The sequence below is a fragment of the Lepidochelys kempii genome, chromosome 12 (assembly GCF_965140265.1).
Source record: "Lepidochelys kempii isolate rLepKem1 chromosome 12, rLepKem1.hap2, whole genome shotgun sequence".
Classification (NCBI taxonomy): domain Eukaryota; kingdom Metazoa; phylum Chordata; order Testudines; family Cheloniidae; genus Lepidochelys; species Lepidochelys kempii.
The window spans coordinates 37597138-38708450 of record NC_133267.1 but is presented as its reverse complement, the minus strand read 5'-3'; the positions used below and the strand labels follow the sequence as shown (position 1 = coordinate 38708450).

Here is a 1111313-nt window from a genome sequence, read left to right as displayed (position 1 = left end):
TATGCCCCAGCTGAGCTTGCGGGGTGTGTGTGTGTCCCACAACTCAGTCCCCCCTTGGCTTTGGAGACTGCCACTTGGGACGAGCTGGCTGACGCTCTGCTAGGGCTGGTGGGCGCCCAGAGCAGAGGGGTCTGGGTTTGTGTGGGCGGGTGCCTGTTTGGGTGGCACACTTGCCTCAAGGATGAGATGATGCAGGATCTGCTCATCTTACACCGCTCCAGGAAGAGACGTGCCCGAGGGGAACGCTCTTGGCATTAAAAAGCTAGCAGTAGCTCCTTTGCACTGGGTCTGCCGGTTCGTTCTCAGCTGTAATCCCTCCCTGGGGCAACACTCTCAGCCACGCGGTAGGCGTCAGAGTTGGCAAAGGGAGCCAGTCAGCTAATGCCGCTGTACAGTCCACATCCGGGACGTTCAAAGCACTGCATATCTGGGGAAACTGAGGCACAGAGCAGTGACTTGTCCAAGGGCACCTGGCACAGGCCTCAAAGGTGCCCTTAACCCGCGTCTGGAACAGGCCCCATCTCTTCAGTCAAGCCCCCTCCCCAAAGATAACGCCCCGAGGCCTGACCACGTCGCACTGGCAGCGTTGGACACGTGCGGGCTGCCTGATCGAGGGGGCACTTGGGCAGCACCGGGAGATGCCGGAGAGATGGGGTGCCTTCCCCCCCCCCCACCGAGCAGCCGTGGAAGGGTTAACATGCAGCCACAACTGGGTGAAACGTCAACCCGCAAAGCAGGCTCTGAACTTTTGGCTGGATCACGGGTTCCCTGCAAACCGGCCTTACCAGGCGCTGCTCCTTGCTGCCATGCGCTGGAGTCACTCATTCACCGTGGCTGTCACGTGCTCCTGCCGGCTTGGCCCGGGATTAAGGGGAAACCCCCATGCCGCACTGCAGCTCGCTGGGCCACGCCCGGCGGGGCAACTGCAGCTTGCTGGGACCGGCCCCGATGCCACCAACGGCTGGGAGGCAATCTGGCCTGGAGCCTCGCTGCGTGGCTGAGCCCGGCCCCCTGCCCCGCTGCGTGGTGATGGGGGCAGGACTCGGCCGGAGCCCCAAGGCCATGCGCTGCCCGGAGAGTGGGGCTGGGCAACCAGGGTTTCCAGGTACCGGGCCAGCACCCACGGGTTCAGACAGGGAGGGAGCAGTCCCTTGCCCTTGCGCCCGCCGTCAGGTTCACTCAGCGCAGGCCTGGGGCTCTCTGCGCACGCCCGGGCCGGTGACTGCAGGGCTGTCCTGGGGCCAGGGCTGCATATTGAAATGCAGCCTTTGGCATCGGGAACAGTGAGGCATGACTCCCAGGCCTTCCCTCGGCGCCTCCTAATGCCTCTCTCTTGGTCTCCCTGCCAGGCAGCACCAACCCCCAGTTCCATGGCTGGAGGGTGAAGCGGGGGGCAGCACTAGCAGGGGAAGGGGCAGGCAGTTGCCCTTCTGTCCAGCTCCTCCCACGACCCCATATCTCAGACCCTGTGGGGATAAGCCTGCGGCTTTGTTTGCACTCCCCCCTCCCCAAGCTGATGTGTCCTTACGACTCTTCCCTTACCCCCGAGCAGGGCTGAGACAGCCGGACTATTTCCAGCCCCACAGCAGAGGCGAGATCCAGCCCCTGGCGTTGAAGATTCCTCCCCCTCCCCCTGACTTCTGCAGGGGAAGCAGCCTAGGAATTTTTGCAAAGCACTGCCCAGCACCCGTGCTGGCCACGGCTCCTTGCAGGGACGCCCTGGGGCCCCTGACTGAATGGAAAGGGAGAGAACAGCAGAGTGACGGGGGGGGCGGGCAACTCTCATTAACCTGCCCACTGAGCACACCCGCCCCCTGGGCCAAAGACAGCTGCTTGGTGCCAAATGGAGTCTGTGCTTCCCAGCGAGCTTCCAGCCCTGGGTGCCAGCAGGGAAGGGGCCTGTCCCCGGTCTGTGTCCACTCCATGCTGTGTGTGCAGGTGAATTGTTTACAGGAATAAATGCAGCACCCCCAGTTGGGGAGAGAGGCAGCAGGTGACCACAGGCAGGAGCAGAGTATAAGCCCTGGCACCTCCAGCTGGCAGCAGCGTGGGGCTTGGCGGGCAGAGAGCTGGCCCCTCGCCCACGTCCCAGCGGCACCGAGCTAATCAGAGCGAGCCGGAGGCCCCGGCCCCCTTGCGGCGAAGGACGTCACCGCCCCATGTAACAAGTGGCCCATTTCTCGGTGGCTGCTGAGGTGGGGAGCTGAAGCAAGGTGAGAAGTCCCAAGTTGGGTAACACAGGAAAGGGCTGACAGGTGATACCTTTCGCCCACGCACATGTGAAAGGCCGGCCTGGCGGGCGTGGGTTTGAGAGCGGCTGCAGCTGCTGAGGGGCCAGGGACCCAGCGGCCTGGGCATCGAGCAGGGCCCGCATCGGAGCAAACATTAAAACACAAGTCAGTGGCTTGCCCCCCCGACCTCAGGGCCAGGGGCAGACACACCTCCGCCGTCACGAGGCCCCCGGCCCTTTGGCAAGGCTCAGTGCAGGCATGAAACAAACGCAGCATGGAAAGAATGCGAAACTTGCCTTTGAGGCGGCCGCTAGCTCAGGAACTTCCTGGCTGACATGCCCTGGCGCGGGAGGCTGGAGCCAGCCACTCCAGGCGTTACATGTCAAACACGGCCTGAAGGGGCACTAGGGGGAAGAGAAGGGAGTTCTGTGGGCAGGAGGGGGGCCGGGGGGGCTCTGAGATTGGGATCTCACCTAATGTGGGAGCAGAGGTTTTCGAACGGGGAGCGAGGATGGGGGAGAGAGGGGGGGGGAACCATGCTGAGGTCATCCAGGCTGCAGCTCTCTTGACGGAGGGGCATCGCCGTGTGGGCTGCTCCCTGGGCCATCGCCTGGCTGGATTCACGCGCTAGCTGGGTGCCCTAGAGACAAGGCCGAACCCTGCCTTTAAATGGCTGGGGCTACACCAAGGAGCGAGCGCTGTGGGAGACACAGCGAGGGTTTGGCGCCCCTAGTATCCCTGGGAGTTTCAGGCTTAGCATCAATAGACTCAGGCTGCTCAGACACGAGGTCTCTGGGCCCAGGGCCACCCCTGGGAGCCGGCCTCTCCTGAACGGCGGGGTGGAGCTGCTCCGCTTTGTCCCAGCCCCCATTTCAGGAGGCGATACCCAAACAAGCATCTCCCGCTTTCCTGGGGGAGAGGGTTTGCCGCCCCCTCTGCTCTCCGAACCTTGCTCTGAAATGCCTGGGAGCGAAGGGCCCACGTCTGCACCCCAACAAAGGGACTTGCCTATCCAGAGAGGCCGGCAAACCTTCGCCTGGCTGGTTGCAGCTGCTTGCTTCTCAGCACTCTGGCCAAGCAACCCCCCGCGCCCGCCCGCTCACTGACTTCTGCACCGTTAGACTCCATGTCTTACAGCCATTACATACCATCGGGGGGAGAGAGACTCTGCAGACCGCGTGGTCCAGTTCCAGCTCTGGGAGGAGGGGAAGGGCATTGATGTCTGTGCTTTGGAAGGATGTGCGCTCACCTTTCTAAAGTGCCGTGGGAGCAAGGGCTAGAAAGCATTACCAAGCCTTAGGGGCATGCACACGGAATCAAGCTGACGGAGAAACGAATCCAAAGTGATCCTTGTAGCTGGTCCCCTCGGAGGCTTATCTGGGGGTTAGACTGCATTGCCAGATCCCAGGAGACAGGCAGCGTAGAGCAAATGAAAATGAGTACAAGGGCCTCTAAACGGCAGTGCCCACAGCAGAGAGCTATTTAGCAGCAATTCCAGGTCGCAAAGGTGGGGTGCACCCTTACCAGGCGTTTTACTTGGGACTCTCAAGCCCAAATAGTCATCCAGCTCATGCCACCAGCATGCTCCATTTTGCAAAGCGTGCACATTTTTTGTACTTAACCCTTTTTAAACCAGCAGGTTCATGACCTCTAAATAAGTGGCCCTTGGACAGGTCACTGCTGACCCAAGCCAGGCTGCTACCGTCCCCAGGAAATGGCAAGGTTTCAGCAGCTAACTCTGTCAGAAATATGCGCTCCCGCCCCTAGGTTAGGAAAGTCAAGGTAGAGCAATGCTACTGGAAGTTTAAGAATGCGGCAGTTGTTCTGGGGAAAGAGGTCATTGGTCCAGCGAGCCAGGCCTCCCAGCCATGGCTGAAGATACAGGGAAAGGTGCAGCCCCATGCCTTTAACACCAGTCACCACCAGCTTCGGGAACATGCTCCCCTCCCAGTGGCACGACCAGGCAAGATACCCAAGCACCAAGTCAGGCCTTTTCTTTTTGGCAAGGCCTACTTCCCAAACCCTCTAACGTAGGGCTGGGGAAGGTGGGAAAACCAGGAGTTGATTCCAGAAGGCTGGTGTCTCCCCCCAAATCTCGCTGCTGTGAAGATACTTGTTATTGTCATTAGTACAAGTGCTGAGAGTCAGGTGAAAGTGGCAGACGTGCAGGAGACTCTCACTTCCCAGCTGAAGGGCTATCCAGTGATTGAATTATTGCTCCTGGCCTGTGTGTTCTTTTGGATCTGTGCGCGGCTGAGCTCTGAGTTTCATCTCACAATGAAACCTAGGTATTGCTGTACTAGGGCCTTGGATGTAAAGGCCCCTCACCTTTGACTTGCCATTACATCACAGCTCACCACCAGGGATCCTAGTTTTCTGAGAGAACAAAATTCTCCTATAAAAACCATGAAAATCCATGTTTTCCCACATTTAAAATGAAACACTGAAAGTTTAGAGAGAGGTATCTGTTGAACACCTTTTGTTGACAGACAGCAGAACCCTGGTAATCGGAGCCTCCATTATCCGGCTTTCTGTATTAACTGAACCGGCCTCGGCTGGTCAGCCCCACCCCTGGTCAGATCTGGGCTGCTGGTGGTTCAGTTAATACGGAGAGCCGGATAATGGAGGCTTGGATAAACGGGGTTCTAGGGTATGTTTTGTCACAAAATGTAAAAATAAAAAATTCCCTGTAAAAATGCAAATTCTGCCTTTTTCCTTGGCAAATGGAGTCCTAGGATCCCTGCTCACCACTAGAAGTAGTGGTGGCTTCTCCCTCGTCTGACGTCCTTCACCCCTTATTTGATCGTGCAGCAAACACCGACAATGCTAAGTTCGTAACATCAAATTAGCTCTCGAAGCGGGTCAGGAGAGGAAGCACAATCTGGAGGTTAAAGGACTGGCCAAAGCACCATCAGGTCTGGGATGCACTTAAAGCTCTACCACGGATTTGCTATTGTGAACTTGGGGATTTCACTTTGCGCCTGTGCCTCAGTTTCCTCCTCTGGAAAATGGGGATAGTGCTACCTTCCTGATGGGAGTTCTGCCATGGTTAAACAACGCAGCTGGTCTTCAACGGAAGTTCTGGCTGGAGCTCAGTGTTTATAAGGCATTAGGAGCCTCCAGAAACAGCTCCAGAGCACAAGATGTGCCAGCACTAGGATGTTAATGTAACATTAAGCAGCAGCCCGCCATGACAGGAGCTCACATTCAGACAAACCTTGGCGACAGCAATGCCAACACTGGAAGATTAAATGGCTCTGTCACCTGACCGCACTATACTACACAGGGAAGTCAACCTGGCTGAAGAGCTTACAGACAGAGGGAAGAAACACCCAAAGAGAAGAGGGCAGGTGCCCAGAGACCACAGTGAGGGATCCACACTGGGATCGTTAAGAGAACAAAATAGATAGGAAGAACTGTTTATCAAAATACTTTATTTCAGGGAGACCCCTCAAAAAAAGACCCTCCTCAGACAGACATCCCAACAATACCTTGGCTTTTTTTTTTTTTTTTTTTTTAAATCAACTAAAACAATCTGATGCTTAAAATAAAAGACAGGTCATAGTTCCCAATCAGACTTTAGTCAAGAATATATATATATTTTTTTTGTTCCTGGGGGAGGGAGGGACAGGGGAGAGAAGATGATGTTGCCAGTAGTTCACAGCGGTTTTCGGTTCTCTCATTACACAGTATATAGAACTGCATTGCTGAAGACACTCAACACACAGCTAGGCTAACTAGAAGAATACAACTTATGGCTAGCGAAGAGGGGAGGGCAGGGCAGGGCAGAGAGAGAGAGAGAAAGTGAAAGTATCCAACAGGGCTGGAATTTGGAGTCCTCTGTGCATAATTTACAGGGAAAACGTGGCGGTGTGGGCCTCCATCTCGGTGCCGGCTCGGTCTGTCTTGCATGGCTGATGCAGAGAGGGGATTACCCCCCGACTCTCCACCGTACGGGTTAGGAGCCAGAGTGAGTCGTCTCGTCTGTGGGATTTTTCAGCTGACAAACTTTTTTTTTTTTTTTTTTAAATTTTTAAAAAGAATTGCAGCCAAAATCAGACAGAACTGCAAAATCCAGAGTGGCCGCTTGTATACTATTTATAAAAACATGGAAGAGTCTCGAATCCAGGTGGAGACAGAGCTCTGCACACATTGGACTATACTTTCCCAGGGATTTTGGCCCGTTTACGAGCAATGGCGTCTTCCACGGCTTTCAGCTGCTTCAGGAGCTCCTCCCGCCGCGACAGCGTGCTGGACTTGCCCGATTTCGCACTTGCAGCTGTTGGGCCTGGCTCGGTTGCTTTGCCTGGTACACTTGTGACTTTGCTGGAACTCTTGGACTGGGGCGACAGCTGGCGTTTCCTATAGGGTGGGGGAGAGAAAAAGCCACAACGCGGTAAGGGGGACGGATTGGTAACAGAGGGGGCTCCTGCACGTGCAGCTCCGAGATCAAGAGGTTTTCGAACAGCAGCAGGGGTTCAATAGCACAGCACGTTTCCCCGTGCTGCAGAAACACTAATGAAGCAGTCAGCTCTTTGCTGGAGGAAGTTGCTCCACTGCTTTAAAGGCTGGCTGAAATGAACGAGTTTTAGGATTGGAGTGGCAAGCCCAGCTGAAAAGTACCTGAGGAACGGTGGAGTTAAATCCACCGCACTCATGCAGTAGCAACCCAGAGGCCTAGGTTAGCGCTCCAGCATGCTAGGACGGGACAGACACACAGGAAGACATGGTCCCTCCCGCAAGGAATTTACAAGCTGCTTTGAGATAAGGGACAACACATGACTGTACCAAAAAAAGAGGGGGAGGTGGGGAAATCACATGGTTAAATACTGCACAGCTTGGTGGCTCCAAAGAATCCCCGTGCTGAATGAACTCGGCTGTCCCAGCAGCTGCCCCACCTAACCATCCACACTGCCTGGCTTTTTCCAGATGACCTGGCAGAGCTGGAGTTCAAAGAGGCGAGTCACACGCTTGCTGTTTTATGGACTGCACTCCACCTCCCTCCCTGCTCCCACCTACTGGGGCCATAAAAATCCAGAGGAAACCCCCAGCCATTAGGTAAGGCAGTGATGACAGCCAGAAGCCAGGAAATGCTGTCAACCCTCCCACGCCCCCCCTCGCAGGGATTGCCGAACAGCGTCTATAGTCCTCGGAATTGCACAACGTGCAGCTGACTGCAGTGCCCAAGCTCAGCGGGAGGGGTGCAATTTGAGCCTCACCTCCCTCTTTCTGGCAGCTGTCACGTGGGGTCATACTAGTGCCACTTGGGACTGATCTGTGACCGTTTGTGTAGCTGCTTCTGGCAATCTGACGGCATGTCACATGAGTGGTAAGACTCAACAGCCCAGGTTACAGAGACAGCCTGGTAATCCTTCTCCTTAAACCCAGCAACTCCTCACTTGACGCCCTTTGATATTAATCCCTGAGCAAGGGGCAGGCTGTTCAAATGTGAACTGAAAAGCATTTAAAACCTCAAAACTAAGCTCCGGGAGAGCTCTGCCTGCCTCTCCTTTACCCCGGCCAGTCCCCAAGCTCAGGGTTCTTGTGATTCCCTTGCCCAGCATATACTGTTACTAAACCCTCAAACAAGAGCAGGTGGAAGAGGGTTAGGAGCTAGCAATGCCAGCTCCAGAAAAAGCAGGTAACAATGCTCAGGTTCCCCATTACAGCTTAGAAATATAACCTCCTGGTAGTCTAAGGAGGAAGGCCGGGCTTGAGGACTGAGCAGTGAGAGACCTGGGTTCTATTTCAGGCTCTGTCCCACTTCCTGTGGCGCACTGGACAAGCTACAATTTCTCTGTGCCTCGGTGTCCCAATCGGCAAAGACCCCATGTCATAGGAAGGCAAGGCATTGGACAAGACTGGCTCAATGTCCACAGAGATCTCTGAGGGAAGTTGCTAGAGAAATGCAAAGCAGTGTTACCTGGCTCTCGGGTGACCAGATGTCCCGATTTTTGGGTCCCTTTTCTTATATAGGCTCCTATTACCCCCCACCACCGTCCCGATCTTTCACACTTGCTGTTTGGTCACCCTACCCGGCTCCTACCAGCATCAAGTTGGACAGAGGCCATCTCAGCTGTACCAGAGACAACACTCCCTATTTCGCTGAGCAAGGCACTCCAACAGAAACCATGCTGACACAGCGTGGTCCTTGCTCACTAAGGCAACGAGGCCCCTGGCATCGCATTTTGGGTTCTGCTATGCAACGAAGGTGGCATTTGCTCTGTTTCAGTTGAAATACTACAGGAAGGAGAAAAAGCTGGCACCAGAGACCAAGGCCTGGATGGGCGTAGATGGAATCAGGGTCATTCACTTTAACTCCTACCAGAAGCCACATCTTGGCAGCCTGCTCTGGTTTTTAAGTGGCTCAGCTTGTGCAAGATTAGCCAAGAGACATGGAATGATGCACACCGGCCAGGAGAGACGAGGTCACAACCAGCACCTGTAGCTAGGACTGACCCCACAATGGGACAGCTGGCACAGGGAGCCCACTGGCTTCCATGCAATCTGAGCTCTGCCCAGCAAACTCCACCGGCTGCAGTTCACACTGAAGTAGTTGTATATAGTTAAGATCTTCACTGCTAGTACTTTGCATGTCCACAGCACCTTTTATCCAAGGATCTCAATGTGCACTACATGAGACGTCTGAATTAAACCCATTTCAGAGGCAGGGAAACTGAGTCATGGGTGAAGCAACTGGTGTCAGGGCAGTGGCAGAGAATTCCTTGCTTCTCAGTACTACCTTAAGCCACTCTACCGTCCAATTACATCCCTATCCTCCCAGTTTTCAACGAACCATGAGTGAGGCTCTTACGTCTCTCTGTGGTAGACTGCTAGAGAAGGGAAAGAGAGGTCTTCCTCCACAGGTCTTTGGCCAAACAGCTCTTTCCCTAGCCAACAAGCCAAGGATTTTGCTCTTCTGCAAACCATGATGGCCAAGAGATAACAAGTCACAGGTGGGAGTGGATGGCGGGATACGCACTGACCTGTCTGTCTGAGCAGGAGATGGTTTAGGGTTCTGGCCTCTCTGCCGATCTTGTTTGGGTGAAGAGATTCTCCCAGCAGGTTTCCTATCGCGAGGACCTATTGCAGAACGTAAAGACAAAAGGTTTTAGCCCTTGCATAAGCCATGGTGTGTTACCAGAGCACACAGTACCATTTCGCCACTTTAAACACAGCCGTTCCCTAGATGGGCCAGGCTGCATCAGGAAAGGAAAGATCCAGCTGCAGCACTTTGAGAAACTCCCTCAGCTCTGCAGAGACACTGCACTTGTGAGGAATAAGAGTAACCTAGGAGTGTGTGATGCACAATGTGTTGCTCTCTCGCCCTCCGCCGGGAACTGCATGGAGCGCTATACCCTGTGCCTTCCAGAGGGATCTTTCCACTGGCTCGCAAGCCCCTGGGACACCTTTATATTTGCCCATGAACTGCCAGGCACACATGAATCGTGAGGAGAGGTGAAGCAACACAGGTTTGCTGTATTCAGGCAGTATGTTCGGTGCATTCTCCTTCACGGGCAGTCAGGCACTGGGAGGATGAGAACAGCCGTGCTTCTTAGCCCGCCTTTCCCATGTCCATCCAGCAATCCAAGAACTAGGATAAAACGGCTGTCTTTACTTCCCAGCTGGCTGAAGGCATGAATATCTGGTCTAGCTACACTGTTTCACTGAGTCCTAGTGATTTTAAATCTAGCCGAATTCTCCAAGTCACCGTTTCAGCAGTGGGATGGGACAGGGTTATGAGCACTCTAAGGATTTTTGCTGGCTCCAGGCCACAGCCAATGTAATATGCCTACAGTGAGAGATTAGGGAAAACACCATCACGTGTCACAGCCAGCTTCTGTACAACACTCAAGGCAAAGCTGCAACACCTCCACCATTGCCTGCTTCTTTGTTTTTCATTAGCAACAGCCAAGGCTGAAAGAAAGCAGGGTAATAGCTGGTTCTCCGACAGGTTGCATCTACAGGGCCCTAACCACTATAAAGGTGCTAATGGACGAGTTTGCAAATAGCTAGGATTCAGTGCTAACAAGTTACAAGAGAAAGGAAAAAGACTGGAGTCATGGTGTATTTTTATTACAGTCCCAGCCCAGATTTTGTCACACACAAGTGTATGGAAGTATCTGTTTCACAGGAATTAAGCAGGGTTAATATTATGTTCTGGCCCCTCAACCTTCTGTGCTCCCCTCATATGCCTTTAAAGCAAAGGGCAACACCACGAGCGGGGAGAGAGCTGGAGATGTGGGGGTTTCTAAAACCTGCTGACTCGAACAGCTGCATCAGTAACAGGCAGCGAGTGGACAGCAGGCCTGCATGCGATGAAGGTTTCCCCAGGACTCCCAGGAGACTAAAGCATAGTACAGGAAGGTGGGGGATTGTACAGCAAGTAACTGAGGCAAGATAATTATCTTGCTGTAAAATCTAAAGTGGAGACCAGGCACTGATAGCCACAAGGTAGCCGGGGAGGCCAGTGCTATACTCGCCCCCTGGGGTTGACCTCACAGTAAATGAAAGTTCCTCCTCCCCACCATGTTTCGCCAGCAGGAGAGCATGACAAACACCCCTGTTTTTATTGGAGAAGACGCAGCCCTGGTTTGGAGAAATGAACTTCTGGCACACACCCTTCCAGCTAATGGAAGGCAGAGGCAGCGATCCCTTGGAATCTAACCTGCTGACCGCCTCATGACCAAATGACCTCCCCTAGCAGTTAAACTGCTGCCCGCAGAGCTGCATTCAGGCCATGCCAGAGAGCATTTACCCTATCACTGCATCTCTCAGATTCCTCACCTCTGTCAGGTGACAGGTTAACCCGTTTGGCTGGAGGAGAGCCCTGTCTGTCTTTGTCTGCTGGCTCATATCTCTTCCTGCTTCCTTTGTCAGCCGCCTGAAATGGAAGGAAACAGATGATAGATTCGGATACATATATATCCCGTAGGGAGGAAACTGACGCAGCTGGGCGCTGTTCCTTTGTCATGGGCATCGCAATGCTTCCATACCAGTGGAACACACTGCCCCAGTACTTAAGGAGGTTTCCTTGCAGCAGGCTGGTAAACTGCTTTCCCGGGTACAAGCCACTTGAACAGCAAAGTGATCCCTTGGAGTCATGTGCCATTACAATGATCGGGAACAGCTCTTAGAGGTCAGACTGCGTTTCTGCTAACGGGGCATTTTACATCGAATCACAGGAAGTAAAAAGCTGCATTTTGTCTGGTCTCTTTTGGCTTGGCTCAGGATGATGACACGAGTACTAACAAGGTCTACAGGGCCATGTTTTTCTCTAGAACACGCCCCAATACAAGGGAAAGGGGATTCTACCACCACATTATGGCAGGGTCCGTGTAACATTTAGTAAGTCATTTATCATGTCCCCTTCACCAGAGAGGAGCCTAACTTGCTTAACAAGCGAGCTGTCGGAATCCCATCACACACAGAACACTCCTCACTGCAGTCGAGGGAGGAGAAGTCGGGAGAATGTCGCAAGCAGAATTCAGGGTAGCAGGAAATGACCACTCCAACTGAAATTATCCAGGTCATTTGGGTAACGCCCTCCTCCAGCATGAAGCCCCATGAGGGTGAACCACCACATGCGGTCGGGATCTTGACCGAGCTTCTCAGCCAAAGGATGGCAAACTCTAGGAGCATATTTTCTCCTAACGGCATGCTGGGGTATCAGGCCCAGCACTAACTACGAGGGAGTCACACCTAATAAGACACCAACTCCACCTTCTGCAGGACAGTCCTTTGGGGTCTCCACATTCATGCACTGACCCATTTTAATCTCTTTCAGTGATCACTTTTAGAGCCAGCCAGGCTAAGGAGAGCTCATTCCCAAGGCAGGCTCAGCACCCTTATGCAACACGAGTCAAGCTCGTAGAGATCACGCTTCCATATGGCTGCAGGTTGGCGAGGCTCAGACGGAGGCAGGAGAATCTGCAGTGAAAGGCACCGCGTGTGACCCTGCCTAGCTCAGGAGGCTCTCACGCTGAGATCTCAGGCCAAGGTGCTATATGGCCACAGGCCTAAAGAATGTGGCTCAGGGAAAGCGGGCAACAGCCCCTGATGGGGCAGGAGGAATGTGCCCCAGGGAAGCTTCCAGCACAGCCAGAAGTCAAGACATAGTGTACGCTGCCTAACAGGTTCTGTCATTTGACCGCTTTCCATAATCATGAGAACTTCAGAAGCAACTGCACACATTCCCAGCAGAGCTCTCCTCAGCAAGAGGGCAGCAAACTCTCCTCCACGGGCCAGAGAGCCAGCAATGGCCCCTTCCTCCCCCTGCTCTGAAAAGCCCTCCGAGAGCCATCACCCCACCTCTCACCTTATTCAACAGCGTCAATTTGATCTCTTTGTGGGCACTGAACCCCCCCTGCTGAGGCTGGGGCAGTGGGGGCTGCTGGGGTGGGAGCAGCTGCTGCGATTTACTCGCTTGTGTGGGTTTTGTTGATTTCAGGGGCTGGGCAGGCACCTCCCGTTTCCGTTTCTCCTCTTTAACACTGTCTTCTTTTTTCGATTTTCCTGCTGAAACCAGAATTCTAGTGTCAGCGATGCGCAATAAATCCTGCCCTGCCTTTTAAAAAGAAAGGCTCAAAGGATGGAAGGTGCTGCAGGGACCCATGCTGGTTAGCAAAGCCTACAGCGCCCGGATTAAAACCGGTGGGAAGCCAGAATTCCCCAGGGGAGAATAGTTAACATATTAGCAGACAAGGAATGAGAAGCTCTTGCAACAGACCGTGATGGGGTCTCAAATGAGCAAATGGGGAGTTTATGAGAGGAAATACTAGTCCCCCCAGGAAGAGAGAGCTGCACTGGCTCATCATCTCAGGGGAGCGAGAGTGAAAAGAGGATGAGCAATGGAAGGATGCTGGGGGAACGTGCACCAAAGCACATACAGGGTTTGTGAGGAAAGGAAGACCCCTTCTCAGACAGGCAGCCAAGCAGACACAGACAACAGTACAGAAATGATGCATAAGTCTTCCCGCTCAAGCTCATCACCTCTGCCTTCTCAGCAGCCATCCAGGGTGAAGCCTTTGGACTCTCCCAATCTATATCAAACCTCAGTTGCTCCCCACACTTTCATTTACCTCTGTGTAATGGGTTCCATGCTGTTTGCCATATCACCAAGTGAGCTCTCTGCAGATCTTGCCCCACCCCCTTCCCTCATTCTCAGAACTGGATACTTCTACCTTTCTTCTGCTGGGCTGGGGTCAAGGATCGGGAGCTGGCTGAGGACACTGGACTGGCCAGGTCGGCGTACATGTCTTCCGAGTCTGCACTGCGTATGGAACTGCTACTGGAGGAGGCACTAGAGACAGAGGAGACGCTGCTCACGCTCAGGGACCTGGAAAAGAGACAGGCACACTCACCACCTCCGCCCGCGGAGACCGCCACGAGGGCCTCTCGAATTCACACACGCGCCTGCTCGCTCATTCTCACGCCGCACCGAGGAGCGGTCACAAGGGCTGCAAAGGCGAGTGGCACTCAGGACAAGATAAGACTGTTGTAATATTATACTCAGAGACACGTATACAGCTTATTCATCCAGAGATATCAATAAAGCAAGAACTAGGGTAAGCCCTGGACTACACGTTTCAGGGATATAGTTCAGGTCAAGAGTGTCCCCATATCATTCACTCTGCCTGATGCACAAGTTGCCTGATACTTATTTACCAAGGAAGCTTTAAAAGACATGGATTCTCCAAGCTCGCGATTCAAGAGCTACATTCCAGAGGCCATAAGGTTCCCTTTTTGAAGGGCCACAAGACCACAGAGACGGAGAGAACAGCACAGGCAGAGGGGAAGATGGCTCACAAGATGGATGCTGTCTGATGACATGTTCCGCACAATTAAAATGCTGGAGAACGACTACTGTATTTTTTTGATACAGACTTTGTACTTTGCACTGGACCAGATAAAGATAAGATAGTGCCCGACCCCAAACCTTTGATCTATCGCAGGGAAATTCAGGGGAGGGCACATCACTTTAAAACAAATCACAAGCTCACAACTCAACAGTACCATGACAGAAGTGAGTTGTTAGAGGAGAGGGTGATGACTTGGTATCCCAGGAACCCAGGGATAGAATTTCGTCTCCAAAGGAGGACGTGGCTACAGAATTGTGTCAGTAGTCTGTTTTGGTTTGAGTACATTCAGTACATTATTTCCTGTGTTCAAAAAGTGCTTTGGTCCTGGAGTATGAGTGGGCCCGGTGCTCTGACCGTGTCAGGCACACACTGTTTGCACACTGCTGGGGAAAGCAGCGCAGTAGCAAATATTAAGCCAGCTCTGTTTATGTTTCAGCAGGAACACCAGCACTCCCTGTCCATCTCTGCCCTCACACCATATCTGTGCTGTCTACAGTAAGTGTCACAAGGCAGGGATCTTACTTGCAAATACCTGCAAAGCAGCAGGCTCATCATTTGGTGCGGTGTAAGTAACAACTAAAGAAGTAGACATCTGAAATCCTAAACATAAACTTTACAGTGGGGTTAAGTTAAAAAGAGAGCATCTGAGAGGCAGACTCACCCCTAGCCTCTCATATCAGCCTTTGGAGGGCCTAATGAATCAGACCAACATTTAATAAACATGCTTACATTCCTGGAAAAAAAATGTAGCCATTCAACCGTGTGGCTCTGCAGTGCACAAAGGTGCGAATTGGCTCTGATTTGAACCACATTCTGCTCCATTGTATAGACCACACCGACCATACTACCCAAGGGCTTAAGAACTTTAGATAGAAAAAACGGAGCAGCTGCTTATGGGGTTGCAGAAACACTCTTGTGTATGAACAGGTTTCACAAGTTAATCTAAATATGCTTTTGAAGGGGACTCATTTCAGGACTATCAGAATTTGTCAGTCACTGGGCTTTGGAGGGAGCCAGACACAGCACACCCATTCATGTCAAAGAAATGAATGGTGTCTTGGGGCAAAACGTGCAACGGGAACCATTCTTGCAACCTTATTTGCCATTAACAGCGCAAAGCACCACCACGAGCCAGATCTATTAGATGCTTTCTGATAAGCGGTGCTGACATACCAGGCATCAGCCCTAAAGAGATCCAACAGTGAGATTTAGAGAAAAGTTTAGAATAGCAGCATTGTGTAAGATGAATGCCTATTGCCGTAGAAAAACAAACACCCTGGAATTTGTATTTACAACAGCAAGGTAAACGTTCAATTAAGATTTGAAAACAGGGGGAAGAGAGGCTTCAGCCCCAAATTAGAGTGAAAATGGATAATTCAGGGCACATTGACAATAATTTCATTATTTCCTAGAATAAGCAACATGGCAGCTGTTAACATTGTTTTCATTTTTCAAAATTTAAGACTCATTTATATACTCTGGGCAAAGGCATCTTTCCTTGTACTGCACACACCTGCTAGGAAGGTGGTTTCCTGCACTGTGAGCTCTCAAACGTGTCCAGTACAACACCGGCACATAACCTGGGTCGGTTAACCGTTATGAGCAAGTGTGAAACTGAAAGTGACAGTGCTTTACCTGGATTTTCTGGACCCAGATGGGGAGGGGGAAACTGAGGCAGACGTCGACCGGGAATGAGACCGGGAGAGAGACCGAGACAAGGACCTAGATCGGGAACTGGAGCCGCTATAGCTGCTGGCACTGCCACTGATGCTGCCACTTACAGTCCGCCTGCAAGAGAGCAAAAGAAGCCATTCTCATCTGATTCTACTCAGCAATAAAGCAGGGCTGCTTTTTGTGCATTTCAAGAGGCTTCCAATGCAGTTATTTACATACATTGACTGACACTCGACAATACAGCAGAGAATTCTGTTTTGTCAGTCAAACAGATTTCCCTGTCCTGGCCATGCATCCCCGCTTCCGAACAGCAGATATTTCGTGAGAGACTGAATGGTGCTGGGTGGAGCAGGACACAGAACAGCACCTCTGTCCTGTCCTATTGCATCAGTAGCGAATATTTCCTAACAAAAAAGTGTCAACTGCACAAGATTGTGGGGCTGACTTGTAGCGTGGACTATAGAAATATCAAACTCGCCACTCGCTACTTAAAGTTTGGGGTGACAAGCTAACTGGTACCGATCTTCTAAATTTTCACATTAGGGACGGTTTATTTCCTTTTCCTTCTGCGAACACTGACACCCATAACAGTCATGTAAGGGATCATGCAGCGTCTAAGGACTCCTAAGAGTAACCTGTTCCAGTAAAGGAACCATAACCCACTTTTCTAAGGGGAGAGGAATCCCAGCAACCAGAGACAGAAGTAACTCAAGGTTTCCAGTACTGTTCTCTAGTCACTATTAAGGAACAAGGGGAACAGCTCCATTCAAAGCTAAGAATTGACCTAGGAAGCTTGGCATTGAAAGGAAAATAGAATTATGGCATAGAACTTTATTTTTATTGATTTAAAACACCAGGATCTAAGGAAACTGTTGTTTGCCCTCAAAGGGCACATCAATTTAGCTAGGTCTGAGGGAAGTTCCACATTTTTGAAGTCACATTTCCTTCTGAGTTGGCACAGTAGAAATCTTCTCTTTAATTTATTAAGCATCAGATGCAGGCCAGCACCCAACTCTGCAGCCCCGAGTCCTTCCCTCCCTTTACTTCATTATGGAGCATGACCCTCTGAATTCAACGTAGCTCTGAGCTTCCTTTGCTTCCTCAATGGCTGGACTAACCAATCAGTTGCTCTAAAATGTGTGCTTACCCTATAATATGAGCGTTTCCTATTGGTACAATTCAAGGATTCCACCTGCTGTTCTCATTCAACAGGTCTCTAGAGAGATCGGCCTGGGTTTTTTTTTATTGCATGCAAGTAATACATTCTGCCCCTTTTTTGGTTCCCCTGCTATCCCAGGGGACAGATTTCTCCTCTAAGTCAGAGCGAGTTCTTGGTTAATTCCTCAATTAGCAATTACCGGCTCTTCATTTCTATGCATGATCAAACCCCATCTGCCCAGGTTCTCCTACCTCCTGGGTGGAGTCCTCGTTTGACGTTCCTTCCTTCTGGCCTCTCTGTTATCCCCCGGTTTGGCTGGCTCTGGTGCAACTGTTGCAACTTTAGTCAATGGTGGTGGGACTGGAAGGGCACCTACTTTCTTCACAGATTTCTCACTGCAAAGTTAAAATGGAGTTTTGATACTCTCGTGTATGATCAAACACCATGGGCATGTAACACGGGGATTTTCAGGAGCAACGTATTTCCCACTGCTGAAACATTATACAATTCCTGTTACCATAGCCTTTTGGAAAAGTCAACGTAAACCATATTTCACAGAAACACTCGGACACTACAAAGCCCCTTAACAAGGGCAGTTTATTGCATTCTAACATGAAAGATTTTTAAAGAGATCAGCTATTATATAAACAGGCAGTGTTACGGCGACAACGTACTCCAGCAGTTTACAGTTCCACAAGTTCCCCTTGGAATTGGTTACTTATGATACACAGGTATCTGAAACAAACGTCTGCTTACAAGTTGTGGGTCAGACTTTAGACACACAGAACTAATTTGTGTGCAAATAACCGGTTCGCTTACCCGTACTGGACGTTTGCATGCTAAGGTTGCGTGCAAATGTATGCATCGATTTGTGCATGCCTCATTTTGAAACTCTGATCCTAGACTTTTAATCTTGCACTTTACAGTGTGCAGTAAATAGCAGACGTGTGCATTGCCTTTAAGCTTTTATACTGAACATACCAAATAGGAAAGGGGTCATTTCAGCACATTTCCAGCATTACTCCTCTTCAGGCCCACGATGAGCCAATCACTTACATAATAGTTGGCAATTGTCCAGCGTTCACTGTGATAGTGATGTCACACCCATTATTAACCAGCAGCGGAGCTGGCTGGCTGCAAAGGCTGTTAGTTTCTCCCTTTTGCTACCTATTTCATATTCTTATTTTATAACCTGCAGAACACAAATATTAAATACGTGCTATGTTTGACCAGGAAAAGAAAACGCGCCATTTTAGGCAGCTGTGGGGTTGCAATGCTGTTCTGCAGTAGATGCAATATTACCAGAAGAGAACATATAAAGGCATCACTCCACATGGGACTCAATCCATCAGAAGGCACGCCATGGGCTCAGGAAAGTGAGTAAATACTGAATTAGAAATGGGCTGAAGTAGTCATGTGCCCTGCTGGAGCATTCAGCCTGACCTCCAAGTTGTAACTTTTGGAAAAATTTCCATATCACCTTTAAAAACAATGACCTCAGCATATAGCAGAGAAACATTCCCCAGGATAACCACGTGTACTATGTTAGTGTGACAGAAGTGGGTGAAATATGAAATATAGGCCTATTAAAAAAAGCACAAGGGGTGACATAAGCTACTAAACAAATATTTTACGTTTACAGAGCTATTGTACTTGTGTTAATTCATACCCAAGAATTTGCAAACAGACACACCCTAACTGTATACAGCTATATTTCTGCTCGCTAGTTTAATGATATGTGTAATACACACTAGCTTTAGTCACATGCTTTATATCACAGAAACCCTTCTACAAGAGTGTCATTCAGATTTCGTATCTGTACACACCCAATTTACAAATCAGTCTGTGTGTACATATGGACCATTTACATATACCCATATGTGTAGCTTGTGTACATGAACTATAATACAATTAAGGGAATACAATTAATCAAAGACTTAAATGCAAGTGTCAATCGATACAAATAACGTTCTGTATTTACAGTTTTCAGTAGGGTGGGTGATTTCAGAACCAAAAGTCAGAATCGTATCCCGGGACCCTTTAAGGGCCAAGGTGAAACTACAGTTTGAGGGCTCTCCTACACCATCTCTTCCAAGTAGACAAGAAGTCTTACCCTTTTCCAGCAGGTGGTGCAGGCTCCCCTTTAGCTTTCACAAGCGCTTTGTGTGGAGATGGCGTTGGGGAAGGTGAAGGGGAAGATGAGAAGGATCGCGACCTGGGCAATTAAATAAAAAAAGATTAGCTCTGGGCGGAAGAGAAGGTGTACATCATTCAACTCAGTCCCCGGGATCGCAGAAAGGTTCTCTCACTTGTGGTCTCCAGGCCTTTCAGGTGTGGGGAGTACCCTCTTCTTATTTGTACCTTCTCCTTCCCTGGGTTAAGTGGCTATATTGCACGGACTACTTTTAGTGGGACAAAACTTGTTCTCTTAGTGTCCTACCTGCCCTCTGCTCTAGATGCCAGTATGGGAGATAGGAATTCTGAGGCACAAATTGGATGTTAGCCAGAAAGTGACTAGCTCTCAGCTATTCCATCTTAATGCTTGGGTCCAAGTCCTCCATACTCCATTTCAGGCTTCAGGTCCACAGGCAGGCACACCAAATGGGTTTTTATTGAGAGAGAAACTAGAGATGAGATCATGCTTGCAAGTGTGAATTCTATTTCAAGTCCCATGTATTCCTGCTCTGGCCGAGACACTCCAAATGCAATCTACAGTCACTTAGATAGGAGCAAAAAGACTGGGGAACGGATTAAGCTCTTGCGATTTCCTGAAACGTGAGGGGAACAATCAAGCAGAGTATAGCAAAGCCGAGAGAGCCAAGTGCAGAAGTTATTTCCTGGACTGGCACTTAAACAGTAACTCAACCAACTAACATTAAAAAATTACAGAATTTAGTTAACAACTTTGCAAGACTTTCATTTCCAGGTCTTTTAAACAGTGAAGATGATTCTTTCAGACCTACTGTGTATGAACAGGAGGTACAGAAAGTATCAGTGGGAAAGAAGCAACGAACAACAGCGTCCACAGAGAGAGCAGTAGGCCCGTCCACTGAATGGAGCTGTTTGGTGAGAAAATTTTAAACACTGTTTTGAAATAGAGGCAGTGCATGGTCTGTAATTATTCCAGTATTTTAGTTCCCAGTAATTATCTTTATACGCTGATCTTGCTGTTTAAGATCATCGTTGGTTTGACTATTTTTGTTTCAGATACTGGTTTTGTATCTGCTTTTAATATCTGAGAAACACAAAGAAAAGATTTTAAAACTAAGCACCCTATTTATTTATTTTGGTGAGTAGAAGAAAGTTGCAGCTGTTGCATTAGAAGCCAAAGAAACAGTACCTTGACCTGCTGCCTGAGAAAGAACTGTGTCTGGAAGAGTGACTAGAGTAGGAGCTGTAGGAAGAGGATCTGGAACGAGATCGTGAAGAACCAGAACCAGAATAGGAGGATGAGCGAGAAGACGACCTGGAAGAAAAAGATTAACAACTCATTTTGGGGAAAACAAAATTTCTCATTTTCACTGTTTAGTTTCAGGGACTCTCCTGAACATCATTCAAACCTCCCACCCCCATCTTCAAGACCAATCCAGGGACATATTACCCTATAGATCTATAATCTCTCTCCCTGCACCCCACGCCCCTCATTTCCTGCTTCGATGAAGAGGGCTCTCTTGCAACCACCACACCAGCCATCTGGAACAGGCTGACCACCTTCCTCTGCCCGAGTGACTCTCCATCCCTTTTTGGGAAAGGGCAGCTCAGAATCCAGCTCTTCTATATGATCTTCAACCACGTCACCACCAGCTTGTTCCCCGGTGGGCCAGGATGGCCTGACCACTGCTGATCTGAGTGGGGGGAGGAATCCAGAGAATGCAGCAGTTCTTAAGATAAAGGTATGTTGGGATTTATCTTATCAGTGTTTTATACCCGTTTCAGAGCCAAATCATATCAGTTTGGCGTGCTCTGTGTATCTCAAGTTCGCTTGAGGTCCTTTTTCTTTTTGGAAACCCAAAGTTCAAATCTGTAAAGGGAGTTAGGCTCAAGCCTGTGTCCAAATTCTCCCTGATTCAGTACCTGCTTTCCACGGGGCTGTTCTGTCCTCTATGGCTCTATTCGACCTGGCTCCTGGGCTCCACAGTCTCCATGCTCCCAGCTTTTACCAGACTCTCCTTCAGCACTCAGAGCACACCCTTCCTATCACCAACCCTCCCGCTGCTACCCCTGGAGTGAGCTAGGTTGATTTATATGGGCCACATACCCCACCCCCCAGCAGCTGTTGCAAGGATTAGTGACTAGAGCTGAACTTCACTCAAGTTCTAATTTTCTGGGGTAGTCCACTACCTACAGCTGCTTCTTGGAAGACTTCCTCTTGCTCCCAATGACAGTTCACTGTTGCAACCCACTAAGCTGTAAACCAATGTGTCCCACACCAGTGTTTACAATTACCAGTGCTCCAAGCCTCATCTCCTCCTGTTACCACCTGCTTGCACCCCATTCCCACTGCTATACAGGTCTAGGAATGGTACATGGAAATATTCAATTGTGCTCTAACAGACCAGCAAGACTTGCAAGTGCCCGTCGAAATGGCTGCTCTATTGGACAGGTAACCATATCACAGGAATAATCCAAGGGAGGCTCACGTGTTCGCTCTCCCTCCGTCTCCCCTGCTTCCATTTACCTGGAAGAACCAGAGGCAGATGCTGATGACGCAGAGGGTTTCCGGCGTCTGCGTGCACGGCTGGGAGAGGCAGACATTCCAAGTTTCTTCTTGGGCGACTTGGATCGGCGCCATGGGTCTTTCCATTCATCTGCTCTCTTGGACTGAGAGCTGGTGGTTGTAGTTGTCTCCTTTTCCTTCTTTGGTGGCTCAGGTTGACGGCTGGAAAATACATATGTTTTTAACTACCTGGCATTCTCTCACATGTATAAATATCTTCCAAGTGGTAATACAACGTAAAACTTGATGGCAAGGGAGACATTCATTTCTCATGTTCATCTGTTTCACGGTTGCAGCCCCAGGCTCAGTCCGACAGGACTTTTGTACAGCATTTACACAGAACGCAGATCATTTAGGACAGGTATGCAGAGCAGTATTAGGCTTTTGTTCCATCCCTCCATATAGCATTACTGTCCGTTTCCAATGCCACTCTTTGATATACGCTATTTAATGCAAGGTGAGTGGTGGACATGGTGATAAACCATGACTTGACCTAGGTTTTCACACTGCGTCCATAACCATATCTGAGCATCTGACCGTGACTCTCTGCATTTATTCCCGAGACCTAGCTGACCACTGCAGGGCCTGTTATTTGTATTTTGATAGCCCTGGCTGGTACTGTTAGGAACTGAGTTGCCATTTTGTTAGGTCTAGTACAGATGCATAGTATGAATCAGTCCTTGCTCCAAAGAGCTTACAGTCTAAACCAACAAATCAGAGGACAATAGAAAGGAAGCATTATCCTCTTTTTACAGATGGGACATAGAGGCACAAAGGGTATGGCTACACTGTAATTAAAATCCCGTGGCTGGCCCGTGCCAGCTGACTTGGGCTCATGGGGCTCAGGCTGCGGGGCTGTTTAACTGCAGTGTAAATGTCCGGGCTCAGGCTGGAGCCCAGACTCTAGGACCAACAAGGTGGGAGGATCCCAGAGTTCTGGCTGCAGCCTGAGTCAGCTGGCATGGACCGGCCGCGGGTGTCTAATCGAAGTGTAGACACACCTAAAGTGATTTGCCCCAGGGTCCCACGTGGTCTGTTGGCCCAGTTGTTCCCCAGGTGGCTTGGGGAGATAGCAAGGTGATGCTGGGTGCGTGTAATCTGCAGTGCCAGATCTACCACTTCATAACTGAATTTAGTCTACTGAGAATCTTATTTTAAACTGTCCAGGGACTGCTAGATCTCAGAGGCCAAGGTGCCAAGATTACCAAAGATCTCAACTCAAGGGTGTTTCACCCTTCTACAGCACTCTAACCCTCACTCTCAAGAGCTTTTTGAAAGAAACCACCCACTGAATTCTCAAAAGACACGAAGTCACTGACTCCAGGTTCTGATTCATCAGAGACAGCACATCGTCCACACTGAGCACGAGCTTGGACTGAGTAAGCCCAAGAAAGCAAACCTGCTGCATACACCTATGGCCTAGTTTGATACAGTGCTTTCTCCCTGCTTACACTTCCTGGAGAGGATTTTTGCCTGGAAAAAAAAAAATCACAACAGGAAGCCTGGTTTCCATATATGCTTCTGTTATTGACTCAGCAGTGAGCATACAGCCAGGTGAACACCAAGGGGGAAATGATGCTTCTGTGTGGGCATTTCCATGGTTAGTCTTTCCTCAAGAGCTACCTGCTTACTCAACGTATAGTAACACCCAGCAAACTGGTTCAACTCTCTATCATCAACTAGTCCTGGCTCTGGTCCAGTTAATATCCTGCAGGGATATCTGACAGCCAGCATTCAAAACTATGCTAACAGGCTACAAAAATTCTTACCAGACTAAGGACACTCCTTTTTCTCAGGTCTACTTCAGCCTACACTTGTTCAACAGCTACATCTCAACTACACCCAGTCTTTCTTTAAATGAAAGCCATTCCAGTTATTGAGGCTAGTAGCCCATGCAACCTACCCTGCTGTGTTTTCAAGTGGATTTACACACATACAAGACACCATGTACTCCATGGTAGTGTTGGCATGTAGGCAGTGAAGAGAAATAAAAGAAGCCAGCTCTTTGTGGCTTCAAGAGGGTTGCTGACTCATCTCAGACTGCTGCTGGCTCATGATGTGAGGAAAGATGGTCACAGCAGGGAAAGACTCTAGGTGCACAGTGAATGGTGAATGGAGAGAAAGTAATCAGAGACAGGGTAGCTTGCATGGGATTTTAGGCATATTTGATCTAAACTTCAGCGTGTCTTGCAGCTTTATGCCTCATAGAGCACAGAGATACCACACAGAATGGGAACTACAAGTCTGCTTGCAGTAAAGTAGTCAGCATGAACCTTGACCATGCACTCTGATAGTAACTCCTCTCTCCAGGATACCAGCCACATAAGGTGCTCTGTGTATATGAAGTCGCTGTATATCCTAGACAGGGGGACATTAATGTGTTCACTACTGAAATATCCAGCATGGCAATACTTCTGTTCCACTATCAAGAGACTTTCATGATGAGGTTTGTTCTGCTCCAATGGAAATCTGCGTGCTAACTATTAATGCTCCGTCTTGCTGTTTTGTGCTGGGGATAGGGTGAAAGACAAAGGAGGATGGCTCATACTTATTAAGCCATAATTCAGTTAGCCCATTTATCAACCTGTGGATTCCCTCAGATTTGCCCTATTCAAAATGAAAAGCAGAATGTACGTCATTTGCATTTATAGCACATGGATCATCCTGTAGTTACATGAGCTCCTCATCTTCCAGTTTGTAGAATTTAATAAAAATAGGATTTATTCATCAATATAAACATTCAAAAGAATCTATTCACCCCCTGCTGAAGTGAAGCTACAGCTGAGGTGGAACGCAGTGATTGTTTAGAAGCCAGGACTGGCTTTAGGCACCAGCAAAGCAAGTACATGCTTGGGGTGACAATTCCTGGGGCGGCACAATTCCAAGGGCGGCATTCCGGCCACCCCCGCTTTTTTTGTTGTTGCTTGGGCAGTTGTGCTCTCGGAGCTTGGAGTGGCAAAAAACCTAGAGCCGGCCCTGTTAGAAGCACACAGCCAAGTGACTGTACAGCTCAATTTAAGAAGTCTGTTCCAACTGATGCCGCATGAGGTTATTAAGGAACCAGAACATAATTAACCAAATTGGAATTTGGTCAGGACATAAAAGGAAAAACCCTTCTTTTGCAAAAAAGCACCCTAAAATCTTGAGTGACCTCAAGTAGCGAGGGCCTCAAGTTTCCACTGACCTGAAATATGAAACCTCTAAGTAAAGAAACACCCAGGGAAGCCTCAATGTACATATTAGAAGGCCCCTTCATTCTTTTTCACTTAGGAATTACTTCTGGTAAATTGGTATCAGGCACTCCAACCAATGTAAGAGTGTTTATACAAGGCGGCTGCCCAGATTTAACTAAATCAATTTCTAAACAGAGTTAAATTAGGACAGCTGTCTGGGGAAGACAAGGGCTGAGAAACAGGTGAATGTAAGTCAGACAAGGTGGGGGAAGTAGTATTTTGTTTTGGTGGTGAGAGACAAGCTTTCAAGCTTACACAGAGCTCTTCTTCGGGTGTTGGCCCTGGTCTACACTACAAACTTAGGCTGGTACAACTACATCGCTCAGGGCTCGCCTACACTTACAGTGCTGCAGGGGCACAGCTGCCACGCTGTAGTGAGTAGCGAAGATGGTATCTACACCAACTGGAGAAGTTCTTTTGTTGGCGTAGGGACTCGACCTCCTTGAGAGGTGGTAGCTACGTTGATGGGAGTAGCCCTCCCATGGACATACCACTTTCTACACCAGGGGTTAGGTTGCTGTAACTACATCGCTCAGGGGTGTGGATTTTCCATGCCCCTGAGCGATGTAGTTAAGTTGGTAGCGTAAACCAAGCCTCGGGGGTGATATGGTGTTTGCGTCTTGTCTTATTTTTCAGTATGAGTTCAACTGAGTGCATAGTGATTGTCTGGCTTCACCCACCTAGTTGCTATTGGGGCATTTAGTGCACTGGATGAGGTACACCACAAGTTGTGATAGGTATGTGCAGGACTCACAGATCTTGAAAGGTGCTGTGGGGTGTGTGTGTTGATTATTGTAGCAGTGGAGATATGCCTGCAGGTTTTGCAGCTGTTGTTCTGGCAGGGTCTGGTGGCACTTTGAGTTGGTGTGTCCTGGTCTGTGGGGAGCTTGCTTGTGATGATGAGCTTGGAGAGGTTGGGGGCTTGTTTGAAGGCCAGAAGAGGGGGCTTAGGGAAGATTTCTTTCAGGATGGGGACTCCATCGAGTATGGGTTATAGTAGTTTGATGATACCCCGTACGGGTTCCAGTGTGTGTGTGGGGGGTGGGGTGGGTGACAACTATGGATGTGCAGTTGGAAGAGGTTTTATTTCTGAATTGAAGCACGTTCTCTTGGGATATCTGGATGGCCTGTTGCATGATGTGATCAACTTCTCTGGTCGAGTGTCCCTGTTTGGTGAAGGCGGTTTTGAGTGTGTTTAGGTATATCTCGGACTTTCTCCTTGGAGTGCCTGGCTGTAGATAACAGATTTCTTGGTGCGTTTAGGGTGGTTACTGGATCTATGAAAGCAGATGTGGTGATCGCGGGTTTGTTGTATGTAGCTGTCTGTAGAGTTCCATTGTTGAAGCCTATTGCGTTGTTCAGGAAGTTGATGCTGGTGTGGCAGTGTTCCAGAGAGAGTTGAATGGAAGGGTGGTGGTTGTTGAATCTGTGGTGGAAATCTATGAGGGAGTTTACGTCGCTGGTCCAGAGGATGAAAATATCATTGACGTCTCTCAGGTATATCATTGGTTTTGTGGAGCATTTGTGAACCTAAGTAGCAGTCAGAGTCACCTGTTTGGAGTTTACCGCCCAACTACATTCAGAGAATTAAATCACAACAGGGAACAATCCTGCACTGCCTGGGGGATGGACTAGAACCAGATGGCTTAATAGGTCCTTCCCATCTCTAATTTCGATTAATCCCTAAAGTGACTAGACGTCAGTTGTAGAAAACGGAAGACACATTAATTTGGAATTTCAAATTGTGGTGATCAAGAAAAGGCGTCAGGCTGAGCTTGTTTTTGCCAGGGAAAGAACACGGAATAAAGCTAACCATGCTGGAAATGCGGTCAGACTGCCGATCACCACTGCACACAGCTTAATCTGCAGCTCTCAAACAATCCAATTCTAGGACTTTGTTGAAGCATGTCATTTAAATCCATGAGGAAATTAAAAGAGGAAGTCTGACCTCGTGCCCCAAGTTCTCCCCCCAATGTATTTATGCAAATTACTGTAAGCATTTCTAATCTAAGGCCAGGAAAATAACTTAGAGAAAGTGCTTCCTTCCCCTCCCCCACACATGACATCAGTCTACCACAGGTAATGCAATCTTATCACACAACAATACCAAGGGATGTCAAAAGCTTCAGGGCTATTGTTCTGAAGTGTACCTACATTTCCATTTTTGAAAGAGGAAACTCCATCTTTATTATTTGAAAATAATTATTTTCTAGCAGGAAGGTAAACTTTTAAAGTGCATTGATATCAGCACACATTCTCCAGCAACGTACAATGGAATTTTACAGCAGGAAATAAAAACCAAGGAATGTTTGGAAGTGTTTGTCTGAACAGCCATTAAGGTTTAGTCACTTAAAACATATATAAATATGTTTTTATAGATATAAAAACACATAAAAATATGTTTTTATATATATATAAAACAGTCACTTATATATAAAATTAAGCTCTGTATAGATGTGTATTACCAGATTTTTAAGTCTCTTAGTATGCTATGGGAGATTAATGACTTCAAATTTGGTCATTTGCATGTGCAATTACCCAGTTTGGGCACAGGTGTGAAAATCTGTTCCTTGCAGTGCTATCAATTATAAATGTTAATGTGCCACTGAAATGGATGGGAACAGTTTGCATCTCTTGGAGCATTTCAGGCCAAGACAGAACTATGTCCATCGTGTCTGGAAGCTTTTCTTCAAAACCACAAAGGACAAACTCTAAAATTCAATAAAGCAAACGCTTTCATGCTGTAGAATCGGAATCTATCACCGAGACTGGTATAAATATATTTAGGAAACGGGACCTGTCTTGCGGGCTGGGTATTTGACACTTTAGAGCTACAGCCTTCTCCGTTGCGGGGGTACAAGTGAAAGTGTCTAGTCACTCTGCCTCATTCTTTACAGTAATTTTATAAGAGCGGCACACATTCTTTCTAGTAATTCCAGCTTTGAACGGCTACTAAGAGAAGGTCCTCTTAGGTACTCCCTTTGGTCCACATTCAAGTCACACAAGCCACTTGCTGATCCCAGCTTATGTTCACAAAAATCTTTCGTTTTTATTGTGAAAGTAGTGGACAAGCCTGTATAGGTAGGAAGTCTTTACAGGGATGCTAAACTTTAACAAAAGCTACCGTCAATGGAAGCGTTTTCACTGAAACCTTTTAAAAGTTCCATTAATTCTAAAAAAATCATTTCTCTGCAGCAACATTGCAGCGGTGTGCTAGTCCATGAACTTGACTTTGAGGCAGACTTAATAGAACTGACACTGACTAGCCAATCTTCCGTGCCTAGGCTAAAATATAAAGTGTCAGAGAAAACAAATAGGAACAAGGAAACATTTTCTACATCATCATTAACAGTCTACGTTTGTCAAAAATGTGAGATTTTTAAAATGGAATGTTTAGAAGTTTTTAATCTAGCAATGCTTCAACACGACAGCTAAGATTACTCACAAAACAAAAAGGGATGTTAGATGCAAACCCCAGCCCGTCACACAATTTTGTATATTAGGATGAAATCCTGTTACTGACTACAATAGAATATTGTGCTGCATTTCTGAGATAATACCAGCTGCTAGAATACACAGTATCTACCCAGAAAGGACACAAAAGCAATTGAAATCAAACAGCAATGCAGAGGTGGTTAACCAAGACCTACTAGGAAAGACAACACTGACCGAGGAGCACTAAAAATTATGAACTCTTCTTGCTGAATGCCAGCTCTGACAGGTTGCAACAGCATGTGTCTCACAGTTGTGAATCACGCTCAGTTTGCATTGCCTTATTTTGAACCACTTTCTTCTGGGATCAGCCTATTCTAACACTTTCCAGTTTGCACACTGTGGGTGACCAGATGCAACTGCACTGGTTGGTTCTAAACTCAGAAAGTTACACTATTCTCTAATGCACCCACCACAGAGAGTAACTGTCACGATACAAGTTATTTTCATCTCGGATCACAAAGTAGCTCAAGATTTCCATAAACGTACAAATACATTTGTATTTTTTTGGGGTGATACTGAAAATCTAGCAGGGATTTTTTTTTGGAGGGAGTTGTCTGGGAAGCTGGGTGGAGGACTTAATTTTTGGTCCTGCGGTACTGAGAAAATTGATATAAGCAGCAAAAGGACACCAGGAGAAATCTATGGCCAGCAGAATTAAGGTCAATACGGAGTTTTTAAAGATTCTAGAAACTAAAAGAATCCTGACAATGGTATTGGGTCATTACTAGATGGAAATGGCAGAATCATCATAATAATGCAGAAAAGGCAGAAGTGTTCAATAAATATTTCTGTTCTGTATTTGGAAAAAAACCAGACGATATAGTCATGTCATATACGATGACACTCTTTCCAGTCCACTAGTATCTCGGTAGGATGTTAAACAGCAGCTACACGAGTAAGACATTTTTAAATCAGCAGGTCCAGATAACTTGCATTCAGGAGTTTTAAAAGAGCTGGCTGGGGAGCTTGCTGGACTGTTAATGTTGATTTTCAGTAAGTCTGGAACCAGGGGAAGTGTCAGAAGACTGGAAGAAAGCTAATAATTAAAAAGAGTGAACAGGATAATCTTGTGTAATTATAGGCCTGTCAGCCTGATGTTGATCCCGGGAAAGATAATGGAGCAGGTGACACAGGACTTGATTAATAAAGAACTAAAGAAGGGTAATATAATTAATGCCAGTCAACATGGGTTATGGAAAATGGATTTTGTCAAACTAACTTGATTTCTTTTATGAGATTACAAGTTTGGTTGATAAAGGTAACAGTGCTGATACTTCTGTAAGGCATTTGATTTGATAGTGGATGACATTTTAATTAAAAATTAGAAAGACATAAAATGAACGTGGCACACACTACATGGATTAGAAGTTCGCTAACTGATTGGTCTCAAAACATAACTGTAAATGGGGAGTCATCATTGAACAGGTATTTCTAATGGGGTCCCACAGGGACTGGTTCTTGGCCCTATGCTATTTAACATTTATATTAATGACCTGGAAGGAAACAAAATCATCACTGCTCAAGTTTGCAGATGACACAAAAACTGGAGGACTGGTAAACAATGAAGAGGACAGGTCACTGGTACAGCGTGATCTGAACCGCTGGTAAGATGGGGTCAAACAAACAGTATATGTTTTAATACAGTTAAACGTAAAACGTCTACATCAGGGAACAAAGAATATAGGCCATACTTACAGGATGGGGGACTCTATCCTGGGAAGTAGTGACTCTGACAAAGATCTGGGAGTTGTGTTGGATGATCAGCTGAACATGTGTGACACCAGTGTGACACGCTGTGGCCAAAAGAGCTACAGCAATCTTTGGATGCATAAAAAGGGGGATCTTGAGAAGGAGCAGAGAGGTTATTTGACCTCTGTATTTGGCACTGGTGTGACTGCTGCTGGAATCCTGTGTCCAGTTCTGGGGTCCAGATTTCAAGAAGGATGTTGATAAATTAGAGAGGGTTCAGAGAAGAGCCACACGAATGATTAAAGCATTAGAAAACCTGCCTTATAGTGATTAAGCTCCTTAAGTCTATCTATTTAGCTTAACAAAGAGAAGGTTAAGGGGTGACTTGATTTAATATCAAATTAAAGTATTTAATAATGGGATCTTCAGTCTAGCAGAGAAAGGTATAACATGATCCAATGGCTGGAAGTTGAAGCTAGACAAATTCAGACTAGAAATAAGGTGTGACTATTTTAATGGTGAGAATTATTAACCATTGGAACAATTTACCAACGGTCATGGCAGATTCTCCATCAGTGGCAACTTTTAAATCAATTTTAGAAAAACATCTAATCGCTCTGCTCTAGGAATTATTTTGGGGCAGTTATCTGACCTGTGCTGTAGAGGAGATCAGACTGGATGATCACAATGGCCCCTTCTGGTGCCCTGGACTCTAAGAGGACATCATTCAATATTCGCTTTTACTATCCATTTTAGAAAAAGGGTTATAACTATCCCCCATGGTGAAGACCAATGTAACGATTCTTAGCAGCATCACCATTCTCAACCACTCCCTTTGCTGCCAGGGGGGCCACTGCACCAGACTCCAAATACTTGAAGCGTCAGATTTGTTTTTACGTTTCTGGGTATTTGATCTTCAAATCCTCTTCCATCCCTCTCAATTTCCATCTTACATTTTGCTGGTCATAGTTTCTGTTCTATTAACTTCCTTTGGGGAAACTCCTGTGTTAATGCACTGAATGCCATTTACTAGTAATTATAGTTGTCCTTGGTACACCAACGGCAAAGATCCTTAATATTTCAGTAGTTGCATCATGCTTTTGGCATGGTCTCTGTGGAACTGGGCTTTCAGAGCTCTTTAGTCACGAATGAGCCAAGGAGAATTATTCACATTCCAGCTGGAAATGGGAATCTGTTTATTATGCAATGTCCGGCTTCACTGCCGCAGTGCCTGCCAGAGTGCTACCTGATGACTGCCTGCCTGAGGAATTTCATATGAGCTTGGAACGCCAATAGTCTTCAACGTCAAAAAGTCACGTGACAGGGAGGCATTGAATATCAGCAGCCAAGAACTACGAAAGAGGCTGGAATTGCCAACAGGTTGTGATTTAACACATTAGGGAAAGCACAAGAGTCTATAAATAAACTAAGAGCACAGAATTACTTCCCCTATGAGGGAGAGGCATGAAGGTTAAAAATGAAGCAATTGCTAAGATGTTATGTATTAAACTTTGTAAATGGTTTATTCAGAGAATAGCAAAATCAGAACTCAGTTCTATAAATAGTGCTGAGTTATTTGTATGTAATGGAGGTAGGGAGTTGGTTGAATTCTTATTGGGGCAGGATCACTACATGCTAGGTGGAATTTAAAGGGCTGGCAAAAATGTGTAAGAGCAAATTTATATAAATATGCTCGTGTTTCAGATTACAACCACACTTTAAATGTGCATTGCAAACAGCAGCATGTCAAAGCACATTACCGAACTTTGAGAACACTGTAGCAGCATCCACATGGGATGTTACTGCACGGCAAGCTACTGTGCTGTAGTCGCACACTGGCTTGCCGTGCAGCAATCTCCTGTGTAAAGAATCCCTAGGATTTAACCTGCAGCTTCCTTTATTTTATTTGCTTTCCTGCATTTCTCTTTCTACTGCCAATAAACCCAAACCCTCGTACATGTAACAGAGCGAGTGGATCAAGAGGAGAGTCCAAACAGCAGAAACTGGGGATTTGACTGCTTACATAAGAGTACTTCTAACCTGCAGGAGTCTTCAATTGGAGCATCATCTCCATTGGAAACAAGATAAAGAGATTCTCAGACAGCAGCTTACTGTTAAATATTCCTATTGCTTCACTCCATATCTGTTACCTTATAAAACAGTTATAACCCTTCATTTAAGGGTTTGTGTCAGATTTTAAAGCATTAAATTTTACATCTATACTATGTGCAACAATGCTAGCGCTGAAAACAGCACAATAGCCACCTCATTTCTAGCATTTGGAGAGGTGATTTGTTTTTGTTTTTTGTTTTAAACCAACCTACAAAGGAAGCCAAAACAAGTTCCTGTTTGGTTTTCCCCGTAACTTCTGAGCGAAGCTTTGCTTGACCTTTATCTATTTCTTGTAATTACTGGCTGAGACAGGAATGGGTATGAATGAGTAGATTTGTCAATCAACAGTTCCTAGAAATAGCAGATATTGAGCCAAAAGCAATCAGATTATTGGAACCGTTTGGATCAGTGTGCTTTGTATCAGATGAAAATAAGGCCAGGAACACACACAGCTTCCCCTGGTGTATTTCTTTCTTTATCAGACACAGACCTATCTTGAAGAAATCTGGTTTAGGGAGTTGATATGTAGTTCACAGATCACTGTGAATCAGGAGAGGTTGTTCGCTGGGAAAAATCAAATCCATAAAGCGTGTAAAGATCAAGAAGAGTACCGCAAGACCATGAGCCTAACCTTCCTGCTATGGTGATAGCGTCCACTATTCAGACCCATGAACGGTTTTGAGGAGGAGGCGGTAATTGAATTTAAGATTGGTGAAGAGTGCCATAGTTATCCCCAGCAAGTCCTTGGGCATCCTACCCCTGACTTGGGGCAGAACTACCTCTAGTGCCACAGAAGGTAGTTTAGTCTCCATGGCACCATTCAGTCTGTAGTCTCACATCTGTGCCCATGGGCATGGTCATAAGATCAGTCACGACAAACCAGACTAACACTAGCATTTTAGAAGTGAGGTAATCAACTTGCATCATGAGTCGAACAATTACAGATAACAAGATCTTGGCTATCACTGACCTAGCGCGAATGTGAACCAGCAGCCTAAGATGAACGAGTGGCAACTGAGGTAATTAAACGGCATATTTATATTCGTTACTTCTAACATCTGTGTTTTAACTGCAGTTTTTTACATTAATATAACCATATTGATAACATACTGGAACACTTAGTATTTATTAGGGATAGTAGAAAGATTCTTAATAAAATGTTTTCCTGTTGGAAAATGGGATTTCATTTAAAAATACATCAGAATTTTCTATCAGGAAAATCTAAAAGTGTTTCATTTTGGGTTGGGTCGACATTAATCTCTGCACTTACTTGAAGCAGAGCAGCACTACGTGGGAGTTGTAGTTCTGGGTCACTCATGGTCTCAATTCATCCCTAGAGGCCCAGCTCCTCAGATGGACTAACTCTTCCATGATGCACTGCAGTCTCTATGACTGAGGCACCATTGTGGCTCAGCCACATGTGCATCGCAGGAGATGCAGTTCTGGGTCCCTCAGGCATGCATTTCCCCCATGGGCCTTGCTCCTTGACTACATCTCCCACCCATTTCCCAAATATTTCAACATTTTTTAATTGAAGTTTTACTGAACTTTTAATTTTGCAAAAGGTTTTGATATTTTATTTTTTCTCTGACATAGGATGAAAACAGGTGTTGCAATATCAGAATTTCCCAAGGGATGAAAATTCTATATTTTTCCCCAATCAGCTCTAATATTTACAGAAAGTGCTTTACAATTAATCCAAACCCACTTGTGAGTTATTGTAGGCAGTAATTTAGTTGACAGATTGGGAAACAGGAACATAGGAATTCCCATGCAGGATCTAGTACTCTGACTGTGGCTAGCACTAGAGGTTTCAGAGGAAGGTGCAAGAAACCCTGCAACTGGCCAATCTGAGTAGCCCCCTCCCCCGCACCAGGAAATCTCATCCTAATTCATAACAGAGATTGGCTTAATCCCTGAAAATTGAGGCTTTACATGCCTTCCAATCCCCTTTCTGTTTTTAGTATTAACTAGAACACTGGATATTTTTGTTATCTATAAAAATGCCCAATCCATCCTGGATTCTTGCCAAGAGTCATTTGCCAAGGCCACAGAAGGAGCCGATGTCAATGCTTCCATGTCCTGTGCGCAGCCAGCTAGACTTCCGAGAGGCTCACAAAACTCCGTTGCCATGGCTCTGGATTCCACAGCTCTACACAGTCTAGACTCCTCCCGGGTACGCACCAAAGACACCCTGAACACCTCCACCCAGAAGGTCTCTTCTCTCTGTACAGCCAGCAATGGTGAACGCCCTTGAAGCTCTAATCGGACGTTGCTTTAGCTCCATTTATGGGCTGGCAAAGCATATTCCCTATGGTTAGCGCACATCCCTTGGAACGACTGCTTTTCCCACTTCGGGCAGCAGACGATAGAGATCCAAAGAGCATACATCCCCTCTCCCTGTTTGGTGTGTCTCTGGTTAATCCACAGTTAAAACAGTACCAAACAAAACCACGCATCAGTAGAGGAGCACATACCTCGGTGGCTGCGGTGATCTAGGCTTTGGTTTTTCTTTTTCCTTTTCACGTTCCCTCTCTCTGTCCCGGTCCCGATCTCTGTCCCGGTCTCTGTGTTGTCTGTCTTTTTCATCTCTCTTCACTCGCTCCCTCTCTCTCTCCCACTCTTCTTTCCTTCGCTGGCGTTCCTTGTCACGCTCCCGTTCCCTCTCTCGTTCTCTCTCTCTCTGTCGTCGCTCCCGCTCCCGTTCTCTCTCTCGTTCCCGTTCCCGCTCTCTCTGCCGGTTCTCTCTTTCCCTTTCCCGTTCTCTCTCTCTTTCCTTGTATAAAAAAACAAAAGACACTTTTACATCATTTCCATGGTTACATCTCCTCACTAATGAAAGTGTGAGGTTTTAAAGTCTCAAATTGGAAAGAATTATACTAGCTCGCCAAAGTTACAGCAGGGCATCAGGGGGACAAATGGTGTTTGTGTTTGCCATAATGTTTCAGAACAAAGAGACATAAAACACAGCATCAGGTTCATCTAACTTCAATAAAGGCAACAGAGTCATCAAAGATGACCATGGTCCATTATCTAGAAGGCTTCCCTTGAGAAGAAAGTAATATGTATGTGGCTGTTCACCTATCTTAGGGAGAAGATCACTGCATCAAGTTGCTACACTGACCCATTAGCAATTCCTGAATTTTGCAAATAAGCATAATAGAAATAACCGGATGACATAGCACCAAAAACTGCACTGCGGACTGGCCACTTTCAGACTTCCGAGATGTTCAGATTTAGAAAAGTTATTATTTAAGTTTACAGGAAAAAAACAGCTACTGCTGTTCTTTTGTATAACAAATACAGCGGAAAAGCTTAGCGTTGGGCAAAATTAGTTCTCGTTACCAATGCGTCCCACGGCACTGCACTCTGTGGCCTGGCAACAAGTGCCAATACAGCCTTTGGAATATGGAATGGAAATAAGAACATTTTCAATGAAAACACTCTGAGCTTTCATTCTGCGAGCAAGTCGGGTGCAACAATGTAACAAGGAGATGCCCCCTGGATTCTAGCAGCAGACCAGTGAAAGCTGCTGTCTCCCTCATCTCAATGCAAAGTGACAGCTGTACGCAATGCCCAATTATAGTAATGGATATTACATTTCTTAAATACCCATTTATCCTGGTGAGAGTCTACTTGTGTAGACAACACACACAGCCAAATCCATCCTTCTTTTTCTGTCCCAGTGGACAATGTTCATGCAGACTGGTCTTCATTCAAATCCCTCTTTTAAACTCACTGCTTTGCAAGGCCCCCAAATACTACCCCCATCTGTCAAATGCCTTCTCCACCCCCAAATGTAAATGACAAAGGATATCGAACACACACATTCAGATGGGGTTTGTGCCACTGAGTTCGGCCTTATCGAAAAGGCAGAGTGTGAACTCAGCAGGACAGGGCCAGTATATTTGTCTTGTACAGTACTCTGCACATTGACAGAACTTAGATAAATAATTAATGATTGAATCTTTTTAGAGATTAAGGAAAAGTCTTGTCTACACAGTCTGCCAAAAGAGGAAAAAAATCTAATGCTAACATACTTCCTATATTGTAATTTAAAACAAACGTACGTGAAGTACCTGGAGGAAGAGAGAATGCAAAGCTTAGGAAAGGGTGCATGTTACCTTACTTACTCTGTAGTTACGATATGGGTCTGGGTCTGTGTATTGTACCCGAAAGTTCTCATATTGCCCACCACGCCAGAACCGTTCTATTTCATAATCATAATAGGGATCTGTATAGGAATCAAGCCTACATTGAGAAAAGGGAGAAGATTAAATAGGTAAATATCATCTGCACATTAGGAAAACTGTTGCATTTATAAATGAAAACGCTAAGCATATTGACAGGGAAAAATATTCAGAGATTAACTTATATGCATCTGGGAAGAGGTTCAGAAAGCTTCTAAATATTACAATAAAACAAAACTTAGAAAAGCATGTTCTCAAACATACATAACTCTACAGGTCAAATTCTGCTCTCAGTTCAATTGGGGTGAATCTAGAGTAACTTCATTTGATTTCTACAAAGGTTATTTCGTATATTTATGTTGGTGTAACAGAGCACACTTCCCACCCCACCCCATTTAGGGTTTAGCATATTTTCTCCTCAGTGCACATGTGCAGCTCCCATCAAGGGAGGTTACCCAGGGACATGGAAAGTAGAACAGACCCTGGAGTCTCCTACTGCTGTGTCCGCAGATGTGATGTGTCTATGACACTTGTGAACATACCATGAACAAGCATGTTGGCAGAGCTTTCTAGTGAGAGAAAAATATGCCACACGCAGACATTTTTCTTATGGGGCAAAGTGTCTAAAAGCCACCAGTCTTCTAGTATGCAAAGCTTCCTTCGTTAGAACAGCTTTACTAATACTACCTGGTATCTTTATGGCATGTACCCAATAATAACTAATCCTTGCAAATCAGATGGCAGGTAGCCAGTATGATACTTATTTTACAGATCGGAAAATGGGTACAGAGTTCACTTCAGGGGGAATTCTGTGCCACTGTGCACGCGCAGAATTTATGGTCCCCTGCAAATTTTCTTTTCACAAAACACAATCTGCTAGGGAGGTGCTGCAATTACACCTTTCACACACCAGGGGCTGCTGTGGCACCAGAAGAAAGGGCAGCTGACTCAGGGCCAGAACAGCCAGCCATGGAAAGAGAGGAGGAGAGGCCGCTTTCCTCATGGCACCCTGCCCGCAGGGCCAGGTGAGGAGGCACGGCAGGTGGAGAAGAGACAGCGCAGGACACACGGGGCTGCTGGGGGTCATATAGACTGGAGTTCAGAAGGGAGTGAGGGAGACAGATTGGGGCAGGGGCACAGGAACTAGTGGGGTGACAGAACTGAGCCAGGGACTGAACAGGAGTGGGGATGCACAGTCACATAGTAAAAGGGGGGAGAGGAGCGGCTGAGTGGGAGTGCATGGGGACTGGACGGATGTGCCTGACTGAATGGGAGAGGCCAGGGGGAGGGCCACCTCCCTAACAATTCCTCCTCCCCTGTCCCCCTTTCTCCCAGCCACCCCCAAAAACCCTCCAGGTTCACTCCCAGACTCCTGCCCAGCAATTACTTCCCTCTCCCTCAGCTCCTCCGTTACCCCGAATCCCCCCAGCCTTTGCACTGCTTCTGTGGGGCGCAGGAAATACAGTTCTGTACTGTACTTTAAATGAATTACTTCTAAAAGTTCTGTTATAATATGCCTAGTAAGGAAACTGTCAAAAAATATTTCTTAAATCTTTTTTGCTGTTACAGACATACATGCTGACAGATATTTTGCAATAAATCATAAAAATAATCGAAACTGATGTGATTATATTGTGTTATTTTGGCAAATAAGACACACAGAATTTTAACATATTATACACCGAATTTTAAATTTTTTAGTGCCGAATTCCCCCAGGCATAAGGGTTCAAGTAACTTCCAAGGCCACAGGAGTCAGTGGCAAAGCCAAGATTAGAAATCAAGAGCTCCTGTCTTCCAATCCCATATTCAGTTCAGTAGCCCATCCTGAAAGATAGGAAGGGTAACAGCACCACTACCACCCCTCCGTAGAATATAAGTGGCCAAAAAGCTAGGGCAGAGTGAGATCTGAGTGCTATCCTGGGTGCCAAGTTATTATATGTATTTATTTCAACACTTTTACATAGGCTAAGATTTTCACTTTTCTGCCTGAAGATGCTGACGACTTATAATACAGCTCCAAATTACAGGTACCAGGTACTGAATTCAGTTGTAGATTCTTGCACCGCTAGCAGAGAACAGGTTCAGTGACTCCTGGTGTTCAGGAACGGAATTTTAAAGGGAAAAATTGACTTTTTAACCCAGCCCTCCCCCATTGTTCTCCACTCCCTTCCCTATAAGGTATTTATGTAAAGTTGTAGTTATAGAAACACACACAATTGTTTTACCTTCTAGGTGTATTTATAAAAATTAAGGACATAACTTCAAATTTTATAGTCTGCTGCCAACAGGTGGCAGTATCCAAAAATGAAATATACACAAACAATTGATCAGCTGCAACCAACCTTGTGACAATCGCCTGTAGCCTAGGAAATTTGAAAAAGTGAAACGAAAAATTAAGGGAACATTTTCATTTTCTTACAGAAAATGTTGGTACAGTATTGAAATCAGCAAACCACCACTTACCCATAGTTAACGTTTTCTTTGACGTCCACCTCCCTATAATTTTTCAAAAGAGAAAAAAAAATTCATGAACTATTTAGCCATCTTTGTATGTCACAAAACAATCAAGCTATCAACATGATGATCCAAATATTCAATAGTTAGGATTTGCTGCGATATGTTACTTTGCTCTTGCAATGATTAAGGGCTTAAAAATTGCTGACATTTTCCAAGTTAAATTTAATGGCTCAACATACAAAGATTACTAAGGAGAAAAAGTTATGTCCTATATCAATCTGGTTAGACAGAACTGTTCCTCTTGAATTTCCCGAATGAATCGGATGATCACTTTTTCAGCACTCAATTCATTATAGTTTTATGAATTCTGTTCAACTCTGCTGCACACAAGTAAAAGGTTAAACTAACTATTTAAGGAGAGTACAAGTGCCTAGCAAAATGGGGCACTGTTCTTGACAGGGTCTCTGCTGAGTACTACTTCAATACTGTAAAATAATAACCTGACTATTTGTAGGTTTAAGAGGACAGGTTTTACACAATGTTAAAACCCAGGCTGAAATTATTGATCCAGGCTTTGACTACGTAGATATTTAAGAATTGTAATACCGGCGTTGTAGTTAACCTGTTAATATTAGGGACAACATGTACTGGTTACGTGTGGAAGTTTTTCAGAATCAAATAGAGGGGCATGGATCAGTTGTTCATGTTGTGCACCCTGTCAGTACCCGTCCTGGGCCGGGAAACCTAATGATCCAACCAGCGGACCAAATTTGGTGATGAATCCTGGTCACATGCCACTTGAGGAATGTTGCAGATATGCTAAGATGAGAATCAAATAAAAGCAGGTTACAGAATGACTGATGTTAGCTTTTACTGTATATAGGGAGTTACTGTTCTGCAACCACCTGCAGAATTGGGTGCATGGTCCCTCTCATGGTGAAAATGTGGAAAAGGAATTATATTTAATTCCAGGGCAAATCTGCACCTAACAACCAAACAGTTTCATTTGCCCCTCTTATGTTTTCATTTCCTCCACCTTCAAACTAGCTGCAACCAAGGCTTGGCAAATGCATTCTTGTAGGGGGTGTGTGTGTGTGGGTGGGTGGGTGGGTGTGGTGTCTACACACACCAGGGCTTACCCTTTAGTTCCTGCAGAACTTATGCCTTAATGTTTTTAAATTATTTTCTAGTCCATATGACTTAAAAAAGACCCAGAAAACCAACTCCTAAAGGTAACTGGTGTCATATTGCCTGCCGGAGTCTACAGCCAGCCAGAAACACTGGAGAGCCGTGAACTGCTTCCAGTCCCCAAAGCAGGGTGCTGACTGATGTTTCCATCACTCCCACTTAGTTTTACCTCACAAAAATCCTGCAGGTTTGATGTTTCAGACATTTCCCATTCCCAAAATCTTCCCACTCTGCAAGTCCTGACTGCATGTAGGTTAAGTCTTCTGGTTGGTGACCTATCAAATGATTAATCAAGGGCTGACTAAGATGTCAGAGGCTGATCTAGTGCCATGCCAACCATGATTGCTGCCCTTAGACTTACAGTGAGCATTAACCCAGTCAAGATGGTGTCACTGCTGCTCTGGTGATGCAGGGTATTGGTGTGTACACACACGATATTCACTTTTTAGTGTATGTTTGAGTTGTGTAAATACCAAAAGGAACACAAATCAGTAGCCCAAACTAACATGACAAATGCAACATGCAAGACGACAATCAAATTGGCATATCAGGCTCTGAAGAAACAAGAGCAAAGTACTCTGAAGGAATAAAGTTAAAAAAGCATAGAAGGAAAACTGGTTTTGAACTAGGACCAAGCTGAGGCGTGCCAAGTAACAGTAGGGCCTATCAGTTTTTGCTGGCATGTTTCTGATGTTGTTACATACATTTGGCTAATCTTCAGAGGGCTGTGTATTTCTACACAATTGGACTGAAAGGTTAACTGCAAACAGACATTCAGGGATTACTTCCCACTCATCTACTCCAAAAAGCAAGGATACATGCACAAAGCCACATCTTACGCTGGATCTCGGACATCTCTAGTGATGCGATAATTCCAGTCCCGGAAAAATTCATTCTCTTTGTCGAATTCACGTTCGTCTTCTCCAATGGTCACCGTAAACCGCTTCTCCTCAAAATCAGGCTCTTGTTCTTTTCTCATTGTTGCCTTTTTTAATACCTGTCACAAGGCACAATGAAAAGCTTTTTAAGGAAGCAACAATTTTGAGGCATGGAGGGCAAAGTTCAGCTTACTAATAGCACATCAGCACTAGTGAGGGATCTGCTTCCTAATTAACCTGTCCCTCTTCTGTTCAATTCTCATGAACAGTTAGGGTTTGGATATCTACTTGAAACAAAACATGTAATATGTCATTATCCTGTTAGCTCACAAAGATGAATCAGAAAGCTTTACCTCTTTAGCATGCCGGAGTCCTCTCTCCCAGGCACTTTCTGTTGGAGGGTCTGGAGGGGGTGGGGGCAAAATTTCATCAACTACAGGTGCACCCTGTTAGAAAAATGAGAAGGAAAGGGAAAAAGACACAGGCTGATATTAGAATTGGAAAATGGTGCTTTGTGAACGTTAGCGAATATCCAGGCGAAACATCGGTAGGGAGACACTTGAAAAGTTATTAGCATTTACTAGAGGTTGTAAAAAGGGCCTTCTTAAGAATTATGCATCCCAGAAGAACATTTGATTTTGCTAAGTTAACAGCCCAAATAAAACAAATCCTTCAACGCCTGCAATGTATCTGCAGATCTAAACAAGCAAAAAATGCAGAAGCAACAAATGCAAACCGGTGTGTTCATACCCAAGGGTTTGCTGGCATCAGTGGGTGAGGGCCAATGGGAGGAGCGCCGTTGGGTGAGAAAGGGTCTGGTTTGGAGATCAAGGAGTAGTTCCCTTTATCGTTCACACCAGGATGGATAAACCTACAGTTCATTCCCCAAGTACAGTGACCTGTGAAAAAGCACAGAAATCTCATTAAAATGCTGTACAGAATAGTCAAATACCTGGAAGCTCTGGTATCTTGTTCAGCTCCAGAACTATCTGAAGTCTTCCAGGAGAGAACATCTCTGATTTTCAGAGCCATGACCTTTCTGCTCCCCACATTGGTCCACCGTCACTTACTTTCAGGGCACCCCGCAAAGCCTTTTTGCCTGGGCTTTCCCTGCGAGATGAATTCAGTTGGGATCATGTGTGAGCAAAAACCCAAGACACTTACTCTGGTAGGGTGGGAGGGCTGTTTATGTGGGTAGTGATCCAGAGAGTTGTGTGTGCACTTTTATAAGTAAAAAGTGCATAGAGCATAGTTAGGAACTTTTATAGCTCAAAACTAAATAACCGAGCAAGAAGTTTAAAGGCATCAGTCTGAGTTAAATACACAGTCTGGTGATAGGGAGGAAAAATATAACCCAAGCGCGTCTAATAGCTGATTCTGCACAGGAGCAGGAGAAACATTCTCAGGGGGCCAGAGACAAAGTTTCACATCGGCTCCGCTGAAAGTCCACTTACGATGCTTCAGTGGATTAGGTGAAGTTATCGTACCCATGGGGAACTCAGGTGTTTGTAATGGGATATGGGCTACTTCCTGGTCTAAATTTAGCTCAGGTTAGTAGGTAACAGAACTTGCTTTTCCCTTTAGCTGCTCACATGAAATCATTTGATGGACCTTCAGTAGAGATCCTGATAGGTGTCTGTGTCACACAACCACTGCTATAACTGCAACCTTGATTGGCAGTCTCAGCATCAGCGATGAAAAGTTAACAGAACACAGAAATTTAACCACATTCTCACCCCTAAAGGTGGTCCCTCCAAGTCAAGGTGGAGACACATTGGCAGGACAACACACAAAGGAAAGTTACTTTGACACTGTCTGTGTTGTATCAATTCTGTGCTAACGGGGAATTCGGTCTCCAAGGCTGTCCATTGCCAGGACACTAAGTTAACTGTGAGCTTTATATGTGATCAAAGATAACACTGAGTAAGTTAACCTGAGTCATTTGGTACTTTCATGTTTTCTAAGAGGGTTAGTGTGCCCCCTTCAGGAACTTTATAAAACTGACTTCACTCATTAAGAGAGGATAATATATTTGAATATTTCCAGTAGGGCTGTCAAGCGATTAAAAAAATTAATTGTGTTTAATCACACTGTTAAACAATAGAATACCATTTATTTAAATATTTTGGATGTTTTCTACATTTTCAAATATATTGATTTCAATTACAACACAAAATACAAAGTGTACAGTCCTCACTTTATATTTATTTTTGATTACAAGTATTTGCACTGTAAAAAAACCAAAAGAAATAGTATTTTTCAATTCACCTAATACAAGTACTGTAGTGCAATCTCTTTATCATGAAAATTGAACTTACAAATGCTGAATTATGTACAAGAAAAGCGGCATTCAAAAATAAAACCATGTAAAATTTTAGAGCCTGCAAATCCACTCAGTCCTTCTTCTTGTTCAGCCAATCGCTTAGACAAACAAGTTTATTTACATTTGCAGGAGATAATGCTTCTTGTTTACGTCACCTGAAAGTGAGAACAGGCTTTCTCATGGCACTGTTGTAGCTGGCGTCGCAAGATATTTATGTGCCAGATGTGCTGAAGATTCACTTATCCCTTCATGCTTCAGCCACCACGCCAGGGGACATGCGTCCATGTTGATGACGGGTTCTGCTTGATAACAATCCAAAGTAGTGTGGACTGACGCACGTTCATTTTCATTATCTGAGTTAGATGCCACCAGCAGAAGGTTAATTTTCCTTTTTTGTGGTTCAGGTTCTGTAGTTTCCACATTGGAGTGTTGCTCTTTTAAGACGTCTGAAAGCATGCTCTATACCTCGTCCATCTCACATTTTGGAAGGCGTTTCAGATTCTTAAACCTTGGGTCGGCTGCTGTAGCTATCTTTAGAAATCTCACATTGGTATCTTCTTTGCGTTTTGTCAAATCTGCAGTGAAAGTGTTCTTAAAATGAACAACATGTGCTGGGTCATCATCCGAGACTGCTAGAACATGAAATATATGGCAGAATGCAGATAAAACAGAGCAGGAGACACACAATTCTCCCCCCCAGCAGTTCAGTCACAAATTTAATTAACGCATTTTTTTTTTTAACAAGCGTCATCAGCATACAAATGTTTAGCATATCTGGCACGTAAATACTGTGCAATGCCGGCTACAAAAGTGCCATGTGAACATCTGTTCTCACTTTCAGAGGACATTGTAAACAAGAAGGGAGCAGCATTATCTCCTGTAAATGTAAACCAACTTGTTTGTCTTAGTGACTGGGTGAACAAGAAGTAGGACTGAGTGGACTTGTAGGCACTGAAGTTTTACATGGTTTTGTTTTTGAGTGCAGTTATGTAACAAAAAAAAATCTACATTTGTAAATAACACTTTCACGACAAAGATTGCACTACAGTACTTGTGTGAGGTGAATTGAAAAATACTATTTCTTTTATCATTTTTACAGTGCAAATATTTGTAATAAAAAATACACACTTTGATTTCAATTACAACACAGAATACAATGTGTATGAAAATGTAGAAAAACATCCAAAATATTTCATACATTTCAATTGGTATTCGATTGTTTAACAGTGCGATTGAAACTGCCATTAATCGTGATTAATTTTTTTAATCACAATTAATTTTTTAATCGCGATTAATTTTTTTGAGTTAATCACGTGAGTTAACTGTGATTAATTGACAGCTCTAATCTCCAGTAAAGGTGTAAAGGGTTTGGAAGTTGAATGCTAGGACTATTAATAAGACTCTACACAGACCATTTTTTATTTCTTGTTGAAATATGTCAAGTGCAAGACTTACTCCTGGCAAGTAAGAGGCCCTTGTGCATGTGGTAGAATAGCTACAAATTAGGTGTTCCACTAGGATAGGTTATAAACATACATTATTTCACAGAATCAGTTATAGTTATCAAAATGGACTGATGTGGCCACATGACATGACACTTAGCAATTAATTCCTCAGAAAGAGCGGAGACTAGAATTTGAGCATCAGAGGTCCCACAATGATGCTTTTAGCTTGGCTCCTGGATGGCAATATTCTTATAGACCTCCTGTACCGGGGAAGACAGAGATGAAATCAAGGTCACTTAAACAAAGCTGAAACCAAAGGATTGTATCTTTGGCAAAAGAGCTTGACGTGATTCAATCTGAACTTTTCACACGCTGAGATAAGGGACTGGTGATCACAATAATTCTGTGACGCATTGTGATGTAATATGATTGAACAACACTAAGAATGAAGGAACAAACAACCCCACCTAGGGAAAACTCACCTGGTTCAAACAGAGGAACACACCCCTTCCAGCGATATCACTACCAAACTCATGACAGGAAACAAACAATTAGATACAGGAAGCCACTCAATAAAACAGGCAAGCGACACTTAATGCTCAGCTCTTGGAAAAATCCTAAACAAATCCCTCTGTAGTCGTTGTTCAACACAGCAGAGAAAGCAAGTCTTCCCACTCCCCACTTTCTAGCTTTATTTTAGTTAGTTTATTTCATTTATAATTTCTATTAAAACAAAAGCATTTGGGTGAACACAACTTTAAGGGGAAGTTGAAGGAACTCAGTCTAATATGGTCCATATTAAATTCAGTTAAAAACAAGGCTTTACAAAACCAAGTCTCCACATGTTTTGAAGAAATTCCATGGAAACAGATTTTTTTTTTTAAACATTCTCCACAGTCTTTGCAACAATGTGCTAGCATACGAGACCTTGAAAGTGAAACTGGTTAGTTTATTTCCAATGATCAAGATGGAGAAAATGCAAAACGCGAACAGAAAGCACAAACAGGTTAGTTTTTAAACCTTTGTTTTACAAATCTCAGGTGTTGTGTGTAACAAAGGCAAGAACATTTGTTGAGTAAAATATGATTTTTCACTCAATAGCACTCCTCTTTAATCCCAGTCCATAAAGACCTAAGTAAGTAAAATCCATTTATTCACATCTGAATATTGGTGACATTGTAGCAGAATTTTTGGACGCCTTCGATCTATAGCTAGCTTTGAACACTCAGCGGCTGAACTCTGATTGATCTGCCACAAATCATTTATCCATCTACTCGCTGGTCATCCTCTACTATGATAATCTGCCACTTTTGAGGTTACTTCCATCTCTGCGCCTGATGGGACCAATGTGCATAAGTTTGTGCCTATTGATTTCTGACAGCAGGGTCTGCTGGTCTCCAATAATATTTCTAACATAAGCATGTGTCTTTTTTCCCCCCCCCCCATTCAGGAAATATGCAAGAGTCTTTGCCAGCACCACATCTCAAAGGCTTGAATTTTCTTCTTGTCAGCAGAATTAGTTTCCCACAATTCACATCCATAAGTCACTATGGAAAAAATAAGCTGTTCACCAATAGTACCTTTGTACATGTTGAGATACCACAGTGTTTCCAAACTTTTGTAAGGGAGGCCATTGCTGATGAGCCATTCCTAGTCATGTTCTGATTTCTTTGGAACAGCCGCCTTGGTTGGTATGCATGAGCCCAGAAAATTACTCTACGGCCTCTACAACCTGACGTAACCGTACTGTCCGAGTATTCTGTTTCTGTTAATCATGTCCATGTGCATGCATTTCATTTTCACCTCATTCAGGGATAGTCAAACAGACACCAACATATGGTGCCTTCCCTCAGTGGCTGTAGCAAAGAGCACTGCTATCCGAGGCTGGTTAAAAGGTGTCCGTTAACGAAATCCCAGCTCCTTCCACTTTGTCAAAACCTTCCAGGGCTTGTCTCGTAACTAATTCTGCACACATGTTGAAAAGGCTTGGGGACAGAATAATCCCTCGTCTCACCCAGTGGAAAAGCAGTTGCTATCACCTGCTGCTGTTTGCACCGTGGTCTGTTACTGACAGTGGAGACTTGTGATGAGTTCAGGGAGATGTTTTGGAATCCACAGGTCTGCCAGGGTCCTCCAAAGACAGTCACGTCAGAAGGTATCAATGGTTTTGAGTAGTCAATGAAATACATGATCAATAGGTGATTAAACTCCTTGCATTTTTCAATGATATAATGGATAAGAACATAAGATTGGCCATACTGGGTCAGACCAAAAGTCCATCTAGCCCAGTATCCTGTCTTCCGGCAGTGGCCAAAGCCTGGTGCCCAAGAAGGAATGAACAGAACAGGTAGTCATCAAGTGATCCATGCCCTGTTGCTCATTCCCAGCTTCTGGCAAACAGAGGCTAGAGACACCATCCCTGCCCATCCTGGCTAATAGCGATTGATGGACCTATCCTCCAGGAACTTAACTAGTTCTTTTTGAATCCTGTGATAATTTGGCCTTCACAACGTCCTCTGGCAAGGAGTTCCACAGACTGTGCGTTGTATGAAAAAACATTTCCTTTTGTTTTAAACCTTCTGCCTATTCATTTCATTGGGTGACCCCCTAGTTCTTGTGTTATGAGAAGGAGTAAACAACACTCCCTTATTTACTTTCTCCACACCAGTCATGATTTTATAGACCTCTCTCATATCTCCCCTTAGTCGTCTCTTTTCCAAGCTGAAAAGTCCCAGTCGTATTAATCGCTCCTCATAAGGAAGCTGCTCATTTTTGTTGCCCTTTTCTGAACCTTTTCCCATTCCAATACAGTATAACTTTTTTGAGATGGGGCGACCACATCTGCAAGCAGTATTCAAGATATGGGCGTACCATGGATTTATAGAGGCAATACGATATTTTCTGTTTTATTATCTATCCCTTTCTTAATGATTTCTAACATTGTTCGCTTTTTTGACAGCCGTTGCACATTGAGTGGATGTTCTCAGAGAACTATCCACAATGACTCCAAGATCTTTCTTGAGTGGAAATTTAGACCCCACCTAATTTAGACCCTATCATTTTATATGTGATGCTCGTGATCTGATCATGTGTGCCTCGTCCCTCTCTGAAACCGGCTTGTTATAGTGGTTTCTGTTTCTACCATTCCTTCATTCAATCCTAGATTACACAGAGCAGAATTTCGCCCGGGTGCGATAATAGGGAGATAATATGATTGTTACTACACTCTGTTATGTCTTCTTTCTCTGATAAAGGCAGAAAGATTTCATTCGGCCAGTCATTTGGTCAGTTTCTAATCATCCATACATCACTGCAAATTTTCCACATGAGATCAATATGTGGTCATCAATCTCTTTTAACAATTATGCTGATACATTATCTACCCCCAGTGTTTTACCAGGCTTTTTTTTTTTTTTTTTTTTTAAATATAATAGCATGCACTACTTCCTGCTGCAGGATTCATGGCTCCCGTTCCACACTCTCTTTTCCGCTGTCCTGTATTTTACGTGGCTCCAATGAGGCTTACAGATTGTCACAGTAATCCCTCCACCATCGTTTAGTGTCATCACCTTCAGTGAGGACTCTGCCATTATGATCTGTTATCATGAAGACCATAAAGACCTAAAATTTCATTAATCCAGATTGTATTGTATCACATACTTTAATAGGGCTCACACTTTTGATGTTCTACACTGAGGGAAAAAGCTTCTCTTCCTAGACTATGCTAGTAGCCTACTCAGTCTGAATCCAGTGTTTTGTGCTAAAAGGGACACCACCATTCCTCACCTAATCAATCAATTCCGATGCTACGTCTGCCTTTAACACTGGGCTTCTTTGGAACTCTTTATGGACAGTTTCTAAAAATGTTCTGCATTTCAGAACAGTACATTTACACGCAACACACTGCTTGGTAGAAAAGGCAGACACTATTAGTCAAATGCAATACAGAGCAGATCTGTGTTGGTGGAGCTGCAAGGAAAGGAACATGACACACCAAGTTAACATTTACAGCGAAATGCAACATTATTTCTAGCCTTGTCTTCAATAAAAGACATTTCAATAAATGTCTCAAAGGAAGAAGTGGAATCCTATTGTTTGAGATTTATAGAAGTAACCTGGATACTGGAGTGCAGGGAACAATTCTGTTAAAGCAGGGCATGAACTAGACAAGAACAAATGAGTATTTTCCATCTCTAATTTGTACAAAATGTAATATTTTAAAAACATTTTAAGCAATATTTAATTATTAAGAGGATGTCTGAAAATAATTTTATTTCAAGGTGTGGTAAGTCATCCTTTATTTGAGGAATTCTGCACTTAAGACAGAACAATTTTTACATATTTTGCATGTTGGCCTTGCGTAAAATCAGCACTTGGCCACCATGGAAAAGAAAGGTGATACTGAGCCATGTCTGGGACAACATGCCTCATGTGACTAGTATAACAGTTGCACAACTGAACAAGAGAAGCCACAGAGTGCTCGATTCACTCCCTCTGCTGTAGTATATTGTTACCTTTCATGAAGAATCGGCAGGTGGGACGCGGCCTCACTTTCCTATCACTGGGATCTTTAACTTCTCCCTCCTCCAGATCATCATCCTGCAAGGCACAGAAGGACAGATGCTTAAAAGAGTCAAGTCATCATGAAAACCACAGACTCTTTCACAGTAAAATCAAAGCCAGCAACTCCAAAGTTACTGGGAATGTGTGTCGTGGGGCAACTGGGAACATAACAGTGGGATATGCACTGTGGACCTTCCCATGCCTAAGAAAGGGTAGGGAGGGTATTAATTCTAGTGTTCCAGGGGAGACTGGAAATCCTGCAAGAATCAAGAGCTTCTTAGTACCTAGACAAGGCTTCAGATTCTAAGATGCACCCATTTTCCATGTTTTAAAATAGTTTTAGTTAAACTGGGGCAAACCCAAGTGGATACTCTGAAATCAACTGATTTATCTTGAGTCCCTCCTTTGGTTTATCAATTTAAAAATGCACGTTTAATTACAATGCTGTGACTCTTGTATACAGACCAGCCCGAAAGACTGACTGGTGAGGAAAGCTGAGACAGATGTTGGGAACCTACCTATTAAGTTCTGGAGGACAACTGCTGTGTTATAACACCCATTTGAATATGCCTCTTTATCATGTGTAGTGACAGAATCTCTTGAACAGCCTTTCAGGGAGGAAGTTAGGTCTGTTGTTTTCATAGTCCCCTGTTGCAGCAGTTAAATCACACTCCCTTCTCCACCATTCCTACCCTTTTATTTTTTAACACTGCTCAAGAGTTCAGTGTTGACTCACAAACCAGCATGGCTTATAATGGAACTTGGCATAAACTGAGAGCCATGATACAGCACAGGGAGAAACTCAGGAAGAAGGAGCGCGTAGAAGCTCTCTAAATTGCCTTCAAGATTAGTCATCCTGGAAGATTAGACATCAAAATATGATTTATGAAAAGAAATGTATGTCCACAGAATAAAACAAGTGTAGCTTCACAGAGCAGGCCTTTGCTTTTGTTCTCAAAGGAAACCCTTTCGGAAAAAGCTTTCAGCCACTTGGATTTGTCAGGTCAAAGGGAGGGTTTTTTTAAAAGGGGTCCAGTGGAGAGAAAATATGCATGTGACAAGCGACATCAAAGGCACTAGGGGCAAGAATGACAGCTGTTCCGACTAAGGGTATGTCTACAATGCAGCTGTGAGCATGCTTCCCGGCTTGGGCAAATGGACATGTGCTGGCTCTCCTCAAGGTAGCATGCTAAAAACAACAGCGTAGCCAGCAGTTGCATGGGCAGTGGCTCAGGCTAAGCCACCTGCTCACAAACACATCTGGACATCCTGAGTATATACTCCATCAACAAGCCCAAGCTGCTGCCCATGCGACCCCTGGCTACACTGCTATTTGTAGCATGCTAGCTCAAGCAGAGCTAGTGTGTGTCTGTCTACCCATTCTGGGAAGCACAGTGTAGATGTGCAGTGTAGATGTACCCAAAAAGGTGCTGGAACCTTATCTTGCCTCTCTCAGCTTCTCTACCTCAGAGATGCAAATATTTCCCTACTGTCTGTGGAACACATCTTAATAGAGAGAGTGTCTTGTGGACACCTTCCCTCTCACTGGCAATCGTGACATCCCTGTAGCAACTACAGTGATTACATCCATGGAAAAGTTATATGAAGAAAGCGTTTTATGTATTTTTATCAACGTAATAGCTGGAAACTAGGAGAAATGTCCACTTGGCTCTGGATAACCCAGCTCTCCAGGGACCCACTGTTTAATATCTCTTTCACTATATTCCTTCCAAGATTCTCTTGGGCCAGAGCTTTTTAAAAATGCCTGCAAATGTGTACATATTTAAATCTTGTGCTAGTTTTTCTTCCCCATCAAGCTAAAAATGTCTGCAAACAGCATAAATTGCAGACAAATTAACATCTCCCCCCCAAAAAGATGGGTCTTGCATTCAACATAATGTGAATGGTAGAGCCAGCTTAACACAGCTCCTTTCAATAGAACTGTGTGAAATCTTTGATAACCTGGTGCTTGAACAAAAGAGTATTTAATTCTGTGCGGTCTAACGAGAATCAGACAGCTGGGATCTTCATTATAAGCTAATGTATGAAAGCCATTCAGAATGCAAATTCATCTTGCATATTAGTGTGGACAGCATTCCCAGGAACCCCTAGCAATTGGGAGGAATGCTTTAGTATGAACAACGAGGAGTCTGGTGGCACCTTAAAGACTAACAGATTTATTTGGTTTCAGAGTAACAGCCGTGTTAGTCTGTATTTGCAAAAAGAAAAGGAGTACTTGTGGCACCTTAGAGACTAACCAATTTATTTGAGCATGAGCTTTCGTGTAGCTCACGAAAGCTCATAAATTGGTTAGTCTCTAAGGTGCCACAAGTACTCCTTTTCTTTTTTAGATTTATTTGGGCATAAGCTTTCGTGGGTAAAAAATCCACTTCTTCAGATGCATGGAGTGAAAATTACAGATGCAGGCATAAATATACTGACACCTGAAGAGAAGGGAATTACCTACAGGTGGAGAACCAGTGTTAAGAAGGCCATTTCAGCCAGGGTGGATGCGGTCCACTCCCAATAATTGATGAGGAAGTGTCAATACCAACAGAGGGAAAATTGCTTTTGTAGTGAGCCAGTCGCTTTAGTGTTGTATCAAGATGCATGTTAAAGTTATTCTGAAATGATTTTAGGGATCCACTAAATTTAAATTGCTTGGGTTCTCCCACCACAAGGATTTCAGGTAACACAGAAATGTCTAATCCAGGGGTGGGCAATAATTTTCGCAGGGGGATCACTCCAATGATTTTGGTAAGTCATCATGTGCCGCACATTTCTACCATATTAATGGAGCGGGTGTGGGGTCTGGGAGGGAGTTTGGGTGCAGGAGGGGGCTCCGGGCTGGTGCAGCATGTTGGGGTTCAGGAGAGGGTGACGGGTGTGGACTCTGGGAGGGAGTTTGGTGCAGGAGGGGGCTCCAGGCTGGGGCAGGGGTGCAGGAGGGGCTGTGGGGTTTGGGAGGCAGTTTGGGTGCAGGAGGGGATTCTGACCTGGGGTAGGGGGTTGGGGTCCAGGAGGGAGTGCAAGGTGTAGGCTCTGGCCGGGAGGCGCTTACCACAGGCAGCTCCCAGCCGGCGACACTGCCGGGCTCAGGCAGGCTGCGTGCATGCCATGGTCCCACCCACTTCCAGAATCGGCTGCGGCAGGCTGCTGCTGGCACGTCTCTGCATGCCCCTTGGGGGGAGGAGAACAGTGGGTCTCTGTTCGCTCCCTGCGCCCACAAGCACCACCCCCCGCAGCACCTATTGGCCAGTTTCCGGCCAATGGGAGCTTTGAGGATGGTGCTGGGGGTGGGGGCAGCGCATGGAGCTGCTTCCCCCTCCCGCCAGGGGCACGCAAAGACACGCTAGCAGCAGCCGGCCGCTTCCAGGAGCGGCGTGAGGTCACAACAGGCAGACAGCCTGCCTGAGCGCCCCGCTACGCCACGGGACTTTTAGCCGCCCAGAGATCACGAGGGGGCAGCCAAAGAGCCTGGTGGGCCAGACAGAAATGTTCGATGGGCCGGATCCAGCCCGTGGGCCGTATTTTGCCCACCCCATGTCTAACCTGTATTGAAATTGAGTCAGAACGTTTGAGTCATTTGAAAATATAGAATGTATTTTATCAGATCACCTTCCACAGTGAGCAGAACATAAGAGGAAACTTGTGATCCTGACCACTGAGTTAGCCAAAGCATCATGTGATTAAACATGAAAACAGGTGGTCAATGCAGGACAGATCAATTTTGTTACTGTATTCTACCTACAAGATTTAGGACACACTTCTACTGGATTACAAAAGGACTTGAGGTTTCTTTGAAAAAGCCCTAATAAGCTAAATCCTCTGTCATTCACCCCAGTTTCCTTAACGTTTTACCACAGTAGAGGTAGTTCAGCCAGACATCAATGCATAATTTGGGTTCTACGCTAACTTCAGCCAACGCCGGTCTACTACAGTTTCCACTCAGCTATGAACCTCTTTTAGAAAACAGCACTGCCAGCTGCAGCCCAACTGGGAAAGAAACTGAAATGACAGACGATTATTTTGCACGTCTCCTCCAATTAACTTCCTCTCCCTTAATCGTCAGTGAAGAACCTCTTACTTTTCTACCCTGCCCTCCTAGCTCTCAGATTTGGGTAACCTTCCTTGGCTGAGTAGGACTAGAAATGACTCCTTCCCAAAGCCATTGCTTCCTTGCTTGATTATCGAGAGGTGCTGCAGTGACAAACTTTCCCTGCCCAGTTGCACCTCTTGCATGGGGAACAAGAAACAGAGCCAAGAAATTGCACTTGGATCTCTGACAGAGAGGAATTAATGCTAACCACTTGGCTTTTATATTTTAAATGCTGTCTTACATTCCCAGTAGTCAGAGTGAAGTGTGGTCGAAACTCAAGACTGGGAGCCCATAGGAAGGGTTCTAGTCCCTGATCTGTGGTACTGAGAAAGTCATTTCACCACCAACTCATTCTCCTCCACCTGTAAAATGGCACTAATATTGCACACGGTGACTGATGAGTGCTGCTATACAGCAATCCAGGCACAAAGTACTAAGTAAGCACTACTGACCACAATTCCTAATGGGATCAGTCACTTTGCCTTTCTGAGTACAAACTCGGATAGGTCACCACAGGAAGTGTGAATCACCAAAATGTCAGACAACAACTTACTTTGATTGTCAGCTCTTTTATGTGTTTATACAGTGCCTAGCACAATGGGGTCCTGACCCATGACTAGGGTTTTAAGGCACTATTGCATATAAACAATACAATCTATTTTAAGCACATGGGTTTGCCACACATGCCAGACATCCCATCCGCAGGAGCCATTAGAGCCTGGTAGGTTAACAATGTACAAGTGATGACATAGCTTGTAAGCGCCTAGCATGTGGCTGGCTAACTAGGTGCTAGCATTACCCAAAAGTCCTTTGTGAGCAAAGGTAGAAAGCTGAAGCTCTGGAGACCCTGTGCACTGATCAGGACCACGTTTACTTGAGATCTTTACAGATGTTGTGCGCAACAGGGTTTTCCAGAGTACACAGCAACGGAAGTCACAATTAAGTACACAGCAGACCTTCCTTTTCAGAAGTGTGCACCTCATATATATGCTGGGGCATAACCTGAGGGATGGGCAGTGATGGACAGTTTGAGAGCCCACAGTAGTTATAGGCCATAAATTAGACCCAAAAAAAGCTACTGAAGATATTCACATCAAATATGACAGATGTTCAGGGCACGACAGCCTAAGAGCCAGCTAATTTTGAATCCAAGGGCAGAACAACAGATTTCCCCAACCCACAGAGGCTTGTTGAATTCCGTCCCCGTCTAAGGATAACTCAAACTTACATCAATCTCGCCATCATCAATTTCTCCATCATCTTCCTCTTTCTTCTTCTCTTTGAGAGGATCCTGGCCATCCTTTTCATCATCGCTTTTACTGTTGGATTTCTTCTCATCCTCAGGTGCATCGTCTCCCTTCTCCTCCTCCTCGTCATCCTCACCCCCCACCTTCTCGGCCTCATCCTCTGGAACAGCCGCACTTGGCTCCTCGGGAACTTCCTCATCATAGTCCAATTCATGCTCATCCAGTTCCCGGGTGACAGAGGATGCTTCGTCTCCAAGGTCATTTGTCTGGTCTTCCTCCTCCCTGAGACACGGGGAGCTCTTCAGCTCCCTGCTCTGCTCATTACTGTCAGAGTCCTGGGACTTGGTTTCACTTAAGTGGTCCTCCTCATCCGAGTGGTTCTCCTCTTCGCCCTGACTCAGTCCCCTGACTGCATCCTCCTCTTCCTCCAGAATGTTGCCATGACCCTCTCCATCCAGTTCCCGATCTGAGCCACTCTCTTTCAGGATTTCGTCGTCTGAGAGTTGCTGGTCCTCCTCCTCGGGAGAGCAGGGGTGTTGCTCAGGACTGTCGGAAACATCCATCAGTACTTGGTAGTCTGCTAAGGGCAAACACAGTACGTTTAGTATGTGGAACAAAAACCTTGTCCTCATAAAATACAGGAATACAGCTTGTATCTTTCTACTGGAGGAGGTGTTGCTTGAATGTATGGTCTCAGCTTACTCCACAGAACAAAAGAAGTTTAAATATCCAAACAGCTTAAATTGTTTATTTCAGTATTGTCCCAGACTGACTAGTTAAATGGGATGCTACACCTTGTGTATGCACAGATACAATCTTGGATAAGGATTTCACCTGCTTTTCCAAGCTACACAGGGTCAGGCCAAATCACTACTTGGATAGGCGACTTCCCCAAAAAATTCCAGATGCTGCATGAAACAGTGTGGTACTCTTCCCTAGAGGACAATACTTCACTAGAACCTCAGCATGGTGATATGCCGCAGCTTTAGGATGACATGTAAAATACAAGACCTAACCAGACATGGTTAAAGATCCAAGATAATCACATTCTGTCCACAAAGTAATTCCCCTCTCATTTCAACTGCGTAAGTCATTTTTCACATCTCCTTCTAAAAGCGGCAGACAGTACTGCTGGTGTAAAATGGCTGCTGCGTTCCACCCCAGAGGTAGCTGTATTTCATCAAGAGGTTGGTGAGCGCTGTATAAACAGGGTCTGATTTCAGAAGTGTTCAGTTCCCAAAAATCTATCTGAAGTAAATGGGAGCAATGGATGGTGCAGCTCCTCCGATTACAAGCTGTGTTCCAGGTTATGAACTTTGGCAAAAGCAGCTATATATACTGGCCAGAGCAAATACAAAACAAAAACTGTATGTGTGTGTGACTGATTTAAATTATTAAGAAATTTTGAATATAATTAAATTTAGAATGCAAAACTATGACTAAGCACCCCCCTCTCTACATAGTAACACTGTATCTAAAATATCTTTAAGTAAACATTTCTATTTCAAATATGTCCATGTGCTCTATCGTGTCTTTTTTGTATGGTCCATAAGAACATTTAAAAATTAGGTCTCTGCTTATGATAGAAAAGATAAGTACAGTAATGACAAGAGGCAAGGCAGAAGGTATTTCAGAAGTAATACATCAAACGCATTTGTGTTCCACAAAGGAGAAGGCTGACTTTATAGGGGACTGGATGGCCCAGGGAACTGGTAATGAGGTATAAGTCCTCTGACCTCCAAGTACAGTTGTTACCATCTGATAGCTGTTTGGTACTCTATGCAGTTACCTCAACCCTCAGAACAAAGTACATATCACCAGACAGATCACAATAACTGGCACCAGTTGGCAGTCTCAGAAGAAGCCAAGGACTGAATGGGCATGGGTCTAAACAGGGTATAGAGGTTACTCCTCCAGAACGCTGGAGAGGCAAACTAATGGTGTAGCATGAGGAAGTGTGTACTGTAGTTCTCCGTCCTGTACCTATGGGATGATTAAACAGAGGCCTTCAATTCCCAGCACTGTCAATCTGACGCTCTTCCAAAGTACTCACTTCACCATTAATTTTTTAAAATATATATGTACACACACACACACACACACGCACACATAGTCTGACTTGTCTTTGTGAAAGTGTTCTGTAATCATGGAGGTTTGGGAGGGCAGGAGGCAGAGTTTAGACGTCAAGAGGAATACTGGTACTGGGCTTGTTAAGGTAGCTTTATGGCTGAAAGAAAAATCATGGGATTGAAATCAGTTTTATTAAATTCCTCTCACAGACCGATTCCATCCCCCAAAATATGTATCATGCTTCACTCAATTGAGTCTTCTCCATTATAGATCCCTGAAAGCTTGTTCACTTTGTGGAACAACTGCAGTTGAGAGCTGCATAAAGTACCAGACTTTCACTGATTACATTTAAACTCTTTAGATGAAAGATGCTACATATACAAAATATTATATTGAACCAGGCAGAAGGGAGCTTCTCTAAGGAGACCACCCATGTCTCCTTCAAACAGTTTGTATCCATTAATTCTACTTCTGTGTGAAAAAAGAGTTACCGCCAGCAGTCAGCTGAGCAGTATTTTCTACTCTCCTGATCCACAACTGGCTCACTCACTCTTCCCTACTGAGTTTCTTTGACCCGGACCGTAGCAAAAAAGGCTGCCATTTACCTTAGGAGTAGGCAATAGACTATGACAGGGGCATGCTAGGTCTCCGGTGATCAAGCATACTGCCATGAAATCTAAATAGATTTTAAGACGGAAAAAAGCTACAACAAGTCTCAGAATTTGAAACACCAGATCCTGGCTGATTATTATGGAATTTGGGATCTCAGCTCTGAAATGGGACAGGAAGGGTGTTACAGGCAACATGGGTTAGTAGTTAGAGCCCAGGGTAGGAAACCAGGAACTCTGGAATTCCAATCCTTGCTACTGATTTGCTGTGTTGGCTTGGGCACGTTGCTTAGCTTGGGTTTCTCAGTTTACTCATCTGTTAAAAACAGGACCAAGAGAGGCTTAATTTTCTCCCACTTTTGTTTTTGTGCCTTCTTCCAGCAGCCCCCCCTGTCCTGCATGGATCGCTGTCACCCCCAGTCAGCCCAGTTTACCACTGAGATTATGGTAAAGACACATTTTAGCCCTAGCAGTAGCTTCTAGTGTTTCTCAGCACACACAGCTTCCTCAAATGACCAACTTTGTGATTTTATTAAGAAATTAAAAGATCAATAATAACATAGCTAATTTCTTCCTGCTAATTGCAGCTCTGGGCAGTTAAGTACATTATGGGGCAGATTTCAAATAAATTGTGCCTTTAAAAACATTTAAAGGTTGATGCTGAACTCAAATGTCAGCCACAAATTGTTACTTTCTATAAGAACAGTTCTATGACCATTTTAATGATCTAACTGCCTTCGAAATTACCCTTTCCAGCACATGCATGGCAATTTACTTACAATTTGTTACATCTCACATAAAAGGTCAACATTAACAAGCCTGGAGAAATGTACAAACTGTCAAGCAAAGATGAGTTAGGGGAATTTATTTGTTTTCTGACCTACTGCAAATACGTTGTTTAAAAAGAGGATGCAGATTAGGGGATGTGAAGGGACTGGGAGAAAATGTGCTTGTGCTCATTTGATCAATTTAGCTGCTGAGTATAAACGTTCACCTCTGCTGGCTGTTACTAAAACTACAACAGGGACACAGTCTAGTCCTGGTACATCTCTCTCCTCTGTTGAGCTCCACTAAGAAGTGACGGAAGGGGACAAATGTGTATAAAACCAGTGCTATCTTTAATGATCACATCCACAAAGGCGACTGTTCATGTTAGTTCATTACATATTTCCTGCTTCCCAGCAACAGCATTGCAAGTTTCCCCATACCGATCCTCAGCAACAGGCCTCAGACCTCCTCTGTTGGGTCATTTCTAAAGCTACTTTGATGAGGCAGCGCACATGGGAAGCTTGCACTGCCTGCTGTTACGTGGATACGCAGAGGGCGCTCAGTTCAGCCAGCTGGTCAATCTCCATGGCCATCACTCTGCCTCAGTTCACCAGTACAATAGAAAAACTACGCCAAGACGAAGGAATGCTGTGATTATTATGCTACAAGCAACTATGTGGAAATCAAGAAAACCCACCGTAAGAATCACAAGGTGGAACTAGAACCAGGAAAAAAGTGGGGAGATAAAAATGGTGTGACAATTTTTTATACTAACATGGGGACAGCAGTGGCCACCATTCTCCTTGTAGGCCACTAACTGTTGTTCTTTCAGTGAAAGGAAGGCTAGTGAAAATCCCAGCCCAATTTTTATTCCAAGAAGTTTAGACTGACAGCATTTACCACCTTACCACAGCAATCAATCAGTCCTGCCCTGGCTGGCGTGGAGATGCCTAGGCCCCAGAAGACACACTTGTCTCTGAGGTCTCAGATTCCCCAAACAGGTCCAGAGGACTGGAGGGAAAGCAAGCGAGGAAGCTGTGTTAACACCACAACAGCTTTATTTGGAGCACTATTTCAGAAGTATGATAGGACAGGAAGAGACGCATTGTGACTGCCTGAGAGCCTTGCTGATATAGTGAAGGTGAACTAAACAAATCTGTTCAAAGAAAAGGAATAACTCTGACCTACAAAATTGGCCCCACTTATACCGGGTTAAAGGCAAATTTGTGAGAAATACAAATGGAATTTTTTTTTTTGAGAACTACCAATCCACATATAATGCTACAGGACTTATAACCTAGAGTTACGTGGCAATAAACCAATTAATAAACACTACCTTCAATTGACAGCACTTCAAAACCACTTTATAATTTATGGGTGGGGCCACCTCTGTTTAAGGTTGCCTGACTTTTTCCAATAGAAAACCCTGTTTTCAGTTGCCTGTAACTTTGCCAAACTTTAACCTGAATCAGTTCCTTAACCAGGCTGGGTTTTTTTTTTCTTCTGAAAGTTTCATCTAAAACATTTCAGTTGTTTCTGAGAATGGGATTATAGAAAAATGTTGGTTTCACTCAAGTTAAAAAAATGCCTTCATGCATTGGATCTGGGATTTTAAATTTGGCAGACAAGGTTGTACCTTTTGCTGTCCTCATGAAAATTCACCTACATTTGGCCACGTTATAAGCCTTTGAAAAAAATCTAGTTCACATATGCTCAGTTGAGACTTGCTAGACTTTGGTAGCTAAATTCTCCTAAGATTCTGCCTTTACTGAGCATTCTGCATCCCTTCACAGATTCTACATGTGACTGGACTGTGCGTGTGTTATCCCCACAGACCAACTGAACGTGTTCCTTCGCAAGGCTGCAGGAGCTGAGCAGGACCTTCCCTGCAATTGCACCTCCCTTGCTGCCAACGGTCGTGACACCAGAACTGAAAGCAGGGAGACTGTCTCTCCTGTGCTTTCAAAGCCTCTGCTTTCCTCCCTCCACGCCACGCAACATAAAGGAGGAAACCGGCTGACCTGACTGCAGAAGGGTGAAGTCAAAAGTGTGACACTAATGTAGGGTCCCCAATTTGAGATGCCAAGGGTCTGCCTATTCAGAGCAGAGCTCCCAGTGACCTTAGCTGCAACTGTGAGTGCTCAGCATTTCCGCAACTTTGACCCTAAGTGTCTCTTGTTGGGTACCCAGAAAACGAGGAACACACAATGGCTACTTATGGAAACTTTGGTTTAAGTGAGTTGCCTATCACATAGGAATTCTGTGGCAGAGACAGTGATAGAATCCAATTCGCTACAGTGACATTCTTCTTTTCCTGCAATCCCCTGCCTCATTCACTATACATGTTCCAGATCTGTGACACAGGAGGCAGGGGTGCTAAAGACAAAAAGCCTCATTCACTACACAGTTCTGATTCATCCCCAGAGCGGGCCCATCCTGTGCACACTGAATGAGGCAGATATCCTGAGGAAAGAAAACAGAATGTGATCATAAAAGACTTGACTTTAGCAAAGCTTTTGACATGGTCTCCCACAGTATTCTTGTCAGCAAGTTAAAGAAGTATGGGCTGGATGAATGCACTATAAGGTGGGTAGAAAGTTGGCTAGATTGTCGGGCTCAACGGGTAGTGATCAATGGCTCCATGTCTAGTTGGCAGCCGGTGTCAAGTGGAGTGCCCCAGGGGTCGGTCCTGGGGCCGGTTTTGTTCAATATCTTCATAAATGATCTGGAGGATGGTATGGATTGCACTCTCAGCAAATTTGCGGATGATACTAAACTGGAGGAGTGGTAGATACGCTGGAGGGCAGGGATAGGATACAGAGGGACCTAGACAAATTGGAGGATTGGGCCAAAAAAAATCTGATGAGGTTCAATAAGGATAAGTGCAGGGTCCTGCACTTAGGACGGAAGAACCCAATGCACAGCTACAGACTAGGGACCGAATGGCTAGGCAGCAGTTCTGCAGAAAAGGACCTAGGGGTGACAGTGGACAAGAAGCTGGATATGAGTCAGCAGTGTACCCTTGTTGCCAAGAAGGCCAATGGCATTTTGGGATGTATAAGTAGGGGCATAGCGAGCAGATCGAGGGACGTGACCGTTCCCCTCTGTTCGACATTGGTGAGGCCTCATCTGGAGTACTGTGTCCAGTTTTGGGCCCCACACTACAAGAAGGATGTGGATAAATTGGAGAGAGTCCAGTGAAGGGCAACAAAAATGATTAGGGGTCTGGAACACATGACTTATGAGGAGAGGCTGAGGGAACTGGGATTGTTTAGGCTGCAGAAGAGAAGAATGAGGGGGGATTTGATAGCTGCTTTCAACTACCTGAGAGGTGGTTCCAGAGAGGATGGTTCTAGACTATTCTCAGTGGTAGAAGAGGACAGGACAAAGAGTAATGGTCTCAAGTTGCAGTGGGGGAGGTTTAGGTTGGATATTAGGAAAAACTTTTTCACTAGGAGGGCGGTGAAACACTGGAATGCGTTACCTAGGGAGGTGATAGAATCTCCTTCCTTAGAAGTTGACAAAGCCCTGGCTGGGATGATTTAATTGGGGATTGGTCCTGCTTTGAGCAGGGGGTTGGACTAGATGACCTCCTGAGGTCCCTTCCAACCCTGATATTCTATGATTCTATGACTATAAAAGACTAACATAATGCAGATGCATGATGTGGCAAAATGAAGGTTGCACAGACAACCTGAGTTCTGGCATTTCCTAACTTTTGAGTGTTTGACTTTGCAAACTCAGTTTGTTTTAATGTAGGTTTTTGGATGTAAATATGAACTAATCCTCATGCCATCACTGCCAGGTATTTAAGTTATCCTCATTTTTACAGTACATAAATTGGATCTGCTTACTGAGGAGAGGTGAAAAGGGCAGCCTGTTCATATTTATCCCTCTTCGGGTTATGTTAAAATAAACTTGTACCAAACCAAAGACCAATAAAAATGTTCTTAGAAGAACCCAAAAAACAAAACACATTTTAACAGGTTTTTTTAAATACAAAAGTATTCTTCTGCACTTTTGCAAGTTAAACAAGACAGCATTGGAGCTATGCATGAGAAATTTCACAATGAAATTTGGAAATGGAAACAAATGCAATAAAAAACAGCTTAACTAATTAAGAGATTTTAAAAATTATTTCCATTTTTATCAGTCAAAGTACTGTTCATAATATAAGAATGTTATTTTTTGAAACATAATTTTTAACCTGAGAAGCACTCTTTGACTTGCCCAAGGCAAAGAGCCTAGATGAGAACTCAGGAATTCCAAGCTTCTGGTCCTGTGCTCAAGACTATGTTCAACTTCTATTGTCTGGAAAAGTAACATTGTCGAAGGAGAGACAAGGCAGGTGCAGTAATATCTTCTATTGGACCAACTTCTGTTGGTGACAGAGACATGCTTTCGAGCTTACAAGAGTTCAATTTGTCCCTCTCACCAACAAAAGTTGGTCCAATAAAATATATTACCTCATCCACCTTGTCTCTCTAATATCCTGGGACCTGAATACAACGCTGAATATTGTTGTAAATTTTGATGCAAGAGACTATCTACCACAAGGGCAAGGATACCTGGATGGTAAGATAGATCAGAATACCCAAGGGGACTGTGTGTGACTTCATGGTTAGGTTATTATGGTGCCTGAGGAGTTTACACTTAATAAATGGTTGGGGAAAACTGAGTATAGAATTCTCATCCAATTTGGGGTTTGTGACCCACTTCTTAACAGACTGCCCTGAGGTTAGTACTCACGTTCTTGAGTTACTGCAGCACAGTTTGACAAGTACACTGAACAGAGGGGCTGGATTCTAACTAACACTGTTGCCCTCATTGTGTGGAGTTAACAAGTGTATAAGGGAAATAGTTTAGACAGAAATATATATGGGAAACAGTTCAGAGAGAAAATAAAAGCAATGGAATTTAAGGTAGCTTAGTATTCTGGGCTCAGGGCCCTTGCCAATGCCTTTTACAAGAAATAGTGCTAAATTCTGTCCTCTCTTGCTCTATGTATATCTCAGTGAAATCAACAGGAGCTGTGCACATGACCCTAAGGGCAGAATTTATCCAGTTTTAACAAAGATGTTTTAAATAGCTGGAGATGTATGTTTCTTATTTGGACAAGCAGTCTTAAAATAGGTGTTAATCAAAATCTGTCGCTAGAGCTCTCTTTCTGCAGAAGGAAAATTCCACTATTTGAGCGTATTGGACAGAAACTGGTTAAAAGGCACAACTATTTAAGTAGTATGTTCAATTAAATCTACAGATAGTTAAGCTCTGCCTACAATAGCAAACTGACCAGTTGCTGAAAACAATCTGTTAGCAGTAAGTCCACTGAACTGGTGCTGAAAACAGTAACTTGTTATCATCAGGTCTGAAGAATGCTTCTTTCTGTAACCATGCTGAAAATGATTTTGTCCTAGATACACTAAAATCTATTTATGCAAAGATTTGAAAAATCCAGTCTCCCAGGACTAATAGAAAAGCTTTCTTGGGCAAATGTCATCAATTTCCACAAAACCTAAGCTTTCATTGAAAAGAAAAAAAAAGGGGGGGGGGTTAACCATCATGATTGAAAAGAAAATCGTCCAAACATGAACAAAGTATGAGCCCATGAAGTAATTCCTCCCTCAGCTCCAGCATCTCTGCAACTGCTCAGGCTCTCTGAACTACAGCAAAGTGGAAACTGATTAGAGTATTGTCAATTTCAATATTGCAATTCCATGAGCCATCAGAGCAACAGGTCAATTTCATTTTGGGGACTTCAGAGAGCTCTGAGCAACAGAGGCAGGCCCTGGAGAAAAGGACACCTTATAACACAGAAGTTGAGTGAGAAACAATTAGAAGACACCCCTCCTCAGTACAGCTAGGAGGTTGTGGGAGAGGTAGCCCCCTGGCTGCTGAAACAATTGTTAGGGTTCTCCTTTAGTTTACCTCTCCCATAACCTTGTAGCTGCTACTATTAGACCATGCAAAGCTTTTCTAGTATCTGTAATCTGTGGAATTCCCACTTTAAACTATTGGCACATTAGTCTAACTACAGAGAATAAATGAATTTTTTTAGCTTAACAAGTACATTATTCATTAATAATTCGGTTTCAGAGTTAAACTGCATTAAAATAAGTTGAGTGAGATGGTTGTTAAGGGTTTGTTTACACTAGGAAAAGATCTTAACCTCTTTCCACACTCTGGACAAACCCTATAAAGATCAGGAGAAAGAATTCACACATTTGCCCTAGTTCATGCTACTGCTGGAATAGTGCTAGTAACAATTGTTTTTTGAAACAGTTGAACCACTGCTGACAGATTTGTCTGAAAATCAAGTCAGTGAGCAACTGCAGCACAATTCTGAGGAAAAAACCCTGTCCACACTGCTCAGGGAACTCAACCGAGAAACTAGAGTTTTGAAATATAGCTGCTGCTAACATGGCTACAGCTATACCATGGAGAGGCTTTAGTGTTACTGTTTCACTGTCCAGATGAAACAACCCAACAGGGCATAGATATCTATATTGCAAAGACTACCTTTCTAAACAAAAGGGTTAGAGCATCTAATTTATGAGTTCAATAACACAACACCTATATTCCTAATATGCAAAACTCATTCTAAAACAAATCCACATATGCAATGTCACTAGAAGCGACAAGAGAAAAACAAGTTTAGCTGTAAAACATTATGCATTAAAAGCATAGAGAGCAGCATCTGGATTTCCAGAGTGCATGTTTTCCAGACAGCCCTGAAGGGTTTTCATCAGTAAAATTTTTCCTGTTGCCTCTCTTAAGGGCACTTTGCATCTATCCACAATTCTGAACAAACTGTCCAGTTTAAATAATCCATCATCTCCCCATATATTTACCAGTGGGCATACTAGCTCAGACCCTCACCTTCTCCAGATACCACCTGCACCTAGCCACTTGGGGCAGCTCACGGTACAGTTGGGGTTCTCAACCAGGAGTCCGGGGCTCCCTGGGAAGAAGAGGCGGGGGGCAAGCAGGTTTCGGGGGGGCCACCAAGCAGGGCCCGCATTAGACTTGCTGGGGGCCAGGGTAGAAAGCCAAAGCCCCACGGTATGGAGCTCAAGCCCGGAGCCCTGCCACCCAAGGCTAAAGCCAACGCCTGAGCTATGTAGTTTTTCGGGGCTGCAGGCAAATATCCTGCCTGCTACCTCTTAACTCTGGCCCTGGCTTTTTTTCTGCAGAAAACCAGTGACTGTGGCACAGGGGGGCTGTGGAGTTTTTACAGCACGTTGGGGCAGGCTGGGGGTGTGTGTGTGGGGGGGTGGGTGGGTTCAGAGAGAAAAAAGTTGAGAACCCCGGACATGCAGCACAGCCCTGCCCTGCCACTGCCCACCCACGGTGAGAGCTGCCTGCGACCCCACCCTAGGCCGGCCCTGCTGCAGCCCCCCAATGCCCCATCCCTCTCCACCCCGCAGGCCCCCGCTTCTCCACACAGCTTCCTCCCTTCGACCCCGGCCTGGGCAGGGGGGCCAGATCCGCTCCGCTGTCCCTCGCCCGTGCGGGAGGAGGGCCCCCCCCATTGCCGCCCGGCTCCCAGCCCGGGGGGCAGAGCCCCCCTGCGGCCCCCACCTCAGGGTCAGGCTCCCCCCAGCCCCTCCGGCGCCCCCGCCATCCCCACGTGGGGCCAGGCCCTCGCCCCGCCCTCCATCCTGGGAGTCGGGCCCGCCCCGCGCCGAGGGCCCAGCCCCTCCCGCGGCCCGGGGCCGGAGCCCGGCGCGGCCCCCCCAGGCGCCCGGCTCCCTGGGGCCCCCCCCGGCGGCTAGGCCGCCCCGCGGCTTCTCACCTGGGCGGGGGCGGGCGGCTCGCGCGGGGCGGGGGCGGGGGGGCGGCAGCGCCTCGGAGGCGGGTGGGGGAGGCGGCTCCGGCTCTCAGCGCGGGCGGCGCGGGACGGGGCCTCTACTCGCGGCGGCGGCGCAGGGCGGCCATTGTGTGACATCATCGGAACGCGACAGCCTCCCGGAGCGGGGCCGCCCCGCCCGCACCCGGCCGGCCTTAAAGGGCCAGCGGCACCAGGCCGCGGGGGGCTGTGTGCGTCGCAAGCTGGGGGGGTATGTGTGGAGGGGGGTGTCAGGCTGTGTGTTTATGTGCTGGGAGGCAGGCAGTGTGTGTGTGTGTGTGTAGCAGGCTGGGGGGGGCGGGCAGTGTGTGTGTGTGTGTAGCAGGCTGGGGGGGACGGGCAGTGTGTGTGTGTGTGTGTAGCAGGCTGGGGGGGACGGGCAGTGTGTGTGTGTGTGTGTAGCAGGCTGGGGGGGCGGGCAGTGTGTGTGTGTGTGTAGCAGGCTGGGGGGGACGGGCAGTGTGTGTGTGTGTAGCAGGCTGGGGGGCGGGCAGTGTGTGTGTGTAGCAGGCTGGGGGGGCGGGCAGTGTGTGTGTGTGTAGCAGGCTGGGGGGGCGGGCAGTGTGTGTGTGTGTGTAGCAGGCTGGGGGGGCGGGCAGTGTGTGTGTGTGTGTGTAGCAGGCTGGGGGGGCGGGCAGTGTTTGTGTGTGTAGCAGGCTGGGGGGGGCGGGCAGTGTGTGTGTGTGTAGCAGGCTGGGGGGGCGGGCAGTGTGTGTGTGTGTGTGTAGCAGGCTGGGGGGGCGGGCAGTGTGTGTGTGTGTGTAGCAGGCTGGGGGGGAGGGGCAGTGTGTGTGTGTGTGTGTGTGTAGCAGGCTGGGGGGGAGGGGCAGTGTGTGTGTGTGTAGCAGGCTGGGGGGGAGGGGCAGTGTGTGTGTGTAGCAGGCTGGGGGGGCGGGCAGTGTGTGTGTGTGTAGCAGGCTGGGGGGGCGGGCAGTGTGTGTGTGTGTGTAGCAGGCGGGGGTCGGGCAGTGTGTGTGTGTGTGTAGCAGGCTGGGGGGGCGGGCAGTGTGTGTGTGTGTGTGTAGCAGGCTGGGGGGGCGGGCAGTGTGTGTGTGTGTGTGTAGCAGGCTGGGGGGGTGGGCAGTGTGTGTGTGTGTAGCAGGCTGGGGGGGACGGGCAGTGTGTGTGTGTGTGTGTGTAGCAGGCTGGGGGGACGGGCAGTGTGTGTGTGTAGCAGGTTGGGGGGGCGGGCAGTGTGTGTGTGTGTGTAGCAGGTTGGGGGGGCGGGCAGTGTGTGTGTGTGTGTAGCAGGCTGGGGGGGGCGGGCTGTGTGTGTGTGTGTGTGTAGCAGGCTGGGGGGCGGGCAGTGTGTGTGTGTGTGTGTAGCAGGCTGGGGGGACGGGCAGTGTGTGTGTGTGTGTAGGAGGCTGGGGGGGGCGGGCAGTGTGTGTGTGTGTGTAGGAGGCTGGGGGGGGCGGGCAGTGTGTGTGTAGCAGGCGGGGGGGGGTGGGCAGTGTGTGTATGAGCCATTCATTCGCTCACAGAGTGACACAACACACACGATGGTGCCCTGCATCCAGCTCTATTGCCAGAGAGCTCAGTGCTACACAACACCGCCCTGATCCCCCTACCAGGCACTGAAAGGCGAGGCAAGGCAATGCAGCACACCACAACGCATAGGGGTCAATGCAACAATGAAACCCAATGCTTATACAGCACAACGGCAGGTGCCAGGCGCACACAGACTGTAGGCCCAGAGCAGAAGTCTGTGTGTATATTGTCTTTCAAGAATGTTAAAGTTAAAACAAAACAAAAACCAAAAAGCAACCCATGGAAATGCAGAGTTAAAGTTAAATGCAGTTATCAAGCAAAGAACCCAAATCACCTTAACTCTGCCTCTGTCACGATAGCCCTAGGAAAGCCGGAAAGGCAGTTGGCATCATCTTATCATAAGACAGGGCTTCATTCTGTTAGGGATCACAAACCCAAGAATGTCTCACTGACAGTTGTGTAGTGGTGGGCCTGCTTTCCAGTCAGGCACACCATGGAAACAAGGATTTTACAAATTCCTGAGTAGACAAGGTAATCACACGCCTCCCCACCCCCGTTCATCATTAAAGTCCTGAATGTGCCAGGTGATCAGTTTATGCTTAGCACCTCACAGAATCTGGCCTTATGATTCCACGTGGCCACCAATTCTCTGTGGATTGTTAGACCCAGAGCTAGCATATTGCAGTATCCTTGTGTTTGAAAAGAGAGAAGGTACGTGTGGTGTTAAAGCAGCACATGGTAGTGGAGACATGCACGCACTAAGTTATAAAAGCAATGTGCTGGGGCATATTTTCTATATGCTGTGTGCAAAGAGGGAAAGATGGCAGGATACCATCTGTAGGGGGCGGAGTTAACACAGGTACAGCAAATGCCTGTATTTACAGATGGGAAAACTGAAGGAGACAGAGGTTAAGAAACTTGGATAGGCCACCCAGCGGGTCAGTGACATGGCCAGGGATAAAACCCAGCTCACCTGACTCCCTGCCCCGGCTCTAACCGTTGGCAAATTCTCCCACCAGTGATTGAGAATAGCCGAGGGGGCTGTAGCTCAGGACTGGGATGTGTGGTTTGGGATGCCCGGAACTGGAATTTGAGGTGATGCTGCATGTCAGGTCTTGGGTGAGATTTCTGACACTTTTACCATGGCTTTACTCACACTCTCCATCTCCCCTGATGGAACTCCAGCCTGGGGCGACGCTTAGATCCAAGAAACCCAGCTATGAGAGACTGCAGCAGGATGTGGTAGGTCAGGGCCCTTCTGAGTTTATTAACCCATTGGCTAGTTACCGGGTTGTCCTGAGACCACACCAGCTCAGTCCCTTGGTGCTATCTTATTGTTATGCACAGTGTCAAGGACTGCCTGTCACTGTGTGTTTATTTTAAAAGTGTTCCCTGTAAAGCTGAGAACTCAAATTTCACCCTTGAGAAGGATCAGATCCGAGTGGGAATGGATGGATAGATGGCGTGAAGAGTGATGCACCCAAAGGCAGGGAATGTGGCACAGGAGGGTGTTTTCCCTTGGTGCCTGCAACAGGATCCTCTCCACCTTTATCTTCTTTGATACAAAAGAAAGTCAAACTCCATAATCCAGATCCAAAGACTCCCAGTCTTGGGGTTAGGCATCTCCTGATCCAGATCTGATCATTGGTGTCCAGGCTCAACTCTGTGTGAGGCCTTGTTGACGCTGGGGGCTGAATCCAAATAGAGCTGTGCCAGTTTACATCAGCAGAGAATTTGGCCCTGAGGTTTTGCCCATCAGGTAGCTGCATTGGGAAAACCCTTAGTGCAGACACGGTTTATGCCACTGCAACTTATGTCAACATGAGGGGTTTGCACTGGTGTAGCTATCCCGGGGGCCGAAACCCCTGTGTAGAAGAGGCCTGGTAGAGGAACAGAATCTCTTGGTTTGGTTCACTGTGAGCTGTTCAGTTCTTCTGCCTCTGTTCACATTGAATTTTTGCAAAGTGGCCCCTGAAGAGTTTGACGATAAAGCCCTCGGGTGCCGCTCTGTTCGGAAGTGCCGGTGGTTCGTGGTTAGTGCACCATTTACGACTGGAGTTTCCCATAGAGGAACAGCCGGCAGTGTTTTGTTTCAGGGGAAACAGCCTGGGTTTTGTTTCCCTTATTCCACCTTCTACGACGTATGCTCTGGTCTGGCCATTCTCCGTCCTTGTTACAGCATCCCAGAGGTCTGAGGAGCTCCGGGACAGGCCTGGATGTTCGGGTGGTATTTAAAGGGCAGTCAGGGTCTGTAATTTACAAGCCAACAGAAATTGATTAGACATTAATATTTTTTACTGAGCTTAATTCTGAGCATTAGAAGACTCTCTGCACTGAGACACTGACCGGCACCCACAGTACCAGGGGTGAGAATCACAGAAAAGGCCTGGTTTGCTCCAGTGGGCCCAATTCATCCTTGCTCTGAGATTTCTCTGTGCCGGCTCTGCCTGTGAAAAGGGCCATAAAGCAGGTGTGAACCTGCAGGGATAATTACCAGCACAGGGAACCTCTTCCCCCTCTCACAAGCCCCCCTCACACGTGCTATGCCAGGGAAGATCAGGAGGAGTGGGGGGCCCGTCAGGGAAAGAGGAGGTGTAGTTGGGGGGTCCCTTCACCTTCGCTGTTCCTCAGCTTGAGGGATTTTCCAACCAGTGCTGAGCGCTGGGCTGGTCCCTGACAGCACCACCTCCCTTCCAGCCCGAGGGGTGGATCTAGGCCTCAGGGAGTCAATATCCTCAGCCTCGCTCTTTCTAATTGGGCCTTTTAGGGTTAGCCTGTGGCTTCCCTTTGCAAAATTAAGGTCTCTCTTTCCAGGCGGAGGAACTTGACGCCGGAAGACTCTGTCAAGGATTCTACAAGCAACAGCCCCATGATTTGCTTGGGCCCACGGGATCACCCCAAGAAAATCCAACCCGTGGTGCAGACGGGACACAGACTCTGAGCTGCTCTGGGCTCCCCTAAGACTCAGCTCTGATATTCCATATGCCAGCCTCCACCCCTGCGAATACAGAACGCTGACCCCCTTGCCAGGGTGTCTTTGGATTTCTACCAGCATGGGGGTTCCTGGGAATGGCTTTGAATCAGTGCATCTCTCTGCCCCAGCCAGCCCTGGGCCCCCCACAGGGCAGCCTTTCTGCTGCTAGGCATGTGAAGGACCTAAGCGTGGATCTCTCTCCCTTCGACTGGGTCTTTCTTCCTTCCAGCTGCAGGTGGCAACACCGTGCTCAGGTGAAGGTGTGTTTTGCGCATGGATCTGGCTGCTGGGGACTCCAACAAGGCACTGGAGCAGCTGAGTCCGTCTTCTAATGCAGCTTCTAAAATGCACCCTGGGGCATGGTGCCATGCTCCTCTGCTGACCCTGTGAGCCTGCCACCAGGTGCAGTCAGGACCCTTGATGAGACGGGAGGCCAAGGACTATTACATGAGGAACCTCATGGCTCTGCATCTGTCCCAGGCATGGTGCACGTACCAAGCCCACTGAACTGGGTGGACAGTTGAGAAGCCATGCAGCGGGCAGGTGGGGGGCTGCCCCAGGGGCGGGAGACAATGGGTTTAGGGTGGCACCTGGATGAGCTACTCTCTGAGAAACGGGGAGAAGAAATGGCAAGTAAGACCCGGCCTTCTGCATTTCACCGAAGGCTGGGGTGTGAGGTTTGGAAGGGCAGCTAGTTACCCAGGCTCTTTGAGAACTGGCCTGGGAGGAGTGGGGGGGTGGGGCATGACTCCACGCTAACAGGCAGGGGAAGGAGAGTGTCAGACATTGAGGCAAATTGATACTGTTTGCAACATGGCATCTTTAAGTAGGGAGATCAAAGACAGGTGAAAACTCCATCCCCAACCCCAGCCATCTGCCCCCCACCCCCATCCACCCACCATCCCCTCACCTCCACCCAGCCATCTACCCCTACCCCCATCATCCCCTCACCTCCACCCAGCCATCTACCCCTACCCCCATCATCCCCTCACCTCCACCCAGCCATCTACCCCTACCCCCATCATCCCCTCACCTCCACCCAGCCATCTACCCCTACCCCCATCATCCCCTCGCCTCCACCCAGCCATCTACCCCTACCCCCATCATCCCCTCACCTCCACCCAGCCATCTACCCCTACCCCCATCATCCCCTCACCTCCACCCAGCCATCTACCCCTACCCCCATCATCCCCTCGCCTCCACCCAGCCATCTACCCCTACCCCCATCATCCCCTCGCCTCCACCCAGCCATCTACCCCTACCCCCATCATCCCCTCACCTCCACCCAGCCATCTACCCCTACCCCCATCATCCCCTCGCCTCCACCCAGCCATCTACCCCTACCCCCATCATCCCCTCACCTCCACCCAGCCATCTACCCCTACCCCCATCATCCCCTCGCCTCCACCCAGCCATCTACCCCTACCCCCATCATCCCCTCGCCTCCACCCAGCCATCTACCCCTACCCCCATCATCCCCTCGCCTCCACCCAGCCATCTACCCCTACCCCCATCATCCCCTCGCCTCCACCCAGCCATCTACCCCTACCCCCATCATCCCCTCGCCTCCACCCAGCCATCTACCCCTACCCCCATCATCCCCTCACCTCCACCCAGCCATCTACCCCTACCCCCATCATCCCCTCACCTCCACCCAGCCATCTACCCCTACCCCCATCATCCCCTCGCCTCCACCCAGCCATCTACCCCTACCCCCATCATCCCCTCGCCTCCACCCAGCCATCTACCCCTACCCCCATCATCCCCTCGCCTCCACCCAGCCATCTACCCCTACCCCCATCATCCCCTCGCCTCCACCCAGCCATCTACCCCTACCCCCATCATCCCCTCGCCTCCACCCAGCCATCTACCCCTACCCCCATCATCCCCTCGCCTCCACCCAGCCATCTACCCCTACCCCCATCATCCCCTCGCCTCCACCCAGCCATCTACCCCTACCCCCATCATCCCCTCGCCTCCACCCAGCCATCTACCCCTACCCCCATCATCCCCTCACCTCCACCCAGCCATCTACCCCTACCCCCATCATCCCCTCGCCTCCACCCAGCCATCTACCCCTACCCCCATCATCCCCTCGCCTCCACCCAGCCATCTACCCCTACCCCCATCATCCCCTCGCCTCCACCCAGCCATCTACCCCTACCCCCATCATCCCCTCGCCTCCACCCAGCCATCTACCCCTACCCCCATCATCCCCTCACCTCCACCCAGCCATCTACCCCTACCCCCATCATCCCCTCACCTCCACCCAGCCATCTACCCCTACCCCCATCATCCCCTCGCCTCCACCCAGCCATCTACCCCTACCCCCATCATCCCCTCGCCTCCACCCAGCCATCTACCCCTACCCCCATCATCCCCTCGCCTCCACCCAGCCATCTACCCCTACCCCCATCATCCCCTCGCCTCCACCCAGCCATCTACCCCTACCCCCATCATCCCCTCGCCTCCACCCAGCTGTCTACCCCCCACACCTATCCACCCATCCACTCACTCACCTGTACTTCCGACAGGCGGAGCCCTGAGCGGATACAATAATGTGTATTGACACCCTATCCGTGATACGCAGGTACCCATGGATTTGCAGGGCTCTACTTACTGAGGCCGGGGTGCAGCTCTGAGGCACCCTCCCGCTGAAGCCCCGTCAGGGAGAGTCACGCGTGCAGCTGTGGGGATCCACGCGGAGTCATGGACCCTCCACTTGCTCTCAGCTGGGTGGGGACCCTGGGGAGTGGGGACACAGCTGGGGGCTGCTCTCTGCCTCCCCCCTGCACGCATTGCAGGCAGCTGGAGGGTCCACTGCAGCTCCCCAGCTGGGCTCCGTGCTGGCCTGGCAGGGGGAAGGGGGGTGATCTGTGAAGCTGGCTGGGAACTGCTCAGGCCCCCTTGCCCTGGGCAGGTGGAGGGTCCACAGTGGCTCCTCACAGCTGCCCGCCTGGCTCTTACCATGGCCAGGCTGCGGCTCTGAGCCACCCTCCCCACCAACCTGTGCCCCTGCTCCCCAGCCCCTGCACCAGTGTCCCTGTCCCCCAGATCTTCTGCCCAGGGCAGGTGGAGGGACCCAGGCTCCCCACAGCTGCCAGCGCAGCTCTCCCCAACACGGCTCCAGTGGGGGTCGGAAGCGGTTCGGAGCTGCAGCCCGGCCATGGTAAGAGCAGGGCGGGAGCTGAGGGGAGCCACAGAGGACCCTCCACCTGCCCTGGGTGGGGGGCCTGAGCAGTCCCTGGCCCCTGTCCTTACCTCCCTGGCCCTCCGTCCAGGGCAGGTGGAGAGTCTGTGCCCTGGTTCCTCAGAGTTGCCCATGCGGCTCTTACCGTCAGAGCCCTGGGTACAAAATTTGTATCCGCACCCACTCTGCTCTCCATAGAAATGGTCCATGGATACTCGCACCCGTGCATGTGGCAATCAATGAATATAAAGTGGATACCCGCATTTGCAGGGCTCTACTCACAGGAAGGGATCCCTCTGCAGCAGAGCCGAATGGAAGGGGCTGGGTTCTGCTCCTGTTTCACTGCATTTACATTTTCTAATGAAGGGGCGAACAAGCTGTGAAGCTGCTAATTACAGCTGGGCTGGCCACACACAGGCCTGGAGGCCTCAACCACCAGGCAAGGGGTAAAGCTGCAGGGAAGGGAGGAGCTCTGGCCTGCAGAAGCCCCTGGGTCTGACTGGGGATGCCCCCTTCCCTTACCCTGGAGTGCAGCACAAGCCAGCTGAGACCTAACACTTGTGTCTGCCTGCGTTTCCCCAACAGCTGCCCCTGCCTTCGTGTTGGCACCTGTAAGCACAGCCAGCTGGGTACAAGTCGTGAAAGAGGAGCCCGACTGCACTGTGTTCGGGGATGTGCAGGACGAGGTACCTGGCAGCTGGGGCCCTGCTGTGGCTGCCCAGAGAGGCATCAAACCCCAGAAATGTTGGGGCCAGAAGCTCAGTGGAAATGGCATATGGGAGCCCGACAGCCAGGCACCTGCAGAGGAAACAAAGAAGGGAGCCCTGCGCTCGCTATGGCGACCCTGAGCTTGATTCTCTGAGCTTTCCTGGCCCCGTTCAGCTGCCCCTCCGCACTGGCCTTGGTCAGCTGGGAATTCCTCAACCAGGCTGCATTTGCCATCCTGTTGCTCACTGCCTGGCTTCTCAGGTCTCTCTGACGTTCCTCTCATGCTTCCCTGGCACCGACTAACTCAAATCACTTGGTGTCTTTGGGACATTTTCCTGGCTCCCGGATCCCTCCCCTGGCCAGATCACTAATGAACCTATTAACCACCATGAGACCTAGCCTGGAACCTGGAGGCCGTGCTGGTAACTCCTTTGCCCAGGTGAAAAGGGACCATTTAACCCTGCTCTTTGCTGTCTGTCTCCCAGCCCATTTGAGACATGACAATACTTTGCCTCTCACCCAGTGACAGCTTAGTTTCCTTAGCAGACCTTCCTCGACCGAATCCCATCTCTTTCTGCTCCCAACTCCTGGCTATCCGCACTCATTTGTCTGCCCCCTGAAGTGGCATCACTTTCACTATAGAGGGATGGTACAACCCCCTGGCGTGGACTCATTTATACCAGCATGGCTTGTTCCTGTAAGGGTAGGGTTACTAATAGAAGGCTCTTCTGTATGGCTAGAACTGCATCCACATTAGGGGCTGCTGTGATTGCACTATTTGGGTAAATCATGCTCCCTGTGCCCAGAATAGGCCCAGTTTTGCACCAGGTTGGCTAACGCAGGTTCTATCCCAGCGGTTCTCAGCCAGTGCGCATGTGGCCCAGCTGTGTGCTAAAAAAAAAAATTCAAATTTTGGGGCGCTGGTCAGGCAGGGGGCGGGGCTGGCTGAGGGGAAGAGAGAGTAAGGCAGCCTGCAGGAGCGCTCCTGCCAGAAAGGGGGTGGTGAGTGTGCATGGGGGCGGGAGTGTGGGTGCGGGGAGGCTCTGGGTTCTAGAGTTTTGCTAGGGTGCGGCAGCACCTCCAGGTTTTAGGTGGGGCTGCTATCCAGGGGTTGGGTCTGGCTGCCCAGCCCCGTCCGGTGGGGTCCTGGGGTCTGGTGTCTGGCCCTGCTGCAGGGTCCAAGGTCCAGCTGCCCCGTCCCACGTGGGGGTCTGGGTGCCGGCTACCCAGCCCAGCACCCAGGCTCTGCTCCTGGCCCAGCTCTGGGCAGGGGCACTAGGCATAGGGGATTGTTGAGGGGTTTGGGGGGGCGCTGCGGTTCTCAGCCTGCGGCCCACAATAATAAACAGGTTGAGACCCACTGCTCTATGCACATCCCACAGTTCATACGTTCTCCCCACCACACAGACCCTGGTATGTATCCAATCTGCCACAAGAGGGAGCTCCAACCCCATCCAAAGGGGAGGCATTTGCCAGGCTTTCAGGGAACAGGGCAGCGTATCTCCGCTCCCCGGAGTGGCTCCTGTGTGCCAGGCCACGCTGCGGGCGTCTGGAAGGGCCGGTCACACTCAGTCCTGATGGTTCGGGAGAAGTCAGAGGCCAGTTCGGTAACAGAGCAGCAGCCCAGTGCCTGGTCTCCAGCCCAACTCGAGGCCCACTTGTTATTGGGTACGTCTACACTGCTCTAAGAGACCCATGGCACGGCCCTGGCTGGCCCGACTCAGCCGACTCGGGCTGTGGGGCTAAAACTGGTTTGAGCTCAGGCTAGAGCCGGGGCACAGAGACCCCAGGAAGGGGCAGGGAGGGTGGTCTCTGAATCTCCTGGGCTCTGACACTCATGCTGCATAGACTTACCCCTTCTGAGCGCTGTCTGGGGCATCTCCCAGCCATTCCATGGTGGTCTGGAGGGGAACCCAGCCCCTCCCTCTACTCTGGGTTGTAGGTGCTAGAACTAGGGGTTCTGGGGGTGTTGCCACGCCCCCCCCCAGCTTGAAGTGGCCTCCATCACATACCGGGGTTACAGTTTGGTTCAATGGCTCTCGGCACCCTCAGGATACACATTGCTCCAGCGCCCCTGCCCTGGGTTCCTGCCCAGGGCCCCTGTAGCAGGTGATGAAGGTCTGTTTCTTCAGACCTCCTGCTTCTTCCCTGGGCTATGTCCTACTGCAGCCTGCCTCAGGCCTTCTTTCCCAGGACCCTGCGAGGCCTTGGAGGAAAGGTACCAAAGGAAAAGCACAACACAAAAATAGTCCAAACTTGTCCCTGGCCTCCTCCCCTTGGGAGATACCTGATGAGCCATGGCCCAGTGCAGTGTCTCAGGGTTCACAGGACCCCCAGGCAGCCCCATCCCCTGCAGCACTCCTGGCTGGGTGGGTGCTAAAGTGGAGGGGTCTGTTCACCTCCCAACCTGGGCCCTACTGAATTTAGCGCCTCCCTTTCAAGGCTCCACCTTTAAGACTGGCATGCCTAGCAGGTGTGGCAGGGCGGGGCTGCCAGAGCCCAAAGCTGTTTTAACCTTTCCTTGCCTGGCAGGGGGTTTGAACACCCCGTCGCAGTCACCCTGTGTGGAAAGCCCAGCCTGGCCCAACGCGGCATGCCTGGCCCCTGGAGCACAGCAATGCCCTGTGCAAAGCTGAGGCCCATAGAGCACAGTGTCTCCTTGCACAGAGCATATGGACTGTATAGCGCAGTGCGGCCCTCCATGCAGCGTACAGACCATATAGCACCACACGGTGCTCCCCGGAGTGCAGTCATCAGACAGGTCAGTCATCAGGTTCGGGGTGCCCTAGGATTTTTAAACTATCCCTGTCCTGGGGCAATCCAAAGGCTAAACATTGGCTCTGAGTTTCCACCTACATGTTTATGGATCCCAGGCTGTCACCACAGGCAGGAAGGATGTTTAGCATCCATGATATATATGTATATGCATGGGGGAAGGGGGAGGTAGAGAAAAACTCTCCAGGAGGCAGGGAAATCTCCCCAACTGTCCGTGCAGGCAGGGGTGGGCTCCTGAGAGTCCTGCTTCTGGCACATCACTAGACAGATCCTTGGGCTGTTCCACCATGTCAGTTTCCACTTTCTAGCCAGTGCGACTGCTGTATGTAAAGTAGTTTTCGGCGCTGCTCAGGCACCCATCCAGCAAAGCACAGGCCCAGGGCCTTCCTTGAACTGTTTTATTCAGCTCTGGACTCACCGTGGCCCTGCATTCTCCAGGAGAGTAGGCAGCGCTGGCTCCACTTTGGCTGCAATTCCCCTTTCGACTGCTTGGTTAGCATGGGGAGGGCGGGCAACTGCTGCAAAGCTGACGGGCCTGATCCACAAGGGGCCTGATCCTCGGCTGGTGTGAACTGGTGGAGTTCCAGCGAAGTCAATGCTGAGTCACACCAGCTGAGGATCTGGCCACTTGTCTCCTTAAACATCTTGAGGCAGATCTGGCTCTCCCCAGGGGACTGGGCAGAGCCAGGATGGGCCCATTCGGAACTGTGCATGTATGTGACACTGTACGAACAGTGATCACTGGCTGGGAGTGAGCAGGCCCTGCGACCTGGGGGAATCACGCCACCCCACCTCCCCCACCTCACTCCCTGCAGTGCTGGGGTGATGAGCATTAAACCCCTTGGATGTCCTCAGTGGCAGTGGCTGGAGAAGGGCAAAGGGTGCTGAGAAACGATGTCTGGATGAGGCTCCCTCGTGTTGTCTAGAGCCAGGGGGCACGTGCACAATGCCATTGGGAATATTCGCTCCCATTGTGAACCGAATCAGTTTCCACTGGGTTCTTGCATCCTCATGGGACAAAGTGGGAAGGTGCTCCTTGCCATCCCAGTGGGGGGTGAGCTTGTTCCCAAGGAGAGCCCAGCTCCCTGCCTAGCCCATGGCTGATCTGGGAGGGGCTATGCAATCAAAGTGGGGGGTGCTGTGCCAGCTGGTCTCTGGAGAAAGGTGGGCCTTCTCCCTCTCTGCTTGCTGGGAGCTGGAGGAGTTCCCAGGAGGTGAGTTCCTTTGCTCCTGGCCCTGGGCAAAGGGAGTCAGACTGACCCAGAGTTTGGGACTTTATCTGCTCCCTAGCTTACCTCACCTTCTGGCCTATCCCACCCCACAGCCTCCTGACAGGAACATGGGTGGGAATAGTGAGTCTCCCAGAGAACTTTCAGGGAAGGGGACTTCTGAATCCCCAGCCATGATGATCACAGCAGAACCCTGCTTTGAAAAGTGGCACTCTCCCCTGCTGGGATCAGAACCAGCCACACGTGTGAGCTGTGCGTAGCGTTAGGCCCAACCGACACAACTGGCATTCCCGACACCCAGTCCAGGTGGCATGCTGCCCCTGGCCGTGCCAACGCTGGGGCTGTGTAAGTGAACTGGCAAATCATCTTCCCCAGCAAACACATTAAGGAACATCGTGATCTTCTGCTCACCAGCGGCCCGAGAGACGCAGCAAAATCCTTGAATGAATGATGTGTTGTGAATCATCCACCTTGCTCTGCCTCCCACTCTCTCCACTCCGCTCCTGGCTGGAACCGCTCTCCTGTTCTCAGACAGCTGCATGCAACAGAGAAATGGGTCTGATCCTTTCCTCCCACTCTGTGGGCTCCGGAGAGTCTAACATGCACCATGCTGAGCTTTATATCAGTCAGCAAACAAACAGCAACTCAGCCTTCCAGGCCTCCTGTCTTTGGCTTCATCGGGTGCCCTTTGGCCCCATCATTGTTCAGTCACACAGCAGCTTGAGTTCTTAGCCACATACAGAGGAGCAACGACAGAGTGAAATCACTGATTGTTCCCCTCTGCTTCCAGGGGAGGAGAATCCCCGCCTAGGAAAGGATGTCCAGAGCTGTAGAACGTGTGGCCTGGCCTCTCTAGGGCTCAGTTCCCCGGGGATGGGGTCGCGAGACACCACTGTGAAGGCCTTATCCAGAGAAAGGGGAAAGGAAGTGTCCATAACTCGCTGATCAAGCCAGATTACCAATGGGCCTGGATGGTGAGATCCTTGTTCTTGTCCCAACACTGATTTCTCTTGAATTAGTTGAAACAGGCCATTGTTCAATGTCCCACGGCTCAACTGGCTGGATCCCCACCCAGTGCTCACAGCACCAGGAATACAGACGACAAGGGGGCACTTGAATTTCCTGAGCATTCTGCAACCATGAGCTAATTAACTAATCCCCCACCTGACTGCCACCTGAGGTAGGGAAGCACCAACACCCCCATTGTACAGATGGAGACACTGAGGTACAGAGTGAGCTTACGGGGCTTGCCCAAGGAGAACATCTCTGGCTAGGGAGGGGGGATGCTGAGAGTGTCACTGTTGGAGCTGGGTCACCCCCCCCTTTAGGGCATGGCCATGCCCAATCCATCCCATGCTGCCATTCCACCGTGGGCTGTGAAAGTTACCCCAGATACTGGCCTCGGACCTGCAAAGCCTCTGTCCTGATACAGGGCTCCCTGGCCCACCTGCCACCAGCTGAGATTCCTTGGTGCTTCTGCCGTTTGCTAGCAGCCAGTGTCCTAGTCAAACAAACACCCACTGAGCCAGGTTCCCCCTAACTAGCACAGGGGCTGGAGACCCAGTGGCTGCAGCAAAGCCCTCTGTTCCCCCATGAGGAGTGACACCTGTGCCCTGCCTTTCATAGAATCATAGAATATCAGGGTTGGAAGGGACCTCAGGAGGTCATCTAGTCCAACCCCCTGCTCAAAGCAGGACCAATCCCCAATTTTTGCCCCAGATCCCAAATGGCTCCCTCAAGGATTGAACTCACAACCCTGGGTTTAGCAGGCCAATGCTCAAACCACTGAGCTATCCCTCCCTTGAGAGCTCCAATGGGGAGGGCAGATTCCATTACCCCTGGGGGGCATCCTAGGGTCCCCACTGGTGGAGACTGGCTGGGGATGAGCTTCAGCCATTGGCCATCACCCCTCCCCAGCCAGAGACATTCTCCTCATTCCACGCTGCAGGAGGGCCCCTGGCAGAGAGAGAGGCTCTCTGGGGTGGCCCTTACCCGGCCTGAAGCCCTGATTGACTCCACTGGAAACCAGGGGTGCAATCGGCTGGTGGAGAGACCCCGTTTCCCATGCAAAGCATAAGAACGGCCATCCTGGGTCAGACCAAAGGTCCATCCAGCTCTGTCCTGACTTCAGACAGTGGCGAGTGCCAGGTGCCCCCAGGGAATGGACACAACAGGGAATCATCAAGTTCTGCCTTTACTCTCTCAGTCCCTGTTGGGCCCCTCACCACGGTAGCTCAGCATTGCCCTGTCCGGGGCATATAACGCACCTCTCCCTTCCAGAGGCGAAGGAGCAGCATGCTCTGTGCCCGCGCTCTGGCCGGTCACTTTCAGCACCGGAGCCCTGTGGACAGCGGAACCAGGGAACTCTCTGTTCAGCACCCCTCAGTGCATCCAGGGGAGGGACTGCTTCTGGCCAGGGCCATAAACATGGTGCTGGAGCCAGGCCCGCTGGGGGAGCCAGGCCCGCTGGGGGAGCCGCTGCCCCCCCCAGTGGTTTCCATCATATGCAGGGTTTACAGTTTGGTTCAATGGCTCCCAGCACCCCCCCCTGTACAAACTGTTCCAGCCCCCCAGGCCATACAGTGAGGTACAGAGAAACCCTGCCCAGCCCTGAGCACCGGGAGCTAGTGACCGGCCCTAGGGCATTCAAGGAGGCATGTCTGGGCTTCCCTGTTTGACAGGCGTGGCCTGTGGGGATCTGAGCCCAGAGGGCCAGGCCTGTTCACCTGCACACACCTGTAAGCATGGGGAATGAAGGCCTCAGTCCGGCGCAGGAGGGCCAGCATGAGGGGGCACCTGCGAGTTGCCCTCAATGGGCTTCTGTCACGCTAGACACTCCTGATTCTCTCTTGCTGTCAGCGAGGCGGCGGGGACGCGTCTCTCTCATAGGTTAGCCGGGGAGTGAGGAGCTGTATCAGCTGATGGGGAGCCCTCTTATATCGGTGAGCCAGCGGCCCCAGCCACGCAGAACCGAGAGAGGGAGGGAGATGGGCTGCTGTCTGGCGGGGAAGGGACCACCCCACCCAGGCGAGGCTGGGTCCCCGCCCTGGGGGAGCTCAGGCCTCCAGCTGAGATCCTAGGAGGAAGGAAATGCATGTCAAGGTAAGTTCTGCGGGGAAGTTTCTTTGGGGCTTTGGAGCGGCTGGCGGGGATCGTGCAGGGAAGGCGGGGAAGGGGAAGGGGAGAGCGGGGGGCTGGGCGGGTCTGATGGACAGAGCCAGGCGAGCCAACGGGCTGTCAGCGAGGGTCTCGCATCTGACTGGAGGGCAAGAACCAGAGTCCTTCTCCGCAGGGCTCCTCGGGCGGCGGAGCGGGGCCGGGGCAACTGCTAAGTGGCGAAGCAGCTTGGAAGTGACCCGGTGCCGCCAGCTGGCCGAGCGCCCGCCGAGCCCGCAGCTCCTAGAACCCCCCGGGGGGTGGTGCCTTGCCGGGGGGCTGCAGCCTGGAGTCTGGAAGGACCAGACCGGCCCGACGATCCCCGTCCGCCTGGCCCAGCCGGCTGGCGTTCCCAAGCCTGGGCGGGTTGGCTCAGCTGGGTCCATTCGCCTTCGGGGGACCGCAGCTTTCGGGGCCCAAAAGCTGCGGGTGTTTCGCATCGGCAGGAAGAGCAGCGAGACCCCGCCGGGGCTCCCCGCAGGGCGGTCGGACGAGGCGGAACCAGGAGTCCGAGACGAAGAGCCGGGCAGGGGAGGGAGAGCCCGCTGGCGGCAGGGGGGCGAGATCTGGGGTCGTTGCCAGTGAGAACAGACCCCCCCCCCGCAAGCCTTTTGCAATTCCCCGCCGAGGGGACTCGATCGTTTGGGAGGGATTGGACCATCCCCCTGCGCAAGCGTTGGACGATCCTCCGGACTAAAACAAGGCAGCCCGAAAATCCGTTCAAAATCACAACGAAGAGCCCGAGCTGCCGAGGCCCCCGCGGGACCTGGGAACCGCGCTGGCTCTTTGGGTTTGATCCAGCGGGAAATTCCGGCGGAGTTGACGCGCCGCGGTCCCCTTCCGAGCGCGCTGCCTTGCCCCGGTTTTCCCAGCCAGCCGCACTCCGCAGTTCGTCCCTGGAGCAGAGGGGTGCAGGGGGCGGCGGGGTTCCGCTTGGCGATCCCTGGCCCCAGTACGGAGCTCACCTCTCCCGACCTGCCGGCGTCGGCGGGGAATCACCGAAGCGCTGGCGGGCGAGAACACGGGTGGAAGCGAGCGGGCTGGTCCTGCAGCGTGTGCTCCCAGCCACACCCGTGTGAACACGGAGTCAGCGGGTTGGTTCGGCGGGCATTCCCATCACCGGAGCGGGCAAGCAGATCACCAGAGCGGCTTCCAAACTCTCTCCCCCTCCCTCCAACCACCACCACCAAAAAGCCACCCAAGCCGCCCCGTGAAACTAACCACCCCTTTTCCAGCCTCCGATCCTCCACACTCCCACCCTTCCCTTTGCACCGGCTCAGACATCGGGGTGCGGGCTTAGCTTGCCCTGGGAGTGAGCGCTGGGAAACGCCCCCTGGGACCATCCTGGCGTGGTGGGCTCCCAGCCAGCCTCGCTAAGCCCCAGGAGATGCGCTGTGGGGGAGGACTCTGCATTGGCAGGGAGGGAGGGGCTCGGTGAACGAACCCAGCTGTAACTTCTGTGGTTGAAGGGGGCTCAGTGACCGCTGGACATGACTGACCATGAGCTGGGGAGATTCCCTAGTGGGGAGTGTTCACACCCCTCCCCTAAGCCAGCCACTGTCACCCGCTCAGGCCCCTTAACGCATGAGCATGTCGGGTGCGATCGTGCTGCTTGCCCCCAACTCCCCTCGCTTCGGAGGTGGCTGAGAGGGCTCAGCACGCGGCCGGATCAGGCCCTTGCTGAACTCCAGCCTGGCCCTGCCGGAGAGGGCTGAACCGGGGAACTAGAGAGCGAGCGAGCCCCAGGCCCTGAGGCCCCCAGACCTTTGCGCTGCAAACACCGGGCAGCGCCGGAGCTGGGGAAGCTGCCGACGCACCAGGCAAGGAACAGGACTGCAGGACACCTGGGTTCTGCGTGGAGGGGCTCTGCGCGTTGGTAACGGGAGAGGCAGGGCCCCCAGGGCCGGAGAGCGATGGGGGGAGAGCGGGGACTCAGCCCCACAGAGGGGTTTTGGAATTTGCCCCAGTCTCCGAGACTGAGGGAGGGGAGAGGGGGAGCTGTTACTAGGGTGATGCACAGGGGCTGGATGGAGGCGAACACAGAGCCAGCCAGGCCCGGGGGCAGGGGTGCTGATGGTGCGCCTGGCTCGAATCAATCCCAACGGGTCCCTCCAGGGCAGAGCCAAGGTGGGTTTGGGGCAGGGCTTAACGTGGGCCAAGGCTGACCCCCCGCACCTGTAGGCCTGGCAGCTCCTAGCCCCGGCACCTCCGGGCCTGGCAGCTCAGACTCCGGGCACCTCCGGGCCTGGCAGCTCAGACTCCGGGCACCTCCGGGCCTGGCAGCTCAGACTCCGGGCACCTCTGGGCCTGGCAGCTCCTAGCCCCGGCACCTCCAGGCCTGGCAGCTCAGACTCCGGGCACCTCCGGGCCTGGCAGCTCAGACTCCGGGCACCTCCGGGCCTGGCAGCTCAGACTCTGGGCACCTCCGGGCCTGGCAGCTCAGACTCCGGGCACCTCCGGGCCTGCAGTATCAGTTGTGAATGTAAACAAATTGCTTGAGTTGCAGCACCTCTTTCGTTGCACAGTCCGCCCTGGCTGGGGGCGCTCACGGGGCCTTGCCAGAGGGGCGCAGGGCTGGGGTTCGTCCTTACCCGTGAATTCCCTGGGCTGGGGACAGGGTCGTTACAACCTCCCTGCAACCCTTAACCGCACTGACACCATCTCCCCCCCAGCCCAGCGTAGGGCTCTGTCTGGGCATTATTATGGCCAATGCGATTGCAGCCAGGGCCGCCCTGGGCTGGGGACTGTACAGACACATGACAAAGGCCGTCCCTGCCCCAGAAAGCTCCCCCAGCAAGGAACAGAGGCCTTGCAGCAAGTGGCACTGGGCAGGGGCGCTGGAGCAATGTGTGCAGTGGGGGTGCTGAGAGCCACTGAACCACACTGTAAACCCTGGATAGGATGGGAACCACTTCAAGCCAGGGGGTGCGGCAGCGCCCCTGCACTCCTCGTTCCAGCACTTATGGCCCTGTGTGCGCAGGAAGCAGGACAAGGGAGCAGCAGAGAACAGTCAGTACAGTAGTTTTAACCCTAATAAAGTTAGATAATAATTTAAATTTTTTTGGGGGGATGACAGAATAAAGTCTTTATATATAACATGCATTTCTCATTTTAAAAGAAATATATTTTATGCATTTAGTCCATTTCTAAATAGCCATTAAATAACTGTACAAAGTTTTAATGAGAGAGGAATAAAGGAGAAGTGTTCAGCCATATGTTGAATTATGCATTTTTAGAGGAAAATGTGGTTTATGCCGTTTCTGCAAAGCCCTCGGTTATACTCCACAGCCACGCAGGTGCAAGACTTCAATGAGCAAACTCCATTGATATTTTTTTTAAACTGATAGGCCCGATCATCCCCCTATGATGGAATCAAATTAAAAGCCACAGCTGAAGTGGAGGAAGGGGGTGATTTAAGAGAGTTGAAGGAAAAGGGGAGCTGAGCTGTTGAGGAGTACTTTGCAATGGACCAGATGCCCTACCACCCATGTTCCTACCACCCACCTACCAGCCCCGAGGAACAGCATAACCCTCTAACAAGCACTGGATATAAAAATAATACCAAACTAAATGTATAAATATCTCCCCCCAGCCCCCTTCAGTCCCCTTCCGACTATGATTCAAAACACTGGATACAGATCTAGAGCCCTCCCCACCAAGTTTTCCCTGGGATGCCCACACCCTTCCAGTCCTGCTGCTTCAGATCTCATCACGCTTCGCGGACAGGGTTATGCTGGATAAAGAACGACAGGCAATAGACGGTGTGTTGCCCTCCTCAGCGGCTGGGTCAATGCCCACAGAGCCAATGAGAAATCAATCACCCTTTGAGGTGTGCCAGGCTCAGCCCTTGGAGGAGTGGAGGAATTGGAGAGGTGGTTTGCCAGGGGTGAGGCACATAATAATTCACTTTGTGCTTTTCTTGCAGCAAACGAAGCTGAGCCGGTTTGGTCTGATGAAGCTTCAGAGCGTCTGACTGGGGCAGAAGGCCAAAGGCCGCGTCTTGGTGTCTGGGGACACGGACCTGCCCCTTCCAGTTCTCTATAGACCTGCGCCATCTGGAAGCACGTAGGAAGGCAGTGGTGCCCTCAGCCTACCTGCCCACAGCCATGGAGAACAGCAGCAAGTTCGACAGCCTCGCAAACATCTCTCTGGCCAGCAGTGACGCCGTCTTTGACATGATCGAATACAAAGCCATCTCTGTCTTCCTGGTGCTGGTGATCTGTGGGGTGGGGATCGTGGGCAACGTCATGGTGGTGCTGGTGGTCCTCACCACCCGGGAGATGAAGACGCCCACCAACTGCTACCTGGTTAGCCTGGCAGTGGCTGACCTGATGGTCCTGGTGGCTGCTGGCTTGCCCAACATCTCCGACAGCCTGGCGGGAACATGGATCTATGGGCACACCGGCTGCCTTGGGATAACCTACTTCCAGTATCTGGGCATCAACGTCTCCTCCTGCTCCATCACGGCCTTCACCGTGGAGAGGTGGGAGAGGATGCGGCCTGCCCCTTTGCTCTTGGTGCTGGATTGGCAGCCCTGGGGACCAGAGCCCTCTGCCCACAGGGCAGGGCAAGCTTCCCCTAAGCCACTCCCTGCCCCTCATCCTCATGTGGGCAGACCCCCTCTAGGGACGGGACAGTAGTTCTGTCTCTGGTGCCTAGTCAGTTCTTGGCCTCTCTGGTGAGACACCCTGGAAGGGATCTAATCACTCGAATGTTAACTAGACCCAGCTCACCACAGCCTCTCAGAGGCTGCTCACCCACCAGTGAACGGTAGCAACTCTTAGGCGTTCCCAGCCTGGGTCAAAGGGGGGATCAGTCACTAGGCATTGAAAGGCGCCCCGTTCCAATGGCTAGGCTCTTTCTTTGCCCGCTCCACCTGACCATTGGGACACACGGGTTTCGGGCACGCAAATCCGACTGCCCGGAGCACAGTGCCAGAGCGGGCAGGCTGGTGTGAGAGCTGTTCGGGTGTATGCACAAGCAGGAGAGCGCACACAAAAGGCCAGACCCGCCCCGCCCTCCCCCCCACGGGGCTGGAGTTAGCCCCGCTCAAAATCAGCCTTGCTCTCCCCACATGGCTGCCAGGTCCTGGTTAGGAAAGATCAGCATACAGATCGTGTTTTAGTAAGTGCCAAGAAAACCGCCTCCCAGCAGCCCTGTGCTTTGCTTATTGCCTTTGTTATTTTGTTGCTGAATGTGAGTCAAATAGTGCCCCAGGAGCATTTCAGGGAGCTCTTTCCATTGGGCCGACGGGGGGCGGGAAAGTCCAGCTGTAAGCCTTTTGTCAGGGCTGATTCCCCACTCTGGCCCTTTGAGTGCAGAAGGTGGGGGCCCGCAAGGATTCTAAAATTTAATACTGGCCACTCCAGGCTAGTAGTAAACTCCCAAGGTTACAGCTTCTCTCTGACCTTGGCTTGGTAAACGCTGCCACCACCCAAGTGAAAAAACTGCCTCTTGCAAATCCTGGAAGAACTCACTTGGGAAGGTTTCCCTGAGGCCCCTCGGCTTTTCCACCTCTCCCTCAGGGAAGCTGAGAAAGAAAACAAACAAGAGGGAAACCCAGCTGTTACCACCAGCTAATGGAAAAACATATGCACAGAACTTTTAAGACACAAAACCAATCAGGTTTTTAAAAAAGGTAAATTTTATTTAAAAAAAAAGGAGAAAGGAAACATCTGGAAATTCAGGCTATTGCTAGATTTTATAGAGCAACTGAAAAGGGCTTAAACATCAGGAATGGCTCCCTGGGGTCCAGCTTAACGTTACAAAAGAAAAACAAAAATACCTGAGCTTAGCACGGGGGACTCCACGAGACAAAACAAAGAAATGAACCTGATCACGTCTATCTAAACATTCCCTGTCCCAACAACTCCTTCTAGGCATGGAAGATAATTTTTCATACCTGGTTACACAGCATTCCTGCTGCCCCCATCTCTTCCGCTCAGAGAGAACAACCCAGACACACAGGGAAAGCTTTTTTCCCCATTTTTAAAAAGTTCTAGCCTTCCCATTGGCTCTTTTGGTCAGGTGCCCACACCCTTTCCTTTACCTGGGGGACTTTGTTAACCCTTTACAGGTAAAGCAAGCAGAGAACAGCCACCAAGAGGGACTTTACAGCTAACTGGCTGGCTGGGTGTCCATAAAAGGGAGCTACCGCCCCCCCCTTCATTTAGCACGCCTTTAAATGGCCCCAGGAGCGAAAAGGGACATGGGACATTCGTACAGCAGCAGCACCTAAAGGCTCGGCCCTAGATCGGGGTGCCATGGTGCTGGGTGCTCTAACAAAAATACATAGTAAGAGACAAGTCCTTCCCCCCAAGAGCTTATATTCAAAACAAGGGCACTGGACCCTTTGTGTGGGGAGGCCAAAGTGCCCCCTCCCTCTCCATGGCTGGGTGCTCCTCCAGCTGCCCTCTCTTCTGGTGCCCACAGCAGCCCCTGGGGAGGTGAAAGGTGTAATTGCAGCACGAGTATGAACATGCAGGTGGTTCCAGGTGAGTCTGCTGTAGGAGGCCTCTGTGTCCCCTTCCTGCCTGCCACAAGTCATCTCTGCCCCACCCTGCCTGCCTAGCTCTTTCCTCCTGGCCAGTGTCATGGCTCTATCCTTCCCGTCCCCAGGTACATCGCCATTTGCCACCCAATGCGCGCCCACACCATGTGCACAGTATCCCGGGCCAAGCGCATCATTGCCTTCGTTTGGATCTGCACCTCCATCTACTGCATGCTCTGGTTCTTCCTGGTCGACATCAATGTCAACAAGAGCCAGCACCTGGAGTGTGGCTACAAGGTCTCCCGCAACCTCTACCTGCCCATCTACCTACTCGACTTTGCCCTCTTCTTTGTCACCCCCTTGGTTGTGGCCACCATGCTCTACGGGCTGATCGGGAGAATCCTCTTCGCCAGCCCCATCCCCCACCAAGCTGACTCCACCGCCAAGCCCTGGAGGGAGAGGAGCGGGAGGGAGAAGAACGGAGTGGACACACGGGAGAGCAAGCCCAGCAGCCGCTCCAGGACCAGAGGGGCTCTGTCCTCCCGGAAGCAGGTATGGAGAGCTCCCCGGGTGGCGAGCGTAACCAGGTTCACAGCAGGGTCCTGACCCACGCGTGGTAAATGCTGCCCGGGGAAAACCGGACGGTGTGCATGCAAACCGTGGGGTGGCGGCCCCCGGGAAAGGCGACCTGAGCATCTTTATTGAAAGGAGGAAGACACTGCCCGGTACGGCCAGGCTGGGATGGGCTAGGAGGCACCCTCTGTACCGACGGACATGCCCGGCCACTCCTGAGGGTCTAGCTGAGCACAGCCAGCCACAGGAGGGGAACCGGTCTGGCTGGACTCTCAAGGGGAAGAGCAGCCCTCTGGAGGAGCCCAGCACAAGGCCTCCTAGTCCGGTGCCAGACTCTGCCCGACTTAAGCCTCAGGCATTGGCCTTTTGCTGGGCCCTGAGGGGGCCGGGGATTTCCAACTCCCCTGGCAACGTGCATGCCCCACACCGCATGCTGAGCCTTGGGGATGAGGGAGGGGGCACATCTCGCTTTACACTGGTGACAGTGATGGGCTCTGAGGGGCTGGACATGAGGTGGGGGCAGGTAATGGGGCAAACTCCCAGCCATTGTCCTTTGTCTGACAGCATCCTCCTAATGCCACCATGGGTCAGCCTTCTCCACCCCCCATGCCCAGGGACCTGGAGGCAGACAGGCTTGGCCAGGGGGACATTACAGGCAGGTGGCCGTGTGTCAGACTGTCGGGAGACCAAAGGGGAAGATGGCAAGTGCTGGGATAAAGGAGGCTGGAGTGGAAACGGTACTGGGCCGGGAGTGGGGCCATGGCTCTGGGTGGGGAGATGCAGACAGAGGTAAGGAGGTCAAGGCTGGGGCCAGCAGCTGGGGATGGGGCCAGGAGCAGAGCTGGGTGGCACTCCCTCCCCCCTCACCTATGGGGGCTGGCCTGGGCCTGACCGCGCCCCCCCTGAATGTTCCTCCGTGGCCCCCCGTAGGAGGGCTCACTCCACAGTTTGCGGATCTCTGCCCTAGTGGTTTAGTGACCACAGGACACCTGGTTTAGGACTCTGCCCATCACCCCCAGCCTCCCTTGGCATAGGCACGCAGGGTCAAGCCCATGGTGAGATTAAGGACATGACTTGATTTACACTGGTGCCCTGACACACACAAACACACACACCCACCCCCCGTCTGGCCGCCACCCACTGAACTTCTTTCTGCTCAGGGCCAGCAGGCTGGCAAGAAACTTAGCTCTGGGACTGGTGTTGCTGCTGTGGCATGAAGGGGGCTGTCAATCTGACTTTGGACAGCTCCTCAGTCAATCCCGGTTCGGAGACCTCCGCCTCCAGGGTCACCATGGCCCCGTTCCCGGGCAGCCCATTGCAGCCGAGCCAAAGGGCCCAGCGAGGCAACCGAACAAACGCTTCTTTTCTGCATTGAAACTTAGGAGGGAGGGGGGTGCGTGTGTGCGTGTGTGTGGACATATGCAATGAACAGGGGACAGTCTCAGCATGCAAGGGGCAGCTCGAGTTTCTGCTCCTGCTAATAATGCCCAGCTACCCAATTTGTAACCCAGGTGGGCAGGACTAGGCAGCGGCCAGCGAAACGCTGAGTGTGGCACCCAGGCAGCGTGCAGGGAGCTGGACCAGGGGCGGGAAGCATACCCTACGGTCGGTGAAGAAGAGTGGTGGAGACAGGACCCATTAGGTCATTTACTCCTCAAGCACTGCCCTGTGGCCAGAGCACGTCTATCAGGGAGGTCTCTGGCTGCTCCCGTTTTAAATGTTCCAAGCCATAGGCTCCCATCCCTCCTCTTGGGACATGGTTCCCTAGGAGATTTCACTGTCACAAAGCTTCCTAAATGTTTCTATCCTCCAGTCACACCTCAGAGTCAGTCTAGCTTCTTGGGTCAGTCCCTAATTGGGTCTCCCTCCTGGGTGCTAGCACCCTTCAGAGACACATCCATGGCTATTGCCTTTCCCACTTCCTGGAGTGATCTCGGGAGGCAGTTAATGGATTTTCCTTGCCTGCTACGGCCCATTTTCCAGTGCCCAGAGCTGCATATTCAGGGGTTGATTTTTAAACGTGCAATTGCCCAAGAAATCAGTTGCACATTTGCATGCCTGCTTTGCTGACACAGTTGCACGGAGAGATCCAGTGACTCCAGGCACAAGAGGCGATGAGCATTTGCACATGCAATTATCTGCTGCCCAGGAGCTACGCACCTCGTGTGCTTAAAAATCAAGTTACAGGCTCCCAGGTGCCTTGGGGGGAACGAAAGCCCCACGAGTGGCTTTAGAAGCAACTCTCTGGCTCTGTCGTTCATTTGCCAAATCCCCATGTTTTGCACTGAGCCTGCTGCTTCTGTCGTTGCCTGCATTGCTACAGAGACGCAAAGGGTCCCTGTTGGCTGAGCCTTGACAGTTATTCTTCCTCAGCGATGACCAGATCAGTTGAATGCTATTGGCAAAGCAAAGGAGCGGGTGTTTTTCTAACTGGCAATGCTGCAAGCCCAGCCCAGTGACAGAGCACCCTGCTTCGCGGTCATCACCACCAGCCAGAGATGCTGGAGTCACCTCATAGCTAGTGAGCGGCCACCACCAGACAAGGGAGATTGGACTCAACTCTCTCCCTGTGCAGCTGTGACCGACTGGCAGGTTTCAATTCAGAAGGCGGGGGGAGCAGAGTCAGCTGCCCTTGGTGGTAGCCCCGCTTTAAAATCAGCCAGCGATTCCATGCTTGAGTCCTGAACCTGCCTGGAAGTCACTAAGCAGTCCTGGGTGTTCAGGACAGTGGGATCAGGTCTCGGGATCAGGTCTCACCGTCACTGACCAACAATCGGAAAGTGCTGGGGAATGCTGGAGTTTGCAAGGCCTCGGCGGACCCCAGAGGGCTCCTTCCCTATGGGCTACCCAAAGCCAGCCCTGCTGGGTCTGTTCTCAGTGTGGTCTTCCCCTGCCAGCTGCGGTCCCACAGCACATGCCCTGCCATGGCAGGATGCCCGGTGGGGGGAAATCACCTCAGATGTTCTCACATGCCAACCCTGTGGCGATGTGAGCAATCTGGGCAACCCTGTGGCCACTGGGCAATGTTAATGAGCCAGAGCCAGGAATACAGGAGAGTCCTTCCTACTGAGATGGTACTTTGGGGAGGGGCTGTCACCACCTTAGTAGAAGACACAGATGTTCCACATAAGAATGGCCATACTGGGTCCGAGCAATGGTCCATCTAGCCCAGTGTCCTGTCTTCCGACAGTGGCCAATGCCAGGTGCTTCAGAGGGAATGACTAGAACAGGGCAACCATCATGTGATCCATCCTCTGTCGTCCAATCCCAGCTTCTGACAGTCAGGGGCTGGGGAGATGCAGACTGTGGCATTGCGTCCCTGCCCAGCCTGGCTAATAGCCATTGATGGATCTATTCTCCATGGACTTACCCAGTTCTGTTTTGAACCCCACATGCGGGCTCTGCTCTGCTCTCTCTCCCTCCCCTGTGACTCCACTCACTATAAAACAAGCCATCAAATCTGCTAATGGGGGATATGCATCTCTGATAACCTAACTGCGGCTGACAGGAAATTATTCAGGCCCAACACAATGAATAGTGAGCGAATCCAGGCCGGTGTGCCGCAGGGATTTAATCATCCTCTCAGAGATGGGATTGTCTTTCTGGAGCCCATGAATAACATTAGGACCATGGGGGATGTTGCGAAAAAGGGCTGAAATAAACCAGCACCTCATAGACTCATTCTAGGGAAGCGGACGGTTGGAGGATTTTTACAAATCAGGACACATGTGCACTAGCAAAAGCGAGTGTGGGAGAGACGGAGGAGCCCAGGGCTGGGCTAGCAGGGGGCTGCAGGGTGGGATCGAGGGGCACAGGCAGGAGTTTAGGGGTGGTGGGAAGGTAGGGTAGGGTGGGTTTTGGGGACTGGGATAATAAAGAGCGCTGCAGTTCAGGAATGTGACTCGTTCTGGCAAAGTGAGGGTGAGGGTGGGGACCCTGGACCAGAACCTGCGCACACACCAACCCTGGCTATTAATCCTTCACCTCCCCAAACACTCCGTTTCCCAGGTGCTCAAAGCGGAGAAGAGAAGCTGAGGAAACAAGGGGCTGTGAGAAGAAGGGGCCCTGAGATCGGCGTTGTCTCCCGTGTGCTACCGGCTCTCTCTGGTTTGGCCTGGTCCTGCCTGCGGTGGGCAGCTGCCAGGCTCTCAGCTGGGTTTCGCCCAGCCTATGCTCAGGGAAAGATGGATTTTCAGGGGATCACTGACCCCAGACCACAGCTGTGCTCCAGCCAGCCCCTAATGCAGGGATGGGCAAACTATTTGGCCTGAGGACCACATCTGGGTGGGGAAATTGTATGCAGGGCCATGAATGTAGGGCTGGGGCAGGGGGTTGGGGTGTGGGAGGGAGTGTGGGGGTGGGAAGCGGTGCAGTGTGCAGGAAGGGGCTCAGGGCAGGGGATTGGGGTGTGGGGTGCAGGAGGGGGCTCAGGGCAGGGGATTGGGGTGCGGGGTGCAGGAAGGGGCTCAGGGCAGGGGATTGGGGTGCTGGAGGGGGCTCAGGGCAGGGGATTGGGGTGCGGGGTGCTGGAGGGGGCTTAGGGCAGGGGATTGGGGTGTGGGGTGCTGGAGGGGGCTCAGGGCAGGAGATTGGGGTGTGGGGTGCTGGAGGGGGCTCAGGGCAGGGGATTGGGGCACAGGGTGCAGGAGGCTTTGGGGTGTGGGCTCCGGCCCGGCGCCGCTTACCTCGAGTGTCTCCAGGGTGGCAGCAGCACGCAGCGGGGCTAAGGCAGGCTCCCTGCCTGCCCTGACTCCTCACCGCTCCCGAAAGTGGCCACCATGTCCGGTCATGGCTCCTGGGGGTGGGGTGGGGTGGGGCAGGCGTCTCCACCACATGCTGCCCTCGCCTGCAGGTACCACCCCGAAAGCTCCCATTGGCCAAGGTTCCCCATTCCCGGCCAATGTGAGCTGCGGGGGGGGGCCCCTCTGCTCTCCCCAGGGGCCGCAGGGATGTGGTGCTGGCCACTTCAGCGAGTGGAGCGGGGGCCAGGGCCGGCAGGGAGCCTGCCTTAGCCCCGTTGCGCCATGGGGCTGGCAATCCCGCGGGCTGTAGTTTGCCCTCCCCTGCCCCAACGCTGGCAGAGCTGTGCTGGGCGTGGAACCTGTGGCTCTCTGGAAGTGAGTCATAGAAAACCAGCCTTCACTTGGCCCTCCCTGCATCGGGCTGATTTCAGTAGCTCATAGCGTCAAGAGACGCTTCAGCCAATCCACCCCCCGCCCCAGCGCTCCTGTCCGGTCCGGTGCCGGAGCTGCCTATCCTGAAGACAGTGCTGCTGTGTCCCTAGGGATGGTGCTGGGGCAGCTGGCAGGCCTCCCTGGCCGGTCTGCTTCCCCACTCTAGGTGAGACGCCTCCCGCCCCCGAAGGCCTGTGTACAGCCCAGCCCTCTGGTCACTGGCTGGGGGGCTCTCTCTCAGCTGCCTCCAGAGAGCTCCTGGGAATGCTCAGAGGGGGCTGTCAGTCACCAGTGCTGGTTTAATTCCTCCCTGCTGTGCACCTGTGGGAGACCGGAGGAGGCAGCTTGCTCCGCCTGCCGGATTCAGGCAGGTCCCCCACGCCTTGGCACGGGGACATTCAGAGATGCCTGCATGCCTCGGGATGCCCGGCTGGGTTCCCACCTCCTGGCTCTATGAAAGCAAGAGCGCTGGCTGCAGCCAGCAAGCTGGGTGCCGAGCAGTCAGTGCAAAGCCCGCGGCCCTGCTCTGTCAGCTCCCCAGACAACACAAAGCCATGGGAGGATGCTGAATCCCACCCCTGTCCTTCCCTGCCCTCACAGCTTTGAGCCAGCAGGTCCTGCAGGCCCAACAGCCATGGGCTGGGTTGGGGAGGGTGTGACGTGGCTCCAGGCCTGACCCTGGTGACTGTGACTACGGGGACCTGCCCAGAGAGCGCTTCAGCTACGGCGAGTCAACTGAGCTGGGGCTGCCGGCCCACGGGCTTTGTGATGAGACTGGGGTCTGGGAATTGGTCTCCAAGGGAGGTGAAATGTCCCCATGGTGACACATCTAGGGCACCAGTGACTCCCCCCGTGTGCCTTTTGCAGGTCACCAAGATGCTGGCGGTGGTGGTGATCCTTTTCGCCCTGCTCTGGATGCCCTACCGGACGCTGGTGCTGGTGAACTCCTTCATGGACAACCCCTTCCTGAACCCGTGGTTCGTCCTCTTCTGCCGGCTCTGCGTCTACGCCAACAGCGCCATCAACCCCATCGTCTACAACCTCATGTCCCAGAAGTTCCGGGCCGCCTTCAAGCGGCTGTGCAAGTGCGGGGGGGAGCCGCCACCCCCCAGCCTGTACATGGCCACGGCCAGCTACAGCCTGGCGAGGGAGCCCCTGCCGCCCACCCCCCAGCTCCAGGACCACAAGGAAGACAAACAGCCTCCACCGGTGAGCAACATGGCTCTCCCCAAGCGGCAGCAGCCACCGCCACGGAGCAAGGGAGAGAACGGGGACGAGCTCTACTTCAGTGTGGTGTAGATCCCCTCCCACCCAGCTCCATGGTTCCCCTGTCTCCGTATACAGACGTGCCCCATACACAGGGGAGGCTGGGCTCAAAATCCAGATCCGTTCTGCATCAGTGTCCAGCGCTGGCTCTCACAGAGCACACGTGGGTGAGCGAAAGTTCAGGGAGCACAAAGGTGATCCAGGGGAATCAAACCAGCCCCCACTTTGTGCGTAGATGCTCTGACGTGGCTTGGTTCCCACCACTGCAGCCTGATGGGGAGGCAGCCAGTCCCAGGCAGGGATCACAGATCCCGAAATAGACTCCCTTGTTTTCCCGAGGGTTTGCTAGCATCTCTTGGAAGGCTGGGGCACTGAGCTCTGAGCTCATCAGTGGAGCTTGGCTTCCTGTGTCCAGCCTTGGAGGAAGTCCTGACGCTGGATGGGGAAAAAAAATCCATACAACTTCACAACCAAACAGCAGGCAGTTAACAAACCAGCAGCCGTGCTCCAGAGGAGGTAGATGGGGAATTTCTGTTCTCCCTGTCTTGTAACATGGAAACAAGGAGACACTCAATGAAACTGAAAGGTGGGAAATTCAAAATGGATAAAAGGAAGTCCCTTTTCTCATGATGACTGTGGAACTCACTGCCACATGAAGTCACTGAGGTGAAGAACGTAAGATTCAAAAAGAGACTGGGTATGGATAACAGGAATATAAAGAGTTACTACCGTGGGGGTTCCTACACCGTCCTCTGAAGCATATGGCAGTGGCCACTGCCAGAGGCAAGCTACCAGACCAAATGGTTCTGGGGTCTGATCCAGTCTGGCAAATCCTGTGTACCACTGAACAGTTTAGCCTACGTGCCCTTTGCATCAGGGAGGTGTTTCCACCTGGCTCGAATTAACCAGGCAAGAGGAGTGGGTGTGCAGGGAAGATGCTGCCTGGCGGGAAGAGCAGTCGGAATTGGTTCCTCAGCACCAGGTGCCTCTTTAGAGCATCTTTGGTTGGATTCGCTCATGGGCAGAGGTCCCAATCACAAGGCAGCAAACAGCCCAGTGTCTGACCAGCCAGGGCTGTGCTCACCAGACACTGTGTCGCAGCCAGCATCAACGCCCCGGCAAGGCAGCTGCAGGTTTCATGTGGGTCTCATCGGAGATCACTGAGCACTGCACAGAAAAGAGAGCGGGGCTCTTGCTGGCTAGTTAACCCTTAGAATGCTGGCATTTTCCAGATCAATGAATGCACTAGAGAATCTCTCCACCCTCTCCTAAATGAGGGGAAAGCCTCCAGGAGAAACTCCTGTCCCAGAGAGCTAGCATGAGACCAAAGGTTGCCGATGCGGGCAGAGTTGGCTTGGTGGCCCGTTTGTCCAGACAGTCGTGGGGAGCGAAGAGCTGCTTGCAGAGCTCCACCCTCCCTCCTCAGAACAGCTCTTTGGCAAAGGGCCATCTGAAGGTGAGAACTGGGGTGAGACGAGGGCAGCTAATGCTGTGAGCGGAGTTTAAGTTGTCCTGGGCCCGCGAGCGGGGAAGACAGAGTAGCTAGACTAGCTAGACTTTACCCCCACATACATACTTACTGCCTGTATGATTGATCTGGTTTTACTAGAGAGGGGCTGCAGCCACAAATTTTGGATCTGGATGCAAAGATCGGGAGTATTTGGATCCAGTGTTCTGGTTCAGCCCATTATGAACAGCGAGCCATTTGCAAAATTGGGATCCAGCCCACATCTCAAACCCCTGCAGAATTCCTAGATGCTCTGGTCCTGGCCTCGCTCCAGATTTATTTCTGACCAAAGCATGGGCCTACGAGCAGGATGTGCTCCAACTGCCAGAGCCTCTCCAGCATGAACACAAAGCCCCATGCCGCCACACAGGGGGTGATGTTTGTATCCACGTGAGTTTGTATAGCTCAGCATAAACCCAGGGAGCTGTTGTTTTAATTCATGCCTGGATTTGCAGAACTAAAACCCTGTCGCCCTTTGTATTTCAAGCCTTTGTGTTTATCGGTATTTGTGTTTGTTTTTCTTCGGCGCCCTGAGAAGCCATTTGTAGGGGTGAGTATAACCCGAGGCCTGGTCTCCGCTGGGTACTTGCAGAGCCCAGTTTACTCAGTCTACAACTGCTTGCTTTGGGGCTTCCTCCCCTTCTTGCTGAACAGCAGAGAATTGCCCCATAAGGGGGAGGGGCTGGGGCTGCACAGCTGGCTGCTTTCCCCGCCAATGTGGGGTGTAGCCCTGAGCTGGCCTCTGGCCTGAGTAAATAATACCATGGCTGCACTCGCTGGATGGGGGGAAATGCTGGAAGGTAGCTAGATCGTGGGTTTCAGCCCCAGCTGTGGCTCCAGGAGGCGAAGGAACCTGGGCCAAGCAAGCCAGCAGCAGAAGGCATTAGCCTCTCATTGTAAATTACTTGTAACGTTCTCGAAGAATAAATCGTTCATTCAGAAACTCTCTCCCTCTTGTTCATTATGTAGATGTTCACGGCCTAGAACACGGAGCGATGAGCAGCCCCTAGCGCAGGGCGGTTTAGATCAGGGGTTCTGCTTGGGCCGATTATAGAGATGTACAAAACGTCTGCAGTACTTGAGCTGCTTTGAGACTCCAACACCTCCCTCCGCCCCTGCAAACTGCATAGGGGTTAGGAGCCCAGGCTTTGGTCTGGCCCAATCCTAGATTTCTATACACACAGATAGATGGATGGATGAGAGGAGGAAAGATGCTCGTGAACCTGCTTAGCTAGAGAGAGGCCAAAAGGTCATAAGGAAAGAGGTGAGTTTTAGTACCCTGAGCTGGTTTACTGGAGCCAGGAACAGCTTCTCAATATGAGAGCCGGGGGATGTTCAGTGACATGGAAGGGAAGCATGTTTAAAGAAGCTAGAAAGGAAATACTTTTTTGCACAAGGCCTGATTACCCTAGGGAACCCATTGCCACAAAGTTTCCTGGAAGCCAAGAGGTCAGTGGAATTTTAAAAAAAAGGTCTGGACAGCCAGAGGGACAATAATACAGATTTAGAGCAAACCGAGTGCTTGGGAAAGGAGGTAACCCTCCTGCTTCAGGGCTTAAACTGAATTGAAGTATCAGGTACAGGCCACCGGCGGAGTTAGGATCCTGGACTAGACAGACCAGAGGGCCGAGCCACTCTGGCAGTTCCTTGGGAATTCTAGTCCTGGCTTTGACCCGGTTTCCCTCTCAGAGCCTAGGCAAGTCATGCCTCACTTTCCCTGTCGCATGACAGGGGGGCCAATGCTTTCAGGAGTCGGCAGGGAACAGCGTCCTGCCCCCGGCATCACCAGTCAGCCAGCAGCAGAGGCCAGGGAGCTCTGACACCTATCAAAGCAGGAACTCCCAGTCCCTCATGCAGCTGAATCTGTCTCGCTACTCAAAGGGCTGAGTTTTCAGATTCATCTCTGCACTGTCACACGCCCACTCCCTCCCCACACGAAAGCGGCCCCGTTTCATCACAAAGCAGATCCCTGCAGTCACCCGTGCAGCGGTGTCAGCTGGCTAGTGACAAACCTATGACTACTTTGGATTTCATGCTCTGGGCTCTCCTCCTCCCAGGGCTGCTCAGAACTTCCCAACAGCCGCGAAGAGAGAAATCGGCCAGGGCGTAGCCCCCTTTCCCCTGGTGACAGGCCGCGCTCGCGTTCTGCCAGAACACTCCTCTACACCATTCCAGTGCTTCTTTTAGGAGCTGGAACAGCATTTCAGGGCTTCTGCCAGTCCCTTTTCCGCCCCACGTCCTCGACATTGGTAGCTGCTGGTGCCAGCAGTGGGAGCCAGGGATGCTGCAGGTGGGAGCGGACGGGGAGCTGTTGGGAACCTGGGGCAGAGCCATTGTTGGAGCCAGGTGATGTGGGGAGCCGGGTAGCAGGGCTCCCCAGACATTGGCGCCCTCCGCTGGGAGTAGGAGCTGGGCACAGGTGGGGGGAGGCAGGGATGGGATGGGCTCTGGGGCAAATCACTGCCTGCTCCCCTGGGCCTTCACCAGCTCCCCCTATCATCCTCTCAGTGTCCTCTGCTCCCTTCGACAGCCCTGTGTTCCAGCTCTTCTCTTTTAAGGACTCCAGCAGTGGCTGAAGGAGAATCTCTATCTGTTGTTAGCAGTACAGGGTCTAGCATACAGTTGAGCACTGATATCATCCAAGAGAGGGCGTGGCAGGCAATTGGCAGTACATATAAGGAAATGTGAATTCCAAGCCCAAGGCCACTTTGCCTGGACTGGGGGTGGTGGTGGGAGAGAGCTGAAAATTCAGCCCCCTTTCCCTTGCCCCATGGTAGAGGCCTATCCAAAGCATCTGGGGGGGCTGTGCAGAAACCTGCCACTTCCCTCTAACGCTCCACCCAGCCCAGCTTCTGTGTTCCTCCCCCGGTTGCTAGCACAGGATCTCCTGCAGCGTCACACACAAGCAGTGCGCGTGTATGTTCGCACCAGGCTTCAGAGGAGTGAAGTGTGAGGTGCGTGAATACAACCTGTGAGCCGAGTCACTCTTTCCTCTCGCATTGTCTTTTTAATTAATAGACTCGGCGCCCTCCTCTCTTCCCCTGCTCGCTCTCTGCCCTTAGGGCAACTTCCCTAGTTATGAACGCAACAAGTTGCTCATCAGAACGTACTGGAGCTAGACGGTGCCAGAACCATGCAGGGGCTGATGGCTATTCTTGCTCCATGTGACCGCCTGGGGGAGCAAATCCTCTGTCTGCCCAGGAGCAAGTATCTGAGCCAGCTCCTCAATGTGCCAGCCCTAAGGGGCATGGCAGGCCCTGCCCACAGCAGCTACCTGGATTGGGAAGAGGGCGACTCAGCCTGCATGCCCTTGGCCATGAAGCCAAGGAAGGGGTGAAGAGTGGTTGTGTTTCTTGCCAGTGGAGGGCATCTGTCAGCTAGGACCTGGACTCAGAGCGACTCGTTTCTCATACGCCAAGGACCCATTGTCTAGCAGGGACTGTGAGTCACCGCAGCCCCAGCATGGGGCACGTGACAATCTCCCTCTCTGAGCCACCCGCATTCCCAAGGAGGATCTGTTCCCCACCACGAGCCAGGATTTCCCTTTCTCAGCCTCCTGTAAGATGCCAACACCCAGCAGCGTGTGTGGGGGGGATCATTTACCAAAGGCAGGTTGGAAACACGCCAGGTGCTCCCAGTTCAGCCCACGTTTTACTAGCTTGTTTCCCTGCAGCGCTTGGCAAGCTGAGAAGCGTTAGCGCCTCCGAGCACCCACGAGGCAGCAAAGCAGCCCCTACGTCAAGGGAGAGAGAACACAGAAAGTATCGTAATGCCACTATGTACATCCTTGGTCCGCCCACACCTGGAATGCTGCGTGCAGTTCTAGTCGCCCTATCTCAAAAAAGATACTGGAGTTGGAAAAGGTTCAGAGAAGGGTAACAAAAGTGATGAGGGGGCTGGAACAGCTTCCGTATGAGGAGAGATTAATAAGACTGGGACTGTTCAGCTTGGAAAAGAGACGACTAAGGGGGGAGATGATCGAGGTCTATGAAATCATGACTGGGGTGGAGAAAGTGAATCAGGAAGTGTTATTTACTCCTTCCCATAACCCAAAAAACAGGGGTCACCCATTGAAATTAACAGGCAGCTGGCTTAAAACAGACAAAAGGCAGTACTACTTCACACAATTCACAGTGAACCTGTGGAACTCCTTGCCAGGGGATGTTGTGAAGGCCAAAACTATAACTGGGTTCAAGAAAGAATTAGATGAGTTCACGGAGGATAGATCCATCAATAGCTAATAGCCAAGATGGTCAGGGACGCAACCCCGTGCTCTGGGTGTCCCTATACCAGAAGCTGGGAGTGGACAACCAGGGATGGATCACTCAATAAATTGCCCCGTTCTGTTCATTCCCCCTGAAGCGTCTGGCACCGGTCCCTGTCTGAGACACAGTACTGGGCTAGGGGAACCATTGGGCTGACCCAGGATGGCCATTCCCGTGTAAGGCCAAGTGAAGAGCGAGGCTGGAACCCTGAAGATCAGCACCTGCCAGTCACCAGAGGAGAATGAGCTGATTCTCCTCCCTCCCCTTGCCTTTGCCACTGTAACACCATTGACCGCAGCCGAGTTACGCCGACTCCCACCGGCACGAGACGAGAATCGGGCTCAGGGAAGGGAGAGCCAGAGGCCTTCCCTCTGTGGGGTTTGGGGAGGAAATAACGAACCTAGGAACAGCTTGTGCAAAGGCCCGAAGCGGCAGGGTGGAGGAAAGCTGTAGGCTCTGCCCTAGCAGCCAGGGCCAGTGGAGGGGAGCAGCGAAAGCAGCATCCAGTCACAGGTGGTTGGTGCTCCGCTGCACCCCGTTCGGCCCCACGTGGAACGCTCCAGAGTTCAGTCTGGGCCACCCAGGCTGCAGGTGCTGCCTCAGCACCATGGCCAGGCCTTCCTCACCTTCCCTGGGGGAACCGCTGGCAGGTTCCTCCACTCTCCCCCTCATTAGGTCCCTAATTAGCTATTGGGGAACCGCAAAGCAATTGTGGTTGCCAGCGTGGGTCGGTTTATGACTCAATTACCTTCCCCGCTTTGTTAGTCGAGCAATGTGTCCGGTTTATTAAGCCCTGCTGGTCACAGGCGGCCACACAGCAGCTCCCAGAGCCCTGGCGCGTGGGCCCTGCTGTTCCTTTCCCCCTCGAGCTGACCTGGGGCAGTTCCCTTTCCAGGTACAACGCAGGGCGGGGCAGGGGGTGAAGTGTGGTGAGCTGGGTTATAGCAGACACCAGCGAAACCAGGAACAGGCCCTGCTACCCACTTACTCGACTGCACCTCAAGGCGTCCGGTCAAACCCAGGGAGTGGGAGTGGCGACTGGCCAAAGGACGACTTCGGGGTGCGCATCTCTTCACTCGCTTCCCAGGGCTCTGCCTCAGAGACCTTCCCTGGTTGGCTGGGTGAGCAGCCAAGCCAGACGCTGAGCCCCACCCCGCGACGGCAGCTGCTCAGTTTCCTCCCCACTGTTTCTAGCCCACTCGGCTAGCCTATGGCTCAGCCCTCCAGCCAGGTCACAGTTCTCTGCCGCCCTGAGGCTGCCATTCCACTCGCCCTCTGGGCTGCTCTCCTTGCCAGCTAGCCAGAACTGAGCGAGCTCGCCCCTTCCCACAGGCTTGACACTCACTCCAGGGGTGGCCATTTCTCCTCGCCACTCCCCTGGAAGGCAGGGCAGGGCTCTTATGCAGAGTGTATAGATGGGAAACTGAGGCACAGGGAGACTCACCCGAGGAATCTGTGGTAGCGCAGAGACTTGATCACAGGTCTCCCGGGTTCCAAGCAAGGGCTCTAACCATTGGACCATCCTTCCTATCCTAGAACAGACACAAGCAGATGGCAGAAACCTTTGAGCCCAGTGGGCTGGGGGGCTGCCGAATATATTAAATAGATCATGTCTAGGGGGACAGCAAACAGGATGCTCAGGAGGCAGGTGCAAGGTGATGCTAGAGACCCCAGCCTGATGCTTCTACCCAGGGAGGGGCCCTGCCCACCATCTCCTCCATCCCTCCCCTCATCTCACGTTTTCCGTGTCGCCTCTTCTCCCTGCGCGTGGTTGAGACAACCTGTAGCTTCTGAACCTGACAGGCTGCAGCTGGGGAGCTGGTGTCTTCGTCCCGAGCTTCAGCGAGCCGCAAAGCGCAGGAGATTCCTGCCGAGTCTCTCAGTCCAGAGCTGTCAGATGCTGGCCCACACGAGGGAAACAAATGTGAAAGGAAGATTAATGGAAGGGAGATAGGCGGGGGGGAGAGAGCTGTCAAGCAGAGCAGGTACCAGCTGCTTCTGGGAGAGACAGATGATGGGGATGGCGGGGAGATGGGGGGCACAGGGCTTGGGAGGGTGTGTTAAACGGTGCCGCATAGCCTGAGACAGAGTTAGTGAGCTCTGGGGGTGCCAGGCCTGGCCCAAGCTCACAGCTCACTCTGAAGGCTGGCTGGGGGTAGGAGCAGGGACAACTCCCTCGGCCCCGGGAGAAGGCAGCCCCTTATAGGTTTTCCAACAACCGCTCCAGACCCCTGCACCAGGTAGAGGGAAGGGCGCCTCCGGCCTCCCTCGGCCAGACCCGGGGGGAGGGGGGGCAGAATTTGGGGTAGGTGCTTGGGTACCCCAATGGCGCTGCCGTCTCCTGAAGTTATTCAGCGGTCCCAGCACTGACTCGTCAAGGGCCCAGTTGTGTGAGGTACAATTTCTGCCTCGGTTCACTTCATAGGACACCCTCCCCACACCACAGCTACACTCTGCTGCCCGGCCACCACTTGGCAGTTGCAGCACAAGCTACATCAACATGCAAACCCAGGCTGCTGGCTGGCCGGCAGAGCCCCACCGATGCCCCCTTGGTGGTAGGCTTCAGGTCCACTCCTTTCTTTTAGATCTGCCCAGCGGCTCTGGAACATACCAGCCCCGCCCAGGTGGGGTGCACCTGCCAGTCCACTCTGCGCACCACCTGTCCATTGATCGCACTGGACGGCCGGGGCAGCAGGTGATGAGCCACTAACAGGTTAGTCCTCCGTGTTGGTGGACGGCCACTTCCTGCAGGCAAATCTGAGCCTCCCCGCATCCCCTGCACCCCCTCGGGAGGCAAATCCAACCCAAGTCATCATCTGGCTTGCCCCAACCCCAGCTGGGTCACCCTGGCTTCCCGCAGGAAGAGACACCCCCTCACAAGCATCGGGAGAGTGACAGAGAGAACACGGTTGTCACAAGACCAGTCTTTTGGCTCCAGAGCTATGCACAGGCCCCAGGGGGGCCGTGCAAAGGGGCCCTTCAGACTGGACCATTCAGCCTCCCGAGGGTTTGTCAGGCCTGCTGGAGAACCCCTGAAAGGGTTTTGTTCCGTCCTCAGGCAGCCGAGTGCTGCTGGGGAGGGGAAGAGCTGCCAGGAGTGAGTTTGGGGCTAGAAAAGGATTAGATAAGGCCCCGGAGTTCACTTAGCCACACCCTGCACAGCTCAGATGGTTTCTGGTCCTCAGTATCGATCAGAGACAGCCTCACAGCATGAAATTTGGAGCCCAATTCCGGGGCCCAAGCTCTGGGGTGTTTGACTCAGGCTCATCTCTGACTTCTCCAGCAGGAGGTTTCTGAGTCGGGGTAAAATACCAGCCCTGCAGCAGCCGGAGCATCCAGTCCTGCCCTTTGCTTCTGGGTGGCAGAGGGATTTCCCCCTCCAAATCAGTGATCAGATTTTTGCTGCCTTGTAACTTTCACCTTTGTTTAGCTAGCAAGCGGGGAGCGGCGTGGAGGATGGACCTACAATAATACAGGGACATTTGCCAGCTGTGACCCTGATCCTGCTGCCGCCGCCAACATCACTGCAGCTTGGGGGTGAAGGGGCAGCTGCTGGGCTCGGGCCCCAGGGCTGCCATGACGTTCTGAGCGACTGCGGATCACGGTGTTGTGACAGCAGAGAAATCCAGGCTAGCCCCGGAGCGGTCCCCAAAGCCCGAGTTGGACCAGTACAGTGTAATGGGCAGTGCTGGGGAAGCGGCCCTACAAAAGTGACGCCACCCCCGGTTACAGCACCTCCTGCCCGCCGCTGCTTTCCCCCTCCCCCCCAGACCCATTCCCCAAATAATCAAGTGGAATGGGGAAGAGGCTCCCGTCCCTTGTTCTCTCTCGTTGTAGCGAGTTCTAATTACGCTCGCTCTCTGTCCTCCGAGAGCCGGAGCGCCCTCTCCACCCCTGCCCGGGAGAGCAAGCCCTCGCCTGCCGCCCGTCTCGGCTGCCAGGATCAAAGGCTGGCGCAGCAGCCGGGGCCACTAGCAGAGCTGCACTACCGGCAAGCAGCCGCTTCATAAGGAATCTCAAGGAAAAGACAGAAATACCAGCTCCTGTTTTTTTAATTAGCAGAAACAGAACAGAGCACACCTGGCCTCAGTAATTGGCTGTGTCATTACAGGTTTCAGGGGCACTTCTGGAAACGAGGTACCTCACGCTACAGGAGACTGACTGGTGCTGTCAAGTCAGATATTTCTTGGGGCAGAGGGAATTCTGGTCCCGTCCCCCCACCAGGGGCCCTGCTATGTGGTCCCCGCTCATCCCTCCCACTCCCCTGCAGTGACCCCAGGTCTCCGTTGGCCAGGGAATCTGCCCTCTCATTTATTCACACAGTGCATCAGCTGGTACCACCTGAAATCAGATTCTCCAGGGATTCCCCTGTGCTCCAGGGATTTCCCTGCGTTCAGGAACAGGCTCCCTGGGCCCCAGGTCACAGCACCATCTGGCCCAGCCAAATTGGTGCGGCATTGTGGCCATGCAGCTGGAGCCATGCTCCCGACCTCTCCGTCAGCAGCCATACAGATTTCCTATGAGACCACTGCTTTCCAATGGTCACATCACGGCCTCCTGGCTCTTCAGCCTATGGCACTTTGAGCAAGCGCAAACACCCACCCCCCAGTCCCTTCTAACTGCTGACAATTATTCCTGCAACAAGAATTCACTTCCCTCCCAGAAACAGCGGGTCAGGGCGTACTAAGAGAACAAGGACAGACAAGGGGCTGGAGCTCTTACAAGCTGAGACAGATGGGTCCTTCAGCAAAGGCGGCCTACAGTCTCTAGGAACTGAATATAGGTGAGAAATCTGCTTAGACCAAGATCTTCCAGCTAGGAAGACAAGGAAAACCAGCCCCTTGTGCTTCCATGGAAGGTCCTGACTGAGAGAAAGTCAGCCAGGGCTGGGAAGAACCCTACCTTGAAGCAAGGCTGTCGCATGTTGAGTTAAGTCTTAGCCACTATCAAGCACATTTCACTTTTGTTTGCTGACTTGATTTCTATCTTTACTCCTTATGCTGGACCTTACTTAAAACCTCTCTCCAGCCGGTTAAACAAACTTGTTTTACTTTTATTCTAAATCAACCCAGAATGGAACTTGACTTAAAGTGGATTATCACCTCGGGTTAAAGCAACAAGCAGCTGTGCTTTTGTCTCTGTAAAGGAGCAATGGCCCAGGCGAGGGCTGGATTTTCAGGGCAGACTGTTTTGGGGAAGTTCAGGGCTGCTTTGCGGTCACTTGGCTAGTGGTAACCAAGGCTGGCTGAGATCGGAACGTGGGCATGGCATGGTCAAACAGGCAGCTGGAGTCAGAGCTGCTGACCTAGACTTAGACACAGACACTCACTGCATGCTTGTATGCTGGCTGAGAGCATCCGGTTACAGGACAAGTGGTGACCACCTCTCACTGGTCTGGATCGCACCCCAAAATGGTACAGCAGCTTGTTGCAAATCCTGAAGCAAATCCTGCAGTCCTTCCACTTGGTCCTCATTCAGGTGGATGTGAGCTGTGGCCACGCAGCCCCCCTGGTGATCAGCCCCCCAGAATCAGATGCATTCAAATCACAGACCGCTTTGGTAAAGTTGGCCCTGGGCATAACTAAGGATCAGGCTCAATAAGGAGCCAACCATGGCACCTGCTTTGTAGGGGTAGGGTCCCAGGTGCTGGACCTCATGGGTGGGTGTGAGAAGGGGCAGGGAGAGGGGCACAAGAAATGATTATGAAACCGACCAGCCTGACTAAAATGCCCCATCTGACTGAAGGGCAAGAGAGTAATACACAGAACTGGGGACAAAAAGCAAAATTAGGTTTTTAAAACCTTTCCTGTCTGATCCTTTGAGGCATATCAGTGTTACAGCAGCGCGTGGTATTCTTTTAATTTAAACCTCCTCCTGTCCTTTTGAGCCATATATCAATGCTAAATAAAAACGTGAGTGACATCTGGTAGATGAGATGACATTTACAAGAGAAAAACAACTGATGTATGGGCTTTCTGGCAGATGCTTTGCCCTCCCTGTGGAGAGCCCACGATGGCTGCCTGGCTTCTTAGTGGGTCTCCATTGATCGTGTTGCCCCTAGGGGTTGTAACAGTGGCTATGCTGGCATTTTGGATTAGTCACCTGTATGGGGAAGTGTTAAACATTTAGGAGAAAGGCGATCAGGGAAAAACGGCTCCCTGGCCTTGAAAACAGAGCTTATAAGTGACATGGAAAGATAATCAAAAGGATTCTAGCCATCTTTCCGGGAGAGGGCCCTCCCTTGCACAGAAATATCTATTCCGCACACGCGGTCCAGGGGGACCTGAGCCAAACATCCCTGAACCTTAGGAAATGTCCGAGCCGGATCCAAGCGTCAAAACTGCCCCTTCTCTCGGGAATGGGCTGAACCAAACCCCTGGAGCAGCACAGGCTGGGCTTGGCAACACGGTCCATCTCCAAAGTAGTCACAGCCCCTCCCGCTCATTCCTTCAGCCCACAGGTGGTACAGCTGCCCATCTTCTAGCCACCGCTAAGGAACCTGGGAGTGACTTGACTGAAGAGGGTGCCTGAAATCCTTTGCACATCTGAGAGCATGCCGCAGTAACATGCGTATCACCTTCCAGGCATCCTGCTCCCAAGCGGACTGCTAACGGCTCCTGGTAGATAGGGGAGCCTCCCCACAGCTGGAGTCTTTGGGATGGAGACAGCTTGGGGGTCCCAAAAATCTTTAAAAATCTGGTTCCAACCAGTAAGGAGGCCCCTGTCCGCCTTGGAACATGAACAGTCTTGGAACATTGTTCCCCTTTCATGTCCAAACTTCTGGGACACCCCAATCTACCACTCCCCACCTCTGCCAAAGGATGCTGTAACCCCCTGACCCTCTCCAACCCAGCCTGTTGCTTGTTCTGTGTGAGCAGACGAGAGCTGCACAGCAGACATCTCTGTAGGTTTCATTCCAGCGATGCCTCAGCCAATTTGATTGTCTCAGCCAGTGTGCAATTTCTCCCCTCATAGAGGGCACGAGGGGAGATTTATTTTCTCCAGACATCATTTACTCAGTAAACTCCGAATGAAGCCAGAAATCACTGGTTTATGCCACCCTCGGATCAGAATAAAATGAGGATGGATTCTCCCATTTAGCGTAATTTTCCATTCTCCATTCACAGAGATTCTCTTTTAATTGGATATTTATAAAGCTATTTCATCTTGGTTATTGTAGCCAAAATGATTCATGTCCGCTAAAAACCCAGAGAGGCCATAAAAAAAAAAAAAAGACTGAATAATGAATATAGTCTCCAAAGATACCCGTCAAAATTCCTTTTTGCAGCGGATTATGGGCAGGGGCTGGAGAATGAGCTCCCACACCTCAACCCTCTGACTCAGCCCAGAGCCCCCTCCCACATTCCAAACCCCTCAGCCACACCCCCCAGCCCGGAGCCCCCTCCTGCACCCCAACCCCTCATCCCCAGCCCCTCCCCAGAGCTCCCACCCCCAGCCAGAGCCCACACCCCAACCCCCTCTCCCAGCCCGGTGAAAATGAGTGAGCGAGCGAGGGTTGGGGGGAGAGTGATCGGGGGTGGGGCCTTGGAGAAGGGGCAGGACAGGGGCGGGGCATCGGGGAAGGGGCAGGGGTGTTTGGTTTTCTGCAGTTAGAAAGTTGGCAGCCCTAACCCTGAGGCCAGCACGAGCATCAGAGACAGGAGGGCTGAATTTCATCTTTATGCAGGCAGGTTAATCTCACGCCTCTTGTCACATCCTAGCAGGTACTGCCTCAATGCATCCTGCTCCAAATGAAAACACTAAGCGAGCTCCTGTTTAAACTGCTAAACCTTAATTCAGCCGAGTGGCTTATCTTCTGTAAGGCTCTTTCCCACCCCACCTCCTCCAGTTTGCAGGAAGTCTTTGAAGGAAGGAATAAGCTTCTCTCACAGCTTTGAGCTGACAGGTTTCAGAGGAGCCGTGTTCGTCTGTATTCGCAAAAAGAAAAGGAGGACTTGTGGCACCTTAGAAACAAACTAAATTTGTTAGTCTCTAAGGTGCCACAAGTACTCCTTAGCTTTGAGTTGTGAATTCTTCCTGCACAGATCTCGGTTCTATTGATCCCTTCATCTCCGGAGATTATTCCGCCGCTCTCCAAGAGAGACTTTGCTGGGCTGCCCAGATCTCCTCTCCTAGCCTTTAGGCCACCTCATTGCAAACTGACAGCTTTCAGAGTAGCAGCCGTGTTAGTCTGTATCCATAAAAAGAAAAGGAGGACTTGTGGCACCTTAGAGACTAACCAATTTATTAGAGCATAAGATTTCGTGGGCTACAGCTTGTAATGGGAATTCAGATACAGGGCTTAAAAAAAAATTGATCAGGGTTTAGTGAATGTTCCCAGCACAATCTCTCATTTCCAGTTGCAGGCTGGATCGGTCACACCACAGGAGGTTGGGGCTAGTGAGGACTGTGATGACGAAGAGTTTGCATTACAGCAGCACCCAGAGGACCTTCTCCCCCCTGCATACACTTCTGCCACCCTTCAGGATCCAAGCTACATTGTGCTCAGTGCTGCACAAACATGGGACGATGAAGGTGTGGGTCCTGCCCCCCAAGAGCTTAGAGGCTAAGGCAAATATGACAGAAGGTCTGCGAGGTGGGCTTACCTGGTACAAAGCTCTGGTGCAGGCCCCTGATCACAGGGCTGCATCCACACGAAGGGATAGGCCTGAACCAGCATCCCTGATCCCGACCTCCCCAGGCGCCAGGGGATTTGAAAGCTAAACCCCACCCTGAGCTCTGCGCACACTTCTCCTCCCACCACCCCACCCCAGATCTGGACACCCTCAGACTAAGTGTGTGGGTGCAAGAGACACTTCCCAGGGGCGCCCAGTGTCAGGAGGCACCACACCACCACCACCTGCCCTTAGCGTGAGGAAGTCTTGTCTGAGCCCGCTGTGGATCAACTCCCTGAAACCACCAGCCTCTGGCAGCACGACGCCTGCCCTCCGCAGACCTCACTCTCTCTGTACAGGTAGCACGAGGCGCTTACCCACCCCCCAAGTCCTCTGAGAGTTCCCTGGAGTCTTCACTGGACTCCCAGAATCACCCGGCCGGCTGTTCCAGCGTAGTAGCCATACCTTGGAACACAGCTCTGCCAAACACACAGCATTTGGATACAGCGCCAGTGAAAACAAGAGATTGGAGGGATAGCGAGCGCTCAGATTGGATTCAGCTGGTTACATGCAACACAAAATCGTACTCAGCTTTGTCGAGACTCACTTTCACTAGCAGGTGACCAAAGGAGCGTCTCACCCAAAGTTCTCTCCAGGGTTTTCAGGCAGCAAACTCACTCTCTGGTTACTTGCGAGGTGAAGGATGCCAGGGTGTCCTCTTTGCCCTGCAAATATACCAGCACAAACCTTTGAGGTGCACCCCAAGATAGGGTCCACTCGTATTTACTTTCTGTTAGTGTCTCTAAAATGGAGCTAACAATGCTGACCAAAGCATTGCCAGCTTCCAATTAAAAGCACTAGATAGAAGCTGGGCATTATTCTTACCCCCTGGAGAGAGCACCTTCCAAATCCTGACCATATCTCTGGAACAACCAAAAGGTGAGGGCACTCCCAAGAGCGCCCACTCTGTGTTTTCTGCTGAGCCCAGTGCAGGCTGGGACAGGGCTTTGGGAATGGATGCCCATGGGTGCAAACACCCTCAGAGCTCAGGGTTCTGCACCTGCCTGGGCAGCCCCAGTGCCTTGGATTGAAGGAGCTCCTGCCACACCATGCTTGGGCACCACTGCGAGCTTTCTGATCGTCTCACCCCTGTGGAGACCAACCACTGACTGTTTGCAAGACACACTGGATGGGGAGACAGCTGTAGACTCCCCAACAGCAGCATTCTCCCCCCATTTCTGCCCAAACGCCATCTCACCGCAGTGTCCGCTCGTGTTATCCCAGACAGGTGTCCAAGGCTGTCGCCGGCTGGTGCCAGAGAATGCACAAATCCCACATTGCCTGCCACTGGCAACGAGCTGGCCTGCAGCAGCGCTTGGCCCCATAACTTTCTGACCCGCACGTCCCACCCAGCAAGTTGCTCAAGGCCCTGCTGTCCGGTCACAAATCACCCTGGCCTGGTGTCTCCAAAGCTATGTAGCTTTCAGCAGAGAAGTTGGTGCCCCCCCCCAGTTCTTGCATGTCCTGTCACAGCAGGACAAAGCTGGCTTATCTCCTGCGGGGGGTGAGGCAGCTCTAGCTCCACGTGCTGCCCCAGTAAGCCCGTGGGCAGCTTCACCTGGCATGTTTCCTGTCCCTGTTGCTGCTGCTAATAATCTCACATCCTTCTCTAGCGCCTCCCAGCACAGGATCTGATAGAGCCTCCCCAGCACAAATCCATTCCTCCTCAGGACAGCCTGGGCAGTAGGGAACTCTCATTTCCCACATTTTGCTGATGGGGAAACTGAGGCATGGGGGAAGGGACTTGAAGAAAGCAGCCAGCACCTAGCCAGGAAGAGGACAGAGAGACTGTGGATTTAACCTGATCGGTGACAAAAGGCAGAGCCCCAAAGCTTTCCCACCGGCAGCAATTTTCCCAAATAAAACCAGACATCTGGCAATCATGACTGAATAGCTATAGTCCCATCACGTCTCTCAGTCCCTCCCGTCCAGGGAGCACACGCCCTTTAGTTACAGGGTTACATTCCACACAAATCTGGAACAGCCTTCCAAGGGGAGCAGCGGGGGCAAAAACGAAACTGGCTTTAAGACTGAGCTTGATAAGTTTATGAGGGAATAGTGTGACGGAACTGCCTACAATGGCACGCAGGCCATCGGCGACTGCCAGTAACAAAAATTCCCAATGGCCGGTGATGGGACACCAGATGGGGAGGACTCCGAGTTACTACAGAGAATTATTTCCCGGGTGTCTAGCGGTTGGGTCTTAGCCACATGCTCAGGGTCTAACTGATCGCCGTATTTGGGGTCAGGAAAGAATTTCCCCTGGGTCAGATTGGCAGACTTTTTTTAAATCTGCCTTCCTCTGCAGCATGGTTTGCAGCATGGTCACTTGCAGGTTTAAACTAGTGTAAATGGTGAATTCTCTGTAACTTGCAGTAAACCATGATTTGAGGCCTTCAGCCAGAGGTCGGGGTCTATTACAGGAATGGGTGGGTGAGGTTCTGTGGCCTGCAAGGTGCAGGAGGTCAGACTAGATCAAGATGGTCCCTTCTAGCCTTAAAGTCTGAGCCAATACATCTGGTGTCCCCTCATTTTACTGCTGAAAATTATTTATAATCAGCAGTAACCATGGAACTATCCGGAGAGCAAGCACGAGTGCTGCTTACACGGACCCCACAGCATTTTAAGGGTCCGGCCTGAATGATTTTCACATCCCTCATTCTGGGTCTTGGTCACACTGTGTCCCAGACATCTGGGCCTCGGCAGGCTCAGCATTCTCTTAGGGAACCATTTCCTAAAGGCCTGGAATTTGGAGAGCCCTTGAGCAAGTGCTTAACTTCAAGCAGGTGCTGAAGTCCCACTGAAATCAATAGCAGCCTTGCTATGGTCTCATTCCCACAGGGAGATGGAAGCACTGCTGAGGACTTCAAAGACTCTTCATCAAGTCCCTTCCCCTCTGTTCCTCAGTTTCCCCATCTGAGAAATAGGACTAATGGGAGTTGCCGACCTCCCAAGACATTGTGAGGATGAAATGGTCCTGCATCAATGCAGGGGGGAGGAGTGGATGACCTCTCACGGTTCATTCCAGCTTCACATTTCTCTGATTTTCAGTAGGTTCATGGCCAAATTCACCCCTCCCCACTCCAGCCCTCAGGAACACCCCACACTAGGTAAATGCTGCAGAGCTTAAGTCAGGCCTGACATTGACAGTCCCAAACTGAATAGATTTCCTGGGAGCATTCTTGCCAGTGGAAACGCTTCTGGAGAGACTTGTTCCCCATGCCAAGGAACCCAGATCCAGGGTTGTGCCATGAACTGGAGAGTGAAGCCAATCGCTCCAGTTTAACTGTCCAGGCTAAGCGAAGGGCCGTCAAATGAGCAGGATGGAGAAGGGGCCATCATAAGGATGTTTGATAAGCAAACCATAGTGCAGGAATGGGCAGCCCTGGCCCCCCCAGCTGTTAATTGCATAGCAACAGTTTAGTCGCCAGGGAATTCTTGAGAGCTTTGCAGACGGTGAGCGAGTCTCTGCATTGAGTGACACGTTCCTCAGTCCTTACCGGCGATTTCAATCAGGTCAAATGCTCTAGGTGTCACCAAACCAGCTCCCAGCCGGTCTAAGCTAGTTCAGAATTGATTTGAAATGGGCAAGGCCAAGACCAGAGGGTGGAACTGCTCAAACAATCAGCCACCTGCTCCCCGTTGGGTGCTGAGCTCTTCTGAAAATCCACCTTGCCCAGCCTCACACAAAAGGTCAGTGGCCAAGCCAGGACCTGGACTCCTGAGGCCCAGTTCCAGGAATGAACCCCATTAACTCATTATTTTATCAGCCTGGAACTACCACAGATAGAGGGAGGAGAAAGCTTGATCTCTAGAAGAGATCATACAAATGCAGGAGAAGCTGGCATCTCTCCTGCTGGGGGCCTCTTCTCGCTTTTGCGATACCGGCCTCCTGGCTACACCTCTCCCTTTGTGTGGTGGCACCGAAACTGCCCAGCCTCTCAGCGCCTGTGGGTCATTCTGGGGAAAGATGCTGCCAGTTCTTGGAATTTTATGGCACATTGTACGAAAACCAGAATTGGTTTCAGAGGATGACACAGGGCTATTTGCTGCAATTACTGCAGAGTGCAGCTCTGCTCAGAAAAGAGAAAAACAGCATCGGGGGGAGTGTCTCTTAGCGAGGCCACATTGCATATGATCAGTTTACAATTAAGAGATTCCTCCTGCTGCCCACCAACTCCCCACCCTGCAAACACGGGGGGCAGTTCTTGTAGTTTTATCTTAGCTCAGTTACAGGTGCCAGGGGTTTATTTTGTGAGAATCTCAGTTTTCTTTTAAAGAAAAAGGAAGTTTCCAGCATTCCTGATGATGGAGAAAGGCTTGAAAACGTGACCCAGGGGCATTCGACATTCTCACATAAATCAGAAATCAAAGAAAAGGAATGCCCCACGGTTTGTCTTAAATCATGAGATTTAAAAAACAATCATGAGATTTTTCTGCTTGACTTGTGAATGTTGCAAACTTCCCCTGCTACCTGTGAGCCAAACTGGATAAGCGTGGGCACTCCACAAGGCGAAGGGCTCACACTCTCTGCCTACCTGGCTTTTTTTAGGCGAAGGGAAAGAAGAACGAACAAACAGAAAAATCTCCATGACAGCCTGCCACTTGGGGAATTGCCCTCCCAGCTCTGGCCAGCAAGCTTCCTACAGGCCAAAAGGTGGAACATACAGGAAAGAGAACCGCAGCTAGATGCAACACCAGCTGTTGGAGCAAGGGCAGGGGAGAGATAAGCACAAAGATGGATGGGGCCAGGGAGCAAGTGGAAGGGGGCTGAAGAAGGAATAGCTCGGTTCCAGCAGTCGGCAGAGAGCGGCATTTTGTCTGTTGCTTTCTGACTGGGCTGGAGGGAGCTGGGCTGGGAAACGGGGAGACCTGGGAGTAGCAAGGAGGGGCTCACCAAGGTCCAGGCAATGTTTCAGCTAATGGGAGGGTGTGCAAGGGTGGGTGTTGGGTACATAGAGAGGGAAGCAGCTAGGTTTGGCAAAACATGCTCGGGGACAGAGGCGGGCAGAAATTTGCTGGCTGAATCGTTCAGGGCTAGTAGTTCACTGACCCCCCGATATTCCTCATGGCTGTGTACTTGCTTTGGCCCTCCGCAGGGAGTGATAAAAACAACCGCATGCCAAGAAGCACTGTGGCATCCTCAAAGGAGCCAGAACACCTGGAGGTGCTCGGTAGGGAGAGTGGGCTTCTACAAACCAAGTTTGTCTGGTGCACAGAGAAAGGTCTCACTTGGATGTGTGTCCGAGTCCACCTCCTCCCCAGCCCCATAGGCCCCTCTGCCCATCCCTCTCGGCTTTTCTATCCTGGCCTCCTCTCTGTCCCAGCCTAATCTTGGTGCAAGAGCCTTCTCCACCGCAGCTCCACAAGCTGGAACAACCCTCTCCAGGTGACCTCTGCTCCTCCCCTCTTCCAGTCTGCTCTGAGAGCATCTCCCCCTCACATCTACACTGCATCTCTCCCTCGGCTGTTAGTTGTGGGCCCTGGCTGCAGTGTTTAACTCCACAAAGCTGCATGTTCCCTGCCTGCTTACCTATCAAAGCAGATTGTATGTCAAAGCAGGGGCAGGGGGCCTAGACAACCAACTTTGCCACCCTTTATTTGTAATCAAATGCGATGAGAGAGGCACAGTTGAAATGGCTCTGAAAACCCGATTAAGCTCTTTGGCTGGCATTCCTATGTGGATGAAAGCTACAATTAGCGATTGCCAGCCAGGGAAAACTACAGCCCAGGTTTATCCCAATTAATAGATTTGGGGGGTGAGGTGGAGCAGTTTGGCTTATGGCAAAGCTCATTTCCATAACGAAGGGCGAGGTGCTTATCAAGTGGGCCCCTAATAATCTGGACAGCAGTGTCTGAAATTGCATTTACACCTTCCAGGTGCTGGAGAACAGTTCCCTCCAGAGGCAATTCTTCGTTTATTTTCAGAACCCATGGCACAGTTCTGAGGGGACATTTTAATACACCCCTAGACTTGCCTCCAGGGGTGTTTCATCGGGGGAGGGGGCTTGCAGAGAGATGGAGGTGGGTGGGAGACCGGTTAGTGTAGCTGAGCAATCAGGGTCACTGAAAGTCAAAGCTGATTAGACGTAGCAGGAAATTGTCAGCATGGCTTCGGTTCCTGGTGGATGTGGAGCCTGTGGCCCCAGAACCCCCAGGGTGGCCCGTAGGAGCCCTCGGCACAGCTGACACGGTGAACCCAAGTGGGCCTGGCAGAACAGTAACAGACGAGGTGCCAGCTGACCAAGCAGGTACATTGCTGGCCGGAGAGGATGGTAGAGGGACACCCAGAGCTCTCAAGTAACTCTGAACAACTTCCCAAGAGACAAATCAGATGTCAAGAATTATAACATTCATAAACCAGTCGGAGAACACTTCAATCTCTCTGGTCACGCAATCACAGACATGAAGGTCGCTATCTTAAAACAGAAAAACTTCAAATCCAGACTCCAGAGAGAAACTGCTGAATTGGAATTCATTTGCAAATTGGATACTATTAATTTAGGCTTAAATAGAGACTGGGAGTGGCTAAGTCATTATGCAAGGTAGCCTATTTCCCCTTGTTTTTTCCTACCCCCCCTCCCCCAGATGTTCTGGTTTAACTTGGATTTAAACTTGGAGAGTGGTCACTTTGGATGAGCTATTACCAGCAGGAGAGTGAGTTTGTGTGTGTATGGGGGTGGGGTGTGTGTGAGAAAACCTGGATTTGTGCTAGAAATGGCCCACCTTGATTATCATGCACATTGTAGGGAGAGTGGTCACTTTGGATGAGCTATTACCAGCAGGATAGTGAGTTTGTGTGTGTGGTTTTTGGGAGGGGGGAGAGGGGGTGAGAGAACCTGGATTTGTGCAGGAAATGGCCCAACTTGATTATCATGCACATTGTGTAAAGAGTTGTCACTTTGGATGGGCTATCACCAGCAGGAGAGTGAATTTGGGAGGGGGTGGTGGAGGGTGAGAAAACCTGGATTTGTGCTGGAAATGGCCCAACCTGATGATCACTTTAGATAAGCTATTACCAGCAGGACAGTGGGGTGGGAGGAGGTATTGTTTCATATTCTCTGTGTGTATATAAAGTCTGCTGCAGTTTCCACGGTATGCATCCGATGAAGTGAGCTGTAGCTCACGAAAGCTCATGCTCAAATAAATTGGTTAGTCTCTAAGGTGCCACAAGTCCTCCTTTTCTTTTTCCCAAGAGACGGTACCAGCCCACACTGACCCCTCATAAGGGGAGGTTGGGATGACAGGATAACAGATGAGGATGGTTTGTTCGACCTGGCAGGCACAAGGCCGGTAACTAACCCCCTCTTGCTGGTATCAACGTCTAAAGGAGAAGTAATAGGAGGGGCGTCTTTGTGCTGGTCTAGGGGACAGCAGCCTGGTGGGTGATGAACTTGGACCTTGTGGCCAGCACACACACGTTAGTGTCCCTGGAGCTCCTATAGGGTGCCAGGACCATGCTTCATCAGCCATAAAGCTGGCCGAGCGTCTTTACCCCAGAACCGAGCCCGGGGCCTTTATGGCCAACCCAGAGGTCAGCTGACTCAACACGCTGCCTTCTCCCCTAGTGCAGCCAACACCGGAGCAGCACCAGCAAAGCTCCACAGCGCCACGGGGAGCTGCCCCCAGGCCTGAACGAACAAGGGCACCAAGACCCTTGCAGCTGCCGTTAGGGGCCAGGCTCCCTCCTCTCGCCCTTACCCACCCCAGCTGCAGAGCCATTGATCCTTGGGCAGAGGGGGGGAAATGACACACAGAACCAGCGGCGGAGAGAACCGGTAGCTGAGGGCTGGTCCCTAGCCTTTATGCCCTACAGATTCTCCCAGGCTAATCCCCTTTCCCCCTGCCCTCTGAAACTAGAGCCAGGCAAGAAACGGTTTTTACTCCTGCAAAGGAAATGTAAATGAACAAGTTTTTCTTTTCAACTCCGGACACTCAAACACTCTCATGTTTTCTCCCACCCCCTCCTTGGTAGGGGTAACCTCACCAGCACAATCACACCACGATGTTAGTGCTGCTCAGTCCAACTAGGTCAGGCTTGTGTGTCTGCACCCGGGTAGCTGCGTCCCACTGAATCCTATTTCCTGACAACACCGAACTCGTCAGTGGGGCTGGCAACAAGCCCACAGCCACTTGCCCCGACTGCTCAACTCCCCAAGGAGCAGCAGCTCCACTGGGGTGTGGGGCTACCCACCCCCCTCTCCTGCAGCAGTGGACTGGGAGAGGGTCCTGAGCTGGGAGGGACTGAGTGGGAGCTGGGCAATGCATTGCATGCGAGTTTGGCGTGTGTTTGTGTGAGAGAGAGAGATTGGGCACTGCATCTGACTACAGGGTGCTTGTGTGTGCAATGCCATGACTGCAAGCATGACAGAGCATGTGCATTGCAGCATGCCGCATGTATGTCTGTGTGCGCTTATGTATTCGGATCAAGAGAGCCGGCTCCGTTATTAGACCTCTCCCCAAAATTCAAACACAGTTGTATTTGGCACCATGGAGCAGGGACACTTCCCAAGGGAGAACGCCAGAAGCTGGCCTTTCCTCTCACCCGCTATCACAGCCAGGTTACTATAGCTTTAATTCTAGCAAATGTATCGAAGCAAATCAAAGCCTCCAGTGAGCTTACTAACTTCTGGAACCACTTGGGCTGTGTGGCCTCCCAGCTCAATTCAACACGACCGTGTTGGCATGACCAGCTCAAGGAGTTTCCAAAACGGGCCAAGGAGGAAGAGCCCTCAGGTATTGGGCAGAGGCAGGTCCGACTGGGCCAGGATAGGGCTCCATGCTGTGCTTGGCTTTGAACCTTGTCCACTTGTCCATTCCTGCCCTGTCACTCCATAGCACAATGCCACCTCTGCCATATTTGGTGTCCCCCTCTGGGGCAGACAGTCTCTCTCTCCATCCAGTGGCAGAGCTGGCCTGTTGGGGGCCCTAAGCAGGAATATTTTGCCCCCCCCTCACTAAGCCCAAGCCCTGCTGCCCAGGGCTGAAGTCAAGGAGATCACATAAAATCATGGAATCCATGACTGACTGGTAGCCTTAATAATAAGCAAATAGGGGGCCCCCCAAGCAATTGTCTAGTCTGCTGATGCCTAGCACCGGCACTGCCTCCATCCTTTTTTGGAGCTTCCTGCTCATCTGAGGAACTCCCTTAGAGCAGGGGCTGAGAGGCCCCCCCTGCTCTGACAAAGGGAGCTGGCATAGAGGTGGCTGCCTGGGAGCTAGTACAGGCCATCCCCTTTAGCGCCAGACTCAGAGCACGGCAAGATTCTTGGGGCCAGAGTCACAACGTGTCAAAATGGTCAGAGGAGGTCAATCACATGCTGACAGTTTAGCTCAGCTGAGGATCTCACCTTTACTCTCCCAAGTCAGTACAATGCAGCCCCAACCCCTGCTGCTGTAGAGGGAGACGCAAGAAACCCAACAATGGACAATTATGGCATAATCTGCCCCAGGGTAAAATGTCTCCCCCTCCTTACCTCCCTGCTAGCAGAAGAGCTATGAAACACCTTCTGCATTGTTCTGAATCCCATCTAAAAAACTATACACGCTCTCATTATCCTCACCACAGTCAACTCCTTCTCTAAAGGCTGCTAACCTTGTGGGCTGAGTGTGAACTTGTGACAGTGAGTTCCACTGGCTAATTGTGCATTGTGTTGAGAAGGAGGGGTAGCACACTGAAAACACTTTTGCCCTTGCCTTTGTATTATGAGATGGGGATGGTGGGGATCTTCCTCCTACCCTGGACTATTGGATATACTGCTATCACAATCCCTTCTCCGTCCCCTTTCCCAGGAATCCTGCTCCTGTCACTCACTCCTCACACAGCAGTCTCTCTGCACCTAACAATTTTCACTGTCAAGCTCCATCCTCTCGAGGATGGAGGGGAACAACAGCCAAATTCGCTACTGCAGGCGAGGGCATCCCACTGCTTTCTGGGATGGCATTAGGACCTTCCCAGTATGATCTTCCAGCCCTTCCCTCCCCAGCACTAAATGCAATTGAGAAAACAAAGAGAAACCCAGGCCTGGTGATTGGGGGGTGGGGGGACGGGATGGACAGCTGCCCTCTTGGCTGGCATGCCAGGGACCTCCAGAGCTAGAAGCATGAGCTGCTACAGCTTGAGTTAGATAGCCAAGCCGCTGACATTGTGACTGGAACAGATTCATATGCTCTGTAGGGAGCTGTAACAGATCGAGCCCCCTAAAGCCAAGGGTAGCCTGGGCTGAGGATGCCCCTGACCCGGCAGCCCCTTCCCCCCAGCTGTTGGGCAGTTTCTCTGCACCCCCCGGGTCTGCAGCATTGCTAATGAACCCTGAAGGCCACGCCAATGCTCCTGCAGCAGCAACGGAGGCCTCCGGCAGTAATTAGTGTCACCGAGCCTGGACCTAAACTAATCTGACAGGCGATGGAGAGTCACAACCCAGGCTAATTGCCAGATATTTGAGCAACCTGCCACCAAGATGGAGGGTCAACCCCTCCCCCCGCTGAACGAGCTGGATGCGGGACAGGGTTAGTGAGACTCCAGGCCAACCGATACTTTATGGGGGAAGATGATGCTCCAGGCTGAACGGCCCGTTTGGCACAGGCTGCCGAGGCCCAGCAGAGCCCAGGTCATGCCCTGCACACCGCTCCAGCCCTGACAGCCACCTGCCACAGGGTGTGGCCTTATCCTGACCACTCAGCCCTGCCCCCTCCTTTCCAGGGGGGGCTGGAACAATGTGTACAGTGGGGGTGCTGCGAGCCATGAACCAAACTGCAAACCCTGGATATAATGGAAACCACTTCAAGCCTGGGGGTGCAGCAGCCTCCCTAGTTCTAGCACCTATGCTCCTCTCCCCCTTGTGCACCCGGCACAGCCATCAGCCCACCCACCGGGCAACACTCCAGGAAACCCACACTCCAGCAGCCTGGCTTCAGAGTCCCAGACACGGCTCTTTAGCGCCAGACTCAGAGCACTGCAAGATTCCTGGGGCCAGAGTCAGCCTTTCTGAAAGCCCAGGCCCACACCATTAGGGAAAGAAGGGGGGCAGGACCTACCTGCCTTGCCCCTCCGGGTGCATGGGGCTGAGGGTAGAGATCTGGGGTCTGCACTCGGGAGGTAGCCAGTGGATCCAGCAGCTAGAGCGAATGCCCCAGCGCCCTTCACGGCTCCTGCAGCCAGCCTCCATCTCCATCCTCCCTCTGAAGCTATCAGACTTGCTCGCCCCAGCAGCGATTGCTGGGGGTGGGGAAGAAGAGTGTTGGGAAAGGGCTTTCCCTTGCCACTGCATTTTGATTGCAGATCCCCAGCACCTCACTGAATCCTACTCCGAGCTCGGGCAGGCCACACCAGGCCAGCTGCCTCTGCTCAGGCCGGGGCGGGGCAGGGATGGATGAGTCAAGAACCCCCTCCTGGGAGGTCAGGCCCACCCCAGCCCTGCTCATTACAAACCGCACCCAGCTGCCAACAGAAGCAGGTCCCCAGCCCGGTCTGGAGCTGTCACACTAGCTGGAGTGGGGGAGGCCAGGTGTGCAATCCCAGCCGCTGGGGGCTACTCTGAATATACAGCAGAATAAATACCAAGGAATTCCTTCACTGTGGCATGGTCAGGGAGGGGGGGCCAGCCCCTGCAGGCGGCTGTTCTCCATCAGCTTGAGCTGACTGCCAGGCAGCGCAAGAGGCCCTCAGCGCAATCCTTGGAGGACGCTTGCCGGAGCCGTCCTGGCTGGGCAGGCAGGAACGGTGGGGTAGCCAGCTGACAGGTGAGGATGCAGCGCTGGGAAGGGGATGTCAGCGCTCCGGCGAGCGCTCCGCGGGCAGGCCGACCTACCGATCCCAGCAGCACCCTTTGGACCACAGAACAGAGCTGCTCAGAGCCCCAGGGCGGGATGGGGGAGCCTCAGAGAGCAGCTGCTGCCCCCACGTGGAAGAGGTTGATGCAGTTCTGATCAGCCCCGCACTTGCTGGAGCCTTGGCCCTCTCTTGGGAAGGCTGTTTGCACTAAGACAGGATCTTTGCCCGTTAGGGCCCAGCTAGATCCTGGGGGCCCCCAAGAGACCGACTGCTCAGCTCCTAACACTTGTGACTGATTTATGGCCAGTCAGCACCTTACTCCAGGAGGTGGGGAGGTAGGTGCATGTGTCACTCCCTACCCCCATCCAAAGAGGCACAAGTGCTCGGAGCTGGACAGCAGCGCTCAGCTCCTGCAGGGTCAGGAGGAGGAAATCCCGGCACTCTGGCCACGTATTGTCTGTTCTCTATCAGGAAAGCGTTGGGGTGCGGGAGGAAACAGGATGTGGCATGAGAAGGCGGCAGTTCCTGGCCCTGAGGCTGGGCATGGGGGTGACAGGGAGAACGGGATGGGAGCCCGGGAAACAGCTAGACTTACACAAAGCACCCAACGGAGACAACTCAGGGATACAAAGTGGCTTTGGGCGCAAGAGGCCCCGGCCCCGAGCTGAGACCTGCCCCCCAGAACACTTCTTCCTGCTCTTACCACAGTCTGACTGGCTTTTCGGAGCCTTCTTTGGGGTGTCTCTCTGCCCAGCTCATTTTCCCTTATCCCTACAGCTGCTCCCCACAGCAGCCCCCCGCCCCCCTCACGCAGGCAGCTTGTGCCTGCACTAGCTGGGGCCTCTCTTGCTGCATCTCCCACTTTTAACGGCTTCTCTGGACCTTTTGAAAAAGCAGCAAACAGCTTGGGCCTGCTCCTGCCCTGAGGCCTGTGCACGCAGCTCCGACCGGTCTGAGGGCACCGGTCTGCGGGTACAGCCTGGGCTCAGGCTAGGAAGGAGGCAGCTGGAGCGTCACATGCAGGACTCTGCGGGGGGGTGCAGATCTGCGGCTTTTGGCCAATTTTGATGGGGAAGGGGCAGCATGTGATCCCAGGCAGCTTCTCTTCCCTTTGCAGGGTGGGCGCTGGGGAGGCTGGAAGTTGGCAGCTTGGAAGGGAGCCAGAAGGGGAGGGGGGTCCAGTGGAGCAGCCTGACCCACATGCTGTTGAGTTGGGTTTTCACAGTCGTCAGGAGAAAGCACAGTCAGTGACTGAACACTGCTCCAGAGGCCCCGCGGCTGCAGATCTGCTGCTACCCGTCGTCAAGTCACAAGGGGCAGATACGCCGCTGGTACCAATCCCTAGAGCTATAGCAATCTCCTCCCCACACCAGCTCACACCAAGTTAGCCTGGTGTAAGCTCACTGGATTTGGTCCATCATCAGAGAAACCAAGGGTCTGATACTGCAGGGTTCTCAGTCAATGGCAATGGATATCTGTCAGCACCTCCTGGGATCAAACCCTAGGGACAGTAAGGCCAGGGCAGTCCACTTGAGTCAAGTAGTCTGAGGCTGCACCCCCCGTAGCATCGCCTCTACCTTCCTCTTGACCCTGGGCTGTGACCACTCCCCAGGGAGGGAGTAGGGCTGCCTTCTCTCTTCGCCCAGCTGCGTTTAAGAGACTTTGGCTGGAGCTCACTGAACTCAATGGAAAAACATGCAGCCACTTCCAAGGGCCAAAGCAACTTCTTGCTGCTGCCTAATCTAAACCTTTCTCCTCTTAGCTTCAGGTCAACCGCCTTTGCGGCTGTTGCCAAGATGACACTTTGAGAACCCCTCGATCTTGGCTAGCTACCTGCAACCCCAGGAAGGGAGCAAGGCAGACCCTCGGGGGGGAAGGTTGTTTATATCAGAAACCAAAACACAGAACAAAAAAACAAGTGTTGCTTAAAATCAGTGATGGGTCACCGGCTGCTTTGGAGGGCCAGATGAGGTGAAAGCCATCAGAGAAGCCTTTTCTGGCTTCATAGCGGGTTATGAAAGAAAAAACCGACAGACTTCAACCCTCATAGAAGAGAGCTGGATTCACCCTACCCACAGCTTTAAAGGAAACAATCATTTGCTATCAGAGAAATGGAGGCTGTCGGTAGGATAGAGCTGAGAATAATCATGCAATAAGCATGACTGGCTCTTTCATCCCTTTCTGCTGTCTTCATCAATACTGGCGGTGTAACAGGATTGCAGCTTCCCCGACACAGTGTGAGAAATACAAGTGAGCTGTAGCTCACGAAAGCTCATGCTCAAATAAATTGGTTAGTCTCTAAGGTGCCACAAGTACTCCTTTTCTTTTTGCGAATACAGACTAACACGGCTGTTCCTCTGAAACCAGTTACAGCTCTAAAGCCCAGCACTTAAATACTCCTACATCCATGCACTTACCGAACGGCATATGCAACAAATTTCCTTCGTTTTCACAACAGCAGTAATGCTCTTGAGACACACATATTTGGATTCAGAGTAGCAGCCGTGTTAGTCTGTATTCGCAAAAAGAAAAGGAGTACTAGTGGCACCTTAGAGACTAACACATTCATTTGAGCATAAGCTTTCGTAAGCTACAGGTCAACAGATTGTATCTTTCAGGCATATAAGTGCACCCCTTGTCTGTATGTTGCGGCTCTTTTGTTGAAGGAAAGCACTGTCTTTCTGAGCAAAACTCTTAGCTGGTGCTTTGCGTGGCTGGTGGGTCTCTGCATCCCAGAACCATGATTTCTAACCTACTTAGCTTCCCATAGTAACATGCAATGAGCTTGCTAGGGCTCAGTTTATATTTTAATAGAAAGACAAAAACCCTCAAATTATGAACAGCTGACAGAGACTGGGGGAAATGCCCTGCAGAAGCCATGCAAAGAGGTAAGGGCTAGTGAAATAAGCCAGGACTGAGAGTTGGGAACCCCTGAAGCTTAATCCCTGCTCAGACAACTGGCTCCCCTCTATGGTCTCAGAGAAGTCCCTTAACTTCTCTCTGCCTCACCTGCAAGATGAGGCAAGCTCCATCCTGAGAGGGATTGGAGGGCGAATCAGTTAATACTTGTAAAGAATCGGGCAGACGAGTGTTCTGTTGATGAGCTCATGGTTTTGCTGTCGAGGCAGAGCAGGAAGGTTTGTTAAACTGCTGAGAATTTGGAAGTCTTACCCCCAACAGGCGGCTGTTCGGTGCAACAGTCACGCAAGGGAAGGGGTGGGAGTCCTCGGGCTTGGCAGATTTTAAGACTAAACTTGACAACAATACTGTACTGGGACTCTGGACCGGATGGAACCTAGTAGGTATTTTTTAGCTCCAGTTTCTCAGGTCTGAGTGTGGATTGTGAATGTGACATGTCTCAGACACAGAGAGCTGCCCTGCATTCTCACCCAGCCTTTGCATGAAATAGGGCTGGGTTAACACCACAGTCCAGGGCTGTGAGACACAGTGTAATTGTTCCCGTGGCTGGGCACTCCTTAGGCTGTTTACAAAGGTGGTCAGTAGCATTAGTCCCATTTTACAGATGGGGAAACTGAGGTACAGGGTGGTGAAGCGACTTCTATAAGCTAGACAGTGGCAGAATAGGGAATAGAACCCAGGTCTCTTGAGAGATTAAAAAGAGTGGGACAGTCCCGCTTTGAAAAGAGAGGAGTAAAGGGGGATGACAGAGTTCTATAAAATCATGCCTGGGGTGGAGAAAGTGAATAAGGAATCATTATTTACCCCTTCACATAACACGAGAACCAGGGGTCATCTGATGAAATTAATAGACAGCAGGTTTAAAACACATAAGGAAGTACCTCTTCACATAATGCACACAATCAACCTGTGGAACTCATTGCCAGGGTATATAGTGAAGGCTAAAACTATAATGGGGTTCAAGAAAAAAATCAGATAAGTTCATGGAGGATAGGTCCATCAATTGCTATTAGCCAAGATGGTCAGGAATGCAACCCCATGCTCTGAGTGTCCCTAGCCTCTGACTGCCAGAAGCAGGGAGTGGATGACTGGGGATGGATCACTTAATAATTGCCAGTTCTGTTCATTCCCTCTGGGGCACCTGGCATTGGCCACTGTCTGTAGACAGGATACTGGGCTAGATGGACCATTGGTCTGACCCAGTATGGCCATTATGTTCTTACCCTTCCAGCCCAAATCTGCCCTCCCCCGAAAATCACCCTACTGCGGGGACCAGTCCCTCTCACTGGACCCTCACAGAGAAAGAGTTAGGTTTGCTGCCTTTACAGAGGCAGAACACACTGCAAACTGCTAGCTTTCTAGATGCTGGTGCTTTAATGAACTTATAAATCAGTGCTGTGTAATGAAAAGCCAAACAATTTATTTTTAAAAAAATAGAAGAGAGATAAAGACAGAGATTGTTACAAGCAAATAAAAGTGAAGATTCATCTAAAAGTCTAAAGGTTAATCTAGCAAGATACCATCTGGACTAAAGACTATTTCTTCACCTCCTAAGGTGACAGATAAAGATGGATTCTCTCTCTGTTACTCACATGCCCCAAAGGATTGTTTTTGTCTTACAAGGCAGGAAGGACTCTGGGGGATTCAGTCTCCGGTGTCTCTCTGCGGTGCAGGAGTCCTGTTAATTCGCTGTCAAGCTCAGGAGCAGGATAAGCCCCGGTTGTTTAGCTCCATGGCTTTGGTTAACCATTATATGTAAATGGAGGTGAACCCACATTCCTCTGTCTGGGGCAGACTCGTTCATCACCTTCACCTAGGCTAGGCTGTTCAGAAACATCAAACCAAGGGAGCCCATAACTTCCCATATACCATTAACACATGCATTTTACAGGGATAACTAGTGTGTTATTAGTGTTCATGATACCTCACAAGGCACACTCTGTACAGATATTAGTGCAGTAGCGTGCAGGGTGTGACTAGGTCACACTACCCTAAACTAGGCTCCATATTCCCCAGACGAGAAGTGGGGGAATGGTTTGCCCGAGTTTACCCTCGACTACGTAACTGGCGGAGACCTGCAGCCTAACTGCCTAGCTCTGGGACTAGCACGGCCCCCTCCGACTGCCTGAGGGCTTTTCCAGAACTCCAGCCATATGAGCACTCAGGATGTGCAGTGCCTCTCTTCAGGGGCTCGTGACAGTGAAAGCAGACACAGATTTTGCACAGGGGTTTAGACAGTTACTCCACACTGGACAACGTGAGAAGCACATCTGCATATGCTTCCCTGCCTGTATTTCCTCACCAGGGCAGGGCAATGGCTCAGGGCAGATTCTTGGTCTACAGTCCCCCTCCAACACAAGGGCATCTCTTCCAAATAACAGATTCTCGCTCTCCTTCAGCAGCCTTCCTTTCACCGTGGCTGGTCCTGCAGCTAGACAGGATACCCCTGCTACAAAAGCATGAAAGCCCAAGGCCTCCAGCATGCCTCTGAGTCTTCCCCAAGCCCATCCAGCCTGCAGTGTGTTTTGAAGACTAGTATCAACAGCTGGTTTCAGAGTAACAGCCGTGTTAGTCTGTATTCGCAAAAAGAAAAGGAGTACTTGTGGCACCTTAGAGACTAGCCAATTTATTAGAGCATAAGCTTTCGTGAGCTACAGCTCACTTCATCAGATCACTTCACCAGATCAACAGCTGGTGTCTTTGGTCTGCTGCTCAGGATCTTCCCTGCTTCACTGCCCCAAAGAAATATGGTCCGACTGGTTACGCTGGACTTTAACCAGCCCTGAGCCCACTGTCCTGTTAGGGGGCTTATTCCTTCACCCACTTACTTCCCTGGTCCTTCTCGCATGAACAGAGAGCAACAATACCCGAAGTGCAAAGGTGCAAACAATTCGATGTTTATTAGGGTGAACTTCCAGCAAGCATGATTCCAGTTTCCTTCCTTAGTATCCTCCTTCCCAGCTCTGACACCACAGAGCCTTACACCTGTGTCCCTGTTCCCATTCCTGCCCTTAGCCAAACATGATTCCAACTTCCTTACTCCCATTCCCTGTTCCCATTTCCCCCTTTAGCAAAATGTGATTCCAATTTTCTTACCCCCATTCCCTGTTCCCATTTCCCTCACCCACATGCCCACCCCCCTACTTCCTGATTGACTGCATCTGAGGAAGTGAGCTGTAGCTCACGAAAGCTTATGCTCTAATAAATTGGTTAGTCTCTAAGGTGCCACAAGTACTCCTTTTCTTTTTGCGAATACAGACTAACACGGCTGTTACTCTGAAACCTGCAGACTATATAGTAAAACTTGAGTTCTGCTTCGCTATACCTTAACCAATCATGTTCCTGAAATTTAACTAACCAATCCTAACATATTGTAACATGATTATGTACCCAGTTATATCCCACCACCTTAATTAGTTTACACCCAGCAAAATTAATTATACAGCAGACAGGAACAATCACAGAACCAGACAGAGATTATACAGACAAACAACAGCAAAGTGGGAACTATAATGACAAAACAATACAGAAGTGAGGATTTCACATCCCAGCTATTGATAAGTGACAGACAGGATGCTATCAAACTAAGTTTCCTTTTACATTTTCTAGGCACTTCCCTTTCTCTGGAGGTGATAGGAATACAATCCTGTCCTGATAGTGCCTAACAGCCCAATAGTACCTTATTTCAACGTGACTGGTTTGGAATGTGAGGATGTGACTGTTCGCTTCCTAGCTTATGGCTGCCTCTGCTGCTTAGCCAAAGGCCTTAGCCTAAGAACAGGGCCTCAGACTGTCACAGTAAGAGAAGGCCCTTACACCAGCAGACAGTGATTTTGATTCTTCTTTTATACCTCTAGAACTAGCCAAGTGATAAGAATACACCTAAATTCTTAAAGAACAGGCCTTTGCAGACAGGCCTGAATATCTTTATCCTAACATGTCCCAAGGTGTTTCCTCTTGAAGAGGGGACCACGAGAAACCCATGCCTGGGCTGGGAAGAGACGGGCAACAGCCCTGACAGCAAATACCTGATTCCACAGCAAGGCATTACACAACACAGCAACTCCACAACTTGAGGCCCCAGCCTGCTAGTCTCCCCTTCCTCACTGCAATGGAGTGGTCACTGATTGACCTCCAAACACCCCATCATGGCCAGAGATGCCTCCAAAGTACCCTGCTTGTGTTCCTACTCTCCCCACCCCCTTTTAAGAACTCAGTTTAACAACAGTTCACATAGTCCCTTCTTGGGGTCAAGTTTTCCTAATCCTCCAGCTCATACCAGCCCTCTAGGCCCCAAACCCAGTTCAGTACCCCCCTCTTAATTAATCCAAATCAACATAATACAAACTCACACATTCTTCATCTCAGCAGGTCTTTAAATCCTCTTCCTTACTCAGGGGTCTCTTCTCGGCCTCCAGACCTAGACAGCTTCTCCCACTAAAGGGGCACCTCACCCCCCCCCAGACAATCTGTCTAAACATAGCTGCAGTCTCCTAGCCCCCTGTATTTCCATCACATGATGCCTAGTCACCTTGCCCTTGACCACAGCCCCAAACCCATTACTTGGAAGTGGATAACAAGGCACAGATGGGACTGAACCCAAATCCCTTAAAGGGCCAGCCCAATGCTAGGACAGTGCTTTTCAGACTTTTCCATGTTGTCACCCTTTTTGCCATACCAGGACCCCAACAGAACTCCCTACCCCCAGTCAGGACATCCCCCCCAGTAGCAATATGGGATGGGCAGAGTGGTCATGCAGCCCTGCTCCCATCACTTCCCTGGGCTGAAAGCATAACGAGCCCAGGGAGCAAGGGGCTACTGCAGCTACCTGTGACTGGGGCAGTAATTAGCCAGCCACATCAATGAGACGAGCTCTTGTGCAGCACTGAACGACGGCTGGCCTGGCTGGGCACGCTGATGTCTGAGGCCAGGGCCAGCTCTTCCTTTTGAAGGACCCCACAGGGGGTGAATTACCAGGGAACCTGAAGCACTGAGGCCTAGATCCCCAAGGCTATTTAGGTGTTTAGCTCCCACTGAAACAAAGGGAAGTTAGGAGCCTAAATACCGTTGTGGATTCGGGCCCCAGTCCTGAGGCGAGCGGGTTTCCAGTCCCTGGGCCACGACTGAAATAGCTACGCCACATGGCAGCACCCACTGGCATGGCAACGCTGCTCAGGTGCCAGCAGAGGCCTGGCCAATGCTGTGTGCGGAGCCTTCTGGGAGCAATGGAAGCTGCTTTTCGGTCACCTCTGGCCAGCCCCTGCTTTTCCTCTGCCATACAACAGCTCTCCTGGGGCCTGGTTTTCGGGCGCTCAGCGGCAGGCCTGGTTTGTTTGCACAGTTCCCCCCCGCGTGCGACGCATGCAGCCTGGGGAGCTGCCCACGTCGATACAGCTCCTTATTCACTTGCCCCCTGTCGTTCCTGGGTCTGGGTTTGCAAACTAAGGGTATGTTTTGCACAGGCATTTGCACTCTGAGAATCAGGCTGTCCTATTGCACCGTCACCTGGCGAGGTGAGGGGGCACCAGAGGTTGGATACTAGCACCTCTCACTACCACGGTGCCCTGTGGTGAAAGGATTCCTTTGAGCCTTCAGGCTCCCGGCCGCAGCTCCCTTTCTCCCGGCCTGCCTGGCAACTCAGTCTGAACCCTTTCTCCCTGTGCCTGTGCCTCAAACCCTTCCCCTCCACAGGAGCTCCTTCCCTTCTCTCCTCACACAAGCCTTCCCCACTCCCTGCCAGCCCCCGCTGCAGCAACTGAAACCTCTGGGAGCTGCTTTTCAAAGAGGTGGATGGGCCAAAAGCACTAACCGCTAGGCCCCTTGACCACTCTTTGCCTCGCCTGGAAATAACAAAGCCATCTATTATTTTCCTCTCTTCAGAGGTTGATTTAACCCAAGGTGCAGTTGCCCATAATAGTTGCTGATTGCTTAAGCATCTCCTCACCTTCTTACCGCTGACAGCTGAGACAGAAGGAGGGAGCTTCTCTCTCCCCATGGCAGCCTCCCAGCTCTACTGCAGAGCTTTCCTCCTCTACGGAAATAGCCCCAGGCACAAAGCAGCTGCAATGTGCTGCACAATCAGGAGCATTAGCGAAAATCCCCTTTAATACTCACGTGTCCACAGCCCCCAAGACCTCAAGCTGTTCGGCTGAGGGCACCATGGGCAGGGAATGACATTAGCTGCCAGGCCAGCGATTCGCACCGGGGCCCACTCGGTACAAGAGGCTGCGGTGGAGGGTTGTTGGCAATGATGTGGCGATGGGTGCTCAAGGGGAATCAGGCGCTGCCCTGCTGATAGTCCTTAGCCCTCACAGTGGTCAGGTGGACGCTAGCCCTCTTTCAGCAACGGGGGAAATGAGACAGAGAGTGGATCGCCCGGCTCCTCAAAGATACTTCAGCTCCTAACGTCCTCTGATTTCAAGGAGCCTAAACACCTCTGAGGATCGGGGCCAATGGCTAGGCAATGGCAAAGCAGGGCCTGTGACTTTGGAGCTGCCGGCTCCCAGGCATCACCAACAGCCAGATGGTGGAGTCCTCAGACAGCTTCCAACTAAGGGCAGCTGCTTGCTCCGGGTCCGAGCCACCTCTCCCAGGTCTGGTTTGCTGCCCCGGCCGACCCACCACGACACGAACCCGCCGCCGGAGCCTTTTGCCCTGGCCGTGGCTGCCCGGAGGGTCCCTTCCAGCTGGCCCTGTCTGTCCCAAGCCCAGTGGAACCCAGAATCGCTGCTGCACTCTGCACAGCAGAAGCACATGCTGGTTGCTCGCGCCTGCCCTGCGTGGAGGGGAAACTCCAGCATCACTTGTTGCAGCCAAGCTGCCCGAGGACAGTCCGTGCAGATGTGAGCGAGAGGAGGGGGCGACTGGCAAGCTCCAAGACCCAGCCTGCCTGAAGGATCAGGTCGTTAGCTCAAAGGGCTTTGGGGCAGGGACTGTGTCATATTTGTCTATAAAGCCCCATGCATGCTTACCACACTGTATTAAATTCCCAGACAAGCCCTATGTTAAGATGGAGTTATGGGTGCGTGTACACCTCAGCAATTTATATGACAGGGATGGTGCAATTCTCCCCAAACTAAGCCTTATAAACCCAGGAAATTCAGACACGGTTCAATTTAAAAGTGATCTGAACCTGTTAAGGTCTGAGGCACACACAAACCACCTCAACTCCGCCTGTCACAGACTTCCCATAGAGTTAAAACTCACTGCAATATTGTTCATTGGCTAGATCTGAATAAGATTTTTTATGGGATTAATAATTGTTTCGCCCCCGTTATTGTTTAGACCCGACGGTTCCTCTTTCACCAGAAACCTGGACGGCCCTGCAGGGACACCATGAGGAGAAAATGAAAAATACTTGAAGACTTAGTTTAATCTAATGTGGTTTCCTACATACCCACGAGCCTCAATCCTAATCATGCGCTTTGGTCTAATGTCATTATTGATCAGCCCCCGCTGAGGAAGAAATGCTCAGTTATGAAGAATAATAGGAAACAATGACCAGTAGTCTCTCTTCTCGCCTAGCCCCCTGCACTAGATCTCAGTGAGCTTTAACTACGGGGCACGTCTGAAGCATCTGTGCCCTTCTGCTACTGAGATGATAAGGGGCAAAGTAAAAGATCTGATGCTCTCTGGCCCTGCTGGTGGAGAGTCACACGGGGCCGCAGGGGGCAGCCAGAGCTGGTGCTAGGCATAAACAGACTAAGCTATTCTGAGGGCCCTGAGCAGCTCAAGGGGCCCCCTATTAATTATTAGTATGTGTTGTATGTGGGTGGGCCCCCCAAAATGTTCCTGCTTACTTAGGACCCCCAATAGGCTAGAGCCAGCGCTAGGTGCAGCCCACCAAGGCCCCTCCCAGGGCGACAGAACAGGGCGCTCAGCCTGGGGACTGAGGTGCCCGGGAACGGTCAGGTGCAGGGCGGCACACTGACAAGGCGCAGAAACAATGGCACAAGCTGCCCACCCCACTCAGTGCCTGTGGGGTGCAGGTGGTGGGCAGAGGGATTCCTCGCCCAGAGGGAATTCCATCATTGGCACCCCTCCTGGAAATGCCCGGGGCTCCCAGGAGCCTGCAAGGCAGAGGCTGCAGGTCCGCCCCCCTGCCTGTCTGCGTGGGGATTGGCTAACGAGGCAGGGGGTGAGGGAGGAGTTTGGTTGTGGTCAGGATATAAGCTGAGCCAGAGGCAGTAAAGCTGTAGAGGTTTTCTGGCTGGGTAGCAAGTGTCTGTTCCAGGTAAGGTGCCTGTTTTGGCTGTGGGTTTGTGCTTCTTGCTAGATGGATGATGTGGGGGAGAAAGGGCAGAGGCTGAAGGTGTGGGGCTCTGCCCACCCCAGAGTGGGGCAAAGGGTGCTTTGCCCCTTTGCAGGGCAATTACTGATGTCTGCTCCTATAGCACTAATGAGTAGCTTGCTATCTCTAATCTCTCTGGGGGAGAGCTGAGGCCCCTGGCAGCCTCTCCCTAGCCCTGTGTCTGAGGGAGGCCCAGCTGTAAGGGGCAGCAGGATGGATGACCTGAAGATGGGAGTAGGGCAGCAATTTGAGGGTGAATCCAGGAAGCTGGAGGTGGCTGCTTGAGGGGTGCTGGCTGCTCTGCCTCCAGCTCCTCCACAGCACTAAACTGCTGAAAAGCCCCAGTCCTGAATAATTTTCCTGGTCCATGTTGGGGAGGGCTGTGGTGGTCTCTGGTAAGACATGGGGGGAGGGTCCCCACCAGACACCCTGCCTTAAGTGTGGCCCATATGGGGAGGATTCCTCTTCTACTCCCACTTAGCTGCATGTTCCTGGATATCTCCCCCCCCACCCAAGGTGTGGGAGGAGGGTTCCTTGGTGGTGGCCCTGCTTGCTTGAGGGCTGGGGTGTTTGGGGGTGGGGGGAGGAGGATGGTCTCTGCTGCTGTGGGGGGACTCAGGAGGGGTGAGCAGATTCTTTATGGCCAGGAGTACAGGGGTCTATACTAAAAGAGCATGGCCTTGGGTGGGGGTGGCACTTCCTGGGGGTCCCTCCTGCTCCCTGGAAGAGATGGCAGCCTTTGGTGTCTGGGGAGGGGGTGGCCTGGGGCAAAGGGCAGCCCCAGCTGAGTACAGGTGGGGGGGACAATGTGAGTGCTAGGCCCAGGGCAGCCCTGCAGCAGGTGCTGGGGGGCTAGTGGGGTCAACATGCTGCTGGGGGAGGTAGGGTGTTAATGAAAGCAGTTCCCCTGCAAGGGGAAAGCAGTGTGAGCTGGGAGTGACCGGGGACCTTGGCTCCCTGTGCTGCTGAGTGGCTTTCCCACGTGCTGCCTTGTGCAACAGCTGAGCTGGCAGGCAGCCTGTGTCCTAAGAGCAGCCTGTCCCCAGCCCTTCCCTGGCCAAAGGGCGTGGCTCAGCATTTCCTGCACTGGGGCCCTTATGGGTCAGGGTGTGGTGAGGACCATAGGCAGAGCCCTCTCTGGAGGAGGCTGCCTGGCTATGGGACAGCCGAAGCACAAGGTTCTGGGGTGCAGAGGGGTAGCTGAGGCTGACCTTGAGAAGGGGGGGGTCTGTGCTGGGGGGGAGTGAGGCTATCTGGAGGGGGTGATGCTGATTTGGGGGGCAGGTCAGTGAAGGATTAAAGGTCCCGTCACATTGGGTGTCTCTAGCCTAGATGTGGTAGCTGGTGGGTGTGATGATGCCCAGAGTGGTGCCCAAGAGGCTGAGTGGGTTCCTGGCAGTGCGTGGGGGCTGTGCTGGAAGGGGCAGAGCGGGTGGTGGGAGCCACAGCCTTGGTACTGAGCAAATCCCCTTTCTACAGACCAGACTGCTGATCACCAAGATGGACTATGCCAAGAAGTCGCTAGGCCTGCTGTCCCCAAGTTCCCTCTCCAGGTAAGTGTCAGTGGGCTGAGACACTCCCCCAGGGTGAGCCCTGGGTGGGACAGCTGGCTGAAAGCCTGGGGACTCACTGTAGGGCTGGAGTGCAGAGGGAAGGGGCAGGTCCCATGGCTGATTACAGGCTGAGCTTACTGGCCCTGTGCTGTCACTCCATGATCCCTGTGTCACTGTGGGGGATGTGGCTAGTCTAGCCACAGGGGTAGAGAGTCCTCAACTGGCTCCTCTTCCTCTGCTTTGAGTGGGTGGCTGATCTCTCTTGTGGGGTGTGGTGGTCCCTGCTTAGCTGGGGAGGGCTGGTGGGGCAGATCCCTTCCTGATCCCTCCCTCTGTCCCAGGTGTGTTTCTGTCAGTGCCTCCATGACCCAGCAGCTGCTGTCCAGTCCTGTCCCCAGGGCCCGGCCCTATCGCATCTGCAACTGGGACCGTAGCATCCGCAAGGGCCTTGTGGCAGAGAGCCTGAGGGACCTGCTTGACAAGGTGAGCATGGGCGGGGAGCTGGTCCTGGGGGTGTCCTGTCCTGCCTGTCTCTCTGGCCTCTCCTCACCGGTGGCCTCGCCTTCCAGATCCGTGCCACGCTGCTGATGGTGGGCACCATCTCACTGGTCCTGGATGAGGATGGCACCAGTGTGGAGACAGAAGAGTTCTTCCAGACGCTGGAGGAGGGCACAGTGTTCATGGTACTAGGCAGTGGGCAGACGTGGCGTGCAGCCAAGGTGAGCAATGGGACCCTGGCATGACCTCCCCCCACTGATCCAGGGAGTCAGGGTCTTGAGGTCACTCCCCCAATGCTGGACCAGGCTCCTTGGGATGGAGCCAGGCCTGGGCTATCACAGTCCACTGACCTGCAGTGCCTTGTACTAGGAAGGGGGGCTGGATCCTGTCTGCCAGGCATTAGGGACCCTCCCACATCCCTGTACCAGGGACCTGATCTTCTGGGGTGCCCAGAGATAGTCTAGTCTGCCCAGCCTACCACTGTGCATCCCACACGATAAGCCAGGAGTATGGGTGCTAAGAAGGGCCCCAGTGAGGTGCCATTCCATCAGTGCGTGGATCAGGGCTTAGTTCCATCTCCTGGGCACCTTTCCCAGGGTGCTCTGCCCTTCCCCTCATTGAGACAAGTGTGGGCAGTCTGGGGAAGATAGGCCCTCTATGGGAAGGGTCCAGGTACAGCCTTCCTGCCCTGCCAGATGGGTCCTGGGCAGCCAACTGCTCCCTGCTTCTCCCTACAGCTCCATGTTGGCCTGGCCCCTGCATGGGGTGCACTGGCCGATGGCCTCCTGACTCACTGCTAGCCCTGCAAAGGTCCATGAGGCCAGAGCTGGGACTGTCCAACAGGGAGTTCCAGTGGTGCTCATATAGGGGAGGTGGTGGCTGCTGCTTCCTGACACTGGGCTGGTCTCTTGCAGGTGGCAGGGTACCAGCTGTCTCTCTCCCGCAAGCCCCGCCGGAGGATTGATGTGGCCTGTGTGACTTTTGACCTGTACAAGACCAACCCCCAGGACTTGGGCTGCTTGAATGTCAAGGCCACACTCTATGGCACATACAGCATGTCCTATGACCTGCGGTGCTATGGGGCAAAGAGGCTCATGAAGTGAGTGCTGGGCAGATGTAGCAGGGAGGGAGAGATCCCTGCGACCTAAGCTGGGGTGCTGGGAAAGTCAGAGCCACACTACCAACCAGAGTCTAAGGGCTGGGCTGCCCAGATCTGAGCCCCCTCTACCAGCCTGGCATGTCCAGATGACCCCCCCCACCACCACACACCATTCTGGGAGCTACTGGGTCTTGGGGGCAGGTGCTACACAAAGGGATTAAACCCATGATTCCATCTCAGCTGCCTCATGCTGGAGGGTGGAGCAGGGTGTTCTCCAGGCAGGTGCCGGCCTCTTGTACAGCTCACTACCTCTAGCCTGCCACTCGGCTCATCTTCTGACCCTAACAGTGCTCTCCTCCTGCCCCAGGGAAGCCCTGCGCTGGACCCTCTTCACCATGCAGGCCACAGGCCATGTGCTGCTCGGCACCTCTTGCTACATGCACCAGCTGCTGGATGCTACAGAGGAGCAGAAAGAAGAGGCTTCATCTCTGCGGAGCCTCCAGCCCCTTCACTGCAGGAAAATGCTTCAGTGAGGTCTCTGCCCTTGCGAGCGCCTGGACTCTACTGTGATCACCACATCCCTCTCCCATTGCCGCATCCGCCTGGGAGCGTGAGGTGGAGAGTGGGAGGTCAGCACTGCACCAGCTAGGAGGGCCCCAGCTCCCCAGGGCAGGCTCCCTTGGGCTCTGTGCTGGAAGCCCAGGACCTCTTTGCCTTCTGCCTGAATCTGCTCTGCTTCAGCTCAAGCCAGCCTGCAGCTGCTGACTTACCTGGAGTAGTTTCCTTCCACACCCTGAGCTGGCCTCGCTCTCACCTGTCTTGTTGCTGCCTCATGGCACTCACTCAGCCTTGGCACTGTCTGCTACTCCCTGTAAATATATTTATTCACATTAAAGATAGTCTATTAAAGCCTCCAGACTCCTGCTTGTTCATACACCCCTATCTCTGTGGTGTCTGCAGCCTCCTGTCCCATCACCATCCCACCACTATGCAGGGGTTGTGATCTCTGATCTCCCCTCAGCCAGACCTAAAATGCCCTCCTGAGCTTAGGGAAGCTCTGAAGTGAGCAGGCAGGGGGAGACCTGGGGCTTGTTAAGCCATTCCCCTTGCTTCCTCATCAAAGCAGATTAAGCTCTGAGGTGACAAGGGCTGCCTCTCGCCTGCACAGTAGATCCTGGCTTCAGCAACACAGGGCAGGGACGGGGCACTTCACTGCTAACCTGACCAGCAGTGCATGAATCCAGGAGCTGCAGTCACTGCCCCTGGAGTCTGCAACCTGAGCCAGGTCTGTGTGCAAGGCAGCAGGAGAGGGACCAGCCCAGGTGAATCCCTCCCCTCTCCTGGAAGGTGAGTGCAGAGAGGGAAGGTGTGAGGGGCAGAAGCTGCATGGGGCATAGGCTGGTGCCCAGATGTCTCTGGGGAACTCTAATAGTGTTCAGCAGCCTTATCCTAGCCCTATGCCCTTGCACTACAAGGCTTCCTAGCACTAGGTGCTACAGACCCTCCCCACTCTGAGGCGGTAGCTACACTGTATCTAATTTGGGTTAGCAATGGCAGAAGCTGTAGTTTAATTTCTCTTTTGGTAGCCTGCAGTGCCCCAGTGGGGTGGGTTACCTGAACAAATGATTCCCATGTTATCTCTAGAGGCATGAAGATGCCTTAGTGGAACCTTCTGCAGGGTGTTGCTATGGGGCTGGATTATGGCATGGGCTGAAGCCTCCATGAGGAAGAACGTGGAGGTGATCAACAGAGCTCTGCCTCTAGCAGGACCCATAACCCTATCCTGTGCTACCATAGGGGAGGGGAGCTCTTAGGGGGAGTGGAACTAGATTAAAGAGCATCTTAAAACACTTCCTTCTGCTGCCTGGAATAGCAGTGCAGCATCAAGGGGGGCTGGCAGCTTTAGCTGTGACTAGCCAGAGCTTCAAAGAAATCCAAACAGGTTACCCTAACTCTGGGTCTGGGGACAACTGCAGCACCCATCCATAACTATTATACTCCCATGTATCATAGCTTATGGGCTGGGAGAGCCCTGAAATTCCACAATGAACAAACACAAGGAGAAGGTTACCAGGTGTCACTCCTAATTCCTTGAAGATAGGAAGACCCTCTCTCCCTCCAACTTCAACTCCAAAACAATTTATGGCTGGAGTTGTGGGTGCCTCATCCTGCCTTGGAAAGGCACAGGAGCATAGAGGCCTCATTGACAGACATGCAACTCTGTTTTGCCAATTTAGCGTGGAAAAGGCGTACTTGTGACACTGTAGAGACTAACATTTATTTGAGCATAAGCTTTAGTGAGCTATAGCTCACTTCATTAGATGTACACAGTGGAAAATAGACTGAAGACACCTGCCTCTTTCCCTCATTGTAAATGCAAAGGCTCATCTTCCCCCACCTAATCATTGAGTAGATTTGACGCATAGGGGAGGGAGCAGCTTTAAAAAAATCTATTTTGATAAACTGTCACCTAGGACAAAATAGCAAAGGATTGTCAGAGAATGGCCCTCACCCATTGTTCTAGGGAAGCCATATCTCTCCTCAGCTTGCCCCTCTCCACAGAGGACACTGAGCAGCAGGGTGCCATGGACAAGGAGGAGACATACCCTTTCCAAAATGCTTCCCCCAGTGAGGCAGTTGCAGTCTTATTGCCAAGGGGCTGGGGCAGCTATTTTGAAAGAAGGTAAGGTTCAATGCACTATTCTAGCACAAAGAAAAGGAGGACTTGTGGCACCTTAGACTAAACTTTATTTGAGCATAAGCTTTTGTGAGCTACAGCTCACTTCAGATGCATTCAGTGGAAAATACAATGGGGAGATTTATATACACAGAACATGAAACAATGGGTGTTACCGTACACACTGTAATGAGAGTAATCCGGTAAGATGAGCTATTGCCAGCAGGAGAGTGGGGGGGAAAAAACCTTTTGTAGTGATAATCAAGGTGGGCCATTTCCAGCAGTTGACAAGAATGTCTGAGGAGTGGAGGGGGAATAAACTCTTCCTCAGTGCTTGCAGCAGGGGGAAAGGTTAGTGGAAGAAGAAGAAACAGCAGGAGGGAGAGAACTGATCACTAATTCAAACACTGCAGATGGAGTTTACACAAGATTTCAGTGAGTTTTAACCTCAGGTGAAGCTTGGTGCGGACAGCACTGGGGCACAATATCTTGCAGCATCTTAAATCTCTTTAAAGGGTTCTTTAACTTTATTAATAGATTTACCTGCAAAACCTCATTCTGGACTGGGTATGCTAAGGGAAGATACATGGTATGGCTCATACAACAGCCTGAATCCCTGCATTACCTGGGAGACTTAACTCCTAGTTAACGATGGTAAGTCAGGAAAGGAACCCTACCAAAAGGCCAGCCTTGTATCCTACACTCATCCCCTTCAGCCTGGGACAGAGCTGACCCCTCACAAGCGAGCTAACACCTCAGACAACTTGTAGCAGACTTTTCACAGTCAAGCCCAGGAATAAAAAACAACCCAGTATATAGACTCTGGGAGGAAATCTGCTCAAAGTTTTTTTTTTTTTTTTTTTTTTTTTTTTTAAAAAACAGCTTTAAATTTGGCTGCTTTCCCTTCTTCTGTCTGCTCGTGAATCATCATTATTCACTCCATGATATTCATGCCTGATGCTGAGTGTCTGGATTCCAGGCATAACTGGCAATTCGCTCACTGAGCCAGGCCGAATGGAACCTTTCTAGCCCCTCTGTAGCGATGTTGGCAGGAGGAAGGGGAGCAAGGGGGGAATAAATTAGCATGTTACTCAGAGCAGCAGCAAATAGTTAAGGTGCTTGTGTGTCAGCTTCATAACTCCAGTCCCAAACCCACAAGGTGGTTCCGGGGGGCTAACAATGGAGCACTTGGGCCTGTTGTTGCATTTTAAACTCCACTGGCCAGACTCCCCGCTGTCTCCCTGGTGGATAGCCCAACAGCAGAAGGCTGGCTGGTGCTGGCAACCTGGCCCACGGTCTGTCTGAGGACACTTTCCAAGTGTGTGAGAGACGCACAGTAAATTGCTGCTTGATCGGAAAATACTTATGCAGTCTCCATCCTGTATCACATGGGCACCACCCTCTCCTGTCACATGCCTCCTGTTATAATTGTTTGCATTGGGTAGCATACAGGGGTTGCAACCAGGGCTCCATTACACTAGGTGCTGTACAGCCTTAGTCCTACCATCAGGCCTACAGCAGCAAATTCCTTCTACTTACAAAATATCAAGGGTGGGTTTTGTTTTTCAAACTCCTGCCCTTCGTCTCCTGCCGCTTCTCTGTTTGACTGTAAACTTGGGCGGGGGACTGAGTTTTCATAGGATTTGTCTAGCGTCAAGCGCCTTAGTTTCACCAGCCAATGCAGCGGCTCCTCCCCCATGAGTGGTTTTGTGATGTTATGGTACTCCTGGAGTACAGTGCTACACTGAGATATGTTGAAATCAACAGGAAGGGCTCCTTTTTAATGTCAGCCACAGCTGCGGGGGGGGGGGAAGAGATTTGTCCTAGCTACGCTCTCACCTGCTGAGCCTCTCCCCCCCACCCTCCCCAGGGGCCTCAGTCAGGCCTGGCATTGGCCTGCTGCAACTGGAGAGAAGGGGCATGCTGATCTGGTTCTAATGCACACGGCTCGGTTTCTCTGCAGGTGCATGGGAACAGATGCACGGCTGGACTGGTACAAGCCCAGAACCGGGGCCTTTTCCTCACACCCCTGCAAGTCAACACTTTGGCGGCACCACCTTGGGCTGAGAGGTTGGTGCACACAACCAGATCCGTTGGGCCCTCTACAAATAATTGGCCAAGAGGGGGCACTTGAGACAGCCCTATATCTTCCTCCGCCAGAGTTGGAGGAGACGATCAATGCAATTGCTTCTGGCTGCCCATTGGCAATAAAATTCACTCCGTCACTTGTTGGTGCTTAGCCGGTTAGTGATATAAATGCCCATCAATCAAGCTTTATCTAATCCTCTCTGCCTGCACCTGGTTAGTAGCACCCTGTCTGCAGCATCTGGGAGAGGATTTTATAACTAGCCTGGTCAAGCCCCTGGGAATAAATAAATTGCAGATCCCAAAGCAGCGACCTGGCCTTCTGCCAAGACAGCCTGGGCCTGGTGCTTGTAATAGAATGAAAATGGAAATCAAACCCTGGGAGTTCAGGTTCAAAGCCGAGCCGAGGGGCGGAAGCCAGACAGAGACTGTGCAAGCTGCCCCTCAAGACAAACTGCAGGGAATGAAGCCCTATCAGTTCTGGCAGTTCAGACACCGGCGACTGATTGCCCCGGAACCCAACATCTCTGGGGCAATGAGCCAAGCCCAAGGCAGCTTTGCACCTGAGGATCTTGTTTCCTGTGTACTGCACCTTTCAATTGCTAAAACCCCTGCTGGCTGCAGACTAGAGGCAGCTGCAGCATGTAACCATTACAGAGCGGGACGGCTACCTGGGGGGACTTCACTTTTGCTCTTTCCTGCTGGGTGTTGCTGAGACTGAAAGGACCCGGCTGCTCCTTGTGAACACCGTGTTGCCAACGCCACGCATTTGGAAAATCATGAGTCAGGCCCCAAAAGCTTTAAAAAGAAAAAATAATTGTGGATTCTTTTCCTTTCCTTTCGGGCTTCTGAGCCTTCAGGGTGCCTGTGGATTATGTTTTGAAGCTTTTCTCTGCAACCAGCAGGGGTAGAAATCTTTTCTTAAATGAAAGCCAAGATTTTCAGATATAGTCACATGACTCCAGGAGCTGGGGATTTAGGAAAAACCCCAGCTGTCACAAAACACAGCTGGCACCACTATGTACCACCTATAAAATGCCAGGTGGGTACACCTTCTCCACTACATATAGAGCAGTATGGGTCCAGCATCACTCTTATGAAACAGGCCCTATACACCTTGATATGATTTAAACAGTGGGCTGCTCAATAACTAAATAAATAACCCCCTGCATCACTTCTATATTTACCGCAATCATTCTTAATACCAATATTAATAGTAACATTTATTAGTGAATAGAATCCTAGAAACATTGGGCTGGAAGACCCTTGAGAAGTTATCTAGTCCAGCCCCCTAGGCTGAGGCAGGATCAAGTAACCCTAGATCACCCTTGACAGCGGTTTGTTGAACCTGTTCTTAAAAATCTCCAAGGACAGAGATTCCACAGCCTCCCTGGGAAGCTTATTCCAGAGTTTAACTCCCCTTAGTGTTAGCAAGTTTTCCCTAATATCCAACCTAAATTTCCTTTGCTGCAGATTAAGCCCCTCATGTCTTGCCCTACCTTCAGTGGACATGGAGAACAACTGATCTCTGTCCTCTTAAACAGGCCTTCACAGATTTGAAGACTTATCAGGTCCTTTCTTGGTCTTCTTTTTTCAAGACTAAACATAAAAGGTTTTGAAAAACCTTTTATTGTGTTCGTTCCGCTCCTCTGGACTCTGTCCACATATTTCTTAAAGCGTGGCAACCAGAACCAGACACAGGACTCCAGCTGAGGCCTCACCAGTGCCGAGCAGAGCAGGACTATTACGTCCTGTGTCTTACATACAACACTCCTGTTAATACACCCCAGAACATTAGCCGGTTTTGCAACCACATCACACTGATGACTCATATTTGATTTGTGATCCAGGCTAACCCGCAGATTCTTTTCAGCGGTACTACCGCCTGGGCAGTTATTCCCCATTCTGTAGGGGTGGATTTGATTTTAACTTCCTTAGTGCAGTACTTTGCACTTATCTTGATAATAATAAATAGAATATCCCTGCCGTAGTATTCTAAAGGCTGGTTTAAAAATTCAGTATCCCGTTGAGCATGCTGTATTAAGTTCTATAGGCTTTTTCTTATGGAAGTCACCCACCGCCTAAACAGGCCAGACCAGACCAGACACTCCTATCCGACCATGAAAAAAGGGAATCTGTGAACAAGGTTCCTCCCCTGACAGCTGAAAGGAGTTAGCCAGGAAGCATGGGATGAGAACAGCATAGTTTACGTAGTCAAAGCTCAGTGCAAACATTAACTAGTTAATCCTAATTAATCATCCCAGCAACCTGATGTGTTGCCCCAGCAAATCAATGAGCCACAATACAAGTGAAGGGCGCTGGCTTAATCTCTGGCCACCAGAACAACTGCTGATGGGCACAGAGCCGGTGGCAGGCGGGGATAACAGCAGAGCAGGCTGCCGGCTTAGGGAAACCCTTGTTCTCGCTGTAGAAGAGGCGTATCTAGAAATGACAGGCCAGCAGCCGCGGGCACACGTGCAGTGCAAATCTTTCACTGAGACAGACAGAAAGGGTGGCCTTTTGGCGAGGATTTGGACAGCTGCTGTGATTCTGCTCCCGGTTGATGATGTGCTACCTCCCCCACCCACCAAGGGAGCAGCATCCTTCTGCCGGTCTGTTTTTGCTGTGACGTGTGGGTTGGGGAGGCCACGTTGCACTCGATAAACAGAGAGCCCAGCTATTACAGTAGGCAACAATCATATCGGCTGCATGTTTTATGAAGCACCGAATTTCCTCTCCCACTTTGGGACGGGAAGAGATGCATGGATTTGAATGGTTTCCCAGCCCTGGTCAAGCTGAGGCCAAAATGGGCAGGCTGCATTACTGCTCCCCATCTCTTCCTGCAAAGGACATGCGACTGGCCATACTGGGTCAGACCAGTGGTCTATCCAGCCCAGAATCCTTTCTTCTGACAGTGGCCAATGCCAGGTGCTTCAGAGGGAAAGAACAGAACAGGGCAATTATCGCGTGATCCGTCCCCTGTCGTCCAGTTCCAGCTTCTGGCAGTCAGAGGTTTAGGGACACCCAGAGCATGGGGCTCTGCTCAATCATTTCCCCTCTTCCACGTGCCATCATCCTCATCTTTAGGGAGTTGGACGCTTCTCCTCCTGGCCATGCAATCTCCCAAGAGGGGTTAGTTGTTGGAGAGCTAGACAGGGCTTTAGGTAAGATAGACATGCACGTATACTGTGGTTTTAAAATACTTTTTCTCTAACGGCTTTATTCTTATTGTTCAAACAAGTGACACTTTGCTTTAACAGCAGGCCGGCTGGCCGTGGTATTCCCCACTGGTCCCAGACCCGCAAAGGGGAGAACCCAGGCAGATGTCAAACCCAGTTGGAGCAGCTGGGTAAGGTTGACACACAGGGTGCTGTAGCCCAGGGCCCAGCCTATGAGTGGGAGAGTCATGGGATGTCCCCCCAAGCGGGGGGAAGACCTGAGCCCTGACACTCAAGGTCCGTCTACACTGCAATAAAAGGCCCGGGACATGGGCTGCCGAGTTGGGCTCACAGGTTCAGGCTGTGCCCTGTGGAGCTAAAAATTGCAGTGTAGACGTTCGGGCCCAGGTTGAGGGTGACCAGACAGCAGCTGTGAATAATCGGGATGGGGGGTGAGGGGTAATAGGCGCCTATATCAGAAAAAGGCCCCCAAAACGGGTCTGTTGCTTTAAAAACGAGACATCTGGTCACCTGACTCAGGCTGAGTTCCAGGCTGGGAGAGTGCGTGAGGAAGGAGGGTCTCAGAGCCCATGAGTCTGAGTCAACTGACCTGGGCTCTGTGACTCGGGGCCACAGGTTTGGTTTTGCTGTGTGGACGTACCCAGAAGGAGTGGAGGTGCCCTGTAACCGTGGCACCGGCTAGCCAGAAGATACAGCAGTTGGTTCTGGATGTCACAGACCAGTTTAACAGCCTCCCTCGGGCGACTACAGCTCTGTCTTCAGGCTCTTCCTCAACCCAGGAACTTCCCAAGAGTCCAGGAACAGGGTTTGCCTCTCCCCAGCACAGGATCCTGCTGCCCCTGCCTGGCTGCTCTTCAGACGCTCTGCCAATTAACCTTCTGAGATTCGGCACCTGATGAGCAGGGAAGAGGCAGGCAAAGCAAGTTTGTCTTCATTAAGGGCTAGGGGGGGGTGTCTGGTGCTGTACGGGCTGTTTGGGAGCAGGCCTTGACTGTCTCCAAATGATTATAGAAGGGTGCCTGTAATTTTTGCCACTTCTTTCTAACTGGCGCCAGAATCTGAGGAAGGTATTAAAGGAGCAATGGGAAATTAATGGAGGCCTGCACGACCCTGTTGGCACAGCCCCTGCTGCGCTCCACGGTGCCTCGAAGAGAGAGACCGATACATCGTTATAAGTAATCCAGACACTGGGCCAGCCTAGCAATCTGGCTGTAAGCACACAGCCCTGCCGTGGTGTCTTGCAGCCGCACCCGGAATAATGCAATAATTCCGGGCTTGGCTCCAGGCGTGCCAATGATAGAAACGATCGGGGGCTGATCTGGAAGTTTGGCTACACAGAGCTTGGCAGAGGCGCTGTCTATCCTGAGGTAATGCGTCACATTAGCAATGGGTTGCTTAGCTTGTTAGCCATCACTTAGCACCAAATGTAGACAAAGTCCCCTGGGGTTAACCGGGACCAGCTAACAGGTGTTTAAACGGGACTTCCGCTGTCAACAGTTGGTACAATGTCCCAGTGCGAGGCACAATCGTGTTGGTTAAAAGGCGTTGGCTAACAAGCTTTGAAACGCAGCTGATTTCCAAGGCTAGACATGGCCCAGGAGTGATCGCTGAGCAACACATCAAGAATTAGAGCCTGAAGAAATATGGCCTGGGGCAGGTCTACGCTGCGGAATTACTTTGGTATAACGAGGTCGCTCAGGGGTGTGAAAACCCCACGCCCCGAGTGACACCGATACAGCGACCCAACCCCCTCTGTGGACAGAGCTGTGACAGCTTCTCCTGCCGCTGCACCTACCTGCTCTGGCGGGGGCAGAGGAACTATCCCGACGGGAGCGCTCGCTCCTCTCGGCGCAGAGCTGCTTCACTGAAGTGCTACAGCAGTGCAGCCCTTTGCATCCGAAGGTTGGAAAGATCCACGTCCGCATTGCGGTCGGCCCCCTCTCTGTGAAGAGTCTTCCCAGGGGAAGTGAGAATAAAAGCAGGCCAATTTCAGCTGGGGCAGACGGGGACCTCCTTGGTCAGCGTGGGGCCTGTGATCCATCACACCGTGCCGAGAAGTGTCTGCAGCACGTAGCTACTTTAGGAGCTATCTGAAGCCAGTGTGCTTCCATGGGGCTAAAAGAGAACAGTTTAGCTGCTTCACATCTTTCACAATCTGCTTTTTATTTTATTGATGCTTCCCATGAGTATTTTGGGAGGGGCGTGTGGGTGGACAGCAAGTGAACGGTCTCTTCTGGGCAGACAGGGCTTGTCCGTATGAACGCTTAGGTCGCAGCAAGCTGGGGTGTAAGCCTGCCACTCACAAGCCTGCCGCATGCTAGTGGTCCGTGTGGACCCTGCTGTCGTACACTAAAAGTTCCCTACTGCACTTTGAGCTACCCCACTTCGAAACAGGAATTGCAACATCCTGGGATGTCATGAACAGGTGTCTTGGGGTCACAACCCCTCTTCTCCTGTATGGCTAACTGGGATGAGGATCTGAGTGAGTCCCCAGCCAAATGGGCCCGGTAAGGAGGAGGTGGAGAACCACTGCTTCAGTGGGATGAGGTGGCACCTGGAGATGCCCCTTGCAAAGGCATGATGCAGATGACACACTAAAAACATAAGAATGGCCAGACTGGGTCAGACCAAAGGTCCATCCAGCCCAGTGTCCTGTCTGCCGACAGTGACCAATGCCAAGTGCCCCAGAGGAAGTGAACCTAACAGGTAATGATCTAGTGATCTCTCTCCTTCCTCCACCTCCACCCTCTGACTCCACTACAGCTTAAATTGTGGCGAACTCTACTAACTTCCTTAAATCCAGGTTCTTATTTCTTCGGGAGCCACTATCAACCACGTGCAAACGGAGCCCAGAGAACTCTCAGGCAAAGAACTCGCCTTTTCCCTCACTTGCAGCAAAGAGACCGAATCGAATTAAAGCCCTGGAGAGCTGGCGTTGTCAGGAGCAATAGCTCCTCTGCTAAGGTTAATAACGATGCCAACCTAGCCAAACAAATCAAGCAGAATTGCTTTTGCTTTCAACAGGTCTTTGATTAAAAGTGTACATGCCCTGGTACAAAAAGTCATTTGAAAATGCCATCAGCCTCCACCTTACTTGTTGGCGGGTTTAAAATCACAGCCGCAGTCATGCATGACACAAGGCGGCAGCTGTCGCTGGTGACGTTGACCTCTCCAGAGAAGACAAAAGCGAGCTACGTTTCAGTTCTGTCAAGGCCATCCAGCAGCACTGTGATTAAGCTAGCATAGAGGGGGAGAGAGAAGTGGGTAAGTGAACGCGGAACTTTCTGGAGGTTTATCTGACGAAGCAATCGTGCCCTCAAGATGAGATTCTCCTCAAATTCTCCAGCTCCTGGAAACTGACAAGAGCTATTTCCGTAGCAGAACCGGGTGACAATTCCATCATCAAACCCATCTGCCACCCCCCAGTCTCGATTCATCACCAGCCGTACAACGATGGGGAACATTCCTAGGGTGGACTTTCCTCTTCCCAACTACAGCACATCCGTCCTCCTGTAAAGTGGCTTCCAAAGGCCTGGGAATGCTGTAATCAGCTGGTCTTGTTGGATGGATCAGAGGGGCTTGTTTGGTGATAGCCGCTGGGTAGAGGTTGCTTCTTGAACCTTAATGGGCCACTGACACTTTAAAGCCCCTGCAGTTTGGAGACTGCGCTGCTTCAACATTTGCCATTGTCCCGTCTTTCCCCAGTTAGCAAAGATCATTCGCTAAAACAAGATCTTTGTTTGGTGCAATAAACTCAGGTGAAGCAGCATGAACGGATGGCCTTTATATTATTTTTTTTAAAACATGGCCTCTATTTTTGCACACATGTGTGTAAACATGCACACACACGCTTTTCTGCACAAACAGCCATTTGCCCCCAACGCACAGAACTGGCCCATGTAGCCAGATTTTGATAACTCTTTGCAGCTAAATACCTGCATATTTAAATGACGTGTGCAATCACAGTACTTGTGCATCCAAACAACCCGTAACACAGCTCACTGGCTAGTGGCGTATGCAAAAGAAGCACGCACACACACTTGAATTTTTGCATGCACAAATTTGCACCCGGCTATAAAAAAATCAAGATTACTCGCTTTATTTGCCAACCTCATGAAAATACCATTTGGGTGTGCCGTTTCCACCATGAGCTGGGAGTGCTCAGAACTGCACACATCTATGGATGGGCATGCAATTGCAATGTAAAATTAGAGACCGGGTTGGGGGCCTTTTGAAAATGTGCCCTGACGGATCTTTTATGCATTTATCCCTAATAATAAGAAGAACACGAATGAAAGCAGGAAAACAAAATGAGTTAACATGACAGTGAGGCTGAATTGTCTTTAAGTAGAATGCTTTTTAAGCTTTCCCATGAGGCATCAGTGAGTGTCAAAGATTTTGCATTTGGAGGCTGCACAGCAGAAACCATCAGTAAATGGAAAATTGAGCTAGTCGCTATGGCGTAAAGCTTCCCCACCGATCTGAATACCGGGGCGCGGATGTGTGGGAGGAAGGCCTGCAATGTGGAGTACGAGGAGAGAGAGAGAGGAGACGGGGCACGGCTGGGTTGGGAATCGAATGGATAAAAAAACATTCCAAATACAGACACAGAAGAAATGCAGGGCGAGGATTTCTTGGTGCTTGCAGTGCTACAGAAAAGTAATTATAATCAAGTTTGGAGTTGTGAAATAATCCCCTCTTCCCCTTAGTTACACTCCCTTTTTTAAGGGAAAGGTAACAAACCCTCCATATATGTCTCCATCTGTCTTCAGTGCACTAACCACCATCTGTGCCCCAAATCATTGAGCATTGCCCTACATTCTCTGTCCCACTCTCTCTCCGGGGGCTTGGCTTCCAGGGGCTGCCTCAGTGGGAGCGATCTATGGTGGGGAGAGGCTGCCTTTGCTGGTCGTGGCCTCAGCAAGCACATGCTTCTTGCAGCCTGATCTACAGGAGGGAAATAGATTTGATATATTTAGATTTCATAGAGTTTAGGGCGAGAAAGGACGAACTGGTGTGACCTCCTCTATAGAACAAGCCATCACATCTCGCCCAGTTACTGCTTTATTGAGTCCAATGACTTCAGCTAGGCTAAAGCATTTTGGTCCTCAGCAGACAAAACCGTTCTGTGCCACAGGCAAAGAACAGGAGAGACCCCTGGAAACCCCTGCCATTGATAGAGTAGGTCAGACATGCCTACATGATCCCAGGAGCTGATCCACACTTCATGCTGCGGAGAAAGGTAAACCCCCCCACCCACATGATCCCTGCTAATCTAACCTGGGGGAAAATTCTTTCCTGACCCCAAATCTGGTGATCAGTTAGCATGCCAGCAAGACATATCACTGGCTTGTTAGGAAGAAGATTTTCTGTTCCACCCCTGAGACTGGTTCGCCTCATTCAATGTCCTGTCTACAGCTGTGTAGAATCTCAGATGCATCAGAGGAAGGTGAAAACAAAAAGCGCCCTAGAATACATCAGGCCAATTGTGCCTTGGGGGTGCGACAGAACCTACCTGAGCATGAGATTTGATTACAGTCATTGTTTTAATGCAGAGTTGCAAGAGTTATGAAGCACACTGAGAGCATTGCAGGCAATTCTGCTCTCCCCATGGTTCAGGAAGGAAGGGAAATCCACTTGATCTCCTACAGCAGATGGATGCTCTAAGGAAGCTGTTGCCATACAAACGAAAATTCTCACTTAAAAGACATTTTTGCTCAGCCTCTGGCTCTGCAAAGTAAGAGCCAGGCAGCAGTTCAGAGATTGCTTTTTGCAAAAGGCAGACACTTGGAGTGGCTCAAACTTTGCTCTAAATCCAGAATTTGGGGGCACAGAGCTCTCCATGAGGATGAGCCCTCAGCTTTGGAATTCACTCCCCATGGACCTAATTGGCCCAGACATATTGGCTTGCAGGGCATGCTGAAAAAATCCATCTCTTTGAGCAGCCTCCAGGAGCCAGGGGGATTTTGACTGGCTTCATCTTGATTTGCTGCTTAGTGGTTGCACATGTTGGAGGTTCAGAGGGGAAAGTGCTGTTCTTTTATATTGGAATGGTTTTTAAGTGATGGCAAAGGTGCCTGGGCCCTGGGATCTTTTGTGGGTGTTTATATAAATCTAACTGATACAAATGCACGTGGAAATGAAGTCCAGTGAAATTAAATGCACTCCCTCCCTCTCCTACCGCTGGGCATTGACGTTAGGAGGGTCCAATGCTCAGAGCAGGACTTATCCGTTCAGCACGCTGCTCAGCAGTCGGGCCTTGGGCATAAATACACAGGACCCTCCGTGTGCCCCTCTCCACCTTCTAATCACACAGGATGAGCCCTGGGGTCCGACAGTCACCCCAAGTGAGGACTCCAGCAGCGCGGGCTGCCTCTTCTGCCTTAGGCTCAGCATCACCACTTGAGGAGCAGCCACCCATTTCAAGCACGCCCAGGCTCTACCCACGCGTCGTTAGGTGAAGTACAGCAGGCAAGAGAGGGCACGGATAATAAGGCCGGCTAGCACAGCGTGGACCAGCTCTGCTGATGCATCTCAATCAGCCGGCAGCACCTCTTTTGCTATTACAGCCCCGCGTTTCTTCCTACAACGCCCCTCAGTCCGCACTGGCTGTTCCCCCTGTCCCTTCTGCCACACGCTGCCACTCACGTGGGTTTCGACGTGTGCCCGAAGTGCCGCATCTCCCGCCTTAACTAGCTGCCAAGCGACAGACTTAGGCCTGGGCCAGATCCTGATTTCACCTCTCACCTCCCCCTGCGTTCACAGTGTCTGGAGAAAGGGTTTGGGGTTGGGCCCATCTCTAGAGTCAGTATGCTTTCAACTGCTTAGGGTATCCAGGAGGGGTGGGCCAGGCTAGTGGTGAGGGCAGGGGACAGGGAGTCAGGACAGCTGGGTTCTGAAGTTCCAAGTCTACCACTGAGTGAGTCCCTGAGCCTCTCTGGGCCTCAGTTTCCCCATCCATATGTCAGGCAGGCACTCAGGCTCAGCTGGCAGATGCTGTGAGACCTCAATCAGATTATTTCTGGTGGAGGAGGTAGGTGTGTATGTGTGTGGGGTGTGTGTGTGTGTGTGATTTAAAGGAAGCTTTGGCTCCAGGAGCAAGAGTTCAAAATGACATTCACATCAGCAGCCCTGCAAGTTAGGTATTTAGGCAGGTCAGCATTAATATGACTGTTTTACAGATGGGAAACTGAGGCACGGAGAGGCTACACCCTCACAAGGAGACAGTGTCAGAGGTAGGACTAGCACCCAGGTCTCCCAACTCCCATTAGGCCATGCTGCCTCCCATAAAGAGGGCAGGGCAAGTGCTTAACAGGTCACGCCCTTTCCTCTCAAGGGTTTTATCACACTATGGGGTCAAGCCATTTTGCTCTCATCCAGTACATAGCAGCAGTGTTGAGCTTGCTTCCTGCAGTGTTCAGACCAGACAAAGCCAGGCAAACGGCCATGGGGCAGGGTGGGGCTGGGCTGGGCTGGGCTGGAGTGTGGCGGGAGACCACCACATGTTTTCTGTAACCCCGCCCGGCCCATCTTACAGACCAGTGAAGGGGAGAAGCACCATGTGAACGTCACTCGGACACCACAGGGCCAGGTCAGCATAAGACCCTAGTTTCATAATCCCTCTCTCCTCCTCCATTTTGGGGAGAGGGGCTTGAAACGGTAACAGCTCAGCTCCCCCAGCTTTTGATCTTTGGAAGAGGCTCCCCAGGACAGCAGGAAGCACGGACCCCACGTCACCCTGGACCCCACTTCAGATATGAACCAGCAACCTCCCCCGTCCACTCTGGGCTGTGCAGAGTAACTGACTTACCTCTCCTGGCCGCTTCCACGGAGCTTCTCTTCCTCTGGCTTTGGCACAGCATCCTCTCCACACCACTTCCAGGCCACTGTGTCCCTTGAGCGGAGCTCCAGCATTGGGAAGGAGCAATACCGCTTACACCTAAGAGCCAGACAGGCTGGTGCATTTGCCCCTTCAGCTTCCAGAGCCAGGAGGGGCAATGACAGGCTGTGACTTTCTTGTTCCCCGGGATTAAACTCTTTGTTGCCAGGCTGCCTAGGGGCCAGCAGAAGATACATTTCAGAAGCCCAAGGAGAATTCAGCTCTGTGCACTAAAGCAGCTTGCCCCGGTTGGCAGGCTTGTCGGGGATAACTGATTGCATGTGTGTAGCAGGGCAGCAATCAGGTGAACCAAGCCCCCGGGACAAGCCAGATTTGCTTAGATGCTGGCCAGCTGAGGGTATGTTGCTTTCCTTGTTTCGTAGCTGCCTGTTAAATAAGCTCTGCCCTTAGGGGGCGCTGTGAATCACGGTACCCGATCACCATTGCTCACAAGCCCCAGGGCTGCTACTCCCAACACCACGCTGTCAAGACCACTTCTGCTGGAACCATGACACCCACCCCAATCCTGCCCCAATGGGGCCCTAGCAACACTAGGAACAGCTGCTCAGCACGTCCAGGGGTAGCTCAGCACCACGCAGGATCAAGCGTATTTCTGGGATGGGCCCTTGCGGCAGGCCAGGAACCCAGGAGCATTTTAATAGCAGCTCTTCCAGACGAGGCCGAACCCGCTGGAGCTGCGCCAAGTGATCGCAGCTTCCGCTTGACCCTTGCTCCAGTGCTCGTCTGCTGCAATTCCCTGCCTCCCCCGGCCCTGTCATGAGTCACAATCCTCCAGCTGAATGCACCTGACCGGGAGGAAGGGAAGAGAAAAGCAGCCCTGTGCAGTAGAAAGGTGTCACGCCCTTGGGAGGCCAGCCCTGGGCTAGCTGGGGGTGCAGCCTCCTCCCAGGAATGAGATCGCTCTGGAGGGGCCCACGCACACTCTGTCAGCCAGACCTGATCAGCAATTCCCTGGTTTGGGGGCAGCCTAGGACCCCTTTGCTTGCACTGGGGAGCAGCTGCTCACTCCCATAGCTCCTGGCTCGTGTCACGGGCCAGGAACTGCTCCCCAGCCTGGGGAAGGGTTCCCCATCCAGCCCTCAGCCACTCAGCACGCTGCACCTTCCGTCGGCCAGCCTGGGCTCCTCGCGGCACGTAGCCGGCAAGGGCGCACCGCAACGAAAAGGGAGTGAAGGCCCAGCAATGTGGTCACCGAGTGCCCTCCCACCATGGATGGGGCAAGGGGCTGCAGGGCAGCCGTATCTGGGCAGGTGCCTCTCATGGCAAGGCCTGGATTCAGGGCAGATCCTCTCCAACGTGTCGGTGGGTGGGAGGCCTTGGAGCTGGGGGGCCGAGTTTTGGCCCCAGTATTGAGCAGATGCTTGGCTGTGGGCACGCGATGAGATGGCGCCTGGCTTTGCCCTACTGCACAACACAAGGCTCAGGGAAGCAGGTGGAAGGGTTTGCGGAGTGTCAAGCCTCAGGGTGGCTCAGAGAAGGGTTTTAACCCCGTTCTTGTTCTGCTGGCGTACTCCTGCCTGCTCTGCTAGTCCAGGAAAGGGAACTGTGAAATTCCAATTGCCAGGCTTAATCAGAGCCCAGCTGCAAACCCCCTCGGGGAGCGGCAGCCTGTGGCCTGGCTACCGGCCCGGCGGCACTCAATGCAGCTCTCCTGAAACGGGAGTTATTCCGGAGCTGTTCATTAGCCAGGCAATTAATGTGCAATCAGAGCATCCCAGAGATGGCTGGTGCATCAGTCGCAACAATGTCACTGAAAATAATTGAGGTCAGCAGGGCTCCCGCGGCCTCCCATTGTTCACTGGAAAGGAAGGGCCTGTGGGCTTTTCACCACCCAGGGTCTTGTTGGGGAGTGTCTGTGCGTGGACGCCCGCCTGGCTAAGGCCGGGTCTAGGAGGCCTGCCTGCCTGTAGCAGAACAGCTGGGGTCGCTCTGTGTAGTGCGTGGGCAGTGCTTTGCATGCTCCAAGAGGCTCCGTGCGCATGAACAAATGAAATAACAAACCGTGGACGTGCTGCTGTTTGGAAAAGAAACCGCCCTGCCAGATTCCAGAGCGAGAAGCAGAACGGGCTGAGGGGGTGTTTAGTTAAACAGCTCCCGGAAGTGACTCGAAAACGAGACCCCCCCACCATTATAGTTCTACAGGGTGGTCCAAACCCCACCGGAAGGATCCCCTTACTGCAAGGAGTGTCACCCTCTTTTCAGCTCACGCCCCCACCCTGGGCAGAACGTCCTCCTTCAGCCGACCCCTTCCCACAAGCCTTGGTGGGTGCAAAGGACAGTGGGCTTGGGTCACAGGACAAGGTTGTAGCCATTTTGTGGATTGTGAATCAAAAAAGATCAGGAGGGGTGAGAGGCTGGTGAAGTTTGCTGGAGCGGGGGGACTTGTGCTGCCGTGGTGTGGGTGGCTGTAGAGTGCTTTGAAAACTGGGGAGAATGCTCAATTGAGCTCAGTAGGTTTCAGAGTAATCACTATAGACCCCCTGCTGGGCTCATCTTTCTTGGCTTCAAAAGGCTCTGACAGGCGCATCCAGTCCCAGAGTGGCTGTCCCTGAATGTTGACCTGGCTGCATTTCCCCCTGGCCTGGTCCAATTCAGCCTCCAGCACCCCACCGTGCAGTACCAACCAGCCAGCCTGCTATGTCGCTCCATAAACAGAGAACAGCCCCAGAGCTCCACTCTGCCAGATTTGTAGCTTAAAGACAGCTTTAAGAAAGAACAAAGGTCAAGTCCCCATGAGAGCGCACGGTGTGGCTCTCCCCTCTGTCACAGGCCGAGAACTCAGTGGCCACGACCTCTGCCCACAGGCCGCTCCAGAGGCTCACGTTTCCCGCTCTGGCCGGCCCAGATTCAATCCCCGCTGGTGGCTAAGAGGGCGGCCATCACATGGCAAGGAGCACGTGTTGTCCTGGGACGCGCCTTGGATCTGCTGTTTCCTCCAGTGGCTCCCACGTCTGAGCTGCTCACGAAGGGACAGCCTGGAACCCCGGCAGGGGGCAGCCAGAGCCAGAGGTGGCCCAGGGGTCGCGGTGGGAGGTGCACCACGGGCTGTGCCGGCCGAGCACAAGCCGAGCCGTGTGAAGTCTCTGGCGTGCCAGGCTGTTCCCGTGAGCTGCCGGTGCCCAGCTGGCAGAGAAGCTGCGGAGCTGACGGTGTTTTGTCAGCCTGCCAAAGTTCTCTCCTCTCCTTCAGCTGCTGCCAGCTGGTTGGTGGTTCATTGGTCGCGCGAGCGAGCGGATTTAGCACAAAACCGGCTCCCAGCCGATCTGCTGCCAGCACCACGGCTATTTTGAAACAGTAGGTTACGGATGAGTCTTGCGCACCTTCCCCCGCGTCTGATGGGGAGGCCGAGGCGGGCAGGACGCACGTACCCGTGCGAGAGCATTCCCGCCTCTCTTCTATTCCGGTGCTTATACTGTGCCCATCACCATGGTATCTGAGCACCTTCCAGGCAGTGCAAACCCCTCGAGGTAACCTGTCTGCAGCTCAGGGCCTCCCTGAGGCGGTGGCTGCAGGTTAAGTGGAGGATTAGGCATTGCCATGAATGAACGGAGCGTCTGGAGTGACACGGGCTGGGATCAGCTGACCCGGGCGACCCGCTGCTCCTCCAGCTCAGGGCATGGGCAGCTCAACACCCAAGTGACGTGGGCACTGGATTCCCACGGAAAGTCAAAGCGCTGAACTCCCTTTTGAAAGGGTCCCCCCCGTGCCCGGGTTCTAGCTCTTCGGTACCAGCAGGAGGGAGGGGTGGAGGAATCGACACTTTCCAAGCCCCACAGAGCTCTGCCATGGTTTCTTGTTGCGCCACCCCTTGCCCTGTCCGCTCTGCCAGGGAAGCCAGCCTGGAGGCCCTGTGCTCTGCTTCCCATGCAACCCTCTCTGCACCTTTTCCCGCTTGAAGACTCATGAAAGTGAGGGACGTGCAGCATGCTCGAGGGTCTGTGCCTGCTGTCCACCATGAGGCTCTGCCCAGCACCCCCCGCTACTCCCATCCTGCCTCTCTCGCTGCTTCCCCCCCATCTCTGCCAATGCACCTCTGCACCATTGGCTGTCTGAGCCCTAGGCCAACCCATTCCCTGCTCCCTGACCCTGAGCCAAATCAAGGAGTCTGCACTCTTCTGTGCTCCCAGGGTTTGCTGGCTCTAACTGGGAGCACCCCAGCTCGTGGGAGCTGTGACTGCCAAGCAAAGAGGGGCTAGTCGGGAGGAAAGGGGATGCCAGGATCTCCCCGGGATTCCCGACTCATCGCAGCTGGGTTACGATAATCAAACAACAGCAATCAGCCGAAGGCCAGACCCGGCCGCGTTGGCGGGAGGGGACCCAGAGCAGGGCAAAGGGAAAGTCACTGTGCCCAGGACAGCAGTCCCCGTGTAGCGGAAGCGGGAGGCGGGGAGGAGGCAAGTGCAGGCTCAGAACACGACTAGCTCTTGGGGGAATTCACGGCCGATGTTTCCCTGCCATGTTTCCCTGCCGAGGCGCTGAGCTCCCGGAGGGAGGAACGTGGGAGGAATGAGAATGAAGCTCAGCAGGGGCCAGGAAGCAGGCGGGGAGCACCGAGGGCAGTGGTGGGGCTGAAAGCGGCTGGATTTATTTGGCGAATTGATTTAAGGGAGCCCAAGTAACCGTGTCAGCCAGCGACTGTGTCAGCCCCACCTTGGCTCACCTGCCTCTGCTCCACCAGAGCTTTCCTCCTCCTCCAGGCAGCCTTCTTCCCCCGGCCAGCCCTCCTGAGCGCCCACCTTTCCCATCACGGCGCGGCTTCTCCACCTGGCTGGGCTCCACCCCAGCCCTCGCTCCCTCTTGGCGCGGCCCCCCCTGGGCCTCCCCCAGTCCCGCTCCGTCTTCACAATGACGTCTTGCACCGCCTTCTCCACCTGGCTGCACAGCGCCTCGGCCAGCTCGACCCGATCGGCTGCTGCCACCGCCCGTACAGCCTTTGCTAGGATACGCCGCAGAGCCACTTCCACCTGGCCATGCACAGCCCTTGCCAGCTGGCTTAGTATGGGGAGCCTCTGGGCCTGCTTCGCCCTCTCCAGACCCTGCAGGGCCAGCACCAGGATACGGTGAACAGCCGCAGCCACTTGCTCATACACCTGCTTCAGGAAGGGCCCGGACACCACCTGGGCTTGGGCCGGCTTGCGGGCATCCTTCGGCTGGTCCTCTCCCTGGACCTGCAAAGCCTTCAGCTGGGCTTCTGCAGCGCTGGCTTGGATCTGTGCAGACCGGGCCTGGAGCCAGGCCACGTGCATGAGGATCTGCGGAAGATGGAAGAGGGTCTGCGTGGTGTTGGCTGGGACCTGCAGAAACCTGGCGGGGGCCCACGCCGTGGCCTTCACCTGGGTGTCAGTCACCACCTCTTCCCACGCTGCCTGCACCTCGTCCCAGCCAGCCCTCACCTCGTCCCAAGCAGCCTTCAGCTCGGATTGTCGCTGCACCTCGGCCTGAATATGATCCAGGCGATCTCCGATGCTCTGGTCCCCAGGGGCTCTGATCTGGCCTAAGGGAACCTTTCTCCACCCCTAGCAGAGAGAATAGAATGAAAATGGAGGGGGTGAGGCTCCTTAACTTCCTTCCTCTGGCTTAGCAGCGTCTGTTCGAGTCTGGGGGCAACCCCCACCCCCGCCTTTCCGGGAGAAGGAGGAGAATGAACCAGGCGGGGTTTTATTGCCCGTGCCTGGGAATTACACAGAGGGGGTTGGTCTGCATCGGGAGGGTCACTGTTACGCACAATCGGAGGGGTGCAGTTAGCCGACAGCGCAGACAAGAGCCACTGTGGGGTCGGCTCTGCTGGCAGGAAGGTGGACACGCCGACAATCCTGAGCGCTAGTCCTTGGCCACGCTGACAGGTGAGCCACTGCCAGCAAACTCGGCCCAATGCTCCCTTGGAATGCAATTGAGACTTGCATGACAGTAAACCCGTAAGGTGGGGGGGGGTCTGTCCATCCCACGTCTGAGAGCCAGGCAGTGAGGAGACCCCAGGGCTCTTCAGAAATTCCAGTCTCAGTGCATCTGGTTCTAAAAAGCAACTAAACTGGCATTAAAAACAGACAGCCTCGGCTCAGCCCCAGCCCCCGCCCCCGGCGGTAGCCATGGTGGCGGAAGGTGCCCCAGAGTGGGGCAAGGGGAAAGCTGCTGCACCCAGGACAACAGTCCCCCTACAGCAAAGTGAGGGCCAGGAGATGCTGCAGAGCAGGGGAGGCATCGAGAGCTGGATTTTTACAAACAGTGGCTTGTGAAGCTTGAAATAAGAGTTGCTTCTTGAGCTCAGCTAGTGAGGTGCTGAGCACAGAAGAAAGGAGGAGAGAGAGTCAATTAACAAGCACTAGACTCGAAAGAAAATGGAAGGGAGCCAGCCTGGACAGTCGGTGGCGATGCCTATCTGAACAGCTTGTTTATTTGTAAGGAGTCCAACCGGCAGGTCATATTATCTCCTGGTCCCTGGTAGCCCTTCCTGTGCACCTGGCTGCTCCTTCTCTAATAGTGTCTAGCATTACAATGCTCCCACTGCCCCTTCTTTTCCTTCCTGGGCAACTAGCTGGTCTTCCAGCCCAGCTTCCTGGTCTTCCAGCCAATCTTCTTGGTCCTCGGGGCCCAGGGAAGCTTTGCCTCCCCACAGCCATGCCCCAAACCTCCAGCTGCTCCTGTGGGGCCTGCAGCTGGTCCCACAGGGGACGTTTCACAGGCGTGGTCTGGTCCTGCTGTGGCTCGCCTGCGCCATCGTGTAGCGGCCTCACCCCCTTGCCCTGGAGCTTGTCTGTGGATTTGGCCACTTGGCTGGGCCCAAAGCCACCCCGGTTTTGCTTCTCCCTCGCCACATCCCGTGTGGCCTTCATCCCCAGGTCCTGTGAGGGACTCACCTCATTCAGGACAGCCACCAGCTCGGCCTGCGCAGCTGCCAGCTCAACTTGAGCCTGCTCGTGGCTGGCTTTCAGCCTGGCCCTGGCCACGTGGATCTGGCCCTGAACGCAGCCCAGCCTCGCCGTGATGCTCTGCTCCATGGGGGCGCTGTTTCACCCCTAGGAAACAGAACAGAGACTGAGCGGGATCATCCACTCTGCCCTACGGGTACATGGCCCATCTCCCCTTGCCTGCTCCTGAACGCCGAAGGATCGGTCAAACCCACCAGCTCTCTAAGGGCCTAAGAGCCCTAGGGTGAATGTTCATGGGCTGATGAGATGGAGCTGCCTTCAGCCCTAACTGAAAACCATTCATTGGCTGTTGGGTTGGACTCCAGCCAGGCAGGTCCCCGCTGGCAGTGGGAGATTCCCTGCCACGGACAGGGTGGGGACAGGGGAACCCAGTGCCGGCGGCAGGGTGTTCCAAGTCTCTACACACCCTCATGGACAGAGATTAGCACCCGGTGGGAGTGCGCACGGGGACCTAGCCCCGTGGGAAGCGCCTGGGTTGGGCTGCTCCCATCTCTGCGACGGGAGGCCTGGGCAGTGGAGCGGGGGCGGTTCTGCTGCAGAGCGAGGGTTTGGGGAGGGTGGTGTGGCCACCCTGCAAGAAGCTGGCGGGCTGGGGTCAGAGAACCTGCCGTACACAAGCCTTCCTCCTCCACAGAGGGATCCCAGTCGGCCCCGAGGACACCCCCGTTGCTTTGCAGCCATTCCTGGCTCCGGGTGCAGGTGCTGGCAGTGTGGTTGCCCCTCGGTGACCGGATGATGCGTTTTAGGTGGGTTTTGGGGCAGACGCTCCCGGGGCAGGAAGATTGGCGCCTGGTTGCATTTTGCCAGCCTCTGCCCTTCGAGCCAGCGGGGCTTTGCGCTCCTGCCTCGCCATCTCCCGGGGGCAATGAGGACGGGACTGACTAGCCCCAAACCAGCCACCCCCAGCTCTAGCCAGGCGCGACCAGCCAGAGCCACGTCTTCCTTGGGGGCTCCTTCTCCCCTCTGCTTCGCTCCCCTCCCGCTTCCAGGCTGGAGGGGAGTTTGTGGCTTGGGATATGGGAGCAGCTGGGTCTTACCAGCACATGCCCCCCCCGCCGGGGGGGCAGTGACAGCAGCTAGTCGTGGGGCAATCCAGTCCCTATAACATCTGCCCTTTCCCAGTCTTTGGGAGCGGCTTCCTTCCCCTCCCAGTCCAGCCAGTGTCTCCCAATGGCCCGCTCTTCTAGAACCAGATCCCTGTGACATCAGCGCCAGGCTGCCTAGGGGCCTTGTCACCTGGGCCAGCAGGGGCCAAGGGTCCCGCCGGAACAGCGATGGGCAGTAACTGCCGGGCTGCCTCCGCCCAGTGCTCTCCTAGTGGTTAGCGTGGGGGACCGGCTCAGGAAGCCTGGGGTCTACTCCAGCTCCGTCAATGACCTGCATGGGCATATTCCCCCCCCCGCCTCTGGCCTCAGCTCATCCCCCTGCTAACTGGAGCCAGCGAGGCACCGCAATGGGATGTGGGGGGCAGCCCGTGTGTTTGGCGTCGGGAAAGTGGTGCTATTCAGGCCTTGCCTTCTGTCCCCGTTAGGCGGCAGTGGATGCCATGACCCCCACGCTTCCCCGCGGGCCACGGGCACAGACCACGGGTGCCACCTAGGCCGCTGAGCGCTCAGAGTGCACGCAGGTCGATTCAGCAGCGACGCTGCCTCCGATTCACTGCTGCCACGGCTCCGTAATCCAGTACGTCAGGGCCCTTCCGCCATTCGGCAAACTCCCCTTTCGCTGCCCGGGGCCGATCAGCAGCTTGCTCCAGCCCCCTCCCTCCATCCCAGCGTCTCTCCTCTGAACCTCGCCCTCGTCCCTTCCCGGTCCCCGCGCCCTTCACTTTCCTCGCCATTTCGCCAGCCCCTCCCACCGAAACCCACCCCCCAAAGCTCACGGGGGGGACCACGCGCTTGGCTGCCATCCCATGGTTCACGCTGCTGGTGTGCACGCCCCCTTTCCCCACCCTGGGGGCTGGGATCGGCCGCTCTTGAAGGCAGGGGCTGTCTAATGCATGGCACAAACACAGTGTCTCACACAGCGGGGCGGGGGGGGCGGAGGCACCATTGTAATAAAGAGGTGTAATATTTTCTTAAATCCATGCAACAAGATGGCCGGTGCGCTCACCAGCTCTTGGCCACTTACCTTGGCTGCCAAGCCGGCCCCGTCCCTGTTCCACCCTTGGCTGCTCTGCCTGCGAGCGGATGCGTGGTGCTGTCCGGTCGAGTCGCAGCCTGGGGGATTTTGCTCCCCTGCCCTGTCGTGCGACCCTTGTGGTGCACTGGCAGCTCCACGGGGATGGGAGACGCGTACGCTGCCCTGCTAGCGTACCTGAGCCCTCACCACGGGCGGGCGGGCCGGCCCTGCCACCCGGGGCCTGGACCTGGGCTGCTGGCCCACCCAGCCACGGACAGGACACGCACGGGTGGTGTCCGGCCATGCCTTGCTACTTCATATTGCCATTAAATCAAATTACTTGTCCCCCACCCCACCCCCGGCAAAGACCCAACCGCCCCCCCATGGACGTTATCACAGCATAAGGGAGAGGGTTTTAGCACCACGCCCGTCCCTCGGCTGTTGTACCCACACCACGGAGTGGAACAATATGGTGGCAGGTTTTGCTTTTGGCCCTGTGGTGGGGAACGGCCTGGTCTGGCTTTGGGCCCATCTGCTGCCTCAGTTTCCCCCCAGTCAATTCACTGGCTCCCCTCCCACCGCGGCCCTCCAGCTCTCAGCATCGTTAGGACAAGGAGCCCTTTGGCAAAGGCCTTGGCGTTGGTAGAGTCCGAAAGGCCAGTCTTCTTCTCCCTGGGTCTCACCGGGCACAGCCCTCCCCGCAATGGTTGTCCTCATTTCATGGCCTCTTCACCCCTTCTCCTGGGTTTGGCTTCCAGCCCTTCTGGACCCCAACCAGGCCCTTCCCTGGTGACAGGGTGACTGCCCCACCTCACAAGGGTGCAGCCGTGAGGGGAACCTGCACCCATCATCTCCTACCTGCGTCCAGCCCTGGGACCAGCTGGCCTGTGACTCAACCAGCCCTGACTTCCCTTCCTAGGGGCTCATCCTATGGCCTGGCCTGTCCTGGCCAGGCCATGCCGCTGGCTGTTTCCTGGCTGGTCCCCTACTTTTTAACAGACCCCCCCCCCCATGCCCACATCTAGTCTCCCTCCCCCTGGCTGCCCCCGTCTCCACCAACAGGCCTGGATCCTGATCTCCTGTGCCCTCAGCCATGACCCTGGTACTCATTCCTTCCACCTGGGGCTGGGGCTAAAATCCCAGTGAGAGCCCCTAACCAGCAGCACCTCTTGGGAGCAGTTACTGCTTCGCGGGCAGCACCTCCTGGGGCAGGCGGTGGTGGGCAAAAGCGAGTCCACGCAGAGGTGGGCTGCCCCAGAGCAGGGCAGTGGACCTTTGCACCTCCCTCTGGGGCTGAGCCCCTCTTATCTCCCCTGCCTCTTCCCCGCTCCTTGATTAGTGCTCCATTACCATCCAAATGCAAACCCCTCTCTGGCGGCCGTGCGGGCGGATGGGCACAAACCCAGAGCACCTGCACAAGTTGCCCTGCAGGGGCTCAGAATTCCTCTCCCTCCCCCCTGCCTTTGCCACTCAGCCCTCCCTCCGCCTGTGTGTGTGAAGGGGAAGTGTATTGTGGTGCCCTGCTCTTTACCACAAAAGCCTATTCACGGGGGGGGGGGAGCGAGTGCTGGCTAATCAGCCCTGGGGTGATTCCCCGTGTGGAACAGCTGCTCTCCAGAGGCCTGTTGCAATGGCCCTTGTGAGCAGGCCCATGCAGTGGGCTGAGGACTCGGCTGGATCCTTTGGGTTAGATGGTCAAGAGCACGCAGCTCCCAGTTCAGCACCTGCCAGCTGGAAAACCAGCTCTTCCTGCTCTCCAAGATCCCAGCCCACGGCTCCCTCTAGCAGTCCCAGGTCTGCAGCACCCTGGGTCTAATCCAGTGGTTTTCCAACTTTTTGCATTGGTGACCCCTTTCACACAGCAAGGCCCTGAGCGCGACCTCCCATGTAACAGCTCACGACCCCTGAGGGGGGCAATCCCCTGTTTGAGAACCCCGCTAATCCGTCAGGACCGCTGCTGGGCAAGCGTCACCTCTTTGCAGCCCTGCCAGAGAGCTGCACTCATGCAGTGGCCCCAGCAAGATTCAAACCTGCGACCCCTGAATTCTGAGACCACTGCTCTAACCCCTGTGCTATGGCGCCAGGCCCCCCTCAGCCCAGGGAGGAGGTTGGTTACGGCTGAGGCACCAATATAGTCCTCCCTGCTTTGGCGCTGAGCTGCACTCTGAGCAGGTGTGCTAGGTTTGCACGACCCCAGTCTCCAGCCATTGTCTCTGTTCAGCTCCCTTGCACCAGCCGATTCTGTCCCTCCCCAGCAGCCTGCTTCCCCGCAGCCTCACCAGCTAGAAGAGCCACCTGTTTCTCTCTCAGCCACCTCTCCTCCAGCCGTCTGAGCTGCGCCCTGAGCAGCATTTGCCCTCTCCTGTCGCTCGCCCTTCGTGGGAAGCTGTGCCCAAAAGACTCCCTTTGGTCAGCGAGCAAGGCGGGAGCACGTATGTGCAGGTCACCCCTGCCCCATTCCTTGCAGGGCCTTGCATCTGCCCTGGCACCCGGGCTTGCAGCACAGACTCCAAGACAGCCCAGGGCCGAGCCCGCCTCCTGGCAGGGGACAGCATCTCAAGAGGCAATGGGCTGCGAGGGTGGCCAGCCGCCCCTTCCCCTGGCTGCTGCAGCAGAGCGCCGAGGTCTAGCTAAGGCCACTTATGCTGCCCTACCTATGCACGCGAGCCATAGTGGGCCTGACCCCCACCTGAGGCACCATCCTGCAGGCCCTGCGCCCGCTGGATGGGGGGATAAGGAAACGCGCCCCAGCTACGACCACGCCAGCATGCCCCCAGCCCTCCTGCGGGCATGACTTAACTGCCACCCTGTGGCCAGAAGTGTGAACTGCTACTGGGCACAATGGCTTGAGCGGGCACAGCCCTGGCCATGGTCATAGCAGAGCGAGCTTGTGGAAGGGACGTTCCAGCAAGGGCAGCTTCTGGCCCAGTCCTGGCAGGCTGTGCAGGGGCATGAGCTGGTTTGGAAGGGGCGGCGTCCAGCCCAGCAATCCCTCACCCCATAAAACAGGCCCTGAAGGCGGACAGTGCTGCACAAACAAATCAGGCTGTAGCTGCAAAAATGAAAAAAGCGCATTCTTGCTGGCAATGCAGCTAACCCCTAGAGTCAGCTGGAGGAGGAAGGGAGATCCCATCTGGACTCAGAGGAGGATGCTTTGCCTGCCCGGCTTTGGGGTTCTGCTGGCACATTTTGAGGATTCTAAGGTCCTCCCCATTTAGCATCTGGGCCAGCCACCCTACCCTAGTCAGTTTCATCCTGCCTGTTTCACATCAGTATCGCTGTCTGGTTCCCCCAACCCCGCCTCATCCAGTGCCTTGGCGTTCCAGCACTGGAGGGGAGTGCATACAATTGCCCCTGCCAGCAGCTCTACCCGTTACTGCTAAGCCGGCAGAAGGATCCCAGCAACCGTGATCAAATGCCTTTCAAAGGGATCTAAACCATCGGGCCTCCTCCTTTAACTGCTGGAAGGCTGGGGATGTAGGTGCTTTCTGCCCTCCCATCCCTGCTGATGTTGCAGCCCCTTCCCTCCCCAGTGGCAGCCACTCACCGGGGCTCTGAAGCTCCCCCTCCTCCATCCTGGTTCGAGTGCTGTGGGGTAACCAGCACCGCTCACATGGTGAAGAGTTAGTGTCACGTGATCAATGCTCCCCACCTATATATGTGCAAAGAGCAGGCATGTTAGACAGCCCCCGTCTGGGTTTGAGGGCAGCCTTGCTCCAGGTATGGACACCACCCGGGGCACTTCTACAGGCAGGTGTGACAGCTGCCTGCTTGGCCAACACACTGGGGACCGAACCAGGGGCTACTCCAGCTAAAAACACAAGAGCCAAGCCCTGCTTTGACCTCTGTCGCTCTGGCTCAGACACCAAACGATTCGGGCAACGCACATGGCCCAGGAGGTGATCCATGAGCACGCTGTCCGAGCCCCTCTGGACACACACAGGTGGACACGGGTTCATTAGACATATTTATTTATGTACACGCTTATACACACAAGTTCCCATGTGTAGGCTTCATTCTCAACTTCAGTGCTGTCTTGTTTCTTGTTCCAGTCCCCGTCGGTTTGACATACGCCCCCCGGGGCCCAGGCTCGATGGGGGATGAGAGAGGGGCGCACACATGATGCAGGGAGCTCTGGAGAAAAGACCCAGAGGGTGGATCCAAAGAGGAATTGTGCCTGGCCGGAGGGGTCTGTGAGCCACCATCCTTGGATGGCCTTGTCCGGGCTCCCGGAAAGGAGAATCCAGGCACCACTGCTTGGGCCGTGCTGTGCAGGTGGCATTGGCCAGGGCAGCCCCTTACAGAAGGGAGGGAGTTTGCAGGCAGGTGGGGAGGGGGATATTTGCCCAGACTCCTGTTCTCTCCTGCTAGCTCTGAGAGACCGGCCTAGCGCTCTCACCAGCCTGCCCTCACCCCAGCAGGCGCTAAGAGCCGTCAATACCTCCAGCCCCATCCTAGGCCTTAGTTCTGCCCGGGCAAAACTTCCACCAACTCCACTGGGGCCCCAAGGGCAGCTGGGGCAGGATTCCACCGCCAACGGGGACGTGCCCTAGGACTGCCCCCATGCCCAGGGGCACAGCCCGGGGACCAAGGCTGCACACAGAGTGGGTGAGCAACTGGGCACCGGTAGAGGCATTCAGGTGGATGTGGAAGAAGTTGGCACCTGGGGATGCCCAGTGCTGTTCTAAAGGTGCCAGGCAGCCTCCCTGAGCTGCCCATGCTGGCGCAAGGCTCTCAGCCAGCGGCCAAGGGATTGGCAAAGGGGAGAATGAGGCTGGTGCTCCCCATAAGGGTTTCTGGGCCCGAGGGACACAAGCTGGCATAGGGTTTTCTGCTCAAACCCCCTTGCCCTGTGCTGCCAACACCCCCTGCTATTCCAACAGGCTATTTACGAGCCGGACTGGCCAGGAGGTCTCAGCACAGGGCTGGGAGTCAGGGGAGCTGGGCTGCCTCCCGGCTGTAACACCAGCTCCCTGCGTGACCTTGGGAGAGGATCTGTGCCTCAGTTTCCCCATCTCCAAACCGAAGTGCCAAACCGCCTGTTGGATGCTGATTGTGAGAGGCTGGAGCAAAGCCTGGGACCGGGGGAGGGGAGGGAAGAGGAGAGAATTGAATTTCTGCAAATTTGCCCCCAAACCTAGAAAATCGCATCGGCCAGGGCTGGGGAGCAGGGAGGCAGCCCATGCTGCAGAACCAGCACCGAGCCAGAACGAGACCCCTGCTGTGGGCGGGTGTGTGGGGGAGAAGGTGGGCGAGGGGGGGCTGCCTTTAGACATATACAACCCAGAGCACAAAAATACGGTAGCAGGGAACACTCCCTCCCTCCAGCTTCTGTAACATACGGGGGGCAGTGGGTAGCCATGGGCAAGGGTCCAGCGCAGGCCGGGTGTGTCCCTCTCTCAGCCTCAGGGGACACTTTCAGAAGAGCCGTTTGACTTGTACCCATTGTGCAATCACCCCCCCCCTCCCCATTCCAGCCTCCTGCAGGGCCCTGGCTTGGGGCGAGTCCTGCTTTCGAACCCATCGCTGGGCCGCAGCCAGCGGCCGCGGGGCGTGAGCGGCGGGTGACGGCCGCGGGGCGTCCTGCCAGGCTGCCGAGCTGGGCTGGGGCAGGGCTCACTTGACGTGCTCGGCAGCGTGGGAGGAGCAGTAATACTTCTTGTGGGCGATGAAGGTGGACAGGCTGCTGAACTTGATGTTGCAAAGGCGACAGTATCTGTGGTTGCCGTTGGGGCTGGGGCTGGGCAGGGCCTTGCTGGGCGCGGTCTGCACGCTCTTGTCCGTGGAGCCGGGCGGGGCGGCGGGCGTGGGCCCAGGCTCTCTCGGAGCCGCGGGCGCCGGTGACATGGTCAAAGGGGCGGCGGGCGAGAGGGGCAGGCTGGGCCGGGGGGAGCCGGCGGGCCGGGGGCTGCCGTTGGAGGCTGAGGAAGCGGTGGGCTCCTTGCCGTTTAAGCTGTCCTTGCGGAGCCTGGTGAGGGGCTGGGGCGGGGAGGCCGTGGGCAGAGGCGGCAGGCTGCTCTCTGGAGCGCAGCCGGCCTGTGTCCTGGCGGCAGCTTGGGCCACGGCCTCTGGCAGTCCGGGGCCTGCCCCTGGCTTGGCTCCAAAGAGCCCGTGGGTGTTACGGAAGTGCTCGATCAGGTCTCCCTTGACGGCCCCATTGAGTGGGCAGTAGGGGCAGACGGCCAACGGGACCTTGGCCCCCGAGAGGTGGAGGGCTTTGGCGGTGCCGTAGCGCTGCACGGAGTCCACGCCGGAGGCACAGGGGTACGTGGCCGGCAGGGCCAGCGGTTTGGCCACCAGGACCCCGGGGCTCACCGACGACACCGCCTTCTCCACCTTGACCCGCACCCCATCGGGCTCCTCGCCCGGCATGTCCGGATTCTCAGGGGCTCCACTGCCCCGGCCTTTCAAGGGGGGTGGCACGGCCCCCTTGATCTTGTGCAGCTGCTCCAGGGTGCCGGCCTGGAGGGGCACGGCGGGGCAGTAGTATTTCTTGTGGGCCAGGTAGCTGTCCAGGCTGTTGAAGCTGATGCGGCAGGCTGTGCACTCGTGGTAGTCCGCCAGGGGCAGGAGCGAGGCGGGCAGCACCTCGCCGTGCAGCCGTGGCTTCTTGCTCAAGTCAATGGGGCCGTCGGCATCGGGGCTGGAGCTGGGGGAGGGGGCAGCGCCCTGGACCTTAGCCACAGAGATGAGAGCTGACAGCATGGGCGGGACCTCGGGCCGGGTGCCCCCCGCCAGCTGCTCAGCCAGGGGGTGGGCCGGTCCCAGGGCAGGGCTGGCAGCGCCGTGGATTTCGTAGAGCTTGCGGCGCTTGCGGGTGCGGACGGGCTGGTGCAGGAAGGGCACCTTGGGGGCGCTGGGCCGGCGCAGGGGGGGGTCGTGGCGCGAGGCGCAGTAGAAGCGTTTGTGCACCGTGTAGGTCTCGTGGCGGCTGAAGCGGATGTTGCACGCCTCGCACACCGTCTTGCTGGGGTCGTCGTCCGCGTCGTCCACCGAGCTGCTGGGGCTCTGGCTGTCCTCGCTGGCCCGGCCCGCCCCATCCGCCTCGGGGGAGCCCTCCTCCACCTTGATCTCCGGCTTGGCCTCCGCGGCAGGGGCAGGCGGGCTGGCGTCCCTCTCGGCTTCCCCTTCCTGCGGGGCCGGCCCCGGGCCTTCGACGGCAGCGGGGGGCTGGGCTGAGAGCAGAGCCCCGGGCGTGGCCGGGCCCTGGGGCGTGGCGGGCGTGGCTTTGGCCTTGCGGGCGCCGGGCGGGCTGCCCTCGGCCACACGGCGGCTGGAACAGTAGAGCCGCTTATGCACGTAGTAGTTGTTGATGTTGTTGAAGGTGATCTCGCACTCGAAGCAGGTGGCGCCCTTGGGCAGCGGGGTGCTGGGGTACAGGGCCAGGGGCGCCGTGCCGTGGCCCTGCTTGAGCCGGCTGTGCACCAGTTCCGACATCTTGGCCAGGATCTCGGAGGCCTGGGGCACGACGGCGGCCTCGGGGCCGAACATGTACTGGGGCAGGAAGACGTTGCCGCCGGCTGCGCCCACCCCTGGCTCGCTGGGCACCGGGCTAGACCCTGGCGTGGGGCTGGCGATCTCCGACTTCACCTTCACCGAGGGCAGGCTGTGCGGGGACGAGGCCCTAGAGGAGGCTTCTGGCTCCGACCTGGGACTGGCAGCCGGCTCCGCCAGGGGGTTGCCTTTGGCCGCCTCCACCTCCCCTCCGGGGCCGTCCGTGGGCTCCTCCTTGATCCTGAGGGGTGGTGCCGCCTCGCCCGAGGAAGACGAGGCTGAGGGGCAGCCTTCTGTGTGCGGGGGCCTGGCCTCGCCGTTCTCCAGCTCGTCCGCCGGGCACGGCTTTGCCGCCGGGGCGTTGGCAGGGGACTCCGGCTGTGCCAGGGCTGGTGTGGGCTCTGCCCCTCCCAGGACAGCGGGCAGGGGGCCATGCAGGACCATGTGCTGCCGGAGGCTGGCCAGGCTGTCGGTCACGGAGCCGCAGAGGCTGCACTTCAGGATGGGGGTCCCGCTCGGCTGGCTTGGACCTGTCGGCGGGGAGGGAATGGGGGGCATCAGTGTGGTCACAGGGCCTGGCCAGGCAGAACAGGCCCCATGCCCTGCCCAAGCCCCCTCAGAGGGCAGGAACCACAGGCCCAGCCCACACAGCAGCATTTCTTAGGGCCAGGAGAGTCTCCTCCCTCACCCCTTTCCCTCCCACCCTGCCGGATCCCATCTGGAGCGAGTGCCCGGCGCTCAGTGACCCAGCCCTACGTGCTGGGGGCCTGGAGCGGACAGCTCTGCCTGGCAAGGGGCACAAGCAGGGGGCCTGTGGGACGCGCCTGTCTGGATGGCAAACGTCTGCCCTGCCCCAGGGCCAACGCTGCCTCAGGGCGCCAGAGTTCCCATGGACCTGGGGGGGTGGGGCAGGGGCAAATGACCCCCTGTGCCAGCAGTAGGTGACTCGAGCCCTGTGAGTCTGTGTCAGCCCTGCAGTTAAATGCGTCTGGCAGCTGAGACACCAGTCCCAGATCTCCTGTCCCCTGGAAGCCTCTGTAGGGAATCACAAGGGCAGGGCAGGGCAGGGGCCATTTCCCAGGGCCACCTGTGTGGATCGTTTGCTTCGCTAGTCAGTTTCAATTTCAGAGAGGTTCTGCACAAACAACCCCCACCATCTGGGGTGATCACAGATGCACTTTCGATCCAGTTTGGGGCCAGCCCTTTGTCCCCACTGGCATGGAGCAAACAAGGCAATTCCAGCCTGGGAACCCCAGCCCAAGCCAGAAGCTCCAGCGGCCCTGGGTACAACTGACACAACCAGACAGCAGCCTTACTCCCAGAGAGTTGGGGAAGAGCTGGAGAAGAGGCTGGCTAGGGACCAGGCAGTTTAACAGCAGCACTGATGCCCATCAATGCCTCTGGGCTCCCCATCCCTGGCAGACCAAGGCCAGCTCTGCCACCCTTGGGCATGCCAGGGCCCGGCACAAGAGGGGCGACACAGCCCGGGGGGACTCACCTGGTGTCAGCGGCTTGGCAGCTGGGAGCCCGGGCCCAGGGGAGTACACCTCGCCCTTGGAGCCTGGCTGGCAGATCATGTGGTTGGTTACCAAGTGGCTGTACAGGATGTCCCGGGTGGTCGAGATAAAGCCGCAGCTGTGGCAGATGCCTGCAGTCACCGGAACGACAGCGAGAGGAAGAACTGTGAAGGCCATCGCTGCCAGCGAGCTTCACAGCAGCCGCGAGCGTGCCCGGGGGTCTGGCCGTGCTGCAGCTAGGGGGCGTGATGGCAGCGCGCCTTGGGGCGAGCTCGCTCCGAAGGCACAGCCTAAGCGAGCCGCTCGAGCACGTACCCGGGCTCCCTGCTAGCTGGGGTCTGTCTGCAGGGTCGACATTCCCACTGGCACTCAGCATGGCTCGAGCCCCGGGGCAGGGGAACCGTACTGTCCGTCTTTCCAGCTGGGGAGAGTCCCGGTCTGAACGGGAGACACCCTGCTCCCACCAAGCTGGGCTCCCTCCCCAGCCCGTCGGTAAGCAGAGCCTCAGCGTGCCGCTCCCTGCTGCATGGTGATGGAGCCGCGGCGAGCCGGCCACTGGGGACACCGCGCCCTGGAGCCCGGCCGAGGGACCCACCGTTCAGAGTGTCCGTGTGCACCTTCAGGTGACGCTCGCAGTTGGCTTTCGTGGTGAAGGCGGAGAGGCAGATCAGGCACACGAACGGCCTCTCCCCTGAAAGGCAGAGGGATGGGCGTGAGACCAGGCGCTGCCCCCCTGCCCCCATCGGAGCCGGAGCCTGAGCACGGAGAACCCAGCCCAGCGGGGAGCTGCAATGCAGTGCAGCCTGCTCGGCCAGGGAGAGAATGGGAGCAGGGGGACTGCGGGCGTGTGGGTCTCAGGGCTTTGAGGGGGACGACTGGGAGGTCCCAGTCTTAAAGATGGACACACAGCCGTGCAGTGGTGGGGCATCTCCAGAGAGCTTACTGACAGCTCCCCAGTGGGGCCGCCCCACCCTGCCCCTGGAGGATGCGATGGGTTCGCTGCTTATTTGGCTGCATGTGGGAGCCAAGCCCTGGAAGCTGTCACTGGGGGCGCAGAGGGGTCACGGGCTGGCTGCCCTCACCCCTGGCCAGAGGCTGCCGTCACACAGCCGGGGGACGGGAAAGGACAATTCTGGCTTGCAGAGAATTTCCAAATCTCAGCATAATCCTCTGAGAACGGGGATGACGGGGCTCCACCCAGCTCCACGGGGCTTCGGCACGCTTGGCATGCGACGCTAGCATGGCACCTCTTCCCCCCGGAGGGAGGGCTCTGCCCACCCCTCACGCCCAGCCAGGGCTGGGAACGGCTAGAGCCACCGCCAGCCGACGGCTGGGAGGATGAGTGACAGCACGGGCTGCGATGGGTTGACATGGGTCTCTCTCTCTCCCTGCTAGGGAGCAAAGCAGGAGGCGGAACAGGAGAATTCACGGCCCGCAGACCTGCGCTTTGATCCTGCCCGCAACGATCCGGAGGCTAAAGGCTTTCCATAGCCTCACAGGCCCCCGGCCTGGATTGAAGCTCCCATCTCCCTTGCCAGGGGGTGCCCTTACCGCTGTGACTACGCATGTGGATCTCCAGGGAGCTGGCGCTGGGGCAGCTCTTCTTGCACTGCGGGAAGGGGCAGACGCGCTCGTTGGGGTACGCCTCCTTGGGCTTCTCGTCCACCGAGGGCGAGCTGGAGTTCTGGCGGCTGGCGCAGTAGTACATGAGGTGGGCCTGCAGGTTCCGCTCACTCCGGTACCAGATGCCGCAGTCCTTGCAGGGGAAGACGTCCTCTGCCAGGGGAAACTGCGTTACCACAAACCAGGGGAGCAGGGCAGGGGTGATCACTAGGCCCCTTCCCCGAGCCCAGGGCAGATCCTGGCCATGGTGGGCCCAGCAGGGTCATGGAGCAGCCTGCCTAGGGAACAGCCCAGCGTCAGGGCTGGCTGTGCGTCTCCCTGGGACACGCTCCTTCCGACGGGAGTTAGTGGAAAGGGTTAAATAAATGCTACTTCACACAAGCAGGTACTTCTCTAGCCTCCCCCAGCCTCAGAGCCCTGCCCAGACCCTATTCAACCCCCAACCCTGGGAGGTAGGTGCCACCCAGTTTTAGAGATAGGGAAACTGAGGCCCAGTTACAGTCATAGACTTTAAGGTCAGAAGGGACCATTATGATCGTCCAGTCTGACCTGCACAACGCAGGCCACAGAATCTCACCCACCGACTCCTGTAACAAACCCCTGACCTAGGTCTGAGCTATCGAAGTCCTCAAATCGTGGTTGAAAGACTTCAAGGTGCAGAGAATCCTCCAGCAAGTGACCCGTGCCCCATGCCGCAGAGGAAGGCGAAAACCCCCCAGGGCCTCTGCCAATCTGCCCCGGAGGAAAATTCCTTCCGGACCCCAAATATGGCGATCAGCTAAACCCTGAGCATGTGTTAGGGGAAGCATCGCCCAGGGCAGAGCTAGGAACAGCACCCAGAGCAGACCCTGCTCATGGCATGAAGCTGGGGGATGATCTGTTTCCCCATATTGCTGGCCTTCTCCCTCCACAGCCCCTTTCCAGGGGTGGTGAATTCTGTGATGCAGACAGGCGTCTGCCGGGAGCCAGGCCGAGGACCGATCGTTTCCCGCAGGGTTGCCTGGTGGCAGCTGCTGACTTACTGTTAACAACAGCTGTGGCCAAGATGGCTGCCATGCCTGCCTGCTGGGGCAGAAGCTGTATGTCCGAATGCAGCGTGGCTGGGTAGGTGGAGTCCCCGGGTTCTGATTTCACTGTGTGGTTCGGCAGGCCCTGCGGCTCGGCCATAACGAAGGTGCTCAGCAGCTCCTTCTCCTCAATGGCCTGGGTGGTTTTGCACCAGATCAATTCACCTAGAAGGCAAAGCTTTGGTTACAGGGGCACCGAGCATCATCGCCCCGCCCCAGTGCCCTCTGCCTCAGTGCCGGGAAGGGATGTGCGCTCTTGAGACGAGCACAGAGAAAACCTCTCCACCTAGGGGCAGATCAATGGTGCAATGACTGTGAGAGCCTGGCCAATGTAGCACACAATGCATGCCCCAGAGGAAAGGGTAAATCCAGCACATATAGCACCTTACTGTGTAGCACTGTGCAAGGAGAGGACACTTCTTCCTGACTCCACCTGATGATCTACTTATGCCCTGAAGCATGAGGATGGATGCCCCCAACAAGCTTCTTTTGGCGAGTGTGACTGCAGGGGCTGCCTGACCCCAACAGGGTGGGCACCCCCAAAGCTGCTCCAGCTCTGTGTGCTCGGAGCTCCAATGCCAGCGAGCCCATGAAGCAGGAGCCGGGGGCTGCAAAGCCCTCTGGATAACGACGTGCAAATGAGGGACGCCAGATTGTTTTAAAGGCGCAAAACAGCTGCCTCCCCAGCACAAGGCACGGGCTCTGGGAAAACAGTTCTACCCTCTGATCCCGTCCGCACAAGACAAATTGCCGAGCGCTGAGAGGTGAGTTCACCGACGCCAAGGGTTTTGGCGGCCTTTGTACAGTAGCTCGTAATACCCACAATTGCCTGGAGGTGGCAATGTCAGCACGTGCTGAGGCTGAGCTGATGTCAGTGGCCTATTCACACTTCAGGCGGAACTTCTCCCTGCCCAGCCTCTAATGGCCTGACGGCCGGGCTAGAGCCTGCAGACCAAGGGGTGGCATTAATGCAAGGGAGCCATCAGGAAGGGCTCTCTCCAGGGGAACAGTTGCCCGGACGCCAGGACTTCTAGCCGTGGAGTGGAGAATACAGACAGTGGGGGAGACTGATGTAGGGCATGGGGGAGAGATGGGACGGTGACTAGATGGGAGCTAATAGCTCTGTCCCCTCCCTAACTTGTACAGACGAGCCGCCTCTCATCCCAGGAGCCTTCCGTCCCAGCCGCGCTCAGGCCGCGCGTCAGCGAGCTCCTTGGCTCTGTAAAAGAGGACGGTGGCCATGTGGCTGGCACCACACACAGCCGCCCTGGGCACAGCTGAGCCGTGCTCCCTGCCCACGCTGGACGCTGCGTTGGGGCCGCTCAGAGCCCGGGCTGGGCTACCGGTGGCACAGCCTAGTGAGCAGGGCTGCGATAGCACGGATCAGTAGTTCCACTCTCAGCCAGCTTTCTGCCGCTGACGCCCTCCTGCACAGAGCCCGAACCTGCGCAGGCAGAGAGTGGACTGGAGCAGGGAACCAGCCAGTGACCAGAACCAGAGCGTGAAACTGACGGGGGCTCATTTGCCTGCCTGAGCCAAGCCATGGGCAGGACGTGATTAGCAGTAGCCCCAATTACTTTCTGCAGCCTGGCCTGAAGGACTGTGTTTGTGGGGAGGAATAAATCTGATTTTCAGGGTGATGTTGGCCCTTTAAACGCAAAAGGTCCGCAGTGGACAGGATGTGGTAGGTGCAAGAAGAGGCCAGGTGGCTTGCTACCCAGTGAATATAATACCAACCCTTCCTGTAGATCACCGAGTTGGCGTCGGCTTCTCCGGACACCAGGGGCAGCCTGGACAGCCAGCAGCGCTCGTCTTCCAGCATCAGTGTCACGAGTGGACTCTGTCAACAGTGGAAACACAGGAGAGAAGACGCGAATGAATGCAGGGCTGTCGCTGATCCATCCCAGCATGGAGCAAAACAAGCCCTGACCCAGCTACCTCTGTGGGGTACCCACTCGCCTGGGCCCCAGTGGTAAGAGCCCAGCCACGGGGGTCTTGGGAGTGGGGGACACAAGGAAGGAGGGAAGGGCCCCAGGAGCGGAGCATAGGTCTCGCGTTGAGATTGGCAGGATCTGGGCACTGCAAGGCTGTACGTGGGAACTGCTGTCACAAGTCCTCCTGGGGTGCCTAGGTGTGGGAAGAGGCACTCAGGGGCTCTGTGGAGATCGATGTGGGGGAGAAAGAGCTACTGGCCAGGCCAGCATAGGGAGCTGGAGAGCTCTGCATGCAGAGACCTGCCAGCATCACTGTAACACTGCCAGGGAAGCTCAGCCCCAGGCAGCTGGGGGTGCGGAGCAGCAGGACAAGGCCACGCCTTGGGGGTGGGTAAAGAGGAGACAGGCTGGGGGAGGAGACGGTCGGGAGGGGGCACTGACTTGCCCAGATGACCCACTCAAAATTGGACTTGTTTGCGTCAAACATTTCAGCGTCTACAAGAGTATTTACGGTAGGGTATGGGCATGCTTGGATACACGCACGCATGTACATGCAAGACACCCCCGCGTGCCCCGTGTACGCACCACTTGCCGCAGAACTCAGCCCTAGGATGAGCTGTCGCATGCACGCTGCCCCCCACCGAGCTCCTCTTGTCTGGGGGCCGAATGGCACCGATCCCCGAGAGTCACTCCTGACCCAGGCCCCTCCGTTCTCCAGACCTTTGGGATCCCCACCCCGCCCTGCCCCGAGTAGCTGGGTCTGAAGCCATTCTGGGCACGAAGATGCAGCCAGGCACCAGCCCAGGTCACCACTCAGCAACGGCGCAGCATTTGCATCGGCCAGTCGCTGCCGCAGCATCACACAGGGACAGATGTGCGGGGCCTGAGAGCCCTTGGGGTCCTCTCGTGTTGCAGGAGCCTCAGAGCATTGGATCAGGACAGCCCCAGCACTGAAGGGTGGAGCCCCCGCCCCGAGTCCCCCACCTGCGCCCTCGTTCCACTCGGTCAGCAGGCTCCTCTCGGCCCCGCTCTCCTGGCTCAGCTCCCAGCAGCGCCCTCCCCACAGAGCGGCAGGGGAACCCCTCCCCTTTGATCGACCTCAGCTCCGTTCCCCAGAGCCAGCCCTGCTGATTGTCCCACGAGGCGAGCCCGGGGCCTCAAAGCTCTTCACGTATGTCCGTGCATGACCCAGCTGTGCTGCACATGGATACACATCAACCCCTCCCCCTGGCCCATTGCCATTACGGCATCAGCAATACGGCGGTGTGCCGGCCAGGCCGCTGGCCAGCCGCCCCTCGGGCCCCACATGCTGCTGGCGGGCTCTGCATTCGCACTGACAAGCATGTTATTTCCTCTCCTGCTTAACTCGGGGTCTAACAATCCCGCATGCCCCCTGCGCAGGAAACACTCGCATCACCCCTGGCCTCGGCGGAGCGCCAGTGACGGGGGCAGGGAGGAAGGGGAATGGAGAAGGGAGGGATTGTCTTCGCTTGTCCTGGTGTTAGCAGGATGCTAGCAGGGGTGGGCAGCACAGAGAACTCCGCATCCCTGTGGAGACAGCGACGGGCACCGGGTTCACATGCCACGCAGTGCCGTGGCCTTGTAAATCTGATGGGGGAGAGATAACGTTTGCACAGACCACGTGGTGGCAACAGCAGACCATGAAGCACCGGGGCCGATGCCTCCCCTCTGCTGTGACAGGGGGGCAGCCATCTGCCTTGTAGAACCCGCCCCCTGCCATCATGGGCATGGGGGAGACGTGGTTGGGTCACGCTGACCCCTCGCTGATTAAACATGCCCAAGACACCACCTCTGTGCACAGAAACAAGGCCCAGCAGGACATGTGGGACCCCCTACCCCCAGAGCTAGTTGGCAGTGTTCCAAGGAGCGCCCTCCCACCCATGACAGTGGGGTTAAAGCAGGGTCAGGCATGGGCAGAGGGACACAGGGATGCCCCATCTCCAGTGACCCACAAGTTTCCAGTCCAGCTTTATTCACCCCACCAGTTACACACCAGCTTCTCCCAGGTGACCGGTTCGTGGCATCGTCCCGGACCCGGTTGGCTGGCTCCCACGCTGGGCCACCGGTGGCGTGAGCACCAGGACAGTGCAGGAGGGGAAGAGCACAAACACACACCGCAAGAGTCGTGTCCCTTGGGGAAGGGCGGGGGGCTCACAAAGAGAAGGGGAGCTCCTCTGGAAGGGGAAAGAAAGAGGCCCGAGCACCTGGGGTGCACCCCCTCTGGAGAAGCGTCAGGGCTTCAGCAGTATCCGCCTCCCACTCCCCGCTCGGGACTGGCCTCAGACCAGCTCTGCCTTCATGCGTCTCTAATGAATATTAATAAGCAGAGGAGGGGGAAAAAAATAAATCTGCCTGATCCTTCGATGGCTGCTGCGGTAACGATATGAAATCTAATTATTCGTCCCAATATTTCTAAACCCTTACACTCCGACTGACAGGCTGGGTCGGTTTGGGCCTTATCACCGCAAGGAGCAGAGTGCTCCCAGCGTGATAAAAACACACACACACAGACACGCACACACGGTTTTTGCTGATGGTGCAGAAAGGATCCTAATTTTTTGCATATATTTTTCCAAAAAAAAAAAAAGAAGTAATGCCTGGAGCAATCCAAGGTCAGAGAGGCGGGTCGGGGTATGGAAATGGGGGGGGGGTCACCGCCAGTATTGGGCAACGGATTCATAGAATCTGAGGGTTAGAAAGGACCTCAGGAGGTCACTAGTCCAACCCCCTGCTCAAAGCAGGACTAATCCCCAATTTTTGCCCCAGATCCCTACACGGCCCCCTCAAGGATTGAACTCACAACCCTGGGTTTAGCGGGCCAATGCTCAAACCACTGAGCTATCCCTCTGACCCCACTTAGGCCCCCACAGCCTGGCTCAGCGACCCTCCGATCCCAAACCGGCCCCCACGGCCCAGCCCAGGAACCCTCTGACCCAAACCAGCACCCTCGGCCTGGCCCAGCGACCATCCAACCCCAAACCAGCCCCTGTGGCCTGGCCCAGCAACCCTTCAACCGCAAACTGATCCCTGAAGCCCAGCCCAGCAACCCCAAATTGGCCCCCAGGACCCAGCCCAGCCCCCCTCTGGCCCCCGTGACCTGGGCCACCCTCCTCCCCAAACTGGCTCCGTGACCCTCTGACCCCAAACCGTCCCTTACAGCCCGGCCCAGTGACCCCAAACCAACCCCTGTGGCCCAGCCCAGTAAGCCTCCGACCCCGGCTCCCAAGTAACCCTACAATAACGAACTACTCCCCATACTCCCACACAAAGTGACCCCCGCTGCCGAGGGACCAAGCACCAGCCATGCACATACAGAACCGAGGGGAACGGGCTAGTTCAAGGAGCAGCCCCTGCCTGTGAGAAGTCCGCCCCCATATTTACACTGGTTTGGTCGAACTGCAGCCAAATTCAATGGCTCATCCCCTTCCTGCACCCCCATCCCCACAAATTCAGCAGGGCTCAGCCCAGGCCCGGTCTCCCTTTATGTCCTGGCACAATGCTGGGGAGGGATCGGGGAGGAGCGAGGCCCCAAGTCCCCTCTGACTGATAAGTGCTGGCCACCTGGCATGGCTCCCCCTTCACATGCCCCCGTCTAGGGTGACCAGATAGCAAGGGTGAATAATTGGGACAGGGGGTGGGGGTAATAGGCACCTAGATAAGAAAAAGCCCCAAATATTGGGACTGTCCCTATAAAATCAGGACATCTGGTCACCCTACCCCCGTCACAGCGCCATGCTGTGTCTCGGTCCCCCCCCCAGCTGCCCAGTGGCTCTCACAACCCTCCTTGTTTTTCTCTTAACAATGAGATCAGTGTCTAGATTCTGAACCGGCCCCGATAACCATCAGAAACCCTATCTGCGCTGCATCCGCTCGCAGAGCTTTATCTGGGGCAGCACCGACCCCTTGCTCCGCCACTCAGACACCAGAAGGCACCCCGGGGGCAGGGACCGGCCCCGCCAGTTAGCCATTAACTTTGGGTGGAGGCTGCCCAGGGCTTTGGGGCACGGAGGCAGCTGGGTGGGGGAGGAAGAGGAGAATAAAGATGCAGGCGAGGCCGGCCCAGGCCCTGTTACAGCAAGCAGCCCGGTGAGCCCTCAAAGCTGGGCTGGGCAGCTCTGTGGTTCACGGGCACTGGTCCAGGCAATAGTCACGACACCCCTGTGCCCAACAGGGCCAGCAACATTCTCGGGGGTCCCTGGGAGTCCGTGCCCCCATTGCCTGGTGGGGGAGCAGAGTCCAGGCTTAGATCCAACCCCCTGCTAGACTCAGACGGCTGGGTGGCACCGTGATGCAGACCTCTTGCCTGAATAGAGGTGGCCCATGAGCTGGCCCTGCAGGGCTGCTGCACAGGGGTCATAAGCAGTGTGGGACACCTGGATTCCTTGTGCCTCCAGGCAGAGGAATAACTCGAGCAGTGGAGACATGCCAGGGCTTTTATCTATGGGGGTAGCGGGCCACCCCTCCCTAGCTGGGTTCCTCTCCAGGGGGGCTGTGAGCCAGGCTGGTTACTTGGCAGTGACAAGGCACAGGACTTCACTTTGCCCTGCTAAGGGAGAGCCCCGTCCCGTTAGCGCCGGAGGTGAGGCAGTGTCACCTAGTGGATTGAGCACTGGCCTGGGACTCCGGGGAACTGGGTTCTAGTCCCAGCACTGCCACTGGCCGATTCTGGAGAAGTCACTGCCCTGTTCTGTGCCTCAGTTTCCCCATTTTACAGCTGTCGCTGACCTCCTTTGTACAGCGGCTGGAGATCGACAGGCAAAAAGCCCCGTGTCCGTAGCACAGCTCGGTGTTCGTATTATTAGGTGGAAAGTTGGGCTGGCCCGGGCTGCACTTTGCACAGCTTGAGCGGACGGCCCTGGCCAGCGATGGTGCCGGTGGAGACGGCTTGTGGTGCACCTCCAGCAGCAAGGAGAGGGGATCAGGGAGTCCTTCTTAAGAGCGCTTGCTGTTTGGATGTCAGTTCAAGGATCAGCACAGGCTGCCCCAGAAACGTGGCTGGCCTGGAGTTCCCAAGGCCCATCGGTCAAAGAAACCTGTGGAAGTGCACTCCAGCAAAGGCGCCCCTTGGTGATGTCATCCCAGCAGCCTTCCCGCAGGTCGGGCACCACAATCAGAGCCCGACGGACAAGCCAGGCCCCGCGGCTTGTCCCTGGGCAGGATGGCAGCCTGTAACCAGATGCTCCGGGGAGGCCATGCCTTATTCTTCCTCCCCCCTCCTCAAAAACAACAAAGGAAAAGTGACTGAAGGGCGATAGTTGCTATCAGGGATGGAGCTGCGATTCCTTCCTCAGTTCTCTGGGCAGAGATAGGAAGGGAGGCGAGCGGCAGAGAAAAGCAGGGCTGGAAATCATCAACACGGCTCGATAAGGGAGCTGCTGAAATGGGAGCAAAAATATTTAGACAATAAATGAAGTATCCGAAAAGCCGCGCATATCTTTAAGGAATCAATCATCCTGTACCGGGTGTCTGGACATACGGCGCCAAAGGAGAGATAGCCGCTGAAATGGAGAGATAAGGGTTAATCAAGGATTTAATTCAGCAAAGATAAACAGGGCCTGAGCTAAAAAAGAGAGAGAGAGAGAGAGAAAGACACAGCCAAGACGCTTTGTCCCAATATTTCTTGCAAGAACCTTAAAGTTCTGGACGATCCCGCTGCCCCCTCCCAGCTTCTGAAGATATAGTCGGGCTACAAGTTCAGCTGGGGCCTGGCCAAGCCCCCGCAGCGTCGGGCCAGGGCTGGGAGGGAAATCCATCGAGGGCACAGCTGTCGCCTCAGCCCATCCTGCTGGAGATGGCGCTGTCTCTGTAAGCTGGGAATCCGCCTCCCCGCGGAGGAGTGGCTGAGCTGCCAGTGAGCCAGGCTGGGCACAGACGGCACTGCCAGGCAGCTCGCTGGGCAGGTTTCACCCGGGCTTGGGAGCAGGCTCCCAATCCCGCAGCAAGGGCATCTCGTCACAGCAGCTTGTCTGGATCAGAGGAGGCTGGGGTGGGGGAAAGCCAAGCCATCCCTGCTAGCTTATCCACTACTGTGCACCCCACTTCCAAGCTGGCTTGTCCCCTGGTCCTCCCAGTCCATGGAGAAAGGCTGATACTTCTTAGGCTGACAGCCCCCAGAGCCTGTAAGCTCCTGGCAGATGGTGGGCACCATGCAGGCAAAATAATGAGTGGCTGAATGGAGCACACTCGGGACAGGGGCCTGGAGGCACTGGCTTTATGCCAGGTCTGCCAATCTGCTCCCATTTGTGTCTCCCAACCACCAGCCTTCCCCGGCCTAATGGTCAAAGCTGCAGATCCATCTTCCAGAGAGGAGAGGGGAACACGGCCCCCCTGGAGTCACCAGTGCTGCCCCCGACTGGTTGATGCAGCCGCCTGTGACTCACTGGGATGTTCCTACCCGCCCCCCATCGGCGGTTCTGTGCTGCTCCTCGCCATGCGCCCAGTGCAGGGCTCGGCTCTCCCGGGGCGACCAGAATCAACCCCCCACAGCAGAAAGGCACCTCTAGTACTGCGCGAGCTGGGCAGGTGGCTCTGCCAGTCCACTAAAGTGGGCAGAGTCTGGCCGGGCACACGGGTACCACGGGGACCGCGACAGCCACAGGCTCCCCAGCTCAGCCTCGTAACTAACAGCCAGGGAGCCTGGCTTGGTTAATTAAAGCACGTAACTGCTACAGAGACTCTCTCGCCCTCCCCCGCATCTCACACACCATGTGTATTTATGATACCTTACACACTCGTTGCACCGTCCATCCATGGAGCTATACATAAAGCTTCAGACATTGCACCCTGATGTGGGCAGGTCAAGGGCATCATCTCAATATTAGTCCTGGGGAAACTGAGGCAGAGAAGTGACATAACCGAGGTCACCCTCTGAGTCAGTGGCAGGGTCAGGATTAGAATTTGCAGCCCACACCCACAGAGTGCGTGAAGCTGCTCTGCATCCCTGCACTCTATCAAGTAGGACACCAAGCCCGAGCCCAAAGGCCCGTGTCCCTTCAGCCCCCTGGGAACTGAGACACCACGACTGCCCTCCTGAAAGGCATCACTGTCGGGAGTCTGGCTCCTTTATTTTCCAGTGGCAACTGGGTTCCAAACTCTGTGTTTGTACTAGTTCTGTGCAGAAACACTGTTTGGAGTTTAGACTGATCTTTGTGTAGCGCCCGCGGTCTTTATTAGGATCATCCCTCTCCCCAGTAACCTTTCAACGCTGGCTCTCTTGGCTCCATCAGATGGGAAGAGAAGCCCTGCGCTGTCAGAGATGTGCACCACGACAATGCACACACAATAATAGACGGTGGATGTGCAACTTCAACCGGCAGCTATGCATGCATTTGCTTGAAAATATGGACCACGAGATTCCATATACGAGACAAGAAGAGTATGTTACCAAAGCATCCCAGGTTCTCCTACAGTCATCCCTGCTGCTCCCAGCCTCCCCTGGGCCAGAATGGGGCAATCTCTTTGTTGACTTTGGCCCTCCATTTTTTGTGTGAATTGCCTGGCTCAGCTCCCATGAGCTTCACTGGCAGCTACTGGACACATGTCCAATGGAAAAACCACATCGTCTCACAAACTTCACTGCGAGGCTCCAGCAGTCGCTATTTGAAATGGGAACAGTTCCGCCCGGCCGTAGGTCACACGGCACTGTTTCAGTTTCCTGATTGGATGAACGGAACTTCGAGTACCTCGCAATTGCGTATTTGCAGGGCTGGGGTGGCCGATGCGCCCAAGTGTGCAGAGAGGCCCGACACGGTGAATGGGCCGTGTGCTGCTGAGAGCCCTGCTGCGGGGACGCACCGTGGCACCCTCACTGGGAGCTGTGTGCCGATCACCGAGCCCTTTGGGAATTCTGGGTGGGTGCCCTGTTGTGCAGCTTTGCCCGGGGCATTTTAAAAGAGCAGGAGGGGAAAACCTGCAGAGGAAGCTCCCACCCACCGGTCCCCTGGCTCCCTCCGGGCACACACCAATGCCAGATACGTTTCCCGGTGTGTCCCTCCGGCTGGTCCCCCCTCTCCCTGCATCTGTGGCAGCCTGGTGTGAGAAGGCAGCGCACACGCCTACCAGTGGTGACTCTCGGAGAGCGAGAGCACCAGGGGCCGAGACAGCCACAGCCCTTGAAAAGGTGAATGAGCGCTGGGGAGCCACTTCTGCAACATTCCCCCAGGTCTAGACAGGCGTAGGTTCCTGGGGGCAGGGATCTGTAGGTTTACCAGCCTACGAAGCGCCAAGGGCACCTGCAGAATCTGGACCCGTGCTGAAGAATGGGAGGCAACAACGGATAGTGGTCATCTGCAGGAGCCGGCGAATCCCAGGGCGCTGCTCTGATCCTGGGGCCTTTCCTTCCCCGATGTCCCCAAGACCCTAAAGGAAGCCTTTGGCATATTCTGCAAGTGCGGACAGAGCTTCCAAGCAGACTACTAAAAGTTTGTGCCGTGGCTGGAAGATCTACCATCCTATGGAATTGGCCAGGATGATCACAACGTCACTCGTCCGACCAAGAGTACTGCAGAGCAAAGGGCAGAGAGAAGAAATGCTCCCTCACAGTACGTCTGTGATGAGGGTTAGTACAATGGGTGGAGGGGACGGGCGGGGATGACGCACAGTGAGAGACAACAGGGCGGAGCAAGCTTGGCTTGGGTCTCTGTACAACTGACAGTGGTGGATTCAGAAATTAAGCCCAGTAGGTAGGAAGCTCCAGCGGGGATTTCAAAAGAGATCACAGGTCTGTTAATCAACGCACTTCTAAAGCCTGGTGCTGCTGTGATATAGCCCTGCATTAATGAGATGAACAGAACAGGAGAGATGGTAGCTCACGTCCCACACATGGACGGCCACATTTCGGCACCAGGGAACTGGGGCCTCGGCTTTGTGTTATAATTACACCAAGGTGTTTGGAAGGGACTGGGGAAAAAGGGATTCAGGCAGGCACAAGCCTCGGAGACAGCCGGTGCGGTGGGAAAAGCAAACTTTAGGCCTTGTGCCAAACTGCAGCTTGGGGTCGGAACCAGGAGGGCTTTGTGGTAACGGTTTATCAGCAAGAACAAACGCACCCCATCCATCATCTTGACCGGACCTGTGCACTGGGCCAGGCCTTTTCTCAAGGGGTGTGCGTGCATGAGAAGTTAACCCCTTTAGGTCACTCACAGAGGGACAGAGCAATTCTCAAGAGCCTGCCAAAGTGAGTGACAAGTAATCTCATTGCCACGGCCACATTGCTGGCCAGCCCCAGCTAGCACTAAACCTTGCAAGAAAGGCTTCCAAAGAGGCGACCGATGCCCCACAAGAAGACATCTTCCAGGCACTGTCCATCACCACAGAAGACTGAAGCGCAAATCAGCCACGTTGCTTCTCCAAGGGATGGGTGTGCGCGTGTGAGCGGAGGGAGATACCAGCGGAGTCAGTCACTGAGGAACATCACATCCCCAGTGCATAAATTGTGGTAGGGAGGGAAATTCCTGCCAGAGTCTAGATCTGGAGCCAACTAACTCCTCCTGCCTGTAACTCTCACTCTTTTCCCTTCCGACCCCTCCTCTTTGGAAGAGATTTACGTCCCAATTACATCCCATTTCCACCACCATTTTAAATAAGCAAACAGGAGAGAATTCGCTGGCACCCCTTAGCTGACGGCGTATTGACAGTTACAATGGCCTCTCCCTAGAGAGGGTCTAGCGGACTGCATGCAGAATGGGGAGCTGCCAGGAGCTCTTGGGCAGAGCTGGCTTTTCCTAGATTTCTTGGTGGGGAAAAGTGTTTGATTAAAAAAAAAAAAAATTAAAACAATGATTGAAAGTTCCCATTGGCTGAAACCCGGAATTACAGCATGTGAGATTGACGACAGCCATGCAGAGACTGTTCATGGGTAAGACAATGTTTCATGGGATTTTTTGTTTAGGGAAGGGGGGAAAAGGAAACCCCTGGAGTGCTGTAGGGCCGCGAGGGGTGGTTCTTCCATGGAGGGGACAGAGCTAGTCCTTCTTGGTAGGGACAGAGGCCCTGGAAGACCTTGCCCAAACTGGCTGCATGGGACCCAAACAATGGGAGCACAGAGTGGTTCTTACCGTCTCGCTCTGCCCCAGAGAAGCCGGCTCGCTGTGGATATTCCCTGCGTACGGCCCCCAGGACAATCCCTCTGGCAGGCTCCGCCTAGCACGCACTCTGCTCTCCCCCTCCAGCACGACCAGCTCCAGCTCATCTAGGGAGAGAGAGGACAAGAGGAGGGTGAACGAGGGGCCTGGATTCACCCTGCTGCCCCACGACAGCCGGCAGCATTCAAAGGGCATGGCAGTAACCCGTCAAAGCCAAGCCCAACCTAAGAGCGCTGCACGCCTTCCAGACTACAAATGGTCCCAGTTAAACAGGAACAAAGTCAGACCTTTGCTCGCCGATTTAAAAACACACAAGTAACTGACTTCTCATGGGATCTGCAGCCCATCAGGAAGCAGGTGAGCGTCAGAGCCTGTTTGCAGGAGATTTCCAGGTCAGTTTGGTGGAGTCAAGAGATTCTCTGCTGGTTCAGAGAAGGATCAACTTTTGGGTGCTTTGCTGCACGGACCCAGCCGCACTTCCTGTTTACCAGGCACTGCGTACTCTTTCAATCTGAGCGACATATCAATTCCCTCGGGAAAGGTCTAGGGACTAACTAGGTGTGGCTGAGGGAGGCAACGAGTGTCACGTGGATACGCAGCTGCTACAAATAGAAATGCACAAAACCCAACAGTGCTTGCGTTCTGCACAGCTGGGGGCAGACGGGGACAGAAATATCCTCTGGGTCCAAGGCAAACTGCCCTTTGCAATTCAGCAGCTGGAGCGGAGGGGACTGGGTTGGTCACAGGGACCAGGATGACTTTGAAAGAGGGAGAGATCGCACACACATGGGGAGGGTGGAGCTGAAATCAAGGGATTCAAGCGAAGGCTGAACGCACACAGGAAAGCACGACGAGATGAGCAGGGGTGGACGCAGATAAGTGGCAGCACTGGAGGATAGGAGCTGGGGGTGTAGTGGTGGGCAACAGCGGAAGGTGCGTCGATGCAGAAGTCAAAACTCTTTAAGTAGTTTCGTTGTCTCGTCAGCAGCCGCACCAGGTGTGCACAGCTCAGCCCGGTGCTGCTGCCAGGGCACAAAGCATCAGGCAAGGTCAGGTCCGAAAGGCCTGGTCGACAGTGCGACTTTTGAGCCAGTTGGCGCTAGCCAGGGTGGCCCCTAGTGCAGACGGGCGATTGGCATTTTTAACCACTGTGGTGTGCAGACGTGAGCAGGACGACGTCACCCGGCGGTAAGGACACCTGAGGCCAGTCTACGGCAGTGCCCCCGTCTTTGCTAGCACAATAATGGCAGAGCTGTAATAATTCTCGGTCTAGTACCAGCCCAAGGCAAACAGTGCTATGTAGCCAGGCCTCTTCCCGAGTGCTTCCACGGCTGCTCCAGCCAGTGATGGGCAGGAAGAAGAGAACCAGAAACATCTTTCCACTCAGGGCGACAGCAGGGAACTGCTTTAAATTCAGGAGGCAGCCCAGGTTCTAGGGAGGGATTATATGTGTAAATGCAGGGACTCATGCTTACATGCAGCGGATCAGACTGATCAGTACATATTTGGGGTTGGGGTCCTGCAGGGGTCAGTCCTGGATGTGGTACTATTCAGTATTTTCATTCATGACTTCGATAACAGAGTGGAGAATACAACTTATAAAATCTGCAGCTGACACCAAGGTGGGAGGGGTTGCTAGCACTTTGGAGGACAGGATTAGAGTTCAAAATGACCTGGACAAATAAGAAAATTGGTCCAAAATCAACCGGATGAAACGTACTACAGAAAAGTGCAAAGTACTTCACTTAGGAAGAAAAAAATCAAACGCACACCAACAAAATGGGGGCTAACTGGCCAGGCAGGAATACTGCTGGAAAGGATCTGGGGGTTACAGTGAATTATAAATTGAATACCAGTCAACAAGGTGATGCCGTTGTGAAAAAAGGCTACTATCATTCTGGGGTGTATTACCAGGCATGTTGTATGTAAGTCATGGGAGGTGATGGTCCTACTCTACTTGGCACTGGGGAGGCCTCAGCTGGAGTCCTGTGTCCAGTTCTGGGTGCCTGACTTGAGCAAAGATGTGGACAAATTGGAGAGTCCAGAGGAGAGCAACAAAAATAATAAAAGATTTGGAAACCCTGAGCACCTCTGAAGAAAGGTTTAAAAAACTGGGCAAGTTTAGTCTCGGGAAAAGAAGACGGAGTGGGGACCTGAGAACAGTCTCCAAATACCGTAAGGGCTGTTATGCAGTGGACAGGGACCAGTTGTTCCCCGGGTCCACGGAAGGCAGGGCAAGAAGTAATGGGCTTAATTTGCAGTAAGGGAGATTTAGGTTACATATCAGGAAAACCTTTCTAACTCTAAGGGGAGTTAAGCTCTGGAACAGGCTTCCAAGGGAGGCTGGGGAATCCCCATCATTGGAGGTTTTTAAGAACTGGTTGGACAGACACCTGCCAGGGATGGTCTAAGTTTACTTGGTCCTGCCTCAACGCAGGGGGCTGGACTTGATGACCTCTCTAGGCCCCTTCCAGCCTGACATTTTTTCTGTCTCTATGAAATCATTTCCACCTGGGGCACGGTTCTTGGTGGGACTCGGTCTCTCCTATCGGCCTGTTTTTTGACAGCATCCTTCAAATCTAACTCCACAGAGCACATTGATTTGCACTAAGTCGATGCCTCTCACCATGAAAGAGGCTGTGCCCAGGTGCTCATGTCTCTGCATCCATGGCAGAGCATGGAGTGAAAAGCCTCTTCCATCACGCACCGGCATTCCATCACAAGGAAGGCTGTAGCAGCCACTTCACTTCCGGGAACCCTAAGTCGAGGCAGCTTCAGGGCTTAATGGCCTTGATGATCTGATAAGCTTCTAGGTTTAATGCGTTAGATAACATTTAAATACACTATGAAGGCTGCTCTAAAATGTTTTAACTGCGCTTTTGTCTTTCCAAGTGCAGATAAGATGGCAGCGAACCAACACTCAAATGTGTGCTAAATGGCGGCCCCATCACCCCACTCAGCAGGGTTAAAGCGAAGACGCCAGTGGAAAGGAGACAGCTATTGCATCCCCAGAAAACCTGCAGAGAGAACCAGAGAGAGATTCATAGAGTCCAAGGCCAGACGGGACCATTGTGATCATCTAGTCTGACTTCCTGCCAAGCACAGGCCACAGAACCTTCCCAAAATAATTCCCAGAGCCGAGCTTTTAGAAAAACAGCCGATCTGGTTTTAAAAATGGCCAGCGATGGAGAATCCACCACGACTCTTGGTAAGTTGTTCCAAAGACTTTACTGTTACTTTCACTGTTAAAAATGTACACCTTATTTCCAGTCTAAATTTGTCTGGCTTCAACTTCCAACAGTTGGAGCCTGTTAGACCTTTCTCTGCTAGACTGAAGAGCCTATTATCATATATTTGTTCCCTACGTAGGTACTTACAGACGGTCATCAAGTCACCCCTTCACCTTCTCTTTGTTAAGCTAACTCCTGTAATCATTCTTGTGGCTCTTCTCTGAACCCTCTCCAATTTAACAATGTCCTTCTTGAACGGTGAGCACCAGAACTGGACAGAGTGTTCCAGCAGCCGTTGCACCAGCGCCCAATAGAACGGTAACATAACCTCTCTGCTCCTTCTCGAGATTCCCCTGTTTATACCTTCAAGGATCGCATTCGCTCTTTTGGCCACAGCACCACACATTCAGCAGATTATTCACTATGACTTCCAACTCTTTTTCGGAGTCACTGCTTCCCAGGATAAAGTCCCCAACCCCGTAAGTATGGCCAACACCCTTTGTTCCTAGATGTGTACATTGACATTTACCCGTATTAAAACACCTATTGTTTGCCTGAGCCCAGCTTAGCAAGCGATCCAAATCGCTCTTCATCAGTGGCCTGTCCTCTTCGTTATTTACCACTGCAAACTTTATCAGTGATGATTTTTTGTTTTCTTCCAGGTCACTGATAAAAATGTTAAGTAGCCAAGCACCAATCCCTGCAGGACTCCACTGGCAACACACCCATTCTCGATATTTCCTTGTTTATAATTACACTTCGCAGTTTTTAGTCTATTTAATCTATGCCATGTTAATTTCAGATCGTTCCTGTTTTTTCAAAATGTCCTGGGTACCAAGTCGAATGCCTTACAGAACTCTAAGTACATTACATCACCACTATGTCTTTATCAATCATACTTGTAATCTCTTCAAAAAAAAGATATCCAGTTGGACAGGATCTATTTTCCCCAAACCCATGTTGATTGGCATTCCTTCCTTTAATTCTTTATGGGAATTGAGTCCCATATCAGCTGCTCCATTATCTTGCACGGATCAATGTCAGGCTGACAGGCCTATAATTATCCGGGGCATCCTGTTTACTCTTTTTAAACATTGGCACAACTTTTGCTTTCTTCAGAAACGTCCCCGGTGTCCCAAGGCTTATTGAAAAGACTGCTGTACATGCAGGCTGCCCTCTCGTGAAGCTGACCTGGCTGCAGCCCAGCCTGGCCTGTCCGTGACATGGGCTGGTGACTGTCAGTGAAATCAAATCGCTCATTTCACTCTGAACACCCATGCACATTATCCAGGAGGTGGTGGGAGGAAAGGCAGTGATTCCGGCCTCTGAACACTTACTATGTCAGGAGTGGTACAGAACAGCTCTGCTATATTGTCCGTGGGATCAGGACGGCCTGAAGAAGATACCCAAAGTTGAGCGCCCACCAAAGAGAATAGAACAATAAGGTCATCTTCCTGGGAGGGTAGCATCACGGTGTGCACAATGCAGAGAAACTCGTATTCCTCGCTGCTACCAGGAATCTTCCCACGATTTATCATTTATTTAGACTGATCCCAGCCCCCTCTTCATGGCTGGGCCCTCAGCTGGGTTTGAAACCTCTGATCTTCAGAGATGAAAATCTAAGCCTGTATTGTTTGAGCTAAGGGAGAAACTCCAGTCACTGCTGGCAGCAATGTACTCTTCACCTCCTGCTTTCCTAAAACGGGCTTTACACTCAGTAAAGAGGGACTTTCTAATTGCAATAAACCCGAGGGGGGGGGGAGGGGGGGAATCACAGAGACTCCATAGACCACGTTGGCCGGATTTTCAAAGTTAGGGACTCGCAATTATACATACATTTAGGCATACCTAATTTGCATATGCAAATACAGCACTAACACACACTCAGAGCCACTTGTAAACCCACGTCAGGTGTTTGTATGCCCAACTCCCACAACCTGGCCTTGGTGTTCTGGCCCTGGATCGGCCTAATGCAGAGTTGAACGTTGAAACATTCTGGACCGAGATTTGTCTGCGCTCCCTCTCAGCTATTAAAAGACACTCAGTGTTGGGGAGGTCTCCGTTACCTTCCAGCTCCTCTTCCTGCCTGGCTCTGCCTCTCCCTCTCCAATCTATCATGTCTTTTGATGGCATCATCCGCCCCACTGGAAATTCAGCCCAGCCATGGGATCTGGCAGGCCAAGGGGAGGAGGCAGTGCTTGTCTGAAGGCAAGTTGCTTTAGAATTAGAAACACCATGAGGTAAAAATAATATGCCGGCTGGACAGCTCAGAGCCTGACGAGGGGTTTATTACCCAGCGGGCCTCTCTGCACTCAGGGTGTTGGCAGCTCAATGTCTGTATCCTCAGTGCTGGGGTTATTTCAGGAGAATTATGGCAGCACGGGGCATCACCCATGAGGGAATGCCTGGCTAGGAGGGGCTGATTAACCTCAGCTGGTCCTCGGTCCACACCAGACTCAGCTGCCTCCTTCTAGGTTTCATCTCTGTGATCTACAAACCTTGCAAAAGAGCAGAGGTGCTGTTTCCGCCTGGGGCCTACCCGGGCTCTAACCATTGTGGTGTCCGAGAACCTCGCACACAGTGCTGCTGGGAGGGCGGTATCGCCATCCCCACTGTATGGGAAGGTGGTTCAGCACCTCCCATGGTGCAGGGTCTTTGGGCTCCCACTCCTCCAGGCCTCAAGGGCAGCAGCAGCCACCAGGCAGCTCCCATGCCGTCACCACTGGTGTGTCCTTTCAATGTGATTGCTCGGTGAGGTCCCTGGTGCCTAGGCTGGCCCTTTGGCTTGTGCTCCCATGGATCAAATCAGTCCAAAGCTGCCTTCCTGGCCAGCCACTGGAGCCTGTGACAAGAAAACCACCCCCAGTTCTATTTCGCAGCCCCCAGTCCATGTGGGGCTACCTCCCTAAATCACCCCACCCCTGCTCCCTTCTGCTCTGACCGCTGACTAGGAGTGAGCTTTAGCAGAAGGAAGCCCCTCTTCAGATGCTTTATGGCTGGGTGTGACTTTGCTTTCTGGGGGTGGGGTTAAATATAGCCTCCAGCATGGGGGTGACTGGCTGATTGGCTCCTCTTTTGGGGTGGGGCTGGGGGGTCAGAAGCATCTTTCCTGTAGTTGTCAGAGAATCTTCTAGGTCTGCTCTCTCCACTTTTCTCCCCGAGGGTGGCTCTGATCCGAGAGATCTCTCTCCCTCTGAAGCATGGGATCAGCCCAGAAGGCGCGAGCCGAACACCCTCTACCCGCAAGCCGTTGGCAGAAGAGGTGATGTCAGCAGAGATGCCAGACAGGTCCTAAGCCAGACCCTCGCTTGTTTCCTCCATAGTTCAGTGCAGGACGGTCCATTGCTTCAGCTCACACAACGTGGCTGGCAGTGGTGGGTATAGGACCCAGGAGTCCTGACTCTGTTCTGTGCACGACTAGCTAATGCTTCTTTCAAACATTATCCTCCTAGAAACCAAAGGGACACAGGCTACATTTGTATCTTAGGCTTTATCCTGACTTTGGAAATTAACACAGTGATGGTGCTGCCCGTCCCATGTCCCTGCACACTGGGCCTCCTTAGGTACCATTACAAACCAGCCTCACTCTGGGACAAGAGGATTGGGGGGGACAGAACAAGGCCACATCTCTCTGGTAAGAAGAGGCAGAAGGACAAGGGGGGAGAGCAGAGGAAGCAGATCTCCTGGCCTCTCCTCCCCCGGGAGCCACCGGCCACAGGGGACCCCTTGCTTTTAATGAGCCTTTGAAAAGCTCAATTGGATTTGCTGCTTTGACACAAACCCTGCTTTATTTCCCCGCTCTTGAAGGTGAGAAGGGCGGAGGCGGCAGCTACCCGCCCATCTAATCCCTGGCTCCCAGAGGAGCATGAAGGACTCTGAAGGGCAGATGCTATGTACAGTGGGAGCTACTCCTCCCACATACCCTTCTCCCCGTCTACAGTACTGGGATACTGAGAAAAGGGAACAAAACCCAGCAGGAACAAGGAGGGAAAAGCAACCGAATCCACTGTCCCTTCCAATCAGAGATGGGCCAAGGAGCGGGGCGAGGGAGGAGGGGGGGGGCGGGGGAGACTCTGAACCCATTTGGATCAGGCTAAGGGCTGGGGCTTGGGTTCCAGCCAGAATCATACCTAGGGGTTGGCAGGACTGAAACCCCTGTGCTGCAGACCCCAAATGGTGGAAATCTTGGGGGGTGGAGGGGAATCGGATGGTCTCACAAGATTTCTGCCATCTGGAAACACAGCAAACCCGGTCTGGCAGAGCCAGGACCCTTCCCTTCGCTGATCCAATCCCGGCCAGAAAGCAGGGGCAGGGTTCGCATCCAGAGAAGCAAACGTGAACGTGCTCCCCCTTGAAGAAAAGACTTGGAGCGTGTGGGGGGCGTGTGGGGGGAGGGGGAGGGACACAGCACTGGCTCCGGCCCATCAGGGCAGATCTTCTACAAGTTTCCCAGCAGAGGAAAATGCACAGGGTGAAAGGTGCAGTATACCTGCCTACGACGCTGTCCTAAAGGCAGAGCTTCTGCTCCTCACACCGTACCCTTGATTCACTGGAGATGAACCACCAGCCGCGCACTGGTCCCCTCATGCTCTGGGCAGGCCAGAAAAAGCCCCTCTTACATCAATGGAGTGAGCTTGGGTGCCAAGGTCAGATTAAGCAAAGAAATTCTGCACCTGTCGAACCAGCTCAGAGGTATGCAGCAGAGAAACACCCCAGGGCTGGCAATGGAAGAGCCCCACCGACAGGCTGGCAGTTAGGGCATTTGCAGGGGATGTGGGAGAGACCCAGCTCCAATCCCTGCTCTGCCTGATTCAGCAGCACTCTCAGTTTCAAGCTGTTCTGCTTTGTATAAATAATTAAACTTTCCTTGGGCCAGAGAGCACAAGACTATGCCGCGGTTCTGGGGTCTCTCTTGTTTTGACCTGGACGTGAGAAAGCTTCCCACCAAAAGTTTGGTCTCAACAGAGACATTCCTGGGAAACGTTTCAGTTTTGATGGCTCAGTATTTTCAGCCCCGGGGGTGGATGGGGAAGGGTTGTCGACTAATTCCTGACCAGTTTGACTTTTGGGTACCACTGTGGAGAGGGCAAAATGCAGCCAGCACCGGGGGGGAGAAGAGGTCATGCTGAGATAACTGAAAAGCCACGGGTGAGGAATAAAGGGGTGGTTGGGGGGGTTAGACACCCTATCAGCTCCCAAACGAAACCCGCTGCCAGGACACTGCCTATAAAACTGGACAGAACAGGGCCTGATTGGGGATTACTCAATGGCCACCTTCCCTAGGGTCTCCTCCATTAAACCTTATGGACTCTGATGAGAAAACAGCAGCCAAGCATATGTCTCTTTCCTCCGATCAGTCCCATCCCCTTTCTCCCTCACGTCCTCTCTGAGAGCGTCCAAGCCCACCCTGCCGGCCTCCCTGCCCCCAGCCCCACTTCCCTTTGGTGGCAAGATTTGCATTTCTCAGGGGCATGTGGGCACAGAGTGATGCTGCACCAGCAGCTTCTGTTACTGCCCTGGAGCAACAGAGCTGGGCTCAGAGTTCCCATTTCCCAGCGTACAAAGTGAACCCCCCCGCCCCCCCAGGAAGGGCCTGCCCCAGTGCATGCAGGGAACTTGCCCGCTCTGCCCCGGCACGAGACCTGCCGCTACGCAGGGAATTCTCTGAGCCAGCCGCAAGCCCCGAGTTAAGAGGATCATTGCAGAGACGTGCAGCGTTTGAGCTACGGGGCAGGGTGCTGAACGGAGGCACCAGCCCAAGAGGGCCCAGGCCCTGCTGTGGGGCTCCAGAAGGGCTGGCTGTGCTCCAGAGAGCACCCCTAGCTCTGGGAAAGGGACAGCGTCACTCTCGTGTGACTATTCCCGGGGCAACAAGAGCGCAACCTTGCCTGGCTCTGGAGGGGCAGAGGCCCTGTTCCAAGGGTGAGGTCTGCAGCTCAGAGAGCAGGTGGCTGACCTGGCGGTCCCTCCAAACTAGGCACTGCCTGAGACGGCAGCTGGAAAGCACGGCACTGAAGGCGATGGAGAACATACACTGAGCCTCCCGGCAGATTTCGCTCGGCTCTTCCACTGAAGGCATCACCAAGGGCTGAGCCCAGTGCCGGGTATCTGGACTTTCCGCCTACTTCAGCCCTTGGACTTTGTTACCCAAAGAACGACTCACATTTGTATGGCATCTTCCCCCTGAAATGATTCCCAACACGTTACAGAAGCTGGCCCACAGCTCGTACACAGCACCTGGCACTGCCGTGAATCCCTACTCGTACAGAAAGGGCTGGCATGCCCACTGAGCCCTGTGTTTCCCAGGCTTGTAGGAATTTGTCCAAAAGACAAGGGTTAATAGCCTGATACTGCCAAAATCCAAACCCCAGGGCCAGGCCTGAAGCTGTTAAAAATCCCAACAAGTGGAGCTGCTGTATACAGGGTCAGGACACCCGACAGGACCGTGAGCCCATTTCTCCAGTCAACCTCCCAGGGGCCAGCCAGAGAGCAGCTACCCTGCTCATTAGAGATACCCCCGGGTTTAAACCCTGGAGTCTTTAACTCAGGCCATGCTCCTGCCATGCCCTCCGCCCCTGAGCTCCGGAGAGAGTCCTTGGGCTTCCAGCAGGAGCGAAGGAACAACACGCTGTGGAGGGAGGCTGGGACGGGGCCTCCTGTGGGAGGGACCCCTGCTGAGGAGCTCTGGGGTGCAGGGATCTGGCTGCCAGTACGGCCCCGATGGTTTGCCCAAGGAGCTTGCCTTTTGCTGGCCCAGCTGCAGACAGGAATCCCTGCAGCGATAAGGTGGCGCTGTATTTTTCAGGCCGGGATGGGGGGAGTTGGTTCCTTGCGTACTTTTCTCATTCGAGCAGCTTCCTCCTGTAGGAAACTTCAGGGGAAATCGGTGACACCTAGACAGCTTGGACGGGCCCGGGGGTTATGCAGCATTCCCGGCCAGTTTGGAAAAGGAGCTGATTTGGTGCCCAACAGCCACCTCCCTTCCTTGGCCCCCACCCCCACCAGCCTCTCTCCTTCTTTTCCCCCAGCCTGTCCCCACGTCTCACGGGCTAATCAGTGGTGTTTGGGTCAGGAGACCATGTCTCTGAGATAAGAGCGCCGGCCTGACACTTTCCATGTCAGAGCACTCCATCTTCTGTGTATCAATCCCCAGCAGAGAAAACACACAGCCACTGATAAAAGGCAACCGTTCCAGACACAAGGGACGAAAATAGTGCAGCCTGCACCAGCCGGCCGCGCACCGTCTGCCCTTGCCAATGGCAACTGGGGGTGCAGGGGCGCGAGCGGATGACCCTGCACGCAGCTCGCCAATTAGCGGGCAAGCAGGCAGGCCAGACGTGCTGACGGCCGCAGCAAAGTGGTGTGAGATGCACGCAGGAACGCTGGAGTTCATGCCACAGCCAGGTCAATATTTCCCTCTACCAGGGACCATTATCCCCAACTGCCCATGGCCTGTGGGTCCCATGTGTCCTGCTCCTTCCCTGCAGGGTGGTGGTTGGTTGCCACAGAGCGATGGCCACGCGGGCATATGGCCGAGACCAGTGATGTGCTCTGGGCCACTGACCGCCAATGCAGAGCTGCGCATTAGGAGCTCTGCCTGCCCCTCCGTTTGCACAGGCAAGGCGCATTCCCGGCTTGGGCAGCGGGGCGGGGGGGCGTTAACGACACTGCTAACTCATGCGCCAGGTTCACGCACCCAGGACGAAGGGTGCCTGAAATTCACAGCAAATCCCAGCAGCAAAACCGAGACGACGACGACGACCACTGAGGAATGAAGACTCGCCACCCAAGTGTCTCAGCGGGCTTCTCTTCACGGCACTGTTAGCTCAAGCGAGAACTCAAGGGCTGTCCCTCACCTAGCTCAGGTCAAGCCATACTGTAAGCTTGCCCACAGCGAGCCGGGGTGGAGACTAGAAATCCAGGCCCGCTCACTCCCGGCTGACAGAGCCGAAAGGCCGGGCGCGACGGGCCGGCATCGGAAGTGCCAGGGCAAGGCACAGCTGTCCAGATCCCACAGCAGCTCACTGGAGCGTCGTGGAAATGCAGGAGGCGCGAGAAAGGTGGGAGGCAGCATGAAGAGAGGAGAAAGGAAGGAAGGAAGGAGAGACGATGACAGACTTGGGAGCAGCCTGAAACAAAGTTCGCCTGCCCTCTCCCCGGAGTCCGAAACCAAGCAGTTCCCAGCCTCCGCCTCCAAGCCACGCGTCAAGCAGGCCTCCTTAACGGTACCTGCAAAGATGCTCAGCCCCCATGCTCTCACGTGACGCAGCCACGGAGGCCTGCAGAAGACCTGGCTTGGGAAAGTTAATTGTGGATTAAAAGTCACCTTTAAGATTTTTGGCTGGAGGCAGCTACAGAGAAGAACCATGTAAATCAGAGATGGAACGAGCTGCTTGAATCTCCACCATGCCCCCGCCAGGCCAGGCCTGCTTCTGAGCACGCATTCCCTGAGTGGTTGGCCCTCTCTGTTTATTTGTATTATGGTAGTGCCCTAAGAGAGAGCAGGGCCCCTGAATGCTGGGGGTTGTAGGAGACATGGTAGGAGACAGTCCCTGCCCCAAAGAGCTGCCAGTACAAACAGACAGGAGGTGGGAAGGGAAACAGAGGCAAAACGATTTGCCCAAGGTCACTGCCAGAGCCAGGATGAGAACCCAACTCTCCTGATCCCCAGCTCAGCTCTGCTCCACTTGGTAGCAGTGCCTAGTTTACAAGTGGTCTAAGGAATGGGGCTTCCATCACTTCCCTTGGGTAAAATCTAAGCAGAGACAAGGCGTGGAAGGCTGGTCCAGTGGTTGCCTGGAAAACCCATCTTCAAGTCTTTGCTCTCCCATGTGACTCTAGGGCAGGGTCACTTCATCCCTCAGTTCCCCATCTGTACAAGGGGGATAACTGCCCTGTCATAAATATAAAGGGAAGGGTAAACCCCTTTGAAATCCCTCCTGGCCAGGGGAAAGCTCCTCTCACCTGTAAAGGGTTAAGAAGCTAAAGGTAACCTCGCTGGCACCTGACCAAAATGACCAATGAGGAGACAAGATACTTTCAAAAGCTGGGAGGAGGGAGAGAAACAAAGGGTCTGTGTCTGTCTGTAGTCGTCTTGGCCGGGGATAGACCAGGAATGGAGTCTTAGAACTTTTAGTAAGTAATCTAGCTAGGTATGTGTTAGATTATGATTTCTTTAAATGGCTGAGAAAAGAATTGTGCTGAATAGAATAACTACTTCTGTCTGTGTATCTTTTTTGTAACTTAAGGTTTTGCCTAGAGGGGTTCTCTATGTTTTTGAATCTAATTACCCTGTAAGATATCTACCATCCTGATTTTACAGGGGGGATTTCTTTATTTCTATTTACTTCTATTTTTTATTAAAAGTCTTCTTGTAAAACACTGAATGCTTTTTCATTGTTCTCAGATCCAAGGGTTTGGGTCTGTGGTCACCTATGGAAATTGGTGAGGCTTTTTATCCAACATTTCCCAGGAAAGGGGGGGTGCAAGTGTTGGGAGGATTGTTCATTATTCTTAAGATCCAAGGGTCTGGGTCTGTAGTCACCTAGGCAAATTGGTGAGGCTTTTTACCAAACCTTGTCCAGGAAGTGGGGTGCAAGGTTTTGGGAAGTATTTTGGGGGGAAGGACGCGTCCAAACAGCTCTTCCCCAGTAACCAGTATTAGTTTGGTGGTGGTAGCGGCCAGTCCAAGGTGTAATATTTTGTACCTTGGGGAAGTTTTGACCTAAGCTGACTCCCCTTGGCTGCGGTGAGAATAAATCCACGAAATATAGTGAGGCTCAGATCCCACGGTGATGGGCGCCGGATGAGTACAAAAGATAGCAGCCAGGCCTTTTCTTGGCAGTGAAGACAAAGCCTCAGACTCACCCCCGATCCCTAGCCCCACCCCAATCCACCACTCAATAATTCCTCCCCACCCTGCTAATATTTGAAGAATGGTCTTAGCCTCTCCCCCATTTTAGCCATCTTGGAGCCAGGCTGTACAGATTTCACTGCAGTCCCTCCCTCCAGCTGCAGGGTCATTTTATCGCACTTCTCTGAGCTCTGGCCAGTTTGTCAGAATCCTCATGGCAGCGCAGCAGCTGGAAACATATGAAATATTCCAGGTGCAGTCGTGCCGGAGCAGCACCCGAGGGATTAGCGCCTCCGAAGTCATTAGCAGCTCTGATCACTTTGTTCTAGTCTGTAGTTATTGCAAATTCAGGGTTGGATCAGTGGGAAGAATCTCAGGCTGCAGCCACAAAGTTCCGAGGATTTGAAGCAGAACTGTGCCACAACTTGTCCCTCGCCAACAAAAGCCCTGGCAGTGCCAGGAACCCAGCACAACAGTGCCCAGCATGCCCCAGCTTCTCCCACCGTGGCCTGCTGGTACGAGTCAGCCATCACCGGGGGGGATCCATTCTAGGTGTAAGTATAGGAAGGAGAGCGGGTGTCTATAGGACTATTCTAGGGTGCTTGCCCGGTGCTGAGCTGGATTCAGATGCATTTGGCTTTGTCTTCAGTCAGTTAGGTGCGTGGGTTTGAGAAGTGACGCGGCGGGTAATTGCTCTGCGGTCACTTAGCAACCTGGGCTTGGTTTAGTGACAAAGGGTTTTTGGCTGGTAACGTTTCACTTTCCAAACACTAGCTCACTTCTCCTCCCAGCCTCCTGTGAGGCAGAGCAGTACCAACCCCCATGTCAGAGATGGGGAAACTGAGGCACAGAAAAGCAGTAGCTCTCCTCCCAAGATCACACAGTGAATGGCAGGGAACTCCCAGGCTGGCGCTCAGACCGCATCCCCCTCTAGTGTTTCGGAATGGCTGGGATCCCCACTCCTTCTTGGCCATGTCAGACTCACAGGCATATGTCTGGCCTCTGCGAAGAACCATTTCCCCACGGTTCTCGTTCACACCACACGGCTTTGCAGCTGCCTGAGCTCTGCTATGCAAACAGCACCAGAGGAAGTATCCATAAAACGCAGGCAAACAATGCTGTATTACGTTACTTCCAGAACACGCTGCATCTGGGATTCCATTTCTTCCCCTCCAGCACGGCAGAGGAAAAAACAAGACCTTTCAGATTCTGCGCATTTATATTCTTAGGCCTCAAAAAGAAATCTGCTAATGAATTCCCTCCTGGAATCCGGAGATAGAGGGAACTTTACACTGTATCCCTTCTGGGGCTGGGACACGTTTCTCCTCTCAGGCAAGCGGCTCCCCTAATCCGACCCCGATCCAACCAACTAGCAGAAGTGAAACCAAGAGGGGCATTATGCCACTTGTTCTTTAATGACAGGCACCAGCCAAGGCTGGGAAATGGAAAGTTAGGTCCCTCATGGAGAGGACATTTTGTTTGCTGGCCTGGTAAGGCGCGAGGGGATGGAAAGGAGCAAGAGTTCTGCTCAGCTCTGCCACATCACAATACCACAAGCTGCACTTGCAGTGGGACTGGAAAGCCAGGTTCTGCTCAGGTTCTTCCCAGAGGAGGGGGAGGTGGCTGCATGGGGCTGCCGTCAGCCTAACGCTAGAGAGCCTTCAAAAAAAAGAGGAAAGTGGGTTTGTATCTACATACACTTCAGGTGTGTAAAAGAAGGAAACCATGACCAAGGTGTAACCCCCCCCCACCCTCCCTCCCTCCCTCCTGTGCTCGGAGGGCATCACAGCCGCTTCGGCGACATCTCCAAATAACCAGGCATGCCATTCTGGGGGTGCAAAGTCCATTAGCCAATCTGAGTGCCGGCCATGCAGTGAAGGCCCTGTGGGAAGATCGCCCTGCATTGTATGCACGGCTCAGCAAACCCAGGCCGCTTGGGGTTGAGCTGGCAAACAGCTGATCAGGCGTTAGGAACTCCTGAGCACTAAACCCCAGCCCTGGCACCAGCTTGACCTACCTGCTCATCTGTGAAATGGGGACAACAGCCCACCGCCGAGGCGCTGGGAGAACTAACCAGCCTGGCTGTAGAAAGGTCAAGGTGCTATTCCAGAGTAGGGTGCGGCATGTGTCCATGGGTAGCCAAATCTAGGGGAGAAGTAGCTTTCCTACCAGATCAGAATACAGGTTCCATAGCTTCTGACATCCAGCCCTCAGGTTTCAGGACAGTATCCTCTCATCTCACTCCTCTTGAGCATTCACAGGGACTACGCACGTGAGCAACCGTTCACCAGCGTGGACAAGGATGCACAACCTGGCCACGTGCATGCAGCCTTAGAGCTCTCCTGCACAGAATCTCCCCCGGCCCCTCAGTGATGCACAGGGAGTGCACGTTGCCCTCTGATTAACGCTGCGAGTCTGCCACAGAGGTCACAGAAATCATGGAGTCCATGACTTTCCGCGACCTCTGTGAAACTCCGCAGCTGCAGCAGGTGGCCACAGGGCCAGCCACGGCCATGGAGCCAGCCGCATCAACCCACTGCTTATTGGCCCCGGGGGCGGCTGGAGCAGCGGCTGGTGCGGCTGGCTCCCGGGACCGCCTGAGGAGCAGCCAGTAGGGCTGGCCCCGGGGACCCCCAGAGCAGCGGCACCCCAGGGCAGCAAAGATTTAGTCAGGGGTGTTTATAGTAAACATCATGGACAGGTCACAGGCTGTGAATTTTTGTGTATTGCCCGTGACCTGTCCATGCCTTTTACTAACAATACCCGCAACTAAATCTTAGCCTTACGTATGATGATTTATGCAATATCCTGACTTCTTGGCACTATAGGGGGTGGCTGCATATAGAGTAGGGGTTTGCAATTGGGGAGACCAGCGGGCTGCTAACAGGTGTCAGGGGATCCCAGACAGATCCCGGGTAGCTGGGAAGGAGACCATCACCGTGGAGGGCTTTACTGCTCAGAGACACCTGCAGAATCGCCAGCAAGAGAACAAAGCCACGAGGTTTCAGGAAATCTGCAAAGTGCAGAGAACAGAGAGTGGAAGGGATTTCACATGGCGAGCACCATGCCATCCCTCAGGTTAATATGGGCTCTGGCACATCTGTCCCCCGGCCGAACGCACAAGCGCCCCGGCAGCTGAAAACAAATCAAGTCAGGGACAATCGTGCATGTCATTAAGAGCCGGACCTTGCTAGCTAATAGCCAAAACAATCTCTCTGATTATCGCAAGGGACAAAGTCCATTCTCTCTCCCTGTGTGTGTGTCTCTCTCTCTCTCTGCCCGTAATCTCAGGATCTGAGGCGCTGGCTCTCAGTTTCACCACCCTGCAGGTTAATACAATTCCCACTTATCTTATCTCCATCAGTTTCCTGGCAAAGCCGGTATCCGATTGGCTCCCACCAGCCAGCTGGTCTGGAAATTATCGGAATAATTCCTATCTCCAGGATCATAAACCAAATCGGGCTGTTTGCTTTGGATAAAAAATAAAATACAAAAGGCTGCTGGGGGAGGGGCGGGGGGAGAAAGAAAAAAACGGACAGTCAGCAAGGTTTGGCCTCGTTGAATTTCACCTGCCAAAGCAGCCCCCTGGAGGAGTGGGAGGGGGAGCAGGAAATCCCATGTGCCCTCACTCCTTCAACAAAACAGTCTCTCTGTGGCTCACAACCCTTCTGGGAGGCCAGGGAGGCCCAGGGAGGAACAGGGAAATTGCAGTAGGCCAGTTACAGGTGGGGACCCTGAAAGCACAACTGACTCCGGCGGGGATGAGCTCAGCCTGGCACGTGTCAAGCAAGGAGCGGGGAAGACTGCACAGAGACAGCCCCGTGGGCCAGGTGTGTTCAGGCTCTCCTGTGGAGGGTCTGCATCATTTGCAAGAAGGGCTAGTGCAACGTGCCCTGGCTCACTCACCATGAGCCAAAAGGGAAACGGGACCCTGGCGTAGGCAATGCACAGGGGCACGACACCGGCGAAGCATCTCCCTGGAAGCAGCACCAGCCTACGCTGTTATCTCACTGGAGAGCATCCCATTCCTCCCAAGGGACATTACATCCTCCCTCCCTTGGAAGGGTCAGCTATTAGCAGCTGCAGAGGTACAATACCAGGCTTCAGGAGGTGACCGGGCCAGCGCAGCCAGCGAACGGCAGGGGACACTTCCCCGGCTTCTGTATCATAGCCGGCTCCCCAGTGGGGTGCTACAACCACACCAACCCACAGCGCCTTTCCTTCCAGAGCGCTCCGCACCGGGGACAGGCCAGATTAGCAGACTGCACCCGCTGACTCCGCGCTGCGTGCCCATGACCCCCCGGGCTCTCTCTGCGTCCGGCTCGCTCCAGCTAGACAACAGACCACGCCGGCTCCAGCCGCAGCCCACCTCGGATGAGATAACGGAGCCAAGTGTCGCCGTGCACTCAGCCGGGGGAGGCGATTACGGCCTTTGGCACTCAATGCTGCCTGCGTTTCCTTTAGCGCAAGGCAGGAAGCGAGGATGTGCCATTTCACAGCCACTTACACATTCAGCGCCGGCTATAAACATCTGGCAGGGGCTTCCCGGCTCTTCCAGCCAGCATACCAAACAGCACACGCGGACCTCAGCCAGCCAGCGACACGGGCGTTAAACATTAACCTGGCAAAAGGGCAGCAGCGCAAAACAGGAAACTCGTTCTGCTGACTGGCACCAGCAAGGGCACCAGAGAGCTCTGGCCCTGAGGGACCCATGCTCCCGGCACGGACCGACAGCAGCCGCTTCCCGGACGGGCTTCTTGATAAAACGCCTTTTGCTGCAGCAATGGGGGTCTTTGTTAGCCGTGCCCCCTCCCGCGCGCACAGACCCCTACCTGCCGCAGCAGGGACGCGAGAGGAAGCACAGAGGCCCCAGAGCGGGCGCCCCGTGGACTACGGAAACACACAGGCTACAGCACTGCCGCAGGACACCACCGCCTGGGCGCACACTTGAGATTCTGGTTCCAGCCCCAGGCTGGAGAAACTGTTAACGCCGAGACACCTGCAGCTCTCAACTCTGCTGTAATGCGGCCCCACGAGGCCTAGGGACCTCCCCCACTGGCACGGCCTCAGGGCCCCCCCCACCGCCTCTCCCCAAGGGCAAGGGTTTGGGAGATTGTTCCTTAACATCTGGGGCTAGCGGGAGCCCATCCGAGCGCTGATCCCGCCAGGGCAACAACAGAAAAAGGCTTCTGAAAAGCAGGCCCATGGCCAGGCCCTCCCTCCTTTGCCTTCGCCCTCGCTGCAGACACCTATGACTCAGGAAGGGCTCTCGCCCCTCCCAGCCTGCCTGCTCCAGCGGGGGAAGTCTGTCACCCTGCCCTCCGACATAACAGCCCATCGACTTCGCGGCACCGGAGATGGGTGGGGAGGATCAGAACCCTGCTGGCACTGCCATGCCCCATCACGGTCTCAGCCACCTCCCCCCCCCCCGGGAGCCACGCTGCTGCCCAGGGGCCCATCGCCGTGGGCGAACCGTGGGAAAGGGGAAATATCGGCGGGCAGCAAGGAGGAGGGTTGGCACATCCAGCACCTTTCCATCGGTTACGCCTGCCCTGCTTCGACGAGGCAGCAGCGCGAGTTCCTGGGGGAAGGGGGTGGGAGTGGGGATTTATGGAGTCAAACTAAGCTTAAAATCAACATTGTCAAGGCTTCCAATGCCTCATCCAACCCCCCACCCACAGAACACAGGGCAGCCGGTTGGATCCGTCCCGTGTACCTCCTGCCACTGCAGGCCTTGCTGCCCTGTTCACCCCCTAAACCAGGCCGGAGGGTGCAGGAGAATGGGCAGGCCCGACCCGGGGACAGCAGAAAGCAAAATGCCGAAGAGGGAGCAGACACTGGGGCGTTGGGATTGCAGGGCCTCTGGGATCTCCAGGGCTTTTGCTGTAACTTGCAGCATCACCTTGCTAGCGAAGCCAGTAAACAGCCTCCACGGGGACTACATGGTGCATCAGCCAGGACAGAGGCCAATACTCCTTCCATGAAAATTCAAGTCAATGGCTCTGCTGAGTCTTCTGCAGCGAGAAGCCACCTGCTAATGCCACCGTGGGGCCTTGCTTTGTTACAGTCTCGAAGGGCAGAGCTCCCCCTACAATCTCAACACCGCCACGCTTTGCAGCACCCAGGCTTCTATCCGGGGGGCCTCCCATGACAACACGGCTTCTTAGCTGGTGCGATCGCACCAGGCCATAGCCCACGCAGCACGGCTGCAGTCAGAGCATACACGCATTGCGGAAAGGGGCCGAACCCAGGTTTCCTCTGGCCGTGCGTGTTGTGTGGATGGTGTGTATTTGGGTGGGCAGGGGTTGGGAGGAGCGTGAGTGCATACGTGTGTGTGTGGGGGGGGGCGGCAGCGGAGATTCAATTAAAAAGTGACCTGAATGAAGCCAAACCCAGAGATTTTGGATCTCTGAAAAACCCAGCATGTGTCAGTGACAGACACACACACTAGTTCAAGGGCAATCCTCCCAGGGTTTTTAGCACTGATTAATCGGCAGCTTGAAAATCTTTATCGCTTTTCTCCATTGTGTACCAGGGGTGTGTGCTTCCCCCCCCATATTTCTTTGACAGGGGTAAAGATGAGGCCATTTCAGGCTCCTGGCTGACAGTCGGAGGCAGAGGGGTTTTTAAAATGTAACCATGTCCCTGGTTGGAACTTACCTTTTTTATTCTTAGGGGTACACAAACCTCTTGTCTCACCCCAAGCAGGCTGCAACGTTAAAGTCTCAGAGAGTTTGGGGCTGGAGGTGGAGAACGTACGAAGGACAGCTTGCCCGAAATGGAGTGGGGATTACAGCACACGATGAGCCACTGAAGCACATGGCATCTAACGGCAACTCTGCCATTGACACATCGGTACAATCATTTCCATGTCTCCCTGCCTCAGTTTCCCCACAGGGAGCACTATATTTACCCACCTACGTGACATGCTTGGCACTGATCTTTTCAGCCAAAGGTTTCAAAGGATTAGCCTGTGTGGAAGATGGAGAGCAAAACCGAATCTCATTGTCACAACGCTGTAATTTTTCGGCGGATAAATTCATTTTAAAGAATGCAGTTGCCACCCAAAGCCATACAAATAAAACCAGTGCCCTAGTGGGATTGAGCCAGGATCAGATAAGGAAAGATACAAAACATACAAAACTGTGTAAGCCCCCGTGTAAGAATTCAGAGCCAGACTGCTCACCTGAAAGCTTTCAGAGCTCCAGCACTGCTCCAGACACACCCACTGTTAATTACAAAGACAATTACAACTTAACGGAGCAAGATTTCACCTGCCTTCAAATAACTAGTCCCCAATCTTCCAGCTTGCAAATATCCATACTACATTGTTTATGTAGGACCTAGACAAATGTTACACGTAGGTAGCTCCTTTCATCAGAAGATTTCAAAAATCTTTTCAAGCATTCATCCATTAAGCCGCGCTATTCCCCTGTGGACAGGGGAAGGATATAACGTCTTCTATATAAGGGGAAACTGAGGCACAACACACCTACTGGCCCATGGGCTGTGTCTACACAGAGCATCTCCTGCTATCGCTGTAGCCGTGGTGCAGTGTCATCAGAGGACTTTGAAGAGTAAACTCAGTGCAGGCAATACCAAAGTGACGCAACTGCTGAGTCTGGAATTGAACCAGAGCTCTGCCTTCCAGTCAAATCCAGGGCTCTCACCCTTAAAACATACACCTTGCCATACTCCAGTGCTCCTTCTTGTATGTCCAATACCCAAAAACCACTATCCCAGTGCTATCCACACTGCTGCGCACAAAGAAGCGAATCAAAGGGGCTGCATAGGTTCAAACTTCATAAGGAACACAGGGGCAGGGCTGTGGGAAATACCAATAGTTACCCAAATGGAAAACTTACCGGTGAAAGGGCATTTTCAGTTTCCAGCTTTCGAAAAAGGATCTTACAACCACAGGGAGAGGGAAAAACTAAAACCAAGTGTAAATCTTGGTTCCTGTGCCAAGTACTTGCAGTTAATAGTCTCTAGTGTGGGAATCTGTAGGGCTGTAAAAAGCAGGAAGCAGAAGTGAGAATGTTTGAGGATTATTTATATTGTGGTTGCGCATAGGAATGCCTCTCGGGGACCTACTGTCCTGGGTGTTGTACAAACCTCGAAAGAAGACCGTGCTTGCCCCAAACAGGTTTTACAAGATTGGATTTGCACAAAAAGTACGAATGGAAATGCTTTCATGGCTTAAAAAAAACCCCAAACACAATCAAAGAAACCTGCTAACTTTCCCCTGCAGCGTCAGAGAGGGCTGGGGGGAGGCAGAAACATGAGAAAGTGAAACTGACCGAACAAAAAAGAGTAACTGTCCAGCCTAGATTCACAGGGCCAAGCACCAACAGGGGAAACACAAACGAGATTTGAAAATTCTTTCCGGTTCAAGTGGTAGCAACACGGGAGAGGGGGGGTGGATATCTGACATATCCGCATTGATCCCGGCAGCGGTGGCCGGAGCCGGAGCCAGCCTGTTTATTTCCCCACTCCGAACAGCACTGTGAATAGGGGAGCATTTCTGGACGTTCACACACACAGTCGAAGTCCAAAGGCAGGAGAAGGGGGGGGGCACCCCAGACCCAAAAGGCTGCAGGGAGGCGACAGACTATAACCCCCATGGAGAAGATCACTGCTCTTAGCACGAGCAGCACCTCTTCATCTGCAGTTTCCCCCTTCCCCAACCTTTCAATGCCCCGTCTGTGCAAGAGCAGAAGGCTGGGAAATCCCACCTTGCTGGGGTGGAAGAGGAGAGAGATTTTTCCTCCACATGACCCCACTTTACCTCACCCTTTAATAAAACATGGCATAGTGAAAAAAATCTGCCCGTATGCAGTAGGTTTTATTTGAAGACTTTAGCATGTTTGGAGCTTCTCAGAAAGCATCTGGATAAATACTGCTATCAGGGGCACCCCAGCCTCTGTGCTTCCTGCCCTAATCCACTGAGGTTGGCAGGATGAGGCAGTTAAATGCTTATAAGTCACTCTGAGGATTTAATGCATTGTACACATGCTGGTTATTAACAACCCTCCGCTGTTCAAAAGACCGAGTTCTCCTTTTGGCAGGAAATGCCAACATTTCACAATTATTTTTTTTTGGGGGGGGGGTGTGAGGGGACAATATCGGAATGAAAAGTCGAACTCTGAAAAGCTTCCCAGGGGTGAGCACTCGCTTTGAAAGTTCTGAATGGACATTTCAGCACAAAACGCTCCATTCCGAGTCTCCCGCCGAGATGATTCCAGGCCGTCCGCGGAAGTGACGTTTTCACGGGGGAACATTTCAAATGGCGACAAAGCCGCATTTGCCGATGGGGACGTTTTTTGGAGTCAGGAAATGTCAACCTGCTCTACTGAGAGCCTGGGAGCTGGGCACAGGGTTTGGTGCCTTGCCCCGTGGTTACAAACGGAGTTGCTAACATGGCCAGAAAGAGTGTCCAGGGCTTCTGCTCCCTGGCCCCATGCTTAACCATTAAGCCATACTCCCCTACCCAATGTCTGGGAAGTTCTTTCCTTCTCTGAGAGAGTCCAGGTCGGAGAGAACTCTTGCATTTGCAGCGTGTGCACCTTGCCCACTCACCAGAGGGCTAATCCTCATCACAGCCAGATTTCCAAGGGCACCACAGCTGGGACTCAATTTTCCAGACAACTCAGTTCCCTTGTAGACACCTAGGTCCTTTTGAAATCCTCGCCCCACATGACTTAGCAGCACTTGTCCCAGTGGCTTTCAATGGGACTTGGGCCCCGTAGATCTCAGTGGGAGCTGCCGGGCCCTTGGGAAAATCTAGGGCCTAGGGTCTCCAAGCAGTCGGTGCCTTTGTCACTAATGATGTCACAGGCTAGTAACAAGAAAACACAAGCCACAGCCAGCTGGTCCCTTAGTTACTGTCCGTTCCCAGCTGCAACTGAGGAGCCGTTTGAACCCTGGCCGCCCGGCATGTTCCTGCCCCTCGAGATGCGGCACCCGCACGCATCAAAGAATCCCTACAATTCTTGCAGCTCCGTCCGCCACCACAGCCCAGGCTCGGAGGCTGAACACCCAACGTGGGGAACCCTCCTTTTCCCCACGGCTACCCCCACGCCCTTCATTCCAGCCCATATCTCCCCACTCCGTACCCCCCTGCAAGTAGCTGCCCCGGGGGTGGGCCCTGCAGTCCAGCACAGCTGCACTTGTGACGGCAGCTGTCCGGAGGTGCCCAGTTCTCCAGGCTGAGCTCCCCGGCTTCGTGCAGGTCTCTGGGCGAGACCCACGCCAGAGCCTGGGGCTTCGAGCAGCTGCTCCCGGCAGACGGAAAGAGTAAATCCTGACAACTCTACTAGCGAGGCGATGGTGCCGGGCCGATAAGATGGAGGCGGGCGATTGGGAGAGTCTTAAGCTACATACAAGCAGCATCTTCGCTCTTCACCTTCTCTCACAAAAGGAAATCACTCCAAAGGGGCTAAGGAGATTATCCCAGCTTTGCCGTCCTGGGTGCTCAAGTAATCAGGGCGCCTTGGGAACACAAGGGAGTGAGCAGGCCTTCAATTAGAGTGGGCGACAGGGGTGGGGGGCGTTCGAGGCAGGGGCAGGCTGCTGTTCTGCCACATTTACAGGGGACCCCAAAATCCCTCTGCTGCCCCCCCCCCCACGGCACATTGTTATGCTGGATGGGTGTGCCTCGGGTAGTACAAAGAGGAAGTTTTAGTAGGAATCTGCAGTGGAAAAGGGGGGTATGGTGGCAAAGATCTTTGGCACATCTCAGATCCACAGGCCCATGCCAGCATTGGCTGCTGCTCCATCTCCTGAAACACTTTGGAATGCACCCCCCAGCATCCACCCTCCACCCCCAGGGAAGGAAGGAGGGCTGGGGGGTGCCAGAGAGAAGGAAGAATGCGCGCGCTCCCAGCAGCAGCCAGCAGAGGGCCCTGCAGCCTCCCAGTTTGCTCTTTGTGGGTTCTCCAAGCCCACTCCCACAGGTGGCCCCCAGCCATGCCAGCTGGTTAGATTGGGGCTGGGGTAGATCCGGGTTCAGGCAGGCACAGGGGCAGCAGAGGACGGAGTGCAGCAAAGGGGAGCTAGGCAGCTGGGCCGTTGCACTGAGAAGGGAGGGCGAATGGAGAGGATGAGGGCGGGGGGCTGACCCTGGCAGGACACAGGGTGGCTCTCGGAAAGGTGCCCCCCAGACCCCGTCTCAGCCCCCAGGCCCCGTTGGAGCACAGCGTTCTACCACTGGATAGCGGGCAGGGCAAGACTGGCACTCCCGCCCAGGGGTCTTGACACACACGACTGTGGGGTCTGTCTCTGAGCTCCCTGACCCGCCCCCTGCCACTGAGACTTGCCCAGTCCCTCCCCAGCACTGCTCCCCTCTTCTGGCTCTGTGCCTCTCTGCCCCCCTCACAGACCACATACCCTGGCAGGAAAATATCCCTTTAATGCTGGATATGGGGACTGCGGTATCCTCTACAGGGGAAGAGAAAACGTCCCCTCCCCTCTGCTCCCCCCCACCCACTCCCATCTTCCCAGACCCCCTTTTCAAGATGAGCCCTCCTTTCCCCTCCGGCCAGGAGCCAATCTAGACACAGCCCCTCCCCCACGAGCCGGGTTTGGGGGATTTCTCCTCGCTATCACTTCCCAGCATCACTTGGGAGTTATTGATTTTTTGACACAGTACAACAGCAAATCTTTATCGTACTGAACCCTGACCCCGCTTAATGGAGGAACTCTTACCTACCCTGAATAGCAATATGGGCCAATCTGCCCGGCCTGCCTCCCAGCCCCTCGCCGGCGTTGATCCTGCACTGAGCCAGCCCAGGCGGGAAGAGATGAGGGGAGAGAGGCAGCGGGTGTGATTTTACGGAGGTGTAGTCTGCATATCCCCACTGCCAGATCAGAGGGCCTGTCAGTTACTCCACGGCTACAGATCGGGGCTGAGCACCCCCTACCACCGTTCCCTCTAAGCCGTGCGCGTGTGCACACAGATCCTAAACCCCACGCACACGGCGAAACACCGCACGCATAAAACTTTGCACAGAAGCACAACAATTTGCACAGAAAAATTTTTTTTGTGCACACGGCCTGTCAAAAATTAGAGGGAACATTGCTCCCTACCCCTCATACAGCATGGGGGAAGTCCGCACTAGGCAAGCTGGGGCGCCCCATATTTTATAGCAGGGGCAGGGTAACATTTCAGTGCCCAGGGTCATAGGATCCAGCTCTGCAGAGATCCATAGCTCCAACCAGACCGGTAGCCTGCCTGCGTCCCGTCACGGATGCTCCGTGAGTACTGCACTGCATTGATACAGCTCCAGCCCTGATGCACCACGGCTTGGTCATTGTATCTCTGGTTTTATCACCCCCAAGGATGCAGCCGCTGACGTGGCTGAACTGGTGCGGTGCCTTCGGGATGCTAGGAAAAACTGTCCTCACAGAGGGAACATGTTGCCGCTTGGAACCAGGCTAGGCTGCCCTAGACATCAAGTGTGGCCTAGAAAAGTTTCCCCATCTATGCAACGGGTATGCTCATGGCTAGGACCAGTGTAACCAACCCATGCACACAAGGGCCTAGCTGGGGTCACTGAAGATGCTGCTCCTATCCAGAGTCCACGCCCATCCTCAGGGCTTTACAAAGCCATAGGCTTCACGCGCCTGGCCTCTGGAACTCCCCACCACCGGGTGTTCTGTGTCAGCAGAGATCCCCAACACAGAGCGTGGCAGAATGGATCCAGTCTCTCTTCCCTTTGCTTATTAAAGGGTTTGACTCCATCTTGGCCTCCCGCCCCAGGCACCCCAGCAGGTGCGTGGGGATGAAACAGCCGCAGAGCGCCCCAGAGCAGGTGTGGGGAGCTCAGCACAACACCTGCTCCAGGGACCCAGCGCGGAGATTGCCCTGTCAACACGTGACACTGACGGCTGGCAGACCCCGGAAGAAGATCCTGGAGAACTCCCGGAGGCTCAAAGGAGAGGAACCGTCCTGATGGCTGCCTTCAGGTCCCACTGGGGTTTGCAAGGCTCTACGCCTGTCCCAGAGGGTCGGGGTGAGCATTCAGCCCTGCGCTTGGCTGCTTGTGGATGGGAATGGGGGTGGGGGAAGGAAGGAAGGACTCCAAGTTCCAGCAGGATTTCTCCATCTCTGCTCCCACTACCTCCAGTGCAGGCTCCCCTCACCCCCATCCTGCAGAACACGACCTCGGCTGGCTACACCGTCTTGGCACCCACTGCCCTGGCTGGCACTCAGCTGACAGGTGTGCTCCTTAGCACCCCTGCCAGGGCTTCCCTGCCCACACAGGATGTGCACAGATAAGCACCCAGCCGACCCCGACTCCTCCGAGGGAGATTTGCACAGAAGGTGTCTCTGATGCTGTGGCAGTGGTGGCTGCTGGCTGTTGGAGAAGTGTCCACCGTACACACCGGCACCTCGGTTTCTTAGGCCCGGCAAAGTTCAGTCGGTGTAACTCCGCCGCTCAGGGCTGTGAAAAACGCCACGCTCTGGGTGATGCCATTAAGCCAGCCAAAGCCCCAGTGTAGACGGTACTAGGTCGCTGGAAGAATTCTTCCGCCCAGCTAGCTACGGCCTCTCGGAGAGGTGGATTTTCCACATCATCAGAAGAACCCCTCCCGTCGCTGTCGTCAGCGTCCACACTCTTACGTGCCGCTGCAGCGTTCCCAATGTAGATGGACCCCAGTTGAAGAGCTGGAGCTGCCATCACCTAGACCTTGCTCTCCCCTCCGGTCCCACAGCCCTCCCCGTCCCCGGCGGGGAAATGAACGCTGGCGGAAAGCGCGGGGCTGGCGTCGGAGAAGATAAAAGGGTAGCTCCAAAGAGAAGAAAAGAGCCCACCCTTTTATTGCAGACAATAACCATAACCCTGGCGGGAGATACCATCGCAGTTCATTTCAGGCCTGAATGTATGCCCTTCCAGCCAGGATATGATCAGACCCTTCCCTTTGTCCCACCTCCCGCGCTGTGATGGTATCGGGGCCGGCCGGCCAGGGCCAGCTGAATGGGAAATGCTTTAAGAAAAAAAAAAATTAGAAATAAATTAGAAAAATCCTTCCCCGGAAAGAAGGAAACTTTAAGGCTCCCAGAAGCTGCCGGCCTCCCCTGCCCAGCTGGCTGCATTGGAGGGACGGAACTGTAGACGGAGCAGGAGATCTAGCCACGAAAAGGGGTCTGTCTCAGCCGTTCTGGGGAGTGGGTAGGGAGAGGGTGACCCCCGCAGCCCATCCCCAACTTCTACACAGACTGACGCCATCAGAAGAAGCCTTGAACAGTAGTGTGACAGCTCCCACGGGCCATGCTGTCCTGCTCTGCTGAAGCACCTGCCCCTGTTCTCCCACCACGCCTCCGTATTTGGGTTAAAGTAATGAGCTGTAGCTCACAAAAGCTTATGCTCTAATAAATTGGTTAGTCTCTAAGGTGCCACAAGTATTCCTATTCTTTTTACAGATACAGACTAACATGGCTGCTACTCTGAAACCAGTAAAAAAATGCGACCTACTCCATTCTAGGCAGAGCTGAGCTGATGCGGGGAAGGGGGGAAAGGGAAGCCCAGGGCTGGAATAGCCGGTGAGGCTGGGGGTCAGGGCTGATGGGCACTGGCAGAGCTGCAGGGGGGGATCTCCCTGTTGCAGCCCAGCAGCCGGGCCAGGGAGCCAGGGCCCATTCTCAGGAAGCGAGGGGAGGAGGAGGAAGCGGAGTTGAGAGCCACGAGCTGCCGCTGGGCATGACAGAGATCCTGCCTGTGGGGCACTCACAGCCCCGAGCTGGCTGGGAACTGGGAGCCAGGCCCAAAGCCTGGGCTCTCATGGCTGGAAACGGCCAAGGTGGAGAAACCAGCTAAAGGGCAAGGAGGGTCTGGAGGGTGGGTCTCACCCTCATGCTCGGGGTCTAACTGATCGCCGTATCTGGGTCAGATTGGCAGAGACCCTCGGGGGGGTTTCTCCTTCCTCTGCAGCATGGGGCATGGGTCACTTGATGGTTTGAACTAGTGTAAATAGTGGATTCTCTGTCACTTGAAGTCTTGAAACCATGATTTGAGGCCTTCAGCCAGGGGGCTATTAGAGGAGTGGGCAGGGGAGGTTCTGTGCAAGGTGCAGGTCAGACTAGATCATCACAATGGTCCCTGCTGGCCTTCGAGTCTCTGAGTCTGACTCCCTGGGCAGCAGAGCCCACTCAGCCCCCAGGGCCTGGGGGCAGCGGAGGACAGACAAGGGGTGGTGGAGGTGCCTGCAGGGTCAGGACAGTCACAAAGGACTGCGGCAGCCTATGTTGAGGAGGAGACAGGGGCCTCCAGCTCAGACCACCCGGGGCGCCCCACAACCCTCCCTCCCTGCCGGCTTCATCCTGCACCCACTGCACGACTCCAGGCCTTTGCTGCAGTGCCCTCGCCCCACCCCAGCTCCAGGAGCTCGGAGCAGGGCTCAGGCCAGGCCAGAGCGTCCGCCCCCTCCCTCACCTTGTAGTCTCAGCAGCAGCCCCAGAAGCACCTGGGCCACCAGATCCAGACCGATCTCCCCTGGGCCACCAAGGCAGCTCCTGCCGGGCAGGGGCCAGGCCCATGGGCAGGCCTTGGGGCACGTGGGCAGGGAGGAGGGCTGGTGCAGCTCTCCAGGGGCTCCATAGAGCCCTGCAGCCAACCTCCTACCTCCCCCCAGCACAACACTACAGAGAGCTGCTGTGATGCTCCGATCGCCAGACCCTGCACACTGGCACCGAATCCCCCCAGCCCCTTGCACCCGCGTGCAATTGTGTCTTGGCATCGCAAGGACTGCAGACCCGGGAGCGGGGGAAGCAACCCGAACAGGCCACGTTTGGGGCCAGCCGCTCCTCCGTCATGCCAGCAGGGAAGGGGGCTCGGCCGTTTTGCCACCCAGCTCCGGGTGGGGCCAAGGGGGGCTGCCCCCTCAGCGCTGCCAAGTTCAGAGTTTCAAAAGGGCGGGGGGCATGGCCTCCCCTTTTAAAAAGTGTGTGCGCGGAGGGAGGGCAACAGCCCTTTGGACTCCCCTGGTCTCCCGCACCTGGGATCTTGGCAGCGGCTTGAATGACATCCCTGCTGGTACATGGTGAAAACCTGATCTGGGCCCTCCCAGCTGGCCCCACAGAGGGCACCACAATGCCACTACATACCTTCATGGGGGCAGGGAAGGTCATTCCAGCTGTGCCGGGGCACTCCCCCACCCCCGACAGGGAGGTGCTGGGGCAGTGACCTGCTATGCAGGGTAAAATGGGAGACGAGAGCTTCCCTGTTTGGTATAGACGGGCAGGGAATTGGCAAAGGAAGCTCCGTAGCCGCCCTCCCCATCCCAGGCTACTCCAGGAGAGGGGTAGCAGACAGATATCCAGCGGCAAGCATTATCAAAGAGGCAGTGCAGTCCAGTCCAGTAGGTAACACACCACACCTGGGAGCCAGGACACCTGGGCTCTATTCCTGGCTCTACCACTGACCCGTTGGGTGACATTTGGCAAGACAAATGATTGCTTTGTGCCTCAGTTTCCCTTCCCTCCATCTATCAGTCTTGTCTATTTAGACTGGAAGCACTCTGGGATTGGTACTCCCTCTCCCACTGTTTGTCTGTGCAGCACCAGGCACCATGGGGACTTGACCTCGGTCTGCTACCAGAACACACAAGCAGCCAGGGGAATCTCAGGAGGGGAAGCCCCTAGCCAGTCCTCTCAGCACCCTGCCCCATCTCACGTCTCTCCCCCTTTGCCCCCAGGATCTGCCCGCGCTGTCCCTGGGTTTCACATGGGAATGCGAGCCGGAGGTCTATTGGTTCACCCCCCACAGTCAGACACATATAGTGACTCCTGCCCCAGTTCTAACCACTAAGAGCTCCCGAGTCACCTCTGCCATTCCCCCATAGCACCTCCAAAGTGCCCCACAAACCCAGACAGCAGGGAAGAACCATCTCACCCACCATCACTTTGCAGCCACCTCTGGATTGGAACGTGGCAGCTGCTTCACAGAGCACGGCCAGACTACACAACGACTCGGGGCTGGATGCTGCCAAGAGGGAAGTTTAGCAGCTCTGGCTCAGATCATGGAAGGTGAATGTAATAACCAGGGCTGGGATTGAGTCAGGTTAATAGGGCCAAATACCGATGCGCCTTGGGAGTTACGGTTCTTATGAGTCTTTCATGAGCCCCCAAGGGCTGGGAACTCAGACGAAGGAGCACACTTCCAGCTGCACAGCCCCCCCAATGCCCCCTAGTGCACAGCGCCCCCTAGACACAAGAGTGCCCCCTACTGAGTCACCAGCACAGAGCCAGAGCAGCAAGCAGAGTTATCAAGGGTGCGGGGGACTCAGCAGGGCAGCACCAGAGGCCACGGGTGGAGGGATGCACGTGGCCCATGTGCTTGTTGGATCCAGGCGAGTTCCAGATGATCAGGTGCTGCCTCCCGCCACCCCCAAAGCCAGTTAATCTAAAACAAATAGAACGAGTTGGTGTTAAACTCAGCTGAAAGCGATAAAGAAAAATCGCTGGAATAATTTTTCCCACCCACACATACCAAAGGGAAGGGAAAACACACAAACACACACACGGCACACTAATCATTAGGATCTCTCCCGGCCCTGTCCGTCAGCACAGGCCGTCCCGCCTCCCCGGGCCCTGCTCGGCCCGATAATAAACCTTGAGGTTTGCACACAGACTCCAGGCTGAGAGAGATTATACAGACAGGAGTCACAGTGCAGATAAACACAACTGAACAAGAGAGTGGAGAAAAAGGGGAGGGGGGCGAAAAAGAGTTTGCAGTTTTAATTAGAGACAAGTGACCCCACCTTCCACGCACAGCGAGGGACCAGGGGGCTATGGGAAACCGGAAAGCTTCATTGGGGGAGGGAGGGGTCAGAGCTTCCCATGTTTAGGGGTTCTGTAAATGGGAACATGGCTATTCCACCCCCTACACACACGCTTCCTCTGCTCTGTGCTGAAGGCAGTGGGATTCAGGGGTTAGAGCAGGGGGCTAGGAGTCAGGCAGGACTCCTGGGTTCCATTTCTAGCAAGGTTTCCCGCCTGCTCCCTGATGCTGACCAAGTCAGCACCTGTTGATTCATTTTATTTACCGTCCCTGCAATGGGAGGATATTATGCCCTGGCAGGTGGGGTGAGGCTCAGAAGCATCTGGCAAGGGCTTGGCGATCCTGTGATAAAGAGGTGACGTAGCTGGGCTGAGGGATTGGTATTGCATGGGGCTGGGCTCAGGGCAGCAGGAATGAATCCAGCGGGGGTGGGGAGGTGGTGGCGGGCAGCTGAGAGCCATCGCTGTAAACACAGCCAGCAGCAATAGGAAAGGGAAGGCCGCAGGAGAGGTCGGGACACTACAGGGGCAGGGGGCTTTACGTAAAGTGCTCCAGCGAGACTGCTCAGGATCACTGGCTCTAGGCCGACCACCACCCACAGCAACTACCAGCCAGCGAAGGGCTGCCCTTTGCAGAGCGAGCTGGGCAACTCCCCAGCTTGTGCCCCTCCCTCAGCCCCATGGCGTGAGCCTTGTCCCAGCCCCAGATGGGATGTCGACACAGCACAAGCTGGGCCCGGGCTAGCCGACCCGCGCCAGACCCGATGCAGCGAGCGTGGATAACGAAGGGCACCGAAGACAGGGGAATGTGGGCGAGGGAACTTAGTGCCTATGCAGGGAATGTGCCGAGAACTAACTGGGGTGGGCTGGCCTGGGCACAGCTTCTGGGGTGTAGAGCCCCTCAGACGCCAAGGAGCATACAGGCCTGGGATTCTGAACTCTTTCGGGGCAGGCTGAAGGGGTGGACAAAGCCGTCCAAACCCAGCGGGTTCCGTGGGCACCATTCGCTCTCCAGGGCGGACAGCCCTGCTCCTCCCACGGGCATGAAAGTCAGAGAGACACAGATGGACACATGTTCTCAGGTGCTCCTCGAAGCATGGGCCGCCCTGGGCTAGCAGCTGCCATTCAGACCTGTGCTTTGAGAGCCCCTGGGCGATGCAGAGTCAAACCCCCTTCCTCTGGGAGCAGCCGGCAACCCCTGTCACTGGACCCCCCCTCAGCTTTGGGGCTGCTCGGAGATGTTAGAACATCCCAGCCCAGAAGGGATTTTTTTTACCCCCTCCGGGCAGAGGCAGACACTGCCATGCTCCGTACCACCTGAGTCTGTGGGCAGATGGCAAGAGACACAGGCTTCCGGCAGGCACAGAAATGGGATGGCTCTGGGGACTAGCTCCCCACCTAGCCAAGAAGCTGGCACTGCGAAGGACAGACCCTCCTCTAATCGTGAGGATGGGATCGGCCTGAGAACAGAAGCTAACTGAGGTTGGGCTGGGTCCCTGGGAGCCTTTCAAAGAGATGAAGGAAACTGCTCTGATTCCCAGAGTGGGTTGTGGGGGGGAAAGGAACACGCAACTCGCTCTGTGTCCATGCTGATCTAAAGGCCCTAGCTTGGCAAGAGGAGTACCACAGCAGGGTAGGGGCTTGCTTCCAAGTGAGATGTAAAACTGAGCCACAAATAACTACTTACCATTGTGGCAGTTTTCACAGACCCTGCTTTTCCACCCCAATCCCACTCTGTCTGCTTGCACGTTCAGTCTGATACGATCTTCTCCTTCACTTCCCGTCCTGCACTGTTCCACGGTGTCGCTGTGCGCTTTCAAATTGCTCCCGCGTTCCACCCCAGAAGTGGCTGCATTTCCAACCTTCTGCCTGAAAGTTCTCAGACACACAGACCTGCTAATTCCAGGTCAACCTTTGGGAGGCAGAAATAAATTCTGGCATCTGGAAACGAGCTGCCCCGGCTGGCCCCTAGCTGACCAACTCCCAAGGAGCTGCACTGGGGAATGTGCCACCCCAACTCTCCATAACTAAGAGTGAATAATCTTTACTGCGCACCCCCGGACAGAGGCAAATAAAACCAAATAAATGAGCCAGCGTTAAAAGGCCCAAAGGCTGCAGATATACTTAAATCTTTGATGGGGAACAAACTGAAAGACAAGAGCCCATAAAGTGGAAGCGGGACAATAAAGAATAGGGAGAGTTACAGCTCGGGGCGGGGGGGGGGGAAGGGGAGGTTGAGATTTTCAATTACTTCTCCCTTTTTACAGGGCTGATTGGTATTTGTGTGGTTCGAGCGGCTGCCATGATGAAGGGGCCAGAGGCTGCACGCATGTGAATGGGGCAGGTAGCTTGATCTATCTGCAGAGCGCACCCATTATTCTGCGGAAGGATAGAGTATCGATCGGCCCTGCATCGGAGACATTCCCGTAATAGCCTCAAATGAATTGCTCCTGTGCAGCAGCTGGCAGCCACGAGGACACCCCAGGCAGTGCAGGGAAAGGGGGCGTGCCATGGCTTTCCTGGGAGAGGCCTCAAGCTTATGGCAACCTGCTCCCCCTCCCTCTTCTCCCAGCCCCCTGCCTGCTCCACGTGTGCCCCGACCCGATGCCGGTCTCCACCCTCTTCCCACCCTCCAGCCACCTCTCAAGCCTGAAGACGCTCTGCTGGGGGCTGAGCCAGGAAGATTCCTTCCTAGCTGCTGCCTGGCCCCTCTGCAGCGGAGAGGGCAGTAGGAGCCCCCCGGCCTCTCCTCCCATCCACACCTGGGGAAGGAGCAAAGGAGACAGGGAAGAGTGCTTAACACTCAGGAAGCCAGTGAAGATGGCAGAGCATTAGGCCATAGGGTTCCACTTCCCAGAGGCCTCTCCCTGTCCAGCTGTTGGAGAGACTTCGAGCTAGAGTCTGGGCTACGGGACCACCCCACTCAACACCTGGGAGACAGCAGCCTGGGACATTGGCACACTTAAATCTCCCTCCCCTATTTCTCATCTGCACTGCTGGACACACTTCCCCTGTGCCCCCCTCCGCAGAGGGGCCAGCTTGCCTTCCAGATTACTCACCACCCAGCCAAGAGAACTTGCCGGGGGTGGTGGTGGATGCCAAGTCCCTTAAAGAGACACTACCGAACTATTTAAGACTCAGATTTAGAGCACTTTAAAAAAAGGGTGGGGGGAGGGAAAAGGTTTGTTAACCTCCCTCCCCAAATAAATAGTGCATTTGAGATTTTAAAAGTGGAACTAAAAATAACGTGGGGCGAGTGGAGGGGAGATAGTGTGGGGGGCAGGGAAAGTCGTCCCCATCACACCCACGATGAACTAGGGCACAAGCAGCAAGGAGTTTAATTCCACTGCCCAAGCTGGGCGCCCTGCAAAAAATTTTAAAAAGAAAAAGTTTGCACGCACAAGTTAAACGTGGAAGGATTTCGAGAGATGAAGGGGCGGGGTTTCAAAAGTGAATTCATTTGCATGTGCAAACAGGAACTACCAGGACTGGGTCGACAGAGTGTGTACTCGAGGTGTGCAAAGGGCCAATTAGGTAGCTCCCCTGCCATTTTGGACATGCAACTACCCAGGTTGCATGTGCGTCTCTGGTAATTCCACGCACACGCTTCCATTGCACGGCTGTGTGCAACTGTGTGTCTGGGCAGTTTAATCAGTATGGTCGAAAGCCATTTCAGAAACTCCAGTATGAATTTGGGGGTCTCCCAGTATGACTTGTCATGGCAACAGCGTCCTTTTAGCCAAGCGCCAGTGAAGCAAGGGATCGTACGTGGCCATCTCTCGGCTGTTCAGGCTAATTATAGAGCACGGAGCCCTTCCCATCACCGAGACACTCACCATCCCTAAATTACTATTATGTCTTCGCAGTCTTTAGTGCAGTCGATACAGACCAGACCTGAATGGGGCAGCAGAGCCATTGTTACAGTAAATCTACCATACTTGGACACCGAGCTAGCCTGCGTTGCACAAGACTGCCAGTAAAGAGCTTAGCCTGGTGATGAATGAGGGGGAAGAACTCATTACTTCTCCGCAACCTTGATGCCTGAACCAGTTCCATAAACAACCTTAACTCTCACCCACTTCCCCTGAGAAAGGTACCTGGAGGTTTGGTTCTAGAAGCCACCTCACAGTGCAGTTTCTGAATCCTTGCAGGAAGGGAATGGGGTAGTTAGTCTCGTGTGGTACCCAGTGTGCATCAAAAGATGAAGGGGAAGGTCATCTGGGGCTATTAAAACGGCTATACACAGGGTGGAAGAGGCAGATGGCGTTACAGAGTCAGAGTAAGGCTGTTTGTGGCAACTTAAAAACCATGAATGCCCTGCAATTACTAGCAATTTGCCAGTGAGGCTTTTGGGTGTAATCAAGGATGTGAATTTACACTGATCTTGAAAGGTTTGGCGTCTAGGAATTGCCTTCGTTTTTCACACTAAAGTCCCGGTATCATTGGTTCCAATGAGGTACAGCTACCCGCACTCTGTGGCAGAACAATGCCATTTCTGACAAGTATCCAATTCAGATGAGATCACAACCCAGATTAACCAGACACTGGGGGGAGGGACGAGACTCAGTGACCCCCCCCCCATCGTAAAGGGCAGCTCCAGCCCCAAAGAGAGAAGAGTCCGGAAGATAAAAGACGACAGGTGGAGATGAAAAGACTAGAAGCCGGGAGAGAACTGGGCGACAGAAGCAGGGTGTGCTAGCGATGAGTACCACTGTGCACTATTCTTAGCCAACCACAAACAGTCAAAGATTTCAGGAAGCTGGGTGCAGTGAGAATGGAGGTCTCAAGCTAGCTACACCGCTGATTATGGGGTCATTAATGGTGCTCCATTATGTGACAGTACATGCTCATGGACCAAGGAAAGGGATGAGATGCTTACGGGCCGGCCTGCTCTGGGGTCTGATCATTACTGCACCGGATCTCCCAGAACCAGAAGGGTTTCAAGTTCTGGCCAACTGGATGCAGTGCCTGGATCAGCATCTAGCTACAGCTATGGATGCACGAGGACTGCATCTCCATCCTTGAACCGCTAGGCGAGCCCCAGTGGAACGCCAACCTGATGCGTTCATGCTGAAATATACACACACAACTTAGATAAAGCCTGAGAGATGGGGGTTGTCTCTCCAGCACCTCAAATCTCTGAATGGTGCCTCCTTCTGGGGTATTAAGAAATTAAAAAACCAGCCTCTGCAAGGGGGCAGTCTTGGGCACGGTGCCTCAGAGGACTAGGGTAGGAAGGAAGGGAAGGGAAGGGTGAGAGCATCTGATCCTTTGGAAGGGGGCTACTGAATCTGAAAATCAGCATAAAACAGACCCGTGCACCTTATTCTCTCCCAGGATTGGCTAGAAGCTATTTTTAACAAGGAGCGAAGTCAGTCTAGAGATTAAGCCTTAGCGACTGAAGGCAGCAATTTGTGAAGTCACTTGCCCATCCCAGGTAGGAACTACTTTCCTGCCCCACTCCTCTTAGCAGAATCCTCCCACCGTGAAGGAGGAGGGTCTCCTTTTGAAATGGGCAACAAACTGGCTGGCCAGTCAGGACTTGAGTAGGGAGCACTACGGGTCAGCACAAGAGCCAGCCTATAAAATAGGAGGAAAATGAAATGGCACAGTACCTCTGTAAACGCTCCCCAGTTGAGGATTATAGATTATAGCTATCAGCTATTTGCATATCAGAATTTTAAGCAGCCAGCCACCTCCAGTGAACAAGGTCATTTCAAAGATAAAAATATTCCTTCTCCCCTGCCTTTCACGTTCAGTCAGCATGTCACACAGCCCGTGCGAGAGATTACCAAGGAGACATGGGAAGGGGTCCCCCCAGTGCACAGGGAACTCTACAACCCAGTGCGAGGCGTTCCATCAGCCCAGGGGAAGTGGATGGGAGGGGGGTATCCAACCTGCTACCGGGTTAGAGAAATTAAACGGGGGAGGGTGTGTGTGTGTGGGGGGGAACATCAGAAAGACGACGGGAGGAGCAGAACGGGAGAAATCCAAATGGGGGCATGGGAGAGGGGCACTGCCTAGACACAGAGGAATGAAGAACAGGGAAGATCTAGGCTCATGGATGAGCCGCAGGTCCCTAGAGCCATAGGAAACTGACCATATGGAGCATGGCCACCTGAGTCGAGGAATGGGCCCTGGATCAGCTTTCCAGGAAGGAAAAGTCTACATCCCCGCCAGCCAATGCTGAGTGTGTGTGCGAGCTGTGGGAGGGAAGGGGACCCCTTCTCCCTAGCAGGAGGGAGGCCTGCAAGAAACGAACCTGTTGGGTCACCTGAGGAAGGGGATATATGGGACTGATCCTGTGAGGCCTCAATGGAGAACTTCTATGGACTTCAGAGGCAGCTGCACCAGGTCAGATGCCAGGCTTCCCCTCTGCTGGCAGCTGCACTGCTTCATAAACAAAAATGGACCCACATGAGCAGCTGGCAGAGGGGGAAGGGGAAAAAGCTAAAAGGGACAGTAGCAAGCTTAACCCCCGCAGAGCTGGAAACAGTTATGCCTAGTGCACCAGAACCAGGAAGTGAAACTGACCAGTCTCGCTCCAGGTGTGGAGCAAAGAGATACAGGCGAGGTGAACAAACAGCGTAAACACCAACGGGGGAAAGCATGCTGGGTGTTTCAAACACTTTCAAACTGAGTGATCCAATGAATTGACACGGCCCCTTCAAATGGGATCTCCGGGACACTTGAACAGCTGTGGGGCAAAATCCACCCTTATGAAGCTGGGAGAACAGAGTCGCCCACTCTCGCGATTCTATCACGATATTTGTGATATTTAGGGTTTTACATCTCTCCGAGCGCCAAGGCTTTAAATCCATCCCTCATGTGGAAAATGGGTACTAATCCGGCCAGCCATGTTCAGGAAAGAGGGAACACAAACTGGAGCAGGTGCAGAGAAGGGCTGCTACGGTGACCAGGGGAATGGAGAGCCGATCGTATGGGAGGAGACTTTGGGGACGTCGACACTGCAAAAACACCCCACAGCAGCGAGTCTCAGGGCCCAGGTCTACAGACTCGGGCTTGTGGGACTCGTGCTACAATGCTAAAAATAGCTTGCTAGATCTTCCTGCTTGGGCTCGGAGACCCACCCCTCTCGCCGGGCTTCAGAGATGAAGCAGGAATACAGAAACCACCATTTTTTGTGCTCTAGTGCGAGCCTGAGTCTGTGGACCTGGGCTTGGAGACTCATTTGCTGCAGGTGTTTTCATGTGGCCTAGACATACGCTAAGAGAGCTTGGCTTGTTTAGCCTAGCTAGACACAGTTTGAAAGGGGATCGGATTGTGCTCTATAAATACAGCAGGGGGTAAACACTAGGGAGGAACAACAACCCTGGAAGCTAAAGGACAATGTTGGCACAAGAACAAATGGGGATAAACTGGCCATGAATGAATTTAGGCAGGAAATTAGAAGGCTTCTAACCCTCAGAGGAGTGAGGTTCTGGAACAGTTTCCCAGACAACCCCGGCCTGGCTTGATGATGGAGTTTGATAAGTTTATGAACAGGATTATCTGAGATAGCAGGGACTGGACTTCATGGCCCAGGAGGTCCCTTCCACCCCTATGTCTCTGGCAAGCCCAGCTTTCATTTAAAAGAGAGGACAAGTTTCCAGGTCTCATGGTTTCATAGAGAAGCTTAAAAATGTCCCTCAAGCGCACCCCAAAGGACCAAAATCAGAAGGGAGATCAAAGGAACCCCCTTTAAAAAACTGATCTTGATTTTAAAGCCCATCTCATGATTTTAAGGGGATCGCTTTTAAATGCTACTGGATGGCGATACTGATTATGTCTTCACAAGTCTGTGTATCGCCTCGGGCAACTTGGGTGCTACCACAGTGGCAATTGTGAATTCCTAACGAGGGGCAAACTTTACATAGAAATGGGGGGGAAGGGGGAAGAAGGGGGTGAAGGGCATGCAGATAAGTGTCCATGCTTGCTCTCTTTAGGTGAAAGATCTGATCTGCCCTGCATGCTGGGAGTTCAGATCCCAACTCTGCAGCCAAAGTTTAACACTCACACTCACTCCCAAATTTGAGTTGAGCTGGACCATGCCCCCCTTTGGCATGTGCCAGTCAAGTAAGTGGGGGTCCAAACCTTTGCATCTCCAGCAAGACTGGCCCCCGCAGAATGGGGGTGTGACCAGTTTCACAGGTGACATTAGCTGCCCAGGCAGATGGGGGCGGAGGGGTCCAGCTACAAAGTATAGCCCTTATATGTAGGCTCGCAGCCCACCTTTGCTCAAAAAGCCCTTGTTGCATGTTAGAGGGGAGAGGAGGGGGCTGTCACCTGGTGGCCATCTATGCAAGAGGCCCAGGTCTGGAAGCCAACAGGGGTGGGAGGAGAAACCCTCCCAGGCAGACGGGGAGTTCTGCCAGTGTATGGAGGCCGCAAGATCTAGCCAGCCTAGGGGGTGGAGCTGAGACACTCCCAACAAGGTTGCGGCAGGGCAAAGCCGTCTCTTCTCCGCAATCAGTGACCAATAGCCACGCAGAAGGAGCCCTTTCCCTCACCCAGGGGCCCATCCCAGCAGGATTCCATGACCCTACGCAAGGGGGCCACTGGTTAAAACGTGGACGCTTCATTAGCCAGCTGTTTGTGCCCAGAGCAAAGTGGAAGCCATTTCTGTAGGCCCTACAAAAACATGTTGCTTTCCCCCTCCCAAGCGACACAAGCCATGAACCGGTATGTTTAAAACAATCCTGGAAATAGGTCCTTCAGGGGGCTTCCCGAGCGAAGCTCAGTCGCATTCAGCAATTTGGAGTCACCCGCCAGCATCTCCTTTAAAGGAGTCATTCCGTTATGCGGCCTCCTTCAAAATAACTTCATCCTCCGGCCGTCCCCCAGGACTTAGCATCGCAGGCAACCTCTCCTCTGTCACGGAGAGGCGGCCGAGGGGTCAGCAAGCGGGGCATGACGGCGAGCTACCTCGCCCCTTTGCCGCTCTCCTTCGTGACAATCCCAGAGAGGAAAGTGATGCTGCTACGGCAAGTGCCCGGGCGCAGCTCAGCCTGGCGCAAGAGGCAATCCCGGGAGACACCTCTCCCCTCCCCCGCCAAGCCCCACAAGTCCCAGAGGAAGCGCACACGGAGCAGATGAGAAGTGAGATCCAGAGAGGCACAAAGAAAGGCGGCTGGGAGCAGAGCCGCTCCCCCGCTCCCCCTTCACACTGCATCTTCACAGCTGCCATTGCTGACATGTGGCGGATCCTGCCAGATAAAAAGAAAATTCAGGCTGCTCAAAGTTTCCCTTTTTGCCAGTTCTATTCCTGATAAGGGCAGTGCCTGCACGGAGGCTGATAGACGGCCTATCGCGGCGGTTAGCTCGAAAGGAACACCCTATCGCTCCAGCATCGCCGGACTGCCATCAACTCCCAGCCACACAGAAATTAATATCGCTCCAATTACCAGAATAGAGATGGGCTGGGAGAAGGTGATAATAAAATCTCTTTTACATAAAGAATGCAAATAACTCACTCTGGCGAGGGCGGGGGAGGGAGACGAGAAACCGGTGCCACTTTCCACGCACACCTTCAGCCGACTGAAAGACGACATGCAGGGCGGCTCCGAGCCTCTCCTATTTCACTGCTGCTTCGGCCTCTCGGGCAGCTGGAGAGGGATGCTGGGGCCAAGCGTGGAACTCTCTCCCCCACTCCTTTTAGATCCGTTTGTATGCAGTGTCATTAGGGACATAGGACCAGAAGGGATTTCCCGTGCCAGAACAGGCAGCCCCATCACACTGTGGATCATTCTCCTCCCAGCTTAAAAGTGACAAGCGCTCTAGCCCCTAACGCCAAGCGTGTGTGTGGACACACGCTGCTGAGCCCCAAACTCTGCTCAGGACTCAGAAGCAACCCTACAAAAACAAACCCAAGGTGAGTGGCTCAGCACCAGCCAGCAACCTCGTCGCAAAACAGCGTTCCCAGGATGGCACTCGCGGGGAACCTGACCAGCTTGCCCAGGGCATGTTGTGGAGGAAAATTACACGGGAGATTTGACCTCCCAGCTTCCTAAGAGGTGCTGAGCAGTGAGACAAAGCTGCTGAAGGTATTGTGGAAAATACGATGACAATAACCCAATTAAATTAAGTATCCAACCCCTTAATGATCTCCCCTGGCATTGCCAACTGCTGGGATGTGGGTGGAGTAGGAATACCTTGCTTTTTATTCCCTGGCTTGGAGGGGTCCTGATCATGCTGCTTCCCCCGCCCCACAACCCCTTGACCTCCCCCGTCCAATTCATTCCACCAGGTGACCAGTCAGCCAGAGGAGAGCGGATCTGAATATGGGGGATAGGAAGCGGGGAAGCTGCTTGGCTGGAAAGCAGTGCTGTAAAAGGAAGAGGCAGAACAGCCTGGGCTGAGGCCGCTTATTAGCAATTAGGCTAATGAGGATGAGAGATCGGAGAAAAAGAACACATCACGTCACCTCTCCTCCGCCTCCCTCCGTGGTCACTAGGGCAAAGGGCCGGGGTGGGAGGGAGCCGATAAAGAAGAGATTGGCGAGGTGGAAGCCGCACAGATACTTCCTGCCAACGCATCCAGGAAGGGCCAGGGATATCAACTGGAGCACATTTCCCTTCCTTGATGAGTTTAAACGGGGGAAGGGGGGGAGGGAGGGGACCACTGACAGTATCAGCAGCAAACAGCAGAGAGATTCATGGGGGGGAGGAGGCTGGTTAACTCTCCTGCCCCAGCCAAGGGACGGGCTCAGCGCTTTGCCAGGCCCTTCCTATCCCCAATGGGCATGGCCCCATAGGGAAGGTGGCAGGACTGATCCCCAGACTTGCCACAGCGCCACCCCACCACTCACACTCCTGGTCGCTTTGCACCAAGAGAAACGTCTGCCCCCTAGGAGGATAGGCAGGGCTAGCCATGGCATGGGGCCTGCTCAGTGCCACGGAGCTTGTCGCCAGTGGGTATTTCACCAGATGAGGCAAAGCCGCTGGAGACGGGGTCATGGGAGCTGCACGTGTGCCCTGGCACTCGACGTTTCCCAGCTGCTTCAATAGCAGAGCCGGGACAATCTCCAATGTGACCGACAGGCCCCGCCTTAGCCAGGCAGCCCTAAGCAGGGGCCAGAGGCCAGTCTTTCGTCAGGTGGTCTTTGCCATGGGTGGCACCTAGGGAAGGGAGGAAGGGCCTGATCGATAAGGCACACGCAGGCAAAGCCACAGAGCCGAGAGCTTCACGGGCCCTTCTCCCCAGAGGTCCAAAGTCAAACCGATAGCAATCGAGCCCCAAGGTCACCCCTTCCCAGCATGCAACGAGGGCTCGAGCAGAGAGGGGAGGGAAACCCAGTTCTTCTTTTTTTAAAAACCCAACCTAACATCTCTCTTTCCGCAGCTCTCCCCCTAGCCCTTCCCTCGCCCTACCCCCATCCCATCCCATGCAGCTCTCCCCCCAGCCCTTCCCTCGCCCTACCCCCATCCCATCCCATGCAGCTCCACTAGATAGGAGTGTGACACACTGGGGAGTATAAGGGAGACCTAAACGGACGTTTGGAGCATCTTCACCTACGAAGAGGACAGCCCAATGGTCCTCTGAGTCGCAAGGAGGATACACACACACACTGCACATCTGTTAAAGTGCCAGGTCTACAGCGATCCTCGCCCAGATTTGGGGGAGGGGACCTTCCACCTGGGCACCATGGCCAAACGTTACCAAGCCAAGACCGTAAGCTCCTTGGGAAGAGACTGTGTCTTCCGCTTGGTTTCTAGATACCACAGCGATAGGCCCACCAAGGGCCCAGATAGCGTGCACAGCACTGTACTGTCTGGCAGGCATCACGCAAAGACATTCAGACTCAAAAAACAGAGATGACAAGACAGGAAGACGGCGATATACGGCTATAGACACTTCTTGGGGTTTTGATAACATCACTAACCACTCTAGCTCTCTTCTTGTGGTTGCCATGATGCTATCAAAGCCCCACTGTGACTGTGTAGGAACATAGACCAATGGCCAGAGCTGGCATCGCAAATCCAGTCATGTAGCGGTCAGCGCTGGGTGATTTTTTCCAGAGGAAGGGAAAAAAACATCATCCCTGGATCACCTTGCCTCGCGTGCAACGTTGTCTATCGACAACTCCTCCTTCCTGACACCACATGCTACCTAGCTCTCACCCTGAAGCATCTTCAGCGTGATATCAGCATGCAGTTATAACCCAGGCACAACATTAATACAAATAAACAATTAATAGCTATTCAAGTCCTTTCAAAAGAAATCCAGCTGCAGTATTGGCTCCTGCAACAGTATCGGCTCCTGCAACAGTATCTGACTCTGCTCTCCTGCAACAGTGAGTTCCACAGGTTGGCTGCAAGTTTACATCTAGTCCTATTAGTGGTAAATATACTGTCCTTCACCATGTCATCAAATGACCCCATACTCTTCTGTTAAGGGACAGGACCTGTGTCCCCTCTGGCTCTTTCCTTTCTCCTGGCTAAATCCTGAGGTTTGTAATATTCAATCATGCACAAGTCCTACCAGACCCCGATCTCCTTTGTTACCCTGCTCTGAGCCTCTTTTAGGATCAAAGACACCTGTTTTGAGGCTGGAGGCAACAAAGCCTGCAAGCCACACCACAAATGAGTTGAAGGTACAGAACAGGGGAGCGAATGCAGCTCCTGCTTCAATCCCAGGTTTAGGCCACCAGCTGTGCTTCCTTTGTTCTCTGGCCTGCGTTCTGCAGGAGATCAGACTTTCTGATCACAGTGGTCCCTTCTGGCCTTGGAATTTAGGAATATTAGGGGGTGGGGGGACATGACAAATGTGGCATTCGGATTTGGAATTCAGATTCCAACCCTCTCCCCTCCTTCAGATGCAGGAAGTCTGGGGGTGCTCGGATCCTGAGTCTCTGCTGCCTACAATGGCTAAATACACCATTGACGGTGTATTTCTCTCAACGCCCCCATTTCTTGGGCCACACATTCAAGTAGTTTGTAACTTGCCCCGCTCATTGCTAAATCCGTGTGTGTCGGAGGAGGCTGGAGGGGTTGGGTTTCCTCCCCATGGAGCATTATTCAGGTTTCCTTGTTGACATCAGGAGACTGCTCACCCGCTTCCCCACGCCCTCCAGCTGTCACCCCAGCGTCACTGTGTGACCAGACCTCCGGAGACATTGGCGCCCATTCTTCTCAAAAGGTCACTTGCCGGCCGAGCTACTCCCAGCCGCCTCCACGGAGCCCTTTGAAAGGCAAGCGGCCCGGGAAGACACTGACATTCAAGACGTTCGTATCTGCCTGGTCATACATGACTGGCCAACCAAGGAAGAGCCCAGAGACAATGAGCAGCATGAGAGAAAAGTCAAAGCCATGAAACCCGGCAGCCAGGCTGGCCGCTGCCTCCATCCGAGGTCGAGCCACAGCACTGTTCAGCTGGAAGACGGCGGAGGACATGCTCCTCACAGGGAGAGCACAGGGGCCGAAACGTGGCACTACGCGCTGCTGAGCCCTCCCTCCTCGAGGGTGCAGGGTGTCCCAGCAGGGTTCAGGATGGGGCAGAGGACATGTTTTGGGGATCGGGGGGGGGATTTACCTGGCCCGTTCCATGGATTCAGCTCCTGCAGATTTTCTCCAGGCTCCTGCTTTTTTGACTCCTTGGGACTTTCCGAGGCTTCTCTGGACTCTGCTTCTGGAACGGAAGAAACGGCCGGTTACCGTGTCGCACAAGCTCAAGAGGAACGTCAGCTACAACTTCCCACCATGCTGGGGACTCCTCAGCCAGCCCAAAAGCCCAGCGGAAAAGGGCCATCACAAACGGGACACAATAGCAAGTGATGCCCGAGGATGTTCTTCACCGAGTAGAACTCCACGGCCTTTCCCCACCTTTCTCATCTCTCGTTCACTTCCCAAACCTCCAAGCTCAATCCCGATCAGCCCATGATGCCAGCCTCCATCGCCCAGTTGCTACCTTTTCAAACAAACCCCTCCGTCCTTTCTCCCAGGCTGCCCTCTGCGCCTGGGGAGGGCGTCCTGTAAACACCTGCAAAGCCATCTCATCCTCTCCCTTCAAATCTCTCCTCAAGCCTCTGCTCTCTGCAGTGAAGCCTACAAGAAACCTCAACAATGGTTAGGCAGCTGGGGCGCTGAGATCACAGCCTGTCATTCTGGCTTCCTTGTGCTCCCCCATTGGTCCGTCCCCATCGGTCGCCTCTTGCCTTGTACTTGGATTGGAAGCTGCTTGGGCATGAACTGTCTTTCTTCTGCATTTGTAAAGCACCTAGCGTCTGATCCATGGAGATCTCCTAGGCATTAAGATACCGCCAATACTAATAAAATGCCCAGTCCTTCCTGTCTACTCTGCAGGTGTTCCCAGTGCAAGCGAGCAGGAGGGAGCCTTTCCATCCAGGACTCCTGGGTTCCTAACCGTGAACAAGGGAATAGCAGCCATCTTGAAACCCTTCTTAAGCGGGTATTAGTCCATATGCAACCCCACTGCTGTGCAAATCGACGTGGCTGGTAGTTCCTGCTGCGGGCACAGCCAACCACTTGAACAGCGGACGTGCCCCAGGTCAACACTTAGGGGTTCCGGGAAAGTCCTGCAAGGGCAGCATCCACTGACGTAGCAGCATGCTCGTGTATGGGGCAAGTGAAATGGGGCCTTGTGACTAGAACACAACGGAGGGCTGGACCCAGGTCAGAGGAGTACTGGCAAAGCGGGGTGGTGAGCAGCAGCCTGGGAGATAGGATTAGAGTAACAAGTGGGGGTTGTGCACCAGCAGGGGGCGGGGTCAGGACTGATGTGCGCTGGCCGATCGAATGGGAAAGGACCTGGTATGGACTCGTATTATCCACGCACGGAAGGGAACTTCCCTGTCGATCCAGAGAACAGCATTGCCAACACGGGAGAAAGCGAGACGGGATGGGTGTGGGGGGCAGTGGGGCGTAGCAGGGCGGGAAGAATTGGCATTTGTGGATTTAAGAGCAACTCGGGCAGATTTTTAGAATTGCATTAGCAAAACATGCTCCAGGAATGGTGATCAGTTGCACACATGCAACCAGCGAGCTACTGCCCACTAACGCAACTGTGTAACGGCATGGGGCCAACACCTGACCCTCGGTCTCCTGCCAGCTGCCCCGGGCAGAGGGATATCGCACAACACTAACCAGGTGGGAGCAAGACCTTCAGCTAAAGGAGAGGGATTGTCTGACGTGCCGGTGTTTGTAAATTTCATGTCCACCCTGATCACGCCAGAGAAGCATTCAAGCACGTGACACATGCAAAGAGAGCAGAGACTGACACTATACGCCCGAGAGCAAACCAAGAGTGGGTGAGCATCTGGATGGATGGCTGTGCAGATTTCAGCACCTTCCCCCCCGAGTTCCCAGAGCAGGAGTTGCCAGTTCAGAACCAGGCAGAGACCCCTCTCTCCTTCTCTATGGACTTGGAAGTTCTCATTAACATTCAAAAGCCTGAGGGAACCTGTGGAAAGGAACCTCCTTGCCTTTCCTCCCACCAAGGGCCCCATGTCAGGGAGCCTGTTGAAATACAGCTCCCGGCATGGCTCTCTTTGTGGTATCTACATAGCAACTTGATAACAATTATTTTCTCCATTAACTGCTGTTAAAGATGGTGCCGATAAGCCTATCTGCATATGACAGTGCGACAGATTAGCGCCCAAAGTGCATGTTTGTCTTCACGTCCAGGGCGGATAACCACTGCAAAGCCCAGATCGATCGGCGCCATAAAGAACGCCCCTGGGTGACGTCACCAGCATTGGCAATATTAATACAGGTGATAAGCGGGATGATTAACATCAAATAAATCAATCCCTGGGCATAAAAGCCCTATTATTTTTGGCTATAAATCAAAGTGCCTGGCATATTGATTTTTATCCATCTCGCTGAAAGCTCTCGCGGCCGTTAGTGCCGCTCGGCGGTATCTGCATTATCACCTTTTTATCAAAGCAGCCTAGTGCCAGGTGCAGCTCTCCGGCTGCATTTCCACCTCCCTAACCCCCCAACCTCGGAACTACACCGAGCTCCCCAATCAGATAAAGAGCCACTCGCTTCCTCTGTCAGCCCAGCCCAGCGGGGAGCAAAGTCTGCCAGCAACAAACCACTTCGCCTCAAAAGGAGCCTCCTTCAACAACCCCACCCCCCAAGACCACCTCAACCACCATCGCGCTTGGTGGATGACTCAGGGCCACATTCAGCGGGGACGGGGTCGAGGGGAAGAGATACAGAGGGTCACGGACAAGACTCTGGCTTGGAGGAGCTCATGCTCTCCTACCATGCTAGCTGTCCCTTATCTGGGAAGATTATCAGGAGATTTAACATTCTGCTCCCTTTGCTCAAGGCCTCCTCCCCGGGGAGCTTTCCTTCCCTTTATCTATGGGGCAAGTGCTCGGGTTTATTGACTGCCAAGTCAGAGGCCAGAATCTTCTGGTGGCATCGATCTCTGGAAAACTTTGCTATCATGGCAGGTCTCGGACTTTGACGGAGGGTGGGTGCCTGCAAGGAAATAACACCAGCACATGGCGATTGTGGAATCTGACTGCAAGAGCCACCTGGTGGGGTCCGGCCCAGGAAGGGGTGTGTCTATGATCCGCACCGCGCATGGGATAAGAGAGTGTTTCAGCTCCAGGCAGGGGAAAGAAACTAACCCTCTCCAAAATGTGCATCAGATCTAAGACTCTGGTACCCCTCACACCTGGGCACGACTGGGTTTATTAAGATCACCTGGCTTTGTTTTGGCACCACTGATCTCAAAGGGCACTGCAAACATTAACTGATTACACTTCGCACCCCCTCCCCAATATAGCTAGGATCGCTTTGCGCCGGCATGAAATGCAGTCACCTCCCAGGATGGGGTGCAGTGTGGCTGCGGATTATTGCTGCGTGCCAGCCAGGGATGCTGCATGATTGTTTGGACAGGAAGCAAATGACCAGGTAGCAAGCATCACGCCACTGGATCCATGCCTAACCGGGGCAACTTCCTCCAGTGACATCACCATGACACCCATGCAACATCATGTGCACGTTTCCACTGGGGAGAGAGAGACAGCTATCCACGACCCTGATCCACGATCCTTAGCGGCTGCAGGATGGCTCCACTTTATGGGTCACTTTGTACCTGCTAGCCAATGTCACCAGACTGCACTGGCCCATTTAAAGAGGTGCAATGCAGCCCTGTACCTACCGGATCACCCACTCCTGCATCCCCCGCACTCCCTTGGAGATGTATGCCTACTCTGGGCTCGTGCGCTCGAGGGGAGGGCTGTCCTCAGATCACTACACAGGGAGGGTTAGAGGAGCTGAAACGGACATGCAGCCATGAGGCAATTAGCAGTCAGCTCGGTGTCCGTATCACACCTCAAGTTTCCACGCTCCTGCTTCTGGCTCCCAGTACCCTCCCCCCATACAAGCTCAGGTTGCCTCCACCAGACTGTCAAGCAAAGGGGCTGCCAGAGAGAGACGGGTCAAGAAACGGCCCTCCAGTGAACACAGGAAGAGCCCATCTCCTCCTTCCGCTGGCTGCACTAGTGAAAGTTGGGGCAAAGGGGCACCGGCTGGACCAAAGTCAGAATTACTGTGCCAGGGCACCTTCCGATGGGAGGGTCAGGTTAGGAAGCATTTCGAGGTGGAGGCCTGGGTACCTTTTGCCAGATCTCAGGCCCCATGGAAGTTGCTCCTCCCAGGCTGATCGCCAAACAGAGAGCCGAACACCCGCCACATTTGCGTGGAGTTGTGAACCCTGCGGGGCAGAGGCCTGGAGGGAGAAAGTGGTCAATGAGCCACGAGAGATGTCCCCTGGCCCAGCCAGCAGCTCCCCCGACATCAGGGAGGAGTCTCCTTATGCAGAGCCAGAGGGGAGCGGGTCAGGGATGGGCTGAGCATGGCGCTCGCAGATCTGCAGATGACAGTTTTGATGGCATCATTCTGCCAGTCTTGTAACACCAGATACAGCCCCAGCGAGAGGCCAGACTGGTCGCTCCTCAGCCACAGGGTGTCCAGGAGCAGCACATGTCGAGACCACAATGCTCTTCTTTTCCCACACCATTTCTGTGGCCTGGTAAAGGCCGGGGGAGCCAGCCCTCCAACAAAGGCAGCGATCCAACCACTAGAGAGCCAAGAGGAACTCCAGCTCCTCGAAGACAGAGCTGCCTGTGAGTGACTCCACCTCGTTTGCCTAACACCCTGCCCTGGAAAGCCACCGCTCAGATGCCTACTGGATAATCACAATCAACACTCACTAGCTTCCTCGAAGGGGGTCTTAGAGGCCAAGCAGTGGACAGGCCTTGGAGAATAAGCAATCCGGGTATTGTCTCCGGAACAGAGTTGAAGCACACTGGCCAGGGGGCGACCTGGTGGGCTTGCACTTCTGCTGCTTACCTTACCGCTCCCTGCTCCCCCATTAAGTGGAAGGCTACTGACGCCCTTGGGCGGGAAGCTTCTCTCACCATATGCGGCTTTACACGAGAGCCCATGCAAGCAGAGCAGTAACTCCACAGCCACGAGCCACCAGAGCGGGACTTACCTTCACTGCCAGGAGGGCTTGAGGCATCACACTCTGCAGATCCGTTTTGGGCTGATGCAGCACCCTCTGTCTCAGCTTGGCTGTTCTCCTCCGCCGTGGCGTCATCACCTTCCTCCATCTCTCCAAAGGAACCTTCAAAACACAAGAGGAGTCCGACAGGTAAGTGATGAGAAGGCAGAGCCGTTGGGCCACATGTCCAGGCAGGCGCCCGGCACAGTGAAAGGCCCGGTTATCAGTTCCAATCAGGCAGATTCTCATCCTTCCTTTGCTGGGGAGGGAAGATGGGAAGCTACCTGTTGCAAACTCTGAAGCATCCATAGTCAAGAAGCCCTCTCCACAGGGGGCATTTCATGACACAAGGCTGATAAAGTGCCTTGTTCTCATCAGGGCTTGGAGAGCCACCCCCCAAAAAGTGTTCCCCCCCAAGGTTTCCCACCTCTTCCACTTCCAGGGAAAGAAGCAGACAGACACATGCTAATTTTTTAGAGATATGTTCCTCTGTCCTCTCCTTCCTGCTAGGAGCATAATAAGGAAGATGCTCCAGAGACACGCTGCGCTCCAGATGTTAGATACTCCCAGCCCCCACACACTCACTGTTCTGGGCAGATGGAATGGGTTCTTCCATAAACCCTACTGCAAGAACACGGATTTCAAAGCCACACACATGCCAATCGCAGAGTACACTGAGGGCGTCCTGATAGACTAGCCATGTTTCCTCCCCATGAACTGGTCCATTACTACGGCTGGGGGAGAGACACTGAGTGCCAGGGTGGATTTTTTCTGGGGGAGGAGGAGCAGGGTTTATACCAGTTAGGATTCACTCAGCTCTATGTGCAAAAGGAATTCAACAGCTGAGAAGCGCTTCCCAGGGCAGACTCCAGCGTTTTCCATGCTCACCACCCCCAGCACTGATCAGACCACTGGCAGCATTGACCCGCAGGCAGAGTCCGCAAGCAGCCGCCCAGAAAGGGACCAATATGAAACGAACGATGCCCAGGGTCAGGTCTCCAGGGCACTCCATCGCAGCACTCAACACATTTAGCTGCCGGGGTGAAGGCCGTTTCCTTCACTGAGGGACCCGGATACAGCTCAGCCCCAGCCCCTCCAGAGCTCTCTGCCCCATCCTGGCTAGCAGGCTCACCTTGCGCCAGCCAACACAAAGCCAGGCTAGTTTTACTGTCACTTTTATAAGCTCTGCTGGCTGCTGCAGTCACACGGTATTGAAGGAAATATATTAACGCTATAAATGTCTCTCCGCCTTGTAAATGGTGCTCTCCAAACATGCGTCCACCAGTAAGGCAGGAAAGGAAGAGGGGCCGAGGCCACGGCTAGATAGGAGCTGCTTTTAGTTCCTTCTAGGTTCTACTCACAATCACACGGTTTGTTTGAACCGATCCGCTCCTGGAGGCGGGGAGCTCAGTTATCTCGGGCAGGGGGGTATTCTACTTCCTACCTGGTGGGACAGAAAGGAGAGGGGTCCCTTCCCCACCCCCCAGCCCTGCCCATCCAGAGTTAGAAGTCCAAGGGGCACCGTGGCTTCACCTGTGTGGGGTTTGCCTCCTACCCATCTGGCAAGTGCTTTGGTCTCACACTGCTGACACGGGGCCCAGGGGTGAGGATGTCTCTTGCCATGTTAAAGGAGTGCAGGGAACTGGGCTGAAACCCTCTCCACGTGTTTCGCAGACATCCCAACGAGCCACCCATGAGACGGCACGATCTCCCACAGCTGGGCACCAGGCGGACCGTGACAACGGAACGGGCCTCTCCTGGTACTCACAAAGCCCTTGTTTCACAATGTCCGTAGGGATAGGAGCAGCCAGACTGATTCCCGCGCTGGCATCTGGGGCCCATTGGGAGGGGGACGGGGGGCAGAGGAGAGAAAGGATCATTTTGACACGCCCCTTGGGAAGTGGATGGTGCAGGGGTTGAAGGAAGCTTTCCCCACTCATGTTACTCTGGGGTGAGGCTGCCTTCATCTCACCAACAAGGCCGCAGGCTGCATGGGGCACTACTGAAATGTTCGCAAATACATAAGAACGGCTAGACTGGGTCAGACCAAAGGTCCATCCAGCCCAGTGTCCTGTCTTCCGACAGTGGCCAGTGCCCAGTGCCCCAGAGGGAATGAACAGAACAGGGAATCATCAAGAGATCCATCCCCTGTCGCCCATTCCTAGCTTCTGGAAGCCACTACTAAACATTATGTTTTTCCATGGCATCTTCCAGAGGACCTTAAAGCCCTTTACAGACATCAGTGAATTCAGGTTTGAAACATTCCTCTGGATTTTCATCATTCCATTTGACTGACAGCTAAGCCATGGCATGGCAAATCAAGGGAGAACAATGCTGGCTCCTTAAGGGACTGGGCTCCTCAAAGTGTGACGGATATCCTCTGCCCTCATTTTCTGTGCAATCATAAACGAAGACAGGCTGAATTCCTTGGAGCAGAGAGTCTAACACGGCTGGGCCATGCGTCTATGCAATGATGCCACAGATTGGGGCTTGAAGCAGGGGCCTCCAGAGCTAGGAGCCAGAGGCCTTTCTAGCTAAGGTGGTAAACTCCCATCCTCTGCTGATCGGGCACCAAGAGGGGACGCAGAACGCACACACCTCAGTGGGTCACGTGTACGCCAAGCTCACCCCAGAGCTGGAGAAGGCTTTGCCCTTGCAGCCTCCAGACCGGAGCGTGGGTGGCGTCGTGTTTCTAACCTCAGCCAACCTCAGGCTGTGCCACGTAGACTAGCTCCAGCAGGACCAACCCCTCAGGGATTAGTCGGCCTCCTCTCGAAAAGCACCCGGTTCACAGCAGACAGGCCCACGTCGAGCGGTTGCGACAGGCACGGCTAACTCAGGGCAAATCCAGTGCTGCTAGCACTGGAGACAGAAATTCCAGACCAGGACTCTTGGCCAACTCGTGTGCGTGCTGTTACCCAGAATGCTCAGGGCACAGCTGGCATGGGAGCCTGGAGACCACACAGGGAGGTTTGGACATGCTAGTGCAGTGGCTTTCAGCCTGGGGTCCACAGGCAAGGTCTAAGATTTCCAAAAGGGTTGGCACCCCTTTCCCTTTCCCATGCCCGCTGGGGCACCTGGCACTGGCCACTGTCAGAAGACAGGATCCTGGGCGGGATGGACCTTTGGTCTGACCCAGTGTGGCCGTTCTGTCCTGCACCTCCATTTGAAAATTTTTAAGGGGGTTCACAAATGAAAAAAGGTTGAAAACCACTGTCCTATTGAAACCCCTCCCCACACCATGCAGCTGAGAGGGGGACTTCCATTGTACTCAGGAGTAGCAGGATGAGTCCCACCATACCAAGGAGGCGCTGCCTGGCAGGTCACCCGCCCGTTAGACTACTTGCAGACTGCAGATTTGATCAGCCAGGTTCAGAAATAAAACCGTAGCCACTTAAAAAAGAGAACCCTGCTTCTAATGATGGAGCCGCCGAAGGGAATGCTGCTGTGATAATGAGCTCTCCAGCACAGAGAAAGATCAAACACAAAAACACGATCAAACCGATTCCCTGGGAACAGACCATCACATCCTCCAAGCCCAACCGGGCTTGGAATCTCCAGCCTCCAAATATGGCAAGCAGCTCCCGCCAAAAAGGGGAAGGGGGATAAAACCGCACAGCGCATTTCTCCAGACCTCAGCCACTCTCTGTGACTCCAGGCATGTATATTTACACCGGGAGAACAAAGGGCCCATAATCTATACAAAGCAGACAACAATAAGCGTGAATAAAGAGGCTGCTGGAGAAGGGAAGGCAATTTATTCTAATTCTGCTAATTTCAGTTCCAGCACAATTAAAAAGACTCTGATAATATTCAGAAACAATTGCCGGCTAACAAATCGTTTCTCTCGCGGTAAATGAAACATTGTTAGGCTAATTTTTTCTTTCACGCCTTCACGGCTCTTGGGCGTCTGATAAAGTTAACCCGATTCTCTCCTTCTTCCCCTCTCCTCCATCCCCGCTCTGTGGGCAGGAAAGGCCAGTCCTTACCAGAGGAGAGCAGATGCAGGGGGGGACGGGACACAAGCGACGTACACACTACAAGCTAGGATTGTGGTTCCCCTGCTCACAAACACATACTCCTGCTAGCTCTCTTCGAGCTACCACGAGTACCTGCAGTAACACAGGTAGGGGGGGCAGAAACACGGCTGAGCTGGTTTCCAGTGGGTGCATACTCTGCATGGGTCAGCCGCTCTGTGCTACTGAGGCTATGCAGCTGTTTCTACCCATTGAGCTAGCACGAGCAGGGACATCACACCCCTAGCTCATAGCGTAGACGTAGACACTCGCTCACTTGGCCTCTATCTATTCAGCTGTTACTGTCATGCCCAAGGTAGGCCAGGGCTGCTTGTACTCAGCACTGACCACCCAACCTCGCCCTCAGATGTCACACGGCTGAAATTCTGGGCTCCAGCAAAAGGCAGGAATCCTGTTCGGAGAATCCTTGCCCTCCTAGATGGACTGTCACTCGGGGTTTTGACAGCTCCTTTTGCAACACGGCCCCGATCTTGACCTGGGCCTCTGGGTGTTACCATAATACAAAATCATATTAATCTAGCCTGACAGAACAGGAATCTATTCAGACAGGGGCTTCCTTGAACCCCTCTTGCCAGATGGAATATACTGGGGCCTTCCACTCCTTATTCTGAATCAGGCTCATTAATCCTGATGAGAGGCAAAAACAAGATAGCTCGGTAGATTGAAAAAGGGACCAGGCCCCTTCCACCGCCAGGCCCCAGATCAGGATTAGGCATCCAGCCACATCACCAGGAGATGGACACCAACATTGTAAGGTGCATCCTCACCCCCACAGCTAGGCCCCGGTTAAAGAGAGACCCCAAAGACCGAATGAGCCATGGAACATCTCCATCTAACTCCAGAGTGGCCATCTCTAGGGCTCATCAGTGGGGCAGTGTGGAGGTAGGTTGTAGTGTTGTTGCATGTACTGTGTTTGTTCTGAAAACAAATGGATGCCGGTCTCCAGGGAAGTCAGTCAATCTGCGACCTATTAGCACCAAATTCACTCTTACAAAGGAAGGGGGGTAGGGTGGAGGGCCCCCCGCATGCGTTGGTCTTGTTGAACTTTAGGTCCATCTCTCTCCTTCATGAGATCCTCTTCCAGTGGAAAAGGTGCTTCTCAGACACCAATGCACCAAGCTTTTTTGGATTGGTGCCAAGCATTAAATAGTTCAGATCTGGCACAACGGGACCCAGGATCACAGCAGTGGTTTTGGGAAGCCCGGCACTTTAACAACAGAAGTCCCTGCTGTGTCTAGCGTCACGGAACGCAACGGGTGTCTTGGCAGTGCTTCCCTGTGCCGGGCCAAGACACGGCCGCATTTCAGGGACAGTAAAGTCATCCACTCAGTAGCTAGCGCTCAGGATCCCGGGGTTCAATCCAGGGGCCTGTGCACCCAAAAAATGCACGTGCAGGTGTTCAAGGAAAACTGTGACTCCCAATCTCTGCTGTGCCCAGGCGGCGCTGGGGCAGAAGCTAAAATATTTTTGTATCTCCATCAATGATGCTTTAAGGTGCCACAATCATAGCCCCCCCATTCTTGGCACACAAGGTCAAGCTATCGTGCCCCATCTGGCTCGCAGATACGCTCTCCAACACCTCCCACATCCTCTGGCAACTTTGCACCCCTCGCTCTGCCTGCAATGTGCCAGGAGCAACAATGTTCCCAGCTGCGTGGGTTAAATGAGCTACTGGATATTTTAAAAGACGAAAGCAGCAAGTGGAGCGTCATTTCTCTGGGATTGCTGGAAGCCTTGCACGGTTATCACCTCACGCAGACTCCCTCAGCTTGCCTGATCTGTCTATTCTTCATTAAGCAAATACGCTGAAATGGAAATGAAAACATAATAGCTATTTGATTTTCGGCGAGATATTTTGCATATTGGTTCAGTGCTGATAGTGGAATTTCATCAACTCCCTTTTTTCATGCTTTAAAACTGAATTACTGAGGCTGGCTTTACAGAGAGGTGATGAGCCAAAAAATGCTCCATTCCAAGATACTCCGCTTAGACGATTAACTATTCTCCATCCCCCTCCCTCCTCCTCTCTCTCTCTCTCTCTTTTTTTTTTTTTTTGATAACAAGGAAGGATTTCTTTTTTAAATTACAGCGATTGTAAAAACTTGCATTAATCTGAGATGATGTGACAAAGTTAACTATGTGAAGGCCGGCCCCGGATGAGATCAGGGCCATTAATATACGGTTTGGCTGGTGGTGGGAAGAAAGGGTAGAACATTTTTGCTTGGCAGGATGGGAAGGGGTAGTTAAAAGTTCCAGAAAACCAAATATCCTACAGAACAAGCCCATCGTATCTCAGGGTGCAAGGGGCAGCATACTAGGACTGGTCATAGACAAGACTTGGGAAAAACCTATTAGCCCAATTACCTGTGTTCCCCCCACCCTGAAGCTATACCCCCCCATCCTGTAATTTAAAGGAATGTAACAATTGTGTGTTGTTCACTGTAGCCATCTACCATCAGCCTTGTACTCGATAAATTGTAGGCAGTGTAGCTTAGTACATCTCCTCTCTTGTCGTTTTACTGTCTTTCCATTCCTGGCTTGCCCCACTTTTTCATACCTTTCTTTCCTGTCACAAATCATGGTGTGTTTTTTTTTCCCTCCATGACTGTGTGTGTGAGTGAGAGAGAGACACACCCACCCCCCCCTTCTTCCTGATCATTTTTGTCTTTGCCCTTTTCCCAAAACCTATTTACACTTATCCCCCTCGCCCCCCTCCCCACACACACCGCTTCCATTGCTTTAACTTATCCCAATATTGTTCCTTTGCCTGCTGCCCCCTCCTCCCATAGGGTCTGAAATGACCAGAAACCTCATAGCCACAATATTAAACTAGGACAAGAAGCTCCTCAATCCAGGGGCAATGGCCAAGTGAGAAGCCACCTGCCTCCACGTAGTTATTGGAGAAGCAGAAGGGCAAAAGGGTGCTGGGATACCCATCAGGTACCTCAATCCTGCTTAGGGATGCCACCTCTGTCCCTCTATCAGTTTCTCAGCTGCTGCTGGGGTGCAGAGGTCTCGCCTGCTTCGCTCTCTTTTGGGTCCCCGTTCCCCAGAGGGCAGCTCTGGATCACCCTTGTTCTCAGCTCTTTCCAAGGCTGCAAGCGAGAAAATGACCTGGGCTGTCAGTTTCACATGGCTGGGCTCCCTAGGAAGCAGCAATGAAAACTGCCTAGTCAGGTTTTGTTCTTTGGCAGCTTAGATCTCTGATCAGCCGCGGCAGCCTTGCCGTGCAGTGGTGCACTCAGTTCAGGTCTGGAAGACTTACATCAAACCACAAGGACTAGAAACCAATACGTTTAACAAAAGCTCAGGGCTTGTCTACACTGGGGAAGTTACACCGGTATAAGCCAATGTGTGAATTCATACTGGTATAATTATTAGTTCAGGTCTTCATGTGGACACTTTGTCTGGTATAAAAGACATAGTTTTGCGGGGGTGGGGCGGGGCAGGGAGGGGTTAGTTTATGTCTATTTGGAAGGGGCTATACCAGGATAATTAGATCAATTTACTGGTATAATTGGCAAGAAACTTTCCCAGGTAAACAGCTCTGCAGGATCGAGGGGCTTGAACAGCCCTCTTTCATGTACTAAGTTGCCACCAATTCCCACCTTGCAGCGAAAGCTACTCGCATGTCAAGAGAGGCATTGGCAGGAGAATTTGAGAGTTTTATTTTTGAGGGCAACGTTTCTCCACCACCAGCAACCCTCCAACAAATGCTTATTTCCCCACCCACCCAAAGCAACCCCCCAACCTTTGGGAAGAACTTAGCAGAGTGAGGTCTCCCCCACCTCTTCCCAGGCACCATCCCCCTGGCCTTCAGGAGTTGATCATTAAGATGGGCTACCCCACTCTTCACCCTTCTACACATAAGGGCTTCTGAGCCGATGTTCCTAAGAGTGCTGCACAATCGGTGGCCTAGGGTTTGAAGCTCCAGCTCGTTTCCTCACTGAATTCCAGGGGCTCCACTCTCCCATCGGATTAGGAGGCGTGGGGCCTTCACAAACTCTGGGTCGGATGCAGGCTCTCACTCTTGTCCTACAAATGGGACATGGGAAAGTTGCTAAGCGACAGCTCTATCTTTCCCAGACGCGATCATAGAAAGCGTGTATCTGCTACACGTGGATCAGCACCCACCAACTCCAACCTCTGCTGGTACACTGTGGCATCAGTCAAGTCTCTTCTATTTGAGCCTCAGGTTCCCAGTCTGTGAGACTGGGACAATAACCCCTGCTTCCCAGGGGATGTGTGAGGGGCTAACTGCCAAGCCTGCTGGAGATGAGAAGCGGCGTGGATTAGAATTTGAGTTCAGACACAAGACTCTTACGTGTCAGGGGATTGGGCAGAAGCACCGTGTTAACCAGACCAGGGATTCATGGATACATTTACACACCCAGCAACTCCAGAAGTGACTGGCGATTTGGGGCGTCACTTATTGGGCAGAGGGCTGTCCCAATCTGACACACACCAAAGGAGCCAGTTTTCTAGACAGTATGTAGCACCCACCTTCTGAAAAAAATATCAGGCCCCTTTTAGGTGTCAAGTTGGGCACCCCAATAATGGAGGTGCCCAAAGTCACCGGCGGCTTCTGAAAATCTTGGCCTGTGCGTCAACCCTCCTGCAACAAGCTGCTCACTGGTCTCCATGTGAGCTGCTGCAGGGAGAGTTCCACCTCTACTCCCCCTTTCTTAGATGCACCCAACCCCATTGGCTCAGCAAGGCTCCTGCTAGCGGCTGGAAATGCCGAGACTCCAGGCCGGAGCCAGGCTCTGGCCCTCTCCCTTCTCCAGCAACAACGGCAGTGGGCTGGAGCGGCCGTATTTTGGGTTTACTTCATTTTATTTGGAGACACACCGCGAGAGAAAGCGTGAGTGACAAACCAAGCTGTCTGGGCCGTCAATCATCCCTTTCAGGATCAGGACAGCCAAGATAATCTCCTGACGAGTCCTTAAAATGCCCACTTTGAGGAGGACGACAGGCTCATATTTAGCCCATCAGTCTCCCCACAGAGCCTAATTACTACCTACGAAGGCCACTCGTTCATTACCGGAGGATTACAGCAGGGGGTGGATAAGGACAGTTAGCAGCTACCAGCACAGGAACAGAAATGGCCAAGCTGAGCTTTGAAAGGGAAAATGGCACATCCAGTGGCAGCACCAGGCATCAGCTCACCAGCAGGTTCAAGATGCTGCCTCCTGCCTCCCCAGGAATACAAAGAAGCAGGACCACTTCCACCCCACTTACCCCGCCCAGCCCTCCTGCTCCCTGGTTCCGGTTCACTTCAAAACTGCCCTCCCAGTTTCTTAACCCTTCTGCAGAATTGCCCCACGCTGCCTGACCCCATAGCTTTGTTTGCCACAGGCCAAGAGGATGCTCAAAAGAACACTTTGCAGAGCCGGGTAAGAAGCATAAGGGAGGACGATGGCCGCTTAAAGATTCTACCAGCTGCGCTGTGGCATCCCTCCTGTCAGTGGGATTCACTCCTCAGCTGTACTCCAGGTTCTGATGCTTCCATTAAAAACAAAATAAATATGTCTAGCCACCGTCCCCAATCACAAAGAAAAATCTTTAACACATAAACCAAGCGCAATACACGTAGCAACGTCTGCCTGAGTCGGCAGACAGCAGAGCCGCTTAGAAAACGTGAACAACAACAAGTTATTTGCAAACAGGTTTTTATTTTCCAGCCCTAGCAAGCAGCCTGAAAAATTAATATATGGGGAGGAAGGGTGGTCTAAGAGCAAAGGTCCTGGATTGAAGAGGCCCAGGTTCAATCCCTGGCCTGGTGACAGATTTCCTGTGCTGATTGCAGGCAAGTTGCTTCATTTCATCTGCAGAGTCGGGATATTAAGCACATCCATCTCTCCACAAGTCTAACTACTACCTAAGAAGGCCACTCGTTCATTACCAGAAGATCAGAGTGGGGTGGGGGGCTAGATAAGGGCGCGCTTCTCCACAGCTCACGTGGCCCTGGAAGGTAAATCCATTTAGTAAGTATAATGTTGTGTAGCAATAGTTTGGCCACTCCTCCTCCCCGCTTGCCATACTAAGTTCCTAGATACCAGACTGTAGTTTGTGTACATGGTACTAGACAAAATGAAGTGCTTTCCTGTGATCAGTGCTAACACCAAGAGACTGACGCAGTTTTCACAGTCAGGAAGCAAAGAGGGTGCGGGTCAGCAAAACTGTCATTACACAGGTAATTATTTGATCATTTCACTCCAATTAAACTTCTTTCAGCATCTGAACAATAAACCTTTTCTTGATCCTTCTCATTTATCCAGCAAATTTAGAAAAAAAAAGTTTGTTTCCAGGCTGCCAAGAGAGAGACCCTGGACTATCCGAAAGCAGGCATGCAGACAAGAGCGAAGCGATAAGAGGCCTTGATAACAGATAGAAAATAGCAACAGATTCAGACTTTCCCACCGGCTTGGAAATCAGGGGAGGAGGCGATTCCACGGGGCAAATGACAATCTGTTCTCCGTCCATCGCCCTCCCAATGTGGGGGGGGTGCGGGGAAGGGGAGACAACGACAAGACAAACAGGCTCATATCTTCAGCTAAAATATGTTTGATCCTCCAGGACAGTTCTGCACTGCCACAGGGTAGGGACCCCAGTGTTGCCAACCCCTAAGCCTTTAAAAATAACAAAATCCACAAATTTATTCTTCTCCCTGCAAAACCAGTTAGATTTTTATGAAACCAATCATGAGATTTTCAGTTTGGGGGTCTCCTTACCTGCCTTGGGGCCCATATTCCCAAGCTCCTCTCTGGAGCAGCCAGGGCTAGACACACACTTTATTATTTTTATTATTTTTTTTTTTTAAATGAAAGGACAGGTTCTCACGCAGTCAAAGGACTCCAGGGGCTGAGGCACTGATAAAAAACCACCAACTCTCCAGGCTCAGGCGAGCTGGCGATGCCATCTCCATAGAGAGGTTTCGCTGGTTTACAGAGGTTCTGAACAGCTTAAATGCTACACGGGCAGATGCTGAATGCAAACTCATAGGGCAGGCACATGCGTGAGTCAGACAGCCCGACAGGCCTGCCATGGACTTAAGGGTGATCCAGAAGTGGCTCTAAGTCAGTAGAGAAATGGGGTGGAATCTTTCCTTCCGTACCAACAGTTTGGGCCTGTTGGGCAAGTTATTGTCCCCTCAACCTCCCTCTTTTGCCTGTCGCGTCTATTCAGACAATAAGCTCTTTGGGTTAGAGACTGTCCCTCTCCTTCTCTGTACAGCACCTAGCACAACAAGGCCCTGATCGCATTGGGGGCCCCCAGGTGCTACCGTAAGACCAATACAAATTAAGCAGTGTATTGAGTTCTGCCTGTCAGCTCTGTCCAGGACCTTAACAGCCTCCTCTACCTCCAGCTGCACACCCTCCAGCCCTAGATCCACTGGAGCGCACAGCTGGTGTCGGGTGAGCTTGCTGCTTCCTCTCCCACCTAACAAGAGGAGCAAAAGGGGTTGGGATTCACAGGATGGAGACCGGATAACGTAGCTGGAGTCTTTCCCTGTCCTCCCACCCTTGGCAATCCCTGTTTGTGTAAGGAACACAGGGGGACAAAGATAGGAGGAGGAGATCGGCACCCACGGAAGAGCTAGATAAACCCCCATCGCTAGGGAGAATTCCTGCTCCTCTGAAGGCAGCTGAGGTCGTTCCCACCACAGATCACACACCTAGGCAGACCGGATGCTTAGGGCTCCCCATGCAAGCCCAGGGCACTCCCAGCCCTGCAGAATGCACGGGAGGGAACAGAACCACCATACCAGCAGCTGGGCATAGACCAGGTCATCCAACAAGCCCTGGTTTTAGAGGGCTCCTAACGATGCCAGAGGAGTTTGAGGGTCCCCTGATTGTGCACCCTAAAAGCATGCATTTGCTTTAAGGTGGTGAGGGGCCCTCGCCCAGGGTCTGGGTCCCCGGTACCCCGGCAGAGGAGGCAGGGTCTGGAGAACAGAATGGGTCTGTTCAGACACTGGTTACTTCAATGGGGCCACATCGGGCTGGAATCCCGACCCCGCTCAGGTAGGCAATAAACTCCCAGTGACATCGATACAGGCATTCTGTGCCCGTGGCTATGTCTACATAGCAAAGCGCGTGCCCAGGCTAGCCTACTCACCTCTGAGTGAGACCAAATCCAGCGAGCGCAAGGGACCAGCAGCCGTGAAGACAACCCAGGGTCTGTGCCACCAGCACTGGGCCACCTTCACTGCCACTGTTACCCACAGCAGCTGGATTCAAGCTCGCTCAGGTAGGCCAGCCGGTGCACAGCTTTTGCTGTGTAGACAAACCCTTAGAGAGCTTCTGGACAGACACCGGTTTTAATAAATCCTCCCCACTCACAACAGCTACATCTGGGGACTAATCAAAGTTAACACCACCCCTCTCCCAAACTAAGGTCTCTGCCACCTATGTACTCCCAACAGGATGCACCGTCCCCCGGCCAGCAGGACAGAGGTAAATAGGATGCATCGCTCCAGACAGAGACCCCTAACAGCGGGAGCATTGCAAGGCTGATCAGCACAGCCTGGAGAGCACACACAGGAAACACAAGCCAAGCTGGGAAAGGCAAAGCACCGTGGCAAATAAAAAAAATTAGAGGGGAAGATGCCAAAAAACCATCTCCAGCTCCCACCATCATCTCCCAAACCCCTCCTGAATCAGGGGCTCTGCCACCCCAGAGATACCCACCCCACCCCGCCACACACAGCTCCCTCCCAACTTAGATCAGGTGTCCATTCCACCAGGCTCAGCTATTACTAGACGGAGGTGCTGATGCTTTGTTAGGAATTTGGAGGCATCTTTTGGGGCAAGCTCTGTGCTTTCAGCAATGGGAAGGTTCGAGCTGGCCTCTGTTCGTTCACATCACCACCCCCTGGGTGACCTCCAAAGCCGCCACACTGCATGTGGCTGGAGGCGCTGCAAGCAGCTGGGCAATTCAAGAATGCTTGGGGGGACGGGACGGGGGACAGGAGAGGTACACGGCAGGATGCGCAATTCTTCCCGATTATTTCTTCTCCCGTGGCCTTTACCTTCCCTCTGCAGGGGACAGCACAAAGTCTGGGGAGACCCTTGGCATGCCCACCCCTAGCAAAGCTTTCCCTCAACAGGAGAGAGGAGATGCTCCAAGCTAGCCAACTGGAGCCAGGAGTGCGCACACACAGAGAAAGGCCCTGCACACATAGCATCTGCCGGGAGCCAGCCCAGATGCCTTGAGCTGGCCATTCCTGGAAAGCGTTAACATGCAAGCAGTGCCAGGCTCTGAGAGAACTTGACCCTGAGGAGAGCAGGAGGAGTGACCGTGCTGGAATGAGAGGGCCATGCACAAGGAGCTGGGGGTGAATCCAGGTTCTCCTGCAAAGTCAGCGAGCTTGATAGAAAGCAGATAATGGTTCTTTGTCTCTGCAGCGTCCTTCAGGCTCTTATCCAGTCGCTGACCCTGAATTCATCTTCAAATTAAAAAGAAATATATAGAACGGAGACTGGAGTCGGCAGACGGATGCTTCCCACCAGGCCCCAGGGAGCTGAAAGAGACTCTGCCAGCTTGTAAAACACGGGCATGACGTCCACCAGTCACCTGGCAATTAGGAAGCAGGGAGACCAGTTATTACCTGGGCTTGAAAACACTCCAAACTCCCCTGTTGACTCGGCCCCAAGAGTGCCAAGGCAGGCGAAGGCCTCACTCTAGCTACCACGCTTCCCTGTACCAGTCTCTTCCTCCAGCCCAGAAGAGAGTCTTCCCCACCCTCCCCAGGGCTTTCCTGCTCTGGACCAATCCGACCAGCGATTCAGCTAAGGGAGCGGGGACAAGCAACTAACTTTGCTCAGTAAGCCAAGCCGGGAGCTGCCTTCCCTGAATGCGGGACAGCCTTTTGCCTCCTCACCATTTGTCTCCGAGCACCATACCCGGAGGGCAGGGACCAGGCGCACCTGAGATGGGAGCTTCCCCACCTGCACGTGACCGACAAGTCACTGGGTGTATAACAGATTTGGCCAATCATCCAGGCTCCTCCATTTCCCCCATCTCTTCACGAAGCTTTGTTAGGGTCTCTCCTTTAGGAGTTGCATGCACACACGGCAGGGGAAGAATAGCCCAGTGGCTAGGGCTCTAGCTTTGGAAACCTGAATTCAATTCCCTGCTCCGCCACAGAGTTCCTGTGTGACCATGGGTAGATCACTTAGCTTCTCTGGGCCTCAGTTCCCCCATCTGTACAATGGGGTTAATAGCACTGCCCTAGTGCACAGGAACTCCAGGGAGGTTCCTATTGTGATATGCCAGAGCCATTGACCGGACAGTCGTGCTTGCCATAGCCAGCATCAACAGATGACTTGTTACACCAGAGAGTGCCGCAGAGAGGAAGCCGTTGTTGGGAGCAAGCGGGTGGAAAGCCACAGCGCCGCAGACGGGGCAACCCATTGCTCTCCACCGCTACAGGCATTTTGAAGAAGGATTTGAGCTCTCTCTCTTTGTCCTTGTTTTTACTTCCCTCCCACCCCATTTTCTGAGGCCTGGTCTATACTTAAAACGGAGGTGGAGATAGCTAGAGGGGTCAGGGATATCCCTGGTGGAGACACAGGAAAGTAGGTTTCCACCAACGTAGCTCCCGACAGAAAGAGAGCCCCCTTCCATCACCATAGGCTGCTACAGTCCCAGTCGTGTAGACTCAGGGCCTTAGTGAAAGAGATGTAGAAGTCGTACAGCCATCGGGGAATGCTGCTCTTTGTATTCACAAGAGCAAAAAACCCCGAAGCAACTTCGCCCGCACTAACATCCGCCGAACCTTCAGGGTGAGGCATTAGGGTTCAGGAGTCAGGAGAGCCCACCGCCATCATCGAAGCACCTCAGCACCTCTTTGATCCGAGGCCCTGGCTCTGCTCTTCGGGAAAGGCAGAGAGCCCAGTGGGATATGCATAGCGTTCTCCAGCCACCCTGGCTGACTCACCGCCTGGTTCAGCCAGACGAGAAGCCAGCTCCTGAGTCAGACCTCGCCCACACGAACATCCTCACGGGATTGAAACAGCTGCCCGCATGAAGCATTTGCCACCGGCGTTTTCTTTGTTAGACTGAAGCTTGCTGTATTATCACCTGTGGTATGTGTAATGCCCACCCTTCGTCACCGCAGTCTCTTGGCGCCTCTGTCTCAAAAGCATTTACCCTCACACACCCTTGGGAGGCAGGGCAGTGCTATTACCCCATCGCACAGAAGGGAAACTGAGGCAGATATTAAAACGACTACCCACAGAGTCTGTGGCAGAGTGGTGACTTGAACACAGGTCTTGCAAGTATCAGGCAAGGGCCCTGACCACTCGGCTATTTTTCCTTTCTTATCCATGGGTAGTTAAATAGCTACCCAACCCCCATCCTGACACACAGAGAGTTCTGGCCAAGCTAACACTGTATCAGAAGCCGTAAGTTTTGCATCTGTGCCTCACAGGCATGGTATTGCCAGTCTCAGCAGTCAGACACCCCTTTCACAGCTTTGGTGGCTGCTGCTCCCCAGTTTAAAGCTCCGAGTGGGGCACAAGAAAAAGCCACCGCCATCATCGAAGCACCTCAGCACCTCTTTGATCCGAGGCCCCGGCTCTGCTCTTCAGGAAAGGCAGAGAGCCCAGTGGGATATGCATAGCGTTCTCCAGCCACCCTGGCTGACTCACCGCCTGGTTCAGCCAGAGGAGAAGCCAGCTCCTGAGTCAGACCTCACCCACACGAACGTCCTCAGACCAAAGGGGTGGGGGAGAGAGTTTGCTCGCCCACCTCGCTCGAGGCCTGGGACATTACAAGAGTGGAACTGCGGCCGGGCACAAGCAAGCGCGCAATGCCGTCGGCTGTTTTCAGACGCCTATCTCCTCCAGAAAGGATGGGTGAATGTGCTGATAACTGCGGATACTGCAGGAGAAGATGCTGGGGAGATAATCTGCTATTATAAAAGAGGAGGGCAGCTCTTGGCCAGACGCACAGCACAGAGAGAAGGGGTCCCCGAGATCGCTCCGTTCCCCTGCAGATCAGAAATCCTTTGGCGGGCGTCGGTTCCCCCTGCCCAGGATCTGGAGGGGCGGGGGGGGAAGGGGAAGTCAATGAAGCGGGAAAAGGAGCATCTCCTTCCCAATGCAGAGAGGCCCTTGTAACTTACTTCCCTGAGCTGTGATTTAAGATTGATGGAAAGCGAGTCTCTTCCCAGCAGTGGCTCTTAGGGGTGACAGCTGGATGTTTCTGCCGGCACATCCCTCTCCAGCGCTAACGCCCCGAAGGAACAGAGCACAGAGCCAGACCCAAACTTCAGAGGCTCTGGGGCCGGCTTGCGCTCACCACGTCCCTGGGAAGCGCTCCCCAAGTCAAAACAGAGGCACGGCGTCCTTCTGACCTTTGCCCGTGCCAACACCGACACCAGTTTGAAAAGAGACAAGCCAGCCACCGAGGGGGACGCATCTGAAGGGGCCGACTGGGTCTTTTCCTACCTGGGAAACCCTGCGAAGAGGGAGAAGGCAGCCCCCCTCAGCCCAGCGTCAGGTATAAAGGGCATCTCAGGGGCTGGGCTCCCCGCTCTTCCCAGATACGTTTTAATATCAGTCGGGTGCGGGTAGCGGATCACGTCCGGGCCTGGCCCAGCCCCGCGCTAGAGTGGTACCTATCGCCAATTAGGAGCCCTTCTCTATCACGCCGAGATAAACTCGGCCTGACCTTTCCCGATGGTCTCCATGGCAACGCGGGTGCCCTCTCCACATTATCCGCCCCTCCCCCAACGATTAAACCCATTAAGGCGGGGGCGGGGGGTGGGGGGAGATAGTGGGGCGGGGACGGAGAGAGGAGATGCTGAGCGGCGATAAGTCAGGCAGCTCTGGCAGGCGGAGGACTGGAATCGAGCGTGATGCACAAAGCCGGCCCCACCGGCACTTGCTCGCCGAGTCCCGCTCGTGTCCTGACCAGCCCGTTCAGCCGACGTAGCGACGCAGCCCCCTCCTCGTCTGCTGGTTTCCACCCTCCCACCTCCAGACTCGGATGCGCCTCCCAACCCGCGCGCCCTGCCCTGCCCAGCGGCCCCTGCACCACTGGCCTTTTCCCAAAAGCGGGGCACCCACTCAGCCTGGCACCCCCGCCGGCTGCTGGAGCAGCTTCGTTCGCGGCGCTGGGCCGGGGCTTAGCGACTTTCTGTGCCAGGGCACAGCCGTGCATGGGGTAGGGGGCCGGCAGGGTTACCGGGGGGGGGTGCAGGGGCTGCGACGTGATGCTGGCCAGAGCCGGTGCGGGGCGGCGCTCAGGAAGCGCTCCGTTTCGGCAAGAGAGCAGCGATAGCCAGGCAACTACAGGCGAGGTGCCCCCCCACCCGGGGCCTGGCCAGCAAGTCGCAACCCTGAGCTAAGGGCGGGGGATGAAAAAGGGAACCAAGTCCCCAAGACCCTGTCAAGTCAGAGAGTCTCTCTGGGGAGCCTGGTTTGCCCCCATGTGAACACTTGCTGGATGGGAGCTTCCCATCACTACAGGCCTGGATTTGAGCGAGCAGCCTAGAGGAAACAGGCCCCATAAATCACAGACTATCCCCGGGGCCCCCCCTCTGCAGGACTTCTCCCAGCCTGGCCACGGAGGGCCAGCACCATGCAAAGAGACCCTCAGAGCCGAGGTCTCCCATCCCAGTGCAAACAGCTAGCCCCAGCAAGGTGCCACCCCCGGCCTCGCCTCGCCCTGGGAAAGGAAATCCCCTGGGCAGGACACACCGAGGGTGGGGGAAGTGGGCCAGGCTAGCAGCAGAGGGCACAGGAGGTGTAGTGCCCCCCCCCACATCAGCCACACTCGGAGCAGCATGTGGGGGAAAGAGAGGGAACAAACCCTGCCCTCCCATTGTGAACAGCTGCTGCTCCCTGCTCATTTTACTAGCAGAAGGTCTTCTCCCCAGAACAGAAATGGGCCCCCCCGCTCGGCCTCAAAAGCTCTGGGGGAGGCTGGATCTGAACTTTGCGGCTCAGGCCCCAAAAAAGAGAGGGCGGGGGGGGGGGGGGGAGAGAGAGAGAGACAAGGAGAGCCAGAGCCTGAGAAAAAACAGCCCTGCTGATATCAGAGAGATTGGTTTCAGACGGAGCTGCTCCCTCTGCCAAGTCCATACCCTATCTAACTGGGGTGCAGTTACTTAACATTCATCACTGGCTGAACTCTGTAACTTTATCAGCTCCCAAGCATGGCGCCATCGGAGGGCCCGGCCGTTCTCAGCTCTCAGATAGGCCAGATAAACCACTGATAGATTACAGGAGATTGTTTCACTTCAGGGGACGGGATTACGAATAGGAATAGTAAGAGAGCCCACATCATATCGAACAGCCAACGAGGCAGGGGGGTGCTGGGGTGGGGGAGGGGGAAGAGGAAAATAATGAGAAAGAAGATACAGGAACAATGGCAATGAAGTGACTTTACGTTTCAGATAGGGCCGATAAAGCACTGATAGATTTTAAGGGAGGAAAGATTCTAATAGAGCCATCCCCAGCCCTCAGACACATCAGATGGATAGAAACAGATTGCTTCACAAAAGGGGATGCGACTTTTAATGCAATCCTGGCTTTTCATCTGATAGAGGAGGAGGAAGGAAGGAGGGAGGGGGAGAGGAACTGTAAATGGAAGGGAAAAGTGTTTAAAATTACACCCACACTGGGCCAGACATAAAGGGGCTTTGGCTTGAGTTTGGGCTTCTAGGGCACCTTCCATCCAGAGGCTCAGACAGTAACATGGATGCCACTTTTCAGATGGGAAAACTGAGGCAAAGGGGAAGCAATCAGCCGTGGCTAGAAATAAAACCCCACTCTCTCGATTCCATACTAATGTAAAGTCAGCTGCTTTCACCCCTTCCTGGTTTTTAGTCACCCCAAAAGCATGGGCTCATTAAGGGCCTGTTGCAATAGCCCATCCCTACCCAGCAAAGCACAGAAGCACGTGCTCAAAATTCAGCACGTGCTCAAAATTCAGCACGTACTTACGTTCTGTTGAAGTAACGGGCCAGAACCGTGTACTTCAAGTCGAGCACATGGTTAAGTGCTTTGCTGAAGAAGGATGAACGTAAGCAAGCTCTCAGAGGCTCTGCTGAACGGGAGACGAATAGCACAAGTCTAACCCAGTGGTAAGTTTTCCCTTTTAAATCCAAGGAGGAGATTTCAGTTCTTACAGCTCTCGGCACTCTGAAGAATCCCGGGGGCAAACAAGCTATGCCCGGCATGGGGACGTATATTTTGTCTCCTCAGCCAGCTTTGAGTTTAGCAGTGCACGCCGCCACTTGTTTAGGACAGGAAGTGAATAACCACCACCTCCAACTGACACGTTTTACGCAGAACGCACAGTAGTTATCCTGAGTGGGATGGACCAGGATATCGGTCCTATTGCAAAAAGGGATCTGCAATGAGTAAGAGCTCCCAGGGCCTCTGTTTGCAGCGGTGGGTAAAGAGGATGTTGGGGTATGCGTGCTGGGCTGGCATGCTGGCACAGTTGTCCGTCAACAGCAGGGAGTCGGGAGTCATGCTTCAAATGGTTTCACATGCCCAGGGAAGTCAGATGCTCCAGGTCATCTCCAAAGATGGAGCTTTCAAATACCCAGCGTGGCTGGCAGTAGAGAGAAGGGAGGAAGCAGTCTCTGCGCCAAGCCCCACGCAACTCAAGGCCCACCTCTGTTCCCCCTGAACCGACTCCTTTATCCAGTAGCAAAGTCCCACTCCTGCTGCCTTCCTATCGGGATCTCAGAGCCGCCCCACCCACTGGCTCACTGGGAGCTATGTAGAGCAGAGCAATTGGAAGGATCCGTTCCCTTCCTGCCCCCCAAAGTCCACGGTTTTATAGATACCTGAGCAGATTCAGATCCAAGCCTCTGCAAGGAAATGGGTGCAGCAGCTGTGCCTGCCCACTGACCATCAGCGGCTGCTTCTGCAGCCTGGGGGGAGGGGAGCAAATCACTCCAGTAAACGTTCATGCAATTGCACACACCAACATGGAGCAGAGAATGAGGCCTGGAGAGTATAGGTCTCAGGAAGGGTTCCCGTGGCACCCTAGACCACTCCATCATTAGAACGTTATTAACTCCCTCCATCAAGCACGCCATGACGGAGAGGGAGTCTAGACAGCTGGAGATCCAAGGGGGGAAACAAAGCAACAAATGGCTCAGGCAGCATCCAGTAAGACCTGGAGCCTTAGACCTTTGGACTCTTGAAAAGTTACTTTGCTGGCATCTCTGACACACCAGCTGCTGAGTGTCGCTGACAAAGGCAGAGGAGGATTCTGGGACCAGCAGGGGAGATGGGTGCCTGTGGAGTTGGGAATCTGCCAACTTAGTCCTATTTGTGGCTTAATGGGAAGTCACGTGATTTTGAGGTTGGAGCAAAAGGTAAAGGAGCCAGGACACCTGGGTCTTACTCCCACCTCGGTGTCCCACACGAGCGAGTCATTTCACATACCCGGTGCCTCCGCTTCTCTATCAGAGAGGAGGCTCATTCAGTCCTCAACCCTGCAAGGTGGGCGGTTTTCTCAGTGAGCGTAAACCGCTTTGAGATGCTCGGACACAAGGTGCAGTAATGCTGTCCCACGGCTCTATACGGCCCCAGCAGGGAAGCAGCTTCACCCCTAGCCAGTAACATCGGAATATTACCACCACGCATTAACTAGGAGAAAAAGAGCTTCAGGGATATGCACCCTCATGCTTCAGGACATGAGTCAGCTACTCACTGCCAGAGACTGGGAAGAAATTTTCCCTCTGAGTAAGTCAGGGCACAGTTGTCCATTGCAGGGGATTTACGCTTCTGTCTGAAGCCAGTGTTATTGCATCCTGGCTGAGAAGGGATAACAGACAAGATGGAGCATTGGCTGGCTGCGTATCGGGATTCCTACGTTTCTACTGCTAGAGAGACTTTACTTTTTTCTTCCAAGCTAGAATAAGCCGGCAAATATTTGCTCACCAGATGCAGCCCTTAGGAACAGCTCCCCCAGCTTCTGGCAGGGCAGGGAGGACCAGAGGGAGAGATCTGCGATGGGCAGGTTTGAGGAACACTACAGGACTTCCCTGCCAGGGCACAGCAACTGCGTTTGGCACAGGATTCCCCTGGGGTAGGGGTTTGCTCAGTTAGTGGAGTGTTGCTGGGGGTGCCTGCAGGGTGGACCCAGAACCGAGTGGGGGGTAAGGGTGGAAGTTGGAAGGGGATCCGGACAGGTCTTTATCCCCTTCCCTGTCCCCACGGATCCAGCCTCTCCATGTTCTCTCCCCCCCAGCCAGGGCAGGTTTGTCTGAGGCCACAGCTGCTGCGGGAGTGTAAAGAAGCCACTTTTGTTCACTTGTGGGCAAGAAAAATCCATCTGGGCAAGCAGCTGCCTCTCCTCCGGTCCTACTACACCCAGGCGGCCGGAGCCCGTAGTAGGTCCATCCCCTCCTTCCCCATCCTCAGTGGGGAAAAGGAAGCACAGGACTGGCAGAGACCAGCCCTGCCCAGCGTCCAGCAGCCTGCTCATCTCCCAGGGTTTTCTTTACACAGAGCAGGCATGGACCCAATGCAGCCGAGCCTCAGGTGTGCTGGAGATGGCACAGAGCCTCCTCTCCCACTAACAGCAGCCTCCAAGCCAGCCGTCTTGGGACAGGAGGGAGGACAGGGAGTTTCACTCCCACATGGCAGGGGAGCAGAGAGGGAAATGGAGACAGAAGCAGATTCTGCTCTGGATTCACATTCCATGTCCCCGGACTTTGATGGAGTTACTCTTGATTTACATGGAGAGGGGGGACGGAAGGCAGGAACAAGGTCAGATGATTGGGCCCCTCCATTGCCCGAGCTCAGAAAATCTCCCATACATTCAGTGGGAGTCCCCCCCCCCGGGGCTGCCTGCTCGCACCGTGTGGGGCAAGCACCATGGCTCCTGCCCGCAGAGTCTCCAGCGGAGAGGAAAGGGTCTGTTCCTTGGAAGACGGCTTCTGTGGTTTCCTCAGGTGGCAGTTCAGACCAAATGCAGGCATTTCCCCCGACACATGATGTAAGCGGCACCAGAGAGATTGTAAACACTTCCCTGCCATTACAGCAGCTGGGAAGAATTCCCCGCAAAAGCAGCTGACTGCTCATTAAAGAAGCTGTTTGGGCTTTAGGTTCTGATCACTGGGTTTTAGTCCCAGGGATGCTCAGCAAGTCTCTCTGCTTCCTGCCTGCAGGTTTGGCTCGAGGAGACACACAGAACTTACAGGCTTCTGCCCGGAAGGGAGGGGAAAGTTCTGTCCCTGCTGGAGTGACAGGATCTGTTCAATCATTTCTTCCAGCTGGTTGCCAGCCTCGCTACCCTGCAAAGAGCTGCAGGGGTCACCAGGACCTGGGACTTCAGCTGGCTGAAGGAGGGGCAGAGAGGCTGAAGGAGTCACTTTTAAAAGATGATCACAACTTTCAAGGTGGGGGTGAGGGGGGAAGAAAGCTCAATACAGCAGTAGTGACAGGACCTCAGACACTCTCCTTTCATCTTCCACCAGCCTTGTCATCTCTGCAAGTTCTCCTCTGCAGCTCCTCCGTCCCTGCTGCAGCTAGCAATCTGCTTGCAAAGCTTGCTTGGAACATGCCTTGGTTCTCTCTCCCCCTAACTTCTACAAGTTCTCCCCTCCTCCCCCGTCTGAGGTCCCACTGCAGCAGAGGGAGCCACTACGCAGGACTGTCCTTGCTATGGCTCAGTGAAGCAGAGAGGTGTTTCTTTATGATTACACAGCCAGATACAGACTGGTCCTGGAGTGGGGAAGGAAGTTATTTTGAAAAGGAACTTTCACACAAGGGGAGAAATTCCAGAAGATCAGAAGAGATTTATTGCACACGCGCGCACACGCTCTAAATCTGCCAGTTGCCAGGCTCAAAGGGACTCCCCATAACCCAAACTTGCTAACATCACAGCTCTTCCTGCAGCAACAGGGGATGATGTCAGTTACCATAAGGTGACATCACTGCAGGATTAAGCAGTCAGGAGATGCCATGCTGCAAGGGGCTGGAGATCTCATTTGAAAACCCTGAAGCTCCTACCTGGGGAGCCAGGATGAGTGCTGACAGCGATCTGCTGACACACACCCTCCCTCAGAATCAGAGTGAGGGCCACTTGGTTGAGCTTATTCTGGAATTTGAGCTGTTGCTTTTCAAAAGGGGAAGCTACTTCCGCTCGCCTCTCGCTGTCTCAGACTCTGGATGGCCCTACACATTCCCCGCCATTGCTACTAGGCTGAGGCCCAACTTATGGCCCCTTCAGCCCAAGACACATACCCAAGCTTTGGCAAGTCCCCACAAGGGGAGCCCTGTTCCAAAAATGCTTTTGCAAAGCCGCACCAGGCTGGAGCAAAGACGTCCAGGAGAAAGGTCTTGGCCAAGGAGCGCCTGCCCGTGGCCTGCGCCACTCATGGAGGAGTCGTCAGGATCCACCACCTGTATATTCCCAATGCTCCTGCATGTGAGACGGACACCGGCCCTGCCTAGGAAGCAAGGAGAGCCACCTAGGTAACTGGTTAGTCGGTTCGAGAGTCCTTTACCTGGACGCAGGTCATGCGTCCTCCTGGTCAAACTTTGGGGGACCAGACACTGGATGCTGATGAGTGAGGCACATCCCAGGTGTACTACTAACTATGCCTGCCACTTTCCCTTCAAAGGCAGCAGGGTCTTGCTCAGACAGAAGGAAAGGGGCAGGCTAGGGTGGGGTTGGAGGGGAGGACCCAGCTACACCGGCCCTTGGGGAATATATCACTAAGATTCTAAATAAAGAAAAAAAAAATCAAATCAGGCCTAGAAAGAAGAGTTCTGCCCAGAGTTTCCTTAGGGCACCTCATCACTGGAGAGAAATACTAGCCAGTCCATAAAGACATTAGATCCTTGTGCCAGCCTGTTACCCATAAGGAGATCATCAATACCAGGGGATATTGAGGTCTTAGGTCAAATTGGAGGACCGTCTGGCTAATCTACGACAAATTACTGCTCCAAAGATAGTTGCAGTGTCATGGTAGCTGCATTGGACCCAGGATATTAGAGGGGCAAGGTGGGCGAGGTGATACCTTTTACTGGACCAACTTCAGTTGGTGAGAAAGAGAAGCTTTTAAGCTTACACAGAGCTGTTTGTCAGGTCTGTGTTACAGAAATCTAAAGCTCAAGGCCTTCCAATATCTGGAGGAGCTACTTGAGTCTTTCTAGTCAGAATGGCCAAGCGATGCCCAATGGGTCCCAGCTTCGCAGAGTCTCCCAGGATACCCGAAACCTCGGGCCAAAGAGAGGCTGGGTTCTAGACGAATATTCGACAGCCAGAATGATTTCCAAGCAAAGCAAGGCAGGATCCTGCAATATACAGCAGGTATCCAAATACAGCGTTACATATTCATCTAGATACCACGGTGGGCAACAGCCTCGCTTGGAAGGCACCGCTGGAGCAACACACACGGCCCCGGGGTGAAGTAGTGGGAGTGCAAAATGATTCCCATCCCCCAGCCACTGGGGGGCACAGGAACCTATTTCTCCATCGCCTTCTCCCCCACCACAAGTCGCTGGGGAAGGGCAACACTTTACCACAAGGCCTGGTGGACAAGCAACCTGGCACCAGTTTAACCTGATCTAGTGTAGGTTTATGTCTAGCCACTTGGCTTTAGGACTGGCTTATTCAGTTTAGTTGCTTTGGTAAATACACAGGCACTAACTAGACATGTGTGTGTCCACATAGTGGCTAGCACCTGTGTCCGTTCGGTCGGTTTATAAAGAGGTTTTAGATAAGTCAGGACAGCTGTTGCATCTTGACGAAGCCTTGGCACAGAGCACGCCAAGAACGATACACACAGAATTACAATGGCGTTGCCAGCTGGGACTCCAGGGTCATGACCAGCGTTTCAGGGTTGTGACTGTACCATACCTAGCGCAATGAGGCCTTCAGCTCAGATGGGGACGTCTAGGCACTACTGGAATACAAATAAAATAACCACCCAGGAATCGAACACGCTTATAGGAAACCAAACATCTTGTCTGGTTTCCACTCCATGCATCACACTCCAAAGCCAGACACACACACCTCCCCCCCATGGGAGTCTGGGTGCCTCTCCCACCCTGGACTCGGAGTGGGAAGCTAAGAAACAGGCCCCAGATCAGTCAGTCATTTCCAGAAAGAGCCTGGGAACAGATGCAGCAGCAGAAGTCAACTGGGCCAAGTCAAAGTTTGGGACACCCAGGATTCCCCAGCAACTTCATTTTGTAAAGAATTTAAAGCAACCAGTCACACTGATCAGGAAACCGATCCTGAGCAGGGAAGCAGGAGCCCCCCCTCTTCTTTCCCTCCAGCTCAGCCCCGAAGGCTGCCGGTGGCACATGCTGGGAGCAAAGCAAGAAAGGGAGAGAAACAGAGGAAACAGTTTTCTGTGGAGGTGGTGTTGTGATGTCACAGGTAACTCCGCCAATCAGCATGCAGCTGACAAGTTCATTTACATAATGCTGTCTTCTTGCTTACAACGTTGCAGAAACGCTCAGGGGGAAATTCCTAGGCTCTTTCAAAAGGTCTTATTTCCAGCGAAAGTGTCACAGGCGTTAACATAACAGTAAAACACTAGGCCCTGCTAGGCCAAAGGACCTCCGAGCATTTTACAAATGGCAGGGGAGCCTTAAAGGTGCTGTGACAGAGCTACGAACAGCAAAAATAATTGCTGAAATGCAGCCACCTCTGGGTTGGCATGTGGCAGCTGTTGAACAGGTGGGATGCTGACGTAAACACACCTTATCTCACCTCACAGAAAGTGCCACGGGGTAGCTGAACGTCATGGCCCCTGCTTTAACGCTCACCCTAAGGATCACACCTCCAGCCATACAGCCTGCCCTGCAAGCCCACACCGGGACAGGGCTCACCCAAAGGGAAGGTGCCCCCTCGTGAGTCACTGCCACCACTTCCTACAGCACCCGGGAGTTCTGGCCCAGTCTTGCTTTGCTCATGAGCTACGGAGCGCAGCACAAGGTACCACCCTTGCTCCAGGAGTTTTGTGCATGGGCAGAGTCCTAGGTACAAGCACGGAATGATCTTGCAAGTTGAAGTGGCAGCAGCTTTCACCTTCCACCGAAGCCAGTTAGTGCAGCCAGAAGCAGCAATCACTGCTTCAACCCCCGGGCAAAGAGAGCGAAGCACATAACAAGGCCTCTCTCTCTAGCCGCTCAGATCACCCCAGATTATGATGTGACGAAAGAAGGGGAGAATGGCAAGAGAGGTGAGCTCTGGGGAGTACAGCACCACTGCCTTGTTGCATTTTCACTTTGTTTGCAAAATGAAAATAAAACCTACCCTTAAATTAAAATTGTAACATTGTATCACCAGGTCCATGAATTATCGAGGCACTGGAGCTTGTGTGTGCCCGCTTTTTTTTTTTTTTTTTGGGTCTTGGCATTTTGGTGGAGCGAGATAAGAGTAAAAAACAACAGATCTGCTCAGAGAGTGAAAGAGGGAGATAGATAACGCAGATACCAACTCCTACACAAAACAGTCCCGGCTTTATCGCTGCTTTTTATCACAGTTCCTTTAAAAAAAAAAAGAAGAAAAAAAGAAAACAGCCCAACCGGAATGGGGCAGCACATTAAAAATGAACTTTATACTGTTTGCTCTTTAGTTTTACATTTAGATGAAGCAAACTTAGATTTTCAGTCGATACCTTCCCAGCGCAAGAAGCTGAAAGTCTGGAAGCCAGAGGCTCCCCCTCCACATTCACACCAAAAAGCAGGTGGCCTAAATATAGATTTAAGAACCTAAGAGTGACTTGATTTTCAAACGGTACCGAGCATATGCCCTATTGGCTTTTTGAGGATTTGTACATTCTGCACTGGGGGATCGGGGGGAGACCCAATTCTAGGTGCCCAATTATGGGTTTAAGAACCTAACTTTAGGCAACCAAGTTCAAGAAAGTTTGGGTCTTTATTTTTATTATCGGTTGGCCAGTGATGACAGCATGTCTCATCACTACTCTAAAAATGTGGCATTGTAAGTGATGAGCAGCTCCAGTCCGGCAGACTGAAACAGTGCTTGCTATCGTGAAGTCAACGGAATTACTTGCAGTAGCTACCACGAAATTCAAGGAACAATCTACCAGGAAGTCCAGGTAACTAGCATTACAATCTGTAGTAAGTGCAGGCAGGGTGGGATCCCCAGAAATTTCAGGGGAAGCAGAGTGGAATACGAGTCAGATAAAAGAGGATCCAGATCCAAGCCATGTGTTTTTATGCACCACAGAATTTAGCAGACTATGTTCTGCAGAACCCAGCATCCCTTCAAGCTCACTCACCTACCTCTCAGCTCTGCATAAAAGCAGCTGTTCGCAGACTCTGTGCCCCACTTGCTGCCTTAACTTGCCCCAGACTCAGTTACAGGCCAAAGGAAGAAGCTGCTCTAGGACATTTTGGCAGTGTGAAGAAAGGATAATCCACAAGCCTAGGACTTTGCAGGCCCGGTTTCAATTCCCTGCTCTGCTACCCACGGTCCCAGGAGAAGTCTGTAAGTCACTTAGTCTCTCTGTGGCGTCAGTTCCCACATACGTACAATGGGGATCACAGCACTGCCCAGCCTCATAGGGGTGCAGTGAGGATAAATACAGTAAAGATTGTAAGCCGCTCAGACCCTACAGGGATTGGTGCCAGGCAAGTACCTAAGATAGATGGTGAGCTTGGCTCCTGACAGTGCAGTGAATGCAGCCAACAGTGGCGGTACAAATTAAAAACCAGGACCACCACTCAGAGGTGCGGAGGGAACATTAGCGAGGAAAATGAAGGTTACAATTTATAGATATCCAGCCCCACCTTTGGCTCAAAACAGAGTCCAGACCTTCACCTGGGTTACCACGGGCATCCGCTCTTGGCACTCGGCATTCCAAGCACACTGTTGTTCGTGACCTCCGTGTGAAAGCTGGAAACAGATTTCTTGGTTAGGCATCGCAGGGTTGCCAGCTTCAGGCAGGTTGCATAGAGCAGTGTGTTAGCGAAGGGTAGCTCTCCAGCGGCAAGCTATTGGGACTTCACTGTGAAAGTGAAGATGGAACAGTTTGATCAGAGATTTTTTACAGACAGGCATGAGCAGAAAAGGGAGGTAAATCTGGGGTTGACCTGCCACATCTATATATCTGTAAGCAGTGCTCCCTGCTGGGAAGCGGATAACTAGGGCCCTACCAAATTTAGTCGTGGAAAAAGCATCACGGATCGTGAAATCTGGATATTGTGGGTGGAAAATGACTATGCTGTCATGGACACAGCAAAGACACTTGGAAATAAATTCAGTTGCAAGATAAGGAAAGTTCATGATAAATTAAGCGCCGTGTATAAATTTTTTTAAGAGCCTCCATTTTAATTCTGGTCATTATTCAACAAATTTGTCTAAGAAAATGCCAAATAGGCAGGAATGAGTCATTAGGACTGTCACACTTACTTCTGCGCTGCTGCTGGCGGCCGTGCTGCCTTCGGAGCTGGGCGGCCGGAGAGCAGCGGCTTCCTGCGGCTGGCAGAGGTTCCTGGGGACGGGAGCACGGAGCTCGGTGAACAATGGGAGCCCTTGGCTGGGGTTCTCCCAACCCTGCCCTCTCCGGCTCCAAGCCCAACACTTGGGGGCTAAAGGAGCGTTGGGCTGGCTGTGTGTCTAGGGGGTGATCACGGTGCTCCCCGACTACAGCATCCTGGGTGATTGCTCACCCGTAAGGCTGGCCTTGTCCCCTTGCCCCGAAAGTGTCAACCCACCCCAGACCAGGCCAGCCTCACGTCTGCGCTGCTGCGGGCGGCGGCTCTGCCTTCAGAGCTGGGCTCCCATCCAGCAGCCGCTGCTCTCCGGCCACCCAGCTCTGAAGGCAGCGCTGCTGCCAGCAGCAGTGCAAAAGTAAGGATAGCAGTCCCGCAGCCCCCCCCATACAATAGCCTTGCGACCCCCCCTCCCCCACATGGGTCAGGACCCCCATGGTTTCAATATCATGAAACTTCAGATTTCAATATCCGAAACCATGAAATTTACAATTTTAAAAATCCTATGACCATGAAATTGACCAAAATGGACTGTGAATTTGGTCGGGCCCTGTTCAGAACATATACACTGCTGTGGCAGATGCCACTGTAGGGTGGTGTGATGCAAACAATACAAACCCTGACTGCATTAACAAATCAGTCAAGCTCCGAATACACTTGCTGAGATAATACTCCCTCAGTGGGAGGCAGAGTATTTTCCCAGCAGCGGCTTTTGTTGGGAGCAGACTGCATCGTCCTCAAGGCTGGAAAGGAAAACCTTTCCTTCAGTGGGACACAGAGCACTTGAAAGGAGGGGCGGCGGGGTCCAGTGCTTGGACTGGAGTGCGACTCAGGACAAATGCGTTCTAATCCCACCTCTGCCACAGATCCGCCATGTGATCCTGGGCAAATCACTTCATCTCGCTGTACCTGTTTCGTCTCCTACACTTGGCCTGTTCAGACTACGGCCTGGTCAATACTACATAGTTAAGTCAACACAAGGTAGCTTACGTCAACCTACCTATGGAAAAAAAGAGCCTACACTTAAATGTCAGTCGCACCAACGTCACCGTCCCGCTACACCGACTTAATAACGCCACCTCCATGAGTGGCGTAGAGTCACGGTCAACGTAGTTAGGTCGACGCAGCATCAGTAGAGATGCGGCATTGCTTACGTCAGCTGTTACTGGCTTTGAGGAGCCTTCCCACAATGCCCCACGCTAACACTACAATTGATACGAGCGCTCCTGGTGAGGACGCACACCACCGACACAAAGAGCCAAGTGTAGACGCGCTCGAGCAATGTAACCACGGCAGTGGCTGTGTGCTGATGTAAGTTAGGCCGACTCCATTTTGTAGCGTAGACACGGCCTAAGCCCTTTGAGGCAGGGATGGTCTCTCACAAGGCATCTCTCAGGGTCCTGATCTCAGCCAGGGTCTCTAGAACTACTCCACGACAAGTAAACAACAGGACAGCCAGTCACTTCATAACAAAGTGGGTAAGAGAGGCATTGATATCATATTAATACTTGGCATCTGTAAACCTACTTTCATTTGAAAGTCTCAGAGCCTTGGACAGCCACTAACAGACTAAGCCTCAACCCTTCCAGGAGGCCGGTATTAATTGTTATCTGCATTTACAAATCAGGAAACTGAGGCAGAGTAGCAAGCTGCCCAAGATCACACAGGGCGTCAGCGTCAAAAGCAGTACTAGGATCAAGACCTCCTGACCCTGTCTCTCGGCTCTAACCACTAGACCATGCTGTGACTTGGGAATAGGCAGCAAGTTAAAAAGCTATCAGTACAGGAATGGGGTTTTTAAACCTAAATTTGCCCATTCCAGTTCAGTTCTCCACCAAGCAGCTTTGCATCAGTGTTATGACCTGCAGCCACAGAACCATGAGCTGTGATTCCAACAGACCTTAGAAGCTAGGCAGGGTTGGCTTGATGCAGACCTACGTGGGAGACCCTGAAGGAAAGCCCAAGGTACAGCAGGAAGTACTGATGGAGTTTCAGAATGGGTCATTCTATCTCCTGAGTCCACGTGGGCGTTTTTTATACTCACGTAATGCTTCATCTGCTGACTGCAACGTGCTTTGCAAGAGGTCTGTATGGCTTATCCCTATTCAGAGAGGCACCGAGGGGTTAAGGGATTTTCCCAAGGTCATAGTGAAACAACAGCTTCCACTCAGGTGTCCTGTCCCTGGGCCACCAACGCCTCTGCACGTGCAGTCCCCTTCTGCATCTACTGGTGGGTCTGATTTCGGAGGACACCTAAAACACAGGCTTTCCAACCAGTTATCACTGGCCATGACAATTCCTAACCCTCTGCCACCCCGTAGCAGTAGCTCCAGCGTTCTAGACAAATTCCAGTTCGGATGTGTCACTTGGATCCTGTGCTTTCCACTTCCTCTCCAGTAGCACTGCTGGGCACATCTTAAACATGGCACAGAGGAAGATCCTACTGGGAAGCCCCAGAGCCAGCCATAGACAAGGACTCCCTGTGAATCCTATGCTCGTTCCCTGCGGGGAAGTTCTCTTCCACCCTTGGAAGGAGAAGAGGATGGCACAGTTTAGCAGCAAGCTGGGGGAAGTGCTTTCTGCCACCAGATCCCAGGATGAAAGCTCAATGGCTACAGAAGTAGGTTTGATTGCCACTGGGTAAAGGGGCAGGGATTTAGCTGGCAAATCAACTTATTCTTCTCATGAGATTCTCCCTGCTTGACAGCTCCTCTTTCCGCTCCCCCCCCCCCCCACACACACACACCATGTGCACGAAAAAGAAAATCTCTTGACAAAGGCAAACCCCCCTGATGGGGAATCTTGATGGGTCAGAGACTACATTGAAATTGGGGCGGAGGAGAGAATCAGAAAGCTTTGAAATCTTCAAAGCTCTGGCTTGACAAATCCCTGCTGGAAATGGCCTAGATTCATCAGAGTCATGCACACCCCGCAGGGGCTGCGGAAGATCTATATTACACGCACATTGCGTAGTCACTATTCACGCAGCGTTGCTTACACAAGCAGGCCACCAGGGTCAGGTTACTGACCAACCGACAATGCCCTTACAGTATAAAAAAATACAGCAGCAACGGCCCAAAACATTACAGCTGACAATGGGATTAACGCTGCGGTTCGGATCTTGACCGTAGGCACCTCTTCCTGCGCCCATGTTCGTCCTAGCATGGGTCACTACTTGGGAGGCTTTGGAACGGGATTTGTGTTAGGGCAGAGGGAATTATTTGTGCTGTCTACCAGCATTTAGTGTGTTGCTTGGTTTTAAGTGGCTCCTGACCCCAGGTGCCATAGCTAAGGCATATTCAAGTTACAATTTAATATACACAGAGCGTCCTGCCTGGGCTGCGTGGCAAACAGAGCCTGGGGTATGAATGGATCCCTTGTACAGTTTGAGAACGATCAGCCCCTGGCTTCCCGTCTCACCCACGCGAAACTGGCATCTAGAGCTCGCCTTTCCCCTCAATAAAAGGTGCCAACTAGTATCCACTTTCCCCTCCCTTCACAGCACCAGTGTTTAAATGGCATCGGAATCTAAACACAAATGCAAATCTTTGATGGGCGGGATGCATTCTAGCAGGAAAAACCCCTATTCCGGAAGGGCTGGAGCTTTCCACAGCAGAAAGCGTGGGGCACAGTGAGAAAGAGAAAAAATAAAAATGGACTGAACGGTTCCCCCCCCCCCCTCGCACTCCCTTCCCTACCTTCTTTTTGAAAAACATAATTTATCTGTGTATTATCAAGAAATCCAGACACTTTAATCAGTGAGCTATGAAGTCAGTATTTCCATTCTTATCTAGTGGAGGAGTGGAAATGGAGAGCAGATAGGCAGCTCCCAGCCGATCCGTGGTGGGGAATGTTAATGGGAGAAGAGGGAGAGCTATTGGCTACTGAGCGTGGGCTATCTCCACCATTATCAAGCTGTTATCAATTCAACCATCTCAACGCAGTAATGGGGCCAGTTCAACTTTCCGCATTATCATAGGAGCTGAAACCTGCATGAGAGGCCTCAGCTGGGAGACAGAAAAGTGAGTAAGCGGCTGAACTCCACATTTTAAAAGCGCGGGGGGGGGAGCTGGAGGGAGGGAAGAAAAAGCCAGATGAATCAATTCAAAAGCAGAATTAAAGAGGAGCAGGTTGAAAGGCTACAGGCAGAACAGACCATGTAAACTGGGCAAGGAAGCCAAGCCCGGGTGAGCAAGACACGATTGTGTGGGTTTGGTTTCTGGAAGGAGAGATCTGAAAGACTCCATCTAAAGTCCACCCTGGTCAGACAGCTAATAACTTATGCAAGCCAGCTTGAGCAGAGGTGCCTAACCAAGTGGCAGGCCCTCGGCATGTGGCAGGAGAGCAACGGGAAGCTTCTTTCTAACGGGGCTACAGTTTGAGAGCCCTCCTGAGCCCTGGCTGAAATCAGAACCCAAGATCTGTTGACCAGCCTTAGACCGCGGGGCAGGGACCACTTTGGTGTTGCATGTTTGCACGGCACCAAACAGGAAGGAGCAGGGCTGCCGTAAAGCGGAGCAGAGTTACAGTCTGAAGAGTAGAAGGGAACTGCAGCTGAAGGAGAAAAGAATAAGGGAGGGAAGGATGGGAGAGGTCACCAAATGCGCGGCTGTTCTCACTGGCCCTTGCAGGAAGGGAAGCAGTCAGGTTGGGAACCGGGGACAGATAGAAGTGAGACTAGGGTAAGAGAAGGACAGGACAGGTGTAAGCACAGGCGGGCCTGACTTCCTCAGAGGTTCCTATGAAAACTGACTTCCACAAACATTTGTAAAGGGGTGGGACAGAAAGAAAGAGAGACGTGTGAATTCATTCGAGGTGCACACATCACCAGAGGCCTTCTTGGTGACTCAGAATTGCACCCTGCATGGGAAACATCCAAGCCATGAGCTGGAGATTTCGCTGGGAATCCCTGCATGCCATTTGTGATCGTACACTCACCAAAACAGCACCCACGAGCGACAACGCTGCGTGTGCGTGCCAGGCCACCACTTCACCCGGATGCTTGCACTGGCCCCCATCAGCACCTCTCCTCCCGAGTGAAAATTTAAGGTCTCTGTGTCGGTGAAAGATGCCAGATTTACAACCCTGCTCTGTTTACCCATTAGACAAATACAGCATGGGCAGGAGCTTCCTTCCTCCAGGCCCCAACGGCATGTCTCAACTTTGACCTCCTCTGGGATGAGGGGGGAGTTCAGCCCCGGAGACTCATCCAGTCCTACATCCCCCACTTGATGTTGAACTGGGCCCCTTGTTAGCAGCTTCAGCTGCGGTTGGCAGAATTACGAGAGGAACTTGCTCGCTGGGAACTGAACCAAGACCAAATCCATGGCACACAGGCCCACTGGCCAGCCATCAGAACCGAACGTGCACCGCAAGAAGCTGGCTGGAGAGAGATTTGAAGATCCAAAAAAGTGCAGAAAAGCTGCCCTTATTTAGAATTAACCGCCCACCTCCCCACTAAAAGGTAGCACACATGCCACAAGGCATCAAGATGATCCAGGAAGCTGCCTGCTGACAGGGTTTCTCTGTAGCCAGGTTCCCCGCAACTTGCGGTCTCAGCAAATCCATGGTTATAATAAATGAATAATAAATAATAATAATAATGTTAAATAAATCTTGGTGGCTGTTGCTACCCTCAACAACGTCACCGCTGTGGGGCAAGAGCTCTGAATTTTTTGCTCCAGTAACACATTCCCCTGCCGCACCAGGTGAAGGAAAACCTCTACTCGCAGTACGGGGTATATGACCCAGCTCTCATTCCAGCCAGTCATGGCCAGTGCTACACGTACACGTTAGCCAGTTTGTTACAGGAATTTTGATTCATAACTCAAAGCAATTCTCACTTTGGTGGGGGGGGGGTGACCCATTTCTTTTTAATTAAAAAACAAACAAACAATCGATGGGCTGGCCATGCGAGATTTAAAAAATAACGTATCAGATTAACAAATGAGAGAAACATTTCCTTTATGCACTGGCGAATGGGAGATGCCACAGAAATATGTTGATGTGAGAGCGAGGAGATAACGAATTATTTTGGAGGAAAAAAAAGCAGGGGAAGGCTGTTATCTGAAGTGACTCACATATACACTCCTTAACCCTATTTCAGCCCAAGGTCAGCAGTTACATTCCTTTCAGCATTTCATCCCGTCCAAAAAAACATGTTGCTGCAGGAACAACGAGGAGTCTTTACTGCTGCAGTGAGCCAAAGGCGGAACTTCATTACCACGGAAACACTTGAACTCAAGAGAAATATAAATCAGGAGGTCTGTCTTGTCAGTCTCCAGTGTTCAAAAACCATAAGTACAGTAAAATGTTTTTAAAACAGTGATAAACGTGGGGGTCTTTTTTAATTGCCTCTTGATTTTGGAGTCTTCAGGTTACACCCAGGGCACATTTTCAAGCTTTCCTCCACCACCATAAGGGTGAGAAACTTATAAGCGAAAGCTACGAGGCTTGTATGATGACAGGATTCCAGGAGCTGGGGCTTCAAGATGACACACCAAATATCATGAGAGTTGGCAACACTGGTTTTGGAGTCAAGGTCTCCCACGCAGCCTGGTTAACTAAAAACACCTCAACACAGAGGAAAGCCCTTGGAAAACAGCTCCAAGAAACACAATAAATTTTACAGTTTTCTTTTTTCTTTTCTTTTTTTTTTTTAAAGGCGGTGGCGGGGGTGGGGGCAGGGGAAGGACAACAGTTTGATTTGGTTTTAAATCAGGCCAGTGAAGAGAACCAACAAAGTTTCCCTACTAATGTTTCCCCATTAAATTGCTGTTTTTCATTATCTATGCTGTTTGCTTCCTTTTTCAGTTCTCCTCTCATAGACAATTCAGACAGACTCGTCAGTTTCTAGTCAATTTCAGTTTCAAAGTCTGAGGCACTAGCCCCCAGGCTGTAATATTTGGCTCTCATACATGGTAGAAAAGCTTTAAACAAAGCTTCCCAAGGACCAAGGTTTTCAGAAGCGAGGAGTCACTTGGTGTACCCAATTCATGATGCCTAAAAGGGTCCTAAATTTTCAACAGGTAGATAATCTTTATATTTCATTTTGTAGCTTAAAAAAAGCCTACGTTTTAAGCCAAAATTGACCCAACAGTGCCTCATTCAACACGTAGAAAAAGGAGCAGTTTGATTCTTCCAGTGAGGTTTGTTAGCCAATTTAGTCCCATTTTTGAGGTTCTGGAAGTTTTATCTTTCCAGACTATCTGCGAGCCCCTCCCACTCCAGAAGGTTCACTGAATCAGAAAACAAAGTTGTGATTAAATGGTGTTCTTGTTTGCAATCAGCGATCACATACACAAGCTGCTGGGGCTCTACGAAACAGAGGCAGCCTGCCACCTGCACTGACGCAGTCTGAATTGGATCAGACTTCCCTCGTCCCTTGCTTATTTTAGTGCTTCGATTTTTGTCGAGCCTAGTTTCTGTGCACTCAGGCATCAGGCTGGGGAGCTCTGGTCTGTTCCCAGCTCTGCAAGTAACTGCCTTCATGGAACGGGGCAAGTCCCTATGTGCCAAATGGGGATTATAATTCCTGACCTCACAGGGGTGTTAGGAGAATTAATCCATTCATGCCCTCTCTTTGCAGAGAGCTGGAATAGCCTGTATCATCAAGTTACCTTCTCTGCATAATCAGGACTGCAACGTCCTGGGGGGAAATATCACCAAGGCCTCATCCAGCAATGCCAATGGGCTTTGGATCTGGGGCAACAGAACCTTTAATTTTGGCCCGCAGTGGCCCTCCAGTTCATCCCGAGGGCAGTCTGCCACGACTAAGGGATCTAACCGCCCAGAGCGCAAGCCGACTATTGCTCCTTGCCAATGGCTGGTGAACTCAATGACAAGGGATTTATCTTGATCTCTCAAGGGAGAAAATGACAAGCAACTATTACGACTGTGGGCATTTGGTTTAAGAGGGAAAGCACCACTGGGTGTGTTTGTAGGTGCAAGTCCACTGCAACTCTTTGTCCCCCAGCAAGCTGCTAACAGTGTCGCACCACTTAGGCCCCCTGCTTTAGATGCAAGACAAGTAAGTGAGAAATTCTTTATGGGACGTGAAAGATATAGGGGGCAGGTGAGAGAATGAGAGGCCTCCTTCCGCCGGCCCTGGAGATGGAAGGCTGCACAGTGCAGTAGGGCGGAGCTAGAGTATAGTTTGAGAACCCCTCTGGTGATCATCAGGGGAGTTCAGACGTCCTCCCCATGGGCCCTGGAAGCCGCCAAATGCCAGATCTGCTGCTCTAACTCGCCAAATTATATGAAATGCCACCTCTCCTGTATCGTCCCTGCAGAGCTCCTGCCATGGAACCAAAAAAGGACACGTGCTTTGGCATTCCACAAAACAGATTCTGCCACCGGCACCGCATGGCCAAAGCCCTGCGTGAAGAAATGGGCTGTGCCCAATTGCAGTCACTTTCTTCCCGTTTCAGTGTAACTAAGTAAACACCGGATGGGCATAATAGAGGCACATCACCGATATAACTGTGAAGTTAAGAGAGGAGGAGAGTCCAACACCTGGTCTGCTATGCTCCCGAGTTGCTCTAGTGGTTTCTTAGGCCGAACTAAGCCATTGCCAATTTTATTAATGTGCTCAAGCGGAGGAGAATATTTCCTCTTCAGACAGAGACATCCCGGACAGGCCATGCCGAGCACCATGAGCGGGGCAGTGCGTAAAACCAAAAGGCCCAACACAGGCTGCTAACTTGCACTGGTGCCAATGGGAAAAAATTAGGGCTGTCGATTAATCGCAGTTAATCACTTGATTAACACATGAAAATTAACCATGATTAATGGCAGTTTCAATCGCACAGTTAAACAATAGAATACCAACTGAAATTTATTAAATATTTTTGGGTGTTTTTCTACATTTTCAAATATATGGATTTCAGTAACAACACAGAATACAAAGTGTACAGTGCTCACCTTATATTATTATTTTGATGATAAATATTTGCACTGTAAAAATGATAAAAGAAGAAGTATTTTTCAATTCACCTCATACAAATATTCTAGTGCCATCTCTTTATCATGAAAGTGTAACTTACAAATGTAGATTTTGGGTTACATAACTGCACTCAAAAACAAAATAATAAAACTTTAGAGCCCACAAGTCCACTCAGTCCTACTTCACGTTCAGCCGATTTACGGGAGAAAATGCTGCCCTCTTCTTATTTATGTCACCAGAAAGTGAGAACAGGCATTTGCATGGGACTTTTGTAGCCAGCATTACAAGGTATTTATTTACATGCCAGATATGCTGAATATTTATATGCACCTTCATGCTTTGGCCACCATTCCAGAGGACATGCTTCCATGCTGATGATGCTAGTTAAAAATTAATGTGTCAATTAAATTTGTGACTGAACTCCTTGGGGGAGAATTATATGTCCCCTGCTCTGTTTTACCCACATTCTGCCATGTATTTCATGTTATAGCAGTCTTGGATGATGACCCAGCACATTGTTCATTTTAAGAACACTTTCGCTGCAGATTTGACAAAACACAAAGAAGATACCAATGTGAGATTTCTAAAGATAGCTACAGCAGCCGACCCAAGGTTTAAGAATCTGAAACACCTTCCAAAATCTGAGAGGGACGAGGTGTGGAGCATGCTTTCAGAAGCCTAAAAGAGCAAAACTCCAATGCAGAAACTCCAGAACCCAAACCACCAAAAAAGAAAATCAACCTTCTGCTGGTGGCATTTGACTCAGATAATAAAAATGAACACGCGTCAGTCATCTCTGCTTCGGATTGTTATCGAGCAGAACCCGTCATCAGCATGGACACATGTACCCTGGAATGGTGGTTGAAGGGCCATATGAATCTTTAATGCAACTGGCATGTAAATATCTTGCGACATCAGCTACAACAGTGCCATGATAACACCTGTTCTCACTTTCAGGTGACCTTGTGAACAAGAAGCGGGCAGCATTATTTCCTGCAAATGTAAACAAACTTGTTTGTCTGAGCGATTGGCTGAACAAGAAGTAGGACTAAGTGGACTTGCAGGCTCTAAAGTTTTACATTGTTTTATTTTTGAATGCAGTTATTTTTTGTACAAAATTCTACATTTGTAAGTTCAACTTTAATGATAAAAAGATTGCACTACAGTACTTGTATTAGGTGAATTGAAAAATATAATTTCTTTTGTTTTTTACAGTGCAAAAATTTGTAATAAAAATAAATATAGAGTGAGCACTGTACACCTTGTATTCCATGTTGTAACTGAAATCCATATATTTGAAAATGTGGAAAACACAAAAAAATATTTAAACAAATGGTATTCTATTATTATTTAAAATTTTTTTAATCGCTTGAGAGCCCTAGAAAAAAATCCATTCATAAAACATGGCAGTGGAGCAACCCAGCAAGGACACTAGGGGGACATGTTCTGATGGATCAGTGTGATCTGCAGCACACCAGCTGTCGGAGATGGAAAGATACCACCTGGCTAGAGGAGTAGATAATCTGGGCAGATGAACATAAACACTCCAAGAAACTTGGAGGGAAATGCTCCCTGTCATTGGTGGGTTTGTTTTACAGCACCTAGAGGGTTCAAAGAGAAATCAAAGCCCCCTGATGCTGGACACTATGAGTATACATACGCACATACACAGGCCTTGCTCTGGAGAGTTTGCAATCGAAGGCTGGATTAGCATCCCCCCTATTATAGATGGAGAAGGGATGTGCAGGGAGACTAAAGATTTGCTCAACATCACACAAGGAATCTGTGGCAGAACAGGGAATTTGAATCCAGACCCCTCAAGTCCCAGTCCACTAGCTTAATCACAAGACGACCCTCCCTCATGCCTTTTAATATCACAAATGGGCAACGGCAGGTTACCAAGGGTGGCGAGTTCCTGCGGAAGACACGAGGGGGGAATTTGAGAGACGAGCATGTGCTGGCACTGGGTACTCTAGGGTGGAGGGGGCAGGCAGGCAGAGGGTACCGCCTGGAGACAGGGTGAGAAAAGCATGAGGTGGAATGGATTCATCGGCGGGAAACAGCCACCGACGGTTTGCACAAGGACGATTCTTTTCCGGGGCAGATGGGTCGTAGCGTTTAGGGGTCTGACAGGTGCCATCAACGGCACTGGGACCATCTTGCTGCCATAGAAATGGCAGGATAGTTGTGTAGTCAAGGACATGGCGATCCGGTCCAGGCCTTCCTCCCCTTTAAACCTCTTTTTACCACCCTCTTCCCCAGGCAGCAACAAGGCCTGGGGGGGGGGGGGGGGGAGACGGTGAAGGGATGATCTGCACTGAGATGCACCAAGTTGCGTGTGGAGAGAAGAGCGATTAGATGGGTGATTTTAAAGTGCCCATGAGGCCACATTACAGAGGCAGCCTCTGCTTTGTACACAAACAGCCCAAGTTCCAGGCACAGGGGGACGACTGGCGGGCAAGAGGAACAGCAATGGGAGCTATGGAGTTCCCCGTTCAGACGCAGGCAAGACAAAGAGGTTCTGTCATGTGCGTTGTCTTTACTAGAAGCTAGCAGGGGTGGGATTTTCCAGGAGTGCGCATCGCCTCGTGCCGCTCCCACTGCAGCCAGCAGGGGTTTTACCCACACGAGGAGCCGAGCGAGGCCAGGGCTCAGCGCCTTTGGAAAATCCCTCCCCACCAGCTATTGGGTCACTTCCTGCAGGGGCACAAAAGGGACTGAAACACGGGGGGCGGGGCCGGCATGAAAGAAGGGGGAGACCCACCTGTGGGAGCAGTCCATGGGGCTGGCATCATCGGGAAGCAGAGGCAGCTCAGAGTGACGGAACAACAGAGGGGTTCAGATGGGTCTGAGGGAGGCGGGCGAAGAGTGAACTTCGACGCCGCAGAGAAAGGGAGGCAGCGATTGCGGGACTGCCAGGCTTAGGAGAACGTTTTCATGGCTGCATTTTGGACGGACTGGCAGGGACGGGTGTGCAATCTCAAGGGAAGGCACAGATTACAGGCACAGCATGGCATGGAGGTCTCGTGGCAACGGCAGGGCGCCTGGGTTCTGTTAGCAATGGTGCCTCTCACTTGCGGTGTTCCAGGTCACACATCACACCACGGCCTACTCACCTCCCCCGGCAGCCATGAAGCAAGTGGCACAAACAAAGCCTCAAGGTCCCTGCAGAAGAGGAGTTACAGGAGAGGGCAGAGTATTTATGTTTCACAAGACAAGGGCCCTAGCACCTCCTTGTCTACCAACCTTGTCTTGGTATAATGCTGATTCACACCAACTGAAGTCCTGGCTCAGAGTTATTTGATGGGGAGACAAAGAAAACAAGATGGGAGGGGGGCTTCCATTACCTAACAGTAATCAAAGAACTCACGGCGGACAGTTTTCATTTACGCCAGTGGCCATTTTTAGCCTTTACACTCAGTTACACACTGTAAACGAAGTAATGCTACTTACATAATACCCAGCAGAGGGTCCCAGAATGCTTTGCAAGCATTCAGTAAGCCTCACAAAAGCCGCCAGGGCGATTGGGTTTGATTTGCCCCATTTGTAAACAGGGGAAAATGAGGCACAGAGGAAAAGCAATTTACCCAAGATCATACAGCAAACCAGGGGCAGAGTGGGGGAAAGAACCCAGGTGTCCCCTGCATTAGTCACACAATGCCTTGCTAATTGGGGCCACCAGAATGGCTTAGAAGTGTCAAAGCGTCAGAGAAGCACAAGAACTCGGGGCATTAGCCACTTGCATATTACTGAACACACTAGCTCAGTCAGAAAACAAACAGACAGAGTAAGAGAAGCGGACGGGAGGATCAAAAGCCATGGGGTTAAAGCAGTAGAACTAAAATTAGACTCCAGTCTGGCTACTGTGACTGTTACAAGCAGTTCGCTTCCATTTTCCAGAACTAGCTATAGTACATGTGAATGTGTTTATTGGGGAAGGCCCAATCCTATAAAACCTTGCTCATAGGAGTAATATGAGAAATCTTTCCCCATGCAAGTGAAGGACTACTGTCAAGACTATTGTGTAGTAAGAACCCACTCCTGTTCCAGTAATCACACCCACTTCAGCAGGGTAACTTGTCTGGGGCCACAGGGACCCTTATGAGTAAAGAAGGCCCTTATTCTCCATTACACCAATGCTCCCCCATCAAATAAAAAAACCCCACCAGATCACACCACTTTCCACCACTAACAGAGTTCTGATTGGGGCCCAATTCCACAAGCTTTACTCACGGGTCGAGCACTTATTCGTATCCCACTGAAGTCAGTAGAGCTACTTGCATCGTTCCTTACTTGCGTAAGGGTCTGCAGAATCAGGCTCATGAATTATAAAGATATCTAGGCCAAACAAATGAAACACACACACAAAACACTCAGCCCAGAACAGGCTCAGTCTAAACAATGTAGAGCACACTTGCTATCTGGCACCATCTATTAGCAATTAAAGAATATCCACAAAAATATATATGATTGTGCTCTATTTTTTTCCTTTTAACATTTTTGCTACACATAGCAGCCTGGGAGATAGTGATCAAAAAGAAAAAGTAAGTCAGCCTTCTTCAAACTCATGCAACATCTGTAACTTATAAAAGACACCAAAGAGAAATCTTCTAAATTCAACTTATTTTATGGAGTGCTTGTGTGGAAAAAAATAAGTGTAAATGCAGGCTGCCCTCCCTCCCCCACTCCAATCAGATAATTAAAAGGCCTGCCTTAATCATATTTGCAATGGAACAAATTGTTGGAGCCCTTTCGCCTTCTCTTTTCAGTGTTTGTTATTGTAGCGAATCCTGCTCCAGTCTGGTTGGTACAGATAAGAAGCCCTTATCTCACTTGGCAATCTTTATCAGTATGGAGATCAGGCCCCAGAACTTATCAGGAATTCAGATCTACCGTAGCTGAGAGCAAACCCAGAAAGGGAAAAAACAGGCAGGCCCATGTAACGACTGTGAGAATTTTCACTTCAAGTTAATGTAAAAAATTATATATATATAATAAAAAGACACACACAGCCACATCAGCAACATGAGATCAATCTCCTTGTTTATCAATTTCCCTCATCTAAAAAGCCAGAACTGTAACTACATGAACATGCAGCTGCCAAAAGGTTCACTCATTTTATATATGTGCCCACACTCCCATGTTTGAAGTTAATAAATGTAACAGGCTATCTAGGTTTGAGATCAGCTCCCTGCTTCTTATCAGCCATTCACATCTATCTAACAGCAGAACAAAAGACACACAGAAAAGAGCGAGCAGGCAGCTGCATCTGAGCTTGCTGTATTTTCATAGCCTTTGATAAATACTGATGGCGGGGGAGGGAGACAAATACAGCCTTCATCACTAATGGAATCAGATTAATTACCTGATCTGTTGCCACCCACCCCAAAATCGAGCAGTGACAGGCACAGAGGGCCAGCAACTCAAGCAGCACTCAACAGAAGGATTCTCTATCAAATTAAACATATAATGCACCGGGCATTGTCATCAACTATCTGAACTACCATCAGTGCCTAGTTACAATCAGATGACATGTGGAGTTCAGGCATTAAAAAAAGCTAAGCATAAGCCAGGCCAAAACTACCATGGGGAATAACGAAAGCAGACATTGCTAGCACCTTTTTCTGATGCCCCTTGTAGAGCAATTCTAACTGATGCTTCACAGGGTGCATGCCACTAGCTCGCTCTTCCCAAAACGTTCTGCTGCAAGCCAAGGGGTTGTAGTATTTTGGCCCTTCCTGTCAACTCTGGACTGGCAGGCCCAGGGCCCAGTTGTTTGCATTTTAGGATTTAAGGAGCTTGTTAAATTAAAAAGCATTCAGCATTAAAAATAAACAACAGTTGGTTAAATATAATCCAGCATCTGATCTTTGTCTTATCACTTTTGGCAATCACATGCGCTCCCCGAGATCTCCCTTCTGAGCTATCTGCATTTCACATCAAGCTGAAAAAAGCAGAACAGAGAAGCACAGAGGAAAAATAAAATAAGCAGATAAGAATCTGGGGAGGTTTTAATGCTTCAGCTGAGACGATGTAAGTATAGACTTTATGGAAACAGGTCCCATTTGTACATTATAGGAGTATAGTTACCAGACCCCTGATTCATGCCCACTTTTCCCTTCTCAGGAGAGTGCAGTACAGACAGCAGAAAGCTGCTCTCGCAGCACTATATATCTCTAATGACTGTTTTTATGTTGACACATACAGGAAGGGTTCCAAGCTTTCAGCTTTTAATCAGTTTTGGCCATCACCATCAGCCTGAGATCAGCCTCCCACTTTATCATTTCTTCATATCTCTGAAGAAAGCAGAAGAGGAAGGAGACAGAGCAGCCTTCAGTACAGCTAATGCATTCAGAATGCTGCCCATCCTGGCAAACATCACAATCCATCTCAAGATCACCTTTTACTCCTTTATTAAGCAGAGTACGTCTTGCAGAGGTGACAAGGAAGGAGCTGAGAACAAATGCACAACAGTGGTTCACCGAGACCTAGCAACTCATGCAGACAAACTGGATGGAAAGTTTAAAATAAAGTCTGGCAACAGATCTATGCTGGAGGACAAATTTGCGTGCTATTAATATGTACCCTCCTCAGTGGAGCCTTGGCAGACCTGAAGGGCACTTACTTCCTGTCACAAACGAGTGCGGATCCCACACACTGAAATACTTATCAAGAAAAAGATCAGCATTGTTATTTCAGCAGCTGAGTGTTCAATGCAGAGATGCTGCCACCAGCTTCTATAGTCACTTCAGCTAATTAAGATGGGACGGTTACACAGGAGCCCAGCCATTTGCTCAGGGCCACCAAGAAGGTGATATTTCTTGACCAGCAATGTTTGCCATGACACTGCAAAAAGAAAGCAGCAGAAGTTGGATGAAACTTTTTTGTAAAAGGCAGACTGAAGTTGAAAGTAACTATTTTTAACTTCCCAAGCTGTAAAGGTCTGGTTCAGTCTTATCAGCAGAATCACCCCAGGCAGGCAAACAGGTAGATGCAATGCAGTATTGCAATTATTTCAAAAGAAAGATAAAGCAATATTATCGCATGGTGGCCAATTTTATCCCCAACATCTCTGCTTTATCACCAGTTGAGATCAGGAGAAAAGAAAAACGTTGCTAAACCAGTCACTGGAAGAGTTCCAGCAGTCTATAGAACTTCCCAAGAATATGCAACAATAATCTCTTTCATCTTTGCCAGACCTGAAATCAGATTTTCCTTGGTTGATCAATTGGGATCACGGAAAGAATGATAATCCAGAGGCATTAGCATCAGCCAGGGGAAACTTGGACAGAGCCAGAAAAACAAAGTAATCCAATGGCAGTCTCTACCCGGCTTTTATCACAACACTTTATCAGTTCTCCCAAATCTGAGTGTGCTTGCAGAGTGAGGTGAGATGGACAGGAGCTCCCCACAATAAAAGGGACGGGGGGGGGGCGGGAAATAACCAGGGCACATTTTGGTTACAAGGTCTGCAAAGGAGTTTTTAAAAAGCAATATGCACAGCACAGTGAGCAGATCTGCGATAAGATGATCCCACTTAAAGATCTCCAAACACTTCGCATCACGTTTTTCAAAAGTCCCCCTGGATGAGGCTTTTTTAACGCCATGGATGGGAGTCAAACATAGATAAGATCACAATTTCAGACCGTCCCGACAGAGCGATCTTATCAGGATGGGGCTTGCTGAATGGAATATGTTAAAGCTTTATCTCAGCTCTGATCAGAGGAGGCTGTATCAGGCTGAAACATCTCTGTGGAAGGAGAGAGAGGGGAAGGAGAAGGGGGGGGAGGGGGAGCACTGAAAGAAAATAAATAGGCAAGCCGGACACAAACTTCTGCAACCGCATGCAGAAATCCTGAGCAGCCTAATTGGACCTTGCGGTACCAGCACGCGCGCGCACACAACAGCTCTGCCCGGTGTGGATATTAGATTACAGGTCCCTGTGCAAGCAGCCAGCCCCGCAGCTCCCCAACAGAGCCCAGGGAGGGGAGGCAAGAGGTGATGTGGAGAACGCAGGACGCCCAGAAAAAGGCACCAGGGGAGGGGAGGAAAGTGACAAACACAAGACCCGAGCAGCTGCCTGCGAGACGCACTAGGGACCCGCCACCCCGGAGCTGCCTCTCCTAAATTCGCCTCCTGACTGTCCGGGCTGAAGCCGCTCCGCTTGCTGGAGGCTTGGAAAGCTCGTGGTTTAACCACCCCAAACACAGCCCCCACCAGCTCCGCACGGGGCAGGAGGAGGACAGGCTCCCTTTGCCCAGGGAGGCGGATCAGGGGCACTGTCCGTGTAGGAGGGAGAGAGTCTGGACTGACTGTAGCTGGGAAACAGAGCAGCGGTGGGAAGAGAGATCCACGGGCAGGAACAGCTGGTGCTAGGAGTGGCGGCGGCTGGGGGGGGGAAGGCTCTGGACTAGGATTCCCTTTGCCAGGGATTGGGAAGGATCCGGGTGTACTGACAGCTGGTGACTGGGGGGAGGGGCGGCCCAGGGACACTAACAGCTGGTGACTGGGCGGGAGGGGAAGGGGCGACCCAGGGGCACAAACCGGGCGGGCGGGGGGGGGGGGCAGGGCGCTGGGACTCAGGCTCCCTCTCCCTGCGGAGGGGAGGGCGCAAAGTTTGGCACTCACGTTTGATCTGCCTGGGGTTGCTCTGTTTCCTCCTGGACATTGCTCGGCAGTCAGCGTGCCCGGTCGCTGGCAACTCGGGAGGGCGGCAGGCACCCGGCTCTCATGCCCGCCAGGCGCTCCCAGGGCTGGGGAGGGAGGGTTCGGAGCCCCGGCGCGGGGAGACGGGCCCCGGGCTCCCAGCTGTGGCGCGGCTCCGTCCCGCGGGCTGGGAGGGGGGGACCCGGGCTCCCGCCGGCGGCCACTAGGGTCCGACTCGGATTTTTCTCAATGGAACCTGAAATGTAACAAACCCGCTGAACGTTCCATTCGGGGCGGGGCTTTCCCCGGCCGCTCGGAACGGCGGCCGCCCATAGGCCGCCGCCCTCCGGCTGGCCGCGCCCACCGGATGAGGCGGACACGCCGCGGCGGCGGCGGCGGGCTCCGGGGCGGGGCAAAGGGGGAGTCCTGGGGCCGGAGCTGAGGGATGCTCCAGTGGAGCGGAGCCGGGAGAAACGGGCGGAGGGGTGGCGGAGCAGGGCAAGTCTGAGCCCTGCGAGAAAGCGGGTTGGGTTCCTAGGCTAGGAAGCCGCGGGTGCCCCCCGGCAGGGGAATGTTGGGGGGCCGGGGAGGGGAGTTTCGGGGTGTTCCCCCCCATCAATGACAGGGGAGTTTAACAGCAAGGGTGAGGTAGTCTGGGATGCCTGAAGTAATTGGCACCAGCTGAGTGAGTTTCCTTATTTCTGTACACAAAAGAATAAATAAATCCCCCCATCTTGTTATAACCCCTCAGCTCTCTCCCTGTCCCCTCTTCCGGGCTCATCCTCCTCTCTCATCTAATATTCGGATTGTCAGTTCTTTGCAGTAAGTCCTGTGGCCCAGATTCCATTTACATCAATGGGAGATAGGCCCAGAAGCTATTTACACCTATGTCTATCTTTGTCCTCTCTGACACACCTAGCACTCCGGTGGGCTGCATAAAATAATTATTTGCTTAGCTTTTCACCTCTAGAGCACTTCACCACAAACCTAATAACCCTGCCATGAGGTAGGTCCGTATCGTTTTTCACCAGCGGCGAAACTGAGGCATAGAAAAGTGAAGTGGTTTGCCCAAGCCTATAGAGAAAGTCAGGGTCAACGCTGGGATAAGAACGCAGCAGTTCTTGGATCCCGGTCCATTGGACCCCACCTTTTCTGCGTATACTGTAAAGTGAGAACCAAAACAAGACTAAAGGGTGCTGCACTCAGGCATGGGCTGGTAACAGGTTATAGTGATGGAGAACTGCACTCGTTTTGCTTAGTCCAGCATTCCAACAGGACAGAATACAGAGGAAAAGGGAAGTCAAAAGGGGAGTATAAGAGAACCTGTGGTTCTGATATGGGAAGCCGGCAACACTTCTTGGACCTAATCCCTTGATTTCATCATTATGGCCTATGCACCACTCAATACTTTCTCTTTTGCTACCTCTCTGGTTACAACATACATACATCATCTATCTCCTCTACCCCTCCCAGGATGTAGCTTTGTCTCTTGTTTTCCTAGCACAGGTTGCTATAAATTCAGATGGGGTTTAGACCCACAGGCCTAGAGAAATGGCCAGTCAAAAGCACTTCAGAGCCATCCATTGAGGAAGGAGGAAGTCACCTCGTTGTAGCTAATGGGAGTCATCCTTTGCTCTTTGGCCTTTTACCCCTTTGGCTCCTGGAGTGAGGAACTGGACGGAGCATCCAACCAATGCTGGTCCTTGGGGCTAACTTTTCAGCCGTGGTTACAGTCATAAAAGTTGGGCAGTTGGGTGACTAGGAGCAGTTAATGTTCAAGGAGGGTAGAACATTTGTGGAATCAAAGGTGAACCACGCCAGCCAAATTCTGCTCTCAGTTATCCTTGTGCAATCTTACTGAAACCAGTGGGGTTCCACAGATGGGGAGGCTGGGCTTGGCCCACTGTTCCTAGACTGTTCAGCTTCAAACTCCTTAAATCCCTCAGATTTTTGACAATCTTATTTTCTCTCTCTAAACATTTTGCTTTAGAAGCAGAAAGCTGCCAGGGCTGCAATGCTGCGGGAGCTCTGAATTCTCAGCAGTAGTGCTGCTTTCTGACATTGCCAAGGACGAGTCTGCCAAGAGTTTGTTCTCCATCTGTCCCTCCTTTGCAGACTGGGCCGTTTTTGTCTCAGATCTGTTGTTTATCTGCCACTGTTCAGAATCCAAGCCTTAAGGGCAGAGAACTACTGTAGGCTTGTCTGTGCCTCTCCCACAGCTTGATCCTCGCAATAGTCATGGGAGGTAAGGAAGCACTATTGCTTTCATTTTACACATGGGAAACTGAGGCACAGAGAGGCAATGTCACTTGTTCAAAGTCACACAGTGAGTCAGTGACATAGGTGGGAACAAAATGCAAGAATTCTGACTCCCAGGCCCTGATCAAACAGCTTGATCAAGTGAGGTTTTAGCCCAGCAAATAGGAAACCCTATTTTATAAAACTCACTTAACTTTAGAAAAGGAAAGGTTAAAAAAACCTCAGTATGTTTAGTCTTGAGAAAAGAAGACTGCGGGCAGACCCTCATAAGAGACTTCAAATATATTACGGGCTGTTCTAAAGAGGGCTGTGATCAATTGTTCAGAGGTCCACTGAGGTAGGACAAGAAGTAATGGGCTTAATTGCAGCAAGGGAGATTTAGGTTAGATGTTAGGACAAACTTTCTAGCTATAAAGATAGTTATGCTCTGGAATAGGCTTCTGAGGGAGGCTGTGGAATCCCCATCATTGGAGGATTTTAAAAACAGGTGGGACAAACACCTGTCAGGGATGATCTAGGTTTACTTGGTCCTGCCTCAGCACCAGGGGCTGGACTTGATGAACTCTCAAGGTCCCTTCCAGCCCGACATTTCTGTGAGTCTATGAAATGAGAAGGGCCCCAAGGCCCTAAGCATCTCTATACAATACAATTTAAAACCACATTTAAAAAAAATTCAGTCCAGCCACTGCCTACATCCCCTATCCTTTTCTGATTATTCCCATACCAGCAACTACCCTTTTCAGCTTTCTGTGTCTCTCTGCCAACGACCCCAAATACACCAAAAATAAAGTCCTATTGTACAGGGCAAAAAATCATCAGGGTCTGCTCATTGTGTGAGCCTTGTGTTGCAACAGGATGCACAAAGGGAAAGTGACCAATAACCTCCTAAAACACACAACAAAGTAACTGCAGGCTGAGCCCATATGTTAGTTTGTTCCCACAGCTCAGATGCCAGTGCTGTCCGGAAATAGCTGTGAGCTAGGTGAGAGAGCATTCTGTGTAACGGGCATGCAAATGAGCACCCAGTGCATCCCATTTTCCTTTGAAATCTCCGTCCCCAGCATTGCTGCTTGCAAGCAGCCTTTGAACGGGAGACAAATTCAGCATATTCCACAGACGTGCTTCAAGGGCCTTTTCGGAGTCATCACTTCAACCATCAGTGAGGTTGTCTCCTGGCTTTTGGGGTATATATGGTACCGTTATGGGCACAATGGTAATCTTGCAAGCAGATAACAGGGTATGTGGATTCCTGCCATCATCGGAGAAAGACTGAAAGACTGTAGGCACTGCTGTCTCCAGTGCAGCAGGCAAATGCTCAGCACGGCAAGACTTGCTGACATTGATCAACGCTCCTCTTTTCTTTTCTTTTCTTTTTTTAAGGGTTTTTAATTAACATCCTGTTTCAATCATGAGTTTTAAGCACCACATGATTCCAGTAAAGAGGTCAGACTCGCCATGAGGATGTCAGAATGAATTAAGTTAGGGATTAGGAAGAGTTCCAAGGGGCGGAGAGAGATCTTGCTGTGGGAAATGGTTCACTGTCACTGCAGTTGTCAAATTCTGCTACCAAATTGGTCGGGGCCAGTCACCCGAAGCAGCCTGGGTAGCACATAGTCAGTGTTTGTCTTTATCCTTCTGCACATTTCAATTCAGCTTCTAGTCTTGCTGGTTGTAGGTTCACATTAAACTGCAGGGCCGACAGATCTCCTTCCAGTTCACGCAGGCGCTGTGGTCTCGATCCTGCCCCGACTTACACCCAGCAGCGGGACTACCCACGTGTGTCGAATTGAGCACGTGTGTAAATCCGTGCAAGACTGGGGCCCATGGGAGTTTCTCACACGTGGAGCTCGACTGTCCTCTGCACCAGCTCATGATCAATCAGGCATAACTCCGTCGAAGGTGGGAGCGGGAGGTACAATGGCGAAAGGGAGAGGAGAATCACGTCCATCCTCTTTAGAAAATTCTATTTAGCATCTTTACTTTGTATCAGAAGGGGCTAGAATCTCTCTATAGCCGCGGGTGTCAGACCTTCGGAGCACCATTATGACAGTAAGGAGCTTACTGGCAGGATGGAAGCCCAATTGGCTGTGGCCAATTTCCATATACATTGAGATAATTTCAGAAATAAATGCACAACGGTAACACTATTTACTGAGCACCTCGCCTGGTTGCTTACGCATGTGTCTCCCTTGACAGACAACGAGAGAAATTGCTTGGTTGACTACAACAGAAACAAAAACCACGCAGCTGCTGAGGTTTGTGCTCATACCGCAGCAGTGTGAGACAGAGAGAGCGAGAGAAAGACAGGGGAGGTGCCTTTAGCAACTGGGGAAAAGTCAGGGGTCCCACAGACAATACAGCAAATGCATGTAGCCCAGGGACCAAATTCAGTACACACCCTGGTGTAAATGCAGTGTGACTCCACAGTGTGACAGTGCAAAGTGATCGCGGAAAGTGTGTCGCTTATCAATATTTTCCTTTTCACTTAGACACGAAACTCATCCATGTTTGCAACTGTTTTGGTTCAGTCACAACAACCTGAGAGAACACGAGCGACCTTAACCAAGGGTGAGGACAAGGCTGAGGCTAATCAGATACCAAGTGCTGGCTCTGGGGCAGAAATGCAGGAATAAATGGCTTCAAGGAATCTGTGTTGTTTGGACTGTCACAGCATGGGCCTATTTCTACCAGCCGTGAGCAAAGGGAGGAGCAGCTGAGGGTTGAAGGTGATGGTAAGACTGGGTTTCCATTATACCTTCTACTGTTATTTTGGCCCGGATCCTGCAAAGACTTGGGCACATGTTTAGCTTTACTACTTGGAGTAGGCCCATTGATTTCACTCATGGTAGTGAAGTTAAGCATGTCTTTGCAGGATTGGGGCCTTACTGCCTTCTCGCCCATGAGTGTATATTAAATGGAGGTTGGTAGGACAAACATTTGCCCTCCAGCTCAATGAATCATAGAATATCAGGGTTGGAAGGGACCTCAGGAGGTCATCAACTCCAACCCCCTGCTCAAAGCAGGACCAATCCCCAACTAAATCATCATTCTGTTTTCAAAACCCATGCATTGTTGCGTTTCTTTCCAAAAATCACCACTTCCTTGTTATTGTTGGGGGCTTGTTCCTTGTTTTAAATCAATGGCAACTGTATTGATGAGCAGCCCTGTAACAACAAAACAGCCCACAGAGCTCTGCCATCAGCAGCATCCCTACAAAAACAAAGCGCAATGTGGAACCCAGCATGCGTGACCAATCCTGTAATTGTGAGTCAACATGCACTGCCCCGTGCCTGTGGGCGACCCGACAATAACAAAGCAGTCCTCAAATCCTCAGCCAGTGTGACTACATCCCAGTACTCGCAAGCAACCCAACAATGACAAACCAGAGCATGTAGCCTGATACTCCTGAGAGCAACCCTGCAATACCAAACCAGTGAGCATGCATTGGGACGGAAAACACACCCTGACAGAATGAAACAGGTTTTATTCCTTAGAATTGTACATTCCTTGCCAGGGTCCTTTTAATTGGCCCAGCTCACTTTTGGCATTACACCAAGGCCTGTCAGATCCCCAAGGCCTACGAAGCTGCAGCTGCTTTGGACAAGTGCGTCTCACCAAAGACCAAATCCTGGGGTTTCTGCATGATTGTGATAGACGCCCTCCAGCCCCTTGTGTTCCCAAACCCCTCTTACTCCCTGCACCAAATGGGGCTCAGGCTTTGTAATCTCCGCAGCGGGCGGCCCAATCCTGCCAATGGGCCATAGCAGCCAATCGGTTCCAGTTACCTTCATCGAGGTGCGGCTGATCTTGCAGACTTTGGTGCTGCACATTCACTAGGGACATGAACCACAGATAATGGTTCTGACAGCAAGGCTAGCTGCACGGCCTCTGTGTGCAAGTGTGAGTGTGTGTGTGCGTGTTTGTGCTTTTCCCTGCTCAAGTCGTGTTTGCAGAGCGACTGTTCTCATGTAACAGAATAAACAGAATGTTTTCCAGAGGAGTGAATTACACGCCTGCAGTGCAGAGATAATTTGCCAGCAGCCCTGATTCCCGTTGTGCGGGAGGTGACATCTTTTTATGGAGCTGTGTACATTTGTATTAGTGCCCATTAATCTGTAGTGATATTATTAGAGAGACAGAGCGAGCGAGCGAGACTGTGTTGATGGAAGAATGTAACGGGAAAGGCCAGCCGCGGCTGCGCTTCAGCGGGGGGTGCGGGCAGGGCCACGCGGCGAGCCCTGGGTGTATTTTGGAACGCTGACCTGCACTGAGTTTGGTCGGACCCAACGGGGCCCTCATAACATGGGGGCATGGGGCAGGCCTCACCCGTGCAGAACCGTCTCGGTGAATATGCAGTGAAGTCACGAGAACAGTCTCCCCCCGCCCCCAAGGATTCTGCCCATTCGCTCTGAAGCTGCAGACTCACACTCACACACACACACACACTCAATTCGCTGCCAGAGAGTGATGTAGAACGTGCTGCCACCTTCTGGCCAGGCCAATTTTCACTCGTGTGTGAGATTCATCCCAGGGCCTTGGTTTGTTCCTAAAGGCTGGACAATTCCCTGCCAAACCCTTAATGGTAGTTCAGAGGCTTTTCAAGCGGTTTAATCTGAATTTGCAGTGACTGCCTCAAACGCCTTTTCTCACCTGTGCACGAATTGGTGCCACGTGCGCCTCTCCTCGTGACAAACGCAGCCCAAAGAAAGGCATGGCTGTGTCAGTACCGAGGCCAAAGGGACGCTCTGCAGAGACAAGAGATGGTAGGTTCCTTGACCAGAGCCGTGTCATCTTATAAGTTTATAAAGTACCCAGCATAATGGGGACCCAGTCCTGATTGGTGGCTATGCCCTCTGCTGCAACATCTTTATTTATAATAAGCTAATTCATCCTAGGGGGAAAAACACCCAATCCCTCCCTGGTGTTGTAACATACCCCACTTACAAACATCCGCTGGGTGCTGTGCTGGTCTATGATCGTAAGAAACCAGAAAGGTTTCAGGTAAACCAAAAAACAGCAATGCAGATGACTCTGGCCTGTATTAAAAGAGCAGTGGCAGCATCTACATCCCCGTGGTTAATGTTCTGACACAAGCTAAAATGGCAACACAACGTTGTGTAGCCGAGTCCACATGGGAGGGTGATGCTGTTTCAACTAAGTCAGTACAAACCTGTGTGCCAGCAAGGCCTCTGTAATACCAGCCTGCCAGCCCCATGGAATACTTGGGCTGCTTTTCACTGCTTCTACGGGGAAAGCTTGGTCCTGCTCTCATTTGCCCCAGCGTAAATCTGGACTAAACAACACCGACATCTAGGTTGGCAGCCTGTTACCCTACTGGAATTTGACCAGGAAACAGGGGTAACAGCTCTAACTTTGGGGGGAAAGTGCCAGGGGTTCTTTCATGACCACATTCAATGGTCTCAGGTTATTGCCATCTGCAAAAGCTGGCGAGTCCACCAGCGCAGTGTCTCCTGATGTTCTTCGGGGACAGGAGTTCACAACGGACTCAGAGGCCAAAGTGACACCACTTCCCGCAACACCGAGGCTTCCTTTGTTGTCTCCAATCCAGCTACTGACCAGACCAGACCTGATGCGCGATCTGCTGAGATCACAGCTGGAGGTGGCGTGGCTGAGGATCGGCTACAACCAACATACACGGGGAGTGCCATAGCTTTCATGTTTTCTTCTTTATCTCACTCTTTCTTCCTGAGATCTTCTGTAGCACCAATGTGCAGCAATGGTATTCCCTGGGAGCCGCCTTCCGCTAGCTGATTCCTGGAGGGATTTGCAGGCATTTCTGCCCAACAGCAGATTGTCCCTTCGCTTCTAAATGCTGTGATCACCAAAGGCAACTCTCGCTCTCTCTCATATTCTGCCCAACAACTACCCCCCTTCTCTTGCAATCCTCGCAAACAACATTCTCCTCTCCTGGTGCAACCTCAGTGACATCTCCCTGTACGTTAAATGAAGATGCATTAGCAACAATGAGGTGAGACGTGTTCCCCTACGAGTACGAGCGTAATTAATCACTGGAACAATTTACCAAGGGTCATGGTGGATTCTCCATCACTGACAGTTTTAAATCAAGATGGGATGTTTTACTAAAAGATCTGCTCCAGGAATTATTTTGGAGCAGGTCCATGGCCCGTGCCATACAAGTGTGTGTGTGTGTGTGGAGGGGTGGGGGGGAAGACTAAACAATCACAGTGGTGCCTTCTGGACTTAGAATCTGTGTGTGTGTGTGTGGGTGCGTGCACGCACGCATGTGTAGTTTGCTGTTACTGACGTTTAGCTCCACAGCCTGGAGACGTACAGGACGTGCGGCTGGATGCCTTTTGTCTTGGAGGTGATTTATTACTATGATCATAGAGTCATACTGTAGATGCCAGAGATGGAAGAGACAGGCTCATCCCGAGAGTCAAGTGATGCTATTCAAGTCCAGGCACTAAGTCTTTCTTGGCAGGATAGTCAAAGGTGCGGAGGGTTGGTGATTTCCATTGATGCTAATGGGAGTTATGGGTGCTCACTCCCATGGCTTAGGTCAGCTATAAATGGCCAGTGATGGCTAGCCCTGGTTTTCTTTGTCAGTAAAGTGTGTGTAGGGGGAGTGGGAGATAGATTAACCATGACTAATTTGGAATGAAGGCCCATTTTTAACTCTAGAATATATTTAGTCTCCTAAAATAAAACCCCTTTAGCCTTTGATGGCAGCTTCACGCCCATGGTACCTCTCGTCATACCCAACGCATTGTGGAGGAGCTTAAAGCCCTAAAGCTAGAAGAGTTAGGCGTGCGGCTTAGAAGCCAGGTCAGCTGAATTCTGTGTGCACTTTTGGGAGCAAACAGCTGCTGTGGGAAGTACTGGATTTGCAAAGGAATAGAGCTGAGCAAATAACAGAGATTCTCACAGTTCAATCCTAGCCAGCCTGCTTGGGTGCTACTCATAGGGCTTTTTATTCACAGGTTTGCAAGCATTTGGCTGCGCCGAGCAAGGCGTTATGCATGAGAATGGCTGTGGAAAGGAAAAGCAACGTGAACATATTGCACCCAAAACGTTCAGACAGCCGTTTTGACATCTCTCTCTCTCTCTTTTTCTTTTTTGCTCTGCACAATAGCTCTGTCGCCCATTCTGAACGTTGGCTGATGACGTGTGAACAGGAAAAGGGCCCTCCCTGTTTGTTTTTGTCCCCAGAGGCTAAACATATCAAATAACATATACGTAACGTCACATGCCATGGGTGACCAATCACACAGTGCAACTGAACACTGAGCAGTTCACAACTGAACCAGAAGCTAGTGTTCACTTGTGTGAAATATTTGGCACAATGGTTGTGAACAGCAACAACCCCCCCCCCCCGTAAAGATCACAATCAGGTTGTGGACAGAAAAGCGGGCTGCACTGGTCAATTCAATTATTTGCTGTGCATAATTTGCTTGGGCATAAAACTTTTCCAGTTGCTTTCTTGAGTTCTCTATGCAATGAACATAACATTTGAGAGCATTCGTTTCCATTTGTCGTCTAAAAAGGAAGAGAGGGGTTCAAATGCCCTGCAAGAGAGATGGATCTTGGCCCAGGGGCACTGAGAATGCTGGCTACATGCCATCCTCTGTGTGTGCCCTCCAGCGATCAAGCACTGCAAAGGCCATTATCTACAGCTGTGCATCCTCACCAGTGCCAGGGGAAATCCCAACTCAAGCTAGTGCTGACTGGGGCAGCATTAACTTATGCAAGCTCCCCACCTCTGCGCACTACAATTCCCCCTCCCCGTGCCGGGGTTTGAGTAGCAGTGGTATTTAGGGAAGATCATGGCTGCCGGGCTCACTCAGGACTAGAGGGGCCGGGGAGGGGTTGTGGCAATGTGGAGGTACAGGGCTTCTCCAGACAGAACTGGGCTTTGCTCAGTCTTAGGAAAATCGGCCTGAATCCCTGGCCCTGTAGGGCCTGGAGAGGGTGGCACCCCCACCGACCTCCCCAGACAGGAGGATGGCAAGGAAAGGCTTCAAGTGCAAATTCATAAAGTTTCCGAAGTGGGAAAAACCCACTAAGAGAACAATGTGGCACAGCCCTTTCCCCCTTAGTACTGGTGCGCATGGTTGCCAACTTTCCCGCAGTAAATAAGCACCCCGACTTTCGCAATAAGCCAAAAACCAAGCGAATCCCATTTCACAACAAGGCCAAAACAAGCCAATCCCTAAGAACCCCAAGACTCCGTGTGACTAGATCCCCCTGGCGTGCAGTCTGGGCCTGTGGCGGGCCCGCTGTGCACCCCTGACTCTCTCCCCTCCTTGCCCCTGCTTGCCGGGAGCTGATCAAAAAAAAGAAGCAACAAGCCACAACAAGCCAAAAACTAGCCAACAAGCCACTCACAAGCCAATTAAGCCAAAATCAAGCCCAATTTCTGCGTTTTTTGCACAGGTTTGGCATGTCTGCTGGCGCATCATCTCACCTGCCTTTTGATCCCAAATTCCAAAACAATACAGGATGCAAAATCCTGGGCTGGATGCTCCACTGGTGTAAATCAGGAGAGTGCCAGTGGAGTTGGGGGTGGGGGGCAGATCCCTAGCGAGGATGAATCGGCGCAGCTCCTGTTTTAGTCAATGGGCCGGATCCCCAGCAGTGTAAGTTAGCAGGGTTCCGCCGGAGTCAATGGAGCTCCATCAATTGACACCAGCGGAGGATCAATGAAACTCCACTGATTGACACCAGCTGAGGACCTGCCCCTCTGTCCCTAGTTACAGATAGCGTCGGGTCAGCGTCTCCTATGTCTGCTCAGATCTGAACCTCATCTGACCTCCTAGTTACACCTATTGCAGCTCTTCCCACACACAGCCTCTCCCCCTGCCTCCCCCGACACAAGTCTCTCTTCTCCCGGGTAGCCGCTGCACAACTAGAGTTAATCTTTCGCTGCAAAAAGCAAACCAGCTTTTCCTTTCTCATTGGAATTATGTTGGTGGAGGCCTGCAATCTTCTAAGTGTCAAATGCACCAGAGCCGCTCGGTGATAATGCAGGTCTCAGCAAACTCAAGGGCTTCAGGGAGCTGAGTCTGACTGATGGATGGGGGGGTTCTTTTTCCCAGGCAAGAGCTCCGATCTGGGAGGCTCCCCTGCTCCAGCAGGGGTCCTGTCGTGCTGCTTATTATGCACAAGCCATTTTCTGAGCTGAAATGTGAGGGGCGCTCAGGTTGCACGGCTCAGAGGAGATAAAAATGACACATTTTGCCTGCAAAAGGGAAAGTAGAAAATCAAGTATCTCCCCATCTGTAAATATTTCCTTGTCTCCTGCCCAAAACCACAGAACCAAAGCCTACACTAGCATCAGAGGTTTGCTGTCCCTGGGGCATGGCAGGGGTCAGAGTTATGGGAGGGAGGAGTCAGACAGATCAGATTCACATGCTGCTAATGCTATCCTGAATGAAAGTTAATAGTGGTCCGGATCTAGACACACTGGGCACAGTTTTGCTCTCAGTTACACCCTGCAATGAAATCCTGAGCTGCAGATGACAGGTACAGTTAGTACCAGATGAATCACACACAACTGAGAGGACAGGACTAGAACACTGGGCCTTGAGCGCCAGAACCCGCAGGCACCTGCCACTGGAACTAAAGGAGCACCCTGTTCCTGGGCCATGCTGCCAGGGTCCAGGGGTTTTAAGAGTTTAGGAGTTGCAGTGGTCAGCGATGCAATGCCTAACTGATTTAGGAGCCTAACTCTCATTTTCAGAAGTGATTCGATCCCATCCACTGTCAATGAGACGTTGGCTCTTAAGCACCTCAAACCCCATTGAAAATGAGACTTGGGCTCCTAAATCACTTAGGCATTGCAATGCTGACTGCAGCAACACCTCAATATCTTTGAAAATCGGGGCCTAGGTCACTCACCCTTGTTGTGGGGCAGTCACCGGAGGGCATTGTCACACGCCCCATCCCTCCCCACCCCCAGAGGCAGACTCCAGTCTTATAGCATAGACAGACTCCTCTGCCCAGGTAGGACGGGGGCCGGCTCCAGTATATTAAGACAATCAGAACAACTGACCAACCGCATAAAACCCCGACGTTTCCGTGCCCTGCAGCTAAACCTGTTGCTTTCCGCCGAGCTGTTTTTGAGGCACTGCCATAATGAATCTGGAGGAGGAAGAAAAATGCAAGAGCAAACAGGAATGAAATATTCCTCTCTCTGGAGGGTTTGTAGCCCTGGTGAAATATAGTCGAGACAAAGCATAAAGATCCTATTTCCAACTCTATAATATTTCCTGCCAAAACAACTAAAACGTGATGCTCTAAATTTTCTGCAAAATTCTTCTGAGGTTATTTTTCCCTTAAATTAAGCCATACTAATTATTTTCAGCCGGCTTTATCTCCACTCTGCAACACACCAGGAGGGTGCAGGCGGCAAGCATTTTAAGCCTCCATAAACAAAAGAGTAGTTTGGAAAATAATTCTATCAATTAATCAAATTAATCCTGCAGTTTTCGTTACAAGCCCCAAGTGGCAGGGATTCTAGCCTGCGGTTATGAGCTATCTCTCACTGACAGCGTTTAAATGTTATGATTGCAACAATAATTAAAGAATATAATATGCTCACGCTTTGTGCCAGCCTCCTACCTTCAGACCTCAGTGCTGTGCCGGCAGAGGTCACCTTGAGGACAAACTGATACTGACCAAATTATGCCAGATGCGTCCCTCTCCCTCACGGACAAGACACCAGCATCATTCCATGTCATTCCCTTCCAAGCTCTGAAATGCAGTAGCAGCTTGTTGATCTGCACATCACTAAACCTCATAAACTATGCAAAAACATTGGGGGGCTCTTTGCAAACCGTTCAGAGATTTTAAAGCCAAATCAGCTTGTGGGATTATCTAGTCTGATCTCCTGTATAACAGAAGCCAGAGAATTTTATCCCGTTACCCCTGCACTGAGCCCAATAATGTGAGTTTGCCTGAAATGTATCTTCCAGAAAGGCAACCAGTCTAGATTTTAAGACCTCCAGAGTTGGAGAAAATCTACCACCTCCCAGTAGATAGGAGAGTGACTCAGGTTTCTTTACATTTCCACAATGACAGCATCAGACATTCAAACTAAAGTGCACTTGACCAAATGAAATGAACAAAGGGGTGCTAAGATGCATAGCCCTGGCTCATTGTGTTGTTTTTGTTGACCTGCTTGTTAATGTGCCAAATTCATTCATTTGCAGTGCGCGTCCGAGTCTTTAGTGAGGGCGTGCTGCACAAGCAGGGAAATAGCACCAAACTCCCCTGGGACGTCTTACTGATGAAGTTTAAAGGCCACTGCTGGCCAGCCCCACACAAGGTCAGGATTCCCCAGCTTGGTGTTAGTATAAGGACCAAACCTGAGGCTCAGATATGGGCCAGTATTCCGGAACCTGGTGGTAATATGGCCCAGCGGTCCAAAACCTATTGTTAAGTAACAATAGACAATATCTCTCTAACTGCCATCTAAGTAACGTTGTTATATATTGGACTTGTATGAATCATACATGACTATGTATGATCTCATGTGTGATCATTCCATACACATATATGTAACTTACATACCTGATAAGATAGCACACATGAGGCACATAGGTCCTTTCCATATGGATTGAGTCCCCCAAGCTTGGTGGCATTCACGTGGGCTTTGATTTGGCCCTGACAGAGATCTGAAGCCCAGAGTCAGAGATCTGGTTTTGTTCCACGTCTATTTTTTTCTGCATTTGAGGCAGCAGGTTACCTCAACCCCCTTTCTTCTCCCTACCCGTCCTTGTGCAAACTGGCCTGGCACCAGCTGGTTCCTCTAAGTGTCACGTGCACCATGGTTGTCTCTGGGGAGATGTGATCATTCGCTGAGCTGATCATGGACCCGTACAGCTGCGACTGTTCACTGCATTATCAGTTTCAATGGGACCTGCGCCTCTAAATCCAGTAGGCAGCTTTGAAGACTTCATGCATCATAAGCCCTACTCTCTGGGCTCTGGGGAACCCGCCTATATGAACAGTGTGTCATGCCATCAACTAGACACTGTTCCAGTCGTCTTAGGAACCAACGTTTCTCTGAGGCTCCCTCCCCATTTTAGGAAAAATGCTGGCAACACCAATTCATGTTGGGGATCGGGCTGAACGTTAACTGATGTGAACTATCCGTCTGGTAGCTACCATCTCTCCTGTTTCTTGGACAGCTCCCAGTGATACCTCCAAGTGGTGGGAACATCAGCATGACTGCATGTCCTTGAATTCCACTCGCAGCCTGTTCCCTGGGGCTGCAGGGGTCACAGTACTGAACACTCGGGGCTCATGGCACTCCAATATCAGGAGAGGCATGGCACAATGGTTAGAGCAAGACAGCCGGAAGTCAGGAGATTGGGTAATGCTCCTGGCTCTTCCAGTGACTTGCTGCATGATCTGGGACGAGGCACTTAATCCTTCTGCCCTTCAGCCCCACTGCTATTTCCGTCCAACCATGACCTGGAACCTCCGCTCCCCTCTACTGCTCACTATTGCAGTCACCCACCCAGCACTGCCAGTTCACCTCATTCCTGACCAACAGCCCCCTCTGCCATTCCAGACCTGGCCCCCTCCTTTCTCAGCTCTGCAGATGCCCCTCAATCTTGACCTGCAACCCCCTTGCTATTCCAGCCCTGGGGTCAGCTACAGAGCTGATTCACCTCCATACTACCGAGGGGAGGATTTTCTACAGAATTCATTACCAGGCAAATTAAGGCTGCTCCCTGAGGTCCCTACTGGACTGAAGGAATCTTCTGCTCTTTTCCTCTTCCTGGTAGAGAGGCTCTGTCCGGGACAGACACGTCTCTGTCTTGTCTTTCCCTCTCCCTTATTCATTCAGCTGTGGTGGAAAGGCTCAACCCATAGGCAGACCCTGCTCACCCACCGATGATTTGTTTCGCACCCCTATCCCCGAGTTTGGGGAGCTGCACTGCTCCAGAACAGGCTCGTGGCTGGAGAGGTGATCACTGCAGGGGCTGTGTCCTGACCTGCTCCAGGCTTTGGAGATGAGGACAGACAGGTGGAAGTGGACTGGATGCCAGTGGCAGCATCGAGCACAGGGATGATGGACTCACAGCAGCCTGCCCCAATAAGGACGCTGGCTGCGACTTTCTGGGCAAGCGGTAGCCCCCGTTACAGTGAGTTACACTAACCTGGTCCAGAGGTGATGAGTGCCTGGCTCACTGTGGCCAAATCCCCATCCCGGAGGAAGGGCAGATGTTCCCAAGCCAGCCGGACGTGGAAGAAGGTATATATATATATTTTTTTTAATCATGAAGGATATTTGACCATCTAAGCTAAGTGCTGACTCAAGCAGGATGCTGGGGCGTTGCATCACTTAGACAAAGGGGGAGCAGGCATCCTCAAGGGAAGGGGAGGACAATGACCTGGCCAATTATTCCAAATTTCCCATTACACAAAGTTTCCTATTACTTTGGTCTTGCCTGGGTTGCCTTTAAGCCAGCTGCTTTTTATCCAGGTAGCTATCTCCTTTGGGCAGTGTGACTTCCTTGTGATGGTGTTGGTTGCATCCATGGAAGAAGAGACACTCAGCTGGGTGAGATAGGTGCACTGCTGGCAGAAGAGTCCATGGAGAGATAGCGAGATGCCCAGTGATCTTATGTGGCTATTGAAGCAGACCGTAACGCTCCATTGCACTCTGCAGATGAAGGACTTCAGGGGTGAAAAGCAGTTGCCCATCACCACACTTTGGGGTCGTGATGGAATGACTCAAGCCAGTGTAGTACTCCAGCTACATCACGTAAGTCGGGCAGCAGTACGTTGTGGTCGAAACTCAAGTAGGATAAGCACTGAGCTGTGGCCTCCATCCATTGTCATGAGGAGGCTGTCTTGGCTGTCGAAGGCTGAGCCGGTCTGAAACCTGATTGTGAGGCATCCAGGATGCTGGTCGCTGTCACACATTGTTGTCACATCGGTTGACACACCTTTCTGAATGACTTGGCCTAGGAATGGGAGGACTGATACTAGGCAACAGTGGGAGAGCTTTTCTGCACCAAGCATTGGCTTTAGAGGATCAGGTGGGTTTCTCAAACAGGGTCACTTCTCGGAAGGCGGTACTGATCCTTTCTGTTAGGAATTGTTCTCTGCTAGCTGTCATAGCTGGGAGCGACATGGCTCTGCTGCAGCTCCATTACCCCTTAGGGCTTCTCGCACATCGTTCTGGGTGACCAGGCTGAGCAACGGCTGGAGGTGGGGCTGGAGGAGGGGCCAGTGCAATGATACCCACTAGGATACAATGACTAGCGAGGGCTGAACCTCAGAAGGGTTGTTTTTGTTTGAGATAAGCATGCAGAAGTTTAGATGCTGCATAGTCTAACTTACTGGGGCTGCAAATCTGGCCTGGGATAATCATGTGGTCTCACAAGATTCCAAGCGCCTACTTCCGGCAGTGCAGCTGGGTGACCTGTGGGATCGTACTCTCTTCTTGCTGCAGGTCAGATCCTTGATACTACTAAAAGGGCAGTGGAGTGTGAAAGTGAAAAAATAATGAGACAAAAGTTAACTGTCCCCACTTATCTGATCTAAACCAGTTTGGCCACCTGCAAAAACGACAAGGGCAGTCAAAAGCCTCATGCGTCAGGGCATAAGCTATGGGTCAGGTAGAAATTCTCTTGTGCCCCTTCTGGTATTTCAGACACAGGTGCATTATGGGGGATTTTTCCTGAAGCACCTGCCATTGCTAGAAATAAGCTATCAAACTAGATGAACCATTGATCCGCTCTGGTGTAGCAGTTCCACAGTTCTAGTTACTGGACTCATGGATACCATGGTCATGAATGGGGGGTATATAAACCTACATAGATAAATGGGGCCATGTCACACAGTGATTTAGTGCATGTAAACTGTGGGCTGCAGACTCAGGTACAGTGAAGGTGAAGGAGGTAGAAAAAAGACACAGGAGCATTAAAAACATAGGACAAAATAGACTCTTTTAATTTTACGTCCCACAAAAATGGCAATAATTTAGGGCATCACTTGACAATAATATAGTTGCCAGCTAAAGCAAAACCCCCAGAACTAGAACAAGCCTTTGTCCAATTAAAGGAAATCTTCTTAGGCTGATAGCGGGCTCTGCCTAAAACCAAGCTTTCTCAGGTTACACTAAATCACTGGAGCAGGCTTTTGCGTAAGGCAAGCTTCCCGACTAACCTCCATCTTTGAAATCTACAGCCACCTCTCTCGGAGCTAGGCTTCTTGCCCGGAGTGTGTCACACAGGCCTGTCACGCTACACGGACTCTTTTAAAGTTGGGGCAAATTTTATAGCTCTTTAACCCAATCCCCACTAATCTCCAGCCAATAAGCCATCACTCTCAGAGAGGGTCCTCTCCTCACCAGCCAGAAAGGCCGCTTTGGATCGGCCGCCTTCACTTTCTCACTGCCTGCTTCCCAGCACATCTTATCGAACCTCATCTTGAATCCTGGCAGTGATGGTGCTATTAGGGCCCAGGCAGCATGGCCCAGTGGACAGTGCACTAAGCTGGCTGGCTCCTAGTCCCAGCTCTGGCACTGACCTACAGGGTATGACCCTGGGTAAGTCTCTGTCCCTTTGTTTCCCTGTGTGCAGCATGAGGATAACTGACACTTACCATTTCTGGGAAGAGTGCTTTGTGAGGTCTGGATGAAAAGCACAATAGGTGAGATAAGTGTTATTGAAACACTCCCATCCAGCAACAAGAGGAATGATGGCCTAGTGGTTAGGGGCTTGGAGCCTGAGAGACCCAGGTTCAACTCCATGCTCCACCCTACAATGCCTTGTGTTCTTAGACAAGTCACTCATCTCTCTAGGCCTTAGTTTCACCATCTGTTAAAGGGGGATAATGGCAGTATCTTACCACAAAGGGGTGCTGTGAGGACAGTTACTGTGGTAATGGGGCCATCTAAGTACCTTCGATGGATAGAAGTCACCTAAGCTAGCAAGTTATTCTTTATTATTATTGTAGTGGTTATAAGACCACACCAGAGCCTAGTGTGTGTGTACCCCTACCCGTACATGTGCATGGACGTGCGTGCACACACAGAGTAATAAACAGTCCCTGGCTTCAAACTCCCAGCAAAACTGGGGCGTGGGTGTGCGTATGCAGTGCGGGGAAGAAGACCAAAGAAAGAAAAACATCTGACAAATTCCACAGAGTCTGGGAGTTTCTGTGAAAATATTGGAATATATTTGAAAGGATTAATTAGGTATGATTTTACAGTACCACCCCATATTTTCATCTCATACTTTATTTAACAATATTAAAGAGGCACTTTAATAGGACACATACGACATAATAAAAAGGCATTTCTTGCTCTCTCTTTCCTCTCTGACAAAATATCAAAATAAAAACTTTTGACATAACACATTGCACCCAAGGTAAATTACCTACAATAGTTTTTATACAATACAAAGGACAGTAAAGATACATATTAACAGGAAAAAGCCACTTTTTCCCCTTTTAAAACTAAAAACATTTTTTTTTTGCAGGACAGACGCAAAGTACTCTATTTGTTCATATCACATCAGTGCATTACTTCACCTCCTTGACTTGGGAGTATTTCAATAGTATTTAAGTATCTTCCATGTCCTCATTTGCACCTGAGATTTCTTTCTGGTTCAAAGTTCAGTTGTATACCTGCTCAATAACATGACATAACCTTTTTAACACTACGGAGTACCAGCATACAGGATGTTATAAAACGTTTTATTTTCCTGCTTTGATTTCTTTTACAGGTCACTGCTACTTCCTATCTGTTCCCTTTTATTTTTAAATCAAGGAAGTCTGTATTCACATTACAAAATAAAAATAGCACCAGTAACTGCATAGTAAAAAGCTGATACCTATATAGCTACTAAGTCAATACAGTAAGATAGTTTAGAAGTTATACCATTACGGTCACTTGGACAGTACTATTCTGGTCTGGTAACTTGGGACAGTTTTATCTGTGGAACAAAAAAAGTTTGTCACAAATGTCAGGGTGCAGTTCGCTAGCGTTATTCTCATTTTTCATGCATTTACATAATCTACAGTGGTCAAATAATGGCACCAAAGTTTGAAACACTCTAATAGGCCCACGCAGCAAGCAAGCTAGTTCATTATTTTCTTGGCAATGGAGAAACAAATTCTTAGGAATGGCTGTCAAAAAAGGTGGCATTTGATTCTTAATTTAATTTTTTTTTAATTTATCGTGTCGTAGGCCAGTTCCCAATTGAGTGAATTGTACAGGATTATTTGTGCAAAATCTTTAAAAAAATTGCTTTCTACAGTGTACTGCACCTTCTGAATAAGACGTCCATGGAATGAAGTTCATCTCTTCAAGTACTTTGTACAAAGATAACACAGAAGCAGTCTCAAAAGGGTCTGAGATTTGCAAGTATCCTTATAACCTCAGCACTTCTGCAATAAAGCAATTGCTCTTGACGATTCAGTCTGCCCAAAGCGATTACAATTTCAGTTCATGAAAATCATCAGCAACATCAAAGTTCTAGCATTTGCATGATAAATCAGGTGAATTAAAGTAGATTAGTAGACACAAAGCAAACTATTTCACAGGGGCTGCAGTGCAAGTTCATTTAAACTAGACAGAAAAATCACGCTACACAAACGAATTTAATGCTTTGATAATTTTTCCCTTGCAAACCCCATGAAAGCAGCTGAGGATCACCATAAGTCACTTTCATAAATTACTCTGAAGTATCTCTTCTTAAAGGAATTTTAAAGCTCGTTAATTTCTGTCCAAACAGTTGGCTTAGGAGATTGTTCTGGGATTCGGCTGTCCTGTAATTGTGAGAGTCAGCAGGTTTAGCACCTTGGACAGCTCTGTGCCTGTTTAAAGAGCTGTGTAGGGACGTGGCGGGGCCTTTGGCGAGAAGATGGTGAAAGGTTTTCCCCAGGATGTCCTTCTTACGTTTCAGGTCTCCATTGGAATGACGGTTCGTCACCTTCTTCTGATTGTAGGTGTCCAGTGCCATCTTTTTCAGCTGGTTGCCAACTCCTGACATTCTGGGCCTGGGGATCAGTTTGTTGCAGTGCGTTTCCCTCTTCCCGGGGGAAAGGGCAGAAGCCTCGTTGTTAGTCCATTCGGCTCTTTTGAGCTCTCCAGCCCCGTCATTCCTCCCCGGGCCCGGTGTTCGGGCTTTCTTCTTCTTCCCATGTCCCTCAATGTTCTCCCTGGAGGCCGAGCTGCCTTTGTGACTCGAAGACTTGTGCTCTTTTCGCTTCTTTGGGTGCAGCTTTCCAGGCCCGTTCAGAGCTGGCTTGTCCAAGGATTTACCTGGATCCGAGTGGCTGTGTTTCACAGGGTTGGCCACTCCTTCAGCTTTGAGTTGACTTAAGGGTTTGTTTTGATTGCATCCTATTTCTCTGACACCGGCACTGGCGTTGCTGTCTTTGGCACAGACACCTATCTCAGGCATGGCTTTGTCTTTTAGGGAGCAGGGTTTCTGGATCTCCTCTGTGCTGCCCAGAGTACCCGTTGCAGCGGAGGCAGCTTCGCCGTTCACTTGAGTGCCTGTGGTTTTCTTCGGAGGGGCTGAATCTTTGGCAGCCCTGTTTAGAACAGGTGATGCTGTCTTGTCCTTCAGAGGCAGAGAGGGGTAGGTGGACTCTGAATAATTGGGCTTGGATGCAATTTCCCTAGGGGCTACATCATCTACATTCAGGCTGCTCCACAACGTTTTATGAGTGTCCTTGGCCTGTGGAGCTTCTACTTTTGGTGCAGGAATTTCTGGGATTTTCTTAGCTAGTTTGAGGCAAGGGATCTCGTCGACAGGCTCTTCTCGTGAACTGGGACTGTCCAATAGCCCCACCGCAGGTTCTCTTTGATTGCCCAGGTTTGGCTTTTCTTGGCCATCTGCATGCCCATGTTTCTCAGTGAGATGAGGTGGAGATAGCTTTCCATCCGTTGCCTGGTTATGAGCTAAACTAGCAAGGTCCATACGAAATTCAGAAGAGTCCAGGAAAGGAAGAGGCTTCCCATCAAAGGCTCCTTTGTCTAGTTCTTCGATGGAAAATGTCGTGGTGTAACTGAGCTCTGGATCACCCACGACCGCCTGGGGCAGAGAGGGAGACAGGCAAGGGGGCGGCGGGAGGGTATCGAACTGAGATTTTTCCATTTTAGCCAGGAGGTCTGAGAAGTCACCCACGAGGTCTTCTGTTTTCACAGAGGTTTGGGGCACAGTTGCTCCACGACCACCGCCTGTTGCAGGGCAGGACTCACTGGGAGGTGGTGAAGGCACATCAGCTAGCTGTAGGTCATTACTATGGTCAAGGTGCACAGGTGAGTTGCATGGATCCAAGTTGCCATGGTGTGTGATCTTCCTTTTCTTGCGTGGTGGCGTGTCCTCCCTTGGACAGTTTTCCTCTTTGATTTTCTCATTGCCGCCCTTGGAGGAGATGCCGGGCCTCATGACCCCTCTGAATTTGAAAGTCTTGTTGCTTCCTGCCAGGTGCTTCTCCATATGCCTGTCATACTGTTCTTTCTTAGAGAAGGTGTAGTTGCACATGCTGCATATGAATGACTTTTTGATGACGTGCATGACGTCCGCGCAGAGCTCACACGCATACAGCGTGGTGTGCTTGATCTCTGGTTCCTCTGCTATCCCATGATCTTGACTCAGGTGGCTTCGAAGCTCTTTGGTTTCCGGGTAGAACATCGGGCATTTGTGGCACAAGTAAATCTTCTGTAAGCTGTGCACCACTAAGTGGCGCTGGAGCTTGAAGGGCTTGGGAAATTGTTTTCCACAGTGATGGCAATCTCTGGAAGGATCCTTGCAGTCCGGATGCATGGGGACAGCTTTTTGACTGCTTTCACCTTTTGGCGTATTGTCTGGAGATGGACTGGCAGACCCTTTGGAAGAGCTGGAGGCGGAGGAAGCTGGTTTAATTCTGATACTGCCTTCCAAGGCATCTTTAGTTACCTTTGCCTCTTGGTCTTGGGGTGGCTCTTTTGGGCTCTTGTTCTCTTTGCTGGCAAGGTGTTTGCTGGTAGAATCCACCAGCTTGGATGACTTGTTTGGTTTCCGATACATGATGGTGTGCAGGAAGTGAGTGACTGCAGCGTTGGCCTCGCTGAAGCAGGTGGGCAGACCCATCGCTGATTTCTGAGCCTGACCTTTCCGAGCGAACTGCGTGGCATGCTCTCTGAGATGCTCATTGTACATCCAGACATCGGAAATCTCCTTCAGGCACATTCCACAGGCCCACAGGCCAGCTTTGTTTTTTGCATGCTTCTCTTTTAAATGGTCCCTCAATTGCTCCCTTGAGCTGAATTTGCGCTGGACACACATATAGCAGGTAGGTGGAGGGGAAGGGTTATGGGTGAGTTTGTGAAAGTCCAGCTCCCCTAAGGTGAGAAACCACTGGAAACACACTTTGCATTTGTATTGTTTATCCTTAGTCTTGATGTTCATATCATTGCGATTTTTGCCTGGTTTCCCATCTTCTAGCTTATTTTTGCTGTGTTTGCTATGCTGGCTTGGCTTCTGCTTGAAACTCACCATGCTTTCATCCAAATGGCCAGGATTATCTTTGCAAGGGCTAAAAAAGCACATGTCCTGCATCTTGAACTTCGCATTCAACATCTCAATGTCAATCGTATGAAACTCAGGTGAGCCTTGGTCCTCATTTATCTTACTGTTGAGGGGTTCCTCTTCCAGCTCTGGGGGTTCTGGACTAGTTTCTGCTATTGAATGTTCATTTGCAAGCTCCATAGGGGACTTGAACAGTATTTCATCAGCAGGAACATTTTCTGCCTCCTTTTCAAGACTTTCCCAAATGTTCAAGTTCGGAATGTTTTCCATCTGGTTGTTTTGGCATAGGAAGGTTAACATGTTATCATCCTCCAGGTCAATGACCTCCTTCCTTTGGCTGTTTCTCTCATAATCTGGCTGCAGTGCAATATTTGTGGAAGCGGTGGAGCTGGCATCACACCCCTTTGGCTTACTGCTGTGACACATGTTTAGCATCAAGGCATCGTCAATGGAGATGGTTTCATATTCACAAGGATCGTCCCTGGTGACACAGAAAGAGCTGGTTTCACTGAGGTCTGAAGCCAGCCGGATGGGAAAGAAGTCTATGGTACCCACTGGCCCGACATTTGCATCAGTGACAGGTTTGGGTTTCTTGGTTCGTTTCCCGTACACGCGTGTGCACTTCCTCCGGGTGAACTGGTTGTCCCTTGGAAACAGCTGTGAGAATGTGATGTCATCATCAAATAAACCCTGCAGGTCCGGCTCAGTTGCATCACCAGTGCAGGACTCCTTGCTCTGTAGCAACTCTCCCTTTCCCCAGGGCTTTGACTCTGCAGAACAAGGGCTGTCATCAGAAGCGTTTTCCAACATGCCTTTAGTGGGATCCTTGTTGGCCGTTTCAGATTCACAGGTTTCTAAAGACAGATCTGCTCTGGCAGGACTCAAGGGATGCCTGAAGGCACTACTATGATTCCCAGGATGGCTCTTTCCCAAGGAATTCTCACATTCCTTCACATTTGTGCCACCACCATCATCCTGCTGTTCTTTGCACACCTTGCTCAACCCCTTCTCCACTTGCTTCATGAACCCACTTGCCCATTTCCCTTTGGCCTGTGCCTTTTCTCCTTGACTTGGATCTTCCATCTGCTTTTGACAGCTCACAGGGACCTTTAGTGATTCCTGTCTGCCTGTCTCCTTGGAAGAGACTACCCAATCACCCACTTCATCGGAATGCTTAATTATGCAAGGTGACTGTTTTGCTGTGTGAGACTGCTGGGGTGAGCATGGCCTGTCTTGTTCCTCTGCTGAGATGCAGCTGCTTGGCTCAGCCAGGTCTTCAATCACATTTAACAGACTGGAGTTGATTCTACTGGAAACAACATTGGAAGGACCATCAATAGCATTCTTCTCCAGGTCAGACAATTCATTGACTTCACTTTCATTGGGAAACATCTTTACTTTCCTTCTTCTTGCTTTTCTACTTAGTTTCTTCTCTAAATTTCTACTTAACCCCCCAGGATCTTTGCTTTGGCTTCTTCTACCTTTTCCCTGTTTATCTGGTTGCTTTCTAGGACAGGGCTTTTCTGTCACTGATTCATCCAATCCCCCTGTCTCTGAGCTATGCGATTTTGTCTTTGTTTCTTTACTCAGAATATCTGTGTGATGACGTTCATGGCACACTTCAAGCGATATGACACTGAGGTCACTGAGCACCCGACTAACTACTTCTTGCATTTGTGCATTGGGCTCCTTCTCTTGACCCACACAGGTTTTCTTGGAGACGTGTCCAACGGCGCTGGTTGGCATTTGGGTGTTATTCATTCTCTCTTTGGCAGTGGTCTTTATGCTTTTCCGAGAGACTTTCTTGGACATTTTAGATGTTTTCTCCAGCAGATTCAAACTGAACTTTGAAGTTTTGCTTGGCAGCAACGTGCTGTCGTTTTTCGTCCGATGCTTTACAGCTTTGTGCCTGGTCAGCCCTGGTTTGGATCTAAAAGATGCTGAACAAATATCACAAGTGACTTGGAGGCCATTTTGTTTCTTTTCTTTCAGGTGCCCGTTTCTGGATGCATTTGGGATATTTTTAAACATGCCACTCTCCTCTTCTTGCTCCATGTTATTTACCGTACAACTGCTGCCTCCTCCAGGACTCTCAGCCCCATGGCTTTCCAAGTCATCTCCTTTTGAATTATTTTCTCTATTAGCTGCATTTTTGGAGGGGTCACTAGGTCTTGTCTCCGGCACATCTGTAAACTGGTGGCCCTTTTGATCAACAGGGCCAGAATCTGCTGTCCTTCCAAAGGCAATATTTACAACTGTTGGGATCTGTTGAATGACAAAGCTATTGCATGAGGACTCTGGCTCCTTTTGATGTTTATTTCCGTTATAATGGCACTTTTTATGCTCCTCTTCTTGATTTAACTTTACCTCTCCGTCTCTTTCTCCAACTGGTGAAAGATTAGTGGGCTGCGTTGAGTAATCTTTGGTTTCTGGTGTGGGCTGACAAGCATGGATGCTCTGCAGAGGCATTGACTGAGAATTAATAATCATGTCTGTGGTGGTGCATGTCTTCCTTCCTTTATAAAGAGGGCATAATGGCTCAGCACAAGTGCTTTCTGGCGGCCCATCATCAGTGTCTTTTTGATCCAGAGGTGGCACGCAGGGAAGAATACAGTCGTTCATTTGCAATTTCTGGGGGCTTTCCATCTCCAAAGCAGAAACTGCCAACTCGCCGGGGCATTGTGGAACATGAGGTTTTGCTGGTCCTTCTTTTTCAGACTGCCCAAAATTATTTAGAATGTCTTCGGCAAGACATTGACGAATGTTTCCAATAGCATCCAAAGGTGTGGGAGCAGTGTTGTTGCATTGCGGAAGAGTGGGTGGAAAGACATGTGTGTCTTTCCATTTTCCTTGCTCTAAAGGATTTTGTGTGGGACAGCAAACTAGATTTTTCTCCAAATCAGAGTTGAACCTTTTTACAGTAAATGAACTTGACTGAGTCTCTGTGTTAAGCACAGGGGCAGTGTATCTATCCTCTTCCGAGAGCTGCACACTGAAGTCAGAGAACTCTACATTTTCATTATTACTGTTCTGCAAATATTTGTGGCGAGAAAAGCTAGTCTGTAAAGGCAAACTGGCCAGAGAGTCCTCTTTAGAGCGACAAGCATCAAGGGCCTGCTTTTTCTTTCCACTGCCGTCTTCAGGAAGCTGAGCATTTACTGAATAGATGTTAGTTTCATGCAACAAATTATATTCCTGGTGAAGATCTTCAGAAGGATTCAAAGAGCTAGCAGGACCCAAAGACACACTGCAAGGAAGCTGTGTCTCATGTCCTACGTGGTTGTTGGTTGACCCTATGCGTTTGTTTTTTACGGTGCATGACAACTGCATACGATGACTAGCTCTATCAGACCAAGCATTACATTCAACAGTGTTTACTTTTAGTGTCTCTGTCAGTGCATTGCCTAATGTTTCTTTCTCAAACAAACTATGGCTTAAATAGGATTCTCTGTGGTTTTTAAATGCCAAGGTTGCTTTGTTTTTATCTTGCTCCTGCTCCTCCACAATCTGATCAGCTTTCTTTACCTGCCCTAGCAATGGGGTTACCATTGCACTGCCGCATGGTGAGAGGTTATTATGCTCTTGCGATACACCATCTGCACAGATATTAACGTCACTCGGCTCTGAACATTCATCTGCTAAGTGCTGCAGCTCTGTTACATTATTGTGCAGCTTGTGGTTCGCAAATGTGGATTGCTCTGCAGTGTAGGTGTCTGTTTCGTTGAACGATTCCAGCTGTTCACCTGCCTCTGGAAAAACTCCAGGTGCTTCTGATGTGGTAGCCATGCTCTCTGCCTCTCCTCCCATGGGCTCGTTCCCCTCTATAGACGCATGATGACATGCTGAATTCTCACCTTCCAAGCTGCCCAGGCCTTCCTCTTCCTGCTCAGACTGGAGATTGGCATTTGAAGGTTGGTGGTTGGCAGAGAGCAGTACTGGGAAGCATGGCACCATCAGCTCTTCTTCATTATTCTTGACTGTCCGGGCAACAAACATTTGGAGCTGCTGTAATGGGTTTGCGGTAGTTTCTTGGGAGGCTAGCACCTTTTCTGTACCACAACCAGTCTCTTTGGACACACTCAGTATATCGAATAATAAAGCTTTCCGGTTGCTAGCCTTGTGAAAGGGCCCTGGGGTTTGGTAGACTGCAGGATCCTTACTTTCTTCAGTCTCTTCCAATAAAACAGGTTCATTGTCATCACCTTCGAAGTGCACTGAGCATTTTAGCACTTTCGGTGACTCGGCTTTGTCTAAAGGTCTTTCTTCTGAGTCCATGTCATTTTTGGCATGAGAAGACAAAGCGAGATCCAAGGTGGGGACCCGATCTTCCCGAAACCCAAATTCACATTTCAGATTTGGAACGTGGCTGCTGAAAGATTCCAGCTCTGGAGGATCATCAAAGGTTTTATCCATTTTCCCTGGCTCGGAAAACCCCTCAGCTCCGTGTTTACTTGGCAGGGACGGAAAAATATCATGTTTATTTAGTTCAGCTGCCTCTAGAGTTTTAGGGAACAAGGAATCAGTAACAATGGCAGGGCTTTTTATCATATGGTTTGTGTAGATTGGAGCCTCTAATTTGTCTGGCATGCATGAATCAGGGATAACCTGGGTAGGTTCATTCTCCATCTCTCTGGAGTCACTTTCCTTGGAAGTTTCAGCATCCTTCAGAGCTTCTGGGAACTGATCGCAGGCCTCTTTGGAACAGAAATGATCTATAGAGATTGAATCTTCAGCAGCTGGTGTACACATGTTTGATTCTAAAGAATTAAACTCCGCTGGGCAGGGCCAAGAATCCTGGTGGTTCTTATAGTTGCCATCGATGTTGGGAACTGTAGGCTTCTCATTCACTAAACTTTGGCCCACGCAGACTTTTGTGGGAAGAAGGTTTGTATTCCCAAGAGCATCTGTCAAGAACAAACTCTTTTCATTCCCTGTCTCTTGATCCATGTGTATAGGCGAAAACTGGTCAGTTGCTTTTCTCAGCTGTGTGCTGATGTGTTGCTCAGATTTCTGATGGACGTTGGATGCCTCACTGTTTAATTTGCTGGTTTGCAGCTGACTTTCCAGTTCTGTAACTAATCGCTTGATCTCCAGTTCATCATCTGATATATTGTTAATAAAAGCTACATTATAATCTCCAATCCTGTCTGACAAAGGTAAAGACATTTGATTGGGTGTTATGGCTGCCTCATCTGGGAATTTCTTAGCTAATGGCTTTTCCACCGTAAGGGTATGAAACTGACCAATGTCTTCTGACAAAATTGGAGACACTTCCTCCATTAGATCCCAGTCCTTCTCTTGAAGAAACGGAGGATACTGCTGCTCAAACGGCATGGCTTTGCTGGGTGGATTGCATCCAAATGGGACAAAAGTGTCCTTACTTGTGGCGACGCTGTCGTATAATGGATTATCAAACTCAGCTCCTGGAAGTTCCCCGAACATTGAAGAGGAGTCAAAGCTAAGAGGGGAAGACACTTTGGTCTGATGATTTTCTGATGCAAAGGGGGTGAAATCAGAGTGCTTCTGCTCAAATGAACTGGTGCTAATGTCACCCTGGCATAAGTACATATCGTCAATGTGCGAGGCCCCCACGGCTGGGGGCTTTGAGAAAAGGTGAGGATCGTAGCGACTGGACAGGTCTTTGTGGTCGTAAAGTGTGTCGTCAGTGCTCACATAGGTATCGGGTCCTTTGATGGCTAGCATCATTCCAACAGGATCCCCATTGTAACAGCCGACTGGAGCAGCATAATCTTTCTGGTCATCGCAAAGTCCATGTTCCTTTAAGTACTTGAGTCCAGCAGGCGAATAGGTAGCACTCACATGTCCAGGGCTGGCATCAATGTGAGAGGGAGGAATTAACTCTTCTGTATGGTAAGCGAGGGTGTCCTCATTATAAGCAGCAAACGGATGCCTTTGACTGGTCATTGTCAAATCAGTGGAATCTCGAGCGTCTGGCATAGGTCTCGCTATCTCAGCTGCATGGCTAATGGCTCCTTTCTGCTCTTCTGCGTCCTCCTTACAGTAAAGTCTGACGGGACTCTTGTTGAAGGTGTCTTTGCTGTGATGTTCTTTTTCTTTGCTTTCTGGTGAGCTTTCCTTGTTCCTATAACCTGCTGGAGAAATGTGTGACCTATCGCTGTGATGTGTCGTGGAGCCAGTCAGCAAAAATTTGGCTGACCCAAACCTCCTTGTCCCTCTGGAAAAGCTCGCTTTGGTTTTATTGCTCGTCTTTAGAGACTCTTTGTCAAGAAGGCTCAGCGGGTTCCTTGGAAGTCGTGTGATGTGCTCAGAATTCTCTGGGTATCCTCTGTTCTGGACACTTTCCTTCTCATTGTCGGAGTCGGCCCTTTCAGTGCTTGGGGGGCTAGCGCTGGTTTCACTGGACAGGCTAGTGCTGTGATTGCTGCCGGTGGACGATCGGCTGCTTCGCCTTCGGATTCTGGCTGCAACGCCATCTTTCTTTATTGCTTCATTGCTTGGGGCCCGCCTGTGCTCCTGACCTCCTCTCTTCTGGCTGTAGGGCCAGGCTGGCTCTCTCTCTTTGGCCCTCTCACCTCTCCCTGAGCACCTCCTGCTGAAGCTGTGCTTGGCCCTCCCATTCAACGCTGACCCCGGCTTCTTTCTGCCGTGCAGCGTGGCATTCGCCACCCCTTCAGCATCGGAATCCGAAATGTACTCGTACTCGCCGAATTTACTGTCCTGGGCTGCTGGCAGCCGCCTCTCGGCGGCTCTGGAGCCTGGCGCGTTCTTCTCGCTCTTCGCATGCAGCTTGTGCAGCTTGTTTTTCTGCTGCACGATTTTATGAATGAGCTCCTTACTCCACGTGCCGCTCCTTGGCTTCCGCTTTTTCACATCCTTCATCGAGTACCGCAGCAGCTTGGGGTTCTTACTGGCAGGGCCTTGGGTGGTACCACTGGGCCTGATTTCGCTCTTCAGATAAGCATCTTCACTAAGGCTTCTGGGCTGGTTTTTATCAGAGTCAGGTTTGGTTATAGTCCCTGGAGTAAGAGAGCCGCCATCACCCTTCCTCCCCGCCTTCAGCTTGGTATTCTTGTCAGGCTGTGCTTTATCAGTCATCACCTGATTTGCAGCTTTGCTCTGTGCCAGCTCCATGATGCTGGATTTCTCCAGCCTCTTGTTCTCCCGGTCTGTGAACTTGCCTGCCAGTCTCCTCTTAGGAACATGCTGTGTCCCCGACACTCTGCTCTGAGCCTGCTCTCCGCTGGGATGATCCTCTTCGTAGTAACAGACGGCTTTTGACTGACTCGTTGGCTTCTCGTCCTTCTCCGCGTGCTTCAGTTTGTTCGCCGAGGCTGGGCCATCCTTCACCTTGTGCGGCACCCCGTTGCCTGTGCCCTTCACCGACGTGAGTTCCTCATCAGCAAACACATCTATGAAGCTACTGTCAATCTCGGGGTTATCGGACTGATACTCCAGCCCATTCAGTGCTTCCGTGATCAGACTGTCCAGCTTGGCATCATCGATTCCTAAGTCGGAAGCAGTAAGTGGCAAGGAATTTGTGGTTAGCCCATTAAATATATGGCCTTTCAGTGGGTCCTCCTTTGCCTCCCCTCTGCCTTCCCCATCTAACAGGAAACTGACAGGCTTGTTTATCGCAAGCAGGTGCGAATGGGTGTCGGGAGAAAGCGACGGCCCTGGCCTGGCTTGGGAGTGTTTCGTGGACTCTGGGGGGAGCTGCTTCCTGGCCTCAGCCCCCCTGGGAGCATCTCTCATCTCTCCCTGGAAAGCTGCGTGCGAGCCACAGAACTGGCGGTGCTCCAGGAAGGAGGAAAGGTTGCTGTAGTTCTGGTCACACTGTTTGCAGGTCAGCAGCACGTCCAGCTGGTCCAGGCTTGCGCTGCTCAGCGAGTTCGCCAGCAGGTGATGGGAGGAGTAAGGTGGGGGAGGCAGCTCCCCCTCGAAGGCATCCAGGCAGCCCTTGCCCATGTCGACATCTGGCTTGTGGAACTGGGTCTCCGGGAGGCATTTGAGAAGGTGCTCGTCCTTTGGGGCGTCCAGGGGGAAGTGGAAGGGCTTGATGGAGTCTGGCGGGTGGTAGTGGAGTGAGCTGGAGTTCAGGATGTCCGAGGGGTGGCAGGGATGGGGAAAGAGGGGTGCTGGGGTAAGTGTGGCAGGCAGCTGGCTGTCTTCGAAGCTGTGGGTGACTGGGCTGCTGGACATAGGCGAGAGAGAAGAACACGTGCTGTTGCAGGTGGGGTTGGGGACAGGCGACGGGAGCGGAGACTCGCCCGGTGAAGCCGTCACCAAGGCCGACGGCGGCAGAGCCAACGGTGGATTGGGAGGGCTCCTGGAGCTGGCTGGCGGCACTGTTTGGTTTATGCCGAAGAAGAGGGGTTTGCTCCTGGAGTCGCATGCGGGAGACCCGGTGTCCTTCCCACCTTCAAAGGAGAAAGCGTTCGCTGAGCCACAGCTCTGCCGGGTGGGGTCCCTCCTTTGCACCATGAGACCCTCCCCTGCCAGGAGCTTTTGGCTGTGATACCTGGGGGTGCCTTTCTGCAGACTGCTGCCCCCTTTCCATTGTGAGGTGCCCAGGGGGAATGGGAACTTCTGGCTGGTGAGCTGCCTGGATAGCTCTATCCTGTTCTGGCTGGGCACTGCGGAGGTGAGGTGGATTTGCTGCCAAGGCATCCTGGAGTTTTTCTGCACGTGCTGCCTCTGCTCAGGGCTGGACTGGCACTCGAATGAGAACTGACTTCCAAGAGGGTTTGAATAAGGTGCTGAAGTCTGGTCCGCGGGAGAGAACGCCTTATGGGCTCCATCCCAGGCTTGCAAGAGCCGGGGGTGGGCTTGAGGTGTACTGGGCATGGTTTTCTCAAAAGGCACCGATCCTGGGCTTACGCCGCTCGCCGGGGAACCGCAATAAACTTTGTTCTGAAAGTGCACTTGGGGTAGAGAGTTCTGTGGCATATTCCTTCGAAGAGAGCTACCTTGGGTCAGTATCCTTTGACTAGGTCCATTGTCTTTCAGTGAAGGCTGCCCCTTACTCACTGGCTTTGGCATACTAGTCGCATGTAAACTAGGTGGGAAAACGGATTGGTTTTCTTGGAAAGTGCTTGGAGTTTGGTCGATAGCACCAGAAGAAGAGAGAGCACCATTGAGCTCACCGGAATGCTCATTCCTTCCTTTGTAGCAAGGCAGAGGGGACTGCTGCTGGACCCCTGGGGCCGGCGAACGTAGGAACGGAGCTGGCTGAGAAGACAGGCCATATGTCCTTCCCTCTGGGGCTACGGTTTCGTAGGAGCCGTTGCTCAGAGCCTCCTCTTGCCAGTCCCTGGAGGAAGAATGAAAGCCGAAAGCACCATGAATCACCTGGTTAGTTGCCAGTGAAACATCCATATAATCTTGGCTGGTAGTGTCATTACGGAAAGGATCCTTTGCTACGTCATGCAGCGGCTGGAAGGGGTATTGGAATGGCAAGGAGCCCAGACAGTGCGTGCTGGCTTTGCCACTTTCAGGGAAGGGGCATGGTTTCTGAGCAGAGATACCATAGCTAGCACCCAGGAAGCTTTTGTCCGGTGAAGGCCAAGACTTATTCCCATTTGCCTGGAACTCTAAATAGTGTAACTGCCCGTTAGTGCCAGGGCTTTTGTGGGGGAGGCCAGCCGATGGCTGTCCTTTCCCGCTGTGGTTCTGGCGTGTGGCGGCTGGCGTGTGTGAGGTATAGTTGCCGGAGGTAAGGCTGGAGGAGACCTCCGGGAAGCACTGGTTGAAGCTCAGGTCCTCTTGCTCGAGCTCTGCCTCCCTCTCGGGGATGCTGGGCACGTGGAATCGGTAGCTTCCTGAGCTGGGTCCTCGGCTGACTTCTGGCTTCTTGGGCGGGGTGACCTTCTGCTGGGGGTAGGCGATGCCAATGGTGGGGTTGGACCGAGAGTTGCTAATGGTGAGCCTGTAGAGCTGGTGGTGACTGCGCTCCCCTTTCCCAGCGCGCCTGCTCTTATCCCGCACTCGGCTCTTCCCCGTGGGAGACTGTGGGCTCCCCTTGACGCTGCCCCACGGGCCATCGCTGGAAAACTTGGGCTTGTTGTGAAGGGACTTGAAGTCGATCTTGCCTGCTTGCTGCGGCCTGATCACAGCTTCCCGTTGGCTGTGGGGCTCTTTGTCCTTGACGCTGGGGAAGTGGGACCCGCTCTCGGTCCCGTTGTGCAAACACAGCTCCGAGGTGTCCAGGGAGCTGCCGTTAAACTCCCCCCCCCCTTTCCCACTGAAATGTTCTAAGGCAAAGTCTTTGTCTTGATCTTTGGAGCTGGACTCAGTATCACTGACGGCATAAACAAACTGGGTCTCTCCTGTCATGATACCGAGGGGCAGGGCTAGAAGGCTATTGTTTCCCTTACATCTGTGGGATTAGATCCTTCCTTCACGAGCATGGTCTCTCGTTGTTAGGCGGCTAGGATGAGGCTTGGTTAAATAGGCAGTGGTACCCTGCTCCCACATCTATCCTGGTTACTGGGCAGGTCTTGCTGGTAAAGAGCACCTGGGATTCGCCTCATGCTTCCGGATAGGACCTACAATAGAGAAAAACCCCAATGAGTCTTACGGGGACAAAGGACATGGCCACGTCTAACAGCATGGAGCAAGAGGAAGCCACAGCTCAGCTGGGGGTCTGGATTCTCCCGTCCCACGCCCCACGGAGTCAGCTACACCTTGGCACAGAGTGAGCGTTGAACGCTACTATCCTGATTTGTCAGTGTTTGAACCTCGCCCCCTGCACAGATGTGAATAATGGCACAAGGATGGATCAGGCCCCTCGGGGAGTGTATTTCACATGTATCTTTCCAGGGCAGTTTTTGGGCAGCCTGACTTCTAGCTAACCGGAGAGGGAAGACATTTCTACGACAGAAGAAAGCAGTTTGGCTCCTTTCCCTGTCGCCACCTGGGAGCAGAGTGATCAGAACATGGGCATGGAGAAGAACCTCACAAACGATTTCAGAGAAATTCCTCTGACAGGCTTCTCTCTCCAATTGCAAAAGCCCCTCAAACATGCAGCTTTGCAGAGCACGTTAGAAGCATTTTTGGCAAAGCATGCTAAGGGAGGCATTTTTTTCTTCCCTTGGAAGCTATTTCTGTGCGCTTATTAGCAATGTAAGCAGAAAAAGATGAGAGAAGAACTCCACCTATGGATGACTGGCCATGATGGGCAGGGGCAGGCTCTGTCCTTTGGCATTCCTTTGAGTGATGTCCTGGAAAAAGAACAACCCACCTTTCTCTATGCCCATCCCACCCCCTTCTCTCCACTGCTACCCCAGCCTTTCAGACAGGAGCTTTGGGTTCCCCTAAGAGCGGTGATCATATCACGGGGGGAGCCACCTCTGCTCCCCATGGGCGGTGCGTGATTCCTCCATTTGGGGAGGCTGGGTGTGCCTGGACTGTGGCCCTGCCCCGAGGCCTGCCCCCACTTGGCCCTTCCCCCCCCGCCTGCCCGCCCGTCCACCAGTCGCTCACTGCTCGCGCGTACCTCTTCACCCCCTCCCCGAGGCCCCCATGCGGGCGGAGCAGTGATGGGAAGAGGCGGAGTGAGGGCAGGGCCTCGGCGTGGAGCACAGATGAGACCGCAGGCCGGCTGTTTGGGGAGGCTTAGCCTCCCCTGGCCTCTTATACCTGCTGCCCACGCTGCTCCCCCCGTTTCAGCTCTTTAGTTCAGCGCTCCCCAGACTAGGTAGATCAGTGCATTGACACTTACTATAACGGAGCTGGGAGGGACCATTTCAAAAAAATTAACACAAGAACCCCACTGAATGACCATGGTTTCTGGCTTCTGCTAAGGTGAGAACCATTTAATGATAACAGGATGCACTACATTACAGGGCCATTTCTTCCAAAGCATCCTAAAAACACTTTACCAACTGTATGTTGTGCTTTATACCAAAATTGTTTCACCCACTGTGGACTAGATCAGTGTTTCTCAACGACTGGTCCGTGGACCGGTGCCGATCCCCGAGATCTCCCTGACACAGTTCAGGAAGGCAGCAAGCTGGTCCCTGGCATCGAAATGGTCAAGAAATGCTAGACTAGAGGATCGTGAGGGTCCCTTCTGGGCTTAAAGTCTATCAGTCTATGAAATGCAGCCACTTGTGGGGTAGAACACAATAGTTCAACAGCACACAGCACCACTTAACAGCAAAGGACATGAAGGAAAGAATGCTGGAACCCATTGAAGCTGCAGGCAGAAATGAGGCAGTTGAAATTTGGCCACCCTTTATCACCCCTGCTCTTGCAAAAAGCCCCCTGGGATTTTTAATGACCCCAAGTAACATCTCGTAGGAAAAACGATCCCTCCCACAGCACAGTGTCCCCTAGCATCACGCTGAGGCACTGAGTTCAGTACTGACTCCGAGCGAAACACACTCGAAGCAGCACCCCCAGCTTTACCGCGGTGCTCTCCCATGCAAGCACTGGCCAGCTCTGTCCTTGCTTAGCTTAGGAGAGCTAGTGAGGCTGGTACGCAATGTTACAAGGGAGAAAAAATCTCTTATCGCCGCTCAAGTCAAAATAAACATCTAGAATGAAGCGTTCTGTGTCACAATGACCAACATGCCCAGGGCTCTGCTTCACCTGCTGGAGAAATCTCTAGGAAAGCAAGGGAGGTTAGCAAGGCTCTGGGGGTGTCGATTACCATCTCAGGCAAACTATGGTCTTCCGGAGTCCAAACACTGCTTTCGGTGACTCACTGGTCGGCAGATTTCTGGAGTGCTTTACCTCAGGGCTTGACTCACTCTTCTGATATCACACTGACGCTGCAGTAGTGCCTAGCGACCACAGCCAGACAAATGCCCCCCATGACCTGCAGGCACTGGCTCAGTCCGAAGGCGCAATTTAAGGCCTGTCTGCACTGGAACTTGAGGTGTAATTTCCAGCTCCCGGAGACATACCTGTACTAGCTCTGGTTGAATTAGCGTGCTAAAAATAGCAGGATAGCCATGATGGCACAAGTGGTGGGCGGGGCTAGCCGCCCCATGTACGCCTGTAGACCCAGGCTTTGAGATTCACTGCCATGGGTCTCTGCTCGCTATTAAACAGTCCTCCCAACAGTTGGGAATCCCCGCACATTCAGTGCAGAAGGAATTCAGTTGTTGCAGTGGCTCCCCCACCCACGAGCGCTTCAATTAGGAAAGGAGGTTCCCAATCAGCAAGACTGAACCTCTGAAACTGACTGAATAATACAAGCCACATGGCCTGAGTTAGCCCCATGTCAATCCAGAGCAACTCCCCTGCTTCACACCTTGTGTCCTGGGTTACACCTCTCTGGAGTGGGTGTGCCACGCTGCCACCCTGGTGAGCGGAGGATTGTGATTGGTGGCATGTTCCATGCTCTGTGTTTGGCTGCACAAAGTCCACGGTGGGAGGGAAGCAAGCCTGCAATTCTGCATTTGCACTGCTGCGAATGACAGAATCACTTGCTCCATGGATAAAAAGGGTGCATTTTCCAATCAATTTAGGTCAGTGCAATTAGCGTAACATGGTTAAAAAAAAACCCACTTGGGCAGTGTCCACACACACCTTTACAAAGGTGTTTACTGCCTCAAGTGAACTGAAATTCACTTGAGATAAAGAGCTATAGAGAAGACAAGCCCAAGTTAAGTGAACTCAATTGTAAAACATACCTATTTACCCCAGAGGTAGGATCCTAGGAATCTTGGCCCAAATCTTCAAAAGGGGATGCATGTGGGTTTGAAAATTTGGGAGATACATGGACAGACAAATACAGGAGATGTATTTATGAGAACTAGGTAACTAAATAAAGTTATGTCCCTCAGGCCTAGGAAACCACAACGCGACGTTACTGTCTGTCACAGCACAGCCAGCATGAGTACCACCAAAAGATGTGGTCAGAGATTTTGGATAAGGTGGCAGATAAAAAACCAATCCCACAACCAGGAAACATGTGTCTGGGGCCACCGCAGATGGCACAGAGGGCTTCTCCCCATGCTCAGGGGACAAAGGCCATGAAGTTATGATACATGCTGAGCAAAGATACGACGACTTTGGTCTGACGAAGATGGCTGAAGCAGGGCAGCCCTTTGCTCTCAGAATAAGGACCAGGTATGAGATTGCTCTGAAGGGACAAGCACCTGATTAGAGCCGGATCCATTTCGGAATAGAGGATTTGCCAAGCCAGATCAGAGCTCTGGACCAGCCAGGCCAGTATCCTGTCCCTAGCAGTCACCAATTCCTGATGCCAGAGGAAGGCAAAAAACCCAGAACAAAGCAAAACACCCACCTAACTGAAAAACCAGCACCTAGACTCTCTTAAGGCCAGGTCTACACTACAGACTTCTCCATGTCACTCGGGGGCATGAAGAGCCTCAGGCTATGTCTATACTAGGAGTGCTTTACGGGGATGGGAATACCAGCATACTGCACTTACAGTCCCATGACATTCTCTTTATTTTTTATATTTTTCCACTGCAGGAGGAAGGAATTTGTGTTACTTCATTTTATCCTGCCCCTGGGGGGTGCAGGGTGAGCCCACCCTGCACTCACACCAAGGCAGTAGCTCCTGTCCCATGGGTCTGGGCCCAGCTCCCCATTCTGGGTGTTGAGACCTGGTGCATAGGGACACAGCACTGCTCCAGTTTGGTGTGGCCACTCTTCTGACAGGACAACAGAGGGGCAGCCAGATCAAATCTGAGTGAACAGCGCTGTGGCTCTGTGCACCAGGTCACAAAGCCAGAATGGGGAGACAGGAGCAGTGTCAGATGCCACTGTGGGGTGAGTGTCTCATTTTATATTATTTTATGCATTCTTTTGAGTTTTATTTAGGGTTATTTCGGATTTGCAAAAAACACAGGGCTCTCGTTGTACTGGCAAAGCACCTCTTGTGAGGACACAGCTACACTGGTGGGACCTGGATTGTAAAACCACACACCATGAACCCACTGCATCTGCACAAGGGGATTCTGCCGGCACAGCTATGTCGCTCAGGACGATACCTCATCACACCCCTGGCTGACAAGCTATGTGGGCTGAAGCTTGTAGCATAGACCTGCCCTTGGTCACGTGGTGAGCGGAGCACACGGCAGCGAGCGTTTGTGATATGGACCTGGGGCCCATATCAGTCTTCACTCCTTTCTCCTGCAGACTGTATGCTCTGTGCAGCAGGGACTGCATCTTTAGATGTGGCTGGAAAGAGCCTATACTGTCTAAATAATATATAACACTAAAGATCACTGATCGCTTCTGAGTGGCAAGGCCCATTATATTTGCCAGGGAGAACAGCGAATTAGGCTACTTTGGATTCCCAAAGGCTTTGAACTGAAGGTTGCAGTTTTACCCCTTTTATATTTTTTTATTTATATTTTTTGAAGGGGTTCCATTTGTCTCCTTTAGCCTGCAATCAAGTTGCAGTGCGGGAGATTTAGGTTGGATATTAGGAAAAACTTTTTCACTAGGAGGGTGGTGAAATACCCAGATGGAATGCGTTACCTAGGGCGGTGGTGGAGTCTCCTTCCTTAGAAGTTTTTAAGGTCAGGCTTGACAAAGCCCTGACTGGGATGATTTAGTTGGGGATCAGTCCTGCTTTGAGCAGGGGGTTGGACTAGATGACCTCCTGAGGTCCCTTCCAACCCTGATATTCTATGATTCTATCCCACCTCCCTTGCCCGCCCAGATTTGATTCACCCGGCCTCCCAAATGGTCTCTTGGAAAGGGAGCCCAGAATGAATCCAACTACATTTCAAGTGTTTGTTTGCAGTGGAAGGGGCGTGACATATGAGTAAAGCTTTTTCCCAGAAAGACCAGCCAATCAACCCACCAACTAGCCAACAGGCAACAGGCATGTAGAGGTTCACATCAGCATCTTTCATGTCTACATGCAATTACACCAACCAGCCAGAAGAGGGCTTCTGTCTCCATGGCAGCCTTGCCACGGTTCCAGGAATGTCTTCTGATTTGAGTGTAACTCAGTAAACATTTCATTCTGAGTTTCCAGGTTTTTTTTTACTTGTATAGGCCCTTTTATCCTGCTGCCCATCCTTCAGACTTGGGGACAGAATGAATGCATATAAGACAGGTGTCTGGCAAGGCTATGTGCTTATATGTCATAGCTTGCTCCTTGCCCCGGTATCTGAAACCAGGATTTGACTTTGGCAGCAATCTCTCTCCTATGTCAGCTCTTCTCGCCGTCACAAAGGGCCAATTTCCCAGTCGAGTTTTTAAGGTTTTAGGGCCACCTCCTACCCTTTAGTTGAGTAAGTGAGATCCGCAGAAATGAGTAAAGAATTCACCAGATGACACACAATACAGAATTTCAAGCCACTAAACATGAAACAGAAATCAAACACAAATTTTTTAAAACGAAACTGTCAGCTCAATTGGGCCCCAAATTTAAGTGTTGTAAAAACAAGCGTGCACAGTCATTTCAACACAGTTATTTCCAATTCTTTCTTTTAAAATCCCATGGAAAGCAATGTTTTTAAAAATAAACACTCCTTTGCAGTCTTTGCAAACATTGCAACGTTGGGACAGTGCATGGAATCCCTAAAGGGAAACTGACTAGAAACTGGATGGAGATGGGAAGAGGGTGGTAGTGAAATTGATCAGTTTACAGTCATTGGCCAAGGGAACAAAAAGAAACCAAAAATTACTGAAAAGTAAAGTAGCCGATTAATGTTCTTTCAAATTTAATAACCCAAGATGTTAATTATAACATTGGTGAGGAGATTAGATGTTTAAAATCTTTTGATTTGACTTCACAGGATTCCTATATGCCACTGAATCATGTAGCTTTCCCCTCTAAGGCATTAAATAGGCAATCCTGTATGGAAGAGATTTGAATAGAAAATGAGAACTTCTGCAGCATCTTTAGACCATCATAATTAGTTTAATTGAAACAACCTGGAGATAAGGGTGCACATTTTAACAGTGAGGGTAATTAACCCTTGGAACAGCTATACCCACTCCATCACTTGAAGATTTCAAATGGAGATTGGAAGTCCTTCTAGAGGATATACTCTAAACTCAACCAAAAATGATGGGCTAGATACAAGAATCACTGGGTGAAGTTCTACGGCCTATGTTCTGCATGAGGTCAGACTAGATCAGGGATCGGCAACCTTTGGCACACGGCCCGTCAGGGAAATCCGCTGGCGGACCGGGACGGTTTGTTTACCTGCAGTGTCCGCAGGTTCGGCCAATCGTGGCTCCCACTGGCTGCGGTTCACTGTTCCCAGCCAATGAGGGCTCCGGTAAGCACCGTGGGCCGAGGGATGTGCTGGCCAATGCTTCCTGCAGCCCCCATTGGCCTGGTACGGTGAACCATAGCCAGTGGGAGCCGCGATCAGCCGAACCTGCGGACGCTACAGGTAAACAAACCGTCCCAGCCCACCCGCAGATTTCCCAGGTGGGCTGTGTGCCAAAGGTTGCCGATCCCTGGACTAGATGATCAGAGTAGTCTCTTCCGCTCTTAAAATCTATGAATTATAAATAATCCTAGGATAGAATTCTATTTGTTCTGTGGGTCAAAACAACCTCCTGGAGGGAATTTCAGTTTTGATAGGGTTTTTAGAGTCATTTCTATTGAACTCTGTTGGTTTTATCCCTATTCAATTCGACAGGGACTCTTCCATCAAGGAAGAGGAAGAAGTTTTGCACGTACAGCTGCTAGCACAATGGGGTCCTGGTCCATAACTGGGACTCTTAAGTGCCATCTTAGTGCAAATTAACAATAAGCATGCTACTGAGGTGGGACTCCGGGAAGGTCAGCACTGTGTTCGGGAGGCAGATCGCAGCACGCGGAGGCAGACCCGAGTCAGCTCTCAATGAGCTACCTCGCTAAAAACAGCGGTGAAGCTGCAGCGTTTGAAGCGGTGGAACAGGCTAGCAGCAGGGGCTCGGGTGGGTTTGTACTGGGACTGCTAGCCTGTTCACTGCTATGTTTAGTGGGCTACCCCAGTCAAAGCTAGCTCGGGGATGTCCACACAGGCTGCAGTCACCCCTCTGCTTGCAGGATAGGCACGCTCTCACTTCACTCCAGCATCTCTCATTGGAGAGACTCCAGCGGAGGGCAACGAAAATGATTGGGGGGGGGGGGCTGGGGCACATGACTTACGAGGAGAGGCTGAGGGAACTGGGCTTATTTAGTCTGCAGAAGAGTGACGGGGGATTTGATAGCTGCTTTCAACTACCTGAAGGGGGGGTTCCAGAGGGGATGGCGCTCGCCTGTTCTCAGTGGTGGCAGATGACAGAACAAGGAGCAATGTCTCAAGTTACAGTGGGGAAGGTCTTGGTTGGATATTAGGAAACGCTAGTTCACTAGGAGGGTGGTGAAGCGCTGGAATGGGTTCCCTAGGGCGCGGATGGAATCTCCATCCTTAGAGGGTTTTAAGGCCCGGCTTGACAAAGCCCTGGCTGGGATGATTTAGTTGGGGTTGGTCCTGCTTTGAGCATGGGGTTGGACTAGCTGATCTCGAGGTCTCTTCCAGCCCTAATCTTCTATGATCTCCAATGCCCATCACCTTTTAGCACAAACCGGGTCTGTCCCTCAGTGCTCCTGTCCTCCTGTGACCAAGTCCTGCACTGAATACACCCTGGCTGCCCCAAAGAGGAGCAGAGCTTGTCCTCTAGAATTCAAGCGCCCGGTTGCCAAGATCCCACACGTGGCTCAGAACCCAGGGTGTAAGAGCAGTCGAGGCCAGCAGCCTTCCCAGGATATTTACCACCTGGGGATGTATGTGGATCTGCAGCAGCACTAAACTCCACAAGCACAATTCCCCCTCAGCCTAGCCCTGTGGCCTGCAGGTGTGCACAGACTTATGGGGAGGGGGAATACCCCACAACATCTCCTCCAGCTCGTCGCATTAGAGAACAATCCTGCTAAGAGGAAGTAACCTAAGATCATGCCCAGTCTTCACAGGGAATGGTGGAGGGAGTCTTGTTCTTGTGGAGCAGTCTTGTTCGGGGCTGATGCCAAGGAGACAGGGTTGTAGGGCCAGATCCTTTTTGACCCCCATTGAGAGCTGTGCCTGCTGACAGAGAGGCTGGTGTGCACTCATGGTCACATGTGGAATTCTTTTCAGAGGCACTTTGAGCTCCTAGGACAGAAGGTGCCATAGGTGTGCAAAGCAGCAGCCCAATTAAGACTGCTTCAAAGGGCAGCCAAGTGATCAGGCACAAGACAGTGACTTGCTTCGCCAAGGACGAGAGAACTAGTCGACCACGTAGCTGGGGGAGGCTTCACCGAGGCTTGCAGAGGTGGGTTGCTCCTCACTACCGACTGCTTGGCTTTACGATCCATCTGTTTATCTACCTGCCTATCTATCCAGCTGCTGCCAATGGACACTGCCATTCTAGAATTTCTCTGTGGGTTCACGCTCTGCTAAGCAAAATGAATCTCAGATTGATACGGCCAGAGCCCTATCGCTCCTGCCCCTGCTGAACTAGCCAAAGTTAACACACGGCCCTTCAGCATTCACAACAATGCTCCACTTATGCTGACTCAAGCCACAGCCGTAAAGCCTGTTTACTGCTGTTTAAATTTGCAAAGGCTCCTTGCCAAGAGAAAATAACCAAGGCCAGAACTAGTTACATTATCACAGTCGTGCTCAGTCAGCCACATAAAGGAGCCATTTTTGAAGGAAAGCTCACTTGCGTATCCTAAAAACTGCAACATTTGCATCACAGGGGCCTGAATTAATTGTTGCATTATTGCTGGGAGCCAGTATAAATAACTGCCAAACTTCCTGCCCGGGAAGCATGGCTCAAAAGTCCAGCAGTTTAAAAATAAACAAAGCCAGTGGGGTGTGGAACTGTCCTATTAATAAAGGAAAAAACCCACAGAAATGATGTGCTTAAAGCTACCATGGAAACAGTGTGTTTGCAAGGGACCTGAGACAAGATGCTGCCCCATCGCAGGAGGAGGATAGGCTTGTGGGTAAGGGGCTGGAGTGGGACCCAAGAGAGCTGGATTTAATTTCTAGCTCAATCTTTTTGTGTGACCTTGGGCAAGTCACTTAGGTCTCTCTGTGCCTCAGTTTCCCATCTGTACAATAGAATAATAATACATCCTTTGCCTGTCTTGTCTAGTTAGGTCTAGGAATACACAGAGGTCTTCCAGGGGGTATGTCAACTCATCTAGATCAGTGTTTGTCAACCTGGGGGTTGCGACTCCCACGGGTGTCCCGGGACAGGTTTAGGGGGGTCGCAAGTGCAGGGCCAGCATTAGGGGTTGCAAGCAGGACAATTGCCCGGGGCCCTGCGCCACAGGGGGCCCGGCGAAGCTAAGTTACATGCTTCAGTCCCAGGAGGCGGGGCTCCGGCCTCAGGGGTACAATAGCCTGGAAAGTCTGAGAGCCACTGATTTAGATTGTAAGCTCGTAAGGGAAGTGACTGTCTCTTCTTATGTGTCCGTACAGTGCCCAGCCCACTGGGTCCTGGATCTCACTGGAACCTCTAGACACTTCCATGATTTCAACAAGCATTAGGGTGCTCTAGCCAGTCCTCCAATCACTTTGGATTTTATTTTAAAAGCTAATCTAGATGCTAGAGATTGGAACCTCCAGAAGCTGAAGTCCTGTATGTCCAGGAAGGTCCCAGCACATAACACATGCAGCCTGCTCCCAAGGGGGGAGGGAGGGCACTTGCTGGGGGGGGGGGGGCATTTTGGATGAAAATGGCCAGTCTATGCAACTAACTCTCCTTGCACACGCAGTTGCTGGATTTGTTTGCACAGTGGCGACAGACAGATGAGCACTGCAGGGACACGGTTTAGGAATAGGCCCTTCCAACATTTTCCTGATGGGACATTTGAAAAAGTTGGGTGTTTTGTTTTAAAGGGACGCTTTCGAAGCAACTGTTCACACTCAGTGCTGCAGTGTCTGGTGATACACGACAAAAACCAGCTTGAAATAAAAATCACCTCCTGTGTTACTGAAAACAGAATTAAATGGAAATGGGAAGATTTTCTAAGAAAATGCTTATAACCACCCATACTGTTTGTTTGCTCTTTTACATTTCGCTCAGCTGGGACCGGGCTGGTCTGCTTCACTTCCTGTTTACAGTCAATTTCATTTCTTGCTTCTCAGGTGACTACCACAAGTGATTGTTTCTGAGGCCTGGTCTACACCTAAAACTTAGGGCAACCTAGCTTGTGTGCCTTCCATGGCATGGCTCGGAGGAGTGCTCCAAACTGCAAGGGCTGTGCTATCAGCCCCTTGGCGAACACAAGATGACCACCACTGGGGACCTCCAGAGCTAAGTTTGTGAGCTGCTACAACTTGAACTAAAGAGCCACCACTCTCTGCTTAGGGGCTTTAATAACTCATGTCCCCTGTGGGTCAGTCCTGCAGGGGCCCCGCAGCTCACACGCCCCATTGGGTTCCATTCAATACTCCACACATGCATGGAGACAGGTCTGGCCCCACTTCCTGGGTGGCTTGTGCCATTGGTCTGGGTGTTAGAGGCAGGGAAGTAGGATCCCTTTCTTTACTGGAGACGCTCGCAGCTTTGTCTCACTTCTGAGATGAAAGCCCCTTTTCGAGGAGCTCTGTAACACGGGGTGACTTTAAGGAGCTTCTGCCAATTTCTACTGGCACACTGATGCATTTGGCCAAGTTCGGAGTGGAGTCTTAGGGAGCCTGACCCCTTCTTCCAGCCCACGTGTAATACCAGCACAGACCCCTTAGGCTCGCTGGGACTCTCACCCCCTTACCAATGTGCAACTTACTAACTGGACCTGTCACTCATGTCACTCACAAACCCAGGGGCCTACAGAGATCTATGCAGCAAGAAAAGCCACTCCAGCAGGGGATGAGGGGCAAGGCAGGGCCATCCCCTACTTTCACTTACAGCTCCAGGCAGCTCTTCAGCGTGTAAGTTCAAATTCCTGCACATGTTGCGACCCCAGCTGGAAGCAGGTCAAAGCTAGTATAAGGGCATGCCTACACTGCAATCAAACACCAGGGCTGGCCTGGGTCAGCTGGCCCAGGCTGTGGGGCTAAAACTAGCAAAGAAGACGCTTGGGGGCTGCACCCTGGCCTCTGGGACCCTCCTCCCGTGTTGGGTCTCATTTGGGCTTCGACTCCAGCCTGAGCTCAAATGTCTACACTTCAATTTTATAGGCCTTCAGCATGAGTCAGCTGAGCTGGGACAGCTGCGGGTGTTTTATTGCAGTGCAGACATTTGGCTCATTCTGGTTTTAGAAACCATTCTGCTGGTTTTTCATACATTTTCCCTCTCTCTCTCCCTCATTCTTTAGTCCCACCTGCATGAAAGCAGGCTCTCCACTGCTAGATCACAAGATCCTAGTACCTAGGGACAGACAAAGACCAATTAGGCCATTCCTGCTTCTGCCAGTGCAGCCTCTGGGCAACAGGTGATCAGGTGTTAAAATGCAGCTATATTCAGTCCCAGTCGAGAATCCCTCCTGCTGCTCATTCGCTGCCCCAAACCAGGATCTTCCAGCTGCACACAGCTGATTGTGGTAGAAATGATTGTGATGTCACAAACGGTTGTGCAAACATATTCAGACAGCTTCTGAAGCAAGGTGGAGAGGCTCGGGGGAGGAGACATATTTTTCCCGAAAAAGAAACACATTGTGGTTTTTCTCTTGCAATTTTGGACAGTTTCCCACCCTGTTCCCATCATGCTGCCCCGGCCAGTTGTGCCATACTATACGTACATGTAGAGGAAAAAATTCCTTCCTTTCTGCCAAAGCGAACGTAAGCCTGATGAATGGTATTGTGGTTAAAAGAAAAGGAGTACTTGTGGCACCTTAGAGACTAACCAATTTATTTGAGCATAAGCTTTCGTGAGCTACAGCTCACTTCATCTGAAACCTGGTGTTGTGGTTAAATCACTGGGCTGGGACTCAGGAGACCTAGTTCAATTTTTGGCTGAGTCACAGACTCCCTTGACCTTGTGCAGTGACCTCATTTGAATCGCTTTGTGACTCGGTTCTCCATCTGTGAAACAGGGATAATACTATTTCCTTTCTCCTGTCTTTTCTTTGTTTCGCTTATTTAGCCCATTAGTTCATCAAGGCAGGGGCTGTTCTCACTATATGTACATACAACGCCCAACACAACGGGGCCTTGATCTCAATTAGGGTCTGGACAGTGCTGAAAACAGCACTCGGTCAGGGCCTCTAGGTGCTACCATAATACACACAATCATCCTGAGTTCAATTACCCTTATCTGAGCATGTAGATCTGATCAGCCACCAGGGATGACCTGATCATTTTCGGTAACTCCAGCCACAAAACACATAATTGCTCCAGATGAGGAATATACAGAGAGAGCGGATGAAAAAAAGATCCCGTGGGGTTTTTCAGGCCAATCCCATTTACTGATGAGGGCAAGAGAAATGCCGAAAATATGAGCTAAGCCGTATGGTTTGTCAGCAGGCCTCAGAGCGCTTTCCTCTGCATGCAGGGAAGCAGGACCCACTAGCATCCCTCCGGAGAAAGGAAGGGGTATCAACGAGAGTGCAGGAAGAATTGGGCTACAGTCAGAAAAGCAGCCGCTGGACTCACTCCCCCGGCCTTGTTTATTAGTTTTAAACGAGCTCCGTGAGAAAGAGGGTGGTGATGAAAACACTTCTATTTTGTCTACCGTGAATATACAGAAGGTGCTTTAACGAGAGGCTTACAGATTTAAATGATACTCCAGCAGGTTAAACAGAAGTCTCTGAAGCCAAGTCCTTGGCTGGGGCTGTGAAAAATCACTTCCTCTTGTCAACTGGCCCTTTCTCAAAGCCGGGACTGTGCGAAGTTTCTGTCTCTTCTTGCGAGGCTGCAGCTTAGCGTGAAACTCCTAAGCCCACGAGGGAGCTGGCGACTCCACTTAAAGTGGCAACAAAGGTCAACAGCAGGGGAGGGTAGGTGGTGTGCTGGGGTGGGGGGGTGGGGGTCTGTTTGCTGGGGCATCCTGGAAAGCAAAGGGAACCAGCCCAAGGGGGGAGCAGGGAGGAGAGGCATCACTGCAGCCTGTCAGGGGAGAAAGAGCAGAATGTCTGGATTGCAGAGCTAGCCCCAAATCCCGCCTTGTCAGCTGGCCATACCTTGGAAACTTGTCGTCGCTCAGCTACTGCCGGGGCTCAGTCTAACCTCCCATGAAATGTGAATGTCTTGGCTGAAAAGAAAGTGAAAAATATGTCAGGAATGTGTGTTTGGCTTGGCGGCCGGCACGGTGGATCACAGCCTCCAGGCGTCTGAGCCGGGCTTTGACGTGCAGGGAGTGCTCTCCGTCCGCGGCGAGGTACGCCGTGCTGCTGGACAGGCGGAGAGCGGGGGCTCCCACGGGACTAATGTACAGACAGCCTCCACCACCGCCTCTGAATGACTCAAGTGAGCCGGTTTCATGTGCAAGCTCCGGGTAGTGGGCCAGAGACACTGGACTTTCCCAGGGGCTGCCAGCAAGTCACCGGCTGTAAAAACTTAAAGCCCTTTCACGCAGCTTTTCAGTTTTGTGGCATTAGTTGGACCTTTGCCAAACAACAACAATACTCAGCACTGACATAGTTAACTAGTTAACGCTTTGAGAATATCCTAAGCAACTCGTTAACTGGGCAAGCGTTAACTAATTAATCCCTGCAACACTCTCGGAGGCACCATAGGCCGGGAGCACGATCCCCGTTCCACAGGTGGGGAAGCTGAGGCACAGGTAAGCAAAGAGGCTTGCTCCACATCGCAGTGGTAGAAGCAGGAATAGGACCCAGGAGTCCTGTCTCCAATTCTCTGCTCCCATGCTGTTGACGGTATTGTTGCAGAAATCCCACAGGCCAGATTCTGATCTCAGCTGCGTCGATGTAAATTTGGAGTAACTCTGTTGAGTTGCTCCAGGTTTACATTCCTGGTACTGAGCTCAAAATACAGCTCCTCTTTCTTTATGAGACTAATGTGATCGTCGAAGGGCCTGAGGGATTAAAACCCAGGGCATCGCTGCTAAGAGGTTGGAAAGAGACTAGCTAGAGGGAGACTCGGTAGGAAAAAGTGAGGTTCAAGATGGAATAAAGGCTTAAAAGTGAGATGGGAGGAGAGAAGCCCAAACCATATCTTTCCCATGGCAGCAGCCAATCTGCTGCAGGGGTGCTAAGGAGCCCGAAGGAGAACTTCTTACAGGACCGTTTGCTCATTTCTGTCCACAGCAACACATGGATGTAGGGCAGGCTGACCCGTGGGCACCGGGGTTCCCTTTTCAGGATTCAAGATCTTACAGTGTGTGATGAATGGTTCCTGACTTCAAGGGTCCCAAAAAGCTAAGAAACTCTCCATAATTATCTCCTTCCTGGGGTTAGAAAGAGCCCTAACAGTGCCATCCCAGCCCAGTACCTTGCCCTGGGTTATTCTGCCTTCTCAGCAACCTGGGTTAATCAAAGCCAGCCACAGTCCAGCTCCAGATCAGAGCTGCCTGCAGCCTCAGTTTTCCTTTCCCCTCTTGAAGGCCCCACGTCAGTTTCACATCGGAGACAAGGAGGGCAGGATGTGTGACTCTCTCCTGAGTCCACTGACGCCACTCCAGAGAGGGTCAGGAGAAGCCCCATCTCAGGGGGCTAAATTGCTGCCTTCCCAGAACTCCCTGCTACTGCTGGATTGGGGAGAAAGAAGCTTAGTTTGCGACCCAGACTAGACTTCATTCAGCATCATCCCGCCAGCCATGCACCCACTCCACGTGCCAGCTGAAGTCCACTAAACTCACTTCTTCAGCTGAGCTTTCCCTCGGTAACTTCTGCAAACAACCAACACCCCCCCAGTCACACGAGCATAAAACCCAAACCTGTGAAAATCAATCAAGCAGTTTCTCCTACAGGCTGGGAAGGAAAGAAGTGAGAGAGACTGTTACTGTTATTTTGGTAGGTGGCGATAGGTAGACAGACAAAGGGGTGGTGTACATGGGGATGAAAAGGTAGACAGACAGAAGAGTGGTGTGAATGGGGATAGAGAGATGGACAGAGGGGTGTGTATGGGTACAGACAGATATAGGGGTGCCTACGGGGATGGAAAGAGAGATACAAAGACAATGCAGTGTGATGGGGAGAACTTTAACTCCAAAAGCTGCATGTTGACTTTAATCAGCACAAGGGAGAAGGTTTCCCTTCTTGTGTTTTGCTATTTTTTCAAATAAAATACCAACTACGTCTTGTTTCTAGCCTCGCCCCAGCTGTAGGACTCCCGCCATGGAGGATCCATATTCCTGATCTACTCCTGCAAAATGCTGATTTCAAAGAGGTTTTTCAAACCAGTAGTTTTCAATACAGCTCGGATCAGGCCCATGTCCTCCCGCAGCTGGAGCTCAAAAATTTCCCTGAGCCATGTCAGCTCTCCGTTAGCTGGTGAGTTTAGTGTGCCACAGGGCGGGTGGTTCAGCTCTTGGTGGACATGTGCAGCTGGAGCTCACACACACACACACCCCCTTCATGGGGAGATCAGACCCCACACACACACACACACACACACCCTTCATGGGGAGATCAGACCCCAGCTGTGCAGACACTCTTCACATCTACTGCACGGCATTCGCAATATCCTTTTTGAGCCCCACATCTCAAGTATTTCTCCTTCACTCCCAGGTGTGTTATTCCTTCCTGGGGCTCTTCTGCAGCGACATTCTAGCCACCACCACTGCGTGGGGGCTGGATGACAGGGCTGGTCGTAGAATTCAAGTCTCCCACAGGGCAATGAAGAACTTTAATCCTCAGAACAACCCCTCAGGCCTTTACTTCTAAACTTCTTATACTGAAAACAGTGGGAACTCCAACAACAGGGGACTGGCCCATCTGTACGGTCAGTACTGAGCTCCACTGTTAACTGTGGCCAGAAATTAGAGTACAACCATCACTTGAAGGCTGTTTAGCGTTCACAACTTCATAGACCCCTGAATTACGACATCTCCAGCAGCTGGGCTCCTATCATTCAGAGACCCATAGAAAAACTGGGGTTGGAAGAGGTCTCTTCTGGATCATCCAGTCCATCCTCCTTGCATGGTGGAGGAGATACGGCTGTCATCTTGCAGCCAGACTCTCTCATGCTGTGATCTTACCAGACCTCAGAAGCTAAGCAGGTCTGGCCAGTATTTGGATGGAAGACGACCAAAAAGAAGAACCCAGGCTGCTGAAGGAAGTTAGTGATTCAATAGGTAGCAGTCTACTTCCAAGACAGTACCAAGTCAATGCCTGGCACAGTGCCAGCAGGCACTATGCTACTGCAGATGCTGTCTTTAGATGAGACTTGAAACCGAGATCCCCAGTAAAGATCCAATGGTAGGTTTCAAAAGAGTGGAGGTGTTAATTCTGGTGTCCTGGCTAAATTCCCGTTTGGGTAACTCCAGTCTAGCTACTGACATTCCTTTTTAATTTCAATTCTGTACAGGCTTATTCTTCATTTCCCGTCTTGCATGGCAGGGTTGCATTGTTGCGTGCTGTTAAACAGCCACCACATACCACCCCTGAACTGGCTGCATTTCAGTGGTGGATGAAGCAATTCCAGTGTACACTAGCTTGCAAAGCCCCTTGGAATTAGTTGGGAAGCAAGCCGCCGTTCAAAAGGCAAGGTGGTTTTATAAAATTATTATCATCATTCCTGAGAGACTGATGACACTTCTCTAGCTCTAAATTTCTCCTGCAAAGAGATAAGAGGCATTTGAGTTTCCCAGAAGTTTAATAATCGCATGGTCAAACCCAGAAACATTTCTTAATCCCTTTCTGACATTAATCCATTTCCTGGTCAAATAAATAAAAAGCAGAATGGGAGCATCTGGCCTCTGCATCACCCTTTGAAAAGTGGAGTTCAGAGAAAGCCCAGTCTGGGACCAAAAAAACCAAGGATAGCGTTTAACAATTAGAGCTTTGATAAATCCTTTCTCCTGCCTCCATGCAGAGAAGCAAAGGGCTTCTCCTGGAAAGTATATTTCAAAACTACCCTCTCCCACTCCCAGGGGGCAATGGATGGGGGAGAAACACTTCAGAGCCTCAGGTAGATATAGGCTGTAACTTGCACAGTTTCCAAATTACCACTGGTGGGGGCGGGACATGCACCTCAGTCTGGTAATGTACCCAAAACGGATTGAGTTGAGAAAGCAAGACAGGTTCTCTAAGCCAGGCAGTGCTGAGCTCTGGCTGGGAACTAGTAAGCAATTGTACATTGTGGGAATCACCTGGGAAGGAGAAAATAAATGATAAAGGCTTTAAAATTGGACCCCGTCTCTCACTGGGAAGGAATAGAAATAACATGCTGCTTTTGACCGGTACTAGGGATGGGTGATACATTGGCTGCACATAACACCAATGAAGTCGAGCCTCACTCCTAAAGCTTGAACAGAACCATTTGAGGAGGTCTGAAAAAGGTGTTTCATGGTTTGTTTGGTTTTTTGCTTGGGCTGCTTCCGACCACTCCTGGGAGCAGAAGGGCTGTTCCCACGGGATTCTTGCTAGTGAGGGTTGGTCACTTCTTGCTAGTGATGGTCCTGGCTTATGACACATTTGGAATCCAAATTTGGGTTTTGCCCACGGTATTTATCTTTATCAGGCTTCCACAGGGAAGCTCAGCTTCAACTGTAACTATTATGAGAGATTTCAGAGTAACAGCCGTGTTAGTCTGTCTTTGCAAAAAGAAAAGGAGTACTTGTGGCACCTTGCACATTGTAGGGAGAGTGGTCACTTTGGATGAGCTATTACCAGCAGGAGAGTGAGTTTGTGTGTGTATGGGGGGGGGGGGGAGAAAACCTGGATTTTTGCTGGAAATGGCCCACCTTGATTATCATGCACATTGTAGGGAAAGTGGTCACTTTGGATAAGCTATTACCAGCAGGAGATTGAGTTTGTGTGTGTGGTTTTTAGAGGGGGGTGAGGGGGTGAGAGAACCTGTATTTGTGCAGGAAATGGCCCACCTTGATTATCATACACATTGTGAAGAGAGTGGTCACTTTGGATGGGCTATTACCAGCAGGAGAGTGAGTTTGTGTGTGTATGTGGGAGGGGAGGGGCGGAGGGTGAGAAAACCTGGATTTGTGCTGGAAATGGCCCAACCTGATGATCACTTTAGATAAGCTATTACCAGCAGGACAGTGGGGTGGGAGGGGGTATTGTTTCATGGTCTCTGTGTGTATATAAAGTCTGCTGCAGTTTCCACGGTATGCATCCGATGAAGTGAGCTGTAGCTCACGAAAGCTCATGCTCAAATAAATTGGTTAGTCTCTAAGGTGCCACAAGTACTCCTTTTCTTATTATGAGAGAACGTTTGCCCATCAGGTGTCTGAAATCTGGATCTCTATTCTGTCGCTTGGGCCTAGCTCTAGCACTTGTGTGTTTCCAACTCCAAGAGACTGGGGTAGTCCAGAGACAGGTGAGAGAAGAATCTGCACTTTTGGGTGATCATCCAAACATTCTGAGCTTTGCTCCTCGCTCCAGCTCGTGTGATCTTCGTGAGAGAGGCACCTGGCTGATAAAATGAGCCCAAATTGTGGCTTTAGCCGTACTTTCTAGGACAAGCCATGATTTTCAGGGAACGAGAGGGAGGTTGTCGGTAATGGTGGAAATGGGAGGAAGACATGGAATGTGGCTCCCACCAACTCTAAAAGTTACCCATCCAGATACCCAATTTAAAATGATTGCATTGCTCAAGGTGACTTGGGAAGGCAAATCCTATAATTCCCATAATTTACTTTTGGGACAGCTCAGAGTCAAAGCACCGTGACATTGGGGAAAAATCAGCCACAGACATTCACTCTGGTCATATCTCAAGTGTCAGCCAACTTTATTTGAGATTTTTCCCAGGAAATAAAAATAGGCCATCAGGCCGATAAGTAAGATAATGGAGATGGCCAGTTTTTTAGATTCTTTCTTGCCCATGGTAGCAATCAGAAATAGATTTGAAATCTGCCGAGTGGGCATACGCCGGGCCAGGAACCACTGGGATGGACTGGCACAGAACAAGATGAGAACTAACTTTAACTGGCCAAGGTGGAAGAGATCAACTTCATACCAATTCCCTTGAAGTCAATGGAAGTCACATTGGGGATGGATGACTCCAGACCATGGCTTTGAGAATGGAGTTCTGCACGTGGCCATCAGTTGCATCTCCTCATTCCAGAGGCACTACATTTTGCTTAGTCCCCAGTATACATTCATGTGGATGAATATCACATTTAGAAGAGGTGTGGTGCTCCTGAAAGGAGGCAGACTGGACTGCACAGCATAGGAACAGTGCAGTAACTGGAGGGAAGACAATTTTGGGGGAGGGTCTCACTTGCTAGTGGGACACAAGCCAATATCACAAGAGCCATCATCACTGCCAGTGCTCTTTGCTGCAGATCCTGGGAATGATACCCACCTCCACACCCAGGCTTTCCTGCGGGCAGTGCCCTGACGGGTGTTCTTACATATATGCCCCAATAGAAAAACAACATGGAAGGACCAAGCCTGCTTCTTGTCAGCAGGGAATGGAGAGAGGAATATTGTTGTTGGTTTTTACTCATGGGAGGTGCTCAGATATTTTACTGATGGGGGCCACAATGGGCCCTAGATGGCTGGCTGGCTGGAATGGGTCATGGAAACTGAATGACCAGGAGCATGACAATCAGCAGGAGAGCATGTGGGAAACTCATGCTGCTTCTGCCTGTGACTGGTGGATTAGAGATGGAACATGCAGCAGAATTTAGGCCCATCCCAGAGCTGGGGAAGTGACATATCCAGGGATGTCCCATTATAAAGAGAGGGGCTCGATTTGATTCTGAATTCAGATTTCAAACACTCCTGAAGTTTAGGGTTGTTCAGGTCCAGGATCTGGTTGGGGTCCATTTCATAGTGCATAAGCAGAAGACTTCACTTTCAGGGCTCTCAATCTGGCACCTTTTCAACAGCATGAAATATACTTAAAATTGTACAAAAATTGCTCTAAAAAACCCCCCAAGCCTGCAGTGGTTTTAATCTCCTACATGAATCAGAGGGCCTGGGATTGACAGCAGGATCTTTGTGGGATTGTAATAAAAAATGACTTATTTAAGAAATATTAATCGTTCATGTTGCTGCTAAATGCTCCTGTTTGCTAAGGAACTATCTGTTACCTGAGTGCTCCGATAAATCTTCTAAGGTAAAATTATATGTTAGATACTGCCAGAAGGGTACATTTAAGAATGCTTCCCAAATTATCAACTGCATTAATCTTAATTACTTTGGTAAAAGTAGAGTCTGGCATTAGGGCGAACTAAATTGAACGGGTGTTTGTTTGTCTTTATCATATCGCATATTTGAGATCATTTAACAGAACAGAGATAAAAGGAACATGGGGCAAGAAGGCAGCGAGCAGGCTTCCTAATGAAAATGATGGTTTACAAAGGACAAAAAACAGGCAGAGAGGGACAGAGGAACCTCTGGGGTTCGCAAAGCAGCAGATTTGCCATTGAGTCAGCACCGTTCAGAAGAGCGATATACAAGCAGCTCAGTATAGAACCGGGGTGTACATTTTCCACTGTAGCACTGTAAAAAGAAAATAAACAACTCCTTAATTACAATCTCCAATGATTATAGGATTAAAGCGGAAGCTCCATCTCCTGGCTTCCTGATGGCAAGTCTGTTTTGGTGACAACTATGGGGACGGTCTGACCCCGTTTCAACTGAGGATCTCAAAGTGCTTTACATTCATTAATGACATAGGCCTCCTAACCTTTCTGCCTGTTCAGGATGCATCAACATCCCCATTCGATACGTGGGTGAAATGATGTACAGGGACGTGACATGACTTGCCCACAATCTTGTGAGTCAGTGGTAAAGGGAGGCCTAGTTCCCAGGTGTCCTGACTCCTAGTCCCCTTGTGTTAACTAACAGACTGCCCTCCTCCCCAGAGCTGAGGCTAAAACCCAGGAGTCCCGGCGCCCAGTCTCCTGCTCTAACTACTAGACTCCACTGCCTCAGCCAAGCTGGATAGGTTTCCCTGACTGAAAGACAAAGATTGGCTCATTATGTGGAGCCATGAATATTACAGATAATGTCTCATATTTTCACAACCAAAGTCAGTTATAGGGCCCTGCCATTTAAAGTCACACATGCTTGCAGGCAGCTGAGAGGCAATTCGATTAGCAATGAAACACTCCAGCTTTTGAGGTCTCTCTCTAGATCGTGTGTGCCCCCACACAGCTTGCCTGACCTGCTTCTACTGGCTGTGGGTACAGTGAGCTCACCCAGCAGCAGCTGCCATGACCTGCAATTAGATAGTGGTGTGGAACCAGACCTTCATTCAGGCTAATTAGACATGTTTGCTGCCAAGCGACCCTCAGTGTCAATAGTAGAGGATAATAAGCAGCTTCCTCTGTTTGCAGGAGCCATCCTTTTAAACTCTCTCACTCACACTCCAGCAAGCAAAGCATTTTCCCAAGTGCCGAAGGCAAACCAAGAACTGCCTACTTCATATTACAGGACAAAGCCAGGAATTCTAACCCCCGCCACCCTGCTAGAGTTTTCACCAGGTTGCTACATCACACAAGGATGCTATTGTTTGGCAAGAACAAAGGTATTTTATGTATTTCTATGAATGTCCTAAAAATAACCCCGAGAATTTATACTTGGAAGCAGGTTCCATGCCTTACACTTGCAGAACAGATTCTTCTGCTGACCGTCCGGTTAAACATCTCTGCTTAAGTCCCATTGACTACTTGCTTTTTTGGTTCACAGCTTTATGAGTCCCACAACTTCAATGAGACTTAGGCACTTGCTTAAAGATAAGCACATTCTTAAGCATTCTGCTGCAGAGAGATGGACTTAAGCACATGCTAAAATGCTTTGGTGAACTGGGGCTTTGGAGAGGCATTAAATATTGTTGATGCTGTGAGGTCTCTTAATCTATCCAGGTCTGTGTCATCTGAGAAGTTTCTTTATCATAATGGAGTTAAATGGAACAGGCCAAAGTTTCTAAAGTGGCTTCTAGTTTCTTTGCGCTTGCAAAACTCTGGACATGGAAGCAAATACATGCAAATAACCCTCTGGTTATTCTAACCCTATTATTCTATGATTCTATGAAATCATATGGTCGGATTTGGCTGGGTCTGGGGAGGTGGGTCATGCCATCTGTCTACGGATATTTGAAGGGACCATGACACCACGAGGAGGAGCAATTATTTGGTATGGCACAAGGAGGAGAGACAATTAGGAGGCATGGCATGAAATTAAGAAAGGGAATATTTATGAGGAACATCAGGAACTCACTCCAGACTGGGAGATGCAGAATGTGTCGAAAAGTCTCTCAAATGAGGGGATGGATGCCCCGCTGCTTTGGATTTTTATTTATAGACCGGGTGAGACAGTAGTAGAAGTGAAAGTGTACTGGGGGTGTGTAACCCACACACCTCCTGGGTGTGGTGTTTTGTCCTATCTAGTGGCACCGAGACCACTTAGAGAGAGAGATTAATGAGTCTGCTCTATAGCCTTAGCAAAGGGCCACATAGCTTTTAGCTCATGTGTAGAGGCTCATGCATTTAGCTCCAGAGGTCCCAGGTTTGATCCCGCCTGCTGATGACCGGGGTCTGTCACTGATACAGGTGCACTGGGAAACAATGGTGCCCCAGCAGGGAGATAGACTGGATGGCCACATGGGTCTTTCCCATCTCTCACTCCTATGATTCTGTGAAGTCAGTCACTGTGTATGCATGTACGTCTCTATAGATCATTGCTATGGTGTTGCTTCTTCTTAACATTACCCACTGAAATAAGTGGGAAAGAATCCCATTGCCTTCGATGGGCTTTGAGTTAGGCTCTGTGGGCAAAAAAAAATTGACAACAGTTAGGCAGCTGAGACCACTGCCTGTCACACTGACCAATAGTGTCTCATTGTTTCATAAATTCCCAGGCCAGAAGGGACCATCATGATCATCTAGTCTGACCTCCTATAGAACACAGGCCAGAGAACTACCCCAAAATAATTCCTAAAGTAGAACTTTTAGAAAAACATCACATCTTCATTAAACTGCCAGCGATGGAGAATCCACCACAACCCTTGGTAAATTCTTCCAATGGTTAATTACTTTCATCATTAAAAATTTACACCTTATTTCCAGTCTGAATTTGTCTACCTTCAACTTCCAGCCTCTGGATCGGGTTAGACCTTTCTCTGCTAGACTGAAGAGCCCATTATTAAATATTATTCCCCCAGGTACATACTTATACACTGGAATCATAGAATATTAGGGCTGGAAGAGACCTCAGGAGGTCATCTAGTCTAATCTCCTGCTCAAAGCAGGACCACCACCAACTAAATCAAGTCACCCCTTCACCTTCTCTTCACTAAGATAAATAGATTGAGCTCCTTGAGTCTATCATGATAAGGCAGGTTTTCCAGTCCTTTTATTATCCTCATGACTCTTCTCTGAACCCTCTCCAATTTGTCAACATCCTTCATGAATTGTAGGAAATCGACGCAGTGTTCCAGCAGCAGTCGCACCAGTGCCCGATAGAGAGGTAAAGTAACCTCTCTGTGACTTGCCAGTCTCCCGTTCATGCATCCCAAGATCACATCAGCTCTTCTAGTGGTTTCCTCCACTGTGTCTATCTGTATCCATTTTGTTGTCTCTCTTCCTTTACTTAGCTTGTAATTGATGTGGGGCAGGTACTATGTTTGTCCAGCACCTGGCACAACAAGGTCCTGGTTCACGACCAGGGCTCATAGGCACTATGCTAATACAAATAATAATGAATAATGATCCAAGCCTGAAGGGCAGATTGTGGTAACATACCCCCTAAGTATCATCATAAGGACAACCCGGGTGAATGGATGAGACTTTGGGGCAGCATGGAACCCTTGTTCCTTTAATGTAAGGCCTGGAGCTACACTCAGCCCTTTGATTTCATAGGCAGCTTCTCTTTCCCAAACCTTTCCCTTTAATATCATGGTGGAAAAACAACACACGCTAGCTGACCTAAATACAGCTCTCAAGTGAGTCACTGCAGGGTCACGGGTCAGCAGCTAACTCCTCACTCACGCAGGCTGTTACATTTTTTGATGTCGAGGTGAAGGAGGAGATGCAGCCACAGCGTTTGATAGTGATGCCAAGTGAGGTCATTTGTTTGTGTTGCCATGTTATTGACAGCAAAACCAAACCCGTGCTACAGGGGGGCGGGGTAAGAGGGCTGTAGCTGAAACAGCCAAGGGGCTGAATACGGCACCGGGTTATTTCGTTGTTGTTTTTGTTGCCGTATCAGCTGCTGTCCCACGTTCCCGTTTTGACACACGCTTCCCTCCGATTATCTCCTGGCCTAAAAAAACCAGTGGAATGATTCCCAGACCAGTATCACATTTCCTTCCTTCTGTCTGCCTGAGTCTGGGTCCGTCCCAGGCTGCCTCCCCCTCTGTTCTTAGTTTAAGTTCTGGTCATGTAGGGACACGGATGTACAGAGAACGTGCAACGAACAAGCACATTTCTCAAGCTTCCATTAACAAACTGCCCCTCCCCCCCCCGGCCTTCGGGGGTAGGGAACACCATTGCAGATTGAGCCAGCTGATTTCTGCACCCAGCCACCCCTTTTGTTGGACTGGTGCCTCGTTCTAGAGGTGGGAGGCAGTGAATGTGGACCCCCAAGTGAAAGCTCCATTGCACCATCACATTTAAAATGGGGTACCCAGCCCTCAGTTAACACAACCCACTGTCGAACGTGGGGTATTTCAAAATGGAGGGAGGCACTTTCACCCCTAGGTACCTTTAATATTTGCAGGGCCTTTTGTGGGGCGGCCTGCTGAGACCACAGCTCATCATGCCAACCAGTAGCAGACCATCATTTCCTTGTACTCTGCCATCAGGCTGTGTCCAGTGGTTGTCTCTTGTCTTGGATTGTGAGCTCTGTCCCATTCAGGGACTGTCTTTGCTCGCTGTGTTTGTACAACACCTCGCACAATGGGGTTATGGTCCATGACTGGGTCTCCTAGCATCATGGCTGGGTCATGGGCAGCAAGACCTAGCAGTCAGAGCCAGAGCCCACAGTCATGAGACAGGAGTGAGGCTGGGTCAGGATAGCAGGAGGTCAGAGGCAGGAAACACATTGGTGGCCTGGAACCACAAGTCAGATGCCTGGAGCAGGAGGTGCACAGCTTACAGCAGGCTAGAGCCCAGTTGTTCAGTCAGCTTTCTGCACCTGCTGCTGGCTTAAGTAGGACCAGTAAGCCTATCAGCCGCTCTGGAGCCCGGCCAATCAGACTTCAGGGGCGGAGCCTCACACTGGGACTGGCCTTCCTTGGTCCCAGGCGGTGGGTTGGAATGTGGCTGGTCCCATAAACCCTGCAGACCTGGGTTCGAGAGCCAGGGGTCATGACACTTCAGCACTACAGCTAAATAAATAAACAAACAACAACAGTAAGAAGAGATTGAAACACTGCTCTTTCTGGACATTTCCCAGAGCACTGAATCCTTTTCTCAGGCCTCTCTCTAGTCATGCGCTTAAGCATTGCAAACCTGAAACACCATGCAGGTTTGGAGCCTACAGAAGAGCCCTATGGAAAAAACCGCTCAGAGTTACTGGGCTTGCTAGACAGAACTGGTTTGGTTTTGGCCAGTAAAGCTATTGGACCTTGATTCTGCCCTCCAGCGCTGCCTCCCTGGCTAACTAGCCCGTCTCCCTCACCACTTCGCAACTGCAGGCCTTACCAGTCCCTGGCCCTCACTAAGTCTATGTCTCCTACCCCACTTCCCAGGCTCCCCCTGCAATCTCATAAACCTTGGCAGAAGGGTTTAAATTCTCACTGAGCATTTCCCGGAGCCCTGGGGCTCGGGACTTCAGCCTCGTGGGTAGTGCTGGGGATGGACGGACTCCTGCGGGTTTGAAAATATTTACCAGAGCTCTGCTCCAGACAGCTCCAGCTGAATTTAAGCCCTGCTTTGTAGCAATGCCCAGCTTCCTGCTTATACTATCCAGGAGAGGAGAGAGAAGCAGGTTACACCGTCCTAAGGGATGACCGTGGGTGCATTTCCAGCGTACAATGGGCATCTCTAGAAGGCATTTTGCCCCACGACCCTGCTGGGGCAGTGAAGCCCTGCATCACCCCAGCACAGACCAGCACACGAATGATATCACCTTGCCTTTGGGAAGTAAAGGAAATGGAGAATTGCTTCAGGAGACTGAGGGTAGCTTAGCCAGTTACTCCACAGCCTATTCTGGGCGGTGCTGGGAGCACACAGTGGTTTGGTGCTCACTTTTGCCCTCCCCCGATCCTGCTTCTGCTCTGTGCAGATCCAGTCCTCCTGCGCTGCAGAATAACAGTCACGGGAGGCCTGAAACGGAGACAAGGATCCGCCTGCCATATGGACTCCCAGCCATGGCTCCTTTTTCCTGCTTTACCAGCAGCTGGGTGGGGAGAGTGGCTGGCTCTGTGCCTCTGTAAGATCACCTTGATGCTGCCTGACCAGCTAAGCCAGCTTTGGGGCTGGCTCTGGAGGAGTTCGGAGAACCAGCCGGTGTGCTGCTCGGGACAATAACCGAAATTTGCTGTGAGATTATCACGCTGATTGCAAACCTGGATCGGTAATTTTCTACAACCATAATAATAAATGATCGACAGCAGCAGGAGGAGACTCACTGATGAGCAAGGAAAACAAACAGGGAGCTGCTCCTATTCTTTGTGCTTTGCTCTGCACTGGACTTCGGCGGGTAGGATCACACCATTTTTGCCCACGGCTCTCCCTTCCTTTGCCCGTCACCCACAGACAGCATTTCCTCCTCTCCCTGTTGATGAAACAGTTTGGCTCTAGCATCCTTCAAATAGCATGTCCCCCCTCCTGACTCAATCTGAAGCTCCCCTGACAATGTCACCACTGTGCATGTTTGTCTACTTTCAGGCTCACTAATGCCCTGACCCCATTTCCACAGTAATAAATCCCACATCACCACCACACAGAGAGGAGAAAAAACCCAGCTGCCTCCAGCACAGAAACCTAATGCAGGTCACCTGCGCAGCCCCAAAGACAAAGCTCTGGTTTGCTATCAAACAGAGAGGCAGCAGAAACTGGTTAGTCTCTAAGGTGCCACAAGTCCTCCTTTTCTTTTTGCGAATACAGACTAACACGGCTGCTACTCTGAGAACTACTGGGTTAGGAAGAGTTTGGAAGTTCCAGCAGGGTCCTACTGACCAGGGAAAGATGCTAAATCAGAGCAAAGGAAAATGGCAGTAAAATGATTTGTTCATGTTTTTCACTCGTGTCCATCCGAATAGTTTATATCTAGGGAACACACTGCAGTGTGTATTTGGGTTAAAACACCACACTATAGGAAACTAAAATGAAGACCCATGAGCAAACCCTGTTCTCACTTAGACCATGGTGCAGTAACCACAAAGCAACTCTATTGAAATCGGTTGAGTTATTCTTGATTTATGCCAGTGTCACAGGCAGCATGGTTTAGCCCACAGTGTGTCAACCACACACAAATGCCAAAGGACTAATTCTTATCTCACTTTCCCCCGATGTAAACCCAGAGTAACTCCACGGAAATCAAGAGCTGGAGTAACAAAGATCAGACTCTTTCCATATTAATTTGGTCAAATTGTGCCCTTGGACCGATACAGCCATATCTCTGACTGAAGTTAATTGGCTCGTTGCGATTCATACAGTCCAAAGCTTTGAATGGAGTTTCATTTCAATGTCGGCTGGAGACATGTTAGAAAGGATGCAAACGTGGGTCTCTCTGGCTGTGCATGGCCCTTTGGCACCCGGGGGCAGTTTGCTCATCCCAGACTCCTTAGGACACAATAGACCAGATGTAAGAGAAATCAATCTGTGCTTTGGACGCTAGTCCAGATGGTCCGGGCAGCTCAGTTAAAATGCTACAGTCATCCTCCACTGACAGCCCCTTCTACCTGAAAACCTCGACCAACAACAAAAAGGTAGAAGAAATTAATGCAATGACAAAGCAGAAGCAAAACAGCGTTTTGACCCCAGACAGGGAGAAGTGTCAGAGATCCATGAAGTCCACTGGAGATTTTGCTATTGAAATTGATTTTAAGTGGAAGGTGCCCCGGTACTATAATGATGGCTGGATGGATTGGTGGGTAGGTAGATAGCTCAGACCGCTGTGATGACAGCAAAGTTGTTGATTTCCAGTTCCAATATCGTCATTGTTTAAATAGCAACATTTCCATTAAATCAAACCAGCCTGTGATACTCTGATGCTGGGAGATGGCTGGACCAGCATGACAGCAGAGATAACTGATGCAAAGATTCTGGACTGACACAGTAGCTGGCTCAGCTTGGGAAGGAGAGCTGCCGCTTTGCAATCACCAGGCAATGGACTAGACCAGTGCAAAGCCCCTTTCCCAAGCCACACACACAGAGCTGTCCTGGTTCCTCCAATGACACATGTAACTGGTGCACTGCCGACCGATGCCCCCCAAAAAGGGAAGTAGCTGATTTAATGCAGATTGCCTGCTGGGGCTGTCTAGAGCTACATATGGGCCCAAAGGATGAATGGACATGGGTCAGATGGAAATACCAGTGCTTTACAAAGCAGCAGTGGGTCTCAATAAGTACTTATAACTCCCATCATACCTTAGGTCAGCAGGGATCTTTAATTAACACAGTAAGATTCTGTATCCTGGTACAGAACTAGCGGCAACAGGGAATGCACCCACCTGGGCTGGACGTCTGCAACGTGCGGAGAGCACGGTCCTATAATGCCCTTCCCAGCATGCCCAGGCAGGGCTCCTGATCTGGGGGGACAATTGTTTCTCCTTTGCTTGTTCCAAAGTCCTGCTCCAAAGGGGGGCTGTCCTAGGCCCTCACAGACCCCCGTGATGAGCCACCCAGGAATAAACAAGCCTGAGATCCCCTGTTTTGTTCCTGATCTAGTTGCACAGTTTCTGCCAAAGATGCCTTGCATCTTCTCCCTCTCTGATCATAAGATTTCCACCACCAGCGACAAAGACACTTATTTTAGCGTGAACTAGTTTAAGTCATGATCTGATAGGAGGAGACTTTTGCCAGATTTGGGGCGGGGTAGGGGGTTCAGTTGTCAACTTTCCTCTAATTATTAGCAATGTTTTAAATCAGCTCTCTTCCGAAATTTGCTTCTGAAAGCAAGATTAATGAGCATTTCCTTTGGGGATTTATTGCACTGTTAATTAATCTCCCAGAAATTTGGTTCAGAATATTATCAGGGGTTTTTTTTCAATTAAAAGTGATTATAATTTGGTTCTATGTAAAAGAAAAGTAGATTTAAAAAAAAATAAAAATCCCTTCCTGATTAAGTATAATAGTAGAACGACTGAGATAAAACTAACCAGTGGCCCCTGCAGAACAGACCATTCCGATTTCAACTATACAAACATACACTTGATGCTCCCCTCACAACCGCTCCCTTCTACTCATTAAGTTCCAACACCAAATCCAGGTGGTGGTACAAATAAATGCACAGACGGAGTGTGATGCTGTTTATTCAGACTTCCCGAAGAGGGAGCCAAAGCTGTCTAAATATGGAGTCCTCTCTTTAGCCTTAACTTAATAAAGGGATGAAATGTAAGGAGGAGATTGTATAGGAGCCACTAGGTGCTTCCTAAGGGAGAGGGCCAATGACCTGCGTAAATACCCTTGCAAACAGGATCCTGTGCCTTTCCTCAAATGGGTACCTTCTCTCAGGAGCTAGCCTCTTCCTTAATTTCAAGCCGTTGAGATTAAATGGGCTCTAAATTCTGTCAATCTAAAGGGAATTGCAAAAAGAAAAGGAGGACTTGTGGCACCTTAGAGACTAACCAATTTATTTGAGCATGAGCTTTCGTGAGCTACAGCTCACTTCATCGGATGCATGCCGTGGAAACTGCAGCAGACTTTATTTATACACAGAGAATATGAAAAAATACCTCCTCCCACCCCACTGTCCTGCTGGTAATAGCTTATCTAAAGTGATCATCAGGTTGGGCCATTTCCAGCACAAATCCAGGTTTTCTCACCCTCCACCCCCCGACACAAATTCACTCTCCTGCTGGTGATAGCCCATCCAAAGTGACAACTCTTTACACAACTTTATTATCATGCACATTGTGTATACATAGTTGTAACAGTTCTCTCTAGGCTGGAGAAAGCTGCTCAGATTGAGTCTTAAAAATGCCCACGTTTAGGATCCAGGAGTGAAAGTCCCTCGGGTTACACTTTCCCAGCACCTTCTGTCAGATGATCTCCATGTGTGGTGCAAATGCTAATTAGGAACCATGCATCTTCCCCATGAGATAGATCCTATTACCCCCACGTTACCCAGGAGTAAGAGGGGCTCGCACCAAATTACACAGCAAGCTAGTGGAAGAGCCAGGAATTGAATCCAAGGGTTTGTCTACACTACAAAGAAAAGCACGCGGTGCCAAGTCTCAGAGCCTGGGTCAACTGACTCATGGGGCTAAAAACAGCAGTGTAGACATAGACCCTCCCTCCTTGCTAGGTTTCAGAGCGCAGGCTCGAGTTCGAGAGGGAACGTCATCTACACTGCTAGTTTTACAATGGATCTGGGCTCTGAGGCTCAGTGCCGCAGGCTTTTCTTTGCAGTGTAGATGTACCCCAAGAGTCCTGACCCCCTCATCCGCAGCTTTAATCTCTAGATTACACTGGCCCTTTTCAAAAGGCTACTGTTTTGCTGCCTGTTACTGTATAACACAAACTAAGATGGGAGGAAGGGGGGAATGGAAAGAATGCAGCTAGGGGTGTGCAGTAGGTGACATAGGTCACATTGGAGGACAGTTTTTAATTACTCAGGTGCACCATTTCTTATTGGAACAAGCAGGTTTGTTGGGCCTCTGATTGATACATGGCTAGATTTACCTCGCTGCATCTTCTCTGTGAGTGACTGCAGTGTGACCTAGAGGAATGAGTCCCCTAGACAGGACCTCAGGAGAGCTGTGTTCTAGTCCCAGCTCTGCCACTGGCCTGCTGGGTGATCCTGGGCAAGTCACTTCAGCCTCTCCATGCCTCAGTTTCCCCATCTGTAAAATAGGGATAACTATATTGACCTCCTTTGGAAAGTGCTTTGCGCTCTATGGATGAAAAGCATGACATAAGAGCGAGCTATGGTTATGCCTATCGGCATGAAGGGCCTGTGAGATTATGGGATGCTGTGGGCTGTGCATACAAGCTTCAGATTGCTCCTTACACTCCTGATCCAAGCCACCTCCTTTCTAACTAGCAGCAGCTTCCCAATAAACAAACAATTAAAACTTCCTGAGGAGCCTGGGAGAGCACTTGGGGCTTGTACACACGACCACTTATATCAGTACAATTTATGTTGCATAGAGGTGTGAATAAGTCACCCCCTGAGCGACGTAAGTTACACTCACCTAAGCGCTGGTATGGACAGCGCTATGTTGGCAGAAGCGCTTCTCCTGCCAACAGCCCCTGCTGCTCGCGGGGGCTGGAGTAATTAAGTTGGCGGGAGAACTCTCTCCTCTCGCTTTAGAGCATCTGCACTAGCCACGCAACAGCGTCGGTGCTGCTCTCTAGTGTAGGCTAGCCCTTAGCGTGTCCAGACAGCAGCAACGCAGAGCTGCGTACCATGTCAGCGGCCCACGAACGGAGGAGGAAGCACATGATAAATCCATAGCAGCTGGCTGTCGGGTCTGCAGTCTGCATTTTAAAAGGGTTCCTCGGTTCCCACTGACTGCATTATACCAATGACTCATGAATTCAGATTTCGCTGGGTACCCTCTGAATCGATGTCAAGACCCAAAGTGGGGTCAGGCCTGATGGAGACGGGTAGATCTCAACCCTTCCATTCAAGAGCCACCATGGTTCCAACTGCATAGCTCAAACTGGCCTAAGAGGGGAAAGAAAGTAAGTTACTTTGGAAGCTGAGTAGATGGTGCTAGACTAGATTCAAGTGTCACTGTATTCATGTATCTATCTGTTTAACTGCTAGGGCCCAGATCCCACGGGGAGGGGTGTCTTAGCGACAGGGTAGATTCATAGAATCCTAGAATATCAGGGTTGGAAGGGACCTCAGGAGGTCATCTAGTCCAACCCCCTGCTCAAAGCAGAAATATTACAGAGATTAGACAGCTTGGGGAGGCAGTGTGGTCTAGTGCAGTGTTTCTCAACGACCGGCCCTTGGAAATCTCCCAGAGGCAGCTTAGGAAGACAGCAAGCTGGTCCCTGTTATCAAAAAGGTCGAGAAACATTGCAGTGGAGAGCATGCTGGACTTTAATTCAAGAGACACAGCTCCTGTTCCAGGCTTTGCTGCTAATATCCTATGTGCCCCCAGGGCAAGACACTTACCCTTTGTTTTCTACACCCGCCGCGTCTGTCTTGTCTGCTTAGACTGTAAACAATTTGAGGTAGGGACTGTCTCTTACTGTGTATTTATACAACTCATGGCACAATGGAGCCTTGATCTGTGATAGATACCAAGAAGCCTGTGCATGTTCAATATATATTATGGGGTACAACTCTTCTCTTACAAACGTACACCAGCCTAACTCTCCCGACTTCACACATTGGAATTTGAGAAAATGGCACAAAAGTACTTATCAGAGTTTATGGGGAAAAAAAGCAGCTTTTTGCTCCTGGAGCAGGGCAGAGAGTAACAGGCGAGGCAGGTATTAGTCTCTTTTCTAGCCCACTGTATTTAGATAAAAATGATGAAATCTCTTTCCCCTGCTGCAGGAACCAGGATGACTCCAGCATATGGCTGGAGGAGAGGAGATAGAGAAGAGAGAGACCCGCTGCTCTCCCAGACAGCCTAGACTCTCAGTGACTTGTAACTGGAACACAGACATTTTGATAAAATAAAAAAACCCACACTCACAACCCACTCCTCCCCCCACCCAAATACAGCAACCCACACACGTCATTGCTGGAAAACGGGGACTCTTGCCAACTTTCACAGCTTGCAGAGAGAGGTTTTTAAAGCTGCTTCTGTCTGGACACTTAATTTACTGTGTATTTTACTCCTTTAAATGATTTTCTCTATTAAATTTTTGTTTAAAATAGGACCCCATTCCCTATTTCCCCAGTTTATATACGTATTGAAACATTTCCCTCTTGTTCTGCCAATGCTGCTTGTCCACAGCAAGGCCTCCAGTTTCCTACAACACCATCTCCAACTCCAAAGGGAATGAGATGCAGCCAGTTGCATGGTCTTGAACTTTGGGGTAAATAGGTACAAGAATGGCATGGCAGGTTTGCAGGATTCCTAGGTGTACTGGAGACCAGGAGGAGCTAGCGATCATTTTGGACGATATTCAGGGATATTTTGGACAAAATGTGGGATATTCTGTGTGTGAAGCACTGGGTTAAAAGGGAAGGATGTACCTGCAGCAACCTCATCATCCGAAGAGGCGAACGTGCCCTCGAACAAAGGGAATTCTCTCTGATGAAGTGCAATAGGCAGTACCTCCTCCTTATGGCCCAGGGCTTCTCACTGGCAACTCAAACAACCACCAGGTTTGGCTTTCTGCTAAGAATTGGCCCCTTTGTTTGAAGAAAAATTTCCCTTGGTAAATAGCTCAGACAGCATCCTCTCCAGCATGTTAAGTAATATTCCCTACTGGATTCACAGCATTTTATAGGCGGGAGAGTTAAGAAATAACCATTAGCAGCAAGGACTGGCTCCATAACACCTGGCTTGATAAGACACCAGCTTTTATCATCCCTGCTTGCTTTTGTTCCACAGCCTTTTGCTCTTCAGAGAGAGCTGGATCCTTGGGCTGTGTCACCCATTGGCTCTCTGCCGGCGGCGTCAACACACTGATTTGTTGTGTTGCAAAGTGGTGCCTCGGAAATGGCTGCTGCGTATGGACTACTCATGTTTCCCTGAGGGCTGCCACCCGCTCCCTCTGTCATGGCCCCATCACCTCCTCCTGCAAAGTTAAACCTCCCACAAATATACTGAATTTAGCTTGGATCCAGACCTAACCCTGCGTGCGCGTCATGATGCAATGCGATGTCATGATGCCATGGAAACACGCCGTCCGGAAAACTTGCCACGCGGAAGTCAGAAATGGAAGAACTCAGTGTGCTCAGCCATCAGCAGCAGCCCCACTACAAGGCTCTAGTGCAGACCTCAGGCCCCACATTTGTTAAATTTCAGCTCCCTAGACTGATCCGTCAGCGTGGGCTCCCTGCAGCTCTGAGACAGGGTTTGTCCTGCCCTCAGGTTTCTCTGCTAAACTGGAGATTTGGCAGCTTTTGGGTCTGTGTCCTGGAGTTCTGCATCCACTAACCATCCCCAAAGCCCGCTTGTATAGCCCTGTGTCCTCCCAGAAGTCTTTGCAAGTCTCTCCTCTTTCTAACTCAAGGGCTGTAAATTTTATTTCAGGGTGAAGTCTCTCTTAAAAAGCCTCTCTGAGGCCCACTCCATATAGTTGTGGGGACATAAACACTGGCCAGTGGCTTCCAGTCCTCACTCTAGTGCATTCTGGGCTTTCCTATAGAGATTCAGCTTCAGCTGGAAAGCTTCCCTTGATCTTCTTGAATGGGACCTGACAGTGTCAGGGCAGAGAACCCCTTACCCAGAAATACAGAGAAGAGAAAGGGTAGGAAACAGACTCATTCTGACATCCACTGGTGTATGGCAGAGGGAGGGGTTTACTATTAGGTGGGACAAAGCACTAGAGAAAATGTCCTGTAGCAAACCATCCTGTCGTGGCCGTGGATGGACCAGCTGGTTAAACAAAATCCTTACCCATCACTAACTCCCAGGATGGGAATCTCTGCAGCTCAGACTTTCCTGATGGTACCAGCCCCACTACTTGAGAATCTGAAACCAGACTAAACACTAAGCAATATAAAGTAGGAAACAATCTTGCACTGGTCTGGGCATCTCAAGGTGACCTCATAGGCCTCTTATATCACCATCTTCCCTGATTTAAAGTATCTGTCTAGCAAATCAGACCCCATGAGCACTCAGCAATGGTAGCTTGCCTTGCACCTGTCATCTGTGCCCTTGTTTTTAAGCTCTACTCACTCATTTATGCTGAGGAAACTCCCTCGTGTTGCAGACCTGGGAATGGCCTTGACTGATGCCAACTGGGCAACCATTCCATTTTACTCTAGCACAAGGCAGCTCCTCCCTGGTGTTTCCTGCCAATGCTGAAAGACAAGAGCGGACTGTGGTGGGGTGGGAACGCAACTCTTCAAACCGCCCATTGCTCTGCCCAAGTGTAGCATGTAATGATGGGATTTCCTCCATTCCTCAGAATTGTGGGTCATCTCCCTGAGCGTAAGAACCCCTGCTAGCACAACCTAATATGTAGCAGCAGGTCCTTCACCTCCTCCCAGCCCTAAGAAAGCTACGAAACGTGAAGCTCTCCATCTGTTTGACATGGAAGTGCATCATGTGGTAAAAATCTTGGTGCTGTAGGAGGTTAGACGTCCCAGGGAAATTCAATAGAAGTTGGGTTTCTAACTCATCTAGGCTTTTTTAAAACCCCCTCTGTGCTTCATGGGCTGGCTGAGGTTTACCCAGTCCCTCCCGGTCGATGTAGGATTGTTTCGCTATCATGCACTCACTGGTGTTTTATCCACATTAGTTTTAAAGATGCCATCTCATGGTGCTTCCCCCCGCGGTTCCAGTGGAAAGACTAGATTTCGCTGCCAGGAAGGGTTTCAGCCAACATCTCTTTCCTGCTTTTTTCCAACCTTTCCTGCTTTTTTCCAAGCTCTGCCAATCAGTCAGCCAACATTTCTCCCTTTCCTGCTTTTGTCCAAGCTCTGCCAATCACTCAGTCAATCTCTCTGTGGTAATGGGATTCCCAGGCAGGAACAGAGCCGTTCAGGAGCCCCAGAGCCATACACCAAGGAAGCAACACCTCCCTGCGTGAAGCACCCGGCTCGGCTCAGCACCGAGAACTAGTTATTTAAATTTGTTTAAAGGCCCTAATAATGGATCATGCACATGCATAAAACGTCAAACAGCAACAAAGCGAAAGCACGTACTAATTGGCTTTATGCTAGCACCGAACTGTTCCCAGCCATCCCCACTGGCCCCTGAGTCAGCACATTCCCCGCCCCCCCCAATCTGTCCGGGAAGGGCTGCAAAACCAGGGTGTGGCAGACTGAGCGTGTAAGCAAGGAGACTAGCCACGCAGGCACTTCTGCTGATAACAGCTGCTGTGGCCTCATGCCAGGAGGCAGAACCTAAAGAAAAGGTCCCAGGTGGCGGGTTCTCACTAGCAGGGCCCTTGTTTCTCAGGAGTATCTCAAGAAACACTTCTTTTCCACAGGAGAAACATGATAAATAGGCCGAGTCACCTGTAGTTTCTCTCTCCAAATTACCAGAGTTTGACTCCATTATAACACACCTGAGGCTACCTGGGACTTTGTGATTATCAGCGGACTGCCGGGCACGGTCACTCAGAACTTCATGGTGACACTGAGGCTAAAACCCAGATCCCACCACCGCAAGAGCCTGGACCCTAATTGCCTGACTAAAGAACGAGCTATTAGCAGTACAGGGTCTATGGGACACTGGCGGGCAGTTCGGATTTTATCCAGGAGGGGCTAGCTGAGCATCAACACCCTATCTACTTCACTGCAACCGATCAAATGAAAAGGCATCAAGACAGCACCACGTACCGCGCAGGTTAGAAACGAGGAATGAGGGAACCCGTTATAGGGAAGCCTATAAGGATAGCCCCAAACTTTCCCCTGTTTGCCAGACCCCAACACAAACCTCATTGCAGGTTCAGAACAGCTCCGTTTCATTTTCACAGGTGGCTCCTGCACCTTCTTGTCCCATCTTCAACAGTCAATGCCTAAATCTCTCAGGGAAGGTGGGTCTCACTGCACTCCTGGCATAACCAGAAGCAGGTATGGCGGTTCCAGAAATCCCACGAGACAACCTGTTCGGGGAGGGGGGGCTGCCAGCCCCCTCTTGCTTTTCTCAGCAGACCCTTTTGCCCATCTCTAGTCAGAGCGACACCTGCTGTAAATAACTGTTACTATTGTACTGTGTACTTCCACTACTCATGGTATGGTGTTATCTTGAGCCCCTGACGGAGATCGGGACCTCACTGTGCGAAGCCCTGTACATACACATAGTAAGACAAAATCCTTCCCCAGCAGACAAGACAGGAATAAGGCAGAAGATTAAAAAAGTCAGAGAGAGAGGAAGGGACTAGGCCAAGGTCACCCAGCAGGTCAGTGGCAGAGGCAGATGTCTGAGTGCCAGCCCCATGCTCTATCCACTAGACAACACTGCCTCCGAACAGAAAACGTCGTTCCAGGAAGCCTACAATTTACCCGGCACATCACAGTCACAAGACCCCAAGACAGAAAGCATGCTGTGGAAACTCTCCACCCTGGTGAATTGTTCCCTGTTCCCATGGACATTCTGAAGACTCTTCGATTTTACAGTGGGTGCTGTTAGGGCTAAAATGCTTTAGTTTGTGCAAAGAGGTGGGGTTGGGATGTGCCCCCCTGGAGAAACAGTGGGGTAGACACACTATGGAGGGGGAAACTGCTCTCTCCGTCATCAAGTTTCAGACCGGAACATCATGAGAACAACACAGAGGTGGCTGGCAGCAAGCCGGTGTATTTAAGGTATATGCATAACGTAATGCTGGCTGCATTAGTAAGTGATAGCTCAGCACTTCAAAAGAGGTGAACAGTCAACTGGAAAACGAACCTCACCTAGTAACGGCTGCCGGACATTTACAGTCTCTTCCCCTCCCACCACGTAGATATATGGAGATGAATTAAGTCAGTGGGAATGGGGAGAAGTATCTTTTGTACTTGGCAATGGCAAATTAACCCTGAAAACGCCTAACAGCCATGACTTTGGCCCATCACGATACAGTGGGACGGACCTGCTTCTGTAATAAACCACGGGGGAGTAAGGAAGGCACGGCCGCTGTCACATGAAGAGCGCTACAGGGCTCCCACCTGCCCCTTAGCTGATTCCCAGTGCACGAATCCCAGTCGATACCAGAAAGGCAGCCAATGTCTCCACCGGCAAACAGGACAGGCAGGCGCACGGGTGGTAATTAGGCCAGCCTCCTAAACCCTTTGGGGGAAGGATTCTGCTCACCTTTCTTGCCTCATTCTTCAGTGACAGAAAGCGTGGACGGCAGATGTGCCTAGGAAAACATCTCTCACAGCAACGGCAACCGCAGAAAGAACACACACTTCATAAACTGTGAGGGCTGCCAGGTCCCAGCCAGGCCAAGCATAGACCAGGCCTTTCATAAGATCACTATCTCCCAACAATGGCAGGTTACAAGACAACCCGGCCCCACGAACCCTGGGTGAGGGAAACTCAGTGGATGCTTGTATTTTTTTTTTTTTTTAAACAGGCCCCATCCGTGAGTAAATGTAATTGAATAATGCCAATATTCATCCACTAGACAAGCCCGGCCTCTGTCTGGTTAGGAGGTCGTTTCTCCAGAGAAATGCCACGGGATAAAAATCCCCTTCCCACTCCTATGTACTTTTCTTTCATCGGTTCAAAAAAATTAAAATGGGATATTTCAGGGGGCTGAAGAAAGGCACCGTGAAAATATTTTCCTTTCGCCGCTGCTGTGTGAGGTGGAAAAGTATTTCGGATGCAGCGACGTCTCTCTGCTCCAGAATGCTGAGCTGTACACAAGGACAACGAACCCCAGCTGGGATGGAGGTGCCATGCTAAAGATCACTGTCCCAGGTCAAGCAGAACGTTACTCATCTTAAAATATTCCCAGAATATATCCTCTAGCCAAGAGAGGACTGGGAAGTTCCTACTCCCTCAGAGTATTATTCTTCAGGCAGGGACAGGAGCGTCTAAAGAAATTGATTGAGTAAGATCAGTTCTGAGCTAAAGACACTGCTGTAATGCCTGTAACGGCTGCCGACATTCAATCCCCCTCATTTCCTTCCAACTGGAGACTGCCATCTGCCTATGTGGTTATGGCAACTCGCTGGTCTTGGAAGTCTCCCTCTCTTTGGATCAACCTCGCGGGTTGGCTTCGTGGCAATGCCACAGGCCTTCGGGATGGGCAAAAGCGGCCACTGGGAGGGGCTCCTCGATCCCCACGAAGGGAGTCCCGTGCCAGTCAGCTGGCCAGGTTCAGCCTCTGGCAGCATCAAAAAGGGAAACCACCAGCCCCCCACCAACAAAAGGGATCTGGAAGCCAACCCGCGCTCCTCAAGAACAGCCACCACATGGTGTACAATGGGACAGGCTTTAGGTTGGCCAGCCCTGGGAATTGAACCTGGGGCCTCCAGCACTGAAAGGAGCAGTCTCTACACAGCTTCGGCTCCTCCGGTGTTAGACTGACATCCCTGGAGACTGACCTCCGCTATCCTTAGCACATATACAGTGCTGGGCAGCAGCACAAGATTCCCCATGCCCCCTACAAATATATTCCAGCCCTTTTCTGGTGGGCACTCAGCTAGGAGTGAGAAAGCCTCCACAATCCTTTCAAATCTCTGCTAAGGCCAACAGCAAGGAGGCCAATTAGCACCAGAGGCATAATAAGATGGACATTTGTCCACAGAGAACTAGACAGAGACCTACAACCCAGGCTACTTCACAACCCCCCCACAGTCATTCTTGATGCTTGTGGAGACTGGCTATGAACCAGTGACTGAGAGATGAAAGGCTCTTTAATGCATCACCAGCCCCCTCTGCCAGCCTCCAGTCCTTACAATGCCTTCCTAGTCAGGACATAGCTACAGCACATTCACAATAAATGTAACTGCTTTGCCTCATCCAGAAAGGCCGTAAGGACGCAAGAGAACAGAACAAGGTTTTCTGCAGCACCCCTTCCATACTGAGTATCCCAGAAGGCTGTTGGTCCTTGTGCAGATGTCACCCGACGAACACTGATGCTTGGAATTGCCTAAGTAAAAGGGAGTACTAACTTCTCACAGGCTTGCCAAGATTTCCACTCCACTAAAGAAACACATGCATCCAATTATTAGAATCTCAGATGACAAGACGACCCGAGATGACCTAAAAAAGAATCGGAGAATGGTGGTCTCTGACAAGTTCCAAGAGGACATTTGTCCTTGCCACTCACATCACTGCTAGAGCTGATGGCGAAATTGCAAAGAATTCAGGCTGCTAATTTTAATTCCACAGGTTTCAAACAAGTATCAATTTTAGGTTTATTCACCAAGTTTTCAAAATGTTTCTTCTTCAGGGTTTTTCCTCCCTTTTCTCCCCCATTTCCCGTTTGCCGCTGAAAAGAAGGAGACAGCGGAAGATAGAAAAAAAACCCCCCAAACCTATGGAAAAGTTAATTTTTTTTTTATGTTTTCAGGTTTTGTCAGAAAAATGAAGAATTTCCAAAATGTAAAATTTTCTCATGAAGATTTCTGGGTTTTGGGGGAAAAGACTGGTTTTCAATGAAGAACATTCATTCAGAGGTTTCATCCAGCTCTAATCACAGCATGAGCAGTGATCTCTGGTTCGGGGAGACCCCACCATGACACAGCATTAGGGGAGATCCCACCATTACACACAATACAATGCTGCAAATCATTGTTCAGTGGCATTGGCAGAGCTGTGAAAAAGGAAAGCATCTACTTGCAATGGACATAAACACGCACTTAGGGTGGTTTCCCTTCCCCGAAGAAAGCATCCCAGACAATCCCGAATCAGATGAACACCAGAAACTGTTTATATCGGCCAGCTGCTTAGCACTGCTGCATCAGCATGAATTTAGGATCACATTAAATCCTGCATAGTCTGACAATGAATTCACAGAACAATGTGGTTGTTACCTCACCTGGAAATCCAATGATGTTTAAATTTGGCACAACCATCTTTGAGAAGCAAGTGACCCAGTCGAGCAGTCACTGCAAGTATTAGCCATGAGGACATGTCTACTTGCTGAGACACCAACGATTACACAATACACAAAGTTTACCCCTGGGCATGTCTCTGACTCCAGTGGATGGACTTACTCAGAAATGTCACACTACCTCAGACTGCTGGGAGATGGGAAGTAACAAGGGCTGGGATTTAGATTATTTCCCATAAAAAGCAAAATGTGTTGTTACATTTTCCAGCCCTACAACGGGCTGAATGTCCTCAACTCCCATTGTCTTGGGGTTGTTTCAAAGGGTGCTATTAAGAACCAAGTTTTCAGCCTGGCCTCACCTAGCCTCTATTTTTGGGGATACAACATTAGGAGCAAAACATATATGGGTGTCTTTTTGCACCTACAAATTTGGACACTGAGATGTTTAAATCCATGATTTGCTGGTTGGGGCCTGATCCCATGTTCACTGGAGTCACTGGGAATCTTATGAACTCAGTGCGCACTGGATTAGGCCCATAGATCTATAGGTGAGTATATGCTGGTGTATGGGAGCACAAAACTGCAGCTGCAGTTACTTGCACCTGGAGAAATGGAGCCTAGTGTTTGAAAATCAGGTCCTGAACATATAGTAAGAAATTATTAGGGGCCTGGGTGGTCCGGAGGGTTGGCAGTGGGGTCTCTCATTAGATCATGGTTTCATACCACTAGTAGCTGTTCCAGAGCACTAGTTCTGTGTGCATCTGCATTTGGTGATTCTCACTGGGAACAAAGCTGGAAGTGTCAAAACACGACGTTTCAGTGGAAGCTAAAAAAGAGCATGAAGAGGCAAATTCGGTGCCCAGTGACACTGGTGCAAACCCAGAGCAACTCTTATGAAGTGTGTGCAGTGACTCTGGCTTTGCACAGCGAGCAGGATTTGGCCCATTATGCTTCTTGCACTTTCCGCCGAAATGTCACAGCTGATCATTTTCGCACATGTTGCCTGCACACAAGAGCTGCTGCAAAGTGGATGTTTATCTCATTACCAATCGCCTGCAGCTATCAGATTTAGGAAAGGGGGTGTCGGAGAAGAATCCCTGTGCTTTGTGGGGTATCACTTTACCCCAGAACTTCCTGCCCAGGTGAACCCACACAAACCGGCCTGTGTTATGGAAACCATTCTGCATCCTAGACACGTTTCCACTCAAACACAGGTTGCAATTCAGCTTCCCCTCCGAGCCTTCCAAGACGTCGTCCTTTTAATATAAAAAGTAGCATTTATCTCAAGATTCCTTAAACCCACATTATATATATTGCTCCAGCAACGTCTGCTCCCGTGCTTTCAACAGCCTTGTAATCAATATCTCATGGGGTGAAAGCTTGGCAGCTGCCCAGTAACATCTGCTGGACAAACTGAACAAATCGCCTTTCTGAACACCTGTATCGGTGCAAAAATGGTGCTTTTCAGAGATCCCTGTGCTTTGAAAGACTCTTTCTGCCATATCCTCAGCTGGGGGAAATCAGCAATAGAGCTATGGCCATTTACACCCTCACCCTTCAGGCTAAGCTGTGTCTTAAATATTTTTCAGCTCAGCACTGATTTGCCAAGGTTTTGGGGTCTGAATGCGAGTTTGGTATCTGGAATACTTCCAGGCTAAAGGGGTTTGGTTAAAAAAAAACCAATGTAGTGAGAGATAATTTAATAGCTTATAAGATCAAGCAGGGCATCTTTCTATGTATTTATATAGCATCTTGCACAGTGGGGCCTCGATCCTGGGTGCTACTGCAATATAAAGAAAGAATAATAACAAGGTTGTCATGCATTTATCTCTGAGTGCGGGTGAATTTTCTGAGCCCCTCCAGATGCCGCTGGATAAGAAGACGGTTCATTTCCAAGGATCCAAGGGATTACGCTGAACAGCAGTGAGCAAAGAAGTCATTTAGTAAAACTGCTTCTGAGTCCCTTTAAATGTAGGCTGGATGGCATTAGACTCCAGAGTGATTTCTTCCCTCTCTGTTCATAGGATTTATTGCAGTTGGGTGACTAGACTCCCTAGATGCGAGCAGAGAAGCCACGCTGTGCCAATGATCTTACACCATTCAGCGGTGTTATGGTACCTCATACCACAGCAGAATGGCACAAGCCCTTTGTGCTCCATAAACAGACACACCTCCTTCCCCATCACGGCATGTACTGTGGATGTCTGCTTCCTCCGCTGTCCGGAGAGTCCCAGGCAGGCTAATTCTTCTAACAGATTTAGTGACTGATCATGCTCCCGAGCCAATGGCAAAACTCCTGCTAATTTCACCAGGAGCAGGAGTTAAGCCCTGGTTTATCCTTTGAGCATGTATTTGTCTGCATAGGTCCCAGCAGACCTGAATCCTTGCCCATACCCTCAAAATCCAGTAGATGGTGCATCCGACAGCTTTTTCTTCCACTCTCCCTCCTGCAGATCTAGTCTATGCTTTAAGGTCACAGATTACAAAGACAGAGATTTTTCTTCCACTCACATTTTACCTCTTTGCTATATCCAGGGCCTGAGAAATCTACTTGCCCACAAACCTGTAGACAGGAAGCAGCTTTACGCCAGGCTTACCCATCAACTCCTGCAGATTCTAAGCTTTCATTTAGAGCTTTCACTCAGCTTCCATCTCTTATGTTGCAAGGGAAATCTACTGGCCGCGAATCTAACCGGACCGCAGCTGGGTCTTCTTGTTCCTGAATCTGGAGGCCAACAGCCTGAAACAGCCCAGATACATGCTGAAAGACAGGCCTTATCCTGGCCCCAGCACACACCAACAGCTAGGCTGAGGAAGGAATTCTGCCATTCTGATGCAATGGAGCTGCTCCAGGTTGCTACGACAGGGCCGAGCAGCCTTTTGCACCCTCCGCTTTGAGGGGGCACAGTCTGTGGATCTGCAAAGCGATGGCTCCACCAGCCTGGCCTCCTACATACCTGCTGATTAGTGGCAGGGAAGGAGCCTGTTCAGAGGTGGATTCTGCAGCATGCAGGTGGTGCTCTTGCCTGACACGGTCCTCGCAAACCCTGCCATGCTCCCTGCCCAGCAGACCCGCAATGGCACAGCTCATCAATGGTTACATTTCTCACAATGAGTGGGAGGGGGAGAATCATTTGGAATCCCCTCAGTATCCACCTTAGCGCCATCACTCTGAACAGTCGTGTGTCTGGAACTTGCAACCATCCCCTTCCTGCATGGCCTGAACCCTGAGGACGCTGGGTTAAATTTGCCTCATGGGGGTTCAGTGCTGCCTAGACCTAGTGCTGGTGTAACCCACACACCTCCTGGGTGTGGTGTTCTGTCCCATCTGGTGGCACCGAGACCACTGAGAGAGACAGATTAATGAGTCTGCTCTACAGCCTTAGCTAACAGCCATATAGCTTTTAGCTCATGCAGTATAAGCTCATGCACTAAGCTCCAGAGGTCCCAGGTTCAATCCCACCCGCTGATGATCGGGGTCTGTGGGCGTTACACTGGCTCCTCCATGCGGGGGCAGATGTCACTCACTTTGAGCAGGGTAAATCAGGAGAGTAGTGACCAACTGGGTGGATCAGTCGGTGCTAAAAGGCAGGCCCGGTTTATCCTCTCTCCCTGTGCACAGACAACCTCCTATTTCTAGCCAGCTCACTCCCTAAATAGGTCATGTTCCTTGGGGGACTCCTCTAAAGTGATTTCATCAACTCAACAGATGTCCAAACCCACAGCACACAGCCTGCACGGCTAGGTGGAGTCCGCAGGAGCAGCTGCTTGACAAGCCAGCAGGCCAAGCGTTAACGACAGATGTACATACTAGGAGTCGGAGCTGGCTCTCAGTGAAGTCAATGGACATCACTGGGATCAGGGTTGGACCGCAAGTCTCTAACGAGGAACTCGACAGAGAACCCCTATAGCTCTTTGCTAGGACACTGCCTGGCCGTTGGTCTCACCAGTCCCTGAACCCAGCCATCAGTAACTGCTTTTTCTGTTCTCGTTTGCCGCATAGATTTTTACACTGCATCTTTCCCCCTTTCCCAAACGAAATGCTTCCAGTGCTCTTCTGTGTAAACAAACAAACAGCAGGAGGGGCCCTCATGACCAACCCTACAATAAGAAATTCAGTGGGGCTTCTCTCTCTCCTGCCTCGCTCCCGCAGAACAGCTGTGCAATAACAAACAAGCTTGTACGGCCAGCCCTCCACGGGCACTGCTACCATAACAAACAAGTGTGCATAAGCCCTCACCAGCGACCCTGGAACAGCCAGCTAGCGCAAGCAGTCAGGAGCACTTCAAAGACCTAACTCAATTAACCTTTTCAACTCCCAAGAGAAGAAAGTATTATCGGGGAGAACTGGGGCAGGCAGAGATTAGGCGACTCACTCACACAGTGTGTCCGTTGCAGGGTCAGAAATAGAACCCAAGCGTCCTGACACCCAATCTCTCGCTCTAACCTCGACATACACCACCCTCTAATCTTCCTCCCCACATGGTTCTAAATGCAGAATTACAGAGATCAACCAAAGCAGATCCATTTTTAAACAGATTTCAAAAGGCAGCAAACTTTTCTCCCTGCCTCTAGCTCGAGGTTAGAGAGATCATCGTTTCACTTCTAAAAGTTGACGACTTCCCAGCTGATAGTTAACGAATTACCAAACAACCCCTTCCCCCTAAACATATATATATACATTTCAGTTACAGTCAGACTAGAACACAAACAGCCAAAATCAGGGAAGGTCAAATCTGGTGTATTTGGTGGGGGTGGGGAGGGGGAGAGACAGTGGCTAGTCAATGTTGTTCTCCATTAGGGGCTGGCCCCACAGAGGATAAAGGACGTACCATTAGTACCACTTACGGGACAGCACCTTTAGCTCAAGGGGTAGAGTCCTTCTTCCTCGGGTTAAACAACCCCAGTGCCAGGCCCAGGCGGCGTGCATGTCATTTGTTACACTAAGGATACGTCTACACTGCATTCAGCACAGGTCGACATACCTGAGCTAGCATTCATCCCGCTCACTCACGTACCAATACCCGCGCAGCCGTGGCAGCAAAGGCTTCAGCATGGGCTAGCGAGACGAGTTATTGCCGGGGTCCCGGGGGGGGAGGCTTTGGAACTGCCACAGCTTCACCGATGGCGGTACTCGAGTGAGCTCAGACACGGCTACACGTGCCGCAATCACCCTCACTGGCTGCGGCGTGGCATTCCCTAATATGCTCACGCAACTGTGGTAACTGCACAGCCCCGGGGCTCCTTGGTCTTGTAGAATCCAGGCCTGCAACGACCAGTGCCGAAGGAGGATAATGCTGATCAAGCTCCCAGGGCTGGTGGGCTGTTGCTAACAAAGCACTCTGCAGAGGGCTGGAGTATTAATTACGGCGGGGGGGAGATGTGCTCTCAAACACCTTTTGGAAGCGCATTAGCGGGTACGTCTACCGGGGGATTCCTGAGCTCGTGCACACGTACGCACGCTCGCTGGGTGAGAGCTAGCACGAGCATGAATCGCTGCGGTAGGATGGGCAGCGGCCGCACGGCTGCGCCATGCCGAGTGCAAACCTGCCTGGAATTGATGGGTACAGGGTTGAGCCCTGTCTCCTCCGCCGCTGCTTCCTGCGCGACTCTGCTACTTCTACTCGCTCACTGAGCGCTGCCGTGCGCGCGGGTGCGTGAAGCCAGGGAATCCCATCCCAAGCTCACGGCGTCGACGTAACCTGGGGATTAGGCCCGGGAGCTGAGGAAACCCTTTTGGAAAATAGTATATGAAGTTCTATAATGGTGCTTTCTTGCACAACACACGCTCTCAAGTGTACACAATACCCACCTCAGGTACTTCTATGGCCCCTATTTCTGTAGTGTCTAAGCACTTCACAGTCTTTCATGAATTTATCCTCAGTGGCAGGGCAAGGCTCTTATCCCCATTGTACAGACGGGCAACTGAGGCCCAGGGAGGCTAAGGCTCGTCTGCACAAACAATGAGAGCGCGGCAAACCGGGGCGTGACTCCAGGCCTCACTAGCCTGCCACGGTCTAACAGTCCACGCGCGCCCAGCTGTAACACACTGAAGTTCATCGGAGTGCTCTGATCCCTTTTCAAAGATGACTAGATCAGAGCTGGGTGCACATGGACAGTTAGACCGCAGCAGGCTCGCGCGGGCCACACTCACACCCCAGCTTGCTGTGATCTAAACATTTGCATAGACAAGCCCTGAGTGACTTGCCGTAAGTCCCACAAGGAGCCTGTGATGGAGGCAGAGCAGCGACTTGAAGCCAGGTCTCCCGAGTCCAAGGCTAGTGCCTCATGCACGCCAAGACACGCACTCACACACCTACGCACACGCCACGGCATGCACTCACATGCACTCACACACCAAGGCTTGTAGTCACACACGCAGACACACGCCAAAGCATGTCCTCTCTCACGCGCATACACGCATGCCACGGCATGCACTCACACATGGAAACACACGCCACGGCATGCAGTCACACGTGCACACACGCCAAGGCATGCAGTCACACGTGCACACACACCAAGGTATGTCTTCTCTTACACATACATATACGACAAGGCACGCACTCTCACACGTACACACATGCCACGGCATGCACTCACACATGGAAACACACGCCAAGGCATGCAGTCACACGTGCACACACGCCAAGGTATGTCTTCTCTTACACATACATATACGACAAGGCACGCACTCTCACACGTACACACATGCCACGGCATGCAGTCACACACGTACACCCATGCCAAGGTATGCTGTCTCTCTCATGTACACCCACACCAAGGCATGCAGTCTCACACGTACACCCATGCCAAGGCATGCCCTCTCCCTCACACACGTGCATTTTAAATATCCCCCCCCCAATTTGAAGACAAATCCTCTCCCCTCTTAAGACGCCTCAAGCATATCATGCTCCCCACACTGCACTCCCACCTACGCACGCTGCTGCGAGCTGTACTCACACAGAATGCACTCAGGAAGCACGCTGGAGATCCACAGCTCAAGACACAGAGGAGGATTCTGCCCTTAGAGTTTTACAATGGCCAAGCCAATGAATCGTTTTTTCTTTTATTGGATGCCAAGTTTCCGCAGGATTTAGACAGTCAAGTCAAAAATTCCTGAAAGACAGGGTTTAGCGCAGAGGGAACACAGATGCCGTCTTAACCCTGGTGCTGTAATTACACCACCAAACTTAGAAAGCAGAGGAAGTGCGCTATGTAGCACTGCAATTAGGAGGAAGTTTAATTGCAGCACGATTGCTTATTGTTTTCCTCACCACCACTACAGTTGCCAACAATCAGTTTATCAACAGGAGAGTTACTGCCAAACCCGGCCGCGCTGGCTTTCAGAGAGACGGAATCACACTCACTGCGCACGCACAAACCCATGCGTGCAATGCACATGTAATAATGCACCTAGGCAGGTTGTTGGGAAGGATGGACTCCGGAATCTGCAGAGCTAAGGGCATAAGCCGCTGCTATTTGAGCTAAAGGACCAGAGCCATGTTCAAAGGCAGCAGCAGCAGGCTCATAAATCTCTATCTGGGGTCTACCCACTAGAGCAAGGCAGTGACCTCGGGTTAGTTTGGGTTTCATGCACACAGGTTAAGATGCGGACACAGAGGCACATGTGTAAGCACGCACTGCACAGACACACATCCAGAGAGGTGCACACACGGACGGGCAGGCACACACTCACACACGCATGCCCTAATGCACATATGCCCCCATACACAAAGACGGGCAATAGGCATACGCACACCAGTATGCACCCTCCACCCCCACATGCATGCGATATCCCCTTCTCCAAATATACCGGAGCCAAACTGGCAGCAAGGGGAGGGGGGCAAGGGGAAGAAGTAGCCATCTAAAAATATTTACCTAATTGATGAAAGATACTTTTCTACAAAATTCTTCCCCTTGCTCTGGGATTCCCCCGCCTCTGCCCAAGGCACCCTAGCTGTTCACCTAGTCACCAGAGAAGGATTTCTCCCTGTCAAACTGGAGATTAAAATGGATAGATGTGTGGGAGTCAGCAGCCAGAATGGAAATGACATAAGAGAGTTGCTGATTTCTATCATGCTGCCCATGAAAACGGCAAACGTAAATCTGCTGCTTTTCCTGGAAAAGCACGAATCAAAGTAGCACTTATAAACTTCGCTTTATCTCCTCTCCAGTGTGACTCATCCTCGTCATCTCCAGAGTCTTGGTAAAGAGGGACAGTGATAAATAATAACAACGATCCCTTGTACCGCTCGTTGAAAGATCTCAAAGCATTTTGCAAAAAGCATTACTACCCCCAATTCCCATTTTATAGGCAAGGAAACTGAGATACAGTGATAACACAACTTGCTCCCTAGTTCACAGTCAGGGGCAGACTTGGTAAGAGATCTCAGGTGTCCTGACTCATGGTCTCCGGTTCTAACCACTAGATTTTGTTGCGTCCCTTCTGGTTTTTGTTGGGAGTAGAAACCCCACCGTTGACCCGTGATTATGTTCAGCTAACACAGAGTGGAGAGATATTGCACGGGTGGTCTGTCATGCCCTGCGTTAATTAGAAATGTTTCCCACCTGGGTGGATAGATGATACACATCCCGTTTCCTTTGACAGCCCTATAATAAATTCAGTGACCTGTGTGCAAAGTTGTTACAGTTCACAAGATCAGGGCTGGACTGTGATGCTAGCCCCAGCTCTGAGCAAGGTATGATGTGTGAACTGCCCCCATGGCAGTAGCAGTCCCTGGAGATGCTAGGGCTCAGGCCTGGACTACTCTATGGAGTTAGGCCAAACACTGTAAGCGTCTACTCTAAAATGTAGCTCCCACCGATGTGACTTGCCCACTACACCCACTTAACTGCCTCTCCGGAAGAGGCAGAGCACTTAGGTCAATGTCGTTAGGTTGACGCAGTGCCAGTGTAGACACCTCATTGCTGACATCAACCGTTGCTGCCTTTCAGACACCATCCCTCAGTGCCCACACGGTCAGTTCAATCAGTGCAAGCGCTTCTGGGGAGGACGCCTGCTGCCGACACAAAAAGCGCAGCGTGGACGGTGTGCAAAATGTCTGCTTCAGTGCATTATTACTGTAACACTTAGGAGCCACGGCCATGGATCAGGAATAGGGCCAGGCACCGTACAAACACACAACAAAAACTGTTTACTATCTAAGTATAGGAGAAGAGACACCAGAAGGAGAAAGACCGATGGGGGAGCACAAGGAAACAATGAGACAACCTTGGGCACCATGATAAGCAGTCATCTCAGCACACCAGTCTAACACGTGCCAAGCTTACCAGTTCATTTCACAGGGCTGTAGCTCAGGGACTGGCATGCCAGTCCATTTCTCCTGCTGTAACAGAGGTTATAGGCGAAGCACGGGGTCTCCTTACTGCAGCCAAAAGGGACTTTCCTTGCGAGAGTCTGTTCTTTTCTACTGGCACATCCAGATATTTGACTCACTGAGGAGGTGTTTGCATAACATGCATTATGTAGGAAGGCAATTCCTATTATTTTCACAGCTGATGGCAGTTCTGGATATGGTGTAATGTAGATACACCGAAGAGGAAATGCATTAGAGGGTCAAACTACAGCTGTTTGCAGTAGTTCTCTGCACCTGCAATTGTTTGTAAAGAGGGAGCATTCCTGGTGGGTGTCTTGGCACATGCTGGCAATGATGGATTGAATCGGTATGGGGTACTTATGCCGTATCAGCACTTCTCTGCTGGCTCCTCACTTTCTAAAGCATTTAGAGCTTTCACGTTGGAAAAATAAAGTCTTGACTTGTTCTGATGGTTGCAAAGGACATGGTCCTAATCAGAGCTGATGCACTGTCAGAGTACAGTAAAAGGTGTGTTCATAACTGGGGTGAACTCACTTGGGTTAAAATAGCAGTGAAGACAGGACAATTCAGCTTTTAACGTGGGTTAGCAGCATGAGCGAAAGCCAAAGGAGCAGCCTGGTTACCCCTGAATTGTTAGCCTGTGTTAAAGGCCGAGTTCCTATGTCTTTACTGCTAGTTTAACCAGGGTCAGCTAATCTGAGCTAGGGACATACCTTCTTTTGGCAGTGTAGACATACCCAAAGCCCTGCTCTTTCTTGAGCTGGCAGGCACACACTCTGAAATATTAGTACTGGAAAAGGTACAAGCTGCCTCAATCATCTCTAAAGGGGTTTCAACTCTGAAGACTCATGATGACAGCCTAAATATTTCCCATAATTTTAGCTGAAACACTGAGCCGTTTTGCAGCTGTGGGTGGAGCTTGGGACTGCGGGTGGAACTAAAGTAAAAGTCCACCCTCCCTCCATCTTCTGCCTCCCAGGGTCCCCTTCGCACAGGTGTGAGAGACGGAAACTACAGGTAACACATTTGCAAGGGAACTGGCAGGAAAGATCTATTGGGAAATCTTTGTAATCTACAGGGGTCCATCAGAGGCTGCCAGATAAAATCAGAATAAAAAAAAAATCAGAGGAATTTGCTTTGGAAAAGTTAACTAAAACCTGGTCCATGGGCGCCCTGTCGCCCCTTCCCTTGTGAACCACGGACACGCTAAATACCCCACTGCCGACACCTGGCACCGCCTGCTCTGTTGCCGTACGCTTCCATGGGAATGAGCAGCACTTCCCAGGTTTGCTAGTTCCCCAGCGACACGCTGCAAGAGAGAATGCCAATGGCCTACAACATCTGGGAAGATGCCACATTATTGCAGAATCCTTAGCCTAAGATGCGTGCCCCAGAAATGCACCGAAAGAGGAGCCGCGGGAGGACAGAAGCCCTGGAACAGTCAGAATAGAGGAAGGAGCAGAGAGAATGGCTTGGCCTGTGCCCCTGCCTTAGCCAAGGGAGAAAAATGGACAGTCCCTCAGATACCGTGGTATAAGAACCCAAATTGAGTCAATACAAGACCGTCCGAGCCAAAGCAAGAGGATTGTGGCATGCAGTGTGCTCCTCACATAGCACTGAATTGCAGCTCCTGGTTGAGCTGGGAAGGTGGGAGAGGCAACATCCTATGCCCGTCTTCCTTCAGTGTTCTGATTTCTCGTCACAATAAAGTTACAGGAAAGACATGCACGTAGAGCTTTTACGGATGTCCTTCCGTTACCTCCCCGTTGTGAAACGGCTCCCAGAAGGATACAGATAGCCTGGCCAGCGCCAGCCTACGCCTGTCCCGAGCAGCAAGTGTCACAACACAACAGCTGCCATCAGCTTGTCCTCCTCTTCAAAAACTAAACACAAATAAAGAGCACTTTTCTTCCTTGTCTGTTGACACAGCTGGGAGGACAGCAAGCCAACCGGCTCCACAAACTGGCTTTGTAGCTCAGGCAGAACTGGAATAAGCAAACCTCCGTCTAACTCGCATGAGCTTCCTGGGAAAAAGCCCCGCAGACGTCCCCTTCCTCCGTCAAGGGGATTGGTTGAACTTCCCAGCTCATTAGGAGCAAATTAGGTCAATAGGAACAACATGTCTCCCCAGTCGACTCCCCGGTCGGTCCTGTCTGATTGCACAAGCCCCGGAAGGGAGAACTTCTGGTAAGTCAACCTATGGCCATGGAACGCAGAATGACAATGCCACGTCTCTGTTAGCACAGGGCTCTTGGAGGTTTATGGCCACGTCCACAGTTGTGCAGGGACCTCCCCTGCCCAGCCAGCTAGGGAATGCACTGCTGTATCTCATCTTCCCAACAGGAAGGCTGGGCAGCAGTTTTTAGTATCTGCCCCGTGAGGCACTGTCAACATCATCACATCCTGCCGACATTGTCCCAGCAGAATGGTGTCACCACAGTATGGGTAGCCATCTTCACCCCAGGAGGCTACCTCGCCGCTCTGCACTGTTGCGACACGGCCAGGGGGTGGCACTCCAAGGTTACTGATGAGTGAGGTAGAAATGCTTAGAGCTGGCAGATGTATTAAGGCAAAGGCATGACGAACAATACAGCAGCCCATCTCCTTAGCGGAGCAGGCCACCATAAATGCCCTATACATTTGCCCCCATCTGCTTCTGGGTGCACTTCTAGGCACCAGGTAAAGACCAATATGGTTTGACACCTAGCTATTTGGTAGACCACCTATTTCCCAGCGCATCAACACAACAGCAAAATTTTATTTTTCTGACAGTCCTTCGAAATACACTCGAGGCATTTAGGTATATTCTGTCGGAAGGTGCAGGTGCTGATGAACATTTGGAGACTGGCGGTGAAATTCTGGCCCTGCTGAAAATAATGGGAGTTTTGCCATTTGTTTCAAAGGGGGCCAAGATTTCACCCTGGGGTTCTCGGTGGAGGGCCCCAAACTGGAATTTGTTCTCTCTGGTGGGCTGGACTTTGTTGGCTTTCAGAGCACATGTGGAAGGCCCAGTGTTTTGGCCAACCCTTTGTTAACTTGGGTAAACCTTAAGGCATAGCCTCTTCTCTAGTTCTTTTCTGATTCCCGTTTTAGAATTTCTCACACTGGTTAGATGTTTAAAGCAAATGATTTATTGTAATTTATTCTCAGTGCATCTACAGGCACATTAAAGACATGTGGAGGAGATCAATTAATAAACCACAGGGGCTTGTTGCACATTTCTCAGTCACTAAGTCACCATTTGCACAGCACGCATGTTCATAGATGCAAAGGGACACCACTGCGATGCGCCGCGATTTTAGTTCGAATGAAGTGGTGTTTCTTCTGGCAGACAGATTCTACCCTGCAGGAAAAAATGTAGGGCCGGATCCTGCAAACATGTAAGAATATGCGTAACTTTGTTTGTGTGAGCAGCTCCATTAAGTTAAAGGGGACTTGCTCTGTGAATAAAGACAGGTTTCAGAGTAGCAGCCGTGTTAGTCTGTATTCGCAAAAAGAAAAGGAGGACTTGTGACACCTTAGAGACTAACAAATTTATTTGAGCATAAGCTTTCGTGAGCTACAGCTCACTTCATTGGATGCATTCAGTGGAAAATACAGTGGGAGATTTATATCCATAGAGAACATGAAACAATGGGTGTTACCATACACACTGTAACGAGAGTGATCACTTAAGGTGAGCCATTACCAGCAGGAGAGCAGGGGGCGGGGGGGGGGAACCCTCTGCAGTGACAATCAAAGTGGACCATCTCCAGTTGACAAGAACGTCTGAGGAACAGTGGGGGTGGGGAGGGGGAATAAACATGGGGAAATAGTTTTACTCTGTGCAATGACTCATCCACTCCCAGTCTCCACTCAAGCCCAAGTCAATTGCATCCAGTCTGCAAATCAACTCCAGCTCAGCAGTCTCTCACTGGAGTCCGTTCTCAAAGTTTCCTTGCTGAAGAACTGCAACTTTTAGGTCTGTAATTGAGTGACCAAAGAGATCGAAGTGCTCTCCAACCGGTCCCCGAATGCTATAATTCCCAACGTCTGATCTGTGTCCACCTACTGTGAATAAAGTTGCTCATGTGCTTAAACGTTTGCAGTGGTGGGTTCTTGGTTTTAGTGCATTTGCCCCAGGTAAATTCCCATCAATGGAAGTTGCCTTTTTGGTTTTGGAAAACATCAAAACAGTTCTGGCTTTCAAACTTGTGAGCTCATAGGCCAGATCCTAGCTGGTGTAAATCAGCTTCATTGACTTCCATAGAGCAGTGCTGATTTCCACCAGCTGAGGATCTGACCCCTTGTGTTTGCACGGAAGAAGGCCTCTTGTCAGTTTGCCACCCAGTGTCAGTTACCCAGAAACCCACAAACACATTCCCTCTTTTAGCAATCCTGCCTCCCTATTTTCCCCTGGACTTTGGTCTTGGACCCTGCAGCCAGAGTATTTGCATACATGTGTCTGTCCTACAAAACAGGGAGCAAACTGGAAGCAGATCCTTGCTCAGGGTACTGGACCCAGGTTTCCCTGCCAGAGTGCGTGAGCAAGGCTTTCCAAAGGATGGGACATAGCAGATCATTCAGCCCCCAGTGAAGCAGAGCAACTAGTGGGTCCCTGGATAATACCCCAAAGGTTTCAGATTTATCTCTCCTGGAAGTCAGTGGAAATTTTGCTATTGACTTTCATGAAGCCAGGCTCAGGATCTTGGATGAGCTTGGATGTCCCAGTTGTGTGATTGGTGGGTTTGTTCTTCTTTGCCTCGGGGCTCCGAGACGAGGAACAAATGCAAAGCATGTCTTTGTCTCCCTGCCTCTATGGAATGACAGTGGCAAAGCAACCAAATGCATTTTTGAGAGAGCTATAAATTTCATTTCCTTTTAAACCATTTGCTTCCACTTATATCTCAATGGAAATCCTGCATTGCTGGCAAAGCTGTGACTTCATCTGTCCTCTGATCAACGTATATACCCAAAAGCAGAGCCTTCTGGATGAGCTTAAAAGTTCGTGGGACGGAGACGGGGGGTGGAGAAGGGACAACTGTGGAAAATTCTTAAGGAATTAAGGGCCTGTTTTCCATCTTCCTTGTGACCTGTCAAGCGACGGGTACCATCCACTCTACGGTGGCCTCAGCTGCACAATCAAAAGCTGCTTTTGTTCGCAGTGCAAAAGTTCATCTCTGGAAGCTCCTGGGATGTGGAAGCGGAGAAAGCCATTCTTGATGAATGCTGACTGCCTGCCTGCATGAGGATGGCTCAGATACTGCGTGGTCCATCAGGGTTGAGGAAATGGATCATCTCCATTTTACCAGGGGGTTGATTATAAGGCCTGCCAGGAGAAACAGCTGGCCGAGACTCACTCAGCACAGCTCCGAGCAGCGCCGCCAGGGGATGGTGCTATTTAGGTCCATTTAAAGAGACAAATGCTGCCTGTGGGCCATGAGTCTCAGCTGCAGTGATGGGCTTGGATTACACACTGTAGGAGGATGCCTGGCTGCTGGACGGGCTGCACGTCACCCCCTGTGCTGTCAGACGTACCAGGTGTACATTGCAGGCCTGCATCTTCCATGGTGCAAAATGTCCCAGTTACCTCTGACAAGGGTGCACCTCCTTTGCTGCAGAAGGTAAGAAGTATATCTGGCAAGTGGGCACTCACTGAGTTGGTGAATGTGCCAGGGACATCACCCCCTGTAATACGGAACAAACCAGCTGCCCTCAACTACGGTACTGCCACATGCAACTCCTGCGCTAGTGAACACATCTGGTATCATCCTGACACGGTACTGACTCGGCGTGATGGTTTACTACGTGCATTGCAGTAGCAGGGATCAGATCAGGGCCCCACTGTGCTACAGAATGACCCCCCCAGAGAACAAAAAGCAATCCCTGCTGCAAGGAGCATGCAGCTGAATGCCAGCACAGGAGACACGGGCCCAGCAGCCAGGAGAAACCAGCCCCTAGGCTAGCTGAAGGTATAGGAATAGGTAGGAAATGGCACGTGGGTGTTTATTTTTTAATCCTCTCAAGCAGACTCTTCTTTCAGCAGGATATAAATCAAAGCAGGGCACAGGGCTAACGCTGCTCCTACTCAACACGCCGTGTTCATATGGAAAGGTCCTGAATGAAAAGCCTCGGCCAAAATAAGCCAGGCACTTGCTGCCCACACAGCAGTTTGACAGCTCCGGTGCAAGAGACCAGTGAGAGACGCACCGGCAGGAGGTGGCCCTGAAAGCCCGGGGATCTCATCACTCATTCACAGGCAGGTAGCACATGCCATCCCCTCTCCTCTGCTGAGTCGCTGCGTAAGGGAATGTGTTGTCTTACATCCCCTAAACATCAGCCGAGACGGTGAACCGGGTTCATCCTTCTCCGCTTCTGCACCATCCTTTGTGTCTCTCAGCCGCAGTGGGGATTGGAGTGAATTTAATCCAATTTCCTTCCTTTGAATGCCTCTACAACTCCTCCATCCTCTGAGCCTTCCATCCACAAAGAAAAGGTTCTTAAATGAACTCCCAGATAACTAGCTGCTGGCCTGGGGAAACACCCACAAAACTAGGGACCGAAAGATGACTGCACGTACCCCCTCGTTATAGCTTAGACCCGGATGTCCCACGTGCACCGTTTACGAGCATTTGAATTAACTGCATAACCTACATGCCACACAGGAATCATGCTGCCCCAGTTTGGCTCTCTGCTGGTTCTCTAAGTGTTACTGCTCTCTAGTGGCTGGTCCTCAGAAAGGACAAGGGAGCTGCTATTCCTAAGAGAAATCTTTCTTAGCTCAAGTGGTAGAGGCCTGTATTTCGGAAGCTAACGGGCCATGTACTACTAGATATTTGAAATAATAGCAAGAGAAAGCACTGTGGGTTGTTGGACTCCAGGGAAGGTGGATCTGAGAGAAGAGGGAGTCACCAGGCAAAGAACGGACTCAAATTCTACCACGGAGGCAGAAATCTTGAAAGGAGAAGTGGGAAATAGTTTTTAAACAACTGGCAGAGGAGCTAGGGCAAGTGCATCAGTGCAGTAGCTCTGCCTGCAACAGACTCTCACTGTGAAGGAGTCCAAGCTGTGGGGAACAGTCATGTCGTTCCTGGCTTTCCAGAGAAGGAAGACGACAGACAGCCGCCAAAGGCACAGGGGGGAAGGAGGGACAGTGAGTACACAGTTCTTAGCACTTAGACACCCAAGCGACAGGCAGATGCTAGTTAATTAATCCTCTGAGGGAGAGCAGTAGCATCATGGCCATGGAGAAACTGAGAGATGACCAGACTCACAGTGAGCCCAGGGCAGAGTTGGGAATAAAACCGTGGAGGTTGTGGCTTTGCCCTGCTTGTGAGGCCAAATGGCCTATTTCCACCAAGAAAGATACCAGCTGAATTACCAGGTCATGTAGCAGACACTTCCTTTCAACGCACGCCACGGGGAAGATGGGAGTGAGTGAAGCTTTAAATAGTGTCACGTCCGAGTCATGAGGACCAGATCGTGGCAGGTGTCCCAGTAACACCACCATTTAAAATAAAAGGGGACCATAAAACACACCAGGCAATGACAGATCAAAAGGGGGTGGGGTGGGGGGGGAAGTGGGCAGCCCAAGTAGGAGAAACCAGAAACCAGTGCAAATCACTTTCCTGGGTCTGAAACTGCCCCGTCTGCCCCATCCCCACCTCCCCAAAACAAAACAGACTAAAACTTTTATGAAGCCCCCAACAGAGATTAGATGATGAGGCCAGTGATTGAAATGTAGACAAGTCTAAGGCAGGAGACAAGTGGAAACAGCAGAAACCACCTAATTAATGGAGCAGTCATGAATTAGAAAGGATTTAGAGCTTGCTACACAAAAATTATTGATAGCCCCAGCCCTGTTAAAAATAAAGGCCCCCATGCTCCGCACTGCCAGGATCACTCAGTGCAGTGCGTGTGGTGTTATTACCTACTAGGAGAGAGACTGGGCTGCTGGATGGGTACAATTTGTGACGTGTAAAAAAAGGAGAAAATGGCTGAGAACTTACGAACTGGACAGTAACAGACCGTGAAACCATGGACCAGGGCCCTTTCCTGCTAGGCACTGTCTAGGCACAAAACAAAACGGATGGTTCTTGCCCCAAAGTGCTGGCAATCAGTGTACGCATGTGAGGGAGAAATTTACACCAGCCCCAGCCCCCCAGTGTAAATCAGAGCAGCCCAGGTGGTGTTCTAACTTCTACCAACTGGCTACAGTCGCTACAGGTATGTCTGCACGTACTTGGAGTCCAACAACCAGGGTAGGGAGCTTCCCAGCCCGGGCTGACAGAGTTGGGCTTGCAGGGCTTGTGCTCTAAAAATAACAGCCCTTTGGAGTTGTGCCTTGGACTGGAGCTGCCAATTCACAGTGCTGTCTGCAGAACTATCTAGCGTGAGCCCTGCTAGCTCGCGTGGGTCGACTCGGGCTGGGAGACTCTCTCCCGCAGGCTGTGGAGACAGACTCTGTGGGACCATATACCAGCTGTGAATTAGTGGCGCCCAGGTACACCCTGCCCCACTCACTCCTGTCCTCAATATATCCCCTAAGCCTGTGGGTGGGCAGTCGGCCTAAGAACCACCTACACACACCACTTTGTTACGGCTGAAGCTCCTTTATACAGGCGGAATGCCCCGCTGGCCAGTTGGGGCCAGATTCTGTCACTTTGCGCCATCTGGGCGTCACACAAAGTGTCAGGAACAAGAGGAGACAATCTTCGACAAGGGAGCCAGTATGGGGAGATGCATCAGAAGAAAAAGCAAAACTTCAGCTACTGTACAAGACCTCCATTCTGCTTCATGTAGAGTAGTGGTTCTCAACCTTTCCAGACTACTGGACCCCTTTCAAGAGTCTGATTTGTCTTGTGTACCCCAAGTTTCACCTCACTTAAAAACTTACAAAATCAGACATAAAAATTCAAAATGTCACAGCGCACAATTACTGAAAAATTGCTGACTTTCTCTTTTTTCCCATATAATTATAAATCAATTGTAGTATAAATATTGTACTGACATTTCAATGTATAGTATAGAGAGCAGTGTAAACGAGCCGTGGTCTGTATGAAATTTTCATTTGTACTGACTTCGCTAGTGCTTTTTAGGTAGCCTGTTGTAAAACTGGGCAAATATCTCGATGAGTTGATGTTCCGCCTGTAAGAGCTCTAAATACCCGCAAAGGTACACGGACCCCTGGTTGAGAACTTACGAACTCATCTAAAACTGATCTTGTTTCCCCATCGCACAGCGACTGTCCTGGAGAAACTGCACTCTCAGCATGACCTGGGGTGATCCCCCACTGGAGAAAGATCGTGACAAGCAGTGCGGCTAAACCCCACGGGAACAGACATGCAGATGAACTATGAGAAGTCGTGGTGGGAATTCCTCAGGTGGAATGAAACACAAGGTTCTCCCCAGCGAGAGGCTCAGAATGCAGATGGCCATGCTAGCAAGAGATAATGCTGGCACTCAGGCAACACTGTTCCCCAAGATAACGCAGAAGGGCAAATCCAGCCCCAGCATAAAGAGGCACAACTCCCAGCAACTCCAGGGGGAGCTGCGGCTACCTATCCCAGGGCTGCGTTTGCTCCAGAGAGATTGCACGGCCATGCCCATGACCAGCTCCTGGAATCAGCAGAGTGCTGGCTACATATCAGTGATCCCTCCAACAGGACCGTGGGGAATATCCACCCAGAGCACATAGCACATCTCTCCCCTGGGACTGCAGTCACACACCTTCCCCTCCGGATCTTTGGTGCTACGTTTAATGCCTGTGCAAGGAGCCTGAAGGCCTCTCTCTGGCCTCAGAAGAGAAACACCTATAGGGAGCGGCAGCATGTTCCCCACAAATTTCCCCCAATATGCCTCAGCCTTGGCCTAGAGTGCCTCGTAGCGACGAGAGAGGAGTTCACTTTCCAGGGCCCATTCAGTCCTTGGATAACACAGGGGTAGGGAGCCGTTAGTGCCGGTTGGGTTATTAATCCCGTGAGCCACTGAGACAGAGAAAGAAGCTTATCCTGAGGCAGGAGCACCAATATTGCATGGGAAAGTGTTTCTTCACTCTCGTCTCATCCAGCTGGGGCTGTAGGTGGAAGCTCAGAGACACCTTATGGAGGGCTGTTCTGGTGAGTTTCCAATTCCCTTTTACACACCCCTGAGGTTTGGACAGGAGTATCTGAATTTTTGTATATTTATCCAGGGCTGATCCAGACCTGCAGCCTTTGCAGGGTCACCCACTCTGAGGAACCACACACCAAGGGAAAAAAAGAAAAAGAAAAAGAAATCACACTGGGGCAAGGTTTGTTCCTCCCCAGCCAGCCAATGCACTGCTTTACAGCGGTCTGCCATCCCTTCCATCCAGCAATGTGTGCAGGCCCACTCTGCCAGGCAGGCAGGGGGACAGGCATTGTGTAATCAGATGCAGCGCATACCACCGCAGCCACAATCAGATGCGAGGTCTTTCTAATAAAATGCCGGCAATGCCAGCAAGAGGAATCTCTGGCTGCCAAAATGGAGCGTGCGGCTTGTGCCAAAGGTAGCTCCTGGCTTAAGCAGTCGGGGGGCAGTTCACACAGAGGGAATTAGGCCACTTGCGCATTACCTTTGATTTTTTCCCCCTTGGGTCCGCCATTATTTTCATTGTTTACTCGTTAAGTAGCATTGATTTCAGCCTCCAGTTGCCCATCTCACAGCAATTTGTTAGGCTGCTTCAATGGACTTATATTTCCCTATTAGTCAGTCCATCTGAAAATAGTTTCTTCTCCTAGCACCAGTGCAAACAAGGCCCCCAGCACTTACACAGAAGGGAGGGAAGCCAGGGTAAGAGACACTGTGTTCTGAAACCAATACATGGCTACGGTTACTCAAAAGGGACCTTTAGATAAAAAACATGCCCCTGAAAAACATTTCTTATGTATCTTACATAGCACCACCGACGATTAGAACGGAAAGACTATTAAGTACCTGATTTATGTTTCATCCTTTACTAGGCTGCTACCGTGCACAAGCCACTGTCTATCATGCTGACCAATGCTGTCTCATTGTTTCCTTATACTCTATATGTTGTCTCTTGTCTTACAATTACATTGTAAGCTCCTTGGGGCAGAGACTGTCTTTTTTTCATCTGTTTGTACAGCACCTAATACAGTGGGGTCCTGGTTCATGGCTGGGCTCCTAGGGAGCACAGTAATACTGATCAATAGGAATAACACTACACTGTTATTTAAGGCTGGATGGAAGTTTCGTTTGGCAAAGGATTTCTAAATCTGGCTTTGTTCTGAATTGGAGCAAAGATGGAAAATATCGACATTTTCTGTGAAGGAAAATTCCATTCTCCATCCGCCCCTGCCCCCCAATTTCCGGTTATTTGAAACATTTTTGTTTTGATCAAATTGAAACGTTTCAACCTCAATTTTCACTAATGTGCTATTACATGCGAAGATACTAGAAAATACAAAATAGACGAACTGAAACAAAAAGTCGTGAAACATTGAAATGCTTTACAAAATTGGGTCTATTTCACTGGAATTTAATTGAGGGAAAAAAACAGTGCCTGGAAGAAACTGCAGCAAGCCAGAGAGAAGACAAGAGTTAGCAATCCATGTCCATGTACAATTGTGGACACATCATGTCCTCCATAGATAGAGCCACGGCTTTTTCACTAACTAAAGCTCAAAGCATTGTATAAACCAAGTCGAACATTTCATCTGCTTTAAGCAGGCTGGCTGAATCATTAATCATTAATACGATTTGTTAGTTACTTAGCCTCTTTACCTGTCCACGATTCATTTGTAAGCTGAACCCAATTCTCTTTATCCAGGCGTATACAATTTTAGGTCGTGGGTTGTTCACAAACTGTCCCCATCAGCAATTCGCTCTTTGCCTGGGGACAGCTAGGTCTCATGCTTTTGCTTTCTTCCCCCATGACTGGATGAGTAATTCTTTTTGAAACAGGAAAATAAGGAAGAGAGAAAGATGCACTTTCCGGTGCAAATTTTCAGCCAAGTGATCGCTTGTGCTAAAATTTGTGAAACCTTCAGGATTCAGAAATGGTTTCAAACAAGCAACCCCATCAATCACAATAAAATGAACTAGCTGCTTTCCTTCACAAATCAGGGCTTTAACTATTCACCTAGCTCTATCTGAGAGGAGGGAGGGCTCTGATTTTCAAAGGGGGTGCTTTTAAAGATACTTAGGTGCCCAAATCCCTTTGGCTTGGTTACAATCCACATCTGTAATCTTTGAAGATTAAAATCACGATGAACAGGTTAAGTATAACTAATATATGTGAAAGGAGGAAATCTTTCATCACACCCTTTCCCCCTCCATAAACTATAAAATTGGCATCCAAACCAGTTGAGTGTGTTCCTTTAAAATCACGGTTTATGCATCGAAATTAGGGGCTATCTGTACAAAATGCCTGCAGCGTGGCGGGTATAAAGCCCCCAGAAGTTTAAAGCACACCACGAAACCCGTAATAGCTCACTTCAAAGGGCTGCAGCTTCCTACTTGATAACATCAGGAGGCCGAATCAAAGGCCGCATCCCAGGAAGTCCAGAGAGGGAAGAGACAAAATAAAATCACTTCCTTTAAAGCATTTCTAGCTGCCGAAATCAAGCTGTTGGTTAATGAAAATTAAACCATTATAGTAAAATGATAGATGACGTCAAAGCATGACTCTAATGGCTTCGCAGGGTGGAGGGAAGAATATCGAATAGCTTTCATTGGCCTATATTACTATTTGCCCAACTGGGAGAGCTGAGGGATAGCAGCAGATTTCAGGTGCTATTTTAAATCTCGCCTTGCACTTAGGGCAGCAGCATCTTGTCTTGGTCAAGCTCTGTTCAGTGCAGGACCAGAGGAGGGCAGAGCACAAACGGATTTGCTCTAAGTCCCAGCTGTCTTCCACCACTCTAAAGGGCAGTTCCATTAGCTGGGTGAGAAAAGAGGGCTCCAGCCATGATCTCTGTACAAAGGGCAGGGAGGGGTGTGCTGTTGAACCGCTACGCTGGCTCTATGCCACCTGGTGCTAATATGTTTCACCGCCCTGCTCACATACAGAATGCATCACAAGAGAAATGAAAGCATGCAGCACAAACGTGATGGAGGGGAAGGGCAAGTAGGCCAAATGGAACAGCAAGAAGAGCGGGGAGACAGCAGAGAACTTGAGAGTGGAGGGGAGGCAGATACTGGCTGGGACGTGCAGGGCACTTCATAACTGACTGTAATTTACTCCTTCACGGAGGGATATTTTCCCTCTAGATTTCTATCCAACTACAGTGCTTTTGTGTAATGGTGTGACTATCTTGGGAGATAACGGGGGAAGACAGTGGATCAGCGTGCATACACATTCAGGCTCGCAGCTACACCCCTGACTTGAAGAGAGAGAGAGAGACTAGGCAGTTCCCAAAGAAAAACAGAATTGGAATGAAGCTAATAGGGTGGACCCCGCCTCAGATTTCACAGCGGGGCCAAGAGCACGCAGCACTCCCACGCACCTTGCTCTGCATACCTACCATTGCCTGGAAAAAAACCCATTCCTCTTTATAAGGCAATTTCCCACCTGCCATACCGTTTTTGGTTGCAAACACAGCTGATACGAGTGGGGGGTGTTTGCGATCCTCTCCACTTTGGGGCATTATCAGCTGGCAGGGATCCCACTGGGGCCATGACATCAGCAGCATGGTATGTCTGCTTGTATATATCCACTCCAGCCAGAAGAGATCGGAAGGAATCGGTGCTGAATATGCAAGGGAATCTGAGTTTGATTGTAAAATGCAAAGTGGGAGGAATCACGCCTGGGGGTGAGAGAGATTCTGAGAGCTCCCCCAGGGCAAAGGAATCATCTGTTTGGGGACACCTAGCGAAGGGCACAGCTCTGAGGCCTGGGGATGTCCCAAGAGGCACAAGGAGGATATCCACACACCGCTAGGCCGGGGTGGCTGTTGTAGCATTCATGCTAAGGGCAAGGACCTGCCTGATTTTCCAGTTCCAGATGTAGACGTACGGTCACTGCCCCCTGCCTTCTCTTGGCCTCTACCCTCTCAGCAAGGAGCCTGAGCTTGCACAGACTCCCCTGCACCCAATGCCATGCACATTTCCTGCCCAGCCACCCTTCCTAAATTAAGGGGGTCCAGGTGCACTGAGGTCACATGGAGGTGATGCTGAGGGAGCAGGGGATGATGCCAACTTCTCTTCCTCCGGCAGCGTTTTGGCCATCTTCATGGGTTTTCTGATGTTCTTTCCCCTTCCATGACAATAATGGGAGGGGGTGACCAGTCCCTAAGCCAGCTAGGGCTTTCTCCTTCTCCCTGACATACATAGCACCGAGAAGCCTGGTGAAATAGACAGTCACAACTCTGCTAAGGAAAAGGGACCAAAGTGACGCATGAAAAGAATCCTAAGAGCTAAAAACACTTTCCCCTTCCCCACATCCTCTGAACCTGACGCACGCAGCACGTGCAACAAGGGTTTCCGACCACAGGCGGGGCATGAGTCTTTTGTCTGGGGAGGCTACTCCCAGGAGTGCCGAAAGCTGCCTAGAAATGGGAGAGCCACTGGCACACGGACCATAGCCCTGCCCACACTCCTGCCCCTCCCCCTCATGACCCCACCTGCGCTCCTCCCACATTCCACCTCTTCCTCCAAGGCCCTGCCCTCACCCCACCTGCGGCTCGCTCCTCTCCGCGCCCTCCCCCCCAGCACTTGCCCATAAGGGGAGGAGAGGGATGGAGCGGGGGCAGGGGCGGTCCAGGCACCAGCAGCCCTCCACACTTCTAGAGAGCTCACAGGGCACAAAGGCGGTGGGCTGGCACGCCTCCAAAGGAGGATGACCCGCATCCGGCATTTGCCCCCTACATGGCCAGCCTTTTTGTATTTTGGGGTTGCTTAGCCTCCCCAAGCCTTTTATAGGTGCCAACCAGTTATCCGACTCAAGCAAGGCCGACAGTGGTTTGCACATCCATCCCGTTAGACACTTTCTAAATTTAATCTGGGATCATCATCACAATGACGATAACAAGTGGAGAGACCTTTAATAACAAACGGGTAACCTGCACATTTCTAGTACCCTCTGTGCATACTGAGCCAAACTTTCTCATGAAATACCACCTAACTGAGAGCCTGGCATTGCAGCAGTTCAGGGCACTCAGGCTGTGTCTACACTACTATGTGTCCTCTGGCACCTTTTTGACTAACAGACATATTGGAGCATAAGCTTTCATGGGTGAACACCCAGGCGTCAGATGCATGTAGTGGAAATTTCCAGAGGCAGGTATAAATATGCAAGCAAGAATCAGGCTAGGGATAATGAGGTTAGTTCAATCAGGGAGGATGAGGCCCTCTTCTAGCAGTTGAGGTGTGAACACCAAGGGAGGAGAAACGGCTTTTGTAATTGGCGAGCCATTCACAGTCTGTGTTTAATCCTGAGCCGATGGTGTCGAATTTGCAAATGAACTGAAGCTCAGCAGTTTCCCTGCGAAGTCTGGTCCTGAAGTTTTTTTGCTGCAGGATGGCTGCCTTTAAATCTGCTACTGTGTCCAGCGAGGTTGAACTGTTCTCCTACAGGTTTTTGTATATTGCCATTCCTAATATCTGATTTCTGTCCATTTATCCTTTTACGTAGGGACTACGATACCCACACGAGGAAATAAGGAAACAGATCAACAGAGCCAGATGTGTACCCAGAAGCCTCCTGCTGCAAGACAAGCCCAAGAAAGAAACCAACAGAACTCCACTGGCCATCACATACAGTCCTCAGCTAAAACCTCTCCAACGCACTATCAGTGATCTACAACCCATCCTGGACAACGATCCCTCACTTTCACAGGCCTTGGGAGGCAGGCCAGTCCTCGCCCACAGACAACCTGCCAACCTGAAGCATATTCTCACTAGCAACTACACACCGCACCATAGTAACTCTAACTCAGGAACCAATCCATGCAACAAACCTCGATGCCAACTCTGCCCACATATCTACACCAGAGACACCATCACAGGACCTAACCAGATCAGCCACACCATCACCGGTTCATTCACCTGCACGTCCACCAATGTAATATACACCATCATGTGCCAGCAATGCCCCTCTGCTCTGTACATTGGCCAAACTAGACAGTCCCTACATAAAAGGATAAATGGACAGAAATCAGATATTAGGAATGGCAATATACAAAAACCTGTAGGAAAACACTTCAACCTCGCTGGACACACACTAGCAGATGTAAAGGTGGCCATCCTGCACCAAAAAAACTTCAGGACCAGACTTCGAAGGGAAACTGTTGAGCTTCAGTTCATTTGCAAATTTGACACCATCAGCTCAGGATTAAACACAGACTGTGACTGGCTCACCACGGACAAAAGCCGTTTCTCCTCCCTTGGTGTTCATACCTCAACTGCTAGAAGAGGGCCTCATCCTCCCTGATTGAACTAACCTCGTTATCCCTAGCCTGATTCTTGCTTGCATATTTATACCTGCCTCTGGAAATTTCCACTACCTGCATCCAACGAAGTGGATATTCACCCACAAAAGCTTATGCTCCAATACGTCTGTTAGTCTATAAGGTGCCACTGGACTCTTTGCCGCTTTTACAGATCCAGACTAACATGGCTACCCCCTGACACTTGACTGCTGTGTGTGTAATCAGAGGTGTGACTGCAGTAGGCATAGACACACCTAAGCTGGCTACAATAACAGCACACGCAGCGTCACGGGCCAGCTGTCTGAGTACGTACCCGGTGGTACTCAAGTGGGCTTGTGCTCAGGAAGCTAGCTTGTTCTGCGGTCATACCTCCGATTGCAGTAAGCTGCTAAGACTGTAAGCTGCTTGGGGCAGGGACCATCTTTTTGTTCTGTGTTTGTACAGTGCCTAGCACGCTGGTCCATGACTGGAGCTATTAAGTGCTATCACAACAGAAATAATAACGAATAATAATCATGTGGTCAAGCAAGAGGGTTGTTTCCTATAAGAAGAAAACAAAAAATTATGGCACCATGGACCATAACTTATGTGCTGTGCTGTGACTGGGGCACATAATCCTCCTTTCATTCCAGTTTTGTAAGAAGCATAATACAGATTAAAAGTAAAGATTGAAACGTGGCCTCTGATTTCATACCTGGAAATAATCCCCCTTCCCACAGCAGCAAAAAAGACAAAGATCAGACCAGGCCTAATGTCTCATGCATGGAACATGCAAAAAAGATCACACCTGGGCTTTGTTAAGGAGGTTCTAGTTGGCAGCCGGTATCAAGCGGAGTGCCCCAAGGGTCAGTCCTGGGGCAGGTTTTTGTTCAACATCTTCATTAATGATCTGGAGGATGGCGTGGACTGCACCCTCAGCAAGTTTGCAGATGACACTAAACTGGGAGGAGAGGTAGATATGCTGGAGGGTAGGGATAGGATACAGAGGGCCCTAGACAAATTAAAGGATTGGGCCAAAAGAAATCTGATGAGGTTCAACACGGACAAGTGCAGAGTCCTGCACTTAGGATGGAAGAATCCCATGCACCGCTACAGACTAGGGACCGAATGGCTAGGCAGCAGTTCTGCAGAAAAGGACCTAGGGGTTACAGAGGATGAGAAGCTGGATATGAGTCAACAGTGTGCCCTTGTTGCCAAGAAGGCCAATGGCATTTTGGGATGTATATGTAGGGGCATTGCCAGCAGATCGAGGGACGTGATCCTTCCCCTCTATTTGACATTGGTGAGGCCTCATCTGGAGTATTGTGTCCAGTTTTGGGCCCCACACGACAAGAAGGATGTGGAAAAATTGGAAAGCATCCAGCGGAGGGCAACAAAAATGATTAGGGGACTGGAACACATGACTTATGAGGAGAGGCTGAGGGAGCTGCGATTGTTTAGTCTGCAGAAGAGAAGAATGAGGGGGGATTTGATAGCTGCTTTCAACTACCTGAAAGGGGGTTCCAAAGAGGATGGATCTAGACTGTTCTCAGTGGTAGCAGATGACAGAACGAGGAGTAATGGTCTCAAGTTGCAGTGGGGGAGGTTTAGGTTGGATATTAGGAAAAACTTTTTCACTAGGAGGGTGGCGAAGCACTGGAATGCGTTACCTAGGGAGGTGGTGGAATCTCCTTCCTTTGAGGTTTTTAAGGTCAGGCTTGACAAAGCCCTGGCTGGGATGATTTAGTTGGGGGTTGGTCCTGCTTTGAGCAGGGGGTTGGACTAGATGACCTCCTGAGATCCCTTCCAACCCTGATATTCTCTGATTCTTGCACATTTCATGCATGATTCTTGTGACACATGTGTGGGTCTTTGCACTTTGGCCAGTATGGTCCAGACTCACTTGTGTAGGCACAAATAACTGCATGGTATTTTTAAACATATTGACATATAAGTAGTATGACAAGAAAGCAAGCGTGAAAAATCCAGACCGGTGGTGAGGGAGGGGGAAATAGGCACCTATATAAGAAAAAGCCCCTAATATTGGGACTGTCCCTATAAAATCAGGACATCTGGTCACCCTACATACAAGATGGTGCCCACTAATCTGATTGTCAGATGCCTGTGTGCTGTAAAACTATGCATGCAATTATTTCTGAAAGCAAAACTGGAGGACCACTTGAAAAAATTCAGGGCCCTGGTATGTTAATACGTTGGGATCAATTTGTCAACCGCTAGATCTTTTCCTAACGCACACACAGAGTTTCCTGAATCGTAATTTTCCAGAAACCCACCTCCTTTTAAATTTCCTGCTTCCCACCGTGCTCACGCCTGGTCTGCTTACATCGAGTCATATTACCTTACACCTCCAACGGGCTGACGCAAGGTTGCTACCACAAGAGTGCCGAAATCTAAGACAGGGCTGGAACAACGCTCCCGGTCTCAGAGACCCCTTCCTTCAAGCAAGGGTATACACTTTGCTAGAAACCATGGAAACTTTCCCATGTGGCCCGCCTCCCATTTTGTAATATATTTATTTTGCTCTGATGCCTCAAAGCACAGGGAGGCAGCTGTTGCCTTTTCGTCTCCATCTTTTTCAATTATCGGCGCCTTCCAGTCACACTGAACTTTCATTTTTTCGCTAGTCAACTCCCAGATGAATAGCTTTGGGCAGCAGAAAGAGCAGACAGCATCTCCTGTATTACACATATCATATGAAAAACAGATGCCACGAATATTGTTACAAATCAAAGCTGACAGGGGGACAAGAGGTTTACTTAGGGCTTGCGGAAAGGCACAGACTCCTTCAAATGGGGCTACTGTTTGGAATCCCTTGGTACACAAATATGTAATTGTACGAGCACTCCATGTAGCCAGGCTCTGAGAAATATTTGACATGGAGCCTGAAAAATGCCAATAATCAGACACTTGTGCATTATTCATGTTTTCCATTAGTTTTTTAGAGAAATGATAACTGGATAAGAAGTCATTACCTGGGGAGTCCTTTATTTTTGTTAGTTTTAACTTATCACTGGCTGCATTTATACAGATGTTTCAGATTGTGCAAAGCTACTGAGCAATTTCCACAGCTGCTTTTGCAAGGCTTCTAAGAAAAGGCTTTTTCAGACAGCGAGCTGGTGGCAAGATCCTTTCTGGTAAAATGCTTTAATGAACTGTCAGCTAACGGAGGGAAGGCTGATGAAAAAGCCATTCTAATGTTTAGTGACAGCTGTACTTTACTAATCCATCAGAAAAACAAATAGGAGCAGAGTGTAATAAAAGTGGAGTTTAATTTCAAACTGAGCTGGGGCATTAACAATGAAAGAAAGCGTCACGTTTTATAAATGACCTTTTCACGTAACTGTTGAGCCCTTAGAGGAAGCAGGAGCTGGCCTGCACAAAGCATGTCTTTGAAAACTGCAAAGTCAAGACTCTGGAGCTGGGGGCTTCTAAGTCTATGATGCAGGGCGGAGAGGGCCTGTGACGAATGATACGCAGAGATGCTTTCATCCCTCTGACCTCCCGAACCAGATTGTTCAATAAAGAGCCAACAGTCCCGCCCCCAACATGAAATGGAAATGATCATAAAAATCTCTGCTACCTGTTTTCTGTGACACACGATGACAAATTTGGCCCCAGTTCTCTTCCAGTTCACTTCACGCCAGCTTTCCTGGAAGGCCAGGCTGCAAACCAAGCAGGAGGTTTCGAAGGCAACAGAGATGGGCCTGAACATGGATCTAAAGTTCTGATCTTAAACATGGATCTAAAGTTCTGATCTTAAACCTATAATGGAGATTTCGGAATGGTTTGCATCTGACCCTGATTTCCAACCACCTGCCTGGCTGTATTTGGACCCAGGGGGTTGGGTGGGTCCTTTGGAAAGATACAAGTCCCTGACCCAGACCCAGGGTTAGAATCCAGGGTTTTCAATCTGGTTCGTCTCTACAAAATGATTATTTGCATTGCTATTGCTCCTGTCTTCTCTATGATAACATTTCTGATCTACACCATCAATCTAGATGCCTTTGAGATCTCATAATCTAAGCAGACTCTCAGTACTTAGATGGGAGACTGCAAAAGAACCCCACCGTTGGGTGCTACAGTACCACTGCACTTTTCTTCTGTGTGTGTGTGCTAAAACCAATGGTTGTCATGCAATTGTAAAATCAGAGGAGATATAAGACAGATCTTGATGGCACGTTCTCTGTAACTGTTCCATGGGACTCACTGGGAACCCAAGGGTTATCTTGCCCACGTTCCAACTTCGGTACCTATATGTTCTTTTCTTAAATGCTCCTGGTAAGAATTTCTTTCAGTTGGAAAAGACACTTTTCACAACAATCTGCTCTAAATTGTGGAGCAGATTTTGTTGTTGCTTCACCCCAGAGTGGGCAGCATTTACTTCTGGTGGTTGAAACGATCCCGTACATAGTAGGCAGTTATGGTTGTTAGGTTTGTAAAAGTCCTTTGGGATTAACAGTGCGATATAAATTCAGATATTGTTATTTTATAGATTTTGAGGTCACAAGGGATCATTACGATCATCTGCCTGACCCTCATCACACCACAGGCTGGGGAATCTCACCCTCTGATTCCTGCATCAAGGCCAGCAGATATTTTAGAAAGACATCCAATCTTGTTTTAAAGACTCTTAAGTGATGAAGAATTTACCACTTTCCTGGTAATCTGTTACAATGTTACTCAACCTCTCTGTTAAAAATGTCTCGTTTCCAATTTGAATTTCACGGACTTCAACTTCTAGCCACTGGATCTTGTTATGCCTTTGTTTGCCAGATTAGAGAGCCCTCTAGTATCAGATATTCCCTCCCTGAATGGGTATTTATAGATTGTAATCTAGTCACCACTTAACCTTCTCTTCAATAAGATAAATAGATTGAGCTCTTTTAGTCTCTCATTGTTAGGCGTATTTTTCTGACTATAAATCACTCTTCAACCTCTTATCTGAACTCTTTTAAATTTTTCAACATCATTTTTAAAGTGCTGTTAGGAGAAAGGGACATAGGATTCCGTCTGGCATCCTCCATTCTGTGTGACCTTCCCCGCAGCGGATGTGCGAGGCCACGCTACATGGAGGACACCATTTTGTTTCTGTATGTTGCCTGTGGACGTGCTGCACAATTATACACGCAACCCATCATGGGCGCCTGGTTTGTATAATGTTTGGTGGTGCCCAGAACGGGTCCAAGCAGAGCCATCCCATTCATAGCAGAGACTGGTGCAACAGCCCCAGACCCTGCGCTTTGCGGGGCACCATGCTTCAGGAGGATGCGGGGTACAGGGAGGCCTGGGAGGTTAGCGGGGGACCTGGTGCCAGCAGCACCGAGTGACCCGGCCCCAGCCCGCCCTGCTCTGCTCCGTCCCGCTGGCTCCCGGCGTTGCTTGGAGGAGCAGGCAGAAGCTGGAAAGAGATGGGGCGGCGGCTTGGGGTGGAGTGGGGGCGGGGCAGGGGTGGAGGAGAGGCAGGAAGAGGCGGGGCGGGGCAGGGCAGGCTGGGTCGCTCGCTGCTACCAGTGCCAGGCCCCCCACGATCCCCCCCTGGCTGTCCTGGACCCTGCGTCCCCTTGAAGCGCGGGGCCCCACAAAGCGCGGGGCCTGGGGCGGTTGCCCCAGTCCATCCTTTGGATGGGACGGCTCTGAAAATATAAGCCCAAACGTTGGTGGAGCCAGGCCCACATTTCTGAATATTGGTGGAGCACGGGCACCATGGGCCCATATAACTCGCTGCCTATGGAGCCCATGTCACTGAAGGGGTTGGACCACTGTCAGGTTTCTTACACCTTTTTCTGATTCATCTGGTAGTGGCCACTTTTGGAGACAGGATTAGATGGACCATGACTCTGATCCAGTAAAGCAATTCCCATCTTCCTGTGAACTTGCTTTTGCCTGTATTAAAATGCACATGCTTTGATTACTCCCAGCTTTCCAAGCGATCTAAATAGTTGTGTATCAGTGACTTGTCTCTATTGTTATTACCACCCCGCCAATCTTTGTGTCATCTGCAAACTTTATCATTAATGATTTTATATTTTCCTCCAGATCACTGATAAAAAATATTGAATAGCAGTGGGCTGAGAAATTCTCCATACACAACAACATTTTGTGTTCTATCAGTTAGCCAGCATTCAATTAATGTAATATTGACCACATGGATTTTATATAATTCTGCTTCTTAATCAGAATATTGTGGCACTAAATCAAACACTTTATAGAAGACCAAATATATTATATCAACTTAGTTACCTTTATTGATCAGACTTATAACCTGGTCTAAGAATGAGATCAAGATTTATTTGACAAGGCCTGTTTTTCATGAAATCCTCCTAATTTTATGTAAAATCCAGATCCAATGACGGAAAGTTGGAGCTAGACAAATTCAGACTGGATATAAGGTGCAAGTTTTTAACAGTGAAAGTAATTAACCATCAGAACAATCTAACAAGGGATACAGTGGATTCTCCACCACTATATCATGTCCAGAAGCACCATTTCTGGAACAGGACCATGGTGCTTCAACAGAGAAGGAAGTTACAAGGTGGAAGTGACTCATAGACTCAGACTCATAGACATTAAGGCCAGAAGGGACCATCATGATCATCTAGTCTGAACTCTTGCACCTTGTAGGCCACAGAACTTCACCCATCCACTCCTGTAATTGACCCCTAACCTCTGGTTGAGTTACTGAAATCCTCAAGTCATGATATAAAGTAGAGGTCGGTAACCTTTCAGAAGTGGCGTGCCGAGTCTTCATTTATTCACTCTAATTTAAGGTTTCACGTGCCAGTCATACATTTTAACGTTTTTAGAAGGTCTCTTTCTATAAGTCTATAATATAGAACTAAACTGTTGTTGCATGTAAAGTAAATAAGGTTTTTAAAATGTTTAAGAAGCTTCATTTAAAATTAAATTAAAATGCAGAGCCCCCCTGGACCGGTGGCCAGGACCCTGGCAGTGCGAGTGCCACTGAAAATCAGCTAGCGTGCCGCCTTTGGCACGCGGGCTATAGGTTGCCTACCCCGATATAAAGACTTCACGTTACTGAGAATCCACCATTTACACTAGTTTAAACCTGCAAGTGACCCATGCCCCACACTGCAGAGGAAGATGAACCCGCCCCCAAGGATCTCTGCCAATCTAACCCAGGGAAAATTCCCTCCCGATCCCAAATATGGCGATCAGTTAGACCCCCCATGTGGGCAAGACCCACCAGCCAGACACCTATAGTATGACATTGTTCCACAAAATATTACCTTCAGGAGGTGGGACTTCAAGCAATGGCTTCAAGGCACAGTGGTTTGGGAAAGTTTATTTTTTGCCTCTATCTGATATAAACAGGTGATAGGTAGCAGTCAAATAATTGCTTCCTTCATGAGCAGTTTGGCAAGTGTAGCATGTTGGAACACATGCCTAGGGAACGGGGTCATTTTGAGATCTGGATTATAGATCACCAGGTGCTTCACTCAGGACAGAAAAGCAATTTCAGAGACCCGAAAGGCCAACGTTTCATCTCAATAACCCAGCGTGCCATCTCCAATGTACCTGATTTGATTACAATCTATACCATTCACATGGCTGGAAGGTCATTGCAAGGAGATTATCGAAGCATGGTATAGACTGAAGGCAGGTGAAATACTAATTGAAAATACATTATTAAATGGATATGGCAGATGCATGATGTCATGAAGAGCACTATGAGACCTTGACTTATTACTGCCTATCCATATTCCAGATCCCTATTTGAAGAAGAGATGACACCATATCAAACAAGAGTCCCACTAAAAATTCCAGCAACCGATGAACTCTGCAGGTTACTCTGTCCTGATCAAAAGTGTGCTTCGGTCACTCTTACTGAATTCCTCAAAAATGCCGCTGAATCCTCTCAACTAGAACCGTGCAAGGAATGGTCTAGCATCCCAGCTCAGTGAAGAGGCCATTCAAAAAAAGACATTCAGAAAGACTTTAAATGAAATAAAACACGGTACTCACTGCATTGCATCCTCACTTCTTCTCTTTCAGTCTTTTCATAGTATTATTGTGACTATTTCTGTATTAAGAGACCAGTTTAGAATGTCACACTTGGTTAAACACCAATTAACCCCTTGGCACTAGCTAAATACTCTTCCCCATTAAATGGAATTTTACCTAATACCATCTCGATCAAGCGTTAGACATCACTCATTAGCATCTGGCTAACTGGTTCCCAGGGAGAGATCGCAATAAATTTCCTGTACTATTTAAGTGAGTGCTGATTAAGCAGCATATAATAATATCACTATATTTATCACTCTTGCTATTGGCACACCTATCAGATTATAAACAGGAACTGTCAATATTCCTTTCATCTCCAGTAACCTATTGCGTTGGTTCAAAACTTACTGAAATCCTATTGCGGTTGCCGGTGTTCAAGGGTGATATGGTCATAAGAAGAACATACAGTCCCAACAATGTGAGGCTATTGTGTTGAGAAATTTTACCAGGAATATGTGGGAATCATCCCCGACTGTGACACCCCGTAACCCTCTCCCTACTACTGCTCTGAAAGCCTGCCAATAAAAACATCATTGTGTTACGAGAGCCTGAGCAGCTAGTGCCAGAGCGGTCAAAACAGCCTCCCCATTGTGTTCCTGTTGCAGAATGTTTAGTTAGGGTTTAGGTCAGTGTAAGTGTAAAACTTTTCACTTCACCTCTTCGTTAACGTAGAGCGGAAATAAGAAACGTTCCACGCCATGGCTGTTTTGCACAGAAAGCAGAAGTTATGAAGAAAAGCTATCCAGTTGCTTCGACACCAGGGGTTCTCAAACTTCACTGCACCATGACCCCCTTCTGACAACAAAAACTACTACACGACCGCAGGAGAGGGGACTGAAAACTGAGCCCACCCAAGTCTCGCTGCCCTGGGTGGGGAGTAGGGGTAAAGCCCAAGCCCAGTGGGGCCAAAGCTGAAGCCCAAGGGCTTCAGCCCCAGGTGAGGAGCCTGTAACCTGAGTTGCGCCACCCAGGGCTGAAGCCCTCAGGCTTCGGCTTTGACCCTGGGCAGTGGGGCTCGGGCTTCAGGCCCAGACCTCAGCAAGTCTAACGCCAATCCTGGTGAGCCCATTAAACTGGGGCTGCGACTCCCTTTGGGCTCCGGACCCACAGCTTGAGAACTGCTGTTCTAGCCTATCCTTTAAGCAGCACAGCTTGTAACAGAGAACTCGATGCTGAGTAACGGGAGCTGAAAATGACAGCATCTTTAACGTCACTGATAATTATACCTGGAAAATACCTATTAGACAGGGTATCCACTGGTCAGAGCAGGGATCACGCAGAGCCTGGAATTACTGGGTTCAATCCCCAATTTGGCCACTTGATTCACTGTATGATCTTGTGCCCATCACTTAACCACTAATTCATTAATGCTTATAGGGCCTGATCCAAACCTCATAGAAGTCAATGGGAGTCTTTCCATGGGCTTTGGATCAGGCCCATAAAGAGATACTGGGAGAATTGATTGGAAGGTGCTATTGAGGGGCCAGATCCTGAGAGGAGGTGAGCCCCGGTAACTCCCATCAAAGTAACTGAGAGCTGTGGGTGCTCAGAGGTTCTCAGGATCACTCCCATCAATAATTCATTGTACTCATAACATGCCTGCCAGCCTAGGATCTCACAGCACTTTACAAATTTGCAGCAGTTGGGTCAGTATTATTCCCACTTCAGATAAATCGGAACCGAAGCACCGAGATATTAAGTAACTTGCTCAAAGAGCCCATCAGAGAGCCAGGAACAGAAGACCAGATCTGCAAGAGCGCTCAGCACCCTGCAACTCCCCATTGAAAGCTGGACTCTTTTTCAGGTGCCTGACTGAAGGAGAGCTCTCGGGAGCTGAGTTCTTTTGAAACTGTCACGGAACGCAGAACTTCTGACTGCCAGTTCAGTGCTTTATAAAAACATCCTTCCCCTTTATTAATACATTTGCTTAAGAACAGGCATACCAGAACAGATGACTAACCCAACCCAGCTGGTATTGTGTCTTCAGCTGTGGCCTAGAAGGAATGTTTGAGAGGAAAGTGTAAAGTGACACCAAAAGCACGTGTCGTAACTGCCGTACAATACCATCGTGGGCTGGGCAGAAGGAGGTGTTTCTCTGCTCATGATCATCTTATACCCCAGGAAGCAGAAGGATCAAGAGTCCTTTATCATTTATTTTTAACAGGTTAATTATGAATGGTAACAGCCCTCTTTTCCGGAACAGCGGCCCCATGTGCCATGCAACCTCATGGTCTTCCTTCAAAACCTTCCTCAAACAGCTTGTCAAGCCTTCCAGGGATGACCTCCATCCTGGACATGGCCCACACATTTTTATCAGACGGTCTCAAAGTGCTTTACAAAGGGGGTGGCGGGAGGGTCAGCATCGTCACCCCCATTTTACAGATGGGGAAACTGAGGCACAGACAGGGGACATGCCTGGCCCAAGGTCACCCAGCAGGTTAGTAGCAGAACTGGAAATAGAACCTAGGCTTTCTGAACCCCAGTCCGGTGCCATGAACAGGAGGCAGTGCAGATCTGCGCTGCCCCAGGAGCCGCACCGGAGACACATGCGCTTCAGGCGGGGAACGGTCGCTCCAGGGGCTGCGCAGTGTGCACCGGGGAGTGCAGTCCAGCAGCAGATTGTTCCCTGTGGTGCACAGGCCCTGCTCTGTCGTCCTGAGCGAGGAGCGGAGACGGGAGCCAAGGCCCCACCTTGACCCTGCCCTCATTCAGCATCCTTCTTCCCAGCGGCAGATATGGTGAGCAGCCCTTATACAGCCATGCAAGTTGTGTGTGCCCTGTATGGCCACACAAGGGCCTCTCACAATGGCTCTGTGTTTATCCTCCCTCACTATATTAAGTCGAACTTAGGAGCAGAGACCTGGCATTTTTACATGATTGAGAAGCATCATGCTCGCCTCTGGCACTCTATAAATAACAAGCATCCTCCTCTGTGGTCCAAGAACTCCACTAGCCCTTGTTTTGTTTTCAGCAACGATAAAACATCAACGTTTTTCGGCACAAAGGGACAGCCTGATGGCCTGACCTGTCAACATCAAGAATGGAAAACATGCTCCTCAAGTAGCTGGGATGAGGTTCTAATTATTCCCCACATACCAGCCTGCATAAATACAGCATAGACATCCAAGGAAAGCACGCTCCAAATACGGAGAGCTGTTCCCAGAGTTAAATGCAGCCTGCTTCTCCCGGGAGCCAAGTTTCATCTACGGAAGATAGCCATTTGCTTCCACTGGTTTGCAGGGCTTCATGCAAACCACGTAAGATAATAAACTTCACTAGCGACCTGCCACTCCTTGCACATAATGGCTTGAAAACCTTTGCCTTCACAGAAGCTGAACAAGCCCCATTACAGAGCCTACGTGAAGAGCCTATGGCTAAGCTGAAGGACCTGACTTTGTCAACGATACATCGGGCCATTTGAGCAACGCAGGAGTACAGTGGAGCGGTTGCCATCTGATTCTCTTAACAATTAGACAAAAAAACAGGCTGAAAGCACTAAATTACAACGCAGAAACAATAAGACTTACTTTTAATTTCTGATCCTGCTCTACCTTTTTTATGGTACAACTGCCACTTTCCTTTGACTAAATCAAAGCTCTGGAAATTCATTGTTCATTGCAAAGGTAACTACCATTTTCATCACTAAAACCATCCTAAAGGTGATTTGCCAGAGTGGTAGCTTTATGATGTATAAAGAAGACTGAAAAGTTTCCTCCCCCACACTAACTTATTTTTTACTTTAGAAATATCCAGAAAGTCAAATCTGATATGTCCTAGTTTTGCCTCCTGGAGGTCTCAGAGATGCATATTAGGAACTCTAACATCTTCATTGAAGGCACCGCGGAAAGGTGGAATCTTTAACGACAGCTTTCTTTTTCCAAAATGTTTATTAGTTATCGAAGTTAAGTGGGCACTTACAAAAATAAACAAAACACTAAGAGTATTTCAGCAGCCTGACTCCCAGTCTCTAGCTCTAACTTATATTCCTTAGATCAGAAAACTATTTCTACAGAATTAAGACAACCGTCCGCTGAAAATTCTTGCTTGCAGTAGGAAGCAGCAAGCAGATAGTTTGGAAGAAGTTGGCTATCTGATTTGCATGCATAATTCCTGTTTGCATGTATGCAGCCAGATAACTGAGGAGCAAGCAGGTTGCCGGGTATCAGCTACCCAATCAGTGCTTACAAAATTCAGAGGTCGTGGGTTCAACGAGAATGTGCACATTTGACCGGCACACAGATTGTGCCTCAAGCTGAAAATACGGCACAGTACAGGTTGACCTCAGCCATCTAAAGCCTCTGACTTTGCTCTTTAAAGTCTGCGCCAAATATGCTGCTGCATCTATACTTTGGGAAAAGAGGCAGGCTCCTGTCAAAACCCTGGACTCAGATACCTCCTCGACTCTTGAGGGGATTTGAATCAAATTTGGCCCCGACTCAGCAAAACATTGTAACTCTGTGCATAATTCTCCTGGATGTCAAAGGGGCTTACGCAGATGCCTAAGTGTTTTCCTAAATTGGGGCCTAAATATCTGACCTCTACAGCCCAAACTCTACCCAGTGAAATCAAAGCAGATTTTAAAGTACTGAGTCATAATTCTGTTTGAAATGTTTGCATTTACCTAAGTGAACCTCATAACTGAATGCAGTTGGTGAGAAAACCTCTGTCTCTATTTTCAGTGTATTTACTCTGGTCATTTGACAGCACTTTGTCAACATATTCAGTTTCACTGTTTCCCTACATAGTCAGCTACAAGGGATTACCACAATTCAAGAAGGATACTGATAAATTGAAGAGGGTTCAGACAAGAGCCACGAGAATGATTAAAGGATTAGAAAACCTGCCTTACAGTGGTAGACTCAAGGAGCTCCAACTATGTACCTTAACAAAGAGAAGGGTAAGGAGGGATTTGATTACAGTCTGAAAGCATCTACATGGGGAACTAATATTTAATAACAGGCCCTTCAGCCTAGCAGAGAAAGGTCTAACATGATCTAATGGCTGGAAGTTGAAGCTAGACAAATTCAGACTGCCGTACATTTTTAACACAGAGTAATTAACCACTGGAACAATTTACCAAGGGTTGTGGTGGATTCTCCATCACTGCCAATTTAATCAAGCTGGGATGTTTTTCTAAAAGCTCTGCTCTGAGAATTATTTTGGGGCAGTTCTCTGTCCTGTGTTATACAGGAGGTCAGTCCTTTTGGCCTTGGAATCTATGAAAAGATGAACTAACTCAAAAGACCCTTATAACCACAGACAAGGAAGCAGAAAAAATGTTATTTTTAAAAGTAATTTTAAAGGCCACTGTCATGACATACTATTTAATGGGAGCTGTGTCAGAAACAGAAGTCTAGTCTAGGTCTGCGTAGTGATTTAGGACTGGCATCACAGACAGACAGGATGATCTAAAAGGGGGAACTGAACTAGGGGAAAGGAGACCTGGGTTCTATTTTGACTCTGTTCCCCCCACCCCTCCCAACCCTTTGTCATGTCCATTGAGATTATAATCTGTTCAGGCCAGATGGTCTCTTATGATGTGTTTGTAGAGCTCTAAACACAATGGGGCCCTGATCTCTGTTTGGTGCTACTGTAATATAAATAATAATAATAAGACAATTTCAAAACAGCTAAGTTGACAGTATCCCTTTAAGGCACTGGCTTTAGATGTCAATTACATCCTTTGTTATTACATTCCCTCATGTCTCCTGTGGCTTTTCAATGCCTCCACTCCTAGGGAAAAGCACATGAGAGGGAAATAATAGCCAAAGCCTATTGAGAAATACAGGGGTGCTGCTGCAGCTCCCCTGGTGTTAATATTCAGAGTCTGTGAGTTCGTCTCCTGGAGAATCCTGGGCAGAGTCACAAAGCGCGGCTGATCGCAAAGCAGCACTTGACATGCTGTTTGAAAGCCCCATGTGCAGGACCTGTTCTCTGCAATCCATTTAGCTTTTGGCACCACTCAGAAGGCTATTTTTAAAAGGTATGCAACTGTCCCAGAAACCCAACTTTGAAGTGTGGTTCAAGGCTTTGTTGTTGTTAAAAGAAAGGGGTTTTTACATTTGTAATTAAACACAAAAACAAGTGAATTATTGGTCCTGAGCCGGCCAAGCCAGGTCAGTTACACTCCACCAGCTGGAGTCTGGATGTTCTCCTTTTCCAGTTTAATAGAATGCCTGATAGACCGTTGGCTTCCTCTCATCCCTGTAAAATGTCGTTCTTCACTATTTGTCAGTTACAATAAATAAATTAAATTAAATAAATAAATAAATAAATAAAATCTGCTTCTTCGACTCTGACATACCAGGAGAGCAGAAGGGTTTGGTCCAATTTTCTATGTTTCTGACAAGCACTCGCGAATTACCACCAACCCATGTGAGTGAGCAATAACAGACAGGACATACAGATAGGGAGCAGAGGCTCCCCATTGCCTGTACAGTGATTTGATAGCAGAAGCCACGTGTAGAACTTGAGAGTTCCTGTCCCGAGTCCGATACTTGGCCTACTACAACATGCTGCATTGCAATCCCATATGTCCTTTCTGCATCCATTTGTCTACCTCCTTTTAAAGTCCAGGATTTTTATGCCATGCTTGGCTTGCTGCATCTCCAGGTAACAAGAGCAGGAGAATCGGAGCAGACCTAGGCCCCAATTTTTAAAGGTATTTAGGCATTGCCGCAGTCAGTGTTGCGCCGCTCATTGTTTTAGGAGCCCACGTCTCATTTTCAAAAGTAATTTAAGTACTTAGGAGACAAAAGCCCATTGGCAGCCAATGTGATTTAGGCTCATGGGTGTCTAAATCCCTTTTGAAAATGAGATGCGAGTTCAGTATTGCAGCACTGATCACAGCAATGCCTAAACACCTTTAAAACCGGGCCCTTGACTTTGGAAAGAAAACTAACAGCAGGGGGTTTTCCCCTCAAAGTACTACTGTTACTCCAGTTGTGAGGTCAGTAGAGTTAGGCTGCTGTAACCCTGGAAGAACACAGTGGTGAATCAGGCCTTAGGTTACATTACTGGCTATTTATTGCTCCTGTTCTAGGCCCAGGATCAGCCCCCTTCCATCCTGTGACCCAACGGAGCAGCGCTGAAATCCATGCCGCTGTGCTGGCATGGAACTGACAGCAGAGAGAGCAAATGGGTTCATTAGCCAGAGATTCCCTTGGATTTCAAGGACACGTTTCGGTTAAGAAGAAAAACAAACCTTCAGTTGAACACGGAGCAAAGCACTTGGGTCCCATTAAACTCACTTCCCATAGACGTATTTTCTCTGAATGGAAAGCCCCGAGCCAGGCCCCAAGAGCGACAGGTGGCCCGTTATTGAAGCGCAGTTTTAAGCTGCAGTTGAGTCACAGGGTGCTAATTAAAGATGACAGTTGACAGGAGGGGAATGAAATGATTCTTGACACCCGGCATGGCGAGACATTCCCTCTTGCCATCAACTCACAGAGCTAAGACAGGTATCCTTAATTAAAAAGCAGCAGCTCCAAAAACAAAAGCAGAGAGCAAAACTTTTGGGGTTTTTTTTTAGATTTCTTTTTAAAAGGGACACTGACTCTGGGCCACATTGTTCACGTCTTTATAAGCGGATCCCTAGCTATCTATGGGAGGGACGCAGAAATTTGATTCCAGCCGTGGTTTTGTAGTTCAAATGCTGCCATGCTTTAAAATAAATTTGACAGCCCTCCCACTCCCCAGGGGAAAGGGTGAGCCTCACATCGCTCCTTGCTACTCTTCTGGATGAGCAAGGAGGCATTTTCTGGCTCCAAAAGGAGTTCAACCCGACTCTGCTCCTGGCCATGATACGAGGCTGAGAAGGTTGGGGGTGGGTGGGTCGGGATCCTGAGGCGGGTAGGGAAGCCCCTCCAATGGGTGAAAACAGGAAAAAGAAAGCAATTCACTTCCGTATTAAGAGCTATGTTGATACCAAGGTGCACCCTAGAAATTAGCTCGTTAGCTAGATAGGTGATGGCAGTAACAGCCTTGGGGCCTCTCACTACCATGCCATTGGGCACTCGTACACAAGATTCACTCCTGAGCATTTACGCTTGCAGAAGCCATTCTCCACCAGCTTCAGCAGCACTAGAAATTCAGGAGCCAGCACAATTTCTATGAACGATCAACCATAAAAGAGAAATAGATCCTTGCCAAACAGCTCTCTCCAATGGCCGCACGTGGTTAAGAACATAAGAGCAGCCCTACTGGGTCAGATCAATGGTCCATCTAGCCCAGGATCCTGTCTTCTGACAGTGGCCAGTGCCAGGTGCCCCAGAGGGAATGAGCAGGACAGGTCATCATCGAGTGATCCATCCCCAGTCACCCATTCCCAGCTTCTGGCAAACAGAGGCGAGGGACACCCTCCCATTTCCAAAGGAGGAGTTATTGTGAGGGCAATTCACGAACTGTGCTCATGCCTGTCCAGGCACACAGAATGACTAGCAAATTCCATCCCGAGAGGCGTAAACAGAATTGTGCACTGATCAGACCAATTGCACAGGACAATTAAGAATAATACCCATTACTCCATTAGTGGAAGAGGAGAAGCAGAGTTAAAAAAAAAAGCAAACCAAAACCCACTTAACAGAGAGAGCTCCAGTCGTTACCCATCAGATTTTGCTCATGTATTTTGTAAACGGCTGGTGGGAAATGCAAGCATCTGGGCGCTGCTGTTTCCACGCTGCCACTGAAAGTCTGTGGAAGATCATTTTTCTGGTATGGCTCAGCAGCTGCAGTGGGCCTGCACCTTCAGCGATACATTTAATATCATCACAAAGCCAAACTACACACTTCAAACATCCTGTTCACTTGCACCAAACAAATACTTCCATCAAGTGACTTTGGTGCGAGTGGAAGGTGCTTAGCTGACAGTCCTGGAGAACCATCTAGTCCCTTGTCTGTCTCTGACAGTGCCAGATGCTTCGGGTAGAGGTAAGAGAACCCCACAGCAATAAATAAATATCTGGGTTAACGCCAGCCTTGGACTTTCTTCTGGAGCTCGCCAAAAGGTTGCCAACCAGTGCCCTCCTGTGGTGATGGCACCTACCCTCTGGGAACAGGTCTGAGAATTGTGCACTCGTTTCACATAGGCCAACAGACAGTTTCAATGGTCGGTCGCTAAGGTACTGAACCTATCCCAGTGAAGTCAAGGGGAGCCTTACCATTGACTTCAATGGCTATCAGATCAGCCCCTAATGCCTTGGCTGGGTTCAAGCCAGTGACCTAGTGGTGAAAGATTCCAGCACCCAATAAGAATCCCCTGAGGATTAGCAAACATCCGTCTCTGGCATCAATGGCCCCTCCATCACCATAGTAGCCCATCCCCCTGCTTCTTAATATTTTTGATGAAAGATTTCCAAGGTCCTCCTTTCAGGAACACAGAAGCCTCAGCCGCCTGGAAATGGCAACTCCAGAGTTCATACAGTTCTATCACCTGTGCACAGAGGTGTGAGAATCTTTCAACTGTACATGCAGGCACTTGTGTAGTAGTGCATTTAAGTGTGCACGCAGGCAAAATTACACACTCCCCACAGCTTCATGACTCACTTATAACCAGGATCCTAGAGCGTGATTCAAAAGCCATTAAACTACCTATAAGTGCTGTACTTTTCCTGCATTTCTGTTCCTATAGTTTCTGATAAGCAAGGGATCAGAGAAATAGACGCGTCCGACAATCCAGTGATGACGTCCCCACTGAAACACTGGTGATGTCACAAAAGCTGGACTGTGGCATCAATACATGACTCAGAAAGCAGGAGGAGTGAGGAAAAGGTAAATTAGAGACAAATAGCGCTCAGCATTGAGGAGACCAGAGGAAAGGTGCTTAACGGTTTTGGGATCAAGACGTTAAATACTGCAGCTTGCTGGGGTGTGGCAGCCAGGTTTTAAGGCGATGAAAGAAGAAACACCTCAGCGAGGGCTCAACTGATGTAGAAGCCTGTGACTTGTAGAAAGTTGAGCACAAACAAACAATGAACAAAAATATAGTGTCTCCAGAGTTAATACACTGAAATTGAGCTTTGTACCCCACAGGAAGCTAGGGAAGCAGGGTTTTCACAGAACACTGTGCATCTCCTTTGTTTGGTTTGAGATAACAGCAGATGTGAGAGCTCTATCAGATTTCCCAGGAAGTCACCAGTAAGGGAGTGGGTGTAAAAACTACAAGGAACATCATTAGCAAAATCAAATGCATACTTGATGACTCATCTGCACTCTCCTGCTATTGTGTCCTGCTGAGCTCCAGTCAAAGAGAGAGAGAGAGAATAAATAACCGTTTAGGACTTACACAGTGCCTGCCATCCATCAAAGCACTTTAGAAAGCTAATGCACCATTCCCTTTTTACAGATGCGGAAACTGAGGCACACGGAAGGGCAATGACTTGCCCGATGACACACAGCAGCAAGTCCATAGCATACGCAGGAACAGAACTCAAACATCCTGACTCAGAGTCCTGTGTCCTGTCCACTGGACCATACCTACCTCCCCGCATACATTTGGTTGAGATATAGCTCATGTTTTCTAGAGGAGAACTGGAAAGAGGCTATGTATGATACAGAAAACACAGGACATTTGCTCTTGTAGGAAATTCCCATGCTGCTGAAGGAAGGATGTGTTCCTGCAGCTGCATTACCAGAAACGTCTCCTAGATTAGCCCAGTTTTATGAACTCTATCCTTTAAGTGATGTCAAAATCCAAGATGTACAGGGCACACATGAGAGTAGAATACACAATGCTGGCTCTTTAAGAGAATACTGTCAGTATTTTCAGATATTAAATTTATCCAGCCCCCCTCCCCTGCTTATCTCTTAGCAATCTCCATGGAAGTGTTAACGCCTTTATCCTCTACCACAAGCACTTCTGTGTGCTTTTAAAATACACGAGCGCTAGTATCTCAGTTCTCATAAGCTACCCTGCGATGAAGGTGAATGTGAGCACATGCTCATTCATAAAAAGCCTGCATGCACGTCCAATATTCATAAGCAATCTAGAGCAACAAACCAGCATGTATTACCCAGCGCTCAGAAGCAACCCCACAATAACAAACCACCAGGAGTGCTTCAGCAATGCAGGAAGTTATGGCAATAATGACACAGATTTCAAGTTCTAACGGCCAAAGGAAAAGACAAAACAAAACAAAAGTAAGATACAGGTTTTTAAACGATAAAAGATACATTGTTGGTTCATTTACATCAGGTTTTTATGGCATGTGTTTTAAACTACTTTGCAAACCAAGAATATACTTTATTCAAGTAGCTGCTACTCCTTAGGGGCCATATTCTGATTTCATTTACACTGCTGTAAATCAGGAGTAACTCCATTGGTTTATACTTTATTTACATCCACATATCTAACATTCAATCTGGGTTCCAGATTTATTAAAAAAAAAAAAAAAAAACCTAGATGCAAGTCTGAGACGTCTTCTGCAGAATGAATACCCACCAGCCAAATTGAATATATACATAGGACCTGATTCTTGCTTACATTAAGGTCCCTTTACACCACTCTGGCAATGTAAGAAATTTTAAATTATATTTAAGTTCCATTTGCATCCTTTTAAAGGCCGCTTTACACAGCAAAAATGGTGTAAAGTATCCATGGGGTAAATGTGAATCAAGCCAGTTCCAACTGGATGCGCTAACCTTCTGTGCAGAAAACTTTGGGCCTAATTCTCATTTACCTGCAGTGTAAGAGGGCCTTAAAGTAAATATAATTTGCACTCATATTAAGGCTCCCTTATACTGTCAAAGCGGTGTAACGGGGCTCTAGTGTAAATGAGAAATCAGCCTTTTTATTTTGGTGGTATCTTTTGGGTTGTTTAAAAATAAATCTCTTAACCTAATCATGCTGCTTCGCCCAAATGCAAACTTCAGCTCTCTTGAGGGGCAGCAGCATTAGGCCTTGTCAGGACTTGCATGGAAGGACAAACCAGGCACTGCAGGAAGAAATATTGGTGATCCAACTGAGTCAATACTAATCCAACGTCCCACCCTGGTGGTACCTTCTTTGGATAGGACACAGAACTGAAGTTCTGGCTACTCTGGATTATTAAAAACCCCAGGTCACTTTTCATACATGTAGAGATGTTAACCCCAGTGTTCTGGCCAAATTACACTTTAGAAAACTCCGTTCTGCCTACGAGCATTCCCCCTGCAACTGCGAATGGTTAAGGTGTCCTCCTCCACTCCTTGTCCCAGCCTGTTGTGCAGCTGTCATGGTCCACCCCAGGTGTGACTTCGTTTTTAGGGTGGGAAAAGTGACCCCTGTCTACGCTGTTTGTAGACTGCTTTATGATCCTTTGTAGGAAAGGGACTACAATCATATCATATATTATCTCTGGGCAAAAACTTACATCCTTAGTGTTTACTCATTCCAGACTCCCATTGAAGGGCATGGGAGTTTTTGCATGAGTCAGAATGTTAACATTTGACCCATTGATATTATTAACAACAGTGGCAGTGATAATAAAATTAAGGGATTATGATTGTTGTTATTATTGGTTTTGGAAAATTCACCCATGCCCCGTACCGTCCGGTGCCCATCTGCCATGTATTCAGGACCTGGACAGGTATGCTACTGACACCTACAACAGATGAGGCGTATTCTTCTCAAAGGGCTTCAGCCGCCAACAGCCTGATGCCGGGCAGCATTGGTGTTTGAATTCTACATGACTAGGGAATGGTTTCTGAAGCTGTCCAGCCTCTAAGGAGTTAAGTAGCACAGAGTGACTCAGATTCCTCAACCAAACACTCAAAAGTTGCTGTATAACCAGACTTGGCACTTTGAGACAGCTCCACAAATCCAGAGTCTAAAACGCGCTGTCTTCCGTTTGTCAAAAGAAGGCAAGTCCCAGTTAATTGAGGAAACAGAACCCTTCCCTCAACCCCCCTCAAGGCTGCTGCTTATTTTTTCAGAGTGAACATTGTGCAAAGAAAGTAAAATTTAATTCGGTGATTCTCCCTCCACCCCAGCCCCAAGCTGGTGCCTGCTTTTAACTCCATCAGTTCACGAACCCTGGAATCACGTCACAGCTGTTCAAGCAAACACAGCAGACTTGCGCCTGACACAAGATGCGCAGCGTCCACCTTTCTCAAAAAATCCTGGTTTATTTCAGTGGTACGGCAGAGATCCATGATCTGTCACCCCACCAGTCTAAGCTGGATGCCAATTATAATAGGACGCACTGTACTGAGGAAATGCCTATCTGGCATTGTACATTATTTCTTACACAATTCATCATATGGAGACACCACACAGAGAAAGGGGGGGGCGGGATGGGAGGGAGCCAAAATAAAATGGTAACGGAAAAATAAAAAACCTCTCCACTTCTTCACTCCTCCAAATACAGGGGATCCTCTCCCTCCCTCTCGTCTGTACCTTGCTGCAGAAGAAAAAGCTTCCAAAATGTACAGTAGTTGTTTTTTTTTAAAAACTCACTCTAACTACTGCACACGATTCAAAGGAAATATAGGAAACCACAATTCTCAGCTCTCCATAAGAGGCAAATGGAAAGTCACTTAAAGTGACTCCTGTCTTAAAGTGGCAGGATCCATTTTCTTTGTTATGAGCGAAAAAGGAAAACTAAACCAAACCAAACCGTGCAAACCCCAGTAGAATGCAGTTCATCTGCACAGCTGCGAAGGTACAACTGGTTTGTGCAATGAGAGGTGCCATTGTGAGCCATTTTCTTGTACTATCCTAGCAAGTCCAGGTGTCTTCTGCACGCTGAGTAGCTGAGCCAGGAGACACTGACAGAGTCCCCAGAGGGTTGCATTCTGCAAAGGAAAAGCCAGCTGGGGATGGGGTTGCTTCACAGGCCACGTATTAGTGACACAATGCATGGGTGATTCCTAAAACGTTGCAAGTGCACATTAAACTGTCCCTAGTAGTAGCCAGCAGGGGAATGCAGTTTCCTAAGTGCACTCCAGACATAGCAGGCGAGAGGAAAGGGGCTAAATTTTTTTTTTTAAAAACCAACCAAGGAAGAACTCACATCAAAGGCAACTTCTCTGTACAGCAGATGAGCAGATCTATCTTCACATCCTTTTTTAAAAAAAATACCAGATGAACTCGGGGGGGGGAATAACGGTATTAACTCCTTGTCTCTCAGAGACACAGGGACTATCACACACCAGGGGAAAGAAAAATCAGAGCATTTTCTTGATGCAAGCAGTTTTGAGTTTACAAAAGGCAGCAGAGCAATGACAGCAGAAGCCAAGCCGTGTTTATCTTAGGGGTTCCCGTGACTAATACCAAACCCACGGAAACATGACCACATTGACATCTAATAAAAAAAAAAGGGGGGGGTGGGGGTAGGGAGAAGGAATTTTTAGCTGTAAAAATAAAAGGCCATTATTGAAAAAAAGCTCTGGGATGACACAAATAGCTGAAATACCTCAGAGCAGAGAAGCATCGTTTTTAACGCTTGCAATTGTGACACTGAGTGAAAACAGGGAAGAGGGAAAAACAAAGTTAAGTTAAAGGTACTTTTCAGTGCAATGCAGGACCCCGTAGCAAAGCAGATTACTAAAGAAAACAAGAACCCTCGGAAATAACTCAAGCACATGCTGGGAGCCAAGGTATTAAAAAACCCAGAACACTGACATGCGGCAAATAGCACATTTTCCCCCTCCTCGTCTACAGGCCAAACACAAATAATATTCACATTCCATCAGTGAACAACCCTAAATGACAAAAGGGTGTTTACTTACCTCATTATAAATCTGAGGGATGGAAGGGCTGCGTTCTCCTGTGTGGCGTTTCAATGGAAAAGGAAGGGAATTAAGAGCTGCAGTCTAGCCCTGTGCAGTTCCTCAGTAATCTGTGGATAAAAAGAGAAGTCTTCATTACTGACCACAGGCACGGAGACTTGCAGCGCACGCCCCCTCGAAGCTGCACCAGCCAGTAGCACACAGAAGTTAGTCTACAGGAACAGGAGAGAAGCTGAGCAGAGACCATAGTGATTTATCTGCACCTCTGGTGGAAAGAAAAAGAGGGGAAAAAAGGAAAAAACACAGCTCAAAATATAGCAAAGGGGGAAAAGTAGGGCCATAGCATTGGTAGGATGACAGGCCTGGGTGCATGCCAAATCCCGAAGGGAAAAACCCCCACCACACGCCTTTAATCAAAACTTAGCCAAGACCTTAATTAAAAAAGCTCCTACAAAATATCAGATAATAGACTGCATTTTCGGGCCTTTTTGAAAAACAATCTCAGATGGCAACATTTCTAAACTCCTGCCAGAGAAGGGAAAGCTGCCAATTTTAGGTTACAGTATCAAAGACACATATCCTCTGCACCCCAATCTCAGTTACACCAGTGTAAACCCAGAGTCACGCTCTTGGCATCAGTGGGATTATTCCTGATTTACACCAGTGTAACAGAGTGGAGTCAGGCCCTATCTCCAGCGACTTCAGTGCGGCTGCTCTGGATTTACACTGGTGTCATGAGAGCAGAATCAGGCTCTATTTGCATTGACTTCACTGCATCTGCTCCTGATTTACACTGGCATAACTGAGAGCAGCATCAGGCTTTACTTGCACTGACTTCACTGCAGCTGCTCCTGATTTACACCAGTGTAACTAAAAGAAGAATGCTGCCCCATGGTGCGTCTTGTTTCAACAATACTCTCCTCGTCATTTTTAATGATTAAAAGGTAAAAAGGATTGTCCCCACATTCTCTGTTGGGAGAAGCAGTTAGGGCACTTGAAACCCCATGTGAAGCCAATCTGGATTTCCACTGCATAAAGACCAAATTCCTTTTCAAATTAGGCTTATTAGGTATGTAGCTCCATAAACGTAGGGAATTATTTGTCATCTAATCTTGACAATCAAGTGGAATTTCAATAAAAGTCTTAGGCTGGACACCATCCAAACTGATTCTGATACAGTAATATTTATAAGTGCATATGGTTAGACTGTGTATGGGAACAACTACAAAATGATTTGGAGAAGATGGCCTGGGGATCAACAGATTGGAGTACTGGGTCTAAAACGACTTTTGGCTTTGATGGTAATAAAATGCATGTGGTTTTGACGTAAGCCTCAAAAGCAACCAAACATTTCTCAGTTGTATTGTCATTGCTATATACTACAGAGAATCTGTGTCATATTTTGTACTATTGTCTTATATAACGTGGACAACCCGCATCACGTGCTCCTTTACAGTTCCCGACACAAAGATAAAGATTCTCTCTCGTTCCAGATCTGTATACTATGGAGAAGCAGTATATAATAATACTCACTAGTTTGCACTACTGTAGTGACTTTCCTTTAAAGGATCTCAAAGTGCAACACAAACCTATTCTGATGAGAAACAGAAACTAAAGTTTCGAAAAATGTTGTAATCTCCCTCTTCTCCCACTTCCCCGTTTTCCAGCCCGATCTAATGAGCACTATTACGTTATGCCCACTTTACAGGTGGATCACCGGAAACACAGCAAGATGAAGTGGCATGCCAAGGTCACACAGCAAATCAGAGTGGGAACAGTACCCAAGTGTCCTGCTCACACCTCAAGACAACTACCACCTTTACACACCACAGCCTCATCCCAGGAAACTTCTGCATAGGCCTAATTGTAAGTATGTGAGTACTCCCTGAAAGTCAAGCATGTACATAAGTCTCTGCAGGCTCAGGGATTATAGTTCAATAGTATATATGACAGGAAAACTATATAATCCCCTCTCCTTTATAGACCTCTATACCATGGAGAACATATTCAATGCATCACCTTGGTAGTATGTCACATATTCTCTAGAGAACATCACTAGCATGCTTGTCTTAACAACTGTTTTGCAAAATTTAGAAAGGACCTATGTTTTTAAAACAAACACAAACACAATAGCATGCCCACATAGTGTGTATGCACAGTGCCCATGTGTTAACATGCATAAAGACATACACATACAGTGAGAAGTAAAATGAATGTAGGGTCACCTGCTTTCGGCAAAATTGGTATAAGTCCACAGTAAACTTCACTGAAGCCAATAAATTTAGGCTGATGTGAGATGAAACTTTTAGCCCATGTATTGTGCTTTGTTGGAAAAGCAGACCAACAGTAAAACAATGAATATTATAATACAGGCTGTATTCATATAATTGTTTTGCATCCACTTACATGAAAACATTTGTCATTGTCACAGAGAGAGATTCTAGTTCCACACAATAAAATGACATTTTCCTTTCAAAGTTCTTTGCTTTTGCCTTGGTCAAGACATTTCTCATGTGACATAAATCAAAGCCAGGTGCATCTCTTTGCATTCAATGTTTTGCTAATAAACACAGCTGAAAATATATGGCTGTATTAAAATAAAATCCATCCCATTTGCTTTAAGATGCATGACTAATGATCACTTCACTTGCAGGTGGTATTGATTTCCATCTGGAACTAAACCTGTTTAAGGTATTAGATATTAACAATGAAGAAACTTGTTCTATCACACTTTAAATTGATTCCATGACACCCAACACACATTTGCTTGTTTTTACTGGGCACTGCAGACTGCAGGCTAACATACTGCTCCATGGGCTACGATAGTGAAAATTTTGCTCGCTGCACTCACATTTACCTATATGCCTGGTGTCTGGCAATTGCAGATGGAGCAGTCACATGGAATGCTGCTCAAACAGCCACTGTGCACAGAGATGTCCCACTCTGCACTCAGATGTTTGTGCCAGCTGATTGAATATTCATTTGTTCCTGATTTCCTTTTACTTCTGCCAGATGCTCACACAGAAGTGAAGGCTGGCAAGCTGGGTGCCTGTTGACTCAAAGACCTGATGATATTTACTTGCCACTTGGAGGAGGACAGCAGAGGTCATTCCTAGGAAACCAGTGGCCATTACTGAGATGGGGGAGAAAAAAGTGACCATGTGAGTTCCCTCACTGCATTGTCAGAAAGACTATGGCCACCATGTTTTTTACGGATTGTCCCAAATCGATGCCCCGGATCCAAAGACTCAGTCTTTGGGGAGATTTCCCAGCTCTGATTTTTGTAAATTTCCCCTAGACTCAAAGTGAGCCAAACCCAGCTCTCATCCCAAATGGTGGGATTGTCAAAACCCAACTCCAGCTCAGGACCCACATTCTGCTCCTCGGGTCCATCTTTAGGGCTCAGCATCAGGGCCAAACATTCAAAAACAGACTCAAAAATTGCACCCGGAAGTGTCGCAAACACAAACCCCACCTTTGCCCTAGTGATGTGGCAGAACCAAACCTCAGCCCTGAACATCCCACATTTGGGGAACGTTTGGATCCTGATCCAAACTCCTCAGCTGGGACCCATCTCTGATTTGGACATGCCCAAGGTGTCTGGAGCATGCAGGTTGGGTAAGCAGCTACCTGCCCAGTGAGAAGGTCCAAAGGAAGGTTCTTGGAGGCCATTGTACAAATCTGTCTGTAACAGGGTGGCTTGCCCCTTGAGGACTGGAGGGCCTGGGGCTAATCACCCCAGATTACTGAATGAGTCACAGCCAAGACGGATCATCTGATTCCACTCTAAGAAGCAGCAGGAAGCTGCAAGGAGAGGGGCAGTGTAGGAAACTGCAGAGTGTGAGAAAGGTGCCTGCAGAGAAGACCCTGATAGAAGGAGAGTTTGGAGGCCAGAGCCCAATGCGGGAAATCCTGCCTGTGTTTGGGCCTGGAGCTCAGAGCCAGAAGGCTGAGCTCCAGCAAGGAAGACCTGGGAGGACTGGCTGTGAGAACAGACTGACGGAAGAAAGAGCTCTAGTTGTCAGAGAAGATGTCACAGTATGAACTTTTGTATTACGGTGACGGACTTTATTTTGGGACCTGAGGACTGTTTTGAACCTTTTATTAAACCTACCCCAGGCAAAGGTGGTGTTAACCCAGGGAGAAGTCTGTGTGCAAGTTCTTAAGGGGCCCTGAAGAGGGGGAAACAGAGTCAGGGTTCCACAGAGAAATCTCTGGCCACAAGGGGGTGCTCAAAAGGCAGCTGACCCTATTACAATATTCTCAGAACCCTTAACATCAGTGTACCCAATGTTACCAGCACTTGGCTTTCAATTGTTCCTTGCTTCAGACACAAACATCCACAATCCAAGTAACTACAACCTATAAATCAGAGATGAGGACAACAAATACTTCCAACCATTGACCCTATATCCACCCATAAGTCCAGTATTTCCATATTTGCCCAGTGATGCAGGATAGTCTGCTCCATAGTCATTTGAAATTCTGGCACACCCACATGGACTAACTGCAACTGCTGTACAGCACCATACCTCTAGCTTGCGGGCAGTCATTTCAATCAATCAACAAGGAATGGGTTACTTGGGGCACAGGGTGTCCCATTCACCCAAAGGAAAGAGCAAATTAAAATGGCAGAGGTTTCTTCCATGGCATTTCAAGTCAGACAGGAACTGTCAGATGGACATTTAAATATTAAATACATTTATTATTGAAAACACATTTACATGGCAACATTAATTTACCACAGTGCTTAACACAGAGAGAGAAGGCACTGACTGCCTCCTGATCAGCTTTTAGTCTATGGGAGACAAGACCAACACAAGAGACAGGGCAAGATGAGGAAAGGGTGAGTGTGGGGATTACTAATGAGGAGAAGGCTAGAGGGTCTGAAGGAGTGGAGAAGTGTCAGTCAAGATCTGAAGCAGCTAACAAATAACACTCTCTTTTGATGCCAGAAGGTGTTCCCTGTATCCCTGCCAGAGCCTTGACAACATCTCAATTTCCCCATCGCCTATATGGTCACCATCTTTCCAGCCCTCACCTCAGCACCTCCACTGTCACTCTTCGATCCCTGAGCTGTGATTTTCCATGTACAGTGGGCAGCCATGTATTTTCAGTCAAAGGGATATTTTAGATGAAGGTAAATGACAAAACAAGAAAGAACAAAAGTAACTTGTCCCTGAGATAGAGAGAGTACTGTGTGCGTGTCTCTCTCCTTCATAACATGCTGCATTTTTTCTCCCACACAAAGTAGCTGGCAGGCAGACTCCTGAGAAATTTTAAAGCGCAGTGCAGAAAATAAACGTGCAATATGTTTGTGGACATTTTAGTTGAAAAATTTGAGCCTTTTTTGGACCAGCTCCAGGAAATAAAATTGAAGAGCAGATAAAAGAGGCGACAAGTTGGTGGAAGAAAGAAAAGAAAAAGGAAACAAGACTGAACTGATATGCTGATTCCTTTAGGATGGCTACAGTCAGGGATCCGCTAAGGCTTCTCATTTTCTTGGTCTTTCTTCTCCAAGTAAACTGACAAACCCTGACCCTTTCCTACCCCCACCCAACTGGGGGTTTCTTAGAAATTCATTTTCTGAATCTGGCCCAATCTAGCTCTGGGAAAGGCACGATGTTCAGCCTGAATCCAAGAGAACAGCTACACCAGCTGAAATATAATTCCACCGAGACGTACCAGACTAACACTGGTCCTAAATCTGCAATAGCTTTTCTTCTATTCCATCTCCCTTTAACAAAGGCTACAGCTTGCGTGCTACAAATAGAAAGAAAAGACCCACTCTGTGTTGCACATTCAGACAGACGGACACGCGTGTATATTGTGAAGGCTTATCCACAGGCACACACGCATGTAGGTACAGTTACACTCAAAACACACCTACAGTCCCATACACACCCAATACAGTAATACACTCACGCACAAATTCAAATGCGCCCGCACACACACATACACACACACACACAGGCTGTTTTCATATATTGTATACAGCCTCATGCAGACAGACACACAAACGTATAAGTCCAAAATGTTCCAAAGTGGCCACTAACTTAAGGGGCCTCAGTTTCAGGGGTGTCTGTCTTGAGGCACCTTGGATGTAATTTTCAGTGGGTGCTGAGCACCCACAACTCCATTAGAAGCCAACGGGCTCTGTGAGTGCTCAACATGGGCCAGTGTATCGAGCACTAGGCTGGACTAGGGGGTTCTGTTCCTGGCTTTGCCACCCAGCTGCTGGGTGGCCTTGGGCAAGTACCGTCTCTGTGCTTCAGTTTCCCCATCTGTAAAATGGGGATAATGATACTGACCTCCTTTATAAAGCACTTTAAGATCTAGGGATGAAAAACACGAGATACGAGCTAGGTCTGATTATACACACACCTGTACCCCTCCCTAGCACTTTCAAGCAGCCATTTATCTGACACTTAAGTTGCGAACAACAGGCCCGTCAGAGCTAGGATTGCCAACAGTCCCTTGTTACAAGGGAGGTCCCTTATTTTTTCATCTCTGTACAATGAGATCAGGAGTTGCTGAGTGGTGCCAAAAGCAGCAAGAAATACCCGTGGCGAATGTAGGTGAGTGCTGCTTATTAATTATTACATAAATAATAAATAATAATAATAATAATAATATCAGGAGGAGAGGTGGGCCGGGGGTTCTAGGAAAGCAGTCCCTTATTTTTGAAATACAATGTTGGCAACCTAATCAGAGGCCGCACTGTCACTATAAATAACACATTCCAATTTCAATCTGTTTTATATTCCTATTTCTTTAAAAAAAAAAAACCTGCCTGAGATTAGGATTTAGGCTTTCCAGCCCCCCCTAGACCTTATGGGAAACTGCAGGACAGTGACAGGGCAGCGATTTGTACAGTCCTTAGGCTAACAAGATGTAGCATCCCTCACCAGCCTCTCACAGACATTCAATATGGGAATCCTGTTAATGAAAGGAAAACAGAGCAAGGCGGAGAAGCGGAGGCCCAGGGTGTGGTAATTCAAGAAGGCAGGACTGGAGTCATGAATGAATCCTTTCACTGTGGTCCAGGGAAAGCCAGTGGCACAGAGGGTTGAGGAATTCAAGAGTTCCGTACACCAACACAAGCAGCGGAATACATTAACAGGAATACGGAGACATGACTTTCCTTTAATTAGCAGTGTTGTTGTTGCCGTGTCGGTCCCAGGATATTAGAAAGCCAAGGCGGGCGAGGGAGCATCTTTTACTGGACCAACTTCTGTCGGTGAGAGAGACACGTTTTTGAGCTCTCCAGAAGAAGAGCGCTGTGTGAGCTCGAAAGCTTGTCCCGCAAAAGGTATCACCCCACCCGCCTTGTCTCTTTAATTAGCAGACGGGGGTGAAGGTGGAAGAGGTGCGCTGAACAGGGAGAATGCCACGTCTGGCGGCTAATCGCACAGACCGGCAGTTACAAAGAAAAGAGGAAGAAAAAATATATCTCTAACCGCAGTAAAAGAGTCCCGCTTCCCAAACTGTAAATCGCTGTCTTTATTTTTTCCTGTAATTATGTCTCTAAGGGATAACTAAAATTTACATTTTTGCAGGATCTGTATAGTTTATTCAGAGGCCTGTTTAGTGCAAGGCTCAGCTAATAAATAGACTTATTGATACTTGCGCTTATACATTATACTAAATACACATTCAGACAACTGGCCTATTTTACACCAAACTATATTGTGAACAAATTATTCTCTTTTCCAGCACGGTGCGGGCACACACAGACACACACTATATACACACACTCTCCAACCCCCAGCTGAGCTATGAATGGCTGTAGTGTACAGAATTACTTTATACTAACGGCTTTCAAAACACTCAGAGAGAAAAAAAAAGTCCAAAGATTCCTTCAGACTCTCTCTCTGTCCAAGTTTACTTCACCTTTCTCCCCTCACGTTCCCGTCCAAAAAAATAAAAAGAAGAGGAAATTATTCCTTAATACTCCGGTACAAAAATAAGTTAACCTTTCTCTCCTTTGTCTTCCCATTGCAGCCAGAACAAACTTCTCTTTCCTGCCTCTCATTAGGGGATAATGCTCCAATGAAATATTTACCCCTCCTGCTCCTAATTTGTTTGAAATGATTTACACAAATATTCTCTAGAAATTTATTTCTAGCATCAGCAGTGCTTTAACCTGTAGGCCCAGGGTTCGAATCCTGCCTAGGTTCGGAATAGTCATAATTTTTTACCGTATGAGGGTTGTGCTGTGGCTTATATGGAACGAGTCCAATACCAAACCAGGAGTCCACGTTAAAAAAACACACCACTAGGCAAACCCTCGGGCTTTATTCACCTCCACGGGCTAGATGACAGCCGCGGAGCAGAGCAAAAGTTACAGGTGACTTCTGTCAGGTGCAACCGCCAGCCAACAGAATTCCTGCGGTTGGTGTCTCGGTGCACAGCCCAGGGCAGTCTCCCCTCAGATGGGGAGGAGGTGTGAGGCAGGTTAGATAGCTGGGAAACAAAGGGCTGAATGGGCTACACAGTGTGAACTGCTCCAATCAGGTAAGGCGCACTGGCCGAGCAGCGTGAGGGAAGCTGGCACAGCTGCTGCCTATGCTGCACCCGTGTGTGGGATCATATTTATTTATTTGGGTTTCTTTATAACTGTACCTTCCAACACTCTAGGCACAGAGTGAACGGGGGGTAAATAGAGGCCATCAGTCACCAGGGCCAAGTGATGTCACTGCAGAGCTCAAACAGTAATTCTGGGAGTAGAAAGTGAACTCTGATTGGGATATGTGGTCCAGCCGCCTTGAAATGCTGCAATATGGAGTCTGAATCAGAGCCATCTGCATTTGGATTGATGCTATACCACTATAAGAGGAAAGGCAGGGCACGGGCAATGGTGTTGCCATAGGTCAACACAGCCAGTTAGCCACTATCTGTGTCAATGTGCATGCAAACCCTTCTTAGGTTTCAGGGAAGATGAGATGTAGAGGAGCCACATCCTGGCCCCATTTGTACACAGCACTGAACAATCCAGTCCTTTGGGCCCATGTGGTACCCTCCACTCAGCATAGGCCCAGTCCATGTATAACAGTCAGGAAAGATGGGAAGCACTAGACTAAGGTGCATGATCAGAGCTGGGGCCAGGTTCTAGCCAGCCCTATTAGTCCCTCACTTTTATGACCACTTAATCCATTCACAAATGCAATGAAAAAAAGAGCACCTATAAAATTTATTAGAGGTGGAACCCAACCCAAATACCCCCAAACGCAGAGCAAGTGCTGATCTGGTTCCAGGTCTCTTGGCTGACTCCCTAGCTCTGCAACAGACCAAAGCAAAACCCAAGATGTGACCTCTCCCTTTCCCCTTCCAACCCAAACACTGTGGGGGCGGGGGGGCGGGCTCAGATCCCCATCAGGAACTGCTAATGACTCCATCTACATCATGGCTTTGAGCAGCCTGGACTTAGAGAGTCTGGAACAGGAGTAGGACTTGAACTTGGAAATGCAAGGCCGGCAGAACACAAACTAGGCAGAAGGGTGACCCCAGAATACCCACCCTGGGAGGGGACCTGATTGGGTCCAGGAAACCAGGAATGGGCCCTTTTTGCTTTCTACCTCTTTTTTTCCATCAGGACTTGTTCTGAATCTTTGTAAGGGGTATTTTTTAGTGAGTTGCTTCAGGCAATAACTCAGATGTCCCATTGCTAGTGATCAGAAAGCCCACCCGTGGAATCAACAAGCTACAGCAGCAAACCCACTGGAGAGTGAAAAGCTTTTCCTGCCGAAAATGCCTGTCACTGGGAAGAGGCATTAACTTGCACGTAGGTCTTGCGATAATTTCTGTCACTCATCACTTGCGGCCTCACCCTGGAGCATCAATATTAGCACCCGGGGTTAAGAGGGCAAACCCGCTGGGTGTCTTAACCTCAAACGATAACAGGCTTATCATTTGTTTAGTTAAAGAGTGAGGGGAGACAAGTCATTCTCTAAAGCCTCCCAAAGCAATCCAGGGTGGAGCTGCTAAGGGAGCAATATCGCTCATTCACACCCAACAGCTAAACGTGCAACTATGGCAAACCTTTGAATGCATAAACACTCCTCTGTGCCTCTGGACTTCCAGCGAGCTGGACACATAGATGGCATTATATTTCGCTGGCCCCAGATCTTGGGCATAATATTTTTTTTAGCAGTGGACTAAATATTTTTAACATATGCAAACATGCATGCCTAAAGCCGCTTACAGAACCTGGGAGCAGTGACGCTGATGGGCATCCAGGGCAGAACAATGTCGGCATTCTGCTTCCCATGCAGCGCGTCCCCGCTGAGACGATGCCCTGGGTGTGCAGCTCAAGAGAAGCGGGGGGGCGGGGGGGGGCGGGGAGGGAGTGGAAGCTTTCAGGCTAATTTTATAACTATGCCAGAATGGAGGAGTCGAAATTCGCTAAATAAGTGGAGCAAAAAATCTAGCAGCAGGCATATAGATCACTGACAGGTTCAGGGAGGATAGATAGATAGATAGATATTTAAAACAGTGGCTCTCAACCTTCCAGACTACTGTACCCCTTTCAGGAGTCTGATTTGTCTTGTGTACCCCAAGTTTCATCTCATTTTAAAACAACTTGCTTCCAAAATCAGACACAGAAATACAGAAGTGTCAAGCCACACTAGGACTGAAAAAATGGCTGACTTTCTCATTTGACCATATCACCCTAAATCAATTGGAATGTAAATATTGTACTTACGTATCAGTGTATAGAGCCGTGTAAACAAGTGATTGTCTGTATGAAATTTTAGCTTGTACTGACTTCCCTGGTGCTTTTTTATGTAGCCTGTTGTAAAACTAGGCAAATATCTAGCTGAGTTGATGTACCCCTGAACTCTGCGTACCCCTAGAGTACATGTACTCCTGGTTGAGAACAGATCTAAAGAACTTATATGACCCCATTACGGTAGTATCTGATCACCTCACAGTGTTAATGTTAATTTATCCTTTCAATATCCCTGGGAGGTAGGGACATGCTATTACCTCTATTTTACAGATGGGGAAACTGAGGCACGTGGAGTGGCTTGCCCAAGGTGCCATGGGATAAATACACATGGAGAGTTCTCAGGGAAACAAAATGATCCTAGGTACACAAGAGAAGGAGTGACTCGAGGCAGAGGTAGTTGGAGACTGAGCCTTTCACCTTGGCATAACTGTCAGCAATGACTGAAAAGCGTTATAATCTGAGGCATATTTAGCAGTCCTCGTTAAGCAAGCTGGTGATCGCAGTCCATATTCTTAGTGAGCTGGTCTTCTCGTCACAGCTGACACTCTTTGTTGGAATTTTTGTAATAGGGGCTGGGGATCACATGGGCCATCAAAACTGAAATGTCCATTTGCCTCTCCAAGAGATAGTTGAGGCAAAGTGGCTGCACGGCCGCTCTCTAAGCTGGGCCCATGTGTTGGAGAAATGGAAGAGTTATGAGTCTAGTATGAAATGCACTTAAAAAGATCTAACCCTCCTTACTGACCACTTACCTGTAGATATAGGGCCAGGCTTGTACGGATCACAACAGACACCTACATTTTCACATTCAAATACCCACTGTGCATATGCAAATAAGGTACATGCACCAGACAGGTACTCCCAACAATGGATAACTGCACACAGATTGGGCCTGTGCAAATGTACATGCCTAACTTTTAACATCTGACCCACACTTAGCAATTGTATCACTTATATGAATTGATTATATACGGGAATTGCAGATGTTTAGAGAGGAGAAATGTTTGAGATTCTCAGCGATAAGGAGCCAGAAATTAGTCTTATAGGTCATCATAAGGAAAAGAGCCAAATGGTCCTTGAGAGTATGGTCTGCACAAGCGGACATATTTCTGGGCAACAGCTATGCCAGGAATACAGTGTTATCCAATCTCTCACTAACGCAAATTGATCTACAGCCATCTGAGCAGTGACTTGGTGCCAGTTTTGCCCTATTGCATGTGGCTGAGTGAAATGCTGCTTAGCCATGTGTGACAGATTGGTATCAATGAAACTTTAAGTGCAGTGTTAGAATGATGCACTTGCAGGGATGTTGCCAAATGAATTAGCGAACAAATGCCAAGGTGCAGGGGGAATAGTAAGGATAATCAAATATGAGACATAAGGTATTAAACTTTTGTTGGTGCCTTCATCCAACCTGCTCCATTCTTGCACGTCAGGTTCCCTTTCACGCTAACATTTGCTTTGCACTTGGCCACTTTGTGTGTGAAATTAACACAGGTGCTGCGTTTTCTTCTGCAGTGAAACACCATGGGGCAGGAGCAGCGCCTTTCTCCCAAACTCTGCAATCTTCTCTGTTTACATCTTCCCAACTACTCAACTTCCTGCCCCTGCTCGTCTCTCCTACAATGAAACTGTCTTTCAGCTATAACAACATATTTACGCCTGCTCTTGTCTTGACCAGTTTACTGTCTACCCTCAGGTTTGTTGTGGCTATTTCCTTGTGGGGGAGAAAAGAAAAAGCCCAGTCATATTCCTCTGCAACTTCTGTGATGGGGTTCAGACACAGAGACCCCCTTGGGACTGTCACCTGATGTGCGGAGACTACCTCTGAGCCCGTTTTCCCTGCCATTTTGGGCTTCCAGAACCTGCCTTGTTGAGCCAGACACGCCAGCCTGCTGAAACACAGACCCAGGGCCTGAAGCACGCCCTCAAAGCTGCAGACTTAACTGAAAGCAGCTTAAGAAGTGCTCCTGTCTCTGGCACCCAGACACCCAGCTCACAATGAGATCCAATCCCCAGATAAATCCATTTTACTCTGTATAAAGCTTATACAAGGTAAATTCATAAATTGTCTGCCCTCTGTAACACTGATAGAGAGATATGCACAGCTGTTTGCTCCCCCATGTATTAATCACTTATTCTGGATTAATTAATAAACAAAAGTGATTGTATTAAGTATAAAAAGTAGGATTTAAGTGGTTTCAAGTAATAACAGACAGAACAAATTAAGTTACCAAGCAAAATAAACAAAACACGCAAGTCTCAGCCTAATACATTAAGAAACTGAATACAGGTAAATCTCACCCTTAAAGATGTTCCAATAAGCTTCTTTCACAGACTAGACTCCTTCCTAGTCTGGGCCCAATCCTTGCCCCTTGTACAGTTCCTGTTAGTTCTAGCTCAGGTGGTAACTAGGGAATTTCTCATGACTGCAGCCTGCTTTGTTCTGTTTCACCCCCTTTTATAGCTTTGGCACAAGGTGGGAATCTTGCCAGTGAAAGAAATGCCAGGTGTAGACTGCCAAAGTGGTGCCAGAGGAGCAGCACCCACCAGACTCTTAGCAGCAGACGCCGACGTGAACACACCTTCCTTGAACACATTGCCCTGCTGCCAATGTATGCTGGGGCTTGAACCGCGGCTGGGTAACTTGCATCAGCTCACAGGGAGTACGTTTCCCTGTCTCCCATAGAAACACACTGTTTATTCAAGCCCATTGAGCCTTTTGACCTTGTGGATGTGAATCTTAAGGGCTCAATTTTCCGGATATTTAGATCTAGAAAGATTGTGGTTATGTCAAATTAGGCATCTCGCTGCTCTGTGTGCAAAGGCTACTGCACGCTTCTAACCCTTTTCCTATTCCTGTGAAGGAAAACAACTGATGCTAAGGAGCATCTGTCGTCAAGGCCACACGGAACTCAGCAGACTGCGTTTCAGTGCCAGGCTTTCAAGCTGCTTGAATGTGTCTGGTCATCTTCTGTGCCATCTGAGCACAACGGGAGCCTTTGCACTTATGCCATCATGCACACAAAGGCCCTGGGATGTACCAGGCTGCCAGCTGGCACTCCAGGAACACAACCTGCCAAGCAGGGAGGCAAGGTACAAATTCCCCGACTGGCGCCAGCATCGCAGCTGTTGGCACCAAACCTGGGGCGGGGAATAGAGATGCAAAGGGCTGGGGCACTAGCGAAGATGAACAGCCTATGCAGCAAGTGCTATCACGGGAGCTGTGGTTTGTGAATTGCGGGCACCATGATCTGGACAAACAGGAGAAACGGTCGGAAGGGAACAGGATGAAATTCAATAAGGACAAAGGCAAAGTCCTCCACTTAGGAAGGAACCATCAGTTGCACACGTACAAAATGGGAAATGGCTGCCTAGGAAGGAGTCCTGTGGAAAGGGATCTGGGGGCCACAGTGGACCACAAGCTAAATATGCGTCAACAGTGTAAGGCTTGTTGCAAAAAAAGCGAACATCGTTCTGGGCTGTATTAGCAGGAGTGTTGTAAGCAAGACAAGAGAAGTAATTCTCCCGCTCTACTCAGGCCTCAACTGGAGTATTGTGTCCAGTTCTGGGCACCACATTTCAGGAAGGATGTGGACAAATTGCAGAGTCCAGAGAAGAGCAACAGAAATGATTAAAGGTCTAGAAAACATGACCTATGAGGGAAGATTGAAAAAATTGGGTTTGTTTAGTCTAGAAAAGAGAAGACTGAGAGGGGACATGATAACAGTTTTTAAGTATGTAAAAGGTTGTTACAAGGAGGAGGAAAAAATTATTCTCCTTAACCTCTGAGGATAGGACAAGAAGCAATGGGCTTAAATTGCAGCAAGGGAGGTTTAGGTTGGACATTAGGGAAAACTTTCTAACAGTCAGGGTGGTTAAGCACGGGAATAAATTGCCTAGGGAGGTTGTGGAATCTCCACCATTGGGGATTTTTAAGAGCAGGTTCGACAAACACCTGTCAGGGATGGTCTAGATAATACTTAGTCCTGCCATGAGTGCAGGGGACTGGACTAGATGACCTCTCAAGGTCCCTTCCAGTCCTATGATCCTATGAGAGGGGGCCTCATGCAGCTACATTGGCCTGTTGCTGACACTGATGGGAAGGGAATTAACACACATAGATTCCCACATGTGACAAGGAAGAACGGCACCCTTAATGGAGACAGGATTAATGTTTTCTTATTGAGTTCTAGTGAATAAAGCACTGGATGAGGACTAAGCAGATCTGGGGGGGGTCTACCCTCAGTTCTGCCACTGGCCTGCTGGGAGACCTTGGGCAAGTCACTTCCCCTCTTTGTACCTCAGTTTTCCCCATCTGTAAACTGGGAATAACAATACTGACTTCCTTTGTGAAGCACTTTGCAAGCTACTGATGAAAAGAGCGAGGTATTATTAGTAAAGAATGATTTTATACCCTGCAGGATGCTAACTTGGGTTTTCCACTGGTGACACCAATTCCAATACATTCTTTGAGCCAAATTGCTTATTTGTAGGTTTCCTTTTATTTCATCCACCATGAATAATCAAAGCTTAAGAAAACAACACTAAGAGGATTAGATCTGCAGAACAAACATGTTATCTTATTTGTTTTTACCCATTCATTCTGTTAGCGTATGGCTTGTGCCCAGACCGTAAAGCTAGGCAAGTCAGAGTCATTTTTTACTTATAGTCAATCGAGTTGGTTCATATTTTGAGTTTTTGATGAACATGTCAAGTTTCACCCAAAAATACAGGGGAACATTTTTTCCCCCAATATATTTTTCTATTTCTTGACCAGCTATAGAGTTGATTGGAATTTTTTAATTTTTGTTGAAAATCTGAATTGCAACAACAGCAGGGGAAAACCTCAATGAAAATACACACTTGTTTTCAGCCCATTTTTGATAATCTCTAACAGGCCCCAATCCAGCCACCATGTGCTTAACTTTAAACAAGCATGCAGTCCCATTGATAGCAATGCTATTACTCACATGCTTAAAGTTAAGCATCCACTTAAGTGCTTTGCTGGATTAATGTCAATGACATGGTAAATCGCTGGCTCCAATGCAGTCGTTGAAAGCTGCTGGGTTGGGAATTTCTAATGCTGCAGAGGAATGTTGTACATGTTGTAACATACGGAAGATGTGTCGGTCTGTATTAGACGTGGTAAATGATTTTCACATTTTACAAAGCTGAAATAGCTGACAGAGCCGCTTACAAACACTGCTGTACTGACTGCAGTTCAGTCAGAATTCTGCCTGCTCACATGACGAGAAGAAGTTTTTTATACAGTTTTACACAGCGCATACATAAAAAATAAGACCTTGTCCCTCAGCTTACAGACCATTCTTCATGCTAGTGTGCTACCAAGTTCAGCGCCAACATTAATTCCTACCCTGCAGCTAACACAGAGGGGCTATATTCTTATCCAGACCCACAGAGAGGTACGTCTGTAACTCCCCTATGTATTGAGATGAAAGGATACCCCACAATCACTGCTTAATTCCGGATAAGTGTTTTTCCTCAAAATTATGAGAGAGGAAATTCAATATTATTTTAAGACTTGCCTTTGCATAATAACAAACAGTACAAGGAGAACAATTCCGTATTCATATTAAATACAAACAAGCACATTCCAACAATGTCACACTTCTGACTTAAACCCATCCAAGGGAATTCAGCGTTAAGACTCAAACCCGTCCCCAGACAGACGCCAATGTGCCTAGGCGCTGGAGCACGCTCGATCTGCTTTCTAAACACTCTCACTGGAAGAAAAAAATGCAATAGCCTTACTTTGCATAGCATCCTCAGCAGAAACCGCACCCTACAATGCTTTACAGAATCCAATAAATAGATTAAAGAAGAGTTTTTTTAAAAAGCAATGGAAGATAAAGAAAGGAAGAAGTGTTGACATAGAAGGAGAAAGGAGGTTTATTTTCTCAAGGTGAGACTGGAAAGTAGATAGCGTTGAGAAGGAGGGGAGCTGCAGTGGAGAAATCTCTAGCCGGATTGCATGGAAGGACAGAGACAGGCCCAACGCTACTAGATGCGGAAAGCAAAGGAAGAGGAGGAGGACTTGTCAGCAAAGTGGGCTGAAACAAGTTCCTGGAAGGCTTGAAAAGGCTTGAAAACTAAGGAGAGCTTTTCTGAAGTGTATCCACGAATGAATGAGGAGTCATTTCAACTGGGGAGAGAAGAGAGGGCAGAGAATTTCAAAAGGCAGAGATGGGAATTGGGCGCCCAACCGCCATTGACTTCCAGCATCCTTTGTACATCTCCCTAGTGTTTTGTCCTCTTCAATTGGGATTCATCCTTTCTATGGGGGAGGGGACCTCTTGCCCTAGCAAGGGGTGATTCTGATCTCACTTAAATAAGCCTAACCCATTGACTTCAAGTGGAGTCCTGATTTACATCAGTGAGAGATCAGAATCCAGGCCAATGTGCTTAACTTGAAGGTAACCCCAGGCTCTTTTAACTGATGTTCTGTCCCTGAGACAATCAACTACAGCCCCAAAAGAGACCCCCTCACAGAAGTGAGCTACCCAGAGTTCTCTGCTTGGGGTTGGAGTGAAGAGAGCCGGTCTCACTCCAGATGATACCATTATACAGTGTACCATCCACCAACTGCAATCTCCAAGCTACAAAAGGAAACCGTGCTGCAGATAGAAAACACTGTTTACATTTACACTCAATGCTGACACAACTTTTGGAGCAAGTACTGGACAGAGACAGCTTCCAAAATACACTGGTACAGGGAAAAGGAAGAATACAGTCACCTCATAAAAGTTTCTTTTAAAATAGAAAATGAAGTAAAAAAGGAACCAGAATTCAGCTCTCTGAGCTCATCCTCTTCCTCATCTTGGGCTAGAGATCTGGCTTGTCTCTTTCTGAGTCAGTCACATTTATCTCCATGATGTCAACATCATACAGCCTCAGGGCCAGATTTCTCAGCACTAAAAGTCCATTGGCCTCTGTTTGCCTTGACCAAGAAGGGAGCCGATTTGTGCCATAAATCCACATTAACTGGACAATCAGTGTTGGCCAGTTCCCTGTTAGCTCGTTCCAATACGGAAAGAGTGTCTGGGTGCAGACTCCTCTTTCATAAACACAATAGCCAAGACTTTCAAACTCAAAGGCCTTGCCGTAGACACCTATGTCCAGATATAGGTACCCAACGATTTAAGTGCTTTACATTTTAAACATCCGACAATTTTGGCCTGTAATTTTCTCGCAGGCCTCTTTCAAACAGGAGCCTAATAAATAGTCACGCACATGCATATAATAGTACATTTTAATCTCAACATGATTTAGAGACCATGCACACACTGCACCGAGGAATAAAGTGGTGACAGCGAGCAGCCATCCAGCACACAGGATGCTGCTTCCCACAGTGTGTGGTTGTGACCGCGGAGAGAGACAAGCACATTTTGGCACAGAGCATCAGAGCAACCCCCTAATTTTACACAAAGTGCCACATGATCTTTAATAACCATGCAAAGGACCTTGGTTTTTTTTCTAAACACTCATCCCAAAGACCCAGACGCAGCACGCTGCTTGGTACTCATTGGGTCCGACTGCGATATGGTCATACCCTGAAAGCAAAACCGACATATTTCCAACCCAAGTCCTGAGGTCTCTGAGCCATCTCCTGCAGCAAAAAGGCAGGGTATGTTGCCAAGATAGATGCTTCCTAGCCTTGATTTTGATGTTGCAGAGCTAAGTGGCACAGGCCCCACATTGTTTAGCAAATATGGTATAAACTTACTAAGAACAAAATGAAGTGTTTACAAGGTTTACTGGGTTAAGTCAGTGGTTCTCAACCTGTGGCATGCAGGCCACTTGCAGCCCAATCAGCACAGAGCTCTGGCCCATGTGACATCCTCAGGGCTACAGAGGTAGTATTGGATGTGGTCAACATAACACACTGTCGGCCACATATGTGGCCCACAATGGCAAATAGGTTGAGAACCATTCAGCAGAGGATAGTGTGTGTATGTTAATACTCTGGAAGTCTGAGTTAATCATTGATTTAGAGTGCGGGTGGTAGGTGGTGTTGGTGGCCTGGGACATACAGGTCAGACGAGATGATCTCATGGTCCACTGTTGGCCTTAAACTCTATGGCTATGTAAGAGGCCAAGAGAAGGAGGGGTGACCTGTCTCCTTCCCACCAACTTCCCCTCCTGGAAGGATCTGGGCCTTCAGATGGAGTAAGCTAGTCTCAACAGTTCTCAGTGAGCTGGACTCTGGGCTCATCTGTGTGAGGTTATTTCTCCACCTGGTACAGAATTTAATTATGTAACTGGAAATGGGGAAAGCATTAGGTGGAGTGTTCTGAGGTGGCGTACCCATTAATGGCCACCTGGTTGACACATTCTCAAGAGTCTGATCTTCATGCTGAGAAGTGATGAGGTCAAAGGTGTTATCTAGAGGCTCGTGGCTTAGGGTGGATAGGGTCTCTGGCTCGCTTGTGGGCAGAGGTTGATGGGGACTGTGGGGAGATCCCTGCCAGGGGGCCCTCTTCCTGGGATGGCCTCTTTCTAGGCCCTCTGGATGCACCCCTAGCACAGGTCCGAGACTTACTTGGCCCTTGAGAGTTTTCTGGGGTAATGGCCATAAAGTTTCCATTCAGGGCATAGGGAGATGCCTCCAATCGCAAGCCAGGATTATGGGCCAGGGAAGGTGCTCAGCTACGCCCACCTGGAGATGCCCCACTTGGTTGGCTACTTGTACACTAATAGAAGCAGTCGGATAAGTACATCTTTCCCCCTGTATGCACCAGATTTGGACCGTTCTGTCAGATTTGAGGGCTCTGAGTGGGAGCAGGTCTCGGCATAAGAGCACTTGGATAGGGTGACCCTGGGAGAGCCTAAGCAGGGAACACCTTCATGGGAGCGCCGGCCAAACCTTGCTCAAGCAGCCTGGCCACCTCAGCTTGGGACTGCCAATTCCATTCCTGTTTGGCCAGCTGGTCCTCCTTCATGTGCTGGTGGGTGGCTAGCAAAGCCTCCAGGAGCTGAGGTGTTTGCTACTTCTCAGCCAGTTGCAGCTGTATCATTAATCACAAGATTTCCTCCATGGCTCCAAGGGGGCGGAATGGAGGGTTCAAGTCCCACCTGGGGTGCCAAATGTATGAGGGTGAGGGAGAGGTGACCTGCCTGCTTCCTGCCTGACCTCCTCTCCCAGGATGATCTGGGAGCTGGTTGTCTTTTCTAAGAGTCCAAGAAACTTTAATGAAAGTTTGTTTCACCAACACACAGCCCGTTCGGACTCATTTTGGGGGGAGAGAAGGGTCCCAAAATATCTTAAAAAAGGAATGTTCTCCAGTCACTCATAGAGTCCCAAAAATCTGTTCCAGGGCCTGGCTCTTACCTCAGAGCCTGGGGGAGTGAAAATGTTTTTTTCACAGCGCCTTTCTCATCACCTTGCAGCTGCCCTGCCCCAGCTGACCCCCTTGAAGCTTCTCAGTCAGTCCCCTTTTCCCCCTGCTCCCAGAACTCCCTTCTAAGGAATCAGTTGCTTAACGGCTCTTCCTTGTGCCAGGTGTCTCTGGTTAGCTCATTTAGCAAGCCTGCTCCAGGCTTCGAGTCTCCTGCAGGGCAGGTCCCACACATGGGAAGGAGAGCTCTGTATGAACAGAGAACAGTCCGAGCAATGCTACAAGACCACAGCAGAGTGCACAGCCCAGCTCGCATAAGCGACCCTGCAATAACTGACCAGCCTGGGCAGCCTTGCACATGTCAACAGCCCCACAAGAGCCAACCAATGGCCACAAGTGATGGAGGAAAAGAAATGTCAGGAAGGAAACCGATTTCAATGTCAGGATTCCAGAGAGGCCATTTCTCATCAACAAGGTGAGGAAAAGTCATGATGCAAACAGGAAGAATCCTTCAACAGCAGCAGCTTTGCCATGGGTTTACATACGTACTTATACCATTTTCCATTACAACCACCACCCCCTTGGCTGTATTTTACATACTCTCATAGTCTTACCCTAGCACCTATACCTGGCCTAGACAGTGATCGCACACACGTGGGAGAAATGACCTGCTTAACTCTTTCAACACTGACCCAGCAGTCACCCTGCGGGGCGCCCCACTCTCGTTTCTGGAGATGTAACCACTTCCATGCTCCCTGGCAGTTCTGTTGGATTTCTTCGCTCGTGCAATGCATCATGGTCTATTCCTCTCTCTCTCTCCTTCCCTCCCTCCCCGCCCTTGTCCTGCCTCAGGTTCATACAAGTCCATACAAGTGTTTGGTATCAGACTGGAATGTTTTTTCAGGGGGAGGTTCTTTGCCTCATTGACTGAATCTGTGATTTATGCTGCTGTATGATCGCGTGTGGCAAACAGGTGGCGATGTTGCACTCTGGTACTTTATCCCTCAGTGGAGAAAAGTGGTTTGCTGTCAGAAATCTGCATTCAGGAGTTTCCCTAGGCCCATGTTTTCTGCACGAGGCCTCTGGAAAATAAACTGCGAAAGGTAAAAAAATAATGAACCTATTCTTTCCTTTCGGAATTAATGCCTCTCTCTGTTTCCCCTCCTTTCTAATCTGAGTCAAGGGCCATTTGTAAAGAAAAAAGTTCATCCCTTTTTAGGACGTCTTTGCCTACCACTTTGAAGTGGATAAGGAAGGGAGATTTCACCGTTGTTTTTTTATTGGAATCCTTTGGGAAGGCAGTGTGGCTTCTAGATCTAATGCACAAAAGCTGTGAGAAAGCATGGGGCCAAGTCGTTACTGGCTTGTGTCCGAAACAGAGATTAAAATCACGGCAACAAAGTAGGTTTTTCTGCTGTTAACCAATTTCTTGCATATTTCTGACAAGCACTAGAGCATCAACAACAAAGATCTAATCCTGGCAGGGGCTGAGGACCCTCAATGCCCAGTGCCACACATGATCCTCTACCAGCAAAGCCAATTAGAGTTTTGCCACCGACTTCAATGGGAACAGAGCCTGTGTCGGCGGGAGTTAAGACTGCAAGGTGCCCGGCAGCAGGCTCTCAGCAACACACAGGATTGTGCCCCAACAGAATATTGTTATTATTTAGCTGTATCACAGTAACACATTGGGGTCACAACCAAGATAGGGATCCCATCATGCCAGGTGCCCCTATCCCAAAAAGTTACAGTCACAAAAGACAACAGACAAATCGGTGGGAGGGGAAACTGATGGGGAAGTGACTGGTTTACCACCATGCGGTATGTAACCAGGCTCTGAATGCTGGCACAGTCTGCCCCACTGGGGGGAAACAAGGAAGACTGGCCTGGAACAGACAGTAAGGAAGAATGAAATGTGAAAGGAGGAGACGCCATGTGGGAGACATGGAACAAATGGGTGATTGACTGAACGGGTCCTGCATAAGCCCCAAGGCTTTGCTTCCCAGCTCAGACCTGTCCTGTATCTCAGGCATGAGCTTCTTCAGTTCCCACTCTGAATGGCAAGAGCTCTCCCCCATTGTTGGTAAAGTCAATGGGAATTTTGCCAGTCACTTTTGATGGAAGCAGGATTGGGTCCTAAGTATAAACAGACCCTAGACTGGCTTGTGTGAGGTTGGGGGAATAACAACCTCAAACGTGAGCTGAGTTCCAGCAAAGATCAAGCAGAGGGAGCTTTGCACACAATTAACCCAACCGCAGTCATGCTAGACAGCGGCTAAGCTCTCTCTGTGTGGGACAGGCAACTAGGGTTTGTAAGGGACTCGCATTCTGATAAGACTCCTGCAGTGAAATCATCTCTCTTTGGTTCTCACTTTGTCTGGCATTAGCTGGTTTAGAATGGGACATTCAAAAGCCCTACCCCACCCCTTTGCCAGCTGGGAAGCAGAAACTGACTGGGACAATGTCAATTAATCTTTAAAGCAGAGCATGAACATAACCAAATGGATCTACTGAGCCTTAGTAGATAACTTTAGTCCAAATTCTGACTGAGAAACAATTATCCCACCACAGCCTGCTGGTTTATTATGTGTCTCTGCCAGTAGCAACCAACTCTTGCCTCATTCACTTTGAAACTCAGAGAGGCTCGTCTCTCTTAAATGCAGACAGTGGAGAGCAAGGTGAGATGAAGGCCAGATGGTGTCTCAGGAAAGAGTGTGACAGGTTGGCAGCTTTTGCCTGAACTCTCCCATCCTGTTAGCAGGTGTTGATCATGCTGGTCTGGTGGGATCTCCTGACTCACTGAGGCAGGTGGCTCATTACTGCACCCAGGTATAGGGGAGGTCTGAATGACTAGAGGGACAGTGAGGACTGTGAGTATGGGCTGAGCACTGTTGAGGGAGGATCCCTAAGAACAACAAAGACTGGGAAGGCTAACGGTGACCCTTATGTTGTATTAATGATAATTTCTATGTCAATAAAAGCAAACCCTGGGAAGATGGTGAGTTTGGATTCTATAATGTTTGTGAACTGTGCCTAATAGCTGGTTGGAAAAGGCACTTGCTCTTAGAAGGATAAATAAGATTTTGCCCTTCTGCCATGCCTTGGATTCAAGGAATTCAAAGCCTTTTACCAACTTTAACCTTCACAACAACCCTGCCAGGTGGTATTACCCTCTTTTTACCAATGGGGGAGCTGAAGCACAGAGAGGTGAAGTGTCCTGTCTAAAATCACAACCCAAGCCAACGTCAGAGCTAAGAACAGAACCCAGAACTCTTGATTCCCAGTCCCACGCCGTAACCACTAGAATACACACCCTCTTTCCCATTAGCTCTCACATAGTGGCGAATATCACTGAGGGGCTTGAGAAATCACAGATTTGTTCCCAAGGTGGTAAGACATTTCCCTGGATATTACTGCCCACACCAGAAAACACATGCTTCTCTCTGGGAACCTGAGAATGCAAACATGCCAGGACTCTTCATGTTTTAAGCAAAGCCTGGTTCCCGTGCTCTTGTGTTTTATGAGCAGCAGTGCCACCTCTGAACACAAACCAAGGAACCGATTCTATCGCTGCTGGTGAGAAAGACTTCCCTGCTCTGCTCGGCTGTCTGATTCAAGGGGCTCCCGAGTTAGCCACACTAGTTCCATCCGTCCTACGAAGAGGTATCATATCCAAGCCCTGATAAATGATGGTGAGTGGGACCTTCCAAGAGATGTGTTCCAGTGACTGTTTCTAAGCTTGCAATTTCAGCGGTGAACTTTACTATCACGAGAAAACTTCTCTTGGAAGCACTGCATTCGACTTAAATGATTGCATCAGAGAGGTTTGCTGGGAACAGCTGTTAAACATTTGCTATGTATTAGGTCATTATTCCCCCTACCCGTGGTCCCTGTAATAGTCAGATCTTGAGTTCGCTTGCAGGTAAATTCACTGGGCTGACACCCGCCCTTTCACGAGCCCACCAGCTGAATTGCTTTCATCTTTAAGCGGCTCACAGGTCTCTAGGCTCACGTCACCTCTTTTGCAATAATATGACCCAATGGAGCTAAGTGGGTGGCATCATGTTAAAAATAGCAAGCCAGGTTTGCAATTTGCTGTAAATATACATTAAAAAATATTCTTAAGACTGCGAAGAAAAAAATCCCAACTTCTTGTTTTTGTTGTCAGAATAGCTGGTACAGTAGAAGCTATTTTGAAGGCTCCGTAAATATTAGAAGAAAAGGAGGACTTGTGGCACCCTAGAGACTAACCAATTTATTTGAGCATAAGCTTTCGTGAGCTACAGCTCACTTCATTGGATGCATACTGTGGAAAATACAGAAGATGTTCTTATACATACAAAGCATGAAAAAATGGGTGTTTACCACTACAAAAGGTTTTCTCTCCCCCCACCCCACTCTCCCGCTGGTAAGAGCTTATCTAAAGTGATCACTCTAGATAAGCTATTACCAGCAGGAGAGTGGGGTGGGGGGAGAGAAAACCTTTTGTAGTGGTAAACATCCATTTTTTCATGCTTTGTGTGTATAAAAGGTCTTCTATACTTTCCACAGTATGCATCCGATGAAGTGAGCTGTAGCTCACGAAAGCTTATGCTCAAATAAATTTGTTAGTCTCTAAGGTGCCACAAGTCCTCCTTTTCTTTTTGCGAATACAGACTAACACGGCTGTTACTCTGAAACCTATAAATATTAGAGTTGTCTAATTTCTGAGGGCCAACAGATTTGATGTTCGGATGCTGTCATAAACAGGCAGCAACATACACGCACCGCTAACTCACACGTTACAGATGCTGGAAGCAGCTACAGGTCCCCTGTTTTCAGCCTCGCAGATTTTATTTGCTTAAGGTTGTTGGTAACTGTTGCTTCGCGGAGGGGCACTGGCCCTGGAGCAGCTCTCTACTCCAGGAACCAAAAGCCAGACTATACGGAGGACATCTCAAGGATCCTTGAAGGCCAATGGCATAGAAGCTGCAGTCAGTTCTGCCCAGCAAACATTCAGATCCCCAGAGGCCACAGTCCCACAGCTGATGTGATAATCACTGCAATGATGCACAAAGAGCTGCAGCTAGTTACTGACAGATTTCGTTTTGGGTGTGAGTAATGCAACCAGTCAATTACGATGACTGGAATTAGACTCTGGGGATTAATAAAATCAGTTCCTTGATAGGACGAGGTACATTCCTGCTTCAGAAAGCTTTCCTGTCTCCATTCGAAAGCAGCAAAAAAGAGTTTGATTGCAAGCAGCGGCTGCTTTGTAACCGATGCTTGGCAAGACGGTGTCTGCACGGAGAATTGAATGCTTTCTACAATACTATGGAGGAAAGATACCAAAATTGACCTATTCATTTAAAAAACCCTAGACACTGGCAATATGAAGTTAGCTCCTTTATGCTATTAAATACATAAAACTGCCTTACTGACAAGCTTCCAGGATGGATCATAACCTCACGGCAAATCATTCCGCTTCCCAGAGTTAAGGTGTAAAATAATAATCATTTAAAAAAAACAACAACACTTGGGCCTTACAAAGCAATTTTCATCCACAGACCTCAATATGCCTAACAAAGCAAGGCAAGCCATCTTATCCCTATCACACTGACAAGGGTACCGAAGTTGAAGAGACTTTTCCCAGGTCATTCAGCAGGTCCATCTCTCACCAGACTTGCACCTTGTAGTGTCACTTACACCTGTACAAAGTGCTACCGAAGGTGTAAGTGATGACACAGGGTGCAAGGCAGCGGGGAATCAGGCCCAGCAAGTCAGTAGCGGAATCAGGATTAGGAAACAGCTCTCAACTCCCCAAATCCATGATCAAACTAATCGATTACAGCAGCCTCACACGAGAAGACCAAAGCCTTCCAGGCGCTGTTACAGCCCCCAAGATATGTTGGCAAACAGTCATAGCCCTACCCACCCCACTGTAGTGAACCTGCCTGGAGGAAGTGGTCACTGCGCTAGCTAATGACGCCTGTGGATGAAGCTGCTTCCGCAGCATGTGAACAGATTCTGAATGAAATGGAAAGGAGAGGGCACCTTCTAACAGCAGCACCAAAACTTCCCACGGAGCAGATCCCTTACGGAAGAGGATGGCATCGCAGGGAGAAGCATCTTATTCCAAGCCTATACGTGACGCACTCTGTATAGATGTCTATATTAGACAGGTGCATAGATTGGATAGACTGATGCCACTTTTACCATAACATCCGTCAATGTTTTCTTAATTTAATTAATTAAAAAAAACACTTCAGGATCTAAAGTGAAAAGTTAAACATGTCACCAAGCCAACTCGGAGCCTTTGGTAGCAGTGGCCCAGGAAAATTCACTTGCTCATAATGCTCATTTTCACTTGGCTGAAATAAAGGGCTTTTTTAAAAAAGGAAATTGATATTTGAAATATAAACACCAAAATATCAGAGGAACTCATATTAACTCAGAGCCATGGCATTTTTCGATCCTGACAACGAAATGAATTCCCAGTACCTGCCCCCCCCCCTATGCATTACTGTACAGCATCACTCTCTATTTGTATGATGATACCTTTGTTTTTACATATGGGGCAGACCTTAAGACATGATGAGCACTCACAAGTTCTGTTAAAACCAACGCATTGTGGGTGCTCAGTACCAATCAGGATCAAGCCCATTAACTATCAGCTGTCTGGGACAGGGACAGTGACATAAGTGTATCCATAACGTATCACTGTAAAGCAACCAGTATCTGTGTGGTTTCAGAACAGCAGCCGCGTTAGTCTGTATCTGCAAAAAGAACAGGAGTATTTGTGGAACCTTAGAGACTAACCAATTTATTTGAGCATAAGCTTTCATGAGCTACATGCATCCGATGAAGTGAGCTGTAGCTCACGAAAGCTTACGCTCAAATAAATTGGTTAGTCTCTAAGGTGCCACAAGTCCTCTGTTCTTTTTGCACTATATGTGTGGTGTTATGCAAATCATTGCGTGTGTTCACAGGTCTCCAAAGGGTTAATGCAAACTATTTAGGAATAAGTCTTTTCTGTACAGTTTTTCCCCTTTAGGATACAACAAATAAATGCAGTCTTTGAGGGATGGAACTTTTTTATAAATTCAGTGATATTGTCAAATCATCTGTATCAGTGGGAATTTTGCTTGAATGAAAGCTCAAGAGATGTGTTCTTGTGTATCAGCCCTAAGGCAACTGTTTTAATGAAAGATCTTATTTGCTTTAACTTTCTGCATTATTGCACTAAAGCTCTTCTTAAAAAGAAGAGATGGGTTATGATCCTGCACATTTCCAACGCTCTCTCTCACACACACTGATTAAAAGCTTGATTTTTTTTTTCAAATCCCCAAACAAGGAAGTTTACTTCTGACAGCTGGTAAATTTTCCATATTTTTTCTAAGAGGGACGAGAGTTCTCTATGCAAAACAGAGGCAAATAGGTTGATGTATTTCTCTGTTGTTTCCTTTATTAGTTCTCTGCTGAAAACCACCACCACCCCCGGTTTTCGATAAGTTTTAATATCTGCATGCACTAGCCAAAAACATCTGTCAGCGCTACCTTACTAGGGGTTAGGTTACAGGACCGTCAGGGCATCTTCAGACCCACAGAGGAAAGTTTCTGCACACAGAGACAGAGAGACCTTGAAATGCTGCCGTTTCCAATTGCTGCTAACCCAAAAAGGCTGAAAACTCCCCCTCAGCCTCCCAGCAATTTCACAGTTCCCCCATTTGTGAGGCAGAGAAATCAAAGGGATTGTCCAGAGCACTCCCTCACCTTTCCCTCTTGGAGATGGCAGCTCCCCTTTGCTGTCTTTATAGTCTCACTGCACCACCTCCAGTCTTCAGTCAGCTCTCTCAGAGCTGGGGATATCATTAGGCTCCAGCTAGACCAAAATCACAGAAAAAAACCACACCAATATCCAAGTTCCAGAAGACAACGGTAGTGTCCAGCTCTATGCAACGGGGCTCCAGTTTGGTTGCAGTTGTCTTACTGACAGAGAAAGGAATGATCCACCTGTACTCATGTTATTCACATCCAACAACACTATATTGAGTGGAGGAAGCATGAACGTCTGCTGATGACTTCACCTCATTAGCATGCTCTTGATAGTTTCCTCTGACTGTCTTTTACTGACTTTAGGGCTCCGCTAATCAAAATACTGTAGCACTTAACTATTTCCTGACTCCAGGGCTTTGAAATTAAAAGCCCTGTGAGGCAACAAAAGATGAACAGGAGCAGAAATTCTACACGCCGCATGCATCAGACAGAGCCCCAGTCCAAGAGCAATAAATGCTATTGACGTTTGCAGTTAATTGTCACAATATATATTCTGAATAAGCTCCAATTTTATCTTCTTAACAAAGGCAAAATGTTCCCCTGCAAAACTGATTTGTTGAATTGCACAGGACCTTTCGAATTGAATTACTGCAAAGATGCTAGCGGTTGCACTGTCCTGAGATGAAGAGCTTTTTTCTCCCTACAGAAATACTTAAAAATTCTTTACTGAAAGAAATATCAGAGTGAGTGAACTAAGAGGTGCAGGTAGCTGATTCATTAGTCATTCACACTAAGACACATAGGACTCAAAGGTCACCACTGCAGTGGTGGTCTCAGGCAATGCCTAGAATGAATCTTGTCCTTATTCCAGAAGTATCATTATTTATGTGGCCTCCATCACCACAGCATCTGAGTACTTCACAAACTTTACTCAGTTTATCCCTGGGAGTCATGAAAGTAACATATTTCCATTTTACAGATGTGGAAACTGAGGCCCAGAGCAATCAAGTGACTTGGCCATGGTCACACAGGGCAGGATTTGACTCTCCCAAGTTTCAGTACAGTTCTTTGAACTGCTGTGCTTCCCCTCAGTTTGGTACCTGTCCCTGGGCTTGTCTGCACTACAGACACTACAGATAAAGCATGCAGCTACACCATTGCAGTGCATAGTGTAGCCACTTAGGCTGGAGCAAAGGAAGGTTCCCTCCCCCCAGTCACTGTAGGAAATACACCCCCATGAGAGGTGGTAGCCAGGTCAAAGGAAGAATACCATAGCAGCATCTGTAACAGGGCGGAGGACAGCTTAGCAACATCTCTCCCTAGCCACACAGGTACGTCGACCTATCTTTTAGGTGTAGACCAGGCCCAAGTCTCTTCTTGAGGACAGCCTCAGAAGTGGAATTAGCAAGGTTGGGTAGAAAGAAACAGAGGTTAGAACTGTGTGCATCTGTGTGCACTGGGATGTTTGCTCGGAATTGGCTTGGTTTTAACAAATGCCATTACAGCCTCCGCTCTGGGAACACTAAATGTCACCAGATTAATTTAACAGGGAAAAGAAAAGAAAAGAAAGGCAAACCCCACCCGCGCTCTTATCCAATTAGTGCCCTCTCGTTGCAACTGGGGAAACTGGCCCGAAAAGCTTTTAATAAAAGCCTGATGTGCAGTTTGATCACTGAGCAGAAAGCTGCAGTAGTCTGAGCAGCTGTGGGGTCTCACTGAACTGAAGGCCGGATTCATACACAACAAGATGAAGTCAAGAGTGTATGAGTCTCTGAACGTCAATTTCTTCACACAGGAGGTGACCTGCATTTTTTTCGCCTGATTCACAAACTCAGCTGCACACATCCCCGTCTGTTCAACGCAGGGCTCGTCTATAGGAACGCTGGCTCCCCGGCAAGCGGAGATGTGAATTTACTCTGCCACGCTCTTAGGGTATGGCTACACAGCCCGTAGCAGCGAGCCTCCCAGCCTGGGTCAGTGGGTTCGCACTACAGCAGTAAAAATAGCTGCGTGGTCACTGAAGCCTAGGGAGGGGGGTGGCCTTCGGAGCCCCACTTCCATCCACAGCTGCACATTAAAAGTGCAGTCCACACAGCTATTTTTAGCATGGTAGCGTGAGCCCAAGTCTGTCGACCCGGGCTTGGAGACTCCCTGCTGTGGGCTGCCGCTGGCTGTGTCGATTGCACCCTAAGGGGCAGAGTGGACTCTGAAGTTGTTCCCTAAAGGTTCCCTCGTGCGGTCATTTTCAACCTTTTTTCATTTGCGGACCCCTTAAAAATTTCAAATGGAAGTGCAGACCCCTTTGGAAATCTTAGACATAGTCCGCAAACCCCCAGGGGTCTGTGGACCACAGGTTGAAAACCATTGTTCTGTGGTCATGACAACCTTTGGCGGACCCCTCAGACACAGTCTGCTGATCCCCAGGGATCTGCATACCACAGGTTGAAAACCACTGCCCTTGAGCCTTTTAATGTATTTCTGTTTCAAAGCCCTTACAGAGAGACCAATGGATAGGCCCAGGTCTAGAGCTGAATGAATAATTGTACAAGGAACCCTTTCATTCAATCCCAAACAAAATATTTTGTTCTGGTTTGGGGTTTTTTAAAAATTAAATCTAGCTAATTTCATTTCAAAACTATGTTCTGTTTTTGGAAAGTTGAAATGTTTCATTTAGAAAAAGTTGAAATGAAACTTTTTTGCATTTCCCCCATTTTTTTCAGCCAAAACGATTTGACAGATTTGACCCAAATTCACAAACAGTTGCGATCTACCTGAAATTGTGCTTTTTCAGCAAACTATTGTCCAAAACATTTCACCCAGCACTTTCTATGACAACAGGGAGTTGGGGGCCCCTCTGGAAAAAAAAAGGGAGCTGAAGTTATAACAACTGGTTTTTATTAATTATTCTTCTTCTCTCTTTTCTAAGGCTTCCCTGAGAGGAAGCAGAGCCAAACTCTAGCTGCAAAATGTCAGGCATAAACTGGAACAAGAAATCCTGTATTGGGCCAAAGAAGTGCAGATTTCCAAGGAGGCCAGAGGTCACGTGCACCTTGGAAGGCATTTAAGAATAGGGGTGGGTCAACTGCTTTGTGGAAAAGAGGAGCCCAGCTGAAACCTGGCCCATTTTCAGACCCAAGTGGAAATGGAACCTTTGTGGAGTGTCTGAAATGTTCAGAGAGGTGTTTCCATCTAGCCATACCACAAAGGAGGCTGTCCTTGTAGCATCTCTAGCTGGATTTCCTGTGGAATGACCCAACCACACGATGTCTGGTCGAGTGTCTCTTCTAAGGTGCTGAAGTCAACGGGAGCTGAGGGCCCTCGGTGCTTCTCAGGATGGGGACCCACTGAGCAGGGTCAGGGGTTGCTGATAGCTTGGAGAACGTTCAGCTCAGCAGCAGATCTTTGGGCTCCTTTGCCAAATGGAAGCCCAACTTGAACCCAGTAGGAACCCGACTGGCAGGGCGCCGACAGGGGGAGTCAAAAGGGGTAGCGACGTTAAAGGGCTGCCGCAACACTTTAATGTCATTGCCCCTTTTGCCCCCCTTCCGGGCTGCCGGCACGGGGAATCAAAAGGGGCAGCTGCCCCAGGGGCCGGAGATTTAAAAGGGCCCGGGGCTCCTGGCTGCTGCTAACACGGCAGTGGCCGGAGCCCCGGACCCTTTTAAATCGCCGCCGGAGCCCCGGGTGGTGGGGGCCAGGCAGCCCGGATGGGCTGGCTGGGGGAAGCTGACCCCCCCCAGCCCTGCCCCTTCCACCTGAGGCCCCTCCCCTTCCGCCCGAGGGCTGGCCCCCTTACCAGTAAGAATTTAATATTACTTTCACCCCTGGGTGGGTCACAGATGAAAGAGAGAGCTCCCTATGATTTCAAAACCAGCAATGCTGGCCAGGCCACAAATAACTCCTCCCGATCCTGCCCGCTCCCCAAAATACAGAAGAGAGAGAAAGCAACATACACACCAGAATATGGGGAGCTGAGCAAGGCCACCTCTTCTTTACTGATGAACATCAGCAATCCTGCCCTCACCCCCCCCCCCCCCGCCCCGGATTATACCACCCAGGAAAACAACAATTTCATAAAAAAAAAAAATCATAAAAAACACAACTTGGGAAAAATTTAAAAAATGTTTTCTTAAATAACAAACATAGAGAAATGTTAAGGAGATCATGCTATTCAATAGAAAATAATGGGGGGAAATGCTGAAATGGGCACCGCTTGCTTTATATAACTCGTGGCAGACCAAGAGAGATAATAAAGGCCAGACTAGACTCAGATTCATAGATGTTATATGGCCAGGAGGGACCACTGCGATCGTCTAGTCTGACCTCTTGTGTGACACAGGCCAGAGAACTTCCCTGAATTGATTCCTGTTTGAACAGCAGCAGATCTTTTGGAAAAACATCCAATCTTGATTTAAAACCACCCTGTGCCAGCCACCGGTAAGAAGCCGGTTCCGGCCCGTACGCACCCAACGCTGACGTGCTGCCACGGCACTGCTTTAACGTCACTGCCCCTTTTGCACACCCCTCCCCATCGATGGGACGGGGGGGGGGGGAGGATGGACAAAAGAAGCAGCTGCCCCAGGGGCGGCGATTTAAAAAGGGACCGGGGCTCCCAGCCACCGCTACCGTGGCAGCAACCAGAGCCCCAGGCCCTTTTAAATCACCGCCGGAGCCCCGGGTGGCGTGGGCCAGGCAGCGCGGTTGGGCTGGCTGTGGGAGGCTGACCCCCCCAGCCCCGCCCCTTCTGCCCGATGCCCTGCCCCTTCCAAAGCTGGGCCCCCGAACCGGTAAGAGTTTAATATTACTTTCACCCCTGCAGCCCTCCAAATCAGAAAGAGCCATTTGCTTAAGCAGCAAAGCATCTTCTCATATGAATGAAAAGGCTCAATTACTTAACAAGCAATGAATGTCGCTGTACATACCGACCGCCACTTCCCACAGCCCCCATTGGCCTGCAGCGGCAAACCGCGGCCAGTGGGAGCCATGATCGGCCGAACCTGCAGACGCGGCAGGTAAACAAACTGGCCCAGCCTGCCAGGGGCTTCCCCTGAACAAGGGGCATCCCAAGTTTGGGAAACACTGGTCTATTGTAAACTGATCGGAGATGCTTGTTCGACAGCAACCTTAACGTTTGTCCACCGGCAAGTTGTAGCTCAGATTTGTGGTCACAAACTGCATTTGCAAAGTCAGAGTTGTGGGCCTGTAAATATTTAGCCACTCAAAACTGCATGTGCAAACACGTGGCCAAGCATTTTGGAAGTTGGCTTGATGTGTCTTTCCTTTTCCCCACCCACTGCTGCAAACAGTGCTCAGGCTACTTGTTGACGAGCTTCCAGTGCTCTCTCGCGCTCGCTCTCAACGGCCATCCTGTCTTTCTGGGACACATGACTACAACACCTCTGTTTCCTCCTCTCGCCCTGGCAGAAGGGCAGCCAGGGCTGCAGAAGAACCCACCAACGGGCCCTGTGCTCCGTCCAGCAGCACTGCCAGGGGCCAAGCCAAAGCCGGATGGTTGTCGTTTGGGAAGGGCTTCCCACCTCGCTACATCTGAACCAGTTCCCTCACTGGTAAAGGTGTCACGACAACACTTTCAGTGTTCTGTTCTCAGCTGAGGCAACGTGCTGGGAACACACAGTCTACCCCACACCCCCGTCTCCCCAGAATGGTGGGCTGGGTTAACGGTGGTAGCCAGCAGCTGGCAAGCAGTGCATATATTCAGGATTCAGTATTTAATGCTGCCACCATTCATGGAAAAAACAGACAAGCACATCACACTAGGCCCATGAGAGCCGGAGGTAAATGCCAGCAAGTGGCACTTACTAATGAGGGAGGAAAAGAACAGTGTGTGGGTCGCAAGGCTGCACAGTGCCATTTTAACAGGCTCTGATTTAATCAACATATTGTACTGATTTCCCTGGCTCCTCCTAATGCCTCCTGGTTGTTTACTGAGAGAACAGCCGTCACTTGGAAATCCACCACAGACAGCAGAATCCCACCCTGTGCTGCACTGTTTCCACCCTCTCTCCCTCCACTCCTCATCCCCCTTCCCCAATCAGCAAAAGGAGGGGACGTGCTGACAGCTTTGCCCCTGCGACATCTAGCTGAGCGTCCCCTCACCCTATTGCACGCACATGCCGGCCACGTGATGCCCATTTGTGAAGGCTCCAAACAAGATGTCATCATGAAACCGGGTGTGCACATTGCAGCGTGACTCTGAAACGTGGCTGGCAAACAACTGCAAAAAGCATGTTTGGCTTCCAGCACAGAGAGAATGGAGATGGTGGAAGGGAGGGAGGGAAATTAGGACAGTACAGAAAGCAGCAGAGTAATTTGGAACCAGCTCATAAAGTCAGCAAACAGACCAGGGAGGTTCAACTGAACAAGATGGAGCCACTTCGAACTTTGTATAGGGCACAAGAGTAATGTGAGAATCTAATCAACATCTGTGGTTATGTGTGTGATAGTGTAGACATGGCCTATGACCTGCTGTTGCTGCAAAACCTACCTCCCACGTCCCTGTCAAAGAACAGTATTCTCCTTCCCAGTATAGACAACTGGTCCTGATTCTCCACTGCCTTGCATCTCAGGCAGTCACTCTAACTCGCTCTGGGCGGTCATCATTCATCTAATTTAGCTTGTGAGCAGATTGGTTGGGAATTTGCTGACAAAACGTGCTTTCATCGGACATTGACGATTTGTTGAAACCGAAACTGTTCACGCGAAGGAGTCAGTTTTGACAAACTATTTTGTACTCAATAAACTTTTGATGAACAAAACGTCTGAACATTTTCTAAATAAAATATTCCATTTTCCGGTTTGAAGTAAGTTTTTCTTTGGAAATTTATATTAATTATCATTTTAAAAAAATGCTTGAAATCTGAATAAAACATTTTGAAATGATGAAATATTTCTACTGCCCCCCCCAATAACTTTGGGGGGGGGTGTTAGTTTGTGAAAATGTTCAATACTTGGACTTTTTGTCCTGATTTGGGATGGATTTTTTAAAAAATTTCTCAAATATTTTTGTGGAAAGGGAAACCTGTTTCCCACCCAGCTGTACTTGTAAGGCCTTGTGACAAGGACTTGGCCTTCCCCCGACTCCCCTGTGTAGAGCCATACACACTTCTGGCACTATATAAATAAAAACAACAATACAGAAGGGGTAAGATCTTTGCAAAGTTACAAGAGGTACCAGGAGTTTCAAGGAGACATTATTCCTGCTAATGTCCCCTAACTGGTGAATTCCAGGAAAATCTGGTTTAAAAACCCTGACTGCTGGCAGCTGCTAAACGCCCTCATGGCCTGGAACCCATGTACTCTAGTTCCATGCCTGGTAACTCCAGAAGTCAGACAAGAACTTTAGATGCCAGAAGCTGGGACTGGAAGACACGGGATGGATTACTCAATACACTGTTCTGGTCATTCCCTCTGACACATCTGGCACTGATGGAAGACAGGATACTGGGCTAGATGGACACATTGGTCTGACCCAGTCTGGCCTCTCTTATGTTCTGATCTTTCAGTTCCCATTGTCACACATTTTCCATCCTCCCCTTCCCACCACTAACACGAATCCAGGAGGAGCAGTTCTGGCAGTGACTAACTTCTTACCACATGTGAAAGAGCCCAGAAGGAGGGGATCTGTATTGAGTCCCTGACCCCAGGATTCACATCAGTCGTGATTCATAGAGCAGGGGGTCACCCAGGCAGTCACCCTGTGTTTTGAAAACAATCCTCTCTGTAGAGGGCTCGATAACCAGCATGTGACTCCAACCTTAGTGCAGTCGTGAGCCAGAGAAACCATCAGCATCAAAGACACAATCTCTGTGTTCAGTAATTCAGGGCAGCAGAGGGACTGAATGGCCCGCAGAGTGGGGCAGAAAGCTTTTTGATGCTACGTTCTTTGGACTTCAGCTTGGCTGATACCGTCCCTGCAGGGTGGGGAGGAAGGCGTGCAACAGAAGAGGCCGATCCCAGAAGCATGGGAGAGAACAGAGTGCAGTGCAGATGCCATAAACAGCTGCCTTGGAAGCAAACACCCCGATGGGAAATATTGCCAAACTGCTTCAGAGGTGGAGATACGGCACTTGTCTCCCAAAAGGAAACAAGCCCAGAGAAGAGACAGATTCAATCCATTATTATATTACTGCTGTTGTCTGCAGCCTCTGCTAACACCTCAGAGTGGCAGAGAGAAGAAGGGATTTTACCAGCTGTCCAACAAGGCCGAGCAGACTGTCCTGACCGCCTGGACCTGCCTGCTACTTTGCTGCACATCTGACATCTCTGTTGAGATGGTGCTAGGAGGAAAAAGCAGGTAAAGGCGTAGCCTCTTTCTAAAAGTGAGCTCTTGGATTGCACCTGGTCGGGTAGAGGTGACACAACACTATGTATGAAACCAGCTGGGCAGCAAATCACGTGAGAGATTTTAAGCTGCATGGGTAGAAACTGAAAATATCGAATATCCAAGTGAGACAGAATGCGGGAGCAAGGAGGAGGTTGCACAAACGCATTAGGACAACAGGAGTCAGACAGAACGTCATAGTCACGATTATCAGCTTTCACAACTCCTCGATATTTCCCTCGTGCAGGGGTCCCTGCACTTCACCCCACATCCCAGCCCCTGCCCCATTTGCTTAGCCAGCAGATGGGGGATTCCCTCAGCATAAGGGAAGCCCTAGAGGTATAGAGCTGGCTATGGCACGCCTCTCCCACTAGCCCAAAAATAGAAGCTGTACTGGAAGCAAAAATCCCTGGCTGCTGGAATGAGCCCTTGAGAAAAGCTGCAGCCGGCACAAGTCAGTGCAACCCTTAGGTCAGAGACCAAATGGACGCCTGGACCATCTCCAGTTGAGGGGAGGAGCCCCCCCCCAGTCCCATTCATCACTGCCGACAGACCACTCCCATGCAGTCACAATAGCTTTGAGATCCCTGTGACCATCGCTTGTACTGGGAAATAGGCCTTGGCGAGTACTGAATGCATTTCTCACTATCTTTTTGGCAGTCGCCCTTGTCCTTTTTGCATTAACCTGCACGCTACCGAGAGGTAATCTGGGAATCCAGTTCCCACGGGGTAACGAGTGGTTATAAGTGACTCTTGGTTCGCATGCCCACGTGGTGCTCACTCCCTTCCAGAGCACAGCACGGATTCCTCTGGTCTCTGGCTTGGCCTTCCCGCCCTGCAGCAAATGGGCAACGTTCCCCCACTCTCTACACCTGCCAATCAAACTGAAGGAGCCATGCCTGTGACCGAAATAACGCGAGACCAGCTGCTGCACTGCTCCAGGGGCCTTTGGGGGTGTGAGAGAGAGAGGGAATGCGGCCCATTCGCTCTAGGGAGGGGAGCCGGTATCATGAGAATCAAGGCCACATCTAGAAAATAAAGCATGCCCCCAGGGAGGAATAGTTTATTCTTTTAAAATAAATCAGTTTTGCCATTTTTAAATTCAATAATGGCAGATTTTTTCACCAAAGATAGCAAGCTGCCTAATTTCCAGGGGTGGGTATCCTTCTTCCTCTTCCTCCCTCCCCATTACAGAAATGGAAAAGAAGGGCTATGTTATTTTTTATTAATGACATCTGCTGGGGATATCGTGCCAGTGTATTTCATTGGGTTCTCAGGACTCAGACATCGACAAGCTGCTGTTTAACAGCCGTGAACTGAAAGAGCATCCTGGGTAATCAAATGCAAATCAGCAAACCACACGTCAATAGTAATTGGCATTTCCCCCCTCCTCATAAAATGAGAGATCTGTTTTGAAAGAAAAAGAATAACCGAGTTCTGTCTGAAAACCATCAGCCCGTCCCTTAGCCACACATTTGTAACGCAGGGAAGCTTGGAGCTAGTATAGTTTATGCAGAGCAGTGTTGGAAGCACCATCACTTGGAACATTCCAGCTGGAGCAAGGTTTGATACAAGAACTCAAATAGAAGAGAACAGGAACTGTGCACCTTTGAAGATCAGAGCGTGCCAGAGAGCCAGCTGGCCAGGTGGGGGTCCGACTTCAACCAGAGAGTGAAGTAAGAAAGAATTAAATGATTATTTGCCTCTTGAGAGGACTGCAGCTGAAAGCTTTCATGGGGGATGTACCGTTCAGTGGAGAGAGGTGGTTGTTTGGAGCACAAAAAGAGAGCTCTGGGAGCTGCCACAGTATAACTGCAGCTGGGGAGAAGACATGAAGCAGAGCAAAGAACACAAAGGTGCAGTTAGGATCGTGGCTTATGCCTGTGAATTATCTCCTGAATTGTCAATAATGGTGGTAGTCTAGTGACTTCCAATCGTATAACACCTTTGCATCCCCAATGCTCTCAAATTACCTGGGGGATTTAAACATACAGTCTATGGCCTGCATCCTCTAAGCGCTTAGGCACATGCTGAACTTCAAGCATGTGAGTGACCTCATTGACTTCAGCAAGACCACTCAAGTGCTTAATGCTAAGTACATACCCTTGGTTCGCAGGATGAGGGCTGATGCTGAGAGACACAATGATTGTTTCAGGGTTTAGCACTGAATTTAAATTCTAGGAATCTTTGACGTGCTATATGGGCTATTGACATCTCTGAAATGCATACAGCAGCACGATAGAACACATTCAGGTCAGGCAAGGAAAACTGATATTCCCTCCGGGTGAAATTGCTGGTGGACAGTAATCAGTCCGTTTGGAATTTGACCAGGACCTGGGTTATCAACCCATCTCTTGCTAAAAGTGTCTGCGATCAGGATGGTGGATCATACATCACATCTGACATGTGGATTCTCAGATCTGCTCACAAAGTTTAAAGCAAAAGGGAGAATGGTGCCATGTAGCACCTAATTTAGCCAAGCACTTAAGCATGTACATAATTTTAAACATGTATTTCCACCGAAGTTAATAGGCCTACCCGTGGGTTTGGTGGTTTGGGGCGTTGGTGACTAATACTCTTAGATCTGAGCCAACTCTGCTAGTCCATGTATCGCACAAAGCTTCATGTGGTCGCAACTCAGTTCTGAGCACTAGGAGCTTGTCGACACTTGAAACGCTACCTCGGCTCAGCTGCAGCACAGTCACTCACTACAGCGACAGGAGGGGTTCTCCCATTGGCGTAGATAACCCACCTCCCGAAGAGGCGGTAGCTAGGTCGAGGGAAGAATTCAGTCCTAGCGGCTCTCAGGGTCCTTGCTGCCCTGGCGAATAACCTAACCCACCCTTCCCCTGTGGGACAAGCAACATTCCAGATGGCTGTATACAGTGGCTCTTCGTCAGGGCGTCAGATGCCTGCATCTCAGAGCACCACATCATAGGCTCTTATAGAACCTGGATGGAAGCAGATTTTGGGGCAGAGCCATGGCTTAGTGTTATTTTTTTTTAAATTTGAGCTGGGCTTCTTCTCAGTCTTTTTTGGCGGCTTTTTATGCATACTACTGTTAAAAACAAAGGAAATGACACTGAAAAAAAAAAACCCTTCCAATGTTAAAACAGCTTTAAGGCTCTGACTTTAACTGACACCTATACTCATAATATGCATGTTGCCAGAGTGTGAATCATGCACAGTTTATCAGCCAACATGGGAGATTTGTATTATGCAGACCGCAGCAGTTCAAGTCCTTTGGTGTGCCTGTAGAATACACTTGGCCTTTTTCCCCCACTGGTGGTATAATTTCATTAAAAAGCCTTCAACTATTGTAGCCCTCCTAAGGAATTAAAACAAAACAAAACAGTATTTCATATGGCTGGCGTATGCTGAAAAGGAAGAATCTTCCAGAACAAACTGGAGAAAATGTCTTCCAAAAATGTGTGTGATCACTCACCCACCAACAGCACTAAGGTGAAAGATTTCAGTTATTGGCTGATTAACCACAAAGGCAAAAGGAATTTGATGATTTCTAGAATTTTGCATCTTGGTCCATTGAGCTTAGAATCCGTAAGAGCTATTTGTGTGATCCTGGCACTGCAGAACGTTCCCCCTGCTAGAAACATTTCCCCTCGTGTGGCATGCAGCCCTGTCAATAAATTCCTCATGCAACGCAATCTGCTTTTAGTTCGCTTTTCTGACTATCTATGAAATACACAAGCCCAGACTTCCTCAGCGCTGCCGGACCCAAACCTGACGGCTGGTTCTGACAAAATCACTTCATTCTGGTCCAGTTTAATGGCCATTTTCTCCATGTTTCCCTTCATCTGTGCACTTCACTCACATGCAGAGTCTCTTCTGGCTGGAATTGTGAACACATGGCCCCATTCTGGGCTGATGCTGTGGTGTTGATTGAAGCTGATGTCAGGAAGGCTGAGAGAGCAGACGGGCTTGTGAACGCCTGATGAGCAACTCTCCGGGAGGTTGGATAACGTGCTTTTCCCTGCTCATCTCCACCATCACGTCCTCCCTCCTTTGCCCAGAAAAGGCAGCCCTCGAATCCAAAATGCTTCCAAACTTCTGAGGTCTCCATACCCCCAAGTCCTTCCTCTCCAAAGAGATCCTTCTCTTTCCTGCCAGATCTCCCGACCGGAACCCTTGCCAGCAATACAATTCGGACAGAGAGGTGTGGAGGTATGGTCAGTTCCCTTTTACAAACAGAACCCACCTTGGATCATGCTTGGCAGAGTCCCTTATAAATGGCCAGGTTCAGATCAATTCAAAGTACTATTTGAAACTCAGGCCAGTTCCCATGCTCTCTGCTGCCCGGTTATTATATGTTCAAAAGACTCGTCCCTTCCAGAGCTCCTCCTTTGCCAGAGGCTACATGTACCATGGAATTCTCTGAAGACCCAGTCAACCCCAGGGTGTGAAAGTCCCAGAGAGACACCCGAGACTTACGAGACAGCACCATATTCTGCAGCCAAATTCCAAGGCACTGCTGCAACTCGTTTTTATTTTTCCCCAGTTACAAACACGTGAGACACAAACACAACAAGAAGCATGCAGTGAGAAAAAGTTCAGGCCTTCTAAGCCTTTGACAATCGCCAGATTGTCATCTTGTTGATTACGCTGCTGCTGACAGCCCCACATCTGTAAATGTGTATCATCCATACCTGGGGCACAGCTAACCGCCAAAAAACTCACTGTGCCCCATAATCTTCGCAGGTACGATAGAAATGTTATAACAACATTTGGCAGATATTTACGGTAGCACCTTCTGTCAAACGTTTTCTGCATTCTGTAGTGATGGCAATGAGATCAGAGCCACAACCACCTCGTGAGGTTAGAATTATCTCCATTTTACATGATGAGTTCCAGACAGGGATAGAGGATATGATTTTCAGAACTGTCCATAAACAAAAACGCACATGCAAACTTCATGGCAGATTTGCACGTTGTGTGATTGCATGTGCAAATAACGTATACAAGATCTGCATGCATGAATGCACATGCAAATTGGGCTTGCAGTTTTGGGCGTGGTTTTGAATTTGCACTGAAAGTCTGCCCCTAGGTATCTTGCTCAAGGTCACATGGAGTCTATGGAAGCAGTGGATATAGAACCTCCCAGTGCTATGGGCTAACCACACGCTCATTATTATTATTTATTACCTGTTTTATCATCGCACTTAGGGGCACAAGTCAAGGAGCACAAGGACCATTGTGCTGGACGATGTACAAACACAGAAGAAAACGACAGTCACCATTCTTTTTACAGAATCTGATCGCCAGCAAACCAGACGCAATAAGGAACAGCTCTGATGAATAGGCAAACAAACCATTTAAGTGCCATAAGAAATATCACCCTAGAAAAATTGTCCACCGGGATGCATGCTGCCTCCACCCGAAATCCAGGCATGCACCTATCAGATCCAGTTGCCATAAGTGTCAACAGGAGCAGATGAGACTCTGCATTTCCCAATGCCGTGAAGACAGGGAGAGGTTGATGTGCGGTCAGGAGAGCTTTGAAAGCCAGAGATGAATTTTCCTAAGTACAAGGACTAACAACTGGAAAGTCTCAGCTCAGAAGGGCAGGTAATTCCACGAAGTGCGAGCGCTGCTGTCATCAATGGCTCCCAGCCAAACTGTTCCTTTATAGTCTGCGTGCCACTGAACTTTCTATGGCCTGTGGCTATGCATTTTCATTTGAATATCTTCTGCGTGGGCCATTGTTTCCAATCGCACCTGCGCTAGTTCCCCCTACCCTAAAGGCTTTCACAACTAGTCTTGGCATGTGGGATTTTTAGCAGCTTGACACACGCCAAGCCCGAGAAAGGGGAGCGATAAACCCAAGGTCATGAAAGAATTTTAACTCAGTGACTTGCTAGGAGGCAATTTTGATATCTAACATATGGCGTCATGCACACAGAGCATGGGAGTTAGACGTACACTGAACACAGGCAGCTGATCATTAGGAGCTACAGAAAATACAAAGGTATTGGTTTGGTTTTTTAAGCTCCATATTCTTTGAGCCATCACAGACGTACATTTGCCTATCATGTCCTTTACTGTCAGCCCCAAACGTTCAAAAATCATAAATTAGATCCCCCCAAAATCACAAGATTGGCTTAAAAATCATGAGATTTTAAAAAACAACAACAAATTGGGGTTCTTTTTATTTGCCCTCTTATTTCTGAGCCTTTAGGAGGCACATCTTTCAAGCTTTTAGTCACAACCAGGAGGGCTAGAAATGATTTTTTTTTAAAACAGAAGCTGAGATTCCACATAAATCACTTGACTCCAGGAGCTGGGGCTTTAAGTAAAAACACCAAGGATCATGAGACTCCTCATAAAACTTCAAGAGCTATCAATACTGCCTGTAGGTTTCAGGGTGTGAAATGCTCTCTTCTACATTCATTGTTACCTATTGTGTTAAAGTCTAGAAGCCCCAAATAGATTAAGGCTCCAGGTGTTAGGTGCTGTACAGAAGAGACAATCCACACACCAGGCTTCAAAAAGTTTGTCATATAAGTCATTTGAATAGCCAGCAGATGCACCCAAATCCAAAGAAATTATACATGGCGGAGGAGAGGGGTCCAATCCTGGTTAGTCACCTATAGCTGGTATGTCTCAGTCCAGTCCCTGGTGGGTAGATTTTCATGTCACAATATTTTCATGTCGCAATTATGATTTCCCCTTGTAGGCAGGCTCAGCAGAGAAGCCTGAAATGATTGCTACACCTTTTGTCACCTAGAGGACATATTGGTGGGGACAAGGCATAGAAACTGGCACCACCTCCCTTCATGCTGTATCTGTTTTGTGGCTTACAGGGATTTCACTTCCAGAGCTGTCAGTCAGGTACCTATCACCGGTGCTACATTCATGCCAACAAATAATAAACCCCTTTTCATGCTCTCCAGTCAGAAATCTGTGAGATGAGCTCTGTCACTCCGTGGCTTAACCTCTGCCTTTCATACTACCCTCCCTTCCAAGAATAATGGAAACAGGAGAAGCGGGAACTTTCCTATGTTATTTCCAGCTTTGCCCCCTTGCCAGAGTATTATATTATTACACGAATGTGTAAATTCAAGATCAGTCCCTGATTTTAAAAAAAGAACAGAAAAAAAAAAACCCCCACACACAGAAAGGGAAAAAGCAGAAACAGCAGAAGCTCCAGCTCACCCTTTGGCAAAGAACATTGCAAAGTGGGGCGAAGTGAAACCATACTATTTAAAGGTCCAAATCTGGGCAAGTGCTGACTGACCACACACCAAGAGATTCAGGTGCTCAGCCCCACTCAGGATTGGGTCCTGCACGAACAGCACTACACTGAAGATTCACCTGCTATTCTACCGTCCTGCAGGCCCCTGACTGTTGACACATTTGCCTGGGTCACAGGTTTCAAAACATTAGCAGCATAAGCTGAGAACCCTCCCGAGTTGTTTCTTCTTAATGGACTTCAGTACCGCAGGGCCTTTGTGCTCTGCATCTGAACATTTGACTTATTCAAGCTATGCTGCACTCAGCGTCATGACAACATGGTTTCTTCTCGGGTAGAATGAGGATTTGAGCGTGGTTTCTTTGGGGGCAGGGTTATTTTTGATCTTTTGGGAATCAAGATCAAGGTACATACAAGTCTGATCAGATTTTTTTCCTTCCATTAAAAGAACACAGAAGTATCCAAATGGATTCCTTTGAAATAGCAACCATAGCCTCAAGAGACAGAATTTCCACCCATAAAGAGCTCATTCAAATTGCACAAAGGTTCAGTTCTACGACTGCTGGATCTCTTTGTGAAAAATCTGAAATAGTAAATATCAAGCAGTATCTTGCCTTTGTATGGCACCTTCTATCCCAAAACAATTCCAAAACTCTATAGAGACTTACACTGCTATATAAACTATTACACCCTCCCTGCCATGTGGAATAACATAAAGGTTGCAAAGTCGAGCACTCAAAATGTAGGTGATGCCAGAATTAAAGCTGCCCGTGCAATTGTGATTTGGCCCCCTTGTGTATATGCATTATGGTATCAACTCCCTCTGTTACCCTCCCTCCGTCCCTGCTTCCCACAGGTGTGCTCCTGTCCCCTGTGCAATTTGTGCCTCTATCGTTCCAGGGTACCAGAGGCAGTACCATGGAGAGTACAAAAGGAGTAGCCTTCCTGCTCCTCCTGTGCCCAGTGCGGCCACAGCTCCCAGCAGCTGGGAGGAGCAATTGCTGGAAATATTCTCTGCTAGGAATAGGCCTGATACAGGCCTATAAATAGGATCAGTGACATGCAGCAATGTTACAACTGCAAGTGGAGGGGAAATCAGCCACGACGGCAACCGTTCTGCTCAAAATGCAAACAGCTTTTTCCAAAACTTTTAAGAACAAAGATTCCAATTCTCCCAATTTTAAAATGGACCACTGACTTCAGTGGAACCTCAGATACACCTGCATATAATTTAGGTAACAGGGTCATAGTCTGTTTGAGGATAGGTCCATCAAAGGCTATTAGTCAAGATGGTCAGGGACACAAGCCCATGCTCTGGGGTGTCCCTAAACTTCTGACTACTAGAAACTGGGACTGGATCACTCGATAAACTGCCCTGTTTGGTTCACTAACTCTGAAGCATCTGGCACCAGCCACTGTTGGAAGACAGGATACTGGGCTAGGTGGACCATTGATCTGACCCTTTATGGCCATTCTGATGTAAATACTCTTTGTAGTCAGGAGACTTTAGCGTTAGTAAAGGAGAGGTTAATTTTATTTTTTTTTCTAAGAAATAGAAGAATGTCATTTTTGCTCTACATCATCTTATGTCTTAAAAGCTGTTCTCAACAATTGCCTAGTAACAAATGCCAACTCCTAGAAATGGATTTCAAGCAATTCTGGCTCAGGAGTATTATTACATTAATTATATACCAGAATAAGAGCACTAAAGAAATATGCCTTTCAAAACCTCAGGATATTCTAGTGAGATGATGGTGCCACTAACATTAAAGGGAAAGCTTCTGATCTCACACTGGTGTGAAGCAAAAGACATGGTAGATTCTCCATTGCTTGCAGTCTCTAAATCAGGAGCAGATATCTTTCTAAATAATATGCTATAGCTCAAACACAAATTATGGGCTTGCTGCAGAAATTAATGGATGAGGTTCCATGGGCTGTGTTATGCATGAGTTCAAACTAGATGACACAATGGCCCCTGCTGACCCTAAAAAACAATGAATCCGTAACCCAGTTGAAATCAATGGAATTATACTGCCGTAAAACTGATATAAGCAAGACCAGGTTAAAGGGCCTGATATGACCCTTTACTTTGAAGAAGTGTTTTTAACTCAGCCATGACACATCTGCTCCCATATGAAAATTGAAGGTGTTTGTTTTTAAATATGGAGAGACTGGAAAAAAATACGTTTGTCCATTTTAAAATTCTGTAGAATGTAAAACCAGGGTAACAATACTCCTTTTTTGCAAAGTACCTTTGCAATTCTGGCCCCCGCTTTGCTGCTTAACTTGTATTTCTCCCATCCACTCTACATGTCATCACATCCTCAAGAAAAGACTAGAGGGGACACCACAGAAGATGCTTGAGAGGCAGAAGGAAATCATTTCAAGGACTTGAAGGAGGACCTGGGAGAAGAATAAGAAGAAAGAACAAGTGACCCAGGACTGCGAGGGGAGAACAGGTGGATAGGATGGAGTGCTAAGAGTGGCACTGTGGATGGTCAGGGTGTGTGTGTGTGTGTGTACACTCTGGAAGCAACTAGTGTCAGTTGCAAGTGTCTAAATCTAGATTAACTCCATGAAAATCAGATCAGTATAATGGAGAACAGATCTGCCCCTTAGCCCTTTTTGTATTCAAAGTGCTTTGGAAACTTTACTTAAACCACTGTCGAAAATAACACAGTTGCGCATACAAAATGCACCTGGTGTATTAAAGATTTCTTTTGGATAAAAAGAAAGGGAAAATATCAGTAACCCAAAGCCTGGCATGATGGTGCTGCTGGCATCTGACCTCTTTAACACACTCATAAGCAGGTTTCCCAGGCAGATGGTTGATATATTAAGAGGCAAATAGGTGAGTGGGTGTCACTTGTAAAAGATCATCCATTTCCTATACAGAAACCTCAGTGTGCACTTTTAACTACGCCTCAGCTGAAGTGGAAATCCAGTTTTCGATAGCAGCAACTGGAGCGCTGAAACAGGCTGGCACGTGTTACGCTTAACGGAGTTCACAAGCGAGGTACGAGACCACAGTGAGAAGCCGCGAAAGCAATGGTGAGTAAACTGTCTGAACTTCTGAGAATACACCAGCAGCCCACACTCACGTTTTACGAGGGTGAGCTGTTACAGAGGGAGTGGCGCAAAACAGCAGCAGTGTCAGTTTCTTTCTCTAAAAATGGCGAACTTTTTGTTTTATGGAGGTGACATTTGATGTGGCACATGGAAGGCTGAGCATGGCCAAACCTGGATCCCAGATTTGTAAGTTATCACACCAGACTACGGTTTAAAAGCAACACTAGCAATGTTGTTGCTAGGCTTAAGATTCAGAGATGAGTGGCCTTATGGCTGTCTCATGTGTTCTATTAACGATTCTTTAAAAAAAAAATCTAATTTTTGCTGCAGAACTGACTGTCCACAAAAACAAAGAACTAGGTGGAATACAGTGCACCCGGTGGCACATGGAACTGAAATGGTGCCAGCTCGTTACAGCAAAAAATAACTAGCCAGGGTCATACACTAGGAGAGGAGTCACCCAATTGGAAACTGAGTGGTGTCCCACCTTGGCAGTAGGAGATTTGCATAATGCCCAGGCCCAAGTAGGATATAAGTCTCCATAGACTCTAGTGGGAAAAAGTCAAATACTTAGGCGTTCTGGATGGAGGCAAATTTGTGCCCATTCACTGTGATTCTACATAAACTGGGGGGCACACAAGCCAGGACTATTAGCCTTGCTAGAAACACTGAATTCATCCACATTTTTGTAAACAGGAAAGCAGACAAACATTTCTTTCCTAACGGAAATATGCAATCGGATTTCCTAAAGCCTGGAAAAGCCACCGAGGAATTTGACACCTATTAAAAGTGGCAGGAACTGAGGCCAAGAGATGGGAGAAAGCAAAATAACCATTAATATCCCGACAAAGAGCAGTTGTGTGAGAACCCTGTCAAACTGGGGGAGGAGGAAACCCTGAGCCCAATCTCACTTTTCCTTCCATTTGCCTACCGTTCCCAGGTAGCAAAAGGAAAGCATCGAGGCTCACAAACTGTTAAACCGTTACATGTACCGAACACACCAGACTGGAGGGCTCTATTGTTAGACTATTCACTGAGCTAAAGCAGGCCAGATTCTTGCTACCAAAAGACGTCAGCGAAGGCGTGTGGTCTACTTGTTATAGCAGGGGGCTGGGAGTTATGGACCCCTGACCTTTGTTCCTGACTTTGCCAGCGAATCTCCATGCAGCCTGGGACAAGAGGCTTACCCTCTCTGTCTCATTCTCCCCATTTTACAATGACCATTAAAATAATTAATGATGTTACAGCCCACTGAGACCCTGGGAGGGCATACGCTATGATGCGCCAGCCATTTATTCTTAAGACAAGAGGCCCCTGCACAGACAGTGTCAATATCTGTACCATTTAGAAAGACAAGGCCATATTTGTCCCTGATGTAACTGTACGGCCGCTAGGGTGACCAGATAGCAAGTGTAAAAAATCAGGACACTTTTTTTTGCGGGGGCGGGGGAGTGCCTAGTTGTGGATATAAGACAAAACCCCTAATATCGGGAAGATCCTGATAATATCAGGACGTCTGGTCACCCTAACTGCAGCAGTTCCAGAAAAGATGAACTCTGTCCATAGACAGGCAGGCCACAGACAGTCTGCTACTCACATCAAGGACGTGCAAACAATAGCAGCCGGAGTTACGAAAATACCAGTGAAAGTGCTGATCTCAGATAGGAGGGATAAATAGGAAAAGCAGAAAAGGAAGAAAAGAGGCAGAGACAGTGGTACTACATAAGGAGGCAATTATTGACACAAAAGGAGGATGGATCTGGGCTCCCCCGAGAGCTCTCCTTGTGGAAACGAAGCATTAGAGAGACGACACTTCACAAGGCCCTTTATTCATCCTCTAAAATTTTGGCACCACATTTTCTCCCCCCGCCTTTTTTTAAGTAGCCATTTCAGACACTGAAGCTGCCTTCAGAGCTGGAAAATAAGTGTTTGCTTACAGATGCAGCTGGTAACATTCTCTGTACCTTTTCCAAGCTTTTATTAATTTGTGATGTGAATTAAAAAGCTAAACAAAATATAAGGTGAAGTGATACAAGACAGAAGAACTCACCAGGGGGTTGTATTCTGATGTATCAGAGGTGATTGACCTTCCAGGAAACCTGGCTCTTATACACAACCATTTGCCCAACAGATGGGCAATTAAAACCAAATTCACTCTTCTACTTGGAATTCCAACGAATGGATTTGAGCCACCTGGTCTCAATAGACTGATCAGAAGCAATACACTCAGAATTGCAGTAATTTTTGACAGGTTTCAGAGTAGCAGCCGTGTTAGTCTGTATCCGCAACAAGAAAAGGAGTACTTGTGGCACCTTAGAGACTAACAAATTCATTTGAGCATAAGCTCAGCTCACGAAAGCTTATGCTCAAATGAATTTGTTAGTCTCTAAGGTGCCACAAGTACTCCTTTTCTTTTTGAGTAATTTTTGAGTTCCTTCTTGTTCTTTGAAAAGTTCCCCTCCATGTGACTGCAAGAGAAGAGTAGGAAGCAGATTGTCTTGTGCTAGGATACTGTCAGATTTCACAAGTTGAGTGAGGTTGAGTAATTACTTGGATGGGAGACCTCCAAGCAATACCCAAATTCTTTTTTCTAGAAGTTATGCTGAAGATTCAGCAGGTGGGATACAGTACACATCTAATGCATTAGCAAGTGCTGACATTCTGCCTTTTGGAAGAGACAAAAACCTACATTTTAAATGAGAAACTAACCCCCAAACCAGGTGAATTTTGCCTGATATGATATTTTATTACTAGCATTTCACTCAATCTACTAATATCCTGAGATAGGCCCACATCACAACATTCAGATGTGGAATCAGTTCCAAACCTCCCCAGCAAGGATCTGGATCAAATGCTCAGTTCATCCCAAATCTCCTAATTTAATATTAAAAAGTGAAGGAGTTTAAGAATACATGGTATTTTTCACCATTTGTTTGCCTTCTGCATTCCACTTTTTTTGCCCAGTGAAACTAGGCTACTCCTTTTCTCTTTCTGTTAATATTTAGTAGAGCTCGTCAAAATTATTCATTTGAAATTTCATTTGAAATTTTTTTATTTCATTTTCGATTGAAAAAATGGCCTTTTTGTTGCATCCAAAATTTTCACAAAAAGCTTTTAGTTTTTTAAAGTGTTCTGGTTTGTCATCAGAACCAAAATTTTGAATTTACCTTTTGTTTTTGCCCCTTTCTTCCCTCTTTTCTCCTTTTTGCTGCTGAATGTAATAAAATGAATGGTGTTAAAGTTGTTGGGGTTTTTTCCTTTGTTTTTTCATATATTTTTTCCATTTTGCCACAATGTAACTTTTCAAACTTCTCCAACTTTGGAAAAGCCATAGATTGGCAAAGGCAAAATTAAATGCTATAACTTTTTCACAGTGGAGAAGTTTTGAAACGGTACACTGTTGCAAAACGAAAAAGTTATCAATGAAAATAAAGGGGGGCACACCTTCATTCACTGGCCAAAAAAAAAAAGTATCAAAATTTGAAAAAAAAAATTGTAAAAATAAAAAACTGAAAAACTTTACAAAAATATATTGAAAAAATGAAAATTATTTCTGTTTGGCAGGGTTTAAAATGTAACAACTATAAAATGTTGCCAGATTTCACCAAATTGTTTTTCCATTTTTTGACCATCTTTGTCAGTCAGTTTCACTTTCTAGTTTCCATGCCCTAGCACAAAGCTGCTATGCTTATGTTCCTAAAACTGCAGGGGATTGATTGAAATAAGTGCAAAAGCCCAACTTATTTTAATGGAAATTAAATAGTAATGGAAAACCTTTCTATTTCATATTAGGTTTTGTAAAATTCTTTTGTTACAAGACCTATACTTTGGATCTAAAGTAAGCTGCCACTTGTATCTCTTTAATTTACTTTGCTGCTGCTTGTCAAAATGAAATCTGTCCTTCAAAGGTAGAAGAGTTGGCCATTCAACCAAGAAAGCATGTAAAAGAGTCAGTGTCTGTACTTTTTACAGTCTCAGATACTACACAGAGGGTCTGTCTCCACTGCAGAGTTGGCCCTGTTTCTTACCAGATGTTGCCCCAAATCCACTCCCACATATACACAAAACCCTCTTACCCAAGTTTAGTGGTGCTTTACACTCAGGTTTAAAAGGTCCATCTTGGGATATAGGTTTGTGCCCCAGTACTGGTAAACTGTCCTCTTTGTAGTGAGGACCAGGTATAAATCAGCTGAGTGCTGATAGTCCTCCAGTGCTACCTCACAGTTCCCTTCTTGTGCCCAGAATTGTTCCACAATTCACTGGAAAAGAATCCTAGAGTAGCTCAGCTTACTCCAGTGTGCAGAACCATGGGAGTCCTACTGACACATACGGGTGAGTGCAGCACTAGTGAGAAAATAGTAATTTGGGTAGGGCTTGGCCGTGGGGCTGCTCACACTTGGGCTAAGTTAACCTGGTGGTCAGACCTTAGTGTGGATCAGTCACGTTAAATTTGCAGTGAAGATGACGTAACCACACACGTAAACCATGGACTGGAGGTCACTTTGTGATCTTTTAAAATCTGTGAATGTGAGCTGAAAACTGATTCTGAGGAACTATAGCTGGAGCGTAATTCTCTCTGCTGGATACCGCTAGCTTTGCTGGTGCTCATTTGTCCCTCTCTTCTAACCGTATTTGGAAGAATGTTGGTAAAGGTAGATAATGTGACATTTTTAATGAGACTGGCAAAAGGTATAACAGCCCATCAGATTTATGGCCCAGGTGACTTCTTCTCTTTTTGGCTCATCTCCTGATGGCTACATTGTAATTGCATTGGCTGATCCAATAAAAGCTACTGTATTTTTTAAACTTTTTTTTTCTTTTCTAATTTTAGTAATTATGCAGCTAAGAAGGTTTTCCCTCCAGGACGCAAAAAACCACTGAAGTGCATCAGTCCATGATAGCAGAAAACAAGTTGATTTCTGGCCACTAGACAATTATAGTATGGTACATTTATAAAAAACTGTTATGACACATAATACAACAGAAGTTACACAATAAACTATATTAAAAAAATAGTGTACACACACACACAGAGTCAGACACATTCTTTAACTAAACACACAGTATTTATTTTGACCTAGCTACATGTCATGCTGCCATGGCCACACTGCTATTTTTAGCGTGCTAGACTGATCAGCGCTAGTGTGAGTATGTCCATCCCCGCTGCGAATTATACTGCCCAGCGGCTGTGTAAATATACCCTTTGAAAGCCAGGTACTAAACAAAGCTGCAAGGAGATGACTAGGAATGAGTGGTGTCACCGACAGCCTGGGAGTAAGAGTGTAGCATGACTGGGCCATCATGTTTCGCTATCTACAGAAATTCTAGACTGCCTGTGGTACTCAGATGTCAGCTCAATCAAGTAAAAGGTTGATGAAACTGTCCAAAGTGACTTCACTCTCCAACCTTCCCCCGTTCACCCTTTTTGCTGTTTCTTTTCTCCTTTCATTCGGACTCCCTCTCCTCATGCTCCTCTAGATGCTGGCTCACTGCTGGATCATCGTTGGTAGAAGGCTTTTGCATCATGTTTTGGAGATGGTGAGGCCTGTGGCTCAATCTCCTCTGCTATAGGAAGGAATTCCAAAGCTGAAGGCGTTCCCCCAGCTCCCAAGAAACTCGCCCTGGCCTCCATCAGCAACATCTTCCAAGTGGAGCACAGCCATCGCAGTGGGTCATGGTCTGGGAGGCCAGGTCTTAGCTGTTGCTGGCTAGGACTAGGACTCGGAATTGGAGCAGCTTCTTTAAGCAATACTTTCCCTTTCCTGGACTGGAGCAGCAGCCTCTGCAGTTGTGCAATCATCGATTCATAGAGAACTCTGGGCCTTGGAGAGAAGTTTCCTATGGAAAAAAGTCTAGTGCAGAGGAATTGTTGGAAAGCTTCCCATTGTGCTGGTGCATGCAGCCGTACAACAAGGTACTGTAACTGGACCTTGTAGTCTGCACGAATTACTTTAGCAGGACATTTTCCTTTATACAGCTTGTGCCTTATGCTGCTAGTTACCATGGTAAAGGGTGACTCTTTGAAGTAAATAGTCTATATGGTAATGCTCTGGGTCACGTTATACATTCATCATTTGAGTTGGGTTTTATTTCCTCCCTTCAACAGGGGGAAAAAAAATAGAGCAAGAAATCTATACGTTGTTCCCTGGAACCAGACGGGCCGGGAACAAAAGTGACCAATGGGACAGAGCCAGTTACACTAGGTTAGAGGTGAGAAAAAGGACGAAGAGCTTCATCAGTCTTCCAGCTTCCTAATGTAGGCATAGGCGCCAACTCCGTGGGTGCTCCGGGACTGGAGCATCCACGGGGAAAAATTAGTGGGTGCTCTGCACCCTGGCAGCCAAGCTCCCCTCCCTGCCCCACCTCACCTCTGCCTCCGCCTCCTCCCCCGAGCACGCCGTGTCCCCGCTCCTCTGCCTACTCCCAGGGCTTGCAGCTGTTTGGCGGCGTAGCAAGCTCCGGGAGGGAGGGGGGAGGAGCAGGAATGCAGCACGCTCAGGGGAGGAGGTGGGGAAGAGGCAGAGCCAGGGCGAGGATTTGGGGAAGGAGTCGGAATAGGGGCAGGGAGGGGCTGGGGACTTTGGGGAAGGGGTTGGAATGGGGGCGGGGCAGGGGTGGAGTCAGGTCGAGCACACACTGGTGTGAGCAGAAGTCGGCACCTATGAATATAGGCCCTGATTCAGGAAAGCACAAACGCTTGAAGCCAATGAGATTTATGAATGTGCTTTAAGTTAAGTATGTGTTTAAATTCATCCATATTCGGGAAAGCTCCTAAGCACATGCTTAATTTAAAGCATGCTTAGTGCTTAAGTCCCCCTGACGCCAAGTGCTTACGTGTTTTCCTGAATTGGGGCTGTAAATCAGTGGAAAACGCAAGAGCAGCTTATGAATAATGGAAGATGTAAGCTGGAAGGAGGAATTTCACAGGCTGAGTGGAGAAGGTCAGAGACAGACCTGGGCACAATTCAGCCATGTCACCTGAGGTTCCTGCCAACCTTTAGTTCAGCTTTGGTTTGCAGGGGTTTGCACTCCTGGATCTGTGCCCTGAGGTATGGGTTTCAATAGCCATCCCACATTCACCAAAACCAATAAATAAGTCATGAGACTTAGGGAAAGATACAACGTTTTGCTAGTGGGCCCAAACCAGATCCCAGACTCTTCCAGGAAAGGTTACAGAGTCACAAACTCGGCCTGAATTTTACAATTGGCTCCTGTTGCTATAGAGGGCTCATTGGAACAGCCACATGTTTGTGGGGCATTCACAGTCTGGATCCGGATCTATCTTTCTGCTCAGGCCCATCTCTAGTCTAAACCAGGAAGAAAAGTGCTGGTGAGCACCCACGGCAGTGAATAAGCCCCGGCTCACTCAGAACTCAGCCCTTGTTCACACCAGTGCAAAACTCTGCACAAATCTGGCCTGAGTTTGGACTGGTTTCCTCAGCAGAAGATTTATGCTGTTCATTATGGGGTGGGAGGGGACATTGTGAATCCCTTACCCCATGGGTGAACCGTTACTCATTTGAGTAGGCCGACTGACTTCAATGGGAATGGGTGTGCAAGTAGCTGCACATCTGTGGGAGTAACGAGGTTAAAATCTATAGATTAGCCATCGTGTAACCTAGAATGGAATCACAGTGGGGGAGCATTGTGTGTGAGACAGGGTGGGACAGGGCAAGGATTTCCTATGGAGCAGGTGGGGACAGTCAGAGATTTTCAAAGAGTTCTGCAAGAGACCGGGGAAAAAACATTATTGACAGCGATGGGAAAGTAGAATTCGGTCGAACAGCAGCTATGAAACATAAGTAGCATCTGATCTTCTCTACAAACAGATGCTGGGGCTCATTTAAAAACAAAAAACTACAGCCTAATGCTTGAGGCAAAATATTCACAAGTGCCCCATTGCCAAGGGTGCCCCTTATGAATGTATCTGTGCCTCCGTTGCTCCTTCAAAACCCGCATTATTCTCCGTTATTTTTTGGTTTCTAATCAGGCAAGAGCATGCACAAGTGAGTGCTTGCCTCCGCAATTACATGACATGCAGGCACCCCACAACTGCTGTGCGTGTCGTTTCGGGGATGCATGTGTTGCCCTGGGCTTCAAAAATGCGGTCCTCAAATCTTCTGTCCACCTGAGAGGAGCATCAACGGATGAGAGTCACTTAGCAGTGCAAGATGACAATCCCCGTACTCTGCTACAGTGGGTGGGGTCTGGCTATATGGCCAGTGGCAGAGTTAAAAGGGATGAGGGAGGCACCTGTCCCAAGTCTGGTGCCTTTTCAAGCATATTATGCAATTGACAAAAGGAGGTGTATGACACAAGCTTTCAGACGCTCCGGCATTGCGACCTGGTGGTGCTGTCCACCCGTAGCAGCCCCCTCCGCCCCCACACCACACTCCGACCCCAGCCCAGTGTGGTGGGGAGGGCCCAGGGTGTGAGGGAGCTGGAGAGTGAGCCAATCTCACACTCAGTCGGCAACGGCAGCACCTGTGCTGGAGGGCTCGGCTTGGCTCCCAGCGCCAAGCATTGCGACAGGGCGCACAAGGTCGTGCGATGTAACAACGCTGCTCACCACATTTGGCCCAGCCGCCCCACCATTCTGACAGCTTAACAGCACTGTGACCCTGTGTGCCAGATTGCAATGCCTGGAGAGGGGAGCTGGACCTGCCCGTGCGACAGGAGCCACCTGGCTAGGTAAACATGGGGCAGGCTTCCTCTCCAATCCCTCCCCCCACTTCACAGTGGGCCAGGATTAGGGGTGCAGAGCCAGGGCAAAGGGTGTTGCTGCAGGTAGTCAGTGCCCTCTTGGCGGACAAGAAGGAAAAGGAAGCAGCAGCAGAGGAGTGCACCTACTGAGGAGGGAGGCTACATCTGCCACTGAACTTTGCAATAGCACGTTAGTTTGTTGGCCATACTACCCAGGCACGATAATGTGTGAAACCAGCAAGTCAATCGGTATAATTGAAGGTGGCACAACTAATGACCCATAGCCGGCCCGGCTGCAAAACCTGGCTCAGCCACGGTGTATGGCATGTGTAATTTAAAATCTGCCATCACATGGGGGATGATTAAATGGAATAAACCTCGATCTGGTGGGGTCCGGAGAGAAGTTGGAGGAGACTGTAGGTTTGATAACATGTATGAGGCTTAATTTGCTGTCAGCGCAGAAGCATTTAATAGCTGATCCAGTTTAACTGAATAATGTATTATAGGTCTTAGTGCAGCAGGCAATTCCCTATAGTTGCCCCCTTGGCACAAATTCACTCCCTCTTAAATTAGCTACATAGAAACATCTCGTTAGTACACCAATAACTAAGGCTTGCCAGGGCCAAAGATAATTAGGTGATATTTGTTCCGGTTAAGTTGTGCTGGCCTTGGCTATGTCGAAGCCTCAAACCTATGCTACAGAAGATCCCCCAAGACTACAGAAATTATGGGCAATTACTGTGCAGGGATGAAGTCCTGTGCTTGTTTTAAAGCATTTTCTGTTGATTTTAGAACACCTGGTGGAGGCTGTAGTGAGACTATATTTCAATGGAGTCGCAGGTTATGCTATCCTGGGGGGTGACATTTTACTATGTTCCACCCGGGTCGCAGGACGCCACCACATGTATATGCTTAAAAAACACTGGCAAATTCAGAAGCCATTTGGCTACACAAAAAATTGACGTCATTCCCAGGGTCTGAGCTTATAAAACGCGGCCATGTTCTGAGGCAATTTGCTCTGTGGTGCTGCTATTGAGCTGTGGTTATAGGCAAGTGCTAATGACCCCTTTAATGATACACTGTCAATTGCCACATCCGATGAAGTGAGCTGTGGCTCACGAAAGCTCATGCTCAAATAAATTGGTTAGTCTCTAAGGTGCCACACGTCCTCCTTTTCTTTTTGTGGATACAGACTAACACGGCTGTTACTCTGCCACTCAGACTAACACGGCTCGCCACAGTTCAGTTCTCATCAGATCTTATCAGCAAAGCAAGGTCACTGCAGTCTCTCATCCAGGTAAGCGTCTGGGATCAGAAGAGATCACAGCCCATAATGTTGGCACTTCTACAGTCTAAGGCAGCAGATTCAGCAGCGCTAAACTTGAATGGGAAGCACTATTGACCTCCAGAGGAACTACCTGCATGCTTAAAGTTAAGCGCATGTTTAAATGCTTGGCGTAGGCCCCCGTTAAGCAAAAGGCCCATATAAAGAGTAAACAGAGATGATTAAACAGAACGGAGGAAGTGGTTTAAAATAAGAAGCATTATCTAGATTAGATAGATACCGTAGCTTGATTAGGTGGCAGACAGATTTGCTGAAACAGCAAAATCGTAGAGGAAAGATTTGCAAAGGATAAAACAGGTAAAAGCGCAAAACACACTGGATCAAATTCTTAAAATCTTCCCCTATTAGATAAGAAAATCATGATTGCTTCTCATCTGGCAGAGAGAAAAGGCCAACAATTAAGGCAAATATGCTTTGAAGGTGCAAGCCAACGGGATGGGCTGATGAACATACAACAGATAGACATATAGACAAGCTGGGATGGATATTATCTTTTCAACACTGGTTATGAGAAATTACTGCACGTGTGCTTCACTTTCTAACAAACTTAATCACTTCATGATGACCCAACGGTATTTCCACTTCCACATGCTTTTCATATTACTTAATGAACGTAATAAGAAAGCTGCCATCCTACTGGAAAAACAACAGTTCAGAGAGTTCCCTCTCTCCCTGGTTAGCAACAGGCTATGTTATGTAACAGAATCTCTTTGCTGTTCCATATTAACAAAAGTAGGTTACGTTCCATCATGAATTTTTGCAGTACACTTAAAGACTAATAACGCTAATTACTTTGCAAATGGCCAGTAAAATGCAAGGCTGTGCATATGTCCAAAACTGTCGGCTCAGGTGATGTCTGAAGAGAATAAAGATATTGGATTTTTTTTAAATGTCCCAGATCTTTGTCTATTCCTACCCTATTTTACAAATTAAACGTGAATAGATCTTAATGTGCGTTAGGAAAAAAAAATCTTTTAACCTCTCAAGGCAATTTGCAAAAGAGGATCATAGTGAGAAATGCTAACCTGCCTCTGGGGGGGAATTTTGAAATTGAGTTTATCTGGACAGAGTTTTTCTTCTAGCACATCAAGGCGAGCTGATGACATTTAAAGGGAAATGTCTGGGGAGAGCTATTAAACCAAGGGAAATTACGAAAACTCCTCCCTTAGGTGATTTAAAATTGAACTGGCCAAACCCACCAGTGTGCATATATACATATTTCATGCACACATTAAATACACAAACACACACAATGTATAATAATGCCCTATATTATATATGTGTGCGTACATAATATATATCTGCAGACACATATAGAATGTAGGTCACAACCCTGCCCCTGCTGGGGAAAGGACTAGATACAGCATGGTAGATCCTCAGAGTTACGAACACCAGAGTTATGGACTGACCAGTCAACCATGCACCTCATTTGGAACCAAATATGCCGAAGTATGCAATCAGGGAGCAGCAGAGACAAAAAATAAACGTATATGCAGTACAGTACTGTGTTAAACGTAAATTACTAAAAACTAACAGGAAAGTTCAAACAAAAAATATTTGACAAGGTAAGACGACTGTTTCTGTGCTTGTTAAAAGCAGCATTTTTCTTCTGCATAGTAAGGTTTTAAAGCTCTATTAAGTCAATGTTCAGTTGTAAACTTTTGAAAGATAAACTTTTTGTGGATCAATCGTGACACCCAATTGACTCAAATAGACCTTGGGTACGTGATGCATTGGAAGGACTTGCACAAAGCTGGGCTACTAATTTAGAATTCAATAGCCCTAAACTGTGTTTATAGCCACATTCCCTGCAGGATACAAACCACTCAGCATGAACTCGAGGGCCGTATATAGCCCAGGCTATACTCTATGTACGGTCTCACAACTTTGTCACCTTTTGACCGGACTCCAGCAATGCCATATACTTTAGCATGAAGCCTTCAGCCTTTAGGAAACTCCAACTGGTACCGAATGCTGCAGTGCGTTTCCTCAGCACACTGGCTCATGCAAACACGTCAGACCTGTCTGCCGCTCCTTACACAGACATCGAATCAAGTTCAAGGTCTTGGTCCTTATCTTCCGCGTACTCAGTGGTCTGGGCCCAGGGTATCTAAAGGATCAACTAATGTTCCGCGATGAAGACCAAGGTCGACCGCTTTGTTCCTTTGGCCCAAGAGGAAAAGCTCATCTGTGCAGAACATAGTGCGTTCTCAGGGGCCAGCACAAGACTATGGAATGAGTTCCCCCAGAAACTAAGAACCATCATAAACCTCGCCACCTTCCACTCCAAGTGCAAGGCTCATTTCTTTGATCTCACCTTCTCTGATACCCATATAACAACACAGAAGCATAGTAATGCATGGCTGGAAGGGACCTCAAGAGGTCACTTAGTCTGTCCCCCCTCACTATCCACGTGCACTTAGATTTTTAAAAAATTCCAAAACAAAAACACTCCACTGCACATACTTCTCCCCCCAAGGAGGATCTGAGAAAATAAACACATGTGAGATGTTAGTCATGTTGCTTAATGTGCGACTGGAAGGCACTCAGATACTTTAAGGATGAGCATGATATAAGAACCTTGATAGACTAGATGAGACTAGAATAATGGTTCTATTTAAAGACCAACCTGCCTCAATTTTTCTGCCTGTCTATCGATGGATTTTCAATAGCATCCACTTTTGTTATTTTTGTACTTTCTTCTTGTTTTTTAAGGACCCTTCTTTGCGTGAAAATAGGATTGGTTTTCCCTAAGGGTTTCAAGAGTTCCGGTTGCATATGTTGCACCTGAAATCATTGGGTGACCATCAGATACTGGGAGAGGTGGGTGCCGGATGTCAGTTAGGTTACTCCAGGACTGAATTTGGCCCTATGATTTTAAAGGGATGAATTAAGCAGAACTAGCAGACTCACTCTTTGAAAACGGAGGTTCCCTAGTCATACCATCCATAGGAGAGATGTACAGAATACATTGTTATTAATATTGCCGAAATACCCCAAGTCAGTCCAGTGAGGATCAGGGTCTCCCCTGTGCTAGGAACTACACAAACAGTCCGCCTGCCCCAAAGAGTTTATAGACTCAGTGGAGACAAGTCCAAACACATGGGTCTAGGATAGGGGTCTCCAAATTACGGCCCGCGGGCCGGATCCGGCCCAGGGCTTCCATTTGTCCGGCCCTCCAACCAACAGGGGAGAAGCCATGAACAGCTGAGTAGGCACGCTGAGCAGGCAGGGGGAGGGGCCGCCGGCAGCAGCTCGCGTGTGTGAGTGGGGGGTAGCTCAGCTGAGCTGTGCGGAGGAGTGAGTGCCCCCGGGAGCCAGTGTCCCCCCAAAAGGGGAGCCAACTTAGGGGAGAGTCACTGTTGCAGCCAAGGAGGCCCAGACCCCTGCCTTCGAGTAAAAATACAAGCCAGATGCTTAATTACATCTCCTTGTCTGATGAACATTTACAATCGATTTTGCTGATCGGGAACCACAGCTAAACGCAATTTTGTCAGAAAAACATCAGGACCATACTTCTCACTAATTCTAAAATAATATTTCTTGATTTTTGAATGTGTGTATTTGTATGATACAAATGGGTGAGTTTTTAGAAATAAAATAAAAAAAATCACGTGAAATGATTTTTAATGTAGTGACAAATATTTTGTGGGATTTCACAGTACTTGCATCGATTAACTTTTATACCTGATTTAGAATTTAATGCAACACTGACGCAGAGTAGAGTAGTGGTGTTTTTTTTAACAATTTTGCATATGTTTCATTTCTTTCACAGTCGCTTCGGCCCGCGAAGCCCCTTCAAAAATCTAACATGGCCCTCATCTCAGAAAGTTTGGAGACCCCTGGTCTAGGAGATAAGTAGAAGGGCTGGGTGAGGGAGGACAAGGGTAACAGTGAGAGGGACACATGGTGCCAGGTGTTAGCTATGTGGCAACATATGAATTAGAAGCTCTTCAGAGTTTCCCATGCAATATGAGTGGGGTTTTAGAAGCAGGGAGGCCTAGTGTGTGTATTCCAATAGCACAGTGGTCCCCAAACTGTGGGGCATGCTCCACCTTGGGGGGCGCAGACGAACATTCAGGGGGTGCGGCGGGCTCAGGCCAGCCCCCACCAGCGGGCGAGGAGGGAGCACCATCCAGCTCTGCCCTGAGCTCTGCTTCGACCTCGCCCCCAGCCGTGGCCCAGGCTTCCAGCCACAGCTCCCTCCCGGCCCCACCCCCTGCTGCAATCCTGGCCTCGGCCCCTGATGCCTGGCCGCAGCTCTGGCCCCAACCTCGGCCCCCTTATCCCTGCCTGCGTTCCCCCACCTCCAGGAACCACAGCTCTGCTCTGGGCCCCAGTTCCCAACTGCGGCTCCAGGGGAGGGGATACCCACAGGGGCAAGGGGGGGCGCAATGTGAAAAGTTTGGAAGCCACTGCAATAGCGCCTAGAGGCCCAATTGAAACCAGGGCTCGAATGTGCTTGGAGCTGGACATGAACATACTAACAGCCCAAAAGGTTCCAGTCTAAAGAGACAAGACGAAGGAGGTGTTATCCCCATTTTGCAGGGGAGGAGCTGAGGCACAGAGAGATTTTAAGTGACTTGCCCAAGGTTACGATGGAGGTCTGTGGCAGAGCCATGAGTTGAAGTCAGAGCTCCTGAGTTCTAGTTCAGCACCTCAATCACAAGACCACCTTTCCTCTCTGAGCACCAGACTAGAACCCTGGCTGTTCCCCTGGCTCACTGCGCGACCTGAGGCGAGTCTGTCTATTTAAGGTACTTACATGACACCCGCCGCTGTAGTATCTGGGCACCTCACAATCTTTACAGTATTTTTCCTCACAAAACCTCTACAACACAGGGCACTGATATTATCCCCATTGTAAACATAATTGGAAATCCCCTTTGGAAAACATAATCCCAACTATACATATAAAACGATGGGGTCTAAATTAACTGTTACCACTCAAGAAAGAGATCTTGGAGTCACTGTGGAGAGTTCTCTGAAAACATCCACTCAATGTGCAGCAACAGTCAAAAAAGCAAACAGAACGTTGGGAATCATTAAGAAAGGGATAGATAAAAAGACAGAAAATATCATATTGCCTCTATATAAATCCATGGTGCAGCCACATCTTGAATACTGCGTGCAGATGTGGTTGCCCCAGCTCAAAAAAGATATATTGGAATTGGAAAAGGTACAGAAAAGAGCAACAAAAATGATTAAGGGTATGGAACAGCTTCTGTATGAGGAGAGATTAATAAGACTGGGACTTTTCAGCTTGGAAAAGAGATGACTAAGGGGGTATATAATAGAGGTCTATAAAATCAAGACTGTGTGGAGAAAGTAAATAAGGGAGTGTTACTCCTTCTCATAACACAAGAACTAGGGGTCACCAAATGAAATGAATAGGCAGCAGGTTTAAAACAAACAAAAGGAAGTATTTCTTCACACAACGCACAGCCTATCTATGGAACTCTTTGCCAGAGGATGTTGTGAAGACCAAGGTTATAACAGGGTTTAAAAAAGAACTAGATGAATTCATGGAGGATAGGTCCATCAATGGTTATTAGTCATGATGGGCAGGGACTGTGTCCCTAGCCTCTGTTTGCCAGAAGCTGGGAATGGGGGACAGGGGATGGCTCACTTGATGATTCCCTGTTCTGTTCATTCCCTTTGGGGCATCTGGCACTGGCCACTGTCAGAAGACAGGATACTGGGCTAGATGGATCTTTGGTCTGACCCAGTTTGGCCATTCTTATGTACAGATGGGGAACTGAGGCACCGAGAGGCTATAGGACTTCCTCAAGGTCCCACGGGAAGTCTGTCAGAGCAGGGAACTGTACCAGGGTCTCTCATGTCCCAGACTGGCACCCTAATCGCTGAATCATCCTTCCCGCTCGATCATCTGTGGCTCAGTTTCCCCTTTCATAAAATGGGTGTGACACTACACCACAGAAGGGCTGGCAAGGATTACTACTGCTGACATTTGCACAGCATTCTGAAGGTGCAAAATGATATAAAACTCCCAAGAACTGTCATTATTTAACAGGAACGAATGCTATCGGGGCAGTCTGCAATAGAGCTGTCTAATAAGGCGTAGCTGATTTAAGTCAGAGGAGAATGTGCAGCAGAACCAAAGTGAGTGAGGTCCTTAAAGCACTCCTCACTCAGTTCAGCTCCCACTGACTCGCGCAGGATGTGGGCTGAAAAATTTGTCAGGATTTTAGCCAATATATTCATTCTGATGCGGTTTATACAGTTCTGCATCTAGTACTGGACTCACATAAACCCATATGGGTGAACCCTTGCAGCCTATTATTTTGATAGCTGAAGTCCAGTTGTACCTTGTAAATCACATCCTTTTGGACACCCCCCTTGCCTACTTTGGTAAACTCTGGCTTACGTCACCATTTCTCTGGTTTCCATCTGTCTCATCCCCGTAATCTGCTGGGAGCGACTTTGCTTTGGAATTTTTTTTGAACCTATGCTACATGATCTAACAAACCATACTTATTTAGTCACAAACAGCCTCTTTATGGTTTGCAAATTATATTCTATGATAAAGAAACTGGCATGTGCAGCCATCCATTGAGGTTTCATTATATTCCAAAGGGTTCTGTTCAGCAGACAGAGGAAACTGAACCAACTTTACCAACCGCTCCCTGCTTTGGAGATATTTACAGGGAAGAACAGTGAGTTCAGGGCTTTTCTACATCATGTGAGAACAGCTTAAAAGCCTAAAGTGTTGCTGAATACTTCATCCAAGCCTGGTGAATGCTGCACAATCTTTAATCTACTGTATTTATCTTCACAACACACCTCTGGGGTAGAGCAGTGCTATTATCCCCATTTTCTAGAGATTTGTCCAAGGTCACGCAGGATGTCTGGGGTTGAACAGGGACTTGAACCCAGGCCTTCTAAATTCTAGAGTGGTGCTCTAAACCACTGGTCCAGCCATTTATCCCAGTCACAGCCTTGCGGGAGTATTGGCCTTTCCCGTTAGAATGTTGGAGCAGGAAATCATTCCATTCAAACAATAAGTTATTAAAGACACCTAAGGTAACAGCCATGCTCCAAGTGAAAGGCAAAGGAAAGCAGATGGGAGACAGGTCATAAAAGGGCAGAGTTAAGGCTGGTGTTGGAACCTTAACTAAGAATTTGAGGCTTAGGATTTTCTAAGGCTCTAGACATTCTACTGACGTTGCTTAAAAGGGCAATACATCCTCAAGCGTATCAAAATACTTGACAAAAGACTTTGTTCACTTATAGTGAAAGTTGCTACAGTAAAGGACTTAACCATTACACAAAATGCATACCAAGAACATTCCCAATAAAACTCTCTAAACCTTGGCAAAAATGCAAGTGACCAGTTAAGATAATTTACATATACATTCAATTATACTTACAGATTCACATTAAGTTAATAATGTTGGCATGTGAAGATACACGCTACATATTTCCAACAACATCCTTAACTCTGACCCATCAGCAGGGATCAAAATGGGGAAAAAAGGGAAGTGGGGTTCTTTCCTTAATGCCACCCTATTGTAGCACCAAAATGAGCTGTCATTCACAGTAAATAGTGCAAATCTGTGATGCTCCCTTTCCTTTCTCAAGGGCTTGTCTACACATAGGAGTTATTCTGGTTTAACTTAATTGGTTTAATTTAGATTACTGCAACTTTTGTATGTGGACTGTCTTATGTTAGTTTAAAACTGGTTATGTCAATTTAGTTTGTGCCTATAACTGCACTAACACAAGGTAAAGGATTTAGTAGTGTGCACGCAAAAGTCACACCAATTTTAATTAAACTGTCTTAAATCGACACAACTTCCATGTGTAGACAAGCGCAGAGAAATGCTTAGATATTATTGTGAAGGAGCCAGGTAAGTACCTACAGAGACAGATACAGTAGATGCAAGCTCTTTTTATGTTCAATTCCTGGCTCTGGTACACAATCCCTGGGTGACCTTGGTCAAGTCACTTAATCACTTTGTCGCTCAATTCCCCATCTGTAGAATGGGGATAATACTTTTCTCTGCTCTTTCAACTGGGGACTATCATCCATAGGCACCATATAGGGGGTGTTCATCCACCCACCCCCCCCGCTTGGCCTGCACTCTGCCCCACTCTGCCCCTCCCATCCGAGGCCCTGTCCCCTGCTCTGCCCCAAGGCTCGGCCCGGCTTCTTCCCCTTGAAGCCCCACCCATGCTCCACTCTGAGGTCCCATCCCCACCTGGCCTCTTCCCCACTTGGCCATACGCACACTTCACCCCAAGGCCTCAGCCTCTTCCCCCCTGAGTAGGGTTGCCAACTTTCTAATTGTACAAAACCAAACGTCCCTGCTCCCGAGGCCCCGCCCACTGCTTGCTCCATTCCCTCCTCCACCCCCCCCCATTGCTCGCTTGTCCCCACTCTCACTCACTTTGGGTTGGGGACAAGCGAGCAATGGGGGGGGTGCAGAGGGTTAGGGTGTGGGAGGGAGTGAGGGCTCTGGCTGGGGGTGTGGGCTTTGGGGTGGGGCCGGGGATGAGGGGTGTGGAATCTGGGCTGGGGCAGGGCGTTGGTTGGGGGGGGTGAGGGACTTGGGGTGTAGGGGGGGCTCCAGGCAGGGGTGAAAGGGTTTGGCGTGCAGGAGGGGGTGAGGGCTGTGGGGTGGGGCCAGGGGTGAGGGGTTTGGGGTGCAGGAGGGAGCTCCGGGCCGAGGCAGGGGTGTTTGGGTGGGGGTGAGGGCTCTGGCTGAGGGGGTGGGCTCTGGGGTGGTGCTGGGGATGAGGGGTTTGGGGTGTAGGAGGGGGATCAGGGCTGGGGCAGAGCGTTGGGGTGCAGGAGGGGGTTCGGGGTGCAGGATCCCGGTGGTACTTACCACGGCTCCCAGGAAGCATCCACCAGGTCCCTGCAACCCCTAGGCACATGGATGGCCAGGGAGGCTCTGCGCGCTACCCTCGTGCCCACAGGAGCCGCCCCCACATCTACCATTGGTTGTGGTTCCCGGCCAATGGGAGCTGCGGAGCCAGCACTCGGGGTGGGGGCAGCGCACGAAGCCACCCTGGCCACCCATGCACCTACGGGCCACAGGAACCTGGCGCCCACTTCCAGGAGCCATGCAGAGCCAGGGCAGGCAGAGAGCCTGCCTTAGCCCTGGGCCCTCGCTGAGCCGCCAACTGGACTTTTAACGGCCCGGTTGGGCGGTGCCGACCAGAGCCAGCAGGGTCCCTTTTCGACTGGGCGTTCTTGTCGAAAACCGGATGCCTGGCAACCCTACCCCTGAGGTCCTACCTGCCGCTCACATGGAGGCACATGGAGGGGGGGAGGGGGAGGAGAGATCCAACGGCAAAAACAAAAGTCAGGCTGTCATTTACAATCTGTTTGTAAAGACCCTGGACTAATGGGGTCCCCGATCAATTCTGAGGCCTCTTGGTGCTACCACAATACATGTAATAAATAATGGCATAAAGCGTGAGAGAAAAAACTACATCCTCAACGCATTCCTCTCAGGCTAGGTATTGCAGGGCATAACGATAGATAATCATATACACTATTCTAGGCCTTTTGCAATCGCTGGCCACAACACAAGCAATCAAAGGCAGTCAAACTCTGATTTTCCTGGCGTTGGGGTCAGTTAAGTAATAACTATAATGCTATGTTAATTTAATGGTGAGTATTTAACTTAAAACTATTGGCGTGCTCCCTAAAGAATACAGCTATGAGACAGGGTTCACTAATATTTGCCAAAGATGCAGAACAGTGGACAGAGATAAAGGATAGGATCATACACACTGTGGTACATATTCATACAATAAAGAGCACTATTTCATAGCTCCTGGGACTGTCATGCAAACTAATTAAAATTGTATTTCAGCATATTGAATTAATGACTCCACTGAGGGCAAGAAAGATCTTTATCAACAGGCTTTTTGAAACCTCATTTGCTTTAAAAAATGTACCGGGCTGGTAATAATCTAAACAGAGCAGCACAGTCAAGTATAAGCATACGATTTGTCAACGGTTTTATGAGGATGAGAGAAAGCATTTTGTAGGGCTGCCGATGCCGTCTGTTTGCCATGAAGCATGTTGGAATTGGCCAGTTACATCACTTTCTCCACTTTAAGCTCAGATAATATATTATTCATGGGAAATCTAATGTGTCCTGCAGCTTGGGGGAGGGAATCCCAACTGCAAGAAAGGTCAGAGCATTTCCAAAAAGTTTAAGGAGTTTTGCAAGACCCACCAAGAAACGGAGGTAGGGTAAGCATTATAAGCTCCGGTCGAATTACTACACAGAAGATTTCAATGCACCTTTCCACGGATGGCCCAATTCAGTAACGCATCCCTATTTAAGATATCACTTAAGCACGTGAGTAAGTCCCATTGAAATCAACTGGATTTAGGGAAGTGCTTAAAGTTAAGCATGTGCTTAAGTGTTGTCCTGAATTGGGATGGGCTTAAGTTTGTGCACGACTGATTTCCTGAACTGGGGACCAAGTGAAGTACTACACTGAACAGGAAGCCGGGAGGTAGAACAGAGTTCTGTATAAATATGACGAGCATATAACAGACAGCTACAGCTCCTTCTCTCTCTGCTGCCCGATAGCTTAACCTGAGCAGCTGGGCTATGCTTTGGGATGCTCCCTGCCCTTTCCACCACCTTGATCTCATATCGACAGCTAAGATGAAAAGGAAGCACGTGACTAAGTGTGACGTGTGCAAATCTACACATCAGTATGGTGTGTAAAGAAATCAATGGGAGAAAGAAAGACAGATATAATCTCACCCCCCACTGGACTAGATCCTCAACTGGTGTAAACCAGCAGAGCTTCACTGACAGGAGCTGAGGATCAAACTCATCATTGATTCCAAAGGTTCTCAAACTGGGGGACGTGGAATGTATTCTTGGGGCAGGGAATGAGAAGCTTTAGGAAAAATCCCTCACTGGGCACATTTTACCCACAGCAATGAATCACTAGCTAAGCTGTCGGACATATCAGGTCCACAGATGGCGCTGTGCATTTGGCTCTACATGGCGATGTTCGTTTTGATGGATTTCTGTTAAGTCTGCATAGCATTACACAACGTTGTTGCCATCTGTACGTTAATCTGTTTGCCATGATGCGGTGCGCACATTTCATTCTAAGCATCGGCCACAGTCGCAGTTTTGCTTTGACTCTTATTACAATGGATCATTGTCTCATTCGTGCAACAGAAAAAAAAAAAGTGGAAAACAAAGAAGCCGAAACTGATTCAAGTGAAGCACCACCACCGTGTCGGTATATGTACTTATAAGCACACTGGTATCTGGACTGATGTGGTGGGGAGAGCGGGGGTGGGGGGCGTAAACTGCAACAGACACAAAGAAGGGGGGTGCGATCAAATAGGTTTGAGAACCGCTACACTAAACATAATGACAGGTTTCAGAGTAACAGCCGTGTTAGTCTGTATTCGCAAAAAGAAAAGGAGTACTAACCAATTTATTTGAGCATGAGCTTTCGTGAGCTGAGCTGTAGCTCACGAAAGCTCATGCTCAAATAAATTGGTTAGTCTCTAAGGTGCCACAAGTACTCCTTTTCTTTTTACACTAAACATATAGCACACAAATCAAATGTCTTCATGCAAGAGCCATAAAATCTCTCCCTTGGTCTTGCAGCATTAAGTGTCAATTTCACACCAAGAATTGCTATCAAACAGACAACATTCTGGAGTGGAAAGAATACATGCCAAACAGATTGATGGGAAAAGCTTTGATTTACAGCATCCAGTAAAAACAATGAAACACCATGGCCTAGTTGTTGGTTTTTGAGACTGTAACCATTAAAATTATGTTGTTTATACGTCAAAATTTTTATCACCATGTCGAAGCATCACAATGCCAAAAAAGGCCCCTGTGCATCTGACTCCACAGAAGAAGGGATACACCAATGAGTGGCCTGTTTCATACTTCCTCTTGTAGGGAATTTATGACTGATGCTGCATTGTCAAGACACAGCAAACTATAGTTCTCCACCTATCCAGCTAACTGCAATTAATGTTAATCCTTCCAATCTCTTCAGACACTCCTCTGTGAGAGTTAAACGCTGCAGGGAAAAGAGCATGATAGTGTCATTTATTGGATTACAGCAGAGCCTCGGGTCCCCAGCAGAGGATGGGGACCCTTTGCACTAGGTGCAGTACACACACAGTAAGCAACCATCCCTGCCTCAAAGGGCTTACAATCGTGACAGAGAGAACAAAGGGTGGAAGGGAAACTGAGGCACCGAGAGATGAAGTGATGTGCCTAAGGTTGTACACGAGGTCAGTGGTAGAGAACCTCTATCTCCTGCTTCCTAGTTCAATGTCTGATTCCACTATATCACCCACACTGAGTCTCACGCAGAGAACAGTACAAACAACCCTAAACATCAGAGAGACAAAGAGAAAAGCAGGGTACTGGAAAGGAGAGAAAGCGGGCCATGGGGGTGGCATTTTGGGCAAGCAAAGACAGATATTTCTGCTTTAACGACTTCTTGGGAAGCCATTTCCATGCTCCAGTGGACAGTGCCTTTCAGCAAGCTAGACTTCTAAATCAAACGATTAGTAATTGAGACAGCTCTGCTGAATGACTAAACTCACCTTCCCATAGACACTGAATAGGATCGTCCCAATGTCTTAGAAATACCTATATAGGGAGCAAATATTTGATAATGGGTTTTTCAATCTAGCAGAGAAAGGGATAACATGATTCAATGGCTGGAAGTTGAAGCTAGACAAATTCAGACAGGAAATAAAGTATAAATTTTTAACAGTGAAGGTAATTAACCATTGGAACAAGTCACAAAGGGTCATGGTCGATTCTCCAGCATTGACAATTTTTAAATCAAGATTGGATGTGGTCCTAAAAGCTCTGCTCTGAGAATTATTGTGGGGCAGTTCTCTAGCCTGTGTTAAACAGGTGGTCAGACTAGATGATCACAATGGTCCCGTCTGGCCTCGGAATCTATGATTCTTACTTGATATCATTTTGAGCCATTTTCATTACTTTATTTGAGTCTGGCAGGCTTTACAAGTGAATGAGGCTGCTGTGACTAATGATGTAACAGTTTTAATCTGATTAGGAATAAGAAAGCAATTAAATTAAGTATAATAGTTCCACTTTGCCTTTCTCCAGATCTTTCCATCCAAAGATCTCAGAGAGCTTTAGAAAAGGTGGGTAAGTAGGTATTACCCCCTTCTTTCTGACTGCAAGACTGAGGCAGAGAGAGATTGAAGACAAGATTTTTTTAAGGCTCCTTTGAAAAACTCAGCCTAAGTGACTTGCGCAAGGTTATGCAGAGAGCTTATGGGAAAGCACAGTGGGAATAGAACCCAGGAGTCCAGACCCCCTCGTCCTGTCCTTCAGCCACCATCTCCTACGTTAACAATGAAAAATAGTAAATAATTATAATCATTCATCCCTGGGACACTGGTAACCCTAAAGGGTTACGGACCAGCCAGCTCCGAAAGGTGAAAGGGGGCACTGTGGATAAAGGAGAGAGAGTAGCACGGATGCATCATGTCCGTTTCCTAGAGAGAACCCTGAGGACCAGGCCCAGCACTCCCTTGGCCAGCAGACAGTGTGAGAAGATGAAGGGATGCAGGAGCAGGAGAATGACTTGACAGGCTCGGTCACATGAGCAGTCGCAGCCGGAGTGGGGACAGAGTCGGGGAGGGGGCAGATGGGAGGTGTGTAAAAAGAGACAAGAGCAGAGGGATGGGAAGGAGCTAAGTCAGGCAGCAACTTGGTGAAGAGAACATGAACAATAGACAGCCAGCAAAGGATTCTGGAGATTCTGAATGTAGATGGAGCATCATGTTAAATACAGCATCAGAGACCGTAGGATGAGCCAGAGAGGGCCGAGTTGAGCTCCAGAGAGGTCAGACAGGAGGCAGCAGGAGGTGGAAAGTGAGATGATTGAGGCCTGGACAAGTGTTTTGGTGATGGGATCAAAGAAGAAAGGATGGGCCATGGAGTTAAAACCATCAGTGTTCACATGGGAGAGCGGGGGAAAGAGAGACAGACGGGTCAGAATGACACCTATGGCCTCCTGTGTCTGTGGGGCTGGGAAGATGGTGGGACGGCTGACAACTAAAGTGAAAAGAAGGGTAGGAGAGTGTTTTGGAGGAAAAAGAAGTATTTACATGCTGAGTGCGAGCTGGTGTTGAGAGCAGGGAGACAACCAAGACGGAGAGGAGAGTCTGAGCAGGGGTGGGGGAGGTGGAGCTGTGAATCCCGGGAGAAACATGGGAGCCACATATTTTCCTTCTCAGGGTTACACGCAAAGAAGGTAATGAACAGATCGATTCTCAACTCACTGGGCAGACCGCTAGAGTAGAGTGGCCTGTGCTGAGCAACCACTGCCCGGCTGGCGTCCCACGTATGCTGGTATTTTGCAAGCTGCCCACATATACGGCTGGAGCACCGAGGAGGAAAACTCTCACACAATCACATGTTCTCTCCTGCAAGTCCACACTGCTTGGTGAGCTCAAACAGCTGCTTCTCGCAGCTTTCATGATGGTAAAACGGAGAGCCGTCAATCACCCCTCAGCTACTCGGGAGCCAAAGCCAGCAACAACATGAAAGCCTCTCTCGGCTCTCTGCAGCTGATTGAGAGTGACTGGGAAGATAATGAATGCCTGAATGTGTTGCAGGAGAGCATCCATAAATTGAGTGAAGCACCTGGACTTCGTGAGGCTGGTTGGCTGCTTCGTAAACCTTCTCTAAGGCTGTTTCATCTTAAGAGAACACCTGTTGCTGCTTGGAAAGACTCAGGTTTAGCAAGGGTCCCTTCTAAAAGGTGCTGGAGTATCTGTGAGCCTTCAGCTTATCTCTGACAGAGATGCAATGTACTGCCTGTCTCTGTTGCACTGCCTTTATACAGCATACCCTCAAACTCAAGTTTGATGCCAAGCAAATCAATGCAAACCATAATAACTCACTTGTCTATTGTACCTGTCACTTAAGGGTCTCAAGGTACTTTATAAACTATGATTGAGTCTCGCTGCACTTCTTCACCTTGCCTTCCCCAACACCCCATGCATATCAGCTAACAAAGTCAGAGGAATAAAAAAATACCCATGCACAGATAAGCTCTTCCCCTGGGGGAGGAATGGAGCGGAACCGCACTTGGCAGGTGGGAGCTATTTTCTTTATCTTCCACTCTGGCTGGCGCTCAGATCCCAAGTCGGTAGATGCAATATAAGAACCTCAACAGCATAATTTAAAAGATGCGTACACCAAGGAACAAGGAGTAATTAAGTGACTTGCCCAGTGTCACACGGCGAGTTAGTGGTAGAGAAAGGAATAGACCCTGGGGTCCTGGAGCTATCTGCTCTAGCCACTAGACAGCACTTTCTGCCATAAGTGCTTTTGAAACACAGTGAGGCATATTTTCAAAAGACCCATGGAGTACGTCTGCACGGCAGTTGGGGTGTGTGATTGCAACACACGCAACGTAGCCAGCAGTGACGCTGTGACTGCAGGGGCTTCAGAGCAGACTGAACAACCTGGGACCCTGGGTTCTCACTCGGGCAGTTAGCCCATGCTGAAGTCCGCCTTGCCCTGGCTTCATTGCTACTGGTACCCGAGCTTGCTCAGGTGCGTCTCTATGTGCTGCAGTCCTACCTCTGACTGCAGTGTAGACACATCCTAAGTGATTTAGGAGCCTAAGTTACCCAGCATGCCTACAGGCTTGTCTACACTTCAGCGCTGCAGCAGCGCAGATGCACCAGTGCAACTGCGCCCCCCTGTAGCAGTTAGTGAAGACGCCACCTGCGCCGATGGCGTCTCCCGGTGGCGTAGTTAATCCACCTCCCCGAGAGGCAGTAGCTATGTCGATGCGAGAAGCCCTCCAGCTGAAATAGCCCTGTCTACACAGGAAGCTTGGTTGATATAATTGCATTGCTAAGGGGTATGGCTCATCAATCCATCGTGTAGAGCAGGGCTAATTCTGACAGGGGTGCGGTCTGAGAAGGAGACAGGAGCACGAGAGAGGGACAAGGACTCACAATGTAATCCTGGCTCTTAGGCGGGGGTCTTGGGAAGTCATTTAATCTATCTGTGCCTTCTTTTCTTCATCTGTAAAATAAGGACACTGATATGTATGTAATTCGCAGGGGAGCTGATCTGTAAAGCTGTTTGGAAACCAGCGAGGGAAAAACCCTCCGTTTTCCCTCCACTTTTCACCACATTTCACGTTGACAGTAAGCTCCCGACTGGCTCCGTTAATTAGTGATATTCACGAACTTTGAAGATGAAAAGTGCTGTACAAGTGCTAAAGGCCAGATTTCCAAAAAGAGCCCAGCCTCCAGCTGCACCCTCTGCTCTCAATGCAACTGGAGGGGAGGGATTCTCCACCGTGAGCTCGTTTGAAAATCTGACATTTAGGGTGCTTGAGTTCTTTTCAAAAGCCGAATGGTCGGTGCTGAGCCTGCTGAATATTCTGAGCTAAATTTTCCTTATTCCTAGAAGGCCAAACTTTTGCTTTCATACACAACGCAAGCAGCCATCACTCTTCCATCACCGTAATCCATCGATACTTTAATTCCTCTACTTAGGGAAAATATCTTCAGGTGGCAGCCTCTGATAAAGTTTAAAGCTCCAGGATCTCCCCACTGACATGCATGAGCTATGGATGCAATGCTCGGCTTTGGGTTTGGAGCAAATGGTAACTCACCCTACAAGAAGAAAAGGAGGACTTGTGGCACCTTAGAGACTAACCAATTTATTTGAGCATAAGCTTTCGTGAGCTAGATGCATCCGATGAAGTGAGCTGTAGCTCACGAAAGCTTATGCTCAAATAAATTGGTTAGTCTCTAAGGTGCCACAAGTACTCCTTTTCTTTTTGCGAATACAGACTAACATGGCTGCTACTCTGAAACCTGTCACCCTACAAGGTAAGCCACAGACTTGTGTCCCATGGCAGTTTTGAGGTTGAGTCTATAAATAAGTTACAGCTGGGGAGGGTAAGAAAAAAAACCCCAAACCCTCAAGTGCATTGACCTCCCAGGGAACTTTAATGGGAGAAAAAATTCCATCTATTAGGAATAGCTACTATCTAACCTGTCATCAGTGTGGCAGCAACAGACAGGGAGTAGCTGAGAAGATTTCACCTGACTGCTTCGGAGACTCTGTCAGTTTTCTAAATCCCTTCCATTTCTATGCATGATCTATTTTTAGATGGTAGATCAAGCCAGAAAAAGGTGTTTGCTCATTCTTACCAGCTGTTCCTGGTGGGACGATAATAGAGATGATTCACCCAGTAACAGCAGTGATGTGCCTTCCTACAGAAAGAGGAAAACTTTTGAGCATACCCTGAAGACCAATTTATTTCTTCAAAATTATTCACCAAATAATTTCAGAGAAGAATTCTTGATGTGCAGATTGTTTGTGAAGAGGTCATTCGGAAAGAGACAGAAAATATCAGATTACCTCTATATAAATCCATGATACACCCTCATCTTGAATACTACATTCTGATCTGGTTGCCCCATCTCAAAAAAGATATATTGGAATTGGAAAAGGTACAGAAAAGGACAACAAAAAATGATTTAGGGGTATGGAACGGCTTCCATATGAGGAGAGATTAATAAGACTGGGACTTTTCAGCTTGGAAAAGAGACAGCTAAGGGGGGATATGATAGAGATCTATAAAATCATGACTGGTGTGGAGAAAGTAAATAAGGAAGTGTTATTTACTCTTTCTCATAACACAAGAACTAGGGGTCACCTGTGGAACTTTTTGCCAGAGGATGTTGTAAAGCCCAAGACTATAACAGGGTTCAAAAAAGAACTAGATAAGTTCCTGGAGGATAGGTCCATCAATGGCTATTAGCCAAGATGGGCAGGGATGGTGTCCCTAGCCTCTGTTTGCCAGAAGCTGGGAATGGGTAACAGGGGATGGATCACTTGATGATTACCTGTTCTGTTCATTCCCTCTGAAGTACCTGGCACTGGCCACTGTCAGAAGACAGGATACTGGGCTAGATGGACCATTGGTCTGACCCAGTATGGTTGTTCTTATGTTCTTACGTTAAATCTTATCTATCTGAAGTTTAAACCATATTGGATAGTTTTGACTGGACACATAAGCACATAATATGTATCTGCTCCATGGCCGCAGGAGTATGTACAGCACTCCCAATTAACCTTAATGTATTATCAGGCCTTCAAAGGTTCAGTTCCCTTTCAAAGGAGCAATCAGAAAAGCCATAATTTGGGATTTTTTACAAGTTATTTCTTTAATAATATTTAGAATGCGCCAGCAGGATCTACTGGGGGCAGTTAGATCACAACACATTAGAGTACTCTACAAATCACACCCCTTTGCCCGTGCCGTGTAGACAAGCCTTAAAAGAGCATGCTGAATAAAGCTGGGTTCACAGCTATCTCAGGCTAGTTGGTTTACTTTACAGACAGGCTTCATTTTGGATTTACAAACTGCTCTCAGATGGACTCGCTGATACTGTCTGTCATTCAAAATGCATTACTGAATTCTTACTGAGGCTTTTCTAGCAACTGCATTCCAGCAGTTTGTGGTTCTGTCTGCAGTTTAAAGCTACGTTGTGCAACAGAGGGCTGGGCAGAACGGTATCAGCATTGGAAACATCCAAAGCTTTGTATCTCCTTCGTGCTTGGGTGGAGAGTTTGGAACTCAACGGTGTTTGTCTCATTGGCCTTGTATTATGTAGGATTTTCAAAAGCAGTTCTTGGGAAAGAACATCCAACTGTGCAGGGTGAATACCCAGGGAGATTAAACGCTCGCAAACATCAATATTCTTTATACTGTTCTCCATCCAGAAGCAGAGAACAACATGGAATGTGGTTACCAGGACCAGGAAGGGAAATAAGACCCCAGTAGACTGGATGTGGCTCATTTCATGGCTATTTTAATTTCTTAAATCTCCCTCTCTTCTCGGAATTTCAGCATCTAGATTCCAACAGCCGGAATACAGTTCCAGATTCATTGTTTAATTTTCACACCGCTCTGTGTTTCTGGGCACAGAAAGGCTATTACTAGGCTGTTCCCAGCTTCATCAGAACCACAACATCCTCGAAATCTAATGCAAAACCTGTTCTTTAGGAGACTTCTGGCTTTGCAGACTCCAGAACTTTGCAGGCTGGGGTAACCCCACTGAGATCAGCAGTGTTATGCTATGGATAAAAAACCCACTTCTCAAAAAACCCACTTCTTCAGATGAATGGAATGAAAATTACAGATACATGCATAAATATATATTGGCACATGAAGAGAAGGGAGTTACCTTACAAGTGGAGAACTGATGTTGAAGGCCAATTTAGTCAGGGTGGATGTTGTCCACTCCCAATAATTGATGAGGAGGTGTCAATACCAAGAGACCTTGGTATTGACACCTCTTGGTACTTTTTGGTACCAGTACCTCTTGGTTTTGACACCTCCTCGTCAATTACTGGGAGTGGACAACATTCACCCTCCATGCATCTGAAGAAGTGGGTATTTTACCCACAAAAGCTTATGCCCAAATAAATCTGTTAGTCTTTAAGGTGCCACCAGACTCACCCAGCACTCTGTGTCAAATGGTTCTTGTTTTGGGCTCTTCTGTTGTTAAAGCAAATTGTGAGGAAAGGAGATTAAAAGCGACTGGTTGGGGTTTTATTTTTACCTTCTCACAGGCTGGTTAAATGGCCCAAAGCTTAACAAACACTTTGAAGTATTTAGCCTCCCAATGGGCATTACTTGCTCACATTCAAAAGCAGGGTAACTGCATTTCGCACCAGGTGTCATCTCTAGCTGCTCCTCAAATGGTCAGCATTGTGGCAGATACTACTTTACCTGTGACAAGTGCAAAGCAAAATAGCTAGCATTCCAGTTGCTCAGGTGCCAAAAGGGTCAGTGGCCTACATAAGATCAAACTTCAAGAGACTGAGGATTAGAACAGAGAACTCCACAAGCAGCAGAAAGGATCACAGCCAGGCAACGCCAGCCAAGGTATTTTGTGAGCTCCTGCAAAACTATTAAATTCTCAGGACCTAATAAGTCACCAAAACATTCCAGTTGCCATAACAACCTGTTGTGTTTGGTTCTCTGATTCTTCTGTGTTGGCCCCATTCTTCTGGAAGTTGATGGCAGGGGTTAGGTTGCTACAATAACTTTTCAATGAATCCCCGTCCACACCTGATTCCGAGGGGGCCAGCCCTTCTCTTCCAACAGCTCATTATAGACACCAGGAAACAGCGAGGAGAATAAAAGAGCCGTGTGCGCTCCAGCAAAAGGAATTGGAGCCCAGCTGGAAAACACTGCCAATAACCTTGAAAATTTTGGAAATCTGAATCCAGTCCCTTGATTTTTATGATTACCCAATATATTGTTTATAATAAACCCTAACCCTTCTGCATACAGGGTGTCCAAGGGTCACAGTAGTTTCAGCAATCGGCCAGAAGCTGTGGAGGTACCTTTTCGATAGTATCTATATCGTAAGATTCCAGGATGGTCACTTTGTGTGTCACTCTGAAGCCTAGAACAGTTGTTGAGTCAGCATGGAGCAATGTAAACACCTACAAGCATAGCTGAGAGCTCTTGTTGTTCAGAATACCACCAGGTTCAATCATTATTGGGTTTCGCAGTCTGTTACCACCTAGTTTTTAAGTTCTCAGCCATTTTTACTTTCCAAAGTACACTCGTGCAGTGTATGGCTACAGTAAGGCATGTATCCGTGCCATGCCGAGAGTCCTAGACCATTGCAATATCAGAGGTAAGTCAACCATTTCCCACCCTTCTTCTACAGCTAACTTGCATACAACAATTTCATTGGCGGTACGAAGAAGACTGCACGGATGGTGGATTACTTGACCCAACTGCCTCATTCATGCGACAGCACAGGCTGTCAGCTCCGAGTACAATTGTAACTGTGCTATCAGCTGCACTGATCGGACTTGACCAACCGGGCCCGTAAGTTCCAAAAGCACGATGAGTCTTGTTAGAACCTTGCAACAGAAAAGGGGAAGCCCAGTGCTATATGCAATTACATCCTGCCAAGATCCTGCATCAAGCAAAGTGTTTTTTGAATGCCTTGTTTCCCCCCCCCCACCCCTTTTGTCTAACTAACGTTGAGCTTCCCACACAGCTGTAGGAATTTCATGTCCTCTGAAATAGCAGTAAATACTTAAATATGTTAAATGCTGATCTCTGCATGAGTCGGGATAGTTTGGCTCAAAAATAGAAAACAAGAGTGTCCTATTTGGAGAGTGGGAATGGTCGTGTCTGTGCGGCACATGCCCTGTGTATACGCTAGAACATAGAATTTTATTACACTACATCTCCTATTCAGCAAAGCATTTAAGCATTAGCTGGACACTTCCTAAAGTCCCACAGACTTACACAGCATGTACTTAAGTGCTTTGCTGAACAGGAAAGGACTTAAGTACTCGCTTACAATTAAGCGTGTGCATAAGTGTTTTGATGAATCAGGGCGAAAGTGATACCAGTAATGCAGGTGCAAGGATTTTAGCAGTGGGGTAGTGTGACGTTATTGACATGAACTGGAACCCTATAGATCATTGTTGCAACTAAAGTCCTGTAGTGGCCCCAAATCTTGTATAAAGGGGGTCAAATAAGGTGTCTAAGACAAGGTTATGGTTTGCTGGTTATGATTATGCTATCTGTATATATGTATCATTTTTGTAGTTAAAGTTATGAATATTGGCTCTATATTGTCTGTATTTCAAACTTGTGCTATGCTTCTGGGGAACACCTCAGATAAGTTGGTGTCAGCTCTGCCTAACCTGCTTGATGGTCCATTAAGGACCATCAGATTTACAACTGACCCACTGAGAGAAGGCAGACACACCTTGGGACTCAGCAAGGTGTGCAGGGACCTGCCTATGGACAGAACTCTGAGGTGTTTCCAGGCCATGTGATGGGCAGCTTATCTCTGGAACAAAGAAAGAAAGACCACATGGCAAGAGAATATGAAAAAGCTGCTGCAGCTCCTCCATATGGTCTTTAATCCCGCTTCATACCTCTGGAGGGACTTTGCTACAAACTGAAGCTCTAAACAAAGGACTGAATGACCCATCCCAGCTGTGGATGTTCTCCAGAGACTTGATTTGAACCTGCAGTTTATTCCATCACTGCTACAAGCCTGAACCAAGAACTTTGCCATCACTGTATGTAATTGATTTCACTTAACCAATTCTAGCTCTCATCTATCTCTTTTTCCTTTTATGAATAAACCTTTAGATTTTAGATTCTAAAGGACTGGCAACAATGTGATTTGTGGATTAGATCTGATTTGTATATTGACCTGGGTCTGGGGCTTGGTCCTTTGGGATCGAGTGAACCTTTTTTCTTTTACTGGGGTACTGGTTTTCATAACCATTTGTCCCCATAACGAGTGGCACTCGCAGTGCTACTGGGAAACTGGAGTGTCTAAGGGAATTGCTTGTGTGACTTGTGGTTAGCCAGTGGGGTAAAACCGAAGTCCTCTCTGTCTGGCTGGTTTGGTTTGCTTTGGTGTGAATAGAGACCCCAGCCTTGGTCTGTAACTGCCCTGCTTTAAGCAATTAGTTCTGAACTGGCACTCTCAGTTGGGTCCTGCCAGAACCAACATCGTTACAGGTAGGCATAAGCATGGGCAGAGTTCAAGAGTTTTATCATAGTTTTATCTAAACCTGCTCAGAGCAAGCTTTCAGAGCACAGTACAGTGGTTTTCAGCCTGTGGTCCACTGACCCTTTTGGGGTAAGCAGACCGTGTCTAAGGGTTTTGCGAAAGGCTGTCGATACCATAGAACAGTGGTTTTCAACCTGTGGTCTGTGAACCCCTTGGGGTTTGCAGACTATGCCTCAGATTTCCAAAGGGGTCAGCACCTCCATTCAAAATTGGTTAGGGGTCTGCAAATGAAAAAAAGGTTGAAAACCCCTGGCATAGTGGTACAAACTAGAGCTAGGCAGGAAACAATTTTCCCATCCTGCAAAATTTTTCAAGATTCCCAAAACATATTCCTGTTTGAACTGGGATGAAAATCTGAAACCCTGAAACGTTTTCATAAGCCGCAAAGTCAACAAAAAAAAAAGTGTTGTTTTGGGTCAAATTGCAAGAGTTCATTTCAAAATTTTGAAGTGTTTTGGTTCATTTTGACCATTTAAAAATTATTTCCCTCTCATTGCCTTACACTTTTGGGGGGAAAAGTTGTTCTGAAGCAGAAAACTGGCATTTTTCATTTAGAAAATTTTTTAAAAGGGACATTTTGATAATTTCAAAACTTTTTTCCAACCAACCCTTTCTCATGAACATTTTCAATTTTGACAAAACCACCTCTTTCAACAAAAAAAGTTTTGTTGAAAATTCCTGACCAGCTCTGGTTAAAATGTCCCGTCTCTCTCTCTGTCCTAGCACTCACACCACTGGACTTGCACCAGTGCAGAAAGACCCTTACCAGTAATCCTCACTTTAGGCCAAGCCTCAAAGATTGACACAGCTCTCAGACGTAACCACTGTGCCAGTCAGATTTCATATCGGAGTATTCCAGTTTGATTTAAACATATACATAACAGCAGCTTAAATTCATCAAATTTCATCCTCAGCTGAAAGGCCAGAGTCTTCACATAACATAAACATGCAATTGTGTGGGCAAAAGAAATATATGCCTCATTTGCATCCACTATTACTGAAATTGTACGCAGGTATCACCAGGGAGGTGTGCATAAGCCATACATATGGAAGACTAGATCTTGGCCCCCTATATTATTTGAAGTGACTGTGCAGTAATGATTTTTCTCTCAGCAGAACTATGCTTAAATGATAGAGAAATATTAATAGGTTATAAGCTCACACAAGCAACTATGGACTTGGCACGAAGATACAAACACGTCTGTATATTTGATAAAGTCCCTCATTCAACAGGATTGTACAGAACATAAAACTCAGCTGGACTCAAGTGACTCTTGGATAGGACTCTTTCTTCCTGTTGCTGGTGTTCTACTCATTAATTGGTTAAGGCAGGTTCTTTCAGACTTTCAACAGATGTGTGCAAAATTTAATTGGGTTCGTAAAAATTCATAGCCAAACCTTTAGAAATTCTCTAAGAGCATGTGAATTGTGTAGAAGCAGATTTTTGCTCAGCGTCATTCGATTTCATTAATTTCCTGCACTTCTTGTAAGACCCGTGACTATGTATTTTGGGGGGTGATTTCCAACACATTTTCAATACTAATTTTACTTAGAGTAAAATTGACATACAATTTTCAAATTGTAAAATTGACATACAAAATCACTGGAGACGAGGGAGATTTTTGATCATCGGATGGCCACATTGGATCACTTCATTCAGCCAGTCCATCCAACAGCCTTCTCAGCACTGGCCACTAATCTAGCAAAGAGGCATCGTTTTAAAATGCACTTATGTTGTTAATACTGTAATTCTGATCCAAACCTCTCCAAAGTTATGAAGCTCTTGGAATGGGAGCTCTAATTTGGGTTTGCCTCCAGTTGAAGCATTTTGGATGATAGTTACATTACCACCATCATTATTCTTTATGATCTGAATGACAGTCAAGACCCAGCGGAAGATCAAGACCTCGCTGAATTAGAAGCTATAAAAACACTTAGGAAGAAAGCAAGTCCTGCTCCAGAGAGCTCACAATCTAGGTTTATGAGGAGACATAACAGATGGGTGGAACAGAGAAGGAGGAGGGGGATGCAGGGCGAGAGGACAAGAGTAATACAAGCAAAGTTTGCATAGTTCTCAATAGTCTCAGCTCCTCATCTAGCTAGCCATTCTCACTACCGTGTGCTCTGCCTTCAGCATCAGAAACTGTCAGTCTGCTTGGGAAAAAGTGCTCAAAGAAATCCCTTAAGATAAGGGAGAACTGCAAAACAGGGAGGAAAAACCTGAACCAAAAACTACACTCCTCACTTACAGGAACTTGGAGAAAACACAGTGTGGAAATCAACTTCCCGAAATAAAGGAAACTTAATACTAACCAAAAGACCCACAGACAGATGAACTTAATCAAGTGGAAGCAAGAGAAGGTAATTAAATAAGTAGCAGAAGACAAAGTGTTGAGGTTTCAAATGTATTTAGCAACTGGCTCACAGGTGGGGAGGGGGGAAATAAAGTTTGCCATTTACAAGAGACAAAAGTTAGCTGAAAGATTGAGGGAAATGTGTGGAAAAAGCAAAGTTTAATGTTTCATTGACATCTGTATCCATTTCACAAGGATATTAGCAGGGGTTATACATCGGTTAGGTAGGTGATATCACTGGCAGGCAAGATTTACAGGATCACTTTAAGAAACTAGAGAAGACAAATAATTATATTCTAAACTGAAACCGGAGTCTCAATTACACCATAAGGTGTTTTAATGTTGATTGTGGTTGGGATAAATGATGGCCATGCTTCTATATCGGCAGTCATGGGCTGGCTACAGACTGCTGCCTGAACACTCCATGGATAGAGTGTTGATATTGTGTGTATGGGGCATCCCTGCCCTTGGATGGATGGAACGTCAGACTTAACCATTTGCAACTCTAGGATATAAATCTTTATATTGCTGCACCTCACTAAGATTCTCCTTTATGTCAAGTTGGTAAGTTCCTGCTTTCTTCACACAAATGATCCAGGGTTCTACCCTGGCTAATAAATTTCATATTCGATGTGCAGTCACAAAACCAGTGCATAAGGTCCAAATGACTTTTCAGTCCTTGTGTAAATCCCTTCTGGATTAACACACTGAACGGATCAAATAGGAAGAAAACCCAACTTCGATTTGCAAACATTTCTGCAAAGCACTATGATTTGTGGGGCCATACTGTTCGCTATTTGCAAGTATTTGGCTGGGTGTCCATGAAACTTTTGAAATTCAGACATTTTGCCATGGATATTTATTCCTCCTGAACGTCTGATCTAGAACCACCACTGCTCACTAAACCAGTTGTGTTCAAGAGAAGGAAAATCTGAGGAAGATTGCTCATGAACCACCCTCAAGAGAAGGTCAGATGTTGGAGTCTGATCCATTTGGAAACCCAAGGCTGATCTAGGGCTCAAAGAAGGTGAGAGTCCAAACCCAGAGGTGAGCTAAGGATTCCATTGGGGGAAATCGGGTGCATCTTGGTCTAGGAAAAATAACTTGACAACAGGTCGGCTGCAGGTGTGCTGAGATCACAGCTTACCATGCTGGTCAGTGTTTTCTTGCTGGTCTCTGCCTTGCTGGACTCTAGCCTTGTTCTTGTCTTATATTGAGACTCTAAGTGCTTTGGGGCAAGGAGCGTCTTTTTGTTCTGTGCTCGTACGGCAGCTGCCACAATGGGAGCGGGGAGCATACAAACAAATAATCAGGAATCTGTGCTTGGGAGACAGGATCGTGCCCTGCAAAGCGTGTGCGCGTGCACGTACATGGGAGGAGAACTGAAACCCTAAGGCAAGCATGCCAAGGCTCGTATGATTCCCTTAGGGTCTGTACAAATGTCCCATGGAATCTGTATAAGCCTATAAAAAGGCTACTGATTACACGGATTTCCTGCAGTGCTGACTGTGGACTCCTATATGGCTATATACTCTGAATCTCACTTTTCGACCTCCCATGTGCCACGTTTTACTATCTTTATTTGGACACTCGTTAGGGCTGATGTTTCACTGGGGCTCCTTTTGTTGCTCCTGCTGGGCTGGGAAGCGCACTGACAGCTGCATATTGGAGAGTCAGGAGGAAGTTAATTTCCTGACATGCAAAAGTTCCTGTCCCCCCGCCCGTGCATGACCAAATACAGGGTTTAGCGTATGTCAAATGGATGCACAACTACTGCCGGTCTCCTACATAAAGTACCACAGACAGGTTTCTGACAACAGTAAAATAAATCACTATCAGTGTCATCCAAGACTGGAGTAAAACCTGAGATGCCCTGCCCTGCCCTGCAAATGCTTTGCTCAGATTTTAAAAACAAGGGCTGGTAATTTCAAAGAAGCCTAAAGGAGTTAGGCACCTAACTCTATAGGGTTCTTTTGAAAATACCACACTAAGCCCTTAATGCTATCAGAGACTGTACTGGGCCCCCTCGACTTTACAAAGCAGTTTTTAGGTGGTCACCAAAAAAGCATGACATTGGACATTTTTCACTCTCGATAGAAGAAAATACTGATGCAATTTGTTTTAGCTGGGAATCAAAAACAGTGCATCCAAATGTCTGCTCCCTGCTCTCCACTCCATCCCCAAAATGTTTTGATGATTATATTTGATTAATGATACCACCAGAATAGAATGAATCAGGTTTAAAATCACATTATTTACAACTCCCCAGAAGCTCAAAAGTGAAATCTGTCTCTTTAGTATTACGTTTCTTTTTTGCTCTCTTGTAGATTCACATACCGGTTTGCGGTCGTAGAGTTGCTCAGGAGATCTAGGCTATTATGGTAAGGCTGATCAAGAACTTTGACGGCTGCCTCGTTACAAGGTTATTCAATAATTCTGGGCTGCACACTTCGGTTTATTATTGTTGGGTGGGTTGCTTGGGAGCAGTGGGAAACACTGGTTTCTACTGGAAGGCTGCTAAGTGCTGAGCTACTAGGACTGATTTTTCTTCTTTAGAAAAGAACAGCAATAACTCTTTTGTTTTGGAAAATCACACACAAAGAATGAGGGATTTTGCAAAGAGATAGCATGAGAAAAGAAAAAGTAGGTCAAACTTTGGGCTGCAACAACGATCCATTATGACCAAAACAGGGTGGGGAGGGGAGATAGACCATGAATCACACGTGGGAAATAGAGGTTCACGCTCCACCGGGACAGCAGGCTTGTTCTTTCCTTCTGATACCTGCTCACTTTCTTACCTCTCAGCCACACTCCAGATTAAAAACGATCCTTTCAAACGTACCAATAGATCGGCTCTTTTTTTTAAACGTGTGCTCCCTCTTGCTGCTTTCGTTCAGCACCTGCATTTGGTTTTTGGCATATCTGGAGGATGGCACAAAGCCAAGGAAATGTGGAAACAAACTAGCATGTAGTGTATGCACACACACACAACATTAACTTGGATGACTGATATTTCCATGTTGCTTGAGGTATTTTCAAATTACAGAACATGGTATCAGAATGCAGAACCTAATTATGGGCTGTGCGCTTCGCCTTTCTATAGACATAACAGACAAAAGAATGCCCAGCAAGAATGGAAGGTGGAGTACAATCGTGATTCACCCATTAATTGGCATTACGTCATCAACAAATATGGAGACAGATTTTTAGAGGTATTTAGGTGTCTAATTCCCACTGTTTTCAGTTGGAGTCAGGTGCCTAAATACCTTTAAAAATCTGGCCCATGGTGTTTTACAGAACAATAATGATTATTGCTTTCACGCGATTTTACACTGATAATTCCATTGAATTATTCCTGATTTATGGTAGGCAAGTGAAAGAGCATTAGGCCCGTAAGCTGCCTGGACTGAAAGGCTGGCACCTAAGATCCTATTATCTAAGCTAAACACATTTTAAGCAAACTATTTCCCTCCAAACAAAGAAGTTGGTCTGCTGCCTTTTGACCAGGCAAAGATCCAACCAAATCTTGCATGTAAGCCCCTCCCATAAAGCCAGGCCCCTTTCATGTTCCAGCTGACCTCCAAGTACCGTCCCTGACTAAGTTAGTTTTATGTCACTTTAAACAAGATTTCCTTTATTTTGCAATTAAAAGCTTAAAACCATTAATAGCAACATACCATCACACCAGCATATCTGGAAATAAATACTAAAACTTAAAATGCCAAAGAAAACCTAGTCTTAAGTTCTCTGGTTTTTTTAAATCTATTTTATTGATGTGTTTTAAAATATGTAAAATAAAGTGCTGAAACTTTAAATAAGCGGGCAACAAACACAACTGGAAGGCTACAATCTGTACTTTCAAGCAGCAGAGGGGGCTGTGGGCACTGGTTTTTAAGCCTGTTAATAAAACACACGTATTTAGCCTCGACACTTTACGGTAATCCTAACCCATCATGCTAATCCTAGCCCTAGCCCTGTTAGGGCCCAGATTTTTGGAACTGCATGCACAGAAACGCCCAAGGCTAATTTTAGGAAGTCTTCCAACTTTAGGAAACGTGGCAAAGGATTCCTCTGTTTGTACGCCTTTCAACCATAAGTGACACACTATTCAAACACCTCTTTTTTCCCTAACCTCTTGCAAAACACGCCCCACCAAACCTACTCCAAAAAGACTCCTGAACTTGTAAAGAGGGAGCGTCAGTGACTCCATCTACTCCACTAAGGATCTTGCTATTGCTTTTAATTTTAGGTGGGAAGAGCTCAGATACTATGGTGATAGAATGCAGTATAAAACTTTAAGGTACATAGATATGCTTGCATATGTATTGCGATTTCTTGCACGATCTTTGCAAGTACACATGCAGAAGTCCAGGTAGGTATCTAGCTTGTGATCTGTCCCTCCCACTTCCATGCCGTCAAAGCACTGTATGGACCAATTATGAAGGCACATATCTGCAGAGGAAGTTTGAGAACTTTGGGCCTAAATTACTTCCTGTCTGAGAATGAACAGGTTGGGGGGTTTGTAACATAATACAATACCCTAACTCCAGCAGTTATGGATCTTTGTATGGTAGGGTGATGGGTTAGGTATAAACCACCCCACACTCTTCTTAAACTCTCAGACACAAATCTGAAAATTAATAGCCAAAAAATGCAGAAAAATCATAGGATACCTGAACTGCTACAAACACCAGCCTTAACAGTAACTAGTGAGTAGCTAATAATAGATGATATGTCCCTGGTACAGAAGGGCTTATTTATTTCTATGAAATATGCTAACCTGACTCAAGGAAATCACCATTTGATTTATGAATTAAGCTTGCTGGTTTTGGGGCACCTTAAAAATCTGTTCTACGAGGGATCCACCAAATGGGTAAGATCGGGAATCTATCTTGGGTCTCCTATATGATAGCAAAGACCTCTAAGAAACCCTGGGTCTCTTGTATGATAGCACAGAACACAAATCTCTAAGAAAACAGGGTGGTGCCTTCAAACAACAATTTTTTTTAAAATGTAACCATTAAAGTGCTTCCTCCAGTCACCAAGGCCCAGTTTAGGGCATGAGAGAACTATATAGTGTTGGGATTCCCTCCAAGACCTTTCCATTCGGCTTCTCCAGGACACCTCATCCAGTTCTGGAAGAACACCTCATCCAGTTCTTTGGGATCCAAAACGCTCAGTTCAACTCCAGCTCGTCAGTCGGGTTACTTTATTAGGCATGTAGCAGCTCTTTTCCTATACTGGCCAGGCTTAGACACAGGGGGTGATATCACAATTCTAATTCATGCCACATACTGCCGTTTAGCTACATCTTTCCTAGCTACTAATATCTACAGTTCTTGCACGTAAGGACCAATCCTTCTGCAGATTGCGTAAGGCAAATGTGTAGGGGGGGGTCTGCCTACTTTGTTTATTATAAACATAACCGCAAGGTAATATCTTTTATTGGACCAACTTCTGTTGGAGAGAGAGACCAACAGAAGTTGATCCAATAAAAGATATTACCTCATTGATCTTGTCTCTCAAATATCCTAGGACTAACATAGCTATAACACTGCATATCCACAATAGTTAGCTTCTGCCTCCTTTATCTACTATAAACATATTCACCATAGTTAGCAATGAGAGCAACTCATGTCTGTGTGTGAATGCTGAAAAAATATAGAGAGTTAGTTCTTTCAGCAATTACTTGGTTGGGCTTGTTCAGCAGTTACTTGTTCTGGCTTGTTGCATCTTAACTTGGGCCTGCTCATGTCAGCTAAGTTAGCCCTACATATAGGAAGCATTCTGTATAGTATTTGTGGTAGAGGATTTACCAATGAAAGGGAAATACGAAACCATTTTCTTACTGTTGCTTGACCTATTCTGCATTCTGATGGGCAGCCATACAGTCTTGCATGTGTCTCAGCATGGAGCTAATCCATGTTACGTCTCACATCACGATCCAGGTCTGTCATCTGCTGCCAGAAAACTTTAGGAAGAAATAGCTGTTAGAGGTTTTTATTTAAGAATCCATAGAATCCAGTGTCACTTTTCACTGATTTTCGCTAAATTGTTTTATCCTAGGATACTAGATAAAAAACAAAACTTGGGAAAATACCGAGGAAGTTTTTAGAAGGAAAGCATCAAGGCAAAGTAGCAGAGCAAACATCTCTTGCTATCTAAGGTTCATGCTTGATGCCAATTGTCTAGACTAAAACATAGCACAACCACTCTCTAGAGACCTCCATGGAATCTCAGACAACTAGATCTTTGGTTCCCATCCAGCCCAAGGTGTAGAGACCAAAAGTTGCCAGTGAGAAGCTGTCCCCACCACAAAACCTCCATTCCATTTGGCTTTAAATGGCTGTGCCTCACCCCCTTCCAAGAAGTGGTTGCTCCAGGTCAGGTTGAGGTTTAGTGGTGAGAAGCTAGAACTGAAACAGCTCGTGCTGGATAGACAGAGGCCAACACTGTCCTAGTACTAAATGTACATGTTTCAAGAAAAATAGAATAGGGGACCAACAAATCAGTTTGATGGAGAAAAAAATATTCCCATGAGGAATCATCCCCCAAGAAAACACCCTAGGCAGATCTCATCTTTTGGATCCCCTCTCTAGCCCCCTTCATCACTCCCCCACATGCAAGTCATGCATTGGGATGACCCACTGATGGACCAAGTACAGCTTGACACAGTTCCCTTCAGAGATCATCAGTATCCCCCCCAAGTCGTCTGAAGAGTCTTATCATATCATCCCTTTCTCTGCTCCTACATCAAAACCTAAGATGCCTCCTCTGGCATATCCACCGATAGCATATAAAAGGATGATATGACAGACCAAAAATTCCCTCTGGGTACTGTACTAACCAGACAGGGGTGAACTTTCAGAACAAGTTGAAGAAACTAAGCATCATTCTTCTGACAGCATGGGGTACACTTCCAGACCACTGGACACACTTTCTGTCACTGCTAATAGGACAAAATCTCCAGTCAACCAGAAATGGATTCTAGCAGGCCCTACAGGTAAGTCTTCAGATTTTCCAATTAAGAAAGCCCTGCAGTGTGGTTTTTTAGCTTAATCCACTTAAAACATCCAAGTGGATGGAAAACTGGATTTTCTTTCCAGTCCATACGTGTATATATAGACATAGGTTTGCCTGGAAGCTCTAGTTTGCAATGCGTTTGGTTTCAGGTCAACAGACCTACGAAGAATAATTGCATTATAGCAAGGATATTGCATTCCTGATTGTACACAGTGATCTACTGTCACTAAAGATGCTTCACCATACACTGGCTCATCCGCTGTCTCTTGACCCGTATTATATCCCAAACCCCTCCAAGGTAGACCCATTGTGACACAGGTATTGTTCTATCCTGAAAACGGTTGAGGGCATTCAGCATTTTATTAGTGAAGTACGTGTATTTGGGAGGGGAGAAGAGAGCACTTGGGGTAGTGGGGGTGCGAGAGAACGGAGGAGGAATGGTCCAGATCAGAAAGCTGGTCAAAATTGTTGGCAAAGTTGCTGTTTCACTGCCATTCCCTGCAAAAAAAAAAAAATCTAGTTTTTGTGGAAATAAAAGTGGGGTTTTTTCATGACTTCTTTCCAGGTTTTGCAATCCACTATAAAACTGGGTAGAATTTTTCAAGGTTTGACATTTTTAATTGAAATCTGGAATCCAGATCTCCCAAAAATGCACAATAAAACCCGACTAAATTTTCACTGTATTCGTTTCTTTTTCAGCCAGCTCTCCCAGGTACGTAAGGTGTTAACGGGATTGGCAGCAGCTCTCAAAATTGCAAGCAGTCGTACCATTTTGATGTTTGATTTTCAAAACTCCAGACACCATTTTATTTGATGTCTTTTTTCTAAACATTAAAACAAGAACCTGTGCTGGGCACTAGCACCTTCGACATATATTTGAACAAGAAAAAACTGCAGTAGCTTTCCCCAAAACAAGAAAATAGCCAACTGAAAAGACAAAAATCCCCACACACATAAATGCACACCCACCCACCCACTCCAGTCCCCAGATGCCCTCATGACACGACTCACCCACAAAAAATCCAAAGAAAATTGAGATGGGTTTTTCTAGCTCTGCCACTGACCTATTGTGTGTCCATTGGCAAATCACCGTGCCTCTTGCTTCTGTTTCATCTCCTCCGCTCTGTTTTGTCTATTATGACTAAGCTCTCTGGGGCATGAGCTGTCTCTTGATATGTGTAGATACAGCGTCCAGCACACTGGGGCTCCAGTCTCATTTGGGGCTTGTAAAGTGCGAGTGGCAATAATAAAAAATAATTTTGCAAATGGAAATGGCAATTTGTGTGTGCAATTACCCTATTTGTGTACGTAGTCTCTGCGTGCATGTAACTTAAGTTTGCAATTGTACCCACGTTTTGCCAGCAGACCCTCCAAAACCAGACCATCTACATCCAAATGATCTTGTTTTCCTCAAGTGTTTGTGATTTCAGAATTTTTAAAGATAGTCCCCCATAGTGTATATTGTTCTAAAAGTATTTAATTGACTTACAAAAGACAGAACCTGGCACAGGAACCCCTTCCTTAGAGTTTGTCCTTCAACACTTTCTTGACATACTTAAATGCCTCTTAACTACAACCTCTTAACTGTCTTGTATTGGCCTTGGGCTGTCAAAACCCTGGCCAGGCCTTTGTGGAACATGGATTTGTATAGGTAGAATATCTGAGAACCAGTTAAAAGCAATTACACAGTTAATTTAAATAACATTTGGAATGGTCAACAAGTACGCTTTTCCCACAGAGAGGTTGGAAATCAAACTTTACTGTAAAAGGTTTATATTTAACGGGTAATTTTCAATGGATTTAAATAACCAGAGAAAGCATGCTACTCCACTGACATACCCCAGAAACAGATGAAGCAATATTCCTGGGCACTGTAGCACTGGAAGTGTGGACACAAGACAAAAGGAACAGCTGGAGCAGGGAACAGGGAGTCAGCACTCCTGCATTCTCTTCTCAACTCAATCGATGGCTTACTCCGTGACCTTGGGCAAGTCACCGATGATGTACGTTTTACCAGGGGGAACAAGTACGCTCACAGGGGAGGTGCAAGGACTAAATATGTAAGGTTCGCACATTACTTTGAGATCCTTGGCTGACAGACACAATAAATTACAGGGTTGTGTACTGAGGCCTGAGCAGGAAATTCTTGATACTCACCAAGCCCAGGAATTGGAGGGTTATTCTGCAAAGGATCCACCAGTAACCCACAACCAGTCTTGTTAACATTAATGAGAGTTTCCCGCTCTGCTAAATACCATGCAAATTGCTAGGATCGAGTTCTCCCTCTCCTCATTTCAGTAACGTGGGGGTTTTATTAACTTGGCATTAATACAAACAACTGAAGCCCGCTCCTACCGTCACATATGTGGTTGGTCCCACTGGCTTTACTAGGTCCAGTCACACTAGTGAAGGCTGAAGAAACACGCCCCAACTGTTCGTATCAACCCCAGGGAAAAATAGGTCCGCTGTGGAAAAGGCGATAAGAAAGCATGACTCCAGCAATTTGCCTGGTACTTGGCAAGGCTGGGAACAGTGATGGCAACAATGTGACTGCCGTTTCATGAAAACTGCTTGTCAAAGATTTTCCAAACTCTGGAAAACACATAGATATTTATTTGCAAGTAACCACCAGACACGATCAACTCATCTTGACCAAATACTCCACAATGACATTATTCCACAATGGCATAATCCTTGGAGAAAAACCACAGCATTCTTGGATGCAAAACAGAAACTTGACACATGTAATACCTAATACTAGAGTATACTTTATACTCTGTTTTCCTATGAGTCATTTTCCATCCCACTGTCTGTTGAAAATGTTTTTTGTTTATTTATTAAGGATTCTCTCAATGGCTTTCTTGACTGCAGAGAGAGAGAGAGAGATTGATTTTTGGCATCCCAGAAACCTGCCACTGAAACTACCCTAACTAAAGCCATCTGCTTGAGTCAAAAGCCGTGGCCTCTAAAAATTTTCTGCTAAATTCACATTTCATTTAAAAGAACAGTGATGAAAATATTAGGCTCCAAATTAACATTATTGTGTTTTAAAAACACAAAACCTATGAAACATACACAAGGAATGTTTTCGTGGCTCTTTGTAAACAAATGTCAATGACCATTTCTGGTTATGAAAATGGAACCATTGGCCAGCACTATGGGAAAACCAATCAGCACCAAACTCTTGGGTTAGCAGGAAAAAACTGGCAAGTGAAACTGACAAGGCACCCAGAGTGAAACAGATCAGTCTAGTTTCATTGTCCAACCTAAGAGCTTCATTCTGGTCTTGCTTAGGCGGGTGTAAATCAGGAGTGTCTCCAGCTAACTGATGGAGTTATAGCTATGTAAAAATCAGTGGAAGTCAGATCAACATCAGCACTTGAGTGTAAGGCAAAAATATAAACCAGCCATTTGTTTAATAAAGACATTTATTTACATAATTCTTGCATCTAATTCAGGCATAGATTTGGTTTTGTATTATATGATTTTATCTTAATGGTGTCCGTTTAGAGATAACATACAAGGCATTATTATTAATTTTTATATTGCCAGGGTGCCCATCCTTCCCTGGGGATTGCACTTTGACACAGTACAAAGGCTTGTGCATTCCAGTGACCCTGCAAGCAGTGCCAGTGGGAATTTTAACTCCCGCTTGGGCCACCGATGCCAGACAGGTCAAAGGATAAGGGTCAGATGAAAAGCAATCCACTGGTCCTCCAGGGTGGGGGTTGAGCAATATCCCAACAAACTATCCTTGTAAAAGAGTTACGTTCTAGAAACACACGGTAGCCATTCAGCATGATAGACAGGGATGGCGGAGCTTTGTTCATGCCGGTGACATCTGATTGCACAGGAAGGATTAAGATTCAGAATAGTGCCCAGATGCCCCAATCAGGATCAAGTCTCCATGGATGGTGTTCTGTGTTGTACAGACACATACGAGGACAGAGTCTGTGTCCAGAGGATTTATAGTCTAATCATCATATCACCTAAGACGACGTGTGTCAGACCACAAGAGTAGTGAGATGGGTGCAATCAAATATATTAACATTTCAAAATAAATACATAGATACATCTGCAACATATTATAATTCTTTCCCATTATAAAAAAAGCAAGTTCCTATTCTCCACCATCTCCCCCTCAAGCCGTTATTAACTGGCTCATTTCTTACAGGCTGCAGGTTAGAAATGGGTCTTTCTTGGGGAGCGGATTGAAGGAGGAGAAGATAATGACCATACGCAGCACTTCATAGAGGGCATTCCACATGTAAGTGGCAGCACAGAAGAAGGGTTAGGGAAGTTTGTGGGCGCAGCTGACCCACAGGCAGACGAGGCCAGCACTGTCCATGGAGCAGAGAGGGAGAGAAAGAACAGGAGGACTTGTGGCACCTTGGAGACTAACCAATTTATTTGAACGTAAGCTTTCATGGGCTACGACCCACTTCATCGGATGCATAGAATGGAACATATAGTAAGAAGAGATATATACACACACACACATATATATATGGGGTAGAGGGCACTGCAGTGACAGAGAGGCAACCAGGGAGGGGAGGGGTTGCGAAGGCTCCTTGGAAGTTACGGAAAGGAACTTGAGCTTGATGTGGGGAAGGAGAGGGAGTGAGTGGAGAGATCCAGAGGGGGCTGTGATGTGGGCTGAGCAAGAGGCCAGGAAGATGGTTCGAGCAGCCGGGTTTAGCATGTGTCTGTAGGAGGCAGTGGGGGTGTAGGGAAGGCCAGAGAGGAGGCGGCTTCAGTGATCAGTGCGGGATGGGACAAGCAGGGCCTGAACAAGCACTTTGCCGGCCTGCACACAGCAGAGGATGGAGCATTCAAAATGTTTCTCACTTACAGTGCAACATTTTGACCAAGACTAGGACCCATCCTCAGCAGCTCTAGGACTCAGAGCCCCCTCTGGGAGCCACAGGTCCTTGGCGGCTTCCTTCTGACTCCCGGCCTGTACCAGCAGCAAGGTGCCATCCAACCTCAAGCTGGCCCAGCCACTCTGACCAACACATGGATCAGAAGGGGACATAAGTGGATCTCAAGGCTCTGCCCACTCCCTGCCCATTCTACACCACCACCCCCGCCCGACTGTTAAACACCTGCATTCAAGAACCAGGGGGCATGTGTAAGGGACGTTACCGACTCCCTTCCACAGATGCACAGCCCAAGTCACAAGCTAGCCCTGTACACTCCATTTCAGATGCTCTGGGCCACAGCTCCAACTTGCCCACCTCACCAGGCAGGCTGGCTGGCAGGAGGGAGGGAACGGACACGGGTTCGATATTTATCAGAAAGAGAATCTAGATGTAGGGAAATTTGCAAGTGACACTAACCAGGATTGAGAAAAAAACGAAAGGAAAAGTGCTCAGTCTTCATGCTTCAGAGCATAAACTGCTCCCAAGCCAGAGCAACAAGAAATAATCTACAAACACACACACTCACATGATATTGTACTAGATGGGCCACTAGAGGGATTTAATACCATTCTCTGACCCATCTGGTACCAGCCACTTCAAGAGGCAGGACAATAGATTGGCTGCATTATCAGTCTGCTCAGTGGACAGCCTTATGGGAGACTTGCCTTCTGCCAGCGCAGACACCAGACCCTCCTAATTCTTTTGAACACAATCCAAAAAAGCTCTTCCCCCCAGTCTGCCTTTAAAAAGACTAGGCTGGGGATTTGCTCTTTAAACAAACATGGCACCTCATAAGCAGAAATGGCTGCGGGCAGCAGGCTTCGTTTACACACACTAAGGCCCCTTTGTTGCGTCCTCTAAAGATTTCTCAGGCTCCACTCGTGCAGCATTGCCGAACCGATCTGGCTCCAGAGTGCCATAGTTACAGTACGCTGGTGCTACCAGCTGGCTGCTGAACTGCGCAAGGACCAGAGGTCACAAAAGAAGCACGGCCCATCTGCACTAATAACGGACGAGACAAGCAACAAAGTGTTCACGGTCTGCCGACCAACAGACTAACTGCTGGCCTTGATCCATGCAATGGGTGCCATGAACCAAAGGGCACATAACACAGACAGTCGCCTACTGGCGACGCTCTTGCTGCGGCAATGAACGGGCACATTGTGTGCCTCTTTCAGCGTACGGTGGGACTTGCTATTCACATGGGGGCCCATAAACACAGATCAAAAACCCCGCCCTCAAATGGGAGCTCCCTCTTCCCTCACATCATCTGTATCTTTCCAGGTCCTCACCAGAAAAAGAGACATGTGACACATGAATAAGACATCAGAGTGAGCTCTCCAGACCAGGTCTGCTATTTGAACTGTCAGATCCTCCATATAGATGTTACACACTTGCCTTGTTCTCATTGCTAAACAAAGCAAGTAAAGGTCAAACTAAAGTTCCCTCACCAGGGCACATTTGTTCTCCAGATGGCAACAAAACATGAAGCGCTTTTCTGGGAGCAGGCTGGTGTCCATAGACCAGCGTCACCGTGACCTTTTCATTGTACAGTAGAAGCTCACATTTCCCCTTGGCTTAAGTATTAATAAAGACACATTTTGGAAAGAGGGAGACACATTCATTCAGCCTCTCTTAGTCAAACAGCATCTAATCTTGCATCACACCAAATTCACTGAACCAGCCGGTGAACCTTTAGGAAACCCTGGTACAAGGTTTGAGCATGGGACAAAACCCCGGGGCACATGGATTTGGAGTTTTCTTTCTAAGGTTTAGCATGGTTCTAGAGATGACTCACAAGCCATATTTCTAAAGGAGGGAAGAGCTGGGTGTCGGATGAGAGTGGGGAATAGAACGGAGTTGGGATTGACATTAATTAAGACATATTTCTTAAGGCGACCTGACTAACTCATTGGATTCTATAAATCATGAAAAAGACTCTTTGCTACTTGTCTTGTCCTGTGACTTCTCCTTTTGGAGAAGGAGCCAAGAATGGTGGAACTGTCTACCTGCACTAGCGGTGATTCCCCCCCCCCACTAAATGTTTTGTTTGGCAACTTTTATTAAAGCAACATTTCACCCTCAAGCCAAGGCAAATCAAGCCCAGGAAAGAGCTGCATAGCTTAGTCAGAGCCCAGTGAGGTGTTTGCTTGGTGAATGGTGCTGCGGTACCTATTATTCTTATTTAATATTTGTACTCTGGTAGCACCTAGGAGCCCAAAGTCACAGACCGGAATTCCATTGTGCCAGGGGTTGTACAAACAGAACAAAAAGACACTCCCTCCCCCTAAGAGCTTACCTTTAAGTACCTAGATACCATGGTGATGGGGGCATTTCTTTAGCGAGGGGGGACAATAATTTCCAATCATTTCTCTATATTTCTTAATATAATTTCTTCAAGAATCCCAAGCGCTCAGTGTCCTCAACAAGGCCAAGTTGAGTTATCCCCGTGCAAAAATAAAGTCTTTGTAACCAGGGATGCCTTGTTACTTGGTCCCCCTGAAAAGCGCAGTACATTCCATAAGAATAGCAGTACTATCCACCGGCCTCCTCTGCTCCTTGTACCCCACGACGGCAGCAGGCCTCTTACAGTCTGTTTTCATTTTTAACCACCAGGCAAAAGTGAACAGCCCCCGAAGGCAGCAGAACTATTGCACTGTATCTGCTATGTCCGTGTTCCACTCCAAACCCCGGAGCTAATGCCATGGGAAAACGATTGCCCTATCCCAGAGAAGAACTAGTTCTCCAGGACAGCGTGAAGCACGCAAGTGTAATAACGAGCCTGGCAGTTTGTGGATACAATGGAAAATTGCGAATAAAAGTTTCTACAGTGTCAGTGCGGTCACACTAACCGCATGGCTGGGGTTCTCTCTCCAGTAAGCTCCCTCAGCTCAGGCTGGCTTGAAACTTTCCAGCCCAAATTTTAGAGCACGGGAGGGAGGCTGAATTTAAGGGGCCTGGGGAACATTCATTACAAAAACTGACCGGCTCCATCCTCAGTCAGCTAGCGGGAGCCTTGTACACCTGTGCAAGAAGCTCTCGACCCAGGCTCTCCCCTATGCTTCCAGCCCAAGGAACAACACCCCAGACACAGTGATTGAAAACCTGGCCAACATTTTCAAACATGAGTGCTCAGAAGTTAAGCTCCCTGATCCACACTTAGGCACCAGGACAAACAGCCTGATTCTTTAAGACACTGAGCACCTGCCATCAATTTCACTAGGGTCTGCGGCCACTCACCACTTACTTATTGAGATACCTAGGTAGGGATTGATGAGCCTGACCTTGGTATCCCAGGTTTGAAAATTCGGGCTACGTGCTTTTCCCAAAGTGTCTCTGCTTCTAAGTAGTTTCCTCCCTTGGTAAATAGCTTCCTCCCAAAGTAGCAGCTGCAGGAGGAGCATCTGCAGATCAGGGAAGTGAATTCTGCTCGCACTCCCATCTCTCTTCCTTTGAAAGCTACTTGCCTTTCAGAGCTTTGAGTTCTCCCATTTCCCCTCCCAGATCTGCATCCCTTTCCTTCCCCCTCCAGTTTATGTATCATCAGATAATTCCATCCTTGTTCTATTGCCCACTCCCTCTTGTGTATGACTGATAGGATCTAAACAGCAGAACACACATATGTATAGTGTAACGCAGACAAGTGTTTACAGAGCTATAAACCATGATAATCGGCATAATGCCACCATTAAAACACACTCAGAGGAGATTAAGAGACTCTGTATGAAACTGGTGGCTTATTGGGGTTCCCTAGTGCAAATAGATTTATTTCTGTATATTTGTTGTTAATCTCATCATTTACCCATGTGCTTTTTATTACTCTCCATATTCCAATATTAAAGGGACATCTGAGGCTGGTTAGTCTGTTTGTATCGGGTCCATCTTCAGCTTTCTGGTATTTCCTGGTTGGCACGTGGCCAAATCAACACACTGTCCTTTTAAAATAAATAAAATGAAATAAAATAGATACATAAATACCTTTCAAGGAGCTGATATAAGCAATTGCCTCCTGCAGCAGTTGTCAGTTTATGAAGAGTATCTCGGCTTTCTCCTCTGCAATTAACAAAATTGAGATGGCTTTTGAGCCCATGAGCTTGTCTGATTGCACGTCAGTGGGGGGGGGGGAGAGGTGGGAGAAGGGACCATCTTTAAACATTTTTTTATTTTGGAAGCAGGATCAGGGATAGAGGCCATGGCAGAAACAGATGGCAGCTGCACATCTGTGAGCATTAGAAACGATGCCAAGACCTGAACCTGCTCTTCCCAATTATCTCCTTGACTTTAACAGCCAGACAGATGCACGGGCAGCTAGAGCTAGGCAGTGTGACAGCGCCATCTACTGGAAGTCAAAGGTGGTCAATCCCCTACTCACTCCTTTAAAAGGCAGCTGTCTAAGAACTGATCAGCCAGCCACCTGGTTGGGTGGGGCTCCCTCTCTTCAAACATCGCCGAAAAATTGCTGGTTACAGCCACAGAATTTGAAATGGGCCAAAACCTAATCCTCAGAAATTGAAACTTTTATATTTTGGGACGATTCACATTCAAATTCCCAGATTTGACGTCATTTCTTGTATTTCTGGTCCAAGGCCCAAGCCAGAAAAGGCTAGTTTCTAGTTCAGTTTCCGGGGCCGTCAAAGCCTCACAAGAACAACTAACTCCTCACCACATGTCTAGGAGGGAATAGCTGATCTAAATATTCTAGATGAGGTTTTGGTTTAGTCACGGAAAGGATTTCCCACCTACTGGGCGAACAACACTGAAGAGAAGAATGAGATGTCAACCACAGAGGTAGCAGATGTAAAGGGTAGATACCACTTTTGCTTTGTGTGTGTAACTCCTACTGTGTCAGGAGATCCAAGACTACATGAACTAGCATGTCCTAAACTACTAGCCAAGTGAATGCTTATGAGTCAATGGGAATAGTTATCTTTAGACAGATATTCAAACTCCAAAGACTTGAAGTAGGCAATATAACCTGGCTAGATACTAAATAGACTAAGAATGCTGAATGCAAGAACCATAAACAGAATATGAATGATTAAAAATATGCAATCCCCCAAACACTGGAAAAATGGCTTTGGTCCCACAGTATCGCATGGTGTGCTAGCAATTCATTTGCTTGCCTGAGTGAAATCCCCATGTTTTGATTAGCTGGTTGTGATAAAACTTTACTCAGTGCATTGGGTTCTTTTTCCTAGGAAAGCTCAACTGAGATGCACCCTCTGGGCCTCTCCAGGCAGGTTAGGTTTATTACCAGTTTTCCAGCTGAGGAATCACTTGTCCTTCCTATAACCACCTTGGGGTCTCAGAGTGAGCGGGTGGCTCATCCTAGGTTAGAAGCATGTACGTTCTTTCTGGTTGCCAGTTCTTTCCCAGGATATCCCACCCCCAAAAGTCTGGAAACAAACACACCAAACTCTGAGGAACTTTATGATATGGTCACTTAAGAACAAAAGAATGGCCATACTGGGTCAGACCAAAGGTCCATCTAGCCCAGTATCCTGTCTTCTGACTGTGGCCAATGCCAGGTGCCCCAGAGGGAATGAACAGAACAGGTAATCATCAAGTGATCCATCCTCTGCCACCCAATTCCCAGCTTCTGGCAAAGAGAGGCTAGGGATACCATCCCTGCCCATCCTGGCTAATAGCCATTGATGGACCTATCCTTGTACACTTCTCTAAGTGTACCTAGAAGCCAGAGCTGCACAGAATGTGGAGGGTTTGGGCACAGTGACTTACTCAACATCCTGCTTAGTTTCCCATCCACACAGTGCCTCAGACAAAGGCTAGAAGATGGAAAGTTTGCACTCATCTTCGTCAACATGCCCTGTTCGGATACAGGATCCATTTCAGAGCAGCTTGCCTAATCCGCCATTAGCCAAAACAAGTGGAGAGTAAAGCCAGAGGCGCATCAGTCTAGTAAATCCTGGCCCACGGCTACCAGAAACGAAACCCTCCTACCTACGACCTAGCAATTAAAGCATAGGAGCTAAACCTCACTGTTAGAAGAAAACTCACACCCATTCCGCCCCTGCCCCACTCCCCGCCCCTCCCCCTCCCCCCACACAAGTGATCAAACCAGCACTTGTTGGCTCTTGCAGGCTCTTGCAGCCATGTGTTCCGCACCAGGAAGCAAGTCACTCTGCTACATCATTGTTATGGCCCGTGAGGAATGACTAATTACTCTTATCAAAGTCAGGGTGGAAGGAATTGAAGAAGTTCCCAGGCAATTATCAGATGGCTGCTGTATCATCTCACAGATGAGGGGTGTTTGCCGAGATGCTAATGCAGATTGGCTGCTTTTTTCTCCTGGCACAGATCCCTGGGAACCCTGCCTCAACCCTGCACTGCCCAGGTTTCTGTACATTACAGGCATTATGGTCACCAGCAGGCATCAAACTCAGCATAAACCTTTAACATGTGAGCTAAGAGATCACCATTAGCAGAACACAGCAGGTTGTTATAGTCACTCGGGTTAGCTCAACTGCTAGAGAGAGACATCACCTCAGTACTCCCAGAGCCCACCAACACGGACAGACAGGCATCTCTGATGTCTCTGGGGTACAGCACATTGGCCAAAATATGCAGTCTTTGGCAAATCAAAGGGATTTGGGCTGGAATCAATGGACAATAGCCAGATGTGTCAGGTATATTCCAAACTCTGTATAGCTGAACTGACAGATCAAAGCCACTGGGGAAGAGCAGAGGGACGGAGGGAGAGAGAATCATAGAATCATAGGACTGGAAGGGACCTCGAGAGGTCTTCCAGTCCAGTCCCTACACTCATGGCAGGATCTAGACCACCCCTGACAGATGTTTGTCTAACCTGTTTTTTAAAATCTCCAGTGATGGACATTTCACACCCTCCCTGGGCTTAACTACCCTGACAGTTAGGAAGTTTTTCCTAATGTCCAACCTAAACCGCCCTTGCTGCAATTTAAGCCCTTTACTTCTTGTCCTTTCCCCAGAGATTAAAGAGAACAATTTTTCTCCCTCCTGCTTGTAACAACGTTATATGTACTTCAAACCTGTTATCATGTCCCCTCTCTGCCTTCTCTTCTCCAGACTAAACAAGCCCAATGTTTTCACTCTTCCCTCGTAGGTCAGGTTTTCTAGACCTTTAATCATTTTTGTTGCTCTTCTCTGGACTTTCTCCAATTAGTCCACATCTTTCCTGAAATGTGGCACCCAGAACTGGACACAACACTCCAGTTGAGGCCTAATCAGCAGGAAGTTTAACAGTCCTGAAAGTCACCTGTTTTCTTTATGCTGGCATCCCTGCAGAGCCAGGAAATGTACCACTAAGATTAACACTGGATGTCCCCATTCTCACGCCTGACTGCTGGACTCGTCCTTTGCCCTTTCACTCCTGATATTGCCCTGATCCTGGAGCTCTCACGTCGTGTCACTCCTATACACTTCAGTCTAATTGTGCAATTACCCACAATGGACTCTCTAGTGCAATCCACCTTCATTGCAGCTTATGATTGGTTTTAGATACAAAGCTGGGCCAAATGAGACACCTTTGAGATTCACACGGAGGAGCTGTGGAATAATTCAGAGCCATCTGCCATCAGCCTTTCTCCACCCCTCCTGCGAACAGGAGAGGCTGGTATTTATTTTAAACCATTACACGGAGCCCCCCAGGTCTTCCCTGGAGCTGTCATTCTGGCAACGCTCCCTCACCATCACGGGGAGAGACCTAGCCAAGGTAACATTCCAGGCTGAGGCTTAATCAACATGCAGCCTCATTAACAGCACAGCCTAGATTACGTGATCCTAGCAGAGCTGACACTCTTCATGGCAGGCAAGATGGAGCATAAATGACTTTGGGATCCATGAGCCTTCCCCTGTCCCTATTCATTTTCTTGGCACAGGTTTGAGCCCCAAAGGCCCTGATCCTGAGAGGGAGCTAAACACCTAAGGCCTGGTCTAAAGCCCACTGACTCCCATGGATTTCCAGGGAAGCAGTAGTGGGCCTTTGCTGAGAAGCTGGAGGTGATGGAAAACGGTGGCAGCGGGAGGGTCATTGCTCAGAGACAATTCCCTTTGGCCTGAAGACACTCAGAAACATTATAGCGTAGGGACGTTCTTTACATCCCTGCAGTATTTCAGGGTTCTTTCCCCTGCTCCCTTCCACCTGGGCCCCATCTGGTGACTGCCCAGGCCTAAGGAGGCAAATGACATAAACAGGGATAGTACCAAGCAATCACAGCCCAGCCTGAAACCACAGTGTCCCTGACACAGAGAACCAGTCTCTCTAGTTGAGCCAAACTCCTCAAAAGCACAGACTAACCTGCATGTTGGGGGTCTGACATCCATAGCAATCTCTGCTCCGATGGCTAATTAGCTGTGGCAGAGGAGGCGGATGGGCCGTTAGCTGGATACTTAATTCACTTGCAGTCGTAATGGAAACACTTTCAAAAAGGTAGAAACAAAAGGCACATAGATCTCTCCTGCAGGCCTTCAGAATCAAACTCTGCCTGGCAGCTGCCTATTCCGTAGAGGAAAAAATATTCCACAAGTGTCTGTTTATTTTCCGTTCCTCATTTCCAGATAGCCCTACGCTGTATGCATTCCTTGTACTCACTTGCATTCCTCGTGCAGTAGCACATTTGCCTGGGGGTGGAGGGGAGAAGGTGGAGGGGCTAACCCGGCTTTCAAAGAAACCACATTCAATTAGAAGATGATTTCAGACACATTCTCCAGATCTCTTCTGATCCCATAAGCCCTCACACATCTTTTGTTCTGCCAGGTTCCTCTGGAAGCTGAAGCACTGAATCAATGCAGGAAAATCCTATTTCCCTGGTATCTCCAAATTCACTAGAAGCACCAAATAGAGCCCTCAAAACTCCATAAGAAAGTTGGTTCTTGTGAGATTTCCAGCCCGATTTTGCATATTTACAGGATTCTGGGGCATTGGAGAAGGTTGGAAGAAGAGACCAATGAGCAAATCCACTGTGGAGAAGTTCATATTCAGACTTAGCCCTTGGTCCCTGGTTCTATAACAGGTTTAACCAGAACCTCGGATCCAAGCTACTTTGCATTTTGTAGGAGTTCTATCCAGATCTGAGCATCATGGTCCAAAACCGGTTCTAGGCCAAACCTTTGTAACTAACTCAACAGTAAAAAGAAAAGAAGTACTTGTGGCACCTTAGAGACTAACAAATTTATTTGATCATAAGCTTTCGTGAGCTACAGCTCACTTCATCGGATGCATGCAGTATCCGATGAAGTGAGCTGTAGCTCATGAAAGCTTATGCTCAAATAAATTTGTTAGTCTCTAAGGTGCCACAAGTCCTCCTTTTCTTTTTGCAGATATAGACTAACACGGCTGCTACTCTGAAACCGAACAGCATCACTTGCTTAGGGAACTTGATTATGGAGAATTGTTCACATGAACTATTGTTCTAGGAACTTTGCTGATGACCACAAATCTTTCAAGCAAACTTGGGCCACATTTCCTATGAATCCCATCCTGTTCTCCAGGGGTACAGGAGAGGATTATATGGTTTCCTGCTAAAACCATGAAAAGCAAGGGTTTGTTTCGTGTGGGTCAAGTATTTGGGTTCAATTGAACTGGAAACTTCAATGAAACTTGGGGTGGAAACCCACAAGAACAGTACCTCATGGCAAACCAAAACCTCTGATGTTCAAACAACTCCACATGCAAAGATTTGGGTGCTGCTCTGAAATGAGCCTCTGGATCCTCAGTTCTTCCAGCACTACGTTTGATCCATTTGTATGTGAGACAACAGCTCATGCAATTACCTGAACAAACATATTAGTTTATTACTCTCTAATCTGAGACTGGCCTGAACTAAAATACCAGATCAGAGCACCATGGAATTATGGGGAGGAGGAAAATTTCAAAATCCAAACCCAAACACAAATTCCAATTTTGCAAGTGGCTTATGAGGGCTTGAATAAAAACCTCATTATGGAACTTTAGAGTGTTGGAAATCTGAACCTGGATCCAAACTGGATGGCTTGGACCCACTTCTGAGCCAATTTTTGCTCTCAATTGCCTGAGTGTAAATGCAGTCACTCCACTGACTTCAGAAGACTTACCCAGCATTTACACTAGGATACAGGAGAAGAATTTATCCTTATATATATCCTTTATATATAATACAGTGGCTCTCAAATTGCAATCCCCATAGAGTACCAGTGCACCACAGAGATCTTCTTGGTGGCCCACAGAATAAGAACAAAAGTTCCTTGAGAGAATCTCCCTCTAGTGTCACAGTCCGTGGAATGAAGTCATTGAAGAATTACTGGTATGAAAAATAAAGGAACGTCCAACAACTGGATATTCACATTGGCATCTAAATTCCCCTTATCCGAATGATCTAACAGACACAGCATAGACAGCTTTGCAGAATGCTGGGGGAACTGTTCAATTCCAGCACCAGGCTCAGGGTTGATTACAAAATGATTAGTATTTTACACAAAGTTGGATTTAATAAAGGCCAGTGGATAGCTCCCCTCCCGTGCCTCCTACCGGATCACTATTAATGTTGGGAAAATAAACAGTCTTTTCCTCAAGCATAGACACAGTAATAAGATTCCTCTGCCAACAGGCAGCTGCTTCAGTAAACACCAGCCTCCACCTCCTCCAAAGGGCAGCACATCAGGAGCAAAGATGGCAACAAATAAAGTAATCTCATCAACCGTCCAAATTAAAGGGATACTGCTGAGTTAAAAAAATACCTGAGGGCCATTATTGTACCCTCAGAACTGACCGAATTTGGCAGCAGGTTATATTTCCCCTTCCTTGTGTTACTAATAACATCTCCAAATGAAAAGGAGTACTTATGGCACCTCTAAGGTGCCACAAGTCCTCCTTTTCTTTTTGCGAATACAGACTAACACGGCTGTTACTCTGAAACATCTCAGAATGAAAGAACTTTACAAGTTTAACTGACTTCATGCTTCCTTTGTGGTGTCTGTTCACTTTCTGCCTTTTACCCAGCTTGGGCAGTGAAACTGGACCAGACGGCTTCGCTGTTGGTTTCAGTCAGTTTTGATTCCCGGTTGTCATTCACCACCTCAGTGCTACTGAGGGCGCGATTCTGCACCCACTGAACTCGATGGCAAAACTCCCACTGACTGCAATGGTGCAGGATCAGGTCCTGAAACCCAGGCTTCCAGCAAGACAGAAGCGCATTGTAAGACATCTCCAGAATCTGTTGGGTTTTCTTTATGTCCTGTTCGTTAAGTCTTTTCTATTTGTTAGGTTTTTATTTTTGAAAAAATCCCCCCCTACAAAAACCAAAATTTTGGTCTGTGGTTTACACAACAATATAAAGCCCTACTGTTACAGACATTTCTCCTGACAAGTGAATTGAGAGACTGGGTATATCTTGCAAAGGGACTGTAAAATCCTGGGGCCAAATTCTTTTCTGTTACACCAATGTAAAACCAGATCAACTCTACTGACACCTCTGAGCTGGTAGGGATAGCGGGAGGGGCCCAAGATACATGCATATGCTTATTTCACACACATCTGTACCATGAATCAAGTGGAGTCACTCCAGGTTTTCACTCATATAACAGGAAAATGTGATCTACACACATTTTACATTGTGTGTAGTACTAAATCAGACTAAACGGGTGTGAAACTCTCTACAAAATTTGGAATAGCAAAAATTTGCCCTGCAGCTGCCCTTGCTAACAACAAAGAACAAGCTTCCAGGGGTGTTAACTCAGTAAGGTACCTTCCATCAGCACTAAAGTGATGTAAGTGAGCCTATAATGCAGATACTCTGCCTCTCACAGTTCTTATAAGCACTGCTTTCCCACTCCTGGTAACAGCATGGTCTGCAGGACAGAGCTACCTGGGTAAAATCATTCCCTTCCCATTTGCCGTTATACTTCTCCAACAAACAGCCATGGCGTAACCAAGAGCCTTAACCAAGGATTCATCAGCATAGGTAAAATCAAGGTTGGATGGATCACTGTGAGCACCTGCGGCTGGGAGAACTTCCTAAGTACCAGCTGTGAATTCAGCTCCAGCGTAAGACAGAATGAAGCTGTGACATCTTGTATCAGCTCCTTTCCAGCCCTTTTGATTTAGAGCTGAGACACATACCGTGGAGAGCCAATGTATCTTGTGGCAGTGACGTTAATCATTATTGTAAGCCACAACCAGCAGCATGTGTGGCCAAACTGTAAATCTAACCGAGTGTTGCTTGTCTCCCAGCCCCTTCCTGACAGGAGTGAAGTATGCAGATTCCAGTGACATGTTTAGTGCCTGATCCCGCAGCCACTCTACGTAGTCCCATCCCATAGCCGCACTGCAGTCCCATCAACCTCAGTAGAGGTTCCAGGCACTGAACAAGCTCAAAACATGCAGAAGACTCAAGGAAATCCTAAAAGTAACACACGCTAAGGAATGATCCCAAGATGAAGCAAATTGGACATTTATAAACCTACCCCTTAGAACAAGCAGCTTTAGAGGGGGATAGGGACAGAATCTGGCATTTAGTTGGCAGGGAGGAAGGGATGAGGCGGTGGCCCAAGGGGAACACATCATGATAGGTAAGCACACAGGAGGACAAGGGGCACTGAAGAAAAAAGCAAGCTCGACCGCAAGTGCACTCAGCTCAGTCTGAATCTGCTCAGGATCCTAGACTCAACTAGCGCAACAGGAACACAACCATTACAATCCATACACAGGGCACCAGAAGCTGATGCCCTAGCAATTATTTTGGGGCCGTTTTCTGGCCTGTGCTATCCAGGAGGTCAGACACGATGACCCCAGTGGTCCCTTCTGGCCTTGGAATCTCTGTTCTATCTGCACTGTACATCCTCACAACTGGGATTTTAAGAGCACAGCCTGGACAAGACAGGCTTCTCTCCTGGCCTGAGATCCCTCATTAACAGCGTTGGATACCTTTACAGTGGTTATCACCTCTGCGAGTTCTATTTATTACCTTCACCAAACCACCATCACAATCCCATGCAACAGCTTGTCCTAACCCTCAGCCCTTTCCTCAAAGGAAGGATCCTCACACCCTATGACCTTTCTTTCTCCCTGCTCCACGAGACTCAATATCCACCCCGCCCGCCCCTTGCACTGCCTTCCTGTGCTTTTAACTAGCTTCCGCAGCTGGTAACCAGCTCCTCAGCTCATCAATCCCATCAACTGCTTAGGCAGTTAAGTACTCTTCTCCATCAGGCATTTCCTGGAGGAGCTAATTAATCCTTAAGGAAGTGATCAGCTACTGGCTCTCAGCACTCTGTCACACAGCCATAGGGGTAGAGTTGCCACCTTTCTAATGGCTGGTAACCAGACCTCTGAGGCCCCACCCCCTGCGCTGCCTCTTCCCCCAAGGTCTTGTCCCTGCTCCATCTCTTCCCCAGGCCCTGCCCCTTCTCCGCCTCTTCCCCCTCCCACCCCAGATTAAAAAAACCTGGACATTCGGGCTTGTTAAATGGCACCCGGACACACAAGCCGAAAACGGGAAAGGTGGCAACTCTACATAATAGAGATGGCTGAGAAGCTCCTGGTCCAGTGGACAGGGCACCGAACAGGAACATATGCCTTCGAGTGCCACTGGTTGGATGTGTGACTCTCTCTGGCCAGCAATGACAGTCTATAAAGAGGATGCGGCCTTACTAGAGTTGGGTGAAAAAGGACTGTTCTGCTGAATGAACATTTTGGGAGGGGACGTTTTCATTTTGTTTTGGACTTTTCATGACATATTTTGGTTCAAAATCTGAAAATGAAATTTCATTTCAAATTTTGTTTTGTTTTGGTGGGGAAAGTCTCTCTCTCTCTCCTTTTTTTAAATTCCTCCCTCCCCCTATCCCCGCCACTGGAAAAAGGAGTGGAAGAGCCGGAGAAAACAAAGAATCTTTCTCACTCCCTTTTATTTAAAACCGGTTTCCCCTCTTTTTGCAGTGAAAAATAGAAGGGAAGTTTTTTTTTTTCAAAACGTTGAGAGTTTCCCCAGAATTCTGAAACAAATTAATTTGAAAGTTCCAGTTAAAAAATTGTTTAGAAATTTAGTTAAAACATGAAAAAAATTGGACAGAATTTGTTTTTCAGGGGAAAATCTTGTCATCAAACCCTCATTTTTATCAAGGGGAAAAACACTGACTGGTTATGTTACCTGGCTTTGCAAAGCAGTTTAGAATCTTGGCGTGAACAGTTCTGGAGAAATGCAACGTGTAAGAGGAAGAAGTCTGTCAAAGAAGATATTTTGGGAGGTGGGGGGAAAGATTTGAAGCCTGTTAACTTGGACAGTGTTCCTTTAAAGTATGGATATGGTCAGAAGTGACTGAAAATAGCCCTTTATTTTATTACTGTTGTCCATGGCTGTTGCCTGCATGTCTCCTGAATCATCTGCTTACAGTTTACCAACCCAAAAAGTGTTTGCTACTGTCAGAAGCCAATAGAACTGCAGAAGAGGAAACCTGGATTATGTTCTACTTCACACACCACCCACAAAATATACTAGCCAACTTCAAATTCCAGAATTTTTATTGCTGGTGCTGGAGAAGAGATTCGAAGCATCACAAACAGCTGGACTTTCACAGATTATGTTGAGCTGGCGGTACTGGGAAATTAGAAAAATCTTGTTGTGTCTCGTAAACAGAATAGATTTTATATGGAAGTTATTAATGAAGACTAAAGATGGGCCTGAGCCCAAATCATGGCTCCTAATCCTGCATAACTCTGGGGAAGTTTGATCTGGATCTGAACAGGACAGCTGGAGCCAATATTTTTAATGGACTGACCCAAAACCCAGGAACTGCAGAGAAGATCAGATCCAGGCCTGAATTGTGCAGCTTTCTCCCATCTCTAATCTAGCTCTTTATTTATTACAGGGATTTCTTAATACACATCGCCTAGTATCGCAGTGCTTCCTAGATAGGTTAAATCTGCCTGGCATTTTTTGCTGCTCTCGCCTCCCTAGATAGAGAAGCTATGTTTGAAGAATTGTATTATATTTCACACCCACACACATGTTTTTTTTACAGATAGACAAAATCATCACATCAGTTATGATGGGAGTGCTTGGTCAAATATCAGGGTTTTGCCATACTGCTTGAAAGTGGTCAGACTCTTTACCTGGACCTCCTTGGAAAGTTCATTCCATAACTGATGGAGCTTTTTATGCATTTCATCTGGAGCTTTGTAAGTTTCATCATCTCAAAGAGCTTCTGAACTTCCGTAGTCAAGCTGACATGGAAGGTCACAGATGCAGTCACTGGTGTAGCCAAGTTAGTGACTTTGAAGATCAAGACCAAGGCTTTGGACTTTGAAGAGTCTGGATGCCAGTGGAGAGAGAGCAGAGCACAAGACAGATATGCTCATGGCACCTCATCCTGCTGAGGCAGGCAGCTGGAGTCTCCACAAGCCTCTGCATTGCACCCACGTTCAAGGAGCTTCAGCAATCCAGGCTGACGGACACACTAATCACTGTGGCTAGATCCTCATGGGGAGGAAGGAGCAGACTTTCTTAGCAACCTGGATTTTGAGAGATAATCCCTAGTGCTGAGTGAACTGCAGAGGGTTTGGATCTTGGTGTGTTTTAGATAAGCACCTGAAGCTTATCCAGACCTCGTCGGTCTGTGACGTTAAGGTCCAAACCTGAATACTATCACCATGAAGATCATGGGGCTACTTGCATGAGTCAGAATTCCTTCTGAGGTGAGTAATTCTTTTTCGTGCAAGTGAGTCCAATTGCTTTTGTTGGGGATACCCATGTGATAAAGGGTCTGTGGGGCAGGAAATCCTTATTCTGGAAATTTCCAGAAGGAGATTTGCAGCAGTCAGTGCCAATGGTCAGACTGGAATTACCACCATGACAGCAATGGTGCCCTGGGTAAAACTTTCAAATGCTGGAGGTCAGAAAGTCCTCGGTAGAGCGCTCTAAATGATGGAAACCATACCAGAGGGAATCCAGCATGCCCAAAACCTGAGCCCAATTCAAGACTCACCTCCTCCCTAAAGCTTTCCAACCAAGATGAGCTGAAGAGCCAAACACAAGAAGGGAAGGTGAGACTAGAAAGGAGAGGAGAAAGAAAACAATCAAGAAAAATCTCAGCAGTGCTGGTGCAGCTCTGCCAGTCCCAATATGACCAGAAAAAGCAGAGTTAAGACACGGTAAAAACAAACAACAGTCAACAAGTCAAAGGAACATTTCAGACTCTTTCATGAGGGTGAGGAATGGTACTGAAAAGTAGGTGGGAAGAGGTCTTATCCTGAATGAATTTACCCGTCTGTATCGACTTGGAGAGCATCCTATTTCTCTCTCCTCCAAATCGCTGGGTTGTTAACCTAACTTCTGCAGCGAACTCTCCTGTTACTTCACATGGCTGTGCTCTAAAACCCTTGAAAGGATCATTTCACACTACAGACTGAATCAATTTGTTTGTTAATCAGCAAAGGTTCAGAAAGTCCATTATAGGGGGTGGGTTTTTTGGTCCATTTAACATTATTATTACATGTAAAAAAACCTTTCCCTGATTTTTCAGACAGCCATGAGTGCATTTTTGCTTTGAAAGCAAATGAATCAGGGACCATCAGCACCCAGCCACATCTGTGCAGAGGTGTTAACTAGCCTTCTGGGATGGACTGTAGAGCAGGAGCATAACATTTAAAGACCGTGAAATGGGAGGGGCTGCAGATCTGATAAGTCACTCATCATCTCACATCTGGAAGTTGCTACAGCTGGCAATCTGAAACGTGCCCCCACCCCTCCAAAAAAGCCACTTTTCTTGAGGAATTTGCCATTTGCTCTGCTTTGTTCCTTAAGGCAAAAAAGTCATCCAGGTGACATATTGATTCTGAGCAAACACACCCTCTATTGGCTAGGCAGTAAATAATGTCTCTTTTTCATACATGTCAATTTGGACGGCATCCAAAGAATGCAGTGTGTGCATTCTGCCTCTGTGATTTGGCTGGCAAGTGTATTTAACTAGGCAAGTCTAGGCAGAAGAACTACTGCTTTACCTCTGCCTTATTTTTAAATCATGCTTTTCTGATTGGTTTAAACAGTGTGTCAGCGATTGGCTAGGACGGCATTGGAGAAAAACCTTAGGTTAATCACCCGCCTCCCCCGGCTAGATGTTGCATCATGCCAGGGTTCAAGTGTGTCTAGCATATAAATTAATGCACCATTGATCAAAATCCCCACATCGGCTTGCAATATCTTCATGTCGCAAGCACAGGATTCTGGGGTTAGGTGGAGAATCAACAAGATAAGTAGATTACTCAGGAACGCATTTTCACTAAACAGCTCATTGTATTGAAAATCTGGCCCCCAAAAGTAAATGGCCGTAGTGTGCGGCATATACCGCTGGAGTTGTCCCCAGATAGAATTAGGTCTTTGACTCCAACTGTTGCATGTAGCCATGTCAGTCCCAGAATATTAGAGAGACAGGGTGGGTGAGGTAATAGCTTGTATTGGACCAATTTCTGCCGGGAAGAGAGAAAAGATTTCCAGCTACAGAGAGCTCGACCTGAAGAAGAGCTCAGTGTAGTTCGTAAGCGTGTCCAATAAAAGATATCACCTCACCCAGCTTGTCTCTGATTCCAATTGGCATTTCTGATTTTCTGGCTAGTGGCACTCTTTTGTGACACTGCTGTGAGAACCCGAGGCCGGAGCCTGGTTCCCAATTTCTACCCTGCTTTAACAATTTTAAAAGGAACATGAAACTGGGAGCCAAACTCTGGTTTTTGCTATGCCTACGCACGTGTCTTAACTCATGGGCGGCACCCACATCTTCCAACGATGCAGACCACAGATGAACCCTGTGAGAGACAGATCCCTGGAAAGCTGCAGACAGAAGGGACGTCATGGGGCAAAAAACTGCCTACCCCAATTCTGGCTTCCGTCCAAATCTGCAGGAATCCTACACAGAGGCATTATGGGTCAGGCAAAGGATATGTGAATTTTAGCGCTCCTGTACCCAGGCTTAAGCATATCCGTTCCGCTCACATTACCACGCTTACATAAACCAGTGTGGAAAGGGCACTGAGCCCAGGTTCAGGCCTTGGGCTTCTGCAGAGCTGGTGTCGCAGAATGATGTCAGTCTCCACCATTATTATTTGTATTACAGTCGTGTTGGGGGCCCAGCTCAGAATGAGCACCCATTGTGCTAAGCACTGTACAAACCAAGCAATTGTAAGCTCTCCGGGACAGGGGCCTTCTATCTCAATAGACAAGACAAAGGGGATGGGGGGTGAGATATAACAAACAAGCCAAGTGAGGGCTTGCAAATGTTATGCAAATCCCACCATATCTTTTTTCAGGCATAGAGCGTTGGGAGGGGATTATCTAAGGACCTGCCCACCAGGCGTATTTCTCCGACCTGCCTTCGCCAACACACACACAGCAGAAGCATGAATGTTTAAAACAAACCAAAACCCCAACCCTACCAAAGCGAAATCTCCACTGCACCCACAATTCTCTCTAAGGCAGGAGATGAGAGAGGATGAACCCCTGTGCCACAGATGTTAGTCACCTTGCATAAGGCACTACCGCAAGGCTCTTTCATACTGTGGTGATGAGGGCAGTATAAGAACCCCTCTAGACTGGAACAGAGCTAAATGGAAAGAAAAATATAGGGAGGGCCTGAAAGAAGGGGAGGAAGGAGAAGGGGGCAAGGGAGAAGTAAGAGGGAAGGATGGAAGGGAGCCTGCAGGACTGGTGGTATGAGGTTGATGGAAGATGGATAGGCTCCTCCACTCACTGTAACCTCAGAACTCCTCCTTTCCTTTTCAAACAAAAACGATTCTTGCCATGTCAATGTCCCAGGCATAGTCACAATCCAGACAGGCGTAATTCAGGATTAGCTAACTGGCACTTAAAACATTAGCAACGGAGCAGATTAGGGTTAGAACCTCCTGCATTGTTGAGATGACGTTTTGTTTTTCTAGCACAGATCCTGGGGAGCAGGACCCCACTAATCTTAGGTTCCCCCCGTTCATTGTTAATAAGGCATTTCAACGCCCACTCTGGACAGTTATTGGTCTCTAATGGGAGGAAAGGTTTTTGTGATATTTGACCACTTGCCTAATTAGTTTACAGCACAAATGAGCCCTGCTGAGTAGGAAATTTACGAGCGAGAGATTGTCCCAGAGAGCACTGGGGGAAGGGAGTTCAGGGCTGCAAACACTCCTCATTTCTGAATGCAGGATGCTTAAATAAGCCACTCACCCCACGAGGCAAAACACTGGAAAGGCATCTCCATAGGTAACTAATAAAGTTAGGGAGCTGTACAGCCATCCCGGTCTGCCACCTATGGGAACTCACAACACCATGCGGCTTTTAGTCGATGTACAATTTCTTTTTTAAATAGCTGGGGCTATTTAAAATCTGCCCTATAGAAATGAGAGCTTCAAAAATTAACAAAAATGTGAGGTAAGCTGTTTCCCTCCTCTAAATATATTAAATAAGAAGCAAAATCAGGTCAATTGATTCCACCTAAAATTGTAAGATACCTTTTCTGACTCATTTGACAGCCTGCAGTCCTACACATAGCCTTGTCCCTTCCCTGCCTACCTATTACTCCACTCTGATGAAGCTGGATGGATTCCTGGACCAGGCAAAAGAACCAGTTAATGACCCCTTTGGAAAGAGAAAGGAATCTGGGAGCAACCACAGTAACAACAGGCACTGGTGATCAGCCCAAATAAGATGCATGTAAGGTGCATGGGTTTTCTGCCAAAAGCATTCTGGCGGGGGGGGGAGGGGGGGATTCAATTTTCCCCTCTTTCCCCTAAGTGGTGAAAATGCCTGTAGAGAATCCTTGTAGAGCAGCACAAACATTGCCTTGAGAACAGATTGTCACACAAGAGTCATGGGGTTTAGAGAGAAAGCCTGAACCAAACCCCAAAACTGAGCGCCCTGGAGAGTTAGCACCTGAAATTTTTTGGCGTGGGCCCATCTCTGACAGGTGTGATTAAATCCCAAGTCACTGGGAGAAGGAAGGAATGATCCTGTCGGCTCTCCAGCGCCCCCCTCTGGCACATTAAGGAGAGGTACCCTTTGAAAATCCCGCCCCAGCTTTGGGGTTTTTAGACTGAATAGAAAAGGAAGGTTTTCCTCCCTCGTGTAATGCCATAAGCTTCAGTCTTTATTACCCTTGGTAACTCTCAGGGTGTTAATATTAAACAGCAGTTAGTTCCCTGCACATCATACAGAGAGGTGGAGATGGTTTGCTTAGCATTATCATTGTCCCACTAAAGGTTATGTTGCTCTATTTAAGCAAATGCTTTTGTCTCAGTCCTGGACCATGGGTGCCAGGTTTTTCTATAATTTCTGGTGGTGCCCAGAACGGGTCCAAGCAGTGCCGTCCCATCCATAGGGGCCACCCTGGGCCCCGTGCTTTGGGGGGTCCTGCACTTTAGAGGGACACAGGGTCCAGGGCAGCCTGCGGGGTTAGCAGGGGGCCTGGCACTGGCAGCAGTGATCGACCGTGCCCCAGCCCACCCCGATCCACCCCGCCAGCTCCTGGTGTCTCTCAGGGGAGGAGGTGGAAGCTGGAAAGAGGCAGGGCGGGGGCTTGGGGGAAGGGGTGGAATGGGAGCAGGGCATGGGAAGAGCAGGGGCCCGAAGAGCCGGGGCGGGGGTTTGGGGGAAGGGGTGGAATGGGGGCAGGGTGTTGGAAGAGCAGGGGGCAGTGATCTGGGGGAAGGGGTGGAGAGGGGGCAGGGTGGAGCAGGGGCGGGAAGAGGTGGGGGTAGCGTTCTGTTTCCTTTCCTCCAGCATTTTCAGTGGAATACTTCTGTGTGTAGGGCAGATCCTTTAAGAAACTCTTCCACCATTCCCTGAGGAATTGGCTCCCTCCTTCCTCCCACCCTTCTTAAAAAACAAACAAACCAAGATGTGTCGAGAAAAACAATGGGTAGGATTTTCAAAAGCACTCAGTGTTGGCCTAATTCTGCTCCCACTGCACTCTGTGATAAATTTGGGATAATGAGAGGTTAAATAAAACTTACAAGAGATCTGGGCTCAGCACAGGAATAACTGGATGAAATTCTATGGCTTGCAAAATGATCTAAAATGACAAAAATGATCTAATGGTCCCTTCTAGTCTTAAAATTATGTATTTAGAATCTGGAGGATGATCCTCTTCACCTGAGAACAATGTAAAAATAAGGCCCATTTTTCACTAGATGGGTTGACAGCATCCTTTTAAAAACCAATGGGTACAGATTCTCTGTTATGTTATTGATTACACTGGAATCATGTCACCTCACTGGTCAACCGCAGCCCTCTCTGGGGTAGAGCTGGGCAGCTGTTTAACAGCGCATAGCAAGACTATCCAACCGCTTGGGAGAGGAGGAGATGAAAAATGTGACATCCAACTGAAACTGCAGGGGGACTTTGAATAGGAGAGAAAACTTAACGACCCACATTGTGATACAGAATATCATTATTAATGCTTATGCAGAGTAGATTAATTAATTCATACTTATGTAAAGTATATTACTAATACCTAAATATATATATATTTCTATAGAGTATATGGAGAATCAGTAGATCTCAAAGCACTTTACAAAGGAGGTTAGAATCATAACTGAGGCACAGAGCAGTGATGTGACTTGCCCAAGATCACCCAGCAGTTCACTAGGGGAGCTGGGACTAGAATGCAAGTTTTCTTTGTCCCAGCCTAGTGCTCTGTCCAATAAGTGACACTGCTCACCTGTACTGAAGTCATTTTGATGTCTATAGTCACTCTGTATGGTGCCTTCTTGTGGATTGTTCTTTATATCAACTCCTCTAGGTGAGAAGCCAGGGAAGTCACTTCACTAGTGAGGAGTTCAGCAGCTCTCTCCTACAGGGCCTGCCATTTGAAAAGCATTACACAGCTGTACTTGGATTCAATCACTAGTGCACGTGCCATCGGGGGTTCCAGCCCCGAAGGAATATTGAATATCTAAGAGATTGTGTTTGGCTTAACCCCTAATGAGGGCACCTGCAAAGCACGCTGGCCAAGAAACTGTCCACACACAAAAACCCAAAACCCTGACCATAAAAAATCATTATGTAAAAAAAAATATTGGGTCATTGTCACAAAAATAAATGAATGATCTGTTTACCTGGTATGCTCCCAGAGGACAGGAACACTTAACGCTGTCCGCTTTAAATCAAGGAGACAATAACTGAGCACAGGGAAAAGCAAAACAGAACAGGAGCTGACAAGCTAGACCCAAAGGAGCACCTTTGATGAACACCACGCTCCAGATAGTTCAACTGTATCATTCTATTGAGGTTGCTCATGCTGGAACACCTTGAGAGGTGAGGTTGAATCTGCTGCTTATCTGGTGATTCTAAGCCCAGGTAGTTCAGGGGCAGGAGATCCTAATCGGTGCCATGCCATGGTATAGAGAGAAGGGTGAAAGAGTGATTATGAATTCTCTTTGGCTTCCCTGGCTGATTTTGTAATAATCCAACAGACAACAGCCAAAAGGGGCCTGATTTGCTGCTGCTGGGCTCCTTGTATGGTCATGAACACCAGCGCAAAAATGGGTAATTTTTTTTTATCAGCTCAGAGTGGTAAATGGGCGTAAATGAATATACAAGGTATAGGGCAATAGAGAATCAGTCCCGATGAGTTAATAAACCACACACCCCTGGAAAGCAGGAACTAGCAGTCTAACACTTTGGTTCTTCATTGTCACAACACATCGGTTTCTATTACCTAAGCTAAAAGATCACCTTTAGCTGACCCAAGTCTCTCAGCTTCTCCATGGGCCAGCCAATAGAGGACAGCATCACACACGCCCCATGCCCCTAGAGAGAGACAATATCACAATGTCTTTTGGACCAGCAATTCCCAAATAGAGGTTCATAGAGTAGTTGCTAGTTGCCTGCCAAGAGATCATCTGGTGTTGGCGCCTCCTCGTTTCCAGCTGCCAAATAACTGCATTAAAAACAGCTAAGATTACATTCCGTACTCTCCTAACGTGACTTCCAGTGGTGAGCAATTGCTGCAGCTCCCCTGGGGAAGTTCTTTGATCCCTGTTGGAAAAGGCGATGGTTCACGCTAGGACAAATGGCGAGAACCCTTTGTTTAGGAGACTGGTGAGAGCACATGGTTTGCTGTATTGGGTCAGTTCACCAATGCATCTACTGCAGTGGTCAGTCTCCAATGGTAGCCAATGCCTGATGTCTTCAGAATACCCCTAGCTAATTGTACAATGCTGTACATTCAGGAGAGTTTCATTCCTGATACCTATAGGAAATCACCTCCTGGCCTGAAGCATGACATTTTATCTTCCCATCTCACCACCATAGCTCCAGATGTCAAGCTCAAATACGGGCACAAATCCCCCCACCCCTTTTAACATCCAGCTACAATATCTTTCTCCGTGACCTCCCAAGGCAACAAATGACACAGAAATTACACCACCAGGTTACCGAAAAGCAACTTTTGTCCCCTTGGGGAGCATCATAAAAGGAAGCCACCCCACCCCAACATGCATGCTTCCAAGCTCTGTCTGCAACATCGAGCTGGGAACAATACGTCCCAGAGGTCTTCACACTCTTCTTAGCAGCAGCTGTAGCCGTGATGTATAAACAAACACGTCGACAAATGAAAGTGTAACCCCCACACCTCCCGGGTGTGGTGCTCTGTCCCATGTACTGACACCACTTAGAGATTAATGAGTCTGCTACAGCCTTAGCTAAGAGCCACGTGGCTTTTAGCTCATGCAGCAGAGGTTCATGCACTAAGCTCCAGAGGTCCCAGATTCAATCCCAGCTGCCGATGACCGGGGTCGGCTGGTATTATAAAAGCCATGGTGCTTTGCATCAACATGGGCACAAAGCTCTTTGCCCTATAGAACAAGACTGGCCACAGAGAAAGGAGCTTTACTTTTAAGTTTCTAAACAATGGGAGGAATAAAACAAAAACCCCTGGCAATAGAGAAAGGTAATTTAACAACACAGGGAGGGCCTGAGTTACATCCTCTCTGTATTCCCCCCTCTTCACCCCCTGCTGACCCTACGCTAGGGGAACCTCCTTTGAGAATGCGAAATGTGTTCAGTCTCCAGGCCTCATTCAGGCCTTGGCCTCTCTATTGAGGCTGCCAGTTAGTTGCCATGTGACACCTTTTCTGCTAGGACTGGGAGGGAGAGCCACCAGCTCATTTCATGCAGGCCACCAAACCATCATCAGACGGCAATGTTCTTCAATCTCTACTGACCTGTGCTGAATTCAAAGCAGCAAGATAACGATGAAAGATTCCCTACCTCATTACCAGACTCCTATACTCTCCTGTGTTCCCTGAACCTGGGTACTAATTCTTCCCCTTCTGAAGCATTTGGTGGTTTGTGATGCTCCCAAAGGCATCCAATTGAGCCATCATGGTGTAATCGAACGTGGAGGAGAAAGTGACATTGTGTGTCCATCTAAGGTAAGAAGCTAATACCTCCAGTTTGGATCCAACACCAGACTGCGTAAATAAGAAGTTTTCACATGGGGAAATGCATGTCCATCTGTGAACCTTTTCCACATTGCCCCTTTGTGACTGTGTAGTCACTGCTTGAGCTGACATCTCTATTTTATGCCAGTGCACTGGAGCGTGGATAAATTATATGCTGTGATATTAAGGTTAGTAAATAAAAATGCAGAATTTGGGCACAGAAGCATCGTGGGCATTCAGCCACAAGAATCACTGTTAACTGCACAGCATGTCTGGGATAAGTTCCTCACAGTTAAAGACTCAATTGAGTTGGCTAGGTCTTCACATTACTAAATCAACATTTGCAACTAAAGCACCCGAACATCCTTCTGGGAATGTTTAGCATACAGGTGGGAGTCTCTGCTCCCTTTGACACAGACATAGCTCTCACTTACCACAATGGGAGTGATGTGGCATAACACAGAGAAAAGAAAAGCCCCAGAAAATGAAGGCAACCTCTCCCCAACTTTGTAAATTTCTGTTTTAAGTGGCTCAGAAGACAAGTATTCCAATCAAACCAAAGTTCAGCGGTATTTGGAACCAAGGTTTTGGTTCAACCATGGCATCTGGATCTAGACTTATCCAAAATTCAAAGATCTTTGGATCCAAGGTTTGGGTTCTGATGCATCTCTAAGAAGCAACATTCTCTCGCAGAACAAAGGGGGCACTGATGGTATTTATTGTATGGAAAGCAGAGAGGATGGATGGTCCTGTGGGTAAGGACTCGCCTGGGACAGGGGAGACTGAAGATCAAGGCCCTGCTTTGCCACAGACTGCCTTGGGCAAGTCACTTAGCTGCTTTATGCCTCAGTTTCCCCTCTGTATAATGGGCATAATAGTGCTTCCCTGCCTCAGATAAGTGCTGTACACTAAAGACTGTGAGGTGCTTAGGTACTAGTGTGATGGAGGCCCTATTGGTACTTCAGACAGATAGAAAGTTTGAATCTATACTAGCATGCCTTTGGGTAGCACCCACTCTACTTAAGGTTGATTTCCAAATTCTGTTCTAACCCCGTTCTTTTCAATTTCTCGTAATGTTCTCAAATGCCTTTCTACCTGAAGTTTTCCATGCTTTGTCTGAGCCCAAAGTGTGTGTGTGTGGGGGGGGAATGTATCAAAGTTGGAGCAATATCATTTTTGTAACTGGCAAGTGAGGAAAAAACCCCACCAGACTCTCCCCATATGTTCACGAATGTTCAGTGTTTGATATTTCAACCACAAGATTCCATTAAGCCGTTTGTTTTTTCATTTGTTTGTTTGGTGGTGGGTTGTTGTTGTTTATTTGCAAGATAGTCATACATAGTTAGAGATAAATGATGAATAACTAAAAGCACCTAACACCAATTAGCATTTGTATAACATTTTACACCTCCAAAATGTTGTGCAGACTAACTAATTAATTAATCCCACAAAGCAATGTAAATGCCTCCTAGTAGATGGCTCCAAATGGGAGGCAGTCTAATTCTGAAAATCATTTCTCTAGCTGTCTCCTTGGCCTTTCAGGAATGAAGGTGGCTGCCCATTAACAAAGCAGAGGCTCAAATGCAGTGCAGACCCATTTAGATCAAAACAGCCAGGATAATGATGGCCATAGGAGAATCATCCAAAGGGAAACAGACGGATGCCAAAGCTTTTCACTGACAAAAGGCAGCTCTAATCACATTTGAAACAGGGTTTTTAACAGCTGAAGCCAGGTCCATAAATAAACCAAGATTAGGGATCATAATTTTTTTTGGTATAATAATATCCAGACCCAAATGTAAAAGGGAAATTCTGCATTCCATTAGCATCCCGAGAAGGGCCAACAATGAACAATTCTGAGTCACAAAGAGAAGATGCACAGATATCCTATCCTTACGGAGACCTCACCCCGCTCCAGCAAACTCGTTAATTATGTCAACTGCATCACCATCATTTTTTATACGGTAACAAACAGTATGCTAGATTGGCATCACCCAGATTAGAAGAATTTAGATCATGCTCACAAATAGCACCATGCCAACCAAAATGCCAGAGATAAATGGGGGAAAAAGCTATGTCCTCAAATCAAACTTTATGGGACTCCAGAGATAATAGGATAAAGACTTGGAAATGTTTCCATGTATAACCACACACATGGAACAACCTTTAGTGTGAGACGTAAGCCCCCCAACGACAAACAGCAGAATCGGAGAAGACCACATTGAGGCTGGAATCCATCAAGCAGCTCAGCAAGATGGAAAAGATGCCTTTAATGGCAAGCAAAAAGTAACACATCCAGCGTCATGAGCAGTTCAAAGCCAGCCTTGAGAGGAGCCAAGCTTTGAGACATCTGGGTTCTGTGGGCAGTTCCAAAGCAGGACTTCAGTCTTGTCAAAAGACAAGGACCAAAAAGTTTCAGACTTGAGTACCTAAAGTTAGAAACCCGGGGGAAAATTTTTGAAAGCACCCAAGTGACTTAAGAACCCACTGGAAGCTTTTGACAAGTTTACCACTAAACACATATTTAAGCACCTAAAAATAGTCTTAGAGCTGAGCATCTGAAATTCCCATTAAGGTCATCAGAGGCTACGAGTGCTCACTACCTCTGAAAATCAGACTACCTACCTAGACGCTTAGGCCGCAATTCAACGAGCAGCTGCCTAATTTTAAGCACATGAGCAGTGGTGAGTTGAATCTGGGGACTACATTTCAAATCAGCCAATTACAGATGGCCTAAACCAGTGTTTCTCAATGACCAGTCCGTGGACCGGCGCTGGTCTCTGAGGTCTCTCTGGCAGCAAGCCAGTCCCTGGTATAAAAAAGGTTGAGAAATACTGGCCTAGACCAAAACCTATTTAACCTCCCCAAACTCTCTCTGCCGAATGTTAGGATGGGTGCACACATGGGATACAGAGCCCAACGGCCCTTGAATTTGTGCTTGAAGAACTGAAACCCGATCAGTGAGAGCTGGCAAAAGCAAATCCAATTTTCCTTCCTGCCCATCTCTAGCCAATTCTTATAGCTGTGGTTATTTAATATTTCTATTATGGCACTGCCCAGAATCTCCAAGCAGCATCAGAATTCTATTCCTCTAGGCGCTGTACAAACACATATGAAGACACAAACCCTGTCCCAAGGAGCTTACAATCTAAGATGCTGCAGAAACTGCATTTCCATAACCATTCTATAAGCATAGACAAAAGCACTAGAAAATCTCCTGCATGGAAGAACCCCGAATGAACAAGGAGATAGAAAAGGATTTTTCCATCTGTAACTGCTGTGATTCCATAAGGGTATTTAAATAAGGAACAGAGACCATTTTCCTTGTGGAAACCCTATTATTATTTGCTATGCCCCTGAGTATAAATAAATATGTAACGGATTGCATATTGGTTAATTCCCTTCATTGTGCATTTAATTGCTTCCTTGTTTTTTTTATTTTCCACTCTACCATATGCTCATATTTCAGTACAAGCTCATCCCTTCCACATTTGTTTATTATGTCTACATTTCCAGAAACGGAAAGGTCAAGTGAAAATATGATTTGTTATGGAATTTCCTAATATTAACATTGCTTTGATATACAATACAGTTCCATGACCTTGCTGGCCACATGAGTCAGCAAACAAATCTCGCTTGCTTTGCCATTGGATGTACGTTCTTTCATGGCAGGTCTTTCATTGATAGAGCAATCAGCATGAACGCTAGGTGGTGGGTGAACCAGATCAGCTACAATAAGGGGACTTTCCTTCCCTCTTGCTTCCCACCTGAAACTTCATCCAGTCTTTTCTCTTACTGACATGTGGGTCAAATTTGTTCCAAACTAACATCCCTAAAGTGTGACTTCTCTTTGGCTGCAGAATGGGTACATCCTGGACAATGGTTCTGCAAGTTTTTCTCACCTACTGCTCCCAGCAAATCTACCTCGTCCCTGTTTGGAAGGGACCACGCCCTTAATGGACAGATGAGTCTCCCATCCTATTGGATGTCTGTTGATATTTCCAACAGGACTAGTAATTTTTTTTGTTATTTGGACCCCTCCCACACTAGGATCTGACCTCGGATCCCCACCACCAGCCATTCCTTTCAAGCTGTTGAACAGTCACCAGCACCTGGTCACCGCCAGCCGAGGGACAGATGGTGAAGGGGGAGATTTTCAAAGGCATCTTGGAAGACAGTGGGAGTTGGGAGCCTAAGTGCGCTTTGGGCCTTTGAGAGTCCAACCCAAAGCCCTTAACTGCAGCTTTCCTCCCAAAGAAGCCAATGGAAATGCAGGAGGAGTAAGAACTTTGATGCCTGAAATTAGGCAGCTAACTCCACATTCAGGCACCAAAGTAAGTGATCTGATTTTCAGAGGGGCAGAACACCCCCATCTCTAGTTGGAGTCAATGGATGGATTGTGTGCTCAGATCTCTGCAAATTAGACTCTTTGGGTTTAAATGCATTAGAACCTTAGATGAGAGCTGAACTAGTAACCTATCGCTGACAGACTAGATATCCCATTACAATACCCCCACCCCTTCAGCATGTGCTTTTCTAATTATTGTAAATGTTGCAATGCTACTTTGAATATACCGTTGACTTCATTTTGAGACTTTGCCTGTGGAGGAGGATATAATCCTTAGTGCATAAGATGCATATCTTAACATTCCAACATTCACTTCCCAGATCTCCCGGGAAAGGGTTTCCATTTGTGTTTATTTCATGGACAAGTCACTGTTTTTGCTACACTAGAGACACATAGAAAGTGTATTCAAGACATGAGAGCATGTTCAAAAGGTGAATGCATGAGGGAAGTTACTCTGAGTTCATTATTGGACATGCAGAGACGTGTGCTTTTTCCAAATGAATATTAGATCAAGATGATGTTCGCATACAGCCTACAGATGCACCAGCTGGGGTCGGGAAGCAATTCCCCCCACAGGATTGGATAGCACAATTAGGTGCATTATAGAAGGTTTGCATGTTCCTTTAAAGCACTTGGCATCAGCCACTCTTGGAGACAGACAACTGAGACAGAGGGAGGATCAGTCTGTTCCTAGATGGTAGTGCTTATGCCCTAACATAACAACTGAAGGAATGAGATACAGTATAATGTAGTGAGTTAGTCTTACACCAACCTGGCAAGCAGAGGGGGTGGAAGAAAAAATAGATCCGTCTGTTTCTTCTAGGATCCTCCCTCTCCACTTCCATCTCAGAGTGGAATCTTGATTTCCCCTGCCCAACGGAAACCCTTCTCCCAAGCGGCACAGCTGGATGCTGCTCCTTGACTCACAAGAGGCCATTCCTGCAAGACGGTGGGCCAAATCCTGCAAGGTTTGAGGGTGCTCAGTACCTTCCAGAAAGGTGCTGAGAACCTAGAAGAACCAGGCCATGTGTGACATTCTCCTTCCCTGTCACTCAGTACTGCGTCTGCTGTCTCCAGATCCAGCCTAGCAAAAGTATTCATTTTTTTTAAATCCATCCTCACGGCGTAATAGTGCCTAGCATTTACAAAAGACAATCCTTCTGCTAGGGTTCCCAACCTCATTCTGGCCAGTCTTAGTGTTCCTTAAATATCTATTTATCTTATCTAATCTATCCTTACCTATAGATATAGTAAGCAACCAGAGGCTGAGGATTACCAACTCGACCTTAATATAGGTAAGAAGAAAAACATGCAGATACGTGAAACAAATTCCTCTCTAATTGGCTAGGAGTCCCACTCAATAGAAGGCTTCTCCTCTTTGTTTATTTTCCTCTGGGTGAAGTGCCAGCCTGCCCTATTCCCATTCCAGACATCAACTGTGTTCCTTACCAAGGAACCATGACGTCAGAATATATTTTAAGAAGCAAACTCGCCCCCAACCCAGGTTTGGGCTAGTTCCCGATCCCTCAAACAACCCCTGCCCAAACCCAAAGCATGCTGCAGAGTAACAGCTGACGCTGGCTACCGGATGCCAAAACTGGAGGTGAAGTGGGATTTTAAAAGGAAGGAATTGTCTTTTCCAGTAATTTCCCTGAGAAGAAATAATATGCTTGGCTTGTCTCTGTGTTGATACAAGGGTGACTCATTAATCCAACAATGTGAGACTGTTTTAAGGTTAATGGCAGGCATCTAGAATTGGCACCATGTCAGCTGGCAGCTCCCAAGCCCAGGTAAAAAATGTGCCTCTCTCGGTATAATAGATCAGGAATGCAGACTACCTAACTATTTCATTCTCAGGCTCAACAGCTTTTAAAGGGGGGGCTACTCTTGTTGTATCTTTGTTCCTATCATGGTGCTTTGGTTAAAATTGACCCACAAAGGAAAATTAATTGCATTTGTGACCCTTTCTATCTTCTTTATGATGTATAAAATAGGCCAAAGTGAGTTAAGTTTGCTCATTTTTAAATTAGAATTACAAGTCTGGTCTAGCCTGAAACTCTATGGACAACTGGAGAACTGGTTGGTTTATAACCTCACAAGAAATTGAAACCTGAGCAACTAGGAGAGGGGGAGGAATTTATGGTCAGAATTCTTAAAACTCTCAACACCTATTCAATTCAACCCCCTACCGCACAGCTGGGGGAAAACCTCTCTGGGGAAGATTCAAAACACCCACCGGTATTCCTAGTGTGAAAAGAAAGAAGCAGAACTGACATTTTTAGTTCTGCCCTTTGTACATCAAAAAGCAGAAATGAAAAAATATTTTCTCTTTGCAAGTCATCTCTGAATTTTCCCTTGACTTTGAAAAGGATGTTTGCTTGGTTGGCTGTAGCCAACCCACGGACCTAATGCCAAAGTTCTTACTCAAGAATTATTCAGGCAAAATTCCCAGTAAAAACTACGAGCCAAATTCGGAAGTGCTCAAACATTTCCCGGCCATTGCAGTGGACCTCCAGCACTGGTGCACCTCGGTCCTGCCGATTCTCTGCCTGTGGTACATAATAGTCTAGTCTCCTGGGGGTCTCATTTACTTTGGTCTCATTTCTGTTGCTGAGTTTAGTGTGCGGATGCGGGGTGGGGTTGGCAGCCTCTGATACACAGGAGGTCTCATCCCTCTGGCCCGAAACTCTGTGATGCTGTTTTTACCCAGTCCTACCTCAGGCGAAGCTTCCATTAAGCAGGGGCAGTGGGGCAGCTGGAGACCTAAGGAGTTCAATGCCCCACAAAGAATTTCAAGTCACTCTGCCCCTGCCTATAGCATGGAGAGGAAGAAGGAAACAGGTCCCCTCCCAGAGACAGGCCTGAGCTACCTCTGAGGAAACACAAGCCCAAAGGGACGCCCACGCTTTCTTCAGCGCTTGCACCAGGAATCAGTACTGGGGTGATGCAAACACTATGGGGCCTTGCAAGAGGAGCCAGGTCCAGCTTGTTGTGAGTATACAGGGCCTTGCCTATGAATTTTCCTCCAGGTCAGACTGGTAGAGACTCCTGGGGGGCAAGAGGTGACCTTCCTCTGCAGCCTGAGGCATGGGTCACTTGCTGCTTTGAACTAAAGTAAATGGTGGATTCTCTGTAACTGGAAGGAGGAGAATGGTAGGAAGTAGAGGATAAACAGAGTGTGTGTGGAAGAAATCAGGGATAAGATGAACTTGGGACTCTCAGTTATAGATGGACTGGAGAGCGCACATTTGAGATGGACATGTGATAAGAATGGCAAAAGAATGAACAGCAAAGAAAGCGTGGGACAAAGAGGATAGCAAGAAAGGACATGGAAGACTTGGATACAATGGAAAAACTCTGTTAAGCGAAGTTTGAAGAGAAAAAGACTAGAACTCCAAGACCTATGAACTTGTGCCATGGACGGGAAGAAGTGGCAAAGAATCACGAGCATCCCTAACCCTGTGTAAATGGGAAAGGAGTCAAGAAGTGAAGTCACACAAATGCGTATAACCCAGTAAACCTTCTTTATTTTTCACCTTTATAAGATATTCATTTTTTCTGTTTAAAGCATGTTATGCTCTTGTGCCTGTCAGGCTGCATGTAATATTTGCTGATAATTTATGGCATGTGCCACTTTGGGTTTCTTATTTTGTATCTGCATCTGATTTATTTAAAAGGAATTTATTGTTAATAAAGACCTTTTATTAGCAATCATAATTCACAGATTTATACCACCCCTCATTCTAAAGTGCTTCACAACCTCTGTACACTCAATGCCGGAGTAATGCAGACACCTATTATGGGAAGGGAAATAGCTGATCAATCCAAAGGACGCTGTAAAACAACAATGGAGAGATTTTGTCCAGTGACATTAGGGCAAACTCCTGCCCCTATAAAATATGTCCAGAGTAAGCAACATAAACTTGTTTTTCACATTCACATCAGTGAGACAGACGGACAAAAAAAGAGAAACAGATAAGGACAGACACACACACAGAATAAACTCCAGGGAATTCTATTGTATGTCAAAAGGATGAAGGGCTGAGTCGACCTCCCTTGATACTGGAACCTGTGGTTTCAGTGAGCTTTGGTGATATGAATCTTATAATTACACCATCCCTGCTGGGGAGCAGCGTTAAAATAAATGACACGTAGGAACCTAGCATAGCAGGGTTTGTGATGTTTAAGGGTGAAATTCACACATGGTGTGGAGGGCCAGGGCAGTTACCTCTGTACCACTTAATCTCTGCATAAGGACTGTGTGGGACAATGAATGGCAGAGCAGCCCCCCATGGGTGCTTACACACACACCCTATACACCCCAGAAAGGGTCTCCATGGCAACCCAGAAGGCCACAAGGAGGGAAGAAAGGGGTTGTGAATCCATGCAGATCGACAGATCATTGCCCCCAGTACCCTCACACAACTGGTACAGAGGAACTCTGGTCGCTATTCCAGCATATAGGCTGAAAGAGCAGCTGCAAGAGAGTTCCCGAGTAGCACCGGATTCTGGCCCTGGAATAAGGGAGATCGAATTCATCTCCCCAACTGCTCACGCGCATCGAGCCCAGCTAACTCAGGCTTCGTGTAGGTGGAGTGGGCCTCACCCTCAATGAATGTTGCTGCCACTCACATTTGATCAATGTATGCATTTTTTGGCCATTTGGTTTGGATTACAAACTTCCGCTGGCAAATAGCTAGCTCATTACCCCACTGCCACAGCCTGCAGTAGGATGAGTGTTCACTGCATTTGGATGACACTGCTGGGAAAGAAGAGGTGACTTTTCACACCTTACCAAAGTTGGACGACTGTGAGACCCTTGGGGTAGGGACCTTATTTTTGTACAGCGCCTAGCACAATGGTCTGTGATTAGGGTTCCAAGGTGCCACTTTAATACAAATAAATATTAACTTAACAACCTGGCTAATCAAGATGGTGGCACCAAGATGAATGAAGGCACAACGCATATTATTAATGTGAGAATTTTATTAACAATTCTGTGATGTGTTTTATCATTTAAGAGAAGCTCATTTACAATTCCAGCTCCCACGGGCAGGTGTATAGGAATGTTAAGTGCTCCCTTGCTTTATCAGCTATTACGTTAATGTGGCCTTAACTGCAACACCGCAGCCCCCTTTGCACTGGGATTTGAAACCTATTGCTTTCTAAAGTAACCTGAAAATGGCCAACACATTTCCAAATACCGCTTAAAGGAGACCTAAAATAGTCCCCTCCAGGTTATCTGGTCCTTGAAGCCAAATCTGACAGCTATCATCATTTACCATATGCATGATCCACAAGGCAGCTTTCACAGCCTGAACTGAATTGGTATTGTAACAAACCTGTGGCCATTTAAGCCTTCCAAGTTGTCGCAGTACTGCACTCCAAGGCCATTTGAAACTTTATAGCAACAGCAGGGATAGAACTCAGATCTTCCTATTCAAAAGCACTGGCCTCTAACCTCTTGATCTGAAGGAAAATGACTGTGAATTCTAAAGGCCCCTTGATACAGGGTGGAGAATTTCAGATTCTATACAGTAGAGGGCATTGGTCCATGCACATTAGCCATTCCATTACAAGATATACGGAGAATACAGATGTATATTGCTAACAACTGTCTCCTTAGACCATAGCTCTCATGTTCTCAACTAAAATGTTAATTCAAGAAATCTACCACTGTAACTAACACTAAAAATATATTCTGTGCATGGGGGGGAGGGGTAGAAATGGCACCTTGAGGCATACCTTGTTCCAGCAACGCTGCAAAACCAAGCAGCTAACAGCAATTACAAATGGATCATTCCAGCCTGTACAAAATGTCATGTTAAAGATTTTATTTTATTTTATTTTTATTTTTTTGGTTAAGCTGTCTATCCTCCGGGCAGTGCCTCGCTCAGGAAGAAGAAAGAAACAAACAAAAACAGGCAACACACAGCTTTGTTCCAGTGATGAAGTATTTTTAAACATTTCAATTTAAAACATCTAAAGTGGAAACAAAGATTTTCTGTTTTATTCTAACTTCCTGGCCAGTAACAGGAGAAATCTTCTTTGCAATTGCTCATAATAAATCTTCGTAAGGGCAGGAGCTCCAGAAGCTTCCAATCTATCTAAAATCTCTCATCTGGAATTAGGGAATCCAGGCAAAATGCCCCAGCAACAATCAGCCTCAGAACTATCAGGCTGGAGAGACTAAATGGGATACCTTCATCCTTTCACTGGGCTAGCATCTCAGCCGCGTCCATTGTCCCCTGGGCATGACTTAGTTGGCATGCTGCACAGGCGCCAACTGTGACAGCCTAATTCTGGGGCCAGCTCTGGCTGGCCCTGGCCTTCCTCAGAGCAGCCTGGGGTCTGCTCCAAATTACATTGGCTGGCTAAGACCCCAAGAAGCCTTTGCACTGATTGAGAATGGCCACAGGGCGGTAGTACTCCAGCCAGGCCGCCTTCAGCAAGGGGGCCTGCTGGGGGTGTCAGGTGTACTGGTTATTCTGGCACTACGCTAGCTAGGGATTCTGCCACGCAGGGTTTATCCCTAGCTGTGGAGATCTAGCAGCTATCCAGGACCTTGGAATGGACAGCTCAGAGCAAAGGGGCTAGACCATAGGAAAGAATCTGACCCGTTGTTCCTAACTCATGTGGCCATTTCAGACTTTAGTCAACTTGTTCTCATTTCAGTCATCTATGGATATGTCTACAGAGCCTGCGGCAGCAAGCCTCCCAGCCTGGGTCAACAGACTCGGGCCAAAACTCGGGCTCTGATGCCCACCCCCCTCCAACAAATGGAATAACAAATGGAGTCGGGATTATGCAGCCCCATCTCACTTTATGAATGGCTTTTATTATTTCACCATTTCCTCCCAAAGCCTGTGCATCCAAACAGGACTAGAACTCGAAAAGGGTAATTAAAGGCTTTAACAGCTGAGGAAAGCCAGCCACCCACTATTCTAATTTTCTAACTGCTTTCATTATACTTCTCTCACTATTTTATTTCGTTTTGTAGGAATTTGGTGCAAAGACCTGACAGTGCAGGCTCGAGGCAGGCAGAAGAATGGGCAGCTGCTGTACCTAACGCACCCTGGGCTTGACCTGCCGCATTCTATGCTATTCCAGTCCAGAGACCCACACCCCAGCCTTCTGGTTCCTCTTTCTCCACACATAATCCCAGTCCAAGCAGTCCGGCACGTCTCCATGGGAAGTTCTGCCAAAGCATTTCACCCAGGGCCTAAACACTCCCTGCTCTTCCGCTCTTCATATGCATCTGACCCTTTTGTACTCCTTCTCTTTCCTAAACATACGAACCTCTCTGCCAATGCACGTCACTCCTGATCTACGAGAGCCTCCTGCTATTTCATCTGAGGTCTCCCTCCCACACAGCTCTACTAATGCACCTCAGTCCTGGCCTGCAGCATCCTCTGAATGGAGACAGCCGGTTGTAGCTGCAATACGCTACAATCCTGACTATGCACCGTTTTCTAGACCTGAAAGATCAAGAACTAAGTTCATCTTATGCCACAGTGCCTGACCTTCCTGGACACTAATAGCGTTTTACCACGATCAAGACCACTGTTAGAATTTCTAGGGCCTTTTCCATTGCAATTGGAACATTACTGCATAGGACACCAATTTGGATGTGTACGTGAGATCTTGCAGAGAACAATACTGAACTACCATACATTCTGTTTTCCTCAAGTTAATTTCAATGTGTGCAGAGGCTTTCCCCTTCACAATTTGGCCCCTTTCCTCACTGGCTGGATGCCTGTTGCTGGCAAGTCCGGGGATCCCAGCAGATCCATAAATAATTCAACACCTTGCTGAGCATAGTAATCAATCAGGTTTATGGTTCTGAAACATTCAGCAAAAGTAGGCAAAGTTAGGAACTCAGAGTAAGTAACAGGAATAAGGTCAGGAGAAATCAAAGAGGACATCGTAAAGGAAAGCACCCGAGATGCCAACTGCAATAGGGCCGAACGGTAACAAAGTATTTTCATTTCATTTGCAACTAAATCAATTTTTTTTCAATTTCCTCTATTTCCAGATGAGAATGTTTTAGAGGCCCTAAACAGTCATCCGAACAGTTCCATCTAGAGTAACCCTGTTACACAACAGCCAGTAGCTATGCTTTAAAAATCACAAATGAGAAAAGCATGCATTTCTTGGACTATTTACACCTATTTACTCCCCAACTCTAGGAGCAAAGTACACCACAGAGACAAAATTCATCTACCCCTGTGGCTGCTACTATCTGTCCAATATGCAAATACCAGTTTTCACTCAAGCTACCATTGAAGATTATTGGCCCAAGAGGGTCTGCTTTGTGCGTGTTGTTATTTCAGCAATACTGCCTGAAAACCAGAAGTCAGACTGTCCCCCCCATACTCTGGATACGTCGTTGCAAAATTAAAGCCTATTTTCTTGCACAGATATTGCCAAATCTTTCTGGCAGTAAGAATTTGACAACGGACTGGGCTTCAGCCAGATTTCTGAAGTCCTGTTTTCTTTTCAGTTTTCCCTTTCCCTGGCTGTCATGTTGGAGGTACTAGTGAAAAGGCTCAAAAGACCCCTAATATTACAAAAGGGGCTTTGCCAAAATTCCATTTCTCATCAGTCACCGATGTAACTAAGAGGTCCACAGCAAGCATTGCTTGGTCATGTTGCATGTACACATGCCTCTCTACACACTTTGCGGAGATGGGACCAAACCAAATACCCACCCTGCTCCTTGGATCTCGGGATATGGATAGGAACCTCATGGCTGACCATTCTCTTCATAATAGGTCAAACCAACCTTCCAGATGCCTCATCTCCAACCACCAGGAAATGTAAACGTCTAGATCAGAACTTTGAAGATCAGTCTCATCTACCATACAGACACACACATAACCTTTCTGTGACATTCTCCATAACTGCAGATTAGGGCACATGTATAAAATGGCCATTAAAACAAATACCAAAGCGGTACAGAAATTAGAGATGGAAGAGGCCTCATCATCTCCAATCTCCTGCAAGGCTTGAATGTTCACTATGGTATATAATCAAGTCCAATGTTAAATCACTCAAGCACCGGGGCTGCCACCACATCCTAGCCTAGACCTTTGGAAAACTTTCCCTGCTGGTAAAGGTGGCATCTAATCACCTAGCAACAATTCTAATTGCCTAGATATCCAGAACAATCCCACAGGTTTGCTTTTAACCTCTGCACTGAAAACCTGAGATAATTATCAGCAGTCCTATTTTGCCCTCATGGTTCCACATTCCAAAATGCTACAGTAGGAGATAAGAGAGGGTTGAATGTAGTGAGAAGGACTAGGAATGCTTAGAGTTCCTGATGTGAAATCCCACCCATCTGAAGCAAATACTCCTGTTCCAAAATAAAAAACACCAAGTAAGATTGCAGCTGTTAAAAGAGAAGAGGATTTGATTTTATTTTAAACAGAAAGAAAGCTGAGAGGAGCAGAATCAGACAGGGTGGGCTGTGGATTATTGGCTCAAAAAAGAAAGTTATTAAAAATAGATTTTAAAAAACATTTCAAAATACTGAATTACTAAAGCTGTCAACCACGCATTTTTTGTTTCATTTATCTTGATGAACATTTAAAAAATGTTTGAAGTCATTAATACATGCATGTTTGTGAAGGGTCTGTTAATACAATGATGCTACAAAACAGTAATGGTGGATACCTACATTTAAAGCACCAGCTATTTAGTTTTGTGTCTCCATTATGCCTCCAAGGAGCAGACCTGATTACAATCACATACGTTGCATTTATTGCCTAGGTATACATAGAACCACCCTTAGAAAGCCAGGTCTCAGAACTAGTGGCCCATTCTAAGGGAGTCCTGACTTCAAGAAGATGCGAATTTATTAGCATGATTCCACCCAACAAGAGAAAAAGGCCTTTTAATGATTGACCAGCAATTCAGTACTAGGTTTTACGCAACAGATGGGATTGTCTGGGAGCATGGTGCCATCCTGTCCAACGCTGGGGTATTCATCCACTAATGACCAGAAGAGTCACTAGCATTACTTGGAGTTCTCTCATCTAAGAACAGAGCATGCTCGACCCTGCTTAACTTATGACATGTGACAGGGCCACAGCTTGAGATGGAAGGATTACCATCTTGAGCAACAAAACCCCTCCGAATCCCCCCACACCTTAAAATACCTTCACAACAGACCCAATCCTACAACCATCATAGGCAATGGAAGTTTGGCTGCTGACTTCAATGGGAGCAGGAGCAGGCCCCAAATGGTCACCTTCAAACGGGATTGGTGACATTCCCCAAAACCAGCAAACACCCCACATTTACCAGATAGCACGGAGTGCTTCCCAGAAATGAGCAAGACCTACATAGGGCAATATTGTTCTCACTCCATTTCCCGGTCGGCAAGAGTCCACATTTCAATAAAACAGCTTCACAACTGGCAGATTTACTGGGGGTGAGAGTAGAGGCCAGTGACTGAATTCCTGTCTTACCCTTACAGTAGGTCCTTCTAAAACAGGGCTGTGGTACACTGGCGGACCAGAGAGTCGACACCACTTGATTCTACAATACTAACCACAGTCCTGGATGCCATCCATGGGGCTGATCCAAAGCCCTTTAAGTCAATAGGAGTTTTCCATTAACATCAAAGGGCTTTGGATCATGCCCATTTGCGTCACTTCCACAGCCCAGTATTTGGAGAAAACCCTTCTGAATGGTCTTCAGTAACAAAACTTCAGCCCTATTAATTTACAGTCTCCCGCGTTGGTCTGCAAAAGCAGCAAAATGGCAGTAACCCCTTGCTGCTGCTCTGCAGTAAGACAACAGCATTTGAATGCCTGGGGCTGGCAGAAGAACATCTTATGGAAACCTTTCAGGATAGCCCCCTCTCAATTCAAAATGCACCCAAGGAAATTCTATTCTGGGGCTATTATAAAGAACCATGAGAGCAAAACTCCACTTACAAGCCTCCAGACCCCCAAGCCACATGGCGTGTTTGGGAGCACTACATATGATCACATCCTGTAATACCTGCTGAAAAGAAAAGATTTGGAGGTGGCTCCCAATTGCCTTCTAAGGCTCTCCCCACCACCACCTTCAAATCACTAAGCAGCATCCAAAAAGGGTGGGTCTGAGGCTGAACTGGGGACAAGCTCATTGGGGAAGTTACAAAATCCATGGGGTAGGTCAATGGTACCAGCTGCAGGTGTCACAAAACACCCCAGCCACACACAATTGTGATTTCAAGGCCAGCACTTTTCAGCTGATGGGGAAACCTTGATTAACTTGGGTAGGGTGGCTTTGGGGGCAGTCATGCTGAAGGTGGTGTCTCACATTCTCTGACTGTGTCTGGGAACACCGTCCGGCTGTTGAGCAGCATAGAGACTCTATGTAATGAAAAGAAAAGGAGGACTTGTGGCACCTTAGAGACTAACCAATTTATTTGAGCATAAGCTTTCGTGAGCTACAGCTCACTTCTGTAGCTCATGAAAGCTTATGCTCAAATAAATTGGTTAGTCTCTAAGGTGCCACAAGTCCTCCTTTTCTTTTTGCGAATACAGACTAACACGGCTGTTACTCTGAAATCTATGTAATAAGTTACATATTTTCCGTACGGACGTTCTGGATTAGCACGAGACAAACCTGGAAAGATCCAGAAAACACAAGGACTTTGGATGCAGGTCTGAAGTGTTCAGCTCATCCCCCTTCGTGCTGTGCTTGCAGCTGTGTGCCTGTAATGCACTGAGGGCCTGATCCCAAGCCTGAGGAGGTGATGGGAGTCCTTCTCTAGATTTCAATGGGTTTTGGATTAGGCCTGTAATGCACTGGTGTTTGGTGTACTGCTTGTGACAGGGGGTCATCAGGATCCCAGAGCTCTTAGCAAACAAAGCAAGGACTTTAGATGTGCAAATACATAACCTCAATCCGAGTTTATTAATATTAAAAATAAACGCTGCAAAGGAAAAGCAAGAGACAAAAATCAGACACACGCAGCCTCCAGGTCCCTTCACTTCTCACAAGCTCTCCCCCTACCACAGCCTCCACCCAACTGAGCAATTTCTGTTTTACACCCTAGAATGGGTTCCCGTCCTGCCCCAGTCTTAAAGGGGTACTCCTCCTTTATCCATTTTCCTCTGCAGGATCACTGAAAAGGGGCCGGGAAGACAGAAGTATGCAGGCTAATGTTTAGATATGCAAAGAAAACAATGGTTACAGCAACACAGTTGGAGAGACATCTTAAAAAGTGACAGCACCCCCTAGCTCACCACTATACATTTCTAAGAACTTGGTTTTGCCTCAGAAGCAGCAGCCATATTTTTTCAGCATTACTGCAACCTGTTCCAGAAAAGAGAGAGAGAGAGAGAGAATGAATGCTCACCTGCGTGCTCTCTCTCTCTCTAAGACTTTACTTTTGTTCTTCCTTGTTTTCCCTAAATCTAATATAAAAGTTACACTAGATTCTAAAAAAGAAAAGGAGGACTTGTGTCACCTCAGAGACTAACAAATTTATTTGAGCATAATGCATCCGATGAAGTGAGCTGTAGCTCACGAAAGCTTATACTCAAATAAATTGGTTAGTCTCTAAGGTGCCACAAGTCCTCCTTTTCTTTTTGTGGGTACAGACTAACACGGCTGCTACTCTGAAACTAGATTCTAACTGTTTCTTTGCTGTTTGTAAACAGTCTCTTCTTCCATGTGTGTCATTACAACCCATAAATGAACGATACAGCTAGAAACCCAGCAATCTTGACCTGTGGGTGTGCCAAGAGCTTGTGCAATCAGGGTTAGTAATGCCCTGTGCAGCCCCAGAGGTCTCCCTTCTTTCAGCGCCAGCACATATCCCGGCTGCCCCAGCGCCCTTGCCTGGCTTCACACACGATGTGGTATGCCAAGGAAAGCAACAAAGGCACATACCAGGCCTTGCAGTCAAACTAATTTGCAATGAAAGGGCCTTTCCCTTGATCATGTGGCTAAAGCCAGCTGCAAGCCTTTGAGCAAAGAATTGTTTCCACGATGCAATTGTCCCTGGTCCCTTCTGCAGGAGAGATGGGTATTAGTGGGATGTCTCTAGCTCAAATGCACTGGCAGGGATTGTGTGCCACAGGATAAAAGCGGCACGTTTTTTCTTTATTTTAGAGTAGAAAAACATTCTGTTAACACTCAGGATTGGGAGCGGAAGGCTTCAGAATGTAGGTGTAGGGAGAATATGTTTATGGAGGAGCTATATTAAGAACTTGGCTGCCGTGAGCTTCCATCAAGAACAAGTATTATTGCTCTTGGGATAGAAAGCTAATAATTAATCCAAAAAAAAAAAAGAAGAAGAAAACTCAATGGAACTGAGGTTTAGAGACAGTGAAATCCAAATTCTATTTGGACACTGGAGAGGACATGCTGCATTTCAACCCACACTGCAGGGAATAAGCCAGAGATTTGTAGAACAGGATCCAGGAAGGAAGGAAGGAATACCACACACAGCCCATGCACAGTTGGGTCAGTCAGGAAAGGGGAAGGATTGTGGGTGGATATGACAGTGCTGGAGGCAGGTACTAGCCTGGAGTGACCATGGCCCCTGCCCTAGATGAAGCCATGCAGAATGCACCCCCCACACATGGAGTCACGAATGCAGGAGTCAGCCGCATGTGACAGGTGTGCGGCTGTTCACTTTGCACATCTCATCCATTGCATGGGCCTCTGAAACACAGACCCTGTCGACTGTGATTCCTCACAAGCCCGAGCTTCATTCCTGGCTGTTCTCATCAGTTTTTAGGAGCACCGGGACAAAAATAACACTAAGTGGTCATGAAAACTGCTGCAAAAATGTGATATCTGAGGTTTTTTAAAGGCCCCTCTAGCATAACAACCACCACATAAACATTCACAGGGACCCCACCGTGATGGTAGCAGAGCAGTAACATGGCTTATGGATCTCTGACTTTTAGGTACAGCGGGTTCCCAGCATTTCCTTGAGTAATCAATCTCCTTTGCGCTTTTTTTCCCACCTCTCTGTTAATGTTGAGAAATCAGTGCCTCCCTTTGATTAACAGATAGCCAGAAGAACACTTTTCTTCACCCCATCGAAAAAGAGCTAAAATATCCTTGTCAGGTGCTCAAGTTATCTGGTCAGAGTTTCTTCAGCTAAGAAAAGGAAATGACTCTAATCTCTGTGCTGGTATGGGCATGAATGGATTGTGACTGCCACAAATGCACTGCTAACAGTTAACTGAACAGTTCTATTAGTCTGAAAAGCTATACAATATTTCCAGGCAACTTGACACTCTACTAGTGTGACTGATAGCATTAATGTCAAAGTGCGCAACTGAGAGTCAGATAGATAGAGACAGCTCCGTCCTGACCTTAATGATCAAGTTCTGGGTTCTATTCCTGACTCTGCCACAGACTTCAGGACAAAAACATCCCTAGTGTAATTCCACTTGAAACCAGTGAAGTTGCTTAATAAGGATGAATTTGCCCCTTCCTCTGCAACCTTGGGCAAGTCACTTAATCACTCGGTGCCTCAGTTTCCTCACCTGTAAAAAGGTCATAACTTAAGAGGAGTGTTACTGAGCTAAATCCATTAATATTTGTCATATAGTTAAAAATTCCTACATGGAAGGTGTTAGAGAAGAGCAACATGTTATTAGCAGAAGCTTTATTTGCAGAAGATACCTCCATGTCTATTGAATGTCACCAGTGTAAAATATATGGCTACACCAGTCTTTGCACTTATATTCCAGTGGTTAGTTGCTATAAAGTGCTCTGTGGATGGGAGCGATTGCACTGCTGTGAGGGAGCTATGGAAAATAAGATGATTGATTGGTTATACCTACAATCCTAATGGCCTGTTAGGGACCGCCTAGAGATTTTATTTCCTAAAGAATATACAGCCATCCTTACTGGAGTCATTCCCACTTGTCAACCTGAGCTTTTTTTGGTGGTCCCTCCTGGGGCCAAATTTGCAAATTAAGGCACACATGTGTTTATTTGCATGTCTAACTTGTGCACACAAATCAGGTATTTGCAGATATATATGTGGTAGGATTGGTTGAAAAATTACTGTCAAAATAGTTTTTACATGAAAAACTGGGTTTTGACTACTTTTTTTCCTCTGGAAACTGGACACTTTCACAGAAATGTCAACTTTTCACCCAAAAAATAAAGAAATAAAAAATCTCCAACCCCCCAAACTTTTCAGTTTTTTGGTCAAAAACTTGTTGGTTTTTCAACAAAAAGTCAAAATCGGTTCATGGAAAAAACCCCTGCATCTTCCCACCAGCTCCACTACACCATTCTCTGCACATGCACTCACAGTTACTGTGCTCCCCTAATGCTTTGAGAATCATTGCTTAAAAAAGCAAGCCTATTCCTTTCTTCTTCTTTCACCCTAACGTAACCGTTTCCATTGTTGTTCACCCCCTCCCACACCCCAGCCACATGCTCCAGCCCGGAGAAAATGAGCGAGCGTGGGGGAGAGCGAGCAACGGAGAAAGAGGGGATGGAGTGAGTGGCAGGCAGGGGCCTCGGAGAGGGGTGTGGTGGGGTGGAGCCTCAAGGAAGGGGTGGGGCATAAGAACATAAGTATGGCCCTACTGGGTCAGACCAAAGGTCCATCTAGCCCAGTATCCTGTCTTCTGACAGTGGCCAATGCCAGATGCTCCAGAGGGAATGAACAGAACAGGTAATTATCAAGTGATCCATCCCCCGTCACTCATTCCCAGCTTCTGGCAAACAGAGGCTAGGGACACCATTCCTACCCATCCTGGCTAATAGCCATTGATGAACCTATCTTCCATGAATTTATCTAGTTCTTTTTTTAACCCTGTTATGGTCTTGGCCTTCACAACATCCTCTGGCAAGGAGGTCCACAAGTTGACTGTGCGTTGTGTGAAGAAATACTTCCTTTTATTTGGTTTAGACCTGCTGCCTGTTAATTTCATTTGGTGACCCCTAGTTCTTGTGTTATGAGAAGTAGTAAACAACATTTCCTTATCTACTTTTTCTACACCAGTCATGATTTTATAGACCTCAATCATATCCCTCCTTAGTTGTCTTTTCCAAGCTGAAAAGTCCCAGTCTTATTAATCTCTCCTCATATGTAAGCTGTTCCATACCCCTAATCATTTTTGTTGCCCTATTCTGAACCTTTTCTAATTCCAATACATCTTTTTTGAGAGGAGGCGACCACATCTGCACACAGTATTTAAGATGTGGGCATACCGTGGATTTATATAGAAGCAACATGAGATTTTCTGTCCTATTATCTATCTCTTTCTTAATTATTCCCAGGGTTCTGTTTGCTTTTTTGACTGCCACTGCACATTGAGTGGATGTTTTCAGAGAGCTCTCCGCAATGACTCCAAGATCTCTTTCTTCAGTGGTAACAGCTAATTTAGACCCCATCATTTTATGTGTATAGTTGGGATTATGCTTTCCAGTGTGCATTACTTTGCATTTATCAACATTAAATTTAATCTGCCATTTTGCTGCCCAGTCACCCTGTTTTGAGAGATCCTTTTGTAGCTCTTTGCAGTCTGCCTGGGTGTTAACTATCTTTAGTAATTTTGTATCATCTGCAAATTTTGCCACCTCACTGTTTACCCCTTTTTCCAGATCATTTATGAATACGTTGAATACAACTGGTCCCAGAACAGACCCCTGGGGGACATCACTATTTATCTCTCTCCATTCTGAAATCTGACCATTTATACCTACCCTTTGTTTCCTATCTTTTAACCAGTTACCAATCCATGAGAGCACCTTCCCTCTTATCCCATGGCAGCTTATTTTGCCTAAGAGCCTTTGGTGAGGGACCTTGTCAAAGGCTTTCTGAAACTCTAAATACACTACATCCACTGGATCCCCTTGGTCCACATGCTTGTTGACCCCCTCAAAGAATTCTAGTAGATTGGTGAGGCATGATTTCCCTTTACAAAAACCATGTTGACGACTCCTCAACAAATTATGTCATCTATATGTCTGACAATATTGTTCTTTGTTATAGTTTCAACCAGTTTGCCTGGTACTGAAGTCAGGCTTACCAGCCTGTAATTGCTGAGAACACCTCTGGAGCTCTTTTTAAAAATTGGTGTCACATTAGCTATTCTCCAGTCATCTGGTACAGAAACTGATTTAAATGATAGGTTACAGACTACAGTTAGTAGTTCTGCAATTTCACATCTGAGCTCCTTCAGAACTCATGAGTGAATACCATCTGGTCCTGATGATTTATTACTGTTTAATTTATCAATTTGTTCCAAAACCTCCTCAAATGATACCTCAATCTGGGGCAGTTCCTCAGATTTGTCACCTAAAAAGAATGGCTTAGGTTTGGGAATCTCCCTCACATCCTCAGCCGTGAAGACCAATGCAAAGAATTCATTTAGTTTCTCCGCAATGACCTTATCGTCCTTGAGCACTCCTCTAGCACCTCGATTGTCCAGTGGTCCCACTGGTTGTTTGGCAGGCTTCCTGCTTCTGATGTACTTCAAAAAAATTTGCTATTACTTTTTGAGTCTTTGGCTGACTGTTCCTCAACTTCTTTTTTGGCCTTCCTAATTGCAGGACTGGGCAGGGGCAGGGCATGGGTGTTCGGTTTTCTGCAATCAGAAAGTTGGCAATCCTATCTTGTGTGTGTCTTCTGCAGTATCTCTGCTATCAGAATCTTTTTGATTGCAGCCAGTCTCTGTTATTTCACATCCTACTCTCCTTCTAACTTCATTCGTCTTAAAATCATTCCACTTGACACTGCCATGTTTCCAAGAACTGCTTCCAACTTTCTGATGTCTGTTTCATTTAATGCAGCTGCTTCTAGACCATAGAGTAATAGTGGTGGTTCAATGCTTTGATAAATATTCACTTTGGTACCAAACATAATGTGTTTATTAGTCCATAATTTCTGCGCAGCACTTGTGGCTAAGAGACATCTCCTTTTAACCTCATCCTCAATGGAACCATTGGTTCTGATCAAGCATCCTCCGCGCACGTAAGATTCTACGTATTCTATGACCTCACCGCTTCTGGATTTCAACATTTCATCTATTGCCCTTTTTACAAGATGCAACCACTTTGTCTTCTTGGCATTTATTGTAAGTCGACTACACCATTTTTCCAAGGTAGCAAATTCTGACACGTGTACAATAACATCTGCATAACCTAAGTAGCTTAATTTGAGATCATCCAATGTCACTCTCTGCAACTCATCTACCATTCTTAACATCCAGTTTAAGAACACGATGAAAGGTGATGATGATTCCATGCTCCCTTGGCTTGCACCAAACTTTGACTTGAACCAGTTGCTTCATTTTCTACCAGTTCTTAAAGCAGCCCAAGAGTCTTCATGCATAGCTTTTATCATTGCAGTTATCTTATCTGACACTTCATATGAAGTTACTATTTCCCATAAAACATCCCTCCAAATCAAATCAAATGCCTTCGTAAAGTTGATGAAAACAGCAAACATCTTTAATCCCCATTCTTGCTCCCCCCCAACTCCTATCAACTATCAGAGCATGAATATCTGATCAATGCAACTTCAGTTTGGTCTGAAGCTGCACTGTTCCTTTTATTAATGTTACGTTATTCTAATAAAATCAGCAATGTGAAGCTGAAACAGGCTTTTAATCAATCTTTTAAAACACCTTTTTTTCCTGCAGTTGCTGATTTTATATATATATATATATATGTGTGTGGCATTTCAGTGACAATCAAGTACACCATGGCAACTTTCCACTTTTCTCCAAAGTGTCAGCAATTGGCCTCTGTTGGCATTGAGTCGACGACAGTAGGAAACCAATAGTCTGACTCAGCCTGGCAAGAAAGACAGGTCCAGACTAAGTTTAGATGTGAAGTTACTTGAACTTTGAGGAATTTCAGGTAAGTATGTCATCTCAACTAGAACCCAAGCGAAAACCCTAGATCTGGAAGCCTAGAACTCTGGAGAGGTTTCAATCCAGACTGGAATCTAAACTTTTTAGCTCTGACCCAATTCTACTGCCAAAAGCATTTCATGGAGACATTTTAGGGGCACAGTGAGAGCTAGTACTGTCATTTGTTACTAATATTATGGTAACACCCAGGGGGCCCAATTAAGACTGAGCTAGTCACTGTACAAACTTAGATAGAAATGGTTCCTGCCCTGAAAAAGTTACAATCTAAGACAACATGTGATACATGAAAGGTGGGGGAGAGAGGGAAAACATCACAGCACATACAATTTTTATGCACAGATGAATTCCTCTTGGGTGGTCAGTTCAGTCACAAAGGAGCATCTCCACTAGCAAAGCTGCTAAAATGAATTGATCTGTTCACCAGAAGCCTTTACCTGCATTAATTCAACTACTGTTTTTGCATGCTCCGCAAGCCCAGAACCTGTCTTCTTATGATAAAATCTAGTCTTAACACACCAAGAAGACTGATTGCATTGCTGATCCTCAGTAGGTAGCTACACTGCAGACTAACACACCCTGAGCCAAGTGTCTGCTTATCAGATTTTAAGAACAATTCCATAAAGAATGATGAAACCCCCAGAAGCGGAAGAGCAGAACGGGATTGGGCCAGCAGAGTGGGAACAAAGAGGGCTGCTACTTGCCATGCGGCCTGTGATTTAGCACTTTTGTTCCCCTCAAGGCCAGCAGCAGTGTAAAACAGGAGCCAGATATTAAGCACATAAGGAGGAACTCTCTGTTTAAATCTTCTAGATGCGATGCTTTAGAGAAACTGCCAAGTATCAATGGAAACTTGTACAAGTAACTGAAAAACCCTTGAGCGGTGCTTCTGATTTCAGTTTTGTCTCTCATTTCCTAGCTGACCCTATTCACATTGATTCAGCACCACCGGCTGCAATCTTTGATCAAATGCACAGACTGTCTCCCTGATGAGCACTCTTGTAGGAAGTGCTTTGCCTTTTCCCCAGTGCCTGTTGGTCAGATTTCGTTGTTAGATTATGCCTCCTTAGCACACTTGCCAGTATCTGCACTTTAAAACTTGGTCCTAATATATTTATTTACTAGACAACAATTACTAAGTGAGACTTTATAGTTTGTTGTTCAAATACAGCCTGAAATTTTGTCTGCTCCACTCTTAGAGAACCCCAATGGACAGGCTTTAAATAATAAGCTAGAAGGATAATTAGAGATGGAAGAAATTTTACGGGGTTCTATTTGTCCATTTCCACTCTGCAAGCGCAGGAGTCCCCCATTTTTATCCCCAGTGATTTGCTCAGTCTTTGTATTATGTTAATTCTATGCTAAACAAGTGACATTTAATTAGTGCAAACAAATGATTGCTCTGGCTATCTGTTTAGTCATTACAGTAGCTCAGTTAGCAGGATACACTTCCAGACCAGATCATCATAGGTTTGAATCCCACTCCAGGACTTAAAGAAATATGCAAAATGTTACAAACCTCTTTGGTTTTCTCTGTAATTTTTCAGGAGATGCTATTTATTTTATAATCCAAGGGGAAAAAAGGGGCCGGGGTGAAGGGGTTGCCTGTATAAGGATTTCTTATTAAAACCAAAAACAGTTACAGACCTCCAAAAGATAAATAGTAATTGTGATAATTTCTTTCCTGGGCATCCTACATCACACACTGTACTAAGCACCAAGCCGTGTTACATATATCTCCTCAATGCACATTGCTCACGGCTTTTCTGACGTAGTTTTAACATACTACAGTGCATGGTACCACCTCAACTCTCAAATGGAAATTGGATGGTGGGGAACAGAAATCTACATGAAAAGGCTTTCAAAAAACATCAAGAGAGATGATTACCCGTCCCCCAAAAGGAAATATCCTCTACAGATCCCTGTCTTGAAGATATCGGCGCCAAAGGGGTGTCTGTCAAAAACAACCCAGCATAACAGGGAAAGAGTTCCATATATTGAATGTACTTTCCCAGGGGCAGAAAAGTTGAATGGAGGCCTAGGAGAGTAACACACTGAAGTCAATGGGAGCTGTGCACACGGAAGGATATCAGGATTTGTCCCATGTTGCTGTACTGATTTGGAATATTGGAAGAACTGTGTTTTTGTGAAAGCTTGGCAGATCCCCTTTAAATCAGATATCTCTGCAAACCAGACACAGCTGAAAGGTATGAGGCTAATCTGAGCTGACATTCTAATGAGTCAAGTACATATTTCAACACCCAATAAAAAAAAGAAATCTTGGCAAAATTCTAACAGGCCAAGTGAGCAGAGACAATTTAAGTTGGTTTATTTTTTAGTAATTAGTTACAGATTAGATTAGGCAGCATCATTCAGATTGAGAACTAGAGAGGAAGGAGTGTTTAGAAAAAGATCCTCAAGGGCCCAGAGAACTAAATTATTTCAATCCTAGAACTTGTTGATAGAGAAGGCATATGCCAATAATCACTACATTTTCAACTATAATGATCAGGGAAGTGTAGGCACTTGTCTAAAGTGGAATTAAAGCAGCCTACAGGACGATATATCTTCCTTTTTCTGGTTTTAGCGGTGTTACTTAGTGTATTAGAAAATAGATAACTCTAAAGCATTGGAAGTATATGAGGGACCTGACAGGAGGAAAACTGCAGGCTCTTTAATCAGATTTGGTGTTGTCACTTACAGCTAGAAAGGTTTTACTTCCAAACCAAGGACGAACAGCAACAATAATAAATGTTTGATGTGCATTGTGTTTCTAAGGGCATATCTGCTAACAGACCAGAATGTACAAGGTACTCACGTAATATTAGAAATATCCCTGCCTTACCGCACGTAGACCTGAGCAATCAGATAGCTGCACAGGCTCAAGTTACATCGACATTACACTTTTCCCAGAAACAGGAAAGCGATATTTCCAGGATTATTATATGATTCACAACATGCCTTCCCATGGGATGATAAGCAGCATCACGGTACGGGCGTGTGCATTCTCAAAGGAAAGATGCACAGCGACACATCACACCTGTGCAGGCATGTGTCCTCCCAGCACTGCAAGGCTTCTGTGCCTGCATACATGCTGATTAGGTTACATAGCATAACTGTACCTGATCTCTATTGCAGCCTACGTGCCCATGGGGATGTATACAGAGTGGAAACGTTGGGGAAAGGGAGCTTTGGGAAAGTTAGTGTTGTCTAGTGCAGAGGTTCTCAAACTGTGGTCTGTGGACCACCAGTGGTCCGCGAGCTCCATTCAGGTGGTCCGCGGATGGTTCCCTTTAAGGTGTGCACCTGGGCAGCAGCACACGAGAGAATGAAGGGCCACCCACCTAATTAGTGGAGCCGCGCAGGCGTGGCTCCACTAATTAGGTGCCTGGACACTGGAGAAGATGCACATTTAAAGTGAGGTGGTAGCCTTGGGGGGAATAAGGGGTAGGTGGGAGGGGGCAGTGGGGTGAGAAGAGGGGGTGGGGGGAATTTCCAATGTGCAGGGCTGCGGTGGCCAGAGAAAGAGGCGACTTTCCCCAGCTCCAGGGCTGCGGCCACCGGGGAGAAATGGCCCTCTTCCCCAGCCCCAGTTCAGGGGCTGCTGCGGTGCGGGAGAGACCCCCCTCCTTCCCAGCCCCAGCTTGGGGGCTGCTGCAGCTGGGGAGAGAGGGCACATCCATTGCATTAGAAAGGTAAGATGACTCATACTAAAATTTGAGTTGCGTGCTTTTATTTGTAGAACAAAAAAATGTTCATTATTATTAAGGTTTTTTTATTAAGGTTTTTTTAAATAGCGCTTTTATCCAAAGCACTTTACAATAGTTAGCTAAGGGTGCAAACAACATTTGGAAAGATCAGTAAGTGGTCCACCGAGACCCTCAGTAATTTTCGAGTGGTCCGTGAAAAAAAAGTTTGAGAACCATAGGTCTAGTGGATAGGGTATTAGAGTAGGACTTGAGAAACTTGGTTCAGTTCTCTGCAGTACCACAGGCTTCCTATGTGATTTTGGGCAAGTAACAGGCAGGGTTTTAAAGATATTTAGGCACTAAAAATACAAAGAAGCACCTACTGGGATTTTCAAAGGTGAGGAGGAGCCTAGCTCCCATTGAAACCAATGGGAAAGAGGCACGTAGGCCCCTTTTGAAAAATGTGGCCCGTACCCTCTGCAGATTTCAGTCCCCCATCTGCATAATAGCCCTGCCCTATCTCACAGGGGTTTCATGAGGAAAAATACATGACAGATTCTGAGGTACACAGATACTGTGGTAAGGGGGGGCCAAATACATACCAAAGACAGATAGGAATCACAAACCTGGATTCTATTCCTGGTTATGCCACCATCTTGCTGTGTGATACCTTGGCCAAGCCACTTGGCTTCCTCTGTGCCTGTTTCCCCTCTTGCCCAGGGTCTGTATTCCTGTTTAGCCTGTAAGCAATTCACTGTGGGGATTGTCTCTCACTATGCACAGGGGCGCTGCTGGACTATGAGCCAGAAAGAGGCATGCTCCAGTGATCAGAGCTCAGCAACATCCAGTGGTCAGACTCCCAATATGAATACTCGGGAGATGCTTTCAATGTCAGGGAGACTTGTGATGTTTAACAGCACTCACTTCCACAGGTATATATTTGAGGGCTCACAGCCTGGTGTGATTTAATCACCACCTTACAGCTATGCTAGCAAAAAAAAGCCCAACACCTATCCACTTGCCCACAACCAAAATCAACACCGGCTACCATATGCCTGACAGCAGGCCAGAGGTCCACAGACAGCTGCTCTGAGTGGCTGTGAAGTTAAGTACAATGGCAATTGATTTCTAACCGTGTGATGCTGCAGCCCAGGTGGTGTGTGTATATCTGCAGTGAACCAGTCGACATTCTGCATTTAACCTTTCCAGCACAAATGTGACCTTTGTTTACTTCATTTCCTGCTCATCCTTTGCAACTTTAAAAATAAAATGAAGGGTTTGCCAGTCTGGAAATGGCCTAGATTCACAGATTCATAGGGCTTCAGGCAGAAGGGACCATTAGATCCAGAGGCGGCGAGTTCTATCTCCACGTGGTGCCTTAGCACCAGCAATATTCAGAGCCCAGGGGCCCCGCCCGGCCCCACTTGCAGCCCCCCCATTCCTCCCCCGGCCCCTGCTTGCTGCCCCCTCCCCGCCCCTGGAGAAGAGCATCCCTGCCTCTGCCTCTTCCATGCAGCTCCCTGCTGCCTCCCTGCAGCAACGGCTGCCGCAGGGTCCTAGTGCCCCCAACTTCACTGCCAGGGCAAACTGACTGAGCCTGCCCTTTCACCTCAGACCCTTCCCTTTTCCGGCGGGACCCTCCACCAGCACAGGGGCCCCCCCGCCCGCAGTCACCGCTCCTGCCCCACGCTGGGCAAGGGGCAGCCCCATCCCTCGCCCCCAGTGAGGCTACAGTCAGGGGCAACAGCAGGGGAGGAGGCGCACGCAGCTCCCCCCAGCACCCAGCCTGGGGGAGGCCAGGGAGATTCCTGGGCCTGAGAGGGGCCCTAGGATCACATGCAGTGACAGTAGTGGGGGTGAGTGTGCTCCTGGGGGGGGCAGGAAAGGCCCAATTGGGCAGGAGAGTCCCAAAATACAAAGTCCAAGTCCTGGTCCCAGGCTGAATGACTCCAGGATAGCATTTGTCCCGGATTCCCTGTGGCACTGTTGCATGCCTGCCTGAGGCTCAGGGGCAGCACCAGCCTCTTCCAGATGGGGGAGCCAAGGTGGGCCTTAGCACCCCCTCAACACAAGGCCCCATCCCTGTTCCTCCTCTTCCCCCAATGCCTCGCCCCCTGCTCCCCTGCCCCGGCCAGACTGGAATCCAGAGCCAGGCTGTGGTAAGAACCACCCAGGAAGCCCGGGCTGCTGTGGGGAGCCCGGGACACAGGCCAGGGGCTGTTCTCTGGCAGGGCCTCGGGAGGAAGAGCAGTAGGATGGGGGCAGCCAAAGAGGACAGAGGGGCTCCTGCTTCCCGCTTTTGCCTTTTGAAAAGTTGGCCACCCTAAGCTTGGGCTGCAGGTCTATAAAATTGCAGTGTAGAGGCTCGGGCTTCAGCTCAGAGACCCTCAGAGACCCACCTGCAGAGTCTCAGAGTCCAGCGAGTCTGAACATCTTCACTGCAATTTTATAGCCTTGCGAGTCCGAGTCAGCTGATTCATCACTAGATGTACCCTCTGTGCCTCCATCCCCCATCAGTAAAAGGGGCCTACACTTGAGGTGGCTGGTGGTCGTTACTAAGCCAAGCAACCAACAGAAGTTGGCCTTACCCAACCGTGGTAACAGAAAAAGGAAAGGAGGATGATCGCTGGTCTTTGGCTAAAACACGTCTGCCAAAAAGGCATCCAGTGTTGATTTGAAACTATCAAGAGATGTAGGATCCACCGCTTCCCTTGGCAGCTCGTTCTAGTGGTTAATCACCCTCACTGCTTACAATGTGTGCCTAATTTCTCATCTGAATTTTCCTGCCTTCAGCTTCCAGCTATTGGTTCTTGTTCTGACTTTCTATGCTAGACGAAAGAGCCCTTTAGTATTTGCTATGTTCTCCACAGGGAAGGTACACTGTAATCAAGTGTATATGTAGTGGGGCCTATATAGAGAAATAAACACTTCTTTGTTTGATCATGGAACATCAGGACATACGCACACATGCTTCCCACACTTTAACTGTACACCTCAGGGTACTGTAGACTAAAGAAGCAGATGGAAGAAGACTTAAAAGGTTTCCTGGCTCTCGGATGTGTTTCATACAAGTTCACAAAGAAGAACATTAGGGAAAAAACCCTCTCAAAATATAAATGCAGAGTGCTCTTTGGCCGAGGCTGCCAAAAGTAAGAGTCATATATTTACAGTGGTTCCGTGATCACAAATTCCCCTCAGAGAAGTGGAGGGCTGGAGCCTTGTTATGTCAGTCATCTGGGACACGTCTGATATACAGTCATGTATATTCCCAAGTATTGTGGGAGTCTGTCCAACAGGGACATACTGCCCATAAGCAGCAGTTATGAATGTTTTCCATACCACGACTCAACGTTATAATACAAGGTTTTCACATCCTCCTCCCCTTGTTTCTGGGCCCTGACCCCTCCATCTCATCCAGCAATAAAGAAAAGAAGGATGGTTGTAACCCACACATTGAGAACCCATGGACCATATCATTGACGAAGGTGTTTTCCAAACCACAATCAACATTAGGCTGCTAACTTTGTGCAAAAGAGAGAGACACAGAGTTATAGCTTCAGCCCCATGCTATGTTCATGCCGCGGGGAATTGGAAGGGATGGCCATGAGTGTTCCATGTTGCTGTACTCTGTGAAATAACTGATGGCGCTTTTTGGGTATTGTCAGTTGGGTGAAATGAGCACTTCCAAATTGTCTTCAGCTGAGATCATCTAGCCATCAACAGCAATATGTGTTTTGCACTTATATCTACCCATGCTGCACTATGACCTTCCACACGAGTATTTCCAGTTGTTTTACAATAATGTCCCGATCTTCAGAAGTGCTGAGACCCAAAAAGCCCAATAAAGTCAAAAAGGGGGGCAAACTCTTGACACCTTTGAAAATCCAGCCACTTCTCTGCATAACACTCTTCTGAGAAAGATAAGCATTATCCTCTTATTACTGATGGGGAAACTATGGCACAGAGCAGTGAAGTAACTTGACCAACGTTATACAGTGAAGTCAGGAATGGAACTCCTATCTGATTCCAAATACCCTCAGCCGCATGACTATCCTTCCTCTCTCCCAGTGAAAGCCGATTAACAGCAAAATGTGCGAAGAGAGACGAGGTCTGAAGCAGATAGAGGTTTTGGCTTGCTTATGGTATGACTCGATTGCAGCTGGTATAGCTCAGAGGCAAGCTTGATTGAGGGTTGCTTTATTTATTGCATGATGTAAGCAATTCAAAGTATGGCAGGTCATCTAAAGGTTTGGGCAGGCATCTTTTTGTTGCAGAACTTGAAATACAAACAACACACAAAAAAACCCTAGACCTCATGCTAACCTCTAATACACGTCACCTCTCCCTTTTCCCATCTTTTCATTTTCTATGGCTCATTCAGAGCTGTAATTATTGCTGTTTGGATATACCTCAAACTTTTGCTCAAGCTAAGCCATATATCCATACCAACACACCTAGCAATCTAACTTTGCCTAGCACAGCACTTCCAAGTCAGACTATAGCTGCACTTATTAAACTTGTACTTATGAAACTTGGTCCTAGCTTATTCCCCAGAGTGAGTGCAGGCACTGAGGACAAACAGGAAGTAGGAAGTTCGGTTGTTTTTTGTTTTTAAGATAATTTTATATATTGGGTTTTGGCCCCAATGCATATCACGGGATCGGTGGACCCTGTTTATGCTCACAAGCTCACGTGTATTACATCAAGAGAAGGATAGACCACTTAAAAGGATTTCAGGCTACAGTCCATTTATGCAAAAAGAAAAGGAGTACTTGTGGCACCTTAGAGACTAACCAATTTATTTGAGCATGAGCTTTCGTGAGCTACAGCTCACTTCATCGGATGCATACCGTGGAAACTGCAGCAGACCTTATATACACACAGAGATCATGAAACAATACCTCCTCCCACCCCACTGTCCTGCTGGTAATAGCTTATCTAAAGTGATCATCAGGTGGGCCATTTCCAGCACAATGAAGTGAGCTGTAGCTCACGAAAGCTCATGCTCAAATAAATTGGTTAGTCTCTAAGGTGCCACAAGTACTCCTTTTCTTTTTGCGAATACAGACTAACACGGCTGCTACTCTGAAACCTGTCCATTTATGCTTTAGATCAACAAATGTTTTCATTTTTAATAACAATGTCATCTCACCTATGTAAAATATGTATTAAAATTAGAAACAATAAAGTTTTAGTCTGTCACTGTAGGTTAAGTCAACATATTTCAAGTCACTGCTCATCATACAGCAAGCGCTCAAACGGTGAGCATTGTTCAGCCAACCTATTTTTATTTTAAAAAACCTACAGCAGGATAATACAATTCATTTCTGGAATACGTAACTAGTCCATGCATTCAAAGCTTCCCTGTTCCAAAGGAACCAAACATATTAAACTCCACTCCACTCCCGTGCACTTTATACTGCAGAAAACCATTGAAAGGCAGCTTAGACACAACATTTAACCTGCTGTAAAAGCTTTTTCAGCTGGAGGAGAAAAGGATTCCTAGTTTTAGACATCTGCTAATGTGGTGCCAAGAAATTAAAGCAACAGAAAGCTGAGAGACACTCTTCTGGCCATTTTGTCATCTGGCCTTGGGAAAAAAAAAATCTGTCATATTTGATCACTAGAGACACAACCATCTGGTACCCTCTTACAATTATCCAAGAGCAAAGTAAGAGGCTGCTCTTGAAAATTTGGGCCTTTATGTAGCAGGCCCCGTGGGCACCAGAAGCAGGGGGGTCAGAGGCCATGCCCCTCCCTCCCTTTTTAACAAAAGAAACATATGCGCAGAATTCATGTCCCCTGTAGATTTTTTCCCCCAGCAAAATAATAGATCCTGCCAGGGAGGCACTGCAATTACACCTTTTCCCCACCAGGGGCTGCTGTGGTGACAGAAGAGAGAAGTTCACAGCAGGAGCAGCCAGCTGCAAGGAGGGATGGGACTCTTTGGCATTGGTCGCCCCCCCCCCCCCCCCCACACACACACACTTCTACAAAGATTCTGGTGCTCTTGGCAGGACCTCAAATTCTCAGTGTCCTGTGGGGATTAGGGACCTGATCCAACTCCAATTCAAGTCAATAGAAAGACTCCCATTGGCCAGATTGGGAGTTGGAGCAGATCCAAAGTGGGGTGTGACTCAGGTTACTGATACACCAGACATTTTCCCATCAGCTGTGCAAATCACTCATCCGCGCATGTTTATGTTGGCTTCAAAAGCATACAAGGAAGTGTTCTCATAGCATAGGTGTCGAATGATGTTCCCACTGCATGGCCACAGGCCTTCACCTGCATTATTTACACCTTAGCTGCCTCTTCTGAGACTTTAAGATAAATACCACCACACTAATTGTCCTTTTTTGCTAAGTATTGTGACAATAGTACGTGGACAGGGTAACAGGAAGGCTGTCTGATTACAAGAATCTCCCTGCCTACCCAGAGGAGACACATTTCTTCCTAGTGATTCCCTACAATGGATTTGTGAGCTTGTTTCCTGCTACCAAGACGAACCACAAATTATCCTATAAAATGAATTTACCTCCGGGAAATACTTTGCCATTGCAAAGTTCATCTCTGTGAACACACAGTTTAGAGACAAGGTAAGTGCCAGTGGAAGTCACACATGGGTAAGTGCCTATGCACATGCCCAGGAAATGCAAACACCAGGAGAGTGTAAGGAGGTCAACAAGAAAAAACACACTGCTGCTGGTGGTTTTTCCTGAAACAATCTGAGCTTTCCCCTATCTCATTATATACAGCAACCTACACTCACTGGGCCAGTTTATGATATAATTTACACCAACAGCCTGAAGCAGATATCAGAATCTGTCCCCAGGACATGTAACTCATACTGTTTACATCACCTCTGAATTTGGCCCAAGGGAAGGTGTGAAAGGGGAAAGACAACAAGGACCACAGCCAGATTTGCATGTTGGCAAATTCCCTCCAACCCTGCAGGAGAGGAAAGCTTTGAAATGAAACAAAAGCCAGCAAACTCCTGCAGAAGGTACTAAAGGCCTCTTTCTCTTCCTTGCCATAATTCACCACGTTGTGTTTTCTATAGAAACAAAGGCCATCCCTCAAAGGGAAGCATTCACACGCTCACACAAAGGAATCCAGGATTCGGTTTCATGGTAATTAGGGCTGCAGTCATACATGGGCTCACCAGCTTTTTGCTGCTGTTTGGATAACCCCACATTCTGAAGAGGCTGTGCCTAGACTGATGAGCCCTTTTTCAAAAGTTCGTTCCCGATCTCACCCCTTAACATTCTCTTTGGGAAGCTAAACAGATCGAGCTCTTTGAGTCTATCACTCTAAGGCAGGTTTTGTAACCCTTTAATCCTCCTTGTGGCTCTTCTCTGAACTCTCTCCAATTTATCAACATCCTTCCTGAATTGCAAACACCAGAACTGGACCCAGGATTCTGGAAGCAGTTGTACCCGTGCCAAAGGCAGAAGTAAAATAACCGGTCTGCTCCTACTCAAGATGGCCCTGCTCAGGCATCCCAGGATTGCATTAGCCCTTTTGACCACAGTGTCACGCTGGAAACTGATTATCCACCATAACCCTCCTATTCCCCGCTTTACCACAGACTTGCTGTGATGACCTTGAGCAAATTGTTTCTCTAGGTCCCAGCTACCCCCATCTTTAAAACGGAAATAACTAAGCTCATATTTAACTTGTGATATTGTGGATTCTGCAATATTAGGCTTCTACCACAGTTTTCACAGCGGGAGCCCTGCCGTGTGCATTGCTGACAGGGAGAGCCCTCACCGCCTTGGGTCTGAGAGCGGGAGCCCCCGCTGTCAGCCCCGGGTGGCCGGCAGTGGGAGCCCCCGGCTCTGAGCCCCAGGCAGCAGGCAGTAGAAAATTACAGAAAAATAATAATGGACTTTAATACTGCAAATAATGAGGTCTATTATTACTTTTCTGGAATTTTCCATGGCTTGTCCACAACTCAGCCACAGGGTTTTGACAATCATCCTGCAATTCAAGTAGGGCCTGAGACGGGTCTTAATTTGTAATGAAAGAGGTGCTGGGGCTCAAACATTCATAACTGATGCATCAAGCCGAGAGGTGCCAGGGCTATGAACTGCCAAGCCGAGAGGTGACAGGGCTCAGCCCTGGCACAAATTAAGAACTGGCCTTAGAGATAAAAGATAAAAAGGGCTACATGTATGCAAACTATTATTATTACTAGTCTGCTGCACACTAATCTTGGCTGAAGGAAATGCTGGCATTAACCTGTGGAGGCCTGAGGGTAGCAACGTATTGTCTATTCATAGTGTATTTTTGTTTGTAATCATAATCCAGCATCGTTAATACAGTATGTCCAGTATGAGCAATTCCTGAAGCCTGGATACGGCTGGCTCCTTGCCACAGATCCTTTAATCTCCACACAAAGCTTTCCCTAAACTTGGCGATCTCCTAGGACAGCAAAGTGAGCTGGCTTGCCTGTCCCTTAGAGAAGCTCATTTGTCCGGAAGTCAGGCTGTTCTGATATCAAATTGCAAAGCATGTCAAAGACAAAATAATATTTTCTAAGTCAAGCTTCATTATTGTGATACTAATTAGGGGAAGGTTGAAAGCCTCCCAGAAGGATGGTTGCCATGAAAGGGCTAGGGAGGGGAAGGCACATTGTTACTGTGCAGAAGGAACGCACATCACTAGAGCTGGGAGGATCTCTAGGAGCAAACAATTTATTCCAGTCTTACCCTTTTTTCCTTTTCACAACTTACCCATTAACAGGCTTGGATTTTGACTAATTTATTTACTAGGCATGATTGTTTGTCCAACACCTTTATGCAAAAAAATCTCAGCCAGTGAGTTCTTCACAGACTGTTCACTTCAGCTACATCACTATTTTCTATTCATGGTGCACAATTGGCCACCTTAGCCACATGCTGTTGTTTCTGTTCTCTGATTAGATGATAAATGTAATAGAACTGCACAAGCGTTTCTTTCACGAATGGCAAATATCCATACTCCCACACCCATAACTTTGCCAGCATGTAAGTATGGAATAGCCATTCCCCAAATACCAGCTCACACAAACTCTTGGAAAAGTTGTGAACAGAAAAGGGGAAAACGTCGGATGAACTGAACAGTTCTTCCAAATTGAAATGAACTTCCTCAGCGGCTATGCTATGGTACTCTCCAGACTCTAAACCTCACATACCTTTCAAGTCAGTTTTTTTCTAAGGGCTCGTTGCACAGTCCAACTGGATGATTTACTTTTTCTTTTCATAAGTGCATCATCATTTGTAGTGTGATTCAAATGGCAGCAGAAACCTCCTGAGCACCTAAAAGAAACAACATACACAACGGGGTTTGGTTTAATGGTCAAGGTAACGTAAAGAGAAGGGCATGAACCAACCCCAAGGATCATCCAAAACTCTTGCATATTTGAAGTCTAGGTATGGATTTTAATTTTGCATCTTGGACCTATTTCCAGACAGTCATCTCTTTTCTTGTTATCACTTTTACTATTGATCAGTGAAGATCAAAGGAGTCGGGATGTTTGTCTTAGATAAGTACCCCAAAGTGTGAATGTTTCTCCAAACTACCTATGAATCCAATTCTGCAAGGTACTTTCTGTAATGCTCTAGGTGTCCTCAACAACCACTGAGGTCCACTGCAGCCAAAGGTACTCTGGACCTTGCAGGATTGGGTCTTAAAACACTCTGATTTGCAAACTAGGGCTGGATAGATCATAAGAAATTCCAGTACACTCTGGGAGATTTTAGAATTTTCAGTTCCGGGTGAAATGTATAAGTGCAGAAGGGTATAGAAAAAAGACAATGGAAGTGGCCTCAGAAAAAGAGTTTGACTTGGATTCACTTCCAGAGTTTGGGAGAGGTCCAGTTTGGTTCTTGTTCTCAAATCACTTCTTGTATTCCTATTTTTCACTTTTTGGGGGGAATATGTTTTCATTTTGTTTTTTAAAATAAGTGTCCAGACTTTGATTAAACTTTATCAACCATCATCTCTCTCAGAATGTGCAACAATCTCCTTTCTTTCCATCTTTCTAGGACTTTTCTCTCTGTGTTTGTTCTGCCCAGATGGAAATTTGTGTTTGGCTGTGCTGGGCTATGTCAGCATAGGATAAAAATAATGATCTTTAAAGGAAATCCAAACACTGCAATCTCCTCTTTCACTCACTACCTAATTAATAATTTCCCAGTCACCCTGGCCTTTGAGGAGATCTGTTTGTGTTCACTGCACTCGGGAAAAGTCAAAGCCATTCTGAAACAGGCGTCTGAGAATTCTATTCTTTAAAATGTTCTCTCTTCTACATAAGCATCTAGTACTTAAGGTGTGCAAATGCATGCACAAAAATAGAATCATAGTTGTGGATCCACCTGGCATGTGGAGATAATTAATGCACAGTCATTTGTGCACGGAATTACCACAAGCGTGCAGAAGATCTGGAAGGTGGTTCTAACTGGAGTCCCACAAAAGCCACAGTGTGAAAGGACTTCCAGTGGTTCCACATAGTCATGTAGTCAAGGGTAAACATGAGTTTACCCACTTCTCATTTGGGGGATATGGAGTTTAGTTTAGGCTAGTTTATTCACTTGTATTTTTATGATGACACCACTAGTTCCACATGCCCAACACTAACCAAAAATAAATGGTCCACTGTAGATATGGCAGTAAGATGCCAGAGAGTTACACTGAGATACCAATAAACTCTTGACGATTACCTGTTCTCTTCATTCCCTCTGGGGCACCTGGCATTGGCCATTGTTGGGAGGACAGGATGCTGGGGTGGATGGACCTTTGGTCTGACCCGCTATGGCCATTCTTATGTTCTTTGAAGAGATACATGGGGGCTGATTTCTGGGCCCATGCCTCCATTTGAACACATGAGCTTTGACAGAGGCTCACACTTGCATGCACAGGTGATGGAACTGTCAGGTACAAAGCCCACTTGTCCAAAGGAGGTTTGCGTGTGCAAAGTCTAAAGGTGTTAGTTCCCCAGAGTGCATGTACATAAAAAACACTGTGTGCCTGTGAGATGAGGCAGGACCGAGGGCCCCAATGAAACCCAGCCCCTTGTAGAATACAGGGGAGAGGCTGCCAGCAAGTCATTGATTCTACCTGGAGTACAGTACAATACAAGTACAGTACAATACAACTTCACTGTGCATAGCACTTTCAGAGCAACTGTACCCACACAAGACATGTTACAGAGCTAGACAATACTGCTGCAGTGCTCAGTAGGACTATCTGAGGTACAGAGAAAGGGAGAGGCACAGACAGGGGAGAACAGATTGGCATTCAGCTGAGATGTGAAGCAACAGAGAGAGCTGATGAGACAGTGAGATACAGAGGAGCCGTTCCAGATGGCAGGAGCTGCAGAGAGATGGTGTGAATGGAAGGAGGGGCGACAGTGCAAGTGGAGGGAACAGAGGGAGTCAGCCGAGGGCAAGTCTAATAGGGCCTTTATAAACGAAGAGGGGCTGGATGCTGAAATGAATGGTGACAGGAAGGAAAACTAATTGTTTGCGGATGGAGGGGATAGGGCAGCGCATTGCAGTCACAGAGCCAAATGTCTGCAATCAGGATATAGAGCCTTAGACTGGAAGCTCTTGAGGGCAGGGACTGTGTAAAGTACAAGGTCCAGATCCTGATCATAACCTTGGAGTACTGTGATACAAATATGAGATTATAGTAATAAATACATAGCCGGCTAATTCTAAATCGTGCCTGAGGATGTGAACTTGCTGTACACTGCGTAGCAGGAGGCGGCCTCAATCCTGACTGCGTGTTACCAAAAGACAAATAATAATTCCTCATGCCCTGGTCATCTAGGCTGTGATTTCACACAGTGCTCAGATCAGCCCATCCTTGGGTGATGGACATGTAGATAAGCCATACGCCCTTGATGAACTTCCTGAGTGCCATCAGACGTGCTCCACCAAATGATTTGGAGAGGCAGAACCACACAGCTTCCTTTGTCCCCATACACAGCGTATACACAAATGCCAACAACAGGTGTGACGAATGTGGGAGAGGGCTGCCGCTGTACTCCTGATGTCCCTCTAAACCCATGACTGGGTACCCCCAAGGCTGAACACTCCAAGTGGGGTGTCTATTGGAAAGGTTGTCGTTTAGCCTAGATTGTTCCAAACTTGGCATTCTCTGGCTGCATTCCCTCCATGGATCCCACCCAGCCAGGTTATGGGCAATACACTCAAACACACAAAACCAAGGCACAAACCCAACAGGGAAGCTCCTGCCCAGGACTGTGGTCAGCACAAGCCCCGCGCATGTCTCAGAGCCCTACAACTCATCCACCCCTCTGCAAAGTCCTCAGATTGAACAGCGCAGCTGCCCCCACTTTACTTCCAAACTGGGATTACCTCTCTCGCCACCCTGGCTGGTAATCAGCCCCTAAAATCCCAAGCAGTCGCTTGATTTGATAGGAACTTCTCCTAGGGACACTCTGGAGAGCCACACAGTGAGACACCAAAATGGCCTGCACATCCCATCTTGATGCAGTGGTTAACGGGTGCTAGTCTGGTGATACCAGTCAGCTCTGTGTTTTTGGGGAACCAGGGGGCAGTATCTAGCCTGTCTGACTCATGAAAGACACCCCTCCACCACCAGCCTCTGCTTGAGCCAAAACCGATCAGAGAAAAGGCTTGAAGAGAGCAGTGAAGGGCGTTGGGAGACACACCTAGACCCCTCCTGACAAGGGTGACAAGATTAAGACATCTCCATTAGCATACAGAATGAAGAACAGAGAACTCCCCTAGCTTCATCTGCATGAAAGATGGGACAGGGATTAGCATAAAGAATGAAGAACAGAGGACCGCACTGAAGTCTGGGACCAGAAAAGCGGGGATGCACTGCATCATGGGAATCTCTGCTCCAGCTGTTAATGAACCTACGCCTGCACACACCCAGCTCAGCAATTATCAGACCGATTCTAGTAATAAATCCTTGACTAAAAGGAGAGGAGGACTTGTGGCACCTTAGAGACTAACCAATTTATTTGATTTGATCGGATGCATCCGATGAAGTGAGCTGTAGCTCACGAAAGCTCACGCTCAAATAAATTGGTTAGTCTCTCAGGTGCCACAAGTACTCCTTTTCTTTTTGCGAATACAGACTAACATGGCTGTTACTCTGAAACCCTTGACTGATATCCAAAATACTGAGCAGCCTAGTTGCATTGTGAGCTCCCTGGAAGAAAACACCACCCATAGCCAAGAGTGATCAGCTCCTATTGTTTATCCTAAAGGAAACCCTTAAGTCATCAGTTTACCTATAAACAAATCTAATGTTCTCCCTTGAACCATTGTATTTTCTCCACAAAAATCCCTACTCACCCTCCAATCAGTGTTCTGATGCATGGATACAAACTCTGCATCAGTTCCACTGGGACTCCATCTCCTGACGGATCCTGTTGGGGGCTCTGCCTGTCTCCAGCACTCAGGACCCTGAGCTACCACCATCACCTGGGAACCCTGACCAGTTCAAGCCTCCTGGAGTGGGTGAGATCCCTCTCTCTCTCTCCCGCTCTGTTTTCTTTTCTACCTCAGGTAGTAACCTTTAATAATGTAACAGTTGTGTTTGTTTAGGCTCTCCTTGTGCAGTTAGTACTCGTATTCAATAAATAACTTTTATGGTTAGGCTGGTTGCTTCTCTCTCTCTCTGAATTTTACTCTTTTGTGTTTTTAGCTTCCCCCATTTACTCCGCAGCAATGCTTCTTTTACCTAAGCTAAAGATCCCTGTAGCGCCCAAAAATATTGTGGAGTTTGCTCATCAAGTGGGCTACGACCAGTACAATTGTGACACGAAAGTGGGGACAGGGACGTGCTGAACCTGTGGCACGTAAGGGGGGGCAGCTGAAAGTGCTGCTTAACCCAGCCCATTGAGTACAGGGACAGATAAGGGAATCAGCTGGAGAGTGCTGATTCACCGGTCTGCTCAGACTTGCTCTGTTGTGTGTGTGTGTGTGTGTTCATCAGGAACCCAGTGCTGGGGAACATTGATCCTGCAGGGTAGCTCCATTGGGAAGGGACTTGCAGACGGAAGGAGAAGAGCTCCATATGAACACACAAGTGGCATAAGCAGAACATTAATAGAATTACAGAACCCCGCCCCCCCCAAAAGAGTAACCCTAATAAATGAGCATACCCCAAAGTAACAGGCACAGCTGGTAACACGGGGGCTTGGGAGACCTAAGTTCAATTCCCTGCTGTACTACAGACCCCATGTGTGACCTTGGGCAGGTCGCTCAGTCTCTCTGTACCTCAGTTTCCCCATCTGTAAAACAGGGATAATAGCACTTTCTTACTCTGCAAGGATGTAGTGAGGATAAATACATCAAAGCGTGTGAGGTGCTCAGATACTCTGGTGATGGGGGCAAGATAAGTAACCTAGAGAGATAACTGGGCACTCTCTGTTGAACGTAAAGTGTGATTATGAATAAACTGCTTACTCCTCTTTTATGTTCACACTATTGCTGGGACTAACATCTAGATCTCCCTGACCCCCCGTCCTGTGCGATACACAGGACACCTAAACACAACAGTGCACCGCTTTGACTTTACTAAATACTTCCTCCCATTCGCCCCAGCTGCTAGAGAAGTGAAAAATCCAGCAGAAATACAGGCTAACAAGTCACACAGAACGCTGTCAATTGTATTTGCTTTCTTTCAAGATGGGTTACGTTTAAAAGCCAAGATGCTTGCTTCACTCTGTTTACGGCAGGCAGATGGAATTACTTGTTGTGTCTGGAGTTGCTTGGACTTTTGGACAGCATGCCCAGGGAATACTCAGAGACAAACTCGCATGATGGATGGTGTTTTAATGCAATGTAACTTGGACACTATATAGTTACAAGGCCATTTACTAAGCTATTTTTATTTTCCACTGATTTCTCAAGCATTGGATACTCACATTAACCAACTGCACAGCAACCTACCAACATCATGAAGCCTTCATGGCACACCTTCTCATGGCGCCATAAAACAATGTCTAAACCCTGGGCTTTCAAATCCAGCTCAGCATATAAGGCTGGGATCAGAACTCTGGGAGGAAGAGTCCTTGCAAACTAGCCACATCTGTTCAAAGGGAACTCACTTTAACTACGCAAAGTACTTTGTCTTGGAAATAAGAAATCCCATGGACTCAACCAAAAAACGTAGACACTGTCCTAATGTGCAATGAATTGTACAGTTCAAAGCAGCACATTCTAGCCTGAGTGGAGTTACTCCAGATTTACATCGGCATTCACTAAAATCCATATCTGGCCCTCTACATTCAGGGCTTGATCCTGTGCCCACTAAAGCCAATGGTAAAGCTTCAGTGGCATGGGATCAGGCACTAATTGGCTATGTGCCACTCCCACTGAAATAAACAGGTGCCAGAACATGTCCATCCAAGGGCAGCACTCGGCTCTTTGAACGTCACATGTTCAAAGCCCGGGGCACACACTGACTGACTGACCCACGCAACATGACACAGGTAAATATTATCATCCCTATTTTTACAGGTAGGAAAACTGGGGCAGAGATGGTACAAACATGTGGCACGAAGGCTACGACCCAGGACCTTCCACTCCAGAAACAGAGACCCCTAGTAACTGAGCTAAAAGAGAATCTCCATCGCAGCAGCTAGAGTACCAATAGGTCTCTGAATGTCTCCCAGCCACTGGAGGGGAACATATAGAGCACTTTGATCATATCAAAGCAACATATAAGCACTGAGCCTAGACACAAAATCAACTTGCCCAACCCTTATTTTGATGAGGAGGACAGGAAAACTGATGATATTTTGCTCACTCTTCAGAAAAGAAAAAGGAAAAGGCACAGGCTGCTGCAGAGGAGAATTCTTCAAGGCTGTTACAATTAGACACTTGGGCAAGTCTGATTCCATCCAACAGAAGGCACCAGTTCCAAATACTCACCAACCAATACTTACTAGTCAAGGAGCTGCTAGTGTTATGGAAACAGTATCTGCTTTACCAGACTGCCTTGTTGTACTTCATAATGGGAATTTTTATAAATAGAGATCAGAGCGATTCCCACTAGATGCTTATGGCACGCCTGGCGCCACGCTGGTTTGGTTTCTGAAGGGTTTTTTAATGGCTGACAGGCTTGACCACACAATGTTTCCACCATCTGGGAAAACAGCAAGATCTCCAAGAAAAAAACCAGTGGAACGAAACTCCTGCAAATTAGAATCCCAATAATCAGGCACCTAACCTCTTTTCGACTGGAGAATTTTTTCCAGCAGCATTTCCATTGGCATAGTCCAAGAACAAAAGCAAATGGACACAGCGATCTATTGCATATGGAACTACATCAATCGATTCACATGCAGCAAACTTTGAGCAAGTTGACGGATGGCTATTGAGAGATGAGACACAGAGATGCTGTAAATAATAACAGCAGAGAGTTCAAACACGCCGTTAATAATTTCATGCAAAAATAACCAACAAGAAAATGCCAGGAGTTCGTTCCATTGGAGGCAGGACTTGAAATGCACTGATCCTGAGAGTATTTTTTATGAAAATATATTTGAAAAAAATAGATTATTCTTCAGGAAATCGCAGTATTAAAAAAAACAACAACTCAGGAGCCATATCTAGTGTGCTGGCTCGTGCAAGGATGGGAGAAGGGTCTGACACTCCAAGAATTCCATTAGAGAGTTTGCTTTGGCAATCTAATAGAGAGCAAGAAGGCCTGAGGTTACTATAGTGACTGACACGGGTACAAAACCCTGAGACAGGAGGCTGTATTTGTTATTATGGGTTGTCCAAACTCTAACCTTAAGCAAATATTTATTGGTGGTGTTTAAGCAATACCAGGTTTGTTTGTGTCTTCTGAGATCAGTCAGGAGTGTTTTTTCTATCATATATGGTAAAAGTAAAAGGAACATTGATGACTCATGGACAACACTGAAAGCCATTCTAGTCAGAGACGAGGGTATATTGTCTGCAGACAGAATCGATTTTAAACATAAATGTTTCACAAAGATTTACACAAGGAATGGTTGGAAAATGGGAGAGTGGGGGGTTTCCTCCATGAAAAATATTGATCAAAATGAAAAAAAAATTCATTTTCATCAAAACTTTGGCTTTTTAGCACAAAACATTTCAGCTGAAAACCAAAAATTTTGATTCAGAAATGCTTCAGTGATGCCTCACAGATAGCAGGCTCTGGGTGGTCAGACCTGGTGGTTGGAGCAGTGGTCAAGAACAGGTACCAAGGGTCAAAACTATATGTAGAGTCGGGACTGGGCTGAGGGCAGTGCTGAAACTGGGCTCCAGGAAGAGGCCATGGGTCAGAACTGGGTCAGAGTCCATAAGACAAGCGAAATTCATAAAAAAAAGCTCCCAGGCTCATCTTTTGAAGGTGCTGTGCAGATTTCCTTTGAGGATGACGACTGATGGGTCAGATATAGAGTGATCACTTTCTGAAAAGTGTTCACCCCCAGGTGATAACATGCTTTGGGCTTTTATCATTTATTTTCCTGTGTGAGTTCATTCTAGATTTCCACTCCTCGCTGCATCAGCTCTCCTAACAAACCAAGAACGGGGTGAGACTGAAACACAACTAGCCATCGTTCAGCTTCATACTCCCCAACAGCGTGCCGTGGTAATCAGTCCGAATTGAGTCTCAGGCTCCCGCAAAGCTCCTCCTGAAAGAGGATGACCTTTCAGTCTAGGTCAGGGTTAGAGGAGAGTTCATTTCCTCCTCAGGAAATCCTTTGGGCCTAATCTGCTCTCAATTACACCAGCTTTATACCACTGGGGAAATTCAGCTGATTTAATTCTGATTTACACCAGTTTGAGTGAGAGCAGAGTCAGGACCATACTGCGTGTGCTAAATAGTGATGGCTCCAAGCCATGAAATCTGATCTAGATCTAAACTTTCACTGGGCTTGTGGTTGGTTCAGATCAAGGATTTTATTGGGCTCAGAGACAATAGGGTACAGCTGTAAAGTCTGCGTTTAGTTCTGAACTTCCATAAAGTCCAGAAATTTGATCCAGGTCCATCTTCAGCATTTAATATTCTACCTATCAAAATACCACTCCTGAGACCAGAATAAGTAGGGCCTAAATTCTGGCTTACACTGGTGCAACTGCATTGACTTCAATGGAATCCGTCTTGATTTCACAGGGGGAGATCAAAATTGCACCAGTGCAGTAGGTGAGTTATGCTGTATGCTTTTTGCCATGATTTCAGTGGACGCAGTAACATCTGCACGCTCCAGACTAGGAAAATCTACTAATGTGCTTCCCATCCATATGTTATTGTTGCCAGAAGAACTCCGCCTGCATATCGAGCTCTTTTTTTTTGTTTTGGGAAGAAATGCACAACTCCTCTCCTCTCCCATCCAAATGGTCTCCTTTTCTCCTCCTCCCTGTTGGCAGCCATTTACAGTGCATCTGTGCATGTTGCGTGAACTGTACAAGTGGCGTGTTTTTATAGCTGGGAACTGGCAGCCAGTGCCTGGTACCTGCTGTGTGCTGGCTGCCTATTAGATGTAGCTCTTTATGGGTTTAACCAAAACTTTCAAGATTCTAATCCTTTCATGCTCTTGAGAAGGTATTGCTTTCATTGAGATATCACAGAAGCAATACAACTGAAAACCATAAATCCACAACTAAATACACGTTAGCCTCCACTAAAATGAGCCGTGGCCAAACATATCTCATGACTTATGCAGTGGGGATATCTTTCTGCTGGTAAAAACATGCATTATCAGGCTGAATAGGTAACTAAATGAGACTCAGGGGGAATTTTTCAACAGTGTCTAAGGGCTTGTCTTCACGTACAATGCTTCAGCAGCACAGGTGTAGCGCTTTAGTGAAGATGCTACTACGCTGATGGAAGAGTTTCTCCCATCGGTGTAGTTAATCCATCTCCGCAAGAGGCGGTAGCTATGGTAACGGGAGAAGCTCTCCTGCCAACGTAGTGCTGTCTACACCGGGGGTTAGGTCAGGCTAACTACGTCGCTCAGGGGCATGGATTTTTCACACCCCGAGCGACATCATTATACCGTTTTAGGTCTGTACTGCAGGCCTGGCCTAAGCTACTTTTGAAAATGGGACTTAAGCTCCTCCGTGCCTTTGAATTTAAATGAGACAGACTCCTAAAGGTATTTAGGTGTCTAAAGGTGCAGCCAGGCACCTACTGGGATCTTCCAAAGTGTTCTGGCTCCTAACTCCCATTGATTTCAATAAGAGTAGGTGCCTAGTGGGATTTAGGCTCTTAAGTATATCTGAAAGTTTAGCCCTACGTGCTTAAGTCACTTTTGAAAATGGAATCTAAGTGTTTTTTTAAATGTTCCCCTTGCCCTTTAAAATGGTCTGACCCTGAGAAGTGCTGAGCCCCTTCATTCCTTACACTGATCCCTACAAATAACACGCGACCACAGTTGGGCAATGAGTGAGCCAAAACCGCTGCTCATTATGCCTGCTGCAATGAGATCATGGCTACCTTGTCTTTACCCTTCTCTGCCCTCCCATTCCACACACACACCCCATTTGTTGGCACTTGTCATCCATTTAGAAAGCAAGGTTTGGGAGCAGGGACTTTATATTGTGCGTGTCCAATGCTTAGCCCAATGGAGCCCAGATCCCTGCTTGGAGCCTGTAGTTGTTTCCACAATCGAAATAACTTCCACTGAAATAACAGAGCTGCGAGCAGGTCACCGTGAGCTCAGGACCAACTACCGCCAGGTGCCCTGTTGGGTGGAAGAAAGCTGTCATGCCCATCACACGGCGCACCATCTACAGCAGATGGACTCAGCGCCCACAGGCATCACAGGTGACAAATCAAACAATAGTCCCACCAGAGTCCCACCTTCCCTCAGGGAGGCTCTGGCAGACAGCAGTCTCAAACTGTTCCTGGCCCCAGTCACACCTCTCTCCTTGGCCATGTCTACTCTGCAAGTGGCAGGTGTGATTGTAGGACGGGGTGGTGTAAATGTGTCAGCTTTAATCTAGCTAACACTGGTAACAATAGCAGCGTAGACTTGGTGGCAAGAGCTTCAGCTCAGGCTAGCAACCAGAGTGCATACCCTTGTACTCAGACTTCTAACTCTGGCTGACTTCAAAGGAGTGACTCCTGATTTACACCAACGTATGTCAACTCCCAATCGCTCCCAATGGGAGATTTGTCTGCAAAAGGGGTGAGTCAAAACTGAGTAGTGTTTGGAGGTGTTTAGATCAGCAGGTTTGGTTTGAGGCATATCTGTAATCTGCTAGCACTCCCCACCGCTTTTTTCATCCTTCTAAAAAAAAATGCTAGACCACGAACAATGGAAGCAAAGATCCACAAAATCAGTTTCTCTCTCCCATTTGTTTCCCAGGTTAGAAAAGCAGCTGTCAAATCCACATAGCAAGAACCTGTGCCCCAGTCATAAAAGGCAAATGCTGTTTGTTAGAGAAAAAGCCTTTCGTAAAAGAAAAAAATGGTGTAAAAGAACAACTGCAAAGGGAATTTAACTTGCAGGTAACGCCAAGTACCATGAAAATCAGCCAGGTGTCTTTTGTGTCTTTTATACAGTAGCACCACAGGCCCCATACCGAGAGTAATGTCTTTGGAATGTCTTAACAAGAAGTAAATAAATAAATGAATATTTTAAAAAATCCCTTTGTCTGGGTATCTTTATTCTAAGCAGCTCTGAAAGGGAGTGAAAGCTACACAGTCTCATGGCATCTTCCAATACTCTCAGAGCCATTTTAAAAAACAACTACAAAATAGACTTGGTGTCTTTCTGTTTTATACGCCCATTGCTTCCCGGAAAGGCAATCCAGAGACAGTGGCTCCTTCAAGGTCTCTGGTCTGTAGACAGGTGGCCTCCTATTATCATCTTGCCAGAAGCCAAGAATCTGAACGTGGGTTGCCACAATGGACTACAGCTCCCAGCCTGCCTGCTCTCCTACACCTCAAAGAAAGAGAAGTTGTGGGGGTACTACCAAGAGTCACGTTGGTCCCTCACTACTCAAAGAGAAAGTGTAATTGGACATTTAGTTTTGTCTCAATGATCAAGGAGCGCACCCACCCAGGGCTTTGGATATGCAGCAGCTCTCTGGAAGTTGCTTTGACCACGTAGAAACTGGCACAGAATCAGTCACGCCATCAGATTTGGGACCAGAATAATAAGCCTCCAAAGGCCTGAACACCCTATGGCAGTCACTGAAACGCATAGTCCTTTATCCATTCCCTGGACATGCTGGTTATCAAGGACCTGGCCACGTGAATTCTTCAGCAGTAGGAAAATATACATAATCTGTTTGTTAGCATAACTGAAGCCACAGTTATGAATGGGCCTGTAGTCCTACAGTATTCAGTGGTAGCAGATGTATTTAAAACAAATTAATAATCCCACAGAACTGTTAAATCTGAAGCATCTGTTATCTTTTAATGAAACCTCCTGGCAAATGCACACACTGATTACCAACGCTAACTCTACTTTCTTCTCTCTTTTTTTGATCATGGAATTAGTAACGCTAATGACCACATTTCAGAGCCCGGGCCAGCTTTTGACTAATGAACACGCTTCAGGCCAAATTTTCCTCTCAGAAACACTTGATAGAACCCCAAGGACTTCAAGGGGTGTTGCACTCGAATAATGTTGCCCAGTAAATACATTCAGTTTACAAGCTGCTCACATGCTCCTTATGAGGAGAATTGGGATGCAAATGCAACCCTAAAGCATGGCAAACGTATACATGTTTTGCACTGGATTCCTGGATGGAATTCTCTGCGTCAGTGGTCTCCTGTATCTTCTCCTAGAGCACGGATTTGTGCACAAGCAAGGAAAGATGCGTTGTCAATGCACCACTTGCTCCACAGGGGATTCACTGCACTGCTACACAACTAGGGAGATTTGCCTACTCTTCCCTCACTTTGATCTCCAGCCTCCTCTGGTCATCATTCCCCCCACCAAGCAGGACGAGACCTCCACATCGATGCTACTGCTCGGCGTAGCCTCAGAAAGGGCCTGAGCGTGTGACCCTGCGAGTTCGGTCTGTGAACCTCAGGCTACAGCAACACTTCTCTGTCAGGAAGCTCAACACATTTACCGGAAAGCAGGGCAAATGCCTCAAAACAGCTCCCACCAACATTTGCTGAAATAAACGGACCTTGACTTCGGGAGGCAGTGCAGGCTACTGGATAGAGCGAGGAGACCTGGATTCTAGTCCCAGCTCTGTCACTAACCAGCTGTGTTACCTTGGGCAAGTCACTTCACCTCCCTATGCCCACAGGTGGTGGATGAAAATATTGTTGCGGCGGGCCGGGGGGTGCGCGTAGGGCCAGCTTTACCCCCACCAGGGGGGTTGAAGAGTGAGACCAATCTGCATTCACACTAGGCAGTAGCAACTTTGCTCCTATCCCACTAGACTCGAGGATTGCAGAGCGAGCCTGCCCAGCCCTGCACTCTCTCTGGCTCCTCCTGTCCCATGGTGTTGGGCCCAGGGGTTGGAGAGCAAGCCCAGGCAGCAGTGATTCGGTTTGGGCCTGGTTCCAGCTCCCCAGTCCGGCCCACTGGGTCTCACCACTAGCAGGAGGCTCAAGGAGCCCACTGCAGTGTCAAGTGGCGCACATCAGGGCTCTGCCTACTGAGCTGGGCATAGGTACCAGGGAGGCTGGCAGCTGATGAGCTGATAGGTAGGTAGATTTGGGGGGTGTTGAGCCCCTGCTAGCCCTAGCCACCCGCCTTTGTGCCTCTGTTTTTCCTCCCACCCTTTATCTGTCTTGACTATTTAGTTTATAAGCTTTTCAGGGCAGGGACTGTCTCTTACTATGTGCACATGCTTTGCCGAGCACAATATAGCCCAGAACAGGTTTGGGCCTCTAGGCACTATTTAAGATTAGGGACTGTCATATGTTTGTACAGCACCCAGCACAATGGGGCACAAATTGCTTGTGGTCATTAGGTGCAACTGCAATATAAATATTAGTAATAATAAAATACTACTTACTGTAACTTTGTGTTTGTTGCCTGTGAATGTGTTTCATGATGGCAATGTTTATGGAAATAATAAACTGTAAAAGAATATTAGCGAACACAGCACGAAAAAGTTCAGACTCATCAATGTGAGTGTTCGTGCTCAAAACCAAACAGATCTGATCCATCCAATCAAGGAAAAGAAACAATATCATTTGATGTTATATGCCCAATCAGCACCAACCAATGCCACTCTACTTCTCAATAATCACAATGAATGGCTCGCAAACTATCAAGAGACTGATAATTATTCACAATTATCCTAACTGCTCATAGGCAATTCACAACCAGAAAGAGGCTAAATTCCTCAAATAAAGTACTTACTGTGGATTAGTTCCTGAGTTTGAATTTGCCCAGGAGGCATGTTAGGGGCTGGCCTCAGTTTTACAGAAAATTAGTTAACACTTAACTGAAAATGGTCACCTGGGCAAATTCAAACAGCATGTCGGTGGGCAAACCAAAATGCTGTTTGAGTTAGGCCCCTGACCAGGCCAGATTTCTTGGATGAAGATAGGGAGAGTCTTCTCCTATTCCAACATCACCCAGAACTGGCCCTTGCAAGAAGCAGCCAGCCTTTTTTATCTGGCCTACTTGGCCCAGATTGGCCACTGCCTGCTTCTAGCCCTTCTAGCCACTGGAGGACCAATTCCTACTGGTTCTGCCAGAAGATGATCCTGAGAGGCCTCCCTATGCAACCCCTGGAGGTCTGAACTTGCTGCTCTTCTCTTTCAAAAGGACACCATTGTATGGCAGGATATACCAAAGCAGCAGGGCCTCTGATGGGCAGACAATGCCTGGTACACCTGATCACATAGCCTCTATTCTCCAGTTTCATGGTGGGATGATTCAAAACAACGGGACCGTCACAGAAACTGAAAGCTGAAAAATCCAAAATCGATAAAAGGAAACATTTTTGCACACAGCTACAATCAGCCTGTAGAACTCACCACCACAAGATATCACTGAGGCCAATAGCTTAGCAGGATTCAAAATGGATTAGAAATTTCTATGGAGAATGATAATACCAAGAGTTATAATAGTAAATGCTACAAAAAAAGTTTGGAATTGGAGAAGGGATATAGACTCTCATGCTTCAGGACTCAAGCCAGTCTCTAACTATGGAGTGGTTAGGAGGGAATCTTCCCTGAGGATAGGTTGCCTGTAACTGCCTACTGCAGGGTGAAGAACTGACTACTGCCCATTACTGGTGATAGTTTATTGGTCTAAATGGACTGACAGCAAAGAGATAAGGATTAAGGATGTGAGGGTAGCATCCAGAGGTCTCCACTTTGTTGTCCTTCTTATAATTCAGACATATCTTGAATTTGAAGTGCCTCAAATACATTTTAACATTAAAAAGAAAGAAAAAAATCCCCAGAGTGAAATGGCAAAGCCAACATGGGCAAGAATTTCCACTTATTCCTCTCAATGGAATGGCACCTGCCAAGCCTATTTGCACTCACTGTAGAGGTGATAATGCTATTTAAAAACAACCCCCGAAGCCAGAAGTACAAACAACTCAGCTTGACTCTGATGACCTAGGCAACTTCCCTCTCCTTCCATAAAACGTACATCCCATCACAGCTGTGTGATGCCAACTCAAAGGACTGGAGCGAGAAATATAGCGAAATACGCTGGAACAGCTGTTCCAGGGGAGTTACAGGTAGGCAGAAAGTTAACTAAGCACACAGCTGGAATTTAGCCAGGACACAATAGTTAACATCTGGCTTCACTTTGTGTTCTCCACTGATGGCATCCAGAAGGATTCATTGTACCAACACCTTCATCTCAGGATCCTCTTTGCAGCCACATGTTCTCATCTGTTGCACTTCATTTGTTTTGTATGATTTGTATTAGTCTATAATTAAACAGGAATTCTTCTCTAACAGTTATGCCTTTTACTGATTGTATCTTATTTAAATCAGGCCCCAGAGTGAGAAAGGGGCTGGAACAATCAACATTTTTGTCCGAAAACAGAAAGCTCTCCATTGATCCTATTTACACCCGCTGCATTGGTTTTTTTAATAGTATTGTTTTAAGGAATTTGGGGAGAGTGCAAGTCTTTGGGACTGAAACCCCTGGAGACCACAGTCCTGCATTTGTCCTTTGAACATGTATCCACACGGTGCTTTGTGAGCCCTCCCCTTTGTGCAAGCACTTCTATGAGAAACAGGAGCCACTAAGATTCTATGGTCAGTTCAGTCCTTGGCCTTTAATCTACACGTGATAAAGAGGGACAATGCGTGTCTTTCGTGATCTAGGCAAGTGCCTAATTATATTTGGACTGAGATCCACCTGGAGAACTGGACTGAAAACCTTCTACACCTTCACCACCACATTATTTTACTCTTTATCCCTTGCTCTCTCTTTATCTCTTCAGAAGGTATCTGAGCCTCTGCGAAACTTCTTCAGCACATCTAGCAAGTTCAGAAGAAGACTTTTGAAAGATTATCTGCAACATGCGTTATCTGGGTCAAGGTGCTTTGCCTGCCTCAAGATATTTTTGAAAGAAATGACCAAGCAAAAGGTCTACTAAAGGAAAGGATTGTCTAAAGCATTGTCATGCTACCGGGTGGCTGGGTGAGACAGGCCAATCCTCCAAGAAAAATCGCATCGGAGCTTCTGATCTTCCAAACGCAATCACCAGACTCTGAGGGTGAATGGCAACCAGTACAGTCATGGAAGTTGGAAGACATGAGAAGAACTTTTGGGAGCTCAGAGTGCTGCTGATGACTTGGTTGATGTAATGCTACTTCTTAGACATGATTCCACCATTTATATGTACTGGAGTTTGAAGAAAGCACGCTCTGCTATTCATACTAGCCCTATGTTCTTGTCATAGATCCAGAATTGAGGACCTTCACACATGACTGAATTTGTCCTCCTACACATTATCAAAGTTCTCCATTATTTTACTAAACAAAGGGATAACAACCAAACATGCATGCGTGCACTCACACACACGAACACAGTCTCCGTGAATTATGCAAATCCTTTTTACACATTCGTGCTTTTCTTTTCCCATGTACCTTTTGAGCATAACGATATACGCTAGCACTCCTCTCCCCCATATGTGAATCACTTATTCAACTCTTCGTTTCACTGGCATCGGGATGAATATGTAACTCCCACTCTTTTGACTTCCACTGTCATTATTTTTCTTTCTTGGGAAAATTTCAGTTATCAGTAAGTCTAAATCTACAGCAATGAAGTCATGTTCATGGAGCCGTCAGGGGGCCTGACTCAGAGAGTGTTAGTGACTCACCCATGTGAGAGAAACTTGTAGATTTCCAAACAATCATTTCTGGAGGAAGCTGTTTGGAAGGGTTGTTTTGCTTAAGACAATTTTCACTTAAAAATTGCAGAGTCAATTTAGCCCAGATAGCTTGAGAATCCTGGATAAGTTAATGCTACAGCAAGAGCGTAGGTGCTGTGTGTGTGCATATATGCATAGCTATTTATCTATCTGCACACAGACACACGCACAACACCCTGCCAGCATGCCTCAGGACGTGACGCTTAAAGATAACTCCCATCTTTTATGAATCCGATGAAGTGGGCTGTAGCCCACGAAAGCTGATGCTCTAATAAATGGGTTAGTCTCTAAGGTGCCACAAGTCCTCCCGTTCTTTTCACATCTTTATGGATCTCAGGAAAGAATGAACAGGAGGTTTGTGTCTCTCTCCCCCTTGCATGCGCTGCTGTCATGGGAAAAGGCTGAAGTTATGATGAAGCCTAGAATAAGAGGGAGCTCTCCAAACTGTCCCTTTGGCCGCGCTATGCAGGGCCAGGCTCACAGCACAGGATGGTTTTGGCCAGCCACTTATTGGTGGAAATCAAGTTTTATTTAAAAAAACATAGGCAAATGAAGGACTGTCCAGAAGTTGGTGAGTCTTTTTGGCCAGCCAAGAGCACATTCAAAGTCAAAAAACAGACTTTGAATCGCACAGGATGCGGCAGCAAAGTTTTATCGGACTCTGAACCTGCTGCACACGTTGCAGCAGCCACAAATCAGGGTCAGGGCGAGAACGCGTTCCTCACGGAAAGCAGTTCTTCAGTGAACTGCAGGCGTGCCACACCTCTAGGAAAAGAGTCTAATATCTCTCCCCTCTGTTCCAAAAAACATGTTAATCTGCTCTCATGCTCTGGAACGAATTTGATCCATTGTAAATCACTGGGCTGACAATACAAATGAGGCAAAAGCGCAACCACATGTTTCGCTATGGAGTTGTTCTCTTCTTTTTTATTTATTTGTTTGGTGCCAGTTCCAAAGCCCATGAGCTCCGGGCTTTGCCCTGAAGTTTTTTGCCAGCTCTGGAATGGTACAAGCTTGCTGCTAATTAATGGGATTTTATTTCATACCAAAAAGAAACCATTTGACGCAAAAAAATTTGTAGAACCATAAAACAATGGTCCGTAATCATTTACAAAAACTGGGCATGTATATCCATTTAAGCATGATAGATTGGTGTAAAAACACCATTATTTTGCCGAGTGTAAAAATGGTGTCACTGCTGCCTAACATACACAAAGATAATCGGGCTGCTCCTTTTGCTAAATAAATCATTTTAGAGGCATTCGATTATTATTTCAGTACCAAAGCGAGGGAATGCAAGGCAAGAAATAAAGAAAAGAAAAGGCAGCTTCTGTTTGTAGGGTGAATTTACTGTCACGTTCTGCATGGAAATAGGACGGAGCTACAAAATTTATGTTCTGCTCTGGAACACTCCAACGTGAGAGAGGTTTCAGATACGGGGCTTTGGTGCAAGCCAAGCTATAGCTCTTAGGAAATGACATTGAGCCTGAGCCTGTGGCCAGTGGGGGGGAAAAAACCTTATTCACTTTTGTGGGAACAGGATTGGTCCTTGCAGGCCTGATTCAAAGCTGGTTGAAGTCTCACTGATGTCAATGGGCTTTGGAGCAGGCCCCAAACATCAGATTTGTAAAGGTATTTCGATGCCTATCTCCCATTGAGTTAGATGTTTAGGTGCGTTTGAAAATGCCACGAGGCACTTGTCTGCTTCTTCAGGTCCCTAAATACCTTGGAAAATCTGGCCCTAAGCTATTAGGGCGCTATCTTACAACGAGCTATGCACATGCCTATAGTTACTCTTGCACAAGGGGACTCTGTGAAATCTGTAGCTAGGTGCAGGATCACACCCGTAGCCATCGACTTGCAAACACCAGAGGGGGTGAAAAGGCTCTTGCAAATTGTTTGATAAATTCAGATTCTGAAACTTGACAATACTGCAACTAGCTTTAGTTTTCAAGATTGAATCTGACAGCATGTGTAAAATCGCATATGAATTCTTCATTTCCTGTGCACTGTTAAGCAGCCGCCACACTCCACTCCAGAGGCCGTCACATTTCAGAGGCAGGTGAAGCAATATCTGTATATTATTATTTCTACACCATAAAGATAACTGTAGGCAGTGGTTTACAACATGTAAAATACACTAACTGAACCACAAAACCCTTGTCTTGGAGAGTTTAAAACATATAGCCATGGACAGATACAACACAGCTGTCAAGGAAAGAGACACACAAAGAGAGATGCAGTCACTAGCAACCTTGACCGAACTGGGGGAATCAGAGAAGTTGTTTGATAGAGTAAAGAAGTAGGCACCTTCAGCCTAATGTGGAAATCACTGAAACCACTGAAATATTTCTCAGTCCTCAGAGGTTGAGCTGCCGTAGAATATAAAGATGGGGCCGCAGAATAACAATACCACCTCGCTGTTACATAGTTCTTTTTATCAGCAGTTTTCAAAACCCTTCACAAAGCAGCTCAGTATCATTATCCCCATTTTACAGATGGGGAAACTGGGGCACAGGGAGCTGAAGTGAGCTGCCCAAGGTCACCCAGCGGGCCAGTGGCAGAGATGGACTTGAACCTGGATCTCTAATCTAGTGCTCTATTCACTGGACCACATTGTCACAAGGCACTACGCCCAGAAAAAGAGGAGCCAAAAGAGAAAGGGAGAGAGAGTCTAGAGGAGGGAGTCAAAGTCCTATCAAAGGGTAAATATTATTTCAGACAGACTCCGACATAAGAAGTCCAGGCAGACCAGCTGGCTATAAGCACATGATTTCATTATTTGTACTATTCACAAGATGTCATATCTATTTAGAGGGAAATGAAATGTCATTGCATTTTGAACTACACGTCCCCATGGTAATGCAGTGTGTGTGTGTGTGTGTCTAGGGGTGGGGGGAGGGAGTTATGTTATTTAGGAATTTGTTTATAGAACCCTTGGTTGAGCTGGAATGTTTAAGACACCGAGCTTGTTAAAGATTCCCCCCATCCCAGCTACTCGCAGCTACATGAAAAACTTTTCAACATAGCTGTTTGCCGTGGAGTGCAAATAATCAACCTGTCACTTCCCCATTTGCGCTCCGGAGACTAGGAAACCATTCTATAAACCAGCACAGCCCTTCCTTAGCATGCGATGCTGAGAATCTATAAACACGAGACACATGCCCAGTGCTTTTCGGTGGGAGGATTCCTGGCCCAAGTCATCCAAAAACACTAAGATTAGACAGTAATTTCCAGAGGCTGCCTTCAAAAGTACTAAAGGGCTAAATCACTGTAAATGATGGCAAACAGGGTTTAGCTCCAGAATTTGCACCTGAGATGGATCCATTTCTCCTATTATTTCCATATGTTTTATTTGCACCTTAGGGCGATTATTTGCACAATGCCATGCGCCAGACAGAGGAGAGCATTCACTTTGTGCAATGCTATTACAGTCTAGAATGCTGATCTACCTGGCTGATCACACGTGCCTTATCACTGCAGTATCCAGGCACCTACGTGTCTTCTATGATGCTTGAAATCTCAGAAGTCCCTTTCTTTAACCGAGTTCAGGGAGCCAAGGGATCTTTGCATGTTTACAAAAGTGAATCCAGTCAAGCCTGTCTCAACTGACAACCCAAGTGGCCAACAAAAACCAGTTAACAAAATTGTTTGTCTAGGAAACAGAGAATGGCATTGTGTGCGCTCACTTCAGTGGAGCTCCCCGAATTCCCCCAGCTGAGGATCTAACGCCAAAGGCTTGTGGATTCTTTGGGGGAACTCTAGAAAGAGTAACCTCTTGTATAAATTGAGCTATATGTCACAGGGAGAAAACTTCCCAAGACATGTCAGAGCGCCTTATTTTCAAAATACATACAAACCTTGGTTATTTCCCCAGTTTATGTAAATGCAGTTCTACAGGCTTCAATGAGCATGTACCAAAAACCATCAAAGCCACATGCTTATACTCATGAGCTGAACCAATATTAATTAATAATAATGAACTCCCTATATTCCCCCTCCCTCACGCCTCCCAGTAGAAAGTGCCTAAGAACAGAGATAGCTCTTGCTCTGGGACCCGATCATCAACAAACCCTAGTTCTGTAAAACTAAGTAGGGAACAAGGAGGGAAAGGATTTCAGACTCAAGGGCCCTTCTATTTAGTACCCCATTTCCCAACCCCGCAAGATGAATAACTGTCATCCTTCAGCGGACCAGCAGATCTCAACTCATAGAGAGCTGGTTTTTAAGCTGCAAGAGACAGAAAGGATGAAGAGCAAACCATCACCTTAAGCCCAGAAACAAACTGGAAATCAGTGCAGTCCATGGAGCACAAGTACAATACACCCTATAAGTAATCCTGCTAAGTAAGTGGGCAGCTATGTTCTGCACTTGCTGAAGTTTCTCAGTGACTTTACTTACTAATAAGTGGGGTTGCGGGGGGAGGAAGTTTCTATTTGGTTTCTTTATCAGCACCAACAACTGGGGTATCCAAATGCTTTCCTGATATCCGTATTGGGGCTGCCCAGATTCTGGCCAGACACAAAACAGGGTTCCCAGGGAAATGGGGGGCAAGGCCTCCCCACCCCAAAGGAAAGATGATTTATTTAATCTGTGAAAGAGAACGGAGGGGGGGGGTTAGGGGAGGATTTGATAGCAGCCTTCAAGTACCTGAAGGGGGTTCCAAAGAAGACAGAGCTCGGCTGTTCTCAGTGGTGGCAGATGACAGAACGAGGAGTAATGGTCTCAAGTTGCTGTGGGGGAGGTCTAGATTGGATATTAGGAAACACTATTTCACTAGGAGGGTGGTGAAGCACTGGAATGGGTTACTTAGGGAGGTGGTGGAATCTCCATCCTTTGAGGTTTTTAAGGCCCAGCTTGACAAAGCCCTGGCTGGGATGATTTAGTTGGTGTTGGTCCTGCTTGGAGAAGGGGATTGGACTAGATGACCTCCTGAGGTCTCTTCCAACCCTCATCTTCTATGATTCTACAATTTGTAATTTTTACATTTTCCCTTGTTGGAGGAACTCTTCATTTGCCTCTCAGTCTGTCCAGGCCCCACCTCTGAGGACCCCACCACCCAACACAGATAAAAACAACTGCTGATCTTCCAAGTCTCCTATGCATGGGAAGGCCCGGCCAAGCACAGAACTCCAGCTCAAATCAATGGGAGCTCTGAATGTTGACAAATGGAGCCTCAAAATCCTTGCAAAGAGTGGGCTTTGGAGAGTCCTCATGAATCAAAATGGAATGCACAGCTCTTGGACGCCTTTCCACCCAACCTTCCAGACCACCACAAAAATGGTGAACGATTTAAAAATCAGTAAGAAACAAAAACAACCCAGACTCCCACTATGGCTCATTCATCCAGGCACGCACACAAGTGGTCAATTAAAACACTGCTCCATCAATGCAGAAGTGTATGTTCTCCATTAACTGACTCATGGGTTAGAAATCCATAAGGCATCATGAGCAACTTGTCTTGGTCTGACACATTAGTTAGATTTGGAGGTCAGAACACCGTATGCTGATCAACTTGAGAATGGGAGAGAATCTAGAAAACTCAAGTTAAGAAGGGACACTTTCCCGTAGTATGAGAGAGAGAACCATTCTGCCATACCTCTCAGAAAAAGCTTACAAGTAAGCCTCCAACCTGCAGGGAAATCTAAAGCCCCATTAACAATGGGTCAAATTCATGACTGTGCAGAGGGCCGGCATCAGCTCATCTGAACCCCAAGCAAGTGAAAGAAGGAGAGTAGAGAATCTGCTATCCAGATGGGTGGGCCTTCTTAAAACAAAGGAGCCAAACCGAAGCATGATGTTCTGGACCCAAACTTTCCCCTCGTTTGCAAGTGTCTGGAGCTGGGGTTTGGGCTCCGACCCACAGGTGCTTTTTACTCACCTCTTTGTTACTTTCTTAGGATTATATGGCTGCAATTTCCAATGCTGCCTAGCAGGTTTGGGTGCAGCTGAAAAAAAGACAAATCCCTTTGGCCTTGTGCTGTGAACCTGAGCCAGTGGGGCTGGCAATTCTCCGGTAGTCAGAACAAAATGCCACAAGCTTTGCCACTGGAAAAAAACCACTAGAAATCTTTGTCATCTTTCTGTCCATTAGAAGCGATACGCTGGTTGTTTGCTTACCTGCCTGGCGCTGGCCCATTCCTTCGCAGGGTAAATACAGGCACAGAATGTCAGACACTTCAAAGGTTGTCTCCTTTGAGTTGAACTAATGTGGATTTTCAAGCATTTGGAAGGGGAAAGTCTTGCAAGAATCCCACATTAAATAATCTGTTTCACATGAAAACACTGGACTGAACGGGAATTTTGTCTTTAGTGCCTGACTCTGAACTTTAAACATTTACTCTTCTCATTCCCAAAATACCTTTTCTGGCATTTTGACAATGGGGTTTATGAAAACAAGAAAGATGCCGGGATATTTCTATGTAGATTTGCAAGAACAGACTCCCAATAGAAGCTCAGAAGTTATTATCCAAAGACACATTCAGTCTTTCCACCCAGGTGCCTGCGTGGTCAATGTCTTCCCCGCACTATCACCAAACTTTCCCACATTTTTAAGGGAGACAGACCTAGGCCCAGATCCAAATATTCTCATGCTGGACCTGAAATCCAAACCCAAGATTCAGATTCAAATTTAACAACTGTCCCTTAAGTCTGTATTAGGCACAACTAAAACTCTGGCTCCAAACACTCCAGAAATGTTAGGTGTTTAACATGCAGGCTTGAATACTATAGTCCTGCATCCACTCCGATTAAATTCTCAAAGGTATCTAACTTAAGAGGAAGGACGACCTCATTGTTAAGGCACTGGACTGGGATTCAGGAGATTTGAACTCAACTTCTAGCCCTGATCCAGTCTCCCCATGTGATTTCTGCCTCTCTGTGTCTGTCAATTATTTGCGTGCACAAACAGCATGATCACTCAGAGTGTCTAATTTGGGGGCACACAAAGTCTAAAGCATCCAATGGTCCATGCCCAATATCTTGGAGATATAAACATAAAGGCCCAATTTTCCAGTTGGCCCTCTACCACAGACCAAACCAAAATTCAGGCTCTCCAGCACCACTTCAAGTTTGGGGGCATTCTAATTCTTCAGATCAGAACTATGCAACTCAGGCCATTCCATAAGTCCGAGGCCAGCTTTGCAGATACAAGAGGTTGACAGTTTGAATAAGCTTTGTACAGTCATCCAAACTGATGGGTTGTTATCCAAATCAAACAATCTCTGGAGGTTCACCCATTGGTGCTCTTTATGCCTCTCCTTAGTAGTAAGCAAACTTAGCAGTAGGAAACCACTGGCTGATATAGAGAGAGTTTATTTTACTAATCTTGTCAAAGGTTTCAGGAGTTTCGTTGTAATTGGTTGGGTTACACCTGAAAAATACACCTGTATAACTAAGAAGCTCGTACTGTTCCATTCCAACATACCATGTGTCTGCTTGAGGACTGTTTGATGAGCCTGCAATGATTGTTAGAAGGGAGTCATGCTGGCAACATAATATCACCCAAGATTTATTTTGGACACACTTCTATTTAATTGTAAATTGAAAAAAGGAAAAGGAGAACATCACAGCACACGTGGTTGGAAAGAGATATATATGAACGTCTAGGGTTTGTTTTAGGTTTGGGCGAGACAGAGTAAACAAAGTAAAATTCACCCATTTTGCTCAGCAAAGCAGTCTGAAAGATCAAATAGAGGGAACTATTTCAGAGCAAGGAGAAACCAAATTATATTTGCAGTGCTAGAATCTCACATCTTTTACCCTGAAGGATCGCCAAATCACTTCCCAAGCTACATACTTGGAAGGTATAGCTCACAATTCATGGCTGTCAATTCCAAGTGTACACTTTGTGTGTCACAGTTTTGCCTACCATCCCATTTTCCCAGTGTCACAGACCTCCACTAAATATACACAGATCAGCTCACCTTTTCATAAAAGGCAGCCATCTCTGGAGTGAAATGTAGCAGCTGCGTCTCAGCATGCAAAAACACCACCAAAGCGACAATAGGAGAGAAAGCACACAAGAATACCCCAGACAAATCAAAATTGTGCATATGCAGAATGTAATCACTTAACATGGCATTTGGTCACGGGGCCAGAGTCACATCTCAGTTACACCAGTGTGAACCCAGACAACTCCACTGGTGTCAATCGGAGCAATTCCAGAGTGACACCAGCGTAAATGAGATCAGAATTTGGCCCACCAGCACCAACACTCCTGCTTCTCTGAATAGCAGCAGGGGACTTTTAATAAGGTATGGAGCACTTTGTTTTATATCTCACCCAAAAGACGGTTGTACAAAAGAGTTGTGCTGAAATAATAGTTCATCAGGGACAATTTTGGAGCCCCCTGCTGGTGGCAAAAGGCACTGTGATGACGACATCAGCGGTATGGGTTCCTCCCAGGATCAGAAATAGGAAACAAGCTCACATCTGATGTCTCTCCTGGACAAAAGCCAGAACAACTTTTAATCTCCCAACATTAAAGAGTTTATGGGACTATTAAACACTAAATTGTTCTTTTTAAAATACGAAGCCAGCGTGAAAGGCAGTCAGAAAGTGGTTTAGGATCTCAAGGCAGGCCTCCCACCCTCAGCACTGTCCGCTTTGCCAATGACCAGGTGGCTCCCAGGCCCAGAATAAAGGCACAGAAATACCCAGTTTAGTTTAAAAGTAAATAAATAAATAAACATGCATTTCACAGTGCATTCCGCAGATCATATGATATATGTTCCAGGACCAGAACACTGTGCTAATCAAAACAGGGCAGTTTGCCCCAGGCTCTGTCCTCTTATTCAAAATAAGTAATAATAATAATAATGTAACAAATCCAGGGTGACTGAGGAACTTCACAGGTTTAAGAAGCACTGAACACATACAGCACAGGCCCCTGTACACCACTTAACTGCCCTTAAGCCCTTAAAATGGATATTAACATCTTGGAGCACTTTGTGCTGGCCCTCTGTGAAGAGGTAAATTTCACCCCATGGGCATACAGTCATCTTTAACCAGACAGCAATAGCTACAATTGCATCAAAGATTCCCAGGCTGAGTCATGCAACTGCATGTAATAACATTGCAACTCATTTGCAAACACTGGGTTTAATTGTGCTGGGCTGTGGTACATTGGGAGTGGGTCAGATTGACTGGAAAACAGAAGCACCCTATACCCTTTATATGAATTTCAGTACTGGGGGCTGCAGGAAATCCTGTGAAAAGGAACTTAAGCTGGTTGCAAAATCCAGAAGTAGGTTAGGGAAATTTCAAACCTGTTTGTCTTTCATTTTTTCAAAACAAAGTAGTTTTTTTTTCTTTTTCTTTTTTTTTTTTCCCCAGGGGGAAGGGGTCATTTGTTGGAGAAATTTTCCTCGGTTTCTCTTCGAAAAAAACTGGAATTTTTTTAAATAAACAAAAATTGTTCACAAAAATCCAAGCCCCCCACTCTTTCGAGTAAAGAAGAATCGGCTCAGTGTAAATGTTGCCATAGCATTTCCCACGGGAAGTCTGCTCAATGTTGGGATGAGCAGATTCTCTCTGTGAAACAATAATACCTGGCTCTTACATAGTGCTTTTCATCAGATGCCAGACTGCCTCCTTAGAAAGGCAAATAACTGGTTCAGAATAGAATCCTGCTACTTGTGTTACAAACAAAGACATTTTTAAGAGTCAAGTGAGTGACTGTTTACCTGCCCATCCCTGAGATCAAGGCTCATGTTTCTCTTGCAACTGCTGATAGCACGGGAAGCAACTAAACCAGCATAAGAAGCTGGGTTATTTATGCTGTGTTAGGTGTTCAGGAGGTCATATGTATTTTGGATATATCAATATCTGAAACTTAAGGGATATTTGAGGAGGAAAAAATGAGGACATGCTTTTTAACAGAGCTGGTGAAAACATGGAATTTCCATCCTGCAGGAAGTTCTGAGATTTCAATATTTGGTTTCATCCCAACTGTTTTGATTAGAGGGACAGAGTGGAGATTATATTTTGTTAAAAATATAAGAACTGTCCCTTCTTCATGAACACATTTGGGCCCTGAGCTTGTATTTGGATGCACTCATGATGCTTATGCCTACACAGCGTCCCAGAGAAATCAACAGGACTCCGCCAGCATGGAGAATTGGAGCCTTGGTATACATCAACTTTTGAAAGAGAAACTCAAACCCTGACCTGTACAGACCTGGGCTGTTTCTCTGGTTCCTTGGAGTTTGCATGCGTCTTCTGTCCAAATTTTGTTTACATAGATTAGAATTCCTTAGAATTTCCCTTGGAAGCAAACTTAACAACTCAAAGAGTAACTTGGTACAAATCATCAAGTTTTGCCTTTTTTGGTGGTGTGTGTGCGCATAAACACATAAACCCTCACTCATGTTCCACATAGTTTCCACTCAAAAGTGTGAAATGACCCAACTCCTTCAAACTATAGCCCTGGATCACTATAGCCCACGGCTCTGGTGGCTGGGTCCAGAGAATGGGATGGAATTGCAAAAGGTTTTCATGACTCAAGTCGGCACAGAGCAGTCTGGGGTTTTGTACTTTTTTTTTTTTTTTGGTTCACCCAAACAAATAATAAAAATAGAAAATGTTCAACTTGCCGAAGAGCAAATCTATTAGTCACCCGTGGTTCTGGGATTTGAGCTTAACAGCTCTATGTGGTTTTCCCTTTTCTGATCTAATTATTATTATTCATCGAGGATGAATTTCACCCCCATGTGAATAGCCACCACATATGCCCTTATGTGGAGCCCAGGCCCTAATGAAACATATTTTATATAGTGTGACATGCTGGGAAAAACGCAGTCAGATTCTTAACCAGGACTTTGGGGTGACAGAAAAAGTGACGCTCCCAAAGAATCCAGCCCTTTCTCATGTTAGGACAGAACTCTGGGAGCTGGTGGGGCAGATGCCCAAGCAGGGTAGACACATCCATTGAAGAGAATAGCTACTCAGGCTGATCTCACCCCTATGCATTGCTTAGGGGCTTAAATGGTGAACTGGCTTGGTGCTGGGTCTCTCTGCACAGGTGAGCTGCAGCCTAGAATCATAGAATCATAGAATATCAGGGTTGGAAGGGACCTCAGGAGTTCATCTAGTCCAACCCCCTGCTCAAAAGCAGGACCAATCCCCAATTAAATCATCCCAGCCAGGGCTTTGTCAAGCCTGACCTTAAAAACTTCTAGGGAAGGAGATTCCACCACCTTCCTAGGCAACGCATTCCAGTGTTTCACCACCCTCCTAGTGAAAAAGCTTTTCCTAATATCCAACCTAAACCTCCCCCACTGCAACTTGAGACCATTACTCCTTGTCCTGTCCTCTTCTACCACTGAGAATAGTCTAGAACCATCCTCTCTGGAACCACCTCTCAGGTAGTTGAAAGCAGCTATCAAATCCCCCTCATTCTCCTCTTCTGCAGACTAAACAATCCCAGTTCCCTCAGCCTCTCCTCATAAGTCATGTGTTCCAGACCTAGATGAATAATAACTGAATCGAAAAAGGACCTAGATGAATAATAACTGAATTGAAAAAGGAGAAATGCATTTAACTGTCTATTAATCCCTTTAGAGCTTTCAGACAAATCCCAGAACCAAGGTGAGAACCAGATTCACTCTTGGTTGTCCTGGGGGAAGGGTGTACAGGGATGAATTTCACCCTGGAGACTTGTCTAAAGAAGGACACTCAGCAAAGCTAAGGTAAGTCAAGTCAATTAAAGGAGTCAAGTCAATGCACATACATTAAAGCACATTAGCAACCCCATGTTAACCCTCCTTGGGATTAAGTGAACTAAAGCCACTTGATTCCTGTTTGAGACCATCCACATGGGGGTTTAATGTGTTTTGATTTATGTGCATTGACTTCACTTTCCTGAGTGTCCCCATGTAGACATGGCCTTAATGCATTGAAACCATGGGGGAGGTTTAGGTTGGATATTAGGAAAAACTTTTTCACTAGGAGGGTGGTGAAACACTAGAATGCGTTACCTACGGACATGGTAGAATCTCCTTCCTTAGAAGTTTTTAAGGTCAGGCTTGACAAAGCCCTGGCTGGGATGATTTAGTTGGGGATTGGTCCTGCTTTGAGCAGGGGCTTGGACTAGATGACCTTCTGAGGTCCCTTCCAACCCTGATATTCTATGATTTTAGAAGCTCTCAGTAACTCTGCACACTATATACAGCAGTGCAGATTCTCCCTAAATCAGTGGTTTAAAAACCACTTTCAAGCACAAATAGCTTTCCTACCATAGACTGGGCTTATCTTTTAGTGCTGTTCTGCACTCAAACCAGGTACTTAAGTATTAGAACTAGTAAAGAGGAAGGTAACTGTGAGGCAGGTGCCTTTCCCAATATTTCTTAAAACGAGGTCTTCCAGGAGTGCATCTTTATTAATAAAGAAATTAACAGGAACACAAGTTCAGCTCAAACTTCCTATCCAGCACTTGCTTCTTCTAGGGATCCTCATTCAGGATGACTCAGCCCACACCCTAGATCCTCTCTCTTTCCATTCCCACTTCCCTTATATCCATGTGGGTGATGAGTCACTTACCTTAGTAGGTCAGCAGTTCCCACTTAATCATTTCCCAGCAGGATCAATGTCAACTCAGAGGGCACTTCAGGCAAGTGTTGCCAGTCTGTTACAGCAATTTATGGTAGCAGAGCTGGTAAAAAAAATAAAAGGGGGGAGGGTGAGTCAAAAAGTTACCATGAAAAATTGTCAACATTTTTAGTGAAGAGTGTTCATCAAAATGCTGAAAACGTGAAATTTTTTGAACAGTTCTAGTTGACAGGCACACTTGGATGATAAGTGCCTTTCCATTAGAATGGTAAATACCAAGTTAATCCAGGCCAGAGCTTTTCCAAAGAGGGAGAGATTCACTGAGAAGTCATCAAGCTTACTCATATCCATATGGAGTTTATCTGATTCACTGCTAACCCAGCTGACGTCTTCTGTGCTACCAGCAGCGAAGAGAGAAACTCACCGTGGGAAAACAACACATAGTTTTAAAACATCTGAACTTTGCAGAGTCACCATCTTATGAACTGGTTTAAGTGGAGTCTCAGTTTGCTGTAGAAGGCCTTGTCTATACTTGCGGTGGTGCATAGGGTATGTGTAGCTGACCACCACAATGAAAAGCAGCCCGCATGCACATTGCGGTGTGTAGATGTGTGCTGCAGTGAAAGGCTCTAGGAGGGAGGAGGTAGCTGAGAAAGGCCCTGTGCAGCGGGACACTAAACTACTCAACATAGCAGTGTAGACATGGGAGGCACATGCAGAGAGCCATATAGCATATATGTCCTAGGCGTGTCTCTATTCTACTCGCCTTACTGTCTACGCTGCTTTGGGTACCCGGGCTGCAGGGAGGCATGCAGTGTATGTACTCTACATGCCACCACAGGTGTAGACATAGACTAAGAGATATTTATCAGTCCAGACCAGCATGATGCAACCTTTCATGGCCTGAGTGCCAGCAACCAACTTGGTCTATGTCTGTCTGAGGTACTTATCTGACCCACATCACCAGAGTATCTGAGCGCCTCACAACCTTTAATGTATGTGTTCTCCCAGTACCTCTGTGAGGTAGAATGGTGCTATTAATCCCACTGTACAGATGACAAACCGAGAGGCTAAGGATATGTCTACACACCACTGAAAAACCCACAGCTGGCCTGTGCCAGCTGACTCAGGCTCATGGGGCTTGGGCTGCAGGGCTGTTTCGTTGCTGTGTAGACGGCCGGGCTCGGATTGGAGCCTGGGCTCTAGGACCCTGCATGGTGGGAGGGTCCCAGAGCTTGGGCTCCACCGAGCCCAAGACGGCTGACAGGGGCCAGCCACGGATATCTAGTTGCAGCGTAGACATTGCCCAAGGTCACACAGGAAGTCTGTGAGGGAACAGGGAAATGTTCTCAATCTCAGGCTAGCACCCTGTCCTCTGGATCATCCTTATAGTTCTGCCTGATCTCAGAGTAAGGTGATGTTGAGCAATGTGTTGCAATGGCTGACAAATAAACTAAAACAGATTCACATTTTTCACCAAAGTTTCCCAATCCTACCACAATCAAGTCAACATTTTGTGGGCACGGGCATGCAGAGATATAATGGAGGAGAGAATCTGGCCCTATCCTTTTTGGTTTGCTACAGTGGCATCATTATTACATGTAGTTTCTAAAGTACCCATCATTGTAGCATCTGGTGTATACAGTATACATACAGCATATAGCAAGGCATTAATTGTAATTAAATTAATGTTTGGGGGGGAGGTCCATTCACCCCTCATGAATGCATTAAAACTGCCATTCACGGTAACAAAGTAAGCACGTGGTGAGAGAATTACGCCCTCTGGTCACATTTTAAATCCCTCTCTTGGCTTCTAAAACCAGTCATCTGCGGTTGCTTCCTGAGATCATTTCTATAAAGGCACAAAATGTTTTTAAAAGCAAGATCATTCCTACACAAAACTCCAAGTCTCAAACCACACATCCCAAGACAATATTCAGTTAAAACAATCCCTGGGTGCCATCCTTGTGTGTAAGTAGCACTATTCTTGAGCCATCGCTGAAGGGCAGGCTATGCCTCCACTTTCACCATGTAAACCTCTGAATATATAAATATGCTGTAAATAGGGGCACTAATTCAAAAACTATCATTACCAAACGTCTGGTCCTCAAAAGAACCCTAAACCTGATCTCTAAATTTAAACCTTTAGTTTTGCACACACGATTATTTGCACAAACAATCACATGCACATTGCTATTGGCATACACATATTCTTTCTTGCATGCACGAACGATTCTGCATTCAGTACTATGCTTGGAAACTAAGGCCCCAATGCTGCAAACACTTAGGCATGCAATTAACTTTATGTATATGCATAGTCCAATGGAGTTCAACAGGACTATGCACATGCATAAAGTTCTTAAGGTGTGTAATGGAAAACTCAATGACTTCAACAAATCAGACTCATTGTCAGTAATTTATCTTCAGATGCTCAAATGGAGAGAAGGCTATTGGCTACAGGTTACAAGATACAGTATGGGCTCAGGTCTCTGTTCTACAGTGTGGGACACAGGAAGTGAATTAAGACAGGACAAGGTTTGAATGAGGAAAAAAGAAATAGGTAACTTTGCAGTTTGATCTGTCTGAAAAACACTTCCAGAAGTTGATCTTTCTCCTTCAACTAAACAATAAAAATACTTAATTAGATGTGACTTTGGAATAAAGAGCAAGCAGACATGGATGAGGCTCACTCGTGGCATTTCAAAACTTCAAATCACATGCACATTTCCATTTCTCAGCAAGGGCGAGGAGCACAAAGGCCCTTTGATTTCTTAACTCCTTCAAACAAACAACGACGACACAACCTGTAGGCAAGACTCCAGCTCAAAACAGAGAAAAATCATTAAGACCAAAAAAAAAAGCCAGAAGACTGCCAAAGCCTTCCAGACTCCCTCTCGCTCTCCTCTCCCCTTGGGAAAAGCCTTGCAGATACTATTGGCTGATACAACAGAGCCTTGACCTGAGCCAGCGCCCTCACTCCGTGGCCTCTGAGTAGGTGGGATGCTCTGTATACAGGATAAGGAAGAGAAGCTGCAGGTTGTGTGGCTTTTTCAAAAGGCCAGTGCTGGAGCAGGACCTTTCTCCCGCCCCCACCCCCACCCCCGACTCCCTGAGACACAGCTGCACTTGTCCCTTGCACTGGGCATGCAAGAGTTGGGGCAAAAGCCGCACAGCTGCTGTGTGGGAGGCAGGTTATGAGGATCTATATGGGGACTAGGAAGTCCCTCTGTGTCAGAAGAAGAATCATCGAATCATAGGACTGGAAGGGACCTCGAGAGGTCTCTAGTCCAGTCCCCTGCACTCGTGGCAGGAGTAAGTATTATCTAGACCAGTGTTTCCCAAACTAGGGCCACCGCTAGTTCAGGGAAAGTCCCTGGCAGGCCCAGCCGGTTTGTTTACCTGCCGCGTCTGCAGGTTCGGCCGATTGCGGCTCCCACTTGCCGCGGTTTGCCGCTCCAGGCCAATGGGAAGTGCGGGAAGTGGCGGCCAGTATGTCCCTTGGCCCATGCCATTTCCTGCAGCAGTGAACCGTGGCCAGCGGGAGCCGCGATCGGCCGAACCTGCAGACGCGGCAGGTAAACAAACCGGCCCAGCCCGCCAGGGGCTTTCCCTGCACAAGCAGCGGCCCTAGTTTGGGAAACATTGATCTAGACCATCCCTGACAGGTGTTTGTCCAACCTGCTCTGAAAAATCTGCAATGATGGAGATTCCACAATCTCCCTAGGCAATTTTATTCCTGTGCTTAACCACCCTGACAGTTTGGAAGTTTTTCCTAATCACCAACCTAAACTGCCCTTGCTGCAATTTAAGCCCGTTGCTTCTTGTCCTATCCTCAGAGGTTAAGAAGAACATTTTTTTCTCCCTCTTCCTTGTAACAACCTTTTATATACTTGAAAACAGATATCATGTCCCCTCTCAGTCTTCTCTTCTCCAGACTACTTTTTCAGACTACTTCCAGTACATGGAATATCATTACCCTCCTTCCGCTGTTTCTTATAACCCCTCTGTTCCCTCCCACTGCCTCAGGAGAACGAGGCTCGCCATGCCATAGCTGGGCTGGGGTGAGAAGCTGCTCATGTTCTCTTTCCTGGGGCACCCCTCTATGAGTCCCTCTTGATGAGCATGGCAATGCTGGGGCTCATGCTCTTAGCTGTCGATGTGCATGCAGTGTCCAGGCCAGGCATCATTCACTATTCTTTATGCCGTCAATTTTTTTTTTAAACATTAGACCATGCTCCTCACTTTCAGGGCAAGGTCCATGCATGGATCAAATGCAGGATATGGCTGGTCCAAAGCCTAACAAACAGTTGCTGAGGTGTGTAAATCCCATCCCTCCTTTTCTTCATTCACACCTTAAATGATAGGGAAGTTTTGTTCCTACACTGAGTTAAGAGTCCAGCCTTTAGGGTACAAGGCTGCTATTCAGGGGTAGATTCATTATGGTTCCTGCAGGGACTCTTGGGTGCATTCCTGGATCTCCTATTAATTTATTGCCAAATACTGGGTTCCTCAAAAGAAGCCTGATCTTAAACAGTGACTGGATTCAGTAAATCCAGATAGCGTTTAGTCTTAGTCCACCTCTATGATCCCTAAAGTTCTTCTTTTACTGAAGGTTCATCGCTTCATAGACTTTAAGGCCAGAAGAGACCATTGTGATCATCTAGCCTGATCTCCTGTATAATACAGGCCATAGAAAGCTCACCCAGTAATTTCTGCATCAAGCCCATTACTTCTATCTGAGCTATAGTTTTTATCGCTGCATCTCTGAATCTATAGGTCAGAGTGCTGGACACACACTTCTGTTAATTTTGTTTCCACATCAACTCTCTGAAGCAGTCGTGTACCATTTCTGCTTTACAGGAGGGGAAAATCCAAATACAGAGACACTGCCAAGGGTGACTAATGAACTCTGTGGCCCAGCAAGTCTCCTGACTCCCAATCCTGTCTGAACTCTGGACTATCTTTCCAGCAGATACGAACAGACGGAGGGAAGAAAGCAGTTTAACAGAGCTTACTGTTCCTTTTCTGAGTCCTACTCCATCCAGGGAGTTCAGTGTGTGACTTTTGCATTACAGTCCAGGGCACTAGAGGCCTGATCATACGGAGTCCTGGCCAAGCATCATTTAGTCCAACCATGCAGCTGCATTTCATTAATGCCAAACTAAAAGATGCCAAAGCATACAAATGTTGCCACTGGCAATAGGTCTTGAGAAGAACAGATTCTGAACTACTGGAAGCAGCCATTATAAACAAGAGTTATTCAAGGCAATGAGAGATCTTAAATGCTATTCTGATGCCCCATGTTATGATACAACACACAGGGTTCCAAACTGATCCAGTTTCTCTTCTCTACATTGAGGTTTCAAAGAGAGCAAAGTCAGGAGGCAAACTGTGCCAGATGCTGCCTCCGGAGAGGAAAAGTGCAGATTTCCCCTAATATGGGAAAACAACCAAAAAGAAAACAGAAGTTGTGGGTCAAAAGATTGAAAACCAACAGCAGCTTCAATACAATGCATTAGTTTGCTCAATCAGTCATGAAACTAGACGACCTATTCAGGCCCCTTTCAGTCCTCCATTTCTACGACTCAATGTTATTTAATTAGATATGCTGGAGATCTCTAATGCACTGCTTGATGTTCGGATTGTCTCTATTTCTATCTCTGTGTACGTCTAAAACATATGTTTTCTATAAGATGTGAGGTGAAACTGGCAAGACTTTGACAAAACTCAGTAGGGACCAAAACAACATTCCATTCTCCTTTTTTTACCACAGCCATTTACCATCGTAGCCCGAAGACTTACGACCAACAGAGGGAAGAGGCATTTGGCAACATAAGGGAATGGAACAGCCAGTCTTTAAATAGCGCAGTTCAGGAATTTCACATGGAGGGGACATCACTGACAAGAAAAACTATTAGAGCAGGAAACTGAGAGTCAAGACTCTTTGGTCTTCACACCCACCTCTGGCTCATCACCACCTGCTTTAATTTACACTAACTTCGAGTCCCTCTGCATTTAATGACTCTGTTCCGGATACTTGAACACTTACTGATGTGTAACTTACACATTCCCTGTGAATATGGCCCTGTGTGGTTATGGCTCAGGTCTTTTGAAAAGTATAGAAATATGTTACCGTTTTTCAGGACATGCTCCTTTGTTTATACCTTTGTAAACTCCCCTTCGTCAAAGCAAAACCAAGTCTGTACTTACTCCTCAAAATCTCAGCTCTTATCTGATTGGAATAGAGATTTGATTACAGCCGTGCATAGCTTGTGATGGCTTTAGTGTATGCAAAGTGTAAATAGATATATATTAAGTCCTCCCCCAAATCCTAAAAAAGGAATTATTTTTTAAAATTTCTTCAAAACAGTAACCACAGTACAAACAAATGCCATCTGCAAAGAAAGACCCTGCATTCCAGGAAGGAGAGGGAGTGGGTAAAGCCCTCTCTAAAGACTGGAGTCAGCTGAAGAAAGGGAAGCACTGATGGGAGGTTAAAATTAGAACTGGCTAGAAAATGGGAAGCTTTTTTTTTTTTCAAAAATGTTCATGTAAAATATTTTCTGCTTTTTGCTAAATTTTCTGAGCATCTCCAGTTAAAACAGACAGTCACCTGTAAACACAAAGAATGTGAAATGTTTCAGTTCTAATCAATCAGCAACTGAAGGTAATCCAAAGTTACCGTGCCAGAGGGACCTGCCCATCTCATAATAAAACATAGTGGCTGTGGTGTATGTACGTCACTGCCCTCCAGTACAATCCTAATTGCACAACCATGTCATAGGCCCTATACTGCTACCAATAAACAAGAATCTCTTAACTCAGGTGCCTGTGAGGCACATCAACAACTCCGAATTCCCACATGACAACAGTTTTATAATGGCAAAAGCATTTTGGTCCTCAATAGCATCTTTCATCCAAGCACTTTACAAATGAGTACGGTTAACACCACTAGAGGAAAGCGAGCTGAATATTGCCCATTTTATGTTGCTCTCAGTCTATTAACATTCTATTACCATCAATGAGACATTAGAAAATACCTGATCCTTTCAATAGCCCATAAGGGGCATTGGATGTTCCTAAAATGACCAGCATGCAGGCGGTTAAAACAGCTAAACCATCTTCAGCCTGCCTTTTCCCCATCAAATCAGCTCAGGTTTAATAAGCAATAGCAGAAACACAATAAACAGCTGGGCGTAGGAAATTTTACTAGGATTCTCTTTGATCCACCAAACCCCTCAGCTGCAGACTCACTGGTCCCTTGTGCAATCTGAAGCGTCTGATGAAAGCTTAACAAAATGGTTAGATTTTCATTAAAAGATAGCTGGGTACTTTTCCAGGTTTCTTTCGTAATTGGATTTAGCATTCATCTACCACAGCCCAAAATTTTTAAGTAATGAAATTTATGCTACAGAGAATTCCATCTGCAGGATTTTTTTTTGAAAAGGGCTGTTTGTTAAGCAGTGCAGTGCCTTTGACTTCAGACACTGATTTACACCAACCGAGCATCTGGTGCAAAAGCAGGGGAAAACTGAATTATCCGAGTACACACCTCTTCTCTCTCAAAAGGTGAATAGAGAGTGAAGATGGTGCATGGTGGAGGAGTGATGGACTTCACATCTAGGTCACTGGCTTAAATTTAGCACAGACCAAACATTGTTCCCATCTGAGGGTTGTTCAGATGAAGGAGATAGCCCCCAGCTGATTCTTAGAGGCAGCTACCAACTGCACATCAGAGAAATCACAGTCACATTCAGCCCTCTTGTTGGCTGGTCTTGGCATAGAGGCCAAAGTCTGGGTGGGCCACAGAGACTGAACTCTTCTTTCGTCCAGCAGACAGGGTCCTTCCCAGTCCACATGGAAGCACAAAGGTGAGGTAGCAGGGGGGAAGCCCGCAGTGCCGTTCTGCAAATAAAGAGAAGACTTCTGTCCCTGGGGCTACCAATCCTCCATCTCCCATCAGCACACATATTCCTTTCACTTTAAAGTGATCTTGGTTTTTGCACTACATATCAGACCCAGCATGTGCTGCTCCTATTAGACCATCCTCATCACCCTAATCAGGGGCATTATGACTTCTCGAGGCTTTGCGACATGGGCTAGTCCACTAGTGAGAAGTTATAGGACCACAAATTGACTTTCATTACTGAGTGATGCCAAATTGAACAGACACAGACGACAAACCTGGGTGCTAACTGAACTCCCACCTGAACATCTTTCCCATTAACTATTTCTAAAGCAGTGGACTGATATTTTTATATAGATCATAAAATTATATATAAAATAAATCCTTTTTTAACATAATCTTTTTTGCATCTACAAACACTAAGGAGCTGACTGGCATATGTGCAAACAACATTTTAAACTAGTTCCAATGAAGAAAACCATCCAAAGCAAATTTAAAAGTATCCCTGGGAGCGACACATGAGAATGGTTTACATTATACACTGATTGATAACCACATACTGTATTATTTGGTATTCAGTATATTTTTTGTTATGCAAGATTTCTAATAATGCTCATAGAGTTAAGTTCACAAGTTCATATTTTGGTCTCTATGGTTTGCGCTAGACATAAAAGGAAACAATTTTTGGAGCAAATCTCATCTACCATATGGATTAGACGAGATCCAACCATGTGCCATATATAAACATGAAGGAAAGCTTAATTTTCTTTTTTTTTTTCATTCTGATTACCCAAACTGCAAAAATTAGCCTCAAAATCCCATAAGTGGCAACAAAAAAATATCGGTGAACAACCGTAAAGATTTCAGATTACGTTTAGGAAGAGGCAGCTGTTGGCTTAAGCAGGTAACACAATGAAAACAACAAATTTAGAGAAATTTGAAGGCAAACTTTTTTTCCCCCCAGGCTTCCTGCATCTTTCACAGTAAAGGCAAAAAATTACTAACATCTCAGAAATCACGTGGGATACATTCACGGTCAGAGTCTTTTTCAAAAGAGTCTATGGTACTTTCTCAGCTACAAAACAAGTCCAATATTAGTCAGTGAGAACACTAACAAAAATATACCCAAATTCATTCTATGGTGCGGAAATGGAGAAGTCAAATGGTCAGACTTAAGTTTGGCATGTCCCTCTGGTTGCCCCACCCTGTATCATTGGAGCCATTGACCCATAGGACCCTGCTGGGGCTTGGCAGAAAAGATAAAACAGCCCAAGCTATCTTATCTTTTCTGGGGAATCTCCATGAGACCAGAGGGGTTCTGCCTCCAGCTTCATCCCTGGCTCATTCACATGTGCCTCAATCCCACCCAGTCTCTGGCCCCCTCCCTACACAGATTCTGGATAAGACTTTGTGAAGTGCATGAGGGGTGGAGGGAACTGACCCCACGGAGCAGGGAAGAACAAGGTGTATGCACACATGTGCATCCGGAGGCAGACAATTCAGGCCTGTAATGTCAGATACTTTTGTAACTCGCTAGTTAGCATGTGTTTCACACTCCCATCTGTACCAAATCCACAGAAGATATGAGTCTGTTACAGGCTCCAGCTATGGAATCTGGCTCTTTAGCTCAAGCTGTAACAACTCATGCAACTAGCTCTGCAGGATTCCTGTTCAATCCATAGCGTTGGGCAAGATGGCGGCCATGACACTGTCATGATGCCATTTTGTGTTGGGCTATGTATTGTAGCATATATCAAACACATCAGAACGAACCACCCAGCTCTGTGACTCCTAGCATTATACCAAAGGCCATGCTTCTCACACTTGTTAGTGAAATGCAAAATGCCTAAAGGTCACAGAATATTACATCTTCTCCTCTGATTTTATTGTATTAACACTCTGCTGTGGTAGAAGTAAATATGTCTCAGGCATTCCATAGAAGCAAAGTTGGTCCCGTTCAAATATGTAGATCAAAGGTTTATTGTTCAATATCTAAATTATTCACATCTGCTATGCTGTTATTCTTCAGCAATGCTTGGGAATTCATATTATTTGGAAGAAAACAGCAATATAGAAGCTCTCCACTTGATTCTTTTCAAGAGGTTTTTTTTTTAATTGCTTAGAATTACAAATCTTTTATTTGGAGACAGCTTGTTAAGATGAGCAGGAACTGGCCCCCGCCCTACAAATCTTTATCGCCAACATTTCAACTGAAGAGACGCATTTTTTGATGGTAGAGAAATCATTAACTTTTGTGCTCGTAAACTGCTGCCCGTCTGTGAGATTCAGGAAATAATGAGATACTGCAAAAGAGGCTCTCTAGATAGCATTATCCAATCTGGAAGTTTTGAGAGGCATCAAAAAATGCCCATGCTCACAATGTTTACAAGAGAGAGAGAGAAGCCAAATCTGCAAAATGTGGACCCAGGCTTTCCTTAAGTTCAGATTCAGGTTATGTGGTCTGGCCCATTTCTTGTTTCTATCATTTATATTGTGAATGTGCCCAGAGCCCCACAATGCTAGATGCTTGTCCAAAGCAATTAAGCGAGTCAATGCTAGAGTTGGAACGTAGGTGTCCTGACTCCCAGTCTCCTACTCTGACCATTAGGTCATCCTTTCTCTCCGATTTTGTGACACCACTTCCTAACTCTTAATTCCCTCCACCCAATTCCCATGTTGCTACATTTAGGTCAGGCAAACAGAAAAGGTGGCACAACCAGGTATCAGTTAACTATAGTTATTAATGTAACCTACATGCTTTATACTGCAGCATTTGATTTTTTAAGTCCAAAGAAAGGGAGAAGTAGCCATGGGAAGGAGATGTGGAGTTTTGTTTGAATCATCTGTCTCTCTGCACACATACTGACAGCAGAGCAGATCAGCTTGAAGGGCCCAGAAACATCCAGAAGACTGGTTTCAGAGTAACAGCCGTGTTAGTCTGTATTCGCAAAAAGAAAAGGAGTACTTGTGGCACCTTAGAGACTAACCAATTTATTTGAGCATGAGCTTTCGTGAGCTACAGCTCACTTCATCGGATGCATACCGTGGAAACTGCAGCAGACTTTATATACACACAGAGATCATGAAACAATACCTCCTCCCACCCCACTGTCCTGCTGGTAATAGCTTATCTAAAGTGATCATCAAGTTGGGCCATTTCCAGCACAAATCCAGGTTTTCTCACTCTCCACCCCCCCACACACAAACTCACTCTCCTGCTGGTAATAGCCCATCCAAAGTGACAACTCTCTACACAATGTGCATGATAATCAAGGTGGGCCATTTCCTGCACAAATTCAGGTTTAAAACCTGGATTTGTGCTGGAAATGGCCCACCTTGATTATCATGCACATTGTAGGGAAAGTGGTCACTTTGGATGAGCTATTACCAGCAGGATAGTGAGTTTGTGTGTGTGGTTTTTGGAGGGGGCTGAGGGGGTGAGAGAACCTGAATTTGTGCAGGAAATGGCCCACCTTGATTATCATGCACATTGTGTAGAGAGTTGTCACTTTGGATGGGCTATTACCAGCAGGAGAGTGAGTTTGTGTGTGGGGGTGGAGGGTGAGAAAACCTGGATTTGTGCTGGAAATGGCCCAACTTGATGATCACTTTAGATAAGCTATTACCAGCAGGACAGTGGGGTGGGAGGAGGTATTGTTTCATGATTCTCTGTGTGTATATAAAGTCTGCTGCAGTTTCCACGGTATGCATCCGATGAAGTGAGCTGTAGCTCACGAAAGCTCATGCTCAAATAAATTGGTTAGTCTCTAAGGTGCCACAAGTCCTCCTTTTCTTTATCCAGAAGACTGTGGCAGTTACTAGACTAGTTACTAGACAGTATTTATTTCTGAAGCTGTAGAGAAAGTTTCCATTAAGGGCAGGAAATTTTGCAGGGCACACACTTATTCACAGCCTCAGAAATGAGGCAATCAGAGCTTGGGGGAAGGGGGGGAGTAAATAAAGGGATTAAAGGCAGTTCTGGCCGACAGAGGACTAAGAGATGTGTCTGCTAGTAAGATTTTGCAAAACCAAAGCCTATCTCCTCTTTTGTTTGTCTCAATTTAAAATTCAAACCATTGAGTTCATGGGCTGTGGAAATTAGAGTATAGATTAAAAAAAGCCCCAAAGCCATAGACAGGACTAGGAGGAGAATGGGAAGGAAGCGAAGGACCAATGACAAAAGGGAGAAAGATTCTGTTTAACCATGTATTAGAGTCAGTAACATAACTTCAGTGTAATGTCATTTTAGGGGTATCAATAGAGCTGGTCAAAAAAATTGATGAACCAGGGTGGTTTTGTTTTTTTTTTTGTCAGAAAATGTAGTTTTCATCAAAATCTAAATGTTGTGTGGGAACATGACAATTTCAATGGTTCATTTTGACTTTCTCATTTCAATTCAAAGTTGTAGCAGTCTTTCATTTCATGTTGACTATTATTTTAATATATTTATATAGTATATGAAGAATGTAATATTCTATTATAATGCTTACAAATCATCAACATTAATTTTTTCAATGTCTCCAAAGGGAAATATTTCAGAATTTTCATTCTGGGGGGAAAAAATTGACTTTTCATCATGAATCAGGAGGATTCTTCCCCAAAATATCAGAATTTCTCATAGGATGGAAATTCTATTTTCCAACTAGCACTAGTTATCAGTCCATTTGGAGACACTGATAACTAGTTTTGCTGTCCTGGTTCAGGAGTCACGGAAGATCTTCCTGATAAAGGTTTTTTATTCCACCTCCTAATGATTCATTCCACCTTGTAATAATCATGCATTTAAAGTTGTTTAGAGCAAGGTCCAGTTTGTATCCCAAAGACATAAGAGAGCAAAGGGGTGATGAGCAAAGGAGCCAGCTGAACTGGGAAAAATAGATGGAAAATAAGAAGCAATGGAGTGAACTCCTCTGTCACTTACCAAGAAGTTTTAACACTTTGTTCACCCGAACACAACAATGATTTTACTGCAACAGGAAAAGAAAGGACAAGAGTTACTTCTGTAAATTAACAGGAGATTCCCGCACTATAGCTACTTCCTACTCTCCAACACAGGTCGGCATGGTATCATCAGATATGTGCCACCAGCTTCGAACATCATGTGCGAAAAAGCAAACATGGGATGAAGCTATGAAATTCCGATGCTGGTTGTAATAACACTTTGCATTTAAGTAGCACTTTGTGTGTTCAGAGCACAGTGCAGCCACTGGCTAGTTAATCCTCACAACACTCCACGAGGTAGCTAAGTAAGCATTGCATTAGCCTAATTTCCATTTTACAGACAAGTGAAAGAGGGGAAGTGAACCAAAGCCAGAGCCGATCAGGGGCAGAATCTGGATTAGAACTCAAAACTTCTGAAACCTGTGGCCCATGCTTCCAGAGTTAGATTCTGAATGCTCCAAACTTGGAGAGGGTTTTTGGATTGGCCCACAATAAAGTTGGTAAAAAGAAAAGGAGTACTTGTGGGTTAGTCTCTAAGGTGCCACAAGTACTCCTTTTCTTTTTGCGAATACAGACTAACACGGCTGTTCCTCTGAAACCTGTAATAAAGTTGGTAGTGTTTTCTAAAATTCTGATCTGGATCGAGTTTGGGATGTACACACGGAGCCATGGGAGTGTTTGGATGCAGGGATTTGGATCCATAAGAAGCTACTTGTTTTTTGGGGGCAGAGGGTGGATTTCTTCCCCTCCTCCCCCGAGTTAAACTGTCCTGACCAAGTTATGATGCCTGCACTAGATACTGCAGCCTTCAAAGCCTACCCTAGTACAGCCTGTCTTGATAACGTTTAATTCACTGAAGCGCATGCCATGTACTTGTTGGCAGCTACCCGAATGTTCTCAAGTTCCTGGTAACACCAAATTTAATTACCATCATGTGATCTGCGTGTTATGAATAATAAAATGGAACTCCTTAAAAGAAAGTGATACTGGCCTTTTTATGGCATATCTGTTTTTTTTTTCTGTGAAGAGTTATATAATAATGCTTAACACTCATTAGCTCACTGAGGCAGAAATAGAATCCCGGAGTCCAGGTTGCCCACACCCTGATCTAGTCATTAAGGATACTTGGCATTTATATTGTACTTTATATCTTTAAAGCACTTTACCAACCAACTGATCCTTGCAACACTCTGGCGACATTACAGTGTTACCCGCATTTTATAGTTGGGGAACAACATACAGCAATGTTAAGAGATTTGCTCCAAAGACACACAGAACATGAGTGTAACCACTGGAATCAGAACTCTGATACGGCTGTTTCTAGCCCCCAGCCCACCCAGTCTCTCCTCTGTGATCTACCACAGAAAATATTTGTTTTTCCGGGCTCAGAGAACGGGTAATGGAGTCTGGAGCCGATCACCAGCTCAAATCCAAGCCAAAGTGGTAGTAACCAAAAGTTGTTACCATCAGACTGATGTTTGGTGGGTGATGTCCAATGAACTGGGGAGTCTTTTTTCCAGTTCCTTGTGGACTGGTGCCCACAGTACTAAAACCAGCACCACAAGCTGCCCCCCTTGCTGGCATTCTCAGCAGAGAGACCAAGGAATGCCTTGGCAGAGAGACCACAAGTCCCTCCAGCACAAGGTTGAGGCACTTTGACAGGAGGCAGCATATGTGGGATGCCTACACTGCAGCTGACCCACTGGTACCAGCGCTGTGGATGAACAGAAGGCTTGAAGCTGTACTGCCTGGCACTTTTCACCATTGCTGCACTCACTGCAAGCAGTGGATAGCAACAAAAAATAAGATTGCATTGCACTCTAATTCAGCTGACACTTTAATTCCGAGCACATCTGGAACCCGGACTATAGAGAACAAAACAGCTGATAATGAAACAGCTGGATCAGGAAATTAAGAAAAAAATATGAATTCCATGCTGAAGCTCTTTGTCCTTTATTTATTAGGTTTGGTAAATACATAAAATGCAATTAGAAACAAAAGTGTTGTCTCTTACTGTTCAGAGACAAAACATATCTAGTCTTATCTAAAGCGGATTGCACCAAATGAGAGTGAATGCTTTTTCCCAAAGAGCATTGAGGATATAAACAAAACAGAATCAGAGACAGTTCATCTCTGTGCTGGCTCTTTTCACAATTAAATCCGTGTGCACATTTTTGTTGAAGATCTTGTTTGAAATTCAAGCAAATAGCAGCAAACCTCAAAGAACAGGAGAAATCTCGCTGCATCCCAGAAATATGCAGCAGCAGCGATGCAAGGGAACCCAACTGGCAGGGGATAAGGAGAGAATGCATTATGATTAAGAAAACATCTTCATTTTTCCTCATTGATAATCTGGCTCAGGAGAAAAGCTTTCCCCTAGATCAGGATAGAAGGGAAACAAAACAAAGCTGTAATATGAAGGATTAGGAGTTTAAACCACACAGTCACAGAGAAATGAAAATAGTAACAGACACAGCCCTTTTATTTTCTGCTGGCCCTTCTTTCTTTAACCACTAAGATCCAAGGTGGTGTCTGCACTATTGACAAGGCTAATCACGGAAGATATGTCAATTTCATGGCTGCATGCAGTCTTTTCTAACTTTCCCACAATGCACATTTTTAGTCAGTGGAACTCATTGCCCCAGGATATCACTGAGGCCAAGAGCTTAACACAATTCAAAAATGGACTGGACATGTATATGGATGGTGAAGATATCCAGGATTATAATAAAAAGCATTTTAAAAACATGGGAGTTTTAGAAGAGATTGAAAATACACTTGTATCAGGGCACAGGATGGTTCTAGTCATTACGGTGCTAGCCCTACTTTCTGTCCACTACAGACTCCCTGTGACTTAGGCAAGTCCCTTAGTTGCTGTGTGCCTCAGTTTCCCCACGTATACATGCCCTACACCTCACAGGAGTGCTGTGAGGACAAATACATATTGTGAATTGCTCAGATACCACGGGTTTCAGAGTAGCAGCCGTGTTAGTCTGTATTCGCAAAAAGAAAAGGAGGACTTGTGGCACCTTAGTGACTAACAGACTCCAACAAGAGACTGCTGAATTGGAATTAATTTGCAAACTGGATACAATTAACTTAGGCTTGAATAGAGACTGGGAGTGGATGGGTCATTAATTAAAATAAAACTATTTCCCCATGTTTATCCCCGCTCCCCAGCCCCCCACTGTTCCTCAGACGTTCTTGTCAACTGCTGGGAATGGCCCACCTTGATTATCACTGCAAAAGGTTCCCCCCTCCTCCCCCCCACCCCACCAGTAATAGCTCACCTTAAGTGATCACTCTGGTTACAGTGTGTATGGTAACACCCATTGTTTCATGTTCTCTGTGTATATAAATCTCCCCACTGTATTTTCCACTGAATGCATCCGATGAAGTGAGCTGAAGCTCACGAAAGCTTATGCTCAAATAAATTTGTTAATCTCTAAGGTGCCACAAGGAGGTTGTATAAGTACCTTAGAGATATAACTGCCTAATAGAGGTCAGGATAAAAAAAAATCAAACAAACAAACTTTCCCTGGGGGCGGGGGAAGGGAGGGTGCAGGTTAGGTCATAATTGCCTGCAGTTAAAGGGCATTGCCCCTTCCTCTGAAGTATCTGGTACAGGACTACATGGACTACTGGTCTGATCCCCTAAGGCAATTCCTATGTAGTTTACACAGAGTGACCTAACAGCAGGTGGCTTACTTGCCTGGCTCTATCCTATACTAAGGGCTTGGGACATTCGAGAAAGTAAATCCAAATGAACTAAAGGTGAGAATTTAAAACTGATTAGTTAAACTGCATTAAACCCCTGACTGGATGCTCTTATTCAGAATGGAAGCGGCTTTCCTTTGATTTAGTTTAATTCACTTCCAAATTAAATCATGCAAAATCAAATTAAGGCCCCTTTAATTCTGAATAAGACTGTGAACAAAGGCATTTAATGCAGTCTAACAATCCACATTAAAAGTTAATTCAAGTTCATCTTCCTGAGCGTCCTGTGTAGACAAGTCCTTAAACATGGTAATTGCAAGAGATGTATTGCAGGTACCCTGTCTCTGAGCTGCTCGGGACACCCCTCAGTATTACCTTGTGCATCGAGGACATAATTAAGCTTCTTCTCTATTTTTCCTTTCTCTCTTCCTCCCAACTTGGCCACACTAAGCCCCTTTTTCAGGATCTTTAACTCTGATAATGACTGAGCACCTGCCCCAAACGAACACAGGTGATCACTGGCTCATGTCTCAGGGAACAATGACCACATCAACAACTCCAGCTCCAACAAAGTCCATGGAGCCACACCTGCTTACCCCAGGAGAATTTAACCCTGCTTGTGCCATTCTACCTCACACCAGTGGCAAAGTGTCCTTCTGAACCAGTTCAAACCCTCACCTCAAAGCCAGGAGTAATTTATTTCCCTACCCTCAAAAATTAGCCTAATCATTTTAGAATTATAAAAATATTTTTAAAAAATACTGACACCATGCAAACTCGTTGTGCTAGGGGCTGTACAAATGTAGAACAAAAGACATTCCCTGCCTCGCTTGTTTGTTTTTCTTGTGCTACTAGGCTAGAGGAATTGACAAAAATAAAGCGAAGCATCCATTTGTTTACAAGAAAGTTGCAGAGGAAGACCGATGAGAGTCCCAACTTCCCATGCCACTTGCCCTTACATGTGTCTACCAATGCAGCAAGCCAGGTTCTATTCCCACTTGTGCATCAGCAGCGAAATGGTCATGTTTGCAGAGATGACATCAGATCTGAATTGACAAAAATAAAGCGAAGCATCCATTTGTTTACAAGAAAGTTGCAGAGGAAGACCAATGAGAGTCCCAACTTCCCATGCCACTTGCCCTTACATGTGTCTACCAATGCAGCAAGCCAGGTTCTATTCCCATTTGTGCATCAGCAGCGAAATGGTCATGTTTGCAGAGATGACATCAGATCTGATTGCACAGACTGTTGAGGATATCCGAGGCAGGAAGACACAGATGGATTTTCTGAGCCCAAGGGGAGCTTTTGGGCTTGATAGTTAGAAAAATGGATTTTTTTTCCACTGGCAAACTGAGCACGTTTTAGTGGGAAATAACTGAGGCCAAAGCTCTGACCACAATGATTGCTCCAGCAGTCAGACTGTGTGCTGAGGAGTTCCTCAGGGGGTGAACGGCTGGGAAGAAGGAAACCTTCCCTCCTCCCATGCCATTATTCTAGCCTCTAGGCTGGAATAGCCTCCCACCACTTGCATACCCCATACCTGGGGAAATGACTGGTGGAGCTACAAGGGAGAGGATCCACCAGGCAATCTCTTCTGCAGGGTGGGGCACGTGGGCACAAGGAACCCCGCCACATAGCTGGCTGTGGAGAACGTAAGGGTACATGCACCCCACAGCAGGCTCCACGGAGCCATCCCCATACCCAGATTCACAACTGAATCGCGCAGGCTCTGCTAAATGAAGGCCCCTGGCAGCCATGGCATACACAGCCCCCTTTGTTTGTTCAACATCTTCATTAATGATCTGGTGATGGGATGGACTGCACCCTCAGCAAATTCGCGGATGACACTAAACTGGCGGGAGAGGTAGATATGCTTGAAGATAGGGATAGGGTCCAGAGTGACCTAGACAAATTGGAGGATTGGGCCAAACGATATCTGATGAGGTTCAACAAGGACAAGTGCAGAGTCCTGCACTTAGGAAGGAAGAATCCCATGCACCGCTACAGGCTGGGGACTGACTGGCTAGGCAGCAGTTCTGCAGAAAAGGACCTGGGGATTACAGTGGATGAGAAGCTGGATATGAGTCCGCAGTGTGCCCTTGTTGCCAAGAAGGCTAATGGCATATTGGATTGCATTAGTAGGAGCATTGCCAGCAGATCGAGGGAAGTGATTATTCCTCTCTATTCGGCACTCGTGAGGCCACATCTGGAGTACTGTGTCCAGTTTTGGGGGCCCCACTACAGAAAGGATGTGGACAAATTGGAGAGAGTCCAGTGGAGGGCAATGAAAATTATTAGGGGGCTGGGGCACATGACCTATGAGGAGAGACTGAGGGAACTGGGATTATTTAGTCTGCAGAAGAGAAGAGTGAGGGGGGATTTGATAGCAGCCTTCAGCTATCTGAAGGGGGATTCCAAAGAGGCTGGAGCTTGGCTGTTCTCAGTGGTGCCAGATGATAGAACAAGGAGTAATCGTCTCAAGTTGCAGTGGGGGAGGTCTAGGTTGGATATTAGGAAACACTATTTCACTAGGAGGGTGGTGAAGCACTGGAATGGGTTACCTAGGGAGGTGGGGGAATCTCCATCCTTAGAGGTTTTTAAGGTCTGGCTTGACAAAGACCTAGCTGGGATGATTTAGTAGGGGTTGGTCCTGCTTTGAGCAGGGGATTGGACTAGATGACCTCCTCAGACCTTTTAGAAATGAGAAAGGGGTGCAAAGAGCTGCTAGGAACAAAATATTTAATAGGATTTGAAAACTGACAGAGAAAGAAACACAATTTTTGGTCAACCCGCTCTTGCATTTAATGTACATAATTGTCCCAGTAATGCATGTCCCCAGGACATGACTCTTTTGCCATGATAGAGAGAACAGCTGCCCTCGCATCTGGTAAATTACAATATGTACACTGCAGACCCTAGGTACCCTCATTGAATGAATCTTTTCTTTTTTGGACTCTCTTTCAAGGGGACAGTATTTTGTTATCAGACGGTTTGCCCATGATGCTTTGGACATGACTAGAATAAACAGTCTTCTTTGGGAACCATTCTCTCTGCACTTGAAATCTTGCAGGCCATACCAATTGTTGTAGCAACCGGGCAAGGTACTAACAAACTTCAACAAGACTTTATTTTTAAAGTGGAAACCTCTTTACCAAGCTGCTGCTGCACCCTCGGTAGCTCTCACTCCGCCTCCTCAACTTCCCCCCATTCAGACTCCCAACAGCCAGTGCTCCCAGTTCTAATAATTACAAGCAGCATCTAAACCCCACACCAATCTGATTGTGTTTGCGAATCCACCAATTCTGGGCTTGTCTACACAATGTCCCATAGTTCAGACTACTGGGGTGTGAATAGCAGTGTACATCAAAGTGCTGCTCTGTAATTCCTCCATGTGGACACTGTGGGCATGAGCTAAAAGGTTCCTTGGCGCGCGCCAGGGGACATACTGGCTGCCGCTTCCAGCAGCTCCCATTGGCCTGGAGCAGTGAACCGCGGCCACTGGGAGCCGCGATCGGCCAAACCTGCGGATGCGGCAGGTAAACAAACCGACCCGGCCCGCCAGGGGCTTTCCCTGCACAAGCAGCAGAACAAATTTGGGAACCACTGATGGAATCCTTTTCAAACCGGACTACATTAATGTGAACTAGGAACCTTTTAGTTTGCGCCCACAGGGGAGTTCCATGCACACTGCTAGCCACACTCCCTGAGTCTGAACTGCAAGGTAGCATAGACGTAGCATCTGGTTCACTCCATCCACCAGCAATACTCACTCTGTCTCGTAGCTAAGTAAAATAGCCCTGGGCTCACTGCCTTTTCAGTCCCACTCTTCATTTTTCTGTCTCGGCTACAGAGCTGAGCAATGTACGCTATGCAAAGAGCAACTTCCTGCTAAGACCCACATAACACAGCCCTTCTCCATGTGGCAAACGAGCCACTCCCTTGTGGGTCTCCTGATAGGGGGACCCTTTGTGGTGGCTCTATGCAATGCAGCTGTGGCAACATGCCACCAACACAACTGGCAAACCCAGCCACAGGCGTGGGGACTCTGCTAATTAGTTAAGTCCACTCTAGGGCCTGATCACCCTTTGGCAGACCCAGCAAGACACTGGCAGCTGGTGGCTTTGCGCAGGCTCTGAGCATCCTTTTCATAGTTGTTCGCTGCTGTAGGCAAGCTGCAGGGACTGAAAGCATCAAAGGCAGGTCTGATGTGGTCTGACGGAAAAATGCTGAAAGTCAATGAACCCTTTCTGTGGAAATATAGACCTTTGTAGACAAGCAGGCATTTAAAGGTACATGCTCATTGCTTTTAATTTACGTTCACAACTTCCTGGACCTTTTCATACATAAGTGGTCTGAAAATTTCCCCAACCCATTTATATACAGCTATAAACCACCACTTTGTATTTCACTTAAAACAGCTGGGCACTGCTACGATATTTATTTTGATACTTCTCAGGACTGAGACCTCTGTCTGGCGTCAGGAATATTTGAGTCTAGAAATTACAGATACTAAACGCGCATGATTTGAGACTAGCTGTAAGGGGAGAAAGACAAACCCTTTTCCGTGGTGGCATCAGTCGTGGGGCATGGTAATTGATAAAGGGTGTGAGCTGCATGCTGTTAGGATGTCTGTGTGAGGCCCAGGTTGGGAGCTACAGCAGCAAATCATTGTGAAGTTGCAGGGAAGGTGGTAACACAACCCCACACTGGTCTGGATTGCACCCTGCAATGGGATAATCGTAATTTCCATTTACATGTTTTTCGCTCCTTTTGGATCAAATTAGTCTCATCTCCAACTCCTTTTGCTGTATGTCCTGCTGTGTGCTTGCAGCATCCGGACAGTATCACAGTATTTCTGTATTGCAGCACTATTCAGCGAACCAGCCTTTCACGCTGTTCTTACCCTAAGCTAGGAGTGTGTGGGGGTAGGATCACTTCTCCCTCTGTTAACCTGTCAGACATTTTTTTCCTTCTCCGTTTCCAGTTCAAAGATGAACACTCCGCTCTTTTCTACACATATTCAAATGCCAAAACAACAGGCCACATTTTCAAAGTGAGGCATGTACCACAGCACACGTAAATTCATGCCTATTGAACAGGAACACAAACACCCAATACACACGCACACATGAAGTATGTATGTGAAGATGCCACTTGGGTGTCAAACTGGACATACATTGTGCGCACAAGCCTGCTACATGCTCACACATCTCCCTGTACGGGCGCACCCAACTTTGAAAGTGTAACCCTTGTATTTTCCCTGCTGCAGGTATCCAGTGGGGCACAGAGACTTTACCCTCTGCAATGTATCCGACAACATTGACATCCAGTCATCCTGTGGGCAGCTGTATTAACTACGACCGCTTTCTCTTCTCCTTGCCTTAATACTTAGCTGGCTAGTCTCATTTTAATTGCTTCTTCATTTAGAAAATCCCCTAGTACACCGGAGTCCTTTTCCCCGACATCAGTATTTGTTCACGTCAAGGTGCAAATCATGAAACATTAAATACTATGGACCAGTCAGTAAGGTCAATTACTTTACACTTCTTCAAAATGTCTGGACTCCTTCAGGATTTCCCTTGCTTTCTTTCCCGCAAAATAAAAAAGAGTGGAATGCAAGAGGGGGGAGACTGACTCCAGATTCCAAGCTTCCAGGTGCAGCTGACCCCCTTCCCCCCACCCAAACCCTTCCCAGCTAGTTGAGATTCCTCCAGGGCATCAGTAAAAACCCCTAATATAAGCAGAAATAATCAGGTGGTCATGAGACACAGAATTTCTGTCAGGAAATTTCTCCAGTGTGGTTTGAGGTTATGTATTTTGATATTATTTTCTTCTTTCTCCCATTTATTTTCTTGAAAATAATCTGTTCCCTCAAATTCTTGTGGCGAAAAGCTTCCAGTAAGTTCCAGCATGTAATCCAGCAATAGGACGGCTTATCTGGTTGCAGTAGGACACCTCACTTAGAAAGGCCTAATAACAAAAATGATATATTTTAAGTTCTGCGCTCTTAATAATACCTTCTAATGTACTCAACTTATTTTAACAATATCAATAAAAGAACTGGCACACACCGAGGTTTCTTTTGGAAGGGCGCGGCATTATGCTCTCCAGCTCCTTAGGCTCTCAGAGTTTTGGTTGCCAGCCCCTAAAATGGGACTCCAACTTACTTTAATAAGCAAAATATTCCATTTTCCATGTATTGTTGCACTTCAGAGTGGATCCAGTTCTTGAGAGTGACAATGAAAAGCTGCAGATTTCTCAGAGCAAAATGTGAAACTTATCAAAACTGCATTACAGGCCATTACATGGGGCCACAGCAATTTGGACAACAGGGCAAGCCTGTCTGGATTGCTCCAGGAGAGTAGAAAGAGCTCCACTTATTGTCCAGGTTTGCAACCCTCATCCCCCAGTCCTGCCCCTTGGAGACAAGGTTATACTTTAAGGGAATCATAGAATCCTAGGACTGAACGGGACCTCGAGAGGTTTTCTAGACCAGTCCCCTGTACTCGAGGCAGGACTAAGTATTATCTTACTGCAATTTAAGACCATTGCTTCTTGCCCTATCGTCAGAGGTTAAGGAGAACAATTTTTTTTCCTTCCTCCTTGTAGCAACCTTTTATGTACTTGAAAACTTATGTCCTCCCTCAGTCTTCTCGTTTCCAGACTAAACCAACCCCATTTTTCAATCTTCCCTCACAGGTCACGGTTTCTAGCTCTCTGATCATTTTGGTTGCTCTTCTCTGGACTTTCTCCAATTTGTCCATATCCTTCCTGAAATGGGTCATCTAACGCAGTCCCCTGCACTGAGGAAGGTCTAAGTATTATCTAGAGCATCCCTGACAGTTGTGTGTCTAACCTGTTCTTAAAAACCTACAGTGATGGACATTCTACAACCTCCCTAGGTAACTTGTTCAGTACCCCGACACTTAGGAACTTTTTCATAATGTCCAACCTAAACCTCCATCACTGCAGATTAAAAGAGAAGCCCACCTATGATCCAAACACCCCTGAACCTTGGGACACTGAAAATCCAAACTCAAAACTTTGTGCCCTGACCTCATCATACTATCAAAGGAGGTTAAAAATGAGTCTGAAAGAACACAGCCAATGGTGTTTTCCATACTTCTACGAACATAACTTTCTCCACTTGTTATTTATAATAATATCTGAAACCAAAGTCTGTTCCTTTACAGAGATGTTTCCCTGCACCCCTGTGCAGACTGGTTTGTTACTGTAGGATCCCTCATGAATCCTGGGGTGAAGGCACTAAGGACTTTTTCCTCCATGCAAGAAAAGCAGGATCAAACCTTTTGCCGGAACAAAGGGAACACACTGGCTCTACATACTGATCCAAGAGTGTTTGGGGTCTCAGTAGTGAGAGCGTCCATGTAAGCAGCAGACTTACGTACTTGTCTTCACACTTGGCCACTGGTGCACCACAGAAACTCACTGGTGCCTTCACATATTTGAGGGGCAGCTGTCCTCTCCCTGGCAACCCACACTCGATGAAACAGTTGTGTAGCTTCTAATGACTTCATTGCACATAAGGGTGGCCGATGGGTTTTGGGGGACTGCTGGTGAGTTGGCTGCCTCCCAGCGCTGCTCTGCGATATTTCTCTGGCTCAGTCACCTTCCCACGTGCCATTATTTCCAGTCATGTTTTGGAGCTCATCTCATCCCGTATGTGGATCCCCAGGCACCTGCTTCCACATGACGGTGCTTTCGCTTGCCAAGAAACACTGAGCAACATTGACCTCTACGTTCTGGCATCGCTGTTTCTCATGGAACACACTCCCACTTTTACATCCAAACAGGATAACTGAGGTTGTTTTTGTTGTAAGTCTGATCCAGCTGCATGACTGAAGAGTCATAGACGGAGCTGCTACAGAGTAATCATCATGGTCAGTTACTCCCCAGGATGATGATCGTAACCAGACCAGATGAAAAGCGCATATAGAGCTGGTGAACCAAAGCGAAGGTTTCCCCACCCTTTCAAATTTTCCCTTCCCAAGGGCCTTAATCTAATAAAAATGCTGTGTTGATACTAAGCCAGGAAACCACAGCAGGGCTGTCATTTCCACACAGAGGGCAAGCAACTCTCTTGTCCTTGCAGTGGTTTAGACTCTGATCCAGAACTGACTGAAGTCAATGGAAAGACTCCCTTTGGCTTTGGGTCAGGCCCTCAGCTCATCTGCACAACAATACTGCTGCAGACAGAACCTTTTTGGTGCATTCGCACACGGTGCACCTTACAACTGTGGTGTATCGGTTCATTTTGGAACTCTGGAAGCATCTACTCCTTAGATTGTAAACTCCTTGGCGCAAGGAAGTATCGTTTCATTATGTGTGTATCCAGCACCTGGCCTATCATTGGCGTCCCTAGTTACAAGCATAATCTAATAATAATGCGTGTCCAGCACTGGAACTGAAACCAGAATTGTGGAATGGACACAAGACAGCCACCTGAACCGATACAGCTGCAAACACTCGCAGCTTCTCCTCCTTACCAGCCAGAGCAAGATGCAGACTGAAGCAGATGCAGAGCTAAAGACTAGAGGACGGATGTTCTGTTTCACAGGAGATTTCAAGATTTCAAAATCTGGCTTTGTTCTGAATCAGAATGGGGAAAAAAATCAAAATTCTCTGTGAAGGAAAATTCTGGGGGAAAAAATGTTCTGGGTCAACCAAAACATTTAGTTTCCATTTACACATTTTTATTTTGTATTGGATTATAATATAGACTAGAATACTACATCAAAACATTTCAACACAGTCATTTCAACACAAAACAATCAAAATATTATGTTACTGAGGACATGACGACAACCTGACAGACGAGGATTATGACTTCAGGTGGGGAATAAGCAGAAACGCCAAAGAAACAAAGATCCTGAGTGAAATGCAGCCCTGATTTATATCCAGTAATTCCCCATTGCCATTAGCGGGGCTGTATGGTACGCAAGTCAGGGCAAAGCAAGACACACTTTGATCATGAAAATGTCCTTTGTAACAAGGCACGACGAAGAGAACTCCAGTGGATGCAATGTACAGGATGGCTTTGAAATGTCTAACATTTTCCCCAAGGAAGGTTCAGCTGTTCTTTATACCTCTCCTCTGCCCTACAGCTCTCCGAGAGTGATCTCCCATGTAAGTCACGATGAAATTGTCGGTCGTTTCTACAATCAGCTATACTGGAAAAACAACAATAGCAGTGAATGGTTGTCCTATAGTGAGATGGAGCAGCCATCGGCAATGCTTGAATCAGGGCTGGCCATGATGGAACAGGCTTCCAAGGGAGGTTGTGGAATCCCCATCACTGGAGTTTTTTAAGAACAGGTCGGACAAACACCTGTCAGGAACAGTCTGGGTTTACTTGGTCCTGCTTCAGGGCAGGGGGTTGGGCTAGGTGACCTCTCAATGTCCTTTCCAGTCCTACATTTCCATGAGTCTAGGATTAAAGTACAACAAGGTGTAAAGTTAGCGGGACACCCACATGGTTCAGCTGCATTGGGAGGCAAAAGATGAATGTCACTGAGACTGAACGAGGTCAGCCTCTAAAAGCTACCCTTCTTGAAGTGTGCCATTGCTTTGGTCAAACCTGGTTACATTTTTGGTAACAATTAGCTTTGATCACTCCAAACTCTTGGAATCACAAACATCTTACCAGACTTCAGGAGAATTCAGAGCCAGCCCGGAATTCTAACAGTCAGACTCGTCTTGGCCAACTGAAATAGAACCCACTTCAGGCACTGGAATGGGACTGAGAAGATCTGGGTTCAGGTCCTGGTTCTGCCACAGACTCCTTGTGTGACCATGGGACAGTCACTTAATCTGTCTGCCTCTTCGTTCCCCATCTGTACAGCGGGAATAATATTTTTTCCTCTCCCCAACCCTTTGTTTGACTTGTCTATTTGAACTATAAAACCTGTGTCTTACTTGGGTATGTTCAGCATAAGAATATATAAGAACCTAAGACCAGCCACACTGGGTTGGACCACTGTCCATCTAGCCCAGTATGCAGTCTTCTAACTTTGGCCAATGCCAGGTGCTACAGAGGGAATAAACAGAACAGGCAATTATTGTCTGATCCATCCCATCATTCACTCCCAGCTTCTGGAAGTCAGAGGCCAGGGACATCCAGAGCATGGGTTTGCATCCCTGACCATCTTGGCTAATAGCCTCTGATGGACCTATCCTCCATGAACTTATCTCGTACTTTTTTGAACCCATTTATAGTTTTGGCAATCACAACATCCCCTCGCAATGAGTTCCACAGGTTGACTGTGCACTGTGTGAAGAAGTACTTCCCTTTGTTTGTTTTAAAGCTGCTGCCTAGCACAATAGAGCCGTGATCTTGGTTTGAGTCTCTAGGTGCTGCTGTAATGCAAATAAGTCACAATACTAAAAATCAAAACCTGGTATCAGCTAAATCAGATTCCCCATTTCATAAACCCACTTTCCAATAAAAGCAATCAGCTCTCTCTGGTAAGCATCCTGTGCTGGTTTTAGTTCTGACCCATCTATAATGGACTGGCAAAATACCAGAGACCCAAAGGGAAAGCCAGCAAGGACAGCTATCCACCCACAGATTTTTCATAATGTTAAACAATAGCATTGCTATGCCTTAGTGAAGTTGCTTTAAGCATGAGACCCTCCTGTTTGCTCCTTCTCAGACAAGCTGAAGCAATAAGCCACCGGGTTCTGGAAGTGACAACGCCAATGTTAGTGGGAGGTAAGCCCAGAATAGATGGACGGCTTTTTAAAAGTTAAACCACATGGGCATGCAACTAGCTATTTGGCTGCACGTCTTTTGTTATTTATTCACAGGCTGCCTCACAGGCTGCGTAACCACCACGCACATACCAGCACAAAAGCTGTCGCTGGGGGGGAAACTTCAGCAGCAGTTAAAGAAACTTGTGCACTTGCCCCTGTGCTCCGAAACCCAGGACCAGATAAAATATGGATGGACGAACATCTAACTCTTGGCTTTTATCCACCAGGGGCATAGTTTGTGCATGCATCTCGACACCTACTTTTCTACGGACACTTACTGGATATGCATGCAGAGATGGAGAAGGTACACAAACAAGTGAATGGGTTTCTGAGACCTATCTGCGTCTGCACATAGCTTGTATGCTCTAAAGTATGCACGCAGCAGGTCCACATGCTGCTCTTGGATGCAGGGACAGTTTGAGTTCTGTGTTTGTACAGTAACTAGCACTGTAGGGACCTGATCCAGGACTTGGACTGCTAGGTGCCACCACAACACAAATATCCTCTACTCACTTCTGGGCCAAACACTGCCATTTAGGCATTGACCCACAAGGGGGAAGTGCAATGCCTCCTCACCAGTGCTTCACCAAGACACCCAGCACACAGGCCAGAGTGTAGATTGCACTATCCGTGTCCTTGCACTTTGAGTGTGGGGACTGCAATTGTGACTGGTACTTGTGCAGGGCATTCTAGAGGGGTGAGGTTACTCGTGTCCCCCCCACCATCCCGAACATTTGTGCAAGGGCCAGTCACAATCAGGTCCTTAAAAATCTGTCCCACTAAGTAATTTTCAAGCAGGAACTCTGGCAAAAATCAGAAGAATTATTTGAAGAACCCTCCCTCCCTCTTCCCATAACAAGCGCCAAGGGAGTAAAAGCATGTGTATGCTTCAATATAGCCTCTAGCCTGGAAAGGTCTCTTTCTTTCATATATCAAACGTATATAGTGGAGACAGGCTAAGATGGCAGACTTCAGCGCTGGGGCAGGCCCAAACCAAGGTTCAATGTTCTGGGGTTAGAAGTTCAGCCAGAGTTAGGGTTCAGGTTTAATGGTACTGAAATCATACACGATATCCTGCATCCTACGTTGCATCCCAATCAGATCTGGGAAACATGCCCCTTCTGTCTGGGACAAGAACTGAACAGGCACGTGCAGATCTGGGGACCCAAAAATAGGGAGCCCCTCCTCCACTCCCGTTTGTCATCACTGGATGATGGTGGAAGGGGAGGTGGAGTTCCATAGTGTACCCAACAGCAAAACCCTTTCTCCCTTCGCTGTAAGATTTTTTAACTCCCAGCTCCAAATCTGCCCTCTCAATTTTGGTTCCAGATCAGGCCCCAAACCAGGAGGGGTTGGTTTTCCAAAACTGACTTGGATACTATCCAGGATGATAGAAATCTTATGCGATTTCATGCCATCAAACCAAACCCTAGCTCTGGTTCCTAATTAAGGTGACCAGACAGCAAGTGTGAAAAATCAGGACTGGGGGTGGGGGGTAATAGAAGCCTATATAAGAAAAAGACCCAAAAATCGGGACTGTCCCTATAAAATTGGGACATCTGGTCACCCTACTCCTAACTCAGGTACTGAACTTTAGCCTGGCTAACATGCTGGTACTTGGATGAGACCAGAACCCCAAACATAAAATGCATGAGAGCTAATTTAAAGTAGAAACGGTACAGTGTTGCATTCAGAGCAGGACAATGGAAATAAAAATAAATTTTCAATGTAACTTTTGTTCCAGGACACCTGAAATCTAACAGACAGACTGCCTATTATTTGCTGAGTAAAGCATTTCGGAGCCTCCTACTTAGTATCTCTTTTTGTAAATCACAACCCATTAATTACCAGTTCAGGACAACTAGTTTCAGGATCTGAGCCTGCCTTTCCCCTAAAACAAAAGAGATGCCCAACTTCTGACATTGCCATTTCTCCCAGTATTGTCCTGGCCCTGAGTAAATTTTATTCTTATTCACTGACATGTTGACAAATTACTGGATTGAAAAAGAAAAGAAAACTAGGCTTAAGCCAATCACAACAACAAAGAACAAAAGGAGAAATAATACTGCATAAAATGTCAAGGCAGAAGAACCACAATTCTCCAGCTTATGTTGTGCGGGAGGACAGACTAGATAATCATAATGGTCTCTTCTGGCCTTCAAATCTATGAACTGACCAATGGTCCATACTCTGGTAACCTGTTTTCGTGAGTGGGCAGCACACAATGCTTCAACAGAATATGTAGGGACATCTCCCCAGGATGTCCCTAGGCTTGCAGTTCTGTAACCCGAGGTGGCTTTTCTTCCTCAGCTCAGCGGAAGCTTATGTCCTGAAGCAGGAAGGTGGCTAGCCCTCATAATTAGAGCTGGGTGGAGAATGGTAATTGGTGTTCATGGAGGATTTTAAGATTCTTAAATCGGGTTTAGTTCCAGTTCAGAACGGAAACCAAAACCTTCAAAATTCTCTATAAAAATCAAGTTACAGTTCTCCACCCAGCTCTACTGGGTGCCCCAGCTCCAGCGGGAGCTGTCTGGTGGGCTGCACTGGACCAAGGAGGCCTGGGAGCCAGGCAGGCTGCTGAGGACTCAAGTGGGTGAGTTGGCAGGAACGCAGGCAGGTTTGCGCTGGAATTTGATCAGAATCTCCATGGTCCTGCAGAACGTTTCAATTTTGAAGAACTGGCAAATTCTGATGAAAAAATGTTCCGTCAACATTTTTCTGACCAACTCCACTTGCGATCTTCATCTTAGCTAGCACCACTCCGGAGGCTGCACCGATGCAGTTGCACCAGGAAAGCGCTTGGTGAAGACACTTCCTACGCCGACAAGAGAGCTTCTCCCACCGGCATAGGTGCTCCACCTCCTGCAGAGGCAGTAGCTATGGCAACAGGAGAATCTCTCCCATCAACACAACGCTGTTGACACCAGGGATGCGACTGGTATAACTGTGTCACTCTGCGGCGTGGAAAATCCGAGCGACACAGTTATACTGACATAAGTCCGTAGTGTAGGCCAAGCCCTAATCGTATTACATTCAAATGCATCTTCAGTATATGCCATTTCAATTGGGAGCAACCAAACCAAGCAGAGAAACTATACTGCAGGGGTAGGCAACCTATGGTACGCAAGCTGATGTTCAGTGGTACTCACACTGCCCGGGTCCTGGCCACCGGTCCAGGGGGGCTCTGCATTTTAATTTAATTTTAAATGAAGCTTCTTAAACATTTTAAAAACCTTATTTACTTTACATACAACAATAGTTCAGTTCTATCATATAGACTTATAGCAAGAGACCTTCTAAAAACGTTAAAATGTATGACTGGCACGCGAAACCTTAAGTTAGAGTGAATAAATGAAGACACTTCTGAAAGGTTGTCAACCCCTGCTATACCGGGACATAACATGCCACCTTTCCATCTGGTCACAGTGTGTGTTTGGGTTGTGTAAAGAGCAGCTCTTCTGCAAATATTTGTCTTGATGACCCTAGTGCATTATTCATTGGTTTGCCTGCTCCTAAGTGAAATAATGTCCTGAAGACCCATTTGAATTTCATCAGTTTGGTGGAGAGAACTATACTCACGTCCAGTGTTTTGAAGTCTTGCCAGGGCTACCCATTGAGCTGGACAACAAGAGGCACTTATGCAGTGGGCTCTTGTCTCAATTCTTTCCTCTCCCCATGTGCATCTATGAAAGCAAACAGGGAGCTGGTGAAGCAGCTGCTACCTAAGGGGGAGGTGTTCCCTGTTCCTCCCCTCCCAACTTGCTGGGAGCTTTCAGAGCTGGTGGCTGTCACCAAATGGGGTGTGTTCCTTTGCTCTGGGGTTGGAATCTTCTTGGTGTTAATAAAGCCAGCCTTGAGCAAAGGGACTTGGACTGACCTGGAGTTTGAGGCTTTACTTAACCTTCCCGAGCTGGCATGTCTGGCCACCAGTTTAGAGCGCTAAAAACCAGTGTGCTTAAGAGTTAGAAAGTCAAGTACACACATCCTTTGGTTTGATCTGTTTAGAACACCACCACCCTACGCTCTGTGGTTAGGATTTTCAAAAAGAGCCTAAGGGAGTTGGGCACTCGCGTCGCATTGAAATGTAATGGCAGTGGGGCATTTTTCTCTTTTAGGCGTCTTTTCTAATCTGGCTGCTGGAGGATAGGTTCCCAAATCCTATAGTAAGGTGTCCAAGTACATGCCAGATCTAGATATCCGTGTCCCATTCAGATATGGGAAATCTCTCAGAATCCAGCCAGTCAAATGATTTGTTATTGACTTAGAATGCAACAGGGGTAAGGAAAAGCACAAGTGCAGCCAGTAAGTGCCTATACATAGATTTAGGAGACTAAGCTCAGGCATCTTGGTTTGAATGTTTTGATGTAATCATACATGCGAGAGTAAAGGCCCCTGCCTGTGTGCTGCGTATAGGGTTAATGGCATGTAAGGCATGCCCTGTACCGTGGGGATCAGCAAGGAGGGGAGGGCAGCTCCCAGGAGGGGGCTACGTTCCCCTGCCCTAGGTGGACGGAGTCTTGCATCTGCCACCTCCAATGCTAGAGGATAGTATAGCTCTGGCACAGAATCTGTAGTGGAGACAGCACCAGCAGGCAGCTTATGAACCATATTTCTCAATCAAACATTCCAGCCTGTTTCCGGAACCACACAACTATGCGCTGGCCACTACACAGGGTTTGTGGCAAAACTACCACCCACCGCTACGTGTCATACTCTAATTGTTACCGGTCGGCATTTCTCTGGCTACGTTTAATCCTTACAAGGAGGGGAGGGGAGTTATTTGTTGCTACTAGTACACAAACATGCAATTCAATCACTAAGGGCATTTGATTTCTCTCTACCACCACACCATGCATCCTTGTAATATCCCCACATCTCAAGTTGCAAGTGCCTACGTATTTCTTAGGATATTTCTCCTTCTCCACTCAGCCTCACTGCATCCTATAGAAATAAAATATTTTGAAATTAAAAAAACCTAAACAATTGACCAGCTGGATACTAAGAAATCTAAAACCTCAAGGTCCCACTTCGATCTACATCGTAATGGTTTTATTGGGGATGGGGTGGTCAGTATACAACATGATTTAACCCCATAATTCTATGGTTTCCGGTATATCACTAGGGCAGATGATATTACGTAACTTCACACCAAACACCAGTAAAGACGGTTTGCTGGCAACGCAAAAGCCTATCACGCAGCTCAGCTAATGAAACTACGCAAGCCCTTGATGACTACTGACGTCCTTCACTTTGCACACTGGCATTACTTTTGACAAAGGAGTATTTAACTGCAAAACCAGACTCCTTGTCCAGCTCAATAGCAGTGAGAGACTAACCAAGGAGAACAGCGGAACCCCGGCATCCGGAATTCCCGTCCTCTTCACTTCAATCTTAGACCACCTGATTCTCAGTTCCCTGCTCTTACAAAGAATCAACACTTCCTGTTTGACTGAATGTAATTATCCAAACTGGAATCGAACCAGGGCATCGCTGCTAACTTTCTTTCAACAGTGAAGGACAGATGACTGTAGGTAGCTGCAATACTGTCCACTGTTGGAAGACAAACTCCAGCCCTGAACTCAGGCCATGGCAGGCACATGGAGAGAGGACAAACTGATTTTCAACTCTTCTGAAGTTCTGTGTTTCCTCATACATTAACCTCTGAGGTATGTACCTGGCTGTAGAATGGGGACAGTTAAGTACAGGCAGACGAACGGTGACGGAAAATAGGAAGAGAGGGAAAGAAGTAGCAACAGGTGAACGATAGAGGCTGTTCAGTAGTATGCAGCAAGACAGAGCCACGTTCTGATCCCAGTGACTTACAGGGCCATGTATCAGGTAAATAAATCAAAAAACTTTTCCTGCAGCTGCTTGGTTTTAAATTCTCCTTCCTAGAGATGCCCCTTTAGGGAAGGACAGCTACTGGGGCACAGCATTGCCAGACTGGATCAGACCAGAGATCCGTCTAGTTCAGCAACCTCTCTCTCACACTGGCCAGTAACCAGCCGCTTCAGAGGAAGATGCAAGACATTCTGTGGTGGACAGTTGTGGGATAACCTGTTCCCAGACAAAGCTTATTCTTAACACCCGTCAGTTAGGAAGGAAGAGCCAGTGGCTAGGGCACTAGTCCAAGACTTGGGCTCAAGTCCTTGTACCACCACAGACACACTATATGATTTTGGGCAAGTCACTAAGTCCCTCTGCCTTAGTCCTCAGTCTGTAAAATAGGTGTCGAGGACTCGAACCCCAGACGGCACGGTTCGTTGTCTGACCGGAGAGAGACAGGCAACACCAGCAAGGTCCGAACAAAGCTCTTTATTGAAGAGTGCACACAACAAGAGAGAATAGACCGTCTCCAAAGAGAACCAGCCGCCTCTAAGTAAACTAATAGGTTTTTATAGACAGTTCCGTCGCGTCACAAATTTATTCATAAAGCAGCCCACGCCCCCCACGTTAGTTAAAATCCTCTTTCTTTATTATGCATGCACTTCTACCCCCTTATTGCAGAGAACTTTTAGGAAATCGTAATGCTTCACTAACTTTCTTATCGGTATGGGTGTCAACCAGGAGACGAGGAGTTAAAACAGACATAACACAAGAACAGGGAGTGGAAAACAGCGCCTCTGTATCTCAAGGTCTGGTACAAAGTAAAGGAATGCAAGCCTCCCCTTCTTTCTCACTCTCTGTAACTTAAACAAATATTCCTTCATTCTACTTTCAGACTTTCCCAGCAGCCTCTCTTAGCCTGACTTTGGTCTGGTTGGCATGACTGCTTCATGGTTAACTTTCACACCTAACACAGGGGTAATACTTCCCTACCTCACGGGGGCACAGACATTCTCATTATCCATATAAATGTCTAATCTTTCTTTGAATCTTTCTAAATGATATCTTGTGGCAATGAGTTCCACGGGTTAATCACATGTTGTATGAAAAAGCATTTTCTTTTATCAGTTTTGAATTTGCCAGTTTTCAGCATCATTGAATGTCCCCTTGCTCTTAAATTAGAGAACTGCTAGTCTGCCTTTCTCAGCTCTCCTCTTTCTAGACCCTTCATTGTTTTTATGCTTTTATCTTTCTTCCTCGTGTCCACCTCCTCTCTAAAGTAAACAGTTCCAATTTGTTCCGTCGCTCTTCCTCAATTTTCCTCTCTCTAACTATTTTCATCTCCTATCTCTGAATCCCTTCTAATGCTGCTATATCTCATTTGAGATAAGTTGAACAGAGCCTGGCACGGTATTCCAGCAGAAGATATACCATTGATTTATATTATGGCATTATAACATTATCCCTATTATTCTCTGTTCTGTTCCAAATGAACCCTAACATTGCTGTTCACCTCTTTTTCCTCTGCTACCATTGCTGTCCATTGAGCTGAGATCTTCACAGAGCAGTCCACAAAAGAAATCTAGGGCTTTCTCCTGAGTTGATCCAGTACATTTAGAACACAGAAAAGTGTAGGAACAATTCAATTATTTCTCCGGGGTGGGATTACTTAGCACGTGTCACCACTGAATTCCATCCATTCTGAGCTTCCCTCTGCTTCTTCCCAAAAGCCAAGTCACACCACTCTGCCTTGCATGTTCCACTTCTAAGGCCATGTCAATAGTTGCAACGTGATGCCAAACAAAGCTACCTGCTTCCTCCAAACATGGTAGAACACAGTCAGGCTTAGCCACTGGTGGAGACAAGACCAACCCATGTTCAACACCTGATGCAGAAAGCAAGTTCTGTTGGTTAAAAAAAAAAAAAAGGGTGAAGACGAATAGAGCAGTGATTCAGTATTCGGTGGGTGTATAAAACAAGTACAGGTGATATTGCTAGCCTGCACTATCTTAATTATTGTTTTATTTTTAATTATTTTCATTAATATTTTATTTAATAAATAATTAATGGAGTCGCCACTATCCCTTGCACCACCATTTTCTTTGGTGCACCAGGATTTACACAAGCAATACACTTCACTCATGAACCCTTTTGCTTCTAGGCAAATATGGATGACATTTATTTTAAAATTTCCATTGACAAATAATCCAGGACATTTACCCACACCTGAGAGAAAGGGTTGGGCTCCATCACTCAGTTTAAGGTTTGCCATCTTTCCCACATGTTCTCTCCCGCTCTGATTGATATTGGAGACGCAACTTCATGGCAAGCCAGGATGCCCTGGAATGGAGACCTTTTGCTACTCCAGGGGCTGCCATCTTCTGGCATTGATACAGAACCACTGAAATGCCAGAGGACTGCCTAACGTCAGCATGCCTGCATCCAAATCAAGCTGCATGGCTAAGCAATGATTCTTGCAATGTGGTCCAACCTACATTATGCCCTTCCTTTCTTGCTTCTTCAAAGGCAGCTCAAAAGAGAGCGAGAGAGAGAGAGTGTCTGTGTGTGTCTGTCACAGCATGGATGAAAGCAGCTCTTGGGAGGACATGCACATTCCCTGGCAGAAAGTCAATAATTACGTTGGAACATAAGTACTTTGTGTCAGGATTTCAGCATGTCACTCATTGGTAATAAACAGACCTCCCAGAGCTTTCACTGAAGGATGGGTCAGCTCCAAAAAAGGATATTACTTTCCACCCCTCTACAGTGAAAATCACAAGTAGAAATACCATATCTGCTGCAGTTGGGAAATGTAGGTAGCAGGAGATCCTCTTGCAGAAACTGACCATGTTCCCAAGCCCATGCTGAATTTACTGAGCATTGGCAGGGGGCTCAGCGCTGCACGCACATGGAGAGGGAAGTGCAGTCCCTTCTCCAAACGGCATACAACCCAAACTAGAGAGATGAGACAGGTGAGGATTAGGACTTTGTTAAGCACCAGTCTGGCTCTGGCAAGAGCCAGAAGCTGATATGGATCCTAGCCTCAAGGTACTTATACGCTACTCACTTTAAGTTCGGCACATGCTTTAAGTTCGGCACATGCTTAAGTACACTGCTTAACTGAGACCTTCCTGGTTTATTCTATGCTGAAAGACAGAGAGCACTTTCATTGGGGTACGTTAGATTTGGGGCACCAGAGACATAATAAAGTGCTGAATCAGATAGGATCCAAACTCACAATGGCACAAGGTTTTGTTACAATTTTACTCTTCGGCAGATCATTATTGAAAAATGTCGATGCAAGAACTGTGTGCACAACCCCCCATCTGCACAGCAAAGGACCCCCCCAAAGCATGCAAAACAAGGAACTGAACTTCTACGTTGCCATTTACACTTACAATTTAAGCAGCCAACCATAGAAGTTGGATTTGCCCTCCTACGTTAAATAAAAATCAAGTTTATTACTTTACTGTGAAATGATAGGGAAGGAAAGGGTTCTAAAGGATTATTAATATGTAGTCTAAGTGACCTAGTGATCTCATGGGAGCCCCTCAAATTAATTAGTGACAGTTAAGACTGCATCAGGACACACTTCATCCACCCAAAACCCGAAAAGCCCGAAAATAAGAAGTTAAGGGGAAAGGCTTGCATTCCTTTTCCCCTTCATATTGCGTATAATGCTGTCAGCTACACACTCTAACACTCCATGAGGCTTTCAATTCCATCAGCAGCAGCTGCCCGAAAGCAATACATACTCCAACTTCATCAAACTTGCGCTCTAATGCAAACCCTTAATAGTGACCTCAGCAGTGTTAAGGCACGACAGTTTGCCAAACACATAGAGTGTGAGACACTCAAATCTGCGGCTCTGCTGACATAAAAGCATAGGAGGTTACTGCTAAGAATTTCAATCCAGGATGGAGACAGAGCACTGGAATACTGCTGGATATAGCTGCTGACAGGTTAGGTGTTCCTCTCAGGGGAGTGTGGAAAGGACTGGCATCCTCTCTGACAAAACTGTTTTCATCTGTCTTCAGCACTGCAAGTATTAGTGCACAACGCTGGGGGAGAAAATGTTTTGTGCCTTTTACCTGCAGAACAGAAAACAATACATGCATTGCTCTCTGAAATCATCCAAATCCAAAGAGCGGGAAAAATCCAGGAAGTAACTAAATGAAAAAAAAAAAAAACCCTGGAAAAATTATTTATGGAATTTCTGTTCTTTCATAACGGCTTCAGCATTCACTTGGGCTACTGCAAAAAACAATTATGATGCTAATAAAAAAGGGGATGAATAATTTATTATAAATTGTACACAAACTCTTGTCTTCTAACATTCTGGAGGGAAGGCTGAGCTGACTGCGTGCATATGCAATTATGCTCATATGAAACAGCCCCCCTCCAGCGTATGTTTGATGTGGCCACTGCATTTGAAAATGTTTGTAACTGCTTATAATTTTATTTTATTCTTTTCAACATTTTTTTAGGGAATGCAATTAAAATGGAAGCATAAACCTGCTGTCTATTCACACTGCACAATATGTTCAAGATTAGAAACACTGGACTGTCTTAACCTAGTTCTTCCCTCTTGATCAGTGCAGGGCACATAAATATTGTCAATTACACTTTAAGATAAATAGAATACACTTAAATAGTTGCAGATCCTCTCCTGCAACAGACCTAATTCATCCCTAGTATAATTCCACTGGCAAATTTGGCCCATTGTCTACCAAGATAACATCTAAACTGGGAGGGGTTGCAAGTGCTTTGGAGGATAGGATTAAAATTCAAAATGATCAGGACAAATTGGAGAAATGGTCTGAAGTAAACAGGATGAAATTCAATAAGGACAAATGCAAAGTACTCCATTCAGGAAGGAACAATCAGTTGCATGCATACAAAATGGGAAATGACTGCCTCGGAAGAAGTACTATAGAATGGTACCTGGAGGTTATAGTGGATCACAAGCTAAACATGAGTCAGCAGTGTAACACTGCTGGAGAAGGGAAAAAAAAAAACCCAACATCATTCGGAGTGTATTTACAGGAATGTTGTAAGCAAGACACAACAGGTAATTCTTCCACGCTGATTAGGCCTCAACTGGAGTACTGTGTCCTGTTCTGGGCACCACATTTCAGGAAGGATGTGGACAAATTGGAGAAAGTCCAGAAAAGAGCAACAAAAAGGATTAATGGTTTAGAAAACATGACTATGAGGGAAAATTGAAAAAAATGCATTTATTTAGTCTGGAGAAGAGAAGATTGAGAGGGGACATATCAACAGTTTTCAAGTACATAAAAGGTTGTTACAAGGAGGAAGGAGAAAAAAAATGTTCTTGTTAACCTCTGAGGATAGGACAAGAAGCAAAAGGCATAAATTGCAGCAAGGGTGGTTTAGGTTGGACGTTAGGAAAAACTTCCTAACTGTCAGGGTGGTTAAGCACTGGAATAAATTGCCTAGGGAGGTTGTGGAATCTATGTCATTGGAGATTTTTAAGAGCAGGTTGGATAAAGACCGGTCAGGCATGGTGTAAATCATACTTAGCCCTGCCTTCAGTGCAGGGGACTGGACTAGATGACCTCTTGAGGTCCCTTCCAGGCCTATGATTCTATGATCCACTGCTTGTAATGTTACCCTTGTTGTAAGACCACTGGCATTAGAATGGTGATCAAATCTTATGCGTCAGGGCATAAACCGATTATTTGCAGGTATCAGGGAGGGATCTCTTCCTCTCAGGTACAGCACTGGACAGTTGGTTAAGTGCACTGCCATGTGGTTGTGAGGAGGGGCTCATTTTCCTCTACAGCCTTCAGTAATGGCCACTGCCTAAGGAAGAATACTGGATTTCTGGCCTTAAAATCTATGAAGAGACCATTGTGGCAACTTTCTAGTCCAGCCTCCTGCATAACCCAGGCCAGAGCGTTTCTTCCAGTAATTCCTGCATCAATCCCATGGCTGGTGGTTGAGCTCGAGTCAGGTTTTTGTTGCTGTTGTTTAAAAATAAGATCAGCCTTGATTTAAAGACTTCAAGTGATGGAGATGCCACTGCATTGCTTGGTAATATGTCCCAATGGTTAATTACCCTCCCTTTTGAAGATCCACGCTTTATTGCTAGCCAGAATGTATCTAGTTTCAGCTTCCAGCCCCTGGATCTTATGATGGCTTTGTTTGCTGTATCAGAGAGCCCTCTGCTCTCAGAAATTTTCTCGCCACAGAGATACTTACAGAGGAAGATTAAGTTATCTCGATAAACTGAACAGACTGAGCCTCCCGTGTCTCGACGGTCTGGTTTGTTAAAGCAAATCCTCAGTATTTGTTCAGTGGAAATCAGCGCCCTAGGCCTCAGTTTGATGCACATACGAAGGGATTTGCTGCATCAGGGCCTTCGGGAATGGTGTGGTGTAAATCACAGAGAATAGGCAAAGCTCTTTAAAATGAGTTACTGAAGAGTTCCAAGATGACACAGATCAGTTTCACAACCTTGCTCCCCTGGGAGACATTACAGAGAATTACATCCTCCCAAAACCTAAGTAATGAGGCTATCTGGTTATTATTAAGGATTATGGATCATTGGACTATATATTGCACTGTATTAAGCATCCCACTGCCTTGAGATATCACCACAAAGTATCTACCCCACCATACCCCCAAGTCTCAGTCCACTCTTTGTGCCCTCTTTTTTTTAAACGCCACCTCCTTGAAGCAATTGATAACTTGGTCCTGTCAGACCGGAACCAAGACAGGTTTCACCTATTTATTAAATGCAGGTGGGGTTCCCCCCACCCCAAGACAAATCAAAGGTCAATGCCAGTCACAAAGTAAATTGAACAGCCACGATAAAAAAAGAGGAGGAACAAGAATTTTTTTTTTTTTAAAAGACAGATTTTGGGGACAAATGGGTAGCTCAAGGGAATGGGAATGGGGAGATGCAGGAGAAAAAAAAAGGAAAGTCACTGCTGGCCAGCTGGAATGTGCTGCATGCTAGTAGTGAGTCAAGACGCATGAGGGTGATGTGTAACTTGATGTGTAACATCGCCACGTGGTTTCATTCTAGTTCTTCCCGAACACACAGCATCCTTATCACAAAAGCCACCCACTTCATTGTAGGACTTGCAAGCAGGCTCAGGAGCTAGGTCTGAGTTGTCAGAGCCCAGAGATTATCAACTAGACTGAACCAATAAAGGGGCGGGGGGAGGGGAGGAGAAAGACATTTGCTCCAAAACAAAAGAGGCACAACTCAGTATTTGAATCCTAACAAATTAACTAGGGGCAGGGACACATGAGAAGCTTTATTTTAATAAAGCAGAAGTGTCTGGTTTTGATTTCACAGATGTTAGAAATGTATGCATGCAATCTGGAATTAAACTGGACTAATCTAAACCGTATATACAAACCACCATTTGGACTGCCTCTGCAAGCCTCGGAGTCAATTCACAGCTCATTTTTCCAGTTAAAGTTCAACAAGCTTCAAATAAACCTTAGAGGGGGAAAGGATTTTGTTAGTGTCTAATGTAATTTACTATAAAATAAGTCCTCACATGAACTGCAATAAAATTCAATTTATCATAATTTGTAAAATGTAATTCTTTTCTTAGTAATTAAAACGATATTGCAGTGAAGCGTCTCTAGTCTGTGTGTGCGCTCATTTGTTAAAATCTGATTATGTTAATATGGCATTGCCTTTACTGCATTTAAACACAAAAACTATGTCCTATGGGACATTAAATTTCTTCATTTAATCCACAAGAGACAAGAAACCCAGAGAAATGAGCATCCATCCAGCAGCCACTGCCACATACCAGCAAAATCAACATTCAAAAGAACAGGCCCAAAATATTTTTCCATCACTTTAAACTCCTGGTTTATTATAGCTACCCCTTTTCAAGCCCCTTTAGTCAATGGGTCTTTCCTCTTGTACGTGCTTCCACACTGGATATTCATAGCTGATCATGAGGGCTAGGTTTTGCACACTAGTTTGTTGTGACAAAGAGGAAGGACAGCTCCGTGGTTAGGATGCTAGCCTGGAACTGAGGAGAGCCAGGTTCAGTTCCCTGCTCTGCAACAGATTTCCTGTCTGACCTTGGGCAAGTTACTTAGTCTCTTTGTATCTCAGCTCTCCCCTCTGTATCGCAGCGGTGTGTGAGGCACTCAGACACATTATAGGAATAAATACCAGAAATAAACTGTTAGTCCCAGCAGTTAGCCTACATTCAGAGCGTTGCTGGGTTGTTTTCATTTAGAGAACACATTTTTCACATGAGTCTGATATTTGCTTGGTGCAATCCTGTTTATTTACAAAGAATGAACACAACTTTCCATTTCCCTTAGCACAGCAGGGACAAACAGCAGCAGGCAGTTTCGTTGCTCACAATTCCAAGACAGCCTTTCCAGCCAGCACTCTGCAAAAAAGAATTGCTCGCTTGGCTTTCTCTCAGGGCCATGCTACCAGTGCTTCTATGGCTTTCTCCTTACTTTTCTGGCTGTTTTCTGCTTCTGACACACATCTGTAATCCTATCAATGGCCCAGTCCCTGTATTTGCAATCAGTTCCCAGAAAAACCCTTCTTATTCTCCTTGAGTTAGTTATTCCTCAGGCCTTCCATGTGGCCAGTGCTTTGGGTGGTGGCTTCCATGGTTCTGCTATCTTATTCCATAAAAGGAGCTTAATTGCTTCTTCTACTTAGCTAGAATCCAGGGTAGTTAGCATTCCCATCAGCTTCAGAGAGGTCTGTGATTGTCCGTACATCAAAGACACACTTAATAACAGCTGCCAACACCCTCCAACATAACAAGCTAGATCAGGAGCCCTCGTTTGTGCCAAAAGATCTATTATAGGTAAAATGGGAGTGAATAAAGAGAACATAGTCACTTACGGTGATGGCCCCAGTCCTTCAATGAGATCACTATAGGCAGATCCTTGCTCCTGCAGAGCTCCATTGGGACTCAGCATGGGTATGGACGTTCACCCGTGTGAACTAGGCCTGAAGCTAGATACAATTCTCGTTAATTTACACCTTTCTTGGGTTGAACTCAGCACATTCTCTCTGGACATCAATCTCAGCAACTGAAGTAAACTCAAAGGGAACCAGTCCGCTTATTATAATCCCCCATCCAAAGGCATCACCCTTCTCAAAAAATCAGGCAAATTGCACCACACTCTGTAAAATGCCCAAGTCAATGTTTATTTTACTTTACATACATTCTTCCAACACATAGAAGCTTAAATAAATCCAGCCAGATACATATGGCCTTAATGCATTCCAAAAACACAGGAATCCTCTCTCCTCCTTTCGTAGCAGTTAATCTTTGATGGGGTCAGCAAAACAAGATTATTCTCATGGCAGGTATCTGAGTCCTACTCCTTGAATAATTATTTCCAACTATGTTCACAAAGGAAAGCCCACCCAGTAGACTATACCTTCATGGCATTGCACAACAATCTAACACTGATGTATGTACATTGCACCGAGGCATAACCAAAGCACACCCAACTCTGACACAATTTGCCCAAAATGAACTGATGTATAGCAACTTTCATAATGTGACGAGCCAAAGTCCACTCTGATATTTCTAATCCGTGTGTGTTGGCATTTTTTAAAAATAAAGATAGGTAGCATTTTATTCCAAATAGTGCTACAAAGCTCAACTATCCTTCCAGTCTACTTGTTAATTTATAGCCAGTGATGGAGATACCAAAGCCAAGTTTGAGTCAGACAAGCATCCAGAAATTTGCTCTTCGCTAGTCATAAAATCAGCAAACTCATAAAATAGCTGATCTTCACTGGAATCCTGGAATAAATTACTGTACATCTTTACAATTCAGTGCTGAAATTGTCACAGATTAGAGGCTGGTTGGTTACTTTTCCAAAGCTTTTCCCAACTATATTCCTTCCAACCAGCACACAGTGGAATATTTCTGATGTTTCATACTGACTGGGAAGATCATCCATTTTACTTAGCAGAAGATATAAAGAGGACTTGAAAGACACATGTACATAGGTTATTTGGTTGGGTTGTTTTGTTTTTTAAGAATAACGGCTAAGAGTCTTTGTTATGCAAATATGAAAAAATGGCTCAACAGCAATTTCAGTGCCAGGGAAAGCTTAGAAAATGTGTGTCTGTTTAGGATATGTCTACACTGCAATTAAACACCCCCGGCTGGCCTGAGTCAACTGACTTGGGCTCACGGGGCTTGGGCTGAAGGGCTGTTTAATTGTGGTGTAGACATTTGGGCTCGGGCTGGAGCCCAAGCTCTAGGACCCCTGCCCCGCTTGTGGGGTCCCAGAGCCCAGGCTGTAGCCAAATGTCTACACTGCAATTAAAACAGCCCCTTAGCCAGAGTCAGTGACTGGGGCCAGCCACGGGTTTTTAACTGCAGTGGAGACAGACCCTTAGTTGCAGACCCCATTGCTGCAGTATATGAGCATTTTGTACATTAATGCATTTATCTTTAAATTCCCTTGCGAGGTGAGAAGCGTTATCCCCATTTTACTGATGGGGAACTGGGGCACAAACAGATTAAATTATTTGCCCGGGGTCCCGCAGGGAGCCTGTGACAAAACAAGGAATTCAACCAAGATCTCCTGATTCCCAGTCCAGTGCCTTAACCACAAGACCATCCTTATTCCATGATATATTTAAACACAGTGCTATTTACCATTACTGCAATGCAACATATAGTTACAAGAAGAAGTCAGCAATATAAAATATAGTAGTTTATTTCTTAAATATCTTTTCCATTGTGGATCAAATAGCTGGCATTAGTCTCAAACTGCCTTCTTTCTCCTTCTTATCCTTTCCTTTCACTGTAAACACCACGGGTTGCACCTTCACCACAGCCTGTTGCCATGGAAATGAGGATATGCCACCCTGAACCATTATTAGATGGTCAGATACAGGAAGAAATGTAAGACCTTTATTAAACATGTACTTTGATGGACTAAAGATAATGCATGAAATATATTCAAGGAACAACCATGAAAAAGAGGAAATTTTTAAAAAAGCCAGTGTTTTCTATTGAAAATATTTGGCTTCTTTCCATTTGCACTGTGAAAACTTTGATGAGAGAGGCCATTTCCAGACACTGTCAGCAAAACTGAGGTTTATGAGGATGAGTAGCATTATATCTGTAGATCTGGAAATAATTGAGATTTCATATGAGAGAATCTCCAAAGACTTACATATCAATAGGCGAGACTACCAAGGGTTAATATAACTAGAGGTAGGCAAATGGTGACTCTCCTTATCAAGCTAACTGTTCCTCTGTTCCAAAGTGCTACAGATTACATGCATCCCCTCTGTAATATACCCAGCTGTAATCCCCAAACAATAATAATCCCCTATCCTGAGCCACGGAGTATAGCTGCTGGCGTTTTAACAGACAGAATCTGTTTGTATTTCAACATTGGGGGGCACAAATTTAGAGACTTTCACATACTATATAAAGTGATTATGCTTTATTAACGACTGGGAAAAAAGCTTAAAGCAGCACGTGGTTCATAGTAACAGGTCTGTCTTGTTTACAAAGAGAGTTGCTGACTTTCCAAAACTGCTTCTACCACAGAAAAGGATTCTATTATCTCTAATCATCATCTCTTGTCTGGACACCAGGGGGCAGTATGCTGTAGCAGAGGGGATAACACACACAAGTGAATCATGCACTACAAGGGAAAATACTTGTGCCAGCCCCAAATAATTAGACCTTCTCTGGATAAACTAATTGTGTTGCTAGAATCAGAGCTGCCAATTAATTCAGCATTTCCATATCTTAAACAATTCTCCACTCCAGTGATCCCAATTCCCAGTCTGATTTCCATTTGCAGAGTCAGACCATTTATTTCACCACAATGATCAATATTATCATTTTCAAGATTACTGCACTGCAGCTGACTTGCATTTAGACATAAAATGAACTCTGCATTACAACCAATATTTTGCTACAGGAATCAGCCGTGCAGAAACCAGTGGTTATACATGTGGTGCTGAGAATGTCAAAAGGTTCAGAGATTGGATTCTGTCTGGATAAGAAACCTAACATTTGAATACTTATTTGACTCTTAACCAAACTGATCTAAGCCTCTCTCCTCAAATTCAACACTGATACAAATGTTACAAATCAGGGGCCTTGGAATGATACCAGGGATGAATTTGTAAATTGGACAGAAAAAAGGTATCAGTAATAAGTAGCATAGTTCGTCCTGATTTAACATCCAGTGTGTGTGAAAAATTAATGCTGAAGGAGTGGAAGGGATGTAGCAAGAAAAACAACTAACGGGAAGGTGTAATGCAAAGCAGGGACACACAGAGAGAAAATAAATATAGGGCCAGATTATGATCTGAGTTGCAACAATCTAAATTCCACCTAACTTCACTGAGTTGAGTAGTAACTTTTGATTTTTTCTAGCAAAACTAACATCAGACTTGGCTCCCAAAAGGTACATGTTCCTGCTGGCTGTTTTACCTGTGACACACCCCATCTGCCACAGCGTGGAAACTGCACATGTTTTGCACCCCCACTTTAGCTCACCCAATCATCATGGATTGGAAAACTTTTTTTTAAACCTGTCAAGTCCCAATTTCAGGCTCCTGTGTTTCTCTAGCTACACATGTTGACAGCAGCTGCCTGCCTTACCCTGCCCTAGATTTTTGTGATGGGGAAGCACAGCCATAGACCAAAGCCCTGAAATGTAAGTAAAAGAGGAAATGATTCCCCACTCATTTGCTTTAACAGAAATTTACCTACAAAAATATAACGCTACTGTGGTTGTTACAAACACAAACTAGTTGCTACAAGTCTCTGTTATTCATGGCAGCCAGTTACTCACCTGAGCCACATACTTTCATTTCTTTCGCAGCCATGGTGATCAAAGCTTACTCAGTTTGGAGTCTCCCTGACTTTTTCTGTTTGCTAGTTGCCCACAAACATTCGTAAACATTCGACACATCTATCTGGTGAGTTCTAAGAAGAGCCTTCCAAAATGGTCGTGCAAGCACTTTGAATGTAAATCCTCTTGTGAATATTTATTTGCACAAGTACACTCGGTGTTTTTGATTTCCCATAAATGTTCCTGCCATGCAAACTTGTTCATCTGAATTGATTGGGGAACAAGCACAGAAAAGGGAGTCGCACATACCAGGAAAGCAGATCAGCAGTTTCTATGTGGAAGAATATTCACTAAGCGTGACATTGACTCTTATGCAAATGGATGGCTCAGTGCTTGTGCACCAAATATGTCCCACATTAAAGAGACACATAGCTCTTATGCTGGCCCTCTGCAAAGGGGCGAATTTTACCCAGATGATTGTTTCTTGTTGCTGTATGCTTGCTCTACTTATTTCTATGTTAGCAGGGTTATAAATAACGTACAGTAAAAACAACACCAGGAAGGGGCACATGAAAACTATCACATGCGTAGGTGAAGTACTTCAGTATGGCTTAACTGCACAATCAGAACTTCCCATGCCTCTCAGGGTCTCTGCGGTCACTTGAGAACGTGATCCAGCCCCCACTTTAACGGGATGAAAGGAGATTGAGGACTGGGATGACAAGAATCAACAAGATTTCAAATACTTTAGAAATGTTCGATTTCTCGAGACACGGGCAGGGCTTTTCCTCTTCCACACATTTGATCTATGATACGCAGCATCTGGGAAGTCTATGGGGCTCTGCACAGGCACAAGACACCATTCCTGCAGCTTGCAAGAAGTAGACCAAAATGAGCAGACAGGGACTGAGGGAGTTATATGGCCCTGTAACAGGGCACACTCCATCGCCACCCTCTGATGCCCCAGACATCTCTCAGACTCTCCAGCAAGTGGGAATGTAAATACACACACATGAAACATAGGTGCTGGATCTAGGGGTGCTCCCGCACCCCCTGGCTTGAAGTGGTTCCCATCCTATCCAGGGTTTACAGTTTGGTTCCATAGCTCTCAGCACCCCCACTGCACACATTGCTCCAGCGCTCCTGACACGAAATTGCCATCACCTGCACCAATACAGTGTTGTGTAGCAAAGGTGTTTACAGTGTTTCCTGTCCTTTAGCCCTTTCCCACATGGCCAGAGAGAAACGGAGGTCTCCCTTCCTTGGGATCTCCGCGCACACTGTGCTCTGGTAGCCCAGGTCCACTCTCCCCCACTGCCTTCCTGTTTCTTCTTTTATACCCCTTAGCTGATGCTAATTGGTTCATCAGCCCCCGAGCCTGATCAGCTAATTAGCTGCATATCCCCAGTCAGCCTGCTCCAGGGGAACCCACTGGTGCCTAGCCGACAGGAGTGCTGGCTCCCCTGTTAGGGCATATGACAGTGCTGGAAGCTAACAAGAAGATTCTAAGGACACCCTTGTTAATAAGGAAATAAGGATTCTTTTCTGGAGATACACCGAGGCCTGTCCCACATTCATCGCGTCTCACTGACACTGAATGAATCAATTAACACTGTCGTTCTTGCTCTCCTGGATGGATGGAGGGGGCACTTGATATGCTCCGAGGCCACACCCCTTTGGCATTTTCCATGATGACAATCTAGCTCTCACCTGCACACACCGTGCCGCTATTTTCCATTGCAGAGAAAGCTAGTTTGTCCCTGCTCCATTCAGTGACACTGCAGGTGTATAGTCAGCACCATTTAAGGGCAGTTAATTATTAGCACTATGGTACAGAGGGCAGAGCACTGAGCAGGGAACAGGAGGGCCTGGTTCAGACACTGACCTACTGTGTGATCTCCTGTAATGCACTTCACCTCTGTGCCTCATTTTCCCCATCTAAAAGGGGGTTAACTATACTCACCTTCTTTTGTAAAGTGCTTTGAGGCCTGTAGATGAAATACTATATGAGAGCTGAAAAATGAAACACTGACTAAAACTGACTAAAATTATTTTAAAACTAGCATTTATCAGTCAATATCACAAAGGAAAATAAAAAGAGCAATTTCTACTGCAACGATTAAAAAGCTACTCCACGGTAATTTTAATCTGAATCATGACCATGAGAGGGTCTATCAGGCCTTCCTGCCCCCTGGTGGAGGCATTGGTGCCCCCGACACCCTCTGCTCAAAGAAAACCCGCTCAGACCAGATTGCCAACAAGACAGTCCTCCAGGGGCATAGAAGGGCCTGGAGGAAACATTGACCAATCAAGAGCCAGCAGGACAGTTAAGAAGGCTCGCCTGCATCTCCCCAGGAGCAGACCTGGGGAAGAATGGAACAGAGAAGTTCATCAGTGCTAGGACAGAACCCCAAGGCTAGGTCAGGGCCTTGCCTCCAAACACTATAAGAAAGTGTTTGCATTTGAGATTTTGTTTCTTTATGCAAAGGCTCAGACAGCCAAATCATGAGTTGCTCGTCTCTCAACAACTGAATAACAAAATGACGCCGAGCTGATGGCATAGGGTCAGGGTGGCCAAAACTTACAGAGTAAGGTGGGGATGCCTGCAGTACCACATTTGGTCCCATAGGGTGGGGATTACAGAGCAACCCCACCTGCCACAATGACAAATTGGAACAAACTATTTAATAATAAAAGGGTTCCTGCTTAATGAACACAATAAAAAGCAAAATATAACACAAATAGGTTTGGCTGATGGTGTCTCTTTAATATACTAATAGGGTTTGTAGAATAACTGAATTCCTGCAATTGTCAGCTAGGAAGACAGATACACTGGCCACTTTATTGCAAATAAAGAATTGGGATCAAACCAATGGGCTCCGTTCACCTCTCTCACACCACGAACACAATGTCCATTGAAGTCAATAGGAATCCTTCCATTGATTGGATGGGCATTGGATCAGGTTCGAGGCCAGGAGTAATGCTGCTGAATTTGATGCAGATACACTGGGCTAAGTGAAAGCAGAATCAGTCCTGGCATTTTAATGTAAATAAAATGAAAGAAATAAATACCTGGTTCAGGACTTCTGGAGAAGACTTCATTCAGGATGGAATCAGTGCTTGGAATCAATATGCCACCTAAGACAGGAAAACAAAAAAAAAAGTGTGTGTGGGGGGGAAATAATTAAAAATAAAAAGTGACCAGCCCCGCTCTGCCAAACAACTTTCCATTGAACCATTTGTGATCAATGTTACCCATTTTTCAATAACATGTTGAATTATTCTTTAAATCAGGGAATCTGTTTCATAATGTGAAAAACAAAAAATCAAAAAACTATTTTTATAACAATGTGAAATACTCAGTTGCCCCCCCAATCTATGTTTTAAAACAAAAGTATGCATGTATGAAAGTGAGCAGCCTATTTGGAGTAAAATCCAAAGCTTTCTAAAAACTTTGCTTAAATATCAAACATTTTAATACTAATAAAAGTTTGGTTAATGTATAGATTTATTTATATCTCAAATTACATCTATCTATACATATAACAGATGGATCTCTTTTCAAGAACTTTTACCCCACTTTTATGATGCCTCTGCTCCTTCTGTGTCCTGCTGAAGCGAAGGAACCACAAGAAAGGCTGTTTCCATTTTATTTTTTAACATGGCCAACATCAGAAAATATCAGGAATATTGCAAGAGGAGTTGAAAGAAACATCCGGAACATCGGGGGCTTGAGTTTCATTTACAGTAAGGCCCCTCTCCATATTCTGGATGTGTAAGTGGGCGTAACTGTAATTTGCTCCTGGTTTTCCAGAATAGCCCCAGCAATACAAAGGGGCTGTAGTGTACCCGAAAAGGAAGGTCTGGATTCGTAACCCAAATGAATGTCTCACATTTTGTGCATTCCCCCACTGCTATTTTCATGCCTTTGTAAATAGTTCTTCGGGCCATCAGTTTCTCTCTGCTGGTCCCTAGCACCAAACGAAAGGCCCTGCATCTATCATGGGGGATGCCCTAATGTATCAATGTTTAGCAAGCCCAGTGTGGTCAACTCATGATTTTATCATGAATCTCACAATATTCAATACTTGTGGCACCTTAGAGACTAACAAATTTATTTGAGCATAAGCTTTCGTGAGCTACAGCTCGCTTCATCGGATGCATCTGACAATATTCAATGTGTTTCATAAATCCTGAGTGTCCGGAGGCATGTGATTAGTTGGAAATCTCAGCTTCATGAAAATAAATAAGTTTCCAAGGCTCATGGCTCCAGAGAAAAGCCTGCAAACATGAACCAAGGGCACCTCTAAAGGCTCAGAAGCCAAATAAAATAACCAAAAAAACTCCCCCACAAAAATTTATTTGTTAAAAAAAAAAAAAAAAACCTCATGATTTTTAGCTCCTGATTCGTGATTTTTACGTTGCTGTGGTTGGCAATACTGCAAATCCTTTTGACTCATGACATGCGCCAGGGGAATCCCTGTGTGTCACTCCCCCTCTGGGAGTGCTTCTGAAAACATGAGATGCCAGGTTTTGTGAAATGCCTGGAAGAGAACATGGCTTCCCATTCATTATGGCCATCAGAGAGATTTGTCAGTGTATCTATGGAAAGAAAAGGTTGTTGCACAATAAAGAACATGAAACCGCCTCTTAAAATATGGCAAATGTTTTTGAAATTGTGCAAAGAATTTTTAAAGATAAATATTTATGAGTTCTGATGAACTGCATCACCATGTTAATGAAATCAAGACTTAAGAAATGTGCTTGAACTGTTCTTTATCCAAGACGAATAAGACTTCAATGAAAATCTTACTATTCAAAGAGGCAATTTATATAATGTTCTGATGGCAGAGAGATTGCACATGGTGGTGAATCACATACAGATACATGGAGCTTTGAGTAACCCTTTGCTCTGCTGTGTGGAAAAATGCTAGCGAAATCACGTTGACTATTTCAGTTCTAGTTTTCCAGTCCTAATAGGGTGCATTCTTGCTAACTGTATACATGAGCAGATGGCACCTGGTCTCAGGTTAACCCCAGTGAACAAAGGGTTAACTTTAGCTCAGTTTCCCCTCTTCTAGGTGCCCAAGGGAAGGAATATTTGTCAGCTGCTTAAGACATAGATGTGGAGGAGTCACAAAGGCTGTAGGACACTGGGCTGGGGAAATTCCATTACTCCTTGTCTCAGGGACCTCCCTCCTGATTGCCTGTGTTTTGTGTCTCTTGAACCAGTCCAACAGCTCGCAATGACAAATACAGTATCAACCTCAAGGGTGGAGAGGCGAGAAGCACCGGGAAGCTTAATTCCTTAATGCTCCAATAAAAGCACTTTGAGATTTACAGATGGAAGATTCTGTAAGTGCAGAACAGCATCAAGTCCAATTTCCAGACAGTTGTTCCTAGATTCCAGGGCCAGGACTCTTCCCTAGACACCATGAGTGTCCCACCCAGTAAAAGATATTCCAGAAATTCAATATAAATGTCCTTTGGATTAAATTTCACTCCCCTAGTACAAATAAAACAGATAGGAAGCGGCTGCCTATGACTGTTACGATCTTCTTCTAAAACACCTGCACTTCAAAGAGACAACAACAGAAAATCTGCTCATCCCCAGAAAACACTTGTCGTCTTCTTACACACAGCACCCCACCTGCAATGTCTTTTAGCACCATCTGACAAACTGATACCCTTCATTAATAGATGCCCATCCATTCCTAAAATGGTTGATAAGCTCCTCACTGCTCACAGCCTAACATCCTGCAATGATCAGCTAGTACGATAAAAACTGCCTGGTAGCAAATTTGAACACAAATGGCTTTTTGGGATGTGGGTGGGACCTCGACAGACTGCACAGCTTCGAAATCCATTTCGCTAACAGGCAGAACCTCGCGAGAGTCAAACCTCCACCCAACCAACTGAAGCAAGATTTTGGTCAGCAGCTACTCACAGGAACGGATATATTATTCAATGGCACTACCAAAGCGGGTTTTGACGAATGGGGTGTTTTATACAGAAACAGGAAGCTGCTGCCTTTCGCAAACCCAATACTTCTTCGAAGATCAAAGAACCAAAAAAACCCATCATGCTTCGGAAGTATGTGGGAAAACAAGGCTGTCTTTACCCTTATAAAAAAAGAAATGTTGCAGTGTGTAGTATGCATTAAAGCATTGTAAAAGGAGGTCAGCAGAGAGAAGTGACACGACTGGCCTAAGGCTACAAATCAGGTCAGCGACAGAGCCAAAACAGCACCCAAATGTCTGGAATCCCAGAACCCTGCTCTACTCACTGAACCACACTGCCTGCCACACTTGACATTCCAGAATTGTTAACAACCAAGCGTCAATGCTACTGCATCACTCCCGCCTGCCGCTGGTTTCCAAGGGCCAAAACTGCAGTTATATATTTAAAAAAAAAAAAATACGATCATGTTTTGTTCCGGTTTTGGGTAGGGATTTGTTTTCATGTAACCAGATCCCCGTAAAACCTTTGTGCCAATGGAAAGTCCAGGTTAGGTAGGGAAGTCAAGGACTGGTTTACTTAGGAAGGAGATCCCACCATACTAGCAGTAGACACAAAAGGAGAGCTGGTTGGGAAATATTTGACTTAATCGTTTTTCATCGAACGTTGATGCATCAAAACCAAAACAGTGTCAGTCTCAATCTGTTTCCCAACTCGAAAAAGAGTTGAGGAAAAAGTTTTGAAATTGTCAAAATGAAACATGTTTGAAATGAAAAATTCCTATTTTCCAGTTCAAAATGACTGCTTCAAAATTTAACCGAGTTAGACTGCAACAAAGGTTTTAAAAAGGTCAAAAATCCAAACAAAGCATTTTGAAATTCTCTCAATAGGCCAGGCAACTGGGAAGGTGATGTGGCCAGCTAGGGTTTGAGCCAATTAAGCACATCCCAGCTGCAGCCTCTGCCAGTGACTCTCCCATGGAGCCCCCAGTGGAAATTAAAGCTGCTCTCTCCCATCAAAACCCACAGACATGCCCAAGCAGCGGTACATTACACCTGTGTCTGATCATCCTCCCGATATCCCAGGAAGCCCTTGATACTCGTATTTCTAGCAATGGGAATCCAAGAATCAACATCACCCCTTTCTCTAAAGTAAGTTTGGCATGTTTAATCCAGGGATATATGAAAAAAATTACACTGCCAAGAGTATTGTCTCTGCCGAAAGCTAAAAACTAGCTGATTGCCATGGTTATTGTGAGATGTTTATGTGGGGAATATTTTAATAGATATGCAAAACATGGAATATTATGTTCCAAAACTGCTGGAGATGAAGCAACCTGTTGGAGATGAAGTCACCGGACGCAGGTGGGATCTCTGCTAACTCACTCAAGAGTGAGATCAATCAAAATCTTTCAACCCAGCCCAGCCCTGGGTTTACAGTCTGGACCAGGTGCAGGCCTGAGCTTTTATAAAGACAAGAGAACCCCGAGAAATTATTCTGAATAGGGGACCTTCAGGGCTGAGCTGAAGTTAATCAAACAGTTTGATTATGAAAACAGCCAAAAAGCCTGGAACTGTATAAGAGGAAAAGGAAAGGCACAAGATGTTATCCATTACAGAGGAGAAACTCTGCTAGTCAGTGTCTCATGAAAAGCAGATCCCAGTTTCTGGATTGGACAAGCACTGTATGGCCTGAATGAAATATATTAGCCAGGAGCGTAACTTGTTAATAAGTATAGGCTATAGATTGAGTTTTACGTTTTTCTTTTACCTGTAACCTTCTGTTTCCTAACCTTTTTACTGGCTTTTATTTGAATCTTTTTCTCAAGCTTTGTTAAACAAACTTCCATTCGGGTTTCCTATAAGCTTGTCCGAGTGCCTTGTGTTGAACTGAGGTGAAGAGAGTAAACTGGACACACTGTTTCCACAGAAGCCTCAGATCAGTGCATGTTACGGGTGTCCAGAAGACAAGGAACTGGGCACTCGACTGTAACGAGATGAGGTCTACACAGGGACAGAGCAGGGCATGCAGAGCTGAGAGTGGAGCGCTTGCGTTGCTTTCAGCTGGTTGCTTTCCGAGAATCTCCTCTGATGGGCACAGACTAGACTCCCTCAGGCTGCAAGGAGGTGGGATAAATTCCCCCCAGACACCTCTGGTAAACCTGAAAAGTATTGGGAACACCACCTGCTACCCCCAATAGGTGAACCTCTGAAAGCAGCCCTGTGGTGACAAAAGCATTTGGGCCACAGCCCAGGGGGGTTCTGCCTAGCTGCACGGCCTTTGAAATCATGGACACAGGCAGACAAAGAAAAGTCACGCTATGGTGACATTTTTACCACCGTGACAAACCTACAGCCCTCGCCATCACCTCTCTTAGGATGCAATCACGTGATTCTCCCATTCTCAGACTGAGCCCTGGGCCGGAGCCCCTTGTAATTAACCATGGTTACCTCAACAGGTCTGACTTAAGAACAAAGGAACAGTCATACTGGGTCAGACCGAAGGTCCATCTAGCCCAGTATCCTATCTTCCAACAGTGGTCAATGCCAGGTGCCAGAGGGCATGAACAGAACAGGTAATCATCAAGTGATCCATTCCCTGTCGCTCATTCCCAGCTTCTGGCAAACAGAGGCTAGGGACACCATCCCAGCCCAACCTGGGTATTAGCCATTGATGGACCTACCCTCCATGAATTTATCTAGCTCTTTTTTGAACCCTGTTATAGTCTTGGCCTTCACAACAACCTATGGCAAAGAGTTCCACAGGTTGACAGCGCGTTGTGTGAAGAAATACTTCCTTTTGTTTGTTTTAAACCTGCTGCCTGTGACCCCTAGTTCTTGTGTTATGTAAAGGAGTAAACAACACTTCCTTATTTACTTTCTCCACACCAGTCATGTTTACAGACTTATCTCCAGCATCTGTAGCTCTGTTTTCTCCTGGAGCAGTGACAGAGGTAAGCAGTGGCCAGGCACCTCCTTAAAGCAAATGTTATTTATTTAGAACAAAAGAGTTTCTGTGAAGACAAATCTTAAAAACAATAAACCTATCTGCATGCATGCCTGCCAGCTCCGTCAAACACCCTCTTTTATGCCTACGGACATAAAAGTAGGCACCAAATTTACAAAAAAAACCTGTTTTTTTCACACACCTGCTCCAACTTTATTTCCAACAGTTTTCACCTTAGTGCTTCTTGTGGCATCAGAATAGGACAAAGAAAACATTTACCCAGTGGTAGCAACCAATGCTCACCTGCTACAATATATCTGAAGGACAAAAAACTCCCAGATGAGAACACCACTCAACAGCCCGGCAGAGATCTCTGCCTATTTGAAAGCAGATCATTAAGCAGTTAAATCTGATTTCCTGTGTTTTGCAGGGACTTTTCTATTTTTCCCATTTGCATCAATTTTATGTCCACATTTTTGTTTTTATTGTACATTTCACCCCACCTCCCCCACCCAGTATCCTTTCCAGAGATCGTAATCTCCCTGTATTAGCTAATTGTCTCAAAAGTCAAACAAAGAGCATTTCTAAGCTTCACCATTGCATGTGAAGGGTGCATCACTTTAAATTAACAACTTGAAATTAACAAGCTAGTAAAACTTAGTATGACCTGGCCTTACAGAAAACAATGATCCGCTTTTCTTTTTTGTTGTTGCTAGCATGGTAAAGGAGTAGCGAACAGAGAGACATTTAAGTATCGAATGTTCCATTTCAATTCTCATCTCTAAGAAAAAACTCCTTTCCTAAAAGGGCGCTTCCTAGAGCCAAGTTTTTACTGAATGGTCAACAGCATAATTACATGTGAACTAGGCTGCCCACAAAAGCTCAATCTTCATACAAACTGCTGCACCTTTTGCAGCAGAAAAGCCTTTGTGGCGAGTATCAGGGAAAAAGTCTATTAAAATCCCATTTCAACAGAATCATTTTGTGACTTCTCAGCTGCAGAGTCCATTAAAATGACATTCTGATACTTCCATCTCACCGTCGAGATTGCATTCCTAGGTCGTTATGGAAAATGGATGCTAATATGTTACAGTTGGACCTTAATCTTATCAAATTTGGTCTGCACATTTCTTTCATGCTCTCTAATGTAAAGCCGAATGAAGCCGAATGAAAGCAAGCCGTTTAGACTCTGGACACACTGCAGATGTACAATGTACACTGTAGTGAGACAGTTGCCTCACACCAGGAAGAGGAAGGTTTAAAGCAGGCCAGAGGGAGCCTGCGTAGAACCCTCCAATTAGAGGAGAGCTCACTAAGCGAGCCAATCTGGAGGTGGTTTGTTGCAGCAGCCAGTCAGGGCCAGCAGGGGCCATATATAAAGGGCTGCTCAACAGAGCAGAGGGCAGTCTCTCCCTGGCCTGCTGTGCCCAGAAGAGGACGCCACGGTCCGGGGAGCGACGTGGGTCCCAGAGTGGTGGGGACAGCCAAACAGGAGTAACAGCGAGAGAGACATCACCGGAGGAGGGAGCCCTGCAGAAGGACTTGAGCTAATCCCAGAATGGCCAGCAGGAGGCACCACGGCGGTGAGTCTCGCACCGCTACACCGAAAGAATGTTTGGGAGGTAAAGTCTCGCCACTGTCTGTGCTCTACAGAGTCTCACTCTTAGGGCCAGGCGGGATTTTCTCCTGTACGTTATGGGTTCAGGTTCCGGAAATCAAGCGTCTCGGAATAAATGCACTGTGCTACTGAGGTTTTTAACGTCTATTCTCACAGCCAGCCCAAACCCTCTAACACACAGGCTCAGACATTCTACTCTTGTTCCCTCCTACTTCCCTTGTTCCCTTTTAATAATACTCTCCACTTCTACCCACTTCCCCCCAGTCATCTCTAAGTACGTTAGAATTTAATGATTTAGGCTGCCCAGTGCCTGGGAGGTACATATTATTGTTCCCACTTTATGGATGGGGAAACTGAAGCTCAGACTGGGGAAACAATTTACTTTCACAGTCAATGGTAGAGCGAGGAGCAGGACTGAGGGGTGAGATCCTGGCCCTACTGACACCAGTGGAAGTTTGGCTGTTCATTTCCACAGAGGCAAAAACTCACTTGAGCTCTCTGAGTACCCAACCCTGTGCATCAGCTCTGAGATCATCCTTCCTCCCTGGGCACCATCCTCAAAGATGGGGATTTTGTTTTCTCTAGAGAGTCTGAGTTTAAGGCCCGATCATCTAGTCTGACCTCCTGCATATGACCAGCCAGCACCTGCACACTAAACCCAACAATGGAAACAAGACCAAAGTAAATGAGAGCGTACCAGGAAGTGAATGTTGTTCTGAAGGAAACACGTGCCCTCTAGTTATCAAATTGGTATGGGTTTAGTGAAAAATTCATATAAGAACCGCCATACTGGGTCAGACCAAAGGTCCATCTAGCTCAGTACCCTGTCTTCCAACAGGGGCCAGTGCTAGGTGCCCCAGCGGGAATGAACAGAACGGGTAATCGTCAAGTGATCCATCCCGTCACCCATTCCCGGCTTCTGGCAAACAGAGGCTAGGGACACCATTACAGCGGCTGCCGCTAGGGACACAATAACACATTGAAAAAGGCCCAATCTTTCTTATACTCTGAGGAAACTTTAGAGAAAGGGGAACTTGAGACACGATACCATAGGCAGCTTGAATGTGTGCATGGTTTGAGGTAGCTAGGGAGAGCTTTGCCATGGTTTCCTATGAAAAAACAATTGCTTCCACTTGCAGTGTTAGTGTTCTCCAGCTGCTAGACTGCACAAGATCAGGGAGCTAGCATCCTGTACTTTTAAAAGGAAACACTGAAGGATTGGGAAATAACTGCATCAGGTGACTTTAATTAAGCAAGACTTTGATGGATTAAAATTGACACCAGCTACTTTCCAGAAAACCATAAGGAAGGTTTGCAAAGATGCCCTGGGGCCAACAGAGGAACCTTAAACAGAAAGAACTTTGGGGCAGGTTTTTAAAGGTATTTAGATGCATCTAGATGCCAGTTAGGATTTTCAGAAGTGCCTAACTCCCATGGGGAGCCCTTACTCCAGTTAGGCGTGTGGCTTCCACTTTGGTGTGTGGTTGTATTGTCTGAAAATTAAGGATCCCTATAAGAATGTACAACTGTAAAAGGTCAGCCTAGAGCACTTTTACTGCGTTGAGATGGACAGCCTGAAATAATTCATTAAACTATTCATTTATAACTGATCAAGGGGTTTCACTTCAGTGCAGTCAGAAACAAGGGCAGCTACAAAAACCGGCGTGGAAGCTGGAGCCATGCTAATAAAAAGAGTGAATTCATAAAATACTTACCTCTTCTGGGATCTGTTCCAAACCCCATTAAAAATTAATGGGACCCTTTCCATTCGCTTGGATGAGGTTCGGATCATGCCCATAGAGCACTTATCAGCCATAGACCTCACAGATTTTACAAAAAGAGAGATGGTCATTTCAGTCCCATTTTGTATTTGGGGAACCTGAGGCACTGACAGCTGATGTGACCTGTTTAAGGTCACACAGCAGATCATCGACAGAACTGGGAAGAAAACTCAGACTTCCTAGCTCCCAGTCCAGTGCCTTATTTCATGGATCACGCTGTCTCCCAACCACAAGAGAGAGAGTGGGAAACAGGAGTGGGCAAGTCAACCAAGTTTCACACATGTGACACAGATAGTGTATTTTGTTCAGTATCCACCTGTCTTCACTAGGAGCAATAGTGGGTTTGGTGGTATTTTTGTTTTGTTTTATTGCTATACAAAATGGACAACTGTTAGTGAAAGAAAGCGGACCCTCTCCAGAGCGACAGCAAAGAAGCAGAAGGTAAGTGTGGTACATAGCAGAGACATTACATAATTATTTAAGTTTAAGAAAGCTGTTGTCCTAAATCAGATTTACAGGGACACAAGATTGGGAAAACAAAGAGGATAAATATCGGCATCTGGCAATGATAAAACTTGGAGGCTCACCAAGTCCACCTGCCAATATTTGAAAGCTAAAGAGAGACATGTGGGGAGAAAAATACAGACACCTTTAAACCACATCAAAACACATAGGATTCGGAGAGTTTCTTGCAGGAACAGAGTGGAAAAATTATAACTATTTTGCTAATAAAGTAGGGAATATTCCTCTGAAATAGGGTCACAATTGGCTATGTGATGAGAATTCACAGCTCCAGGGCCAAAGGATTGGCACCAAACAGTGCTTTCAGACAATAGCTAATGGAGAAATTGGAGAAGTTTAGCAAACCTAAAAGTTACTCAATTTGGATGCAATAACCTGGGAAGCGTCCAGCAAGATAGTGTTCCTTAAATAAACAGAAGATTAAAAAATACACACATACACCAGGTTTCAGAGTAGCAGCCGGGATAGTCTGTATCCACAAAAAGAAAGGAGGACTTGAGCATATGCTCAAATAAATTGGTTAGTTTCTAAGGCGCCACAAGTACTCCTTTTCTTTTTACGCATACACCAGTAAATTGCAGACCAGTTAGCTAAATATCAGACAAGGGTATGGACTAAGCATAGGAGTGGAAGCCAGGGTCTATAGATGTCAAATCCCACTCTCAGAAGGACTCTTCACATGACCTTCAGTAGATCCTTTACCCTCTCGCCTTAGCTCCCCCATAGGGCACATCTGTAAAATGGGGGGGGGGTAATAAATACCCCCATAACCTTCAATATCGTGCTAGGCTCTGAGGTTTATTTTACTGCCTACATAAACACACAGGGGTTCTTGTGGGCTGTTAAACAATTGCCATGCTACACCCCAGAGCAGGCTGCAATGTTCTCTGTAAACGTCTTTGGTGTCAAAAAGTTGAGTTACATAGCTGGGAATATGTCCGAAGTTCCATGCTGCAGGTTAATGTAAGAAGTGCCAGGCCACAAAATAGATGGTAAATTTGCTTTTTGAGTTAGGAGTTAGCCCCCAGGTGGCTTGAACAGTTGGTCAGCCTGCTGGCACTAATACAAGACATCCCAGAAGGCCCATCCAGCCCAGATGTGTCTCATTTATATATGCTAGGGAGTTATTAACTGTGAGAAACAAGATCACCATCTCAGCTAGCCTCAGTGGCACCAGCATGCCAGCTTGCGCAGAATCCCTTCCCTCCGGAGCAGCACACAGCCCAGCTCTTGCAGTCAGCCAAGCACACCGCCAAGAGGAGAAAGCCAGGCACTACTCTGTCACCTCCATTCAGCTCTTGTGCTCTTAACTGACCCCAGCAGATTCCCTCACTGACTAGCTCTCCCAGGGACAGGTGACTTGCTCCCATTGCTAGGCCTGGATTTCAGAGCTTCTGAGCATGCACACTTTCCATTGGGAGAGATTCCATATGCAGCCCTATACTCTGCTCTAGCGACACATGGGGACCAGGAAGATGCCTCAGGGGGCTGGAGAGAGTTTCTGCTGGTGCAGACGCTGCGTGGGCATGGGGTACATGTTGCTACCGAGATTCTAGGCTGTGACGCAGCCTCCAGCCAGCCCTCAAGAGGCTGCCATAAATTAGACGAACATCGAGCAGTGGGTTAATTTATGCCACAGATTGCACTGCCCTCTGGAGCAGGCTAGAATTGAGACAGCACAAAACCACATCTGGTCATCCTCCCCTGGCTGCATCACTCAGAATCAGGTCCTTAATATTAGAAGGTAAGTTACAGATCAGATAGGAAAAGACTTCATCATAATATCCGGGAGCCCACAACAAAATATCATTAATCTGGAGTTAAGGGGGTGGGAATGGTGGGGTGGGGGGAGGCATGGGAAGCAATCAGTTAAGAAAAAAATTAAAGAATGTGATAGTTCCCTCCCCCAGATGCTAGAGTTTCTCCAAATTCAAAGTTAAGTTTCTATCGGAGGAGTCCCTGTACACACAGGACAAAGCAGAGTTGAATCAAAGACTGCTCTATACAATACAATAACATTTTTACTGTGGGTTGCATGCCTGACATCCCAAGGCACCATATGAAACAAGCAAGGCCTAGTACAAGAGTGTAGATGTCATGTATAGTGCATGAAACCTCAAGGATAAGCCCAACAGCACATTTATGAAGAAATACATTATGTTGCTGCTGCTCTGCACATTAAAGGGACAACGGGAGCCTTGTGAAAGACATTCTGTTTTGAACACAGTAGAGTCAGGACCTCAGATCTGAATGTCAAGTCTCTGGGCCTGAACCTGTCAACAGTTTTGGTTCTAGGACAGAGCCAAAACCATAAAAAAGGGCTAGACTTTATCAAATTCAGCCAGAAATCTCAAGAGAAGAGCTGAGCCCTCGATATTTCCATCATTCAAGCTGGTAGAAAAGGGAGGTGCCATTTAAGAACAGCCATACTGGGTCAGACCAAAGGTCCATCTAGCCCAGTGTCCTTTCTTCTGACAGTGGCCAATGCCAGGTGCCCCAGAGGGAATGAAAAGAACAGATCATCCTCAAATGATCCATCCCGTCACTCATTCCCAGCTTCTGGCAAAAGTCTTGCAAAAATTTATGAACTAAGACGGCTGTCAGATCTAGTCTCCAGCCTACCGCTGTTCCGGACCCCTGACATGACCAAACAGCACAGAGTCCAATCCAACTCTCATTGAAGTCAATGGAAAGACTTGGATCAGGCCCTTAGTCTGTAGTTGAGGACCACTCCTGCTGATATACTGTACCTTTCACCTTCTGAGTTTCTCTTCCCTTGTTCTCTATTGCTAAGGTTACCAGGTATGTAGGCAACTTCTTTAGTTCTTACATGACCATCTGCTCATCGAGTTTATCTCTCACCTGAAGATGTGATTCTCTGGTGTGTGATGTTACTGTATATCCATTTCCCGAGCAAACACCTCTGATACAAGGCATCCACATCATGGGACATAATGACCTGATAAGCTCCTATGATAAGCTTCCAACCCTGTAGTCTTCCCTTGGACCAAGTGCCTACTGAAGCCAAGATAGGACCCATAATAAAGAAAGTTGTGCTTTCCATGGAAGTGTCTACAGCTGAATCAACTCAAAAGAAAACGTCTTTCAAATTCTCCATGAAGCATCAGCAGCTTTCCTTTATTTTTTAAAACAGTAAAAGACACACCAGGTCACATGTAGGTTTGAAACCACTGACCTTTTAAAAAGAGCTACTGGTGGTTTAGACCAGCAACCCATCTGCCCAACACAACACCCCAGCGCTCCACTCTCTGCACGGCCTCCCTCCCACTAAATATCTAGTCAAATTCAAAGTCCTCACCTTCGAAGACTTTTATGAGACTGGCCCTAGTAAGCTACAGGCCACTCTGCTGTCCTCAATTATGACCTCCCAAGATATCTGTATTCCACATGGACTGCATTCAAGAATGAGGCTCATGTGTGCACGAGATGGGGTTTTCTCAGCAACTGGCCCAGAAATTTGAAACTCGTGTCTAGAAGAGATCAGGATGCATGCAGATCTCAGCAATGCTGAAAGGAAATGTAAAACCCATTTCCTCCATCCATCCTGCCCACAGCGACACCTACAAAGGAATCAAAAAGTAGGGCTGGGCGAAAGTTTCTGCCGAAATTGTTTTTTTGATGAAAAACTGGGGTTTTAGTAGAGTGAAATTCTTCTTGAAAAGCATCCACTTTCTGTGGAACATGTCAGGTTTTTGTTAAAAAAAAGTAAATGCTTGAAATCCCAAAATTTTCAATTTTCAGGCAAAAAACCAAAATAGTTTTATTTTCTATGCCGCCACAGTGGCTCATGAGAGCTATAGGTCAGTTGTCCCCATTCTTTTCTATGGGCTCCCCAGCCTAACTAGATCTCCCATGATGCACCATTAACAGGTTCTCCCAAGCTGCACAGCTTCCCTTCACCAATATGGGAGACCATGGTGCATTATGAGAGAGGTAGCCCAGCCACAGAACAGAACGGGAGCAGGAAGCATCCAAACAATAAGTCCTATAACATACAGTAGTTGCATTACTGAATTGAAATATTTTACTTTTTGATTTTTTACTAAGTCAAAATTTTCCAACCACTCTAGAAAAGAGCGAAGTATATCTTGTGCACACACCTATATGCAATAGTGTAACACCATAGGACCTGCCAGACAGCTCCCATTTTTCATCAATAAAAAGACTGACACAGTTCACCCTCTCCCAAGGAAGGCCATACTTATGACTCGTAAAATGAACTGGCCTCGTTCTGCAGCTGGAACGCAGCCCTCTGCTACAAAACTGCTTAGTATGGTTTCTTCACGTATCCACACTGCACGTCAACTGCAGATGCACAGAGGTGCCTTTCCCCACCTCGCTCCACTTTCTGGGCAACAAGCAGTTTAATCTCTTATCAGTTGTAAAATCCTTTACGATCAGCAGCTGTTAAGAACATTTCCGCCTCAGCTGAATCCTGTTCCTTTTCTGACAAACTCCAGAAGAGAGAAAGAACAGTTTCTCCCATGCGTCCTGGGCTTCTCAGGATCCATTACGTAGAAAAATAACAGCCTAGATTCTCTGGTCCATCCAAGCTGTGATCATCAGTATTGTAACCAAGTGTAGATGTTGACGTAGTGTAGACATAGCGTAGATAGGGGTGGGGAGTTTAGACACACTTTATAATTTTGTCCTTCCCATGCTACCTTGGTCTATCTTAACCCTGCCCCAAATACAATCAATTCCTTCATGTGAGTGGCACCCCTAAAAGTAATTAATACAAGCAGGGACTCATATCAGAACCAGCGTCCCACTGGAGTCATATTATCTTCATCAAGGAGATTATACTGTCTTGCTAAAAAAGAGGCAACCTTTATAACCTTACCTACTACATTTGAAATGAACTTCTTAACCAAACTGGTGAGCCAATCAGAGGGCACCGAACAGGTTGCTTTTCTAATGCATTCAAGACACTGAGTGTCAGTTATTGCCCTTACATTTAACACATCTGCAAGGAGTCATCTTAAATCTTTACTGCAATAAAGTTATAAACAGGCTTATTTTGTTATTGCCTTTGTTACACTGTGTTCCTCGGACTGTGAATGTCTACATCAATGATTTGGGCATGTGCAGGGAATACAGGATGCAGAGCCTAGAACCTCACACCGAAAAACGTTTTAAAATGCAGATGACAGCTCTTCTTCAATCCTATATGCACAGCTCAATTTAGGACGTGCAATTCCTATGGAGAAACCTTTCATGGCACATTAACGGTGTCAAGTCTGCCTTTGGAGAAGCAACAAAAATCACGACTGCCAAGATTCCTACTTCCCCAGCAAAAAGTGGTCCAGTGGAAACCAGCTGTGACACCCCTTGTGAAAACGCTCTACATGAATGCTGGAGGGCCCTATGGAAACTGGATTGCGCTATTCTGGTATTCGCAGTATACATTTTTCCAGGAGTAAAGCCCATTTTCACGGGGTAATAAATCAGCTATAATAAAAAGTAATTCTCAGCACAAATCTCTGCCCAATAGTAAATTTTCAAAACATTTTTTTTAAAAATATCCATGTTTCTATAATGCCTTCACCGACACACACACAGACAGACATTTCCTCCGGTTGCATCTCTGAAGTTTTGTTTTGCACCTGTCTAGTTGTCCAGACCAAGCCTCTCCTGATCTGAAATGAATTTTTGCAGGCTTTCTATCTACGACGGAAACCTGAATATTTTCTTATAAAAAGAAAGGGGCAAATCACCAGTATTTATGTCCAAATTTAATCAAAACAGCTACAATATAAATGGAATAAAATCAGTTCCCATGAATGTGTCATGCCTGAATTTTAATGTGCAATCAATACCTCTTCAACATAGCACTCCCCAAAGAGACCGAACAGAAAAACCCCCAAGAGTGTGTTCAATAACAACAGCTCATGAATGAATCAAGAGCAGGGCAGAGAACTAATAACACACTCAGACCCAACAGCCTGGACTGAAAACTACAAGAATATGGAGAAATAGACCAACAGGCCTTGCTGGGGCAGCTGTTATCATGCTGTTAAACCTTGCACAGTATTTACATACCAGAGATAGGTGTGCTCTGTACAGCCATTAATTGAAATTTTCTATCCAGTTGGGTCAAAGCCTTTAGGAGGAGATTTGTTTCAAAAGCACCTAAGAGAATTAGGAGCACAAGTGTCACTGAAAGTCAATGGAAATTGTGCTCCTAACTCTCAGAGGCTTTTGGAAACCTCACCTTTAGCAACAAATATTGAACTCCCTATGCACGCAGGAATCCAATTCTCCTTTCCTTCTGCCTGCATGGAGAATGCAAGAACCTGTCACTCTATTCCAGCACAGGTCAGTATTTCATTTTTACACGAGCTTTCTAATGTAGTGATCTTTTGAGTGCTGCGAGACAATTAGTGCCTCACATTTAGTCTGGTCTCATTCCAAGAAGCAGACAGAGCTGCCCATGTCTCTCTCCTCTGGAGTGGGAATCTTTCGTGTTGCATTTATTTTAAGGCACGATTTTAAAGCATCTCTCTCTTAAAAAGGAAATTGTTACACGTTTCATTGAGACATTTAGGTCCTGACGTCCAGTCCTGCACATTACATGCTCGACCTTGCTGCCTCCTCCACCCAAATTTTGCAGGCCTAAGAGGTTTGGGTAAGAATTCCAACTTCAGGGTGTTTATCCCAGTGGAACTGAATCTTTTGTCCACTCCTGATACGTGCTATCCTCTGCACATGATTAGATCCTCTGATAGAGGAGCATATGCACTCCAATCCTTAAGCATGCACAAGGGTTGTAATGGGCAGATCAGAAGTTTGTACAGAAATCAGCCAGCCACTTCCCTAGTAGTGAGGGAATTGCAGGAGGATGATGATGGGTAATAGATCAGGGCAGAGCAAAGGTAGCCAAAGCATAGTAAATGGAGGAAGGCAGCTAATAATAGGATCTCCAAGGGCTGCACAAACATTAATGAACCCTGACAGCACCTTTGTGATTGAGGCAAATATTAACCAGGTTTTACAGCTTGGGAAAACTGAGGCAGAGAGATTAGGAGACTTGCCCAAGGTCACACAGCAAATCAGTCGCTGGACAGGAGACAAAATCCAATATTCTTGACTCGCTGACCCTCGCTCTGATCACAAAATCACGCAGCCCTTAGGTCAGTTGTGAAAGCAGTTTATATATATATATATATATATATATATATATATATATATTCCACTGTAGAGTTACCTAAAATGCAGAGGAGAGATGGTATCATTAGGACAGGTGAAGAGAAGGCAAGGATTGATGGCAACAGTCCAGCCCAGCTACAATAAGGGGAAAGATCCCATCCCAGGTTTCAGTTTCTCTTATTTTTGGCCAGCACCTACCATCCATAGACCATGTAAAATGCCCCTTCCCCATGCAACACTGCAGCACAAGCCCAGACTCCCCTTCCATTGCCCATGATACAAGGATGAAGGGCTCTTTGCACTAAGCAATTTGGTTATGTTCCAATGTGTAACAAATAGGTTAAGATACAGCAGCAGCCAGTGACAGGACGTGTGAAACGCCATGTGGCAGAGAGAGGAATGTAGACCAGAAATGAAGGGAGCAGAGGCAGCTGTAATGCTCTCAGGCTTCACCAGGGCCAGCCAATGCCATAGAGAACCCAGCCAGCTGGGCAGGTGTTTGCTAAGAATAGTTTTCCTGTCTAGGTTTGCATGTGAGCAATAAAACCCGTAAAGCAAGAGTTCTAATTAGCAGCATTAAAAAAAAAAAAAAAAAGGATTTGCCATTCAACCTCCACCACTTGAAGGTGGGTGATAACAGCACATCTGCTGAAGGCACGAGGCTGCAAAATGCAAACAACAAGTGCCTTACAAGTGAGATAGATATAATAGATAGCTGCAGGGGCGGGGGGGGGGGGAATCACTTTTGCAATCCCCAGGCAGAGTGCATCTGAGATTATCAATGAGAGGAAGAGTAGGTCCCTGGAGACGATCAACGTATCCGTATGGAGAACGGTACTGATACGCCTCCTTGGAAAACAGAGAGGCAGCTAATGCACCACTCACCCGCCATCTGGGTGTAATTTTTGAGTGGTGAAAGGAAATTTTGAAATATAATACAAAGGAGAAGGATCTGAACTGGTGAGTTTCTCTTCTGGAAAGGTCAATCTGCAGGGATATGTATTTGGAACACCTCCCCAAAATTAGCAAGGGTCAGAATGATGGTTCCAGCATTACCTTCTGGAGCAACTGGCAGAGGGCTTCCTATAGTTTCTTCCAAGTGAAATCCACCCCTGTGCAGATTCAGGGCCTACACTCCAATGCAGTCCCATTTAAGTCATTAAAATAGGGCTTACGTGGTGAACAGGTCTTGTGCTGGCCTCTGCATAGGGGTAAATTGAATCCTCTGTTAATTACAGCCCTCTTCAATGTCCTCAGATTTAGAAGAGATGCATGAAGTCTCCATCCATAAAGAGAAAAAGAACCTGGGTTGAGATCCTGAAAAGATATTTATGAGGCAAACTCCTATTGAAGTCAATGGGCGTTGGGTTCTCTGGTGTCTCCTTGTGCTCTGGATCTCAGAGAGCTAGCAGATTCTTTCCTCTGATTTGCACTTCAAATTGCTGCTTGGACGAGACAGGCTTCACAGTCTTTCATCTTGTTTTTCCCTGATAGGAGAAAATGAGGCCACTGTGCTTAGCAATGTCACCCAAACTAACATCTACTTTTTTTTTCAGTTTAGTTTCATTTTTAGGCATTAACTTCCTTTTTCAAGGCAGCAGACATTGTTAAAAAGCTATTCATCATCATCATCGGTGATCCCTTGATTCAAGGATGATCTCTACCATGGATTTACATATGGGTCCTGAGATGACTGAGGAGTCCAATACTAGAACCACAGATCCAACTGCAGTCGGTACAGACATTTCCTGGTGGGCCAGCTGGGAGAAAGTTCTTTCTTTTTCCTTCCTTTTCTTTCTCTCTTTTCAGCTTCAAGGGCAAGGTGCTTCTCCTTGAAGCGGGACACTGCCTGATGGAGGATGTGGCACCATTGGGGTCAGTTGGAGGCTTGCTCCTCCCAACTTGTGATGTCCACATCAGTTTTCTTGAGATACGCTTTCTGTTTATCTTTGTAGCATTTCCTCTGACAACCATGGGATCTCTGACCATAGGTGAGCTGAGAGTAGAGGGCTTGTTTTAGGAGGCGAGAGTCTGGCATCTGCACGTGATGTCCAGCCCAGCGCTTTTGGTGCAGGAGGATCATTGCTTCAATGCTGGTGACATTGGCTTCAGTGAGGACGCTGATGTTAGTGCAGCGATGTTCTGACTTGGTGTGAGCGATCTTCCGGAGGCATCGCTGGTGGTAGCTCTCCAGACTCTTGAAGTGCTGTCAATAGGTCACCCAGGTTTCGCATCCATAGAGGAGTGTAGGAACAAAAACTGTCTTGTAGATCTGGATCTTGGTGTCCTGCTGTAGGTCACGGTCTGTGCAAACACATCAGAGCAATTTCCCGAAGGAAGCACTTGAGCATTGGATGCCATGCTGGATCTCACTGTCGATTTTTTCCCCATCCCTGTTCTCCATCTATTTAGTGGTCATTTTGGTCCTCACTAAAGATTGCCTCCCCAGGGAAGCTGACATTCAGTACAGAATGGATGGGGGTGCTTTTTAATCTTCGATGCCTCCGCTAGAAGTCTAGAGTCCTCAGGGCATCCATTACTGATCTTCAGCATGCTGATGACTGTGCCATCCTCATGCACACGGGAGAATGACCTTCAGTCCACACTGGACATTTTTGCACAAGCTTATTGAAGCCTCAAACTCTCACTCAATACTGAGAAAACTGAAGTGCTCCATCAGCCTGATACAGGCCTGGCACATGACCTGCCACAAGTCACCATCAAGAGACAGACTTTGGACACAGTCAAGCACTTTTGCTACCTGAGTAACCAACTTTCTAAAAAGCTATTATCATAGAATCATAGAATATCAGGGTTGGAAGGGACCCCAGAAGGTCATCTAGTCCAACCCCCTGCTCGAAGCAGGACCAATTCCCAGTTAAATCATCATTATTCTGATCCTTTAACAGACCAATTCTGACCTCATGTACGCTGGTATACATGAGAAGTAGCGCCCCTGAAGTCAAAGGAAGTGTAAACTAGTGTAAAACCACTGCAGGATCAGATTCAGCCCGCCAACAAGTTTTGCCATGAAATGCTTCATCCTTGTTCCCATTGCGGCCCCTAAGCTAGTAGTTAAAATGCTTGGAGACTGACGCCTTCCAAACTGAATTCTGGGAAACCTCAAACAAATAGCATTTGCAGTCCACTATCGAGGTTCATGTGTCTATTAGCAAATCGCTGGATATCTTTAAATGAAACAATAGGCTCTTCAGCCCAGCTCAGCTGGGTAGAATGTTTCCAACACAGGAAATACATGGTAACATATTTATCTCTGGTATTCAAACATCTCGATTGCAAGGGAAAAGGCTCACAGATTTGTGAGCTGGCGGTGACGACAGAACCACTGCAACTGCCCAACAGATAAGAACAATATTGGAAGAATTTTGTCTTTTCCATGTAAAAAAAAGCAACAAGAAAAAACAACCACCATGACTCTCGCCCCAGGGCGGAACAAGTAATGGCAGTCTGGGTTGTGTTTCCTACATCAGCAAGCTGATTGGGTAACTCAAGTAACTGGCTCCATTGTTTCATGCCACGGTGTAAAATCTGCTGGTGGAAAAGGGCTTGGCTTGATTGTTGAAATGTGGGGCTGATTTAGGGACTTACCTGTGCAAGGTCAAAGGTGAAATTCAGCCCAGGGCTCATACAAGAAAAATAATGCAATGCAACATGTAAGCGCGACACTAAATGCGAAGGCTGAAGTTCACCCCTCTGTACGGGGCCAACAGCCAGTCTACACATCAGCTAAGTTCCTTTTAAGCCCAATTTTGAGGATTTAAGTGGGGCCTAGTGGTGTCGTTCCTTTGCACGGGTGAATTTCACTCTAAATGAGGTGTAGCTGGTGCAAAGAACCTGATGCAGGTCCTCTGCCCTGGGATTAATTTCATCCATAAAACAGACACTCATGGGCTGGAGGAACCGATCTCTGGGCCTGAGCACGCAAATTCCCACTGACTCCTCTGCAAGGAAGGAGGAAAGACATCTTAAAAGGTTCAGCCCAAGCTTGTGAACCTTCTCAGGTTTATCCACGCTGGGTCCATAATGGGTGGCATACAGCCAGTGGTGAGCTGGAGCCAGTTCATAGAATATCAGGGTTGGAAGAGACCTCAGGAGGTCATCTAGTCCAACCCCTGCTCAAAGCAGGACCAATCCCCAATTTTTGCCCCAGTTTCCTAAATGGCCCCCTCAAGGATTGAACTCACAACCCTGGGTTTAGCAGGCCAATGCTCAAACCACTGAGCTATCCCTCCCCCCAATAGAACTGGTTGTTAAATTTAGAAGCCCTTTTAGAACCAGTTGTTCCGCGAGGGACAACTGGTTCTAAAAGGGCTTCTAAATTTAACCAGCCAAAAGTGGTGCCTTAGGTGCTGACTCCATGGGTGCTCCAGCCAAGCACCCAAGGGGAAAATTTGATGGGTGCAGAGCACCCACCGGCAGCTCCCCACCCCACCCCCGGCCCCAGCTCACCTCACTTCAGCTCCACCTCCGACTCCTCCCGTGAACACGCCGCCCCGCTCTGCTTCTCCGCCCCCCCAGGCTTCCCGCGAATCAGCTGTTCGTGCAGGAAGCCGGGGCAGGCTGAGAAGCAGGCCGCGGCTTCCCACTCAGGCCCAGGGAGGCAGAGCGGAGGTGAGGTTGGGCGGGGGGGGGCGGGTGTGAGGAGGGCCACCCACGCTGCAACAGGTAACCCGGGGGGTGGGGTTGGGGGGTGCGCGTGCAGGGGAACTGCTCCCCGCCCCAGCTCACCTCTGCCACCCTCAGCCTGAGTGGGAAGCCGCGGCTTGCTTCTCAGCCCTCCCTGGCTTCCCGCCAAACAGCTGATTTGCTGGAAGCTGGCCGGGGGGGGGGGGGGGGGGGCGTGGAGAAGCAGAGCAGGGTGGTGGGTTCAGGGGAGGAGGTGGAGCGGAGGTGAGCTAGGACCGGGCGCGGGGCGGGGAGCTGCTGGTGGATGCTCTGCACCCACCAAATTTTCCCCATGGGTGCTCCAGCCCCGGAGCACCCAGGGAGTCGGCGCCTAAGGTGCCACTTTTGATGTGATCAGTGGAGGGAGCAGCCGCTCCCCCTGGTCCCCCCCCAGCTACTTTCCCCCGCCCCTAGGAGCCAGAGGGACCTGCCGGCTGCTTCCTGGGAGCGGTCCCAGGTAAGCACCACCGGGACTCCCCACCTCGCCCCCCAGCAGGTCCCTCTGGCTCTTAGGGGTGGGGTGGGCACCCACTACGGTGGCCCACGAGACCCTCTTGCCCGGTTCTGGGGGCAGTCAGGGGACAGGGGAGGGAGGTGCATGGGGCAGGGGTCCTGGGGGGTCGTCAAGGAACGCAGGGGGGTTGGATGGGGCAGAGTCCCGGGGGGTGGGCAACGACCCCGTCATGGGGTGAGGAGGGAACCCGTTGTTAAGATCTTGGCAGCTCATCATTGCATATAGCCTGGTACAAGCCATTTCTTGTACACTTTGGCTGGAGGGCACATGGACCTAGCAAGAGGAATTAAAGTCAGGGCAGGCTCCTTTCTTATCCCGGGCTCCGTGCTAGTTCTACAATGTAAAAGCACCAGCAGCTGCACGATGTGTCACAGGATCAGCCATAAAAGAATTAACCAGCATCAACAAAAAGCCTGTCCAAAAAAGGGTGAATTCCTCCTCGCCCTGGAAGAGGGGGAGCTAGCACAAAGCACGACCTATGCACGGTCAGCTCCACACTCCAATCACAAGTGGAGAAGAACAGAAGTCGGGAACAGATGTGAAACGAACACACCGTTACTTATGGCTCTCGAGCTCAGTTCAAAGGCAGCAGCTTGTACCTGAGGTGGGACGGATTTGTACGAAAGGCAAATACCTGTCAGCTTGCTGCTAAGCAGCCAAGGAAACAGTGGAAAGAAAAAGGTACACATTCAAATAAAACTCAATGCCCAGAAAATAGGAGAGGTCAAATGGCACCATTGCACCGGATTTCATTTCATTTTGGACTTTTTGCAAGGGAAGGAACCGAATGCCAGTGTCACCAGATTTTCCCTACGGTACATTTTACGGTTGGAACCAGAAAGGCCTAAGCCCCTTTGCAGCCAGCTGCTGGTGCTGCCATATTAGCAGATGCTGATAAACTGGGCTTTTAATTGTCATGGACACCGCTGGAAGCCTAGACAAGCTCAGGGCAAAGGTAAGAAAATGGAACAAACAAACAAGAAGGGGAAAAAGGTCTTTGTGGTCAAAGAATAAAATTCAGTCAGGAAAAATGTCAGATTTTGGTGTTCAGCTCACCAGGCTTCACATCTGTCCTTGAACCATGAGAGACAGCCAAATACCTTTTGAATAAGAAAAATAATAAGAAAAATGTGATATATAAATACTGTTGATGCAGGACAGTAGCACAAGATATCCTATCACACTCATTGGGACAAGAGGTTCATTAATCATGTTGCACTCTTCTATGCACAGTATCTTATCTCCGTATTGCTCTCTGTGCTCTCTTTATAGGACATCTGAGAGCAACAATAACACCAGTGAAATATGGTTTAATATTATTTACTGATGTTGCTTTTTTCACAAAGTTTACATATGGGAATCACTCTGCCCAGAATGCAGCCCCCTTGCGGGGGGCGGGGTGTGTGTGGCTGTATCAGCCAGTCGAAAACATCAAGCATGCCTCATTAAAGGTTAAGATAGGAAGTGAAGGATTTTAGAACACCCAGCGACAGCATGGGGAATTTACGCAGGTAAAATATATGACACAAGTAAGAATTAAGGCAGAACACTAGACCTGAAGCCCCTTCTCGTGTGAAAAAATATTATGGAATATTAGGTGACCTGGTTAGGGATTTCAGTTTTCCCCCACACAGGAAAGAGATTTTCTGTTTATTTTCCTGGTTTATGGATCAGCATTAAAATAGATTCCCTAATCATCAGTTATCATGTTGATTTATATTTTTACAGAGCTTCCTGGCACTGATTTCAATTCTCTGATATGGTAAATATAGGGTGTATTTATTCCTAGAAGGGAACAGGCTGCAAAATGAAAGACGTACAAACAGAGGCACGAATAAGCACAAATTGCTATTTCCAATCAAACAGCCAGCAGCACTGCTGGATCAGTATTGGGTCTGATCCAAGGAAGAGGTCAGCTGACACAGACTAATTAGTCACACAGTCACTGATTATTATGTACAGACAGAAACAAAGTGGGGACATTGAGCCTGATACAATGTCCTGATACAAGGGCTTTATTTGTAGTACACCAAACAGCTGACTGTGTTGTACTCCATTTTCCTGCCAGATATTAGTATAAGCTGATTTAATACCACACGGGAATTGTTGCATGCTGAGGGGCTTAACTCTGTGCTTCAACCGAAGATCAGCATAACGTTTGGCAGACTCTGGGGATTTAAGCCTACTCTGCAGAGTCATCCTGTTGTCACGTGCTTGAACCCGACTTGAAGGTACACTGGAATTTCTGCTGAGTAATATTAATAGAGGAATTCAGTGGGCTCCAACCAGGACATAAGAATGGGTTTCTTAGGGCCTGGGATAGAAGTGTAGGGAAAACTCTAGCAACAGTCACACAATTAAAATGAATCCAAAGCAAAAGCTAGACTATAATGTAACTATGCTTGGTACATATACATACATCTTGGTGAGCAGCCTGTTGCACAGGTTATTTGTATTACACCGTACATTGTAAAGGCCTCAACTGAGATCGAGGTCCCATTGTGCAAGGCGCTGCACAAGTACGTACCAAGAGACAGTCCCTGCTATGGAGAGCTGAGAATCTAAACAGATAATACAGAGCAAGGGTGGGAAGGGGAAGGAGAAAAAAGGGTGAGGTGGTTGGGCCAAGGTCACACAGCCAGTCATTGGCAAGTCCAGTGCCATAACCAGCTTCAAAAACAAAAGAGGAATCGAGAGGAGCAGCCCCACCTCCCTGGGTGAAGAGAGAACTTGTAACAAACATGACCAGGTCTTGACATACTCCTCCCACCAGGGGGCAGCAGTGACATACACACGAACCAAGCCAATCCCATGCATCACGGCAATATTGAAAACAGGCTCATCCGAAACGTTAAGTCGGAGAGCACATGAATGTCATTTGACAGCACGGTTCACAATTGCTGCGGTTAGGGTGGGTGATCTGGTATATTTAAATAATGCAGAACGGGGACTTGGTGGAAAAGGAAACATCAACATTCATGAAGTAATGACCTTCAAGTCTGCACCTCTCATGAGTTATGAGCCCGTCGCTACCCCTCCCCACACTCCCTCGCTGTTGCATAAACTTAAGCAATGATTTATTTCCATCCAGTGTGGAAACAAAAGGATGTTTTACATATTTATACCATAAGATAGATTGATATTTAAGCTGATCAAAGACGGCGGCAGATCTGGAGGTGATTAGGCGGAGTGTTTTCTTAACTGAGGTCACGCTGCACATTCTGCGGGTGAGCTTGCAGGTCTGCTGTGCATATGTTAACGTGCAGTGAAGGTGAGCAGATACAGGGAGCAAACTGAGTGTCATGGCTTTCAGAACGCAGCCATGTTTCGAGGAAAACAGAACCAGATTCTCTATTTCAGGCCTCAGAAATTGCTACCTTGGTCTGAGTGATAAATTTAGCAACATTACAAATATATATATATGTAAATATAAAAAGAAGACAACTTGGCTTTTTCTTGTCCTTTTGGAGTCCAACCCTTTTTGTCTGTAATGGCGGCAGCATGGGGATGCTACGCAATAAGATCTAAGATGGATTTTCCCAGTGTAATGTGTTTTAACAATGGGGGGGAAATTTGCTAATTTTGAAAATCAATTATCAGGCCTGGTCTACACTGTGGGGAGCGGGGCGGAATCGATCTAAGTTACGCAACTTCAGTAACGTAACTGAAGTCAACGTACTTAGATTTACTTACCATGGTGTCTTCACAGTGGTAAGTCAACGGCTGACGCTCTCCCGTCGACTCCGCCTATGCCTCTTGCCCTGGTGGAGTACCGGAGTTGACGGGAGAGCACTCGGCGGTCAATTTATCGCGTGTAGACTAGACACGATAAATTGACCCCCCGCTGGATCGATCGCTACCCACCAATCCGGCAGGTAGTATAGACATACCCTCAGAAGCATTCATAGTGACTTCCCTTTTTTAGCCAGTTCTGCTTCTGGGATTATGCTAGGATACAAATTCTACAGTGCATCAACCCTTTTGAGTCTGGACTCTTGGGAGCTGAATTTTCAAAATAGTGCCAGTTGCCTTCAGCAGGAGATGCAGATGCTCAGGTCTTGTTAAAAGCAAACCCTAGCTGATCGCAGGCTGGCCTCAAAGAAGCGGTTTCCTCCGTGGTATATAGTGCTATGCACTTATTGGCATTATCGGGCGGGAGCTCCTGTGACAACGTATAAATCATAAAGTAATAAGATTTGGATGTTACACCTTCACCTGAATCCTATTACAGTGGCTGTTGCTGGGCAAAGATACAAGATCAGATGAACTGTTTGTCGACTCAAGTTTGGCAAATCCGAAACCTTTCCCACCCACGCACAGGTTACGTGCCTCCAGCAGAACACACGCAAGAAGAATATCATAGCAGTTGTCCACGTGGGAAACTCGGAGCAGCACCGCTGTAGAGAGCTGTCAGTGGTACAGTCTTTGCCAGTAAAAATAAATGTCATCACCAGAAACATCCCTCCTGCTTTGCATTACTGTCCAATCTCTTTGAAAAAGCAGCTTCCCATTCTCCCTGCCTGCTCTGTGGACCATCACCTTCCAAACAGTCTGATCTGCCAGGCTGAAAACGTAACCAGTGTCTCTCCCTCCCCTCAAACGCCATCAGCTGAGACTGATTCCCCCCCCCCCCCCGATTTTACACCCACTTTCACATCCTTTGCACTAGTGTAAATGACTGCACAAAGTGCAGGTCAATGGGGAGTCAGGCCCAGGGAGTTTAGCTAACACAGATCCAGTCTGAAAAGAGAAAGCAGAATGGCTCGCTGGTTTCATTCACAGCACTCCCTGTCCAACATCTGGTTCCCTGTTTGGCCTGTTTACAGGACGTGACAGGAAAGGGATGATGATAAGCTGCGAACAAACCGCTGGGCCTGGGACAGTTTTTTGATGCCATGTTGAAATTAAAATAAAACAGCCCTATGATCTTCCCCCCTTCCCCTTCACAATTTCTGCTTGATGGAACGGATTATCTTCCCCACACACACACCCTCTCTTTGCACCTCAGACCTGCCAGCAGAGGCAGTTCCTCCAGCCTGTGGTTGTCTGCGTGGGGCATGTTACACTCTCCAAGCCACAACACCCAGGCAAGCACATTTATAATCAGACCCATGTGTACGGTGCATAGGACAGGGGAGACTCTTCCTCTGCCAGGCTGCAGTGTTTATCGCCGACGCCTTGACTTCAGTGGGTGTGATGACAACACACACAGAGCTCTCAAAGGCTTGTTTATCCATCTGTCTTTGGCAGGATATTAACACCAACAGCCACCAGCTACTGACTCTAAAGAACAAACCAAATGGACACTGCAGCAAGGCATGGAGAGGATGGTGGAAAACTTGCTAGGCACCAGGTGGGTAAAAAGCAGGTCTGAATCCATACTCTGGGCCCAATTTGTGGTGCAGAATCTGGTACAGAAACAAAGGAGAGGCAGCTTGCGCTTCCCTTATCGTCATGAGGCCAACCCTGCAGCTGTGCCTTACAGAAGCTGGAACATAGGGACGCTCAGGCTATGTCTGCTCCAACTCCTGCACCAGGAACTCTGCCAGGGTTATCCCATGGGAGCCCTGTGTGGCTTCTTTGCAACCCCTTTGCACCAACGTAGCTGGTGAGAAGTAGTCACAGGGCATTCAGGAATTCGGCCTGCCGGGTGTTGTCTTCATACAAGGGACCAGGTCACATCATTAAGCTCTTGTCCCCCTGCAACCTATGCAGGTGATGAGCTGGGATGGCTCTGTTGCAATTGGTTTGAGAGACAGCTGCAGGAATGGGCAAGGTACAGGCCCCAGGAACTAGCTACATCCAGCTGGGAGATGTCTGGAGGTTGCAAAACTTCATCAGTCAGGTTGTGGTTTTGCAAAAAAAGAGCAAACTCAGCAACGGCTCTGATCCAGGCTCCATTTTATCCAGCGTTCAGGAAGGATCAGATAAAAGACTCCAGTGGGGGGCCGTCTCTGCACAGGATCAGAGACAGATTTCCAAGAGAGACAGATCTAGGAGGGAATGGGAGGGGAAGGAAAGGCTCTGCTGTGTGCTGGGGTGGCAGGGAGAAGCAGGGAGATCTTCAATGCACAGCAAAGATTTCTAACTAGCATACGCAGTGCTTTGCCATTTATTATTTCCTAAGTGCTGCCAGGGAGCCTGGTTCTGTGCAGACCCATTGAAATAGCAGGTCTCTGCCCACAATTGTTTACAATCTAATGGCCCAAGGACAGTGTAAAAAGAACCAGGGAGCTTCCCCTAGTTTCTTGCACCCGCATGCCACAAGCTGACTCCTCTCTGCTAATGCCTCCAGGGGTGCTAGCTGCTTATAAGCAGATAGGGAGAGGGCAGGATGAGGGTGGAGTCGTGACCCCAACACCTCCTTCCCAATCAGTGAAGCTGGCCTGCAACAAAGGGGAGTGAACACTGCGGCTTCTCCAATGAAGATGCTTCTCCAGCATGCATGTCTCTGTCTGCAACAACCAGAATTCCTCCTCGGGTCGCCCACTGCCCTCCTCTTCAGAGACACTCTGGCCGCCAGAGCCCTAAGTTTAGCTACAAGGAACAGCAACGGGGGCAATGGAAGGTGGGGAGGGATAGGAGGACAAAAGCTCCTGGGATACCCTCATTGTTATATTTCAGAGTAGCAGCTGTGTTAGTCTGTATTCGCAAAAAGAAAAGGAGGACTTGTGGCACCTTAGAGACTAACAAATGTATTTGAGCGTAAGCTTTCGTGAGGTACAGCTCACTTTATCCCAAGAGTTATTCTCAGCGTATTTTCAGGCTGGTTGGAGACAGGATGTCCCCTGAGAAAATTTATGCTCATGAGCTTTCTGAGCAGATGTCTCCTTTAAGAAATCTAAGTGAATATAGCGCTGGTGAACAAGGCTGTATTGACAGCCTGGGATACTTTCTGAGGAGCCAGCAGATACAACCCGGGCAAATGCAGGGCCCATTTCCCTACATACAACCCTGGACCTGCATCCCCACACGGAATCTAATCATCCCCCAGTCTGGGGAAATGGAATCTTATCCAAACTCTGTCACTCCAGCCCGTCTCTAGCCCGGGGTGGGGGGGAAAGAAACCCACTAAGGATGAATGAAAAGTTCAGCCTCCAACGTTCAGATGTTCCTTGGCCAGTTTGCTGAGGCTTTCAACAAAGATCCCAAATAGTGCTAATAGTTCCGGCTGGGTTTTGTGAAATGGACACTTGCCCTGTACGAACTAGGCTGAGGCCAGCAGACTAATTTCACATAAACCAGAAAACAGACCTCTCCAGGATCTAACACTGTGTTTATAAATGCACCCAGCACCATACCACAAAGCAGGGGTGGCCAAACATACTGACCCTCCAATCCGCATGCGACAATCTTCAGATGTTCGAGAGCCAATGCATGCCTGAAGCCCTGAGACCCCCCGCATCCCCACTGGGGAGAAGCCCTGAGACCCCACCACGCTGCTGCAAGTCAGAGGTCCTGAGCTCCCAACCCAGTCTGGTAGGTGGGGGGGGCATGTTGGGGGCTCAACGAGCCACACTTTAATGGTAAAAGAGCCGCACGTGGCTCACGAGCCACCGTTTGGCCACCCCTGCTCCGTAGACACAAACAGCATCTTGTTTATCAGATAGTGACATCTCTTGACCACTACCAAACTGGGGACGGGTGCGATCCAGTCATCCAGAGGTGAAGGGCTTTGCATCCAATTCCTCAGAGCCCTACAGTTCCCCTTTACTAGTTGTTTGCTGTGTTTAGTCAGGACATACTTGGCAATCCCTGGGCATGGGAGACAGCCCTGCTTCCCCACCCACAGCCCCCTCTCCTTCTTCACAGCACTTGGAAGGGATGATATTTTGCTGTTCTTATCTTGCATGCCTCTTGGTTTAAAAAATGCTTTGCAGATAGCACAAAATGTCTTTCACTGACAGAAACTAGCTCGGTTTGCACGCAGTGAGGCAATTAAGGGGGCATGGGACGCAGGCAGGGCTGACTCGTTAGTTCTGGCATTCATGTAGTGCTTTCGAAGAGGTGGATAGTAAAGAATTAACATTCATTTCCAGTTTGTCCCCTTTCACATGTCATGCTGGGACCATTAAACCCATCAGCGCTTGCAGATTACGCTTGCAGCAGGGCCAAGCTATACACATTGAGCAGCTTTTTGGTGCTACAAAATGACAGCAGCCAAAACAGGGATGCAACTCTCTCCATTTGTCAGGCTGCCCGGCCGTCTGCCCTCCCGACTCCCAGAGGCCCTGGGTCTGTGACTGTGCTGCAGCCTCATTTTTGTTGGCTCTCACGCTGGCTGGCCTTCGGTACAGGGGTGAAATAACGGTGGGATGGACTGACCACGATTAACAACGCTTTGCTGATGGACAGCACTTTGGGGCTGTGGATCTCAAAGCACTTTGCAAAGAAAGGTCAGTAGCATTATCGCCATTTTAGAGATGGGGAAACTGAGACACAGAGAAGGGTGTGACTTGCCCTTAATCAGAACCAAGACAAGATTAGAAACCAGGTTTCCAGATTCCCAGTCCAGCACCCTTCCCATTGGGCCATGCTGACCTGAAGAAGCACAGATTCAATATGGCAGCCCCCCGCCCCACCTCCATAGACACACAGACACATGCCACTTACACAACCTTGAGCTGTCTACTCCTGCCCTTTTCACCTCATCCACTGAAAAGTACCATCCTAACACTCTACCACCACCCAGATACCCATTGTAATAAGAGACTGAATCATAGAGCCATATGGTTAGAAGGGGCCGCAAGGGTCAGCTAATCTAACCCCCTGCCAAGACACAGGATTTGTTGTGTCTAAACCATCCCAGACAGATGGCAATCCAGCCTCTTTTTGAAAGCCTCCAGTTAAGGAGCCTCCATGACTTCCCGAGGCATCTGTTCCACTGTCCTTCTGTTCTTACCATTAGGAAGTTTTTCCTGAGATTTAAATCTGAATCTGCTCTGCTGGAGTTAGAATGCATTGCCTCTTGTCCTGTCCTCTGTGGCAAAAGAGAACAACTTTTCTCCAGCTTTTCTATGGCAGCCTTTCAAGTATTTGAAGACCGATCATTAATTTTCAAACCTCAGTCACTTGAGAGGGGTCAGAGTCATAAGAACCCTGGAGCAAGCCCAGTCACACACACAAGTAACAAGGGTAGCCAGTGGAGTCCTCAAGGTGTAGATCTATCTTCCACCCTTGGCACTGGAGAATAAGCTAACAACTGACCACCAATACTGCTCCCCCGCTTGGGCAATGGGATTAGATAAATTGGCCTAGCATGGCCTGGATTTCTCTCCTTGGTGCTTTCTCTGTAAACCATAACCCCAGCCGAAATTACAGTTGTTCAGCTGGTGATTCAACCTCATCTGGGGCTGCACCACAGTCATTCTTGGGAGGACAAGATGTCCTAAGGGCCCAAGGAAGGGACGCAAACCAAAGCTCCTGCACTTTTGGCAGCTCAAAAATCCTGATTTTTCAGCCTGGACCCACCTCTGTTATAATCCATCCCCGCTCCTTCCCAGCTCGTCCACAGGCGTGCGCTGAACAGGCCACCCTATGACCAGAAGGGAAGCGGGTGTTCGGGCTAAGGAGAGAAGAGATGTCTGAAGCACTCTCTGCCCCGCTGCACGTAAGAATTGCCAGTTTTTAAATAAAAAAAAAACTTTTGCTGGTTTGCCCTGAATCAGCATCGCTTCCCTCGACATAAATAGATTCAATGCCCAGCTAGGAGGAGTTTATCCTAAAATCCAAGATGTGCTAGAGGATCTTTCAGCCAGGCAAAGCAACCAGGACTCCGAAAACATGGTGTCCTGCCACAATAGGGTGTCTCCTCTGACCAAAGGCCATCAGAGCTTCCAGGTTTTGTTTGCTTAAATGCTTAATTCTTCCTTTACAATTCTCCCAGCTGAGCAATAGCAAGTGCTCAGCATGGCCTATGCCCCAGGAGGGACCAGACATCCAGGCAGAGACCCTGTAGAGGCCAAAACATAAGGCACCCTGGTCCCTGGTCCACCAAGCACGAAACAACTCCCCAGAGAAACAAGGGAGGAAGTTGCCCTGCTTGTAGAAAGCCACCAATGGAACGTTTTTAAAGCACACTTTTTCCATATGGAGATAAGCGTTGGTGAAAGGAGCCAGACCAGCAGCCAAGGAGACTGCCAGCTCCAAAGAACAGGTGCAGCACCAGTATGAGTTCCCCCATCGGCCACACCTGCAAACATGAGGGATCAGGAGCTAGTTGGCATGCATAAGCCTGCTCCATCAACATGCCTCAGCATTTGGCTGGAGCAAACACCTCTCTGAGAGAGAACACCGCTGTCTGCCAGTGGTCAATCAATCCTTAGCTACTCTGCTGGGGCCGCTCCTTGCCAGCTGGAGTGGCTAGTTTTGTGATTAACTGGCTGTTGGGGAACTGGACTGAGACTCTCTATTCAGGCCTTTCCAACAGGCCCATCGCCTCCGGATCAAAGTGCCATTGCAGACTTCACCAGAATTCCATTTAGAGATGGTTCTGCCAGGGTATTTTGGCTGTGGTTTTCCAAAGAGCTTAAGAGAAATGGGCACACAATTCCCACTGAATTACAGTGGGCATTGGGCACCTAACTCATTTGGCTTCCATAGAAAATCAGAGCCCTTGTTACTAAGGGACATTTGCATGAAACCGAGGTGCTAGTTCAAAAGTTTATCTGCACATGTTGCCTAATTGCAGCTCTAATAACTATAAAACCCCTTCTGTTGTGGGACCTTCAGGGTGTTTTACAAACACTAATTCATTCTCCAGATCTCATTTTTCATTTGGGGAAATTGAAGTGCAGGGACCTTAAGGCCCCATGTGGCCTCTAATTTGGGGGTCTTTAATTTCTGAGGCACCCAACTTCAGAAACTAGCACATGATTTGGAGAGGTCTTACGCATCCAGCATCTCAAAAGGAATTCAGTGGGTTCTCAGCACCTCTGAAAGAATCAGGCCCTGCGTGCCCTAAGGGGCACCAAAAGTTAGAAGCTACTTCAAGAAAATAGGACCCTAACTGACTCACCCAAGGTCACACAGTGCCTGCAGCAGAGCTGGGAGCAGAATCCAAGTCTCTTGACCCCTTGCTCTATGCTTTAGCCCTAAACCACCCCCTTGTCTTTCCTGTGTTCAGCCCACTGTACTGTCTGCAAGGCAAAAGCCAAACGCTAACCCCCGTGCAGGGAGGGCATGCTCAACCTCACTTATATCCAGCCACTCAGAACCCAGTCGATGCCCATCTTCACCCCTCGCTCTTTGCAAGCCATGGGAGACCCCAACAGAGACATCCCTGTTCTCTGACTGTTGGAAAGTCTCCCAAGCCAGACCGTGGTTCCCCACAGCAGACAGAGCAACTGGCACACAGGGGAAAAAAGTTAGCAAGTTTTCTGCAGACAGGGAGACCCAACGCAAACCAGCCCATTGCATTCATCGGCGGCGTGTAAACTGCCTGTTTGGGGAGGCTAGCCCCCGGCCCCGCCCCTCCTCCACCGGACGCCCAAGCCCCCCACCATGGCCAGAGGAGCCCCGCCACAGCTGACCCAAGTCCTGGCTCGCCAGCCAGCCCAGCCCACCAACCACCCTGCTGGAGTGCCCCCAGCCCCAGAGTGCCACCACCTGGTTCGGGGAAGAGGACCCACCCTGGGCTGGGGCCACGGGGGAAGAGTGGGAGGCAGGAGGGGGCCTCAGGGCAGAGCGTGGGCAGGGGAGGCTGAAATACCCACTGCCCATGATTGCATTCTTATATCAAATTAATTAATTGCGCAAGCCTCACTGAACAGCGAGCTGGTGACTAGCCATGAAGATTACACACAGGGAATAAGGGGCGGTAACAGACCACCCTTCGTAGCAGTGGTTCTCAATCTTTCCAGATTACTGTACCTCTTGCAGGAGTCTGATTTGTCTTGCGCACCCCCAGTTTCACCTCACTTAAAAAACGACTTGCGTACAAAATCAGCCATAAAAATACAGGTGTCACAGCACGCTAGTACTGAAAAATTGCTCACTTTCTCATTTTTACCCTATAATGATAAAATGAAACAATTGGAATATAAATATCGTACTTACATTTCAGTGTATAGTATATAGAGCAGTATAAACAAGGCATTGTCCCTATGAAATGTGTATTCATTTCACTACTGCTTTTTATGTAGCCTGTTGTACAATCAGGCAAATAACTGGATGAGCTGATGTACCCCCCGGAAGATCTCTGTGTTGAGAACCGCTGCACTCTACTGTGGAGTCAGCCTGGGCCCAAGTGCTAACCCCTGCACTAAGGAACAGGGTAACTAGTCGTGGCTCATGTTGCCAGATGGCTCCAATTAGCTCCAACCACAATAGAGAAAGGGGTGAGAACAGCTCTGTGGGCCTGCATGGTCCTGGAGGGAAACAATCTCCAGAGATTTAGGAAGAAGTTGAGGTTTATGCTGTGTTGTAAGTTTTGATGACCAGGCGCTAAGTCCAGGACTGTTGGGGATGGGGTAGGGATTCGGCGTTTGCATGGCCGTTAAAGTCACACCTGGCTCCCAGGTGCTAAGTTCTCTGCACTTCATCGGTGACATTTAATTGGTGGTGAGACAGAGGTGTTCCACACGTCGCACGCCTCAGAAAGCCAGGGGGCTTGCAAGGAACTGGGGGCTCTGGGAAAGCCTGTGTGGGGACTAGAGTACTGGAGGCAGTCATGGACTGCAAGTGAGAGAGAGAGCGTAGAAAAAGATGGTTGCTGGAGTGGGGAGGAGAACCTGGGATGGCCTCCCTAATTCTGTCCCTTCACAGCCCCTGTCCTGCCATTCTCTCCACCTTTAGCCCTTGCTTCCCCATTCTGAGTGTCACGGCAGATGCAGCCCTGCTGGGTTTAATATAGGAAGGAGAGCAGCCATTAAGCTATCTCGGATTATCAGTTAAATTTCACAGTGAGGACAGGACTAGAACACACATCCTCTTCCCCAAAGTCTCCTTCCACCTGAGCAGCAGGCAAAGAGGAGGTGTGCACTTGAAGCTGTTTTCACGCAGGACAAGGGAAGAGCCGTCTAGGGGACAATTCTGTAATATCCTGGGTATGCGGCTGGTGCAATGCTGTAGAAGAGTTATCGGCGTGAGTGAGGGATAGGGACATAACTCATAGAATCATAGATGATTAGGGTTGGAAGAGACCTCAGGAGGTCATCTAGTCCAACCCCCTGCTCAAAGCAGGACCAACACCAACTAAATCATCCCAACCAGGGCTTTGTCAAGCCGGGCCTTAAAAACTTCTAAGGATGGAGATTCCACCACCTCCCTAGGTAACGCATTCCAGTGCTTCACCACCCTCCTAGTGAAATAGTGTTTCCTAATATCCAACCTAGACCTCCCCCACTGCAACTTGAGACCATTGCTCCTTGTTCTGTCATCTGCCACCACTGAGAACAGCCAAGCTCCAGCCTCTTTGGAATTCCCCGTCAGATAGCTGAAGGCTGCTATCAAATCCCCCCTCACTCTTCTCTTCTGCAGACTAAACAAGCCCCGTTCCTTCAGCCTCTCCTCGTAAGTCATGCACCCCAGCCCCCTGATCATTTTCATTGCCCTCTGCTGGACTCTCTCCAGTTTGTCCACATCCCTTCTGTAGTGCGGGGACGAAAACTGGATGCAATACTCCAGGTGTGGCCTCACCAGTGCCAAATAGAGGGGAACAATCACTGCGCTCGATCTGCTGGCAATGCTCCTACTAATGCAGCCCAATATGCCATTGGCCTTCTTGGCAAGAAGGGCACACTGCTGACTCAAATCCAGCTTCTCATCCACTGTAATCCCTAGATCCTTTTCTGCAGAACTGCTGCTTAGCCAGTCGGTCTCCAACCTGTAGCGGTGCATGGGATTCTTCCGTCCTAAGTGCAGGACTCTGCACTTGTCCTTGTTGAACCTCATCAGATTTCCTTTGGCCCAATCCTCCAATTTGTCTAGGTCACTCTGGACCCTATCCCTATTCCTATCCAGCATATCTACCTCTCCCCGCAGCTTAGTGTCATCTGCGAACTCACAAGCAGCAAAGGCAAAGTTCTACCGCTCTCCCAGAATAAGAGATCACACACAGTTTGCTTCCTCCCCCACCTCATTATTTTGCAAGTCTCAGTTCAGGCGAGAAGCAGAAATGCTGAAGTGACATGAGAGTCATCCCTCTGGAGACTTCCACACCCAGGCAGTTCTGATAGCCAAGATAAGCAGCCAAGTGTAATCACAGCCTCCATACCTTTCAAGCTGCACTCAGACTGTCAAAATCCCAGCCTAGACCAATGGCAGTTCTACAGGAAGTTATCTCCATTTTATTTCAGGCTCAGCTCAAACTCATGGAGATAGAAGCACAAGGACTAATCGTATACGTGCATATTTCCTTTGCCAGTGCCCTGACGGTGAAATGATCTCCCAAGGGGCTTTGTTGAAGCCCCATCGCTTGGGATTTCAAAAAGTAGACTGGACTAAGCACTAGAAAGCATCCCATAGGGAACAATCCCATACTAGTCCCTGGGAAGAGGGACCACATGATCCCTTTAGCATCTTTCTTAGCTTTACCATCTGTGATTCCCACAAAGGCCTAGATCTTGAGAGATCTGGGCCAAAGCTGATTGCAAGGCTAGTTAATAGGTTTCCATTCATACTGTGCAGACTGATGAATTGCTAGAGACATCATATGGTAAACACAAATGGAGAGATGGCTGCATTCAGTTCTTTCCTCTGCGCAGAGCTCCAAGCTGCACTCAGGCAGCAAACTGTTTGCGGACTGTTCAGTGTGCGACTGCCCCCAGGGCTATATGGGGGAGCATTTCCCCATTACCCTACCAGCAGCGAAAACCTTCCAGGGGTGACACTCAGCAAAGTGCATTGATGTTGGCAGGGACAGTGAGTGGCTCGTTGAAGATTTTAATCTTTAAAAGATTGCATTGACCTTGGCAATCAGCAAAGTGCATTTGCAGCCAAAGGTAGGATTTTTACCAGTAACCTGTTAGAGCAACGATAGAGCTCCAGTCTACACAGCTACTCAGAGGACTTTGCTTAGAAGCAGCTCTCGAGGCAGTTACTGTCTTCACCGTTGGCTTCAAGAATCACTCAATGCTCCAGGCACCTGGTTTGGAAGGGGGGGTATTTTTTTTTTTATTTGCAAGGTTGCAGAGAGACAAGGCCAGGCTGCCTCTTTCCCCTGCAACCTGAGCAGGAAGGGAAGAAGCCCCCATAGGACTGGGCCCCAGAATGCTGGAAACATTTAAACACAGGCACTGACTTTCCGTTTTGGCCGGCGGGTGCTCCTCTCCTACCCTGATTCTCCCGGGCAAGCGGTTGGCGAGGCCTCAAGGCTGAGTGGGGGCAGGGCCTCAGGATAAAGCGGGGGTCCTCGAGGCTGGGCTGGGTCTCGGGACGGAGCGCAGATGCAGCCATGAGGGGAAGAGGCTGAGCAGGGGTGGGGCCTCAGGGAGAAAAGGCGGCGCGTGGGCAGAGCAGGGCCACAGTCCAGCCACCCGGACCCACAAAAGATTCATCCGGCCCTGAGGGTGGTGAGCACCCCTATTTTTGGGGGTGGGTGCTTGAGCCCCGGTGCACCCACAGAGTAGGCACCCATGCATTTAAAGAAATGTTTATTTGGGCATGATCTTCCGGCTGTTTAAAGACCTGGGGGAGGCTTCCAAGGAAGAGATTGAATGGGGGAGGTGAGAGAGAAAATGAAAGGTGATTTCCCTTGCCCCCCTCAAGGAGGAGAAAAATCTCCAAGCATTTGAAGGAGGGGCTTTGGGTCAATGCCTTAGGCAGAGATTTGGGTTCAATTCCTGGTGCTGCCACAGATGCCCTGTGTGACTTCAGACCAGTCACTTCATCTCTGTTCCTCGAGTCTCCATGGGTCCCACAAGGACATGTGGGTTGGGAAGTATGCAGCTGGTATGGTGCTTGGAGCCATAACTATCCAGCTTGAGGCACTACCGTACAAGACACTGTGCACCTCGAGCCGCTTTCCAAGAGGCGGGTCGGTTACCAGGGATAGGGTGGATTCTCTGCCCCTTAAAATCATTAAACCCAGAGCGAATGTCTTGCTAAAGAATGTCCACATGAAATGGGCTTGATGCAGGAATCTGTGTGTGACCATCTCTGGTGTGTCGGGCGGGAGGTCAGATCAAAGAGTCATAATGGTCCCTTCTAGCTTTAAAATCCAGGCATCTATGACTGTTCTGGAGCCACCGTGGAAATCTGTATCTCGGAAACGGATGACAGGTCAGGGCTATGTGCAGTAAACTGCCTTCTGTTTCTCTGCTTTGGGAGCTAAATATTTTCCTGCCTACTGGGAGATTGCGATGGGCTGCAGCAGCAGGCTGCAGCCCGCCAGGCACTAGGTTCTGCCTCCATCAGATTTGAAAACAGAAGGCACGTTTGGATCGGTGCCTTGCAGGGGTGCATCAGCTGTAGAGCGAAACCAGCAAAATCATCATGGGCCAGAAGGCAAATGAATGGGTTGGGATGGCCGGGGGGGGGGAGGAGGGGGCAGCAATTTGGAGAGCTCCTGCCTCTTTTTCCCTGTGAACAGAGCATGCTGCAGGAACTCACCCTTTCTCAGGACCCTACTCTGGAAGCATGAGCCACATTGGACAACTGGGCAGCTCTGCATCCCCAGAAACGAGATAGTACCTGGCAATTTGCTTTAAAGAGTTATAGCTACAAAAGAACCTCCAAATGTTTGCCTGCATGAACGAATTTGGCGTCCCAGGGCTAGGACGGGATTCGGCATCCAAAGATTTGAACTCTGGACTCTACCACTGACAGCCTGTGTGACCTCGGGCAGGTCCCGTCAGCTCTGTGTGACTCACCTTCCTCATTTGTAAGATGGGGGTAAATACGCTTCCCAAACTCTGAGTGGCCTGAGATCTGTGGGTAGCACCACGTTAATAGTTCCCGGGTTGTAGGTCCAGCCCCTCAGAGTAGTGAGGCTCAATTGAAGTTAGGCACCTAAACACCCTTTGACTTTCTGGGCTGTAATTCCTAGAACAGCAGAGACCATGTGGGCCTAAATTTCAGTGACCAAGTGAAGCCAAATAGTAGCAGAGGAAGAGAGAAATTACAAGCCTGGGCAAAGAAGGACAGACGTGTTTTCAGCTTAGTTGGGAAGGAGACAGAAAGAGAGAGACACATACAGTTCCAGATGGCAGAAGCAGCCGAGCACAGACATCGACATGCACCGCCTTTAGCCAGCACACGATCGCCCGGGGCTGGGGGGTTTTTTGCCAGGAGTTAATAGGGAGAGAGGCAGAACCAAGGGGAAGGCAAAAATAAGGATGTCTTTGTTTCACCCCAAAATGCAGGGGAAGAGGGTCAACAGCTGAGTAGTGACTCCGCAGCTTGGAGCAAAGAGCTTTATCAGTGTATAGCAGCTTGACGCCCAAAGCCTGTGATGCGGCTAGGGTGACCAGATGTCCTGATTTGATAGGGAGAGTCCCGATATTCAGGGCTTATATAGGTGCCTATTACCCCCCCCCCCGATTTTTCACAGTTGATATCTGGTCACCCTAGATGCAGCTCATGACAGAGAGGTTTTGATCAGGGCTGTGGTGAGAGCTGAATCGGGTAGGTGTAGTCACACCAAAGCTACAGAGAGGGTGAGTGTTAGCTCTAGACTCTGGGACAGGCTGCCTCCGGATATGCAGCCCAAAGGGCGCTTCGTCCATCCCAGATTCAGGCAAGTTCTGCTAAGCAGCCCCAGCCAAGTTTTCTCCAAGAGGTTCCTGGCAGAATCCTGACCAACTCTCACCAGGTTGGGTTCCAAATCTTAGTGAATGTGGGTTGAAACTAGGCAGAGCTCTCGCTGGGTTGGACCGAGGTTTGCTTGGTGTTTTATCTGCCTGTACGCAGCTTGGGCAGTGCCTGCAAGAGCAGCGTGGACTCCGCTCCTGGGGCAAGACCTGGAACATCAGCTTGTGCAGAATGAGGGTGAGGCTACGGACATGCCCCTGACCCGCCACACCCACTTTGAGATGTGTAACAACAGCTGGCATTATCACTTCTCCTGTACTTGGCCCTACCACAGCATAACTGGTGGGGCTGTCATTTCCCCTGGGGCTGGTGGGAAACCTGGCTTCCTGCTCCCTCTGTTGAGCATCTGTGCAAATACATCTAACACATGGGGCATGTCTATCGCAGGAATAGTCTGTTCTCTGCAGACCGACCCTGGCTTCGGTGGAAGCAGGATCCCTGCAGATGCTGCTTCCAGGTTCAGACATCTGCTCGAGACACTCTGCTCTGCAGATTGTGCTGCCTGCAAAGCTGCTGATCCAGATGGCCTCCTGCCTTTTCCCATTTGCCTGCTGGGACAAATTAGAAATGGGACTGGAGAGGTAACAACCTTATTGCCAGACGTCTGCTGGAGAGAGACAGCATCTGGGCACTCAAGGGCGACACGCTTCAGGTGAAGTCTTTGTCACCAAAAAAAAAAAGGACTATCTGTTCTGGACTGAATGTTTGCAAGCTTCTTTGATGGGATCCTACCGTGCAACTGCCATTTACAAAGTGCAACTTCGCTCCCTGGAGGAATGTCATTGAGAGAGATGGGAATTGTTAATTCACCTAGAGGCTGTTTAATAGCTCTGTTCCTTTATATTATTCATGACGTATTAAAGCTGTGGGGAGGGATATTCCTAAGCAGAAGTTCATGGTACGAGGTCTGTGTTTTGCATAATAGCATTATTTGGCAGCTGAAGGGCTAATTATCGGCATCTCTTTCCCCTGGGCTAACTAGGCGCAAAGCTGCATTCCTCCCGGCTAGAGGAGTCTGGGAAACAGACAATGTGGGAGAGTCACAACTGGTAGCCTACACCTGCAGTATGTGTTCAGCTCAAGGTAAGTGAACGAAGCTGGGGGTATCTGCGGAATGGGGAAGGAATGCGGTGTTAGCTAGTTCCACATGATAGAGAATGACTCATTTGGTCTCTAGGGCTCAGATCCTCACAGGTATGTAGGCACTTAACTCCCTTCAATTTCAACCACAGTTAGGGGACCTTTTAGGATCTGGTCTTAGTTCCTTGCACTATTCGAAGTTATGGCCTGATTTCCTGGAGCACAGAGTAGAAGCTGTACGTTCTCAGTGCTTCTGGGAACTCAGGAAAGACAAGAGGGTGCTGTTGAGTCTCTGGTTACAGGGAGGACCTTAAATCAACGCACGGAGGCTCACCAGTACGAGCCATACCTCTGAGCTTCACTAATCACATCTGCACTGTATGGGCATCAACAGAGCCTGCACTAGCTCCATATCAGACCTCTGAGGCTCGCTCTCTTTGGTAATCACAAAGTCTGGGTCAGGAATCTAAAGGCAATCTCCCCAGGCTAGGACACACTCAATCATTATTTGTATTTGTGTGGGGCCTAGAGGCCCAGACCGAGATCCAGGTCATGGGATTTACAGACATGTAGCGAGAGGCAGTACCTGCCCAAAGAGCTTTAGTTAAAACTGATACGACAGAAGGAGTGCAGAAAAGTACTGTTCTTCCCATTTTATGGATGGCACTGAAATACTGAGGGCCTGGTCTAAAGCCAATTGTAGTCAGTGGAGAGGCTCGCTTTGACTTGAATAGGCTTTGGATCAGGCCCTCACAGCCAGATGTTTAGCAGGTATGTAGGCATGGTGCTCCAATTGATTTCTATGGGAGTCAGGCGCTTCACCACCTTGAAACATCTGGCCCTCAGCCACTTGCCCAAGATCACTCAGGGAGTTTGTGGCAGAGACCACAAAACTATCTTTCCTCGTCAATATACACTGCTGCCACCTGGATAAAATGAATTTGTTTTGCAAACTGAATCCAACAGTCAGGTGCTCAGCAGCATCCCATCTTCCGAAGAAAACCTTACAGACACCTCCATTCACTCTGTTTACTCTTGAAAGCTAACAACGATTAAGGTCAGCTGTGACTTTCAAGTGCAATAGCTGTTCCTGAATAACTCCATGTGTGGACACCCTTATTCCGGAACAAGAGAGCCTTGAGCCTGTTTAGTTTAATCCATTTTCAAAGGCACTCTTGTTCTGGAATAAGACTGCCACCGATGGAGTTATTCAGGAACAACTCCATGTGAGGACAAGCCCTGAGCAGATGCCTCCTTGGAGAGCATCAGATCGAGGGGAACCTTGGATGGATGCAATGACTGCGCCACACGCTTGACCTCGACTGGTGCATGGAGTTCCCATTTAAGCCTGCGGGTGAGAGATGTTGTGTGTGGAGCAAGGGCATCTGCAGAGGGACCCCAGAGAGTATTTGGAAACGAGCACATAACTTTACACGAAAAAAGCTTTTGTTCTACTCACAAACTTGGACAAGTTGACGGAGGTTAATATAAAAAGCAGAGGGAATTGAGAGAGAGGGAGAGCATTTGCTCACTTGCCAGTTGTGTTGTTGAAATCCAGATCACTCTGTAAGGAGGGGAAAAAAACCCAAAGCCAAGCGCTTAGCTCTGCACTTCCATCCCTGTTAGCATTTTCCAAAGATTGTTCATTTCACGCTCCTTTTTATAGTGCCTGAAGAATGCGAGATCCATGTGTGCTCAGTCAAACCCGCTCCTGGCTGCAACTCACAAGCCCCGGTCACTGGGGATAGCTCACTGGTGTCCACCGTCCCCCCAAGCCATCAAGATCAGCTGGTGCAAGCGTTTGGCAAGGCGGAAATTTGCCGGCTTCCTCCATGGATTTCCCCTGATTATTATTAATGATTTTTAATCTGATGCTAAAGAGGTGAGGCCATTGGTGCTGTTGGTAACAGCTGTCTCTGATTAACCGTGCATTTAGAAGTCATTTTCATTTAAATCCCACAGCCAGCTAATAACTCCCTTTGGAAGGTGCGTACGCCGTTGTGTCAACTGAAACAAAAAATTCTTAAGTAGAAACAAATTCATCATCATCTGCTTAGTGCGAATGCGTGTCCGCAAGAAAACCTCTGCCACAAGGGAGAGAGCAGGCCAGCCTTTGGAAATACCAGTAAAGGGGGAGGCAGCTCGGAGCAGAACAAATAGCTGTCCAATTAAGAGACTCCGGACCAGATTCTGACACCATCAAACTGATGCGAACCCAGGGCAACACCCAATCTAGCCCTCTGCTCTTTTTTAAGGATATGGGTGAATGTGGTTAGCCCTGGGTAATCTGTAAATAAGGAACTGACAATGCTGTCCCCACCTAGCCTCAGGGCAGGCAGGCACAAGGTAACACAGAGCTCTCTACATGCACCTTCCAAGTCCACATCAGGGGTTTTACCAATGCACAAGTCCCAATTACAGAGGTAAAACAGCCTCTCTACTCCTCCTCCTCGAAATTCCAGGTTATGAATCCCAGGATCTCATTAGCTTTTTTGGCCATCCCATTGTACTGGGAGCACTTGTTCAGCTGATTTTCCACCACGACCCTCAAATCATTTTCAGAGTCCCTGCTTCCTAGGATAGAGGCCCCCATCCTCTAAGCATGGCCAACATTCTTTGTTCCTTCATGTACATATTTACATTTAGCCATTTTAAAATGCATATCTTTTGTTTGTGCCCAGTTTACAAAGGGATCTAGATCACTCTGAATCAGTGACCTGCCCTCTTCATTATTTACCGCTCCCTCAATTTCTATGTCATCTGCAAACTTCTTCCGTGATGATTTTATGTTTTCTTCCAGGTCATTGATAAAATGTTTATGAGCATAGGGCTTAGAACCAATTCCTGCAGGACCCCACTAGAAAAACTCCCCTCAACTATGAATCCTCATTTACAGTTACATTTTGAGCCCAGCTAGCCAGTTTTTAATCCATTTAATGTGTGCCACATAATTTTATATCATTTTAGTTTTTTAATCAAAATATCGTGTGGTACGAAGTCAAATGCCTTGCAGAAATTTAAGTATATTTTGTCAACACTATTACCTTTATTGACCAAGTTGGTAATCTTTTAAAAAAATCAAGTAAGTTTGACAGGATCTATTTTACATAAACCCATATTGATTTGCATTAATTACATTACCCTCCTTTAATTCTTCACTAATTGAGACCAATATCATCTGCGCCATTTTCCTGCCTTGCACTCATGTCAGACTGACTGGCCTATGATAGCCTGGGCAATCCCATTTACCCTTTTCTAAATTAGCACATTAGCTTTCATCCAGTTTTCTGAAACTTCCCCAGTGCTCCAAGACTTATTGAAAAGCAACATTAATGGTCCAACAAGCTCCGTGGAGAGCTCTTTGAAAACTCTTGGAGGCAAGTTATCTGGACCTGCTGATTTAAAAATGTCTAACTTGAAAGTAGCTTCTGTTTAACATCCTCCTGAGATACTAGAGGAATGAAAAGAGTGTAACCATCACCATATGCTGGGACAAGATGATCTGTTTTTCCCCAATACACAACAGAAATATCTATTGAACACCTCTCTCTTTTCTGCACCATTATTGATAATTCAACCATTTCTGTCTAGTAATGGATCGATGCAATTGTCAAGATTCTTTTTGTTCCAAATATAACTTAAGGAAAATAAGGAGTTTATCTCCACAGGCCATAGATTTCTTCTTGTGTGCCTTCACTTCCCTTATCAATTTTCTACAGTTTCTAACATCTGATTTTTATTCATTATCAACTTCCCCTTTGACGGGTGGGGCTTAGACTCCACCCCTTCCTGGGCATTTCCAACTGGCTAGTTCCCTGCTCAATATGCTGGCTTCTGTTAATCCCATTTTGGATGCCTAACTCTCCCTGTGCATTATACAGGGAGCCTGGGCACCTAACTCCAGGTTGTGAATTCCATTCGGCAGTACGGCACCTAAAAGTTAAGCATTGCAATGCTTAAGTACTTTATGAATCTAGCCCAAAGTGTTTAAAGAAGTGATAAAGCATTATTTTGAACTTTTTTGTATACACAGACATAGATAGATATACACATGGGTCTTTTGAAAAACAATGAATGCATTCACACTGACTAAACTGTAAATTATGTAACTGTAATTAATTACCAGACTCCCAGTGGCAGGACCCACAGTAGCTTCATTAGGAGAAGGAATCACAACTATACTCTTCCCAACTATACGGGTGTTTTTACTCCAGTCAGAGTTTACTTAAGGTAAAGCCAACTGATCTAAATGTTCCCACTTTGAGAGTATGTCATTAATTATGTATCTAACAAGAAATGAAAAAACTTGCTTCTCTTTCATCTGGCATTGGAAGGTTTTCTGATAGCGAAAGAGAAAGAAAGAGAGAAAAAGAAAGATGGAGAGATTGATCTGACAACATTAAATACATTGGGCTACTGGTGTGAAAGTTAGGTTGCAAATTATACTTATTTTCAAAAAAGTGATTTCACATGATATTGCAATCCCAAAGGCTTAAAAAAAGGACAAATACAAAAAAAAATCTTATAATATTGTGGACTATTAGTGATTTTTGATTTTCCCCTGTTTTACTTTCCCCCTTTTTCAGTGGCAAAATGGGGTGAAAGGGAAAAATACCAAAAGGCAAAAAAACAAACCCCAAAACACTGGGAGAGAATTTGTTTGCAAAACTCAGCATTTAAAAAAAACAAAAATGCATTCCGTTTTGAAAACTGCAGAGTGAAAGTTATACCCAAATCTTCTGCAAAAAAATGTATTCACATATTTCAACCTGCTCTGCTTAGAAGCAGAATACCCTGGATAAGATAAGGTAACATACACTGGTGAGGCAATGGTTATAGAATGAATTTTTCCTCTCTAATTCATCACGAATCAGAGGGGTATTTATGGGTGGGCAAAGTTGACAAATGACTACTGGGCCTTCTTTGGCCCCAGTCCTGCAAAATGGGGAGTTTCTCCTGGGAGCTGCTGAGCACCCATAAATTCATTTGAGATCAACGAGAGGTGAGAGTAAAGCAACCCCTCCCTAGAGGTGATCTGTGCCTTGCAAGATTGAGCCCTTAGCGAAGAGACTTCAGGGACTCTAAATCAGTGTCTCTGCATTTGAGCCCCCTTCAATTCCCCCTCCCCCAGCCTTAACTCCCTGGACTTTTATCCTTAATGCCACACCTGTTGAGAAGCCATCACTTCCTTTATCACCACAACCAGTGATTGTGCACAGAAACTTTCTACAACAGAAACGTTTCTAGTCAGCCTACTCTGCTACCCTGTTTCATTAGTTAATGCCCCACCAACACTAAGGCAGCACACAATCATGAATGAGACCAACCAAATTTAACAGGGATTTGTAGAAACTTAGTAGGGTTCTATAGAAATTAATAGAAGATGAGATCCTCTGTATAGGGACCATCCTATAGAACTGGACAGCAAGGATTCTCTATTCAATTCTATGAGAGTTAAAAAAACAGAGGAAGTGGACAGATTTCTATAAAATTCGGTAGGGTATTTCCCAACTGGTTGTTCTCAGGGTGAAGAGCTTCGAGGTCAAGCACTGCTCAGGCACATAGAGAGGCGAGGAAAGCAGATTGTAAGAGTTTTTCGTGCATGTAATGTAACACATGCATATTCTATACTCTCTACAGACAGCGGGTGTGTTTTGGCTTTAACATGGTATTGGATCTTTGAAGGGAAAGTGCAAAATTTTACTCTCCTGTACATAGGTATAAGTAGCCTTTGGATATTTCTGTGCATGATATCTGGATTAAATTCCTGTAGGGAAAACCTCTATGAAAAGCAGAAAAGTGCAGCAGCTTTTGTTAGTTCCCGAATTGTCTTTAAACACTCAATGGCCCAAGATGCAGGGACTTTGAAATTCAAAACACTGGAGGTGGATCTTTTCTTACTTTCGGGTCACACTGAATCACAGTCTGTCAGCGAAAGAGGGGCATTAGTGCAACAAAAATAAATTCATTTTAAAAGCAAAACTAATATTTGTAGGGTTTTTTCCCCATCATTTTTATGTCATCGGACCCGAGTAAGATTACAGGGTTCTGACCTGTATAGAATCAGGTGATAAATGCCAGCGTAGTCCATAGCTCTTCTGTAGCATTTCACATCTCTAAGGTGCTATAGAAACAGTCAAATCCTACAGCATTCTGCACCATCAAATACACTGGTAGGAGAATTTAGGACTAGAGAATCAGCTGCAAGAAATCATGCCAAGCAAACGAAAACTCAGGCAGGCATGACCCAGCCAGCCACACTGGAACAAATTCTCCCTATTACTCCATGCAAATCTTGGGGGAGCATTTAGCGAGAGAGGGGCAATGGAAGCAATCTGAAGGCAGCAATTTGACCAAGACCATTCACATCATGGGGAAGAGGACATTAATTAAAACCAGTCACAGGAGAGAAACAGGCCACTGGGAAAAGGTGTTGAACCAAGTGGAAGGCTGACAAAAAAATTTAACTCAATTCCTGCGGCTTTGGTGCCCAAACCCATCAAACATTTCATGTTGTAAAGAGATCATGGAGGTAAATAGCCTGATAATCCCACTTATTGCACCAGGCATCAGCTCTGTTTGTGCAAACCCTCTAGAGAGGTCTCCAGCTGAGCCAGTGAATGAACCCAACAAAAAAGGGAAGGCAAGATTTGGCTACTTTTGCACATGCCAGTTTCTTTGAACGCCTGGCTTGTCGTGCAAGAACCCTAAACTAATGGGCAACTTTAACATTTCAGTACTAGCAATAGAGCATAAAGGAGCTATTATTTACTGCTCAGTGTCATGCAGTTTTCAATGTACGGAGTATCACCATATTTATAGATTCCAAAGCCAGAATGAACCATTATGATCATCTAGTCTGACCTCCTGTATAACACAGGCCCAAAATAATTCCTAGAGCCGAGCTTTTAGAAAAACATCCCATCTTGCTTTGAAAATTGTCAGCGATGGAGACTCCACCACGCTTGTTGTTCCAATGGTTAGTTACTTACACCTGTCACAGGTTCCGCACAGGCTTCCACCTCCTCGTGCCTGTGCCCTGTGTTGGCCGGCCAAATAAAGAGTCCCAATGCCTTCTTTGGTGCTTCACCCTTGTGTCTTTATTTACAGAGCAACCGTGTAGTCCCTTTAATTCCCCCAACAGCTATCCCCCTTCAGACCCTTCCCAGGGTCTCCTGGCCCACAAGGCTCCTCGCCTTTGGTGAGGAGAAAGAGCTGTAAGCCTCCTATCCCCCTCCCAGGCTAGCCTCCTGATGAAGCTTTCTCCAGGGCTTTTACAGCCCTTCCCTTCCTCAGCCCAGCTGCTGCTACTTAGCTCAAGTCATTGCTGTGAGCCATCCCTCATTAGGGCCTGCAGCTGGGCTCTCTGCTGGCTGCCTGGGCCCCTGCACCTGGCTTTCCTACCAGAAAGCAGGGTTTAGCCAGCATTTTGGCAGGGCATTCAAGGGGCTTTACTCCTGCCCTGCCACAACACCATTAAAAATGTACGTCTTATTTCCAGTCTGAATTTGTCTAGCTTCAACTTCCAGCCATTGGATCATGATAGACCTTTCTCTGCCAGATTGAAGAGCCCATTATTAAATATTTGTATCCCATGTAAATACTTATAGACTGCAATCAAGTCGACCCTTAACCTTCTCTTTGTTAAGCTAAATAGATGGAGCTCTGAGTCTACCACTCTAAGGTTGGTTTTCTAACCCTCTAATCATTTTCATGACTCATCTCTGACCCCTCTCCAGTTTATCATCATCCTTCTTGAGTTGTGGGCACCAGAACTGGACACAGGATTCCAGCTGCTGTCGTACCAGTTCCAAACACAGAGGTAAAATAGCCTCTCTACTCCTTGAAATTCCCACTTGTGAATTCCAGGATCACATTAGCTCTTTTGGCCACAGTGTAGTTAGTTCTAGAACAATTTTTATAGTTGGCGTGCTGAAGGCAGAAACCATGTATTTGGATTGTTATTACTACTTCAAGCCAGGTGGTGCAGCAGCACCCCTACTTCCAGCACCTATGCCACAGCATCATACTGGGAGTCCTTATTCAGCTGATAATCCATCACGGCCCTCCAATCACTTTCAGAGTCACTATTCCCAGGATAGAGTCCCCCATCCTTTAAGTATGGCATTCTTAGTTCCTTGATGTATCCCTTTAGCCATAGAATCATAGAATATCAGGGTTGGAAGGGACCTCAGGAGGTCATCTAGTCCAACCCCCTGCTCAAAGCAGGGCCGATCCCCAATTAAATCATCCCAGCCAGGGCTTTGTCAAGCCTGACCTTAAAAACTTCTAAGGAAGGAGATTCCACCACCTCCCTAGGTAACGCATTCAAGTGTTTCACCACCCTCCTAGTGAAAAAGTTTTTCCTAATATCCAACCTAAATCTCTCCCTCTGCAACATGAGACCATTACTCCTTGTTCTGTCATCTGCTACCACTGAGAACAGTCTAGAGCCATCCTCTTTAGAACCCCCTTTCAGGTAGTTGAAAGCAGCTATCAAATCCTCCCTCATTCTTCTCTTCCGTAGACTAAACATCCCCAGTTCCCTCAGCCTCTCCTCATAAGTCATGTGTTCCAGTCCCCTAATCATTTTTGTTGCCCTCCGCTGGACGCTTTCCAATTTTCCCACATCCTTCTTGTAGTGTAGGGCCCAGAACTGGACACAGTACTCCAGATGAGGCCTCACCAGTGTCGAATAGAGGGGAAGGATCACGTCCCTCAATCTGCTGGCAATGCCCCTACCTATATATCCCAAAATGCCATTGGCCTTCTTGGCAACAAGGGCACACTGTTGACTCATATCCAGCTTCTCGTCCACCGTAACCCCTAGGTCCTTTTCTGCAGAACTGCTGCCTAGCCAGTCGGTCCCTAGTCTGTAGAGGTGCATTGGATTCTTCCGTCCTAAGTGCAGGACTCTGCACTTGTCCTTGTTGAACCTCTTCGGATTTCTTTTGGTCCAATCCTCTAATTTGTCTAGGGCCCTCTATATCCTATCCCTACCCTCCAGCGTATCTACCTCTCCTCCCAGTTTAGTGTCATCTGCAAACTTGCTGAGAGTGCAATCCACACCATCCTCCAGATCATTAATGAAGATATTGAACAAAACCGGCCCCAGGACCGACCCTTGGAGCACTCCACTTGATACCGGCTGCCAACTAGACATGGAGCCATTGATCACTACCCATTGAGCCCGACAATCTAGCCAGCTTTCTATCCACCTTATAGTCCATATTAAAATGCATATTGTTTGCCTGCCCCCAGTGTACCAGGTGATCCAGATCTCTGTGAATCTGTGACCTCTCCTCTTCGTTATTTACCATTATTGACTGACCAACTACAGGGGAGGGGTCCAGGGCAGTGCTGAACATGGTGCGCTCAGGTTGTCTGCCCTGAACCTGACAGTGATAGAACTTGAGGGCACAAATACACTCAAATACTCACTGGGCTTTAACGGGTGTCACAGGCATGCCAAAGAAGCTAGGATAGGACCCTTGCCAATCATGGCTTGTGAAAATTAGACATGATGCACAGCCCTGGATTAGATCCATTACCAATGCCTGCTTTGGGCTAAAATATGCCAAGCTTCCAACTAGGACCTGTCCATCCATCACCCCGTACCAAGATTCCCAATAGCTCCTGTTCTGGCCAGGTAAGAAATGCTGCCAGAATAGTCTCCTGCACGATATTCAGATATTCCCACTCAGGGCTGGTGCACAGATGTGTGGATATATATTTAACTGAGCCACAAACAGCTCCATTCAAGGATTTGAGGAAGAATTCAGGTCCATTCTTACTTTACCCAGAGCACTTTGCTAGTGGCAGCATTCACCAAATGGGACCTGCACGACCCATCGACAGCTCTGTGCTTCCATGGGCCCTCGGGGTACGTTGACACTGGAAAGGTTGATGCTATGGCACTAAAAACAGTAGGGTAGATGTTCCCGCTTGGGCTTGGAGACCCAGCAAGCGGTGTGGCTCTCAGAGCCCGAGTGGAAACATCTACCCTGCTATTTTTAGCACTGTAGCACAAGCTTGAGACTGCAGACCCAGGCTCTGAGACTCGCTGCGCGGGTGCTTTTTCTTGCAGGGCAGACATACCCTAAGAGACAGCTGGCTCAGTATGCAAATAGGCATCCAATACCCAAAAGGCCAGACAGGAAGACAAGTGCCTGTTATCTCGTCCCTGAAAGGAACATTTCCAAGGCACATCACCTCCTGGTGACCTGCCTTAACGCCAACACTGTAACAACCTGAGTTTTAATACAGATACATCACTCCTTAAATAACGTCCGTACATACATCTTGCGATGATGACGGTGACCAGTGGGCTACTGGCTCTTGGTAGAGACCTCCCATGCCATCCTTTGGAGAACTGCTCTGCAGATATCTGACACAGGGGATCCCTGTAAATCCTATTCGCCCTTAGTGTCCTCTGCCAGTTGGCATCAAGGGGTCCCTGGGCCACACATGCACACAAACCTGACCAATCAAAGCACTATCAGTGATTCCTCAGCCAAGGCTCTCCCCACATCTGGTGCCAAGTGCAGTGAGACGATGTTGAGACTGAATTCAGTTCATATCCCCCAGTTCCACCACTCTCCCCACCCCTTGGTTGAAAACCTGCCTGTGGCTCCATCTCTCGCTTCTTGGCCCATGTAAGGGTGGTTATTGGAAACGGCAAATCCTCACAACTGTGGAGAGAGAGTTCTCTACCCAGCATGCCTTGCAGTTGGCTTCCATAACACCCAAACACTGCCCACACACCACAAGTCCCAGCAGCCCTTGCTGCTGGAACAAGGCAGGGCTGGATGGTCCTGTTGAGACAAGAGGCACTGCAAGCGAGATTATCATGGCACATTTTCTTTTGGCTTGGCTGGAGATCAGCTCACCTAGCAGAATTTGCAGCCTGCTGAACACAAGGTCTCCAGTCAGCCTCAGCTATGAGTCTGGGGACACAGTGAGTCTGGGGAGTGGTTGGAGACATTTGCTAACTGGCTAAATCCACTCCAGTGTCCGGCTGCCACCTGGCAGCCAAGTCACTAGCGCCCAAGTACTGGAGAATGATGAGTTCTGCTCTGAGCATCCCCGGGGTTATTTTAAAAGATGAGTCTGGGCTGGCTCAAGCTGGAGCAGCCTCTTGGAGAAGACACTGCATTAACAACTAGAGGTTTCCTCTCTCTCTGGAAAGTTTAGAAGCAGCCATGTTCCAAGATCCCAGCTCTGAAGAGTGCTAGTGTAACCTACTGGTGAGTGTGTCTTGCACATACACACACATCCCGTGCCCAACCCAGAGGAAGTGAATCTGTTACAGCCCTCAGCTACAGAGCCTGACTCTCTAACACAAGCTCATCCTTTTAGCTCTGGCCACTCCCTCGTGTCTCTGCCAAGATGGCAGTGAAGAGAAGCCAGCTTTGGTCCATCCGTCACAGCGTCCTTAAATTTAAACTTTTATAAGGCATCCTACATCTGAAACTGGGCCTGGTGACAGAGGATTTATACAAAATAACTCAGTGTGGTTCCAATTTGGATGAATAATTGTTCTGTTTGTTGCTAGTTCCTTCTCCCCGCTTCCCACATACACCAAGCCATGTATCCCACTTACTGCAGAATCCCTGACCTACTGTTAGAGAATTTCTCTACAAAGGGTTCCTTGCGGCCAGGAGCAACAATCAAATTTAACGTCTGTCCAATGAGGCTGCAGTTTCTTGGCTGAGAATTGTTGTCTGTTTCCACCATGCTCCTAAACAGACACACAGTCAGGCTAAGTGCAAAATCTTGTCCCCAGTTAATGGCCTTTCCAACATTTTAGTTCAGGAACAAAACTAGTGAGTGCTGGAGTGTTTAGAAGCATTCACTGTATGAAGATTTAAAGGAGGGAAAAAATAACACTCAGGAACAAGAAGAATATAATAATACCTAGATCTTAGAATGTTTTTCAGTGTAGATCTCAAAGAACTTTACAAAAAGAATAAGAATCATTATCTTCATTTTACATAAGGGGAAACTGAGGCACAGCGCAGTAATGTGACTTGCTCAAAGTCACCCAGCAAGCCAGTGGAAGATCCCAGAATAGAAGCCACATCTCCCGAGTCCCAGCTCACTGTACTTGTCCATTTAAGTAAGTTAGTTCAGCAATTCGTTTAAATGAAAAATCATGGCACCAGTAAACTCCAGCATGATGGATATGATGAATATGATGGATTTCAGGTGGTATAACTAGGGATCAAGGGATGAAGCTGAGAAAGGGAATTTCAGCTGGCTAGATTTCCTGAAACTGAGCACAACTAGACTACAACGGTAGTAGAAGACTCATTCCTGGGAACATTTAAAACTAATCCAATCAAAACCACTATCAACATGTACTGCGGGGAACAATCCTTCACTCACAGGAGGATGGACTAGATGAGCCCTAACAGGGTTTCTCCATTTGTAATTCTGACATTGAAACGAGAGAAAGGAAGGGATTGTGATTAAGGCACCAGACTGGGTCTCAGGAGACCTGGGTTCAAATCTTGGCTCCACCAGACTCCCTAGCGTAAATCACATAATTGCTCCGTGCCTCAGCTCCCCATCTGTAAAATGAGGGTAATATTCCCTTTGTCTTGTCTATTTAGATTATAAATTATTCAGGGCAGAGACTGTCTCTCCCTGCGTCTGTGCAGCACCTACCCCAATGGGCCCCAGCTCTCAGCTGGGGTCTCTGGGGGGCACTGTTATACAAGCAATAAATACGAGGAAACATTTGCTTATTTCCCCCCTCCCCATCTCTAATGTATCCTTCCTTGTGACTCATTGACCCTGCCAATGCACAACCTCAGGGAGACCAGTGAGTCACTGCTTTAGTCACCACAGGCCTCGATTCAAGCACTGCTACTGTGAAGAACTGACCCAGTACTAGGTCTTGTGCCACCTCCCCTCCCCCAAGAATAAAAACAGCTGAATTTAAAACACCGAAGGGTGGGGTGTGGGGGGGGGGTGTCACAGGCTGAAAACACATGGTAAACGGAACAGAGACGATTCAATAGGCGGGTGTATAGCAAAACTCCAGCGTACGGGCAGAATTCGAACTAAGGTGACCACCAGCCCAAACTGGACGGGACAGTCCCTGTAGCGGGGCGGTCACCCGCTCCTGCCCTGAAGGGCGTGAAATCAGCCCAGGAGAGGGCTGTGGCTGGGAGCAAGCAGTTTCCAGGCTGATTGGGGGAAGCAGGCTCAGCTGTGGCCACGCCCCAATCAGGGCCCAGCTGGCCCTTTTAAGAGGGCAGTGGCCAGGTGCAGACAGTCTCCTCTAGCTGTGGAGGGAGACGGGCCTGGCTGCTGGGAAGTGTACCAGAGTACCTTGAGGTGGAGCAGGGCTGGGGGAAGGCCAACGGAGCTGCGGAGCTCCGGCCTGGAAACCCCCAGGCTGCAGGCCTAGGGTAAGGCCGGATAGGTATTGGGGTTGCAGGGGGCAGCCCAAAGGTAGGCAGAGGCAGCAGGTCCAAACCCCCCTTGCCTGTGATGATTGGCTTATACACTGCAGTCCGCCCCAGCGTGTGGGGGCTCAATGGTGACTGGCAGTAGCCAAAGACTGGGGAGAGGTGGTGATAGTGGGTGGGGGTTCCCTGAGGAGGGGAGACGCAGAGACTGTGGGGGTACTGCCAGAGGGCAGCACCCTGGATAAAAGGGGCACCGGGGCCTGCGGCAAACAGGACACCGGCCTGCAGAGGGCGCTCCAGAGGCTGGAACGCTAATTCCCTGGACGACCATCAGGAGGCGCCGCAGGGGTGAGTCCCGCTCCGTGACAGTCCCGAAATGCAGAGTTCAAGTCCCGGTCCCAGGCTGAATGACTCTGGGACAGCATTTGTCCCGGATTCCCTATGGTGCTGCTCCGTGCCTGCCCGAGGCGCAGGGGTGGCGCTTGCCCCTTTCCGGGGGGGCGGGGGCTGAGGTGGGCCTTAGACCCCCCTCACCACGAGGCCCTGCCCCTGCTTCTCCTCTTCCCTTTGAGGCTCCCCACCCAAGCCAGGCCATGGTAGAGAACTCCATAAGAGCCTCTGTAAGGTGGAGGGTCCAGGACTCCCCACAGCAGCCCGGGGTCCCTGGGCAGCTCTTACCGCAGGCCAGCTCTGGCTTCCAGCCTGGCCAGAGGGTGGGGCCTCAGGGGAAGAGGAGGAGCAGAGGGTGGGGCCACAGAGGGGACGGAGCTCCTGCATGTATCCTGCTTTTGCCTTTTGAAAAGGTGGTCACCCTAGTGGTAAAGGAGCCTTGAATGCTCCCAAAACATGAAGACTAGAGCTCAGACTAGCTCTGGACACACTACCACCCAACCGCGCAAAACGACAGGGAGGTTTTTTCTTCCTAGACTAATCTCATCTGTGGCAAATTCTACTAGGCTAAAAAACATACCTGGGTACAAATGACAAGAATGCCTGTTTCTATATGGGACTGGATTTACTGGCCATATACTACAGGAGGGTGCTGTGCACTGAGGACTACCCATCATCCCACTGCTGCAGCATAAGGTCATCTGAGTTGAAGATCTCTCTGGCCTGCTCAGCAGAAGACCACATGCTTCCAGAGCAAGGCGGAAAGACAGATTTGTTTCCTTTATTACACGGTTGTGTTTATCACCCTGAACTGGGATCCCTGGCCTTTTCCATGGAAGTTTTCTTGGGGCTGGCATCTGTGCCAGCCTGTAACCCCAACTCACCAGCCTCCACTGCCACAATTCCAACCTGACTCTCCTGAGAGTTTCAGTGGGTGCCAGCTGGTCTTTTCCCCCTACAGAGAATCCTTGGGGGTGGAGGGCTGCTGCCTGGAGGGGTAACTCTTCCCTGGAACCAGGACAACATCCAGGAGATGACAATTCTGCTATAAGACACCTGAACTGGGCCTGGTGCAGAGATGCTTCATTAAGTGCACATCAAGGCTTTCCCCAGCAACATCTCAGCAGCCTAGGGATTCCCCAGCTACAGCGCAAAGCTCCAAATGTGAAGCTAGGGTAGGTCTGAGTTCTCCCAGCAACGTTGCAGGGAACCTCAGAGGGTCTCTGGGCCTGGCTCAGTACAGGAAGCTGTATACTGCTACTCCTGTCACTGCTGAGGCAAAGGGAGCAAGTGCTTCCTGCCACTTGAAGACTTTCCCTGGATCGGGGGATGGGGATGGTCACACCAGAGGGCTCCCCGGAAGACTCATCATTGAGGGAAGCAGCCACAGAAAATCCCTACAGAGGAGAGCATATTAGAGTGGGAAGACAGTAGGGTTGCAGGTGAAGGCCCTGCAGAATATTGGTATGCAGACATCACAGTGATGGGCATGTTGGATACAGGGTTCTGGAAGACTTCATTGATAAGGGAGCAGTAGTCTACTACAGTCGAAAGGAAGGGGTCTGGGGGTGGGGTAGGTAAACCTAGGCCAAACCAGCTCAAGGTTTCAGACCCATGACCTGGGCTAAATGTTGGTTTCATTAATGAGTGCAGACCCCAGGCGAATTCAGCTGGGTTCCCGGGATCCCTGGGCGCTAGTCCTAAGGTGTAAGAAATTGCTGCTTCACATCAATAACCAACCTAGATCCAGACAGCTGCAACTGACAAGCATTTATAGCCAAGAACAATCAGTGCAGGAAACAGAAGGACAAGAGGGATGCTGTTTTGGGATTGGAAATGGGCGGAAAATCCCCGTCCGCCACCTGAGTTACATCATCTGAGACTCAACATCAGAGCCTCTCTCTTCCCCTCCCACATTGTACATCCTTCTTTTCCAACCCTTCCGCCCCTTCCATGTTTCCATTTGGGCATCCATCCTTTCCTTCAGTGAGGACCTGACCCAGGGAAACACAGGGCTTGCAAACCCACCTCCAAGCATGTGGCTTTTTGACAGCTGCATTACCAGGACACACTGCTGAAATTAATGGTTTTCAAGGAGGTTTGAGAGAGAGAGAAATTTATATTAGGAAAATATGACAGTCATCTTAGTTTGTCTCCCAGTTTAATAATGGAAAACAGGCATTTCACAAAAACGCACACACAAATACCTCAGCATGAAACTGTTTCTGAACTGAAGCATACTGATCAAAAGCCATTCTATAAAGACTGGTATTAATCAGCATGCAATAAGTCACTGTTCCTAACATCATCCAACTAAGGGAGAGAGTGTCCTGCCGAGAATCTAGTTCGAATCATCCCTCCTCTCCTTCCAGCCATTTTATTCTGCCTACATCAACAAAACCCCTATGGATCATTCAGACAAATGGACTGACCACAAATCTGCCTCAGTGATCACAGAAGCTATCGTACATTATACATGCAGCAGAGCAAAATTTATTGCTTACGCCAGACTTACGGAGGACACTTGAGAGCCTTAAAGTGACAGCTTCAGGAGAGATCATCCTAACATGTGGATTACCTGATGCTATGCTGCTCATTACACTGAAGCAGGAAGGTACCCAGAGCCAATCCAACTGACTGCAGCGAGGAGTAAATTCATTAAGGAAGAAGTGCCCTTATGTTTTCAGATAAAAGATCACAGACAGATTTGCATTCCTACTAAATGAGTGTGCTTTTCAATTTCTTGGCACTCCACTTGGAGTTTTGAATTTACAGCAGGAAACAATATAGATTACACTTTGTCTTCCTTCCACATCAGAGTTTCGTTCTGGAGATTATTTGCAAGCAAGCCTGAAACTTGCACTAAGCTAGAGAGTTTCTATTTGAGCTGGTACCAGAAAAGCTTGAATTTAAAGCTACCTCAATTTCTGAAGTCTACACAGAACCAGTTCAAAGTATTCAAACCATTTGCAAGCGTTTTTGACATGAAGCTTTTCTATACTTACCCTGGAGGAAGTGGTGGCATTACTGATATATGTCCTGCACTATATTAAATGTGGCTGTGGAGTTATTTATGTATTTTTCCTGACTTCTTTTGACACAGGAGTTGATTGCAGTGTTGTATAATTACGTCTGCATCTCTGAATCTTTCCTTCTCAGCTGGAAAGTCTCAAGTTCCAAGCTGGGATTCCCTCTCCACCCCCTTCCCACTCACTTACCCCTCCCTCCTGCTGGCAGTGTCGAGTGAACACCCACAGAAAACTCTTGGGTACAGCGACAGCAAAGAGAGGAAGCAGGAAGGCTGAATTCTCGGGGAAAGGAAGATCACAGATGCTCCGTTTGCTAACTCTGGGCTTCAAGAAAACTCTTTTTAATGCTGGACCTTCAGGGATTTTTGTTCATTGAGAATCACAGATGCCAAGGAACTTTTTTTTTTTATTGCTTGTTTCTGTCTTGAGTTTTATTTGTTCTTAATCTGTACCAACCCCCTCCTCCCATTCTAGACCACCACAAACTATCAACTGTGAACTGAAACCTATCACACTAACTGTTTACACTGATGATGAAATTTACCCTGGTCCCACACAGCCCTAGTCAATTAGGAACCACGCAGCCCCCAATCTGATGCTTCGTGGGATGGGACGGGATAGCTGCTGCTGCTGTCACCAGCCTGCCGGCATCTGGGTTTGGAGCCAAAGGGTCCGTTAGTGGCAACCCCACAACCCAGGCTCCCTGCACTGGCCCCTTCTGCAACAGCCTGTTAAGAGCTGGGGAGAAGACCCTTCCGAAACACACAACATGTAGCGGCCCTCTCTGCAGTCCCACTGGAAGGACTTGTGCATGCCCAGAGCATCTGGGTGAATTTTGCCTTTACAGGAAAAACCTGAATGCTAGAACTTCCACTATAGGCCCAAAACCTCTCAGCCTCCCCGACCAGAGACCTGCCACAGGTCACCCCCACCAGCCCTCACTGCCGTTCTCCAGGGCAGGCTTGGAGTCAAGGCTATGGACCGAATAGGACACAGAGGCTGAACTGCTCCCAGCCCAACCCCAGTGACGGATGAGAAGCATTAGGAGGGGGCGAGCTGGGGAACTTTGCGCTTCTGCTGCCCAGGCTTTAGCCTGGCAGGGGATAGACACCGGAGTCAGCGGCATTCAGCACTTCAATAGGCACTAACTGAACATGCTGAAGAAAGCAGCCTAGCCATCCATCCCCTTCTTCTGGCCATACTGCAGCTGAGATGGCCACAAAGTAAGCTGAGCCAGGAGCCTAGGCAGGTGTCTTTGGCCCGAGCACCTAAACGGGTGGTTCGCTACATGCTAGCTCCTAGGAAGGATGTTTTCTGAGATCTTCCTGAGCAGCTGGGAGAGTCCCAGTAAATGGGCCTAAAGAACGAGCAGCGCAGCAGGGCGTGCTCCCCCCCACACCTGCCTGCAGGGGCCTCCGTAAACCAGTCTGAAAAGCCACCTGATGTGCTAGAGAGATGACTGACCTGAGCCCTCCAGGATGGATCCATACCCCTCACAGGGTCTCGAGACAAGCCGTGACGTCCTCGGGAAGTGAGAGCTGCCAAGCCACAAATCCGGAGGGCCTATGAAGAAAAGTCTGGTTTTATCTGCATGCCAAGTGCCTCTCCCTGCCTGGCAGGGGGGCAAAAGGCACCGAGCGCTTGTGACAGAATCGGGCCTGGGCTCATGGCCAACCCCTGCTGTGTCTTGCGGTCGGGTGCACAAGGGAAAAGGTGTTTATTTGGCTGTTGCCCCCTTCACGCAGGGCACTACCTGCAGCAGCGCTCCCCAGGCCCCCTTCCCCCAGAGCGGTCGAGCAGGCAGCATCTCTCACTCAGTTCCTGGCCCCAGCTAGGCCTCTCTCTCAGAGCGAGAGCTGGAAGTCTGCCATCCCTCCCAGTCAGCTCCCAAGTGAGCAGGGCTCCCCACTTTTAACCCCCCCCTACAAGCCTGACACCTGGGGCAGGTGCAGCAGGGTGGAGCCGATGGAGCTGACAGCAGCTCCCAAACCCAGTGGGGTGGTTGCATACCCCATCACAGTGCTCCTCCTAGCCTGACAGGTTGCTCCTAGCCTGCAGGCCATTTGGAGAATACAAGCTCAGTGGCTTCCATGCGGAATAACATCCAGCAAGGGTGTCTAGGTTCTTAGGGCAGTCATACAGCGGAGGCTGCAGAGTGCATCCTCCCAGCTACAATTTGTACCTTCCCCTTTTGGAATTATCAAGGCTTGTGTAAAGAGAGGCCTCTTAGATCATCTGGGCCATCTCCCAGCCAATGCAGGATTGTCCCTGCAGACAAGTGCTATCCCAGGGAGCCTGCTTGGGGCCTGGAGTGGCCCTGGAGGGATCTTGCCTCAGTTTCCCTCCAAGGTCCCAGAAATAATTTACTCACAGCAAAGGGTCTTCTAAGTGATTAGTCCCCCTCTCTGGGGATCTAATTTATTAAACACCATCCAGCTCCCAAAAGAGCCCCCATTCCGACCCCCAAAGTTCAGGGTTTCACAGCCTTCCTCTTAGGGACTCTGCCCTTTAAGTACTAGCCTCCCCAACATAGGTGCTCTGGAGCACCCATGGAAAAAAATAGCTGATGCTCAGCACCCATGGGCCAGCCCACAGATCAGCACCTCCTGCTCGCTATGGATCAGCTGTTCAGCCGCATGCAGGAGGCACTGGGGTGGGGGAGGAGCGGGGGCAGGAAAAGGCAGAATATGAGTGGGGGCAGGGCCTGGGGCAGAGTGGGGGCAGGAAGAAGCAGGGTGGGAGTGGCAGTGGGGGCTTGGAGGAAGTGGTGGGATCTGGGGCAGAGCGGGGGGTTGAGCACACAGCCGCCCTGCCCCCCTCTGGGATCTGAGTAAGTCGGCACCTATGCTCCCCAGCCTATTCTTCTCTCCTTAAGCTTAGAGATTTGCACAGCCCTTCTTCTAGGGACTGTGGCTTTAAGATCTGGCCTCCCTGGCATATAACTCACCCTTCCAGTTTAGAGGGTCACACAGGTCTCTAGCCTGGAGCTGTATCCTGGTTGATTTCCTCCCCCACCCTGGCTTTAATAGCTCATTCTCTCTGGTTGGGCTTGCAGCCTTCTTTTGAGTAACCCAGCCCCCAGTCACCTGAACACTTGACCCTTCCCAGGTGGGTCTAATTACCCCAAGCCCCTCTCTGGGCCAGCTGGGAGAGAGTGGAGCCTTGCTCTGCCCATTCTCCAAGGCTCCTGGGCCCTGGCCCTTAAAGGCACAGTGGTCTGGGTTTTCCTACACCTGTGTTCTCCCAGATGCAGACTGTTCCCAGAAACCAACTTCCTTTCTCCAAATGACTGAGTCAAGGCCTTCCTCTGCTTGCCCTGGACAGATGGAACAGAGTAACTACCTCCTCTAACCTTAAAGGGCCAGTACCATGCTACAGTTCCCTACAGGACGCTATCTCATGTTTGCTTAACCTAGAGCTGCATATCCCAAGACATGAGGTCCCGTCCCATCTCCTAAATTAGGGGAAAGAGTCCTGCAAAACCTACGCAAGCTGAACTGTCTGGGCTGCACACATATCAAGGCCTAATCACACAAGTGGAGCTGAGCATCCCTCGGGCTGTAAATTCATAGACTCACAGAGTTTAAAGCCAGAAAAGACCATTAGATCATCTACCCTGGCCACATGTATATCACAGGCCATTACTTTTCACCCCCTTGTCCCTGTATCAAGCCCAATAACTTGTGTTTGACTAAAGCACAATTTGTGTTTGGCTACAGCAGATCTCCAGAAAGGCATCCAGTCTTAGTTTGAAACATCAGGAGATGGAGAACCACCTCTCACCACTGCCCTTGGTAGTTTTGTTAAGTGGTTAACACTCAGTTTCTAATTTGAACTGGTCTGATTTTAGCTTCCTGCCATTAACTCTTGTTCTGCCTTTCTCTGCTAGATGAAAGAGCCCTTCAGCACCAGTATTATCTCCCCAAAAAGATACTTATACACTCTAAATCAAGTCGCCTCTGAGTCTTACCCGGTACTTATCCCTGTGTTTGAGGACTTGATCACTGTACATTGCATAGATAGGTGCTGTCCCAGGGTGCTCCCTTGTGGCCCGGCATGGTCCTGCAAGCACCCTTCCTCAATTCCCCTCTGAAGTTAAAAAAACAAAGCAAAACTCTCACTTTATACCCAGAGCTGTTGAAATACTATTCCCTCCCTCTCGGAGTCTAATTTATTCTGCTCTCCCACAAGAGCTCCCCTGTTAGATTCATGGTTTTACAGTCGTCCTCCTTGGGGCCTAGCCATCCCCAAGGCTGCAATCTCTCCCCTTGGATGCTGGGGTTACGCAGCCCTCCTTCTTGGGCATGTGTCCAGACTGAGCATTTCCTTCAACAGTCTCCTGGCAGCTCCCTTGACTGAGCTTGGAGCCTCCTTTTGAGTCACCCACCTGCACCTGGTCAATTAATCAGTCTCTTGAACTTCCCAGCTGGGTCTAATAACCACTAACACCTGTCTGTGCTGGCTGGGAGAGAGGGGACCCTTGTCCCAACCACTCTACTGACTCCTGCTATCAGATCCTTAAAGGACCCAGACACTAACTGCTCACTGGAACCATCTTCCTCTGTCCCAATTACTGCTACATTTGCTTCCCTGGACATGGAACAGGGTAACTGGCCTCTCAGATTATCTTCTCTGGCCTTAAAGGCTAGTGCTGCAATATACACTGATTAATGCAGGAAAGATTCAAAGGGGCTTAGATCCAAATGCCGCCAAATCCTGGGAAAATTGAGATTCCAGAACAAACTTTGCTAGTCAGGTGCATATCTGTAGCACAAAGACGGCTCATATTTATAAGGTGTTGTACACTCTCACTCGACTCAGTCACTGCCAAAAGAGAGGGAGAAACTTAAATACTCAGAGCTAATCAGAGCAGAAGGATTAGGGTGGCTGGAATAGAGATATTTGTATATTTAAAGTGACATTATTGAAAAATAAAATTGCTGTTAAATAACAGCAGTTATGCAAGTCAGACACTCACGACCAGACGGAGAGCAGGCAATCTCAGAACTGTTAGGGGGATGGGCAGGGGAGACAAAACCATAGAGCTCTGCACCAGGATGATCCAGGCTCTCTGATTAAGACTCCTGTATGTCGTTAAGAGCGTGACCCTCAGCTAGGAGTAGAAAGACAGTTGGGTGGATGGGGAGGTGCAAGGGTGGAAATGGGGGGTGTGGGAAAGAAAGACCATCCCTGAGATCATGATTTTGGTTGCCATCTAAGAACCTAGATTGAGAGATAAGCTGCCTTCTCTGTGCAAGGTGATTTACTGTTTATCAGCATCTCATTATCAACAGGGATGCTCCGAAGGTTTAATTTTGCTACAGTAGGCAGCTCGGGGGAAATACAAAACTGGTTATATTAATAATTAATGGCTGACACACACATTCCAGCTGTGACATTTATCCTGGCTGTTAAATATGCCAAGCAGCAAGAGAGAGCACTCCCCATGCACAACGTAAAGCCTACAGCTGTTTTCTCTGTTAAAAGCTGTTTGGCACCCAGCAGCCCATGGGTTTATGATTTATTTTTTTAAAATTTGAAGTAGTTGACCTCACTTCTCTGGTAGGATCAATGCAGTAACAACCGTTCTATTTTTTTATTGGATTCAAAAAGAAATATTATTGAGAAAGGGGGAGAAACATCCAGGCAAAGAGAGGGGAAAAAGCAGCATTGTTCAGCTAAAAATGGAATCCGAAGTTCTGAAGGGAGAGGCATGGCTGTGCCAAATTCAGGCAACAAAGGCATCTAGGCAGCTTATATGTATGTTGAAAAAAATGACAGTTCAAATTCATATTTCACACACACACCGGGCTGGTGCTGGCCAGCTCCCCAACTTCGCCTCGCTTCTTCAGGAAGCCTGCAGTAAATTTTATATCTAGTTCACAGTTTAAAATGAGATTATTTTTAGACATAAGTTTAGGAAAGGTATTTTTTCCCCTTCGGAAGTGGTTAACGGGAAAGTCCCTCTGGTTTCCAGTCCCCTGCTCCAATTCCAGGTTCTACGTTATGACGCATAGGGCAATCTGGGAAGCAAAGGCAAATGAATCCTAAATACAAATGAGACTCATAGAGGGAGCTTGGCTTTAAAAAGTGGGGAGCCAGGGAGTAAGCAGTGATTTTGTTTTCAAAATTAAATACCATAGATGTTCAGACTGTGACCCACAAAGCGAAAGTGAATAATCTCTCCTTAGTTAGTTTACACCATGGATAATGGTGCAGAGGTGTCAGGTTTAACTCAGAATTTCCTAGCTTTTGTTGATCTCTTTCACAACCAGATTATTTAAAGATTTTTGTTGTGTTTAAAAATTGAATTAAAAATTTGAAAGAAAATATTCCACCGAAGGCTATTTAGTGGATAGTCATTCAGGCCCACTCCAGGCTGCTGGACAGTTTGTTAAAACACTTAAAAACATGCATTTTTTACCTGAAAACTAGATGAGGTTCTGGGGTTTTTCCAGTGTACTGGATAACTGTAGTATCTGTAACAATAAGCAAAACCTTAAGCATGTTTTCTTCTCATGTTCTCTGTATTTAGCTCAAAAAACCAAATTTGTTTAAACAATATTGGAGAATCATTTTCCTTTGCCAGTTTCTTTTAAGCATTTTTTTTCTTTTTCATAGAAAACAAGCATGAGAAAATTTTCACAACTGGAATACATCTTGTTTAAAAAAACAAAGGAGATGTAATATTTGCTCTTGATCAAGATTTCCCATGTAAAGCTGCAGCTGAGAGCAAATTCTTTTTTGTCCATTTCCAGCCAAATATATCCTGCTGCGGAAGAAAACATTATCAAAAATCCCAGGGTACTTTTTGAAAGAATAGGGGTGTTAACCCCAGTGTTCTGGCCAAATTGTAAATGGGTAATTACATTCCAACCACTTAAATTCCCCCTGTAATTTCAACTTGTTGCAGGATTCTTTACCGCTGTACCTAAGTCTTATGTATTGTTGTTGTTCATTGTTAATTAGTTGTGCTTTTGTGGGGCACCAAGCATTTCATATACGTACTGTCAAACTGTGTTTAGTTGAGAGATCACTTACCTTATCTTGTACCACTACATTCAAAAAAGAAAAGGCCTCAATTTACCCCAAACCCCAGAGTATCTAAATGACTTTCACATCCCCAGTCTCATCCAAATAAATGAATTTGACTGCAGATAGCTGGTCTAAATCAGCAGAACTTGTAATGTGCTTTAGGATCCATTTGGACAAAGGGAGCTCTATAAATATAAGATCATTATTATGTCTGACATTTAAAAATGCAAGAGGCACACAGATTGCCAAAGAAATAATTGTCTAAAATCAAATTCTGCAAGGATTTTTTTTTTTAATGCTAGTTGCCACATTGCACTTCCTAATGCAAAGCTCACAAGAAGCTCTGTGAACCAGATAGTCACCAATGCAGCAAGCAGGATTCAGAGGGATGCATTTCAGGTACTCCCCGATTGAAACAAGTATTTACCAGGGGTTTGGTAAGCATTCCCTACTTTAAAGGGATTCTAACAGGATTAATAGCCTAAAACCAAACCTAAGGAACAAATTTAGCTGTCGTTTGGGTTACAGCAGACGCGGTGAGCCATTGTCTATTCTACCGCTACTATTTTTGCAGCACAAAGTGACACTACGATAAATCAAAAAAAGAGATTTTTTTTTAAGATAGTTTAAACTTGAGCTCCAGTCCATCAAACTTTAATACACTTGTGGTTTGATGCTTTCAGTGCTAAGAGGTCTGAACTGTCATTGACTTCAAGGGGAGAGAAAGATTGTAGGTCTTCAGAGGTGCTCCGGTCCCTCAGCAAATGCAGTCCTGGGATGTGGAGATCGATCTCACCTCAGTCCCAAGATTCCTAAAACTTCCTTTTACTTATTATATTTTAAAGCATTTTGTGATGTTTTCATTTGGTCTTCAGTACTTACACAGTGATGCATTACAGAATACCAGGAGATGATTCTCTGCTCTGATCCCTGAGCTTAAGTTCTGTATCAACTTGTAGGAACTTTCAGCTAGCGCACCATTAGAAACCATAAAAGCTTGACTTATTGCAGGAAGTTTAAATGCAGCTACCTCACCTTTCCTGTTCCTTTGGCTTCTGTTGCACATTGCACGGGCTCTCAGACTTTGCAAAGCCCTCCACGGATTTCACTATTGCGTTCAGTTTTACATACAAGGTGTTCAGAGCTATGCTGATGGGCAGCAGTATAAAACTCTAAAACAGGCAGACAGAAGGGATGAAATCTAGGACCCACTCAAGGGTCAGTAGGAGTTTTGTCGTTGACTTCAATACAGTCAGCATTTCACCCTGTGGAATGTAACCTATTGCTTAAATCAGCCTCTGTACCAGATGACTGGAGGGATGGCTAATGTAACACCAATTTTTTAAAAAGGCTCCAGAGACGATCCTGGCTATTACATATTAGTAAGCCTAACTTCAGTACCAGGCTAATTTGCTGAAACTATAGTAAAGAACAGAATGATCAGATACATAGATGAAAGCAATGTGCTGGGGAAGAGTCAACACGGCTTTTTATAAAGGGATATCATGCCTCATCTATCAGAACTCTTTGAAGATGTCAACAAGCACGTGAATAAGGGTGATCCAGTGGATATAATGTACTTAAACTTTCAGAAAGCCTTTGACAAGATCCCCCACCAAAGACCGTTAAGCAAAGCAAGCAGTGATGGGAAACAAAGGTTAGGAATAAATTATCAGTTTTCACAATGGAAAGAGGTAAATAGCGAGGTCCCCTAAGGATCTGTATTGGAACCTGTGCTGTTCAATATATTCATAAATGATCTGGAAAAGGGGGTAAACAGTGATGTAGCAAAGTTTGCAGAAGATACAACATTACTCAAGATAATTAAGTCCAAAGCAGACTGAAAAGAGAGTTATAAAGAGTTTAGAACCCATTATTTTATATGTATAGATGTGCATTACTTTACGCTTATCTATATTGTATTTCATCTGCCATTTTGTTTGAGTAACAAAATGGCAGATGAAATACAGTATAGATAAGCGTATAGTAATGCACATCTATACATATAAAATGATGGGTTCTAAATTAGCTGTTACCACTCAAGAAAGAGCTCTTGGAGTGACTGTGGATACTTCTCTGAAAACATTTGCTTAATGTGCAGCCGCCGTCAAAAAAGCAACAGAATGTTAGGAACCATTAGGAAAGGGATAAATAAGACCAAATATCATAATGCTACTATATAAATCTATTGTACACCCACACCTTGACTACTGAATGCAGTTCTGGTTACCCCTTCTCAGAAAAGTTGTATTAGAATTGGAAAAGGCCGTGATCCAGAAAAGCACTCACTTAACTTTAAGGACAAATCCCATTGCCTTCAATGGAATTACTCACATACTTAATGTTAAGCACATGCTTAAATGCTTTGCTGGGTGAGGACCATAGAAGCCCTTATTAGTTAATGGACAGACACGCACTGATTTAGCTGGGTTTTGAACCAGGCCTCCAATGGTAAAAGATCTCAAAGCATTTTTCATTATTATTGTAGATAATTGTACCAACAATGTGGTAGGAATTTTAGACATGTGTGAATAGAAGCAGTGAAATCCTGGCCCCTTTGATAGCAATGGAAAGAATCCCATTGACTTCAAAGGGGCCAAGATGTCATCCACAGTCTCTGCCCAGAAAAGCTTCAAGTCTAAATATTATTAAATAATACAACACTATTCAGACATTGTTTATCCCATCGGTCATAAGGTGAGTTGCTGACAAGACTAGGACTTACTCTGTTATAAACATTCTCTCTTTATGAATAACTGCAGTCACATGTTATCAATATCTGCAACCCCAACAAAAGGAGTATGGTGAAAAATCCAATTTAAAAAAAAAATTAGGATGTTAAAGACGTTTTATTGCAAGGGAAAAGAGCCATTTTCTTATTAAAAAGGCAGAGACCAAAAATAATGAGGGAGACATAACAAGAAAGCTCCATTCCCAACTGGTCTGCTTAAAAGGTCAAGCCACCACCACTCTGGACATAAATAAAGTGAAACAAGGCTAATTTGGCCTCATTCAGAGCCAGGCAAACTGTAAGGCCTCACAGAGTTTTTGATCACTGTGGCCCCAATCCTGCAATGAACTCTACACGGACAGACCACTGCACCGGCACAGAGGCCCATTGCAGCTCTTTACAGATGCAGGGGTCCATTGGAGGGGAAATCAGTTTAGAATTGAATCCTATGTCCTCCTATGCAGGACTAGTATTATTTGTATATGGTAGGGCCCACAATGAACCAGCTGCTTTCTAGACATTCAAGAAAAGATGGCCCTTCCTCAACGACCTGCTAATCTAAAGACAGAGGCTGGGGGAAGGGGAACAACCAACAGAAGCATCTGATCCAGCACTACGAAAAGGAGGATTGTGACACCTTAGAGACTAACCAATTTATTTGAGCATAAGCTTTCCTGAGCTACAGCTAACTTCATGCTCAAATAAATTGGTTAGTCTGTAAGGAGCCACAAGTCCTCCTTTTCTTTTTGCGGACACAGACTAACACGGCTGCTACTCTGAAACCTGATCCAGCACTGATGCCCTTGTTCTCTGAAGTACTATTATTTATACTGTGATACTGCCTACAATGTGTTACGTGTTAGCCAATCACAGGGGAAGATATAGTCCCTGCCTCTAGGAGTGCACAATCTAAATATCTGAATCCGTAAGAGAACCTTAATATTCTTTTCCTATTTATTTTAAGTGATTTGCACTCACCCTGATCAGACAGCAGCCAATGCCAGGTGCCCCAGAGGGAATGAACAGAGCAGGTAATCATCAAGTGATCCATCCCGTCGCCCATTTCCAGCTTCTGGCAAACAGAGGGTAGGGGCACCGTCCCTGCCCATCCTGGCTAATAGCCATTAATGGACCTACCCTCCATGAATTTATCTAGTTCTTCTTTGATATATATAGATACACACTGGTATCTACACACACACACACACACACACACCTATCATCACTTTCATCCTCTCCTGCCAAAAGCATGCAGTGCTCAAACGGTTAATGAAAAATCACTTGACACCAAGCCTTTGCCATCGGCTCCATCTTGTACTCTAGCTGCAAAATGCAGAGAGAGAGAGAGGACACTATGGTTTAAATGCGTATGTGTTGCGTTTACACAATGCAGCATGTGCACTTGTTGTTCTCCTCAGGTCTCAGAGCAGGGGGGAAAGGCAGCACTTTCTGATGGAGAGCATGAAGGTTTTACCTCCAACAGGAATATGGTAAGGGAGGATTATGTAGCTTTATCCTCAATAACCAGCAGCTTCACCTTCCCAAGCTTCTTCACTGTCACTTCCAAATAGTGTTTTCTTATTAAACAGCCACTCTAAAACATGCAGGAATCACTGTATTTTTAGGCTTCCCTTTGGATGCAAAGTTATTTAAACATCACCCAGTTTGGGAAGCACTATTAAAAAAGAAACTGGCTAGTAGCCATATTCTTTAACCTGTTGTAAATGTAGTTTTGACAGATTCTGGCTGGTAATATGTATTGTACTTGTGCCTCAGCAAATATCCTAATGAAAAGTGTGAACTTACAGTAAACTTATTACTTACCAGGGACAATATTTGCAAGAAATCTTGGGTGTTGAGGCCTACAGCTCCGGAGGGATGTTTTCCTAAGTTAAGCCAAATAGAATTTGTGGCTATGTCTCATTCACTAACATTTTAATAGATATATAATATATTATCTGTCAATAAGAACCTAGCTTATTCAGTTACAAAAATAAACAACTATACTTTTCTCACTGGCTGAAACGCACAAGCAGGTCTGTTCTCTATTAGCCAATAATGGTCCTGAAAACAATATCTCTTCCCTTTAAATTAGCTTACTAAATAAACACATCTGGGGTGAAATCCTGGGTGTGTTGAAATCAGTGGGAAAACTCCCATTGACTTCAATGGGGTCAATATTTCACTTCTGGAGGGGTGGGGCAGGTGGAGAGGTGGCCTTTGAGGTAACTGTGGACCTGCTCTATTTTTTGAAACCTTTTAGCAGAGTAAGCCCAGAGTGCCAGAGGAATGAAAAGGGATGTAGGAAAGTCTCTTACAGAGACAGATCAGTGATTTCAAGATCATGAATACTACCAAATTAGACCTCATTACTGAACTACTGAATCACAAATCTTACAGAATGATTTAATCTAAAGGGCACTATTCAGCTGGCTCAACACAGATAAAGTAATTGGAATAAATAACTAGATCAACACCTCCCGAGAAAGCAACCCTCATATCGCATAAAGCATATGTGGCAGCAGCAGAACAGATTCCTAAGTAGAAAACATCTATCCAGGAACTATGTAGTCAATAAAAAGAGCAAAAATGAACAGAATAAGGCTGGGGTTTCAAAGAGGATTGACTAAAGGAGTCGGGTGACCAACTCCAATTTACTTAATCCCAGCCTAAATTCTTGACAACGAATCATCTAACCAGGTTTAACTCATATCCACTTACCTATTGCTCACAGAAAGTACAAAGTGCACCATTCCCCACAGGACTGGAGGCAGGAGTTGGGAGTCACTCCAGGGAGAAAAATTCTGAGGAACCCTCATAAAGTTTGGTTTGAAATGGCTTCATAAATTTAGTGGGTAAGATGCAATTTGCAGACTCTGAAGCTCAGAAAGTTTCACATTGGAACAAACCAAATTTTTCCCATGATGGAATGCCACTGCAAATCCATAGACTGGGGTTTGGCTAATGACAGCGTCATGCCTATTTGGTGGGACCAAAGTAAGACTAGACCTCATCTTCCCTGTAGACTTTACTTAGACTCACCTCTGAATTTGGTACTAGACTAGACTATCAGCAGACTCTACAGACAGCAGATATCTATAAATATTTCACAGCTATAGTGTTATAAAAATAGCCAACATAAAATGTGTTCTCACCTAAGGATATACAATGGGGGGCTGTGGGGAGAGGGAAACTACACTGTTCATAAATACACATTTATTTGATTCTTTAGAAATGCATAATTACAGCATTTGATAGCATTTTTTCCTTAGAAAAGTAGTTAAGCAACAATACAAACAAAATTGTTAGTCTTTTGCAAATACAATTTTTCATTACACTGAACAGAAATCACCAGCAAAAGGCTAATACTTGCAGTATGGGTTTTGTTTTGTTTTTTTTAAACATTTTCTTTTTTGTTATAAACACCTTAGCAAATAAAAAAGCCATTTAAACAATGAAAAATATTTGAGCTCTTGATTTTCTATATGTGATAACGCACGTACTGCAAAGCAGCAATGTGTTTGATAAGAGAGCTACGGACATTCAGTGGTATGATTCACAGAAGAAATGATGGGATAAAACATTAATTTGGTTTTAATGTTTTGGTTGATTAGATGTTTTTCTTTTTCTCATAGAGGGAATATTTTTCCTTAAATACCTAAGGGATGAACCTGTATATTTAGAGGGCCAACTCCTCAGCTGGTGTAAAGTGATGTAGTTCCACTGAAGTCAGAGCTACACTGATTTACACCAGGTGAGGATCTAGCCATGTGTGTAAAAACAAACAGACCAACAGAACAGTGATATTTACAGGAGACGTAAATGAAAATGTCCGTTAGTCTGGTGGTCACATCCTTTCTCCTGTTGTTGTACGTGGGCGGCAGCCTTTAGCTTCTGACTGTGGTCACTGGCATCTGGATCTATGAAGCTTCCACAGTTCCTGTTTTACTGGATCTGGATTGCTCCGTGTTCTATCTGCATTTCTGGCTGGATAGTTGATTGAAGGGAATCTGTGCTCTATGGAAAGAAACACACAAAAAATGAATTAATATTTTACTTCATATTAACTTCTTAATGCAAGTGCATTAAAGAAGATGCTAAAAGCAAGTTACTCAAGATCTTTAATCCCCGCCCCACCACTGACTTGCTGCGTGGCCTTCTATGCCAGTTGCTTCACCGTCTCATCCTCCCCACCTGAGAGAAAGGGATCATGTCACTTACCTGGCTCACAGGAGTATAGGGAAAACTGCTGAGTACACATTTGTAGAGCATTTTGAAAAACACAAAGCTAATAAAAATGCAAAGTGTTGTTAAAACACTGTATCTTTTTTCATGCTAAATATTTTATTATCTTCCTTTTGGCCACATATAAATCTCAATTAATTACCAGATCTTCCTAATGTGTCCAAAATTAAAGGAGTTTATTTTTCCAAAGATGGGCAGAAGGCACTTTATGCTCATACAGAAAGGGGAATACACTATACTGTTATAATGCACCTTTATACTGGTATAACTCCATCCACACTAAAGGTTGTATCAGTACAACTATTTCAGTAAAAAGAATCAAACCCCTAACCAAAATAGTTACACCAACCCAAAACTTGTGTGTGGATCAGGCCTACACTGGAATTGAAATGGGAGTTTATATAAGTTTTAGCGCAGTAGCATTCCACCTTTACCGTGTACAATGGGCCCTTTTATATACTCCTCCAAGGGTTCTCAGACAACACAAGACAGGCACATTTAAGTACAATTCACACCTAATAAACAAGGTCAAATAAGAATATAAGTACTGTAAATAATCCTGGTGTTTTCTGAGAAATTAACTTTCTCCCTCTAGAATGAGGCCAAGAATTCTTGACTCCTACAGAGAGGAAATAGACCTGTATGAACAGGATTAAAAGAAAAACAAACCAAAACCCCATACAACCAGTTTACTCTTAAAAAGAAAAAGAAAAAAAGATGTTTGCGTTAAGAATGGGAGTTATTCACATATTGATCCAGTCAAGCGAGGCCTCCATATGAGTAGCTAATGTGGAGAGCCTCAGGGGATTGTGCCTGAGATTTGCATGAAGCAAAGCGAACCTAGATTGTCATATAAGTTGTACCTTTGAGCTAGCTGATGCTCTGGGAACAGGACGGGATGCAAAAGCAATAGAGTAGCAACACTGCCATTACAGGAAAAGATACTTTTTGACACCCTATTTACTGCCCTCTCTCTCCTAATAAGGAAAAACTAGCGTCAACACTTGGGATGGGGCTTCAGAGGAACCAGGAGTGAAACACAGCTAATGGTTTTCCGACCCAAACACTTTGCTGGATGGTAGTGGCTTATTCAAATAAAAATACTGTGAAGATCAACTTGTCAAAGATTTCTTCTTAAATTAAGGTTTCACTGTGAAATTAATTCTTGCCTGCTTTTGTGTGTTCTGTTGCTAGTAATTACATGTAGCTACAATTTTTTCTCCTGTGGAATTCTACGAGTCATTTGATTGCTTATTTACTTGTCCTATACAACAGTGCCAATCAGGAGAATAATGCTAACAGCTTGTCAACCGCTAAGCTTTAAAGCTACCACCTAAACACCTGGAAAAAATATCTGTACCACAAGCACTGACTATATATCCAGGATTCAGGATATCAGGCCAGAAGTACGAGACTGTTTGAAGGGCTTACAAGTGAGCTTGCATTGTGTGGTTTTCCCCCCGTGTTAACCAAAATTTGACCCCCAATCAGGAGATTTCAGTGAAAAAAAATAATATGTGATATTACCACATTTTGTTCTTGCAAATTAATAATATGTCAAGAATCATTAGAGTTTCTATAAGTAAATAATGCAATCAGGACATGAAAGTATGCAAACTACTTCTAGGCCCTGAATATCAGCCAGATGTCAACCCGACCTTTGGACATGCAGTTGCAATTTTGTGCCTGCAATGCACTGCCGACATACTAGTAGTTAGATGTCTAAGTACCTGATTTGTGAGCACAAATTACCAGTCAGACTTCTAGTTATTAACACTTGTGCCTTAAATTAACTTGCAAGTACAAAACTGTGCTTGAATAAACTGAAATTAGTATTGAACATCAGGGCAGTCGTATCTGCTTCAGTTCAATTCAAAGGAGTGATTAATTTCAAAGGAGCCTCATTTCTGCCTCTAATTTTACATGTGCAACCTGGCATCAAAAACAATAAGGCACAGTTTGGAGGGCACAAAGGTGAGAAATTAGAGGCTGATTTTCAGACCTGAAGTAAAAAGAAAAGGAGTACTTGTGGCACCTTAGAGACTAACCAATTTATTTGAGCATAAGCTTTCGTGAGCTACAGCATGCATCCGATGAAGTGAGCTGTAGCTCACAAAAGCTTATGCTCCAATAAATTGGTTAGTCTCTAAGGTGCCACAAGTCCTCCTTTTCTTTTTGCGAATACAGACTAACACAGCTGCTACTCTGAGACCTGAAGTAGGTGTTCACATATGATGTTTTGAACTTGGAATTTGTGCAGGGTGCTGGATTTTGGCTCTGGAGGACAAAAAGGGCCACTTTTGAGAAGCTTGGATACAGAAACAGATTCAAAATGTTTGAGAGCACGAAAATATCTCTGCATAGAACTTTCTGGAAAAATAAATAATACATGTTGCTGCTGCATTACTGAGCTAAAATGTGCATTTAATATTTTTGCCTTTATCCAATCAGTTCATATCCAGCGATGCAGGACCACTCCATCATTTCAGCCAAACTGGTTATTTGTTTATGAGTTCATAAGTAATGCATACTTTTTAAGGTGATGCAAATATTAGGTTCGTTTTACTAATTTACATTTATAGCTCCTTAGTTTTTAGTCTGTGTAAACTAGGAAATATTTACCGTGAACTTATTTTTAGCCTTTTTTGCATTTCTTTCCATACCCCTCTTGTTTTACATTCCTTTCAGTTTATCTACAACTTGGTATAAATCTCTGAGGTTAGCCACAATGTAAAAACCTAACACAGTGCAAAGTGTCTCTGAAAAAAAGTGACTCCTTTTGTGGTTGCCAATCGTGTGGGAGACAGATGCCTATGTTTACTGCTGGACTCGACAACCAACTGCCTGTCAGATCTAATAGGTGAGAGGGATGATAATGTCACAAAAAAATGGCTCCCTAACAAATTCAGTGGGAAGTGATTTATGGGACCCCTCTGGGGCCCAGATCTGGAATGGCAATTTACTATGAACAAGCACCTCTGAATGTGTGATGCAGCAGTATTTTATTACTTGGATAGAGCCAGAAGTGTGCATGGCACTTTAAAGGTTTTAAATAAATAAATATGGCAAGAGCCCCGTACTGAGAAGCTTATTGTCTGCGACATTTGTGAAAGACACTGTAATCCCATGCAGTATCTTTGGGGACTGTTGTTTTAAATTTATGAATGATTTATGTAGGATTGTGCTCTACTCCATGGGGAAGGGTTATCACAGCTCCTCCAGGAACTCAAAACAGACTCAGATGAGCTGCTAAGGGCACTTCTACAGGTAAAATGCTGCATCGGTGCACCTGTGCTGCTGCAGTGTTTCAGTGAAGATGTTAGTTAATCCACCTCCCTGAGAGGCAGTAGGTTTGTTGGCAGGAGAAGCTCTCCCGCCGACATAGCGCTGTCCACACGGAGGGTTAGCTGGCTACAATTACGTTGCTTAGGGGGTGGATTTTTCACGTCCCTGAGCGACATAGCTATGCTGATATAGGTCTGTAGCGTAGACCAGACCAAAGACTGTAAATAACTCCAGAGAGGTACCATGCCCTGAGGTGATTTGCATATACCGGTTCAAACTCGGTTTTCCAGAGACCAAGAGACAAAGAAAGATGTTTGGCTGAGTTTAAACAGACTCCGGGCCTTCACTTTGAGTGAGCAAACGGATGGGATCTTCTGTACAAAGGGAGACCCCAACCCCTGCTGAAGACTTGGAAAGGACATTGTACCACTAGCCTCCTCATGCGGAATATGGGCAATTTCTGGTGTGGTTAGTAAGCGTGTGGGACCTCCTTTCGTTTTCATATATTTTCTCTGTGACGCTTTTGCCCTAAGATTAAGTGTACCTTGCTTTGGAAGAGCCATGTGGTCATTAGTAAAAACACTATTTTTGTCCTTATTTATTGTACATTATGGGTAGAGAATGTACAGGAATATTTTGTTCTAACATTGGTTTGATAATTTATTGGGCCATACAGTCCCTCTCTGTAAAGTCATAGTTCTAGCTATATTCTTTTGGCGTTCAGAGGCCCTCAGGCACAGGGGAATCTATAAATAAAAATGCATAATTACTATTATTATTTTTTTTTCCAGTGGCATTAAAACACCAGAAAGCTCCTGGACACAATAGACCAGCTTCAGGTTACATGTCAAGGCTTATGGCTCTCGCACATCATTCTGAATATGCACACTTCCAGCACACCTGGGAAGGGTTTCTTTCCACTCATGACAAAATACGCTGTCAACAGCAGACCTTGCTTATTACACCCCTGTATTCAAAATTCATGTGAAAGTCAGGCCATTTAAAACTCTCTTGTTGCCACAACCTCAACTTGCATTCACTCCAATCTGAGTCCGGGATGCTCTGCAACACTCAGGAGGCCCTCAAAAAATCAGGACTTTGGTTTATAAACTGAAACTATTTTTTAATCTTAACAGTCCAAAACTCACCGGTCAAACTGGTAACCTTCAATACACATACACAATATTGGAGAACATCTTAACTTACAAAACGCAACATTTTCTTTCCCAGAGAGCTGATAAAGCAATTTTTTGCCCATTTTGCAGCCAGGTTAGACATCCACACAAAATAGGGGTTTACAATAGGAATAGTGACAAAATCTAACTCTAGAGCCAGCTAGGGGCACTGCTGTCATAACACTGTACATGATACGGCTGGCAGCTCAGTTTGCATTCCTTCTGGGCTCCTTCGAGCAGTGTTGGGAGTAAAGCAACTACCTTAGAAAATTTGACACTGTTTGAGACCAGCCTCATTTTGTTGCTGTCAGCATCAGTCACTGCTTTGAGTGGATGAAATATTAGGCATGTACTCTTGGTGAGTGACTGTCGGGTTGCAGTCAGATGGCCTGAGATCACTGCCAAGTGCAAGTATCTTTATATTTCCTGAGAAAAACAAGAGTTTTCTATAGCCAGCTACACGAACATTCATGTTGGCATGAAGGATAATGCCTCCATTTTAAAACAAAGCCTCAAGTGCTTGCTTATAATTGCTAACACTGCAGCTGATGTGGGAAATCCAGGCAGTAGATCAAAATGATTGAACTACAGGCAGGAAGGGCAGGCACCCTTCAAGAAGACTGGACTTGAGAACCTCAGGCTGAAAGAAGCTTTCCTGATATGACTCCAGGCAAAAATCTTTCTCTTATCTTATCAGCTTGGTGTTCCTCTTTTACTGATTCAGGAAAATGATGATGACTAAAATGACTATTCTCTAGGGGCACTCAAGCAAGGACTCAGAGATAGGAATAAGGCCAGGAATAGTCAAAGGCTGTTTATAAATGGAGGCACTCATTTTAGGAGACATTTTTAGAGTTGAGAAATTGCGTATTCTAAACCCTAAGGGAATAGAATATTTGTGGACAGAAACATAGTTACGCTGACAGGCATTTGCATCTTTTTAAGTACTTTCAAATGGGAAAAAATACGTACTTGATTAGTAGCAGCGTGGTCTGTCACTGGTGCCAGCTGGACGTATTGGACCTGGATATCACTCCCTTGGAGTGGGGATCCATCTACGCCCCCAGATGCAGGATCTGCAGAGGCAACAGCTATCAACTGAGCACCGTGTAACACCTGCAGACAAACCAACAGAGAAAGTATCCTGTAAATAACCATAATTACAAAGGCATTGTGAAACATCTGTAACTACAAAACAGATGTGAGACCAAAACAATAACAAAAGAACCCCACCAAAAAACTATCCACCAATAATGGTTAAGTTAAATTGCAAGGGTTTCCAAGAGAATATGGTATTCATACTGAAGGACAGTTAGGCCAGAAGCATTTTGCTGTGCTTTATAAAATCTGGATTCCTTCAGTTCTTTAGTGAAAGGGTTAATAGCCAACATAGCTGGAAATGTTTACCTTGCTTATGATACAAAACAGTTCTATATTCAAAATGTATCAGCACTAGTGACAGAACAAAACCATCCCGAGGGATTATGCTAAATACTACAGGTTTCATTTCTTTAATTAAAATAAAACCACCTTTGATTAACAAAAACAGAATGAGGCTGTTCCTCTAACAGGTAATAATATGTAGCACTTACACACTGCTTCCTATAACTAACTGCTGAACCTATTTTCCTTGTAACGAGTGCACCCAATTCCCATTAGTCTAGTGGGAATTACACCAACATTCTGAGGAGAGAAACAAAATGGAACACTAGTGTTTACATCATGCTGTTCTGTGGCCCTAATACAAAGCCCAATCAAGTCAATGGGAGCCTGTCCATTAATTCCAGTGGCCTTTGAATCAAGGTGTAGAATCAGAGGCCCTGCCTTAATCCCAATAGGCAGAGGAAGATCTCTGCCCAGGACTCCTATAAGTGTAATAAAGCAGCACTGGGGACTAACGTCCCAAGGACACCTCCAGAAGAAACCCAGAAGCTCTACATAAACTGTTCAGTGAGAAGAGAGGAGAAGCTAGAGCCCTGCAGCCAGTGACCAGAGTGCTGTGTTGTAATTAACCAGAGCTGGGGCTTTTTCTGCTAGACTCTATGTTTGCATAAAAACCTTCGGCTTCATTTCTTATTATAGATGTATCCTAAAGCCCATGATATGGGGCAGGAGAAGGGCTTTGAAGGGATGACTGGCTCTTGTTAATGGACCAGGTGTCTGATGCCCCTAGCTTACAAGGATATACAGTACTGCTAATGCTATAGGCCATATTTTCATAAAATTTGCAATTTTTTACATTCTTAAAATCACTTTGGAAAAGATAATTAGTAGGGCTGTCGATTAATCACAGTTAACTCAAGCGATTAACACAAAAATATTAATTGTGATTAATCACAGTTTTAATTGCACTGTTAAACAATAGAATACCAATTGAAATGTATTAAATATTTTTGATATTTTTGTACATTTTCTCAAATATATTGATTTCACTTGCAACATAGACCAGTGATTCTCAAACCATTCTCAACATAGACCAGTGATTCTCAAACTATTCTCAAATAGCACGGGCCGAGGGATGTGCTGGCTGCCCTTCCTGCAGCCCCCAAAAGAAACAGAATTTTTCAATTCACTTCATACGATACCGTAATGCAAGCTCTTTATCGAGAAAGCACAACGTACAAATTTTGGGGGGTTTTTTGTTACGTAATGTCACTCAAAAACAAAACAATGTAAAACTTTAGAGCCTACAAGTTCACTCAGTCCTACTTCTTGTTCAGCTAATCACTAAGAAACACATTTGTTTACATTTACAGGAGATAATGCTGCCGGCTTCTTATTTACAATGTCACCTGAAAGTGAGAACAGGTGTTCGCATGGCACTTTTGTAGCCGGTATTGCAAGGTATTTATGTGCCAGATATGCTAAACATTCGTATGCCCCTTCATACTTTGGCCACCATTCCAGAGGACATACTTCCATGCTGATGATGCTCGTTAAAAAAATAATGCGTTAATTAAATTTGTGACTGAACTTCTTGGGGAAGAATAGTATGTCTCCTGCTCTGTTTTACCTACATTCTGTCATATATTTCATGTTACTGCAATCCCAGAAGACGACCCAGCACATGTTGTTTGTTTTTAAAACACTTTCACTGCAGATTTGACAAAACACAAAGAAGGTACCAAAGTGAGATTTCTAAAGATAGATACAGCACTTGACCCAAGGTTTAATAATCTGAAGTGCCTTCCAAAATCTGAGAGAGACAAGGTGTGGAGCATGCCTTCAGAAGTCTTAAAAGAGCAACACTCTGATGTGAAAACTCCAGAACTCGAACGACCAAAAAAGAAAATCAACCTTCTGCTGGTGGCATCTGACTCAGATGATGAAAGTGAACATCGTGAAAATGCGTCGGTCTGCACTACTTTGGATTGTTATCGAGCACAACCCCTCATTAGCATGGACGCATATCCTTTGGGAGGGTGGTTGAAGCATGAAGGGACATATAAATCTTTACGTGCATCTGGCACGTAAATATCTTGCGACGCCAGCTACAACAGTGCCATGTGAACACCTGTTCTCACTTCCAGGTGACATTGTAAACAAGAAGTGAATAGCATTGTCTCCAGCAAATGTAAACAAACTTGTTTGTCTGAGTAATTGACGGAACAAGGAGGAGAACTGAGTGGACTTGTAGGCTCGAAAGTTTGACATTGTTTAATTTTTGCATGCAGTTATTTTTTGTACATAATTCTATATCTGTAAGTTCAACTTTCATGATAAAGAGATTGTATTACAGTACTTGTATGAGGTGAATTGAAAAATACGATTTCTTTTGTTTTTATAGCACAAATATTTGTAATCAAAAATAAATATAAAGTGAACACTGTACACTTTGTGTTCTGTGTTGTAATTAAAATCAATATATTTGAAAACGTAGAAAAACATCCAAAAATATTTAAATAAATGCTGTTCTATTATTGTTTAACAGTGCGATTAATCACAATTAATTTTTTTAATTGCTTGACAGCCCTAGTAATTAGGGAAGTGTATTACATCTATATACATTTTCAAAAATATTTAACAGCTATTACTCTGGTGCTGAATGTAATACCTTATTGGGTCAGCGGTGATAACTAATGAAGGGGTTATAATTCTAGTAGTGGCTATTGTAGAGGCCTTGAATCGGTTGGCCGAGTTATGTGAGAATGTCAACGGAACAGAACATTCTTACAAAAGAATAGTCTCTTGCTGCTGCATAAATAAGGAGACAAAGCCAAGATATTCATTCTCACAGCCAGAGACATTAATTTTTTGACAATATATTGTTACACTGGGTTCCTACTATATAATAAATGTGTAGATTTAATGATTATTTCTAATGAATGTTTGTGCTCAGTGAATCATTATAGATCTGCATGCTGACTGCTTTAGGTTAGGTTCATTGTTGGCTCTGAGCAATCAGAAACCATCTTACTCATTACAGAACAGTTTAAGTATGTACTTTTATGATAAGGAGAAGTGAGAGGTCAGAATACATTTTGGGCATATTGAATCAATAATGTCTCCCCAATAATCTCTTCTTTGAAACCTATACCAAATGCTGAAATAATTAGCTTCCATATGCTGTAATTTGTACAATAAACTTTTCAAACCACACCGATCAGCAGATTTAAACAAACAAAAAACCAACAACAGAGAAAGAACAAATAATTATCCTAGCCCAGGTTTTTATAAAATTTGATTTCTCAGTTGTGTCCAGGGGGATGGCCACAGAGGAGTGGGGATAAAAGGAAGTGACCTCCTAGAGCAGGGGTGGGCAAACTTTTTGGCCCGAGGGCCACATCAGGGAATAGAAACTGCATGGCAGGCCATGAATGCTCACAAAATTGGGGTTAGGGTATGTGAGGGGGTTGTGGGCTCCGGGCTGAGACTGAGGGATTTGGAGGGTGGGAGGGGGATCAGGGCTGGGGCTGGGGTGTAGGAAGGGGTGCAGGTTCTGGCTGGGGGTGTGGGCTCTGGGGTGGGGCTGGGGATGAGAGGTTTGGGGTGCAGGAGGATGATCTGGGCTGGGATCGAGGGGTTTGGAGAGCGGGAGGGGGATCAGGGCTGGGGCAGGGGGTTGGGGCACGGGGAGAGGCTCAGGGGTGCAGGCTCCAAGCGGCGCTTACCTCAAGCATGGTGCAGCCCCGACACAGCGCCCCGGCTGGAGCACCAGAGTGGGGCTGAGTTGCGCGATGCGGCCCTGACCCAGCGGGCTTAAAACGGCTAGCGGGCTGGATCCAGCCTGTGGGCCGTAGTTTGCCAACCCCTGTCCTAGAGTGACCTCAAGGGTCATTTTCAGAATCTCACAGGGATTTTGGGTGTGCTGAAGTGCAGTCGAGAAAAGGAGACCATAATGAAAAAGACTGCTTGATTTTGTTTTTAAAGGAATATGTTAATTTATCCATTTCCTCTCCATGCCCTATATTTTGTAACCATGTGATATGCTGTACTGGCGGCACTTCACGGTCTGAATTTATGAGTATTTACCAGCCAAGAGCAACAATTCTTGACAATTTCTGACATTGCACATGTTATCGCTGACTGCCAAACCCCAGAATAACTGTGGGTGACTGGACTGCTACATCCCTTTTACATTATATCTATATTATAGAAATATTACATGAAAAGAATTCAAAGTTTAGAAAAGTACCAGGTTGTATGTTCTACTGTACCCTTGTGATTGCATTCCTTCCAGCAAGCTTTAGTAGTACTCATTTTAGTGGCATACAGTTTGGAGGGGATATAATCCTGTATGTTATTTTATACTGAATTTTGACAAGATTATTGGCACTAACAACACAGCTTTGTGATTTAAAAATCAATCTGCCATTTCTCCATATCAATACCTACATGAAATACTTCTTGCTGTTTAACAGAGAGAGAGTCCTTCTGTATTGAATTTACTCAGAGTACGTAATGAGACAGACTTTTCATGTTGTACCTTTCTGTTGGGTAACTTTGTAATTCAGTCTTTTCTCTTGGGACCTATTTCTTTTCAATTTTTCATTTCCAAAATTTGAAAGAACAGACATTAAGGGAAAGGTTTCTTTCTTAGCATGTCAAGAATGATAAAAATGTGATTGTGGTATAGGTGTTTACAACACAGAAATATCTCCTTTTTTATCACCTCCTATTCATGCAAACCTGGGGGGATCAGAGGTGCCTGTTTCCCTCAGTGGAGGTCAAGATGGGAGAAAAGCACATATTAATTTCCCCTAATTTTAAACCAAATTCCTAGAGTCCTATTAACTGCAGAATGGTTTCCAATTTGGCTGTTCCACTGATTAGTCCAAGGAAGGAATCTCAGAAGGTTATAATCTGAGTCAATGTCTGCTCTATACTAATAATCCAATGGCCTTCTTTATTGTCCATCATAAGAACGGCCATATTGGGTCAGACCAAAGGTCCATCTAGCCCAGTATCCTGTCTTCTGACAGTGGCCAATGCCAGGTTCCCCAGAGGGAATGAACAGAACAAGTAATCATCAAGTGATCCATTCCCCGTCACCCATTCTCAGCTTCTGGCAAACAGAGGCTAGGGACACCGTCCCTGCCCATCCTGGATCTATCCTCCAGGAACTTATCTAGTTCTTTTTTGACCCCTGTTGTAGTCTTGGCCTTCACAACATCCTCTGGCAAGGAGTTCCACAGGTTTACTGCGTTGTGTGAAAAAATACTTCCTTTTGTTTGTTTTAACCTGCTGCCTATTAATTTCATTTGGTGACCCCTAGTTTGTGTGGTAGGAGAAGGAGTAAATAACACTTCCTTATTTACTTTCTCCACACCAATCATGATGTTATAGACTTCTATCATATCCTCCCTTAGTCGTCTCTTTTCCAAGCTGAAAAGTCCTAGTCTTTTTACTCTCTCCTCATATGGCAGCTGTTCAATACCCCTAATCATTTTTGTTGCCCTTTTCTGAACCTTTTCCAATTCCAATATATCTTTGTTGAGATGGGGTGACCATATTTGCATGCAGTATTCAAGATGTGGGCATACAATGGATTTATATAGAGGCACTGTGATATTTTCTGTCTTATTATCTATCCCTTTCTTAATGATTCCCAATGCTTTTTTGACTACAGCTGCACACTGAGTGGATATTTTCAGAGAACTACGCACAGCGACTCCAAGATCTCTTTCTTGAGTGGTAACAGCTAATTTAGATCCCATCATTTTATATGTATAGTTAGGATTATGTTTTCAAATGTACATTACTATGCTTATCAACATTGAATTTCATCTGCCATTTTGTTGCCCAGTCACCCAGTTTTGTGAGATCCTTTTGTAGCTCTTCACAGTCTGCTTGGGACTTAACTATCTTGATAGTCTTGTATCATCTGCAAATTTTGCCACCTCACTGTTTACCCCTTTTTCCAGATCATTTATGAATATGTTGAATAGGACTGGTCCCAGTACAGACCTCCAGGGGATACCACTATTTACCTCTCTTGTTTGTGAAAACTGACCATTTTTTCCTACCCTTTGCTTCCTATCTTTTAACCAGTTACCAATCCCACAGGTAATGCTTCTAAGATTTTCTGACCAATAGTACTGTTTGAGATTAGGTAGCCCTAAACATCTGATGAAGTGAGCTGTAGCTCACGAAAGCTCATGCTCAAATAAATTGGTTAGTCTCTAAGGTGCCACAAGTACTCCTTTTCTTTTTACTTTTTTTAAGTGTATCAGAGAATAAATATCAGCCACCTGCTTAAAGAGACAAAGGTGAGTGAGGTAATATATTTTATTGGACCAATTTCCAAAAGTTCTTACTTCACCCACCTTGTGTGTCTAATATCTTGGGACCAACATGGCTATCACAACACAGCAGCCATCTGCGTGGCTGACAAAGATTCCACTCACTATAACAACAAATACCTGCCCTTCACAAGAAGCATTTAAATCAGAAAAGCTTTTCCTACACTAAGATTAAACTATGCCTCCAATGAGTTACTATGACAGCTCTTTACAGTTCATATAGAAAAGAATGCAATACTGCAACCCATATCTGTCCCAAAGATGATGGCTTTTAAAATGTCACTTTATACAGGTCAGTATAAATGGCTAAAATAAAAAAAATTACTTTCTCCTCTCTTCTGGCACTATATTTGTGCAATGTCTTCATGAATTCAGAAGTTAAGGAAATCACTCATATAAATCCTTTGTTTCCAAGTTATAAAATCTCACAGACAGAACCATAAAATAGCAGTGTTCTAAAACATCTGGATAAACAGCTTTAATGGCTAACAACCAACATTTCAGAAAATAACACAGTTTCACAATTTTTCCCTTGATTCAGTCTCACTGTTGTGTAAATGCTGTGATGCTATTGTGACAGAGATGGCAATTTTCAGCAATATCCTTGAGAGACTTTATTTTATTAAGTTTATGTATTATTGTGGGCCATGATTGTATATAACCTCTCTGGGGGAGACAGATGTAAGACCTGGGAGCAGAGATGGCATGGTATTTACCAAAGGTGGTTTTTACCAGGTAAAAATCAGTTTTTACCACCCCAGGAAAACTACTTAGTCCTAGTTTAAGGCATTCTTTATTTTAAAAACTGTTTCATTAAATGCACCCCATATTACACTTAGTTTTAGTTACATATTCAAATTGTGGTTACATAAGGCAGTAGATTCAGAAATTAACTGAGGATTGTACAAACAAAAAATAAAACTACAGTCGGTGTAATACTAATATATATAATTATAATACTGAACATTGGAATGTCTGTATATAGTTTGGCTTGGTATTCTCTCAAGGAAGGTACGCGTGCCATGACTCTCATTTCAATGTTCAATATTATATAAAGAAAAAATTTAAAAACTGAGTACATTAAAACAACAATAATGCAGAGTTGTAGGCATGAAGCATTAAGCAATCAGAAGCATGCAGAGTTGCAGACTACCAGCCCAGGTCCATTTGGCCACGCAGCATTCTGCAACAGAAGACTAACTTGGATGCAGTGGAATAGAACGAGCCTATTCCTCAGTTTTGAATTGATGATATCCAAAGTTTGCTTGCTGAAGTTGCTGGACACTGATGCAATTGCACCACCAGTTCTATGAAGCCAAATGGAATATCAGCATTCTTCAACCACGTTATAAGCAGATACTGTTTCCCTGATAATGGATGAAAACATTGATTCTGGATATGGAGCTTCTTCTACTTTAAATGCAAGTAAATATGGCAGAAAGCCAGCATTTTTGATGAGCAAGCACTGCCTTGCAGTTTCTTCTTGTGCAGCTGAATTTCTTTCCTCAAAAAGGAGTACTCGTGGCACCTTAGAGACTAACAAATTTATTTGAGCATAAGCTTTCGTGAGCTACAGCTCACTTCATCAGATGCATTCAGTGGAAAATACAGTGGGGAGATTTTATATACACAGAGAACATGAAACAATGGGTGTTACCATACACACTATAACAAGAGTGATCAGGTAAGATGAGCTATTACCAGCAGGAGAGAGAAAAAAAACAGGAAAAAAAACCCTTTTGTAGTGATGATCAAGGTGGGCCATTTACAGCAGTTCATTTATCAATAGATGCAACCATACTTTGCATGCAGCAGCAATTGTTGGTGCATCCCTTTGGAGTTTGTCAAGTGCCACAACAACTGGTTTCAACTGACTGATCAAGTTCTTTGCTTCTTCGTAAATCCCCTGATTATTAATTATACTGGTCACTTTATTTTCAAGTTCTGCCTCACGATCACTCACAATTCTGAGAGAATGGGGCTGATTTTTAATGTATGTTTCTAGGCACGTTTGTTGACTGTTCCATCATGTGTCACCAGGAATTTAGGTTTTACAGATCCTAGGCATTCTTTTAACCAGGCTCCAGGTTGATGGTGATTATGGAAATGCTTTTGTAAATCTACGTGTTTCATGAAAGTACTTGGTCTAAGGTCTTGTCCAAGTCGGTTGAGCCAATGTGATACACATCCATACGTAACCAAAGCGTCGTCATCTAATTCCAAATTGTTTGTCAGGTAGCTCTTAAGAACATAACTATACAGTTTATTTGTAATGCCTTGACTTCTCTTGCCAGAGTAGCACAGTACTTTCCAATCTTCTTATTGCTTCCAATATCAACAGCTGATAAGTAAACCAGTTTTTTTCCCTATCTGCACAAAGTTAACTATTAGTGGGTCATTGTGCATATTACTTCAGCCACCTTGTATCCGTATAACTGCTTTTCTATGTAATTCATTGTGTACTTACACCCTCAAGCCATCAGTAACCGCGTCTACCAGTTCACCCGCTACCAGCTTTTGGTTGGGTGCTTTGTAGCCTGGCCCTAGGCAGCTGATCATTGCTTGAAAAACTGTATGCTCAATAGCAGAAAAGAGAATATTACCACCATAAAAATTCTGCATTTTTCAAGTCTATCCTTTGTTTCAGTTCTATAGTTGTTTTTGTTACAAAGATATCTATTTGTGGTTGAAGAACCATGACAATTCCTCCTCTTCGTCTTTGGCTGACCTGAATCTCACTTTGTTTTGGTGTAGTTGGCAATGGTAATGCAGTATTATCATTACCTTCATCCTCAGATTCTGATTCTAATACTTGCATACGTTTTGCCAAAGGCAGTGATTCTTGTGTCCCTTTGTTCTTCCCACTGTACTTTGCAAAATGTTTCCTCATATGGTCTGCCTTCCCAATCGCTTTTTCTTTGCAATTTCTGCATCTAACACTCTCTTTACCATCTTCGTGAACTTTCTCAAAATAGCTGAGAATTAGGGCAAGTGGTCTTCTACCTTAGCTCATGTTGAGATATTTGGATTTGAGTCACTGTACTCCATGAGCTCAGCTGCACTCCAGCCAGCCACATCAAGAGACGGAGTACTGGACTGGACAGTTAGTTTGGCAGTCTTCCTCAAACAGAAACTGAAACTTTGGGATCTGGGAATTCCCCTTCTTTGTTTGTTTGAAATTTTCATTGATAAACAAAGAAGGGGAATTCCCAGATTCAGAAGTTTCAGTTTCTGTTTGAGGTAGCCAACTCAATAGCATTTAGCTTTAGATTGAGGCTCTTCTTTTATTTCTTTTAACTAAAATTAAACAGTTCATATTACTGGAAAAGTATTGTCAAATCGCAAAATATTTTGCAATACTTTTTATTAGTATATTCTAATAATAATTTTATTATTCCCAGTTTAAGCTGGTATTTTACCAGCATTCTGCCCTTAACTAGTTTTTCCCAGGAAATTGCCAATGCCGCCTGGGAGTTCAAAACACTATATTGAAAATGTGCCAGACAAGTATGGACTTTTGGGACAACCCTGGGAATCCCTAGGGAGAGGTTAATGCAAATTCCCCAATGCTGCTTATGCAAAAATGCAGCCTTGTGAAGCTACACCACGAGGAAAGGGTCTTTGTCTGCTGATTACCTGTTACAGAAGGCCATAATCAAAGACTCAGGTGTATAAAGAAACAGTTGATCTGCCCAACTTGGTCTCTGGATCTAAGATGGATTAACTTGTAACCATGGGGAAAACCAAGCTGTGGGTTTTGAAGGACTAAAACCTAATAGAGCCCTAGGCTGGAGTTGGGAGTGACCTCTAGTAAGTTCTTTAGCATGCATGTAAGTTCCTTTATTGTTTTAATATGTTTTCTCTGTAAAGCTTTTACCATAAAATAATTGTGCTTGCTTGGAAGGAGCTGTGTGGTAACTTATAACTATGGGCAATGCAGTGCTCAGACTCATAGCCCTTGTATGAAAAGTAAAAGTAAAAAAGTAAAGTAAAGCACAGAGGCTGGCCATTTTAGGCAGTTTAGCTTGCTAAGGATATCATCATGTAAGGCATGGATGGAGCTGTGTAACCTTAAAATCCCCAGTGGGAAGGGTGGGAGATGCAGGTGTTCACCCAAGAGAGGTGCCAGCTGGGACCAGGAAGCCTGAAGGGGGTGCCTTTGGTGGACCACAGAGGAGGAATACAGGTGCAGTTCCACTGAAACTGTGGCAGCTATCACTTCAACTTTTATGCAAATTCCAAAGTCTCACTCTGGAGTATTAAATAAGGAAACAGACATTGTTTCCTTGATGGTAATAATCCATTGTTAACTACCTATTGTAAATCTGCATGAATTGGATGACTTTCTGTGTATATCTTAGCCTATTAAAATATCTAAATACTTAAAACAAGATACTGTAACATTTCCATTCACTGATTTTTTTATTTTATTTTTATTTTCATTTTTTTGGAACCCACATACATGCACCTTCCATCACAATTTTTTTTATTAAGTGGAACTTTCTTTTTCCTATTCAACTGCATTTTTCTCAGATTTTCTGCATTACAGAACTCATTTTTGTACACAGTATATAGAGTTAGTGCATTTAAGTTCAATTCCCACCTCTTGCTGTCATCATATTTAATCAGGAGCCTCATTGTTAATCCACATTGATAAGAGTAACAAAGACAACACCAAAGATAATGAGGATTTTGGTGATGAAAAGAATACACTGTGCACAATATGTTTAACCAATAATGACCTGAAATATATTCCTGCAATAGCTATGAGAATAGGTGAATGGCACAGTGCAAGAAAGCCTTGGTCAAAAAAATGCAACAGTGGGTGCATTCTGTGGTTTAGAAAAGGGAATTCTGGTGCCAACATGCTACTTACGCAATGTCAGGCTCGCTAGGATATTTTATCATTTGGAAGTGAGACCACAGCCTTCTTTCAAAACTAGTCAACGAATAAAACTCTTTTGTGCTCCTTTTTACACATTTGTATTCCAGGCCCAACCACTGTTTGTTTGTTTGTTTGTAACACTTCAAAACAAGTCTGGTATTTATGAATTAAAGATGCTGACAATGATTTATTAATGTTCCCCACCCACTGCACAAATTATATTAATTGTTGTCTTAGATCTGATTAAATCATGCTTAACTACTGAAAGTGCTGTAACTGACCATGTGAAACACCCATTGGACAAATGAGAGAGTAAAAGTGAAAACAAGAAAAAAAAATCCCAACCCTAAATTAAACCAGCTGACTGAGAACTTCAAAGAGGGGAGTGAGGGGAAAGTTCTTAATGTCTTCAATATTTACAGATTATATTCTAAATAAAATAAAGTAACTCTTGTAACTTCTATTCAAACTACTGCCCTGCTTCTGAGATTACAACATGAATGGATGAGAATGGAGATGGAAAATTCCTGACTTGACCCACCCTATTTATTAAAAAAAGAACTTGGAAATAAAACCTAGAACTGCAGCCCTAATGGTGCAGTATATTATTTTCAATTTGTTGAGCCAAAGAGAGGATCAATCCAAATTCAGTCACAGTTCAGCATACTTTAGGGTGACCAGACAGCAAACGTGAAAAATCAGGGCAGAGGTTGGGGGGTAAAAGGAGCCTATATAAGAAAAAGACCCAAAAATCGGGACTGACCCTATAAAATCGGGACATCTGGTCACCCTAGCATACTTGACCCCTCTCCACATGACTTCACACTTTCTTTGTATCAAATGACAAGAGGACCTACCAAACAGAACAAAAGCCACCACACTGTATTCATAAAACAATGCAAATAATCAGAGAAGTAAAGTCCCTCTTCAGAGGAAAACTCAACTGGACGAAATATATTAAACAAACACCCATTTAATTTCCATGTAGGCATTACAGAAAATTCTTCATTCACAGGCAAAAAATTACACAGCTATATTACTGTATATCCCTGCCTTAATACCGAAATTAAAAAGATATTATAAAATAGCTTATACTAAAAGAACTATCTTCAGACTTTCTACTTGCTACATACAGTAATAATAACACTGTGCAAATAAAGGACCTGATCCACAGCCCACTAAACTCAATGGGAGTCTTTCCATCTTTTGGAGTAGGCATATAGAGCATTTTTAATACAAGGTAATCAAAGTGCTTTTTACAAAGGTGGATATTATTATCCCCATTTTACACATGAGGAAACCAAGGTCTAGAGAGGTGAAGTGACTTGCCCAGGGTCACAGTGAGAGTCAGTGACAGAGATGACAATAAAATCCAGTCTTGTTCTCTAACTGATAGATCATGCTCCCCACTAATACAAACAACTAAAGTAGCTTGAGTTCAGTAATTTATCTTAATGCCTGGACACTTCAGTCAGCCCGATTTTTACATTAACGTGTTTGCAAATTTCATGGAAATTCCTGGATGAAGTATAAAACAAGTAAAATTATCACACCAAAGTCGCAAATGCTAAAAAAGAGAGACAAAATACTGAAGGTTTTAAATCATACAACCCTAGGATATCAGGAGCTGTGTGTGAAAACCTTAGCAAATGATAAGAATACAGTCTTTGTTTGGCTGTTCATAGGATCTCTGGACTACCAGTTCAATTCTATAATTCTTACCTGCCACTGACCTTAGGATGACTTACATGACATCACTGTAGAGTTATTTTGATTGAGAAGACAAGTGATTAGAAAGCTGGAACAATCGTTTGTTGCATTCCTCACAATTTATTTCCATGAAGTTAAAACAATGGCTGCATGTTTTCCCCCTCAACAGAAAAGCTATGGGGGTAATTTTTACCAAAGAAAGGAAACCAACCAGTCAGTATGCTTGAGCAAATACTGAAAAATAAATAAATAACATTGCATGGTGTTTATAAATGCTTATCTCATACAGAACGTACGCTTGCCAATGGGCATCTACAACTTAATTCTTCCTTCATAAATGTTTAGCTTTTATGATGGAATAAAACTAAATGCCAAAACATGTTCAGTGTTAATTAGACATTAGTAGGCTCTGCACTAACACACTATAACTGCATAAATTTTATAAAGACCCCATCACCATAATACACTATCGATATTTTAGGAGCATCCTATCTAAGCTAAAAAAAATTTGGAGTCTTAAAGTTTTCTTTCTTCCTGCAACTAATTGAAGCAAACTTCTTTTTAAGAGTATTTTTGAATATCGGGGTCAAATTCAGGCTAGCACAGTGTGCAGGCACCTACCAGAAAATCCACAGCCAGCGGCAGGAATTCAGTGTGGAAGTGGGCCTACCTCAGTGTCTCTCCCTTTTGTTGGCCCACCTCACTAGAAGTCCAGGTGGGTATTCCAAGGCAGGTTATGGTCCACATGTTTCTGTGAGTGTGCCCCTGAGCTAGCAGTGCTTTCATGCACAGATATTTAAAGCTCTGACGCAGCTCTTCATGGCCCTCAATGGACTAACCCTGGCTACCTCAGGGATTACCATTCCCTCCTGGTGACCATGAGCCCCCATGCTGGAGAAGATCTTACCTACGACAAGACTCAAGGACAGGAGAATAAGAATCTTACAGCTGATTAGCAGCTATGGAATTCTCGCCCACCAACTATGAGAAAGAGCAAAGATCTCACCAACTTCAGAACAAGAAATAAAACCCAGTTCTATAGATTCATTTTTCCCCAGTAACTACCCTAAAGGTGACAGAAAGAAAAACTTTTTTATTTTTTTAAATTAAGCACATGCTCTTGGTGCTGGTAGAAAATATAGGATACAGTCTTATTGACTGAATGATTGTTTTACTTAATTTTGTATGTACCTAGATACCATAGGGATAAACATAATAGGCAGATAGGCAGGCAGATTAGATAAAATGAACTAAAACAAAACAAACAGATCCCCCCCAAACACACACACACAAAACCACACTATCCCTTTTCCCAGCAGCAACAATCTATGGGAGTGTGCTGCTTAGAAATATAACAAAGACACAGAGTTTTTCAGTATTATACCACTATCCTCTCTTTGACCTGAATTTCAGCCTCACTTGTTCCTTTTTATCTAGTCTTCTCTCAATATTCTTCTCATCTCTTTCCTTTTTAAGTCTGTCTTGCTGCTGAAGGATAAGAACAAAAGAATGGCCATACTGGGTCAGACCAATGGTCCACCTAGCCCAGGACCCTGTCTTCTGACCGTCGCCCGTGCCAGATGCTTCAGAGGAAATGAACAAAGCAGGGCAATTATCGAGTAATCCATTCCCTGTCTTCTAGTCCCAGATTCTGGCAGTCACAGATTTAGTGACACCCAGAGCATAGGGCTGGGTCCCTGACCATCTTGGCAATAGCCATTGATGGACCTATTCTGCATGAACTTATCTAATTATTTTTCTTAACTCAGTTATACTTTTGGCCTTCACAGAATCCCCTAGCAATGAGTTCCAGAAGTTGACTGTGCACCGGGTATGTGAAGGGTATAAGCTCTGTGAACCTCGGAAAAAAGTTTTAACTTCATTTTGAGCCAGGTAACATGGTGATGGTTGCCATACAAATGCATGTAATAATATTAATAAATAATTGCAAATAATAAATTAAATAAAATAATAATAATAATAATAAATAATAATAATAATAATAAAACCCAGCTACATTCTCTGCTCTCCTCCTTTCCATTTAAAAACAGCTTTCAGTCCATAACTAATAGTTCCAATTTAGAATTCAACTGCAAGACAAGAAAAAAAAAAAGATTAAAATGCACCTTTCTTCTGATTTCTCCTGAAATCATTCCAGCATAGTTTCCAAACTTGGCACAGTACATATCACCTTCTCAGAGGATTTATACTTATCACTGAAAATTATTCTTCTAGATAGCAACACTATATGAAGCTACTCTCTAAGCCCTGAATTGCAAAAGAGGAAAAAAGTGGAAAAGTCTGTTTCCACAAAAAAGACAAGTTACTCACCCTCATTTCTGTCAAATTCTTGCTACTGTAGTCAGAGTAACAGCCGTGTTAGTCTGTATTCGCAAAAAGAAAAGGAGTACTTGTGGCACCTTAGAGACTAACCAATTTATCTGAGCATAAGCTTTCATGAGCTACAGCTCATACAGTATGCATCCGATGAAGTGAGCTGTAGCTCACGAAAGCTTATGCTCAAATAAATTGGTTAGTCTCTAAGGTGCCACAAGTACTCCTTTTCTTTTTGCTACTGTAGTGTTGTGCTTTGTTATTAACCTGGGCAAACATGTATAGGAATAGCCTACACAATAGGAATTCAATGTATTTTTCCATCATTTCTTCATATTTCTAATGCTGCAATGCAATAAAAGATGCTGTTCCTTTAAAGAATGAGACCTTGATTCAGTGAGAGGGTGGTGGTTTATAGAATATTCATGTCTGAAAATACTACAATGCTGGTTGTTGGCAAATAAGTGTTTCAGCAAATTTTGCACAAAAGAAAAGACTCATACCCAGGAAAAGGGAAAGATCCCAGTGACACAGTCCAATTAATAATTTGTTTAAAAGGGCAGTTTGGGCCTGAAGATAGGAAGAAAAGTATAGGTTTAGATGATTCATAGAAAGCTGCATTTAATCTTGAGGCAGATATTTAAGAAACATCTGCCTATCTTTCTGAGATGGGCATGCACTTTCCTTCTGCAATGATAGCAAAACTAATATGAAGGCATTCAAAGTAGCACATGTAGTTTCTTTAAATATTAATAAGCTGAACTGATAAATCTACTCACTTAAATAAGATTTATTACACCCATTAACACATTCTTTCCTGTCTTAATATTTTCTTCATGGAGCCTTAAGACTAATAAGATCCAGTATAGATGGTGCCAGCAAAACGTTGTTTATTCAGTAGATTTGCTGGGCAGGTAGATGAATATAACTGAAGCAACCAGATTCTGATAAGCTGCAGTTTTTACAACATTAACTTATTATTTTATCATTGTAAATTAATCGGTTTCTCCAAGAAATCAGAGGTCTGGTCCAATCTAGTTCTCAAACAATACAGAACTAATTCAGGAATCCAGAAGGGTACACACAGTATGTCAACTCAATTGTGAATCAAATGGGAGGAATTCTAAGGCTCTACCATCCATAAAGAATACTTTCTTTTTCTTTTTTGTTCACTTCAATGGAGAAATGCGTTCTGCTAGTTTGCCAAAGGAGAAAGCAGAGCAATCATAGAATAATGTATGACAATAAAACCAAACCCAATATAGAAGGGCGTAGAGTTTCCAGGTGTTGGTAATGGGATCTATGTTACATCCTTCCACCTCGCTGGTTCAGATTCAACCCAGGTCATCAGCGACTGAAAGTTCTTATCTCATGGCTGTTTGGTGTCTGATGCAAAACCATTTCAGTGGTTTCACAGACCACTTCCCATAAAACTGACCTCTTGGCAGCATCAGCAGAGCAGAAAAGGAGTGAATGAAGATAGAGACTGAACTATTATGATAACACCAAGACCTAGGAAACAGGTAGAATATGAAAGGTCGACACTTCCTCCAAAAGAGTTAAATATCGTAATTCCTTATTTTTTCAAGATGAAGTTGCATTCATTACTATTGCCACTATAACTGGCATCTGTAGGAAAGAAACGACAGCCTCGGACACGTATGTACAAACCCAACATTGGTTTTTTTATCCAATGGTAAAAGTATTTCCAGGGGGTTCACAGATTCATAGATTTTAAGGCCGGAAAGGACCCTTCATTGTCTAGTCTGACTTCCTGCATGACACAGGCCAAAGAACCTCATCCCATAACCTCTGCACCAAGTCCATAATTTCTGTTTGAGCTATAGCACATCCTTTAGAAAGATATTCAGTCTCAATTTAAAGACTTCAAGTGATGGAGAATCCACCACACCCCTTGGTAAATTGCTCCAATGATTAATTACTCTCACTGTTAAAAATTGTGCTTCATTTATAATCTGAATAGATCTAGCTTCAGCTTCCAATCACTGGATCTCGTTATGCCTTTTTCTGCTAACTTAAAGAGTTGTCTATTGTCAAATTTCTTCCCCATATGGGTACTTGTAGATCACAATCAAGTCACTGCTTAACTCTGTCTTGTGATCTCATCAAAAAATTATTAAATTTGTATGACAAGACCTAATCCATAAAACCATGTTGGCTGATATTAATTATTCTTAACATCCTTTAATTCTTTCCTGATCGCACTTTAATCACTTTCTGTATTATCTGAAGTGCCAAAATTCACACAAACTTATTAAATTTATAAAATGTACCCATGATAAAGTTCACTGAGTGCATGAACAATATCTAAATGCATTACACACTGACCAAAGTCAACAAAAGACTCTGCCAAAAAATAACCCCACTGCCCCACATAAGTAAGAGAGTTAGGCTCTTTGGCATCAGTGACAGGGAAGTGAATTCCAAAGTCAAGGACCCTTTGCTGAGAATGTCCTGTTGCTAGCCTAAGACATTCAAACTTAGGGACTGATAGCAAGAACACCCCATCTGACCTCAATTGTGGTGGTGCTGCATGGTGAGAAAAGTAGTTTCTCAGAAAGCCAGGTCCCAAACCACTTAGGGAATTTAAAAGAAATGTCTGTATTTTACAAGAAAGCTATATTTGATTTAAATGAACTGGAAACATTTATATAGCAGCAATACACTTCTCTTAAAGATCAGGATATCCTACGGAAGTTAAGGGCCAGATTCATCATACAATCTTACTCACAAAGAGTAGCACCTTCACTCCACCAACAATCTCTTTAATTTCAATTTCAGAATCTGGCCATAAATTTGCAACTCGTTGTTTACATGCCATAAGCCAATGAAATAAGAAATTAAGTTAGGTTGAGCACATTAAAGTCCAACACACAGGGAGAGAGAAACTCCCATTGCTGTGTGTTTCTAAGCATCTTGAATCCATCCACGTAAAAAGTGACCTTAAATCTGTCAAAACTTTATTAGCTAACACCTGTAGAGTATAATCTAAGTGAGAGTTCCACTCTTGAATTGCCAAATCAAAATGCCATGAAAACCAAAACCAATTTCCACTTTACCGAGAGGAAAAAGGAGGGAAGAATAATTCCGAGTGCATTTTTATTATCTGTATAGTTTCCTTGTATAACAAATAATAAAACATCCATCTCATCTGCTTTTACTTTTAGCATATATTACAACATAGATTTATTCTGTAATGTCTACTTTGAGATTGTGCCTGTACAAACAACTGAAGAAGCGTAGAGAACATACACCACAGCTGTTGTGGTTAATGATACAAATTTAACCAAAAAATGCCAAATTTTTTTGGCTAATGCAGTTTGTTTGAGTTAGATAAACCATGGAATGTTGTGGCTTACTGTATTTTCACCGATTTCAGAGTAACAGCCGTGTTAGTCTGTATTCGCAAAAAGAAAAGGAGGACTTGTGGCACCTTAGAGACTAACCAATTTATTTGAGCATGAGCTTTCGTGAGCTACAGCTCACTTCATCGGATGCATACCGTGGAAACTGCAGCAGACTTTATAACACACAGAGAATATGAAACAATACCTCTTCCCACCCCACTGTCCTGCTGCTAATAGCTTATCTAAAGTGATCATCACGTTGGGCCATTTCCAGCACAAATCCAGGTTTTCTCACCCTCCACCCCCCCACACACAAATTCACTCTCCTGCTGGTAATAGCTCATCCAAAGTGACCACTCTCCCTACAATGTGCATGGTAATCAAGGTGGGCCATGTCTAGCACAAATCCAGGCTTTCTCACCCCCCCTCTTTTTTTCCCCCCAGGGACACACACACACACACACACACACACACACACAACTCACTCTCCTGCTGGCAATAGCTCATCCAAACTGACCACTCTCCAAGTTTAAATCCAAGTTAAACCAGAACGTCGGGGGGGGGGGGTAGGAAAAAAAAAGGGGAAATAGGCTACCTTGCATAATGACTTAGCCACTCCCAGTCTCTATTTAAGCCTAAATTAATAGTATCCAATTTGCAAATGAGTTCCAATTCAGCAGTTTCTCGCTGGAGTCTGGATTTGAAGTTTTTTTGTTTTAAGATAGCGACCTTCATGTCTGTGATTGCGTGACCAGAGAGATTGAAGTGTTCTCCGACTGGTTTATGAATGTTATAATTCTTGACATCTGATTTGTGTCCATTTATTCTTTTACGTAGAGACTGTCCAGTTTGACCAATGTACATGGCAGAGGGGCATTGCTGGCACATGATGGCATATATCACATTGGTGGATGTGCAGGTGAACGAGCCTCTGATCGTGTGGCTGATGTTATTAGGCCCTGTGATGGTGTCCCCTGAATAGATATGTGGGCACAGTTGGCAACGGGCTCTGTTGCAAGGATAAGTTCCTGGGTTAGTGGTTCTGTTGTGTGGTATGTGGTTGTTGGTGAGTATTTGCTTCAGGTTGCGGGGCTGTCTGTAGGCAAGGACTGGCCTGTCTCCCAAGATTTGTGAGAGTGTTCATCCTTTAGGATAGGTTGTAGATCCTTAATAATGCGTTGGAGGGGTTTTAGTTGGGGGCTGAAGGTGACGGCTAGTGGCGTTCTGTTATTTTCTTTGTTAGGCCTGTCCTGTAGTAGGTAACTTCTGGGAACTCTTCTGGCTCTATCAATCTGTTTCTTTACTTCTGCAGGTGGGTATTGTAGTTGTAAGAAAGCTTGACAGAGATCTTGTAGGTGTTTGTCTCTGTCTGAGGGGTTGGAGCAAATGCGGTTGTATCGCAGAGCTTGGCTGTAGACGATGGATCGTGTGGTGTGGTCAGGGTGAAAGCTGGAGGCATGTAGGTAGGAATAGCGGTCAGTAGGTTTCCGGTATAGGGTGGTGTTTATGTGACCATTGTTTATTAGCACTGTAGTGTCCAGGAAGTGGATCTCTTGTGTGGACTGGACCAGGCTGAGGTTGATGGTGGGATGGAAGTTGTTGAAATCATGGTGGAATTCCTCAAGGGCTTCTTTTCCATGGGTCCAGATGATGAAGATGTCATCAATATAGCGCAAGTAGAGTAGGGGCTTTAGGGGACGAGAGCTGAGGAAGCGTTGTTCTAAATCCCCCACTCTGAACTCTAGGGTACAGATGTGGGAACCTGCATGAAAAACCTCCTAACCTTATCTTTACCAGCTTAGGTCAAAACTTCCCCAAGGTACAAAATATTACACCCGTCGTCCTTGGATTGGCCGCTACCACCACCAAACTAATACTGGTTACTGGGGAAGAGCTGTTTGGACGCGTCTTTTCCCCCCAAATACTTCCCAAAACCTTGCACCCCACTTCCTGGACAAGGTTTGGTAAAAAGCCTCACCAATTTGCCTAGGTGACTACAGACCCAGACCCTTGGATCTTAAGAACAATGAACAATCCTCCCAACACTTGCACCCCCCCTTTTCCTGGGAAATGTTGGATAAAAAGCCTCACCAATTTGCATAGGTGACCACAGACCCAAACCCTTGGATCTGAGAACAATGAAAAAGCATTCAGTTTTCTTACAAGAAGACTTTTAATAAAAATAGAAGTAAATAGAAATAAAGAAATCCCCCCTGTAAAATCAGGATGGTAGATATCTTACAGGGTAATTAGATTCAAAAACATAGAGAACCCCTCTAGGCAAAACCTTAAGTTACAAAAAAGATACACAGACAGAAATAGTTATTCTATTCAGCACAATTCTTTTCTCAGCCATTTAAAGAAATCATAATCTAACACATACCTAGCTAGATTACTTACTAAAAGTTCTAAGACTCCATTCCTGGTTCAAAAGAATATTAACATATCTGTAGCACACCTTATTGCATGAGATCCAGGTTTCAGACGCCTATGGATTATTAAGCCCTTTGTGCTGCAAGGCTAGGAGATCTCAGAAGTAAAGTTCTCAGCCTATGTTGGTGAAGTAAGAGTACTACTCAGAGTGATTGCCACCAATCTAAAATACCAATTAATGGTATCAGGGAGAGCTGCAGAGATCAGTGCAATACTCCATGGAGCCCTGCGAGAAGGGAAATGGGATATGGGGAATTAGCTGCAGTTCAGAAGGGAAAGGATGGTGGAAACCCCCTAGACCTCCATTCAGATTAACATGCATCATGGTCAGGATCTGATGGGATAAGGGATATTCCACATGTAAATGCTACTGCTCCCCACAGCAAAAATGAACCAACAAATTCACTACATCATTTAATTTTCAACCCAAGGAGTAAAAAGATCCAATGATAGCAGTAGAGGAACACTAAAAATCTTTTTCTTAACATTTTGTGAGTTCATTCATTATTGGAATCTAGCTTTAAACAAGCACAGATTTTGGAAATCAACAATTTTTAGCAAAGGTGGTATTTTCCATAACTATTTTACATAAAACTGTACACTGTGCTACAGCATAGAGCTCCAAAGAAAATATGGATTTGATTCAATAATGTTTCTGCCTTCAAAGTATTAATATACTCTAAACACAAAACGTAAGGTTTCATCCATTTTCACGTTTGCCTTTTTACAAATTTTATCGTATTTTGTTGTTCTATTTTTCTATTGTAGTACTATCATAACTCTGAGAAACAAGAAGATATTCTTGGAAATAATTCAAATGAGAGAAAAATAATTCATTTAAAAATACCATGAACAGTCATGAAACACGGAGATGAGCGTGGTATCAGAACCTAAATGTAATAAAATAGAAATAGCATAGACACATTTCTCTATCATGTTATCTCTTTCTCTCACACACACGTTGTAGATAGATTAGATCAGAGGTGGGCAAACTATGGCCCGCGGCCACATCCGGCCCATGGGACCATCCCGCCTGGCCCCTGATCTCCCAGCCAGGGAGGCTAGCCCCCGGCCCCTCCCCTGCAGTCTCAGCTCGCTGCACCACCAGCCTTCTGGCCCGCTGCTCCTGCCGGGCAGTGCGGCGGCATGGCTGGCTCCAGCATGGTAAGGGGGCAGGGAGCGGGGAGTCCCAGGGGGAAGTCAGGGGACAGGGGGCAGTTGGATAGGCATGGGAGTCCCAGGGAGCCTGTCAGGGGGCGGGGGTGTGGATAGGGGTTGGGGCAGTCAGGGGACAGGGAGAAGGGGGGTTGGATAGGGGGTGGGGTCTCAGGGCGGGCGGTTGGGGCAGACATCCCAGGAGGGGGCGGTCAGGGGACAAGGAGCAGGGGGTTTGGATGCGTCGGGGATTCTGAGGGGGCAGGAAGTGGGAGGGGGGCGATGGGGGCAAGGGCCAGGCTGTTTGGGGAGGCACAGCCTTCCCTAACCGGCCCTCCATATAGTTTTGCAACCCGGATGTGGCCCTTGGGCCAAAAAGTTTGCCCACCCCTGGATTAGATCCATCTATCTATCAATCTGTTTTCTTCTTTTCTTGATTCTAATCAACTGAAACAATATTTTGTGACCTGTTAATTCTGCATGATTGCCTGGAAAATGCATAGTAGTTTTTAACCTCCCCCCGCTTCAAACAATAGAATATAAATGTGGAGAGGAGCTGCGTTTTGAAAATGAAGAATGGCTGATGCAGTACCAGTACCTTCTGGACAGGACATATAGCACTTTTATTTTGTATTCAAATGTGTAAGATAACAACCCATAACTTTAGAATAAAAACATTGTTCTAAAGTTTGCAACAAAGCTACACAATTGTTTTGGACAGGAAGCACAGAATAATAGCCAACTAAAACAACAAATAGGAAGTTAGTGGGAGGCAGGATAATTGGATTTTGCCCAAAAAGCTTAAATTAATACCTCCACTATAACAAAAACTGCCACCAGACCTTTAGGTCATATTTTCAGCTGTCTACACACCAACTTATAAATCTGTGCATGATAATTGTGCACACTCTTCAACCTGTGTGTAGTTAAATTAATAATTAACCATTTGCATGACATACAATTACCCATTTGCATAGCAACAATTTCAGAAGCTGTGTTCGAAAATTTCATTCCATTAACAGCTAGGACATCAATTTATGCGTCAACCAAAAGACAGCACCTCAAGCAACACAGTGAGACTGTTCTGTCACCCTCTACTAGCCACAGTCAATAGAGGCTCTGTGCAAGTTACAGTATGGACATTTTGTCTATATTAACTTGTATGTAACATATGGCATTGCTAACCACAAACATTTAAAAATTACAAAACAAGCCCCCCAAATCATGAGATTTTTAAATTATTTAGTAAATGTGAAGTTCTTTTTATTTGATTTCTGGCTTTTGAACTTGTAGCATATCCTGGGGACTTGTTTAAAGCTTTTCTCTGCAACTATGAAGGCTACAAATTTACTTTTTTTAAAAACAATAACTATGTCTCATGAAATAACATGACTCCAGGAGACTGGAACTTTAGGAAAAATAACCTAGTATTACAAGATTCTTGTTAAAATGAGTTTGCAACACTGAAAGACACAAGAAAGTATCCCATGATGGCTTCTTGTATTAAAACTAGTTCCAGTAATTTCCCACCCTGAAAACACCAGAAGAGACTGTACAAAGCTGTAATCTGATGAGGTTCAATAAGGATAAGTGCAGGGTCCTGCACTTAGGATGGAAGAACCCAATGCACAGCTACAGACTAGGGACCGAATGGCTAGGCAGCAGTTCTGCAGAAAAGGACCTAGGGGTGACAGTGGACGAGAAGCTGGATATGAGCCAGCAGTGTGCCCTTGTTGCCAAGAAGGCCAATGGCTTTTTGGGATGTATAAGTAGGGGCATAGCGAGCAGATCGAGGGACGTGATCGTCCCCCTCTATTCGACATTGGTGAGGCCTCATCTGGAGTACTGTGTCCAGTTTTGGGCCCCACACTACAAGAAGGATGTGGATAAATTGGAGAGAGTCCAGCGAAGGGCAACAAAAATGATTAGGGGTCTGGAACACATGACTTATGAGGAGAGGCTGAGGGAACTGGGATTGTTTAGTCTGCGGAAGAGACGAATGAGGGGGGATTTGATAGCTGCTTTCAACTACCTGAGAGGTGGTTCCAGAGAGGATGGTTCTAGACTATTCTCAGTGGTAGAAGAGGACAGGACAAGGAGTAATGGTCTCAAGTTGCAGTGGGGGAGGTTTAGGTTGGATATTAGGAAAAACTTTTTCACTAGGAGGGTGGTGAAACACTGGAATGCGTTGCCTAGGGAGGTGGTGGTATCTCCTTCCTTAGACGTTTTTAAGGTCAGGCTTGACAAAGCCCTGGCTGGGATGATTTAATTGGAGATGGGTCCTGCTTTTGAGCAGGGGGTTGGACTAGATGATCTCCTGAGGTCCCTTCCAACCCTGATATTCTATGATTCTATGAAAGCAATCAAGAAGTAAAATTACCAAAACTCAGTTACAATCAGTGGGCCAGGTCCATGCTGGCTGATTTGGGCTGGGCTGGCAGTGCACAGTAGCTCTCCAAACCATCTTAAGTTTCGCTCTTCATTACCAGAGTAACACCATAGTGGTACCTGTGTCATCCTCTCTCCCAGCCTGTGATACTTGGGCTTATCTAAGGAAAAGGGGCACATCCCTATGCCCCAGTAATCCCCAGATACCAGTTCCTTTGGTCAGCTGACATAAATTAGACCAGGACTCAGGCTGTTCTAACTAGCTCTGAGGAACTGAACTAGAGGAGATCAGCTGAATTGGAGGATCTGGCCCAATCTCTAAAATATTTAGAACAATAGGAGATAGAATATTTAATAATGGACATTTAAAGCCTGCAGCCCAATGTACCAAAACACATCCTGCCACTTGTACTTTATGCCTAAACTAAAACAAATGCATCAAAACAAAGGTGTGGCAGTCAAATATGTTTTGGTGCCTGTTTTCACTATATCAACGGAAATGACAAATGTACTGTAGCAGTACAGGCTTGAGAGCTCCGAGCAGAATAATAACTCCTAGGAGAATTGCATGCTATGGAGGAACAAGGGTAATCAGCATAATGAAAACATATTCTATGAACTATTATCGTGTCTGAAAAGGATTCAAAGCTAACTGCAATGAAATAATGGTCTAAACCAAGATTTATATCATTCGATCTAAATGCAGAGAGATTACAAGAAATCTTATGCATGAGTAATTCACATCTGCGTCAAATGCACTTCTTTATTATTATTCAGAGACTGATAGATACTGCAGTCAGGCAGCACCAGATCCACAAACAATGTATACAACAGGTGAGGTCTGCCAAACAAAACAAACAAACAAACAAACAAACGTTTCCTCAAAGTGCTTGGTCTTCGATCCAACTCCCATCGGTTAAAAGGAGTCTTTCCATTAACTGTTATGGGGGTTAGATCCAACCCGTACATCTAAAAAGTACAGCAGACACAATAATGTACACAAGACAAAACAAACACTTACAGTTCCAATCAGATTATAAAGATGGCACAAACTCAAAGAAGTTATTTATAATGAATTGGTGATTTGGCGAGGTTGTAATTTTAGGATGTTATCTTGTTACTGGAGGAAGAGTTGCCTCATCTTGACTCATTTTCTGTAATTAATTACAGAGGCTATTCTGAGGTCAGAAGTTTGTAATCAAATCATATTTGTGCATCTGACTCATCACAAATTCTTAGAGAACCTGGTTTACCTTGTTTTTTATTGTCTGCTGCTGATATACTAGTGGGGGAATGGACTTTTCTCACTAGACACCCGCAGTGAGGGAAATATCTCAAAAAAGCATTTATGCCGTGTTGTAATGCACTGGACATTTCACCAGCCAGACTGTTGGTGAAAGTCATAATACTTTGCATATACAAGGCCTGAACCAATGCCTTTTGAAAGACTCTCACTGACTTCAGCGGGCACTGGATCAGGTCTCTACAGCATTGGAGAATCTCAATGTGCATTACAAACATTAGTAAAATAGGGCTCAGACACTCCCTGTGAGGTAGGGAAGTATATTCACCCTTATATTTTACAGGGGAGGAAGTTTAGGCACAGAAAATTGTCTGCTCAAAGTCTGTGATGAGTGCAGACTCCCAATCCACATGACCATTAGGGCTGCCAACCCTCCAGGATTGTCATGTGATGAAACCTCCAGGAATACATCCAACCAAAATTGGCAACCCTAATGGCCGTCCTTCTTCCTGAGGCCATATTCTACCTGAACAAAAGGTCAAAGTTGATCTGAAGATTTATGCTCTCTTGGTTATCAGAGATGCAGATGTTGTAACAGTCGAAAAGATGAGAACATTGCCATAAGGAAGAAGGGAAGCTGACTCAAATTAGTTTAAAACTTATTTTTTTAAAAGGCGATCTATAATTTTACACACATCAAACACATTTCAGCAAAAGTATCAATAAAATTCCAGAAATTCCATACCCAAGCATTCCAGTTCAATGCCATGTAGGTTCGGTTAATGCACTTGTAATCCTTCTATAAATTCAGTCTAAAAAGGGGAAAAGATTATCTAAATCTATACACATAACATCAGCATTTTCTGATAAAGGGTCTGGCCTTGAAGGACTTACTTATGGGTGTAAACCTAGTAAAATCAACAGAACAGCCCACATAAATAAGGGCTTCAGAAACAGACATTACATATGATTCTACAATAACTCCCTATTTTGAGAAGTACTAAAGAAGGGTTTTAGCTTAAGAGATGGATATATCAGAGAAAAATACTTCCACCTCATAGAAATCTGATCGGGATGCTGTTGCTGAACACAAAAGCATGAGGAGCAAGCCATAAAAGAGTGACCCATACTCTCTGCCCAGCACAGATAAAAGTTCTTCAGTGAATAATAAACGGTGTCACCACAGTGTCTGGCTGGTGGGAAATCTTTTGTTGTGACGTAAGGGAGCCAAGAGGGAGATGATTACTCAGTATTCCAAGGTCATGGATTTTTCCCTTTATCTTTTTATATGGCAAGTCCCAGCCAACCCCATAAATGTACATAGGGTTCTAAAATGTCAAGATGCTGGTCTCATCCTCCAGTCATCAAATTCCTGACGAGATTAGTTATGCTGAAAAACAGAAGTTCAAGATGCAGGCTGAAGGACTTCCCTTTAAGAGAAATATGAAGTGTGGACATTTGCCAAAATCTTCAGACAATTTCAATGGGAAACAATATTCTGTCCCTTTGAAAATAACTTCTTATCCGTAGAATTTTGGATCCTAATTCTGAGGAGAGGCTAAGTTGAATGGGGCTTATACCTTTTAAATAAAGCAAAAAAAAAAAAATTGTAGCAAATGCGCAGCCTAAAACTAGCATGCCCTCGTCACCAAATATCTACCAGTATCACATACGTACAATATGTGGCTTTTAAAAATCTAAAACACTCTATCTACACTCAGCACTGTGATTTAATTTTGATACCAGAACGAAAAAGCAGAAAAATGGAAAGGGGGTGGGGGCAGAGGTAAACTCCTCAAATATTTAATTTACATCATAAGTGGCAGCATCTACAAAAACACAAGCAAAATAACATCCAAAAGTTGGGCTTTTGTTGTCAGGGTAACAAAACATTGTTTCTACAGCACGCTGCAGGCTCATAATAAATTGGGAGAACTGTGGAGAAAACGATATGTGACAGTGGCATAACCCTCCTGTACACAGAAGCTCAGGACAGTCATTGTACTATGTTTCTGGTAAGTTCAAAGGAAAAGAAAATAAATATACTGCCTCCTGTATTTTTTATGTACTCAGCACAATTTATATTTTAAATAGAAACAAAAGCATCTGATGGCTTCTTCACAAGAAGCGTGGAAAGAAATACCTCCGCAAAAATTTAACTCCAGTCTCCAGCAGAACATGAACTCACAGTATCAGGAGATCTTATTTAATGTGTGAGAAAGTCATAAGAAAGTACTTGGGAGTTAGAAGAACCATTACAATAGTTTAGGACTTTTGAAAACTACCCAAGTTATCTTAATTAGGGTTGTTTGAAAGGTAGCCAACACTATTCCCTTTATACCAATCAAACATGATTTGCAGCGAAGGGTGAAGAAAGTGGAATTATTCCACAGTGCCTAGAAACTAGTGTGGTGGATCTGAATTTCATGAGCTATTTACAATTAAAAAATTATGTTTTCTGCTCATTAAATCTAACAATTCAGATTACTGTGTTCTGAATTAAATCACATTAGTTAAAACTTGAACGGGTACCTGACTACAAAAAGACCAAGCCTAACAAAATATCCTAAAATATGGTACTGAGATTCTTGTGGCCAAGGTCACATTCTAGAAGGCCCCAACCTCTACCCTATAAACGCAAAAGAGAAGGATTCCATGTAACCATTCAGAGAAACATTTGTTACAGTTAGGGTTACCAGATAGCAACTATGAAAAAACGGGACAGAGGGTGGAGGGTGATAGGCGCCTATGTAAGAAAAAGTCCCCAAAAACGGGACATATGGTCACTGGTTGAATTATTTCTACCCAAGGCACAGTTATGGTCTTAGTAAAATGGATTTAAGGGTGACCAAAACTCAATTCTCTCAGTTACAAAGATCCAATCTGTCTCAGTTTATACAGAAACAGGAGGCCCTTAAATTCTTGGACCTTCAAAGCACTCAAAGTTGAAAACAAATGTCAGTTTGTGCAAGCAGAAAAGCTACAGTTCTGAGTCTATCCTCAGAGAAAAAGGGAAACACAAATCTAAGATCCTATGTACAGGGTAGCAGAATGTAATCCAGAAATAAACACTTATCAAATGGCCTATGGAATGAAGAATATCTGGCAAAAATACCTCAAAACACGTATAGAGCAGACTATAAGAGATCAATGGAAGAATAAATAAAGGGGAAATTGAACCCAGTAATTCAGAAATAGAAGTGGGAGGTTAAGCCGGTTTTCAATACTAATAGGACAAAACAAAGGTTCCATAGAAGACACACTTTATATGCTTAACTCTGGCTCTAATCTTGATTACTGCCCGATAGTAAAATTCATGCTAATAAATCCTATGTAATCCAAATTAACTATTTATTTACACACATTGATGGGTCCTAAATTATCTGTAACTACTCAAGAAAAAAACAAAGGTATCACTGTAAACAGCTCAATGAAAATGTACTCAATTTGCAATGGTGGCAAAAAAACCCTAAGATTATATTGCAAATACCTACATTTTATTTATATATGGGTATATAAAATGTGTGTATTTGAAAATAGTATTTCATTACAATAAACTGACCATGTACATTTCACTACAATAAAATTACCATTTTAAAATTCAGAACATCAAAAATAATCTAAATACAGCAGTTTTGAAGTAAGTGAATTTTGAAACACTGATTTAAGTTGGATGTTCCCCCTTGTATTAATGGTAATTTCTATAGAAGCTTTTCTCCGCCCCGAGGGATTTAATGGCGCCTTAAGGCTAGTGTGAATCACTGCTCTCTGTTTATTAGAACCTCTGAACTCCATTCAGATTTCACTGAGCACACACACATTGCTCTTCAGGTAGGACCTTATCACTTCCATTCAATTTCTCCATCAGGGAGAGAACCTTGCTCAGGAATTTTATTTCACATCTGCTTTCCCTTTAGACACTGCAATAGCAGGACAAATGTTTATTATACCCTAGAGTAGCCTGTGAATTGATGCTTCTTTCACACCAGCCTTTGTAATGATGCAAACATACGCTTTCTTATTTAGAGTAATAAAATCAGAATGAATCCTAACAAAAAGTAAGGTTGTTTGAATATGTCAAGTTCTAAATGTTACAGTTACACAGATGATATTTACCCATTTCTGAAAATGAAGGGCTTGGTTATTAAATGGATGTTTTCATTTTTTTTTAATCAAGTTTCCTCGACTTGGAGCCAATAATCTGACATGAAAGAATTATACAAACCATTAAAAATCTGTGTTGAGACCCAGTTACATTTCATGACGAGAAAATAAGAGAAATCTTTGTTGAGGTGGGGTTTTCAGGTTTGTTTTGTGGCTTGCCTGCAATATAAGCCTATACCATGAAGTTCTAAAATTAATGGTAAGGCATTTGTAACATTACTGATAACTGAAACCTAGCTGTACATAAGCTTTAAATACAAAAGAGCAGAAATAAATTGTTTACGCACTTTGCCTCCAGCATATCTTAGAAAACTACTTCAATTCATTGTAAACATATTTAGGAAACACATTCACAATTTACAATTCTTCTCTCTCTTTCTTTATGGGGTAGAAAACAGCTGGCCCAGATAGCTGAGCATTGGTTCTCCCTTGTTCATCAGATTTGACTCCAACCATGTGCCTATTATCAAGGACACACTTATTTCCCAAGCATATGACACAGTTTGAATGGGGCTGCCATTTGCTCATTTACCTTTTATATTTATTTTCCTCTGCAGTGGAAACCAAGCTTGATGACTACTCTGTGGCCTGTCAATAGGAAACGTCCGTCCATAATGCAATCTCACAGTTCATCTCTTCGTTGCTGCTGATCTGAGAGCTTCACCTATGTGGAGCTTCACGCCATTGCTGGCCTGTGGTTGAACTTAAAACAGGGTCTCCCACAGAGCAAGACATTTCGCTACCAGCTGAGCCACTGGGCCAACCAAAGTTCTTTTCTTTCTGAAGCAATATTCAGATAACATTTGCATGCATGTTAAACTTTCTAATCATCATTTGGACTTAAAAAAACAACCACCACCCCCCACATTTTTGAATAAAATTCAATTTCTTTCAGGGAAAAGGAGAACAACATGGGGTGTGAATTTGAAGCAGACTTCTATGAAGACTCTGGACCTGAAACTATTGTTTTCTTAGAGTACACATCTGGTTTTCCCCAACATACTGCCAGTTCTGTAACACAGTTTAATACCCAGCTGGGATAATGTAAATCTAGTGCATAACCTAAAATTAAATGCAATAAGCACTTTTTTTGTTCAGGAATACTTGTACGTATTAAGTTGAACCTGACCAGGATTTTACCCACATACAAAAAGGTCATATCAATGAGAAGGAACTGAAAAAAAAAATCACACTCAAAACTATACCTCATGCATGTGTGTGGCCAAACAATCCAAGACGAAAACTGAAACTCACAAGAGCAGCATAAACAGCCTGCTTTTAAAATGTTTAATTTGTTTTACTATTGCAACGAGAACACAAGCTTTTTATAACACACATATTTAAAGAGTGTTTTTCTCATGATTAAAAAAAAAGTGTGTTGTAGTAACATTCCCCAGGCTGTTAGACAATCTTTTGTCCTGCCAGAATGAAACTTTTTTCCATTCAGACTGTGGGAAGAACAAATGTCTGATAAAAGTTTAATTATGAGGAATCTAAGCATATTGAAGCATATACGGAAAAACTGTGAACTAAACAGCAGGTATTGAACTTATAAAACTGAATCTATAGACTTCTCTGGCATATACACACAATCTCACGTTTGATAGGCAGAAATGAATGATTCACAACGTGTAGCCTTCAAAATGATAAATGCAGGAACCTGATAATGTTATCAGTAAGTGTAACATATGTCTATATATAGAAATTATCCCAAGGCCAAATTCGGAGGTGATATGTAAAGTGGTATGAGGGAAGTCTAAGGAAGCCTAAATTGATGTAACTTACGCTTTCTTCCTTGATGTGTAAATAACTTTAATTTAAAATTGACATAGAACCCACATAGTAACTTACAGTACGCTCTTTACATATCACCTCGAATTTGGCCTTGAATGGCGGGCTATTCTTACAGATTTGTATAAAGACTTAAAATAGATTCAACATTTTGGAAATAAAAACATTTGGACTTGATAAAATCTGGTCCTGATACAAATTACAGTATTTATGAACCAGATTTGCAGCTCTCAGATGGTTTCTGGGACTGCCTTGGGAATGTAAAATGCCAAGATGCTATTAATATGAAGATTCCATATAGCATGTGGTAACAGAAAGCATTTTTCCTTCATATATAACACAGAACATGCTAAATCTGTGTAGAAAACCACAACACAATTTTGGACTTAATCAATCAATCAATAAATATGAAGGGCTAGATTCTGCCACCGTTACTTGACATAAGTACCATGCTCTCTCCATAAACTACGCCACTGAAATCATTTGGCCTATTGGAGGAGTGAATTATTACTCTCTGTGAATAACAGTGGTAGATTTTAGCCCTAAGTTTGCAGTCTGATGTGGACCAGGAAAGTCTGATTTTTGACACATTTTCCTTTCCTTCCAAATAAGACAGCATTTCTAGGATCAAATCTTATCCCTATGTACCAAAGTCTTCCCGAAGAAAATTAATTGGTTACATCTTGTTGTAACTGTGACAGCAATAAAAATGCAAGGACTCCAAACTTCACTTTATATGAGTTTACGTAACTCATGACCTCTACTAGATCCAGTTTTTATTTTCATTACTTGTATGAACTGGATGTAACAAAAGTCACAACAATTCAAAAATATTTTGAAAATTCCAAGCATACGCTGAGAGAGAGAGCTCAGCACACATGACCTTTTGAAATCAGCTGTCACATACCAATTTTCATAGAGTGGTAATGAGATCAATCCCATGGGTCTGACGTAGAAACTAGATCATACACTCAATGTAGAATAGCAACTACACAGAGAAGTCAATAACGCAGGGAGGAGATAAGTAGCAGAACGACTTTGGGAAAGATTAACTTAAAAATGCCTCCTCCTTCCTTTCATACCCAGAGCAAAAACCTTCAGCAATCCCCTATATATTTTCAAATGCTAGGATAACACACTGAAGAATAATTCTAAAACACTATAGGGGTGAAAACTGTTGAACATCTCATGGCATCTGTAGCTAATGTTGTATGTATATATAGCAAGCCAATAACTGGACTTTAAAAGTCAACAGCAGCAAGCAGGCCTTGACGGACATACTTGCCCATGGTGAACAGGAAACTTTCCCAGATTTGTGAGAGACTTATGTTATATCTACACTTGGAGCTAAGGGTGTGATTCCCAATTTGTGTAGACATAGTCGTGCTAACTGTAATCAAGCTAGCATGCTAAAAATAGCAGTGTAGCCACGGTAATGGCAAGTGGCGACACAGGCTAGCCATGCCCATGGGGCTCAGATGGGTTTTTAGCCGGCACCAAAACTCTGCGCCACGATTTGCTGCTGCCCAGGCTACCTCGGCTATACTGCTATTTCTAGCACGCTAGCTTGAAGAGAGCTAGCACAAATACATCCGCAAGAGCTGGGAATCACACTCCCACCTCCACGTGTACACATACCCTTAGATAAAATTTTCCACAAAATGTGTTTTAAGGAAATTCCTAGCCCTTAGCTTTGCAACCTCCTGAGCACAACTGTGTAGGGTTTCCCTGCTTGAGTGTGCGGACAGACAGCTGGAAAGGACTTCCTAAAGGGCAAATCTCACCTCACCCTCCATGAGTGTGGAATCTGCCAGATACAGCAGAACTGGTGTCCCCGTGCAGTGTGAGAGAAAAGATCTGAGGATCACAGGATGGTTCAATGCAACGGTTTCCTCCTTGGGGCCTCCCTATTGGGGGCAGGCCAGAATCAGATGGCAAACTCATCTTGAGGTATTTATATTAAACCCGTACTTGTCACTTTTCAATATACTCTCAAAGCTACAAATGAAACGTTCAAAAGGAGAAGTTTCTTGTACATTGCACAATCAATCTTGGAAGCACATACTTTTTTAAGAAAGTGTAAGGAAAACACATGGAGCAGATCCTCAGCTGGTGCAAACTGTCATGCCTCCACAGACAAAGTTGTGTCAGGGATGGCCTATGCATACGTAATCCTGCCTTCACATGGAGGAAAGCACTCGATCACCTGTTAAGGTCCCTTCCCTGTTCCCAAAACCCTACGTGCATTTTGAATACATGTATGAAAATTATTCTGACTAGCAACATACTAGATTATATGTCATGGATTTGTGCTAGGTCTTTTGCTGAATGTTGTACATTAGAAAATATTACCCTGGTCTTAAATATCAAGAGGCAACCCAACTCTTTTCTCTAGCAAGGGGAAAAGTTAGCCTTAAGTAATGTTTACAACAAGGCAAATAGTATGGGATGAACCTTTGATGACCTTTGATATTTCTGTACTGGGTTCAAAATTTGCCACAGTGCTAATTTCCACTGTTGTAAAAGTATATTGTCGTTTTGTTCACATAATTGAACTGGCCTACTATGACATTTACTGTGTTCTTTGCAGGGGCCCACGCAGGCCTGTTCTATACCCATTACAAGCTTTATTTACAAAGAATCCTTTTGAATGTAGAGCCAAGTTCCATACAGATGGATGCACTTCCTTGAACCATTACAAATCAGTGGGGTTTCACTATGTAAAACACAACTACAGTATCTGACATTCCAAATGAATTTCTAAGCTATCAAGGCATTGTATAAGGAAACAGCAGAATGGCTACATGACACAGCTCCCACAGGGGTTTTCAGGATCTCTACTGAGCAACAGAACAAAACATAAAACAGACCAGAAACCTATTCTCTCTCTGCTTGCACACCATTCCATGTAGATTACAAAGGAAGCATATGCATGCCTGCATCTGGAGCTTTGTGCCTTCAATGAGCAGAGCTATGTTTTGATACACTTATCAACTTTGTTACTGCTAAGTAAAAATTCTTCAGACAGGTAAAAGGCATTTATTTGTCTTCAATGAGGCCTAAATCCAAGGCAAGGATGAGATTTCAAAAACAAGTAGATTTTTAGTTGTGTGCTTGTCTGAAATTTCTTAACTGATGAGGGGAAAGCAGTTTTCATATGCTTGGACATCTCAAACTACTAAATGCAATTCTATTAAAGTACCTTATGGTACACATTAAAGTACAGGTTGTGCACACAACTGCAGTAACTGCACAAATCTGAAAATGTGCCCATGTACATGAGGGGGTCTCTCTCACACGTACTCAAACAGTCATTTGTACATTTAGCTTTTGAAAAGAATACCATCCAAATAAGCATCTAATAAAAAAGGCAGAGATGATCCATCACAGACTTCAGAATAGACGTGTAAGTGGAGAAAGTTAAAAGAAATCCAAGAGTGTTTGATTCTGAACAGGCTCCTCTACAAAGAAACTGCGGTAGATCATCTACAACACCGAAGAAAAAATTCAATCAGAAACCCTCCTGCCAAGCAATGATGTTATTGCAGTTAAGCAATACACACTGTAAACAATTTTATTACTGTACATAAAGATAAGTTTAGTGTACAATGGAGTCAATTTATTTTATGGTAAATATTTGAGAGTTCATGGGCATGACGTTGATGAAATACTAGATGGTAAGACAGTTTAAGAGCAGTTTGAATTGCACACTGCATTTCCTCTGCCAGCTCCATTAAAACTATATAATCAAAAGGACAAAAGTGAGTTCTCAATATTTTCTTAATTGAGAAAAATTTAAAGGGAGCTAGAGTCCCAGACGCTACATTTAGTTCCATACTTGAAACTGCTGATGTGGCTATAACAACTGATGTACAGAAGCAGGAAAACCTTCTATCCTCACACTGAGTTTTAACAGCTTCATCAACACCTTTCTGTACAATATAAGCACGGTTGGATCACAAAGTCTTCCATGTGGGTACTTTGCATAAATGTATGAAAATTGTAATACTGCATCTACACTACAGAGAAAGTGAAGAATATTTCCCCCATTTTGACTACAGTTTGCAGTTCGACTTCAGCTTCAAACATAAGCTTATTAACTGAAGAAGGAAGAAAAAGTATTTGGGCTCATGTCTGAAAATGAATTTTTGTTTATTCGTAGGTCGATAACAGCACAAGCTTTCCACCCAAAGAAAACAAAGCGATTAACCTGACCTTCCAAACCATAGGGTGAGAGAGTAATCAGTCTGTATGTTAAGGATACAAATCATGCTGCTGAATTATGTGTGACTGAAGAGACAATCATGAGTTTGACAGACCCAAAATTTCCCATGCACTGAAAGTTTTGGCCCAGATCCTCCTGGGGCCATGACTGCTTTGTATTGAAGCACGATCAGATTTTGGCCTTCAAGAAGCTTCAGAATAGCCAGCAGCATAAGAGGATCCTCTGGTGGCAGAGATCCAGTGTATCAAGTCTTATGTCACCCCTTTGTATGTGCATGCACACCTCCCCTTCTCCTCCCCGAGCAGACAGTTCCCTCTTCAGCTGTATGCCCCACTCCAGTATCTGAGCTTTTAAGGCAAAGTCATTTATGGTTTAACACAGGGGTGAGCAAACTTTTTGGCCCAAGGGCCACATCTGGATATGGAAATTGTATGACGGGCCATGAATGCTCATGAAATTGGGGGTTGGGGTGTGGGAGGGGCTGAGGGCTCTGGTTGAGGGTGCGGGCTCTGGGATGGGGGTGGGGATGAGGAGTTGGGGGTTTGGAGGGTGCCCTGGACTGGGACCGAGGGGTTTGGAGGGTGAGGGTGGGAGTAGGATCAGGGGCTGGGGCAGGGAGTTGGAGTCCAGGGGGGTGGCTCAGGGGTGCAGGCTCCAGGCAGTGCTTACCACAAGCAGCTCCCAGAAGAAGCAGCATGTCCCCCCTCCAGCTCCTATGCAGAAGCGTGGCTCTGCAGCTCTCATTGGCCATGGTTCCCGGTCAAATGGAGCTGTGGGGGCTGCACTTAGGGCGGGGGGTAGCGTGCGGAGCCCCCTGGCTGCCCCTACGCGTAGGAGTTGGAGGGGGGACATGCCCATGCTTCCGGGAGCCGTGCAGAGCCATAGCACGCGCAGAGCAGGACCAACTTCTGAGCCTGCTCCCCAGCTGAAGCGGGGCAAACCCCGGACCCTGCTCCCTGGCGGGAACTTGAGGGCGGATTAAAACATCTGAAGGTCCAGATGCAGCCCCCGGGGCCGTAGTTTGCCCACCCCTGGTTTAACTTCACTGACTGCAGTGGAGTTACATTAGGATGGTTACATTTGACCCTTCCTGTTGTAAACTGCTCTCCTGGTAATTCTTCCCATTATCAGCTCTTCTAAAAGACAGGGTTGCCAATCGTGTTAACCCAGATTCAAGGCTGGCAACTCATCCACAAACTTCTAGGAGTCCCATTTGTTGAGACTACTGTCAATTTGTTCTTTCTGGCTATGTGTTTGTGAGCTGATAGATGATTAGAACGGACAAGAATACAGATCTGTAAAGCATTTGTAGAGCAGGATGTTTATGTGTTTCAATACCCTGGCTGCTTACAAGGGGCAGAATGAAGTGGACATGGGATTACCACCACCTAGCCCTCCACGTTTGTGGCTACTGGATTACCAGTAGAATAAAATGGGACTGCTGCAATTCTCATTCGGCAGAGCTAACATACAGGATTATGATGGAGAAGAGTTACAAAATGAAAAATGTGTGGTTTTTTTAATGCATTATAATTACATTTTAGGTTGTTTAACTCTGACAATATTGCTTTACCAAATGAGCATCTAACACTGGAGAAGCTAAAACAGTTTAATAGCCAAGGCGTGGCTCATGGAATTTAAAAATGAAATGAATATGAGGATGGTGTTATTTCATTAGACCAGTGTTTCCCAAACCTGGGACACCACTTGTTCAGGGAAAGCCCCTAGCGGGCCGGGACAGTTTGTTTGCCCGCTCCAGGCCAATGGGGGCTGCGGAAAGTGGCGGCCAGTACGTCCCTCAGCCCGCGCCGCTTTCCGCAGCCCCCATTGGCCTGGAGCAGCAAATTGCGGCCAGTGGGAGCCACGATCGGCCGAACCTGCGGACATGGTAGGTAAACAAACCGGCCCGGCCCGCCAGGGTCTTTCCCTGAACAAGAGGTGTCCCAAGTTTGGGACATTGCATTAGATAAAACCCATCATGGACAACCAAAATACAAAGGCAAAGAAATGAATCTTAATAAAATGTTAATCTGCTACCCATTGCAGACCTGCTATTCACTCAGTTGTAACAAAGTGAACTGTTTCAGAAAGGCTTTAATTCTTGAACAGGTTATAGATTCTGTTGGTTAGCTATGAGTAGCAGTACTTAAGAACGAGGAGTACTTGTGGCACCTTAGAGACTAACAAATTTATTTGGGCATAAGCTTTCATGCGCTAAACCTCACTTCATCAGATGCATGCAGTGGAAAATACAGTAGGAAGATATATATATATACAGTAGGAAGATATATATATATACACCGAAAACATGAAAAGATGGGGTTGCCATACCAACTGTAACGAGACAAATCAATTAAGGTGGGCTATTATCAGCAGGAGAAAAAAAACTTTTGTAGTGATAAATCAGGATGGCCCATTTCAAACAGTTGACAAGAAGGTGTGAGTGACTGCAGGGGGAAAAATTAGCATGGGGAAATAGCTTTTAGTTTGTGTAATGACCCATCCACTCCCAGTCTTTATTCCAAGCCTAATTTGATGGTGTCCAGTTTGAAAATTAATTCCAGTTCTGCAGATTCTCACTGGAGTCTGTTTTTCAAGGTTTTTTGTTGAAGAATTGCCACTTTTAGGTCTGTAATTGAGTGTCCAGGGAGGTTGAAGTGTTCTCCGACTGGTTTTTGAATGTTATAATTCTTGACGTCTGATTTGTGTCCATTTATTCTTTTGCGTAGAGACTGTACCTAAGAGAATCACATGTGTGATTTTGTAAAAAGAGAAAGGGCTAAGACTGAACTGACACTCCTAATTGGTCGACCTTAAGAATTCTGTCTTTAGCTCCTTTGCTCACACCTTTTTGTTATCGATTTTTCATTTTTATTAAAAACAAGAGTTTAAAATCAAGAGGTTTTTTTGGAGTTTTCACTTAAACCAAGAGGGTTTGTTTTGTTGTTTTAGGTGGCCTTGTTAATAGAGACACAAAGGTGGTTGAGGTAAAATCTTTTATTGGACCAACTTCTGCTGGTGAGAGACACACTTTTGAGCTATAAGGAGTTCTGAATCAAAGAAGAGCTCTGTGTAGCTCAAAAACTTGTCTCTCACCAACAGAAGTAGGTCCCAATAAAAGGTATTACCTCACCCACCTTGTTTCTCTAATATCCTGGGACAAACATGGCTATAACAACACTGCAAACTATAATTTTTAATAAATATTCATTTGAAAAAAATCTGTATTCTGATTCATCTGGCTAATATGTTAATGTCTGAAGAGTATCTTGTTAAACAGGAGCTGACTTACAGTACAACGTTCTCAACAAAGGGTCCAAGACTATGGAACCTGGTCTAACATTGAGTTTTCTGATTTTGGGGTCGTGCTGCATATGCGAAGGGACTGAGTTAGGGCGGCAAGAGTAAGCTGAAATATACTTTGCAGTGGGCTGGGAAGAGTTTATTATATCAAAGTCCAATCTGAAATGTTTCAATTTAATATTGCTTGCTCATGTGCCTATCGTCTGAGACGGGTGTGTTTTTAAAAGATGCATAAGTAATATGTATTATTATTCCTAAAATGTTTAGCATACTTCTGTGAAAGTGAAGAATTTTGTTAGTGCTTTTAAAATGTTATAGCAAAAAATCATCAAAGTTACATATGAATATGAGGCCCTTGACAAAATATTTTGAAAGAAAGAGACTGGTTGAACTTGTTTCCAAAGATTGCTTAAAGGCAAGAGTCAGGAGAAAGGTCAAATCACATTTTCTTGCAATAAAAGAGGAGTTTTTAAAATACAAATATGGTCTCATTGTAGCCTCCGGTACTACAGGCCTCAAGCAGCTATTCAAATGGAATTGCCAGTAGGTATTCTTAATGACTATGAAAGGTGGAGCGTTTTTAGCTGTATGGATTAGCAAAAAAGCAAAACACCTTGAAAGAGGAACTGATGAAATATCTGACCAAGCTACATCCTCCAGCTGGAGACTGCTGACAGATACTAAGGAGCAACTTACTCTGTTCTGCCTGGATCTAGCAAAGATGGGAATTTGGACAGATTTGATCCAGACCCTTCTGGACTCAAGCACTGAACTCCAGGTGGGTCTCAGTTATCACACTCTTCCCCCACACCACAAAAACATTTTATCTCATCTATATCTAACAAAACACGGCTAACTACTTTTACAGACTTTGTAACTTATGGCCCAGAGTACATAGCTTTCTTGTGTTCATAACCTTTTTCATTAGTTTATAAATTAATTATGTGAAAAAGAGTAAAGCAAAAAAAACAAGAGAGAAGATATTCCAAAGTTGCCTCTGATATTTTTTAATCAAAACATTTTGAAAGCAAGTATCTATTTTATCTGAAAACAAATGGCACTTGAAGTTCATTTTCTCTGTCTCATATTCCAGCTCTAGGCAACTACTAGATGAATAGAATATTTCTGCAGCCAGCTAATGAGAGACAAATATTTCTAGTTCAATTATGAAGCTTAAAAGCCAATATCAAAAGACACAAATTGCTGGCTTTGGGCTATTACTGCTGACTCTTGGTTAACATTACCGGAATAAAGTAAAGAAACTGGATGAGTAACTGAGCACAAGAAACAAGGGATATAAACACAGGCACTGACTTTTGTTTTTGCCAGTGGGAGCTCCTCTCCACTCTTCACCCCCATGCCAGGGCAGTCGGGGCCCCGGGTGGAAGAGACCGAGTAGGGGCGGGGCTTTGGGGCAGGGCTTCAGGGCAGAGCAGGGCTTCGATCTGGGCACAAGGGCCCTCAAAAGATTAATGAGCACACCCTATTTTTTCGGTTGCTGCTTGAGCCCCTGAGCACCCATGGAGTCCGCACCTATAGATATAAAGCAACTGAGAGCAATCTGACATGTAATATATTGAGTGTATGTGGGAATGATATATTTTATCAAAGCTCTTCTGTTCCTCATAAAACTCTGCTAACAAAAACAATCTGAGACACCACGAGGCGGTTAAGTCCAGTATATACAATTTATTAAAATACATTAAAATAATATTATGTTGCAAAGTCAAGCATTTGAAAGTTACAAGTACTAGATTTACTGCTGCCTGTGGAACTTTAATTTTGCCCATTGTGTGTTCATCCTAGGAACTGAATGGAGCAGGGGTCCTGTGGCAAAAATTGTATGTGATCATGTAATTAAATATTGTATTATAATGCAGAAACACAAGGAGACAAAATTAAGATTGCCCAGGCAACCACAAATCTGGCATTTCCTAACTTTCCAGAGCTTGAACCTAAATAATGTTCTTTTAACATAATTTTTATATGCAATTTCCTTCTTAAGAATAAAGGTAAAACAGATTCTGTTATATATAACTGTAACAACTCCCCATTGTGGCTGTTCCAAGGTGTTCCCAGTAGAGTGGCTGTGGATGCTTTGGCAACAATATGCTATTATTTGGCATGGCTACCAACATTTTCGTGATGTATGCAAATGAGAGAAAGGAAATGGCTATTTTTAACACTTTAAATTTTAGCAAAAGTTGAGCCAAATCCCTGCAACAAAGAAAAGCTATTTCCCTAGCTTGAGGCATCCTCTCTAGCCAAACAAAGGGCTGCAGCAAATACTAGAGGTGCAAAAGTGTCTTAAAAAAAGTTTCAAGAATTCTTAACACTAAAGTGGGGGAGGTTGTTGCAGATGCACATAACAGAATTGCATGAGCAACCATAATACTGGCACTTCCTAATACAGCAGGTGCATCTATGTGTGTGTGTAATAAAATACATCCTAAAGACAAAACAACGTTATAATAGTAAAGCAAGGATGATACATGGAATAAATATCACTGAAATTACAGTCACGTTGAAAGTATGACTTTTGAGGATATGTAAAATGAAATGTATTTCAGTAGAAATATTGTCCTTCAAACTACCAGTACTTACTTGTAGTAAATAGCGAATGTAATCCTAAAGAAACTCAGAAATAATAATTCATAAGTAGACCCATCACCATAGATGTACTGAAAACAGATAGGCTCATTTTTAAATGCCTGGCTAACACATTTAAGTGGGATTTGGGTACCTAAATCCCTTAGGCTTTTGAAAATCCAAGACATAATTAATTAAGTACTGTATTTTAGATAATTGTGTATGATATCATTTGCCAAGCTCTGTTATTAGAAAAAACCCTAAAATAAATATAAAATTTGGAATAAACTAGTCATTTAAAATTCCCCATTAATTTAAAACCTTCTTTAAAATGTTGCATTTTGAAAATAATGAATCATAATGGAGTGGTCAGAAACATGACCATTCAGCAAACCAAAGGCAGACAAGGCATACTGAAATAATTGCACAGAAAAGTAAAGGTCCTCAATCCCAACAGCAAATAACACAAACTACTGAATTATACTTTCCCACCATATGCTTATGGCCCATCTGAAATCACACCACATTTGGATACAGAGGAAAGTGCTTTATGCCACAGTACAGATTATCATATGTCAAACATAGTTCCAAGTCGCCTGCACTCCGGACCAGGAAATGCAGTGACATTCAGGAATCTGCCTAAAACCTGACCTGATGAATAGATTGCAAGTGATTAAAGGGCTTTCTAATGCAGCCTCAACTATGTAGAGTTGGTCCATTCGGGAGTATCTTTGAGAGTGTAGCAAAGCAAAGTGTGTATATTGGGGGTGTTTAAACAGAGGGTGCCTACGCAACAAGAGGAAGGGACTAGTTTTTCCAGTACTAGTCCTGAGCAAGGGAGGGCCAGGTGAAGAGATTTTCAGTAGTATATGCTCTCTGACCAACAGAGAATGGAGTCAAATCCAGGAGCAGAGCTTCCATCAAAAGCTTAAATCAAAATCTAGATATCACAGTAATAGGTTCATTATTAATACCGTAGATTAAATTGGATTCTTCATGATTCACAGCGCAGTCTGTAAAAATGATATGAATGATAAGGAGAGTTTTAAGAATGGGCACTGCCTTATTCCTTTCCTGGGGAAGAATACCTCCCTTGAAGCCCTGCTTTCCTGATTTACAATAGGATCTTTTGGCAAATTGAAAGCTTTGATGGTTACCGCAGAACTAAAGGAGAAGTTTCTTGTACATTGCACAATCAGTCTTGGAAGCTCATACTATTTTAAGAAAGTGTAAGGAAAACACATGGGAGCAGATCCTCAGCTGGTGCAAATTGTCATGCCTCCACAGACAAAGTTGTGTCAGGGATGGCCTATGCATACATAATCCTGCCTTAGCATGGGGGAATGCACTCGATCACCTGTTGAGGTCCCTTCCAGCCCTATGTTTTTATGATTTCCAGTGGAGCCATGACAATTTACACCAACTGACGACACGAAGCAGAAAATAAGCTACCCAAACATTCAGGGGTATAAAGCCATGTCTTGAGTGCACAGGGAGCCAAGGATTCCCATGCTCTAACCCCAGCACTTCCACTGCCTCTGGTGACCTTGGACAAGTCACTGCTTCCATTTCCTAGCATGCAAAACAAGGTTAATAATACTGCCTTGCAGGATGTTAAGAGAGTTAACGTGTGTGACAGGCTTGGAAGATGTGTTCTGTAAGAGATGTTATCTGTTAAATCTGTTATTGAATGTCCAGGAAGATTCCTATAACAGATTTAAAAGTAGCTATTCTTGAACAAAAAAACTTCAGAAACAGACTTCAAAGAGAAACAGCAGAACTAAAATTCACTTGCAAATTTAACAGAATTAATTTGGGCCTGAATAGGGACTGGGAGTGGCTGGCTCATTACAAAAGTAGCTTTGCCTCTCCTGGAACTGACACCTCCTATTATTATCTATTCTTGGGAGTGGACTACATCCACCCTGATCGAATTGGCCCTGTCAACACTGGTTCTCCACTTGTGAGGTAACTCCCTTTTCTTCATATGTCAGTATAGTAATGCCTGCAGCTGTAACTGTCACTCCATGCATCCGATGAAGTGGGTTCTAGACCACAAAAGCTTATGCCCAAATAAATGTTAGCCTTTAAGGTGCCACCGGACTCCTTGTTGTTTTTGTGTATACAGACTCACACAGCTCCCACCTGATACTTGACATTATTTTTAATGTTATGTTTAGGATAAGTTTTAGGCATTATTCACATTATAACTTAAAGTTTAGGTGCCATGCACAGGCCAATGTAGGCCAGTTGCACACAAACTTGGCTGTTTATTATCACTTTACTAGTGTTGTGGTGATACACTGACTTTTAAGGAGGGTCGCATGTTTTAATGCTCTTGCATAATGTTTTCAAATTCAAAGGCAACTGCCATATCCATTCATACTGTGCATAAACTGTTGTGACATTATGGCCCCGGAACAAGCCCACATATTTATTTTCATTGTCTTCTCTCCCAGCCTGTTAAAATGTAAAAGATGGAGTTACAATAACTGCTGAACAGTGAGGCTGAGGCTGCAACTATTGCACACTTGTTAATGGTTTTTAAAGCAAAGACGGTTAAACAAAAAACGAGCGCTTTCATTTTAAAATTGGCAGTACGACGTTTCTCATACTCACTCGCAAGGATTATTCAGGACTTAAATCTGACAAAAACATTTTGCAAAGTTACTTAAGAACTGCGTTCTGTCACTGAAAGCAAATTCTGTATGTGGCTGAATACTGGCTTTTCTGGTAGACCGACTAAAATTACAGTTGTAAAATGAATGAGGTATAAATAAATAATAATTATAATAATAAAAAAATCAATATAAAACCCCAGGAGACAGGATTCAGAAAAACTGACAGGCAGCCACATATACAACACATTCATTTTTCTAAATATTTAAAGATACTCTTCACTGCATATGTTGTATGCACTGAGTATTGTACACTGTGTTGGTGTATACTCAGAATCTTTGTTTATACGGCAATATTTTGAAAGGCTACAGTAGTAAGAGTTTTTTGGAAAGAGGGGTTAGCATTTGCCTTGATGTAAATGAGTTCATAGCAATTAAATAAAAAGATCAATTATATATGTATAATCTTTGCTTGATTTAAAACGTTTCACTCTAACTCTCAATCACTTTTGTTTCTCTTACTACTGCTCCCCTCACAGCAACTAGCCAGTAAAAATACTTCTCTGCATCCTTGTAAATCTCAGTCCTATCTAACTCTGTTCTATCTTCATGTTATTTCTCCTGTGCTGTCTCTCTGAGACTTGCCGTATCCAGATTCATAAAGTATTTGCTCTAGCCAACATCCTCTTTTTAGTGCTTTGTGGCATTCTGCATGTAGAACATTACATAAGAATAAAAGGTTTTATCTTTTGTGTAATTAGTGATCTTACATGTTTGACATTACATCTTATTCTATAGCTGAATTAGTACAGGTTCGCGAATAGTAGGACACAATCGGACTCTCAACCATATTTCTTCCAGCCCTGGGAGTCATTTTATAGTCTAGTTCCAAAGTATGATAAAATAGTAACAAATGGCTACATTTGTCATAGAATACAAATATTTCCTGTACTGTACTCACTTTTTTATATTATGTGCATACATATATATATTTCACTAACTTGGCCAATTAGGTAAACTAGTTCAACATGCTTTTAATTTCTCTTAACGTTACTCTAAAAAAAAATCTCATGTTCTCAGACATTCACCTTTTGCCAATTTGAACCAGTTTCTACCTCCTCCCAGAACCCGAAGGGCACTTCACACATATTTCATCCTAGACTCAGAATCCTGAGAGGAAATGCAAAGGACTGCATGAGAATTTTCACATAATATTTGGGAATGTTAAAACTTTTTTAACTGATGGAGAAAGGTAAGGAAAGGAAAGAATGCGGCTATGGTTGTAAGGACTGCAGAACTTTGTTAACTGCAGAGAAAGAGGGAAATATGGGAAAACTCCTTTAAGGAGAGCTGACTGGGAATTTTTTAATAAGATTTATATTGATTTAGTTTAAGTAGAACAATTACAATACAAGATTTCCAACTGCAAACTACTGAGCATACACAAAAGAGAAAAAAATATTAAACAAACAAATGAGCATCTGTAGATGGAGTGTAAGGTTTCAAGTCCAAATCTGATGTCAATTAAAGTCAATAGAAAAATTTCCATTGGCTTTGATGGGAATAGAAATGAGCCCTATCCTGAAACAACAGGGCATGTTACGACAGAGAGAAGAGAATGAAGTGCTAACTGATATTCACAGAACTTTACTAAGGAATGTGACCAGTTTAGCTGAAAATACAGGTCAATTAAAAGAAAGCTATAACCATAGGCTTTGGAGTTTGTGCTGCTCTAGGTAAACTAATTTGTAACCTCTTTCACAGCTATAGTATTGCATGTTCCAAAATCAGTAAGTCTTTACTGAATATCTACTTCATAGGTTCTGCCTTACTAGCACTGAATAAACTTATTCACTGAGTAGCTTAACATACTACTCAATGTGAATATGCAAAAAGAAAAGGAGGACTTGTGGCACCTTAGAGACTAACCAATTTATTTGAGCATAAGTCTAAGGTGCCACAAGTACTCCTTTTCTTTTTGCGAATACAGACTAACACGGCTGTTACTCTGAAATGTGAATATGGGTGCAGAACTGGCCCTTAGAAAGGTCAATCATTAGGGCCCTGCAAATATGCAGATGTCCACTTGATATCTGCACATAATTTTTTGCAGATCGCGGATCGGATACAAACTTTGTATCATATAGGGCTCTATCAACTGTTTCCTGTCCTACATGACCTCCTGTTTTGTCTCTCTCCATTAGCCAGTCTTGCTTTTATGCAAACAAACACACACAGAGTGATATGGCTCTCTCTCCAGCAGGGATTCATAAAAAGCCCTCAGTTCTCAGACAGACAGTCCTGTATTAATTCTCAGTTCCCAAAGACACTATTTCAAACATTTTTGTACAGATTAATCAATTGTGATTTTAAATACAAATGCTAAAGGGTTATGTAATAGTCATCCAGATTGTTTGATCTTTGTGTTTATCAACAGCTATTTTAAACAAAAATTTTGTTGTCGGCTCTACTGGGTCCAGGTTCAGTGCTTACAAGAATCACCAGTCTTCATAAAATACAATGAATCTCACATTTGCCCTTGTTTATTGGTCATTCTTCCAAGTCTGCAAATGGGTGCCAGATTTCACAATAATTACTCACATAGAGTTTCTTTTTGGAATAAAACTGTCTCAACAGGAGACCATCTTGAAGATTATTTTTATCAATGCCCAGACAAAACACTTTTTCTCATATGTTGTTATATGTCCTGCTTTATCAGAATACATAATATGTTGTGTAACACATCTTCTTGCCCATTGTCGGTAGCTCTCTAGTTTCATTTTGTTCCCCTCTCAGAGTTCCCTAAAAGTGACTTACTGGTATTAATAGTGCCTTTGTAATATTAGCCCCTTAGTCGATTTTACACTTTCAGTCTTGGAAGCTAGCCAGTCCTGGCTATAGCTCTATTAGTACTGTATTCTACTCCATCCAAACAGGTCTCTCCGGGTTTTCCTCTCACTCCTGTTCTTGAAATGTAGAAACTAGTGCCAAAAATGCAACCATAATTGGAGGGAGAAAACGTACCCTCCATCCTATGAAAAATGGACTGAATGATGCTCTTGAGAATACACTGAAGAGAACAAATTCGATACCAACAGGAGGTTGACTACATATGTCTCTTCCATCTCCAATATCTATGATTCTACAAACAAATGGAGTGGCTGAGAATTCCTGTGAGATTCTGGAGAGGTGTTCAGATCCAGGAAGTCTTTTCTCAGACAAAGACATTGCTGAGGAATGCTGCCATTCTCTCATTTGTATCTCTCTTTATTTAGGCAGATGCTGGCTTAACGTCATAGTATTTTTTAAAAATGCTTGGACTGAAAAAACTCTCTCATGTTAAGCTAACGGACTTGCCACAGACCCTGAACAGTATGTTCAACCAAATGCAATTAAATCATTGGATAGTTAACAATAAACTACTACTGTATATATCTAGGCCAGTTTCTCCCTTCCTCCAACAATACCTTGGAGGCTAATTAGTGTTAATATAAAGGCTTACAGTCTTAACGATACCTATTCAGTGCATAACGACTGCTGAGTTTGGCTTTGTACCAGAGTCACTAAACCATAAATAAGCAATCCACTGCTCTATAAATCACAGTGAGAGAGGAGTACACAAATACCTACATGTATGTCAATATGGGGTAATATAATATTAAACACCAGGCTCTCAAGCCTTCTATTATTTTATTAGTACCAGAAGGACAATATATCCTTTCAAGTGTAAAGCAAAGAGAAAGCCAAGAGCACTTAAGTGCAAGTACTAATGTAAAATATAAGTACATTTCACAAACAGTGCTCACGTTTTCCATTTATCAGATTACAAACCCTTTTGAAATGTTGCCAGAACAAACCTAAAAACCTCATGCTATCTAAAAGCTTCATGTAGTGAATATTTTAACATATCCGTCAAGCCATGTCTACACATTTTCAACAGTCTCAGGAACTACTAAAAATTAATTAGTAATTAGGGTCATTAAATGTTCAGGTTTTTCCTTTTCTCCAAGAAAACTAAGCCTTCCTGGCTGAGAATTATTTTCCAGGAATATCTTGGGCTCTGTGTCTAGCTTGGAACACTTTTAGCTAGCAACAACTAGAATTCACTGTACTAAAAAAAAAATCAAAAGAAAGATGGGTATCACTAAAAATAGATCCTGGTGCATATAAATTGGAACAAACTACTATGATTTCAATGTGCCAGGCCATAGAAAATTGCTAAATCTAACTTTTTTTAGCAAGTTACATGGAAAAAAGCAGAAGTGGCTACGTATTGCTGAACCCTACACCTACTCTGACAGCTGAGCTTTACTGTTAAAGTCCATTATGTTTAGAGAAAGGTGTGGTCTAGTGGTCTGCGCAAAGAACTAACAGCCAGGAAATTCTCTTTTATAATTCTGACTCTCGTTGTGACTTGGGGCAAATTGCTGAACATTCCTGCCTCGGTGTCACTTTAGAGCTAACCCTCACCTATTCCAGGGAGACATTGTAAGGAGTAGTTAATATTTGTAAAGTTCTAAGCTTTATGATTTCGTAATTTGGAGGGATATGATTTAACAGTGAAAACTGATGGGAAAAAATGCACATTTCCTATTCAGAAACAACATAAGCCAGACAATGCACAACAACCGGCAGAGATCAATTTTTGAAAGTGGATATTTATCTAACACATTCTGTCATGGGCCTCTTTTGGCCACATTTCCCTTTGCCTGACCTGCACTTGATGTACAGTTGTTTTTGTGACTTTAATAGGATGCTTCTTGGAACTAGTCAATACCAAACCCATTTCACTTGTGGCTTAAATGATATTTTCCACTAATTCTGGTAGGGAAGGGTTTTCCATAAGGGATTAATTCCCTGAGCTACCTAGACTCTCCAAGATTTCTGTTTTTGCTTTAGCACACAATGCAGGAACATTTTTGCTTGAAAGGAACGTTTTTATTAGAAGAAAAGTGACAGAGTGTGCTTGTCTGTTGCATTAAGATTATTCTCCCCGTAGCCCATACAGCTAGCTTAGCCTTTTATTTTACTTAGCAGTAAAACAAGGAACCTACAGCCCTCTATCCTGCAAGACATTGTCTTAAGCAGGTTAGAATGAGTGAAGCAGGCCTGTAACCCTTAGCATAGGTAAAATGGCCTGACGGTTACCCTAGATTTTGCGGAACTGGGAATAGCCTGTTTAAGAGGGGAGTTGGTACATAATGATGCCAGGCAACTGCAGGAATACTGAACTGATAGTAGACTTGGATATTTGAGGATAAAATCATTGGCAGAAGTTTAACCACAAACGTGCTTTAGCAATAGTTGACATATATGGTAATGAGGTAAAAAACATTAATGTGCTAAATACAGGATAACGGCACCCCAACATTACTAGGGTGAGGAAGTTAGATATGGACATGGAAGGCTGGGCACCTGAATCCTCATGCCAGGCCTATAATAGGCTAGGTCACCATGTAGCTGGGTGGGAAGCTTTCCATCCTTGACCCTTCAGCTCTTCACTGTTATTATCTATCACCAACCTTTGGGCATTGGGGTTTGGATCATTGGACTCATTTGGCATGCCAGGGCCAGTCTTTTATCTCTGACCATCAGATCCCCAAGGAAAGGTGTGAGTATGTAAGTACATGAGCATATGCAAGGAATGATACCAAAGAAATCCCCAGTACTATATTACTGCTATTTGTTTATATGGTTTGGAGTTGTCTTGTCTTTATTGATTGTGTGAATAAAAGTGACTAAGACTTTGCTTTGCCCTCAATGTGAGTGTCTTTGCCATACACCCTGGGGTTCCCCACAAGATATTGAACTTATTAGTTTTAATTCTGTTGTGTCTGATTCTGGGATTAGAACCCTACTGACCCCAGCTCATTAGATTGGTATCATTTTGGCAACCAATACAATTATTAGCCATTCAAGTATCAGGCTACATTCATATGAGACAAACAATTAAAGCTGGTCAAAGACTTTTTGGAAATGGTTACAGGACACACATTTTTGCAGTGTGTATAAATATAAAATATTTAGAAAAGCAAAGTAATAGTAGTATTCCATATAATTCTCTGGGGATGGATTTAATTTGGTATTGCAATGTGCCTTCCTAAATACTAATATGGTACATTGTTGTGATGTCTCAGTATGCACTACTGCAGCAGTCCCCAAACTTTTGAGGGTCATGCCCCCCCTTACCCGTATCCATGCCTCACGCTTTCCCCCCCTCCCCCAGAGCTGGAGCTAGGCCTCGGGTTGGGGATGGGGGGGACAGGACGGATGGGGGTAAGGGGGCCAAGTCTGGGGGTGGATCTGGGGCCGGGAGTGGGGCCACAGCCAGGTCCTGAGGCTGGGGGCGGGAGCAAAACCACAGTCGGGCTGCGGTGGCGGCCAGCAGCCAGGCCCGCAGCCTCGTGCATCTCCGCTCCTGGCCCCGCCCTCAGCCTCAGGCTGGGAACGGAGCGGTGGCCAGTGGCGGGGCCAGGACCAGTGCTGTGCTGAGGCTGGGAATGGGGCCAGGTGCAGGGTCAGGAGCCAGGGACGCGGTTGGGGGTGGGACTGGAGCAGCACTGGCGGGGCCTGGGTGGTGCTCCCTGCCCCCATGAGGATTGGCCTGGGCTCCTCCCCCCCACCCAGATGTTCCTACACACACACACACCCCTGGGGGGTGCACCCCACAGTTTGGGGACCTCTGCACTACTGAGTTGCATCATTGTTTAAAAGGCTTTGATTAAGCATTTTGGTAGTTTAATGAAGAGATGGGCCCGTACCAAGCCTCTGGATCTGAACTTCCTCAGCCTTCGAATCCATATCCCATTTTTATATCTTTTGTCAAATTCATTGGGTGAATGAGGGTTATGTGGTAATCTCATGGATTTTAATTGACCTGAGGTAGGAAGCAACAGGATGAATTTTTGTCGCATTGTTTTACAGTACTTTCCTGTATATATACATACACACACAGAGCTTTATGCATATAAATTCATATAAAATATGAAGTAGATGAACATTCCCACCTCTCCTAATATCTTTTCCCCATATGGATTTCAAAGCAATCATTTCATGGGAAAGATTCTAAAAGTTATTAGATGATGATGATGTCATTGCTGCTGTTAAATGAATTTCAAGGAAGACAAGGTTAAAGTTGAAAGATGCCAGGGCTATTGTTGGCTGGCTGACTGTGAATTGTTTGAAAATATATATTGAGAAGTGTTTCTGTAAAAATGGCCCAGCTTTCTGCTGGATTACAATAATAAATAAGATACACCTTCATCTGGCAGGTGTTTTCACACAGAGATGTTTTAAAGACAATATATGATTTTCAAGTTAAAAAGATATAGTGTAAAAAGAGACCTAGCACTATACAAGTGTATAAAGCTAATATCCAAGTAGGAAAGTATTGTAAAAAGATGTGAGGGGAGGTAACTTACTGTAACTGAAGGTTCTTTCCAGATGTGTGGTCCCTACTTCGATTCCAGACATGGGTGCACATGCACGCCATGCTGCGGAGCTGGAACTGCTTGAAGTAGTGTCCATTGACCTGCACGTGTGTTGTGTGTCGGCCAAGTAGTGCACCCGCAGCTTTAAGATGTTATGGGGGTCAACGCCGCTCCAGGTCCCTCTTACCAGCAAGCGATGGAGTCCACATCAGAAGGAATGGTGGGCAGGTACTGGAATCCGAATAGGGGCCACACATCTCAAAGATCCTCAAGTTATTGTAAGTAATCTTCCCTTCTTCTTTAAGTGATGGTCCCTAAATGGATTCCAGACATGGGAGAGTAGCGAGCAGTGGTCAGCCTGGAGCTGGGTGCGAGGACTCACAAGAAGTCACAGTCTGTAGGACTTTGTCCTTAAGGCAGTAAAGGGCAGGTTGGCCGTCGTGGCTGCCAGTTCACTAACCTGTCTCACCGAGGTGACGGCCACCAAAAAGATCACCTTCATGGAGAGGTGGGCAAGAGAGCAGGTTGTGAGGGGTTCAAAGAGCAGCTTAGTGAGGGCAGAGAGGACAAGATTCAGGTCTCAGGAGAAGGTAGGTTTCCACACTGATAGGAAGTCCATGAAAGAAGCGGACGGTGGTTGGGTGAGTGAAAACAGAAGAGCCATCCACAGGGGGAGGAAGGCACTGAATGCCGCCAAGTGGTCATGGATGGAGGAGTGGGTGAGGCCTGACAGCCAAAGGTGGTGAACAACGTGGCTTGCCCTGCTCCAGTGCATGGAAATATCTTCAATTAAAGCATTCACTTATGACTGTATTTGGGCAGAGTGTATTGGGAGCTCCAGGAGCTCCAGAACTTTTATTATTTTGGAGGAAACTTCCTGGATTTACTCAGCCAGCAGTATCCTTTTACTATTTTATGGCCCAAAAAATCTTTGCTAAAGATTGATAATTTGAGAGTTGCTTGGGACAGAGATTTGGATACACAACAATCTCCAACTCAATGAAACACAATTGTATCTAATGTTCAAAAAACAACTATAGACCTGAGACCATGGTTTATTCACCAAAGGACACTTTTTCAAATATACTTTTCCCCACATAGGCTAATGGCAATGGGCCTCATAAATGCTGACCATTGCTGAAAATGTAACTCCCTTGATGCTAGATTAGCTCATATGTTTTGGGAGTGCCCGTGTATCGAGAATTTCTCACATGGGTCAAAAGACCAATTTGATAGTGGATGCTAAATTGGAGCCCTGCCCCTTAAGTTTTGTTCTAGGATATATTCCTGATATTTGGAAGTTACCTGGTAACAAGGCAACATGGTTTCAACATGCAACTTTTGTCGCGAAAAAATTAATCCTGCAAAAATGGAAAAGTTGATCCCCACTGAGCACTGATGTCCAGCTCAGCAATGTGGCTGACCTTGCAGCTAAAGAACAACTGGCATTCTGCAGAAGGGGAATGCCAGAAAAATTCAGAGCTATTGGGCTGACTTTTTAGACGTTTATGATTAACACAGACCTTAAGATAGACATGTCGCTTCCCCTCGCCTTCCTTTATAGAATCATAGATTAGGGTTGGAAGAGACCTCAGGAGGTCATCTAGTCCAACCTCCTGCTCAAAGCAGGACCAACACCAACCAAATCATCAACCAACCAATTATCCTAAGACTCTTTATTTATGTTTTGTACTATGGTAAACCTGGTGTTTTGGTATATTTGTTATACTTGGAAAAATTAATAAAATTATTAATATATAAGAATGAAAGCTATTTCATTCCTTTCATATCTGCTATGGACTGTACAAAAGAAAATACTGGGAAAAAAACTATTTTCATTAATTGCTCTGATTTAGTGTAGAATAACATGAGATATTTTTCATCTTCGCGCTTCTTGCAGGATTTTTTTTTACTAATGCTGATGCCTTATTATGTCAATACTTAAGGTATTTCCTCCCTTTATATATTAGATAACATAAATTTCCAATATTCGGGAACTATCTTAAACCAAGCAAAGCTAAGAAATGTTTGATTAAGGATACCATTCCATCCTTAGCTCACACTGGTGCGCTGAGGTACTGCAGGACTCTTCAAACCATACATCAGCATTTGCCTCAGCAGCTGCTGTTGCAACACCAAGGCATAGCAGGGTGAACGGAGTACAAAGCAGACTAGAGGTCAGAGGGGGAAAAAAAAGTTTTGACAGAGAGCATAGAATATTTTTAAAAATGAAGCCATATTTGAGATGAATATAAAATGTTTCCAAAACAATCCACTTACTCTTTTCTTTTTTGCTGTTGTGAATTAAGAAAAATGGCCAACCAGAGTCCAAACATCAGAAAGAATTCTGCAAATGGGGAACCGGAATGTGGAATTTAAGCCCACATTTCATTTTAATAGCTGAAAATTACATATCTCTATATAGACATTAATATATAAAATGAAAACGATCCACTAATATTCCTGTGTACTGTTTCTGAGCACTGCATATATTGAACACACAAACACATACACAAAGCCCACTTGGATTATTGCAACAGCAACAACAAAAAAATGGTGCAGATTGTCCAATTTTGAAACTTAAAAAGGGTTATTGCAAATTTGCATCGCCAATTAAATAAATTTGCACCATCTTAAATAAAATGGAGGGGTTTGAAATTGACAATACACTCCATATTAAAAGATATAACAAAAAATCAGATGGCAGAATGGTTCATAAGAAGCCTTACAAATTCCATGCTCTTACCTGTCTTTGAGCACAATATAGATGAGTGCTCGGAAAAATTCCTCTCTCTAAAATGGGTTTATTTTACACATCCCTGATGAAAAACGAGCACCCTCCTCACAGCAGATTTCTATAGGCTAACTAAGATTTTCAGGGTGTTCATTCCAATTACATATTAATAATGTTAATATTATACTGAACTGACTTAAACATTGCCCACTGAGATACAGCAGCTGTAGTTGGGAGCCCAACTCAGACACTATAAGAGGTCATATTTTTCAGAAAACAGAAATATATAATAGGTTTAAAAATAAAGTTTAAAAATTCTAGCAAGCAGACTGCACGCTAATAGTTTTGTTTAACAGGTACAGCAGAAGAAATAAATTTCTAATTACTATATATCACCATATAGTTAATATCTTAAATTTAAGAATATAAAGGTACTATACGAGGTTGATTTAATGTATATGAACTTCATACTCTGCAACAACAACAAGAATTTAAGATGAGCCTCCAGAGGTATCTAGTGAGAAAATTCTTTCACTTCTATTTCTTCTCACTTAGTGATCTGTGAAATCCAAAACTAGTACTTAAAGCTTTTGCAGAATCTAATCAAAACAGAAATCTGTCATCTCATTTTTAAAAAGATCTGTTTTACATTAGGAATAGGAAATCTCTGTCTCTAAATCCTTTAAGTAGACTATATCAATCAGTAAAAAACACTAGAAAGTTAGATAATATTTTTATTCGAGCCATCCATTTAGTCACTGACTCAGCAAAACCCTATTTCTGCCTTGTATAGGTCTGGACATTTTTTACATATGAAGATATTAATCAAAATTAAAATAGTAATGTAGTTTTACACAAATATCCTATTGAAAACACTCATCTCACTGAATCAATTACCTTCTAGACAGCTGGTAATGGGGCATTTTTCAGAACAACAAATTAAACAGGTCACCAATGAAAATGTCACCCAAGGAACAAAGTATATAGTGGATTACAAAAACAGTGCATAAACAATTCTGTTATCTATTCTACCATTACTTTAAAACACGCTGTCTTACTCAGTCTCCATCTTTAACAAGAAATCTAAATCAATAAATTCTATTCAATCGCCAACATTAAGAGATTTAGAGGGGGAGATTTCCACTTTTACTTTTGGACTGGTAACAGTAGGAAACTAATCCAATGACTGCATAATTGATTGCTAGTGAGTGTAATAAAACTGTCTTAGGTGGTATATTTTTAATCATTATACGTACTAAACATCAGTAATATATTCCAGTGGGAAGTGTTTCAGAATAACATGCTCCACACAGCAAACTAAAAAAAACAACTGCAGTAGATTAGAGTAATCCCATCTATGGTGACATTTCAGTTTTCACATCTGGTCACAGAATAAGAGTGTCTCTGAGAACATTTTTCGAACAACAAACTGGTAAAAGCAGATTGCATTCGTTTAATTTCTACAACTGTCACCCATGTTCTTCTGGTCCAGAAAACTAGCTTCCAAATTTTACAAGAAAAGCAGACAACAAATGAAATACAGATTTAACTCAAACAAAATGTCAAGAGCCTCTTGAGTTGAGGCTAATTGCATGAGTTCATTTTCATCCTGTAGTACAGAAAGTTACTTTTCTCGATTCATGAGAAGTAAAAAAAAAAAAAAAAAAAAGTTTATTTCTTAAAGTACCCATTGTGTGCTAGACACGAGACTGTGATACCACAAATCCATCTGATCCGGTAGCTAGGGCATGGGACTGGAAGTCAGGAGGCTTGGGGCAGTTGAACCCTATAACCCCAATCTGGGCGTCTGAGTTTGGCTAACTTTGTTTGGTCTATGTAATGCTTTCCTTGGCACTGATATAGATGAGGATTTTGCAGTCAACAAGATTAATTCTAAAGTGCCAACCTTATTTTTCAGCAGTAAAATTCTGAATAATCATTTTTACATTAGACTGAAGAGCTCCAACTGAAACTTTTGCTGGCTCATTAAAGTCTAAATCATGAAGACCTAACGAAAGACAAAAACATTCTTAAAATATTTATAACTTATTCTTAAGTTTTATTTATTGCTACAGAAAATATGAACCATGGAAAAGTTATACTAAGTCATCAAGCTTAGTATATTATACGTGAAAGGCCATTTTTTAACATTCTGGCAACAGATAAACAGAAGAGAATCTAAATAAATCCTTCAAAGCTAATAAATCGTAATCCAAGACAAACATAATTATTATGATTGTAGAAAGTTCCTGGCGGGCTTTTGTTGGGCACACTAATTGTTTCATATTGTAGAAATAACCTCTTCTGCTGATAGCACAGTGGTATTTAAAAGCTGGAGAACAGCTGGTTATTTACTTTACATACACTGAAAATGCCTTCTTGTTCTGACACACAGTGACTTCTAAAAATATACCATACAACTGGCTGTTTTCACTGTAAAAATATTTTCACAATATTTGTGTTGTGACTCTGTCCTGCATAAATATTTTCTACAGAGAAATAACGATGGGGTTTCTCCGGCCCCCGGCTGCTACCAAGCCCTGCAGAGTTTAGGGACCTGGTGGGTTTCTTTCTGTACTGGCAGCTATGTTTACCTGACTACCAACTGTGTTTAAGTGAGTAGCAATGGGCCATATGTTGAAACTGAAAATTAAGATGAGCCCATAATGCTAATTTTCTTTTTTGAACTGCTCCTGGATTTGAAGCCAGTGGCTAAAGAGACTGAAGTAAAGAAAGGGGCATTTACTCAGTCTATTACCTGGTCCTTAGTCTCTCATATTGTGCCAGATTTTGCCCTAACTTTACAAGAGGATTTGTGCCAGTGCCAAATTTGGCCCACTGTCTCTTGCTCTGATGGTGGCTGATCTATTTTAATGCTCCTCTTTATGAATAAGAGGAGATAAGTAATGCCAGAGCAGCACCATGTTGTTTGCTGAAATTCCTTTTTAATGTTGCAGATTTGATGCTAGTTACAGTTTGCTAGGAGGAAGCCTGAGCGCCTCACTCCATGGGGGTCTTTGGTCTACTTGCAGTGTTGCCCTCATAAATAAGTTGGTTCTGAAGAAGCTGGAACTAAATATCATGTAACGATCTCAGATTTAGCATTGTAACCTCTCTCTCTCTCTCTTTGCCTTCCCAATTTTTCATATCATACCCCTCAACTCTATGCAAGGTGCATCAGGTAAAGTCTTCCTTGCCTGCTGCTCCAGGAATGTCAACCCTCTCTGAATGACTGCACTAGCTACTGATCTCCTTCCACATTCAAATTAATCATCTTCCAAATCTTGTACAGTCCTTCCTACATCCATAGATCATCTTACTCTTTTTTTTCCTGCTCATGGTATCAACCCATATTGCCTTGTTAACTCTCAAGGACCAGACCCAATGCCCGCTGAAGTCAATGGAAAGGCAGTTATTGATATCAATGAGCTTTGGATCAGAGCCTTGGTCTTCATCTTCCACCAGTGACTCCAAGCCATCCATCGTTGTTGTCCTCCCTTCTCTCACTCAGACAACTACTTTTGCCTGGAATATCCTCCCTTACCTATGCAACTTCACTCGGATCCTTCTTATCCCTTTCTCAGGACTTACTTCTTACTTGCTAAGAGGGACCTATTACAAAATACAGAAGTTTTTTCCTAAGCATGAGTGTTGCAACCAGGCATGTTGGGGTTTCCAGCTGAACAGTAATTCTAATAATACCCGGGCCTGATTTTGGGACAAGAACCTATCAAACCTCAGAATGTTAGCTGGGAATTCTTAAGTAATCAAAATAATTAATACACAATCCACAGCTCAGGCAACAATTTCCAGGTTGCCCTGCATTCAGGTTTCTTCAGCCTTTGTAAACCTGGATGTAGGTCATCTGTGGCTGAAAATATACCCTTGCCATCACTATTGCTGTCCCCCCACTCAAGCTGTGTTATGATAAAATATTTTCCAGTTTAAAACAATTTAGGCCAAGATTTCAAACAGAAGGACCTTAAAAAATGGGCTCCTAAACAAATATTTGGTCTCCTAAATAAATGGTCTTGTTTTGAAAAGTTGCTGGGGATCAACAGATTTTAGTAAGTACAGCTGCGTGCTCAGCACTTTTTTAAAATCAAGCTTATTTATTTGGGAGCATAGATATGGATTTAGGAGCTTAACTTTAGGTTAAAATTTTCAAAAATAGGAACCTAAGAACCAAGCAGCTCCAACTGATCTAAAACCATACACTGTTTACAGCAGCATGAAATGATCTAAAACTTAGATATTGCTTTAACCCTCAATAAATATTCCAACCGCACACAAATTGGAGGACTATCAAGGGGGTTGGAGGGCTGATGCAGGGTGTGGGAAACTTGTATTAAGGATTTTTAAACTGTGCAGTGTGGGTATAAATATGTACTGGTATGAAAATGCATACTTAGCCAGTAGTGTTATTTGCTGCCAGTTTAGCTTTTGGCTACAAGCTTGCAGTTCACTAATGATATCGAAATGCACTAATTGGCCTTGGCCAATTTACCACCTGTTGTCTATGGAACTTGGAACTTCTCCTTTCTTCCTCTGAAACAACCGGTAAATGAAATGCAGAAAAACTATGTTAAATCAGGATGTGAGAAACTTAATTAGCAGTAGCAATGCAAATGAGGCATAATGTTTCCCCTCTATCCTTAACTCACTCAGATGTGTCAAGACATCCATAAAGCATCATGTGACTTATTTATCATGTGTTAAACACCTCTAAATTTAGATAAGATAGATGACACTGTGATGAAATTCCAGAAATAGTATGGAGTCCACAAAGGGACTTAACTTGGGTGCATTTTTGTAGATACGGCATTAAAAATCAGTCGTGTAGTTCGCTAAAGACAAGTTGTGTAATACAACAACAAAATAAAATAGCTTTTCCTCCCCCAAATTTTTCTATCTGTCTTTGTTTATTCAATAGTTCAGCAAACGCTGCTGGATCATAGACACTGTCATTAAAGAAACATTCTAAGTCAGCCAGCAGTTGATGCCAATTGTCTAAAAAAAAGAAGGATTTATCACTGGAGTATAATTTTTAGGCCCCTGTAATAAATACTGTTTAAAAAAAAAAGTCTTGAAAGAAGTGGGACGCACTGATTTCAAACTGAGAGATCTCACTGCTAGTCTCAAACGCTGGATAACAGTAATTTAGTTTTTCTTTACTAAAAATATATGTCATATATTAGTAATACTAAGATAAATATATATAAATATAATGTAAATATAAATATAAATATATTGTAAATATATTTACATATTTACAAGCACTGCAGAACACCCGACGCAGGTAACTGTTATTTTCCCATTATACACACAACAAATCTGAAGCAAGAGCTGAAATGACTTGCCCAAAACCACCAAGTGGCTGGGATTAGAATTACAGATGGGATTAGAATGCACACTTTCTGACTCCTGATCTCATTGTCCTTCCTTCACACCATCAAACATCACAAAGTCTCTTTCCTTCAGACCAGCAAAGATGTTTGTTATACTGGACTGTTTTATATAAAACACAGATTCAAACTTATTCACCACACCCGTTAAAGAATGCAAACCAAAAATACGTGACACTGTAAACATAAATCAGTATGAAAATATAGCTAAACTATGAATCCAGAGGTCCAAGTTCATCCCCAAGTATAACACCTGCTGAATCCAATTAAGTTATGCCAGGGTGGAGTTTGGCCCTGTAAATGGTTTATATATAAAACAAAATAAACTTTTAAACACACTTACAAATGCAAATTAATATTAAAAACTTCAGAAAAAAGTGCTTTACTCAAAAGTTAAATATAATTAGTTAGATTTATTAGGAACTGGGGAAACTTTTGGGAAAGGGGGAGCCTATACAGGAAGAATGGGCTCCACCTTAACCAGAATGGAACCAGAAGGCTGGCACTTAACATTAAAAAGGTTGTAGAGCAGTTTTTAAACTAAGGGCTCTGGAGAAAGCCGACAGGTGCAGAGGAACACGTGATTCAGACAGAGACATCCCTCAGGAGAAGATCTATTAATGGAGATTCTCTATGTCCTAGTAAGTGAAAGATGATAAAATGCGGGTGGAATCTGATGAGAAACAATCAAATGAAAAAGAGTCCCATTCAATTATGTCATGTAATGGCAGACAGCTAAAAAGTGACAAGTTTTTATAGTGCTTATATACAAATGCTAGAAGTCTAAATAATAAGATGGGTGAATTAGAGTGCCTTGTATTAAATAAGGATATTGATATAATAGGCATCACAGAAACTTGGTGGAATGAGGATAATCAATGGAACACAGTAATACCAGGATACAAAATATATTAGAAGGATAGAACAGGTCATGCTGGTGGGGGAGTGGCACTATATGTGAAAGAAAGCGTAGAATCAAATGAAGTAAAAATCTTAAATGAACTGAACTGTACCACAGAATCTCAATGGATAGTAATTCCATGCTCTAATAATAAGAATATGGCAGTAGGGATATATTATCGACCACACAGGTCCTGGAGCTAGGGGTGTGAAGTAGTTTCTATCATATACAGGATTTACAGTGGTTCTCAACATGCGGCCTGTGGGCCACTTCTGGCCCAATCAGCACACAGCTGAGGCCCATGTGACATCCTCAGGGCCATACAGGTAGTATTGGATGTGGCCCACAATGGTAAACAGGCTGAGAACCACTGGTTTACAGTTTGGTTCAATGGCTCTCAGTACCCCCACTCTACACATTGTTCCAGCATCCCTGCGTGACCAGACTAATTTTCCTTTCGATCGTTAAACTGCACTTCAGTGAGTTGACTGTGTCCCTCTTTGGACCCTGTAAAGTATCCATCAAGGTGCAAGGTGCTATATAATTGTCATTTCCCTGCTATATGGAAGGAAACACACTATAATGTTTTAGAAAAAGCAGCAGCAGCAGGAATACAACCTGGCTTGACAAAGCCCTGGCTGGGATGATTTAATTGGGGATGGGTCCTGCTTTTGAGCAGGGGGTTGGACTAGATGACCTCCTGAGGTCCCTTCCAACCCTGATATTCTAGGATTCTATGAATGTGAACTAGCTGTTTGCGTCACCTCTGAGAGTTATAAATTGCACTTTGTTTTTGCCATGTAATATTCCTGTACTGTACATACTTCTTAGTTAAATACACTAGGAACAGGTTTCAGAGTGGTAGCCGTGTTAGTCTGCATCAGCAAAAACAACAAGGAGCCCTTGTGGCACCTTAGAGACTAACAAATTTATCTGGGCATAAGCTTTCGTGGGCTAGAATCTACTTCATTCGATGCATGGAGTGGAAAATACAGGAGGAGGTATAAATACATGAAAGGATGGGGGTTGCCATACCAAGCGTGAGGTCAGTCTAACGAGATAAATCAATTAACAGCAGGATACCAAGGGAGGAAAAATAACTTCTGAAGTGGTAATGAGAGTGGCCCATTACAGACAGTTGACAAGAAGGTGTGAGTAACAGTAGGGAGAAATTAGTATTGGGGAAATTAGGTTTAGGTTTTGTAATTACTCAACCACTCCCAGTCTTTATTCAGGCCTAATCTGATGGTATCCAGTTTGCAAATTAATTCCAGTTCTCCAACGTGAAGCTGCAGAATTTATCTTGTTAGACTGACCTCACACTTGGTAAGGCAACCCCCATCCTTTCATGTATTGCTACCTGCTCCTGTATTTTCCACTCCATGCATCTGATGAAGTGGGTTCTAGCCCACGAAAGCTTATGCCCAAATAAATTTGTTAGTCTCTAAGGTGCCACAAGGACTCCTCGTTGTTTTTAAACTAGGAACAATGCTGTATATGTTTTTCCAACAAGGATACATAATAAACTCCTGGAATCCAGTATTTTCTAAGCACTGCAGAAACTGCAGAAATTGGGTAAAAAATATCTAGTTTGCAAGTGTGCATCCGTGAACTATGTATATGACAGATACGAATTATTTTTCTTCAACTTTGTTGAACCTTCATTCTGTTTCTTAAAGTACTCATAACTACACCTGGTTGGAAATTTTCCAGTGGAACATTTTTCTGTTGAAAAATGCCAATTTGTCACAAGCTAAAAATTCTGCAGGAACATGTCAATTTTGACAAAATGCTTCCAGGTTCCCAGCTCCAGTGCAACCTTCCAGGCAGGATGCCAAGGAATGGAGAGCCCTAGCAGCCTCAGGGAGATCAGACTGGAATTTTTGAAAAAAATATTTTTTATTTTTTCTCAAAATATATTTTTTTAAACTTCTGTTCCTCAAGAAATTTGCATTTTCAACTTTTGCTCCAAGTTGGATTTTTTCCCCAGAGAAATGCATAACTTCTCATAGGACAGAAATTCCTGCTCTTGCTCAGCTTTGCTCACAATGAAATGCTTCTTGAAGTGCTGCAGAGGATTTGCAGTCTACTCTGTGGTTCTGCAAGTGTTAGAATTCTAAAAGTTTCTAGTGTTTCTCAAACTACTCATGCATTCATGATAAAAACAGTTTGGAGAAAACATTCAAACACAGAACAAATAAAGGAAGAAGTGGTCTTACACATTTTTCTCATTGGGTTGGGTCTATTAAAGTTGTTCCAAGAAAGAAATGATTCACTCTCCAACTTTAGATGCTGAGAAATTTATGGGGTCTTCCATACTCACATTGACTGCTCCAATGAGCCTGAAAGCAATGGGAATTAAAAGCCACAGTAACAACAAGAACATGAATCCAATGCTTCCCAGCATCACTGAGAGAACATGTCAGATAGTTGTGACCACAAACTTGTCTTTGTTTACTCTGTTGTGAAACACTGTATGTTCTGGTCAGTTTTGTGTCTTAAACAGGCTTAATGAATAAAATCTGCTAGAGAGATAATTTGTTGGAAAAGATTGTTGTGAGTGGCAGGTATTAGATTTAGGAAGACAATTTCCTATAAAGATGTGTATCATTGATATAAAACACCATAATAATGAGATACAAGATAAAGATTATCTGAAGTTATTCTAACAACAGTCTGGGAACTTTAGCTCCACACGCAAACAAAACAGAAACTAAGAATTTTCACTTAAAGAATCATCCCCTTTATAGATTCTTGCAAGAAGGATAAAAGTAGATGAAAATGGCAGAGACCCAGAGATAATCATTGTCTTCTGGGAAATGGGACACAAAGAGAAGTTTCATTCAAAGGGCAAGGTGGCAAAACAATGTAGCTTGTTCTGTGCAACTGGAAGAGTTATGTCTTTCAACTTAAAAGATCAGCTCAAAAGAAAAATTAAGAGAACTAGTCCAGTCTTGCCTTGTTTGACAGTCAGCATTTATAACTTCCTGGGTATAAAACAATCATAAATATTAACCCTAATTATTGGTGTCTTCTTTCCGATATTAGTTATAGTCATGTTTTTAAAGCTATCTTTACAGATGGTACAGTACAATAAAAATATGGTTTTCTTATGCAAGAATATGCTATGGGTTGATTAATTTGAGAGAGTAGAATCCTGACATGTTTATGTCCTCATAAAATGCAAAGATTTTAAGTCCTCATTTTGTTACCAAGGAAGGGGGAGTCTAAATGTACGGCACAAAACTGTTCCATTTTTTTAAAGACTACAAACAAACTATAGTGATGAGGAAAACGGTCAGAAACAGCCAATCAAATCAAGATGACATGAGTACTGAATCAATAAAACAATAAACAGGAAATGAAAACACAGGAAAACTTGACACTACATTGCATTTTCTGATCTTTAATATTACTTGCAGGTCTCTCAAATGTCACAATTTTTGCATGAAATTATGATTTGGGACCATATTATGGCATTGTGCCAACATCTCTGCTCCTGCACACACTGGAATAACAGGGATGAAAATTGGCTTTTGTAGGTAAATCACTAAGGTTTGAGGCTGGGATTTATAAAGGGGTGTAAGGGAATCAGATGATCAAATCACATTAAATTTAACAGAGGCTCTTAGATCCTGGAGACAAAAATACTGCCGTCCTCTAAATTCTAGACAAAAAAATAAAGTCTTGCTTGTGCTAAGTATTAACTAAAACAAAGCAATTTGTATAGTCAAATTTTTATGAAAATCTGAAACAATCACCTTAACCTTTTTTTGCAATGAGAACACATGGTTCTAATTCCTATGGCTAAAACCTCTAATGCATCAAGATTCTTTTTTAATTTCTTTATTTTTAAGTTTAACATATTTCCTATATATTTTCTGAATGGAGGGACAACATTTTTCTTTGATCAGTAATAAGGTCTGGTCTCAGTCATGATACATTCACTCTTGGGGGGATGATGGTTTTATAACATCCTTTAGGAACCATGGTTTATGGTTTGGAAAAATAATATCACAGCCAGTGTCTTCAAAAGAAGCTGAGGAGTGCAAATTTTTCAGATCTCTTCAAATTGCCACTCTGCTGTGAAACAAACAAACAAACAAACAAACAAAGAAGGAAGCTAGAGGGCAAGGTTATTAGCTTGCAAAGCTTCTTGTTCACTGAAACAAAATACTTTTGTTCACCAGAAGACTTTCTTTATCTACGTAACCTCTTTCTGAGAAACTGTAGAAAGACAGGACTTCCAAACTACAGTACTGACTTGAAAATGTTCCTTTAGCTTGCAAACTATTCATAGCATCTATGGTTCTAAGTAAATGATTTTAAGCTGATTTGTATTTTGCAACCACTGCATTTCCTGTAGCACCACCAATCCGCAGTAGTATTGATCGACACCTTAGCTGAGAGACATTTGGATAGTGTTTCTCTCACCCCCTATCTTTTGGTTTAAGCAATTATACTCATTCAGCTCTCCAAAAAGAGGCACATTTCTTCCTTACACATCTGTTAATGCAAATATTTCTCCCTTCAAATAAGATGTCTACAGACTGGTAGTGCTGCTTATCTAATATAAAAACAGTTTACTAGAGAGCTCCCATAGCTACATTGTGGTTAATCAGCACTCAGAAGTTTATAGCTCAAAGGCAATGCATTGAAACTTGGCATTCTTCACAGCTGTTACAATCCAACAAGTATTGTTGTGAAAGTGACCTGCTCAAAGGAATTTATCAAAATTCCTTGAAACCAATGCTCCTCGGTAGTCAGCCTACAAGGGTCATTGAGCAGCGGATTATGAATTCACAACTCTCCTTCTTTCCTCTCAGTCACATCACAGCATTACTAAAATTGTACTTAGGCTGTGATCCTGCTAACGCTTAACCACTTGCTTAACTTTACTACCATGAGTAGCCCCATTAAAGTCAATGGAACTGCTGATGATAGTAAAGTTAAGCATATGCATGTTTCCAGAATCAGGGCCTTATTGCTAATATTGCTGAGTCTTTCTTCCTTTGAGATTCCAGTAGTGACTATGCAGGTAACATCACATCAACCATAAAACCACACTGATAGATGGAGCCACGTAATCATAGCCAGAGAAGGGGCATCTCTTACTCATTTTTACACTGTGAAATTTTGTAAATTTTCTTTTAAAATATTATTTCTTCACCTGTTAGAAACATACTGTGAAAAAAAATTAGATGACTGTAAAATTAGATGACTTGTCAACCTTTCTCTATAACTAGAATACAAAAAATGTTAGTTTTGGTCAAAATTGTTGGGTTTTGAAACACTGAAAAAACCTGAGGGGTTAGATTTTTTGGGTGTGTGGGGAGAGACTGAAACCTTTTGGGATTTTGTTATGTTGAAAAACTAAGAAATTCCATTAGATTTTTTTAAAATGTATTTATTTCAAAATTCACAAAAAATATAGCTTTTTTGATCCACTCTAATTATTTAATTGGGACATATCACCATAAAACCAACACCAAACTCTGCTACATGGTTAAAAAATGGTTACAACAGAGCAGGAGAAACATCTTTTAAATATTTTTAATACAGAAAAAGGCGTTTCCTTTTAACAGAAAATGCCACGGCTAACGTATTCAGCTTTTGGAGTTAATATGTGCATTTGTATGAATTTTGGCAAAAAATCCAAAATAAATATTCTCGATGCACAGATGTAAGCCTCTGACTCAAATTAATGAAAGCAAGAGAATTAATTGATCTGGCTGAAGCTTCTCATAGACTCTCTTAGCTCTAGGTTTTACAAAGGCTCAGAATAACAGGTGATGGATGTTATGTGTCTTTACATAGGACATCATCTCATCGCAGTAGGCTGAATGAATTAGGAATGGAGTCTTAGCTTTTACTTCTCAATTGCCTTTACTGAGGTGTATATCAGACCTCATAATATCAGGTTAAAAATATTCAAGGTTTTTCCTAATAATTTAATAAATCTCCAAGCGCGGCATGCTTTGAATAGTGATCTATTTTCTTTCTCAAACATACTTTCATCTGTTGCATGTACATACTAGTTTGTTATTACATGGTTGCTGATTTATTTTTTTTATTAAAAGCACATTGAACCGAGAAAATATAAAGAGTTTTCTGGAATTTGCAAACAATTTGGGAGTGGGAGGGGGGCAACAAAAAGAGAGAACCAAGGTAGTCAAAATATGCTTCACTCAAAGTTTGTGCTGTCCCTTCACACAGGGATTCAAGACTAGGGGCTTGTCCATGCTGCCCATAATTGCTAGAACTAGAGGTGCTGGGGGTGCTACTGCACCCCCGTCTTGAAGTAGTAACAACCCAAATAAAATGGTTTCCGCCTTCAGCACCCCTCACTATAAGAACGGTTCCAGCACGACTGATGCTGCCCTGCACTTTGGACTACAGGGTACGAATAGCAATCTGCACCAAATTACTGCGCTGCAAGTCCCCCGTGTGGACTCTGTGGGCCTGAACAAAAAGGTTAGTAGTTCATGTTAACAAAGTTCTCTCCAAACAGCACTATGTTAACACAAATTAGGAACCTTTTCGTTCGTGCCCATAGGAGGAAGTTACAGAGCAGCACGTTGGTGCAGATTGCTATTCAATCCTGCAGTCTGAACTGCAGGACAGTGTAAATGTAGCCTAATTTTGTTATCTATAGATTTATTTTTTTTTTTGACAGACAGTAAGATACTACAAGGAAGGTTCTTCTGCTTTATATTTAACAAAGGAGAAATGGTTGAGAAAGGAAAACATAAAATTAAGAAAACAAAACCAATTTGCCTTAGTATGATTATGAATCTAGAAGATTTAAGCATTTAATGGAACAGGCGTTATTAGTTTTTAAACTCCATTAAAGCAGAACGTCCTTACATCACTTCAGAATATGTTTGCTTCCAAATTCTGCACAGAAACATTTCCGAAAGCAAACAGAATATTTACTTTAGCAAAGGATAACTAACATGTCATAGCAAACTGAAAGTGCTCCAAGAAATGGAAACATATTAATGTGTTAATGCTACTACTAGTAACAATATCAACAGGAAGCAGTATAGTCCATTTGGTCAGCTTTTCTGTGACATTCTAGGAATTCTTTTTACTCCTCTGACTTCATTAGAGTTGGTATGGCTTTTAGTAATAGCTCTCTTGAAAAACAAAGCTTTGCTGGATTGGGGAGTGAAAGAACAAATTACAATTACTCCATCTAGCAGCATTCAACCATGGCTACTAGTGGCCCTGAGTTGACATTTCACTCCTTTGCCATAATAAGGGAGAAGACATGCTATGTGACTAGGATGACCAGATGTCTCAATTTTTAGTGACAGTCCCGATTTTTGGGTCTTTTTCTTATATAGGCTCCTATTACCCCCTACCCCCGTCCCGATTTTTCACACTTGCTGTCTGGTCACCCTATATTTGACACACAAAAGATGATTATCCATGTAAATATCTTCAGTAAATATTTAGTGTAAGGAGGTTGAAGACTGTCATGACCAGGACACAGGCGGTCTGACCTTGTGGTCGGTACAGGAGTGAGGAGCCAAGAGATGTGGGGCCAGGTCTGGATAGCAGGAGATTGGAATCTAAGGCAAGTCAGACGACAGACAGACAGGCAGGTGTCAGGAGGCAGGCTGGGTTAGGTTACCAGGAGATCAGAGTCTGTGACAAGCCAGAGGGCAGACCAAGAGGCAGGTGTCAGAAGCAGACCAGGCCAGTATACCAGGAGGTCAGAGTCAGGCAGCAAGAAGGGCAGGAGAGACCATCCTAAACAGGGAAAACCCAGCTGCACAGATGACTTCCTGTCCCTCTGCTTGGTTTAAACAGAAGCAGGGAACCAAACAGGACCCCTGGAGTTTTGCCAATCAGTTCTCTCCCACAGTTGAACTTCTAGTTCAGATGACTGTTAATACGTCACTGGGTAGCTGGTTGGACTATACTGGGTCCTAAGAATACTATGATCCATAGTTCAAGTCCACAGCCCCAGCACAAACCTTGGTATGTGTGATAGATTTGGAGTTGCCTGTAATAATCTAGAAATTCGGTATGTTTGTTCACTATGCACATGCACATAGTGGGTTAATTCAACTACCAGGTGATCAGGAAACTAGCCAGGAAGGAACATGATAGCTCCTCCACAAACACCCAGAACTATTAACTGTGATATGCTACCTCCACTTCTCCCCACTCCCACCAGCCAGGCTTTTCCCATGGCTGAATCACCCCCACCATCCCTCCCAGGAAGGTGGGGATCAAAAGACTAAGGATCATTTATAGACACACATGCTCCCTGAAGGAGACAGATTTTGTGAGTCTTGGGAATAGACTGAACACTGCAGACCTCCAGGAGGTTGGGGTGTCTGCAGGAAGATAGACCTATTATGGTCCCTATGTGGAAGATAAAAAGACTTCTGGTAAGACAGGTGTGTGTGTAACACTTTTGCTGTTTTAAAACCCTTTTCTCTTGTTCCGCCTTGTGTGTGACAGACATTGCAATCCCATGCTGTATTTTTGGGGACCATATTATTACGTTTATGAATGTTTTATGGATCATTGTGGGTTGGGGATTGTATGCAACTCCACTGGGCAAGAGTTAGCACAGCTACTCCAGGAACCAAAAAACAATGGGGTGTGGTTACTACAGTTCCTGAGATTGTAAACAGCTCCACAGAAGTACCAGCCCTTAAGGTTAATTGCATATACTATGTCAGGCTGAGTTTTCCAGAGACTAAGAAACAAAGAAAGAGCTTTCGGTATAAAAGGATAAGCTTGCACTGACTCAGGGCCTTCCTTTTGATTCAATAAACAGACAGGGACTTAGGTGATAGGGGGGCCCCAGTCTGTGCTGAAAGTTTCAAAAGACTTTAGCCTATTCGGGTCCTAGAAGATTGATGGGTGATTTCCGGTATGTTTACTCTGGGTTTAAACCTGTTTATTGTTTTTTGTGTTTTCTCCATAATGCTTTTGCCTTAAAAATACATGTCCTTTGCTTTGGAAAAGCTGTATGGTGACTGGTAAAAATATTGTCACTGTTCTTGAAGAGAAAGCAATGCACAGGGGGCTAGCCTTTAGGCTGACTGGCTTGCTGGGGTTGTCACAGTGCATGACCGAGGGCCGTGCAGCCTTAAAACCCCCGGTAACGAGGGAGAGAGATACGGGTCTGCGCCCAAGAGAGGATGTAGCTTGGAGCCTGAAACCTTGAGTGCATGCCCTCAAAGGATCACAGAGAAAGACTATAGGTGCAGTTAACCCTGAAACTGTGACAATGTTAAGATTAAACAACACTTTAAGAAGGCAGAGGTCAAAGGTGCAGCTAGACCCAAACCATGATTAACCATGCAAATACATATACACTTAAAAGCATTCAATTTAGACATAAAAAGAGCAGCTTATTCTATTCTATTTTGTTCTTCAGTGATGATTAATCTCATTTAATTTTCCCACAGAAGGGAAAAAATACAGTTCTCATCTTGAGCGTCATTAACAAGAGAACAGTGTTAATCGACTTAACTAACAAAAAGAAAAGGAGGACTTGTGGCACCTTAGAGACTAACCAATTTATTTGAGCATGAGCTTTCGTGAGCTACAGCTCACTTCATCGGATGCATCCGATGAAGTGAGCTGTAGCTCACGAAAGCTCATGTTCAAATAAATTGGTTAGTCTCTAAGGTGCCACAAGTCCTCCTTTTCTTTTTGCGAATACAGACTAACACGGCTGTTACTCTGTTAACTAACAAAGACTCTTAGACACCTAGAGTATATTTAAAAACTGCATTAACTTCCCCTCTGGCCTTCCAGACCAGTCTAGTCTGCATAATTTTACCTTCCCATTTACTGTTCGATCAGGCAAAATGCGGAGTGTCCTCAACTACCATCCTAGTGGAGGTAAAAGAAGCTAAACAACCCTAAAGGAGTTGGTCAGAACCTCACAGATGTGTGATTTTAGGCTGTAAAACTCCATGGAGCAGGGGCCATGTATTCCTTTGCATTGTACCCCTTTAAGCATATTCTGTCCGTAAAATGGGGCAACGGTCTAAGATATGCTTTCAAATTCACAGTGCATCTCTTCCTGGGGAGACTTGAGGGTGAGATTTTCAAACAAGCTCAGTATTGAACTAACTGTGCCCCAACTAACTAAATGGTAAAATTCCAACTGCCTTCACTGGGAGCAGAGTTAGGGCAACACTAGTGCTTGAATAGAGACTGGGAGTGGATAGGTCATTACACAAAGTAAAACTATTTCCCCATGTTTATTCCCACCCCCCACCGTTCCTCAGACATTCTTGTCAACTGCTGGAAATGGCCCACCTTGATTATCACTACAAAAGGTCCCACCTCTCTCTCCCCCCCGCACTCTCCTGCTGGTAATAGCTCACCTTAAGTGATCACTCTCGTTACAGTCTGTATGGTAACACCCATTGTTTCATGTTCTCTATGTATATAAATCTCCCCACTGTATTTTCCACTGAATGCATCCGATGAAGTGAGCTGTAGCTCACGAAAGCTTATGCTCAAATAAATCTGTTAGTCTCTAAGGTGCCACAAGTACTCCTTTTCTTTTTACTAGTGCTTTAGAAAATCCCATCCGTATTGTTCAAGTGTTAATCATGCTTTGTTTATTTCCAAAGAGATCATTTTTTGGTTACTCTGTATTTCAAATTCCAAAGAGATGGTGTTTCTATCACGTCTTTAGCAACAACAGAACATTTAGTGTTGATACTAAAATTATTTATTATTTGTATTATAGCAGTGCTTAGGGGCCCCAATCAAGGAGTAGGCCCCACGGCTAGGTGCTGTACAAACAAGTAATAAAGAATACAGTACCTGCCCTTGAGAGCTCACAATGGGTGAATGAGACAGATAAGTGTGTAGGGATTTGAGGGAGACAGAGATACATGGACAAGGTAGGAGTACATGTGCTTGGGGAGGGGGCGATTAAGGATAGAGGCTTGATTTTCACTGGAGCCCTACGTGTGATGAGTCCATACGCAAAACTGGGATTCGAGGCCCTACCCTTTTGCTCAAATCCACCCTTCCTTCATTTCAGCAACTCATCTATTCCCCCAGTCACGTCATTTCCTCATCCAGTCTAACAGGACTTCTGCCCAGTCATGTGTGGTGGGCACCTCACAGTCCTTTGCATTGTGGTTGTCAATACAAAGGATTATGGGTCACAACTGCAATTTATAGGTGACCAGTCTTTATATCTGAATGGAGGAGGGAGGGAAAGACCAAGTAGGCAAAAATTCCACAATTGGAGAAGCAGAGGAATTTGGGACCTCTTGGACCCATTGCTATTATCTTTAGACATGGTGCCCTAACCAGCCACGCACTCAGCCTCAGCCTAAGGCTTCCCCTGATTTTCAAACACTATAGTGTGTGTACTAGCATATACATTAGGTCTAGAAACTGCAAAGCCAGTATAGTACATCGCTGCACATTGAGATAACATAAAACAAATTCATTATGAGGCAAAATGTGACCCCACTGAAGTCAATGGCAAAACTCCAACGGAGAATTATTGTGTCATTTTTACATGAGCCTTATTCACTTCACTTTAGACCACTGCCTCTTGGTTCAGCCTTTGTGACTTCATTTTGTGCTACATGTGTCTGAAATTTCACTGATTTCTCTAGGTTGATTCCCCTCCCCACCCCTACGGCATTTCATTTGTTCACACTTACAGCATATAGAGAGCAATAATGTTTTCATATCCCTGAGCTGTACCACTCTTCCCCCACTTTAATAAAAGTGAAATGTAATACTTTTCTCATTCCTAACAAAAATATGCAGTTCTGGAGTTTAAAAATACTTACTAACTGGTATTCTTCTCGCTTCAAGTTTCATAAGACTAGTTATATTTACTTGCTGGTAGCAGTAAAACTTTACCAAGGTCTGAATTTATTGCATTACACCAAATTGTGGCGTCTTCAACATTTTTACCAGACAACCTAATGAACCAACCGATTTTTGGCAAACAACACTGCCGTACCAACTCAGTGAGAGAAGTAAAGTCCCAGGAGTCTTGGAAAGCACAACACAAGCTGGGACAGATGGAGTGGATTTGAAGACAGTGGACCTTTTGTTTTAGTACTTTGGAATTGCAGTATCCCTTTTTCACTGTCTTTACTAGAGCCCAATATCAAAACAGTGAACTGAAACATCACACCAACCGGATAAATAACTTAATTACTCCTTCTGTTGTGCTCTGTAGCATTTGTTCTCTTTAACACAAATACTTAGCAGCAGAAGCATGGAATAAGGTGTTTCAGAGGAAAATAGATGTAAATAACAAAGTGATTTATAAAACTTGATCATTAAGAACTCAAGACTCTTTTGAGCTTAGCCTATGTAGCAAAGAAAAAAAGAATCCTTGTGAGTAAAATTGATCTGTGCTTCAAGACATACAAATTATGAACTGTTAGTAGATGATCAGTTCTTGCTCAGAAGCTAATAGTCCCTGGAGGCTGGAGAAAAAACAAAACAAGTTTAAGTTAAAATGCTTCTTCCAATTTAACACTAGAATTTTGTACAGAGAATACTAATTCTTAAAAAAGAATGGCTTGGAGCCTGAGCAATCCAGAGTGACAACTTTTCCAAATACACGTACTAAATTTTATTTAGAGTAAGAGACACACCGATTTTGAAAATCTAATAAAAATATCATCTGAGATCAGAACTGAGAACATTCTATGTTGTTCCTGTGGGATTTCAGTGTCTAAAATAACTCACCTACTGGTAATTTAATAGTCCTAGAATGTCAGTCCCTGCTTGAGACAGCTCTAAACAGAGCATTAAAAGTCACTACTGCAAACTGTATGGATTTTTCTCTTTCTACAACTCTAAAATAATGTTAAACACAAAATGATATGCCCTGCTATGTGAACCTTATTCCCCTAATTACTGCATGTTCTTTCAGCTGATTTAAAGTATTATAAGTACTTTGTCCTAGTGTGGCTGGCTTAAAAAAACAGAAGCTATGAAAAGGATTAGCCAGATGAACAATAGAGATAGAAAGACAATCAATTAATCATACCGTACCTTACTGTATCTTAAACACTCATTTGGCAAGGGATTGAAAACTCAGTGCAAATCGCCTAGTACTTTCCTAAAAGATAAGTGTGTTCTTCATGTGCAGAATATTACATTATATTTTAAATTTAAAAAGCGTATTTCCTGTATCCTATGTAATCTAAACCCCAAGAAAACAATTGTCTTAGGGGAGATGGAGACAAAAAGAAATGCATTTTAGTTTTAACACACTTAAATGAGTTGCAGAAGATTTCTGGTTTTGATATGAAGACATCTGGCTGAAATGTCACAAAATTCTCACTGCACAAAACGACACAGTGAGACCTTATTGTGGACCAGAGATGGATCTGATTTTCATCAGTCATCAAGATTTATTGTTGTGCTTAATACAGACTACATGAAAAGGTTAGTATTCTTTAAACACCTCAGCTCTACATATGCTTTTTAGTAGCCTGACAACATTTTCCCCCTTCTGTTTTGTACCACTTGGAGCTTCCATGGTGCATGGCTCCATTCTTAGATATAACAAGTTGCAATTATCAAGTCTGGAGATCACAAATGCATGGGTCACTGTGGTTAGGCCTAAGTCTGACAAGATGGAGCATCATCTTTTGGCCAATGACAGATATAAGCGATCATTTTTTACTGCCATGGCTATGCAGGCATCCAATCACACTGAAAAGTCCAAAGGGTGCTAAGGCTGTGGACAAACAACTGAGAAAATCTCCTTGATAACGGGGGATGCCATAAAGGAGATAGATTCTTCTAAGCCCTTCCTTCTTTCTACTAGAATGACCTTTGTTTTGCTTAAGATTCAGCTTTAGCCAGCTGATTACAGTTAGGCATCAAAAAAGATGGGAAATTGTGCTGCCTATATTTGAAGTAAAGGAGAAGTAGAGCTGGGTGTTATCTACATATTGCCAGCACGTTGGCCCATGTTATCTCACCAACTCTCCCAACAGCTTCAGACAGAAGCTGGATAACACAGGAAGAAGGCTGAATTTTGTGGGACTCACAGGTGAGGACTCTGGAAGTGGAGGAACAGTTGCTCATAATGACTCCATAGGTCTGATCTGAAGAGGGACCTGAGCCACGTCAAAGCGCTCCCATTCACCCCTGCAGTTTCTTGGAGGAGGAACGGGAATATTTGTTGATGAACAGCAAAGAGTCAGAGTGAAAAGTAGTAACCTGATGTGCCATCAGTGCGTCCATGACTACAACTTACGGAGTGGCCCAAATTATTGGAAGCAGACAGTTGTGTTTCTTGTCCTGCTCTAAGCATGTTCTTGGTGGCTTATCGGAACATACTGGATGTGGATGATCTTCTTGGAAAACAAGGTGATAAACCAGCAACTCTCTCTGCAAAAAGTTAAGTGCAGACAGTCTGGGTTTGCTAAACAATGTTACAGTATGATAAAGTTCTGCAGGGTGTGACCTTGCTGACTATGTGGTATAATGAAGCAGGAGTCCTTTAACTCCTTCATAGTAGTGCATTCCAGGGAAAGTAACAAGAAGAAAAAAGAGAGGGCTAGTGCAGTGAGAAGAGAAATAGTGAGCAGAAAAAAAACCCCTATAACTAATATTGCTTTGGTGTCCTCTGTAAACAGGTTATGAATATTGCTAGGTTTCTTTTAAAAAAAAAAACAGTGATTGTCTCAGTGCTGCTGAGTTCCAAAACATGCCCAAACATCTTTAAAACATTCATAAGCAGGAAAAATAGTGACTGAAATTATTAGGAGTGGTCAAATTAATGGGATGGAACTGTTACCAAAATTAAAAAAACAAACACTTTTGTCTTTCTTGAAATGAAACAGAAAAAAACCCAAAACTTTAAAGTAACAGAGTATAAAGTATCGGTCTGGCAAGAATTTCAGAAAGTTTTGCATTCTTTAAGTGATTTAGGAGAAAAACAAGGAAAATATTTTACAGATTACCAGACTCTAAACAGTGAAACTAGAAACAGAAGCGCCAGTCTGGGAATGATGTCTCTTCCCAGAGAAACCCAGACTTGCAGTAACCACTGGCAAAGTTGGCCTGTCTACCAACCCACCTCTGATGTTTACTATAGATAATTGTTATAAAGGTATAATTAGAACTCAAACATTTTTAAGTAATCTGGTTGTTAACACACTTTAGGATGTTCTCTCAAGGATACCTGGGTGGCAGGAGAATTGTCTAACTCGGTTACATATGGTAAGACATGGTTCCGTGTGGTCCTGTCTACACAACCACTTCAGAATCCAGTTGCATCCTGACAATGGTAATGCAAAAGATGAGCTGAAGCCCAGTCAAACATGGTGCTCTGAAGTCACCGAGGCACTTGTGAAAACTGCACTAGTAGTGTACTGAATCAACCATTCTGATTCCTATTAAAATATGCTCTGTAGTTGGCCTGTAAGTCAATACCATCCCGTACCTTCCATTCAAAAATCAAAAGCATTCTCTGATATCTTTGTGTGCATACTGTACCATCTAGCTTAGTTAATATCTCCTCAGTACCAGCTCCCGTCCTTTATTTTTTTCACATTTTACTCATCTTTTTATTTTCTTGCTGATTGCCATCATGATATATAATACATTTTCCACTCTATTAAGGCACAAATAAGTTTGCTCTGCAATAATTAAATTTAATAACCTGTAGTTGACATTTTACATGTCAAATCAGAATTTGCTCAACTGAATATCAAAGAGCATTATACAGAGCCCAGGACTATGATCCCAAAGCAGTAACTATACCGCAGAACATTATTTCATGGTGCTTTGTCTGCCATTATAGAAAACATGCATAACTTTTACAAACTGGGTACAAGTGTGCAAATTTTAACTGCCTGCCTCATCAACATTTATTAACTGTGGAAAAATTATTTGTGTGTTGTGTGATTGATATCATTCCATGTAAATGATTAAAACAGACTTCCAGAAACTTTCTTTTTTTTTTCTAAATATTTAAGCTTTATATAGCTTTTAAATGCAGTATTTAAAGATGTAATTTATTATTTCTATGATATTTATTACCAATTTCTCACTTTAGAAAAAAGATTATATTGGTCTTAATGCATTACCATGCTTATTTTTTCTGGAGGTACTTTGTATCTTACAATATACAGTACATTTAAATAAGATGGAAAAATATTCTAAAAATCTTCATATTAAACTAATTTTAAATTCATTTTCCAGTCTTAGTTTGCTATAATATCTGCCAAATTTCATCTCCACAGCAAAATAATATCCCACTATACCAGCCTAGGCTAAGGTTTCAAATGTAAGCAGTTCGGTGAATGCTGATGGTAAACAGGACCTGAAAGAGCAGTGCCCAATGTGGGGAACAGCTGTTCTACTGTGTGGACTAATGTCAATAAATATATACATATATACACACGCATGCATGCATGAGGGATGGTCTTCAAGCTAAACTAAAACAAAAAAACCACTTCACAATGAAAATTATCACAATCAAGGACTTCAAGCAACCTTATTTTTCTTTCACAAATACTTAACACTTTTGTTTCAAATGTGTATAAAGCACAGATAAGTAAATGAGCTTTGCTCATTACCTTCATTTCTGAAGAACAAAGCAGATCTGCAAGAACTTTGTACAATCAATTCTCAAAGAATTGCCAGTTATGAATCATTATATTTTTTTCAAAACCAGACTAACAGATTCTAATTTCCAGCTGTACAACATTGCGTTTTTCATTTTGTTGTTTTTCTTCTAACAATTCTGTTTGTTTCTCTGTGTAGATTATTCAAAGCAGATGTGCTGAAACAGGAAAACAGCTTTTTCAACAATCTACTACACAGCTGGCATGGAAGTTGAGGGCTTTGCGCGCGCACACACACACACACTCACTCACACTCCTCTCTGTCGGTGGCATACGCAAAAAAAACCCCACATGAATATGAATGTCTCTGTGTCCCATGGTATGACAGTTCACAAGGGGGATATCAGAGCAGCACCGTGCCTGCAATTCAGAAGTCCACCCCCTTTCCTCAACCTTTTGCTAAGGAAACATGCATCTGACAATGATCTTAACAGCACTGCCCTCTGCTGCTCAGAAGTGAGGCACAGAGGAAGAGCAGAATGTCATAGTAAAGGACTTGAAGTAGAGATTTCAACACGAACTTATAGTAGCCTAATTCCCAGTATCTGAAACAAAACAATACCTGTTGTGTACATGTTCTTTCGCTGTTCAAGACAAGGCATGATTAAAAATGTTTATATAGGCCTTATTAATACATATTAACAGTATCTGCTCTACAGTATCAAAATGAACAATTACAATGAGTATTCAGAAAAGAGAATTAGAACAGTTTATTGTAATTAATTTTGCTATGAAATAACACACACACACATTATTCAACTTATATAGTGCTAGCTACCTGGGTAATGAGGTGCTGCATACAAACACAATGCAAATGTTATGTTCCTCGCAGCAATATACTGTGTATAATCAATATAAATCAGACATTTTGCCTGATAATGATCTTTCATAGCCCTGAAAAAAATCTAACTAGCAAAATAGTCCTAGTAAAATAGTTTAAAAAAAATTTACTTACTCGTCTATGATTATGTTTTTCAGACAGTAAAAGGTTATTTCCAATATTTTCATTGGTTATATTTAACTTGTTCTATAGCCTAAAATTCAGCAAAAGTCTAATTTAAATCAATATAAATTGTATTATTATTAAAAATTGTTCTTGGAGTTACAGGTTAAATTGCATCTTAATGAGATAATAATCAGTTATATGGTGTGTGACAGGGTCGGGCCAGATGGCTACAGGAGAGTGATAGAAGGCAGATATATTAGCCCCAGGTTGAGTAGGTCCCTTTTCCCTGGCAACAGGGAAGGTTACAAAACAATCAGGAACTTTCTGTAAACAATTAAGACAGACAGACTGATTAGAACACCTGCAGCCAATCAAGAAGCTGCTAGAATCAATTAAGACTGGCTAATCAGGGCACCTGAGTTTAAAAAGGACCTCACTTCAGTTTGTGGCATGCGTGTGAGGAGCTGGGAGCAAGGGGCACTAGGAGCTGAGAGTGAGAAGGCGGACTGTTGGAGGACTGAGGAGTACAAGTATTATTAGAGACCAGGAGGAAGGCAAGGATAAAGATGGCGAAGATAAAGAAGGTGTTGGGAAGAGGACATGGGGAAGTAGCCCACGGAGTTGTAGCTGTCGCACAGCTGTTCCAGGAGGCACTCTAGACAGGTGCATTCTACAGGGTCCTGGGCTGGAACCCGGAGTAGAGGGTGGGCCCAGGTTCCCCCCAAACCTCCCAATTCCTGGTCAGACACAGGAGGAGTCGACCTGGACTGTGGGTTCATGAAAACGGCCAAACTGAGGGCTGCCATGAATCTCCGAGGGGAGCAAATCTGTCAATGAGCGCATGACCCACCAAGGTAGAGGAGGAACTTTGTCACAGGTGCCATTACTTCATGTTAAGAGAGACACCTAACATGTAGTAATTAGCACTGAGGGAAAAAGACACACAGAAAGTAGATCTTAACAGGACTGGGTTACAATTTTCTCAGAAACAGCTGGGTTTCTAAATAATTTCCTTTATAAACAAGCATAATTACCTTTTGGTTTAAGCTAAGCGGAAATAAATGGTCATTGGAGTATACTATCTATCAACTGGCAGACAAATTAGATATCTTTTAAACATTTGGGGCCCCTTCTTCTGTGCCACTTCCATTCCCCCTAACAAAGATGTACAGATTGTCCTTCACATCAGACCATAACAAGCAGATCATACAAAAACACATGGGATGTTCCAGATCTGGTCGTGAGGTCCTATATCTCTATGTATCATTTTAACATATTGTCATCTGTGTAGTATTGCACACTGAGATACTATATGCAGTGTGTGTGAGAAATGGTCTGAGCTGCACACCAGACACATATCCATTCTGGGGATGTTCAGACCCGAACTTGACAGTTCAACATCACAAATGTATTACATAGATATGTACACTCTTCTTGAACTTGACCTCCAGAAGGCAGCTCATCCCTACAACTCTGAACTCCTTTCACGTTACTCTACCATCACCCTCTCTGCTCTACCAAGGACACTGATTCATCTCTGCCTCTCAAAAATCAGCTCTGTGACTTCCATGCCATCCCTTATGCTTGAGGTGCTCTTGTAAAACCTGTTTGCTGACCCACCTCCCTTGCCACAGTCAACCACTCTTTAAACTCACTGCTATCCTGAAGCCCATGAGGAGTGACTGAGGTGGGCAAAACAGAGCAGAAAAAAAATGAATGCTACCACTACAATGTATACATACCTCACTGAACTGAGTACCTATGTGTTCTTAATGTCACCAGGGTTCTCTCACTCCCTACCTCATTTGGCATGTTATTTTGGTTTCAGATTGTAACTCCTCTGGGCAGGGGCCATGCCGGTACTTGTTTCTGTGCGGTGCCTAGCATATTTTTGGGTGGTAGAAAAATATTATATTTATTTATTTAATATTGTATACAACATATTTTACACAAACACACAACAGATAGATTACATAGACAGCAATTTATAGTAGTTAGCTTTCTTTTCACTAAACCTGTGACAGATTCTACAGTTTGTTTTGGATTCTCCTTACTTCTCTAGATGCCACTAACACACACACACGCGCACACACACCACAGATAAAGAAGCAAACTAACCTCTTGTATGCTCCCTCTATGAAGAGCCTACATACATAGCAAACTACCTGCTCATTAGGAATAAATTCAATCAAATTTTGACTTTTAAAACAGCATTAACTTTTTGTTTTGTTTGTAAACTAAAAGCCACTAGCTGAAAACCATTTCTCATTTGTCATTTTAAATACTTCCTAAACTGGATAACTGGTAAGGCATTAGGATGTACAAAGAAAAGTCTAGAAAATGAAATAAAGGGGTATTGAAATGCTGAATGTGTTATACTTCTGCCTACTTCTACACATAGGGTAGGGTTTCTGAACACCATTGACTTATCTTCACATATGTTGTGGAGCATGTATACATCTAATACCTTTAGGGACCGAGAACACCCTAAAGCTCAGCAAAAGGAAAAAGGGAATGCAGTGAAGGGTGCAGGGGTCGAGGGGTGGAATCAAGGGAAAGAAAGAGACAATGAGGAAACTTCTGGTAATCCACAATCACTGCCAAATACAAAAAAACTCCCATTGGTCTGAGGACTTAAGCTATTAGTTAATACAAAGTCTAATTATTTTTGCAGTTTGGTATTTTTATTAAACTTCCACTGAAATATGAAACTTTGAGTTAATAGAACACATGTGTAGGTAGAGAGTTCTTTCTGGCATGATTTCATTGGTTCCATGGACAGCCATGCCAGAAAAGCAAGAGCCAAATTCAATGCAATGACCAAGACAGAAAATTCAACAGGAAAAAACAAAAACAAAAAATTAAACAAAACAAAAAAGAAAAAACAGCTGGCAACATTACGCAGAAAGATCTAGTACTGCCAGCTTCTCCAACGTTTGAAATATAGCTATCAGTTTGGAAAAGTTTCACAGATAAAATTTAATGGTAGATTTAAACTATGTTTTGTTTTAGTAAATATGGAGCTAGCACAATCCTATTCTTTGTACCCTGGACTAATTGCTGTAAAAGCCCTTTCCTGAGGATCAGGGTGACAATTTAGATCAGGAAAGCTGTAGTACAAAACGGTATCTGAACGGTGATAGCCCACTGAAGGTCTGCCTGCATCTTTGTGCTAATGACGTGTACATTAATAGGTGGAATCTGGAAGCCTGGGATTGGTGCTCCAATGGGATTGTTGGCAGCAAAACAAAAGATCTAATAAAATCTTGGTTTGCAAGAATATTCAATACCTGCTTGAAAGCCATCAAAGTGACAAATTATTCACTACTGATGTCCTTCAGTTCCCCTGGTAAGGTGCATTAAAGATCAAAAACAAAAAGGGGAAAATAAATTCACTTTTCTAAGTGGTGCTGGACAGTTGGGTGAATACAGCAGACAATGTTCTGAGAAGCACTCCAGCAGAAGAGACCACACACTACTACTTCTCCCATTTGATGTTTGGCTGTATTGTACATATTCAACCTTCAGATAATATACTACGTTTGGGGAAAGGACTGAGGAAATGTCAGGTACAGCCATTACACAGCACAGTGTACATCGACAATGCTACAAAAGGACCTTTCCCGAAGCTGCCATTCTTCCTTCCTGAAACAACAGAGCTCCAATCCTCACTGAGACCACTTGATGCTTCTACAATCTATATAATAAAGCATTGATAATATGCACACAGTCAGGGGCACATAAATTTCATTAAGGATGGAGCTAGTATCACCCCACCCATTGCATACTTGTTCACACTTCTAAGATTGCAGGAAAAAAGGAAGTAGCAAGTAGTATTCCCAAAAGTGCAAAAGTTATTGAATACTGGTGCCTAGGGGAAGGTACTTGCTTTGATACATATGCAAGCTGTCCTATGACAAAAGCCCCTGGTGATTCACATGGCATAGCAGTTAGTTTTGTGAATTCCATACAAGCAGCATGAAGAAAACAATAAAAAGACTACACTATTCGTTTTGCATCCTGTAACATACCGTGAAAATGAAGTTTGAAAAGTAGGGTCAATGATGTCTGCAATACTATCATTTGTGGTTCACAACTAAAACTAATAAGAAAATGGGGAAAAAATGTAGGCAGAAGTTTTACAACCAATTGTAGCCACAATCACTTCTGCAGGGTCAGAACTGTTCCTACCAACACAATGGTGTTCAACTCCAGTAACAGTGAAAAATCCCCTAGTATACATGAACTGCTGATGTTAATTAAGCCAAAACTGATTCATCTGTATTTTTCTTCTCTTCTGTAATACAACCCTAATTCTGGAATATATATAACTTTTTCTTATTTATCCTTTCTAAGTTTCCACCAATTAGAAATCATCTATTAGATCTACAAAATTTCATGAACTCTTTCAAAAATAGTTCAGCCCTGAAAACTCATATTCACATCATAACTTCTTATTCCAGCATGGGAAACAGCCACACAGGATGTATGCTACTCTAATGGGCTCACTTAACCATCACCGCATAGGTACCATCAGCAAAATGTGATCATCCAAATCTTTCTGCTTGTAAATTGACACTGTTTTAATAATAAAAATATTTTAACTGACATGCATTGGAGCTATTTACAGAAGCAGAGATTCAGAACATTTACTATGGCATAAACTGTGCCCTATGTGGTATGAAATAACACCGCTAGGTTTGTAATATCAGAAAATTGCAAATAATCTGCACACCTTGTTAGTATCAAAGAGAAATAAAAGCTCCAGGGTTAAATATGCACTATTTCTTCCCATACGACTTTACTTGGCATTTTGTTGCATGCAGAAGGGCCAATGAGGGATAAAGGAAGTAGTGAAATGCCAAAAAGACTGTTCCAACACGTGACTTCCATATTATCCTATTTCAGTGGCCTAACAATAGTACTACAACAAGACACTTCGGATTAAAATCCATACAATTAATTTTCTAAAGAGATTTTTTTTTTTAACAGGTTAGGTTGTTTCAGCACACAAAAGGCCAGGAATGGCCAAAGATTGAGAGTTCCAATAGTTCCGCAGAGGTTCAGAGTCCAAGTGGCCTGTGTCTTGCCAAAGTTCATGCCCTGGTCATAGATCTGAACACAGCTTGTATTATAATATTCAGCATGAACAAAAACAGTTGTTCATTCAAGTGGCCTGGACAGAAAGCTTCCCTTACATGAGTACTTTTTACCGTGGGTATTTTAACCTAACATAATTTGGTAACGGATGTCCTGTGATCAGATGTTAGCAACTTCACTTCCACCTGATATGGAAATTATGTTAATTCAAACAATCTCGCAGAGTCATTGCTGCAGCTTGAGACTCAGTTTCATCCTGTTCCACATAGCATAAGTGCCTAATAAAGCTATCTTATCAAAAAGAACACAACCAGATGTGAAAGATCGCTCTCTCTCTCTCTCTCTAGACATTCCTACAATACAAAAATGTCTGCTTAAATTTTCTTATGTCTGCATAGCTTATGGTCCACATATGGCTACACTGACAGTCAATGACAAAAGCCTGAAAAGGAACATCCTGTGCACAAGATAATCAGTCTAGTTTAGCACAACAATGAAGAAGCCAAAGACAAGAAAATTATAAAACATATGGATGAAGTATATTATTGCATGAGTGATGAAATAATGCTGGTCAAATAGAAAACAATGTTTCATCATAAGTAGGCAAAATACCAACTGGTGGCTTAATATTTTTTTCTGTTTATGCCAGAAAGATTTAAATAGAAGACATTGCGCACATTTTGGTCATTAAAACACCTTTTGGTAATATGAAGTCAATCCATACGTAACGTTTAATTATGAAGACTGAACAGCAACACTACCTAAAACTGAGAAGGATCAGTTCCTACCTGCCCATCTTGACCGACATGAACCTGATGTATCTGCAGATTACCCTGTAAAATAAGAATAAGAAACAGAACTTGCGAATTAGTAATAAAGTAGCACTTCTCAAGGAGATGTGTATTTATTTGAGGAAATCTATTAGTTTAGGAAATTCTTCTGAAGGTCTATGTTTTTTGGCAGTAAAACACAAATACAATGCTCCTGCACTTTAACCACAGAGAACGGATGCCTGTACTATTTTACTGATTTTCTCATTTTAAAACAACAGTTCTTTGCGGGGAGGTGGAGGGGAAAGAGTGTTATAGTAAAATGATTAAGTAGCAATCTGTTTATATGGCTTTTATGGAGGTAGATTTTCCCTTCTCATATTCCCTCATTTTTATAAAATTGCAAACATGCACAATTCAAAACATTTGTCATCCTAAAATTAGTAGAGTAATTTTTTAAATCTTTGGCTGAAATGTATGTGCCATTCCTAATGGATATAATGTCTGTTGTTACAAAGCTATCATTAGTGCTAACAGCCATTTCTTTTACTTTATTAAAACTCAACCCAAAATGTGAACAAAGAGTTCTATTATAGGAATTTCCTAGGCACGTATTACCAAAGATTCTGAATGCTGTAGACTATTTGCAAAAGACCTTTAGCTATGAAAATTAAAAAGGGAAGGAACTTCATTACACAAAGAAACCCCAATTTAATTTCTTTAAAAGGTCCTTTAAAAATATGTTTAAGGAAAAAGAAACAAAAACAAAACAAGAAAAAAACTCCCCAAAACACTCTGTGCACAAGAGGTAAAATGGCAAATATCTGTGAGAAAAACATACTGATTTCTTTCATTTTCATCTTTTTTACACTCTATACTACTGTCAGCACAGTGGATAAAAATCAACAATTTTTTTATTTTGTTATTTAAATTATAAGAAGTTTTTCTCTTTAAAAATAAACCTGTTTAAAATAAAATCTGAATTTAATACAAAATATGTCAAGGCCTTCATTTATTATAATCTCTTAAAACATTTTAATAAAAAATAAATATGCTGAATCTATGAGCCAATATCAAAAACTTTGAATTAAAGACTGCTTTTCTATATAAAGAAAGAATCAGGAAGAAAACATTTAACTTTTGACACCAAGCTTTATGAATATGGCACAATCGGTCAGTCTAAGTAACTTAGGTGACTGTCTCATTTTCAAGAGAATTTAAGCTCCAGTCACTTTCACTTAGGCATATTTGAAAATGTTCCCAGTCTGACCTGAAATAATCAGTTTAATTTACTGCCTACAGTTAATCCCTCTGTTTAGGAAATCATTTAGTTGTAAAGTGAAACACAGAAAGTTTATGTATCCAAAACATTTAAGGCTGTTTTGTTTAATAAAAGTAAACTTTGTTTTGTGTGTTTAATTAAATTATAGTTACCATCCTAATGCAGCTTGACACAAATCATGACAAGAAGTTAATTATCTAGTAAATAAGCAATATATCATTCACCATTTTCCAATATACTAAAATGTACAATTAATAGAAATCCAAAAATATTAAGCTATATAATTGCCTAAATAAACATAGTTATCGTGTACCCTGCTAGATAGCAAAAAAAATGTAACAAATCTAGTGGAAAGGCTGTATTTAGTTGTAAATCAACATGCTTTAATGGTTATATCAACCAATTAGAATGCACCTTTCTTTAGAAAATAACTGAAGAACAAATGGAAAAGTTGATTAAAATCAATTATTTAAATCAAGGTTTTCCACTTGGTGAATTAAATCATCTTGATTTAAATCAATCCATCCGGACTAGCTGCAATTCCACTTTCTTTCAAAGGAGTGTATATTGGAATAAATTATAATCCAGATGTTTTCAGACCGCCTGGCTAAAACGTAAGCCTTCTTCCTGGAGTCTTTATATGCAGGCAACTCCCACTGAGGTCAATGGAGTTTAGTCTCTGAAGTGATTCCTCATGCCCACAGAAGACTCTTTCACAACAAATATCCACCTGACCACAGCTGGGTTCAGAGCCACAGAATTTGAAAATTCATTCTTGTTTCTCTTTACCCCATCCAGCCCCTGAAAGGAGAATTCTTTTCACTAAAACTCACTCCTATTTACTGTAATAATTTTAAGCTCAGAGCAGGGAATCAGAACATACCCTTCACCAAAGGACCCCAGTATACCATACTATTTCATGCATTCTAAAATACATAGGACAGATTGGCTCCAATGGGAGTTTTGCCTGTGTAATAATTTCAAGGCTGGGGCCATAACTCTGGAGAATCAGTTTTCTTTTCGCTGCACTATTTTTATGACAGGAGGTTGATAGAACTGTAATTGAGGCATGTGGTCACTGCCAGACTTCTAGAAACTGCTTCATTCTCTAAATACTTTCACTAACAGGAATCTCAAAAATCCTCCTAGTAAGTTCTGCAGCTCAGTGAAAGACACCGTTAGATATTTTGGACATATTCTGCAGGCTGCATTACTAAAATCCTCTATTGCTGAACTGCAGCGCTTGTTAAGCACAAAAGTTGTACTAGCTATAGTGGTACCCTGAAGGTACTGTACTTTGCCTCCCATGAAGCCCATTAAAAAGCACATCAGCTATAAGCCACAATTTGCTAATACAAAACACACATGGCATTCCTTGGTTGGCCAAATAAAGCTATAGACAGAGCAGGAGTGTGCTACATTTGCTGAGGTTGAGGCATCTTTCAATATGGCTCTACCACATGCATTCAGTTCCACTTTCACCGGGTTCTTTCGCTTATTTCAGCATTGCTGAGAACAGTGGTTTAAGAAATGTAGCCCTAGTCTCTGACCAGTATCTACTCAGATGACATGTGGCATTTTGGCTCACCTCGCTGTCCTGTGTGATTTGGACCTGCTCCCCTTGAGGCACCTGGGCTATGTGGAGGTGACCCTGTGGGATCCGCAACAAAAGAAAACACCAAGAAGCATCAGAAGAAAATCAAAACTAGAGGAAGATGCTATTATCTCAGATTCATTATAGTTTTATGTATTTGGAGATGGAGGGAAATAATTCACTGAAACTCACAAACGTATAAAAATTGCTTATAAAAATTAAGTGTATCCATATTTCTCCATTCTTTTATCAGAAGTTCAGATGGAACAGAACGCCTTGTGGGGAAAGCATTTAACCGTCCAATGATGGAGAGGACACAAATGGGAATAATGATTACATTTATAGAGTGCCTCTCTCCTCAAAAGATATCAGAGCAGTTTTCAATTTTAACTGATCCACAAACTATGGGACCAAACCTGTAAACAACTCAGAGAGACTACAGGATCAGAGCCTGAGATATATCAGTAAAATAGAAAAATATTTTATATATAATATATAATCTTTTATATATAATATTTATATAATATCAGTAAAATATAAAAATCTTCTGTCACAGATGAAATGCAGCCACAGCTGAGCTAAATACAAAAAGGGATATATAGTGGCCAAGCTTTTACACCTGTTGAGGATCTGGCCCTAAAGTGGTTTTAATAATGTTGATACTTTACATTGATGACCCTTACCAACCACTCCTGGAAGAAATCAAGTATTCCATTTGGTAAAAATTTGGGGAGGAAAGTGAAAGAATTCCTTGTGTATCCTGACTGGCCTAAAGAACCTTTTGCTACTGTAATTTACCTGCTGATAAAATTGGATTCTAAATAACCTACTTTGGAGTTTATAAGGCTTTGTTTTCATTTTAATATGCCTGTATGAAACTGAGATTAAAGATATCCATTTGGAATACCGTCAAAGGCCTTTCTTATTTTATAACACAAGAACAATTGCATGTGAATTTCAAAGAAACACAGATCCCTGTATTTCAAACAGTTTCATTTCCTTTGAAAGGAAACCGCTATTTATAGGGAGAAAAAAAAAACATACTGAAAGTATCAAACTGACAATAGGGACTGTATATAAAATTAGAGCATAGACTCAATCCATGTCGAGATAAGAATTGCCTTCCCTTCTTAACACCAAGCTCTCAGAGGTTCCCAGGGAAGAGCATTGAAAATTAAAAAGGTGTGATTATGCTGCGTTTATAGTTTTGGCAATTATTTTAGAATAAAGAAAAAAGTTGACTTTGTTCAATCATCCATTGCAGGTACGTAGTTAACCTTCAAGGCCAATGATTTTAGTATGGCCACCTAAGCAATTCAAGCACAAAAAAAAAAAAATTATTATTTTTAGTCCTATCGCCCAAACAAAATTTGCATTTGCAGTTCCTGGGCATCCAGACCGTCCCAGCACTGTTGGTTTGGGTTTTTGCATTTTCCGTGTAAATATTTGTGTGTGTCTGAATGTGCAAGCATAGGCAATGCTGAAATCTGAAGGCCATCAGCAATTCACACACACTGTATAGGGCGGGTAACCACAAATGCATTATGCCCCGCTAATGACCCGAAGCCTGATCTACACAAATCATTTTCCAGAGAACAAAGTGCAATGTTGTTTCCATCTGGTGAGGTCCTGGGCCTCTCTACAGAACCTACTGGACCAGATTTATAGCAGCAATGTTTAGATTTTGACTGGGGATTGCAATAGGTTTTCCAAACTCCAAGTTAGATTTAAACTTTGATTCCATAGATGAAAATTTAGTTTTATTTGGTATGCCCTTACCTTTTACATCTACTGCTACAGACTTTTTGTCTACATATCTTATAATGGTAATTTGCATTTCAAGAGTGCTCTTCATGCAAGGATCTCAAACATGCTTTACAAGCGTTTATTAAACCTCACAAAACCTCTGGGAGGTAGGTAAGAATTAATATATACATTGTAATAGATGGCGAAATTGAGATACAAAGGAATTCCCAAGATCACACAGCTAGTCAATGGCAGAGCTGGGAGTGGATCCCAATAACCCTGACTCCCAGTTCTTTTAAACAACACTGCTTTTCAAAGGGAGGTTTCTCTTTTACAAGCTTACTGCTGAAGAGGGTTTATACCTCTGGTTTTGAAAGTTTCTTTACAGCTCTGCCACATTCCAGAGGTTTAATCATTTGGCCTACAGACTAACTCCAATAGGAAATCTAGCCTACAGACCCTCAAGGAAAGCAATTAGCCTGTGATACGTTGCTGTTTGGGGGAAACAGTCCTTTCCAGAGAAATACAGGATTTGCCATCCATTGTGCATGATGCTCCAAGAAAAGCTGTGAAAATTCGTAATTGCATCAAGCCAATTGTGCAATGCTGTACAAGTTAGGACAGCGCATCATAAAAAAACAGTTTATACCAGTTTATCACCACTTGGGGCCTCTGAGAAAATGAGGACAGACATGGAGCCATACCTCCTTCCCCCTTCTGATCCTGGGGCACAAATTCCAGTAGCTATGGGGTTGCTCTAATTTATGTTGGCTAGAATGGGTCCCTAGGTACTTTTGTGCCCGTGAAAAATCAGAGTGCACTGCATGTTCACTTCAGGCCCTGATTATGCCAGCTTTATTTCACCAGGCAATTCCCCTACAACACGGAAAAGTTGCTTGATGTTACGTAAAGAAATAACACAGATTGCTACAGACTGTTGCAATACTAAATATGGAATTATATAATAACCTATATAATAATCTACAAATCAATGAGTGTTGCAAGTTTTTAGTACCTCTGAAAATGAGCTCTGCCTTAATCTTTAGGCCTGAAAGACTTGCTTGATGCACTGTTGCCAACTCTTGCTATTTTATGGCAAGTCTTACGGGGTATCTGCTGTTTTTCTTAAAGCCAAACCCGTAGCGCCAGGATTCATTCTCTCTCTCTCATACCCTTCCCTTACTCCTCCTCTTAACCTCTCACTCTCTTCTGGCTTGTTATCCTTACATTACAAGCATGCTTAAATCTCCTCAACACCATTTTCTTCTCAAACTACCACCCCTTTTCCCTTTCATCTCTAAAATCTCTGAACCTGCTGTTTGGAGTGCCTCTCCTCCGATTCTATCCTAAAGCCTCTCTAATTCGGCCTCCACCAGTTTCACTCCTCTAAACTCGCTCTCACCCAAGTCTCTAATGACTTCTTCCTAACCAAAGCTCAAAATCAGTACTCTATCCTCAGCCTCATTGACTTGTCAGCTGCCTTTGACTACATTGACCATGCTGCTCTTCTTGAAATCTTGTCCTCCTTTGACTTCTTTGACTCTGTCTTTGCCTGGTTCTCCTCCTAAGTCTAACCACTTCTTCAGCTTGTCCTTGATCTGTCTCATCCCTTTTTCAACTTTCTGAGGGAGTTTCCAGAGGGCTCTGGTCCTCTAGCTCCTTTTCTTCTTCTACACCTTATGTCTAGATAATCTTATCTACAAACACAAATTCAACCACCACTTCTATGCTGATGACTCACAGATCTACTTCTCCACTCTAGACCTTCTCTCCAAACTAAAATCTTGGCCTGTCTCTCTGATATCTTTTAATGGATGCCTAGCATCAGATCAAGCTCAATATGTCTTAAGCAGAGTTCTTAATCTCCTACGCTTACCTCTCCTGCCCTCCACGCAACCTCTCCCTGATACTTCCTTTTTTGATTACAGTAGGTAACAGCACCATCCTGCCTGTCACTCAGGGTATCATCTTCAACTCAGAAGTCCTCACAGCCAGCTATGTCTATGTATTGAAGATCCTTTGTGCGTAGCACCTCTGAGGTATGGCCTTTCCTATGCATCTTCACAGTTACGAGTCTTGTTCAAGCTTTCATCATCTTACATCTCAGTTACTCTAAAATCCTTTTCTCTGACCTTGACAAATGCAATCTTGTTTAACTATATCCATTCAGAATGTTACTGCAAAGATCATTTTCCCGGCTCATTGCTTTGATCATGTCACCCCGCTCATTGCATCACTCTACTACCCTCTACCACTGCCGATCATGCTTACCAAATTTGTCTCATTATTTCCTTGTACTCCTCTGTCTGTCTGTCTCCATTTGTCTTCTCTTGGTTTATACTTATACTAAGCTCTCTGGGGAAGGGATCAACTTTTTGTTTTCTGTTTGCACAGCACTTTGCATGATGGGGTCCTGGTCCATTACTAGGCCTCCTAAGCGCTACACAGTTATACAGATAATAACGTCTTAATTTTTAAAGCTAGGGGTCCACAATATGACATATTCCAATACCTTTTTTACCTCACTTCTGCTTTTTCCTTTAAAATTATTTAATTACATACAAAATAGTTCTTGCATTAAGATTGTGACATAAAACTACAAAAGCCAAGGAAAGTTTCCTCAGAGTATACCAACACCATTAATTTAAAAAGCACAATGGCTTGACTTATTGCAGTAGTGTCTGGCTTAACTTTTAAATTTCCTGGCTTTTGTGGATTTGGGTCAAAATGTTAAGTTAATTAAAACATGGTTTTTTATAATTTAACGTCAATATTTACAACGTTTGCTTATATACATACATTTAAATGAACACACATGTAAAGGATTCATCTAACAGATGTCCAAAAAGGGTTTTGAATGCAGTTTACAAAAAAAGGAAGACATGTGAATCATAAATGGATGGATTACTATTTGGAGGGAAGGATTTTTTGAAACATGATTAAGAGGCGGGGGGGTGGAGAATAAGCTAATCATCTTTTTGATGAAAGAGCTGAATCTGAGCTATGTGGCACATAAATGTTCAGTGTTCTGGACTTTTTAAACTGGAGGAGATTATGAAGAATGAGTACATACTACTTGGACTTGGCCATCTTCTCCTATTTGGTGGATTTGAACCTGCTGAGCATTAGCCAGTGCATAATGTAGGGCCTGTGGCTGGTTCGGCTGGATTTCATTAGATGTTGACACTGTGCTCTGAGTACCCTCTGGAAAGAAAAAGAAAAGACAAAATCCAACCTTATTTCATTTGCACATCTCCATGCCAGTTGCCATGCAATAATGGATAGGTAGGAAACTAACAAAGAAACAGAGAGTAAGCAGATGCAGAATGTTTATGTTACCCTTATGCTTTGCCTGCAGTTTCATTACTAGCCTACAGGTCAGGTTACAAATTGAGGTACAATAAAAAGGCTTTTGTTATAGCTTACTCTCTGAAACATGACAAATTTACACATGTATTTTTGCTATAAATGCAAGTTATGCTACAACAAGAAACTCAGAAGGCAGTGTCATGAAGGTGAATGGACCATCGAAGTAGCAAATTTTTTAATTTTTCTCAGCTTCTCTAATCCTCATTCCACCTGTTCAGCATCTGCCAGCACACCATCTTCCTTCAAGGTTTGAAAGCAACTTTCTGACAGCAGGATTGTCTGGCTATGTAGACTCCCTCCTCAGGCCCTATGCTACCAGCAATCCCAGCTATCTTCGAGACAGCACTGACTTCCTGAGGAAACTACAGTCCATCAGTGATCTTCCTGAAAACACCATCCTGGCCACTATGGATGTAGAAACCCTCTACACCAACATTCCACACAAAGATGGACTACAAGCCATCAGGAACAGTATCCCCGATAATGTCACGGCAAACCTGGTGGCTGAACTTTGTGACTTTGTCCTTACCCATAACTACTTCACATTTGGGGACAATGTATACCTTCAAATCAGCGGCACTGCTATGGGTACCCGCATGGCCGCACAGTATGCCAACATTTTTATGGCTGACTTAGAACAACGCTTCCTCAGCTCTCGTCCTCTAATGCCCCTACTCTACTTGCTCTACACTGATGACACCTTCATCATCTTGACCCATGGAAAAGAAGCCCTTGAGGAATTCCACCATGATTTTAACAATTTCCATCCCACCATCAACCTCAGTCTGGACCAGTCCACACAAGAGACCCACTTCCTGGACACTACAGTGCTAATAAGCGATGGTCACATAAACACCACCCTATACCGGAAACCTACTGACCACTATGCCTACCTACATGCCTCCAGCTCTCATCCAGACCACACCACACGATCCATTGTCTATAGCCAAGCTCTACAATACAACCGCATTTGCTCCAACCCCTCAGACAGAGACAAACACCTACAAGATCTCTATCAAGCGTTCTTACAACTACAGTACCCTCCTGCAGAAGTAAAGAAACAGATTGACAGAGCCAGAAGAGTACCCAGAAGTGACCTACTACAGGACCGGCCCAACAAAGAAAATAACAGAACGCCACTAGCCGTCACCTTCAGCCCCCCACTAAAACCTCTCCAACGCATTATCAAGGATCTACAACCTATCCTGAAGGACGACCCATCACTCTCACAGATCGTGGGAGACAGGCCAGTCCTTGCCTACAGACAGCCCCCCCAACCTGAAGCGAATACTCACCAGCAACTACATACCACACAACAGAACCACTAACCCAGGAACCTATCCTTGCAACAAAGCCCGTTGCCAACTGTGTCCACATATCTATTCAGGGGACACCATCATAGGGCCTAAACACATCAGCCACACGATCAGAGGCTCGTTCACCTGCACATCTACCAATGTGATATATGCCATGATGTGCCAGCAATGTCCCTCTGCCATGTATATTGGCCAAACTGGTCAGTCTCTACGTAAAAGAATAAATGGACACAAATCAGACGTCAAGAATTAGAACATTCAAAAACCAGTCGGAGAACACTTCAATCTCTTTGGTCACTCGATTACAGACCTAAAAGTTGCAATTCTTCAACAAAAAAACTTCAAAAACAGACTCCAAGGAGAGACTGCTGAATTGGAATTAATTTGAAAACTGGATACAATTAACTTAGGCTGGAATACAGACTGGGAGTGGCTGGGTAATTACACAAAGTAAAATATTTCCCGTTGTTTATTCCTCTCCCACCCACCCCACACACCCCCTCTCCCCCTTTTCCTCAGACTGCTGGAAATGGCCCACCTTGATTATCACTACAAAAGGTTCCTCTCCCCACCCCCCCACCGCCGATGGTAATAGCTCACCTTAAGTGATCACTCTCGTTACAGTGTGTACAGTAACACCCATTGTTTCATGTTCTCTGTGTATATAAATCTCCCCACTGTATTTTCCACTGAATGCATCCGACGAAGTGAGCTGTAGCTCACGAAAGCTTATGCTCAAATAAATTTGTTAGTCTCTAAGGTGCCACAAGTACTCCTTTTCTTTTTTCTGTAATACATATACCAAATCATGCTGTTCCTTTGGATTGCCTGGCTGGAGCTATTGAAGATTACATTATATCTGCAATGCATTCAGAATTGCAACATGAAGGACTAAACTGTTCTGTTCTTGTAAGCAGGCAAAGTGTTGCCAACTCCTGTGATTTTATTGCAAGTCTTGTGTATTTTTCTTAACACTCCAATTGCTAGAGTCAGGATTTCACGAGAATCTCAACTTCCATTAAAAAAATAAGTAAATTTCTAGACCTCATGGTTGCAGAGAAAAATGTATCCTAAAATTTAAAAACTAGAAGATAAATAAAAAAGAATCGCAAGTGTATTTTTGTTAATTCCATGATTTTTAACTAATCACAATTTTTTTGAAGCCTGATTCAATTTTCTAATATTTGGGGTTAGCAATACTGAGATACTGATAAGGTCAAGAATCCTTCTCTGAAAGAAGAGAATGGAGCAGAGTGGCAGAGAATGGGGACAAGGTTTTTATGTGCACCCACAAACTGAGACACAGCTAGTTAAAGCTCAGTTACACATGGTTCTTGCAGCACACATGGTATGTCAGATCATCTACTATTTGGATGAAACTTAAAATACCCAACACAACAGGGATGATTAAAATTCAGCACCAGTCCTGAATTTCCTTCCTTTTATGTGAGAATATTATTTGGAGGGCACTTTTTGAAGTTTAACTGAGACCATAATGTCTCATGTATATAGACAGTATTGTTAACCATAAGGGATTTATCTAGTCATGTCAACATGGATTTAGAAACTTAAATGCATTTTATTTCCTTGATAGATTGTAACCACTTTCTCTATGCTATTTTGGTAAATCATATAAATTTACATTCAGGAAATTCTTAGAAATGTGGATTTCACTCCCTTCCCTGAGCAGCACCTGCACTGGACATCCGTCCCAAATCAACATAATGAGTTGCGATATCATAGCCTAATTCCTGTGCCACATTCACCCAAACTAACCCCCGTCCCTGAACCAGCGGGGGAAGGAAACAGCCCGCCCTCACACACACATACACACACACTTTCCTTAGACCAGTCTGGAGGTGAGGGGAAAATTCCTTCCCAGCTTCCCCAAGAAAGGAGCGACTAGTGCAATGCTGAGAATGGATCCTGACCATACCTGATATTTCACCACTTCCAACGGTGGGAGGGTGGGTGCTGCTCCACCTGATCCAGGTAAAAGAGGGCTTCTCCTGCCCGGCATTTACTTATATAACTTCCTCTTTCTTCTGGTCCCCTGGGTCAGCGTCCCCACTATGAGCTGCAGCTGCAGCAAAATCACTCTGTCTCTCTCTACTCCTTAACTGCCAGAGGTGAGTAAAGACATTTTAAAGTGGGTGTAAAATTACATTTACATCCACTTCAAGAGGATTCCTTACACTGCCAGAGTGTTGTAAACAGTTGTCATCCCCGTCCTGCTTAATGTGAGGTGCATTCACTGACCCCCTACTTTTACTAGAGCCTGCTTTATCCTAATGTGCTAATGTTTTAGCTGCAATGCGCTGAAAAAATAGTTTATTTAATTAGTATCTGTTCTCACACTCATTGTTTTATTAACAGACTAGTGCAAGACAACAAATTTGTGCTTTTAAACCTAAGTCTGGAAACTGAAAACCAACTCAATATGGCTAAGCTAGAATCTAGTTATCTGGTGGAAAGTGTACTTGTTTTTGTACTCCAAATAAGCAGCTTTAAATTACTTTTACATTTAATTACATAAAAGACAGTCAAGAGAAAGTATAAATAAAGCAGCCAAGTAAAGCTACCAAAAAGAGAAAAATAAATAATGTATAACTGTTGCATATTCTGCTCTAATTGTGGTTCTATTCCTGCTATTGATGGAGGCTGGGTCAGTGTGCCATATGGCTGACTATTATCCTAATTCACAGAAAGTCAGTGCTTAAATACTCGCTCACAATTTTCATGAAGTTTCATGGGTATGTGATTTCTGTATCTTGTAATACAAGTTTTTTCACAGGAATCAGGACCAAATATTTGGCCTGGGCCGAATGGACCCACACTGAAGGAAAAACAAAATCTCTCTGTACTAGTTATAAGGATCAGAGACTTTGTACTTGATGAAAAGGAGTACTTGATGTCACTGATCAGGCCCAACATATGATTTACTCTGAGGTCCAATACCAGATACCCCTGTTCAGAGTAAATGGGTTCTGCTGTTATGTATAATGTATCAAATGGGTAATGCAGAAGTCCCACAGTTTGAGGACTTCCTGACACAGGAAAGAGAAGGGAGCACCACCCTGTCTGTTTGTATAGAACATCCCTGTGGGACTGTCTGTCAATACTGACAGGTTTCAAAGTAGCAGCCATGTTAGTCTGTATCCGTAAAAAGAAATGGGTGTTACCATACAGACTGTAACAAGAGTGATCAGGAAAGGTGAGCTATTACCAGCAGGAGCGGGCAGGGGTTGACGGGACCTTTTGTAGTGATAATCAAGGTGGGCCACTTCCAGCACTTTATTCTTGTAAAGCGCTGGAAATGGCCCAACTTGATTATCACTAGAAAAGGTCCCCGCCCCCTCCTCCCCCGCCACTCTCCTGCTGATCACTCTTGTTACAGTCTGTATGGTAAAAAGAAAAGGAGGACTTGTGGCACCTTAGAGACTAACCAATTTATTAGAGCATAAGCTTTCGTGAGCTACAGCTCACTTCTTCAGATGCATATCGCCACGATATGCATCTGAAGAAGTGAGCTGTAGCTCACGAAAGCTTATGCTCTAATAAATTGGTTAGTCTCTAAGGTGCCACAAGTCCTCCTTTTCTTTTTGCGAATACAGACTAACACGGCTGTTACTCTGAAACCAGTCTGTATGGTAACACCCACTATTTCATGTTCTCTCTGTATATAAAATCTCCCCACTATATTTTCCACTGTATGCATCCGATGAAGTGAGCTGTAGCTCATGAAAGCTTATGCTCTAATAAATTTGTTAGTCTCTAAGGTGCCACAAGTCCTCCTTTTTTGTCAATATTGACACCCATCTCCCCGTAGATGGGTTTGAAACATCTGGCAAGCAAGGCAAACTGCATACAGCTCACTGACATTTATGTGCAGCGAAAGTTCTGCCTGGGACCAGACACCTTGGGTCCACTGAATGCATCCGATGAAGTGAGCTGTAGCTCACGAAAGCTTACGCCCAAATAAATTTGTTAATCTCTAAGGTGCCACAAGTCCTCCTTTTCTTTTTGCGAATACAGACTAACATGGCTGCTACTCTGAAACTTGGGTCCTGAGTCTTCCATTCAGTAACTGTTGGACTCAAGATGGAACAGAATGATGGGGTAAGAAATATGTTTCACCTATAACTTCAACAACATTTTAAAAGTGCATTTCCTATAGCCTGGAACTGATAATTGTATCAGGGAAATACTACATTTCAGAGAAAACCTTAAACCCCCATTATAAATATGTTCTTATTTCCCTACCAGGAACAGCCTGTAACTCAAGAGTATCCATGAGTTAGCAAGGCCTGCAGCCCATTAAAGAAATATTGAAATTTGTTTGTAACTGAGTAATACAAAGAGACCTGTATTTGCTGTAGTCCAGCTGTTACTTTACAGATGTTAAAAACTATTTTTACATCAACAAACTTAAACAGGGGTTGGTCAGAACTGCATATACCAAGCTCAATCTGAAGTGGGAGGAATGCGGTCAAATGTATTCAGAACTGTACATCTCTCAAGAAGCAAACTTGCTTATAAATAGACTCCAGTCTTTGGCTTCATTGCAATGGCCAGAGTTAGTAACAAAAAAGGAAGAAAGGAAAAGAGAACTCAGCAATGTCTACAAACAAAACATCCTTTATGTATAATTGTTTTTTCCCCTCTAAAGCTCTGACCAGGCAAAAGTAATATTTATCCATTTTTAAATATTCCTCATAAAAAACAAACACAAACATGAATAGCACACAGCTTGAATGGACAATATGTCAACAGTTATAAATCACTATAATGTAAACTATCTGGCCTCATATTTACAACTTTGACATAACAGAGAATCCCTGGCTCTGAGAAATTGTACAGCTGAACTCTCCTGTTGAAATTTTCCACTGCGTTTTTAGAATGGAGGATTTGCTTGGACATCATCTGAACAGTTGAGTTACTGCTGCTGTTATGGCAGCAATGTGGTATTTTCACAGCATCTTTCTTTTCAGGTGGATCAGATGCAATAGCGGCGCAGTTCTCCTTTGAACGAAAGATGCTGCTTTTACCTTTTCACAAATGGAGGGTTATGAAATGGTAAAATGTTATAAATGACTTGTTCCTTTTCCATGAACTGAAAATTAGACCCTTTAAAATCTGTGTTTACTGTATGTTCTCATGAGCCAAAAAAAGGTAAATCTCTCTTTAAAAGGTCTTTATCTGTATGGGCTAATCCTCAACACTTGAGAAAGTCACCCCACTAAAACACTTGTTTCTGTGGCATATTTTTCAAAGTTAATCCTCTTCAGGAGTTGTGAAAGGAAGATAGGATTTGTCTGACAAATGTAATTCACAACTGTTTCAAGCATGTGTGTATTTAACTTTCAACTAAGATCAATTTGAACATTCCTTATGCCAATGGAAAAACCTCTGGCATTTCCCATATCATTTTTTCTGCTGTCATTTTGCTTCATTCATTCTTTGAATTAATCTCTATTTAAATCTCCCTGTGGGTTTCTGCATCTTTATTTCTAAAGTAGTCTCCTAAAATAGACTGGTAGATATTTGTCTTCACACCCCAATTTGATTTTAAATAGGAGCTAAAAACCATAAGTGTATCTCTACTTCTCTTCAAAAACTCTGGCGGCAAAGCCACAGCTGGAATAAACTGTTATAACTCCACTGACATCAATGGAGCTATGACAATTTACATGAGTTGAGGATCTGCTCCCTTGTTTTGGCAAGAAAGGATGGAGGTTTGGATTCTGGAGCAAAGTGGTTTTTCGCTTGCTCTGCTTATTTGCATATTATTATCCAGAGTGCGCTTCCACTTCACAGTTATTACATAACACTATCGGAGCTCTACTAACAAATGGGAAGGCGGTTTTTGGTGGCCTGAACTCTTTTCTTAGAAAAAGAAGAATAAGAAAAACAGATTAAAATCAAAGATATCTACCCTTCCAAAAAAAGGGCCCAAGTACTGGCTACGTCACCTTACATCACCCTCTACTGGACAATTCACAGAAATAAAAATGGACCCAATTTGCTTCCCCCCCTCCCCCAAAAAAAAAACCCACAACAACTATGCATGTTTTTTAAAAGGATATCTGCTTAACCTATTCTGGCAGCCATGTGTATGGCTCTTGTCAGAAAAAACGAGAAACAAAAACACACACGTTGAGAACTAAAAGCCTGGCTTGGAAAAGAGCAGGACAGACCACTGCAATTAATACCTCAAGCACAACAAAGGGTGACATTTTCAAACTGAAGTGCCAGATGAAATATGGGAATACAACTTCTCCCTGAGCCCAACAATCTACTCCAATTACTTTACACAGCCCATAAATCCTGCGACTGCTGTAAACTTGCACAGCCAATTAAACGTAGAGCAATCTTAATGAATATCTTGGGGGGGAGGGGAATAGCAGTGAAAAGGCATAAGTTCATTTTTTTTCTAACTGCTTCATTAGACATATTTAGTCTAGAGATTAGTTACTTTTGAACTTTTAAGATTTCAGTATCCTGATGCAATAGTTACTCAGGCAAAACTCCCATTGACAATGCCTGATTAAGAACTATAGTATCCGTCTCATGCTGCCCTAGGCATCACAGACTAGGGGTCAGCACAGTTAACTTCTAATTGTGATATACTGAAAAGACAAGAGTAAATTTGTTAATTTTAAGATATATGATATAAAGCTAGTCACGTCATATACTGCACAAGCAGAAAAATACTTCAGTTTGAACATTTCACTCATAAAGTTTAACATGTCTAATGATAGTCAGCACAAGCATCTAGGAATGCCACTCAAGCACATGCAACCTCCTTAAATGTGAATGTATCCAGATCATTTTGACAAGGACGCACGTAACAATTCAATTCTCATAATGGGCTCTTCAGACCCCCAAAAAAGAAACCCAGGTTACAGCCAGATAGGTTTCAGGAAATCAAATTTTAAAAAATGAAGTGAATACACTACAGTAATGGTAAAAAATACCAGATCAGAAGCTCTGCAGACTGAAGTCATCTACTGGGTCACAGAATAGGACATGCTGCAGGGCAGTGACCATGTAAGCTTCTCCACATTCCCACCAACAGTTCAGTCTTCATGGCTACCCCAGTCCTTAGCCAGTCTGCTGGAACTGCCAACTAGGAGGACAATAGTGACAAGTTTTGTACCTGTCTGCTGGGAACTAGACTGCACCAAATTCATTTCAAATAATATACTGAACAGCTGTCAGATGGTAACAGCTTTGGTTACTACAAACCTGAACTACACATAGACCGGCAACCGAGAGATAAAAAATGTTAGATCCCATTACTAATCCTCTAAGCCATGCATCCAGTTCCCCTACAAATTACACGCTCAGTATAATCCTTGTCTCCCTCCTCAGAGTATGCCATTCAGCAGCACAACCTACATCAACATGGATGGTTGCAGTTCAACACATCCACCACCAGGGCCAGCTCTACTGTTTTTGCCGCCCCAAGCAGTGAAAAAACCTGTCGCCGCCGAATTGCCGCCGCGGACGACAGGAGAGAGAGAAGAAGCTGCCGCTAAATTGCCACCGCAGCTGGTGGAACGGAGAAGTTACTGCCGAATTGCCGCCACTGCGGAAACTCTGCCGCCCCTTTCTGACTGCCGCCCCAAGCACCTGCTTGGAACGCTGGTGCCTGGAGCTGGCCCTGTCCACCACACATATCCACCGAAAAGAATGTAGTTAAGCATTCTAACCCAGTCATGTATTAAGCTCTTTTCCACACGGTTGGTTATTATAAATGTACAAATTAATTAGGGCCTGCATTTTCATCAAAAGCTATTGTATAACAGCTCATTCACTGTGTTCTTAAAAGAAATGCCAGGACTAATAGAACACATTGTTTTAAATGATGGTGAGACGTGTTAGATATTTGCCATTCCCAAATATAAAAGTATTAAACTATTGCTTTGTGCTTGCCCAGTTTTGAACAAGGGCACGCAAATGTCCCATACAGAAGAGAACGTCATTGTTTTACAGCACTTAAAAAAAAGTACTAATAAGCATCCCCTGACTGAAACACACACACTGTGATTTATAATTGAAAGCTATTCTGAGATTAATCAGCCCTCAGAGATATGTGATTAAAAACATCACTGCATGCTAATTACCGGTATGTAATTCAGCTCTACGTTAGATCTTTTTCCTCATTAGTGCCTTTCATTCACTGTATTCATATAAAGATTCATCAATAATCTCAGGAGGGGAAAAAAACTAACCTAAAACTCAGGAAAACAGCTAATACAGAGACTATAGTATACCCTCATGCACACATACATACCCCAAGCCCTCACAAATATTTTTAAGCTTCTAAATGATGTTTTCAGAACAGCTGGGCTGCAATGCAGACAAACTGACACTGTGCGTCCACTTCACGTATCAGTTGGTAGAAATAATATGAAAGAAAATACATTTTCAAAAGAATACTTTCTGAACCCCCACTAACACTTCCCAAGGGGATATCAAGAAGAATTAACTATCTGGCAACCAATGAGTTTAAACAAAGCTACAAACCAACAGTTATTTTATCACCTTGAACCTGGTGAAAGGGTCAATAAAGTTTTTCCACTCTCCATTATCTGCAATGCTTTCTTATAAGCTTAGAAAATGTGTTTCAATTTGTCCCTCATTATTTGGTAAACATTATATTGCTCCCCATCCTAGAGTACTACAGGAGCTTTCTGTATAGTTTATTTCCTCCAGGACACTAGGTTGGTTACACCCAGCTCTGGAGGGACTTGCACTAGGGTGCTGCTACTGTGTGCCCAGTTCATTATTTTCTCCTCTGAATAAAATGCACAGTGTTTTGTTAGACGGCTGCTCCCACACAGAGTAAGGAGCAGCTCAGGCAGGCAGTGTACATGCTGTGCTCTGGTGTGATCACACTGAAATAGAGATGTGTTATGGACTTGGAATAAAATAAATATTCAGACTTGCAGAATATTTCTCCCCAGATAACAGTTTTGAGACATTTCAGCTTTTAAAGCCTTCGGGCCACACTGTGGCCCAGCCTAAGGCAGAAGTACGGGGAATAAGGGGTTGTAAGGCTCACTCTCCTAACTGGGCAGCCTGCTCAGATGGCTACTCTAGGCACAGGGAGGAAGATAAATTGAATAGGGCTACTAGTTCCCTCCCGCCTATGCAAACAAGTAAATGGAAAAGAGATGGAGGAGAGGTATGAACTGGGAGGAGCCAAAGTAAACTGGAAGCTCATGGGAACAATAAGGGAGTCACAGTTCTGCCAAAGAGTTTCTCCTAGGGCAGCACAGTTACACACAACCCCACACTCGGGGCTAAGGGCAAAGGTCTAGCCGTTAATAAATTGATAGTGGCTTTTAAGCTGGCTACATTTTACCAAACTCATTCATTTTGCTTAATTAAGAACATAAGAACGGCCATACTGGGTCAGACCAATGGTCCATCTAGCCCAGTATCCTGTCTTCTGACAGTGGCCAATGCCAGGTGCCCCAGAGGGAATGAACAGAACAGGTAACCGTCAAGTGATCCATCCCCTGTCACCCATTCCCAGCTTCTTGCAACACAGGCTGGGGACACCATCCCTGCCCATCCTGGCTAATAGCCATTGATGGACCTATCCTCCATGAACTTATCTAGTTCTTTTTTGAACCCTGTTATAGTCTTGGCCTTTACAAGATCCTCTGCCAAAGAGTTCCACAGGTTGACTGATCTGATCAACAGGAAAATGTGTTGACCTTCAAAATTATCAGGAACTTTAAAACAAGTGTGACAATTACAAAAAGATGCCAAAAGGATATGTAAAATTCTAAAACTAATTTTAAAATGTGCCATGGTAGAAGTGCATCCAAATCAATTGTCAACACATGCCTTGTATTGTGCAAAGAAATACATCAGTGATATTCTCAGTTAAAAACTATTTGTTTTTAAAACACATGTGTTATTCACTGGTTTCAGAGTAGCAGCCATGTTAGTCTGTATCCGCAAAAAGAACAGGAGTACTTGTGGCACCTTAGAAACTAACAAATTTATTAGAGCATAAGCTGAGATTCTTGAAGTTCAGTTCTTCCTTTCCAGAAATCCACTAGCTAAAAGACTTTTTATACAGCTGGCTTGCTAGTTATCATCATCAACAACAGAGATAAGCTATTCAGGCTTAAAATGTTAAAAATATTTGGAACTGTATGAACAGCTAACCTTGACAGATCAGATCAGACTCTACCACATTCCAGTCCACATCAAGAAAAACATAGCTGGAATATTATTTTTATTTATTGGTTGAATTATGCATTTGATTTAAACTGCTATCCTGCACTACGGACTGGAGTACTACCAAGTTTGGGGTGGGCGACAGTTAGCTGTATTTCAGAGCTGAATGGGATCTACAAAACAAACAGTTATTAAAAAAATGTGTTTTCCATTCCAACAAGGCCATCATACGTACCTCGAACATTCTTGTCTTCTGTATGCATCATGGGAAACTGATCTGTGGCTGGAAGATAAAAGTATCTTGGACTCTAAACACATATTAAAGTGAAAATATAGTCAAGAATAACATCCACCTATTGGACGTCCATGCTACTGTTCAACTATGATTTCTGCAGTACAATAATTTCACTGATAAATACCATAATGGTAGTGTTTTATATATTATTTTACTATACCGTATACCTTCCTATGTGCTGCCACCTAAACATGAGACAAGCTCCCCAAACCTATTCAACCAAGCCACCTCTCTCACCTCATTTACATCCATCCTAAAAGCTCGGTTCTGCCACAAAGCCAAGGGGACAGCTTTACAGTCCCTGATATCTAACCACCAGATAGTGATCAAACCAACAGACAAAGGGGGTGCCATTATAGTGCTCAACCATGAAGACTACATTAATGAGACCAACTGACAACTGTCTGACACCATCTAGTATATGGAATTCAAAGAAGACCCCACACCACAATTTACCCAGGAATTTAAGAATATCATCAAATCTTTCCCCAAACAACTCCAAGAAACACTCTACAAACTCGTCCCCCACAAACCCACCCCAAGATCCTTCAACCAGGGAACCCAGGCAGACTCATCATAGCTGGCCACGGCACTCTCACTGAAGAAATATCGGCACTCATAGAGCCCATCCTCAAACCACTCACTACACAAAGGGCCATCTCCCTCCAGGACACAACTGACTTCTTCCACAAACTCTGCAATGTTAACCATCTCCCTCAGAATACCATCCTCACCACCATGGATGTCACTTCCCGATATACCAACATCCCTCACAATGACGGCATCGCTGCCTGCCTCAAATATTTACAAGACAACTGTGGCACTCTATGTTTCCCAGACCTGAAGAAGAGCTCTGTGTAAGCTTGAATGCTTGTCTCTCTCATCAACAGAAGCTGGTCCAATAAGACATATTACCTCACCCACCTTGTCTTATGAAGCCTATGAAGCATTAAAAGAAACACAGAGAAACTAATTTAAAGAAACTATGTAGATATGACCATGCCTTATTGATTAACTGTAAGATATTACTGTAAACTTTGTCCTTCCTCTCCCACCCCACTTTCCTGGTCTGTTTATGACACTCACTTATCACATCCTGTCAGACTTGGACTCTCTTTGTTACTTATTTGAGTGCACAAAAGTGTGCATTGAAAATAATAATTAATATTATTCTTGACTGTGCAAATATTAGGACTCCTGTTCATTACTGTTTAGGAAGATCAACCGTAATACTTCACAAGAAACTGAGCTATAAGGCCACACACTCTTCAGAATGTTTTGATGACATCACAGTGAACACAGAAAGAAAACTGAACGGTTTCTGATGGCAGACTAATCCTGAGATGTATTTTTTATGCAAGTCATAGTCTTCCTCTCCTGTGTGAAGCAACTACCATATTTTACCTAAAAGGTAGATGTTTAATTAAAATACACATTATATACCCATTTATATAGATCACTCATTGTACTTAGTCACCTAACAGTATCTACAACTTAATTAAATCAAACAGAAGCATCTATACTAGACAGTCCAGTCATTACTGTTATTGTTGCCCAACGGCAACATTCATTGACCAGCCCAGAACAAAATTCTAAACTAAATGCCTGTCTAAGCAGGTGCACCTTAGTATGACGTGAAAGCAGTAATATACCAGCTCCAGCAAACAAGCAGAATAAGAGAGTTCCATAGGTGAGGGAAGGACAGGTATTGAGAAGACTCTACAATCTCTCCCATAGTGTTGTATCCTAAGACCTGACTAAAGGAACACTCAAGCTTCTCTTAACAGCATGGGCAAACAATAGGGAAAGAGAGAGTTTCTCAAGTAGCTGAATTTCAGACCATTCAAGGCTCACCTTACATTGCTCCCTGAAGCAAATGCTACCATAAAAAGTTGTCTGGGTTCATATGTAACACTTTAAAAAGCCATATTTGACAGCTACGTTGTCATAACTGTGAAATACAGACCTTAGATTACTTCAGAGCTGTAAAATATTATTTATTTTCCCTACTAGCTGGCAGTGGGAATTTTGCCACATCCATTATACAGTGTATATAATAAGAAACAGAAGCCTATGAATTATGGGCCTGTAATTCAACCGAGGGGTTCCAGGAATGTCAAACCAGAAAAGCAAAGCCTAAGTGGTTCATGTATTTACCTGAACACTGAGATGGAATTACAACTCTGTCATCCAAAAGTTATCTTTTTCCCCCCTCCTAACACCGCATGAATCAATTTAAAAAAAAAAATCCTTCCTCCTTCCTTTTCCCTATACTCTCATCCTGCCTCTTATCCCTTCCTTCCTGCTCTCATTATACCTCTTCCACTCTTTTCAAATCGCTGCTGGAGAAGCTTCAGGTGAAACACTACGGCTCCCACCTGTTCTTGGGATGCCATAAATGTTTTCAGAGCAGCAGCAGAGCCTGACTAGAGTTTGCTACTTTTTGTTAACAGTGTTTTCACAGTTCCTGGATGTGACGATACCTGGTGGATTCACACAGGACCTCAAACAATCCCAGGAAATAGGACCAACCATGTTCTGAGGAAAACGTAAGACACAGAAACCATGAAACCCATGGAACATTTCATCCACATTTATCAAAGGTGGAGGCTACTATTACTGTCTGTGTCCCACCACTGGCAAAGAGAATCTCGTTGCCCTGAAAGCTAAATGTGCAGATGTTTCAGTAGAACTTTATCACATTCAGGATAAAAAGACATTTTTAAAGGCTACAACGGAAAGAGAGAGAGAGTGCAGTTTTTGTTTAGATAGGAGACTACTGCCTCTTGAGTTAATATAGTGGCTTTCAGAGGACAAAATGCCCTCAACCTGCATCTGTGGGCTTTATATCTCACTGTTGGTCCTTTTTTCACTGAGCAGATTAATGAGTAATAGCTTTCCATAATGAACTCCAACACCAGTCAATATGTACATGCTAACGTGACTCTAAGGTCCACAACTATTGCATTTTATATAAAGAAAACAGTTTTGAAAGAGAGCCTCAAAATAAAATCCTATCAATAAATATAATTTATGGTAATCATTATGCTGATTCGTTGTTTTAATCTGAGGATTCTGGAAATTATTTCAAGTTTCAGTATATAAAATTGTCCATTGAAAGCAGATTTAGACATTCTTTGCGTAAGATACAGCGGTTAGTGTTAACATGCAACCAGAAACTTCATGGAGGCAAGTAAACTTACTTCCTCTTCTTTGGGCTCACCTCCAAAATGCTGCTTTTAATATATGATGTACGAACACCCCACAACACTGCTTTTAATATACGCATGAGCCAAAAATGCCCCATGAGAATATTTCCTAGGTCAACATTTTTCATTGTATTATTGTTCATGCCTATATCTATGTGGAAACATAGAACTCCCTACTAGATTTTTAAGGATGGCTGGTAGATATTTTGTGAACAAAATTAAACATGTCCTAATAAACTGTATGAACATACCGTGAAAAAAAGACTTCTTTAACAAGATTCATTTTTCTTTTATTCTTATTATGAATCTTAATCACAGATAAATATACAGCCCCTCTACTTAAAAAGCTTAACAATTGGTTACCATGTAGTGGGTATACTACATAATGGCATGAACTTGCATATAAATTATTAGTATATGAGGATTTTGTATTTAACAGCCAACATTTTTGTTTGGGGTTGGGGAAGGGGCAATCAAACTAGAACGTTATTGCAGAAAGGAGTCGAGACATTATAACCCATTGAAACTATTATGTTTCTTACCTACTGAAATCGGTTACAATTTTCATTTCAAAACAAGAACATATTTATTGATGGTTTGGTGGATGGCTTCCCTTCCTCCATCTCATGCCAGAAACACACACACACACACACACACCTGCTCGTCAACATTAAACTCTACTTGCAAGAAAAGCTGCAACAAGCCACAGACTTATTCCAAAATGATCACTTGAAATTTCATCATCGGTTTTCTCAGTTTATATTCAAGTATAGATAGTGCATTATAGCTACATAAAGATCCTGCAATTTGTAGGGTCTACATATGAGCCTCTTGTAAATGTAGATTAATAGAAGCTAATTTTATTTTCAAGTATTTTGAAAGACAAATGAATTTTTTAGGGTAAATTTCCATTTTTCCAATGTTTCTTTTACCTGAGCCACTATAAGATGAAGAAGAAGGCGTTCGCCTGGAAAAACTTTTCACCGCAAGACTCTGGCCTCGCTGTTTTCGCCGCCAAGCTGTCCGGCATTTGGAGTCTATGCTCTGCTTGATCCGGTACCAGTCGGACTCTGTAATTCCAAATTTATAGAAGAGGTGACCTAGAAAGAGGAAAAAACACACAAAAGGATAGGACACAATATAAATCCACATTCTGTGTGAAATGCACTTATCTACATGGGGGCTGCAAGGACTCTCACACATTCAAGAAGATGAAGGCATTATATGAAATAGCATCTGTTGATAAGTGCTCAAAGTCACCTCAAGGAATATGAGATGCTCAATGGCAGAGATTATCAAAACTGCAGTTGTGTGCAATTACAGCAACCATCACACAAATTACCACACACAAATCAAGTAACTGAATGTGTGCAAAATGATCAGTTGTGTATTTAACTGGCCACCAGTATATGCAATTTCCCAATTTGCATGCGCATTTGTGGAAATGGCACCATCAAGTTTGGGATGCACAGTACTGAAAATTTGATAGATGAGTTGCTCCTTGGCCAAAAGTAGACAAAACTATATTTTAACCTCCCCTACAGTCACAATTTCTATAAAACTAATGGTGACTAGATGCCAGGACTAATTCTCTAACAGGACTGATATATAAGCTAAAGTGGAGGGGCTGTCTTTTTTTTTTAAAAAGCCTTCTAGAGCAGTGTTTTTCAAAGTATGGGTCACAAGCCAGTACTGGGTCACAGAATGTCAGACACTGGGTCACCTTGCTGATTCAAATTATAACGATCGTGGCCGCGCAGCAGGGACCTGGAGAGAACAGAGGTAGGGGGTGGATGTGAACTGGGGAGGGGAGCAAGTTGGGGCTTGCAGGGCTGCTGCAAGCCTCTCCCCTGGCCCCAGAGCTCACTGCTGCCAGCCAAGAGAGAAGGACCCTTTCCCCAGAACGCTGTGCTTCCTGACAGCGGAGGGAGAGAGAGGCCCCTCCCCCAGAGCTAGCTGCTGCTGGCAGGGAGAGGGCTGGGGGGAGTCCTCTGGCCCCAGCCCTGGGGCAGCCTGCCTGCACCCCAAATTCCTCATCGCTGGCCCCACCACAGAACCTGACCCCCCAGCCAGAGCCCTCACCCCACCCCATCCCAACCCTCTGCCCCAGCCCTGAGCCCCCTCCTGCATCCTGAACCCCTCTGCCCCAGCCCCGCCCTGCAGGCCTCACCCCCAAACAGAAACCTCATCCCCACACCCTACCCTCTGCCCTACGCTGGGCCACCTCCCACACTCCTTACCATAGGCATACTAGGCTAGTGTCTAATGTTAGTTATGTAAAGTGGGCTAAAGCTGGAATGTATTGCAGTACTATGATTTTATGAAAACTCTAGTCAAAAGATAAAATTATGTTGGGTCACGGGGCATCAACAATTTTCCTCAACTGGGTCACGAGGAAAAAAATTTGAAAACCAATGTTCTAGAGCATGTCTGCTGATTCTTCAAAACCACCTAACTATGAATTGCAAGATGAAGGAAGTGACCTTTTGAAGGTATTCCTAGTGCTATCAAGTCAGGTCATTCTAAGGAAGCTTTTCTACACTTTCCTAATATAGCCGTTTCAACAGAGTATTTTGGTTTCCCCATCCACTGTGTAAAAATAAAAGGATCCTGTGAGTTAAGCTGCACAAAGATTTTCCAGTGAAACTCATTGGTTTGGTTTTGTTGCAAACTCAGTCCAGGTTCACAAGCTTTGCAGTAAACATGGGTCTGGTTTCAAGAAAAACAGAAGAAGCAAGCACCAAACATAGGGTTGTGTTTCAACTGTAACAAAAATGGTTTCTGCTTCCAGGACAGTATGGTTAAAAATAATGGAAAAGAAATACATAAGGCATTATCAGCATTTTCACTAGTTCCCAATACAGCATCGCCAGTTCTCATGATTTTATTGCAAGTCTTGCAATATTTGTTGTTTTTCTTTAAGCCCCAGTTGCCTGAAGTCATCTGATCATATGGTAATCTCAGCTTTCATTAAAAAAAAAAAAGAAGAAGAAGAAGAAGTTTCTAGCCCTCACGGTTGAAGACAAAAAGCTTGAAAGAATAAACCCTAAGGTTTCAAAAACTATAAGGCAAAAAAAGGTATGTATATTTTCTTTAAAATGTCATGATTTTGAGGGGCTGAGTCATGATTAAACTTTTGGGTTTGGCAATATTGCAATTAAATCCCATCTAACTACCTTAATGATGAAAGAGTTATGTTACAAAACCCACAACTACGACTTAGTCCAATTTCTGATCGAAAATTGAGTTGGCTGCTTCTCAGCTAAACCAATCAATAGGCCCAGCAACACAGAACGGAGTTTCCAATTCATCTCAGCTGACTATGAGGTCACTCAAAATTCCTAGAATGGAAAGACAACCATTTTTGTTAACCAATAAAGCTCTCTTTAGGCTTCCTTGGTGCTTTTTATTTTATCGGCCTGTTCACAGGGCTTTGCTAAGTGAAAGATTGCTAATAATATATTTAACTGAATATCCCAATCTAATAGGCTCAACACGTAAAAGATTATTTTGAGTCTAAATTTCTGGTTTTTAATATAAAGTTGTTTCCTATGCCCCCTCTCTTGACACAAATTGTCTCTCTTCTCAACAACCAGCTAGTTTTACCATCAAGCGTTCCATTAAGACCCTGATCCTGTGAAGTACTTAAACATGTGCTTAACTTCAAGCTTTCGCGTAGTCCCACTGAAATCATGGGGACTGCTCGTGTGGTTAAAGTTAAACCTGTGTATAAGTGCTTTGCTAGATTGGGGCTGAAAGGGCTAAAATTCTAGATTTACAAGACTGTAAACGTTATAATGTTTGCCGCTTTCTTTTAATTTTTAAATAAATGGAAGTTCTTGTAGAATTTCATTTATTCATATGCATATCTTACCACCTTTTATATATAATCTATTTGGTTTATTATAGGCATTAAGCCATTACGTTTTTTTAAGACTGGTTCTGTTTATTGATGGTCTAAATTAGCTGCATATTTGTTCAAAGAGCAACCAGAAAATGAACAAAGGCAAACTAACTAAAGACAGGAAAGAATTGGCATCAAAGAGCCCATTACAGAAGCACTGCAAGCCCCACAAGTTCTCACTGGCAACCGACAGCAAGAAAATATGCTTTTTTGAGATCATTTTATAACTACTACATTTTGCCTCAGAAAGGAGGCAGAAAATTGACTGAAACTATCAGTTGCTGTATAATATTTTCCTTTCCGTAGGTGTCAGCAAAATGAAAGCACATTCTGTACTGTAAATACCGAGACCACGTTTTTCTGAGTGTCGTCTATTGCCCTACAAACTAATATGCTGTATATACAGAAATAGGTTTATAATTTTTTTCAACAACATCCAGTAAAAGCAGTTGCGTTTTAACTCTGAGTACATCTCAGCTGCCACTATGTGCCAAAGCTTTCCAGATAAGATACACTGTCACATACTATACTGTGGCAATCACTCTTGTAACCCTGGATTTCCATATATTCCCCTTCAGTATGTACAAATTTCATTAATAAATACATTTAAACACTTCTTCAGGTCGCACACTGCCTCCAGTAGAGGTAAATCAACAAATTGCAGGTGGATTCTGGGGTTGAGGCAAGGGTATACAGTATTTGGAACTGGCAGCATAATACAGCAGGGCAAGGTTTAAGTTTTACGAAGTAATTCATGGGACATCTCAGGCTAACTGTCACTTTATACAAACAGGAATCAAACAACATAAGCTGTTGGAGACATGATGTTCAGGGCTGCAGCATGCTGCTCATGGTAGGGGAGTCAGTGCTTGCATGCCAAGAGCATATGGGAACAGATGTTGCGTAATGGGGCTGTACACGAAGGATGCCTCAGAATTTGCCATGTTGAGGAAGAATAGGGAAAGGAGGCCTCTCTCTGTTACAAATAGATAATGGATACACTGATGATATGGTGAAATGTAACAGGTAGTAATATTGAAACACTGGAAAAAGATGAGGACACCTGTTTAGAGTGAAATAGCTCACAGATGAGACAGAATTTTGTAAACCACTGCACTCATAAGCTAAACGGGAGTGAGGAGGCAAGAAGCAAATTTTAAACTAGGGAGAGAGAACAGTGGCTCAGATTTTCAGAACCATACATGCACATGTGTGCAGTTAGATCATGCAATTCATACCTAAATAACATGATGACGGAAGCCCTACAAATGGTATGGACAGACAGTCATATGGGCAACTAGGAAGGCCACCTTCCATGATAGGTATACAAGCAAGTCACCAGGGGTTCAAATGGGACCACACTGGGACCGGTTGTCTAACCTGCGGGTACAGCCTTTCCAGATCTTTCAGAAAACACTCAACCACGGGGTTGGCAAAGACAGAATGCCTAGCTGCTCCCGGATGGAAAGCAGAAATGGCTGCCAAGTGCACCTTGATAGATGATGCTGCCAGACCTTGCTATTTCAAGTACAGTAGGTAATCCAGGATGAGCGGTATGGGCCCCTGCATTGGAGGTGTACGGCCCTGAGCGCACCAGATTGCAAATCTTTTTCATTTGGCCAGATAGGTGGCCCGGCTGGAGAACTTCCTGCTACTGAGCAAGACCTCCCTAGCAGGCTCGGAGCACATCAGTTCCATGGGGTTTAACCCATGAAGCTTCCAGGCTGTGAGATGAAGGGACTGGAGGTCGGGGTGATGAAGGCGACCATGGTCTTGGTTGATCAGGTCTGGGGCGTGGGGCAGTATGATTGGGGTGTCCACTAACAGCTCCAGGAGTGTGATGTGCCTGTGTTAGTGGGGCCACACCAGCACCACCATTATGACCACCGCCCTGTCTCTGCAGATCTTGAGCAGGACCTTGTGTATGAGTGGGAACACATACTGCAGTTGTTCCATCCAGGGGAGGAAAAATGCGTTCACAAGTGAGCCCAGGCTGTGATTCTGGAAGGAGCAGAATTGCGTGCCCTTTCTGTTGCCTTGTGTGGCAAACAGGTCAACCTGGGAAACTCCCCACCTCTGGAAAATGCTGTGAATTACATCCGGACGGATGGACCACTTGTGGTTGTGTAAGGATCTGTTGAGGTAGTCCACCCACGAGTTTTGGGAACCTGGGAGTCGGAGCAGTGCCGAGTCGTCTCCACAGGCTTCAGTACTGGGGAACACCAGTGCCGAGGGTCTCTATGGCCAGAGTCCTTCCTCGGCACTGTCTCACACACAGAGGCCGGAGCGCTCTGCAAGGAAGTGCTTGGTGCCGGATCCTGCTGGCCCGGGGCCAGTTAGGGACAAATTGCTGCTTCCATCAGGATCTGCTTGAGCCTGAAGTCTCGCTCCTTTTTCGTCCTCGGGCTTCCAAAACCCTTTACAGATTTTGCACCGCTCTGTTTGATGCGCCTCCCCCAGACACCTAAGGCAAGAGTCACATTGGCATGGGCTTGTGGCAGGTTCTGCAGGGCTTATACCCTTGGGACCTAGGCATGCCCCGAAGCCCAAGAGGAGAAGAAAGGGTTTGGGGTGGGGCTGAACACCCCACCCCAACTAAAACTAATTCTAACTAACAACTAACTAATAATAATTAAAACTACAAACTGACTAACAACTATGAATAAGAAAGACTAGGGGAAGCACTTGTGAAGCAAGTGACCGCAGTTCCAACGACTGTCACTGGTGGTAAGAAGGAACTGAAGAGGCAGCGGGTCGACAGGAACCTATATTCACCGCCATGGAGGACGACTCTAGGGCTCTCCATAGCCAACCTGACAGGTGCTGCTAGGGGGAAAAGCTTTCCGATGATGGTGCAAGCGGCACACACACACCTAACTGGAATCGACATGAGCAAGCACTCAAAGAACATTTTTTACCATTCAGCTAAATGGTAAATAGAAGTACAGTGGCATCCTTTAGAAGTGGATAAATTCATCCTAACAAAAAGGTTCATTATAACTAAATTAGGGATCAGAGAAGCAGCCGTGTTAGTCTGTATCCGCAAAAAGAAAAGGAGGACTTGTGGCACCTTAGAAACTAACAAATTTATTTGAGCATAAGCTTTCGTGAGCTACAGCTCACCTCATCGGATGCATCCAATGAAGTGAGCTGTAGCTCACGAAAGCTTATGCTCAAATAAATTTGTTAGTTTCTAAGGTGCCACAAGTACTCCTTTTTTTAAATTAGGGATGTGATGTACTGGGACTCATGTACAGATAATGGCAATTTGAGCATTAATAACATGAGAAAACTACAATACTATCTTCTGTTCTGTTCTCAAGCAGTAACTGACTACATTCTAGACCAGCATTTAGTCAAGGGCCTCAAGTGGATACAAACTGCAACTCTGTGATGCCAACCCTCCAAAGAGAATGGCACAGAAGGAATAAAATAAGATATTGCAAATGAGATTCCTAACTTGGCGAAGTCCACACTAGAAAAGCATGGGGATCACTCAGTAAATCTTCTATCAGAACAGCTACAGACAAAGGCAGCATGGAGAATACTCAGACAATACAATAATCGTTCTGGCGTCTAAAGAGTACAGATTCCAACTGAATCCATCTCTGAATAAATGCAGGAACCATGTAACCATTCTGATGAAAAGTACAGAAAAACAGTTACAATTCACCAATTTGGGAAAGGAGTATACAATAACAGTATTTTGGGGGCTAGGTGCTCTTATACAGGCAATAGTGGGAGTAAAGAATATAGCCTATCTAATGACAGATGAAAGTATTGTCAGAAGATCCTTTCTTTTAGGGCTGTGAATGGTCAATGGTAATTTTCCAAACAAAGGATGTGCTTGTCTTTAAACATTAAGGGTCCAATGTTTGCTTTCTTTGGGAACCTCACTTCCTAAACAAAGTTCTCTAAAATAAAATACATGTGAGACTCAAAATACAAGTTAATAAAAAACTGAGCTAAGAGCTTGAGCAATTTCTATGGCCCAGATAGCAGCAGGAGCAGCATGGGATCTGCACAAAGGATTCATAGAGCACTTCTGGGTTCTTGGAAATACACACAGAGAAAGCCATTTGGTTTGCCTCCAGTCTTCAATTTTTTGCAATAAGTTATAAAACAAATGGTCCCATCACACTAAACAAACGACAGGAAAGAAAATAAATTGTCTCGGGAAATAAAATAAAAAAATCTAAAACTAAACAAGCGTTTCTTAATAATTCTTTGAGGGGAAACCCTGGACTGGAGTACGAGTTTGGTTTTGAATTCTAATTTGGGATTCAATGTGAATTCTAATATGGGGTACATATATGGAAAAGTTAAAATATGACTCAAATGAAACAGGATTCAACATATTTCCAAAACTAGAAGGTTTGTTCTTTACCATGTTTGTGTAGGTCAGAAAAAAATGTTTTGAAAGATTTTATAGATGGCCTGACAATATCTATGCAATGAACATAAGAAAAAAAATTCTGTACACAGTCTACATGTAAAAACAACATGTACTTTCATGTTCTAGAGAAACCTGATGAGCAGTGTATTGAGAAAAGTGGATAGTCTTTTTTTTTTGTTTCTTTAAGTACATACACAAGAATAGCCCTCTTGTTTCTTTAAAAGTCAGAATTCATTTAGCAGAGGAAGCAATCCACAGCAAGCATTAAGTTTTAAAGAAAGGAACATATTTAAGAACAAATGTAGGAGGAGAATACAATTACAATATCAAAAGAAGAAATGCAATATTTCATCCCCTAAAACACAAAACTTGATACCAACTGCTTTAATTTCCTAATAATAAAATGAGAAGGATTCTTGGTAAGCCTTTGCTGCTTATTTATAAATACTTACAATTAAGAATACCACCTTCGCTCTTTGAATATAGGATAGTTTAGAAAATAAAGATAAGAGTGTTTATCTTTTTATTATATTCAGGTATCTGAGAGAATTCCATATTGACTGCCCACTGATCCTAGTTACCATGGGATTTCTTTTTTGTTTTGTTTTGGGTTTTTACATATAATGAATACACATATCCCATGACCACTAGATAGCTGCATTTTCATTCATTTAAATAAATATATATTTTTATCTATAAATAAAGGTCAAGTGTTCTTTTCTTTTTACAATTCCAACATGGTTTTCAACTTCTGAAGGAAAAGTAGATTGTCAAACTAGAAATTTAAAAGAGGCACAATTTTTTTTCATTTTTTAAAAACAAAATATTGACCAGAATTAGATGAAAACTGTAAGTCAAACAATTTAAGGCTTTGAATTACTGCATGCATGGAACAGTGAAGTGGGGTGATTATTTGAGACTTTGGCTAACAAAACTTTTTTCTTTTTAATAGAAGGTGGCAAATTTGGAGTCATTTCTACTAAACTAATAGCCGGGCTGGTGTTGGGGTAGCAAGAAGGACAATTACCCGGGACCCCATGCCACAGGGGGCCTAGCGAAGCTAAGTTATGCCATATCTAGAGAGTCACTATAGCTAAATGTAATGAGAGTATTACTGTAATTTAATCTCTAAAAGTGGAAATAAGTTATACTAAAGCAAAGGTTTTCAAACTGTGTGGCGCATTCCCCTAGGGTGGTGCAGAGGAATGTTTGGAGGGACGAGTAGTGATGCCAGGCAGCTCGAGCTTCAGGCCCAGCCCAGGGTTTGGGCTTCAGCCTTGGTCTGCAGGCTCACTCCTTGGTTTGTGCCCTGAGCCCCAACGAGTCTAACACTGGCACTGATAATAGTGTGTGACAACTAAATTCTGAGCAATACTTCACATCTGAACAGTAAACACCTCTGAAGTTGGTTTCGTGTCTTTAGGTTTCAGTTCTTCCAAGTGTAACTGTGGTCATGCACTGACCATACAGAAATAATTTTAGAAGAGTCGTTGTTTGCTTGTTTGAGATTTTTATTTTTTGTAAATTCCATATTTCATCTCCACAGCATGGAGGCCAATATATTTCTCTTAAATAACCCAAAAATGTTCAAGTTTGGGGGGGAAGAGGAGAGAGTAAAAATGTGCACATTCATGGAAAAGCTAGCCTGGTGTATTTGGCCAGGTGGCAGAACTGCCTACATGTGGCAATGTTTCCAATAGCACATGCTTTGGAAATGTCAATTATGACATCAGGTGATCACGTCCCAGAATAGTGTTCTCATTCTTTAGATAACCCACATCCAAAAAGAGAGAAAGGGGGAAGATGGGCCTTTTTAAAACGACTCAGCTACTGAGTAAAAATTCTTGTTTTCCATTTTATTTCCATGGTTCTTTTTTAAAACCATCACACCCAGAGATATCAAACAAAGAAGCATGCTTACTATTCAAAGACTATTACAGGGTGCAAGATGTGTGCACTACAATGAAAACTGTATACAGGGCCCATTTAAAAATATAGTCTCAAAAACTGTGGAAGTCCTATGCCATCACGTGGCTACAGATAGGTTTATGAACCCTTTTGTTGCTGACACCAAAACCAAAAAATCCTGGCATATGAAATCAAATATTTTAAATGCTCCCTTCAGACGTGGCTTTACGTTTTCTAACTGGAGGTTACCAGCTCTAAAAGGCAATATTTGGAGAATTACATTACCTCTGTGCATCACAAATGTGATTTAAAGGGAAACTCTCAGTTGGCAGGGCAATGCTTCCTCTGCCGAGACCCCACAATGATCCCACTAGAGAACACAATGAACCTGTCCCCATGTCACTTCATGGCAAAACGCAGAGTCCATCACTTTGCACAATCCTCACCACAATAAATATTGCAGAGTGACCCAGGAATCATTTCCCTTGAGAAAAGCAAGAGAAATCAACCAACATTAAAAGAAAAAGAAACCCCACACACAAATAGCATTAAGGCCCCAATTCAACAAAGCACTTAATCATGTGCTTCACTTTAAGCACTTGCGTGAGCTCATTGAAGTCAACTGACTTAAAGCAAAGCACGTGATTAAGTACTTTGCTGAATTGGGGACTAAGTGTAGGAAAAGTGGAGATTATGGTCCTTCTGAGAGTATGGTATATTGCTTTGCATAATTTTGCTGGCGTCCAGATACTATGGTAATTGGTCTACTGCATTTACAGAGGTTACACAGATTTGCACGTTAGCTTTAAGGACTTGAACCCTAAACATTATATTTGTATTTGTTTTACAAAATGTTTGGAATGGGATATGAAACTATGTCCCTAAAGCTACAAAGGCAGAAAAATTAGTCTATTTCAAATAAAGCTTTGAACATACAACTGTTAGTCTATTTCATTGTTCCCCCAAATCCAATAATGCAGCTGTAACTGTAACTGTCCTTACACCATCTGTTCCTTATTCTGTGAGAAGTCCCTAAATTCAGCAATGTGATGGGTTGACATTGCATCCTATCCTTCACTGCCATCTCTTTACAATGAAAATGCTAGTTTCTAATAAATATGGATAAAACATATTGTAGCCATTTCAACATAACTAACTCGAAACCATCTTCTCTTGCCTGAACTCCCAAAACAAAACAGAGCTCTAACCAAATGTCTGTCTGGTCAGAACATTTCTTGGGGATCAACAGGGAATGGTTTAATCTACCAACATTAAAGATAACCAGATGAAATGTTAAACTATAGTCTGTCAGGTTTTAACAACTATTTGTAAAAATTGTTAGACAGTTCAGACAATTTACTGATGAAAATTTTATGTAAACAGAGCTCTAACAGTTTGGAAGATCACACAAGAAGCTGCACTGAAGCTATAATAAAAGCCAAACTATTTAATCAAATCAAGAAAGAATTTTCAAAATTCCAGAAATATGTATCTACACACGTTAGATGAAATGAGCATATATATTTTTCACTGCTTCAATCGGAACATATTCTTCTGCCATCTTAAAGTCTTGGAGGCTGCAATTTGCTATGTGAGGACAGACAAGCTGCACCTCCATGGAACTCCATTCAAGTCAAAAAGGCTCCAGGCAAATGCAACTGCTGCCCGGTATAACAAATTGCAGGATGAGGGCATCAGATTGTTCATCCTTTACAGTTAATTGCCAGAAATCTTGCCCCCTCCAGACAACTGCCTACGGTATAAATTAAAACTATAATACTTTGACTTAAAGTGGGCCCACAGCTAGACAAGCAAAAGTGGGAAGGCGGGGGGGGGGGGCGGTGGTGCGACGGCAATGAAACCCAAGATGGGAATCCTCTCCCTCCCCCCTTTAAAATGATGAAATGCCAGTTGCACCTAGTTCTGGACTAGAATGCACTGTCAGTGGTATATTATGCTACAAAACACCACAAACCAAAGCCACTGGACTCGAATGCTGGTGCCCATTTCCTGCTGGACTCTTGCACAGACACATATTAACACATTAAAAGAGCCAGCATCCACATTTTTAAAAAAATCTAACATAAAACAAAGGCAAACTACCAACTACTCCCAATATGTTGGAATGTTTCTAAAAAATTTTCCAATGAATCAAGGTTTCATTAGTAACATAGGTTAAATTTTTTTAAATATATTGATTTATTTTGATTTACAGAGAAATTAAAAGGAGCATCTATCCAAGGCTTGAGGTGCCCCAAACAAAAGTTACAAGAACCAAAATAAAACTAAATAGCAGTTCACTTGCCCAAGAGCCCACAGAGCTTAATCCCCTACAAAACACAAAAATTCCCTCCCTTCCATCATGTAGATCTACCCTTCCCTTTGCAGCATCCTGCACAAACAGGCTCTGATGTGTCTTGCAGCTCCAAGAATTCATGGCACACAATGGAAGTTGCCTCTAAATGGACAAAAGATTCACATTTCATTTCCTTTTGTCAAATATATATTTTTACCTGAAATCTGCATCCAAGTATACCACTATAGTACACTAGTATACTATATCTAAACAATGATAAATTGTAATTACAATATTAGACCAAAGCCACTTTTACTGAATAGCTCATAAACATTTTCATGGTAGATTGAAAATGATCTTCAAAATGTCTTCATCTCTAAAATGGTTTTTAAACAGTGTTAAGAATCACAAGGGACTTCAACTGTTGCTTGCCTTAGCCATCCCCAGATATTCTGTTAAAACAGCAAACAAGCAAAAAGGAAATATTGTCACCTTATTGAGTAACCATAGCTCTCTCTGCCAGAACTTGCATTCTTCAAGGAGGCCATCCCCCGAAGTGCTGTCATTACATTTACCTTACTGAACTGCAAGTACTAATATCACAACATCTATTTGTGATCTGGGCGAGTAAGTGCTAATTTTCTGCATTTGATCTTTATGGAGAAACAGATCCCCAGAGTTCCTCAAATGTAATTTTGTTTTGCCTTGGAACAAAACTAAATAACTGATGACTTTACAGCTGTGTGGGGCAATCCACAGTTTGAAATTAAAGCCTGATGTTTAAGTAGGAGGAATCACCTATAACAGAAATGACAGTGCTTTCTTTGTGAAAATAAATATTTCTGATTCTGAAGAGCTGTTGCCAACAGTCATGCTCTATACAGTTTCTGATATCCACATATTGAAAGATAAATTAACAAAAACAGTTATGTTTATGCTGGAAAAGGCAGCACAATTTAGTCTGATATCACAACGTGCAGCAAAGCTGATGGAAAAATGTAGGTCTGTCACTTTAAAATATATATAATTTAAAATCCTTTCTGAGACATCCTGTTACATAAGCCCTTTCCACAGTGTCTCAAAATTCCATCTGGATGGCAAAAGCCACCATATGTGCCGCCAAGAAAAACTAACTTATGAATCAACAACGAAAATTTCTCCCCTTCCGAAGGAGCTTGTGGGTTTGGAAAGGTCTGGCATGACAGAAATCTGAACACTGTATGAATTTATTTACATTTTACCACCAGTGGAACTATCAGCCTTTGGCATCTCCATTGTTCACTGTTTAACCCTTTCAAAACAAAAAACAAACAAAAAGGAAATGTGTAGGTTTCCAAGCCTGAGAGGAATGGCTATGAGTTTCAAGAAATCATAACTTTTCTTGCATGAAGCAATGCATTTTCCATATGAGATGTACATTAATTCTTGCACAACTGAACAAACTGTATTCAGTGGCTGGACAGCTTTTCCTCTCACCATGACAATAGGGATTAAATCTTTTCAGACGCTTTCTGTCTTCTAAACCCTGTGATAAAAATATTGTTCCATAATTTACAAGGCCTTTGATAGTTAAGGAAAGGTTTCTTGTCCAGAAATCCATTCAGCACTGTGAGGATACTTTGCTTATTCAGGGCCTGAGCCAAAGAAATAGTGAGTAAACACCAGCTCCCACTGAAGTCAATGAGGGTTGAGAGTCCTAAGCACATCTCAGAATCATGCCCTAAAGCAGTCGATCGCGATCTCCGGCTGCTAAAAGCCGGTGGTGCCGCAGGGTTGCCTCTAAGGAAGGCTGCCTGCCTGCCCTGGCCCCATGCTGCTCCCGGAAGGGGCCAGCACACCCCGACAGCCCCAGGGGGAGGAGGGAGGGCAGGGGTCTCCACGCGCGGCTCCTGCTTGCAAGCACTGCTCCCGCAGCTCCCATTGGCCAGGAACAGGGAACTGCGGCCCATGGGAACTGCGGGGGCAGTGTCTGCAGAGAAGGGCAGTGTGTGGAGCCAAGTGCCTTCCCCAGGAGTCACAGGGGCACGTTGGCCCCTTCTGTGAGCAACATGTGGCCGGGGCAGGCAGGGAGCCTGCCTTAGCCCTGCTGTGCCGACAACTAGGAGCCACCCAAGGTAAGTGCCGCCTGGTGGGAGCCCTCACCCCAACCCCCAGCCCTGAGCCCCCTCCCGGAGTCAGCACCCCATACCCCCTCCTGCATCCCAAACTCCTGCCCCAGCCTTGAGCCCCTCCCAGAGCCAGCACCCCATACCCCCTCCTGCATCCCAAACTTCTGCCCCAGCCTTGAGCCCCTCCCAGAGCCAGCACCCCATGCCCCCTCCTGTACCCCATACCCACTACCCCATCCAGCCCTGACCCCCTCCCAGAGCCTGCACCCCCTCCTGCACCCCCACACTGTGCCCCAGCCCGGAGGCCCCTCCCCCCCGAACCTAAACTCCCTCCCAGAGCTTGCACTCAGAGCCCCCATCCCGCACCCCAACCCCCAGCCCCAGGCTCAGCCCGGAGCCACTTCCCACACTCCAAACCCCTCTGCCCCAGCCCAGAGCCCGCATCCCCTCCCTAACCCCAACCCCCTGCCCCAGCCCCGTGAAAGTTGGTGAGGGAGAGCAGGGGGGAGGGGGGAGAATGGAGTGGGTGGGGCTTCAGGGAAGGAGCAGGGTAGATCCTGGGTTGCACTTAAATTCAAAAAGTGATCTTGGTCGTAAAAAAGGTTGGAGACCACTACTCTAAAGCAACATTGCCACTCCCTTACTCTAATAACTGTCCTGCATTCTAAATAAACAGGCAAATAGTCATTACCCTAGAAAAGTTCTACATATGGAAGAATTAACGCAAAGCAATTAGTGATTAGAACTGTGATACAAACACACTTCCATTCCATCTGTAATTTTGTGGCTATGGATAGATTCACAGTATAGTAAAGAAGCTCTTTGGATGCAACACATTACATATTGTTAATTAGAGATGGCAAGTATGCAGTGGGCAAAGAGCAGTGAAGGAGGGGGTTGCACACAAGGGCTTAAAAAAAATGCAAGAGCTTCCTGGATTTCATTTTAAAAAAAAAAGAGCACTCTCCTCCTCCTTCTCTTCAGCTCAGCCATCCAGGTGCAGCACCAATTCTCATGTTTAAAGGCATCAGCGTTTCCTAAATAGTCTTTGTTCCCCCTGCTGTAAACTGATCTTGTACATGCATGAGTGACACGCAAAATCTGAGGGGGGATGGGGGACTAAACCTGAACTATCTTTAGGTTCATAACCTAGTTTGAAGCCTTTTACAACAGGAGCAGCCTCCCAGCAGAACTGTGGGGGAAGTTCCTGCACTTGAGATATTTAGAACTAGACTGACCAAAGTACTGGAGTCGGAACAGATGGTATGGAACAATCCTGCATTGGCTGGAAATGGAGGGTGTAGATGACCTAAAACAGTAGAGGTCTTTTCCATCTCTAGTTTCTATAAGTCGATGAACGGATGGCTTCTTGATAGCATATTATGCGCAATCAAGCTAAAAGATATGTTCATGACTGACTGGCTAAACAGTTGTGTTCAGATGTGGAAAATAAATTCACCGTTAGTGTAATGAAAAATAACAGGGAAAGGGAGAAAAAAACATTGCCAATAATTTATTTCTTGAAATTGCTGCCTTAATTTCAGTTTATTAAACAGTAACTGTCCAGGAAAAGTAAATGAGGAGAACACCAGCCAATATAAAATTACAGTATTTCAGATCAAATCTATAAGCAGACGCCAGCACTGGTGCCATTTATTAGAACTGTGGTGCTGAGATAAACTTGATATGCTTTCATATATTCTTGCCTAGCCCAAAAAAGGGTTATCACGTCCCTCCATGTGGCAGCATTTAACTGATTTACAAAGGAGGAGCCATTTGGAACTGAAGCAACACTTCTGCAGCTCCTTATAAGGAATGGGATGTGTTTGTAAAAAGCAGCATTGTGGCATCAGCCCCCTTCCCTGAGACACTCTACAAAAAATAATGGAATTTGTTTGGGGGTAAGAGGCAACATAAAGATGTGCCTCTTCTCTTTCTCTTTAAAGATCTGTTGGATGGCTCTAAGCTAACCAGCACTCTCCTCCATTTGAGAAGGCCATCATTGCCTCCACCTCCTTGTTCCTTTGTTTTCAAGTCCTCCTTTGTAGTAAATACCACTACTAACTGGGAATCCATAGAGCATGACCCAAGAGTGAACCATGATTCAGGTGCTGTGAGGCTATCAAAAGGAGCTGGTTCGTTAGACAGGGAGACCAGAGCAGTGGTCATTAGGGCACTCACCTAGGACTCAGGAGACCTGGTTCAATTCCCCGTCTGCCATATACTTCCTGTATAACCCTTAATCTCTCTGTGCCTCAGTTCCCCTGTCTGTAAAATGGAGATAATAGCACTGCCCTACCTCAAAGCCATGACCTAACACATTGACAGCCATAGAGATAGACTATGGTATCTGACAACAGCAAAAGCTATGAAGGGGGCAGGCAGAAGTAATGGTGGGTCTTCAAACAGACATAGATCAAAGCATTACTGGTAGAAGAAATCTTTCACTAAAAGCACTTCCCACTGCCTTAAAAACAGCTCACCAGTGCAGACACGCACGCCCTATAGCTGGGGCTGTAACAGATTCAGATACTCTGTGAGTCTGGCATAGACGGAGACTCACAAAACACACTATTATTACTGTGTGTGGCACCTTTAAGAGCAAGACATATGGGGAAACTAGTAGCTGTAATATGAGACTACAATATTTGAAGGCAACGCACATCAGTGGGAGACATAAAGGTTATCCTGAGGCACCACATCTGGATCCACATCAATTCCTGCCTGCACTTGTTGCATTACACAGTCTTGAGAGACTGAATTCAAAGGGCTACTCTAGAACACAGGAAAGGTTATTGGTAAAAGAAAGTGTGCATCTTTTATTTCTTTGTTCCTTTTTGCCAGGTTTATTTCTGCTCAGTAAACTGACTGTAGTTAAAGTACCACGTCCAAACCTACTTTGGCCCCTTATGTATGTCCACATACTATATACAGCAGAACCTCAGAGTTACAAACACCTCAGGAATGGAGGTTGTTCATTACTCTGAAATATTCATAACTCTGAACAAAACGTTATGGCGGTTCTTTCAAAAGTTTACAGCTGAACGTTGACTTAATACAGCTTTGAAACTTTACTGTGCAGAAGACAAATGCTGCTTTTAACCACCTTAATTTAAATGAAACAAGCACAGAAACAGTTGCCTTACCTTGTCAAATACTTTCCCTTTACTTTTTTTATTAGTATACATTTAACACTGTGCTGTATTTCTTTTTTTTTTTTTTTTTCCGGCTCTGCTGCTGCCTGATTGCATACTTCCAGTTCCAGATGAGGTGTGTGGTTGACCAGCCAGTTCATAACTCTGGAGTTCGTAACTCTGCGGTTCTACTGTAGTGCCAGCCATTAGAGGGTTGTTAGTAAGGCAGGAGGCTAATAAGGAACGATCAGTCATTGCCACGGGTTGAAGAAAGGAGAAATCACATCAAAATGTATCCTAAGTAATGGAGCCTAGATATAAAAACTGTGGATTTGAATTGTACCCAATCTTTTCACTGGACTGTTGTTTTTCCAATACTCCTTTATTATTCTCCCTAATACCCCAGCTATGAACTTAAGTATGAAATAGGGACCCACTCTCTTTAGTTTGCCAGTTGTCTTGGAATTAAGGATCGGATGAAATCAGTGTGATGGATGTTTTTAAAAACAAAATTGATATGGCCTTCTACAGTGGGCTCCCTACAGTATTAACCCACCCCAGTTAAAGTACCCACCCTCTTTAAAGAGCAAGATTTTTAGTTTATCTCACATCTACATAACCCTACACAGTTCATCTGGCATGAAAATACAGATTGCTCTATGAGTCATTTAAGCTCTCTAATGAGGATTTTATTAGAACAAGATATTAAACAAAATGAGAACGGCTTGAGTTTCTACCTCTCCTGATGGAATCCAAGTGCCGTATGCACGGCTCCAGGTGTTGGGCCCACGAAAGACTTGTGGCTACATTTGTTTTATCTGGTCGAAACGCTTTTAAACTCTATTTGTGGTTATATTCCATCCTACTACAGAGACCGATCCAATGCATAGAATCAGTGTCCAGACATCACACATGGTGCAGTGCAGAATCATGGAAAGGGAAGGACAACATAAAAATAGAGGTGAGGGGAAAAAATTAAAGGGTGCAAAAAACCATAAAAAAGATGGGAGAGTAAAGAGAAGGTCTAAGGGAGAATGGTTAGGGATCTTTTCTATTTCTGTTATTTTATAAATTAAGTTTGATAGCCCTTTATTAAATAATTATAATAATGGCAACTACTAGCAGTAACCTATAAAGCAGTCACATTGGCACAGTGGTACTAGGGCTTATGGTCTGTGAATGCAGCACTTTCTATTGCTCCTCCTCTGATATTACATGGGGTCAGTGTCCACTGAAGATGAAATTGACCTGTGGAACATTTGTGACTTACGTTATTGTTAAGACCAAAATCCTCAGAAAGAGAGAGGCTGAAGCTGACACAATAAATTAATAGTGATCTGTGTATTTTAAATGACAACTTGTTGCCCAGTCAAGATGCTAATATTTAAAGGGTAGCCTCCTCAGTCATAGAACTGGATATTCGACTTCACATGCACAGCTTATAATACTCAAATATATTTCCTGAGAAGGCCAAAAAATAACAAAAAAATCCCAGTACATGGAATCACTTTGATCACTTCCCTCACTTTTATAAGATTCCCATCTTGAGGTCTCTGTAAACTGTGCAATGCCCAAGTAAAGAGGTTTGGTGGGGGTAATTATGCAGGTGGCTAGAAGCGAAGATGTCCCCATTTCATGCAGCAGAACACTTATACATAGCCATCTAGTGTTTTAGTAGTTGCTTCAGCCCATTGTGCTCTCCTCTGCAGAGTTTTTGTCCAGTGATTGGTGTAGTTCATTGGCTACAGCTCAGTTTTTCTCAAAAGCAGTTGGCACACAATTCACCTGCAGGGCCTCTCCACACACTGGATGGCCTAGCAAGCTGGGGCAGGATACATTTTTATTTTATGAGCTGCTCAGACCAGCACAACTTGTAACATATATTTGGGTTATGTGAATGAATGTCTATACACATACACCGGTCAGACTGGCACAAATTACACAATCAGGCACGAATCAAATGCATTTCCTAATACAAAGATTTGGGTGATCTGCCTCTGCATCATGAGAAGAAAGGTCACGTTAATGAATTTTGTAAAGGAGTAAGGTGTTTAATTCTATTTAAGCTATTCACACTAGTTCTCCTGGACCAGACAAACCTATAGTTCATTTTTCTATCAGGCACTATGTTTACAACTCTTTGAGCTAATCTGGTCACTAAGAAAGACAGATCTACTTTCACCAGTATTAGAAGTATGACCTACAAAAGGACTAAACTTTGGTAACCAAGTCTCTTCCTATAGTATGATTGTGACCTTCCTAAACAAAAAAATTTAACAGCCACATACCAAGTGAAAAAGAAAAGACATTTTATAGCATAGCTCTGAATCAGACATTCTCAGATGGACTTTAACATAATATGAAAAATGTGGAAGCCTGTTTTCCTACATATATTTTGATAGTGTCACATAATCTGTGTTTTCAATTTTAGCAGTAGATCTATGCTATTTTAAACATCTCTACACAGATGTATTCAAGATGAAATAACGTTAATCCATGAACTGAAGTCAGCAACAGTTTGTGCTGTAATAGGCTGAGGGCAACATTCAGCAGAACAGTACTAAGTTCTCTGCAGAATTACACAGACATTTTTAATCTAATGCCCTTACTTCCGACATTGGTATTGCTCATCATTTTTCAGATTTAGTTTCTACTTCTTTTCAGAAAGAACTTGAAAAAGGCTGCGTAGATTTTGCTTAAACTTTCTACACAGAGAAATTTTCCAGAAAGTTACAAGCTAGAAGAGAGAGGATTTTATGATAGAATTTTTTTCATAGCTATCTTGTTTGCTAATGTGAAAATTATTAGAAAATTGCAAAACCTCAAGTCTTTTTCACATTCAGGCAGTAACTAACATTTAACAGCTTTATCTATATTGTTTGATAATTTAAAAGAACTGTGAAATATTGAAAGTGACTTATAAAGGCACTACTACTACTCCACTAGTGCTCATCACCAACAACAAATTCCCTCTTTTATAGTATTTTCTAAGATCACAAGTAAAGCAATTCAGCAATCCATCATTTTATTGCATTTCTCGCTTTCTACAGTAAAAAATTAGGGTTTGGTTTTGTTTTGTTTTTTAAAAAAAAGCACGTTTGCAGATGCTGTCATAAAACTGCATAAGAGCTAAGCCTACATTTTCAGTTACAATAAAGAAAGTCCTAACTGCTGACATTCTTAGATCATGTTTCACCAGAAAATCCCTACATTTTTGGTAGGGCTGAAGTAATGAGCTACTTAAAGCCATAGTATATTTAAACTGTTCTGGTTACTTGCCCAAAACTTTTTCTCCACTACCACTGTCACCCCACAAACAATTAAATGAAAATATATACCTCCAAAGATAAACTCTGCCTTTCTGTTATGGCAGAACTTATGCAATATATCAAGAATTTTTAATAAACATACATGCCTTCATTTGGGAAAAAGTAGCTTCTGCATGCTATATTTTTCAAAATATTTTCTATTAAATACAGATTTGGTTGGCTATTTTTTTCCCCAGAAAAAGAAAGGGAGGAAAAGCATTCCACTGATAAACTGGAAGATGAAACTTGAACAAAAAGATCTCCATGATGACCTGAACTTGCTAGCTATGATTGGCATATGCTTAACTGATGACATTAGATCTTCATGTAAGTTTAAAATAAACGCAGCACAGTATTACTGCACGGAGCAGCAGCAAACTGCATATTGAGGACAATGATATGATTCAGTTCCCACCCTACTGCTGTACTTAGTTTTTCTTGGAGTTTATGGAACAACACATCAGCAATAAAAGACAGCTGGCCTACAGACTGGTGAGGCCAAGAGAATATGGCACTGCAGAGCTTAGCATTTCTTTCAGTGCATCATTGATAAACTGTAGGAATGAAATCCTGGCCACACTGAAGTCAATGGGAGTTTTACCACTGACTTCAATAGGAACAGGGTTTCACCCTGGGAGTTTATGAATTATTACTAGCGTTGCTAGACATTCGGTTTTCAACCGGAACACCCACTCGAAAAGGGACCTTGGCGGCTCTGGTCAGCATCGCTGACTGGGCTGTTAAAAGTCCGGTCAGCAGCACAGTGGGGCTAAGGCAGCCTCCCTGCCTGCCCTGGCTCCCCGCGGCTCCTGGAAGCAGCCGGCATGTCCAGGAACCGAGGCCAATGGGAACCGCAGGGACAGCGCCTGTGTGGGCAGTGCGAATTGCATAGAGTCGCCTGGCCCCCCTGTGCCTAGGAGCTGGATATGCTAGCCACTTCTGGGATCCACACGGAGCCAGGGCAGGCAGGGAGCTTGCCTTAGCCCCGCTGCACTGCCGACAGGGAGCCACCTGAGGTAAGTGCCGCTCAGTTGGAGCTTACACCCTGAACCTCCTCCTGCACCCCACCCCGCTGCAGGTCGGAACCCCCTCCCGCACCCTAACTCCCTCCTAGAGCCCGCACCTGAACATTCTGCTCCACCCCTGAGCCCCCTTCTGGAGCCCGCACACCCTCCCGCACTCCAAACCCGTGCACCATCCTCAGCCCCCTCCTGCACCCAAACTCCCTTCCGGAGCCCACACCCCCTCCCGCACTCCAACCCCAGCCCTGAGCCCCCTCCCACACCCAAACTCCCTCCCAGAGTCCACACCCCGTGCCTCCTCGCACACTCCAACCCCCAGCCCAGGCCTGAGTCCCCTCCTGCACCCAAACTCCCTCCTGGAGCCCACACCACAACCCCAACGCCAACCCCAGCCCTGAGCTCCCTCCCACACCCAAAATCCCTTCTGAAGCCCGCACCTCCTCCCGCACCCCAACCCCAGCCATGAGTGCCCTCCCACACCCAAACTCCCTCCCAAGGTCCACATCCCACACCCGCACCCATACCCCTATTCAGTGCTGTAGTAATTTTATGATGCCTTGGCTATGTTATTTTAAGCCTCATTAACCATAAATCACTTTCAGATTCCCTAAACACACTGTATGTGGGTATTCTTGCAACTGTCTATATTTAGGGAGTGTATTCTTCTTTGGATGCATGGGGATTTGTTGCAGAACAAAGACAACATGTTAGTCTAGACACTGAGTGGAGCCAACAGACCTCTGTTTTAGATGCTGTAAAGTACCCCTAACTTCAATCAGGGTTACTTTTACAAAGAATCTCCCTTTTAAATTATATCAGCTTAGTCGTATATTGCCAAAATATGATCACACACTTTCACTTAAGGAGCCTCATTTTCAAAAGCCTGCTTAGCATATACAAATCCAGTAATTGCACACACGAACAGCACTTAGGGCTACAATAATCCCACTTGCGCACCTAAATTTGGGGGGTTGCATGTGCACTTTTTGCAAGCACACTGCTTTTTTTTTTGTTTTTTTTTTATGAACAAATTTTCAAATAAAACCTATTTAGCCTTATAAAAACTTGTGAAAATAATAGTGTTACATTCAGTAACTTTAAAAAGTACCATTTACACTACATAAGTATCTGAAGAGGTCTCCAAAATTTGCAAGAACAAAATTATCTGTAGGTCTTATTAGCCCTTACAGAGCCACCAACGCATTTTATACATGATCAAACAACACTGTGAAAGCCTTTGAAGGCTTTCTCTTACAGAGTGAACCAATGATAGGCCACAGTGCAGCAAGTTCAACAGGATATTTCTAGTTTAGCCCACTGTTCCCCACCACAGTAGTCAGGTGACATCATCAACAAAATGAGGCCATTAGGAGTGTACTTCCCAAACTCAGTCCTTCCTGAAGAAGGAACAGTGCTATCAGGCTCATTAGCAATCACTTTCCACAGACTTTCTCCATGTAACTCTGCATTGCCATAGCAGAAATATAATGATGCAGTATTGAATTCCTCAGAAAAATTCAAACATGCTCTAATTGGTGGGGTTTTTTGTTAAGATTAAAGTTAGCTGGCATTCCAAATAATAACTGCACACAAAAATATCCCGGTACATTAATTTATTCCCACTGTAATACTCTGTAGGTGAACTACATAAAATAATTTCAGGAATGCATAATTCAAAGTTTGTTGCCTATAAAACTCGTTTCAATCAGGACTGTTGCTCATTGTCGCTCAATGGTTCCCCATATAATTCCAAGTTAACATTACTATTTCTGTATACCTAAGATCAGTGGTTTTCAAAGTTTTTTAGGCTGCATACTCCTTTCCAAATAATGTAGTCTACCATGTACCCGCATCTGAAATAGGGTCATAATATATCTATGATTAGATTGCCATGTCTTACTAAATTAAATGCATTGTCCACCATTACAGGATTTTTCTCACTTACCCCCTGACAAGAGCTCACACACTCCTAGGGGTACATGTACCCCAGTTTGAAAACCACTGCTTTAGACAGTATGGATAGCAAAGGTACCCTATATGTGTTATGGCTTGTGTCAGAATTTCAGCTATTCAGAAGGCATTTGCAGGTTTCCCTTGCCTGAAATGTAAACTGTAAACTATACTTATAAAGTCAACTTGGCTGCTGTCATCAAACAATTGGTTGAGTAATCTGCTGCTAGTAACCACAGTGTCATATCAGCAAGGTGCCTACTGCTTACTCACACAGTCAGGCTGTCCATCACACGTCTAAGAACATTTTAGACACTTTATGTACCATAATCTACCTCCCACCACGTCTTGGTTACCTATAAACCTACAGAAAAAACTATATCCCTAATATATATTGCAACTCTGTTTGTAGGCCTGTGATAGCCTTCTAACACTCATCTAGACAAGGAGAAACAATATGAACTCTTTATCATCCTAAGAGTTCCTATCTTGAAACCACATGCTTTATGGTATTTAACTTTTCCCTAAAGTAGGGAAACATTTGTGTGAACTGCAGCGAGCCTGCTACAATTTCCTTCATCTCAGTTTGAGTGAGGTCCACCCTTTGAAATGATACATACTGATAAAAAATAAAATGAGTTTATTCCACTTGGAATTTATACCCTAACCATCTAGACAATCCACACTCCCCATTTGTTTCCAGTTGGTCAAAACTGAGATCCAAGCTCATATTATTTTGATAATGTGAACTGTATCTATATTTCCAACAAAAACAAGTTGATTATTATTTTTTTCATTATTTCAGTTACCACCATGGTTGGGATTTCTCAACTAGAAATGTGCTACATCTGGTATGCTCTGTACCTGTGAACTAGTTTGAACTCAGAGTGGCTTCCTAAACCAAAAAGAGAGCCTGAGAGATTTCTAGGAAACACCCACCATAGACTAATTTAAATTGGTCCTTTAGGATCCTCCCATAAATAGAAGCTAAGAAAACATCTGTCTGGTGGCAACGGCAACAAAAAACACACCCAACTCTGACAGAATGTAATTTATTTTGATCATTTGGGATAGCTGAGCACAATTCTAATGTTACTTCTAATGTTTTCATGACTTAAAAAACAAACCCAGAGTTTGAATATTCACCAAGACTATTCCCCATAAATGTCTTTCTACTCAGCTTACCATGAGCTGTGAGAAACTCAATGAAAACTGTCATGATATAACAACAATCTTTAAAACCTGCAATTCTCTATGTTTCCAGACCCTATCATTATGCTTCTGACCACAGTAAATGGAAAGAAGCATTGTAGTTTGGATGCGGTGTTTCTAAGGACTGACCCAACCTGCCTCCTACACTACAGCAGCATAAGAGCTATACCGACAACATGTTTCTAAATAAGATAATTGGCCTAATCCTGCTATCAGTGAAGTCAAGACAAGTGTTTTCAATTATTTCAGTGAGAAAAGGATTGGGCCCAACATAAATGGACAGTCTCAGCCCAGCTCTTTGGAAGAAGACTGTGCAATACACACTTCAACACCACAGTAGAAGCAATTTCAAACATCCTCTATGTTCCACCATGCCACCTACATTCAGCTGTCTGTCTGAAGAGTGAGAGTTGGCAGAAGCAGGGAGGCAGAGCATTGTCTACAACTCACCCGACGGGAAATACATCTGAGCTGACGCCTGAACATACATTCTGAATATGATGCATTTTTTGTCCAGGACTTCCACTGACTGCAAGTTCTGGAATCTACTGTCACTTAGCTTGCTAGCGAGGTTTCCCTAGGATTAGCTAGTTTGGTGCCATAGAGGGGAGGGGAGCAGAGCAAGTTATTTGGAAGATAATGTCTGCTGTTAAATCAAAACCTTGCAAAGTATGCTCAGTGTTACATGGGGGGTGAGCATAAAATACAAAAATAACTCAAGAAGTAACATAATGAAGCTACTTTTTAAGAGCAGAACCACACTTCAAAAAAATGCAGATATTAGAAAAATGAAGTTGGACCATGACTTGTTATAATGTGCTGTAGTTCTTTAGAGCTACTCTCTCTTTGCCACATAAAAATGTATTATTTAAAAATAAATGTGCAGACCAAAATAACTGTAGAGTAAAGGAGGAGTTGGTCAGACTGATGCATGACCTGCCTGACCATATTTCTAGGCTTGGGCTGCTGGCTAAAATAATGTCACCAGGTCAGCCAATCATCTTTCAGGGATTGTACTTCCTATAGTGAGATTCAAAATGGAACCACAAAAAAATACAGAGCATGGAGCAGATAATGAAATATCTGAGCAACAAGCAAGTGGAGGTAATTAGCTAAATTAATGACAGCACATAGGTGCCACAGCAATGGAAGGGTTATTCATACAGAGATTAGACTAAATAAATTGGAGAGATAGATGGCACCAGGATAAATAAAATGGGCCCCACTCTTATTTCAGTAAAGGGCAATGAACATTGTATCTAATGTGTGATGTCCAAAGGACATTTTAATTACTATGGGTTGTTGTGGGGGTTTTTTGAGGGGGGAGGGAGAAGACTAGAGAGCAGGAGAAGGAGAGGCAGGATTGGAGTCAAGAGATGCATACAAATACCTGAGCAGGTTATAACATTAGCCAATACTGAGAAGGCCTCCCCAAAAATATTGAGACAAATAAACCAAAAAAGGAATGTGCATGAACATTTTAGAACACTTGGTTCTAAAGATTTCGCTCTGCTTTTCTCTTTTGCTCTCAATTGTCAGACAAAGCAGATGGAAATCTCTCTATACAGCACAAGATCAGAAACTTCCGGGTTATACTCACAGCGAATACCATAAATCATGAGAGGATCAAGCTGCTTCTTCCCATGCTTCCCTTGCCCTGAAAGGTTGGAGATAGCCTGAATTTCCCGGTGGAAGAGGTAATCTAGCAACGTCAGTGCCATCTTCTCAGCTGTGCGGCAGTTGGTGCTGATATGCAGCATGTCAGCTGGGGTGATGGGGCAACGGACTCGCATCTCAGGATTGTTTTCATCTCCAAGCCATGTCCCATTGGGGTAATCCTCTAAAAACAGAGAACGAGGAAATTCTAAGTGATGGCACAGGCTGCAACAGTTATATTTAAAATGTATAAATATCATCAGCTCTTCCCATTTTCTTTATGTTCTCCCTTAACTTATTTCAAAGCTCATAGTGACTGGCTGGCTCACAAGATTTGTAATGGATAAAGAGTGTTTATCCAACTCACATCAGCAGTGACCAAAAGTGGTTACCATGAACAGCTGTTCTGTGGCCTCCAAAAAATGAGCAATTGGTCTTGGTCCAGATGTCCAACTCACAAATGAAATTAAACAGTCTCTGAAGAGAGGCCAATGAGCAAAAGAACACAGAAAATCTTCTGACCTTTAGTCGTGCTCATTCAGCCCCCTCAAAATAAGGATAAGGGCAAGTCTGTGGGGTAAGGAAGCTGATATCTTAGAGTGAGCCACTTTTCTGGTAAGCCTTGTCCCTCCAACCTCACAAATTTGAATCACAATTTTCCCCTTAAGCAATGCAACAAGATGAGCTTAAGCAAGGCTGACAAGTTGAGAAAATAAATAATTAGTGATGAGGGGTAATTTCCTTGATTAATTACTTAAGGGGTTTACCAAGGACAATCACTCAACTGTAGCTGAAGATCTCAAATTAAACTTTTTGTTTTGTTTCAGACTTACTGAACGGTAGTCTGCATTATTTCCTAAACACGTCATTTACCAAAGGACCAGCCCCAGCACTGAGCATGAATCACCATTCATCTCTCTAGTGTCTCTTTCCTCCTGGTCAAGGGTGAGGTCATTAGCAGAAGAATATGTATTCATTATACTGGCTGCCAGCACTATACCTGAATAGAAGACCGTGGATTTTCCTCTTGCTCTGGCCTCTCATGGTTTGGGAAAATAAATACTCATTTTAAGCTAAGGGAAGCACTGAATTCGTAATGGAAATTAAATTTTGTTGGCAGTGCCAGAAGTCTGTGGATTCAAGCCACAAATCAGAAATTGAACTCAAGTTCAGTGTGGACACCAGAGTCACACCTGGAGTGTGGGATGCAGCTGCAAGGAAATGTACAGTCCCTTTGGATGAGATGCTAAGCCAGGCTGTTTGCTCGTTCCAGTTAAAATGAAATTTCCTGTAACAATCTTGACAATATATGGGGAATAACCCAGTGGTCAAGCCTAACATTTCAATAATGACTGACACAGACTGTTTGGATTTAATTTCAATGTTCGCACAGCTTAGTGGGGTAAAACGCATAAAAGAGACTGAGTTGGGATTCATGCCATTCATTCATGCCATGCTAGCACTTGTATTGCTTTTTTACACATCTTCAGAAAGCGATATGAATATGAAACAGATCTTTTAACTATAGGATTTATTTTTTAAAGACATGTATGTAGTGAAGTATTATGGTATACACAAAGTCACAAATGTCTGTTTTTCATAATCATCCTATTCATCTGCTAACCATGAAAAAGTTTAGATGAATGAGCACTTTTCAAGGTAAATAGGCTTATGTGACCCCTGAAAAAGCATGATCTTTATTTCCAGCTATTGGACTGTGTTAGCCTGCATTCTGTTAAATTATGTGCAAGAAGCAAGCAATAAAATCTAACACAGGAAGAAACTCATGCTCTAAAGATCGCTTTTGAGACAAGATCTCTGGGACTGACTGATGTAGCAAGTATCAGATCCAAGTTTATTGCAATGAATAGTGATAGTATGAAATAAATGTTAAATTATACAGTATTGATACAGAAATATCAGATGGCCATATATCTGTAAGTAAAGGAAAATATTTACCTCCACACATAAACCATTAATGTTAATATCAAACTTTTGTAGAGCATCAAAATGTGAGCACAATGTAATGTTCTAATTATCTTTTTATTTAGACAAATCCAATTTTCCCTAATGAATTTGCTTGTTTCTTATATTTCTGTCACTGGTCTAGAAAAATGAAGAACCCTAATTGTTTTTGTTTACATTTTTTTTCATACCCCCAGCCTGCAATGCATTAGTTACACTTTGCAATGTGCAAGATGGCATCTGCATGTTATGGTAGGGAAGTCAATTGCTCGGATTGATTATAACTTGTTCAGAATGCAACTATTCCTGGCATCTAATAATATTAGAAAAAGATATCCTGCTACTAATGATTAAACTGGACACAGAAGGCAAAGCAGAGAAATGACTGTATGGCTGTGTTCATTTTCTAATATATCTTCTATGTTTTTATTTTCAAGAGAATCTAGCAAACTTGAGCGAACTACTCTATAAACTGCTATCAGAACTCTACTGCCTGATTTCAATTTAGCTCAAATGATTAAAAATATTTCTAATAATATAATTCATAACAATTATAAAGCACCTTTCCATCTGCAGCCATGCTAATGAATGATCTTAGCATATATAAAAAGAAAAAGAAGACTTGTGGCACCTTAGAGACTAACCAATTTATTTGAGCATAAGCTTTCGTGAGCTACAGCTCACTTCGATGAAGTGAAGTGAAGTCCTCCTTTTCTTTTTGCGAATACAGACTAACACGGCTGCTACTCTGAAACTTAGCATATATGAATCAAAGACTTTTTCCATTCACAGAATAATGAAAGTTTACTAGTAGTACTGATTATAGAAGTTACTATGTGTAATTCTACTGTTATTGCTTACAATTTGGAAGAGAATACAGCACTTGATTGTGCTGACCTATACCATAAGCCCTGAAAAATGATTTCAGCTCTTGCATTCACATTGTACTTTCAGAATACTACAATAGATTCTCCCTTTGCCTCTGTATCCCATAGCAGGAGGACTGGTAAATGTGAAATTCTCCAAACAAAAAATGGCTTGTGTGGAACCTTCAATGGCCCTTTTACATTTCTACTCAATGTTTACAGCAATTCTTTGATTCAATCCAAACAAAATCGTCTTGAATGTGTCAGGCTATTGCATTTCTCTGTGTTAGAGTGCTGCCTTTGAAATGAAAACCTTTCTGCGAGACTGACAGACATCTGGAAATGGTACCAAAGTGCTCCCAGTGATGAGAGATCAGTGGGTTAAAACAGCCTAGTATTTCTGCAAATAAATTAAATTGACAGTGTAATTAGTTTTCCTTTATTCAACCCCCAATAATTAACAGGGAAATTGCATCTCAGAATATACCGAAACTGAAGTATCTTCTGCTTTTATAAGGAGAAATTATCCAGAAGCTTTTTTTCCTGAATATGATGCACTTACAGTACACAGAGGAGATACAGAAAACACAAAAATATCTAAAGATGAATCAACATGTCATACTATCTTTAAACTGACAATATAAGAAAAACCTAGGAAAGGATTATCTTAAAGCCGGAGTGTTTTCAAGTTTGACTAGAACTTACCCAAAGTGTAATTGAATCTAAATTCCACAACTATGCCAAAATATAAAGAAAAACAAATAACGTAGTGGAATTTTTTTCTGTAATCTGTGACAACAGATAATGTTACTTATAATATTCTGAACAACAATTCAAATCCCAGAATGATATCAATCACCAGCATTTCCTCTGTGGGTTGGGCAGTTTTTTAATAATATAAGAAATTCAACTGTGGTATTAATTTGTTAAACTTTTTATCTGAATTGTTCATTTATATTTCATTCATATTTTAAGTTTCTGTTGCTTAACAGGTCATTTGTGGGTTTTTCTGCCTTCTCTTAGAAAAACACGTATGTTGTTTCCTTTCCTTATTTTAAAAAAATAGAAAATATTTATTATTTTCATACCAGTGATCCCCGTAAGTACAATTTTATTTCAGAACCACAGAGCATCTTATGAAAAAGTTGCTACAATATTGTAGTGCTTTTTAAATTTATTTTAGTGTTTCAGGGCTTTATATCTTTAATAAAAGTGTACATAAAAATTCACGTATTGTAATCTTTAACATTACAAAATACATTGACTAGACACTTCAAAAGGTCTGCCAACCATTCAGATACAGGATACACATATGAGTTTGCAGTTTAGGCTACATATACATATAATATTGCTATACTAAGCCCCAATCCTGAAAACCTTTAAATTCATTGTTAACTTTAAATTATCTTTCAGTTCAATGGTACTATTCACATGCTTTAAATTAAGCTCATGCATAAGTCTTTGCAGAATCAGGGGAATAATTAGCTAGCATTTGTGTTACACTCAAACTTTATGCAGGCTATATAGCTACTAAGTATCATTATTATACACATATGCATTATTATTTATACAGTATCATGGATGTAACAGGCACTTTACCCATAGAAAATAAGACAAGGTCCCAGCCCCAAGGAGTTTTCAATCCATTTTGGTTATTTTTATTTAGTTCATCTGCCAAGGTCTGATATGCAAGTGGTAGAGGAGAACGTAAGAGTAAAGGTGAATGGTGGAAGAATCATAGAGACGATGGAGTTTTCAGAGAGGATTAGAGGACAGGGAGGTTGCTAGCCATAGGGGAGTTAGGTGTCTGTTCCAGTCACATGGAGTGGCATGGAAGAAAGAATGAGCGGATGGAGTAGTCAAAAGAAGAATGAAGGCCAGTGGAGTTGGAATGGAGGGGGTTCAGAGGGGAATGATTCTGGCACACAAATACTACAGGGGCAGGCAGTTTAGATTAAAAGCCAGATTTTCAGTTCCCAACACTGGCAGCACTCTAACTACAGGAACTACACATGCAATTAACCAATTATTATTATTTAATGTGTATATTGGAGTAGCCAGTGGTTCCACCTATGCCTGGCGCTGTACAAACACATATAAAGCCCTCGACTCTAACCTTAAGAGCTCCAAATTTTAAAAGATAAAAGAAACAAAAAGGGTATAGGAACAGGGACACAGTCAAATATACAAATACATTTTTAAAAATAATTATATATTTACAAAAACATTGGCAACTCTCCCCATCTGCCCCTCAACCTAGCTGTTCTTCATTGGTTAATGTCTTATATGCCTGGCAGCAAAGGTGGGTCTTGAAGAGGGGGCTTTACAGATGTGTACACCAGGAGAGTGTTCCATATAGAAAGGGCTGAAGTGAGAGTAACAAAGGGGTGGGCAAAGCTGGCATTACTGGTGGAGCAGACTAGGCAGAGGAGTTAGATGCATACAGTAACTGAATATTGGCAAAGCAGTTATGTGTGCATGCAGTTAGGTGTATACATTTAGGTTTGGATCCACATTCAGATCCTGAACCTCTTCTCCAAAATATTGGTGTGTGTAGCGGGGGGGGGGGGGGGTGTTCAGATCTGGACTTTTAGGCTCATCGCTACTTTTAAATACAGAGTTTTAAGACATGCTGTTTATGTCTGGATTGCTCTCTTCACTAATTCAGGAGCTCAGTTCATGACACTGATCAGAACTTCTAGCTCTTCTTCACTATTCTTTCAAGATCATACATTTTCTTTTCGCTCCATTCTACTGCATAGAAAAGCAGCTTGCTTTTCAATACCATTCTCAAATCCTTCTTAGCCATATGATGTTAATTTCTTTCATCTCACAAGACAGTTGGCCATTCACTGTGACCAGAGACTCTACTGGCTTCAAAAAGAATGTGTGTGTGTGAGAGAGAGAGGTGGAGTGAAAGGGGTGTTAGGATCTGTTGCACAAACATTTGTTGATGTAGAAACAGAGTAGGGGAGTTAAAACTTTTCGTAAAGAGAAATGCTTGCGTCAAGAGAACAAAAAACAGACAAGGTTTGCTGCCGTTTCAGCCTCTGTAGAATACTTTCTGATGTGTGTGCATGTGTGTTTTTCCTGCACAGGGAGATGGTTGACCCTTAACTGTTACTCACTTCTTTCTTCTGGGATTCGTTCCCTTAACTAGCTTGATATATGAGTATTAGCAATAAGACTAGAAGCAAAGCTAGGTTCCACTCTCTCGCTAGGTGCCATCAATCATCCCTTTAAAACAAAGAAAAAGAAAGTGAAACACCTGCCCATGTAAATATTTGAAGAATTAACTTGTTCCATTATTCAGAATAGTTTTATTTATTTTACTAACAAAGCTGGGTGCAATTCTGGCACTTATGCCAGAGGAAAACGCCTGGTAGCTACAGTACAAAGGCACAAAGCAGAATTAATCTTCTGAAAATAAACCAATTCCTACTCTACAAAAATAAACTCCTGTCTCCAGAGAAATTAAATAATATTTTGGCAGATTTGTAAGAGAGTCAACTTTAAAAAAAACAAAAAACACCTCCAGCAATTAGGCTGACTCCTTTGCCACTGCAAGAGTTCAAAGTGGCAGTGATTAACGGAAAGACTTTAGAGTGCAGACTTTATTAACTTCCAATCCTAGCACAGTTAAAACCAGGTTTATGCTTGAGCATCGCAGACTGAAAACAAGCACTGTTAAAATCCAGGACTAGTCACATAACATGAACCTTACAGAAGAGAACCCAACAGAACTAGTTTTAAATGTATGCTCTCCAAAAGACATTTAAGCAAAAAAAGTGACAGGCAAAAAGAGACACACAAAAACATAAAACAAGTTTATTCATAGAACAGGAACGTTGGCTACAGCACTTGGGTTTCTCCTGTATTCTTTTGGAAAAATATATATTTAATGTCAAAAGATAGTTAGAAGAGACCTATGTTTGAAGCCTCATCTGACAGATGGCACCAAAAATTGAATTACATGAAGTAGATAGCTCCGATATACTTCAATGAACCCATACTCTTCAGGCTGGAAGATGACTGCACTACAAAGTGAGCCATTCAGAATACTGTATATAAACATCATCTATTTTTTCCATCACTGAACATTTATTTGTGATCCCACATATATTAAGGGGAAAAAACACATGCACATCAGTATCGAAGCACTTGTATAGGCTTAAGTTCAGCAAGGTATTGAAGTGTGTGCCTAACTTTAAGCACAAAGTCAAAGGGATTACTCACATGCTTAAAATAAGGCACATGCTTCAGTACCTTGCTGAATTGGGGACAGAAAGAGGAGACACATACTTAGTGGCTCATGGTGGGCTAGGGAATTTAAACGTAATTTGAACAGCCATTATTTAAAATTGTTTAGATGTAAACCTGGATAACATTCAAAATATTAACATTTGTGGATTTAGATACACTCAGAAAACTGTTTAATGTCATGTGCTTAGACAATCTAAGCTGATTAAGTTATGCACACTTTCCAGTTTCTCTTTCCTTTATTATATCCAACTTTACACTTATTGACTTGGATCTGCATTATTATTAGGGTCATTTTAAACACTGGAAAGACTCCTGAGCACTATTATGCCTCATTTCTCTATTTCTCTGTAATCGGAAAAATAAATAAAAATCTTTTCAAAACAAGAAGGAATTTAGCAGAAACATTTGGCTAGAGAGTTTTGTTTCTTTAGTTTTATTTGGCTTTAATAGGTCACTGAGGAGTTCAATAAAGACGGTTCTCACAAGAACTATGCTCAGTATCCTAATGTCTACTATAATATAGCTTGGGTTTAATGTAAAAAATAAACATTTTGGGGTGAGGATGTGAAGGCTTAGGTGGTGCAATGCCGTTGTGCACCAGCCTTTCATATTTTAATATAAAGATTTAATTTTGATATCACAAGTGAAATGAATTTGAAGGTCTCTAATAAGTTACCAGTGGGCACTGCTAAAAATCACAAAATCAGCACAGATTTTGCTGTGACTGTCAGCCTCTGCTCAGAAGGAGCTTTGACACTACAAAACCAGCATTGCTGCAAGTAGGACTCAAAAACTGGGAATTAAATTGGTGACGTGAAAGAGAATCCTGAGGACAGACCAGCCTAAACCTCCAGCCTTCCAATTTGGATAAGCTGTTGGTATCCAGAACTGAAGGTGACAAATTCTGAACACCACTGGCCGGTTATAGTATAGGGATAACCGTTGCAGAGGCACTTTTGTGATAAAGCACTTATATTTAAACAGAACTTTTTGCACTGTGCTGAACAAATCTGTGTGGATCAGATTCCCCTCTTCTCCTCCAAAAAAGATAATTTTTAACCCTAGTTGCAAGACAGCCCTGAGACCCAATAACTGAGCTGTGCAAAGAAAACTTACACAATACCAGCCTACACTATACCTGCCTTCAGGCAGTATTATCAATATCTAATTACTACTAACCCTGTAAAATTTGTGTCAATAACACATTCCAAAAAAATGTTTAAAAGTAAATCTGTCTCTCAATACATAGAAAATAAAGCTTCAGATCCCACACTCCCCTGGCTTTACTTAAAAGCCTAAAGCAACTAATTTTGCAGTTTTATTTTAACCACATAAGTGGAATGCTCTGAAATTTAAAAATGCATCTTCACATACCTCTGAGACTCTACCAGCTGAGACAGTATGTTTCTTGGTAATTCAAAGTCTCGACTTTAGCTTAGACATTTAAAAGAATAACTGCCTTTAAGCCAGCATGAAGAAACTGACTAAAAGATGGGGCATCTTACGGTATAAACAGAACAGGTCATGCTTTTTTTTTCATCCTAGAAAAAGAATAACAACGCCATTTGTTGTCAGAGATCTCAAAGAAAGACATGATGCAGCACCCTACCAAATGTAGAATACATTCACTATACAAAGGATATCAGCAGCTCTACTTCATAGGCTTATGCACAGTAACCTAAATATTTCAAGACACCATAAACAGAGTATGTAAATATAATGTATGTATAATATTACTTAACACTTAAATAGTCCTTTAGATTTTGAAAGTGCTGCACCAATATTAACCAATAGCCTTCCCACAAATCCATGAGATAGGAGGATAAATATATAATAATCATAATATTTTAAAATATTTTACTCTATGGCTTGTTCACACACATTCAAATTTTGAGCAGTGTTGCTTAGTTGCAACAGCTTATTTAAATCACATGGTATTTCTGTTCCTTGACTGGATGAACTGCAAATATGTACACAAATTAAAATTTCCGTTTCTGCCAATACTCAGACGTGTAACTGTGCAATGAGATTTCCTGGAAAAAAAATATTTAAAAGTAAAACTCAGTGCCTTGAATGTTCACTGAAAGCAATGCACAAAAGTTGCATGAACACATCAGAAGAAAATTCGTTGAAAAATTACAATGAATATTTTTGGACAATTTTTTGCATTATTTGCCCAGATGTACTCTGCACAATAAGAACTGACCAGATTATGAGTAACAGAGGACCGAATAGGAGAAAATTCTGAAGCTCCAGATGGGATTAGTTTGAGTTCAAGGCTTAGTAGAAATAGTACTCTGTGAACTGCCTATGCAGCCTTTACACACACTAATATTTGCAGTTCATCCAATCATGGAGCAATAGCAAGAGATTTACCTGAACAATCGCAACTAAGCAACAGCTCAAATTTTGAATACAGTATTTGAAAACATCTTTATTATTATTTACTTCCTAACTGAACTGTGGATTGACATCCTGCAATACATATCGCTGTTTATTAGGAACTTATTTTGGGGCTAACAGCCACACTGCATAAAAGTTAACAAGAACTCAGACTACTGCAGCTTAGTGAGAACACTACACAACTGTCAAAGCATTAAAGATAATACTACAGCCCTATCTTGTCTTCTCCCCTCTCTCAAGCACACAAGTAGAGCTTACAGCATTGTGAGCTAAGAACAGGGTTGCTAGGTTTTGTCACAACTGTGATGTTTTTTTAAATGTTCGGTTGTTTGTTAAATAAGTTAATTTGTAAAAACTCCAAGGCTCTGAGAATCCTGCAGGTTTAGTTTGCAAATTCAACCTTACAATTTGAATTGCAGGGTATTCACCTGGACATTCAAATTTGACAAAATCTGCTAAAATCAAAGGGACACCATGCCCCTGAGCTCTCTAGAACAGCCTGGCAACAGGCATAGGAGTGTTTGCCCCTCTCCTGTTGCACTATTGGGAGACAAGCTATTTGTGCCTCTCTCGAAAAGTCCCTTTAGGATGTGAAGAAGGTAGTGATCCATACACAGTGGCCTCCCAAATAGTAAACAGTCCATCCAACATCCCCAAAGAACTGGGGAAAGCAATAGAACATGACATGAAGGCAAGTGCCTTTGGGCTCACTGGGATTCGATTTGGAGAGAAAAAAGCAATGGAGTGAAATCCTAGCCACACTGAAGCCAATGGCAAAACTCCCATAGGCTTCAATGGGGACAGGATTTCATCCAAGGAAGGGAGGTGCGAACAACCTTTGCCCACATTCAGAAATATACTAAGCGTCAAGCCCAAACTCAGGCTAACTGTATTTGAGGTTTGATACAAACATTTTGCATAGCATACTTCTGAACTACATCATAAAAATGAAAAGGGTAGGTGTTAAGAGTGCTGAAGTACAGGAGTATTATTTTTTGTGTTTAAAAAGAGCAGACTCTGAGGGAATGCAGAATGTTTATTAAAACCCTCTACAGGCAAGAAGAATCAACTATATAAAATACTGGGGCAAATCATTTAAGGATCAATTAGGCAAGGAACAATATTTCAGCAGATTCATTCCAAAACATCTAAGAGTCTAAAGCAGGGGGCGGCAACCTTTCAGAAGTGGCGTGCCGAGTCTTCATTTATTCACTCTAATTTAAGGTTTCGCGTGCCAGTAATACATTTTAACATTTCTAGAAGGTCTCTTTCTATAAGTCTATAATATAGAACTAAACTATTGTTGTATGTAAAGTAAATAAGGTTTTAAAAATGTTTAAGAAGCTTCATTTAAAATTAAATTAAAATGCTGATCTTATCAGTTTAGTGTGATCCTTGCCCTTGCTTTTCCTTGCTGAGTTTTCCAATGTCTGGCATGTATTTGGATACTTTAAGCTGCACACAGGCTTCTGAGTGATCAGCTGTTAATTGGCTCCGAGAGGGACAGAGGACAGATTTCATGTGTGAAAATACCGGTTCACACAAGTATGTGGATCCAAATGCTGAAAGCACTGCAAACTTAATTTTCTTCAAACAGTTTAATTTCACTGGCAGAGACATCCAGCAGGTCAGAATACAGGCCCCATGATCTCTCTCAGTAGTTTCAAGTGCACTCCGCAGATCTCCAAACTTTGATGCCCACAGTTCTGAGCTTTTTAACTGAATGAGCTGCATTTCGAAATCTTCAACACCCATCCACTGATATACAGACAAATGCAAAGCGCTTTCGTTGAACTTTTCAGGTTTAATTAGAAAAGAAAGCATTGGGCCAAATCTCTGGAAATCTTGAAATCTGTCAGAAAATTCTGATTCCAGTTCTTGCATGTACATTCTAATCTCAACGTTAAATGCAGTGCGCTGTTCCACGTGGTGTGATCGTGATGTAAGCAGCAAGTCAGGACTTAAAAATAACCCAGTACAGTGGCGCTGGAACAATTCTTAAGGTGGGGGTGCTGAGCTGTGCCCCCTCTTGCCCCGTCTGCTCCCCTCACTGCCCCGGGCCAGCAGCCAGGACCCCAGGCCGGCAGCAGAGGCCCCCAGAACGGTGGCTGGTAACCAGGGCCAGCAGCAGGCTAAGTGGGGCTGGCAGACGGAACCCTGACTGACAGGGGGCCGGCGGCCAGTACCCCAGGTCAGCAGCAGAGCCCCCGGGACCGGTGGCCAGGATCTGGGCAGTGTGAGTGCCACTGAAAAATCAGCTCGCGTGCTGCCTTTGGCATGCATTTGCCGCCTTTGGCACGCATGCCATAGGTTGCCTACCCCTGGTCTAAAGTGCCAACAGAAATCAAATTAATTAAAAAAAGATGCAAGGGAATGGGACTAATTTAAAAAGGGGGGGAAAGTAAGTAAAACTCTTGATACAATAGGGAAATGGAAATAAGCAAACTCACTAGCACAAGTGACATCAGCAGGAGCATCCAAACATAAAAGAATTGATCCTCTGAGGAAAGGGCCTGGGGATTCAGAGACAAGTGAACACAACAGATATAGAGCAGCTAGTTTGCATATTTCCTCCCCCCACTTTTTAATTTATCTTCCTAAATCAAATAGTTCAGAATGAAAAATGAAGAATTATGAAAGTGCCAACCAGAAGGTGATTAAATAGTTAAACGATCCAATGATTAACAAGGCTGCACATTTGAACCCCACGCTCATCCTAGAGTACTAAAAGCTTTAGTAGACAAATGGAACACTCAGTTTAAGAGAGTGCCTCAAGTAGTGGAAAATGGTTGTTACAAAGCTATTAGTCAATACAGGGACTTGGATTCTAAGCCAACTACACATCAGTTTTGATATCAGGCACACAAAAGCTGTTATTTAATATTTTTTGTTTGTGCCATAAGTGTTCCTGCCGCTCCATAGACAGAACAAAGAAAAGCTACCAGCTTCAAAAAGTTTATAATCTTGGAGCTGGTCATGCAAACTCTTCTTTACATGAGTAATCCTGACTCACGCATGTAACCTCACTGAAGTCAGCAGAACTCTTTGATCAATCCAGAACTACTCAGGTCAGTAAGGGTTTGAATGTTCATCTTTTAGGTTAGATGCAATGGATGGCAAGGTGAGATGAGAGAGGTTTGTACAAAATGATTGCTTGTTTTCCTCAAGGTATGTAATACATTTCTTAACATATTAATTAATTTATATTTGTTTTCCGTGGAAGTGAGGGTTCCAGAAAGGCTGTAAACCCAATTTGTGTGATCAAACAAAGGAATTGTAGGTAGACGTTGTTTGATTAAGGATACCAACAAGGTTTATATAATAACAGCATTTTATACTTATATAGCATATATATATATATACTTTTAAGGAAGGGATATGAAAGTTCTTAAATTAGGTAGGTATTACTGTGACACACTCTGTAGGATTTTATAAAAATATGCTAATGAGTGTGAATATGATGTAACTGGAATATGCTTCATACAAAAGGTCTCTTGTAAGGTATCATTACAAAGCTTATAATCTACTGAGTGTGGTCACTGTAGTTGTATAAATGTGTCACTCTTGTATCTGAAACTAGAAATATGAAATAGAACTCTGAGGGCCTACTGTAGTTATGCAAAGTGTGGGCCATTAATGGTGGTTTGGAATCTTGAAGGCTCCCAAGGGGTGGGGGGGAACAGCTGTGCATCTCTCTCTGTCAGTGTTATAGAGGGCAAACAATTTATGAGTTTACCTCGTACAAGCTTTATTCAGGGTAAAACAGATTTATGTAGGGTTTGGACCCCATTGGGAGTTGGGCATCTGAGAGTTAAAGGCAGGAACACTTCTTAAGTTGCTTTCAATTAAGCCTACAGCTGTTGGGGGACGTGGTTCAGACCTGGGTCTGGGTTTGCAGCAGGCTAGCAGGTCTGGCTCAAACCAGGCAGGATGCTGGAGTCCTAAGCTGACTGGGCAGGAAAACAGGGGCAGAAGTAGTCTTGGCACATCAGGTGGCAGCTCCCAGGGGGGTTCTGTGATCCAACCCACCACAATTACTATCTCCACTTTACTATTAGGATGAATGGAGGTGGAGAAAGATCTGGCTAGTCCACAGCAGAGACAAGACTAGAATCAGGAATCCTGACTCCAAGTCTCATGCTCTAACTAGCATACAGTATTGCAACCTTTGTTTCAGAAGGAAAAGTCATGCTTCACTAACTTTGCCCTATTATGTGTAGATATTAATTTTAGGGATAATACAACATACATCTGACAAAGTCTCATATGTGAGATTAAATTCTATGGTTCTATTTCCTGCAAAGACTTCAATGTATGCTGAACTTTACATAAGTAGTCCCAGTGACCTCAGTGGGGTCACTCACATGGTTTAAATGAAGTGCGTGTTTGTTTTTGCAGGATCGAGGTCTAAAATGGCAGGCTAGAAAGGATGATTTTGGACAATTTGGATAGTTGAGGTCTTATACATCAAAAGCAGCTCTGCAGACATATATGTAAAACTGTACTGAAGTGAAGAACTGATTCAAAGAAAAAATACATAAATCCACTAAACGGAAAGCACTATAGCACTGTAATGAGGAAAAATAAAGGAACTGGTAATTATTCTGGAAAAGTCCTTGATGCTTTTAGCTGAACATGCAGATGTAGCACAGCAGCAAACAGGAAATAGGTGTGTACATCTACAGAAATGAAATATGAATTAAAGGAAATTTACTACAGGTTCCAAACAGAATAATTTGGAGAGGCTTCCCTCTCTCAAAAACAGAGACAATTCTGCAGCAGATATACAATGGAAAGTTCAACATTTTCATAGGTGCTATAGCCAGGATGTTGCACGGAAGAAGATGACTATGCAAATGTGAACTTTAATGTTAATGATTGTTACTGTTTAGCTACTGCCTTACAAGTAAACCTTGATTGATACTAGCTATCCCTCACTAACTGTACGGTATTCTTTTCAGCATGGTTTATGGTATATAGTATTCAAAAAGAGACAAACAGTCCTTCTCTGCAAGTATATTGGTGGTGGTTTGATTAAGTTATATCTCATCCAGACACCATCAGATACAAAAACAGCTCCAAAGTAGCACCAACCAAACAGCCAATTGTTGGAACCAATTTTTCAGCCTTGAATTCAAGCTCCTTCTTTGGCACAATCAACTAACCCTGAAGATGACACAAGTGCCACTTCTAAGAAAATTAACCTTGAGGTCCTATTCTTTAGCTAGCTTTAGTTATTACTTATCCCACATACAATACACACAGGCCCTTCTGTGATTTTCTACACGACACTGGTTCCAACATCTACTGTAATACTGGCTCCTTTGCTGTTGGACTTTTGCAAGAAAAATGATTTTCTCGTAACTTAATTGTTTTTACGTTACACTATAAAGAGATTTATGAAACTGACAAACTCTTCAAAACGATCAAGAAAACAAACCCAAGGAAAATTATCTCAACGTTACAAAACTGGGAACACAAATACTTTTGGAAAAACATTTTCATTTTAGATGTTCTAAACATCTGGAATAAATTACCAAGAAGGGCCACTGAAAGAAGCACCACTGTGCTTAGGGACAATACGATCCATTTGTCAGTACCCATTTTAAAGCGGTACGTGGAAAACAAATAGGGAAAAAGTAGGACAGACCTCTATCGCCTTTTCCTGATTTTAGGCTTTCTTATGTTTTCCAACCATCTATCAAAGCCTTGCATTAGAAGGAGCAGGAAGAACACTTACAAAAAATAAAATGGAACAAAAAAAAAAAGATATTCCGAAAAACACTGCCAAGCTACTAGAAAAGGAGTACTTGTGGCACATCCGATGAAGTGAGCTGTAGCTCACGAAAGCTTATGCTCAAATAAATTGGTTAGTCTCAAAGGTGCCACAAGTACTCCTTTTCTTTTTGCCAATACAGACTAACACAGCTGCTACTCTGAAACCTGTCAAGCTACTGTGCTTGTAGGAAAATAAATCTCATATTTTAACTGTTAAATCCTATTTATTATATTTAATAATCTGTAAGTCATTAGCTGTTTTCCAAGTACCTTGCCAGATACAAATGCATAATGTTATGTCAAGATGCTTTCCTATCTATTCTTCAGAAATTATTCTTAAAGTAACACACTTACAAGGTTGGAAGCATAAAGATGTCCTTTTTAAATCATCTCTTTGCTAACTAATTCTTTACATTTATTTATTTAATTTATTTATTTATGGTGGTGGGGACGAGAAGCAGGACAGGAAATGGTGTTATTTTTTCTAATAAAATAAACAAAAAAAAGTGTCAATGGGCCTGACCTAAGCCCACAGTAGTCAAGTTGGGAGACTCCTTTGGGCTCTGGATCAGGTCCAACGTCAGCAACCCAACACTCACAAATAACCCTACAATAACAAATAAATGTGCATACAGAATAGAGTTATTTATAACATTTTTAAAGATCATTTTCAAATTTCTAAAGGGTTAGGCTTGAAAAATAAATATATTTTCAACAAATACCTTTTAAGTCTCTCTAAGTATAGTTCTACCAGTTGTGGCTCTGATTCAGCCAGGTTCTTAACCAGATGTTCCTTACTTTAAGTATGCAGGTAGGTCAAAATAAGTTCAATAGTACTACTCAGATGCTGAAAGTTAACTTGCATTGTTGCCAACACTTGTGATTTTAAATGTGTGTCTTGCTATACATGCTTTGGGTGTTCGCAGAGATGTGTGCCTCACTAGGGTCAGTGAGAAAGTGATTGTTATGATACAAAGCGTGTATGTTACTGAAATGTTTCAATGCTGTCCATAAATTTAACAATCATGCTTCTGTGCATTGTTCCTTGTGTTTCGGCAGATGTGGCCTTCAGGAGCACCCCACACACACCGACCGAGCATCTACACCAGGTAAGAAAGCACCCAAAACGGCTCAAAGAAAGACATGTTCCGGGACGTACTGCACTTCTCCAATACAGAGAAAAAGGAATGCAAGGAGTGGTGGAAAGGACAGAAAAGAAAATCAGTACTTCCTTAAGGACGCTACTGAACGGATGATTAAAGTAATGGAGGAGCAAACGCAGATGTTGAAGTCCTTAATAATGCTGCAGACTGAGCAGATGTGTGCCTGCCCTCCCCTGCAACACATTCAGAATTCTTTTCCATACCCCCCTATCAAAACTCCACCTGCACAATCCTTTCCACTTGCCGGGACTTCTTGGTTTCCCCTTCACTCCACCCCCTTGGACAACTTTCATAATGACAGCTCTGAAAGTCTGCCCTTCCCAGGTTCCTCCTTTCGCACCAAGCGTCTTCATGTGTGCTGTTTCTTGTGCAATAAAAGCAAAGTTGTTGAATGGTAACTCATCTTCATTTGCTTTCTGCAAACTGAGATAGCAAGCACTACCAATACATACACAGGCAGTTTATTCATGTGCTCGCTGGAATGTAAGGCCCCAAATGTCACCATTACTTCCTAGGAAAGCTACATGTAATGTAACATTGCACCAATCAAAGAGATATACATTATTGGGTCTCATTTTCAAAGTGTTGCCTCAAAGCCTCCCTGATTCGAATTGCCCCTATCTGGGCCCCTCTGATAGCCCTGGTGACTGGCTGCCCAAAATCAGCAGCCAAGTGGTCTGCCTCAACACTCCACCCCTGAACAAACTTTTCACCCTTAGCTTCACAAAAATTATGCAACGTACAACTCACGTACAACACACGGCTATGACCATGGGATTATTATCCTCATTAAAGTCTAACCTACCATAAAGGCATTGCCAGCATGCCTTTAATCTGCCAAAGGCACATTCCATTGTCACCTACTCAGTCTGTTGTTGAATCACTCCTTACTGCTGTCTAGGTTTCCCATATAAGGTTTCATGAACCATGGCTGTAAGGGGTACGCCGGGTCTCCCAGGATCACTATGGGCATTTCAATATCTCCCACTGTAATCTTCCGGTTTGGAAAGAAAGTCCCTGCTTATAGTTTTCTATACAGGCCAGTGTTCCTGAAGATGACGGCATCAAAATGCACCTTCCTGGACCACCCCGTGTTGATGTCAGTGAAACGCCCACGGTGATCCACAAGCACCTACAACACATGGCGAAATACCCCTTCCTATTGATATACTCCATCGCAAGGTGGTCTGGTGCCAAAATTGGAATGTGTGTGCCATCTATTGCTCCTCCACAGTTAGGGAAACCCATTTCTGTAAATCTGTCCACTATTTCACACACATTTCCCAGAGACATCGTCCTTTGTAGCAGGATGCAATTGATTTCCCTGCACAATTGTATTAACGCAGTTGTATTAACTGCTAGTTGGCAGCCGGTGTCAAGTGGAGTGCCCCAGGGGTCGGACCTGGGGCCGGTTTTGTTCAATATCTTCATAAATGATCTGGAGGATGGTGTGGATTGCACTCTCAGCAAATTTGCAGATGATACTAAACTAGGAGGAGTGATAGATACGCTGGAGGGCAGGGATAGGATACAGAGGGACCTAGACAAATTGGAGGATTGGGCCAAAAGAAATCTGATGAGGTTCAATAAGTGCAGGGTCCTGCACTTAGGATGGAAGAACCCAATGCACAGCTACAGACTAGGGACCGAATGGCTAGGCAGCAGTTCTGCGGAAAAGGACCTAGGGGTGACAGTGGATGAGAACCTGGATATGAGTCAGCAGCGTGCCCTTGTTGCCAAGAAGGCCAATGGCATTTTGGGATGTATAAGTAGGGGCATAGCGAGCAGATCGAGGGACGTGATCGTCCCCCTCTATTCGACATTAGTGAGGCCTCATCTGGAGTACTGTGTCCAGTTTTGGGCCCCACACTACAAGAAGGATGTGGATAAATTGGAGAGAGTCCAGCGAAGGGCAACAAAAATGATGAGGGGTCTGAAACACATGACTTATGAGGAGAGGCTGAGGGAACTGGGATTGTTTAGTCTGCAGAAGAGAAGAATGAGGGGGGATTTGATAGCTGCTTTCAATTACCTGAGAGGTGGTTCCAGAGAGGATGGTTCTAGACTATTCTCAGTGGTAGAAGAGGACAGAACAAGGAGTAATGGTCTCAAGTTGCAGTGGGGGAGGTTTAGGTTGGATATTAGGAAAAACTTTTTCACTAGGAGGGTGGTGAAACACTGGAATGCGTTACCTAGGGAGGTGGTAGAATCTCCTTCCTTCGAAGTTTTTAAGGTCAGGCTTGACAAAGCCCTGGCTGGGATGATTTAACTGGGGATTGGTCCTGCTTTGAGCAGGGGGTTGGACTAGATGACCTCCTGAGATCCCTTCCAACCCTGATATTCTATGATTCTATGAACGCAGCCCCAATGGTCGACTTCCTGACTCCAAATTGATTCACGACAGACTGGTAGCAGACTGGAGTCACCAGCTTTCACACAGCAATTGCCACATGCTTCTCTACTGATAGGTCAGCTCTCGTTCTGGTGTCCTTGCACTGCAGTGCTGGGGTGAGCACAGCACACAGTTCCAGGAAGGTGGCTTTCCACATCCGAAAGTTCTGTAGCCACTGCTCCTCATCCAAGACCTGCATGATGATACGATCCCACCATTCAGTGCTTGTTTCCTGAGCCCAAAAGCGACGTCCCAAAAGCCCTATGCAGCTGTTCTGTGAATGCCAAAAGCAATCTAAAGTTGCTCTTATCCATATCACACAGTATATCAGGCAACTGGGAGTCTTCTTCAGTTAGGAACTTCACGATTAACTGCACTGCAATCCGTGATGTCTTTGTGACAGTTAACAGAGCATAGGAAAGCAGTGCAGGATCCATCCCTTCTCACAAAAGATGCTGGGGCACACAGAAAAGAAGGACTGTTGAAAAATCCCGCAAAAGGAAGCCGGAAGCCCATGGAGTGCTGTGACAGAAAGCAATGCATCACAGGACATTGAGCACGGTCCCAAGATGTGCCGCGATCTGCTCCGCTTTCCCACAACACCTAGTGATAGAAAATGTTGAGCTGGACTGTGGGATAGGTACCCACAGTGCATTGCTCACACTGTCGATAATAGTGCCCCAACTGTGGACACGCTCTGCCGACAGAGGGAGCAAGAGTGAATATGACATTCCGATTTTTATGATGCCGATTTTTGAGTATCGACATCACTACTGTCGACAAAACTTGGTAGTGTAGACAAGGCCTAAACCTGGTTTTAGTATTTGTTAAATACCAGAATTATACCTGAGCAATCTCATCTGAAAAGGCGACATTCACAACTTTGGTTTTAGGGCATTGTTTGGAATTGCTAGAACATCCTTCGATTTGTTTGAAGCAAGTTAGCTGCTGACACTGAACAAATTTAAAGAAGCCTAAAGATAGTATGAAGCCAAAAAATGTTACATACACATTCCAAATCCTTAGGCTTCCTAAAACATCCAAAACAGAATTTCAGTATGAAAAAGAATTTTCAAGTGAAAACTATGTTAAAACCAAGAGTATAATTTTCTAATGTTGTTTCCTTAATAGTTGTATTTCATTTCTGAGCCAAATTTATAGAAATGTATAGACAAACATAGTTTGTGCATTCAAGTACCAACTTGTGTGCAGCTGCCACAACTGAGAGTGCAAATAACCATAACTATAGAATTGACCACTTGCATGTGCACTTGACCAAGTTGTTCACACAACCACGGTAACTGCATGTTTAAATTAGACACACTTTGTTTGCACACATGTATTTCTAAAAATCAAGTCCTTGATGTGTGAATCCATCTGTAGTGTCCTGCTACATTATTTTTAAAAATGTCATCAGAATTTACCTAAATTTCCTAATTCAGTAATTTACTTTTTTCCACCAAAATTGGTATGTACAGAGCAGCCAGTCGTACTTTTGATGTTTGTTACAAAGATGTAAAATCTCCATAGCGACTGAGTCAGGAATATTTTTCCTCCACCACAATGTGGGGTTCTGTAAATTTTACCCTTCCAAAATAAACCAGAATTTTCTACAGACAGACAGTATCTGTACAAACAAATCTGTGTGACAGTACCTGTACAAACACACCTTTATGTTGTGACAGATTTGGAGTTGTTCTGTAATAATTTATTAATACTATACATTTGTATGGTTATTGGGAAGTAATGGTATAATGTATTTGTTTAGTTTAATAGGGGACTATTGGAGAAAACAATCAGGAAAGGAAAGACTGGCTCAAGATAAGCCACTTCTCTGCAAACACTTGAGGGCTGTTAAGAGACAATGCCAGGACAGGAAAAGATTAAAGACCTCTGGCAGTTTAAAAAGTAACACTCTCCCACGGAAAGGGGTAGATGTTCGGGGGAACCAGACTGAGACACAAGACCCTGGTTGGGGTGTCTGAAGAAATTATGCCTGCCTAGGTTACCATCCTGAGATGATAAGCCTTCAGGTAAGATAGACAACTGTAGACTGTACAATTTTAAAATCTTTTCTCTCTAAATGCTTTGTTCCTACTGCAAAATAAATACTATTTTTGGTTTTAAAAGGCTGTTTTGTCACTGTGCACAATGGGTCACAGACTCCCAAAGGAAGAATGACAGGTGTCAGAACTCAGTCAGACATGCAGAATACGAATGGTTGATACACAGGGTACTACTGTAGCCCAGGGCCCAGTCTAAAGTCAGAAAATCACCCCAGAAGGAATAATGGCACAAGGCCTGACCTGAGGGCTGCGTTCAGAAAAACTAAAAAGGGGACAGACATATACGATGACATATAACCATGACATATACGATAACTGTTGGCCACCATTGTTGGCTCATTAATTTTTGTCCCTATGTCTGGAAGCAATATGAACCAAAAATCCATGGTCAGATTTCAATATTTAATTAACTGAGCAATTGTACCCTAAGGTTATTTTTTCTCTGTGAAAAGGCTGTTTATCCTCATTTTTTAACACTTGTAGTTTTCCTTTTATGTTTTTAACATTAGAGTAAATGTTGAATCATGTTTGTTGTTTACAATTAGGCTTATGACTATGATGTAATTAAAACCTGTCGAGGATCTAATGTTTTCTACAGTACCCATTTCTATGGTTGACAGCACACTCCAAGCTGGAAAAGAACAATATTTGGATGAAGTTCACTGCTGGACAGAGGGCCCTTCTGAGGCCTTTCCTACCACCTCACCCCTGCAAAGTCGACATCTGGTTACACAGACTCACAATACACTCCAGTTAAATATTATATGACTACTTTGTTTTAAATCCATAAACAAATAAAGAAGGAAACAAAACAGAAAAAGACAAGGAATCCAGTAAGGAATTAAAAAAACAAACAAAAAAAAATAGGATTTTTTCCTATCTCCAACAGGGAGAAAAAGGAAAGACTATAAAAGAATCTCAAAAAAGCTTATGAGATATTTTTTAATTTGTATTACTGTAGCACTTAGAAACCATAGTCATGGCCCAGGATCTTATTGTGCCGGGCACTGAACCCACACAACCCAACACACTCCCTGCCCCAAAGAACTTACTATCTAATAATCTATCATCAATATCTATAATGCAAGAAACTACAGATGGCTACAGACAGGGGAGCACAAGAAAACAATGAGACAATATTGGTTAGCATGATAAGCAGTGGTCTCAGCACACCTAATGGATGAGCCACTGTCAAGCTTTTTGGAGGGACCACAGAAAAAGAGTTATCATGAGGGTTTTGAAGGAGGAAGATAAGTTAATTTTGCAGATGTTTATTGGGAACCCAAATGTGAGGGGCAGCATGGAAGAAAGCACAAAGGTGCTTGTTTGAAAACTTAACAAGCAACCAACAGAGGCTGATATCACGGGCCAGTCAGAGGCAGGGTATGACATCTGAACAGTGAATGAGAGACGATAGGTAGGGTGAGGACAGACTGTGAAAGGCCTTGAAAGTGAAGACAAGTGTCTTACGTTTGATGCAACAAAGAAGTCAGTAGAGGGATGCAAAGAGAGGGGTGACTAGAAAAATTATCCTTACTGCAGCATTGTGGACAGAACTGAATAGGGTAAGATTGCTTTTGTCAAGGCCAGAGAGAAGGGTGTTACAATAACTGAGACACAAAATAATCAGAGCCTGGATGAGAGTTTTAGCCGCATGGATGAATAAGGAAAGGCCATACCTTACAGATGCTATGCAGAAAGAATATGCAAGACATAAAAGCTGCTCTTAAATATTGGAGCTTCGCCTCATGCTGACAAATACGTCTCACTCATTAATGAGTTTTATAGAAGTTCTTCCATGACATTCTCAAATGCATTTGCAGAACAGACTGGTGAGTTTGAAAGTTTCTGCTGTTGCCATGCTACAACTTAACTAGGAGAAAGACAACTCCTTGGAAACTTTACTGCCACACACCAAAACCATCAAATTTACTAACATCAGAATGAAGAAAAATACCTGGCAGCTACTTGCAAGGACTTCATGAAAACCTGAGGAATCAATTGCTAAAATAAATTCTGTGATTAGCTGCAGCAGAGATACAAAAACATCAATAGTATCTTCTCAACTTGGTGAAATGTTTTCAGAGTCTGCATAGATCCTTCTAAGCTTGACAACATAAAACATTAGAAAAGCAGAAAAATCAGATGCCAAATCACAACTAATCACCTAAAGGCTCCTCTGCCCAGGCATTAAGGGCAAGAAAGAAAATAGCTGAAAAGCACCAAAGAGAATGGCAGAACAGCTCAGAACGAGCCCATCACTTAGTTACATGACAAGACCTCCCTTTCCATCATATAATTTCCTAGTCTGAAATCCAGTGACAAGTGCAGGGTTGCTATGAGCATACACATAGAAACAGAAAATATGTTACAGAACGCAATAGGAGGACTTGGAAAAACTAGCTTGTCAAGCGGGACTTGCTGATGTTCTATGATATGCCATCCCCATCCGATAGTCATCTTAAATTGCTATTTCAAGGATTCTGAACAAACAAGTCTAAGGAGGGAAGTAATAAGGAGAGAGCTACATATTGATGAAAGTAAAGACAGTCCAAAGGGGAGGATGTATCAATAAATAAACATGTATCTAGTAGTGAAAACAACACATAAGCAAAAGAAAAAGGCCCATGATAGACATAAAAGTCCTGAGGGAAGTAATGCAACCCGGACATGACCCAATAACAATAAATGGAATGTGACTGATTTACAACGTGTAGGAAAAGAGACCTTATGACCAAGGTGTGGTAACAGACTTATGCAAGCATACAGAGAGATAACTAGAAAATAATTAAGCAATAATAACCTTCAAGTCAGACGTTCTGTCAGCTAATGATCAGCTACAGTGCAGAATCCAAGTCTACTTTAATTTTGCTTTGGGCTCATTTACAGCTAATCTTTAACTGCCAGGAAATCCCTGACCCAGAGGTCATGACTGCTGCTACAAACCATGAAAATGTAAACATCCACAATTAAAATAAGGTAATTATCTTTTCAGTCGAAATAGACCCAAAGCACAATACCTGCATCCAGAGCACCACAAAATTTGGAGTGGGGGAGGGAATAGATCCAGCAGTTTGCTTTGGGTCTTTACATTGAAAATTTAAAAACTAAACTTCATGCTGCTATGGTTATGGTGTACTGGCATTAAAATCCTAGACACCATTCTCAGCCTTCTATTAGATACAGACTGTAAGCTCTCTGGAGCTGGGACTGACGTGAGTATAATGAAAACCTTACTTCCCAATTAAGGCCCCAGTTCAGCAAAGCTCTTGAGCACATAACTTTAAAAATAAGTAGTTCCAATGACTTCAAGGGGACTACTCATATGCTTAAAGTTAAGCATATTCTTAAGTACAGTGAATTCACAGGCCCTATTTGCACCTCCAGCATCAAGTCAAGAAGTCAAGATTAAAGCTGGACAAATGTTTTGGACAAAAGTTTTTTGACGAAAAATGCAGATTCAGGTCGATTGAAACATTTGGCAAATTTGTGTCAATTTCCACAAATTGCTTCAGTCAAAATGAAAATAACCAAAAATTCTGAAGGGCCAAAATGAACCATTTCAAGATTATCAAAACAAAACATTTTGATTTTTCTGGCTAGATTCAAAAGAGGATTTAGGCTCCATTTATTAAACCACTGGAGGGGCAGGTATTGGCAATAGTCCCCTTATAACCTTTAGCCTGTGGTAAGTGCACTGACCTGGGATATGGGAGATCCAGACTCAAATCCCTGCTTCTAGAACAGCATTTCTCAAATGCGGCCACCAGAGGCTTTTCTAGTGGCCACAGCCTCCTGGGTGGTGATTGGGGAAAGGGGCAAAACAGCAGCTCCTCCCCTGGATCTGAAAGGAGGGGTTGAGCCCTGCCCCACTCTGGAGCCACAAACGCTGGAGGAGCAGACAGCCAGTGTGAGTTTCCCACCTTTCTGTGGGCAGTGGGGTTCAGGCTTCTGACTTCAGCCCTGGCTTGGCAGGCGGCAAGCTGCAGCCACATGGTGGTGGGCTCCAGCCACTGGGCTTCAGGCTCACCATCCTCCTGATCGCCTGTGGCCCCCGCTGCCTTCTTCAGTCCCTGACCCATCCACCCCATCGCCCCTGGCCTCCAGTGCCTCTCTAACCACCCCCCGATCCAAGGCTTAATCTGTTCCCCAGCTTGCCAGGGCTGAGTAAGTCTGGGGTGAAAAGTTATATTTGTATTGTGTTAATATCGCTTTTCTCTGCCTCCCAGCTAGCTAACAAGACTGCTGCTGTGAAAAGTGATATTAACAAACATACAAATATCACTTTTCACAGAAGCAGACTTACTTGCTAGCAATTCTATTAAAAAAACAACATCCAAAAAAGCAAAAGAAACAACAACAACAACAAAAAAGATAAGAACATGCAAAGCACCTTATTTGTGTTTCTATTCTGTTTAGGTCCAGTAAAGAATAGAGACAACTGTACGTTGTTGTTGTTGTCGAATTTGCAAAAAAAAAAACAACCCTACATAAATAAATTACAATGGTTTGGACATGTATATGTACATATTTATTTGCTTTTCCTGAAGTCAATTACGTTTTTTTAAAAAAACTGTTATAACGGCCACCAGCAAGAGTTGGTGGCCGCACTCTAAGGCCATCAAAAAATTTGTTGTGAGAACACTAGAGGCACTTGAACTCAGGTCTCCCTGCTCCCATGTGAGTGTCCTAACCCCCCGGCTCTGAGTATTCTGGGGTATGTCCCTCCCAATCTCCCCTGTTGAATCTGTTTCAAGTTGTACCAAATATTTTAATAGTCACTGGATCAGAGAAAGTGAGACTGACTCTATAGCTTGGTTGGTCGGGCACTCACCTGGGAGGAGGCAACCCATGGATTCCAGTCCCTCCTCTAGAGCAGGTATTCAAAACCTGGTCTCCCACATCCCAGGTGAGTGCCTTAACCATGAGACAAAAGGTAATAAGAAAGGCACCATCTCCCCATTTTTGTGAAACTAGCCCTTCATTTCATAGAATTTTAGAAATCATAGAAATGTAGGGCTGGAAGGCACACTGAGAGGTCATCAAATCCAGTCCCCTGCACTGAGGCACAACCAAGTAAACCTAGATCATCCCTGACAGGCATTTGTCCAACTAGATCTTAAAAACTTCCAATGAGGGGGATTCTATAATCTTCCTTGGAAGCCTATTTCAGAACTTAACTATCCTTAATACATTTAGAATTTTTTTCCTAATATCTAACCTAAATCTCCCTTGCTGCAGATTAAGAAACGGAAAATAATTGTCACAGCCCTCTTTATAACAGCTCTTACCATATTCAAAGACCTATCAGTTTTCTTTTCTCAAGATTAAACATGCCCCGTTTTCTTAACCTTTTCTCATACATCAGGTTTTTTAAACCTTTTATCGCTTTTATTGAATTTCATCTTGTTTATTTCAGAACAATTCTCCAATTTGTCAAAGTCATTTTGAATTCTAATCCCATCCTCCAAGGTGCTTGCAATCCCTCCCAGTTTGGTGTCATCTGCAACTTTTAAAAGCATACTCTCCACTCCATTATCCAAGTCATAAATGAAAATATTGAATAGTACTGGACCAAAGACAGACCTTTGCACAGACCCCTGTCCTATACATCCTCCCAGCTTGACAGAGAACCATTGAGAACTACTCTTTCAGTATGGTTTTTCAACTAATTGTGCACCCACACTAAGGTAATTTCATCTAGATCACATTTCCCTAGTTTGCTTATGTGAATGTTGTGTGGCACTGTGTCAAAGGCCCTACCAAAATCAAGATGTATCTTGTCTACTACTTCCTCCTCTCACCCCGAAATCACAAGACCTTTAACCCAGTCAAAAAGGAAATTAGGCTGATTTAGCATAATTTGTTTTTGACAAATTCATGATGGATATTCTTCATAACCGTAGTATCTTCTTGGTGCTTACAAATAGATTGATTAATAATTTGTTTCAGTATCTGTCCCAGATTGAGGTGTCAATAGAGGTGGTTTTGGAAAAAATAGATAAATTAAACAGTAATAAGTCACCGGGACCAGATGGTATTCCCCCAGTAGTTCTGAAGGAACTCAAATCTGAAACTGCAGTACTAACTGTGGTATGTAATCTATCACTTCAATCAGCTTCTGTACCAGATGACCAGAGAGTAGCTAATGTGATGCCAATTTTTAAAAAAGGCCCCAGAGGTGATACTGACAGTTACAGGTCAGTAAACTTAACCTCAGTACCAGGCAAATAGGTTGAAACTATAGTAAAGAACAGAATTATCAGACACATAGATAACAACACTATTTGTTGGCTAAGAGTCAGCTTGACCTTTGTAAAGGGAAATCATGCCTCACCAAACTATTACAACTCTTTGAGGGAGGTCAACAAACATGGGGACAAGGGTAATCCAGTGTATATAGCATACCTGGGACTTTCAGAAAGCCTTTGACAAGGTCCTTCACCAAAGGCTCTTAAACAACATAAGCAGCCATGGGACAAAAGGGAAGGTCCTCTCACATATCAGTAACTAGTTAAAAGACACGAAACAAAGGCGAGGAATAAATGGTCGGTTTTCAGAATGCAGAGAGGTAAATTGTAGTGTCCCCCAGGGACCGTACTGGGACCAATGCTGTTCAACATATTAATAAATTATCTGGAAAAACAGGTGAAAAGTGAGGTGGCTAAGTTTGCAGATAATAAAAAATTACTCAAGATCGTTATGTCCAAAGCAGACTGTGAAGAGTCACAAAGAGATCTCACAAAACTGGGTGACTGGACAACAAAACGGTAGATGAAATTATAAATGCAAAGTAATGCATATTGGAAAACAATCCCAACTATACATCCAAAAAGATGGCTGTTACCACTCAAGAACGAGCTCTTGGCGTCATTGTGGACAGTTCTCTGGAAACATCCACTCGACGTGCAGCAGCAGTCAAAAAAAGCTAACAATGTGAGGAATCATCAGGAAAGGGATAGATAAAAAGACAGAAAATATCATATTGCCTCTATATAAATCCATGGTACGCCCAAACCTTGAATCCTGCATGTAGTTCTAATCACCCCATCTCAAAAAAGATATATCAGAAATGGAAAAATTACAAAGAACGGTTTTGCTTAGAGGGATTCTCTCTGTTTTGAACCGGATTACCCTGTAAGGTATTTACCATCCTGATTTTACAGAGGGGATTCTTTTACCTTTTCTTTAATTAAAACTCTTCTTTTAAGAACCTGATTGTTTTTTCATTGTTCTTAAGATCCAAGGGTTTGGGCCCGTGTTCACCTGTACAAATTGGTGAGGATTTTTATCAAGCCTTCCCCAGGAAAGGGGGTGTAGGCCTTGGGGGGATATTTTGGGGGAAGACATCTCCAAGTAGTCTCTTTCCCTGTTCTTTGTTTAACACGCTTGGTGATGGCAGCACAGGGTTCAAGGACAAGGCAAAGTTTGTACCTTGGGGAAGTTTTTAACCTAAACTGGTAAGAATAATCTCAGGAGGTCTTTCATGCAGGTCCTCACATCTGTACCCTAGAGCTCAGAGAGGGGAAAGAACCTTGACACTTGTGCTATTCTTTTGTACTCTTCTTTAGCAATTCATCCATGTTTCCACTTTTTGTATGATTCCTTTTGGATATTCAGGTCATTAAAGAGCTCCTGATGAGGCAATATTGGCCTCTTAGTATTCTTCCTATATTTCCTTCACATCAGGTAATCTGAGGTTGTGCCTTTAATACTGTCTCCTTCAGAAACTGCCTTTGCTTTTATTAAAAATAACCCAAAAAATTTTTCCTGACTTTTTCAATATGCCAAAAACTCTGAAAATCTTCAGTTTTGGTTCAACCCAAACCAGTTTTTTTCTGATTATTCAGAACTGTCAGCAAGTCAAAAATATCAGTTACTCACAGATCTGTAGTCAAGATACACAAACTCAGAAAGAGGAAATGTAACTTATTCCATGCTTTGGGGGCCTTTCCAGAAGATAGACTAGATAAATGAGTCTTCCCTTAAGCTCCCGCCACTCCAACACCCTCCCAAAATATAACAGACACACATCCATCCCTACCTAATAGAAGCTAAAAGGCCCCGGGTGTGGGTAAATGCACTATATACCTAAAAATATATATTGCTGGAATTTCTATGCACAACTAGGCCGTAAGTAACAGTTGGTGAGGGTCTCTGACCCATCGTTAGAAGATAAACGGGGACACTGTAAAGTGGGTGCCGGAATCTTAAATGAGAATTTTCAGAACAATTAATTTGTTTTTTTTTTTATAAACTTTTAGTTAAAGTAGTTCTCAGACAAAAAAGCTGCAACAGTCGAACAAAGGTTGAGAATATGCTGCCCACCAAAACAACATTAAGAAAATGTTAATGTGACAATAATATTGGACTGCTAAACAAAACAGAGAACAAAGGCACATTATCTATCACTAATGTCAACCTAAAAATCTCTCCCGCCTAACCATTCATCTTTAAAAAAAACAAAACAAAATGCACTTTAAAAAATCTGCACTGTCAAAAAAAAGTTACTTTTAATTAAGAACAGTGAAAAGAAAAAGATCTCTATGTACAGACTTAAACTCAGGTTTCCTTTAAAGTAAGAAAAATGGACAGTGCCTGATGAGAAAGTGTGGGTGGGGGGGGAGTTGGTTTTCATGAACGTTAACTCGGTTTTAATCCACCAAAACATTTGAGAAGACCAGTCTCTATTCAAATTGATAAATGCTGGCGTGGCAAAATGTTTTGTTTAATACTTGACAGATCATGCTATAACTCATAAGAATGTTTTTTTAAGTAAGCATTTGTACTGAAACAAAAATGTCTATATATTCAGAGAATGACTGTTATCCAAAAGACTTCTGAAGCAGATGGGAACAGTGTGCACATGGAAACATTCGGGTAACTCATCAAATATCTAAAAGCCATACTTCAGAGGGAAAAAATGGATTTATAAGAACATTTAATGCTACTTTTGACAAATATTCAACCTATCACCTTGTCACTCGTATGAAAACACTTCACTGCAGATGGACACTCCATTGATGTGCTTCCACCACAAGATATAATCTTCATATTTATGACCTTGAGAACTAGAAATGCATATAGCAAAAGACTAAAACAGTTCATTTTTCTCATCATAACTGTAAAGTAAATCGAAACAGTCACAACGGAGCCAGCAGTTTAGCCGATTCTAGTCCAATGATTCCTCCAAATACTGCTCTGTGTTACCCTGAGCACACATTCAACAACGAAAGGGTAACAACAAACTCTGTCATGGATCTAAAGAGCGTTTAACACACATCTTTCAGTCTATAGGTAACATTTTCAGAAGCAGCTAATTGATTTTAGGAGCCTAAATTCCATTTTCAGAAGTGACTTTAGGCACTCAGGAGCCTTAGTCCCATTAACTGTCAATGAAACATAAGCCCGTAAGTGCCTAACTCTGTTTTGAAAATGAGATTTAGGTTCAAGTCACTTCAGCATTTCTGGAAGTTTTAACCTATATCATCTAGAAAGACTTCAATCTATTATAACCAGAGTGGGACTTTCATTAAAACGTATGTTCAATTTTACAGGAAAATTACGTAAAGAATAAGAAAATACCATACAGAAAAAGAGTTTATATTTCAGTTCCCCTCTCTCGTCAACTACAAATATCAACTACAAATATTAATTCATCAAACATTATGAAACATTTTAATTTCTTTTTTAAAAGTCTGTAAATTAAACTAGACGCAATCAAAAAAAGTTTTAGTTGAGTTCACTTGACACAGAGCTCCCCCTGGAGTGTAAAATAATATATAAAAAGATTGTAAAAGATTTAACCTCAGAAGGCAGGATAAAAGACAGGCAGCTTTCAATCACATGTTTTTGGTATTCCACTGGAGATTTTGCTATGATTCTTGGCATTTATTCAAATGGAGTAATTGTTGATATTATTTATTTTGTCTTCCTAAAGATACATGTAATCAATGCTTTAAAATTTGCATAACTTTCGTTTCTTGTTTTCACTTATATATTAGGGCATGTCTACACAGGGACACTCCGGAAAATTAATCCAAATGAATTAAAAATGAGAATTTAATGTGGATTAATTAAACTGTCCCTTATGTGGACACACTCATTTAGAATTCAGTTTAGCTTAATTTGCTTTGGAAGTGATTGATTAAATATTGGGGAAAAAAACTATATTCTGTTCAGATAAACCATGTCAGCTAAATCTAGCTGGCACCTCAGTTTCTGATAAAAGAAATATTTTATGTAAAGGTAGTGAGTTAATTGGGGATTTTTATTCAAAATAATAACCAAGACAAGAGAAGACACAGACACAACTCAAAATATATCTTAAAAAAGAACACATGGATGATAAACTTTAAAAAGTAGACGACGTACCCTCATTAAAGTCTTGAGAAGTTTGAATTACTGGTACACATATTCAACAAGTCTCATCTTTAAGAAAAAAAATATTACTAGCCGCTTTAAAGATCTGACAGTTGTCACTACAGTAGATGTTCTGGTTGATGCACTATATATGTTTGTTCAAAAAGCTTTCTGCCTTTTCAGCGGTACTGAAAAGGAAATTCGGATTATCCAAGTTTCTCATTTCTCCTAGGCATAGGTGGTAGGTGTTGCATCTCACCATTGCTTCTCAATTCAGCAATAATTCCTTTGACCTCTACTATAATTTTGAAGGTGCTTGCACAAAAGTCTGGAGACATATGGACGGAGTACTTTCTCAGGCTAAGACTGCTTTTTTCTTCAGCTTAAAATCTCTCTCCCTTTCAATGGTATGAATAAAAAGTTAGTAGCTATACTGCCACTCAATCAATGGCAAGGACTCAGAGAAGCACTTCAATAATACAAGCCTGTTTCATCAGTGTGCTATTGAACCAACACATGCTATCTTTCAGTCTAGCAGTGATAGCATTCCAGTCGGGGGAATCAGTCATCAATGCCAACTAAATTACTGGGCAGCTATAAGTGTAAATGATTCAAGGAGGTTTTTAAACCTTTTTTGTTAGTTAAATATGTGTACATTTGATGTTCATGGAAGCAAAAAGATTAATGGCACTGGCTAGCATAAACAGTTTCTGTGCATCTTCCACACACAACCGAAGGTGTGAGCCTAACCCCTCATCAGCACTGCCACAGTTGCTGTTCCAAACTAAAGCCCTTCTACTTGGAGACTATTAGTGGTGCCAAACTGACTGGGGGATTTTCTGATGTGGACTAAAGTGAGCACAAACTTATTTTCACTTAGGAATTAAATGAAGGCTTAAACCCAGAACTCCAAAAATAGAAGGCCCAAAGCAAAGCACCATTTTTAAGTTGATTCACCACCCATATTTAATCACTTAGCAAATCAGCAGCATTTATTTTTACAATATTATTTCTGGAAGAGGCAGTCTCTTCAAAGGAGATACTCTGGAACAAAAGTTTCCAACTTGCATCAACATTACTTGATCACCCATTCTCAGACACATGGTTTTTAATCTAAAATGCTTCGCCATGTCCTTGTACTCTTCACACAACCAGTCCTCACACACCACGCTTCTCTGATCTCCCAAGAGATAAACTCAGGCTGTAACTAAGATATTCTATACCGTACAAGACTACGCTTTATTAAGCCTACACTCAAAATGACAATAGGCTAATCTTTGCTGATAGTATTATTAATAGCTGAGGGGTAAAATATGAGTTCAGTATAAAGAATGTTATTTCTTCGTGGACTAATTAAGGATGCACCTGCTATTTTCTATGCCAAAAAATACGGGATTAATGTAAGAACATGAGAAAGTAGTGGTTATTATTTAAAATAAGCCTTTCAGCCTGTTTAAAGCGGACTCACACTGGGAATTTCTTGACCGATATTGTTCTCCAAAAAACACATGTTGTTGAGCTTTATCTTCAATACAGCATAATTACTTCATATGAGACAGTTTTATTACTAGTCCCATTTGTATTTCACTAAGTTGTCTGTATTTCCACTGTGAGCCCCATTTTAAGGGGTGTTCATTCATTGCCCATTTTAGGGGTGAAATTTAACATATACAAATTAAAAGCGTGTCACTTTCACATGCTTTTTTTCATATAAATTACTGCTAAATTTTTAAAACTGAAATTCTGCAGGCAATAATTTGAATTTATAATATGGGTAAATACCTTAGGTTTTTATGAGTATTTTTAAAGCAGACTGTTTTATTAAGAAACAAAGAATATCCTTTACTGCACATACAAAACTATTTTGAATCATTATTAATAAAAACAAGCTATGAAATTCCCATGATTTGGAGCTTCTTGAATCTGGAGGTTTGATTCAGTGTACCTCTAGTAATAACTGGATTGTCCAGATATGGAGCACAAATTGTGTTGCTAAGACTGAGAAAGACTATTGGGTAGGGGAAAATGGCCTTTGTAAACAGCAAACAAACATCTAAATATGTGGTTATCCAATACTATGAACCTGATTCTTCAAGGTACTAAGTTCCCTTACCTCTGAGGAGGCATTCAGCACCTTACAGCATCTGGTCCATAGTGCTGAGTTTCTTGGTATTGTGACTTGAAATCATTTCCAGGTTAGTTTATGAAGCACTACAAGGAATGAGGCACAGTAACATCCCCCAGATAGGATTATCGTATGATGTATCTTGAAAGCCTGTGGTATGTCTTGACATAATTTTGGCCTTATCCACACTGTCACAACATAAATTACCATATTCAAAACCAGTTGTGGCCAAACTATGTTTAACATGGTTTATTCTTGCCTCTGTGGGTAGAAAAAAAGCACGTTACAATCATATTGGAAAACTATGTTTTAGTCTAGTAATCTAGAAGAGCTAAAGCATGGCTCTTCAACATGATTATAACATGGGTTTTTGTATATACTGACATGTAATATAAATGTTATCATATGGGTGCTGTTCCTGCAAAGGCATCTAAACGGGCAATAACAGACCCTTACAACTGTGCAGGTCCACAAGGATCAGTCCACGTGGATCCGTCTACAGGACTGGAACTATCCTTTGACAGAAACCATAACACTTCACAAACCTGTTTAAACATGGTTATTTTTGTAAAGTAGACAGGACTAGATAATTTTAGTTGCCACTCAATAGGCTTACTTGTTCTGTGCCATTCTGGCCTCTCAAGAAATAATACAAATTTTTATGATCATTCAAGATTCCTCTGAACAACTTTAGCCATTCAAAATTCTGCTCTTTGCAGAATATAAGAGTAAACTGCAACTTTTGGCTTTTATCAATAAAGAAAATGAATCTGTAAGACAGACCTATCATTCTGCAAAACTTTTCTTATTAATCATTTAATTTCTGTGACATATGGTAAACTCGTTTCCTTAGTATTCTCTACAGCTGAGCAAAGCTTTCTCTAATCTTGGAGCGAAGGAGGGACAGAGGGGGAATTGCTAATCCATTTCTCAAAGCATTCATAAATCTCAGAGAGATTTTTAAGGGATGATTCTACCAAAGGTCCAAAGTAAATCGGATGTGCCACATTAATGAATTAGCTGTTTCACCTACATTTACATATAAAACAATCACATAAAAGGCCAATGTCTGTCTCTGTACAAACCTATGCCAAACAAGCATGTCAAAGAGGGCAGATTACAACAAATATTTTTCATAGTATTAGAAACTTCGTCCCTGCAACAAATAACTGACACAGAGCTGTATGAAATGTTAACAAATAAACCATTTGGTCTGTATTTTGCTGATACAAATGTGGTAGTTCCAAAAGATGAATTTTGCCATTCCAAAGGAGCAGAGGATTAAGGGACTGGTTTTTGCAAGGTGCTGAGCAACATCAGCCTCTCCTGTAGATAGATTCCCTTGCAGGAAAAAGCCCTAAACCCAGGAAAATTAAATCCATCTTGAAAGCCTGAGTAGTTGTCAAATCAGCACAATTTCAGTAAAACGTGAGATTATTGAAATTTAAATTGCAGGGGGTCTCTCTTCCCAGAAAGTGCACAGTCTTTGCAACATTTTAGTGCCACCTGACAAGAGTTTAGAAAAGAGTTACTAAATACTTTTTTGCTGTTATAAGTATTTAACTATAAATGCATTACAATGTCACAAACTGTCTTTTCTGACAACAGTGTGCATGTCAAAATTCTCACCTCAGAAACTAGTCAGACTTACATTAGACTTTTGCAAAGGCCATCTTCAGGAGAAAACAAACACATAACAATCTTAAGTAATATAAATAAATATTTATTTTATTTTTAATTTCAATTTCTGTTTTAAAAAATAAAAGTTTAGCACATCCTCTAGGACCTTTGACAATATTTAAAAATACAATTGTTATAATTTACTGTTCTACCAATTGCACCTAACTCATCCTAACAAATTACAGACAGGTAAAAAAATAACAGCAAGAAATCCCCTTGCTCATCATCCTCCCCCCTGCTCTCTGGAAGCTAGGGAAAATACAAAGAGTTTGCAGCATACTCTACTGGTCAACAGACTCAGACAAAAGTAGATGGAGGAGTTGAAAATGAGTTCCAAAGTCAAGGCACATGTCTAAACTGCAGCTGGGAGCAAGCCCCCAGCCCAGGAAGAGAGACCTGTCTCAGCAGAGCTCATGCTAGCATGCTAAAAGCTGTGTGGACACAGCAACACCAACAGAAGCTGATCTAGCCACTGGAGCTCAAGCTCACTCTACTCCCTGTGTCCGATACCAGGTGGCTATCCCAAGCCTCTGCTGATGCCGCAACATCCACACAGCTATTTTTAGCATGCTAGCTTGAGTCCCCCAGCTCCAATGGAGGTATATACAAAGGGGCCCTCATTAAGAACACCATGTCTGCAGCTCCCATCTTTTATACTGAAGGAACTCCAAATTTAATATCTTTGCAGGCCACAAATGTGGCATGGAGGAGAGTAGTAGGCAGATCCTATGCCATTCAGGGCTTTCTATGTCAAAACCAGGACCTTAAACTCCACCCAGAAACCAAATGGCAGCCAATGCAGATCATGGAGCACTGGTGTAAAATGCTCACTCTAACATATGCTGCTTAGAGCAAATGAGCTGCCAAATTCAGCACCAGCTTTAGTTTCTGGATGTATTTAAGATGTAGCCCCACGCGCAACATACTGCATTAATCTAATCTCAAAGTGACAAAGGCATGTCTGACAGTCGCAACGTCCATTTGAATAGTCACAACCCTCCTAGGCATTGGTAAATGGAAAATGCACTCCTAGCCATTGCTCCTACCAAATCATCTAGCAGCAGCCAGTGATCTAATCAGAATTCCACATTGTGAAAACAAACAATAAAACAGCAATCAGAAGGCCAAATGCCATCAGTGCCCATCTTCCAGTTGCTTCCCCCAGCTAACCAATATAAACCTCAGTCTTATCTGACTGAGCCTCCTTCTCAATGGCTTTTTCCAGCGAGAAAGAACACAGGTGTCCAGAACTTGGAAGTACACCCAACACATCTGTACCGGAAACCTACCAACCGCTATGCCTACCTACATGCCTCCAGCTTTCATCCAGACCACACCACACAATCCATTGTCTACAGCCAAGCTCTTCGATACAACCGCATTTGCTCCAACCCCTCAGACAGAGGCAAACACCTACAAGATCTCTATCAAGCATTCTTACAACTACAATACCCACCTGCTAAAGTGAAGAAACAGACTGACAGAGCCAGAGGAATACTCAGAAGTGACCTACTACATGACAGACCCAACAAAGAAAATAACAGAACGCCACTAGCCGTCACCTTCAGCCCCCAACTAAAACCTCTTCAACGCATCATCAAAGATCTCCAACCTATCCTGAAGGACGATCCAACACTCTCACAGGTCTTGGGAGACAGGCCAGTCCTTGCTTACAGACAGCCCCCCAACCTGAAGCAAATACTCACCAGCAACCACACACCACACAACAGAACCACTAACCCAGGAACCTAACCTTGCAACAAAGCCCGTTGCCAACTGTGTCCACATATCTATTCAGGGGACACCGTCATAGGGCCTAATCACATTAGCCACACTATCAGAGGCTCGTTCACCTGCGCATCTACCAATGTGATATATGCCATCATGTGCCAGCAATGCCCCTCTGCCACGTACATTGGTCAAACTGGACAATCTCTATGTAAAAGAATAAATGGACACAAATCAGACGTCAAGAATTAGAACATTCAAAAACCAGTCAGAGAACACTTCAATCTCTTTGGCCACTCGATTACAGACCTAAAAGTGGCAATTCTTCAACAAAAAAACTTCAAAAACAGACTCCAACAAGAGACTGCTGAATTGGAATTAATTTGCAAACTGGATACAATTAACTTAGGCTTGAATAAAGACTGGGAGTGGATGGGTCATTACACAAAGTAAAACTATTTCCCCATGTTTATTCCACACCCCCGACTGTTCCTCAGATGTTCTTGTCAACTGCTGGAAATGGCCCACCTTGGTTATCACTACAAAAGGTTCGCCCCTCCCCGCCCCACTGGTAATAGCTCACCTTAAGTGATCACTCTCTTTACAGTGTGTATGGTAACACCCATTGTTTCATGTTCTCTATGTATATAAATGTCCCCACTGTATTTTCCACTGAATGCATCCGATGAAGTGAGCTGTAGCTCACAAAAGCTTATGCTCAAATAAATTTGTTAGTCTCTAAGTTGCCACAAGTACTCCTTTTCTTTTTGCAGATACAAACTAACATGGCTGATACTCTGAAACAACACATCTAGTATCTCAGAGAGTGACACTGGCTGAAACTTGAGAACAGATGACTTGGCATTCATCCTGTAAGATATTCCCTCACCCTAACGAAGTAGTCAGCTCGGGACTAACTCCACATGATTTTATCCACAAAGTATGAACAAATGTCCTCACAATGGGAGCCAATAAGACATGAACATATGTGTCTGAGAGAAGAATTTGACTCTGTAGACACCAGAACAGTGAAACTCAATTTCTTCACATACATACATACATACATAAATTGCCAAAAACATCAGCAATTGCACAAATAAAGTATTCCAAATCCCATTGCTACAAGACCTTCAAATGGCAATGACAAAACTATCTTCAACCAGCCTACTTTGTAATGTGGGCACTTCAAAATTCGGATCTCCTGCCTTTCCCCCCAATACAGACTACTTTTTGGAAGCAGATTTTGTCACGGGAGGCATGTCAGAGGTTGGAAGAGTCAAGAAGCACTCCATGAGAAATAGTCTAAACATTATTCATTTATTTCTGGTAGTGACCATAACCTATGTATATATAAAAGATGTACAGTCCCTGCCCCAAATAGCATGGGCCAACATTTTCAAAAGTTGTTAGTCATTCTGAGAGCCTCAGGTTTTGGGTGCTCAGTGTAAGATACCTTAAAGGGACCTGTTTTTCAGAGGGTGGATGCTCAGCATTTTCTGAAAAATCAGGCATTAAGATATGATAAACTGAGTACCCAAATACTAATATATTGCCCTGTAGTGCATGAATATAACCACACACTAACATATATGAAATAAATATAAGGAATGGTTCATTTATGAATTCAATAAAAGAAGAGCTAGCGGATAATTAACTTAATTAAAAGACTCTATAGTCTAAGGTTCAAATTACAGGCCTCTGTTTAAAAATTAGTGACATGATTAATCAAGCCAATTATAAAAAACCTATGATTTATTGTGATCTTTTTTATTTTTTAAACTCACATGACACTTTTCACCTAAAACATGCGTCTTTCTAATTGTTTTATATTTTCAACATTTTTGTGGTTGCATAAAATATAGCAGCTAGAATTCACTTTGTATTTTAATACCCTAAGTACTTACAACATATAACACAGTGGTTCTCAAACTAGGGCCGCCGCTTGTCCAGGGAAAGCCCCTGGCGGGCCGGGCCAGTTTACCTGCCACGTTTGCAGGTTCGGCCGATCGCGGCTCCCACTGGCCACGGTTCGCCACTCCAGGCCAATGGGGGCTGCAGGAAGGGCAGCCAGCACATCCCTCAGCCTGCGCTGCTTCCCACAGCCCCCAATGGCCTGGAGTGGCGAACCGTGGCCAGTGGAAGCCACGATCGGCTGAACCTGCGGACGCGGCAGGTAAACAAACCAGCCCGGCCCGCCAGGGGCTTTCCCTGAACAAGCGGCGGCCCTAGTTTGAGAACCACTGATATAACAGATTGTCTATAGAAGACACATTTCAAAGTGTTATATTCCACTGTCTTTGTTTTGCAGAAATTTTGGGTTGTGTAGAGGTTGTAGAAAACTGTGAAACTGTTGAGAGAACTACCCTAGAAACAATACATTTTTTATAGAAATTTCCTGTTAAAAAACTGTTTAGAGTTTCCAAAATAACTGTTTACTTTCAGAAAACTTTAGCATCAGTGGAATGGCATAATAAGTTATAGGAGGCAATGAACATTTTGATGCTTCCCAGAGAATGTAATTATTTCCCCAATTCTCTATTTCAACTTTGAGATAGGACCAAAGTATTTGGTAATCATTTTGCAAAACTTTAAATTTAAAAACATTGAAATTAAGTGTTCTTATACTGCTAATACAACAGAGTCTGTTAAATCAAGGGCTGCGCTCTGGGGCATACCTATTAAGTACTACAAATACACTTAATTTGCTCTTCCGCCTAGAAAAATGAACAGCAAGTTAAAGGAAACTGGATTATTTTGGCTTGTTACTCAGTCTTTTCTGATGATTCCTATAGGATAGGCCACTTCAGCATTTTTTCATAGTTCTTTAAGGATTGAACTGCGGACATGACCTCAAGAGCTTCTCATAGAATTTTAGCTCATTCCTCCACCCTGCTCATTTTGCTCAAATGGCCTTACAGTTTGATCACATACCTTCAGAGTTCAGTGTAATAAGAGTAACATTGTTCCCAATACTTTGGCTTCCTAACTGGCCACTGTTGGAAACTGAGTCACTGGCCTCAGACCCGCTCTCTCCATCTTCATTGTGGCTGTCGTCGTGCCCTGGCACCTTCACCACAATGGTGTTCTGTCTACGACCCGGAACAGCACTGAGAAAGAAAAAAAGAATTCACAGTTTGGCAAAGCATGATTCTAGACTTAAAGAATGTAATATACTGTTACTAGTGCATTAAAAAATACTAACAACTTGATTTTTTACTGAGTATATGACTCTTCTAGTAAAAGCTAGTCTGTCTAGATTAAGAGCTACCTAGCTGAAAAGACTACAGTAGCAGAATAACCCTAAAACTGTTTGCATTCAGGTGTTTTGACATCAAGTAATGAAATACATACTATATTTCTGCAAATTAAGTTAACATAAAACCCAAAAATATTTTGATAGTAACAAAAATTAATACACAAGAGGCTACACAAGAATTTTGTTTCTTCTTCTTCTCCCTGTAGGACATTAAATAAAAATAAAGCCATTTGCCTCTGGTTCAGATGAAGAACAATCTATAGAAAACTGAATTGACTAATTTCCCTCCATTGCTTTTAGCTATTCAGTTAAGCAGCTTTAAATAAAATGTATATTCTATTAATTGTATGGCAAGAATGAACAGAAGACATCCCAACTGACTCCATCAGCCTCCAAAAAGAGCTAAGAAAGTTTATAGAAAGAGACATGTCCTTATACAGATGTCAGAAATTTTAACAATAACCCCAGCTTTCTAAAATAAATTTCCATGTGTTAACGTTATACAAATTGCATGAAAAAGCTACACATACTGATTCACAAATAAATTAAACACATTAAAAGATGAAAACCTTTTGTAAGTGTCAATATTTGTTTAAAAGTAAGTGCTGTTTGGCTTGCTTTATAGATACTATCTAATGTTAATTACTCAGAAGGTAGTTTGCTGTTTAAGTCTATCTGAAAATGTTATCAACAAAATGTCTATACACAACATGTAACCAATAAGTATAAAGAAACTTCTTTACATAACTGTTAAATTAGCATGGCTTGTTACTTCAAACAGTTTTCAATACAGAGCCTTTGTTTTCAAGTAATTAGTTCAAATCCAGCCTTGGCCAGAACAGAAGTGATAACAACAGATGGCCACTGAATGTCCTTTAGTTAATGAGTTGGTAGGTCTCAGTACAGTTCAAAGAGGACAAGAGTCCACATTGCGAAACCCAACACAATGGGCCCCCTCCTTGGAAAGCTCAGCATGGACGCCAAGGACTCAGTGGGCCAAAGAGACTGAATTAACCCTTCCCCTCAGAGATGCTCCCTCCACATCAACGTTGAGGCACTGCGCTGTACCTGTTCTGTTGATAGATGACTTTGTTTTTTAGGGCTGTCAATCTGGCCCTTTTCATTACTTTTGAATATTTTTTCCTCAGGCTCAGTTGCCTAGGATGTTCTTATTTTGCACTTGTAATTACAGTAGACAGACCTCTATTGGCTTTCCTGTAAGAAATGATGAAGTATAGGGGAAGGATTGCAATTGTTGCTACTAACTTGCTAAGGATATTTTCCAGAGAATCCGCTGTTCTACTCAATGGCTCTTCCTGCCCAACCATCTTGGCTACTATTGAATTCTGCCGATCATTGTTCAGTATAACTGTAGTCTGTGGGACAACACTGCAAGACAAAAACAGAGAGAAATAGAATGTAAAGAAGCAAACCATTTTTAATACATTAACCCAGTCTTTGTATTTAAATGAACTCTTACACTAAAACTGAAAGGCTGTTTCTGGGTTTGTTTTTCCCCCATCCCCAACATCACAGCTGTTTACTATGTATCAAATGCTACAGCTTGTAATCCACATATTTGACATCCATACCGTTCCAAGGGACCGACTGCTTCACTGAAATTATTAACAGTCTGTTACCCCTTCCAGGGTGATAAAGAATTTACCAACTCAAGATAATCAGGAGGAAGTCTGTAAACAAAAGTTACTAAGAGCCCTCAAATTTCTGCTTTGGAGAATTACTACAAGGGTGAAGATTTTATAAGGTAAACCGGCAACAGTACAATAAAAAGCAACATTTTAATGGAATATTTCCCCCAAAGGAAAAGGAGGGGGAAAGCATTCTGCTGTAAACTGAGCTGATGGGCTTAACTGAGAAGACACCTGATCTTCTAACAAATCTGTTTGGTTTTTTTTAGGACATGGGGGCAGAACAGAGAAAAAGGAAAAGACTCTAATTTTAGTTACTGATGGGACTAGATCATTGTTTGTGTGCACTTAATGTTAAAAAAAAAACGGATAAGAATTCCATGATCCAAACAAAAAATGCACAGGGTAAAATTTTGGGTTAATATAAAAATAAAGGTAAAGTAAATAAAATTATTTGGCAGGCAGTTTATTATTTTAATTGGTTTCAGAGATTATCATCATCCTATTATTCTCATGCCATTACAAAATCTTTCAAAAGTACGCGATAGTTTTGGTGTGCAAAACTAAATGTTTTCATTATACTCAACAGTACACTTAAAACACACACACATTTTCCCCTGCTGGGGTGGCAAGGAGAAGACTAGATAATTTCTCATCACTGTACGCACTTTTTCTATTGTTTTTATTGGTCAACATCTGAAAAATATTACTGATATTTATTCATTTTTCTTAACTTTAGTCTGACATATATTACAATCACAGAAAAGAAATAACCTGAGCAATCCGATAACAGCAGTATTCTATCTATTTCAGCTCTAACATATTGTATGTGTGTGTGTATATGTATGTCTCCATATGCATGTGATGTCACCCCTTTCATGACTGGCCTACAGAGACGATAAGCCACATACTACAAGAACTAACAGTAAATTAAGGGAGTTGTTCTTCATCTCCATGATGGAGCTCTGTATTTATGAGCTAAAAGAACAGCATTCTAGCTCTACTGCCAAAGGATGTGTGTGTAATCTATGTATAATTGTATCTGTTGCCCATAACAAATGGGATTCATTATAGATTGACAACCATCTGTTGGATCTGAAGCCCTGTGAACCTCACATACTCTGGAGGGGGTTTAATTCAACTGTGAACAAGTACAGAATGTACTGGAACTTGTATGTGCCAACCCCAAACGTTTAAAATGAGTCAGGTCTCAAAAGATCACAAGACTGGCCTAAAATCATGAGATTGTTTTAAATAATGCATTTGAAATTTTTTAATTTGCTTTCTGGGTTCTGAATGTTTATGGTGCACTCAAGTCACATTTTCAAGCATTTCTCCTTGACTATGTAATTAGAATATTTTTTTATCTAACAAAACTCAGATTCTCATGTAATCTCTTGATTCCAGCAGCTGCAGTTTTAAGAAAGCACTGAATATCATGAGACTCTCAATAAAATCATGAAAGTTAGCAACACTAGAGCCCTGCTCTACCCACTCCTTCCCATTGCTTCCGGTCTCTGTTCCCCTCCTCTCCCATCTTTTATATGTACTACATGGTTATATTTTGAAGTTTATAAGAACAGATTGAGACTCTTTCAAGACATTTTATTTTTCTTTTAGACATTGTTCTTTTTATCATCACTTCCCCCATTTTCAATAAATTTTGAATGCATATTTAAAAGTGTCACTTACCAAGGCTTAATTTTTAATGGATACGCTGAATAATTAATTGCAGCTATAGAGATAAATGCAGTAAAATTAAGCTTCTATTTATGAAGTCCTCAGGCTTTCTTCCCACCACCCCAAAGTCTTAGAACTCAGAATTGATCTAAAATGGGAAAAACCCATTTTTAAAAAAAATAACTAATTCATTTTTAAGAGCATTTTAAAGTGTGCCTGATGGCATTTAGTTAACATAAGCCAACTTAAAAATGAACAGAGCAGAAACACCCTGATATAAGCCATTAACATTGGATTTAAGAGCCACACAGTGTTTTGGCTCCTCAGTGAATTTTGCTTTGTCAATACACTGCAGTTTTTTGTTTGCCCCACCTTTTCTGCAATAGCACCGCAGCCTGCTCATTGTTGCTTTATTCAGTGATTCTGTCTGAGGCCAAATTCATCCCCCGTAAAAGCCCATGAAATCAGTGGTCTTACACTAGGGATGATTTTGGCTAAATGGGTCAAATGGAATATAAGTAGTGAGGTGAAAGCACGGTGATTCAGATTTTAAGCCACTATACTCCTTGTATGGCCACTAAACATGCTTTTGTTGAAAAAGTGCTGTATATCTCGGTGCACACACAGACTTATACAGACACCATGTACAATTACCATGATTAACCTTATAAGCAAGAAGCTGCCAAATTGTGTCTATTATGTTATCCTTTAGGAACTAAATAGTTGTTCCGCTTCAACAATTGCTGGGGACAACAGTCTCTCTGGGAAGGAAACTGGGTCACAGCAAAACCAAAACCAAACAAAAAAAGCTAGAAAGAGGCTCTATCTGCAAGCACTTAACCCAGGGTTACTAATCCAGACACAGATTTATTAACCCTTTGGAACTGGCTAATTTAGCGGTGTGGGGAGGCTACATCTGGTTTCAGAACAACAGTAGGCAGCTCCCCATCTAGTGCCAGGAAATACTGGTGGTAGATAGAGAACATGGAAACAGAAACCTTTCATCTACTAGTTCAAAGACACTGGTATTACTCATTGAATTTGACATGGGTCCTAAATATGAAGAAGTTTACAATTCTTAATGCATTCTACCATTCCTGAGGAGCGGAGCTGTTGAGGGCAATCCATGTCCGGAGGAGGAGGCCGTCCTTTAGGTAACCTGGTTCCTGTCCATTCAGAACCTCAAAAATAACTTGATCGAGATCTTAAATTTAGATCAGTGTCCTACAGGGCAGCCACCAGAGTGGCTGATGGGCTCTTGGCAATGCATGTTGCTGAGGTAGGCTGCTGTACTTTATACCAGATGAAGTTTATTCTGGGCTGATGTTTTCAAGCCCAAGCAATTACCTATTTGGGAGATAAAGGAGTTTATGATTTAGGCCACTTTACCAATCTGCAAGCATAATGACTTTTTAAAGAGACAACAGTTACACACCAAGGCCTCAATCCTGCAAGTTGCTCCACACCGGAGGCCCCCTTGCATGGAGTTTCACTGAAATCCATGGGAAACTACACAGGCACAAGAGTGTGCCTTCATAGATCAGTTTGTGGAATCAAGCCCCTTTACAAACACTCCTCCATCCTCCCAGATGCTATCGCTTTTTTATTAAAATAAACAAATCACAATACCACAGCATTCTGAACAGCCATCTACAGAACCATTCTCAATGAGGATTCAATTCTGCACTTGCAAGAGGGAAAAAAAATGAAAAATCTAGAAGAGAACAGGACCTTCAGATCAAGGTTTTCAGGGACAACATGAAGAAGTCTGCACAATACCTACAAAACTACCAACAAGCTCTACACCAGGTCAAAAGATTGAAAAAAAATGGGTTTGTTTTGTCTGGAGAAGAGAAGACTGAGAAGGGACATGATAACAATTTTTATGTACATAAAATGTTATTACAAGGAGAAGGGAGAAATATTGTTCTCTTTAACCTCTGAGGATAGGACAAGGAGCAATGCGTGTAAATTGGAGCAAGGGCAGTTTAGGTTGGACATTAGGAAAAACTTCCTGTCAGGGTGGTTAAGCACTGGAATAAATTGCCTAGGGAAGTTCTGGAATCTCCATCATTGGAGATTTTTAAGAGCAGGTTAGACAAACATCTGTCAGAGAGGGTCTAGATAATACTTATTCCTGCCTTGGGTGCAGGGAACTGGACTAGAAGACCTCATGAGGTCCCTTCCAGTCCTACAATTCTATGAAAATCCTGGGCACAGCCAGCCTTAGGAGATCTGAGAGAGGAAAATATTATAACATTTTATTATAAGGTTCTTTGTAATTTCTTCTTGCTCCCTCTCATCTCTAGATAGTCCTCTGAAAATTGTTCCTCTTCCATAGTTAAGAAGGAAGCAGAATAAACAGACTAAATATTCAGTGCAGAAACTGACAGAGCTTTTCAGAAGCTGCACATTCATCAATGAAGACAAATAATAATGTGACGTTTATTCCTGTGTTAATATAGAAAGATCAACTAGCAATAGGAAGAATGAGACAACTCTCATTGTCAGCATATACACTTCTGGGGACAGATTAGGGAGTTGAGGAAGTATGGAAAAAGAATACTCATAGCTATTTTTGGGTGCTCTGAATACAATAAAAATGTCCTTCAAAAAAAAAAATACATTGTCTGTAGGTAAATACATATTTATGGATTAGGGAAAAAAAACAAAAAAATTTACCAAGTCAACAATCCATGACACCTCCCAACAAAGTATTATTTATACAAGTAATGAACATGAAAATTAATGATTTTCAAGTAATATAATTATTTTCAAATATTTATATTTTAGTCTCTGACTTTAAAAAAAGAACACACACACAAAAGAACCTTGTATACTTTGTAAAGGAAGGTTCCTGCCAAAGGTAATTCTTAACTCGGAAAATGTATGACTCATATCCATCAGTCTCAGCTGTTGTTTTTTCTTGGACAATCACCTTTCAGTCATACAGAATGCAGACAATAAAAGAAGATAACTTTTGGTACCCCCAAAACCAATGTTTCCTCCCCTTCCCAGATCAGTATTCTAATTAGGAGAGAAAAATAAAACAGTAGGAACCAACTGACATTTCGTCTCCCATAAGGTACAAGATCAAGAGTTTCTCCAGATGGATGGAAATGAGTTACGGAAAAACTGAGACAGGAACGTTTCAGACATGCAGTTTTTCTTCTTGCATCCTTAGACACACTTATATAGACTGATGAGATATTTATAGCACAACTCCAACTGGTAAGGAAAGTAGGATGGGCGGAGGGAGACTTACACAGCCTCATGTTTTGACAGACTCTTTGAGCCTACTCTGCATGTACAATCCCACATATGCATGCATAAATCAGAGAACTGCACCCACAAGCAGACAAATAAGTAAGGTACAAGAAAACATTTTTAAAATTTAACTTTCTTTATCTACATCTTTTTTCTTTCGCTGGTACCCGAGTGCATCTTTAAGAAGAATATCTGTTCTTACAGATCTTTTCACTTCTTCTGATCAGCAGATTACTGGGGGTTTTTTTATCTTGGTCAACACTGCTTTCATTCACAGGGTCCTTCTACTCTAGGCTGATCTTTGTGACAGGAATTGTAGGTGCACTTGAGATTTCCCAACTACCAGTGAGTGGGGAAATCCCTGACTTGGGGATTTGCATTACTGTATGGATGGATGCAAAGCAATGAACAAATTCAATTCTTTTTTTTTAAATCTGGTCCCGAAAGTCCCAGAGAGGAAAGATCATGAGAATGAATGCATCATGCACTAAGGTAAAGGAAAATATCAGGCTGATGTCTAGAAGATGAGGTGTCAAAAGCTCCATATGGACAGACATTCAGAACTGATTCTTGTCATTTACATCTCTCATCCCCCGGCCACACCTGACTGTCATCCAGAACTATAATTTTATTCATAAAATGTAACAAGGGTTCAGTCATTGAAAATTATCTTTGGGTCCCTAGCATCTGGAGTATCACAGAATGCCAGACTTTATAAAGAGCATTTATGATTAGGTTCTTTACAGACAGAGGCCAAAGTACACCAGCCATCATCCCAGAGCGACTTATGTATTTAACAGATTTATGAAGGTGTAGGCAATTGACAGTACAAAAAGGTAAATAAAAAAACAGCATGTATTAAAACATAATGTAACATTTTAAGCATTCTGATATTTTCAGCTCAAATATATAAGTCAGAACCAGAGATTTTCCAAATTACAAAAGACATTTATGCAGAGTTTATGTACAAAGGCTGGTGTTAATTTTGAACTGGCTGACAAACACACAGAGATGATTTACTGGTTTCAAGACAAATTTCACCAACCAATGAGGAAAACTGTTTAAACAAAGTCTGTTGTGGTTTATTGTTCTCTGAGGGATGCCATTTAACACGTTGTCATGGTCCACTGTACCACTCATAAATGAAAATTTCAAAATGTTTACCTACTAAGCCATAGTAAGATAATGGTGCAAGGGACCCAAGGATCCTACTACCACCACCAAAAAAAAAAAGGCTGGTTACTTAAGGGAGTTTAAAATACCTGTGTGTCGATAACTATAACTGTCACACATTTTCTTTATTACTCCTGTTATTTTTAACACAACTGAAGTGCTTTGAAAATTAAATTTACAGCAATATGTGGTCTCCAAAGAACCCTTTGGCCTCAGCTCTTGAGTGGTGATATAGAGAAATAGAAAAAAAAACAGTAGCTCTGGACAGTGTTACAACTGACATAGGCAGAGTGTAAGAAAACTGGGCTATTTTAAAACAATCAGAAATTGTATTAACTCCTTTAACTATTAACATTCTACTGTTATGCACAGTCAGGTAAAGGGTACAAAAATAGAATAATATATACTACTAACTTGTAACTTAACGTGAACAAAACCTGTTTTTATATATATAAATGTAAAAATTAAAGTAACTAAATCTTTGACCCAAACATAAAAAGAAATGTATGGTCGTTAACCATCCCCTGAGCCTTAAATTTCTGAGTTATGACCAGGTAATGCAGCCCATTGAAGATCATATGCCACTAGGGATCAGAAAGGTTGATCTCATCCTCACCAGCTTTCCCACTAAGGAAGAGGTATACATAATTCTTCATAGGAAAGGAGTTGGTCAGACTTACCTGGATTACAGATCAAGAGTACAGAATGGTATACTGGCTCCTGGTACTGGAATAGGAAATATATGATAAGAAGAGTGGAGGACACTGCAGAATGAAGGTAGACTTCCAAAAATTACAGTCCATATGGAAACAAAAAAGGCAAGAAAAGGAAGACAGGATAAGAGGGCAAATTTACAAACATATTCAGGTGCCTGAAGATACAGATAGCAGGTTAGGCACTTTTATGAATCCCACTAGGCACCTATCTGCTAAATGCTTTTGTAAATCTGGCCAAGATCATAGAATCATAGAATATCAGGGTTGGAAGGAACCTCAGGAGGTCATCTAGTCCAACCCTCTGCTCAAAGCAGGACCAATCCCCAACTAAATCATCCCAGCCAGGGCTTTGCCAAACCTGACCTTAAAAATATCTAAGGAAGAAGATTCCACCACCTCCCTAGGTAACGCATTCCAGTGCTTCACCACCCTCCTAGTGAAAAAGTTTTTCCTAATATCCAACCTAAACCTCCCGCACTGCAACTTGAGACCATTACTCCTTGTTCTGTCATCAGCTACCACTGAGAACAGTCTAGATCCATCCTCTTTGGAACCCCCTTTCAGGTAGTTGAAAGCAGCTATCAAATCCCCCCTCATTCTTCTCTTCCGCAAACTAAACAATCCCAGTTCCCTCAGCCTCTCCTCATAAGTCATGTGTTCAGTACCTTAATCATTTTTGTTGCCCTCCACTGGACTCTTTCCAATTTTTCCACATCCTTCTTGTAATGTGGGACCCAAAACTGGACACAGTACTTCAGATGAGGCCTCACCAATGTCGAATAGAGGGGAACACATCCCTAGATCTGCTGGCAATGCCCCTACTTATACATCCCAAAATGCCATTGGCCTTCTTGGCAACAAGGGCACACTGTTGACTCATATCCAGCTTCTCGTCCACTGTAACCCCTAGGTCCTTTTCTGCAGAACTGCTGCCGAGCCATTCGGTTCCTAGTCTGTAGCGGTGCATGGGATTCTTCCATCCTAAGTGCAGGACTCTGCACTTGTCCTTGTTGAACCTCATCAGATTTCCTTTGGCCCAATCCTCTAATTTGTCTAGGTCCCTCTGAATCCTATCCCTACCCTCCAGCGTATCTACCTCTCCTCCCAGTTTAGTGTCATCTGCAAACTTGCTGAGGGTGCAATCCACACCATCCTCCAGATCATTTATGAAGATATTGAACAAAACCAGCCCCAGGACCGACCCTTGGGGCACTCCACTTGATACCGGCTGCCAACTAGACATGGAGTGGAAATCTGGCAACTGGAGTGAAACAAGGACAGTGAAGAGGAACTTCTTTGATTCACTGAGTGAGAGAAAAGAACGACTGACAAGAGAGACCAGCATAGAGGAGCATTCTAGGTTCACAGAATATTGGACTACCTTTGAGAAAGAAGATGTGCTTATATTTGCTAGTCTCCACCTCAAAATAGTATAGTTTTTATTGTGGTAGCGCAGAATCATAGAAATGTAGGGCTGGAAGGAACCTCAAGAGGTCATCTAGTCCAACCCTCTGCACTGAGAGCCAAGTACACCTACACCATCTCTGACAGGTGTTTGTCTAACCTGTTAAAATCATCCAATGATAGGGATTCCACAACATCCTGTGGAAGCCTATTCTAATGCTCAACTATCCTTATAGTTAGAAAGCTTTTGCTGATATCTAACCTAAATCTCCCTTGCTACATATTAAGCCCATTACTTCTTGTCCTACCTTCAGTGGACATGGAGAACAATTGTTTGCAGAGTTGTTATATCCTGGGCCCAAACACAGCTATGAGAGAGACAAGGTGGATGAGGTAATATCTTTTATTGGAACAACTTCTGTGGGTGAAAGAGACACGCTTTCAAGCTGTACAAAGACCTAAAGAAAAGCTCCGTGTAGCTCAAAAGCGTGTCTCTTTCACCAAGAGAAGTTGCTCCTATAAAAGACATTCCCTCACCCATCTTGTCTCTCTCATGGAGAACAATTGAGAACCATCTTCTTTGTACCAGCCCTTATCATATTTTCAGGTCCCTCCTCAGTCTACTTTTCTCAAGACTAGATATGCCCAGTTTTTTTAACCTTTTCTCATTTTTGAATCTATAGCTATGAGCCCAACATATAACAAAAAGGCAGTTCCTGCGTCAAAGAGCTTCACACGCAAGGAGTACAACAAACAGCAAGAACTAAAAGTGATCTGATGGGCATGCCACAAACCTATCAGCTGATTCACATAACCAAAATATCAACATAGATGCATATCATTTGCACAAGTAAAAAAAGCGAAGAAGCAAAAGGCTGGTTACACACCTTAGATTTCAAAAGTATCTGCAGTGTCAGACAGATACAACTAAACAGAATGTGATAGCAAAATTATTCAGGTAAGGAAACAAGGAATGAAACCGAAGCGGCAACACAGAACATATAAGTTATCATTCATCAAGAGTGTAGAAGAGAGAAAATGAAAAATTCCTGCACCAATTCTCAAGGTATCTTGAAACTACAGTTTACAATATTCATGGGAGACTTTAACTACCCAGACTTCTCCTGGGCAAAAAATACAGCCATGGTTCTAAGTAATGCAGACTTTACTATCTAAAAAGGACATACGCCTATCAAGGGACAAATTATCTTGGGTACTAATACTCACATAAATTTGATTACATCTGTGCTTATTTTTCAAAATTATCCACAGATTTCCAGTGCCTCAGTGAATGGTATTGCATTAACTGGACAATTTTTATTCCTGTCATGCCATTAATATCCTCAATTTGAGGGCTTTTTAGCCAACATCTCTGTTATCGTCAGAGGGAGCCATTGTATTCAAAAAAACACCAAGGAGAGAAGAAATAAGAAAAGTCAACAGTTGCACAACCTGAGCCCACTACATCCAGAGCTTATTTTTAAATATGTTCCTTCAAAACTGTTTAATGAGGTTTCTCTGGACTAAGGTAATACACAAAAGGCCCAATGAATACTGTACTTGCTTTAAACATTATGTTCACATTGGTATATATTTTTATATATTCTATTTTTAGAAGAATATTTTTACTCCTAGATCAAAGATTTGTGTAAAGCTTCAATACTACTCAGTGACTCATTAGTATGATTACATGCCAGGCGGTTTTAATGTCTGCTGCACAGCTCACCGTGCAACTGACTTACCCAGGGAAAAACAATTTTATACAGTAGTCTTCGAAGGAAAGCACCAGGAAAAGTGGAGCAATTGAAGACAGAGTGTGAGAATGAAGATGGAATAACAAATATGTGCAGCATTTATAAAGACAATTTAACCACATAAGTCCCGGATATTATTATAGGAAGGTACTTTATTTTTCATATTTAACCATGAAGGTATCCACAGTTAGCACCATGATAATGCATCATCCTCATTTTATAAAATGGTTAATTATGCTGCCATTCCAGCACACATGCGCATGTGTGTGCACGCGCACACACACACACACACACACCCCTACCTACCTCTTAAGGTACTCAGTTTTAAAACAAAAATAACTTTTTAGAGAAGTTATGTGCAGTTTTCCTGTCAGTTTCTCATACTTCATCCTTCAGTATGGAACAAAGAGGGTGGGATAAAGATGTATGAAAACGCACAGTGCTACAGAAAGGAAAAAGTCTATTTGGAAAGTCTTTCAGATTCCAAATAATCTGTGTTTTACATTTGGTAGTGTCTCATTAAAATGGCATCAACTGCCAACTAAAGCATATGGCACTACACCAATCTCTTGTACAGACCTTGCTGAAGTTGTGCTGTCTCACCCTATTCATTAAAGTTCTGAACCCACTTCTCCCAAAGAAATTAAATGAAATCCACCAAAGACACAGTCTTTGGCCATATTACTTCTTCCTTTTTTTTAGAAACCTAAACTTTAAATATTACTTTAATTAAATTACGAGATCAGACCATTCGTTTTCTGGCAGATATTTGTAATGGGTGACATATGTTATAGACACCTTACTCTGGTGTAATTCATAATTTGCACATTTATTTACAACTTGGACATTATGTACCTAATGCCCGCCAAAGAGGGATGAAAGTTAATCCCCTTCAGTCATGATTTGGTAACATGATCTCTTCTGATTCACTTTTTTTATGGTACCTTAGTTGCAAGTACCCTGATTTATACGATGAATTTCAAGGAAGGTTGCTTTTAAAAATTGGTTCTTAACTTGATTCTGCATTTTCATAAAGATGTTTGGCAATACATTCTAAACTCTCAATGATGGAAGCTCAAATTAATATATAAGGCTTTTCTGCCCCCTTCTGTTTATTATAAACTTAATATATTATAGCCCAATCAATCAATACCCAGTGTATAACATATGCTCCCAAGATATGGTTGTATTGCTTTCAAATGTATATCACAATTTTTAGGGCTACGTTATAATATTATCTTGAATAGTCACTCTTCTTCACTTTAGAAATACTCAAGGAAGCGATTTCTATTGATGATTTTACATAACAGGCATTGCAGCCACTATTCTAAATAGTTTATATTGTTGAGATAAAAATTACATTAACTAGGCTGAACAACTTCCTCCTTCTATTTACTTGGACAGAGGGAGAAACAAATTAATAAATGAAGGGGACTGTCTTGAACTATTCTCCCAAGTCAGTCACATCTAACACCTGGCTAATGTAAGTGTTTAAACTCATGACTTGTTAACATTCACAGAATCCAATAATTGATGGGGGTACTAGGATTTACCCACAAATCCTCTAATCCAATCCTGTGCTTTTGTTTTGTAATCCAAGTATTTTATGTCTTTACCAGGGTGGATAAAAATCAATAATTTTTTTTAAATAAAAAAATTTGATTTTTTTTTTTATTTAAATCGGGGTTTTTTTAATAAAATGCTTTTGAGGAAAAAACCTATCTAAAGACAATTTTAATTAAGATACATTATAGCTCAAAGATATCTCATGATGGAATAGGGATTATAAATTCTAATTCTACAGTATGAGACACTATATTCATGTAATTTTTAGGAAAAGTTTTATAAATGAGTTCCAATAGTTCATGGATTAGGGACCCAATCTTATGGGGTTCCACAGGCTTCTGTATAGATTATTTAGGTTAATCTTTCTATCTACCCAATGGGACTCAGTGCTCAGTCTAGAAGATACCATCAGAGATGCTTAGTTTTGCAGGTCTCGAACTGTGGATTTGTGTCTTCTGAGATAACATGCCTGTTAACAGCAAAAATGTTTTAAAATAAATAAATAATATATAGAAGTGAGAAACAACAGACCTCAACTCTATTATCCCTCTGCAAATCTGTGTACAGAGTGTCAATCCCTTACCTCTCTCTAAAAGTGCAAAGTTTCAAAAAGTTCAATGAACAGAAGATTGTTGGGGGCAGAATAGATCTGGACAAGGAGAAGAAGTCTGGAGACAAATGTGAGAAGCGAGGGACATATGCTTGATTTGTTAAAATATTATATGTTTACTGTTGAAGAAAAAATCCAGAATACACAACATTGTTGTTTTAGTTAAATAAAACAATTTATATGTCTGTCTGATGATGTTCTCCTCCTAATACAGCGTGGCAAGAAAATCCTCCAAATATTAATGATTAACCTGTTGAATTGGAAATAGTTCACCTCCCAATGACTTCATAAATATCTGCTTCAATTACCTGTCGTAAATGAAATAACCAAATAATCATCCATTATTGATATAGCTGTAAAACTAATCTGAAAAATTTTCAAAATAAATCACTGTTTAAAAATGCATAGTGTGTACCTTCTAAAAATGAAATCTACATCTATCTTTATCTGAGCTCTGAAGAACATGTATTAAGGTTATAAGAACCAACAAGAATGCACTTTTATGCAGAAAACCATGATTAAATCGAGTCTTCCTGAGTAGTGACTTAAATCAAATGCACCCTGATCTCTACACTTCTACTGTATGTTCTTAGAAATCAGTCACACTACCAAACCTTTATTAATGAAAGCTGGAGGCATTTGTTCTTGATTTTCATCCTCAGGCCACTTATAACCAAACTAGATTCATTTCTGAGAGGTCAAGATCAATTGTTTATGTGTTTGTGTTCAGCACTCTGTTGTTTCTTGGTGCACTATTATAAATATCTGTGTGTTGCATTATAAAACAGACCTTTGCGCTTCTGTAAATTCCTTTATTTATCGTTAAGATTATTTTCTCAGATTTCTTTTTCCTTTAAAAAATAATAAAATCAGTCTAAGTCTAAAGCTTGCAGAGATTTTATTAAGTCGGGTTTATGTTAAGTTCATGTTACTGAAAAGTTTCACTGGACAGTATTAAATTTGATTAAAAAAAATTAAAGTAATATCTTCTTTTAAAAAGTAGGTTTTTGTTTTATACCTGATTAAAAGTCAAGCCCAAAATAAAAAATGTCAACTCCAATCTGTTCTTAGTTTTTAATCTTTCAAATGCTTGAAGCCATCATTAATAAACTGCCACCTGAATCATCCAACAACCATTCACAATATTTCATTAGAAACCATTTAACTAATAGCAATTGGCTTAGGAAATGTGAATCAACCCAGGTCAGATCTCAGTCAGGTCTTCTTCTCAAAATGTTTTGACAGATGAATTCAGCAACATATTTGTATAAATTATTGTATTCCTCTCTTAAATGCAGATGAAATTTTGCTATTAAGTGACAGGTTTCAGAGTAGCAGCCGTGTTAGTCTGTATTCGCAAAAAGAAAAGGAGTACTTGTGGCACCTTAGAGACTAACCAATTTATCTGAGCATAAGCTTTCGTGAGCTACAGCTCACTTCATCGGATGCATCCTATGAAGTGAGCTGTAGCTCACGAAAGCTTATGCTCTAATAAATTGGTTAGTCTTTAAGGTGCCACAAGTACTCCTTTTCTTTTTGTTATTAAGTGGTTATTTTAATTGACCTTGTGAAACTCAACACTAAACATTTACATTGGAAGTTATATGTTTTCCTGGACTTGTGATATCCTGACACCTAATTACTGCATACTTGGCTCCTTAACATCTTAGTGCAACAATAGTAGAAAAGACAGTTACCTTTTCCATAACTGGTGTTCTTCAAGATGTGTTGCTCATGTCCATTCCATATTAGGTGTGTGTGTTCACCACATGCACCGGTGCCGGAAGTTTTTCCCTTAGCAGTATCCGTAGGGGACTGGCTCTGGCGCCCTCTGGAGTGGTGCCCGCATGATGCGGTATAAGGGGCACTGCCAGCTCCCCCACCCTCTGTTCCTTCTTGCCAGAAACTCCGAGGGTGGGGAAGGAGGGCAGGTCAGGGAATGGACATGAGCAACATATCTCCAAGTGCTTGCTCATGTCCATTCCATATTAGCTGACTCCCAAGCAGTACCCCTATAGGCAGATAGGAGTTCACGGACATGTAGATTGCAACACAGCTCAGCCGAACCCAGCATCGTCTCTGGCCCGCTGAGTGATGGCATAATGAGTGGTAAACGTGTGGACAGAGGACCACGTCGTGGCTCTACAGATGTCCTGGATAGGGATGTGCGCCAAGAAGGCTGCCGAGGATGCCTGAGCTCTAGTAAAGTAGGCTCTGACAATCAGCAGCTGCAGGACCCCCACAAGATCGTAACATGTCCATATGCAAGAGGTGAACAAGTTGGAAATACTCTGTGAGGACACCGGAAGGCCCTTCATCCTATCCACTGTGGCAATGAAGAGTTACAGAAAGACTTGGTACATTCTACGTAAAAAGCCAGGCCCCTTCGGATGTCCAGGGCGTGCAGCCGCTTCTCTTCACTGGTCTTGTGCAGCTTAGGACAGAACACTGAGAAGATGATGTCATATGGAAAGTAGACACCACCTTCTGCAGAAGGCCAGGTGAGACCTCTGCTGGACCTTGTCTTTGTAAAATACCATGTACGGCAGTTCTGAGGTCAAGGCTTTAATCTCAGAGACTCCCCTCACTGATGTCACCACCACCAGGACAGCAACCTTCCATGACAGGTGGGAAAGGGAGCAGGAACCTAGCAGCTCAAAAGGCAGGCCTGTGAGCCTGGAGGGGACCAAGTTAAGATGCCGCTGTGGGACGGGGTCCATACCTGCGAAAAGAGTCTCTCGAGGCCTCTCAAGAATCTGACCGTCATATCAGAACACATCGTCTGCCCCTGGATTGGTAGGTGAAAAGTGGAGATGGCTGCAAGATGTTCTAATGGAAGAGTGTGCCAGACCATGGTTCCTCAAATGAAGCAGGTAGTCTAGGATAGACTGTATGGAAGAGCGCAAGGGAGAGATGCAATGCACGAACGTCCAGCAGCAAAACCTTAACCAGACTGAGTTACCCGGCCAAGTGGATGAGAGCTTCCTGCTTCCCAGGAGGACCTGCTGGACCTCATCTGAGAAGCTCCGCTCCTCCAGGTTCAGCCAAGCAGCATCCACGCCAAGAGGTGGAGGGACACGAGGTTGGGGTGCAGGAGCCGCCCGTGGTCCTGTGACAGCAGGTCCGGTCGGTTGGGCAGGGGCCAGGGAGACGCCACTGCCAGGCTCATGAACGTGCCGAGCCAGTGCTGACAAGGCCATGCCAGGGCGATCACGATAACCTATGCTTGGTCTCACTTGATCTTTGCTAGGACCCTGCTGATGAGAGGAATCAGAGGGAACACGTACATCAGGTTCCCTGACCAAGACAGGAGAAAGGCATCGGAAAGGGAGTCCTTGCCCAGGCCTTGCCGTGAACAATCCTCCAGCATTTCCTGTTTAGCCTGGTGGCGAAAAGGTCCACTTGGGGAGGTCCCCGCCTCTGGAAAATCATTCAGGCTACGTCCGGGTGGAGCGACCACTTGTGGTGAGAGAAGTCCCAGCTGAGCTGATCTGCTAGCGTGTTCTCGATGCCAGGGAAGTGACAAGCTTCCAGATGGACTTTGTGGCTGATGCAGAAGTCCCAGAGACAGAGTGCCTCTTGGCAGAGAGTCAATGAATGTGCTCCCCCCTTGCCTGCTGATGTAGAATATGGAGGCCATGTTGTCCATCAGGACTTTCTCCACCTTGACCGACAGGTGAGGTAGGAAGACTCCGTATGTCAAGCAGATTGCCCGGAGTTCTTTGACATTTATGTGTAACATCATCTCCTCCGGGGACCGTATGCCCCGGGTCTGGAGGTCGCCGAGGTGTGCACCCCAGCCGAAGTCCAAGATATCCGACACCAACTCAATGGAGTGATGAGGGGGAGGGGGTGTCGAACGGAACCCCCTCTAGGACCATCATGCAATCTGTCCACCATCGCAGTACCTTCGGGGGAATGAACGACCTTGTCCAGCTGACGACCTTGTCCAGCTGATCTCTGGACTGGGAATAGACTGTTGCCAGCCATTGCTGCAGGGGCCACATCCAGAGCCTGACATGGCAGACAACATATGTGCATTCTGCCATGTGATCCATCAGGTGCTGGCAAACCCTGGCCGTAGTTAGGGGGAAAGCGGAGACTTCCACGATGAGGTCCATCAATGTCTGAAACCCTTCTAGCGGCAGGAATGCTCTGGCACAGGTCAAGTTGAGCACTACTCCGATGAATTCTATCCTTTGCACCAGAACTAACAGACTTTTTGTTGTTCACCAGTAGGCCCAAGAAGTGGCATGTGGCTTGCAGCACCGCGACATCGTCTTGGACCTGAGACCTGGAGTTGCCCTTGACTCGCCACTGATCGAGGTACGGGTAGATCTGAATATCCTGATACCTGAGGTAAGCAGCCACCATCGAAATGCTCTTGGTAAACACTCTGGGTGCTGTCGCAAGGCCAAACAGGAGGACCGCAAACTGATAGGGTGGGGGCCCACCATAAACCGGAGGAAGCGTCTGTGACCTTGAAAGATCACTATGTGGAAGTATGTGTCAAGTCGAGGGCGGCATACCAGTCTCCCAGATCCAGGGAGGGGATGACAGAAGCCAAGGAGACCATGCAGAACTTTAGCTTCTTTAGATATTTGTTGAGGTCCCTCAGGTCCAGGATGGGCCACAGACTGCCCTTGGACTTTGGGATTAAGTAGTACCGGGAATAGAACCCCTTGTTCCTGTACTGGAGAGGAACTTCTTCCACCGCACCCAATTGCAGCAACCCCTTTACCTCCTGTGCAAGGAGACTCTTGTGAGAAGGGTCCCTGAAGAGGGATGGGAAAGGGGGGTGGGAAGGGTGGGTAGAAGTAAACTGTAGGGTATAACCCTCTATCACAGTATTGAGGACCCAGCAGTCTGAAGTTATAGCTGTCCATGCAGGGAAGAAAAAAGAAAAGAAAAGGTGGTTGGAGAACAGCGGGACAGACGGATCCAGAGTAAAGTCTGGTAGGTCGCCCTCAAGCACACCCTCAAAACGCTTGCTTGCCCCATTGTTTATTGCGGGTCAAGCCCAACTGGGCAGAGAGAGGAGGCAGGTATCTCAGCTGGCGCTTGTAGCCCCTATTCTTCTTTGGGGGAGAGGGGGGGCTCCTGGCAGGGTTGACTCTTTTGTCCCTGAGATTGCTGCGGTTTGAACCGCTTACGGGCTGGACTGGGAACATACAGCCTCAGAGTTTACAGGGTAGTGCGGGAGTCCTTAAGGCCATGCAGTTTACTGTCCATCTGCTTGCAAATAGGGCCTGGCCATCGAAAGGGAGGTCTTGCATCAATTGCTGAGCCTCTGTTGACAGACCCGAAAGGAGCAGCCAGGACGCCCTTCGCATGGAGATGGCCGAGGCCCTGGTGTGAGCCGTGGAGTCTGCTGCGTCCAGGGCTGCTGGGAGGGTCGCTCTTGCAGCAGCCGTGCCCTCTTCAAGCATCGCCCAGAATTCCTTCTTGGACCCTTCAGGCAGTGAGACCTTGAATTTGGCCATAGACTGCCACATATTGTAGTCATAGCGGCCAAGGAGGGCTTGGTGTTGGTCACTCACCACTGAAGGCTGGAAGACAAATACATTTTTCACTCAAACAGGTCCAGTCTCTTCGAGTCTTTCTTCTTGGGTGTGGCCTCGGTTGACCCTGCTTCTCCCTCTGGTTAATGGCCTCAACTACGAGGGAGTTTGGGGCTGGACGAGTATAAAGATACTCATGGCCTTTAGCTGGCACAAAATTTTTGCACTCACCCCTTTTTGAGATGGGTAGTAGCAAGGAGGGGGTTTTCCATAGGGCATTAATTATTTTCGATACCCCCTCGTGTAGGGGTTAAGCTACTCTAGCAGGTGCCATGGAGCAAAGAACGTCGAACAGTGAGTCCGACGACTGCTTGGAGCCCCAGGTTAGAGGCAACCCTCTTCAAAAGCTCCTGATGAGCCTTGGCGTCATCTTGCACAACTGGATGTGGGGGACCCATAATCGGTTTATCCGGCGATGAGGTGGATGAAGCCAGCACCGAGGAATCCACCACATCCCCTGGTGGTCCAACTGGCTGCTCCCCTAGGTCTTCCCATGTGGAGCCTCCACCTCCAGAGGAGGGCAGGATGCTGCAGCCGATGGCTTATCTGAGGCCCCCTCCACTGACCGGGTGGCCACGGAAGGCTGGGTGAACCCCCAAGGATTCCAGGGGTACCACGCTGCCGGCCATTGGCCCAGAGGCCACGGGGTCAGGTGCGGTGCCAATGAGGTCGACAGTACCACTGGTGCTGGGGCCTGTCCTGCAACCAGGGACTCCTGATCAGCACCAGAGTCATACGCAGAGTGATCGCTGTGGAGTGACCATAACCAGCTGGCCTGGTGGCCCTCCTCAGTGCAGTGCCAGCCGCTGTGCCTCGACGCCAATCTGTCCGATTGGGACGAGTTCCTCCTGCAGAACCCTGGGGATCTTCAGAATTCTGCAGATCTGTGTCGACAGACCGGCAATCTATGCCTTACACTGCTTGACCTGTACCGAGATCTAGAGGGGAACCAGGAGTCAGAGCGGGCCTATCTTCGGTAAAATCTCCCTGATTGAGGGGATTCGCGTCTCAGTGACAGGTGCCAGCGGGAGGGTGAGCGGTGATCCCATTCCGCCGATCGGTCACAGGACCGGTGCCAAGTTTCTCCGTCGACCCCCTGCAGTGTAGACCCCGCGGGTAACTCGACCTAAGCTAAGTTATTCACGTAGCTGGAGTTGCATAGCATAGGTCGACTTACTGCGGAAGTGTAGACATAGCCTGAGTCTGAGCATACAAGCTCTAATGGATTCACCCATGGAGTTTCATTGTTGTGAGGTGGAGAGACTCTAGATTGGGATGTTGGAGGCAGCCATGGTCCTGCAGCATCAAGGCCAGGACCAGGGGCCGAGTCATAGGTGTGTCTGACAGGTCTAGAAGCGTTGTGAACCAGTGCTGACGTGGCCATGCTGATGCTATCAAGATTATTGATGCTCCCTCTCATCAGACCTTCAGCAGGACCTTGTGAATGAGCAGGAAGGGCGGGAATGTATACAGCAGGTGCCCCTTCCAAGGGAGAAGAAAGGCATCTCTGAGCAAGCCCAGGTTATGATTCAGGAAGGAACAGAACTGTTGACACTTCCTGTTGCACCGTGTCATGAACAGGTCTATCTGGGAAATCCCACCTTTGGAAGATGTTGATTGCGACATCTGGGTGGAGGGACCACTCGTAGCCATGAAAGGACCTGTTGAGGTGACTGGCCAGTTTGTTCTGCAAGCCCGGAAGGTACAATTCCTCCAAATGTATGGAGTGGGCAATGCAGAAGTCCCAAAGCTTGAGGGCTTCCTGACACAGGAGAGAGGAGTAAGCACACTCTGTCTGTTTATATAGAACACTGCTATGGTATTGTCCATCAATACCAATACACATCTGCCCTGTAGATAAGTTCGAAACATCTGGCAAGCAAGGCGAACCACATGTAGCTCCCTGACATTGATGTGCAGCAAAAGTTCTGCCTGGGACCAGAGACCTTGGGTCCTGAGTCTTCCTAGGTGTGCTCCCCATCCCATCGCTGACACATCTGTGACTAGGGACAGCGATGGTTGACGCCTGGAGAAGGGTATTCCCACACATACTGCTTGTGGGTCGAGCCGCCACCGGAGGGACTGGAGGAGTGAGTGTGACCAATTTGTCTAGGCAATCTCAGTTTGGCCTGTACACCTAGCTAGCCAAGACGGAAGGGCACGGAGTCGCAGCCTGCCATGCTGGACCACATATATGCAAGTAGGCATACGTCCGAGCAGTTTCAGGCAGTTTCACACTGTAGTAGTGGGGAATCTTCTGAGAAATCTCTATGATGGCACCCATGGTGAGGAAGCGAGCTTCTGGGAGGAATGCCCCGGCCTGACCGGAGTCTAGGAGAGCTCCGATGAACTCTATCCTCTGAGTGGGAGTTATGGTTGACTTTTCCATGTTCAGAATGAGGCCATGTCTGTAGAATGTCATCCGCACCAGGCTCATGTGGTCCTCCACTTGGACCCGGGAGCGACCCTTGATTAGCCAGTCGTCTAGATACGGGAATACTTGCACTTGCCACTTCCGCAGGAAGGCTGCCATGACCACTATGCACTTGGTGAACACCCGAGGAGCTGCCGAGAGGCCAAAGGGGAGGATTGTGAAGTGATAGTGGGTGTCGTTGACCACACTCCGCACTGAAGTGCTGGGCCTGGGGTCGGACGTCGCCTATGCCGGCTGGGGACAAAGGGCTGATTCCATGAGGAATAGTTTCAGCCTAAAGTCCCTCTCCTTCTTGGTCCTGGGTCAGAAGTCTCTGCAGATCTTACACTTATCCGTTTGATGAGCTTCCCTCAAGCACTTCAGACAGGAGTCGTGTGGGTCTCCCTTTGGCATAGGCTTCAGATAGGACCCGCATGGTCTGAAACCCTGAGACCAAGGCATGCCCCGGTCCCCGGGAAGGGAAACATGGGGCGGAACACCCCAACCGAAACTTGTCTAAACTAACTAAGACTATTTGAACTAATACACTAAGATTTTTAACTATTTACAGGTAATGAGAAAAAGTCCACGATGGGATCGCTGGCTGTTAGCAAGAGAGGAGCTGTTCCAATTACCTACCGTCACTGGTGGCAAAAGGAACTGAAGAGGCGAAGGGTCAGCAGGGACCTATATACATCGCCATGAAGGAGCAACTCCAGAGGACTCCACAGCCGACCGGACAGATACCGCTGGGGAAAAACCCTCCGGCGACTGTGCATGTGGTGCGCATACACCTAGTTGGAATCAACATGAGCAATCACTCGAGGAAGTGCAATCTACACTCATGATAAAGCACACAGCATTTCAGTATTTGTTCAACAATTCATAACACAAAAACTGAGTCTGAATTTATGAAGGCTTCATATACCTAAAATAAAGGAAATGGAAAAGGTTAAATTCAGAAGTACCTGTATCCAGCTCTAATATTCAGAATCAGGATCTAACTCTAGTTTAGGAGAGTGCTTCTGTGCATCTTAAACTAGCACGAATGATAAAATATCAAAAACCAAAACAGAAGAATTGGTCTAAAAGGTTTTCAGTGCAGAATTGTGCTGCATCTAAGTACTAAGAATGATACAGGTCCACCTCGTCTGGAGCACGAATACACACACATGACACACAGCGTGGCTTGGCCAGCAAGGTAGGTAATCGATATAAATCTGTAACTCCATGATCCACCAAAAGAAGAATCAACATCAAACTTTTCATACATGTCTCTGAAGTGTTCGTGTGACAAATGAGGAAGTTTACTAACTAGACCAAGAATTCATTCAGACTGAATCCAAGAGAAACTAAAATTCTACTATTCTGGGTGACATGGATATGGGGAAAGATACACAACTTGACTACTCTCAGCACTCCAGTCTTTGATATGTTAACCAGCTTCAAAAAGATTAAATTAAAATAGTCCTTCCTTACATTCCAACAGCACTGTCAAATATGCGATCACCTTCCAAAGAATGACTGTGCTACTACTGCAGTGTCTTTGGATTTTCATCCATCCCTTTATTAGGAGCCACAGTATTTCCCCTGGCATGGAGTATCACAGAAACAAATATACACTAAACTCCTCCAAGGAACAGCTGCAATTCTAAGGACATAATCACTAACTTCCTTCTCTTTCAAAGTCATCTGAATAATGCTACTAACCTTCACCAGTCTAAATTGCACTGTATTTTTTAAAGGTTTAATTTTTTTTAATATGAAAATTATTTTAAGGTGTACTTCGTTATGAAAAATACAATTTATCTTACAAGAACAAGACATTCTCCATATAGTTTTGAAGGTTTTTCCCATTTTATTTTTGTAACATTCTGGAAACTTGGAGATCTATTTTTTCACACTGAAGATAGTCCTTTTCCATTTTGCAATACTGGTTTTATTCCCCCATTTTGCAAACAGACCTAAAATGAACATGATAGATTTTGTTCAGCGCAGATCATAGACCCAATCAACCAATCTTTTCCCATGCATTAACATCAGTGGGATGACTTGTGTGATTAAGAAATGTTCACATGAGGGTTGAACAATCATGCCGTTTCAGGAGCTGATTTTCATGTAAAAATCCCACTGATTTTTAAAAGGAACTCTGTGTAGGCTGCAGCTACAGATTTGGGCCCATCGCAATTAAGTTAAAATAGCTTTGTTTGTACACCAGTTTTGTTGACAGAGAACTGCAGAGGTCCGGGAGCTGCATTTCTTAGTTCACTGATTCTACTGGCGCCAGTCCAGCAAAGCACATAAGCATGTGTGTAAGGCTAGTTACTCCTATTGTAGTTGATAGAAAATATTTTTTTTTCATATTATATATAGTTTAATTACTTTTTTCCCTAGGATTCTAGTTGTAGATTCTGTTTCTATAGACTGGACTTTTTCCCCCCCGTGTTTTGTTTTTTCTTAAAGACCTTCGATGCAGCAATTTATCTTACATTCTTTTATCTTATTCCTGAATTACAACTGTACTCTAATTCTGTTTTCTTGCTGCAATGCTTTGCAAATCCATTTAAATTAACCTTTCTCTTAACTTTTAATGTTCCATATCACTGGAATGCAAAACAACTTGAAAACAAAAAGAAACATTTGTCCAGAAATATAGTTCTTGAACTCCTTGAACTGGGGACATCCAAAGCCAAAAGGCATTCCAGTTGGCACACTGGAGATACATACTAGAAGAATAAATCCTATTAATCAAAACCTAACCCACCCTGTTGACAGATTTTACTTGATTAGAGGACAAACAACACCTCATATAAAAATAAAAACAAGTTTGCAAATCCCACCTAGTGGTGGAACTGTGTCATGCCGTTTTTGTTTTCTATTTAGCAACCTTAGTCAAATGCTACAAACACTGCTTTTTGGAAACAAAAAAAATTAAGTTCACAGACGCTACCTACTTAGTATGCTGGAGGAGAGACTATGGAGAATAATTCCATTTTTAAAAGGTGACACCACCCCCTTTCCCTTGTCAACATGAGCAAATCTTCCTATTCATGGGTGTCACTCGAGATCTTTTGACAATGGTGCGCAATGCATTTAGCCTTGCAGTCCATGTTCTGTACAGAAAAATATAACAACCTTACAGTTTTAATCAGGGGTCGGCATAGTTAACCAATTAACGAGAAGCCCCTATGATAAAGAATCAACCACACCCAGTCTACATGTGTGCCAAATTCCAGGTACAAATCAGACTCACCACCACCACCACAAAGAGAACAGAGAACTTCCTCCACTTCTCATCCAAGTGCACAGCAACAGGGTTGACCAACTCAAAGAGCTCAATCTCACATGCTGGGCAATCTAATCTACCGACTGGATACTTTGAGGTTTGGGAAGAGGTATTGGTAGCAAGTTAGTGGCAAATACCAGTTTTCATTATGATCTAGGATAAAGTAATATATAACTTCAGTTTTACAGTGTGAACAGCATCTTTGTAACAGTTTAAAGAGAAGGAAATCTTGGTAAACTACAATTAGCTATGGGCTGATTTTTTTCACTGTATGATTGGAAGCCATTCATTTGAACAGCTTTTACCTAGATTAGTCCAGTTGAAAAAACTGGGTAACACCAGGGTGCTAACCAAAAAAAAAAAATGCTGTATCTAGGTTGAATTTTTCCAGGGAACATGTTTTAAAAGATATACAAACATGAGTTTCATTGCACTATCAGCTCCGTATATTTAGTTAGTAAATCTATGAACCACCTCTCTTCTGTCTGAACATGCTCCAAGTTTGCAGCTTTCTGTTTAAGTGATATCAAGTGTTGCACTACAGCAAACTGAAGGAACTACCTTAAATTCTCCAAAATCTTATGGGAGCTAATGAAAGTTTTGGTTGCATGTTACCTCAAAAGTAAGGGATTGCTGATGGCCATACTATGGAAAAATGATGAAGGCAGAGACAGAGAGCCAGTCAGATTCTGGACAGAGTGAGTTAGAGGCTGAATGACGTCAGACAAGACAAGACTCAGAAAACCAAAACAATACACATTCTCCTACTAATAAGATATTTATTACATTACTGTAGTACTGTTCTTGGCTATTTTAAGGCTCTATACAGTTAAACACAATTCTGTTTACAGCCTAAGAACATCTTTCTATTCCACTAATTTTGAAAAAAAAAAAAATGGGGGGGCGGTTTAATTCATATTAACAGTAATATTATGGAACCATCAAATTCCTGGCTTCATAGATAAGGTTGAAAACCACATATTTTTAAACAGCAGTCACTAAGCATTAAGAAAATATTTTCTAAGTCTTTTTTATTAATTTTTAATGATTGCAAGCCTTATTTGTATGTATTTACTGTCTTTAAGTCCCTTTTTAAAAACCTACCAACATCTCATGGAAAACTCAGTAACATTCTGCTTAGAAAGAATTCCTCATGTGTCAGATTTTCTGTGACTTCTTTATCTGCTCCTTTCTACTAAGTGTTCTGAAGATTAATCTTTTTTGTTTCTCAAGACTCCACCTGTTCATGCAGCTTGTTTGCTACCCAAGATTATAATCTTTTAGAGTAACATCAAATCCATCTGCACTGCAGTTAGTTGGTGTGTCATCAGGTGGGAGTCAAGAGGAACAGAGCAACTGTGGGAACAAGACTTCAGTTTTTATGCAATGTATTTAGTGAAAACATCAAAAGCACATGAAATAGTCATTTTTCAATATTTTGTAGTTTTCCCAAGAGGTGTCAGCAAGTCTTCAAGAATAACAAAACAAAAAAATAAAACCAAGAAAGAATGTTGGAAAAGTTCTACTTAATAAAGATAGAAATCAGATTCAGAATGCAACAAATTTCTGCTCTGAAAGCTAATAATGTAGTGAGGTCCGTGATTTATTACAAATCTCCTTGAAACTTCTGCTTCATTTCCCTAATGAGAATTTTTAAAACTTGGAAACTACACATTGGCATTAAAAAAAAAAGGAGGAAAGCATGAGTTATCCCAATAAATCAGCATGTTCAGCTTACAAGGGAAAACAATAGAAAGTTGAGCTTCAAGCTGCCAATTTTTACATAAGTGAGACTCCTGGCTCTATAAAACATCAGTTGCATAGCCAGATTATACTATATCACTCAATCTTATAAACAAGCCTTGTGTAATTTTGTTCTGGTCTCTGCAGCAGAAGCAGGTAGTATGACATTCCAAATCATAATCTAGGATGGCCTGATCTAGGATGCTTAGCTATGAACTCTGCTGCTTCACTATAGTTGTCAGATGCCACCACAAGGTGACTCAGGAAAAAAAAATTGCTCATGTCCAAGTCACCCTTGTTCTCATTACAAGATGGCCTAGACTCACTTGAAACCGACATACCTTAGGGAACGAATTTATATAACAAGTATTTTAAAATAGCAAAACATCATAGAGCAATAAAATTGATGTGTGAATTTATAATTTATACACTCTACTATATAATATTGTAACAAATGAACCTTGATTTTGGCAAATCTGTATCACATTAATACAAGCAGCTAATCACCAAATAAAATACATAAACAACATTCAAAGTTGCTTTGAGGGGAAAGAGGAGATATCATAACCTTAAAGAATTTACTGGGGGGAAAAGGGAAAGTCTGTGTTGCTGGCACACAACTAAGATATTGTTGTGAAATGTAACACCATCTGGTTGACATAGCTCTTCTATCGGCACACAATGGTTTTATTACAATGGAGGAACTGGTATTACTGTAATGGCAGGAGGAGACAGGGGTTGAAGGATCTCATTCAGGTGTAGAATCTGTAAATCTGTGTCTGAAATACCAACTGAAGTTGGAAGTTCTCCACCGCCATCTGTGTTTTAAGGAGGGGGAGAACATAAAGAGAGAGTCCTACAACAGAACAGTGAATGCAGGTTTTTAATTAGAAATAATCAACAAGTGGAACCGGTTTCTTTGAGATGAGAGATAGGGTCTTTAGTGATACATCCTATCACAGTGAAACTGAGCCAGCCATTAACAAAGCTGGGCTGGCTCAGAACCAGGTCTGGATGCTTTCCAAGTGAATGAGTCTCTGGTATTTAGCTGACAGCTCTTCACCTACTCTCCAGAAGATTTGTTAAAGCAGAAATGATCTGTAAGTTAAATACATGTGTCCTTTGAGAATATACTCCTATTTTTCTTTTTGGTTACATAGCCCAGAAATTGAACTGAATTTCAGGGAAAGTCAATGTTTTCTTAACAACAAAGCTGAAGATGTTCCTAAAAATTCATTACTTGCTGTCAAAAATTTAAAACTTTTTTAAGTTGATGTACTATACCTGTCACTCATATTTCATTAAAATAATTAATGGAGGGAATGCTTCTGTTTGTAGGGTATTATGCTAACTATCTTTAATTAAAATCAAAGGACAAAAGTAATTCTACAAAATAGAAAAACCAAACTGAATGCTTTAAACACACTCAGACACAGCTATACCAAGTATCTCTTCCCCCTACCTACTACCCTGAGCAGCGAAGAAGCTATTACCTTTTAGCTAGCCACACACTAGCTGGAAATCATTGGATTCGGAATCCACTTTCTCTAATATTTAATAACAAATGCACAAACTATTTAAGATCATTTAGTTCACAGTTATAATTCTGAAAAGTATATGTGAAGCAGGGTAGCAGGGACCTCATCACCTAAAATGTTTTCAGACTACCAGAAAAACAGACACAAAAATCTGAAATCCTAAAGTGAGAGATTAACTGCTAAACTTCATAGGAATGCCTACAGCAGACATGCATGGCCTTACAGAGAGAACGCAGCCTCAGGCTGAACACTAAATTCATTAGAGAATTAAAACAGTATAATTAGAAAAACCTACTGATGAAGGATAATGCTCACTGGATATCCATCAATAGGTTCCTAACCAGGTCACATACTTGTGAATAAATCTTTTAAATGTATGCTTTGTGTATAAAGCCCATTATAAGGGGACAGTTTTAAATTATATACAGGACCCTGAATTTCTTTCTAAAAAAATCTGTATTTAACAGAAACATGTATATACATAGTTTGAATAATAAGAAAGGAAGTCCCTGTAACAATAGATAAAGATAAAGGGTAGGTGACGGGATACTTGAAATGTTTTAACATACAACATTTCAGCACCTGTCATACAAGACCACAGTCTGATAAATGCAGCTTAGCTATTAAGGGAATTACCTATTGCTGACAATTATTTCTTAAGATCATAGACAATTATGAGGTACCTGTTTCAAAGAAAGAATAATCCTGACAATTATGGATCCCCCATGAGTAACTTCTATCGCCAGTAAAGCAGGAGAGGCCAAAATTTTTTTAAAAGGGTGCCTAAAGTTAGATTCCAAACTTCATAGTTAGGTATCTAAATAAGCGGCCTGTTTTCAAAAGTACTGGGCTCTCAACTGCTCCCGAAGTAGTCAGTTGGGCTGCGTGTGACCAGCAGGCTATCCAGTAGTAGATTAAAGTTGAAGTTGAAGCCTAGACAAATTCAAACTAGAAATAAAGATGCGTTTGAACCTTTGAAACAGTTTACCAAGGAACTGGTATCCATCATTTGAAGTCTTTAAATCAAGACTGGATGTCTTTCTAAAATATATACTCTACTTCCACCACAAGTTACTGGGCTCAATGAATGCAGGAATTACTGGGCAGAATTATATGGCTTGTGTTATGCAGTAAGTAAGAATGATCACATGATTGTAATGGTTCCTTCTGTCTGTAAAATATCTGAATCTATGGGGGTTTTTTAAGGTATCAGTATTTCGTCCAGTCTGGTTTAGCAACTTCATTAACAACCTGAGAGAGGGTGTAAACAACATGTTAATGAACTGTTTGCCATTACTAAATTGATGTGAGCTGCAAACACCCCTCAGGCCAGAAATGCAAAAATGGAAGCGTGTATCTTGAGGGAAATATAAGCTGAAAGACATATTTATTTATAAAGTAGTAATGCTGAAGGGGAACCAGACATGACAGTGGCCAGAAAATTGGACAGATATTTGCAGTTCAACATGACAGTAAAAGAAGGACAAAGTTGTTGTTTTTTTAACCTGTACATTCATGGGCCTCACAGTATGAAGCAAGGTGGTAATAGCTTTTTTATATAATGCTTTAGTCCACCGAGAACATAGTGTTTATTTCTGAGTACCATGAGTCAGAAAAATATTCACAAACTAGTCGGAGTTCAGAGAAGAGTAATGAAAACGATCAGAGGCTGGAAAAATTGACTTATGAAAGCAAAGTTAAATATGTTTATCTTGGCTACAAATTGACCAAGGAGGAGATGGACTATGAAAACACTCTAAAAATATTACAAAGTTGTAAACAAGGATAGAGATTAATTATTTAGGTCAAATTATTTATGGGAGCATATCTAGGAAAACTGAATGAAATTACGAATGGGGAAAAATTAGGCTCATCATTACACAAAACCCTTTGACAGTCAAATCTATTAGACTGGACTAATCCTCAAAGTGAAGGGTGGACTACCAATGCTTCAGACATTTAAAACCATACTGGACAATGCACAAGTCAATATACTGTAGGTCAAGTCTGCATTTGCAGTGAAATGGATCAGATGATTTAATAGGTATTTTCCATCTCTAACCTCTATGATTCTATCTGAGAAATAAACACTAGATATTATTCTCCTGAGAACTTTTAGGGAACAGCCACATGTAACTAAGCAATTCTGTTTAATTTGTAATAGATAAAAGTAAAATGAGATGTGATTAGAATGATATGGCCTAAACAATCAATAAACACATTAACTAGACATTTTAATATAAAATAAAGGAAATAAAAGCTTAAAAAACACATCTAATATTTGATGCGACTTTTCCAAAGGAAGGATGAATCAATCAGTCTGAATCAAAACGAAATGTGGAAATAGTTCCAAGCCATTCATGTACCAATGTGATATGTTTAGTCTCAGTCTAAACAGAAGTAACGTCATGAACTGGCACAGCAATTGCCTTCAAGATGAATTAATTCTACATTCTAACCAAAATGCCAAGCTCCTGACAGGTATACATAAAGCTGCAGAGCTTGGTATTGCCAGAGAGATGGATTTGGGATAGTATTGAAAAGGTACATTGGTTTATTGATGACTGGCCTGTTCTTTTCTTACCATCGCACTTTATTGCACGTCTGTGTAGCACCAAGGGGAGAACCCGCCACCATGGGGACTTGGATAGGGCTATGCTGTTTGTTCATGACGAGGTCCAATTTCTCTTCCAACGATTTGCAGGTAGCCTCTAGTGCCAGCAGCTTTGCCTCAATGCTATCCAGTCGTAGGCATATTGTCTGGTTAATGGAATACAGGAACGACTGAGGAGGAGAGAAGGCAAAAAGAGCCATTTTTAGAAACTTACAAATGTATCTTAAGGAACATACGTAAAGCAAGAGCCACCTAAATATGATTGGCAAACAATTCAAGGGACACTATCAACCTTTCTAGTCACAAAATTTGACCATCCTTAAAACTGATGAAATCCAGCAGCATTATTACCATTCATAGACTTCCTGTAATTCTTCATTTAGAAGCCAACAGCATCCAAACTGAACAATTTTTTACCTAATCATCTTATTAAGGTGACTTCACCTGCCACACCAAAGTTTAAGATGACAAGCCAAAACATTTTGCTCGCTCTCATGCATAAAAAAGAAAAGATTATAAACATGCTTCAACACACGAATGGGTAAGTTTGATAAGATCTCCCCAAAAAGATAAAGTTAGCTGCTTACAAATGTGTAGAATGATCATATCAATACATTAAAACAAATAACATAACCTCAAAGGCAACAAGTGTAGCTAACTTTAATTCTATATCAAACAGCTAACTTGGACATATGCAAAGAAAGAAACAAGATCTGTTTTCCTAAGCAAATATATCCATTTTTGAAAGGCATATTCTGCAAGATTTTTCTGGAGGAAATTATGTAATTAAACCGTGATAATTAGGGCTGTCAAGCGATTAAAAAAATTAATCGCACAATTAAAAAAATTAATCACAATCACACTGTTACACGATAATAAAATACCATTTAAATATTTTTGGAAGTTTACGACATTTTTAAATATATTGATTTCAATTTCAACACAGAATACAAAGTGTACAGTGCTCACATTATATTTATTTTTTATTATAAATATTTAGACTGTAAAAATAAAAGAAATAGCCTTTTTCATTTCACTTAATGCAAGTACTGTAGTGCAATCTATTTATCAGAAAAGTTGAACTTACAAATGTAGAATTATGCACAAAATAATAACTGCATTCAAAAATAAAACAATATCAAACTTTAGAGCCTACAAGTCCACTCAGTCCGACGTCTTGTTCAGCCAATCGCTCAGACAAACAAGTTTATTTACGTGTGCAGGAGATAATGCTGCCCACCTCTTGCTTACTATGTCACCTGAAAGTGAGAACAGGCATTCGCATGGCATTGTTGTAGTTGGCGTTGCAATGCACAGTTGCCAACTTTCATGTGGTAAATAAGCACCCCAACATTCATAATAAGTCAAAAATCAAGCTAATCCCATTTCAAAACAAGGCCAAAACAAGCCAATCCCTAAGAACCTCAACACTCTATGTGACTAGATTCCTCCAGCATGCAGTCTGGGACTGTGGTGGGCCCGCTATGCACCCCTAACTCTCTCCCCTCCTTACCTGCCCCCTTGCCCCTGCTTGCCGGGAGCCGATCAAAAAAAAAGAAGCAACAAGCTACAAGTGAAAAACTGGCCAACAAGCAACTCACAAGCCAATTAAGCCAAACACAAGCCCAATTTCTGCATTTTTTTCATGGGTTTGGCATGTCTGGTTGCAAGATATTTACAGGCCAGATTCATCTGTCCCTTCATGCTTCAACCACCATTCCAGAGGATATGCGTCCATGCTAATGATGGGTTCTGCTCAATAACAATCAAAAGCAGTGCAAACCAATGCATATTCATTTTCATCATCTAAGTCAGATGCCATCAGCAGAAGGCTGATTTTCTTTTTTGGTGATTCGGGTTCTGTAGTTTCTGGAGCACTTCTGAAAGCATGCTCCACACCTCATCCCTCTTAGATTTTGGAAGGCACTTCAGATTCTTAAACCTTGGGTTGAGTGCTGTAGCTATCTTTAGAAATCTCACATTAATACCTTCTTTGAATTTTGTCAGATCTGCACTGTAAGTGTTCTTAAAACGAACAATATGCTGGGTCATCATCAGAGACTGTTATAACATGAAATATATTTCAGAATGCGGGTAAAACCCAGAGCAGGGGACATACAATTCTTCCCCAAGGAGTTCAGTCACAAATTTAATTAACGTAGTATTTTTTTAACGTGCGTCATCACCATGGAAGCATGTCCTCCGGAACGGTGGCCAAAGCATGAAGGGGCATACGAATGTCTAGCTATCTGGCACGTAATTACCTTGCAATGTCGGCTACAAAAGTGCCATGCAAATGCCTGTTCTCAGTTTCAGGTGTCATTGTAAATAAGAAGCAGGCAGCATTATCTCCTGTAAATGTAAACAAACTTGTTTGCCCTAGCAATTGGCTGAACAAAAAGTAGGACTGAGCGGACTTGTAAGCTCTAAAGTTTTACATCGTTTTGTTTTTGAGTGCAGTTACATAACAAACAAACAAAAAATCTACGTTTGTAAATTGCACCTTCACAATAAACAGTTGAAACTTGTATGAGGTGAACTGAAAAAATACTATTTCTTCTGTTTATCATTTTTACAGTGCAAGTATTTGTAATTAAAATAATATAAAGTGAGCACTGTACACTTCGTATTCTGTGTTGTAATTGAAATAAATATATTTGAAAATGTAGAAAAACATTCAAAATATTTAATAAATTTCAATTAGTATTCTATTGTTTAACAGTGTGATTAAAATAGTGATTAATAGTGATTAATTTTTTTAATTGCAATTAATTTTTTGAGTTAATAGCGTGAGTTAACTGCAATTAACTGACAACCCTAGTGATAATAAAATATGCCTTGAATTGACTTTAAGAAACAGCCAGCATGCCACCTAGTGGCCTCCATCTAAAATTAAATTTACACAGCTAGCCTAGCTTACAGAAAACATTGTATAAAATGAGCAGTATAGAACTGTTTGATAATGCTGCTGACCAGCTTGCACTCTTAATTTGAGAAGACTTGTCTGATCTTCACAGATTCTAGGGCAATCTTAAGAAGGTAAGACTATATACGCCAATCTGTGTAGCAGCAGAATATTATCTACGTGTTTGTTGGTGCTCAAGACTGAAACATTACCAATACTCACTACCAATAAGAAACACATGTGGGAGAGATGGGGAAGGTCTGTGAGCACAGGGAAATCAAGTCAAATGTGGCTGGCCTGATTCAAAGAAAACTATAATTTTAAAAGAGTTTTTAAAAGGTAACCGAGCTGATTTGGCTCTGGAAGATAATGAGGTACTTAGCCATCCTCCAGCTTTTAAGCCATATGAGCGTTTGTGCTAACTACCAATAAAACACACACCAATTTCTTCCAAGAGAAAACTGACAAAATCTGATGAGACTTTCCCCCTCCCCCATAGCTTGCCTTTCCTTCCCCTCCTACAATTCTCTCCTTTTCTCCTGTCAGGGAGGCAGAAGGTTCTCATCTTCTCTCCTCCGCTAATCCCAGTAACCTCATCTCATCCCATCCCATCTCCTGATCTTCTTCATGCCTACTCTCATCCCCTCCTTTATTCTTCTCATTCACCTCTCACTCTCCTCTGGCTCTTTCCCCATACAAACAAGCAGTATTCAGTCTCTCCCATCTTAAAAACTCCCACCCATGACCCAGCTTGCCTTTCCCATTACTACCCCACTTCCTTTCTCCCTTTCAACTCTAAGATCCCTGAATGTGCTGTTTACAATCACTGTCTGAAGTTCCGCTCCAGTTCCATTTTAGACCCTCTCCAATCTGGCTTTCGTTCCTTGCGTGCCACTGAAACTTTTCTCGCCAAAGTCTTTAATGATATATTCCTAGTTAAAGCTCAAATCAGTATTTCATCTTCATCTCCTTGACCTGTCACAGCTGCTTTCAACACGTCAACCATGCACATATTCTTGAAATCTTGTCCTCACTTGGCTTCTTTGACTTCCACTCATGGTTCTCTTCCTACCTCTAATCACTTCTTCACTGTGTCCTTAGGAGGGTCTTCCTCATCCCCCTCTACAGCTTTCCATGTGGGATCCACAGAACTCCGTACTTGTCCCCTTCTCTTTTCCCTCTGCACCACATCTCTGGGTGATCTCATCCGCACAAAACAAATTCAACTAACATTTCTATGCTGATGACTCACAGATCTACCTCTCTACTCCAGATCTGTCTCAGCTAGAATCCAGGCCTCTCTCTCTCTGATCTCCTTAAGGATATCTATCAATCAGCTCAAGCTCAACATAGCTAAAATGAGTTCTTCTCCCCCTTCCCCGCAAGGCCTCCCCGCTACCTGCTTTCTCAATCACTACGGACACCACCACCTAGATTGTAAGCCCTTTTTATTTTCCTGTGTTTTTTCTGCCTCGTACAGTGGGGTCCTGATCCATAACTCATAGCACTGTAGTCATATAAATAATGATAAATAATTAAAATAATAATAATTCTAAAACATTTCCAAAAAGGGTAACCACCCGCCCTCCCTCCCAGTTCACATTTAAATATACTGTTAATATTTTATTTTCCATCCTCTGTTTTTAACGTCCTTTTTCCCCCAAAGAAAAGCAATTGCATGTATCTGATCTTCTGAACAACAGAAAAGTATACTATCACAACCTTAATAGAGGGATCCTGGCAGTTAATTTCTATCCGTTGGCGTTTCAGAGCAGGCTCTACATCTTCATCTGTCACCTCATGATTCTCCAATACAACTGCAAGCAAAAGTAAGCATGGTCACACCACAATTCTGGGGGCAAAATAAATTATGAAGACAGTGAAGTGACTAACTGAAAGAATCCAGCAGCACAGAGAAAAACAGCTCTAGCCTGACTTAGCTTTATGCAGAGCAGTTATTTGTTTATTTATTTTAAAATGTAATAACAATGGGTAAGCACTCTACTTAGCACTTCATAAGAAAAGCACCTTTTGAACACCGAATATTTCAATTATTTGATCCATTATATGCTCTCATATTTCTCTCTGAAACAACGTCAGTCCTAAGTATTAAAATACATAACCTGGACTAATGAAAATATCCAGCACTGTACATATTTGGTATGTCCATGTACAACTTAAGTATGATGTGTTGCATATTAGCTTCTTAAATATCTCATGTAAATTATCTAGAAAAAATAATGGTGAGCTTATCTCAAGGGAGAGAAACTACTGCAATACTGGTAATTCGCTTACTTTTGAATGAGGAAAATCATCTCAATATTATGAGAAATTATGAAATAATTCTAATGGCGTATTCATAAAGAGAAACATTGAAATGCTGAGTGCAGCATGTCATGATATATCTTGATTTTAGTAAAAGCTTTTGACAGTCCCACATGACATCCTCATAAGCAAAGTTGTTCTAGATGGAATTGGTTGAAAGACCAAACTCAAAGACTAGTTATCAATGGTTCGCTATCAAACTGGGGAGACATATCTAGTGGCATCCCACAGGATCTGTCCTGGGTTCAGTACTATTCAATATTTTCATTAATGTCTTGGATAATGGTGTGGAGCATATGTTTATAAAAGTTGCAGATGATACCAAGCTGGGAGGGATTGCAAGCACTTTGGAGGACAGGATTAGAATTCAAAATTACTGTGACAAATTGGAGAATTGATCTGAATTCGACAAGATGAAATTAAATAAAGATAAGTGCAAAGTACTACACTAGGGAAGCTAAAAATCAAATGCACAACTACAAAATAAGGAATAACTGGCTAGGTGGTAGTACTGATGAGACGGATCTGGGGGTTATAGTGTATCACAAATTGAAAATGAGTCCACAATGTGATGCAGCTGCAAAAAAGGCCAATATCAGTCTGGGATACATTAACATGAGTGTCATATGTAAGACACCGGAGGTAACTGTACTTCTCTACTCAGCAAATGTGAAATCTTAGCTGGAGTACTATGTCCACTTCTGGGTGCCACAATTTCAGAAAGATGTGGATAAATTGGAAAGAGCCCAGAAAAGAGCAACAAAAATGACAAAATGTTTAGAAAATCTGAACTATGTGGAAAGATTAAAAATACTGGGCATATTTAGTCTTGAGAAAAGAAGACTGAGATGGGACCGGATAACAGTCTCCAAATATGGTACGATCCATTATAAAGAGGATGGTGATCAACTGGTTTCCATGTCCACTGAAAACAGAACAAGGAAGTAATGGGCTTAATCTGCAGCAAGGGAGATTTAAATTAGATACTAGGAAAAACTTTCTAAGTATAAATTCTGGAATAAGGTTCTAAGGGAGGTTGTGGAATCCACATCACTGGAGGTTTTTAAGAACAGGATAGACAAACACCTGTCAGGGATGGTCTAGGTATACCTGGCCCTGCCTCAGCACAGGGTCCTTTCAAGGTCCTTTCCAGCCCTATGTTTTGATGATTTCTACGGGATTTGTAGTCTGTTTTTTGAGAAATATATTTTAAATATTCAGCCTTCTTAAGATCTACACTCAGCTGTGAATTTCCTCATGTTGATGTAAAACCATGTTTACTCGAAAAAATTCAAGAATGTTCCAGATCTTTTTCATGGATATAGCATTTTACAGCAAACAAACTCTAATACTATAAATTAAAATAATCACTAGTATATAAATTACATTTGTATACTACACACCTCTCACCTTTTTTTAAAACTTCATCAAAAAAGTATTGATGTACCAATATAACGTTTTTGTGACCTCTCTTATTCTAGATTTTCTTTATTTACATTTGTTGTTTAAAGGTACCTATCAAAGCATCTAGGCACTTGGATATTAACATCTATTCACGACGATGCATTTGGCATTAATAAATCTTGCAGAAACCTAAGTTAAATAAATAACATAGCTCCCCGCAAACAAGTAATATGTCCTAAATATATATATTGGACAAAAACAAGAAAAAAAGTGTACCAAATAGGCTTACAATGTCTTCGGTGTTTCATTGCTTCCTCATATCATCTAATACCGCATTCCAAAGCTAGTCCCCAGTCTTGCTATGAGAACTATATAGGTAAACCACTGCACACATGCAGAACCCAAACAGCTTCATTGGAGTTCTTCATTAGTGCAGAGGTTCGTTCACCCATGTGATTCTGAGTGCAGGAATGGGGCCTTGTTAACATCAGTGTCTTCCCAAATTATGGGCACAATCCTACAAATGTTCCTGCACACATTTACACATACACATAGACCCACTACCTCCATATATAGATTGAGGCCAATAACTAGCATCCAATACTGACATTTTCCTTTAACAAACAAACTCTCAAGAACAACGAATGTCACAATAATGCTTTTGGAGGTGATTTCAATCTGCTACCACTTTGGTACAATACAAAGAATTTCAATCATGTAAAGGAAGAAATAATAAACACCAACTATAAAGTTATGGTTCATAACTTGTTGGGTAGCAATTCTCATTTGGAGGAAAGCCTGAGAAAGATGCTCAGCAAGAAGAAAAACTTACTGTAGGCAATGTTTAACCCTAGATTTTTTACACAAAACTACTTCTGTACAAAGAACAGGGAGAGGATATAGCCCTCTATTTTTAAAGATGTTAAATGCAAAATGTTAAAAACAACTGTTCTAGAAGGAAAATTCCGGCCATGTTGATAAAGTTACTGGAATGTAATGTTAACAAACTCATTTTTAAAGGCAGAATTAAATTCTCTAGGAAACTTTTGTACCATTTTGAATTTGTAAAATGAGCCCAACAGTGATTTTTATTCCCTGTTTAGAAGATAACATTTTACTGCTCTTCCTTGTGTCAATGCTACCCCCTACTGTACCTGGATGATCTGGGTTCAAGTCTTCCACTGCAATTTGAACCACATCTGCCAAATCCTGTTCTGACATCATTCAGAATCAGGCAACAATATTCGCTCAAATACCACGGAAGGCCCCAAACTCACACTCTAAGGTCTGCCACTTCGTACAACCCTGAAAGACAGCAGCAAAAAAAAGAATGTTAACACACAGAGTAAATTAATACTTTATTCATGTTCTTTAAAAGGAGCTGTGGCTCAGAGGATTGATAGTGAGAATCAGAGCCTTTCACCTTTAGGTCATTGGTTCAAATCCAGATTGGTTTGGTTATGGCCACCTAATGAACATTCAGCGATCCTTGTGAAATAGATAGGGTAAATACTGGCCCAGTTCCTAGCGGTCACATGTCCATATCACAGAAACTACAATGTCAACTGCCATTAATTGCCACTTTGTTTGGTAGCTCTCCAAGGAGGACCAAGACTGAAATACCCCTGTCACTTCTGAGTTGGTCCTATCTGGACCTGTGAGGAAAGCCTGCACTATCCCAGTGCATGTGCTGTATCTCTTCTGTGAATAAAGACAGTCCCTTCACTCCCTAGTTTGGCACTTCAATGCCATTCACCAACACTAAATACACGGTAAAGTGTTTGTGTTTTATTTTAAATATAATTTTTGTTTAAAATTTATTTTTTAAAAATAACAACAATACTTACACATACATTTACAGAAAGAAATAAAACAGAAGACACTTTGGCCTCTTTACTAAGGGAATAACATTCCAAAATTGCAGGGTTCTTTTCATTTACAAGCTTTTTTAAAACAGGTACATTATTTAAATGTTTATATTGCAATAGCATCCAAAGACCCAAACCAACACTGCACCCCCATTGTGCAATGCCCCGTACAAACATATATAGAGACATTGTCCCTGCAACTGTGACATTCCTGTGGGATCTGTAAAAATCTTGGTTAACACACACTGAGATTAGGGACTTCTCTGCTGCTAATTAAAACTAAATTTGAACCAAAGTTCAATTTTTACTCTCTTGGCTCCAACCTCAGCCTGGCATTTCTACAGCTCAGTGCTGATGAAGCTTAAATCTATTTCCAAAGCATGGTCCTGATTCTAGAGCCAAACATTTTTCAGCCCTGCTCCTGCAGAATTCTCTGTCAAAGGTCTTTAGAGGCTGAAGATTTTCCTTAATATGGTTACTAAAGTTGAATTAAAATCATAGGAACAGTTCACATCTGTGTTTCCCCACAGTTATAGAAGGATGGACAATGCATGCCAGAAGACCAGTCTTTTTTAATACCTGGCACAAAGAATACTAGTAGGATAATTTGAGGTTTACCAATGGAAATGGCAATTTATCCCTTAACCTTGACACTGAATCAAATCCAACTATGCATAAACATTTTCCTCTTTCCTTCTTCCACTTGAACACACGAAAGCAATTAAACCAGGCAGGTGGAGTGCAATTTTTTCAAAAACAATACAGTGTCACCAACGACTTCTGAGATTGGCCTCAGCAGCAGCTGCTCATTAGAAAAGCCTGTATCTTTTGAATGAGGATGCCACAGAATATCAGAGTTGTTTACTCAAAATGATGTTGCTGCCAATATTGACTCATTTGAAATTCTGATCACTATGAAAACTGTTGGGATTGTATAGACTATGGCAAGGTGCCCAAGAAAACTGGCAATAGGTTAGTGCATGTGGTTGCCATTTTGGCAAGTTAAATTTGCCATTTCTCAGAAGTCCTGGGAACCGGCCAGTCTTAACATAATAAAACAGCTGTGCTAGAATTACTGTTTCATAATGTCACTAACTGCGTACTATTCAGAACCCTGCCCTTAATCTGAAGGGATGCATCTTTCAATCCACACATTAGAAAAGGGACAAACTGTCAAATCTTGATTTTTTTAAAAAACCGTATTTACAACACTAGATAGCAGTAAATATTTCATGATTCATTTTAGCCTTGCCCAGCAGTGCTGTTCTAGTTATGAATACATCAGCATATTATAAATCACTTTCAAGGGATCTGTAACTCACTTGTTTAAATTCAATTTAGTCCGATATACAATACACACATTTTCCGCTTCCAAAATCCATTTGTTATAACAAAATTAGTTCAAGTTAGTTAAGCCCTCCCTTAGTGCAAGTGAAAAACAATTTCCCGTTTCTGACCTCCTTTCTCCACTCCCAGCTTCTTGTGTCATGTTCTGGTGAAATACTCGCATATGTTTAAAAAAAAACAAAAACAATTCCAGGCACAAAGCCCCACTTTATCCTAGCTTAGACAGATGTCTTTTAGCAGTTAATGAATATAAAGGATTAAAACAGCCAAGATATGGTAATTTATAAAATGGCACACATATATGGTAATATTTCCTCATAACGTTATTAATTTTCACCTTTTTTAAACATATTTTCAATAAATCAGACATTGCGTACAGGTAACTGGTCAAGGTCATGATGAAGCATAGTATTTTACAAACAAGAATCTGCCATTTCTACATTCTCACCGGGCATAGCACAACATGAGTCTGGAGCCCCCAGACTCAGAAAGAACCTCCATCAAAACATTAAGGAAAAATGTGTTTATTTGTATACACACACACAATACATGGATTATGGAGGCACTGGTAACTTGACAGAAATTGCACAGAAATTTGAAATTAAAGCTGGAGTAAAATGCTTTAAAAGATTAAATTTAGGGTAGAGTTTTCAGAAGAGTTCAACATTGGTCTAACTTTGCTTCCGCTGAAGTAAATGGCAAAACCCCTATTAACTTCAATAGGAGAAGAATTAGGCCTGCACTAAGCACTTTTGGAAACCTACCTTTAGTCTACAAATTTTGCGTAATAAGTCTTCAGTGGACAACAGAATTTTCTGCACAATTTTCCTAGTAAAATTAACTTTTCCAGAGGAAACATTTTAAAATGCTCCTGTTTTTAAATGTTGCTGTTTTCCCAATATTTCTTTGGACTCCTTGAGTTGAAAAATCAGTCCTCACAAACTCCAGATGTCACACACATTCTTTCAATGTCCCAATCTGAATCCATTTCTGAAACGTTAAAAATTATATACATAAAAAGAGAAGTTATTCCTCTTATTCAGAACAAGTTTTGAGCTACCCAATGAATAGTGGACAGAAGGTCAAGGTCAGACTAGCTGATCCAATGGTCCCTTCTGGCCTTAAAAATCTATGAACTACTCAGACACTTCAGCTACCTATTTCCCATCCCCAGCTGTGCTCCATACAGACATCTGGTAAGCCAAGGAGACCGAGTGGGCAGCAGAGAATAAAGGGCTATAACAGAGGGGAGAAAGATACCTACAGTGGCATGAGGGGATAAGGGGGGGCTTTGGAGAGACAAGATGGTTTAGCAGAAAAGTGCAAGTGCCCTGGGGTTTTGTGGTTGTGCAGGGGCCCCGGAGCAGCGGGAGGTAAACCTAGTAGCTCTGCCCCATGGCATGGGTGCATAAAGGCTCCCAACAGCATTATTGCTTGCCTTTCCCATTACTACCCCACTTCCTTTCTCCTCCAAGATCACAGAATGTGCTGTTTACAATCACTGTTACAATTTAACAATGACAACTAGCATGGGAAGATTTGCCACCATGATGAGAAAAGTGCCTGAGCAGGCCGGTAGGGAGCAGTGTAACGCAGACAGGCCCAAGCACGTGTATTACCCATGTCCGACTATCTTCTCAATATTTCACCAAAGAGGGTGACTTGTGGTATCTGCTAAAAGCTAAGAACTAGCCAATTGTCATGGTTAATGAGAAATATTTATACAGAAAACAACTTTAGAGCTATGTGACATGAAGGAAATTATGTTTCAAATCTGTTGGGAGTGAAACCTATCACCTGAGAAGGGGAAGTCGAAGAGCTGACCTAATCAACATAAGGACATTGAACATCCATGGACGGGGCTTATGTTTACCATCTGGAGTAGATGCAGACGGGAGGTTTATAAAGACAAATGAACCCCAGAAGAGTTCTTCGAAGAGGCGGCCTCCTGGGCTAAGTGACAATAGCTTGTGACTGTATACGAGAAGAAATGGCCCAAATAGTTATCCATTACAGAGGAATAACTCTGCCAGTGAGAGTTGTCTCATGAACAGTGGATCTCACCTCCTTGGACGAGCACTGAAAGAACCAGTGGGTGAGAAATACCTTACTAGACAGGAAAGTAACTTGTTAATAAGTATAGGTTATATATTGTGTTTTTTGTTTTTCTTGTAATTATAACCTTTTGTTTCCAAGCCCTTATACTTTTTTTATTTGAATCTTTATCTCAAGCTCTGTTAAATAAACTTTAATTTGGTTTTCATTGCTTTTTCCTAAGGAGAGTGTAGACAAATTGACCTATGTTAGGTTGACTTACAGCCATTGCATTAATTGCTGCAGTGGCTGATGTCCACACTACCCTTCTTCTGCTGGTGGTGTGCGTCCTCACCAGGAGTGCTTCCACTGACTGAAGAGGGGCATGAAGAGGGGCAGTGTGGGGGATTGAGAGCCAGGGCTCAGCTCCACACACTTCCCCACCAGGAGCCCAGCTGCCGCCCTGGGCTTCTGGCCTCCGCATTCCCAGCTGGGAGCCGGGGGAAGCCACCCAGGGATTCTCGCCTCCAGTGCAGAGATCCACACCCAGAGTCCGGTCAACTGCCATGTTCCCGGCAGGGAGTGGGGAGCCTTGGCAGCAGCCCAAGCCAGGAGCCTGGGTGGCGGCCTGGTTTGGAACGGAGACCGGGCAGGAGCCTGGCTCAGAAGGCAGGAGCTCGAGCCATGAAATTGACATGAACAACAGCCAACAGCAGATGTAAGAAACGTAGTGTCTACACAAACATGCATCACCCTAACTACACCGACATAAGCCCTACACCTCTCCTTGAGGTGGTTTTATTATGTCAGCATAGCAGGGGAGTTGGTGGGAGGAGCATTAAATTTAGTGTGTATACATCCTCTTTTGTGTCGACAAAAGCTGGCTTTTGTTGAAGAAACTGTGTAGGGTGCACAAGACCTTATTAAACAAAAGTAGTAATTGTTTTTGGTCACCTTGTCCTGCAAGATTTTATAACTAGAAGATCTTATCTTTTTACATCTAGTTTTTAATGTACAGATTGGAAGTGGAAAACAAGCTTTCCTGCTTTTACAAATCCAAATTGGCTTCTTAACTTTGAATGCAATAGTCATTGAACTGAACTAGTTGAATAAACTGAAACGAAGAAGATATTCTCTCTGCACCTGCAGAAGAGCCTACTGCTTTCAAAAGCTGGTTTAGCACTTCTGGAACCATAATTTGTTGGTGCTCAGTCAGTGACTTCCACCAGTTCAATGGTTTGACTTTCTTTAAAACTTGCCAGCAGACATATACTGATTAATATTATTTTTTGCATTTAATTTAAATGATTTTAATATATATTATAATGAATTTAGGCCTTAACATAAGTTGTCAATTTCAAATAGGTTTGTTTTTAAAAAAGAAACTTGTATTTAATTAAAAATAAAAAATCTCTTTTTATCCACTCTCCTATTTGAAACACTTCAATTAATGCTTATTTTCAGTTTAAGGTGCTTGCAATTTCCCAGCAGGGAGCAAGCGCATGCTTTAGTTCCAGAAAACAATTACAGTTCCTCAGTGAGGGTTAACCACATATAGCATTATGTTTAAGTTCGTCTGTTTTCAAGTTTTCTGTGCATAAAAATGGCCTATTGTTTAATAGTAGAAGAAGATGTTTCTTCCCACTTAACTAATCCAAAAATGTCTGACTGAATTTTGCTCAAACCCTACCAGGAAAAATTAAAACAAAATTAAAATTTTAGGTTGCTGTCAAACATTGAACGCTTTATGCTGACTGGCAGGCTAGGGACTAGCAGTAGGAAGATACAGATGCTCAAGTGAGAGGTGGGGTTGGGTGACAAGGAATAAAAGGTATATAGGATAAAGAGGAAAAGGTCCCATGTACACATTTACTAGGACTGTTTGCTGCAACATCATCTATTTTCGCCTAAAAGTCTCCCATTGCAAGCACTCGTGCAGCCTTTGCATATGAGATCTGACAAGATGACAGTTTGGGGTATTTCTCTATGGCAGAAAGCAGTCAGGTACTTTTGAACCTGTTAACTTTGCCTCAGCAAGCAGTTATCTGAACACCATGAACTCTTTATCACCCTTCTCTGCCTTTTGATATTTTAAATGTGATACAGGATAGTGAACACAGTTCAGTCTCTAAATTAAACTTGTAATTGACTTAAAGTGAAATTAACTTTATGAAGTTTTGGTAGATGAAGATTTATTAACCTTCAGAGGATTAAAAATTTCCATCATCAAAATATACAGTAGTCTGTTACTCCTCTGTAATGATAACAGTTCTCTCTCAGAATCTAGGAACATTTCCCCAAATTTTGGAAGGATAATTTTTTCTTGGGATACAGGAAGGCAAGGAACTAGTATATATCTTTAGGTTTAATCATCTCAGTGACTCATTCATGTTCTAAGTGCTACTACAAAGACAAGTATTTTTTGAAATGCCACCTTCTAAAATACAGATGGATGAAGTTAATGTAATAGCTCCTGTAATTTGTAAAGGGATCATTAGGCCAGGAGGTTTTGCTAATCGGTAGTAATATAGATTTGCAAAGTAAGCATGTGTACTGTTTTTTGTTTGTTTGAAGTAGATCTATTGCTGGAGGAACAATCCCCTCCCACTCTCCTTTCTTTCTTTTTTTCCTTTCTTCTTCTTTGCATGGCTGATAAAGTTAGGTACAACTTCCAGAGGAAATCAACACTGATCAGAATTCATCTTGCCATCTGGAAAGAATCAGTATTGATATGTGTCAGTGTTTAAAAGCTGAATGAGGTAGAAGAGTAGGAAGGGGGAAAGGAGCTAGAATGTGGGTGTTGAGGGAAGCCATGGAGGAAACATGGGGATGTTGGGCTGCGATAGAAGGTCTAGGAAAATTTGGGATATCTGTGAGGAGGATGGGGCAAGAAACAGGGGAGCAGAGCTGGTGGAAAGAAACAGCGGCAAGTGGAGCTCCTGGCTGTGACTTTTTCGGGGGTTGCCTGAAGTATCGGGGGTAAATCACTACCACCTGCTTACAGCAGGAGGGAGCCCTGACTGTGCCCACTAAAGGAAATTGTCTCCAGCTAGTGGCTTTTGGCTGCTCTGCTCTGGGCTCTTTCCCTCTGCAGGTTAGCAATTCACACACCCTATGTTGTTACACTCGAGTGCCAGTCCCCTCTCTCATGCACACCAATCTGCTTACTTCGTGGAAACAGTGTACCCTAGTTCATTGGTTTCACCTCAGTTCTACACTCTTCTTAGCAAAAGGCTATGAAAACCAAACTGAAGTTCATTTAACAGAGCTTGAGATAAAGATTCAAATTAAAAAAGTATAAGGTTTGAAACTGAGACAAAGTCTGAACCAAAAGAAATGGTTGCAACCTTTTTCGATTGGTTCAATGAAGCATTGCTTTAATCTTATTTGGAGTGATTTTTTTGTTGTTCAAGAACTAACTAAACTGTGGCAGTTCCTCAGTTCTAAAGACTCACTCTCTCCTCAGCCTCCCACCCCAACCCTAATCCCTCTGGGCGTGGCCTAACACGTTTTCTGAATATTGTCACCTTGATGTTTTTCCATCTAATGGGTTTGGATCAATGTAGAATGACTGACTATAAAATAACTTGAGTCTTGAAGAGACAATTTTTACTAATTCAAATAAATACAATACCTAGACTGTAGGCTTCTTGAGGGACCTTACCTAATCTATGTTCTGTACAGAGCCAAGTATGGTTAACAATAAATACTAATGAAGCCAATATCTGAAGTATTGTTACCTTCCAGACTCCCACACTTTGTTTCTTTTTCAACTTAATAGAATATTTATGTTTACAAATTTTTGGGGGGGAGGGAAGAGAGGCCCGTTGATGGCACATGTACAGAGCTGAGAACAGCTTTTGGGCTTTTTTAACGTTATTACTATCACTGCTGATACTCCAACAGTGAAATTGATTAGGAAGCGTGCAGACTCATAAATGGGAAAGGGGGCAAAGACAGAGAGCTGCCTGAAACCCCACAGAGAGGTAACTCTGTTTTTTACCTGAAAGCATTTATTCACAAATACATGGAGCCCTATTTGTGATGTTTGAACTGTAAACAAGCACCAGTGTAAAACAGGTAGAGCTGACAAGGGTAGAACTATTTTTGTTTACATTCCATGTTTCTTTAAGAACACAAATATTTATAGGTAAATGTATATGACTGCATTATCTTTTCTGGCTAAATTTAATTTAAAATACTAAAATCTGTGGGAAAACAAGTTACAGGTGTGTGGTCAACAGCCTTTCTAACATACAAACATGTATCAATTAAACATAATTTTACTTTGTAAAACTAATTTGGGGGGGGGGGTATGAATAAGGTGATTTAGAAACGTAGAGTTTCAATACATGAAATGTATACTTCAGCTGATCCTGTTTCAGTGACTGCAAATATTGGCTGATGTTCCTGAGTGCTACTTTACTGTGGCCAGATTGCTACAATACTTTAATTGTATGTAACAGGAGGACATTTGTTCCAGTTTACCATAGAATCCAAAATGTGACATTTTACTTCCCCTCTGCCTGCTCCAAACTTTAAATTACATTTCTTTTGCTTTAAACAAGAATAAATCCAATGAAGAGGAAAAACTGATAAACACAAACACACATTTTCAAATAGTTATTTTTTTGTTGCAAATATATATTTTCTTCTCCATGCCACCAGTCAACCCCTTCTTTATTTGCCCTGCATCCAGCATGGGTACTACTGATTTAGGCCTCAGTCCTACAGACTTAAATACATGCTTAACCTTACACACTGTGAGCAGTCCCGTTGAAGTCAATGGAACTACTCACCATGTGTTAAGTAAAGCAAGTGCATAAATATTTGCTGGATCAGGGCCCAACAGTGCTTTTCGCAGGCTTTCACCTCTCTGACTTTCAAAACCTTTATAAAACCAAAGTCTGGCTCTGTGTCTAGACGAGAGTCACTCCATTTGGCAGCCAGAACTGAGTCTTCCTACACTACTGAATAATTCCCTCACAAAATACATTATATATCTACATACTATAACATAACATAATAAAAAGAAGCCTTTTAAATAGTGTATAAGGTCAAATGCATTGTAAACAGAAGAACTGCCAAGCCTCCTATGGACTTCATGCACCAACATGTTGGAAATAGAAATATGAAACCTCAAAAGTATTTTAAATAGAAAGTCCGATTTTACACTGCATTGACTTGCACTGTAATCTATGAAGAGAAAAAAACGCATCTTAAAATTTCTGAACTTTTACCTTTCTTCTTCCCACTCCACATTACTCAAAAATGGTAAGTAAAAACATTCATTGTTTATACCCTATATTCTGTAACTAAACTGGACCACAACTGTTACTGTTTAATTATAAAAATACTAGGATATTACGATGTATAATAAGAATTATAACAAGCTCTATTACATGTGATATTAGGAAGTTCTTAGTTTCCAAACTGTAATGTAAATGCTTTTGACTCTGTTAGGCCATACCTAAAGATATTGCACCACTGACCGAGGACTATGGGGCTTACATATGAAAGTTTATAAAGTGCTAAAGAATTTCAAAGATACTTTTCAGTTTCCCTATACAGAATAAAACAAAATGTATGTCTGTAATGAGATGCCCCTGAAAGATCCTGTAGGCAAAAAGCCAGGCACCATCATAATACTGGACTTGGTTCACTAAAAAAATCATTATATTTAATGCTTCTCTTCTGTCTTTCTGGCAACTGTGAGTGGGACAGGGGGACAAACTGAGAGTCATTACAGCCTCATGCATAGGTGTTGGTCAGTTTATCCTTTAAGAATGAGCTACTATTGTACAGCTGGCATTGAGAATTCTTTCAACCTCTGTATTGAAAAGACTCAAAAGAGAGGAATGCAGGTTATAGAAACATATTACTGCAGCCAGAGCACAGAAATCTGGCCTCCCAATGTACGTGTCGATTGGCATGAAAGTGAAGGTAAGACAAGTAGGTAACCTAAAAATATCACTTTGATTATGTGGTGCTCGGACATGGTGTTGATGAGCTACAGTGCAAATCCCAAAAATTGAGAATGATAACAGGAAAAATTAAATAGATGCCTTAATAGCAAAGGATCTTGGAAGTTTGGTCTTCCTCTGGTAAGAAGTCAGAACTTAAAAACTTAAATAAAACTGATTCAGTTTTAAACCCATAAAAGCTCCACAATCTACAGAAACTCTTGTTCTCTTCAGGTTCATTGTCTTGTTTCTTTTCAGATAATTTCCCCTCTTTTGCATCCTAGCTGATACAAGTCTCTGTTTTGCTTGGTCATCTTTTTCCTTCTCTCCTTACTAACCATTCAAACTCTACTTTTGCCCAGTATCCCAACACTAAGCTTTGCTTGGATGCTCTCCCATGATACTTCTCCATTTGTCCATGTCTGTTTTATTTATTTATTTTTATTAAACCAAACACTGAAAGGGCTCATCTACATGACAAAATGTTAGTATGTTTAACTATCATTGTGAAGAGTCACATTAGCTGACACCATGATAACTACGGCTGATGGAGTAACAATGACAATAGGTTACAATTAACTATAGTATAAAAATTAACAATACACAACTGTTTTATTCCTTTATAAACTGTAGAAAGTGTGGCTTTGAAGGTATAGCAGTGCATAGACACTTGCTTCACCATTGGAAGCGGTTTTTCCATCATTGTAGTTAATCCACCCCCACAAAAGGCGGGAACTAGGTAGACAGAAGTATTCTCCCATCAACCTAGTGCTGTCTACTCTGGGGCTTAGATTGGCTTAACTGTCTCTCTCAGGGATCTGAATTTTTCACATCCCTGAGCAACGTAGCTAGGTCAACCTAATTTTTAGGTGTAGACCAGGCCTTTGAACAAAGAAGGCTGGTCTACATCAAAATATTAGGTCAACCTAACTATGTCACTCAGAGGTGTGAAAAATCCACATATCTGAAAGATTCAGTTAAGCCGACCTAAGCCCCAGTGTAGACAGCACTAGGTCAACAGAAGAATTCTCCCATCGACCTAGCTACCACCTCTCAGAGAGGTGGATTTTCTACAGAAACGGAAAAACCCCTTCTGTCAGCGTAGTACGTGTCTACACTACAGCGCTGCAGCTGTGCCGCAGTAGTGTTTCTAAGGGAGACATACCCAGAGATAGGTATGTGCAGAATGACATCAGTCTAAGGGTTTGTCTACAGACAGGTTTCAGAGTAACAGCCGTGTTAGTCTGTATTCGCAAAAAGAAAAGGAGTACTTGTGGCACCTTAGAGACTAACCAATTTATTTGAGCATAAGCTTTCGTGAGCTACAGCTCACTTCATCGGATGCATAAGCTCACGAAAGCTCATGCTCAAATAAATTGGTTAGTCTCTAACGTGCCACAAGTACTCCTTTTCTGTCTACAGACAGATGCTGCAGCTGTGCTGCTGTGGCATGGTAGCATAGAAACTTTGCTAAAGTGACATAAGGGACTTTTCCATTGCAGTAGTTAATCCACCGTCTGAGAGGCCGTAGCTGGGTCAAAAGAATTCATCCATCAACCTAGCAGTGTCTACACAATGAATTAGGTCGGCTTAACTATGTCCCTCAGGGGCGTGAATTTTTCAAAGCCTTGAGTGACATAGCTAGGTCAACCTAAGTTTTAGGTTTAGACCAGGCCTAAATTAATCCAAGTTTATGCATACGTTGAGGTTCCGTAGCCAGTATGCAACACTTAATTATTCTGGCTATTAATTAACTTCAGCCATAGGTTTCATTACTGGATGATAACAAATCAGGACTGGTCTAAACTGAAAACTTACATCGCCATAGCTGCATCTCCCAAGGGTGTGAAAAATCCACACCCTAAGAGTTTGTCCACACTTAAAACTCTACAGCAGCATGGCCGCAACTGTGCCACTGTAGCAGTTCAATGTAGACACACTCTACAGCGATAGGAGAGGTTCTCCCATTGCTGTGGTCAATCCACCTCCGTGACGTCAACAGCAGAATTCTTCTCGGCCTAGCACTGAGTACACTGGGAGTTAGGTTAGCATAGCTATGTCTCTCAGAGGTGTGGATTTTCCACATTCCTGTGAGACGTAGCTATGCCAATGTAAGTTTTCTGTATCGACCACCTCTATGAAACAAGAGCTACTCACCCACATCAGTTACAGCCCTTCCTAGGGTTAATACAGTGTACAGAATTTGATGTAGTTATTTAGTTGTATTGCTTGCATCCACTAGGTGGAGAATCTTTACTGACAATTGCTCCTAATTTTCAGAAAATCGGTCTAGACAAGGATATTACTCCAGGTGGACACCTCAGGGACCAATTTCAGTATATTTTATCTTCCATTCAAAGAACACTGAACAATGTTTTGCTGCCTGAAGGGGCATCCTGGGCTAACAAATGTAGTTGCCATTGTGGGTACTTATGTAGGGGTATGAAAAATAAAAGTACGGGTAGTTAAAAGTTGGCTACATTTCAGCAATATTGCTTTGAGAAAAGTTGGTGGCGGCATATACCAACAAGGCAGCGGGGGGGAGATTCACCATACCTTAAAGTTCTGACCAAATGAAGTACTCACATATGAAAAAATGTTCATGGAAAGGGGAAAATATCCAAGATTTAAAAAAATCTTACTCATAATTAATTCATCCCCTATTCAGAAATGCGTTCGTGAATTCTGGTCCAAGAACAACCTGTCTGCAAGTTCAGCCTGGGCAAATTTTAATTCGGTTATCCAAGATGTTTAGACTACCTCTATAAACAAACAACAGAAAGGAACTTGTAGCATGGTATGAAAATAACAGTGCGTATGTAGTGATGCTGGCAGAACGGTGCCAGCTAATGCTAAAGCCCCTGGGCCTCACTGAATATTGACAAATGCACAGCTGAAAAGCAGTCTGACTCACCTTTGTGTTAGTATTGTTAAAACAGACAGAGTTAGAAGAGTGAATTTAGTGTTTAGACTTTATGAAATGCTTGTAAGATCTTGCTTATTAGATATGCATGCCATGTTATGTGGTAACATTTAAATGTTTGCTCTGTAACCATAAAAATGTTTGCTAAGATTGAAAATCCCCACAGCCAATGGAGAAGCATTACCAAGCGTGAAATGCTAACTAACCACAAGAGGTGTCATCTTCTCCCCAACAATAGAAGGCATAGATGCCAAACAAGCCATTGTGGGACATCAGTAGACAAAAGACTTTGTTGATTGCTTCCCCCCAAGCCTTAGTCCCATCATAGCCTGAATGCTGAGGGAAGGGTATAAAAATCCCTGTCAAAGAGGAATTGTTATCACTTATGCTGCTTGGAATTCAGAGAGGGAAAATTTCTAAGCATAAGCAAGGGACCCCCAAGATGTTTGGCTTAGATTAGCTCTAAAGGACATATGGAGCTGGCGTATTACATCAGCGACTATTACATTTTGGAGCGTAAGACTGTATCTCATTTGGGCGCGCATGTTTACCTGCTTTAACCTTGTAAATAACTCAAGGGTATGTCTACACTGGCAGAGTTACAGCACCGGCAGTTACAGCACCACTCAGAGAACACTGAAAGGAAACCGCTGTTGTGTGTTCACACTGTCAGCTGCCTGCGCAATAGCATGTTCACACTTGCGGCACTTGCAGTGGTATTCGGAGTGGTGCACTCTGGGCAGCTATCCCACAGAGCATCTCTTCCTCTTCTGCTGCTAAGAGTTGTGGGAAGGCAGAGGGGGTCGCGGGGCATGCTGGGTCCTGTCCCAATGCCCCGTGAAATCCCTGTGCTTCTGTCTGGATTTGGTACCATCTTTCAACGGTTTGTGTTAGAGAGGCGCAGCGTGGAGCCATACAGATCAGGGATGCCTTGAGGCAGCAATTTGAAGCTGAAAGCCATTCATATTTGTTGCTATGCTCAGGAGTGCAGTGCTTGTAATGCTAGGAGTTGATTGTGATTGGTGCAGATGATGCACTATGAAGGTTTAAGAAAATTTCCTGTTACTTTGCAGGGCTCTGTTTGCTTTCAATTAATAGAATGGTCCTCCTCTGGTAAGAAGTCAGAACTTAAGCTGCTTTACTGTGCAGAAACTTGCCAGTGTAGACAAGGCCTTAGTTAATAAATATTTAGTTGGTATCATAGGATTGTCTACAAATATTGTACCTCAGATCTCAAACTAAAGACAACTGACCTGGGTAAGTCATTGGTTCTTTGGAACTGGAAGTAACTGTTGTGATTTTTGGTGTAAGGGACCACGTACCACAAAAACAGGCATACCAGGGTGGCAAGATAGACCAGAGTGCCCAAGGAGACTGTCTGTGACTCCACGTTAAGATTGTTACAGTACTTTAGGAGTTCACACTTGTTACTTGGTTGATGAAATCTAATTATAGAACATACAAACAGTTGGGGATTTGTGCCCTGTCCCTTGACAATCTGCCCTGAGGTTGGCACTCATGCTCATGAGCTACTCTAGACAGCTTGACATATGTATCTATACCAATCTGAATCATATGCTTTGAAGTTTATGTTCATATATATTTTAAACCCATTTTTGATTAATGCAAAGTGCAGACTGCATGAGAGGTAAAAAAATTTCCACTTACTAACATGTTTTCATTCAACTAAATTAAAATCAATGAGGTTTGTGTTCAGGGAAAGAATATCCTCAGTTTAACACACACAACACAGTTGAAACTCAGTGGTCATAAGATGTCTCAGGGCAGAAGGGAATCAAAAGAGACAGTGTCTCACTTGTTGCCATGAATACATGATATAAATTCAAATACTATTTTGGACTGCTTTCATGAAAGGTCTGGTCTCATACATTCCCAACAAAATGATGATTCAATTCTACAATTTTTTTAAAAAACTAACTTTTTCTTGGCAGAGGTAATAAGTGGGAACAAGACAGCAAATAATGGAACATTAATATAATTAAGCCCAAATTCTGCATTGTTATTGCCTTATTGTTGTAAACCACAACATATGGCAAAGAGGACTTCCCTGTCCACAATACCATTTTAGGTGAATTAGAAGATATACCTAGTGAAACTTTGTTTGAACTCGTCTGATTGATGCAATGTGTGTAAACAAATTATACAACAAAAGCAGTGGTAAGTTTAAATATTTAAATTATTTTTAAAATATTTTGTACTTCTGGTGACCCTCAGTGGATTTCAAAGCACTTTACAAATATTAAGCTTTAAAACACAACAGCTATCTGAGATAGTTAAGGAATGCTAAAGGATCATTTCCACCAATGAAAGCCAGCCATAAGCAGGGTGGAATGTAACAGCTGTTCAGCAATTCTACACAGGAGGAGTATCAGATGTAACTAACAGAACAGCAGAAAGCAGAATTGCCTAGCTGGTAGAGGAGACCTGGGTTCTCGGGAGAATGCATCCGATGAAGTGAGCTATAGCTCACAAAAGCTTATGCTCAAATAAATGTGTTAGTCTCCAAGGTGCCACAAGTACTCCTTTTCTTTTTGAGAATACAGACTAACACGGCTGCTACTCTGAAACCTGTCGAAGTGAGTCCAAGTCTAGATCTGGGTTCTATTCCTGGCTCTGCCACTGGAATGCTAAGTGACATTACACAAGTCACTTCCCCTATACGTGCCTCAATTTCCCCATCTGTAAAATGGGGATGATACTTTGAGCAGTATAGATTAAAAGTACTGTAAGAGCTCTGGAAAGATTATTAAACTTCTAAAATGAATAAGGTGGGAAAACAGTTCTCAGAGGTAACTTGGCCAGAACACCCCGGCTAACTCTCTTACTCTTGTGAAAAGGATTATGTGACCTTCAATTACAAACTTTACGTTATATCTCACTGCAAAGCTGATAACTCAAAAAAACCCTTTTATTCATAACATCTTGCTGGGCCATGGGCTTGGTATAAATTCTGAACGAAGACTGCCCACTACTGAATAACCAATACCATTTCTTGCAGCACCTCACAGCTTTCCTAGGTACTGTGACAGCAGAGTGAAATTAACCAGACTGATTAGTTTCACTACCACTAAAGACAGCTAGGAAGAAAGAAAAGTAGTAAAGACCTCTGCCACAGTACAGCCAAGACAGCGTGAACTGTCAAAATGGTGTGGGAAAAGAGAAAGTTCAATCTTGCTTCCAGCAGACGTGCATGTGTGTTCTGTATATGAAAGATAAGGACAGCACCCTTCCCAGCAGGGGGTAGGTTAGTTGCAACTAGGTTTCTCACAATAGTAAATAGAGTGATGATGTTCCTGGGTGTTCCTGTACCTTGCTTGTGGGCTCCCCCAATTCCTCTTTCATATCAGCCTCCAACTACTGGGTGTTCTAGTAAACTTGTTTGACACTGGCCACTGCAGAAGTCACGGAGGTTGTGGAACGTCACAGAATCCGTGACTTCTGTGACAGACACGCAGCCTTACTTATGAACCACCAAGCACAGAAAAACAAAAAACTCTGGCAGGACTAAGAAAGAGGCAGTAGTTGTTTGGAGGGAGCCAGAAAGACACCAGAACCTGCTGATCTGGAGAAGTTGAACCTGCCTTTCAGCACCAAAGGATAGTAGGACTTTAGGCAACAAGTGTGTGTAGGCTGCTTGTTTTAAAATCCTATTTTCTCCTCTAATGCTTTGCTCCCATTGCTAAAAAACAATACACAACTGACACACCACCTTAGGTATTTTATGACATCTGTTTGTTGCCTTTCCTTGTTTTTGATATTTTGAACAAAAAATCCCTATTTATTTAATATTTTATTAAACCACTTTATTTTGTACTGGATTGGAATGTATTTGTACTAGTGCCTATGAAGAGGTTTTAGAGACACTGCCACATTCTTCATTATCTTCAGATGTAATTTCAGATTTCCACTACATACGTTCTCCAGTTTCAGTACAACAAAGTACGGATTTTGACACAAAAATCTCTATATTTTAGCATTTACAATATACAGCTTAACAAACACAGTGATAGGTTGAGTCCAGTAGAAAACTAAACAGACAGTATTTTTGTCTGGTTCAAATGAATGTTGTTACCTAATTATAAAAGCTCAATCACCCTCTTTTTGGAAAACTCCACAAGACAGGACTCTAAAGATGGACTCTTCCTTGCAGAGCTCCTCAACTTTATCCTGGGGGGAGAGGGTTCAGGTCAGGGTTTGACTCAGTGCAAAAGGCTGCACAGTCTGCCCCCAAACATGGGTGATGACATGAAACACACATGGAGGTCATGCACCTCTTCATCAGACCTTGCCCCAGACAGCTTTGCTCCAATACAGCCACATTAAAATGAACCACCCCGTATTTTTCACCCCTTTCTATAACATGAACCCCAGCCTTACAGAGTGATATTCAGAGGAAGGGAAGGATAGAGTCATGGTAGCAAGCTAACTCTATTTCCACAGAGAAAGGCGTAGATCAGCGGTGGGCAACTTGCAGGTCGTGAGACAGTTTGTTTACACTGACAGTCCACAGGCACGGCCACCCACAGCTCCCATTGGCTACGGTTCGCTGATCCTGGCCAATGAGAGCTGCTGGAAGCGGTGCAGGCAGCAGGGACGTGCTGACCGCCACTTCCTGCGACTCCCATTGGCTGGGAATGGCGAACCACAGCCATTGGGAGCTGCGGGCAGCTGTGCCTGTGGACAATCAGTGTAAACAAACTGTCTCACCGCCTGCCAGTGGATTACTCCGATGGGCCACGTGCGGGCCCACGGGTTGCCCCCACTGGGGTAAATGGATGAGATTCTGAGAGGATGCTTTAGACCAAAGGCTCTCACCACTTTGCCTTAGAAGTCTAAAGTTAATACCAAATAAGTAATAAATGTTGTAGAAGAAAATTCTACCTTGGTTCACAGATCAATAAATACTGCTTATTAGTACCTGGAAAATGGAGTTTTATGTAAACGTGTTGAAAAACAGGTGTTACAAAACAGTATATGCTGTTTCAATGGTTCAATAGTTTAAGTTCTGGTTAAAAAAAAGGTACTTATAATGTTTTATAAGAAGTTTAGTGGGGAAAAAAATCATCAAAATTGCCCATGACATATTTTTGTGGGGGTTTTGTTTTTTTGCAGAAAAGAACTCCCCTCCAAAAAAAAAAAATAGTTTTCAGTTTTTCATCAAAAAACAAAAAAATATCAAAAATTGAATTATTCTTCAAAAATATTTTTGTTAAAATGATCAATTCTACTCAGTATCACTTGTGAAAACTTTAAAGCACGTAAGGAAAACCAATCAAAGTTCTATTCTCTACCTTTCCATCTCTGTTTGGGTCTTACTAAATTCAACTCTTCTTTCACTGCCAGCTTACAACAGTGGCCAGAAACACTTTTGTTAATCTTTGGCTGATCAAAAGTTTAAGCCTTTTCCTTACAGAGATGGTCATCACCAAGGTTATATATATGCCTGGATGGAAAACTGGAACAATACCTTCCTGAGCTAACTAGGAAGACCATTGGGAAACGCTAGTTAGTGCAGAAAACAGCTGCAGTAAGTTTCAGTTACCTTCCTCGTAAAATTAGAAGTGATAATTACCACTCACAAAGTCCTATGTTTCAGAGTAGCAGCCGTGTTTGTCTGTATCCGCAAAAAGTAAAGGAGAACTTGTGGCACCTCAGAGACTAACAAATTTATTTGAGCATAAGCTTTTGTGAGCTACAGCTCACTTCCTATGTATAAAGCCTACGGCACAGCTGCTTCAACGGTCAGCATCCCTCTGACCCATCAGACCAACTATATTTGTCCAGCCATTTTATAAGGGTAGGGCTGAAGGGAGCTGCAGACAGTGTTTTCAGTGAAAGACCTTAGCCACCATCCAGGAATAAGACCCATACATGAATCTGGCTTCATTCAGGAAGCTTTGTAAGATGCAACACTTAATTCAGGCTTTTCACTGCCACACACAGTACTGCAAACTTTCAGCTTGCATACTAAGTTTTCCTTTCTCTGTCTAAAAGAAAAGGAGTACTTGTGGCACCTTAGAGACTAACCAATTTATTTGAGCATAAGCTTTCGTGAGCTACAGCTCACTTCATCGGATGCATACTGTATGAGCTGTAGCTCATGAAAGCTTATGCTCAGATAAATTGGTTAGTCTCTAAGGTGCCACAAGTACTCCTTTTCTTTTTGCGAATACAGACTAACATGGCTGTTACTCTGAAACCTTTCTCTGTCTAGTAAAGCTGCTTTATTATGGTGTCATGGAGGTTTCTGCCTTGAGAAATGTTGTTCATATCAGGCAAAGAGCAGGCATTTAGTATGAGGACAGACACCATTACTTATACTAGTAATAAATACTGACTCAGGTTGTCTTATTTGACTCAGGAAACTAGCCTATAATAAAAATGACTATTCTTCTTACAAATCTGTAGAGACTTCAGATTTGGATACACTTGCATCTAGCAGAGAGAAATATTTGTTTAATAATGTGTTTTATTCTTATGTGATTCATCTCAATCAGAATGCATCACAACCAGAAAGAGCAATGTGACTTTGTTCTCTTTCTAGCATGTATTATTAAATTTCTATATTAAAATAGTCTTCTGACCTAGCAATTTAGAAAAAGTAAACATTCTAATACAAGCTTCCAAGCAAGCTAATTTAGAAAAAGTATGGTAATGAACCTGTATAATATACTATAAAACAAGTCAGTTAGTTACTTCCATTTATCGAAGCCCTTCCTTATTCTCAAAAAGAACTGTTTTAAGATTAAGTGAGCTGTAGCTCACGAAAGCTCATGCTCAAATAAATTGGTTAGTCTCTACGGTGCCACAAGTACTCCTTTTCTTTTTGCAAATACAGACTAACACCGCTGCTACTCTGAAACCTGTTTTAAGATGTTTACTTCCTGCAAACTAACACTCGATTTCTACAAAAAGGAAGTAGTTTAATTGTTTATTCAGGGCATCAAGCTTTAGGAAACTGATGTAACTATCAGACTGAGCTTTAAGATACAGGGAGAAAACGAATATTGTTCAAATTCTTGCCGAGTATACATAATTCAAAATAATTAAATTGAAGAACAATCTATAATCATGAGCAGAACACTGCTGAAGTTCTTCCTCAGCTTCTGAATTGCACATCATGTTCCTAGGGCAATCCTATTTTGCTTATACCACTTCATAAGTCTTCCTAAAAAAAGAGGATAGCTACAGCCTTTAAACCTATGAACGTTTATGTACTTTCAAAAGTTACTCACTGATCTTTAGAAGACAAGTTCAATGAGTGAGTTTATGCAGCAGATCCAGTCCTAATTTTTATTATTTCTACAAATCCACACCCTGGACATAAAGAAGTATTTGATTTTTAATTGTAAAATAATTAAGCTCTAATTTACAGTAAGAGAACAAAAGTAAAATAAGTTCAAACTTCCAAGTGATCCTTAAATGACTGTTTCGCAGAAAGGTATTAGAGGGTTCTGTCCAATGGATGATTTTATTTGTCGAAACATGGTCTTATTTATAGACCAGAATACAAGTGTACTTAAAATAAGGAAATTTAAACTTATTGCGCATTCTGACTAGTGCCTTACTATATGTTCTGCAACACAGCAACAGAGCAAATTAAGGATTTAGACGTAGCTTTATCAAAATCTTAAACTGTGGTGAGTCAGGCCCTGCATTTGAATTCAAATAAATTGTTTATTTCCTTTTTCACACAGAAATTAAGAAATGAAAATATGGAATCTTTACTTTTTTAAACTAAAATACAAATAAAAAATAAGTAATTTCAATAATTTAAAATCGCAACTAAGTACCAAATTCCAGGAAATTACGCCCATGAAGAAAAGATTTTATTGGAAATGAGTTTTGTATATACAGCATAACTACTTCAAACAACAAAAAATGTGTGGCTGGTAGGTTTGCATATATTCCTGCTTCAATTTCTGCAATATCTGCAGACCTTTAGAATAGTCTTATTTTTGTATGTGCTTCTGTGTATGCAGAGAAGTTCCCATCTCTTCCCATTAAAAACAAATGGTTGACTTTATTGTGAGAAGTAGCCTTATGTACACATTTCTTACAAGAACCACATAAATTCCAACTCAAGCAATGCCTCATTAAAAAAATATCAGAGCTTGGAAGTTCTGATAAACAAAATGAGAATGTACATGTTCTGTGAATTCATCTAATTTTTTCCTATGTGAACATGAATCAACATGAAAAAAGGGGTAGAGAGAACTACAATATCCACATATAAGTCAATGCAAATTTGGTTAATGTGGGTTGAACCTACTCTGCACTCATTGTAGAATCAGGATCTTACTCAGGACAACCCCAAATACTCTTTTAGGGTATGAAGACCCATATCTCATATATTTAACCTTTCCTTAGGTAATCAATGGAAACCAGTATAAAACATATCTTGTGCACGACAGAAAAGTCTGTGATTTTTGTCCAGGGAACATAAGTAAGGCTAAGATTTTGTCATGGTTAATTTTAGTAAAAGTCATGGACTGGTCACGGGCAATAAACAAAAATTAACGGAAGCCGTGACCTGTCTGTGACTTTTGCTGCTCTGGCTCCATGATTTCCCCTGCCACCTGGTGGCTGGGAGCTATGGGGTTCCCCCTCTGCTCAGTGCAGCTGGAAGCTGCAGGGGGGCCATATTTCCCAAAGAGAAAACAATAAACACCCAACCATTCACCCAAGGCATCACCCTGCTTCCCCGCTCCCCTTTCCGCACAAGGCTGTTGCCCATCCCTGGAACCCTGAGGAGGGCCCCCTCAGGAGTCTGTCACCTGTCGCTGGAACCTTGCAGGGGGGCCCCTATCGCCTGTCGCTGGAACCCTGCTAGGGCCCGCTGGCTACCAGCTCAGTCCCGCAGCCCCTGGGGCTGAAGCAGAGAATGTCACCCAGGTCTCTGGAAGTCACTGATTCCGTGACTTCCTTGACATAAACGTAGACTTAAACATAAGCAAGGACTATTTCAAAAAAATTATTTAGCAGAACATGCACTGGTTGAATCCTGATCATCAAACATAACATTATCAGACACCAAAACTAATGTCCACTGGATTAGTGTGATACTATTAGGCATTAACATTACTAGTATTTTAAAGAGCCTTACAATTTTAGGTCTGTATTGCAGCCACCTGATGAATTAAACTTGACAAGATCATAAAGATGTTAAAACCTGTAAGTTACCATAAATTAGATTTTGGGACAAAGCAACATCCACAGAATGTGCCCAACAATTTCTGAAACAGGCAGGATGTTCACATCTATGAAAACTGGATTCAATCTTTAACTGCCCTAACAATTTATCAAGTTCTTCTACCTGTCATCTTCCAATGTATTATTGCAAACTGAGTTATTAGGCTAAAATACAGTTTGCTATTTATTATGGTTTCAGGATCAATTAGAATTTTTAGTTGTTAAATGAATGTTGTGTAAAATCTAATATGTATTTAAATAAATTAATTTATTGGTTGTTTTATTCAGAGAAAATATTAAAGGGACACTCAACTTAAGTTCTGGTGTTCAAAACTTCAAAATAGTTTCAAGTACCACCCTTATCCCTGCATATTTTGATGGTTTTACAACAGAGGTTCTCAAACTGGGGGTTGGGACCCCTCAGGGGGGGCTCACGAGATTATTAGATGGGGAGTCACGGGCTGTCAGCCTCCGCCCTAAACCCTGCTTTGCCTCCAGCATTTATAATCGTGTTAAATATATTAAAAAGTGTTTTTAATTTATAAGGGGGGGGTCACATTCAGAGACTTGCAATGTGAAAGGGGTCACCAGTACAAAAGTTTGAGAACCACTGTTTTACAGCCATTTTTTAAGTATTTCTCTGTGTATGTTGTGTGAAAGACCTAAAAAAGAAGGGAAACTATAATTAAACTGGTTTCAGAGTAGCACCCATGTTAGTCTGTATTCTCAAAAAGAAAAGGAGTACTTGTGGCACCTTAGAGACTAACCAATTTATCTGAGCATAAGCTTTCGTGAGCTACAGCTCACTTAATCACGAAAGCTTATGCTCAAATAAATTTGCTAGTCTCTAAGGTGCCACAAGTACTCTTTTTCTTTTTATAATTAAACTGAAATTTACTATTCAGAAAGGAAGGTTAAACAAAGTAAACTAATTGGAGAAGTATCCAAAAAAAAAAAAGCTCTAAACTTTCCCTTACAGTAATATGAAGTGTTATCAGTAAAAATAGTAGGCAAACAGTTTTCAGAAAATGATTTTTTTTAAGTTCATAATGCCCCTTTAAATTTGTGCTTCTGTTAAAAGATAAACAAAACTCTTCTCTTGGGAATACTAAAAATAAAAGAGTATAGAAACTATATAGCCCCCTAGCAGAATTAATTGACTATATTTGGTTATAAGTTTCATGCTTTTCACCATATAAGGAGAAAAAAATCTTTTAAAACATCTTAATAGTCCAAAGACAAGAGGAAAAAAATGTCTGATGGCTAAGTGCAGACTGATTCAGAAAATATCAACTCAAATGAGGAGAGCGGGGAAAAGGTCATTCACCTGCATGAAGAACATCATGCCCAGCTACATAATTTTTGCAATCGTTTGTATGTGCAAGCCCAAACCCCTTTCCATTACAGAAGTCCACAAGTGATACCTGGGGTGGGTAAAGGGCACCAACACCCCCTCTAGTTTTATTTACAATCTATTATTGGGGTAGAAGGTGCACCTAGAGAAACAGGCATTCCTTATAAAAACTCACTGGCAACGCAGTGTGTGTGCCACATTGGGAGAGTGGGGGTGGGATTACATCTGCCTCACACCAGCTCTCTCAGAAAGACCATCACAAAACCGGGGGTGGGAACAGCTCCCCCATTATAGTGCTACTCATGGGGGAAGGAGAAATGTAGGGTGTTCCCCCCTAAATGCTAGCCTTGCAATCCAATGGGCCTGGGGGGGCTGAGCCCCACCCTTCCCAGTAGGACTGAGGGGGGGGCAGCAGTGGGGTAGGCAGAGAACTGCCCCTCCCCCACAGTGCGGTGAGGGGCCTAGTGCCGGGGGTGGGGGGTCAAGGCGGAGACACCCCCCCCCCGGCCAGAGCCCCGGACGTGAGGGCTGCAGCCCCCCGGGGAGACCCCACCACGGTGCCAGCAGCCCCATGGGGGAGGGGCGGAGACTCGCCAGCGCCCGCAAACCGTAGGGGCGGGGGCAGAGCCCCCCCCCCGGCTCGGCCCCTCCCTGAGCCTCTCGCTCGCGGCCCGGTTGCCTGGCCGACGCTGTGAGCAGCGGGGAAGCCGTGCTGGGCCGCGGCCCTCGGGCCCAACAGCAGCCGGCCCGAGCCATCCGGCCGCGGGAAGCCGCGGTTACCGTGTGTGGTGGCGAATTCTCGTGGTGTTTGTCGAGCGGCTGCGATAATGGCGTCCTTCCTCGCGAGAGATCTCCGCGTCCTCACTGCGCAGGCGCCGCCGCGCCGCTCCCACTGCTTCCCCCGTCCTCCCCGGGAGGCTGCGCAGCCGCCCAGAGAAGCCTCCTCGCAACCGCCCTTAACCGCCGCACGGCCAATGTCGACTACAACTCCCAGAAGCCAAAGCGCGCTGCCTTGTGGCCGGCGCTCCCGTGGGGCAGGCTGGGATGTGTAGTACCATAGCGTGTCGCCGTAACTGCTGGGAGTTGTAGTCCAAAGGAGCCCTGGATCGTCTTCTGTGAAAGCTGGGGCGGGTAGTTAGCCCCATTTCATGCCCGTTAGGTACTACTCTTGGGTGAATACATCCCCAGAAGGATGAATTTTGGGAGTCCATGAAATCTCATCACCTTGAGCTGGGGCATCATGACATCATGACGTGACGTGACGTGACATGACATCATCGTGCAGCATTATGATGTTTTCACACACTGGCACCGCGTTGTGCGGCGCTTTCGCACTGAGCTGTGGAGTAGGGAGATTTTCCCACGACCTCGGTGAGGTTTAATGCATAATCACCAATGCCGAGTTACACGGGGGCTTCTGTGTCTGGTTATTGCTGGAAACCTGGACTGTACCCCTTCTTCTGTTCCTGGTCTGGTATCGCAGGGGTTTTGCAAAACCCAGTGTTGTGTCTTGTGTTTTTAAACCCCTTCAGATTTGTCAATTCAAAGAGCCACTTGACTGAGCTTGTAAAATTGGCAGCAGGCTGGCTAACTCTATGAGAACTACAGGTCCTCCACCATCAAGCCTGTCACATATTGACACATTGCCTTCTATCACTCCCTTCCCAAGTCTCCCTAAGAAGTCTACCCATGTCCAAATGGTGGATTGTAAGTCAACTGCAGATCCTAATGTGTGTTTAAAGGAAACTCCAACATTTTCATCCCTGTGGGCAGGTTATTGGATCTTGCAGAACTTGTGCTGCTTCAAAAAAAAAACAAACAAATAAGAACGTAAGAATGGCCATACTGGGTCAGACCTAAGGTCCATCCAGCCCAGTATCCTGCCTACCGACAGTGGCCAACGCAAGGTGCCCCAGAGGGAGTGAACCTAACAGGTAATGATCTAGTGATCTCTCTCCTGCCATCCATCTCCACCCTCTGACAAACAGAGGCTAGGAACACCATTCCTTACCCATCCAGGAAGCTAACAGCCATTAATGGACTTAACCTCCATGAACTTATCCAGTTCTCTTTTAAACCCTGTTATAGTCCTAGCCTTCACAACCTCCTCAGGCAAGGAGTTCCACAGGTTGACTGTGTGCTGAGTGAAAAACAACAGAATGGCAGCATTTAGCAAGGTTCAACATGTTGCCGAAAGACAGGCTGCCAGTAGGAATTGGCAAAAATAACACACTGGGCTTAGGTTTCCATTGCTCCATTCACGTGTTTGGAGCATGAATTGGGGATTAGGCAAAGGTGGCTTTAAAATACCTTTGTTTTCCCCATATTCTCAAACTGTTGAGGGCCCTGGTGGGCTCTGGCATAAGTCAGAGAAGCAGCAGGACTGCTCTCGTTTAAGCTCAGGTAAAAAAAAATAAAAAAATGTCTCTTTAGGAGTTATCCACCAGCCCTGGAGAGTAAGAATGCAATGTGTTCCAGTCACCAGTACTTCCTCCATTTACTGCGTCTGGTTTCTCCCTGCACCAGGGACTGGGAATGCAGAGGAAAGTATATGGCCATTGCAGCAGCTCACTGCTGGCTGGGGCATACCCACATGAGGAGTAAAAAGAAAAGGAGTACTTGTGGCACCTTAGAGACTAACCAATTTATTTGAGCATGAAGAGTGTTACCCAGGGGATGTTTTCACCTGCTCTACTGAAGTACCAGGGTGCAGCAAAGAACTGGCCCCAGGGAGTGCTCTCCATCCTTAGCTCTGTTCTTCAGCAGCACACTGCCCCTTTGCAACAATAGTAAATAGAGTGATAATAAGAGCTCTGGGGTTAGCAGCACTCTACATACTATTGTAGCAGAGAGACCTGGGGCAATGCACTGCTCAAGCAAGAGGATCCTGGAGGAAGTGAGCAGCACTAGCCTGGTAGAAAGGTGCAGCACTTCAACAGACCTGCACGTTAGAGACAGCAACAGGCAAGAAAACCTGTGAGGCATCATTGGGGATAGTCATAAGGAGAAAGAAAAGGAGTACTTGTGGCACCTTAGAGACTAACCAATTTATTTGAGCATGAGCTTTCGTGAGCTACAGCTCACTTCATCAGATGTCATCTGATGAAGTGAGCTGTAGCTCACGAAAGCTCATGCTCAGATAAATTGGTTAGTCTCTAAGGTGCCACAAGTACTCCTTTTCTTTTTGCGAATACAGACTAACACGGCTGTTCCTCTGAAACCTGTCATAAGGAGAAGGAAGCAAGCAAGCTGGGGGACCCTGGAAGAGTTGCTCCAAAGAGCAGAGATGACAGCAGCGGGCATCACACAGAGCCCAGTCGCAACGTTTGCTGCCACAAAAGTAGCACCAGTGCGCCAGGAGTACCGAGGTGTGATTGGAGCTGATGCTCGTGTGACAGGCCTAGTGGTGGGTGAAGGTAGAGAACTGACAAGATCACTGCCTTGAAGAGAAGTGTCTGGTACTAGGGTGTAGGGCTTCTTCTAAAGTAACCGTATAGCACATAAGCATGTCTAGTATGAAACAGTTGTGCATGAGAAGAGCATTGAAGCTCACAGCCAGACTCTGAAGAAGGTGTATTTGTGCAGCACCCTCATACACCTTCCTGTTAGTTATTTTGCTCCTCCCTTGGCCTATCAGTTCCACATGTTTCGCACAGCCACTGAATGCCAAATCTGTACAAGTTACAGTAGTTTACCCCAACACCCATCTTACTACCTGTTTATACCACCATTTATGTCATCGTTGATTTTGGCTTCAAAGCTACCAGATGAGTTACAATAGCTTGCTGCATTTGGCTGAATGTGGCTCTGTTGTCCCGTATACCTCCCTGTGCGTTGGGTTTGTAAGAAATATCTAGGACCTCTTATTATTGAAAACAAAATGTGGCCACTAGGTGGTAGTATAAAAGTATATTAACTCCATTAAGGGTTTTTCGCCCAGTTTACTGGGAAGTGTTATTTTAGATTTTTATAATCATCAGTGCCCATTTGCTTTTTCTTATGAAAGCTTTTGTTAAGACAGTCATACAGCAATCTCCATCTCACTATTGCCATCTCAGCACCCACATCTCTCCCTGTTCATATATATCCACACAGCCAGAGAGGGATTCCCTTGAAGGGTATGGGAAGGAGTGGTGATAGATGGTGACACATGGAAGAGGTAACTGATCCTCCCACTTCCTCCATGCAAGCTGGGGGGAATCCACCTTGGAGACCTCCTCTGCGCTCAGATCAACAGGGCCTGATCTGGATCTCAGTTTTTAACTTGGGTCAAATTCCAATAGACTTCAACAGGAGTGAAAAATGAGTGAGAATTTCAGGATATTAATTGTATTCTTTATTTATATAGATCCAAATGTGTCTTACCAGAAGGTGCTTTGTTATTCCCACTCAGATAATGATACCTGATTTGTTATTTGAACTCAAAAGGCCAAATTTTGGCCCACTTTTTTTTTTTTTTTGAGAGAGAGAGAGAGAGAGATGCTAACTTTTATCTACAGTGCTATTAAAAATCATTTGCTCACAGATTACATCTGTTTTATTTCCCCCTTGTTTTAGCTTTCATTTGAGAAGAACTTCCTGGGAAAATTGCTATTCTAACATCTCCAGTATGGATCACCATGTCTGGCACCAGTTGGTATCTCATTCATCAGTTTCCCTTTCTTGCTCTTAAAAAAATCACAAGGCCTAGCATACTATCAGAGGTAAAAAATTAACTCTCTGTGCACACAGTTTTGCAACTATACCAGCACGAGGAGAACAAAGGTTGCCAAAGAGACAGATGTACTCTTCCAGGGCATTTGTTTAAACAAGTGACAGGCATTCACAACTGGTATTTGTGGGCAGATGAAAACCCAACATAGGCGGAAAAGAGAAGAGGTGATAGGAGAATATGAGCAGCTGCAGAACATTAGCTACAACATCTCCTTAGGGATGTTTTCTTTGACCATGCGTAAAATCTGTGGTCAGGAACTTGCAGTTAGGATCACTGATGGCATCTGAATATGACCTATATTTGGAGATTTTTGTTTGAGTTAACTTTATTAAGTTTCAGAGTAACAGCCGTGTTAGTCTGTATTCGCAAAAAGAAAAGGAGTACTTGTGGCACCTTAGAGACTAACCAATTTGTTTGAGCATGACCTTTCGTGAGCTACAGCTCACTTCATTGGATGAAGTGAGCTGTAGCTCACGAAAGCTCATGCTCAAACAAATTGGTTAGTCTCTAAGGTGCCACAAGTACTCCTTTTCTTTTTATTAAGTTTCTGGATAATAAACCTTACACCCAGGAAGAAGCATACACATGGTCCTAGGCGCATTGTGCTGTCGCAATACATTGAACTGACATATGGTGCACATTAAAAGCAAAGCTGTTCAATCAAAATGTCACAAAATACATAATATGCATTTCTGAAACAGAGCTCTGTAATGATATCATCTTATGACTGCTAATGAGATTTGTAAGCCTTGTCTATTAAGTCACATCTGTTTGATCTGAAACATCCATGATACCGAAAACCTGGATTCCCACAGTCATATCTGTCAGTGCACCTCAATCGCAACCTGCAGCGTCTCCTGCAATTTCAGTACTGCTTCCACACCTCTGCTAAATGTATTTCACTCTCAAACTACACTACAATAGGCTAAGGTAAGTCACCTTGCGTTGACCTATTTGCGCACGTGTCTAAGCTGAAGTATGTCTCAGTGACACAGGAGAACCGCCTCTCCAATCGCATGGAGCCACGGTTGACCTACTGAGGTCAAAGCAATGCGAGTGTAGATACTGCATGACCTGCATGGACCCTGTCAATCCTTCAGCAGCTGTCCCACAATGCCCCATTCCCTGTGACACTGGTCACTATTTTAAACTCCACTGCCCGGGGGCTCACAGGGAGTGGAGACCATCCCTCTCCCCCTTTAAGACACTTAACATGTTTTTGAAATGCCTTTTCCTGATTGCCCACCTTGGTGAGCACACTTAGCAGCTCTCCTTTGTTGTGTGCAACTGCCCAACTGACCATGCTGGGTCCTTGCACTAGACACGCTCCTGCCTGGAGTAGACGAGAGATATTGATTGGATCTCCTGGGCCTGTGGGCAGCAGTGGCCATGCAAGCACAGCTAGGGACCAGATGTAGAAACACTGGCATCTATGAACAGGGGATGCAGGCAAAGAGGTATGACAGGGAGCAGCAGCAGTGTTCCGTGAAAGTGAAGGAACCGCGCTATGCATCCCTCAAGGCCAGCAAGGCCAACAATAGATCTGGTACTGAACCACAGACCTACTGCTTTTATAACGAGCTGCATACCATACTTGGCAGAGACCCCACCAGTACCACAGACCAACAAGGATACCTTGGAGGAGACAGAGACCCCTATTGTGAACAGTGAGGAGGACAATACAGGGCGGGGAGGGCAGGTGAGCTCAGCACTCAGATCCAGGCATGTGACCTTTCGCATCTTGAAATTTCTGCAGCCACTGCTCATTGTCCCAAACCTGCATTATAATGGGATCCCACCAGTCAGTGCTTGCTTCCTGGGCCCAGAAGTGGCGCTTCACCATTTCCAGCTGCTGTGAATGCCACCAACAACCTTGAATTGTTTTCCATTATGTGTCCCAGTTCAGGGCAACTACACTGGTATTTCCCCTCACTGGTCCACCAAGAACACCCACTCTCAGGCTTCTGGCTCCCCTGGCCATCACCTCTCTTGGGTGGAGACATGTATTGCTCTCCCTTCTGACTGGATTATCTCCAGGCTGAGCAGGTTCCCTGCCATAGCTGTGTTATTCTCAGCAGAGACAGGCTGCCCAAGCAGGCCTGCTTGCTTTCTCTACAGAGACGGTTAATAGTGTGACTGCCCAGTTACAGTTACCACACAACTCTTTCTGTGCAAGCCCATTTTATTCTTAGGGTACAAGCACTGCAGAGAAAACATATTAAAAACAATAAAAGAACCTGCATGCATGCTAATAAGCTTACCAGAGATCACCCCAACCCCAACATGAGCTCTTGCAGGAGCCGTTCTTCAACACCCCACCCAATGGGTTTCCTTGTGGGCTCAAGTTCATCACAGCTTCAGCTCAGAACAGGCGCACACAGTCTTGTGGGGCCTCAATAGGCCCATTTCTTCCAACCTTTCCCTAAGGATTGGGGCCCTCTGCGGACCAGACATCCTGTCCATTTGCTTGATCAGGAAGAAGTCCTTCAGACTGTGTAAAGCCAGGCTACTGATCCATTAGTCGTTTCTTTGTTTGTTGGTCCCTGGAGAATCCAGTTTGAACTAGTATAAGCACACCTCTCCAGAGGGTGGCTTCAAAGGGGCTAATAACCAGAGAAATTTCATGAGCATCCTCCTCCTCTTAGAGGAGTTACATACAATTCCACACGAGCACATACACAATTGTATTTTTAATACAATGGATCAGAAAAGTATTAAACCTAATTCAATCAGGTTTAATTTAGTTCAGTAAAGTTTATCTTAATTCCATAGGGTTTGCCCAGGATGTTGCAGGAAACTGTCTGTCTGTCCGTCACACTATGTCCCTCAACAAACTGTCCTTCAATAAATTGTTGTGTCCTCTGGTGTTGTGGTACTTCTTGAAGGTCTGGAAAGACAGAATAATCAAGTGTCCCAGATTTGCATGGTTAATGAGGCTACTACAGCGCTTTGGAGGCTCCATACTTGTGTCAGAGGTGGGGGACACCGAAAAATGCTGCAAGGGTTTGTGGAATTAAAAAAAAAGGCATTAAAATTATGGGACTTGGATGGCATTATGGGATGGAGAAAGTTGCATGCTGGGAACTTGATCGCTGGCTCTCAGAGATGCCTGGCCAAGTCATTTCTATTCCACAACACATTATGAAAAGTTCCCAAAGGGCATTGCACCAGATGGCAGCTTGTGTCACTCTGGACTTTGCACCTCACTTTGCAACAATACAAGCACTCCTGGTCAGTATGTGCAGCACAAATGCAAGCGGCCAAATATACATGCACATGAGCGATGTATAAACTCTGGTAGCTGTACGCTACCGTAACTTGCATGGACCAAAGTTTGGAGTGCAGACATGGCCTTACTCTAAGCAGCAATTGAGTCTCGTAGGCCTCAGTCTTGCAAACATGCACATGCATAACTGTTTGCCCATGAGTAGCCCCCTTGATTTCAGGTACCAGAGAAATGTAAAAAAAATGGTGGGTCCTTAGCACCCACTGGCAGCTCCCCATCAGTGACTCCTCCTCCCCCCAGCCTCTCCCCCCTGCCATGGATCTGCTGTTCCACGGTGCGCAGGACGCACTGGGTATGCAGTGGGGAAGGGGGAGGAGCAAGGGTGGGGTGTGCTCAGGGCGGGGGCAGGAAGAGGCAGGGCAGGGGCGGGGTGGAAAGAGGCATAGCGGGGACGGGAAGAGGCAGGATGGAGGTGGGGTTTGGGGAAGGAGTGGAGTGGGGGAGCTCGGGTGGAGCCAGGGAGAGCACCCCCCCACCCCGGCACACTAGAAGGTCAGCACCTATGCCTATGAGGAAAGGTTAAAAAAACTGGGCATGTTTAGTTTTGAGAAAAGAAGACAGAGGGGGGACCTGAGAACAGTCTCCAAATACGTTAAGGGCTGTTATGCAGAGGCCAGGAATCAATAGTTCTCATGTCCACTGAAGGCAGAACAAGAAGTCATGGGCTTAATCTGCAGCAAGGGAGATGTAGGTTCGATATTAGGAAAAACGTTTTAACTGTAAGGGCTTGTCTACGCTGGCACTTTACAGCACTGCAACTTTCTCGCTCAGGGGTGTGAAAAAGCACCCCCCTGAGTGTTGCAAGTTTCAGTGCTTATAAAGTGCCCATGTAGACAGTGCCCCAGAGCTACAAGAGTGCTTTAAGGTTGCTAGTGAAGATGTGCCCTCTGAGTAGCTTAACTCTGGAATAGGCTTCCAAAGAAGGCTGTCAAATCTCCATCACTGGAGGTTTTTAAGAGCAGGTGGGACAAACCCCTGCCAGAGATGATCTAGGTTTATTTGATCCTGCCTCAGCACAAGGGGCGGGACTTGATGACTGCTCAAGGTCACCTTCCAGCCCAACATTTCTATGATCCTAAGATCTAAAATGTACCCAGCAAGTTTGAGCAGTCACTGCTTCTTTTCTTCTGATCATTGTTTTAAGTGTCTATTTCATTCACTTTAACTGTCTTTCTAACAGTAAAATATTGTGCCCTTAAAATAACTGCTCACGAGTAACTATTCCCTAAAGTGCTGAGTTTGAATCAACAATGTCTTGAGCATGAAGGGAGCACAGGGGAATCAGATCCCATGTTAATGAGGACACTGCTAACATATGCAGCTGTTTTATTCTATGTAGGCTCTTATATCACTATGGATTCTGAGGGACTTCCAGTCATGCATTAAGCAATATGACCAACATCTGTCATGTGTTGTTTGTTCTTTCATCCTCTTGCCGGGGCGGGAAGAATCATGTGCAGTGGAGTGTCTCGTTTAGGTATGGATTTATTTGCTTTTAGAGATATGTGAGAGAAGGCAATGTTAAAGAAAAAGCATTTGGAGCAGAAGATGGAGAGGATTGTGGTGGTCAGTTCCTGGGAGGGTTCGTTCCAGTCTGGGATGGCCCATAGGCCCTGGAGAAAGTTCTGTCTCTTGCACAGACCAGCTGTACTGTTATTCTGGAAAGTTTCATTGTGGTAGAGGAGCGATCTTAATCCAAGAGTTTTAGATGGTCTTTTAGGTGTCCTGGGTACAGGCCATGGAGCACCTTGAAGATAAGAATTGAGACCCTGAGCTTGATTCAGAATTCTATGGGAAGTTAGTATAGGGAGTTAAGGACGTGAGTCATGAGGTTACTTTTACCGGGCAATAGTGGTGAGGCCAATGAAGGAAATGCTAAACTCTTTGGATGCCCCTTGTTTCCACCAGCTTTTTACCCTGCTTACTTACAAAGAAACTGGTATGCTGAAGGCTTGAGACTTCAGTGCAGAAGACTGAGGGCTTGTCTATGCCGCCCCACAGTTTGGACTGCAGGGTTGTGAACAGCAATGTACTCCAAACTGCTTCCTGTAATTCCCCCGCATGGATGCTGCAGCCCAAACTAAAAGCTTGCTAGTTCACGTTAACATAATTCTCTTCAAACAGGACTACGTCAATCCAATCTCGAAGCAGCATCCACATGGGCGAGTTACAATGCAGCACTTTGGGGCACACTTCTGTTCACACCCCCAGAGTCTGAACTGGGGCAGTGTAGACACAACCTAAGCATCATGGTTACCCTTCCTTGTGCCAGCATCTAGCTTCCACTCCTGCTTGTTTGGAGTGCAACATCTTTGCCCTCACAATTGCATGCCAAGCAGGATCAAGGCCTGAGAGAAACAGCTGTGAACAATGAAATTTATATCATCCTTTGCCAGCTCTCTGTAGGAAAGTTGAAGACTCAGGATTACTTTAATAGGACTAATTGAGTAGGATTACTTTAACAGAACTAATTCAGTCTGTAATAATGATGGCAGATCACGTGCTCCCCCAGAGTTGCAGCTTGGCTTATACTGAGCATGTTCACACAGACTGAGCATGCTCAGTAACATCTGCTGAAGCCATTGCCCTCACTCTGCCCCAACATTATTGGCAGGTACAGGTCGTCTCTGCATGGCAGGGATCACACTGAACAAGAAAGCTCCACTCATGAGAATCACCTTAATGAGACATGGCTCACAGTAGGTTGTGCAAATATACTGAATGTAATTGTCGGTGCTGCTTGGTTTCACTGGGCTTTTCCCGGGTTCCTGGGTTTGGTTCCTTCTTGACTGAGGGAAAAAGAGTGTTGGCACCTCCCCAACATCACCCACTTATGGCATGGAAATGAGACTCAGAGTAAACTGTGCACATCTGTGACTCACCCTCTCTTCTCTTTCATGCATAATTAAATAGCCAATGATGTTGACTTTCAAATTATAACCACTGAGCATCTGAGTTAACACCTCGTTGATATCAATGGGGCAGTTCAGCCCTTGCAGAGCTATTGTTCCAGACTCTCCGCAGACTCATCTCTGTATCTGTTACACTCAGGCCAGGTCTACACTGCTGTCACGTTTCAAGTGTAGACAAGCCCTCAGTTCATTTATTTTGAGGTTTTCTTTGCGACCATAACAGCTTGAATCTTCTTTTCTGAATGAAAGCTGAGCTTGTGAGAAAAAGACAGTAGCTTCAGAGAGGTGCTGGTATGGTCTGTGGGTGGGCACCTGTTGTTTCCAAGTCCTGGTACATGAAGAAGAATATTCGTAACATTTCTTCCTCTCTCAGTCCAAAACCAAGTGGGACAATTCCAAACCAGTGGAATCCTAATTCGGGCACTATTTTCCTCTGACTAATATCATGGGTTTGGAGCTGGCCGGGGCTTACATAATGGCACTACCCTGTTGTATGTTGAAAGAAAGCAAATATTTAATTAATTGCATCAGCTTTGCCCGATGCAATCTGAAAAGTACACCCAGAAAAAGTGAAATTGACAGTGACGACAACAGATTTTCAGTTTTCCATGAAGAGAAAGAGTGTGTCTCCATTGCGCACAATTCAGGGACACAGCAGGCATTCAAACACTCATAACTGTGAGCATGCTTAAAGGCCTGATCTTGCCATCCTTTTGGAGGCAGAACTCTCATTGACTTCATGTGGCCTGTAGGCACCTTGATTCCAGGCTAGCGGCTAAGGGGTAGTGAAGCAATGTATTAACAGACAACCAGAGGTGAAAGTAAGCCGGTCTGGTGGTACATAGTCAACCATACCGGCAGGGGCCAGCTTCCCCAAGCCGGCAATTTAAAGGTCCCAGAGCTCCCGGCAGTGGCCAGAGCCCTAGGCCTTTTAAATCGCCGCCAGAGCCCCACTGCTGGAGCCCCGTGGTAGCGGTGGCGGTCCGGGGCTCTGGCGGCAATTTAGAGGGCCCAGGGCTCCGGAAGCTGCTACCACAGTGGAGCCCCGGGCCCTTTAAATCACTGCCAGAGCCCTGGGGTCACGGCGGCGGCCAGGAGCCTGGGACTCTCCCAGCCCCGGGCCCTTTAAATCGTTGCCCGAGCCCCGGGGCTCCCGGCCGCTACCGCTACCATGGGGTTCCGGCGGTGATTTAAAGAGCCCGGGGCTCCCAGCCACTGCTACCGCAGCCCCAGGCCCTTTAAATCTCGATTTAAAGGCCCTGGGGATTTAAAGGCCCCACCCCTTCCGGTTGAGGCCCCGCCCCCTTGCCCAGGACTTCGGCATACCAGTAAGTCCTTTAAATTACTTTCACCCCTGCAGACAACTCACCCTAAGCAGTAGGTTTTAGAAAGAAAAATACCACAGATAAATCAACTTCAGTAGAACACAAAAGCAAATGAGAGTAAAGGGCATAAAACCAACACCTTCAGCTTTGCATTCATGATGAGGAACCCTACAATAACAAATTGAAGTACATGTGCATGATGAACAAAAACCAGTTTCAGCAAGGAAAGACATTTCCTATTCAAAACCACATTTGTTATAAGTGAATTTGTAACAAGGTGATCTGCACCTTTAAGGGGGTGGGTCAATTCAGTCCTTTTCAGTGATCAGACCCAGCTGGGAAGGGGGAGGGTGTGTGTCAGGTGATCCCTGTAAAGAACAGAGGGCTATCAGCTGAGAGGAGTTGGGGAGGGGAAATGGGCTCCTGTACTAGGCCCTGATGCAGCTTTTGACACGGTCTCCCACAGTATTCTTGCCAGCAAGTTAAAGAAGTATGGGCTGGATGAATGGACTATAAGGTGGATAGAAAGCTGGCTAGATTGTCGGGCTAGTGATCAATAGTTGATCACTATCAACGGGTAGTGATCAATGGCTCCATGTCTAGTTGGCAGCCGGTATCAAGCGGAGTGCCCCAAGGGTCAGTCCTGGGGCTGGTTTTGTTCAATATCTTCATTAATGATCTGGAGGATGGTGTGAACTGCACCCTCAGCAAGTTTGCAGATGACACTAAACTGGGAGGAGAGGTAGATACGCTGGAGGGTAGGGATACGATACAGAGGGACCTAGACAAATTAGAGGATTGGGCCAAAAGAAATCTGATGAGGTTCAACAAGGACAAGGGCAGAGTCCTGCACTTACAACGGAAGAATCCCATGCACCGCTACAGGCTAGGGACCGAATGGCTCGACAGCAGTTCTGCAGTAAAGAACCTAGGGGTTACAGTGGACGAGAAGCTGGATATGAGTCAACAGTGTGCCCTTGTTGCCAAGAAGGCCAATGGCGCTTTGGGATGTATATGTAGGGGCACTGCCAGCAGATCAAGGGACATGATCCTTCCCCTCTATTCGACATTGGTGAGGCCTCATCTGGAGTACTGTGTCCAGTTTTGGGCCCCACACTACAAGAAGGCTGTGGAAAAACTGGAAAGCGTCCAGCAGAGGGCAACAAAAATGATTTGGGGACTGGAACACTTGACTTATGAGGAGAGGCTGAGGGAACTGGGATTGTTTAGTTTGCGGAAGAGAAGAATGAGGGGGGATTTGATAGCTGCTTTCAACTACCTGAAAGGGGGTTCCAAAGAGGATGGCTCTAGACTGTTCTCAGTGGCAGCAGATGACAGAACAAGGAGTAATGGTCTCAAGTTGCAGTGGGGGAGGTTTAGGTTGGATATTAGGAAAAACTTTTTCACTAGGAGGATGGTGAAGCACTGGAATGCGTTACCTAGGGAGGGGGTGGAATCTCCTTCCTTTGAAGTTTTTAAGGTCAGGCTTGACAAAGCCCTGGCTGGGATGATTTAATTGGGGATTGGTCCTGCTTTGAGCAGAGGGTTGGACTAGATGACCTCCTGAGGTCCCTTCCAACCCTGATATTCTATGATTCTGTGACTGAAAGGAAGGGTGTTTTCTTTCAGCCTTGAGAGAGGCAAAGGGAAAAGTCCCTGGGATCTATAACCTGTGGTGGGCAGAAGAACAATTTCGGTTTTGATGGTTTTGCCAAAGTTTTATGTTTAGAAGAATAAAATTGTGCCTGGAAGGAAATTTGAGCATGGGAGTGTATCCTTCCTGGGAAGGTCAAGGGATCCGACCTGAGTGGGGGAAACTGAGGCATCAGTTAGCCTGAAGCCAGACTGAGTAGGAGGTGCTTCAACAGATTTTAAAAAGAACATTAAAAAATGCTTCACGTTTACTTTTAGTGAATTAAAAAATATTTTTTTTAGGTCTGAAAGTTCATAATTCCTCACTTCCATTTTCCTGTGATGAATTTCTATGCTTCAAAATATATAAACCAAATTTTTCTCTCACTTGCACTCGGTGGATGTCAGTGAAGATACTACAAATTTACACTCGGGTAAATAAGAGCAGATTTTGGCCGTTCCTATTACATCTGCATTGTCATAGGTAAGCTATTGGCCTGACCTAGCATACAGTTCCTCAGTGTTTACGGGGAAAAATGGGCATTGAACAAATATTACTGAGCCCAAGCATTCAAAAATTGTGAGTCAGCCCCTAAAAATCAAGAGCTGGTTATCAGTACATTATGAGTACTTTTCATCTGCCTTTTGTTTTTGAGTCGCGGGCAGGGGGTGGTCATATTTTCCAAGCTTTATTTTACAACCATAAAGGCTAGAAACTTACTTTCTATTTAAATTAATGCTGAGATTTTCATGTAGTCCCCTGACTTCGAGCGGGGAGGGAGCTTTAAAGAGAACCCCAAATCTTGTGAGACTAATCATAAAATAATGAGTGGACAGTACTAATTGACAGGTTTCAGAGGAACAGCCTGTTAGTCTGTATTCGCAAAAAGAAAAGGAGTACTTGTGGCACCTTAGAGACTAACCAATTTATTTGAGCATGAGCTTTCGTGAGCTACAGCTCACTTCATCAGATGTTTACCGTGGAAACTGCAGCAGACTTTATATACACACAGAAATCATGAAACAATACCTCCTCCCACCCCACTGTCCTGCTGGTAATAGCTTATCTAAAGTGATCAACAGGTGGGCCATTTCCAGCACAAATCCAGGTTTTCTCACCCTCCACCCCCCCGCACAAATTCACTCTCCTGCTGGTGCTAATTGAAGCAATTGTTTTGTGGGATTAAAACTGCATGGAGTTTGCAAACAAACATAAGAAAAAGTAGGTCAGATGTGTGTTTATTATTTTTGCTAATATTCCTTTTTGTAGAGAAAGTTTGTTTAAATTATTAATAGTAAGAGTCCTTATGTAGCATTTTCCATCTTCAAAGTGCTTTGAAGACATTAATTAATCTAACTCATTAATTGGGAAAGAGATTAAAATATGGTATTGGAATGAGAAGCCTCTGAAAAGACAGATCAGCAAATATTTTTAAACCCACTTGCTAAACTAGACTCACTGCAGGAAGCATAAATTGGAAACTCTGGTGCACTTAACCAAAGCCATATTTGGCTGAAGCCAAAAATAAGCTTGCTTTGGCTCCAAAGCTTTGTTGACCAGGTCTTGCAGCCAAGGACATTTTGGGGGGCAGCTCTAAGCTTAGAAGTAGATACTAACATATAGGATTTTGCAAAACATCCAAACTGCACGGCCATTTGTGTTATACAGCCATACAAAATGCCAGATCTACCTCAATGGAGCTATGTTCAATGGACTTCAGTGGAATTATGTTGATTTTTCAGTAGCTGAGGATCTGACCTGAACCATGCCAGTCATTGGCTCTCTGACCTATTGGTTAGGTCCTATTGTGGGGAAAAAGTTACATTAGATGAAGACTGACACTTTAGTTTATTTGGTATTTTAGTTTCACACATCGACAAATTGAGGGGGCAGTACAGTGTGGTAGAACTCAGGGACTATTGTCTCCTACATAGGTCCTCTTCATTCTTCCTCTAATTAGACTCTAACATACAGCAACATAGGGAGGATTGAGGGCTAAGATCAAAATAAAGCAACACACATTTGACCTCACAATTTAATCAACATCTTACAGTTGCTACCAATTCATAAATGACTCTATTTTACCCTGAGGAACTTTCCTCAGAAAATAACTTTCCTCTTCCTTAAACACAGTTATAAATACATTCTTCCTGAAACTCTCCCTACAATACGCACATAACCATGTAATTTCTGTAAGCACTTGTTTGAGAACTATGAAAGGTGCCATCAGGCATTTAGGGGGTTCAGTTTCTAATAGCTTCACTTTATCCAGGCCTGGTTGCTACTTTATAACATTATGAATAGCCATTACCAAGTGAAACGCTTGCCCAAGATTGCATACCTAGCCTGAATGAAACCCTGCTCCAGAAGCTACTTGTTGTATCAGTACCACCAGAGAGATTCCGAAGCCAAGTGCCATGTCATAATATTGAGCATTGTGAGGGGGAAATGAAGAAATGAAAGGAAGGGATTTACATACAGTCATGTCATATAAAGCAATAGAGTTCTTGGAAAAAATATGTGAAAGAATACAAATAGGGAATAGGTTTCAGAGTAACAGCCGTGTTAGTCTGTATTCGCAAAAAGAAAAGGAGGACTTGTGGCACCTTAGAGACTAACCAATTTATTAGTCTCTAATAAAAAACTCTAATAAATTGGTTAGTCTCTAAGGTGCCACAAGTCCTCCTTTTCTTTTTGCAAATAGGGAATAGAATGTTTGTGCTTTTATTCCTAAAAATACAGGATGGAAAAATCCTAAATCTGTCCCCAAATGAAAACAGTACTGCCTGGCTGATACAGTGGTTGAACTGTCATGAAAAGGACAAAAAGAAAAGGAGTACTTGTGGCACCTTAGAGACTAACCAATTTATTTGAGCATGAGCTTTCGTGAGCTACAGCTCACTTCATCAGATGTTTACCGTGGAAACTGCAGCAGACTTTATATACACACAGAAATCATGAAACAATACCTCCTCCCACCCCACTGTCCTGCTGGTAATAGCTTATCTAAAGTGATGGGCTAGCACCAGCAGGAGAGTGAATTTGTGTGGGGGGGTGGAGGGTGAGAAAACCTGGATTTGTGCTGGAAATGGCCCACCTGTTGATCACTTTAGATAAGCTATTACCAGCAGGACAGTGGGGTGGGAGGAGGTATTGTTTCATGATTTCTGTGTGTATATAAAGTCTGCTGCAGTTTCCACGGTAAACATCTGATGAAGTGAGCTGTAGCTCACGAAAGCTCATGCTCAAATAAATTGGTTAGTCTCTAAGGTGCCACAAGTACTCCTTTTCTTTTTGCGAATACAGACTAACACGGCTGTTCCTCTGAAACCTGTCATTATGAAAAGGACAGTGAGGGAGATTTCCTTGATTCTGGGAAAGTTCATCCTTGTCCCTAGATACTACAAAACTACTCCTCTCCTGGGATGTCTTATCGAGATAATTCTAAAGAACAAATTCATAGCCTTTGAAATGCATCAGATTGCACTGCATGGCATGTTGTATTAAAATATTTTCTCCATCTGTTCTCCTGCAAGGGCTTTATATCTCCCCTGCCCCAGCTGCCTTCTCTAAATTGCTCAGCTTGAGTAACAAGCAATTGTCATGTTTGTGATTTTTATAAAAACAAAATTAAGATCAATTTAACACCACAAAAGTAATAGAACATGAAGATTTTTGAAGCAATTGTAATATTTATGAATAAGAAACCTTTCCTTCCATATGACAAGAATGATTTCTCCAAATCTGCAGTGTTTGCAGAGCCAGACAAAAAAAGAGGCATGAAAAGCACATGCAGAATAATCATCAACTAGCCCTGCCCCCCCCAAATTTTTTTTTACAACCAATGAGGAAGCCAGACCAGGGAGCTGTTGAAATTTAACTGTTTGTTCGGGGTGGTTGTCTCTTTTCCCCCTAAAGAAAGGTGTGTACCATGCAGTTAGAATGGCTTATAAAAAGGATCGGAGATCACTTGGTTATCTTAAAGCTGTACTTGCATAGCTTTTTATCTCTGCTTTGTGTTGATAGGTTGCCAGGCTCTTGAAAGCTGTTTTGGCTGTAAGTCTGACCAAGGTGCCAGGATTGTACTAATGAACAGCATAAAGGTAATTAGTCTGGCACATTTATGCAAGCAGCTGAAAACTATTCGGGGGCAGCGATTGGTGCCAGCAAGACCCTGCAGCATGGTCACCTGCACTCAGATAAACAGGAATGCTGCATGTGAGTATATTTCATTTTGATTAAAATAGTGCCCTGAACACCTGTATGAGTTAGCAACAGTGAGGGCTATCAAAGAGGGGCACAGACAATAAGAATAATAAGTTTTGCTCTCACTGTCTTTCTAATACAGCAGTAGAGACCAACACAGGGAACTTGAGACCTTGAAAAGAGATTGCAAAAAAACAAAAGTAGAATTTCAAAAGATAACAGAATGAGAGAAACTGGAGATGGAAAAGCCTGATGATATCTAGACTATTTCCTTGACTCCTGGTTGTGTGAGATTAAAACATCATTCTTCAGTATTTGTGCAGTGAGAGCCAATGGGTGTCATTGGTCTGGTTATGATTCTAAATTGTAACCATGCACAGGGTGCAAAAGCAGTATTTTTTCTATCTGATGCTCTGACTGATTTCCATGAAAGCCATATTTGTAAATGTAACTGAAACCACTTTTAGGGCCTGATCCAAAGCCCATCAAAGTAAATGGAAAGATTCCCATTGACTTCAAAGAGCTCTGGATCAGGCTTATACAGATTAAACACTGAAATTATTAATTTGATAGAAATACACAAAGCCCCCAAATGGGCTGTATAGAAGATCCACATTAAATTCCTTACTAAAATGCAAAATAAGATTGGGTGACACAAGGGGTTTAGTGGTATACAATACTATTAACATATCTACAAATGACTTGCGGCTGGGCTCCTCATGAGGTAGGCACGTCTAATCACTTGTATGCAGATCATGTCACAGGGTAATAACAAATAATAAAACCCTACACATAGAAAGTGCATTTCATCCAGAATACTTTTTTCATTTCTGTAAATGTATTAGTTTTGTTGAGTTTTCTCAAAAAGTGCAATTTTGGCCCTGTTTGAATATAGAGAAAGGTGATACTTTGTTCAATTGAATCATCAAACAGTACTCTTTATATTCACCTGCGTAATGACCAAACAGCCTTATTTTACCTGGGTGGCAGAAAACAAAGCAGAATGCAGACTTTAATAGTTCCTCATTCATAAATGCATTTTGGCAGGTAACACCACAAAATAAGAAAAGGAGTACTAGTGGCACCTTAGAGACTAACCAATTTATTTGAGCATGAGCTCATTGGTTAGTCTCTAAGGTGCCACTAGTACTCCTTTTCTTTTAGCGAATACAGACTAACACGGCTGCTACTCTGAAACCACAAAATAAATATTCTGCCATTGATTGCTTGGCATTTCAATAAGCCAGTTATTGTGAGATTGGTCTCCAAATGCAGTGATGCATTATTGTATTGTATAAATCTTCCAGAGCATGGAATCCTTATGTAACATACAACATGCAAGACTCTTTGTCACTCAGCAATTCCATATTAATTCATAATATAATTTTACAAGGATGTAAAGTGCCATGTTACCCTAATGAATTTGAATTAATTTCAGCCAATTCCTTGCTTTGTCCTCCACAGAACAGAAAATGTAAAGTTGGTTCATTGTGTTCTGAAAACTTCAGTGAATAAAGCTGCACTAAATCCTCTCAGAACAGACAGAATAAGTCACTCAACAAGTGGCACAACTTGTAACTATAGGTCTTTCACCAGCATTGAAAAACGTCTTTTACTTTTTAATCTGGAAAAAATGCATACTTTCTCTCTCCAGAGCCTAGCTTAGCGCCAGACCTTGTTAATGTAGAAAAAGATCCACAAAAAAATCTAGTAATTTATTTCTAGTGCACAGTTTGAATTAGTCAGATGACAGTATTTTTCCCTTTTCTGACTTTTTTAGATGTTTTCTTAGCACAAGATGACAGTCTGTTTAAAAGTTTTGTACTTGCTACCCTGCTAGTTTTATTTCTACTGTATTGCAGGACTGTTCAGGAAGCTTGACTTATTCCATTTAAAAACATATATTAAAAAAAAGATTAAGGCATTGTTCATTTGTTTGAAGAAGAGTGATGGTGTGTTCATTTTAAAATCAGAAAGATCAGACCTTATCAATTATTAGGTCTTCAAAGAGTTTAAGTGAATTGATTTACTATATGTAGCATGTTCCGAAGTATGTGTTAGCCCTGGTCTACAGTAAGGGCGGGGATCGATCTAAGTTACGTAACTTCAGCTATGTGAATAACGTAGCTGAAGTCGACATACTTAGATCAACTTACCCTGGTGTCTTCACTGCGGTGAGTCGACTGCTGCCGCTCCCCCATCGACTCCGCTTGCACCTCTCACGGAGCTAGAGTACAGGAGTCGATGGGAGAGTGCTCGGGGGTCGATTTATCACGTCTAGACTAGGTGAATTCAGGTATTGGCCACTGTACGGGGTGGAGGGCAGTGTTTGAGTAGGTGCTGCGGCTGGAGGAGAAAGCTCAGCTGATGGCACTGTATTGTGTTTTTGTAATTGGCAGGGCACCCAGAGCTTGTGAGCAGGTGCTTTTTATTTCTTCTCAGTCAAAATAAATTAACAAATAAACTTCTTTACTAGTCACCTATGAAGACATGTTGAATGACCCATGCTAGTGTTAGTCCAAGCTCCAAAACCTCCCCAAGTTTTTGAGCCTGCTTGATAAAGAGTGGAAGATTTCAGTAACAGTGTATCTGTAGTGAAGATTAAGTCCATATTAGCTTTACCCTGCCAGCTGGAATTACCTGCTTTTTATCAGGTTCCTATCTTAACCACACACTTCGGAAGCAAAGAGAAGCTCAACCTTTAACAATCCGCTGCTGCTTTCCTAACAAGCTTACAGAACTCGTTACATACCATTTGATAAAAGTAAAGGCATTAGACTGTTTACATCAATAAACTGGCCTGCAACATAATCCAAAACTGACATAAACTCAACAAAACTTTTCAACACATTGTCGGGACGGAACATAGCCAAGTAATCAATGCTATCACCCAGCAAATCTAGACATTTATGAGCCATAAAAAGAGATCAACCCATTCTGGACTTCTCTGTTAACATTCAATCCAAGTGGTTGAAGCAAAGCCACCATTTCTTTGGTTTCTTTATGTTGTTTTGTTATATGTTTATTTGTGGATCCCCCCATTTGGAAGGTGTTGCCATGGAAAGTACACCACCAGCTCAGCATTAGCATTTTTTTTCCCCCTCAAGCTGGGCGTGGTTCTCAAAATGTTTAGTTTGCCAAATGTTTGGTACCCTGTCCCCACTGTTTTGATTCAGAGTTGCGTACAGTGTGTTCTAGGGATTCCCCATGGAAACAAACCAAGATTGTCCACTAAAAAGCAATTTTAAAAGATCAGTTGAATAAAGAAAGTTGACCACCCATAAACCTGAGAACCAACTGGAATTGTCGTTTTAACCCTCTCACTCCTCTGAAATACAGGGGGATTAATTTTAATATTCTTTCTTCTAATTTCATACCCAAATTCTTATTGATTTTCTTCTTCACAGGAGTATCTAAGGAAACTGTAGATAAGTGCAAGTTATTTTGTCTCTGCCAAAAGCAAATTCTGATATATCATTGAAAAGATGTAGGGCCCAATTCTAATCACAGTTACAGCAGTATAAATCTGGAGTAAATCCAGTTATTTAAGGATTTACACTGCACTACTTGTGATTAGAATCAGGCTTTCAAATTCTTTTCTGTGAAGTTTGTATAAGTTATAATAACTGTCTGGCAGCACACATGGCTCTGGGCAGTTCAAACTTCAACATAAATAACAAGAGTGTTTCAACTTTTCCGCTTTCAATTTGTCAAACTAGAACCCATTAGATCTTACCAATGATTGATTCTCGATCCTAAAGTCTGAATAATATAATACACCAGTCTCAATACCTACCCTAAATATTGCAGCCCACCTCTTTAGTAAATTCTGAAGATACTAAACGTCTGTGAGAAGCTTTCCCTAAGGCTTTTGATTCTGACATCAGCACCAAATGTATTTTTCAAGAGTGATTTCAAAGAGCTCTGGTAAAATCCCTGCAACTGCAACTAATTACAATTCAAAGACATTTGAAGCCATTCAGGTAGTCTTAATCTATCAATCTCAAACAGCAAAGGTGAAAAAAATCTAGGACATGATGATGCCAGAGAGTAAAGATGCTTATATAACAGAGTAAATTGAAATCAAATATCACTGCACTTGTTCAGAGGGTATAACATATATAGGAGATTTGTTCTGTTGCATTTAGATCTTTTCTGGGTCTACAATATTCATCATTATTCCTACACCAACATAGTACTGTAGGTACTTAACAGACAGATGGTAGACAGGACCCTACCTCAAGGAGGAGGGTTGGGGCCTACATTAGACATGACAAAGAGGTAACAAACAAAGCAAAGAGTGGAGGGAAAGGACAGAATAAACGGAACATGGCAATTATGGAGTGATCCATCCTGTCATCCTCTCCCAGTTTCTGGCATTCAGAGGTTTAGGGACACCCAAAGCATGTCACTGCATCCCTGACCATCTTGGCTAATAGCCATCAATGAACCTATCTTCCATTAAATTATCTAATTCTTTTTTGAACCCAGTTATGCTTTTGGCCTTCACAATATCCCCTGGCAACGAGTTCTACAGGTTGACTGCATTGTGTGAAGAAATACTTCCTTTTGTTTGTTTTAAACCTTTTGGCTATTAATTTAATTGCTCTGGTTCTCGTGTTATGTGAAGGGATAAATAACACTTCCTGATTCACATTCTCTACACCACTAATGATTTATATATTCCCTTAGTCGTCTCACTTCTAAACTGAGCAGTCCCAGTCCTTTTAATCTCTTCTCACTGAGTCATTCTGTTGAATTTAGTGTCCCCTTTTAGTTACATTAGAATAAAACTTCTAAGACAATTGACAAATAATTAAAACAATGTATCTTGGGCCAGCTTCTAATCTGCTGCACCTATATCATCAGCCCCTTCAAGTGGATAGAGTTGCAAGGGCATAGCTGAGGGCAGAATGGTGCCCCTTCATAGCCTTCTAAAGCCTATATACCATCCATAGACACAACTGGTAATTAATAGACATCTGAGGATTTTTAAATCTATGTTTTCATTTGAGCAGTATGTATTCCCATGTGGGACATAACATTTAAAAAATTGCAGCAAATACATTTATTTATTCTGATTAATTTGTACTGTTTGCAGTATATTAGTGCCCACAGTCCCCAATAAGAAAAGGAGTACTTGTGGCACCTTAGAGACTAACCAATTTATTTGAGCAGTCCAGTGGCAGAGCCAGGAATAGAACCCAGATCTAGACTTGGACTCACTTCGACAGGTTTCAGAGTAGCAGCCGTGTTAGTCTGTATTCACAAAAAGAAAAGGAGTACTTGTGGCACCTTGGAGACTAACACATTTATTTGAGCATAAGCTTTCGTGAGCTACAGCTCACTTCATCGGATGCATCACGAAAGCTTATGCTCAAATAAATTGGTTAGTCTCTAAGGTGCCACAAGTACTCCTTTTCTTTTTGCAAATACAGACTAACATGGCTGTTACTCTGAAACCAGTCCCCAATAAGGGTCAATTCGGGCCCACTTGGTTAGGTATGTACACACACATACTAAGATTCAGTCATGCCCTGAAGGTATTTTAAAAAATGCAGTACAACAGGTACCAGTTTGGCAAGTTTGGTACAGCATTTCACATACCTTTCAGAAAGAGATTAAGTTGCCTTTTTGCTGAACCCTGAAGCTAAATCTGTTGCTGAGTGTTGCTACCTGCCTTCTGAGTGAAGGGACCTGGGGCACTGTGAGCATATCACACCTGAGTTCTATTCTGTTCATGGGCTCTCTCTGCTTCTGGGTGCAATTCTAGGTGCTAGTCACAACCAGTGTTACCAACAATAGCCTGGGACCTGGTTACTTGAGAAATTGCTTCTGCCTTTTATGTTTCTTAATTTTTGTGACTATCTGATACAGCATTTTTGGAGTTGGTTCTTGGGATAGAACTCTCTAGGTCTGGTAACAGGGCAGTCTCATCAGAAGGACTCAAGGCTCAACCCTGCAAAAAGCTGAGCACTGCGATCAAGCAAAGCGTTTAACCATATGGGGTATCTTTACACGGGGCTAAAAAACCCACAGCTGGCCCGGGTCAGCTGATTCCGGCACATGTGGCTTGGGCTCCTAGGGCTAAAAAACTGCCATGTAGATGTTCAGGCTCGGGCTCCAGCCCACACCCAAATGTCTACACAGCAATTTTTAGCCCTGCAGCCCAAGACCCTAATATAGATCAGGCAACAGCAACCGCCGACATTTTAAACCATTTTATGTAGACCTGCTCTGAGCAGCGTTAAATGACACTGTCATGGTTACAGGTCTGGCTGCACCTCTGTCCCCTTTGTGGCCTCTCTGAGGTCTTGTCTACACTTAAAACACTACAGCGGTACAGCTACACTGCTTCAGTGCAGACACTACTTACGCTGAGGGGAGGGGTTCTCCATTGGCCTATGTAATCCACCTCCCCAAAAGGTAGTAGCTAGGTTGATGGAAGAATTCTTCCATCAACCTAGCTCTGTCTTACTTACTTAGGTTGGCTTAACAATGCCACTCAGGGGTGTGGATTTTTCACATCCCAGACTGACGTAGTTAAACCAACATAATTTTTAGTGTAAACTAGGCCTGAGCATACCCCCTCCTGGTATTGAGCTTCATACCTTTACTTATTCCGGGGTGGAATCCCACGATTCCCCTACTCCTAGGCTGGGCCCTGAGTTACAGTACCTTATGCATCAATTGTTGTTATCCAGCAGATCCAAGTGAATTCAGGCACCAATGCTTCAGGAGTCTCTGACAGTGACAAAACAGCCTTCTTAACAAAGTATTGTTTATTTTGCATTAGAAACAAAGCATTTAGAGAAAAAGGTTTTTTTAAAACAACAGTCTATGTACATACCTGCCTTACCTAAAGTCTTACCTACCCTGATGATAACCTTTGCAGGCCTAATTTCTAGGGCTGTCAAGTGATTAAAAAAATTAATCGCGATTAATCGCAACGTTAAACAATAATAGAATACCATCTATTTTAAATATTTTTGGATGTTTTCTACATTTTCAAATATATTGATTTCAATTATAACACAGAATACAAAGTATACAGTGCTCACTTTATATTTATTTTTGATTACAAATATTTGCACTATAAAAAACAAAAGATATAGTATTTTTCTGTTCACCTAATAACAGTACTGTAGTGCAAACTCTTTATTGTGAAAGTTGAACTTACAAATGTAGAATTATGTACAAAAATATAACTGCATTCAAAAATAAAACAATGTAAAACTTCAGAGCCAACAAGTCCATTCAGTCCTATTTCTTCTTCAGCCAATCGCTCAGACAAACAAGTTTGTTTACATTTGCAGGAGATAATGCTGCCCGCTTCTTGTTCACAACGTCACCTGAAAGCAAGAACAGGTGTTCTCATGGCACTTTTGTAGCTGGTGTCACAAGATATTTATATGCCAGATGTGCTAAGGATTCATATGTCCCTTCATGCTTCAACCACCATTCCAGAAGACATGCGTCCATGCTGATGATGAGTTCTGTTCAATAACAATCGAAAGCAGTGCGGACCAACGCATGTTCATTTTCGTCATCTGAGTCAGATGCCACCAGGAGGTTGATCTTCTTTTTTGGTGGTTCAGGTTCTGTAGTTTCCACATCTGAGTGTTGCTCTTCTAAGACTTCTGAAAGCATGCTCCACACCTCATCCCTCTCAGATTTTGGAGGGCACTTCAGATTCTTAAACCTTGGATTGAGTGCTGTAGCTATCTTTAGAAATCTCACATTGGTACCTTCTTTGTGTTTTGTCAAGTCTGCAGTGAAAGCGTTCTTAAATTGAACAGGTGCTAAGTCATCATCCAAGACTACTATAACATGAAATATATGGCAGAATGCAGGTAAAACAGAGCCAGAGACATACAATTCTCCCCCAAGGAGTTCAGTCCAAATTTAATTAACATATTATTTTTTTAACAAGCGTCATCTGCATGGAAGCACGTCCTCTGGAATGGTGGCCAAAGCATGAAGGGGTGTACAAATGTTTAGCATATCTGGCAAGTAAATACCTTGCAGTGCCGGCTACAAAAGTCCCATGCAAACGCTTGTTATCACTTTATGGTGACATTGTAAATAAGAAGTGGGCAGCATTATCTCCTGTAAATGTAAACAAAATTGTTTGTCTTAGCGATTGGCTGAACAAGAAGTAGGACTGAGTGGACTTATAGGCTCTAAAGTTTTGCATTGTTTTGAGTGCAGTTATGTAACAAAAAAAATCTACATTTGTAAGTTGTACTTTCACGATAAAGAGATTGCGCTACAGTACTTGTATGAGGCGAATTAAAAAATACTTTTTCTTTTGTTTATCATGTTTACAGTGCAAATATTAGTAACCAAAAATAATGATATAAAGTGAGCGGTGCACACTTCGTATTCTGTGCTGTAATTGAAATCAATATATTTGAAAATGTAGAAAAACATCCAAAAATATTTTTTAAATTTCAATTGGTAGTCTATTATTTAACAGTTCGATTAATTGCGATTAATTTTTTTTAGTTAATTGCTTGAGTTAACTGCAATTAATCGACAGCCCTACTAATTTCTGCAAATACCCCAGTGTAGTCCCTGTTCCTGGTTCCTGCAGCCTGGTTGCTCCCAAACTACACCTTTCTGGCTTATTTTGAGCCATCTTTTTCCTTCCTGCTTGTCTTTCCTTACAGCTCCCTACTAAACTATATCAATATACTCACATAGTAAATACCCGCAATCAACATACAGCAGTGCTTCTCAACCAGGGGTCCGGGGCCCCCTGGGGGGCCATGAGCAGGTTTCAGGGGGGCCACCAAGCAGGACCAGCATTAGACTCGCTCTGCCCCAGGGTAGAAAGTTGAAGCCCCACCGCATGCTGCTGAAGCCTAGGGCCCTGAGCCCCACCACTGAGGGCTGAAGCCAAAGCCTGAGCAATGTAGCTTTGTGGGGGCCCCTGTGGCATGGGGCCCCAGTCAATTGCCCTGCTTGCTATCCCCTAACGCCTTCCCTGGCTTTTATATGCAGAAAACCAGTTATTGTGGCACAGGTGGGCCGTGGAGTTTCTATAGCATGTTGGGGGGGGAGGGAGGGGGCATCGACTCAAAGAAAAAAGTTGAGAACCCCTGACATACAGCACTCATACATGTTTACAGAGCAGCACCTATTCCACCACAGACACCATGATTAAAGCGCCTGCGCCCTGGCTACACTAGTGCTAATATAACAGAGATTTTAAGAACAAATGAATCACATTCTCTATGACTTAGTTTCTGCTCTGATAACAGGGAGTTATGAGGATTAATTCATTCACATCAGTAAGGCACCCGGAGATCTAAAGCTGGAGGAGTGGGGCACAGCAAGGCTGCTACCTGCCCTACCGTTTGCAGGACTGTCCAGACTTTCTCGTCTTGTGACATGCACGGAAGCATCTCAACTATTGAAGCAAGACTGCGCTGCGGTGGGATGTGACCTGCCACAACATTATCGTTCTGGGGGACGATGCAGCAATGTGCAAAACCTCTATTTCAGAGTCAGACTGTAGGACAGACAGAGGGAAAGTCAAAGGGAGGGACAACAGGACAGGAGTAGGCATGGCGAGAATCAAAGGCACAGACAGATGGAGGAACATGCAATGAAACTCTACGGGCCAGTGACATACAGACAGGAAGCCAGAGACAGACAGACAGGGGGTACAGATAATCTACCAGCAGGGACAGACAGAGGGGGGGACAGACAGACGGAGGGTCTAGGGGCAGGACGGACAGACAGGGGGGCAGACAGACGGAGGGTCTCGGGGCAGGACAGACATACGGAGGGACGGACAGATGGAGGGTCTAGGGGCAGGATGGACAGACGGAGGGTCTGGGGCAGGACAGACGGGGGGACAGACAGACAGACGGAGGGTCTCCGCCAGGACGGACAGATGGGGGGACAGACAGACAGAGGGTCTGGGGCAGGGGGGACAGACAGGGCGACGGACACACGGAGGGTCTCGGTGCAGGACAGACAGACGGGGGGATGGACAGATGGAGGGTCTAGGGGCAGGATGGACAGACGGAGGGTCTCGGGGCAGGACGGACAGACGGGGGGACAGACAGACGGAGGGTCTCGGGGCAGGACGGACAGACGGGGGGACAGACAGACGGAGGGTCTCGGGACAAGGCCAGATAGACCGGGCACAGACAATGAGAGTGCACGGGCCAGGCCAGACAGACAGACGGACAATCTACCGGCAGGACAAGCCAAGGCGGAGAGGCAGAGAGGGGATAAGGCCAGAGGGGCGCCGAGCTCCCACCCAGGGCCCCGGGGCTGCCAGCTCCGCCCCCCGCCCTCGGCTCTGGCCGCCCGCCGAGCGGGCGGGCCCGGCGGCCGCGTAGGCCCGGGGAGGGCGGGCCCGGCGGAGGCAGGGCCAGGCCCCGGGGAGCCGGCGGCGGGGCCGGGATTGGCGCAGGGCGGACGCGGCCCTGTCGGCCCCGCCGAGATGCCGCTGCAGCTGCTGCGAAGGGCCCTGGCGGCCTCGGCCCAGCGCCTCCGCCCGCCCGCCGCCCCCTGCGCCGAGCCGCGCGGGGCGAGGCCCTGCAGCCTGGCCGCCTGCTCCTCCTACCGCCTCCGCGACGCCCGTGAGTCCGACCCGCGGGTCCCCCGGGCCGTGCGCCCCAGAGCCCTCCGGCCCCCCTCGGCCCGGGATAGTCCCTCCTCGGGGGCCCCCGTTCCCCGGGATGGTGCGCGGGGCGTCCCCCCGAGACACCCTGCACCCGCTGCCCGGTAACCCCCCGGCATCCTGCCGCAGCCTCTGCCTGCGGGGGCACCCAGCACTTGTTGTCCCCTGGAAACCTCCAGGCCCCCTGAACCGCTCTGCCCCAGGGCAGCCCCTGCACCCCGGCCTCTCCCCTGGGCACCCTGCACCCTCTCTGGCGGTCTCCAGGGCACTCGGCACGGCCCGACACCCAGGGTGGAAGCAGTCAGCCTCCCTCCTGCAGGTCTCTCGCTCCCCCATCACATCCTGGGCTGATGCAGCCGCAGGCTCAGCCCCCTTGTCAGCAACATTCTTCTCCTCCTGCAGAATTGGGCTGGTTTAACATCACCACTTTTTCTGTCTCTGTTTAATTTTAAACTCACGTTTGAAGTTCCACGTTTTTTGATAGACTGACTGTTCTTCAAAAGTTACATAGAAGGGGCTGAGATTTACAGCAGCTTGTTAATTACACTTTCCCGATTACAGGTTTCAGAGTAGCAGCCCTGTTAGTCTGTATCCCCAAAAAGAAAAGGAGGACCTGTGGCACCTTAGAGACTAACCAATTTATTTGAGCATCCGATGAAGTGAGCTGTGTAGCTCAGGAAAGCTTATGCTCAAATAAATTGGTTAGTCTCTAAGGTGCCTGAGATTTACAGCAGCTTGTTAATTACACTTTCCCGATTACAGGTTTCAGAGTAGCAGCCCTGTTAGTCTGTATCCCCAAAAAGAAAAGGAGGACCTGTGGCACCTTAGAGACTAACCAATTTATTTGAGCATCCGATGAAGTGAGCTGTGTAGCTCAGGAAAGCTTATGCTCAAATAAATTGGTTAGTCTCTAAGGTGCCACAGGTCCTCCTTTTTCTTTTTCCTGATTACAGTGTCCAGAAACAGTGTTAACAATAATAGGAGAAAAATGTGTGCATTTCCTCTAGAGCTGGGGTTCTCAGACTTTTGTACTGGTGACCCCTTTCACACAGCAAGTCTCTGAGTTATAAGTTAAAAACATATATTTTTAATATATTTAACACCATTATAAATGCTGGAGGCAAAGCAGGGTTTGGGGTGGAGGGTGACAGCTCACGACCCCCCCATGTAATAACCTCGCAACCCTCTGAGGGGTCCCAACCCACCCTGCTGTAGAGGTGAGGTTCTGATTGGGGACTGGCTGATCTATAAGTGAGCTGCAGCGCTGCAAGCTTCCTCAGCAGCAGTGACCTTCAGTGAGCTCAGGTTCTTGTTGAGAGGCTAGAGGGAAAACAGTGTAGTCACCTGTCACATGAATGGTCTGTTACAATATTTAAGCTTTCCTTTCACAGAAAAGAAAATAAGGCAGGTAAATTTGTACAATTTTTTTAAATAAAGTATCTGAGCCCATCTCACCTCCAAGATTTTTATGGTTCATTTTCAGACCAATTGGTAAATGACCAGAAATTTGTTGGTGGACCTCCAGGGATCCACCGACTATGAGAACCACTGTCCTTCAGTCATTTAGCACGTGCAACTTCCCAGATCCAGGCAGGTTTTGTCAGGCTCCTGATTCTCATTTCCTTACATGAGTTGAATCTGATTCTCTGGAAATTGAGTACATGCGTAGGTCCCTATCCTGCGAGTTGATCTGCCTAGGCAGTTAGTGGGGCTCCTTGCAGGCACAAAGATCTGCCTTTTTATTCCACCTTGTGAGATCAGTGATGATGCTGTAATAAGTGCTTTAAAAGCGCTTAATAGGGATCCATTTCCAGCCATGTGCCACATAAACAGAGGAGGGTGATGAGAAAAGACCCAGTTTTTATGGAGCCCTCCAAAGAATATTCTTGTTTACCTGCTGCCTCTGGAGCTGAGCTGATATCAGTTGGTCATACTGGTATGTAAGGAGGCTTGGCAGAATTCAATTTTTTTTCTAATTGTGATGATTTTTTTCAATTTTCAATTTTTTTTTCTATTTTTAACTTTGTTTTTACAGTTGTGGGGGATGGGGTAGTGCATTGCTGACCATGGGACTGCAGGGGACTCCCTGTGCAGCGGAGAGGCCCAAAACACTGAGACACGAAGTATGGGGGAGGCTGCAGAAGTCCTGGCCTGGCAGAGCAATGACCCTGGGCAGGACGGTAAGGAGGATGACAAGTCGTGGCTACAGGGGAGGTCAACCTGCTGCTGAAGAGTTCCTGCCTAGAGTCGGCTCCACACTTGTGGATGGTGATTGCAGACCTGCTGAGGGCTCTCTGCCTGGGCCTGGTGACACAAGATCCATACAGGCACAAGGTGCGGGGGACAGCAGAAACCTCTGGCCAAGACCGCAAGGAGGAGGATTCGCTGGCCATGGGGCCACCCCTTTGTTCAATGGTTCCTGCCTGGGGACTGAGGCATTCAGCAGCAAGGTGGCCTTCCCCACTCCCAGGGACAATGACGACGCTGATTACTCCTTGCAGTTCTGGACTGGGGAGTCAATGCTTCACCAGGCCAGGATCACAGCCTTCCCCTCACCTTGTGCCTGTAGGGATAGGGTGTCACCGCCCCTGCTCACTCGCTAACCCACCAGCTGGGAGTGTGGGAGCCACACCCTGGCAGGAACTGTTCAGCAGCAGGATGGCCTCTCCCACAACTGGGGGCTCATCCTCCATGCAGTCCTGACCAGGGGTCTCTGCTCCACTGGGCCAGGCCAAACACAGCCTCCCCCACACCTTGTTCCTGCAAGGAATGGGTGTTACCAGCCCTGAGGCAACATAGCTCTGTAGTTCTGCTTTCATGGACCTGCTCACTTACTCCTGTATCAGCAGGGCTAGAGAGGGCTCCCTGCATAGGGGTGATACCTGATCCCTGCAGGTATGCTGATTGTTACTGACTGACTTTTGTTGTTGTTGTTGTTGATTTCAGTGTGTCCCCTGAAATCCACATTTTATTGATAGTTCCAAATTAAAATTGAATCCTGCCACGCCTACACATCAGCAAAAATAAAGTGGCATGACACAGCTCTATATAGGTTAAGTAGCGAAACAGAAGACCTATGTAAATTTATTGACAATTGAGGAAAAATTTATCCCTGACAAATGAGAGAAAACAAAATTGCTTTGAATAGCTTTATTATTGTGACAGATACAGCTATGAAGCAAGTTACTACACTTCTCTGGGTAAATCTGAGTCATACAAGTGGGAATGTACTGTTTTCTTTATTTTCTTATAGACCAGCTGATGTGAATCTAGCCTTTGAAAATGCTATTCTGAGGCACTTTCTGTTGCCAAAAAGATCTAACATTCTGTCATAAATTCTGTACAACACATTAGAGACTGATTCTGGGTTCTGCTTTTAGTGCATCCGCTTTGGCAGAGCGAGTTTTCAGTTTCTGGGGGCACTCGGCAGTCTCCAATCAACATCCAGTGGAGAGACAGTGTTTACGACCCTCAACTGAAGCCCCTGAAAATCCACTATGACCCAGACACATGTCTCTATATCTGGAATAATGGGTACTCATTCCAGGTTGAATTTGACGATTCCACAGACAAATCAGGTAAGGAGTGCAACAAGATCAGGTTAATGTGTTATTTCTGTCTGCTGCTGAAAAATCCTGTCCATGCCATACTGTAAGATCTGTCTCTCTCTCTCAGTAAGAATCAGAAAACAAAGGCTGAAAACCAAGTTAGAGTATAACCCTCTTCTAAAGAAGGTGCCTTTTCTCCCCTTTTTACGGAATAGCTTCTCTCTAAGCAAGGATTCATTGTAATCAGTATCACAATGCATTGGTTCTGCCCTGTATTAAGGGCTTCAGCTGTGCCTTGTGCAAACCTTCTACACTTATTGCACAAGCCTGTATGTCCTTCCTTTTGATTTTATCTTATTGTCTTTTTTAGCTAGTGCTTGCATGAATGTACTTGATTTTAAAATTGTAATTCTGGAATTAAACATTAATGAAATAATTCGGCTGTTTATCTCTTTGTGTTAACATAAAAGTAATGCATTTGAGATAATTAGCCAGCAAGGTTCATGTTCCTTTTTGAAGAGAACATTGTTCTGTTAGAACTATTTAATCTGAGTAAACTCTTGAGGAAAATAAATAATGCTGATTTGATAATGTGGTAAGCAAATACATGTGATCAAGTTGCTTTAAAAAAAATCTCCAAGCTCTACCAATAGATAGTAGCTAAATCATAGAATCATAGAATATCAGGGTTGGAAGGGACCTCAGGAGGTCATCTAGTCCAACCCCCTGCTCAAAGCAGGACCAATCCCCAATTAAATCATCCCAGCCAGGGCTTTGTCAAGCCTGACCTTAAAAACTTCTAAGGAAGGAGATTCTACCACCTCCCTAGGTAACGCATTCCAGTGTTTCACCACCCTCCTAGTGAAAAAGTTTTTCCTAATATCCAACCTAAACCTCCCCCACTGCAACTTGAGACCATTACTCCTTGTCCTGTCCTCTTCTACCACTGAGAATAGTCTAGAACCATCCTCTCTGGAACCACCTCTCAAGTAGTTGAAAGCAGCTATCAAATCCCCCCTCATTCTTCTCTTCTGCAGACTAAACAATCCCAGTTCCCTCAGCCTCTCCTCATAAGTCAAGTGTTCCAGTCCCCTAATCATTTTTGTTGCCCTTTGCTGGACTCTCTCCAATTTATCCACATCCTTCTTGTAGTGTGGGGCCCAAAACTGGACACAGTACTCCAGATGAGGCCTCACCAATGTCGAATAGAGGGGAGCGATCACATCCCTCGATCTGCTCGGTATGCCCCTACTTATACATCCCAAAATGCCATTGGCCTTCTTGGCAACAAGGGCACACTGCTGATTCATATCCAGCTTCTCGTCCACTGTCACCCCTAGGTCCTTTTCCGCAGAACTTCTGCCTAGCCATTCGGTCCCTAGTCTGTAGCTGTGCATTGGGTTCTTCCGTCCTAAGTGCAGGATCCTGCACTTATCCTTATTGAACCTCATCAGATTTCTTTTGGCCCACTCCTCCAATTTGTCTTTATCTCTGCAAGATACATTTTAAAATTTGGACTGAAAATTCAAGTGAGTTTAAATTCAAGATATTACTGCTAAACTGAAGGTTTTTGATCGTTGATCCTCTTAAAATCTACTTGACAAAAGCATATTAGTGCAGTTTTCTATTACAATTAGGTATGAATAGAATATTTAATAACTTCTGTTAAGTAGTAGCAGTTGGTCACAGATATTGGATAGCATTTGATTCACTGTAGTTATCCAAATTGTCAGTGTGGAAAGATAATATTTAGAGCTGGATGAGTTCAGACCTTCCCAATTAGAGTGACAGGTGGTCTGGGATGAGTATTTCTCCAGTGCAGGAAAGGCTTGACTCTTTTGTGGGGCAGGCAGAAAATGCTTGTGAACATCTCTAGCTTAGGAGGTTCACACTTTTAATACTTCTGTCAGAAAAACTCTGGGGAAGGTGTCCCAATGCTATATTCATAAATATCTTATTTCTATGATACCAACACTTTTTTTGGCTGATGTTTGGAGAGGGATTGAGAAAACAATGTTATAAAAAAGATTCGTTATTGTGGGTTCTTTGAATGCTGGATTCCCCAGGTTAACAAGAAAAGGAAGATTTACAAGTTCAACATTTGCCCAATTAATAGCATTACAGAAAGCTTTTTTGCAGTGTTGGGATTCAGATGTTGAAGTGGAGACTGTCCCTGTTCTCACTTATTACAAGCACAGAAACAGATCTCCTGATGGTGGGAAGTGTGGGAATTCTATTTATCCAGTCATTCTGAGCCATCATTTCCCCTCAAAATTGAGTGTCAAGCACCTGGCTGCCCCTCCTTATTGTCATAAACATTTGTGCATTGCACTTCTGTTGCTATTAGCAGAGATTTGCAAGTGTTAACACCTCATGTCATTTGATGACGATCACTCCCTTTTTTCTGTCTTTGGGAACAGAAGATCCTAAAGTCGCTCCCAAACTGATTATGCATACTAAAACATCTCCTACAGGCCAAATTGCAATGCCTGTCATGTAACTACTTCGTGTGTAGACCTCATTTGCTACAACTTCTGTACACCATTTCTGAAACCCCTGTGTCTTTCCAGGTTCCTCTTTGAAGTTATAACAACCCATGTCACTATTTCACAAATGTAATATTGTTGTATATTAATCCATCATCCAGGTCTACATTAAACAAGGAAATCACACTGTAGCACGTTCATGTTTTTACAGTGTAGTGTGTAATTCTATTAGTGTTCTAGTTACAGTGGAGCAGTCTAGGATAATTGCACTATTTAGATGCAGCACAAGTTCATTATCCATCCTATTGTATTGTACTTAGTGCACGAAAACTCTAACCTGTTCTGCTTTTAGTTGGGCAGATTTTCTTTTATATACCTTTCAACTTTCTAAACTTCTCTCCCTCTTTCCCCCACAGTCTGCTTTTCACTCTCTTATTCTTCCTCTATCTTTGGTTTCTCTTTCTGCTTAGTCTTCCTCCCAGCTTCTATCATTCAGCTGCAATAGAGAGAGAGAGGTGAAAGCAACATGGATACAAATGCAATGGAGTTGAAAAATAAGATTGAAAATGTTGAAGAAAAGTAAAAAATGATGAAAACAGAAGGGCATATCCAAGGTAAACAGAAATGCTGAATTCCTGACCTTAGACAAAAACATGCCTCTTGCAAAAGAGGAGACTAGCTCTGCCATTGGGTGCTATAGACAAGCAGAACAGGAGAATGAAGAGAAGTCGGGGGGGGGGGGGGAGGAGAGTGTGGGAAAGGTATGTAATGTACTGGTTATTTATATGCACCACTGCCATCTATTGGATGGAAATGGACTTGTAACATTACTCAGTTTAAAGAAAGAAAAGGAGTACTTGTGGCACCTTAGAGACTAGCAAAGTTATTTGAGCATAAGCTTTCGTGAGCTACAGCTCACTTCATCGGATGCATTCAGTGGAAAATACAGTGGGGAGATTTATATACACAGAGAAGATGAAACAATGGGTGTTACCGTACACACTGTAACGAGAGTGATCACTTAAGGTGAGCTATTACCATCGAGGTGGGGGGGCTTTTGTAGTGATAATCAAGGTGGGCCATTTCCAGCAGTTGACAAGAACATCTGAGGAACAGTGGGGGGTGGGAGGGGAATAAACAAGGGGAAATATTTTACTTTGTGTAATCACCCACCCACTCCCAGTCTCTATTCCAGCCTAAGTTAATTGTATCCAGTTTGCAAATTAATTCCAATTCAGCAGTCTCTCCTTGGAGTCTGTTTTTGAAGTTTTTTTGTTGAAGAATTGCAACTTTTAGGTCTGTAATTGAGTGACCAAAGAGATTGACGTTTCTCCGACTGGTTTTTGAATGTTCTAATTCTTGACGTCTGATTTGTGTCCATTTATTCTTTTACGTAGAGACTGTCCAGTTTGGCCAATGTACATGGCAGAGGGACATTGCTGGCACATGAGGCATATATCACATTGGTAGATGTGCAGGTGAACGAGCCTCTGATAGTGTGACTGATGTGATTAGGCTCTATGATGGTGTCCCCTGAATAGATATGTGGACACGGTTGGCAATGGGCTTTGTTGCAAGGATGGGTTCCTGGGTTAATGGTTCTGTTGTGTGGTGTGTGGCTGCTGGTGAGTATTTGCTCTCCTGCTGGTAATAGCTCACCTTAAGTGATCACTCTCGTTACAGTGTGTATGGTAACACCCATTGTTTCATGTTCTCTATGTATATACATCTCTCCACTGTATTTTCCACTGAATGCATCCGATGAAGTGAGCTGTAGCTCACGAAAGCTTATGCTCAAATAAATTTGTGAGTCTCTAAGGTGCCACAAGTACTCCTTTTCTTTTTGCAGATACAGACTAACACGGCTGCTACTCTGAAACCTGTCAGTTTAAAGAACAGCTCTGTCTGAGCTTGAAAGTTTGTCTCTCTCACCAACAGAAGTTGGTCTAGTAAAAGATATTATCTCATCCACCTTGTCTTTCTAGGTTTAAAAAAAAAAGTTTCAGACAAGCTGCTGCTGCTTTAGAAAAAAAGAGGGAGTCCCTTTAAAGTGTGGTGTTGTGAAACCAATCAGCATTGTTGTAGGCCATGAAAAACCAAAAAGTGTCAGTGACTGGAAAGGGATTGTAAACCCTGTTTATTATCTTTATCTATCATGTCCATCATAAGGGTCTGATTTTGCAAATAGACATGCTTGTGAGTAACTTCATTCACGTGCGTAAACCTGTGTAGGTGAATGGGGCTATTCGCATGAGTCTAAGTACTCACGGATGCACATGAACAAATAGGATCAGGTGTGGAGGTCATTATAGGAGTGGGGTCTTAATTCCCTCCCCCCCAGTGCTCTCTCATTATAGGTTTCAGAGTAACAGCCGTGTTAGTCTGTATTCGCAAAAAGAAAAGGAGTACTTGTGGCACCTTAGAGACTAACCAATTTATTTGAGCATAAGCTTTCGTGAGCTACAGCTCACTTCATCAGATGCATATCGTGGAACCTGCAGCAGACTTTATATATACACAGAGAATATGAACCAATACCTCCTCCCACCCCACTGTCCTGCTGGTAATAGCTGGACAATAGCTGGTAATAACACCATCCTGGCCACTATGGATGTAGAAGCCCTCTACACCAACATTCCACACAAAGATGGACTACAAGCCGTCAAGAACACTATCCCCGATAATGTCACGGCTAACCTGGTGGCTGAACTTTGTGACTTTGTCCTTACCCATAACTACTTCACATTTGGGGACAATGTATACCTTCAGATCAGCGGCACTGCTATGGGTACCCGCATGGCCCCACAGTATGCCAACATTTTTATGGCTGATTTAGAACAACGCTTCCTCAGCTCTCGTCCCCTAAAGCCCCTACTCTACTTGCGCTATATTGATGACATCTTCATCTTGACCCATGGAAAAGAAGCCCTTGAGGAATTCCACCATGATTTCAACAATTTCCATCCCACCACCAACCTCAGCCTGGTCCAGTCCACACAAGAGATCCACTTCCTGGACACTACAGTGCTAATAAACAATGGTCACATAAACACCACCTTATACCGGAAACCTACTGACCGCTATTCCTACCTGCATGCCTCCAGCTTTCACCCTGACCACACCACACGATCCATCGTCTACAGCCAAGCTCTGCGATACAACCGCATTTGCTCCAACCCCTCAGACAGAGACAAACACCTACAAGATCTCTGTCAAGCTTTCTTACAACTACAATACCCACCTGCAGAAGTAAAGAAACAGATTGATAGAGCCAGAAGAGTTCCCAGAAGTTACCTACTACAGGACAGGCCTAACAAAGAAAATAACAGAACGCCACTAGCCGTCACCTTCAGCCCCCAACTAAAACCCCTCCAACGCATTATTAAGGATCTACAACCTATCCTAAAGGATGACCCAACACTCTCACAAATCTTGGGAGACAGGCCAGTCCTTGCCTACAGACAGCCCCGCAACCTGAAGCAAATACTCACCAACAACCACATACCACACAACAGAACCACTAACCCAGGAACTTATCCTTGCAACAAAGCCCGTTGCCAATTGTGCCCACATATCTATTCAGGGGACACCATCACAGAGCCTAATAACATCAGCCACACTATCAGAGGCTCGTTCACCTGCACATCCACCAATGTGATATATGCCATCATGTGCCAGCAATGCCCCTCTGCCATGTACATTGGTCAAACTGGACAGTCTCTACGTAAAAGAATAAATGGACACAAATCAGATGTCAAGAATTATAACATTCATAAACCAGTCGGAGAGCACTTCAATCTCTCTGGTCACGCAATCACAGACATGAAGGTCGCTATCTTAAAACAAAAAAACTTCAAATCCAGACTCCAGCGAGAAACTGCTGAATTGGAATTCATTTGCAAATTGGATACTATTAATTTAGGCTTAAATAGTGACTTAGAGTGGCTAAGTCATTATGCAAGGTAGCCTGTTTCCTCTTGTTTTTTCCTACCCCCCCCCCCCCCAGATGTTCTGGTTTAACTTGGATTTAAACTTGAAGAGTGGTCAGTTTGGATGAGCTATTACCAGCAGGAGAGTGAGTTTGTGTGTGTATGGGGGTGGGGGGGATGTGAGAAAACCTGGATTTGTGCAGGAAATAGCCCAACTTGATTGTCATGCACATTGTGTAAAGAGTTGTCACTTTGGATGGGCTATCACCAGCAGGAGAGTGAATTTGTGTGGGGGGGTGGAGGGTGAGAAAACCTGGATTTGTGCTGGAAATGACCCACCTGATGATCACTTTAGATAAGCTATTACCAGCAGGACAGTGGGGTGGGAGGAGGTATTGTTTCATATTCTCTGTGTATATATAAAGTCTGCTGCAGGTTCTACGATATGCATCTGATGAAGTGAGCTGTAGCTCACGAAAGCTCATGCTCAAATAAATTGGTTAGTCTCTAAGGTGCCACAAGTACTCCTTTTCTTTTTTCTCTCATTATACTTACTGTGCTTTACTGTCTCCTCTGAACCTCTTTAAAAAATGAAGAGAGAAAGCTTTAATGTATTTTAAAACTAATGTTCAGTTTTTCACTGATGCCAAGAAATAGCTGAGATAACTAGCCTTGGGGTGTTGGATGAGTTAAATGTCAAGTTGTACATCTTGGTGGTATACTGCTCCTTTAACAAATAATTAGGATTTTACAGTGTGAGTGGAAGTTTGAGGTAAATGCATGAAATTCTTCTTAAAAAGACATGGCTCCATCAGCTGTTTTCAAGTGTCTTTCCTTTAGCCAGGAGGCGAACAAATCACTATCTCTGTTAGTAATGACACCCTTGTATTATATAGGGTCTGATCCTGCTACCATTGAAGTCAGTGACAAAATTCCCATTGGCTTCCATGCTGAAGGATCAAGACCATAGTCCTTTTATTCCCCCCGATCCTAGTGGTGTATAAAGGTGAGCAAGTGTTAGCATGCACATGAAGAAACTGAGCAGCAGAGAGGACAAGTGACTTGCCAGTGGTCATATAGTCAGTCTTTGACACAAATGAGTCATGTGACTCTTGGTCTGTACTCTGACCTCTAGAGTTGCTTCCCCCTGCGTATAGAAAGGTTGCTGGGGGAGTCTTGCATTTTGCTCTGAAAAATGAGTACACCTACTCTGGAAGGCCAAGGCCAAGATGTTGGGCTGGTTTAACTATGGCTGGAAAAGCAACATTGTCTAGTGGACTGGACATGGAACTAAAATCCAAGAATGGCTGAGTTCTAATCAAAGTTCTGACGCTCAGCTGCTCTGTCTTTAGTGACTTGCCTAAAGTTCTCAAAAATGCTGAACTTTCATGACTCCAACTGAGGTCAGTGGATGATATGGCATTGTGGTGCTCGCTTAAAGCAGGCCCAGGGTTTTACAAATTGGGCAGCCAAAGTCATTGGTCACTTCTGAAAATTTGGGCTTTAATCCCTCTACCTTAGTTTTCTCCTCCTCTGGAAAGAATTAATTCCCCTCCTTCCAAGAGTGAGGTTAGGATTAATTAATCCATATAGTGGTTTGATATAAAATAGTAATTATGTACTATGTATTTAACATCAGTAAATCAGTTTGTAAAGCACATAATAATGTTAGTTAATAGTCCTTTAGATGTAATTGGTACCAGTAATTTAGAAGGTGCTATGATCTAGTGACTAGCAAAAAGGGATTTAGAATCAGGAGGATCCTGTGTTTTAATCTGGAGTGACCCAGTGAATCATTCCCACCAGGAAAAAAGGTAAACATCAGGAGTTAATTCAAAACCAGATACATAATTTGAGTTTTGGTGAGTATACCAATTACAAAAAGTCTATCGCCTACTTAAACTAAATTCTGAGTTGCTATTTTAATAATTTAATAAATATGAGGCTAAGAAGAATTACATTCAATTGTGACCAAAGGTCACAAAATATCACTTGTAAATAATACAGTCTAACTTCAACAAGCTTTGGATTTTTGCACATATGCAGACAGTGTTTCGATTCTTCCTGATCATCACCCAAATTGTTTTCAACATACAAAATATCAGCATATTTACAGGCATTTTGGAAATAGTTTAATATTGGACTGATATGCTAAAATTGTGTGTCTATCACAGTTCTTGCAGAGTCACGTTTTCTAAATTTCTGTAACATTTAAAAAAGATTTAAAATTGTATGTTTGTCAAAATGTACTAATTGTATTAGTACAAGAATAAGAATTTGGAGGATATTCATGGTTTGTATTGTCACCTGAGAAATTCCAGTATCTCCTACAATTCCAGGTTTCACTGATCATGTCATAGATGGAGAGACTATTTTTGTCTTTCAATCCTGATGTTGTAAATATTCAGTGAAAACCCAGTGAACCACTTCTGATGCACCTGCTCAGAGAAGGTGTTCTGTATAGCCACCATGACTCTGCCAGACAAATCCTGGTTGAACTTGTAAAGATTCTTTCCCTTGCAGGGAGTTGGGTGAAGAAGCTTTGTTTACTGTATAAAATGGGAGGTCATAAATTAACTTTAGCTTGAGTTCATCTGTGGGCTAATTAAAGTCTCACACTTGCCCCAAGCAATTTTGTTTAGATGCTTTAGCGAACTGAGCTGTAAAATTAACCAAGGGGAAAACATCACTGTAAAGCAGTTGCTGCATCTGAGCTTTCCTGGGTAAATACAATGCAAGGAGAGAAGAAAGCTGTATTATTTTCACATGTCACAGAGGCAGTTCTAAATCAGTTATCAGCTAAATGTAACTGTTTTTCTGTTTTTTCTTTTTCTTTTTTAGTAATTATGGGAGGACCCTTGGAAAATCATTACAGGCTAAAGCAGTTCCACTTTCACTGGGGAGCCATAAATGAATGGGGCTCAGAGCACATGGTTGACAGCAAAGTCTTCCCAGCCGAGGTACGGGGAGGAATGCTGAACAGTACTCCTATCTGATATTTGCACAAGGAGGAGGCTGGAACTCAGTGATTCCAGCCCTAATCCTGCCTAGAAAGCTAGTACTGAGCTGTGGTCAATGTACAGAACTGCTGCTTACCAGTAACTGTCCGTCCTAGTTAGCAGCAAAGTTCAGCCATTGTCCCATTAATAAGCTGAGAGCTGCCATACATTCCAGAAAAGCACATGGTCCTAAAATTGGTTGTTGGCTACTTGAATGAAAATTCCAGTAACACTTTTTTTCTGGTACATGGCACTCTTTGAATGCAGACAATGAAAGCCACAGAATGAGCGCTTGGCATGCAACAAAATGTCACTGCTGTTACTGTCCATGCTGCTTTGGATGGCAGGACTGTGTCTCTGCCCAAATTGTGTTACTCTCATTTAGGGGAAAGGGTAGAAGAGAAAATAGAGGGGATGAGACGAAGACCTGGTCTACACTAGAAAAGCTATACCGATTTAACTATGATGGTTGAGAATGATATTTTTGAACCGACGGTTATACTGTTATGAACTTATACTTGTGTAAGGGTGCTTTACACTGGTAGAGCTTATTTTGCTTCTCAGACTGGAATAAACTATAACTAAGGCTGCAAATTTGTCATGGAGGTCACGGAAGTCACGGATTCATCTGGCATGTAAGCTGCTCCCAGCTACTTGCAAGCGAATGACACTAGCCAATATCTCCAGTCCCAGAAACAACCCTAGGAACCTCCATCCTGCAGTGTCCAATTATGCCCACTGGGCACTGCAAGCTTATATAAGTTCATCAATTTAACAAAGAAATTGATATGTAGGAGGAGTCTCTGACACACTGCAAACCAAACGCACTGCTTCAGGTAGAATAAACAAACCAATTTATTAACTATAAAGGTAGATTTAAGTGATTATAGGTCAAAGCATAACAAGTCAGATTTGGTCAAATGAAATAAAAGCATTCTAAGCTGATCTTAACACTTTCAATGTCCTTACAAACTTAGATGCTTCTCACCACAGGCTGGCTAGCTGCTCTTCAGCCAGGTTCTCCCCTTTGATCAGTGGTTCAGTCGCTTTAAGCCTTGAGGATACATTTTCAGCCTCATAACTAAATACATTAAATTATAACATAACTGTAACAATAATTTAACAACCATGCTCAGTGCATTATGAGCCTTCCGAAGACACCCAACATGACAAACTTTCCATTGGATACCACACAATCATTTTATAAAGATGAACATGGGGGTGTAGGGTGTTCCCCAGAGGTACAGAGCGTCACAGAGAGTAGTAAGGATCCTTCAGGAGATCATGGGTTAGTGGGGAAGGGATAATTGTATTGAATGTTCTTGTTCGGAAGGGCCTGAACCAGCCTCTGGGCATGGTTTCAGTCGTTCCTGGGCTGAGTGAACAGGCCAGCAGCCTACAAACTGGTGTAAACGCCATTCTTATACTAGTATAACTGGATCCACCATGTGGGAGGGGAGATGTTTTAACTATATCAGCGTAGTTCAAGCAGTACTACTTTCTAGTCTAGACAAGCCTTAAGATTAGAACAGGAGGACTTGTGGCACCTTAGAGACTAACCAATTTATTTGAGCATGAGCTTTCGTGAGCTACAATCCGATGAAGTGAGCTGTAGCTCACGAAAGCTTATGCTCAAATAAATTGGTTAGTCTCTAAGATGCCACAAGTTCTCCTTTTCTTTTTGCGAATACAGGCTAACACGGCTGCTACTCTGAAATTTAAGATTAGAGAGCAGTGAATAAAGGAGGTGGGACTAGGGGAGAAAATACCCATTGGGCTCAGAGAGGAAAGTGTGACTTATGTGAAAATAATTTTCTTTTTATTCAACGAAAATGGAGATGGACTTGAAAATGGTTCTTTCCTCCTCTTTCTTCCCCCCCAGTTGATGATGCCATAGTGGGGTCTGCTTATTTGTTTGGTAATTTGAGATTTATTAAAAACTAGACTATGAATAAGATGTCAAATTAACCTCCATGTAGAGAGTTAGCACAAGACTTAAGTTCCTTATTGAGAAGGCTTACGTGGCACTTTAAAGTTGTGCAGATAGGTCTTGTGCTGGGCTAGCTCTTCGGCTGGGGTGGATTTAACCTTAGGAGAGCTGTCTGTTCTATATCTCTCATCTCTTTCTTATAATGAGAGAAATTTTCCATTTGATTTTTAAAGGCACAAAGGGGAGCTAGGTGCCTAATGCAGCTAACTTCCTTCTGCACCTTTGAATAACAGTCTTGTAATCTGTCACCCACAAACCAAATCAGTCTTCTGTGAAATGCAAAGTATGGGGCTGAGGTTAGTTCTTTTTTTAAAAAAAAGCAGCTAAAGAAACAAATACTAGTTTCAAGTATATTTTTTGTTTCCCATTGTGTGGCTTTTGATTTTTAAGGTAGCTGCTATACATCTCAAATTGTCAAGGGTCAAATGTAGGACAAAGACCAGGACAAACTGCATTTGTTTTGATTCTGTTTGTCTGTCTGGTGTATGTGTGTGAAATTGTCATTCACTTGTATTTCAGCTACATTTAGTACACTGGAATCCTGTCAAGTCCACAAGCTTTGAAGAAGCTATCATGGAGAATAATGGTTTGGTTGTCATAGGAGTATTTTTGAAGGTAAACTGTTACTGCATCTGTAGTGATGCATTTTATATATAATTTTAAAAAATTAAAACAGATAAATATATATACTTTTTTTTATTAAACTTCTTGTGGTTGGTATTTCTGTAATGTGTTCTTGATGACTTGCACATTTATATCTGTGTAATGCAGCTGGGAGCTCATCATGCAGGACTACAGAAGTTAGTAGATGCGTTACCAGCAGTTAAACACAAGGTAATACATATTTTTAAATTAAATGTTTAAATATTCCACTGCATCTCACTATCCTTATTGTTAGTGAGTTTATCAACATACAGAATATTTTGATAGTATCAAGGCATTAATAAACTCTTTATTACTGTCATTGATGTGTGTGGGTTGGGGACTGGACTGAGGTTAGGGCATTTTGAAACTACAGGGAAAGTTGTTGGATTCAAGTAGAGAAAATCACTAACCTTTCAGATTTTATGTGATCGCTTTCTAATCTGCCTGAATCAAGAAAAGCATGTAGACTGTATCTTTGCAGAGGGGCATGACACATGCTTAGTATTTTCCTTACCTGAAGGCTGAGGACCTCTGATACAAAGCCAAACTACTAAAAAATGTTCACATGGTAACTAAAAGCCAATTTTTTCAGAGAATCACTCAGTGCTGTAAAGAGAGACAGTCAGTGGTTACTGCCTGTGATATTAGATTTTCTGGTATCCATTATTTTTCTCCTGTGTACATTTGTTAATCAAAGCCTACAGTCAGGATTTCTTATCTGAACATAACTTTGAAGTCTCTGCAGCCCCTACTTTCGCAGTCAGGAAGCTGATATTAAGGGTGATTTTATTAAGCGGGTGTGTTTCCAGTGGGGTCCTGCAAGGATTGGTTCTTGGCTCTGTGCTGTTTACGCGTTTTATCAGTGACCTCTTTGATTCTCTGATATAGTGCAGTGATTCAGTGTAGTATGTTGCTAGCTGTGCCTTTCGAGCTCGCAGTGTCAACACTGAAAGTTTTCCAGTCCCTCTTGCAAATGTCATTGAACCTGAGCCTACGTTGACCCATGCCTGACCTGCCGCCTAGAGTACTGAAAATATATCAACCCAATGACTTGCAATCACTCTTAGAACATAAGAACGGCCATACGGGGTCAGACCAAAGGTCCATCTAGCCCAGTATCCTGTCTTCCGACAGTGGCGAATGCCAGGTGCCCCAGAGGGAATGAACAGAACAGGTAATCATCAAGTGATCCATCCCCTGTTGCCCACTCCCAGCTTCTGGCAAACAGAGGCTAGGGACACCATCCCTGCCCATCCTGGCTAATGGCCATCGGCCATCGATGGACCTATCCTCCATGAATTTAGCTAGTTCTTTTTTTACCCCTCTTATAGTCTTGGCTTTCACAACATCCTCCGGCAAGGAGTTCCACAGGTTAACTGTGCATTGTGGGAAGAAATACTTCCTTTTGTTTGTTTTAAACCTACGGTCTATTAATTTCATTTGGTGACCCCCAGTTCTTGTGTTATGAGAAGGAGTAAATAACATTTCCTTATGTACTTCCTCCACACCAGTCTTGATTTTATAGACCTCTATCGTATGCCCCCTGAGGCATCTCTTTTCCAAGCTGAAAAGTCACAGTCTTATTAATCTCTCCTCATCTCTTCCTGTAATAGACCCTCTAAGAGAGAATTTTCTCCAGAGAAAAAAAATATTTATATATATATTTTATGCCATGAAAGCCCCTCTGAATAAATGTTGACCAAGCATGCTCAGAGAGAACTTCCAGTGCATTGAAAAGAACATTCTACAGAATGCTCAACTCTGAGTGTATACACATTCAGCATATACAACTGAAATAATCTTGGGCCGACATTTTTTAAAATAGGTATTTATTTTTAGGTTCCCAAGTAAGTGGCCTGATTTCCAAAAGACTGAGCATTCTGCTCCTGTGATTGAAGTCAAAGCACACTCAGGACTTTTGAAAGCGGACTTAAGTGCTTAACTTTTTTTTTACGGTTGCTCAATAATAATATTGACAGCATTTAATCAATAATAACAAATTGTATTGTTCCTAATCTTATCACTGTTTAGATTTTTCAAATATATCCTCTAGGTTTTTTTTCAGAAGTTAAAATATTTAATACATGAATTTTCTTGGATTCTAGGATGCAATTGTTGAGTTTGATGTCTTTGACCCCTCCTGTTTGGTGCCATCATGCCCAGATTATTGGACCTATGATGGATCTTTGACCACTCCACCACTTACTGAATCTGTCACCTGGATTATTAAGAAGACACCAATAGAAGTTGATCAAAATCAGGTATTTATCATGCTAATAGTTTGCTTTTTAATAAAGATGGTTTATTGCCGGCTGGGATAGAGGGGGAAATAAACACTCCACAGAAAGAGAAGTTACTTACCAGTAAGGCGGAGGACATAGAGATTGCCACCTGGCCCAAGGTCTGTCTAGTCTAGTAACCTGTGTCTGACAGGGACCAGCATCAGATGCTTCAGAGTAAGGTATAAGAGCCTCACAGTAGCAGATGTGGGATAATCTGCCCCATAAAGAGGTCTCATCCTGACCTAAGAAATTGGCTTAAGCATGACGTTTAATAGCTCTTCAAAATTTTTTGATAGTGTTAACTATCCAGAGAAATGTCTAATTCTTTTACGAGTCTTGCAAAGTTCTTGCCCTCAGTGTCTTCCTGTGGCAGTGAGCGTTGCTTATACATGCTCATGGAATCCAGGCACTTGTATTATAAACTTCCAGAATCCTCTACAGAGCACTGGGGATACACACCCTTCCTTCCCTTCCCCTTGTGCAAGGTTCCAAGGATATATTTTAAAAAAAAAGGGGAGAGTCCCTAATTGCTTTTTGGTTTCTTCTGACTGCTGAAGGTGCAGTGAGCTCAAAGCTTATCAGCTTTTTTTAATGCCCTTTGAGGGATTGTTTTGTTAATAGTTGGTTAGAGCGACAGTCTTGGGGGGGAAAAAAAAAAAAAGGGGTGCCCGCAAGTGGACTATTTACAAGCCACTTCAAATAGGAACTTGGCAGTTTTAGGTTGATATTTATACTTGAGTGCTCTAACATTCATCCAGTTCTTGTCACTGTGTATTACCTGCTGCTGTTAGTTGTAGTGCCTCAAGTTGCCAGTTTAATACTGCTCTTTGGCATGAAATAGAGGTGGAGAAGTTCCAAACTGGCAGGAGAGGCACAGAGATTAGGAGCAGCAAGAGGCTAAAATTACAATTTTTGCTGGCACTCTTCAGTATTCTCCACCCATCCAAACAAACATGCATCAAGAATGGCCAAATTATTTTGGCATTAAAGTGTTTGCAGAAAGAACGAGGAGGACTTGTGGCACCTTAGAGACTAACAAATTTATCTGAGCATAAGCTTTCGTGGGCTAAAGCCCTCTTCATCAGATAGATGCATGCAGTGGAAAATACAGTAGGAAGATGTATTTTTACACACACAGAGAACATGAAAAAATGGGGGTTGCCATGCCAACTCTTAACAAGACCAATCGATTAAGATGAGCTATTATCAGCAGGAGAAAAAAAACTTTTGTAGTGATAATCAGGATGACCCATTTCAAACAGTTGACAAGAAGGTGTGAGTAACAGTTTGTTCGTCTGTAAGGTGCCACAAATACTCCTCGTTCTTTCTGCTGATACAGACTAACACGGCTACCACTCTGAATTAAAGTGATTTGTTTCAGATCTAGGAAAAATGGGAAAATGTGCCATTTGAATGACACATGATCTGACCTGACAATTCCTCCTAGTTTAGGAGGCACTGAAGGCAAATTCATTCATTTTCACCAAGTTATTGAGGGTTTTACAATGACACATGGCAAGACTGTCAGTTCCCAATACAAACTCCGTGGGAAGTTAATGTCCAACAATAAATTCAGAAATTCCAAATTGTCAAGAATAGGAGTATACATGGGCATATGGCTCTATGTTACACAAAGGGGAATGCAAGAGTTACAGAGTGACTTGAAAGGAAGAGAAAGGTATAACAGAGCAAAGAAGAAAACTTTAATTTGAGGTGTAGTGTGTTCCCTTTTTCAATTCAGACTCTTCTGTATTGTCTCTTCCCTTTCGCTCCCTAAAAATCCCATCCTTTATGACAGAGAACAGGACACTAATTCCCTTATGGGCTTAAAGAAACTACTAAAAACGTCATCTGCTGGATGCCTGGGTTTTGAGAGCTAGCAGCAACACATGTGACTTACTGTTTCCCATGCATCAACATGTGTGTTTCTGAATTAGGAGAACAGAAGTTGCAGGCAGGATGTAATCTAAGAAGGCTGAAGTACAGAAAGATTTATATAAAGGTGGTGCATATCCAACCCAGGAATACACAGGACTCGTCGCTGTTTTGTGATTGGCAAGAAATAAAAAGTGAATAAAGATGTAGTTCACCTGAAGATGACAGATGATTGGCAGTTCATATCTTGTACTGATATAGTTGAGAACATGTTCTTTACCAGCAGGTGGTGAAGATATGCTGCAAGTTAATGCCCAGACCTCTCCGTACCTGAGTTTAGTGCGAGCTCTGATAGTTTCCAAACCTGAGTGATCCTGTATTCCTTTTACTCCGGTTGTTCTTCTGACTGCTAAGTCACTCATTCACCATTTTTCATTCCCAGCTTGAGGAGTTTCGAATGCTGCTCTTTACCTCAGCTGGGCAGGAAGAAAAGAGGATGGTAGACAACTTCCGCCCGCTTCAGCCGCTGATGAATCGGACTGTCCGTTCATCCTTCCGAAACCACCACCTATTGAACATTGAAACAAGACCCAGCGAACATGCCCACCAACGTAGCCCATAGGGTAGCCTAAAAAGAGACAGTACATGTTACACTATCTAAAAGTTAGTAACAGACACTTTATTTTTAAAAATTCTGTATGTAGTGTGTGTATATGCTATAGAATTTCATGGTCAGTCATTGAAGGGATTTGAGATTTACTGGTTGGCATTTCACCTTCAGTGGGTCAGCTTTTCTGTAGCAGTACATACTTATTTTTTACCAAACTTCTAAAGCAAGTAGCAATAACTCATAGCATGTATCGGGTTATTTTCAGAATTTAAAGCAAAATAAGGGAGTGGGGTTTCACCACCCTATCCCATGTCATGGTTAGTTTGTATCTCATGAAATGCTTTTGCTTAAAGACTTCTGTTCAAACTAATAACCCCAACAGAGCAACACTAGCAGACTGGGGGCACAAAAAGAAGTCTCTCATAGATAACAGATCATGTCCATTGTAGGATTACTTTGTGGGAGGAGGGGAAAACCGCGTTCTATAGGCAAAAAGAAAATGGATACACTTTGTAAAGATTGAAAACAGTTTCTTGAGTAATGTGGTGCTGATCCTAAAGTATGGTCCAGATGGCCTTTTTTTATCTACCTCTGCTAGCCATAGTTTTCTCTGTATTCATCATGTTTCACTTACTTTGTATATTTTACTTTGTTTAATGTCCATCATGTGGGTGAAATTTGTGTACAAATGGATAACACTTTATTTCTGATGGAAACTAAGTCTGTCTTTAGACCTTAGAAGTTATATGGAATAGATTTGTTTAAGTCATTTTGGAAAACAAATGAGAAATCTTGACCTTAGCTAGTAAATGGCAAAGACTCCAATAACTGAGGTCACTCGGTGTGAGTGAGATCAGTACATTAGCCCTTCAATGCTAAATTTTGAGCCTTATGACAGAGTTTCAGGTTTGCATATTTGATTCAAAAACACTTTGGTGTGGGGTGGAGGGGTGGGAGGCTCTGTTTATTTTGAGTGTGGGCTTTTGCCTAGTTAATTTGAGTGCCTTAGTGTTGTCCTTGCTTCCTTCATTAACCCTGCCTCTAGCTGATGGCCTTTTTGTCTTGAGAATAAAATTTCCCCATCTGCCTTAAAGTGTGGGTCTATTCTAAAATGCAAGAGTGTGTAAATGGCTCTTCTCGTTTCCTAGATCTGCTGTCCTGTGTGTAGTCAGATCCGATCTGCGCACTGAAGCGTTTTCACATCTGTTAGCCCTTCAGAGCCCCCACAGCTTGGTGGGATTGAGCTGGATTCCATTCCTTCTTGTGCATCATCAACAGCATGGTTTAACAACTTTCAGTCACCTGTAACTGAAAACAGTGGCTGGCACAGATGTCACTGAGGGCATCATCTAAATATTATGGGGCTGAAAGGAGTAACTGATGCCATAATTTGGTCTGTAGAACAACTTATATGCATGATTATGCGTGAGAATGAAAGATCCCAGTGTGACTCTTGGAGACGAGGTGAAGTTTGCTGCATTCACAGCTAGGAAAAGTGAGACAAGGTGGATGAGGTAATATCTTTTATTGGACCGGCTTCTGTTGGTGAGAGAAACACGCTTTCGAGCTACGAGAACTGCTCGTCAGGTCTGGGAAAGGTACTCACAGTGTAGCTTGAAAGCGTGTCTCTTTGACTAACAGAAGTTGGTCCAATAACAAGATATTCCCTCATCCACCTTGTCTCTCTCGTCCTAGGACCAACACTGCTAGAACAACAGTGCAAACAAGCTAGGAAAAGCATCACTTTGCTCTTTAAACTGAGCATGCTTGGCCTGGATTCATTGAAAGTGATCATGAAGCTCAGCAATGCCATTCCTACAACTACTTTTCCGAGTGGAACCACATTGAAGATGACAGTAACTTTGAATCAGTCATTTAAAGGTATCTTTTATGCCTTCCCTGATCACGGCCACTCTCCCAGTAAGGGAGTGATATTTAAACTGTTAAAAATTGCCAGCTACGGTATTCTGTAATCTTAATGCTGCTGCCTTTACATTTAAAGGCTAATGATGACTAGGATTCTATAAGTAAACAAATCTTAAGAACATAAGATCGGCCATACTGGGTCAGACTAAAGGTCCATCTAGCCCAGTAGCCTGTCATCTGGCAGTGGCCAATGCCAGGTGCCCCAGAGGGAATGAACAGAATACATAACCTCAAATGATCCATTCCCTGTCTCCCATTCCCAGCTTCTGGCAAACAGAGGCTGGGGACACCATCCCTGCCCATCCAGGCTAACAGCCATTGATGGACCTATCCTCCATGAATTTATCTTATTTGAATGTATCTTAAATTAATCTAAAATATTCACATGGGTATAATGGAGAGAAGTGATTGTAAAATGGTTACTTATGGTAGAAAAACGGAGTGAATATTAGTTTGAAATAAGTCAGAACTCCACAATCGCCTCTCTAAGTTACTTTTCTGACTAGTTACTGGTTTAAATTTTTTTTTTTAAGTCACTGGCAGTGGAATGGATTTTGCAGGTTTTAGATAATTTCATACCCAGGATTTAAGCATTTTAGCTTTCTTGATGAGTTATTAGCAAGTTCTTGTTCTCTTTTGATTTGCAAAGATTATTTCACTAGTTGATACAGCTTTCATAATATACATAGATGCAAAATACATTTTGTTCTTCGGGGTCTATCGTAAACGTGCACACATGCCAGCTATGCAGATGATAAGCTGCAGTCAGGGGGTACATTTCAGTTAGATAGTCTATGCTCTGATGAGGGTAAAATATCTGGAAGCAGATGTCAATATTAAAGACTCTTGTTATATTTTCTTAGCACAATAAACAAGTTTTTTACAGGGATTTTTCTGTTACAGTTTCACAACTACTTGTGTCTGCATCTGTGTTTACATGTTCATATGGTTTTGTGTGTCTGTGTGGCAAAGAAAGAATATATATTTAAATTACAGGGTAAATTGTCCCATGTTCATACAATTAGTAGAAGCTTGACTTTTATTTTTTACATGTATGGTGATTATATCAGCCTTGCAAAATTGTGTTCACCCAGGAAGAGTTGTTCTTTCAGGAGCAGCAAGAGGGACATCAGCCTTTCCCCTCATTTCTCCAGCATCATGGTAAAAAGCAAATGATTTGATGTGTTAGCTAATAGTGTGTAATTACATTTCATGATGACTTTGCAAGGCTGCATTAAGTCTGACAGATGTCCACATAGTTATCTTAAGGCTTAACTTACTTTAGATGGCACAGTGTAAAGGGGTGTGAATATATAATTCTGTTCTGACTTGTATGATGACCATTTTAGTTATTTAATACAGCTGTAATTAAAAGTTTCCGCATTTTTTTGGAAATGTGCAGCTTATACCCCTGGGAACTGGTGGAAGAGGGGACTTCTGTGGCACTAATTTACTGCAGGGTAAAGATGACCTTGGAGTTAGTGGTATTAAGATAGGGAAGGCTGAAATGAGGATTGTAACTGCAGGGCAGTACCTGTCCAGTCTTACTGTCAAACTTGTGCGCAGTAACATGGCAAACTCAGCACAGGGAGTATTATTGTGAGTTAAATATCACTCTGATAAAAACCTAGCTGTTTGGTGGCTTCATAATGTTAGAATGACTGTATTTGCAACAAAATATTTGCTACATTCCAGAATTCTCAGAGCACTATTCAGTGTGTGATTAACTTATCTTATACTTGAGCTGCATTGTTTTTGACCTCAAGTCTTGGTGAAGAGAATTCTTCTTGCCTTGAAATGCATACCTATATGGGAGATTAAATTGATCTCTCAAAAGTCTGCTTGCTACCAGAGTACTGGAATTTCATTATTCATGTTAAGGGACCTTTTTTTTCCTGGTAATCCTAGGTGTTGATAATGTAACTAACATTGTAGTGGTTTTCCTTATTTAATATTCATATTTGCTGTCAAGTTTGAAAGCCTTCATTTTTAACCTTATGTTCCTCATTATCTGTACTTATTTTCTTGGCAGTTATTGCACTGTGTATTTTAACATATGTATGAGTATATCCTATGCTCATAATTATTATTTACTTATTGAATCATCTGGTAACATGGAATATTTTAGGCTTGTTTTATTCTCCTGGGATAAATGCATTTATTCTTAGTTACCTGATATAAAGAAGTTCTTAGCTGCTGTATTTTTTGAAAATATTCAACTCGTGCATATATACACAATAAAATAGTACAAGAGAATCTGCGTGTGTATTTGTGTAACTAAGGTTTTTTTCAGTTCTGCAAAATTTCTTTCAATAAAATAATGTAATTGCTCCCTAACAATGAACTGGTTCATCATGTGTAGAGTGTAAGCAGATGTCAAACATTTTGTGATCTGTGAAGCTGTGAAAGACACTACTGAACTGTATTGGAATTGGAATTCTGAAACAATGAACTTGGCTGTGTAGAAGCAGTACTGACTGAAGAATATTTGATGGTTCATTGTCCTCTTGAGCCGTGTGAAAGGAGGACTGTACATTTTGAATATCCATTTACTCTACTATTTCATTCATCAGTTACTATTAGATATCACCTAAAGAAACTGTCAGCTAAGTTCCTTTTTTAATATTGCATATTTGTTAACACTGAACATACTTAAGTATTATTGCTATAGCTCATAATTTCCTGACCTTCACATTTTGTGTTTTGCAGTTCTTTATATGCAGTGGTGTGTAGACTTGTCGGTCCCAGGATATTAGAAAGACCATGAGGGTGAAATGATATCTTGTATTGGACCAACTTCTGTTGGTGAGAGACCCAAGCTTTCGAGCTGACACAGAGCTCTTCTTCACGTGTGACAGATTTACTCCCAGTATCACAGCTAAATACAGGGTGGAACAGATTGTTTAGTATAAGTAAAAAGAAAAGGAGTACTTGTGGCACCTTAGAGACTAACAAGTTTATTGGTGTAAGTAGTTAACACACATTTCAAAGGACCATTGAAAGTGAAGTGCCCTATTAACTCCTCTCCAGCCAGAAAAGAGAAAAAAATGGCAGGGGGGGGGAGTTTGTTATACACCATAAATCCAGTGTGTCTGTTCAGTCCATGATTTTTAGTGTCTAGCAGAATTATGAATTTAAACTCCCCAGCTCATCTTTTGAAGGTGTTGTGCAGGTTTCCTTTGATGATGAGGATGGAGAGGTCAGGTATAGAGTGTTTGCTTTAGGAAAAGTGTTCACCCAAAGGTGACAATATTCTTGTCTTTGAACTCACACAGGAAAGTGATCATTCGAGAGCATAGTGTTTGTCTCGTTTCACCCACATAGAGGCTATTGAATGAGGTACCCCACATGTTGTGATTGGCATGTGTAGGAACCATGGATCTTGAAAGGTGTGTACTGTGGAGTGTTGATCACTGTAGCAGTGAAGATATGTTTTAACGTTTCACATCTGTTGTTCTGGCAGGATGTGGTGGTGCTTCGAAATGGAGTGTCATGGTCTGTGGGGAGCTTGCTTTGGATGATGAGCATGGCGAGGTTGGGGGATTGTGTAAAGCCCAGAAGGAGGGGGCTCAGGAAAGATTTTTCTGGTTGGAATCCCCATCGAGTGTGGGTTGTAATTGTTTGACATAGCCCGTATGAGCTCCAGTGTTGGGTGGTAGGTGACAACTAGGGCTGTACAATCAGGGGATTTTATTTATGTATTGAAGCAAGTTCTCTCAGGATATTTGGGTGGCCTGTTCCATGATGGAATCTACTTTGCTGGTGGAGTGTCCTTGTGTGGTGAAGGTAGTTTGAACTGTGTCAAGGTGTATATCCTGGACTTCCTCCTCAGAGCATATTCTGCAGTATCTGAGTGTCTGACTGTAGATAACTGATTTCTTAGTCTGTTTGTGGTGGTTACTGGATCAGTGAAGGTACATGTGGTGATATACGGGTTTCTTATATATCGTTATCTGTAGAGTTCCATTGTTGAAGCTGAGCATGGTATCTGGACACAGATGCTGGTGTGGGAGTGTTCTAGAGAGAGTTTAGTAAATGGGTGGTTGTAGCTGAAGTTGTGAAGGAAATCTATGAGGAAATTTCAGTCCTACCCTGCCATACCATAGCACCTTTAAGATTCAGATGTCATATGGATATTGTGGATTCCCATTTGAATTAATTTTGTTAAACATACATTTGTTGATGTGAAAGCGGGAAATTTAAGATACTGGTTAACTGTTCCTGCCTGAAATTGATTAGACACAATAGACTTGTATATCCAAGATGTTTTCTGGAGAATTGGCTTATTTGATTACAGTAGACTAACTGATTTTTATGATCAAGGCAGTTTTCCTGATAGAAGTAACCTGTGTGTTCATAACCAAAAGGCCAATTTACTTGCGGTACAGGTCATTATTTGCCTTTCTTATGGAGGTCCTTTTGATGTGACAAACTCACCCTGTCTGAGTATTAACATATGGAGGATTGATTGGTTAATCAAATCATCATCAAAGATTCTGCAGAATAACTTGGAGACCTAATAAGTTAGCAGTCAGAAGTAATACAAATAGTTAGCCCTTACATATTGGTTTATATCTTCAAAGCATTGTATGAACTAATTCCAACACCACCCCTGTGCAGTTGGTGTTCTCCCCATTATACAGGTGAAGAAACTGAGCTACGGAGAATTAAGGCTCTGATCCAGAAAGGTATTCAAGCATGTGCTTAACTTTAAGAATATGGATAGTTCCATTGCAATCCGTGAAGCTACTTGCATGCTTAAAGTTTGACATGTGCCTGCTGAACTGGGGCCTTGCAGAAGGAACTGATGTCAGAGTTGGGAGATCCTGTTCTCCCACTAGACCTTTCCCTGAAGAGAAGCTGATGGTCATTCTGAATCAATGGGCAATATCCTGTGCAGTAGGAATAAGGCAACTATGTAGCTCTGAATCCATGAGACAAAAGGTACTATTTTAAAGTGAGCCACAGTGATTGTTGAACGAGTCTACTTTGTCTCATGTGATCCCTAACCTAAAGAGAGGGGAGCTGTTAACCTGCACTTGCAGCAGCAAAATTAACCATAAAATCCAAACGACACGTAAATACTGGTATGAGAGCAGACCCGCCCTATTTATTTAAGAGGAAGTACAGCGTATATACTTTCAGGTTTCCAGTTTTGCAGTGTTTTTAAAGGAGTCTGATTACACAACAGGCAAGTATTAATGCGGGACATGATGATGAAGCATAAGTTTGCCAATGCATTTTAATTAAGCAAATGTTTTTTCAACTTCAGATGTAGTAAACTTAAATTAAGTGTTCCAATTAAGTATATCATACTCCAGTTTCTGTAATTAGATTAAATTCGTTGTGTAATGTAGTATTAAGCTCTCTGAACTGGCCTTTAGCGTCACTCTACAGCATTCCACTGGGGTCTTATGAAGAGATAAGTATGCCTAGCTGACAGGGTGGAGAAATGCTGTAGTCCTTACGCTGCGGCTAGCAAGGTCCCCCGTGCACCAAAGAGGACCAGGATTGTATAGAAATAGAATAAATAGAGCACATTTTGGATGAAGGAGGAGCTCTCGGAACCTACGCTGAAAGCACAAGAAAGCTTTGGGCAATGGGATAAAGGACAAACAATGTCACTGATGCAAATGAACTGGACATAAAATTTGGGGAAAAGGTGCACTCTTTAATGTAAGTGGATTAACTCCACAAGGTAAGAATTTAGTCTAAACCAATGGTAAAATAAATCCAGTGACAAGTGGTCCTGTTTATGTAGCTGTGTAACTAAATGTGTACATCCCTACAAGACATGATGTGCCATCTGACTTATTGACTCAGTTATTCTGGATCCTGTCTGCTAGTTTCTGGTGAAGTGTGTTATGATTAGCTGTATCTATTACAGCAGTTCAGTTCATGCACAAACTCCTATGGTTGCAGTTCTGTAAATATTGTGCTCGGAGCAAGAAGCTGGCACATAAGATCTTGCTGTGAAAGTGTTTCGTGTTTTATTTTTAAACTTGGATTTGCAAACCACCACTTACACATGATGATGGGGTTAAAAGAAAATGCCAAATCCAGTTAATGGTGGATGTTCACAATAAACCTATTCCATCTGTGATGCTTCTCTGGGATACCCAAGGTTGGGAGGCACCTTGCTACCACCCACCCTTAGCATGAAGAAGTGTCAGCTGTGCCTACCAGGGGTCACCTCCCCAAATCCACTGGCCACAGACAACACAAGCAATCTCCTCTAGGCCTCACAGGCCTCTCTGTCACTCTGCAGGTCAGTGATTGGCACACCCCCACCCTTGAGCCCTGCAAGCATCTCCCTGGAGTGTTCCAGCCCGTGTTCCACTGGCCACTCTCAGGATCTGCTGCTTCCAAAGAAACGGTACACCTCAGCTTACCAGTTCTACCTCAGATCACTGCTCTGCTTAATAAACAGCACTTAGGTATGTTTACAGTGAAATCAAGAATAGGTTTATTTAACAAAACAGATTCAAAGCAATAGCCAGTGGAAGTATTGGAAACAAATGGTTACATATAAAATAACACCCATTATAAAGCCTAGACTTAATTAACAAGATACTGTCATAACTAGCTCACCCAAAGTCCTTACACCATGTTAGTGCCAGGGTGGGTGTGATGCTCTTTTCCTAAGACAACCACACTGCTAGCTTGTCTCCTCAGTGAAGGATCCATGGTGTCTCTTGATACCCCTAGATATGATTTAACAACCCATAGTCCTAATTCATAAACAGGACACTGCCCTGCTGATTGCTTCTTCCTGTGGCTTTTATCTTGTTGATTTTTAATCACTTGATTAGCATCAGGCTCAGTAGGCAAACAGACATGCGTTATGAGGTGGACAATACATGTATGATCAGACGGGAACATAAAGGTCTGTTTCACATGCCCGAAAGGAACCTGTTCAGCATTGCTACATAATTCTTAAATATCATTGGTACATACATTTCACAATGATTATGATGACCAGGGGGCTAGTCCATCTCTTGCTAAAGACCTCACATGCCACCCTTTGGTGAACTGCATGTATCTAGCCCACAGGATCCCTGTACAACTCTAGGCACCACCTGTGCCCTCCGCCAGTGCAGGTCCCAGGGTCACATAGCCTGTCTAAACTTACACAAGAAATACTTCGCATTCAAAACCTAGTGTTCAGTAAAGAAACTGCTCTATTTTTCCCAATGCCTACACAAGTTGGCTAATTTTAAATGCACTAGATCAGGGGTGTGCAAACTACAGCCCAGGGGCCACATCAGGCCCTTCAGACGTTTTAATCTGGCCCTCAAGCTCCTTCCGGGAAGCGGGGTCTGTGGTTTACCCCGCTCCACATGTGCCGTGGCTCCATGCAGCTCCTGGAAGCAGCATCCTGTCCCCCCTCCAGCTCCTACGTGTAGGCACAGAGAGGGGGCTCCGCATGCTGCCTCTGCCACAAGCGCTGCCCCCGCAGCTCCCATTGGCCAGCAACCGGGGACAGTGGGAGCTGCGGGGGTGGTGCCTGCGGACGGGGCAGTGTGCAGAGCTGCCTGGCCACATCGCCGCTGCTTCTGGGAGCTGCTTGAGGTAAACGCTGCCTGGAGCCTGCACCCTTGACCCCTCCAGTGACCCAACCCCCTGCCCTAGGCCTGATTCCCCTCCCACCCTCCGAACCCCTCGGTCCCACCCTTCTGCACCCCAGAGCCCACAACCCCAGCCGGAGCCCTCCCACCCGCACCCCAGCCCCAGCCCAGAGCCCCCTCCAGCACGCTGAGCTCCTCATTTCTGCCCCCACCCCAGAGCCCGCACCCCCAGTCGGAGCCATCACACCCTCCCACACACGAACCCCAAATTTTCTGAGCATTTATAGCCCGCCATACAATTTTCATACCCAGATGTGGCCCTCGGGCCCAAAAGTTTGCCCACCTCTGCACTAGGTAGATCTATATTTCATTTAAAGGTGCAGGTCAATTCAGGTTTTGTTAAAAACAAATTTTTTACAAACAACATTAGTATGAATATCTTCACTCAATTGTTCAGAACAGTCCATTTTTATTAGAAATAATGTTTCTCTAGTGTTTGCAATCCAATTTTTGCAGCATCCTACTTCTGTATGAAAACTAGAAAGTGAAAATGTTTGTCTTCTATGATTACGGTAACACATACATAAAAGTGTCTATAAACAAAACTAAAAATAGCAAATTTAATTTCATTGTCCAAGGATAATGAAGTGCAAAAATAAACAAACACCACAAATAGTGAAAACTAAATTTGATTTTAAAGTTCTTTGTTTAATAATCTAAGGAAATGTTGGTCCAGATTTCTTCAACTTTTACTAAGATTTTCAAAAGTAGCTATTCAATACCTCATTTTTTGAGTACCCAACTTGAAAGAACCTGATTTTCAAAAGGTGATGTGCACCCTTTCACTGGAAATTGAGCCCATGCAAAGTGTTGCAGGTTGCATGTCCAAAAATCAAGGCATCCAAAATCAAGTCACCTTTGAAAATCTTTGCCCTTCTTTCAAAAAATAATTTGGTGTAACTGTTTTGTATACAGTCAGAAAGTTGGGTCTAACATGAATACTGTAATTTCACTGCAAATTGTGATAGATGCATATAAATTAAATGATTCCAGAAGTCTGGCTGGTGCAATGGTAATGTCTTTCTAATTTTTTTTCTATATGTGCATAAACAGAGATGTGGGTGAATGCTTGTTTAAATAATTTAAACTTTTTAAAATACTCATGTTTCAAAGACCACTAGATGGCACATTCTGTTGATAACAATATTTTGTTTCTTGTTCCCAGTGGAGATAAACGCTCTAAGAAAATGACTGGGGAAACGATAACACAATGTGAGGGAGAGATCTTGCAAACATTTGTGCAGGTAAATAACTTGATACATGTGAGTTGTCCCAATAACGGAGTTACTCACCCGCACAAGTGTTAAGAGAGTCTGATGTTAAAAGTTGGAAGTTTTATTTAAAAATAAAAGTTAAATAGTCTCTCCAGGAAGATGTAGACTTTAGTGGTAGCTAAACTTAGTATCTTACAAGCAAGCCCCTTGACACTCCTGCCAACACTTAAGCATGTATTGATTAGGGGACTGGAACACATGACTTATGAGGAGAGGCTGAGGGAGCTGGGATTGTTTAGCCTGCAGAAGAGAAGAATGAGGGGGGATTTGATAGCTGCTTTCAACTACCTGAAAGGGGGTTCCGAAGAGGATGGCTCTGGACTGTTCTCAATGGTAGCAGATGACAGAACGAGGAGTAATGGTCTCAAGTTGCAGTGGGGGAGGTTTAGGTTGGATATTAGGAAAAACTTTTTCACTAGGAGGGTGGCGAAGCACTGGAATGCGTTACCTAGGGAGGTGGTGGAATCTCCTTCTTTTGAGGTTTTTAAGGTCAGGCTTGACAAAGCCCTGGCTGGGATGATTTAACTGGGAATTGGTCCTGCTTCGAGCAGGGGGTTGGACTAGATGACCTCCAGAGGACCCTTCCAACCCTGATATTCTATGATTCTATGATTCTATGTAGAAAAGGAGTACTTGTGGCACCTTAGAGACTAACCAATGCATCCGAGGAAGTGAGCTGTAGCTCACGAAAGCTCATGCTCACATAAATTGGTTAGTCTCTAAGGTGCCACAAGTCCTCCTTTTCTTTTTGTGAATACAGACTGAAAGGGCTGCTACTCTGAAACTTAAGCATGTGTGTAACAACACTCAGGAGCAGAGGGATCTTCCAGGGGTTAGGGTACTGGGAAACCAAGGTTCAATTCTGTGCTCTGCCACAGGCGTCTGGCGTGACCTTGGACAAGCTACTTCTCCTCTCTGAGGGTCGGTCTACACAGCCCGCAGCCGTGAACCTTGTGCTAGCACTCTCAAAAGAGCTGTGTAGACAGCTCCTTGAGGGGCCGAGGCTGGCTTCTGAGTTCTGAAGCCCACCCCGTCCTTTGCTTTGAAGCCTGAGCGCCAACCCAAGCTACACCTTCAAAGCCCCGCTCTTTCCAGAGTGCCCGCAGAAGCCCCCCAGAGGCAAGTCTCTCCACCCAGGCTGTGGGTACCCTAAGGCGCTCTGCCCCCCGCCTGTAAAGCAGGGATAAGAGCACTCTCCCGGCCTCAGGCAGGGGGTGAGGAGAAGCCTGGTAAAGGCTGTGAGTTGCTCAGAGGCTAGCCATGGGGCCAAATAAGCTAGTAGGACCGTGGCCCGAGTGGGCCCGGTGAGTAAAGCTACCGCCCCCCCCCGCCGTGCCGGGCGGGCGCGGTGCCCCGCGGGGCGGAAAACGCACGTGCTCCCGCGGTCCCGGCCCCGCCCCCCGGCCCCTCTCTCCTCCCCGCCGCGTGCGAGCCCGGATCTTGCGTCCGCCTCCCGGCGCCTCGGGACCGGACAAAACGGTGCCGGCGGCGCGCGGGGCGGCCAGTCCCGGGTATCCGCAGCCGCGGCTCGCAGCGCGGCCCGGCCTCGTCTCCCCGGCCGCCCCAGCCCCGGCCTCCTGCATCGGCCCCGGCCGCGGGTCCGCCCCACGCGGTAGCGCGCTCCCCGCCAGGCCGCCGCCGCCGCCCCGAGTCCGGCGGCTGGTCCGCCAGCCGGGCCCCGGCGCCCTCCCCGCCTCGCCCGGGGACCCCAGCATCCCTCCGGCGCGCCGCCCCGGGGGGGCCCCGGCAGCCGGCGCGCAGCGGCCTCGGCCATGTCGGGCAGCGGCGGGGTGAAGAAGCGGGGCTCGGCCGCCTCGGCGCAGGAGGAGGAGCGGCAGGCGCTGGAGAAGATGCCGGCGCCGGGCGGCGGGGCCCATGAGAACGGCTGCCCCGGGGCGCGGGGCCCGGGCGGGGAGCTGGGCCCCCCGGGCGGCGGGGGCGGCGTGGCGCTGCAGCGCTCCATCACCCTGCTCAACGGCGTGGCCATCATCGTCGGCACCATCATCGGCTCGGGCATCTTCGTCACCCCCACCGGGGTGCTGAAGGAGGCCGGCTCGCCGGGGCTGTCGCTGGTGGTGTGGGCCGTCTGCGGGCTCTTCTCCATCGTGGGCGCCCTGTGCTACGCCGAGCTGGGCACCACCATCTCCAAGTCCGGGGGAGACTACGCCTACATGCTGGAGGTGTACGGCTCCCTGCCCGCCTTCCTCAAGCTCTGGATCGAGCTGCTCATCATCCGGCCTTCCTCCCAGTACATCGTGGCCCTGGTCTTCGCCACCTACCTGCTCAAGCCGCTCTTCCCCAGCTGCCCGGTGCCTGACCAAGGGGCCAAGCTGGTGGCCTGTCTCTGCATCCGTGAGTATCCGCAGCGCTCCGGCCCGCTCGGTCGCCTCTGGCTGCGGATGCCCCCTCTAGAGCCGCCCCGAAGCTGCCCCCGGCCGCCAGCTGCCCTTGTATTCTGTGGGCCCATCTGGCTCCCCTCTCTGGCTAGCTCCCGGTCTGTTGCCCCGAGCTCTGTTACTCGCCCGTGTGGCTTCACTACGCTTAACTGGGTCTTCTCTTGCATCTCATTGCTCGCTGGGGGACAAATTCATCCCAGCGCTCACTTGTGCTGTCTTCTCTTTTGGCACCCTGGCCACCTGCCCTGTGTTCTCTGTTTTGTGGAGAGACACCAACCCCCAGTCTGGTTTGAGCAGCAGGCTCTAATCAAGATGCTTAAACGGAAAAAGCCACCACACAGACCCCTTGGCGTCCCCCTTTCTGAAATGACTTTCAGAAATGGCCTTGGAGTGCAGCATGTAACAGGTGCAGTGCACATCCCATCTGTGCCTAGGGGTGAGAAGTTTTTGGTCTCATCTAGGAGCGTTGTGAGGATAAAATCCATTCATTATGGCAAGGCATTTCTATGCCCTGGGCAATGGAGTGATTTAAGCACTGAGGTACTCTGTGCCAGGAGGGCTGTCAGTTGGGTACAGCTGAACTGGTGCTGAAAGTGGTTTTGTGGCAGATGTAGCCAAGAGCAAACTGTTTTCAGCACTATTTCTGAAAGAGTGGTTAAACTCCTCCTTGGCTCCCAGTAGACCTCCCTCAGCTGCACCTGACGCTGTCACAGGATGCTTTTTCCTCAGGTAGACAAAGCACATCGTGGTAAGGGTGATATCTGACATTGCCCTGCTAAATCTAGGGCCAGTGCTATGCACATTAAAAGCCTAAAGTTTGCCCTACTGCTGAAATCTAGACCATTTCCTTCCCTCCTCCGCTATCTTGAAGTCTGCAGCTTTGCCAAAATCTAGGAACACTAATCTTTGCTCCATTAAATGGGATGTTAACCTGACTTCCATACCTCTGAACTTAGGGCCATTTTCCTCCTTCGTTCCATTGCCACTTGATCTGAGTTTGACCCTCTAGTTCACTTCTAGATCCTCTCCTAATAGTAAGAGGAATTTTGGGGTTTATTTTGGAGTAGGTTTTTCTTGCATGTGGGTTTTTTAGGTCTAATAATAGTACCTAGTTCTTATATGCAAAAAGAAAAGGAGTACTTGTGGCACCTTAGACTAATAAATTTATTTGAGCTTAAGCTTTCGTGCATCCAGTGAAGTGAGCTGTACCTCGCGAAAGCTTATGCTCAGATAAATTTGTTAGTCTCTAAGGTGCCACAAGTACTCCTTTTCTTTTTGCGAATACAGACTAACACGGCTGTTACTCTGAAACTAGTTCTTATATGGTGCTTTTCGTCTCTAGTTCTCAAAGCACTTTACAAACGAAGGTGAGTGACTGACTTTACAATTGGGTTATTTGTGTGTGTGTTGGTTTTTTTTTTTAAAGGGTTTTGGAGAGGATTCTAGTTATTTGGGGTTTCTAAATGGCCCATGTTTCTTCTAGACTCCTGTACCATTTGAGGATCGCTGGCCATTGAAAGGTGCAGCAGTTGGGCATTATGGGAGGGGACAGTCTCTATGAATTCATTCATGCGCAAGCTGCCTTGTTGCTTCACAAGTACCTTGCAAAACTGGCTTGGCTGGCAAGCCAGACTGTAGATTGCGCATATCAGTTTTTCACATTGTCTGAACGACGTTTGATGTGTCTCAGCTGGTGGCTAAATTGTTAAGAGTGTCAAGGTTAGTGGAAGCCATGGCCACATGCCTCCCCTGTCTAATTTTGTAATAAACTAGATTGAAGTATTAGAGTAACAGCCGTGTTAGTCTGTATTCGCAAAAAGAAAAGGAGGACTTGTGGCACCTTAGAGACTAACCAATTTATTTGAGCATGAGCTTTCGTGAGCTACAGCTCACTTCATCGGATGCATGCCGTGGAAACTGTAGCAGACTTTATATATACACAGAGAATATGAAAAAATACCTCCTCCCACCCCACTGTCCAGCTGGTAATAGCTTATCTAAAGTGATCATCAGGTGGGCCATTTCCAGCACAGTGCTGGAAATGGCCCACCTGATGATCACTTTAGATAAGCTATTACCAGCTGGACAGTGGGGTGGGAGGAGGTATTTTTTCATATTCTCTGTGTATATATAAAGTCTGCTACAGTTTCCACGGCATGCATCCGATGAAGTGAGCTGTAGCTCACGAAAGCTCATGCTCAAATAAATTGGTTAGTCTCTAAGGTGCCACAAGTCCTCCTTTTCTTTTTAGATTGAAGTATGTACGTCATGGGCAATATAGGTAAAGTGTCACCTCCTTGAGAATGAGAAGCCTCAGACAACAGTTCTGTTGATTTCCTCAAACTTGCATCAGGCATCTTTTGCACTGGTGGCCTTGATGTCAATATGTTTTATGCTGCAAATGATACATACCACCGAGAGTGTGTATGTATGTTGTGTTCAAATTATTTGCTTGCCACAAAATGACAAGCTTTAGAGTAACGTAAATACAGATTCCTTGATTACTTGTGCTGAATCACTGCAGTGCAGGGCTGAGAGTTGAGTGCTGAACGTGTACAGGGTTTGTTTTTTGGGAGTTTATAATTTCATTTTTGGGGGGTTATTTTTAGCAATTTTTGATTTTTATATAGCTGTCCCAAAAGCTGAGGTTTTTTCGAGGCTTTCTCTTTATATATACTGTAATGCAGGGATCTCAAACGCGAATCGCCAGGAGGGCCACATGAGGATTAGTACATTGGCCCGAGGGCTGCATCACTGACACCCTCTGCCCCCGGCCCCACTCCCACTCCACTCCACCCCTTTCCTGTCCCCTTCCAACCCCTTCCCCAAAGTTCCCACCCCAACTCCGCCCCCTCCTTGCCCCTATTCCAACCCCTTCTCCAAATCCCTGCGCCACCTCTTCTCTGCCTCCTCCCCTGAGCACAGGGCTCCCTACTCCTCTCCCCTTCCTGGAAAGCACTAAGTGCCTGGAGGTAGGCAGAGGAGCGGGGACGTGGCACACTGCGGGGAGCGGGGGGAGGGCGAGCTTGGCGGGCTGCAGGAAATAACCCCGAGGGCCGCATGTTTGAGACCCCTGCTGTAATGAGTAATCTCTTTGTAATGTTCCATAGTGTGCCAAATAGTACCATGTTAAAGTGCACTAGGGAAAGTTTAACGCACACCAGCGGAGTCTGCATGGCTAATTAATGGGCAACATGTTGGCGTGCTTTTGATTCATAGATTCCAGAGCCAGAAGGGACCACTGTGGTCTCTCATCTGACCTCCTGTGTAGCACAGATCATAGAGCTTTCCCAAAATAATTTCTAGAGCAGATCTTTTAGAAAAACATCTGATCTTGATTTAGAAATCACACCCCCATAGTCCACCTTACAGCTCAGTGTAGACTAGCCCTTAGATACTACTAGCCATGGCCGGTGTTTTTCTGGTGTTTATTGGGTAAACACGGATTTTGTGGGGATTTTTTTTTTTTAATCGGGGGGGAGGGTGTGTCGTCGTGTTTGTTGTTTAAAATCTAAAATCAGAAGCCCTACTCTGGTAGTAATACTGCTTAACATTTCTCATCTTCAAAGCTCTGTACATTAATTAGATCTCCCAGCACCCTGTGATCTAAGGTAACGATCCCCATTTTACAGATTGGGAAACAGATGCAAGGAGTGACATGCCCAAAGCTGCAACCTGTGTTCAGTGACAGAGCAGGGATGATAACATAAGCTCACCTGACTCCCAATCCTCTAGCCCAGTAGTTCTCAACCTTTCCAGATTACTGTATCCCTTTCAGGAGTCTGATTTGTCTTGCGTACTCATAACACAAGAACTAGGGGGTCACCAAATGAAATGAATAGGCAGCAGGTTTAAAACAAACAAAAGGAAGTATTTTTTTCCCCACACAACACAGTCAACCTGTGGAATCCCTTGCCAGAGGATGTTGTGAAGGCCATGACTATAACAGGGTTCAAAAAAGAACTAGCTAAATTAATGGAGGATAGGTCCATCAATGGCTATTAGCCAGGATGGGCAGGGATGGTGTCTCTAGCCTCTGTTTGCCAGAAGCTGGGAATGGGTGACGGGATGGATCAGCTGATGATTACTTGTTCTGTTCATTCCCTCTGGGGCACCTGGCATTGCCCACAGTTGGAAGACAGGGTCCTGAGCTAGATGGACCTTTGGTCTGACCCAGTATAGCTGGTCTTACGTACTCCAAGTTTCACCTCACGTGAGAACTACTTGCGTACAAAATCAGACATAAAAATACGCAAGTGTCACAGCACATTGTTACTGAAAAATTGCTGACTTTCTCATTTTTACCATATAATTATAAAATAAATCAATTGGAATATAAATATTGTACATACGTTTCAGTGTATAGTATGTAGAGCAGTATAAACAAATCACTGTATGAAAGTTTAGGTTGTACTGACTTCACTACTGCTTTTTATGTAGCCTGTTGTAAATATCTAGATGAGTTGATGTACTCCCTGGAAGACCTCTGCATACCCCTTGTTGGGACCCACTGCTCTAGCCTGCTTTGCTTCTCTGATCGGTAATATTAATGTGTTCGAACTGTTCTTACACAGTCATTAGAACTAATGGTTTCCCTGGAGCAGAGTTTGGTCTTGTACATCTAGTACGAAATGCCATGGGAAAGAACTTGCTAGTTTTACAGATCTGCATCATTTCCATGTGTTCTTCGTTAAGCTTTATTTTCCCCTTAGGGTACCATTCTGTTTATACTTCGGGTTAAATCCTTGCATATGTCTTTTTTTTTTTTCCTTTAAAAGATTACTTTGTTATCCAATGCATCTAGTAGTGAACTTTTCTCTCCTGCTAGTTTCTACACCTTTGATTTCTGGAATTGCTTGGTTGCCGTCAAGGTGCCAAAACCTGTAGGTATAACAGAAGGTAGGTTTTATAATTTTGGTCTGAGGAATTAACAAGTGAGAGCTACTGTGTGATTTCCTAACAAGCCAGTTTGTTAAATGTTTGCACTGAGAGCTTGGTGTTGCAGTGAGATTTTTTTTTTCAAGAGTTTAGGATATGAGAAATTTGGTCTTCGGACATACATGTTGGAGACGTTAACAAATAGGTTGTCTTGGGAAGTAAGATGGGCATCCAGGTGCTTGTTCTGAAGTGGTAATGTCTTGCTGTGGAGCTGAAGCCTATTCACTGGTCTTGAACTGCGTTGGCTTCAAAGACCTTAAACTCATTTTTCATAAAGGTTGCCTTTCAACAGGCAGTGAAATTGGCCTTTCACACACTTGTGGCTGGAGGACCTTGATATACTGGTTCTGAACCCCCAGAATCTCCCCAATCCAAATGTTAGTGGTGGTGAGTAAGGAGGCAGGTAAAACTATGCTTGAAGGGGAGATGACTCAAGGAACAGTTTTAAATTGGGAGTTGGGTATGTTACTCGTCAAGACACTAAACATCCTGTGTAAGGTAGTCACTTTACATATAACTTCGCTCTAAATAGAAGAACCCTTGTGTCCTCTACAAACTCCATTCCCAGTTTATATGGCCTGCTGCATATGCTTTATATATTGCTGGTTGTGTAAAACAACCTTTTAACTTCCACTTAAACTATTTTCAACAAAATACTTGAAATCACAATTTTCTGTTCCGCTTCTCTTTTGCTGATGCTGCTTTTATACAGACTTTTGTTTTGTTCTTGACCTTGAGTGTCAAAACAGTGACTGTTTCTTTAGCTTTTAAATTATTTTGTCACTCATTAATTGCCTATGTTAATCTCCTGCTAATAATCCAATGACAAACTCTGCCGCTGCCAAAACTGTAGCAGTCATCATCTGGTATGTAGACTTCTCAAACTCCCTTTCCTCCCCCTGCAAATAACGCAGCAGGCATCCCTCATGCAAGCACATCACTGCGAGTTAAATGATCAATTACTTTTCATCTGTCTTTTTTCTGGAAAGAGTCTAATAGTTGAAGAATTTGCAGCAGTCCGTTTATAGTTCATGCTGGCTCTTCATGAGCATGTGGGAAGACACATGGAGTAGATGAGAGGTATGGACATTACTAGCAGCTATCCTCGCAGATGGGCTTAAGAATGAGCATTCTATTAAAAACCCTGATTCAGCAAAAGATTTAAACACCCTGTTAGCTTTAAGTGCTATGCTGAGTCATGGTCCAGGCCTATAAGAAGGTGAATATTCAATGGCAGCATTTCAGCTGAAAACTATATTTGCTGTGGAACAGGTGTGTTTATATCATGCAAGTGTGATGCTTCGTTAACTTCACTGTAAACAGCAGACCAAATAACCGTCTGCTGGATTGCAAACTCATTTGGTATTTGCAGTCAGTGGACAGGCACAAAATAAATATTCCGCTGGTCCGTCTTGGGTGGGTTTATTCTGCACCACTGATGTTCAGAATTAACCTGCCCCTGCAAGGGTGGCTTGATGCTTTGAAGAGTAATATTAGCTCCTGACAGCAACAGAGCTGAGACTAGACAGGGCTAGGTACAAAAATGGGAAGAGAGGGAGGACTCAGGTAGCACAGCTTGCACTTGTTGGTGCCTTTGTGACTTGGTTTCCACAAAAATATCCCATTACATTTTATTGCATTTAAATACTCTGTGTTTTCCGCAGAGTCCTTCAGAGTTTTGATTTCTAAACTTCTTGTGAATTGGAATGACTTTTCCAGAGAAACCCACCAGGATCCCTCTCAGCGACTTTAACTGGGGGATTTCAGACATTCCAAGAGTCCCGTGGTCAAAATGAGCGTAATGAAGCACACTGTTGCCAGCTAGCATAGGGAGCTGATTCCTGGCTCTTTGCAAGGCAAGCTAAGTAGCATGATTCAGGCCGAAACCTGTTTGGAATTTTTCATAAAGTCCACAACCTTGAATTTGTTGATTGATGCTACAGTGCAGCCACCTTCCCAAAGATTGCTGCTGAAAATGAAATTGGAGAATGCATCAGAAGTAGCCCAATCTTGAAGATAAAGGTGGTTTTGTAGCTTTGGAAACAAAAATGGTGCTTTTAAGAATGGGGTCAGAATGAGGGAAGCATTCAGTTTGAGTAAAACTTTATGAAATCCTGAAGTTTCTCATTTGGTCTAGTTATTGTTTCTTGTCTCCCATCCCTCTTCTATCCAAACTTCACCTGGCTGAATTTCCAAACCTGTCCAAAAATTCTCGTGCCATGAATGTACACATCGATACAAATCAAAAAGGCATACGAGTGATATTTTTGTCTGAAATTGCAAAATGCTTGTCTGCATCCAAAGCAGCTATCTTGAATTCCTCATGGCAATAGTGAAAATTGCATGCCAGATGAAACATAATTTTTTTTTGGCACATCTGATGCTTCACCCACCTACTTGACATTTGTTGAGGATCAGGAAGCTAATCCCAACAGAGCACTTTGTACGTATAAAACCCTGTTAACAATGCTAAGTTGTATTATCTACCACTTAAACTTTCAAAAAAATTATTCATCTTTTAACTGAAATCGGATCTGCTTTTTTCAAGTTATGTGAGTGTGGAGGCATTTCCTCCCTCACCTCCCACCCCCCCACCCTTTATGGGTCAGACTCCGCTTTAAGGATGGCCACCTCTTAATCACCTACCACCACCCACTGGAAAAACAAACAAACAAACAAAAAATTGGCTCTAACCAATGAGCCAAACTAGTTGGCAACTGCAGTGATCCTTTTACAAGGATCAATCAACTCTAATATTATGCTTCTGTGATACTATATTGCTTTTGTTCTATTCCTAGATGTTATGGCGATAGACATTTGTAAATGCACCTAAGATCAAATAGTCAGTTCTGCGAGTTTTGTTGTGTATATACTGTAGAACTCTTGATCACTTTTTTTTCTCTTCGGCAGCACAAATGCTGACTGTTGCAGCATGAGCACTTGCTGTGCTGGTTTGCCCAGCTCAGAAGAGGCTGGAAATATTTTCTTCTTCTTTTCACATAATTATGAAATCTGTGAGTGTCCTGAGAAATTATCAGCAGATATTTTCAGTTACACAGGGCATGTGTGTAATACATTCTTGAATAGTGACTGAGCACTTGCAGCATGCAGATTGGAAGGCAGCTGTCAGAGTTACTCTGTCCTCTGTTTTAGGATCCATCTCTTGTCAGTGCTGTTAGGTAGTGTGTATTTAAATATGAAGGTATGACCTCTTTCCAATGTCTGAAGAGATGGAAAGAATGCTTTCAGGAGCTTCTCAACTGCCCCATCAGAGCTGCAGATCCGCAGCGCCAGGAGGATGTGAAGAGTCCAGTCACCACCCCTCAGTGTAATTCAGGGGATGTTACAGTTGAGGAAGTTTGATGTGCAGCCTGTAAGATCAAGAATGCCCATGCTGCTGGTATTCGTGGCGTAGCTGCTGAGTTGATGAAGCATGGTGAGGATTCTGTCTTGGAAGGCTGACCCATATTATCAACGAAGTATGGATTCATGAGAAACTACCGGTGACTGGTGCTGTGGGATTATTCTCCCACTTTGGAAAGGGAAGGGTGATGCCCTGGTGTGTTCCAGTCACCACAGCATCACTTTGCTTTCCATTCCAAGCAAACTGTTCATGCTGGCTCTTCATGAGCATGTTAAGCCCGCCATAACGAATCTACACTGTCTACAGCAAGCTGGGTTTCTGCCCAGTCAATCAATCACAGAGCAGATTTTTACTATTAGATAAATTATTAGAAAAAGCCAAAGAGTTTTGGCACAGGAAGGATGAGGGGCGTATAGGCGTTATTGATTTACAAACTGCATTTACAAACTGCTGATCATCGTTCCCTTTGGTTCTGCTTGCGAGCTGCTAGTGTGCCTGGAAAGGTCCTCTGCCTTCTTGTAGAAGTGTACCACTGATGTGAGAGCTGTGTCCGTTTACATACTAAGATGTCCAGTTGGTTGGAGTAAAACAGCATGTTGCCTTTTTTTTAAAAGAAAAGTTGCATTTCTGTTTCATTTAAATGCCTTGTCCTTTCCTCCTCCACCTCAGTTTTGTGTCTAAACCAAAAATTTGAGTCTTTCTGGTTTTAGGATGTATGTCTGTTGCCATTACATTGATTATGACATCACAAATCTGGTCTTGTGAATTCACAGACGGAGGAGCAATTGGATGAGAGACAGAGGCCTGTTTTTGAACATCACAGTGTTTAACAAGGAGGTTTCATGGTAAAGCACAGCCAGTGATCCATTTCTGATTTGAGTGCATCACCTCTGAACTGAAGTATCTGAAAGTTGCTCTTTCCAGTGTACTGTTCACTCAGGATTTGTCAATAATTTCCATAGGTTACCCCTGTTTGAATCTCCAGGAATCCATTTCTGTTTAAACACCAGTCTGTTGGGACTCTGTTTCCATAGAAGCCATGTCAGTGCCATCTAGGGTGTAAAAACAACAAATTCCTTTTATGTACAATTAATGGAGGGGGTAAGAAAAATTAAACTGCATGAAGCCCACCGTTGATAGAATCACTTAACAGGGATTTTTTTTTATTTTATTTTTTTTTTTTAAACAAGCACCAGTGCCCCACTGGCTGTAGTGCATACAGAGCTGACCAGGTGAAAGAATAGATCTATTAAATGACAACACTTTTTTCACCTCACACTAAAACTCTTCACAGAGCAACAGACTGCTCTCCAGGAAATGAATCCAAGTGAGGACTTACTAGTGTCCATGTTTACCGGACCTGGGTTTCATTTAGAGAGCAGGTTTCCCAATGTTTACAAAAAATGATGATCTGTATGAAACCATCTCCATTTGGCACTTTCACCTCACCCTAGGTTTGCCCTTCATGCCTGTGATTCCAATCTGGCCAGGTTCCCTCTGTGAATTTAAAGTGCTCGTGTCTGGGCAGCAACATAAGGAGCAGTCAGCATTTATTAGGGAGTATGCTTTCCCTTTTCCCGTTGTCCTCTTTAGCTAGCTCCAGGGATTCAATCCTATCACATCTCTTACCTCCCCATGCAAGATTTAGCTTTGCTGAAGGCAGACTTTCTCATCTGTGACTAAGCAAGAGTCTTTGTTCCTGATTGGGAAAGTGGGGTGTCTCTATCTCTCCTAACTGTGTGAGTTCTGGTCAAAGGTGCCAGCTTGCCTGCCCCAGAGACGGATTTTCCCTGCCTAAAGAAGGGTAAGAGGACAATCGTTGCCAACTCTCTTACATAAGAATGGCCACATTGGATCAGACCAATGGTCCATCTAGCCCAGAATCCTGTCTTCTGACTGTTGCCAGTGCCAGGTGCTTCAGAGGGAATGAACAGAACAGGGAAATTGAGTGATCCGTGCCCGTCATCCAGGCCAGTCAGTCCAATAAAAGATATTACATCACCCACCTTGTCTCTCCAATCCCAGCTTCTGAGACGCAGGAGTTCAGAGACCAGCAGACTGTGAGGTTGCATCCCTGAGCATCTTGGCTAATAGCCACTGGTGGACCTATTCTGCATGAACTTACCTATACTTTTGGCCTTCATGATATCATAGAATTTCAGGGTTGGAAGGGACCTTAAGAGGTCATCTAGTCCAACCCCCTGCTCAGAGCAGGACCAATCCCCAACTAAATCATCCCAGCCAGGGCTTTGTCAAGCCTGACCGTAAAAACCTCAAAGGAAGGAGATTCCACCATCCCCTAGGGAACCCATTCCAGTGCTTCACCACCCTCCTTGTGAAAAAGTTTTTCCTAATATCCAACCTAAACCTGCCCCACTGCACCTTGAGACCATTACTCCTTGTCCTGTCATCTGCTACCACTGAGAAGAGTCTAGATCCATGCTCTTTGGAACCCCCTTTCAGGTAGTTGAAAGCAGCTATCAAATCCCCCCTCACTCTTCTCTTCCGCAGACTAAACAATCCCAGTTCCCTCAGCCTCTCCTCATAAGTCATGTGTTCCAGTCCCCTAATCATTTTTGTTGTCCTCCGTTGGACGTTTTCCAATTTTTCCACATCCTTGTAGTGTGGGGCCCAAAACTGGACACAGTACTCCAGATGAGGCCTCACCAATGTCGAATAGAGGGGAACGATCACGTCCCTCTATCTGCTGGCAATGCCCCTACTTATACATCCCAAAATGCCATGGGCCTTCTTGGTGACAAGGGCACACTGTTGACTCATATTCAGCTTCTCATCCACTGTAACCCTTAGGTCCTTTTCTGCAGAACTGCTGCCGAGCCATTCCGTCCCTAGTCTGTAGCGATGCATGGGATTCTTCCGTTGTAAGTGCAGGACTCTGCCCTTGTCTTTGTTGAACCTCATCAGATTTCTTTTGGCCCAATCCTCTAATTTGTCTAGGTCCCTCTGTATCGTATCCCTACCCTCCAGCGTATTTACCTCTCCTCCCAGTTTAGTGTCATCTGCAAACTTGCTGAGGGTGCAATCCACACCATCCTCCAGATCATTTATGAAGATATTGAACAAAACCGGCCTGAGGACCGACCCTTGGGGCACTCTGCTTGATACCGGCTGCCACCTAGACATGGAGCCATTGATCGCTACCCGTTGAGCCCGACAATCTAGCCAACTTTCTATCCACCTTAGAGTCCATTCATCCAGCCCATACTTCTTTAACTTGCTGGCAAGAATGCTGTGGGAGACCGTACCAAAAGCTTTGCTAAAATCAAGGAACAACACATCCACCGCTTTCCCCTCATCCACAGAGCCAGTTACCTTGTCATAGAAGGCAATTAGATTAGTCAGGCATGACTTGTGTGACGAAGTGGGACTGCTCTCAATGCCTCCTCTGAACAGTGCGGGGGCTCCCCCACGCAGCTCCCAAGCATCCAGGCGGTGGGGCAAGGGTGCACGACCACCGCAGCAGCCCAGAGGGCAGGCGCGTGCAGGGGCCTAGACACAGAGAATGGCCAGCACCCTGCCCCCTGGCAACCAACGGCCCGGCCCGCCCCCCCCCCCGCAAGGCGAGAGTCAAAGGGCCGGAGAACAAAGGAACCAGGCGACCGCCCGGGAAAGGGACAAAGCCCGGAGGAGGGGGGGCCGGAGAGAGTCAGCTCGGGGCTGGCTGGAGACATGGAGCAAAGTGCATACGTGGCCGTCCAGCACACCGCCCCCCAAAATGGACCCAGCCAAGGGGCCCTGCCCACCGCACCCGCAAGCTCCACTCTAGACCATGGTCCCGTCGTCCAACAAACCTCTGCTCCACTGGCCGGCCGAGAGCCATGCCCGACTGTGAAGCTGGGGCGCAGGACCCCGCAGGAGCCCCGCCCGAGCGGACTCGCTGTGGGAAGCGCAGGGAGGGGCAGAGGATGCTAAATGCTCCAAGGTCAGACCCAGGAAGGTGGAAGCTGTGTGAGCTCAGGCGGGATCCTGGGGAAGCCAGAGGGTCCTGCACCCCAACCCCGCAGCCAGACGTGACTCTCAGCCAGCCAGCAAAACAGAGGTCCACCAGGTGACAGGAACATGGTCCAAAACAGAGCCCGCAGATGCAGAGAACCGGACCCCCCAGCTGGGTCCACCCTGGGGGGGCCGGGAGCCAGATAACCACACCCGCCCCCCACCCCACGTCTCCAGCCAGCCCCAAACTGAAACTCCCGCCAGCCCCCCCTCCCCCGGCCCCATCTCCCCCCGGGCCAGGAGGTCACCTGACTCCCCCGCTCTCCAACCCTCCAGCTCCCACCCTGCCGGGGGGAAGGGCCAGGCCACCAGCCGCCAGGAAACAGGGCATCGGCCCCCCCTTGCGTCCAGACCCCCGCACACACCCGCCCTCCAGGGCTCCGCAACGATCACACACCCCCACCCCACCACCAAGACACCCAAGAACTGCACAGGGGAAACCGATACCATCTGGCAACAAGTTCACAGCTGACTGTGTGTTGTGTGAAGAAGTACTTAATTTTGTTTGTTGTAAGCCTGCTGCCTATTAATTTCATTTGGGGTAACTCCTGGTTCTTGTGTGATGTGAAGAGGTCAATAACGGTTCCCTGCTCACTTTCTGCACACATCCTGTTGCTACTTCATTGTCTCTGTTCTAAGATGAACAGTCCCAGTCTTTTTAATCTCTCCTCGTGCCCAACCTGTCCCACACCCCTCATTATTTTTGTTGCCCGTCTCTTACCTTTTCCAATCCTCACACAGCTTTTTTGAGATAAGGTGACGAGAACTATATGCAGTATTCAAGATGTGAGCGTACCATGGATTTATATAGTGGCGTTATGATATTTTCTATTATCTATCCTAATGGTTCCGAACATTAACTTTTTTTTGACGGCCGCTGCACATTGAGCAGATGTTTTCAGAGAACTGTCCACAATAACGCCAAGATCTTTCTTGCGTGGTAACAGCTCATTTGGTCCCCATCATGTTATATGTATAGTTTGGATTATTTTTTCCAGTGTGCATTGCTTTGCACTTACCAACATTGAATTTCATCTGGACATTTTGTTGTCCAGTTTTGTAATTCTTCAGTCAGCTTTGGACTTAACGAGCTTGAGTAATTATCGTCTGCAAACTTTGCCACCTCACTGTTTCCAGATCACTTGTGAATATGTTGACAGCACAAGTCCTACTATCGATCCTTAGGGGACTGCATTATTTACCTCTTTCCATTGTGAAAACTGACCATTCCTACCCTTTGTCCCCTATCTTTTAATCGATTACTGATCCATGAGAGGACCTTCCCTCTTATCCCATCACTGCATAGTTTGCTTAAGAGTCTTTGGTGAGGGACCTTAGCAAAGGCTTTCTAAAAGTCCAAGTACTGATTGTATCATCCTTGTCTATGTATTAGTTGACACCCTCAGTGAATTCTAATAGATGGGTGAGGCATGATTTCCCTTTACAAAAGCTATGTTGACTCTTCCAAGTGTATCGTGTTCATCTGTGTGTTTGATAATTCTGTTCTTTACTGTAGTTTCAACCAGTTTGCTTGGCACTGAAGTTAGGCTTACCCCCCTATAACTGCCAGGATCACCTCTGGAGCCTTTTTAAAAAATCAGCATTACATTAGCTACCCTCCAGTCACCTGGTACAGTGTAGGTATGTCTTCTACTTTCCTATCCTGAGCTAGCTTGCAGATCTTGGGTCTTTCTTTATTCACGTTTCTTCCTACGACCCCCTGTGATGGGGTATACTGAGCCGGAAGGGGTTAGAAGACGGTACTTGGTCCAGGTACCTCCGGTGTGCTCTGACTAGGGGATTAAAAGGAGGTAGGAAGCTCAGGTAAAGTGTAGAGGACAGGCTGCAGCAGAGAGGAATCCTTCTTAGGAAGCTAGACAGATGGTTGAGCCTGAGGGGTCTACAGGGCAGATAAGGCCCACAGGTAGTGCCTTCTCCACCCACTACCCCCTCTGAGAACTCCTAGATCCAACAGGGCCCTGGGCTGGGACACAGGAAAGGGAGGGCCCAGGTTTCCTTATTATAGCTCCTTAAGGGCCTAGACCTAGATGTGGTTGGAATGCTGAAGATCCCCAGCTTAAGGTCAGGAACATGTACCTTTACCATCCTAACAGAGGGGTACGGGGCTGGAGGGTGGGTGTGCTCCCGGCCCGCCAATCTCCCTATCACACCTTCCACCAAGAAATTATACCACCTTGCTGTGTGCTAGCCCTCACTTGAGTAATCTTATATTGGAGTTACCCCTGTCCTTCACCTCCTGTTCTCCCCATTCTTTCCCTGCTGTCTGCTTTCATCGCTAGTCTTGTCTCCTCTTACACCAACCTCATGTCATGCTCCTACCCCTAGCAGCATAGTGTTAGACCCTACAAACAATTCGGTTGTGCAGTGCTGGAGGTGCTACCAGAAACAGACACTGGAGACTAGCGGGGGTTACATTACTGTATAACCACACTACTAGTATCGGAGGTCAGAGAGTAGCTTCTCTTGTGTCTAGGAGAGGGCTCAGCAGGGTGATGCATCTTGTTGCCATGGGGATTAAACTTCATGTGGTGGGTCCCTATGTACCTAGGCCTGAGACGAGCCCTGCAGGGGACAGCAGGTTGTTCTACCTTCAGTGGGTAGTTCTGCGACTGAGTGTTCTGTGGTTCAAACCACGTCATGCCCTGTGTTTAACAGAATAATGTCCGCCCCTGTTTGTCCCAAATGGAGTGGGGTAACGTAACCTCCCTTTCCACGTAGCAACTGTTTTCCTCCTGGCTTACAGCATGGCACTTTCCAGGCTGTGTTCTCTCTAAGTGTCAGGTCCCATTTCATTCCCAGGTTGTTTCCTGTTGGCTGCTTCATTCTTCATCTCCTGGTTCAACTCATCTGATCTCTCCTACGTATTTTGGAACGTGGGTGCATCATCCCTTCCAGTAAAGCGGTTTTGGCCTCAATCAACACTTGGGAACAGCAGGAGGAACAGCCTACGCTGTAGGATGGGGCTGTGTGTAAACAGGTTGGAACTGTTTCAGGAGCAGTTGTAGCAAAGGATGAATATAAGCACCAGATGAGTACGACCAAGTGTGGCTTTCCAATTAATGCTCAGTACTAAAAGCACATTTCCAACGTGAATCCTTGCAACACCTTTGCGTAGTGTTCCAGATGGGGGAGCTAAGGTAGAGAGGCTGTGATTTGCCCTAAATCACCGCCACATAAACCCAGAGTTGGCCCTTTCCTCTCCAAGGAGACAGTATGGTACCCCTGCCTGACCTGACAGATGTGTACATCTTGTTCCTGTGGTCCTGGATGGGTGAGGTGGACGGAAAAGGACGTTACTTTCTGTAGCTCTAAAATGGGGATATTTGGCCGCCTCTCATGGAAGTGTAGGATTCATTTAATTTACATCTTCAAAGCAATGTATGGCTCCTGAGCGCAGTGTAAATGTAGGGTATTATGGTAACCACCACAGTCCAAAAACTGAGACTCATACAGCTAATGAAATGTGAGGAGGAAAGAAGTAGCTGGGGGGGCTTCCTTCCTATAGCTCAGGAGTTCTCACACTGGGGGTCAGGACCTCTCAAGGGGTTATGAGGCTATTACATGGGGGGGTCGTCAGCTGTCAGCCTCCACCCCAAACCCTTCTTTGCCTCCAGCATTTACAATGGTGTTAAATATTTTAAAACGTGCTTTTAATTTCTAAAGGGAGTCGCACTTGGAGGCTTGCTATGTGAAAGTGGTCACCAGTAAAAAAAAAAAAAAATTTGAGAACCACTGCTATAGCTCCATACTGGGTTACCTATATAGTAAACCAGATAGTCATCATTTCTGGAGTTCAGCAGTGACTGGTGCACTCAGTGTCTAGTCTCTGTAAACTGTACAAGTCAGAGCAGGCCGGTGAGAATCTGGACTTTCTTTTCCCGCTCTCAGCTCTCCCATTGAGTCACTGTGTAACTGCGTCCCATCTGTTTTACATGCAGTTACAATATTTACACGCTGGCCCAGGGTCTGGAGATTTTATTCACGTTTAAAAGAGCATTGATTTCCTGACACGAAAGGTAGGCATTAGTGCTCTATGCTTCACGTGCACATATTTAGCAAACCCCATTCCCTTACGGCACCTGTTCTGTGATGGCACATGATCAGATCACACACACACCCGCCCCCCATTCCTATGTACAGGGTTAGTATAACAGCCAAAGGGCTCTTGGTTTGCTGTTTGCTTGTTAGTGTTGTTGGGTTTTTTTAAGAGTATTCCCTTGTGGTTGTCCTAACTGCTCTGGCTTTCTGTCCCAGATCCAGTATCCATAGTTCACTAGAATTTACTGTAAATTTTCTTGGGTGTGACTCCTTCACTCTCCTGCATTCCTAAGGTGTTGTGTGGCACTGTAGCTGCCGTGCGTTTGTGTCATGGTGTTTCTGATGCAGTTGCCCTCGTTTGCCTGCAAGCCAGTATAAGTAATGTCATGTTTGCTTTGGGCAGGGCCACACCTCTGCAGGTTGGACGGACAGACGGACGGATTCTCTGCTCTACAAACACCCAGAGCCTGTGTCCATATGGGCTCTCCTGTGCTGGCTGAGCACAGTAATACCCTTTTTAGGCCCTTTTTTGAAGGGATTTATTCATGGTGCTGTCAGCTAGTGATCCTGTTTAAAATAAAATCCCTTTGGAATCTGTTTAAAGGAATTTGTTTATCCTGATGCAAAGGAAAGATAGGAAGAATAGTAAGAGGCTGACATGCTCTATCAGGAGCTCTTTAATAGCCTGAAAATCAAAAAGGAATCCAACAAAAAGTGAAAATGTGCAAATTGCTCAGGATGAATACAAAAGAATTGTTCAAACATGTAGGGACAAAATGAGAAAGGCTAAGGCACAAAATGAGTTACACCTAGCAAGAGACATAAAAGGCAAGAAATGCATTAGGAGCATGAGAAAGAAGAAGGAAAGTATGGTTCCTCTACTTAGCAGGGAAGGAGGGTGGATAATAGGCAACGTCAAGAAGGCTAGCAAAAGCTAGTTCCCAGTGGTGGTCAGTTCTAAGTGCTTCAGGGGGTGCGGGAGACCCATCACTATAGTATCGCACACATGAATGAATTTGTCCTCAGCCTCTCATGTGAGGTAAGAAAGTGTTATCCCCATTGTACAGCTGGATAACTGAGGCACAGATTAAGTGACTTGCTCAAGTTCGTGCTAGGAGACTGGAGCAAAACTGGCAATGTAATCCATAGCCCTTGACTCCCAATCTAATGCCTTAACCACAAGATCACTCTGTCTCTCCTTGAAAGCCTTGGGCTCTAGGATGTTCTGCCTCTTGCCCTCCAGTTCGTTGTGGAATCTGCTGCCCTTAAAATCTCTTGAGGGGACAATGCAGGAACCTCATGTTAAGGGGTGAAGAGGTGCATGGATCCTTGTGAGCAGACCCTCCTCTGAGGGGATTTTACAATAAAATGTTTTCAGTTTGCTTTGTCTCCTCTCTTGAGATCAGTGCAGCTTCTTGTTACCCCAGTTCGGTAAAGCTCTTGCAGCAAGACAGGATGGATCAGCTCACTATGTATGTTGAACATGGGCTGAAATTCTCCTTTTTAGAATGACCTTGTCTGCTTTACGCCTGTTCCCATTAAAGCAGTGGTCAGCTAGGACTCTGTTTAATGGAGGGACAACCACCATTCCCCTTGGTTCAGATAGAGTGATTAGCTTAGGACTTGCTGAGTGGGAACTAAAGGGAATGGAAATTTCCCTGGGTAAATATCTTCCACTCAAGCCCTGCTTCTAATGCATAGTGCCTCAGATCAAAGGAATAAACCTTTAGGCATTAAAGAATCCTGTCCCTTTCCACTTGAGATCTCCTAAGAAATGGAACATCACTGAAATTTGTCCTCAAGACTCAGTGAAACTTGCCCAGGTGCTGTTCTATTTAGTATGTCTATACTGCAGAAAAAACACCACAGTAGTGAGCCTCAGAGCCGCCAGGTCAACTGACTTGCAGGGCTTGTGCTTCGGGGCTAGAAATAAGAACGTGGACATGTCCACCTAGCCTGTGCAACCCGGTGAGGGGGGGAGGACCTTGACTCTAGGCTCCAGCCCCAGCGGGAATATCTACTTTGCTATTTAGCCATGTAGCATTAGCTCTCCGAGCCTGAGTCAGTTGACCAGGATCTAAGAGATTCTGCCATTGGGGTGGCGTTTTTTGTAGTGTAGACACACCCTTGGGTCTATGATGTATCCATCTCTCTAGTAGATGAGACAGTATTCTTTAACGCTTTGAATAGCACTTCTAACACTGAAAGCACTTTACATACATTAACTTTGCAGCATCCCTGTGTGGTAGGCAAGTAGTATTATTCCTGTTTCACAGATGAGGAAACTGAGGCATACTGAAGTCCTGACTTGCCCCAGCCCATAAAATGTGTGAGCCTGGCATAGATTGTAGGAATTCTTAGCCCTGTGAACTGATGCAAGTCATTTCTCTATTAATGCCCAATATCACGGGTGGTACTTAAGGTGAATTTAAAAAATGAGATGAATACAAACACTTCCACAACATTTTATGTTTAAGACCAGGTGAAGGGTTCTTAGGCAGCCCCTTCCAGTCTGTAGCACAACCTCGCTGGTTGGGGTGCAACCAGAGATGCAGAGGGATCAGAAAATGTCAAAGTCAGATTCAGGACTCACATAATTTGTCAGACCACTCTGTTTATTAGCAAACCGCTTTGCTAATGCACCCAGATGTGAGCCCCTCTCTGAGGCTCAAGATAACTTATTTATACAGCTAAGCCAAAGCCAATTTAACATAAGAGACAAAAGAAAGCAGAAACTGACAAATATACATACATGTCTTATTTGCATACTAACGTTTACCAATCTCCTAGCTCAGTAGGAGCTCTAAGTTAATTAGTTTGAGGACCCATTGTCTCACACTCCTTAATGTTTCTCTTCCTGACAACTATATTTCAACAAACCCTTCAAGTAGCATTTCTTTAATGAATTATAATTTCTATATAATTCATTCTACTTTCACAAAAGAGACCAGTGTTTAGCGTGCAGGCCAAAGGGAATGTCGCAAAGGAAACAAAATGGCTAAATGAATAGGAGTAAATGAATGTTAACGCTCCAAGAGCCTGTCTACATTCGGGGAGAAAGGGTGTTTGTTAGCTCATGTTTTGAAATCCACATGTAAACAGGGTTAGTTGTTGTATTTTAACACATTTGCTAGCTGAGGTGAATGCTAGGTTCTCCCCAGAATTCACCACCGAGTTGTGTGTTTAAAAGGTGGAAGCTATTGTGTGTTAATGATCATGTTTAAACACACCTTTTTCCCTAGTGTAGACATACCCTAAGGTTGCCTTAGCTACCCAGGCAGGGAGCTATTTTGCAGAACAGCTAACTTGACAGTGCCCTTTCTGAGAAAACACATTGATGTAGATGCTGTGTGTTCACTCGTTACACTATGATAAGTGCTCTGTCTCTTGGCCGTGCTCCTGCTGAGCTGTGATGGTGCTGCCTGCTTCTTTTTTTGCTGAATCACCTCCAAGTCAGGCCACTTGGTAGTGTTGTAATGAGGGACGGGGATATGTCTTATCTCCCTTGACCAATATGTAACAAAGGAGCCGTGTTATATGGGTTTTAATTGCCGCGGGGGGAAGGGTTTTTCAGCTTGCTACAGCGCCTTCCATTCCCAATCCTATGCTCTCTCCTCTACGTTTGTCATAAATATAAAGGGAAGGGTAACCACCTTTCTGTATGCAGTGCTATAAAATCCCGCCTGGCTAGAGGCAAAATCCTTTCAACTGTGAAGGGTTAAGAAGCTAAGGTAACCTCGCTGCATCTGACCCAAAATGGCCAATGAAGGGATGAGATTCTTTCAGATTTGGAGGGGGGGAAAAAGGCTTTTGCCTGTCTGTCTGTGAGATACCTTTGCCGGGAACAGATCAAGGATGCCAGCTCTCCAATTCCTATAGAGTTAGTAAGTAATCTAGCTAGAAAATGCTTTAGGTTTTCTTTGTTTTTTGGCTTGTAAATTTGCTGTGCTGGAGGGAATGTGTATTCCTGTTTTTGTGTCTTAAGGTTTTGCCTAGAGGGATTCTCTATGTTTTGAATTGGATTACCCTGTAAAGTATTTTCCATCCTGATTTTACAGAGGGGATTCTTTTACCTTTTCTTTCAGTAAAATTCTTCTTTTAAGAACCTGATTGATTTTTCATTGTTCTTAAGATCCAAGGGTTTGGGTCTGTGTTCACCTGTACAAATTGAGGATTTTTATCAAGCCTTCCCCAAGAAAGGGGGTGTAGGGCTTGGGGGGATATTTTGGGGGAAGATGTCTCCAAGTGGGCTCTTTCCCTGTTCTTTGTTTAAATCGCTTGGTGGTGGCAGCGTATCAGGGTTTTAACCTAACCTGGTTCCCAAGGCAAGAAAGAAATCTGTGCCTTGGGGAAGCTTTAACCTAAAGCTGGTAAGAATAAGCTTAGGGGGTCTTTCATGCAGGCCCCACATCTGTACCCTAGAGTTCAGAGTGGGGAAGGAACCTTGACAACATTAAAGCAGGTCTGCCAAAGCACAGCCCATGCAGGATGCAGTGCAGAACTACATCCGCCCTGAAAGGAACCATGTGGGGAAACTTTAGGTCCTGCATGGAGCAGCTCTGGGTCAGGATGGAACGTTTGTGTTGTAAACCCCCAACATTCAAACTTATGGGTTGTGTCCCCCCAAAACCACCAGATTGGGCTTAAAATTTACGATATATATCGGGGTAGGCAACCTATGGCACACGCGCCAAAGGCGGCACGCGAGCTGATTTTCAGTGGCACTCGCACTGCCAGGGTCCTGGCCACCAGTCCAGGGGGGCTCTGCATTTTCATTTAATTTTAAATGAAGCTTCTTAAACATTTTAAAAATCTTATTTACTTTACATGCAACAACAGTTTAGTTCTATATTATAGACTTATAGTGAGAGACCTTCCAGAAATGTTAAAACGTATGACTGGCACGCGAAACCTTAAATTAGAGTGAATAAATGAAGACTCGGCACGCCACTTCTGAAAGGTTGCTGACCCCTGATATATACAAACGTTTTGGGTTCTTTTAGTTTTGAGCCTTTAGGCTACATTGGGTCACACTTTCATGCTTTTCTCTACAACCATGAGGGCCAGAATTCTTTTTTTAAATGAATGCTGAAATTCTCACATATTCACGTGGTTCCAGAAACAGGAGCTTTAAAAGAAACCCCTCTAACTGTCAAGAGAGTTGCAACAACGAGCATTTCATTTTAGTACCCGTTGTCTTTCGTAGATCCTCAGGCCAGGAGAGACTGTTGTGATAATCTAGTCTGACCTCCTGCATAACACAGGCCAGAGAGCTGCCCCGGAATAATTCCTAGAGCAAAGCTTTTAGAAACACATCCAGTCTTGATTTAAAAAGGCCAGTGATGGCAAATTCACCACGGCCGTCGGTAGAAAGTTGCACAGTGGTGGCTGTGATCTGCTCTACTTTATACAAATTTGGGTCAGCCTTGAAGCTGCTGCCAAGCTTCTGTTGCAGTCCTTGGGTGGGCAGAGCTTGGGCATTAGAACGACCAGCATCCTTACCATGCTGTGTGCTACAATGAGTTTTTCATACTGTCTGAATGAATGATGCAATCATGGTTCCGTCTTGCTCAGTTGTGCTGAGTCACCAGGAAATCCACTCACTGTGATGATTCATTCAAGCACTAAGAGCAACACTAACCATTTATATCAGATCCACACATGCATAGTGTGTCCCTGCACCCTCAAATGTACAGGAAATGGTAGTCAGGTACTGAGCGGCCTTAGGCAAGCAGACCTACGTTCACCACAGACGATATTCTCAGCTCTGGAAGCATGGTAGTCATGTAACTCCCCGAACTTGCCTTCCACTGGGTATTTCTTCTGAATATGATGTTCCCAGGAAGAGTAAGGCAAAGCTTTATCAGATGTTTAGACCCCATCAGATGCAAGTCAGGAACTAACAAATTAGAACATTTAAAAGCAAAATACTAAGTGTGTGTATATGTGTGTGTTTTCTGCTCCCTCCTCCACCCCACTTAGATTATCAGCTTTTCCTCTCTTTGTTGCCTTATAGGGCGGCTGCGAGGCTTAGTTAACTGTTTGGAGACCTTTGGATGTTAGTCCGTAGGTGGAGGAAAGTTACTACCAGCTGGCTTATAGAATATCAACTAATACAGTTTGGAGGCTTCTGTGGTGTGATTCTGCCAGTTTGGGGTACATCAATGCTGAGGTTCAGGTTTTCAGCATTCAGAGTAACAGCCGTGTTAGTCTGTATTCTCAAAAAGAAAAGGAGTACTTGTGGCACTTTAGAGACTAACCAATTTATTTGAGCATGAGCTATGCATCCGATGAAGTGAGCTGTAGCTCACGAAAGCTCATGCTCAAATAAATTGGTTAGTCTCTAAGGTGCCACAAGTACTCCTTTTCTGTTTTCAGCATTGTTCAAATTCTGCATGGCATGCCCGATTGCACCATCTAAGTCACTGCCTGCACAAATGTGTCTAGCAATTTGTGCAATCTAAGCAGTTTCCACATGCCTAAACTTTCTGCACAGCTCTCCCTGGGGTGGCTATTTCAAATGGCCAGAGGAGAAAAATCAGCTTTTTAATCACTTCAGTGTTCAGGCTGGAAGTCCATGGGTGACTATACTATTCAAGATCTCAGCCCCTATGTTCCCCCTCCTTCCCCCCCCCCAAAGAAAAGGAAATGAGCCCCCCACCAATATTTGAAAATGAAAAACCCCCTCCAATGCACGCAAGCATCTCACCCATGCTATGTCTGCTGTACCTGGAATGTAAACTCTGACCTGTTATGGATAGAAGGCTCAGTAAGGCTCTTCACAGCCCTGCACAAACAGCTGTTTGAAGAAGGGATCATCTTTTCTTAATATCCACAATAGTGATATTAGCACATTGGGCTCAGCTCCCTTCTTGGGGTGCCTAGGCACTATTGTGATACAGTGATAAAGCAGTTCAGCTGCTGGCAGTGCTGGATAGGACCTTGCCTCTCAGTGCTCTTGGACTCCAGCTCCTGTGGATTTCTCTGGCCAGGCTGAGTGCAGGGAGCTGAGAGGGGTCACTGACTAGCCTGGGGGGAGGTGGGCGGAATACTTAAGAGAATAATCACATCTTTCTTTAAAAATTCTGTGGAAAGTACCACCTGGCTTGGGGGTTTCCCATCTGCAAATCAGCTCTCCCCACCTCTGAAACAGAACCCTTTACTGCACCTCATCAGTGGGTGGGTGGAAGGAGAAGAGCTGGTCAGCAAGATGTAGAGTTGGAGGGGTAGGACCACCTTAGCCCTCCAGACCCTTGGGGAAGGCTTTGTGCGTGGTAGGCTGTGTTGCCTTGATTTCATCAGAACAAAGTGGAAAGAGATAAAAATGTGACTGTCTCATCCCTGCCTGTGGATAGAAGAATATAATAATTCTCCTTGGTGGTGTGACTGCATGGCTCTCTGCCATCCACCCTATCTTTGCACAGGCACGTCCCCCGTTAATTCCTTCCAGGACAGTCAGCTGGGCACGCTTGATACCATGTTGCCCCTCCCCTACTTTCCACAGAGAAAACCCGAGTGCAGTCCGGACCAGGACTGTCACATGGTGCTGACAGCGACTCTTGTTTGTTGTCTCTCTTTTTCTTTCTGATCAGACTGCCGGGGAAGCTGGTGTGTGTGAATCTGTAGCCCGTTCTCACTCTCTTCTGTTCCACAGCCTCCAAAATCACACCAGTCCTACCCACAGCATGAAAGGTGTAACTGGGAAGTGAATGAATGACTTGTATATTACATATCTTGGGGAAGTGTTGCTGTGTTTGGCTGAGGATCCTGTGAGTCCAGGTTGTGTTGACAGGAGTTTGATAGGGGATGGGGGTTGCTTTGTGATTTGTAGGCAGATGCCTGTTGCAAAAAGTAAACTGGTGACAGCCATGCATTGGGATGTCCAGTAGCCTGGGGTCTAGTTTGACCCATCCTGGAACATATACCACCCTGCTTGGCTGACTTTCTCCTCTGTTGTCTTGTTAGAAAACTCATCAGGCTTCTGAAGACTAAAAAAATATACATTACAGCCCACATGTGAGAAGATCAGAACTAACCTGCTTGCAAAATCATGGCTCAAGAAAAACATCAACAAGATCAGCTGCCCCAGAGACAACTCAGTGACTGCTTGGATCTAGGCCTGCAGCCAGCAGGGGGGAGCTGGGTGCAGTACTGGATCCAAGCTCTGGGGCAAGCATAGGGTGTCTCTGCATTGGGGAGAGGTGATGTGCTTAGATTTGGGTTCAAACAGAAGAGAGTTCTATAGAACAGACTGTGGGCTCCTGCTCACTATATGGCATACCATTAACCTTGGTTTCACCTGGCACTACTTGCCCATCTCCCCAGCAGGATGGGGGAGCTGGACACGGAGAGTGACCACAGGGTGAAAACTGTTGTGATCCCTTACTGTCTTAAAAGGAAATAAAAGGTTTTGTTAGTGAGCAGCTTTCTTTGACATTAAAGGTGGCAAAATGGAGGCAGTGTGATCTCGTGGACCGTGCACTGCGGGTCGGGGAGTCAGGAGACCTGATTTCTATTCCCAGCTCTGCCTCTGAGCTGCATTGTGACTTTGCACAAGTTCCTTTTCCTTTCCCTTTCCCTCCCTCTCTGTATTTGTCTTGTTTACTGAGACTTTAAACACCTCAGGGCAAGGACTGTCTTCTTCCTGTGGGTTTGCAGAGTGTCTAGCACAATGTGGCCTCAATTTCAATTGGGTGCTCTTGTAATACAGGTAATATATTAACGCTAGAAATAGCTCCCGGAGTCTGTATTTCCTTGGTTATTATATGTAAGCTGGCTTGACCACAGGAGTAATGGGGTTGCTTTAGGAGGTATTGAAGCCCACCTGATGATCACTTTAGATAAGCTATTACCAGCAGGACAGTGGGGTGGGAGGAGGTATTGTTTCATGATTTCTGTGTGTATATAAAGTCTGCTGCAGTTTCCACGGTAAACATCTGATGAAGTGAGCTGTAGCTCACGAAAGCTCATGCTCAAATAAATTGGTTAGTCTCTAAGGTGCCACAAGTCCTCCTTTTCTTTTTGCGAATACAGACTAACACGGCTGTTCCTCTGAAACCTGTCATACTTCTAAGTAATTACTGTTAGTACTATTTTTATGATGTGTCTCTGCTCCAGAGAGCTGTAATCTGCAGAGACCATCTGAAGACAAGAAATAGGAAGGGGGAGGGATTCATCCCAAAACAACTATATCTTAAATATTTATTTTTAGTCCCTCACCCGTAACCTTTGACTATACGGAAAAATATACTCCAGGGAGTATGTAGACCCAGTGTCAGATAAGTATTCTCAGGGACTAGAGATCTCTGACTTTGTGGATAATATGGAGGGATTCTACTACATTAAATAACATAGGGTTACTACTTAATATAATATACTCTAATAATAATAAAAAGAAAAGGAGTACTTGTGGCACCTTAGAGACTAACCAATTTATTTGAGCATAAATAGAGCATAAGGTGCCACAAGTACTCCTTTTCTTTTTGCGAATACAGACTAACACGGCTGTTACTCTGAAACCTCTAATAATAATAATATAGAGAAGAGGTGGGCAAACTACGGCCTCCAGGCCACATCCGTCCCGCGGGACTGTCCTGTCCAGCCCTTGAGCTCCCAGCCAGGGAGGCTTGCCCCCGGGCCCTCCCCCACTGTCCTACCTCCCCCGCAGCCTTGCGCCCGCCCACCTCCCAGGCTTTCCAATAAGCATGTCCTGCCACTCTGAGCAGCATGGTAAGGGGGCAGGAAGCGGGGGGGAGGGACAAGATAAGTGGCAAGGGGTCCTGGGGGGCAGTCAGGGAGCAGGGGGCGGTTGGTTGGGGCAGAGGTTCGGGAAGGGCGATTGGGGGGAGGGAGTGGGGAGTGGTTTGATAGACATGGGAGTCCTGGGGGGCCTATCAGGGAGCAGTTGGATGGGGTGAAGGTTCTGGGGGATGGGGGGGGATCGGTCAGGGAGCAGGGCGGTTGGATAGGCGTGGGAATCCCGGGGGGCCTGTCGGGGTGGGGGGGGGAGATGGTCAGGGGACAGGGAGCGGGGAGGGGGTCGGGGGGGGGGATGGTTAGGGGCAGGGGATGCCAGGAGGGGGCGGTCAAGGAACAGGGAGGTTGGTTGGGTTGGAGGTTCTTAGGGGGGGCAGTGAAGGGGCGGGAAGTGGGAGGGGGAAGATAGGGGCAGGGGCCAGCCTGTTTCGGAAGGCACAACCTTCCCTACCTGGGCCTCCATACAGTTTCGTCTCCCCGATGTGGCCCACAGCCCAAAAAATTTGCCCACCCCAATACAGAGATTTTCTACCAAGTCTTTAGAAAGCAGGAAAGTCCTAAGATGGATGCAGTTGTGAGCTCTGTTCTTTCGTTCGTTCTTTCTTTCTTTCTTTTGAAGCAATTTGTGTTTACTAAATTTTAACAGAAAGCAAAGGCCGGTGGGAAGTCCCATGGTATGTTTTGTGTTCTAAAGACTTGTTGCAGTGGAAACTGATTTGTCTCTCCTTATGTCTTTGTTTTTAGTGTTTCTCACAGCGGTGAATTGTTACAGCGTGAAAGCTGCTACCCGTGTCCAGGATGCTTTTGCAGCGGCGAAACTGCTGGCTCTTGCTTTGATCATCATCCTTGGTTTTGTGCAGCTTGGGAAGGGTGAGTATGTCTCCTGTTTTTGCTGAGGGAGAGAGTGCAGATTGGTGGTTAGAGCCAGGGAGTGGAAGTTCAGGCTCCTAGATTCTCCTAGCCCTGCCACTTATTTCTTGTGTGATCTTGGTGGGTTTTTTTTTTTTAAGTCAATAAATGTAATCAGTAATGCACATAAAACTCTTTTTTGAGACAAATAATTACGTGCTATGTTGCCACCTTAACTGAATTCCTTCCACTGTCTTTAAAAATAAACACACCAACTCCAACCTAGTGTACATGCTAAGCCGTGATACCTTCACACCTGGATTTATAGATGATATGGAGAGGTTATTTCCTCCTCTCCATCGTTCTCAATATGACTGAATCAGTTTTCTTGCCAAATAACTGACATGGCGCCACTTGTGCCTCTCACCTTGGGAAAGATCAGGGGTTGATTCTCCACCAGTGGTGGAACAAAATTTTTGCCCTGTTACATCATGAAATTGCAGGCACCATATTGTTTCAATCCTGATGACTGAGTTTAGCCTCTTTCTGATGCTAAAAATAAATTCAGGATTTCTTTCATTGTCCTGAGGGTCAGGCTTGTAGGCTGCAAGGCTGTTTCGCAAATTTCAGGATATATCTAGGCAGTACAGTAATAAAAATAAATTGATAGTAATAGCAATATTATAATCCAGTCTAATTCCCCTTCCCCTCTCCCTCGCGGGGTATTGTAGCTACACAGCTTTTCAGAATGTGCTCTCCCCTCCAGAATATTTTTGTGTTTTTAAAAATCATAATAGACTAAAGTGACCTTCAGATGGGTCCAGAAATATGAATTGCTCTAGAGAATTTGTCCCCAGAAAAAATTATACAAAGGTGCATTCAAAAGCTATCATAAATGCGTTACAAGAGTCTGTTCTCTTTTCTACTGCATGCATTCAATGAGGTGAGCTGTAGCTCACGAAAGCTTATGCTCAAATAAATTTGTTAGTCTCTAAGGTGCCACAAGTACTCCTTTTCTTTTTGTGTTCTCTTCCTGTGAGCTTAAGTGACATTTCCAGAAGTCCTTTTATAAAGGCAGGTGAGTGTGTGATGGGGTGTGTATGGGTTTGTTTATGGATGAGCTGCCATATTTTATATCTGTAAAGGGATTGCTAGAATTTATATTAATGGTACACAAAGTATTCCACCATGCAAGGTATCTTCCACTGAATTCAGCCATTGGTTAATTTGGTTTCCTGGTTAATTTTGTCAAAACCTAAGGGCCCAAATAACATTTATTAAATAACAGGCTGTCCATCTTCTTATCTTGATCTCTTTAGCCTGATGTTATTGGGTAACCTGATCACTGCCTGCACAAAGTTGTCCTTTAATGAAAAGGGAAGGCTGTAATTCTGAATGAAATCAGAGAGCCCAGGGGAGAGTCTCCATGATAAAAGATTGGTACATCTAAAGGAGACTAATATTTCTGTAAGCCCTGACATGTTAGACAGGGTGTGAGAGGGATCCTAGTGATCATGTGGATAATTGACCCACTGCTTTAATTCCATGCAAGTGATAAGAAGAGACTTTATTGGAATAAGAGGAATAGAAAATCCTGGTTAATTTACAACTTGTACGCAAAATGGGCACTCCTGTCTGAGCAGGGACCTGCTGTCGGTCATTGTTGCACCAAGTGCCAACTTTCTGTCACCAAGACTTTTAAAAATATATATTTGAATATTTAAAACCACCCCAGTGTTTGTGTGGAGTCTGCTATTGCCCAGATACATGTTTAGCTCGTGAGAGAACAGAAATTCCCTTAAATGGGCTGTATAACTCTCACAGTTTCAGGTTAACTATACCTTTGAACCCCTCCTTGCCTTCTGCAAGGACATCCACTTAAGGTTTCAGGCTCCCAGTTGTCACCTCTCTTGGGCAGAGACATCTCTCCCGCTCCAAACCGGGAATTTAGGCTTGCAGTCCCTTTACACCCCTCTGTGATTTCCCTGTCGGGGTCTAGCACCTGTGGTTATCTTTCTCCAGGGCTCACAGCAGTGTACACCACCTACCAACCAGCCTCCACAAAGCAAAATACATTTATTTGTAAGGTAAAAGCATTACAGAGAAGACATACAAAAAACAATAAATGTTCCTGCATGCATGCTAAAAGCTCACCAGGTGTCACCCATCAATCTTATGGAGTCCTAGTAGGTCAAAGTCTTTCAAACACTTCCGCCAGGGTTGGTGTCCCCCCGTTGGACAGCTGGTCCTGTCCATTTGCTGGGTCAGAAAGAAGGCCCTGAGTCAGTTTAAAGTCAGCCTTTTTATGCCAGCAGCCCTTAGGTTGTCTGTTGGTCTTTGGAAAATCCGGTTTGAACCAGTATAGGGAAACCTTCTCAGGGCGTGGTACCTCTCTGGGGGTGTTTACAACCCCAGTGATTTGCCTTAATTGCCGTCCCCTGTGTTTAGTTCTTTGCAGAGGCTGTGGCAAATCACTGGGGTTGTAACACCCCCAGAGAGGTACCATGCCCTGAGAAGACTTCCCTATACTGGTTCAAACCGGATTTTCCAGAGACCAACAGACAACCTAAGGGCTGTTGGCATAAAAAGGCTGACTTTAAACTGACTCAGGGCCTACTAGGACTCCATAAGATTGATGGGTGACACCTGGTGATCTTTTAGCATGTGTGCAGGAACATTTATTGGTTTCAGGCTCCCAGTCGTCACCTCTCTCGGGCAGAGACATCTCTCCTGCTCCAGACCGGGAATTTAGGCTTGCAGTCCCTTTACTCCTCTCTGTGATTTCCCTATCAGGGTCCAGCACCTGTGGTTATCCTTTCTCCAGGGCTCACAGCAGTGTACACCACCTACCAACCAGCCTCCACAAAGCAAAATACATTTATTTATAAGGTAAAAGCGTTACAGAGAAGATAGTGCATAAGATTGCAATATCTGTCCCAATGGTGACCTGAGCACACCACTCCTTCGGCAGCCAAGACAGTTTCCAACAGGGTCATCATGTTCATTCATCAAGAACTAATCAAAGCCCTTATCTTTGTTTGCTGTTGGCTGTCGGTCACACACTGCACATTGCAGTGGTAAATGTGAACTGCAGGCTTTGTGCGGAGACCTGAGCTGCCCCAGTTGTCTATTGACAATCGTCCACCAGTCTGTGTATTCAGCATCCATGAGGTATGCAGGACAGAAATGGGATACCCCTTACAATGCTGGCTCCTGCAGGTCTTCACGAACATAGACGGACAATTGTAACTGATCAGATTGTGCCCTCTATTGATGGCTGAAAGCAAACCAGAGGGTGAGCAGATGGGACCAGAGCTTTCCCAGGGCCTGTAGCACAGCCATGTTGCTCACAACTGACTACTGGAAGAGAAGTGCGGGGCTCCTTTTCCCAAAGAAGCTGAACATGTAGCTTCTGCAGTACACTCGAACCATGCTACAGGGAGCAAGGAGCCAGGCATCCAATGCCAATGGCAGTACAGAGAGTTACTGTTCAACCAGGTGCCCAGCTTTTTGTTCCCGGTGCTTGTGTACAATTTGCCTGCTTGCTGGAGAATCGAAAATCAAATGGATTTTTTTGGCAGAGGTATAATGTGTGTCAGCAGGAGGGGAATCAGGCAACTCTGTTCATTGATGCTGGACATGTGGCCTGTCACTTCTAGGTTACTAGGTTGAAACCAGCCAAGATCTGCAGTGATTGAGAATTGCTATGCCATGACTCTTTTGTGTCCTTTATGTAACTGGTTCGTGGGTTCCCATCCGTTTCCTAGTATCCTGCGTTGGCAGAAACACCCCCATAATTGTCGTCATCTTCCCAGAACTGTCTGTGCACTTTTCTCTACATCATCCCTCTTGTATGGAACATTCTCCCTGGACTAGTCTGTAAGGCCATTCCCGTGTCGTCCTTCATATCCCTCCCCAAGACCCATTTCTAGTATGATGACTATAAGAAATTGACCAACTAATAATAGGTAGGCACACTTGGGGGTAGTTGATGCTGATTTGTAAAAATGCTCAGGCTGTATGTTTTATCTCACTTGCCCACCTGCCCCCTTTCATGGGTTGCTGGTGCACTCAGATTGTAAACTCATCCTGGCCGGACTGTGTCGTCTTGTGTGCATGGAAAGTGCCTAGCGCACAGTGGGCACTACTGTAATACTGTTAGTACTCAGCCCGTTTATTGGCAGTCTTTGCAGAGAAGGTAAGGATTAAATGGGGCACTGAATATCGTGTCGCCCCAGAGATGGCTTTTCCAGGACTGGGTTGAGGGTATGTTGGCTGGTCAGTGGAGGGATAAACGGCACTGGTGCTAATTTACTGAATTATCAGAGGATTTTAGTCTCCAGTGCAATCAGTTGACACTAGCACGAAACTCTCTATCAATTGAAATTTTTTTAAAAAATCAGCTTTAAAAAGCATAAAAGATTTCTCTTTGAGAAGACAAAGGAAGTATTCTGCTTATTTTTCTTTGTATAGTTACCCTGTGAACTTACAACTTTCTCAAAGATAGGGAAATGCTTTATCTCAGATTTGATTAGCGAGCAAGCCTACCCTCACCTTCAGCCCCCAACTAAAACCCCTCCAACGCATTATTAAGGATCTACAACCTATCCTGAAGGATGACCCAACACGCTCACAAATCTTGGGAGACAGGCCAGTCCTTGCCTACAGACAGCCCCGCAACCTGAAGCAAAGACTCACCAACAACCACATACCACACAACAGAACCACTAACCCAGGAACCTATCCTTGCAACAAAGCCCGTTGCCAACTGTGCCCACATATCTATTCAGGGGACACCATCACAGGGCCTAATAACATCAGCCACACGATCAGAGGCTCGTTCACCTGCACATCCACCAATGTGATATATGCCATCATGTGCCAGCAATGCCCCTCTGCCATGTACATTGGTCAAACTGGACAGTCTCTACGTAAAAGAATAAATGGACACAAATCAGATGTCAAGAATTATAACATTTATAAACCAGTCGGAGAACACTTCAGTCTCTCTGGTCACGCCATTACAGACATGAAGGTCGCTATCTTAAAACAAAAAAAAATTCAAATCCAGACTCCAGCGAGAAACTGCTGAATTGGAATTCATTTGCAAATTGGATACTATTAATTTAGGCTTAAATAGAGACTGGGAGTGGCTAAGTCATTATGCAAGGTAGTCTGTTTCCTCTTGTTTTTTCCTACCCCCCCCCCCCCCCCAGATGTTCTGGTTTAACTTGGATTTATGCTGGAAATGGCCCTCCTTGATTATCATACACATTGTAAGGAGAGTGGTCAGTTTGGATGAGCTATTACCAGCAGGAGAGTGAGTTTGTGTGGGGGTGTGTGTGAGAAAACCTGGATTTGTGCTGGCAATGGCCCACCTTGATTTTCATACACATTGTAAGGAGAGTGGTCACTTTGGATAAGCTATTACCAGCAGGAGAGTGAGTTTGTGTGTGTGGTTTTTGGAAAAGGGGGAGGGGGGTGAGAACCTGGATTTGTGCTGGAAATGGCCCACCTTGATTATCATACACATTGTAAAGAGAGTGGTCACTTTGGATGGGCTGTTACCAGCAGGAGAGTGAGTTTGGGGGGGGCGGGGGGGGCGGAGGGTGAGAAAACCTGGATTTGTGCTGGAAATGGCCCAACTTGATTATCATACACATTGTAAGGAGAGGTTTCAGAGTAACAGCCGTGTTAGTCTGTATTTGCAAAAAGAAAAGGAGGACTTGTGGCACCTTAGAGACTAACCAATTTATTTGAGCATGAGATTTCGTGAGCTAAAGTGAGGGTTAGTCTCTAAGGTGCCACAAGTCCTCCTTTTCTTTTTGCGAATACAGACTAACACGGCTGTTACTCTGAAACCTTATAAAAAGCGTTTCCATAGAATAGATAAAAGTGGATGAGAATTTTGAAATCTGGGTTTTATGAAAAAAAACTTCTTTCAGGGAGCTATACAGGCACTTTTTTTGTTCAATAACATATTTATAACTTGTCCCTCCTAGCTTCGTCCTGGCAAATTCACACACCCCCACCCCCTCCCCCCGGCCTTTTAAATTCTTGCCTGACCTTTGGGAGACACTGCTGTCTTTGCAGAATTCCTTGGTTTTTCAGAGGATTTGATTCCCCTTTCAACTCAGTGCCTGCCGCTCTAGAGGAACATTGTTCAAGGCTTTGTTGCAAAATATATTTCCCTCCCCTTTCCTGCTTTGCTGAACTTTATCACCTTTAGAAGAAGGAAAAAAACACAAACAAACCCTCTCCTCCAATTTCCCAGCAATTACCCTGGGCCAAGTGAAATCTTTGTTTTTTATTTTCTATTTATTATCGTAATAACAATACCGCTGTACGTCTTTGGAGCACTTTTACTCCACACAAAGCTTACTCTCAGGTCTTTTGCAGAGTATGAGTCAAATTTGGCTCCTGGTTACATAGGTGTAAAATCCACATGAACTCTACTGACACACAGGTGTAACCAAGAGTAGAATTTAGCACTGTTCATGTAGCAACCATCCTATATCTTCCTTATCACCTCTCTACTCTGTGTCTCTTTTGCAATCTTACTTGATAAACCTCCCTTCTTCCTTGTCTCTGTGCCTCTTCATTTTTCTCTCCAGCATTAGTGCATACTTGTGTTAACAAGCAATATTTCTGCCAACATATGAGGGGTGTTTTATATCTCAGTCCCTCCAGCAAAGTCTTCTTCATTGGAGCTGGATGCTCCTTTTTTCTGCCCCTTTAACAGGTGCCTGTGAGATGCAAAACAGGGCAGGGTGTAGGGGTCAGAGGTTGACTGGATTGTAAACAGTTTGTTTGTTCTTTCATGAAAATGGTGGTTTGCTAATATAAGAATATATTGGGTAATATTTATCTCTGTAAATACATTTTGGGATGTTGTTTGCATGGAAGATGTTAAATGTGGATGTCCAGTTTTTGGTGGGTTGATCTTCCCACATCCTGCAAAATCCCAGACATGTCAGGATCAGTTCCATGGGATCTTGCATTTCTAAGGCACTTTGCAGGCCACTCTGGTGTGGAATACAGTGCACATTTAACAGCTCTTGCTGAAGTACATTTAGGACAGAAAGTGAAGAGTAACGCAATTAGAATCAAATAGGACAAATAAGCCCTTTAGGGCAGAGACCATGTCTTCCTTTTTATTCATACAGCACCCAATACAATAGGGCCCCAATCAGGACTGGAACCTTTGGCTGTTACCACTGTGCAAATAATTGATGATAAAGCTATCCAATTGAAACTCATGGTGGGTTTTGGGCAGGAGACTCTCATTACTCACATGGTGGTGAGGTAGAACTGCACATGCCTTTTTCTCTAGGCAGCTTTTGTTTAGAGTCTCTTGCCCTGAAATAGATGAGTCTCGCAGTCATTCCATATCTACAAGTTGGCCTAACTGAAGAGACCTACGCTTCTTGCTTGTTTAGTTTTTTCTTTAACAAAATGCAAGGTAGAGAAATCTTCCTTGTCTAATACTTACTTTCACCAGCCACATAATGGAAGAGGCAAGTGATCTGTCTCACTGATAGTCTGCTACATTCACTTATTCCTCTCATGTGCCCTTTCTTATCCTCCATTCATATTTTAGTTTCCACCTTCCCAAAGCTAGCACTTCTCCTCGAATATCACCACAGAGCTCTAAGCCTGCTACAGTAATGATACAGCAAGAGGACTATTTTTCTTCTTTCTCCAGTAACAGAAGTACGCTCATATCACACAAGGTTGCACAACATCTAGTTGCTGGATCTCTTGCAGGCTAATATCAATAGGCCTTCTGTATAAAGTGCTGGCTCTTTAAAATGGGTAATTTTTTTCAAAGCCTGTTAAATTCTGAGTAGGTGGGTGACAATAAATCCTATTTCCAAAGGAAATACATTTCTATTTTGTGTGTCCCTGTTTTCTTTTAGACCAATCACTGTACTCTTTGGACAAAACGAACTCTTAGCGGTACGAACTCCGTGAATTTGATCCTTGGCTGTCAATTGTAGCAAAGTACACATCAAGTTCGAAATATTTTTTGCAGCAACTTGGCTGGCTCTGAGGTCTGGGAGGTAGAAGGGTTGGTATGTTCCCATGACATTTCATTTTGTGTCTGAATGGAGTTAATTAACTATTTTTCATTAATATTTTTCCTGCGACTGTTTTATATTTACATGATCAGTAAACAGTGGAAAATAACAATATTGTAGTCTCGTATTCAAATGTGGAAACTTTGGAGACTTTATAGCCTGTCTGTCTGCAATTCCCCCCCAGTCCTTGGCTCTGTCTTTTCTTTCTGTTGTGAAGTGTTTTTATTACATTAAGAACAGCAATAAAATTTTATGGCAAAGAAAACATGTGACCATATTACCCTTTGCAAAATAGCATTTTCTTATGAGCTTTCTGTTTACATCTCTAATGCAGATCCAAAAGGAGAGCAAAAGTCCATTCCTACACCTAGGGCCTGGTTTACACTTAAAAGTTGTACCAGTATTACTATTATGGGACAGAAAGGGATGAGATGTTTTGGTTTGTTTTTTTTAAATCTGGATAGTTATACTGGTAAAAGCCTTAATGTGGATGCACTTGTGATGCATTGCCCCTGGGGTGCCACTTGGAACTGGGGTACCACTGAGCCCACCTGACCCGCCAGCCTGGGCTCCCTTTTGCACTTTGGTGCTATGATAAGTTGCCAAGCTTTCCAAGCTTGCTCTTTCACCAGCACACACACACAGGTAGGGATACACCCAGCTGCAGCTTCACACAGATGCTGAGATTGGCTCTGCATGGGAAGGCTCAGCTAAGGCATCTCCTTGTCGCTAAGGCACCTTCCCCCACCCTGAGTGTAAACCCAGAATTATACCATCTTCTGCTGCACAGGGAACTGTACAGCGTAAACTCATGAAATTCGCCCCCTCCCTCAATATGGAGGAAGATATGCAACAGCTTTCTGCCCCAAATATGATTTCTACACACTGGTTTTAGACAGTTTATTAGCAAGTTTATTAACTACAAAAGATAGATTTTAAGTGATAGCAAACAGATCAAGGCAGATTATCTTGGTAAATAAACAAAGCTGGAGACTGAGTTTAACACACTAGATAGGTAGGAAATGAATTAGCAAATTCTCACCCTGAGTGATAAACAGGCTGGCAGATTCCTAAGGCACAAGCTCCATTGGCTTTCATACACAGGCTAAAAATCCCTCTAACCTGGGATCATCACTTCCCCAGTTCAGTCCTTGCCCCTCAGGTGTTTCCAGGTGTGTTGTTGTGAGGAGAGTGAGGTACCATCATGACGTCATTGTCCCCCTTTTAGATCTTCTTCCCACTTGCTGGAAAGCTCTTTTGCTGTGACCTGAGTCAAACAGTTCCCATTGTGTAGTGCTATCTCTGAGAGGTTTCTGTTCTACACAGTTCCTGGGGTAATCCTGGTGCTTGTGTGCATTTTCTCAATAAACCATTCACATTGTTTGGCCTTTTTACTGTTGTACCTGAAAGGCTGCTTGTGGGTGTGTTCAACCTCAGAATGGGTTTCAGTAACACCTACATAGCCAAACTTCATAACTTCACATATGATGATAGCACATACAATTCAATGAGAGGTTAATGTCTAGCAGATCAAGACTTTTACAATGATACCTCACAAGGCATACTTCGTACAAAACATATCCTAATGACAGTGGTGAATATTGGGGAGTCATGGTGTCACACACTTATGCCAGTATAAGGGTATCTTATGTCAGTATAGTTATTCTGCTTCCTGTACATGAATAGGTCACAACTGCATCCATGCTGTACCAGTTTAAACTATATAAATATAGTTAAAGGGAGAGAACGTTCTAATATAGATGTGACCCCTGTTTTTCCTCCACTGCTACTACAGACTGTCTTTTTTCTCTCTTCTAGTGATATGCTAATGTTTACTTAGTACCTTCTCTCCAAGCATGTCGAGGTGCTTTTTGGCCAGGTATTGCCTAGTGAAGAGGCAATGTGATCTAGCAATTAGAACAGGTGCTGGGAGTCTGAACACTTGGGGCTAGAGTCTGCATCTAGATTTGTTTGGCTGGAAGACTGCCTAGTCATCCGTGGAGCTCAGGGGTTTGACCATACGGAACCAGTTGCAGCAGCTGGTTCTTGAATTATATTCCTGGGTCTACCTCTGGTTTGTTATGGTTTCAATTAAAGTTATTATATGGATGATGAGTATTTTGGAGCAAAATTGAAGGGAGAAACCAAGAGGATTGGGGTGGCCTTGACTGCCTGCGAACTACCTTCTGATCTTGGATTTGGATCTGATCTGATAAAGCCATAAAGTTCTCCGAGGAAGTGAGCCACATAAACTGTATCCTGATTATTCCCGTTGCAGTTCTGCAGCTGTTGCATTTAGACCCATAGCTCTATTGAAGGCCTGCTTAAAGAAATCAGACTGTAAGGATTTGTTTAAAGAAAAAATATAATAGCTTCACTGGGGCAGTTTTAAAGCTGGCACCTTTAATCTGTGGCACCACATAAGAATACATTGGTATATTTAGACGTGGAAAACATGAAGAGGACATTCTAAAGTCAAAAACCAGATTTTAATTTTTTTTTTAAATTTCTTAATTATTAAAACTGAACATTCTTAAAATCCTAACTTCCTTTTTTCTATTGATGCTGGGTGATTTAATTCAATGTGTTAAAAAAAAAAAAGTGGTCGGTGAAAAGAGTCACATTCAATTTCTGGTTCTTGTGCCCAATGCTGCAATATTTGGTTACAGACACTGCTGTGGCATGCTTAAACCCAAACCAAAAACTTGTTCTCACCAATTTTTTTTTTTGGAGGGGTGCATGTGTGAAGGGTGAGTAATTAAATTCAGATTTCTGTTAGGTCACAACTTTTAAAAAATTCTTGAATTCTGGTTTTAAATCATTTGCCTGTGAGCCTCAAAGTGACTGCCTTAAATCAATTGTGGTGGCAATACTGAGAATTAAGGCTTCCATTCTGTCCTTAACTCACTTCACTGTGTTCTCAGAGACCTAACACAGAGAGCTGCAGCTTTTGAACCGACACAGGGTGAATTAAGGACAGACGTAGGTAGGCTGAATTTCAAACATTTGCCATGGAGGGTTTAGATTAGCCCCCAAACCTCATTTTTTCCTTTAATCATATGCAAACTATATAATCCTGTACTCTTGGGTCCCCCACCTCATGGACTGGTTCATTGTTCAGGGTAAAACGGTCTTTAAAAGAACGATTGTGTCTGGCAAACTTCCCACTGTACGTGGGACTCTTTTTAAAATAAGAGTTAGGCACTGAAGAGCCAAACCTTCAGAGACTAAGCAAAGCAGCACAGAATAAATCCATAAAAGCCCAGTAGAAATATTATCTACCTACTCCGGTTGCAAGGCAACATCTTGGCTTTGTGTTTGTAAATGTATCTTTATTTTTAATTGAATCTCTTTCCCTTGTGCTAGGAAGTTCCCTTTTGATCTACCTCCTTCAGTGAGGTTCATTTTGCTAATTCCATGGCAGGAGAAAAAGAAAATTGCCTTGTTTGTGACAAATCCCCTGATTAGAACAGATCTGAAGGAGGGAAAGTTTACTCTCTTCCACTCTCCTGGCAATAATGGCAGTTGAATGCACTGAAAAAGCCTGTCAGGACAAATTTGTAATGAGACCAAGGGATGGAGTGAAGAAACCTTTGTGAATAGCAAAGATTGGTCAGGTTATAGAGGTCTGGTTTGTTCTGGAGTCCCATGAAAGAGAAGCTAAGAAATATTCTGTTGAATTGACAGGGAAATTTGCAGTGCTTGGCTGGTAATTTAACAAAATCTCAGGCTTGAAGGATCTCAGAGGATAAACTGCGGACAGATACTGACAATACATAGGGCCACAGATTGAACAAGTGTTTTCATTGTCCATGTTCCCTGCACTCCATACCCAGAGTTAATTCTACGTAATCATTCAGAGAGCAGCAGACAATTAACATTGTTACAACAGTCAGTAGATTTTTCTTCTAATGCCTGCTGGCTGGCTGGCTGACTCAGGGGACCAGTAATGGGGCATAGACCTTGGACATGAAGCTCACTTATGCAGATCTAATGGTGGCAAACTCCTGACAGTTTGGAATGAGTTTGGGAGTCAGAGTGCAAATACCTAGTGGACAGGTGCTCACATGGCAACACCCAGCGCCACAACTTCCTCCTGCTTTCCCCCCACTTTCAGATCTTTAGCAGAGAGGCCAAGGGCTATGGAAACTGAACTCCCCTCTCATCTTTTGAATTTGGCCCTGCAGATCACACTTGAGGCATGTACGGGAATGGGGGTAAGGAAAGCTTGCCCTGTTGTTGCCCATGCTATTCCAGTTGTGTGGGTATGATGAGAAGAGAGGCTGTTTCCATGGCTGTCAGTCGGTCACCTTCTACCAGCACTTGAGGTTTCAAGGAAAACTGCTGTTACAAGATAAACTTCAGTGTTCCTCTTTGTCATCGTGTGTGTGTGTGTGTGTGTGTGTGAGAGAGAGAGAGAGAAGTGGGTGAAGGTATCAAAATGGGAGAGTGAATGGAGAGTCTGGAAAAGCAGACAGTATTCTATGCAGCTCTAAATCATATTGGGCTGGCCACAGGTTGAAGACTTAATCAGGCATTTCACACTGGAGGGTGAATAACACAATTATGCAGGATTGCTTTATGGGCTTGTTGCTCTCTAACCACCAATTTAATCTCCAAGCAAAGATGAATGCTAACGTCTGAGGCCAAGTGGGCATAGTTGATGCAGGCACATGCCAATTGCCTGAGGTCAGGTAGGCATGGCAGGTTAATGTGTTGCACAGTTTGCATGCTCTAGTTTGAAAGGAGGCATAATTAGTTTTTACCCAGCCAGTTTGTTCTTGCCAGCTGCTGTGTTAAAGCTCTTGGTGACCAAGGGCAGGATTAGTGACCCCCTAGACTTTGCCCATGTGCAGTTGCCGGTGCAAAAAAATTAACGTGCATAAAAATACAGGCACAATTGCTGTGATTTCTCTTCCAGTCATAGGGTCTGTATGGTCAAATGCCCGTTTGTGTGTGTGGTGATTGCAGTTATGCATGGTGCACATGGAAGACTGTCCCGCAATGGGGGTGTAGGCGATGACTCAACATTTTAATGTTGCTTGAAGGGAGCGATCATAGGCAGTGTAGTACACCCTGTGTATCCATCGTCACCACCATGTGGCTACACCATGTTTGCAAGCCCTAAATGGGCAAAACACTTGTGCCTATGGCTGTTTACCTCTTCAGGGTGCTCATCTGTCTGTCTGTATTTGAGAAGCTGAGTGGTGCTTATTTGCAGGTACCCAAAATGCACTACATTCTCCTAGCTGCATCAAAGTTGGTGTTTAAGCTTTGGGACCCACCAGTTCATTGCAAACTGGCCAAGGAAAAATTACTTTTGGCCACTAGGGTAGATTCAAAACAGCAAATCAGATTAAAGGTTCCATTTTTAAAATACAGCCGTGCTAATACTGTTAACTGTATGGCACTAAAAACTTGCATATTTTGCTCTTTTTTCCTCCACATCAACCCGCACAGTTTCTCTGTCTACCTCCAAACAGCCTTTGACTGTAGCAGTAGCAGGTCAGACCACTGATGGATCAATGCAATCGGTAGCTTTTCTTGTTTACCCTGTACTTTCCCCACAGCTTCTTACTGAAATGGGGCTATGATTAAAGGCTGTGGCTTCTGATAATTGCAATCCTGGAAACTGAGTACAAGCAACAGATAGGTGGCTATGCCATCCCCAAGGGTCGTTGGTTCTGTTACAGAACAAGCTGGTTGGCCTTAAATCAGTCCCTATTCAGGACCTTAGTTGGCTGGCTTCCCTTCACACTCCACCCCCTACTCCGCTACAGGTTTCTATGGATGTGGATTAAACCTGCTGTGCTCAATAAAATAAGCTTGTGGGAAATGGCTGGAAATGCATTAGACTGTTTGGAGTTTGCATTTTGCCATTAGCCTGCCCTAATGGGAAAGGGGTGGGGGTTATTTGTGAAGTACCCCATCTGCACCTAAGATAAAAATGGAAGTAACTTGATACATTCCCTAAAATCTCTAACCACCACCTTTGCTTTCTCTAATTCCCAAAGAAAGCTTGCCCTGTGACACCCAGCCTACATGGCCCCATAAGTGTGGAGCCAATAGTTCTGTATTTTTTAAGAGCAACTTCCACACTGGTGGATACAAAAGTTGTAAGAAATCAGAAGCAGGTTGCACAGGGGAAGGGGTTGATTATGCTTCCTTGGTAGCAACAAAATGCAAAGGAGACAAACAATTGAGCAAAGCTGTGTGTACACAGTGGTGTGTGCAGTGGTGGTGTATGGAAGATGCTGTTGAAATGGATTCCTTGGGCTTTGCAGCTTTCAATAACCTATCAAGAAGGTTGTTTTCTGAGGCTAAGAGAATACCATTTTGGTCCTGATCTAGCAGGAGTCACACCCAGATGAGTGGTTTGATGCAGTGGTTAGGAAGGCAGATGGTAGGCAGCCTTTGCCCCTTCTAGTTTATGAGCCTACAGAGGAGCAGAGCTGGAGTGGACAAGTAGTTCTTTCCTACTCTGGACTCCTCTGAGAGCCCAGAGCTCTGTGATGAAGATAATGATGCACTTAGAGGGGAAGGAATTTGGCAACCAGAATGCCCTTTGGGCCTCCAGGTCTTGAGGATGATGATTATTAATAATAATTTAATAATAGCACTTTATGAACATTAGCTAACTAACCCTCCCAGCGCTCGGGGGAGGGAAGTGTTATTACATTTTACAGAAGGGGGAGCTGAGATGCAGAAATGTGCTCTGACTTGCCCCAGGCCACGCCAATCGGTGGCAGGCGCCGTGAATGGAACCCAGGAGTCCTGACTGACAAGCAGCGAGGCAGCTCTGCCTCTTGCTGAAATCCCCAGTGCATGCCTTCAGAGCCAGAAATAGAGTCTCTCAAGCTCGGTCACCTCTCAGGAGAAGAGATGAGGATCCTTCACTTGCAGTGGTCATACAAAGAGCAGGCAAGGCTAGACGTACGGCAGCAGCACTAGGAATAGGCCGATTGTAGAAATGAGAAGGTAGCAACACCCATGTGAGTCCCATCTAAACCATTGCCTTGCGGGGGCAAGTATAGAATGGCTTTCCCTACAATAGGCCCACTAATGCTTCAGCCCATCTTGTTTTAAATGACTCAGTTGATGGGCTCCCGCCATTGCCCCAACTGAGTAGCTCTCATCACTGGGAGCTTTCCCTAGTGTATGTTTCTCTTTGCTCGGTTTCATTACTGAGTTAGACCCACTTGGAAAACCATGCATCGCTCCCCTTCGCTCTTCGACTTCGATGGCTGCATTCCCCTCTCGTTGCCAGTTAGCCCAGCTATACAGGTTTAATTACAATGAATTGCCTAACCTCAATAGAAGAGCCTGCATTATTAAATCGGGAATGGACATGACCTGATACGATTATGAGGGCTTTCCAAGAAAAGGTCTGAACATGCAGCACGTGGAATGAAAGATTCCTTCTGTACGAAGGCCCCAGGTGGCAGAGAGGTTACAGGTACAATTACAGGCGTCAAATAGGGATTGTGTCAGAACTCGTTACCTTAATGTGGTTAATTTGTGAGCAGAGTGTAATTGTACAACCCAGTTAAACCAGAGTGCAGGGGGAAGCAAGGATGTTGCCTTTATAGCACTTGTTGCTATGAGGTGAGGCCAGTGTTCTTAACAGACGGTATTTTGAGTAGGGGGTATCCACTGGAAGGAAGGGCAAGTGGGTATAAACAGAGCACTGTAACCGGTGTTCTACACCTGTATAGTAACATCCTGCTCCGTGGGAGTATTGGACACCATTGAGCATGTGTGGGCCCTGGCAGTCTGAGCTGCGAACGGGTACCTTTGCACAGATTCCTGAGCACGTGCAGCAGTTTTAACTGTGAGCCGTGCGGTAAAAGGGTGGGAGATGCTATGCTTGTCTGTGTCAAACAGAATTCCCTGAATCTCCAGCTTAAATGCCGGGCCCTTTTTAGCGAATATTGTTCGGCTTTGTTTGAAGACGGGCGGATGAAGTCAGACAGGCTCATCAGTGAGGCTTCGAGGGCTTGGCCCGTGGGGGAGAAATAACTTGCAGACCTTTCTGGACTGACTTCTGGGGTGTGACCTTTATTGTCCCACAATGTGTAACGCGTTGGCTGCCGCGTCTGTACAAATATGGCTTTGCTGGTGCAGTTAAGCATGTCCCTAGGGATGTGCTGCTCCTGCCTGATATGGGGAGATGGAACTTTGGTGCAGGGTGGGAAGAAGATGTCTGCTCTGGCGGGTGTGCCCTCCAGAGCACGTTTGCTACTGAATGGGAAGGCAGGCTCTGTCATTAAACCACTCAGGGCACGTCTGCGGAATCGAGCCTTCCAGCCCAGTCGACAGACTTGCGCTCACGCTACCGCCCTAAACATAACTGTGTAGACCAGTGGTTGGTCCCTGTGGCCTGTCGCTTCCCGCAGCTCCTGTTGTCCGGGAACAGCGAACTGCGACCACTGGGAGCTACGGGGGGCTGTGCCTGCGGACGGTCAACATAAACAAAATGTCTTGCGGCCCGCAGTCAGGTTACCCTGATGGGCTGCATGCAGGCCGCAGGTTGCCCACCACTGGTGTAGACGGCACTTTGAAGTTGTGGATCAGCCTTGAGCTTGGGCTCTGAAGCCCACCCCACTCCCTAGGCTTCAAAGCCTGAGCTCCAGCCCATGCCACAACGTCTACACAGCTATTATTTGACTCCATCCCTGCTGACTAGCAGCTCGGTGATGCAAAGGCATGGGCTAGGTACATGCTATGGCAAGTGCAGGGGTGTGTGTGTGTTATGTCCTATCCGTTCACCCACCCCAACACCCACACAGCCCAACCAAGGAATAATGAAAAGTTATGCTTTATTTTTCCTGTGGTGCTTAAACACTGCTTCTGTAGCACATATTCTGTGGCTCATTTCACTTCTGTTTGATCATGTGCCCTGAAGAGGCAGCCAATCTCCCTGACACCAAGCCAAGGCATCTGTGAAGCACAACACAGCACCAAATCCGGATTAAAACTATACAAACTCTCTTTGCACAGAAGCTATAAAGTTCCCAGCTGGGGGATATTTCCTGCATTGGCAGCACAGATTTCTGGCTGGCAACTCAGGGATTCTGTGCTCCTGGCCACTAGCTTGTGAGTTGCAGCTCTGCTTGGCCTTGATAACAGACAGTTACTGTGTGCTGCAGCCGGGGGAAAGGCAGACCGAGATCTATGGACTGTTGGGGAATAAAGAAGTGCTGGAGCCCTGAACAGTCTGTTATCAGTATAACAGTCCTTCCGCGGTAATCAACTCAACGTCCTTGGCAAGGTTCTGGGGTGTAAAGAAACATGCACTTGAGTAGGTTGCAGTGTAGCCTGATCTATCAATTATTTATTTATTCTGTTAATTGCTTAAGAATTTCCAGTTATCGCTTTGAGGGTTGACAAGTTCTTGTCCCGAGATCAGGCCCAGGATTATTTGATTTCTTTCATGCATAGAGATCTCGTTGTTCTGTGTACTCTCACCATGCAAGCAACCACGCTCCTTACAAAAGGAAGAATCTGCTTAGCTGGTGGCAATTCTGAATTGTGAGAGTATCTGATAGAGAGCCACTTGGCCCTAGCTTCCTTAGCCAACTCTGACTGCCTCGTGTGATTCAGAGGAACACGTAATGGTAAGCACAGCATGCAGGAGGTGTCCCGATCAGAGCACGGGTCTCAGCAGGAGCAGACTCAGAGAATGGGGGGCACAACTTGCTGCTGGCACTAGGGGCCTGCTAAAGGCTTAATTGGTTTAACCCAGCTGAAGGTGAGGGAGCAGTGGCAGCAGGGCAGAGACAGACAGTGAAGGAGAGACCATGTGGGATGAAAGGCATTGGGTCAGGTGGAAGGGACAAATATCGAAACAGGCCATTGAGTTGGGTAACTCCCATTGGCACTTACTTAGAGCTCACCCCAGCAAACCAGCTCAGACTCATCATATTGCAGGGGATAGTTGTCCTTTTTCATTGATAGAAAGTGCTACTGGATGAAAATGTGCTAGATTCTAGCAGTCTCCTTGTCACCCGGCTTTATTTTGTGTGTTCCTTTTCTAGCCAGCCTGGGTAAACGTGATGCTGCTGAGAGCCCGGTGGTGCGTGGGAGCTGAAATTTTGCAGCGCAAGCAAAAAGTGGTGCCTTGGCTTTTAATACCCCTTTTCTTCCTTCTCTGGTATGAATCTGTAGAATGTAGCCTTCCAAAGGGAGAAGGGTTAACCCGGAGCGCTGCTGATTGCCATGTGATAACAGTTGCCTGTGTGATTAATGCAGATCCCTGCTGTAAGAGGAATCACATGGGAGGCAACCCAGCTGATCAGATGCTAAGGTGCCTCACCAAATCCTGTGCTGCTCCCCTGTCTTCCTCCCTCACAAAGGAGCGCACTTGTTTCATTGAAGGAGAGGTGGCTGGGTTTAGGCTCCAGATCAAACAGCATGAAACAAAACAACCTCAGAGAGATTTAAAGCAAAACAAATAACCCCTGTGGGTGTGCTGGAAGGGCTTTCAGTAAATTTACAATCAAATCCTCTTTTTATGGCTTTTTAATTCAATAGTGGATAAATAACAGGAACTTTTGATATTTAGACCCTAAGATAGCTGACTTCCCTTCCCACAATTCAAAGGGGATACCATAACCTGCTGCTTTATTGCGTCACTGGTGAAACTAGAAGAAATCCTAGGTCTTTATCGAGAAAAAGCAGCCTTTGGTGGAAGGATGATATAATAGCAAAGTCTTTTGAGCATCTTTCATCCGGAAGGATCCCAAAGCATTTTGCAAGCTGCATAATACAGGAATCATTTCAACCGCGGCACAAATGTAGCTAGCGCTGGGATGGAAGGAGCAGCTGTTTAACAGCCACCCAGCATTTCTGCACAACCATTCAGGACAGGGAATAAGCGAGGATCCCCTATTTGGTTGAAACGGCTGGGGAGCTTTTGGGAGGCAGGATAGAATTGTTCCCCTTGGAATTTAGCCAATGGCATCAAGGCCCCAACCTCTGTTATTGGCACATAAAGTGTCTTAGGGCAGGTCTACGCTACAACTTAAGTGAATCTAATTTACGTCGCTCGGGGGTGTGAAAAAGATGCAAGTTACAGCAACCTACACGCTGGCCAGCCAGCGCCATATTGGCAGGAGGCACTCTCCCGTCAGCGTAGAACGTCTTCGCCGGGGCGGTACAGCATCGGTGCAGCTGCACCGCTGTAGCACTTGTCGTGTAGCCCAAGTTCCAGCAGTGGTGAGTCCAGGAGAAACAGCATGTGGGCTTTGGTGCTGGGGATTAGGTGCTCAGAGGTGCCCTTAGGAAAGCTGGCTGCTTTCATGGGGCTTTCATCTCCTGATTTCCGCTTGCTAACTTGCATCAAAAGAAGCTAAAAATACATTAGCTCCCTCATGTGACTTTCCCACGTAAGCAATCGTCGCCGTTGTCAGATGGGATGTTGTGCAGCGGTGAATGGGAGGGGAGGTGTCTAGGAGGTCTTCTCTGTTTGCATGATCCACGCTGTGGGAAAGTTGTGAGAACTCTTGCTGTAGTTAGTTGTTAATTTCACTTATCCTAGTTTTAGTACAGTGGAATCACACAATGTGAAACTGGAGTAACGCAGTAGGAGATGAGCCCAATAGAAACCTATCTACACCTTTTCTAACGCAGCCTGCTTTGCATCAACACAACTAATGCCCTATCGGCAGATTTTTTGTCCCCAGGTGTTGCCAGACCATTTCGCTGCCTAACTCCTGTCTGTGTCAACCTGCAACAGTCTCTGGGATTCAGCCTTTGTCTGCTTCTCACATCTTAATATTCTGTCCTGGTTTGTTTGTTGTCCCTATGTAGGTGATGTGTCAAACCTGAGTCCTGAACACTCCTTCGAAGGCACAAATGTTGATGTGGGGAACATCGTTCTGGCTTTGTATAGCGGTCTCTTTGCCTATGGAGGCTGGTAAGATGCTGGCATATTACTCATTGCAGTGACAGTGTAGTTTAGTTCTTTGTCTTCAGCTCTTTGAGAGAGTTGGCAGGGAGGGCACGGCCCAGAACTTCTAGTCTAGCTCTACTCGTCACCAAGGTAACAGTGCAATTGCTTCATTTTTGTCTCGCGTGTTTCATGCTCAATCCTTACAGCCCCTCCCTAGTCCCTGGGTGCAAGTACAAGAAAGTGGTTTCAGTGGCAGTATTTAAAACAGGGAGCAAGTATAGGGGCAACCTGGTAAAATGCCCAGGTTATATGGTGAGCGAACTCCAGGGAAACCAAGAGACACTAAATAAGGTGGGATTGTCTGGGTGGGCCAGAATCGTCTCAGACGGAGAAGGATATTTGAAGAGTCAGGGGACAATTAGGTGCAGCGAGACAGCAAGGCTATTCCAGCTAACCAAGGCAGCGTGGGAGAAAGGATTCATCACATGCTCTGGGCTTGAGAAGGCTCCATCCCTCATTGTGGGCAGGAACTCAGAGGTAATATGCCGTATATGGGCCATTGGTTCAAACTGGCTGGATTTTGGCAAAACCGTGCCAGTGGCTTGTGTAGGAGCAAAGGTCAAAGTAGAGGTCGTGGGCCCAGCAGCTGTGACCACCAGCTGTCAGTTCTGACCCATCAGTCTGCCAATTGACAACTCCAAGCCAAAGCTCCTACAGGTTTCTTCATTAATCCCTTCACACTCTCATGTGTGCTCCCAGAAACCTGGGCTCTCTTTATTTGCAATAAAAATAAAGGCAGATTGTGGCCCTCCTCTGGCAATACAGAGGCGCTGCTAGCTGACCATAAGTCTCCGGCATGCAGTGATCCGTCTTATTCCAAGCAAGCTGGTTGCATTGCATGCTGGGACCTGCAGAGAACACTTCTGTTTGAAGGTTTTTTAGGTAGCCTCAGCCCTTGTGCCATAAATTTGAGACACGGCCACCCTCGGTTTTGCAGAGCATGCTTTGGTTTGTGTGTCTCTAGTGGGGCTTGCGTATGCATGTTGAGGTTAGGGTTAGGCTGTTGGAGTCTTTGTCTAACTTCATTGATCTCTGTAACCAGAATTACCATTGTCTTTTAAATTGCAGGAATTACCTGAATTTTGTCACTGAGGAGATGATAAACCCCTACAGGTATGTGCACCACATGGTGAGCTCTTGGCTAGAGAGGGAAACTCACCAGCTGTTCACCCTCTAAATGCCACTTCCATCCGTTAACGTAAAGCCATCCTTTGTGTGCAGCAAGTGTCGTCACTAGCCATCCCAGGGAATGTAAAACAAACTCTCGCTTTGGGGGCAAACAAAACCTCTGCTGAGGGCGATGCATGCTAGATAATGAGACTGCTCTTCGTTAGTAAAGGATGGGGTTTTCTGCAGGGAAGGGGGAAAAGAAAATCTCTGTCTAAGAGGAGCCCTTGTTAAACCACCTTCCCCCTCTAGTCTCTTTTGAAAGTCCCATTTCCTTGGCCTGGCTCAGCAGCCGCTCCTTCACAGTTGTGACTTGCTGGCAGAAGGGGGTTTTCTTTGTTGCTCTATTGCAATTTCATAATTATATCTAATATATATTTTCACCAAAATGCCAGGGGGCTTGCCAGGATGTAGTTTTACTGTTTGCCACGCACACTTGACCTCTGCATTTTTTTCCTCCCAAAGCATGGGCCTTTCTCTCCATAGCTTGTCTGTGTCAGGGTTATATGAGGGGATCTGGTAACATGAGATTGATCTCGCCAGAGCAGAACATCTCTGGCAAATCCCTGATGCCTGCAAGGAGGTGCAAACCGTGCGTGATTGCCAGCGGCACCGCTGGCTGCACTTTAGGCCAATTCCTGACCCCTGTGGTGATCAGCATGCTGCGAAGCATGAGATTCATTTACCCTTTCCTTGACATGTGTAATTACACATGTTTTTGTGGACGGTAATTGTCCACTCCCTTTCCGAATGCAGCCACTCTGACTCCCTGACCTCCTGCAGCTTTGAGCTCCACAGGCAGATTGTCTGCTGCATTAAGAAGGATTTCCTTTTTAAATTAGTGTGCACAAACTAAGTTAGCCTATCAGGAAGGGCAAATCTGCCTTCGCACCAGCTTCTCTTTGAGGATTTGTTTAGGTTACAGCTGAACGTGGTTCCCATGGGCTGCAGGGGTCCAGCCAGCTTTCTGGTGACTGCCAGCTATAGCCCTGATCTTCCCGTCTCCTTGCTAGACAGCCACAAGCACAAGTGCTTATCCTCGGGCCAGCAGACTGTTGTGCGTGTTCTAACATTGGTATCTGGCAGGAGGCCCATGTCAGCTCTTTTGAAATGAAAGTCTGTGCATTGAACCCAAGAACCATTTGCTCAGCCAGAGTCCACTCACAAACTGTCTTCTCCCCAAGAGTCCATCTCCTGCTACCTCCCAGCCCCCAGGCTGGGCTACTTCTATTTTTGGAATTTTCTCCCCAACTTCTCCAAGGAGGATGGAGTCCAGATTGGACCCTCTGCAAGACCAAAGAAAAGCGGAATAAATTGGGCAGTCTTTAAGCCAATGCAAAAACCTATTCAGAAAGGCTGGTCTCTGCAACAGCAGCATCTCTCCCTAGCATGCTGTCTCTTGAATTATGTCTCCAACTGATCTTCAGAGCCCCAGATTCTAATACTTTATGATTTCCCTCTTCCTCCCAGAAACCTGCCTCTAGCCATCATCATTTCACTGCCCATAGTCACCTTAGTTTACGTGTTGACGAACTTGGCTTACTTCACTACCCTGTCAACAGAACAAATGCTGTCGTCTGAAGCTGTGGCCGTGGTAAGATGAGTCACATCAAAAATGCTCTTATCTATTTCTCTACGCTGCCTGAATCCCTCGTGCTATCTCTAGTTGGATCTTCCCATTCATTCAACACTGACCCTGGCTGCTTACAAGAAGCTGATGTTTGACAGTAGGTGGGAGGTGGGGAAGGGTTGTCCCCACATGACACTGAGCTGGATTAATCAGAGCAATAAGCAAGGATGGGGGAGGGAAATAAATGGCATTGTTGTTCATAAATAACCCTAGCTGCCGGCTACTGGCCATGTAACTGTCCAATCAGTTACCAGAGTGTGACATTTATGGGAAAAGGTCGCACCGTCAATATTGAACCAGGCTAATCTCTCCAAGGGTCAGTCTGCACTTGATTTTTTTTTTAAAAAACAAATAAGCATTATTCGAATAGTTAAAATTAAAGCACCCACACAAATCCGGCTCCCTGGCCCTATGGAGAGTGTGCAGCTTTGTGTGAGCTTGGAAGCTAAGCAAGACTGGGTGTGGTCCGTATTGGAGGGGAACCCTCCAGCCCTGCATAAATTGGTGTTGGCAGTTCAACAGGCAGCATTCTCTCCTGTGGGTAACGTTGAACCCAGACACCAGCACGGTGCTTTGTGGTGCCGTGGCTGCTAGAGATACCAGCTCTGGTTGCATTACTCCAGGTTTATGCTGACATGACTCCACTAAAATAGCGGAATTGCACTGGCATAAAATTGGAGCAATACTGAGATGAATCAGGCTGAGATGTAAAACTGAGACTCATTAAAGAGAACATGGCACTTCCTGCCAAAACAGGGGTGTCTGCTCCAGTGTCCTGGACTAAATTGACATTTTGCATATCTGAATCGTCCTGCTGTTGCAGCTGGATCCAGTATTTTCCCAGACTTTCTGTCCTAAACCATTGTGTGGTGTTGCTGAAGCTGTTCTAATGGATGTCATGTTCTGCCCCAGAGATGGTTGCATGTCAGGGAAGTGCCTTCTATCTATCATGTAATTCCGTAAAATGTTCTGGACATGTGAAAAAAACAGTATGAAAAATCTTCAGCAGTCTGTGTGTGTACAGTCAACCTGAATGGGGCATTTTATGTTAAAAACTTGTCTGGGTAAATAGATACAAGTCCCTGTAGGCAAGTTGCTGATGAAATGTTGCTTCCTTCTAGGACTTTGGGAACTATCACCTTGGCATGATGTCTTGGATCATACCCATCTTCGTTGGCTTATCGTGTTTTGGGTCTGTCAATGGATCCCTCTTCACTTCTTCTCGGTATGTTTTTTGCTCAGTACTGCAGATCCCATTTACAGGCACTGTGCCTAACCTGTCTTTGTTTGGAGCTGTCCTCACAGGAGCAAGGTCTCTGAGGTTCTGCCGCTGGACAGATGCAGAGAGGGAAGGGTCCGTGCACTATGTAAGGAGGGAGAATGATCATTTTTTCTGTAAAGCCTTAAATCAGTGATACTCAAACCTCAGTGCCCGAGGAGCCAAATTAGCGAACCACATTACCCCAAAGAGCCACAGTCGTGTGAATTCAGTGTTTCATTTAAAATGTATAATGTATCTATCTATATCTACGCTCCTGTGAGGACAGCTCCAAATGAAGACCGGTTAGGCACGCTGCCTGTAAAAATAAATAAATGTAATCCTCAGAGCAAAATGACGGGCCAACTATTATTTTATCCGCTGCGGTTGATTGATAACACAGTAAAAGTATCCTGATTGGTTAACAACTTAGGTCACACTGTGGTTTAAGATCATGTGCTGCAGACGGTTGCAGGGGCCACAGTAAAGAGCCACTCGTGGCTCATGAGCGGAGTATCGTTGCCTTAAATAGCATCCAAAGGCCAAATCCCAGGTCCTTGCGGAGGCCTTAGTCTCGCGGTCTTTGGACAAAATCCTGTTGAAGTCATTGGGTGTCTTCGGCTGCAGACTAAATAAATAGCAGGGTGACCAGATGTCCCGATCTTATAGGGACAGTCCCGATATTCGGTGCCTATTACCTCCCACCCCATCCCGATTTTTCACACTTGCTGTCAGGTCCCCCTAATAAATACAGACTTGGACTTTAACAGCAGTGCTCAAGAAAGCATTTTTAATGTAAACCCAGATGCTTATAAAGCCTCAAAAACAAAGACTGAGGATTCCCCAAAAAGAGGAGAGAGGATGGGAATGGACTGACACCCAGGAGAGCCAGGTTCAGATCTCGGCTGTGCCACAGAGTCCCTGTATGACCTGCAGTAAGGCCCTTAATCACTCTGATTTGGTTCCCCGTCTGTAAAATGGAGATGAGATAATACTTTCTTCCTCCCACACTCTGCCTTCTCGATGTAGAGGGCAAGCTGCACATTGAGGCCCTGCTCTCAACTGGTGCCACTCTAATGCAAATAATTAATAGCAGGGGTGGGGAGCTCAAGTGGCAGAAAATTGCCACTTGGAATAGCAGTGCACCACTAGTGTGGAAATACTTACATACTAGAGGTTGGTTCAGAGTGTCATTTCAGCCTGGCTCACTCCAAAACGCCTATGCTTCTGTCACGCTGTTGTACCGTGTTTTGTACTGAATGCAAACCTGGACTGAGTGAGTGACTGCCAACACTTGTGCCAGGTGGACTAACTGCTCTGTTGCCCTCAGGCTGTTCTTCGTGGGATCCCGGGAGGGTCACCTGCCCTCTGTCCTGTCCATGATTCACCCCAAGCTTCTCACTCCAGTGCCATCTCTTCTCTTCACAGTAAGTGTCCTATGGGCTTTCAGATTAAGGTGACGCGTGGCAGAGAGAACGCAACCAGTCAAGAAGGTGGAGCAAGCCAAGATCCATCAGTGCCTGCCCCTCCTGGGGTGGCAGGAAAATGACTGTGGGATACTCCACTGAACCCAAATAAGCAATTACTGTTTGTTGTCCCAGTGGAAGGTGAACCTCCTCTTTCTCCTTGTGCCAGTATGCCATAGGAAGTAGTCCTCCCAGGCCCCACCTGCCTTCTAGGTTTAATGAAGCGCATGGGGTGAGGATATCCTAGTGGGACCGCAGAACTACACAGGAAGCTGAAATGCCAGGCAACACTGATGAGGCTATATGCTGTTTCTTAGCATGTAAATTAATGTCAGCTGTTACCACTGTACGTTAAGTCACAGTTCTAGGAACTTGCGGGAGGGGAGAAGTTTTGCAGCAGAGAATCCAGACTGCCACCAGCCCCAGTAAATTGAAAAGCCATGGGTGGCCCCTGGGGAAAATGTGTGTCACTTTGGTGTCACAACTTTCCTCTGGCTGATCTGCGTTCTCCGGATGTTCCCTGACGCTCTCAGAGCACCCACAGCTGTAGAACAGTGGCTGTAGTTACAGTCTTTGTGGGCGTCTCTGCACTTCAAAATAAAAACCTTTGGGAGGAAGCGTGGCTGGGTGAAAGAGGAAGTGAAGAGCAGATAGAATATCACATGGTCACAGATTCAGTTAGTTTAGTGGAGATCCCTGCTGAATCATCCAGTCCATGTTTCAGCTCAATCTCACCTCACTCATCCTTGTCAGACTGACTGCACTTCAAATTCTCTGTCTACAATGGGAATAGCTGAGGGGGGAGGAGCAGGGGATGTCATGACTGGGGGCCCCCACAGAGCACATGCCAAGACAGAAAGAGGAGCAGGTGCTGCAGGACTGGATTTGGGGGCACTGGTACAGCTGTGGCAGGGATCAAGGACTGCAAGAGCACTGTGCCCTGCTGGTCGTGATTGAAATGCATTGGGTGAGCCACACAGAGGGCACTCAGGCTGGGAATACAGGGGGTAGCACGGGTCAGAATGGAGGTGCATTCAGCAGAGCTGTGTGGGGAAATGTTCCATAGGTCCTCCTTGTTCCTAATGTGGCTGATTCTGTCTGACTCGTTCAGACCCTTGGTTTGCTAAGCACTAAGAAAGTTCCCCTCCTTTTCATCCTCAAAAAACCCACCCTTCTTTTTTTCTGTGTTTTGTTTATGTGGCCCTCAACCTCATAGTAGACCCCTGGATTGCAAGTTTCACTTTGAAATAATTCCATGCAGTGATCAGACTTGGTTAAATTAGTAAAAATTAAGCCACCTCTTCTGCGTATGTCTGGAAATCCTTCACTGCTCTTGGATGGTAGGCAATTGCTCTCAGACACTTGTCTTTGGTAGCGTATGGTGTTCTCCCCTGCCTATCCCTTTGCTCATGACTTCTGTTTCTGGCCGCAGTGCTTCATGACCGTGCTCTACGCCTTCTCCAATGACATCTTCTCCGTCATCAACTTCTTCAGCTTCTTCAACTGGCTCTGCGTGGCTCTGGCCATCGTTGGCATGATATGGCTCCGCTACAAGAAGCCAGAGCTGGAAAGGCCCATCAAGGTGAGGATGGTGTTGGCGGCGTAGTGGGGAGCCCTGCAGACACAGAGCTTCCCCCTCCATGCTCAGGCTTCTGTGATGCTAGTGGGAAGGTGGTGGGAGTGGAGGCTTTATGGCGGCACTTCCGGGAGAGGGGCAGTTCTTTTGTGTTCTAGGATGTGACTTCCATGTATAGAAATTTCCCCCTCAGCAGTAAGGGTGAGAAAATCTGTGTAGGGAGGAGTGGAAGATCCAGCTGCTTTACTGTGCAGAGGTGCAACTTTAGAGCAAGCCAAGTTCGATGTGAATGAATAGAGGCCTGTGTGAAATGAGTGTCTGGTGTCAGACTGGTTCCTGGTAGGTGGGAATCCACATTGCACAAAACTCCATCTCATTGGCTCCCTCATCGGTATAGAGGCGCAGGGCTGAGACACCCAGGTCGTGGAAATTCCCTCCGTGTCAGGGGTGAGGTACCTTGGCAGGGCAGCACACAGGAAAGCTCTCCGTGCTAAACCTGCTCTGGGGATTATTAGTAAAGGACGTCAGCCCGTGTGGCTCTCAATCGAACGCTTTGTACCAGCGTGAAATTGACTTAAAAGTTCTCTTCCCTGTAGCTTGTTTTTTAAACAAATATTTTTATTTGATTTGTCCTCGGCTACCCTGGCAGCACAATGGGCCCATCTGGTTTGAGGCCAAGATCGTGTCAAGCACTGGAGTCAGTCAGCCCTTCTCAAAGGCATTCTCTGCCGTCATCTTCTGAGTGCACTCAAATCCCCACCAAGCCGCCAACAGCCAAAAAGCAACAAACGTTCCAGACCTTCCCAGATCAATGCTCCCAAGATGGCTCTTAGCAAGTGGCTTCCCTGCTGAAAGCTGGGGTCTGCTCCCTTATTTTAAGAGTCCTGTGGTGTTCTAAAGCAACGACCTAAATCACTACAGCTCACATTAGTCATACTGCTGCATTCGGGACTGTTAGTTGAGATACTCTATAGTTTTATATATAATGGATGGACTGAGTGTGGGACTGAGAGCCAAGAACTCCTGGGTTCCAGTTCCAGGTGTATCAGGGATTTGCTGTGTGGCTTTAGGCAAGTCACTTCACCTCTTTGTGATGGAGCAGAGAAATGTCACACCAGCAGTAAAGGGTTAATGAGAGCCTATGGGACCTGCTAGCCCCATGCATCTGTACCTGCAGCCAGCTCTAGGACTGGAGAGGGAAGGAAAGGAGAGAAGCTGGTTCAGTTCAGGGTGACTGGCGAAGAGGCAGAAGGTCACTCTGCCCCCCTCTGTGAGGGGAGCATCACTACAAGTCTGATGGCCGGGACAGCCGCCAGGGAGCAGCACTGTGTCCCTGACCGAGAGAGACCGTTGAGAAGACTGGCAAGCACCCAGCACTGAGTAAACTGTACTATTTGACTGGAAGGACATTGTGAGGCTAGGCCCCTTCTACACTTATATCCACCCATGCCCAGAGGGACCTGAGGCCGTGGTAGGATGCCACTGATGGCCTGCGGGCTACTCCAGATGAGTCACTACAGACTGGACGATAGGGGCCACACCTCAAACTGAAGGGACATCAGTAGGAAGTAGCTCAGATCAGTGGACTTAGACTCTCTGCCAGAGGAACCTGCCAGTGCTGCTTCACAGAGGACCCTGGGCTGGGACCAGATAGAGAGGGTGGGCCCAGGTCCCTCTACTATACCCCTTAAGAGCTCAGACGCAGATGTGAGTGGAGTCCAGAAAGTTCCTCATCTAAGATTAGAAACCAGGCACCTCTGCCAGGGAAGAAAGGGGCCAGAAGTCAGGCCAGCCTTCCAAGTGCCCTATTTATGTCCTCTGTAAACCAGGGGTGATAATACTTCTAGCTATCCAGGGTGTTGCCACAACTGATGGATGAAGAGCATCCTGTCCTCCCATGGGAAACTAAAAATCCACAACCTCTCATTCACAGTTGTGAGCAGTCAGGGGTATGATCTGCACAGGGTCTGTCTGAGAATCCAAACACTTCCCCTCCCAGGTCAAAACCAGGCACACACATTGTAGGGACATAAACTTCAATTGTGAGTAACTGGCCTCTGTTTCCGATTCTCCTGGACTAACTTCCCACCCCTTTCTTGTTTCCTGTGTCCAGGTTAACCTCTTGCTGCCCATTTTCTTCACCCTGGCCTGCTTATTCCTGATCGTGGTCTCCTTCTGGATGACACCAGTGGAATGTGCTATCGGCTTTGCTATCATCCTCAGTGGGATCCCCGTTTACTTCTTTGGGGTTTGGTGGAAAAACAAACCCAAGTGGATCCTCCAAAGCATCTGTAAGTTATAGCCACAGCCGTCAGCCTTTGCAGGGTGCACCTTTGGCTTTGGCTCCATAGATGGTGATTCACTTCTTACTAAGCATGCTAAGGCAGGTAGCACTGGCTGTAATTCATATTGCAAAGGCCTATAATGGGTTTCTGTTAAACAATCCAGCTGGTAATGGGTTGGTCAACTTGTGCTCCAGGCACCCAGAATGATAGTCCACCTGTTGTCATGGCAAATCACAGACCAAACATAGGAAGCTCGCTCCGCCCCCCGCAAACAGGGAAATGATGGGTTGGGACATAAATCCCCAGCGAGCTGTGGAGGCTGCCTTTCTTATGCCACCCGAAGAGCTGCAGTGTCGTAGCTTTATTAGCAGAGGAAAATAGCCTGCTGGGTGAGCTGGGAAGGGGGATGGAGATACAGTGTAAAAATCTGAGTGCAGAGAGGCTAATTCTAATGGAGGTGAGATCAGAATTAGCCCCCAACATGTTGTCTGTTTCACATAGCCAAGGGAGACGAGTCCTGGTCCAGTCAATGCCCTCCCTACCATCAGCGTAAGACAGCACAGCCAGGGAATGGACAATATCCTGGTAGATTCTCTTGGGAGCTTTATTTGTAAGGTGTTCATGTAAGATAGGTGTGTCTCCGCTGTCAAAGTCGACACCACAGCGAGTGTTCAGGGAGGGAGAGCTCTCTGCCTGGCACCACCTAATCTCTCTGTCTGAACAACTGATTCAAGAAAGTCAAGCTGTGTTGTCTAAGTAACTAAACTCCACCATCTGTCTGAGACTCTAATACAGCTGGCTGACCTAGAAAAGCACACAAGCAGAAATGCCAAACTTTATCTATGTGCTTTCTATTAACAAGAAAAGTACTTTTTAACAGTGCTCAGGACTTTATTTATTTATTTTAATTCTAAGTATCAGGCTTCGGTCTGGGTAAAACTATTTCCACAGCGACTGAGTTGCAAATTAGCATATTAATTGACAGGCTTTTAAGCAGAGAATAGAGAAAAGAGTCCAAGAACACAAAATAAGAAATCTGACAAGTGTCTAATTAGGCATACATGAGCCTTATGCCCGCATATGTATTAATATGCTGTAGATAATCTGATCAGATCCAGCTCAAGAGAATCCCTATTAATTGTATCTGCCAAGATTGTCTCATGTGCAGGGAACACTCAGTGTAGCAGTGAGGGCACAGAACCATTTGAAACACACTTTAAAAAGACACTGTCAAGGTAACGTATGATTTAAAAAAAAAAAAATCTTACAATTTATACCTCCCCTCATAAGTTTGCAGTTGAAATGTTTCCTAATTAAATTTCCTCCCCGCTCCACTGTGCATGTGCCCCCCTCTTTTGTTGTTGCACAGTTGTGTATAAGCACAGCAGTGGGCTGCACATTCTGATTTGCCCTTGTGTTGGTTGCTTGTGACAGTGCAACATCGCTGTGTTCTTAAGGAAAATGCATGAACAGGATCAGATACTCAGAACCATGCAAGCAAAAATGCTGTCTCACAACGTGTAGGCACCGTTGCTCTGACTCCGCAGTAACTGCATGTACAGTTCTGAAATCTGGGCCTTACTTATATGCACAGGTGTTAAATGGCATGTGCACATATGTTCAGTAATAACTGATAATTCCCATGAGCATGCAGGTCATAAGACTGGATTTAGAAATGTACACATAGTCAATACACATACTCTGACACCACCATCGGGTTAATTTTTACCCTTATTCTATGCACAAACTCTTGCTGTTTCAGATGGAAGTCGTGGGTAAGGACTGAGGCAGCGTATGGCCTTGGTACAGTAACTCCTCACTTAACGTCGTCCCGGTTAACGTTGTTTTGTTGTTATGTCGCTGATCAATTAGGGAACATGCTAGTTTAAAGTTGCGCAATGCTCCCTTATAATGCTGTTTGGCAGCCGCCTGCTTTGTCCACTGCTTGCAGAAAGAGCAGCCCGTTGGAGCGAGCTGGTGGGGGCTTGGAACCAGAGTGGACTGGCAGCTCCCCTAAGTTCACTGTGCACCTGCCCAGCAGGCTATCAATTGCCGGGCAGTTCAGCTGTCCCTCCCCCCCCACTGCCATGTGCTGCTCCTGCCCTCTGCCTTGGAGCTGCTCCTGGGAGCCTCCTGCTTGCTGTTCAGAGAGGGGGAAAGAGGGGTGCTGATGTCAGGGTGTCCCCCTCCCCTCCCCCACTCCTGTACCCCATCCCCACAGAGCAGGGGCCGGACATGACAGGGCTGAGGACTGAGCTTGCTGGCAGTGGCAGCTGTCTCAACTTGCTGATCTACTTAAAAAGGCAATGTACTTAGAGTGGGGTCAGCCTACTTAAAGGGCCAATGCATCTCTCTCTCTCACACACACACACAGTGTGTGTCTCTGTCTCTCTCTGCCATGCTGTGTTTCCTCCCTCCATCTGTGCTGTCTTGTAGAGTGTGTGGCTACATTAACAACCATTTGTTAACCCTTGAGGGCTCAGCCAAGTGCTAGTTCATCATTTAGCAGTAAGGCATTCCTTGGGAAATATCCTACCCTCTTCCACCCTTTGACTCCACCACCTGAACCAAGCTTCACAATCATCACTGCTGTGTACAGTATTAAATTGTTTGTTTAAAACTTATAACATGTATAAGCTAAAGTAGCATTTTTCAGGAACAGAACTACAACGTTTAGCGAGGACTTACTGTATTTGATTTGCAGTGAAGACCTATGTAGTACTTAGACTCCTTTGAAAGAAGAAAGTGGGACGGCTGCCCTGTCAGGCCATTTGAGGCAGAGGATCATGAAACAAGCAACCAGCTCTCCAGGGTGAAATGAGTAAAACTTGCATTCCGGTGCCTTTAACTCGCTCTTGTTTCCTCCCATTCAGATTCCGTGACAGTCCTGTGCCAGAAGCTGATGGAAGTGGTTCCTCAAGAGTCTTAAGGAGGAAAAGCAGAGACGTTCGGCTCGGGGAAACGCACATTATTATTTGAAAACAACGCAAAAGAAAACCTTTCTCATCCCTCATAAATCTAGATACCCTGAGCACCTTGGTAGAGCTGCTGCATCCCTGAGACCCCACTCCCTGATATGCCCTGCTTTCCCCTCCCTGGCCTCATCACCACCAACAAGCCAGGCTGCTGAGCAACACTTCGAAGAAGAGTTCTTGGGGTGCGAATTTAGCCTAGGAAGAGGAGTTTCTACTGGTAACCTCAAGAGGCTCCAGCACGTCTAGTTAGAGGGAAACTGATCAGGCACTCTCTCTCTGTGTCTGTGTGTGTGACTGATGGCTGGACTTCAGTTCTGTTTGTGCTTATTTGTTGTCTTGTTTTAATTTAAGGTTAGCATTTAGTTTCTCCATCACAGAGTCTGCAGCTGAATCTGCTCAAGGAAACGGAAATTCCAATGCCGTCAATGTTACACATGTGCCTGTGCAAGGGACTGGGATTTCACACTGCCACAGGGCTGCAAAACAGTCCTCCCAGTCATTTTCTTTCAAATGCAACAAACCCAACCAGCTTACCAAGCGAGATCTTCAGAAGGCTAAACACTCCTGGCCACAGCTAGACAAAAGAAATGGACTGAGACAGTCACGCTGCTGGTATGAAACAAGGACTTGCACTGATTTTAACTGGATCCCTGGCACTTCTTCGCTGCCCCCCATGAATTGTTTTTATTATTGTTTTTAGTGATACTAAAACTGTAATCCATTGGATATATATAAATATATATATATAGTTTTGGGTTTTCCCCCCACTCAGGGACTCCAAGTGTTTCTGCTTTTTACTGACTTAAAATAAATATTAGCAAATTCTTAGAGATGTTTGCAAAGCAAAGATTGTTCAAGAGGCGTTGTTTGATAATTGACACCCGCATGCACACACACACACACTCACACAAATATATTCTCCAGGATGGTTTGGAGTTTGCCGGTGAGGTGCCATGGCAGTGATCCGCGAAAGCCCAGGTGAAGCAGAATGAATGTCTGAGAGCATGGGGCATGTACATGTATTTTGATTTCATTCTGATGCTGAAAAGAGCAATCTGGATCATGCTCAGTTGCCTGTTTTCTGCTGTTCCCCTCTCTTGATTATTAGGCCAGCATGCCAGGCTACTTTTGTAGTTACACTAGTCCCATTGTTATCCTTGAGTACCCAGAATGCATATCATCTACTCCTGTAAATTAGTACTGGTGTACAGGTGAGGGTCCAAAGGGCAGGGTTTCATGGGAAGTTTAAGCTGCCTTCTGAAAAATTAGCAGAAGGCCAGGTGGTGAGATGGCTGCATTCTACATTATCCTGAAGACTGGTTCGAGTCAAGCACATACAGAGTTGAGTGCCATGCCAACAAGTGGCACACTCCATCAGCATTCAGTGTAATTGATGCTTGCTCTTAAACAAGTCATACAGAGAATGTTTGGAATGGATTCTCCTAGCTCACTCTCACAGATTGCATGTGAGTGTATTGGCTGCTGTGATGTCTTTATTAATGCAGTATTCACCATTTCTTCTAGAAGTGTATTAAGAGGAGATGGGACTAGGTAAGACTGGCGTGGAGAGAAACATGAGTGTCCCCAAATGGGGGAGCCTCCGGGGTCACTTTGCTACCTGTCTACCATCAGTTTGACTGATGTTCTGTTTCTCTCACCATTCCTAGAAGCGATGCACTGGAAAAGTGCTCCTTCACGTAAAACTGCAGCACCAGATTCTGGTTGGCTGGCATTAGACCTTCTTTCCAGGATGTTCTGCCTCCCAGAGGGTGGCACTGCTTTGGATGCTGACCAGGATCTGCAGTTCTACGGGCCATGTGACTGTCTCTCTGTTTTCTGGGTGACTATAGGGAGCCAACTTTCCCATTCCAACTTGAATATAGACTCTTATGCTTGCATGCAGAGTGCTGTAACCTGTTATGTTCCCATGTAGTCAGGGTCATTCTGTTAAGGACTGTGTTGCTTCCTTACCTAAAAAAATCTGTCTCTTTAGCAGGACACGGGCCCCAAATTCTGTAACAAATTGCCCTGAACTCATCTGGGTGAAAGGTGGTGGTCTCTTTTAAAAGCAAAAGCATATTTTCCTTATGTGAGCTGTTCTGGTCACTTCCAGGGTCTCCTTTATGCTTTTGCCTGGCCACCCCATCCCTTAGAAAAAGATAATTAAACTTGTGCCCTGCAGTACTGGTTTTTTGTAAAGCAAGATGTTTTGAAGTAGTAACCCTGTAGAGTTAGGGATGTAGAACTCTGCCTCTGTCAGGTGTCTCTCTGCTTTGTTTTGCATTCTTTTGTCAGCATGGAAGATTTCTGGAAAGAAAGGCAATAAGCATATTGAAGCTGTTAGTCGATGCACTGTCCTTTTATGAAGCTGTGTTGCCAGGAGGGCAGGCAGCTTGTAGCAATTCCAGACAGCAGCATCTCCTAAGACCATCTGGAGAAAATGACCGGTGGTTGTAGTTAAATCAACAAGTTATATAAACAGCACTGTTGCTGCCATTAAAAAAAAAAATTCTCCTTGTTCTTAGAAAGTACGAGTGGAGGAGTGGATGGCTCATTTGTCCTGTAAAACATCTCACTGCTAGCTCACCTGTTCCAGTCCAGCCTGGGTCGGTAGTGACACATCCGATAGCTGTTGAGGGGAACTATGTGCAGTGAGTTGGTAGGTCTCAGACCTATTCCCAGTGGACAGGTGAACAACTCATGGGCCAGGGAATTTGAGCTCCTCTTTTCCTCCTCCTCCAGATCAAGGTTGAGGTGCTGTGGCAGGTCAGCAAGGGGAAACCTCGGGCAATCTGACTCCTTTCACTAGTGCTAGATTCTCTTTTCTTTTAGGGTTTAGTGTTCTTAGGACCAGCCACATGGGGTACCAGGCTTGAATTTCTTGACTTGGGCTCTAGCCCCCTTGGCTGGCAGGGACTTTAAGTGCCATGTAGCCAACTGCAGAATTATCAGGGGGGGCAGGAGAGAGGGTTTTTCATCCCTCTCCCACCCCAAGCTGAAGTAAATTAGTAGCTGTGCTGAAGCCATAAAAAGTTCAGATCCGGCTCCAAACCTCCCCAGAGTTTTGGCGTTGCTTGGTTTGGACCCATCTCTGAACTAGCTTCAGGGGTGAAGAATAGATTAAAATGGATTTCCTCTTGTTTAACCTTTAAGACCTATGTGTAAAGGAGGATTTTCACACTGGGGAGTTCGTTTTTTTTTTTTTTTAACAAGTCTTAATTAAAACTTCCACCTGCTTGCTTCTCTTTAATAACTTTCCTTCCCGACATCCGCGAACGGTGAAAAATTTTCTCTTGTGTCAGTCTGCGTGCTCCTGTGGTGAAATCACAATGCTCCATTGTGACATCACCATTGTTTCTATGGCAATAACTATATCATAAAAACAGAACTGCTGTATCATCACAGGATGATGCAGGAGGAGTATCTGGTAGGCCAAGGTTGAAATCTCATTCTGAGTTTTCCCAGTGTGCAAGTTCATCTTTCAGGGACCAGACTGATTGTCTTGGAAGGGAATCCCAGGTAGTCCTCTTCATCCAGGGGATGGTGGCCTAGATGTATGTATTTCTGGGGGTTTGAGAGGGAATGGGTAAAGGGGTAAAACTGAATGAATTTTGTTTGGGGAGAAAAAAAGTTGAAAGCAGTTCGGGCAACGAGAAGAAATTGCTGTTACAAATATAGATGCTCTCAGTAGAATCTACATCCCAATGCTGAGGTCCATAACTATCATTCAGAAGCTTGGAGATACCAGCTTTGAGGCTGGACTTGTTAAGCTAAAGTTTTGGTATGGGAGGAGAGAGTACATCCAGTGAAAGACCTCTGCTGCCTTTCTGATCAAAAGCAGGGTGAAATGTGCCAGCTGATAGGGGGCATGAGGCGCTGAGAGTGGGTCTGGAGAGACTGCATGTAAATCATCTAGACTAGATATGGTTTTGCCCATGATCAGTCATCCTATTGTATGTTCTGGGTGACCCAAAAGAGAGAGGTTAACCCTCTCCTTGCACACACTCAAACGAAACCACAGTGAAAATGTCATTGTTACTTGTAAATGACTAATGACTAATTGCTGTTGCCGTTTAGTCAATTTCCCCAATGAGGGAAGTATCTTATAAATGAATTTTGTAGCATAGTGTTGTGCAGTTGTGACCCCAACAGCTACAACTTACTGTAGTGTTAATAGAATAGAGTGTATGGGACCATGGCAACTAGTTTTTAGGATTAATTGCAGGGAAATAATTGTCACTGAATGTTCATGGCAACCTTGATACCTAGAGGGTAAGGGAGAGGGGTGCTTGATTCAATGGGTATGTTCCCCAGTGCATTATAGGGCTCTTCCTCTGTCCCCCTAACCCATAAACATCCACCCTAATTGAAATGAGACTATGCCCTTCGTCATCCTTCCAGGGTACTACCCACATCCATCACGGCAAAATAATGCAAAGGAAACCAGGCCAGCTGGGATTTCATCGAGATGGTGTCAGGGGTTTAACTGGGACTTCAGTGTTAATTTTGGAGGGCAGGTGAAATACTGTAGGTGGTGGTGTATTAAAAAAAAAAAGTTATCCTGGTTGATTAAACTTCCTGCAGTATATGCTGCATTTCCCCTTCCGAATATCATGTTGTGGTAAACAGAGCTTTATTTTTAGTAGCACCCACTGAACATACCTTGTTGCTGTCCAGCAAACTTTAAAGATCATCCAGTTTGATTGAAACCCGAATTAAATTGCTCTGTTGTTCTTCCCTGCTTCAAGCGAATGCTGACAGCTGAGATGGGAATATAACTGAAATTCCTTGGTGTGGCTTTCTTGGGGTCAGTTTGTCTCCACTGCTGGATCGTGACATAGCCTGTTCCACCTCTCCGGTCTTTCAGTTTATGTGTATTATTCAAAGTTACAGATTAATAAATAACTTGGCCATTGGCAGTGATTGGAAGGAAGAAGGTACCTGATGATTTGAAGATGTTTCTGGAATGCATATTTAGGTTTGTCTGAACGTGACAGGGTCATTTTCTATTTAGTGGTGTCACTGGGAGGTCTTTTCCTTTTTGTCTGTGAAACCCCCCTGAAACCTTAAACAGATGGTATTCAGTGGTAATAATTCCAAACGCTACCATTTACAAAACACCAGAGAGCTGCTACTACGAGGCACGGTTGCGTAACTCCCCTTTCAGTGACATCAAAGGGAAGGCTAAAAGAATTGTTGAACAACTACAATTTTTTTTTAATTTAAAAAATATATTGAAACAATGTTCTTAAAGTTTGAGTCCTCTTTTAGAGCTGAAATGAGGCAGGCCAGAAGTGAGATGGCTTTAATTTCCTCCAGGACATTTGCTGAAGCTCTTGCAGTGAGCTGTCTGACATTTTTAACATCAGCAGGACTCTCTGGAGTCAATGACAGCCTTGTATTCACTCTGGGAGCCCACATAGTATCTGCTTTATTCAGCTGCAGGAAGTGGCATCCTCCTGTGGGGACAATGGAGTTCAAGATACTGACTGCAGGCCAAACCTCAACACTCCTTCAGGTGAAACTCCCATGGAAGTTATAAAGTTCCCTAGGCTGCTGAATATTTCATGGAGGCTGCACACCCAGTTGTGGCCGTGATGAATTTGGTCTCTTGACTTTCATAGGAATTTTGCCTGCATGAGAACAGTAGCAAGTGGGTTTGTGGGGCCTGATCATGAAAGATGCTTAACTCCTCTCAGTTTTCACTGACTCCACTGGGAGTGACAGGTGTTCAGCCTCACTCTGGCTCAGTCCATGGTAGGGGGGTTTCTCACCATTCTCTCCACTGCAGCATTGGGAGCTGTAGTGTAGATGGGCACTGGCTGCTGCTGGTGGTCTAAGCAAGATGTCAGTCAGACCTGCTTTGAACAGAGTGACGGTGCTCAAGGTAACAGCGGCAACTGGCAGCCCATCTAATAGGGTTCTCCATGTTTCTAATACTGGTAGAGCTGAACCATTGTTTTGAACAGTGAGGAATATTTAGATGTCCCTAGTGTAAGATGATGGCCCTTTAGAGACCTGCTGTTCACAGGTCCTGCCCTTAGTTGCTCTTTATCACTGTTGTTCCTTGCGTTAGAAAGGATGTCTCTCCCTCCAGTTGTAGTGTTTAATACAAAAAATATTTTTTTAAATATTGAATTTAATTGGAAAAGTCTGAGGGAGACTTTATACCTAAATTATTCCCTTAGTGTGACATTCACCCCAGTACAGAGGTTCTGCACAATGTCCGGCATGCCATATGCAGTCTCATGTTGAGGGGCCAAGTGATGCAGATGGCTTTGGGTCTTCTACACTGTGATGAATTTCACGTATAGGGAGAACTTTGACCCCTGTTTGTTCAGAAGGACAGCGTGAAGACTTAAGTCCCGTTTAAGCCCTTAAAATAGGGAGTTTGAAGTGTTGTGTAGTCCTCGCGCTGGCCCTCTGAACAAAAACAGGTGAATTTTGCACCTAGTGAATAATCTGACTTTTTAGAAATTTTTCTTTTAAAGATTATACAGGTTTTTTGTTGTTGTTTTAATTTTCTTAACAAAAAAATCTAGATATAGGTTAGGATTTTGTTACACCTGGTTGTTTTTGGTTTTTTTAAAAAATACTAATTTTATGGTTGATCTAGATTATTTTCTGTTCACTTTAATGGGTAAATATCTTTAGTCTTAATATTTCTACAGTAAGAGCTATTTACAATGTTTGCGTTCTTGTCAATATGGTTATTCCAAGATCGTCCTAGAGTGCTGTTCTATCAGTCATTAGTAACTTAATCAAATTGCCTTGTAAAATGAGATGTCTAATGCAATGTATTATTTTTCTCTAGTATTTCTCAATTCTTTTATTGTTTCTGGTTAACAAATCTGTTACATTAAAATATTTTGGTTTTTATTTGATCAAAGAAATATTAATTGTAAGTGTTGTTGCTGGACTTTGCCTTGAAAACTTTTATTTGCAAAAAATTGCCTGCTTTGTCTTTTTTTAAAAAAAGCAAAAACAAACCTAATGACGTCATCTGACATGGACCTCTGAATTGCATTTTCAAGGGTTCCGCTTGCAGATGGGTGCTGGCATAGTAATGTACCATAACAAAGATAATTTGCACTTCCGTATCAGCTTCATTCAGAAGATCTCAAAGCTCCTCACAGACATGAGGCTTTGTCCTCTAACTCCCTTGTCAACTATGTATTATGAGCCCCATTTTACAGATGGGGAAACGAAGGCAGAGAGAAGTGATATGGCCTGGGATAAGTCAATGAAGCCTGTTGAAGCTTGAAAAAGAACCCAGATGTCATAACTCCTGAATCTTGATCCACATGACTGTTGTTCATTTCTGTTTGTTCTGATGGATGGGGCTAGACTTGTCAATGGGCAGGAAAAATCTGGAAAGCAGTAATGCTGTAAGAGACCTAGGTCTGACAGTGAGACAGATTATCATGTGATAAAAGTACCCCACCCCGTAAAAAAAACCCTCTGCATGTTTGAGCAGCATAAACAGAAGGATGGTGCCCTGCAGTTGGGAAGTAATAGACCTTGGCAGAAATCTTTCTGCAAACTGGAGGGAATTTCAGAGAAGAGCATAAAAAAGAGTTAAGTTTGCTTGAAGATATGCGGTGAGATTAAAGGTGCTAAATATGTATAGCTTGGCTAAGAGACAAGGAAAGCAGGTCATGACACCAGCTTACACATACTTGAAGGGTGTGAACACTAAAGAGAAAGGGGAATTCGCAAGGATGGAACTAGTGTGTATAATACAGGAGTAGATGGAATAAATAAAAGGATAAATTAGTGCAAGGATAATTAAATATAGGGATGATGCAATTTACTAAAGGGATAGTTGAGGCTGGCAAACTTTCAGTGAGATACATTGGGCTGTGCGGTAGGTCCCTCAAGGGAAGTGATGGCAGCTCCACTTACAGCTAACATAGGCAAAACTCTAAAAAATGAGTTATTCTTATGTCGTCCATCTGTAGTGTGCAAGAGACAAAATAAAGATGGTTCCTGCCTTGGGGCCCTTGGAAATACCATGCAGATAAGTGTGCACTCCCCAGTCCAGTTGTCCCTGGTTCTGTTGGAGAATGACTTGTGGATCTCCAGGCATGTGTGCTGTTGGCTCTTAATCGAAAGGGTGGGGCTACTGAATCTTTAACCAAGGCATCCTTTCAACCCTGTGTTACTTAGGTGTTGAAGCTAAATAGGTGTAGACAAAACTAAACAAAAAGCAGTTTTAGACAGTCCCACAAAATTGCTTCTCAAATTTGTGCAGATTTCTCTCTTGTGGTGGTATCATTTTGCTGATTCCCCATCACCCTCATTATGTTCCAGGGTTCACAAGACCTGAATTTCTAATGTGGACAACAATCAGGTAGGAAGGATAGGGTAGGAATGACTGCTTCTTGGAGCAGCTGGTACAGAAACCTACAAGGGGAGAGGCAACTCTCGATTTAGTCCTGAGTGGAGCGCAGGATCTGGTCCAAGAGGTAACTATAACAGGACCGCTTGAAAATAGTGACCATAATATAATAATATTTAACATTCCTGTGTAGGAAGAACACCTCAACAGCCCAACACTGTGTCATTTAATTTCAGAAAGGAGAACTATGCAAAAATGAGGCGGTTAGTTAAACAGAAATTAACAGTGACTAGAGTGAAATCCCTGCAAGCTGAGTGGAAACTTTTCAAAGACAACATAATAGAGGCCCAACTTAAATGTATACCTCAAATTAAAAAACACAGTAAAAGAACTAAAAAAGAGCCACCGTGGCTTAACAACCATGTAAAAGAAGCAGTGAGAGATAAAAAGGCATCTTTTAAAAAGTGGAAGTCAAATCCTAGTGAGGTAAATAGAAAGGAGCATAAACACTGACAAATTAAGTGTAAAAATGCAATAAGAAAGCCAAAAAGGAGTTTGAAGAACGGCTAGCCAAAAAGTCAAAAGGTAACAACAAAAAGATATATTGGCATCAGAAAAGGGTCAGAGAAGGGCAACTAAAACGATTATGGGTCCCATTTGAGGAGAGATTAAAGAGGCTAGGACTTTTCAGCTTGGAAGAGAGGAGACTAAGGGGGGATATGATAGAGGTATATAAAATCATGAGTCGTGTGGAGAAAGTGAATAAGGAAAAGTTATTTACTTGTTCCCATAATATAAAAACTAGGGGCCACCTAATGAAATTAATGGGCAGCAGGTTTAAAACAAATAAAAGGAAGTTCTTCTTTGCACAGCGCACAGTCAACGTGTGGAACTCCTTGCCTGAGGAGGTTGTGAAGGCTAGGACTATAACAGGGTTTAAAAGAGAACTGGATAAATTCATGGAGATTAAGTCCATTAATGGCTATTAACCAGGATGGGTAAGGAATGGTGTCCCGAGCCTCTGTTTGTCAGAGGGTGGAGATGGATGGCAGGGGAGAGATCACTTGATCATTACCTGTTAGGTTCACTCCCTCTGGGCCACCTGGCATTGGCCACTGTCAGTAGATAGGATACTGGGCTGGATGGACCTTTGGTCTGACCCAGTATGGCTGTTCTTATGTTCTTAAGGAATGATCATAAACCTTCCACACCTTTTTCTGCATCATACTTAAAAGAAGCATAAAAGGACAGGGGCCAGTTTATTTTTCCATTTGGAGGTCACCTTTGACTTCTCCTCCATTAGTAACTGTCCATCCCATATAAGCATGGCTGAATGGTAGTACTGGCTCTGAAAGCAGACATCAAAGCCTTTGTGGGAATTGTCCCCTGACATTTTAAGCCAAAGTGGCCTCTTTCATATGAAGACATTGTATAACAGAATAATTAAGTGGGAGGTTTGGGAGAGGATGAAACTTTGTTTGGTACATGCTTAAGGCAAAATAACTCTGCATTAGTGTCTCTTGTGCGTACATGGCAATTTTCAGTGTATCAGCACAAGGAGTATCTTGTGTTTAATTTACAGTTAAATCTCTTGTCTTTATACTCCACCACATGGAAACAAATCTCATAAGAAGAACATATATCCCAATGCTTTTGTGGTGAGCAGGCTGCAGATGGACCATTATGTGAAAACGTTGCCCGCTGTTAATTTCCAAAATCCCTGTATTATGGGGGTGTGCTAAAATATAAGGAAAGTAACCAGAAAATAGGTGCATTTTTCGATAGTGGGAATAATAGATGCAGGCATAACCTTTCAGAGGAAGGCAGTGGGGTTTGGTGGTTAGCACACCAGTGTGGGACTCGGGAGAGCTGGGTTCTGCAACTGGGCAAGCCACTTCCCAGGCATAAATTGATACCTACCCCTTTTGTGTAAAAGCATTGTTGTTTATTATTTGTATTACCATAGTGCCTAGGATTCTTGTTCATGCACCAGGACCCCATTGATCTAGGTGCTACACAAACCTAGAACAAAATCACTCTCTCTCCTCTCAGGGTCATGCAGTCTAACATATTTGAGATTGACAGATGAAAACTGCTATTTAAGAGCTCGGTGGTGGTGGTGTTAATGTCACTGTGAAAGCTTCATCAGACCTTCACTTTTGATGTTACCAGATGAAATCCATAACTGCAGAGTCTAGTCTCAGTAAGCATCTTAACTCTTACATATTGTGTGTGAGACCAGGACCCCTAATTTAATTGCCTTTTTAGCTAAATTCCTCCTTAATGGACAACCTTGCAAGGAACCTCACTCTCAAGTGAAATGAGTTCTGCCAGTGTGTTTCCAATTGGATTCACATTTTGCCCTGGGGTGTATAATGACTCTTGTTGTCTTAGAGTCTTGCTCAAATATGCATTGCAGGGAAATTGTTCCTGGATTTGGATCAGTTGAAACCCCACTTAATACCCACCAATTACCCGTTATTTATTCCAAATGTTGTGGCCTACAGATATTTGAATCAGAAGCTACCTGGTAAGCATTAACATTAGAACGACAAGGGGTAAAGGAGGGTGCTAGGATATGTTAAAAGTGTGGGGGGGTAATTGTGAATGACTTCACAGAAAACAACTTTAACTTCTGTTTTGCATAAAGAGCTCTTTTGCAATCCACCCTTTTTAAACAAATTGCCTACATCTGCTTTGAAGCCTTGGCTATGTCTACACTGGCAATTGAATGACACAACTTTTGTCTTTCAGAGGTGTTAACCCCTCCTCCCCAAAAAGACAAAAGTTTTGCCAGGTACAAATGGCGCTCGGGTGGGGGTTATCAGCCAGAGAGCTGACAAAACCCTGGCTACACTGTACGACGTTTAGCGGCACGGCTGTAGCCACACAGCCGTATCGCTAAAAGCTGCGTAGTGTAGACATAGCCTAAGTAGGCGTAAGCCATGGGAGCTACACCAGAGCTTACCTTTATCTTCTCTGGGGTAACATTCTTATATGACTCACAAGTTTACATTTGGTCTTTGGTCTTTTTAAGACTTCTCCTACTCAGCGGCGTATTAACGCCTAGGCTGACAAGGCCTAAGCCTAAGGCGGCAAATTTGCAGGGGTGGCAAATTTATAATAGCAGCCAGAGGCTGCTTCCCCCGGTGCCGGTTTGCGCCCTCCGCCCCTGGCCCTACCCCAACTTCACCCCTTCCCCATCCCCTCCCTGCCCCATTGGTCCCCTTCTCCAAATCCCTGCCCCAGCCCCGCCTCCTCTCCTGAGCGTGCCGCGTTCCCCCCCTTCTCCCCCTCCTTCGTGAAGCTGTTTCGCACACAAGCCCTGGCAGGGAGTGGGGAGAAGCAGGACCCAGCGGTGCGCTCAGGGGAGGAGGCGGAGCGGAGGTGAGCTGAGGGGGCGGCAATTATTTCTGGGCCCAGGGGCAGCAAAATCATTAATCCGCCACTGCTCCTACTGCATGCTATGGGTGAGATTTTCAAAATGCCTAAGGGCGCAAGTCCCATTACAAGTCACTGGAACAGATGCTTTTAACCCACTTAGGGCCAGATTTTCAAAGGTATTTAGGAGTGTAAAGCTGCAGATAGGTGTCTAGTGGGATTTTCAAAGGCTCTTAAGCAGGTTAGGTGCCTATCTCCATCTTTGGGCACCTCAGTACCTTTGAAAATCCCACCTTATGTGTGTGTTTGTTTGCCTAATACAGTGGCTTGGTCTGGATGAGCCCTCAGGGACTACAGCAGTATAAGTGAGTGATAATGCTCCTTCATCATCCTAAAATCCATGGCTCTGTTAGACAAGTATTTTAGCCAGGTTGCAGCTTGGGGCCAGAGCCAGTCCTGTCAATCACTGGCAGCAGGGAAATGTCCCCCAGCATTCCCAGCAGTTGTGTTGCGTCTGTGTGGCGGCAGGCAGGCAGCTCCCCCAGTCCTCCCTGGAACAAAAATTCTAATCTTTTGTTTTCAAGATTAATTAAGAATGACTAACAAGCTGGCTCAGTAAATCCCAGCTGTGTCCCCAGGCCTGTGGTTGCATGTGGGGGAGTTTTCCCCTTAGCTCTATTTCCCTGTCTGAGGCATCTTGCAGTGGCTGATGTCCCTGCGGGCTTGAGGGAGGCCTACCAAGCATAAGGAAAGTCTCCCGGTCTGCCTCCCTATAGTAAGGCACAGAATGCTGTTGTCCCCCTCACCACTCACTGTGTTGGAAGGGCTGTCTCCGCTGCCTCTCCTTTGGGTAGATAAGGAGCAAGGGAGGAATTGAGAAGTTGGCTCTGGTTGGCATTGTCTTAGCTGCGCAGTCTGGTAAGGAGTCACCTCAGCCAGGCAGGAAAGACATTGGGTAGCATTGGAAAAACAAGCTTCAGCAGCAAGTGACTTTCCATCCCTCATCTCCATGAGGGGAGTGACACCAGGAGGGCAGCAATCCAGAGGTAAGATGGTACCTAAGTCCCAAGAGCTATCACCAGCATCCAGGCTCCAGACTGCAGAGTTCAGCCTATACCATGTCCCCTCAGGCAGCTCGATGGAAGGCACTGGGCACTGCCAAAGCACGAATGCCCTTCAGACTCTGCCCTTCCTCCTGCTGCCACCTCAATAACAAGTCTCCCAAGAGTTCCTTTCTGATGCCCTAGGGCTAGGCTGGGACCTCTGGGGGAAACACAGATCCTTCTCGGTCTCCCACAGTATTCTTGTCAGCAAGTTAAGGAAGTATGGGCTGGATGAATGCACTATAAGGTGGGTAGAAAACTGGCTAGATTGTCGGGCTCAACGGGTAGTGATCAATGGCTCCATGTCTAGTTGGCAGCCGGTATCAAGTGGAGTGCCCCAAGGGTCGGTCCTGGGGCCGGTTTTGTTCATTATCTTCATAAATGATCTGGAGGATGGTGTGGATTGCACTCTCAGCAAATTTGCGGATGATACTAAACTGGGAGGAGTGGTAGATACGCTGGAGGGGAGCGATAGGATACAGAAGGACCTAGACAAATTGGAGGATTGGGCCAAAAGAAATCTGATGAGGTTCAATAAGGATAAGTGCAGGGTCCTGCACTTAGGATGGAAGAATCCAATGCACCGCTACAGACTAGGGACCGAATGGCTAGGCAGCAGTTCTGCGGAAAAGGACCTAGGGGTGACAGTGGATGAGAAGCTGGATATGAGTCAGAAGTGTGCCCTTGTTGCCAAGAAGGCCAATGGCATTTTGGGATGTATAAGTAGGGGCATAGCGAGCAGATCGAGGGACGTGATCGTTCCCCTCTGTTCGACATTGGTGAGGCCTCATCTGGAGTACTGTGTCCAGTTTTGGGCCCCACACTACAAGAAGGATGTGGATAAATTGGAGAGAGTCCAGCGAAGGGCAACAAAAATGATTAGGGGTCTAGAACACATGACTTATGAGGAGAGGCTGAGGGAGCTGGGATTGTTTAGCCTGCAGAAGAGAAGAATGAGGGGGGATTTGATAGCTGCTTTCAACTACCTGAAAGGGGGTTCCAAAGAGGATGGCTCTAGACTGTTCTCAATGGTAGCAGATGACAGAACGAGGAGTAATGGTCTCAAGTTGCAGTGGGGGAGGTTTAGATTGGATATTAGGAAAAACTTTTTCACTAAGAGGGTGGTGAAACACTTGAATGCGTTACCTAGGGAGGTGGTAGAATCTCCTTCCTTAGAGGTTTTTAAGGTCAGGCTTGACAAAGCCCTGGCTGGGATGATTTAACTGGGAATTGGTCCTGCTTCGAGCAGGGGGTTGGACTAGATGACCTTCAGGGGTCCCTTCCAACCCTGATATTCTATGATTCTATGATTCTGGCTAGTGTGGTAAAGCACAGGGACCTCCCATCCTTGACAAGCCAGTCTCTGGGCATCAGGTTTTGTGGGAGTTCATAACCAAATCCCAGAGGGCTCCGTGAGAGATCTGGAGTGAGAGGGGAGACCATAAGTCCATATAACTATGTATCCCTCCTCCTGTGCCCTGGAAAAACATGAGAGGAATGGAGATTTCCAGGCACACGTGGAGTATGGCCTATTGTCCTCATCTGCTGCTGCGGGTCGTTATTCTCCTCCATATGGACTATCGTGCCCAGTTTAGGGTTGCCAACTGTCTAAACCCACAAACCCAAACACCCTTTCCCTGCCCCTGCCATATGCCTGCCATGCCCATTCTCTGAGGCCCAGCCCCCATTCACTCCATCCCCCCTCCCTCCATCGCTTGCTCTCCCCCACTTTCACCAGGCTGGGGCAGAGGGTTGGGGTGCAGGAGCGGGTGTGGGATGTGGGCTCTGGGAGGGAGTTTGGGTGTGGGGTGCGGGCTCTGGGCTGGGGCAGGAGGTTGGGGCATGGGGGGGTATGGGTTGCAGGCTCTGGGGGGAGTTTGGGTGCAGGATGGGGTGAGGGGTGCAGGTTCTGGGCTGGGGCAGGAGGTTGGGGTGCGGGAGGGGGTGCAGGCTCCAGCTGGACAGTGCTTACCTGGGGCAGCTCCCGAAAGGGACCGGCACATCCCTCTGGCAGTGGCTCCTAGGCGGGGGGACCAAGGCGTCCTGTCACCACAGGAACTCACTTGGGGGGACTGAGGGCCCTTGTAATTTTTCACTTCACTTGTGTAAATGCAGAAGCTATTTTTATTTATTTAATATTTTAATGTGTCAGTTCTGCCTATACCCTGCGATAGGTCCATCACTCAGTTCAAATCGAAAATGAATCACAATACCATCAAACAGGACACTGTTCAGAAAACAGACTTCTAAACAATCGTTCCTATACTGTAGTTGTCGTATCCTTTCTGAAGTTGCTAAGCTGGTTGCCTCCAGGGTAGTGTACAATAGTGCATATCATAGGGTAAGAATAACAATGACATGTGTAGGTGCTCGTGCTGAAAGGCCTCTCTGCGTGCCATGACAAAATGATAAGAAACAGGCCCTATTCCTATAAAAAACCCTAACAGCTTAATTATGTTAAAACGTTACCCACTTTGAGCATGTTTTAATGCCAGTTTGTTTTGTCAATTTAGCAGGCAAGGCTCCAGGTTTTAATGCTCTTAGGAGGACATTTAGGATGTGAGGAGAAGAATCTGTGGAGAGGCCTCTTCTGCTAACCAATGCAGTTTAATCAAATAGAGTAACTGCAGCCTGATGGAATAACAGGTCCTGCCTCTGAGGCTCTGTTGATCGCGCTTTCTTCCTAGACTTGGGCTAACGAAAGCGCATAAATCAGGCATGAGCATTTTAAGCATTCAGGAGGCTTGTCACTGTGACGAGAAACATGAACGTGGTGGTGCAGGCTAGATCCTCAGCATAACTACACTGCAAACAGAGACGTCGGTTTGGTATAAAATATTTCCTTTTGAGGACTGAGCGTGCCCCAGCCAGGTGCTGCACAAATGAGACAGCTACTGCTAATCATGAGTGACTCAATCCCCACAATGTACTGCGTGGCAGAAAATAAGCAAAACAGGATCAGGCATGCAAGTACTTGAGATAAAGGTGGCTGCTGGCCCTTTGCTTTCATTAAACAGATGTTGGCAAACTAAGTACGTATGTAAAAGAGGAGAAGTTGGTGTCCAGGGACAGAAAACGGTGTGCAACCTTCATACAGTCAAGAGTTTGTGTCCAATGAGGAAGTCAGGTAGCTACATTATTATATGTACAGGGAGTTCGTAGAGAAATCCTCCTGCCCTGGTGAGGTTTGATCCCAGATAAAGATGCAAAAGAGAGACCTGACTTTTAGAGGGGAAAAGAAAGTTCAAACTCTATGACCTGCCTTGTTCTTTATCCTCCCATTGACACTGGCAACCAAGGGGCTCATACTGCTTTGTGCATTTGTGAGGCATGGGTCAGGTATCTGTCCAATTGCAACGGGTTGGATCATTGCAAAAAGGCTCAGTGATCCCAAGAGAACGTACTGTGCTGACAGCAAGCTCCAGAGAATCAGGAGCAGTGCAAACTGCTTTTTGCACTTTGCAAGATGTCAGAAGTAACGGGGGGAAAAGGAAGCAACATTTCACCCCCAGACTGGCCCAATCCATAACAAAATCAGCAACAAATGCTGATTTTTGGCTTGAAGCAAATCTCACTAATGCTGCCAAACTGCAACTATTGTAACTTTATTTTGTTTTTGCTCCTTTTTATCAACGTTGTTAAAGGAACTGGGGGCTGATGACACTTAGGGCCCATATGTTGTCCTGAAGCCGCATTCTGGCGCTTTGTCAGAAATCTTATGGCCATCAGTGTGTGTTCTGTCACTGTTTGAGGGCATTATAACACTGTAAATAATAGGTCCAACCCTCTTCTCACTTACCAATATAACTCTACTTCTTCAATGGAGATACTGATTTCCACTCCTGTAAGGGTTTGTCTAAATGTGGAAGTTATTCTGGAATAAGGTAGGGTGAGCAATTAAAGTGCTATAGCTAATAAGAGTGTCCACATGAGGAGCTATTCCAGAATGGCTATTCTGGTCAATTTCCCCGTGTAGACAAGTCCTAAGAGTCTGATTCAAAGCACACTGAAGTCAATGGAAAGACTCCCAGTGACTTCAATGGGCTTTGGACCAGACCCTTAGTGAGACCAGAATCAGGCCCAAAGATAATACTTTGCAATTAAGTTTCACAGTCTCTCTGGGAAGTAGGTCAATGTCAGAAGGCCATTTTACAGTTGGGGAAACAAAGACATTTAGGATCCAATCCACTTCCCACTGTAATCAATAGGCACACATTGAGTGTAAGGGGTGCTGGATCAGGCCCAAAGAGATTAAAGCCTACATTTTCAAAAGTGGCTACTTATTTTGGACGCTCTGTTTGCATGCTGCGTGCTCAAACCTCCCACTGGCTTCAAATGTGTCATAGTTGGTCCCTGCTCATGCACTTCCAGTGAAAAAACAACACATGGAGGCACTTAGTGATGCAGCACTCATAATTAACCCTGTAGTTGCTGCTGCACTGACTAAAATACAATAGCGGTCCTCCTCCTTGACCCAAGCAGTTAGCTAAAAGTTGGGGTCAAGCAGGTTGTTTCAGCTAGGACAAGAAATTGATGTTAGGTACTGCTTTGATGCAATTATTTATTTACAATGAATGTACAAAGTCCTTTCCCCCTGATTATAGCAGGAATCAAACAGCTCTCAGTTCCTCACAATTCCAAGTCTTTTTTCAGCAAGCACTCAGCTGTAAGACTCCTTCTCGCTGGGTGTTTTTCTCAGGGCCACATTCTCAGTGGTTGTTCTGGCTGTGTCCTGGACTTTCTGCTGCTTCTCTGCTGTTTTTCCTGCCTCTCTGTCTCACACACAGAGACGCTGCTGCCACCAAACAGTATCCAGAGAAACCCCTCTGCCCACAAGGCTGAACTAAGGCTATGTCTACACTGCCAAGTTTTTTCACCAAAAGTTATACCGCTTGTATTAAAGCGCTGTAATTAAATCGCTGTTGCATATCCACACTGTGCTCCTTGTGTCGCTGGAGCGCATCCACACCAGCAGCTTTTGCAAGTGCACAGCGGGCAGGTATCTCACTGTGCAACTGGCCGCAGGGTACTTTGGGAAGGGTTTGCAATGCCTCATGGGGCAGGTACAGCGTCCCATGATGCAGGTTTCTCAATCCCATTGTTCCATGGGCATCCTGCTAGATTGCCAGCGGCTTTTCAAATGAGGGTGTGGGGAGTGTGTGACAGGGAGCGTGTGGCGGGGGGCGGGGAGGGACAGACAGCATGTGTTGGGGGAGAGTGAGTGTGTCAGCATGCTATCTCCTAAATTCAGACAGCCGCGGAAGCAACCTGTCTTGAAGCAGGGGAACAGGGAAACCCTGACATCTGCCCCTGCCTCCCTCTCTGGTTGTGCACAGCACAGAGTCTCTCTCACACACACACGCATGTGCGCGCCTTCCTGCCTCTGTGTTCAGTGTGGGAGACAGCAGGAGCATTCCAAGCAGAGCATCTGGAGGCCAGTTACCCAATAAAAGCAAGCAAGGTGTTGTTTACACCGGCACTATGGCGTAAAAAGCCTTAGGACTCTTGTCCGGGGTGGTTTTATTACAGTGCTGCAACTGAGGAGTTTCAGCACAAAAAAGTAGCTTTGCAGTGTGTACACCTCTGCTGTTTCAGCACCAAAAGCTGCCTTTTGCAGACAAAACTTGGCAGTGTAGACCAGGCCTGATTTTGGCTCAATTTCCGTGCACTGAGTGTGCTTTTGTTTTGAGTGGTGACATGAGCCTCTCCCTTGGATGGAGACTCCTATTGTTTCAGCTACCAGCTTCCATAAAGGAGCTTAAAGATTTCTTACAATTATCTTAAAATGAAGGGCAGTGGTTACTCCCACCTGTTTCAATGGGGTTTAATGCAGCCCATAACAAGAACATAAACCCTCTAACACTGGTTGCTTTAACGAGGGTTGGGAGTAGAGCAAAGAACAATGGAGATGGTTATAGCAGGTGCTGAAAGTTTCCAGATTAGCAGAGTTAAGACCCAGGCTATGGCCACCCTACATCTTAGATTGATATCATTTATGTTGCTCAAGGGTGTAAATAAGCCACCCCCCCCGAGCGATGTGAGTCACACTAACCTAAGCGCCGGCGTGGACAGCTTCTCCCACCGACATGGCTCCCCCCGCTCCTTGGGGGTGGATTAATGAAGTCGACGAGAGAGCTCTCTCCCGTCGGCTTAGAGCAGCTACACCGGTGCAGCTGCGCCGCTGTAGGCCCTGGAGTGTAGCCAGTGCACCGCAGAGGGATGGGAAAGCTGGGTAGCAGAAGAAAACCTTTAGAAATAGTGAGTCTGCACTTTCTCCATTTTGTGTTTGTGGTTTTTCACAGGTATAGCTCCAGGCGGACACATGTTCAAACCAGTGCAATTCAGTTCCTATCCCAACCCATTCCTTTGTTTACAAACAGCTGTGTTGAGAAATGTACTCTCTTCCCATTAATTGCGATATATTTATATTGCTGTAATCCCCACAGGCTCCATTCAGGATTAGAGAGCCATCAGGGTAAGTGCTGTACCAACAGAGATCTCCATGAATACCTGTAAAATGCCCTCATATGTAATTAATACTTTGGAGCCTTAGTCCTGTTGGTAATGCCTTGCAGTCAAATCACTTCTCCTTTGTTGCCCACCTACCCAGTTAGAGGATGTCCTGGGCTTCAAAACTGGCACTGTTCACTACTGCTAAATTCTAGTGCTTCGCTACCCTGCTGATGGAGACCTCACAAGTACCCTAGGTAGATAAAGTCGCCTGAAACGTAAATAGCCCCTATGCAGGATGGCCAACCCCAAATGTCCCAAAATCATGCATCAGGCCCACCAAAAATCATGAGTTTGCCTTTAAAATCATGAGATTATGTTAAAATGGTCGATTTGGTTGTTCTTTTTATTGGCCTTCTGCTTTTTGAGCCTTTAGGGTGCCCGGGGGTCACGGTTTGAAGGTTTCTCCACAGCCACAAGGGCTCAAAACTTACTTTTTCTTTAAGAAAGGCTGGAATTTTTTTTGAAAAAACTGAAAACATTTCATCAATTTCAAAATGTGTTATGGAAAATAGTTACTGGTTTCTGACCAGCTGTACTAATTGCTAACCCCCAAGGAAGAGTCAACAATTTTTGCCGTTCTTTCAGTATTAAGCTAAATTGAAGGGAAAAAATTTGTAAAATACTCTGTGTGGCATTTTCTTTCTGTTGCGTGGCTTTGGGGGCCGAATTCTCCCTTAATCCTTTCCTGCACTGGGCACAGGAAAGGGGGGTGGAAGTTAGCTTTGGGCCTCCTGCATTCTGACCTACTGCTTATTTGTAACAGCCCTTATGGGCCAGTACATCATAAGAGAAAAGCCAGAGCCATTTCATAGCTCTCACTGTGCAGCCATCGCCACTTTGAGCTTCCCAGTAACAACAGGGGTACAACACTGATCCTCCTGCTCCATAAACACAGGCCTTTACCGCTTCAGCTGCAGAGACAAATTACTCTTTACCCATGGGCTGGGGAAGAGATGTGAGGGTTGTGAAAGAGTTTGTACAGGATGGCCCAATCCTGTCCAAAACTTGTTGCTTCATTAAGTTGATTAGAATAGAGGGGGAGGATGGATTAATAAGATTTTATTACGCTTATTAAGTTAACCCAAATAGTTACATAACAGTGGACTTCCTGGATCAACTGCCATTGTTTCCTCGGGCACAAAAGTCTGGTACCAAGCTCTGCTCCACCAGTGCAAGTTGAGGCTGGGCGAATGACGCATTCATGATTGCCATGCTCCAAGCGCAAACAGCCCTGGCGCTAAGGAAGGAGGCGTGTTCAAACTCCCACACAATATCACTTTGGCTACCTCATTGCATCAGAAACGGCTGTTGGCCCATGGGACTTTAATTATTAATCCAGAGGTGCTACATGTCGAAGCTTTCTTGAAAGCGGAGTTGAAAGTCAACATCGAGACAAGGAAACTTCTTTCATGCCTCCTGCTGAGGGCAATTAGAGGAGATGAAAGCTGGATTTATGAGCAGCGGTTAACCGCAAATATGGGTGATTCAGCAATAGTACAGGTGAGACACTGAGGCTGGAGAAAGGGAATGAGAAGAGACAAGAATCAGAGATAATTCTGTCATGTTGAATGGACAAGTTAACACAGAGACAGACCTTGGGAGGCCTTGGAGAAAGAGTGGGCTTACCCATGCAGCTACACAAAAAGCAAAAGGCTGCTTGGGAATAGCATCCCCACAAGAGATATAGCTTGGCTGGTTTGGAACTAGAAAGAGGCTGGTCTAGACAAGGAAATAACAGTGTTTAGGTGGGAGCTGGTGGTATATGCTTATATGACTAACCACCCCCTGGGCTGACAGCAGGGTCTGAAGCCTGGACCTTCAGTGCTAAAAGCATAAGCTCTATTGTTTGAGCTGATTCCATTACCTAGCAGCAATAGCAAATTGATAAACTTCTTATGTGGACCAGCTACTAGAAGAGGACAAAGACCCCCCACTCCCCTGTGTGCATTACTCTTAAAAGGAAGGTAGAGATGGAGGGTCCATGGGAGGCTATAAAATCAAACAGCACCCAATTCCTCATTTGCCAAGCTGAGGTCACCTCTAGACAGGCATGAGTGGGGACTGAATTCCCATGACCAATCCAGTCCTTGGCCTTTTTCTCAAGACTGCCAGTGAGGCCCAGATATGGTGGTTTATTACATGAGCATGTGTCAGTGGGATGAAGCCCACCATGTCATTTCACAGCTGCCACCAGATGATGATGACTTTATGCCACCACCAATTTTGGCCACATTTGTTCCAGTGCCCTGCAGGTTAAGGGCTCGCGATCCTATGGCTGATTTTCAAGCTTTATTATGGCGTTTTTCTTTTGGTTTGCTTCAAGACGGTTGTTCTTGTTCTGGGGAATGAACAAGGTGTTGCTGTCGTATGCAGCCTAATGAGAAATCATCAAGCCTCCACCAAAGATACAGAAGGGTTGGATAATTCAAATGATAGCGAAGCAACATTTGTCAGGGAGGCATCAGCAGAGTTCTTTGCAAAGCAAATCTCTGCCTGAGGCAAGATGTCAGACTCTCCTTGCAGCTATTGTACACTTCAGAGCTACCACTTTTTTTGGTTTGTTTGCACCAAAAAGAAGCCATAATACAATTAATGTGAGCAAACAGCTCTGTGTAGAAGAAATAACCGTCAAGGCAGATCGCTATGCTGGTAATTATATATCAGCCTGGTATTTCAAGAAGGGAAGCAGATAAGTGCCTTTTGATTTCGGTGAAGTCAGATGCCGCCTGGGAACACAGTTGAACGGGGAAAGAGGCTTCCTTGGCACTTCTGCCCTTCGTTTATTTTTCAGAAATGTGAAACCTATTCTGCTCTGACAGGTGGCAGCTGAGTCAAGATCAGCTCTTTACAACCACATCTCGGCATTAGCTCAGGTTATTCAGAGTCACAGTAACCCATAGTGGTTGCTCTCCATCTCAATTCTATTCTTGGAGAAGGTGGAGGGAGCAAGTGGAGGAGCAGGTTTTGAGCTGACCACTAGTTCTGGATAGAGGTGCTTGTACGGTCATGCAAAGAAATGGGGTTCAACTCCTGAGAGAAGGCTCCTCTTTCCTAGACAAGCAGGGTCTGCGGGCACTGCAGAGTCAGGGCATTCAGCTCCAGGAGAAAGCACCTCACCTTGTTCAATAGCGAATCCCTCTGGCTGGTTAAGATGAAGCACTGTTGGACTTTGCTCCAGCCCACATCAGTCAAAAGGGAGGTCGCTGCATTGCGAGGCCTCCAGGATATGGGCTCTTCAGCATCCTTATTTCCAAAGGATGTCAAAGTGCTTTAGAAACTATTGTATTCAGACTGTACAAAGCACAAGGAAGATGCCACTCGGCACTCCAAACATGGGGGCTCCTTCTCAGTGGGCATGAATCTGAGGCAGTAGTGAATGGCAGTCACTTTGGAGAGAGCGGTGTTTTTGTTGAGAGAGCCTGTGTGTGTGTGTGTGTGTGTGTGTGTGTGTGTGTGTGTGTGTGTTAGGGAAGTGTGAGAGACAGTGAGTGCACTGTCACTTTAAGCCCCTCCCTCCCCCCACATTCAGACCCCCCCCCACCCCAACTCACATGGAAGTTTTGCTCCTCCTGTCCTGGCCCCGACCCAGCCCACGCCGGAGACCGAGTGGCGCAGGCAGGCAGGGTCCAGGGAGGGACTCCGCTCTAGGCAGCGGTGGGCTGGGACGCTGCACCGCCAGTGACCGGCCGTGCCACTCTGGGATCCCCAGGGCTGGGGCCTTTGGCCAGCTGGCTGAGAAGGGAGGGAGGGGCCGGGGTTAGGGGTGGAGACGAGAGGATTCCAGCCCTGGCCAGCGAGGGGAATGGTGCCCCAAATTTTCGGGTGCCCTATGCAGCCGCCTATTCTGCATATGCCTAAGGACGGCCCTGGCTGGGATGGTCTTGGGCCAGGAGAGTACATGTTGGCATTGTAACAGTGCTTTGTGTCGGTGTGCTCAGGATAGAGTATTTGGTAAAACCGAGGCAGTAGGTGATGATCTTGTCCTCAGAGGCCTGAACAGCTGATACTTTCTCTGATACTCAGGTACTTATCTGAATACCAGGAACTCCTGAGTACTAATTACAGCTCTGACACTGAGTCCTTCTGTGCCCATGGGGAAATCATAGAACCTACATGCCTCAGTTTCCCAATCTGTAACTCTGGGATAAAATTGCTTGCATACAGAGTCTCCAAAGGGCGAAATGCCAGATATGTTTACATTGCTCCCAAGGTGAAAAGTACTGAGAAGGATTGTCCTACAGTCCAAGTGGCTCTGGTACAGCTACCCTCCTCAGCTGATATGAAAGCTAGGATGTTTCCAGACAGCCACACCACGACATCATAATTTATCTCCTGGGAAATTGAGAAGCTGTGTTGAATTTGAACGGCCACTATGGAAAGCTGAATCATACATCTGATCCCTGGTACACACTGTGACACAACAAACGGCAGGTAGCCGAGTAAATAGTTATTTCTGAATGGAATGTAATTCTCAGCTCTTTCATTAATAAAATGGACAGTTTGTGTGGCGTGCGTGATTGAATCTTGTGTGGTTGCTTTAATAATGAAGCAAGTAATGCTCATTTCGGTCCCACTGACAGTTGTTGTAATTAGCCAGAGGCAGAATAGAAAGAGCCGTGACGTTAGCACCACGATCTGCCTATGTACTTATTGTGTTTCTGCCTTTCCAATAAGGTGAATGAGATCACAGGTCGGAAACACGAGATGCCGGGCATTTCTGAAAAGGGCAACGTGGTCTGTGATGTGGGCAATCTGTTGACAGGCATTAATGCAGAACTGCTGTTGCAGCTTGTGATCCTAAAACAAAAGCCTTCCATGCTAAAGATTAATTAGTGGCTGATACACAGATATGGTGCATCATCTCTGTACAAACACCCCGAGACAGATTAAAAAACAGTGTATTCTAGAAATGTGATGCTATCGTTTTAGAGATGAGTCAGAGTAACAGGTAGTCCAAGTTAGGGCATATGCAAGGACATGGACTCCAGAATCAGCCAAAGCATGGACTGCTGCACCAGAAGGGAGAGGAGAAAACAAGGTCCAGCTGTGGCCACCCCTCCCCCCAGCACCTTCCTCGACCCAAGTACTGTCCCGAGGGGCCCCCTCACAGGTGGTGTCTCCCCTCCCCCTGCACCATGTGAGCTTGGCCGAAAGCTGCAGAGGAGCTAGCCAGAGACCCCAGCCAGTACGAACAGAAACAGCCACAGCAGGGACTTTGGGTCCTTCAATTTTCTGCAGTGTTGACTGGACTTTCTCTGCTCTGTGCTGGGCTAATTGGCTGCTTGCTTCTACCCTCCTTCACAATCTCTTCACCCCAACCTCATTCCTCTGACCCTCTTCCCTGCTCCCCTACCTCCTTCCCTTCAATGCCTCTTCCCTTTAGCCGATCCCCTCCTTCCTAAACACACCAAAACAGAAAAAAATCATGGAACTACCATGATTTTGCTACCATCATGTTGTTCACTCTGCTTGGATGTGATGCCCCTTCCCCCATCCTGTGTCTGTCCTGTCTAGTGAGATTAGAAGCACCTCAGGGCAGGGATTGTCATTTTGTTCTGTGTTTGTACAGCTCCTGGCGCAATGGGGTCCCGGTCCATGACTTGAGCTCCTAGGCTCTACCATAACACAAATAATAATAATACTTAACTAAGGGGTATGGTATTGTGGTAAACTAGCAAGTGTGAGTACGTATGACAGTTTTACTGGATGGAATGAGAACTTTTCAGCTGTGTGTCATAGACTCTATATTGTTAACAATAAATGGCGAATATCCTTTAGCTAGAATTGGAGATGCCATCTATGCAAAAAGAACCCAATTACTAATGATCACCATCATCAAGCATCAGAAAATGATGGGCTCAGATTCATTATTAACCTGTGCCATTCACCATTAAACACGCATCTTTTATGCAAGCTGGTCTACAGCATGTTTCTTACCATTAACCAATATGAGCCAATTCAATCTTCACATATGTGCAGTAAGAGAGAAATGAATATAGGCAAATCCTGTAAGATAAATTCCTTTTCCCCCATTCAAATATTCTAATATTCCAGAGAAACACAAATTCCTATTGATCAAGAAGTGCATGGTACACACAAGTCCACCTATTGAGATTTATAAGAATAAATAAGTAATTCATGTTTATTTTGCAAAGACACAGGAAATCTTGCAGGGCTAATCATTTCACTGGGGACAAAGGTTTATGGTCTGCAGCATGATAAGAGCACATATGGGGGTTATCCTATTATTTGTACGGCCAAAGAGAACCAGATTGAATTTGTGTGTGACAACAGACTAAATCCCTCAGTAATTTATTGCACAGACTAGTAAACCTTGCTCAAACCATGCTGACTGAAGCAAAGAAGGCATTAACCAGCTGATCTTACTCTGATATCTGTCATAGTGTTACCCACAGAAAAAATGGAAGTAATTCAGCCCACTCTATGGCGGCCAATAATGATTACTATTTTTATTGTGGCAGCAGGCAAAATGAGCTCAGCTGTATACAAACAAATGTGAAGAGACATTCTGTCCTAAACTGCTTTCACCACAAAGGTGAGCAAGTAGATTTTGTGCCTGGGCTAGTAAATGTTCATGATGATTTTGCAAGGCTGAGGTATCTGTCAATTTTTTAAATACCTAACAAATTAGGCCCCCGCAGCTCAGAAGACTGGTAATAGGATTAAGGTCCCTTTTTTAGGTCATCAGTTCAGATTTGTCCCACATGGGTAGTGACCAAAATCTGCTTCCAGCTGATGGCTGTTTGGTAGCTATCTGAAATGAGTTCATGGGCTTTGTCCATTTTGCAGCGTGCAAGTATGCAAATTCCAAAACCACCTTCATAACTGGTACTGACGGATGCCCTTATTGACAGTCTCTGCAGAGCACAATAATGCGCTTTCATGTGGGTGTTAGCTTGCCCATGCGGTACCTCTTCTGTGGATGAGAAAACACTGGTTACTTACAATTCCAATTCCGATGAAGTGAGCTGTAGCTCACAAAAGCTTATGCTCAAATAAATTTGTTAGTCTCTAAGGTGCCACAAGTCCTCCTTTTCTTTTTGCGAATACAGACTAACACGGCTGCTATTCTGAAACCTCTAAATTCCAACAGTGAATCCCAAATAAGCATTCTGGCTAGGTGAATTGTGCAGCTGTTAATTAAGCTGTGAATGAGAAGGCTCTTCATAACAGAGAGGTAAACAGTTTGGCTTGGAGCAGGACTGGGTGGGAAACTAACATTTTTGCAAAAACAAATTTTGGTTTCTCATTGAAAATTGAGAATGTCAGTATTCTGCCCAGCCCCAGAACAGAGGGGAGGGGATCTTTGCAGATGTGATTGAGTTTGAGAGCAAGGTGGGTAAGAAACCAGTTTCAGAATGCCCTCTTCCTGAATGGACTATCAAACTATTCCGAACTTTAGAAGGGGCTGTATTTGTGCTCACCATATGGTGTGCTGATTATAGCAGCGGAGTAGAAACCAGCATGCCAAGGTTCTAGACGTAGCTCTCCCATTGCCTTGCTTTGTGATGTTGGGCAAGTCACTCACCCTTCCATGCCTCAGCCCGTTTGTTAAAGCCGGTAAAGCACCCACCTGTGTAAAGCATTTTGAGATCCGGAGATGAACCAGGCTACAATAAGCTCTAAGCACAGTATTATAATGTATTAATGGAACTCCAATCAATGTTAACTAGTGAAACTTATATATCAAATGGAGACTAGGCCCCTAAAACTGCATTTATAACCCTGTTCTTTGTGATGAAGAGAACCCACCACCTTCTTGATTTTAGTGAAAAGCCTCAAAAGCAGAATGTGAAACCCACTCTGCATTACTCTTGCCTCTGGAGACTGGTAAGCTTGCAGTTGAGCATGGACTCTTCAGGTGGTTAATTGAATAATTGGCTTCCCTGGTTAACAGAGCAAGAAGTAAACACAGGATTAATATTTTTGTCCTGGCTGGAACCATCTCATTTGTGTTCTATATGGATTTAGGGCAAGGAGGCCCTGACTGCAAGTCAATGAAGTTTGGAGATCCTGAAACAGTTAAAATGGATTTTTTAACCGACATGAACTCTTCTTTACTGGTTTCAGAATAACAGCCGTGTTAGTCTGTCTTTGCAAAAAGAAAAGGAGGACTTGTGGCACCTTAGAGACTAACCAATTTATTTGAGCATGAGCTTTCGTGAGCTACAGCTCACTTCATCGGATCCTGCGCCTGATCATTTAACACCAAGGAAGAATAAACCCACCAATTTTGCAACATGATGCAATGTCTCAGCATTTGTTGCACCACGTGCCGGGGGGGTCCTACAGAGGATGTGGCTGCGTTTGTGGCTCTTCTCTGCTGAAGTGCTGACACCTCGTGGGCTGTGGAGGCCATGGCAGCTTGTCAGGTCTCACCACATTCCAGTCTTGATTGCATCAGCCTAAGAACCTGACTCATCAGGACAAATCGGGTGGTGTCTCATTAGGTGCCTCTGGCTGGTGTGTCCTTATGAGCAATACGTCCTTTTCTTTCACTTGATCATTTCCCAGACAGCGTTCCCTTCAGTCAGCCTTGAAACTGGGGTTTATTTTCTAATGAGTGCACCGACATTTTTTTACAGTTTTATTTTTAAATGACAAAGTGGATTCAAAGACAGTGTATAAATTGGAAATGGGCCCAAGCCCCTGATTTTGAATGTGGATCTGATCTTCTGCAAAGTCCAGATTCAGGGTTTTTGTTCAGTGGATTGTAGAGATGTGAATTGGATGTGAAACAAAGCTCCAGATCTGAAAAAGGATCAGAGGTGTTTTGTTGCAGGCCCATCTCTAATAGAAACATTCAGCTCACTAAGCTTCCCTGTGCCCCCATTGTGAGCTGTTATGTGCTAGAAACTCCTGTGTTTCTCAGACTGTTCTGCAGAGACACATGATGTGATGTTACCTAATGGGTAGGACAGTGCTGTTGCAAATTCAGGAAACTGGGGGGTAGCAGAGATATTTGCAAGTCACCCCCATGCTGTCAATTGCTGGGTTTTAATAAATTATTGGAACAAGGAAACCCATCGCAAACGCTCATGTTAATGAAGAAAGACAGGCTTATTCGATCTGATTGTAGTATTGTCAATGTTACAACACATTGCCCAGAGGAGTGTGGTTTGAATGCTTCCTGCTTTTTAAACTTTCCACGTAGTGAGTTTTCCCCCCCAACTCACACAACTGATGATAATCCATCGTATGACTGCCAAAATGTATGTATAAGGAGGGAGTGAAAGGCAGAATGAGATGAAATCAAGACTAACAAAAGAGGAAAGTAGGCAACTGCTTTATCTAAGGCCCTGTCCACACTGTGGTAGAATAGTACAAGTAAAGCCCATGTTTAAGCATGGTTCTTGCTAGAGGGCTTCTGTCAGGGTCTTGCTCATCTTTGGGACAGATATATTTTATCTTTTTACATGCCAAGAGAAGTCACATGGTTTGAATCGTACTTGGCACAGGGCCAAAGGCAAGAGTCAGAACAAAGATACCATATACTAGACAGAACCCTTGGGAAGTTTTGCTAGTTCCAGATTGATATACTGGATACATTACTGTACATCTATATTCAGCAATATGGCCCACAAAACTGATAACTCCCTGCTCTAATACCTAGCTTGTATTAATTAAAGACTTCCTAGGCTGCAGCATACAAGTGTACACAGTGGGCCAAATTTATCTGTGGCGCACTGATAATAATAGAGTTGCATCAGGCATTAATTTGGCCCAATGAGTACTACACTAACGAGAGACAGGTCTGAGCCAAAACCCCAGACTCACACTTTGGGGAAACTTGAGTCCAGCTGTGGACTTCATGTGTAGCCCTGTGATATATAATGGACCGGTACCAAACCCCTGCTGTTGAATGTCCACATCCAAATGTTGCAGGTTCTGCCTATCTTTAATGCCATCCCTTACAAAAGACCATCACTGAACTCAGGCATTCACGTTAGGGCAAACGGGCATGAAGTAGCCATGGACTAGGGCACATCTGGACCCACAGCCCCCAGATTCTGGGCACAGAACCCATTAGCAAAGCCCCACATATTTGGTATTTACAAGAGGCAGGACAACCTGCTTCAGTTGGAAGCAAGAATTTTACATGAGCATTTTGCAGCCCTGTATTAATTGAGTCAGTTGGGCTGATGCAATAGGACAGTGATGTATGTCCCCACTGCTCTTTGGAGAAATGACAGGGAAGGCTTTAGATGATTCTACTGGGTGAGGTACCACTAATGTTAATGGTTTCCACTAGCAAGGAGATCAAGACATTCCCATCGTTGCCGGCACCCAGTGCCAGAGGCAAGCAACAGCAGGAGGCGGGGGGCGGGGGGAGGTGTTGGGGTTCGCTGCCCGGTGTGCATCACCCAGTAATCACAACGGGGTGGAGAAGCAGAAAAGTTTATTTGAAGCTTCAAAGAAGGTACAGGGAGATTAGAATCTCAAATCCTGCACACAGAGCAGGAAGTTACACAGGCTTTTATACATCCTTTCTTCAGCATACTTATCCAATAGCAAGCTGCCCTAAGTATCCATATAGCCAGCCAATCCAGTTACCAGCTAGTTCCCTTGTTCTCTGTACCAGCTGTTAAATTATACATAAAGCTGCTTTATTCAGCATTGTTCCTCCATATCTGTCTTGTTTGGCCTTGTTTAGTTTCAGGCAGTCTGACTCTGCAACATATTGTTGCAGATCCTCAGCATAGCTGCTGTGAGTGCCTCCAGGCGGGGTGGGGGGGGGGGCAAGGACAGTTGGTCCTAATGCGCATAACTGCTGTGAGTGCCTCCAGGTGTGTGGGGGGGCAAGGACACTTGGGCCTAGTGCGAGGGGGGGCTTCATCGACACTCGTGGTCTTCCATCCCCTCGAGTTACCTAGTGGCCATGCCCAGTGTCCCCAACACCATCTTCTAAAGGCCTGTGGGGAATTTGCCACTCCAGGCCCCTGCAAATGGCTCCTTTTATAGGCTGTTGTTTCATATGCCATGGCAAGAAAACTGGAAACATTCCTAGTTGTATGTGCCATCATATTAGCAACTTGCAGTTTTATTGTAGCTGTGTGGGTCCCAGAATATTAGGGAGACAAGATGGATGAGGTAATATCTTTTCTTGGATCGATTTCTCTTGGTGAGAAAGACAAGCTTTTAAACGTACCCAGAACTCTTCTTTAGGTCAGTGTAAGCTAGAAAGCTTGTCTCTTTCAGCCTTTTTCAAATGGTGTTTTGCTTAGAAATTTAGCTAACTTTAAAACAAAAACAAATAAACAAAAAATAACAAAAATAAAACAAAGGGTGAAAAACACTCCAAAATGACTTGAAACAAAACAAAAAAATCAGTTTTAGGTTGAATTGAATTAAATGTTTTTATGTGTAGATATTTCCCCTAAATTATTTGCTCAGTTCTAGTAATAAGGACTTTTACTGCAAAGATAATTCCCTCCTTCAGCCATGCACTAGAGTTACATGAAATTGCACAGAGATTTTTGGACAAATACAGGCCTGGTCTGTAAAATACTTAGACCTCCAGACCCCACCATCTCCAGTTGGCATGGAGACTCCATCCCATCCTGGCAAATAATGACTTGGCCTCAGTTATTCACAGCTTAATCACCCCTTGCCTGTACTACAGCAGTGCAATATACCTGGTCTTGAACTTTCAACACTTAGCCAACAAACTCAGGACACTGCAGCACATTATATACATAGTCATATATAAAGTACAACCTTCTGCACAGCCAACCCATACACACTAGTGACGTCAAGGTAAACTGTAGCATTTTAGACTTTTGGCCCAAGATTTTCAAAGACAGAAGACTAAAGCTAGGCTCCTAAATCCTGCTTTAAGCACCTCAATAAATGGACTGGTTTTCAAAAGTGTTAGGTACCCAGAGAAAGTGCTGAGCATGCCTTGGGCAACTGGTATCATTAGGAACAAATGACTGCTCAGCACTCTTGAAATTCCAGCCATTTGGTTAGGTACCTAGATACAGATTTAGGAGTCTAACTTCAGGCTCCTACTTCTGACAATCTTACTCACACTATATGTTTGAAATGGTGCCTCTGATTCATTGTTTTACATTTTGTGAATAAAATGTGCATCAGTAATAACAACAACCCCCCCAACCAGTTATTTAAAAATGAAAATGACTTTCATTTGATATCAGCCTGGTTGTGCCCCAGGATATTCTGAACCTTAATACTTTATACAGTGAAGATTAAATGTCTCTAAAGAATCTTAGGTAGCCTAGTTAGTGGATCACGAGCCTGATTAATGAAGAACTTGGAGTGATTTCCCTAGAGATCCAAGCAAGTGCACTTCAGTACCTAGCCCTTTCTTTAAGATGTAACAGAACGTGCATTACAGATATGAGTCTCTTTATAATATCTGGTTTCAGAGTAACAGCCGTGTTAGTCTGTATTCGTAAAAAGAAAAGGAGTACTTGTGGCACCTTAGCGACTAACCAATTTATTTGAGCATAAGCTTTCGTGAGCTACAGCTCACTTCATCGGATGCATAAAAGTGGAAAATGCAGTGAGGATGCTTTTTTATACTTATATGTTTTTATATGTTTTTCTCTCCCCCCACCCCACTCTCCTGCTCGTAATAGCTTATCTAAAGTGATCACTCTCCTTACAATGTGTATGATAATCAAGGTGGGCCATTTCCAGCACAAATCCAAGGTTTAACAAGAATGTCTGGGGCGGGGAGGGGGGGGGAACTAGGGGAAATAGGTTACCTTGCATAATGACTTAGCCACTCCCAGTCTCTATTCAAGCCTAAGTTAATTGTATTCAGCAGTCTCTCGCTGGAATCTGGTTTTGAAGTTTTTCTGTTGTAATATCGCAACTTTCATGTCTGTAATCGCGTGACCAGAGAGATTGAAGTATTCGCCGACTGGTTTATGAATGTTATAATTCTTGACATCTGATTTGTGTCCATTTATTTTTTTACGTAGAGACTGTCCAGTTTGAGCAATGTACATGGCAGAGGGGCATTGCTTGCACATGATGGAATATATCACATTGGTAGATGTGCAGGTGAACGAGCCTCTGATGGTGTGGCTGATGTTATTAGGCCCTGTGATGGTGTCCCCTGAATAAAGATGTGGGCACAGTTGGCAATGGGCTTTGTTGCAAGGATAGGTTCCTGGGTTAGTGGTTCTGTTGTGTGGTATGTAGTTGCTGGTGAATATTTGCTTCAGGTTGGGGGGCTGTCTGTAGGCAAGGACTGGCCTGTCTCCCAAGATTTGTGAGAGTGATGGGTCGTCCTTCAGGATAGGTTGTAGATCCTTAATAATGCGTTGGAGAGGTTTTAGTTGGGGGCTGAAGGTGACGGCTAGTGGTGTTCTCTTATTTTCTTTGTTAGGCCGGTCCTGTAGTAGGTGACTTCTGGGTACTCTTCTGGCTCTGTCAATCTGTTTCTTCACTTCAGCAGGTGGGTATTGTAGTTGTAAAAATGCTTGATAGAGATCTTGTAGGTGTTTGTCTCTGTCTGAGCGGTTGGAGCAAATGCGGTTGTATCGTAGAGCTTGGCTGTAGACAATGGACCGTGTGGTGTGGTCTGGGTGAAAGCTGGAGGCATGTAGGTAGGAATAGCGGTCAGTAGGTTTCCGGTAAAGGGTGGTGTTTATGTGACCATCGCTTATTAGCACCGTAGTGTCCAGGAAGTGCTATATTGATGACATCTTCATCATCTGGACCCATGGAAAAGAAGCCCTTGAGGAATTCCACCATGATTTCAACAATTTCCATCCCACCATCAACCTCAGCCTGGACCAGTCCACACAAAAGATCCACTTCCTGGACACTACGGTGCTAATAAGCAATGGTCACATAAACACCACCCTATACCAGAAACCTCCGGGACCGCTGCTCCCGCCCCCCACCCCCCCTGGTTCCTCAGACATTCTTGTTAAACCCTGGATTTGTGCTGGAAATGGCCCACCTTGATTATCATACACATTGTAAGGAGAGTGATTACTTTAGATAAGCTATTACCAGCAGGAGAGTGGGGTGGGAGGAGAGAAAACCTTTTGAAGTGATAAACACCCATTTTTTCATGATCTGTGTGTATAAAAACATCTTCACTGCATTTTCCATTTTTATGCATCCGATGAAGTGAGCTGTAGCTCACGAAAGCTTATGCTCAAATAAATTGGTTAGTTTCTAAGGTGCCACAAGTACTCCTTTTCTTTTTATATATAGGTGAGCTCACTTTAAGATAATAATGCCTGCCTTTGAAATGGAATTGCTGGATTCAGGTGCTTATCACCTTGGAGCCAAGTTCAAATATCAGTGCAATCTGCAGAGATGAAAAGTCATTCCCATCTGACAGCTGGATTTAATTGCTCAGCTGAAATAAGCTGCTGGCTTCCCCCGACCTTTTAGAGGAGAGGTCTGCTTCATGAAAACTGCCTTGTCAAGGCCCCTTTATTGTTCGCCTCAGCAGAAAGGTCAAGGATTAAAAGGGCTATGGAAACCCAGGCTGGATGGAGGAGTTTTGCTGCCTTAGACAAACCTAAAACCATAAACTCTATCTGCATTCCCCCTTACAAACAATTACCAGGCCTTTTGTTGCCCCTAACGCTTTCCTGCCCTGCGTGACCAGCTGTTCCACCTTCTATGCTAGAGATGGTGCAGATGGAAAATGAAACTCCTGCTCAGCCTTAAATTATATGTGGTCTTTTCAGACTGGAGTGAAGAGATATTGCAGAGGTTATGTAGGGGCCGCACAGGGAAATTTGTATTGGTGTTGCCTGTGCAGAACCTGTTCTGTGGATAAAGAAAACACTTCAGATTCTAGCACCTTCCACGTGCACTAAATTAATTTTAAAATTCACAAAATAGGGCCATTTTGAGACAGATTAGATTTTTCAGAATTATAGAAATTAGAGGCTCAATTTTCAAATTTTGAGGCCAAAAGACACTTAAATCCCTTTTGTAGGCATGTGATGGGCATGCATGCCCTGCATCCAACTGCGGGGATTAACCCCTCACTGTGGGCTGAGGAAGCCACACCCCCACGGCCCTATTGGGCATGCTCAAAGTGCAACACCAGTATAAGAGGGAGCAGCGTGGCTCAGTCTGGGTGGACTGCTGTAGGGGAAAGAGGTGTGCTGTTGGCCCCCTGCTGAAGGGTTGCAGCCACTTCACAACACGAAGGCCAGCCAGCTGACAGCAACCCTCAACCCCCAGGTGCTGGATGTGACTGAGGGAACTAGGAAACCACAAGAAGCGGGTAGCAAGTAACCCTGGGAGTCTTTGTGGGGAGTTGGTTGGACAACCGGAGGCTAGCTCGGTGTGTTATGGCCGGATCCCCGCCATGCTGGTGGCAGGCAACCCTGCCACTGAGGGGGCCCTGGATTGGGACCCAGTGGAGAGGGAGGGCCTGGGTCTCTCATCCTGGCCTCTGCCCCCCCACTGAGGTGGCAGCCCATCCTGACAGTGACTGACTCCGGCAGCTAGGCCACACAGCCCCGAGCCTGGGGGTGTGCAGGTGCGACTGCAGGCCTGACCCATGACAAGGCACCTAACGCTTAGTTTGGTGCCTATACTAAAACATCCAAATTTGAAAACTGGTCCCATTGGACCCTTACGGATGGAAAAGACTCTCTGAGGTAACTTATCTGTCTCCCATTTTGTGGACTGCTGTGGAATTCAGCTGGTATTTTATTTCATTATATCTACTGCCTATCTCCAAATGTCTTGGTCCATCCGTCATCCTAAACTGCTCCATCCTCAGCTACAACCTCCTAAAATGTCTGCAACATCTCTGGAAACCATACATAATATGTTTGTTAAAGCCACTCTGTTTGATTCCTTTTCTTGCATTTCAGTCTCTCCTCTGAAGTCTAATTAGATTGCAAAGCACTAAAGAAGCCATGAAATTACCTTGAAATTGAGAGTTAAAGGGCTTTTGCTGATTCATTAAAGAGGATTTGTGAGCCTAGACACTGGACCAAATTTGCTAATGGACCTAAATGGGGTTTTTTTGTGGGTTACATGCCTGTAAAAAGGTTCGTGCTTTTCTCCGTGGAAAAAGTCCTCGTTGCTTTGAAACTACTAAAACTTTGTTTCAAAGTGCAGAAATTATGAGGCAAATGAAATGGCGGCTGTAATGGTGTGAGACGTTATCAGCCATCAATTGTATTACTCAGTTTGAATGAAACAAACTGTTGTCATTGCATTAGGAGCGGGCCAGCTAGTTGAATTGAGTCGTCTCATCCTGGTTAGCTGGTGCTGGGGGGGTCCCCTTCTGGATAGGGAGGGCGTATAGGGACGTATGGGCGTATAGGGACAAATCCTGTCGTTTTTATGTAATCAAAACTCCCCTGAAAGATTTGTCTAGGTTAGGAATTTTTAGAAAGTGCCTAAGATGCACAAGTTCCATTAACCTGGCCTCATAACTCAGACACTTCTGGAAAAACCTCCCCTATGAGCCTGATCCTGAAAAGTGTGGTCATTAAGAGCTCAGGGCGCTTGGCAACCTGTTGGATCAAGCACTGATTAAGGCCTGCAGGGTTCAGATGGGGTAAGTGAGGCACTGACTGGGAAAATTACACAGAGTCTATGATAGTCAGGAATAGAGCCCTTGACACCTGACTCCCTGTCCACTGCCTTAACCCCGTGACTGCCCTATCTCCCTGAGGGATAGGGAACCTGATACATTAGAAGAGAGCATCTAAGGCGTTATATGACGTTACTGGCATTTCACAATGCACATTGTAATTAGGTCTGAGCCCTTATTGGAACCCTGTCTCCAATCCTCAGCTACTGGAACAATGAGGATTTTCTCCAGCCACATCAGAATATTGTGGTATTAATGTGCGGGGACTTTGTATTGCTCTGCAGTTGTGTTCACTGGTTCTCTAGCTCTGCAAGGACATTGTTCTTTGTTTATACCAAAATAAATGACATTATCCGGGTTCCTAAAAAAACCCTAAGCTTCCCCCACTCATCAGTCCCAATTCACTCCTGTTTATTGGCTCTATCATCATCCCCACCTTTCCCTAAAATAAACTCTGATTAGAATGTATTTCTCTTCAATCCACCCGTTCAGGTGTGGGAAGGTGGGGCTAGTTTTGTTACACTCATTGCACCACCCTGGTGTCAGTCTTAAACGTCGTACAGTCCTTCTGCTTCCTTGGTGACATAAATTTCTTCCTTGCCTACATGCTCTAGGAAGCTTTAATAAAGGAAAATAAGCCAAGTGTTAGTGCACACAAAGGTGACTTGTGGGGGAACAAGGTATTGCATCCCCTCTGATCTTCAGTGCAGTTATGAAAAACGTTCCAGGCATGAAGGCTCCATGTGGGTTATTCTTTGCTTTGCTGATGCAGCAGCGTTTACCATCCCGTTGAATGAACATGTCCCAGACAGTAAAAAATAACAAAGTGAAAGGGCAAGTTCTTTCTACAGGCCAGTCTGGGCCAGGCTGCCAGATATGATAGTACAGAGCGTCTCACATCATAAAAGGAAATCTGCAAACACTGGCAAACTGAAGCCTCTGTAATGTTCCCTGTCAGCAGATTGTCAACTAAACAAAGGCGATGGGGTGGGAATCTATGCAAGGGAACATCTGTGAGTCATGTCTGTGTCTGGCAGTGTTTATGCATGCACATCTGGCTGCCGTGTGTGTGTGTGTATGTTTGAGTGAACGCTTGGTGTGTGTGTGTGTGGAGGGTGTGACTGCTCAAGCACGTGTTTGGGGTGCACGAGAGTGGGCCTGTTTGTGCAAAGAACTTATCTCATCCCAAGACAGTTCCAGAGAGCCTGGGCTCTTAGCACAGGAACACTGGAATTCTTGTCTCCTATCTCCAGATGTGGCCTTTAACAGACACTTTCAAGGAAGGCAAATCCTATACTGCCACCATCATTATTGCACTTGGAGTTTTGTGCAATTTAATATAACATGGGAGTTGTTCTCCTTGATCCCCAGCTGGTGATCAGCTTATGCTAGGGTTGCCAACTTTCTAATTGCACAAAACCGAACACCCTAGCCCTGCCCCTTCCCCGAGGCCCCAGCCCCTTCCCCGGCCCTTCCCCCAGGCCCGACCTCCATTCACTACATTCCCCCTCAGTCAGTGGCTTGCTCTCCCCCACCCTCACTCACTTTCACTGGGCTGGGGCAGTGAGTTGGGATGTGGGAGGGAGTGACAGCCCTAACTGGGGGTGTGGGCTCTGGGGTGGGGCCAGAAATGAGGGGTTCAGGGTCCAGGGGGTTGGGGTCCAGTGGGGGTGAGGGCTCTGGAATGGGGCTGCGGGCTCTGGGGTGGGGCTGGGGATGAGGGGTTTGGGGTGCAGGAGGGGGGTCCAAATTTTAGGGGGGCTCAGGGCTGGGGCAGGGGATTGGGGCACAGCATTGGGGTGTGGGCTTACTTTGAGCGGCTCCCAGTCAGCTGCACAGCCGGGGTGCTAAGGCAGGCTTCCTGCCTGTCCTGGCATCGCGGACTGCACTGTGCCCCGGAAGCGGCCAGCAGCAGGCCCGGCTCCTAGGCGGAGGTGCGCAGGCTGCTCTTGCCCGCAGGCAATCCCTTCCCCTAGCACCAACCAGCCAATGGGAGTGCGGAGCTGGCGCTCAGGGCAGGGCAGTGTGTGGAGCCCTTTGGCCACCCCACCTAGGAGCCAGACCTTTTGGCTGCTTCCGGGGCACAGCGTGGTGTCAGAACAGGTAGGGACTAGCCTACCTTAGCCAGGCAGCACCACTCACCGGACTTTTAATGGCCCGGTCGGCAGTGCTGATCGGAGCCACCAGCGTCCCTTTTCGACTTGGTGTTCCAGTCTAAAACCAGACGCTTGGTCACCCTAGCTTATGCCTTGAAGCAGATGACTGATAAAACCATTCAGCTCTTGCATAGCTTTGCATTGTCAAAAAACAATAAGATTTTTTTTTTTATAAACCTGTGTCCTATATGGAATCAGAATTGTAGGACTGGAAGGGACCTTGAGAGGTCATCTAGTTCAGTCCCCTGCACTCATGGCAGGACTAAGTATTATTTAGACCATCCCTGACAGGTGTTTGTCTAACCTGCTCTTAAAGATCTCCAATGATGGAGATTCCACAACCTCCCTGAGCAACTTATTCCACTGCTTAACCACCCGGACAGTTAGGAAATTTTTCCTAATGTCCAACCTAAACTGCTCTTGCTGAAATTTAAGCCCATTGCTTCTTGTCCTATCCTCAGAGGTTAAGAAGAACAATTTTTCTCCCTCCTCCTTGTAAACAACCTTTTACATACTTGAAAATGGTTATCATGTCCCCTTTCAGTCTTCTCTTCTCCAGACTAAACAAACCCAATTTTTCAGTCTTCTCTCATAGGTCATGTTTTCTAGACCTTTAATCATTTTCATCACTCTTCTCTGGACTTTCTCCAATTTGTCCACATCTTTCCTGAAATGTGGCGCCCAGAACTGGACACAGTACTCCAGTTGGAGGCCTAATCAGCGCGGAGCAGAGCTGAAGATTACTTCTTGTATCTTACTTACAACACGATATCAGATATAGGAGAGTTTGCACCTTGACTGTTCTACCCACCATAGTTCCCCCTGTGGTGGCTAATTTCAAATGACCCGTGAATCCTCATCTCAACCTATGAAGCTACTACAGAAATTAAATATGGACAAAAAGGTGCTGAGAATGCCATTTCAAGTTGTGGATGATAAAGATCTCCTTAGACCTTGCAACAGGCTGGCTGGCCCATGGGCTGGAGGGCCTGAGGCTAAGCCAACCCTGATCACCGGATGAGCCACACTGGAGGGGAATCAGGTGCTCCCTGTACAAAAGGAGCAGGTAGTTAAGGTGAAGAAAGGAAGCCCAGGAAACTTCAGCTATGGCTGTAGCTGTTGTAGGGAGTAAGAAGGTTCTGCAGGGCCCTGAGTCAACAGGGGAAAAAACTCAAGAAGTAGGAAAGTGTGAGCAGAACTCTCCAGGCAGGGTGGCCTGGGAGAGACCCTGCTCATGCAGGGGAGAGAATGCAGGGGCCCCAGGTGGGAAGGCCTGTGAGGAAGAAAAGAAACATTGGGTTGTGGGGACTTATGAATGGACTTTGTTTTGTGATTGAGTTTTATTTGCTGTTTATTTTGTAGTAATAAGCCTAGTCCCCAAGGAGGGGGACTTTGTTGACCAAGAAAAAGCCTGAAGTTAAGTTTTTGAGAAGCCTAAGAGGGGAAATCGAGGCTGGTTGCCTGGAGAGCAACCTATGGCCACAAGGGGGCTCTGGAGAGTCAGCTGCCTGTCTTACACTACCTCAAAGATTTAAATACCTCAAGCCTTTCTTCCCTTCAAAATCTCCCTAAAATATATTAGGTGAAAGTCTGACTGCAGTAAATTGAGGGGCAAAGCTCTCATTGACTTCAGTGGGGCCCGGATTTCACCCACGGGTTTCTTTCTGAGAGAAAGAAAAGTCCCTGTGTCTGAGCTATTGATTTACACCCGCTGAGGATTTGCCCCATTCATTCCATCTAAACTCTCCTAAGTTCTCGGTTCACTTTCCTGGTATAAACTTATTGATGACTCATTCTAGCCTTAATTATAACCCTGGCATTTTCAAGACTGCCAGCCAAACAAATGTTTAGTGGGATGTGTATTGTCTGCAGCGCTAAAGATTTTTTACAGTTCTCGCTCTGTTTTTTTTATTATCTTGAAAAAGCTGAGATTCAGATTTTAGGGAGATATTCAAAAAATCTGAATGATCCTGCAGTTTCTAGGGTATGGGCTTAAAGTATTTAGCTTATTAGCTGTGTCAGCATTTAGATGTAACCGTGACAGGTACTATGGAAAAACACTGGCAGACAGATTAGGCATTGGTGGAAGACAGCCCGGCCTCACATTCTTGGAGGGTTTTTTATTTATTTTCAGTGA

The 1111313-nt window shown here is 46.1% G+C and overlaps 8 protein-coding genes and 2 long non-coding RNA genes across 40 annotated transcripts; 5 read left to right on the top strand and 5 right to left on the bottom strand.

Annotated features, from left to right (window-relative positions):
• Positions 1–5648: 5648 nt before the first annotated feature.
• ZC3H18 (zinc finger CCCH-type containing 18) lies at positions 5649–65972 on the bottom strand. 4 transcript variants are annotated; one of them, XM_073308178.1, is made up of 19 exons: positions 65804–65972; positions 54544–55142; positions 49168–49252; positions 41636–41784; positions 41239–41331; positions 40847–41004; positions 38826–38858; positions 36305–36422; positions 34649–34947; positions 21604–21804; positions 20266–20391; positions 19039–19140; positions 17177–17320; positions 15728–15880; positions 13415–13569; positions 12550–12749; positions 11019–11115; positions 9218–9314; positions 5649–6593 (listed from the first exon to the last, which is right to left on the bottom strand). In XM_073308178.1, the coding sequence occupies exons 2-19, from the start codon at positions 55123–55125 to the stop codon at positions 6389–6391; spliced, it is 2997 nt and encodes a 998-aa protein (XP_073164279.1). In that variant the 5' UTR covers positions 55126–55142; positions 65804–65972; the 3' UTR covers positions 5649–6388. The 4 variants fall into 4 exon arrangements, with proteins under 4 accessions (XP_073164279.1, XP_073164278.1, XP_073164280.1 ...); XM_073308177.1 differs by lacking the exon at positions 65804–65972 and having other exon boundaries at positions 12550–12746; XM_073308179.1 differs by lacking the exons at positions 15728–15880; positions 65804–65972.
• Positions 65973–80985: 15013 nt separating this feature from the next.
• On the top strand, positions 80986–97333 carry LOC140896409 (thyrotropin-releasing hormone receptor-like). The gene is made up of 4 exons (XM_073308176.1): positions 80986–81326; positions 85306–85863; positions 87999–88422; positions 94485–97333. The coding sequence occupies exons 2-4, from the start codon at positions 85487–85489 to the stop codon at positions 94914–94916; spliced, it is 1233 nt and encodes a 410-aa protein (XP_073164277.1). The 5' UTR covers positions 80986–81326; positions 85306–85486; the 3' UTR covers positions 94917–97333.
• Positions 97334–132182: 34849 nt separating this feature from the next.
• Positions 132183–136355, top strand: CIDEC (cell death inducing DFFA like effector c). 5 transcript variants are annotated; one of them, XM_073308484.1, is made up of 6 exons: positions 132183–132255; positions 133792–133865; positions 134207–134348; positions 134435–134584; positions 135278–135462; positions 135830–136355. In XM_073308484.1, exons 2-6 carry the CDS (start codon positions 133813–133815, stop codon positions 135993–135995), a joined length of 696 nt encoding a protein of 231 aa, XP_073164585.1. In that variant the 5' UTR covers positions 132183–132255; positions 133792–133812; the 3' UTR covers positions 135996–136355. The 5 variants fall into 5 exon arrangements, with proteins under 5 accessions (XP_073164585.1, XP_073164584.1, XP_073164586.1 ...); XM_073308483.1 differs by lacking the exon at positions 132183–132255 and adding an exon at positions 133462–133508; XM_073308485.1 differs by lacking the exon at positions 132183–132255 and adding an exon at positions 133477–133490.
• Positions 136356–164304: 27949 nt separating this feature from the next.
• On the bottom strand, positions 164305–292387 carry ZFPM1 (zinc finger protein, FOG family member 1). Of its 5 annotated transcripts, none has more exons than XM_073308173.1 (10): positions 292366–292387; positions 233425–233556; positions 228481–228576; positions 184062–184195; positions 173789–173891; positions 172007–172216; positions 170913–171137; positions 169957–170052; positions 169343–169492; positions 164305–168374 (listed from the first exon to the last, which is right to left on the bottom strand). In XM_073308173.1, exons 2-10 carry the CDS (start codon positions 233540–233542, stop codon positions 165967–165969), a joined length of 3540 nt encoding a protein of 1179 aa, XP_073164274.1. In that variant the 5' UTR covers positions 233543–233556; positions 292366–292387; the 3' UTR covers positions 164305–165966. The 5 variants fall into 5 exon arrangements, with proteins under 5 accessions (XP_073164274.1, XP_073164271.1, XP_073164272.1 ...); XM_073308170.1 differs by lacking the exon at positions 292366–292387 and adding an exon at positions 279507–279786; XM_073308171.1 differs by lacking the exon at positions 292366–292387 and adding an exon at positions 279507–279786 and having other exon boundaries at positions 228481–228573.
• A 4365-nt stretch (positions 292388–296752) lies between these two features.
• ZNF469 (zinc finger protein 469) lies at positions 296753–705647 on the bottom strand. 6 transcript variants are annotated; one of them, XM_073308156.1, is made up of 12 exons: positions 704419–705647; positions 696799–699307; positions 694293–694391; positions 635038–635103; positions 585971–586082; positions 556306–556429; positions 499814–499888; positions 489740–489861; positions 402384–402493; positions 326325–326395; positions 325914–326250; positions 296753–312837 (listed from the first exon to the last, which is right to left on the bottom strand). In XM_073308156.1, the coding sequence occupies exon 12, from the start codon at positions 312623–312625 to the stop codon at positions 299465–299467; it is 13161 nt and encodes a 4386-aa protein (XP_073164257.1). In that variant the 5' UTR covers positions 312626–312837; positions 325914–326250; positions 326325–326395; positions 402384–402493; positions 489740–489861; positions 499814–499888; positions 556306–556429; positions 585971–586082; positions 635038–635103; positions 694293–694391; positions 696799–699307; positions 704419–705647; the 3' UTR covers positions 296753–299464. The 6 variants fall into 6 exon arrangements, with proteins under 6 accessions (XP_073164257.1, XP_073164262.1, XP_073164261.1 ...); XM_073308161.1 differs by lacking the exons at positions 402384–402493; positions 489740–489861; positions 499814–499888; ... (4 more) ...; positions 696799–699307; positions 704419–705647 and adding an exon at positions 344542–344851; XM_073308160.1 differs by lacking the exons at positions 325914–326250; positions 402384–402493; positions 489740–489861; ... (5 more) ...; positions 696799–699307; positions 704419–705647 and adding an exon at positions 361802–361844.
• LOC140896407 (uncharacterized) lies at positions 662263–684147 on the top strand. 4 transcript variants are annotated; one of them, XR_012154543.1, is made up of 3 exons: positions 662263–662513; positions 675894–675994; positions 677658–684147. It is a non-coding gene; the product is annotated as an uncharacterized lncRNA (long non-coding RNA). The 4 variants fall into 4 exon arrangements; XR_012154541.1 differs by lacking the exon at positions 662263–662513 and adding an exon at positions 674637–674912; XR_012154544.1 differs by lacking the exon at positions 662263–662513 and adding an exon at positions 674919–675088.
• A 148-nt stretch (positions 705648–705795) lies between the features above and the next one.
• BANP (BTG3 associated nuclear protein) lies at positions 705796–950378 on the bottom strand. Of its 8 annotated transcripts, XM_073308163.1 has the most exons (15): positions 950204–950378; positions 925876–926026; positions 922715–922809; positions 918058–918257; positions 888380–888502; positions 886789–886964; positions 847011–847250; positions 821105–821272; positions 816904–816951; positions 804854–804984; positions 800029–800091; positions 797177–797221; positions 712272–712415; positions 707388–707458; positions 706548–706611 (listed from the first exon to the last, which is right to left on the bottom strand). In XM_073308163.1, exons 2-14 carry the CDS (start codon positions 925943–925945, stop codon positions 707417–707419), a joined length of 1545 nt encoding a protein of 514 aa, XP_073164264.1. In that variant the 5' UTR covers positions 925946–926026; positions 950204–950378; the 3' UTR covers positions 706548–706611; positions 707388–707416. The 8 variants fall into 8 exon arrangements, 7 of the variants coding, with proteins under 7 accessions (XP_073164263.1, XP_073164265.1, XP_073164264.1 ...); XM_073308162.1 differs by lacking the exon at positions 707388–707458 and having other exon boundaries at positions 705796–706611; positions 950204–950377; XM_073308164.1 differs by lacking the exons at positions 707388–707458; positions 816904–816951 and having other exon boundaries at positions 705796–706611; positions 950204–950375.
• A 6001-nt stretch (positions 950379–956379) lies between these two features.
• On the bottom strand, positions 956380–977787 carry LOC140896557 (uncharacterized). Its single transcript, XR_012154574.1, has 3 exons — positions 976859–977787; positions 974178–974243; positions 956380–957024 (listed from the first exon to the last, which is right to left on the bottom strand). It is a non-coding gene; the product is annotated as an uncharacterized lncRNA (long non-coding RNA).
• Positions 977788–977865: 78 nt separating this feature from the next.
• On the top strand, positions 977866–1002687 carry CA5A (carbonic anhydrase 5A). Of its 5 annotated transcripts, none has more exons than XM_073308152.1 (8): positions 977866–978100; positions 981522–981719; positions 990946–991064; positions 993613–993708; positions 993865–993927; positions 995844–995999; positions 998338–998558; positions 1000201–1002687. In XM_073308152.1, the coding sequence occupies exons 1-7, from the start codon at positions 977962–977964 to the stop codon at positions 998515–998517; spliced, it is 951 nt and encodes a 316-aa protein (XP_073164253.1). In that variant the 5' UTR covers positions 977866–977961; the 3' UTR covers positions 998518–998558; positions 1000201–1002687. The 5 variants fall into 5 exon arrangements, with proteins under 5 accessions (XP_073164253.1, XP_073164252.1, XP_073164251.1 ...); XM_073308151.1 differs by having other exon boundaries at positions 999654–1002687; XM_073308155.1 differs by adding an exon at positions 980177–980321 and having other exon boundaries at positions 978029–978100; positions 998338–1002687.
• Positions 1002688–1010780: 8093 nt separating this feature from the next.
• SLC7A5 (solute carrier family 7 member 5) lies at positions 1010781–1077993 on the top strand. Its single transcript, XM_073308149.1, has 10 exons — positions 1010781–1011685; positions 1038605–1038730; positions 1058602–1058707; positions 1059812–1059856; positions 1061381–1061504; positions 1062662–1062765; positions 1064129–1064225; positions 1065697–1065846; positions 1067954–1068131; positions 1070999–1077993. Exons 1-10 carry the CDS (start codon positions 1011106–1011108, stop codon positions 1071052–1071054), a joined length of 1566 nt encoding a protein of 521 aa, XP_073164250.1. The 5' UTR covers positions 1010781–1011105; the 3' UTR covers positions 1071055–1077993.
• Positions 1077994–1111313: the final 33320 nt, after the last annotated feature.

Coding starts and splice junctions, on each gene's coding strand:
- CA5A (XM_073308152.1), top strand. CDS start 977,962: ATGCCGCTGCAGCTGCTGCGAAGGGCCCTGGCGGCCTCGGCCCAGCGC. Junction 981,720..990,945: donor CGATTCCACAGACAAATCAG/GTAAGGAGTGCA, acceptor TTTCTTTTTTAG/TAATTATGGGAGGACCCTTG. Junction 991,065..993,612: donor GCAAAGTCTTCCCAGCCGAG/GTACGGGGAGGA, acceptor CTTGTATTTCAG/CTACATTTAGTACACTGGAA.
- ZFPM1 (XM_073308170.1), bottom strand. CDS start 279,546: ATGTCCAGGAGGAAACAGAGCAACCCCAGGCAGATCAAAC. Junction 172,217..173,788: donor CTCGGTGATCTACAGGAAGG/GTTGGTATTATA, acceptor TTTGCCTTCTAG/GTGAATTGATCTGGTGCAAA. Junction 171,138..172,006: donor GGCCACAGCTGTTGTTAACA/GTAAGTCAGCAG, acceptor TTCCCCTGGCAG/AGGACGTCTTCCCCTGCAAG.
- SLC7A5 (XM_073308149.1), top strand. CDS start 1,011,106: ATGTCGGGCAGCGGCGGGGTGAAGAAGCGGGGCTCGGCCGCCTCGGCG. Junction 1,059,857..1,061,380: donor GAGATGATAAACCCCTACAG/GTATGTGCACCA, acceptor TCTTCCTCCCAG/AAACCTGCCTCTAGCCATCA. Junction 1,068,132..1,070,998: donor GTGGATCCTCCAAAGCATCT/GTAAGTTATAGC, acceptor CCTCCCATTCAG/ATTCCGTGACAGTCCTGTGC.
- CIDEC (XM_073308482.1), top strand. CDS start 133,666: ATGATGCCCAGAGTGGTGCCCAAGAGGCTGAGTGGGTTCCTGGCAGTG. Junction 134,349..134,434: donor TGAGGGACCTGCTTGACAAG/GTGAGCATGGGC, acceptor CTCGCCTTCCAG/ATCCGTGCCACGCTGCTGAT. Junction 135,463..135,829: donor GGGGCAAAGAGGCTCATGAA/GTGAGTGCTGGG, acceptor CTCCTGCCCCAG/GGAAGCCCTGCGCTGGACCC.
- ZC3H18 (XM_073308178.1), bottom strand. CDS start 55,125: ATGGATGTTTCCGACAGTCCTGAGCAACACCCCTGCTCTCCCGAGGAG. Junction 41,332..41,635: donor TGATGCCAGCAAACCCTTGG/GTATGAACACAC, acceptor TTTTTCTAACAG/GGTGCACCTGTAGTTGATGA. Junction 41,005..41,238: donor GACTCCGGCATGCTAAAGAG/GTAAAGCTTTCT, acceptor GCCTTGTGACAG/GTATTAAAAAAGGCAACAAT.
- BANP (XM_073308162.1), bottom strand. CDS start 925,945: ATGATGTCAGAACAGGATTTGGCAGATGTGGTTCAAATTGCAGTGGAA. Junction 918,258..922,714: donor GCCAGGATCCCTCTATTAAG/GTTGTGATAGTA, acceptor TCTCCTCCTCAG/TCGTTCCTGTATTCCATTAA. Junction 712,416..797,176: donor ATGTCGGTCAAGATGGGCAG/GTAGGAACTGAT, acceptor GTTTGTCTGCAG/GTGTTACACGGTGCTCAGTT.
- ZNF469 (XM_073308156.1), bottom strand. CDS start 312,625: ATGACAGGAGAGACCCAGTTTGTTTATGCCGTCAGTGATACTGAGTCC.
- LOC140896409 (XM_073308176.1), top strand. CDS start 85,487: ATGGAGAACAGCAGCAAGTTCGACAGCCTCGCAAACATCTCTCTGGCC. Junction 85,864..87,998: donor ACGGCCTTCACCGTGGAGAG/GTGGGAGAGGAT, acceptor TCCCGTCCCCAG/GTACATCGCCATTTGCCACC. Junction 88,423..94,484: donor CTCTGTCCTCCCGGAAGCAG/GTATGGAGAGCT, acceptor TGCCTTTTGCAG/GTCACCAAGATGCTGGCGGT.